This window comes from Lissotriton vulgaris, chromosome 4_1 (genome assembly GCF_964263255.1).
Source record: "Lissotriton vulgaris chromosome 4_1, aLisVul1.2, whole genome shotgun sequence".
NCBI classification, from domain to species: domain Eukaryota; kingdom Metazoa; phylum Chordata; class Amphibia; order Caudata; family Salamandridae; genus Lissotriton; species Lissotriton vulgaris.
The window spans coordinates 1,724,897,860-1,725,912,959 of NC_141691.1; the positions used below are offsets into that span (position 1 = coordinate 1,724,897,860).

General features: G+C 46.3%; 2 protein-coding genes across 2 annotated transcripts; both read left to right on the forward strand.

Moving 5' to 3' along the window:
* The first annotated feature begins 244,059 nt into the window (after positions 1–244,059).
* On the forward strand, positions 244,060–741,319 carry LOC147724457 (neural-cadherin-like). Its single transcript, XM_086966016.1, has 33 exons — positions 244,060–244,417; positions 510,579–510,773; positions 516,503–516,728; positions 520,742–520,946; positions 544,892–545,003; positions 565,245–565,494; positions 566,228–566,370; positions 592,769–592,941; positions 595,515–595,683; positions 598,373–598,543; positions 623,745–623,917; positions 624,042–624,209; positions 644,183–644,432; positions 649,839–649,966; positions 650,409–650,595; positions 660,009–660,152; positions 662,114–662,397; positions 666,499–668,113; positions 681,709–681,802; positions 693,082–693,266; positions 698,916–699,148; positions 703,386–703,663; positions 704,013–704,227; positions 710,868–710,995; positions 716,901–717,028; positions 717,134–717,257; positions 720,774–720,954; positions 721,839–722,005; positions 728,194–728,461; positions 730,658–730,835; positions 733,666–733,919; positions 737,177–737,331; positions 740,027–741,319. Exons 1-33 carry the CDS (start codon positions 244,060–244,062, stop codon positions 740,438–740,440), a joined length of 7,953 nt encoding a protein of 2,650 aa, XP_086822142.1. The 3' UTR covers positions 740,441–741,319.
* A 195,823-nt stretch (positions 741,320–937,142) lies between these two features.
* Positions 937,143–957,674, forward strand: TP53INP1 (tumor protein p53 inducible nuclear protein 1). The gene is made up of 4 exons (XM_086966018.1): positions 937,143–937,425; positions 943,392–943,653; positions 946,801–947,146; positions 956,752–957,674. The coding sequence occupies exons 2-4, from the start codon at positions 943,428–943,430 to the stop codon at positions 956,999–957,001; spliced, it is 822 nt and encodes a 273-aa protein (XP_086822144.1). The 5' UTR covers positions 937,143–937,425; positions 943,392–943,427; the 3' UTR covers positions 957,002–957,674.
* Positions 957,675–1,015,100: the final 57,426 nt, after the last annotated feature.

The following is a 1,015,100-nucleotide window of genomic DNA, read 5'->3' on the forward strand; positions in this document are numbered from 1 at the left end:
AATGGAGATTGCGCCAGGAACTCAATATATATATATATATATATATATATATATATATATATTCAACGATTTGCGATTTGGTTCCTGGTGCCTTCCATATGGCGCTGCTTGTAGGTGCGAAGCTTTTTGCGGTTGAACCACACCGCTCTTTATTCCAACAACGTATTCCACAGAAGACAAGGTATTCCACAGAAGACAATAAAGCCGCCACTCCAGTCACTCGAGTTTGTTGAGACACACTTAATTTATTCTTTATTCCATTGACAGCAGATTCACAGCACAAACAAAAGGTTTGTGGAATACGTTGTCTTCTGTGGAATACGTTGTTGGAATATATATATATATATATATATATATATATATATATATATATATATATATATATATATATATATATATATAGATATAGATATATATAGATATAGATATTTCCACTTAAAAAACCATAGGTTTCAGGCCTTATATAGTTAGGAATTAGCATTTTAAAAACCTTGCCAATTCACTTAAAAAACCATAGGTTTCAGGCCTTATATAGTTAGGAATTAGCATTTAACCCCTTCCATGCTCATGACGGAATGGTTCCGTCATGAGCGTAAGTTGGCCTGTGCTTATGACGGAACCGTTCCGTCATGGTTCCATAGGCCCAATGGAACGTTCAGCACCGCAGCAAAATTCGCGCAGCACAGAAGGGGTTAAAAAACTATTGAAATTGCTCCTATATAGTTAGTTTTACTAACTATATTTCGCGCACCCGCAATCCACTGCTGATGATGTCACATATTACATCATTCATGACATGGTCAGTGACATCACTGATGACATCACTGATGACATCTCAAATGACATCACTGATGACATCTCATTTGACATCACTGATGACATCACTGATGACATCATCCAGTGACTGTGTGTTTCTGTAAAGTTTAAATATGTTTTACATATTGAAGAATGAGTGGATGTATAAGTGTCTGGATGAAGGATTTAGTAGGTGCATGACTGACTGTATGAGTGAGTGAATAAATGTGTCTTACTAAATGCATGGGTTAGTGACTAAACTGTCTGAATGTGTGCATCAGTATGTCTGTTGTTGTGTACGCTGCTGCATGTGTTGATCAGTAGCTATATGAGTGGCTATATGGGTTATTGATTGGTTGCCCAAGTATTTGAATGGGAGACTGGGTGTGTGTGTGGGTGGCTGGGAGGTGTGTGACTCTGTGCATAGATGTGTGAGCATTCAATTCACTAGGTGTATGAGTTCAAGAGTGCATGTGGAAACAGCTATATGGGAGGTTGACTGTGTGCATGGGTGTGTTGGTGAGTGAATGGATATCTCAGTGCTACATGTCCAAGTAAGTACATATGTAAAACACAGTGCATGTGAGAGTTGGCATATATAAATGACTATACATGAGAGCCAGTGAATGTGCGAGTGGCTGTATGGATCATTGTGTACTTGTATCAGTGATTGTATAAGAGAGTAAGTATGTGTTAGTATATGTTTGAATAAGTAAGGTGTTGTGTGTATAACTGTATAGTTGAAGAAATGGAAGTGTGATTGATTCTTTGCATGACTGACTAGGTGTGTGAGTAACTCCATGGATGAGTGGCAGTGTGTGAGTGTCTGTATAGGTGTATGAGTGCATATGATAGTGTTGTATTGATGAGTGACTGTATGTATGAGTGATTCTATGGGTGAATGAGTGAATGTGTGTGTAGACCTAGGAATCAGTGAGTTCAGACCTAGGAATCAGTGAGTGCGTATGTAGTAACTGGTATTGGTGTGTCAATGGTTTCAAGAATGGTAGTCTGTATTTAACACTGGGTGTATCAAAGGTTATATTTAAGTGTGAGGAGGTGCATCGTATTATCACATGAATGATATCATCAGTGATGTGATCAGTGATGTCAAATGAGATGTCATCAGTGATGTCATTTGAAATGTTATCAGTGATGTCATCAGTGATGTCACTGACCATGTCATGAATGATGTAATATGTGACATCATCAGCAGTGGATTGCGGGTGCGCGAAATATAGTTAGTACAACTAACTATTTAGGAGCAATTTCAATGGTTTTTTTAAATGCTAATTCCTAACTATATAAGGCCTGAAACCTATGGTTTTTTCAGTGAATTTGCAAGGTTTTTTAAATGCCAATACCTAACTATAATACTATATAAAGGCCTGAAACCTATGTTTTTTTAAGTGAATTTACAAGGTTTTTTAAATGCTAATTCCTAACTATATAAGGCCTGAAACCTATGGTTTTTTTCAGTGAACTTGCAAGGTTTTTTAAATGCTAATTCCTAACTATATCAGGCGTGAAACCTATATTTTTTTTCAATAAATTTCAAAGGTTTTGTAAATGCTAATTCTATTCGCGGATAAGGTTTATATATGTTATTATCCTTCTGGGACCACCTGAGCAGCCATCTTGTTTCTCAGGAGAAGTGAGGCACAAGAGAGCACAAAACAAGAGTGGAAAACGCAAAAAGGGGGCAGGGTAGAGACCCCCTGACCCCTTAGCCCTTTTCAGGGGGTCCCAGAAGGACCACCAAGTGCAAAAAAAAATTCTTTTTTTTTTTTGTAAATCGCGGGCTACGCGCACCGTACGGGTGTGCGTACCCCTCGATTATTTTTTTTTTTTGCCCTTGGGGGTCCTTCTGGGACCCCCTGAGAAGGGCTAGAGGGTTGGGGGTTCTCTACCCTGCCCCCTTTTCGTGTTTTCCACTCTTGTTTTGGGCTCTCTTGTGCCTCAGTTCTCCTGAAAAACAAGATGGTGGCCAACACTTCCTGGCTTGGACAGTTTGGAATGTTGACAGACGACTGCCAGCCAATCAGAAACTCGCTCGCGCACGTAAGGGTACGCGCACGTACGCGTACGGTGAGCGCATATAGATATATAATTTGCTCAAATTCAATTTTCTCAACAACTACTGGAGGGGTTTTCACCAAATATAGAAAAGTTACTACTGCATACCTGTCCCCACCATTTTGCCAAGTTTGGTGTAATTCCGTTCAGCCGTACGGGCTGTAGCCGTGTCTAAAGGTCCCATAGAAAATGCCATTTGAAAAATTTCAAATTCAATTTTCGTAAGAACTACTGGAGGGATTTCCACCAAACATAGCAAAGGCACATGTGCATACCAGGCCCTACCATTTTGCCAAGTTTGGTGTAATTCCATTCAGCCGTTCGGGCTGTAGCCGTGTCTAAAGGTCCCTATGGAAATTAACATGGGGAAAACACGTTTTGGGACCCCCCTTTCGGCCCCCGTTTGACGAATCCCCCCGAAATTTTCAGGGAAGGAGCGGAGCGGAGCTGGCCAAAATTCTGGAAAATTACACGCAGATTCCTCAATCCGCGCCAAAGTTATTCCCAATAGAATGTTGAGCGCATATAGATATATAATTTGCTCAAATTCAATTTTCTGAACAACTACTGGAGGGATTTTCACCAAATAAAGAAAAGACACTACTGCATACCTGTCCCTACCATTTTGCCAAGTTTGGTGTAATTCCGTTCAGCCGTTCGGGCTGTAGCCGTGTCTAAAGGTCCCATAGAAAATGCCATTTGAAAAATTTCAAATTCAATTTTCTTAAGAACTACTGGAGGGATTTTCACCAAACATAGCAAAGGCACACCTGCATACCAGGCCCTACCATTTTGCCAAGTTTGGTGTAATTCCATTCAGCCGTTCGGGCTGTAGCCGTGTCTAAAGGTCCCTATGGAAATTAACATGGGGAAAACACGTTTTGGGACCCCCTTTTTTCTCGGCCCCCGCTTGACGAATCCCCCCGAAATTTTCAGGGAAGGAGCGGAGCGTAGATGAGCAAATTTAAGGAAAATTACACGCAGATTCCTCAATCGGCGCCAACGTTATTCTCAATAGAATGTTGGGGATTTCCTATGGTAACTAGGTCTTAACTATATATACCTACTGGCGACCGCCAGTAGGTAAGATATATATATATATATATATATATATATATATATATATATATATATATATATATTCACACTCTTTTCATCCAAAATCGATCCAATTATGTAGGAAAGATGAAACGCGGACCCAAAGTTCTTTGTGCCAGGTATTTTTATTTTCAAGCACCCTGCATCGCCGCCACGACGCGTTTCAGCCCCACCTGGGCCTTGATCGCATGACGTGTTGCGATTGTGGAAAGGAACATTTAAATTGCCAGTGCAACAAGTGATAATCAGCTGATCTGTACAACAACAGGTATGGAAGAAAGACTTTCTTTACCCAAATGCCGGCTTAATACACAGGCAAACAAACTCCGGTATTTAGAGCACTCATAAATAACCGCATAAATGCATAAATATATATAACAAGGACATGATACTGTACAATAATAAATATATATATATATAATATGCAATAAGACAGGGTAAAACACAGGCATTTAAAATCGATAAAAACATTTGAAAAAATGTAAAAATGCTAAAAATGCCTGATTAAATACCATAATAGTATAAATGAAGTTGTTGTACCCCAGATGTCCATTTATAAAGCAGTGTTGAATGCAAAATAGCAAATGGAGTAAACATGTACATATTTTGTATACAAACAAAGAAAGAATGATCTATCATTTCATCCATAGACATATAGCCTATGTGGGCATATATAAATGTGTTTTGTGATGGTATTGTACTGCTGATTTTTCCAAAAGAAAACAAATCAACCATGTATAGTCCCTGAACCAGCCGGTAAAAGGAGTGTACTGGTATGTGAAAAAATGTGATAAAGTTTAGTGCACCGTAACCTGAAAATTACATGATTAAAAAGATTTTTACAAAAATATAATAAATAGATAAAGATCATGGAGTACTCATCGTCATATACATTACATCTTAACAAATTCAATATAAATATGGATGTCTAAACACTCAAAGCTAAAATCATGGGACATACCTAAAGTTCTTAAAGGCAAGTATATAAATCTTCGCTAGCGTTAAGCCCTATTGGTGACTTGGTGTTTAATTTCAGTATGTAGCGTGCTTCTAAAAGACGAAGGGCGCCTTCACGGTTACCACCCCTACGAAGTGGCGGAACACAATCAATTGCAAAGTAACTAAGATGTATTGGGTTACTTGCATGGGCCACCTCTATATGCCTCACTACAGGATATGCCTTATCTTTGTTAGCTATGGAACATATGTGTTGGAGTATTCTTTTATATACCGGAAGTTTATTACTACCTACGTACCTCAATGCACAGGAACACTCCAACACATACACGGCATGATCTGTTTACAATTGAGTCTTTTATTAATACATACTGGATGTGGCTTGAAAGGTGTTGTGTAATCCTTTCTGTTTTTAGCGAAATTACATGCCTTACATGATATGCACTTGAAAAAGCCCTTCTGTGTTGCTAACCAGTTTGAGGCGCTTTTATTTCCGGGCTGTTTTTTACTAGACAATTGCCCATAGATCTGGCTTTTCTAAAAGTCAATTGAGGTGTATGACTTTGTTTCGACAGATCTGCACCAATGACAGAGTCATTTAATACCAGGTTCCAGTTTTTCTTTAGGATTTTCCTGATTGCCTTGTGTTGTTTATTATATGTGAGTATAACCCTGCTGATTAGTTCCAACTTTTTAAGTGGAGTCTGTGTATCATTCTTTGTGGCAAGTGCTTGGTCCCTAGTGAGCAATTGTGTTTTATTAATCGCTCTTTCCACAACCAATGGGGCATATCCACGTGCTAGAAACCTTTGTTTGCTGTTTTTTTTAGCTATATGGCAGTCTGATTCATTGCTGCATATACGTCGTACCCACAGCATCTCCCCATAGGGGATGCTCTGAATTAAATGTTGCGGGTGATGGATTGTGGCGTGCAGCAAAGAGTTACCTGCAGTGGGTTTACGGTACATTTTTGTGGAGATAACATTGTCCTTTATAAATACCTCCACATCTAGAAAGACCACTGAGGATTTACTCATGTTTGCGGTAAACTCACAATTGAGATGGTTTCTATTTATCTGATCAACAAAATCTATGGCCAGTGACTCGGGACCCTTCCAGATTAAAAAAAGGTCATCGATATATCTTAACCAAAGGGGTACATGTTGGTCTATGATATGTTTAAAGTGCCCCATGAGGACCTGCTCCCCCCACAGCCCCATATGCAAACAAGCATAGCTGGGCGAGAAGCAGGCCCCCATCGCAACTCCCCTGATTTGTTGATAGATATGGTTGTTGAATTTGAAGAAATTATGCTCTAAGCATGTGGTGACCATGTTGACTAGCATTTTGTTGTGCAATGAGAGGTATGCCGGTCTACGATTTAAGTAGTGTTGAATTGCCTGTATACCATCTTGATGACGTATAGATGTGTATAATGTAGTTACATCCATAGTTATTAAAATTAAATCATCCCTCCATTGTATTCCCTGAATTTTTCTAAGGAAATCAGAAGTGTCTTGGAGGTAGGATGATAAATTCTTGACCCATTCTTGAAGAAAGTTGTCTATATATTTTGTGGTGTTTTCCATAATGCTACCTATAGCAGAGATAATTGGCCAGCCCGGGGGTTTAGTTTTTAATTTTTATGTATTTTTGGAATGAAATATAGTGAAGGAATTATTGGATGATCAATTCTTAAAAAACGATATTCCTCTTCACATATTAACCCCCCACTTTTCCAAGCAATTAATTTACCATAATAATCATTCAAAGAAGCGTAACCACATTGATGTTACTTTGTTTATAACATGCAATTTCATTCAATTGGAGGGGGGCCTCCTCCATGTACAGCGTCCGCGGCCACAGGACAATATTTCCCCCCTTGTTTATATTCCTCTCTCTAGCTATGTTTGGCTGCCCTTAAATTGCACGCTTCCCAAAATTCACTTATTTAAAATGTCTGGATCCATTTTCTATACATTTAAAACAAGCATTTGCAATGCAATCGGTCTCGCGTTTACGCAAGTTTAAGCCATTGGCATTGTAAATGACAATGCCTTTTATGTTTTAAAACCAAAACATAAATAAAAAGCATTGTCATTTACAATGCCAATAGCATAAACTAGTGTAAATGCGAGACCTATTGCATTGCAAATGCTTGTGTTTTAATTGTATTACACACGTTATAACATAGGCTGGCTCAAAATGTGCAAAAACTTTCAGAGTTTAAGTTTAAAAACTGCTTTTTAAATATATACTTGTAGTAGAACACAATCAGGCTGTACCTAGTGCAAACATCGTTTACAAGTTTCCATTAGAAGAAAGAAGGCCAGACTCAGAGGGGAACACCCTTACATTACCTGGCAAAAAAACTGGGCCCTTATTACAAATGGGTGGGTGTTTTCTGACCCCTGGTAGTGCGGGGATCAGAAGTATGAGTTGGGTGGCATGTACAGCATCTGGTAATTTTCGGGTGCGTTTAATATCCCCCCACCCCTCTTCATTAAATTTAAGGTTAAACCTGCGGGTATTTAACAGGGGGAAAGCATATGCAAGTTTCACATTACTCCGTCAACCAAAACGTCTAGTGGTTCCAAGCAGTTTGAGGAAAATATTAAATAGTATTTATAAACCAGAGGCAATGCCCAATTTTGCACCCATGTACTCTTACCTATGCCTAAACGCAATGGCTTACACATGATTGGGTTTCCATTCCTTTAATAAATGATAAGAACATTTGAAATACTACTAATTGAAGTGAAGGCTACTGTCTAGTTCGTGGGTTTCAGCAGCTAATGCAAAACACAGGGGACTAGTCATGGTAGCTTACACATCTCAAAATGCATGTCCGTTGCCTGTAGCCCACATTGGAAATGTAGGAGTGCATGGTAAGTGTGGCTTTGCTTCCCTCTGCACGACGACATGCAACCTTTTAGTTAATGTGCATTTTGGCTAACAAATTCTGATTACTGAGTAAGTCTGCTATTTCTTTTGAATCCTTAAATACGTTAAGCTACATGTGACTATTTGCTCAATGCTGCCAGGTATTATACAAAACCATTAACCTATTTTAACTTGTCTTTGCTGCCTAATGACATACTTTTATCGTTCGATATCTTTAGGTGTGTCTTCAAATAGCGTGATTCCGTACTCCTCACTCCATGCACGCGCTGCTCCCCTCTGACGCAGACCCGGGGCCCGGGTGGCTCTCCTCTCGAGCTTCGCTTCCGCTCCACAACACTCCCTAGACTGGACGGATGTGTCTGCGTAAACACGACCCCCCCCAAGGACGCTCCGGTTCTGCTGGATCCGTGTAAGCATGGGTTTGATTAGTTTAAATTACAGAGCTGCTGCTAAAATTGCTCGGGAGAGGATGGAGGGCGCTGATTACCAAACCCGTAATGCGCCATCTGTATATGTTACCCGTTGCTCTGAAGTGGTTTCGAATATTGTACCAATTAGCTTTCATTTACAGTTAAAAGACACCGAAACATCTGTAAGTACACTGAACGCTGACTTCTCTGCTCTTGTTTACCGTTAGCATAATTACATTTGGGTAATTTCAGCGAAGGCGTTATATTATTATGTTTTTTTCCACAGGGTTTTGCATCTTCTGTTTGGTTAGTATTCTGCGCACAGGCATGGACTCAGGGAGGCGCACCGCTGTGCCTTCGTTGGAACTGCACCGGCAGTGTTTTAACCGCAGGGGCCATTTTGTGTTTACGTGATAAACACAGAGGGCAGATTTTACGAATACAAGTGACACGTTCAATAAGCCTTGCCTATCAGAGAGATGCATGTGCGTCTCATTCAACACATTAGCAATGTAAACACGCCCGAGTATAATAGCAACAAAGCAGCCAGGGGCATAGCTTGGTGATCGAGTGGTATTGAGGGAGAGGGTGAGCTTCAGATTTTTCAACAATCCAATATATAATGTTAAAATACATTTTACCACAAGCAGAGAGCATGAGAGGGGCTTAGGGGGCAGTGGAAAGGAAGAGGAATGGCATGGGTCCTAAGTGAGAGAAATCACAATATTTTGTAAAATAATTTTTTTGAGGCGTTTTTGCCTGTGTATGTAAAGATTCCTGGTGAAATCCAATAGACACCTCACCATACCTGACTGAAAGCACCAGTACCCTAATATTTACTAGAAAATACATTTATTAGGTAGCTGTACTACTCCAACCCCCACCCACCCCCGAAGCTACTCTCCTGAGAGCAGCCAGAAAATGAAAATACCTCAACTTATACAAACAATCCTGATGGCATGATTGAGCCCAAATGTCCCCATAAGAGTTCTTTCTCCTTCCCACACATCTGATTTGAACATTTTATTCTTACACTTTTCCAGACTTCAACCTTCCACCTATCCATCATTAGAGGGTGGCAACCCTATAAATTACCAGGGAGACAAGAGCTGAGCCAAGAGTCTGGCTTGGATCTTAGAGCCCACGCATGAGCCGAGCCCTTAAAATGTTTGCGTTGGATATCATACAACAAACATCACGTAAAATAGGACAAAGTCTCTTCAGAATTAAAAAATGTGTATTGACGTGTGGAAGCGTTGAAATTAATACCTCATATTAATATTTTAAATGCATGGGGCTGTTAAGTGTGATAGAGTGCGCAGGTCACCCGACTCAGATTACCAGTACTCACCTGGGCCCATAAACAACATATGATGAGATTTAATCAGGTAACCTGTGCACTTACTCTAATCAGTGATTCATAAACTTCATTTAGGACCAATCGTTGTCATTGGTACCTAAAATCATAAGGGATCAAAGGTGTTAAAATAATAGGTAGAATAAGAATATTTGCACTCATAAAATAACAACTCGGGAAAGGTTTAAACTCTTTATCTAAAATCCTTAAAATGTCATAATCCAAGCATTGAACAATAGAAAATTCTCAATTAGGAAAATAACGATTAGAATGAAAATATGCAGATTTTTATAAAGCAGTCTTTACGCATTTGACATTGGGGGGGGGGGCGGAGAGAGAAGGAAACAATACAATGGCATACCCACATTGAATATTTACCTAAAATGGTGTGAAGAACTAACCCTGGCCACGGGTCAATTTAAAGGACAGAACCCCGAAAGTGCAGGCACTATAAAGGCAAGCAGGAGCAGATCGGAATCAGGACAGGTAAAAGCCAAACTGGATCAGGACAGGACCACCAAGGGCTAAGACCAGCACCCAAACCAGTAAGCCTATTCCCACCATTGGCATCAGTATTCTACCTACAAAACTTTTTCCTACATTAGAAAGCCTAGAGGAGAGACCATCAGTAAGTCTCTTCCATGCACTATCAACCTCCAGTGGTTTAAGCTCTTTTTCCAAATTAGTAATATTTCTTACTTACCTTTTAATTTCAACACTTTTGTCAGGTATGTAAGTGCAACAATGTTGCGCTTTCAACATTCTGAAGACCCCCCCCCCCTCTTTTGCTAATAATGTATCAAGAGCAAGTCGATTTTGTAAAACCATTGATCTGATCGCAACCAATTAGGTATTGACCATTAAAAATTCTCCAGCAGTATCAGTTGATAACTGACCCACTACTGTTGACAATTTGCAAATTCTTGGCGTATTCAGAGCCACTCCCACTGTAGGTATCAATGCACTAAATATATCACCTACTATTTCTCCAAAACTAGCTCTTTTGCTACGTATTAATACATTAGTCTCTTCATTGTTTCCAGTTATTATGTTTACATGATATATTTTTGGGAATACTATTCCAAAATAATAGCTCCCATACCAATGATCTGGCAATTTGTAATAAGCTTTGTTTCTGCATATAAAATAAATTCCAGGAAACACAGTTTCAGTTCCATCTTTGAAACCCCAAACCCCAATTACCTTATAATTGTGTTCACATTCACTGGAATATATTGTTATAATAACTTGTTCTTTCTCTATGGAGACAGTTTCCCCTTCTTTTCGAAATCCAGCAACATAGCAGCACGAGTCTTGCCATTTGGGGTGAACCCTATATTTTCAGCCCATTAAAAATGTTATGGTTCTTATCATTTGCCTTTCTTTGGAAATTCTCTCTCCTTTTCTCAAACATGTTAAAAAATATGTTCTCTTTTTCACGTAATAAGCATGTTAAATTATTTCTGTGTGCTTCAGCTATATCTATTGTACCTATAGTTAGAAAGTATTCACCCATATAAAGTGTTACATCACTCTTAGTATGTACAGGATTCAGGTTACTACGTATAGGAAGTTCAGAAAATATCAAATCTAAATTAGAATAGTAATACTGCAAAGGTCCTTTCTTATAGAATAAACTAGCTAAAATACTACATGAAATACCATATGTTAGTGGTAAATGGTGGTAAGTCACACCTTAGGCTACTGAAGTAGGTAACTTCATACAAACATAGCAATCTTCTATTTCCACAGCTTCTACGTAGTGTACTAATAGGTTTGCAAATACATTTAAGTGAGTTCTGTTTTTAATTCCAGAATAATGTAGTCCTTCCTCATCTGATGTTTCTAAATCTACCTTCTGTTGTTTAATGCTAAGTGCTTTCTCTTGTGTATCTATTTTTCTAGGTGTATCTATCATTTGTAACTCATTAGTATTATTTTTCATGTCTCTACTCATTAGATAAGGAATGGCTATTGTCAGTCCTAACCATACTACGAGTACTATCACTGTACTACATGTGCATATTCTACAGCATGTTTTCAAACAGTTTCTTTTCGGTCTTCCATTAACAGTATGATCAACCATTTCTGACCAAGGAGACTTAACCCCTCTTTGTAGCTTTTACACAGTCTTTCAATCTGTGAAATTTTCAAGTCTGTCTCACTTCTCCGTTAGTCTGATCAGCAATTAATTTGTCATCACTTTCGTCACTTATTTCTAAGTTTTCAAAAACGTCAAGGACGACGCAAGTCCATTCAGGGCCTCTGAATTTGTTATTCAGCCTTTTCAGTCGTGGACTTCTCCTTCTTGGTTGTTCTGAAGACTGTTCAGTTTGACTTGTTATTTCATTTACTTGTTCTGGTTCTTCATTTATTGTCTTTAGACGAAATCCCAGCCTTTTGACAAACCTAGGCCACTTGTCTCCTTTTCTGAGCCTTTTTGCTGGCACTGTGCTCTGCCCTTCTTCAAGTGTTCTCTTATTTTCATTCAGTTGTGGCACATCTATTTCAATGCTGTCTTCTGTATCCCTCTCTATCTGATTAGGTCCAGGTCTTATTTCTGTTTCTTCTGCCTGGTTACTAATCTGGCCTTGTTCAGGTATCTGCTGAGTTTGACTTTGATTTGATTCACCTTCTTCCTGAACACATTTTTCTACTCCTATCTGGCCCTGCTCAAGCTCTTCGAACCCTTGATTTTCTTCTGCCTGAGCTCAGGTATCTGCTGAGTTTGACTTTGATTTGATTCACCTTCTTCCTGAACACATTTTTCTACTCCTATCTGGCCCTGCTCAAGCTCTTCGAACCCTTGATTTTCTTCTGCCTGAGCTCTTGCCCTATTACCTATCTGTCCCTCCTCAGACTTAAGTTCTTGGTGGAGTGTCATTTGTCTGAGTATTCTGATTTTTCATTATCTGTTCCTCCTCAAAATTACTACTGGCTTGGTTTTCTGTAATCGGAGTACGTTCTTCTAGAGCTATCTTGTCCTCACTATCACTCTGACTGTCCAGATAAGTCTGACTTCTGGTTCTCACGTATTCTGCAGGTATCTCAACCACTGGAATCCAATCATCTTGACTGGTGCTTGGTTGTTCCTCTTCAGCTACTTCAGGGTCGATATCTTGAGACCCCTCAGCTGTACAACCTTCAGCTTCAGTTTCATCAGGTCCAGTCACTCTATTTATGTGACTGGCATTGATCCAGTGTGGAACTCCTTTGCACTTTACAGCTGTGGTAGTAACCAAAATTACTTGTTGTGGTTTTCCCCACCTCGGTGCAAGGCAAGATTTTAGAGTGTGTTTCTTTAACACTACCCAATCACCTGGGTTCAGGTCATGTGCTGGAGTTGCTTGTCTGGCGACAGCGTCTTCCCCAAACTGGTGAGAGATAGAATGCACTTGGTCAGCCAGCTCTTTGCAGTACTCCAGTACTAAATCATCAGATATATTTATCAGCTTGTGTCCTGGCACCCATAATTGCCTCATTGCTCTTCCCATTAGTATTTTATGAGGACTCAAGCCGGTGTTCCAGTCTGGAATACTTCTGAGTCCCATCAGAACAAGAGGTAAAGCATCTGGCCACTCTAATCGGGTAGATTCATACATCTTTCCCAATCGTGACTTGATTGTGCCATTCAGTTGTTCTACCACTCCAGAAGCCTCTGGGCGGTATGCACAGTGCAGCTTTTGCTTAACGTTGAATGCTTCACAGATTAGACCATTTATTTCACTATTTAAATGTTTTCCTCGGTCTGATTCAATTGTTACTGGAAAACCGAACCTAGGTATGAGTTCTCTGAGTAGGAGTTTGGCTACAGTAATGCTATCATTCCTACGTGTAGGGTAAGCTTCCACCCATTTTGAAAATAAGCAGACAATGACAAGAATGTATTTTAGTCCTCAACAAGGGGGTAACTGAATGAAATCAATCTGTAATCGTATGAAGGGACCCTCTGCCTTCTCAATCTTTCCTGGTAACACTACAGTTTTCTTTCCAGTATTCATTTGGTGACATATGAAACATCTATGGCAAAAAGCTTCTGCTATGTTCCTGAATTTTGCATTGAACCATGACTGTCTGAACAAACGTATCATGGCATCTCTCCCCAAATGGGAATCTCTGTGGAACATCCTAGCCATAGGAGCAAGCAAACAGTCTGGTAACACAGGCCTACCATCAAGGTAAACAATGACACCATCTTCAACCCTTCTCTGACAACCTATCTTCCTCCACTCTTCCTTTTCTTTTGGTTCTGCTTCATTTTGCAAGTCTCTCACTTCTTCCCACGTTCTCACACCTTCAAGCAACATAAGTTGGCAGCTGTTTCATCCCACTTCAATTTTCTTGTTTATAGCCATTTTAAATTTTGCGCAATGTTGGGCTAACTGGTCAGCATATCGGTTACCAGCTGTCACTTTGTCATTTCCAGATTGGTGAGCAGCACACTTGACCACAGCCAGTTCTTTTGGCAATTGGATTGCTTCAAGCAAATCTTTTACATAATGACCATTTTTAATAGGAGTAACTGAAGAAGTCAGAAACTCCCTTTGCATCCAGAGCTGGCCAAAATCGTGCACAACCCCGTAACCCTATTGGGTATCAGTGTATATAGTTACTTTCCAATTTTTCCCAAATTTGCAGGCTTTTGTTAATGCAACCAATTCGGCTGCTTGTGCAGACTTGACTCCAGGTAAATAGGATGCTTCAACTAGACCCCCCAAAGTACATACTGCATAGGCAGCACTCAAACCTCCTTCCTCATGTCTCATGCATGAACCATCTACAAATATTTCATATTCAGAATCAATTAATGGCTCTTCTCTTATGTCTGGACGTGGTTTTGTACTGTATTCAGTCAAGTCAATACAATCATGTTCGACTTCTCCCTTCACTTCTGCAAAGTGTGAATCAGGTAGCAGTGTTGCTGGGTTTAGAATATTACATCTGGCAATGGTGATGTTTCCTGCACCTACAATAATTTGCGCATACTTAGCCGACTAGGAGTGAGGTACTGAGTCTTAGTTCTTGTTGACAAAATCACAACTGCATGTGGAACGTACACTGTCACTGGATGTTCCATAATAATGGACTCACTTTGCTCAAGGCTCATGCAGTTTGCAGCTTCTGCTTTCAGGCATCTGGGCAATGCAGATGCCACTGGGTCTAGTGTGGAAGAAAAATATCCCACAGGACGTCTCATCAGACCGTGAGTTTGGGTCAGAACTGAAAGTGCACAATTATCTTGTGTATCGCAGAATAGTGCAAAATCTTTTGAATAGTCAGGCATCCCTAATGCTGGAGCTGTACGCAGACATTCTCGTAATTTCAAGAAAGCAGTCATGCTTTTGTCATTCCATTCTACCGGGTCCTTTGCTCTTTTCTTTGTCATTTGTATCAATGGTTTTGCTAGGACTGCAAATCCCACAATCCATCTCTGCAGTAACCTACAACTCTGAGAAACATTCTGATTTCTTTCTGAGTTTTAGGTAGATTCATGTTTTTGATTATTCTCATTCTTTCTGAGGTAACCCTTCTGACACCTCTTTCTATCTGGTGCCCCAGATATTTCACTGATGTAGTGCAAAATTGCAACTTTTCAGGTGACACTTTATGTCCTCCTTCACCTAAATGATTCAGTAAAGCAATGGTATCAACAACACAGTCATTTCGAGTTTTAGACGCCACCAATAGGTCGTCTATATAATGGGCCAGGACTGACTGTCCAGGCAGCACCAAAGACTCACTGCACTTTTTCAAAATCTGATTAAAAATCGATGGACTGTCAGTATACCCCTGAGGAACGCGGTTCCAGATGTACACATGACTGTCGAATTCAAAAGAAAAAAGAACGTTGCTATCTGGGTGCAATAGAATCGAGAAAAATGCATGACACAAATCTATTACGATGAACCATCCAGCTCCCCACGGTATCTGATACAGAATTACTGCAGGATCTGATACAACTGGACAGCATGGGACAACAATTTTATTGATTTTTCGGAGGTCCTTTACGACCCTATACTTCCCACTTGGCTTCTTTATGCCAATTATGGTCAAATTACATGGACTGCTCATTATTTCTTGTAAAATGCCTGTTTCAACCAAACGCTTTATTTCTGCTGCAACACCTGCTTTTTTTTTCTGGGCTCATCTTGTACTGTCGAATATTTGGGTAAACTGCACCTTCTTTTACTGTCACTTTTATTGGATCAACATTTGCCATTAATCCTACATCTTTTCCGGTAAAATCCCATACATTAGGATTTACAATCTGTTGTAATTCTTCTGGTAGGTCTTCTATATTTAACTTTTTATTCTCTATTTCTTGTTTTGCTAACATTAATTTATAGATTCCGTCTTCACCTGGGGTCTGAATTTCAACACCACTTTGGGTACAAAAGATGGTGCGATTCATTTTGCACAACAAGTCTCTGCCTAACAAGTTCACTGGACTTGAATCACACACAACAAATCTGTGCATTTCTTTAAAATTGCCTATTCTAACTTTCATTGGTTCAATAACTGGGATACTATTGTGTTTATTAGAAACGCCCACTACTTGGATCGCTTCTCCCGAGAGGGGCAGGTTTGGAACGTCTGCTGTTCTCACAGTAGAACGGGTAGCACCAGTGTCCAATAGAAAGGTGACATCATTTCCTTCAACCTTTCCTTCAATGTATGGACCTGACTGATCTACCAGCAAGGAGGCGCCAAGTACTCACTACTCGTCCTCCCCTCTCAGGCACCGTCAGTATGTGTCCTCACTGAAAAACTTATCACTCAAAAGAAATTGTGATGTTGCTGTGTCTCTCCTCTCACTTCCCTCCCAATTTATGGTATCCACACTCTGGTGTGCTTTGCTCCCAAAATTTGGCATAGGTGCAAGGGGGAACTGGTTTAGTATTACCTGCTGCTGTTGTTTCCGTGGCACCTCATTCTGCGTCTGTGGATTCAAATCATTAGTTTGCACGTTACTGTTTTGCACAGCCTTACACTCGTTCTTCCAGTGCCCCAATTTGCCGCACCCGTGACAAGAAAACTTCTTTTTGGCTTCCTCTCTATTGAATTTTCCCCTTGGCTTATCCCCATTACCATCACATTGAGTCTAGTTATTGTTCATTTGGCTCAATTGAAGTTCCTGTTGCTCTGATAATTTTACTTGTGCCCACATTACCTTTTCCTTTAATTCTTTTAGTCTATTGTCAAGTTCGTCTTCACAATACTTTGCATATTTAGGAATTTCATCAATCGGCTTGGCCTGCCAGCAAATTTTATGATCTTTAATCCATTGTGAAATTTCTGGCCTTAATCCTGACACAAACTGATAGATGAAATGTGTTATGTCTTTCATATCGATATTATCCAAACCACTATACTGTTTGAATACTTGTAACAGACGTTCATAATATGCATGCACAGATTCATCTTTATTCTGAGTGGTTCTATATATTCTAGTTCAATCAGTTTCTTTTGCAGGCACCTTCCCTTTGAGGTAGAGTATTACCTGGTTGTATTTCTTCATAACTTCATCAGAAGGTGCTCCTGTCTTTGGATCTCTTGGGTACTCATCACTAGGCCAATCAATAGCAATTTTACATTCTGTCCACAAATCTACAGAAACAGCAATGTCAAAAAATCCATCTAAATCTTTCAAAAGACATTTCGAAACCTTCACAAATCTCTCGACTTTCTGTACCATTCTACAGGCTTCTCTCGACGTTTTGGGAAATCATTTGTGAATTTAAATATCCTGTCGGGACCATGGGACATGTGCATAACCTCCACCTGGTACCTCTCTCATGGGACATAATCTTTCCACCTTGTCTGCTTCTTTTAACACATATTCGGATGCAGTTTGTTTTGATCAGGCCTCTTCTTTTCTCTTTGCCCACCTACTTTTCCATTTTTCTATATCAACCTAATTTTGCAATAATGTCATAAGCTCCCTGGCACATTCCTATTTTCCAAATCTTTGTCAGAAAATTCAGCTCGATATGGTTTCTGTAATACTTTAGGTTTGCCAATGTCAATTCCCACATTAGCTGCTATATCCATTACCTTCTCATGAAACACTCTTGTATTTTTAGTAATACTTTTGCATATGAACAATCATTCATCTTCACTGAATGTATTTAATCTGTCCAATCCCACATTTCCAGCCATCATTTCTACTAATTCGACTCTTAATTTAAATATATCCAATACTTTTGGCTGTGACTTTGGTTTCTCTATTTCTCGTGTCCATCTCTCTATTTGTTCTGGGGTTAATTCTGTGGCACTTCTTGTACCTGAGGATGTCTCCATTTGTATTTCTCTAGAATTTATAGGAGTGGTTTTCCTGACCGAGTCACTCACTGGTTCTCTAATTGGCAAATCCATCAGGGAAATCACTGATTCGCATTCACTCGCGTAATCATCAACTACTAAGGGTTCTTTTCTTGACTGAAGCACAGGTGTAGTCAGAACGGGAGTTTTAGGACTAGCCTGCTTATCTCCGTACAAAGGAACAACTGGGCCAATAGTTATCGGAATTGTTAGGGCTTCAGGACTTGTATTTAATTGGGAAATTTTCTGAATCAACTCACTTCTTTGTTTATTTAATGCTTCTCTTTCCCTCTCTTGTAGTACTTTTTCTAATGAAGTCTTATGTACCACTTGCGGAATCAAAGGTGGTTTCAGGAACGGAGCATTTGGATTAACTGTGCTTGGTTCCTCATTATACGGTGGTGGATTTTTCATTAATAAATTCTCCAAATAAGCATCTTCTGGATTATCGGTAATCATTAGATTTCCTGTTCTGTCTGTTCCTTTACTCCCTGACATATTTTCTTGAGTAATTACAGGATACAACCCCATCACTACCATGGACTGTCTCCATTGTTTCATTTGCTTATCTCTAGTTTCACGTGGAAACTTAGGGTAAAACTTGCCCAGACTTCTGTCACTTCTGGGTCCATCTCGCTCAAAAGCCTCAATCGCCCATTCTTCTAGTGCCTCATACTGCGTTAGTCTAGGTCTGGGATCTAACTCATTCATGAGATTTCTCAAATTAAACAAAATTCTGCCATTAAAGGTACCGTGTTCTGGGAATGCTAAAACTCCGTCATCTTTAGTGTAGTCCATCCAATTCTCTAACCACACATGTGTGATAGCCCCTTTCAAACATCATGTATGATGCAGGCATATTTGGTGGTGGGATAATAATTCCTTCTCTAGTTTTAATCGGTTTATCCTTTTTAAAGAAAGTCTTAATTTTTTTGATAAATGACAATTTTCTTTCACCTCCGTACATGATATACGGTCTTTCTCTTATCATCTGTTCTTTTGCAAAACCCAGGTATTTTCTATCAGGTCGATTTCCTATAAATCCTGGATCTAAGTGCCACATATAATTTGAAAATGTTAAACCTTTACGATAATTCTGAATTGTTTACAAAATACTTCCAATACCAGCGCGTCTCTTATTTTTCAGTGACCAATCAAATTGTGGAATTCAAATAAATTCAACCAATAATTTCGCTGCTTTTCCCTTGAGACTAGTTCTCACGCTCCTGTACTCTCCCCTCCTTTACAATTGTTACCTCAGCTACACGCCCGCTGTCTCAACCAATACCAGGGCGGCTCTGAGTGACGTCAGCGCAGCTCCGCAACTGACTCCCTCCTTCGCAAGGTAATATGAAACTTATTCTTTTTCACTTTTAAATGCACATTTTCATTAATTAACAGCGTAAAAACATTTGCCACTATAACTGAGTGACTAATTCAAAGGAAAGATACATTTCATTCACTACGAGTAAATCCCTTCCGCTTACTCTTCATAAACTAAGAGTAGATCCCTTCCGTCTACCCTTCACGCATGCATTGGATAACCTGCTACTCCTTTAGACTTATCCCTTCTGGGATATACTAAGGCCAAAGTTTCACCAGCGAACCCCTTTGCTATCAATCAAGCTCAGACGAACCTGCTATTCCTTCCGTGTGACTCTTTCTAGGTGATATCACACAAAAAGTTTTGCTAGCAAACTCTTTGCTATCATTTATTCACACATTCATACAGAAAAAAACCCTAAATAGTGCTTCCGGTTTTACCTAACCATGCACTTATTTCCTACAGGTAAGTGCCTCACTGCAGTGTGGCTTCCATTTACCACCCACTAATCTCCCGCCGGGGATTCCAGACAAAACATATAACAGGTAAGAACAATTTGGCTAATACATAAATCAATACAATCAATAATACAATCTCAAATATGCAAAAATATTTTTCATTAACCAACTAACTACCTATCTTAACTAAACCTTAACCATCTTGCTGCTACCAAAAGAAATACTGATAGAGCGAGCAGGTCACCCGACTCATATTACCAATATTCACCTGGGCCCATAAACAACATATGATGAGATTTAGTCAGGTAACCTGTGCACTTACTCTAATCAGTGACTTATAAACTTCATTTAGGACCTATACCAAAGTCTTACCAATCTTCGTCATCGGTACCTAAAGTCCTAAACTAACCCTGGCCACTGGTCAGTTTAAAGGACAGAACCCCGAAATTGCAAGCACCATAAAGGCAAGCAGGTGCAGATCGGAATCAGGACAGGTAAAAGCCAAACTGGATCAGGACAGGACCACCAAGGGCTAAGACCAGCACCCGCAGTTAAAGTTGCAACGCCTGCGTTACTCCTCTCGGCAGCTAACAGCCAGAACCCGGTAAGAGTGATCGATCTCTCCGACAAAGTGCTTCGCCAGCACTTCAGCTCTCAAACCCCGATCTGGGTTTCGAACCTTCTGACAGAGGGCTCCTCCAGCACCTCTGCTCCTGATCACCTATTGTGTGCGTTGGGTCAGTGACAGTTCAGTTATTCGGACAAGTTGTACAAATTAACTAGCTAAGCCTACTCTAGTTATACTATTTTCCAGGTCAGTGTACCACCCCCCAATGTTGCAAGTGTAAGGATCCCCAATTTTGATTGGACAAAAGAATGAGGAGAGGTCATCACACCATACCAAAATGAAACTTTTCTCCTGAATATTCTATTAACGTTCCCGCCCATCAATTAAATTTTTCTCATGCATCTTTATTCCACCTAACAATGGATGTTCTTATAGAAATACAATGTTAACAGTTTGTCTTCCGCTTGGGGTTATCAAGTCAGGTTCCCTGGCGCATCTTCTAGTGTGATGAAATCTTGACTTTGATTCAATAACAAATGACTTAAGCTCCTTCTGGAGTTTGACATGCGCAGTGTGGGTTTTCCAGATGGAGTAATAGCGCCTCCCAAGCCCATAGATTACTATACATGAAAAATAGAAAAGAAACAGTTTTAGAACACAGAATAAATGAATGTACTGTATACCACTTATCTCTACAATATTCTCATTATTTTATATTTAACTATTGCATTAGAGTTAAGCAGAACGAACAGCTTAGCAAAAGCAGCGGTGCAAGCTTCTTGCATGTGAGGACATAGAGCAGCCATCTTAGTTCTAGTGCGCAGAAGCAAAAGGTTCCCTCCAAAGCAGAAAGTACATCATGTCACGTGAGTGTTACAATCGCATGCGCAGTAAGAAATCCCGCGTAGCAGCGGCCATAATAATGCGCGCGGATTATCGTTAGTAAAAGCACATATGCAAGCTTCACTTAGATGTCATGTAATGCAATATTAATATGACAAAACATGTTGAATAGTATATTAATGTTATGTCGAGAGGATTGAATACAAGCAAGTCGCATTACGAGCGAATACTTGCTCCATCAAGGGATTTGCCTAGAATCACAGGAAGTCAAGCCAATGCCCAGACTCAAACCTAGTTCTCCAGGTCCTAAGTCGGCATCACCATCCATAATGCCACATCTTAGGCAGAAGCCACATGAATGGACAGAATGCTGGACAATGCAAACACTCACTCCCAGTCACAAGGATCTATCATTCTTTTGCTCACCACACCACCCCAGTTTGTACCCAGCCATATGAAAATCAACAGCTTAGCAAAGCAGCTGTGCAAGCTTCTTGCATGTGAGGACATAGAGCAGCCATCTTAGTTCTAGTGAGCAGAAGCAAAAGATTCCCTCCAAAGCAAAAAGTACATCATGTCACGTGAGTGTGACAGACGCATGCGCGGTAAGAAATCCCTCGTAGCAACGGCCATATTAATGCACGCGGATTATCGTTAGTAAAAGTACATATGCAAGCTTCACTTAGATCTCATGTAATGCAATATTAATAGGACAAAACATGTTGATTAGTATATTAACGTTATTGCGAGAGGACTGAATACAAGCAAGTTACATTACGGGTGAATACTTGCTCCATCAAGTGATTTTCCTAGAATCACAGGAAGTCGAGCCAATGCCCAGACTCAAACCTAGTTCTCCAGTTCCTAAGTCGGCAGCACTGTCCATAATGCCACATCTTAGGCAGAAGCCACATGAATGCTCGGTATATGCAATAGAAACAATTGATGGACAGAATGCTGGACAATGCAAACATTCACTCCCAGTCACAAGGATCTGGGTTTAATCTATCATTCTTTTGCTCATCACACCAACCCAGTTTGTACCCAGCCATATCCAAATCCGTCTTGACCCTGTTCCTTATGGGAACAGTCCAGGCCAAACTTCCAAGCCAGGTCCTCCCTGAAGCATCCTGGGACCGTTTCAGGGCATCACCTTCAATCAGCCAGGCTAGCTTGAATGCAGTGGTGTGGTGAGTACCGGACTATTAGTGGGACCACAATTGTCAAAGTAGTGGACCATACCAAACTCGTAGTATTAGTGTAGATGGTGACTTAAATTCCCAGGGACACAGCAGGCTGTAGTAAGAGCAATCAGTTCAGCCACCTGTGCAGAGGTTTGATTGCCCAAACAGGAGGCTTCTATTACACCTTCCAAGGTACAAACGGCATAGGCTGCTTTCAAAATTCCTCTTTAATCTCTCATACATCTCTCAAACAGCCGTCAAAAACAGCATATAATCAGGCTCTCAGAGGAGCAACTTGAATGTCAGGTCTTGGTCTGGTACATAACTCAGTAACATCCAGACAATCATGGTCTATCTGATCGTCATTTTCATTAACAACAGGCAATGGTAACAATGTAGCAGGGTTAAAATATGGACATCCTTTCAGTGTGATGTTTTCTGCTGCAAGGATGATTTACTCGTACTTGGCAAGACGACTTTTAGTCATGTGCTGAGTCAAGAGTTTAAATAAACAGGATCTCAACAGAATAGGGCAACATCACTGTAAGGGGTATCCCATCACAATGCTTTCACATTGTTGAATATTGACATCAACTGCAGCCACTGCCTATTGGCAATCCGGTAATGCGGCGGCCACTAGGTCAAAAGGGGCTGAAAAATAAGCAACGGGGCATTTTGAGGTTCCATGCATCTGAGTTGGTACTGACAAGGAGCACCCTCCCCTCTCAGAACAATCAAGGATAAAAGGCTTATCGCAGTCTGGCATTACTAGTGCTGGGGCGCGGAGGAGACTCTCTCAGCTCAAGGAAGGCTTTTTTCTCACTAGTTGTCCATAGTAGTGGTTATGGCACATCTTTGTGTGTAAGCCTCCCTAGAGGCTTGACCACTAGGGAAAACTTGGGAATCCACTGACAACAGTAGCCTACCATTACCAGGAAAATCCTAACTCCCCTCTGTGTTTTGGGAGGGTTCATCTGCAAGATGACAGAGATTCTCTCTTGAGACACTTTTCTCACTCCTTTTTTAGGTCGAGCTGGAGAACAATGCGAAGCATTGTCCAGCTCGACAACTAATGTTGCCCGTCTCCTGGGAATCTGAGACAGGGGTTGGGCACGCGCGGCGATTGGTGTCTGTGGACGCTCACGTCCAGGCCGGCGCCGTGCACATCCCCTTCCTCAGATTCCCACCTAAACACGCAGGCAGGCAGACACACACACAGACGCAGGCACATACAAGCGCACGCGCGCACACACACACGCACCCCCCCACACCCCCCAAGGGGCTCACGCGCACACACACAGCCACGCACGCACCCCCCCACTCACGGGCTCACACGCACACACACACACACACACACACACTCGTACACATCCCCCCCCCCACCACCACTCGCCGGGCTCTTTCCGCGTTTTCCGTGTCCCTCTTTCCCTTGGCAGCCATTGGGTCAGTCTCTGCATGGGAGCTCCACAGCGCTGGTCTTCACCCGGGCCCTCTCCTGGCACCCGGGACTTCAGCTGCCGGACTTCGTCATAACAAAGAGCGCGCATGCGCGGGCAGCCCCCGCCCTCTCACTCTCAGCCCAGGCTGCTTTCGGTTTTGCTGTCTTCCGTGTTCGCTGGCAGCCTGTTCCTCCTGCCCAAGTCGCACACGGACATAATTGTAAAGTCTTAAATTTGTGGCCGAAATACTAAACCCAGTGGGTACCCTCCACCATACCGGCCTATGTCAGAAGTAAATCCGCCTTACAATCGCTTCCGAATTTAGCACTTTAAATACATATCGGGGATTTTTTTGTTACTACCAATCTCTGAAACAGACACAGAGTGTTCTTCTGGAACTTGGAAAGTTCACTTAGCTCCTACTGTCTATCTCTAGTGTAACTTGTGCCACAGTAGTTACGTACAAGCTCTCTCTTCTCGCGAGGTTGTGACATACGTTGATTCCAGTATCTCCTAAGGATCTGTGAGTTATTAGTTGCACGTGCTCTGAACGGGTTTGTTTACAGTCGTCGGGCTGAGGGTTACATTCGCGCTTCACTACGAAGGGGCACCAATGTCTTCAGATAAGGAAGGCTGCGTCTTTCACTCCGTCCCTTTAAAGGTGTAGAGTCCTGCTTGACTCACCTGCTGCCGCCACCATTTCACACTAGATTAACACTGTTTATAACCTAACTGTTCTCCAATTAGTAGTATCTGGCAGCAAGGGTGTGCCCAGAGCTGGCAGCCTCCTAACGAGGGGCTGTGCCGTTTATACCCTGACTGTTAATCTGTGCTGTCCGGTGAGACTGGACTACAAGCATGGTCAGTGCCGCCCTGCGTTCATCAGGTTTGAACTGCACATCTTTATAAAGTGAAAGCACAGGTTACAGGTGATTTGACCAGAATCACACAATCGGTTGGTTGAAGTGCTGATGCTGCGATTAGAACCCCGGTCTCCAGAGTGCAAAGTCAGCAGCTAAGACACTGGACTCGGACCCTTCCATGCTGTGCCCATCAAGCATCCTACCTTGAAGGAACTGGTTTCATGACCCACCTTGGAGGTACCGCTTTCCTACGCCGTGGTCCCCCGCACCAGAAAGACCAGATCGGGAGGCCGCTCCGTCTCCTTCCTCGCGGCCAAAGCATGGAACGCCCTTCCGCTCCACCTCAGACAGACAACATCGCTCCCCATCTTCGCAAGAAACCTCAAAACCTGGCTCTTCGACAGACCCCCTCCTTGATGGAATGGGCCCTGCACCCCCCCACCCCCCCCAACCCTAGCGCCTTGAGACCCTTACGGGTGAGTAGTCGCGCTTTAACAAACTCCTGATTGATTGATAGATGACCCACCTCAGGCACGGGGCTGACACAGTTATTATTCACACAGCTCTGATGATGCACCTCAGGCACGGGGCTGACACAGTTATTATTCACACAGCTTTGATGATGCACCTCAGGCACGGGGCTCACAGCTGTTATTATTCACAGAGCTCTGATGATGCACCTCAGGCACGGGGCTCACATGTGTTATTATTCACACAGCTCTGATGCTGCACCTCAGGCACGGGGCTCACAGCTGTTATTATTCACACAGCTCTGATGATGCACGTCAGGCACGGGGCTGCCGGCAGTTATTATTCACACAGCTATGATGATGCTCCTCAGGCACGGGGATAACGCAGTTATTATTCACACAGCTCTGATGATGCATCTCAGCACGGGGCCGCCGGCAGTTATTATTCACACAGCTCTGATGATGCACCTCAGGCACGGGGCTCACAGCTGTTATTATTCACACAGCTCTGATGATGCACCTCAGCCACAGGGCTGACGCAGTTATTATTCACACAGCTCTGATGATGCACCTCAGGCACGGGGCTCACAGCTGTTATTATTCAGACAGCTCTGATGATGCACCTCAGCCACTGGGCTGACGCAGTTATTATTCACACAGCTCTGATGATGCACCTCAGGCACGGGGCTCACAGCTGTTATTATTAACACAGCTCTGATGATGCACCTCAGGCACGGGGCTCACATCTGTTATTATTCACACAGCTCTGATGATGCACCTCAGTTACGGGGCTCACAGCTGTTATTATTCACACAGCTCTGATGATGCACCTCAGCCACGGGGCTGACGCAGTTATTATTCACACAGCTCTGATGATGCACCTCAGGCACGGGGCTCACATCTGTTATTATTCACACAGCTCTGATGATGCACCTTAGGCACGGGGCTGACGCAGCTATTATTCACACAGCTCTGATGATGCACCTCAGGCACGGGGCTGACGCAGTTATTATTCACACAGCTTTGATGATGCACCTCAGGCACGGGGCTCACAGCTGTTATTATTCACAGAGCTCTGATGATGCACCTCAGGCACGGGGCTCACATGTGTTATTATTCACACAGCTCTGATGCTGCACCTCAGGCACGGGGCTCACAGCTGTTATTATTCACACAGCTCTGATGATGCACGTCAGGCACGGGGCTGCCGGCAGTTATTATTCACACAGCTATGATGATGCTCCTCAGGCACGGGGCTGACGCAGTTATTATTCACACAGCTCTGATGATGCATCTCAGCACGGGGCTGCCGGCAGTTATTATTCACACAGCTCTGATGATGCACCTCAGGCACGGGTCTCCCAGCTGTTATTATTCACACAGCTCTGACGATGCACCTCAGCCACAGGGCTGACGCAGTTATTATTCACACAGCTCTGATGATGCACCTCAGGCACGGGGCTCACAGCTGTTATTATTCAGACAGCTCTGATGATGCACCTCAGCCACTGGGCTGACGCAGTTATTATTCACACAGCTCTGATGATGCACCTCAGGCACGGGGCTCACAGCTGTTATTATTAACACAGCTCTGATGATGCACCTCAGGCACGGGGCTCACAGCTGTTATTATTCACACAGCTCTGATTATGCACCTCAGTTACGGGGCTCACAGCTGTTATTATTCACACAGCTCTGATGATGCACCTCAGCCACGGGGCTGACGCAGTTATTATTCACACAGCTCTGATGATGCACCTCAGGCACGGGGCTCACAACTGTTATTATTCACACAGCTCTGATGATGCAACTCAGGCACGGGGCTGACGCAGTTATTATTCACACAGCTCTGATGATGCACCTCAGGCACGGGGCTGATGCAGTTATTATTCACACAGCTCAGATAATGGACCTCAGGCAAGGGGCTGACACGGTTATTATTCACACAGCTCTGATGATGCACCTCAGGCACGGGGCTGATGCTGTTAATATTCACACAGCTCTGATGATGCACCTCGGGCACGGGCTGACAGCTGTTAATATTCACACAGCTCTGATGATGCACCTCAGGCACGGGGCTGAAGCATTTATTATTCACACAGCTCTGATGATGCACCTCAGGCACGGGGCTGACGACCATTATTATTCACACAGCTCTGATAATGCACCTCAGGCAAGGGGCTGACGCAGTTTTTATTCACACAGCTCTGATGATGCACCTCAGCACGAGGCTGCCGGCAGTTATTATTCACACAGCTCTGATGATGTACTTCAGGCACGGGGCTGATGCAGTTATTATTCACACAGCTCTGATGATGCACCTCAGCACGGGGCTGCCGGCAGTTATTATTCACACAGCTCTGATGATGCACCTCGGGCGCAGGGCTGCAGTTATTATTCACACAGCTCTGATGATGCACCTCAGGCATGGGGCTCACAGCAGTTATTATTCACACAGCTCTGATGATGCACCTCGGGCACGGGGCTGCAGTAGGGTGACCAACTGGCATGGGTGCAAATTCAGGACGCTAAGTGTAAACATTCAGGACAAATGGTCAAAATTCAGGACAAATGGTCAAAATTCAGGACAAGAATTCAGGACCCTATTGCATTGCAAATGCTTTTTTCTGTTGCAGATGTACAGCATTGGCAAAAATGATTTTGTATAAAACGCATTGGCAAAGACAGTAGTTGATGTCCAAATGTTTTCACCAACCTGATTTTCTAAAAGTGTATAGGATGTCTTTCCATATGCAAGTGGATGAACTGCTATTTCAGAGTAATGTTTTTCTGTGCGTGGTATGATATGTCTGTTGTGGTGGTGTGCAGAAGTTGGTAAATGCTGTCAGACATCACATCATTTGGTGACAACTTTCATAGCTTGTGTTCCATTGTTTTTTTAGGAATTTATTGTGAATATTAGTTTGTTTTTAGTACCGGGAACAAAAAGCTACTTTGGTAATTACAACTATTGTAAAACATGAAAAGCAAGTCACTGGAAGAGATGCGGTCTGCGCTACTGCACAGGGGAAAAGATATAAACAGTCACTACTCACTACAGACAAACACAAGACAAACTTGATAATCAATACAATACTGGCAGTACTACCATTGCTGCTATGACTATACTACTACTAATAATAATCATTGCACCAATACTAACACACAAAGACCAGCAGCAATATTTACAACCCGTGGCAAAGTAAAAATGCAGGGAGAGAGAAGGTAATTTCAAAACTAGTACAATGCAGAGGCCTTTACTTACTTTCTGGAAACCGTGAACTGGGAGACCCTCACTCTATCTATCTATCTATCGCCCTCACTCTATCTATCTATCGCATCACCACAGCATCACTCGGGGGCACCACAGCATCACTATGCGCTACCACAGCATCACTGAATGCCACAGCATCACTCGTCGCCACCACAATATCACTCGTCTCCACCACAACATCACTCGTCGCCACCACAGCATCAATCTGTGCAACTATTCAACAACAACTGGTTCAAATATGTTCTCGATGTTTCAAGCTTTATTACAAATGTCACAGAAAGATGTTAATATTTCCCTTCTGTTCTTGGATTTTCGTCACAGTACAATACACTAAACATATTCTTAACAAAAGCAATTTACTAAAGTTTAAGCTATTACCATTATAAATTACAATAACATTTATTTAAGTATTCATTATTACAAAAAAATAAAAGCCATTGTTATTTGTAATATCAATACATCTAAGTCACGTAAATACAACACATATTGCATTACAAATGCTATAGGTGTCACATTTGCGAAAGGTAAAACTATTGGCATTGGAAATGACAAAGCTATTAATTTAGCTACTTTCAAAACCAACACATAAATAAAAAAATTGTCATTGACAATACCAATAGCTCAAACTTTCCTAATGGGAGACATATTGCATTGCAAATGCTTGTTTAATGTGATATCTCCTGATACAGCATTTCCTTCTTACAGTACCATAACATGGCTGGGGGCACCTTATATTCATTTTCATCTAGGTGATTCAACAGTGCTATGAATGCTATTCTATCTTGACTGCATGCTTCTTGTGTTGGTGATGCCACCCACGGGTCGTCAATATATTCGATTAGCAGTTTGTGAGCTAGTGTGTGAACACACTTGGGGGTCACATGATTGGCTCAATACCTCGCTAATAGGTGAATCATTACTTGTATTGGCGCTTTATCTTTGCAGTCATTCCAAGGCCTCACACTGGCAGAATTAGAATCCGGCTGGGCGCTCTCTGTTGGCGGCGATACCTTGCAAAAGAACAGACTCACTGTGGACCTCGTAAATATCGCAGTACGACCTGGTGAAATTGGCAATAGGCGTCTTAGTGGACTCTCATTACACTGCGTCAGCTGCTGTTCGGTGCAGCCAGGTGAGAAATTACCTGTGAATTGCGGTCCACGCACGACCAACAGGAGACAGCGGGACGCGTTGGGACACTTCGCTGCAATCCCTAATGCACACTAACCCAGCATGCATAAGATACGAAGATTGGCATCATGGGCAAGACGGACAAACTGCAACCCAAGTTACATTCCCTATCTGACCCAACCCGTGCTGCAAGCACATCGGGTCCCTAATGCTGCCTGACCCTATGATGGAGACCGCCACCCGCGCTATTTCAATCAGCGCCGTAAAGGTGCCCAACTCACAGTGCACACCGTCGCTGCTGCTGGGGAGCAGGTTGATGCCCTGTGCCGTTGAATCTTGGGCCTGTGCCATCGCTGCCGTGAGGAGCACCCGGCGCTCAGCTGAACCTTCACCGTCCACAGTGAGTACCTGTTACACCTTCGGATTCCTGGCCCAACGACCTGCTGGACCTTGGTCCACGTCTCCTGCTGGAAAGGCTACTGTGATTTCTTGGCCCCCCTCCCATCTGCCTTTCAAAGGCTACTGTGATTTCTTGGCCCCCCTCCCATCTGCCTTTCACAATGCTTGCATCTCAGGCGGAGGTGGAGTTTGCTGTAGTGCCTGTCCCCAAGATGGCGACTGGGGCCAGTCCTGACTACCGCCACGGGGACTCCTGAGGCACCGGGGCACTCCCAAACCGACCCAGCTCCTGCTCACTCTCCAAGTCATTTGACTCGGCGATCTTTCCATCGGCAGCTGAGACCTTGACATTTTGACTGACGCCCGGTGGAGCTACCTTGCGAGCTAAAGGGGAGATGGGCTATGGATTTCCCTCCTTGACCATCACCTACCCAACCGGTCTTTGGGCAAACTCTCCTGCGTCTCTCTACTGGACTTTTCTCCCTTCTCCCCTTCTCCCCTTCTCCATACCCCCAGCCCCCTCCTCTCTACTCTTCTCCTCTTTCCAGCTATTGACCTTTGCCCTCACCCATTCTTGCTCATAGTTCCCACTATGTCTATCCACTGGACTTTCTGCCGTGAACTTTCCCTTATCAGTTGAGACCTAGCTAACTGACTGATGCCCGATGGAGCTTCCTGTTTAGCTTTTGGGTAGACTTGCTGTGGATTCCCTCCTCGGACGTCACCTACCCAGTCGGTCTTTGGGCAGACTTCCTTTCGTCTCTGCTGCCGTCTTTTCCCTCATTCTCCCCCTTCACACTTCCCCCTCCTCTCTATTTGTCTCACCTTTCTTTCCTCCCCCAATTTGTTGCTTGGTTTTTTCTTTTGGATCAAATTTGTTTTATTTTTTTTCCATCGGCATTGCAGAGCATACATTTGGACAATTGCAACAACTGAAATTCGCTCCCTCCCCCCACTCCAACTTCCCCTGTTGCGCCTCGTTCCAGGGTCGGGTCAATGTGTCCATGCGAGCCAGTGCGGGCCATGTGCTTCGTATAAATGCCAACAACAACCCAAAAACGCAACAATTCCCAAACCCCTCTCTCCCGCCCCCCCTCCGCCACCCACCCAGTCCCTCCCCCCCCGGTGTGTTCCTCATTTCCACTGTGTGGTGTTGTTTCAGGTGTGTCGTCTTGGGCCTGTATCGGTGCCTTTCGATGGCTTATGGAAATTGTCAACCAGGCGGAGTACCCGAAGGTATTTCGGGCAAGTCAGCTCATTGAATTCTTGGGTCAACAGACCAGTGGCTGCCATGTGTCATTGAAGGAGTCTGTCGACTGCGTGAGGGAGGCTTGAATGTGTTCCATGCCCATTACATACCAAAGTCTATGGAGCCATCCCGTGTGTGTGGGTTTCCTCGTGGTGCCCCACAGTGAGAGGATGTGATGTGTCGCCGCCCCGATTGCCAGCCCCATTTGCCTCCCCCGTAGTGACTTGAGTGGGAACATGAGTTTGTTGGGAAGGCCCAGGATCGTGTATGCGGGAAAACAGGGGATCTACATCGTGGAGCACTCTGTCCCAATATTCCTGCACCCCTACGCAATCCCACAGAAGATGCGTCATGGTCCCCGTGTGACCGCACCCCTACCAGCACGTAGAGTCGCGGCTCGGGTTGCCCTGATGGAGCCGTGCCGGGGTTAAATGCCAGTAGTAGGCTATCTTGACGGCCGATTCCCTGCTTGCTACATTCCTGGCCGTATGGTGGGCTCTGTAATAAATATCTTGCAATTACTTGTTTGTGAAGGAGCGGTCTAGCTCCCGCTCTCATCGTCTCTGACCCGCGGAACGGGTAGCAGGCGGAGGGGGGCCCAGCATTTTATACAGCTCCGTAATTGCTCGTTTGTCGGTGGTCTTTGTGACGAGCCACTTTTCGTACACCGTGAGGTGCTGGCTGACGTGTGGCAATGTGTCCCTATCCATGAGCCAGTGTCGGAATTGGAAGTACTGGAAACGCTGTGGGTGCTCCACATTGTACATCTCCTGTATAGTATCTAGCTGCATGAAGCCCTCCGTGTCGAACAGATGACCGGCCGACCTGCAGTCTGATTGGCGCCACTGGGGGAACGAGCCGGGGGCCAGCCCTGGCGAAAGGCCGGGTTATCCAGCAGAGGAGTCATCGGTGATGGGAAGGAGGACAGTCCTCTTGAGACCACCACCGCATCCCACACCTGGAGCAGTGTGCGGGTGATAGGCGATTTTTTAATATAGGCAGGCCTATCAGGTCTCCGGAGGAAAGGGACCTTCCATAGCGATGTTCGGGCCATTGCCCAGTCCTGGAATAACCAGTGTTTTTCTGATTCCGGACGGGACCATTCCAGTAGATATCGAAGCTGTGCCGCCTGAAAGTACCTCTGGAGGTCGGGAATGCCTAGGCCGCCCTCCGCGGGGATACGCCTAGCCAAGTCGCGGCAGAGTCGAGGGCGTTTCCCGGCCCAGACAAACTGCCCGATTGCGTCCTGCAGTTTCTTGATCATCCCTAAAGGTGATGTGACTGGGATAGTTTGAAAGAGGTATAGCACTTTGGGTAATAGAGACATTTTAATGGCAGCCACCCGCCCTAACCAGGAAAGTGGTTGTTGTCGCCATCCCTGTAGGTCCCCCTGCACTTGAGCGAGGAGCCTCGTGTAGTTGTGTTCGACCGTTTGGGTGGTATTGGGTGTCAGGGTAATACCTAGGTAGGTTAATCAGAAAGGGCCACCTCACAATGGGTGGATGTGTATCCAGGTGTCATTGGAATACAACATCTTTGTTAAAATACCCCTCACACACCAAAAGGGCCCTTGGTGTCATGCTTCATCATCGGGGAAGCCGCGGACGAAGGAGGAAGCACAACCGTGCTAGGGGCACACTGACACCCCACCATACCCTTCAGTCTTATGCTGGCTCATGAGGCATTGATCCCCCTATTGATAAGCATACTACATTATTAGTGTGGTAGCATATATGTGCTGTAATTATTAATTGGTAGTTACTCACATAGTTCTTTTTTCACTTTTTTGTACATACACATTTTTTTTCTACCTATGTGGAGAATACATTAGTGAGTGACAGGGGGATCTCCCCTAGGTCCTGACGAAGAGGCCCCGTGCCTCGAAACATGTTGACCCACTTAGGAGAGAGAGCCCATTAACCTGCTCTATCTCTCCGTTTCACTTTTTCTTTTTAATAATACCAGCCAGTGTTTAATAAAATTCTTTTTTCCACTAGGCCAGGTATTTTTTAACTCACACCAGATATCACCCCTGACCCCACTGACACTCACTCCCAACACATAGCACCTCCATCTAAAAGGTGCTCCAGCGTATCCGCTTGTCGCAGCACTGCCCCGCCCCGCAGCGGGACGGGAAGACCCCGATGATGAAGCATGACACCAAGGGCCCTTTTGGTGTGTGAGGGGTATTTTAACAAAGATGTTGTATTCCAATGACACCTGGATACACATCCACCCATTGTGAGGTGGCCCTTTCTGATTAACCTAAAACCCTGACAAGAGGAGGACGTGCCCACCTCGGTGCCCACCGGCATCACCTCTTCACTCCCCCCTTTGATTTCCTTAATACCTAGGTAGGGCACCGACATGCTGGTGGAGAGACCCCCTATTTTCAGCCGGTCTCTGTGGGGTGCCCGGACGTTGCGCCTGAGAGGCAGGATCACGAACTTCCCGACATTCATTTTAAAGCCTGAGACCTTCCCAAAAGTCGCCATTTCCTCTAGGAGAGCAGGGATCGAAGCCGCTGGGTCTTCTACGGCCGCCAGGATGTCGTCCGCGTATAGGCTTATGGTCTGCTGCGCCCCCCTAAAGCTGATGCCCGTGATAGCCGGGTTGTCTCGGATGTGTTGCGCGAAGGGTTCTATGTTAAGGGCGAATAAGAGCGGCAAGAGCGGACACCCCTGTTGTGTACCGCACCTGATGTCAAAGGGCTGCGAGCCCACTCCATTCACCCGGATGATTGCCCGTGGGGCAGCGTAACAACTGGCGACCCATGCCCTAAACCGCTCTCCCACTCCGAACCTCATCAACGTCCCATCTAAGTACCTCAATCCACCCTGTCAAACGCTTTTTCGGCGTCTACCGACAGAAGGGCCATGTTCTAATCATTGAAGTGGGCTTTATCTATGACATGTAGCAAGCGTTTGGTGTTATCTGCGCATTGCCTGTTTGGTATAAAACCCGCCTGATCAGGCTCTACGATACCTGGCAGGCAAGGGCCCAGCCTCGCTGCCAGGATCCCAGTAAACAATTTGAGGTCAATAATAAGTAATAAAATTGGTCGGTAGGCTGCGCATTGTGTCCCGTCCTTGCCCGGCTTCAACAGGACGACAATGTCCGCCTCCAGCATGTCTTGGGAAATGGAGCCCGGTCCCTGGAAGGAATTAAACATTCGGACAAGTATTGGGGGCAGCAGGGGGCAGAATGTTTTATAAAACCCTGCCGAGAATCCGTCCGGTCCCGGCGCCTTCAGCGGCTTGAGGCGTGCGATAGCAGAAATTACTTCGTCCAGGCGGATCGGGCGTCCAGAGACTTTGCATTGGCCTTATTGAGGGCTGACACTGATGCCTCTCAGAGGTATGTCCTGTCTAGGGTCATGTCCTCTGCATATAAGGAGGCGTAGAAGGCTCGGAAAGCCTCCGCTATTTGATCGTCTTCCTGGACCTCCGGACCATTGTCCTCCCGAATGGTGGAGATCTTGGAGCGGAGGACCTTGGCTTTGAGCTTGCTAGCCAGCAAACGCCCCGTTTTGTCTCCACCCACGTAGTATGTGTGGCGAAGGCGCAATGACATGTGTTCCGCATGGTCGAGATTCGCGAGGAGGGCCCTAGCAGCTTTGAGCTTGCACCATATCCTAGGGGCCTCTGTCTGGATGTGAGCTCGTTCAAGCTCCAGCACCTGTTCCGACAGCGCCTGTCTCTTGTCCCTGCGTTCACGAGTCTCCTCCGCCGCTAACGCAATGAGCTCCCCTCGTACAACCGCTTTGAGTGCCCCCCAAATCGCAGTCAGTGTAACCTCGTCAGTGTCGTTTATGCGTATGTACTCCGTAATGCATTTGGTGAGCTATTATGTGACCCCCTTGCGTTGGAGTAAGTTTTCCCTTAAACGCCATCTGCCTTGACGTGTCTTTACCCACGGAACCTCCAGTTGGATCATTACTGCATCGTGGTCTGAAAGAGCTGCCGGGACAACCTCGATATCCTTGACCATAGGGGCTAGGTCTGTAGACCCAAAAAAGTGGTCAATCCGGGCATAAGTGTGGTGTACATGTGAGTAGAAGGTGTACCCCAGAGTGGTGGGATGGCCCCCCCCGCCATAGATCTAGGAGCCCCCTACTGGCCAGCCACTGTCCCCCTGCCTTAGAAATTGCCCCCACAAAGCCAAAACGTTGCCCTCACATGTCCTTCTTAGAATCCATCACCATGTTGACATCACCTCCCACCAGTGTGTACCTTGTGTTAGATGCCATGACATCTGCCAGAACCCCCTTGGGAAAGGTTTCCTGTTTGGTGTTGGGAGCATATACTGACCCTATAGTGATCATCTGCTCTCATATGTGGACATTGTGTGCTAGGAGCCTACCCTTAGTTTCTGCAATCTTGTCTCCTACCCGGCCCTTGAAGTGACGTGCAACGAGTATAGCGACCCCAGCTTTTTTTTCTGTGGTGGAGGAGAAGTATTGCTGGGAGAAGGCCCTTGACCTCATGCGGTGCCAGTCTTTAGAGAGTAAATGCGTCTCCTGCAACAAGCATATGGCTGCCCCTGAGTTCTCTAAATATGATAATACCGCCCGTCTTTTGATGGGGTTGTTCAGCCCTTTCACATTCAAGGTGATAACCTGAAGTGTCGCTTCAGCCATAGGCGTATGTAAGTTGTGTCGCGCTGTGCCGCGAGTGATTGTCTATTTTTCGTGCCTCGTTCAAGCCCCGTTTGGATGGAACACACCGGCCCCCACCCACTGTCCCCCCCCCTCCGGAGCCCCCCCACCCCACCCTCCCCTCCACGCCCCAACCCCGAAACTGCCTCACTCGAGACACCCCCAACCCCCTTCCAAAATCCCCCAACAGTAGCCCCCCCTACCCCAACTCCCCAACATCGGCAATAAACCATTGTCCCAGTACTGCTAATCCTGCGCAGGGCTGTGGTAGTGTTACCTGGTGAGGCAAGTTCCAGTGGCGGCCTCCTTGGCCCGCCGCCAGCCCCCTGACCTATTCTGTAATCATGCTAAGATGTCCCCCCCCCCCCCCCCTCGTGGCTGGTTCCTCTAGCAACTTCCCTTATAGCAGTGGCCCTTTCTTGTGAGATGATGTGGGCCCCAGGTTTCGAGTGCGTCTCGGGGGAACGTCTGCGGCCGACCCTTTGCCAGCCTTCCCTGGATGGGCCCTGCAATGACTTCGTTGGGGGTGACTCCTCTGGTGGAGCTATATCTAGCAGTGCACATGTGTCCTGCAACGACCTCAGCTGTTGAAGGGCCCCGTTCCATTTGAAAATCAGGCTGTTGATCCTTCAATCGTATAACCTCCTGTTGTAATCGTTCAATCTCGTCGCTCCTGGCCTGGTCTGCCTCTTCGATCGCGACCTCCCGCTCACCCAGGTCGTCCACCTCTCGCCTGATTTCTCTGACTTCCCCGGCTACTTCTTGTTTCAGTGTCTGGAAGTCGTCCCTGAGGGATTTAAACAAGGATTCCAGGAAAGACCTGGTGATGGGCACTTCATCGCCTGTTGGGTCTGTTTGCGTTTTCCCGACCCCTGGGGATGGTGGCCCTTTATCGTTCTTTGTCTGGCCCTTGGCGAGCATTTCGGGGAGGGTGCGGTCACCTTTCTTCCTGAGTCCCGCCATGTGTATTTAACCGCGTCTCGGGATCACCCTGCGGAGTAGCCTTGTGGTGTTAACGTTGCTTACTTGGTTCGGTATCGCCCTCGGTCCTAGTCCCGATGTGGTGGTGTTGTGTCCAGGTGTAGTTCTGGCACCGGCTCGCCGCCGCAACCCCGTCCTCGTGTGCTGTGCTGGGGCCCAGGCGCTCTGCCAGGACCCGCTGTTCAGTGGGGCCTGATCGCAGTGTTGCAGTCTCTATGCAACCCCTCCGGGGGCGATTTCTCCGCCAGGCAGGTTGCTTGGGAACTTTGTGACTTCCAAACTTGTCTTGCCCCCGCGGTCCTGGCGCTTGCACCCGACTTCTGGGGTGAGGCAGCTTTCTCTCAGGCCCCAGGTCTATCTGGGCCTGGTAGACGGCCTGCAGTGTGCGAGCGGCCTCATCGGGGTAATTATCTCGGGTGTTGGGCTCCCTGGGGTCTTCCCTTGGGCCTGCTTTCCCCTGGCTCCTCAAAATGGCCCAGCCTACACCTGTGTGTCTCTTCAGGCGTTTCTCCAGCCCAGAGGTGGTGGATGTCCCTTGGGGTACCCTCGTATTTCCCCTGTGAGGGCGGTGTGTAGGTGGCTGTGCGTTCGTAGTTCAGGCCCCTCCCGGGTCTACTCCGGGGCCCGCTGTTCTGTCGCCCTCTAAAATGGTGCCGGTTGCCAAATCTGGGGCCCCTATTCGGTGCCCTCTGTGTGCTGGATCTAGGGCCTCATCCCTTCCGACTGTGCCCCGTACGCTCCTCACCTCTCTTCCGCGTCTATGCTGTGGGCCGCACTCCATGGGCGAGCCGACCGGGGAGAGCCGTTTCCCTTCTCGGCCCCGGACCCCGTGCTAGAGTGCCCCCGGCGCCGCCTCGGGACAGGGGCGTCTGCTGTGTTCCGTGGCTCCGGGTGTCCCGGTCCTTCTCCCGGCGGCATCAGCTCCCCTCCAGCCGGGGATTCCGGCTCCGCTCTCTGCCTGTCCCCGGCCTCTCGCTGAGTCTGCCGCTTTTCTTCAGGGTATGCGCCTTCGGAGTTTTCGGCGCGGATCGAAGCCGGGGATCGCCGAACAGGTCAGCGGTTCTCTGTCGCTTTCCGGCGGGGGTTATCCCACCCACCTCTTTGCCGCCGCCGTATCAGCTGCGAAAGTTGCCCTGGAGGGGGGGGGGGGCAGGGAGGGGGGAGACTCTGTTGTAAAAATCGGCCTTAGGCTGTGGCGGGAGGACGGGGAGCTCACGGGACCTGCGACCGTCTACGCCACCATCTTGGCCACGCCCCTGTTGCTTGTTTTTTGACTCAATGTGTATTTGTTTTCATTCTCTGTAACAGTGTGTAGCCTAATGTAAAAAGCTCTGATACCTACGGGTCTAGCCAGCACTATATATATAACTCCTAATAATGTTCCTCTGAACTTCTGATGATGCCCCCTGGGCAGTTACCAAAACTGTTTGTACTCGCCTCGATGCACGAGCAACCTTGGCCGATGCCCGGTGGAGCTGTCATAAGCAGCTAAAGAGGAGTCTGGCCGTGGTTTCACCCCCTCGGCCGTCACCTACCCAGCCGGACATCTGGCATTATTTTCCTTGTTTTTCCCGTTGTATATTCCCCTTCCCCCTCCTCCTACCCCTGTGATTCTTTGATTTAAGTGAGGTAACTATGTAACATGTAACTCGCTGTAACTCATGTAAAGCGGTCCGATACCTCCGGGTCTAGCCAGCGCTATATAGAACTTTTAAAATAAATAAATAAATAAGCAGTGAAGTACACAGCAACTTCAGAGTCTCCAGATTCTTTTTCAACATCTGATTAAAGATTGAGGGACACTCTGTAAACCCTTGAGGAACTCAGCATCATGCCAGAACTCTTATTGCTAACTGGAACGCGAAAAGGAACTGGCTGTCTTCGTTCAAGGGAATGGAAAAGAACACTTGGTAAAAGTGGAGGACTGTGAACCACTCAGCGTCACAAGTGATCTGAAAGAGTATTACAGCTGGATTCGGTACCAAAGGACAAGAGGGGAAAGCAATATTATTAATCTTTTACAGATCCTGAATGACTCACCACTTCTTGCTCGATTTCTGTATGCCCATAATAGGAGAATTTCAAGAACTTCCGAAGATCTCTTTTAAAATGCCCTGTTATAACATGGTTTCAATCAATTCCAGCCACCGCCTTTGGTGAGAGGTTGTACTGCGGCATTCAAGGAAATTCAGCATCCTGTTTAAGGGTTATTTTTATGAGTTCAGCACCTTTAATCATCCTATCTCTTTGCCAGAATAATCCCACACTTCCTCCTTTACAGAGTCTTTTAAGTTGGGTGGCAAATCTTCCTTATTTCAGACCAGGGAATAACCCATCAATGGGTTTCCGAATGCTCAATTTAAAATCTGCATTTTTATCATGTGTTTGAAGATCAATGACATTTGGTGCACAATATATCACACAGTTGAGGTTACACAAAAGATCTCTCCCTAAAAAAACTCACAGGACTTGATCAAAGTCTACAAACTGATGGACTTCTTTAACCGCATCGCTGCGGCGGTTATTTTTCCCCTACGCGGCTTTTTTCCAAAAGCCGCATTAGATGACGAGCTCAGCTCGTCATCCGCACACGCCCCCCGTGGCTGATGACGAGCTGAGCTCGTCATCAGCATCGAAGGGGTTAAAGGAACCAATCTTCACTGGGACTTTAACAGTAACATGATTGATTATGTGCTTATTGGCAATGCCTACAACTTGGATTTGTTTTTGCTGGAGGGGTACGTTTGGGACTTCCACTGTACATACTGTAGAATGGGTAGCACTAGTGCCAATGAGAAAGGACACAGGGTGGTCATTCACCTCTCCTTCCACAAATTGACCTCTCTGGTCTAACTCTAAGGTTGTGCCAAGTATGAAGTCCCCCCCCCCACCCCCCACCCTTTCAGGCACTGTCATTATGGTTGATCTGACCGTGGGTCTTCATATGTGTCAGTGACCAGGAACTGCTGGAAAGTATCTGAACTGCAAAAGGGGTTCTGGGGAGCTTGGGCACTTGCTTTCACATTAAACCTTGGAGTGTTCAGAATATGCTGCATAAAGGGGGTTTGGGGGGTGTTAGGATTAGGGTGTCTTTGCATTTCCACATTTTGAGGTGGCATAAAAGTCATATTAGACCCTTGACCATAAAACTGAACACGATTTGGGTTTAAACTGCACTCATGTTTCCAGTAGTCCAACTTGTCACAATAATGACTACCAAGTACGATACCATTCCCACTCTGCATCATCTGACTACTACCTTGATATACCATTTCCTGCATTCCTTTCCCACCAGTAACCATAACCGGAATTCACCAGGTGCGGACCATACTGAAATCCTTTCGGGGCTAATTTTGTTTAAGCTAACACAAATTTCTCTTTTCTTTTGTCTGGCTTCCAGATCATTACTACAAGACTTTGCATACCCCAAGATTTCATCCAAAGGCTTGGACTGCCATAAAATCATATTCTTCTGCATATGTGAGCAAATCTCTTGGCACAAACCAAGAACGAAATGGGACACAAAATGTAGGATTTTTGACACTACTATGCTAGCGAAAAACCTGCATAATGTCATGTTTGCTGGGCTCGCTAAGCCAGTCTTGCTACACACATGCGCGGGTACCGGCGGATGAGCTTAAAGCCTCGCTACTCCTGCGTGGAAATGCTTCCCATTCCAGCTTCGGTTTAGCATTTCCACGTCCAGGGTCTCACCTGTACTTCTCGGTTGTCGGGATTGTGTATCCTGCGCCGCCTTCCAGCATCCGGCTCTCTCCTTCATTGTTCCTCTGTCTCCAGTTTCCTCCTCAGCCGCCCTGCATAGTTTTCCTTACTCTCCAGTGACATTCTCCGACTCCTTTTCTGCGATGTGCTGCATTCCTGCTGCAAACGAAAGAAGGAATAAAGCTGCATTTATTCATTACTATCTAATTCAGATTCAGTGTCCTTGGAGATCTGTTTTTTCCCTTTTTAGTATTATCCCAGAGAAGTCCTGAAAAAATAGGAATTACATTGAAGTCCACTTGAGGTTAAGGTGGATTTCCTCCCTCTATTGTAAAGCACATATTTTATTATTGATTCACAATAGGGCATTACATTGCATCCAGTCATTGTTTGTCTATAGGTGGGTTTCAGCGTGTTCTTCCTTATATGTTTCTTTGTTATTTCTAAACCTTAAAACCCTTTTTTATACTCGACCTTTTTACCTTTGTAGACGGGAACACCCCTTCACTCACACCAGTTACCTGGCTTAATGGAAGAAGGGAATTATCCAGGTATTCTAGCATTACACACATAACCATACAGACATTAGGATTATTAGTTATTTGCATACTTACCTTTTCTCTTCTTTGTGATGAAATGAAAATGTTTTGCTACCCTGCGTGTGTTTGGTTCTTTGGTTAAGTTAGCATTTGCTGCACCATTTTATGTCCAGACGCCATTTTGAATCACGTTGTGAGCTGTGTATTCCCTTCTCAAGAAGCATGCTGTGGAAAGTCCCATGTATCCAAGGTTAGGCCTTGCTCTGCAAATGAATACACTGTTCTTGTTAACAAATTCCTTTCCCATATATAGAGGCTTTCTCCAACTAGCCTAGCGGTAGACAGAAACAGAATGACCTTGGCATAAAGATAATGTGCGCCCGGTCTCAGAGTCGAAACTCATCTTTCTGTGCTTCTTTGTTTTAGCTGCACCTGCTAGTAGATTTCCATTATGGACGGGACATTCTTGGTTCAGAAACGTACAAAATGTATCTCTATGTTTGCTGAAGTCAGTCCCCTCTACAGCAATCCTAGGAGGCTGGTCAGACTGGACTTTGCTCGAGTGTACCTGAATAAAATATACTTGGTTTGTATTCTCTACTGTCTGACCGACTCTTCATTTGTACAGAAGGCTGAGAGATTGTCGCAAGTGACCCGGGTGGACCTAATCGGGACACTTCCTTCATTTGGTTAACATAGATTGCTCGTGGCTGACTGGTCCGGTCCTAGAGTGGGGTGCGTTGTGGGACATTTTTTCCTTCCTTGTTCTTTACCCTTCTTCCCCGGGTTACGGTTGGTACTTTGACCTTGTTAGGTACAATAGGTGACCAGGAGAAGTAGGGGACCTTTCATCTTTGCATGATGTTCCTGCTGAAACGTAAGTAGGTTCTGACACTTAAGACTTTCATAGTAAGAATGCATTGACTCTTTAGATTCTTATGCAGTCCTTTAGATCTTCAACCAATCAATCTCTTTCTGGGGAAACCTTAGTTTTCAAAAAGTTAACCACCTGATGACACGTCTCCATAACCACAGAAGATGGAGCATTTGTTAAAAGATCCCTTGGTAACTTGGCAATTGGTCATTGCACAGCCACTTTCCATGCAGCCCACAAATCACTGGGGATGACAATGTCAAAGAAAGTATTCAGAGCTTCCTAAAGCACCTTTGAAATTTTCACAAATCTGGCAACTTTAGTATACCACTAATCGGAACTTTTGTCCACTTTGGAAATTGGTATGTAAATATGGTATATAAATATGAAAAGGTCACTGCGATTGGAAGGCAAATGCGTTCCTCCAAGTATTTCCCTAAATGGATAAGCCTTGGTCTCAGAATCACTCCTACTCCCAGTCCCTTCTGTCTCCTCTTTGTCGTCTTTCTTTTTTGTTTTCTATTTCTGAGCCCCGTCTAAACTTCTATGTGTTACTCCACAATTGAATGTTAACTGATAAGTTATTTTAACTGCAGTTTTAAACCAGGGGTTTGTACGTTCTTGAGCATGTCTTAGGTAATGCTAAAAGTTTTCCTTAGGGTCGCACTTTTTGAAATGTCGATCCCAAACTCTGTAGCTATTTCTTCAAGGGCCGCATGTGTGATACAAACATCTTTACAAAAGAACAAAAGTTCTTCCTTGTACCAATCTATGAATCTGAAATCAAGCATTCCCTTAATGATTTCTTCCAACAACTCTTTCACCCTTGCTACATCGAGCGTTCTTAAAGAAGTCTCAGTCTCTGATGACCGTACCACAGGGCTATCAATCTCTATAATGGGTACCTACCTACCAGCTTTGGTTCGGTGTCTTGCTCCCATCTCTGCAAAGGTATCAATCCCAGACACAAAAGTGGTTGTGGTAATTGTAAGGGCAACAGGAGTTGCAACAATAGTTGTGTTATCCTGGGGCATTGCCGGTGGAGGTGGTAAAGGAATCAGAAGCAATCTCTGGGGAGCTGGAACTGGAATTGCTGCTAATCATGGATTTGGGAGTTGAGCAGGTGTCAGTTGTGGTGGTGAAAAGGTTCCAGGCACTCCCCCATTGAGGAAGCTCCAATTGACACACACACTATCACTTGTATCTGTGGGTGTCTGGAGTTTCACAGATGGTTGATCTCTTTCAATTGATGATACTGCATTATATGGGGGTGGTTGGGAAGCCAACGAATCATTCAAAAAGTAATTACTGGTATCCCTATCACTCCCTTCATCTTCCTTTACTATGGTCTCACCCCTCATGTTTTATTTGTCCCAGCTTTCCCATTAGTTAAGACAGGGGACATTATAACTCCCTCAATCATCTCTGTCCTCCATGCCTGCTGTCCTACATCCCACTTCGCTTCCAACCAGCTCTTAATTGTGTCCTTGGCCTTATTCTGATATTCTCCTCCTATTTTGCATGTGTTGCACGTTCTCATGCATTTAAGGCTTCATATTAGTCTGGGGTTACATTTCATACAACCCCCTCTTAAATTATCAATCATTCTAGGTTAAAGGTACCATAGGGAGGAAACTGCAAGGACCCTTTGTTCCCAGTGAACTTAATCCATTATTTAAATCAAATACAAGTGTGTATACCGATATTGGTTGTCATGTAATGAGCAGGCATACCTTCCAGAGGGGCCTCCTCGCCTTCACTGACAGCTATTCATGCATCATCTCTAAATACAGTCTATACTTTCTTGAAAAATGTTATCTTTTCTCTATATTGAACACAACACAAATCAATTAAATGTCAATTAAAACAACCTGCAGTTCTCAGCAAATCATAAGTCTACTCACAACAACACTGACTTTCAATTCCAACATGACAGCATGAAATTCTCCACCCACAGTAAGACTTTCTGTGGCATAAAGACCAATCCCAGCTTGGCACACACACTGATCAACCGATACCAGGGTGGCATCCTATGATGCATCATGTAGCACCTCATTGTAGCTCTCACTCACCAGCAATTCAGCTTTGCAATAGTAAATTATTGAAAAACAATACTCTTGTCTGTTCATCGAAAAGAAAATCCAAAGTGCGCAATCACTCTGGAGCAGTGGTTCCCAAACTTTTGACTCCTGAGGACCCCCATTGAGTCACCACTGGAAGCCGGGGACCCCCAAGCAATTTGTATGGGTTACATTTCAAATATTAAAACAGTAATTCGAAAAAAATACACACGTGTGCATACAAAACAAATAGTCAAAGTACTAAGGATTTTGGAGCCAGATGTACGATCACTTCATTTAGCGCCTCGCAATTGGCGACACATGGCAAGTGGCAAATTGTGAGTCGCTAAATGAAATGTACAACAGTGTGTTTAACACTGTTTGGGATTCCCAATGGGGTCACAAATTGTGAGGTTCATTAATATTAATGAGCCTCTCGCAATTTGCGAGCCCATTGGGAATGCCAGCCCTCCAAGGTATGGTGGCCTGCTGGGCTCTGCAGGCCACCATGTCTGGGACTGCTTTTGAATAAAGCAGTTTTAAAAAGAAAATGTAGCTCATTTACCATGCATTTAAAGAAAAAGGAAATTAAACATTTTCGTTTCATTTTCTAAGGGCAGGCAGAGGTCCCTGGGACCACTGCCTGCCCTTAAAAAATAATTTTGCATGTATTTGCAAAGGGGAAGGGGGTCCCTGAGGACCCCTTCCCATTTGCAAATGCATTACCATCTACTTGAAGTAGGTGGTAATTGCGAATGTTTTGCGACCGCAAAACATTTGTACATGGTTTTGAGACTTGCTATTTAGAAGGAAATGCCCCTTCCAAATAGCAAGTTGCAAAACGTGCTTAGCGAGTCGCAAACAAATTGCGACCCGCAAAATAGGCAATGTACATGGCCCAATAGGTTTTTGCATGCGCAAACGGGTTCGCGAACCCGTTCGCACATATAAAAACGGATCATACATCTGGCCCTTAGTATTTTATATTGAAGTAATAGCCCCTCTGTCACTTGCATTTCATTTGTTTTATAGCATCTCTCATACCATTGTAGGATGCGAGAGCACTTTACATCACACACATATAGAGACATTGAATCATACATGTAAATCAGTGTGTATATAAAATGTTTAAAGAGTGCTTGGTCTGGAAAAGCACAAACTCAGGATGCAGAACATAACACTGTGGCTAGCACTTACTTTAACATTAAAAATGTATTTCCACCCAAATAAAACTTTTTAGCAGCATCAGGATAATGAATAACTGGGGAAAACATAAGTTACTAACTGGTACCATGCAGTTTGCAAGCAGCTCTTTGATGACAGTTTATAGGTCCCTCTGCTACATTACAATTGACACTTGTGAAGTGAACAGTAACGAAAAAATCTTTGTGACAAAAGCAGGAACCACGAACCTATGCACATAAAATACTGCGTTTTAAAATGCATGTTACACGTTCTTTGCAGTAGGCACATTAATCCTCTGTGCTACATTAGTTAAGTCAAAGCTGTCACTAAACAAAATTCTCCTCACGCTCCAGCAGGTACATTAATCACTGCCTTGATCTTGACACTTTTATTGTTGCTGGAAAGCTGCTAATTATACTAGAAACTTTTCTGTGCTTTTAAAACTGTTGCCTATGGACCCCCAGGGCATATGTCACGGACTAAGGAAATCAAAGGGGGGAGTGAAGAGGTGATGCCGGTGGGCACCGAGGTGGGCACGTCCTCCTCTTGTCAGGGTTTTAGGTTAATCAGAAAGGGCCACCTCACAATGGGTGGATGTGTATCCAGGTGTCATTGGAATACAACATCTTTGTTAAAATACCCCTCACACACCAAAAGGGCCCTTGGTGTCATGCTTCATCATCGGGGTCTTCCCGTCCCGCTGCGGGGCGGGGCAGTGCTGCGACAAGCGGATACGCTGGAGCACCTTTTAGATGGAGGTGCTATGTGTTGGGAGTGAGTGTCAGTGGGGTCAGGGGTGATATCTGGTGTGAGTTAAAAAATACCTGGCCTAGTGGAAAAAAGAATTTTATTAAACACTGGCTGGTATTATTAAAAAGAAAAAGTGAAACGGAGAGATAGAGCAGGTTAATGGGCTCTCTCTCCTAAGTGGGTCAACATGTTTCGAGGCACGGGGCCTCTTCGTCAGGACCTAGGGGAGATCCCCCTGTCACTCACTAATGTATTCTCCACATAGGTAAAAAAAAATGTGTATGTACAAAAAAGTGAAAAAAGAACTATGTGAGTAACTACCAATTAATAATTACAGCACATATATGCTACCACACTAATAATGTAGTATGCTTATCAATAGGGGGATCAATGCCTCATGAGCCAGCATAAGACTGAAGGGTATGGTGGGGTGTCAGTGTGCCCCTAGCACGGTTGTGCTTCCTCCTTCGTCCGCGGCTTCCGTGGATAACACCAGATATCACCCCTGACCCCACTGACACTCACTCCCAACACATAGCACCTCCATCTAAAAGGTGCTCCAGCGTATCCGCTTGTCGCAGCACTGCCCCGCCCCGCAGCGGGACGGGAAGACCCCGATGATGAAGCATGACACCAAGGGCCCTTTTGGTGTGTGAGGGGTATTTTAACAAAGATGTTGTATTCCAATGACACCTGGATACACATCCACCCATTGTGAGGTGGCCCATATGTCACGGACCCCTGGGGGTCCGCGGACCCCAGTTTGGGAAACACTGCTCTGGAGTATTCGGGAAATAACACTATGAGGACGTTAACACACACAAAGTATAATCTCGACCAGTGGGAAATCACCCTGACTAGTGCAATCCAGTGCTCTACACTGAAGAATAAACTAAACACCACTCTATTAGTGCAATCTCACAATAGAAACTTAATAGGTTCCTATCCTTATTTTGTGGCCGATAGCACTACACGGTCAGATACCACAAACCTTGACAGACAAGTTACAATGTAATATTCTCAATATCTATGCCCATACTTACATTTCAAATAGTACAATAACCAAAAATGCAACTTTGCAGCAAACATGTTTCACCCTCTTCATTAGCGTAAGCAATATACATGAGACAACATCTCAGATCTCACAAAAGCACAAAACCCTTGTGGACCCAAAATGGATATCACACCGGGCAACACACTAACTCATCAAAGCCCACAAACACTGCAATGCTTAACAACACTACCAGATGCATAACCCTACTACACTCACACTCCTAGGACTATGCAACTATTCAAGAACACTGAAACACTGCCAATTCTCAAAACTGGATTGGAAATTCAGGATGTGGATTGGACTGGGACAGAGTCAGATGGATTTTTTTGGGCAAATTCTAACTATGCCTCGAGGAGAACTATCCTCTTCCTCTGGATTTTGATAGCGGGATAGATTAGAATGGTATTTGCGCCACTCTACCATGGAACAAACTTAGAACTTTACTATGTCAACAAGGATGGAGCTTTATCTTGAACTGAGGTTGAACTCACACATTTATTAGCTTTGCATCAACAGTGAAGCAGACCTTGCCTGCTTGTCCTGTGTCACCAGGGTCTTAGTTAACGTGGCAGACCATCGTTGTAAAAAACCCTCATATACGGACAGAGGCGTAGGGCGGTATATGTTGATTCTCCTCCTTTGTGTACCGTAACAGCATGATCATTGGGTGTTTTCCTTTGTTCAGTATGCTGACCTCTGCATGGAGGAAGACCAACTGGGTTGACAGTAGTGGCCAGGAATAAAAAGAGGGCGTGCTTGTGCTCAAAAAAGTGAAATAAAATTCCTAACATCAAATCTTGTGTATTTTATTCCTGAGATTTATGATGTGGGAAATGAAAAACAAGGCTGTGCGTGTGTAGACCGAGTTACTGGTCTATCGCACTGGTGATCGTGGTCATCGTGTTCAACATGTTTCAGCCTCTTGGGACCTCTAGAGGCTTTTGTCAGGACCAGTAGGTTAAGAGCTTCTTTGTGGCTCTTTAGGGTGAATTAAAGGGGGAGGGGGTTACTTACCATCTTTGTTGTTTAAGATCAGATCTATGGTGTCTGTACCTAAATGGAAAAGATTAAAGAAAACATTAAAGTTAACCATTGATTAGTAACATGTTTCTTAGATCTCATTACACTAAACACAGGATGGCAGTGGTATATTCTGGCCAGCACCTCTGTAACAGTTTGTATCGGCAGTCAAAATATATATACAGGGATATTCTCCAGCGTGCTCAATGTCTGACACCCTGCCATCCACAGTGTCACAATGTATGTAGGAGAACCCACAATACAATCAAGAACAAATATTTGCTTAGACAGAGCACAACCCAAAATTCGTTACCACAGTGACTTAAGTCGAGGAGCACGTAACATAATGAATGGCACAACTAAAAAATTGTCCAATAAGTAGAATAGTCTTTAATTTTAAAATCTTCATCACAGTTGACACGTAGACAAAGAGAAATTCATAGCCGACACGTATTTCGTCTTGAAACAATTTTTTCAAGGCTAAAAAGGCTGTAAAAAGGCGTTGTGAGTTCACGGCGTTTCTTTGAGTTATAAAAAGACGTGTATAAGGCAAACAAAGTTTCTGTCCTGGTTCGGGCTGTATCAGACAATCTCTGATCCAGATGTGGTAATAAGGTGTATTTGTATAGAATTCCAAAATTGTAGGAGATGGTCCTGTCCAATCTGGGGTGCTTTCAGTACTATATCCCAGTATTCAAAATTGTGACAGCAGCATAATTTGTGCGGAGAGTGCCTCCTGATACTGGCGAAATAGGTAATCCCCCGGCGATTATAGAAACCTGCACATGAAATCCACTTCGAAAACGCCACGCCAAACCTCCACTGTCTGCGGCCAGATCTCAATTAGCTGTGACGGTCATGTGCTTTTACTGTCCCTATGTATCCATTTTGGGATAGGGTACGCAAAAGGCGGGGGCGTTATATTCATGCTTGTGTTTAATGGAGGACTAGAGAAGAGTACACCAGGCAAATAACACATAAGTCATGTTTAGAAAGTGCTCAGTGACAAACTGGTTAAGCCAGTTGTAGGAGAGTAGGGTCTGCTTCCTATGGTTACCCCCACTTTTTGCTGTGATTCAATGGTTTTTCGACTTTAGTATGGCTGTGGCCCTGCTAATCAGGCCCACAGCCTAGCTGTTATCTCTCTAAATTGATTCCATGTACTTTAGGTACATACCAGATTGGTTACTGAGGCACCCTTATGAGCCCCTGTATATGGTACCCTAGGTACTCAGGGCATAGGGACCCCAGAGACCTACCAGGGGCTGCAGCATGTATTATGCCACCCCTGGTTAGCCTTCCAAACTGACACCACAGGTCTGCACCTGCAGCCTGGGTAAGGTGGTGTAATCACCCCTTACTTGGATATAGTATACCTATATCTATATCTATATATATATCTATATCTATATATATATATATATAGATATAGATATAGATATAGATATATGTATTCACGAGAACACTGAAATCCCCCCCGGAAGACCCATAATTTCAGCGATTAACAGTTCCACTGAAAAGATGTCAATTTATATTGATTATTTTTTACAGGACAGTGTTAACAATTTGGATTCTTACATACAGGATTCTTCAGATTTTGTCAGGAAATTGGGCAATGTTGTTTGGAATCAGGACTGTGTACTCATGAGCTTAGACGTTACATCCCTATATACGTCTATACGTCATCTAGACGGTATTAGGGCAGTAAACTATTTTTTGAATAGGAGATCTATCAATTTTTCAGCTCACAGTTCCATGTTAACTGCTATGATCAAGATTTGTCTGGAGCAAAATTATTTTTTGTTCAACAGTCAAGTGTATCAGCAGGTCAGAGGGGTAGCTATGGGGGCCTGTTTTTCTCCCAGCCTAGCGTGCTTGCACATGGGCTGGTGGGAGGAACAGGTCCTCATGGTACAGCATCAGGCCATTATGAGGGGGCATGTACCGGTCTATCTAAGATACATAGATGATCTCTTTTTTATCTGGCAGGGTACTATGCTTGAAGCCCAGGAATTTGTGAAGGCATTGAATTGCAATGATCTTAATCTAGAATTCACCTCCACCATGAGTAAAACGCAGCTCTGTTTTCTAGACATAGAAGTGTATATACATGAAGGAAGTTTAGCCACACGGTTATATAGGAAGCCAACTGCGGGTAACACCATCCTGCACGCAGCAAGCCAACACCCGCATCACTTAATACAAAGCATCCCTTTCGGGGAGATGCTACGTATAAAAAGAATCTGTAGTGATGACGGGGAATGCCTAAGAGCCATGGAAGGAAGCAGATCACGTTTTTTGGCTAGAGGGTATTCACCAAGAGTCATCGCCGGGGCCATGGAGCGTGCAAACAATATGACTAGGGCACAGATCCTGGCACCTAAATCAAAATGTGATACTGATCAAAAAGTGACTTCCAAAGATAGCTCAAGGGTAGTGGTTACATATAACCAACAACACAATGAGATTAGGCGAATCTTTAGCCGAAACTGGAACCTGGTGACGGGGGACCCCGTCATTGGTGGGACAGTGGGCAAAAGACCAGAGTTTTCCTTCAGGAAATCCCCCTCTATGTCAGACAGGCTAGTAAAGAACCACTTGGAACTTCCAATATCCAAAACCTTTATGGATTTGAAGAAAGGTTTTATAAAATGTTCCAGCTGCAAGGCCTGTAAAAATGGATGCAACACAACACGCTATAGCATCCCATTTAAAGAGGAACCTGTACTAATAACCAAACAGTTGTCTTTCAAAACGGAGTTTGCCGTTTATGTGCTGCAGTGCCCCTGTGAACTTAGGTATGTAGGGAGTACCCGGCTTCCGGTTCACAGGAGAATACTGCAGCACCTGAGGGCAATCTCCAATAATGAGCAATCCTACCCGGTGGCACGCCATTTTCAGGCGGTGCATGGGAGTGATCCCAAGCACCTCACCTATTTTGTTATAGACTGTGTGCCACCCCTTAGGAGAGGGGGCAATAGGGATGGGCTACTGAGGGTCCTTGAGACCCGGTACATTTTGGAACTAAACAGCCGTGCCCCTGGAGGTCTTAACGCCAGTGAGGACTTATACACCTGTCTGTAGTTCATATTATCTGTAGCTGTACCCAACCCCTAACTAATTGTACTGTTTTGTAATGACACAACACTGCCCTGTGCAAACTTGAAAGATAAATAACATGACATTGAAACTGTTTTGTATTCCCGGATGGAACTGTGTGTTAACACCTGTCAGTTTAAAGAATTCCAAAGGGAGGGGCTCTTCCCTTTTCTTAATAATTTTGAACAATTTTTGTTTGCACTTTTCACTTTAAATATTCTTCTCTTGCACTTTAGCAATGATGGCTGCTCCTTGTTACATTATGGGAATCTATTGATATAAATTGCCAATGTTTACATGAGATTATGTTTACATATAGCACTTGACACTTTATTGAAAAATCCCACTTGGGATATATTTTCTAAATTGTGATTTTTAGAAGGGTCAGAAAATAGAAATTCAAATTAATTTTGAGGATTTAACATCTGAATTTTATGATCTACGTATTTATATATTTATATGTATATAGTCATGAAGTTTTTTGTACATACTTATTTATTTGCAATTTTGCACATATATGTATATACTTCTGTTTTTTCACCCACTATGGGTTATATTTTCTACACAGGGAGGGCTAAAAGAGATTGTTGGTTTAGCCCTTTATCTGTTTCAATGTACCCTTTTGAAAGCACCCTTTTGAACATGGTGGCCGTTATGTAGTCCACCTTTTGTGTCAATGAAAATGAAAATAAATTCCCATGTAACTTTGCGATCACATCATGTGATCAAGACAGTGGATACTGTCGAAACGCGTAATGGCGGGCATGCTGGGCGAGACTGAGCAAAAATAAACGCACTTGTTTGGCACCATTTCCTGGGTTCCTCTCTTCGTTTGTCCATGGCTGTGTGAAACTTGGCAGCTTTGGAGGTTGGAGACGAGTTTTTCCTTGATATATATATATATATATATATATATATATATATATATATATATATATATATATATATATATATATATATAGATATATATATAACACATATTAACCTATAAGTCACTCCTATGGCAGGCCTTGACAATCCTGGAGGCAGGGTGCTTGGTTTTGTGTGAGAGGGTGTCCAAGCATGAGCTGAGCCCCTCTGCAGCTTTCGTAACCATCTACTTATAGCTGTTCTATGATATAAACATACCATATACTCTTAAGTGCATTATAATCCTCGCAGTTAATGCTAACTTTGGTTTGGCTTTATCAAAACATGTTGTGTAAGGTGTCAAATGCTTTGGAATACTACCCCTTTCAGTTCTGACGGCGGGGTAGCATTCCACCCTTCTAGAGGGAGAAGACTTGTAGTTACTGGTAAACCCTGTTAAAGTTAAACATATCCTCAGCATCACAAAATGGATGCTGCTGCCACAGACACAAGTCTGCCCTCCTGCTGCTGGATGAAACTCCGGGAGGGGAGGCCTGGACAATTGGTTTCCTGTCCAGGGAGGTGCTGGCACCTCCCCAGACAGGCTTTAGTTTATTGGGCAGGGTGGGTTGCATTCAGTGAATGCTTTTCAGACACTGCCTGGGGCACACTAGGTGCTCCATGCATTTCCCAGTTCAAACCGGTTGCTGGGGCACTCAGCCCCAGCTCTGGCTCGAAACTGGACAAAGGAAAAGGAGTGTAACCAGGTCCTCCCATAGGTGGGACCCTAGAGTTAGGACAACCCCTAAACTTGCAATAAGAATAGGATCCCAGTCCCTAGGACTTTAGATTATCCTGGATGAAACTCTTCAACATATATCTTGGACCTTCGACATTCCATATCAACTGGAAGACGGAAGAAATCTCCCTTGTGGTCAAGGAGTGACCACCCTGTTCAAACCGGTACCAACTGCATTATTGCCGGTCTGCATTTTCAAGGCTCCCGCCGAATCACAAAGAATCTGCGACACAGGACACGGATTTCCAGACATCTCTGATGCTGGCCCGAGCTACCAGCAAAGCTGAGACCCATAGCAGACACGAGCGACGTGGGACTGGAACTCCTGGACATCCTGCATTTTTGCAACTGCACCTACTTCCCGAGGTATCCTGAAGTTGTGCATTGGGGTGTTTGAAGCCCCTGCCCGAGCACCTTTTGCACCGAAGCTCAGAGGGCCACACTCCACAAGTGTCCAGTGGGCCCGCTTTGTGCATTTCAGCTGGAGGCCCCTTCGCGGTTCCTAGTCCGTTGGCTAGTGAGCTCCCACGAAGAGCCATCTTTAATTTCTTGAGCTTTCCTGGTTGCTCCAGATGTGCTCTCACTCCTCTCCAAAGGAGGAGTCCCTCAGACCTTGCTGGTCTGCACCAAAGCCAATCTTGTCATCTTGCGTGGGTTGCTGTGTCCAAGGCTTGTTAAATCCAATCCGGATTCTGATGCAGCAACACTCGACATCCTTAGTGGGACAGCTCGAAGAGTCAAGCTTTACCTCTTTCACCTGAAATCACCCGACATTGGCTGGCAGCTTCCCATCGCCATCCTGGTCACTGGCTAGTGACCCAGACTCTGTTCCTTCTGCTTTCAGGTTCTTCACATCTCCGATCCACCCTTGGATCCACCCGGACACTTATCCTCTGGTCGCCTGAAGCATTTCTTCGCAGCTCTCCATTGGAATCCGCGACGAAACCCGGCATCAAAACACACCTATGCACCGGCTTCTGTGGGTTAGGTAACTCGAGTACTCCGGTGCTTCTGTGGGTCTTGACTCTCGAAGTGTCTAAGTCTAAAAGTGTTCCATCATAGTTCACCTCGAAGTGCCCTTAATCTTTAAAATTGTAACTTGTTCGTTCTCCATAGAAAGTCAATGGTGATCACGCGTCCCCTGTGAGACTCCTGTATCCTAACCTTTGGTGGTTTAGGTAGCCCCAGCGGTTTTATAGGCCCTAGGCCTGCTTTCTAACTCTCACATGGTTCTTATACCACTATTTTAGTACATGGTTTGTGAAGCCCCTAGGGCATAACGTATACTGTGCAACTTATCGTATGCTAATTAAGTTCCTTGTATTGTACTTTTACCTCTGACCTCATAAAGAGACCAGAGGGGTTGTGTTTAGATTAAATACATATATATTTGATATATACCTTGTGTGGTGTGCTTTCATTTGATCATTCAAATGATTATAATTGGTAAAACAACTTGCTTAACTCGCCTCTAAGTCTTAGCCTGAAGGCTTCTCTCCACAGCTACCACTAGGATAGCTTTCTAGAAGGTTGACTTTACAACCTACCATCAATAAGGGTCGTTTGGACTGGTGCAAGGTGCCCACTAGAATAGTGGACATCATATACCAGGCCAACTTCTCACACCAGTCTTGGAAACCTGGTGGATGGTCTCCATGGCCTATGTGTTGTAGTTGGGGTAGAGGTTTCACGAAGGTTCAAGGTGTTGTGAAATATCATTAGTGTATTTTGACTTCCAAATGAATGTGAGTTCTATTGATGTCATGTGGCTGTAAATACACATTAGGTCGCTCTTAAAATGTGTTGTGCAGCCATTAGTTGGTCTCTATGTCATGGCGCACTCTAACAAGGTAAAGGTTGTGTGAAGGACAGGACAGGGAAGGACAGTGGCAGTGTCTCCCGACCCCGCTTGGTGCCAGGTAATGCTTGTGAAAGCGGAAACTATATTTTAACATGGTAGAGCACGTTGCAGACATTGAGACTGTTTGAAATTGATTAATAATTTTAAAGCACTTGCGCCGTTTAAAATTGATCTTTACTCATTTTAAACCACCCACGCTCTCACAATTGGGAATATAATTGACTGCTAATCTACATCCCACACTCACCACGCATCCCCTATCCCCCCGGAACTGTCAGGGGCTTCAGTGCTCTTCGTAGAAGTCTATGCTCAGTGTTTCAGCCTGCCCGCCCTGGTCCGACTCGGTATCCTATACCGTTGAGCGGAGGGCGGGACAGGTACGAGCCAGACACGCCCAGGCACCCCGGGTCAGTCGAGCGGTTAGCGCTCTAGCTTATCACTTGGAAGGGCTATTTAGGCGGCGAGGAGGCTTGGCTCATCGCGGTAAGGGAAGGACAGTGGCAGTGTCTCCCGACCCCGCTTGGTGCCAGGTAATGCTTGTGAAAGCGGAAACTATAAATTAACATTGTAGAGCACGTTGCAGACATTGATACTGTTTGAAATTGATTAATAATTTTAAAGCACCTGCGGCGTTTAAAATTGATCTTTACTAATTTTAAACCACTCACGGTCTCACAATTGGGAATAGAATTGACTGCTAATCTAAATCCCACACTCACCACGCATCCCCTATCCCCCCGGAACTGTCAGGGGCGTCAGGGCTCTTCGTAGAAGTCTGTGCTCAGTGTTTCAGCCTGCCCGCCCTGGTCCGACTTGGTATCCTATACCGCTGAGCGGAGGGCGGGACAGGTACGAGCCAGACACGCCCAGGCACCCCGGGTCAGTCGAGCGGTTAGCGCTCTAGCCTATCACTTGGAAGGGCTATTTAGGCGGCGAGGAGGCTTGGCTCATCGCGGTAAGGGAAGGACAGTGGCAGTGTCTCCCGACCCGGCTTGGTGCCAGGTAATGCTTTTGAAAGCGGAAACTATATTTTAACATTGTAGAGCACGTTGCAGACATTGAGACTGTTTGAAAGTAGTTAATAATTTTAAAGCACTTGCGCCGTTTAAAATTGATCTTTACTAATTTTAAACGACTCACGCTCTCACAATTGGGAATAGAATTGACTGCTAATCTAAATCCCACACTCACCACGCATCCCCTATCCCCCCGGAACTGTCAGGGGCTTCAGGGCTCTTCGTAGAAGTCTGTGCTCAGTGTTTCAGCCTGCCCGCCCTGGTCCTACTTGGTATCCTATACCGTTGAGCGGAGGGCGGGACAGGTACGAGCCAGACACGCCCAGGCACCCCGGGTCAGTCGAGCGGTTAGCGCTCTAGCCTATCACTTGGAAGGGCTATTTAGGCGGCGAGGAGGCTTGGCTCATCGCGGTAAGGGAAGGACAGTGGCAGTGTCTCCCGACCCCGCTTGGTGCCAGGTAATGCTTGTGAAAGCGGAAACTATATTTTAACATTGTAGAGCACGTTGCAGACATTGAGACTGTTTGAAATTGATTAATATTTTAAAGCACTTGCGCCGTTTAAAATTGATCTTTACTAATTTTAAACCACTCACGGTCTCACAATTGGGAATAGAATTGACTGCTAATCTAAATCCCACACTCACCACGCATCCCCTATCCCCCCGGAACTGTCCGGGGCTTCAGGGCTCTTCGTAGAAGTCTGTTCTCAGTGTTTTACCTGCCCGCTCTGGTCCGACTCGGTATCCTATACCGTTGAGCGGAGGGCGGGACAGGTACGAGCCAGACACGCCCAGGCACCCCGGGTCAGTCGAGTGGTTAGCGCTCTAGCCTATCACTTGGAAGGGCTATTTAGCCCCTCGTCGGCTCAAGCGCGCAGCGGTTGCGCGCAGAGGGGCGCCTAAGTCAGCGACAAGCCAAAGACCAGCCCGTCTGCGCCCGTCCGCGCCAGGACGGGGTCAGAGGCCAGGGGCCTTGGAGGCTGCTATAACAATGCCTCACACACTCTCCCCGAAAAGGACAACCTACACCCCGCAGGTACTATTGGGACTTAACATATACCCGCTATTGGGCGCTAGATGTGGCGACCTTCCAGAGGTCGAAGGCCCTTTTTCTTGCCACCATTGCCACACCCAGTTTTCCACGCATTTGAGGGAGACTTACAATAGAAGATGTCCCAAGCCCTTGTATCCTACTACTACTAAGGTTGCAGAGAACCAGCACTCTCCCGTAGGGAGGAAAAATATCCTCTGTAATATCAGGTCACTTTCCAAACACTCCGCGGAGGTTTGGGATTTAATTTCGTCCAAACAGCCAGACATATGCTATCTTACAGAAACATGGCTCAAACCACTATGTACCCCTGCCATAACTCTGGGTATTCCGAGTAACTATAAAATAGTTAGATTAGACCGTCCCTCTAAAATTGGTGGTGGGATTGCTATTGTACACAAACAAGAGATTACTATTTTGGTCCTAGAAGAACTAAGTTCCTCTGAAATTGAACTTCTAGTTTTCAAAATAACTATGTCCCCCAAAGAATGCCAGAAACGTGCCCTAGTATATCGCCCACCTGGTCCCTGCAATAATTTCTCCAACACGCTGGTAGAGCTACTAGCCCCTCATGTTAACGACAGAGATTTCATATTAGTTGGAGACTTTAATGTACATAGTGAGAGGTCAGATTGTAGCGAAGCACAATCCTTACTAACTGACCTGTCCTCCTTAGGACTAACACAAAGGAACTGTGGACCCACGCATCAGGCAGGTCACACCCTAGACCTGATATTTTCCAACATCCCGCTTGTCTCCTGTCCACCTGCAACACAGGTGAGCTGGACTGACCACTTTATTGTAGGATTCATCACCCCCCACTATGTACCCACCCCTTCATGCCCAACCTTACTACCAAGTGTCCGTAGACAGTGGCACAAAGTCACCGACACCACCTTTAAGGAAAAATTTAATCCCCCCCTCTTCTTACCTCAGGATAATATCGAAACTGCCCTCAATAAATTCGAAGGAGAAACTAAGGAAGTCATAGACAAAATTGTCCCTCTGAAACAGTTCAAATCTAGACCGGCCAAAAAACAAGAAATCTGGTTTTCTGACCATCTAAGAACACTTAAACTAAGTGCCAGAAAACTAGAAAAAAGATGGAGAACCTCCTACCTTCAAGAGGACAAGAAAAACTATTGGGATGCACTCTCCTTTTACCACAAAGCTATTCGCATAGCACGCAAAACCCATATTGCATCACAAATAAAAGATGCAGGGAACTCCCCAAGGGTACTCTTCCAAATTTTGCAAACGTTCGTTAAGCCTATTGCATGTGAATCCTCTGAGATGGCATCTCAACAGCTATGCGACGAAATCTCCTGCTTTTTCACCAACAAAATTGATAAAATTTATGATAAAATAGTTTGCGCCAACCTAGCAATTGCCTCAGATCTGGTGCCTCCCCAGATAGATACGGAACCTAAACTGGATGAACACTCCTTAGATATCTTCCCTCCCATCTCTTTACAAGAAATTTCCCCACTAATACAACAGATTAAGAGTGGGAGTCCAGAGGACACCATCCCTGCCAGGATAATGCCTGTCCTAGCAGAACAACTCTGCCCAACGATTGAAAAACTGGTGAATCTCTCACTCAGTTCAGGTACCGTCCCCAAAGAATGGAAACGAGCCCTTGTCAGACCCATCAGGAAAAACACTGCCACCCCATGGACTGACTTAACCAACCTAAGACCCATCTCCTTACTACCGATTTTGGGGAAACTGTTTGAAAAACATGTAAATCGTCACCTGGACACATTGAACTTGCTAGCGCCCTGGACTACTCTCAGTCAGGGTTCCGCCCTAAATATAGCACGGAGTCCACCCTCCTGTCTGTCGCTGATGATTTACACATGTACCAGGACAAAGGCTTCTCAGTCATCTTGGTTCTAATAGATCTATCGGCAGCGTTCGACACCTTGTCTCACACCATCTTGACCGAACGGTTGTCTAACGCTGGCATTAAGAACAAGGCCCTTGACTGGTTGAAGAGCTTCCTATCTGATCGCACCCAGAGAGTCACCATGGGTGCCTATCGTTCAGCGGAAGTAGAGATCTCAAAAGGGGTGCCACAGGGCTCCTGTTTAAGCCCTACCCTTTTCAACATCTATGTGGCACCCCTGGCAAGAGTGATGCGTAGGTATGGCTTCATCCCCGTATCATACGCAGATGATACACAGCTCCTCTTCCCTTTTAAGACTCTCTCCGCTGATGTCAGAAACTCTTTTTCTTCAGGCATGAAAGCAGTGGCAAACTGGATGTCCTCCAACTGCCTTCAATGTAACGTCAGCAAAACGGAGGTAATGTTGTTTGGGGAGGCTAAAATGCTATGGACTCCGGAGTGGTGGCCACTAGACCTAGGAGCAGTTCCTGAACCCAAACAGGTCGTGAAGAATCTGGGGATTCGGTTTGACCAAGATCTGTCACTCAAACAACACACAAACTACATTTCAGGAATATGCTTCCATACCATCAGCCTATTACGCAAAGTTTTCCCTTTGCTACCTGACTCTGCTAGGAAAACCCTTGTTCAGGCACTGATCCTTAGTCGGATCGATTACTGCAATGGCCTGTTGCTTTCTGCCAACGAAGGGGTGTTGGCCAAGTTACAGGTCATTCAGAACACGGCAGCTCGCCTTGTTCTCAACGCCCCCCGAGAACTGCCTCAAAACCCCTCCTTGAGCAGCTGCACTGGCTCTCAATCCGACAAAGAGCCAAATTTAAAATATGCTGCCTGATCCACAAATGCCTGAATGGACAGGGGCCCGCCTATCTCGAGCGGAAATTTGTCCCTTGCGTCCCAATACGATCTCTCAGGCCCAGTAATAATCTCCTTCTAGTGGTCCCCCGTGCCAAAAAACCAGACACGGGTGTAAAGCTCTATCCATTACTGGACCCACTCTATGGAAAAAACTTCCTCTGTCTCTGAGACAATGTAAAGAACACCTTACATTCCGAAAACTCTTGAAAACTACACTGTTCAGAAATGAGATCTAGTTTCCACTCACTCATTCACGACTTCTGTTACTACCGGTTCCAAAAGCGCAGAGATACTCCTGCTGAAGTTGATTCAAGCGCTATACAAACCAGCAAATAAATAAATAAATAAACTTGCAGCGGATTGTGCGATGCACATTGTATATTTGTTTTCACAGCGGTGTACATTCTATTACTGTGGCTGTAGTCACACGTTAGGCTGTAATCGATATATAGGCCTAGTGTGGCATAAATGTTCTCAAAAAGCTCTCCATCCCATGCGCTATTGCCTCATAAACGTAGGTACATAATGGCGGATTTCTCTAGCATTCGGCATGAAAGTTAAATATAAATGTGGGGTATTTGTAAAGCGCACTGTTACTCGAACCGAGTGTCCTGGCGCTGCAGACCACTGGGGAACCCGTCCTGGTTTTCCCTGTGAGATGGTCCCTTACTGGGTATCTCCAAGGTGAAATCAGGCATCCCTTGCGTCTGTGGGGGCCGTTGTAGAGATGAGGCAAGCTTAATGCCCAGAGTTACCTAGTGTGTTCCCAGGTTAGAGTAGGCACTGAGGCGAGAATTATCGAGTCCGTTGACTCCTGGTCCACAACCCTGCCGCGTCGGGAATTGAACCCTGGTCCCGGGCCGTTCTCTGCTTACAGGTCTGCCTCCTCTAACCAGTGAGCCACACCTCTCCACTGAACTCCACTGAACTCAGCAGTTTATTCGCAGTGTGGTTTTGGCGCTTACAGGTCCATAAGAATCGCGTGTCCCTACTGTGGCCATTACATGGTTTCTATGTATTTCGTATAGTAGTCAGGATAGTAATATTTAGGGCTCTCATACAAGACATTTTCAAGGACAAATAACAATGTTACGTGAAACATATATATTATTCATTACCTCTGAGTTAGTTGTATATTGTTACATCAGGGCACCAACGAGCTGGGAGAACCTCTTACTGATTTGAAAAAAGAGGAATCAGGTTAGTGACCGTTTACTCACGGTCTCTGTTTCATCGAGGAGTATGCTTCTAAACGGCTTACCGGCTCTCTGTAGGAACAACTTGTTCTGACTCTGCTCGTGGTTTCCCGGATGACGCAGTCCTGTTCCCAGTCGCTTTTGGCATCGAGTCAGAGTGTTGAAATAGACAATAGACTATAGTCTATTCGTGGTTGGCAATGGTGGTTGGCATGTATGCTCATATTGAAGAGTGGAGCAAAAGAGAGACTACATTTAGTTATGGCTGCACGAGGTTATAATACATTTCGGCATTGCTAAGTTCTATATTTATATATGCCAAGGATTGATAATTCTACATTTTAAATCAAAAGTTGCAAACAATAATTATTACACTCTTCTAGATAATGGCGCCGGTTAGTGTATGTCATTGTTATTGATGATTAGCCTGGTATTTGGTATAACACTCGACATCCTTAGTGGGACCGCTCGAAGAGTCAAGCTTCACCTCTTTCACCTGAAATCACCCGACATTGGCTGGCAGCTTCCCATCGCCATCCTGGTCACTGGCTAGTGACCCAGACTCTGTTCCTTCTGCTTTCAGGTTCTTCACATCTCCGATCCACCCTTGGATCCACCCGGACACTTATCCTCTGGTCGCCTGCAGCATTTCTTCGCAGCTCTCAATTGGAATCTGCGACGAAACCCAAAATCAAAAGACACCTATGCACCCGGCTTCTGTGGGTGAGGTAACTCAAGTACTCCGGTGCTTCCGTGGGTCTTGACTCTCGAAGTGTCTAAGTCTAAAAGTGTTCCATCATAGTTCACCTCGAAGTGCCCTTAATCTTTAAAATTGTAACTTGTTCGTTCTCCATAGAAAGTCAATGGTGATCCGCGGCTGTGTTTAAACACTGCACGCGTCCCCTGTGAGCTTCCTGCATCCTAACCTTTGGTGGTTTAGGTAGCCCCAGCGGTTTTACAGGCCCTAGGCCTGCTTTCTAACTCTCACATAGTTCTTATACCACTATTTTAGTACATGGTTTGTGAGGCCCCTAGGGCATAACGTATACTGTGCAACTTATCGTATGCTAATTAAGTTCCTTGTATTGTACTTTTACCTCTGACCTCATAAAGAGACCAGAGGGGTTGCGTTTAGATTAAATACATATATATTTGATATATACCTTGTGTGGTGTGCTTTCATTTGATCATTCAAAAGATTATAATTGATAAAACAACTTGCTTAACTCGCCTCTAAGTCTTAGCCTGAAGGCTTCTCTCCACAGCTACCACTAGGATAGCTTTCTATAAGGTTGACTTTACAACCTACCATCAATAAGGGTCGTTTGGACTCGTGCAAGGTGCCCACTAGAATAGTGGACATCATATACCAGGCCAACTTCTCACACCAGTCTTGGAAACCTGGTGGATGGTCTCCATGGCCTATGTTTTGTAGTTGGGGTAGAGGTTTCACAAAGGTTCAAAGTGTTGTGAAACATCATTAGTGTATTTTGACTTCCAAATGAATGTGAGTTCTATTGATGCCATGTGGCTGTAAATACACATTAGGTCGCTCTTAAAATGTGTTGTGCAGCCATTAGTTGGTCTCTATGTCATGGCGCGCTCTAACAAGGTAAAGGTTGTGTGAACTTGCAGCGGATTGTGCAATGCACATTGTATATTTGTTTTCACAGCGGTGTACGTTCTATTACTGTGGCTGTAGTCACACGTTAGGCTGTAATCGAGATATAGGGCTAGTGTGGCATAAATGTTCTCAAAACGCTCTCCATCCCATGCGCGGATTTCTCTTGCATTCGGCATGATAGTTAAATGTAAATGTGGGGTAATTGTAAAGCGCACTGTTACTCTAACCGAGTGTCCTGGCGCTGCAGACCGCTGGGGAACCCGTCCTGGTTTTCCCTATGAGATGGTCCCTTACAGGGTATCTCCAGGGTGAAACCAGGCATCCCTGGCGTCTGTGGGGGGCCGTTGTAGAGATGAGGCAAGCTTAATGCCCAGAGTTGCCGAGTGTGTTCCCAGGTTAGAGTATGCACTGAGGCGAGAATTATCGAGTCCGTTGACCCCTGGTCCACGACCCTGCCGCGTCGGGAATTGGACCCTGGTCCCGGGCCGTTCTCTGCTTACAGGTCTGCCTCCTCTAACCAGTGAGCCACACCTCTCCACTGAACTCAGCCGTTTATTCGCAGTGTGGTTTTGGCGCTTACAGGTCCATAAGTATTGTGTGTCCCTACTGTGGCCATTACATGGTTTCTATCTATTTTGTATAGTAGTCTGGATAGTAATGTTTAGGGCTCTCATACAAGACATTTTCAAGGACAAATAACAATGTTACGTGAAACATATATATTATTCATTCCCTTTGAGTTAGTTGTATATTGTTACATCAGGGCACCAACGAGCTGGGAGAACCTCTTACTGATTTGGAAAAAGAGGAATCAGGTTAGTGACCGTTTACTCACGGTCTCTGTTTCATCGAGGAGTATGCTTCTAAACGGCTTACCGGCTCTCTGTAGGAACAACTTGTTCTGACTCTGCTCGTCGTTTCCCGGGTGACGCAGTCCTGTTCCCAGTCGTTTTTGGCATCGAGTCAGAGTGTTGAAATAGACAATAGACCAGAGGTCTTCAAACTTTTGGGTGCCGAGACCCCCTTGTCAACAATTTTAGTCGTAAGGACCCCCTCCTGACAAACATTTCTAAACCTGTAGGCAGGGCTTCTGGAATTATGAGGCAAGTGAGGACCAAATTACACAAAAGGCTTGACTAAATTGTGTGAGAGGAAAATGTAAATAATGTTATGTGATGCCACGTTATTTTGGGATAGAATTGCTTCATTATTTTGACATTTTTTTTTTTGAAAATCTTTATTGACATGAAGGCATCAGTGACATATACAGTATTGCAAATAGGATTCAACTTGGTTCTGTGAAATATTAGACCGGTAATGCAGTAGGGTAATACGTAGTTTAACATGTAGTAAATGCAGTCCCAACAGGTACATGGATTTGCAGCAGTAAGTGTCCTCAGTACAGTAGTTGGAACGTTACCAATCTGTCTCATTTATACATAAGGTATACCCCTCTAACCCTCAATATCATGTTCAACAATGCGTGAAAGGTTTTAAGATAATAATAAAGAAAAGAAAAGAAAATCTAACTATTTGTCATCATGTGTAGTATGTCTCCTGTACACTTCAACATTTATCAGCCATTCCTTTTAATTCCAATTCGGTACATGGTTAAGCCACAATCGTGTGACAGCCCGGTACATGAAGAACTAAACTCCCACCCTTCTAGTCATCCTCCCCCTCAGAATCTAGATCTTCGTTTTCTGGCAAGGGTTCACAAATTTCTCCTCTATAAGTGTTCCAGGGAGCCCAGATCTTGTTCCATTTCCGGGGGCAAGCCCTAAGCACATACACCACCCTTTCCGTTACCATCAACAAGTCCATATTTTTGGCCTATCGAGTCGCTGTAGGTAGTTCTGGAACACCCCATTTTTGTGCTATGTCCGTCTTGGCTACTGTAATGGCTAGCGTGACCCACAACAGTCCATACCTGTCCAAATCATTGGGGTCCCAAATGTTCAACAGATATTTCCGAGGTTCAGGCAGGACAGATATCTTAAGTGCTTGAGAGACAGGCGCATAATTTGTTTCCAGTATTCTTGTATCAGCGGGCATTCCCATAGGGTGTGATACAGATTCCCTTCCTCCCCGCACCCCCTGAGGCAGAATGGGTGTGGTGTCCTTTGTATCCTGTGAAATAATGTTCTAGTGTAGGAAACTCGGTGCAGAATTTTGAGTTGCACTAATCTGAATTTCGCCGATATGCCTACTTCCCTCGGTGAGGCAAGCGCTTCATTCCATTCTGATTCATCACCCTCTCCTATTTCCCTTACCCACTTCTCCTTAAGGTGTAATGTGGGGTCTGCCAGGTTGTTGACCAACTTTTTATATGTAAGAGAAGTTGCACTCTGCGGCATAAAATCCGTCAGTAGTCTATCTTCTAGTGGTGAAGACTCTGGTAGATCAGTGTCTGGTGGAATTGCTTGGAGTAGTTTGTGGCGTATCTGTACGTACCTGAACGTCTCGTTGGGGCCCAAACCGTATTGCTGTTGGAGTTGCGGTAATGCAATCACTGTGCCTTTCTCACATAGGTCCCCTATCGTGGCGATTCCTATGCGGTCCCACTGTGTAAAACCTTTGCATAATCTGAGGTTCCCCAATGATTTTGTATCCCACAGTGGCGTCAGTTTGGTGAGTTTCCCTGCCCAGCCCAGTCGTGTTTGTGCTTTGTGCCACAGTGCTGCTGTGTGGTGCGTCGGGCCAATCAGTCTTCTAACCTGGGACTTGTTGTACAAGACGGAGAGCATGCCGTCTGTCCCCAGTTGAGACCAGTCCGCTTTATATGCTGGGTCTTCTCGTGGGGTGTGGACCCATTGATTGATTATCTTAAGTTGAGCCGCCCAGTAGTATAATTCTACATTGGGTAGTGCAATCCCCCCTCATACCAACTCTTCACCAGTTTATCATGTGCTATACGTGCCGGGCCATTATTCCAGAGTAAGCTGGAGACCAGCGCTGCAATCTGCTTTAAATAGCGCGGTGCAACCAAATAAGGGGTATTTTCCAACACATATAAGAACCTAGGGAGTGCCATCATTTTATACAAAGTCGCCCTCCCCAGGAGGGTCAGGGGCAAAGTCGCCCAGTGTTTAACGTCAGCACGTAGGCGTTCCATAGGTGGCTTTAAGTTTGTTTCAAAGAAGTCAGTGGCATTACCCGTGATGAAACTACCCAAGTACTTAAAGGAGGTTGTCGTTAAGGCCAAGGGGCAGTCTTCCCGCAACAATGGCTCCGGGCCTCTGAGTACATACACCACTGATTTTGACCAGTTCAAGGTATAACCCGACGACTCCCCATGTGTGTTGCAAAGGTGCAACAGGGCAGGGATCCCGTTATTGGGGTCAACCATGTAGATGAGTATGTCGTCAGCATATAGGGAGATCTTATCTTCCCACCCCTCCTCCCACCTGATACCTCGAAACAGTGGCGTCGTTCTAATCAGGATTGCCAGTGGTTCAAGCACCAGGGCGAAGAGCAAAGGAGACAACGGGCATCCCTGTCTAGTCCCCCGCTTCAGTGGGAACGACGCTGAATTGTGTCCGTTCGCCACCACCTGTGCTACCGGTGACGTGTACAGCAGCCGCACCCATGCTCTAAATTTTGGTCCAAAGCCCATACGAGTTAGCACTGCAAATAGGTAGTCCCATTCCACTAGGTCGAAAGCCATTTTGGCATCGAGGGAAAGGATCACCGCCTGCTCAGCAATAAGGTGTGCACGTGCCATCACCCCATGGACCCTCCTGAGATTCATTGCTGTGCTTCTGTGGGGCATGAAGCCCGACTGGTCAGGGTGTATCAACGTGTGCAGGTGTTGTGTCAAACGGCTGGCCAGGACCTTTGCTAGGATTTTAGCCTCCACGTTAAGCAATGATATGGGGCGGTAGGAGGTGCATGCAGTCGGTGGTTTATCTGGCTTAGGTATAGCCACTATGGTGGCAGTACGCTGGTCAAGCGGCAGTGCCGCCCTTTCAAGGCTGTCGGTATACATATTTAGTAACGGTTTGCTTAGCATAGGGGCCATCGCTTTATACCACTCCACAGGCAGTCCGTTGGGGCCTAATGCCTTACCGGATTGCAAATTTTGTATCGCCAATTGAATTTCATCTTCTAAAAGGTCAGTTTCTAATTCTTGCTGTGCCTCTTGTGCGAGCGCGGGGATGGTAATGTTCTCTAGTGAAGTTGTCGCCGTCTGTGTAGTGACGTCACGTTCTGGGGTATATATGTCCCGAAAGTGACGTGCCAGGGTGTGTACTATTTGTTCAGGGTGTGTCTGTAGTTGACCATCATGCGTGTAAAGTCTCTGTATGCCTCTGTTACTGCCCCCTCTCCTGTCCAGCCATGCTAGCATTTTCCCAGCCTTATCTCCCACATCGTATATTCTATGTAACCTGCTTGCTTGATAACTTTTGACGGTTGTTTTGAGATGATCCCTGTATTGCTGTTGGCGGAGCTGTAATAAGTGTGTTGTTTCCGTTGTGGGATTTGGCATGTGTGTGACGTTCGCGTTGTGGAGTGCTAGTTCTAGTTCCGTGAGTTCACGTCTGGAATCCCGTTTGTGTCCCGTTATCACTGCTATCGCTTCCCCTCTGAGGACTGTTTTATAAGCTTCCCAAAGTACTGAGGGCGAGGAGACGGTCCCTTCATTTTCTTTGAAATATTGCGTGGTTGCCAATTTAAGTTTTTTCCTAATCTTAGGGATTTTCAAATAATTGGGATATATTGGGTATGTTCTAGCACATTTCTTCTCTTTGGTGGTGAGTGACAGAGATATCGGGGAGTGGTCAGATACACCTCTAGGCAGGATATCTATTTTATCTATCGATCCCAGACCTACCCCCAGAAATAAAAAATAGTCTATTCGTGAAAGGCTATTGTGAACTGCAGAATAGTATGTGTAGTGGGTAGCCGCTGGGTTCAACTGTCGCCATACATCCGTAAGGCCCATCGCCTCTATAAAACCAGGGAGTGCGGCAGAACCCCTCGGGCGGTCTCTCACGGGGAAGGTGTCTAGCGCGGGGTCCATTATTGCATTAAAGTCCCCTCCAAGGATTGTGTCCCCCTCCGGGAGGTCTAGGAGAAATTTACCAAGCGCTGGTAGTGCCGTTGAGTGAAGTGCCGGGGGGATATACGCGGAGACCACATTCAAAGGTCTTCCTTCCCATTGTCCGTGCAATGCCGCAAAACGACCCTGATCGTCCATCCTGCGGCACTCCACCAGAAAAGGGGATGATTTTTTCATGAGTATCCCAGTTCCCCTGGATCCCGTTGTGAATTCTGCATGCACTGCCATAACATACCCACGTCTGTTAAGTGCTTTACATGTTGACCCTGCAAGGTGTGTCTCCTGGAGCAGCACTAGGTCAGGTCCCTGACGTTTAACTGCTTGCAAGGCCAGACCTCTTTTAATTTTATCCCCTAAGCCCCGAACATTCCAGGTTAGCATACGCAGGGGGGCACATCAGCCGTCGCAGGAGCGCCCTCAGCAGGCACTACGTTTAACTGTTGGGCCATCGGGTCGTGTAATCATTGTCGCAAGCGATCGGTGGCCGACATCAACACAGATGCGGCGCCATGTGGTAGTGTACCATAATCGTGTGGCTTTTGGCATTGTAGCGTACCATAGAGTAGAAGTGATGACAAATAACAATAACATTAACATTTTAACTCCCCCGCCATCCCCCCTCCCTGCTCCCCTGCTCCACGGACCGCTTCCCGCCCGCTTCCCCAACTTGGCAGAGTGCTTTTCCCCATTCCCTTCTATCTTACTTGCTCGTGGGGTTGGTGAGTCCCCTACAGGCACCGGCTAATGCCCACCCTACTCAGCTTAACCAACTCCAGGTCTCTGTAGTTCGTATGTATTGCCTCTGATGAAGTCCACCTCTAGATCGGGGCCGGCTGCCCAGAGTCAAGAGGGTCCCGCTCCAAGTCAGATTCCACTCCCGCAGCACCAGCGTGTTGTGAAGGACGATTGTCCTGTTTGTCCGTGTGCTTGTCGTTACGATGGTTTGGTCGTTCTCTGTGTGGACGCTGTGGTTGCCCCGCCTGTCTCCAACCATCAAGCCAGTCTCGCGCCACTTCTGGCTTATCAAAGAACCATGCTTTTCCATCGGCTACAATTCGTAATTTGGCTGGGAATAGCATTGAGTATGGCAGGCCTTTGTCTCGCAGTGTCTTCTTTACCTCCGTAAAGGACTTTCGGCGCCTGGCCACCTCTGCCGTGTAGTCTGGAAAGAAGGCCAAAGTGGAGTTTTGGAGCTTGACTGGCGATGAAACTCTCGCCGCCTGTAAGATTGCATCCCTGTCCCTGAAATTAAACAGTCTAGCCAGTACAGGCCGCGGCTGCGCTCCAGGTTTGGGCGCCCCACCTGGCACCCGGTGCGCCCTCTCAACGGAGAAAAAATGGGACAGGCCTTTAGGCTGCAGTTTATTTTTGATGAGGTCCTCGACATAGAGGTCCATTGCTCACTTTCCTTCTGTTTCCGGTAGGCCAAGAATGCGTATGTTGTTCCTGCGGGAACGCCCTTCCTGGTCGTCCAGCTTTTCTTGTAGCAACTTGGTGACTTTTTCCATGCGTTCCATTGCTATTTGTAGTTCGGAAGTGTCTTCAATAAGTGATTTTGTAACCACTTCGACCTGAGACACCCTCTCGGTCATCTTTTGGAAGTCCGCCCGCAGCAGAGTAACTTCAGAGGAAATGGAGCCCACTGTTGTTTGCACCTCTGAGAGGGTCTTCATAATATCTTCCAGTGTCACTTTTTTGGTACCATCCATGTCCGGGGTAGCGCCTGAGGAGTTTCGCCCACTGACCTGTGAGTGGCCGTGTTGGCTATAGGCAAATTTATCCAATTTTGCCTGCGTCGAAGCGCTTCTAGTCCCTTTGCCCGCCATGACTCGAGGCAGAGCAGCTTCGTGTCTCACTGTCCCGTGAGCTTAGGCGTCGGCTGGGCGGTAGCAATGGCCGCTTCAAGTCTCTTTCGCACACGGTCACTCTACGATTGCAGCCTCAGGAGCTCGATCGGCATCCGACCGTTGCGTGGACCACCGGGACTCTTCTAGGAGGCCGCTCCCGAGTGTTGTCGACACCGTCAGTGACACTCCAGACACCGCACCTCACGCGGTGTTCCGAAGTGCAGGGATCCAGGGGCCCCAGGCCGTGTCGATGGCAGCCTCAACGATGGTTCTGCTCGTTATCACCACATCTAGTAGGCGTCTGCACTCCTGGCGTGCCTTTTCCTTTCCCGTTCCACTCAAGCCGAGCAGGCCTCACCTCCAAAATGGCGCCTGATGGGGTCCCAGGGTGCCGCCCACCGTGTGGAAACTTTCACTGTTCAGGCACCGCCGTGGTTTCTCTGCGGGTGTTTGCCGCCCTGAGCAGCCGCCCTCGTCCACTGGTCTCAACGGCCCCCCCAGAGACTCTCACCATTAGTGCTTGTACTGAAGCGTCTTTCACTTTCCGTGAGGGGCCGGCAGTCGCTACTGAGTTCAATCCGGGCAGGTCACACTTCCGCCGGGGTTCGATGAATACGCCAGTCCGATGCCGCCGGTCCGCCGTAGGCCTCACTGCGCACGAGTTGGAAAGTGCAGTTCCCGGCACTCGATTTTCGTCGGAGTCGGATCAGGTGGTGCTACTTCGGTTCCTGAGCAGGTACCGCCACTTCGGGCAGGCAATGTGACGGATTAGATTATCGGATTTTACGAAAGGCCGTTATGCCGCGAGGAGCTCCCACTTCACGCTGCCGCCATGCTTGGCCGCTAGCCACGCCCCCCCATTTTGACATTTTTTGCTCACAACAACACAGTACCAGTTTATAACCAAAATACAGCCATTAACATCAGAAAGATGTCTAGTCAACCTTTGTGATGGGCTTCCACTCCGCAGGAATATGTGCTGCCACATTAGAAGCTCACCTGGCCTTGGCCGGGAGCAGCAGGGGTCCCTAAAACCCTGGCGGTCTTGTGCAGAGTTAAGCAATTTACCAGTGCCGATTTCCTCTCACCCCCTCCCTTCCATCCCTCTCGCCTCTCCCAACCCTGTATCCCTCTCTCATATTGCCGGCATTTTATTTCACCCCTTTTTACAACTTCTGAACTCTCCCCATTCAACTTCTCACTTCACCCTTAATCACCTCTTGCCATTCTGTCTTTTCACTGCCCTCATCTCTAACAGTTTCTCGCATTTATCTCATGGCCTCTCTGGCCCCGTCACCTCCCGTGCCCATCTGCACTCCTCATTCACCTCAAGTCTGTCCATTCAAATTGTTGTCAATTTGTATCTTACACCTCTCCAGTCCCCCTATTCATCTTTCACATCTCTACTTTGTTCTTTCACACCTCCTTGAACAAATGTCCCTCCCCCCTGTTACCTCAGCACCAGTGCTTAATTAGAGCAGGTGGTTTCCGGTGCTCCGCACTGGCATCTAATTGTGCACACAGGTACTGTGACCGTCTGCCACATGGTGGCTCTGTCTGTGTAATTTAGAGATGAGCAGAACAGCTGTTTATTAATTCAATATACATTAAAAACGATAAACTCCTGACATCCATGCCATTCCTATAGCTTTGGGGGCTTGAAATAGTCACACTTGTAAAGTGTTATGGTTGGTAGTTGCATAGGTATTGTCATTGGCCGCACAGGCAAGGCAATGGGTGGGTGGTTAAAGTTGCAGTGGCACCAACAATGCACCTCATCTCTCTGTAGCTAGCACCTTTCTGACAAACATTTTTTTTATAGTGCTAAGCATAGTTTACTCACACTCAGTTCTCTGATCTGCATAGTACATATTCTTTGTAGCAGGCACATTAACCCTCTGCCCTCTGTGGATGAGAAGAGTGCCCATGTGAGTGCACGGTGAGCGATGCAACGGTATGAGAGTAGGGAAAGAGGAGTGACTGCAGGGTGAGTGAGGTGGCCATATGAATTTGGGTGTGGATATAAGTGCAGAGTGGGATGAATGAATGCATGGCTAATGATGGGCTTGTTTGAGCGAGTTGCAAATTGAGTAGTTAGGGGGCAGGTGAATGAGGTGTCACATGAGTGCAGGATGAGTGCAGATGAGTAGCGTAACTGCAGGCTGAGGTACAGGGTGAACAACGCAAGTGCATTGTGATTGCAGAGTGATCAGTGTGAGTGCAGGGTGAGAGGGTGATCAATGTGATTGCATTGTGATCGCTGTAAATGCAGGGTGAGCATGAAAGTGAAGTGCGAGAATGAGAAGTGAGTTCTCTGAATGCAGGGTGCATTTCCAGACACTTGAAGTAACTCAACATATTATTGACGGCGGCGTAGGGTTTAAGATATAAGTTAAACTATTGCTATTATGACATGAATCAGGGATCCAGGGTGGAGGAAATAAATATTATGCTGATCTTGCAACATACTTCCAGTCGTATGGTTAGGGTTGCCTGCTCATTATTTTGATGTCCCAGACGGTACAAAAATAAGCAGTCACCTAAAGCTGTATATTTCAGCACTCATCTGTGCATACTTGGAACAGCAAATTTAAATAGAAAGCACTTTTAATTGTGTTCTAGGGCTGCCTCAATGATCCATGGCTGATAATTAAAGGGAACAAAGGGAGAAAAGTCACATCACGAATGTATTTATTTATACGTTTTTATATAGCGCAGACTTTACCCGAACTTTAAGTTACATGAGGCAAAAGTGACAATAGTGAGCAACCAAAATACAAGAGGTAGCACACGGTACATTACAGGAGGAAAAAGTGATATGTGTGTAGGTTACAAAAGCGTACAAAGTACAAGTAGAGGTATAATACTGCAATAAATGGCAGACACTCAAACACAAGAACAAACGTTATGTAGGCAATGGTGGCACTTGTGCAAGTATATAAAGCAAACAAAATGTGAGAGGTAGCAAACAGTGTGTTACAAGAGAAATGGCTGGTATTTTTTTCTTCTGCAACTCTGCTTTTTAGGTCTCGCCTGTCGATGCGCATGCGCATCGAGCAAGGCGAGAGTATTGCGAGTTATCAACTCTTTATCTGCACTGCAAGGAATCGTGGCGATTCCTTGCAGTGCCCGTGACTTTTAAGGTCAATGCGCATGCGCATTAAGCTTATGCGCATGCGCATTGACCTTAAAAGTCACGGGCGCGTGCATGTCCGTCTTTGTTTACCCGCTCCGCCCCCTCCCCTTCCCGCCGTGTCGCATTTCTCCTCCCCTCTCCCCTCCGTCTTGTTTATTTTACCCGCTCCGCCCCCTCCCCTTCCCGCCGTGTCGCATTTCTCCTCCCCCCTCCCCTCTTTGCAGTCTCCTTGTGTATCCCACGCTTTGGAGGGGGCCTCTCCGCTGTTGCTCTACCACGCAGTTGTACATCTCCTCTGCAAGTGCAATGGCTGCCAGTCCCAATTAGCCCGGCATCATGCTCATTAGCCAGTGAAGAGGTGAGGAGGGGGGTGTAAGGCTATGGTACTAGCTATGTCACTCTCCTGCGGTCTCAGTCTCTTCCTCACTAGTACCGAGTGGAAGTGAGCAGCAGTCCGCATGTATGCCTGACGTGCCTCGGGGCTCCTTGTGCCCAATGCAAGATAGTGAATCTCCGCCCCCTGTTTGTTCATCAACGTTCCATGGCCCCAATGCTCGCACCGACCCTCAGATGTTTCGAGGCCTCTCACAGTCCCAGTATGTGCTGCCTTACTCACGGTGGATGTAGTACCTCAATCCGTTGCCCCGATCTATTCCGCAGCCGCGCTTCTCAAAATGGCGCCTTGCAGTCTCAGTCGTCCGACTGCCATGTTGGACCTCGCTGTCTATGCCAGCACCGCTGTCTTGAATATATGGCGTCTCTCGCTGCTGTATTACGTGCACCCCCCCTTGTGTCACCTTGTGCACATGGGAACTCTCTGCCCTACGCCGATGGTCTCTACGTCAATTCCTCCCTACTGTATTGCTGGTCCACTATTTTCTGGTAGTGGCCGCCATGTCTCACCATGAAGGGCACCCCTCCAGGGAGCCGCGCTGTCTCAGAAACATCCGCTCACACAGTCCGGACAGTCAGCCATACCCAGAGTCCTTCCCAGTCTTTCCTTCCACACGTCGTGTGTTTGGGGCATTCCTTCCGATTCTCCGACCCTTTTCTTTCCCAGCGCTCCTCTCCGCTGCGTGCCTCCGGGGGTCTCCAGCACAGCGCTCGGGCGAAAACCGGTTCAGTTACCGTTTCCACAATTCTTGTGCATTCAGCCCCAGACTTTGACTGAGTGCGCTCTGGGCCGTAAGGTACAACATGGCGAGTCTTTAGTATTCAGCACCTTTAGTTATTAGCAGGATAATTGTAGGATATCTGGTCTGGCCATCAGGAGCCTCCCGTATGTGCAGCCATGCTGTTGTGCGGCCTCTAGCGCCCCCCCTGAAAGGTAAAATCTTTCGTAGGATTTTTAAAGGGCGAAAACAAGAGGCAGTAATGCTATTGACTTGATTTGATGGTGAAAGATTGTCATCTAGGATAATTTCAAGGTTTTTGAGTTTTACCAGCTGAGGGCACAGCCCAGCTGTATCCGGCCACCAAGTAGAATTCCGTAGGGAGATATCTCTTCGAAACGTAACCACTTCCGCATTTCTCCTCCCTCCTCCCCCCTCCCCATGCACCCTCAGTGGTGACACGCTCAGGCACTGCATGTGTTTAAAAAAAAAAAACTGATTTCCGAGTTGTACTCGAGCATTTGGCAGCCGAGACGGTTTAGCTTTGCCAGTGATTGTAACGCTCAGGCACTGCATGTGTTTAAAAAAAAAAACTGATTTCCGAGTTGTACTCGAGCATTTGGCAGCCGAGACAGTTTAGCTTTGCCAGTGATTGTCTTGCAGTAGTCCTAGGATTCTTCTACATATCCATCTTTGCCTTCCCTGCCACCGCTTTGCTATGCTCTATTTACACAACCCCCCTAAACACCTGAATGCACCCTATTTTCGTTACCTTCAGCGTCTGACAGCAGCGCGTTTAACGTGTAGCATACTATTGGCATAGTTCCAGTCAAGCCCTTTACATCCCCGCCATCTCTTTGCTATACCCGATTGCAAAATCCCCCCCCCCTTTCTGAACACCCGAAAGCAGGCTATTTTATTATTATTACCTACAACGTCTGCCGATGCCTCGGGCAAACTGTGGCGGAATATTGGTACTAGGCACTCACCCCCTCACCCTCACTCACCCTCACTCACCCTCACTCACCCTCACTCACCCTCAACCCCTCACTCACCCTCACTCATCCTCACTCACCCTCAACCCCTCACCCTCACCCACCCTCAACCCCTCACCCTAACTCACACTCACCCTCACTCACCCTCACCCTCACTCACCCTCACTTGCCCTCACTCGCCCTCACTCGCTCTCACTCACCCTCAGCCCCTCACTCACCGTCACTCTTACTCACCCTCACTCACCCTCAACACCTCACTCACCCTCACTCATCCTCACTCACCCTCAAAGCCTCACCCTCACCCACCCGCAAACCCTCACCCTAACTCACACTCAGCCTCACTCACCTTCACCCTCACTCACACTCACTCACCCTCACTCTCACTCACCCTCAACCCCTCACTCACCCTCAACCCCTCACTCACCCTCACTCACCCTCATTCACCCTCACACACCCTCACCCTCACTCACCCTCAACTCCTCACCCTCACACAGTGCAATAGGTCTCAGAGCATTGGAGTTAGAGCTTTTAGAATTGTTTATGGCTTTTTTCTTTAGCATTGGCTACAGGGAACAAAAATGCTAAAGATTTACAAAAAAAACCCATAAACAATTCTAAATGCACTAACTCTAATGCTGCGAGACCTATTGCATTTCTAATGCTTGTTATTTATTTTCATGAAATGCATTCTCACACTATTGCAGTAAATGTAAAATACAAATGTAAGGAAAAGGCTGAGTTGGGGCCCAGGGGGTACTGGAACTATAAAAAAAAAACTAAGCCTCAGTAACCAGTTTTCAAAAGGTATGTAAATATGCAAATGGTCGTTAATGACCTGTGAAAAACTCAGGGGTGCCGGGCTCTGCTGGAGATAAGACTGCAGACACAGCCTAGCGCAGCTCATAGCAGCTCGAGCTGAGACACACTACGGGGGGAGCAGGGGGGCTGAATCCCTGAAGTCAGATGGGCCCAGGAAGAAGTGTGATCGGGGAATGCTCGACCCCCTTTCCATCACTCCACGGCCCCCCTGGGGGTCGCACCCCACACTTTGAAGACCCCTGCAATAGACTATAGTCTATTCGTGGTTGGCAATGGTGGTTGGCATGTATGCTCATATTGAAGAGTGGAGCAAAAGAGAGACTACAATTAGTTATGGCTGCACTAGGTTATAATACATTTCGGCATTGCTAAGTTCTATATTTATATATGCCAAGGATTGATAATTCTACCTTTTAAATCAAAAGTTGCAAACAATAATTATTACACTCTTCTAGATAATGGCGCCGGTTAGTGTATGTCATTGTTATTGATGATTAGCATGGTATTTGGTATATTTTTTAGGAAAAGTTGTCATGGAAGGAGGGTTTTCTGACAGTTTGTTCAGGGCCAGAGGTATTTGGAGTGAGTTCATATTATGCACCTATGCTAGTGAATGCCATGGAATATTGTCATTTAGCCCTTCCTTGTCCGTTTAAGACGATGAACCCAACGTTGTTCTTTCTCATACAGGATTGTATCATACAGCGTTGTAGCTCTTGACTGATAGGGTATTTTCCTAAAATTACATACCAAATACCATGCTAATCCTCAATAACAATGACATACGCTAACCAGCGCCATTATCTAGTAGAGTGTAGTAATTATTGTTTGCAATTTATTCTTATTATATTATTTCTTTGTTCTCCAGACATCTGGTTTTGAACTTATATTGAGCACCATGCGCAGTCATATCGCAATGAGAGTGCATCCCTTGCAGATGGCATTCTGCGACTGAATATGTTGCATACAGACCGCACACTGATGAAGAATATGCTCATCTCCCAGTGACTTCTGAAACGCGCATCGGCACATTTCTGTTTATTCAAACACTAATGTTAAACTTTTGATTAATTCAAATATAAGTATAAAATAAATTATTCCTGTTTGTTTTTATTGTGAATGTTTTTTCCTTGCCTTGTGTTTATTGTTCACTCATTTGTGTAGTGTCTAAGCTTCAAGGTGCTTTGTTAGTTATGTTATTTGTATTATGTCACATTTCATGTTTTGTATGTAAGTGTGTCATTACAGTGCTGTTGTGGGTGCTCCCCAACTCAATTTTTAATATATGTTCTGGTCTTTCCTGTTTTTATGCACAATGAATATTTATATATAAAAAAAGAAAAAATGATTCTTTGAATATATTTTTGTATGTTGGATAAATAAACCTCAAAAACTATTGGTCTGTTATTGAGCAGTTTATATACTATGGACGGACTGCAATTTATTACAAGATATTGATTTGGAGAAGTTTTGTTGTTACTTATACAGTATAATAATGTACATAGAACTTGGTACACTTTAAAGTTTACATTGTAGTTTCGCATAGGCTGTAAGCACAACATTTTTAATTTTCGAACAAGTATAATCTGTTTGAACTACAGAGCTGTCTGTTACAGTAGAACAGATGCAATCTGGCACTGGTATCAAGGGGCCTAATTCTGTTTTTCCAGTTCATTATGTATAGTTTTCCTCTTCTTTATGCCAACGACTCAGAGATAAATGTTTTGCATTTGTATTCTCATGTGTGATCGGGGCTTTAAAGTAGTATGCTATGCTGTCACTTAGGTAAGTCAGGAAATTGCTGTATAATTTTTGTAACTAACAGTAAGTGGTGTCCCTGCATGCATTGTGGGGGAATGAGGGGTGGAGTTTTATAGAGTTAAAAAATATTTTTCTAAAACTATAGAAGCATCTTTTCTATGGAGTTGTGTCCCGCTTATGAAGGTGTTGATTCAGAGCACGTGTCTAGACTTCACTTCCATATGTACAATTTATTTTATTTATTTTAAAAGTTTTATGTAGCGCTGGCTAGACCCGGAGGTATCAGAGCGCTTTACATGAGTTACAGCGAGTTACATGTTACATAGTTACCTCACTTAAATCAAAGAATCACAGGGGTAGGAGGAGGGGGAGGGGGAATACACAACTGGAAAAACAAGGAAAATAATGCCAGATGTCCGGCTGGGTAGGTGACGGCCGAGGGGGTGAAACCACGGCCAGACTCCTCTTTAGCTGCTTATGACAGCTCCACCGGGCATCGGCCAAGGTTGCTCGTGCATCGAGGCGAGTACAAACAGTTTTGGTAACTGCCCAGGGGGCGTCGTCAGAGGTCCATCAGAAGTTCAGAGGAACATTATTATGAGTTATATATAGTGCTGGCTAGACCCGTAGGTATCAGAGCTTTTTACATTAGGCTACACACTGTTACAGAGAATGAAAACAAATACACATTGAGTCAAAAATCAAGCAACAAATTGGGAGAGGAAAGAAAGGAGAGACAAATAGAGAGGAGGGGGGGAAGTGCGAAAGGGGAGGATGAGGGAAAAGACGGCAGGAGAGACGAAAGGAAGTCTGCCCAAAGACCGACTGGGTAGGTGACTTCAGAGGAGGGAATCCACAGTCCGTCTCCCCAATAGCTAAACAGGTAGCTCCATCGGGCATCAGTCAGTTCGCTAGGTCTTAACTGATAAGGGAAAGTTCACGGAAGAAAGTCCAGTGGATAGACAGGGTGGGAACTATGAGCAAGGACGGGTGAGGGCAAAGGTCAATAGCTGGAAAGAGGAGAAGAGTAGAGAGGAGGGGGGTAGGGGTATGAGAAGGGGAGGAGGGAGAAAAGTCCAGTAGAGAGACGCAGGAGAGTTTGCCCAAAGACCGGTTGGGTAGATGATGGTCAAGGAGGGAAATCCATAGCCCATCTTCCCTTTAGCTCGCGAGGTAGCTCCACCGGGCGTCAGTCAAAATGTCAAGGTCTCAGCTGCAGATGGAAAGATCGCCGCATCAAATGACTTGGAGATTGAGCAGAAGCTGGGTCGGTTTGGGAGTGCCCCGGTGCCTCAGGAGTCCCCGTGGCGGTAGTCAGGACTGGCCCCAGTTGCCATCTTGGGGACAGGCACTACAGCAAACTCTACCTTCGCCTGAGATGCAAGCATTGTGAAAGGCAGATGGGAGGTGGGCCAAGAAATCACAGTAGCCTTTCCAGCAGGAGACGTGTACCAATGTCCAGCAGGTCGTTGGGCCAGGAATCCGAAGGTGTAACAGGTACTTACTGTGGACGGTGAAGGTTCAGCTGAGGGCCGGGTGCTCTTCACGGCAGCGATGGCACAGGCCCAAGATTCAACAGCATGGGGCAACAATATGCTCCTCAGCAGCAGCGACGGTGTGCACTGTTAGTTCAGCACCGTTACGGCGCTGATTGAAATAGCGTGGGTGGCGGTCTCCATCATAGGGTCAGGCAGCATTGGGGACCCGATGTGCTTGCAGCACGGGTTGGGTCAGATAGGGAGTTTAACTTGGGTTGCAGTTTGTCCGTCTTGCCCATGATGCCAATCTTCGTATCTTATGCGAGCTGGGTTAGTGTGCAATAGTGATTGCAGCTAAGTGTCCCAACGAGTCCCGCTGTCTCCTGTTGGTCGTGGGTGGACCGCAATTCACTGGTAATTTCTCATCTGGCTGCACCGAACAGCAGCTGACGCAGTGTAATGAGAATCCACTAGGGCGCCTATTGCCAATTTCACCAGGTCGTACTGGGATATTTAGGAGGTCCACAGTGCGTCTGTTCTTTTGCGAGGTATCGCCGCCAACAGAGAGCGCCCAGATGGATTCTAATTCTATGTCAGGAGCGGAGGCTTCTGATTAGGCTGTCACTTTCTCCGTTTATTGTACTCCAGCAGCCCTTAAAAGTGTAAACATTATAAACAAACTCCATTTCCCATGAACACCAGGGAAAATGGAAACAAAAAACGTCCCATCAGTAACTGTCCAATTCCGTGCCAGGACTCCTCATATCCTCCTGTGTTGGCACTCTATCCTCCTCTTTCTTCGCTGCTCCAGCAGCAGACAGATGAGTGCCTTTGTTTTTCTATACATTTCTGACTGAAATTTGACGATGTAAAGTTATTGCTTAAAATTCCCAGTGTACCGCGTTACGGTTTTAGTGAGGTGACTGCGTGTGTTTTGCCGCAGGGACGATAGCCGGCCCTTACGCGGTAGTGTTTACTTTGTGGCACTGTGCGCGGGCGGCCTCCCGCCGCTAGGGGACCGCGCATACGGTGCTGCCGCTCAGAGGAGCTTGACCCCCCGTGAGGCACGAGTCGTTGAGTGCGCTTCGTTGTACGTTGGTGAAGCGGCTCTGCGGTCTCGCGTACCACGGGGGAAGACCGGCGGGTATAATTGGCAGCGCTACGAATACAAAATACAATAATCAGAGCCCCTGTCTGGAGCCTGAACACCCGCGTCGCGGGTACGATATTTGGTTGGATTTGGGACCGGCCCAGGCAGGCTATCTTCGTGCCTCATAACAGAGGCTGCTTGGTCCCAGTATATTATTAACCTGACCCCGCTGTGGTGGGAGGACGCATTTCTCTGGGCCTTGTCCCATCATTAACCCCTGAGTAGCTTACAGCCTTGCTGTGGAGGCATAATGGAATATGCTGAATATTACGAGGAGGAGGAGGAACAGCAGGTCATTTACTTACCGGTGGATGACCGCTTCTGTCAGATAATGGATTCCTCCCTGTTGAAAGCGGTGACGAGGGTGGTGGCACCTCTTGAACAGAAACTTGACCAACTGCAAGCGCAGTGCCAACCCCTGTGGCAGGGACCTGCCCTTTCGGGTCAAAAGGATCCTATTCCTTCGAGCCAAGTATCGCCGAGTACCACAGAACCCAAAAGGAAGCGTTACTTGGACGCGGGGGTGGACTCTGATGCATTTTCGCGTTTAAAAAAGGCCTTTTTAAAAGCTAAGACCACTGATACCCCTTGGACCTCAAAGGAGGCTCAGGCTGCGGATTTGAGGGGAGATCAAGACGATGCGGCCACGATCAACCCGTACGAGTCTCCCCATACCTCGGATGGGGATGGGGATCCAGACCATTCGTGGCCCCCCTCCCAAACCACCCAATTGCCTAGTTCCGACCCCAGTTCGGACATGCTCAACCCGGATGAGCTGCTCCACCCACGCTCTTCACACTGGGTTCCCGCTCCCAAAGTGGCAGCTTACATGGCGGCACGGTTGCGTAAGCCCCTAGACCAGGAGGTGCGTAGCTGTCTTCGGGCCGAGTGCCCGCGCCCCTCCTTGGAGGGTAAAGTTACAGTTACCCCGGAAATTGACCCCAAAATGTCCACCTTCCTCACCAAATTTGTGAAAGACCCCAAAAAGGGCATAGACCGTTCTTGGAGGGCCTGCCAAGATAAACTATTGGACACGGCAGGGCCGTTGGCGAAAATCTTGGACATGGCTGAAGATGCCAAAGCCACGGGATCCCTGATTTCCCCGGAGACCCTTTCCGGTTGGGCGCAAAGGGCGATCATTTTTCTGGGGAATGCAAATGTAGCCATCTCTACAGAAAGACGAAGATCTATCCTCATTAAGATAGACCCGAAGCTGGGGGAACTGGCTACGTCTGAAGCGGGTCCGATGGCGGAGGGGAACCTCTTTGGAGACCCGTTCGTCAAGGAACTGGGTAAATTCGTAAATACATTTAACTCCCTCGACAAGGCACAGACATCAGTGAAACGGATCTTCGCCCCTCGTGTTTTTGGGGCAGCCAGCCGAGGAAGGGGCCGCTCGTCTGGCAGACCTTATACCAGAGGTTCCTTCAAACAAGGTGATTCCCATAGAGGCCAATACCAAGACCCCGACAAGTTCGGGAACTTCTACCAAACCAGAGGCTATCCCCGCCGCCGCAGTGGAAGAGGAAGAGGTGACGGCGGCTACAACAATAACAGAGGTGAGACTCCAGAATGTGAGGGGTCTGAAAGTGGGGGGCAGGCTCAGATTTTTTCTTCAGGCATGCTCTTCCCTTACCTCAGACGCTTGGGTCTTACAGACCGTCGAAGGGTTTCACATAGAATACTCGGGGCTCCCCCATCAGTCCGTTAGTCCCAGACCCATCGGCTTCACGCCGGACCAAGTTGCTCTGATAGACAAGGAGGTCGCGGACCTTCTCCAGAAAGGAGCCATTGTGCAAACGGAGCTGCATCCGAGGGGTTTTCTCAGCAACCTTTTTCTTGTAGAGAAACAGGACGGGGGCTATCGTCCGGTGATAAATCTCAAGGAGTTCAATGTCTGGCTCATCTACCGCCATTTCAAGATGGAGGGGATCCATCTCCTGAGAGATCTCCTTCAGGAGGGGGACTGGATGGTCCGTTTGGGCCTGAAAGACGCTTATCTCACGATCCCCATCTTCGCTCCCCACAGGCGTTTTCTTCAGTTTCAGTGGGGTCAGCGGACTTACGAGTTTGTCTCCCTCCCTTTTGGACTATCGTCCGCTCCGTGGTGCTTTACCAAGGTGCTCAAACCGGTAGTGGAGCGACTGCGCACAGAGGGCATTCGTCTTATAGTATATTTGGACGACATGCTCCTCCTGAATCAGTGTTCCCCGAACGTTGCTGGCTCACCTTCAAAGAGCGGTCAGCCTTTTGAAATCGTTGGGGTTCATAGTCAACCAAGTCAAGTCAGATCTCGTCCCGGCACGACTAATGCAATTCCTGGGTTTTCTAATAGACTCAGTGGAAGCCACCTTGTCGCTGCCTTCACGGAAATTGTCCAAGATCAAGCACGAGTTGAGACGTACTCTGGCGCGTCCGACGATCCTGTTACGACACCTGGCCAGGGTGGTAGGTCTCTTGTCTTCCATTCAGGTGATTTTTCCGGGGCCCCTTCATTACCGGGCCCTTCAACGCCTCAAGGCCATGCACCTCCGCAAAGGTCTGACCTACTCACAGGTCGTTCCCCTCACGGAAGAGGCGAGAACGGAGCTTCGATGGTGGATCGAACACATGGACGCTTGGAACGGGCGGGCCATCTTCGGTTCGAAACCAGACTTAGTAATAGAATCCGACGCCAGCGGCCTGGGATGGGGGGCACGCTACGGCGATGTCTCTACAGGCGGAGTCTGGTCATCAGCAGAAGAGTTGATGGCAGGTTCTTTTGCAGTGAGATGTTGGACGAAAGACAGGATTCAGTGCTGTGTCCTCTTGAAGATGGACAATGTGGCGGCAGTGCGCTACATCAATCATCTGGGAGGTACCAGGTCCAGGGCTTTGTCCGACCTGGCCCGAACCCTATGGGAGTACTGCCTGTCCAACGAGATTTCCCTGTTGGCGGAACACCTTCCCGGCTCCGACAACCGAGTGGCGGATTGGTGGTCTCGTCACTGGAGGGACACCAGCCTATGGCCACTTCGCCCAGACGTGTTCGAGGCGGTAAGGGACAGGTGGGGTCCGTTTTCAGTGGACCTTTTTGCCTCACGACTGAACACCCAGCTGGAACGCTACTTCAGTTGACGTCCGGACCCGGCAGCAGCGGCGACAGATGCATTTCTGCAGGACTGGGGCAAGGAGAGGGGTTATGCGTTTCCCCCCTTTGCAATGATCATGAGAGTGTCAACCCAGATGAGGAGACAGCAGGCGGATCTGGTAGTTATCACCCCGATCTGGAGATCGCAAGCCTGGTTTCCAGCTCTGATGGAACCTTCCTGGGATTTTCCAATCCCTCTACCCCGTGTTCCAGATCTCCTCAAGAATCCTCAAGGGGATCCACACCACCTCCTCTCCACAGGCATGGGTCTGATGGCCTGGCGGGTTGCAGGCAACGCTGGCAAGTCCAGGGACTTTCGGAGGACGCTGCCGCATTGTTGGCCAAATCCTGGGCAGATAGCACCAACAAGAGATATCGATCCGCATGGTATAGGTGGAGTGGTTGGTGTCTGCGGTTACAGATTGATCCAATGGGGGCGGACATTTTCCACGTCCTTAACTTCTTAGCCTCCCTAGCGAAGGAAGGCCTGGCTTACAGGTCAATCAATACTTTTAGATCGGCAATTTCAGCAGGTCATGTCCCGCTGGCAATCACCCGATTGGGGAACATCCTCTGGTCTGCAAATTGCTACGGGGATTAGATTATCCGTTCCTCCGGAACCTCGCTACACAGTCTTGTGGGATGTCAATAAAGTTCTTAACTTGTTTCGGAGTTGGCCGTCCAATAAGTACCTGTCGAGAAAGCAGATTTCGGCTAAATTGGCAATGTTGCTATGTCTGATTTCATGTCGCAGGGTCTCGGATGTGAGAGTCTTGGACCTTACAGGTCATATTTTGTCCTCGAATGGGGTGACCTTCCATATTTCCAGGCGTACTAAGAGTGATTCTCGATCTATCTCGTATCCTGCATTTCCAGATGTCCCAAAGCTATGTGTGGTGAGGACGCTGAAGGCCTATGAAGTGGCAACGATTGATATACGCCCACAGGGCGTTAAACAGCTCTTCATTGCTCTTACTAACCCACACGGGGCGGTTTCATCACCTACTATCGCGCGATGAGTGCGCTGGGTTATGCAGGAAGCCGGCATAGATATTTCCCAGTTTGGAGCCCATTCAGTGAGGGGGGCAATGGCATCTAAGGCCTTTTCCCTGGGGGCTCGTCTGGAAGACATTCTAAAAGCAGCAGACTGGTCTTCCGACTCCACCTTCAAAAGATTCTACTTTAAGCCAGTTGTGTCTCTGGCCTCCGTGGTGGTAGACAAGCTTTGAACTAGCCTAATCAGAAGCCTCCGCCCCTGACATAGAATGAAAAATTTCCTAGCTAACGTACAGGAAAGTTTAAATTCTATTAAGGAGGCGGAGGCGAGGATTAGCCCACCCGTTTCTTCATTCGAACCCTCCCAGAATTCGGCGTTGGGATGGTAAGTAAATCTTTTGCAATGAAATGTTCACATATCTGCTGTTGCAAGCTCTGACCTTTGTGGTAATTACCTTGTCTGGGGCTGTTAGTTGACTTGGACAAAGTTTACTTTTCGGTGACCTAATGGGTTTCCTTGTACCGTAGGTTCCGATGCTGGCAAGCAGGAATAGCGGGCAAAGGACTGTGGCAGTGTCGCAGGAAGAAAGAGGAGGATAGAGTGCCAACACAGGAGGATATGAGGAGTCCTGGCACGGGATTGGACAGTTACTGATGGGACGTTTTTTGTTTCCATTTTCCCTGGTGTTCATGGGAAATGGAGTTTGTTTATAATGTTTACACTTTTAAGGGCTGCTGGAGTACAATAAACGGAGAAAGTGACAGCCTAATCCTCGCCTCCGCCTCCTTAATAGAATTGAAACTTTCCTGTACGTTAGCTAGGAAATTTTTCATTCTGCCTGTGTGAGGCCTTGGAATGACTGCAAAGGTAAAGCGCCAATACAAGTAATGATTCACCTATTAGTGAGATATTGAGCCAATCATGTGACCCCCAAGTGTGTTCACACACCAGCTCACAAACTGCTAATCGAATATATTGACGACCTGTGGGTGGCATCACCAACACAAGAAGCATGCAGGCAAGATACAATAGCATCCATAGCACTGTTAAATCACCTAGATGAAAATTAATATAAGGTGTCCCCAGCCATGTTATTGTACTGTAAGAAGGAAATGCTGTATCAGGAGATATCACATTAAAAAAAGGAGTGAGTAAAGTGTCTCGAGAGAATCTCTGTCATCTTGCAGATGAACCCTCCCAAAAAAAGGGAGTTAGGATTTTCCTGGGAATGGTAGGCTACTGTTGTCAGTGGATTCCCAAGTTTTCCCTAGTGGTCAAGCCTCTAGGGAGGCTTACACATACAGATGTGCCATAACCACTACCAAGGACAACAAGTAAAAAAAAGCCTTCCTTGAGCTGAGAGAGCCTCTGCCGCGCCCCAGCACTAGTAATGCCAGACTGTGATAAGCCTTTTATCCTTTATTGTTCTGAGAGGGGAGGGTGCTCCTTGTCAGTACCAACTCAGATGCATGGAACCTCAAAATGCCCCGTTGCTTATTTTTCAGCCCCTTGTGACCTAGTGGCCTCCGCATTACCAGGTTGCCAATAGGCAGTGGCTGCAGTTGATGTCAATATTCAACAATGTGAAAGCATTGTGATGGGATACCCCCTTACAGTGATGTTGCCCTATTCTGTGGAGATCCTGTTAATTTAAACTCTGACTCAGCACATGACCAAAAGTCGTCTTGCCAAGTACGATGGTTTAATAGTGTATTAAACATAATTTATCTGATGGATCCACCAAGATTAATTTTATAGCATGAAAGGGCTGTTTTGCTTTTTTTGTGTGATTTTTATGGCTTGTTTTCCAGAAGCACTGAAATATTTTCCAACATCTTTCTCTCTTTCAAAAATCATTGTTTTTAGTTTTTTCTTTGCTAGAAACAACATTTTGCAGTATCTTTTTAGGATGCCTTCGCTTTGTTTAGGAAGCATTTATTTAAACTTACCTTTGCCTCCGTTCCGCGTCTCTGTGCGTCTCCTCTCTCTGCTCACAAGAAGCAGAAGCAGGCAGCCTCCCTCTTCTCCCCTAACGCATGGCAGCGTGGCGATTGGCTAAGACGCTGATCCCACAAGAGTCTATGGGGAGGCCACTTTCTCTATGTAGGATGCATGCAGCCTACATAGAGAAAATGCAGAGTGCGTATGACTGGTTTAGTCAGCCCGGGGCCGACCAAACAGTGCACTCAGAGTGGGCAAGCCACTCCTCCCCTGGACTCCTGCCGGACCGCCCAACCTCCCGCCCCCAACCAGGCATACCCTTCTGCTTTCTCGCAGTGCGAGAAGCAGAAACATGAATTGGAATTTAAAATACCATTTTATGTTTCTGCTTCTCGCACTACCAGAAAGCAGTGGGGCGACGCTCCACCGCGCATGTGGAGGAACCATGGAGCATGGAGGAGGAAGTTTATCTTTGATTCACCCTGTACGAGACTATAGGCCTAATTACGAGGTCTGCGGTGCATGGGACCGCCAAACCCATGGTGGCGGTCTCCGAAACACCAGACTGGTGGCCCGCCCACTGTATTACGATTACGACGGTGAGACCATCAAAGGACCGCTGGGATCCTTGAACCTGCGCCTGGGGAACAGCGGTCAAAGGCCGCAAAATGCTGGTGGTGCAGCTGCTTCATAGCTAAGCATAATATGAGTTCCCTCACTGCCCTCCTTTTCATGGCGGTGAGCACGCCATGAAAAGGGTGGTGGTGAGGAAGACTTTGCCTCCGAGCCTGGGAGTGCTAGCAGGGGAGCACATTGTGTGCCCTCCTGTCTGTATGCACCCTCTGTTCCTGCACGGGTTGGACTGCACAGTCCATGCCGTGCAGAAATGTGGTTTGGCGCTCTGATGATGCTGCCTGGCTCTTTGAGCCTTAGAATGGCACCGCCGTGGGACTGCCCACCAGCATTTCAACTCGTAATCCAGTGGGCCGACTGAATGCAGGTTTGGCAGCATTGGAGCGGGGCACTTGCATTGCGGCATGCCCCTAGACGGCCACACTTGTAATCAGGCCCTATCTGTTGATTACCTCTCCAGAGAAATAGGTAGATCATTCATATATATATATTTCAGAGAGTAGGACTCCCTGTTTTCACAAAGGGGGTAATGTTCATATTCACTATGAAACTGCATTTGGTTTGAGAGTACATTTCCTTGATTACATCGCATACAGTCTATCCTTTGCCAGCTTGGAGGAGTTTTAATAACAGCATTAGGTGCCAGATGGAAGCAAATATGTTTTGCAACTTCACAAAGCAAGTAAATATTTTCTCTCTATGGCCCTGACACCAAAACTGTCCGAATTTAGGTGCTATTTATCGCACCTGATAAATAACGATACCACAGGTTCCGTTATTTGTTGGATGCAATAAATAATACCTTTTGGGGGGTTACCGCATAAAAATCCACTTTGTAAAGTAAATATCGTATACTTTTCCCCTGTTAAATTCCGGCAGGTGTGACTTGCCTACATTTAACAAAGAGTGAGAAATTTAATGCACCCAGTGATTTCTGGGTGTATTTATTTACATCCAACTCGTAATTCTGACCTCTGCACAAATAAGAGTTTGCACAGGGTTCGGAAAACACCGACCCTCTCATAATCACTGCCTATTTATGTGTTTTTACATATAGGTTTATTCGAGTATACTGGGTATAGAAATGGTTGCTGTTCTTTGCAAGGAAACCTATTTGATTTTTTTCACCTAGAATATATTTTTCTCTGAAGATTATTTGTCTTCGTTCATTTAGGATATAACAATTATTAAACAGTTTTATTAGTGCTTCTTTTTGTTCAGCTGTCATACGCTTTAGTATCACATTTTGGATTGAACCTAGACCCCTGGATGTACCGTTTTAATCTAATCTCTATATATGTATATGTATTTCATTTAGTGTATTGTGAATCCTATGGTATCTGGGGAGCCTGTATGACTTGTTCTAATGTTTGACATTTATCTGTAGTTATGGATTGCTCTGGTGTTAGCGTTTATTTTCAAATTTATCTAGTGGTTCTGGATGTGGTTTTGTCATCTTTTGCCATTTTTGAAGCCCTATTTAATTTCTTTCCTGTTATTAATATTCAGATACTTCCATTTACTCTGAAGTATACATGCTTTTATTATTTTTCCAAATCTGCATTATTTTTTGTTTTTTTTCATTTAATATATTTAGGTTGGTTCCTGAGCATGAAGTAGGCCTGGGTATCTGCACAACATGAACTACAAAATATGGGTACTCGGGTCACATATTTCATCAGAAAATGTTGGCCCAACTCCAAGCTAGCTCGCTGTGCCCCATCAGAACCCTTACCTTGCCAGGGTACCATATGGCATCTGCAACCTCGAACATAACCACTCTTAATCCCCAAGAAAATTGTTGAAACAGATCTACCCTTCCATTATTACTTTTGCATGCCCTAGGTAAACAGAGGAACAATATGAATCTGGCTTTTCAAACATTTACTGAAATAATTGTATTTGTGTATAGAATGTGTGACCTGCAATTATTAGAAAGATGAAACAAAGCATTGTAACTAGCATTATGAAATGGTGAAAAAGAGAAACAGTTCAACCATGATTTTTTAAAACTCTTTTTATTGGCATTTTATTATTATGCAGGGTACTTACAGCATAACAGATTATTGAAGGACGTACAATACAGGTTCTACATGCGATGCATTCCTCAGATATTATAACAATAAGAATAGACATAAGTTAGACCTCTTTAAACGTCTTTGTTTCTGTGATTGGCATGTCATTGAGTTCCATTCGATCTTAAGTCACATCCTGCATGTTGCCCTGTCCCTTATGTGCTGTCCTGTTGCATCGGTGATATAAACCACCACATGTTGTGCCTAAAGACTGAGGGGAACATAACTTATCAATATGGGTAACTAGAACTGGGATTCACTGCATGGGAAATGACTCGCTGTAGTGAGGGCTAGGATGTCAAGTAACTGGCGTCAGTTTTAATACATGTAGCGCAGGGTATGGGGCAAGGGCGTCCGTGTGTGTTGTGTAAGTTACTTGTCAAATTCAGGTTATGAACCATCCCTGACCAGGGACCATCTTCAAGGGGTTGCATGCTGTGCCCTCTCTCGGAGTACCCCCATTGTGGGAGGTGGGGTGGCCTGCGTATGTGGGTCTTGTGTTGCATGTGATTTTGAGTCATGGAGTAATGTCTCCCATTGCATGGAGATTTGATTCTTACGCGTTCCCAGCAATTCTTCAGATCTAAGCAGCTTCTCCTCTGCGGCCCCCCACTTGCTTACCGCACCCTTCCAGGGCTCGATTGGCAAGCAGGATCGCCAGGGAAGCAAAAACAGCTCAACCATGATGATGTTACTCTGTGATTATACTCCTATCTAACAAAAGTCTGTCTCTGTAGAACAGACTATTGTCCTTTGCAGGATAAAGGTTAGAGGCAGTAGGGCTGCATTCCAGTCAAGGTGCACCCAGAAGAAGTGCTCCTCTGCCGAATGTAGCACAGAGGTTGTTTATATAATAAAAGTACCTTTGCAATCGCAATGTGTTAAAGGTGCAGAGCTGATGTGATGGTTTGTCTAAATCCACAAAGCTGTCTTCAACCGGACAACCAAATGCAAGGGCATCACGTTCTATGTGCCTAGCCTTGGACAGAATGTGTGAACAACATGATAATAATACTGTAGTATCTTGTGCTATTTCACTGTGCAGATTAATGTAATTTACTGTGCTATGTTTCCCTTTAATGCTGTATGGTTCTATTATTCTAGAATGTATAATCACCTAGCAACTGTTGATTGAACTTGGTTACTACAAAATGTTGGCGATGATCTTTGGCTACATGGATGAACCTACGCCTAGCCCAACTCTGATGTGAAGATTTTCTTCCATGTTAATTTGGTGAGCCATCTCTGCTGGATTTTGTATTCAGTCCTACGCTGGACTACTGCCTATTGAGGTATGATCAAGTTTATTTGATGCTGCTTTGTGCTTTGGGACACTTAAAGTATTTGGGTTAATCTTTCTGGTTCTCAAATAAGTAAAGACTGACTGTGTTCATCTTTGACTCCGCTTTGCCGTGGCTAGTGGTCCCACGCACACCCCTCACCCCTGCATTGCCTCGCCAGCTTCTCGCCACAACGTCTCACATCCAGCGTTCCTTTTGCCACAGACATCTTTGCTCTGACTGCTTTCTGCGTACCACGTCACATCATGCCGCACGTCAATGTAGCGGCCATTTTGAAAGGTTAGGAGCTTTTCTACCTGTCTTCACGTCATCTACGTCGGCCTTTTCACATCGTTGGGAACTTTTCTATTTAAAGGTCTGGTTTCGTGCAGTTTGTTCAATCTTTCATTTGGTTTGCAACGTATCAACAGTTGTGTGTTTACTGAAGTATTTACAGTGATGCACACACCTTTCCACAATATTTTCAACGTTCAAGTGTATTTTAACAGCGTTTTCATTTCGCTGCAATGGTGTTTCTACTCTGTGTCTACCAATATTTACTGTGATGCACACACCATTTCACATTACTTATAATATTACGTGACTTCACATTATTGCCATATTCCAGTGTCTTTCAACAGGGTTTTCCATTCGCTGCAACAGTTTTGCCAGTGTGTCTACTGATATTTACGGTGACATACACAACATTTCATCACTGTTAAGCTTTCATAAATTTCTACGTTTCAGATTCCACAGTGTTTATTCATTGTGCATCAGCGGTGATGGGCACACCAATCTGATTTAATTTTTTTGTTTTCTATTCAGTCTATACCTTGGTTATTTTGCCTGCTTTCACAGTAATTTCATTTTTTACTGTTAAAGGTCTACAATTGTGCACACCTCTGTTTAAGATTACTCAGTTTTCTTTGAGGTATGTGCACAATGCAATCTGTTAATCCTCCACCTCCCTTTTTAGGTCTCGCCTCTCAATGCGCATTGAGCGAGACTATAGGGGCTTAACTAAGGTTTACCTAGACTGGCGATTGACTGGCGATTTGATGCTGTGCCCGTGCGCTTTTAGGTCAATGCGCAAGTGCATTGACCTAAAATGCGCGTGCACATCCTCAAATCGCCAGTCAATCGCCCGGCAGCACTCCTCCCACACCTTTGAAGTGAAGCTTAGCTTCACTTCAAAGGCCCCTGCTGCTTCACACCCTCATCGCCGCTCTCCCCGCTCCGCCCCCTCCCCTGCCTGCCGTGTCGCATTTCTCCTCCCCCTCCCCTGCCTTCCCTCTGTCTTGTTTGTAATCTTGGCTTTCCCCGCTCCGCCCCCTCCCCTGCCCACCGTGTCGCATTTCTCCTCCCTCCCCTTCTCTGCCTTCCCTCCGTCTTGTTTTGGTAAAACATAGACAGCATACAGCAAACATAGAGGCAAACGGACCCCTTTTGCCCGCCCCCCCAGCAGTCTCCTAGCATGCTGCGTATTCAGTAAAGCTAACACTTCCTCCCTGCACACACACAAACTTAGACCCAGGAAGTGTATTTAACACATACAGACATGACTCCATCCAACACAATCATCCTTATTAGCTCTATAGCTCTAGCTCAACCATTGCCAAGTGCAATTTAATAGCCATGAATCTTCTTTCAAATGCATGCTTTGTGAAGGTGGGGTGGAGGAGGGCTGGATAACTAGATCTGACTTGGCTCGAGGTCCTTCTGGAACTTGGAGCCCACAACGCGTCGAGCTCTCATGTGGCTTCTGACTGCCACCTACACCTCCAACCTCGAGCACAAAGAAATACAAATAAAGTAGGGATCTTTGCTGTAAAAAGGAGCGCGAACGCGAAACCTAGCTAGTTGCAGAACTTAAAACCATAGAACCTGGCCTCAATCCCAGCTTCCCGATGACTAAATTGTGTGGTCTTAGTCAATGTTTTTTCTCTGAGACTCTTTTTCTTCATTATCTCACCAGACACCTTCAAATTCACGCGTTCAGGTTTCCGTTGTACCATGACAACTGCCTCAATTGGCTGGTGACATTGTGGTCATGATGGAGGGAGGGCATCAGTGTTTTTAAGTTCATGTTAAAAAAAACAGTGCTTTTATAAGTGCTTCTCAATGCCTTGTTATAATCTGCAGTACTAAGGTGAAACGCTTCCTCGCGTTAATAATAGACTGTTTTTTAATTCTGAAGAGACTTTACCTTGTATTTACATGACATTGTTTGCCTGATTTACATGCCAAATATATTCAAGGCTCGTATCGTGCACGGACTCTCTGAGGCAAACCCGGCTATTCAAAGCTCGGCTCTGGCTCTTTTAACTTGTCGACTCGGTCAGATCTGATGTTATACCGTTTGCACCCCCACCTGACCCCTCCCCACTACCACCCCCCACTTTACCTCGGAATCAAGTGTGGCATGCTCTCAGAGGTAGAATCCCCCCTGCAGCCCTCTGCCCCCAGCGATGTGCATGCCCAGCGGCAGCCGGCAGTCCTCTGCCCGCACCCCAACGGTGTGCACGCTCAGTGCAGCCCACAGCCCTCTGCACCCCTCCTCCTAGTGGTGTACATGCTCACTGCAACCCGGAAGCATCTGCCCCCCCTTCCCCCCCAGGTGTGCACGCTCAGTGGCAGCCCGCAGACTCGCCCCCCCACCCCCAGCATGCGCATTGCGCACACACGCATGCACTTGCAAACAGACTCCCATGCATGCACTCACATGCACACACCCACATGCACACTCAGACACACACATGCACACACACTCACACTCACATGAATACTCCCACTCAGACACACACGCACACAACTAGCACAACTAGCGGCATCCAAGGAGTGTTATGTTTTCCCATCACAAGGAAAGCATGTGCAGCACATTTTCTGCCACATACGAGAAATATCACAAACTCTTGCGTAGGATGTATTTTTATGTTATTTTGTATGCTAAAGTACTTAAATACTTAGTTCCCTACAGCTTTGACAAGGACATTCTCTGCCTTTTCCAGGAGCAGTTAAATGTGTTTCTTCATTGCCGCTATGCAACCACACAAATGGCCAAATAGCTGATGCCGATTCACAATTAATTTGGAAAAAAAACGTCTCCGTAACTCAGGAGACAGGCAGGAAAGGCTACAAAAAGAAGATGGTGCAGTGAGCTAAAAAACGGTGATGGATCAAGCCCTGATCTGTTGACTGGGTATGAGTGTTCTGTTTAAGTCAGATACTCTGTCCATCACCACCCCCTTTTCTGAATCGTTTTGTCCACCATAAGCGTGGAAGGGTATACTCAGATGTGAGTCCCTTGCTCATTGCACCATCAGGATTCAAGCAAGCCGGGCCGAAGACGGCTGTAATGCCAGAAACCGGTCCCCGGAAGCTTGTTTCCTTCCCAGTATAAGAATTGGCTTGGTAGTTTGGTCTGCCCTGTTCCCATGATGCACTGGGCCAGGGACAGACTAATTTGCATGTAGCCAGGTTCTGAGCTGGGATGGTGCAGTGAGCTAAAAAACGGTGATGGATCAAGCCCTGATCTGTTGACTGGGTATGAGTGTTCTGTTTAATTCAGATACTCTGTCCATCACCACCCCCCTTTTCTGGAACAAAAAGAAGGTAGCAAGCCTCACCTGGCAGCAGTGTATTAAGGGGAGCTATTTTTGGTTCATTAAAATGAGCGATCACGCACTAGTGGTCCGTGACCTGTTCTTTGCCTGGATAACCTTGATCCAGCTTTTGCCCATGACCAGGATTATGATGCATCAACCGTCTTGTCATTTTGCCACTAACTTTACCAAGAAGTGGGCTACACTATGGTAACATCACTCAGTGCTTTATGTTATCTTGGATGTCAGAGAAACAACAGCCAACTAGCACAACTAGCGGCAGGCTGAAACACAAAGTAAATAATAAATAAAAAACAACATGTAATCTTTATGACAGGGATTACACTGCCACTGACAAAGGTAAACAAAAGTTAGCTCAGGATCTGCAACACTGCATGTTCTTCTCTTCGCTCAAGTTTGACTTGCAACTGTGGGGAGGGGGCGGTGTATTCGCCAGAGCACTTCCACCTCATAATCTGGAAGCATAAATCACCCGCCCTCCCTCTCCCCATTGTTCGGCTCCCATTTCCTGTAAAGTTCACTTCACAGTTTCTGTATTTTGTGGTCACCTTTACATAGTGCATTACACAGTGAGTTACCGCCCTCAGTTCACGACAGGCGACACTGTTTCAAGCTGTTTTCAAACTTTCAAGCTTTATTACAAATCACAAAAAAGATGTTAATATTTCACTTCTGTTCTTGGATTTTCGTCACAATAAAAAACACTGAATATAATCTTCACAAAAGTTATTATTTACAAAAGTTTAAGCTATTGCCATTACAAATTAAATAAATTATTTAACAATTAATTTAACAAAAAAAATAAAAGCCATTGTTATTTGTAATATTAATACATCTAAGTCACGTAAATAAAAAACATGTTGCATGACAAATGCTATAGGTGTCACATTTGCGAAAGTTATAACTATTGGCATTGTAAATGCCAGAGCTATTAATTTAGCTATTTTAACAAACACATAAATAAAAAAAAATGTAATTTATAAGAACAATAGCTCAAACTTTCCTAATGCGAGACCTATTGCATTTCCAATGCTTGTTGGATCCTCCCAGCGAACCTTCAGTCAGGTGGGAAATGTTATGTTATGTGCGATCTCTTCTATAGCGCACGGCTACCCCATAGGAATCTGGCATGATGCTTTCGAAAACTACTTGGGTGCCGTTAGTGCCTTACGATTTAGTGCTGAAAAGAAAAAGTGCCTTCTTCTCCACTCTCTAGGATTTGAAGGAAGGTCTTTTTGCAAACATTTACCGCCTTTGTCTCAAGAACAATTACAGGGTGTTGATGAATATGGTGGAACTGTCATTAAATTAAAATCCAGGTTTGATAAACAACCCAGCCTTATGGTTTTGAGGCATACATTTTTCAAAAGGAAACCAGCAGAAGGAGAAGATGTAGACTCTTATATTTCTTCTTCACGTAGACTTGCTGCTGATTGCAAATTTGATAACTTTACAGATCAGCTAATTAGAGACCAGTTTGTTTAGCAGTGCAAAGATAAGAATATCTGGCAGAAATTATTGAGCTTAGGTGATCTATCCTCAGATAAGACCATCAAAATTGCTAAAAGCATAGAAATATCCTTGGTCTCATTGAAGGAATTGGATGACAGGCCCATGGATTCTGTTAATGTTGTTAACATTAACAATGCTGTCAAACATCGAGTGGAGTCTGCTCAAGGTATTGCTAATTATTCTTCTAGACCTAAACCTGATTTTGTTAACACCAACAAAGTTAATGATAATAATATCTGTGTCAGGTGTGGTAACCCTCCACATCTCAAGGTATCCCGTTGTCCTGCTAGTAACGTCATGTGTAATTACTGTAAGAGGAAAGGTAATTTCACAAAAGTTTGTCTTAAAAGAAATGTTTAGAAACCCACTATCTGTGCAGTTGAATCTGATGGTGATTCTGACCCTGAAGTTATCTCTGTAGTCAGAAGTACAGATTATGTCAATCTATGTGATTCTAACTTTACTCTTGGTCAGAATGTTATTGAAGGGGATCCCTCTTCTTGCATTGATACCATTGTGGATATTGATATTGGTTGTCACACTGTTAAATTGTTGGTGGGCTCTGGGGCAAAGATCACGATGATCACACAGAAACTGAAGAAACATGGAAAGATTCTCAAACTCTTTCTCCACCTGATCGCACTCCTGTCTCACCCGCAGGGCGGAAAATGTAGTTAATGGGGTTCTTTGAGGATGAGATGAAATTCAAAGGAAGGAGAATCAGAGGAAAAGTTTATGTCGCTGTAAAGGGACTTAACATTTTGGGGTGGTTTCACCAAGGCCTGTTTGGCATAAGCCAGGAGCTGAAGAACAGATGTTAGTTGTGAGTAATGAAGATAAAGGACATGTATGGTAAAATAAATATCCTGAGGTTTTTGGTAATGATTTTGGCAGGATCAAAGGATTTAAACACAGGATTATTGTTAAAGATGGTGCTTTTCCAAAAACGCACAAGCTCAGAGGAGTACCATTCAGCGTGAGAGAAGATTTGGAAAGGGAATTAAAGAGCCTCTGTGCTAAGGGAATCATTGAACCCACAGACTCTTCATTATGGCTTTCTCCCTTAGCTGTAGCCAGGAATTGGGAAGGGGGCCTTCGCGTCTGTGTGGATTTGAGGTCTCTAAACAAAGAGATTTGGGTGGATTCCCATCCTCTACCCAAAATTAGTGATGTATTCTCTTCCACCAAGGGAGCGTGTTTCTTCACAAAACTTGACTTAGCCAGCACATACCACCAGGTGGAACTGTATCCTGACTCTCTCGTCATTTACCTGTTTCACCCTTGGGCAGGTTTTCGTTATTGTTGCATGACTTTTTGGCTTGTGTCAGCAGCCTCTGCTTTTCAGAGAATAATGAGCAATATTCTTTGGATGTTGATGGGGTCTTAGTCTTTCAGGACCATGTTCTTATTTTTGGAAAGGATGTTTCTTCTCATGATGCTGTCCTGGACAAAGTGTTGACTTTATTAAAAAACGTGGTGTTGTTTTAAAAAAAGAAAAATGCCAATTCCTGTGTTTCAAAGTTGAGTATTTGGGACAAGTGGTTTCTCAAGATGTTGTGAGTCTCAGACCGGAGTTGCCACATGCCATTGTTGATGCTCCTCTACCAGTATACCAGTCTGGTGTGAAGTCGTTGTTGGGGTTATGTGAGTACTATTCCCGGTTCATTCCCAATTTTGCATCTAATGTACGTCCCATTAGTAATCTTCTAAAGAAAGGTGTTAAGTGTGAATGGTGCTGCAAGTGTGTCACAGCTCTCATGTTTGTTAAATCTGCTTTGAAAATTGGTTCTGCCCTTAAACCTTTAGACCCCAGTTTACCATGCTGTGTCCCTATTGATGCCAGCCAGTTAGGTCTCGGAGCCACTTTAACTCAGTCGGTTAGTGGCTGTGAAAACACTGTGGGTTTTGCCTCCAGGCTATTGAGAACTCCCGAGCTCCAGTATACATTAATAGATACCTGTCAAATTATTTGGAAACTCACCAACTTCTGGATATTTCTCAATCAGGGTTTCGGGCAAAACATAGCACCGAGTCCGCCCTAATTGAGGTCACTGACAACATACGCATGGCTGCTGACAATGGTCAAGCAGCGCTCTTAGTGCTGCTTGACCCGTCAGCAGCATTTGACACCATCTCACATCACATCCTTCTGGAAAGACTCCAAGACTTGGGCATTCAGGGGCAAGCACTGAGGTGGATCACCAACTTTCTAACAGATAGAACACTAACAGTCACCATGGGATCTTTTACATCTGCCACTACTAAAGTGAGCAAGGGGGTCCCGCAGGGATCCTACCTAAGTCCGACCCTCTTCAACGTATATGTCACCCCTCTGGCCAGACTGATGAGATCCTTGGGATTCCCCCCAATTTCATACTCTGACGACACTCAGCTCCTTCTAACATTTGATAAAAACACACCCAACATTGATCTGTTGTTCTCCAAAGGCATGAAATCTATCGCTGCCTGGATGCGTAACAACTATTTACAACTTAATGGGGGCAAATCGGAGATCATGTTGTTTGGAGGAGCTACCACTCACTGGTTGCCTACATGGTGGCCGGAAGAGCTTGGAACCGCCCCTACTCCCAAAGAAGTGGTTAAGAACTTGGGTGTTAGGATTGATCACAGACTCACCCATAACACACATGCCAATACTATTGCAGGTTCCTGCTGCTACATTCTTGGCCTCCTGCGAAGGATTTTCCCCCTCTTACCCTCCTCCACAAAAAAAGCACTCATGCAGGCCTTGATATTGAGTAGGCTTGACTACTGCAATGCCCTGCTGTTTTCAGCCAACAAAAGCGCTATTAATAAACTTCAGGTGGTGCAGAATACTGCTGCCCGACTCACTAACAATGCCCCATCTAGAACACCCTTTGGACTCCTCCTCAATCAATTCCACTGGCTCCCCATAAAGAAAAGGGTAAAGTTCAAAATAGGCTGTATTATTCACAAAGCCCATAATGGCAAGGGCCCCGTGTATCTCACCAACAAGCTCTTCTCCTATACCCCTGCACGAACTTTCAGGTCCAGCACTGAGCATTTGCTCACCATTCCCAGAATTAAAAAGGCACGTAGCGGTGGCAAGGCATTTTCTTATCTTGCCCCCCTATTCTGGAATAGCTTGCCTTCTCAGTTACGCTCAGGACTCAATCTGGCCCAATTTAGAAAAATGCTAAAAACCCACCTTTTCTATTTCCTCCCTCTAGCTCTGATATTCCTCAGTGCCGAGATACCCTCATGGGTGATTCAGCGCTATACAAATTAATAAATATCAAATATCAAATATCTATTGAGAAATGTAGTCCGTATATATCTTGTAACTGATCATAAACCTTTAGTGAGTATTCTAAGTGGGAGCATGAGCAAGTGTTGTATGCCCAGGATAATGCAGATGGTTACCAGACTTCTTCAATATCAGACATGTATCTGGGCGAAAGAATGGGAGAGCTGATTTTTTTATCCTGTTTTCCCATTATGTCTAATGAGCATGAATATGTCAAGTTCTCTAATCAGGATTGTGATGACTGTTTAGTTGCTGTTCTTGATCTACCTTGTTTGGATTTTGGCTCTAAGGCTGATTGGGTACAAGCTGTAGAGTCTTATTGTGTGCTGCATGAGGTCTGTGTTTTTGTGAAAAATGGCTGGCCCAGGGAAAAGGTTCTTTCATCTCCTCTTCAACCTTTCTGGAAGGTTGAAAGTGTACTTTCTATTGAAGATGGTTTGCTTCTCAGAGCTGACAATTTTGTCCCTCCCCATGTTTTCCGTAAAACTATTGTTCAAAGAGCCCATGAGGGACATCTTGGTTCCACACTCACCAAGCGTCGTGTCCGATACACATATTGGTGGCCGGGAATGGATGCTGAGGTTGCTGAGGTGGTTTCTAATTGTTGTGTGTGTGGTTCAGCTGACAAGAGTTTGAAGGTATCTGTTCTTCCCTTGAAGTCTATTGAATGCCCAAAAGGCCCTTGGTTGAAACTGGGCATTGATGTCCTGGGGCCCTTTGACTTTCTTCCAGGTGGATTTCATTTCATTTTGGTCCTCATGGATTATGCATCAAAATGGCCAGAGATCAAGATGGTGAAGGAGGCCAATACGAATAGTATTGTGGAATTTCTGAGGGAGGTGTGGCTGAGAGAGAGTTTTCCTGAGATTTTAGTCTCAGACAATGGGAAACAGTTTGTCAGCACAGAATTTAAGTCATTTCTTCTTGAGTCCGGTGTAAAACATAACAAAAGCTCTTTATATCACCCTCAGACCAATGGTCTTGTTGAAAGGATGAATCAGGTAGTGGGGGGGTGTTAAATGAGGCAGAGCTTTGAACCACGATGTTCATAGAGCATTGGACAGTATGGTATGGTTTTATAGGACAACGCCTCATTCCTCCACAAATATTTTGCCTTTCGAGCTTTTGAGGGGAAGGAAGCCTAACACCAGTTTCAAGTCTGGATGGATGAGTAAATGGATCAGGTCTGAATCTAATATTGCCCAGCTAATGTCTACTGCTAGTAAAAATATGACTTGTACACAAACTAAACAAAAAAAATGGTTTGACACTAGAAGGGTTGTCAAATGTGCCCCGCTTGAGGTGGGGACTTGATAAAGATCAGTGATCCCGTCAGAGTAATCAAGATTGTAGGTAATGATATAAAAGTTGTGGGAGGTCATTGGTGGAATCTCAACAGAGTGGTGAAGATTCGTGTCAAGGAGGCCACTTCTTGGTCTGAGAATGTTGTTCCACTTTGTTTCAATCAAACCAATCCCAGGAAGAGTTCCAGAAATATTGTTAGACCTGCAAGATGTAGGTCTTAATGACATTTTGCTTTGTTGCATTTTTTATTCTATCAAATTTTGTTATTATGTTTTTTTGTTGGTTGTTATGTTGTGCTTATTATTATGTGGTATGTTACTTTAAGGCTCGTGTTAAGAGCAAGCCTATCTATAGAATGCTTTTACATCATCTTGTGTTCTCACTGTATGTGTCAGTTGAAGGCTGACTATATTGCTGTACGGTTGTGCTTCCTGGCACCACCTGTTCTCCACCTCTATTCTAAATAAAAGAATTACAGAAGGAACCTTTGCCTCCACCTCTACTTTACAATTGGCGACGATCGGGATCTGGATTTTTTTTTACAACCTTGTGAGGATATATATTTTTTTCTTTTTCTTTTCATTCACGGAAGAAGAAAATGATGTCTGGAATCGGATTTGGAATTTGTAACTGTAGGAAAGACTGGAGGACACAGGAGTCTTGAAGATGAGGAGTTTAATAGGAACACATCTGGAGCAAGTCCAGTCAAGCAGTTAATGACCCCATCATTCTAAAGCCAAGACGTACAAACATATTCAAAAGATGCAGTAGCATGTGAGCATAACAGAAAGCGATTGACACGAGATGTCACGAGTGGAACCACGTGTCATCTCGTGTCAGGAACAATATGCAGAGTACAGTATACAGTATACAACACACCTCCCTTCCTGTAAATGAAAAAAAAAAAAAACAGAAAAAACAGTAAAACTCTAAAGAATAATCTAACACAATTCAATCTTAACAAGAATAATCCCATACAATTCAAACTTAACTCATGACAAAATCCTTGTATCTTGCAGGAAGACGGTGAGACCTATGGCAACTTCTTGAGAGTTCCATAGGTGGAGTGGTCCTTACAGCCCTAGTGCTGGTATTCTCACCCAAAACATTCCCAGAAGTGATTTCTGCATTTCCAGGGCCCCCACAGCCAGAATCAAAATCAAGAAAGACGTTGCTATCATCGCTTGACACAACCGCATCCATACCTTTAAGTAGACCGCTACTGTCATCCTCAGACGCACACATACCTTTGCCTTTAAAAATGGAGACTCTGTTCAAATTCCAAACACTCCCGTCCTCAACTCTGACAGCATGCTTGAAAACTTCAATAACTTCCTTGGGATGTGACCAAACTTGACCACCCTTCAAAACACCTTCCTTCCTTTTTATGCGAACAAAATCACCAACATTGATAACATGTTTGCTAACGGATCCCTGCTTGGCTTCCATCCTTTCTTTCATCTTACCTTTATACGCACTAACCCTGTCGCGAACCAAATCATAATCCACTTTTGAAAAACCACAATGGTCACTTAAACTTCTTTTTAACCACCACGGAGTTAATCTGGTACTGGGTTTCCGACCCCTTAAAAGCTCAAATGGGCTAACCATAGTGACAGAGTTAGGAGATGTTCTATAAGACAATAACATAGACTGAAGAGCATTACGCCAATTCAAATGACCTTTAACAGAAAGTTGGATAGCCTCCTTCACAACTCTGTTAAATCTTTCAACTTGGCCATTGGCTTCAGGATGGAACACAGCAATCTTGTTGTGCGTGATCCCACATTTGGTGATAAAACATTGAAAATCCTTGCTGGTAAATTGTGGGCCATTGTCAGTCACTAATTCTTCTGGGATTCCTTCCCTACAAAAAACTTCGTCCAAAAATTCTACTACATTCCTGGTTGTTATTTCCCCAACCATTTTTACCTCCGGCCATTTTGAGAAATAGTCTATCAAAACCATACCAAATTTCTCACGTTCAGGTAAAACGGAAAATGGACCAATGAAGTCAAGGCCTAACTTCCGCCAAGGACCGAAAGGGCACTCCACAGGGCAAGGTTCAGGACGTAGAGGAACAGCAGACTTGTCACTGTTGGCGCACTCTGAACATTTTTTGACATAGTGTTCCACACAACTGTCCACTCCAGGCCACCAAAAGAAATCTTTTATGCGTCTCCTGGTAAAGGAGATTCCTAAATGCCCCTCATGGGCAATACCAATGATAGTATCTCTCAAAGAAAAAGGAGGAATGAATTTATCACCTCTCATGAGAACCCCATTTTCGATTGCTAACTCATCTTGAACCTTGGCATAGCTCATCATTTCACCTGAAAACTTCCTTTGTTCTGGCCATCCTTGTAAAATGTAATTTTTAACCTGAGTCAGTTCAATACTCTTATCCATTTCCTTTAACCAGGACTCCTTGCTCAGATCAAATTTCTCACCAAACACTAACATAATGTCTTGCGAAGTGAAAGCTACTTCACACTCATCGTCATCACACGGAACATCACAAGAAGTGTGCAACCTGGACATGCAATCAGCATGAATGTTAGTTTTCCCTTTAACATATACCATCTCAAAATGAAAAGATTGTAGCCTGGAAGCCAACCTAGCCAAACGAGCTGATAAAGTGCGACCTCCACCTGGAGCCATCATGTAAATAAGGGGCTTATGGTCAGTCTTAATAGTGAATTTTGTTCCCCACAAGAAGGTTTTAAAGTGTTCGGCTGCCCAAACTGACGCCAATAACTCTCTTTCAATGACTGAGTAGTGTTTTTCAGCATCCCTCAAGGCCCTTGAAGCATAGGCAATTATCCATTCCTTCCCGCAGTCATTCTGCATGAGCACAGCTCCTAACCCTGTGCTACTTGCATCAACCATGATGGTACATTTTTTACCAATAACAAAAGGTCTTAAACAAGGTGCATTCACAACAAAAGCTTTAAGATTCTGAAATGCCTCCGTCATTACGTCAGACCATAAGAACCTTGCATTTTTTTTTAGAAGTGGTCTAAAGGAATCGACTTTTGAAGAAAAGTTTGGAATAAATTTGGCATAAAATTCCATTAAACCTAAGAAGGCAACCAGTTGTTCTTTTGAGACTGGAACCGGGGCTTTGATGATACTCTCGATGTGTTTTTGCTTAGGTCTGATCCCAGCACCACTTATGGAATGTCCCAAATATTCAACTTCCTTTTCTCTAATTTTGCACTTATCAAGGCGAAGAGTAAGACCTTTAGAGGATAATGCAGAAATAACACTCCTTAAATTATTATCATGCTCCTCTACATTTTTCCCAAATACAAGAATATCGTCTTGAAAGGCGATAGCTCCTGTCAACCCTTCAAGTGTCTCTTTCATTAGCCTTTGAAAGACGGAAGCGGCACTAGCCAATCCGAAAGGCATGCGTTTATACCTGTAAAGACCTTCTGGCGTAATAAAAGCCGTCAGATTTCTGGAATCATCATCCAGAACGACCTGATGATAGGCACTTGCCAAATCTATACACGAGAAAATCTCAGCACCTCCTAATGTCGAAACCATCTCATGCAGATTTGGCAAGTGGTGAGCATCTACCCAAATTGAATTATTTAAACTGCGAAGATCAACACAGAGCCTCAATTCGCCGTTGGATTTAACCGAAATCACGATCGGAGAAACCCACGGGGAGGACTCAATGGGCTCAATGATGTCCTTGTCACACAAGTCCTTGAGCAAAACTTTAAGTTTATCCCTGTAGGTAAGAGGGACGTTCCTGACTCTGTGCCGAACAGGAACAACACCATCATTGAGCTTAATAGTGTGTTTGAAACCCAAAAATTGACCAAGTTTTCCACTAAAAACATCAGAGAATTCAGATTTCAATTTATCAATCATGAGATCACGATCAGGATCACTGGTGTTAGCAACAGAGTAGACGGGCGGATTGGCTCTTGGATCTATCTTAATGCCCAATTGATCTTGGTGTGGCCATCCTAACAGGGGTTGCCCAGACTTAGCGACATAGATTTTACCATATGTGGATTCAGCGGCAAAGGTGATTTTCCCCCAAAAGTAACCCACTAATTCAATCCTATGTCCAGTATAACCCCCTGGGGAAATGTCAGATTCAAGTAACATTTTGTTTGGCCAATTTTTTTTTACAACATCTAGACCCAATAATGTATACCATGCACAAGTGTCTACAAAGATATTAATTGTCTTTCCATCTATAATTACATCACAAGATGGAAATTTACTTACACCTTCACTACCACAAATATTAATGACAGTATTTATATCGTTTTCATTAGAATCATAGTCATCAAAATCTTGAACAATGTTAACTTTTTTTGTAGTGGATTTGCAAAACTTTGTTAGATGCCCTTTCTTATTGCATTTCATACACATTTTATCAAGGGCAGGACAAACTTTAGAATTTGCTAAATGGTTTGAACTTCCGCATCTGAAACAAATCCATTGAGTGTTGTTCTTCTTATCACTTTTAGTGTACTTAAATTTTGAGTCACTCTTATTATTAGCAAAATCATTTTTAGGAGTAAACGGTTTCCTAAATTTCTCTCCTTCCTTGGAAACGCTAAAAACATCTCCTTTTTCGCTCCCTCTTATCTCCTTTACAAACTTCTCGGAGTGTTCAATTGACCTTGCAATGTCAATGGCTGCGTTTAAAGACATATCCGAAGTTGTCCAAAGTCTTTCCTGGACCTTTTTATTGTTTGTTCTCATCAGTATTTGGTCCCTTAATACCTGTTCATAGTTAATATGTTCGAAATCACAAGTTACGGCAAGAGATCTGAGAGATGATACAAAATCATCAATTGGTTCATCTGCAGATTGTTTGCGAGAGTAGAAGATAAATCTCTCCATGACAACGTTCTTTTTCTTTCCGAATCTAATTTTTAATTTTTCTGCCGCACATTCATAAACATTTTTTTCACCAGGATTAGTTAAGGGTGGAAGAGTAACGAATTCCTTTAGTCCAATCCCCCCAAGGCAATGTTTTAAAAGAGACAATTTTCTCTCAGGTTCACACTCAATACCTTCCATTACTTCAACATAGGCTAGGAAAACAGGTTCCCAAATTTCCCATTCCATTGGAGGATCACCTTTATTTGCCATAAACGAAGGAGGAGGAACAATTCCACTCATATTGAAATTTCAATGTTAAAAAAAAAAATTTTATGATGTGTAAGAGAATGAATATAGAAAAAAAAATACCTTAAACAAGAGACCGTTGATGAATGGAAAAGATGTAGAATCCAAAATAATACCTCTGAAGAAGTCGAGTTGACATTTGATAGTGTCACGAAGAAAAACGGACTTAAAAAAAAACGAAGAAATACAACTCAACTCGATGGAATTCACCAATCTAAGATGGCCGCCATGTAATTGGCTTGTTTTCACAGTCGATGGGCTTGTTTTCAGAGCGTATGACGATCCCACGTAAGCAACTCGATGATTTCACGAGGCTCGCGCATGCGCGCGTGTAAGCAGGAACTCGAGCGGACAGGACTCGCGCTGAAGCCAAATCTTCCAAATAAAGGTAATTAATCACAAAATACCTTGAAACTGGAACCGAGTGCTGCTTAGGAGTCCGCTTGGCAGGCGCTGAGTCGCTGGGTCGCAATGAAACAAGCCGTTCAGAAGAAATAAGTTAAATGTTGGAAAATTAATTTTCCTCTTTTAAAATACGATGAAATAATCCTTCTAGAGTAGTAAGATAGTCTTTTTTTTCCCTCGTCGCCAGTGTAGGAAAGACTGGAGGACACAGGAGTCTTGAAGATGAGGAGTTTAATAGGAACACATCTGGAGCAAGTCCAGTCAAGCAGTTAATGACCCCATCATTCTAAAGCCAAGACGTACAAACATATTCAAAAGATGCAGTAGCATGTGAGCATAACAGAAAGCGATTGACACGAGATGTCACGAGTGGAACCACGTGTCATCTCGTGTCAGGAACAATATGCAGAGTACAGTATACAGTATACAACAGTAACAAAGACTTATGAGGATCTTTTCTACATCGTCTGCTTAACCTTGGATTTCGTATATCGTCTAAGTGCTTCAGTTAGGCGAGAAGTCATTTACTGGGTTCGGTTGGGCCGCGGCGCATGGTTGCATCTTTTAACTCTGCGTTGGGTTCCATGCACGATACTCTGCTGCGCGAACCTTGAGCCACAAACTTCTTGGAACGTCTGTCACGGCTTCTGGTTCTTACGCTGTTTAATTACTTGCTACGTGCCGCTTGCGTGGTGATGCATTCGCGCAAGGTCACGTTGCGTGACCCTGCGTAGCGGCCATCTTGGATTTTATCGGCAAACTCCTCACTCTTTGTCAGTTTCACCGAGGCAAACGAAGGAACGCCGTTTTCTTTAATAAGTGGCACTGTCAAGTTAGAACAATTAAGCGACGCATTATTTCTAACAAACAACTTACAAGGAGAACAGGTGAGACTGTCGGGGCACTTTAATTTTTTTTTTTTTTTTTTATATATACATATTTTACATTATTGAAGAAATCACATATTTAAGTATTTTACTTGTATGGATACGGGAGATCAACCCCAGGGAAATTTGAAAGAAGGAATGGCTCAACAAAGTTTTGTGATCAGTCCCCCACAACCTTTTTGGGCTACAGGTTCCCAACCAGACATGAAATGGGTGGAATGGAAAGAGTATTTTAACAACTACATTTGTGCTATTGATGAGAATGCAAAAATGAAACCTGAACAAAAGAAAAGGATACTTTTGCATTCTTTGGGACCTAAAGACTTAAAAACGTATTCACGAATGCAAAAAGTAATTAATGCTGACCTAAGTGAATTTGATAACGCCATCGCAGATATGGATAGGTATTTTGCACCGAAGGTGTGTATAGGTGTAGTGAGGCACAAATACTTTCAGAGGAAACAAAAGAAAGAGGAGCTGGTTGATGAATGGGTTGATGACTTAAAAAAACTTGCTATTGACTGTAAGTTTAGAAATTTGCACGATGACCTCATTCGAGCCCAACTAGTTATGCACAATGATAACTCACCGATTCAGGATCGCCTTTGGGTAAATGGTGACGCACCTCTAGATGACGTACTTGCTATAGTGAGGAAATCGGAAATGTCAGGGAGATGTGCTACTGTTGTCAAAGATACAGTTAAGGAATCGGACAAAGCATCATCTGCTGTTTTCAAGATTCAAGGAGCAACAAAAAGTCAGAATAAGCAATTTCAGAACAAGAACTTTAGTCAACCTTTCAGGAATCAAGGAAGAGACAACAGAGTGGATGACAGAAGGTGTTACCGTTGCGGTAGCAAAGAACATATGGCTTACTACAAGTCGTGCCCTGCCCTGCGGAAAAAATGTAGTGTGTGTGGACTAATAGGCCATTTTAGTAAAATGTGTCGCAAGCGCAGTAATGTCAAATGTATCTGGAATGAGGATGCGAGTGCTAGCGAAAGTGGTGAAGATGAGGATGGTTGTGTAAAAAATGTGAGGGGGAACGATATGTTAAATATCACTGATGAAGCAATGGAAGGTAAACTTATTTGCGAAGTATCTTTAGGTGGCATTAAGGTGAATGTGTATGCTGATTCTGGATCTCCATACACAATCATTAATGAGGAGGTATGGAGGAAGAAGTTTACACATAAAATAGGGGACAAGTTGAATGCCTCAGATGTTAATCCTGTGAGTTACACAGGGGAAAGAATTGGCTTGTTGGGTTTCAGATGGCTCACCTTCCTCTTTAAAGGTAGAGTAACTAGAGGCAAATTATACATAGCCAAAACGGGACCATCTGTCCTAGGCTGGTATGACCAGAAGAATCTTCACATCATCTTAGACCCTAACAGCAAGGAGAAGGTGTTAGTCTTAGATGAGTGTAGCAGAATAGAAGACGCCTTAAAAAGTAAATTCGCCAATATGGTGAGTGGACAGTTAGGCGAGTTGAAAGGTTTTGAGCATAGAATCATGCTCAAGGGTGATGCACAACCTAAAGTGCATAAGGTCAGACCTATTCCCCTGTTAATAAGGGACGAAGTTAAGAAAGAAATTCAAGGCCTCTTGGCTAAAGGTGTTATCGAAGAGGTAGATTCTTTGGAGTGGATTAGTCCAGTGGTTGTAGTAAGGAAATCCAATGGCAAAATTTGCTTGTGTATTGATTTACGCCATCTTAACAAAAATATTGTAATTGAGCGGTTTCCGTTGCCTAAAATTAACGAGATGGTTTCTTCCGTAAGAGGGGCAACTTGGTTCTCTACGATAGACCTTTCTGCTGCTTACCACCAGGTAGTTTTGGAACCCGAGTCAAGACATCTAACAGCCTTCATCACGCCGTTTGGCTGTTTCCAATTTATAAGGATGCCATTTGGCCTTGCATCGGCCGCAGCTGTGTTTCAGCGTTTAATGCACAAATTGTTTGGTGATTTGGATGGCATTTGTTTTTTCGAGGATGATGTTTTAATTGCAGGTACCGACAAAGAAGATCATGATGCTAAACTCTGGAAGGTATTTGACACACTTAATTCAGCAGGTTTAACTGTGGAATTATCCAAATGCAAATTTGGTGAGAGAAGCGTCTCATACCTTGGCCATATCATTAGTGAGGAGGGTGTCAGGCCAAAGGTGTCGCTGATAGAAAGCATTGTTGCTTCGCCTGCACCTGAGTCTAAAGAGGAAATCAAATCCTTTTTGGGAATGGCAGAGTACTGCGCCAAATTCATCAAGGATTTTGCTTCTAAGGTATATAACATCAGGTCCTTGTTAAAGAAAAATGTAAAGTTTGAATGGACTAAGGAGTGTGAAAGAGAGTTTGCTGAGATTAAATGGGAACTGCAAAAAGTAAACGCCTTATCAAGTTTTGATCCTAATTTGGATTGTCATTTGACAACTGATGCAAGCGATAAAGGTTTAGGCGCAGTATTGTCACAAGTTGGAGAAAATGGAAAAGAAAGGATTATTTTGTTTGCGTCTAGAGCCTTGTCACCAGCAGAAAGCAGATACCCTATTATAGAAAGGGAAGCTTTAGCCTGTGCATGGGCATTAGAGCATTTTCGTGCATTTTTATGGGGTAAGATGGTAAACATCAGGACAGATCATAAACCGTTAGTCCACATCTTATCTACTGATGGCACTGCAACCGCTTCTGCTAGGTTGGCAAGGATTTCTATGCGTATGAAGGAATACATATACAGTATCACTTATGTACCAGGGAAAGACAATGTTGTAGCTGATTGTTTATCAAGACTACCTTCCCCGCTAGAAGAATGTGTAGATGACCCTTGGGGGAACTTTAGTGTAGCGTTTGTACACGATTCTGGTGTTCCAGCCATCAGCAGGGAGGATTGGTTAAAGGAGCATGATATGGACAAGGAGTTAGTGGAAGTCTCAAAATTTATTTGTCAGGGTTGGCCCAAAGAAAAAATTTTGTCAGGCAGTTTGAAACCGTTTTGGGAGGTACGGTCTGAGTTGTCATTTGAGAAAGAGGTCTTGATGAGGGGGGACAGGATTGTTCCACCTGCTGGGTTAAGGAAAAAGATTTTACGGATGTGTCATGAGGGACATTTTGGTATAGTAAGGACTAAGTTGTCTGTCAAAAATTTGTTTTGTTGGCCGAAGGTTGATAAGGAAGTAGAAACCTTTGTTAAGGGTTGTTCTGTTTGTAGCTCTGCAGATAAATCCTTGAAGACTTTGAGACCAACGATGAGTGAGGGACTCATTCCGAGTCTGCCTTGGGAAACTATCGCTGTGGACGTTTTTGGTCCGATTGGTGATGCGAAGGAATATGGCTTGGTTGCTATTGATCTTTTCACCAAGTGGCCTGTGGTTAAATTTGTGGATAAAGTGGACACTCAGGCAGTGTTAAAATTCTTGGATAAGATTTTCGTAGTAGAAGGGTTACCAGTGAATATTCTAACGGACAATGGAGTACAATTTTTGTCCAAAACTGCTAAAGAATATTTTGAGAAGTGTGGCATCATTCATAAAACAACCTCGTTGTACAATCCTAGCGGAAATGGAACTGTAGAACGCTTTAATAGGGTGATTAAAGGCATTTTGCAGGCGGCTAACAACAAGGGTTTAAATTGGAAATTGGAAATACAGAAAGCTGTTTGGTCTTATAAAGTGACGTTGAACAATTGTACGGGTGTATCCCCTTTTGTAATGATGAGGGGTAGATTACCCAGGTGCAAATTTAATCCAGGTTGGTTATTCAAAGACAGTGTTCAGGAATGGTCACCTGAGGAGGTGAAATTGTTTTAGAGTTAGTTCATTGCAGAAGTAAGGTGTACTATGATAAACGACATGGTGCAAAGGATGTCGTTGTAAAAGCTGGAGATTGGGTAAGGATCAAGAAACCTTACAAAGTTTTGAAAGGTGAAAATAAATTTGATTCGCCTAAGAAGGTCGTTGATGTTCTTAGGAACTCGGTCAGATTAAGTGATGGTAAGGTTTGGAATCTAAAGGATGTTGCTTTGGATATTTGTCAAAATCATGATGAGGAGAGATTTGTGAGCAGGAGACCAACTGATTTTGATTGGGTTGAAGACTATTTTGAAAACAGTGAGTTACAATCTCAGCTAGCGCCTGGCGAATCGCTTCCTCAATTAAGGGAAGGGGAAGTGGTGGTTAGTGCTCCTGACTGTCAGGTTAGTAGGTCTTTGCATGGTCCATGTCAAGTTGACGTAGGGTACAAGGGTGGAAGTGAGAGTTCTCCTTCCGCTGATAGTGACGCAGTTTCTGTGCCCTGTTTGTCTGCTGCAGAAGGTTCCAAAAGGAAAAGAGTTTTGCCTAGTTGGCTAAAAGATTATGTTAGGTAGGTCACCCAGGGTTTTGTTTGTTTCTTTTTTCCCTTTCCTTTTTTTTCCTTCCCCTTCCTTGTTTTTCCTTTGGTTTCTTTGTGAGGGGAGGGGATGTGTTATGTTGTGCTTATTATTATGTGGTATGTTACTTTAAGGCTCGTGTTAAGAGCGAGCCTATCTATAGAATGCTTTTACATCATCTTGTGTTCTCACTGTATGTGTCAGTTGAAGGCTGACTATATTGCTGTACGGTTGTGTTTCCTGGCACCACCTGTTCTCCACCTTTATTCTAAATAAAAGAATTACAGAAGGAACCTTTGCCTCCACCTCTACTTTACATTGGTTCATTTGTTTTTTTTAGAAGAAGGGAAGATATGTAGTATCTGATGCCATTTCACTGTGCAGATTAATGTTATTTACTGTGTTATGTTTCCCTTTAACCCCTTCATGCTGATGACGAACCCCAGCCGTCATGCACTACGGTGCTCGTGTGCTGATGACGGCTGGGGTTCGTCATGGCCCGCCCCTGTTCGTTTGTTTACCGCACAGGGGCGGAAACGGGCCAGCAGGGAAGGGGTTAAGGCTGTATGGTTCTTTTATTCTAGAATGTATTATCACCTAGCAACTGTTGATTGAACTTGTGTCTTGTTGGAGCTGGTGGTGGAGTCTTTCCTCCTGAATCCATAGTCCATTTCGCCAATAAATACCCAGCTTAAATCCACTCCTGTGTGCTTGGAAATTACAAATACTCACTAAGAAATTAATTGCATGTAAAGTAGCTTCTCAGTACATTATTGTGTAAGTGTAAAACATGTAAAAGGTCACCATTAGAAAAAGATGGCAAACTAAAACTTGTAACTAAAACGGAGACTCAGAGCGGGCACTGATGTAAATCACAACACAGAGTCTTTTTGACGTTACTAAAATTTCATGTATCATATACTTATAGTTCTCTAGTATTATATCGTGGGACTACCACCATGCCGATGGGGAGGATTCAAGCATGTGAACCTATGAAAGATATCAATACTGGAGGTCTACAGTGTACAGGTAAGTAACTTGTTTTTTGCCTTCTCCCAACCCTCTTCATCCATTGGTCTTATATTTTGTCATTCATATTTTTTTCTGTTCCCTTTTCCGTACAGCATAGGGTGAAGGGTCAACCCACTTCAGCCACTGGCTACCTTCACTGTTAGAGGCAGCACACTGTCCTTTACAAAGGAGTGCATCAACACACATACTAGTTCCCTTAGGAGCCAGGGAGTACTATGGTTACATGTGTTTTTGCGATCAAATATTTTTTTGCGTTTAGACAATGTTATTTTCAGATTTCTGAGGGCCTGGCACCATCAATACAGTTTTCCAAAAATCTTGACAAAACAAAATTACCATTGGCAAAGACAAAAGGCTGGCATCCAGTGCCAGATTTATTCCCTCTGTCAATGAATTCTTCTTTTGGTCTTGAAAGTGGTTTAAAACATCAGAAGCAGTACTGGTATTTTTCATTTGAATATCCATTTTTAAATTCTGTGTGAATTTTGATTGAGAGGCTGCTCCGATTTCTGTATATGGTTTTGCATTCTGAATAGAACTAGTCAATTGTCTTCCTCTTTGCTCTTTGTGTGTTTTTAATCAGTTTAATAAATCTGTTATGTTTCTTAACATCATGCCTTCGACCACACCACGGAACTCCACTGGACCGACCACCCTGCATCCATTTCACCTTCAAGAAACCAACCACACACCACCGCACGCAACAGCTGCCTTGCCGCTGCTGGAGCATAGTCACCGAAGACCAGCTGATCACCTCCCTCGCCAAGAACCCACCCACCGACCCCACCAACCCAGATGCCGTAGCCCGAAACCTCAGAAAGTGGATCGACGACTGCGCCAACACCCTCACCCCGCTCAAGATACCCTCCAACAGCCACGCCAACAAGAGAGCCACCTGGTTCACTGACGAGCTCCAGACCTCTAAACGCGCATGCTGGAAACTGGAGAAGACATGGCTCCACGACCGCACACCGGACAACCACGCAGCCCACAAGGACGCAACTCACAGACACCACCACCTCATCAGATTAGCCAAGAGATCCTCCTTCAAAGATAACAGCGCACACAACAGCAAAGAGCTCTTCAGTATCATAAAGGAACTCGCCAACAACATCGACATCCCGCCCTCACAAGAACTATGCAACTCACTAGCCATCTTCTTCCACGGCAAGATCGCTGACATCCACGACAGCTTCAACACCACGACCGCCCCGACTACGCCAGACTCCACCTCCCCTGTGAACACCACCAGCGCCAACCGCTTGACCTCCTGGTCCAACATCAACAACGAGGAGACACGCAAGGTCATGAACTCCATCCACTCAGGATCTCCGTCTGACCCGTGCCCACACCACATATTCAACAAAGCAGACGCAGCCATCGCACCCCAACCCGGACAGCTGGAAGCACGCCAAAATCAACGCCCTCCTCAAGAAGCTCAAAGTGGACCCGAAGGACCTCAAGACCTTCCGGCCCATCTCCCTGCTCCCGGCAAAGGTCATCGAGAAAATTGTCAACATGCAACTGGCCCGCCACCTGGAAGACAACAACATCTTGGAACCGTCCCAGTCCGGATTCAGATGAAACCACAGCACTGAGACAGCCCTCATCGCCGCCACAGACTACATCAGACGCCAAGTAGACAACGGCGAAACATCAGCCCTCATCCTCCTGGACCTGTCAGCCGCCTTCGACATGGTCTGCCATCGCACTCTAAAGACACACCTCCTAGAACCTGGAATCCAAGACAAGGCTCTTGACTGGACCATGTCCTTCCTCTCCGGCAGAACCCAGAGCGTCCGCCTCCCACCCTTCCGATCCGAAGCCACCGACATCATCTGCGGTGTCCCCCAGGGCTCACCCCTCAGCCCAACGCTGTTCAATGTCTACATGGCCCCTCTTGCACAAGTGGCCCGCCATCACGACCTCAACATCATCTCCTACGCTGACGACACCCAGTTCATCCTCTCCCTCACCAAGAACCCACACACTGCCAAAACCAACCTCCACGAGGGAATGAAGGCCGTCGCCGACTGGATGAGGAGCAGCCATCTGAAGCTGAACTCGGACAAGACGGAGGTCCTCATCCTCTGACCCACCCCCACAGCCTGGGACGTTTCCTGGTGGCCGACCACATTGGGAACAGCACCAACACCCACCGACCATGCACGCAATCTAGGATTCATCCTAGACTCCTCCCTCTCCATGTCTAAGCAGGTCCACACCGTCTCCTCCTCCTGCTACAACACCCTCCGCAGGATCTACAAGTGGATCCCGACCAAAGCAAGAAGAACGGTGACATAGGCCCTCGTCAGCAGCAGACTGGACTACGGCAACGCACTCTACGCAGGAATCCCAGCCAAACACCTACGACGACTACCACGCATCCAAAACGCCTCCGTCCGACTGATCGTCAACGTCCCCTGCCGCAACCACATTACCCCCCCCACCTGAGAGACCTACACTGGCTCCCCGTCGACAAGAGGATCACCTTCAAGCTCCTCAGCCACGCACACAAAGCACTCCACAACGCCGGACCAACCTACCTGAACAGCAGACTCAGCTTCCACACACCCCCTTCCGCCAGCTCCGCTCCGCCCCGCCAGCCTCACCCTCGCCGCTGTCCCCCGCATCCAACGAACGACCTCCGGCGGCAGATCCTTCTCCTACCTCGCCACCAAGACCTGGAACACCCTCCCTACCCACATACGGCAGACCCAAGACCGACTTGCCGTTAGAAGACTCCTCAAGACCTGGCTCTTCGAGCAGTAGCAGCACCCCCCTCTCCCCTCAGCGCCTTGGCACCCTCACGGTTAAGTAGCGCGCTTTACAAGTACTCTGATTGATTGATTGATAATGCCTTCACTGTCGATGTTGTATCTTATAAATAGTAATGTGTTTATTACAGCTCTGTTTCCTTGTGGTTTATGGTAGCTTTGCAATGCATTTTACAGTTTTTGTCCATTTGTGTCCAGGGTGTAGTTGTTTTTTATTGATTTGCTTCTAAATGGCCTGATTATTCTACCCTCTGTAAACGTTGTAAAATTAGGGGTTGCTCAAATAGGCGGTTTGAGTGTCGGCTTTGAATGCGTTAATCACTTGTGTCTGCATCTAGTAATATAGCCAATCAGACTACTGTCAGGTAAGGTTATAAATATCAGTTGCCCATTGACTAGCTCTTTTTCTTTCATTAGCCTAATATTTTTCACATCTCTAGTACTTATTCGACATGAGTATATTGTGTATTTTATCACCATAGATCTGTCTGTGTTTCAAATGTGTAGGTGGTGCTGTTTTCTAGAATGTGATCATCTATTCTCTGCTGTGGGAAAGACGTTCCTGGCAGTGCATTTAAGTCTCTACATATTGAAATAATGCCTTTAGTTTGGAGGAAAAGAGAGCTTCTCGTTGAGTCATGTGGAACGTAATCGTACGGTACAAGGAGACTCGGGCAGTGTTGTATGCAATTCACGTAGGTGGAGATCTGTACGTTGCAGAAGTAACACGCTAGACAGCCGAACCCGGAAACCGGTTTATTACGTCTTTTATGTTTGAACCTGTTTTATTACATTTTCTAGCAGAAGATGCACACAATACAACATCGGCCGCCCTGTGAATTGACAGGGCCCTCGCCGGAATCTAAGGTATATCAAAATATACAGGAGAAGAAGGGAGTGCATGCAAGGCTCGTCTGCTGGTAGGTGGTATAGGTTGTAAGTGGAAGGAAACTGGTCTATAGCGAGCTTTGACACCTCAGAAGAGTAAGAGAGGAGAGAGCCAGGTGAGAGTTAGAACCTTCTCGGTAAAAAGCACAGCCAGAGATCTGCAGGAAGATGAGTAAAGGTGTGCAGGGGCAGGTAACTGTGTAATTAATTGAGGCCCCAGTGTGCACAGTACGTCTTTTAATTGGTTAAAATTATTTAGTATTTCGCCCTTTATACTTGATCTTTATCTCTCCTAATTTTCTTCCTCAATTTTGTCCTGAGTTTTATTTTGGATGCAGTTTCCACTTCTCTGGGTCCATTTATAGCTACGTCTCACTGAAGATATCGTTATTTGTCTTAGTTTTTATATGAATTATCCGGTAACTTATTTTACACCAAAGAGGTATCACTGTGCTTCTGTGAATGGCATCCACTCCTTGACTGCACTCAGTGTTTTCTTGTCCATGTCATTGAAATGAGGCGGTGCTTCGGCTGCATTATACAATATTTACCCTATCTTAGATGAATCGGGGTCACAGCTTTGGCTCTCCTTATCCTTACTCAAATGTCTGACACAATTCCCCTCTCCATCTTAATCTTCTGATTGATGGAGGGACCGTGGTGTGGGAGGCCCCGCACTCAGTTGTCTTCACTCTTTCCTTTCGGAAGGCATGCAGGCAGCAGCATGGCGACTCTTGTGATCTACTTTTCAGTAACTTCAATGTGGAGTTCCTCAAGGATCCTCTTAAATCTAATGATTTATACATGACACCGGTGGCTGAGTTTATAAGAACACATGGCTTCAAAAGTTTTATTTAAGCTGCTGACACTCAGATAATAGTCCTGTTTGGAACTTTCTTCTCTGTTTTTCAACTGCACTTCCAAAAGTGCATGACCTTTATTGCCAACTAGATGTAACTGTACCAACTGAAGTACAACTCTGAGAAATATGAGATGCTTATCTTAGGAATTCCTCCTTCACCATGTTCTGATGTGTGGTGTCCTGTCTTCACAGTACCAGCTCACAGTGAGTCGGAGTTTTCTTCATCACCCACTTCCAAGTTCCTACAAAGAACCATCACTAAGCAGACCAGTGAAAAACAGATTCCAGCAGATCAACTGGTGTGTTCCACATAACCTATATTTTTTTAACCATAATACCATGCCCCCTAGAAACATGGTCTACTGTCGAGATGCCTGTGAGAAATTGGGTTATTGGTTAAGGGGGTTGCGAGCCCTTTCCTAGCAACAGTCACAGTCCTTGTCAAGGTGAACTACAAAAGTCACTATACAAAACTGTGCTTAAGCCTCTAGTGCCATGGCATAAAAGCAGTCAGGCTTAAGGTAGAGGCAATGTGTAAAGTATTTATGCAGCACCCAAAGAGTAATAACGTGAAAGCACATCACAAGAAAATCCCACACCAATTTAGACACATACAGTAAAGTTTAATACATAAAATGGCACCAAAATGAAAAAAATCCAATCAGTAGAACTGGAGATATGCAATTTTAGAGATTTCGATAACCGTAGTGACAAAATGAGCAAAGCGCCAACTGAGGGTATGTGATTGCGCTGGACTAGGACAAATTCACAAGTTCAGGCTGACCACGCTGGAGCACATGGCAGGCAGGACCAAGTTTGGCCCTCTGAGGATTGTACCTTATGTCCTTGGTGCATGGCCTGCATGGTGTTGCTTTGCGATGCTTCGTGCCAGATTTGATGAAACTTTCAGTTTGGAAGTGGAGTTAAATGTGTTGCACCAGCCTAAGGTCCAGGACTGGAGTGGTACTACGTGGAGGGTTAGGACTCACTCAGGCTTGGTCCTGGTCCAGGTTCAAAATGGTTGAAGCCTTATCTGTCCCTCATGCTCTAATCAGGAGGGCAGCCAAATAGCCTTTGGATTCACTCTGGTATTTTGGGTGAAGGAAAAAAAGCAGATCTCAAGCAGCAGGGCAGTTCTTTAAGGGCACAAGGCAGGCTGCAAGGCAGTCCTCTGAAGTGCACAGCAGGCTACAGACAGCAGGACAGTCCTCTGAGAGTCCTTCAGCAGGTCCAGAAGTGAACTGAAAAGTGGGTCTGAGGGTCCTGTTTTTATACCTAGTGCCCCCAATGAAGCGGGAGAAGCTTCTGGAGTTTTCCCTCAGACAGAAGTGTCTGGAATTTCCTGGCCCCTACTTTGATCCCAGGTTGTCATTGCATGTAGGCACAATGACCTAGTGTGAAGCCCTTTGCGAGTGTGCAGAGCCAGCCCCTTTGAAGTGTAAGTCTGGTAGGTGACCGCTCTGCCCTCTCCCCATCCCGCCTGGATGTCCCATCTTGCTACAATCCAGCCTCTCTATTGTGTGGCTGTCGGGCAGTGGGGTAACATTGGCCCCCACAGCCCTTGTGGTGCAGGGTGCCTCCAAGGTCCAGGGGGTCCCCTCAGCACAGTGCAGACTGGCTCTGGGAACAATTACCTTACATAATAACATGCAGTCAATGTCACGGCACACATCGGCCAGGCATAGTCTCAGAGTCACAGGAGCATTTTAATTATGATAATGGCCTACCGCCGTGCACCGCAGTGGCCAACACTGTGCATGTGTAGCAGGCCATTATTAAATGGTGGGGCAGGGCAGGTCATACGCGAAGTGTAAACTGCACATGTGATGGCACCTGCAGTCTGTGCCTGCCCCCACGGACGCTACAATGAAGCCTGCAAGCAACTAGGTTAGATCACGTCTCCTTCCATGTCCTCAGGTAAAAAGCCTTTCTCTATTCATTGAAATATTTCCATTATACCGCGGCCACATAGTCAAAAATTGACATTTGATGCTAATGCATATATTACTGCTTTGCAAGTAAAGTCCTTGTGAGCAAACGGAATTGCATAATTTAAAAAAAATGCAGGGTCAAAAAGACAAAAAAACACCACAAATAAAACATCGTTAATATATCTATTGCTACACTGCATACACATTTAGTTTTTTATTTTTGTATTACACTATTTGACACATTATGTATTTAAAAAAATATATAAAACTATGCTTATTAGTGCTTCATTCATAATGCAAGCATCAGTGTTCGTCCGGCATGCAGCTATGCGGGGCACCTTGCGCACACAGAAAGCAACCCCTTTTTAAATGTTGATTAAAAACCAATTTGAACTCATAACTAACCCTACACACAAAGATTGCCCTTTTAGGCTTATCAACTGCCCTGGGAAATGTAGGATGGAAATCTAGGCTTGATATAGGTGTCATCAAAAGCATGCTATGGAAATTTCCAGATGTGTATTACACGCTGTTGTTTGCCATAGTGTCTGGGTAATCCTCCTTCATTTATTGGGGTCATTTTGGCTGCACTGTGAACAGCATGAAATGATCAGGTCAGCTTTACCTGTAAAATTATGTAAATATCTTCCAATGGGCTGGATTATATAAGGTCCTTTTAAAATTTCATGCATACAAATTTCTGAATATAGAGAGCGTGTACTCCTTGGGGAATGCTTGGCCGTGCAGCATTTTGTTGTTTGTAGTTGGTTTTGGCCTTTGCATTTTACTTTATTTTTTTATTTACTGACCCTTTGCTTACTGTGCATTGAAAGTACGTTTGGGACAAACATGCCATTGATTTGTCTCAGTTCATAGTGCATTAATACTGATTTTACAAACAATACAAAAAAGAATAAATAGGGTAAAGGTGTCGGCCAAAAGAGGACATTTTATACACAACAGGTTTAAGGGTTAGAGTGCAGATGGATGTTGCTTTAACTTGCAAAGAGTTACACAGTGTCTAATTCTTTCCTTTCTCTCTTTCAAATTGTTATTTGACACTTAGAAATTCCATGAAAAGTGTACATTGATAAAATACGTAGATACATAGAACAAATCCAATTCTTTCCAATTGTGCAGCATACAAGGTTTCCCATTTCAATCCCGCAGTTTGTCTCTGCATAGTGTGATAATTTTTAGTGTATAGCTATATATTTGTTCACTTTCATCAAAGGTAATCAAGATGAAAAATGCATCTCAAGTTTACCTTTTGCAAAATGTTTCTATGTGTAATGGCATTTCTGAGGGGAGGATACAGGCCACAATCTCAAAAAGGTTTTGCAATGACTTAATTTTGTAGTGCTCCTGGCTTACTCTTGAATTTTGTGAGCAAGGCAGGAGCAATCTAGGAACAGTATACCTTATGTTACAATTCATGAGTAAGATTGGAGTACTATATGTGTAAGTCTTACCTACTCATACCTACTCTTTTGTGAATTGGCTCATGGAGCTCAAGTCACACACGGTCTGGTTCGCAAAAGGTTTGCTATGATTAGGTATGATGTTATATTGCAGTATTCCAGGCTTACTTCCAAATTTCATTAATAAACCAGGAAGACTGCTGGAATTCTATGTCAGGACCGGAGACTTCATATTATGCTTTTCTCTCTTCGCTGTTTATTTCACAAAAGCACATAGCAGCCAGAAATCAACTTATTTTCTTTGCAAAATATATGTGTCAAGCACCCAACACGGGTTGAACATATCAAACATGAGAAAAAACACATGGGATAAACCACAACTCCCATCAGTCCAAAACCATAGTCCTTTCATAGTGTCCATGACGTTAAGGTAGGGCGTCCATCTTATGCTCCCATCCTCTTTCTTCGCTGCTTCGCAGCCAGTTAAGTGCCTTTTTCCCTTTCTCCACTCATAACTCTGTAGTGGGATTGTTGGGGTTGCACTGTGTGATTGTTTCTTGTGTTAAACGGGGACTCTTCATTGTGGGTTTTCCATGTGTGTGTTTTTCTCCCACAGAGTCCCGTAATTTTTCCTACTTTGTCGCGGGGACGTTTTCGCCCCTGACGCGACTGTCCCCGGGGTTGCGGCTCGCATGCATTGCCGCTAGGGGGCGGCGCCGCGTCTCGTACTCCTCGGCGCGATTTCCCCTGACGGGAGTCGGGCTGAGGAGAGCGACAGCGTCAGAGCCTTTGATTGCCGCCTCACTGTGACGCCCGATCCCGGGTTGTATTGCCCCGTTACTTCTTGACGCCCCGTCTGGGGTCTGTACCAGCGGGTTACCGCTACTGACGCCTGCGGGCTGTACTCTCAGCACTGGCCGTTGAACAGCGGTTTTTCCAGCAGCTTTCTTCGAGCGCGCTTGGGGGGCGGCAGAGGGCCGGTCTTGTCTAAGAGGGCCTGCGCGCTATCAGAGGAGTGCTGCCTCTTACTTTCTGGACTCCCAGATTCAAAAACCCTTGCTAGCCTCGGGCTGGCCCATACCTACTGGTACCTCGAGCCAGTTCCTAAATCCTCCCCCTAACCTCGACCTTGACCATGGCAGAGGGTTTCTACGTGGAGGAGGAGGAGACCCACCAGTACCTGGGGGACGATGAATTCTACGAGGCTGTTGACCAGTCCATTTATAGATGTGTTCAGGAGATTGTGGGCCCGATGGAGGGTAGACTCTCGGCCCGTATAGTTGAGGAGTGCGTGAAATTGGCCCCTGTTGCGCAAGGGGCTTCCCCCTCTTCTGCTGAGGGTAAACCCCCCGCATCTAAAAGAGCGTGTAAGGACGGTGGTTCTGGACCCTCTCAGGGCGTGGATAAGGACGCCTTTGTACGCCTCAGGGACGCGTTCCTTGCTAAGGCGACCGGACCCGAGCCCTCTGGGTCGCTCCCGAACCCGGTTCCCTCAGCGTCGACAGCGACGGACCCTTCCTCACCGGGAGGGCTCTCCCAGGCGGACACGGACGATGACGATGACGATTCGGTGCGCTCGTGGCGTCCGTCCGGATCAGCGACTGAGTTACCCCACGACGCTTCAGGGATGCTAGACCCGGACGATATAATTCATCTGAGGTCGGCAGCCTGGGCGCCGGACGACAAAGTCGCGAAGTTCGTGGCGGGTCGTCTACGTAAGCCACTGGAGAAGGAGGCACGGGCTTGCCTACGGAGAGAGTGTCCGCGGCCTACGCTGGAGGGCAAAGTAGCCTTGACCCCAGAGTTGGACGGCAAAATGGCCACCTTTATGGCCAAGTTCGTCAAAGACCCCCGCAAGGGCATTGATCGCTCGTGGCGTTCGTGCCAAGATAAATTGTTGGATACCATAGGTCCCTTAACCAAGATCCTCGATATGGCGGAGGAAGCCAAGGTCTCAGGTTCCGCCATTTCCCCGGAGGTCCTATCCAATTGGGCGCAGAGAGCGGTGATCTTTTTGGGGAATGCTAATTGCGCCCTCTCAACTGAGCGTAGGCGCTCCTTGTTGATCAAATTGGATCCCAAGTTAGGGGATTTGGCCTCCTCGGAGGCAGGTGCGGTGGCACAGGGCGGTCTTTTTGGAGACCCTTTCATAAAAGAACTGGGAAAGTTCGTCTCCACCTTCTCGTCCCTGGATAAGGCCCAATCCACCATTAAAAGGGTGTTTAGCCAACGTTTTTCCAGGGGGGCCGGTCGTGGTAGGGGCCTCACGACTGGCCGTGGCGGTCAGAACCAGCAGAACAAGGGACAAGGCTCCCGCAGAGGCCAGTACAATTCCTCCGCAAATTACACCAACTTTTACCCTTCAAGAGGGCAACGTTTCAGAGGAGGCCGCGGCAACTACAGGAATGACGCAGGAAGCGTAAATTCACACGGTGAGTGTAATCCCAGCGGACGATGTCCGAATCGGGGGGAGGTTGGCTTGTTTTCAAAACGCTTGGTCAGCGCTCACGCACGATGCCTGGGTTCTTCAAACCGTGCGCGGTTTCCATATATACATTTTTACGACCGGCCATGTCAATTAAGGGATCCACGTCCCATTCTTTTTTCCCGGGAGGATGCCTGGTTGATCGACGAGGAGGTCTCGTCGCTATGCCGGAAAGGGGCCATCTGTCGATCGACAAGGCATTCTGCAGGTTTCCTCAGCAATATTTTCCTACTGGAAAAAATGGACGGGGGAAAAAGACCGGTGATAAATCTCCGGGAGTTCAACGGTTGGTTGGTCTACAACCCCTTCAAGATGGAAGGCATACATCTTTTGAGGGACCAACGACTGGATGGTCCACCTGGACCTCAAAGATGCTTACTTGGTGGTTCCAATCCACCCGCTGCACAGGCGATCCTTCAATTCCTCTGGCGGGAGCAGGTTTACGAGTTCACGGCCCTTCCTTTCGGGCTCTCCTCAGCCCCGTGGTGTTTCACCAAACTGTTGCGGCCAGTGGTAGAGGTCCTCCGGAGTCAGGGCATTCGGATGATTGTCTACCTGGACGACATCCTTCTGATGGCGCAATGTCCACGCAAATTGACCCTTCAGCTCAACCAAACGATGGCCTTACTGCAAGGCCTGGGGTTCATCGTCAATCAGGACAAGTCCGTTTTGGCCCCCTTCCAGCAGATGGTGTTTTTGGGGTTCCAAGTGGACTCGGTCCGGGCCACTTTGAGTCTCCCGACGCGGAAGATGGCCAAAATAAAACACGAGTTACGACAGACAATCTCCAAGTCGCACACTTCCCTGCGTCGGATCGCCAGGATAGCAGGCCTCCTCTCATCCTCCATCCAAGCGATCTTTCCAGGTCCACTGCATTATCGGGCCCTTCAACGCCTCAAAGCGTATCACCTCAGACGGGGCCTGTCCTACGACCAGTCGGTTCCACTATCCGACGAGGTGAAGGAGGAGATGTCATGGTGGCTCACCCATATGGAGGCCTGGAACGGTCGAGCTATTTTCGGATCGGTGCCGATTTGATCATAGAATCAGACGCCAGCCGATTGGGCTGGGGCGCCCATTGCGGCGTTGCCTCCACAGGCGGAGGCTGGTCATCCGAGGAGCAGCAACTCCATATCAATTGCCTGGAGCTCCTCGCAGGATCCTTTGCGGTTCATTGTTGGACCAAGGACACAGCGACGTCGTGCGTCCTTCTGAGAATGGACAACATTTCGGCGGTCCGCTATGTCAACCATCTGGGCGACTCTCCGTCTAGGGGTCCTGGCGAACCTGGCGAAAGATTTCTGGGATTATTGTCTCGCCCACCAAGTGTCAGTGACAGCGGAATACCTGCCAGATCGAGCCAACCAGGTTGGCGGATTGGCACTCGAGATACCCGAGGGACTCGAGTCTGTGGAAACTGGACACGCGGGTGTTCTAGTGGTTACACACCACATGGGGCCCGTTCTCGGTAGACCTCTTTGCATCTCGCCTCGATTTCCAGCTACCGAGGTTCTTCAGTTGGAGGCCGGACCCCCTGGCGGAGGCGACGGATGCGTTCCTCCAGGACTGGAGCCAGGGGCGGCCCTATGCCTTTCCTCCTTTCTCCATGATAATGAGGTCGGCGGCCCTTCTTTGCCGCCAGCAGGCGGAAGTGGTGATGGTGACACCATGGTGGAGGTCGCAAGTGTGGTTTCCAGTTCTTCTGGAACTTTCTTGGGATTCTCCATTCCTACTCCCCCACCTCCCTCATCTTCTTCTCAATCCGGAAGGGAACCCGCATCACCTGATAACGCAGGGCTCCCCCCGCCTCATGGCGTGGAGACTTTCCGGAAACGCTGGTCGCTCCCGGGACTTTCGGGCTCGGCTGAATCCTTCCTGTCAAAGGCGTGGGCTAATAGTACCACGAAGAGATACCGGTCAGCTTGGTTCAGGTGGGTTCGTTGGTGTGTTCGACGGGATCTGGATCCCCTGGTCTCAGGCGTCGTTCACATTCTGAACTTCCTGGCGGAGCTGGCGGCTAGTGGCCTGGCATACCGGACCATCAATGCTATACGCTCAGCGATTTTGCTGGCACGCGAGCCGTTGGATGGTAATCCGGTAGGGGAACACCCTTTGGTTTGTAGGCTCCTTTGGGGGGTACGCCTTAGTCTGCCCCCGGAGCCGAGATACTCCGTGCTTTGGGATGTTAATGTGGTTCTGAATCTCTTTCTGTCGTGGCTGCAGAACAGATACCTTTCTTTGAAAGAACTATCGGCGAAATTAGCAATGCTCTTGTGTCTGATATCTTGTCGCAGAGTGTCTGACGTCCGAGCTTTGGACATATCAGCGAGAGTGTTTTCCCCGGATGGGGTTACCTTTACGGTGGGTCGTCGTACTAAGTCCGCGACGAGATCTATATCTTATCCGGCCTTTGCGGACGTCCCCAAGCTCTGTGTGGTTCAGTGTTTGAAAGCGTATGAAGATGCGACATTGGAACTTCGTCCTCCGGGCGAACGGCAACTCTTGATTGCTTTACGTAAACCTCATAAAGCGGTGTCTTCTCCCACCATAGCCCGCTGGGTGCAGTGGGTGCTGCAGGAAGCAGGTATCGATACCAAGCAGTTTGGAGCACATTCGACCAGAGGAGCCATGGCATCGAAGGCGTTCTCCTTGGGAGCGCGTTTGGAGGACCTAATGCGTGCTACGGATTGGTCCTCAGACTCCATGTTCAAACGGTTTTACTTTAAACCAGTGGTGGATATTGCGAGTCTGGTGGTCAGTCAGCTTTAAACAAGCATAATCTGAAGCCTCCGGTCCTGACATAGAATCGAAATTTGCCTAGCATAGTAACGGTAAGTTTCAATTCTATTAAGGACACGGAGGCGAGGATTATCCCACCCTATTCCTACGGACTTTCCCTCTCCGTATTGGTGTAAGTAAGCAATTTTGTTGATTTGTAATGGTTTTCATTTCGCATTACATTGTCTGAGTTCATTAGCGTCCAGTGGACCTTACGCCGCTGACGCTGTGGTTGTTTTTACTACTAGGTAACGAGGCGAAACAGGACCGAGGTTGAGATGGCGTGTCTCGCGCGAAAAAAGAGGATGGGAGCATAAGATGGACGCCCTACCTTAACGTCATGGACACTATGAAAGGACTATGGTTCTTGGACTGATGGGAGTTGTGGTTTATCCCATGTGTTTTTTCTCATGTTTGACATGTTCAACCCGTGTTGGGTGCTTGACACATATATTTTGCAAAGAAAATAAGTTGATTTCTGGCTGCTATGTGCTTTTGTGAAATAAACAGCGAAGAGAGAAAAGCATAATCCTCGCCTCCGTGTCCTTAATAGAATTGAAACTTACCGTTACTATGCTAGGCAAATTTCGATTCAGCCTCACAAATTCACCCCATTGCCTGGTCCACACTTGGCCCCCCCTACGACATCAGAATCCATTTCCTCTAATACCCCCTGAAGCCCTAGCCACCCTACATAGGCTGACCTGCCCCTGCACCCATTCATCACCTCCTAATAGCTGATGGTGAATTGAAGCAGATTTATCCACAGAGAAATCTTAGTGCTCACCCACTGTGGATCTTTCTTAGGAAGAACCTCACAATAAGAAATAAAGTAAGAGGATATGATATAGAAAACCTGAGTGTTACCTCAATTTATGTTACCATGCCCACCTTCAGGCTTGTAGAGAAGAGTAACAAGCTATTTGCCTATACTATTATGGTTTTAGAGAGAGGTTTTTGAAACCAACAATCATGATCTTGATCTTGGCATGAAATGCCTGAGTAATTGCATACAAATTACTTTTTTCCCCTGAAAGAATTTATTTGATATATCTTTATGTATCGCTATCTATCTATCTATCTATCTATCTATCTATCTATCTATCTATCTATCTATCTATCTATCTATCTATCTATCTATCTATCTATCTATCTACATATCTACATATATATTCGACTCCAAGCTTCCCCAGTGCCTCGTCGCACAGAACAGGAACCCCGACTCTGAATATGCCGGCATCAGATTTTCTTTATTTTATATTTGCATTGTGGAACGGTATATATATATATATATATATATATATATATATATATATATATATATATATATATATATATATATATAAAACGCATACGCACCGGGGAGCGTACCATGGGGGAAAAAGAATGACAGAGTTTTAAAAAAATGTAGCCTTTGTTTATAAATTGGAGGTAGTTCTAAAAAGAACTGTTTTTTTTCTTCTTTTTGTTGTTTTATAATTTTTTTAATGTTTTTTTGAACATTTTGTACTTTTTTTGGCTTTTATGAACAATTTTATATATTTTTTGTTATTTTTATTGGGAGAAACAAAAAACAGGGAATTGTAAACGGCTCAACTGGAGCAAAAATAAATCAGGAAAAAATTATGTTTTTTGGGGGCAATTGTGGTTGTCATCAGCACGGTTGATCAGCTTTATGCTTTGCTCACCATAGGTGATTGTTTTACCACAAAATATACAAGTGATCTTGTATTGCCCAAACTGGGGTTGTATGTTTGGGACCATCTCCCTTGTCTCTGGTCCCGATGGAGTGGGTTGCTTTCTTTTGGAGGTGCTGGGTGAAGATTGGGGAGGGTTTCTGGCCAGTTCTCGGACCTATGCCGCAGCATAGTTGTTAGGATGCCGGCGCTGCATGTGGCGAATCATGGTGTTATTGCCAAATGAGTATTTCTTGTTAGGGTTCCCCCTTGAAAGTTCAGTGCCACAGATTTGGCAAGTAACTCTTGGCGCATTCACTTTTTTTTTGTCCTTTGAGATGGAAAAAAACTCCCATATAATGTGCTGCTTTGGCCTATATGGGGTATTATCTTCTGGCAGGAATGTCCTCCTCCCCTCCTCCTCCTCCTCCTCTTCTTCATCTCCACCACTGTGATGTTGTGGTGGTCCTCTTGGTGGTGGTGGCTGAGATGCTCCTGCTGGTGCTGCTACTGAAGCCATTTTTCAGTCCAAAAAGGTACAGAGAGGTCTTTCAACAGGTCTTCTTCACTCAAAGTACAAAGTGAGAATGAGGAAAAAAGGTGGGGGCTATCATCATTAGGGAAAAAAAACTGTCCTGAACCAATGAAAAGTGTTATTTTCAGGTCACATGACCAGGGCTTTCATCATTTGGAAACCAAAACTGTCCTGAACCAATAAAAAGTATTATTTTTAGGTCACATGACCCGACGCGCTTACGCTACGCGCCCTGGGGCGTGCCCAGGGGCGCGTCGCGTAAGCGCGTCGGATGCGTACGTTGCGCGATCGTTTGCGCTAGAGTGCTTCCGGGTGCGTTTACGCCGTGCATATCACGCGGACGCGGCTACGCGATAATGATGTTTTCGTTCGCGGCAAAAGCGTTAGCGGGACGCTCACCGGTACGCGCCCTGGGGCGCGCCGCAAGACTGCGCTTACCGGTGCGCTCACATGACATCACTGATGACACCATCCTTGTGACAGACTGACAGACCTCCTTTCAGTGTAATGTAACCCTTGAAACACATATTAAAAAATAGAAACTAACATTTTCAAAAAAATAGAGATACCCATACCAGTTACAACAACCAATTCAGTAATTCCACCTTCTATATACACATCCTCTCATTCAGCAACAGTTCTATATAGTCACTCATACATATACTCACTCATCACATGTAGTGATACACATATACATCCTGTTACACACTGACAGTCATCCAAAAGTTATTCACATACATACTCACACATGCAAATAAACTATTGAACATCCATTTAATTGCATACACAGCTATAAACACACTAGCACATTACTTCTAAGGAAACTTACACATACTTACTCTCTTAAACAATCACTTATAGAAACACGTACTTATTTAAACAGGAACTCTTTCAGTCTCTCACTCTCACATATACTCACTTATATACATCAATACTCACATATACTAGATTAAAACATATGTAGTTACTCATAAAGACACTAGTGAGGCAGGCATTCACTCACTAACACACACATATACACACTCATCCACCCATACTGTCCTGCACATACGCTGTCTTCAAAACCCATACAAACAGTGAGTCAGTCACCAACCCATGCAGCCACTTATAAACAAAGTGAAACACTGATACATATATTTAAATATTTAAAAATTACTCGCTAATATATGATTTCACTAAGATACACTTTATAAGCCAGTTAACCAATCAATATTTTATTAAAAATAAACATCCATTTACACACTTATTTAAACATTTATTCGTCCATCGACCTTTACAAATACATATATAAAACATATTGATTTTTCAGAAAGACACTCATTCACTGGATGGTGTCATCAGTGATGTCATGAGTGATGTCACTGACCATGTCATGAGTGATGTAATATGTGTCGTCATCAGCAGTGCATTGCAGGCGCGCAAGATATAGTGAGTCCAACTAACTATAACGTGGGAATTTCAATGGTTTTATGTCAGTAAAATTTCCAGCTAACTATAACTGGTGTGAAACCTATTGATTTTTTGAGTGAATTTAATAGGTTTTTTAAATGCTAATTCCTAACTATAACTGGTGTGAAACCTATGGATTTTTCAGTGAATATATATATATATAGCTCAGTTGAAGGAGAACTGAATGTAACCCCTTTGGATTTTCAGGGGGAGATCAAATTAGCGCACATGATAACGCGACAAAGAGGAAGAGGCAGAGCCAACACTTGGGGAAGGGAACAACGTCCACCAAAGAAACCCCCGACAAACCAAAAACCAGAAGGGGTGGAAAAAGAAGCAAAACCAAAGCGAGGCAAAGGAAAGCCAAAATAAAGGTGAAGAAACAACTGTCCGTGCCCAATATAGTGGTAAACCTATCAAATAAACAACTATCGGACAGCCATCTAAAACTCCTAAATAAAGGTCTCTCCTTTTGCCCAACAAAGACTATGAATGTACCAAATGCTCGCATCGACCTCTACAAATTTTGCAGGAAGGTGAAACTAAAGAAACACTTTGCTGAAAAAACTCGACATAACAATAATAAAAGAACATGTGCCTCTGATACAAATAAAACAACCGCAGTTACACAGAAGGATCTAACTGCCATGATAACCTTAACATCTATCAAAGAGACCCTCTCCAACAGCCAAAGGGACAATACAATCACCTCTGAAATGGAAATTAATTTCTGTGAAAGCATTGGCCTACCTACCAACATAGGTGGAAACAGTGGATTGAAAAGAGCCTCTAAATTCTGTCCACAACTCCCTCCTGGCAATAAAGTTGATTTATTTCAAGAACTTATGGTGGAGGAAATAATGAAAATTTCGGACAAATCGCAAGAAATGGACAAAGTGGAAAACAAAATCTTTCTCTGGAAGAACAAAAAGCGATGATGGACTTAAAAAATGATGTGTCTATAATCATAAAGTCCTCTGACAAAGGGGGTAACCTCGTTATTCAAAATGTTGCGGATTATATTGAGAAAGCAAACCGACAACTCCTCATCCAGGAACACTATGAAAAGCTGAGTACAAATCCATTAGAAATATGGACAAATGAATATCATTCAAAGTTGTTAACCTGGAAAAATAGAGGTCTTCTAGACTTCGATGAGTACAACTATTTGAAAACGAATAACCCGATTATGGCCACCATATATTTTCTACCAAAAATCCACAAGTCACTAGATCATCCACCAGGGAGGCCCATCGTGAGTTCAATAGGGTCTCTACTAGAATCTACCTCAAGATTCATAGACATTTTTTTGATGCACTATGTGACTAATTTACCATCCTTTCTAAGGGACACAATGGATTTTTTGCAAAGAATATCAACTTGTGAATGGAAGTCAACCTATCAAATGGCAACAATTGATGTCACATCGCTATACACCTCAATACGCCATGAGGATGGCATTGAGGCTGTGAAAGAAACCCTTAAGGCACGATCTGTGAACTTTCTGGAACATTCAAGTATGCTACTGGAGATGCTCCAATACTGCCTGACGCATAATGCGTTCCTGTTTCTGGGAGATACATATCTCCAGAAACAGGGGACAGCAATGGGGACATCATTTGCACCCACATATGCGAATATCTTGATGGGGGCTTGGGAGACTGAGGTGGTCAAGAAAGATCAAGAAAACCCGGATGGGCCGAAAATTAAATTGTGGTGTCGCTTCATTGACGACTTGTTCGTCATTTGGGACGGAGATGAGAACTCGCTGAAAAAATTCACTGAAACCTTGAATGAAAACCGATACAGTTTGAAATTTACATCTACGACTAGCTCCCATTCTCTGATATTTCTTGATGTGGAAATATTCATCATGAACAATTAACTTTGCTCCAAAATCCACAGAAAACCTACAGCATGCAATAGCATTCTACATGCTAACAGTGGGCATCCAACCAGATTAAAATGGAGCATCCCTTATGGACAGATGTTAAGGGCAAAAAGGAATTGTTCTGAGGAAAACGACCTGAATAAAGAAATAGAGAACATGAGCCTCAGATTCTCGAAAGAGGATACCCGATTGAAGTGATCACCACCGCAAAAAGCCGCATGCATCTGAAAAGAAGAGAAGAACTACTAACCCCTACGAATAAGAAGCTTAAAAGAGATCAAGAACATGAAACAGATCAGAGCAGTGGAACAACCAGACTTATTGTTGAGTATGATAACCAAAGCATACAAATGAAGAAAGCCTACAAAAAACATTGGCCAATTCTTCGTCTGGATAAAACTTTGAGTGAGAACCTGACAGCAAATCCAAGTATAACATACAGAAAGACCTCCTCCTTAAGAGACATATTGACACAAAGTCATTTAGAACTACGTAAGGAGAGAAAACAGAAATGGCTGACAACACCTGGCTTCTGGAAAGGCCACAAATGTAAGGCCTGTGAGCATGGGGAAAACATCAAACATTACATACTACAGAATGGCAGAAAAGAAACCATATATGACCATATTACGTGCGAGTCCAAATGTGTGGTTTATCGGCTTCAATGTCCTTGCGGCAAATACTACATTGGGAGCACTATAAACAAACTCAAGTTAAGGATATTGCAACATCTAAGGGCGATAAAAAACAAGGACCCGTGCTACCCAATGGCCACACACTTTGCTCAACACCACCAGAGTGACACCTCCCTCCCGAGATATTCGGGAATCAAACTGTGCAAACTCCCGGAACGGGGTGGCGATCAACTACAACTGTTGAGACGCTTAGAGTCACGAATGATACTGAACATGGGGACTGAGGCACCGTTTGGTCATAACTTGGATGCCGAACTGTATGTACATTTGTGATCTGACTTAAAAACAAAAGAATGATGCTGTCATTTGAATGTGTAGCATTCTAAGGGAATCTTGTATAAACTATCTAATTGAAGCTGGAATACGTACATGTTGTGAATTGTATGGAATCAGAAACCGAGTGACTTAAAAGATCCTATAATCGTAACTAGAGGATAGGAAATGTGGGGCAGAGTGACTCATAGAATATATGACAAAATTGGGATACGATGAGGAACTTAATGGAGATTTGTACTTTACAATAATTTTGGGAAGCTGCATGGGAAGAATTGTCAAAATAATGCATGTAATCACAGATGAGGTTGTATTATACCTAGAGAATGACAATATGCATTACTTAGTCCCCGTTTTTTTCAATGTTTATATGATACTTTATTTAGATTATTGCAGCTATCTCCCAATCTTTAAAAACTCAAAAACTTGTTTCCTCTTAAGTTTTGGAATGGATTGTCATATGATTTCAGGCCATCACTAACCCTGATTTAATTTTGTCCTCATTTTGAGTAATTCAGTGGGAAGGTATAATTGAATACCATAAATGCTTAGATGGATCTGATTGTAAATAATTGTTGTTAATACTTTATTTATAATTATTGGCTCGGTTGATTAATGGTACTTCACATTAATTTTGAACACTAATATGTATAAATGAAACAGAACAATCGTGTAAATACTTTATTTTGAATGTACAGTTCTGGATCACCACTAGAGTACTTTACGTTAATTGTACATATTAGTGTATATACCTTTAAACATGTACTGGCCATGTATATACAATGCTGGGTGGGTTGGTCTGGATGACCATGGAAATGGTAGAGGGTACTTACACTATGCACACTATTTAAACAAGGTCTAGACCTAGGGACTCTATGGTCCAGTGGAAGGCAGGAGCCGAAACGCGTAGACCGTCCTTTTTGATGCACGTTACTTTTTGCACTGGTGTGTAAATAAAAGAACGCTAAAACCATCTGTGGCTGTGCCGTGTCCTTTGATCTACTCCATGTGGAAAGAAGAAGCTGTGGCAATATATATATATATATATATATATATATATATATATATATATATATATATATATATATATATATATATATATATATATATATATATATATATATATATTCACACTCCAAATTCTTCCATATAGAAGAAGAGGCGGCACTCACAGGGCTTCAAACAGCGGCAAGATTGTATTTATTTCAGACGCGTTTCGGAGTAACTTCCTTCGTCAGTGTTCTTTACACAGAACGCCGTCAGCCGCCATATTTAAAGTGTTTGTGCAATCACATGGAAATCAACAGAGGACAATCGCGCTAAATGCACGCCATCTTAAAAGAGTATATCTCTGTTGTTACTAATGATAACACATTTCAATTCATTGCAAGTGTCAAAAAACAATAAATATGTTCATCCATTCACATGAAATATGTCACTTTAACCTCAATAGAGTGAAAATCTTGCCATGGATCGGCAATTGCAGCCTATAGATAGGGCTGCACTATAAGTCCTCTAATTCCACAAATTTCGCCATGTATCGGCTAATGTGAGAATGTTATCAAAGCAAACAAAAAAGGAACCAAAAATAATCATTCACATTTTTTTACACATTTCTACAGTTGTCCGTATCAGATTTCCTCTATAAGATTGTTAAATAAAAAACATTAGTTTCCCAAATGAACAGTCAATTCCTCCCCACCGTTCAGCCAGTTGGGTGATTTCGTCTGCAAGTCTATTATATAACGTGACTCCAGTCTTCTCAATCTCAAAACACTATCACCTCCCCTTGAGCTCAACGGCACATGGTCAATACTGAAGTATTGTAACGGATCCCTGTTACTGCTGTGTTTAATGGCAAAATGACGTGCTACTGGGTAAGCTAAACCTTTCTTTGTGATAGCGCGCATATGCTCCAGTATTCTCAATTTGACGCTGTGTATTGTGCTCCCTATGTATCGGAGTCCACAGGGACAAATCAAACAATACACGGCATGTGATATCAGACAGGTCATAAACTTATTAATTTTCTTATTTTCTTTCTGACCTTGGATCTTGTATGACAGAACCCTTTTGCTAAAGGCACAAGCCTTACATTTACCACAAGGGTAAAATCCCTTCATCTCCATTAGAGTTCCTTGTCTTGAGGGTAAAGCTTCCAAGTGGCTATGTACAAGGCTATCTTTTAACAAACGTGCCTTCTTATAGGTTATTAATGGGTCTGCTGAGATGTCATCCCCAATGATGTTGTCTGTTTTTAAAACATGCCAGTTCTTCCTCATAATGTGTCTGGGTGTTTCTGCGTCTTCTGAGTATGTGGTGAGCATTCTAAATTGACCATTAGTTTTCTTTGGTCGATTCTGTTTCAGTAAATCAGTTCTAGACTGTCTTCTCACTTTGGTTAGAGAGATCCCCAGGAGTTCAGCATCATAACCTCTAGCTAAGAATCGTGTGAAGCTGCCTTGTAATGCTGAGGCAAAATCTCGGTCTCTCAAGCAGTTCCGTCTAATCCTGAGGAACTACTCATAGGGAATACTATTGACTAGTTTCCTTGGGTGTCCACTTGACGCGTGAAGCGTATTGTTTCCCGCAATTGGCTTTCTAAACAGGGCTGGGGTGAGCTCGCCATCAATGATTTCTAACCTGGGATCCAAGTAGTTTGCTGCCACCAAACTAACTTTCCCAGTGAATCTCAGGTTGACTTCATTGTTGTTTAATGATGCAATGTACTCCTCCGCCTCACTGGCAGTACCCCTCCATATCATAAACAATTTGTCTATATATCTATACCACAACACTATTTTTTCTGTCCATTGCTCGTTGCTAGGGGACCAGGCCCACCTGCTCCTCCCACCAGCCCACGAACAAGTTTGCGTAGCTGGGGACGAAGCAGGTGCCCATTGCGTTGCCTGAGACCTGTCTGAACAATTCTCCCTGAAAGATGAAAATATTATTGAACAGACATGAATTTTGTCTGTTCAATAATATTGTCTTCATTGCTGCGCCCCTTCTCCGATACGAGGTTGTATTTAAAACCTCACGCCCCATTCCCCTCCCCCCCCCCCGGGTGGTGCTTTACTTGACGGCCGGACAGACGTCAATAGATTCCGATACCCTGGCTGTCCTTCACTTGAGAGAACACGAGAACCAGGAGGGCTGTGAGGTTTTAAATACGAACCTTGTATCGGAGAAGGGGCGCAGGAATGAATATTCTGTTGAGTGGCTGGGGCTCAGAGTGAGCTTTAATACACAAGAATTGTGCATTGCTACAATGCGAGGTATATTCCGATACACTACATCCCCCATAATGTCTCATACACAGTCTCATTGGAGTGACCCCATCCAGGGGTGTGTCATTGTGGACAATGTAAAGGAAGAAGTATGCACACCGTAGCACGCTATTTCCGTGTGCAGCCTTTGAAAAAGTAACTATACGAAACGCGTCAGGCAAACACGTAAGACTGCTTTCAACGAACCCGCCACACAAAAGGGCATCTGTACCTGGTATCAGGGCTGGCAACCCCCGCCGCTTTCTCGTGTGCTCTCTAGTGAAAGACAGCCAGCGTATCGGAATCTATTGACGGCGGTCCGGCCGTTGAGTAAAGCACCACCCTGAACCAGGGGGGCCGTGAGGTTTTAAATACGAACCTCGTATCGGAGAAAGGGCGCAGGAACGAAGATTCTGTTGAGTGGCTGGGGCCCAGAGTGACCTTTAATACGCAGGAATTGTGCATTGCTACTATGCGAGGTATAATCTGATGCACTACATCCCCCATAATGCCTTATACACAATCTCATTGGAGCGACCCCATCCAGGGGTGTGTCATTGTAGACAATATAAAGGAGGAAGTATGCACACCGAAGCACGCTATTTCCATGTACAGCCTTTGAAAAAGTATTGTATTGTATTGTATAGCATACTTATATAGCGCGTACTGTCACCCAAAGGGTATCCTGGCGCTTTGACTCCAAAATCACAGCACAAGCAGAGGAGAATCACACAGCCCTAGGAAAGAGGTGGGACTTTAGACCCTTTTTTAAATGAGTCAGCTCATTCAACTTCATTAAAGAGAGTGGGAGAGCATTCCACAATTTAGCGGCAGTAAAGCTGAAGGAGCGGCCACCCATTTGCATCCTCTGAATGCGAGGGACCCCAACCAAGAAAGCAGAGGAGGAGCATAAGGGCCTAGCTGCAGAGTACCATTTAAATTTATTCTGAAGAGCAATAGGTCCCAGTCCGTGAAGTGCTCTGAAGACAATGCAAGAAGCCTTGAAGCAGATCCGCTGATGTATAGGCAGCCAATGAAGGTCTTTAAGTGCCAAAGATGATGATGCAGAGCGCGCACGTGAAAGAGCCAGCTTGGCTGCCATATTCTGGATCCGCTGCAATTGTCTTATCAGAGAGCTAGGGCCTCCTAGAAGTAGTGCGTTACAGTAGTCTAACCTACTGAGTATGATACTACGCACTACCTCAGGTCTCGCCAACAAAGGTAACATAGGGAGAATTTTACGCAGCATTCTTAGCATCATGCAGGTGCCAATAGTCTTATTCACATGAGCGTCCAGTTGTAAATGGGGACCAAAAATTACGCCCAGATTGCGAGCAGCGCCAGCTGACTCGACAATGACCTTAGTGGTGGAGGGCCAGAAATCAACGGGAAGAGGGTGCAGTATTTTATCTAGTGAGCAGTATAGAACCTCTGTCTTAGATCCATTAAACTGGAGGGAATTATCCCTCAGCCAGCCCGCCTTGGCCAGCATACAGCGATGGAAGGTCTCTGTAGAGACAGCATCCTTACCTTCAAGAGAGAAGATAAGTTGCGTGTCATCTGCATAATTTATTACAGTGATACCAAAAGATTTAATCAGCTTGAGCAGGGGGGAGAGGTAGAGGTTAAACAAGATGGGGCTGATCGCTGAGCCCTGGGGAACACCTTGACCTACCATTCTAGTATCGGACATAAAAGGAGGCAAAGTCGCTACTTGGTGTCTGTTGTGGAAGTAGGAGACTAACCAGTCCCGAGCTGTACCAACCACCCCACTGTCCTCTAGTCTCCTGATCAGTATAGAATGGTTCACAGTGTCGAACGGGGCCGACATGTCGAGCAGAACCAAAAATGCCGCTCGACCACTGTCGTCTCGCGAACGTAGGTCATCCAGAACAACTACCAGTGCTGATTCTGTACCATGTGCTGGTCGAAAACCGAATTGGGCTACATCTAGGCAGGCATTCGCCTCAATGAAGTGGGAGAGAGACTTAGTTACAAATTTATCCAGAATTTTAATTGGAAAAGGCAATAAGGAAATGGGTCTATAGTTCGCAGGGCAGAGAGGGTCCAAAGTGGCTTTTTTTAATAGTGGAGATACCACTGCCAGTTTCCAACTGTCAGGAACAGTGGCAGTTCTTAGAGACTGGCAACAGATCGAGTATAGAAAAGGGAAAAGCTCAGTCTGAAACAGCTTCCAAAACTTGTATGGTAGTGGATTAAGCGGGGAGCCTGATGATTCGCTGTTAGCCAAAGTACAAAAATCCTCATATGAAGGGGGAGTAAGACTAGACAGCACAGTATGCACAGTGCATTCCCCCCTATCAGATAAAGTCTGTGTAGGTGATGGCTCTGCAGTAGCCTTAGTGTTAGGAACACTTAGTGCAGAAAGTCCAGTTAAAATGGCAGTGATCTTGTCCTCAAAGGTAGAGGCCAAGGAATCACATAGTGCCTGTGAGGCTGGGATACAATTAGTAGCACAGGCAGGGTTGGAAAGATTGTTAACAATTTTAAAAAGGGTTTGGGACTTATTAGCCGACTGAAGTAGCATGTCCTCTAGGTATTTAGCTTTGGCGCTTTTGATCTGTGCTTTGTAGACCTGGAGCGACTGCTTTAGATGAGTTTTATCCGACTCAGTATAGTGCTTCCTCCAGGTTCTTTCAGCTTGTCTGCAGCACAGTTTCAGCTGGCATAGTTCCTTGGAGTACCAGGGAGCAGAGCATTTAGATCTATCCTTCACTTTCCTTAAAGGAATAGTTTTGTCTAAGGACTCTGTTATCTGCGAGTAAAGGCTCCGATAATTAGCTTCCACCCTGTTGGACCCGGCCTCGTGGCGTGGTCCTCGCTGATCTCCGCAGCTCCAGATCTACGGGTGGAACTGATTCCCGTCCACCCAGAACTGTACCTGACACTCCTACCCCGGACCTGAGACGATCCCCAGACCGCGTGCCTGCACCCGTGCACGTGACCATCAGACTCCATGTTTGGCCACCCCGGCCGGCCGGCCGCCTTCTCTCCTTTCGGCAGCCCCTGGCCACTCCTGGCTACAACCAAGCCTGCGCGTCCGGCGCGCCCAGATCCGCCCGGGGGGTGAACGACTCCCCAAGTACCCGAGACCAAGACCTCCATCATACCTCCGGCCCCCTTCCGAGGAACTGATTTCCCTCACACCTCTGAACTATCTCTGGGGGCTGGTTTCGATCGCACCTTGGACCTCCTAGCGAGCTGGCTCCAGGCCTTGATGGGCGTCTGGGACTCCCTGGACGTATGGTCCAAAGCATCAAAGAACCAACCGCCCAGACAATCGGGCGCCTGGCCCTCGGACCTCGGGCCTCCTGCCTCTGAGGGTCCGGACATCAAAGAGCTCCAGTACTATAAGACAGCCTGCCTTCCATCTAGCCGGCAGTTGTATCTTGGACAAGAAAGCCCTGCTGATCTGATCGCGGCTGAATTTGAGGAGAACAGACTCTGACCCACTGAGCCCTGCTGACGTCGTCGCGGCTCATCCTCGAACCTACGGAACGGAACCATCGGGGCCCTGCTGACGCTGTTGCGGCCCCCCCTACCGAAGGACAAGAAATCTGAACCATCGGGGCCCTGCTGATGCTGTCGCGACCCCCTCTCGGAACACGAGACCTGAACCATTGGAGCCCTGCTGACGCTGTTGCGGCTCCACCTGCTTACGAGTACGACGGAGTACCCCTGACCAAGTGCTGCTGACCTCGTTGCGGCTTGACGAACACTCTGGTCCGGCTGGACCATCGACGCTTCCCTCACGACCATCTTGAACCATAAGTGAGTAGGACAGCAAGTCCCATCGCCAGCCCCCGTACCCCCCAGTTCGAGGATTGAGAACTGTGCGCAGGGTGCGTTGCGTGCCAGCTGGCCTCCTAAGACTGTCCCGCTTCCCCGATCCCTCGTTACGAGACTTCGCGATCCCTCGATCGCTGTGTATTGCTCCTTACTTTTAATATTGATAAAGTCTTTCTTGATAAAGAATCACGGTGTGGTGTCCGTTCATAAGTGTGGTGTGTCGACAGTGTGTACGATCAGTCCTCCCCGGCGGGGACTCCCCCCTCGATAAGACTCGGCAGTAATTGTCGGAGAGGAGGTTCCAGGTGGTTAGGAGAGTCCTCTTGACCCCTGGGGTCACCGCCTTCCAACATTGGTGGCAGCGACGCGATACGAACCTACGTCTGAAGATCGTACCACTGACACACTACCTGAACACACACGCAGCAAACGCACAAGAAAAGAAGAACAACAATGACGACTACAGAATCTGGTGTAAAGACAACCTTCGACAAGGACCTCCTGGAAGATTACACACATAGAGAGCTGAAGCAGTTCTGCAAAGAACTGAGTATCCCGAGTACCAGACTAAGTACTAAGGAAGATTATCAGAAAGCGCTGACCGCTTGGGTAGAGTCCGGAGCATCTTTTCCCCCGATCGAAGACGAGGGAGGGAGGCCACAGACCGAACCCGGTACACCGACCGGTGAGAGAATCCAGCAACCGACCCGGAGCCCAGCAACCGGGAGAAAGCGGTCATCGGAGGAGATGGCCGATCGAGAACGTGACCGAAGCCATGAGCTCGAACTGGCACGCCTCAAACTAGAGAGTGAACTCAAACTCGCAGAAAAAAAGTTGGCGGTGGAGCAGTTGCGGCTCCAGGGAGAGCTAGAGGAGAAGAAGCTCCAGAGGGAGCATGAAGGACGGAAACTTCAGCTCGAGCACGAGCGCAGCCTCAAAGAACTCGAATTGAAAGCCAGAAAAGAAGCAACCGGATCACCGGGCCTTGGGGAGCAGGTGGTCCCCAAAGAAACGAAGGTGCATATCCCCAAGGACGTTGTAAAGGAATTTTACAAAGGAGACGACATCCAGCAATGGTTCAAAGCATACAAGGTGGCCATGTCCGCTCACCGGGTCCCGGAGAAGGACTGGGGGGCCGGCCTATGGAGCCGCTTCCTCAGCGAGGGAAGAGACACCCTGCTGGACCTACCGACAGCACACATGAATACCTACCCACACATGAAAGACGCTCTCTTATTCCGCTACGGCCTAACGCCAGAAATGTATCGCCAGCGGTTTAGGGAGTGCAAGAAGATTCCTGGCACCACATGGGTGGACTATGTGAACTACTACACCCGGGCCCTAGATGGGTGGATCAAGGGCAGCAATGTGACCACCTTCGAGGGCCTAGTCGACCTAGTGGCTTACGAGCACCTGCCCACAAATTGCTTTGTGGAACTAAGACAGCATCTCCTGGACAGCAAGCTCGCCAACCCACGGAAACTGGCTGTGGAAGCCGATCGATGGGTGGCCACCCGAGTCCAGATGGGACCCGGGGGAGACCCCCCACGGAACGACCAAGGATCTTCCCGCCAGCAAAGTTCCCAGTCAGGGCCTCAGCGTAGTCCCCCCAGACACCAGACCCCGCGCTCTCCTCCCGCGACGAGAGCCGCCCCGAGTGCAGGACCCCCGGGGCTCCGCCCCAGCTCCACGTGCTTCAAGTGTCAGCAACCCGGGCACTATGCTGGTGACCCCCGATGTCCCCTGACTCCGAAATCCACTCCCACTGGGCCCTCCACTAGACAGATATCCTCAGTAGACTTAGAAGAGGAAGAAATAGAAGAACAGGGGGAGTGGGAACCCGCAGCCATGGTCCTAGCCTCCCTGGGGAATAGTGAGATGATCCCCGGAGATTATCTGCCCGACAACACCGAAAAGTACCGTCAAACAGTGAAGGTTAACGGGCGCAGCATAGGAGCCCTTCGGGATACAGTAGCCAGCATCACGTCTGTTAGGTACACGCTAGTTCCTGAGTCCATGATCATCCCCCACACCTCCTGTCGGGTGATAGCAGCCGATAATTCTGTCCGCACCTGCAGGATAGCCCAGGTCCCGTTTGAGTGGGAGGGGGTCTCGGGTGATCTGCGGGTCGTAGTCCGCACGGACATGCCTGTAGACTGCATCCTGGGGAATGACTTAGAGAGTTCCCAGTGGAAAGAGGTAGAGAGAAGGACCCATTTAGCCATGTTAGGGCTGCCCCAATGGGCCTGTGTGAGCACCCGGGCCATGACCGCCAGAATGCCCAACCCCGAGAACGAAGAGCCTGAGTTCCCCAGTTCAGCCCCTGATGTCCCCGAGGGCGGCGAGCACCCTACGGTCCTCGACCAGCCCTCCCTCGAAGAGAACGCATCCGACGAAGGTCCTCTCGGACCAGCTGTCGAACCAGTCCCGACCCTAGCAGATCTCCCCGAGTTGGCCCAGTGGCGCCAAGAGGGAGGACCGTCCCAAGAGGAGTTCTGCCAAGAGCAGACCTCCTGCCCTGCCCTAGAGGGGCTCCGCCGACAGGCCGCAGCCCAGGCCGCTGGAGACCAGTCTGGCTCCCATTACCTTTACTGGGAAAACAGCCTACTGTACAGTGAACAGAAGACCGCGGAACTAGGATCAGCCCGTGTGCTGGTGGTACCCCTACGTTTCCGCGGACTCCTCCTCAACCTGGCCCACGATGTGCCCCTGGCAGGGCATCTGGGCCAAGATAAGACCTTCCAACGACTAGTGACCCATTTCTACTGGCCCCACATGCGGGCTGATGTAGAACACCACTGCAAGTCCTGCCCCACATGTCAGGCTAGCGGCAAAAGCGGAGGCAAACGCAAGGCTCCCCTCCAGCCCTTTCCAGTTGTCAGTACCCCCTTTGAGAGGGTGGGGATCGACCTCATCGGACCTCTGGACCCCCGGACCTCCTTAGGCCACCGGTTCATTCTGGTTCTGGTCGATCACACCACCCGATACCCCGAAGCCATCCCCCTCCGGACCGTGACGGCCCCAGTCGTGGGCCGGGCCCTCATGGGGATCTTCTCCCTGGTGGGATTCCCCCAAGAAGTGGTAAGTGATCGAGGCACGAACTTCATATCCCGGTACATGAAGTCCCTCTGGCAACAGTGTGAGGTGTCCTGCCGGTTCACCACCCCCTACCATCCCCAGGGCAACGGCCTGGTTGAGCGGTTCAACCGCACCCTGAAAGGGATGATCATGGGTCTTGAGGAGCCCTTGCGACTCAAGTGGGACGTCCTCCTACCCTGCCTCCTGTTCGCCTACCGAGAGGTACCCCAGAAATCCTTGGGGTTTAGCCCTTTCGAGCTGCTATATGGGCACTCCGTCCGGGGTCCCCTCAGCCTGGTCAAGGAAGGCTGGGAGGCAGCCCCCCCAGCACACCCCCCGACGTATTCTCCTTCGTCCTGGCCCTCCGGAACCAGACGCGGAAGTTTCGCGAACTGGCCGAGGCCAACCTGGAAGCCAGCCAAGAGGAGATGAAACGCTGGTACGACCAGAATGCCACTCTGGTCGAGTTTCAACCAGGCCAACAGGTTTGGGTCATGTCCCCAGTGGAACCTTGTGCCTTGCAGGACAAGTGGACTGGGCCCTTTAAGGTGATAGAGCGCAAGAGCCAGGTCACCTACCTCGTTGATACGAAATCAGCCAGAAACGCCCTGAAAGTGTTACACGTAAACCGGCTCAAACCCCATTTTGTGCGGTCTGAGTTGGGGTTACTCCTTGCCACCGACGACGGAGAGGAAGAGGAAACGGACCCTCTACCCGATCTCCTGTGTGCAAAGGATCAAGATGGCTCCGTAGAGGGAGTGAATCTCTCCTCCTCCCTCACCCCCTTACAGCGGGAGGAATGTCGCCACTTGCTGGGACAATTCTCAGACCTCTTCTCCCTCACTCCCGGCGTCACCAGTTGGTGCGTCCACGACGTGGACACCGGGGACAGCCCTCCGGTACGGCACAGAGCCTACCGAGTCCCGGACCGAGTCCGAGCCTGCATCAAGGCTGAGGTGGACAAAATGTTGGACCTAGGAGTGGTGGAAGCCTCCGACAGCCCATGGGCTAGCCCCGTGGTCCTGGTTCCGAAGGCAGCCGCCCCCGGCACCGTTCCTGAGCTGAGGTTCTGCGTCGTCTACCGCGGACTCAACGCAGTCACCCGAACCGACGCACACCCCATCCCCCGAGCCGACGAACTGATTGACCGCCTAGGGTCGGCTCAGTACCTCAGTACCTTCGATCTCACCAGTGGCTACTGGCAGATCGGCCTCACGGAGAGGGCCCAAGAAAGGTCTGTTTTCTCCACTCCGGATGGCCATTTCCACTTCTGAGTCATGCCCTTTGTCATGAAAAACGCCCCCGCCACCTTCCAGCGACTGGTCAATCAGGTCCTGGCCGGGTTGGAAAGTTTCAGTGCCGCCTACCTAGACGACATTGCGGTGTTCAGTGCTCACTGGCCCGAGCACCTGCACCACCTCTGGGAGGTGTTGGACGCCCTGCGTCGAGCCGGGCTCACCATTAAAGCTAGTAAATGTCAAATAGGACAAAGCTCAGTGGTATACCTAGGGCACCAGGTCGGCAGCGGCCTCGTGGCCCCCCTCCAACCCAAGATAGACGCAATCAATGCCTGGGAGACCCCCACGACCCAGACCGAGGTGCGGGCTTTCCTAGGGCTCACAGGGTACTACCGTAGATTCATCAAGGGGTACGGGAGTATTGTAGGCCCCCTCACCGAGTTGACAGCCAAGGCCAACCCCAAGAAGGTTATCTGGACCCCCGCCTGTCAGAAGGCCTTCGAAGAATTGAAACAGGCCATGTGCACCGCTCCAGTACTACAGGCCCCTGACTACTCCCGAGAGTTCGTGGTCCAGACCGACGCCTCTGAGCATGGCATCGGAGCCGTGCTCTCCCAAGTGGACGACAAGGGGATTGATCATCCGGTAGCCTTTATCAGCCGGAGGCTACTACCCCGAGAGCAGAGATGGAGCACCATCGAGCGAGAGGCCTTTGCAGTAGTCTGGGCCTTGAAGAAACTGAGGCCCTACTTGTTCGGGACCCACTTCCGGGTCCAGACCGACCACCGTCCTCTCCGGTGGCTCATGCAAATGAGAGGAGAGAACCCTAAACTGCTACGCTGGTCCATCTCCCTCCAAGGGATGGATTTTACTGTGGAACACAGGCCTAGTGCCGACCACGCCAACGCCGACGGCCTGTCCCGCTTCTTCCGCCTCAGCGAAGAGAACTCCCAAGAGGATGGGTAGTTCTCCCCGTCTTTCAGCTGGAGGGGACGCATGTTGGACCCGGCCTCGTGGCGTGGTCCTCGCTGATCTCCGCAGCTCCAGATCTACGGGTGGAACTGATTCCCGTCCACCCAGAACTGTACCTGACACTCCTACCCCGGACCTGAGACGATCCCCAGACCGCGTGCCTGCACCGGTGCACGTGACCATCAGACTCCATGTTTGGCCACCCCGGCCGGCCGGCCGCCTTCTTTCCTTTCGGCAGCCCCTGGCCACTCCTGGCTACAGCCAAGCCTGCGCGTCCGGCGCGCCCAGATTCGCCCGGGGGGTGAACGACTCCCCAAGTACCCGAGACCAAGACCTCCATCACACCTCCGGCCCCCTTCCGAGGAACTGATTTCTCTCACACCTCTGAACTATCCCTGGGGGCTGGTTTCGATCGCACCTTGGACCTCCTAGCGAGCTGGCTCCAGGCCTTGATGGGCGTCTGGGACTCCCTGGACGCATGGTCCAAAGCATCAAAGAACCAACCACCCAGACAATCGGGCGCCTGGCCCTCGGACCTCGGGCCTCCTGCCTCTGAGGGTCCGGACATCAAAGAGCTCCAGTACTATAAGACAGCCTGCATTCCATCTAGCCGGCAGTTGTATCTTGGACAAGAAAGCCCTGCTGATCTGATCGCGGCTGACTTTGAGGAGAACAGACTCTGACCCACTGAGCCCTGCTGATGTCGTCGCGGCTCATCCTCAAACCTACGGAACGGAACCATCGGGCCCTGCTGACGCTGTCGCGGCCCCCCCCCCCCCCCGAAGGACAAGAAATCTGAACCATCGGGGCCCTGCTGACGCTGTTGCGGCCCCCTCTCGGAACACGAGACCTGAACCATCGGAGCCCTGCTGACGCTGTCGCGGCTCCACCTGCTTACGAGTACGACGGAGTACCCCTGACCAAGCCCTGCTGACCTCGTCGCGGCTTGACGAACACTCTGGTCCGGCTGGACCATCGACGCTACCCTCACGACCATCTTGAACCAGAAGTGAGTAGGACAGCAAGTCCCATCGCCATCCCCCGTACCCCCCAGTTCGAGGATTGAGAACTGTGCGCAGGGTGCGTTGCATGCCAGCTGGCCTCATAAGACTGTCCCGCTTCCCCGATCCCTCGTTACGAGACTTCGCGATCCCTCGATTGCTGTGTATTGCTCCTTACTTTTAATATTGATAAAGTCTTTCTTGATAAAGAATCACGGTGTGGTGTCCGTTCATAAGTGTGGTGTGTCGACAGTGTGTACGATCAGTCCTCCCCGGCGGGGACTCCCCCCTCGATAAGACTCGGCAGTAATTGTGGGAGAAGAGGTTCCAGGTGGTTAGGAGAGTCCTCTTGACCCCTGGGGTCACCGCCTTCCAACACACCCCCTTCTTAAATCCACTTGTAACCAGGCTAGGTAGTGTAGGACATTTCAAAAGCTTAGTCCACTGCCGACTGAAACGAGTATTAACGGAACTATTATCTATTATAAAAGTAACTATACGAAACGCGTCAGGCAAACACGTAAGACTGCTTTCAACGAACCAGCCACACAAACGGCATCTGTACCTGTTATCAGGGCTGGCAACCCCCACCGCTTTCTCGTGTGCTCTCAAGTGAAGGACAGCCAGCGTATCGGAATCTATTGACTGTGGTCCGGCCGTCGAGTAAAGCACCACCCCGGAATCAGAGGGGCCGTGAGGTTTTAAATACGAACCTCGTATCTGAGAAGGGGCGCTGGAATGAAGATTCTGTTGAGTGGCTGGGGCTCAGAGTGAGCTTTAATACGCAGGAATTGTGCATTGCTACTATGCGAGGTATAATCAGATGCACTACATCCACCATAATGCCTCATACACAGTCTCATTGGAGCGACCCCATCCAGGGGTGTGTCATTGTGCACAATATAAAGGAGGAAGTATGCACACCGAAGCACACTATTTCCGTGTACAGCCTTTGAAAAAGTAACTATACGAAACGAGTCAGGCAAACACGTCAGACTGCTTTCAACGAACCAGCCACACAAACGGCATCTGTACCTGTTATCAGGGCTGGCAACCCCCACCGCTTTCTCGTGTGCTCTCAAGTGAAGGACAGCCAGCGTATCGGAATCTATTGACTGTGGTCCGGCCGTCGAGTAAAGCACCACCCCGGAATCAGAGGGGCCGTGAGGTTTTAAATACGAACCTCGTATCTGAGAAGGGGCGCTGGAATGAAGATTCTGTTGAGTGGCTGGGGCTCAGAGTGAGCTTTAATACGCAGGAATTGTGCATTGCTACTATGCGAGGTATAATCAGATGCACTACATCCACCATAATGCCTCATACACAGTCTCATTGGAGCGACCCCATCCAGGGGTGTGTCATTGTGCACAATATAAAGGAGGAAGTATGCACACCGAAGCACACTATTTCCGTGTACAGCCTTTGAAAAAGTAACTATACGAAACGAGTCAGGCAAACACGTCAGACTGCTTTCAACGAACCAGCCACACAAACGGCATCTGTACCTTTTATCAGGGCTGGCAACCCCCGCCGCTTTCTGGTGTGCTCTCAAGTGAAGGACAGCCAGCGTATCGGAATATATATATATATATATATATATATATATATATATATATATATATATATATATATATACATACACACACATATAATCAATTTCTCCTTCCCTCGCGGTTGAAGAACAAAGGACACAAACGGAGCTTCAGAGTGTTGTTTTATTTGGAAATACTGGCATGACCGGTTTCGGCAGAGTGCCTTCTTCTAATGCTGCAGTTCCATTACGTGCTTCCCGCTCTCAGTTCTAATGTATGCTCCTCCTCCCAGTGGTCTGGAGCCTCACCTGTACCGGATCTCTCTTGCACGCGCTAATGACCGGGACTACCAGTCCCATGATGCAGCATGCAGGTAATCCAGTACAGAGGGAAACCGCAAAAAATGTTCTAACTTTCACAAACTCCTTGCTTCTTCTTTCAGCCACCAACCTTTCAAGCACCAGATGGAAACGCAAATGCAATCATAGCGTCTCTCCAGCTAGTGTCGGACTGCTGTGCCACAGCAGCTTCTTAGCACTCGGTAGGAATTGGGAGCGGGTCACGGGTAAATCCGATACCTCGGCGTAACATCAGAGCAGAGTCCCATGTAGCCGTGACACACTTATCTAAAAGGGTCCTTTGTGTGCACCACAGGCAGCGTGGTATATAAAAAATCAATTTCTCCTTCCCTCGTGGTTGAAGAGCAAAGGACACAAACGGAGCTTCAGAGTGTTGCTTTATTTGGAAATACTGGCATGACCGGTGTTAGAAAGGCGATCCTAGGGGGGAGGCCGAGGTTGTCTTGCCGACCACCCCGAGACCCACCTCTCCTTCTGGAGTTGGCCGAGCGCCGTCGAGAGGCCTCCTGGCGAGGGTCCTCTCCTAGAATCGTACAGGCGAGCAATCACACCACTACAAATGGACACCACACAAGGATAGATTCTTAACGTCTTTATCAGTAATCAAGGCAGGTTAACTCAGCAATATATGTACAAATGGATCGAGGGATCCTTAAGGTTTCGGTAACTGTGGGAAGGGGGTAGCGGGCAGTCTTGGTACCAGCCTGGTACAGGGATACCCTGCGCTCAGCTCTCAGTCCTCAAGCTGGGGGGTTCCTCGGGGTCGGGCCGCGGCAGCGCCAGCAGGGCTCCGAAGATGGTTCAGCAAGGTCGGCCGCGGCAGTGCCGGCAGGGCTCCGAAGATGGTTCAGCGAGGTCGGGCCGCGGCAGGGCCAGCAGGGCTCCGAAGATGGTTCAGCGAGGTCAGGCCGCGGCAGGGCCAGCAGGGCTCCGAAGATGGTTCAGCGAGGTCGGGCCGCAGCAGGGCCAGCGGGGCTCCAAAGAGGGTTCAGGGTTCCATAGTGAGTTCGTCTCAGGGTCAGCCGCGGTTCAACCTGCAGGGCTCTGGACTCCAGAATACAACTGCCGACCCATTTCAGAGCTGTCCCAGATATAGGTCTGGAGTCCTTTGATGTCCGGACCCTCGCACCTGGGGGTCAGAGGGGCCGGGATGAGAGTGTCCAGACACACAGCAGGGGGGTGGAGCCAGCGCCCAGGGAGGCCGGAGGGCGATCGAAACCAGGCGTCCGGGGACGGCTGGAGGGCCATCGAAACTTTCCTCCTCCTTGATCCGTCAAGTGGCCGTTTTACCACCTGGTCGGATCTTGGTGCCTCGATGTCGGGGCTTCGCTGGGGCCGAGGTCGGGCCGAGGCCACGGGGCCCGGACGTGGAAGGCCCAAGATGGAGTCGGGGCCTGAGAGGGTGGCCCGGGATAGGGGTCGGACCAGCAGCGTGGGGCGAGTAGGGGTCGCCATGTTCTGGAGGGGGAGAGCCGGGGGGCGCCATGAGTGGCGGCTCTCGTGAAGTTTGGAGGGGGTAGCTTCGGGCCGGAGGACAGGGGTCGATGTCGTCCAGGGCCCGCCATGCGGGAGGAGGGGGACCACGCCACGAGGCAGGGTCCAACACACGTCCCCCCCAGCTGAAGGCAGGGAGAGTCACCCATCTTCTTGGGGATTCTCCTCGCCGAGGAGGAAGAAGCGGGACAGGCCGTCAGCGTTGGCGTGGTCGCTGCCGGGGCGATGCTCCACAGTGAAGTCCATCCCTTGTAGGGAGATGGACCAACGTAGCAACTTCGGGTTCTCCCCTCGCATCTGCATCAACCACCGCAGGGGTCGGTGGTCAGTTTGCACCCGGAAGTGGGTGCCGAAGAGATAGGTTCGGAGTTTCTTGAGGGCCCACACCACGGCGAAGGCCTCTCGGTCAATGGTGCTCCAGCGTTGCTCTCGGGCCAGCAGACGTCGGCTGATGAAGGCCACCGGCTGATCAACTCCTTCGGCGTTGATTTGGGACAGGACCGCCCCGACACCGTGCTCTGAGGCATCTGTTTGGACTACGAATTCCCGGCTGAAGTCGTGGGCTTGGAGCACGGGGGCGGTACACATTGCTGTCTTTAGGGTCTCAAAGGCGGCCTGACACTCGGGTGTCCAGTGTACCTTCTGTGGCTGCTTCTTGGAAGTGAGTTCAGTGAGGGGGCCCACAATGCTGCCATAATTCTTCACAAAGCGCCGGTAATACCCAGTGAGCCCCAGGAAGGCTCGGACCGCTGTCTGGGTGACCGGGGGCTCCCAGGCCAAGATGGCATCGATCTTGGGTTGGAGGGGGGCCACCTGGCCGCTCCCCACTTGGTGTCCCAGATAGGTCACGGACCCTTGGCCGATCTGGCATTTGCTTGCTTTTATGGTCAATCCGGCCCGGCGGAGGGCCGCCAAGACTTCCCGGAGGTGCTGGAGGTGTTCGGCCCAGTGGAGGCTGTACACCGCGATATTGTCCAGATAGGCAGCGCTGAACTCTTCTAGCCCCGCCAGCACCTTATTCACCAGTCTCTGGAACGTTGCGGGCGTTTTTCATCCCGAAGGGCATCACCCTGAAGTGGTAGTGGCCATCGGGGGTTAAGAAAGTGGAGCGCTCTTGGGCGCCTGTTGTGAGTCCGATCTGCCAGTAGCCGGAGGTTAGGTCGAATGTGCTCAGGTAGCGGGCCGCCCCCAGGCGGTCGATCAGTTCATCAGCGCGGGGAATGGGGTGGGCATCGGTCCGGGTGACTGCGTTTAATCCCCGGTAGTCTACACAAAACCTTAGTTCGGGAGAAGCGCCAGGGGCGGCGGCTTTGGGGACCAGGATGACAGGGCTGGCCCACAGGCTGTCAGAGGGTTCGACCACCCCCAGAGCCAGCATCTTGGAGACTTCCGATTGAATACAGGTCCGAACTCGATCGGGAACTCGGTAGGCCCGGTGTCGCACAGGCGGGCTGTCCCCGGTGTCAACATCGTGGACGCACCACTGGGTGACTCCGGGGGTGAGAGAAAACAAGTCTGCAAATTGTCCCAACAGCTTTTGGCAGTCTCGGCGTTGTTCTGGGGTCAGGGCGGAGGAGAGGTTGACTCCCTCCACGGAGCCGTCTTTCTCGGAGGCGTTCAGGAGGTCCGGTATGGGCTCTGAGTCGTCTTCGGCCCCGCCGTCAGTAGCCATCAGGAGGCTAAGTTCCATCCGGACAAAGTGAGGTTAGAGCCTGTTGGCGTGGAGGACCCGGAGGGGGTTCCTGGGGGACTCCATGTCCACCAGGTATGTGACAGGGCCCTTGCGCTCCACCACTTTGAAGGGCCCAGTCCACTTGTCCTGGAGGGCACAGGGTTCGACCGGGGACATGACCCAGACCTGTTGGCCTGGTTCGAACTCAATGGAAGAGGCGTTTTGATCATACCAGCGTTTCATCTCTTCTTGGCTGGCCTCTAGGTTGTCTTTGGCAAGTTCCCGGAACCACCGAGTCTGGTTTCGGAGGGTCAGGAGGTACCGGTATACGTCGGGGGGAGTATCTTGGGCGCCACCTCCCAGCCATCTTTGACCAGGCTTAGGGGACCCCGGACGGGGTGCCCGTACAATAGTTCGAAGGGGCTGAACCCCAGGGACTTCTGAGGGACCTCCCGATAGGCGAAGAGGAGGCAGGGCAGCAACACGTCCCATTGGCATCGCAAGGGCTCTTCCAGGCCCATGATCATCCCCTTGAGGGTTCAATTGAAACGTTCCACCAGTCCATTCCCTTGGGGGTGGTAAGGGGTCGTAAATTTGTACGTGACCCCGCATTGTTGCCACAGGGACTTCATGTAGCGGGAAATGACGTTCGTACCCCGGTCACTGATGACCTCTCGGGGGAAGCCCACCCGGGAGAAGAACCCCATCAGCGCCCGGCCCACCATGGGAGCCGTCACGGTCCGGAGAGGGATGGCTTCGGGATAGCGGGTGGCATGGTCCACCAGGACGAGAATAAAACGGTGACCTTGAGAGGTTCGGGGCTCCAGGGGTCCCACAATGTCGATCCCCACCCGCTCGAATGGGGTGTTGACGACTGGGAATGGTTGCAGGGGGACCTTGTGTTTCCCGCCGCTCTTCCCGCTGGCTTGGCAGGTGGGGCAAGTCCGGCAGTGATTGCTTACATCATTCTTCATCTTGGGCCAGTAGAAATGGGTCACCAGGCGGCTGTATGTCTTGTCCTGTCCCAGGTGCCTGGCGAGGGGCACATCGTGTGCCAGATTCAGGAGGAAGTCTCTGAACCGGAGGGGGACCACCAGCACCCGGCTGGCCCCCAGCTCGGCAATCTTTTGTTCGCTGTAGAGGAGATCGTTGTCCCAATAGACCCAGTGGGACCCCGAGGGGTCTCTGGCGGTTTGAGCGGCGGCTTGCTGTCGGATCCCCTCGAGGGAGGGACACGTTTTCTGTTCTTGACCGAACTGTTCTCGTGTGTGGCCACCTTCTTGGCGCCATTGGGCCAGTCCCGGGAGGTCGCTGAGCGGGGGAATTTCTTCACGGTTAGGCCCCAGTGGACCGGGCTCAGGGTCGGAGTCTTCGGAGACGGCGGGCGGCGGAGACTCAGGCCACTCCGGTTCTTCGGTTGGGGTGGTGGCCCGGGCGGTCATGGATCGGGTGGTCGCACAGACCCACTCGGGGAGGCCTAGCATCCCCAGATGCTCTCTCCGCTCGACGTCGGCCCAGGGGGAACTTTCCAGGTTGTTCCCGAGGAGGCAGTCTACGGGGGCATCGTCCCGGACGGTCACTTTTTAGCGTGCCCGTCACTCCCCCCCACTCAAAGGGGATGCGGGCCATCTGGCACATGCTCTCTGAATTGTCCGCCGACCGTACTGGGCACAGCACATTGGGCAGGATCTGGACAGCGGTCACCAAGTGGCAGCGGACGGCCGTCACGCTGGCTCCGGTGACGCCGAGGGCTTCTGCCCGGTGTCCATTAATGGTGACCCACTGGCGGTACTTTTGAGTGTTGCCCGGTATCGGGGCCCGGGGGACCATGTCTCTTTCGCCCAGACATACCAGGGACATGGCGGCGGGCTCCCACTCGGTCTGTTCTTGGTCATAGTTCTCTTCTTCGCCCGTTTCCTCTCCCAGGGAGGCGGCCGCGATCTGGCGGTTTGGCGGACCGGTGGCGCCGGATCGCTGGTTCATTGGGCAGTTGGCGTCATTGGCATAGTGACCGGGTCGCTGGCATTTGTGGCAGATAACGTTCGAGCGGGGCCCCGGCCGTGCTGGGGGGGGGCCCTCTTTCTGGCCAGGGAGGGCGAAGTGTGGGTTGGGGTAGGCACCGCAGGGGAGTCTCGGTTCCTGTTCTGGCCTCCTCCGCCGCCTCGTGGACGGTGAGGCCCCTGGGGAGCTCAGCCGTGGTCTCTCATCGAGTTCCGTAGGACCCGGGTGCTCTCCCACCGATCGGCCTCGATGGCGAGTTTACGTGGCTCGGTCAGCTTGCTGTCGAGGAGATGCTGCCTGAGTTCGACAAAACAGTTGTTGAAAAGGTGCTCCCATACAATGAGGTTGAACAGCTGCTCGTAGGTGGTGACTTGGCTGCCTTTGATCCACCCCTCTAGGGCTCTACTATAGAAGTTCACATACTCCACCCATGTAGTACCGGGGGTTTTCTTACAGTCTCGGAATCGCTGCCGGTACATCTCGGGGGTGAGTCCCAAGCGAGTAAGGAGGGCGGCTTTCATATGTTCGTAAGAGGTCATCTTGGCTTCTGGGAGCTCCAGTAGGGCGTCTCTCCCTTCGTTGACGAACTTCCCCCACAAGCCGGCACCCCAGTCTTTTTGCGGTATCCGGTGCGAGGTCATGGCTACCTCGTAGGCCTTAAACCATTGTTGGATGTCGTCGTTTTTATAGTATTCTCTGACGACATCTTTGGGGATGTGGACCTTCGTGTCCGCAGGAGGAGGTGGGCTCCGGTTCCCGGAGGCGCCGGCCTCCCCATTTTTGGCCTTGATCTCAAGTTCTTTTAAACCACGCTTGTGCTCGAACGTGAGCTTCTTCTCCTCTAAGTCCCTCTGCCTTCGTTTCTCCTCTAGGTCCCCTTGCAGCCGTAGGTGCTCAAGGGCTATCTTTTTCTCGGCCAGCTTTAGTTCTCCGTCCAGACGGAGTCGGGCGAGTTCCAATTCGTGGAGCCGGCTCCTTTTTCGCTCTCAAGCGTCTTCGTGGGAGAGGCCCGCGTTTACGTTGGTATTTCTTTCCTCTGCTGCGGTTGTGATGGTTTCCGTGTGCACATCTGGGATCGTGTTGTCTTCGTTCTGGGGTGGCGTTGCTCCTGCCTCTACCCATGTTTGTAGGGCCTGCTTGAAATCGTCCTTGGTGCTTAGTTCAGTGGTAACGATGCCCAGGTCCTTGCAGAATTGTTTCAATTCTTTGTGGTTATAGTCTTCCAACCTTTCCTTGTGGAACTCCGTGGTCGGTCTGGTTTCCTTGGTAGTCATGGTTGTAGTGTGTTTCTGTCAGTAGTAGGTGAGTCACTCTCTGTACGATTTGCGTCGGCTCGTATCGCACCGCCTGCCACCAATGTTAGAAAGGCGATCCTAGGGGGGAGGCCGAGGTTGTCTGGCCGACCACCCCGAGACCCACCTCTCCTTCTGGAGTTGGCCGAGCGCCGTCGAGAGGCTTCCTGGCGAGGTTCCTCTCCTAGAATCGTACAGGCGAGCAATCACACCACTACAAATGGACACCACACAAGGATAGATTCTTAACGTCTATCAGTAATCAAGGCAGGTTATCTCAGCAATATATGTACAAATAGATCGAGGGATCCTTAAGGTTTCGGTAACTGTGGGAAGGGGGTAGCGGGCAGTCTTGGTACCAGCCTGGTACAGGGATACCCTGCGCTCAGCTCCCAATCCTCGAGCTGGGGGGTTCCTCGGGGTCGGGCCGCGGCAGCGCCAGCAGGGCTCCGAAGATGGTTCAGCGAGGTTGGGCCGCGGCAGTGCCGGCAGGGCTCCGAAGATGGTTCAGCGAGGTCGGGCCGCGGCAGGGCCAGCAGGGCTCCGAAGATGGTTCGGCGAGGACGGGCCGCGGCAGGGCCAGCAGGGCTCCGAAGATGGTTCAGCGAGTTCGGGCCGCGGCAGGGCCAGCATGGCTCCGAAGAGGGTTCAGGGTTCCGTAGTGAGTTCGTCTCAGGGTCAGCCGCGGTTCAACCTGCAGGGCTCTCAACTTCAGGATACAACTGCCGACCCATTTCAGAGCTGCCCCAGATATAGGTCTGGAGTCCTTTGATGTCCGGACCCTCGCACCTGGGGGTCAGAGGGGCCGGGATGAGAGTGTCCAGACACACAGCTGGGGGGTGGAGCCAGCGCCCAGGGAGGCCGGAGGGCGATCGATACCAGGCATCCAGGGACGACTGGAGTGCCATCAAAACTTTCCTCCTCCTTGATCCGTCAAGTGGCCGTTTTACCACCTGGTCGGATCTTGGTGCCTCGATGTCGGGGCTTCGCTTGGGCCGCGGCCGAGGTCGGGCCGAGGCCACGGGGCCCGGACGTGGAAGGCCCAAGATGGAGTCGGGGCCTGAGAGGGTGGCCCGGGATAGGGGTCGGACCAGCAGTGTGGGGCGAGTAGGGGTCGCCATGTTCTGGAGGGGGAGAGCCGGGGGGCGCCATGAGTGGCGGCTCTCGTGAAGGTTGGAGGGGGTAGCTTCGGGCCGGAGGACAGGGGTCGATGTTGTCCAGGGCCCGCCATGCGGGAGGAGTGGGACCACGCCACGAGGCCGGGTCCAACAACCGGTTTCGGCAGAGTGCCTTCTTCTGATGCTGCAGTTCCATTACGTGCTTCCCGCTCTCAGTTCTTATGTATGCTCCTCCTCCCAGTGGTCAGGAGCCTCACCTGTACCGGATCTCTCTTGCACGTGCTAATGACCGGGACTACCAGTCCCATGATGCAGCATGCAGGTAAACGCAATGCATTTCAGGCCTCTCTGGGCCTTTCTTCAGGGGTGACTGCAAATACAAGATACATAAATTAGCCCACCATCCGTCACTAATCAACCACAGTAGTATATTTATTTATTTATAAGGTTTTATATAGCGCGAACAAGATCCAGAAGGCTATCAGAGCGCTTTACAATAAGAATCAGGGATGCTCAACCCTAGGAAAAGAAAAAATAAATGCCCAAAATGGTTCTGACCTGAGATGCAGTTCTGTCAACTCTATGGTGTGATGCCAAGTCATGGGAGCCATCCTGCCACCTACGCCCAGCATCCCCTGGTGGGAGTAAATACTCGGTGGACTTCCATGTTCACGACTCGTACAGGCTCAAGGGGTGGGACCCCTGGGACTGAAGATCCTACTCGAAAGAAATAAACATAGACAAAAAGGAGAGCCTGTTAGAAAGGAATAGACAACCTTTGATGGAACGGAACATTTCTTTAAAGCAACATAATTAGTATAATGGAATAAGGCAGAAATTGGAGGAGAGAGAAAGGGAACGGGGTGCAAAAAGGAGTAAGGTTTCAAGAATGGCAGAAATGCTAAAGTTATACAAAAGGGGATGATGGACGGAGTGCTTGAGCAAATCAAACACTCACCCCCAGTCAACTGATCTGGGTCCAATCCATCACCATTCTCCAGCTCACTCCGCCACCCCAGTTCAGACATGGCCTGGCTGATGAGGGTTATGAATCCGAAACCGGTCCCAGGATGCTTGTTTCCGGTCCAGGGAAGACATGGCTTGGCAGTTTGGGCTGGACTGTTCCCATGAGGCACAGGGTCAGATTGATTTGCATATGGCCATGTCTGAACTGGGGTGGCTGAGTGAGCCAAAGAATGGTGATGATCAAACCCAGATCAGCCGACCGGGAGTGAGTGCCCGATTTGCTCAAACGCTCCATCCATCATCCCCTTTTGTATCGCTTTGTCTGGCTGATGAGGATTATGAATCCGAAACCGGTCCCAGTATGAGTGAGCTAAAGAATGGTGATGGATTAAACCCAGATCAGTTGACTGGGGGTGAGTGTTTGATTCGCTCAAATGCTCCGTCCATCATCCCCTTTTGTATCGCTTAGAAATGCTAAAGTTCTCAAGACGGGTGGAAGGGCGGTTTTTTAGTTTCTTCATGGGAAAGTCAAATATCTAGATGGCAACAAAAACAACCAGATTTCAAACAGCATCAAGATTTAGTCACCAGAATTTCTCTCCATTACTGTAGTATGATACATAATCCAACTCACGTTATTACTAATAGAAAATGCCTATTTTGATTTACAAAAAGTGAACACCTGTATTTTACATTGAAAGTGGAGAGCTATCCACTCAAACATGCCTCGTACTAAGGGGGGCATTAGGATGGCGGACGGACCTCTGTCCGTCCACCACCCCTGAGGAAGCATGGGCAGCGGCGGTCCCTCCATGCAAATTAGGATGTGACCGCCACCCTGGCGGTCACATCCCCTACATTTAACATTGCGGCGGATGCTGCTTCAAGCAGCACCCGCCGCAAGGTTAAAAAGTGCATGTTTACCTTTGCATGCGCGAAGTGGCAGGCACCGCGTGGTGCCTGCCACTTCGTGCACGCAAAGGCAGGGGGGTACCATAGGTACCCCCCATGTGCACCCCCCACCCCCTTCACCCCTGGGGTCCCGCAACGGGCCCCCAAAGAAAAGACCGTATGCCTTTCCACGGCGGAAATGCCGCCGTGGAAAGGCATAGGACCGCCGCCATCCTAATATGCCTGGCGGTGTCTGATAGGCACCGCCTGCCATGTTAGAGCTTTTCCGCCACAGTCGGAAGGCGACCGCGGCAGAAAAGCTGCGGACGGAAAAAATATCCCCCAGCCATCCTAATCTGACGGGGGGTCTTTCTCCATCCGGAGCGGTTAATCCGCATCCTCCGGGCCGGCGGTGGCTTCCGCCGGTCCGGAGGATGCGGATTATCCGCGATCATAATAGGCCCCCAGATAATTTAAATGTTTAAGCTATTTCACTGCTAAAAGTTATCCAATGATTGGTACAATATTCTGGCTTTATTTTAGATTTCTTTCCTGATACACCAATACAATCAGTGGAGGTCAACAATTACAAAGAACCAAGGCAATGCTTTTGAATAAAAAACAATACATTAACCACTAAAATTGGCTGTGCATGCTGGTTATTAGCCACTGTATTACTGGTTTGCCAGTCCTATTGTTGCAGGACCTTTGTTATGCATTCATTAGTCTTCAGGTAAACAAGATTTGGTTTGCCTACAGCTACATAACTGTATTAGAAGAAGCAATCTACTTACTTGCAGCAAACGTTTGTCTACTTGACATCTATATTACATTGCATTCAAATGTTGACCATCAATCCGCCATCTACTAGCTGGGTTCATCATTGTAATGTTTTGTGAAGGATAACTATTATGGGTGCTGCTTGTAAACACATTATTGTAATTCGTAGCCATCCCAATCCTTAAGACGCAGCAAATTCCTTTATACCAAAATAGTCAACAAATCCAGGAATGGCAATATATATAAACAGCAAAGTTAACAGAAACTGTGCTGTTGCGATAATAAACAATATGTAAAACGTGAATGACAAACCAGAATACAAAACTGGTTTTGATCAGGTGGTACAAGAAATTGAAGGATGAAATGTGCTCAGAATGGGTGTGCAATCTATTAACGAGTTTGTGACTCCAGGGTATGTCTGCCTCTAAATACCCTATGGGACACCGGATGCCCAAGGATTTGATTATGAAAAGGACAATGAACCCTGTTGGTGTGTAAATGTGGCATGTCTAACCATGTGTTTATCCAGCACGCTGTAGCTAATGAAACAGGGAAAATTTCCCTAGGGGTAGCATATAAGAGGAAATGCCCAAGAGTAAATTATAGGGGTATGGTGTTGATGGTCCTGAAGAAAGCCATGAGACCCAATTGGGATTAAACAAGTAGACCCAGATTGTAATTCAGAGGATCACTAATTGTCCCTACTTGCATCAGTCATGTATCTAGTCTTGCCCAGTGACCTTCCAATGCATTAAATTGAGGAACGGGCACTCAAAGCGATGTTTATCCTGATGTTTTCAGATCCCACTACTCACACCCCTAGATCAGAGCTGCATTCATTTTAAGGTTGAGCCCACCCAGACACAATAGGTGTCTGAGTATGGTATCGTTGGTGAAGCATGCCACTACGTATTTCTAATGAGTGAGAGTTCTTTTAACTAATAGGAAGGATTTCCTCTTTGGAAGGGGTGTCCATTGGCTCAAGAATAAGATCTCAACCAAATAGTGGATTCCCTCTATTTTGATCCGGTTCGATGATGAATAAAAGGCGGGGTTTAATTTAAAGGAGCAAGTACATTAAATTAATGGAATTTTGACAGATAGAGACATGGGCATTACAAACGTGATGAGGGGAGTCTACCTTATTCATAGGATTTGATTTCTGCAGAACGAGTACCACTCGTTATGACAGAGAATATAGATACACACACACTGGTTTCACAGAAACATTGTAGCATTTACTCTTAATATGTGGCAATACACAGCTTTTAAACATTTTATTGCTGTTGCTATTTCATGACTTTAGCAACAGCCATATTGTTTTTCATAGCCAGAAACAAACAATAACAAAAATAGTTTTTTTTCTTAAATGCAGAATCTTTTATGGGGTAATGCATTGTTATTTCGTAACAAAAGACAAAATGGCCCTATTTTAAAATTCAGATGTATCACCCAGTGCAGTCAATATTTTATGCATAGGTCAAATAAATCATCCCTAATAGAGTAGTACTTGCGCTCCTCATTTAGTTGCTCGTGAATTAGAGACTAAAGATAACCAAGATGAAGAGTAACATGTTGCTTACCTTCAGTTAAATTTCTTTCCGTCATCTCCTGCATATTCATTACTTTGAACCTTTACCCAAACTGGAACTGAAACAATATTCATTCAATTTCCAGCACTGGCACTAGGTAGTGCTTCTCGCTGTAACTCATGGCGTCTTGAGAATTCACAGAAAGGGAGGCCAGAGACTCTAATAACAGGACCTCATGCACCAGTGAGGTCAGTTTTGCCTATTTTCCATGCCACAATGGAGGCACAGGGCATGAAGGACAGTGCTAAAAATAACTATTATCAAACAGTATCAGTACAACAAGGGAGGAAGAAGCACCTTAAGGAATCTGTGGCAGCTATCAAATTAGCCACCAAGGTTGCTGCCAAAGGGAAGTAACACTTTCTTCTTTTCTAACAGTAGCTCCCACAGCTTCCTTTCTTTGAACCACTCTCGCAGCACCTTTTAACGAATGTTGTCTTCACAAAACGAAGAAACATTGGCAAAACCAACAGGTCTCGCCTATGGGGTAGATCAGAGTGGGGTAGATTAGAATGGGTAGATCAGAGTGGAGTGGGATATATTGGGGTAGATAAGGGAAGTGTGATGTGGGCTTGGGTAGAGAGGAGTACACTGGAGTGGGGTTTACTGGGTGGAATATAGTAGGGTAGAATGGAGTGGGGGTAGATTGGGGTCGTTCGGAGTGGGGTAGATTGCGATGGGGTGGGGTAGATTAGAGTGGGGTAGAGTACGGGTAGATAGGGTAAAGTTGAGTAGATTGGTATAGATGTGAGTGAGGTAGATGTGAGTGGGGTAGAATAAATTGAGCTCGATTGGGGTTAAGTGGAGTAGATAGGGGTGGAGAGGGGTAGATTAGAGTAGAGTGGTATAGATTGGAGTGAGGTAAATTGGGGAAGAGTGGGTGCAGTGGATTGCGGTAGACTGGAATGGAGTGGGGTGGAGAGGGGATGAGTGGAGTGGGGTAGAATGGAGAGGAGTGGGGTTGGGTAAACTGGTGTGAAGGGGTAGAGTGGGGTGGGGTAGTTTGTAGTGGGGTAGATTGGTGTGGTGTTGGATAGAGTGGTGTGTTGTGGATTGGGATGGGTAGATTGAGTGGAGTAGATTGGGTTAGGGTTGGATAGATTGCAGTGGGGTAGATTGGAGTGGGGCAGATTGAATGGGGTAGACTGGAGTAGGGAAGTTTGGGGTGGAGTGTGGTAGGGTTGGGCTTGATTGGAGCGAGATGGATTGGGGTTGAGTGGGTTAGATTGGACCAGAGTGGGGTAGATTTGGGTGGCATGTGTGTGATTGGATTGGAGTAGATTGAGGTGAGTGGAATGGGGTAGATTGGGTGAATTGGAGTGGGATAGAGTGGGGTGGAGTAGAGTTGGATATATTGGAGTGGAGTGAGATTGGGGAAGAGTGAAGTGGAGTGGGGAAGAGTGAAGTGGAGTGGGGAAGAGTGAAGTGGAGTGGGGTAGATAGGTGTGGAATGTAGGGGGAGATTAGGGCGTAGTGCGGTACATTGGGTGTATTAGAGTAGGATAGATTGGAATGGAGTCAGGGAAATTGACGAGGGGTACACTGAAGAGAGATGATTGGAGAGGGGTAGTTTGGACTGGGGTAGATCTGGGTGGGGTGGACTGGAGTGGGTTGGATTTTGGTGGGGTAGAGTGGGTGGGTAGATTTGATTGGAGAGGGGCAGTTTGGACTGGGGTAGATCTGGGTGGGGTGGACTGGAGTGGGTTGGATTGGGGTGGGGTAGAGTGGGTGGGTAGATTGCAGTGGGGTGCTAGAGTGGGGAAATTGGTTGGAATGGGGTAGGCTGGAGTGGAGTAGATAGGGGAAGACTGGAGTAGGGTAGACTGGAGTGAGGTAGATTGGGGTTGGGTACTTTGGAATGGGGTGGAGAGGGTTGGAGTGGAGTGGGGAAGATGTGTGTAGAGTGTAGTAGATTTGAGTGGGGTAGATTGGAATGGAGTGGGGTACATTTGATGGAGTGGAGTGGAGTAGACTGGGTCGATTGAAGTGTGTGAGCTTGGAGTGGAGTGAGGTGGAGTAGACTGTGGTAGATTGGAGTAGGGTTGACTGTGGTGGAGTAAAGGAAGATTGGAGTGAGGTAGATTAGAGTGGTGAGGAGTTGACACATTGCAGTAGAGTTTGGAGTGAAGTGGTGTACATTGGAATAGAGTGGGCTAAATTGGAATAGAGTGGGCCAAATTGGAATAGAGTGGGCCAAATTGGAATAGAGTGGGCCAATTTGGAATAGAGTGGGCCCAACTGGAATGGGTGGGATAAACTGGAAAGGGTGGGATTAAATTAAATTGGGTGGGATACATTGGGATAGAGTGGGTTAAATTAGAATAGAGCGGGTTAAATTATAATAGAGTGGGTTAAATGGAACTGGGGTAGAGTGGAGTGTAATGGAGTTGAGTGGGATGGAGTTGAGTGGGGTAGATTCGGGTAGGGTAGATTCGTGTGGAGTAGAGTGGTGTGGATTGAGGTACAGTTGAGTTTGGTGGATTTGAATGGAGTAGTTTGGAGTGGAGTGGGGTCAACTGGGGTAGATTGGAGCAGAGTGGGGTAGATTTGAGTGGAGTGCAGTTGACTGGTGTAGAGTAGGGTAGACTGTGGTGGGGTCAATTGGGTTAGATTGAGTGTAGTGGGGTAGCGTAGGGTGAATTGGGGTAGGGTGGAATGGGGTAGATCGTAGTGGAATGGGTTGGGATAGATTGGAATGGGGTGTTGTAGATTGGAATGGAGTGGGGTAGATTGGGTGAGAATGGGGTACATTGAGCTAGGGTGGCGTAGATTGCTTTAACTTGGGGTAGGGTATTTGGGGTGGGGTAGATTGGAGGGGGCAAACTGGCGTGCATGTGGTGGAGTGGGGTAGATTGTAGCGAAGTGGGGTGGAGCAGATTGGGGAACACTGGAGTGGAGTAGGGAAAGGGGAGTGGAGGGGCGTACAATGGAGTGGCATGTTGTGGAGTGAGTAGTGGGGCGGAGTGAGTTAAGCGGAGTTAAGGGGAGTAGAATGGAGTGGTATGTTATGCTGTGGACTGAGTGGCATAGATTGGAGTGGTGTGGAGTCGACTGGCGTGGCATGTCAGAGTATCTTAGTGTGGAGCGGAGAAGAGTTGAGTGGGGTGTCATACACTGGAGTGGAGCGTTGTGTCGTAAAAACTAGAGTGTCCTAAAATTAAGTGACAAGCTGTAGGCATATTATATACGGAAGTTCTCCTTCGCATACCAGTGATTAATAGGTTATATCGCCGTCAGTTACCTCCCAAAAGCTTTTAAAACCGTATTATAGATGCCTGTACAACCAGCCCTCCCACCGGAATTTTAAACTTCACATTGTTTCCCGCTTCTGAAACATTCGAGCGCTTTTGCCGGCTTACCTGCTATCTATACAGCTTTTGGGAGGTAACTGACGGCGATATAACCTATTAATCACTGGTATGCGAAGGAGAACTTCCGTGCATATTATGGCCGAGAGACCTGAAATGCATTGTGTTACAATAAAACTGCTTCTTATGGATTTTGGCTTCAGCACGTGTTTTTGCTAAGAGGGTCGGATGGCCCTGCATTAACATAAGAAACTTGGAAAATTGTGTTTCCTGGCATGTGGATGCAAAGAGTGATGAATGTGGAAAAACAATGAATAGAAAAGAAAGTGAAATAATTAAAAGAGTGAAGAAGTGAAAAATTGGTTGCACACGCATTTGAACAATGCTGTGCCACTGGGTGGAGCTTGAAGGTGTTCCATGAAGATGTTGCACTTTACTTTTAAGCATATTCATCTAAAGCGCAGCATGCCACCATTGCTACAAAAATAAATACACATTTTCTTGACCTACAATTTATAGACTTTTGTTGCAATTGGTGTTGCAATATTTAGCAATGCCAATAGCTCAAACTTAATTAATGCGAGACCTATTGCATTGCAAATGCTTCTTACCCTGTGTCACTGGAGTGAGGCCTTCCGGTTCACTCACCTTTTTAAAGGTTCAGCTGCTAGGTGCTTGACTCACCCTTGACCTACTTCAGGTAGATGTGCAGTGCTGGACAGGAGTAGAGACTCTGCGCCAGATGTGTGTGTGCCTGATAAGGGTACAGTACAGGGATATTTTTATGCTGTGCTTGTTATTGTTTTAACAGTCACTTTGACATATTTGCACCTTCATTCTCAAACCAAAGGAGCATTAGTTGACTACACTGCTTTGATTTTGATATGCTGCTGTGCTTGTTATTGTGTTACCAGTCACTTTGAAATATTTGCACCTTCATGCACAAACCAAAGAGGCATTGGTTGACTAAACTGGTTTGATTTTTGTATGCTGCTGCCTGCTGTACTTATTGTTTTAAAAGTTACTGTGAGTTATTTGCACCTTCATGCACAAACCAAAGGAGGAATTGTTTGACCAACCTGGCTTCATTTCTGCATACTGCTGGCCTTGTTTTTATCATGAACTTTGAAAGTATTTTAACCTTGATGCAAGAAGAAAGGGGGATTGTTTTCAAAAACCTGCTTGAGTGTTGTATATTGCTGGACTGCTGATTGTTTTATTATGCACTTTGAAAGTATTTGCAATTTTTCGTTTGCTTCACTGACTACAGTTTGTATAGATTCTGCCATTAGGCCCTTGCCGATATGGTTTGTTTTCATCCTACATGATGTGTTATTTATGGTGTTGTTGGCATTTGTTTATAATATGTGCACCTTAAATCTTGTAATTAGCATTGTTTACGCTACAAAAATGCTAAATACAAACAAACAAACATCAGCATCATTGTTTAGAAGCATCCTAGCAGTTTTCATCCTCAGCCTTGTTTGCCTGCCTGTTTTTGTTCTGCTTACTAATGAAGCCATAATGGTAGAGATTGAAATTGCTTCCTCAGTTCATTTTAAATACTATAGGGTTGTTATTTTTTTTTTTTTTTTTTTTTTTTTGAAGACGTTTATTAATGTTCAAAGGTACAGTACACATAGCAAAGCCTACAACCCTGCGGGCCGGCTGCAAATGAACGGTAAATCGTGGGTGTGTGGGCCATCACAAAAAGGGCATGTCATTGCGTCCCTTGTGTCCCCGGTGTGCTAGGACATGGAGAAGATAATCACAATTTCTTAGGTCAAGAAAGGGAAAGTCCATAAATGACGCCTCATTTTTCATTTTTCCTAGAACTGAGCCATAAAATTGGCAAACTAAACAAAACAGTTCGTATCGGTGCGTCCCAATGTTCCTATCGCGGCTTCCCCACTCGAAGTCTGTCCCACAGGCACGGTGTTAGTAGGTGCCACCTCTGTACGGTGTGTTGTTTGCCGATGCTGTTACAGTGCAACTGGAGGTCAGAGGTGTGCGCGCGCAAGTGTGCCTGAACTTGGAGTGGGATAGCCCCTGCGGGCCATGATGTGCCATCGGTCGCCGGCCTTGTTAGTGGAGCATGTGGCATTCAAGTGGAGGAGCCTCGCTGCCGGTGTGGCTATCAGCGTCCACGCCTGCAGTCGCCATCCGTAGTGCCGTCAGCGGCTCCTGCCCACTTCAACACGAGGGGGCAGAGAGGCCACCGTCCGTGAGCAGGGGTCCGATACTACAAACATGTAAACATATATGTGATAGTGGGTGGGGGGGGGGTGGAGTGTGCTTGCGGGGGCGATGTCAGCAGTTTTATGCTTGGGGCGCGCTGCTGGGCAATGGCCGCTGACGGGCGCCTGCGTGGGCGTTGGGTCGTATCCGAGGTTTACGCGCTGGCTGTTTCTTGTCTGCGTCAGGGGGGGGGGGTAGGGTGGGGGGGGGGTGGCGCCGCTTGCGATGATTCCTGCGATACAGCATTAGCCCCTGTGACCCACCTCCGGCTTCACCTAGTCTACGTGAGCCCTCTGACAGTGCCCTCCCCCTTCAGGGACCCCAGGATGCCATCCCAGAGCTGAGCTATCGGGAACTGCCGCAGGCCCGCTATTTCTTCCCGGCGGAGCGCCGTGCCTTCCGCCCCGGCCCAGTTGGTAAAGGATGCGAACCAGTGTTTTGGGGTGGGTGGTTCCCGTCGCTTCCAGTGTCGCGTAATCAGCCGTTTGGCCGTAACGAGGCCCAGATCCCAGAACCGTGCCTGCGTTTTGTTTAGCTTGGTTCTTTTATAGAGGCCGAGGATGCACGCCTCCCACGTGTCCGGCAGGCCCGGGCCCGTGCTGTGATTCAGGAGTGAGGTCACCTCCCCCCAGTACGCGGTCAGGGTTGGGCAGTGCCAAAGCATGTGCAGGATGTCTGCGCCTAACAGGTCACATCTGGGACAAGCAGCAGTGTCGACTGCGAAGTATCTGTTTATTCTGTCTGGCGTTAGGTATGCCTGGTGCAAGATGTATAGTTGGATGACACGGAAGCGGGAATTGCGGGGGATGTTCACGGGGCTAGCCAGTACTAGGTTCCACTCCTTGTCCGTCCAGTCCCTCCCACGGTGCGCCGCCCATTTAGCCCTAATCTGCTGCGTGGGTTTCTGCGTGTGGATAAGAAGCGCCTGCGCCAACCAATGCGTGATGTGCGAGCCTCTGCCCATTACATGTAGATATTGGACCAGGTGGTGCATTGGCGGTTCATCCTGGATGTCACCCCAGGAGTCAGTGTATGCCCGCAGTACCGATGCATGGAGTAGGAACTGCCCGGCCGGGAGTCCCGTGGTGTCAGATAACTCCGCAAATGAGAGCAGGACTCCGTCAGAATACAGGTCACCCATGGTCTCTACTCCAGCCGTGACCCAGTGGTCCAGTTTGCGCTGCGTAACCATCCCGCTCCTCCTGGGGGTGCCCAGCAGGGGGAGGGCAGGAGCATATGGCCTGGTATTGTGCGTCAGCTTCAGGCTGCGGAGAAAGCATTTGCGGGCCACGGCCACATGCATGGGCAGGGGACGGGGTCCCTTGGTCAATGGGTGAAACAGGGCGCAGGTCTGGGGATGTGTCCACTGGTAGTCCGCAGTGGCCGTATCGTCCAGATGTGCATCGCTGAGCCAGTACGTCACCCATTGGAGCTGCGCGGCCAGGTAATACAGTTCCATGTTGGGGACAGCCAGTCCGCCCTCCGCGGTCGGGGAGTACAGTTTAGCCAGCGCCACTCGAGGTCGCCCCGTGTTCCAGATCAAGCCACGGAGCATTGATTCCAGATCGCGGAATATCCGCGTGGGGACATACGTGGGGATATTCGCGAAGTAGTATAGCAGCCTAGGGAGCGCTATCATTTTAGTAAGAGCGATGCGGCTGGGCACGTTCAGCGGAAGGGTTTTCCAGAAGGACATCTGGGCTCGCAGAGAAGAAATGGCGCGCACCAGGTTGCCCTCTAGTAAATCCTGTGGGTCTCTGTAGATGTGCAGTCCTAGGTATTTAAACGTGGTCGGGTACCAAGCGAGCCTGGCCCCTCCAAGATGCACATCGCATTCCTCCTGATCACGGTTAAACGAGTATGCCCCGGACTTGGCCCAGTTGACCCTGAGGCCCGAGACCTCTGCGAAGTTCTGGAAGACGTCCGATAGCTCGGCTGGCACCGCGGTGAGGTCCCGCACATAAAGCAGCAGGTCGTCTGCGTAGAGTGAGACTATGTGCGTTCCGTCAGCCAATGGGATCCCCCATTCCGCTCCTCTGTCCCGTAGCAGAGCTGCTAGTGGTTCGATGGCTAAGGAGAAGAGGAGGGGGGACAGGGGGCAGCCTTGCCTGGTGCCTCTGCGCACCTCGATCTTCTCCGACAGCAGCCTTCCCGTCCGCACTCGGACACTGGGTCTCTGGTAGAGCAGACCGACCATGTCGGCAAATGCATCTCCCACCTCAAATCTGTCCAGCACGGCTCCCAGGTATGGCCACTCTACCGAATCGAAGGCCTTCTCCAGGTCCAGGACCAGGCACCCCGATCTAGGCCAATGCGTCAGAGCCGCTTCCTGAATCCGGAAGAGGCGGCGTAGATTACGAGACGTGCTCCGCGCCGGCATGAAGCCATTTTGATCGGCGTGTATCAGAGTAGGTGCCTCCAGGGCCAGGCGGCGGGCCAGGAGTGAGGTGAAAATTTTATAATCGGTATTTAGCATGGCCAACGGTCTGTAGGACCCCATGAGTGCGCCATCCCTGCCTGGCTTCAGCAGCGAGACCAAGTTTGCCTCGTTAAGCGAGTCTGGGAGTGTTGATTCTTCCATTGCTGTGTTGTACAACTTGAGCAACTCCGGAACCAGCGTGTCTGAACACGCCTTAAAAAATTCGGCGGGCAGTCCATCCGGGCCAGGTGATTTGCCGTTGGACAGTGCGAAGATGGCCTCGCGTATTTCATCCGCGGAGAATGGCGCTCCCAGGGCGTCCTGTTGTGAGCCTATAAGGGAGGGCAGCGGGATGTCCGACAGGTATTCTGCTATGTAGGCCGCAGTTACTCTCAGTTGCGACTTGTATAGGGCCCGGTAGTGTCCCACAAACGCTTGGTGTATCCTATTTTGGGTGTACACTAGGTCTCCCTCAGCTGTGCGGATGACGGAGACCGGCTCCGTGCGTTCCTCCTGCCTGACTAACCAGGCCAATAGCCTGCCGGGCTTATCACCGTGCTGGTGTACCCGCGCCGAATGGGCCGCAAAGTTGACGTGCCGCAGCCGTTCCAGTAGCGTTTCGTGCTCCGCCCGGGCCGCCTGCAGCCGGTCACCTGCACCCTCCACCGCCTCCTGCTCCCCGCCGAGTAGGTCCGCCTCCACCCTGCGCAAGTCCTCCTCCAACTTCCACCGTATGCTCCCCTGAGTGCTCAGGCAGTGTCCCCGTACCACCACCTTGAATGCGTCCCACTCTACTCTCGGGGAGGATGCTGTATCTGAGTTATCTTCGAAGTATTGCGCTACGCTGGCCTGTAGGGAATCTCTGAAGGGGGCGTCTAGCAGTAATGCAGGTTGCAGTCGCCACGTGGGGATTGGCGGGCGCGGGCGTTCCCAGGCCATGTGCAGTGTATGGGGGTTGTGGTCGGAGTGTGTCCTACCCAGGTATTGTGAGTCAGTGATATGGGGCAACATGTCCGCTGACACCATGTATCTGTCGAGGCGGACATGTAATGCATGTGCTCCTGAGAAGTACGAGTACGCCCTAGTGTTCGGATTGTGCGCACGCCATGCATCTTTCAGACCCCACTGGGTCGCCCACTGTGTGAGTGCCCTCGTGGCCCCCTGGGGTGTCGCCTCTGGCCTCGGCGGGACCGAACGGTCCAGCACTGGGTCTAGTACCGCGTTATAGTCGCCCCCCAGGATCCATGGGACGCCGTGCCAGGGCGCCAATTTCCCTGAGATATGCGCCAGGAAGGTGCCCTGATCCGTGTTGGGGGCGTAAATGGACGCCAGGACCACTGGTTGCCCGTCTATGCGACCCTTCACCAGGACATACCTCCCCTCCGCGTCTATGTGTACGTCCGACATCACGAAGGGGGTTCCCGGCTTTACCCATAGCAGCGCCCCGCGGGCGTACGAGGAGTATTCAGTGGCATACAGTTGTCCCCTCCATCTCCGCCTCAGCGCTGTCACCTCCGCCCCACTCAGGTGTGTTTCCTGCAATAGCGCGACCTGCACGTTCTGCCTCTTCAAGTAGGAGTAGATTTGGTACCTGCGCGCGGGTGTGTGCATACCTCTAATGTTCCACGTGCATATTTTTATGGCAGACATTGCAGCAATATACATTCCCCCCTGACCCTCCCAATAGCAGCGGCATCACCAAAGGCCCCAGCAGTGGCTCCCCCAGCTCTTCCGTTCCCACCCCCCACATTACACTCAGCAAAGTTTGGGTAAACATAAGGACAGGGAAAAAAAACAGTAAAGAACAACAACCAACAGCGGGCTAACCCCACTAAAATACCAAAAGGGCAGTGGCGGAACGGGCCACCGTCCATACTCTCAAGAGAGAGGAACAGTCTCGCTTTGTTCAAGGGGCAGTGTGTGCTAAGCACAAGTTCGGCAGGATGTATGTATAGTCAGTTTTAGGGGAAGCAGGCCGCTTCCCTGAGCCATACAATGCAGGACAATAGTGGCCGCCCACTGCGGTCCAATGCTCCAAATCGCCCATCCTGTATGCGACCAGGCGCAGATGCGCGCTAAAGGACCACCCCTTCAACGCCCTCCCAGCCTACCACTAGTGCCATAAGGGCATTACTCACTGTTCCAGGTGTCCACAGTTCGATCAGCTGGCAGGGGGGGGGGGGGGGGGGGGGCGGCCCCAGCAGTGGCGGGCGCCGATTGCGCACCATCGTCCAGGCGACCACTGCCAACCCCTCCCTCGTCATGGCAAGGCCAATGCAGACATCCCCCGTAGGGTCAGTGGATCAGGTCTGAGGTTTGCGGCGTGACGATGGGCAGTTCCATCGAGATCTGTGAGTTCGGGATCCCGTATATGGCCTCGTCGTCGTCGCTGGGTACCGGCTGTCGGCCGTCCTCCTGGGCCGTCTCATGGGAGGATGAGTTACTTATTTGGGAGACCTTCTGCAGTGCATCGCGTTGTTCTCGGAGCATCTGGTCCAGTGTGGGGGAGAGTCCCGCCCCCTCCTCCGCGCGTTGGGACTGTTGGGTCCTGTGCCTGCGGCGTCGTCGTGGTGCTCGTGGCCTGGTCCTCGTCTCGCCTCCGTGAGAGTGTTTCGGTGCCGTGTCCGTGCCTCCGTCCAGCCACTCGTCGGCCTCCTCGGGTGTGTTGAAGAAGTAAGTGCTAGCTCCCGCCACCACTCTCAGCTTGGCAGGGAATAGTAGGGAGTACTTGAGGCCCGCGGTGCGCAGTCTCCTCTTCACTGCCATGAAGTCGTGCCTCTGGCGCTGCACCTGGATGGTGTAGTCGGGGAAGAACATGATCGACGCGTTATCAATGCGCACCTCGCCCAGTCGCCGTGCCTCACGCAGCACCGTGTCTCTGTCCCTATAGTTCAGTATCCTGAAGAGCAGCGGCCTCGGGTTGGTGCCGGTGGTGTAGGGTCTCGTTGGCACCCGATGTGCGCGCTCCACGACGAAGTGCGGTGACAGCGAGCCTTCGGGCAGAAGTGTCCGTAGCCATTCTTCCACATGTTCGGCCGGGCGGTTCCCTTCCCATTTCTCCGGAACCCCCACAAGTCTAATGTTGTTGCGTCTCGCCCTCCCTTCCGCGTCCTCAGCCCTGTCCTCCAGGAACTCCACTCTGTTCAGGAGGTCCTGTACGTGTCTGTCAGTCTGGGTGACCTTGGGCTCGATCTCCTTCACTGCGCCTTCCAGGGTCTTGGTTCGGTCGGACAATTTCCTATGGTCGTCACGCAGGAGGGTCAGGTCCACTGCGACCCCATCAATTTTGGACTCCAGGGAGGTTCTAGTTTGCTGGAGTGACTGCTCCATCCGTTCCACCGCTGCCAGCACGCTGTCAAGCCTCGCAGCCAGTTGCTCGGCGGCCATTTTGTGTGCCCGCTTGTCCGTCTTCCCCTTCGGCAGGGCCCCTCCGGTCCCGGTGCGGGTCCGCACTCCCCCGGACATGTGCGGGTGGCGCCTGTCCTGCGGGGTCGGCCCCTGGCGCTGCTCCAGTGACGGTGTCCCCTGAGGCGCTACGTCCCTGGGTTGGGGCCCCGCGAGTGCTGGCAGGTCCCTCTGGTTAGGCCGTCATTGTTGTCCCCTAGGGGGGGGGGTCCTCCAGCGGGCGGCCTTGCGCGGGGCCTCGGCGCAGGCGGGGGTGCCCTGTCCCCTCCTTCGCCCGTGCTCGTCCCTGGCGGTCCGCGGCCGCGCCGACTGCCCCCCGGATTGCTAGCGGGTCGTGGCCCAGTCACTCCGCCCCAGTTGTAGTGGGGGCCGGGGGGGCCGGCACTGTGCGTGAGTCCGAGGGGTCCAGGCGTCGCGAACGGGTCTGACCACCGGTTCCGGCCCGGGTCACAGCCTCTCGTGTGCCTCGCCGACCCTCAGGCAGTGAGTGTCCCCGTGGGGGGGCCCCGCAGGCGGGCCCGGCGTGAGGCACACCGTCGCGTGTCTCCACCTCAGGGGGGGGCGGTCAGCCTGTCTCCGGCAGTGGTGTGGCGTCCAGGCGAGGGGAGGGACGGTCTGCTGTGCTGCGGGTCTTGGGGCCGCAATGCCCGGGCCGTCGCTCCGCGTGGGCTCCTCTATGCTGGCGGGCGCAGGAGGGACTCACCGGGTGGCTCCGATGGCTGCACTGCGTCTCGTAGAGGGGCCCCCGCTGGTCGGGGCCGCCACGTCACCGGCGCCTCTCCGGGGCAGATCTCCACGCCTCGCCTGCCCCAGATGTGCCCCAGGTGTGCCCTCCGGAGGTCCAAGGAGCAGGGCAGCAGTCGCGCGACGGCCGCGATGTGGGGGCTGGGGGCCCACTTCCCGCTTGGTCCGGGCCCTCCGCTGGAGTCCTGCTGCAGGTCAAGGTGATCGCCGGGCCACCGGAGGTTGCTCTCAGCGCGGCAGCAGCCGGCCAGGGGGCCACGGACAGTGTGGCGTGGCCTACCAGTTGGGGCCTGTGAGCTGGGCCCAAGCCTCGGACTCCCGCAGTTGCCCCGCCGGCCAGGTGTCAGCGGATCCCGCAGGAGGTCCGCAGGATAGGTCGGGGTCAGCCTCGTCGGAGCCCCGAAATGAAAGTCGGCCAGGTTGCCGAGGAGAGCTCCGGGAGGGTCCGCCAGCAGTTTCGGGCGGCTAGGATTTAATTTGGCGGAGAAACGGCTCAGGGAAGGGGAGCTTGGCACGGAGCTCTACCCTAACGCGTCCTCCGCCATTGCGTGCTTAGCCACGCCCCACTATAGGGTTGTTATTATTATACACAACCCCTGAGAGACGCAAGTGTGTGGCATGCAGATAATTCACACCTTTTTATTTCTCCTTGAGCTGGCAGGATACGGAGTTGTAGCTTGTGTACTACTAGTGTATATTGTCAGTCGAGTCTGTAAAATTGCAGGTATGGGGTTCTCTTTCAACTTTTCAAGTTCTTTTCCATCAATGTCAATTCAGATTCAGGCCCTATGTAGTTGTACTTTGTTCTTCAGTGAAAGGCAGTTCCTGAGACAATGGGCCAGCTCATTGGCATTATTTTGATTGCTGTCTCAGAAAAATAATCTGCTCTTGGCAATAATGTTACAAATGGCGTAGATTAAATGTTAACAGTGTTTCACACTTTCTTATTTAAACTTTGAGCAAGACAATATAGAGGCATTTCATTAAATATTGGAGATTTCAATTCAAATATACCACATTTTTTTGGTGGTGTGGCAAAGTGGTAGGTGGTGGGCTGGGACTCTCCATGTACTTTGCAGGGCCTACACCACTGTGTCTGAAAGAACTACACAAACACTACCACTCACACCTAGTCATGTGATACAGAAACAGCCTGCAGGCACCAAAGTGGTTAGGGCAAGAAAATGACAACTTTCTAAAAGAGCCATTTTTCAGAATTGTGACTTAAAATCTGACTTTACCATTAAAGAAGATTTTAAAGTTACAATTCTTTAGAGTTCAAACTAGACATTCCTACCTACTCCCAATCAAAAGTTATCACTTATTAAATTTAATAAGATATTCTTATGTTATCCTATGAGGGAGGTAGGCCTTGCAGTAGTGAGAAATAGATGTAAGCATTTTTCTCTACCAGGACATGTAAAACTTAAATGTACATTTCCAACTTTTTAGATACATTGCATACTGCCCTGTATATTAAAAAGTAAGGCATAGGCCTGGCAAGAGGTTTAGTTTGCCAGGTCGAAATGGCAGTTTAAAACAGCATACACATGCTGCAATGGCAGACCTGAGACATGTTTTAAAATGCTACTTAAGTGAGTGGCACAATCATTGTTCTGCAGGGCAGATGACATGAAGGTTTTTAGTGTGTTTGAGAATTTCTTTACACATAGCTTCACCAAATGCCCAAATAGAAGGAACCTGGTTCACCATGGGTTTTATCTCTTGCTACTCTGGTTGGGAACACTGCTCCTTAGTGGTTCTTCTGTAGGTTAGCTGATCCTCTTTGTACATAGCTTTCTTTTCCTTGGGTAGGTTTTCAGTTCATGAAAACGGTTGGGTTTTTTCATCTGCAGGACCACCAGTACCCCCACTAGGAGGGGACTGGATCACCGTAGTGGTTGTCTCCACTTACTGGAGGAGGCATGACTGCTGCTGGATTAAGGTGAATTTGAATTGCTTCCAAGTAATGGCAGGAGACAGAGGAGTTCAGGGTATCAGATGATGGTCTCAATAGGGTGCAGGGTAGCATCTAAACTTACCTGGGTTTGGATTAGAGATTACTCAAAAATAGGCTCCTATCGCTTGTGTTACTTTGCCAAGACCGTCACCTTCTGTAATGCACTCTCTAGGACTACTTGATAGTTATCTATCTGGAATTTACTTTCTCCCATACAAGTTCTCACTATCCTCCATTTCCCTCCATGCATTCATCTTTCCTTGCATGGTCCAGTTTCCATTTTCTCTCCTTAGTTTACTGGGATCTTTCCAGGGTGTTTCGGTACCAAGATGTTTCTGTGTGTGCCAGACAGTACCAGTTTAAAGTTAATTTCGGTGTGCAACAGCTGGGAGTCGAAGCTAAATTTGTCTTGGTGCTTTTCTAACAGTTTAGAAAGTGAAACTAGTGTAAAGTCAACCACAAGTGCATATAATTGGAAGTAATATGGTAATATGTACATTCAACTACATGTGCAGCAAACAACTTCCTTTACTCCTTATTCAAATAGTGTTTTACCGAGGCTCCCTCAATAGCGCAGGTCTGTTAAATATCACAGAGATGACAGTCCCTCTCCAATGTCTACTGTTCACATAATGAAGATGGCTGTCCCTGGGAGCTGTATGACATCACCATCTAGTCTTCTTTATCAGACATGAATTTGCTTTTCAATAGGACTGCTCAGTTTGATTACTATACTCTTTTCTGCATTGCTGATTGCATTCTGGCTGCTTGACTCGGCATGGAGTTTCATAGCCATTGGCAGGCCTTCTTGGGTAGGATGCACTGAAGAGTGGGTGTACCTCTCACTCTCTGTACTGCTGATTGTTAAACATTGGTGAAGCAGTACTGCGAGAGTGGTGTGGTAGGATCATGAGAGTGCACAGGTACAGCAGCCAAAGGCAGAATCGGATATCTGGCAATCAAGGACAACATTTTGGTACCCTGAATCCTCTGTGCTGGTTGTGTTACAGATGATTGACCCCCTCCTGGTGTTAGTGGCACTACGGGGGTTGGTGGTTGATGGCTAGAAAAAGAAGGAAGGCACTGTTAAGGTGACGGGCGTGTTTTGCAGAGAGAATGAGCAGCATTCTTTGGACCTGTCCCTTTTACTCAGACAGCGTATCAGGAGGTAACATAATTCAAGTATGGCACATGGATCTTTTACAGTCCTGCGATCTCCTACTGATGTTCAATTGTATAGAAAAGACCTGATTTACAAGTGGGTGGTAAATGAAAGCCCGTCCCAATGTTTGGAGCAACAGCTAACTTCAAAAGAGAATTAATTAGTAGAATTTTCTCAACAATACAGATAGGGTGGTGGAGGAAATTCTGCCTGCGGGTTTTTCTACAGATTTAGTATGTCGTTTAGAACTCAGAGAATTTTCAGTTGCCACCCTACTCTAAATCATGCTCTTATTGTGGTTCATCTGCCCTTCTCCAAACCCCTATTCCATTTATTCACAGACAGATGGGCCAAAGGCTCTTTGCTCTGTCATGTAGCTCCCCATTGATAGCTAGACGAAGTTCAAGCCTTAAATCACTGGGGAATTAACTAATTAACACATACAATATAATAAAGTTATGAAACGAACAGGGGAAGTTCCAGAAAAAATAGATATCAACTAGCAAAAATATATTTTCCAAATGCCACTAAAAGGTTCAGAGTTAACACGACGAATCATCTTAACCTCATTAAAAACTGGGAGAAATCCGAAGTACAAAAAAATTGTCCAAATAAGAAAAAGAGATCATCTTTTATTCCTGCCTTGTTGCCAGACCATATGTGATTACCAGAAAGAGTTTTAAAAAGCAGTACTGAGCGAGGGTTGTAGGCCCCACATACATGTTGATCTTTCTCCACACAAGATTTTTCTTGGGCGGGAAATGTGAGCTTCCATTGAGGAAGAGAGCTTGAATTGCACTTTTTCCCTTGTGCAAGAGCTTATTTTTAGAGGTCCAGGAAGCAGACTGATAACATATTGAATAAACTGATTACGCTTATGCTCCTATGTGTAGTGAGACCCTTGAAATGAGCTGCTGTTTTAACCTTTATTTTTTATTCTACTTTTTTCTACTTCTCTTTGTCAGTAGTTGTCTATTCCTGTGTGAATGTACACTGACTTCAAAACTATTTTTATTGTGAGTTAAATATATGTGAATAATAAATACATTTAAATATATATATCTATACTACTATTATAAAGAGAGAACTGTGACCTTTGAGCCAGGTAAACTCGAAAACTACACCACCAATCCAAACACCAACTATATGTTTGAAAACGTCAGGACAAGCAGAAGAACATAGGCTATATAAAAAAAATATATATACCTTATTTAAAAAATTTACAATTTAAAAAAAAAGTAGTCCCTTGGAAGTAGCGCCGGCCGGCCGCGGCGTGCGTGCTGACATCAGCAGCGCAGGGAGGAGCGGCGTACAGGAGCCCGAGGAACAGCGGTGGACATGAGCGCGGGGAGGAGCTGCGGAGCGGCGAGAATCGGAGGAGCAGTGGAGCGGTAAAATCAGCAGCGCGGGGAGGAGCGGAGGAAGAGGTAAGAGAAGCATCCGCGGGTGCGCACCGAGGGACGGGCGGGGGCCATGAACACTGAGTGCTCAAAAAGCCTTTTCCTCAAAGTCGGGACGTAGGGGGAAACAAAGCGTGGGCAGAAGCGGCCAGGACCAACGACGGGCGGGGGCCATAAACACTGAGTGCTCAAAAAGCATTTTCTTCAAAGTCGGGACGGCGGGGAAAACAAAGCGCGGGCAGAAGCGGCCAAGACCAACAAAACTGCTGCTCTGCTGCGCCACTCCTGCTGCGATGTTGCCCCCAGCCCCCTTCTGCCCCGGGCAACGCCGGGGCGGGCTGCTAGTATATATGTATATATATATATATATTTATAATGTATAAACATTTTGCTGTGTGTTTTTTCTAAAGGACGATGTGAAAATGTAAACAATTAAAACATTTAAAAAACATTAAAAAATAACCTTGGGAGGCGTGGCCAAGATGGCGGCGGAGTAGGATGCGTTTCTCGGTCCCTCCGGCACCGCAAGAAAAAAGCTTTGAATATCACCCTGTCCGGTGCCCATCGGCGTTGAAAAAGCCGTTTGGGCGTCCCGGAGAGTTGCCTGGCACTGATCGGTGCCCTCCTTCGGCAGTTTGGATCGCCCGTGACGGCGCAGCGTGGTGCGGCCTTCCAGAGACGCGCACCGGAGTGGCGCTGGTCCCCCTGCGGCAGGTGACGCCGACGAAGTGAGAAATGCAAAAACCACAGTTGATGGACAGAATGCAGAACAATGTCATACATTCACCCCAGTACAGAGATCTGGGCCAAAATCCATCGTTTTTTGCAGTCCACACCACCCCAGTTCAGACATGGCCATATGCAAATCAGTCTGACCCTGTGCCTCATGGGAACAGTCTGAGCATACCCATCCCACTCGGGGTGACAAATGCAACAAGCATTTGCAATGCAATAGGTCTTGCATTAGGAAAGTTTGAGCTATTGGTATTGTAAATGACACATTTTTCATTTATGTGTTGGGTTTTGAAAATAGGGAAATTAATAGCTTTGTCATTTACAATGCCAATAGGTATAACTTTCGCAAATGGTACACCTATAGCACTTGTAAAGCAATATGTGTTGTATTTACGGGACTTAGATGTATAGATATTACTAATAACAATGGCTTTTAATTTTTTTAAATAATTAATATTAAATAAAAGTTATTGTAATTTATAATGGGAATAGCTTAAACTTTTGTTAATAACTTGTGAATATTATGTTCAGTGTATTTTATTGTGATGAAAATAAAAACAGAAGTGAAATATTAACATCTTTTTGTGACATTTGTAATAAAGCTTGAAACATTGATAGAACATATTTGAACCAGTTGTTGAATCGTTTCACAGATTGATGCTGTGGTAGCGCATAGTGTTGCTGTTGTGCCCCTGAGTGATGCTGTGGTGCCCCTGAGTGAAGCTGTGGTGGTGCTGAGTGATGCTGTGGTAATGCAAGAGATCGAGTGAGTGCGATAGATAGATAGAGGGCGGGCGATAGATAGAGGTGAGGGTTATAGATAGATAGATATAATGAAGGCAATAGATAGACAGGCGATCGATAGATAAATAGAGGGCCATAGAGTGAGTGCGATAGATAGACATAGTGAGGGCGATAGATAGACAGAGTGAGGGCGATAGATAGATAGAGTGAGGGCGATAGATAGATAGAGTGAGATAGATAGATAGATAGATAGATAGATAGATAGATAGATAGATAGATAGCCATAGAGTGAGGGCGATAGATAGAGTGAGTGCGATAGAAAGACATAGTGAGGGCGATAGATAGATAGAGTGAGGGCGATAGAGTGAGGGCGATGGAGTGAGGGCGAAAGAGTGAGGGCGATAGATAGATAGATTGATAGAGTGAGGGTATTGATAGAGTGAGGGCGATAGATAGATAGAGTGAGGGCGATAGATAGATATATGGATAGAGTAATTATGTGGCGTGTAATTATGTGGCACTGAGTGGTATTTGGAGAGTATGTTGCGTTGCACGCAGTGTAGATATGTAGCATATAATTATGTGGCACTGAGTGGTATTTGGAGTGTATGTTGCATTGAGTGCAGTGTAATTATGTGGCATGCAATTATGTAGCACTGAGTGGTATTTGGAGTGTTCGTTGCGTTGAGCGCAGTGTAATTATGTAGCATATAATTATGTGGCACTGAGAAGTATTATGAGGAGTGTATGTTGTATTCAGTAGATTGTAATTATGTGGTGTGTAATTATGTGGCACAGAGTGGTATTTGGAGTGTGTGTTGCATTCAGTAGAGTGTAATTATGTGGTGTGTAATTTTGTGCACAGAGTGGTATTTGGAGTGCATGTTCCATTGAGCGCAGTGTAATTATGTAGCATATAATTATGTGGCACTGAGTGGTATTGTGTGGAGTGTGTGTTGCATTCAGTAGAGTGTAATTATGTGGCGTGTAATTATTTGGCACTGAGTGGTATTTGGAGTGTATGTTGCATTGAGTGCAGTGTAATTATGTGGCGTGTAACTATGTGGCACTGGGTGGTATGTTGCATTGAGTGCAGTGTAATTATGAGGAGTGCAACTATGTGGCACTGAGTGGTATTTGGAGTGTATGTTGCATTGAGTGCAGTGTAATTATGTGGCGTGTAATTATGTGGCACTGAGTGTTATTTGGAGTGTATGTTGCATTGAGGGTGCAGAGTGTGTGAGGGTGCAACACGAAATGAAACAGGTGTTGCTTACTGGATTCTTTATAAAAAGTTCTAGTATGGACATTTGAAGAAGTATTCATAGGAAATAGTCTAAAAAATACTTTTATTTCTAGGATATACTGACTTTTCATTTGCAACTTGTTTTGCATACTGGAAAGGGCAAACCTACATTTAAAAATTGATTGGTTTTAATAAGAATAACTTGTTGAGACCACCATCTCCAACAGCGGCACTGTCAAAGCTTGTCTTGTATATATTTCACAATTTCTGAATCAGAAACCTTACAATAGAAATGTCACAATACATGGGGAAAAAACAATGAAGCACAGCGATGGCAGCAAAACAAAACAACCTGATACAAGTAACCAATTATCAGGCATAAAACCCTAACAAGTGACAAAGCATCATGACGAGGTGCCTCTTTTGAGGATACCGAACATTTCACGACTTCATTCTTGAGGACACCACACTAAATGCCACAAACAGGAAGCAGGCACAGAGTGGATGCGTTTCCTTACCATGATGCACGTTGTGTGGGTGCTTCTCTGCTGCAGGGAAGTGGCGGACGCAGAACACCACACACGTGTGTATGAGGAGGAGCAGGAGGGGCACAGGACAGCTCCTGGACAGGGATCGCAACCTTATCTCTCCAGTCAACTGATGGATGCAGTGCAACAGGTCCGCACAGCAGTGATCACTTCCCAACCCAGGAAGCAGCTCAGTGACGCCTGGCGTCATGTGATGTGAAATCAGGCTAGCGCACGCGCAGTGTAACTCTACCCCAGCGCCTGTTCTACCCCGCCCCTCCCGAGACAGAAGTCTGTTTGAGAGCTTGTCTCTGCGCCTGAAAATGGGAGTATGGTCGGAGGGCCGAGACTGCGTAGAGACAGTAAGGTGTTGGGTGAACAGCGTTGGTAAGGCATCGTAGAAACGGGGATGAGCTGACGAAGGTAGACGTGCAATGGTGAGGAGTCATGGTGCCACTGTGGGGGATTGAGACAACTTTCAATTCAAATTGCCTCTCGTTTGGAGACAGCCACTCAATTACATGGTTACACACATTCTACTGTAAATCTTCCGTTCCCCATCTCAGAAAAGTGTTTTTAAAAACAGCAGTCTAAACGAAAACGCAGTTTGTTTTCAGCGTTCTCACCCAGATGATTTAAATCCCGAGGCGAAAAGGGGGGGGGAGGGTAGAGAGCTGCGGCGGCGTGTGTATGCGTGCGTGACTGTGTGTGTGCAGGGGGGTGGGAGGCGGCAGCGTGTGTATGTGTGCGCGCGCCTGTGTGTGTGCGTGCATGCAGAGGGGTGGGGGCTGGCTGTGTCTGTGCCGTTAATGCATGCGAGGGAAGCGAGTTAGTCTGCGCAAGCGCGGCTCAGAAGCGCACTCCCGCGGTCAAAACTGAGACTGCAAAAGCGCGCGTCTGAGTTGTGTCTTTATTCCTAAATACGGGTGACAATAGGTCTGAAGCAGACACAATCAATGCTTACGCATTGAATGTAGGTCTGCTCGACCTAAAAACCACAGTTGATGGACAGAATGCAGAACAATGTCATACATTCACCCCAGTACAGAGATCTGGGTCTAAATCCATCGTTTTTTGCACTCCACACCACCCCAGTTCAGACATGGCCATATGCAAATCAGTCTGACCCTGTGCCTCATGGGAACAGTGAGGGCGGGCTGCCTGCGGCTTTGACACTGGCCCGCGGCGGTGAGGGAGCTTCGAGAGCAGACAAGTTCCGACCGGACAACTGCGGGCACTGCTGCCGGCCCTGCCGAGAGCGATCAGCGGGCTTCGCGAGGTGGCGCCCGTCGGTGCCCCTATGAAACGGGAGAGACAGCCCAGCCTCGGCGTCTTTGATGCCTGACCTGCAGGCCACAGGGCGGAGACTTGCCACACCTGGGGCCGCGGTGGTGAGATCCCCGCTTTGCGGGTGAGTGCACCCTCGCGGCGCCACGGAGCTGAGCGCACCAAGACAGGTGAGAGCGGCGGGGGTAGCCGCGGGGTACTCTGAGACTCGGTCCGCACGTCGGCGGACGGTGCTGACCTAGGGGGGTTGAAGGAGCCCGAGGACACGAGGCACAGCTGCTGCTCCATTCCACCCTGGAAGGGGGCTTCCACGGCCTGCTACGTTCCACACGCCCGCATTTCGGCGGGAGACTCGCCGCTGTCTATCGAGGGGTCCGTTGCTTGCCTCCTTTTCTCTACATGCCTGGGTGGCCTCCCTGCGGTACAGAACTTTCCTCGGCGCTTTGGCTCGGTTGGGGTTGGGCCGGCCTACCTGGCCTCCCTGCATTGGTCCCCGGCTGCAGCGCGACTAGGCTGCAGGGGCCCTCGAGTGGAGGAGGCGAGGGAGCAGCACTTGGCACGGCAGATTGGACCCGGGGGGGCAGAGCGGGCCGATACAGGAGCCTGGTGCCACACGGGTGGGATAGCCCTGCTGCTGTCGCCGGGGTGAGCCACCAGGAGAGACAAAATGGCGTGGGCCAGGCTCAAGAAGGACAAACCAGCTAAGGATACTACTCAGAAAACCCCCATGCACCCGGCCTCTCCCGGAGCTGACAAATCCCCGCGCCGAGAGGATGGCGACGCCTCAGCGACAAAGGCGTTCATGCTGAAACTGTTCACGGCTATTAAAGAGGACATCACGGAACTGTGTTCCCAACTCGCGACTGACATGAGAGACCTGCGGAGAGATGTGGATGGAGTGGGAGAAAGGGTCGCCACCCTGGAGGAGCACGATTTGGGGACCGCGGAGGACATCCATAGGTTACAACAGGATGTAATCTGCCTTACAGAACAGAATCTTGATCTCCAAGCCCACGCCGAGGATTGGGTAAACAGATCCCGACGGAACAAGATTCGTATCAGGGAGGTCCCGTGGAAAGGGAAAGGTACAGATCTGCTGAGTATGTGGAGGCCCTCTTTAAGCATATCCTGCAGTTGGAGGAACCGCTGGAGATCAAGATGGATCGAGTACACAGAGTGGGCCTCCCTCAGGGCCCCAAGGCCCCCCCCCCGGACATTCTCGTGTGTGTTCATGATTTCCAACTTAAAGAGAGAATACTACGGCAAGCGAGAGACGTCTTCCCCCCCCTCCAGTTTAGGAATCATAGTCCGGTATTATTCCAAGACCTAGAAGCATCCACCTTGACTACATGGAGGAGCTTCAAGCCAGTCACAACGCATTTGAAGGAGCAAGGGATCCCTTATTCTTGGGGACATCCGTTCCGACTCATCTTTAAGTGAAACACAAAGCTGGTCCAGGTCCAGTCTCTGGAAGAGGCTCTCTCCATTGTGGGTCTGGATAGTTCAGTTACCTCGTCGGAGGCCGGTGACCCATCTCCAAGACGCCGCAGGCGCTCCGCAGAATGGCAACTAGTGGGAAAACAAGCTACAGCGTTGAGGCCTGACCAATCCTTAAGCCTGAAAGAGCGGGGAGATGCCGTGGCCTCAGTGGCATTAGTGACCGAGGCTCCTGGGGACGCCTGACTCTTCACAGCACTACTTGGGCCCGCAATGAGGGTTTTGGTTTGCTAGGAGCCGGAGGGGATCGGGTGAAGATCACGTGTACCACCTATAAGCGTTCCCCCTTCTTTTCTTCACCAATCACCTTTGGATGATGGACAATAAGTATGTCTTGAACTGCTTGTTTACATGTGTTTTCTTACTTTTGGGTTCTGTGGGGATTGGGGGGGCGGGGAGGGTGGGTTCCAGGTCCAGGGGCTTTCTTGGTGTGGGACTGGGAGCCTTTCCTTGCTATAGGCAGGGGTGGTTGGCTTCGGAGGAGCGGTCTTTGGCTAGCATTTCACACGGCCCACGGGGGGGTCGCAATGCCCCGTATAATGTCCCATGCCCCCGACTGAGTTACGGGTCCTCACACTTAATGTGAGAGGGCTTAACAACCCGGTGAAACATAAGGCAGTGCTCTCCTTGCTGGAGGCTTCTAAAGCAGACATCTGCCTGCTGCAGGAAACCCACCTTCTGCTGAAAGACTGCTCTAGGATGTGGTCTCGCTGCTTCCCTCACCAATTCTATTCCTCTTCTCCCACTAAAACGGCGGGCGTGGCGATACTGGTGGCCCAGCGCTTCAGAGGGAAGGTCCTACAGAAAGGAGTGGAGCTGAAAGGGAGGCTGTTATCTTATAGATTCTCTTTAGGAGGGGCGACCTTCACGGTTTGTTCTGTCTATGCCCCAAATGAACAACAGGAAAGATTCCTTCATACAGCCCTCACTGAGGTCACCACATCCCCTGATCGAAATATTCTGGTTGGTGGGGATCTGAATCTAGTGATGGACACCCTACAGGACAGGTCGGGACAGCGCCACTCGCAGGCGGGTTCCCTCTCCGACGAAGGACTGACTAGACTGAAGGAGTTTGGTATGGTGGCGTAGCTTTCATCTAGACGAGAAGGAATACACATACTACTCTCACACACACAAAACTTATGCCCGCCTCGACTATTTTTTAACTTCCTCTTCCATGCACGCTCTTGCTTCTGAGGTCGCAATAGGACCGCGGCCTTATCTGATCACTCGCCCATAGTGGCGGTCTTTTCCTTCCCGCCTTTGACTCGCACACCACGCTCTTGGAAACTGCGCGACACACTACTGCATCGCAAAGAGGTTGTGAACAAAATCAAGGGGGTTATCGAAGATTTCCTAATACACAACAACACCGAGGACACCTCGCTGGCCATGCGCTGGGCGGCGCTTAAGGCAGTTATTCGGGGTGAGCTGATTGCGGTCTCGGCGGCCGAGAACGCGGAACACGCGCGCAAACGAGAGGAACTGTCGCGGAGGACGCGGGAACTTGAACACATGCACCAACGCACGGGGCCCCGAGAATATGGAGGCAGCTGCGACAGATTCGCAACAACTGGCAGCGCTAGATCAGGATCGGGCGGAGTATGCAGCGCTACGGGTGCGACATTTATATTACACTGGGGGGGACCGATGTGGTAGATTGCTGGGACGGGCGCTGCGGGAAGTGCAACAACGACAAACGGTTCAGGGAATCACAACACAAGAAGGGAAGGTGGTCACTGAGGACTCGGACATCGCGGCGGCCTTTAGTGCCTTTTACACCTCCCTGTACGCTGGGTCGTCGCTGGATCCTGCGGAGGGAGAGAGCTTTTTGGCATCCATTCCCCTCCTGTCCCTGACCTTAGAACAGGCGGAGACGCTGGACCGCCCTATTAGGCCCGAGGAGGTGATTGCAGCTATCTCGCGTCTCAAACGTGCCAAGGCTCCGAGTCTGGGCGGCTTTTCCGCCATCTTTTATAAGACGTTCTGCCCGCAGGTAGCCCCGTTGTTGACCGCCCTCTTTAATTTCTTTGTAGACCAAGGTGCAATCCCGGGGAACCTCCTCGAAGCCACCATCTCGGTCATTCCCAAACCGCTCACGCTGCGAGGCCTACCGACCCATTTCCTTACTCAACGTGGACCTTAAGCTCTACACTAGCATTCTGGCGACTCGACTCGTGCCTCTGATGCCGGGTCTGATCGACCCGGATCAAGCGGGATTCATCCCTGAGCGCCAGACTGTGGACAACACCAAGAGAGCGCTCCATCTCATTGAGAAGGCCACAAGGACAACGGGCGAGTACATGTTTCTTGCCATAGATGCCGAGAAGGTTTCTGACCGGGTCCATTGGCCCTATCTGGAACAGGTGCTAGTGAAGGCGGGCCTGGGCATCAAATTCCGCATATGGATCCTTAATTGCTACTCTTTCCCCACAGCCACGGTCAAGGTTAATGGATGCGCGTCTCCCCGTTTCCCCATAGAGCGTGGCACGAGACAGGGGTGCCCGCTGTCGCCCCTGCTCTTTGCCCTGTACATGGAGCCGTTGGCACAACTGATGCGACTCAACCCGAAGGTGCACGGTATTAAATTTGGGGCGTATACACATACTATCAGCCTCTATGCTGATGATGTCCTTCTGTCTCTATCTTCCCCGAGCACCTCTCTGCCCGCCTGCGTTGAAAGTCTTGATGCCTTCGCTAGAGTGTCGGGGTTTAAGGTAAACATGGCCAAATCGGAGGCGTTGGATCTCTCCTTGGACACCCGGTCCCACCTATAAAGGTGCTTTCCATTCCGCTGGTCCTAGACGTCCGTCCCTTATCTTGGCGTCCACCTAGCACCTACATTGCTCGATACGGCTCGGATCAATTATGAGTGCTTGCGTCTCCTTATCCGCAAAGAGCTGAGCCGGTGGAAACATCTACCTTTGTCATGGTTGGGTAAAGGGGCGGCCGTCAAAATGACGGTTCTGCCGCAGATTCTTTATCTATTTCGGGCCATCCCCCTGCGCCCTCCGGAAGGCTGGCTTCGTCAGATGCAAGCCGAACTGGCACAATTCATATGGAACGGCAGGAAGCCCAGAATGAAACTCAGAGTGGCTACGCTGCCTCTCGAAAAAGGGGGCTTGGGGCTACCGGATCTCCTGTTGTACTACCAGGCGACCCAACTGCGAACGCTTGTGGAGTGGAGCAGATGGGATTCAGAGAAGCATTGGCTTTTCCAGGACCAGGCCGTGGCGGGCCGCCCGCTGCAGAAGGTCCCCTTCCTCCGCAGGCAACATAGGCCCCTAACCTTTACGCCTCTTATATTACGAGGGTACCGCTGGAGGTGTGGGATAGCACAAATCTGAAACATGAGTTAACCACCTTCCCATCCCCGCTTACGCCCTTGCTGGAGAACCCGGACTTTACTCCGGGACAGGATGTCACGGCTTACGGGAAATGGCGTCCTGCGGGATGTAGAACCTTCGTCCACATGTACGACAGGGATGGGATCATCCCCTTCGAAACCTTCAAGCAAGAATATGGTTTGCCGGAAACGGAACACCTCCGGTATTTGCAGGCTCGGCACTGGGCGCTTAATAGTCAGGTGCGAGCGGGGGCAGATAGCGTCTGGGCCCTTATGAGTACTGGCTGCTCACGAGGACGGCGGATAAGCACCTCATCTCTGACCTTTACCGCATGCTATTAGACCGGTACTCCCAGGTGTACAATTCTGGCAGGGCACGTTGGGAGAGGGAATTGGGACGCACACTCTGCTCCAAAGACTGGGAGGGCATCTACTACCGCGCACGCCACTCCGCCTATTACATGGGCTTGACTGACATTCTCACTAAAATTGTATCCTATTGGTACTATACCCCAGAAAGACTTCACAAAATGGATCACAGCCGAGAGGCGACTTGCTGGCGCGGCTGCGGGGAAAGGGGGTCCTTAGTCCATCTCCTTTGGGACTGTGTCCACCTCCAGGGTTATTGGAAGTCCGTCCTGGATGAAGTAGATTCCCATTTTGAGCCTGAAATCCCACGATTCCCCTCTTATGTCCTGTTTGGCCTGCCAAATCCCATATCATACCCTCTAAGGTCCCGTAGGGGCAGACTGATTACCATCGCTATTGGATCCGCACTACAGAACATCATGTCACTATGGCCCACCACGCATACTCCTATGTTTCAGGGATGGCTTTATCACTTATGGGCGGTCCTGGGTATGGAAAAACCATCATTGATCAAAGCGGGTGAAGGGGCCAAATATGCAGAACTGTGGCAGCCATTCCTTTCCCTATTAGCCACGGAATTTAGAGAAATCACGCTTCCTAGGTACCTGCGCCTACTGCATCTGTCCCAGACGGATGGCTGAGGAGGCGGAAGGATGACTCCCTGGTCTAGGGTGGGGGGGAGAGTTGAGGGGGGGGGGGGGTTTCTTCTTTTTTATGATTGTTTGTGCCCTGCTTGCCTAACACAGAGGCCTATATGTCGGCATTGATTATTCCATCACATCCACATTAGAGGGTCACCTGTGAGACTCATGAACCGGAGGCCTTGGGTGGGGTATGTATAGCGGCCTGGGGGCATTAGGGCTGGCGGCCTCCGCCGGGCCATTCTTCGACACACAGTTTAGGGGGTGGGGGTTGGGGGCGGTGGGTGTCGGGGGTGGCGGGGATGGGGGGTGCCCATGTAACTACTAGAGTCCATTGCGACGGAGGCACGGTGCCCCGGGCGTGAGCTTTCCCCCTCCCCTTCCCCTTTGTAGTGTAGTTCCTAGTTTCCCACTAGGCCCTGCGCATTGGAATAACATAAACAGTAGTATCGACGTGGAACTGCGGATATTCCAGGCCTCCACTGACTATGCTAAACTTAATTGGGTTGTGTTACCAACTAGCTCAGAGGTCACTGGAAACTTTCTTCTCTGCATAGGAAGTGATCAGCTTCCTTGGCACAGACAAGAAGGGATTCAGCTTTCCAACAACCGTGCAACATGACAACTTTGCTCCTCGGATCAAGAGTCAATCTCTAGGGTCGTGTGAAACAATAGACATGTATTTCACTCAGTCAGTCTAGTGCAGTTTACTTTCACAAGATGTAGAGAATAGAGAGACGGGCGTTTGTCAATAAAGGGTTAACATTTATTGAACAGTCTTTCTTCTCGTACAAGAGAAATGTATTGCCACAATTGCAAGAATTGTTAATATAAAAAGTACGTACAGTAAGATAAGTATTGCGAAATAGAACTGTAAAAGCATTGATATGGTTTCTTAGCCATACAATGGTTTAAAAGTAATAAAACATATATACAGTCATATATACATTAGGCTAACATACTCAACTGGTGCTTCTAACTAAGCCTACCCCAGTGTGCCTGACCTAAGCCTAACACGTGAAAGGGGAGTAAGTAAGTAGCTTTAAGTTAAGTTGGTTTTGTCAAGGTTTGTTTCAAGAATTCTCGTCTAAGGGTTTAGTCAACACCATACCTCTGAATAGAATGATGGAGGATTGGTATCTCCTTCAGGGGTCTCTCTCGATATCCCAGTCACCCGCGAGGGTAAACCGGAAGCGCCGGGACTGGATTTCTCTGCACGAGAAAGGCAGCGGCTTCTCTTCAGCGCGTCGAGGAAGGAGGGGGGACAGCGTCCGCGGGCAGCTGGAATCTGCTGGATGTCTTCGCAGAGGGACGGCTGTTCAGCTCCTTAAGCGTACTGCACCATAGTTCGCGCTTTAGCGGCGATAATGGTATCAGCAGCTTCACCACCACAGGATAGCAGGCTGCAGCGACAGAGTGCTAGATTTACCAACACGGGGTCGTGCAGGCAGCTGGCTTCAGTAGCTCGTACAACAGGCATTGCTTAAGGCAACGTTGGTAATATTTATACCTGACAGGTGCCGGGTTTGACGCAAGTTTGCTGGACATAAGACGTCAATTAAAGATGTCACTAGGAAGTGATAGTTATCAGTTGCTCATTAGAGTTCTATTACTAATCAAAACATAGCAAGCGGGGATTTCCAGGTTTGCTGAGTTTTTATCTTGTTGAAGAACTCGGAGTGTTATCTAGGAATATCAGATAGTGACTACTGCTCTGTCATTGCACTAATTGGTCGTAAAGGAAGTGGCAGAGAGAACTATGCTGGAATGTGGCTCTGTTCGTGTGAGGCCAGAGATGACTTTTCAGAAAATCGCACTTGAACGGTTATGCCAATATAGGGAATAAATGGATTTATAGCCGAATAGGGGCATAAGGTCACAGTATCGATCAGGAACCTAGATAAACACGCAACACCTTCTCCACTCTTTCCCCTGTTTTTTTTTTTACGCGGCCGGCCCGATTGGGTTGTAGGCAGCTTGCTGTGTTAATTAGCTGGTGACCCACCGTGATTCATTGTCACGACTGCATGGAATCGCATTACTGAGCCGGCCCGTTGGGTTGTAGGCGCCCTTTTGGCTATGTCTACTGTTTTGAGTATACCTAATAAAACAGATTTAATACTAAAAAATAACCTTGTAAATCAGGCAGGACAATGAGGTTACTGTTTTAAAACACATTCAAGCTGTCATGGACAGCACAATTTTCACAGACCTAGAGCCCTTTAAATATACAATGCGGACAAATTGAAAATAATATTTTTGGAGACCTATTATTTCAGGAACTTGTAGCAGGAGAGATAAGGACCATTTTTAGGTCCATATTTAGCCTTTGGCACCGGAAATTGAATAATTCTAAAGATGTCTTGTCCAGGAGCATATTTCCCAACGTTTGCTGAGCGAAGTGAATATTCTAATTTCTTTATTAGAACTCTGTGATCTTTACAGACAGCTTTTAGGAGAAGGTGTTGAATTTCTTGGGGAGATAGCGACCTGCTAAGATCCAATCAAAATGCAGAATATTAGTAATGCCAATTCGTTGAATTATGACTCTAATAGTGTCTCGTCTAACGAGAGCTCTGACCAGAGTGGAGATGAATTCTCCAACCGAGGAAGAGGCAAGTACCAGAACAGGAGGGGCAACCGACGGGGCCGCAATTTCTGGCGTCCTCCGTATTTTCATTCCAACACACAAGGAATGCAGTTCCAACCCTTCAATCCACATTTCCAAGGTTGGCCAAACCCCTACTTCCAGATGCCCCCACAGATGACTCACCAGATGCAACAACATGCGGGCCAAAACTATCAACAAGGGATTCCATTTTTAGGGAATGGCCAGTCGAGACAACGAACAGGTAAAAGAGGAGTGACCTGGTCCGACCAGACCAGACAGGTCCAAACAAGGAGCGTAACCCGAGCCTAAACAGGACCGGACCCAACAACCTTGTCGTAAACCTCACCAACAAAATTCTGACAGCAGAGCAAGAACAAGTACTTAATAAAGGCTTAGGATATGTACCCACCCCCAAATTGGATATTTTCAAAACCAAATGCGAACTGCCGGACACTCAAACTCAAAGCATTCTTTAAAGACCAACCATCACTTCCAACAGAAGATGATACATCTTTAAAGAACAAATCTACCTTCTGCCCCCTGAACTCGCAAGTCCCCATTGAGATTGCCACTTTCGAGCAGGCCATAATGAAGGAAGTAGATGCACTTAACCAACAACCACAAAGGGTGTTTAACAACATTACAAGAGCTTAACAACAAGCATTAACAGAGTTGAAGAATGATATTGATATTGTCATTAAACCAGCTGACAAAGGCGGAGGAATTGTCATTCTAACATCCACTGGTTATAACAAACAATGCATGGACCTTCTGGCAGATACCAAGTTTTATCAAGTCCTTCCCACAGACCCTACCACATGGCTACAAAGAACCATCTCAATGATGATTGAAGAAGCAGAGACCAACAGATGGGTATCCAAGAAAGAAGCCGAATACCTGAAGCAAAATCTCCCAGGATTCCATATTTTTACTCACTCCCTAAAACCCACAAAGAGAGAATACCACCCCCAGGGAGACCAATTGTCTCTGGGATAGACTCGGTCTTGGAACCTCTCTCCCAATTCGCAGACCAGTACCTAAGACCATTAGTACAACAGACACCCACCTACTTGAAGGACACCAGAGATCTTCTGACGAAGTTACAACAATTTGAATACTCCTCAGAAACTATGTTACTAGTTGGGTTAGACGTCGAGAGTTTATACACAAGTCTTCCCCAGGAGAAGACCTTGGACACTCTCGAGACCATACTGTACAATGCAGATTGGCCCCATAGAACACCTAGACATTTTGTCCTTGAGTGTTGCAGACTTGCCTTAACAGAGAACTATTTCCAATACAAAGACACACTCTACCTCCAGTGCCATGGCACTTCGATGGGGAGCACATTTGCCCCTAGCGTGGCCGGGCTCTATGTCAGCACTTTTGAGAGTAACCACATCCTCAATGAAAGCAAACCCTATCTTAGTCGTATCCTTTTTTGGAAAAGGTATATCGACGATATCCTGCTGATATGGAAAGGTGACACTACCAACCTACACAAGTTCCACAAATGGATGAACTCATTAGATAATTGCCTCAAATTCACTTATACGGCAAATAACCACAGCTTGGATTTCTTTGATATCAACCTGTTCGGTGACAATAACACCTTACAAACCCGTACTTTTTTCAAACCCACGGCAAAAAACAGTCTACTCTCCTTCAACAGCTTTCATCCGCGCCCTCTTCGCGAAAATCTCCCTTACAGCCAGTTCCTCAGATTGAGGAGGAATTGTAGCAAAACTACAGATTACAAGAGACAAGCAGATGATCTCTGTGATAAACTGAAGGTACGAGACTATCCAACATCTGTGATCAATACATTTAAAAAAAAAAAAGAGCACAAAATCAACCTAGAGAATCCCTTTTGGAGACAACACAAAACCAGCAAGATGATACTATCACCTGCGTAACTACCTACAGTCCAGTGACAAACAAGATCAAGAAAATCATCCTAAAAAACTGGAGGATACTCACATCCAACACCCTTACCTGGCAGAAACCCAGGTTTGCTAACAGAAGGAGTCGCAATTTGAAGGACCTTTTGGTCCATACCAGACCTCCACCTAAGAGACCATGGGAAAGAACTGGTCTATGGGATAACCCACCAATAACAGGACATTACCCCTGCGGCACCTGTTCGGTCTTTAGTCTCACAAAACCCACAAAAGAAATCCAATTACTCCCCGATTTGAAGTGGACCATGAGGAGACACACCAACTGCCAAACCAGTCATGTGATCTACATGATCACCTGCCCGTGCCATATGCGTTATATCGGCATGATCTGCAGAAAGGCAAGACAAAGACTCTGCGAACACAGGAGTAATGTCCACTGTAAGAAAAGTGCAACCAAAATGTCTACCCATTATCTGGAATCAGGCCACACTGTAACCGACCTCCAGTGGGTCATCCTGGAAACTCTTGAAATCAGAGACAGGAATGCCGAAAAAATCCTTTTCGAAAAGGAGCAACGCTGGATACATAGATTGGGAACTGATTCCTGTGGCCTGAACGACAATATTCCATGGCTGAGCCTAAATAGATAACTATGTATCACAAATAACCCTCTCATTGTACAAGCGGACCCTCATGAGTAAAACTCCATCTACCCATTACCACCGGTGCCCTAAATAAAAGCTCTAAGTGACTGGATGAATATAACTACGAATTTATGTAAACACCCATGAGCCCCCACTTCCATTCACCTTTGCTGCATAACGAGATACAGCCTAAACGTCTTTAACCTCAAACACTGGCCACCAATTCCTTCTATTCAATTATTACCTTTGCTGAATAACGGGTTACTGCTTAAACGCCCGAAACCTCAAATACTGCCCATTAACTCCTTTATTTTATTTTATTTTATTTAATCACTACAATCCAATATCTCATAATAAGAATCATACTCCCGGTAGCCCCAAACTCGAGGCAGTATTTCTTCCATTACTGTGGTTGACTATATCTATCATGGGAAGCAATCAACTCTGTTTCCGGGTAGAAGGTGGCAGCGACAGCACTAGCTGCACAGGAAGAGACACGCCACAGGTACCACCAGGAACAACGTGTAGTGAACACTCCGTAAGGTAAACCAGTGAATATACTTATTAGTGTGATATCTCCCTCCAGAGAGGCACTCCTCCCCTGCACCCAACCCGAAGAAGTGCACAACCGCACTTTACCAGGTACTTCCGTATTTACCCGACTTCAAGGTATAAATCAATGCGGTTCCGAATCATGTGACACGCATAAGTAACCTTGTTGTTCTCAGCCGTAATTTACCCACTTTAAAAACGGCCGCTTTCAAAACATTCTCGCAGCAGTTTTCTCGTAGAAGCCGTATTCACACAAGCATGTACCACTATCTTAATATCACGGGACCATACTCTTTGTGGCCCATTTTCTTCCGACTTTCAATGCGCAACGCAGCACGCATGCCCACTTACGAAAAACCTTTTGTCAGCAAAATACCGCTGCATTCCACTAGCCGCCTATCACTGATATTGATATTCTTAACATGGCTCAATTTACATAATTCACGTAATCACGTTATTTTGTCCTACAAGAACGACATCACCGGTTGAATTTCTTGCATGCCATCACCACCTCCAGGCATGAGACTGTATGAGTTGACACCTTCGACGGAGCATGTATCTGAGCCAAAGTATTGCCATTTTAAAGCTGTTTAGAATCCAGAAGTGACTAACTAGTTGTCTATTTCTGTCTGTCTTTTGTGTCCCTGACCCTTTCTGTTTACCCTATTTTGTTGTACATGTCTAAACCTTTTTCCAACAGGTACAATGTTACAGTGGATTGCCTAAAACAGGTTATTTATTTACTTATATCTTTTCACTTCACCTTTTCACCTTACATTGGTCCTGAAGAAAGCCTACCGACCTACACAAGCACCCAGGCTGAAACATGTCGACCATTTTTTAAGACTCACTTATTAGTGTGCTTGAATTCCTTAATATTCCAGAGCAACACATCTCATTAACGTCTACTAGTACCCGAATCCATACCTAATAAAACTTCTATCTCTGGCTGTACGGGCATTTTAATTCCCCCTCACGTCACTTATTCATGATCACTCCTGTTTTAACAATGGGTAAATCCTCCGGGTGGAGATTGCATAAGAACTGACCCAAGGATTATGCACACACGTGTTTAAAAGCGGGGAGACAACATATACCGCTACGAATTCCTACCAAAAAACACGTGCATGAGTGTCTTTTAACTTTGTGAGACACAACAAACCTACCTGCATACCCTGGTTATGCAGGACCAGTGATCCTTCCCCATTGATATCCTGAATATTAGTAATGCACAGCTGTCCGATTCCAGCATTTTTAAATGATCTATTGTGATTTGAAACTGTAATTGTGTGTATATTTGCATTTTCTTGACTGTTTGCCATTAGGTTAGTTTATGGGAAAGCTTGTGTCAGTATAGTACTCTGAGTTAGTTATGGTGGTAAGCCAACAATAAATGCTATAGGCCTGATTGGTTCATTGGCAAAAGTTATGTCAGGTTGTCACGATTGCGCATGGGATCGGAACTACAATTCCCAGCAAGACGCGAGTCGGAACTACATCTCCCATGATCCTTCGCGAGTATCGCAAGAGTACGAACCAGGAAGCTTAAAAGGAAAACATTTCCCGAGATCGGCGTCGGGAATTCCTCCTGTCCAGTGTTCTGGTGTCGATTGCTGATCTTCTATGGGTGCGGTAAGGGTGCTTGCACCAGGATTCGGCCGCTTTTGTATTCACTTGTTTTTGAGGTCGTGTTGGCAAATGCCCACACGTGTTCTTGTTTGATCTTCTGTGGGTCAGTACTTTTCCAAACAGGATTTGACCCGGTCGGTATTGTCGGCCGACGGAGAAGTGGATGTTTGATAATCCACGGGTATCTCCAGTTCTTTTGGGTACTTTAACTTTGTGGTATTCTGGAATTAGAGCAAGGAGCTCTCCCTTAAAACTTCAGACTACAAGAGGTTTCTAGCCTTGGATACGTTGCCTTGAGTGCATTAACTACAGGGCTTCTCACCTATCGTTTTTCTATGATTTCTTGATGGAGAATGTGGTCAGGATGTACAGTGTATTAACCTTTGTTGTGTTTGACTTCCTCTATTAACAGGGGTTCTTCACGAGTGGTAGTGGTCTACACTCAATCCCTGTGAAGCATATCAGGAGTGAGTTAGGGGTATGTTCATGTAGCGTTATCCTCTCAGTTGATACCTTGTTGTATATGTTTCCTATAGTGGTTGTCATATGTATATGTTGGTTTTGTATTACTGCAGCAACTTCCTTAATACCATCATCTCGACTATCAACCATCACCTGCTTCTACACTGAAGTGTCTTTTACTTTTCAGGTAGTTAGAGAGCTAGAAGTAATAAGGGAAAGGTTACAGTGTGATCATGGCAATAAGAATGATACGTTATTCATGATATACGCTTTTCTTTGTGTTTTCCAGATCTCCCTCCCTGCTGTCCCCTTCCTTTCCTTCCTGATCCCAAACCCCCCATTTCTCCCCCACTTAATCCTTCCAATGCACTGTGCTATTACAGCAACTCAGTCATTGGCTAGATTTAGAGGTGGAACATAAAACGTCAAACCGATCCTGAGGACATCCCGCATAACACAGGTGCAACAGGTCTGATCCGTTTGTTATATAGTGAAGGTTTCCATTGCAAGAATCCTTGTTACGTTCTTGTAGGAGGAGTCGTATATTGTTTTCCAATTGTGTGTCTATTTGAAATTGTATGACCGTATGCCTAATGTTTGCCTTTTAGGAAATGTTATACACTAGTTCTGATTTGGTCATAGTGACCAGCCATAAATAAAGGCTGCAGGCCTGCTTAGTTTATTGGAAAACTTTATCTCAAATGTAGTAGGTATTTTCTGTTTATCATAAAAAGTTATGACAAACGTTTATTAGGAACTCGTAAGATAAAAGTGGTATTTTTCAATTAATTATTGTGAAAAGCGGGGGCGCTAGAGGGCGCACTGCAGGATGGCTGCTCTCTGAGACAGCTCCGCCAGGCAGGGGATAATTATCGATATTGCAGCCATTAGCGGACATGTAACCTTCACCAAGCAACGACTATGGCAATCGGAAGGTGTTGAACACAGGGTGAGAGCAGTAGCACTGTGTATAAACGCGGAGAAACCTGTCAAACGGAGGAAAAATTGTGAGCCAGGTGGCGCTCCAGCAGAGACAAGATGGCGGCGCCCTAACGGGAAACGGTTTACTATGTGTTTGGGGAGAAAACGGGACAGCGATAGTGCACAGGACGCGAGGCTGTGGGTACCCGTGATACCCCCTGCAGAGTCACACGGAACTCCGGCAGCCTACAAACGACCGAGAAGACCTTGCTGCACGGAATGGCAAGCACGAGTGCAATTCGATGGGTTGCGATGTAAAGCACAAAGTCTGTAATGGCGGGCAGACAGTCTACTAAATGCCGATGTGCGCTGTATGGTGTGATCCCGGTAAGCGCTGGTGCCGACTGACATAGCGTTGCCTGGTGGATTGGCACACGAGCATGAAGATCTGATGTAATTGTACCATGCGTGGGTGGACATTTACTGTCAGGAGGCGCTGTGATCCAGGGGCCGTTACTTGGCGCAGACAAGATGGCGGTGCCTGCGCTGAGGAAAGTACGCATCGGGTCCTAAAGGAAAAGCACGGAACAATACTTTGAGCATTGCACACAAGTTGGTGACTGCTGGACATGTTTCCTGTTGTTTGTTTTTGTGATAAGGGGGCTTTGTGTGGTACGATCCATTCCCCGATATATCACCTGTATGTAATATATATTTTGCGCAGACACTTGGGGTAAAGCCCGTACAGCTCAAAATGGCGGACGGACAAAAATAAAGAAAATGATGTGCACCTCGTGCAGCGTCTGCTGAAAACATGGCGGCTGCCCCTGCCATCGATGCCTGGCAACTACACTGATGGACACACGCAGCGTGCTTTGACCCAGTGGGGGAGCGGAACCCGGTAGTGGTCATTGACATTATCAGTGCCAGCCTAGAGGACTTTAAAATGCAGATGCCCTTGCGGTAGCACTAAACAAAAACAAACCATAACTGTGCATAAAGCGGACAGTGTGTAGGCTACGAGGGAAACAAAAGAAGGGTCCTGTGATCTGCGCTGCCCCTTTTATTCTGCTGAAGCTGTGGAGAACAATAGAGTGCCGATGCCCATTGTGCGGTTTGAATAACGGGCGAGATACTCTTCGAGAAACCTCCTGAAGAGTTCTGTCATTGCACCTCTTCGACACGCGGTGTGCACTGATGGCCTAACGGGGCGATTGTGAGCGCGAAGAAGCGTGGAGCCAGGGTGCCGGCAGCCTTCCAGGTGTGGAATTTGAGCCTAAATTGGTCAAGGCACATTGCCTAGTTGGTGTCCTAATCCTCTCTCTTCTGAATAGCGTTAAATCACCATGGGTAAACACCTGAAAGCTCACTGCATCTTCCTTGACATTTGCAAGTACAAGATTGGAAACTATGTCAAAACTGCTGCATAGGCGCATACCCAATTCAACCGCTGCCTCAGGTCCGTGCTCATCTTGAACACGCTTAACGACCGTCGGAAGGACAGTCATTGACGGTGTGCCGAAGCACCTCGTATATACTACTGCAAAGATCTTACCCCATGACTCACAGTCACCAGCTTCTGGGATCAAGTCTTTAGGTATAGTAATTGTTAGAATCCTGTGTTTTTCAACAGGAGTCATGGTAGGAAAAACTGCTTCCAACTGGTCAAACTTTTTGGCAATCCAGAAAGGAAAATCATCCTTATTCTGGGGATGCTTGCCCATTACTGCATTAACCATCACAGGACTAAGCTTCATTCTGCTCGGTCTGGCTGGAAGCTCCGCACCACCTGGGGCCCCGCCCGGGAGGTTGCGGGTAATGTACTGCACTAACGACCGAATTACACTAATTGTGACTGTATGTAGCAGCCGTAAATCTGCAACGGATACCACTCCATGTCGAGGATGCGATGTAAATCCAGCCAAAACAGGCCAAGTAGCGCCTGGAATGGCCAAGGGACCTATCCTTGGAGGTAACAAAGAGTGGGGTAGGGCGCCATGAAACCAAACTCGATGCTGCCAAGCATTAATCGGAACTTCCTGTGTCCTATATGGAGTATATTCTTGAGGTACGGCAGTAGCAGTACAAGTGTCGAACTCACCAGTATTTGCGTTCACTGCCGGGAAGGTCACCCACGAATAGAAAATTTTGTATGGGTACGCCACTTCCGCACTCACTACCAAGATAACTGCCATGCCATCAACAGGGACATTATAAGTCTGCAAATGATTGCGCACCGCAATACGACTATGTTGCGGTATGTCAACGTCAGCCATAGTGACACAGTAAGTAAGAGGTACAACAAAAACTATGTAGCACAACTGGGTAGTGATTCAAAAGAAAACTGTTTGAATAGACTCAAGCTTGAAAAGACCTATATAATTATAGGTAGGTTTGTCCGACACCGCTGTCTTCCGGAAACAACAGTGAAGGGTGTTAAGGACTGATACAAGTACTACTCAAGTTTCATGTAATAAGACCGCACTACGTTGGGCGCCATGTCGCAGGGATCCTGCTCCTACACAGAGCTGTGCATAGAGACTTTAAACCTCAGTGAATTAGGGTGTATAAGTATCCAAAATCCCCTACCAGACTAGCAATCAGTGTCTCATTGGTTCTTACACACCCCCAATGATTAGACAACCCAGAACATGGACTTAGATAACCTCAGGTAACGTGGAAAACATGAACCCTCTTTCGTTATACTAACATATCAGTCCAGAACGAGGAGTAAATGATGACACTTGCAAGTTTGAAATATTTATTTCTAATGCAGTGTTCTCAAGCGCAGTATCTTAGCTAATACACGCAAACATATTATAAGGAACAAGGTTAGCAGCATAGTTACTATTCCATAAAATACAAAGGGTGAAAGCATGTTAAAATGCTAAAGGGAAAGGGTCTAAATAAATCCTCAGTTTACCCTCCCATGCTAGTATATTATATTATATCTACAGAAGGTCTCTTTGGGTTTAGAAGGGCGGGCCCATACCTCTGGTCTTAGCAGAAAGGGATCACATCATCTCCTGCACCAACTCTCTGCATGCGAATATTCATCAAGTGTGTATGCATGCTCTGTGCAGTGCATTATTAAACGCGCCTAAAAACTAGAGTTGGCCATAGCTGCATATTTATTACGTCTAGACCGTTCGCTGATCAAACCGAACAACAAGCGCTGTGTTGAAATAACCTTGAAGGCCTCGGCACTCACTGTTCAGACATAGCTTACCAAGCAAGGCTGATATTATAATAAAACATATTATTCTCGTGTGAAGCAAAATATTCTACTAGGCGAAAAGCTTTAATAACAAAATGTGTCGTGTGCAGAGCCTGAAGAAAAGGAAAATGGCGTTTAAACTTCTAATAAGCTCATGCTAACATAACACAGTTTGAAGGCAAAACCCATCTACATGAGTCTTTGAAGATTTCCGCAATCTTTACTGGGTCAGAATAAGTTGCGAACAAAAATATGGGCTTGTGCACAGCCTAAAGATTCTAGTTCTGTTTAGAGTTTCATAGACTGGTTATTATAGTTCCGGGTGCTCCTGGGTAATTCTCCCAAGTTTCTACCTCTGGTGAAAGCAAAGATTGGTGACTTATCAAATATGGTGTTAAAGAACGCAGGAAACAAGAACGACCATAGTGTCAAAATACTCCACGTCGAGTATGAAATTCAAGAAGATTATAAGGAAACATTGGGATATTTTAAAAGCAGAACCAGACTTAACACCATATTTGATAAGTCACCAATCTTTGCTTTGACCAGAGGTAGAAACTTGGGAGAATTACTAAAACCAAAGATGGAAACGAGGCACGAGACCTTGCCTACATTGCGCCAATTGTAACAACATCATCAAAGGGCAAATCATAACACTTCCCATGAAAGGTCATCAAATAAAACTGAAGGTCAATGCCACCTGTGATACATCAAATGTTATTTACATGCTGAAATCCCCTTGTGGCAAGGTATATGTAGGAAAGACTGAGAGAAAAATTAAAACGAGAATAAATGAACATAAATCAAACATCAGAACACACAATCAAAAATCAACAGTGGCACTGCATTTTTCTGAACAACATCACAGTGTATCTCAACTTCAATTTCTCATTTTGGAAGCCATTGTGAAAAAAGAAGGAACAGACAACAACAGACTTTTACTCCAAAGGGAGAATCACTGGATTTACCTATTGAACTCAAGCAAACCACATGGGCTGAATGAAGGCATCGAATTTGCGTGTTATCTATGATCACTTGTTATTATTATTAATCTGTCATTATTTATTTGTTGGATATGATCTAATGAAAATAATTGGACCATAATGCATCTCTTTGGTTCAGCTCCGATGATTTTGGCTCTCCACACATGAGCGTTCACAACGTGACTATTTCACCATCGTGACATCTATCACCATTCCACACGCTTTCTTACACGGTTTTTAATTAGGATCATTTTTTCTGACGCTCTTACATTTTCACAGACCCCCCTCACTTGAGGGTATCATTTCCCCTTTTTATAGTTTATACAACACGACATTGGCCACCGTCTCTTTTTTTCATCACCGGACTACTGTTCCACAGCGTTAGTATGTCTTTTAGGTTTACGAACACGTGACCGGAACATTGACCAATAGGAGGGTGTCTTTCACGCTTCTTTGATCATTACACTCCAAACTTTACGAACACAAGAGCACGGAACACTGACAAGAGGACGCGGCGCGTCTCTCAAGTAAGCTTACTAAATGCCACTCGCTGCAGGTAATGAACTGATTAGTAAGGCTTGTTAGAGTAAAACAATCCTTTTTCCCATTAGATATTGGTTATCTGTGACGAATCATACGCGGTAGATTCAAGCACTTGGACATGTAAGTAACCATGTCTATAATACTCGAGTCACGTCACCTCACCTATTTTCACCGTATTTTTTCACATTTACTGATGCACCTTAATCACGTCACTGACGAGTCACGAAAAAGCATCCGCTTTCCAACACAGAGTCAAAATAATGTGCAGACAGATGTATGCTGAATTTTTAAATAACTTGTAAACGCGACAATATGGTGAATATATCGTTTTTTCATCTTTATAGCACATATTCCCTGATGAAGGGCAACATAATGCCCGAAATGCATTGGGAAAGAAATTGTGATGTCAATCTATGAAACATGAAATGAATGGAATTTCAAAAATAATTGACAAATGCATTGTAGAAACAAGAAAAATACAGATACTTTGAAAAATTGATAACGACCTTTGTGGATATTGAATCCGGTTAAGGAATCCTGGACTAAACATCTAGGAGAGGGAGGTGTGCCCCAGGGGATGCAACTGTTATTTCTATCAGAAGCACAACATTTGCAGTATCAGAATTGATAAGTTGCGCCACTGTGATCTTTTATACTATTAATCGTGTTCTTTTGTACTTTAAGTTTTAAGTATGCAGCTAAACTCTTACCAGCCTTATTCGATTCGCAGAGCTTGAACCTCTTTTGTTTGTTTATCCAGACTCCTGCTCTATTGCTTATTATTTTATTATATTCGTACTTTTCATTCACCAATTTATTTAGTGTTAATTCATCTCTAGATGTAATGTGCTTACTTTCGAGGGCCGAAATCTTTCTCTAACTCGTCAAGGGCTTTATTGTATTCCTTATTAACTGCTGATCTGATTTTAATAATTTCACCCCTGATAGTGCTTTTCAGAGCCTCCCAGTGATTTAGATCAGAAGTGTTGTTCCTTTTATTGTGCGTTAGGTAGAACTGGATAGCATGTTCTATGAGTTTCCTATGTTGTTCCTTTTCCAACACTTCATCATTCAGTCTCCATAGAGACTGACGACTGGTTGGTTTAACGTTGGAGATGGAGAGCGAGATACAGGAATGGTCTGAAACCACCCTAGGTTCTATCGACATCTACATGATCCTAGAAGTGGCGTTACTTGTGATAAATAGGTAGTCGATACGAGTGTAGGAGTCGTGAGGATGTGAATAAAAAGTGTATTCCCTGCCTGTTGGGTTTTGTAATCTCCAGGAGTCCAGTAAATTGAAGCGAGTACAGAGGTTGGAGAAGGCTTTATGGGACTTGTTGCTGTGATAGGCGCACCTTGAGTCTCTGTCTAAAGCCGGATCGAAAGGCAGATTAAAGTCTCCCGCTAGTATATGCATGGCCGAATCAGGAATAGTTTCAATCTGTTTAGTTAGGTCAACCCAAAATGCTAGTTTGCTTGTGTTGGGGCGTAGATATTTGTGATGTAAAACTCCATGTTGTCCTTAATCAATCTAGATGTGACCCACCTCCCATTAGTGTCAGCCGTGTAGGATCCAATCTCAATGTTCGATTTCTTTGCTATCAGGGTCAGAACACCGTTTTTCTTACGGACTGCTTCAGAACCCACCACTTCATTGTAAAATCTACTCCTAAGTGTATTGAATTGTTTGGCATCAATTTTTGTTTCTTGTAAAAGAACGACATCTCCCTTTTGTTTTTGGAGATAATCCAGGATCTTCCTCTGTTTAACCGGATGGTTAAGACCTTTAACATTAAGCAAAAGTATTTTCAGGTTATCCACTCTAGAAGTTCCCAGTGGGATTTTGGATGTGGTGTGTGACATCATGGGTGTAACAAAAATTTGATCCAAGCTTGATCAGTGGTATTACCGCTGTTGAGGACACTGGCTTCTCGTCTCCTTCTGGTTATAAGTGTATACAAGATGTGTGTAGGGTTGTAGATTTGTGGAATATCAAATACATAGTTGTTTTGGGCCTTATTAGCAGACCTTGAGTTGCAACTCAACCAGTTATACCACATGTGTCGCTTATAACAAAGCGGCCAGCTCACTTGGCCTACACAGTCATGTCCCGGTGCACAATGGATCATATTAGAGGACAAATGAGTACTGGAGCATCCTATCAACGTAAGACATGTGACCCTAGTTGTACAGGTAACATCGGTACTTGATCAACGGAAATAATAACATACAGACAGAAGTAAGCTAAATGTAATAGTAACACAAAAGAAAAACCAAGTTAAAGTCGGAACCATACCCCACCCAACCCACCCTGAGAGAAACTAGTAGACATGGTGACAAGGGGAAAACAGCTCCCCTCCCATGGCTATGAACAAAAACCATGGTGGATTGTTGAGACTAGACCAGCAATCAGAACAGTGGGTGCTTAATGTGTAACCAACAATAAAAAAAAAAAAAAATTACCTAGCTGTGAGCCAGACAATAACTGTCTAAGAAACTACAGACATTGACTTTCTAAGAAACTGTCTACGAAGTTAAATTTACCTTGATATGAGCCAGAGAATAACTGACTGAACCAGGCAATAGCCAGACAATATCTCATTTCTCTGACAGTTAGACAGACCGTCGTGGAACATATAGCCCTGACAGCTGTGAAAGTGCAAATACCATGAGCCTTTTGAAAATATACAGAAGACTCGATTGTAACTGAACTCCGAAGGAGATCAATAGTTTGTACGCATAAATATTGCGCTATTGTGAAGTACACGTGTAGGCGTGAGGTTGTCTAATTACATCTGAATAGGAAACAGGGACTAACAACATCTCTAACTAATGCTATTTTCCTTGAAAACATTATAGCAGAAATATTGCAAGCAATAGTGAAACAGCTTCAACCAACAATAATACCGTAGTGGGCCTCGATATAAGGCACTTAGGGCCAGATGTAGGAAGCCTAATTCCGGTCGGTAACGGCCGAAATTACCAAATTTCGGCCGTTACCGGCCAGAATTAGGCTTTTCAGATGTAGGTGGCCAAATTGTAGGATCCGGTAATTTACCGAATCGGTAACTTAAGGAATCGGTAAATTACCGAATTCTTAACATACCGATTCGGTAAATTACCGAATCCTTAATGTAGAGAGCACTCAAGTGAGTGCTTTTTACATTTAAGGATTCGTTATTTACCACCAACTATTATTTGTTGGTAAATTCCGAATACCTTTTAAAAAGCTATTTTGTGCTTTTTATTCAGTGCCATGTTGCAGACATACATGCCCTTAGGGCATGTATGGCTGCCACATGTGCACCCAAGCACTATACAGGGGTGCAACAGGGTGTCAATGTGACACACTGCCTCCCTTGTAGGTCTACCCCCTATTACTGATTCGCTATTTACCGAATCGGTAATTCTCATTCATTCCTATGGGCCTCCAGGCCCATAGGAATGAATGGGGATTACCGATTCGTTAAATACCGAATTGGTATTTACCAAATGTTACCGATTCGGTAAAATTTACGGAATCATTAGCTACATATCATTTACCGATTCTAAAATACCGAATCAGTAAAATTCTGTATTTTAGAATCGGTAAATTATATTTACCTACATCTGGCCCAAAATCCGGAGGCACTTAGATGTATAGGCACTTCAGGAGATTAAACAGATCGGCCAATGTGAGGCAATGCAGGCAGTTTTGAGGCAACCATACCAAACAGAATCAAGAGTACAGTGTAAAATATAGGAATACAATGTGGAGTAATGAAATCACATCCAAGTAATCCATGCTTAAGGGCATTTAGAAGGATACTCATGTGTTGGCTGTTGAAGGGCCAAGTGCTGCCGTGTCCATAGAAAGTTGCTCCGGGCCATCAAGGAATCTTTTGAGTTTCTGGGGATCCGTGAAGAATTGGAGAACTCCTTGGATGACCACTCGGAACCTTGATGGGCCTGCAAAACCTAATTGGCAGCCTGATGATAGTAGCCTCGGTCAGAGAGCAAGAAGGCCTTTTCTTATGTCAACCGTCTCCTTGCTGTAGTCCTGAGAAATGAAGATTTTACTAGATTTCCAAAGGATATGGTCCTTTTTTACGCATAAAGGACAGAATCTGATCAACATGCTGGTAACGCAGAGGCTTACACACAATTAGTCTAGGACCTTTTTGGTTCGGAGTAATTTTGGTTGGAACCCTGTGAGCTCTGTCAAATTCAAGTGGTTGGTGAAAAGATATATTAGTTGCTTGTGAGAACCAGGATTCTAAGAAGGCGATACATGAGCTAAAAGCTTCCTCCGAACCCTCCGGAATTCCAAAAGTGCGTACGTTTCCTCTTCGATTGCTGTCTTCAAGCTCCGACAGCCTCCTTGTCATGGAATCTGTAGTGAAAGATAAATGCTTGAGGGATTTGCAGACTTTTGTTTCAGAGTCTTCTAGGTGGCTTATCCTGACTTCTGTTTCGGTTAGCCTGGAATTGGTGTCTAATGTCCTGCCTAATCACTAAAATGTCTTCTTTAGTGGACTTCGCCAAGTCATGTACTTCTGCTAATTAGTTCAGTATTGTGTCCATTGTAGCATTAATGTTTTTGTTACCTTTCGTTTGAGAATCGGGGTTTGGTGGATCTGCTTTAAGTCTCCTAAGGTTTTTTGCCTCCTTTTCACTTATGATTCTCGAACTGTGTGGACCGGATTATGTTGGATACAATGTATTGTAGGTAGGGGTTGCTTTGCGTTGGTATCTGAGAGACTGTCGTTAGAGGGTTCCACGCTGGCACTACGCTAGCACCAAAAAGTATGTTGATGGTTGAGTAGCTACTCCTTGAGATCCAATATTGAAGTTAGCGGCCGGTAAGGAGAACACCATCCAATGGAACATCACACTAACAAAAATTGCACACCCAGGTAGCCAACTTAGGGTGAGGCAAGGTCAGTGATAGAGATAGGCATTTTAGGTGGCAGCCATTTTAGGGTCAGGCAGCATGAGAAACCCCAGAAAACACAGTCCATATTCGCAGTCATGTGTTATTATATTCGCAACCCAGCAGTGAGTTGATGCAATCCCCTGAAGTAGAGCAGATGGTGAAAGTAGCGCTTTCGTGGCTGTTTGATACAGATCTAACCCTCCTGATGCTCAAATTGTTAGACACATGTTACTAACTATCCTCATAAGCCTAGCATTGTAGCGATTGGGGTGACCTTAGGACTTTGTAGCGCCAAGTACATGAAGCAGGGTATCTGCAGGCGTTTTTCTGTACCTCAGAATGAGCGTTGTGCAGGAAAATGTTACATACAACCTCTCTGAGGCTCACTGAGTGCGAGTGCGGCAGCCATTTTGTGCTTTCCTGCGTGTTCACATGGACGGATTGCCTAAGTACCCTGGAGTGCCCTCACTATGAAAGCTGAGCATTCAGGAACAACATAGTTCACTCTGTTAGCATGCAGACCACAGTTATTGCACCAAATATTGCAGAAGTGCCAGTAATTTTGCGGGTGATGTCAGTGGGGATTGCAGACGGACCTCGATTAAACAGAGGGAGCGCCCGCCATTTTATGCACAACGCGCTGCCCTGGCAGTCTGATCCCCAAACCCACCAAGATATCTCAATTGAGCCGCCGACTTTAGATTACTGTCTTGGGTGCATGCGCCTCGGTACGGTTTGATTTGTTGCTGCCATTGTGACTCGCAAGAAGCCTCCGCTAGAATCTCCGCCTGGCGGCGGCTGCTCCCACCAGATTAGGCACACGCTCGGTCTAGTAAGCCGTTGGGACAGAGCCGCCAGGTGATGAGCCCACTTACTTTCTGCAAAAAGTTGATTAGCCCGCTTAGGTAGTTGTTAAAATTGCCACTGCTGTAGCGATTCTCTTCCTTTCTACCTTCCTCCAGACGGCGGGCGGATTCCAGCTCGGGCGGCAGGGGCTCGTCGAGAAGGCTGAGACATTCTCTTCGCTTATCGTCGTCTCGATACGCCCTGAAGCATTTCACAGGAGAATTCACGTAGGGCTCACATTCCGCTCATTTAATCCGGCGTCAGAAGTGATTCAGTCTCAGGATTACATATTAAAATGACAAAAAAAAGTGGCACCACAGCAGGAGGTAGGAGACTACGCCGCCATCTTCTCCAGCGTTCAAACCATGCCCCATCAAATAGGTTGAATGTTTTTTTTTCAGGGTGAGCACCATTGCTTGCTTCCATGTGTCCAACGCCTCTGCACGCCTGATACTCGACGTCCCTCGCCACAGACACATTACAACCCACCTAAGAGACCTGCACTGGCTGCCCGTCAACAAGAGGATCACCTTCAAGCTCCTCACCCGCTCACAGAAGGAACTCCACAACACCGGACCAGCATACCTCAACAGACGACTCAGCTTCTACACCCCCAACCGCCAGCTCCGCTCAGCCGTCCTCGCCCCCGCCACAGTCCCCCTCATCCGAAGAGCGACCTCCGGCGGCAGATCGTTCTCCCACCTCGCCTCCAAGACCTGGATCACCCTCCACATCCCCATACGGCAGACCCAGGACCTTCTGTCCTTCAGAAGACTCCTCAACACCTGGCTATTCGAGCAATAGCAGCATCCCCCTCCCCCAAGCGCCTTGAGACCCTCACGGGTAAGTGGTGCGCTTTACAAATGTTCTGATTGATTGATTAATTGATGTGTCTGGTACCAGCCCTTCCTGAAAGGACATTTCCAGCAGTTGTTACACCAAGGGTGGTATGGTGTCTAACTCCATGCAGATAACTTTCACTGTAGTTGGGTCTTTTGGGGAGCCAGATTTTATACCCATTGCTACCTTTTTCAAATCTTCCAAGGAGGGGAGGGGAGGTGAAATTCAGCGAGACAATTTTCCCCCCACTCTGGGATTTGTTCGATTTGGCACACAGAGCCGTTGCGTGCCTCCTCAAGGAAAGTGTCATAGATTTTAGATACCTTAATCGAGAAAAAGTCAGCAATTTGGTTGCACGACTCAGCGCCACTATTCTCTCCAGAAAGGATAACTCTTTAAGAATAGGCAAATGTTCCCTGGAGGAATTATCCGCTTGCTCAATCCTCTCCGTATAGAAGGCAGCCTGTGTCTTCTTAATGAGGGAGTGATACTGTTGTTAGGTGTAGCTTATAATCCGTCTTATCTATATCCAGAAAGTCTAGTCTCCATTTTCGCTATAAGCGTTTACAAGCCTTCCTAGCCAACCGTAAAGCTTTGTTAAGCCACAGTGCGGTCTTAGTACGCCTGTGTGGAGTGCTTGAAGTCCGTGGGGCCATCACATCAAGAGCTTCCGTAATCCACCGGTCAACTACTTGGCTCGCCTCGTTGATGTCTTTACCTAGGGCGGGTTGATTTAATTGTAAGGCCTGAATGAAACTCGCAGAGTTGAATTTAGACCATTGTGCATGCTATTGTATGTTGAACTCACTGTGGGTGGTGGTTTAGATAGGGGGATGGAAAACGTCACCAGGTAGTGGTCGGACCAAGGGATCGCAATAGGAGGTTCAACAGCCAAGTCTGAGCACTTGGAGAAAATAAGATCCAACAAGTGCCATAGTTGGTGTGTTGCATGCATAGGTTTAAGTTCTAGCTGGAGCCCAGCAAATTCCTGATGTAGGGCCTGTTCTTCCCCACACAATTGGTTGTCAAGGTGTAGGTTTAGATCCCCCAAAATAGTCAGGTTGGGATTTGCTGTACATTAGTGTTTGAGTATGGTGGTTTGGTAGGAAAGAGCCAACTCTTGAGAAGTCTTCTGAAGATTCTGAAGATAAGATAGTTTTCCGTGGATCTTGTGTTTGGTGTAATGAATTCTATAGTTTGGCTGCTTTAACAGAAAAAGATGTCCTACCTATGTTTTTTTCTTGTATGGTGGGGTTTTGAGATGAGGTGCCAATCCTGAGTGAAGGTTCCTTTCTTGAATATATTTGGTGATTTTCAGTGGCGGCTGGTGACATTTGAAAGTAGTGAGGCGTAAAAGTTTGATCTGAGTGCTCGTGGCGAGTGAGCCTAGCAAGTGAGTCTGACTGCTATAAGGTGGGTTTGTGGGGTCCTTCTCGCCATTTTTGTAATCACACTGACTATCCCCAGAGCTCAACTAACCCAACCAATACATACCTTCACACTACCAACATACCAACACAGGCCCAAGTGATGGAGGAAGGCCATAATTCCCAGCGCCCAACTGGGCGTTGACCAAGCAAAACACAAGAAAATGAAGCACATTACAGCATCCACTGACCACACTTACTGAGGGATCCACCTGCTGGCGGATCTCTGCAGTAGGAAGACCCATAAAGAACCCCTAATGACTGGCACATGACCAACTGAACACATTTACATGGGTTTTGGATGAGGTCGCATGACACGCTATCCTATGAAGCTTCAATCTTATAGATTCCAACAACAACCTGCAGATAACGTTGTACATAATGCACTCCGTACCCATTGATTACAGCTGCCGTGGGAGATGCTGTGCTGTGTAATGTCTAAAGTTACATAGAATGCACGTGTATGCACACGTCCACTTTCTGCGTGGTTTGCATGAGACAACTGCACTTCAAAGTCTTTCCTCATTATAATTGTTTATAACTGTGAAAGTCTTTTTTTTTCATTAGGATGACCACGTCGTGCAGAGGGGTACAAAAAACGCTTTTATTGCTCCTAACTAGCATCCCTGGCAGAGTGCCTTTAGTAAAAGTAGGTGGCGAACTACAAGCACCTTGCTCTGGAACAAATGACGCACTATTTACACAGACATGTCTTTTCAAGAAACTGAAGAGTTTATTTTCCTGCTTTTCCGAGGTTGGGTCCAAAGACTGCCTGAAACTGACGTCTGAATGACATAGAAATCAGGCGGCAGGGCTACCGATCTTCCATGCTACCACTTTTGCTTCAATAACCGCCTCCCTATCTCTCTGCCCATCTTAACTCAATTAATGACTGTGATTGGCGCGCTAAAATGTTTAGTTTAGTGCGTGCTGATATAAACCAATTTCAGTTTTCTGGTGTGAGGAGCGCGGTGAAAGGCAACCAAACAATATTTTCTTGACCCAAGACATGCGCTACTAAAACAGTGCCTTAATTTCCCGCCTATTTGTTGACGTTCCAATAATGCGAGATAGGCAGTGGAATAAAAGCACACAAAAACTGACCAGTTCTTCATACACTCAGCCCTAGTTCAAAGCAGGTTAAATAATCGCAAACCCCTGTTCATAAACGGTAAAACGGATCCGATTTTACAAATATAAATAAGTTAAGTACACTTACCTTGTTACCGTCCAGCAGAGACTTCGTCCCGATTCCCGCCGTCCTCACTTTCAATTCCTGCAGGCAGCACCAGCACGTCATCAGGAAGGCGGCGCAGCAGGCAGCCTCCCTCTCCACTGCCGCGTTTTCCATTGGTGCGGCCGGCTGCCCCAGGCTACGTAATTTTCTCTCTGTATGCTGCTGCTGCAGCATACAGAGAGAACAGGGAGAGTTACTCGAGGGCAGGGGGGAGTGGCTTGGGGGAGTGGCTTTCCCACTGTTGGTAATACTGTATGTTTGGGCGGCCTCAGGCTGCCCATACAGTCAGTATTAACAACAATGGGCAAGCCACTCCCCCAAGCCACTCCCCCCTGCCCTCAAGTAACTCTAACCAGGAAGTTCTGCTTTCTCGGGTGCGAGAAGGCAGAAACAATGGTAGTTATATAATATGATAACTACCATTGTTCTGCCTTCTGGCACGGCGAGAAAGCAGGGGGGGCGGCGCCCAAACGCCCCCATGCAAGAACCGCCACTGGTGATTTTATTCCTGATGAAAAGCAGTCCTGTTCCATGTATTGCTATGTGGATGATACAAAGCAGCTTGAAGGTTGATCTTCTGGCAACCAATGTAGGGCCCTCAAGGCAGGGAAGATGTGGGCTTGTGACTTTACTTGTCGGAATAGTCTGGCAGCAGAGTTCGGAATCTGTTGTAGTCTTTTCATCGTTGATGAAGATGATCCATGGTAGAGGCCATTGGTGTAATCAAGTTATGACAGTACAAGAGAGATAGTAGCCTGGACATTGTGTAAAAATCCCAGGTCATTGAAATGAGGTTTGATCTTGCTTATTTGTCCAGTTAAGCATTCAATGATAACTTGGAGTCCATGGTAATTCCAAGATTTCTTACTTCCTTAGATACTTTATTTTATTTATTGAGTTTTATATAGTGCGGACTTGACCGGAGGGCATCAGAGCGCTTCACAGAGTTTGCACCAGCAGCAATACCTGAGATACATTTGGAGTAAATACATATACATAGTGCCATAAAATGACGAGGTATACAGAATTGCATAAGCAGCACTACGTAAGATACATTTGGAGTGAAAAAAATACATATTGCCAGTATGTGACAGATATACAAGAACATTCTGGAAAGATGCCGATATAATTTTGAGGTAGTTACGGCACTCATAATTACATAGCACTTTACAGGGCATTGCAGCAGTTGTACGATATTGCCGGAGGGATAGGTAAAAAGAAAAGTACATATTAACAATCAAAATTGAAGAGCAAGAAAGATCAGTCTTTGAGATGGACAATGTAGCTCTGAGATAGCTGGGGTTAGGCCTCCTGAGGACAGGGGGGATTAGAGGCACACTTTCCCCCCGAGATAATGCGACGAAGATTTATTTAGAGGGTACAGGGAGAGTGACCGCCGGCTAGTCAGGTGCTCTAAGGGGGTGGATTTAGGTATTTGTTTAAGAGTAAGAGCTACAGTTTCTTGTTGAAGTAGGGAAGGAGTGGTTTTCCCACAGGTCTAGGGCAGGGAGTTCCAGATTCTGGGAGCATTCCAAGAGAAGGAGAGGGTGCAAGATACCTCCCTCTTAAATTTCGGTGGAATCAGGAGTAGACTGTTTGAACTTTGTAGAGGTCTCTTTTGCTAATTTATTTGTGAGGTAGATTGGTTTTTCAGTGTAGAGTACTTGTGAGTTATGCAGGCAGTTTTTAGTATGGCCTATTCCTCGATTGGTAGCCAGTTGAGTTGCTTGAGGGTGGGAGTGATGCGGTCCAAGAGCCGTTCCCCTGATATAAGTCTGGCTGTAGCATGGAGAGTAGATTCAATGGGGCTGTGTTGCATACAGCTGTCACCCTTCACCTCCCCGGAGCTTGATCTATTAAATCCCCCATTCAATGCATGCAATGCCCCATTGATATAGCCATTTAATTTCTCTTTATTTTTTTTAGTTACTGTTCCACTTCTTTACCAGATAGGTGTTAACTAGTGACGGACATGTAGATTAAATATTTAATATGGCTAGTACCTGTGGTTCAAAGCCCAAAATGTATTTGTATACCATGTGCAAGGAAACCTGCTAGTTCACAGCTAGCTGAATTCAAAGCTAATTTTAGGCAACTGTTTGAAGGGTACATACTCTGTAAGCATCTGTTCACAGTGTGTTGTCTTGAACACTGACAGTCCTTGTTTACGTTTCTTCAATTTTCATCCTATGCTTGCTGTAAGATTCTCTCATCTCTTTAGAAAGTGTAAAGTTTCTAAACACACACAGAAATATTGCCATCTTTTCTGCTTAATATCTAGGCTGACATTTTATTGTTTTCATTTACAAACACTGCCATATCATCGACACTTAACTATGTTACCATGCATGTTTTTATTATTTATTGTTATAGGAGCTTATAATCAATGTGAAATAAGAGGACACGTTTGTTTCCATGTTTGTTTAGTCTTGTTGATGCTTTAGAGTTGGCAAGTGTTGGTTTCTTTAATAAATAGAAGATATGATCACATATCAGATACATATAAAAACTCCAGTATCTGACCACAGGGTAAAGGGACTTCGTGCTAGGCTCAAGCCAGAAGTCGCGCCTATTTGCAGCACCAACAAGCCTCAGTCTGAGGCAATACCAGGAACAGTGCAGAAAAGTATCTTCCAGATTAACACTGTTGGTCATTCCCCAGGCAAAGCTGTGATCTAGAACAAATGAGTTGTTATTATCTTAAAAACAGGAGGCTGTGTGATCTTTTGTAGGAAACTCAGACAGGTTTGCTATTTACTGTTTCAGCTCAAATTTAGCATAGAGCCTAGAACTAGATCAAAGGTCTTAAGATGTTATGAATTCACTAATCATATCAGAAAGGTTTCTTGCTGTTTCTTAGACCAAGGCCTGCTGTATTCCTTTTTGCACTCTATGTGGTTACTGTTGATATTTTATGCACTAGACTAAGATTTTAAAATGAATATTTTAAAGTACCTCTCCTGTTTCTTAGTGCTATTGTGTTATTCATGGTCACAAGAAGGTTTGGTGTCCTAAACTAATCGTGTATGACTAATCAGTACCAGAAGCACTTCCTGAGCAGTACTGTAGAATAACCTGTATAGGGGTGGCAGTCCATTTGGAATTCTAATTCTTAATGGTGCTTTTACTGCTGTAGATTCAAATGCTTCGCATACTCATGCCTTCCAGTGTGGCAATCAGACATTTGCAAGTTGTTTGAAGTAGTCTCTGGAGTCACAGATTGTTGTAGGGCTCATTGTGTGCATTGTGCATGGAGTTTTTTTCCTTCTGGAGGGGATGCTAACCTGCCTACCTACTAAAAGAAGCCTGGCAAGCTAAGGCGTGACTTGGATTTGCCTCTCAGAAGTGGTAGTTCCTTTGAAGCTGGGCCATCTGTGGCCACTGCCCTTGGGCCAACCTGTCAGAAGGAGGCCTCACCTCCTCCCTCCAGCAGAACCTTTGTTCCCCTTCCTGGGAGTGCTTCACTTCTTCTGGCAGTAGGGCAGCAGGCTGCCTCAGGTGACAACAGCTGTGGTTAATGGCTACCAGAACTTTGGGCCAGGAAGGAGGTGACTTTCTAAAGTCATCTTAATATTAAATGTTATTTTAAATCAGAATTCATCAATAAGTCAATTTTAATGTAACAATAAATTTGATAGCTCGTAGTACCATATTTGGTGGTTCCAAATGGAAGTTAGCACTTAAGGTGTGGGCTAGTGTAACTCAATGTTAGCCAATGGGACTCCCAGCCTTGCTACAGTGAAAACGACAATTTGGGTTTTGACAGTTAGGACATGAAAAACATAAAAGGAACATGTTTTTTTTAATACTTAGCATCCTGATTTATAGGATCCTAAGGCCTTCCGAAGGGGTGACTAATAATTATTAAGAAGAAAGGTTTTGACTTGGCAAAAGGCTTAATTTCGCCTTCTCTGGTTGACAGTTTAAAAACTGCCCGATTAGGCTGCAATGATAAACCTAGAGTTTTCACCTTGTGGCTGTAGTGGTGGCACAATAAGTGCTGCAGTCCACTAGTGACCTTTAACTTACTAGCCTGGGTACACTTTGTACCATATACTGGACACTTATAGGTAAGTTAAATATGCCAATCAGGGACCAGCCAATTGCACATTCACTTTGAAGGGTTAGCACACATGCAATGGGACCTTTTTAGCAGGGCCCAGTACACTCCAGAGTCAAAAAACCAGCAGCATCTGTCCAAACTTGTAGGTGGGGACTGCACAAAAAAGGCACTTTCTTACAGTGCCCCGCTCCAGATGAAATGTGATAAGGAACTAACCTATACTCTGGGGGTTCTCATCATCTAAGTGAAAAAACTTGGAAAGGCCCTCTGCACTGACATGGTCACTCAATTGTCTGTGTTCCACTTTAAAGTCCATACATCTTTGGCAGATGGACCACCTCAGACGTTTGCGATTCTACCCTCTAATCTGTATAAGACACCTGAGAGGTCTGTGGCTGGTTTGAACTCTGAAATAAGTCCCAAACAGGTAGGGCCCAGCTTTTTCAGGGACCGGACTACAGCAAAGGCTTCTCTCTCAATGGAACTCCAACGCTGCTGTTGCTACAAGGGTTGCCTATTAATAAATTCATCTGGTTGATCCTGCCTCACATCATTTACCTGTGCCAACCTTGCCTCAATCTCATATTCTAAAGCATCTGTCTGGACAATGAAGTCTGATATAGTCAGGAACTTTTAGGACAAGTACTGAGCATATTGCTTCTTGCAGGGTGTCAAAGACATTCTGAAACTCTGCAGTTCAAATAACTTTCTTTGGCTGCTTCTTGGAAGTGAGTTCTGTGAAGGCCACTACAATAGTGTCATACCCTCTAACAAACCTCCTGTAGTAACTGGTCAGGCACAGAAAGTCTCTGTCCTGGGTCTGGGTTTTGGAAGGTTCCCAAGCCGAAACTGTCTGAACCTTGCCTTTTGGGAGTTGTACATGCCTCCCACATACAAGGTGGTGCAGGTACACAATTTTCCTACTTGGCACTTAATTGCCTTAATAGTCAGGCCTGCCTGCTGCAGGGTTTGAAGCACTTCATTCAAGTGGGTGAGATGATCATGCTGGGTGGACCTAAATACAGTAATATCATCCAGATATGGCCACTAACTGCTTAGACAAAACTCTGTACACCAACCTTTGGATGGTGGCAGGGGCATTTTTTAAACCAGAGAGCATCACTTCAAACTGAAAGTGCCCCTCAAGTGTGGAGAATGCAGATCTCCCCTTGCCTTGGCTCCATGTGTTAGGACAGCCTACCAGTACCCTGAGGCAAGTTGAAATGTGCTTAGGTATTTTGCAGCCCTAAGTATATCTATGAGCTCATCAGCTCTTACGATGGCTGAGCATCAATCCTGGTTACTGCATTGAGTCACCTGTAAGCCACATTAAATCTTAGCTCTGTTTTCCTACTTTTTATGTTGGGTTTAGGTAGCAGCACCACTAGGCTGGACCAAGGATTATTGAAGGAATCAATCCCCCCCAACTCCAGCATCTTAGCAACACCAGTTTTGATGCCATCCTTTACATAGACAAGCTGCAGATTTTCGCTTTGACAGCTAAGTTGTCATCTGTCCACATGATGGACCCATCACTAGGTGGGACCTGGTGTTGCAGAGAACAAATCAGCAAACTATCTTAACAAGTGGTGACAGTCACTATACTGTTCTATCTGTGATGAGGCCCATGGTCCGGCGCTGACACCACAGCTGGTGGATAACTAGCTCTAATGGAACTTTGCCTCTCCTGAGTGTAAAGCCCTGTGTCTCACTTTGTGGGCCAGTCGAACTTTGGGTGGTATTGGGGGGAGCAGGAATGGGAAGCTGGTACTTGGCACATAAGGTTAGAAGGCCAGCTTTCACTGACCATTGCCTCCCACATCCTTGATCACCGTACATGACTTGAGTTCTACATTCAAATCTGTTATTGTCTTCTTGCATTTTCTGTATGCACGTAGCGGGCATTGGGGTTCAGCTTGGCCGTGGAGGGTGGGACTCGTTGGTGTTGCTAATGTGGCATTGGAGTTGCATGTACACGATGTTCTGGTAGTTCATCACGCAGTTGTTTCTCACTCATTCACTGGGGGGCAGAGCTGGGGGGGACACCTGCAGGGATCAGATGGACTGCACCCTCTGACCTCCAAATAACAGTACACATGATGCATGGGCACTTCAGACAGGAATGTACCTCCACAGTACAACCTCCTGACCTGAAACATAAGCATGGCCACTCTGGTTAAGCCATACCGCATCCACACTTACCTACAGCATAGGCACACACACACATGGCAGTCCTACAGGAGATGCACTAGATGCGAATAGAGCTACATCTGCTCCACGCGAAATGGAGGGGCTGGGTGTATGGCACCACAGTCTTGCACTATGCAAGGGGGTTCTGGTCTGGATAGCCCTTGAGGTGACATTTGTGCCAGAAGTCACAGGGTGGATCTGGAGGCCAAGTATGTTGTGGTGGAGGGGCATCTGGGTGGTAGGCTCCTTGCGCTCTTGCCTAACTATGCCCCCAAAACGGGTCGTTTCACTTTTATGGACCTCCTAATCCCAGCTTTGTTGCAAGACCCCCATGCCCCTAAATAGGATGTGGATTTTAATTGCGTGATTGATATGCAGAGGGACTGCTCGGTTCTGCTGTTGGAAGGGGCGGCCTGTGGCAGAAGCACATAGCATTTTGGGACTGGTTGACTAGTCATAGGGTATGTGACGTGTGGCGACTTCAGCACCCGGAGAATAGTGAATTTTGTTTTAGTCCCCTAGCGAGTCAATCAGCCCCTTCATACTCTGTTTGGAATACTTGGTGTGTATGTTGTCTGATCATTGCCCGCTCTTGATGTCGTTGAGATTAGGAAGCGCTTGCCCATGTTTACCGAAGTGCAAACTCCAAACTGATTTGCTTCTTGACGTGCCCTACCGTATGGACTTAGCTGAGCACTTGACCAGGTACTTAGAACATGATGATCGTACCACATCCTTTAGGGAAACAGAATGGATCCTCACAAAGCAGTGGTGAGGGGGTTATTGTTTGGCAATCACATAGGGGGGCCAACAGATACTCTGCAGGGAAATATTGGCTAAAGAGCAGGACTTGCATTCACTAGAGGATGAGCAGCTGCGACATGCTGAGAAGGTTGCACACCTGCACTAGGTGGGGGCAGAGCACTCTGAATTAATGATGTGATTGGGGCGACTTGACTATAAGCAATATCTCGCCTGGCTGCATGGTGGGGCGACCGGGCGGGTAGGATGCTCGCGAGGCTGGCTCGTACTGACCAATTGCGGCCACCCAAAGTGGCAATTTGGTTGTTTGGGGGCATGGTCTTGAACACCCAGGGGGCTATAAATGATGCCTTTGTGGATTTTTATTGCTTCCTGTACGTGATGATGCAGGGTCCATCTGGACCTGCCCTAAACAGGGACTTAAGGGGACTGCCAATCCCCCTGCCTGAACCTGCTGCAGAGGTCTGAATTAGACGCGCCTCTACAGTTGGAGGAGATCCGTATGGCCATTTCCCAATTTACTCAGAACAAGACTCTGGGCACAGATGGCCATAGAATACAAAGCAACTGATAGTGAGACCCTGTCCCCCAAGATGCTGGCCATCTATAATGAAGTGTGGGAACGGGAACATCTGCCGAACATGTTGAGGGAGACCTTAATAGTGGTGCTTCCCAAACCGGTCTGGGACCCCTTTGATGTTCCCTCCTATAGGTCACTATCGCTGCTGAATCTTAACTATAAGATATTGTGGAAGGCCCTCCCAAATAGACTCCTCTTCATAGTCTGTACTTTGGTCCATGTAGATCAGAATGGGTTTATCCATGAGAATGCGTTTGTCCATGGAAATAACACCTTCCTTGATATATGTCTACTACTTCCGTTGATGAGGGTTGACCTGGGGGAGACGGTGTATCTGTGGAGGTTTCGCTTGATATTGAAAATGTTTCGATATTCTGGGATGGGAATATTTGTTTGTGACACTACAGGAGATGCATGTAGGCCTGGCGTTCACTTGTTGGATCTGGGCACTCTTTGGACCGCCGGGTGCGAGGGCTACGACAGGGCAGCTGATATCTGACAGGTTTGAGATCCACAGAGGCACCAGACAGGGCTGCACTCCGTCGCCGCTGATTTTAACTTTCGCCATGGAGAAGTTAGCATGTCAGCTGCGCATGTGGGCCAGTCAATGGGAGACTGCGACGCATGGGGCTCATCACATGGTCTCCTTATATGCAGATGACACTTTAATCTATTTGCAGGATGAATTACTCGCTTCCGGCGATGAATGTCCTGCTGGATGAGCTTTGGACGATGTTGAGCCTAAAGGTGAATTGGGCCGAGTCTTGTCTGTCCCCTTCCACCCGAAACTTGAACAACATGGGGGGCTGCCCAAGTTGTGGCTCCTGTGACAATATGACACATTCAAATTTCTAAGTGAAGACAACAAGGACCCCCTGGGTAGTATATAGACTCCTAGGGCAGGGTGACAACTAGTGTGAGAAAAATTCCCAGGACATCTAACGTATACAGTGAACACTCGGGATAGGTCAGTAATCAAGCAGGAAAATCAAGAATATAACAATTTCTAAATAAAATATATCTTTTTAATGGATATTAGTTTAAAAGCAATACATAAAATAGGATCACGAGACCAAACCAATTCATCAGAGTAAAAAATGGGTCAATAACATACAATTCTAAAGGTTAAACATAAAATTATAATTAATACAAAAAATAAACACGTAAATGCATGTAATATAACAAATGTTTAAAAAGGAGCGTAAGAACTCGACGCGCGTTTCGGCAGTGACCCGCCTTCTTCAGGAGACCTAAAATAAATCAAAACATGGACGCTCTATCCATGCAGTAACATCATTCGAGGGTGACACATTCGTGGATGGAATAATATAAAATTGATTGCAAGATAGGGATATTCCTTCGTGTTTTCAATGAAGTGGGCGATGTACGTGGCGCAGAGGAAAGTTGATTAAAAAAGCGATGGTCACAGTAATACTTATTTAGTAATATATCAGAGTTGTAATCCATACGCCTTTACTAGATGATGGTCCATTCAAGGATAGTGCAAAGTGATTTCTTAGACAAACTAACAGCGGACGGACAGAAATGCAGTCCTGTTCCGTTGCTCAGAGTGTTAGGGTCCTATTTCCCCATGTACAGTTGTTTAGTTGTTTCTTAAAATCGTAGATAATGTGTGGGCAGCAGAATGGTGCTGTTCCAGCGTTTATTCCGTAGGGATCCAAACTCCGTTAAAAGATATAGATCAGCCGTCCCTTTAGGAAGTGATTATCAAATGGACAGCAGAATGGTGCTGCTCCGTCGTTCGTGTTGTGGGGACCCGACCTCCACAAAATGCGAAGAAAATTTCTAGGCATACAAATTAATCATTCTGACAATGATCTTTTGGAAGGGAACGTGTATAGGGCGATATGCTCTGTGCGCAAATCGATACCGTCCTGGATGTTGCTCCCACTTTCTCCACTGGGCCGGATTGAATCACGATAATGCTTGTACTGCCGCCACTGTTATATTATTTTGCAGCACTCCCACTTGCTCTACCCATGCGTTTCTTTGCTGATCTCAACTCGTTTTTATTGGAGTTTATATGGGGGACGGGTAGGTGGCGAGTTGCTCTTGATAAACTGTATTGACTGCTATTGGAGGGTGGCCTTGTTGTGCTCAATTACGAGCTCTTCTATGAGGCCGCTAAGTTACAATGGCTGCTGTGCTGGCCCGAAGCAGATATGTGCACTGAGAGGTCGGATGCCCAGTGTCTCCTGGACAGGTTACATATCTACACCTGGGACTAACCTCCCAGGCGAGATGCGCCAAATGTGGATCGCTTATTATAGCTGGCAGAAATACATTCCCGTTAGACGGCCTTCTCCCATACTCACCTCTGATCCCTGTTTGTCACATAAAGGCTAAGCTAGAGGTTACCAGGCATCAGTTAATTACCCATATTATTGTGTAATCTCATGTTTTTCTCCTATGTCTATACTTGGCTCCTGTAATTGATGTAATTATGTAACATGTAAATCGCTGATCCTCATGTAAAGCGCTCTGATACCTCCGGGTCTAGCCAGCACTATATAAAACCTTGCAAATAAATAAATGACTTAAGGGGTTGGAAGGAAGCAAGCGTAGCACATGCAGGGGACATTTATGCAGTAGGCACTCTTTGGACCTACCAGCAGCTTGTTGATGCATTCGGCATACAGGTGGACAATTCCTGACATATGATATAATGCAGTATATCATGTGTTCAACTCGCACTGGGGTCAGGCGTACTGAGCCTGCTACCATGCTGCCACTCCACACGATGTTGTCCTATGGTGGTACACACAGGATTATAGCGGCTCCTGGGGTTGCTCTTCTGGTCCATAGGCAGACACTGGACGTTAAGATCCAAGATCGTTGTTGGATGATGGCTCTCCAAACACAGTTTTCAGATAAACTGGAGGCACAGATCCTCCAGCAGGTGAAAGGGGTCTCCCGGAATCTCTACTTTCGCTTTACCCAATTTAACTACTTGCACTAAAGGCATCTCACACCACATCATATACCACACATTTGACCCACTGTAAAATCAGGGTGTCCTCGATGCGGTGTCCTTGAGGCAGGCTTTCTTCATATGGTGTCAGAGTTGGGCGTGGGAGGAGATAGCAAGGACTACCTGGTGGACAGTAATGTATTGGCAACCCCTGAATCATGTTTGCCATGTTTGCTGGGCATTAGACCCAGGGGTAAAGGGGATAAATTCCTACATAGGTTTCTTGACCTAGTGTTTTCCTTATATAAGAGGCAAATAGCAATGGCATGGAAGTCCCCGGTAGCTTTTTAAGTGAAGTTCTGACTTTGCATGTTGTTAAAATGGGCGAGGGCTGAGTCAGATGTGTTGGTGCAGCCCCGCAGGTGGGGGGCTCTGAATAGGTGGTTACCATTTGGGATGTCTACATTCATAATTTGGAGGCAAAAGATGACATGAGACCTCCCCTTAGGCAACTAGTTATGTACCCTTGCAGGTTTCTCCTATTCCAATTCACGTATGGGGGCTCCGTACACTGGGGTACCAAGCTCTCTGGAGGGTTCGGGCAGAGATGTCATGCTGTGATGTAATGCTGTGGTGCAGTTGGGTATGGAGTTGGTTGCTAGCTGGGGGCTGTTGTACATCTGAGAAACGGCTACCCCCTCTGGGAAAGCGAGATCTAGGTGTAGGGTGGTGATCCTCAGGAGATTAGGAGGATGTGTTTACTGTACATGTTGTTATGATGGTGGCTGTAAACACTAGTCGGAATTGTGAATGGGACAACAATGGGGATGTTTTTGAGTAGCATTTTGTAAACGTAATAAAGATATGAAACAAAGTGCTATAGCAATGTTCTTTTATAAAACATTGTGCAAAAATAATGTATGTATATGGTACTTCTATAGTGCAAACCTAGACAAAAGGCAGTGAAGTGCTGTACATGGTCAAAGGCAAGCATGAAGTCAACAAGTCATACGACAGGTAGCTGGGTTGTGGAAGGTTAATGCATTTTGATGTTCTTTAAACAGGTGGGTTTTCGTCTCTTGCCTAAATTGGAGCAACAATAGGGTGCTCTTTAGAGATATGTGGATAGTGTTCCAGCTCCTGGCTACATAAATGGAAAAGGCCTGCTGCCTTGTTTGTTTGTTGGTTGTTTTTTTTTTTGTTGCATTTCTTAGTCTGCAGTTTGAGAGAGTCCTGGCTGCAGTGAGTTGTGAACCATAAAAGATGATAAGCTTGTTTGTAAGATAAGCGGGTGCTGATGGGGATGCCTTTCTAAATGATTGCAACTAGTTTTGAACATAGTGTGGTCTGGCAGTGGAGCCAATGGAGCCCCATCAGGATGGAAGTGATGAGACGTGCTGCTGCATGTAGGATGCCCTTGAGTGGTGCCAATGTGGAGTCTCAGAAGCCATAAAACAAGGTGTTATGACCATACAAATGCAAAGGTATGAAGATTTGAACATCAGTTCAGAAGTCGCTTCCTGTAATAAATGGTTTCACTTTCCTTAGAAGAGAGAGCTGGTACCAGGTGTTCTTTGCTTTTTGGCAGGGGCTTCCTTGGGGTGAGATTAGTGTCCAGGGTGAATCCAGGTGACTTGTCATTCTGTAGAAGTTGGGGTTCCAAGCCATCCAGGCTCATGTTGCTGAGAGAGTTTTGTGCTGTTTCATGTTTATTCTTGGCAAATAACAGGAATTCTGTCTTGGTTGAACTCCGCTTCACGTGTGCGCTGGCAATACAGGTCTGAATGATGTGCTTGCATCTTTTGAGTGTCGGATTTCTGAAACAGAGGAAAATTTCAGGTGGAGTTGTGTATCACCCGCACACTTTTGAATCTTGATGCTGGTATTGTGATTAGAGCAAGTGGCACCATGTAGAGGTTAAAGATGACAGGAGACTGTATGAAATGCTGGGGAACATTGCAGGTGACAGGAAATCTTTTGTGATCTGGAGATACCCATGTAAACAAACTGATGTCTTCTGGAAAGGTAGAAGGAGTACCAATGATGGATACTGCCAGTGAATCCCATTCAAAACGCCAGGCTGTGTATGAGGGTGGGATGGTTGACCTGTATAACCTTGAATGAGCTTTTATGAGTTTTGATTGAAGAAAAGATAAGCTCCTGTTCTACTGTTTCCAACAATGTTTATCTGCTTCATCATTGATAATGGAATCGTCAGTTGGAGTGAAATCAGATGTAGCACATGAGTGACCACTTAGGGAGCTGGCATTCGTATCTCCAGTGCATGAAAATGAAACATGGGATCCCCTCCCTCACACTGATCTTCATTACGAATCGGCCAATATTAGGGGTGATATTTATTGTGCTTGATACAAAAGACTACCACGGGGTACATTATTTATTGGTGCGATAATTAACAACTATTAAGATATTTTCCCCTGGAACAAGGAATTAAATGCGGGTTTTGGTGCTTACTGTACCAAAATCCACGTATCCTGGCATTTACCAGCCATTTTTAGGTCTTGGCTGGAAAAAGACTAGAGGAACTAAATCAACAAATGTCCGAATTCGAAATTACTCTCAAACAGAGTAAATTTAACAAACTCAAAAAAGATAAAGACCGTTTTACAGCAGAGAGAGCATATCCCTATACCAAGGCTGACTATGTAGCTAAGGACAATACCAGTGACACAGACAGCGTGGGCTCGGATGGGAGTTCCACAGGGTCAAACTCTAGTGGTTATCAACAGAACAGATACCATAGAGGTGGATATAGGCAACAAAGACCACAATACCCACACCAAAGGGGATGGAGAGGCTACCAAGCCGCCCCCCAATACAATCAATACCAAGGCCAACCCCAGTACACACAATACCAATATAGTCCACCACCGATGGGCCCAATGTATCAGCAGTGGGCACCCGAATTTACAGGTGGAGTCCAAAACCAACAGCCTTTTTTAGGGTGGGGTCCTGGCCCCCGGCGGGGCATGAACAAGAAAGGGAACAATGTAAACTGGCAGTCAGAAGACTAAACCGACCCCAGAGTATACACCAGAAGCATGACGGGGGCCCTAGCAAACCAGGCATCCACGAGCAAGAGAGGAACTTAGTGATCAACATCACACCCTGGCCACTGACTGAGATACAAAACCAAGTACTCAACAAAGGACTAGGCTACGTACCAACCAATAAATTGGATTCTTTTAGGTTACACACACAAGTGCAAGATTTTATCAGAAGTATAAAATTAAAAGCCTACTTCCACAACCGAGAAACACCTCCTAATAACTCAGACACAGGTTTAAAACCCAAATCAACATTCACACCGCCTGACACCCTACTACCGGTGGAGGTTCTGGCGTTTGAAAAAGCTTTGATGCAAGAAATAAGTGAGCTGGATACCACAAATCACAATAGCTTTCACAACATGAGCCGAAAGGAGAGTGAAGCAATTAAAGAATTATCATTGAACAAAGAACTCACTATCAAACCCGCGGATAAAGGCGGTGATCCAGACCACGGTGGCATATGACCATGAATGCCAAAAACTTTTATCAGACAAAAGAAATTACAGGATCTTAACAAATGACCCCACTGAATCTTTGCGCATCACGATTGGAGCGATGGTAGAAGAAGCATTATAACATGATTGGCTTTCAAAAAAAGAGGCAGAATTGCTGACACAGAAGAACCCCAGAACCCCGTATTTCTACAGCATACCAAAAATGCACAAAGACCTACACCATCCACCGGGCAGACCAATTGTCTCCGGCATCGGATCTATCCTAGAGCCTCTGTCGAAATTCGCCGACGCCTTCTTACGCCCTCTCGTCCAGAACACAGACACCTATCTCAAGGACACCAAGGCTGTCCTACAATCACTAAAAGACTACCCTTTTGACCCGGAATCCCAACTGCTCCTCAGTTTGGATGTGGAGAGTCTGTATACCAGCCTGCCGCATGACGAGACTCTCCTCATCATTGAGGAAGTCCTCTTTTACACAACATGGAAATATCAAACTCCAAGGGGGTAGTCATGGAATGCATCTCCACCGCATTGACAAAGAATTTCTTTGAATGCGCAGGTACTCTGTACCAATGCTACAGGACCAGCATGGGCAGCACATTCGCGCCGAGCCTGGCCGGACTAAACGTCCATCACCTTGAATCCACCAAGATTCTTCATCAAACCAACCCCTACAGAGACAGAATCCAGACATGGAAATGGTATATAGATGATGTCCTGGTTATCTGGAAAGGCGACATACAGTCGGTCACTGATTTTCTAGCATGGCTGAACAACCAAAATGACTACTTGAAGTTCACCCATTCAGTGTCCAATAAGTCAATGGTCTTCCTGGACCTTAACATCTACTGTGAAGCTGGTTCCCTTAAAACTGAGACATACTTTAAACCTACAGCAAGGAACTGTCTGTTACGTTTCGATAACTTCCACCCTCGCCACCTTAGAGAGAATCTCCCCTATGCCTACGTCGCAATTGCAGTGACATAGGCCAGTACAAGTCACAAGCACTGGATTTAAAAAAGAAACTACAACAGAGGAAATACCCGGAAAGGGTTATAAACACCGCAATGAAGAGGGCACGCAACAATAATCGCGAAGCCCTCTTGGAAGACAAAGTGCAAAAGGAAACAAACATGAACAGACCTGTATGTGTAACCACGTACAGTACACACTCCAATCAGGTGTCAAAGATGATCAAAAAACATTGGCGAATTCTGACTAGTGGAGAACTCAATCTGGAAAAAACCCTTTTTGCCCACAAACGCGAAAAGAATCTGAAGGACATTCTAGTACATACCAGACCATAGACCACATTTCAACAACAACGAAGGTTGCAAGGGATACAAGGCCACCATCCATGTGGCAATTGTAGCAGTTGCCACCTTACAAAAAAGAGTCACAACTTGACCTTCAGGAATGGAAGTGAATGGGAGCAACGCAAATTCACTAACTGCAATAGCAGGAACATAGTATACCTGATCACCTGCCAGTGCAGTTTGGAGTATGTGGGAATGACCACCCGGGCTGCCAAGGTAAGAATGAACGAACATAAAAGCAACATATGGTGTAAAAAGAATACAACTAAAATGGCAGTCCATTTCCTACAGGAACAACACTGTGTCAACGACCTCAACTGGGCAATAATCTAGCAGTTACCATCTGAAAAGGGTCTTTTTGAAAAAGAACAGAGATGGGTGTTTCGTCTGGGAACCAACATAATGGGTCTCAATGACGACATACCTTGGGGGTCAGTTCCGCTGAGTAACAGTACCCAATCCTACAAAGGAAGGGTATACAAATCATATCAACAAGCATTAAGATACCAGAAATACCACTATGTAACTAGGGTTTATAGACACCCACCTTCGTTAAATGTCTCTGTTGAAGTATTGTGATAGCTTAGGATGCTGTTGACACACCCACTCATTTTTATTCATGTGGACCAACCATACAAGGCACATTGTGCCTGCAAACCATCATGTGAGCGACCAGTGCTGTGATCACCAATAAAGCCCTGTAGGTCAGTGGGCACCTTCTGGGTACCTATAATAGTGTATTTATCCTTTTCTGAATACTTAGCATTCTCTATCGTCCTTATATTTAACGAACGATATGTTAAATTAGGCAAAGAAGGGACTCTTAAGCCCTCGAATCTGCTTTTTAACCTATACACATGCGCGCTGAGAAGTATATTACTTCCGCGCATGGGTGTCCCAATGAGCAAAGCCTTTCTCACCCGCACATGCGCACAACATCGGACGGACTCCGCGCATGCGCGCGGCCCTACAAGGACGCCCTCATACCTCGCGTTTGAAAACAATTCAGACCTACGTGCAAAACTCCAGGTTTGCCCATGTTTGGGCACACTTCCGACCTCAATTAATCACCAATTTAGCAATTAAGAGGGCCAAATCCAGTATAAAAAGGTCCTACCGGCACTTCCAGCGGAGCCGCGTTGAGGGGAGGGAGACTGTTCGAGCCCTGAGTAATCGTGAGTAAATAGACTTGAAACGAGGATGGTAACAACAAGACATTGTGATTTAGAAATCTGAGCACGTTTTTTCCTCGCATTTTTACAGGTTGCAAATTCGGCAAGAAGGGAACCCCCAAAAACGCCAGGAGGCTCATGGAGTCTATTAACCTAAAGTACTGAGTAAGATATCACATCATTTGACTTTCCCTTATCACAGGAACGTATGGAATCAAAAGAATATAGAAGCGTGTATTTTCTGTTTAATGTACTGTCTGTCTTGTCTCTGTTATTTCTTTTTCAGGGTGCACGATCACTTATAGAATAACTATAATATCTAGACATCGGCAACCCATCACTTTTTCTAGGGTCACTGCAACCTGGATGATACTCATATATCCTTGTAAATAGTGTTTACAATGCATGATTTCTCTCCTTTTTAGGTCTTTCTGAATTAACGCCAATTGGGCGAAAAGACTACGGACTGCTTTATACTTTGAATTAGGTACATCCTATAGTTCACCCCATTTTTGTATTATACACTTTTACATTCATGTGGGTAAGGTGGGGATTTGTGCTACCCTGTCCTTAAGAAAGAGTTTTAGACTCCGAAACATGGTGATGTAGACGCACACAAGAGGTTAATGTACATAATTATACACTAATAACCTCCCACTGCTTCATTTTTAACAATACCAGCCCGGGGGCTAAATAAAAAAAAATTTCACCCCACGAGCCAGGTATTTTTTAACTATCACTTCTCACTTTTCCAAACCTCACTACTCACGGACAACTATTACCCTACACACACCACACAAAGTCCAATATTAGTGCTCCCACGCATCCGTCGGTCGCAGCACGCCGCATCCCGTAGAGGGGTGCGAAGACCCCGATGATGAAGCATGACACCAAGGGGCCTGTTGGTGTGTGAGGGGTATTTTAAAAACACTACGTGCTCCCCACCGCAGTAGGGCCCACTGTTAACTTTTGAGTGGATTCCATTTTGTTTACGATATATACCCGGGGAGATCGAATCCACTTTCATTCTCTCCCTCCCTCCTTTGTTATAAACATGCGCTGCTCTTGTCATACGAGAGCTTCTTGGAATCAATATAGATTCCAAAGCTCTCGGAGGCGGAGTTGATGCCCCGCCCATCTTTTTCATTGGTTCGCGTTGTCTTGAATGCAAAACGCTGGCTTGTCATTGCAAAGGAGGCTTCTTAGTCCTTCCTTGTTGCCACCTTGTCTCCTTTTAGCCCCGCCCACCGGGATTGGATCATTTACTTGCGGAGGGACACAGCCTCCTTCAATTACTTGGTAAGCACTATATTTAACATTTGGTATTTTGTCAGTTACAAGCGCGGTCCGCAATTTCGGGACCGCAACTCAGGTATTTCTTTTTTTTTTTTTTAAATTGTTTTTATTTGCAGATACCAAGAAAATTACCAGCATAGTATGCATAACTCAGCCGTCCCCGACGTGGGAGAGTCATTACGTAGAACACAGTGTACACGGCCATTCAGCCCACACCCCGGAGGTCGGGCGGCATTTGTAGGTTTCGTATTGAGGGCATACCAGCGGAGCTGGTATTGGCATTTCAAATCACATTGATCATCTGCGTTTTGTTTAAGGTATGTCCCCATGAACCCCCAACTCTTATCCCCCCCGTCCCCAACAGTTCAACTGAGCTGCCGCTAATGCGACTGTCTTGTGCCGAGCCACGTCTTACACCTTGGGCTGCTTCCGAAGCCTATCCTCCGGGTACATTGACATACTAATGTGCAACCTTCCCACTCCCGCCCCACCCCTCCCCCCACAAAACTCGCATCATTTATTTAGCATTTCTATGTCACAACCTGTTCTCAATTTCCTCATGCATCCCATCGCGGGGTTTACAGTGAACACCGTCCTGTTTTCATGACACATTCACAGTTTCGTTCCTCCCCTTCCCTTCGGTACATTCCCTCATTGTCCCCCCTCCAAGCCGTGGTACTGTCTCCACTTGGCCCACACTCTACGGAATTTCTTGGGGCACCCTCTCGCCTTATATGTCACCCTTTCCGCTGCCATATAGAGGTCCAGCCCTCGTCGCCATTCCTCAATGTTCGGTGCTTCTGCGGCCCCCCAATATTTCGCTATGTCCCTTTTGCGACTACCAACGCTAGTACCAAAAAAATGAGCAAAGGTCGCGGCAGATCTACCTCAGTCGTCATGCCCAGTAGGGCTAGCTTAGGCTCTGGTGTGAGTTCTACCCCTAACACATCCCCGAGTTCTGTAAAAATATGCGACCAGTAGGTTTGTATGTTTGTGCAACCCCATATGGTATGATAGAAGTCTCCTTGCTGTCGGCAATACCTAAGGCAAGTTGGGTCGCTTATTTTCCCCATTTTTAGGAGACGTACTCTGTCGAAATACGTCCTGTGCAGCACGTTTAATTGAATGAGACGTAGCCTAGATTTGATCGCTACTTCTCGAGGGTGCATGAGAACAATCTCCCCGTCCAGATCCTCCATCGCCCCACCTCAGCCTCCCATAAGCCCCTAAGTCTCGTCAAGTCACCCAGCATATTATTGGTCAGGGTTTTGTAAGTGAGGGAAACCGCTTTGCTCACTATATGTTCCTGGAGGAGTCTGCCTTCCAGTGGTGCGTATTTAGGTATTTCCGTAAGTGTGATATTTTGTGCCCTCCAAGCGTGTCTTAGTTGCGTGTATTTAAACATTTGTGACTGGCGTAGCCCGAATTCGTTCCGAAGAGCCTGGAAGGACTTCAGTTCACCCCTGCAACTCAGGTATTTCTTATACCCACCTTCTCTACAGATTTGACAGTTTCAGAACCATGTAAATGGCTGTAATCCGCTCTGTGCTTTTCATTGTGAAGTACTTGTAAATGCACAAACACTGCAGGTAAATGTGTTTCACCGTATGCATTTACTTTACAAATGCCTCGTACTTTGCAAAAAAATAAAAATGTATTCTGGGCTTTACTATACTGAAAGTGCGGTACGACCATTTAGAGTCCGTTTTGACAGAGCAAAAGGATGTCGCAGTCCAGCATCCTGCAGACGTAAAACACCATTGGCTTATCTGCTGATTGACTATGCGTACCACATCAAAAGAAAGAGGCCAGAAGGTACTCCTGCAATTCGGCCGGGCTGCTTAACTCGGCTCCCTCGTCTTAGTGCTCCATTGCAGTGTTGGTGGAGGAAATTCTGTACATGGGGAGATCCTGTACGTTACTGAGAACTCAGGGTAGATAGTTAAGATTACAGGATGCAAGCATTAAAAATGCAATCGGTCTCGCCTTTCATTAAGTTAATGCCATTTGCTTTCTTATACAATACCATTAGCAAAGCAAATGGCTTTAACTTAATCAAAGTCGAGACCTATTGCATTTTCAATGCTTGTTTAATCCAGTAAGTATGGGTAGATTCGATCTGCCCAAATGTATCTGAAGATGCAGCTTTTACTTCACACAATATGTATTGGGAGTAATAATACCTGCAAAACCCATAATCCTATATGTGTGGTAACAGGAGTTATGGCATATATGGGACATTATCAGTCAACTAGTAATGTGCGCTGCTGAGGAAACAAGCCGCCTCTGGCTCCCTGGGCGAGGGCAGGGCAGGGCAGCACGTCAGAAGCCCAGGTAGGCAAAGGGCCGGTCAAGAATTTGACTTAGTGGCGTCACAAACCCCTGGTTTAGCAGATGAAGTAGGGGTTGTCACTGGATCCCATGGCCTAATAAGCTCAGGGGACCAGACTGGAAGGAAGGTGAAATGGAGGACGAACAGGATGATTGAAATTGTAGTGTAGTTCCTATATTCCCAATAGGGTCTGCGCATTGGAATAACATAAACAGCAGTGTAGACGTAGGACTGAGGTCATCTAGGTCTCTACTGAATATGCTAGACTTAATTAGTTTTGCCAGCTAGCTCAGAGGTCACTAGAAACTTTCTCGAATGAATAGGGAGGGGTTAACTTCCCTGATTTAGACGAGAAGGGATTAGCTTGTGACAACCATATAACAAGACAACTTTGCTCCCCCAGAATAAGGAGTAAATCTCCAGAGTCGTGTGAAAACAATAGACAGCTATTTCACTCAGTCAATCGTGCATGCTTAATTTCACCAGGGTGCAGAGAAATAGAGAGACAGGCGTTTTCAATAAAAGGTGTTATTTTATTGAGCAGTCTTCTTTCTCATGCAAGAGAAATGATTAGCCACAATTGCAATACTTATCATGAAGTAAAGTGCGTACAGTAAAAGGAGTATTATGAAATAATACTGTAAAAGCATTGATATGGTTTCTTTTTCATATGATACTTTAAAAGGATAAAATATTTACATACATAAAAACATTGACTAACAAACTTAACTGGCGCTTCTAAGATACGCCTACCCCGGTGTACCTGACCTAAGCCTAATACGTGGGAAGGAGTAAGTAAGTTGCAGTTCTAAGTTAAGTTGGGTTTTTGCCAAGAATCTGAATCAAGAATTCTCTTTAAGGTTTAAATCAGCTCCGTACTTTGGTTATAGAATGAAGGAGGTCTTGTATCTCGTTCTCAGGCTCGATCTCCCAGTAACCCGCAAGGGTGACTGGAAACACCGGAGCTGGATTTCTCGGCGTGAGAAAAGGCAGCTTCTTTCCCAGTGTGTCAAAAGGGAGGGACGGCTTCCTTCGGCTCTCGCATCAGCTGGGCTTCGGATAAGTAGATAGCCGTTCTGCTCCACACCACCGTGTGTTGCTTAAGGCAAGTGTTGGTATATTTATACCTGGAAGGTGCCGTGTTTGACGTAAGGTTGGACATAAGACGTCATTAAAAGATGTCACTAAGAACGGGCCGTTCTTTTAGTGCTCGCAGGAGTTCTATGACAAATCAAAACAAAGGCATGGGGAATTCCCAGGTTGCTGGAGGTTTGGTTTGTTGAAAGAACTCGTTGTGCTCTCTAGGAGTCTAAGGAAGTAGCCTTGCCGTATTTGGGCTGCATGGGCTATGACTAAATGTAATGTAACGTAATGTAATATGGGTATGACTCTTATGCCTTTATAAGGACATGATTTATTATAACCATATAAGGGCATAAATCTGGAATATTTAATTAGGGTCCTAGATACATTCACAACACCCAGTCCACGTATAATGTCCATCATTACTAAATACTAAGCAATATAGAAACATATAGGTATGCATGTGTTTTCCAGCCCACCCCAAAATACAATGGATGCATTTGAAATGGTATAGATACACGAAAATGAGTATTATACTGTACGCTTTCAAGCAGAGTTATCATTCAGGAAATGCAAATATAAATATTGGCTTAATGAATTGCGAAAATTACATTTATGAAATGGCTCTGAATACAGAAAAAAGGTCGAGACCATTTCATCACATAGTTATACAAGATTGTACATATGCTAGAGGCTGATTCAAAATATTGTCTCTAGACTCTCTAAAAATAGAAGTTCTGTTATCTAAGAATAGTTCTACTTTAAGCAGAGTACCATGTGCCAAAAAAATTGTAAATATTTTGGAAATTTGGGAAAAATAATTTGGTTCTCGGGAAGGGAGAAAAAAATAGTTCCACTGGTTTTTTTTTTGGGAGTTCTTTTTATCAAAACTGAAGGCCGAATTCAGAGTTCAGGGAACGCTGTGAGCTCGCTTTTTCAAATATTATTCTCATTGTTAGGGGAGAACATTACTTCTGATAGGCCGGCAAAAAATGTGTCTACAACAGTAGGTGAAAGTTGGGCCAACTCCGAAAAGGTGGAAATAGTGCATAGGTGCGATGCATTGCCATCATCGATGTCAGGATCAGCAATGTTCACAGAAGGTTGTACCTGTGTGGTGCCGCTTTCATCTCGTACCTCACCGCCACCTAATCTTAATGGTGAAGTCTCAACGAATGCCATAAACAGAATAGGTAGCCGCTGGGGACAACACGTTGCATGAGTCGTCACAGGACAAAGCAAAGCATCGATATCCATTGGTACTGCTGATGGTAGTGTAAGACAAACGTCCAACACGCATTCTTCTCCGCATAGCAGACATCGAAGCACAGGTAAGATGCAATTTTGCCAAATTGGTCTGAATGAAAGAAACCAGGTAATATTCAGATCTCTTAGCCGAGCCAATCCGAGGACTTTAGTGATACGTTCTCGGTATCGTATTGCTAGGATCGTTTCTTCCATCGTAGCCAGAGTTTTGTCTGTGACTTGGCTTGCCATATCGGAGCAGAAGGAACAAAAATAAAATTCCTGCTACGAGTCCCAAAATAAGAGGCAGGCTACCGAAGAGCGAATGCACAAAATTCGGGAAGATGCCAAGAGCTGCTTCGAAGGGTGTTAGCAGTCCCGAAAAAATTGTCTTAAATACATGTGCGATGACACTGGTATCTGACATGTTTAAGATTTGACTTAACATTTCTACGAAATGCACGGGGCAATTTGTCGATAATAGGGTATGTATCTCTGCCGCTGTCCTTGCAACTTGCAGGTCATACGTTTCTTTGGACGAGGTTAAAGGCACAGTTGTCTGTAAAAGAATATACTTCATTCTGCTTAAAGTATCAATTCGAATAGAAGAGATATTCGCATAAGGCCATATTGCCGCCTCCATGTCTGGATTGCTGTTTGGATACAATACTTGCATACAGCAAATGACCCTGGACGTCACAGTTATGAAATAGGCTTTTCCTGGCACCATGCCACAGCAGCTGTGGTCACTTATTAGAACGTATGTATGTATGTATATGTATGTATAAACCATTTTATAGCGCGCTCTGTTACTTGGGAGTATCCTGGGGCGACGGGAAAAAGCAGAGGAAAGACAAACGGAAATCAACTTATGTCACGCTCCTGAATAAATGGGTTTTCAAATTTTTCTTAAACTGGGCTACACTTTGAGTGGAGCGCAGGTGGAGGGGAAGAGCATTCCAAGCTCGGGCAGCCACAACAGCTATGGACTGGCCCCCTAGTCTAGTTCGCTTAAAGCGAGGAAGAGTCATCTTAAACAAGGAGGATGATCTGAGGGCTCGTGTGGGGGTGTAGAGGGCAAATCTCTTCTTCAGGTAGGCAGGTCCTTGATCATGGGTTGCTCTAAACGAGAGCACTAGGGATTTGAATAGGATGCGTTGTGACACTGGCAGCCAATGAAGGCTACACAGCTGGGAGCGAACGCTCTGCCATCTCGGGACATTAAATAAAAGACGGACAGCGGCATTCTGGATAACCTGCAGACGATTAACCAGATAAGCGGGGATGCCGCTAAACAGAGCGTTCGCGTAATCTAGCCTTGCTAGAATGAGAGCTCGGGCAACAGTCTCCTTTGCTTCTCTAGGAAGCAATGGAAAAAATCTTCGTAGCATTCTCAGAGTAGCAAAGCATGTCCCCAATAGTTTCTTTATGTGGTCCTCAAATCTTAGGTCCTCTCCGAACCATATGCCAAGATTTTTTGCGGGGCCACCCATCACCTTAGGGCAGGGAATGTTCAGGGGCCACAGCGAGTTTTTGAAATTGGAAGGGAAAGAACGTAGCTACTGTTGGATAGTTGTCTGAAAAATGGCTCTATCTGTGCAGTAGGGGTGCCCTGCAGATGACATGAAAGGTTGTTTGATGAACCTTCGCAGGCCCCATGCATGTTAATACCTTGACAAAGGAGAGTACTGCTCAGTGATTTTTTACAATTATTACCACTAAGAAATACCTCTTTTTTCCCTTCACTGTAACATTTGTGTGTATAAGGTAATTTCCAGGTTGATTTGATGTATCCTTTACCCAACCTTTCATACAGGCCTGCTGGTATATATTTTTGGCAGTATTGAAACTGAAAAGTTGTTATCGGGATTGAAATGGTACCATGTATTATCCATTCAATGACAGGTCTTTCTGACATTGTCAATGGTAATCTCTCAAGTTTTTCAATGCTCAGTATCGTATAGTCTGCTCCTTTTTGTGCCAAACTGATTTGTTTATCAGTAAGGTTAAAGATAGAAAATAATGACGTTGAGTTGATTAAACTCCATGGCACATAGCCTGAACGCAGGTTTTGCAACGTCCAGCCTAGTTGTACAATAGAACGTAATTGGGACTGGCCATGTTGTAACATTAGCATGTCCTGCTCTATTATATCAATAGCAGATTATACAATGCTGTCCAATGAATAGATTCTGGAGGACAGAGTCGTTAACCCATTGTCCACTACAGAAAGCGATTTCTCTAAATTAATACGATCAATTTCTCATATTTTTTCTGCAGTTTCAATTTATTTTAATTTCCAAGCATCATTGTAAGCTGCGTATATACCGGCGTACATGAAATGCTTTTGACGCTGTTTGCGAGGTCCATTATGAAATCTCGCAAGTCAGCACCTTCTTTAAGTAAAGTTAAGTGTTGCTTAATTTCGGGAAGTGTGGATTTCTGTAGCCAGTCAAGGCATAGTTTTCCTACACTATATGTTGTAACTATCCCTGGATGTTGTCTCTGGGAATATCTAGGAACTGGCCTGTACTGTTGGAACCCCTGTATTTCTTTCAGGAATCTATTTTGACAGTTGTTTGTGTCTGTGGGCCAGATCAACCATTTTTTCCAATCAGGAATTGTTCTGTTTTGTTTTAAAATATAGGACAAGTCTAACCCCTCATCTATAGTAGTGTTTCTATCAGGCATAGGCTTTGGTATAGACGGGTTATTTAAATCTTTAATCTTGGCTAAACCCAGACATGTTGTTTGTTGAATGGTATCATTCAGGAATCGTATTTGTTCTGGGATCATGCAGGCTCTGAATAATGCTTCTAGACCTTGTACCTGCCATTCTTTTGTACCCCAGATGGTTTTTGTTTCAATGTTGTTTTTCCAAATCTCAAAACCAAATGTAGACATTTTATCATAAAATTTTTCAGAATAAATCAATTTAGTATTTGTCAACATGTTTTTCATTCCTGTCTTATTTAACATTTTGAAATAAAACGTTTCTGGATCAGTGTAATTAAACCCTGAAAAGTATGGGAATTTTTCATAAAATGTTTTTGAACTGCCTATTGGCGGAGTTGGACAATGTTCCCATTGATTATAAGTAAAAACATTTCTATGATTTGCAGACTTATGCAGATAATGATGACCATAGTGGTTATAACAATACATTTCTTCATAATTCGAGGAACCCTGTAAATAATCATGTTCTGTAAATTTTGCTGACATTTCTAAATCTGACATCATATTATTAATATTTTCAAAGTCCCAATCATCAGAGAAAGAACCTGGTGTCACAAAGTCACTTAATGAAATCTTGTATTTGTGTGGATATTTCAACAGCTCTACCGGGCCATAGATTTCATAGTCAGTTCTGTCCAATGCTATACCACCAGGTATAGGCTTTGCTGTGATGTTCACTGATGATAGTTCTCTTTTCTCTATGTGAGAGGATCTGTGTGGTTTCAGGACCAAGTTGATGTTCTGACTTGCTGTGTCCATTGTACTGTAATAAATTTACCCAAAATTAAAACTAAGATGAGCCAAAGTAGTAGGAAAAGTACACCTAACACAATCCATAGTTCAATCCAAGGGGAAATCAGATATGTTTCTTTTAGTTGATGAAAGAGCTCTGTAATTTTCTTTTTCAAAGTTTTTGTTCCTGGCTTGTCTTCATGTTCACTCGGATCATCGGAAAAGTCATCAAAGTTGATAAAGTAGCCAGATGCAGTTCTGTCAATTGGTGGGATTGCTCCGGATTTCCATTGATCTTTGCATTTTCTTTTCTTACATTTGTATAGTCCGAGGCTACATCGTTGTAGACTGGTGTTTCTTCATGAACTGTTGCAATTTGGGTTTCAAGAGGCACAAGTTCCATGGCTTTGTTGCATAGTCCTTTATTATTCACTGAAGGTTTATCGAAAGTGATTAGTCTCTCAGTTTGAACCTCTTGGATTGTAGCAAGATTTGGTCTTCTGCTACTTCTTGGGAGTCCACTGGGCCTACTGTTTATTATTGGCCACATGATTGTGGTTTCACCAGGTCGATGAATACAACTCTGTTCTCCTTTTTACCAGCAAGTGGCGGTAGTACTACTGATTTTGTTCCGCTGACAGCTAAGACAGGTACTGCTTTTCTGTAAGAAGGCCCAAATTCCTTCTTCACCGCGATCTTTTCTCTGACCAGATCCCCAATCTTTGAAATCCAGACAGGTCTTGCTGGGACAGGTGGTTGTTGGCTTAGACTTTATGTTACTTAGACTTTTTCTTGTTTCATTCAAGTCCTGTAAAACAGCCAAACGATCTTTGATATCAAAGGTTTTTTCTTCCACCACTGAAGTTTGACAATCTAAATCCTGGATTTTCATTCTAGTGCTGAACAATAGTTCGTATGGAGTGAAACCCTTTAGAGAATTTCTTGGCAGATTGTTAAGACTACGTTGGACACTTGTTAGATGTTTGACCCACCCATCAACCGAACCTAATACCCTCGCTGTTATAGATTGCTTTATGTCACGGTTTTTTCTTTCTACAACCGCATTTCCCTCAGGATGGAAGGGAGAAGAGTACCACAATGCAATGCCCATGCTGGTCATGGCCTCTTTGTAAGCTCGAGAGCTAAACGCAGGACCCTGGTCAGAATGTAGCATGCCAATTGCGTATGTGCCGATAAAGACTTGCAAATTTTTAATAACAGTTCTGGCGTCAGCCGAGCGCTGTGGCCACATCTTTAGTGAGTCTAGTCCTAATAATTATGGGACCGCATTCTTCCATGTGGATGTCTGCGTATAGATAGTCTAATGCTGTCTAATAGAGGTGTCTGGGCAGGTGTCTGGTCCGGTTCGCCACTGCAATCTCTGTTGCAGTCCTGACAATTCATGGCAAAGTTATAAACTTGCACGCTCATTCCCGGCCACCAGTACTGTGATTGTAATTCTATTAGAGATTTCAGGATCTTTTGGTGCCTCAGACCCAATTCCATGTGTGCTTCTTGTATCAAGAAGATTCTCCGGTTCGTGTTTGGAATTACTCTATCCCCCACTCCAGGGATTTGAGCAAACGGAACGGAGTTTGCATCAATTATGTATGTATTATTGAGTGGATAGTTTAGAGGTAATGCTGCATAGTCGCCTTTTAATGAGGCTTTTACGGCCAGCATGGTTTCTCCATCTATTTGTTTTTCTGAACGCTTTTTAGTGGCTACGGAAGCCGGTTGACCAGCTGCCGCTGTGGCTCTGTCAGCCAATGAATTCCCTGCAACGTGAACGCCATCACGTCGATGACTCAGTGTATGTATCACGTGAGTCTTTTGTAGTTCTTTCTGCAAAAGAACTACTTGTTCCCATAGCTTTTTATGCTTTATTGTGGCACCTGTGTCATCCTTGTAACCGTTTTGAATCCAAGTCTGCATGCTCTTATTGTAAGACTGGAGGCAGTAATGTGAATCGCACACTATCAATGTGGGGAATTCGCGATCGGCATTTTCAAGCACCATTTTTAGAGATCTTATTTCAGCTCGCTGAGCTGTACAGTTTCTGAATGATTCGGTTTTAGTGATCATTGGTCTGAATTTACCTAAGCGCCACCGACCTTTAACAATCGCGCACGCGTTATTGTAAATTTTCTTTTCCACAACGAAATGTTGTGCAAATCTTTCTGTGTAGATTACACAGGTGTACTGTTCGAGAGGCAGAATTTCGATCGGCAGAGGACATTCATTTTCATATTCCAGATATTAGAGTTTTTTCATTTTCGGATCAAATGCATGTGTCAAGTCTTCTGTTGCAAGAGAAGTTTCCCATTTTATCCATTTTGGATCTAGAACTTTAGCATTAGGAATGCTTGGTATTGTTACCGCATCAAGGGCTGAAACAGCTGTTAAAACAGATATCCTTTTTCCCTGGGCCAGGGCTCTTTCTTTTGCTACAGAAGTTTGAACCGCAGTTAGAATTTTTTCAGTTGAACTGAATTTCATTTCAGCTTGTGTGTACAAATGTGATTTGTAAGCTATTGGTACAGTTTCTCCCTCATTAGAGGTCAGGTATGTGAATCCGCATCTTCCTGGGATGACTCAGATTACAAGGTTGCGTTCGTTTGCGCGTGTTTGCAGTTTTGTTTTAGTTAACATGTCTGTCTGTAATGATCTCAAAATTTCGGTGTGTTTTTGAGTCCAATTAATTGGTTTGAAATCAGGTTTTATTAGTTCTTAGAGAGGTTTAACCGTCTCTGCATAATTTAGGATGTATGTTCTTCCGAAATTCAGGAAACCTAGTATGGATTGTAAATTCTTCAGCGTTTTAGATGCTTGGAGTACTGCACATTTCTCTAAGAAATTGTCTGCTAGGCTTTTGCCTTCACTTGATAAGTCATATCCTAAAAATAGGACAGTTAGATGGCCTATTGTTGATTTTTTCAAGTTAAATTTGCACCCTTCAGAGGCGAACCCAAGTATTATGGTGTTCACTCTTTTCAAGTGAGCCTCCAGGTCATCGTCTGTAAGATAGATGTCATTGACATAGGATAATGCCTCATCATCATACATTTGTAGTAATTCTGTTACCCTTGCTGAGAATAATCCAGGGCTATTCTTGAATCCCTGTGGGAGTCGACAGAATTGTTTTTGCGACCCCATTATTGAGAAAGCGGTCAAATACCTGCTTTCAGGTGCAATGTTTTGACAGAAGAATCCATTAGAGATATTTAATGTCGTTTTATATTTTTTTGCGCACAATGTTATTCATTAGTGCTGCACTGTGTGAGTTTTGTACTGCAAAAGTTTTACAGCAGGAGTTTAGATGTCTGTAGTCCAAAACTAGACGATATGAATCGTCTGGCTTGGAGACAGGAAACAAAGAATTGTTAATTTGTGAGATGCATGTTACAATCACCCCTTGATATTCAAGTTGATCTAAGATCTCCCTGACCACTGCCCATTTTCTTGCAAATGAGTATTTTTAATGAATTGGGATATGATTTGAGAAGGCAGGCATAATCATTTCTTCGCCATGTGGGCACTCCCTGACAAACTCTGGTGGCCATTCTTTCTCTGCTAGAAGGATATCATAGCCTTTAGATTGATTCTCCCAAAAGAGACCTTTTATTTCCTAGTTTTATCTCCCTCTATACGTAATGTTATTTCATATAGTTAATGGGGCACGCTAACCCACGTGTCCGCAGTTTCCACTTGAATGTATTCATTCGTGTCCACTGTCTCCAGAAGATTCATCAGGATCTTGCGAGCTATGGTCACTTCTTTTAAAGGAATTAAAAAGAATAGATGTGCTACACCTCTCATTAATAGGAAGGGTAAATGCAGTTAAAATGTCTATGTTCCCTAGAGTTCTCTACTTATTTCGGGCCATCCCTTTAGCAATAGAGGACAGGATCATGAAACAACTTGAATCTATGTTTATCAGATTCGTATGGCAATATGGCAGGGTAAGGCGATCTACAAACTTAATGGCACTGCCTAGAGAAAGGGGTGGGATGGGATTGCCGAATTTAAAGTTATATCATTGGGCCTGCTTGCTAACCCATATGACCACTCTATTTCAATCTACATCTGTACCTGATATAACACCTGGGTTTGTAGATCAACAATGTCCGCCCCAGATATTTAGGATGCTATTGGGTGAAAAGACTATAAATGTATTTCAGTGTGAATTGGAACGAAGCTTTTACAAAAAAACAAGATTGAAGACACTGATTGGCGCGTGGAAAGTTTGGAAAGCAATTATGAAAATGTTTAATATCCCGAAAATCTACTCCTATCTGCAACTGTATAACTCATCTCTCTTTCCTCAACTAAAAAATGATAATAATTTGCTGATGTGGAAAATGCTGGGGCTTAGAACCGTGGGAGATTTATTGGAAGAAGGTGAAATTCTGGGGTTCGAAATGCTGCAGGAAAGATGTGGTATTCCAGACAGTCAATGGCTGGTTTATGGTCAAGTTACCAGGGCAATTAAGGCAGTCAAGCCACAGATTTCACACACAGCAGATTTCCCACTGATTGCTTATTGGACCAAATCCCGGATGATATTGAGAAGGTTGAGTCTAACTGGGCGACAAAATTAGGAGATTCTGATGTTGATCTGGATCTTGCTCTCGTATTGAATATAAAAAAAATTCCGGGCATCAAATCTTCGCGCACAACACTACAAGACTATTTTTAATCTTTACCATACACCCGCGAAGATATTTGCCTGGGGTCTAAGCGAAAATGATAATTGTCCCAGATGTAATGAAAGCCAGGCAGACATTGTACATATGTTTTCTTCATGTAAACAGTTGGAAAATGTTAAAAAAGAAATAATGAAATTTATGGAGGGGCTGCTAGGTCAGTCCATCGACCTATCCCCTACCTTAATTTTACTGGGTACAGACTCTAAGTTGGGTTTAGGCGAGGCTGAAAGAGATCTAATATTTTTATCTGTTGCTGTACTTAGAATCTTAATTTCTGCGGCGTGGAAAGATACGAACCCCCCATCCTTTCAGATGTGGCTCTCGAGATTTCTAGGAATTCATAACATAGAATCCTGCCTCTATGAATATAAAGGCATGAGGCAGCGTAAGGAGGGTATACGCTTATGGGCTCCTGTAACTAATTGGAGAACGGATAGAAATGGATAAAATTTTTGTTCGTCTCCAATTAATTGATACTGATTTCTAACCCTATTTATCCATTTATTTTTCTTGTTCCCGCTAACAAGATGTAATTAAAAATGTATGTAAATATATCAAATATTTATCAAATTCTTATCATGTATGTAATAATTGTTGAAATTTGTCCATTTATGTACCATTTTTATCAATAAAAAAAAAAAATGGTCACTTCTGCTGCGCTGTCTAGCATTGTCTGGGCCCACTCCCCGTTTTTCAGTTGTGTCCTCAGGATTCTCAGCATGTTTAATTTTAATACTTGCTACCTTCTTTCTGGCAAATTGTAATTTTTTACTTTGATGAGCAGGTTCTTTGTCTTTGGACTTGACGTGCTCTTCCTTGTGTTCTGACCGTCCTCTTCTTTCTCATTTCTGTGAGGAAGTCTGAAAAGATCGAGGGGGACGTGTATCAATATCTTGATATCTATCAGGTTTTCTTAATTTATCCCTATTTCTAAGGTTGTATCTTTTTTCAGAGGGCTCCCTTTGGGGAAACGTGCCCCCCTCTTCTGGAGATCTATTTCTCCGTTGGGGAGACCTTCCTCTGGACTGAAATTGTTTTTCTCTGGGAGTGGTTTGTTTATTACCCTCCCACTTCTTCTTTAGAGAATTGAGATTGTTTTTAATAAAGTTTTTTCAGGATTTTCAATTAGTTGTTTTAGTCGGTAGGTTGTACCGTCAAGTGTAAATTGAATTAAATCTCTAAATGCTGTTGTTAAATCTTTTATTTTAACTAAGAGTTCTTCGTTTGACATTTTTTCAATGTCCGGATGTGGTGTGTAGCTGGCTAGAACCGGCCATGTGGCTCCTGGTCTACCTAGTGGACCGAGCCTGGTAATGTGATTTTGATGTTTTAGGGCGCCATTAAATAAGAGCAGGTGCTCTTGGTATGTTAGTGGAATTTCAACTTTCTCGAAAGGAGAGTATTCCTCTGAAGATTCCGCTATTTTATAGTAGTGGAACTCACGTGTCACAGCATGTGCTGCTGGAAAAGTTATCCAGGAATAGAATACCTCTGTCTGCCGATATTCATGGGCCTCTACCACAAATACAACTGTACCACCTCTTGAAGATGCTCCATTTTCCATAAGTTTTATAGTTATGGTTTTTCTTATATTGACCGGGATGAGTATTGCATTCGGGTCGTCATTTTGGATAACTGTGTTATCCTCTAAGAGTTGAGCTGCTAGTCTAGCTCTCTCCCTCTCGTCCTCACTTTCTGATATTTTTTCTTACAAAGTTTTTTTGTTACAGATCAAGTTTCAAGGAAACAAAGATTAGGTGCACAATATTTTGGAACACTGTATCCTTCAACGTTGACTATACCGTAAACTAATACATAGGATTCTCATCCTACTAAGTTCCGGCGGATATTTAACCTTTCACCCACTCCAGACGTCTATTGGAGTTTTTACAGGAAAAGGGGTCTGTGTGAAAAAGCACGACTGAGTTACTCTAGTATCTAGCGTTAGATTATCGCCTTACCAAACGTTGGGCGCCATGTAGTGTAGTTCCTATATTCCCAATAGGCTCTGTGCATTGGAATAACATAAACAGCAGTGTAGACGTAGGACTGAGGTCATCTAGGTCTCTACTGACTATGTTAGACTTAATTCGTTTTGCCAGCTAGCTCAGAGGTCACTAGAAACTTTCTCGAATGAATAGGGAGGGGTTAACTTCCCTGATTTAGACAAGAAGGGATTAGCTTCTGACAACCATATAACATGACAACTTTGCTCCCCCAGAATAAGGAGTAAATCTCTAGAGTCGTGTGAAAACAATAGACAGCTATTTCGCTCAGTCAATCGTGCATGCTTAATTTCACCAAGGTGCAGAGAAATAGAGAGACGGGCGTTTTCAATAAAAGGTGTTATTTTATTGAGCAGTCTTCTTTCTCATGCAAGAGACATGAATTGCCACAATTGCAATACTTATCATGAAGTAAAGTGTGTACAGTAAAAGGAGTATTATGAAATAATACTGTAAAAGCATTGATATGGTTTATTTTTCATATGATACTTTAAAACGGATAAAATATTTACATACATAAAAACATTGACTAACGAACTCAACTGGTGCTTCTAAGATATGCCTACCCCGGTGTATCTGACCTAAGCCTAATACGTGGGAAGGAGTAAGTAAGTTGCAGTTCTAAGTTAAGTTTGGTTTTTGCCAAGAATCTGAATCAAGAATTCTCTTTAACACCTTGGCTGCTAGGTGTTTTCCCCTCCTGTGCTGACTTTGGATGATTCCCATTGTTCATGACGAGCTCAGCTCGTCATCAGCACAGCTCACCCGTGCATCATGACGAGCTGAGCTCGTCATCAGCATCGAAAGGGTTAAGGTTTGAATCAGCTCCGTACCTTGGTTATAGAATGAAGGAGGTCTTGTATCTCGTTCTCAGGACTCGATCTCCCAGTAACCCGCAAGGGTGACTGGAAACACCGGAGCTGGATTTCTTGGCGTGAGAAAAGGCAGCTTCTTTCCCGGTGTGTCTAAAGGGAGGGACGGCTTCCTTCGGCTCTCGCATCAGCTGGGCTTCGGATAAGTAGATAGCCGCTCTGCTCCACACCACCGTGTGTTGCTTAAGGCAAGTGTTGGTATATTTATACCTGGAAGGTGCCGTGTTTGACATAAGGTTGGACATAAGACGTCAATAAAAGATGTCACTAAGAACGGGCCGTTCTTTTAGTGCTCGCAGGAGTTCTATGACAAATCAAAACAAAGGCATGGGGAATTCCCAGGTTGCTGGAGGTTTGGTTTGTTGAAAGAACGTGTTGTGCTCTCTAGGAGTCTAAGGAAGTAGCCTTGCCGTATTTGGGCTGCATGGGCTATGACTAAATATGGGTATGACTCTTATGCCTTTATAAGGACATGATTTATTATAACCATATAAGGGCATAAATCTGGAATATTTAATTAGGGTCCTAGATACATTCACAACAAAATGATCAAATGAAGGAAGAGTGCAGGAACGAGTGGGGTGGATGTCGCAAAGATTAATGGAAGGGTGGAATGATGGATTGATGGATGAGCGAAAGGGTGCTTTGTGCATGGATGGATCGATATGTGAACGAAAGCATCAGTGGCTGGCTAAAATGGTGGCTGGATGGATGGATGGACAGACAGACAAATGGATGGACTGACGGAAGGGGGAGTGGGTGGATGTGTGTGAGGATAAATGGACGGAAGGATAGGAGAATGGATGGATAGGATACGGGATGATGAATGGGCCTAACCTTTAGAGTGGTCCACCACCAAGCTGGAGAACTGAGCTTGAGTCTCGGCAGGGACGCTCAACATCCTGTGATTCTGGGCAAATCATGTAATCTGCCCATGCCTAACAAAATGAATGTGTCCGTCTGTAACGCAACTGGTGCTTATGTAAAGCCTCTAAATCTCTGATGCCTTCAGCTCGAGTTCCCGCTATATAAAACTCTAAAAAAAAACATGTATACAGTGTTATCTCTAAAGATGAAGGAAACATTTCTAGGAGTCTGGCTTGTTTATTTTCCTGACTCGCGTTCTTAGGAGTTTGGTTCGAAGGGGGGGGGGGGGGGTTGTAATTTTCAGGCAATTGTCTTGCATGGCCTTTCATAACGGAGTTATTTGGTTTTGGGGCGCAGTTAAACACCAGGCAAATGGTCACTATTTGGACATTCATCTACTCGACTCTCAAGTTTAGCGACACCATGGCTCAGGGACAGCGGTCTCCAAGAGCCACGAGACACGGCTCCTGAGGTGCAGACCCTCTGCCCACTGGCAGAGCTGGGGTCGCCCCGGTAGCTTCAGCGGCAGCAGGCGCGAGGGGGCAGCGTACCCCCGGCTCGGATCCTCCCACCCCATATTCAGAAAATGAATGGATTTCCAGCCCAGGGGAGGGGCGCTGTTGCTGTGAGGGGAGGGGGCGCACCGCGCTGCACGTGGAGGCAGCGCAGGATCACAGAGCCAGTGCTGGTCCTGAGCGCGCTGCACCGTGTTGCCTGACAGAGACAGGCAGAGAGGCTTCTGCGGGACCCCCTGCACCCGAGGCAGCTGCAGGGCAAGCGCGGGGGACACGGGGCTCTTGCCGACTGTGGGAATCCCTGGAGTGAGGGCTGCTGCTGGCTCCGGCAGACGGACCTTGATCCTTCCTGCACTGGAGGGCTGCTGTGGGCTCTGTTCCGCACCCGAGACTGCTGCTGCGCCAGGAACTCCGCGCCCGGAGCTGCTCCAGAAACAAGGGACCCGGGTCTGGTGATAGGGGCTGCACGGCTGACAAGAGTCCGGATCAGGAGCGCGGGGGCTGCTGCAGAGACCAGAGGCTCCGCATCGGGATCTCTGCGGTGACTCTTGAATCAACACCGACACTGAACCTCGCACACACCTGAGGACTCCGCGGGCTCTGAGACCCCTGCACCAAGGACACAGTGGTTGTCGCTATACCTGAAGACTCCCGCGAGCTCGAGACCCCTGCACCAGGGACACAGGGGCTGCCGGTGTATCTGGGGACTCCGCGGGCTGAGAGACCCCTGCACCAGGGACACAGGGGCTGCTGGTGTATCTGGGGACTCCGCGGGCTGAGAGACCCCTGCACCAGGGACACAGGGGCTGCGGCTATATCTGGGGACTCCGCGGGCTGAGAGACCCCTGCACCAAGGACGCAGGGGTTGTCGCTATACCTGAAGACTCCCGCGCGTCCGAGACCCCTGCACCAGGGACACAGGGGCTGCGGTTGTATCTGGGGACTTCAGGGGGCTCCGAAACCCCGGCACCAGGGACAGTGTCTGAGGGCCCCCGGACCAGCATACTCTACAGGCTTCCTGGATTCTCAGACCCGGACGTAGGGGCTGTTGTGAGAACTAGGAGCCATTGACTTATGTAGAAGCGGGCTGATGCTGTTTCTGGAGCCCAGTGGCACGGTGCACTCTGCGGACTTCGGGATTCCTTGTTTTGTGAACTGAAGGCTTAGTCCGGGCATACTCCTGCACCAAGGGCAGCTGCGGAGTCTTGGGGGCTCCGGATCGGGAGCCAGGTTCTCACCAGCTCAGAGGTGGGGGCGTGCCTTCCCATCGGGGTGACTTTAGTAGGCTGTTCGCGCTCCTGGAGCAGGTTAGTGGCTGCTATCACTGGATTCCCTGAGATTTGCACGGGACAGCAAAGACCCGCCGCGAGCCAGTGGCTGCAGTTTGGGACCCGGGCAGGGACCGGAGGGGATGCGGCTGCACCCGGGGACTCTCTGCGGGATGGCTCCACTGCTGCTCCTGATGGCCCTAGCGAGCCACCCCGTGGCGCCCCTGCGGACCCGGCGCACGTCCCCCGCCCGGCAGTCCCCCTTCTCCTCGGCCTCGTCCTCCTGCTCTCACACGGTGCGGGTGCCGGCAGCGGGGGGCGCCCTGGGGGAGACCATCTTCACAGTGCCCGACCTGCGCTACTCCCGGAGGTGGTTCGAGATCCGGGGCCCCCCGGAGCCGCCCGTGCGCATCGAGAGTGGCTCAGGGCGCGTCTACCTGACCCGGCGGCTGCTGGGCGGCCAGACCCAGGTGCTGGTCAAGGTGCAGAGCCTGGAGCAAGGTAAGGGGGAGGGAGCGAGGGTGCACGGGGTGCTGAGGGGACCGCGGGAGGAGACTGGACCACACCAGAGGGTGAGGGACTGGACCACGCCGGGGTGTGTGTGAGGGGGGGGGGGGAGACTGGACCACACCAGGGGGTGAGGGACGGGACCACGCCGGGGTGTGTGTGAGGGGGGGGGAGACTGGACCACACCAGGGGGTGAGGGACGGGACCACGCCGGGGTGTGTGTGAGGGGGGGGGGAGACTGGACCACACCAGGGGGTGAGGGACGGACCACGCCGGGGTGTGTGTGGGGGCGGGGGGGAGACTGGACCACACCAGGGGGTGAGGGACTGGACCACGCAGGGGTGTGTGTGGGGGGAGAGGAGACTGGATCACACCGGGGTCCGTGCCACACCAGGGGGAGGCGGGGGGCTCGACCACTCCAAGGGGGACACAGGGTACAACAATCCTTGAGCAGTGAAGGCACAGGTGCGGGGGCAGACCCTCCCTCAGCAGGCGGTCAAGTGCTAGGGCAAACCAGAGGGGAGGCCGCCGCTGCGTGTGACCTCCGCACCAGGGGTAGGAGGGCGGTAACAGCCGTTTCAGGGTAAAATTACGCAGTTTTGCGCATTGTAAATTAAAATGTTTGGAAAAAAATTGGATCTACCGTCCTCATGCGCACCCCTCATCGATGAAGTCTCCTCAGTCACACAGTATCACCGACCTCCCAAGGCGCACACCTTCCTCATTGACACCCCTCCTCACAGACCCTCAGAATTACACAGCCTCTCCAGGTACCCACCACCTCATGGGTACACGGTATCTCCCCGCCTCCTCAGTTACACAAAACTGACCCAAGCCTCCTCGGGAAGGCACACAATTAACATCACCACCACCCTCCGGGGGCACACCCCACTTTCCTGGGGCGCACACCAGCGCCCACCTGCAGCGCAGAGATGTGCTCGGATGGTTAGAGCGCCGACTTTAGGACTGACGTCCCACGTTCACACACCCACTTTGTTAAATGTTCACCAGCAAGGCTCTGGTGAAAAGTGTGAGTAAAGGGGGCCGCGCTGTCTTGCTGGTGCGTCCCGGCGCCACCTGAAGGTGGTCTGCAATGAGATCGGGGACTCTGCTCCGGATCTCCGTAGGAGCGGGTGCTCCCTCGCTCGGCTGCGCTGCCCTCAGCAGCCGGCGCCGCTTCCGACCGACCTACTCCCGAGGAACCCACCCACCACGGCTGGGGAGTAACTTCGGCCAGTGGGTCAGCCCCGGAACAGCGTTCCTGCCCATTGCCACCAGTGAAGCTTAGCATCTCCTTGCAACATGTCCTGAGTCTCCTAGCGAATCAACTGATTACTTCGTCTTTTACTTCAGGCATTCGGAAAGGGCAGACCCGGCAGAGTGGTAAGCCTTCCTCGAAAGTGCTGCATACTAAATCAAGTTGGAAGGAACTTTACTGGGCGGTGCGGTAGTTTCTCTGGTTCCCGGGGCCGCGCTGGCCTTTGTGCTGATCACGGTAGTTTAGCCGCCCGTGCAAAGTGTCTCGGTCTCGCCAGGCGGCACGCGACAGCTACGCTGAGACCAATTGGTCTCTTGTCCCTTACAAACTATTTTAGTGCCACACGTGCTAGATAGATATGCAACCAGCAAAGCGACCATAACCCCACTTTTGTCTCCTTGCATTTGAATTCACACCGTTTGAGCAATGCATCGTCTTGCCCTGAATACTCCGCACGCTTCGTGATCAGCTCAGAGACCGCGCTACCATCACTACTACCACCGACCACATTCCACATATGAATAGCGCACTGTACTCCGGACAGTTTCTAAGCGCTACTAAAGGCACGCTCCTGAAGGAGTTTCGAAGGGTAAAGCCTCGTGGGATTTCTTGAAGTTAGCGGTGCCTGCCTGGGGAGGGGAGTGCAGGGTCGGGTCTGCACTGAAGGAGAAATGCCCGTGACAGAGTGTGGGTCGGCTGAAGTTCGACTGTTAGCTGGTCAGGAAGGCCGCAGATTGAGCTCCAGTAGTCAAGGTGAGAGGTAATCGTAGCTCCCAGGACTATGCTCAAATGGTTGGGGGGTATGGGAAGGGGTAGTAGTGACAGAATAGGGAGGAGAGGTCGCCTAACGACCAGAGCTACAGACATTGCAACTGAGGGACATTATCCAGAACCGGGCCTAGGCCAACACACCTGGATTTAGTGTTTGGCATGAGCGCCACCACGCGGCAGCAGTCATAAGTGCCGGTGTTAAAGGTGTCGAGCATCGGAAACCACCGGCGGAAATTAAGCACTGCCAACATTTAAAAAAAAAACAAGATCACAGGTATCTACATGTTGGGCCTGCAGGGCATGGGCCTTGACTGTAGTAACGGGCAAGGGTACGAGTGAACATCATGGAGGGGGCATTCCTACCCCCAACAGGGTGCGACAGGACAGTCTTTCAAGAGGCCACCTGGATCCAGATTGTTTTCTAGAAACAGCATCAGCACACGGCCCTTGAAGTACGGAAGAAAACTTGCAGCAGGTATGGACTTGTTAATTAGAGACAGAAAGAGCAGCAGGGCCTCCAAGCGCCCACACAGGATGTAGCTGCCGAGGAGCTGGAATGAAGAGAGTTAAACGGGGGTTGGGGCAGGGAAGAGGTCCATCCCCAGGAGCGGCCCACGAGGAAGGAGTTCGGCGAGGGCAGCCCTTTAGCAGTCACGGACAGGCTCCTGAACGGATATTCCAGGTTGTATTGCAGTCAGAGTGGGTAAGAGACGCCTGGTATCGGGCGCAGGTACTGATGGCACACAGGGTGAGTGACAGACCCGACAGGTTCAGCCAGGCCTGGCCCTGGGAGCTGGGCTGATGAATGGACCTTGCCCGGCCAGGAGGATAAACTGAGGGAAGGCCCTCCCCCTTGCAGCACCTTCTAAGCTGCCTTATCAAGAGGGCGCGGGGGCCTCCTCCAGCTGACACCAACAGCCCCCACGGGCCCGCCTCGGCCCTGCAAGCACAGCCGAGACTACCTTTTTACATGCGGATAAAACATCGCATGCCTTCGTGAACGTCATTCTCTTTAGTGGAAAACAAGCATGGGCGGCAAGAGAAACCCCCCAGAAAACGCATGCAAGGTCGGTGCTTGCTTGTTTCAAAATGGCATGTATCACACAACCATTGTCAACTTATAAAGCGTACACCCAGCCTTGTATTAGGACTGGCATAGCCATATGTGGAGTTAAGGCAGCCGCCTTATAGCGCCACCAAAAAGTGCTTGTCAGGAGAGGGGTACCAGATGGGAAAATTCATTTTACCTATGGGGCCCATAACCCTAGCACCGTTCCTACCTGTCGGGTAGTTTTTTGCAGACCACGCTATTATTTCTCGTAGTCAGTGATAAATAAAGAAGTTGTTTGACAACAGAACGTGAAAGCTTCCACAACCTAGATTTAGCAGAACTTGAACTACGTGTAGAAATCATACAATTGGCTGACTTTAGCTGAGGGAGTTCCTCTATATGTTAAACTCATACACACGTTTATTCATGCTGAGCTCAATATGCCTTCGAAGTAGGGATTTTCAGATTTGGCCCATCTATTTCTTATACCAATAAAGCCATTTCAATCAATTTGTTGCAATTTTAGTGGCAGCAGCCTTGCTGAATCAGTGGTAAGTGTCCACAACCTTTTCACAAAAGGGACGCGAGGCTCAACGAGACCAAGTGGTTTGTCCAAGAAATGGAGGAGCTGGAGCTGATGTTTTCTTGATCATCAGTTGGCAGGTTAACCAACAGGCCTCAAGGATCCTGTTGATTTATTTACAGCAAACAAATGATGGACGAAATGCTGACAATGCAAACATTCTCCCCCAGTCAAAAGATCTGGGTTAAATTAATCTTTCTTTTGCCACCCCAGTTTGGACCCAGCCATACGCAAATCAGTCTTGACCCTGTACTGTGAGGGAACAGTCCAGACCGAACTTCCAGGCCAGGTCCTCGCTGGACCGGAAACAAGCATCCTGGGACCGGTTTCAGGGTATGTCACCCTTCATCAGCCAGGCCAGCTTGAATCCAGTGGCACAGTGAGCAAGTGACCCACGTCTGGGAATATCCATCCCACTTAAGACGAAAAGTGTTACAGCAAACAAATGATGGATGGAATTGTCAGTAAAACAGTACCAGGATGTTCAGTAAACGAGTTCCCCGTGACAGAACAATGCAGGAGCCACCACTCGGACTTGACACCAAGGCCCTGCTTCAAAAACGGCTCTAGCGTGTTCTGCGCCCTGCAATGATCAGATCACTGGTACCAACAGAGTATGTGCTTGTATATCTGTGGCACACTCAGAGGCTTGTTTGATCAGAAATAGCAGCTATGGTGTGCAGCAATCTGAACCCCGCCATACTCTGAGCTCTGCACTGCTCTTCAGAAAGCCCTGGTAATATCAAGTGTGACATAAACCAGAACCTAGTTTTCACCAGTAACCCGGGATAATCAGACCACAAGTGTAATAATAACTGTGGCACAACTAGATCCCTAATTCTAATGAGGATTGCAGAGTTTGTCTCACGTCGCAGGGACAGATGGCAGCTAAAGGCTCAAATATGAATTCCTTCACCACAACAAACCAACACGACCACCACCCAACACTATCTCCTCTCACAATTTTCAACAATTCTCCTATCTTATGTGTGTATGTATCGAGATTTCTATATTATGTGTGTGGGGGAATTCATGTAGTGCAAACTTAGCTACAAATCAGCGGAGTGCTATACAAAGGGCGGAGTATAAGGGAGGAGTAAGGAGGAAGACGGGGGAGGGGTAGGGGAAGGCAAAGGGTATTTATTACCTATCTGGGACCATCTTAGAGAGGATTACACCTGGATGATTGAAGAGGTGTTCATTTACTTTTTGAAGAGTTGAAGTGAGTGAGGTTGTCAGCTATGGGTAAGGAGGAAGTTCCAGATTGTAGGAGTGTAGCTAAAGAAGGTATGGAGTCTTCTTTTGCCAGCATTTGTTTGACTTTATCTTTCTGAGGTTGCTGCTCAAGTGTCGCGTAGCCCACTGCAGACTCTGATATTGCTTCCCAGATGTGGGGAAATGCTTGCGCTTACCTCTTTGAAGGGGGTGCACCAGACGTTGTTGTTGATGTGGGCTGGTAGAAGGAGCCAGTTGAATTCTTTCAAACCGCCTTCGAACCATGATCAGCGGGGCAGCAGATTAATAAAGCACTTCAAGGGGTGTCAGATTTGAATCTGGGATACCAGCACCGTTGTCCTCGTCGATGTGAGATAGCACCAATGCTTGCATGACTGTTCTGAAGGCTGCTTCAGGAACAAAAAGCCTTCACTTCGTGGAGTATGATGAGGTGATGTCAGGTTTTTTTGAGACATGAGCTCCAAACCTGAGAGTGATGTCTGTGGAATCTTATATATGATGCAGTTTATCGTTGTGAGATGGCGACAGCAAAGCACATCATTAAGAGCCATTCCTGCACATGTTCTTGTTAGTTTCTGCTTCCATTTACAACAAAGTCTGCCTTCAGGGGGTTCAGCTTCAGGTATGGTTTAGACATCCAGGCTTGGGTAGTGGGAAGGTCATCTTTGAACTGGGTGAAGTATGGCCTGATGTGATCTTTAGGTAGATTGGTTGTTGCTTGCATGCTGATGGATCTTGAAGGATTTCCAGCGGTGGATAGTTTGAGGAATATGGCGATAGGATGGGTCCGTGGGGGACAGCGCAAGTCACTGGGTTGGAGTCCAATTTGGGGATGCTAGTCTAGAAAAGATTGAATCTGTTTTCTGTTAAGATATGAACCAAAGGTGGTAATTACATCAACGGCAATTATTTAGGAGATAGTGTCAATTAGAATTTTATGAGCAATACTATTGAAAGGATACAGTATGATGGGAAGCTTTGGCTTCGATTGCCAGTGACTTTTACTGTGTCACTGATTTCCGGTAAGGTGGCTGGTTTTTGCTCTGTTCGGTCTGGATCCCAGACAGGCATGCGTGGAGAAGGAGTGTGTTATTGATTTGCAATGGAGTTGAGCGGCAGCAGCACTTTTGATCATCTTACTCAGAAATGGAAGAGGAAGGTGTGATCAGCCACCAGTTGACCAGGTTGTCGGTGCTATGTGTGCTCTCTCCAAGAGGGGTGGGATTTGTTCCACCTTGAGAGGTTTCGAAGGATGCCTCAAATGGGAAACACACCGATGTTGAGGAATGAGCTGGGGGTTTCACTCAGACAACCTATTATATTGATTGTGAACACCCTACACTATTGACTGTGGGATGATGTTGCCTTTGTGTGATGTGGGCTTCAGTAAGTTGAGGAGGTTTGGGGAGATTCTCACTGGACAGGGGGCAAAGAGGTACTGTGCAGGCTGTTTGTTTTATTAGTGAGAAAGTTGGGTCATTACTAATTAATTTTGTCAGTCTTCACTGTGAAGAAACCACCCAGGAGGTTGCATTTCTACATCAAAGGCTTTATGGGTGTGATGAGAATAAGATTTACACAGACTCTAACTGCATTGAATAGTTCTGTGCTGCTGTTAGATGCTTCCAAGTTAAGATGAATGTTATGAATAGACATAGAATAATAACATTTGTCATCACGCACAGTAAAGACCACTGTGTAGCTTTATGTAGTACTTTAAAAGGGAATAATTCTTGAGGTTGTGGAGGAGCAGAGTACAGGGGCTATTCACTCGATTGCTGGTGGGAAGGATAAACTTTAGGTTGCCCATAGACAGTTACATTTAATTTACCAGCTTTTGCGTAAAAAGTCAACGCGTTTGGACCCCGTATATTTGGGGTCCCTTCTGGACCAAGGCCGGTTTTCCAACTTTTATTAAAAGGACTCAGTTGGAAGACTTAAGTTTCTATGCGGTAGGATTACACAAAAGGGAGTTGATGTAATTTAATGTAACTGTCTATGGGCAACCTAAAGGACTGAGACAGGTGCCCTTGTCAATCATCAGTTGATACAATCCCTGTTCATTGATGGAAGTTAAGAGCCCCAAAAAAGTGAAAATTGAAATATTTGACTCTTTTTTTTTTCTGTGTTCGTGAAAAGTTCAAGACTGGTTTAAATGTTGACACTGTGTTTGGGAAAGTGTTGTGATATGTGTTTAATATAGTGTAAATGTGGGATGCACTTAATTTTGAATTGGTTTAGACGTTGTAAAAAACATTTTGTGAATGTTTTGAATTCAGTTTTGATTTGATCAAGGGCGCCATGGTCCATGAAACCTTTGGTATATGTGATCCAATGTGTATGCTATAAGGAAATAAAATAAATAATTATTACAGTTTGATAAATAAAAAAGCATGGTTCAAGGTAATTGAAATCCTGGACCTAAAGTATAAAGTTGTTGTTAATAATTCCAGCCAATATAAAAAAAAAGTTGTTATTTTTTTGCCAGGATACATGTGTGTAAACCACAAGCAGTGGCCATCACAATTTACACCAACATGTGTAAGCTGTATCAGCATGGGGCTATACGAACATGAACAAATTGGGTAATGGCCCTGTCATCCGAAATGAACAGGGCACATTTGAGGCACACTGGTAGTGCAGCACATAGCATCTTTCACTACTGCTGCCACACACCACCTACGCTGTCCTTATAGATAATAAGTTTCATCGCTCTGATCGCGCCACATGGAGCCAGTATACTAAGATGTAGAAATGATTACAGATACATCTTAAGCACCCTCATCAAAGGGGTGTGAAGGGGAACAGTGCTTAGATAGTTTCTTCACAAAAAAAATGAAGGTGCTGTCAGCAGCAGTTTCTAGCACCAGCGACTTTCAGAACAAGCATTGCAAAGCCAATAGGTCTCATCTTTGGTACCTATTGACATTGGCAGTGGTTTTTACCCATGCTGCACAACATCCCTGATGCTGCACAGTATGGCTATAGAAAATTATTTAAAAAAAAAACATTTATCTGGTAGAGACTTCTAGCCACAGAATCCTTACCATAGAATGATCCCAGGTGTCAGACTGGATCTGGAAATGTTTCGTGAGCAGTACCCCGGTGAGCTGCAAGTTGGCGTCAATCAGTTACACCGCGCAGGAAATGATGTGTGCTGTGTGTGAGAAGTTGGCCTGATATATGATGCTCACTAGTTCTAGTGATCACCTTGTATCAGTCCAAACAACCCTTATGGTGATTGGTTGTAAGTCAACCTTATAGACCAGCTATCCTAGTAGCGTGGACAAAAGCATTCTTTAGGCTAAACTCTGAATGGCATGTGAAGCCAGCTGTTTTACCACATATAACCCCTTGAATACCAAGTGAAAGGACACCACACAGGTTGTTATGAAAATAAACAGATATTTATTAACTAACATACACCTCTGAACTCTTTATGAGGTCAGAGGGCTAAGCACATGACAATACTTGAAAGGAAATACGAGTTCGCACAGTATTTACAAGAACGCCTGAGGGGCGCAACAGACCATATACTAAAGAAATGGAATGCGAAAGTCAATCATAGGAATGGAGCTGTCCAGAGGCTGTAGGATCGCTGGGACCACGCTATACTAACTGGAGGTAAGTAATAGGAGGCCCACGGAACGCGTGTGCAGAGTGTGAACTCACACGCGAGATGCGTACAATCGTCTATGGAAAGTACAGTTTAAAGAAAAGGTGAGTACGGACGTCCCTGACTAGGTAGGACTAAAACGACTGTGGAACTGGACACTAGGAGAGTCAAGCTACACTTGAGCACCGAAATGCTTGTGTTACCTCACCCACAGGCTGCGGGTGCATAGGTGCCAAGTCGTGTCGGGTTCCGGCGTTGAAGTCTATGGAGCCTGGAGGAAAAGATGCTGCAGGCGGTCAGGAGGAAGGTGTCCGGTGTGATCCAAGGGTGGATCAGTGAAGAGAAGAACCTGAAAGCAGAGGGGACAATGTTCAAAGTCACTAGCCAGTGACTGGAGTGGAACCAGGAGTGGAACCAGATGTCGTCGTCACGATCAGGTGAAGGTGGACGCTTGTCTCTGCAGCCACGTGGACCAGGTGGTGTCTTCGACGACCAGGATGGAGGCACGAGCTGTTCCACGCAGGCTTTCGCTGTCGGTGGTGTCGTCTCCGGATTCGGGTTCAACAGGCCTTGGCAAAGGCAACCCACGCGGTGAGTGGAAACGGCGTCTGGAGTGGACCAGGAGGGTCCGGGGTGCTCCTCTTTTGGATGGGAGCAAGGGCAAGTCTGGAGCAACCAGACCAGCAGCAAAGTTTTTGGAGTTCGTCGTCTAGGAGGTCACAAGCCAGCCGGCAAGTGACCAGACAACGCGTCGAGCAGCAAACAGGCAGAAGGGCCCCACGCAGATCTCGTGGATGCTGGAGGGCTGATCTTCGATGCAGGAGCTGCTCGGGGTCGGGGCTTCTCAGTCCCCAAAGCCCTTGGACGAGGATGCCTCTGAAGTCGTGCTGGAGCGAAGTGCTGCTTCTTCCAAGATGGCCGGTCCCACGTGTCTCGTCGTACCCACGGGTCTCAGCTGTTCTGCAGATGTGGGTAGAGGTCGGAGAGGTCTGGGAATCCGGGTCTCGTCGGGCTCTGAAGTCTGGATCCTTGCAGGAAGAGGACAAAGGGAAGCCGCTGTACGCTGATGGTGCCTGCTGGAGCAGGGTGGACACTCCTTGCCCACAAGGGAGATATCTTCAGTCTTCTGTGGAGAAGAATGTCGAAGTCCAGAGTTTCTTCTTGGGAAGTTGTTCAGGATAATCTGATTTGGAATGGGACCAGCTCCTACCTTTATCCGGCTAAAGGGGGCTGCACTACGACTAGGTCCCTCCTCTGGGTGGGACCAGGAAGGGGGGTGGTTACACCCCCCTTCCTACGGGTTTCCTACGGGTTCACCTCCATCAGGCCCGCCCTCTGCGCCATTCAGGCACATTGGATCCACAGATGGATCCCAGCTGGTACCGGTTGTGCCATCTTGACCTTCCCTGACACTGGTCTCACTGTTGACACTCACGGCGGCACCCTCCTCATTCTTATCCTTGACTCTAACATGGAGCAGGAAGGTGTGTTGTCTGACAGTGACTCCAGCACCGACTGGGACCATTCCCTCCAGGCTAGAGCCTCAACCCTAGTTCAATGGGCTAGGACTTGGGGAAGATTGGGAGGGGCCACTGGACCCTGAAGGATGCCAGCCCCTAGATCCGAATATGGACTGGTGCGTGGAATTGGCACATGCCAGTGGACTGGACACCCCCCAGATAGTGGCTTGGTCTCTCCTCCTACCATGGCTATGGAGAATGCCACATTTGCTATGGTGGTGAGCAGGGCAGCTGAGGTCCTGGACCTTCAGTTGCCCTCTGTGGCTGTCAAGACTAATATCTTGAAGAAGGTGCTTCAACAAGGAGTCACATCTTCAGAAACACTTCTCCTATTTAATGAAACCCTTACGGACGTCCTGCTTGGGGCCTGGTGCAAAACCTGCACAGGGGCTCCTGTGGACAGGACAATTGCCTGGTGCCATCGCTCCTCCCCAGGGACTCCTTGTTTCCTCACCCAACACCCTATCCTGGAGAGCTTGTGATCCAAGCCTCCACTACCCGAGTAAATTCTGGAGCATTTCCTACCACTCCAAAGGATAGGGAATCCCAAACGCTGGACACCTTGGGCAAGAAAATGCTTTCTTCCACTCGCCTGGCAATGCATTCTGTGAACACTGCGTGCCTTTTGAGCCATCACTCCCATTCTCTTTGGGATTCGGCTGTGCAGGTGTTGCATATGGTCCTGGAGGAGGCCAGAGCCATATTCTCCCGTATGGCTTGATGAGAGAGAATAAGCAAAGTTTGCTAATAGATGAGGGCTGGGCACGACCGACTCGCTAGGCAGAGCGTTTTCTTTGTTGGTTGTCTTACAGCGCCACGCCTGGCTGAGGACAACTAGCTTTTCAGGGAATGTCCAAGCTTCGCTTATGGACATGCCCTTTAGAGGCTCCTATCTCTTCGGAGACAAGGCGAACTCTGCACAGGAGCACTTCAAGGATAGCAGAACTGCGGCCAGGTCCTTGGGCCTTTCCATAGCCCCTATCAACCCCAGTTAACCTTTTGCTCCTTTCATGTCCATGGAAGGGGCTTCCAGCCGCGTCTATACCTACCTAGCCATGATGGCCTGCAAAATTTTGCAGACCCTGCATGGTCAAGGACGAAGCACCCACAGACCCCATGGGTCCGGCAGCCAGAAGCAAGCCCAGTCCACCCCTTCCACCTGCGGCAACCGCAGCCTCTAAGCCTCTTTGGTTTGTACTACTACCATTGTGGGCAACCAGTGTGCAGCTGGATACGCCATCACCTGCACCACTGGAGGTCCATAACATCAGACTGCTGGGTTCTTCAGATTATTCAAAGGGGCTACTCTCTCCACTTCATGACTACCCCTCCACCCATGCCATCCACTTACGACATGCTGGCGGAGGACCGTCTCTCCTTAGTCTGCCAGGAAGCTGTGGCTCTCTTGGCCAAAAGAGCCATAGAGAGGGTGCTGGCATCATAAGTAAGTCATGGTTGCTATTCCCGCTACCTTCTGGTGCCCAAAAAGGACGGTCGTCTTTGTCCTATTTTAGACTTATGCCCTCTCAATTTCTTCCTGGAAAAGGAGAAATTTAAAGTTCTCACTCTCATAAATCCTATCTGTTCTGGTCCCGGGAGACTGGATGGTGGCGTTGGCCTTGCAGGACACTTATTTCCACATCCCGTTGGGCATGCCCATGGACATTACTGCAGTTCATGGTAGGTCAAGAGCACTTTCAGTTTGTTATACTACCCTTTGGCCTTACTAACACCCCACAGGTGTTCACCAAGGTAATGGCAGTGGTTGCCGCTCACCTGCAATGATCAGGGATGCCAGCTTCCCCTACCTATTTCGACAACTGTCAGTTGAAGATGGGCTCATCCCAGGCAGTTGTCTCCCATCTCCAGACTACGGCAGACCTTCAGCACTCACTGGGGTTCACTATCAACATGCCGAAGTCACACTTGACCCCTTATCAGATGCAGACTTTCATTGGAGCTGTTTTGGATACAGTACGGTTCTGAGCATATACTCCCAAACGAACAGCCCAGGATATTCAGGATATGATACAGATGTTTCATCCTCTATCCTGGGTTTCGATGAGACTGACCGGGCCTGCTGGGCCTCATGGCCTCCTTCATCCTTGTTCTGACACATGCCTGCTGGCATATGCAGGCTCTGCAGTGGGACCTGAATTTCCAATGGGTGCAGCATCAGGGGAATCTCCGCCGAAATGGTCCAGATCTCGGAGGGCACAGCAGAATATCTACACTGGTGGTTAACGAACCACAATTGGATCAGCAGCAGACCCCTTTCTATTCTTCAAGTGGATCTGACAGTAGTGGCAGATGTGTCACTCTTGGGCTCGGGCAGCCATCTGGGAAGATGGAGATCAGAGGCCTCAGGTGAAATCCAGAATCCACATCAACCTGTTGGAGCTCCGGGCAATGCGACTGGCTTTAAAAGCTTTTCTACCTCAGTCTATTGCAGCTGGTCATGCGCAAGGAACTGTGCTTACATTTCTGCTTTGAACTACGCCGCTGAAGAAGGGAGTTAATGTTCCTGAAACAAGTCTGGCGTTTTATTTCATTTTGAGATGTGTCTTTCTGGGCAGGGGTCTGCCAGCAAGCTGCCTGACTACAAATAAAGGAGCTGATTTTCGTACCTTCCTGTGGCCTCTCTTCAATCAGGGTTCCTGTGGTTGTTGATGTGTTACGGCTTCCCATTCAGGAAGGAGGCCCACCGCCGCTGCGGGTCCGCTCAGACACCACATTGGTGTTTGAACTTTGGGAGGAAGCAAAGGGGGCGCTTTGCAGGGAGCTGCCCGCTTGAAGCTCGTAGCAGCATCTACAAAGCATAGCAGGCGCCTGACAGGACTTCACGTCAGCCCACTTGGAATTTAGTGTTTTAATGTTGCATGAAATGTCAGCGCACCCACTTGGGATTATGCCTTGGCACTACAAATCCCAGAAAGCTAGAGGGATGGACACGCCCACCAGGGCAGGTGTGTCTAAGAACAACGAGCGCGCAAGGAACTGTGCTTACATTTCTGCTTTGAACTAACGCCGCTGAAGAAGGGAGTTAATGTTCCCGAAACGCGTCTGGCGTTTTATTTCATTTTGAGATGTGTCTTTCTGGGCATGGGTCTGCCAGCAAGCTGCCTGACTACAAATAAAGGAGCTGATTATGGTACCTTCCTGAGCCTCTCTTCAATCATGGTTCCTGTGGTTGTTGAGTATATATATATATATATATATATTTCCGCACTTGTACCCTCACAGCGACAGGCTTTCCATCCTCAGCCATCGACCAGAAAGAACACGAAAGACCCAGAGTGCAGTGAGTTTTTTATTTCCCAGTACACCACGCCAGCATATATATACATACACAGGCACTATTGAAAAGGCTATTCATTTTGGAAAAGGTAAGGTATGGGTCAGGGGCGGCTCCTCTGTTTGAGTGGAGGAGCGTTGCCCCACTTAATTGCCCCAGAGACAAAAACTAAAATGTTAATGAAGTTACTGTTACCAGAGTGTCAGGACAGGGCGGGCCTGTTGAGTGGCAGGATCGGTGGGCTGCCTGACTGTGCACTAGTTTATAGTGCGCAAGTCCCTTTAGCCGTCCGTCTTGCGTCGGTCAGTCTGACATGCGCATTATAAACCTCTCAATGCGTTGGGAGCCTACACAGGCCTCTACTGTCCTTGGGAGTGGCTAGAGATGGCCCTCCCTCCAATCCTGGCACTGCTCTCATGCTGTGTCAGGATTGGTTAAGCCCAGCTGGATGTGACCTGACGGTGATTTCAGAAGATGACCGATCTAAGTGGACGTGTCTTTGGAAAATGATAAGTACCTTTTTATTTCTTTTCTGTATTTAAGTGTGTTTATGTACTTTTTTTTGCTTTATTAAAACTTTTTTCCGCCTCTCTAATCGGCGGACTTTCCAACCGCCACTGGTATGATTATATATTTTCTAAAGTACTGTAAAGTAATGACTCCTCATGTAAATGTGGAAAAACTTACCTGGAGTGTAATGACTCCCGGTGTAATGCCTGATATATGAGATGTAATATCTCCTCAAGGAGATCAATAAATCAGATAGAAGCATTTAAACTGTATCTGCAGTTTAGTTTTTTTTTAATGTATAAATAGTCAAACCTATTGCAATGTAAAGATATTAGTGGCAGTAGAACCTCGTGGGAGTAAAGGACCAAGGCTGTTGAAATATGGAGAATAGTGCAATGTAACTTAACCACCACCGCCATATCGGTTTGGAGCCCCGGTGTACTGCCAGCGATGTAAATGTGATTACAGGTGATTTACACCGCCATTACACTGTTACATCTCCATTTGTCCTTAAGGCACACGAGAACAGCAGGGCAGCATTGATGCATCCGTTTAATCCAGCCTCTCTAAGGCAAACAAAGAACATTGGTGCTTCTCCCCACCGGCCACCCCTCCCTCCTCACCCACCCACCACCACCAGACTGGGTAGTGAAACGTGTCTCTCAACTCACCGTCATTCTGAGGTTTCACCCATCTTCATCCATCAAACACACAAAATGCCTGCTGTAGACTTCAGTGGAATCATTCGAATAAACACCCCCCTCCTGAGAAATAAAAAGGCTGGCAGGTGTGGCAAAAGACCGTCATACTAGGGGTGCGCTGGGCCCTCGTGTCTTGGTCCTTGGTGCATTGTATTTTGTTGCTCACGTGCAGAGCGCGCGCTGCGCGTGAATGGCCGCACCTGCGTGCCGGGTGGCTAGTAGCGGATGAAACTAGCCTCGAACTTTCCGCCCTGCTCCTCAGGGCCGGCAGCCTCTCCGGCCAAAGCTCGCGCCTTGGCTGGCGCCACAGAAACACCGCGAGACTCCGAGATGCTGTTCCCCCGCGTGCCGCTGTTGGGAGAAGCCTTATCATCACTTAAGTGACCTTGCGGCTCCCATTAGTATGCTGCACGTCGGTCTGAGCGAAAAAGCTGTCCCCAGGGCCCGGTGAAATCAGAGATATTTACAACACACGGAACAGAAATATGCCCATAACTCACGGCGATCATCGAGTCTCATTTACTCTAGAACGGGCGAGGGCCGGCTGGGCTTGTTAGATAAAAATACAAGTCATGTAGGTCTGGTTGTTGTGATTCAGCAGACGTGTGCTCTGGCTTTCTATGCGCAGCAACAGTGATGTCATTCGATATTTACTGCACTCGCTTGCCATAGCAATAATTATTACAATAAATAAGGTTGTTTGCTGGAGTTCTCCGTGTGGTATGAATATGCTCCAACATTTTGAATCTCTGGACACAGAAGGGTAAAGTGAAAGCATGCCAGCTAGGGGAAGCAGCTGCTACCCCTACTCTGCACTTTCCTACCCCTGACACTGTCCCTCGGTACCCACTGTCTCAGGATACATGAAGGCAGTGACCAGAGTAGGATTGAAACTGGGCCAAAGCAGCCCCTATCTCTTCCTGCATTATGCACTCCTTGCCTATCCCCATACCAGGGCCGGACTGGCAGAAGTGGGCACCAGGCGTTTCCCGGTGGGTCGGAATAGTGGGGGCCGGTTTTCTAGCGGTGGGAGGCAATTTTGATACTGAGGGTCGCTTTTGCAGCACAGCTGCAATATCCCCCCTGTAACAAGAGCCATAGCTGTGTTAAAGCAGGTGCTGCTTCTCACCAGCACCCCCCCCCCCCAACCCCACCACCCATGTGGGTCGGTAGAGTAGAATTGCCAGGGTTGGCGTGAGTTCCCAGTCCGGCCCAGCCCCCTACTCCCTCAGTAGCACAAGCACATAGAAGGCTGTTTAGGGGCTGAGGGACCAAGCTTGTGATGTCATCGATGGCCAGGGTCACTTTCAGTACCCCAAGTATTTTGAAGAACTTGTCTCCATGATAAGGAGAACATAGATGGCTTATTTTCTTCGTGCTCAATTGAGTGATTATTGGGACTGAATTGTCCCTTGCATGGTAAATGATCATATACCCCTGGCCCTGTATGCCCAACTGTATGTGAAACTGGTATCCCGAGTTTTGAGTTTGGCCCAGACTTTGCACTAAGCTGAGATATGACAGAGGCTTATGTTCCTTTGCTGGTAATGCAAGGTATACAACCTGTTCTGTGACCTGGAGGGATGCACAAGGCGTGCTAACATAATGGGCATAGGACTCCTGTCCATGCTCTGGCTAATCATGTAAAGCAACAGTGAGGTAGTAACAAGTTTTGAGAATCAGTAGTGTGACCAGACCTACTTGGCGCATCACTTGGGGGATGAAGTCCCCTTGAATGCTGTGGGTCCTTGGGGGCCATAAAGCCCTCCTGTTACCTCCATTAAGTCCCAAACAGCAGGATTGCTCAGATGTCTTCGGAGGCCATGCTTCCTTTCTCCACCACTCTGCAAACGCACTTCCTGGCGCACTGCTGGTTGGGGGGATGGTTTTCTCTAGGAAGCTGAGGGTCCCTAGGGGCCAAGAAGCCCTCCTGATACCTCTAGTAAGTGTGACACAGCAGGATTTGTGAGAGCTGGTAGGAGGCCCGCCCTCTTTCTCCACCACTTTACAAACGCGACTACTAGTTTAAAAAACATAGAAATTCATTGAATAAATCCAAAGATTACAGGAACATTATAGTTAGGAAATAGAATTAAAAAAACTTAGAAATGCACTGTAACAACCAAAGGTTACAGGGACGTTATAGTTAGACTGACATTTCACTCATACAAAACCAGAGTAAGTCAGCAGTTAGAGTTAGCTGAGCTAACTATAACTTACGCCCCACAATAAACTGCTTATGACCTCACTTATTACATCACTAATGACATGGTCAGTGACATGACTCATCACATCACTCATGACATCTCAAATGACATCACTGATGACATCCAAATGCTATCACTGATGACATCATCCTCACACACACCTACTCACTGAGTCATACAGCCACTCACACATCAACTCACCCATACAACCACTAACAAAACCACTAACTCACATATACAGCCAAGCATGCACCTACTCACTGACCATCCAGACATCCAGACACTTAAACACCCACTTATACACCAATACAGCCATTCTTATACCCAGTCACCTATACAAATTCTCACATACCTATTCATTCACCCATACAGTCACTCACTCGCCCATACTGCCAGATACACATCTATTCACTTACTCATAGATATACTAACACATCTACTCACTCATCTATACAGTCACTGAGACAAGTACATATTCTCCCATATAAACTCTCACACTCACTCACTGATACAGCCACTCATGCACCCATTCACTCAGCCATATAACTACTCACACACTCACTCACCCATACACCCACTTACACACCCATTCATACACCCATAGAATCACTTATGTATCCTGTCTCTCACCCATACTGACATTAACCCCTTCGCTGCTGGCCCGTGTCCGCCGCTGTGCGGTAAACAAACGAACAGGGCGGGGCCGTGACGAACCCCAGCCGTCATCAGCACACGAGCACCGCGGAGCGTGACGGCTGGGGTTCGTCACCAGCATACAAGGGGTTAATGTACCTGCTCAGTCACTCATGCACTCTTTCATTCACCATTCATCCTCTCATTCACCATTACACCCACTTAAACACCAACTCACTCGCCCATACAGATCCTCACACAGCCACTCACTTACTCATACACCCACTTACACACCCAGTCTCTCACATACCCACTCACTCTTGTATACACAACTTACATCCCCACTCACTCACCCATCTAGATTCTCCCACAGCCACTTACCTTAATATATATGTTTAGCAGTCAGTAACTGTTAGATAACACTCACAATCACTGGATGATGTCATCAGTAGTGTATTCCGTGATGTCATTTGAGATGCCATCAATGATGTAACTGGCCATGGCATGAGTGATGTAATATGTAAGGTCATAAGCAGTGCATTGCAGGGGCGTAAATTATAATTAGCTCAGCTAACTATTAACTTCCAAATTTAACTGGTTTTCTACTAGTGAAATGTCAGTCTAACTATAACTCTCCCCGAAAATAATCTTTAACCAAAAGAATATGCTTGCACTCGCTCAGTACGTTCATGCAGGTTTGATTTTCTTAAGAGGCTTTTGCCAGCACTCCCACACCTACGCGTTTCGACCAGCAGGTCTTGGTCAGGACAAAGACCTGGTTAAAGATTATTTTCGGGGAGAGTCCATCACTGCTACCTGCACCAGCCGTGCAAAGTGCGCCCTCCGTCTCTGGACAAACTTGGTGGTACATATATATATATAGACGTTGAGTCCCTATACACAAGCATCAGGCACACGGATGGGTTGAAGGCAACTAAGCACTTTTTGGACAAAAGATCTGCAGAACTTTACGAGCATAACAAAGTTATCTTAAGCTTGATGGAGTGGTGCCTCAACAATAATTATTTCATCTTTGGGAAGGATGTGTGGAAACAGTTAAGAGGAGTGGCTATGGGATCCTGCTTCTCCCCCAGCTACGCGTGCTTGCACGTGGGCTGGTGAGAGGAGCAGGTTGTGAACACCACACATGCTGTGTGGGTACGTGAAAAAATTGTGAGGTTTTTAAGATATATTGACGATGTCTTCATTTTATGGCAGGGTGATAAAGAGGAGACACTGCTCTTTATTGAGGAGATTAATAACAATTCCTTAAACCTCAAATTTACGTCGCATATTCGCAGAGAAGAGATTGAATTCCTTGATGTTACGGTCTACGTTAATGCTAACAGACTAGAATCCACTCTTTTTAGAAAACCCACACCAGAGAACACTACTCTGCATGCTTCCAGCTTACACCCGAGGCATACTATCTCCAACATCCCATATGGGGAAATTTTGAGGATTAAAAGAATTTGTAGCTCCCCTAGTGATTTGGAAACGTGCATTACCAGTCTGAGAGCTAGACTAAAAGATTGAGGCTATTCTGATAGGATTTTCAATCAAGCTTTGGCTAAAGCTAAACTGAGAACTAGGGAGAGTCTGTTAACAGCGGAAAGTATCGCTGCAGATACATTGGACCCCGGCTCTAATTCAGGTGAAGAATCCAAGAGTTGTCCGAGATTTATCACTGCTTTTAGCAATGAAGAACATAAGATTAGAAATATCATTCAGAAAAATTGGCCAATTGTTCTGACTGATACTATACTAAATTCTGCCTTACCCAGTAAGCCTTTGGTCACATTTCGAAGAGCTAAAAGCATGGGCGCCACTCTTGATATTAGTAGTCCGGAGCTCAAGCAAAAGAATATATGGCTGCAGCCTAAGGCTGGTTTCCGAAAATTTTCCCACTCTAGGGCATGTAAATTTGGTGTGAGCAAAACACACTATCGCATACCATTTGACCCTAGAGAAATTTCTATCAAAGGCAACCATTCATGTAAGACATACTTTGCAGTTTATGTCCTGACGTGCACCTGTGGATTGAACTACATTGGAAGTGCGAAGGCACAGGTGCACGTCAGGACTCTCCAACACCTCAGAGCTATATTACATAACGATACCACATATCCGGTAGCACAGCACTTTGCATTAAAGCATAACAAAGATCTAAGTTGCCTATCCTACTATGCAGTGGGATCAGTCCCCAAACCTCGGAGAGGAGAGAATAGGGAGTTGCTACTGAGACAATTGGAGACGTGTTTCATTTTGGAGTTCGACAGTAAGTGGCCCAATGACCTCAACACTACTGAGGACATCCATAACTTTTTGTGAAAATCTTTAAGTAACATTTTTTTTGAGTCTGTCTTGTATATGATAGCTAGCCTGTGTTAATTACGAGCTTTGTAATGAACATTTGAGTTAAGCTCAGACAGAGTCTCCAAATTACATGTAATATATTTGCCGGTGGTACATATACCCCACCAGTTGAGTAGTTAGGTTCCCTCTCGCTCATTTGGATTGTCGGTTCCCATGGGGTTTGGATTCATTCATTGATAGTTTTTTGGTCCTATTAGATAGTCAGGTTCCCTGTTATCTATGTTATTGTGAAATTCCCCTTATTATTTAAGTGGTTTTACTCTAAACTTCTCTAGATCTCCAGTTTGATTATAACATTTTTCCCTCTTGTAATAAAAGTAAAAAAAGTATTCACGTGACTTTTTGCACATTGTATATAATGATAATGAATTACTGGTTTTAAAATGTTTTAGATTTACCTTTTAAAAAGATGAATTAGGCTTAGTCCAATTTTGTAGAGAGGTAATATTCTGATGCATTTTTTATATTCAGGAAATTATTTATTATATATTTCAGCACTTTTTTTATTGATGTGTTTGCACTGTATTGAAAGCTTCTTTGCACATTTCGCAGAGGTGTTTAGCCAATTTTTTTATATATTTATTAGCACTTTTGCACTTTATAGCCTACATTAAGTCCCAGCGAAAAATTTGGATTGTTTCGAAGGGAAACAATTGACGTGGTACGTTATAATCATTGCTGTTGTATAAGTTGAGGCTTGCTCGGCATAATGGATTTATCCAGTGAGTTATTGTAAATTTGTAAAATTTGGGTATATTTATATACTTATTTTTATGCCTTGACATTTCAAAATATTGACTCGGTTGGTCATTGCATTTATGCAATTTTGATTTTAACATGTTTCCAGTGCTTTTATAGTATTTATAAAACAAAATGGACATGTATTTGTATTCAGCCTCAACAACCAACAGTCTTTTTACCATGTCTAGTATGTCACATGATTAAGCTGAAGGCGGGTTGTAGGCGGGGTGTATGGCATTATAAAAATTAAGTACATTCTGCTACTCTCTGCATGTGACCAAGGGCCGCTGGGCCCGAAACGCGCCACCGCTGGTTTTATCATCTGACCCTTTTCTGCAGTAAAGAATTGTTACCCTCAATTGAGGTCCGTCTCCTGCTTCGCCAATCTCGTGGGATTGGAGGTAGCTGTTGGGAGTTTTCTTGGAATATATATACATATATATATATATAAAACACAAGGTTGCCCAAATGAGGATATCACACACCTCGGGATTCTGCACACTGCACCGCAGGCGGCGTCCATGAGAATAGGCAGCACGCGCTTCTACGCCATACGCGTTTCGGGCTCCCTCGAGCCCTTGATCACTGGCAGGTGATGAGACATGAAGTGGAACATGAAGAACTCGGCTTTATTACAAATTAAGAGTCCCGCCCCAGTGGGCGTCAACAAACGCATTGTGGATCTGGTAGTCCTTATATTGCCCCCAGAGACTCATTAAGTTCTCTCTCCAAGTGGCATTCCTGCTTCAGTCTCACTGTACAATGTCATTCTAGTGAAGGGCATGGCAGCACTCGTCTCATGTAGCCAAGACTTCCAGCGGTGAAGGCTCCTTCGGTCCACACAGGCTCGTCCGGCCGCGAGGATATCCCGGCGCTGCCTTGGCGCTCCTGGGTGATTTGAATACAACTGCCTGTGTGGACCGAAGGAGCCTTCACCGCTGGAAGTCTTGGCTACATGAGACGAGTGCTGCCATGCCCTTCACTAGAATGACATTGTACAGTGAGACTGAAGCAGGAATGCCACTTGGAGAGAGAACTTAATGAGTCTCTGGGGGCAATATAAGGACTACCAGATCCACAATGCCTTTGTTGACGCCCACTGGGGCGGGACTCTTAATTTGTAATAAAGCCGAGTTCTTCACGTCTCATCACCTGCCAGTGATCAAGGGCTCGAGGGAGCCCGAAACGCGTATGGCGTAGAAGCGCGTGCTGCCTATTCTCATGGACGCCGCCTGCGGTGCAGTGTGCAGAATCCCGAGGTGTGTGATATCCTCATTTGGGCAACCTTGTGTTTTATGTTAAAGCGGCTCGTCCGGCCGCGAGGATATCCCGGCGCTGCCTTGGCGCTCCTAGGTGGTTTGAATACCACTGCCTGTGTGGACCGAAGGAGCCTTCACCGCTGGAAGTCTTGGCTACATGAGACGAGTGCTGCCATGCCCTTCACTAGAATGACATTGTACAGTGAGACTGAAGCAGGAATGCCACTTGGAGAGAGAACTTAATGAGTCTCTGGGGGCAATATAAGGACTACCAGATCCACAATGCCTTTGTTGACGCCCACTGGGGCGGGACTCTTAATTTGTAATAAAGCCGAGTTCTTCACGTTCCGCTTCATGTCTCATCACCTGCCAGTGATCAAGGGCTCGAGGGAGCCCGAAACGCGTATGGCGTAGAAGCGCGTGCTGCCTATTCTCATGGACGCCGCCTGCGGTGCAGTGTGCAGAATCCCGAGGTGTGTGATATCCTCATTTGGGCAACCTTGTGTTTTATGTTAAAGAGGCTCGTCCGGCCGCGAGGATATCTCGGCGCTGCCTTGGCGCTCCTGGGTGGTTTGAATACAACTGCCTGTGTGGACCGAAGGAGCCTTCACCGCTGGAAGTCTTGGCTACATGAGACGAGTGCTGCCATGCCCTTCACTAGAATGACATTGTACAGTGAGACTGAAGCAGGAATGCCACTTGGAGAGAGAACTTAATGAGTCTCTGGGGGCAATATAAGGACTACCAGATCCACAATGCCTTTGTTGACGCCCACTGGGGCGGGACTCTTAATTTGTAATAAAGCCGAGTTCTTCACGTTCCGCTTCATGTCTCATCACCTGCCAGTGATCAAGGGCTCGAGGGAGCCCGAAACGCGTATGGCGTAGAAGCGCGTGCTGCCTATTCTCATGGACGCCGCCTGCGGTGCAGTGTGCAGAATCCCGAGGTGTGTGATATCCTCATTTGGGCAACCTTGTGTTTTATGTTAAAGCGGCTCGTCCGGCCGCGAGGATATCCCGGCGCTGCCTTGGCGCTCCTGGGTGGTTTGAATACAACTGCCTGTGTGGACCAATATATGAATTATATTAGCATAGACATTATATCCAAAGAAAACGGTAGATGATGTACTATGTGTCGGTATAACTAATACATTAGTTAAATGGAATTTTTCCATGTATAAAAACCGATATTCATAATTTCCTGAAATGATTGCCCATCTCCACTAATACCCTTTTGATAAGAAAGCAATTGTGATCAACATTGAATGGGTTTATACAATGAAATGTAATGCTTAAAACGTTTCGTATTTCCACATGTATTTGTTAAACTACATCTCCCAGGATGCTTCATTATTAGCTGATGGGTAGTGAATGTATAAATAATGAACATAGAAAAAAGACAAGTGGCAACACTGTGATCAAGACCTGCGGTCGAAACGCGTAGGTGAATGGGGCTCCTTGAGTCTCTTGAATAAAACCCAAGCATAAAGCAATGGATGAGTGCAGACATTATTTTCTACTTTGGTGAAAGATTATTCGTGGGGTCACGTTTGTCCCTGCTGTCTGGCACCGACCGTAATAGTGTGCACCTTCTGTGGAACGAATTGGTGATTAATATATATATATATATATATATATATATATATATATATATATATATATATATATATATATATATATATATATATATATATATATATATATATATATATATATATATATATATATATATATATATATATATATATATATATATATATATATATATATATATATATATACACACACACACACACATATATATTAATATATAATATTTTCACTATTAGTGGAATTAAAAATAGAGTTCAGTTAGCTGGAATATGACCTTCCCTGGCATCTGAAGTAAGTAAAAAAATGCGTTTAAATGTAGGTTTTGTGCGTGCTTGCTGGTATGTGAGAGTGTGTGTTACTGTGTGTGTTAGGGTGACCAACTGGCATTGGTGCAAATTCAGGACGGTGAGTGTAAAAATTCAGGACAAAGGGTCAAAATTCAGGACACAAATTCAGGACAGGAGTTCAAAATTCAGGACAAAACTTCCGGACAATTGGATAAGTTTTACAGACACATCAGAGGTCGCGCAATAGTATATAAGCAAGCCCAGCCATATCCAAACATATTCAACCATTTGCAGACCTATCCATCATGTATCCTTCCATCTATAATTTCACTCATCCATCCCTTCATTCATCCTTTCCTCATCCATCCACCCTGTCACCCTATCCATCTGTACACTCATCCATCCATTCTTCTAGCCATCCATCCATTCATTCACTCATCCATCCAGCCATTTACCCGTTCACCCATCCAGGCATCCTTTCACTTACTATCCATCCACTCAGTCACTCAACCTTCCACCCTTTCAGTCATCCATCCTCCCTTTCTCTCTCCATCGACCCTTTCACTTAGCAATCCTTCCTTCCATCCATCCATCCATCCACCCTCCCACCCATCTACTCATCCACTCATGAATCCATTCATTGACCCTATCACTCATCCATCCTTTCTCTCATCCATTTATCCTTTCACTCCTTGACTCATCTATTCATCCTTTACGGCCATCTACCTTCCTTTTCACTCACTCACTCATCCATCCATCCTTACATCCACCCTTTCGCTCATCTGTCCATCCATTCACCCTACACTTATCAGTTCATCAATCCATCCATCATTTCACTCATGCATCCACCCACTCACTCACTCATCATCCACCTTTTCACTCATCCATCCACCCTTTTACCCATCCAGCTACCCTTCCACCCATACATCCAGCTATTTACCTTTTCTCTCTTCCATCCTTCCACTCACTCATCTATCATCCATCCTCTCATTATCCATGTATTCAATCTTTCATTCATCCATACACCCTTTCACTAATTCATCCAGCCAACCAGCCATCCCTTCACTTGCTCACTCGCCCACCTTTTTCATATTAATTTTGAGCTGAGCCTTTTTGAGAAGAGGCCCATCAAGAACTTCACCCTCGCTGCAGGAGCCATTCCAGGACTGGGACAGAAGCCAGCCAGGGCAGAGACAGGATCCAACATAGGGGGGGACAGGAGCCATCACAGGTCGGGGCGGGGGGACAGGAGCCATCACTGGGGGTGGGAGGGGGTGGGGGGGCAGGAGCCATCACAGGAGGGGGAACAGGATCCACCAGGGTGGGCACAGGGGTGGGCATGCAGTATTCTAGTATCATCTTGGTCTCTTCCAGGGTGGGGTAGGGCTCCTCACCCCCTCCTGGACAAGACAACGAGAAGACAGACTCTCTTTCCAAAATGTTAGTTTTGCCCCCCCACACACTGATGTACAGTACTTAAAGGAGATACTCCAAGAGAACTGATTTAACTGATTGTCCTCCATACTTTGTTAATCAGTGTGGGTGCGATTGTGCCATTTCTTTATTTTCTTACATTATAGACTGCATGTTTGAAGAACTGAGGTTTGCTTACAATCTAGTGACAGTAATTACAATCTGTGAAGAGAACCACGTGCTGCCTCGGTGTAATCAGGGCCAGTTCTAGGATGTTTGGGGCCAGTGGCGGCTGGTGACATTTGAAAGTGGTGAGGCATAACTATATTGTCCTGATGCACCGCAGTGAGCGAGCGTAGCGAGCAAGCCGGAACAACTTACGGAGGGTTCGGGGGAGAAAATTTTGAAAAAAGAGTGGACAAATGGTGCATTTTCAAGCAAATTTGAGAAAGCAGAAAGGTTAATAAAGCAATTGTGAAAGTGCAGTTATTACATTAATAATGAGATGTCATATAACATAGGTAGCTGCTTATTCAGTATGTGTGCCTTTGCTCTCCCTGTGTCCTTACATATCACTCCTCTGTGTCTTTGCTCCCCCTGTGCCCTTACATATCACTCCTGTGTGTCTTTCCTTTGTCGGTGTCCTTACATATCTCTCATCTGTGCCTTTGCCTCTCCATGTGCCCTTACATATCACTCCTGTTTATTTTCCTCTTCTTGTGCCCTTGCATATCACTCCTGTCTGTCTCTGCTCTCAAAGACCCCACTAGCTGGACACAGCAAGAACAATTGTCACAGTTAAAATACAATTTACACCAGGGAGTCTAAAATCGGAGCAGTACATTTCATACATAAATGGCATTATTGCTGGTGTTAATCTTTTACATCACACATAACAACAAATAGCATTGCTTACTTACTGCTGGTAAGAAGAGGCTGTGATAGCCTCGTGTGTGATTGAAGAATCTAGACCTCGTTTTTAAACGCTTCCCCTGCAATTGTAGTAGCGCTTTTCAGCGCTGTGTTGTTCTTACTTCTGGTGATATTTTAAATTTTCATATTTGCCTTACCTGATCGCCGCTCTCGGCGCAACGTGTCTAGCTGATCACCACCTTTGGTGCTTCATGTGTATTTTAATCGCCACCTTTGGCGCAACGTTTTTTGCTGTTCTTGATTGATTCTTCTGCTCCTTGCTCCCGGCACCGATCCGCCACGGCTTGTGCCGTTTGCAGCGGCGGTGGCCTCACGAGCACACTCACTTCCGCCCTCCATCCCCACTTCCGCCCTGCTGTCCAATTGGCAGGTCAGCGGTCTAGTGGCTGGAATTGGAAGGCAGTACTTAAACCCAGCACACCCGGTGACTCAGGGCTTACTGCTGGTAAGAAGAGGCTGTGATAGCCTCGTGTGTGATTGAAGAATCTAGACCTCGTTTTTAAACGCTTCCCCTGCAATTGTAGTAGCGCTTTTCAGCGCTGTGTTGTTCTTACTTCTGGTGATATTTTAAATTTTCATATTTGCCTTACCTGATCGCCGCTCTCGGCGCAACGTGTCTAGCTGATCACCACCTTTGGTGCTTCATGTGTATTTTAATCGCCACCTTTGGCGCAACGTTTTTTGCTGTTCTTGATTGATTCTTCTGCTCCTTGCTCCCGGCACCGATCCGCCACGGCTTGTGCCGTTTGCAGCGGCGGTGGCCTCACGAGCACACTCACTTCCGCCCTCCATCCCCACTTCCGCCCTGCTGTCCAATTGGCAGGTCAGCGGTCTAGTGGCTGGAATTGGAAGGCGGTACTTAAACCCAGCACACCCGGTGACTCAGGGCTTACTGCTGGTAAGAAGAGGCTGTGATAGCCTCGTGTGTGATTGAAGAATCTAGACCTCGTTTTTAAACGCTTCCCCTGCAATTGTAGTAGCGCTTTTCAGCGCTGTGTTGTTCTTACTTCTGGTGATATTTTAAATTTTCATATTTGCCTTACCTGATCGCCGCTCTCGGCGCAACGTGTCTAGCTGATCACCACCTTTGGTGCTTCATGTGTATTTTAATCGCCACCTTTGGCGCAACGTTTTTTGCTGTTCTTGATTGATTCTTCTGCTCCTTGCTCCCGGCACCGATCCGCCACGGCTTGTGCCGTTTGCAGCGGCGGTGGCCTCACGAGCACACTCACTTCCGCCCTCCATCCCCACTTCCGCCCTGCTGTCCAATTGGCAGGTCAGCGGTCTAGTGGATTTCTCCCCCAGGGTATTTCATGACACAATGGCGGAAGCGCAGCGGACGAGCGCAGCGGGAGCGCCGACTTCGCGCCGAAGTCGTGCCAAAGTCCTGCCCGTCTGCGCCCGTCCGCGCCAGCACGGGCCCAGGGCCCACCCCCCCTGTCTATATTCCTACATTTTATTCACGTACTGCTCTACTGCAGATGCGGGGGTCAGTCTGCCCCTCGCACTCTGTCCTGAACTGCCAAAATGCGCCCATTTCCTGCCCTCACTGTTTCCTTACTTTGGACTCCCTCAAATCATGCACAGATAGCAGGTCATCTACGTTTTGGAACTTTTCGGTCCCTAGGTGTACCCCACTCCCCCCCTTCACAATTCCTCCCCTGCCTTTAGCTTCATCAGTATCAATGGTCGGTCTCTCTCAAAACATAAGAGAGACATTTTTGACCTCTTGGAGAATGCTAGCCCCGCCGCCATGTTCATCACCGAAACTTGGTTAAATGATAGCTCTGGTCCTGATATTGCCATGGCTCTCCCCAATAATTACACCTATGTTGGGCGAAACCGAGTACTCAAAGATGGTGGGGGAATTGCTATCATCTTCAAGAGAGATTTTTCCTGCAATTGGGAAGATCTTGACTTTCCCAATTGCGAAGCTGGTCTGTTTAAACTCACTCTCTCTCCTCAATTCACATTAACGGGCACCCTGATTTACCGTCCACCAGGCTCTGCTAGCAGCTGGGCTGCTTCATTTCCCGATCTTGTCGCACCGTTCTTAGTACAGTCTACCAATTTTACGATTCTTGGTGATTTAAATATTCATTTCAACTCGTCCTCTTGTGCTATTGCTAAACGTCTTCGACAGGATCTTGAAGCATTAGATTTACATCTTCACAACTCCGACCCTACCCATAAGGCCGGCAATCTTTTAGATCCCATTTTTTCTAATCTAACTGGCATCTCCTATCTTTCTTCTACTCCTGTGCTTTGGTCCGATCATTTTATTGTTAATTTTGCTGTCAAAACGTCTGTGGCTGGTTCCTTTAGGCCCGACCTTCCTCACAAAGCCAGTAGAAACTGGAAATGTCTTGATTTGAATAAATTAAACTCTCTTCTTGTCAACTCCAAACCTACGGTCCCCAAGATTACTATCAAAGAGCTTCCCACTGTTACATCATGGCTAACCACCGCCCTGGATTCTTGTCTTCCGAATCAAAATAACAAAGCTCAAATTCATCATCCCCCTGCTCCCTGGTTTAACGATTCCCTCCGGGCTGAAAAATCCAACTGTAAAAAATTGGAGCGCATATGGCGTTCCAACTATAACCCTTCCCATAAAATTAAATACAAGTCCGCCCTCAAAACTTATCATGCGGCCTGTGATACTGCCAGAGCTGACTTTGCGAATAGCACCATTCTTACAGCACAAAATAGACCTAAAGCCCTGTTCAAAATAGTCAAGGAGCTCTCGGGTGCTTCCTCGGTTCCTAAGGATCCCTGTCTAGACACTGTTCAGTGTAATGCCTTAGCCAATTTTTTTCTTGCAAAAATTGACAAGATTTATGCCATTTTTAATTCTACTCCTGTCTCTCCCACCCATTCTGCTCAACACCCATGTAACTTCCCGCTTGATATCATCCCCGGTCCATTGCCCACCTTCTCCCCACTTCTTGCTTGGGATCCTATTTCCCCTGCGCTTCTTAATAAATATCTTCAAGACATCAAATCTGGCTCCCCCCTAGATCCCATGCCCCCGCAAGTTTTGCGCTCTTTGGACTCAGTATCCCTCCACATTATTTTAGATGTCTTGAACGCTTCTTTGACAGAAGCGGTGGTTCCAAACGAATGGAAACACGCAATGGTGGTCCCACTATTAAAAAAGGCAAATGCAGATCCAAACAACCCCTCCAATTTTCGCCCTATTTCTTTGCTCCCTTGCTTCTCCAAGATTTTGGAGAAACATGTTAATTCTTTGCTTAACTCTTTTGTTGAATCTTCCAATTTTCTTCATGGTTCTCAATCCGGGTTTCGTGCGGGTTTTTCCACGGAAACCACCCTCCTTGGCGTGTCAGAGACCATCAGACGCCAAGTGGATAATGGGGAGACGGTGGCACTCATTCTGCTTGATTTGAGTGCCGCCTTCGACACCGTCTCCCACTCCATCTTATTGTCCACATTGGAGGAGGTTGGCGTTGGTGGTCCCGCCTTGGCCTGGATTGCTAATTTTCTTTCTGACCGCACGTTCCAAGTCTTTTCCTCTACTTCTGTCTCTTCTATTCTCCCCTCCACTCACGGTGTTCCCCAAGGGTCTATTCTTAGTCCTCTTTTCTTTAACCTGTATGTGAGGCCGCTTGCTTTTTTAGCGGAACAGGCGGGCCTCACAATCTACTCATATGCTGATGACACTCAAGTCATCTACTCCCTTTCCACCAATAAGAACCTCCCCTCGTCTTCTCTTCAATCCGGGCTGAAACAAATATCGGATTGGATGCTGAAGAACAAGTTAAAATTAAATGGGGACAAGACAGAGCTTCTCCTGTTTGGCCCAGACACTTCACTCTGGGGCCCACACCATTGGCCTGTGTCACCTGCTCTTTTCCTCCTTGCAGTGCTCTCTATGGTGACTCACTCGCCCCATTTCAGCCGCCACCCCCTCCCTTGCCTCAGTTCCAGCCCTGCTGGCAATTGACTGACTCAGCCCCAGCCCGATTACAGCAAAAAGGGATTGCCTGAGATGTGATCGGACCAATTTGCACGCTGCTACTTTATTTTACCGCTGCTCACTGATTAGTGGAAATCTTAGAAGTAATGACGCGTATGGCTTAATATTATCATCTCAGAGAAATTTTCTTTGCCACGTTATTACTTGGGGCCCTGGGCAGAAATGGAATGTGTGAAGCCCCTCTAAATTGCGGAGACATGGCGCATTCAGGGCTGTTTGCATCTGAATAGATGCCCCTGCTCCTGAAGCTGCCGCCCCCCCCCTCTCTGTCACCTTCAAGCAAGCACCTTTAACAGCTCATCAAGGGCTGGAGGTGTGAGGATTGCCACCCCGCTGTGCCTCTCCAATGCTGCTGGGTATGTGAGCTTTTGTACTGCCTTGGAGTCTGTTACACTGGCCCTCAGCATCGGAGTCAAGAAGAGAGGTGGGTGGAAGATGCGCCGGCTTCAGGGAGTTGCGACCGGTGCCGGTTAAAATTACGGACAAATGGCGTCCGTTAAAAGATCCTTCACGGACAACGGACAGACGGCCGAAATTACGGACTGTCCGTGAAATTTACGGACGGTTGGTCACCCTAGTGTGTGTAAGGGTATATGTGTAAGCGTCAAAGGGCATATGATGTCACTTCCGCTATCCCTGGCATTTTGGTGAATTGACATGCATGCAGGGCCTCTGAAATACAAGGAACAACGTGGGGAATAACAAACATTCCAGAATCATTAAAACCGCATATGAAACTTGGTAAAAGAAGACGCCTGTGTAGTGTTTCCAGGGTAGACATTGAGCACTAATGCAGGATGGTCACTTAGTGGATCCCTATTGTTTGTGATACTTTGCTTATCCCTTCCACTAACATGGCCTTGAGTTGTGAATCGGGTCTACGTTTTCTGCATAGCCCCATCCTTATTCTAGAACGCTGAGAAATGTCTTTACTCTCGCGATAAAGTGGCATATTCTCGTATTTCAGCCGGTCTTTCCCTATGTATTGCTACCCTGCAGTGGCGTCGTAACCTCGCCTCGTGGAAGCACGTGACCCTTCTCCTTGGCATGTGCTGTTTGGGCGCTCGCCTGAGAGGCTGGAAAAACACGTAAACTGACCCCCTCTAGCCTGGACGCGACGCAAATGACACTGGTTTAAGGATCCCTCGGGTCCAGGGTGTGTTTGTTTAGGCATGTGGACCCTGTTTGTCCACCTGGCGTGGGCAGGCGTTTACAGAACGGGGAGAGGCGTTAAAAGCAAACACTGCCATGGCAGGGCACGCTTGTAGAGTGACGGGCTGCAAAAGCACCCCCTAACAGTCTTCTTAAATAAAATAACCACAAAGCTCGAGATTAATCGAGTCCCTGTGGCGTATATTTGTTGTTAAAAATCTTTTTATCTTACGTTTGTTTGTGCTCCAGTACGTTGTTGTCGGGACATCATGGGTGACAAACACAAAAACCTTTCTTTCAGTCCCTATTCTCACCCTGCGTCCAGCTGTCTGTGCCCCAAATGTTTTTAAAAACGAATTATTTGTACAGCACACACCACAAAGTGACACCTTTTGTGATCCTTAAATAGTATTGTCCTTTAATTCAAAATAAAGTTGTTGCAAAAAAGAAAAGAACCAACAAGGTTCTGGAAGGAATGCTTGACTTAATCTCAGCTTCTCGCGATCGCTCGCGTCGCATTCCAGTCCATCATTTTTCGCCCACAGTGTCATTCTAGATAGAGACCTGCACTATGCCATAAAAGTGCTGGGTCCTGCTCCAGCATGAACAGTCCAGCCATACCTGGGTTTAATTTACTTTTTGTACCAGTGGCCGCTGAGCCTTTAGCACCGGGACACTCTGAGAGGAGCCGTGCGCTTTACAAATACTACTCGATTTGATTTGAGCTGCCAGACAAGGTCCACTCCAGATGTGAACACAAGCATCTTTAGACAGCTGGCTGAGATGCGCCCCAATAATTACCAGTGGCTGAGATTATTACATTTTTTCCATCTATCACTTTTCTGTATACTTCATGATGAATATTATTGTCTGTACAATGGCACCAGTTTATCACACTCAGTAGGATAAAATGCTGAATTGGCCTTGTCTAGATTTTGATCAGCGACTTGCAGCTCAGCCAGCTTAAAAATCTTGAAGGAACATATAAATAGGCAGGCCTGGGGACTAGAAGTGGCAGCACAGGGGTCGCAGTTTCAGCCACTGGAGCAGTGGCGTAACACAGGCCCCTGCGGCCCCCAACATGCGGGTGGGCCCTCAAGCTCCAAGTGGGCCCCCAAGCTCCAAGTGGCCCCATCCTCACAATACTCCGGCTAGAGAGCTCCTGATTAAGCCCGGAGGGGGGTCCTCACGTACCTTGCGGGGGGAGCCCCTCAAGTTTCGTTACAACAGTGCACTGGTGAGACCGGTCTTGCTCCTCAATTTCAGTTACTGTGCCATGGAATTACCCCCTATCATATGTCACCTCAGCACCCTTCGCTTTCCTCCCGGGGCTCCTACTGGCTCAGAACACACCCCTCATCCGAAAGCTGAGAGCCTCTGCAGCGTAGGAATGCAGTGGAAGCCACATGGGTCGCAATACAATCTGCTTGACGAGACCTAATCCGGTTTTCATGCACACCATAGCATAGAAACTGCACTCTTCACTGTGCCAGATGATATGAGAGCCATCTTGGACCATGGCAGCTGCTGGACCTCTATGCAGCCTTTGTCAAGGTCTTCCACTCAATACTAATCCACCATCTTTTGGATAAGCTCAAATCCATTCTAACAGACGGGATACAATCTATCTCTCTCCGTCCCTTTCGGTCTTCCACTACTACAGTTACCTGATGCATCCCTCCGAGCACATTTCTAAGTCCCACCCTATTCAATATTTACACAGTCTGTGTCTTGACGTTGGACAGATTCTTTGACTTAATAAATTTGTCTTCTATACCGATAATACCTACATTGTGGTATATATATGTCAGAAAATGGCTCCTCCACTCAAGGCCACTTGTCTGCAGTCGCCACCTGGATAAATAGTGACGGGTTCAAGTTTGAAAGTGACAACACTGATGCTTAATGTTTAACAGTCAACCCTTGATTTGGTTGTTGGATTGGTGGCCTCCTACTGTTAACTCCCACACTAGCCACCTGCAATAAACATCTGGGCATCTTATTCGACTTCAATTTTTCATTTTGCCCTCAGGCACTCATTTTACCACCACCTTTTTCATCTTGCTAATGATGCTTAATACATTCTCCCTTCTTTCTGCGTTATGGCCACTCATGTCCTTGTGATAGCCCAACTTTATTATTGCAGTTCACTCTAACTAGGACTGCTGAACAACCTTACTCAAAGTTTTCAGGTCATGGAAAATGCAGCAGCTTGATTGATATTGAACTTACCTTGGCGGGCGCCTGTGCAACCCCATTTTAAGCATCTCCACTGGTTCCAAGGCCAGAAGCGCAGCTCTTGTAAAGCACTCAGCCGTGTGCACAGAGCCATTCACATTTCTTGCCCTACTTGTATCAGGGATGCTTTTCTTGGTTACCCTCCAGCTCATACTCTGCATTCTTCTACTGCTAACCTTCTCAGTATCCCCCATAATAAGCACAGCTACATGAGAGGGAAAACCTTATTTCATCAGCTGGCCAAACTGTGGAATTCTCCGCCCGATCCAAACAGACACAGCTCTTCTCTGCCTTTTTTTTTAGATAACAGCTGAAAACTTGGCCATTTCAATCACTGCAGACCTGTCTTCTGAAGCCTTTTTCCTCTGAACATCAGGAGCACTTTATAAGATTCATTCATTCAATGGCAATCACTGGTGACCCAAAAATGACTTCTATGATGGAATAGTGGTGCGCTTAACAATCATAAAGGAGGTACCCTTTTTCCTGAAAAGGGAGAGGGTGTATAACACTAAAACAAACAAAATTTCCCTTTTCCTTCTTTTTGTAGGGGATGAGGATCTGTGTCTCTCACTCTCTAGTGGAACTAAAACTGATATTCTTACTGTGCTATGAGGTCTAAAGCAGGTTACCAAAAAATGATTACAGACAATGTGTTACAGTTAAAACAAAAAACCCCAAAATGTGGAATATATTAGATGTCTCTTTTATTTACCAGTAAACATATTATTGTTGCACATGTTAAACATTAAAAAACATTGCATTATCACATATTAAAAAACGATTTTTGTTGCAATTAAAAACAAGTTGTTGAAATAGTCTGTCGACGCGGCGTTTCGGTGTTCAAATAATAATGGTCACCTTCTTCAGGACTATAATTTCAAGTTTAAAAACATCTAAATAAGAATATAGACATTGTGTTATTATATATACTGGTACTGGTACTTATATTATAACATTACTACTCACATAAATGTGGTGCGCTTTACATCACTGGAGGTTGTGAGACATTTGAAATTGTTAAGGTTTTCCGCCAGGTTATTTTCATCTGGATAGCACAACAATGTAAAAAATAGGTGAGGTAGGATGGGAGGTAAAGCAAGAAAGGTAAGGTAAGAAAGAAAGAGGTAGGTGGAGAAAGAGAGATAGGTAGGGGTTTAGAGTGAGGAAGAGAGGGGAGTAGCAGCTGTCGAGAGAGATAGGGGAGTAGGGTACACTGGTGAATGGGGTAGAGAGCGAGGTAAGGAAAAAACACAAGTGAGTTACAGAGCGATATAGTGGTAAGCAGGTGAGGTAGTTGGAGAAGCATAAATAGATGCAGGGAATTGAGATTTTGGTGAAGGATGGAAAGAAAAGATATGAAGTAGACAGACATGGGCAAGGGTAAGGATGAGGGTCATGTTCATACAGTGGTGGAGAGAGCGTATGATGACGTATAGAGAGGTAGACCCAAAGAGTTGAGGTATTGTATTGTATTGTAATTGCATTTATATAGCGCTTACTACCCCTGCCGAGACGTGAAGCGGTTTTTCGGCGAGTAGCACGCTACTCCAGGACCCATAGAGGATTAGTGTTGAATTAGTACAGTTCAAGTGGGATAGGTTAGTCAGTTATTTGGATTTGATATGATAGCAGAAGGATAGAGGAGGAAAAAGGTTTGTATTTATATAGCGCTTGTTACCCCTGATGGGGTGTTGACGCACGCTATTCAGGAAGCCCATAAAGGATTAGTGGTGAATTAATATGGTGAAATATGAAGTAATTTCAGTGGTGGATATTAGTCAGTTATTTGGAGTGAGAAGGATAGCGGAGGGATAAAAGGGGAAGTAAGGTTTGCATTCATATAGCACTTGTTACCCCTGATGGGTGTTGAATCACTTTTCTGGTGAGTAGTACGCCACTCAGGAACCCATAAAGGATTACTGTTGAAAATTAGTATAGTAAAAAAAAGTATTTTGAGTGGTGGATATGTTATTCAGTTATTTGGGTAGTATATCAGTATAGTTTAATATGGAATTTGAGAAGTGAACATGTTAGGCTGTTAATTTTGATTGAAAAGGATAGTGGAGAGATAAAAGAGTGAAATCTTTTTTTTTAGCAGTAGGAGGAGGCTTTTGGATGAAAAAGGAGTTTTGGATGGGAGGAGTCAGAGGGAAGAGTTTAGAAAGGTTTGTTTTAGGGGATCGGTATAGTAAAAGAGGTGTCAGATGATGCAAGGAGGAGTAGAGTAGGAGAGAGTCTAGAAACGGTTATTTTGGGGATCATAGTAGTGGTATGGGGTTTGGGATAAATGAGAGTGGATGTAGAGGATATATTGATAGATGTATAGGATGAGAGATAGGGTAGTGCATTGGAAAGAGTAGTAGAAAGATGTTTGAGATGAGTCAGAAGGTTGGGCTAGAAGATGTATTGAGCGAAGTATAAGCTGAGGAATAGGGCAGTGCATTGGAAATGCTAAATTAGAAGAAAGTAATAAATATATAGATCCATAAGTACCATAAGTTTGTGGATGTGGATGGTGTGGGCTGGGTATTGCTGAATGGGTTAATGGGCAGCATTTCTGGCCCTGGCATGTCTCGAACAGGCTCAAACAGGCAACTGCCCTTGTCTCTCTGCCCTTAACAGGTTCAAACAGGCACTCACCCTTGTCCTCTCCGCCCTTAACAGGCTCAAACAGGCAACTGCCCTTGTCCTCTCCGCCCTAAGCCTCAAAACCCAGGCTGAGACGCCCTAGGACCTGGCCTTTTATAGCCATAGTAATCAGGTGACCCATTCAGCCAATGGGAACCCTAGCCCTAACACTATCTAATCACAACACTACCCCTACAATCTAGAACCAATAGGAGACCAGGACATTACAGCCAATCTTAGCCCTAGTCCAAGCACCCAATCAGTTCAAAAACCCTGATCTCTATGTCCAATAGGGGCCCTAGCCCTACCAGTAGCCGAACCCAAGTCCAAGCAACCAATGGCGCAGGAAGCCCTAGTCCCTACTTCCAATAGAAAGCATAACCCTACTCTTAGTCCCACAACTAGTCCAGCAACCAATCACACCAGAAGCCCTAATCGCTACTTCTTTAAAGGTCTAACCCTAGCCCTAGTCCCACACTATTCCCAACAACCAATAACATAGGAAGCCCTAGTCCCTACTTCCAGTAGAAATCCTAACCCTAGCCCTAGTCCCAACCCTACATTGATTGAATCACAGACCCAGAAACCAATCAGAACCCTCAAATACCCAACCAACGAGGACACTAACCCTAATCCAATAGAAACACCAGATACAACCACCAATCAGTGTACACATGTACCAACCACTAGCAGACCATATAAGGTCCTAGCGACCTCAGACAAGGTTTGCTGGCCAAATACAAAATGGTGGCTGGGGTGCACTGTTTTAACATCCAGGTCTTAGCACAGAGCAAAGGAGAAATTTGGAGGGAAAACTGAATTGCCACCATGAATGAGAGGGATAAACTACAGAGTTTGGACTTCAAATCCCACAATTAAACACGTTAAATGGAAGCAATCATGGGCAGGGAAAAAACCACAAGTTTAAAACACAAAACAGGTGATAAAATATGCAATCACAGGCAGGTTAAAACTACAATTTTAAACTGTAACAACCACAGGCAAAGACAGTAATCACAGAAAGGGAACATTGTTTTTTAACAACTTTTGTTTTGGGGAAGAGACAGCACTAGTCTCTCTCCTTACCACTTCCTGCACTCTGCTCACTGCAATCTGGGGCACAGGTAGGCTGCAACTCACAAGATGGAGGAGTCTGAAGACAGAGAGGTACATGAGGTAGCAAAGTTAAATTTAACTAGAGAAAGTGGTACAGGGCGAGATTAGAGAGCCCACGAGAGAGAGAAAGTAATGATAGATAGGGAAAAAGAGATACTGGTAGAGAAAGAGAGGTATCAAGAAAGCAGCAAGGTTGTGAGAGAGGTGAAGTAGAGTGTGCAGGGGTAGAAAGAGACATGGATGGTGGAGAGGGAACGTAGAAAATGAATGTTGAAGTGAATCCAGTAGTTAGGTAGTGTGAGAAAGAGAAAAAGAGAATGAGGTGGTGTAAAGAGAGATGGTGTAGTAAGGCAGAGAAGGCAGTGGGGTACTTGGAGATGGAGAGAGATACACAAAGAGAGGTGAGATATAGCGAGATGCGCTTAAGAGAGAGGAGAAGTACATGAAACAGTAGTGAAGTGCAGAGGGTGAGGTAGTGAAAGCTGAAGAATTGGGGCAGATAGATATTGATGTAGGGGTAGATACAATGTTGTAGAGGGATGATGCAGAGAAAGGTGTATTGAGCATAGCAATGGAGATAAAGGGTGTGTAGTGTGAGATGGAGAAATAGGTATAGAGAGGTAAACAAAGGAGGGTGAGATAGAAGAGGTGAGACCAAGCAAGGAGAGAGACGTGACACAGAAATGTAGGGTAGTGTTACTGAGATAGAGGGGGGGGAAGGTAGATAAATGAGGTATAAATAAGGGCAGTGATTTTGTGATTGAGAGATAAGATCCAGCAAGATAGAGAGCTAGTGGTAGATATATGAAGTAGAGAAAGGTGAAGTCTAAAGGGGAGATTGAGAGATGGGCGAGGTGCACTCCGGAGACTAAGAGAAGACAACAGAGAGTGAAAGAGGAGTGAGCATGAAATGGAAACAGAGAGATGATAGAGCAAGACAGAGGTGAAGCAGAGCTAAAGTAGTAGATAGAAAAGTACTGAGTGGTTAGATAGGGATCCATTGCTAGAGGCAGAGTCAGGGGTAGAGGTAGACAAAGTGCTCATTTTACAGATGATGTTACCAGTGGCGGGCCCTTGGAAGGTGGCACCTTTGGGCAGTTTCCCACTTACCTTAAAATCTCTCTGGTTATGCTTTGCATGAGGTCCAGAGGTCAGAGGAATTGGGTCCTCTTCCCGAAACTAGTATCAGCATTCACTCCTCTACTGGGGAAGATCTGTGTTGAGAGCGACAAGCATCATCTATGGAAAACTGAGCTTGGAGTAGTCTACCAGGAAGCTTAAAATGTATTCTCTAACAGTTGTTATATTTCTATATTCTAAGTTCAGTGAAAGTGTGATGCAGTGACAGTCGGCCCTAGGCAGACATGGACAGTGGTTGTATGTGTTTCCTGCCATGGGGTGAGATTGGAGATCCAAGCCCTAAAAGCCTTCTGGCCCATTGCTGCAGGGTGTTACCAGATGCCATGTACCATCCACCTCATTGTGCCTCTTAGCCTTTGGCTCTGTACACTTGCCTACTGTGTTATGTGTATTTGTAAAGTGCACTACCACCCATGAGGATATTCAGACGCTGAGCAGGTGTGTGTGCCTAGCCCTGCCTAGGGTAGGTAGGTTAATTGAAAAGCCAGGTCTTTAGCTTCTTGTGAACTTCAAGAAGAGAGGAGGAGGCAGTGATGTGGAGAGGAAGGTCATTCTATGCTTTAGGAGTGATGTAAGGTAATGCCCATCCTCCTTATCTGGATCTTTGCATGTATAGGATGTGTGCGAGTAGCAGTCCTGCAGAGCTGAGGTGTCTGGGTGGTTTGTGAAAGGGGATGTAACTGATCAGGTAGAGGGACCCTAAGTTGTGCAATGCCATGAATGTGTGTATGAGGAGTTTGAATTGTACTAAAGTATTTTGTGGTTGCATACCCTGCAGTTCATAAAATCACAATGTTTGCAATTGCAAAATTACATTTTAGGATTTGCTAAACCACTTTTGTGACTCAGAAAAGCCTTCCTGATTTGCCAAAGAGGTTTTGCATTTCATTCCGAATTGCAGTTAGGGCGATACATGAAAACTGTGTCCCTCCTGACTGCAAATCGCAATGAGATGTATCAACGATTTGGGACTGCAACTGCAGTTGCAAACTATTGAAATGTTACAGAGCCCTAAAAGGCAGTGGTAACAGATTCACAAAGGGGAGCTGTTCCCGAAGGACACCTTCACCTTTGGCAGTTGTTTGGGACCTCCTGAGGGTGAGCAGGCAGTGGTCCAGGTGACCATGGCCTGCTCCCCCATATGTCCTCACAGACAAGAAACATATTTTTTTAAAGCAGCACTTCTTCCTTTAAGGAACACATAGTAGTTTACAAACAAACATTAGCAAAGCCAATATGTCTGGCTATGCTTTTTGGCTTTTATAATCCTAGTATTGTTTTGCCACTGTTTGTTGTTGGGGGGGCTGTCAGGCCCTTGCCAATATATAAGAAAACGTTTGACTTAAAGCAAAATGTTCTTGGTCTTAAAAAGAACTCTTTGCCACAGTTGTCACTGGCATTGAAGGTGACTACTCTGTATGTGGATATTCTCCTTGTGGAAGAGCCGAATACCGTCATTCAGAGTGACGTTAGCCAGTGGCTGAAGCGGACTTACTCACTGGTGCATGCTTTATACTGAAGTGGGCAGCAAACAGATCAATAGATGAAGAGGGCTAGCTGAAAGCTCCTATATGTTAGTATATATATATATATATATCGCATCTTTTGGAAGGCACAGGAACTGAATAAACATCTTGCCTGGAAACACGTGGGGTCTGTCTCTTCTCTCGCCGCGTTGCAGTGGAGGTTTGAAGATTTGTGCAGATATATATATATATATATATATATATATATATATATATATATATATATATATATATATAGCCATATTACTAAAAAAACAAAAAGGCCTTGGATAAATCCAGATGTAAACGTTTTGGAATGCTATCACAAAGATAGAGGTCTGCTGTTCTGGCAGGTCACCATCCCTGTGTGTTGCAAGTAGTAACGTCTCTAAATAATAATCATTAGGCGGTTTCCTCTGTGACCCTCCTGAACTGGAGATTTTTCAGAGCAACGTGTATTTTTACATATATAGGCAGGGCCGGCTCTAGGCTCATGGTGGCCCTGGGCAAGGAGCATCGGTAGGGGGCCCGGGAGAGGGGGTCCGGGCGGGGCGGAGCGCGCAGGCCAGTAAAGAGGGGAGGGGGTCAGGGTGTTTTGAAGTGGAACAGAGCTGGAGGCTGCCAATTCCCTGCCAGGGGCCACCACGCAAATATGTATCCATCCTCAGAGGATTAATATATTAAGGATATATATTGGCGTGGTGGCCCCTGGGGTTTGGTGGCCCTGTGCAGGTGCACAGCTTGCACATGCCCTGATATAGGCTTTCAGCTAGCTCTTTGTATCGATTGTTCTGTTGAATCATTCACGTTTTGATTCTGCTCATTGCAACAAACAGAATGGCACACTGGGTCTGTCCAATTCACCAGTTTGCTAACTTTAGTGCAAGTAATGGTGTTCTGTCATTCACAATGTGTACATCTGCCCACAAAGTAGTTCTCATCAGAGCCAGGGGCTACAATAGAATGTTGGCTTTTTTTTAATGTTTTTTGCGTTCAAACAAAGTTTTATGCTTGTACTCGTGATAGCTCAAAAGCTCCCTCAGCAATAAAGGTTTGCAAAAAACATGTGAAAACAAAATCAGCATCGAGAAAGCCAAAATGCTAGATGCCGTCACTAAACTTATTGGTTTTGCAAATGCTTGTTAACAGTGAATCATTTTCAGAGCCATAATGACTTATTTTTTCTGATTTTTTGATGGGCCAATGACACTGAAAGCATATACTTCTGCAGCAGTCATTTGTACTGTTTTCTGAGTTTCAGCCTAGACCAGGCCTAGTATGCCCTAGTTACATCTTGATGAAAAATAGCCTGGGAAAAATGTTAATTGCTCTGGAGTGATTGGGGTAATTTGAGTAATTTTCCGTAACAAAATTTACAGAGATTCGGTTACATAGTGTAATTTAGGGGAGAAATTTTAACGCAAGATGTATTCAATTTTTAACGTGAACAACATTTCAGGTAGATATTTGTTTTTGCCTTATTGGACTATTCAGGCAATTTTTTACCGTAAAACTATAAATTCGAATGTGAACGGTAGTGTTGCGAATGTAAGAGATAGTTCCTTTAACATGGGTAGTCCACAAACATTTCAGGAGGGTTTTGCAGCCAAGAAGTGTGTTCAGGTAATTCTTGAAAACAAAAATTCAGATCCGAACGGGAGCCACAGTATTTTGAACGTGAGCAACTGGACATCAACTTGAAAATTCAATTTTGGGTTGAATTTTTACCCGAATGGACCGTTCATGTAATTCTTTGAGTGCCATATGCATTGTGAGTAATTTTGTGGTAATTTAGCATAATTACTCTATAGGAGTTTACACAGGTTTCGCACACCTCTAAAGGAAAATCCCTGGTAAAATGTAGGCTGTGAAATAACATGGAATGAGGATAAAAGGTAGCAATGAGGTTATCAGCGGTAGCTCCTCAATTATAGCGGATGAGCACAGCAGGCACACGCTAATGAAATGGTAATAAATACCTGGAGAACTTCTTGTTGGTCTTCTGACCTAGGAGCACTCCCTACTCCGGTTCAAAAAGTGAGAAATCTAGGAATACTTATCTATACTACTATTATAAAGAGAGAACACAAACCTTTTGGCAAGGTAACCTCGGGAACCACAGCGCCAATCCACACACCCAATACATTGTTGTAATCCTCAGGGTGTGCAGATGGACATAGGCTATAGAAAATAAAAATAAAACGTAAATTTAAAAATATAACTTTAAAAAAAAAGTAGTGCCCTGAAAGTAGCGCTGGCCGCGACGCTGACGGCCACGACGTAGCGCTGGCCGCAACGTCCGTGATGATGAGGAGGAGCGGTGGTAAAGTGAGGAGCTCGGGGAGGAGCGGCGGCTCAGGTAAGGCTCGGGGACACGGGACGGGAGGGAGCCGGTTCGGGAGGTTGGCCCGGAACAACTGCGGTAAGGCTCAGGATCTGGGGGCAGCATTTCAGGGACACGGGGCGGGAGGGAGCCGGTGCGGGAGGTTGGCGTGGAACAACTGCGGTAAGGCTCAGGGTCTGGGGGCAACATTTCAGGGACAGGGGACGGGAGGGAGCCGGTGCGGGAGGTTGGCCCGGAACAACTGCGGTAAGGCTCAGGGTCTGGGGGCAGCATTTCAGGCTTGCGTGCACTCCCGCCCCGGACCCCGCCCGCCACGACATTGTCCGGGACACAGACAATGTTGTGGCGGGCGGGGGCCGGGGCGGGAGTGCACGCAAGCCTGAAATGCTGCCCCCAGCCCCCTTCTGCCCCAGGCAACGCTGGGGCGGGCTGCTAGTTGATGATAAGTTAAATTTTAGTAAACACATTCGTCTGTTATTTCCTCTAGTTTTAACATCCTCAGAATTATCTTCCTTTTATTCCTCTCCATTCAAGGAAAACAGTCATTACACTACTATTCCTCACCAAACTGGGCTACTGTAATGGACTATGCAGAACGTAGACTTCTCCTTGATCTTCTGAAGTTCCAGTCAGTTTCAGCTGCCATCAAGGGACTCCACTGGCTTTCAGTGAGCAATCGAATTAAATTCAAGGCTCTTTGCCTCGCCTACAAAGCTCTACATGACTCAGACCCCCTCCATCTCAAACAGCACCTAGCATGGTATGTACCTATCTGGGACTTACGTTCTAAAAGCTCCATGATCATTACCCGCCCCAGATTCAAAAGACTCAAATGAGAGGAGGGGAGGAGTTGCTTTGCCTCAGAAACCTCCACACTCGACAACAGTCTGTCTATAAACATCAGAGAAGCTCCCACTTTGTTGATCTTCAGAAAACTGCTTAAAAAATGGCTTTTTAACATCTAGTCTTCCTTTTCTTTTTTTCGTGATGTTATGCCGAATCTGCGCCAAGACACCCTCGGTTATTCATTCACTTTAGAAATGTATTAACAGAACTTAACCATTTTATTAATGTGTCCTAAGCTCGTGCTGATACAGAGCAAGGGCAGGGGGTGAGGCTGATTTGTGCCATTGCACTATTACTTCAGCCCCTGCCAGTGCGCAGGTCAGATTGGCCAGCTGCCTACAGCCCGCCAATCTGGCTTGTGCACTTCAGAGCCTGCATTCCCAGGCCTGAGAAACAGCCGAGGGATTGCAGCCGCAGGCCCCGGCCTCATAATGAGCGCTGGGTTAGCCTGCTCCAACCAATCCTGGAGCTACAATGCAGCTACAGGATTGGTTGCTTTCGTGTTGTACAGTGGAAGAAGTCCCTCCATTTCCACCAGAGTCTGGGGAAAGCCGCAGGACGCCAGGACGAAGGAGACCTTATTGATAGCCTGCGTGCCAGCATATATGGTGAGTGTTTTTGGCATGGTGCCTCACCATAATATAATGTTGCCTGCCGCCGCTAGCTCACGCCTTGTAATTACTGGGTACAAAAAGTACAATTGATGGACAGAATGCAGAACAATGTCATACATTACCCCCAGTACAGAGATCTGGGCATAAATCCAATGTTATTTTGCTCACCATGCCATTCCAGTTTGGACCCAGCCATATGCAAATCAGTCTTGACCCTGCACCCAATGGGAACAGTTCAGCCCAAACTGCCAGGCCAGGTCCTCCCTGAACTGGAAACAAGCATCCTAGGACCGGTTCCTGGCTTTCGGCCCCCATCAGCCGGATAGCTTGACTGCAGTGGCATGGAGAGCACGGGACCCACGTCTGTGTATACCCATCCCACTCGGGCTGATAAAATGTAAAAAGAACAGTTGATGGACAGAAGGCAGAACAATTTCATACAAACACCCCAGTACAGATATCTGGGCCTAAATTCATTGTTTTTTTGCTCACCATGCCATGCTAGTTTGGACCCAGCCATATGCAAATCAGTATTGACCCTGCAGCCATTGGGAACTGTCCAGCCCGAACTGCCAGGTTAGGTCCTCCCTGAGGTGGCGAAGTGAGCTAAAGAATAATTGGGCTGGACTGTTCCCATTGGGCGCAGGGTCAAGACTGATTTACATATGGCTGGTTCCAAACTGGAATGGCACGGTGAGCAAAAAAACGATGGATTTATGCCCAGATCTCTGTACTGGGGTGAATGTATGACATTGTTCTGCATTCTGTCCATCAATTGTTCTTTTTGCATTTGTAATTACTGGGGGCTGGAGTTCCAAAAAAACCTCATAACTGAGGCTGAGTATTTCCTATAAATTGTGAAGAGGTGAGTTGGATAACAAAAACGTCTATTATTCAAACACAACGGCACAGTTCAGTCTGTCTCGTGCCTGGCAAGTAACAGGCTCTGCCCCAGCCCTGACTGATTTTCAGAGGTACCTTCCTCTTAGTTTCCCTCTGCGGCAGTCTGCCTCCAGTCCTCGTAACGAGAGTGCTTGGAAGCTTTCAACTTGAAGTGACTGCTTCACTCTCCACGACCTACCGAGCTCCCACAGAATATCCTTTTGGCAAGCCCTGTGCTCCCTCAGATCAAGAGCTGGCTACCCTCCGCGGCCGGCAAGAAGGCACGGCCGTGGCCAGTAACGCACAGTGCACCGCGTGACATTGAACGGGACATCTCTCCTCTGCCAGCCGCCGACTGTGAACCTGCAGCGCGTGCCCTGACCCGAAGCCGGCATATTGACAGCTGACGCCTGAGGGGAGATTTTCACAATCATCAATTAGGACAAGGTCGCTGGTGTCACGCAGCTCGATTTGCATAGTTGCGTCATCCCGATGCTTGACTTGCAGAAATGCTGCACTCTCATGGCCCAGACTCATTCGGTAAAGAAACTGGCTAAAAAAAATAGTTTGTGATATGCACAGTATATGTATAAATCCTTGCATGCCCTTCTGTGTTTAGGATCACCAGCAGGGGATTTTTTTTTAAAGAGTTTTATTTAGCGTGAACTAGACCCGAGAGATCGGGTATCAGAGCGCTTTAAATGAGCACCAGTTTCGTTACACGAGGGCACATTCATCTTTGTTAGGTACGGGGAGATTAAGGGATTTGGCCAGAATCACAGGATGTTGAGCGTCGCTGCCGAGACTCGCACCCGGTTCCCCAGCTTCAAGGTGGACCGCTCTAGCCCTAAGGCTACATCCTAGGTTGACTGCTGGGTCGGTAACCCTGACGTAAATAGCAGACAGAATGTAACCTGTGTAAGTGTGAGGGACCCTATTAGAAAAGGAGTATTTCCCGATTTTACCCACTTAATTGTCCTTCATGTTTTCTTGTAGTAGCGTGGAACGATGCCATGACGGTCCCAGTGCAAGCAAGGGAATCGGCCTCTGACTGCTGTTGAGGTAGTAAAATACATCATACCTGGGCTCAGTGCGCCCCAGTGCCACTGAACCAGCTGCACCGATGGCAGCAGCTGGTTCTAGCTTTCTAGCTGTGTTAAACGATGACGATCACTCGATGCTGCTTTTTTGTTCGGTTGGTTCACGTGCCACATTGTCTTGTTTCCCAGTCCTTTTCACGTCAGCCTTGGCGTCCTTGAAAATTCATCCTAAACGTGTTTTCATGCAGCATTTGCCATTCGTGGCGATCTAAATCCCTTGTCTACTGTATACAAAAGATACTATGAACATGATGTACTGTCTGTGTAAAGTATTCAATCACCTATTATGGTTGTTCGCAATCATGACACTACATTTCTGCCATTTTGAACTGTCATTTTCCTTTACAGCATCATGTCAATCCATGCACTGATGTTTACAATCTAAACGTGCCCCACAATACTGCGGCACAGGGCTTAGGCACTCATGGGAAAGATTCATGCTTCATAAAAGTATATATGCATAATGCAGCCAAATCACAAAAGCATTTACGAATGCGGCAGTAGTACTACAGGACGACTCTTGTATATACTCCTACTCAGGGTTTAAGTGGGATGAAACAACATCGGGGTCTCTCGAAAGGCGTGGCCGATGTAATTAATGGCATGGCTTAAAAACATAGTAAGCTTAAAGTCTGTGCTTAGCATAGTGTGTCGTCTGACTGGCATTTTGCTGCTTCATTGCATTCAGGTATCTAATACAGAAAGTTAAATTACACCTACAGCTTTTTCAATGGTTGTCAGTTGCATAAGAGAAATAAGCAAAAACTATGGCTTTATTGTATAAAATATTGGAAATGCTTCAGTTCTGAAATGATGAGACTGTGAACGAACTATAGCGAGTCTCTTTGAAGTTGCTTCAAAGGCAGTGAAGGATGGCACTGTTGCAGAGTTAAGATTTGATTTCACTCCGAGGGTGATGGCAGAAATGTAGAGCCTGATGTGGACCCATCTCAGCACCTGCTTTTAGAACTGCTGGTGCTGAGCCCCGGCAAGACCCGGCTCACTTAAAGCCCTGCTGCTACCTGCCTTTCTGAATCTTGCCTGGAATGCCCAACTCCTATTAGTAAAATTGCACAGAAGTCCCAGTCCTTTTTATTTCTACTAACTGTATCGGAATATTTCCTTTTCATTCCCATTTTAAATGTGTCCGGGCCAATTCACAAAGGCAGGAGTACAAGTTCACAGACACCTAAATACGTTTATGAATCAGCCCAATGTAGCTTTGAGTTTGAGGGCAGCAGTTCCCTTCCCATCACTTTGAGGCAGTGGGGTCAGTAAAAACCACCATCGCTAATTTTAGTGAAGGGTCACCACATGTGCCCATTGGCCAACCCCCTCACCAATACACAAAGACCTCGGCTCTCTCCACAGCAGAATGGTTGGCATTGCCTATGTAACATCCCTCAGCTAAGGTCAGCTAATGAGTGAACCTCCTTTATTTATTTATTTATTTATTTAATACATTTGTATGGCGCAACATCTACCCGGAGGTTTACCGGCGCCCTGGACCTGCACAAGTTATGGAAGAGTCAAAGAAGTTATTGATTGAACAACCAAGTCTTAATGCCTTTTCGAAATTTTTCATAGTTCTGTTCAAGCCGGAGCGGAAGAAGTAACAAATTCCACAGGACAGGAGCCAGCTGAGCAAAGGAGCGGCCACCCATCCTCACTCGTTTGAATCTAGGGACCACAAATTTAGCCTGATTCAATGAGCAAAGATGACGAATAGGGATGTATTGTTTGACCGGCTCACAGAGATAGCTGGGAGCCTTTCCAGTATTGATTCTGAACATGAAGCAGAGTGCTTTGAATTTAGAGCGGTTACCAATCTTAAGCCAGTGTAGATCGCGAAGGTAGTCAGAGATGCGGGTCATTCTTGGGAGGCGATATAGCAATCTCGCTGCGGCATTTTGGATCACTTGACATCCTTATTGGCTCCTAAATATAAGATGTTCCCGTAGTCCAGCCTTGAAACAATAAGGGCCTGAACTACTGTCCTTTGTGCCCCTTCTGGTAGCTGCCAAAGGATTTTCCTCAGCCACTTTAAAATGGCAAAGCATATTGAGGTGGTCTTAGCTGATTGTTGTCACATGGAGAATTGGTCATCCATAATGATGCCCAGGTTGCGAACAGACTGCGATGGTTGAGGGGTAGGACCCATTTCAGTTGGCCAATGTAAAGGAGCCCAGAGCTCCTTCTGTTTGCCAAAGATAAGAAGCTCTGTTTTGTTGCCGTTAAGCTTCAATTTATTGGAGTGCATCCATTCAGCAATCTTTTGGAGTCCTATACGAAGGGGTGACACCTCATACTTGTCAACCGGTGATAAAGAGAAGACAAGCTGGGTGTCGTCTGCGTAGGAGAATATAGTAAGGCTGGCTTCTTCTGCTATATTTGCTAAAGTACTTATATACACATTAAAAAGCAGAGGACTTAAGATAGAGCCTTGAGGCACTCCATAAGGGGAATTATTATTCTTGGAGGTGACCTGGAAAGTTCGATTAGATAAGAAGCTCTCCAGCCATTTCAAGGCAGAGCCACCAACACCATTAGATTTAAGAGTTTGGAAAATGGTCGCATGCGAAATGGTATCGAAGGCGGTACTCAAATCCAAAAGTATGAGTGCCACCGTGCTACCCTTGTCCAACCTCTGGCGAATTGTTTCTGCCACTCCCAGGAGTATAGACTCCGTTGAATAACCTGCTCTTAACCTGGATTGGGACGGGTGCAGAAGATTATTAGAGTTCACAAAATCCGACAATTGATTATTCACATGCTTTTCCAAAATTTTGGGGAAAAGCAGGCAGTAGTGAGACAGGACGAAAGTTAGAGAACACTTCAGGATCCCTATTTGCTTTCTTCAGTAATGGTAGGACCATTGCGTGTTTCCATATGTCCGGCATCACTGCTTCCTCCAATGAAGCATTAAGAAGTTCCCTAATCTCGTTTAAGATTCGTGGATCCAGTTGTTTTAGAATGTGTACATTCTAAAACAAGTGCAGTTCGTGTTTGGTTCGGTGGTGGTAGCATCTCTCAAATTATAGTAACAAGTTCCTGTGATGCAGTGCACCAATCCCAAGGGGTTTGCCCTGCCTCAATGCCTAGTTGAGGAAATGTGTACGAATCCTTTCTGCTGTACCCGGCAGGTGGGGCATATTATAGTAACCACACATATACAAATCCCCTTCAGGTTTAATCAGACCCCTATTGATTTACGTAAATAATGATCTCGTTTTGAGCAATATTGTTTGAGCCAAGACTTGGTGCTTAATGTGTCAAAAACAAACGTCAGTTTCTGGACGCAGGAAAGTGGCTTCTATAATGTTTAGATGCCTGGTAGAAGACTAGACCAGGTGTCTCTGTGTGTGTGTGTGTAATGTAAATGTATGTATACTTGTAAAGCGCACTATCACCTGACAGGCATCTTGGCGCTGTATACCGCTGTGGAACCCGTCCTGGCTTTCCCTGTGAGATGCTCCCTGCTGGGCACCCCCAAGGTGAAACCAGGCATCCCAGCGCTTTTAAGGCCGTTGTGGAGATTAAGCCAGCTATTACCCAGAGTTGCAAAGTGGGGAACCATGATTAGAGTAGGCACCGAGGCGAGAATTATCGAGTCCGTGGACATTGAGCCCAAGACCCTGCCACGTCGGGAATTGAACCCTGGCCCCGGCCAGACCTCTGCATCAGGGTCTGCCGCTCTAGCCATTGAGTGACACTTCTCCACACATTTACATTGGATAAGTCTTTGGGCAAGGTAGGTAGCTAGTTTTCAGGAAAAGGAAGAAAACATTGTCAGAGTAGTGCGGGAGTAAGCAATTATTGCTAGATTTCATCTAGATGTATAGAGGATAATACCGTTGCAGCACTGAAAGCTTGTGATGCAAAAGTTAGAAAGGCCGCATTATAAGGCACAGACATCTGGGGCACAGTGAACGTCCCTAGATAGTTATAGCTGAAAACACGTTTATAAAAAACAACCTAGGTGCACTCTTTCTTTTATTGAGGGACAAGGAATGAATGGGATAGCTTTAGTAACAACCAAAAGACCTGCAGCCTTGTGGGTGAGTGTTTGGCCATATTCTGTATGTGGGCTACTATAGGATGCAATGCTAATGCTTATCAATTTATGTAGGTGTTTTTGTAGAGTGCTGGTTGTTACCTTATGATAACTCCATAGAGCTTTTTGTGCAGACAATGAAGTACAGCAACTCAACAAATAGCAGACAGTGGGTCATTAGAGTCCAGCAGGATGAGGCAAAGACCACCAACTTGCATTTTTCTCTGGTGATACCTACAGGAGTGCGTTCAAGGAAAATATACCCTTCATCACAGATAGTTTGATTCATCTCTGATTTTGGGCCCGGGGCCTGCGTGACCTGTTTATCCTCCACGATGGCATCAAGAGCGATTTGCTGGCAAATGTCAGAGATTTGAGGCAACATCAATGTGATCCAGTTTTGGGACTCCACTGCCTAACTATTAAGGAAAAACAAGCCCAGATGTAAAGTGTCTCACATGTCTGTATAGGGGATCATGCTAGCCAGAATCAGCGCTGGGTCTGAATATGTGACTTATTTTGAGAACAGTGTAAATTTTCTATTAAGAATTTTTTTCTTCACTTCAGGTTAAATATCCTACTTCTGGCAGCACTAAGTGTCAAATGAACATAGGGATGTCAAATGTTTAATACATGCCTATGCTCAGACGCAGCCCTTTATACCAGGCCAATACTAAAAATAAACTAGCCCTGTCTTAAAGCACGTAGACTTAAGTTGCCAATGTTACAACTTTTAAGTTATCATGCCACCAAATTCATAATCTAATTAGTCAATATAAGAAAACAACTTAAGATAATTAAACTAATATTACCATGTATCCCACAATCGAATCAAATAACATTTTTAGTAAACAATCATTGGGACATACTGTCAGATAATAAGATCCTGGAAAGGCCATGCCAACACCAATCAATAGCAGTATAAAATGCAATCAGAACTTCAAAAATATACTGGTGAAAGAGCCACATAGTCTTAAACAAAGATAGATACTACCAACAGTGCATAACGCTTTGTCCAATGGCTGGAAGGTGCAAGCTGCGAAGTAGTGATTAAAGGCTTGTGATCGAACACCTGAAAACTGGCAGAGAAATCAGAGGGATGCCAAGAGTGACATCTTTCTAATCAAATGTCCTTGCCGCTAGGTGTATGTAGGGCAGGCACCCTATGAGGCCAGTGAAAACTTGGCTATCTGAGCAGAAGTCGTTGACACATGAAAGATTCTAAATTAGCATTAACAAAGCAGGTCATGGAATTCCAACTTATACTCACTCAAATACGCAAAATATGTTTTTACGACAAGATTGTTGGTGGATACACTTTATTCAAACAATGAATCCAGGTGGCTTCACTGATGAATTTAATTTATCTTGTTATCCGGGAATCACAATTTGCTACCAAATTGTAGATGGAAGTGTAGAATTACTCTTGATTTTACTACTTATGATCGGAATGGGGCATTGAAAGAAGAACTATATTGGCTGGAGGCTTCATGAAAAAAGTGTGGGTAATGAATTTCACGTGCTGTCTGTACAAAGTACAACAAAGTAGGTTTATTTTGATTAATTAAAACCATACACATTTACAACACAGTGCCAGGTTTAAAATTTTAAAGTGACGAAAGACATGACAAAGATAAACATCATAAAAATGGTGGCGGCTTAGACCAGGGGCGTTTACAAGTACAAATTTAGCATTGGGGCTGAAGTGGAGTCAAAAAGAAAGCACGGGCTACTCGTCTGCTGCTTGATTAACCTATTATGTATTCAACTCTTGCGACTAAATTATCGCTCCTGGTTTTTCAATACAAATTCAGGGATATAGGTGCAGACCACTCTATAAGGTGCAAAAAAATAATCATGGAGGCCTAACACCGCTAGCCATGAGGCTGCCTTATATTCTCACTGCTTAGCATCATGTTTGGCGAGTGTCTCACAGCATCTTGTTTTCGCTTCCATGCTATAGAGGCACGGTGTTGGTGCAAGACGCGCTGTAAAGTGCTGAAGTAAAATGATAATACTCTTGTAAGGGAGCATATATTAAAAGAATATAACGGGCCCATACTGACAAATAAAATTGCTTTTATTCTGATTGCTGAGAAGCAATGGACCCTCCCACTGTCCGCAACTTGTCGCTTTTATAATGAATTTTATAAAAGATGTAATTACTTGGAGGGTTTCGCCCGTTAGGCAGAAGGGTACTGCATATTGGCATGATCTAATGCCATGCTGGTTAAAAATACTCTGCAGCAGTCCCTTACATTCAGTCACTAGCACAGGGCATATTGATAAAATATGAGTCAGGCGTTCATCCTGTTGGCCATAATACGCAAGACCTGATTATGGGGGAACACTATTCTTTATTAGAGCACCAGGGGCAGTCTGAAACTATCTCTGCCAAGAAGCTGGCTTCGCCAAGATGCCAGTCATACCTAGATCCCAGTGTTCAAATTTAAAATGTTTGTCAATACACCAATTAACACCTCATCTCATGAGCAAAACTAGAAAAAAGTGTTAGAGGTCAGAAAGCACCTCACGTAGCACCAAGGGAGCTGCTGGTTGGTACTCACCAGTTTGCTCACGCTGTCATCATTGGTAACTTTCATGACCGTGAAGAAAGAAAAAAGGTAGTGTCCTAATTTTTAGAGGTGAAGAAAAGAAAGTAGAAGAGAATATCAATGCTTGTGTCATTCTTTAGCCAATCGGACCCCGTGGTGAGAAAGAAGAAAGTTGCTTCTCCAAGCTAAAATGAGTTGTGACTCACTTGCAGGTATACATACTTTATTGATCGCCGTGATCACACTCAGATTAAAAGAACTGCATGAGTTAGACCATTTCAGTTGGAAAGGCCGACATGTTTCATTGCCACTTATTTCGGCAATTTGATTAGGGCTTGGGGACCGGTCTCCACCTCACAGATTCGTCAAACACAACCTGTGGTGATTGACAAACAATAAAAGAAAGATGGTGCCAAACATTTAAAAACACATTGAAATTGTGGTTTAATGGCAATATTGCCAAGACATTAATGTATGCAAATGTACGAGGTAATGCCATATTTACCAGGTGGTTGCTAACAGAGTTCGTACCAGCAACACACCATTAGGGGAGCACACACAACTTTTAGCCATGCATCCCCTGCAGAAAGTAGCAGTTGCCGCTCATCAACCTGTGGATATATGTACATACATTTTAATTGATGTGTACTGACCATGCCTCCTGGGGGTCACCCATATTCACCCTGTAATCAGTGAGTGCCTATCCTGTTGGCGACAAAGTCTGTATTAGAGATAGATGGTTTCGGATGCCATGTAAGCATCCAGTCAACCGTTTGACCCATCCCAAAGCATAGATGAAGCGTGCTATGTGTGAAATGACTGGAAGAGGAGGTCAGGGGAGAATAAGAATATGTGGTATGGTATCCTTCTTATGTTCCATGGGTTATATTGCATGACAAAAATATCACATCCGCTAAATTAACCTGACCACTACATTGTAATCGAAGTCTAGATAGTTAGATGTGGAGTTCAGAACAGTAAATATATATAATACATTGGCAAGTTAGTGGTAGACAACATAACAAATGCGATATTTGTGTAGCTCAACATTTTTGACCTCAACATAGTGACATAACAACGCGTTTCTATGGGTATTGGGAGGGTACTTGGAAAAGACAGGGAACAGAAAATGAGTGATATAATAATGTTTCCATACGAAGATTTTTTCCCGTTTTGGTAGTATAAATGTTTGTATATGCAGTTGCTATTTCCAAGTCACAGAACTCAGAGCAAACAGTTTCCAGTAGGCAACGCGACCCTTCAAGTGCAACTAGGCTCAATGTGTGTGAGGCGATGTTTAGAGGACAGTCTGTAAACAGCCACATCTTCTCCAGGAAAACAATTGAAGTATTTGGTCTGACCAAATCCAAATATTTTTCACAGTTAACTGAGAAAGTTAATCTGCATACTTCCATTCTTCAAGTCTTGAACGGCGAGAAAGAGATGTACAGAGTCTATTAAGGAGCAATTCTCCCAATGCCTCAGGAACACTGGCTATTGCTATAATAATTTCCCACCAAAAGCATATCTCTTTATCATAGTAGATTTTCTTTTTAACACTCTAAATCTCACATGCAATTCTGGGAAGAGTTAGATATGCCAGATTTCCCCCAAAGCTAACACCCCCTTTGAACTCAAAAGTTTCTTCCTAAGAAGAACAAAGACATTCCTGAACTGTCAGTCAATCCAGATTTCAAACCCTCACACAGTCCTCTGAAGCCAGCTGGACAGGTTGGCCTTCCTTACCATAGGGCTGTTCAAGCCTAGCTGCCAGCATACTAACCCCTTAAAGGTCCTTGCTGCTTATTCCTGCTATTTCCATTGTGTTGCATGCACCTGATACTGCTATCACAATTTCACATAGGCACAGATGCAAACCAGAACTGCCCCCTCTCAAGTCCAATTAATTAATTATTCTATTGAATTTACACCTGGCTGGAAAATATCATTTTAAAATTGATCATAGCTGCAGGACACTAAGGTGAAATTAAAATCTGGCAGTTTCTGACAAATGTACTAAGGAATTGAATATGAGTTCATCAGATGCTACTAATAAAAATGTAGAGTTTCAGTATTGTAATTATTCCTTAGGAACCACACTGGCACAAGCTCACAGCACATCTTTCGCATTTTTGAAATCACAAAAAAATCATTCAACGAAAGCGTGGTACGGTTGCACTATTGCTCTGTGGTGTTTTGTGATCTTAGTATGAAGTTTTGTCTGAGGTATTTATTATCTTAATGTAGTAGTTGAGAGTGAGTGAGGATGCTGGTACCCTAGGTGTTGCCAGACCCGTTTTGGTGTTAACGAGGTTGTGGGCATTTCCTCAAAGTTCCTTAGGTTTCTGTCTTTGGCCTGGATTATCAATGTGAGGTTGAAATTAAAGTTAGTGTTGAGCTTATTTTGATCGGTTGCATTGATGGCTGTGTCTCCACGACCTACCTGCGTAATGTTAAAGGTTTTCAGGAAAGTTTCTTGCTTTTCCTTGGGATGTTTCATCAAGAACAGGATGCCTGTTTTAGCCAGGCCAGTTTTTATGTTGGTGTAAACTACAACATTGAGGAACGTTGGTTGCCTTGTCGAGGTGGCCATTTTAAATCTTTTCTTGTAATTTGCAGAGGAAGTAAATGTGGGGTACACGAAATACAACCTCCTAGGGCACTGTAATGCTATACCATAGTACAATCTTCACGTAATACTGTGCCAGAAGAACAAAGTCTATGAATGAAGTGCAGAGAATAATTCGTCGAATGATATGTTAAGCAGCAATGCCAGTTAGTGTCAATTAAAAGTTTATATTGCAAAGTAGTCAGAAGGGGTCTTTCCCAGCTGACATCAGGCTAGCTGTTGTAGGGCATGATCTACAATGATGGCGGTGGTTGGTGAACCCTGACAACTTTCTGGTACTACGAGACACTAAACGGACTCTCAGCCCAGAGCTGTGTGCACTGGAGGTTGGTCCACATTTCAGGTGGATTCAATGATATATTGGAGGGGTAGAAGATCTGGTTGGGAAGCAGACGTCTTGGTTGAGACGTCTGTGTAAAGTTTATTTCTGCTGTAAATGGGTGGAATAACAAACAAAGATCTCCTCTTACCTAAAGGTGGTACTTTTAAGCATCCCAGCACATTTAGGTGATGCGTAAGGTAAGACCAGGCATGGGCCTGGTTGGATTGCCAGAGACTGCCTACAAAAGTGTGTGTACCTTAGATATCGATTCGATTCGAATGTTGAGTGCAAGAAAGAGGATGGGGATGACGGCTCTGCCTTGTTAATTGATACTGTGGCAGTGGAAAGTGGTTTTAGGGGGCTGTATCTGAACGGGGGCTATGTCTACTTAAGTCAAGAGGCATTTCCACAGGAGGTGCATGTATTACCTATTCATGCATACATTAAAATTATATGGAAATCATTTGCTAACAAGGAATGTCGTATTAGTCCATTTTCTCGCCCTTTCAGTTGCTGGTTCATTTTTCATAAAGAAATCTATGGCCAATGGTTTCCTCCTAACAGAGTTGGATTTCTGGAGACACAACCAGAAAAGAGGCCCTGGGTTACATTTTGTTTCCAGCCATTAAGCGACATGGTGCATAGTTTGACAGTAAAGTACAAGCCTCCTTTGCTCGAAGATAGTTATTCTTATAATTTTTTTACTTGTCGTTTTTACTTCCGCTTATTTATTCTACAATTTATAATCAATTTGCGTCGCCTTGCACAAGCAGGTAAAATTAGAAACTGAACATCGGTCTTTTAAAGGAATACTATGTAAAATATGCAAATATTTTATATTTAATTCATGACCACCTGTTATCGGCAGCTTAGAGTGTAATAGGATTAAAACTCTAATGTTTTCATTAGCTTTCTGCACGGATTTTATAGAAATGTAGTTGAAAGAAACCTATTTTTCAAATTGAGTCATTTTTAAAGTAGGCCAATAAAACTACAGTATTATTAACATCATTTTGTAGTTGAAAGGGATATAAAGTCTGTTTGGGTATTTTTTAATAAAATTAATTATTTCGGTTGTAGTGTACACATTTGGAATGATCTCAAATGGAGTGAGGCTGGGGAGGAAGGTCAAATCACCCATGTGGAAGTTAAAGCGCGTCGTTTTAGTTGTAGTGGTAAGCAGAAATAGATTTTAGAGGCCATTTTGAAGGAATGTCTCCCGTGCCATTAGTTTTCCCGAGCTGTCCCTGAACAAGTTTATGTTTGCCAATTGAAAAATTGATGATCCATTTGAAAGATGTTGTGCGCACATATTGCATGCGCAACAAAGCCAAACATTTTGTGTGACGGCGTAATTCGTGGACACCTAAATCACTGTAACAAGAACAAAGTGTTGGATGGAATCCTTGATTTATTCGCAGTCACTGGCAATTGCTGGGGTCACATCCCAGTAGATGGCATATCGCCCACTGTGCCACTCTACAAAGCAGCCAGCCTTTTGCAGATCAGCCGTGATCCTACCGCAGTAGGCACAGTGCCGCCTGAATTGCCAGACCAGGCCTGATCCAGACAGCGACACAAGCAACCCAAGTGTGGTTTGGGACTATTTAGGCCTCATCAGTGAAGCATAGCCTAAAACATTGTGCTACTGCAGAAACATTGCAACCCTAAAGTGTTGTGCATCTGTGGAGAGAAGCACATTATCAACTCTGTGGAAGAAGCAAACCAATTGGAAATACTGTGGTGCAGTCAATGTTAGCTCTAATACCATAGGAAAAGAATAATACTGCATGAGGACCAGAAGATGAATGCCAGGCAGTCGTCGGCGCATGTGTGGTCATTGCAACAGAACCGTGGGACAGAATAGTTCATCGTGAAATATGAAGGAGTGCTTAATGTCCACAGTAAATCATGTTACCATGCTCATTAATACCAACGTTGAATTCCCCTTCAAGGTACTACTGTACCAGTGAAGCTCCACAGCTCCCTAGATTCCATCCCAAAATAATGTCCTAAGTTAGTGTCCTAATAAATAGCTTTGCTTCTACATTGACCTATACTGGAGCGTACTGAACCAGCGGAATAATGCCTACCATATTTAGTGTTGCCAGTAAAGTAGTTCCACTAGAATAATTTTCTAGATTACAGTGTTGACCTAATATTATGTGGGAAGAACAAAGCTCAACAATGCAGTGCCAAAGAATAATGCCTCCAGTGATGTGGTAAAGAACAGTGGCACTAAAAATACGGTGCCACACAGAAAACCATATCCGAGAGCAGTGCCCTTCGCAGTTACGTGTCAAGGGGTAATGTTCTAGACTCTAGAGAGTCATGCTCCAAAGCAGTGGGGCAAAGATTGATAGTGAATATACTGCTCCAGGTAATGTGCACCTGTGAAATTGCCCGTAAAACATGCAATATGAGTAAGGAGATTCTCAACTGAGTTGTCCAGGCTGCAGGGCTGCGCTTCTCACAGTCGCAGTACTAGAAGCGTGGGATGCTCATCTGGTACATGGAAAGTGATCCCTCACCCCCTATTTCCTGTTTTAGTGAGGGCAGGGGGTGTGACTCTTCAGTTCTGCCATCACTGCTCAAACCTCTTCTTCATCTTCCTTTGCCTTTCTGGAGTGTCCTTATGGCCCGAGAAGTGGCTTGCATTATTGTAACATATGTGGCTTCATCCCTCCCAGAGGAACAGATTGTCCAGGGAAATCCCTGGCGTCGTGGAGGATCGAGGAACTGCATGGCCTCACCTGGATCTGTGCATGGGCAGAGGAGGAGGACTGGCTCTGGATTGGTCTCTGGAGTAAGGTGATCTAGTGACCTCACAAAATAATGTGTAATTTTTTTCGAAATGTGGAGAAGCTCAGAGGTGGTGCTCTGACTCCTATTTCATTTCCCAGTGATTGACTGTTCCTGCTGACATTCATCCTTGTCGGTGCACCTTCTGCTGCTGCTGTTTCTGCTGGATCTGTGAGGGCTTCGTTGTATGCAGAAGCCTGATGCGAGTATACAGGAAGCTGAGCAGCTCAGGATGGACCATTCTTCCACCTTTTCATGTGCCCTCAGAGCTGGGAGCACAAAAACCACAGATTTCCTCGTTACATTATGTGCCAACCACACTCATTGAGCCTGCACCATCTCAGCAGAGGCCTGCCAATGTGATCTACTGGAGAAATAACTCTGTTGTGGTTTCTCCCTTGCACATGCCCATAATACTGTGCCAAAGAGCCTCCTAAAACCGTATACCACTGGGGTGGGCCATCCACCTGTTTGAGGTTCCCCCAAATGCTACCTTGGAGACTTCTCATTTTTTCCCAGTTCCTAAGACTCTACTGCTTGCAGGCTCATGACTCCTGCACTCCCTCTGTTGAATCACTCAGACTGTTTATGTTCATGTCAGTGTTTACTGTCAGAACTCTGTTGGAAGGATTCCATTTGCTTCTCCCTCCTCTCCCCTGCTTCCCCACTCTTATCTTCTTGTCTGGGTTACCATAAGTCGCACATCCGGCCTTGGCTCACCCTTGCTGCGCCTACTTCACTAGACCAGGGGCCTAGCTTCTGCCCTCATTCCTTGCAGTCTTCCTTAGCAGCTGCCCAGGGGCCCAGACTTGGCACCCTGTCTCAGATCCCCACCATGCTGCAGTGGCTCTTCACTTGTCTACAAGCTCCCCAACTATGATATCCAACATACCCAAACACTGGGAACTAGAGTGCACTGCTGGAGAGGGGATTAAGTGTTTGGTACACCTTGATTGTTTAATATAGCTTAGTGCACTGGTACTCGCCAGTGCTTAATTTGTAAAGTGCAGTGGCCCGAGGTATCCCATAGGAAGCCACCGCAGCTTGCTTCACACACTGTCGCCTACCGGTAGATATGGCCTGGATGCACGGCTATTAATATTTTGACTGCATATTAAATTGCAAAACATCAGCACAATTTAAGCACTGACTGTACATCAACCTTTGCCTGCTCACAAGTGGACAGACAACAAAACCTGTTTGTTCCATGCATGCTTTCGCAATTTGGTTTTACCTGTGTGCCTTATTATGATGGTTTGATTCACAGGTTCGTACCGCGCCTGATGTTGTGGACCAAATCCATTCCACATCTCCGTAGTGGTGATGCACACTATCCTCGTGCATCCAATACCAGCAACAGGGAAACTCAGCGTAAGCGCTGATAAAAATTAGAGTTTGTGCAGAGTTCCTCTGTTCCTTTCTGCTTTCTCTGTTTCTTTCTCTTCTTACAATTCTGTAATGGAAACAGCATGCTGGACCTGTCCCAGTCCAGATTCCGCCGCAACCACAGCACCGAGACAGCCCTCCTAGCCGCCACCGACGACATCAGAACCCTGCTAGACAACGGTGAGACCGCGGCCCTCATCCTCCTGGACCTGTCAGCCGCCTTCGACACAGTCTGCCACCACACCCTACGTACACGTCTCCACGACGCTGGGATACAAGAGAAAGCCCTGGACTGGATCACCTCCTTCCTCTCCGACAGAACACAGAGCGTCCGCCTCCCCCCTTCTGCTCTACAGCCACCGAGATCATCTGCGGTGTACCCCAGGGCTCATCCCTCAGCCCCACGCTGTTCAACATCTACATGGCCCCACTCGCTCACATCGCCCGACTGCACAACCTCAACATCCTCTCCTACGCCGACGACACCCAGCTGATCCTCTCCCTCACCAAAGACCCTCAGACAGCCAAGACCAACCTCCACGAGGGAAAGAGGGCCGTCGCCGACTGGATGAGAAACAGCCGGCTGAAGCTGAACTCAGACAAGACGGAGGTTCTCATCCTTGGATCCACCCCCTCGGCATGGGACGACTCCTGGTGGCCTACCTCGCTAGGAACGGCTCCCACGCCCACTGCGCCCACTGACCACGCACGCAACCTAGGGGTCATCCTCGATTCCACCCTCTCCATGACCAAGCAGGTCAACACCGTCTCCTCCTCCTGCTTCAACACCCTCCTTATGCTCCGCAGGATCTACAAGTGGATCCCCACTGAAACTAGAAGGACGGTCACCCAGGCCTTCGTCAGCAGCAGACTGGATTATGGAAACGCCCTCTACGCAGAAGTCTTGGCGAAACTCCTCAAACGGCTCCCACGCATCCAGAACGCATCCGCACGTCTGATCCTCGACATCCCACTCCGCAGCCACATCACAACCCACCGCCACATCACACCCCACCTGAAAGACCTACACTGGCTCCCCGTCAACAAGAGGATAACCTTTAAGCTACTCACCCATGCACACAAAGCACTCGACAACACTGGACTAATGTACCTCAACTGCCTCCTCAGCTTCTACACCCCCACCCGCCAGCTCCGCTCCGCCAACCACGCCCTCGCCACTGTCCCCCGCATCCAAAGAGCAACCACCGGCGGAAGATCCTTCTCCCAGCTCGCCGCCAAGACATCGAACACCCTCCCCCTCCACCTACGGCGGACGCAGGACCTACTGACCTTCAGGAGACTACTCAAGACCTGGCTATTCAAACAGTAGCAGCATCCCCCCTCCCCTCAGCGCCTTGAAATCCTCACGGGTAAGTAGCGCGCTTTACAAATAGATTGATTGATTGAATGTGTACCGTGGAATCAGTAGTGGCTCCTTGAGGGAGTGCTGCGGGTCGGGGTGCGGGGTAGTAAACTACGGCATACGGCCGACCGGAGTTCAGTAAATAAATAAATAAAATGAATTACCTTGCGCGCGCTGCAATGCCAAATCCGCGATGCAGCGCACAATGTAATACGTTTTATTAATTTATTTATTTACTCCACTCCAGTCGACGTATGCCAGAGTTCACTACCCCCACCCTTCCCCGCCCTGCCACCCCACAGCACTCCCTCGAGGAGCTGCTACTGCATGGTGCTGAGAGGTGGTCCAGCTTCTACAACTCTGTCTTTGTGTACCGTGGAATGAGTGTACTTTGTGCAGAGAGATAGCCTTTCTTTTACAACTCTGTCTTTGTGTACCGTGGAATGAGCTTACTTTGTGCACCGTGGAATGAGTGTACTTTGTGCAGAGAGGTGGTCCCGCTTTTACAACTCTTTCTTTGTGTACCACAGAAAGAGTGCACTTTGTGCAGAGAGGTAGCCCCGCTTTTACAAGTCTGTCTTTGTGTACCACAGAAGGAGTGCACTTTTTGCAGAGAGGTGGGACCGCTTTTACAACTCTGTCTTTGTTTTCCGTGGAATGACTGTACTTTGTGCAGAGAGGTGGTCCTGCTTTTACAACTCTGTCTTTGTATACTGTGGAATGAGTGTACTTTTTGCAGATAGGTGGCACCTCTTTTACAGCTCTCCTTGTGTACCGTGGAATGAGTGTACTTTGTGCAGAGAGGTGGCGCCGCTTTTACATCTCTGTCTTTATCTACCGTGGAATGAGTGTACTTTGTGCAGAGAGGTGGTCCCGCTTTTACAAGTCTGTCTTTGTGTACTGTGGAATGAGTGTTCTTTGTGCAGAGAGGTGTTTCCGATTTTACAAGTCTGTCTTGTGTACCGTGGAATGAGTGTTCTTTGTGCAGAGAGGTAGCCTTGCTTTTACAACCCTGTCTTTGTGTACCGTGGAATGAGTGTACTTTGTGCAGAGAGGTGGCGCCGCTTCTACAACTCTGTCTTTGTGTACCGTGGAATGAGTGTACTTTGTGCAGATAGGTGGTCCCGCTTTTACAACTCTGTCTTGGTGTACTGTGGAATTGGTGTACTTTGTGCAGAGAGGTGACGCTGGTATTACAACTCTGTCTTTGTGGACCGTGGAATGAGTGTACTTTGCGCAGAGAGGTGGTGCAGCTTTTACAACTCTGTCATTGTCTCCCGTGGAATGAGTGTACTTTGTGCAGAGAGGTGGCGCTGCTTTTACAAATCTGTCTTTGTCTACCGTGGAATGAGTTTACTTTGTGCAGAAAGGTGGTCCCATTTTTACAACTCTGTCTTTGTGTCCCGTGGAATGAGTGTAATTTGCACAGAGAGGTGGCGCCGCTTTTACAAGTCTGTCTTTGTCTACCGTGGAATGAATGTACTTTGTGCAGAGAGGTAGCCCCACTTTTACAACTCTGTCTTTGTGTACCGTGGAATGAGTGTACTTTGTGCAGAGAGGTGGCGCCGCTTTTACAACTCTGTCTTTGTCTACCGTGGAATGAGTGTTCTTTGCGCAGAGAGGTGGTCCCGCTTTTACAACTCTGTCTTTGTGTACCGTGGAATGATTGTACTTTGTGCAGAGAGGTGGCGCCGCTTTTACAACTCTGTCTTTGTCTACCGTGGAAGGAGTGTACTTTGCGCAGAGAGGTGGTCCCGCTTTTACAACTCTGTCTTTGTCTACCGTGGAATGAGTGTACTTTGTGTAGAGGGGTGGCGCCGCTTTTACAACTCTGTCTTTGTCTACCGTGGAATGAGTGTACTTTGCGCAGAGAGGTGGTCCCGCTTTTACAACTCTGTCTTTGTCTACCGTGGAATGAGTGTACTTTGTGTAGAGGGGTGGCGCCGCTTTTACAACTCTGTCTTTGTCTACCGTGGAATGAGTGTACTTTGTGCAGAGAGGTGGTCCCGCTTTTACAAGTCTGTCTTTGTGTACTGTGGAATGAGTGTTCTTTTTTTTAATTTTTTTTTTATTTAAAGGTTTTTTTTATTTTTATTTTTCAAACATAAGCACAGTTTTGCTTGCACAAGTTATCGTTAACAATTTACAATTACAATCTTTTACTTGATTACTAATTTTCCTCAATATCATCTTTAAAATATGCCATACAGATGTTGAGTCCCACCACAAAACCTTTGAAACTTTAAGACTTTGTACACAGTAATTGAATCTAATACAGTATATAAGCAACAAACAAAAAAGAAATACAGAGTACCAGCAATCACGAATTAACCAGTCCTCGCTAATACCCTCGAATATTACTATCTTTGCTTTTCTTTCCATTTACTTAATGGCTCCCATATTCTTTTCCCCAAGCGTCTTCCTCTCCTCCCTTTCCGAGCATATATATTTTCTTCTATCTTATGAGCATATAACGTATTTGCCAACCAGTTTTGGAATTTTGGGGGATCTTTGTCTAACCAAGCCCTGGCAATTGTTAATCTGTGAACTGCCATTAGGACAAACATAAATTCTGTATACTGCTCATGCTCCTGCTCAGCCACTCCTAACATAATCCAAGATGGGGTAAGACGAATCCCAATATCCAAAGACTTTGCTAAGAACCCCTCAATTTCCCTGATCAGAGACTGCAACTGAGGGCATGTTGCAAAAATGTGTATGCTGTCTACTTCCAATTCATTACAGCGGGGGCAATTAATTCCTGTATTCCCACCCCATTTTGCAATCTGAGCCGGGGTAAAGTAGAGAAAATAGAGCGTTTTGTAGTGCTGAGACTGGAGAGGGGCTGCACACAGCACTGTACATCCTAAATCTAAGGAGTCCCGAAACAAATTTCTTTCTACCCCCAATTTTTCTACCCACTTCTGACTAAATTTCTCTAAATCATCCTGTTTTTCCTTGATCAGAGCTGCATAAAGGGACCTAATTGAGCAATCTCCCATCAACTTTATTTTCTCCATTATTTCTATTTTACTAAAGCCTACCGGGCCTCCTATTTTGTTCTTTAAAAAACTCCTAATCTGGAGGTACTTGAAGAAGCCCCTGTTGTCTATACCGTATGACTCACGTATTTCTGAGAACTGTTTAAAGCCATCCTGAGTAAAAAAATCTCCTATTTGCGTAATCCCTTTTGTTGCCCATTCCATCATCGTTTGATCAGCAAATATTTCCGCTGGGAGCGATCTATTAGTAATCAGATAGACATATCTATTAAACCTCCCCATCTTAACTTACTTTGTAAAAGCATTCCACACCGTAACTGCTGCCATAACAGTTTTAAACCTGGTTCTCTTAAAATAACTGAAGTCTGTACATTTTAGAAAACAATTGTAAACATTTGGTCCAAGTACAACAGCATATAATTCATTAGCCATGGTTTGCATGCTTATGTCCTCCATACTCCCCCCAATTAAACCTTGTATATATTGTAAAACGGAGGCCATGTAATACAAACGGAAATCTGGTGCGCCCCAGCCCCCTTTTTCCCTGGGGAGTGTCATGTATCTATAGGCTCTTCGGGTCTTGCCATGTGCCCAGATAAACCTGTTACATAGGGCCTCAATTCTATTGAACAAACTGGCTTCAAACAAAAGAGGTATGGCCCTAAAGAAATACAAAAATTTAGGCAAAATCATCATCTTAATAATGTTAGTACAACCTACCAGGGACAGATGTAAATTATTCATTTTTTCCCCAAATCCTTTTTGACTTGAACCATCAAGGGATCCATATTATTTTCAACAATCTTATCAATATCTGCTGTGATTCGCACCCCTAGATACGTTGCCTCTCCCACCACTCTGTCATCAGTACATACTACCCACTGATTTTTGACGATCTGAGTTTTAGTGCTATTTAAACTATAGCCTGAAAATTGACCAAATCGCCCTGCTTCACCCTCAATTATACTTATAGCAATTGTAGGACTTACAGTGAGGACAGCCACATCGTCTGCGTATGCTAGTGTTTTCAGTCTGGAGCCATTTAACATTAGTGGAGGAATTTGACCATTATTTTCCAGTTTTCGTAAATAGGGGTCAAGGTATAAAGCGAAGAGGAGGGGGGAAGAAGGGCATCCCTGCCTAGTACCTCTCTGAATGTTAACTGCTGATGACTGACCTCTATTAACCCTTATCTTAGCCGTCGGGTTTATATATAGGGTTTGTAAAGCCTTTATATATCTTGGTCCTATACCATTCCATCTCAAAACCTCCCACAAATACCTCCAGGATACCCTATCGAATGCTTTCTCTGCATCCAAAAAAAGGGGCAGCCATGGGGTCTTTTAGAGTGTTTGCTACGTCGAATGCCATGACTACCTGTCTAGTGTGCTGAGTTGTTCCCTTGCCCGGTATGAAGCCATGCTGTGATGGAACTACCAGCGCTTCAATTACCCTAGATAGTCTTTTCGCCAACATTTTAGAAAATACCTTAACGTCTGCATTCATTAACGTAATGGGTCGATATGACCCTGGAACATCTGTTGGTTTGCCCTTCTTTGTCTTTGTCTACCCTGGAATGAGTGTACTTTGCGCAGAGAGGTGGTCCCGCTTTTACAACTCTGTCTTTGTCTACCGTGGAATGAGTGTACTTTGTGCAGAGAGGTGGTCCCGCTTTTACAACTCTGTCGTTGTCTACCGTGGAATGAGTGTACTTTGCGCAGAGAGGTGGTCCCGCTTTTACAACTCTGTCTTTGTCTACCGTGGAATGAGTGTACTTTGTGCAGAGAGGTGGCGCCGCTTTTACAACTCTGTCTTTGTCTACCGTAGAATGAGTGTACTTTGTGCAGAGAGGTGGCGCTGCTTTTACAAATCTGTCTTTGTCTACCGTGGAATGAGTTTACTTTGTGCAGAAAGGTGGTCCCATTTTTACAACTCTGTCTTTGTGTCCCGTGGAATGAGTGTAATTTGCACAGAGAGGTGGCGCCGCTTTTACAAGTCTGTCTTTGTCTACCGTGGAATGAATGTACTTTGTGCAGAGAGGTAGCCCCACTTTCACAACTCTGTCTTTGTGTACCGTGGAATGAGTGTACTTTGTGCAGAGAGGTGGCGCCGCTTTTACAACTCTGTCTTTGTCTACCGTGGAATGAGTGTTCTTTGCGCAGAGAGGTGGTCCCGCTTTTACAACTCTGTCTTTGTGTACCGTGGAATGATTGTACTTTGTGCAGAGAGGTGGCGCCGCTTTTACAACTCTGTCTTTGTCTACCGTGGAAGGAGTGTACTTTGCGCAGAGAGGTGGTCCCGCTTTTACAACTCTGTCTTTGTCTACCGTGGAATGAGTGTACTTTGTGTAGAGGGGTGGCGCCGCTTTTACAACTCTGTCTTTGTCTACCGTGGAATGAGTGTACTTTGCGCAGAGAGGTGGTCCCGCTTTTACAACTCTGTCTTTGTCTACCGTGGAATGAGTGTACTTTGTGTAGAGGGGTGGCGCCGCTTTTACAACTCTGTCTTTGTCTACCGTGGAATGAGTGTACTTTGTGCAGAGAGGTGGTCCCGCTTTTACAAGTCTGTCTTTGTGTACTGTGGAATGAGTGTTCTTTTTTTTAATTTTTTTTTTATTTAAAGGTTTTTTTTATTTTTATTTTTCAAACATAAGCACAGTTTTGCTTGCACAAGTTATCGTTAACAATTTACAATTACAATCTTTTACTTGATTACTAATTTTCCTCAATATCATCTTTAAAATATGCCATACAGATGTTGAGTCCCACCACAAAACCTTTGAAACTTTAAGACTTTGTACACAGTAATTGAATCTAATACAGTATATAAGCAACAAACAAAAAAGAAATACAGAGTACCAGCAATCACGAATTAACCAGTCCTCGCTAATACCCTCGAATATTACTATCTTTGCTTTTCTTTCCATTTACTTAATGGCTCCCATATTCTTTTCCCCAAGCGTCTTCCTCTCCTCCCTTTCCGAGCATATATATTTTCTTCTATCTTATGAGCATATAACGTATTTGCCAACCAGTTTTGGAATTTTGGGGGATCTTTGTCTAACCAAGCCCTGGCAATTGTTAATCTGTGAACTGCCATTAGGACAAACATAAATTCTGTATACTGCTCATGCTCCTGCTCAGCCACTCCTAACATAATCCAAGATGGGGTAAGACGAATCCCAATATCCAAAGACTTTGCTAAGAACCCCTCAATTTCCCTGATCAGAGACTGCAACTGAGGGCATGTTGCAAAAATGTGTATGCTGTCTACTTCCAATTCATTACAGCGGGGGCAATTAATTCCTGTATTCCCACCCCATTTTGCAATCCGAGCCGGGGTAAAGTAGAGAAAATAGAGCGTTTTGTAGTGCTGAGACTGGAGAGGGGCTGCACACAGCACTGTACATCCTAAATCTAAGGAGTCCCGAAACAAATTTCTTGCTACCCCCAATTTTTCTACCCACTTCTGACTAAATTTCTCTAAATCATCCTGTTTTTCCTTGATCAGAGCTGCATAAAGGGACCTAATTGAGCAATCTCCCATCAACTTTATTTTCTCCATTATTTCTATTTTACTAAAGCCTACCGGGCCTCCTATTTTGTTCTTTAAAAAACTCCTAATCTGGAGGTACTTGAAGAAGCCCCTGTTGTCTATACCGTATGACTCACGTATTTCTGAGAACTGTTTAAAGCCATCCTGAGTAAAAAAATCTCCTATTTGCGTAATCCCTTTTGTTGCCCATTCCATCATCGTTTGATCAGCAAATATTTCCGCTGGGAGCGATCTATTATTAATCAGATAGACATATCTATTAAACCTCCCCATCTTAACTTACTTTGTAAAAGCATTCCACACCGTAACTGCTGCCATAACAGTTTTAAACCTGGTTCTCTTAAAATAACTGAAGTCTGTACATTTTAGAAAACAATTGTAAACATTTGGTCCAAGTACAACAGCATATAATTCATTAGCCATGGTTTGCATGCTTATGTCCTCCATACTCCCCCCAATTAAACCTTGTATATATTGTAAAACGGAGGCCATGTAATACAAACGGAAATCTGGTGCGCCCCAGCCCCCTTTTTCCCTGGGGAGTGTCATGTATCTATAGGCTCTTCGGGTCTTGCCATGTGCCCAGATAAACCTGTTACATAGGGCCTCAATTCTATTGAACAAACTGGCTTCAAACAAAAGAGGTATGGCCCTAAAGAAATACAAAAATTTAGGCAAAATCATCATCTTAATAATGTTAGTACAACCTACCAGGGACAGATGTAAATTATTCATTTTTTCCCCAAATCCTTTTTGACTTGAACCATCAAGGGATCCATATTATTTTCAACAATCTTATCAATATCTGCTGTGATTCGCACCCCTAGATACGTTGCCTCTCCCACCACTCTGTCATCAGTACATACTACCCACTGATTTTTGACGATCTGAGTTTTAGTGCTATTTAAACTATAGCCTGAAAATTGACCAAATCGCCCTGCTTCACCCTCAATTATACTTATAGCAATTGTAGGACTTACAGTGAGGACAGCCACATCGTCTGCGTATGCTAGTGTTTTCAGTCTGGAGCCATTTAACATTAGTGGAGGAATTTGACCATTATTTTCCAGTTTTCGTAAATAGGGGTCAAGGTTAGGCATGGGCGGAAAATCCGTTCCGCTCGCGGATTTTGCGGATTTTCGGGAAATCCGCAATCCGCGAGATTTGCGAATTTCCTGCAAAATCCGCAAATCCGCGAGCAGCGGATTTTGCTCGCACTGCTCGCACTGTTCGCGTGAGTTCGCGCCCCGCGAATAAGTGCGAAATTGCAGAAATACGATCTAAGCAAAACTGAAAGTAACTACTTACCAGGTTCAAAAGTTCAGGCACATCATTAGTAGCCATTTCCTGTAGTGCTTCCTGAGGGGCCCCTCCAGAGTTCAGTTGCCAGTTGAAACTATTATGTGACCCTGCTCTGAACCTCAGAATAGTTACACATATGCCACAAAGGTCATGAATTACAGCTAAGGGAGACAAGCAGGAGCCAGGCTGGAAGTTAAAATCCATTAATCAGCCCCTAATTCATTATTGTCAGTTGGGGCAGGGCAGGTGTTGTAACTAATTTTGCAACAATGAAAGCACTTAGCAAGTGCAAAAGATCACTAATCAGGGCGCACTAAGGAAGCAGGTGCCAGCTAAAAAAATATTCTGTGACACATTAATCAGCCCCAAATTAATTCAGGTCACTTGAGGCAGGGAAGGTGTGCTTTGCTTTGCCGAAAATAATGTACACTGGACAACCAGAGGGTGTGGTGATGAAACAGAGGGTGGCATGGGTGGGCCAGAGGGTGGCATGAGTAGTCAGAGAGTGGCAGTGGTGACAGAGAGTGGCAGTGATGAAGAAGAGTGTCCCAAACAGGTTGGACACGTAGAAACAACAAGTTCGCAAAACTTGCGACCCGACAGGTAAGTTCGCAAATTGCGAAATTGTAAAAACCCTCGCGAACTGGCAGAAACACGGGCGAACACAAAAAAAAAAAAAAATCCGCAAATTCGCGGGAATTCGCGGATTTTGCGGATTGCGAGTTCGCAAATCCGCAAATTCGCGGATTGCCAATCCGCAAAATCCGCTCATGCCTAGTCAAGGTATAAAGCGAAGAGGAGGGGGGAAGAAGGGCATCCCTGCCTAGTACCTCTCTGAATGTTAACTGCTGATGACTGACCTCTATTAACCCTTATCTTAGCCGTCGGGTTTATATATAGGGTTTGTAAAGCCTTTATATATCTTGGTCCTATACCATTCCATCTCAAAACCTCCCACAAATACCTCCAGGATACCCTGTCGAATGCTTTCTCTGCATCCAAAAAAAGGGGCAGCCATGGGGTCTTTTAGAGTGTTTGCTACGTCGAATGCCATGACTACCTGTCTAGTGTGCTGAGTTGTTCCCTTGCCCGGTATGAAGCCATGCTGTGATGGAACTACCAGCGCTTCAATTACCCTAGATAGTCTTTTTGCCAACATTTTAGAAAATACCTTAACGTCTGCATTCATTAACGTAATGGGTCGATATGACCCTGGAACATCTGTTGGTTTGCCCTTCTTTGTCTTTGTCTACCCTGGAATGAGTGTACTTTGCGCAGAGAGGTGGTCCCGCTTTTACAACTCTGTCTTTGTCTACCGTGGAATGAGTGTACTTTGTGCAGAGAGGTGGTCCCGCTTTTACAACTCTGTCGTTGTCTACCGTGGAATGAGTGTACTTTGCGCAGAGAGGTGGTCCCGCTTGTACAACTCTGTCTTTGTCTACCGTGGAATGAGTGTACTTTGTGCAGAGAGGTGGCGCCGCTTTTACAACTCTGTCTTTGTCTACCGTAGAATGAGTGTACTTTGCGCAGAGAGGTGGCGCCGCTTTTACAACTCTGTCTTTGTCTACCGTGGAATGAGTGTACTTTGCGCAGAGAGGTGGCGCCGCTTTTACAACTCTGTCTTTGTCTACCGTGGAATGAGTGTACTTTGCGCAGAGAGGTGGTCCCGCTTTTACAACTCTAGCTTTGTATACTGTGGAATGAGTGTACTTTTTTCAGATAGGTGGCACCTCTTTTACAGCTCTCCTTGTGTACCGTGTGTGAGAAGTTGGCCCGATATGCAGTGTTCACTATTCTAGCGACCACTATGCATCGGTCCAAACGACCCTTATGGTGATTGGTTGTAAGTCAACCTTAGACCAGCTATCCTAGTAGCGTGGATACGAGCAGTCTTCGGGCTAAACTCTAGAGGGCGTGTTAAGCCAGCTGTTATACCATCACATACCCATTGAACGCCAAGTGAAAGGACACAACACAAGTGTTATGAAAATAAACAGTATATTTATTAGAATCACAACAGCCCTGTACTCTTTATGAGGACAGGGTACTAAGCACAGAACAAAACTCTTAGGAAAATACTTCAAGTGCACAATCAATACAAGTGCCCGAGGGCACGGAAAGTTTAGTGGTCTCGGGCGGACCCGATAAGGCAAGTCGGAAGCGAGGGACTCAGGACCCTTAAGTAAGGAGGCTATGCGGGCACCGAAATGCCGGAGTTACCTAGCCACCAGGGCTGCGGCTGCACAAGTCTTACAGGCGTCGGGGGTCTCCGCTGACGAGCCAGGAGCCGGAAGGAAGGAGTTGCTGGCCGGCGACCAGTGATGAATAGTTCGTAGAGATCCAAGCCTGGATCAGAGATCGATGATACCTGAAAGCAGAGGGGACCAAGTTCGTACTACTAGCCAGTAGTCAGAGGGTACCAGGAAGGCACCGGATGGCCGTCACCTCGACTAGGTGAGTGGGCGACGCTAGGCTCTGCAGTCTCACGGACCAGGAGGCGTTGTCGGCGACCAGGATGGAGGTGCGAGCTGTCCCACGAAGGTTGATGCTGTCGGCGTCGCTGGGCCCAGGATTGGGGCAACAAGCCTTGGCAGATTTCAGGGCCACGTGGTGGGCCTAAAATGGCGTCTTGAGTGGACCAGGAGGGTCCGGGGTGCTCCTCTCGTAAAAGGGAGCAAGGGCCGGTCTGGAGCAACCAGACCAGCAGCGTTGGTTGTCGGATGTCGTCAAGGAGATCACAAGCCAGCGGCTAGTGATCGGACAACGTGCTGAGCGGCGAGCAGAAGGGCCCCACGCAGATCGTGGAGATGCTGGGAGGCTGCACTTCGGTGCTGGAGCTGCTCAGGATCGGGGCTTCTTGGACCCCAGAGCACTCACCAGAGGATTCCTTCGGTGGTCGTGCTGGATTAAGAAAGCGTGCAGGTTTTGATGATGGCCGGTCCCTCGAGGTCTCGTCGCACCCACAGATCTCAGCTGAGCTGACGATGTGGGTAGAGATCAGAGGTGCCAGGGAAGCCGGTTCTCGTCGAGCTGGGTCGTCGGATTCCTGAGGAAGGACTTGCAGCAAACCGCAGAGTTCTTAGATGGTGCCTGCGGATGCAGGGTGACTACTCCTTAGCCACAAGGGAGAAATCTTGAGAAGAGTCTCGAATGTCCTTTCGTAGAAAGTAGTTCTTGATTCAAAGATGATCTAATTTGGAAGGGTCCCCGCTCCGGCCTTTATCCTAAAGAAAGGGGTGGGTACATGACTAGGTCCTGCCCTAGGGGTGGGACCAGGAAGGGGGGTAGTTACACCCCTCTCCCCCTGCTGGACTTTCCCCAGGTCAGGGGCTGCGCGCCCCTGGAACTGGTTCTAGCCGGCAGATGCGTAGTGAGCACCGGGGTGCCACTCCGCAGTCACCTTCTCGCAAAGCCCTACCTACCCAGAATACACAAACCCTGTCTGGGACGGTGCGAACACCGCCCTTGACAGGAAACCCTTTGTCCAAGCTCTCCTCGCTGGAAGGACTCCCAGCAGCAGGAGGTCAGACTCGTGCCTGTGGTGGCAGCGTCCATTTTGTGGAGCTGAGGCTTCGTTTAACTTTAACCGGGGTTCACAGTTACGTACATGTCGTGTCCCTCTAGAAGGGCGGAATGCTAACCTCGTCACCAGAATTGGTGATGGGGCAGCATCCCGATTCGTATGACACCTTACTCGACATGTCTTGATAACGCGATACCGAAGTTACCGATATGATATGCGTTATCATGGAACAGCCATTGGGTCTTGGTTCCGCAAGCTGCAACCGGGCTCGGCTCGTGCCAGAGCCCAATTCACACGGTTCCATGCACTCAGCCTTCAGGAGTGTCAAGGCCTGCCATAGGAGTGACTGATAGGAACTCGGGTGCCCATTTTAAGGTTAGGTATAGGGATACTATACCTACAGCAACAGGCGAGTACGCCACGTTGCCCCAGCTGTCGTGCAGCCAGTTGTGTCAGATTTAGATGGCCATCCAGGGGTGGCATAATACATGCTTCAGCCCCTGGTAGGCCCTGGGTACACCGATGCCCTGAGTTACAGGGCCTGACAGGGTGGCCCAGTTCCAATTGGGTAGTGCACCTAGGGTACACACAGCAATTTAGCGAGAGAACAGCTAGGCTGTGGGTCTGATTGGCAGGCCCACAGCCCGAGAAAGTCGTAAACCAGTGAAACAAAAGCAAAAAGTCCGGGTGATCATAGGATTGCAGACCCTACTCTCCTACATGACCCCCCCCCCCCCCAAACGTTGGGACAATAAGCTAATCTTGACCAGGTGAGTCTTCTTGTTCTAAGTGGAAATACCTGGAGAGCCCATCTGCATTGCCATGATCAGTGCCAGGTCTATGCTCCACTGTGAAGTCCATCCCCTGTAGGGAAATGGACCACCTAAGCAGTTTGGGGTTTTCACCCTTCATCTGATTTAGCCATAGGAGGGGCTTATGGTCGGTCTGAATCTTGAAATGAGTGCCAAACAAGTATGGCCTCAGTTTCTTCAGGGCCCACACCACAGCGAAGGCCTCCCTCTCTATAGCTGACCAATTTTTCTCTCTGGGGGTCAGCCGTCTGCTTATAAAAGCAATGGGCTGGTCATTACCATCAAAATTCAGTTGAGATAGAACAGCTCCCACACCCAACTCAGAAGCATCTGTTTGGACAATGAATGGTTTGGAGTAGTCTGGACTCTTGAGGATAGGCGCCGTGCACATGGCCTGTTTTAGGTCATCGAATGCTTTTTGACAGCTCGCTGTCCACTGAACCTTTTTTGGCATTTTCTTACTCGTCAGTTCATTGAGCGGAGTCACAATCGATCCGTAATTCCTGACGATCTTCCGGTAGTAACCAGCCAGGCCCAAGAAGGCTCGAACCTGAGTCTGGGTGGTTGGAGGAGCCCAGTCCCTGATTGACTGTATCTTGCTCTCCAGTGGTTGAACTTGGCCTCCACCGACAAGGTGACCTAAGTATACAACCTGTGTCTGCCCTATCTGGCACTTGGTTGCCTTGATAGTGAGACCTGCTGCTTGCAGAGCCTCTAACACTTTCCGCAGGTGGACCAGGTGATCCTCCCAGGTGGAGCTAAAGACAGCGATATCGTCAAGATACGCCGCACAGAAGTCATCCAGACCAGTGAGAACGTGATTCACCAACCGTTGGAAGGTGGCAGGTGCATTTTTCAAACCAAAGGGCATTACCACGAACTGATAATGCCCACCAGGGGTAGAAAATGCGGTCTTAGGCTTGGCGTCCTCAGCTAACCTGATTTGCCAATACCCAGCTGTCAGGTCAAACGTACTTAAGTAGTTGGCCGAAGCCAATCTATCGATAAGCTTGTCTGCCCTTGGTATTGGGTGGGCATCAGTCTTAGTGACTGCATTGAGACCCCTGTAGTCTACGCAGAACCTCATCTCTTTCTTACCGCCCGGGGTGTGAGGTTTCGGCACTAGAACTACGGGACTAGCCCAAGGGCTATCCGAGGGTTCAATGACTCCCAGCTCCAACATTTTCTGCACTTCACTCTTGATGCAGTCTTTAACGTGATCGGGCTGCCTGTAGATTTTACTCTTGACGGGCAAGCTGTCACCAGTGTCAACCTCATGGGTGCACCAATTGGTCTGACTGGGTGTTAGAGAGAACATATGCCGGAAGGATTGAAGAACTTGTTTACAATCTTCCTGTTGATGTTCGGAGAGGCTGCCACAAAAGACAACACCGTCTACCGATCCATCGTCAGGATTCTGAGTGAGCAGGTCGGGGAGAGGGTCACTCTCCTCCTCCTGTCCCTCATCTATGGCCATGAGCAAACTCATGTCCTTCCTGTCGACATATGCTTTGAGCCTGTTGACATGGAGCACCCTGTGGGGGCTCCGGGGAGTTCCAAGGTCTACCAAGTAGGTGACCTCTCCCTTTTTCTCCAGGATGGTGTAGGGCCCGGACCATTTGTCCTTGAGTGCTGCTGGGGCCACTGGCTTCAACACCCACACCTTCTGTCCGGGCTGGTAAACAGTCAAGACAGCCTTTTGGTCATGCCAAGCTTTTTGGAGTTCTTGGCTGGCCTTAAGGTTTTCGGATGCCTTCTCCATGTATTCAGCCATCCGCGAGCGGAGGCCAAGCACATAGTCCACTATGCTGGTTGCAGGCTTTTTGAGAGGTCTCTCCCATCCTTCCTTCACCAAACACAGGGGTCCTCTTACAGGATGCCCGTACAAAAGTTCAAAAGGGCTGTAGCCAACCCCCTTCTGTGGGACTTCTCTGTAAGCGAATAAAAGGCAGGGGATCAGGACGTCCCATCTACGCCGAAGCTTTTCAGGTAGTCCGTGAATCATCCCTTTTAGGGTCCTGTTGAATCTCTCAACAAGCCCATTGCAATGTGGGTGATAGGGTGTAGTGAACTTGTAGTTAACACCACATTCCTTCCACAAAGCAGTTAAGTAGCTCGACATGAAGTTTGCACCTCTGTCGGAGACGACCTCCTTAGGGAAGCCCACTCTGGAGAATACTCCAACTAGGGCTCTTGCCACCACAGGGGCTGTAGTGGTCCTAAGGGGAATAGCTTCAGGATACCTGGTGGCATGATCCAGTACCACCAGTATAAACTTGTGCCCTGATGCTGTTGGTGGTTCCATGGGACCGACGATGTCAATCCCCACCCGTTCAAAGGGCACCCCCACCACAGGCATTGGTATAAGGGGGGCCTTTGTCGTGCCACCTGACTTACCACTGGCTTGGCAAGTGACACAGGAGCGGCAAAACTCCTTGGTGTCTTTGTTCATGTGAGGCCAGTGAAAGTGCGAGACAAGCCTGTCCCACGTCTTCGTCTGGCCTAAGTGTCCTGCTAAGGGAATCTCGTGGGCCAAGGTAAGGAGGAAACCACGCTGAGACAAGGGGATAACCAGCCTCCTGGTCATGCCAGGCTTGGGGTCTCTTGCCTCAGTGTACAGGAGTCCATCTCCCCAGTATACCTTGTGGGTACCTGTGGCGTTCCCAGCAGCCTCAGCAGCAGCCTGCTGTCTGAGGGGTTCAAGGGAAGGGCAGTCTAACTGGTCCTTCCCCAGGTCTTCTCGTGTGGGTCCCCCTGAGCCCAGAAACTCAACTTGATCAAGTTTGAGTTCTTTAGGTTCAGTTTCCCGCAATTCCTGGAGGTCAGCCTCCTCTGAGACTTGATCCTCGACCTGGGGCAAGGGGGAAGGCGAGGCCTTAACCCGACTGCTCTTCTTCTTGGGAGGTGTCTGGTCCGTTGTTCCAGGATCCAGCACCTGTTCAGTGGAGCATCGTCTGACCTGTGACCTGGTCACAGCAAACACGTGTGCTGGCAAGCCTAACATCTCCATGTGAGTCCGTTGCTCCACTTCTGACCATTGCGATGACTCCAAATCATTGCCCAAAAAAACAATCCACTGGGAGGTCTGAACTAACAACAACCTTTTTCTGGCCATTTACCCCTCCCCAGGAGAAAGCAACAATCGCCATACTATGACTGGTAGTGACGTTGCTGGCATTGGTCACCAGGAAATCTGTACCTGGCATGATCTGTCCAGGGTCCACAAAGTTAGGCGTCACCATGGTGACGCTGGCACAAGTGTCCCTGTAGGCCTGAGCCATTCTTCCATTTATTAAAGGCGTCTGTCGGTATTTGCCCAAAGTATTGGGACTGACATCGTGGGATATATCCACATCCCCTGTACAGACAAGGACAGCCTGAGTGAGTGTACCAACTAAGTTGTCACACCCCTCAGAACCCAAGGTTAACCCAACTAGTCCCTTGGGAGGCGCACTACTACTGCTGGCTGTACTAGGGGGCACAGGTGCCTTAGGGGCTGCAGTAGCAGGAGTCTGCCCTCCTTTCTTGGTGCACTCACTAAACCAGTGAGTTTTACTTTTACAGTATTGGCACCACCTTTTCGATTGGCCTTCTTGATTCTTCTTTTTCTGGGAAGCCTGACCCCCCCCCTCTTTGGGTTGTTGGGGACCTGTCGAAGACTTCTGGTCATTTTGTTCCCCTTTTGAATCTTTACCCTTCTGGTCTGCTTTCTTCTGACCACCCTGGTTCTGGCCCTGGTTTTGCTTAACCCTTGTTCTGACCCATCTGTCTGCCTTCTTTCCCAATTCTTGGGGAGAGGTCAGATCCGAGTCGACAAGGTGCTGATGCAACAACTGGTTCTGACAATTGTTTAAAATCTGTTCTCGCATGATCAAATTATACAATCCTGTGTAATCAGTAACCTTACTGCCCAGCAACCAGCCCTCCAAAGCCTTAGTGGCACAATCAACGAAATCAGACCAGTCCTGAGACTGAGTTTTCTGGGTATCCCTGAACAGCAACCTGTACTGCTCAGTGGTTAGGCCGAACCCATCAATCAGCGTGTTCTTCAGGACCTGGTAATTGTTAGCGTCCTCTACTCTAGTAGTGAGGAGCTTATCTCTACCTTTACCTTCAAAGGAGAGCCACAAGATAGCTGCCCACTGACTCTGGGGGATGCACTGTACAGTGCAGGCCCGCTCCAAAGCAGTAATCCATTTGTGGATGTCGTCCCCTTGTTTAAAGGGGGGCACTATCTTATTCAGGTGCTTAGTGTCTAAACTCCTGGGTTCCCGTGGGGGAATGCTGCCACCAGTGGGAATTGTCCCACTCAATTCTTGCTCTCGAGCAAAGGCGAGTCTTTCTTTGGCTAGGGCAAGTTCTTCCCTCTCGATCCGCAGATTGACTTCCCGCTCCTTTGCTTCGTACACTCTCCTCTGAGGGGATGTCATCCCTCTTCGAGCAGAGCCTCGAGAGCCATTCGTTCGAACGGATCTATTAGAGCCTCTCGACAGAGACCTAACTCGTCCATTCCCAATGTTAAGCTGGCCCGGGAGAGGCCCCAGGGGTCTCCTGGTACCATTCTCGTGCCGGCTTAAGTTGTCCTGGGTTAGCTGGCTAACTATGACTGGACCTTTGTCTGCCTCGTCCCCAGATGTCTCTGGCTCCTCGTCCTCCTCTTCACCTTCTGCGGAGAGATGGATAGGTCAGGGTCACCTGTGGTTCCCTCGAGGGGGGCATATCCACTTCTGGATGAGAAGGGTCGGTGTTACCCGCCCTCCTGGCATCATAAGCCTCCAAGAGACCAATCAGAACCGGAATGGTAGCGTTTGCACCCTGTTTTAGCTTCCGAGATGTACAGATCTGTCGCATCTCATGGAAGCTAAGTGCAGCATATCTGGAGGTGACCTGTGGAAGGTCGACTGACACAAGGGGAGACTCAGAGTTTCCTCCTTTGTCTGACATGCTGCTTCTAGTGTGGTGTAAGTGATGCACCTACCTACACTATATGTTTACCTACTGATCCCTTGCTAAGAGTTGTAGCCAAGGTGTGCTAAGCCTTGCGGAGCTACAACAGCTGGTTCAGTAGAACTCAGAGTATTCTAAGCTAAGTTATATGTACCTGGAGTACTTATGCGATCTTTCACAAGATATTCTTAGGATACGCGTGGTAAAACAACAGCAAGCTCAAATCCCAACCGCTGCTCACCAATGTGAGAAGTTGGCCCGATATGCAGTGTTCACTATTCTAGCGACCACTATGCATCGGTCCAAACGACCCTTATGGTGATTGGTTGTAAGTCAACCTTAGACCAGCTATCCTAGTAGCGTGGATACGAGCAGTCTTCGGGCTAAACTCTAGAGGGCGTGTTAAGCCAGCTGTTATACCATCACATACCCCTTGAACGCCAAGTGAAAGGACACCACACAAGTGTTATGAAAATAAACAGTATATTTATTAGAATCACAACAGCCCTGTACTCTTTATGAGGACAGGGTACTAAGCACAGAACAAAACTCTTAGGAAAATACTTCAAGTGCACAATCAATACAAGTGCCCGAGGGCACGGAAAGTTTAGTGGTCTCGGGCGGACCCGAAAAGGCAAGTCGGAAGCGAGGGACTCAGGACCCTTAAGTAAGGAGGCTATGCGGGCACCGAAATGCCGGAGTTACCTAGCCACCAGGGCTGCGGCTGCACAAGTCTTACAGGCGTCAGGGGTCTCCGCTGACGAGCCAGGAGCCGGTAGGAAGGAGTTGCTGGCCGGCGACCAGTGATGAATAGTTCGTAGAGATCCAAGCCTGGATCAGAGATCGATGAGACCTGAAAGCAGAGGGGACCAAGTTCGTACTACTAGCCAGTAGTCAGAGGGTACCAGGAAGGCACCGGATGGCCGTCACCTCGACTAGGTGAGTGGGCGACGCTAGGCTCTGCAGTCTCACGGACCAGGAGGCGTTGTCGGCGACCAGGATGGAGGTGCGAGCTGTCCCACGAAGGTTGATGCTGTCGGCGTCGCTGGGCCCAGGATTGGGGCAACAAGCCTTGGCAGATTTCAGGGCCACGTGGTGGGCCTAAAATGGCGTCTTGAGTGGACCAGGAGGGTCCGGGGTGCTCCTCTCGTAAAAGGGAGCAAGGGCCGGTCTGGAGCAACCAGACCAGCAGCGTTGGTTGTCGGATGTCGTCAAGGAGATCACAAGCCAGCGGCTAGTGATCGGACAACGTGCTGAGCGGCGAGCAGAAGGGCCCCACGCAGATCGTGGAGATGCTGGGAGGCTGCACTTCGGTGCTGGAGCTGCTCAGGATCGGGGCTTCTCGGACCCCAGAGCACTCACCAGAGGATTCCTTCGGTGGTCGTGCTGGATTAAGAAAGCGTGCAGGTTTTGATGATGGCCGGTCCCTCGAGGTCTCGTCGCACCCACAGATCTCAGCTGAGCTGACGATGTGGGTAGAGGTCAGAGGTGCCAGGGAAGCCGGTTCTCGTCGAGCTGGGTCGTCGGATTCCTGAGGAAGGACTTGCAGCAAACCGCAGAGTTCTTAGATGGTGCCTGCGGATGCAGGGTGACTACTCCTTAGCCACAAGGGAGAAATCTTGAGAAGAGTCTCGAATGTCCTTCCGTAGAAAGTAGTTCTTGATTCAAAGATGATCTAATTTGGAAGGGTCCCCGCTCCGGCCTTTATCCTAAAGAAAGGGGTGGGTACATGACTAGGTCCTGCCCTAGGGGTGGGACCAGGAAGGGGGGTAGTTACACCCCTCTCCCCCTGCTGGACTTTCCCCAGGACAGGGGCTGCGCGCCCCTGGAACTGGTTCTAGCCGGCAGATGCGTAGTGAGCACCATGGTGCCACTCCGCAGTCACCTTCTCGCAAAGCCCTACCTACCCAGAATACACAAACCCTGTCTGGGACGGTGCGAACACCGCCCTTGACAGGAAACCCTTTGTCCAAGCTCTCCTCGCTGGAAGGACTCCCAGCAGCAGGAGGTCAGACTCGTGTCTGTGGTGGCAGCGTCCATTTTGTGGAGCTGAGGCTTTGTTTAACTTTAACCGGGGTTCACAGTTACGTACATGTCGTGTCCCTCTAGAAGGGCGGAATGCTAACCTCGTTGCCAGAATTGGTGAGGGGGCAGCATCCCGATTCGTATGACACCTTACTCAACATGTCTTGATAACGCGATACCGAAGTTACCGATATGATATGCGTTATCATGGAACAGCCATTGGGTCTTGGTTCCGCAAGCTGCAACCGGGCTCGGCTCGTGCCAGAGCCCAATTCACACGGTTCCATGCACTCTGCCTTCAGGAGTGTCAAGGCCTGCCATAGGAGTGACTGATAGGAACTCGGGTGCCCATTTTAAGGTTAGGTATAGGGATACTATACCTACAGCAACGGGCGAGTACGCCACGTTGCCCCAGCTGTCGTGCAGCCAGTTGTGTCAGATTTAGATGGCCATCCAGGGGTGGCATAATACATGCTTCAGCCCCTGGTAGGCCCTGGGTACACCGATGCCCTGAGTTACAGGGCCTGACAGGGTGGCCCAGTTCCAATTGGGTAGTGCACCTAGGGTACACACAGCAATTTAGCGAGAGAACAGCTAGGCTGTGGGTCTGATTGGCAGGCCCACAGCCCGAGAAAGTCGTAAACCAGTGAAACAAAAGCAAAAAGTCCGGGTGATCATAGGATTGCAGACCCTACTCTCCTACACCGTGGAATGAGTGTACTTTGTGCAGAGAGTTGGTCCCAATTTTCAAGTCTGTCTTGTGTACCGTGGAAAGAGTGTACTTTGTGCAGAGAGCTGGTAGTACTCAACAGCCTCTGATAGCACTGCTGCCTGCTGAACACATCCAACGCGTCAACTCCACCTGTGCACTCTTTTCCTCTCAGTTAGGTCATGTTTCCTTCTCTGGTTTCCACGCCGCATCTTTGAAGGCATGATGTCTACCACAGCCTGTTGGAGGCATAACTGATGCGCCTCCGGCACCACGCCAGATGTATGTCACAAATGCCCCCCCTCCACGTTTGTGGGGTCACGACCGTACTACAAAAGGAAGGATTCTCCCCAACCCCATAATGTATGCAAATTGAAGCAGACGTGTGCATGTATTACTCCCGTGGGCTTTACGTCCTTTCGTTCATTGTGGCCCTTACTGATTGTGAAATGAAAGCGTGGCTGCGATATCAAGTTATTGTGGGAGCACTTTACTGCAACGTATGGCTTCTCGACGTTTTGAAACGTATAGTCCTCCGTTTATTCTGAAGCAAGCAAACCTCAAGGGCTACAATGCCGCGAAAATGTACTATTTATACATGATCTGATCAGACACTTTTTAAGATTTTCCGGGCGCCTCTCTTTATTTTTTTTATTATATTTGTTATTTTCATTCTTCTTAGTATTGCCTGGCTGTATATGTTTTCCATGATCCGAAACGAGTCAACACAGTGGTATGGGTCGAAGATTGCTGTGCCCGTATCTGGCTAAATGATTGAGCCTTTGTTGTGTAAGGCTCCGATTGGCTGCACAACCACACTAGCTTCACAAACGTCCCTGGTGGGGAGCGCTACGTGTGCAAAATGTGCCCATTCTTCTCGCTGCCCCGAAATCAAATCTGACTAAGACTTCATCCATTCAATAGAAGAGTTGCAGAATGTAAAAGTGCTCACAAAGTGCGTCAGAAGGCCTTAGTTAGGCCCACGTCATCAGGTGCCGAGTTAAGTTCCATTCCAAGCTTTGGTGGCGATGAAACCACCGAGGAGTGCAGTCTCTAATGGAACAGATGCGCCATCACCTGCAGTAAACAAGAACATCACACAGACGCACTCACATTTTGTTCCATTGTACTGAGCCGGAAAGACGAAACACCATGTGGCGTATCTAACCATTTACACGTTATTGCCGTAGAGAAAGCTAGCGGTGTGTGGGGCTCGCGAGCACTTCCGCTCTAATGGAATGGCTGCCACCGCCTAGGCATTGCTTCTCAATTTGTTCACACTACATTTGTATGCAATACTCCTCGTCCCGGAATCGAAGCGCGTACTTTAGCTGTGGTTATGCAAATTGCACATTTGCTGTGAAGTACGCTGTTAGCACCTGCATGTGTGTTTTGTTGGCGACTGAAAAGTACAAGCCTTGTTTTACTATTGTTCCCGCCTTTTCACAAAGTGTGGTGCGTTGGTGCCTCGCTGTCGGCAGGGGAGACGCCCCGCTTAACACAATAGCCTTAATCCCGGCTATGCCCTCCCCCCCTTTAATGAGCTGTGGTCAGTAATGGCGTTACGGTATAAACGGTCCAAGCTCGGGCTCCGTCTGCACCTGAGCTGAGGGCAGGCCCGATATTCACACATGGATGGCATCAGCAGAGAACAGAACAAGAGCACGCGCTGACCTCTGACCCCGCCTTTCAGCTCAGATTTCTCCTGCTGGGCTGGTCTTATCCTGGGACCTGAGAAAGGAACAGCTCTGGGCGCCCCTAGCATTTGTTTCAAAGGGGTCTATTTAAGAGCAGCCATGAGGTGAACATACTAAGGTTCTTCGTGCTATATACAGGCACCAGACATCTGCTCAGCACAGAGTGGCGGAGCAGCAGCACCCTGGCCTCCCACACCATAGCTTGATACTAGAAATAATAATCTATAATTATGTTTCCATAGGTCCCTCAGACCTCTGGGTTCTGGTGCCGCTGCACTGTTAATAGCCACGACCCTACACATAGTCTCAAGCACTGTGACTACGTAATGTCAGTGGCATGGAAAACCTGTAAGTAAGAACCAATGTATGGTTTTATTCATGCTGTTTTCTTACGTGTTATAGAATCGCCATTTGTACAGCACATTCTACCATTAGTATGTCACAGCAGGGCTAGTCTGGCCGCTCTTCTTACATTCTGGGGTTTCCTTCCATCGAGTAGTGCACGGTGTTTGGTTCTGTGTGCGCAGTGAAGATGTGTTAAGTGGCTTGTTTATTAATGGTTCATGTTGATTAATGTTAATGTTAATGTAAAAGAAGTTCGATCTTTTTGGCCATCAAGTATCGCGCATTTCCCCACAGGCAGAATGGCTAAAAGCTTTCATTCATCAAGCCTGCACTGTTATATGTATGGATCATATGGATTATATGTATGGCCAGATGATTTTGCCATTTTTCTGCTGAATTTACTGGTCAGATGTCCATTGCATGGCCTGTGCAAATTGTTTTCAAGTTAGTGTCTCTAGTCCGGTGAATAGCTCTGATGCCATGTGCACGCGGGTGTGATATGTTTAAGCTAACTTTATCTGATCATTCTTAAGTGTGTGTTGGTGCGGTGCAGGTGGGAGTTCTGTTGAGTCAGTAGCACCTTGAATTATACTGCTTTGGTGCTGTGTGGTGCGAATGAGGGGGCCTGTCCTGTTCTGTTTAAGAATGGCAGATGAGAAGTTTGATTGGAAAGGTGTCATGCAGTGAGTATTGGTGGGTGAAAGAGGCAAATGTTGTTGGGCACCGAGATAGCAGACTACATGGTGCTGGAAGTATGTTGGGACTTCTCTCCAGTATGTATGTTGGGACTTTTCCCCAGTGTATACTGTTGGTTGTTAGTGTGGTATGTTATATTGTGAACATAGTGATAGCCAGCTCAATGGTATATCTGTGCTGTGTTGGATGCATTTAACGTTCACAACGTCATTCTTGCTAGATAAAGGGATGTTCTGGGTCCCACAGAGGGACAGACAGTGGCGGTTCCTCCTAAAGGGCAGAGGAGCATCGCCCCGCCTGCTGCGAGCGCAGCAGGTAAATGCCGATTAATAAAATGGTCATTCCCATTTTATTACATCTGTGCTGCTGGTCTGTGCTGTTCTAGCGTGAGTGTGAGGGCGAGGCTAATTCATGCTGATTGTAGGATGACTGCGTGTCAGTGCCGAATGCGCATGTTGGAATGGCCGTCTCTTGCGATGGCCAGCCCGACATGCGCACTTCGCTTTGCGTCACGCCGCACCCCTTTCAGATGTCACCAGCCGTCCCAGGGGACAGATTGAGAAAAGTAGATTTTTACGTGCTTACCAATGCAGTTCCATCTTTCTGTGATGGAGGCCGTGTCTGGTGGCTCGGTGGACTAAAGCGTCCATTGCAGGAGCCTGCGTTCGACCTCATGGTCACAGGGTCAAATCCCGGCGGGTCCACTCAGCCTTTCATCCATCTGAGGCCGATAAAATGAGTACCATTGAGTTGGGTGACAATAAACATCTGGTATTCAGCGCCAAGACACCTACATGTAATTGTGCGCTTTACAAATACACCTGTTATGTTATGGATAGACTGAGGTACACCCCCTCACCTGCTGATGCTTGGCCCCTTCACTCCCTACCTATTGTAATATGTAATTTTTTTCTTGTTCCCACAGCACACAGTAAAGATCCTGGCGTGCACCCGATAACCAGAAAGACAAGGCACCTGTTAACACTACTAAAAACAAGGCTAATCCACACCCTGCGCTAGGCTAGTGCTCTACAATTAACACAATAGAATACAAATATAGAATAAAATTGTATACAGAATGACCTTTTTGCAGCCTCAGAATTGGGTAGAACATCCTAAAGAGGAGGATATGCCCCAGGGTGCCACCTTTACAAATGTACAAGAACATAGAATTTAATAGTAGCCCCGCCCATTTAAACTGCAGTGTACCACCCACTTCATGGTTACTTTAAAACTGTGTACTTTGCCCAGATTTGGCTTGGGTGAGGATTAGTCTGAGCTACTGGTGCCAGCAGCTTTTTGTGGACAGCATTAGAAGACTGGCAGAACAGGGGAGCTGATTAGGGCCGTCTCATAGCAGAGTTCTCGGGCTGCAGGTCTCACCCTACTGGTCTGCTGCTATGTAGACCACGGCTGTGGATATAGTCTGAAGTTTATGAATGAACCGCAATGGGTTGCTAGTATAGAATGCTGAAAATAAATGCACCTGCGTCCAGAATGCTCTATGGTGAGGTTTTCTCCTACAGTATCTGCCCTGTTCACTTATTTACATTAAGGACATCCTTTGAATGGCCTCTGTTCCTCGTTGAATAGTTAGATTGCCTACTCCACAGACATTATGCCATTCTGGTCCGCAGCATTCTTAACAATATCAAGTTCTAGATGGGTAAACTTCAATTTGTATTTAATAATAAAAAAAATAATCACACCTAAGCGTCCATCTTGTTTGCCAGCCAGAAACTTCAACACCATAGAGTATTTCAGTTTACAATATCAGTGAAACTAGCTTCGATATTAAAACATAAAAAACAACCAATCTCTGGAAAATGTAATGTTACTAGCTGATACGTGCTTAACTTGGCATTCTTTCTCTACTGGCGACATCACACATCATATTCACTTAATTGTTTAGTTACTGAAAAATGTTTTACAGAATTATGTGTCATCTTTCAGATATTCAGGGCACTGACAGAAGGAAATAAATACATAAAATGAAATTTGAAGGGGCAGATGGAGTTGAGGAGGAAAGAGTAAGTTATTGTAGCCAATATTGTTCAATCACGACCCTTGATATGTTCAGTTCAATTAAAGGTAGCTTTTTATCCCAAACGTTTTCTAAACTTAATGGAGTTGGGTTTCAGTCTCAGGTTAAGAATCGGATGGGTGGCATTCTAGAGGCCGGGGCCTTCTAAGCACCCTGCTTTGTGTTTCATCCTCCTGAAGGATCATTGATTAATCATTTGGACAGACTTCCAGGTCTCTGGTTGGTGCATAGTGAGCACTCAGTCAGCTTCTCTAGATACACAGGCCCTTGCTGCAACTTGATCCTGGTATCCACTGGGAGCCAATAGCCTGCTTTAAGGATGGGCTGATACTAACAGAGATTAAGGCGTGCACTGGTTTCTTTATTCCGAAGTGTTTGGAGCGATGTTGTATTATTATTTGGAGACCAGAGTGAATTACATTCCAGTATTCACTACAAACCAGGGTGAGGCCTTTTCCAGAGGAGAGAGATCTACATATTCACACAATTGGCCAGCGTGTTGATTTGGTGGCAAAAGCAAAATTGTTTGAAAAGGATCCCCATATTTCTTTGGTGTCAGAAATCCTTCCAGAAGAACTGGGACATAACTAGAAGTGAGCTGAGGAAATATAGTAGAAAACTGCCCCATCCTTAGTGGCCTCCGTTCTTATGCAACTTTAGAAGAGGGAGAGTGAGTGTATAGGCTCTGCAGTCTTTTGGCCCACATTTTAGAACCTGGCAATTATGAGAGGCTACTAACTGGAGATTGGACCTGTACCCCAGCTGTCATATCAGCAGCCACTTCGTCTTTCTAATTTTGGGAATAATCCCCAAACATTTGTGGGTTGTTGGGTATTGCACTAGCAGTAGCTCTAAAGTAAACTAAACAGGGCACAAGTCCTAAACAAGTCAGACACTCTATCACTGACGCTTTGGGAGTTTACGGGATTATTGCCCCAGCTACCATGTCAGCGAGGGAACGAGAGAAGCACCGGGAAGCCAGCAGCTCCCAGTGCACTACAGGAGGCCTCGCTGCGGTGAGTTAAGCGACCTCTATACAAGAACGCCCAATGCCCTCCCGCATGCCAGAGTCCACAGGGCCATTCGTCAGGAAGTGGTGCGTGGCAGCGCAGACCTCAGCGTGCGCCGGCCCTGTGCGGCTGGGTCGTTCTTTCCTGATAATCAAGGGTCAGTTCCGGGGCAGCTAGAGAGAGACCTCTTCCGCTGCAGAAAGGTTGGCTGGCCCACCTTTTTTGGGGCGGGTTATGTGTTTTCTAACCAATGGCAGGGTAAACTGGAAAATACAGCCACAAAGACTCTCCAAGCTCCGCCTATCATCCTGTCAATCTGTTTAACACCAGTTTTCCGATAATCTTCTCTTGTTTTGGAAATTGAAGTTTAATAGAAATGGACTTAAAGTAGAGACGCCCGGATGTTTGTGATCTTCATTTGGAAGTTTTCAGGTAAGGCTTACATGCAGGAACATTCCGCCTGGATCCGGAAAGTTAATGCGTAGGATGTTATCGCTAACCGATTGAGTAAACGGAGGGTAAGTGAGGTACAGGAGAGCTAGGGATTTAGAAATACCGAAGACATACGTCGGATAGAAAAGTGTGCCAATTTGGAACAGGAGGCAGAGTTGCAGCAGAGGTTGGGGAGGCGTTGTAGAGAAGTCACGGCAGAGAGAGCAATACAGGGCACATGTATACTTAATGTGGCTGGGAGGAAAGAGGCACTGATTCAGGTCTGTGATTCGGAAAGAGTGACTGACTGCAACAAGATCGTAAATGTTGATGTTAGGCAGGTGGCAAACATGGTAGCTTAGGGCAGGGGAGGGGGCGGAGCGGAGAGAGGGAACAGATGGAGCGAAGGCTGATAAGGGGAGGGGGGGAGGAGAAATGTGACACGGCGGGCAGGGGAGGGGGCGGAGCGGGGAGAGGGAACAGACGGAGGGAAGGCAGATAAGGGGAGGGGGGAGGAGAAATGCGACACGGCGGGCAGGGGAGGGGGCGGAGCGGGGGCCTAGTGCGGCTGAGGGAACTGATGTGCACGCGCTTTTAAGCTCAATGCGCATGCGCATTGAGCTTAAAAGTCACGGGCACTGCAAGGAATCGCCACGATTCCTTGCAAGTTGGATAAAGAGTGGATAAGCCCCCATAGTCTCGCTTGCTCGATGCGCATGCGCATCGACAGGCGAGACCTAAAAAAGAAGTGGGGGGACGCTGACGTCACGACAGGAAGTGACGTCACGAAAGGTGGCTTTCACTCAGTTGCAGTTTATAGTTATCGAGCTCCCGGTAAAATAAGTGGGGGGACGCCGTCCATCCGCGTGGTATCCCGACTCGAGCCCTGAAACTAAAGTATTACTAGAAGTACACTTCGCGGTGAAGAAGGAGGTAGGCTATGAACTCAAGCATTGTTTGAGGATCTGCTTTGAAGTCATCTTCCCAAATCTTTAGTTCAATGGGGAGTCAGACCTGACTCCTGGTATGCATACTCATTGAATGAGTATGGCCTGGGGGAATTGGAATAAAAGAGGAGCTACTCCTTGCAGAGAGTTAGGAGAGGAGGGATATGCATATCCGCCTCATTCAAAGTCCCAGCAGACACCACTGAATGCAGCTGTGGTGCAGCCCACTTTGATAGAGGAGAAACGTAGGGAGATGGGTGTATTGGGTAAGAGAATTGGCACGACAGGCCAATTAGTGATGTTGTAGTGTCCTCTTCTAGTACATTGAACCTTTTGTGGACTGAACTGGCCATTCCCCTTTTAGGCCCTTGGCTAGGAGTTTCCCTTGTCCCCTCAGCTCAGGCTGTAGATTCTGGAAGATAGAAAAGCTCATTCTGTAGGAGATATTTCACGTAATGTGTTACCAAACAAAACGCTTCCTGGAGTACTTCATTTCCATCCATATCTCTAGCCACTACTCCTATCCCTTCAACACTTGCTCCTCCAAAACGAACAGGGAGCTGGTCACAGCACCCACTCTATGTGATGACCTATTAAGTGTGTGTGTGAATGATGTGCCAACAATTTCAGACACACATGCTGTGCAATCTCCTCACCTACCAGCGAGTCTGAGATGGGGAGCACCCTTTTTGTGGGCCTGCGGGTGTAAGCTCTCACAGATATACACACAGCACCTCTAAGAACCCACCTCTAGGAACACACCTCGCCCTTTCAGCATACAAAAATGTGAGTGTGGCTAATGGACTCTCAAACATGAGACTAAATGCAGAAGTTATGACAATTGGTCTTTTTAGGTCGAGCTGGAGTAAGCATCCGTAGGATGCTCCAGTCCAGCTCGACAACTATAGTGATTGACTTCGGGGGGATTAGGAGGACAAGAGGGTGCCACGCGCTTTAACTTGTGGATTTGACCTCGTGCACGCGCACGTCGGCTCCGTCCACATTCACAAGAATTCCCGGCCGTGCACATCCCCACACATACACACATGCATGCGCATACACACACACAGACACTCGCTCGCACACACTCTCTCCCTCCCCCCCGCAGTCATCACACACGCATACACACACGCACGCATACACACAGACTCCAAGACACATACACACACGCACGCACGCTCACACACATACAGAGCCCCCCGCCGCCCCACGCACACACACATGCCCCCCGCCCTCGCAGCTCAGTAAAGGCCCCCACTCACCGGTACTCGTCTCCAGGCGAGGGCTCGTTGCAGGCGGCGGCGGTCTCTTCCTTCTGTGCGTGCGAGGCTCTCTCACCTCACGGGAGCCCGCCCGGGCTTCCGGTGTGTCTTCACGACCCGCCCCCGGCCTGCCTGACTTCCGCCCGGGATTGTAAACCTTGTTTACAGAAAGACGGCGACGGTTCCCAGTATCCGTTTCTAATGCATGGTGGAGTGGTGTCCTCGACAGCACACGACTAATCCCAATAACCAACAGCCACTGGATTGACAACTAACCTGGGTTCCGGAGCAGCATGCTTCAATGCCTCGTAAGGGGTACTAGCCGTTATAGAAATGCGATGATAATACAATACAGAAGCAAACGCACGAACCAGCGCCAGTAATTCTATTTTTAAAGCACAGAAGAACTGCATAGAGTCTCAAGATAGCGCCTTGGTCTGGCTTCACACACGCTCACACAGAACGCTTCACACGAACGGAGCTGAAATATTTATTCCTCCAGATAAATAGGTACATTCTTACTTCAAGGCTTTTTTTGGACGCTCAAGACCATGGCTTGTTCCTGATAGATTTATCTGCACTTGACAGCAGTTAAAAGTTATCCGGCATCTCACTGCCGTTACCGACCACAGTCGCTGTAAATCAAAGGGTCTCGTTCCCCTACAGGGCCGAGCGAATGACAGCTCTCTTGGTTCATTTTCCTGGCACCGGCGAGAACTTCCAACACCAACTCTAATTTGTTAATTCTCTTTCCACCCAATAAAATCTTTATTTTGACACGTGGGCAGCAGAACTGCAAACCCAACGTAAAGCTTTCTTTTAAGGCAAATAGAGGGACGGTAAAACAGAATCTGACATGAATAGCTCATTTTTGTGTGATATTTGTCCTTAACTGATTCTGCTTAAAGGTGCCTCTCGGAACTTAAACATTTAAAAGAGAGAATACGAGTTATAAGAGTAATAAGCGTTATGGTAAACAACAGCGACCATTGAGTGAGGCAGGAAAAATTGTGCTAGAAGAAACAATAAGAAGAGAGTAGGTATTAGAATACTACCTTGCGTGATGCCCACAGACAATGATGAAGCCAAGACGGAAGAGCCTGAATGAGAGGGCTGCATGGAGATTGTAGCATTAGCGATGCTCAGGCTTGGCATCCTCACAAGAAGTACAGGAATATGTCATGATCAAAAGGCACAAGGTTATACGTTCAGTCGGTGCCACACACAGACGTCTCTTAGTCCTTCTCTAATAAGCCAGCCACTGTGTGATGGCCAAGAGTTCCCAACTCGCAGCAGTGTACTGCAGTCTGACTTCCCTGTGGGTCCCACAACTACCAAGTCAGACAGACCTCCAGTCATTTGGGCCACCAACGGCAGGCTACAGGCGCCCGCAGCAGATAACACCTGGTAGCAACAGTATTGATTGATAGAGAAATATGTTGTACATCAAAATACAAAATCAAAACAATAAGATCAAGCTAACTCCTTTCTTTTTTTGGGGGGGTAAAAGTGTAATTAGACTTGGTTATAACCTGTAAACATCCTTATTGTACATTCATACCCAAGGTTCAACATAAATACAACAAGCACTGGTTAGATCTTGCTGAGCCGTGTCGCACACACAACCAAACACATACACAACACTCCACACACACCCCCCACCCACAACACACCCCCCCACAACAGACACACCCCCACCCACAACACACACACCCCCACCCACAACACACACCCCCCACCCACAACACACACACCCCCCACAACACACACACCCCCCACAACACCCTCACTCAATCAATCGCCCTCCCTCACTCAATCAATCGCCCTCCCTCACTCAATCGCCCTCCCTCCCGCACTCAATCGCCCTCCCTCACTATCGCCCTTCCTCACTCACTATAGCCCTCCCTCACTATAGCCCTCACTCACTCACTATCGCCCTCCCTCACTCTCTATCGCCCTCCCTCACTCTATCGCCCTCACTATATCTATATAAAAAAAATTAAAAGCCATTGTTATTTGTAATATCAATACATCTAAGTCACGTAAATACAACACATATTGCATTACAAATGCTATAGGTGTCACATTTGCAAAAGTTATAACTATTGGCATTGTAAATGACAAAGCTATTAATTTCGCTATTTTCAAAACCAACACATAAATAAAAAAAATTGTCATTTACATTACTAATAGCTCAAACTTTCCTAATGCGAGACCTATTGCATTGCAAATGCTTGTTTTTTTTTACTTTCCACCTTGTTTATTGTGATTGCGGCTGGTGGAATCTGTGGTCCTCTTCTCAGTTTGAGCTGGTGGGGGCCTTTGGCACTTATTTTTGGGGACCAGCACTCATTGTCCTACATCAGACATTTACCTAAAGCAAGAGAGGGAAAAACACACAGATCGGAAAGACATAGGAAGAGAAAGACATACAACGTCAGGAAGAGAGAACGCAGGAACCTGCAAGAGTGAGATAAAGGGGCAGGACGTGTCTGGCAGTGGATTAAAGAGGACTGAGGTGGATTTAAGGCTACCAGCTTTGGTATTCAGCGTGACAACTTTTAATTGCACCAAAGCTACGGGCACTCTTTCTTTCACAAATTAAGCACTGCCTCATGCCATCTACTCATAATGTTGTGTATCACCTCATGATAGGATTCACCCCCCACAAACGACCTGCTTCATTGTCAACAATCCTTTCTCGTAAGTCTACGCCCGCTCCTATTCAGCTATCCGTGGGTCTCTCCCTAGGCTCACTCTCTTCATGTACCTATATGCACATACAAGATGTGTGATGTTAGCAAGGAATCTGCGAGGCTCTCAGTAGCTACTTCTGTGGTGTTTACAGCCAACCTCAATAATACTTTGACAGTGTTGTTTTCAGCATCCTCCATCAATCTTCCTGCCTTGCTTGTCTACCTGCTGTCGCGTCCGTAACCTCTAGCGCGCCTCTAGTACTACATTGCTATTCGTTTCATTCCACTGGCTCGCCTTGTGCCAGTGCCGTATATTTTAATGTACACCGTTATAGTTAATATTATTCTGCTGTTTTACTGCCATAAAACTGTTGGGAATATTTTATGGTTGTTTTAATGTGCAGCCTCAAGGATACTCAGATTGGTTTGGCTGCTCTATCAGTCCTTATTCACCGTTAATGGCTGTTTTTGTATTCATGCCATCAATCTGCCACTGCTGCTGTAATGGGAAGGACATATAGTACATGCCCATTTTTGTTTTAATTGAGGACATTGATTGTTAGTTAATTACAGGCAAGGTTCTTGCAGCGTGATCATGAGCAGGTTTTGTGTTAGTATGCAGGCTACGTCGCAGATTTTAATTTTGTTACAAATATGGCTTTATTAATAATGCATTTCGCTCAAGTTAGTTTACAGTGGGGGTATGCTTGTCCTTTTTCACAAACAGCTCCTCACCACCAGGAGTTTGGAATACAATTTTTAGGCAGTAGCGGCTGGCTTGTAACTAGAGTGGTGAGCAGGTGGCCCAAAAAACATAAATAATAATAATACATTAAATAAACCTACCTTTCTACAACAAGGTGAAGTCCTCCATCATCTACTCTCCCAAGGCAGGCTCCCAAGCCAGTCCTGGTGCTGCTTTCATATTTGAGAGCAGCACCCTGATTGGAGGCAGCGGCCTCTCTCAGCCCGCCCGAGGGCCCTGGATGCCTGCAGTCACTCTCAACCCAGCTGTCTCCGAGTTGAGAGGTTTAAGGTGTGCATATGTGGCTGGTTGCCGCAAGACGGCTGGCCAAAGAGACATGCGCACTTTAAACAAGTTCAAAAGGCATCCCACCCTCCTCCCTGCTGCCGCCGCCACGCAGCAGCAGCCCTGCCCCGTCCTGACTCGCCATTTGGCATGGGGTGACAAAAATAAAATGGTAATTAATTCACTCCATCGCTATTTTATTTTTTGTCTCTGGGGGGCATTTCAGTGGGAACATACAAACACACCCACACCTCTTCATCAATTGGTCTGTTCAAGTGTCATTCACATTTTGCTTCCACCCACATTCATCATGGGGAAATGGCTCCGCCCCATTTCAGCCATTGGCTGTTTTCACTGTGAGCGATGGCATGCCGCTTGTGCACATCTGCCTAAAAAGTAGCCAATTTCAGTGCCAACCCTGATGGGGTAAATCCCTGCATTAATTTCTGATTTCATTTAATGTTTTTTTTTAAATGTATTTTTACGATGAGTAATTTTTAAAACTTTTTTATGCAAACTAATGCGTGCCAATTATTGACAGTAGCATTTTAACTTTTTATTACTTTTAAACGCTGTATGCCTATTGCGTATGTTACCAAAAAATAATAAAACAAACACTGCAAGGCATGCCTAGGTCAGACATATTTGTTTTTAGAGAGATTGTTATATTTGTAATACTGCTGAAAGGTTGGAGATGTTGAGAAAAACGGGTATGGTAACAGCACCAAAACACTGTTCATAGAGTCTTAATGTAAACTGACTGGCAGACACAAATACAGAAAAAAGACCCATTTGTGTGATGTGCTATACATATATTGTCCATATGGCCACATGCAAATTTGAGTCCTATGGCTATCAGCCACACCTTGGCATTGTAACCAAGTCCAGCAGTGTGCATATATACGGTGAGGTAGCCGAACCTGCCCCTCTCGTGGAAAGTCTGAGGCGAGTGGGCCCTAGCTCTGCTGATCTACTGAGATGGTGATCTGCCTCTGCACTAATAGGGTGGCTGGCTTTGGATATGGGGAAGCAATATGCACTTCGTGACCTTGATTTTCATCAGGATGGTGATTTGCCTGAAGAATGCCATTAGCTCTGTTTATACCCTTCATTCCTTGTCCATCATTTCATTTTCCTATGGATAATACCTAGATGTACGCAGCATGTGAACAAAATAAGAATTACATTTGGATCTCCCTTAACTCCATGGCTGCTAAGGCAATTCCCCTCCTGTGCTGGGAATTCGATATTTTCATTGTTTTATGACGAGCTGGGCTCGTCATCAGTGTATGAGGAGGCTACACCATGACGAGCCCAGCTCGTCATGAGTGTGGAAGGGGTTAAAAGGGCATTACAACGCAGCACAGCAGGAAGAATGGAAGAAGGACTTGATGTGGTGCTGTACTGTTCTTTGGTCACCGCCATCATTGATCCCTTACAGTCTCCCGCAGTGCAGCATGGAGATGTGCAGAGGAATTGCAGAGGGTTAAACTGCATGGGATTGGTTGGTGTGTGCAATGGGGCTATATCCATACCTCATTGGATATGACTGTGCTGGGCATATCTGTATCCTGGACCTTGGTGTGTTGGAGCATGAGCTTGTAATTTCTCAATCACAAGGGACTATGCCAGCTGATCAGTGCTCATGGGTCCACCTGGCCCAGTTGTGTTCAGTAAACTATCAAACAATCAGATACAGTTGTGCACCCGTGATAGAGCGCGGGCTCACCTGCTCGTTTTACCATACTCACCTGGGCCCATAAACATACACACTTTGAACAGGTAAACCTTTGCTAATCAGATCAAATAAACCTTTTAGGACCTATACCATTTGACTTACCAATCCTAGTCACCGGTACCTAGAGTCCTAAGGGATCAAGGGAGTTAGCATAATAGGTAGTAAATAAACATTTGCATTCATAAAAAAACCACAGACTCGAGAAAGGTTTAAACACTTTATCTATGTAAATTCTTAAGTGTCAGAGTCCATACCAATTCAATTAAAGCTCGTTCAATTAGAAAGAATATGATAAAAGCAAATTCATGTGAAAATGTTACAAAACGTTCTTTAAACATAGAAACATAGGAAGAGTAGAAAAAGGAAACAGTACAATGACATACCCACACTGATTTATAATTACCTAGAATGGTGTGAAGACCAACCCTGGCCACGAGCTGGGATAAAGGACACAACCCTGATAGTTCAGGTGCCAGCAGGATAGAACAGGTGCAGACCAGAATCAGGACAGGTACGGACCAGATTGGATCAGGACAGGACCAACGCAGGTCAGGACTGGCACCCACAGCTAAAGTGCAACGCCAGCGTCACACCCCTCTCTGCAACTAACAGTCAGACCCCGATTGGGTTATCAATCTCCTTCCCAGAACCCCAATTGGGTTATTGAATTCCTTCCCAGAACCCCGATTGGGTTATCGATTCTTCTGACAGAGTGCTCCGCCAGCACCTCTGCTCTTGATCGCCTATTGAGTAAGTTGGGTCAGTGACAGGTCAGCTATTTGGACAAGTCGGACAATCTAACTAGTTAAGCCTACCTTAGATATACCATTTCCAGGGCAGTTCCACCCCCCAATGTTGCAAGTTCGTGTATTCCCTCAATATGATTGGTCAAAAGGCGAGGAGAGGTCATCACACCATACTAGTTATGAGATCATTTCATTTAAATATTTAAATAAATGTTCCCTCCCATAATTTTATTTTCCCATGCACTTTTATTCCACCCGACAATGGATGTTTCAATAACAAATACAATGTATATGAAGATTTGTAAGTCGTCTTCCTTTCTGAGGGTTAAAAGTTCATTTTCCCAGGCGCATTGCAGGCAAGACTGTCACTAGCACGGATTCAATGCCATAGCTTGTGGACTCGGGAGAATTCAGCACAAGCGCAGTCTCAGGACCCAAGATGGAGCAACAGTGTACTTGATTGGCTCACACACGAGCTAATAGTAAAGGCAAAGAATAATAATTTTAGAACAAAGAATAAATGAATGCACTGTATACCACTTATCTCTACTCTATTCCCATTACTTTATTTTAACTATAGCGGTAGTGGTTAGGCAGAACGAATAGGGTTTAGTACAAGCAGCAGTGCAAGCATTAGCATGTGAAACACAGAGCAGCCATCTTTAGTTCTAGTGCACAGAAGCAAAGTTTTCCCACCAAAGCAGAGAATACGTCATGTCACGTGAGTGTGACAGACGCATGCGCAGAAAGGTTCCCACATTGCGGCGGCCATTTTAGGTCACTCGAGTTACTGTTAGTAAAAGCACATTGTCAAGCTTCCCCAGCTTACTAGAAATGTTGTGTGATGCATTATTAGTAATATGAAACATGTTTATTAATGAATTATGTGTTATTTTGAGAGGATTGAATCCGAGCAAGTCTCTTTACGTGCAAAATTTTGCTCCATCAATCATCCATCATCTCCTATTCTCTAAAAATTAACAAGTTATGGGTCCGATGTGGTTCCATACTTTTACCCTCATAGCATCTCTGTTACAATTTAGCAGGAATATATGAGGTTGCTGTAATTAATTGTCTTACCAAATTGTATCTTGAACGGTTGAAATGGATGCCATAATCTGATGCTACAACAGTATTTCCACTTTTTCAGCATGCCTGCCACCAATCCTTGTATGTATGCCAGAGTTGCTGCTGGTCTGTGTATCTAATTCTCCCTGAGTCCAGGGTGTAGGCAGGTTTTCCTGGTGTGCCTGTGTGTCAGGGTGATCAAAGGTTCTGATCAATTACTACAATCCTACTACATACACACTTGTCTCTCCATATGGCTCTCTGGGTCCATTATAACCTTAAAGATTGATGAGTAATGTTCCCATACAGAAGGGTATGTGCCAAAGTTATGTCTTTAGTATGAGACATAATACCGTATACCGAAGGGGCCCAGCATAGGTGGCCTTTCTGGCTTCAGGGAAATATCATTATATTTACACTCGTAGGAATGGATATGTCTCTACGCCGGCCATGGCTCAGCAACATACAGCACTCGTACTGGGAATCACACATACGCCTTTCAATAATTCCTGGCCCTAGTCTGAATGGCTCTCTGTATGGGTGTCAGATGTGATTCTAGTGCACCAGTGAGAAGAATGTTTCCTCCTTCGAGGTAAGATCAGAATGGGGCTTGTATAGCTGTCATGGTTTGTGCTTCTGGGAGAAAAGCTATCACTATGGACGATAATTTGTTGGCGCTCAATATTTCATGTCTTTTTTGAGATGTTTGTTCTGAGGATGAGGATTGTGTTGCTAGCCATCATTAGAATTTGGAGAAGTTGGCCATTTGCAGGATGAACCCTTTAAGGTTAACCAATGAGAACCTTCCCACGCATGTTACTGTTGGATCTTACGAGCGCTTAGCACACATTCTCTCTTCAGAGGATTGAGTTTCAAGTATGACTGAGACACACAGGCCTGGATGCTGGTGAGACATTCTTTGAGTCAGGTGATGTCATTTCTTGATGTGTTTTTTTTGGTGGAGTTACATGGCCTTCTATATGCTGATGCATCTTAGTGTACTCGTCTGCCATGTGTAATCCCAGTGGTTTCATGTTAATGGATATTGTATAGATTATTGGAAGGTTGTGCAGGCCCTGGATTGGGCAGATGTGGAGATGCGTATCTGAATGCGCTGCGATCAGTTCTTCAGATGAAATATGAGACACTGAACAAAGGTGCCACTGAAGCACAGAAGCGAAATAGGGTGTTGAGTAGGGTTTCATGATCTAGGATGCCGAAAGCAGATTGATACAGCAGAATGAGGAGTCACAGACCATTGTTGTCACTCATTTGGAGTGCCCCTTGACTACTGGATGGCAGCCATCTTGAATGGGTGTCTGAATTCAGACTTGTAGTATCGAAGGAGATTGTTATTCTTCAGTTTTCCAGCGGATGAGTGTCTGCCTTGTAATGGTCTCTCTCATGAATTGTAGGGTTACATTTGGTTGGTAGTTGGGAAGGTCATCGTGTCCATACATCATTTCTTCAGAAGGCTTGGTATTTGTGCTTTCTTAAGGAAGTTGCAAATGAAACATTGAGTAATTAACGCTTTTATGATGTTGAGTGGTTTGAGGGAGTTACTGGATATGGCTGTCAGTATTGATAATGACATGATGTCTCTTTCTTTTAATGTTGGTTTCACAGAGGTGAGGATGCTGGAGAGGCCCTCATTGGTGATGAGGTCTAAGTTGGTCCACTTTGGTCTGTCCCTGTGTTGTACTTTTGGGGAGATAGTTACGTCGTGTGTGCTGTCAATGTATGTATTAATGCATATGGAATTTGTACAGCGCAAACCTGGCCAAAAGGCAGCAATTTGCTGTACAGGATCAACAAATGATTGAAGAGGTAGTCTGGTACTAAGAGCAAAAGTGAACTGTTAAAGCATTGTGATGTAATGTTCTTTAACCCCTTCCCTGCGGGGGTAATTCCCCCACGGTGCAGGCGGACGAAGGGGTGAGCGCGGTGCTCGTGACGAGATCAGCTCGTCATGAGTCACGATAGAGCTGGGCTCATGACGAGCTGGTCTCGTCACGACCCCTCCCACTGATTAATTCGCCCACACAGGCTGGAAATTAATCACGCGTTGGCGGAGCGGCGCCGTCATTACGAGCCCAGTTCGTCATGAGCACAGCTCCACCATGACTCATGACGAGCTGGTCTTGTCACGAGCACCAAAGGGATTAAAGAGGTGCATAGTCAACTCTTTCCTAAATTGAAGCAGTAGTATGGTGATTCTGATGGATACAACAATGCTGTTTCACATCCCTGGTGCACAGATGGAGAAGGCCTGTTGCCTTGCTTTTTCCTTTTTTTTATTACACTTTTTTGCATCCAATATGTTAGTGTTATGGTGGTGGATGTGTGAGAGCCACTGGAGAAGTTAAGCTTGTCTGTCAGATAGTCATGGGGAATGGGCGTGACAGCTTTGTAAATGGTGCAGCTGGTTTTGGTTAGTGGAGCCCGGTTAGAGGAACCTGTGGAGTTCCATCAGGATGGGGGTGATGTGGTCCTAATTCTTCAAGTCTTGGATGAGATATTCTGTATTACGTAGGATCCTATTAAGTGGGACCTGTTTGGAGTATGGGAGCCTGTGGAGCAGGGTGTTGTCACCATCCAGATGCGAGAGTAAGGTTTTTAGAAAGCTATCAAGGTTCATGCCATTGAGCCAGGTTTGGACTAGTATTCTTCACAAATAACATGAATTTTGTCTTGGTTTGGATGAGCTTCAGGTAGGAGCTGGACATCCAGGACTGGGTAAGGTGTAGACAGTGTTTGAGGCATTGGATGTCTGGAGTCGAGGAGGTTTTCAGGTAGAGGTGTTATCCTCTGCATATTGGTGAATTCTGATGCTAATATTGGTAGAGGTTTTTGGAATTATTAGGGAACCCAGGGGGACTCTGCAGGTGACGGGAATCTACTACGTCCTGAAGGTGCCTATGTGGAGAAACTAGTATCAGCTCCATAGTTAGGAGGAGAAACAGTGAAGGCTGTTGCCAGTGAATTTCATTCAAGACTTAATGATGTGCATGAAGGCGGGGTGATTGACAGTGTTAAAGACGGCTGAGAAGTCCAGTAATATCAGCTGTTAGGGGTCGTATTAACCTGTGGTCGTGAGGGCATCATCTACAATGTGAAAGGTAGCTGTCTCTGTGCTGCTGTGTGATCTGAAGGCAGATTCGTGCCTGGTAGCAGTGCAATACATGAGTACTTCAGTGCTTGTAAGATGAGGGCATGTGCTGGGTGTATGTGGGCCTGTGAGTGGTTCAGTACAAAAAGGATATAGTGCTGGTAGTGCACACATGTTAAATGCAAGTGCTGGATTTATGTGTGCCCCTTATTGGCACAGTACATGGAAGATACAGTACTGTGCAGTGAGTGTATGCTGTACACAAGCACTGGGTGTATGTGTGCCTGTGAATGGTACAACACATGAAGGTCCCTGGGTTCCATTTTGGAACACCCAGGCCTGCATTATGAAACATGGAGTACAGGTAGAAGAATCCTCCGGACTGATGTGTGGATTGCTGCATTCCTGTAAGCTGGGTTGGACACACACTGAAATAAGGCCTCCCCTGTACACTTCAAAGGATGCTCTTTGATTCTGTGTGAGGTGACAAGGAAGGGGCCTAGGCACAGCTCAGGAAGGAGATGGGTCTGATAAAAGAATCATATAGAGTAGGGTTAGAGCCCTGGGCTAACCTTTTTATGCACATATCACTGTGACTGATATCCGGGTGTGAGCTCTAGTCACTTCCATGACCTGTGTTGTGGGTCTGTCAGCTACAGGGATATCCCTGCTGTGACTGACTGCTTTTCAAGAGGAAGAGGGGGCAGCTAAACCGTATGCCAGAAGTAGCCGCCTTGGCAAGGCTGCCATGCTGTATCGACTGAAGTCTTCTGCTGTGGTAGTGTGGTGACCCCGTATGCCAGAAGGGGTCACAGTGGTGAAAGACTGCTGTGCTGTAAGGGCCAAAGCCTTGTGCGGCAGCGGTGCAGCAAGCCAGTATGCAAGAAGGGGCTGCCGTGGATAACTTTGCCATGTTGACCGGGCTGAAGCCTGTAGTGCAGTGGTGACCCGTTGGTCAATGGAAGCAACAAGTACTGCGATTGGTTCGACCTCGCTGGACAAGTCAGGGTACCATGGGAGCACTGCCACCCAAGTGGGACCAAGACCAGGATTGTGGTAGCCACACCCCCATTAGGAGCGTGTTAACACTTAACAAGAGTAGAAGCCGCAGGAAACCTTTGAATACTACAGGAGAGCGACACTTACCACCTTTGTGTTTTTGGAATAACTCCAGTGTGTACACCACCTATTAGACTTGGCATCTTTTGGCGTGTTTCCCCTGAGTTTTTGCTTTCTGCCCTCCCGGTTTTGATTCTGCTTGACTGATGGCGTAGTGTTCCTGCTCACTTTTCTCACTGCTGATCAGTGGTAAAGTGCAAGTGCTCCTGGGGTAAATTGTGTTACGGATTGGTGTTTCCATGATTGGATCTTGGATTTACTTGTTAGTCCCTAGTAAAGTGCACTGCGTGTGCCAGGGCCTGTAAATCAAATGCTACTAGTGGGCCTGCAGCACTGCATGTGCCACCCACGTGAGTAGCCCTAAAAAAGTAACTCAGACCTTCGATTGCAGAGTCTGCGCACAGTTTGTAACTGCCATGTCGACTTAGCAAGTGCCCCTACTTGCCAGGCCCTAACCTTCCCTTTTCTACATGTTAGTCACCCCTAAGGTAGGCCTGAGGTACACCTGTGGACAGGGTGCAGTGTATGTGAAAGGTAGGACATGCCCTGGTGTGTGTGGCATGTCCTGATAGTGAATTACAGCCCATTGCATTGTTCGCTATTACAAGGCTACCTGTTCCCTATAGGACCGAATGGGAAGTTTGTTTATAACATCTTATAAACATAACTGGACCTGGGAACTAGATAGGAAAATGCAATTTGGTATGCCTGAACTCAAAATTTAAAGATGCATCTTTAAGTGAAGGTGATTTTTACATTCTGTGTTTGAAAATACCACTTTTAGAAAGTAGGTATTTTCCTGCTCAGTCATCCTGGGTGCACTGCTGGAATGTGGATTGCCTGTCTGTGTTTTGGATGACGGAAGGGTGGGTAGTGGGAGGGGCTCCAGATAGTCTAGGTAGGTCAGGAAAGGGTTGAATAGACCTGGGCTGCGATGGGTAAAAGGGAGGAGATTTCCTTGCAACTCAAAGGGCCTGGTCTGCCTCTGACAATGCCGTCTCCACCTCCTGCCAGGAAATCACACAAGATAAGGCAGAACTGGCTCTGGCTGGGCACAGACACTCTCTGCCTAAGACATCAAAGGATTTTGGGATACAAATATTGGGGCCCTGACCCCTGAACTTTAGAACTCTTTTGAATCAAGAAGACTGCCAAGAAGAAGAGCTGGAGAAGCTGTGAGGAGGATCTACCACTTTGCTGTGTGCTTTGCTGTGTTGGCCTGCAGTGGCTGCTTCTGTCTTGGGCAGGTAAAGGACTGGACTGAACTTTCTGCAATCTGCTTTGTGAGTTTCTCCAAGGGCTTGAGGTAGAGCTTGCCCCCTGTTCAAGAAGTCTAAGGAACAACAAAGACTTTGAGCTCTTCTGCCTGCAGCACTGGGGACTGTGTTTTGTTCTGTAAGAGAGGAAAAGCAACTCGACAAAGTCTACGACGCCGCTGCCGACTCCGTGTCCTGAAGGCACCACAGAGGGCACCTCCGCAATATCGCACCGCGAACCTGGTTAACCGACGATGCCTGCTGATGCCATCACCGAGCCACTGCTCGCACCGCAACCTGTGGGCACCGCCTCGCGAAGATGCCTTGCCACCTACGTCCCGAGGCTTCCCGACTGACCCGGAAGTGCCCTTGAAGCTACTAGAGACTTAACCCCCGGCCATAGCAAGTCCCAACATTGCCCCGGACCACCGATTCCTGGTCCGTGATTTTCGACTTGTACACGGGACTACAGACGTCTTACAGGTCACAACCAGATTTTCACTCCCGATCGAGTCGACAACTGGAACACCCATTTACATCTGACTGCACTGTTCCATCCGACAACCCTGTCCTGAGGATGATCCAAACTTGATTGGATCGAAACGTCGTCGACTCCCCAGCCCATTTAAAAGGCACCACCTACAATGTGACCACCTTGAAATACCAGAAACAATTTGTTCCTATTTAGGATCTAGTCACACTGTATCACTGTAAATATTGTACACTTGTATTTCTTGCGCCGTTCACGCTGAGCACGTTTGTCACTTGAGTCGCTGTCGTGCACATCACTTGCACCATGTTTGCACCAAGTACAACTTGGGTTGTGTAATTTTAACTTCCAGTGCTGATAGTACTGTCCTTTCTAATTTGTTTGTTCAATTTTTGCGGCCACTGGCACATAAAAACGGATATACTGAGTCTCTTTTGTCTGTCAATGATAATGTTTTTGCATATCTTTGTAATTGTCTAAATGAATGATACCTGTTGGGATACTGTTTGTTCAAACATATATTGCCACCGCAGGGGGCACTGCCGCAACACGACCCTGCTCTCATTGACGATGCCTGCTGATGCCGCTACCGAGCCGTTGCTCGCATTGCGACCTGTGGGCACCGCACTCTGCATCGTCTTGCTTCACGACGACGCCTTGGTATCCACTAAGCTGCCGCTCCACGCTGAAATCGACACCGCTGCTTGCACCATGGTTCGAGGGCCCCGCTCGTAAAGTTACACGACGCACTGCCCTCATCCCGCAGCCTTGGCCTTCTGACGCCAGTGCCATCGACTCCAGTTCGTCAGTCGACGGCAGTGCTTCAGCAACAACGACGCTGCTGCTTGCACGGTGACCTGCTAGCACCGTGATGAGCACCACCTTCATCTCGCACGGCAACTCTGGTCTCACAGACGACGCCATCTGACGCTGCCACAAGCCACTGCTCACACCGCGACTTGAGGGCACCCCACGCAGCACCGCTGCACTATGCACCGCAGCACCCGAAGCCTGCCTTTGCCAGCGCGCCTGACTTCAACCGAGATGAGATCAACCTGCAACGCGTGGGACTTCGAGGGCCCGGACGACTCCTGCACCGACCTCAGGAACCGACGCCTGTGGACGCCGTGTTTTGAGAAACTCCATGAGAGGTCGCCCGCGCCATGCATTTCTAAAAGGTACTGTTAGCGGGTCTTCCTGACCCGGTAGGTGGTCCCCAATGCGGCGGTCAGTCAGAACTGTTTGAATTTATTTGCTCATGACGCCGTGATAGCACAGGGCGGAGCTATCGACATCAAGGAACTGTTTTTGTATCGTATTTTGATAACTGTAGATTTTTAAGTACTGTATTGTGGATTGTTATTGTTTTTTGGTCTTGTATGTAAATAATGAATATTTTTCTAAACTGGTGTGGTGTCCTTTTGTAGTGCTTACACTGTAATACTGTTGGGTATGTGCAAATGCTTTACACACTGCCTCTATGATAAGCCTGACTGCTCACTGCTTGTGACAAGCTACCAAGGGGGTGAGCAGGGTTTATTTTAGGAGTGTAACTCCCTTAGCCTGACTAGGAAGAAGGGTCCCTACTTGGACAAAGGTGCAAGCCCTTGCCAACTAGAGACCCTCATTTCTACCACCACCTGTCACCAATTCCACATGTACATCCCTTGGGTGGTTGATTCTAGCAGAGGCCATGTGCTTGTAGTTGGCACTTCTGAGGAAGATGAGAAGGCCAGAGAGTTTGAGAGGGAGCAGCTATGACTAGCTGACCGGAAACCAGAGGAGAGGAGGAGAAACAGAGAGTGGGATGAAAAACAGGAGGAATGAGAAAGAGTGCTGAAGAGGGAAAGGACATCCCTTGAGAGAGAGAAACCTAGGATGGCAGCAATGGACACTCCATCTGGGATGCATGACTCTACATCCAGTTCAGGCCAGGTTGTGGCCAAGGTTCCAAAAGATGTTGTGCCTGTGTGTATGGTAGGTCAGGATATTTTGGACTGATTTGTGAGTTTTGAGGTCAGTAGTCACACGCAGGCCTTAAATGAAGTGTCTATGGCAGCTGCCTTAATGAAGAGCATGACGTTGGAAGGGACAATCGTCAATGGGAGAATGCCTATGGCAGACCAGAAGCTCTATGAGCAAATGAAGGAATCTCTTTTAGGAAGTTTGAGCTGATGCCAGCTCAGTACCTGCAGAGAATCTGTGACTGCACGAGAACGGATGGTGTTCCATTTGAAACTTGGATTCATGGTGTATGCCTGATTGGAAATAGTGGGTAAGAGAGATGAAAGCCAAGGACTTTGAGTCCCTTAACCAGTTGATGGTGACAAGGCGACTCAATAAGGAGGGCTCTACCCTACTGAGGCAAGATGCAGAGAAGCTTGCAGTGTTGGCTTACAAGTGGTTTGTTAACAGAGTTCACAAAGGGCTTGAGCAGCATGATTCCAAGCCAAAGGGGGAGAAGAACTCTCAACAGACTAGCTCTAAACCGAAGGGTAAGAGCCAAGGTCATTCTCATGGGACTCGAGTAGGGCCGAGGAAGCATGGGAATGGTAATGGTGTGTTCGGGGAAGAGCTTCAGAAGAAGGGAGGACAGAAGAGTTATTCCAAGTCCACGGTGGTGACTTGCTTCAGGTGCCACCAGGTGGGGCACTCTAAGAGAGATTGTCAGGCGAAAGATCCTCACCCAGCAACATCTGTGTAAGCAAATAGGTTACATGTGGGTGAAGGAACCAGAGAGGCCCCTTGTGTATAGAAGACTGTAAAGAATGTGAGTCACGTTGAGATTATTTGGAGGAAAGTCTTCAAATGAAATCTTGTAACCAGTTTGATTTGTTTTTGTTAATCTGGGCATCTGTAATTAAAGCCTTCTGGGGAAGCTATGAACTTCTGAAGCCGACTTCCTACAGGTCAGTCTTCTTAGGACAGGAATCTGAAGAGGGTCGACAGGAGATGAATCCTCTTAAATTATAGAACCATGGCAGGAGAGACCCACCTTAGGGATCCAGCCTTTACAATGGGTAGAAGATCTTCCATAAGACCTTGGAGAGTGTTTTTCTTAGTAAGTAATCTTGGAAAACCTTGGAAAAGGTTCTCTCTCATATGCTGTAAAATCTCCTCTAAATTTGCACCCTGCACATAACATCCCCTCACATCTTCCTCAAGTTGATCATCAGGGTCGATATTCAGCTGTGTTTTGCATTGTTTACATGGGACCATCCCACGTTTGTAGGACAGAGGCCTCAGCTTTATTAATCATTGCATGTAAAGTTGATAAATCAGGGATTCTCATAGGAAGATGAGCTGAATCCTCCCTCATTTCTATAGTAGGAGAGGCCGCCCCAGCTGAAGCATTTTGTTTGCTCCTGAGAGCGTGCTTTCTCTACTCCATTTTAGTTACCCTACAGCCGTCCAAAATGCAAGTCCGAAATGACGAACAACTTTCCAGGGACTCCTTTTTCACACAAACAAAATCTGCATATCAGTTCTCACAATATTGTTAAGATCTCTGAAAAACTCACAGGGCAGCGGACTCACAACTGCAGAATACCTGTAATTATTGCCTTATTACTAAACAGAGTTTATTTAGGAATGTGGCTCCCTGTCTGGCTCTCTAGCATGTTCGAAGGCAGAGGAGTAAGTTGGCCGATCGCGGGTATTGAGCCCTGGGGAGCTACAGCCGCTCTAACCAGTTTAACATTCAGAATGATTCACTAACGTAGACTCTCAACGAGGTATACCAAATATAAGTAAAAGATAGAGCATACTCACAACTCCTGGTTGGGTCAACTGCCTCACTGATGTCTCACTGACAGAGAAATAAAGTAGTCTGTTTTTACGCCAATCCCTTTTACTTCCGTGAGAGGAGTAGGTACTTCACTAAGAATTTGGGGACTGGTAGTTCTTTGATTTGGTGGAATGGGTGTTAATCTGTCTATGGCCGGCGATGGGAACCACTTCGTAATGACTGTGATGAGGAGGTAATCCCAAGCAAACTCTGACTGTGCACAGCGTAGTCCTCACTTGTCACACAGAGTTGAAGCAATGTTCTTCCCTCCTTCTTTACGCCCTAATCATCGTCCCCCCCTCCCCCCCCATAAAAAAGGGCGCACAGTAGCACTGCACTCCCACTGGCCTACACAAGCACAAGACCTAGTATCCAATCACGTTCATATACTCTTCTGTAGGAAAGAGATCCATACAACAAGTCATGGTGAAGAGAACTTGATTTTTCTCACAGCAAACATGACAACTCAGTGATTTTAATGAACAACAAAAACGCCTTCATCTGAAGTGTCCTTCCCGAAAAGTAGGAGTGTAGTATAGCACTCGACAACAGAGTTGAGATTTCTTCAAGGACAGAAATCACAGAAAAGGTGCAAATTTGTGGATTTATAGTCTGCACACAAATGGAAGAAGATGCCTTATTACATTTTCCAGTGGTTTTGAGTAAAGTCCAAGCTGACGGGATGGATACTCCATCCAAGAAGACAGCAGGCGTGGAAGACCTCACTCTCATGATCACTGAGGACAGATGGATCAGTTCATCAAAGTTCACATCAGGCCTCGGACCACATCCTCAATACTCTGTAGGTTTGTAGCGGATGAGCAGTTGTTTTTTTCTGGTATTTGCTGTCATAAGTATCCAAAAAGGTAGGATTATGCTTTTCCTCTAAAAGACAGAGAGACAGAGTCAAGGAAGACCGGAACCAACTCAGCCCCAAGTGGGGTTTACAGTTGGGAATCCATTTGTTGGATTGTAATGCCCTCACACACCCTTTCAAATGATGCAAAATGTAGCCCTAAAACCAAATTGGATCAGAGACTTTTCCCAGACCAGTACTGGACTTAATGTAATCGATTTGTCTGGACCACGTGGCTTTCTTGTAAGAATTCTTATTTGTAAATGAGAAGGGTTTTGAATTGTTAGCCCACCCAGGTACAAGCAAGGACCAAGGGTGGGTGAAACATTTCATGTTGTGGTGTAATCGGAGGATATGATAGGGTTTCTGTTTCTGACCATGGAGCAAACCTGATTCTCTACATCATCATCTAACCCAATGGAATCCCCATCCACTGCTCTAATGCCATCTTTACTATCGGCGTATAAATATTTAAGTTGGCATAGTGGCACTGTTCTCGGCTAGGTGGAAGGTTGCAGTATTGAGCCTGCAGGACAGTGAGTTCCAAAAAGCCATGCTGAGACATCATGGAAGTTAGTAGGGCAAAACACACGTGTGCCAATGAGAAATGGGCAAAAATACAGGGTGGATAAAAGCTGTTTTGCCTATGAAAAGGATACATCAACTAACCGGTCCTAAAATGTGTGTTTCACCCACACTCATTCATGCCACGATTGCTGGTATCATGAAGAACTTTTTACCGTCATACATCCTGCCTTCTGTTACTCTTCGGTTCAACAGACCCTCCTATTTCATATTAATATGCTTGTCTTCTAGTAACCTCAAAAATATTGAGCTGCTCGCACGCTGTAGGAGAGTAGTAGAGCATCTGAACCCTCAAGGACACAAAATACCACCTGCAGAATTTGGAAATTAACAGTGGTGGCGGTGGGAGTGGTTATACGTTCGGCTTAGCAGTATAATTAACGCTGCCAGGTTACCGCCTGCAGTTTCATTACTTCCATAGTAAACACATGACTGGCACCAGTAATTGCATTGCCGGCAGTAGACGCGCTAACAGACAACTCGCTGTTATCTGACTTATGTACAGGCAGTGATAAAAGAAGTTGATGATATTATCTCTACTGGACTTATTTTCTGCTTCCTGACCCTGTAATGTAATGTAGTAAACATGGCTGAGGATCTATTGGAGAAATGAAAGGACGAGAACCATAGAAGAGAATAAACATTATATATATTTTGAAAAATGGTAGGCAAGGTGAAACTGCATGCTCAGATTGTATGAACCGCCTTTAATGTCTGTACCTCAGTAGTCAGTTTTTAGGGAAATTGTGCTGGAAAGTGTACTGTTGTGCCACGCTTTTTTCAAAGATTTCTTGTAGATGGGTGAACCTCCAACTCTCGTGGGGGGAGGGCTAGGCCTGTATTTTTGGCAGGTTTTTTGCTGTGAAATTTACTATTTGGATTTTTTTTCCAAACATAATTAGGGACTTGGTCGTCCTCGGCCCTCCCCCCTTGCCCAGAAGTCGGGCTTGTAGCTAAGGATGGCTTGGAGCGCGCATTCACACTCCACTTTGAGGGTTCACCAACCCCCTCCCCTGCTGAGAGTACCGCCTGAGAACGTGGTATTTTGAGCAGAGCAGACTGCCGGCAATTTTTTTATTTTGCGATGGGGCCCTTTGTCCACTGTCTAATAACCGGCGATGAAAGTGCAGCTCCTATTTCCATGAGTTTAAATGTGATGCGGGGTCGAGTGACGAAGTTAAACCTGCTTTTAAAATTGTAACTCGGGCTCTTAATTAGGGATTAAGGCAGACATCTTGCATTCTGCGGAATCGGTTACTGTACACACAATGTCAGATTTCCCCTGTCAATCACTGGTTTTCTCATGGCTCGCTGATCGCATTTTAAACAGCGATTAAAAGCAGCAGCCATGTAATGAGCTCGCCACCTGGCGCAGCGAGCTTTCTCTGCGTGTCACCCCCGTGAAAAGTGTTCAGCGCCCGCGAGCACAGGGCAGGGGGCGGCGACATGGCGCCGGGGAGGAGAGGCGCTCGCCTGCCCTGCCGTTACCGTGGTCCACATAATGCTGCGCCCTGCCCGACAGCCAGTCGAGAAGCAGGCTGCCGCTCAGAGCTTTTTTGTAGAGGTGAACCGATTGATTATTCGATCACAGCAAAAAAAATATTTTGATAATTCTGGGTGGGAACCATTTAAAGACGAATGGGCTAAGAACCGAGTAAATCTGCCCCCAGAGGTTTACGACCTCGCACGAGGGAATATTTAATCATCTCAGAAATGCATAAAACTCTTTCAGGTTATGCTTGGAAACCTGTCGCTGTTGCAACTTTCTAGACATGGTCCATGAAAAGTTCTGCCCAGACCACTCACTCCCCACCTACAAGATGCGATTAATAAACACAGAACCTTTTATTCTCAATTCGAAAAGGATTTTGCAACAGGGAAAGAGAGTTCTTCTATGTTAGAAAAAAAAGTAAAATGTATCGTTTTTTAAGTTCAAAATGATGATCAAAGTAAGAGTGTGTAAACGGTGCAAAGAATGTGAAAGTAGAAGGTGGGTGCAGCGGGTGAGATCCTCTGATTTTATAAAAAGGGTCTGGTTTCCAAATATCTACTTTTTATACAGCTGAAGGAATCTCTGCCTGTTTGTTACATGCACATGCATCAAAAGGTGATTGTATGTTTGCTTTTTCACTGACAGTTTGAAAGGGAGTGGGCGTGTCCGCTGGTTGAAGGGTGGTGGTGGTGAAGCCTATATTTTCATGAATGAGTTTCCTGGTTGAAAAACTAGCATGAAAATGTAGTCCCTGTATTTTACAGGAGTAGGTTGCAGCCAGGACACCCCGCCCTCTACATGGCTAAAAACGCCTTGTGATGTGATAGGTGCCCTTTCTGAATGTTCTGAACAATTATTCAAATTGAGCCAAGTGCACTACATAGATAAAAGGTGCCAACGATGATGTACGCCAGGACAGCTACCCTTTAACGTGTATTTCATGTCTTGAGCAAGGCAGATGGTTCTCGTGGATTCTGGGCACCCCTTCAGAGTGGCCCAATACATTTGTCTACATACCTTTGACTCCCTACAGGTTACATCATTGATGACCAAAGACTTTGTGGTGGACCCATTACGTACTTTGCAGTTTTTCAAGCGAAGCACTGTATTCCAAGTGGTACATTCATTCACCACATCAGAATGTGCATATTAGTACTCCCCAAACCTGCAACTCCCTTTTCCTCATGCAGGCTTCTCAAATGTTTCTTTCTTTATCCTGTATCATCTTGCATAACTTCACAACCTTATATCCCAAAGCACTTTCAAACTCCTAAAGGATGTGGGAAACCCTTTGGACTTCTGGGTCCTAAACTATGGAAGGCCTTGAGCCACAACCTGAATTGAACTAGACGTAATTCAGAAAACGAATGAAAAACCATACAAATGGACATCACACCAGAAGGGGCCATCATTAAAATATCTTTTGTTAGGCTCTACCTTTCCAGTCGAACTCTAATAACTGACTCAGTTGACAGACTTACGTTGCACATTCTGTATATTTACAGAATAGATGCAGCATCCTGAAGTAATTGCCATAAGACCTGCAGCGCTTTACAAACCTACTTCTAAATAAATAGGTATGGAAATGTCTGTGGAATATTAGTATACTTGCAAAATGCACTTTCACCTCTTGGAGCTAGGATGCACTTCTGCACTGAATTGCAGCAGAACTGTTTCTTTCTACCTCCTTTGCCCCATGAAAATATCTGCACCCTTCCTCTTGAGATCACTACCTGAGAGGGTGGGTCTTCTTTCTTAAATTAGTCTAGATACCTCACCAATCAGGACACAAGGATACAGATCGATTATTGTCTCAAGAAAACTCTGACTACCATGGAGATCCTTCGCACCAGGTGAGCTGTGTGTTCACGTGAAGTACAGCTGCAAACCTACCTTATATCACAGGGGTAATTAGGTGGAAGCCATCTACGTTTCCCCATCTAACCTGTACAGTCTACAACTTTTGCCTTTTCCCCATAGAGTTCTTCTGTTTGAAAAGTTGTCCTACTGCTGGGGTGTGAATCAGAGACCACCCAGGGGCCAGCTCAGAGCTCCCACGAGCAGAGATAGATTCTGCCTGATTGAGGAGCTCGAGTAGTTCTCTCACACAGGCATTAGCCACCCTGATGGGCCATTGTGACTGGTTGCTTGGTAGCAGTATCAGAAGCTCTATTACAGGGAGAACTTTTTTTCCTGTAAATATGTGTTTTCATGTATTAATTGTGAATTGCAGTGCTTACTGTGTGCAGCTGGTTGCAGGCACCTGAGTTACCAGAGATGAATGAATCAGGCTGTTTCACCCCCCACCCCTCTGCCTCCAACTGTGTGTCCTAGCGTTGTGTCATGATTGTTGTAGGGACTTCTGGGAGGGTGCCTGCTATACAAGACTTACCTCAAATGCCACGAAGAACCCTTTATTCTTCTGTCCCTGTGCCCCTACCCACATCCTGTGTTGGGAATATTTTGCTGTGTAGTTGTCTGGCTCAGGTCCACAACTAGCTCCCAGCTTTGGTTGAAACAGTTACAATACGCAGCTCAGGGAAAAGCCTGAACATTCATCTTTGTCCCTGATTGTCCCAAGGCCAGACACATGAATTGAAGACACAAATCAATATATATACTTATCTGTTGGACCAAGTACATACAAATGTCCATAACCTCACCTTGCCCTGCACCCTCTTGTTCTTATTCTCTGCAGGTCATGAAACAACTCTGTGCTCCAAACGACTCCAGCGGGGACCAAGTGTCTTGTCTCAGGACTTGGGGCCCCAATGTGGCACAGGCTTCTCAAAGTCAGGCTGGTTACTGGCAAACATTATTTATTCCGGACATGCTTTCCTGTGTCCTCTTTGCTTATTTCTTAGGGGAGTGTAGTATATTAATATGGGAAATACATAGTAAATGATTGCAAACAGAAAGTTCATCTCTGACTTCCCAAAAACTTCTCAAGACATCATTTAACTCCTTTTTAGAAAAATCACTCCAACCAGACACAACTTTAGACTTTACAGTACCCAACACACTGTCTTCAGAATCAGCTTTAATCCACTGCTCCAGAGAAATGGAGTCAAAAACTTTATCATTAGAAACTACACTAGCAACTGAAAAATCATTCCAAGAATTCCTATCAGCTTCAAAAATAGGTAAGGACGATCTACTTAAAAAATATGCAATTACATTCTTTGCTCCAGGAACATATCTAACTTCAAAAATGAAGTCTTGTAAGCACATGGACAATCTTGCTATACGGGCAGTAGCTTTAAAAAGACCATCAGTAGTTAGCAACTTTGTAAGTGGTTTGTGATCAGATCTGACATAGAAAAATTTCCCCCACACAAATTTTCTAAAATGTTCCAGTGCCCACACAACAGCTAATGTTTCTCGCTCAATCACAGAATATTTTTCTTCCGTGGGAGTCAATGATCTAGAAGCAAATGCAATAATAACTTCATGACTGTATTCAGAAACTTGGCTTAAAACTGCACCCAATCCCTTTGAACTAGCATCAGTAGTTATAAATGTGGTGGCAGCAGGATCAAAACCGTGAAGATTTGGAGCACTACAAACAGCTTTTTTTATGAGATCAAAAGCTTGCTGACACTCTTCCGACCATACAAAGGAAACCTTAATCTTTAATAAACACCTCATGTGGTATGTTTTCTCAGAAAAATTAGATACAAACTTAGAATAAAATTCTGCCAATCCCAAGAATGATCTTAAATCATCCTTGGACTTGGGAGATAGAGCATCTAAAATAGCCCTGATTAACTTAGTTTTAGGTCTAATACCATATTCTCCTATTTCATGCCCCAAGTACACCACTTTATTTTCTGAAAATTTACATTTAGAAATTTCCGCAGTGAGACATCTTTCATCAAGAATACTTAAAACATTCCTCAACCTAGAGTCATGTTGAGAAGAATTCTTACCCATGATAAGTATATCATCTTGAAAAAAAATGAGGCCATGCAGTTCCCCAAAAAGCTTTGACATTAGCCTTTGAAAAACCGCAGCAGCGGAAGCTAAGCCAAAAGGCTTTCTTCGAAAACGAAAACAGCCAAAAGGGGTACAAAATGCTGTTAGATCTCTACAAGAATGGTGCAAAGGAATTTGGTGATATGCTGATGATAAATCTAGCGTAGAAAAGAACTTTGCACCCCGTGTCAAAGACAACATTTCATCAATCCTAGGTAACGGATACTGATCAACAATAATATTCTGATTTAGATTGCGAAGGTCAACACATAAACAAATTTTTCCATTGGCCCGTCTCGCAACAACCAATGGAGAAATCCACTCAGCAGCTTCTATGGGTTGTATAATACCAATATCTTGTAACTTCTGTAGTTCATTTTTGACTTCATCCTTGACAATCAAAGGAATATTTCGAACTTTATGAATTTTAGGAATTGCATCACTTTTCAGTCTAATAAGATGAGAAAAACCTTTGAATTTACCAATCTTATCTGAAAACACTTTGGGAAACTCTCTCAACACCCAATTTTTAGTGTCCACACTCACACCAGCAACGAGAACTTGTTCAGGACTGTTAGGATCCAAAATGATATGTAACGATTTTTGGTCTCTCCAACCTAAAACAGATGGACCACAGATGGCAATGTACAATTTACAAAATGCAGTATGAGATTTGAATTCAAACAATAAAGGACGAAATCCTAACATTTCAATTTTATTACCAGTGAAGCTATCAGGTGAAATGTCAGTAGGCTCAAGGGAGCTAGTGTGCTAAGTGTTCCTTTCACACTCCTCCTCATCGCCATTTCCTGTTCAGCCTCTGGCAGGTCAGGAAGTCCAGTGTCCAGAAAGGTGGTCAGGGAAGAATGCGGGTGCAGGGTCCTATTGCCCCACGTACTGCATGACATCAAGCTGGGGGGAAGTTTTCCTCACAAACTGCCTGCCTCATGAAGCGCTGCGTGGAGTGGCGTAAGCACCCTTAGCTCAAGAGCTCATGAAGAGTCCAGGACTACCTGCCACTCAGAAGCGAGCATGGACATGACCAGAGCGAGGGATGACAATGATGGAGCAGTGGTTTCAGTGGCCTACAAATAACCTCGACTCTGACATTGATGTATAGGCGAGCCACCCCTTGAGTAGGGACACTGGCAGTGGACTTGCTCACTTTGTCAATAATGCAGGAGCCTTGGCGCATTCCTACAAGAGAACCTTGAAACACGTTCCAAGCTAAGACCCTTTAGAAACCCACAACATTTACAGTTACGACTGGTTGTTCATGGGATATTGGAATTTGAATTTTGCATCGATCTAATGGCTGCTAGACCCTAGGTACAGCGAAGAAGAGGGAGTATTGCAAGTCATCAGAGGGCCAGCCAGGACCAGGCAGCCTGTGTCTGTGAGGGGATTTGCCAAAACACAGTTGGACCATTAAAGAATGTTGAATCGAGGAACCCCCCCAGAGTCCCTCATGAAATTTGACTTTACCAGCTGGGGAGGCTAAATGGTCCTAGCGTGTGCAGAGTGGGATGAGGGCGTGCAAGGCACGGGGGAGAGGCATAGCAGGGACATGGGTGTGTAGAGTGATGCAGTGGGTGTGCAGCTCGACGAGCTACAGGCATCAGAAAGGATATGAGCAGATGCAGAATAAAGCAGCTCATGTTCACAGCAAGGTTAGGAGTCTGCAGACTGTGCCTGAGGCATCATAGAGTGCTGCTTGGTGTGCGTCCCAGGGTGCTCCAAGGGAGGGTGGGCAGAGCAGCGTTTAGAGCATCGCTTGGTACATGGTATGCAGAGGGTGTTCAACGTATGGCTTGAGGTGTGCAGTAATGTGGCTGAAGGTGCGCGGGGCATTGCTAGCCGTGGGCATGCCATGAATTGGGTGCAGATTAGCTGAGGATGGTCCAGAACGTGCAGAGTCAATATGGATCGAAAACCAGCGGCATGTCAGTTTTTAATTTAAGCCCTGAAAATGCAGGTTTAAGAAACCTGATGATATACTAGGAAAACATATAGTAGACAAACACTGACCATGTAGTAAAGATTGCTTTTAACAAAGTGTAAATGGTTTGTTAGCTATTGCATATGTTTCCTGTGTGTGTGTGTGTGTGTGTGTACAGTTGGCCATATCTGGTGACGTCACAGCAAACTAACAATTATCTGCTGTTCTCATTCCAACTCTGAACATTGCCGCAAATTGTACAGCAAGTATGGAACCCATGAAACATTGAAAAATGTTAAAGCTGTTGTAGGACTCCCGGCCGCTATGTTGTGACCAGGACACCCAGATGTAATGCACACAACCCTCAAAGATGGGCGTAGCCAAGGGTGTACATAAAAGGGGAAAAGACCGCTCAAGGTCTTTCCCACAATACCCATACCATGGTCTGTGTGCAGTGAATATTGTTTGGGACTGTGGGACACAAGTGGAGGCCCCAATACAATATTTGTCGAAGAGAAGTGCCCTTGAGTTGCACCTGATCTCACGTCCTGCTCGGAGCCTACACAGCTCTCTATCCAGTGCGTGCCCCACCTGAGTAGCAGTCTGTACGCTCGTGCTGCCACTCTGACGCAGCGGCCTGATCCGGCCTCCATGTTGCAGTCGTGCCAAGCTGCAGGCCTGTTTTCCCCATGGTGGGACATCTACCTCTAAACTCCTTATCCTATGGGGGCTGCTAGCCCCAGAATGCTGTTCCTTACCTGGTGGCTAGGTGCTGGAGCTCTACCTGATGCCCTCCAGGAGCTGCATGGTTCTGAAGGGCTACCCATGTGCTGAGGCCTAGATTTCTACAGAGGCGCACTGCACATGTGCTGAGGCCTACCCACCCAGTGACCAGCTTCAGGCCTGCTGTGCCCTGTCTTCCAGCTCCTACACTACCAGAGATATCGGGACCTGGTGTTTGCTCCGTCCTGCTGGCTGTTTTGCCCACGTACCACCCGCAGTGGTGGCACTACTAGCCTTGAGCAAAGAAAAACAGCAATCTACCTGGCCCACATGCTGAGACACCATTCTGTGTGCCTAAGTGAGTACTCACTGTTTTTTTTGCCTCCACCACGGATTCCTTATTTTCCTGTGAGTGACTTGGGTGTATTGACTGATGGAGTTCCCTCATAGGGAATAATGCTAATGCTGGGCGCGCTCAGGAGCCACCAACACCCTTGCACCACCCTTCAATGGGGGTGGGGCCTTCCTACCTTACAGTGAACTGGTGGGTCCTGCCACGGCTGCCCCAGATGAAAGACATGGGTGGGCAAGATGAACAATTATTTTAGGGCAACCCGTGAGACTGATGCTACAGTAAGGAGGCCCCTTCTGCTTCATTACGCAGGAGAGGAGATCTACAAGTTGTTTGAGCACCTCCACAAGTTGTTCGAGCACCTCCCCAACACTGGGGTGGAGGATGATTATGAGGCGGCTGTGAGGGCGCTGAAATTGCATTTTGATCTGCAGCTAAACCCAGATTTTGAGTGGTTCAATTTGAGGGGAATCTATCAACACCTTTTATGCCTGCCTTCTCGCGTTGACCAGCACATGCACTGTGGATGACCAGCCAAAAGAGATTTGTGCACAGCTCATTGAAGGATCCCATTCGAAGACACTACACTGCAGGACTTAATCCTCAGACAACCCAACATCAGCCTGGAGGACATTCCCATTTTGGCACACTCCCATGACCTCCTTTCGGCAAGGGTAGCTGAGATGGATGTAGCCCTCATGCATGGACAAGGCAGTGGAAAAATGCCTTCTGTCAAAATAGAAACCATAGATGACATTGCAGCCAAGCCAAGGGCTACCTGAGTGAATCAACCAATGGCCTCCTAAGTAGGGCACTGTAGGAACTGTGGGGGGGGCGGGGGGGGGGGGGGGGGGGGAAGAGCACCCACTAGAAAAATGCCCAGCTCAAGGAAAACATGTTCCGACTGTGGCAAATTGAGGAGGTGTGCAGAGGAGGTCCAAGACACTGTGGGGCCCAAGGGTGCACTTCACTAATGAAAACAGTGAGACAACTATCCATGACTAAAGCTGAGCATCAGATCCCCACATGCCAATGCGAGAGGTCAACCAGCTTGCAGGAGGAGGTCACCTCTGAGGAGGAAGATATGTTCCTGATATCGTTCACAGACCACCTTAAGAGACACCAATGATTGCAGCCAACGTGTATAGTGGAGATTGCCGGCATGACCATCAAGGCCCTCATCGACACTGGTGCATCAGTAAATGTAATGTGTTATCATAAGTACCAACATCTTTGTCTAAGAGAGATTATGCGCTCAAATACCAAGATCTACACATATGGGGGACAGACGCCTCTGCTGCTAAGAGGGGTAATAGAAGTACAAGTCCTATCCAATGGAACAGAATATTCAGCAAAATTCCACATCATCTAGGGGGAAGGGGAGACTCTTGTGGGATGACAACTCAGTCGAAAATCTTGCACTAGTGTCATTTGATAGAAAGGTACTACAATTTTATTGTATATGAGCTACTGGACTATATGCCTCAGCTGTTTTAAAGACTGGGGTGCCTCCGTGCATCTCTGATAAGGCTGCACATTGATAGATCGGTCACACCGATGGCCCTCAGATACCAGGGGATGCAGTTTTACCTGCGACCTCTAGTTGAAATGAAGTGGAGAAACTGGAATGACTGGATGTTATTGAAAACATTTCTGGGGCCACACCATGGGTGTCTCCCATGTTAATTGCTGAAAAACCAAAGCAACCTGGCAAAATTAGAATCTGCGTTGATATGAGCCTCCCAAAAAAGCCATCAAATGTGGAAGGCATATCACGGCTCATCATCCCAGCTGCCACCAACTGTAGCTGGGTGAGGACAGTTGATATATAACAACATTTTCAACGCACCTTGGCCTACGCAGGTACTAATGCCATAACTTTGGAATATTGTCAGAGACAGAGGTATTCCAGAATTGTATCCGTAAGGTCCTGTCTGGTCTAAAAGGCGTAATGAATGCTAGTGACGATATTCTTATATATTTCACAGTGGCAGAAGAACATCACCAGTTCCTGAAAGCCACTCTGAAAAGGTTATCTGATTATGGCCTTACACCCATAGGGAGAATATCTCTTTTTTGAGTCACGCATAGAATTTTGTGGCAGGTTCATCCTTCAGCCGGTGACCATCACAGAGCCATTCAGAGCCTTAATGAAAGGGGAGGCTCAATGGGTCTGTGGGCCAGAAGAAGAAGTCTTGTTCAAAAAGATCAAATCAGTGCTCTTAAGCCAAACCATGATGTCTTATTTTGACCCCAAGCAGAAGACAGAGTTACATTTGGATGCCAGCCCAGTAGGGCTGGGTGCCATCCTAACACAAGAGGTGGGGATAACTAGACAATTCTTGCACCTCAGCACTCAAATATTAGTGATACAAAGAAGCAAATGCTTCTAAGGACAGTAGTTCCCCGTCCTGACCTTCTTAGGGAGTCACGACTTTTGATACATGAGATGCACATTCAATAAAAAATTGTATATAGAGAACATCCAAAACTTGAAATGGCTTTGCTGTTTTAATATCACATTTTACATATTCATTGTCTATACAGTCCCATATCATTGATAAAAGTTATATAGCTTGTTGTTAGAAGTTCTTCTGTACTTGTATCCCAGAAAGAAACACAACAGGCAACCAACATGTGTTTTGTTACTAAAAAGTAACTTCCTCAAGGCTTTTATAATTTTTTAGTTGGGATGCTTCATGTGTAGCTTAAGATATCTCAGAAGCGAAAGAATTTGATGAACCTAAAGCGAAAGGTCAAGTTGCCTCTCAATCCAATTTACCAGCTTGTAATTCCCCCAAACATCAAAAAGATATGATCCTTGTTCAAGAGTTTCACTCAGCTGTGTTAAATGTATTTGTCCACAGCCAGAGAATGCAAGGTCCAAAACAAGATTAGAAGGACTTATATTTGAAATTCTGAGAGAGCGGCCGCATATGTGGGAAAATTCCCCAATATCCAAATTTCCGTTGATTCTATGTACGATTTCCAACACACTTAGTCAGCAATGGTATCAATAAAAGTATCATCAAAGGGTAAGTCAGGAAATCTGATATGTCCCTGAACAGAGCCGCCACTCAGTCTTTATCTCTGAGCTCTGATAGGTTCTTAAAAAAACGCCGCATCTCGCGCAGAGCCGAGTTGTCTCGATGGAGGAATAATCGGACATGAGGTGGAGACTGAAAGATAGGCGCCCCTAGCATTTACAAGTAGGGTGCTCACACCAACGGATGCGAGGAACACCCAGATTGAACGCGAAGTTCTGGCCATCACATAGGCATGCAGACATTTTCATCCGTCCTGTCCTCGGCAGAAGCGGCCGCTCCCCTCACCTCCTCTCCTGGCTTCATGCTAATTAGCCTCGCAAGTATTTCTGCTGTGCTCACAATCTATATATTACAAAACAGGGTTGAACCCGAATAGTCGAAGGGACCTGGGTATATAGGTATTATAGACAGAGGGGTCCCCAACAGATATGGAGTAGGTAAAAAACAGGGAGAGTCAAAATGATTTTCAAGCAATTTTAACAGAAAGTAATCAATCAAAAATGTTATTAAAATGCAGTGTTTTATTCACCATGCATTCTTTTCATCATAGTTGAATTATTCAATAAAGAGCAAATTACACACGTAATTGTGAATTGGTTCATGTGCCCATATAGAAAGAGGGGGAAAGGGGAGGTAGTAAAGTTTACAGGAAAGTTGTGACTCACTTTTCATTCAATAGAAACAAGAAACATACATTTAAGATTCTAGTATGAATTCAAAAAGATCCCTATCCAATCAGGGTCCTATACAATAACTGGAAAATCTGGAAATTTTCAAAAAAAGTTCAAGCTCCTATGAAGCCGTACAAATCGCGCCAGTGATAGGAGTTGAAGATGGGGAGATGAGCAGTCTACGTTTCGACCCAATGTATCGTAGGATGATTGATCCTTACAGTGCGGGTCTTCTTCAGGACAAGCGGGGATGGGGGGATGGGCAAACCTCCTAGGGTTAAACAGAAAATTGAAGGTCAAAAATTAATTATCACAGGGCAATTAGTCCCTATCCAAACCGTAGCGGGGGAGTACCGCCCGGGAACATAGTTAAAAAGCACTGAGGGCTACACATGAGGACTAGTTTGTCTGTGAGGTCTTTACCTGCTGAGTGGAGTAGGTAAAAAACAGGGAGAGTCAAAATGATTTTCAAGCAATTTTAACAGAAAGTAATCAATCAAAAATGTTATTAAAATGCAGTGTTTTATTCACCATGCATTCTTTTCATCATAGTTGAATTATTCAATAAGGAGCAAATTACACACGTAATTGTGAATTGGTTCATGTGCCCATATAGAAAGAGGGGGAAAGGGGAGGTAGTAAAGTTTACAGGAAAGTTGTGACTCACTTTTCATTCAATAGAAACAAGAAACATACATTTAAGATTCTAGTATGAATTCAAAAAGATCCCTATCCAATCAGGGTCCTATACAATAACTGGAAAATCTGGAAATTTAAAAAAAAAGTTCAAGCTCCTATGAAGCCGTACAAATCGCGCCGGTGATAGGAGTTGAAGATGGGTAGATGAGCAGTCTACGTTTCGACCCAATGTATCGTAGGATGATTGATCCTTACAGTGCGGGTCTTCTTCAGGACAAGCGGACAATCTAGGCTGCGCTTTGCAACGCCTGTGTGTGTGGACATTACAATCTGGGCTGCGCTTTGAAACGCTTTTGTGTGTGAACATTAGAAGGTGGGCTGCGCTTTGAAACGCTCTTTGCAAATATCTCCGCTATAGTTATTAATCGTGTTGCACTTAGAACGCTCTCCACTGATTTTCACTCTTAATTTGTGCCATAGCGCTTCACTGCTGTAATAGCTCCTCTACTGGGGGACCCTCGCAGTATTGTTTATTGTTTCTGCCATTTTGTTTGGTTTGTTTACCCGTCCCAGACCCTCCCTGCACCTCGCTCCCGCCTCCCAGCCGCCCCTCCCACCCACTGAAATTAAAGGCTGCCCTCGTCCTCTTGGTGAGCTGTGACCGTCCTGTCCTCGGCAGAAGCGGCCGCTCCCCTCACCTCCTTTCCTGGCTTCATGCGAATTAGCCTCGCAAGTATTTCTGCTGTGCTCACAATCTAGGCTGCGCTTTGCAACGCCTGTGTGTGTGGACATTACAATCTGGGCTGCGCTTTGAAACGCTTTTGTGTGTGAACATTAGAAGGTGGGCTGCGCTTTGAAACGCTCTTTGCAAATATCTCCGCTATAGTTATTAATCGTGTTGCACTTAGAACGCTCGCCACTGATTTTCACTCTTAATTTGTGCCATAGCGCTTCACTGCTGTAATAGCTCCTCTACTGGGGGACCCTCGCAGTATTGTTTATTGTTTCTGCCATTTTGTTTGGTTTGTTTACCCGTCCCAGACCCTCCCTGCACCTCGCTCCCGCCTCCCAGCCGCCCCTCCCACGCTCTGCTCCCACCCACTCTCCATTTATGACAGATGAACATACGCGCAGGGTCCACGCGCTGCGACCGCGCCGAAGGTGCGCCAAAGGTAAGCCCGTCTACGCCCGTCCGCGCCAAGCCCGCGCCCAGCGCCAGACCCCCTGGCCCCCGTCCCACCTGCATTACATACGCCGCCTCCACCCTCCTAGCCCTTAACCCAGGCCGACTCCCCAACTGCGCCCAAGCTGCCCCCGGACACACCCATGGACCCTTCACATGCAACTCCTGCAAGTTTGACGGCACCAAGACCTACTCCTCATCTACGAACACCAAACAGAGCTCTGACACCAACCACCTAAAATGCATCCTGCTCAACACACGCTCGGTCCACAGTCACGCCATCGACCTCTGGAATCTACTAGACACCATCTCTCCGGACGTCGCCTTCCTAACAGAAACATGGATGAACGCTTCCTCTGCCCCAGACATCACCATTGCCATCCCGGAAGGCTACAAGATCATCCGAAAAGACCGCACCAAGCAAACAGGAGGAGGCATCGCTATCGTCCACAAGAATTCCATCCGCATCTCCACCAGCTCAGACGTCAACCTCGCTAGCGCCGAACACCTTCACTTCCAGATCCACACCGACCCCAAGACCACACTCAGAGGCACCCTCCTATACAGGCCACCAGGACCCCGTGCACAATTCAGTGAAGAAATCACTGACTTTATCACCCCACACGCCCTCCCCTCCGAGGACTACATTCTACTGGGAGACCTCAATTTTCACCTGGAAAAAAGCAACGACAACAACACCACCACCCTCCTGGACAATCTCGCCAACCTCGGGCTCAAACAACTTGTTAATACCCCCACTCACTACGCAGGTCACACACTCGACCCTATCTTCACCTCCAGCAAACATATCTCCTTCAGCCACACCACAGTTCTCCATTGGACGGACCACAGCTGCGTTCACTTTATCTACAATAAGACCACAACCCACAACCATCCTCAACCTACTCTGCGAAGAAACTGGAACAAAATCACCATCGACCAGATCTCCTCATCGCTTCTTCAAAACCCCCCTGCCCACTTTTCGAACCCCAACCAAGCAGCCATTAACCTCACTCAATGGCTAACCAACAGCGCCAACAACCTTGCACCCCTGAAAAAACGTCAAATCAAACTAGGCAGAAAAAACGCCCCCTGGTTCAACGATGATCTTAAGAAATCCAAGAAACTCTGTCGCTCCCTTGAGAAGGCCTGGAAAAAAAGACCCTAACACCAGCACCAGGGACGCCTTCAAAAACGCCACCCGTATACACCACCAACTGATCCGGACTGCCAAGAAAGCCGCTTTCAAAGACCGACTTGACAACAACGCCCACAACAGCAAGGAATTATTCAACATCGTCAAAGAGTTTACCAACCCCACTGCCAACTCTAACGACATCACTCCCTCTCAAGCCCTTTGCGACTCCCTAGCTTCGTTCTTCCACGACAAAATCGCAGACATCCACAACAGCTTCGACAACCAACCCGGAGACCAGCCCACCCTAACTCCTGACGTACCCTCACCCCCCTTGAACATCCTTAATGACTGGAACCCAATCTCCACAGAGGACACCATTCGCCTAATGAACTCCATCCACTCAGGATCCCCCACAGACCCATGCCCTCACCACATCTTCAACAAAGCTGACTCCATCATTGCACCCCACCTCAGAGATGTCATCAACTGCTCCTTTAACTCCGCCACCTTCCCGGAAATCTGGAAACACGCCGAACTCAGCGCCCTTCTGAAAAAACCCACAGCTGACCCCACCGAACTCAAAAAATACCGCCCCATCTCGCTCCTTCCATTCCCAGCCAAAGTCATCGAGAAGGCTGTCAACAACCAGCTCGCCGCCTTCCTCGAAACCAACAAATCCCTAGACTCCTCACAATCTGGCTTCCGAGCCAAACACAGTACTGAGACCGCACTCATCGCAGCAACAGACGACATTCGAACTCTCGGGACAATGGAGACACAGTCGCCCTCATCCTTCTCGACCTCTCTGCAGCCTTCGACACAGTCTGTCACAGCACCCTGTTACAACGCCTCAGAAACATCGGAATCCAAGGAAAAGCACTGGAATGGATCACCTCGTTCCTCGCCGGAAGAACCCAGAGAGTCTGCCTCCCACCATTCAAGTCAGAGGCCACTGAAGTCATCTGCGGCGTGCCACAAGGATCGTCACTCAGCCCCACCCTCTTCAACGTATACATGAGCTCCCTCGCGGCCATCGCACGCCAACACAACCTCAACATCATCTCCTACGCTGATGACACTCAACTGATCCTCTCACTCACCAAAGACCCTAACACCGCCAAAACAAACTTAAATAAAGGAATGAAAGAAGTAGCCGAGTGGATGAAGCACAGCCGCCTGAAACTGAATTCCGACAAAACTGAAATCCTTATCCTAGGCACCTCCCCCACCGCCTGGGACGGCTCGTGGTGGCCAGAGTCCCTTGGAAAAGCACCCATCCCGACGGACTACGCACGGAACCTGGGCGTCATTCTGGACTCCTCACTCTCGATGACCAAACAGGTCAACGCCGTTTCATCATCTTGCTTCAACATCCTTTGCATGCTCAAAAAAACATTTCGCTGGATCCCCACCGAAACTAGAAAAACGGTCACCCACGCACTGGTTACAAGCCGCTTGGACTACGGAAACACCCTATACGCCGGCACCACTGCAAAACTTCATAAAAAACTCCAACGCATCCAGAACGCATCAGCCAGACTCATACTAGACATTCCGCGTAAAGACCACATTTCTGATCACTTGAAAAACCTCCACTGGCTCCCCGTCAATAAGAGGATAACATTCCGCCTCCTAACCCACGCACACAAAGCACTTTATGAACTTGGACCCGAATGCCTCAACACACGACTTTCCTTCTACACCCCCTCCCGCCAGCTACGCTCCTCCCACCAAGCCCTTGCTGCTATACCTCGCATCAACAAAACCTCCATGGGAGGAAGATCCTTCTCCCACCTGGCAGCCAAAACCTGGAACTCACTTCCCACACACCTTCGCCTCACTCAGAACCACCTAGCATTCAGAAAGCAACTTAAAACCTGGATATTCGACAAGTAATTCCCCACCCTTCTCCAAGCGCCTTGAGACCCTCTGGGTATGTAGCGCGCTATATAAATTAATTTGAATTGAATTGAATTGGGAGACCTCTTCAGGTTGTAAAAGATCATAACCACTAACACACCGATTCAAAGGTTCCATGCCTTATCCTTCCCAGAATTGAGCTGTAGGTGATCCAACTACAGCAATAGCAGCTTGAAGTGGTCTACCGTCAAGGATTCCAAAACCCGCCTGACTTGCTCTCCCGGCACCCGCCAACCATAGATGAGACCATGGGACCCGAGGGAGAGTCCACAGAGAAATATATAATGCGGGTAAAACAAGGGCTTGCCCACCGTCTCAGAGTCTCAGGGACATCAGTCAGGCCACTGAAAGAGATGCAGCGCTGATAAAGGTCAGGGAGACGCTGCAAAGCAGAGCCAGGAATCTGTTTCTACAGGATGTAAACCAGTGAGGTTGTATCAACAAGGAAAGTCTGACGCAACTGTGGAGGATCTGGTACGGACTGTTCTACCCTCAAAGGTGTGGTGTTGAGACTATGGCGCATAGTGATCCCGGCAGAATTAGTCCATCACATGACTAAGCTGGCACATGAGGGTCGTCAAGGAGCTGCCAAAACCAAACGCTGAGAATGGGAGATGGTGTGGTTCCCGTGCCTGGAATCAGTAGTGGATTAGTGGGTTCAAAGGTGCGAGTCCTGTCAGGTAATCAGCAGTCCTGAAGCCCCATGCCAGTAATCACCGAAAGGAAGAGCGACATTCCTTGGCAAAAGGTTGGCTTGGATTTTGGCAATTTTCTAGATGGGAGACTAACAATGGTACTAGCGGATAGCCATCCCAAGTACCTGGTTGTGGAATTAGTGGTGTCGACTGCTTTGAAAAATGTATGTCCTGCTTTTGACAAGATGTTAGTGCTTTGGGCTTCCAGAGGAGATATTGGCCCACCGTTTCAAGGCACGGAATTTCGGGATTTTTTTTAACCTCTTGGGATAACCCACAGGCCCATCACTCCACAAGGTCAAGATGTGAATGGAAATGTGGAACGCTTTATGCAGACTTTGAATAAAGCCCTGAGAATTGCTATATATGAAGGGCCAAACCCCGAGTTTACCCTCACCCTTACAGGAGCACTCCTCACTGCACCATGAGATGCTTTGCATGGGCGATGATGATGAAAGGACGTAGGCGGGATACCATTCCTGTACATCCTGAGTGGTTACCACTCGACTATGTCCCGGAAGGAATGCAGGGCTGGAGGAAGAGCAACAATGACAAAGCGAAACTTTGGTCCTGGGGATGTGGTGCTTCTGAAGGATCGCCATCCAGGCTGGAATTTCTGCAGCCCATATGAAGCTGGAACATGGGAGGTTTTGAAAGTGGAAGGTACAATAATAATTGTTAAACGAGGGGAGGAAACAGTGATGTGGCATGGTTCAAAAAGTTGAATAACCCCATCAGTGGGAATGAGATGGAAGCTGGTGATCTGAGCGAAGGCAACAATGCCACTATGAAGAACTGCCTTGCTCCACCAAGAAGTGAACCACGGGTGGATCCAGAAGGGACTGGTAGCCAGCTGTCAAATGACTGCAGTAAGGTGATGCAGGGTGAGGCAGGAGAGGTGTCATAAAGCCAACGATCCAGTCTGCATCCGAATCCTCAGCGAGCCAACAGCTGAAAGACTTTGTGTATGAACTGTGATTGAACAACTCAGAGACAAGTGAGAAGGGGATAAAGTGAGCAACCCGGCCACAACGTTGTGACCAGGATACCCAGAAGTAATGCATGCAACCCTCAAGGCCGGTCAGGGCCGAGGGAATAAATAAATGGGGAAAAGACCGCTCCAGTTCTTTCCCATAAATCCCATCCTGTGGGCTGTGTGCAGTAAATATTGGTTGGGGCTGTGGGACACACGCGGAGGCCCCAACACAACAAAAAACAGCGTCCTGTTGAGCTGCACAAGACAACGCTTTGATACTGGCTGGAAAGAATTTGCTTTGATCTTTTCAGGCCGAGATTGAAAATGTGTGAGGATGTGTAATGTGTGGCAGGTTTATTCACCACCTTGTAAACTGAAAGCCTGGAAAAAAGACAGCTGTGGAAGATTTTATGGAAACCACTCAGCCTTGGCCGAGGCACACAAACATGGAATACAGATAGGCTTGAAAGCACTCGCATATGGGTTGCTTCCTCTGACACAAAATGGGAAAATAATGCACCTTCCTACACTTTTAAATATATTTTAATGCTGCCAAAATAGAATGCAATCGTATTTTGCATGTGCTGAACCCACTGTATAAGAAGGGAAACGAATTGATCCTTTGGTTATTTTATGTTTAGTTCACTGATAAATGCCTACTACTTGTAACACAGATGGTGTGCACCCCAGAATACTGAAGGAGCCTAGAGACCTGCCTGCATTGACACAGCCTTGTTGCATCTCTCGCCTGAAACAGTTGTGTCTAAAGACTGCTTCAGGGGGCTGCAGTCAAAGGAACGTAGTCTTTCCCCAGTGGTGAGACAACTGACTAAAATCTGATGAAAGAGAGATTGGTTTACCCTGTTAGTAGAAGACCCACGAGGGGCTGCACAGTGGCTGTACTCTCACATTTGATTCATTCCTAATACGTGAAAATAAGAAACTGAAAAATGCTTTAACAGATTATCTGGTTTAAAGGTGCCCCCTTACACTACAAAGTGGCCAAGTCGAATACATTAAAATATGAAACAGTTACAGGTGGTGAATAGACTATCCAGGGCAAATAGCATATACAAAGGATCAGAAAATTGTCAAATTACTTGTTCTGAAAACCTCCGCAAAGAAAGAACTTTTAATTGGAGCATGTAAGGCTCAAATAGCAGGCCTTTTCAAGTAGCATAGAGCAGTATTATTCTAATATCCAGTGCGAGGAGGTCCACACTCTTGGTGGACTTCCAGTGAACCAATGTTTTGGATTTTTGAATTTCATAAATCATGGTGCTTTATTGGGGTGCATTGGCCACAAGAGATTAACAATTTTTGGTAGTTGATCAATGTTTAATTAACGCTGGCTTGAGGTTGTTCCTCACTTGGAAAGGGAGCCACTTCAGAGATAACAGAATAGCTGAGGTGTGGTTGTACTTTCTTGTGCCTGTGACTGCCCCGGTAATAACTGAGAATGCTACTTTGACGTGCAAATTGGGAATTCCTATGGGTAGCAGGCCCGGATTGGGAACCCAAAGTAGCCCTGGGAATGTTGACGGACCAGCCTCCTTGCTGCTTTTGTTACTGGGGGTGATATAGTAACATCACAGCAAAATCGGCCCTTAGTCAAAAAACGGCCCGCCACTATAAATCGGCCCCCACCCTTCCAGCCTCCCGGGGAAATGCCCAATGCCCTCTATGGCCAGTCTGGCCCTGATGGGTAGGGAGTTTCCATAACCTAGTCTTAACTACATGAAACACTGAATTGCTAGCTTGACGCCAGGATGCAGAAGAAAAGGTTTGATACCAGAGAGGAGTTGCCATGCCTCCTTGGTCATAGCATTATTGTGCGCCTAAAGGTAATTTTTTTTCTTTTACTGCGGAATGAGAAGGATGTGGACTATCAAGACTGCCTACTCTTCATTCCCCCTCATGCCTCTTTCTTCCACCACTCTACACATACTGTTTCTTTACCTGACTGCTGTAGAGTTTTTTTATCCATACTTTCACCCTTTCTCACTGTTTTTGTATTTTTCAGTTTCTCTCTTTTTTTCTCCTTTGATCTCGTCCAAAACTGTTAAACAAAAAGACGTAGTACCAGAATATTGTGGAAACATATTGTGCAGTAAAAATATCGTAATAAAAGTACCGACTACCAAAATATCATGCTGTTAAGTGTATGTAGGTAACTATTATATTTATATTGGGCCGTGAGTGCCTGCCATGCATTCTGCACATTTTCACACATAGAGCGCCTGTTAGGAACATATGACCAGGCTGCTCCTTCCAATATGTTCACTTAAATACTTTTTGGGCCCATTCAGTTGCCCGCCTGCTCTTAGTCCTTTCTCGTTGGAAATCTAGTTAAATGAGCAGGTAATATATAGAAGCCAGGTAACACGGTAACACAAACACTCTTTATCAGAGTGACACCATTACCTGTCGTTCATCAGTTTCCTTCACGTTTCAAATGTACCTTTCCTTCCTCAGTTGCGCTCTCAGTGCAAAATGAAATCTAAAACTGACCAGCTACATTGTGAGGTTTAGGTGTGTGTATCATCAGCAATGATGCACTAGATAGAAAATATGAATTGCTGAATTAGACAGATCCCGAATAGTAAGTCTACAAAAATAAAACTCATACTTAAAAAGAACCAATTAAGCTAAGCTCATCCATTTTTATTAGCTACAGGCAGGCGCCCGCAGACCTGGAGGGGAAAGCAGCACTTAGGGAAACCCAACAGACTTTTGCTCTGAGGGTTTAGACCCCAATAAAAGCAGTTTGTTTATTTTGTGTTTCTCTCCCAAGGGAAACTAAAATGGAAACATTACTAAACACAGTAGTTAATATAACGGCAGATGCCCGCGGACTCCTCCATGTTACCAATTTATTGGCATTCTGAGCCTGAGGCTGGAATGTCTGCAAACCATGCACAGCTTTAATATTTTCTAAAGCCAGGAAACCTTGCAGGGACGCATCACCTATTCTGTCTCAGCCCTCCACCATTACAAATTATTAGCAATTGCAATAGTTCAAAGTGATGAGCCATACGAAAGCGGCCTGTGTTTCTCGCGTCTAATTGGTCAGAAGTCTGCATGTGACATTAATACAGAGCCCATGCACTGCTATGCATTCAGCTTTACCAATGGTAACATCTTTCGACGTTCCAAAGCATACATACTATGTTAGCTCTGGCTATGTGCTGCTGCTACTCATCCTTGGGTGCATAAGATATGTGCTCTGGCAGCATATGGGCACTCAGACTCTTTGCAGAAAGGGTCCTATTGCTTCCAATAGAAATTCCAATATCAAGCGAAACGTGAATATTGACTTTTAAGTGAACTTCCAGCTTTTTTCATCCATCACAAAAGGATGAGCATGTTGTGAGTCACGCGGCTGGAATTCGTGGAGCGCTTGAGGTGAAGGTGATGAGGGATGCAGGTGGGTGACTTTAGATCCTACCTCCACTCCAGCAGAGGGAACGAGAACTGCCTGGATGGAAATTGAAAGAGGTATTCTTCTCCAGCACAATGATCCTTTCAAGCAGCGCTGCGTTGCTCTGTATTGAATGTCTCCCGGACAGGGTCTACCGTCTCTGTCCCCCGTATCCAAAGGAGCAGACTAGCTCAAGTCGTTTATTTGCAGCAGCCTCTGCTACAAGCCGAGAAGCGGGCTCTCCGGGGCAGGCTTTGCTGACCGCGGTCCCTCTCTTCTAAAGTGCATTTGTAGTAAACAAATTGTGATCTTGGTGGAAACTTAGTACTTTTTGCTTGTTTCTCCACATTGAAAAACATGCACTGTTTGTTTGTTGTTTTTTATCTGCCTGATTGAACATTTACGGTAATGTACAGAACATAATAGCATTATTTTGCCCATTTTTGATACTTTGGAGGGATAGGTGGACACTGGTCAGCAATTCAGATCTACTAAGCATAGGATCAAAGCACAGATGGGTCTAGGAACAGGGAATTCTGGGTGCCTGCTTATGGTGTCTTCAGTATGGAAGGGGTCATATTGCCCTAAAAATGACACAACGGTCCCCTTGCCAGGAGAAGAGATGGCAACATGTCAGGTTTTTTTCTATCTTGGCAAAAGTCTTTGCATTGTCCTGCCTAAAAGGTATAGCACTCAGAAAAACAAGGCCTAACTTCCGCCTACTCAGATTTTGCTGGCTGCTGAACCCATTCCTCATAGCCTGTGTGGCTTCCATGAACTTGTGGGGGTGAGAGATGCACACCAAATTATCAAGTTTCATCCATGATTCCTCCATTCAAGACTTAATCGGCGAGCATACGTGTTCCGCGCTTCGTCTCTTTGCGCTGCAACCAACACAAACCCCGGGGGAGCCAACATAGGTTCCACCAAGCTGCACAGCCACAAGACTTATATGAATCCCATGAGTTAAATTCCAATAATTTTTTTGCCACTATTATCCTTATTTTTCACCATATGAATTGTATCTTTCTTGCTTAACTATAGATTCAATTCATTTTATTCAAATCTCCAAATAACGTAGATGTTTACAAAGGCTCAAGCGCAGAAGTAGGTTCCAAATGTCATGAATTTATTTTGCGACAACCAAATGCATTTCAGGAAAGAATTCTCATCGTCAGAGGCATCTAAAAGAATACAAATACATGTATTTTACCCTATTATGTCAACATGAATAATGCATACCATTCAAATAACGAATTTTATTTGTTATACGAAAAAAAATATATTCTCAATGAACTAAACAATGAACTGTGAATAAAACGTTGCTAATCGATCTGGCCTGTTCCCAAAATAATTTTTCACTGACATACTGCCACCAATTCCTTTCTCAGTGCAGACAGACTACCTCCTATCCCTTCTACAACACCCTTATTGGTCTCTGATGTTAAATAAAACAGATTAACATTTGAGTCCTTCCCACCTCTTTTAACCAAAGACTATGGGGTTTATTAGGATGGCGGGCAGACTCCAGTCCGCTCGCCACCCTAGTGGTGCTGGGACCGGCTGCCAGTGGTGCCGCGGTCCCGCTGTGCCTAGTAGGATGCGACTGCCACCATGGCGGTCGCATCCTGTATATTTAACATTGTGGCGGGCGGTGCTGTATCCAGCACCCGCCACAATGTTAAAAGGGCATGTTGTGCATTTACATGCACAACGTGACATGCACCGCGTGGTGCCTGCCACCTCATGCATGCAAATGTCGAGTGTGCCATGGGTACCAACCAAGTGCAGCCACCTCCACCCCCAAACCCCTGGGGGCCCGCAACGGGCCCCCAAAGGCATTCTCTGCATGCCTTTCCACAGCGGAGTCTCGCTATGGAAAGGCATGAGACCGCCATCATTGTAATATGGATGGCGGTGCCTGGAAGGCACTGCCACCATATTGCAGGTTTTTCTGGCCGGTAGGCAATCAGGCAGATTGCCTACCAGTGGAAAACTGGCGGACGGTCTTTCCGGCTGCCTGGGTCCCCACCGCCATCATAATATGGCGGGGGGAAATGTTAGGCAGGCGGACGGAAATGGCGGGCGGATCGCCACCGCCATACGTGCGGTGGCGATCCGCCCACCATCCTAACAGACCCCTTATGGATCTATATATTTATCACTTTCTTCTAGTTTAGCATTTCCAATGATCTAGCCTATTTCTCAGCCTATACTTCACTCAATATATCTTCTAGCCCAACCTTATGACTCATCTCAAACTTCTTTCTACTACTCCTTCCAATGCACTACCCTATCTCTCATCCTATACATCTATCAATATATCCTCTACATCAACTCTCTCATTTATCCCAAACCCCATACTACTACTATGATTGCCAAAATAACCCTTTCTAGACTCTCTCCTGCTCTACCCCTCCTTGCATCATCTGACACCTCTTTTTACTACACCGATCCCCTTAAAACAAACCTTTCTAATCTCTCCCCCTGACTCCTCCCCTCCAAAACTCCTTTTTACTCATCCAAAAGCCTCTTCCTACTGCTAAGACCTAAAATAAAAATCCTTCGCCCTTTATCCCTCCACTATCCTTTTCAATCAAAATGAACAGACTAACATGTTCACTTCTCAAATTCCATATTCAACTATACTAATATACTGCCCAAATAACTGAATAACATATCTACTACTCAAATTACTTCATATTTATACTATACTAATTTTCAACACTAATCCTTTATGGGTTCTGGAGTGGCGCGCTACTCGCCAGAAAAGCGCTTCAACACCCATCAGGGGTAACAAGTGCTATATGAATGCAAATCTTTCTTCTCCTTTTATCCCTCCGCTATCCTTCTCACTCCAAGTAACAGACTAATATCCACCACTGAAATTACCTCATATTTCACCATATTAATTCACTACTAATCCTTTATAGGCTTCCTGAATAGCGTGCGTCAACAAGCGATAAATACAAATCTTTGTCCTCCTCTATCCTTCTGCTATCATTCCAAATCCAAAAAACTGACTAACCTATCCACCACTTAAAATGTACTTGCATGTTTCACTATACTAATTCAACACTAATCCTCTATGGGTCCCGGAGTAGCGTGCTACCCGCCGAAAAAGCGCTTCGACGCCTCGTCAGGGGTAGTAAGCGCTATATAAATGCAATTACAATACAATACAATACCATGACATTCAATATATCCTAAGGTTCAAAGAACATTTCCAAAGATTCCACCTTTTTTTAAGACAGAAACCCACGTTCTTCCATTTCTTAGCGTGCCGAGGCGCGCGTGTCCCGTGTAAATGCTAACTAAATACCTGGATGCAATCTGCTATTATATGCATCTCCTCCCTCGTTAACTGCCGCCAGGTGGTTAATTACGTTTAGCGAGTTCTACTCTTAATTCAACAACGGGTTTACTCCTCTCATTTCACCCTCCTTCTTTATTTAGATAACAGTCGCTGCAACTACATATCCCACAATGCAATATGCCACATCCTTCGGATCTCTACCCATTCTAAAACCACAGATCCCATATTTCCATCTGTTTAATGTTTTAAAATATTTCATAACCGCATATGTAATGTAATCACTGCATTAATCTGCATTATTCTCTGCAAACTTGAACTGACCATCGACCACTGCTTTTGTGTCTAGCAACAGGATTGCTTCCCTGCAGGTGGCATTGTGTATGCACAGAGTAGAGTCGTTTAGTACCACGAGATCCTCTGTTGAGTGGAGCCTCCACACACCTCTCATATTGTTGTTCAGTCCAGAGCTTTCTCTCCTGTCGCTGTGAAGTACTACAGCGATGCATGGAGGCAAAGAGAATTTAAGTAGAGTATCTCGCTACTCTTTCTAGCTCCTCCACTCTCCATGTAGAGTTGCTCCCTCATCTCAGATACCCGTCTCCCCACAGCCTAAGCGGCCATCTTCAGCTGCAGAAGTTGAGGCCAGCAGCACTAACTCGTACTTTTTCTCTGGACGAGATATAGGATATCTCAACTCACATAACTCTTGGAGAGCGCTGAGCATAAGACGATCACTACGTGATCAAGTCCCACTTTTCCAAGCCTTGAATTCTCGCTGGCTGGTCAGTGAGTTTGAGAAGCAGAGCCGGAATGGACGCCAAGGAATTTTCCTCGCTGAAGCAATGAAATTCAGCACCTGATCCTGGCACACCTCTATTTTAATAATGCTTGTCAGTCTGTCTGGTAGCACAGTCCAAACCGCAGAGATACCCCTTCGGGGGTGATTTAGGTGCTATATAAAACCCATAAATAAACACCCTCACCCCCCTCCCCCCCGCCCCCGCAGATACGAACTGTGCATGTTGGATGGAGGCAGAAATAAAAATGCCAATCTGAACAAGCATAGTCAAAATACCCAGATAAAGCGAGACACACAAGATATGACCTCCAAACCACATAAGGAACTGCCGGTCTTAACTCATTGCGAAGCTTCTAGCATGTGGAGACGGGCCCCAAGCATTTCAGCGAAGCAGCAAGCACTACGCAGAGGCCTTCAGTATAGTAGAGCCTGCTCCTTGGTTCTGGCAGCAAATACTCCCTTCTCCATTTTTTCTCCTTTCTTCAAGTCCACATTAAGATGGTTCTACTACGTTCTTTCCTCTCAAAACCTAAATTTCTACGCTCCGGCGTGACATAGAGCTCATGGTTATCCTCTTGTCTGTTTAGTACCTTTGTGAAGTGTTCACCCAGCTTAAACAATAACTTTGAGCTACAATGTAAGACATACTGAGTCCCAGATTTTCATCAAGAGCCTCTGCCTAATACAGCAACCTATGACGTCACCAGTTGAAAGTGGTTTGGTTGGACAGGTGCTTATATTTATCATGTTTTACCTAGGTGTTTATGCAATTAAAGCAAAAGATCAAAGCATACACGTCGCCATAAATTGTATGTGGGCACACAAGTAAAGGAACTATAACTGTTTTGAATCATCTTAGATGTGTCTGACTAGTTACTAAGTTGATCCTTCCTGCTCATGGGTCTATGATGGTCAGGTCCTTCATCAATTCTGGGATTGACTAATGCAAACCCAATATACGTCTGCATTCGAAAAATAAAACCTGAGCTGACAACAGAACATCAAAAATACGTGTATACATTAGCAGCTAGGTTGGCATAAAATAACCATATCTCTGCAGCACACAGGAATCTACACAGGGTTCCAGTGGAGTAACGTTGAAGTGTCTGTGCTCTAATTTGAGAGGCACTGGAAATAAGCCTAATTAAGCAGCGGGGAGGATTAGAATGTGCCAAAAAAACAGAAGAATTAGGCAATAATTATTCCGCTTCTATTTCAATTAAAATGCAGCTCTTTAGAACTGTATAGTGTCGTTCATATTTGTCATGTATGTGGCCCACGCTTGGGCACCTGTGGATTCAAGAAAATAGGCCTTAAAATAGATGCTGAATGTTTTTTTATACTTTTAAAGTTTGAGTGTCCTGTTTAAATAACACCTTTATGGGCAACATTGTCACCATTTTAAATTGCTATTTACAATAGCTAATAGCTAAAGCTGACCAAATAACTTTCTTAACGTCTGTGACTGGGGTTGTATTCAAATGTCGTCAGAGTTTAAGCCCCCAAAACAATACCTGTAAGATACCTTTACTGCTTGTTCTAGAACTATTTACCTTTATAAGCTTGAGTCTAAAGAAACACTGATAAAGATAGAGGTGCTGATTCACAAAGAAAAATTACACGTTTGAGTAAGTTTACACTTTGTAGTAAGTTTACTACTTTCGGCATTCACAAACTCTGAGTGTAAACTTACTACAAAAGTGTAAATTCCATGTCTCCACCCACAGATTACTGTAATTTCGTTATTTTTGTGTTGGCAAGTAAAGTCCCTCTCTAAACGTCTTCTTGACCCTCCCTAAACCCCTCTTACTTCTTCCTAATCCCATCACCTTTAGTAGTAATTCTGCCCCTTTTCCCAGCCAACTCCTGTGTTCCTCCCACTACTGAAATGTATACTTACATGTGCAGAGACTGCAGTCCGGGAGGAAAACTCTACACATTTGAGTATAAGAAAAGTTACACTTTATAGTATGTTTTGTAGTACTACAGAGTGCAGTGTGTGAATAAGGCCCAATAGATCTGGCTTTTGCATTTTGAGCCTTGAATAAAACATTGAAAAAGTCTGCTCCAGTAAAAAAATAAAAATGAAACAAAGGTGATTGCTTTCTGTATACAACGCATCTACAAGACACAGAATGTAATGTTTAATATTCAGAGTACTTTTGAGATCTAAAATAATCGCTGAAGCACCGCAAGGCAAGCGTGGAAAAGGAGGCAGAATGGGACACCAAACAGAAACAAGCATTTGCAATGCAATAGGTCTCGCATTAGGAAAGTTTGAGCTATTGGAATTGTAAATGACACATTTTTTAGTTAGGTTTTGTTTTTGAAAATAGCGAAATTAATAGCTTTGTCATTTACAATGCCAATAGTTATAATTTTTGCAAATGTGACACATATTGCACTTGTAATGCAATATGTGTTGTATTTACGTGACTTACATGTATTGATATTACAAATAACAATGGCTTTTCATTTTTTTTTTACATAATTAATACTTAAATAAAAGGTATTATAATTTATAATGGCAATAGCTTAAACTTTTGTAAATAAATTGTGAAGATTATGTTCTGTGTCTTTTATTGTTACAAAACTCCTAGAACAGAAGTGAAATATTAACATGTTTTTGTTACATTTGTAATAAAGCTTGAAACATTGAGAGAAGATATTTGAAGTAGTTGTTGAATGGTTGCACAGATTGATGTTGTGTTGGCGAATGAGTGATGCGGGGTGAGGATGTGAGAGGGTGTTTGAGGGTGAGAGGGGGTGTGAGGGTGAGAGTGAGTGTGAGTGAGGGTAGGTAAGGGTGGGTAAGGGTGAGGGTGTGTGTGTGTGTGTGTGGGTGAGTGTGAGGGTGAATGGGTGTGTGTGGGGGTGAAGGGGTGTGTGAGGGTGAGGGGGGGTGTGAGGGTGAGGGGGGGTGTGAGGGTGAGGGGAGTGTGAGGGTGAGGGGGTGTGTGAGGGTGAGGGGGTGTGTGAGGGTGAGTGAGGGAGGGTGAAGGGGGGTGAGTGAGGGTGTGTGGCCGAGGAGGTGTGAGGTGTGTTTGAGGATGAGTGAGGCTTTGATTGTGTGAGGGTGAGTGTGTGATGGTGTGAGGGTGAGTGAGGGTTTGATGGTGTGAGGGTGCGAGGATGTGAGAGGGTGGGGTGATGTGAGGGTGTGTGAGGGTTGTGAGGGTGAGGGGGGTGTGAGGGTGAGTGAGGGTGTGAGGGTGAGTGAGGGTGGTGAGGGTGACTAGGAGAAGCTGGCAGTGTAGTTCTCCGGTTCCACACCTAGTGTCACAACAGAGATCTTGATGTTACTGCAAAAGCCTACTGCCTCCAACACAACACAGCTGAGTGTTTCAGATTTAAAAACAGACAGGGATGGGCATGTAGTGCAGGTAGTGGGCACCAGTACTTATTTTTGAGGTCCAAGAATTATTTTTCGTCATCTGACTTTGGTGTAGAGCACAACAGAGAAATGCTAAAAAGGAAGAAAGGATAAGAAAACTGGTACTAAAACAGCAGGGGTAAGAAAAAGAACCTGGAAAGTAAGGTATAAGACAGGAAGAGTAAAGTGGTGTAAGAAAGGTTGATGAGGTGGAATCAAAACAAGGCAGCCTCAGTATTCAACAATCCCAGCATTCAGTAGAATCTGTGGTTAACTCCCGAGAAAACTGAGCTCCGGCACTTTTATGCATATATTATTTTCCAAATTAAGCGCCGGAATAGAGGTTTAGCTAGACTCTTTTCATTGTGTAAGTGTTACATCATCCTCCGGCTCAACAGCCACATCTCTACTGGTGAAGAAAAGAGAGCAAAAGAGCTTCCAACCACACCCACACACAGAAGGTGCTGACTGGTTGTGCAAGTCTGCTTGTACATAGCTGTGCTCAGTCACTGAGTTCAAATACACTCCCTTGAATAGAACCAGACAGCAGGGAATCTGAAGAACCAGGGATGGATCTATGTGCGCCCACCTTGTTTCTGGCAGCAGCAGGGTAAAAGGATGCCTCTTGCACCTGGAGTGGAAAGGAAGCATGTAAGAGCGGCCTGGGGTCAAATGTCATGAACTGCAAACCGGAACAGTTAACAAGACTCAGAGGGACGCTAGTGTCCCACACCAACGCAGGAATTCCAGACACATGAAGCCACAAAACAAACAAGAATGTTTCAGCCAATAAATTACGCAAATTCTCCATGTCTTGAAACGTGAGAATTCCCAGCTGTGAGACTGCATGAATATCAACGCCACCAGAAACTGGTCTGAGGCGGGGACAGAGATAATGAATGACACGCGAAGCGCCATGACCCGGCTCCCCCGGGTCTCTGCAGCGCAGGGAAACAAGGAAGTGTCAGCACAGAAAAGCGGGCGAATAAAATAAAACACAACTTTTACACATATCGAAGTCCTATGTGCTGACGCGGTGCCCAGGGTGACGTGTCTACAGACAGGAAAGGGTTAAAAAGCAAACTCACCGCCGCAGCTCGGCTTCAACAGGAAGCCAGGCAACCTTTGTTGGGACGGGGGCGGGGCCGGACACGCGACCGGAGCTTCCCAGGAGGCAGGCTGCAGTGGCTGGCGCATGGCTCCGGTGCAGAGAGAGGAGAGCCCTGCGTGCAGCCGGCGTCCGCCCGGGAAGCCAAGGAGCGGAGTGCCGGTGTCCCTGTGCCCGTTGACGTCGGAAGAGTCCTGCGGAGTAGAAGTCCCGGTGAGTGGGGCTGCAGCGTGTGTATATGTGTGTGTGCGCGCGCGCGCCTGTGTGTGCGTGCGTGCATGCAGAGGGGTGGGGGCTGGATGTGTCCCGGTGAGTGGGGCTCCGTGCTTGCGTGTCTGTGTGTATGCAGGGGGGTGGGTGGGGGGCGGCAGCGTGTGTGTGTGTGCGCGCGCGCCTGTGTGTGTATGCGTGCATGCAGAGGGGTGGGGGCTGGCTGTGTGTGAGCAGGAGCTGCGAGTTACTCTGCGCAAGCGCGGCTCAGACGCGCGCTCCCGCGGTCAAAACTGAGACTGCAAAAGCGCGCGTCTGAGTCGTGTCCACTCTCCTGAATACGGGCCACATTAGGTCTGTAGCAGACACTCTCAATGCTCACGCATTGAGAGTACGTCTGCTCGACCTAAAAAGCATGAAGTGAGGGAGTAATTGCCCACACTATTTCTATGCTGATGTATGGTTTAAAATAGGTCAAACTGACAGCTTCATAGTCAAGCCAGACCTAAACATGGTTCCTAGTAGGTAACTACTGCCTAAATACCAGGAGAGGTCTTGCAATGGCTTGAATGGGAGGAGGTGACTCCATGCTAGAGCGCATTTCTCTCACAAACATGGGATGTGACTTCTTTCCATTTTAAAGCCACATTTAATACCTACATATTCTATGTCAGCTCTTTCTTTGTAACTAGATGTGAAGCAGCTAGAGGTAAACTTGGGTGTACAGCAGTTCTATGTAAGAGTTCTGACTTTTACAACTTTGCACCAAGCAGCGGTAGGGCTTTACAGAGAGCATTTTCATCTCAGCATGAGCACCTCAGACACAAGATGCTGTACATAAAACAGTATCACCTGTGTGAGGGGGGGGGGGGTTGCTGGAAATCCATACTTCATGGACTAATATGTGATGGAGAAGAGTGGACATCGATACTTGGTACTGTACAGTTATTTTCTGTACATCACACATACTTACCGATGTAAAATTAGGCATGTGTATATTGCCCTAAGTCGCATTATTTTTAGTTAAGTGCTAACAGCAGTATTAGCTCTCCAGGTTGGGACCCAATCTCTCATCTCCTCCATTTTAGCAGAGAAACACGGTGGATGAGGCTAGGTATACAAATGAAACATTGCCAGCTTTCGAGACTTCAGGACTGAAGCCTCTGCTTGGCAGACAGCCACCCTGGCTGGTAAGTGGTGGTGCAGAAAAGGTCCTCTGAGGTCCAGATTGGCCCATGACACTTTCAGCCTTTTAATCACCCAGACAGAACTATGGCTGTACTAACTGTCAGCATATATCTGTCTCAATCTGACGAATCTTTGAGTTGAGGCTCAATCCAGTGGCCCTCATATGATGTTTCTTTACTTATTGTGTAGATACTCCTGCCTTCTTAACCCCTTCGCTGCTAGGCCTTTTCCCCTCCTGTGCTAAGCCCTTTTTTGGCGATTTGGGGTAGTGCGCGCTTAGGCCCTTGTAACTTTTTGACCACATAAGGTATCCACGCCATATTTGCGTCCTTTTCTTCCAACATCATGTGGATTCTAAAGGTGCCCAGGGTTTGTGGATTACCTTGGAGGGGTCCCAGAAATTAACCAAAATATAGTGATTTTTTTGTTTTTTTCAGAAAAATGGGAAAAACGGCCTGCAAATGAAAGCCTCTGGGTTTTTCCCTGAAAATGTTATCAAAAAAGGGTTTGTGGGGCTGAAATCTCCATTTTCTCAGCTTTTAGGAAATGACAGTCTTTTGTCAGAGAACCGACATTTTTCACACAGTTTTGGCATTTTTCTGGGACATAGCCTATTTTTGCTATTTTTAGAGCTTTCCACCTCCTTCCAGTTAATGGTAGAAATGAGTTTGAAAGCAATAATGGATCCTAGAAAGCTGTACATTTTCAAAAAGTAGACAAAATTCTGAATTCAGAAAGGGGTCATTTGTCTAAATCCATGAAGGTTTCTTTATAGAAACTAACAGTTAAATATTGGAATAATTGAAAATTTGTTGAAAAAAACAGCCTTTTGTCTCAACGTTTTCACCTATAACTTTTTCTAGTTTTGACAGCTCTTAGAAGGCAATATACCGTTACATCCGTTAGACCTTCCTGGTTGTGGGGATATATAGGACTTGTAGTTTCACCAAGAACCAGACGAACCCAGATCCAAAAACTGAGCAGCAACTTGCAATGGTATTTTTTCATTTACTGGGTATAGAGCACTTTGTCTTGGAAAATGTATACATGGAAAAATCTGTATGAAAGACACCTATGTATTTCTGAATTGGGTACAAAATATAGAGTTCAGAAACAGTATATTATTGCTAATTTTCAAAATTGGGAATACTCATACTAGCATGAGAATTATTGGTCATTTTTCAAAATTATTTTTTTTTTACACAATGTCTTTCATTGAAAGGGAGAAATGCGCAAAAGCTCAATTGGTAATAACAGTTGATTTACAAATCTGAATTACCCCAAGTCTCCCGATAAAAACGGTACCTCACTTGTGTGGGTCGCCCTTGTGCCTGCGACAGGAAACGGCGCAAAATGCAAAGTGGTGACACCTAAATTTTGCAGTTACAAATTGACCCTTTTTTAGCAAAGTGCCTACCTGTAGTTTTTGCACCCTGGCTCTGCCGGCACCTAGGGAAACCTAGTAAACCTATACATTTTTGAAAAGTAGACACCCAGGGGAATTCAGGATGGGGTGACTTGACTGCCTACCACCAGGTCTTGTTACCCAGAATCCCTTGCAAACCTACGAATTTGACAAAAAAAACACATTTTCCTCACATTTCTGTGGAGGAAAGTTCTGGAATCTGCTTGGATCAACAAATTTCCACCCACCCAGTGTTCCCCCAGGTCTCCCGAAAACAATGGTACCTCACTTGCGTGGGTAGGCATAGTGGCTGCGACACGAAACAGCGCAAAACGCAACGTGGTCGCACCTCAATTTCCCAGTGAAATCTTGCGCTCTTTGGACAAAGAGACTACCTTTAGTTTTTGAGCCCTAGCTCTGCCAGCACTTAGGGAAACCTAGCAAACCTATACATTTTTGAAAAGTAGACACCAAGGGGAATTCAGGATGGGGTCACTCGACTGCCTACCCCCAGGTTCTCTTACCCAGAATCCCTTGCAAAGCTAAGAAATTGGAAAAAAAAACGCATTTTCCTCACATTTCTGTGGTGGAAAGTTCCGGAATCTGCGTGGATCAACAAATTTCCACCCACCCAGCGTTCCCCCAGGTCTCCCGAGAAAAATGGTACCTCACTTGCCTGGGTAGGCATAGTGGCTGCGACAGGAAACAGTGCAAAACGCAACGTGGTCACAACTCAATTTTTCAGTGAAATTGTGCACGTTTTGGGCAAAGAGACTACCTTTTGTTTTTGAACCCTAGCTCTGCCGGCACCTAGGGAAACCTAGCAAACCTATACATTTTTGAAAAGTAGACACCCAGGGGAATTCAGGATGGGGTCACTCGACTGCCTACCCCCAGGTTCTCTTACCCAGAATCCCTTGCAAAGCTAAGAAATTGGAAAAAAAAACGCATTTTCCTCACATTTCTGTGGTGGAAAGTTCCGGAATCTGCGTGGATCAACAAATTTCCACCCACCCAGCGTTCCCCCAGGTCTCCCGAGAAAAATGGTACCTCACTTGCCTGGGTAGGCATAGTGGCTGCGACAGGAAACAGTGCAAAACGCAACGTGGTCACAACTCAATTTTTCAGTGAAATTGTGCACGTTTTGGGCAAAGAGACTACCTTTTGTTTTTGAACCCTAGCTCTGCCGGCACCTAGGGAAACCTAGCAAACCTATACATTTTTGAAAAGTAGACACCCAGGGGAATTCAGGATGGGGTCACTCGACTGCCTACCCCCAGGTTCTCTTACCCAGAATCCCTTGCAAAGCTAAGAAATTGGAAAAAAAAACGCATTTTCCTCACATTTCTGTGGTGGAAAGTTCCGGAATCTGCGTGGATCAACAAATTTCCACCCACCCAGCGTTCCCCCAGGTCTCCCGAGAAAAATGGTACCTCACTTGCCTGGGTAGGCATAGTGGCTGCGACAGGAAACAGTGCAAAACGCAACGTGGTCACAACTCAATTTTTCAGTGAAATTGTGCACGTTTTGGGCAAAGAGACTACCTTTTGTTTTTGAACCCTAGCTCTGCCGGCACCTAGGGAAACCTAGCAAACCTATACATTTTTGAAAAGTAGACACCCAGGGGAATTCAGGATGGGGTCACTCGACTGCCTACCCCCAGGTTCTCTTACCCAGAATCCCTTGCAAAGCTAAGAAATTGGAAAAAAAAACGCATTTTCCTCACATTTCTGTGGTGGAAAGTTCCGGAATCTGCGTGCATCAACAAATTTCCACCCACCCAGCGTTCCCCCAGGTCTCCCGAGAAAAATGGTACCTCACTTGCCTGGGTAGGCATAGTGGCTGCGACAGGAAACAGTTCAAAACGCAACGTGGTCACAACTCAATTTTTCAGTGAAATTGTGCACGTTTTGGGCAAAGAGACTACCTTTTGTTTTTGAACCCTAGCTCTGCCGGCACCTAGGGAAACCTAGCAAACCTATACATTTTTGAAAAGTAGACACCCAGGGGAATTCAGGATGGGGTCACTCGACTGCCTACCCCCAGGTTCTCTTACCCAGAATCCCTTGCAAAGCTAAGAAATTGGAAAAGAAAACGCATTTTCCTCACATTTCTGTGGTGGAAAGTTCCGGAATCTGCGTGGATCAACAAATTTCCACCCACCCAGCGTTCCCCCAGGTCTCCCGAGAAAAATGGTACCTCACTTGCCTGGGTAGGCATAGTGGCTGCGACAGGAAACAGTGCAAAACGCAACGTGGTCACAACTCAATTTTTCAGTGAAATTGTGCACGTTTTGGGCAAAGAGACTACCTTTTGTTTTTGAACCCTAGCTCTGCCGGCACCTAGGGAAACCTAGCAAACCTATACATTTTTGAAAAGTAGACACCCAGGGGAATTCAGGATGGGGTCACTCGACTGCCTACCCCCAGGTTCTCTTACCCAGAATCCCTTGCAAAGCTAAGAAATTGGAAAAAAAAACGCATTTTCCTCACATTTCTGTGGTGGAAAGTTCCGGAATCTGCGTGGATCAACAAATTTCCACCCACCCAGCGTTCCCCCAGGTCTCCCGAGAAAAATGGTACCTCACTTGCCTGGGTAGGCATAGTGGCTGCGACAGGAAACAGTGCAAAACGCAACGTGGTCACAACTCAATTTTTCAGTGAAATTGTGCACGTTTTGGGCAAAGAGACTACCTTTTGTTTTTGAACCCTAGCTCTGCCGGCACCTAGGGAAACCTAGCAAACCTATACATTTTTGAAAAGTAGACACCCAGGGGAATTCAGGATGGGGTCACTCGACTGCCTACCCCCAGGTTCTCTTACCCAGAATCCCTTGCAAAGCTAAGAAATTGGAAAAAAAAACGCATTTTCCTCACATTTCTGTGGTGGAAAGTTCCGGAATCTGCGTGGATCAACAAATTTCCACCCACCCAGCGTTCCCCCAGGTCTCCCGAGAAAAATGGTACCTCACTTGCCTGGGTAGGCATAGTGGCTGCGACAGGAAACAGTGCAAAACGCAACGTGGTAACAACTCAATTTTTCAGTGAAATTGTGCACGTTTTGGGCAAAGAGACTACCTTTTGTTTTTGAACCCTAGCTCTGCCGGCACCTAGGGAAACCTAGCAAACCTATACATTTTTGAAAAGTAGACACCCAGGGGAATTCAGGATGGGGTCACTCGACTGCCTACCCCCAGGTTCTCTTACCCAGAATCCCTTGCAAAGCTAAGAAATTGGAAAAAAAAACACATTTTCCTCACATTTCTGTGGTGGAAAGTTCCGGAATCTGCGTGCATCAACGAATTTCCACCCACCCAGCGTTCCCCCAGGTCTCCCGAGAAAAATGGTACCTCACTTGCCTGGGTAGGCATAGTGGCTGCGACAGGAAACAGTGCAAAACGCAACGTGGTCACAACTCAATTTTTCAGTGAAATTGTGCACGTTTTGGGCAAAGAGACTACCTTTTGTTTTTGAACCCTAGCTCTGCCGGCACCTAGGGAAACCTAGCAAACCTATACATTTTTGAAAAGTAGACACCCAGGGGAATTCAGGATGGGGTCACTCGACTGCCTACCCCCAGGTTCTCTTACCCAGAATCCCTTGCAAAGCTAAGAAATTGGAAAAAAAAACGCATTTTCCTCACATTTCTGTGGTGGAAAGTTCCGGAATCTGCGTGCATCAACAAATTTCCACCCACCCAGCGTTCCCCCAGGTCTCCCGAGAAAAATGGTACCTCACTTGCCTGGGTAGGCATAGTGGCTGCGACAGGAAACAGTGCAAAACGCAACGTGGTCACAACTCAATTTTTCAGTGAAATTGTGCACGTTTTGGGCAAAGAGACTACCTTTTGTTTTTGAACCCCAGCTCTGCCGGCACCTATGGAAACCTAGCAAACCTATACATTTTTGAAAAGTAGACACCCAGGGGAATTCAGGATGGGGTCACTCGACTGCCTACCCCCAGGTTCTCTTACCCAGAATCCCTTGCAAAGCTAAGAAATTGGAAAAAAAACGCATTTTCCTCACATTTCTGTGGTGGAAAGTTCCGGAATCTGCGTGCATCAACAAATTTCCACCCACCCAGCGTTCCCCCAGGTCTCCCGAGAAAAATGGTACCTCACTTGCGTGGGTAGGCATAGTGGCTGCGAAAGGAAATGGTTCAAATTGTACGGTGGTGAATTTACAATCCCAAATTGCAAAACAACCTTGATTTTGGGGGGGGGGCACCTGAGTTTTTGGCCCGGGGCTCGGTGGTATTCTTTGGAAAGTACAAAACCCAAACAGTTCTGAAAAGTAGACCCCCGGGGGAGTCCAGGGAGGTATGGCATGCATGGGTCCCCGAACGTTTTCCTACCCAGAACACCTTGCAAACCTTAAAATTAGGTAAAATAATCCCTTTTTCAAACTTTTTTGCGTGGAATCACCGTGCCGGCAAAAATGTCCTACCACCCAGCGCTCCCCTTGTTCTCCCGAGTAAATGGATACCTCACTTGTGTGGGTGCCCCAAAGCAGAACAGGCCAAAAACGAATGTTGAAAAAAGTAGTATTTCAGTGTAACAAATTAAGCCCCCCTGCCTTAGTCACAGGCCTTTGGCCCACCCACACAAGTGAGGTATCATTTTACTCGGGAGAACAAGGGGAACGCAGGGTGGTAGGACATTTGTGCCGACACGGCGATCCCACGCAAAAATGTATGGAAAACTATTTTTTTAACCTAAACTTGTGGTTTGCAGGGATTTCTGGGTAGGAAAACATTGGGGGACCCACGCATGCCATACCTCCCTGGACTCCCCCGGGTGTCTAGTTTTCAGAACTGTTTGGGTTTGGTAGTTTCCAAAGATGCCCGCCGAGCCCCGGTCCAAAAACTCAGTCCCCCCCCCCCCAAAAAAGAAGGTAATCTTGCTATTGGTTATTGTAATGTCTCCACCGTACGATTTGGACCGTTTCCTGTTGCAGCCACTATGCCTACCCACGCAAGTGAGGTACCATTTTTATCGGGAGACCTGGGGGAACGCTGGGTGGGAGGAAATTTGTGTGAGCCCAGTGATGCCACGCTTTCCCATGCAAAAAAGTTTGACAAAAAAGGATTTTTTTAAGCTAAAATTGAGGTTTGCAAGGGATTCTGGGTAAAGGAACGTTGGAGGATCCACGCAAGCCATACCTCCTTGGAAGCCCCCGGGTGTCTACTTTTCAGAAATGTGTGGGTTTGGTAGGTTTCCCTAAATGGCCGTCTCGCACGGGGCCAAAAACCCAGGTAACCCCTCTTGCAAAAGCTGGTGGGATTGACATTCAATACCACCAGCTTTTGAAAGAGGGGTTACCTGGGTTTTTGGCCCCTTGCGAGACGGCCATGTAGGAAAACCTACCAAACCCACACATTTATGAAAAGTAGACACCCGGGGGCTTCCAAGGAGGTATGGTTTGCGTGGATCCTCCAACGTTCCTTTACCCAGAATCCCTTGCAAACCTCAATTTTTGCAGAAAAAGTCAGTTTTTTCACACTTTTTTTGTGTGGGAAAGCGTGGCGTCACTGGGCTCACACAAATTTCCTCCCACCCAACGTTCCCCCAGGTCTCCCGATAAAAATGGTACCTCACTTGCGTGGGTAGGCATAGTGGCTGCGAAAGGAAATGGTTCAAATTGTACGGTGGTGAATTTACAATACCAAATTGCAAAACAACCTTGATTTTGGGGGGGGGGGGGCACCTGAGTTTTTGGCCCGGGGCTCGGTGGTATTCTTTGGAAAGTACAAAACCCAAACAGTTCTGAAAAGTAGACCCCCGGGGGAGTCCAGGGAGGTATGGCATGCGTGGGTCCCCAAACGTTTTCCTACCAAGAACACCTTGCAAACCTTAAAATTAGGTAAAATAATCACTTTTTCAAACTTTTTTGCGTGGAATCACCGTGCCGGCAAAAATGTCCTACCACCCAGCGCTCCCCTTGTTCTCCCGAGTAAAAGGATACCTCACTTGTATGTTTGCCCCAAAGCAGAACAGGCCAAAAACGAATGTTGAAAAAAGTAGTATTTCAGTGTAACAAATTAAGCCCCCCTGCCTTAGTCACAGGCCTTTGGCCCACCCACACAAGTGAGGTATCATTTTACTCGGGAGAACAAGGGGAACGCAGGGTGGTAGGACATTTGTGCCGACACGGCGATCCCACGCAAAAATGTATGGAAAACTGTTTTTTTAACCTAAATTTGTGGTTTGCAGGGATTTCTGGGTAGGAAAACATTGGGGGACCCACGCATTCCATACCTCCCTGGACTCCCCCGGGTGTCTAGTTTTCAGAACTGTTTGGGTTTGGTAGTTTCCAAAGATGCCCGCCGAGCCCCGGTCCAAAAACTCAGTCCCCCCCCCCCAAAAAAGAAGGTAATCTTGCTATTGGTTATTGTAATGTCTCCACCGTACGATTTGGACCTTTTCCTGTTGCAGCCACTATGCCTACCCACGCAAGTGAGGTACCATTTTTATCGGGAGACCTGGGGGAACGCTGGGTGGGAGGAAATTTGTGTGAGCCCAGTGATGCCACGCTTTCCCACACAAAAAAAGTGTGTCAAAACTGATTTTTCCATCAAAAATTGAGGTTTGCAAGGGATTCTGGGTAAAGGAACGTTGGAGGATCCACGCAAGCCATACCTCCTTGGAAGCCCCCGGGTGTCTACTTTTCAGAAATGTGTGGGTTTGGTAGGTTTCCCTAAATGGCCGTCTCGCACGGGGCCAAAAACCCAGGTAACCCCTCTTGCAAAAGCTGGTGGTATTGAATGTCAATCCCACCAGCTTTTGAAAGAGGGGTTACCTGGGTTTTTGGCCCCTTGCGAGACGGCCATGTAGGAAAACCTACCAAACCCACACATTTCTGAAAAGTAGACACCCGGGGGCTTCCAAGGAGGTATGGCTTGCGTGGATCCTCCAACGTTCCTTTACCCAGAATCCCTTGCAAACCTCAATTTTTGATGGAAAAATCAGTTTTGACACACTTTTTTTGTGTGGGAAAGCGTGGCATCACTGGGCTCACACAAATTTCCTCCCACCCAGCGTTCCCCCAGGTCTCCCGATAAAAATGGTACCTCACTTGCGTGGGTAGGCATAGTGGCTGCAACAGGAAACGGTTCAAATTGTACGGTGGAGACATTACAATAACCAATAGCAAGATTACCTTCTTTTTTGGGGGGGGGGGACTGAGTTTTTGGACCGGGGCTCGGCGGGCATCTTTGGAAACTACCAAACCCAAACAGTTCTGAAAACTAGACACCCGGGGGAGTCCAGGGAGGTATGGAATGCGTGGGTCCCCCAATGTTTTCCTACCCAGAAATCCCTGCAAACCACAAATTTAGGTTAAAAAAACAGTTTTCCATACATTTCTGCGTGGGATCGCCGTGTCGGCACAAATGTCCTACCACCCTGCGTTCCCCTTGTTCTCCCGAGTAAAATGATACCTCACTTGTGTGGGTGGGCCAAAGGCCTGTGACTAAGGCAGGGGGGCTTAATTTGTTACACTGAAATACTATTTTTTTCAACATTCGTTTTTGGCCTGTTCTGCTTTGGGGCACCCATACAAGTGAGGTATCCTTTTACTCGGGAGAACAAGGGGAGCGCTGGGTGGTAGGACATTTTTGCCGGCACGGTGATTCCACGCAAAAAAGTTTGAAAAAGTGATTATTTTACCTAATTTTAAGGTTTGCAAGGTGTTCTTGGTAGGAAAACGTTTGGGGACCCACGCATGCCATACCTCCCTGGACTCCCCCGGGGGTCTACTTTTCAGAACTGTTTGGGTTTTGTACTTTCCAAAGAATACCACCGAGCCCCGGGCCAAAAACTCAGGTGCCCCCCCCCCAAAATCAAGGTTGTTTTGCAATTTGGTATTGTAAATTCACCACCGTACAATTTGAACCATTTCCTTTCGCAGCCACTATGCCTACCCACGCAAGTGAGGTACCATTTTTATCGGGAGACCTGGGGGAACGTTGGGTGGGAGGAAATTTGTGTGAGCCCAGTGACGCCACGCTTTCCCACACAAAAAAAGTGTGAAAAAACTGACTTTTTCTGCAAAAATTGAGGTTTGCAAGGGATTCTGGGTAAAGGAACGTTGGAGGATCCACGCAAACCATACCTCCTTGGAAGCCCCCGGGTGTCTACTTTTCATAAATGTGTGGGTTTGGTAGGTTTTCCTACATGGCCGTCTCGCAAGGGGCCAAAAACCCAGGTAACCCCTCTTTCAAAAGCTGGTGGTATTGAATGTCAATCCCACCAGCTTTTGCAAGAGGGGTTACCTGGGTTTTTGGCCCCGTGCGAGACGGCCATTTAGGGAAACCTACCAAACCCACACATTTCTGAAAAGTAGACACCCGGGGGCTTCCAAGGAGGTATGGCTTGCGTGGATCCTCCAACGTTCCTTTACCCAGAATCCCTTGCAAACCTCAATTTTAGCTTAAAAAAATCCTTTTTTGTCAAACTTTTTTGCATGGGAAAGCGTGGCATCACTGGGCTCACACAAATTTCCTCCCACCCAGCGTTCCCCCAGGTCTCCCGATAAAAATGGTACCTCACTTGCGTGGGTAGGCATAGTGGCTGCAACAGGAAACGGTTCAAATTGTACGGTGGAGAATTAAGTTTTCAATGTGAGAGCGTGTGATTCAAGGAAATTGTGACAGACAATTTCAAGTTTGCAGGAGATTCTGGATAAAAATCAACAATAGAATTCACCAGAAAGACATGACCATATACTTCCATGGTTTAACAATAATAACTAATTTTAGTAAGTTATTTATGGCTATAATGTACACCGTAACAGAGTTACTCAAAAGTCAAACATTCAAGGCACGGCTAACTATTCCTCAAAGACACACACATACAGGTTGGATTTGGCACGAGGGCGAGTGATGGTTCAGTACATAAAATTTAATTAACAAGATATTTCAAAAAATGAAATGCTCTGTCAATAAATAAATGCATAAAAACCGAACCAGTGACTCGCGACTCGTGAGCTGTAAAGCCACGACAAGGCACCAACCGTTTTACAGGCCATTCACGCGCCTTTCATACCTGATACAAACCAGACCATTGACACCATCCGGAAAGAACAGCAACACATTACAACAATCACAATAAGGGACAAGGTACACCCTACTTCAGAAAGAGATAAAAGACAAACATTACTGCACAGCCATCAAATCCGCAAGCACACACACATTCTGGTTGGATTTGGCACGAGGGTGAGTGATGATTCTGTACATACAATTGTATTTGCAAGTAATTTCAAAAAAATGAAATACACTGCGTATAATTGAAAGTATGATAAACTGAACCACTGACTCACAGCTCGTGAGCTGTAAAGCCACGTCAAGGCACCAACCTCTTTACAGGCCATTCATACACCTTTCGTACGTGTGACACATACAAAACATTCACACCGCCAGCCGCGGACCCATCACATTTCAACACTCACACCAGCAGACAGCGCCATTCAAGGGCCCATCACTTTCACACGCCCACATTTCTGACATTTCAACAACACAAAATGATGGACTGCGTGGAGTGTCACTCACCTAGCAGTGTGTGTAGTGACCAAAGTAACTACTCACACACCGCCAGCCGAGCGCCAGTCCACCGACACCACCACCCAAGCACCAGACCATGCACACCACTAGCCAAACACCACTCAGCGCACACCGACAGCCAAGTACCACTCCACACACACCACCAGCCAAGCAACACACCACGCACACTGCAAGCCAAGCGGCACTCCACACACAACGCCAGCCAAGCACCCCTCCGTGCACAGACAGCCAAGTACCACTCCACACACACCGCCAGCCAAGCGCCACTCCACGTGCACCACCATCCAAGCACCGGACCATGCACACCGCCAGCCAAGTAGCACTCCATGCACACCACCAGCCAAGCGCCACTCCACACACACCACCAGCCAAGCACCACTCCACACACACCACCAGCCAAGCGCAACTCCACACACACCGCCAGCCAAGCACCACTTCGTGCACAGACAGCCAAGTATCACTCCACGCACACCACCAGCCAAGCGCCACTCCACGCACACCACCAGCCAAGCGCCACTCCACGCACACCACCAGCCAAGGACAAATCCAAACACAACACCAGGCAAGCGCAAGAGCACGCACACGGCCAACAAAACACCAGACCACGCACACCGGCAGCCAAGCACCAGTCCACAGACACCGGCAGCCAAGCGCCAAACCATGCACACCGTCAGACAATGGACACTACACGCAAACCCACATCATACTTTAGTTTTTTTTGAAAATAAAACAAAAACAAAAACAAATTGCAAATTGATACAAATCTACTAACTCAACAACTACACTAAAAAGACTACACAAATGCAAACTTTGAAACTGAACAATAAGACCAACCAGTTCACTTTACCACTCATTGATACTCCCAAAAATTCTTTTGCGTGTGGTACAATCTATAACAAGCAGGTACACACAGCCCGGGGTTTGAAGGGCAGTCAGGGCAGTACATACGAACCTCCTTCCGCAAACCTCTTCGCCAACAGACTCTACATCTCCGACTGGGAAAGTCTTTTGAGGTTGTAGGAGGAATTTGACCAGGAAAATGGCGATCTTTCAATCTGGCAATATCCTCCACCACTCCAACTCTAGGAACACTTGCCTGTTCAACTAAAACAAGGCTGCCTATTACAGACTCCTGAAACTTTTCAAAAGTAATCTTTGACTGGGGACAAGATTTCTGGAATACAACAAAAGCATTAAAGGTTGCCAAGTGGAAAAGATGGATAGCCAACTTCTTGTACCAAATGTAAGCCTTACGAAGAGCAGCATACGGTTCCAACCTCTGATCTACTCTGTCAACACCACCCATGTACTTATTGTAGTGCATTATGCACACAGGTTTGCGCACTTCTGCAACCTGACCCCAAACAGTCACCGGTTCAGTGCTTTCATCATGTATTGTAGTCAACATGTAGACATCTCTCCTGTCTGAAAACTTCACAGCTAGAAGCTCCTCACAACGCAATGCACTACACTGTCCCCGAGCAAGCTTCTGACACACAAGTTCTTTTGGGAAACCTTTACGGTTTGAGCGGATTGTGCCACAAGCAACAGTGTCCACTTTGCCCAATTCCCTGAACAACCGCACACCAGTGTAGAAGTTATCGACATACAAATGATGGCCTTTGTTAAAAAATCCACGACCAAGTTCCCACACAATTTTCTCAGTCACTCCAAAAGTCGACGGACAACCAGGGGGGTTAATCCTGGATTCCTTACCAGTGTACACCCTGAAATTAGAGACATATCCAGTCTCACTGTCACACAGCATATACAGCTTGATTCCATAGCGTGCCCTCTTACTAGGAATGTATTGCCGAAATACCAAGCGGCCTTTGAACAACAGCAAAGACTCGTCCACTGCAATTTCTTTCCCAGGATAAAAGATCTCAGAAAATCGATCAACGAAATGATCAATGACAGGCCGAATCTTGAAAAGACGGTCACAATCAGGGTGATCTCGTGGCAAAGCAAGACTATTGTCAACAAAATGCATCATCCGAAGCAGAAGCAAATACCGATCACGACTCATGACTGCCGGAAATATAGCTGTAGCCATCAAGGGACTAGTAGACCAATATGAAGTCATTGATGGTTTCCTAAGCAAGCCCATCAAAAAAGTTAAACCCAAAAACTTTTTCATCTCCTCCAAATTTGTGGGAGTCCACCGGGTAGCTCTAGCGTGGGGCTTAAGGCTGGCACTGTTCACCCTCAAAAAAAATTCAGCATACAAATTAGTCTGCTCTACAATCTCTGCCACAAACACATCATCCATAAACAACTTGAAAAAATCAATAGGCAAAAAGTTTTCTGTGTTCACCCTACACCCTGGAACACCAGTAAATTCAGGCAATGCCGGCTGCACCATGCCTGGTGCAACCCAGAGGTCAGAACTTTCAACATCAAGTCTTGCAGCCGCAGGCTGCCGCCCAGCTGCCTCTCGTCTCACTGCACCAACTGGAATACTAGCAACCCCAGGCTGCAGCCCAGATGTCTCTTGCCGCACTATTGGCACAGGAATGTCCTCCGCAACCACAGACACAACAATGTCCTCTGCAACCACAGGCGCAGCAACGTCCTCCGCAACCACAGGCACATCATCCACACCAAAAGTAGCTTCATCAGCACTCAGAGTGTCTTCATCATCAGATGAAGCCATGCGTAGAGAAAACTCACTACCTGAATCTTCACCTCCCACCTCTGGTTCAGAATCAGAGTCAGACTCTGGACCATGGTCAGAGGAAGAATCAAAAAGCAATCCAACAACTTGCTGAGCAGTAATCCGGCGGCTAGCCATTATCCTTACAAATAAAGGAGTCTGCACAAACAACTCAACAACCCCAACACTGCGCAAAGTAAGATAAAAAATGTAAGCCTTTTTCAAAAAAAACTAATTTTGAAAATATATACAATTCACTTACAAGACACAACTACACTCACCAGCACCTACTCTGCAAAGACACAGCAAAGAGGCAACGATATCCCACTAGAAAGAAGAAGAAAAAAAACTTACATCTACAGAAGGACACATCAAAAACAAATGCAAAACATGTTTTACAATCACAACAAACAGAAACCAAACATACTCATATTTTACTACACACTTTGCAAGAAAATACAATCACAGTACAATTGAACAAAAAAGAGGTCTCTTACCAAACACATACAACTACAGAAACAGCAGAACAACAGAACCACCAGTAACGGAACCGCACACTGCAACACTCTAAAGAGAAAAAAAAACAATACACATTAGAAGAAACAAAAACAACACACATTACAACAGGCTATGTCACAAATGGGGGGTCTGTCCCCAAGGGGGGGAGATTATAAATCATTATAAACGTGGGCCCCCTGGAAGCAACTCTACGGAGGGCAGAGAGCCCAAATAAAGACACGGCAGAACATACTTTTGAAATGGGCACAAGGAAGCAACCCTTGGCCAAGTGGTCGCTCCCTATAAAAAAAAAACCCTGAAGTCTAGTGGGCTTTTCTACCCCCCCTGGATCCATAAACGGTAAAAAAAGTTGAGGGGGGGGGCAGAACAGTCTACAATATTTATAATGCCCCCTGGAAGCGACCCTTCCCCAAGGGGTCGCTTCCTTTTCAAAATACAAACAAATCCCTGGTGACTAGTGGGCTTTTCTGCCCCCCCCCTGGGTGCAGATCGGCCAAAAAATGGCCAATCTGCCCCAGGGGGGGCAGAAAAGTCTGAAAAATTATTTATCCCCCTAAGGAAGCGACCCTTGCCCAAGGGGTCGCTTCCTTTATAAATATACATTATTCCCTGGTGTCTAGTGGGCTTTTCTGCCCCCCCTGGGTCCAGATGCGGCCCAAAAAACGGCCAATCTGCCCCCAGGGGGGGCAGAAAAGTCTAAAAAAAATATTATGGCCACTAGGAAGCGACCCTTCCCCAAGGGGTCGCTTCCTTTTCATATAAAAACAAATCCCTGGTGACTAGTGGGCTTTTCTGCTCCCCCTGGGTGCAGATCGGCCGAAAAAACGGCCGATCTGCCCCAGGGGGGGCAGAAAAGTCTGAAAAATATTCTATGCCCCTAAAGAAGCGACCCTTGCCCAAGGGGTCGCTTCCTTTATAAATAAAAATCAATCCCTGGTGTCTAGTGGGCTTTTCTGCCCCCCCTGGGTCCAGATGCGGCCCAAAAAACGGCCGATCTGCCCCAGGGGGGGGCAGAAAAGTCTGAAAAATTATTTTCCCCCAAAAGGAAGCGACCCTTGCCCAAGGGGTCGCTTCCGATTTCAAAAAAAAAGTAATCCCTGGCTCTAGTGGGCTTTTCTGCCCACCCTGGGTGTAGATCGGCCAAAAAAACGGCCGATCTGCCCCAGGGGGGGCAGAAAAGTCTGAATAATATTATGGCCGCCAAAGGAAGCGACCCTTGCCCAAGGGGTCGCTTCCTGCACAAAAACATATGCCCAAAATCACTCCCTGGTGTCTAGTGGGGCATTCCTGGTGCACGATCGCGACGCTGTGCGCGATCGTGCACCAGGAATGCCCTGCATTGGGACATCAGGGGAGAGGAAACACAGTTTCCTCCCCCCCGATGCCTCAAGGCACCGAAAACCGGCCCCCCCGCCCCACCGGAGCACCAAACACTCACCTTGCTCCTGGACGCGCTGGAAACAAATGGCTTCCAGCGCGTCCAGCGCTTCCTGATGACGTCGGCGCGCGCTGTGCGCGCTGACGTCACCAGGAAGCGTGGGGGGGCCAGGGGGTGGCAGCGGAAGGTCTTCCGCTGCCACCCCTGCAAAAACAAATGTGATCCCTGCACAAGGGGGGGAGCGCCAGCGCTCCCCCCCAGGGCTGTACTGATGACGGAGCGGTTCCGTCATCAGCACAGCCCAACCGATGCTGATGACGGAACCGCTCCGTCATCAGCATCGAAGGGGTTAAAGGCTGCTCCAGCCCAAGCCGGCCTGCTGAGTATGAATAGAAAAGTAGCTTAGCGGGAGAACGCTCATAAGTTTTTGTAGCGTCTCTATGTAGGTATTACCTTTAGTATTTTTTCCTTCCTTTTGCTTCTCATGTTGGGAGACCCCTCTGAGATTTTGGCTGGTGTGTGCTTGAATGAGGTGTGCAGGAGCAATCACAGGTTGCCAGCGTCAGGTCCGGCAGGAGGAGAGTAGACCATGTATCTGGTCCTCAGTCGCTCATTAAGAGCCAGTGAAGACCCATCCGTTTGCCGTGTCTCAGGCCCTCTGTCTTCCGAACAGTGTAAATGTGAGCGGGGGCATTAACTTCTTAACCCCTTCGTGCTCATGACGAGCTCAGCTCGTAATTACCACGCCTGTTTCTGTTATGGTCCAGCACAGCAGGGGAATATCTTAAGCAGCCAAGGTGTTAATAAGTTGTCAGGAGTTCACCTGTTCATCCTGTTCATTCTGTGGGGCTGTGCCGTTATGTAGATGCCTGTGCCTCAAAAAAAATGTTTTTTTTTCATTAACAAAATTCAAGGTCTGGAAAACAAGCTTATAATTACATGACATCATAGACCAACTAATCTATATATATATAAAAAACGAAAGTATGTCTGTCTGTTTGTCTGTATGCATTACTAAACCAATCATCCGATCGGCATGACACTTTGGGAAGTTGTCGAGTACACTCCCACGAAGGTTTCTGGCAAAAAATAAAAATAATAATAATTTGTTAAAGGTTGTTGAGTACACTCCCGCGAAGGTTTCTGGCAAAAAATAATAATAATAATAACAATTTGTTAAAGGTTGTTGAGTACACTCCCGCGAAGGTTTCTGGCAAAAAAAAAGAAATTGTTAAGTATCGGCTTCCCGGCCCACCAGGGCCCTCATAATCTTTCCAATACTGAACGTTTACAGTTTCCGGTGCGACTAGCTTTTGCAATGACCATCAAGAAAGCACAAGGACAATCGCTGCAAGTGTGTGGACTAGATTTGGAGAACCCGTGCTTCTCACATGGACAACTGTATGTGGCCAGCTCACGCGTCGGAAAACCTTCTGATTTATTTGTGTATGCACCAGACGGAAAAACAAAAAATACCGTGTATCCACAAGCACTCGAATAAATAAACAGAATTAAAACAACGCTTTAAAATGTTTTCCATATTAAAATGAATACGTTTCAATAAAAATGACACAATGTAATTTGAATGTTATCATAACAAGTTTCCTTAAATTTCCTTACTTCTGAGATCGCAGCAACGCGCGACGGGTAAGCTAGTAAAGTATAAATTACACAAATATAAGCATCATTTTCTTCTGATTTAAGGGGAATAAAATGTGCTGATTCATATATCAGTCAGTTTTATTTTTCCATATTTGTCAAGTTTGATAGATTTCTCATGTCCTGCCCCTTCCAATCTGGAACCTCTGATTTAGCTTTTCCCTTTTATAAATAAAGGCATAGCTATGCTCTTACCCTCTAAAACAATGCACAGTATTAGGCCGCCACTTCTCAAAGCCTGTATCCCAGTGTAAACTCTCCATTTCAGAGGAAAACAGCTTCTAATTGTCTTCAAGGTGGGGATGTACCGAGCCCGAGGAAGAACATTTATTTGTCACATATGCCAGCTCGCGCTGAGGCTCTTATAAGAAAGACATGGTAAGGCCTTAGGTAGCTCTCAAATTACAGATACAGGCCACAAATAGCCATTTTTTGATTCTGTGGGGAGTGCTCCAACTGGAAAGTAGTTATTTTGCCTGAGGTTCTACAGGTCCATGTAGCATCCACGATGCCAACTATGGAAGGCCCTATAGGTTCATTCTGTCCTTCAGAAGACTAGTGAAATCTCTTTTGTTTTAATAAACGTGCTTTGAATGCTTGGATGGTGTGAGGTCTCTGCTCCAGAAGTGATGATGATGGTGACGATGACAAATTGGCAGAATGCAAGGCAGAAACATGACTGGATAAACTACTCTTACCTGACACGAAATGCAACCAGGGAGCTCTACTCACTACGACTCTTTGTTTTTCACTATATGGTTTTCAGAAGTCAACAGTAGTTCCTTTTGGCTCACCTGTGGGTACAATTAGTTTAGCACGCGATGCATCTGAATGTTGCCTAGGTGAAATCCTCACACATCCTTGGAGAAAGGTAGAGAGGTCTGAGGCATTTTTAGCCCTCCGCTGCATACACTTTTTCCCATGTTGTTATTGAAGGACTATTGTTCGAATTACAACAAAAATATAGACATATAGTGGCCGTTGGGTCAGCATTCTTCTCTTGACCAGATGGCTTTCTTGTGTACATAATTTCCATGCTTCTTATTTAATTTCTTTCTTCGACTGTCTTTGTTTGTCCCGCTTCTGGAGCATTTCTTGCCTTCTGCCTGGATGAAAGTTGTTCTTCCACTGCTCACATTTACTTACCTACTTTGTATGTTTCTAGCACTCCATGGGAGTACATGTGTGTTCATGTGCTGTCCCCTGTGTTCAACTTCCTCATTAAATGCCTCCCTCGCTCGGCCCCCCCCCCCGCCCCCCCCCCCCCCCCAACCCTACCCGAGCTGAGCTATTCCATTTCTGAACTAGCTGGTTCCATTGTTCCTCAGCACTCGATCCCCCAGTTCAGCGGCTTTAACTTCCTACCTCCAACCACATCTCTGTTCTTTTACTGCCCCTTCCTTCCCTGTCACGTTTTTTATTACATTTTTTTAATTTATCTATTTTTTGCACAGGGCCACTCCTTACTTAATGCTCATATTCAAGTACATTTTATTTAATTTTACTCTCCACGATAAGCGTTTGCTACCTTGGAAATAGTAAATGAAAAGAAAAAAATTGCAACCACAACCCCCTGTATGTGTATGAGTAAGTGCAGGGATGCACCCATGTTTGGCCGCACAGCAGGGGTGTCATGACGTACGCACACATTGTGCTTTTTTTTGTTGTTGGCTGATACCTTTTAGCATCACCAAGGTAGCATTTTTTCACCCTTCTGCAAAAGCATTAGGCAAGCTCATGGGTCTGCTTTACTTTTAAAAAGGTGAGACCTATTGGCTTTGCTAATGCTCGTTCGTATTAACTTGTCCAAGACGCCTTACGTTTTGCGCTCTTTAAATCCCTTTCCCTCACTTCATAAAACCTTACGGCGGGCTCTGTCATCACCTGTCGGAAGATCTGTGTTGCCTTTGAGCCGCCGAGTGCTGTTTTGTGGCAATAAAGTCGTCTTTGAAGCAGCAGCTCTTTCATTGGAGGGCCGAGAGGTCTGGCAGCGGCCGCCTCGCGCGGCCCTCAGATGGCGCGCTTTCAACGTCACCTTTTAGTGCCCACACCGCCATCGCTCGCTCCACTTGTACCCAATACATTCACAACCAAGAAGACTCATGAGACATAATTGTGGGAAAACGGTGATGCAGGTTTATTTGCATACAAATAGCAGATAGGTGGGTCATCTTACAGGCGATCCAAGACGGCAGCCCCTCGCTGACCCGCCTGCCTAATTAGCCAATTTGCACGGTAAGTCGATGCTCTTGACGGTGCAATACTTTTAATAGTTATCTCGTTTACTCCCGCCCCCCCTGTCGGGGCGGAGCGATGAGGCACACCCCCGGTCGGTTTAGGCCCCCCGACCGCCCGAAGGACTAACGGGGCGCCGACGTTGTTTCCTGGAACCCCCTCGGCTCCAGGTTCTTGGCTCGGGCACCCCTACTGTGCCAGGCAGAGGTATTGCTGTCTCCTTCTGCCGCAGAGGTACCCTTACTGTCCATCTGCTTCCAGATCACCCTGTGACTCCGCCTGCAACACAAAACAGACCATTAATTGTTCACACCAACCTGCTGCTCTGCCGCTGGGTCTGGGCCAGGGCGGGAACAGCGCAGAGTAGTCCCGATGAAACGCGGCGGCAAAGAGGAAGTACTGCACCAGGCTGGCCTAGATAAAGGCCCTAGGACCGCCCACCGCCTTACATGCTCGCCCTGCATTGGCCACCCCCTAAAGGGGGCGGCACCCTGACTGTCGCGCTGCTGACGTTATGTTCGCGAGGCATGTGTCACTAAGACGCTGTCTCGCGTTATCTCCCCTTCGGGTCGCGCGGCCAGCGGCATAGTGCCCACACCGCCATCGCTCGCTCCACTTGTACCCAATACATTCACAACCAAGAAGACTCATGAGACATAATTGTGGGAAAACGGTGATGCAGGTTTATTTGCATACAAATAGCAGATAGGTGGGTCATCTTACAGGCGATCCAAGACGGCAGCCCCTCGCTGACCCGCCTGCCTAATTAGCCAATTTGCACGGTAAGTCGATGCTCTTGACGGTGCAATACTTTTAATAGTTATCTCGTTTACTCCCGCCCCCCCTGTCGGGGCGGAGCGATGAGGCACACCCCCGGTCGGTTTAGGCCCCCCGACCGCCCGAAGGACTAACGGGGCGCCGACGTTGTTTCCTGGAACCCCCTCGGCTCCAGGTTCTTGGCTCGGGCACCCCTACTGTGCCAGGCAGAGGTATTGCTGTCTCCTTCTGCCGCAGAGGTACCCTTACTGTCCATCTGCTTCCAGATCGCCCTGTACTCCGCCACAGCTCTGGAGGAGGCCCCCGTCGATGACAGAGCCCCCCACCCACTTAGCTACTTCATTGCATCTCTCTGTCGCTCCACTTATACTTCCGAGGGGGATATGTTCACCCCAACCCCGACAAGTGTACCCAACCTAAGGGCCGTTGTAACCCTTAATTACCCCTTATGCAGCTGCTCGAGCCTGACAGTGACCATTGCATTTGGGTGATTGAATTAGTCTCTCCTCCCTACTAAGCCTTTTTGGGTACACCTCTATCATAGTTCCCATTCCCACACCGCTATGGAGATCTTGTACGGTTCTTAGGACACGCCCCTAGTTGTAACGCCGCACCTCTGATGGGGATTGCTAAGGTACGGTTCTCAGGCCACACCCTTAGCTGCAAAACCACACCTGCTTTAGGCAAAAGTTTACCTCGAGCAATGAAAGACTGCCTCACTCAGGATGGCGTGCTTGTTAAAACCGCCATTGCATAATGATTTTTATCGTGGGCCAAGACAGGGGGCTGTGCCGCCTGCTCAAGCACTTGGTGTTCAGAATCTTTACTATCATCTTTGAATATATGTGCATAAAACCAATTCCTTCTCCGTAAGGGGCTGGTAGCCAGAAGGTGGCGGTAGTGAGCCATTGCAGTTGTTCATTAGCCTTGTCGGAAATGTATTGCTTCTTTGATGAAACATGCTCATGGGCGGTTTCGACTGGCGTCCTAATGACAATTCCAATTAGCCATAATTACAGCTCTGCCTGAGCCTGACCTGCCACATAACGTACCAATCACTGTGCCTCGATGTCACCTACTGCACACTCTGCCATGTATGTCCCACCAGCTTGCTCCTAATGGATGCATTCTCAATGTATACATAAACTCGTGCTTACAGTGGCATTGGACCCGGACTAAAATCAGGGCAAAATATACTTTAAGGAGGGGTGCTATCTCGGACTGCTGCCCGTTTGGTTGAATGACATTGCATTAACATGTCAAAACGTCCGGTGTGTACCCCTGAAGTGTTGTGGGTTACTGCCTAGTCCAGCCGTGCCTTTTAGGATACATGTGCTAGTTTGGACACATTTGGATTTGTGCTTGCATTTAAACTCTCAAACTGTGGCGCTTTGCAAACCACCTGAAGATTCCTAGAAGCGGCAAGGCAACAAATGACCATAACATGATTCTCTCGAGTGCATTTGTATAGGACTGAAGGAACGCCGAAAATGTCTGCAATGGGTAAGTTAACTTTACACATTACCTTTAAGTTTGCTAAGCTACCACTGGGTGAGCACAGGTTAATTGAGGGTTCGCGTCTGGAAGGACCCAACGAAGATGGTCACACTGGGCACCACCAATTCTAAAGCTGGTCCTGATGTGTTTCCTCACACATTATCTACGGCAATCTCTGAGACCACCAAGACAGTACAATTCTCGGGCTGTGGTGGTTAGTTAAGGTAATAATTAAATTGAACCACCCCTTCATGGATAATCATGTCTGGTCCCCCAAGCTATGCGGTCCAATGGTTTCCTAAATTAGAGGCTGCAATTGCCGGTGAATTTCCTCTCTGGACACAAATTTTTGTGCATACTTACGCAGGAGCGGCTACACATTCAAGCATTATACTTGAGAATAGAGCTACACTTTAATTTGACAGGGAAGGGGTTGTTAGAAAAATTAAATCTGGTAAGAAGGTTACCATAGCCCATAACTTACAATGTTTACCCCACCTGATCTGAAGTGCCTTCCATTGAAAGAGGTGTCCTGTCATGTGCTTGGAGTGTACGCACCGTGACATGGCATGTACATATTGGGTAAAATATTCATCCACCAAACAGATCGCAACCTTTGCTGTCACTATGCCATAGCAGTGACCTCAATGTAATGCATAATTACTTACCTCTGCAAGTGTCCTGCAGAGTATTCGTGCAATAACGCGTGCACCCGGTATAAGTTGGCGGCACCGCTGTGCCGGTAAGCATCTCGTACTGAGCAACCGTGGGTCACCTAGGGATTGTTATCAGAGCATACACCTTGTATAGTGCCCGTTCACTTCACCTAATCCTAGCCCCCTGATCTCAGTTCGCCCTTTCACCTCCTGTTCACGCCCGTCGCAGTCACGTGATTCCCTGCGTTCTCTAAAGGCACTCACGTATTTATTTATAGCTTGGCATCTGAGTCCGTAACTGTCCATGAAATCAGTGACCTCGTACATATGGCGATCGCATTGCGCATAAGCTTTATATGGGGTGAGCGACGTTGTACATAGCATTATAATTGAGGAAAGTGACAGGGGTGACCAATGAGCAGCATTGCAACAAACTGAAATTTACCATGCATTACTGAATCGCCATGTACATTGCGTATGGCAACTTGGCACTACGATGCTAGGCTGTGTGCGTTTTGCCTGCTCCCTGCTCCACATACGATGTGAAGCAGCTGCTAGTTACTTGAAACAGACACATTGTGTGTTTATAGGACGGTGGATCTGTTAGTCCGACAGCGCACCTACTAAGGGCCTTGTGCACAACATACCCTACGTTGCAAAAGAAAGAAAATGCTTAGGACCAGTATCGATATGTTTGTTTGGAGCCGGTGGGTGTCTTTCATGGAATTCGCAAAGAAGCACCGGCTGGAAATCTAGGACAGGCATATTCTTCCAGGAGCATTCTAATTCACATTTACCCCTGTAGAGTTTCAATTAGGTGGCTAGAACTGGAAATGGCTATACGTCTACACCACTTTCGCTTAAAAGAATAACATTACTAAATATATCTGTAGTATTGTTCGATAGAGTGCTGAACATAAGCGTAAAGGGCATCTGGGTTGCACCAGAAAAGCCCATCATGAAACCCCCAGTGCATCTAATTAAAGTTTCTATTGGTCCTGAGTGGCAGGATAATATGAATTTACTGAAAGCGGCATAATGTTTATACTGTGTTGCGAAATCATCTTCCTTTGTCCATGTTCTACATGAAGTGGTGGCTGAAAGCGGATCTAGTACAAGAAATCACGTTTGGATCTACATACGTGTTGGTAAGTTAAACGTAAAATTGCACAAAGGAAAAGCAAGAATCAGAAGTATATACAATGTATCAAACGGCTTAGTAGATACAGGATCCAGAGATATATATATATATGCAGAAAAAATAGTCAAGCTGAGAGCTTTCAGGTCAATTTTTTAAGGTATCAATTCAGCAACAGCAGTTATACTTCTTTTTAAGGAGGTAGTCAAGTGGATCGATCTGGTTTCCAGAGGTATTAGGTTCCTTATTCTCGGGGCAAGGCAGGAGAAGAGCAGTTTATAAGTTTCCTTTTGTTGATCGTCCGTGACTTCAACAATAGGGAGCTTGTACTTCTTAGGGAACGACTCCCAACAGATAGTTAGAGTTTTGTTTGCAAGGCAGATGGGAGTGTTACGATGAGGAGCCTTATGCATGCAAGCCCGGCTGGTGTGCCCGCCGAGCTGCAATCCGCAGGGCGCGTAGAACGGAATGCGGCGTGTCCGAGGCTCAAAAACACAAATCCAACACCCAGAGTGAGGCGGGATCGGTACAGACAGCAAAGTTCAAAGGCCTGGAGTGAAGTCCGTGACTGTCACCGGCATGAGCAGTTGCCGGTCAATGTTAAATAAAAGAACGTTCTGCCCTCAAAATAAGGGGTTTGGGAAATTGTTACGTTAAGCGAAGTTTGTATATTTATATCGCGATGCTTATCCAGGAGCTGTGCATGGGCACGGGGAGAGTCCAGCCGAGGCTCAAACCCGGATCCCCAGCTCCCGAGTCGACAGTTCAGGTGCAACCTATATTCAGGAATGATTTCTTCGTCTGCCTCGCACAGAAAGGACACATCATTTTACACGACTACATAGGAGCAGGCAAACTGGAGGAGGCATAATAATGATTTGCTCATTTTGAGAATAAACTTTGTAACCTCAAGTTGTACAATTTGCTTCCCAAGGATCCCCCCCGCCGGTTGGTCACACAAATTCAAGGTCTGGAAAACAAGCTTATAATTACATGACATCATAGACCAACTAATCTATATATATATAAAAAACGAAAGTATGTCTGTCTGTTTGTCTGTATGCATTACTAAACCATTCATCCGATCGGCATGACACTTTGGGAAGTTGTCGAGTACACTCCCACGAAGGTTTCTGGCAAAAAATAAAAATAATAATAATTTGTTAAAGGTTGTTGAGTACACTCCCGCGAAGGTTTCTGGCAAAAAATAATAATAATAATAACAATTTGTTAAAGGTTGTTGAGTACACTCCCGCGAAGGTTTCTGGCAAAAAAAAAAAATTGTTAAGTATCGGCTTCCCGGCCCACCAGGGCCCTCATAATCTTTCCAATACTGAACGTTTACAGTTTCCGGTGCGACTAGCTTTTGCAATGACCATCAAGAAAGCACAAGGACAATCGCTGCAAGTGTGTGGACTAGATTTGGAGAATCCGTGCTTCTCACATGGACAACTGTATGTGGCCAGCTCACGCGTCGGAAAACCTTTTGATTTATTTGTGTATGCACCAGACGGAAAAACAAAAAATACCGTGTATCCACAAGCACTCGAATAAATAAACAGAATTAAAACAACGCTTTAAAATGTTTTCCATATTAAAATGAATACGTTTCAATAAAAATGACACAATGTAATTTGAATGTTATCATAACAAGTTTCCTTAAATTTCCTTACTTCTGAGATCGCAGCAACGCGCGACAGGTAAGCTAGTAAAGTATAAATTACACAAATATAAGCATCATTTTCTTCTGATTTAAGGGGAATAAAATGTGCTGATTCATATATCAGTCAGTTTTATTTTTCCAAATTAGTCAAGTTTGATAGATTTCTCATGTCCTGCCCCTTCCAATCTGGAACCTCTGATTTAGCTTTTCCCTTTTGTAAATAAAGGCATAGCTATGCTCTTACCCTCTAAAACAATGCACAGTATTAGGCCGCCACTTCTCAAAGCCTGTATCCCAGTGTAAACTCTCCATTTCAGAGGAAAACAGCTTCTAATTGTCTTCAAGGTGGGGATGTACCGAGCCCGAGGAAGAACATTTATTTGTCACATATGCCAGCTCGCGCTGAGGCTCTTATAAGAAAGACATGGTAAGGCCTTAGGTAGCTCTCAAATTACAGATACAGGCCACAAATAGCCATTTTTTGATTCTGTGGGGAGTGCTCCAACTGGAAAGTAGTTATTTTGCCTGAGGTTCTACAGGTCCATGTAGCATCCACGATGCCAACTATGGAAGGCCCTATAGGTTCATTCTGTCCTTCAGAAGACTAGTGAAATCTCTTTTGTTTTAATAAACGTGCTTTGAATGCTTGGATGGTGTGAGGTCTCTGCTCCAGAAGTGATGATGATGGTGACGATGACAAATTGGCAGAATGCAAGGCAGAAACATGACTGGATAAACTACTCTTACCTGACACGAAATGCAACCAGGGAGCTCTACTCACTACGACTCTTTGTTTTTCACTATATGGTTTTCAGAAGTCAACAGTAGTTCCTTTTGGCTCACCTGTGGGTACAATTAGTTTAGCACGCGATGCATCTGAATGTTGCCTAGGTGAAATCCTCACACATCCTTGGAGAAAGGTAGAGAGGTCTGAGGCATTTTTAGCCCTCCGCTGCATACACTTTTTCCCATGTTGTTATTGAAGGACTATTGTTCGAATTACAACAAAAATATAGACATATAGTGGCCGTTGGGTCAGCATTCTTCTCTTGACCAGATGGCTTTCTTGTGTACATAATTTCCATGCTTCTTATTTAATTTCTTTCTTCGACTGTCTTTGTTTGTCCCGCTTCTGGAGCATTTCTTGCCTTCTGCCTGGATGAAAGTTGTTCTTCCACTGCTCACATTTACTTACCTACTTTGTATGTTTCTAGCACTCCATGGGAGTACATGTGTGTTCATGTGCTGTCCCCTGTGTTCAACTTCCTCATTAAATGCCTCCCTCGCTCGGCACCCCCCCCCCCCCGCCCCCCCCCCCCAACCCTACCCGAGCTGAGCTATTCCATTTCTGAACTAGCTGGTTCCATTGTTCCTCAGCACTCGATCCCCCAGTTCAGCGGCTTTAACTTCCTACCTCCAACCACATCTCTGTTCTTTTACTGACCCTTCCTTCCCTGTCACGTTTTTTATTACATTTTTTTAATTTATCTATTTTTTGCACAGGGCCACTCCTTACTTAATGCTCATATTCAAGTACATTTTATTTAATTTTACTCTCCACGATAAGCGTTTGCTACCTTGGAAATAGTAAATGAAAAGAAAAAAATTGCAACCACAACCCCCTGTATGTGTATGAGTAAGTGCAGGGATGCACCCATGTTTGGCCGCACAGCAGGGGTGTCATGACGTACGCACACATTGTGCTTTTTTTTGTTGTTGGCTGATACCTTTTAGCATCACCAAGGTAGCATTTTTTCACCCTTCTGCAAAAGCATTAGGCAAGCTCATGGGTCTGCTTTACTTTTAAAAAGGTGAGACCTATTGGCTTTGCTAATGCTCGTTCGTATTAACTTGTCCAAGACGCCTTACGTTTTGCGCTCTTTAAATCCCTTTCCCTCACTTCATAAAACCTTACGGCGGGCTCTGTCATCACCTGTCGGAAGATCTGTGTTGCCTTTGAGCCGCCGAGTGCTGTTTTGTGGCAATAAAGTCGTCTTTGAAGCAGCAGCTCTTTCATTGGAGGGCCGAGAGGTCTGGCAGCGGCCGCCTCGCGCGGCCCTCAGATGGCGCGCTTTCAACGTCACCTTTAATCAGCTGCACATGTTCCGGGGTGGACAGACGGTACCTGGCGCTGGCCAGCCGCACAGAACACGGGGCCGTGCCCCCTGCTTCTTTGATGTTTGCTTTTCTGTAACACAAAACACGTGTCCTGGCCCTCGTTTAGGAGCGTGTTGAAAGGCAGGGGAAATGTAGCCAACCAGAAACATACATTAGACTTCTTCCTTGAAGCATGGCCTTCGCGTAGGTTGACCAGAATTTTAAAGGCAAAAACCGGGACATATCACAAAAATAGAAGAAGGACTACAATTTTACTCCAAGCGATGAGAGCGCTCCTCAGCAGAGAATTCCAGAACAGGCAGTAAGTAAGAACTTACATAAAATGCAATTGTTAAACCCAGTAGCTTGCCTGTTAATTACATTGCTTTCTTGAAACAACTGCTAACTATCCCCGCTTTGTAAACCATAAAAAACACCATCAGTCGACCCTCTTTAAAAACCGGGACATGAACTACATTTCTTGAAATTTGCTGGGACAGCTGGTTAAAAATTGGGACCGTCCTGGCAAAACGGGGAACCTTTGCTTCAGAATTATTTTACTGCTCAAAGGTCCACACGAGTTCCGGCCTTCTGCACCCCCATCTCTTTCGAGCGTCACAGGACCCCAATGCATGATGGGCATGCAGTCTGGCCTGGTTTACACAGAAACTCAAATAAGAAACTTTTTTTTTTATAATCAACTTTATTGAGTTTATAGAACATTGAACAAAATTCTGGAGAACCTCGGGATGCAAACAGGGCCTCCTCCTGGGTGCCGCACCAATCCACTCCCCTCCTCCACCCCCCCACAGTGGGTGCAGCAGCTCGCGACCGGTGTAGCGCTATATCCCTCTTGGCCACGGCCACCGCGGTCCCAAGTAGGCACTTATCCATCCTGGAGCCGTCCAGGCCATCAAAGATCCCCAACAACATGCGTAATGGGTCATGTGGAACCTCCCAGCCCAGGGCCTGCGTGAGTTCCCGCTCCACCACCCTCCAGAACCTCGCCAGCACCGGGCAGAGCCACACCATGTGGTAGAAGTCAGCGGGGGATGAACCACATCTTGGGCAGTCTGGGGAGGGTCTCAAGCGGGCACGGAAGAGTCGCTCTGGGGTAAGGTAGGCCGCATGGAGGTAGTATATCTGCACCAAGCGCAGTCGGGAGGACGTGGTCAGGGTACGTGGAGCCATAGGGCATCCCTCCAATCTGCCTCTTCTAGGGGGCCCACCCATCCCTCCCATCGGGCGCGCAGTGTGTCTAAGGACGCGGATCCATTGTTCACTAGGGAACGATAGATGCAGGATACTCCGCCCTTACCCAGATTCCCCATCATCACTTGAGCTTCGAGCGGGCTGAACTCTGGGAGGGTGACTGGAGAGGGGAGGAGTGTATGGATGGCATGACGCAGCTGCAGGTATCTAAAATGCTGGGCGTGGCGCTGCTGTAGGTCGGGAAAGGCACGGATATGGTCCCCCGCCCAGACGTCTCCAAGGACCGAGACGCCGATAAGATCCCATCGACGGAAGCCATTTAAGGACGAGACCTCTCGGAGCCAGGTACAGTGCCAGAGTGGTTTCTGTCGGATAAGTTTACGGTCCCATCCCGTGTGATTTAGGGCGGCACGCCAGGCCAGGAGGACCGCGCTAGTGATTGGCGCCTTGGTGAGTGGCACCGGGCACCCATAGTGGAACGCCTGGATCTGTGAGAAGTCTGTATCCTCTAGTTCCACGCGATACGCTGGGTTGGACCAGCTGCCCGCTTACCAGTCGTGGACGACTAGCAGTTTGGTGGCAAGGTAGTAGAGGTAGAGGTGAGTCACCCCCAGGCCCCAATCGAAGGAGGGGATGCGGCTGTGTGCTAGGGAGATCCGTGGCCGTCCCCCACCCCAAAGGAATCGGGATAAGGACCCGTCGAGCTCGCGGAACCAGGTGCGTGGGAGGGGACTGGAGATATTTTGTAGGATGTAGAGGAAGCGGGGAAGGACCATCAAACAGAGCGCTTCGTCCTAGGGGGTTGAGGGAAAGGGATTGCCACTTTTTAAGATCTGCCCTCATCCAGGTCACCAGGGGTGTGATATTGAGCGCCCATTCTAGCTCTGGCAGGAGGGCCACCCATTTCCCCAGGTATTGATGTCTAAGGGGAATGGACGACTGCCAATTGTAGCAGTCTCGAGAGGGATGCAGCGGGAGCAAGGTGGATTTGGCCGCGTTGAGTCGGAGGCCGGACACCCTCTCAAAGTCAGCAAAGATTTGCAGGCATTTGGGGCCCGAAGTCGCCAGGTCCGCCAGGTAGAGGAGCACGTCGTCAACATAGAGGGCTATTTTGCCCACGTGGCTCTCGTTTCAGGTCCACCCGTTAACGAGGGGGCCTTGCCGGATGAGCGTCGCCAGGGGCTCCATCGCTAGCGCGAACAGGAGTGGGGAGGGGACACCCCTGGCGCATGCCTCTACAGATCGGGAAGGCCTTCAAGAGGGCCCCATTGATCAGCACCCGGGCCCTAGGGTTAGCGTATAGGATCCGGATGTGGCGGCGGAACACCGGGCCAAAGCCCATGGCCTCCTGCACGTCCTGCAGATAGGTACAGCCCACTGTGTCAAAGGCCTTCTCAAAGTCGAGGAAAAGGAGGGCCAGATATGGGGTCAGGCGGGCGCGGTGGGCCAAGGCTAAGTGAATGTGGCGGATACAGTGATGGGTGCCCCTAGCCGGCATAAAACCACATTGATCCGGGAGGACCAGATCCTGCAGGAGGGGCTTGAGCCTCTGGGCCAATATCGTGGTAAAGAGCTTGATCTCGATATTGATAAGGGAAATTGGACGGAAGTCTGTGCAGTTTGTGGAGGGCGGCTGGGTCTTGGGGATGACCACGATCGTGGCCAGGTCTGATTCAGGGCGAAAGGAGCCATTTTCCACTACTTGTCGAAAGAGGCCCAACAGTCGGGCAGCCAGGATATCCCGAAAAGCGGCATAGTACTCCTGCGGGTACCCGTCCGGGCCAGGCGTCTCACCAGGGTGGAGAAGGGGGATAGCCTCAAAGACCTCGTCCAGGGTGAAGGGCTTCTCTAGGGCCTCTGGGGCTTCAGGAGCAAGGGAGGGGAGCCGGGCACCAGCAGTGTTCAGGAAGGTAGTCAGGGGCACGTCCGCCGGCCGCGCAGCGTAGAGGCAAGCGTAGAAGTCTGCCAAGGTTCGGCTATGGCCACAGAGGTTACCTGGAGGGTGCAATCCAGTGCACGGACCTCCGGGATGAAGCGGTGGACCTTGGGGTAAGAGACCAAATTATGGAGGAGTTTGCCATTTTTGTCACCCCAGCCATACACCCGCGTCACTGATGACCGCCATAGCATTTGGGCCGAATCCAGTGAGAGCTGGCGAAGCTCTTCTCGTATCAATGCCAACTGCCGGGTGGGGTCATCCCATCCAGTAGAGGCTTGCTCTGCCTCCAGTCGGGCAGCCTGGGACTCCAACTCCGCGAGCCGGGCCACTTGGTCCGTCTGCTTGGCGTGGACCAGCCCCCTCACCACCTCGCGAATCACCTCCTTACCGGCCTCCCACAGGGTTCCCGGCGAGGGGACCGACCCCTCGTTGGTGGAAAAGTAGTGGGTGATCTCGTGCCCCAGCGTGTCCACCAGTGCAGGGTCCTGCAGGAACCAAGCGTTAAGACACCAGACCGCTCGCGGCCCCATCGGGGCAGAGCCAAGTCGGAGGGAGACGGGGGAGTGATCGGACAGACCCCTGGGAATGATTAGCGCTCCCAAGACCAGGGGGCAGTCAGTGGCCGGGAGCAGGAGAAGGTCAATGCGGGAGTGGGTATGGTGGGAGGCCGACGTGTGGGTATATTGGGCTTTGCGGGGGAGTCAGACTCACCACACGTCACAGAGCCCTAGAGCCGAGGCCAAGCTCGATAGAGCTGCTGCTGCGGAGACCCGGGCCGCCGACGGGGTACCGGTCGTGTCCCATTGGGGCTGCATGACGGCGTTAAAGTCACCACCGACTATCGTAAGGCCGTGTGGGAAGGAGGAGAGAACCTGTGTGAGGCGTCAGGAGGGCGGGCGGGATGTAGAGATTCAGGGTATTCAGGGGGCAGCCCTCCACCACGCCCAATATTGCCACGTATCGTCCCTGTGGGTCAGCGTACGCCTTCACCAGGGTAAAAGGGAGACCTCTCCTGAGCAAAATTGCCACCCCCTGGGATCCGCGTAGAAACCCAGAGTGCAAACCGTCGCAAAGACGTATCAGGTTAGGAAGTTGCATTGCGTTCCTAGGAGGTGGGTCTCTTGGAGAAGAAGGACGTCCGCCGCGCGGCGGTGTGCCGCCCGGAGAACAGCTGTGCGCTTAATACGGTTAAGGAGACCATTGACGTTCCAGGAGAGAACGTGGAGGGGTCTAAGCAGCGGGTATGCCATTAGGGGAGGGGGGATGTAGGGGAGCAGGGGACACAAGGGGGGGCGCACCCAGAAGGAGAGGGCCAGCAGCGCCGTGCCGAGGCAGAGGGAGATCAGCGAGGCTTGTTAGCAGAGCGGGGGCACCAGGGGTCCAGGCAGGGATCAGGGGAAAGGGGGCAACCGCCCGCCGCCGCCCCCCTTGGCGGCCCGTAGGCCTCCATAGATAACAAAACATCGGGCAGCAGGAGGTGTGTGTCAGGAGTGGATCTGCCCACCGCATTTCGTCAAGAGGAGGAGCTGCAGCCAGCCACCCGCAGGTAGCACCAACAAAGGCAGAGGAGTGGCTGAACAGAGCTAAACTAAAAAGCGGCCTGTAGGCGGCTGAAAACAATAAACCAGTGGGAGTCAACGGACTCCCCCCCCCCCCCCGGATAACCCCCAACTCCCCCCACCCTACACTTCGAAACAGGAAGCATCTGTCACCCCAAAATCCAATTAACCAGAGAAAGCCCCGCTAGGGGAAGATACTAAACTTAAAACGGTTAGTAGGGAGCAGTAGCACCAATCAAGGGTTTGCTAAGGAGGAACCCCTTCCACAATGCTGGATAAATGGCAGCAGCTTTAGACATTAGAACTTCAAAGGTGAGTACATTTCAGGGTATTGGTAACAGTCTCACAAGTGACAGAAAAAGATGGGGTACCAGGAGGAAGAAGAAGACTGAGCAAGAGCACTGAGTAAGAGAGCGTATACAGTTCAGGTTCCTGCCCCCATGGGGAGCCTCTCTGGGCATCCAGCTCTCCAGGCGGTGAATAAGGCTCGGGCGGCCGGTCCAGGCAGAGCTGGCCGGTCGGGTTCAGCCAGCGAGGAGCAAACAGCAAGTGGCCCTGGTTCAGGCCTCCACATCAGTTGGGGTTCCTCAGATCACAGGGCTTCCGGTCTTGCCCTCCGTAGGTCTGCACTCGACTCAGAGGTCCGATCGATGACGAATAAGGAGGAGGACACAGCAGAGGGGGGGGCGCCGGGACTCCCCCCGGTGAGTGAAAGGCCTCTGGTCGACGGTGGCCCTGCCTTCGGGAGCCAGTCTGGCGTCGCCGCGGCTTGGGCATCTCGTGGTCTAGGCGGGGCGTGGGTCCCCGGACAGAGCCTGCCCAGGCAGAAGGGGACGCTCCTCTGTGAGCCAGGTCCAGGCCGCCTGCGGGCAGTCAAAGAAGAAGGTCTTATCTTGAAAAAGTACCTTAAGGCGGGCCAGGAAGAGGAGACCATAGTGCAGCCCCAGTGCCCTGAGCTTTTGCTTGACCTCGTCATAGGATCTACGCTGGGATTGGATCTCTCTGGAATAGTCCGGAAAGATCATTATTTTAGAGTTCTGGAAGCGTAGGGGGCCCAGATCCCTGGCAGCCCCCAAGATGGCGACCCGGAAGTTGAAGATACGGAGGATGAAAGGGCGGGCAGGGGCTCCAGGGGGCGGCTTAGGCGCCAGGGAGCGGTGGGCCCGTTCTATCGCGAACCAGGGGGAGAGCTTCTCCGCAGGCATCCTTGAGCGGATCCAGGTTTCGAGGAAGACGGCGGTGGGACCCTTCTCCACTCCCTCCGGAAATCCCAGGAGGCGTAAGTTGTTCCTGCGAGCCCGGTTTTCGACATCCTCCGCCCTGTGATGGAGATCAGACGTCAGCGTCTGAAGACGGGCCACCTGGGTCTTCAGGGTGGTCAGGTCATCCTCCACTGTGGAGATGCGGGATTTCCGCTTCGGTGATGCGCGTCGTGGCGTTGCGGAGGTCCTGCCGAATGAGTGCCACGTCCACCGTCACCTCTCCAATCTTATTTTTGAACATAGGTCTGGGAAGTGCTGATCGCCTGGAGGATGGTGGACAAGTCCCCCCCCTCAGCCCTGGATGGGGTGGGGGGCCAGCACTGGACTCATGGCCGGGTTTGGTGAACTGATCCATTCACATCTGGGTCGGGGGGACCGGGGTCTGCGTGTTCTTTCCCCTGCCCAAGGTCGCTGTGAGCCGGGAATCGGCGTGTGAGGGGTGGTGTAGTTGCAGGAACTCACTCCCGGCCTCTCTGAGGGTTCAGGTCACCGGATCGTGACAATGGCGCGGCAGATCTGCCGCAGACCGCAGGCCCCCAGAAAGACAGGGCGAGTGAGGGATCCCCAGGCGACCCTGGAGGACGAGGTGCCGGTGACCAACTGGCTCAAGCAGCCACCAGGGGAGCTGAGCGGGGCTACAGCAATGCAGTCCGCGGGTTCTGGCGCCCGTCGCAGGCCTCCCCGCCGCCAAAGCCCCGGAGATGGAGCAGTAAGGGGTTAGAGGCAACAATGGTGAGCGGGTGAGGTGTTCTCAGGCTTCCAGGCCCGTGGGGAGCAGGTCCGGGGGGCGGGCATCCAGCCGGTCAGACACAGTGTCCATTAGAGTGGAGCGGGGCCCAGTAGTGCAGTCCGCGAGCTCCGGCGCCACTGCCAGTCCTCGCACCACCAGAGCCTCGAAGAGGGAACAGTGAGGGTCAGCGAGAGCAGAGGTAGGCGAGCAGGGGGCTCATGGCCTCCAGGCCTGTGGGGCGCAGGTCCGGAATGCAGGCGCACAGCCGATCCTGCGCCCGAGTCATTTCAACACCCCCGGGGGTCCCAATGCGTCGGGGAAAGGAAACCGGGGGCCAGGTAGTGAGCAGACGGAGGGGGCCGGTCAGTGGTCGGGCAGGGGGGCTGTCTCCGCCAGCGCGCTCCCAGGGCTCCCAGGCCTCCCAGCTAAGCGGCCCGCGGGCGAGACCACTGGGCAGCCCTCCGCCCCGCCCCAGGCTTCTCCTCACCTCTATGGGGTCTCGGCAGCCCCCAGTCGCCTCGGGTCGCTGGGCAGGGTCCACCGATGTGGCGTTGGCACGGCCGCTGCCGGGTCGGCTTCACAGGGTCCCACAGAGCCCCAGTGACCCAAACGGGGTGTCCTCAGGGGGGCCAACACTGCAGGCGGCGCACTCGGGGCTCCCCGGCCTCTCCGCCCTCTCAACCAACACACGGGCGAGGCCACGGGGAGCCCCTCGCTCCAGGGCAGGCCCCCCTCTCCGCCGCCAGGTCTGCAGCAGCCCCGGGTCTCAGCAGGCTGCAAGGGCAGGGCCGGACGGCGCCGCGATGAAAGGATCCGGGGCAGCTTCACCCCCACTCCCGGGATCCGCGCCTCATCCTAGGACCGGGCAGGGCAGCACGGCGGCCTCGGGAAGGCTCAGCACCCAGGTGGGTGGACCGCGGTTGGAAACAAGCCACCGGAGTGGCCCGCTCATCCAGCGGGGGGGAGAGCCTCCAGGTAGCCAGGAAGTGCCGGTCACGGCTCCCAACGGCAGGTCGCCTCGCAGTTCAGCTGAGGGCCGCCATCTTGCGGACCTCGCTGGCGGGAAGGACCGTGCCGGTGGAGGCGCTGCCAGACCTCCGGGAGACCCCCAACGCCACAGGTGAGTGCAGGGTAGCCAGGGGAGTGCAGGAACCCAGGGGCCGTCCACCGATGGTAGCTGCTGCAGGCGGATGACGGATGGGTGGTCAGAGCACTCTAAGAGTGTGACCGCCATCTTACGTCTCAGGCCATGCCCCTCAAATATGAAACTTTTAAAATGTGTTTCCTTTTTTTGTTAGGTCAAGCTTGATAGTGCAGCTCTTACTGACCCTATGGGGACAACAAAAATTAAGCTTTATGAAACACTGCTGAGGGGGGCATTGTCTCTGCCCACATGTTGATTAATTGAAAAGCGGTGATTGAATTACTCTTTTTGCCTTGCAGGAAAGCTTCTGCTTTATACTGCAGGACTCAGCTGGTTATGGTGCTAAGCCAATGATCAAGGTTACAGGCGCCTGAGCCAATCATTGTGAAAAGTTACAACAAAGGCAGTAGTCCTGACTTACTTAATGTGAAATGCATATGTTAAAGCCTATAGGCTTTTAACGATGGATGAATATTACTATGTTAAAACCTGTAGCCACGTATTTTTTTTTACATGGATTCTCACAGATTTTTAGAATCTATGCTTTTGATGTTGGTTACACCTATGGCAACGTCTTCAGTGGTGGCTCCTTTGCTAAGGCAAAAGAGAGTCACCCAACGTCTTTTAAGCAGTATAAATTAAGGAAAAATAAAATGATAACTGAGTTATCATTTTATTTTTTCCTTGTTGAGGCAGCTTTGCGGGTGTGGCGGGCGGGGCTTCTCTACTGATAGAGCAGGGGAAGAGTGCTTTGCACTCCCTACGTGCCCATGAATGTTTGGCCCAACCATCTAGGGCGCACTGGGTGGAGAACATGCCCCGGCCCCCAGCCTCTGTCCGAGCGCCGAACCGCGCTGCTCAGACCAATCTCAACTCTGCATTGCAGCGCTTTGATTGGTTCAGGGGAGCCTGGGTGCTCTGTTCCTGGTCTGGGAGAGACACCTTCTTCCCTCCCTCCCCCGATATGCACCAGGCACCAAAGAGAAAGCGATTTTCGTAATTCGTTTTAGAAACATGACTAACCATTTGCTACTAAATGAGTTATAGAGATTGAAAATTGGGATATGCCCAGGTTGGGAACTCGTGGGGGTGCTGCTAAATGTAACAGAAAATAAGATTTTCGGTGATGATGTAGTCTTTAAGAGATTCTCAAAAATCTATCCATTTTTTAACTGGTTTGACAAAGAAATTGATTATGGTATCTGTTGGTGTGTTTAGTGTGTAAGTTGTCAGTTTAAGCAGCTCTGTAGTTAATTGTCTATTCATTGTGAATGTTTTACTGTGACTCTGGGCTATTAGTGTAGGGATGTTCTGCATGTGTGGGAGTTGCTGGGTGAGAGGGCTGACATGTCTGTTGCTGTGGTTGTGATAGTCTGTATATATGTCGATTACTGTAGAAGATGGGTGGTCCTGTACTGCGGTAGATTTGTAGGTTTTTGTGCATTTTATGTATTGCAGTGGATATGAGTTGCTGTGGCCCATTTGAGCTAGTCTGTGATTTGCTATGTATATATAGGTTGATCCAGGTGTGTTGGTTGATGGATCTGAGGTGGATGTGAGTGTTACTTTCATTGTGTGTGTTGCTGGATATGGGGCACAGGTGTTGTGGTTGCCCTGGCTACTGTAGATGTGGGGCATGCTGTGAGTGTCTATGTTGCTGTGTGTGTGTAAGTTGCTGTGGATATTTAGGCACCAGTAGATGTATGGCTGATGCAAATTGTGGTATGCTATGGATGTGTTTGTGTGGAAGTTGCTGTGAGTTGAATGCTTGTATTCCGGTACATTGTGAGTTGGTGTTTGGTGGATTAGTGTTTGTTAGAAGGTTGAATGGATTTATTTGTAGGTTCTTGTGGATATGTAGATGGTTTTGAACATAGAGGCTGCAGTAGACGCTTCCCGACCCTGCACATGTTCAGGAAAGACCTCAAGACCTGGCTTTTTAGGTTTAAAGTATTTTATTGAAGCAGGGTGGGGCAGGACACAATAGGGCAAGGAACAGATAAACCACAGGAGCCGCACAATCAGTGCGCATTATACTGCAAGTACAACAATACAGTTACAACTTTGCAAGAGGCTTAATCCAACTAGAGAGCACAGGTTTCGCACCTGTGGTCACATACAAAGAACTAGGGGGGGGGGGAAGGGGGAGGGAAGGAAGGACAGGATAGGGGAAAGGAAGAGAAAATCAGGAGGGGGGGACAAAGAAAAGATAAAGGAAAAGAAAAGGGGGAAAAGAGGAAGGGGAAAAGGGGGAAAAGAAGAAAAAAGGGGAGGGGAGGGGGGGTGAAGGGTGGGGAAGCATCCCCGCTCCAAAAACCTACCCAACCAAACAGAACCCCCAACTACCATACCCCAACCCACCCCCTGTACTGTGCCATTATCTACAGCCTCCTCTTCATTCAACTCTCCAATAATCCCCGCTATGCAGTATCGACCCCGCCCTTTCAGACAGGTGGGTCCGGAGGCGGCGTCAGCCTTAACAACCTAAGGTATCTGGGGCAGGTGATCTCCCGAAACTCGGAGCATAACAGGCTATGAAAGGGCGCCCACAGTTCTTCAAAGGTATCAGTATCTCCCAGGGCCACTAAGGACATCTTCTCCATTCCAAGGACATGCCTTAATCTATGCAGCCAGCCAACTACAGAGGGAAGCGTGGTAGAGCGCCAGTGTACGAGAATATTCTGCACCGCTGACCCCAGCGCAATCGCGATCTGTCTACCCCTCTTAGACCTAAGGGGATACATCAACCCATTTGGTAACCCTAGCAGAACATAGGCAGGGAACCTCGGCAATTCTATCCCAAAGCATTTGTCCACCTCACCCAGGACCTCTTCCCAATAAGGAGCCAGTAGGGGGCATTCCCACAGGATGTGTGTTAGTGTACCAGTGTTGCCACAGTTGCGCCAGCACGTCCCTGGTATTGCCCTGTCCATCTCGTGCAGTTTCTCCGGAGTGCGGTACCAATAGGTCGAGATTTTAGTGAAGGTCTCCGTAAGACCCGTATGATAGGCCGAGTGACGCGCGCGGAAGGAGATATGTTCCCATTCCTTGTGACTCAACACTCGCCCGAGCTCCCTTTCCCACCGTTCCCGACCAGGGTTGTGAATGTGAAAGGAGGGGGTCTGCAGCATTTTATACAGGTCTGAGATCAGTTTAGCGTTCGACGTGCGAGTAATTAACCAGCGCTCATACGTCGTGATTTCCCGGTGTGCCACATCGCGCACCTGGGGTTGTAATGCCCAATGACGCGCCTGCATGTACCGCATGCGCTCCGCTTCTGGGAGGCCATACTCCCGCCTCAAGTCCTGGAAGGGGACAACTCCCTCAGGGCTGTACAAGTGATACAAAGTGCAGCAGCGGGCCACCCGCCAGCGCTCAAAAGCACCCTGCTCCATCCCGGGGCCAAAGTCCGGGTTGCCAATGAGCGGCGTAAAGGGAGAGGGGAAGGTAGTGAGCTCGTACCTGGCAGCCACCGAGTCCCACGTCCGGAGCGGGACCCGCGTCACCAGAGACGCATAGAGGTTAGGGGGTCGATGGGCTCGCTTCAAGAATGGTATTTCCTGTAGCGTCCTACCCGCCACTGCCTGATCCTGGAACAGCCAGTGCTTGTCAGACTCCCACCGGCTCCATTCCACCAGATAGCGGAGTTGGGCGGCCTGGAAATATTTCCGCAAGTCCGGTATCCCCAGCCCCCCAGATTCGGGCGTCAGCATAGCGATACTCCTCTTGATCCTCGGCCTGCGGCCCTGCCATACGAACCGCGCAATGGCAGTCTGTGTCTCCGCAAGCCACCCCGCGGGGGGCTGGAGCGGCAACGCTCTGAAAAGGTAAAGCACCTGAGGCAGGAGGGTCATCTTCACCGCGGCCACCCTACCCAGTAGCGACAACGTACCCTTATCCCACCGGCCTAATTCCTCCCTGATTTTCGTGCCCAAAGCCGCATAATTGGCCGTGACCATCTCCGGGAGGGAGGGCGCCAACAGGATCCCCAAGTACGGGATCCGGTCCTTGGACCAGCTCAGAGGGTAAAGCCTCTGTAATTCCGCTCTAGTGGCGTTAGTAAGCGAGATGTCAAGGGCAGCCGACTTCCCCAGGTTCACCTTGAAGCCCGCCACGGCAGCGAATAAGTCCAGTTCCTCTACGCAAGCCGGCAGCGACCTCCGCGGGTCATCTAGCGTCAGAATGACATCATCCGCGTACAGGCTGATCGCATGATGGAATTCACCCATCTTGACACCGACAATATCGGGGTTCTGCCTAACCCTCTGGGCAAATGGCTCCATGTACAGGGCAAAGAGCAAAGGGGATAGTGGGCACCTCTGTCGCGTACCCCGTTCAATGGGAAAGGGTCGAGAGCTGCCTCCGTTCACTCGGACCACTGCAGATGGGAACCGGTAACAATTGAAGATCAGATGACGGAACTTCTCCCCAATCCCGAATTTGCACAGGACCTTCTCTAAGTAGGGCCAGTGCACCCTGTCGAAAGCCTTCTCCGCGTCTATGGACAGGAGCATCCTCTCCCCAGGGATCCTGGAAGCCTTCTCAAGGATGTGGGTCACCCTCTTTGTGTTGTCTACTGTTTGCCTACCAGGCACAAAGCCCGCTTGGTCCGAATCGACCATGCCCGGGAGGTGCAACGCCAGGCGTGCAGCTAATATACTGGTGAACACCTTCAAATCTGTGTTCAGCAGCGAGATAGGACGGTAGGACCCACAGGCGGTCCTGTCCTTGCCCGGCTTCGGGATCACGGAAACCGTGGCCTGGAGAAATTCCGAGGGGATGGCACCCGGCTCCGCAAAGGAGTTGAAAAGGCGGGTCAGTAGAGGCGCCAGTTCCTGACAGAAGGTTCTGTAAAACAAAGGGATAAAGCCATCCGGACCTGGGGCCTTGCCCAATTTGAGCCGGGATATCGCTGTGATCACTTCCTCGACACGGATATCACGCTCCAGATACTGAGCCTGATCCAGTGTCAACGAAGGGAGCGGTACTGAATCCAGATAGTCCTCCTCAGCCTGGGCCAAGGGGGCATCCCCGGTGTAGAGATCAGCATAAAAGCTGCGAAAGACGTCTGCTATCTGCTCGTCAGCCGTGACCATACCTCCGGTTGGGTCAACTAATTCCTTCACTCGGTGCTGCTGGTGTTGCACCCTGAGTTTGTTGGCCAAGAGCCGCCCGCACCGGTCGCCCCCTGTGTAATATTTGTGTTTCAGGCGGAGCATCGCATACTCCGCCCGGTCCGTATCAAGGGCTGCCAAGAGTTTCCGTGCCGCCTTCAACCGCCTCCAAACCCTAGGTGCCCCTGTCCTGTGATGAACCTGTTCCAGCTCCCTCACCTGCTGGGTGAGCTCATCCCTCTTGAGCTGTCGGTCCCTATTCTCGGCCGAGGAGATCGCTATAAATTCGCCCCAGAGCACCGCCTTCAGGGCTGCCCACTGTGTCGCACGCGAAGTGTCCTCATTATCATTCACGGTCTGAAAATCCAAGATGGCCACCCGGATCTGGTCCACCACCGATCGCCTGTGCAATAGCGTGTCTCGAAGCCGCCAGACCCCCCTAGGCCGAACCGCCGGCGGCAGAGTGAAAGCGCCCTCCACCGGAGCGTGGTCGGAAAGAGAGAGGACCCCCATATCTGCATTCGAAGCCAGAAGGAGCATTGGGCCCGACACAAGTAGATGGTCCAGTCGGGCATAGGACCTGTGGGCATGTGAGAAATAGGAGTATGCGCGGGTGGTAGGGTGAAGGTGACGCCACATGTCATGCAAGTCCAGCTCCTCAAGTCGAGTGCGAATCGAGCCCGTAAGCTCACCCAACTGGTGGCGCCGCTGCACAGACCTGTCCATTGCCGCATCGAAAACCAAGTTCACATCACCCCCCAACACTATGTGCCTATCAGAGGTGGATGCCACATCCTCCAAAGCCCTGTGTAAGAATTGGTCCTGATGATCATTGGGGCAGTAGATGGTGCCAACAGTCAGTGCTAAACCCCCCATCTTGATCTTATATACCAGAAGTCTCCCTTTCTGCTCTGCTACCTTGCACACGACCTCTCCCCTGAACTCCCTAGAAAACAAGATTGCCACCCCTGCTGTCTTGGAGGCGCTAGAGGAGAACAACTGCGTGGGGAACTTGGGGGTACGCGTTCTCGAGCAGTCCTTAGCTAGCAAATGGGTCTCCTGCAACAGGCAGATATCCGCCTGTGAGTTTTCCAACAAGGATAACACCGCCCGCCTCTTAACCGGATTATTCAGCCCTTTTACATTGAGAGTGAGCACTTTAAGAGCCATCAAGGAGGGGAATCAGTGGGGCACATATCAAAAAGCAAAGCCCAGCAGGCAAACACAGAAGGCACCACTCGAGGCCTCAAAAAAGAGCAATTATGAACAGTCCACAGGCACAGTACAGTCCCCAAACCCCAACACCCCACAACTAGAAAGGCCCCCCTACCCCCCGAAATCCCACACAACCAAATCTACACCACCCCCCGCAACAAGCCCCCCCTCTAGGCCCCAGAATCAAAACATCCACCCGCCAGTCCCGTTCCCACACCCCACTTCTCAAACTTTGCAAAAAAGACATTGTCCCAGTCCGGTCCGGAACGGACAAGACCGTGGTAAATCAGTCTAGTGGACGTCCAGCCACCACCTCCAGCACTCGCCATTCCTCCCCGCCCCCCCCCCGAATCCCCGCACCTGCAAAGGAAACAAGCTAGAGTAGACTCCCCCCGGAGTGAGTTCAGGCCGTCAAGGCCACTTCGCCGTTTGCCGCCACTCTGGAGGCCTCCTGGATGGCGGCCGCCATGTCCGCCCGGATCGTGGGCGAGCCCGGTCGCTCCGACGGAGGAGAGCCCCCTTCTCCCACCTGCTGCCATCCGTCACGAGTGCTTCGCCTCCGCCGCGGAGCCGGGGTATCCGTGTCCGATGCTGTGAGGCCCAGCACCGCGCAGACATCTTGGAGGGACCGGAGCTGGTGCAAAACGCCGTTCCATCTAAAAATCAGGCGGAAAGGGTGCCCCCAAGAGTACTGTGTCCCTCGCTCCCGAAGGAAGTCAGTAGCGATTTTGAATGATTTCCTCTTCTGCAGCGTGACAGCGGATAAGTCCTGAAACAGGGTCACAGGGTGGTCCCGGAATCGGAAAGATTGCTGCCCTCGTGCTTCTCGTAGGATCCGCTCTTTCAGGGGAAAGTCCGGGAGGAAAGCCAGAATGTCCGGGGCGGGCGCCGTGGCTCTGCGGGGGCGACCCACCCGATGTGCTCGGTCTATGCGGATCCGAAAGTCTTCCGACTCCCCCAGAATCGCACGAAAGAGGGCCACCAGGTACGCAGTCACATCTTCACCCTCCTCGCCGGACGGCACTCCGCGGACCCGTATGTTATTCCGCCTGGACCGATTTTCAAGGTCCTCGGTGTGGGCCTGCAATTCAATCTGTTGTTCCCGCAGCCGCAGGACCTCCTGTTGCAGCTGGGTGATCTCCTCATCCCTGGAGTGACCCGCTTCCTCCACCGTGTTCACACGTTCCCCTAGGGAGTCCATCTCTCTCCTTACTTCACGGACCTCCCCGGCCACCTCACGCTTGAGCGTTTGAAAGTCCTCCCGTAGGGAGCTGAAGAGCGACTCAAGAAATGATCTCGTCACTGGGGGTTCTCCGCCATCTGCACCCCTGGCCGGGGCTGGGGAGGTCGTGGTGGGTTGGGTTCCCCCACTGCGTAGGGCGCCGCGGCCCAGCATGTCCGGCAAGGTTCGGTCGCCCCTTCTCTGTCCTCTAGCGTTCGACATTTCAGCTGAGTAGAGGACGTTGAGGCTTACTGTCCAGCAAAGTGAACCGCCGTACCGGCGCGGCTACACACCAGCCGGGGGTAGCGCCACACAAAGAGCACTAAGAAGACCGATCTGCCAGGCCGGAGTTCACAAAATGGCCGCCCTGCGATGTCGAGAGGCCAACGCCCAAGATGGAGGTCCCTTCTCCGTCCCTGGTCCGGGATCCAGAACTCCGGCCGGTGGGCAAACTCGTGGTGCGATGGTCGCCGGGGCCCTCAAGTCCAGGGGGAGATCCGCTCCAGAAGCCCAGTTCCACTGCTCCACCACCGACAGCTGGCCGGAACGGCCTCTCAATACAAGCCCCCTCAAGCCGCGGGCCGGCGTAGCAAGACAATGCCGGCTCCGCCTCCGCCCTTCTCCTCCGCTCAGCTCCGCTCCGAACCACCGCCGTTGGGCAACTCCGTTCCGCTCGCGAAGCCGCCGCCGACTCCCACTCCGACAGTACACGCACTGCTGCGGGCTTCACACACAGGAGGCAGAGTGCTCCGTCAGGCTCCGAGGGTCGGGAGACTCGCGGCTTCCGGCTCACACACAGTCCATGCAGCGGGCCTCGACCCAGGCTTCACCGGTCAGAATCGCACCCCCGACGGCGCAACCAGGCTCAGCAGTCGCTCCACACCTCTACCGGGGGCACCAGGTTCATTCGCCGCGTGATCCGGGGGGGAATCAGCGGTTACGAGCGGTGCAGGAATTCAGGGGTCCGGGAGCTCTCGGCGAGTGCGACCTCTCAGCCCGCCATCTTGGCCACGCCCCCAAGACCTGGCTTTTTGACTGATATGGAGCTGCTCCCCTTCCCCCCCAGCGCCTTGAGACTCGCAGGGGTGAGTAGCGCGCTTTATAAAACCCTAATTGATTGATTGAGTAGACATTTGAGTGTGTGTATTGTGGTTACTCTCTTCTGTGACTAACAGTTGCCATGAAGCTTGCTGTATATGGTTTTTTGTGTGCAAGTGGGGGTTTGCTGTGATTGTAACTTCCTGGGATGTGTTGGTTGGTAGGATTTCTGAGTCAATAGGTCTTTGTGGGTATGTTGGATGTATGTGATGGGGGTTGCGTTCGGTGGATGTGTGAATTGCTGTGAGTGTCGTGGTTGTTCTGCCTCTGGAGATTGTTGTGCATGGCTGTTTTACACAAGGAAACAAATAAATAAATTAGGCCGCTTACAGCATTAGCAGAAAAAAAAAAGATATGACTGACCCGCATGACAAACTTTCTATTCAGTCCAACAGTATTTATGGCTTTGCCCCTATACATATTTTATTAATGTGCATTTTTGCTTGAATGCCTTTATGAGTTCACTATTGTAAAGAGAAAGGCGGTTTTAAAGCATTCTTCCCTCCGAGCTCTTGTGACCTTTCCCCGGCCCCCCAAACGCTTTCTTTTAAACCACCACTCTCCTCCCCATCGTCATTGTCCGACATGATAAGAACCCCTCTCCCAGATATCTGATTATTTCATTAAAGGGTGGTGACGGACATGCAATTCAGATATAAATGCATGAATAATTCCAGTCTGAGATGCGCTTCAACTTTGACATGTATTGATGTGATTGGGCACACAGTGGCAGGAATCCTTAAAATGAGAGGGATCTTTTCCAGTGTGAAGTGGGGAGAAAGCTATAGCAACATAGCTCAGTGGGTTAGGGCTCATAGTTTACATAAGTGTAACTCACACATCACAGGCATATGTTCCAGTGTCTCACCTCAGGTTTTAATGTTTCATATGCTGATACAAAGTGTAGGTTGGTCGGCCCTATCTCAGAGGCATGCATTCATAAAAACTAGATTTTGGAATAGTGGGGTGACTTAGCATCTTTGAAACAATACAAGGTGGTGTTATTCAACTTTATTTTAGTCAATCTGTGAAGGATGACCATCTGAGTGGGCCCCTGGGTCTTGATCCGTCACCAGCCGAACTGACAATTAGGGGAAAGGGTGTGGCTGAACAACCAGAGCTGCTGACTTTCGAACTGGGGAACCGGGTTCGATTCTCGGTGTCCACTCAGCATCCTGTGATTCTGGACAAATCATTTAATCTCCCTGTGCCTACAAAAAAATAATGTGTACTCCTATTATGTAACTGGTGCTAATGTAAAGCGCATTAATACTTTCGGTCGAGTTCAGCAATGTTTTATAGCACTTACATCTATCTGCCAGGCATTGCTTTCTATACTACCACAAAGTCGTAAAACAACAACACATACAGATGTTTAGATGCAACAAAGACGAATCTTTTGTGCTGCGCATATTGATTTATTGTCGTGAGGTGGTCCATGCGCCTAGACTCGGCATGCCTTGATCTCGGCACTTGGGCGGCTGCTCCAACCGCTGCCTGCCTGCAGCCCCCAGCAGCAGTGATTCCAGCTGTCACCGGCAGCCTCTTTGATTCATGCTTTTAATCACAGTCCCCTGAGTGACAGCCCAGTGCATCACCTCCTAACGGCTCCTTCGTCTCTGGGCCCGGCCTTGTCCTTGCTCGTCCCTCATTGGCTCACAGAGGACAGTGGGGAGCAAAACCAATTAGCAGAGGAAACACCTCGGCTACACAGGCGATTAATCTTGTAATCGCCTTGTGTTCAGGACGCAGTCCAAAAACAGAAATACGTTAACTACGAATTTGTTTTATAACGGTTTCCCTGCCCCGCCTCTTTCGATGCCTTTTTGGTTTCCCGCCTTTAATGTTCGCCCGCACCCAGATGCTAGTCTCACATGGAAGAGCGGATGCCGGCTGGCAATGGCCGTGTTGTATGCCACAGAAAACCGTCCTCTACTGCCAAACACGGGAAATCGTTTGCTGTACCGGGGATGTCTGAGAATCTGCTCCCAGGGGCTTTGCTCTGAACGTGACTTCAGTTCTTCACTGTGAAATGGCGCCTCGGAGGGCTCTGCCTGTGACCTCTATTCTTCAGAGTGCAGAGAAGGCAGGCTGTCTCCTAATGTGCCGTGACTGTCTCACCAGGCTCCCCTCGAACTCATGTATGTGTTATATACACTGTGCATACTTCAAGTGGCCTCGCGCCTGCTATAGTAACCGGGGCCATCAGGGGTTTGGAAAGGAGGGGACTTTCAGAGGCGTAAAGTCGAGCTGTCCTAAAAATAAACAGAAGTTGCAAGCAATTGTTGCACTGTCACAACTTTCTGGAACTCTCCCTGCTGACCACTTAGAACGCACTCCTAATATCAGTGCCGGCTAGTGACATTTGAAAGTGGTAGGGCGTACGGAGGTTATTAAATGTCAGTCCTCTGCCATTGTTCGACAACCATTGTTTTAATGTTAACATAACGTGCATCTTTTTGTAATCCTGATTGACGCATTCTTGTCTTCTGACACGACAGGTAAAACGCCACAAATGTAGCCATGACAAAGGGAATCTTTAGCACACAACGCAATCAGATTAAAAAAAGCATTCTCACCTGTTGCTCATCCTACCCAGCACTGCTGCCGGCCGCAGCCTCGGTGCTCTTCTTCTCCTGTCCCGAGTCAGGAGCCATTAACAAGAGAATAGCAACTGGAGGCCATTTAACAAACAACTACAGCTACCCTTTAACAGAACGAGGAAGCTGTGCATACTTCTCAGCTCGCAATACATACCATATGGATCACTCATGAGTTTATATTTACTAACGGGCTATCTTTGAGCAAGCAACGATCCGATAAAGCCAGGGGTGACTAATCTACAGCACGTGACTATTAACCCCCCCCCCCCCCGCACACACACAAGAAATATGAGAATATCACACACTTCACATAAATGTAGATATTTCAGCAAACTGCCCACTGTCACATTTCAAGGTTTGGCATACGTTTTGCACTTTATTACACATCTATTTATGTATCTGACATACTTGTAAAGTGCAACATAGAGTCATAAAACGAATTCAAAGCACTGCACATATCTCAACCCAAAGGAAGGAGAAAAGTTCGGATACATTCACCCTTTCCTTGAAATGCTGCCAGGACGGGGCCTGCTAAGTGTGTGAAGCAGTAAACGTGGGCATGTTTTTGGTAATGCACTTCGAGGCATTTTAAAAAACACCTCGTTGTCGATTCTTCGAGGGCGCGCCAGCAGCACAAAGGCCATGCCGCTATAGACAGGGATAAAAACGCACTCACTGCCGAAAAGTCGCTAAATGCTTTCGATAGTACACTGAAAAAGTCATGTGGTAAACACAAGGCCCATTAGGTCGTGTCTCCGAAGAGCCGTTTGGGATATATCCAGTGTTATACTTTATATGTGCAATTTAATAATAATTTGTTTATAAAAGATCCATGTTAGAAGCACCGCTACACCTTAGTTGTGAAGTTCAGCCCATACGAGGCTTTGAAACAGAAACGAGACAGGGCTTTGTGTCTGACCTCCAGTCGCAGCCGGCAATACGGGTGGGGGGGGGTGGGGTGGAAATGGTGTTGTCGCGCTTTGCTGTTATTGTTATTTTTGATTTGTAACGCGCCCAATCACCTGCAGGTCTCTAGGCGCTCGGAAATCGATGGTACGAACAATAACTTAGCAATACAGAAAAGGCACCCACTAGCCTAGATAGCACTCATGGACCTTCTAAACAGCAATGTTTTTAGCACATTCCTAAAGCGTAGGAGGTTCTCTTCCCTGCGCAGCGACTCAGGTAGTGTATTCCATAACTGAGGAACTAACACAGAGAAGGCTCTCCCTCCCTTGGTTACAAGTTTGTACCGGGGACAGACCAATAATTGAGAGTCTGAAGATCTAAGAGTTCTCATTGGACTGTACACCACCAAGCGGTCTTTGATGTAGGCGGGTGCCAGACCGTAGATTGCCTTATGAGCTGTACACAGATTCTTAAATTCCACTCGCTCTTTAATAGGGAGCAGGTGCAGGGGGAAGCAGGATACTTTTAATTAAAATAACAAAGTCAAACTTAACTTACCTTACCTTCCCGCCTTCAAGTTAGTTCCGACTCCAGACGTCCCGACTCCCGCCCGCCGTCCTGTTCTTGAATTCGTCACGTAGGAAGCCAGGCAGCCTCCCTCCCCTCCACCACAGCACAGCGCTGTGATTGGTTCGGCCGGCTGCTCCAACCCCACGTCATTTCTCTGTATGCTGCAGCATACAGAGAACAGGGAGAGTGGGAGGGGTTACTCGAGGGCAGGGGGGAGCGGCTTGCCAGCTGTTATTAATACAGTTAATACTGTCTGTTTGGACAGCCTCTCAGCCTGCCCAAACAGACTATTGCTGCCTGCGCTGAGCTTGTTAATTATTTGTTTGTGTTGCAGGCAAAGTTACAGGGCGTTCTGGAGTAGTTTGGTACATTGGGTACCCCCTCGGGGCTCTATGCCAAACCACAGGAGTCTTTAAGTAAGCCCTGGTATATAAGCTATGATGCAGCTTTAGTCCCTCAGATGCTTTGCAAGCCTTAGCAACCAAGAGCTTGCCTGGTGACACTCCACCCCTAAAAAGGAGTGAGTTATAATCCTATACTGGTGGTCCACGGTAGTTAAGGGACAAAACCTCCCCAAATAAAAATTGTAGAACTGAATGGGTTGGCCCACGGTGCCGTTTGGCTCATCAGGTGGGAGGGCAGCTTAGGTTACTCATGGCTGGTTGCCCTTGGATCACCGTAAGTTAACCGACCACAGTAGCATATTTCATTTCTGAAATAAACCTGCAGCAAACTGTTCCACCAAACCATGTGTTGTCTGATTCATTTAATTCCTTGTGTGCTAAGTAGCCATTTACCAATGTTTGCTGGGGAGGGTTGCTGATATCGGCACTACGTACATTGTGTACCACTTAACAACACACTAGGGAAATGTTTGATGTGTAGTTTTATAAGGCTTTTGCATGAATTAAATTATACTATGGAACACTCAATTTGTATTATGCCATCAGTAATAAATAACTTCATCATAGTGAGATTGTAAAGATTTTTGGTGCCTTTGGCAAGACATATTTTGGGGTCGTCTGCGTGCAACAACTTTGAATTGTAAAGATTTTTGGTGCCTTGGGCAGAACATATTTTGGGGTCGTCTGCATGCAACAACTTTGAATTGTAAAGATTTTTGGTGCCTTGGGCAAGACATATTTTGGGGTCGTCTGCGTGCAATAACTTTGAATTTATCAGCCATTTTCACCTATTCAAGCTGTCTTGATGTGAAGAATGCGGGGGCATGCTAAAATAGTCAAATGCTCAAGTTGATTGTTGTCCGCAAGTTAAATGGCACTAAAAGAAAGCTTGAACAAGTACTCAGAAAGCCATGCCTTTTTAGGTCTCGCCTATTCTATTCCGCAAGGAATGAATTGCAAGTCTAATGCAGCTAAACCCCTACTTCAGGCCAAGGGCTCTCCTCCACTTCATGCCAAGAGCTCTCCTCCAGCGGATTTTGGACAGTTCACATGAATCACAATCACGTGACCTGCTCTCATGCACAAGCCTTCCCCCTGGCAGCAGCATTTCTCCTTTCACGGCCGCCAGGCCACATCAAAGGGTTCCGCTGCCCCGCCCCCTGCTTCACACCATCTGTTCCCCAGCTCCAGCACCTCCCCTCTCTCTCCCCGCACACAGCCGTACTCGGATTTCTCCTCCCCCTCCCCAGCCAGCTTCCCCCAGGCCGTGTTCCCTCCCACCTTTCCTCCTCTCTGTCCCTCTCTCTACGTACATGCAGGCAGTTCTGATGAGATTCCTATGAAAAGTTATAGTACGTCAGCATATGTCTCAAAGTCGAGAACCAAAGGTGAAAATTCTCCAAGTGATTATTAAATCATGGGTGCCTCTTAAAACTTGTGCTGCTTCCTCGTGGCTGCTTGCAGGAATTTTATCGATGTTCATCAAACCATCCTTCCCACAGGCTTCCCCAGCGTGCGCTCGGCCGTACTCCCTTCTCCTCCCCCCTAATCACCACCCCCTCCCTCGCATCTGCTTCTCCTGCCCATCCCCGTTGCGCTCTCCCCAGGCCCCCCTTGCCTACATAACATTTGCTCTTGTGCTGGAGTATCTGTCATCTCTTGCGGTATTCTTTAACCCTCTTCTCCTCCTTTATCTCAGCTCCCGTCTTTCTCGCTGATCTCCTTGTACTTTCTCACATGCCATCCCCGTCTCACATTTCTCACCGGTTCTGTCCCTTTTCACATGCTTTGCCCTGCTACTCCATAACCTGGTTTTCGACCCTGCTATGCCGAGTCTTGTGGTTCAGTGGACAAATGCAACCACTGTAGCGGCCTGTGTTCTCCTCATGGTCACAGGTTCAAATATTGGTGGGTCCACTCAGCCTTTCATCCTTCTGAGGTCGATAAAATAAGTACCACTGAGTTGGTTAACAATAAACATCTGAAATTCAACAATAAACATCTGAAATTCAGCGTGAACATACCCTTCTGAGTGAACGTGTGCTTTAGGAATGCACATGCTATGTATGTATGTTCCAGTACTACAATACCCATAAAGCTCTACCAATGTAAATCAGCCCTTAATGTCTGCATCGCCAATTATTCCAGTACTGTGAAGCACTTCCAGTTCTGCCCAGGGTTTTCCAGGATGGTCTTCAGGCAACAATCCACGAATTGAGTATCAGACCCCACCCGTAGCTGGGTCACTACACCTCCACCCTCACTTACAAAAACCAGTGCTGTTTTACATCCGCGGCCCAAACAGCGCAGCCAATACACCCAGTCCCTAACCGCAACAGAGCTTTTTATAGTTAAAAACTGGGACAACGCAGAGTCCTGGCAAAGCGCTGGCTCCACAGCGGTCACTCTTCAGGAACACGAGCTCTGCCAGGGCACCTCACTCCTGATCTACACACGGCTCTGACGTGGAAACTCCTTCCTGAGACACACAGAACAAACACGGGACAGATGCTGTACCCCACCCACGCTGCCATGCAAGAGTCAGAAGGCGCAGCAGACAGCCAGGACCAACGCTCACATAAATGTCTCCGATGTACTTTAATCCTGAGGAACATTAGGCAAAGCTCCGCTGACGCACCACACTCACATCGGCAATCGGTACACACAATGTGCTGCTATTGTGCACAACGTGCATTTATAAAGCACATATACATTGGAGCTGAATTACAGATGTTTATTGTTGTCAATGGCACTCATTCCATCGACCTCGGAACGATGAAAGGCTGAGTGGCACCACCATGACTTGTTTTGAATTGTCTTACTATAGCACATACAACAAATAATGTTTTACTAAGGTGAGTTTTTCCACACCAGCAAGAGGCAGTGGTATAATACAGCATGTTTTCTACTGAAAATAGGCAGACAGGGCTACCATGAATTATAAATATGTAAGACACCACATCAATTCAATCCACAACACACAATTCCACATAATGCCTCAAAAATCAACAGCACACCACATAATTAAACTACACTACATACCAATCCACAACGCAACCAAATCACATAATTACACTTCATGACACAATCCCACTCCAGATAATTCCAGTACACTCACAACCACATAATTACTATCCACATAATTCCACTGCACCATATGACACCTAATTTTCATACACCATACAAATACACTGCATACCACACAATTCCCCCCGAATTCAACACACATAATTCCACTCCAAACCACATATATCCAATCCACTCCAAACCAAAACACATAGATAAAAGCCATTGCCATTTACAATGTCAATACCTCAGGTGGTGGTGCTGTATAATAATGTTGTTGTGCAAAGTGCTGCTGTGGTGCTGCAGAGTGATGCTGTGGAAGAGCAGAGTGGGACTGTAGGGGTGCTGAGTGATACTGTGGTGGTGCTGAGTGGTGCTTTGGTGGTGCTCAGTGATGCAGTGGTCGTGATGAATGGTGCTGTTGTGGTGATGCGTAATGCTGGGGTGGTGATCAGTGAACACCAACACAGAAGCACTCATCACCAATACAGCACTACTCAGCACCACACTAGCATTACTCAGCGCCACACTAGCATCACTCAGCAACACACCAGCATCACTCACCACCAACACAGTACCACTCACCATCACAACATCATCACTCAACATTACTACAGCATCACTCATCACAACAACATTATCATACAGCACCACCACATTATCACTCAGCACCACCACAGGACCACTCAGCACCACCATAGGACCACTCAGCACTACCAAATCACCTTTGACCACAACTACATTGTCACCCATCGCCACAACATTATCACTAGACAACAACACAGCACCACTCAGCACAACCACAGCAGTACACATAAGCACCATAACACTAGTCAGCACCACAACACCATCACAAAATAGCTAACTTATACTAATTAGCAAACATATACAGTGACATTCATTATAAAAATGCGCAACCAAAACAACATTAAAAAAAGTAAACAAATTTAAACATAGCAATTAATACGCATCTGTGGTGAAAAATTTAAAAAGAGGTAAACATTGTCACTAATGAGCAAACACAGACAAAATGACTGTGCATCTATGTTAATGCAAGCTAAGCTTTTGCAGTGCAATTTGATGTGTACCTTACAAAAAAATTGATAACATTTTAAATGCATAATATTCAAACAATTACTGATGTGTTTCTTTTTTGATTCAGAGCTAATACCAGCATCAATCAACATTACATAGGTCTCTTTTAGCTTCTGAAACAACGCTTCACAACATTAATACATTTGAAGTGTACAATATTCACGGAGAAAAACTGATCACTTATAGGCATCATCACAACACCTCACACTCACACCCTCACCCACCCTCACCCTCAGCCTCACACACCCTCACTCACCCTCACCCTCACTCACACCCTCACACACCCTCACACACCATCACTCACCAACACACCCACACTCACCCTCACAACCTCAACCCCCTCACCCTCACACACCCTCACTCACCCTCACACCCTCACCTACTCACCCTCACACACCATCACTCACCATCACCCCCTCACCCTCTCACCCTCACACCCCCTCACACACCCTAACCCTCACACACCCTCACCCTCACCCACACACAGTCACACACTCAACCTTCAAACTCGCACACCCTCACTCACCTTCACACCCTCACAACACTCACCCTCACTCACCCTCAAACTCTCACCCTCACTCACCCACACCTATCATCACACACTCTTACACCCCCTTACCCTCACCCCCTCATCCTCAAACACCCTCACCCTCACAACCCTCACACCCTCCCTCATACTCACACCGTCACCCTCACTCACCCTCACACCATCCAAGTCCACCCTCCAACTCCACCCTACAACTACAATACCACCCTACAACTCCACCCTCCAGCTACAACTCCACCCTCCAACTACTAATCCACCCTCCAACTCCACACGTAAATAGCATTAGGCAACATTTATTTCAATAACTAAACATCGGATTACACACTTGTAGGTATTCAAAAATGAAAACTTAATGCATTGCGAGGACAGTGCAGCAATTAATACATAAAAATGCAGAAAGGGATTGTAAAATAAAACATTGTTTAAAAAAACAATAAAGGCAAACAAAATAGGGAAATATCTGAATACACAGCGAGTAATAGAACAATTTAAAAGGGGACATGGCCATTTACAATGCCAATACCTCAGGTGGTGGTGCTGTATAATAATGTTGTTGTGCAAAGTGCTGCTGTGGTGCTGCAGAGTGATGCTGTGGAAGAGCAGAGTGGGACTGTAGGGGTGCTGAGTGATACTGTGGTGGTGCTGAGTGGTGCTTTGGTGGTGCTCAGTGATGCAGTGGTCGTGATGAATGGTGCTGTTGTGGTGATGCGTAATGCTGGGGTGGTGATCAGTGAACACCAGCACAGCAGCACTCATCACCAACACAGCACTACTCAGCACCACACTAGCATTACTCAGCGCCACACTAGCATCACTCAGCAACACACCAGCATCACTCACCACCACCACAGCACCACTCACCATCACAACATCATCACTCAACGCTACTACAGCATCACTCATCACAACAACATTATCATACAGCACCACCACATTATCACTCCGCACCACCACAGGACCACTCAACACCACCAAATCACCTTTGACCACAACTACATTGTCACCCATAACCACAACATTATCACTAGACAACAACACAGCACCACTCAGCACAACCACAGCAGTACACATGAGCACCATAACACTAGTCAGCACCACAACAGCATCACAAAATATCTAACTTATACTAATTAGCAAACATATACAGTGACATTTCATTATAAAAATGCGCAACCAAAACAACATTCAAAAAAGTAAACAAATGTAAACATAGCAATTAATACGCATCTGTGGTGAAAATTTTAAAATGAGGTAAACATTGTCTCTAATGAGCAAACACAGACAAAATGACTGTGCATCTATGTTAATGCAAGCGAAGCTTTTGCAGTGCAATTTGATGTGTACCTTACAAAAAAATAATAACTTTTTAAATGCATAATATTAAAAAATAACTGTGTTTCTTTTTTGATTCAGCGCAAATACCAGCATCAATCAACATTACATAGGTCTCTTTTAGCTTCTGAAACAACGCTTCACAACATTAATACATTTGAAGTGTACAATATTCACAGAGAAAACTGATCACTTATAGGCATCATCACAACGCCTCACACCCACTCACACCTTCACCCACCCTCCCCCTCAGCCTCACACACCCTCACTCACCCTCACCCTCCCTCACACCCTCACACACCCTCACACCCTCAATCACACTCACACACAATCACTCACCAACACACCCTCACCCACACTCACCCTCACAACCTCAACCCCCTCACCCTCACACACCCTCACTCACCCTCACCCCTCACCCACTCACCCTCACACACCATCACCCCCTCACCCTCACACCCCCTCACACTCACACACCCTCACACACCCTCACCCACACACAGTCACACACTCAACCTTCAAACTCGCACACCCTCACTCACCTTCACACCCTCACACCCTCACAACACTCACCCTCACTCACCCTCAAAGTCTCACCCTCACTCACCCACACCTATCATCACACACTCTCACACCCAGTTACCCTCACCCCCTCATCCTCACACACCCTCACCCCCTCACCCTCACAACCATCACACCCTCATTCATACTCACACCGTCACCCTCACTCACCCTCACACACCATCACACACCCTCACACCCCCTGACCCTCACATCCACTCACCCTCACACTCACACCGTCCAAGTCCACCCTCCAACTCAACCCCCCAACTACAATACCACCCTACAACTCCACCCTCCAACTACAACTCCACCCTCCAACTACTAATCCACCCTCCAACTCCACACGTAACTAGCTTAGGCAACATTTATTTCAATAACTAAACATCGGATTACACACTTGTAGGTATTCAAAATAAAAACAATGCATCGCGAGGACAGTGCAACAATTAATACATAAAAATGCAGAAAGGGATTGTAAAATAAAACATTGTTTAAAAAAACAATAAAGGCAAACAAAATAGGGAAATATCTGAATGCACAGCGAAATACAACAATTTAAAAGGGGACAAAGCCATCTAAAGGACACGAATTCACAACATAAAGCAGTTACTAAAGTAAGCAAAAATGAAAAAAACATTAAACAATGGCGGGAATAATCCACAAAACAAAGAAAGTGCGTAATCACAAGAGCACGAGACTCCACAGCCTAATTGCAATTCTTCCAGAACTACAATAGAGTATTTCGCTCAAACTAACAAAAAAAATCAAAACAATTAATAAAGATGGCTTCATACGTATACTTTGACATTAATTAACAGACATACTACTTTATAGTCATTCAAATGGTATGGAGAACATAAAAAAATTTTTGATAAAAAACTACATGTTTTGAAAAGTATAAGCTTACACTCCATAAGTATTGCTTTAAAATTTTATAGTACTTAAAAAAACATAAATAAGGAATTGCTGCTCTTGCGCATCAAAACATGTAGGTTTCAAACTATACAGCAAATATAGCTTCTACATACCATTACAATAAGTACTAATATTTAAAGGTGGTCGAAAATCACAAAGTATACGTATACCAAAAACAAAAAAAAGCATAAGTACGATTTAAGCAACACAAAAACACAAGGAAGAATACAAGAAAGTACGGTCTAAATAACACATTGTCAACCAAACAAATATAGCAACATGTGGGAAGAGTGCATCCATAAACTTTTTCTTTATGACATACATTACATAAAAGTAAGCAAAAAAACATTATATAAGGAAAATTAGAAACATTCCATGAAAGTACAATAGGTACATACACAAGCCGAGTACGATCACAAACAAAAATCTTTAAAAAACATTACTAAACATTACAAAACTTACTAAATATATATATAGTAGAGAAACACTAGGTAAACAACAAAAAAAAATGTAAATTGACAACTTACCTGTCAAACGACGCAGCTACAATGCAGGAAGCACGACACGCCTTCCACATACGCCGGTTCGTGAAGATCTGGAAGTTTCCCAATTAACGTGACGCAATTTCAACGCTACGTAGGACAACGTTGCAATTTGATTAGACGGAATACACGTCAATCAAAATGCAAGGTAAATGAGGAAAATAAACTAGAACGCTAACCTAAAAAACATAGGTAGCATTATGGCACAGGGTAGCGTCTGCCATTTTTACGCACAGGAAAAAAAAAAAAAGAAAAGGGACTAATTCGAAGACTAGGCCAATATCCGTACTCAGAACGCACACACATACAAACTCACACAGCCACTCACACACAAGCTCAACAACAACACACACACTTACAACAGACTTACAGTCACCCCCACTCACTCACCCTCACACCCTCACTCACCCTCACTCTCACACACTCACTTACCCTCACACCCTCACCCAATCACCCTCACACACACTCACTTACCCTCACCCAATCACCCTCACACACCTTCACTCACCATCACCCTCACACCCCATCACTCTCACACACCATCAATCACTCACACCCCCTCACCCTCACAACCCCTCAGCCTTACACCCTCACCCATTCTCACTCACCCTCACACACCCTCACTCACCCTCACACCCTAAACACCCTCTATCACACTCACCCTCACACATCCTCAACAACACAAACCCTCACATCCTCAAATCCTCACTCAGACCCTCACCCTCACCTACCCTCACACCCTCAAACACCCTCACACACCCTCACTCACATTCACACCCTCACACCTTCACACCCTCAACCCCTCATCCTCACACACCCTCACTCACCCTCAGACCCTCATCCCCCTCACCCTCACAACCCTCACACCCTCACTCACCCTAACACCCTCACCCTCAATCACCCTCACACACCATCACAAACCCTCACACACCCAATAACCCTCACACACACTCACTCACCCTCACACCCTCTCCCTCCCTAGCACCCTCACACACACACACCCTCACTCACACCCACCCACCCTCACACACCATCACTCACCATCAGACCCTCACCCTCACACCCTCATCCGCACACAACCTCGCTCACCCTCACACCCCTCGCCCTCACAACACTCAAACCCTCACTCACCCTAACACCCTCACCTTCACACATCATCACACCCCCTTACCCTCACACCCTGACCCCCAATCACCCTCACACACCATCACACCCCCTCACCCCCCCTAAAACTTACATCCACTCACCCTCACACCCTCAAACTCCAATTCCACACTCCAACTACACCCTCCAACTCAAACGTCCAAGTCCAAATCCAACTCCACCCTACAAATCCACCCTACAACTACAACTACACCCTCCAAATCCAACTCCACCCTCCAAATACAACTCCACCCTCCAAAAACAAATCCACCCTTCAACTCAACACTCCAACTCCACCCTCCAAATACACCATCCAACTACACCATCAAACTACAACATCCAAATCAAAATACTACATCCAAATCCACCCTCCAAATTCACCATCAAAATCCACCCTAAAAATGCACCCACCAAATCCACACTCCACCATCCAACGCCACCCACCAACTCCACCCTCCAAATACACCCTCCAACTCCACCCTCAAAATCAAAATCCACCCTCCACATCATCCCTCCAACTCCACCCTCCAAATCCACCCTCCAACTCCACCCTCCAAATACACCATCCAACTACACCATCAAACTACAACATCCAAATCAAAATACTACATCCAAATCCACCCTCCAAATTCACCATCAAAATCCACCCTCAAAATCCACCCACCAAATCCACCCTCCATCATCCAACACCACCCACCAACTCCACCCTCCAAATACACCCTCAAAATCAAAATCCACCCTCCACATCATCCCTCCAACTCCACCCACCAACTCCACCCTCCAACTCCACCCTCCAACACAACGCCACAGCACCACTCAATGCCACAGCACCTCTAAATGCCACAGCAGCACTAAATGCCACTGCACCACTCAATGCCACAGCATTACTCACTGCTACAACATCACTCAATGCCACAGCATCACTTAATGCAACAGCATCACTCAATGCCACAGCAACAATCAATAGCACAGCATCACTCAATGCCACAGAAACAGTCAACGCAACAGCATCACTCAGCACCACTCAACGCCACAGCAACAGTCAACGCCACAGAACAATTCAATACCACAGCACCACTCAATACCACAGCTATACTCAACGCCACACCATCACTCAGCGTCACAGCATCACTCAGCGTCACAGCATCACTCAGTGCCATAGCATCACTCAGCGCCACAGCATCACTCAGCGCCACAGCATCACTCAGCGCCACAGCATCACTCAGCACCACAGCATCACTCAGCGCCACAGAATCACTTAGCGGCACTGCATCACTCAGCGCCCATCACTCAGCGCCACAGCATCACTCAGCCCCACAGCATCAGTCAACGTCACAGAATCAATCAGCACCCCTCAACGCCACAACACCACTCAATGCCACAATAACGCTCAACGACACAACATCCCTCAATGACACAACATCGCTCAATGCCACAGCATCACTCAAGGCCACTGCATCACTCAAGGCCACTGCATCACTCAAGGCCACTGCATCACTCAATGCCACAGCATCACTCAAGGCCACAGCATCACTCAAGGCCACAACATCACTCAAGGCCACAACATCACTCAAGGCCACAACATCACTCAAGCCCACAGCAACACTCAAGCCCACAGCAACACTCAAGGCCACAGCAACATTCAATGCCACAGCATCACTCAAGGCCACAGCAGCACTCAATGCCACAGCGCCACTCAACACCACAGCACCACTCAACACAACAACAACACTCAACGCAACAGAGCCACTCAACGCCACAGCATCACTCAGCGCCACAAAATCACTCAGCACCACTAAATGCCACAGCACCCCACAACGCCACTGCACCACTCAACGCCACAGCACCACTCAGTGCACAGCATCCCTCAACGCCACAGCATAAAACAATGCCACAGCATCACTCAACGACACAGAACCAATCAATGCCACAGCATCCCTCAGTGCCACAGCATTACTCCACACCACAGCATCACTCAATGCCACTGCATCACTCAACGGCACAGCATCACTCAGCACCACTGAAGGCCACAACATCAATCAGCACAACTGAACGCCACAGCATCACTCTGTGCAATAATTCAACAACGAATGGTTCTAATATGTTCTCTCAATGTTTAAAGCTTTTTTACAACTGTCACAAAAATAATGTTAATATTACACTTCCGTTCTTGGCATTTCATCACAATTAAATACACTAAACATAATCTTCAATTTTTTTTTACAAAAACTTAAGCTATTGCTATTATAAATTACAAAAAGTTTAATTTAAGTTTTGATTAATTGAAAAAAAATGTCTTTGTAATATTAATACATCTAAGTCATGTAAATTCAATACATATTGCATTAGGAATGCTATAGGTGTCACGTTTGCAAAAATTACAACTATTGGCATTGTAAATAACAACGGTATTAATTTCACTGTTTTCTAAACGAACACATAAATAAAGAATTTGTCATTTACAATTCCAATACCTCAAACTTTCCTACTGCGAGACCTATTGCATTGCAAATGCTTGTTTAACTTGGATCTCAATTTTTTTTTACTTGCAACAACTTCACACCATCTGTGTGAGAGTGAGTGCGGCAGAGCTGGGGTTTATTATGAGACACTTAGTCTCTCAAGTTAGGACGGATCCTTCTTGCCACTCCACAGCCCTAACAAACAGGAAATAATCTGAGTTATTGACATTTCTATCCAATTGTCTGATTTCTTAATAAAAGTTTCTGCCTGCACAGTTCAAAACAGTAGATCCTTTCCCCTTGTATAGTCGTTGTTCTCTGGTTACTCACCATTTTACTATATTCACACCAAGACAATAGAGAAAGCTGACGTTGTCTTGTATTCAAAGATCCTATTTCACCTGCACCAGTGATACCCTTTTGCACTATTCTCCAAGAGTGAAACCCAGGTTCCGCCTTGACATCTTCTAAAACCCTGACTCCTCTCATGCCATAGCCAGTGAAACAGTCACCAGTCTCCAATCACCATGGGCTCAAGGACAAATTTATAGGATGAAAGCTTTTGGCGATGTTTGGGATTGCGCTATTTCTTGTGTGTAGGGCCCCAGGATTTACCCAATTCCATGAGCCCAATTTGTACATGATTATTGATTGCCACACGTTTTCATAATCTACCATCTGCTGTATAGCTTTACGATTTAATAAAAAAATATTCTATTTTAAACAATTTAAAAGAAGCTGAAGTGTTACACATGAACTGTAACGTAGCTACTGACACTTTGCAAAGTTAACTGGTCACCTTTCTCTTGTTGATTGTTAGTCTCACCATAAATGGATGAACATGTTTTCCAGTAAATATTAAGAACTCATATGATAGTTCAGAGAAAGGACGTCTGTCTACAGCTGGAAATACTGCCTCAATTCAATTCACTTCAGTGTACGTCCTACAACATGAAAGGAAGGATTCGTCTTTGTCATTAAATGTTTTGTTTCACTATTCATGCATATTTATTTTTATATCCCATGGTTTTCGAGACAGGGTTATTTCAAGAGACGTTTCACACTTTTCACAATCCCAAAACATTTGCATTTGTTTTTAAAATCTATTGTTCTGGATCTGGGGATCTGAGAGTGCTAGATGGGGAAATATATACATAATACACATATAACATAAAATATCGCCTGCAGGATTTTTTTTCTTGTTGGAAAAGGTGCTTCTAGATACCCTGTAGTGTAAACACAAAGTACATATGAAACGTAGGGCGAATTTTAAAACTTTTCTGGAATGCATAGCATAAAAGGACGCATTTTATCATAATGAATATGTAGTATGGATATGTGGGCGTGTCTTCTGCAAAATGCGTCTATTTTACTCAAACCATTTTACAGTGAAAGGTAGAAAGGACAGTATTAATAAAATGGTGTTCCTGTGCATCCATGCAGACAAAATCATATATTTTTGGTGACTAGCATCGTAAGTAGGATGTGCTTAATTTGAGGTTGTTTTTTTTTTCTGAAGGGACCTATATTTTTTCTGACGTTGGGATTTCGTTTGTAGCAACTAGTATTAAATAGCTAACAGTGCCATGGAATGTGCAGCATCATAAGCATCATTTCAGTGATATGGTGCATAAAATGCAATTCCTTAGGCAATCGTTTGTTTATTCTTCTCCATGCTAACTTAGTTAGCTACATAAATTGGTCCTCAATAACTACAACATTGCTGTGCACTGATCGCAAATAATAGCTTGTTTGGGGAACTGTGTGCGGACAATTTAATTGAGCATTTCATTGGCACATGCAATAATAATGTATTGGCGCATGTGGGGTTCATTTTATGGCCCGGGTGAGGTACATTTCATTGCGCACGTGAGATCATTGCTTTCTGTAGCTAAGAAGGGGATTATTTCATTGCTCAAGTGGACTTTATTCACTGAATTAAATTCCATTGCACACAAGAATTATTTCATGACACTTGTAGGACTTATGGTTTGTCTTATGTATGAGAAACTTCATTTCGCATTGGGAAAATGTGATAGCTCAAGAGGGCAGCATTATAGTTCAAGGGACACATTTGTGTCGAACACACTACTGGTGTACATGAGGTGCCTTTACTAGCACGCAGTGGTATTTTTTATCATTTGCATGGTAGCTGTGGTTCCTCTAGAGGGGGCCAGACGGGGCTCCAGCCCCCACTCTATTTGTCCCACGCCCCCCTTTATTTGCCCTCCCTCCCCCTTTATTTGCCCTGCCTTCACGCCCGAGTACCACAGCTGCTGAAAGTACCAGGAAGCTACACAAAAATAAAAGACAGACACTTTATTTTGCCACACAATCCTTTGTCCAAACAACTTTCATTTCAAATAAGTGTTTGCTTAAAATGTTTAAAGCTTATGCGTATATATATATATATATATATATATATATATATATATATATATATATATATATATATATATATATATATATGCACATATGCACCCAAAGTCAGATTTAAACATTTTATGCAAATATGTATATACTTATATTTACATTTTATATTTACTGTATATATATATTATACATATAAATGTCTACCTTATAGCTTTATATATCTTCAATGCATATAAATATATGTGTCTAATGTTTATATCATGTATGTGTATATATCTATACCTATCTACACACACACACACACATATATATAATATCCTTTGTATGTGGCCCTACCAGTCTTATATGCGGCCCCATGTGTGCTCTCTCCTATAATTCTTTCCAGGAGATGCCTATGCATGGTTGCAATTCCTTGACTTGTAACGTTTGAATTTCAACATGGCGGAGGGTACAGGTTCATGACTCAGGCAGTGTTATTATATTGTTCATGAAAGGGCACTTACGTGGATTTGTGAGAGGTGGTCTCATAGAGGGGAGGTTTTATTGCTCATAGAAACCAAAGTACTGGCTTGGAATTTTGGAAAAATGATGGCTCCAAATGGGGTACACCTCATAGTGGCAATTTCACACGTGACACTTCTCTGACTTAAGTAGGGTGGGTAAAAAATGTATCTTTGGTAAGTATCATGGTTCTTAAAGTCATAAGGTTAGCAGTTAGTTCATCTTGGGCCTTTACATCGCTCAAGGAAGCAGTGTTTTACCTAAAGTGGGGGCAGTTAGTATCCGATCCGTTGGTCAAATAAGTACTTGTTCTGCGTGGGCTGCATAACAGGAGCAATTTCGTATCTATTTCTATTTCTATTTCTATGCGGAATTTGTTAAGCGCACGGACACCCAGGGGTTTCATGGCGCTAGAGAAACAGAAGAGAGGGATCAGAAGATGTGGAGTTCTAGCAGTACGCTTGTGTAAATAGCCAGGTCTTCAATGCACGTCTGAACTCAATCAGCTTGGAGCAGCTCCGGATGGACAAGGGCAGAGAGTTCCAGATCTTTGGGGCGAGGTGTGCGAAGCTGGATCCGCCGAGTTGTTTCTTTTTGAAAGTCGGCGCCTTGAGAAGGGATAGATGGGCAGACCGAAGCTCACGGGGCGGGATGTGTTTGACAATGAGTTGGTTGATGAACCTAGGGCTTTTTCCGTGAAGAGCCTTGAAAATTATGCAGCCTGTCTTAAAGGTGATCCGATGGGTGATGGGGAGCCAGTGGAGGGAGGCTAACAGAGGTTTGGCTGACTTCCTGCGATTGCTCTTGAAGATTAATCTGGCTGCTTGATTTTGCACAATCTGCAGGCGTTTAGAGATGGTGAGGGGAAGGCCGAGGTAGGTCGAGTTAGAGAAATCTAATCGCGAGAGGACTAGTGCAAGTACTGCCTGGATGAGGGCAGAGTGAGACAGCAGATGAGCGATTTTTTTAATTTTTCTCAGTTGAAAGAAGCAGGAGGAGATCACACTTCCGACCTGGGTTTTCAGAGAGAGATCGGCGCTAAGAGTGACCCCAAGGCTTTTAGCTGTCTGGAAAGGTAATGGGGGTGTGCCCATGGAAGGAGGCCAGAAGTGGGGCCCCCAGCTGAGTGTGCTGTCACAGAGGAGTACTAACTCAGTCTTTCCTGGGTTTAGCTTAAGATGGTTCCGATCCATCCAGCTCTTGATATGCAGCATGGTCTTTTGGAATTCCTCGACGGAATCCGGGGAGTTAAGGGGGAAAATCAGCTGCAAATCGTCAGCGTAGTTAAAAATGATTACTTTTCTGTTTTTCAAGGAGTGCAGGAGGGGTTTAAGGTAAAGATTAAAAAGCAGGGGAGACAGTGAGGAGCCCTGTGGGACACCGCAAGTGGTTGGGAGAGTGGGGGCTGTGAAATTCTCCAGCTTTACCGCCTGATATCTGTCCGTCAGGAAGGATTTGACCCAAGAGAGGGCCGTGCCACTGAGGCCGGCTTGTTCGACACGGTGTAATAGAATAGTATGGTCCAATTCGAAAGTAGGTGAGAGAAATGAAATTACTATATTACCTTTAGGGTAATAATATCAATGTTAGTGCCTGGGCTCGAGTTTGGCTGGCAGACTTTGTATCTGGCAGTGTGGGGCAGTACAACCTCTTCAAATGTAGAGCACTGGCATCCATGGCACAAGCGTCCCTCTAAAATACAGTGTGACCAGAAGAAGCACACACTTCCCACACAAAAGGAGTAGATGGAGGTTGGCAATGCTTTGGTTGCATGGGCAGGGAAGCACTGGCTCAAGAGACAATTCAGTAAGGGCTGATCGTTTAATTTGTACAGCGTCCTTCTTCTCTCCGCCTTCCCACCAATACCGAACCCCTAAGGGAAAGAGGCAAGGGAGGAAGCAGCAAGGACAAAGGATGGGGCATTAGCAATGGGACTGTTGGTGGGGTAAAGCTGCTGCTCCTCTGTGCTCCCAGAAGCAGCCTATGTAAGTGAAGGGGAGGACCAGCATGTGAAGTAGTTGGGAATGACCATGGGCCAGAAGGGCAAATGGTGGCAAGCCTTTCTGGCTGACCCTCCTGCTGGCTTCCTTTATGTTCTACCAGCACATTCTGTGCCAGCTGACTATGTGAAGTGCATTTCCAGGCCTACGTTTGCTCCCTCCCCCTGCATTTTCAGCAGGTCACAAAAGGGAACATAAATATGTATTGCAGAGGATCAGTGGGCACAAATATGCACTGCAGCATGATGCCATGGTGAATGTGGGAACACATTACAACATCAGCCAGTAAGTAAATTGGTGCAAAACAGCACCCATTTTTAGAACAGGGCCAGTTTAGAGTTGAGTGCTACTTGCGTTTGCTCCCATTGCCCACACAACATTAAAGTTAACTACAACTATGAGCTGGTTTTATTTCCATGGGCAAAACCTGCCATTATATGGTAATGGAAAGTGCAAAATTGGCGCTAAAACAATTTATGCAGAGTGTGAGCTATTTTTCATGAGAAGTGTGTAAATCTTAAGCCAACAGTCAACAAACACTGCAGAAATGTCAAGGTCACAAATAAGGTGTTAGGTTTGGAGTAATATATTTGATAGCTCTCACTCAGTTGATGAGTTTTTTGTTAGGAAAAGGTGCAGGTTCTTTGATTACAAAAACAAAATCTAATTTGGTGCACTTTTCCCAGTTCCCTTTTTCACAGCTCCATCCATTGTGCTTAGGGATGGCAATAGCCCATCCTAGCAAGGTAACCAACATTGTGGGTTACGTGTGGGACATTAGTGACCACTCTGGGAAAAAGAGAAACTTCCTCAGGATCAGGCAAACTAGCATGGTGACTTCATGAATCCACTTAAAAGGGTCGCCTACAGGGGATACGCAAAGCTCTCTAGCTCCAACTCCAAACGGACCACTGTTTTGCTCCATTGCCCCCCTCATCTCTGGATACAACAACCATGGCAAGCTTGAGTCTGGATATATTTACCTTTCATTGGTTGAAATATTTTATACAGTATGAACCTATCTCGAATGAGCAGAGGTGTGATTTGCATAGAGTATCTTTTCTTAGCTGGAGCACCTTAAACACGAGTTCCTGTACATTGAATAGTTAACTGTGTTGATCTGGTTGAAGCAGCATCACACAGGATGTTATGGGGCAAGGTTGATGGATAGGAACATTCGGACAGTATTACACAACAAACTGTACATAAGTATTGCTACTACATATATGTATATAACATGACACGTATTTAATATTTGAAGCACAGGAAGGTAAGCCGATTTGCCTAGACATTGATGTTGCTGAAATTGGCATTAGAACTTACTTTCAGGTTTCAGCGATCAGAAAACTGGCCACCAGAACACACCTCATTGTCCATAACTGACCCAGGGGATATCTTCTCTGTGTCCGACACTATGAGCCTGATATAGAGTTTGGTGGATAGTTCACTCCATGGCGAAGGTAATGAATAGTCCATCAATCGTATTACAAGTGCTTTGTATCCTTTGGCAGTTGTATTAAGGCATATGGGATATCCATCCCATTTGTAACAGAGTACATGTCCTTCAATCTCAAAATCAGAAGCTTAATCTTGATTTCAGAGAGAAAATACAAGACCTTTTCTGGTCCTCGGCTCCAAAGTGCCTTCAATTACCAAGGCCAGCATGAAAGAAGTAAAAGGTGCTCCTCTGCCTCTTATTAATTCAGCAATTCTCCTACCAGTAGATCAGGTGTAGTATCCAGCTTCATAACTTTCAGCTAACCTAATTAATAAGAGAGCTTTCCTAACATGCCTTATGTGTCCCCACACATTTGTGACATTCTTGACACCATGACGGCTGAATAAAAACACTCCTTTTTTTCTTTAAAAAGTTCATGCTTTTTTCATAAGTGTCTATGGTTACATAAAGTATCTGAAGATCGCGAAGCATGATCGACAATTTATATTACAAAATAAAAGTTCCACACTTGACATGCACCACCCATAATTGAACACAAAATGACTGTTTAAAAACCCAACATTCACCCATTTATGTCCACTCTTTGGCCGACATCTTCCGTTCTGAGGACCTTTGTAAGGATTTGAAATGCAGAATACGACGCTACAAAATATCGATAAGTAACAATAACAACTCCGAAATATATTCATGGCTAATATATCATCAAGGTAAGTATACTTAGATAAGTATAGATTTACTATTCTTGACACCACATTTGCTTAGCTTGATAATATATATTAGTATACATGTATATTGTCATACCAAGTGGATGTGGAATTAAGAGTGATAACTCTACACTTACTTATACATACTTACCTTGAAGATATAATGAGTCGCGAAATGTCCTGGTAGCTGCGGTTTAAAGCATCGCACATCCCTGGTCCAAACGTACGGGCGAAGCAACAATGCACTAATGAAATAAGTAAATGCACAACAATACAGTGCTTAAATGGTATCCTTGCACTATGCTACCTGTACAGTGTATATTCTTTGTGAAATAAAAAATCCTAAAGCCAAATTCTAATATATTGATACCGAAGCACATGTGATTACTGTACAACTATGTAACATTAATCTGTCTTTTTGGTAGATGAAAAACAGGGTATGTTTTTATTGATAACATAGCAAACAAAGTCCCATAAGTCTTGATTTGTAGTTCATGGGTTGCGGTTTATAAAAGTCCGTAAATCTTGTTAGACACCCAATTCTTGAGATTGCTCTGGCAGCCGACACGTTTTTTGTCTAGATACGACTTTTTTAAGGCTCTATTTTTTTCCTTAATAGAAAATGTCAACCTCACCTGAGACCAAAAAGTCCCACCTCTTAAGGGGTCAACAAGATTACTTGACTGGGTATTTGTGCCAACAAAATGGAAAAATCTCTCAGGAGTTTAATGTAACATATCTGTTTCGGATGGTACAATGAATGAAGTAGTAACTACGAGCGCAGGTAGAGGATATACTATTTTCCCTAATGAAAGTCACCGTCTGTCACTGGCCTGAAGGTCGTTTCGTCAATATTTATGAAAAGGCTGTGATAAACCTTGTTACTGAGATGTTTATATACTGTCCGTCTACCGGATTGAGTCCCAAATTAGTATGTTCTTCGTGAACATATACTGGTAGGTAATATTCTGGAGTTGCTATTGCTACAAGTCGATATTAAAAACTTGTTATTGTTGTAGAACACCTCCTCAGGGCAAAAATGAAATTCTGGACATTTCTGGCCAACTACATCTCTTTTTGCTTTTTTATATGTGACAGTAATTTTAGAAATATTACAAGAAATAATACACATTACTAAGAATTTGTACTATGCAAAAAAATGTTGTCATCCATATAACGCATCATTTCTCATTTGCATATTTGTGCATCGTTATTTAAGAGTGATGCTGCTTACTTTTTTAGGCTACTTCTGTTCATGGTAACAATCAAATGTTGTCCCAAAGAACCCACACACCTTGCAATCAATTATATAACTCGTCATCATAAGCCTATCATCAGTGGATGTTCTGTACCTTTGATGGGTATATAGCCGAATTTAAAATTTTCAAACATACGTGACAAGAATTTTCAATTCTATTAAGGACACGGAGGCGAGGATTATGCTATCTCATTTCTTTTCTGAAAAATCTCAGCAGCCAATCACAGTAAAGAAGAGAAAAACACAACTACAATGCCCATGAATACACTGGGTATTACATAGTAGCCATAGAGTATGCACACTATAAAAGGAACCATAGAGAAACACATATCCTCTTTCTTTGTCCATAGTAACATGTCAATTGAAGAAAAAACGCCGTCCCAACCAAACGATGGAGTAAAGGAGAACTTCACGAAGCAGCATTCCACTGGGAAGAAGAAAACGCAAGGCTAGCCGCAACAGCAGGAAATCGTGGGACTTGAAACAGGCAGCAGGTAGAAGAAGAAGGAGCGCCCGTGAAGAACTTAATTTAGGATCAGAACCTGGAAAGAAAGTCAGAATCGTAATAACCATACCCTCAAATCAATTATACATAACCAAATAGTGAGGGAAAACAACAAGGAGCATCAATAAACAATGCATAATACAAGTGCAGAAAAAGCAACAATATGAAACAGCAGAAAAATGCAAGCAAATAACATGGGGGGATAATCCTCGCCTTCGTGTCCTTAATAGAATTGAAAATTCTTGTCACGTATGTTTGCAAATTTTAAATTCTATGGCAGGACCGGAGGCTCCGATTATGCTTGTTTAAAGCTGATCCACCACAACAGAAGCAATATCAACAATAGGTTTAAAATAGAAAGTTCTAAACACAGAGTCAGAGGATCAATCAGCGGCCTTCATGATATCAAGCAGACTCACACCCAAAGAAAAAGCTTTGGAAGCCATAGCTCCTCGTGCGGAATGCGCACCGAAGATGGAAACATCAATGCCGGATTCAAACATTAACCAGCGCACCCATCTCGCCATCGTGGCAGGCGTTACAGGCTTAAAAGGCTTTTGTAGAGCAATAAGCAACTGGCCATGCAAATCCTGTCAAAAAGGAGCAGTACTTACCTCATAATCCTTAATGCACTGAACTACACAAAGTTGTGGATGTTGAGGAAAAGAAGGGTAAGTGACGGAAGACGTATTACATTTGGTGCGTCTGGAGATATTAAACGTAACCCCATCAGTGAAAAAGAACGACCAGCAAGGTCTAGAGCACGAACATCGGAAACACGTTTGCACGACACCAGGCACAGCAACATTGTCAATTTAGCGGAAAGCTTCTCGCGGGTCAACAAAGCATTGGAAGGCCAGAACTCCAAAAAACGCAAAACCACAGAAACATCCCATAAAGCTATATATTTCGGACAGGGCGGTTTTACCAGCCGTATACCTCTGAGTAATTTAGTAATTAAAGGATGTTCCCCAGCAGGCTTGCCATCGATAGAAATGTGGCCTGCAGAAATGGCAGAACGAAAATTATTGACAGTCCTATAGGCCAGGCCCGAAGAAGCAATCGAGGCCAGAAAATTAACGATCAAAGTGATATCCGCTGATGCGGGATCCACTTCCCGCTGTGAACACCAATCACACCACCGCTTCCAAGTTGAAGCATAACGTTTGTGTGTGTTGGTGGACAAAGCTTCGCTGATAAATCTGGAAGCGTCTGAAGAAAGGCCTGGGACTTTCCAGCGTTCCCCGAAATCTGCCACGAGAAGGAGCTGACCCGATTGAACCAAGGGGTGCGGATTGAGCAGAGGGTCCAGCAACAGGTTCCACTTGTGAGGAAGAAGGAAGGGCGTCGAACAACCCATCTCCAGAAGAATTGGGAACCAGGCCTGAGCCCTCCAACGAGGAGTGATCAGAACAAGCTCCGACCGATACAGCTTTGTGCGAGCCAAAACCCTGGGGATCATCACAAAGGGGGAAACGCATGGAGAAACGCATCCATGGCTAGAGCCTCCCGATCCGGACGCCAACTGAAAAACCGGGGAAGCTGGGTGTTGAGGCGAGATGCAAACAGATCGATCTGACACTGGTCTCAAACCCGGGACAGAGACCGAAACACCCGAGGATGAAGTCTCCAATCGCTGGAGTCCCTGAGGTGCCGAGAGTTCCAATTGGCGATCAGATTGTCGTGACCCGGGAGATACTCTGCAATAACAATGATCTGCCATTGCAGACAGAAATGCCAAAAATCCTTTGCAATTTCCGCTAGAAGTCTGGACCTTGTCCCCCCTAGCTTGTTGACATACCGAACCGCTGAAATATTGTCCATGCGGAGGGGAGGAGTATGCAAAAATTCGACATATTCGGCGCTAGACAACGAATCGCAAAAGACCCCACCAGTAGCTCCAAGCAATTTATGTGCAGAGACAACTCCTCCTGTGACCAACGGCCTCCCGTCGAGACCTGACCGCAGCTGGCTCCTCAACCCCACCGGCTGGCATCGGATTCCATCACTACATCCGGGGACGGATCGAAGAGGGCTCTCCCGTTCCAGGACTCCATATGTTCCAACCACCACAACATCTCCCATCTCGTTCCTCTGTCAGAGGAACCAGATCGGAATAGCGAAGGTCTTTCTGGAGATGCTTGATCTTGAGACGTTGAAGAGCCCGGTAATGCAAAGGGCCTGGGGAAATCGCCTGAATTGAAGACGCCAACAAACCGACAATCCAAGCCACGGACCTCAATGACACATTCTGTCTGGACAAGAGTAACCTCAACTCTCTCTTGACGGATCTGATCTTCTGATTGGGCAAGAGGAGCTGACAGGACACCGAGTCGACCAGAGAATATCGTCGAGATAAACTATTAAACGAACGCCTCGGGCTCGCAAGGACTCCACTACAGGCCTCAGATGCTTTGTGAAGCACCACGGTGCTGACGAGAAGCCGAAGGGGAGAACCGTGTACTCGAACCGAGTCCCGAGCCACTGGAATTGTAGGAACCGTCAATGCGGGCCGCAAATCGGAACAGACAGGTAAGCATCCTTCAGATCGAGGCGGACAATCCAGTCCCCTTCCTGAAGCAGATCCTGCAGAAAATGGACCCCTTCCATCTTGAAATGGCGATAAACAACCCCACTGTTGAATTCTCTGAGATTGAGAACCAATCTGGAACCACCCCCTTTTTTCTGGACCAGAAAGACATTGCTCACGAAACCCTGAGGATGCCGGAAGGTCCGAACAATGGCCCCTTTGAGCAAGAGGGACTCGATTTCCGCGGAAATGACATCCTGATTTTGACGGGAAAAAACTAGGGGCGAAGGTGGATGAGGTTGATGAGGACAACTGTAAAACTCTATCTTGTAACCTGTAACCATTTCCAAAACCCAAGCATCGCTCGAGATCAAGCTCCAATTGGGGAGGAAAAACTGCAACCTGCCCCCCAATGCAACCTCCGTGGATAGAATTAGACTCACCTGTGGTAGAGGAATCGTGGCGACCTCCTTGGTTGCCTCCATATTGACCTTTCCTGAACTGGCCTTTCCCTTTGCGGGAAGGATAGAAGGAGGACCTGTTGGCATTATAGGAGGAGTCCTGACCACCACCTCTTTGGGACTGAGAACCTCGCTGGTTGTACGGATGGGATCCCCGGCCGAACGAACGTCCCCTTCGTCCGGCCTGGCCAAAAACCGGATGGAAGGCTCTCCGAAGAGAGGACTGAGCTTCGTCCAGACCACTAAAAGTGGCCACGAATTTCGTTAGTTCCTTAAGGAAAGGTTGCCCAAACAACAGCCTTTGAGCCAAGGGGCCTGATGCCAAGGGGCCTGATTCCACGGAAGCCAATTCAGTCAGTTTAGGATCTAATTTGAGTAGGATAGAGCGACAACGCTCTGCAGAAATGGCACAGTTAGCGTTCCCTAACTGACAAACGGCTCTCTGAGACCATTCAATGAGCTCATCCAGGTCAACAACCGCTCCAGACTCCTTGGCCCAAAAGCCCAAATCCAGAATTTTTGTCAGAGGACCTGAGAGATCCAGCATCTTGTCCTGGCAGGTGTGCCAGGCCCTATCAATGCCCTTCTTTGGATCTCTAGCATATTTTTTAAGATAGGTGACCATGGTCGGATCAACCTCTGGAGTATCTGCCAACTTGTCCGCCAGATCTGGGCGGGGACATTCCGACCTAAAGCGCGAACGCACATCCTACTCGAATGGTTGGCGAATATGCGCCTGTAACATACTATGCCACTTCAGGAGAAGGTAGCCAAGAAGAGGAATTTGGGTGGACAATATCCGTAGGATCAAAGGTAAGTAATTGGGGGTTGTATGGCGCATCTACAAAATGCTCTTTGCGTGACTTCTTAGAAGGAGGAGGATGCTCATGATCTGATGAAGAGGTGGAGGAGGAGGAATCGGTATCATCCTTGGAACGTTTCTGCGCAGAGCGAGCTGACATAGAAGAAACCCCAAAAGACTGAGAGGAGGCCAAGGTCTGAGCTAGCTTCGGAAAATCAGAATGGTGCGGATTCTTGGGCGATTAGGAACTGCGACATGAAGAGGTAGGCAGCCAGCCCTGCTGTACAGCATATTCTGAAAGGTGACGTTTAAAAGGGGCAATAGCGCGCACCAGCACCTGATTAACGGAATGTTGGACCCCTTGGTCTAATGCATCCACCAAATCCTGCTCAAGGGATCCTGAAGCTTCATTGTCGTCATAATAAAATTCGTCTTCCTCATAATAGTCACCCATGACCACGCAAAGTGATGGAAGTAAAGCCCACAAGAGGAAGGAAGAACCAATTGCAAGAAGCAATATCTGGGGGAGTGGAAAAAAACCCTCAGCAAGCCAAAGCAAACAGGTAGACATCTGTCAAAAATGAACTTTAAGTGTGGAGGGAGGGCTTGCTGCTAAAAAGCCATTCTAGGCAAAGCCTATGCTGAATATACAGCCCTAGAACGTTAATGGCACATAGGGCGTAAGCTGGAGACTGCCAAAACGAGCTGTGGGCAAGAGCTGAGAAAAACGGCGTGTGAGAGAGCCGTGTAAACACGGAAGTTCAAAGGAAGTGCCGCCGCGCATGCGCAGACGCGGCTGCTCGTGAAGGGAAGGCCAGAGAAGGCAGCGCGAGCTACACACGCTGCTTCCCGGTCCCCAAATCTCCCACTCCACTAATGAAAGGCGAGTGCGCGCCGCGCCTGCCCGAAGGACGCGACACACGCGCTCCAAAGCATTAATACGGAGGAAGCACTACCGGAATGAAAGCGCGACGCGCTGACCGCAACAAAAGAAGCGAGATAAGCACAGCGCATGAACAAAGCGCTAGGAACAAAGCCCAAGAAAGCAGGCACCAAGTAAGCAATATCACACAAGTACAATATGAAAACAATGAGAAACAGGACTTAACTGGCTGCGGAGCAGCAAAGAAAGAGGATATGTGTTTCTCTATGGTTCCTTTTATAGTGTGCATACTCTATGGTTACTATGTAATACCCAGTGTATTCTTCTTTACTGTGATCGGCTGCTGAGATTTTTCAGTAAAGAAATGAGATAGCATAATCGGAGCCTCCGGTCCTGCCATAGAATAAAGGATCTTGATTGATTGAACTCCTCATTGTAAGCCTATCTCTCAAAGTGTACTCGCTCATACCAAGTGCACAGCACTCTATAAAGAGCCCACGGTCTAGAAAAGTTGCCGGTTACCATGAAGGGATCACGCGGGATAAGTCCAGATGGTCTTCTTGAGGTTCCTAAAAAGGTAGCTGTGCCAGGTGCTGCAAATGAAGAAGGCAAAATTATGTCAAAAATCGTAACTTAGTGGTAATTGGAGGAGCGGAACTGGTCTCAGTGACGTAGGTCTTGTGCATGCACTGGCTCTCTTTGGTTTGGGTGACTTTCACACTAATACAAGCATGGATTAGATTAAGCACATATGTATGTCTATGTCTATGTAGGTGATATATAAAGCGCCACTGTTACTCCTAGGAGTGTTCTGGCGCTGTAGCATAGGAACCGCCATCAGGCAGATAAAAAGAAAGGGTCTAGATGCAGGTCTTTTTTCCGGAATACATGTGCCCCCACATGCATCAACCTATTTAGGAAGTGCAAACGGTGCGAATCGGTAAATTCGGCCGTTTGCACTTCCTAAATACGTTTTTGGGATGCATGAAACATTTTTTCAAAATTCGTTTTTTTTTGCATTTCCTAAAAATGCGAATGCATTTAAGGAATCGCATTTGTGTGATTCCTTAAATGCAATGCATCATTTAAAAAAAAATGCGAATTTTGAAATAGGAAGTGCAAATTAACACGAGGTTGACCCTCGTGTTAATTTGCCAAATTGTTTAAAAAAGCACAAAAATGCATTTTGATAAGTGTCATGTTACAGACACACATGTCCTTAGGACATGTGTGTGTGAAACATGCACTTTAAAATACATTTCAGGGGTGCAGGGGGGGGGTCCTTTGGACCCCCCTCTGCACCCTTGCAATGCATCAACAAATTGCGATTTCCTAAAAAAAGAAATGCAAAACAGCATTGATTCCTATGGGCCTCTAGGCCCATAGGAATCAATGTAATGCCATTCCTTAATTGCGATTCGCAATTAAGGAATCGCAAATTCCGAAATTTAAGAAATCCTAAAAAAAATTAGGATTTCTTGATGCATAGGATTTTGCAATTCCTAAATAGCGATTCCTTAATTTTCGCTATTTAGGAAATGCAAATTCCTACAATGATGCATGTGCCCCTTAAGGAATCGCATTTGTGCGATTCCTTAAATGCAATGCATCATTTAAAAAAAAATGCGAATTTTGAAATAGGAAGTGCAAATTAACACGAGGTTGACCCTCGTGTTAATTTGCGAAATTGTTTCAGAAAGCACAAAAATGCATTTTGAAAAGTGTCATGTTACAGACACACATGTCCTTAGGACATGTGTGTGTGAAACATGCACTTTAAAATACATTTCGGGGTGCAGGGGGGGGGGGGTCCTTTGGACCCCCCTCTGCACCCTTGCAATGCATCAACAAATTGCAATTTCCTAAAAAAAGAAATGCAAAACGGCATTGATTCCTATGGGCCTCTAGGCCCATAGGAATCAATGTAATGTCATTACTTAATTGCGATTCGCAATTAAGGAATCGCAAATTCCGAAATTTAAGAAATCCTAAAAAAGTTTAGGATTTCTTGATGCATAGGATTTTGCAATTCCTAAATAGCGATTCCTTAATTTTCGCTATTTAGGAAATGCAAAATCCTAGATTGATGCATGTGGCCGGTGTTTCCTTGGTGGCCCTGAGAGTCAGCGGCAGCTTGTTCCAAAAAGAGGGGCCTAGGACGGAGAAAGATCTGCCCCCCCACCCTCGTCTTCCTAATCAGAGGGACTGTGTCCAAACAGATTTTCTGAGTGGAGCTTTCTCTGGGGAGTATAGAGCTTGATTTTGTCTCTAAAGTACCCTGGGACGGTATTTTGTCTCTAAAGTGCCCTGGGCCGGTACCGTAAAGGGCTTTCTGGGTTAGGAGCACTATTTTAAAAGTGATCCTCTTCTTTTCCGGAAGCCAATGCAGGCTGTAAAGGAGGCCAGAGACATGGGAGTGAAGTGGGAGCCCAAAGATGGTGCGTGCTGCTGCATTCTGAAGCAACTGCAACCTGTCTATCAGGTGCCTGGGCATGCCTGCGTAAAGGCTATTTCCATAGTCCAAAGTGGACTAATGCTACAGGAGCTATCTATGAACACGTGTCTGTGACAGGTGATGCCTATATTATAAAAGGAAGGATTTGACCCTACGTTTAACAAGCATTTGCAATGCAATAGGTCTCGCATTATTTAAGTTTGAGCTATTAGCATTGTAAATGGCAATTGTTTTTTGCTTTATGCTATACTTTTTTTTTTTACATAAAAAGCTTCATATAAAATATGTTTTATTAAAGTTATTTATGCAGTATCTAAATTTTGTTTGCATAAAACAGTATAATAATATCTTAGTAAAAAAGTCAAATATTTTAATGGAAATTCACCAAATGTTCATTTATGTGTTGGTTTTGAAAATAGCTAAATTAATAGCTTTGTCATTTACAATGCCAATAGTTATAACTTTCGCAAATGTGACACCTATAGCATTTGTAATGCAACATTTGTATTTACGTGACTTAGATGTATTGATATTACAAATAACAATGGCTTTTAATTTTTTTTAATACTTAATAAAAGTGATTGTAATTTATAATGGCAATAGCTTAAACTTTTGTAAATAACTTTTGTGAAGATTATGTTCAGTGTATTTTATTGTAACAAAATCGAAGAACAGAAGTGAAATATTAACATCTTTTTGTGACATTTGTAATAAAGCTTGAAACATTGAGAGAACATATTTGTGCTGTGGTGGTGCTGAGTGATGCTGTGGTGGTGCTGAATGGGGCTGTGGTGATGCTGAGTGATGCAGTGGTGGTGCTATGGTGGTGCTGTGGTGGTGCTGAGTGATGCTGAGTGATGCTGTGGTGGTGCTGAGTGGTGCTGTGGTGGTTCTGAGTGATGCTGTGGTGGTTCTGACTGATAATGTGGTGGTGCTGAGTGACTGTACTCACTGTCACTCTGCACTCACTGTCACTCTGCACTCACTGTCACTCTGCACGCACTCTGCACTCACTGTCACTCTGCACGCACTCTGCACTCACTGTCACTCTGCACTCACTGTCACTCTGCACTCACTGTCACTCTGCACTCACTGTCACTCTGCACTCACTGTCACTCTGCACGCACTCTGCACTCACTGTCACTCTGCACTCACTGTCACTCTGCACTCACTGTCACTCTGCACTCACTCTGCACTCACTGTCACTCTGCACTCACTGTCACTCTGCACTCACTGTCACTCTGCACTCACTGTCACTCTGCACGCACTCTGCACTCACTGTCACTCTGGACTCACTGTCACTCTGCACTCACTGTCACTCTGCACTCACTGTCACTCTGCACTCACTGTCACTCTGCACGCACTCTGCACTCACTGTCACTCTGCACTCACTGTCACTCTGCACTCACTGTCACTCTGCACGCACTCTGCACTCACTGTCACTCTGCACTCACTGTCACTCTGCACTCACTGTCACTCTGCACTCACTGTCACTCTGCACTCACTGTCACTCTGCACTCACTGTCACTCTGCACTCACTGTCACTTCGCACTCACTGTCACTCCGCACTCACTGTCACTCTGCACTCACTGTCACTCCGCACTCACTGTCACTCCGCACTCACTGTCACTCCGCACTCACTGTCACTCTGCACTCACTGTCACTCTGCACTCACTGTCACTCCGCACTCACTGTCACTCCGCACTCACTGTCACTCTGCACTCACTGTCACTCTGCACGCACTCTGCACTCACTGTTTCTGCACGCACTCTGCACTCACTGTCACTCTGCACTCACTGTCACTCTGCACTCACTCTGCACTCACTGTCACTCTGCACTCACTGTCACTCTGCACGCACTCTGCACTCACTGTCACTCTGCACTCACTGTCACTCTGCACTCACTGTCACTCTGCACTCACTGTCACTCTGCACTCACTGTCACTCTGCACGCACTCTGCACTCACTGTTTCTGCACGCACTCTGCACTCACTGTCACTCTGCACTCACTGTCACTCTGCACTCACTGTCACTCTGCACTCACTGTCACTCTGCACTCACTGTCACTCTGCACTCACTCTGCACTCACTGTCACACTGCACGCACTCTGCACTCACTGTCACTCTGCACTCACTGTCACTTTGCACTCACTGTCACTCTGCACTCACTGTCACTCTGCACTCACTGTCACTCTGCACTCACTGTCACTCTGCACGCACTCTGCACTCACTGTCACTCTGCACTCACTGTCACTCTGCACTCACTGTCACTCTGCACTCACTGTCACTCCGCACTCACTGTCACTCCGCACTCACTGTCACTTCGCACTCACTGTCACTCCGTGTGTGTGTGTGTGTTTGGGTGTCTACATAGAGCCTCTGAACCCCGGCACCAATGCTCCTGCTGCGCTAATGGAGGCTACGGCTCTGGTCGGTGCATCTGATTAACGAAGGAACTGAGATTAGAGAAGGTTTAAACCTAGTTCATGGCTCTGGGCCCACGGCAATGGAGTACTGTAATGTTGCTGCAGCACCTGGCCTCGCGCTTGTTACATTAGGGACAAGCGTACGTTTTCCGGTCCAAGGTGCTTGAATGTGCAGAAATGGAAGCGAGTGACAACGAACTTCTGCTGCATGTCTAGCTGCCACAATCTGATCCGAGGATGCATGTCCATTTTTCTGTACTACACCGGACACTCAACACTCCTCACTGGAAAGCACAGGGAGCACATTTCCTTAAATAATGTAAGAGCAGAAAGGTATTCCATCATCAAACCTGCACCATTAAAGGCCCTTCCATGATGTTAGCGTTTCTGACTCCCCTTGCTCCGATACCCCTGTGTCACATCCTGTTCGGTGACACACTAGCTCCTCCGAGAAGAACAGATTTTCCGGGAAGTATTAAGGAATATCTGGTTCTAGACAAGAAAATATACAAAGGTATCATGTGCAGCAGACAGCCGCCTTGTGCCCTACAGCACATTACACTCTATGACGCAATGCAAAATGGAGGGGGCCCACAGGCAGAATTTGAAGAGGGCCCCTGAGTCTCCCGTATCTCACAGACAAATCTTGGCCTTCAGTGTGGGCTCACTGGAGGATTTGCAGTCACTCTGCACCAGAATTACGGCAGGGTGTACTTTATGCCCTTTTTACATTAACATAGTCCCTCATATTCAAAACTCCCTCTCCGCCATTCTTCATGTCTCTACATGAAGGAAATGATGTCTGGTGAATGTTGGAGCTGTTCAACAGGGCCTCAAATCACAGCAGCGCGTATATTGTAAAAGCGGTGCCAATTCTGGAGGATTGCATGCAATACGTGTCCCCTCTTTTTGTTGAACACGGTCCTCTGCCTACCTCCTTTAATCCCACTTGTAAAAGAAATATGTGCTGTTAACAGTGAAAACGAAAGCCGGTTGTGACAGTGACTGTAAGTGCTCAGAGAAAACCTGCATTGCAGCATCAGTGTTCTGATGCACCGAGTCCTCTCAGCACCTCAGCCGTCCCCGCTGCTCCAGCCGGATCGTGTTGTTAGAAAGATGAGCTCCGGAGCTCATCCCTTGAAAGGCCTTGCCTGATAATGCGCAGGTAACACCTAGCGTTACTGAAATCCGGAAGTGAGTTTGATCGCAACACAAGGCAATCCGCAAGTCCTTTGGAGAGGCAGTAGTGGCTGGCCACTGAAGCACACATAGAGAGAGGACATTTCTGCTCTTGCCCGCATCCAGAGATAGATGCACACGTATGCATGCACACCTCCGCGCCAGTCAGACGTGCGTACATTCACAACTACAGGTGCAACGTCATATACACACATTAACACACACACGGGCCACCTGTGAGGGAATTAAACTGTGTCAATGTCCTGAAGAATAGGCTCAGGGAGCAACTCTAACGTGTGTTATATAATGAGTTGCGAACTTACAATACAAACCAAATGGGCACCAGGGGCATAGTACAGGCCCCTTCAAGCGGGGGAGGGGGCACGGTTGAGGGAGGCAGGGGGCTCTACTCGAAACTAAATTAAGCGAGATCACGTCCCTCGCCTCACACCCCCACCACCTCCTTGCGAGCCGCTTACCTTGTGCATTCCCTCTGCTGGTCAGCACCGCGATGACTTTACCGGCGCACGAAAGATTCTTAAGACACTTTTTGTCTGTCTGTTTGCCATGAACATTCCGTGTCTTCTACCAGGAAGTCAGGCAGGCCGGGCGGGACAACCGGAAGTAGGAGGGCGGGAGCCTACCCCGCCTCCCACGGAAGAGCCGCGATTGTTTGGCGCACCGGAGCAGGCAGGAGCCTACCCTGCGCCCCGGTGCCGAAGAAGGGAAGAAGAGTCTTGCTGCCGGTGGGAGCCGCTGCACTGAGGATGCCGGTGAGTGGGGCTTCGCCTTGTTGGGGGGGGGGGGCATCTGTGTGTGCGCGCGCGCGGCGGCGGACTGTGTATGTGTGTGAGCGTGCATGTGTGTGTGTATGTGTATGTGTCCTGGAGTCTGTGTGTATGCGTGTGTGTGACGACGGGGTTGCCTGTCTGGGTGCCTGCGTGTCTGTGTAAGTGTAAATGCGTGTGCGTGTGTGTGGAGCCGAGAGGGGCTGGTGTGTGTGGAGGGGTCTCTGTGTATGCGTGTAGGTGACGGGGGTGTGCCTGTGTATGCGTGTGTATGTGCGCATGCGTGAGTGCTGTGTATGCGTGTGGCTGTGATGTGCGCATGCGTGAATGTTTACGCGCGTGCACGCAGCTCAATCCAGCCAGGATAAGCTCGTCACAGTTTCTTGTCCCTCATTCCCCCGTGTCAGGCAGCTTTAAGTCTCCAGCCTGGACGCATCCTTCGGATGCGATGTCCAGGCGAGACCTAAAAAGGAGGGAATTGAAATTCCTCACTCCAAATGTCGGACAGGATAATCCACTATCAACATCTTAAGGATCTCACCGTTCTTTCAGCTTCTTAAGGACCCCACCGTCCTTCCACCTATGGTAGACAGCCTAGCCCATATGTGATAGAAGCGACTGTGATCAGCCAGCACAGGGCTGTGGAGGTGAGGCAGGGTGTGATCCAGTCTGTTATGTATTAAGGGTTGGACCGGTGGTTACAATGTTTAAGGCGCATGCATTTCCCACGTATTAATGCTGCCTCTACACGCTGATGGCGCTCACAGGGACACTGAAACAAAAATTCGTAATGAAGTAAAATTGTAAGTTATGTAGCTGCTTGCAAATGATATTGCAATAAGATCAAAATACTTCTATAAATTATTTAAATGTATTAGTTGATGTCGCCGAACATATTATTTACATAGACCAGCTTCGCATGAAACTTTAGCAGAATGTGACAGTGGTTCCTACCCTCAATGAAAATGTTGTTTACAAATAAAATAAAATAATGTCACCCGTTTGTGGTGGAATGAGAGCACTGATGTAGGTGGCCAAATACCGGTCGGTAACGGCTGATTTCGGCCGTTACCGACCGGTATTTGGTTCTTGAGATGCAGGGGGCCCTAATTTTAACGATTTTGTAAATGTATCGATTCGGTACTGATTCAGTAAAATACCGAATCGGTAAATTTACCGAATCAGTAAATCTGGATGTAGGTGGCTCTGAAAACAGTGCCACAGGCCCTTTAGAATTTGTTATTTACCATCAAATACTATTTGATGGTAAATAACGAATTCCTGTGTACATGCACATCTGTGCATGTACACCTGTGCCATGTGGTACACATACATGCCCTAAGGGCCTGTATGTGTGTCACATGCCACACAAGCCTGAATCAGGGGTGCAATAGGGTGCCAAAGTGACACCCTGTCCCCATTGTCAATTCGGTAATTTTACTGAATCAGAATTTACCGATTCGGTAATTGCCAATGGTTCCTATGGAAAGGCCCATAGGAACCAATGGCAATAACCGAATCGGTAAATACCGATTCGGTAATTACCGAATATTACCGATTCGTTAAATTATTGGGTAAAAGTACCTACATAGCATTTACCGATTTGTAAATACCGAATCGGTAAAATTCGGTACTTACGAATCGGTAAATGTCATTTACCTACATCTGGCCCTTGCAAATTCTGTGACTCTTAACAGTAGTGCAAACTTCTCACACTGCTCACCTGGTTCTGCGGCTTCATAAAGTGAGATGAGGCAGCAGCCTTAGAGGGGCACTTAGTAGTGTCACCAAAGTTGTAATAAAACTTCACAGAAATGACATCTTACCTGTGTATGGCGAGTGCTCTAGCACTGTTCATCGTTTGTCAGAAGCGGTAAAGGAAGTCCCAGGGGGGTCAGGCCATTATTACTGTTGCAAACAATGTGGGTGAGTCGCTCAGGACCACTGCTTTGTCCATCAGGCAGCTTTGGCCCACGTCCTCCACAGTGCTATCCACACTGGTAAACCAGACTCCCTATGCTGGGTTTTGGTCTTAACTACTTGGTGATGCCCACTGTGAGTTAGCTGTGCCATTCACCTTACTGAGAGGTGGGCATTATAATGCACAGCCTTCTCAGCACCACCCCTTCTGACAACACAAACACCGTGGTGGCTCGATCTTGATTCCTTGCAAGTGTATGTCGCCAGTCGCCCAGGAGGCACTTCATGGTGTGCCACCATCACCAGCAGCAGAGTGGGGACAATGCCCATTTCCTCAACAACTTCTTCTTGGCAGACATCTGCTGATAGGGAGGTTTCAATTACCATCAGAATGTGTTCTTACGGTACACAAGCCTCTGCCTGGTACTTTCTACAGGCGTCCTCTGGGTTCCAGGAGTTGTAGTCGGATGGATTGTCTGTGCTGGACTGCAGTTCCACTGTGAGCTTGTGACCCTAATTTTGCAAAATCCAATTCTTGATGTGATGTGAAAGCACAATTTGGTACCAATTATCAAAATGTGCTTCTGCAGTTTGTGATCTGTTATCACCTGGAGAGGCTGGGCATAAATGTTTCTGTGGAAACACTAGCGGTAGTGGTTTATCGCAATCCCATCCTTTTCAGTTTGTGAGCATGGCTGGATTTGTGTGTAGTTTATCATTTCCCTTCCATAGTCTTTTTCGAACATCACTGTCCAGCCAGAAACTCTGTTTTGATGTGTGGGTCTTTGAAGCCTATTGTGGTCTCCCCATGAAGAACATCCTGGAAGGCTTTAGACTGGGACTGACCCCAACATCAAAACAATGTTACTTTTTTATCATTCTTTTTAATGGTTTTATAGATTGAAGCATTAACAATAATCAGACAGTTAAGCAAACTACAAGCTTACATGCAGAACTGCCTACATTCTTGCATAGTTGGTGTCGAGGTCGGTCGCATTTTGTACATTACTGACCAGTATGCAAGTAATAACGATATTGTTGATATCTGTAGGAAGTCTCTATGTTATAGCGGAGTTGAGCCATGTTTTTTTAACCTTCCCATGTTAAGCATGCACCCTGCATGCTTTATACACAAGTTCCTCTAATTTGGCACAACGATTCATTCTGAGAGTCCACTCCACAAGTGCAGGGGTATGTTTGTCTGACCAATGTCGACACAAGTCCCTCTTTACAACCAGGAATTCCATACCCATAAGGGCCCAAGTGCCAAGGGAGTCACCCAGGGTGCCCATACTCCCAAGTAGTATCATGTTGGGACCCACATCTAAAATCCTACCTGTCGCATGCCCCAGAAGGCTACAAAAGTGGACCAATTAGTTTGGATGACTGGGCAGACTCATTGTGTGGAAGAAAGTACTGTGCTATGTTTTGCACTTCATGCAAGATGATGTTTGTGCCCTGCCCCTATGCCTGAGTCGTGAGGGGCAGTACTTATATGTATGTAAGTATTTAATCTGGATAAGGTGAAACGGGGGAAAATAGCTGGTAGTCGATGGTCCATTTTAGCTTTAGTCCAGTCTTCCTTGTCGAGATTACGAAAGTCAGATTCCCAGATCAGCATCCAATGGGTTTTGGGTTCAGGAGAGTTTATCACCAGGGCTCTTAATCAACTCATGCAGGAATTTTATAAGCGTGGCCAGGTTGGGGTTGGCAATACACAGAAAGCTCAGTTTTTCTGAGATATTTTGGAGGAAGGCGGTTTTGATGTGCCAGACTTTTTTTGTCTGCCAGCCGCATATTTCAAGTATTGAAAGAATTCCAATTGAGTTTTTAGAAACTTGCACTTCTTTCAGTGGTCCACTCAGGGGAAACATATATGCTCCCTCAGTCAGACGTTGGTGTTGACCTTAGTCAAACCATCTTCTGTTAGATTTTGGGAGGGGGCCCTCAGGTGCACCTGGTGCTCCTCACACAGGCTGCTATGATATAGGATGGCAGTTCTCATATCAGCAGGCAGGCTTTAGCGCTGGTGGTGCCCGGTGCGACAATCACTTATGGCGCCCCACGTCCCATGACCGCCTCCTCCTATTCTCTCCCTACCACCTGCATAAGTGCCCCTCATACCTCCTATCATAAGATATTGCTAAACACAGCGCCACCCTCCACAGGTCAGCGCCCAGTGCAACCGCACCAGTCACACGGCCCTAAAGCCGGTCCTGGTATTCAGTATGCTTACAAATCCTGCAGAAATTTCTGTGATGGTGTTTCGGAATATCTTGGCACCATGACACTATGAATGAAGCAAAGCCTCTGTTACTGTCTGAGCCCATGAATGTGGAGAACATCATGATATTGTGGGACTCGGGGTGTCGCTCCAACATGGTAGGGGGGTCAATCAGTTTTAATGTCCCATGTAATGAGTTACAGACGATTAAACCACCATTCAGTTTATGACTTCCCTACCCTGGGAGTGCGAAGGTCTCTATTTATTTTTTATTTTTTATCTTGGACACCGTGTCAGTGGACAGCCGACTATGACTTAAAAGCCATCTCTGCCTGAAGGGAAAGAGCCTATTCTGCCAAATCCACTTTTTAAAAAGGACAAAGTGAACTGTAGTAAAACAGGAGACAACATTCAGTGGGCTTAAAAATCATCAACATAATCATACAGAATAATCTATTTTTTCATTGGAAGAAGTCCAGTTCCAATAATCAGTGTTTCATTTACGTTGTGCTTCTGTGACGTAGTCCTCTTTGGTCTTTGCCTCTGAATAAGACGCACTATAGCTCCGTTGAACCGCATGCACATCCGCGGAAGGAAGTGCAGCCCACAGAACGCGGACCCCTTGATTCGACGCAGCCGGCACTACTTCCGAGGAGCGTCCCTGACTGAGTGGCGCGTGCACCGAGAGTGACGCAGATAACACACCCCGCCGATCCAGTGGGTGCATGTTACGGCCATTTTCTGCCTTTACAGGAAAATTGCTCTTCAAGCTACATTTGATTTTGTAGCCAATGGGCAATTACTAAAGGAATGTCATTTCAGCTTAATGCTCCATGTTGTAAATATTGTGCCTCGTCAGCTATAAGTCAGGTGAAGGCCTGGGAACGGCGGCAGGGTTGCCCTGTGCCTGATTGCTTTCGGCGCTGTTATTTATCCATTCATCTTGTGTGACCTTGCTCCAGCTTTTATGAATTAGAAATGCTGATGGGACTCCTTGAATTCCTGCTGAGGGAAACAATTTTTCTGGTTGGTGTTGACATATTCTGCAACTGTTAGAAATGCGTTTCGGAGTGAAAATAGATGCATGCAGTATTTATTTGATTTTGCAACAAGACCCGGTGAGCTTTTTTCTAAAAAATCAATGCGCCCCTAAGTTGAACTTATTTTTTCACATTCCCAAGGTGTACTTAGGGATGCCTCATTTCATCTGTACTGTAAAGTTTATGGTCTATAGTCTAGGGAAAAGTAAGTATTCATAGACCGCGCGTTCACCATAGCATCACCATTGCACTGAAGTAACCGAAGTGGACTACCTTGTACTACAAGCACGAGACCTAAAATGGAAGTATTTTCAAGTTTTATTTAAAGTTAAAGATTGGGTACCAGATCTAAGTGCATAGGAAGGGCGTTCTAGGGTTTTGCCAGTGCAATCGAAAACTTTTATACATAAAGGTAACCGTGCATGTTCTAACAACAAACAGCAGTGCGTGCAGCGCTTGACTGGGGACACTGAGTAGGAAATCTGAGCTAAAAATGTAGGGGGTCCTTGGTAGTTGGTTCTACAGAGAATAGCTCTGGCTTTAAAAATGTGCTTTTTAGTGGGAAGATTGTGAAGCTATTTCACTACTGGTGATATACAAAATCATTCAGCAGTATGAGAAATAAGCCATGTGTCAGCATTGTGAACAAGTTGAAGTTGATGCAAAAGATGGTCTGGTACAGCTAAATATAGAGCATTGCCGTAATCCAGCCTAGCCTGGACTAGGGCATTCTCACTATCACATGATGGCAGGAATCAATGGAAGATAGTGAAGACTTAGGCGTTTTAGATGACCAGGAACAGGATTTAGAAACCTTCTTGACCTGACTTTTTAACAATAAATTGGTGTCAGTATATCTGCCCTAAAAACAGGCTGATGCTACAGGAGATGGTTAGCAGCCCATTACATCCGGTCAGGTTAAAGAGTCACAGGTAAGAGTGCTCGGACGAAAAAGCAAAAGCTCAGAATTGCTGAGACTGAATTCCATAAAGTTAGTGGCCATCTACTGACGATCGATGGAGGCGCATTCTGCCATGGCTAACTGGACAGTTCTTGATGATGTGGGAACATTGGCAAAACTGGAAATCAGTTGAGTATCTTTAGCCTACATATACAATTGTGGTCCCATCCGTCCCTCTGCGTACTAAGCCATTTGGTTAAAGCAGGCTTATAGATATTAAACAGAATAAGAGACAAAATAGAGCTTTGAGGGACACCTCAGCTGAAGACTCTGGGAGGGATACCATAAGGTGAAAGATGCACTATGTGTGCGGCAAGTGTGTGTGTATTTACGTAGCTCTTGCGGGTAGTTTCTCGTCCTGAACAATTGGAAATTTGCTGATTTCAAAAGGAGTAATGGCCATGTAGAGTGGAGAGGGATAATGGAAAATCTCGGGTTATAAAACCTCCCTATTTTGATTTTTACCCTAGATGGTAAGGATCCCACCAGCGGAGGCTCGTCCAACTCTGCCATCGATCCACTACGGGGCGGCATTAACTGTGCCTATAAACAGTGTCAGATCTACCGGGCATTGTAGAACTGCTGGTCTACCTTGGTGCAGAAGTGATTTCCCCCAACCTTCCAAGATGGGATTCCCGCTTGCTAGGGGAAAGCTACATGCAGGTTGTCAAGTAAACAGGGAAACCTGAAGGGGAACCTCTATTTAGTTTTGTACTTGTGCTTGCAGGGGACACCCTTCCCTCAGTACATGAATCAGTCTTTTCTATGTATTTGATGCAACCAGAGCCGGCAATTACTGAACGCATAGCTCGGTAAGTGGGCAGTAGCCATTCTTCACTATCGGTGAAGGAACATTTCGGGTGCACCCGCTCCTACCAGGGCATTGTGCTCTTCTAGGGAGGCTGCACAAAACACATGGAAAGTCTCCAGAGGAGTCAACGTGCTGCATTCACTGTGGCAAAATCACACGTTCAGCCAAAAAAAGTTCAGGATAGCCCATGCTGACAGCAGCTACTCAGAGCTGTTACTTCTTTCCTACACCCTAATCTTACTGCTCGTTGGGAACATATTTGAAGAGGACGGACCAATTATCTATAGTGAGTTAGAAAAGAGATCCAGAGGGTTCCCTATGCTTCCTGCTAACACAGGCAGTGTTGCAGGTGCAGTGGCACCGGGTCCTCGGAATCAGAGTTTTAGCTGTTTATTTTAGTTTCAAACAAGATGGTGGGGAGCATTTTCTTTGCTTGCTTTAGCGACTATGGCTCTCTTGCAATGTCATTGCCTACTTAGACGAGAGACCCATGTGGGTGTCATTAGATTACCTAATGTTATTCTTGCAGCAGTATCACATTCCTAAAAAAACGAAATATAAGAAGCAGTCAAGTTTTTAAAGATGCCAGAGTTAACACAGGAGCAGCACGTGGGACAGCTTGACTACATTAATACACTTTCACAGTTCTGCCTAGAGGATGAAATACATTCTCTAATAACCACCTCATTTAAATCTTTTTGTATGTGGAGCGCAATCATTTCAAGTAATCGTGTTGCTGGTTATTTTTCCATCTGCTCCACAACTAACATTTCTGGTAATTACCGGTAATTGCAAGGGTAATACTGGGAGATAGAAAGATAAATACTGCACACGTTCATATTATTATTAAAGAGCTACCTGGCAGCCCCCGGTTGCCGGAGAAGACCTGCTGGGATGATGCCGGGAACAAGGTTTCCACCATTTATTCCTAGGAGTACCAGCTCAGGCACCTCCCTTTCTTTTCAGAGGTGCACTTAATTCATACCTAAGAGTTAAGGAATCACTTTTCCAACTTCCCTGTCTGTGGCTTTCAACGTTTACTTTACTTTAAGATTTGTATATGTTGAGTTGCTATTTGTTTGTGAGTGTGGTAGGGCCCAGTGCTTACTGTTCTATGTATTTATTAATAAGGACAGTTGGAATAAGCAGCAAATTAGTAACAATAACACCTGTTATTTACATACCTAAGTAATGGACAGAGAATATGGTTCAAGCTGGGGTGTAGTTCAAGCCACTACAGCCCGAGCGGCGCAGGAGGCCTCTTTCCGGCCAAAGGCAATGAACATCTGTGAGATATGTGAGACTCAAGGGCCCCTCATCACCTTCTGCGGGGGGCCCCATCATTGAGTGTTATGCCACTGGGTGCAAGCGCTCATAAAAGGTAAGTTATTATTATTAAAACATTGGTTGTTCCGGTACAGACATCATGTTCCCGTACAGACTTCACCACGCACATGTGGATATAATGCGGCTCCAGACCTCTCGCCCCACACAGCCCCCTTCCTCCGAGCGGATATCTGTTTTCCGGTGAAGCGTTGGTTGAAAACCAAAGCGCAAACCCCGCCAGGCTTGTGGAGAGATTAAACCCTTCTCAATAGGCACTCAACTGAAAACTCAAGGTCTAAACTAATCCCCAAAATCAGCCGGCTTGCCCTTAAACCTGCTTTCAAGGAAAGAAAAACACATTTCTTTCTCATTTCAGCAGGGGAGACTTTGTGCCTTTGCTACGCCAGCTCAGGGGGGAACTTTTTGACTGTGCAAGCTTTGTGGGATTAAACAAGATTTACTCTTGCTCGGCTCCTTTGTTGCCTCTCTTTAACGTGCCGGCCCATATGCCCCTGGAAATGCAGAGCCGCAGAAGGCTCAGGAGTCTAGAAGCTTCCTTTATTTTTAAACGGCACAATCCCTATAAACTGTTTCTAAAGCTCACCTTTGATCAGTTGTCACTTGCCTGATCTTTGAAGGACTCCTGCATTATGGTGGCGCTTTAAATGTGAGCCCACCAAGGCATGTGCGCTCCCTGAGAATTAGGAAACTCGCCCCTTTGTTAGGTATTTCCTTTGAGGGGACACTTGAAGGCCTGACTCAAGATGGCCGACCTTTTTTGTGGGGGCGTCGGACTGGAACGCCCACCTGTGTGACCCAGCTTATCTTCTGGCACTGGGATGGTTGCCATTAAGGAAACAGGAAGTAGATTAAAATGCTCTTTGTTGTAGGAGCTGCCTAGTTCTCAGTTTGGAGACCTGGTGGTCTTGTTGCGGCCAGACCATTTGAAATATTTTTTTATTTTTTCTAACCAAATCGTCCCATTCTCTTTAACTCTATTTGGTTGATACTGACAAGTCTTGTAGAGCGCAAATAAAACTGAGGACCCGTATTGTGGGTGGATTAACACAAAGAAAGGACATGCCACATCTGTTACATTGAGCACATGACGTATAAGAAAGGGCAACAGTCAGTGTAATTGGATTAGAAAGCATAGCTGTCATGGGGGTAGCAAGAGTCAGGAGGTCTACAACCAACTCAAGGCGTACAAAAAAGGAAGTCAAAGGGTAAAGACAGTCTATACAAAAAAGTCTATATCCTGTTATTAAAAACAGATTGGAAAGTGCCTGTATAGCCAGAGGAATACATTTCTTAAACTAGGATACCATTTGGCAAAGTTCATTTTAATAGGTTTACAAGATCCTTTTATTCAGTAGTTAGCAACAACTTTGATTGTATAAAATTAATAGTAGGAAGCTGAATATACCAGTGGAAGAGCCCAGGTTTCGCTTATCAAGGTGCGCTATAGTTATAATATGTGGCACATATGTGCCCAGCAGAAAACATTTGAAAAATATGCGAGAAATTTGAAAAAAGGTAACATGACTGGCATTCACAGTTCTAAAGAGATTAAATACATTAATGAAGAAAGTTGCATATAAATGATTTTTTAATTATTTCTGAACGCAGTGTGGGAGATATTCAAATGATTTAAATATGCCTAGTACAAATAAGAATTGGAAGGCAACATGCGTGTCCTGAGAGTGGTGATTCTAGTTACACTGGAGAATAAAATCAAGTTAAATAAGCATTGGCAAAGCCAAGAGGTCTTGCAGTGGGGCCTCTTGGTTTACCAGTGCCTTTTAGCAAAGTTGTTCAGCAGGTCCAAAAGAAAAAAAAACATTCCATGTAGACATACATGCCTAAGAAATGACAGTGCCATTTTTCTATTTATCAATCTGAGATGGATGTGTACATTTTAAAAACGGAAAAAGTAGTATGAAAGTCCTTTTGAAAAGAAAAAAAGACCAAGAGGCCGTCAGCAAGTTGCTGCGCAGTATTCCTGTCTCCCACCACCCCTCAACCCCTCCCCCCCCAAAAAAGCGATAGGGAGTGGACAGGAAGAGGGTAGAAAAAGCACACAATGAAGTGCAGCACAGGGTGAAGGAGAAGCTAATAAGTGAGAAAGTAACATAAATTGGGGGAGAGAGAGAGCTTGCAACACTAGGGCAATGGCAACACAGAGCGCAGGGTGAGTACTTGGCACGGAGAGAGAGCTGTTAAACACAGGTACTCTCATGGAGTGCTCAGGCCAACAGAAAAAAAGTAGCTCTTTAAAAGCGAGCAGTGGAAGGATAGAAACAAGTCAATGAGAGAGATTATAGAATGACTATGCACGAGGGAAGCAACAAACGCAGGATGGACAAGCTGGAACAAAGAAAACCACTGAATAAGAAGAAAGCAAAGAAGAGTGACAGTAAAGCTAACAAACGGCTAGCAATTGGCGGGCTGTAAGCCCATGTAAGTTCTCAGTAACCCTAGAAGAGATTTTTTGCAATCAGACAGCTTGTGCTATCTGTTAGGCTTCACCTAAAAATGTTGACTTCCAAAGGCCCTATTCACAAAACCTTTTTTATTCTGTGAGTAAATGTGTGTTATTTGTGTAAATGTATGCGTAAATCACACCTAAAAAGGAATTGACAGAGAAGACTCAAATTATGCAACAGGATTGACTAAATTATGCAGCAAAAAAAGCAAATTATGCAGAATAATGCGGCACATTTCGCGATAGTATTACTTTATTATTTTGTCTTTTTTAAACAAGCTAGCATTGTCTGGACAAAGGTTTCAGATTATTAGTACCAGCTAAACACCCAAATCCAGTAATAAGCAATAGGGAGGTAACCAGCCAGCCTTTGCGAAGTCTGCCACTTTGCAGCAACAAGCGCAGCTGCGTTTATAGTAACTTTTGATTCGTGTGAGCCAGAATTTCTGTTAGTTAAAATATGGAAATTACTCCACAGATGATGGGCAATGTAGAAAATGCAGCGACTCCATAATTATGCAGTAAACACAACAGCCTCAAAATCACATCATTCCAGTAGCCGTGCTCCTGAGTCTCAAGCCACTACTACTGACAGCAAAATTGTGAATCAGGCACTGAATGAATACAGTAATGTTTGAATCTCCTTTCTGACCCAATGGACACCAAGTTTCCTTGTCTGAGGAATGGGATCACCTGAGGCATTGCATGAAGTGTGTCAGTTTTCTCGTAAAACGGTTAGAATGCCTAGCTGCTGCTTTTAAGTTTTGTTGTCAGTCCACATGTGAGTTATGCTTGTTCTATGCCTCTGCCCGGCGCCATTTATTCCATTTGGCTGCCTGACAGTTGCCCTGGCTGGCATGTGGCTCTTTAAAATGTTTCTAAAATACATCAGATGAAATTAGCAACATTTTCAAAACTGAAATTAAATTAACCCTGGCCTCTATTGTCTAAAGTGGTGGTACTAGTTTGCTAAGTTTGGTTGCCTCATTGCACGATCTTCACCACACAGAAACATATTCCTGGACATGGCTCTCTACATATAGTATATGTGGCATATAAAATATGGCGCCTATTTATATTGTGCAGTAATTATCAAAGAACCACTGATATGCGGTAGCTGTGACCCCTCCAGGCCGCTCCACCTACCGCACGGCCCCCGTGTGCCAGGTCACCACTGCCGCCTACTCCTGCCACTGCTTCCTGCCCGTGGTTAGCCGCTGCCTGCTAGGGACTCTGCCCTCAGGCCTCCCCCCTCGCCGCTGTTTTTTCCTGCCTCTCCTTTTCCCGCCACTCGTCTTCCCTTCCGCTGCCCCCCTGCGGCCCCGCCCCCTTCCTTTTCCCCGACCCTCATTCGCCGCCCCGCTCCCGCCTCCCAGCTGCTCCTCCCTCCCACTTGGCCATATATGGCGGGGACCGCCCGGCAGTGAGCTGTCACCCCTCCAGGTCGCTACACCTACCGCACGGCCCCCGTGTGCCAGGTCACCACTGCTGCCTACTCCTGCCACTGCTTCCTGCCCGTGGTTAGCCGCTGCCTGCTAGGGACTCTGCCCTCAGGCCTCCACCCTCGCAGCTACCGCCATTTTTTCCCGCCTCTCCTTTTCCCGCCACTCCTCTTCCCCGCCGCTGCCCCCTTGCGGCCCCGCCCCTTTCCTTTTCCCCGACCCTCATTCGCCGCCCCGCTCCCGCCTCCCAGCTGCTCCTCCCTCCCACTTGGCCATATATGGCGGGGACCGCGCGGCAGTGAGCTGTGACCCCTCCAGGTCGCTCCACCTACCGCACGGCCCCCGTGTGCCAGGTCACCACTGCTGCCTACTCCTGCCACTGCTTCCTGCCCGTGGTTAGCCGTTGCCTGCTAGGGACTCTGCCCTCATGCCTCCCCCCTCGCCGCTACCGCCGTTTTTCCCGCCTCTCCGTTTCCCGCCACTCCTCTTCCCCTCCGCTGCCCCCCTGCGGCCCGCCCCCTTCCTTTTCCCCGACCCTCATTCGCCGCCCCCTCCTGCCTCCCAGCTGCTCCTCCCTCCCACTTGGCCCTATTTGGCGGGGACCGCGCGGCAGTGAGCTGTGACCCCTCCAGGTCGCTCCCCCTACCGCACGGCCCCCGTGTGCCAGGTCACCACTGGTGCCTACTCCTGCTACTGCTTCCTGCCCGTGGTTAGCCGCTGCCTGGTAGGGACTCTGCCCTCAGGCCTCCCCCCTCGCTGCTACTGCTGTTTTTTTCCCGCCTGTCCTTTTCCCGCCACTCCTCTTCCCCGCCGCAGCCCCCCTGCGGCCCCGCCCCCTTCCTTTTCCCCGACCCTCATTCGCCGCCCCGCTCCCGCCTCCCAGCTGCTCCTCCCTCCCACTTCGCCATATACAGCGGGGACCGCGCGTACGCGCAGCGGGCGCTCCGATTGTGCACCGAAGGCGCGCCAAAGGCAAGCCCGTCTGCGCCCGTCCGCGCCTGGACCGCGCCCAGCGCCAGAATCCCTGGCCCCCGCGGATGCCAACCCACCCGCCGGACCTACGATGCCGCCACCCTCCACGCACTCAACGCCAGCCGGAACCCCGCCTGCTACCGAGCTACCCCGAAACGCACCCACGGACCCTTCACCTACCAAGCCTGCCGATTCACCTGCCTCCGGACCTGCACCGCATCCGGCAATCACCAGCAGCAACCACCTCAAGTACATCCTGCTCAACACCCGCTCCAGCCACGCTGTGGAACTCTGGAACCTGCTCGACACAACATCACCAGACGTCGCCTTCCTCACGGAAACCTGGATGAACGCCTCCTCAGCACCCGACATCGCCATCGCCATCCCGGACGGATACAAGACCACCCAGAGGGACCGCTTCAACCAGACTGGAGGAGGCATCGCCATCGTACACAAGAACACCATCCTCATCACGACCAACTCCGACAACACCCTCAGCGCCGCCGAACACCTCCACTTCCAGATACACACCGACCCCAAGACCACCCTCAGAGGCACTCTCATCTACATACCCCCGGGACCACGCACACAATTCAGCGAAAACATCGCAGACTTCATCAGCCCGCACGCCCTCCCCTCCGCTGACTACATCCTCCTAGGGGACCTCAACTTCCACCTGGAGAACAACAAGGACAGCAACACCACCACCCTGCTGGACAACCTTGCCAACCTCGAACTGAAGCAACTGGTGAACACCCCCACCCACTACGCCGGCCTCACGCTTGACCCAGTCTTCTCCTCCAGCAAATACATCTCCTTCAGCCACTCCACCGGACTTCATTGGACTGACCACAGCTGCGTCCACTTCAGCTTCAGAAGAACCACGACCCACTACCACCCGCAACAGGCTCCTCACAGGAGCTGGAACAAGATCACCGCCGACCAGCTCACCACCTCCCTCAGCCAGAACCCTCCCGCCAGCACAACGGACCCCAACGAAGCAGCCAGCAACCTCACACAGTGGATCACCAACTGCGCAGACGACCTCGCACCACTGAAGACCCCTCCCAGCAGACCCGGCAGCAAGAAAGCCTCTTGGTTCACCGACGAACATAAGAAGAACTGCCGCACCCTCGAGAAAGCCTGGCGCAACGACCAGACCACAGACAACATGACTGCCCTCAAGCACGCCACCCGCAAACACCACCACCTGATCCGCACCACCAAGAAGACAGCATTCAAAGAACGACTGAACAACAACGCCCACAACAGCAAGCTTTGGCGCGCACAGACCACGCACCCAACCTCCGAACCAACGCCCCCCACCACCACCCTCTGCGCCTGGACCCAGGTCAGCACCGAAGACACCACCCGCACGATGAACACCATCCACTCCGGATCACCAACCGACCCCTGCCACCACCACGTCTTCAACAAGGCCGACTCCATCATCGCACCCCAACTCCGGGACATCATCAACACCTCCTTCAACACCGCCACCTTCCCGGAGAGCTGGAAGCACGCCGAGCTCAGCGCCCTCCTGAAGAAACCAACAGCGGACCCCACCGACCTCAAGAACTTCCGCCCCATCTCGCTCCTCCCTTTCCCCGCCAAAGTCATCGAGAAGACCGTCAACAGACAGCTTGCCGCCTTCCTCGAGATGAACGGATCCCTCGACCACTCGCAGTCCGGTTTCTGAGCCAACCACAGCACCTAGACCGCCCTCATCGCAGCCACTGATGACATCAGACCCCTGCTCGACAATGGGGAAACAGCGGCCCTCATCCTCCTGGACCTTTCCGCAGCGTTCAACACTGTCTGCCACCGCACCCTAGTGCAGCGCCTCTGCAACATCGGAATCCAAGACAAGGCACTGGAGTAGATCATCTCGTTCCTCACCGGAAGAACCCAGAGAGTCCGCCTCCCCCCGTTCAGATCCGAGGCCACGAAGTCATCTGCGGCGTACCACAAGGATCATAACTCAGCCCCACCCTCTTCAACGTCTACATGAACCTCCTTGCAGCCATCGCAGGCCAACACAACCTCAACATCATCTCCTACGCCGACGACACCCAGCTGATCCCCTCCCTCACCAACGACCCAGCCACCGCCAGAACCAGCCTACACGAAGGGATGAAAGACGTCGCCGAGTGGATGAAGAACAGCCGCCTGAAACTGAACTCAGACAAGACCGAAGTCCTCATCCTGGGATCATCGCCCTCCGCCTGGGACGACTCCTGGTGGCATCCTGCCCTGGGCACCACTCCCAAGCCAACGGACCACACACGTAACCTGGGCTTCATCCTGGACTCCTCCCTCTCAATGACCAGACAAGTCAACGCCGTCTCATCATCGTGCTTCAACACCCTGCGCATGCTCCGAAAGATCTTCCGGTAGACGGTCACCCAGGCACTCGTCACCAGCCGACTGGACTACGGAAACACCCTCTACGCCGGAACCACAGCCAAACTTCAGAAAAGACTCCAACGCATCCAGAACGCCTCCGCATCGACTCGTCCTGGACATCCCCCGACACAGCCACATCTCCGGCCACCTGAGAGACCTGCACTGGCTCCCCGTCAGCAAGAGGATCACGTTTAGACTCCTCACTCACGCACTCAAGGCTCTCCACGACCTGGACCCCAAGTACCTCAACAACCGCCTGACCTTCTACACTCCCACCCGCCAGCTACGATCAACCAGCCTTGCCGCCGTTCCACGCATCCGCAGAGCCACCACCGGAGGAAGATCCTTCTCCTACCTGGCAGCCAAGACATGGAACTCCCTCCCCATCCACCTCTGGCTAACCCAGGACCATCTCTCCTTCAGGAAGCAACTCAAGACCTGGCTTTTCGAGCAGTAACGGACCCCTCTTCCCCAGTGCCTTGAGACCCCTCCGGGTGAGTAGCGCGCTATACAAATGTTATGATTGATTGATTGATTGATTGATTGTCATTCAGATGGCCAAATGTACAGCAGACAGAAACAGGCTGGTCATTTAACTTTTAAGGACTAGTGACTGACCATTCCAGGAAGTGAAAGGCATTTAAGAAACCGTCTTCGGCAAAGTGTCAAAACATGGCCGACTCACTCATCTTAAGAAAGCAGCGCATAACCATAGCGTAGCCAATAAATGGGAAATGCTTCTTTTCATAAGGTGAAACAAATGACAGTAATCTGCCTCGTAGTAACAGTTACCATTGGACTAGTAGCAGGATCATCTAATTAACATATTGCAGTACTACTGGATAGTGACTGCCATACATGGAAGTCGATTCACCAAAATGCCAGGGGTAGCGGAAGAGACATCACAAGCCCCTTGAACCGCCCCACTGATGTCACATGAAGTGACATCTGAAGACCTTTGATCTGGTGATATCACAGGAAATGACATCATGTGTGCTTTAGAACCTGTGACATCACAGGAAGTTACACAGCATGCCCTTTGGCTTGGTGTCATCACAGGAAGTGATGTGCCTGACCATTGGCTAGTTACTTCACACAGAGAGACTGGACAATTTCTACAGATACAGAAGAAATAGTCTATAAACAAACATACATTATTCAAATACTATTAAATATGCCGATACACACATTGTCCCATCAGTATCTTCAGTTCCAGCATTCGGGTAATGCATCATTGGTTGAGAACCTATTAAAAAGTGTATAGCAATGGAAAGCATGCTGACAAAGTTGAAATCGACCAATATCAAATAACTTATATAATGAGAAGGTTAATAGGCCTATGATACTCGGCACATGCTCACTTTGTCATTGTTTTTAGAAACTAAGAATACCATGTAAATAAATCTAAGTCTTAGCAAAGTAGGAAAACGTGCTATTTAACATAGAAGTTCTTCCGGCACCCTTCCTTTTCATAACATGGTATACATACTTCCCCAGCTGTAGAGCCAGGGCACCTTCCAAGGTTTACTATCATTAATTTCCTATACAGAAAAAACATGCATAACCAGTAGAATATGTATGTTGATTAACAGTATGCTTATTCCCCAATGGCATGTTTAAAGTGTCAAGAAAAAGAGGGCAGATGTTACTCTCTAGGACGACAATACTGTCTTTAATGCTGATACTGTATGACTGATGAGAAGAGACTAGTGGGTGATAAGTAGTACTTCGATGGCTGGAATTTAAGAGGCTAACAGATATGGCTATTATTATGAGGCCACTGCTTGGTTTCCAGTAGCGGCTGATGTAAGGTAAATGTGGTGAGGCAGCGTGGGGGGCAGTGCAGGGGTGAAGTGCCGGAAAGGGTGAGCGTGGGGGGCCAGCACGAGGGGGCTGAATTAATAACAAAAAAAGATAACTTATCTGCCAGTCTTCTGCTCGCAACGCTCCCCCCCAGGATTCTCCTCTGGCACAGGCTGAAGCTCCCAGCTTTCCCTGCAGCCAATCCTGACTCTGCTGTCACCATGAGAGCAGCGTAGGGATTAGGCGGAGCGCACTGGTTTAGGGCTCCATCGGGAACTAGGAGCATGTGTCTGCTAATCTCTCCACCCAGCAATGCATGCTGGGACCTATAGTCCTGACATAGGTCAATTCATCTAATTGAACCATCATACTTGAAAAAATTGTGTAAATGCAAAGTCTAGTGGTAACATAATTGTGTCCTCGTGGTGTGCAGTAATAGGCCTGCAGTGGGAGACGTGCAGCTATTTTAAGGACATTTCTGTAGAGAATCTAAAAAGGAGATACTTTGATATTTTTCCCTATATGTGGGTTTCACTTTTTTGTTTTAATGGTGATACAGAATCCCACGTAGTGTCAAAAAATCAGTAGCATGGCTAGTGTGTCATGAGCCCTAAGAAAGGAAACAGGCCCCCTAGCTACTTTGAATTATAAAATATTACAATAATCAGGGTTCATTGGGTCCCTCAGGCATCTGGGCCCTTGTGCCACTGCACCTGCTGCACCAATGGACACAAAACAGGCAACAGAATGGCACACACAAGCACAATAAAACAATAAAAAATGGCGCACACACACTAGCTATATGAAAACCAATGGCAACTATACATTCTGTAATGGCTGTTATTAAAACAAATTGTACATCACTCATTTTTGGGAAAAATAGGCTTGAATTTGAAAGGCAATTAGTTTCATTCCACACAGACTTTCACTTCAGCTTCAAATTATGGAAAGGGACCTCGAAAAATAAAGTGACCCGAGACCCTCTGTATCTTGAGGTGGCCTTCATAATTGTCTCATAGCTCAGGCGTATTGGGAAACGAGCCGGCTATATTTGATGATAGTTGTGTCAAAACAGACTACAGTCCATTCAAAGCAGTCTAATGCAGCAAGGATGCCATAGGCCCTGGTTCAAGCAAGGAAAACTGCCCTTTTGGCTGCTGGTGGGATAGTAAACACAGCAATTATCAGGGTTCCAGTCACTGTTCCTGAGTGATTTAGCTTTTCAACCAAAGTCAAATGTTATCAAAATTGATTACATCGCTCATTTAAACTGGTAGTTCAAAACATTTCTACCCGTATTAAGTTCTTTAGCAAATAGACATTTTTTTGTATCTCACCCTGGGAATGGAGTAATGTGTTGCCTCCTTCACGTGTGTCTTACAGAGAACAGAGGCTGGTGCTCCATTGTGGTAGAAAAGGGGGGCAATCAGTTTCACTCTCTGAAGTACAAAGCACAGACGCAGTTCTTTGTTTAGGCTGCTCGGAAACGAAAACAGTTTGGAATGAGAAAGAATAAAAAACTGTTCTTCGGTAATGAAACGACCCTTATTCTTCAAAAAGTAAAATCGGAAGAATTCTACAGTGCGATGCATGCCTTAAACTACTAAAGCGCCTGCTGCGCCGCCTAATTACTGCCCCCGCCCAGGCAACATCTACCTTAGTGCGCATCACCAGCGCCGCGCGGACCTCTGGGGATGGAGGAAGAGATACTGCGGAGCCAGACTGAGATACACGCTGCCACTGTGCCATGCTCGATGTTACACTGCTCTTGCTGCAAGTTTGCCAGCTGAGGGCACTGGCTTCAGCAGTCCCCGTGCTCACTCGTTGCACTGCTGTGACAGTGCACAGCACGAGCTGAAATGCTTCCCTGCCGTGCCTGGACCCGCCGCACATGTGCGAGAAAGCAGCGGGGCGAGGCTTCCCTGCCCTGATGGAGGAGCCGGCCCTGCCCGCGGTTGCAACAGGTGAACTTGGGGGTCGCAGTTGCTACCCCTGGGGACCCCCAATTGACGTCCAGGCTGCCATAGCTTTCAAATCGCTGGAAGCGATAGCGCTTAGGTCAAAGACTGCTATTTTTTTCTACTCCCTTCTTGTATTTCTCTTAAATACTAATCCCAAGCAGCGGCTTTAAGGGAGACATCTTTCCTGAGATGGCACTGTCTCTTTTTATCTAATGGAACACTCCGCGATATCACTGGTGTAGCTCCTCCTAAAAATAATAATAATAAAGGACACAACACTTCTTTACCGTGGAATGTTTTATTACAAACACTATGGAATTAATTAATGCAATTCTTTTAATAATCTGATTATAACAAGCTGATTTTGGTGGTTTGTTATTCCGGGACAAGTAGGCATACAACCACATGTATTTTAGGTATTTATTTATGCTTATGACTTTTCTCTAGGTTCTTCTTCCCTTGAATAGGGTTCACTTCCCCTGGATTTTCCTATGAGGTTCGGGCCTCCTCCGTAAACCTTTCAATTTTCTCCTCTTCCCCAAGAACCGTCTTCTCCTCTTCCTCATGCATCAGTGGATAGGTGAGGAGGTGAGGATCACATTCAGGCTCCTCACCCACGCACACAAAGCACTCCACGACATGGGCCCCGAATCCCTCAACAGCCGCCTCTCGTTCTACATACCCACCCGCCAGCTCCGCTCCGCCAGCCTCGCCCTCGCCACCGTCCCACGGATTCGCAGAACCACCACCGGAGGAAGATCGTTCTCCTACCCGGCAGCCAAATCATGGAACTCCCTCCCCGCACACCTACGAACAACCCAGGACTATCTCTCCTTCAGGAAACACCTCAAGACCTGGCTCTTTGAGCAGTAGTAGCACCCCCCCCCCCCCTCTTCAGGGACTTGCGACCCTCACGGGTGAGTAGCGCACTCTATAAATGGTTTGATTGATTGATTGATTGATTGATGCCCTTGGAAGAACACCATACGAAAATGTGAGTGTTTTTAGACTATCTCCCTCCCCAATAGCACACCTGCCACCTCCAGTGTGCAGTGTGTGGTGCTCTTACCACGAGTAGTCCCTTTTCACCTATACCTGTGCGTCCCCATGAAAAGGGTGCTGGTCTCCCAGACCGCCACCTCCGTAAAGGCAAACAGTGTAGGAAAGGCACTTTCCTGATTCCACGGCCCTCCCCCGGGTTCATGGCATCGGGACACGCAGCGACCTCCTGACGTTCTTGGCCATTGTGTTCAGAAGCATTGTATGGAGCTCAGTGTCCATCAAGGAAACCCTCTGCCTCTGGAGAAGGGTCGGCGTCTTCTCCGCAAGTCCCCGTAGGTGGAGCTGCTTCCCGAAGATTGTCAACTTGCTTCCCCGGGCCTGAAGTAGTTGTTGTCGCGCGTATGTCCTCCTTCCTGAACTCCGTCCTCCATGCAGTCACTGTCCGTCTCACCTCCTCTCCTTGTGCTTTCTTTTACTGACACTTCCTGCCTTCTTAACTTACCGTCCCCATGTGGCGTTCTGATGTCACATTCGGTTATGGCAGCTAGTGCATTGATGCGCCACTCGTCAGCGTGATTAGTGTCAGCCATTTATGTTATCTCGTCTGGGGCAAACTCCTGACCACACTGCCCCCCCTCCTAGGAATGGCCATCCAGGCCATTCAGTGACAGGGCAGCAGGCAAAGAAGTCCACGTTCCCCTGAAGTTTCCCAGGTATATACAGTGCCTGAAACTAGAAAGGTTGTAGAGCCAGGAACCACCTGAAAAGTTTAGGATTAGTATCCCTCTGTCGAACCAACACAGTGAGTGGGGTGTGGTCTGTCAAGAGAATGAAAGAGCACCCTAGCACATAGTATTGTGGCGCTTCCATAATCCACCTGATGGCAAGACACTCTTTCTCGATTGTTGAATTATGTAGCTCTCTTGGGAAGAATTTTAGACTAAGAAATAATACCGGTTGTGGGTCACACTGGTTATCAGGCTGGGAAAGTACTGCTCCTAATCCTCGTCCTGAAGCATCTGTTTGAAGGACAAAGGTACTTTGGAAATTGGGGCAGATTAGAATGGGAGAGTTACACAAAATGTCTTTCAGTTGTTGGAAACTATAATCCTGGATGCTAGACCAATGTACTGCTCTTGTAGAATAATTATTTGTTAACAGATCAGTAAGTGGGCTCGCAATGTCTGAGAATCAAGGGATGAATCGTCGATAATATCCCACAAGACCCAGGAAGTGATTAATCTCGCTTTTCGTTGTGGGCTTCAGGAACTTTTGGATAACCTCTATTTACTAATTTGAGGTTGAATGTTTCCGAAGTGGATAGAGGACCCTAAATACTGAATATGGACAGTGGCGAATGTGGTTTCTTTGGGTTAAGGTTGGTTCCTCCTTGCTGTAATGTTCTTAGTACTTGACACAGGTGTTGTAAATGGGTCTACCAGGTAGGACTACAAACTACAATGCCATACAAGTATACCGCTGCATACTCCTGGTGAGCCCTTAGGAGAATATTCATTAGTCTTTGGAATGTAGCCGGACCCCTTGAAGGCTAGAAGGCAATAACTTGAAGGCGTTTCAACAAAAGTTTTGTCCCGGGTCTCGGGCTAGGCGAAACTGCCAGTACCCCTTTGTCAGGTCAATTGTGGACATTATTCTTGCTCCTCCCAAGCTCTCTGTCAACTCATGGCTTGGGATATGTATCAAATCGAGAGATGGAATTTAACTGTCAGAAATCGATACAAAATCAGAGATGTCCATCGGCTTTTGGTACTAACACTACGGGGGAACACCGGGCACTTTGTGAGGGTTCAATAATGTTGGATTTTATCATTGCCTCTACCCCTTGTTCTACTGTCTTCCTTCTAGCCTCAGGGATTCAGTAAGGTTTCAATTCAACAACATGGGACTTGTCTGTGAAAACATTATTGTACACTAATTAGATCAGTCCTGTAGTCCCTGAGAGAAGAGAGGAGTATTTCTCCAGAAGCTGGTTTAACTGTGATCTTTGTGCTTCAGATAGGTACTACCCAATATTAATGCTCTGAGTTTCTGTTTCTAGTAAAGAATGCAGGGGTATATCTAGGGATGTGGCAGTATTGATATATCCTATGGGTACCGCTTGTTTCTGTCTCACTGTAGGGGGATCTTCCCATTTCTTCAGCAGGTTACGTGGTAGACCTGTTCCTCCCTGCGACTATTTGGTATAAACATTCTGTAAGACACTGGTGTCACTTTTTCCTCAATGGCTTATGGTCCCTGCTATGTAGCTAGAAGTTTTTTCTCTGAGAGGGGAGTAGAATCAGAACATTCTCACCCACGGCCAAGTCTTGTATTACTTCCCCTTTGTCATAGGTCTGATTTAGCAGTTTCTGGTCATTTTCTAGATTATCAATGATCTCATCCCACAGGTGGGATAGAGTTTTCTTAATAGACGTAGTATACTCAAGGAGTGGTTTCCCTTGATCCTCCTCCTCAACCCACTGTTCCACTGCCATGTCAGAAAAACGTGTGGTTTCCTTCCGAACAATAGTTTAAATGGGGAACCCCCCCATTAACTTCTGTTCGGGTGATCATATAGCGAAAAGGACCAGAGGTAATGTTTAGTTCCAGTCCCTCCCTGTCTCGCTTATCACCCTCTGGAGCATAGTTTTGATTGTCCTATTTTATCTCTCAACTAATCCGTTCATCTGTGGATGGTATACAGATGTTGGGTTTTGCCGTATCCCTAATGGTTTACATATTTGGGCCATCAGCCGTGACAGAAAGGGAGTGCCATGATTGGTAAGAAGTTCATGAGGAAACCCTACCCAAGAGAAAAAATAAATCATGGCCTGGGCTACTGTGATGGTGGTCATGTTGGTTAGTGGGATTGTTTCTGGATAGCACATTGCACAATCCACTAAGACCTATATATATTGATGTCTTCAGGCGGAGGGTCTCAAAGGCCCTACCAGATCCATCCTTCTCTCTGGAACGGAACCTCTATAATGGGAAGTGGATGTAGTAGGGCTTTTACTACTCCAGGGTTTTACCAGTTGATACCGTGGACAGGAAGCACAATACTTTGCTACTTCTCTATAGACTCCCAGACAATAAAACCGTTCCAGAAGATATTTCATTGTGTGCTCTTGCCCATAATGCCTCCTCCCATCTGGTTATGTGCTAGATGTAATACCTGATTGTGGAACGCTACAGGTACCAGGAGTTGTTCTCTATTGCATCCACCTCCTTCGTAAACCTATATAACAGGTTCCTCTTTAGACAAAAAAGGTCCTACCTGGTCTTGCTCTTCCTCTTAGAATTGCTCCCAGGCATGCATCAAAGTGTTATCCCCTTTCTGGGCTGTTCAGAAGCTATGATGAGGGATCTGGGTTCTCTCTGGAGACTAAAGGATACAAGCGGTTGTAGGGTTATTACATAGACAGTATCCCTTTTTGTTCTCTTCTCTTTTCCTTTCTGGATTTCACCACCCTCATCGAGCGATTTCTATATCATCCTTACAAAAGGGAGCCTCCCGCCGCCAACCCTCCTCCATTTCCTGGTGTTTCAAACTAGACAGATACTGAATTTGGAATGATCTGTACCAATAATCACTTTCTCTGGTAGAGAGGGAATGATCCCTACCTTCAGTATCTGAGGATCCCCTTCTATTTCAGTTAACACCTCTGCTACCGGGAAAGTTTTCTTGTCCCCATGTACACAATAATAATAATAATAAACTTTATTCGGATTTTTTAGAGATCCATAAAAGCAGTACATAGTAAAAAAATCTGCAGTACAATGTATTTGCAAGTAACATAGAAATTAAAAAGAAATCGAATAGTTTGTACAATACTGTTATTTTAGAGATTTTTTCTGTGTCTGTATATACATTTCAAAAAGTTAAGAACATGATAGCATGTGGCTTCAGTGTCCAAAAGCTGCAGACTCAGCATGGCTGGTCGACATTGTCTAAGACCCCAAGTTTTTAGGAGAGTCAGTAACCAAACTTTACGGTGTTCCTGATAAAATTTACAGAACAAGACGGTATGAAGGGTGGTTTGTGTTGATTTTCCGTCACAAGGACAAAGAGGTGGATTTGAATCCCAGACGTTTGGGGTTGGAAAGGCTACCAATTTGTGGAATATGTTTAGTCTGAATCTTATCAGGAGGTAGCGGTCGAAAGTACCAATGTTGAGAGTTAAGTAAGGCTGAATTAAAAAAGTGGATTGGACCGTTATTGCATGTTGGACGGACTTTGTGAGTTCTCCAATTTTTTCAGGATTTGAGTAGTATTGTTCTACTCCGAGGTCGATGAGGAAGTTCCGGATATAGGCTAGCCATTTGATTTTTAGTGCATAGTCCAGGGACATTGCATCTGCCAATATCGTTTTTGTGAGGTCGTTTTTTTCTGAGGCCCAGATGCGACGCCATAGGAGTAGTGGTTGTATTTTCGCGAGATCTTCGATATGTGGAACGCCCAATTCTGTGTGGCAGGCGTAGGTCGAAGCTCGCTTAGGGGCTGATAGGAGAAATCTAAAAAAGTTATTTTCTGCAATTTGCAGGGAAGTGACATCTGTATGACCCCATAATCCTGCTCCGTATAGGGCTGTCGATTGGCATTTGGCTTTATATATAGTCAGCAGTTCCATAGGAGGACGTTTTCCTAGTTTTTGTGTGAACGTCACCAGTGCAGCTAATGCTCTTTTAAAGCAGTGTTTCCTGGCTTCCACTGCTTTTTTCCAGGAGAGTTTGTTATCTATCGTAACTCCCAGATAACAGTATTCAGTTGTGGAGTCTATTTTTTGGGTATCAAGATAGATGGTTCTTTGATGTTTTCTCCCGACCCCAGCCTTCATTACGAAAGTTTTTTTCACGTTTATGTGAAGGTCTAGGGTTCTCATGAACTGAGAGTATCTGTTGAGAGATTTTTGGAGTTCACAGGGGGTTCGTGCCAGGAGGACGGCGTCGTCCGCGTAGAGCAGAGCGGGGATCGGGCGATGTTTAGCCTGCGGGAGATCCCGGGCACCCTTCAAAAGCTCTACCTCCAAGTTGTTAGTGTAGAGGGAGAAGAGGAAGGGTGCCAGGACACATCCTTGTCTGACCCCATGCTCCACTCTAAATGACGCTGTCAGTTCCCCCTTTGTGCCATAACGAACTCTTGCGGAAGGATTAGAATAGAGTTCCCTTAAAAAGTTCAGGAGTGGCGGATCTACCCCCATTTGTGCTAAAAGGGACCATAGTTTTGTATGGGAGACGCAGTCAAAAGCCGCGGACAAGTCCACGTAGATCATATAGAGTTTTTCTTTTTTAGCTTGCACGTATTTTCCAAAAATGACCGAAAGGTTAAGGGCTTGTTCCACGGTTCCTAGTCCTTCTCTAAAGCCGAATTGTAGGTCAGATAGTATACCTCTCTCCTCCACCCAATCCTGAAGTCTTTCTAGGATCACTCTGCCTGCCATCTTCCCCAGTGAATCCAACAAAGAAATTGGGCGGTAGCAAGCAGGGTCCTGGCGGTTGCCTTTCTTGAATATTGGCACCATAATGGACCTTGTCCATGACTCCAAGATTCCTTTTTTTGCCGTTGCGGTGCACACCCTTGTTATGATCGGTGCCCAAAGTTCTGTTTTGTATTTAAAAAAGTCCGCCGGGACTCCGTCTGGGCCTGGAGCTTTTCCTTTTTTGGATGAATTCAGTGCCAGAAGGATCTCAGAGATTTCGAAGTTTATGTCTATAGGGTATGGTGGAAATATTTCTTTTTCCTCTTCCGTTTCTTGATCAGAGGGTGATTTTTGGAAGATTTTGGTGAAATGAGATACCCATTCTGCAGCGTCTATTGCGACTTCGATTTTTGGGCGCGTGTCATCAACCAAAAAGGGAGTTCTTATAATTCTCCAAAAGGCTTGGGGGTTTTTGTCTTGTGCACTGGTATGCAGTTCGTTCCAAAGTTCTTGCTTAAGTTCCTCTTTTCTCTTTTTCCTGATTTTGGGATATTCGCTTCTAAGGATGGCAATAGTGCGAGGATCCCTTTCGTCTTTGTTTAGAGCTAGTTTCAGCTTTGTGTGAGCCTTGGTACAGTCTTGATTGAACCAGCCTTTTAGTCGAGGTAGTCCAGTTTTTTGCTTTGCTGTAAGTAAAACCTTTAATTTATCCATAATTTGGGCAAAGTTGTTAAGGAGCTCCTCGTCTTCTGTTGATATGTCCAGACAAATTTTAATTTGGGGGTAGACTGACTTTATCAGCTCTTTAGTGAGTTCCTCTGGATTTATCCTCCCCCACTTTATTGAGTACCCATTTAGTTTGTCCATGCTTATGTTTTCCTGGGTCAGTGCGTTAGCTATTGCCATAGGAGGGCATTGTTGGTGGTTTGTTGTCAGTTCCAATTTTAGTATTGCGTGATCGCTTTGGGAATTCGATTTGACTTCGAAGTTTTTTACTCTTGATTGTGAGGATGCTGATATTATTATGAAATCAACCGTGGTACTGTAACCTCTTCCTATGTAGGTCGGTGCTAGCAAGTTGGCTCCGTGGTCCAAGGTATTTACTACTTGGAGGTCCAGATCTGATAGGAGATCGTTCATTAATCTGCCCATGTTGTTATGCGAGAAGTGGATAAGGGAATGACCTTCCTCTGTCACCATGCCAGGACATTTTTGTTTTGGTTGGGTACAGGCGTGGAGGTTAAAATCGCCTACCCATATTATGGATACCGAACCTCTTTCTCCTTGTTTCGTTCTAAGGGTAGTTAGTTTTTCGTGGAGGTGAGTCAGGACTCCCTGAAACTCTGGTTCGTCCAGGTTATTGTAGAAGTTAATAATGACTATTGACTCTTTTTTCGGTAGGGAGAGACCAAGGATCTGAAAATTAGGGTCCAGTTCAATGACCTTTGTTTTGGTGTTTTGAATAGTATTGGCTAAATAGGTGCATAGTCCTCCCTTTGGTCTACCCTTCTGTCTCGACGTCGCAGGGGAGGAGTATGTCTTGTACCCCTGTAAATGGTGTTCTTGTTGTGACCACGTCTCCTGTAAGCATATTATTAGATGACTGTGCACGTGGTACATGATTGTCCCGTCCTCCACTTTTGTCCTTAATCCTGCGATATTCCAAGAGATCAGGCTTAGGGTTGTTGGATTGTCCCTAGAGGTTTTACCTATTTGTGATTCGCTAGGAATCTGTGGGTCTGGAGGGGCTGGTGGAAAATCCGGGGGTCCCGGTGAGTCGGTGCTATTTAGGGAGTGTTCTTCTGGCTGTGGTGGTCAGTCAACGCACTCTAGGGCACTATACTTATTTGCCAGGGGAAGACCATTCCAGCCATCCCAACATGGGGGATCGCTGTGATTTCTCCACTGTTCTTGTCCTCTCCATTCGTCCCTTTCTCTGCCTCGGTGGTTGGGACCAAATGGGTTGAAAGGGGGGGGCCGTCCTTGCCACGGTTGCTGCCATTGGTGGGTGATGTGTTGTGTGGATTGAGGAGGTTGCTGCCACTGTTGAGAGATGTAATGTAAAGGTTGAGGAAGTTGAGGGGGTGGTTGCCACTGGAAAGTTGGTTGTTGTGGTATTTGTGGGAATCGCGGAGTATGTGGAGGCTGCTGGTATTGGTACGTAATGTATTCTGTGGGGTGTATGAGCCCTCTATTTACTGGAAAAGTGGAACAGGGAAAATTTTGTTGTGAGGGTGTAGGTAGGAAATAGCATAAGGGAAGAGGATTTATTTGGGTGGCAGGTCCGCTGCTGGGTGTGTTGCAGATATAGTTTGCTGCCCCTGTCTCCCTAAATTTGATGGTAATAACATCACCCGCTATGGTCTTCGTGTTCCTGCCCACCCAGTCTCCCCTACGTACAGAAAAGATCTCACCCCTGATGTGGGCAGGTAAGGGTTTATGCAGTTGGAGCCACTGGGCACATTTATTCCTTAATTCTGCGAAAGTTTCTCTTACACCCTCCTTCAGTGGTGGTACAGCTGTTAAGACCACCACGAAGGGGGAAGCTTCCGGCGGCAAATTAATTATTTTGGGACGGGACTGCTTTGTCTTAGATTCTTGAGGTTTCTCTAAGAGGGGAGTCGCTGCTGGAGTAGTAATGTTCCCATTAGTGCCTTTTGGTTGTCGGTTATTTGTTTTAGTTGGACCTACAGAAGCTTTCGGTGCTGCTTGAGTTGCGGAGGCAGAATCTACCGCAATAGGGGTGACTAGGGGAGCGTCTGACTTACTCCCTTTTTGGGTTAGAAGCTGTATCGCTGATGCCTTGCTAGCTGGTGGAGTATTAGGCTTGGTCGATGTGCCTGTTGCATGTTTGGTGCAGGGTGTTTTTTTGGGAAGTATTTCTTTTGCCCCATGCGTTTGTGCGGGCCATTCCCGCTTATCTTGCTACCACATTTCGAATTGATTAGTGACGTGAGTCTATCTAGCTTCGATATTAGAGGTTTAATTTGTGCCGCTATTGTGGATTTGAGATCTGATTTAAGGTCTATTACCATGTTTTCCACCCAGCAAGGTATGCCTGCCGCGGAGTTAGGAGTGGGCGAAATCAAGTTATGATTCTTAACTTTTGCTTTGGGTTTTTCCTTAATGTTGGGCACAGCCTTGGTGGAAGTGGAGGTGTCTTTCCTTGCTTTTATCGGTTCTAAAGTCATTTCTGTGTCGGGTGGAATGGGATGACTAGCTACACTCTGCTCTGGTTTGTCAGTTGGTGATTGGCATGCTTCTAAGTCTGGGGTTGCCTCGAGGTCAACATATGACAGATCGGAGTCTGATTGGGTCACGGATAAGTCTACAGCATTCGGGACAGTCAGTGTGGGGACGATAGTTAGGGGTAAGGGTAAGGAACAGTTATTAGCGGCCTGGTGAGCGGGGGAGCTTGCGTTTGCAAGAGAGCCCAGAGAAGAGCGTTTAGTGTGCATAAGGTCCAGGGAGACTCTTTTTTCCAACAGGATAATGCTCTTATCGATGGTTTCGTTGACCCGGGATATGAAGAGATCTATGGGGCCGGTCACTTGTGCCACGGCCGTGGCTTTTTTTGTGCTGCTTCTAGTTTTGGGACGCATAGTGGTCATGTGTGATAAGAGTCAGGGGCTTCAAAAGTGGGCCTCTCGGGAAACGGACGGTGAATCCTGTGATTGGCCACTCTGTGTTGAAAAGTAAGGTGAGTGTCACTGGGCGGCCTTGCTTACACGTGGTAGGGGGGTAAAAATGTTGGGGGTCTGGGCCAGGGCCGTCCGCTGCCGTCCTCGAACGGCCTCAAACGGCCCTGTCTTTGCCCAGTCTTCGCCCGAGCTGCGTCCCGCGCTGCGGGAGTAAGGTGTTGTTAAGTAAGGGGCGTAAAGGGCAGGGGGGCGGGCCAGCAGGGAGAGCGGACCGGAAGCTATACGTCGGTCTTGCAGGGACTTCTGGGAAATGAAGTCCCCGCACGCTCGCAGCCCCGCTGGTGCCTCACGCCTCTCACCGCCTTTCTGCTTTACTCCGGTGTTGTTGATTCCTTCCAGCTGATGGTTTACTTCCAGTACCCATCGACGAGGCGGCACCCGCGAAGTGGGTGCGGCGAGAAGTGGGCTGGAAAGGAGGGCTGGAGGTTTGCTGCGCTGTTGTGCCTCTCTGTCTTGGCCAGGTATGTCCGTTTTAATGACAAGCGTTCAATATATGTCAATGGGAAAACTCATTTCCCCCATTTTTTTTCCTTCAAACTCTCCATCTCACCAGTTTAAAATTTTATCATGTATAAATGCAATTACAATTCATCAGACACCACATGCGTCCCAGCAAGCCTAGACCGAGGTGCGCGCAAACCTTTTTACAGACGCTGTCCTCTGTGACATGAGTACCCCGCCCTCCATCACATGCAGTCCTCTCTTTCTTCCCGCATCCGAGCTCTCTGTGCTGATTAGCACCATGTACACAAGTGACATGCGCATATTCTCCCACTCTCCTTTGGCTGTTGGAACTAAGTCCTGACTAACCACTGTGCAGTGGCAACCTGTATCTAGTAAACCACAAAGGGCCCACCCATTTAGATAGATATTTTTTTATAGTGACCTGGAGCTGTCCCTGCAGCCAGTATTAACACTTCAGTATACCCTACTCTGCTTGTTGCTGGGCTTCGTTGTGGACACTGACAAGCTATATGCCTCCACTCCGCATAATGAAAGCACTGTGCACCCTGTGTCTGTCCACTACCCCCTGGTGTGGGTCTATTGGGATTTTTAGGAGTGTTGGGCATCTGGGGTACCTCTGCTCCTCCCCCTTTGGGCTGATTATAATGGGGTTGTGGCGTATGTGCCCTAAACTCTGGTGAACGGCGATATTCGCAAGCTAACTCTACCGCTGTTGCGACCTTCTTCTTCCCTCATATAGGGTTCTCTCTTCCCCACAATTTCCCTTTGAGGTTAGAGCCTCCTCTGTGAACCTTCTAATGTTGTTCTGTACCCCAAGAGCCATCTTCTCCTCTTCTTCATGCAGCAAAGGGCAGGTTGGGAGGTGATGTCCTTGGAAGAAAACCATACGAAAATCTGTGTTTCTTTCTTAGACTATCCCCGTCCCCAATAGTACACCAACCACCTTCAGCGTGATTCCCATTCATCTATACCTGTGCATCCTCACAAAAAGGGTGCTGTTCCCTGGACCACAACCCACATAACTACAAATAGTGTAGGAAAGGCACTTACCTGGGGCCATGGCCCTCCCTGGGATCATGGCATCGGGAACCACAGCGTCCTCCTGCCATTCTTGGCCGTTGTGTTCAGAAGCATCGTATGAAGCTCGGGGTCTTTCGGGGAAACACTCTGCCTCCTGAGATGGTCAGCATCTTCTCTGCGAGTCTCCATGGGCGGGGCTGCCTCCCGAAGGTTTTCTTCCCCTGGACCGTAGTCTCTGTCCGAGAGTAGTTGTTCTCACACATGTGTCCTTCTTCCTGAACTCCGTCGTCCATGCAGTCGCCTTCCATCTCACCTTCTCTCCTTGCACACCCTTTTCTCTTCCCTTCCTGCCTTCTTAACTCACCAAACCTGTGTGGGGTTCTGACATTCATTCCAGTTATGGCAGCTAGTCAGCGGGATTAACGTCAGCCACATTGGTTCTCTCGTGTGGGGCAGTCTCCTGACCACAGGCAACAATCCATTATTTTGAATCGTTTACTTCCCGTTGACACATTTCATTATTGGTCATTATATTCTTTTGGACCTCACCACTTCTGGAATATTTTCCTTCCAGATCTGAGTGCACTTTTTCCATCACTCAGTTACCTGCCCTTTCCTCAGTTGTTCATTGCTTTCAATGACTTTCAGCTGGTTTCATTGTCATTATGTACAGCCTGAGGCGTTCACCATATTGGGACAGGTGATGCCTCATAGCATTGAACACCAGCTACTTATGATTTATTGCTGTGGTAATTGCGCCTGATTGAGTCTGGAATGACTGGTGACAAAACAGGTCGCCTTAATTGACACAGAGTGTTGGGATGGTGAATATTAAAATACATTTGAGAATGAACTGAACGTTAAAAACGTAACATGAACAATGTTTAATCAAGAAACAGCCCAGAAAGCTCACAGTTGATAATGTGATAAATCCTAGAGGAGTCACTGTGTTTGTTATAAACTGAGAAACCTTTAGTGTCCGAGTCCAAGTGTTTATGAACTACTATGATCTTCTTTAATCCTTAGGCCAGAGAGAGCATGATACTCATTCATTTCAACGGTTATCGTGAAGAGACCGAATCGACAAAAGTGTGATATCTATAAGTCAACATAATTACAAAGCTGTCAACCCTTGAATGCTTGTCAGGGCACAAATGTCTGAACATCTCAATAATTTCTGGTCATACACGAGTGGAAAACAATAAAATGATCAGCCAATGGGCGCTCATTTTGATAAAATGAATGTGCCTTGCAACTAAATAAAGCTGTGAAGTCACACTAACTAAAATCATTTCTTACATGATCAAGACTTACTGTGGCTCTCAACAGTTTTCCACATTATTAACAGTGAGTTTTCTTAACTGTATAATGATGTTATGTTTTTAGCATTCAGTTCATTTTCCAAATGGATTGTACCCCATGATAAAGGACAGCTGGGTCTGAAATGCATCAGGGTTGAATGTAAATGCCATGACCAAAGTCATGGCCAATGCATTAGAATTTTTCCATGCAATGTTTGGTAGTGGATGGAAAAAATTGATCCTTATGTTTTTGCCAACTTCTAAGTTTATGTAATTAAAATAAATATATAGTAAACAGGGATATTGTGACCAATAATAATTTTGAATTCATTGAGGAGTAAGAAGCAGGTTTATGCTCCAATTCAACAGTGCACAAAGTGACTATTCCCCCTGTAGGGTACAGCATGTACTTAAGTCAAGAACAGCATCCTCTAACAGAGGATATCCCTCTTTGGCATGCTGTAAAATGAATACAGTCGGAAAAGAAGATTTATTACATATTAGAAATTAGCTGCAAAATAGATTATGCAGTACAGGAGCCATAATTTCCTTTTTGTATGCACATAGGCAGCCATCTGAACATATGCAGTGCTCACATAATAGGCACTTAATAGTCTTTCACATATTCATGTCAGGTGACTAAGACGAAAGAATTACATTCGATCCGATGCTTATCTGCTCAATAATTGTGTTCCTTTTCGCCAATCTCGTTATCTTTAGCTGATACGTCTATTGGGTTTAAGTTCTGCATGGTGTTCACCTGATCTAAAGATAAGCAAATCTTGGTGTCCAAGAACATCTGTACTTTCAACAATACCATCGATAGCTGTGTGTCCTCTCTTCAGTGACACTCAACGTAAAAACGAGTTAAAGGGGGCATCCTGTGTAGAGGAAACATACATTTTCTTTAGTAAATCCTGCATCTCTAAGATGCATCGACACTAGGCATGTCAGACTACTCCTTGGTTTCATTGTGTGTGCTTGTGACATCAGGAGTAAATGCACTTTTATGCCAGGAATAGAAAGAGCTCACAAAACAACACTACTGCCAGTACTGGATAAAGTTTTTTTGGGGATAACCTCACGGAAGCTGCTATGAATCAAACATGGCAGTCTCATATCACTTTTGTTGCTGATTTATTATAACCATTTTTTTTCAATCAGAAAGCTTTTTCATTTTTTCAAAGACATTTCTGTGCATGTGCAAATATAAATATATTTATAATACATTCATATTGTTGACAAATGACCCTATAAGATCGACGCGTTTCGAACTCCCTGATTAGCGGGATCTGTGCGGAAGGACAAACCGGAGACATCGTGTTTTCGCGCGACAACAATCAGCCTGAGATGGCATCCTGGATTTGAGGCAGCCCGAGTAACCCGAACACCTTTTGAGATACACGCCAATTGCTAAGCGCCTCCCAGTGAAGCATTTCTAAACTCCACACCGGACACTCCAAGCGTTTTCCTGAGCTTGTGAGTGTGCACATATCAATCTTCTTATACTTACCACGAAAGTTATCCTATCTAGGAGGTTAAGAAATTGTAGTGATCCTGAGGAGAACCCCGCTAATCAGGGAGTTCGAAACGCGTCGATCTTATAGGGTCATTTGTCAACAATATGAATGTATTATAAAGACTGGATTCAAACTGATTATAATGTTTCTAATTTTATAGAATTTTTTGTAAATTTGGGATTCATTTGATCTTGCTAACAGTTTGTATTTCAAATATTTTGTGTTGACACTGACCTATACCTCAGAGGTATAGTTTAATTACCTTGTTTGTGTTATAGTGTGTGAATGTGAATAGAGCGACTGTAGTGAGAAAGGTTTAGTTATGGGTGTGTTGTCAATGTAATGAGGAGTTGTCCTTCATTTGTGTTTTGTAATTGTTGTATATATTTGCATATTTTGTATATTTATATTTATATTTGCACATGCACAGAAATGTCTTTGAAAAAATGAAAAAGCTTTCTGATTGAAAAAAATGGTTATAATAAATCAGCAACAAAAGTGATATGAGACTGCCATGTTTGATTCATAGCAGCTTCCGTGAGGTTATCCCCAAAAAAACTTTATCCAGTACTGGCAGTAGTGTTGTTTTGTGAGTTCAATTAGGCTTAGCCTTACTGTTGAGGAGCCAAGACCCAGTTTTGTTCCAAGGAATAGAAAGAGAACATCCCCAAAATTCATTTGAATAGTGAGGAAAAGGGTTTCAACTAGGCAGGGCTTTAAGTGGGCCGGGTCTCATTGGTGCTGAGCACCGGCAGTTTTCTAAAGAAGGCCTCTGTAGGGGTCTCTATCAGGCTCTGTTCTGTGTCCGTTTTTCCCCGGATTGAAGGGACAACAGGCACATCATGTGCCCGTGCTCACACTGCTCACTTCTCACTAGTGGGGAAGTTACAGTATGACCAGTCTGAACAGGTGAGCGTTTAAGGGAAGGAAAATCCTTCAAAGAGTAATTTTTTTCTCTGGATTTTCCTTCTCTTTTTGAAACTCAGGAGCAGCAACAGTGTCCTGGTGTCACCAGGGCTTTAAGTTGAAGCTTTTTCAATGTTATAAACAAGCCATAGTTGCTGCTTATTTATCTTACGCAACTACAGCCATTGACAAAGCCAATAGTCCTGACTTGTAGGTATGATGCTACTTGTATCATGTATCTGGATGAAATGACAGAAACTGCAAAATACAAGTCGGATGGCACACTAAGCTAAGCACAGATTTTTAGCCTGCGTGTTTTAAGCCACGCCCTTAATTATATCAAGCACGCCCCTTTTTATGACACCTCCCCCCCACCCCCGTTTTTTCATACCACTGAGACAATTTCTTCCCCATTGAGGATGTAAATGTAAATTGATGCTTGTATAGCGCACTACTCACCCGCAAGGGTCTCAAGGCACTTGTACGAATACCGCCGTGGAACCCATCCTGGCTTTCCCTGTGAGGCGTCCACTCCTGGGCACCCCCAAGGTGGAGGCCAGGCATCCTTAGCGTTGTGGGAGCCGTTGTGGAGATTAAGCAAGCTATTGCCCAGAGTTGCAGAGTGGGATTCCATGATTGGAATAGGCACCGAGGCGAGAATTATCAGGTCCGTGGAATTTCGAGCCCAAGACCCGCTGAGGCGGGGAATTGAACCCTGGGCCCGGGCTAGACCTCTGCATCAGGGTCTGCCACTCTAACCATTGAGCCACACTTCTCCACAAGCCACACTTCTCCACAGAAGGAAAAGAAAAAAAAGTTTTAAAATGTAAATATACCGCTATTACATGTCCGCATGGTAAAATAGGTAGGCAAGCACTCTAGGTACTCATTGAAATGAACAGATTGTGTACCTGTGCAGGAATTCTTCTGAAATCCTTTCAGAGCTCTACGAAGGTCGAGCATTTTCGCCAAACTTAAAAAGTAACCCCGTAGGAGTAAAAGTTAAATATTGTTTCTACCAGTTTTGTGAATCGGTCTACAGTGCTGTTTTAATTAAAAAGAAGAGACCATGCTTTAATGTATCAAATGTTTTCGGGTTGTTATTTCAAGTTCTTCATGAGCCAGTTTGTCATGAAACAAAAATGGCGACTACTGGTGATGCGCACGTGCCTGGTACCGTACCGGTGATACACACGTGAAAGCGACATTGGAAAGCCAAATGGGTGCCCCCCACCACCCCCTCTCACAGACACACACATTTCCTGTGCTAGACTTAAGCACACCGTTCTGACCAGACTCCTCTAATGAGCGGGTAACCTCAAATATTAAGGCTGTTTGATTAACCGGTGCTGTGCGTCTTTGTGCGCCACCAGACACATGTTCAGCATTTACCACAGAGAAATAATTGTCCATAAGATAAAGGGCACGGAGCAGTGTGTAATAATAGGTCTGTGCGTAAGGAGGGTTCAGCTGTAAAGACTTCATTACCGAGCCGCCCGCAGGACTCCGCCGAGCGCGCGAGAGAAATAACGACGTACAGGACGCTAATTAGGACGGGGCCTTGCAGCTGACATACCCCTGCCAGCGACGAGAGTACAAATGCCGGCAGAGCCAGGCCCAGGCCGGGCTTTGTCTCTACAGCACCCACGCTTCTCACAGCCTGTCTGTGAATCTACATAACCTCTCCAACCAATTTAGAACTCTTTTATAAGATATGAAAGGAGGTGTCACTTAGGGCAAATTCACATTCTAATGTTATAAAAAGTTATGCTGTTGGAGTTTTTTCAAAAATAATTATTTCCTTAATTAAATGGCATGGCTGCGTGAATCTGATGTCTATCACTGATCCCACACTCTTATTTTTAGAACAACTTTTCGAAACCACAGTGAAGAGCGTGAGGTAGAACACTGCTTCTTCTGCAAATTCTGTAGATTTGGTCTCTCATTACAGGTGACACCAGAAGTCAGATGGACTCAATCAGTCACTCAAGCAGTATTTATATAGCCCCGAGGCGTATCCAGGTGCTGCAATGCAGTTGTCAGTGGAACAACCTTGTCTTGAGTCCCTTCCTGAAGTGGTTTAACGAGGGTAAAGTACAGAGGTGGGGGGAAGGGAGTTCCAGGCTTTGGCGGCAAGCGTGGCCAGAGTGGCTGTGGCGGATACGTGGCATCTGAGCGAGGGCGTGGTGTGCAGATCGGAGGTTTCTGGTGGGTTGGTGGAAGGTCAGGCTGTGGTTCTTGTAGGCTGGACCTTGGTTGTGGGGGGCTTTGTAGGCATGGGTCAGGAGTTTGAACTGGCATCTTTTCTGGATGGGGAGTCAGTGGAGATCCTTCAGGTGGCTGGTGATATGGGTCCTCTGGGGCAGGTTGAGGATCATTCTGGCTGCTGCATTCTAGATTGTCTGGAGTCTTTTCATGATTTTGGCAGATGTGCCGGAATAGAGTGCATCTCTGTAGTCAAGCCGGCTGGTGACGAGGGCATGCAGCACAGTCGTTCTTGTGCCGATGGGGAGCAGGTTGAGGATTTTGCAGAGCATGCAGGTAGTGTGGAAGCAGACTGAGGCGACAATGTTGACCTGACATTTCACAGAGACTTCACTGACCTGTATGATGCCGATGTTGCAGACATGGTCTTTCGGCTTGGGCCTGAGCTCCCCTGGCCACCAGGAGTCGTTCCAGAGGGTGGTTTGTCTGCCAAAGGTTAGGACCTCCATTTTGTTGGTGTTGAGTTTCAGGCAGTTGTCTTTCATCTATCTTGCGACACTCTTCATGTATATTTGTGGAAGTTGGACTTCATCAGGGTGGGCTTTGCTGACAGTGAGAGGACGAGCTGGGTGTCATCGGTGTAGGAGATGATGTTGATGTTGTGTGATCTGACGATGTCTGCGAGCGGTGTCATGTAGATGTTGAAGATGGTGGGGCTGAGAGATGAGCCTTGGGGTGCTCCTCAGATGGTGTGTTTAAGTTGCGAGGTGACGGGTGGGAGGCGGACTCTCCAGGTGCGACCCATGAGGACGGATGCCATCCATCAGAGCACACATCTGTGATTTCTATCTGGCATAGTCGACTGATGAATGTGTGGTGGGAGACAGTGTCAACAGCTGTGGAAAGATCCAGGAGGATGAGGGCGGCTGGTTCTCCTCTGTCAAGTAGGGCTCGGATGTCATCTGTTACTGCGGTCTGGGCTATCTAAGTGCTATGGTTGGCTCTGGAGGCTGATTGGAATGGGTCTAGTAGTTTGTTTCTTCCCAGATGATTTGTTAGTTGGAGGTTGAGGACCTTCTCCAGGACCTTGGTGGGAAACGGGAGGCGAGAGATGGAACAGTAGTTCTGGGGCTCTCTGGGGTCTGTCAACATGTTTCCATGAGTCAGGAAAAGTGGCTGTTGTTATTAAGGCATTGAAGATGGTGGTGAGCTGGGGACTGATCTGGTTGCTTCGGAGGGTGAAGAGTCGATGGGTGCATGGGTCGTTGGGTGCTCCGGAGTGGTTGGAGTTCATCAGGGTGGTAGTTGTTTGTGTGTTGAGTTGTTTCCATGTGGTGATCATGTGGTTGGTGGTGGCGGTAGAACAATGACAGAGGATGTTGAATGGTTGAGGATTGAAGTTTCTGTAGATGGTTGCTATCTTTTGGAAGTGGTCGGCGAGGTAGTCGCAGAGTTCCTGTGAGGGGGGATTGTGTTTTCTGTGGATGCTGGGCATGTGATCTCTCGGACAATGGTGAAGAGTTCTTTGGTTCGTTGGTACTGGTTTCGATACGGCGTGTCAGGGCCTCCATTTTTGTGGATTTGATCTAGAGGTAGTAGTTGTTGAGGGTTTATTTGAAGGCGGTTTGGTTGGCATCGTTCTTGCCAGTTTGCCTTCTTCTTTCCAGAAGTTTGCTGGATTACCTTGGTCTAACTACGCTATAGGGCGCTGTGTCGGTTGGGGATTGGTGCACGGTGGTGCGGTGAGCGAGAAGTGTACGATGTGGTGGTCAGTCCAGGTGAGTTCCGATGAGTGGCTGTATCTGATTCTATTGCTGGTCGTGAACATTGGGTCTAACATGTGGCCTGCTCAGTGTGTTGGGGCTGTGACAATCTGCTTGAGGCCGATGTTGTTTAGTTTATCCAGGAGATCAGTGGTGTTGGTGGAGTCATCGAGGTGGAAGTTTAGGTTCCCCAGGAAGAAGTAGTACTCGGTTTCGACGGTGAGAGGGGTGATGAATTCAGCGACGGTATCGCTGATGCTGATTCGTGGTCCTGGTGGTCTGTATGCAAGGATGCCTTTGATGGTGGTCTTGGAGTCGGCGTGGATCTGGTAATCAATGTTGCCTCTAATTATTTTCCCCTGTGTGCGGCAGAGGAAGGTCTCTGTGCGCTGCAGCCAAGGCTATGTGCGCCTAGAACCTGACCACGCGTGTAGACCAGGGCTTTGAGTGGGATGAAAATACTCTGGGATCTTTCAAAGGGGCGTAACCGATGCAATTAACGGTGTGACTTAAAAAGCAATTAACATAAAAATATGTGCATCGCATAGTGTGCCACCCTACTGATATTTTGCTGCTTCTGTCATTGCATCCAGATATATAATACAAGTAACATTACACCTACAAGAAGCCAAGACTATTGGCTTCGTCAATGATTGTTTCATGCATCAAGTTGTATATAATATTGAAAATGCTTCCGCTCTTGTGGTTGGGGTCGTGGCTTAATACTCGAGCTGTTGATTTAGGAGATGGGTTTTTAGTCTCGGGTCAGCCTAACATCCCGTGACTCTGGGCAAATCAATTAATCTCCCCATGCATACAAAAAATATATAATAATAAATCATGTAAAGTGAACCAAAACTTTTGGATTGAGTTTGCACTATTTAAAAACTTGCTGCATTTCTTTGCTAAATGCGGGGTAGAAACCATAACAGATGGAGAAAGAATGAGGAAAATAGAGGGAAAGAGAAAGGGAGGGCAGAAAGGAAGAATGAAATATAGGAAATATGAAAAGAAGGAAGAAACTGCAACAAGAAGGAGAGGTCAATAAAAGGATGGATACAAAGGTGAAAGGTTTGAGAGATGGAAGAATAAAGTTATATTTGCATGGGTGGGTGCACGTAAGAATGGATTGAAGGATGAATGTTTGGATAGATGGATGGAAACCTGGATGGAAGGGTGAAAGGATGGGTAGTTGATAAAAGGTGGGTGAAATGATGGATGGCTGGATGGATGGGTTGATGGATGGATAGATGGATGGATGCAATGGTAAAGGAAGGATGGATGGATTAGACAAAAAGACAGACAAATGGGAGCATGAATAGACAGATGAAATGGATGCTGGATGAAAGGCTTAAAGGGTGGAGAGATTAATAGAAAGGAGTGATGAAAGGAACTCTTTTAGGAGGACAGACCTTACTAGCTTCACTCTCCTGATGGAATTTGAGGTACAGGTCGAATTTGGGAGGGGAGGGCATTAACTTTGCTATTTGCCCACAATACGTCGTCGACAACAGCTAAAGGCTGTCTATAGGCGAGACCTGGAAAGGCCTTGCTAGGAATGTGGCCTAAGGGCTAAAGCTGCTGACTTTAGCACCGGGGAAATAGGTTTGAATCCAAACCTTGGTTCACCATCCTGTGATTCTGGGCAAAATCACTTAATCTCCCGGTGCCTAAAAAATAACGTGTAATATCTGGTTCTCTTGGAAAGTGCTCTTATGCCCCTGGGCCATGCCTGTGCAAACGAAAACAGCAAAAAATGAAAAAAAATGCATCAACTCCTAGAGTCAAGTTAGAGACAATCAGATAATAATAATTGAATACACTCCCTCTACAATTGTGTACTATGGGACTCATTAGCCAATTAATGCCAACTCTACAAGACACTCTGAAAGAACAAACTCTACTAAGGGTTAAATAAAGACAGTTACCTGCTGCTAGACTGCACGCTAGGGATGCTGTATTACACATGGATAAATGACCGTGATGATCTAGTAAAACTCAAGTATCACAGAAGCTACATTAGAGATTTTTAAGTAATGCCATAGAAGGTGACACGGTGAGTGAGAATGTTCCTCTCCAGCCCACCCTCTAAGTGAGTCAAATATGCCTGCAATTTTCCCAAAAAAATCTGGCTCAAAATGTACCCATGAGTCATTCAGCTTCAAAGGCCCAAATTAAGAGACTACAACGCCATGTCAATATTATTCTAAAGGTCCCATCAAGCTGTAAATTAATGTTTCCAAGAACACACCCTTGGTGTGCTATGAAAGGGAAGATCTGCCGTCGCTCTACCACCCTGTTGTTTAAAGGGGTTAGCCCCTGTGACAACCCCCATGCAGAATCTGTAATAGTTTTTGCGATGCACACAGGAAAGCTGGGTACAGGCCACACAGTTGAAAATTAGCCCAGATGCTTAGAGTAGAGAGGGTGGAAGCCCATTTTTTCTTTATTTTGTAGAGTGACTGGGATGTTCACGAAAATGATGTGCATATGTTTCTTCAATATCGATCTTTGGACTGAGAGCCTCTATTCCCGAAGCCTCAGCCTTAGAGTCGCCGACGCAGCTATCAGTGAAGTGGGTGCCATTCTGCTCCATCATACATACTCTAGCTTCCCACTCAGCTCCAGCAGTCCTTGCTCCCGATTTACGACTATCTGCAAGAGTGCACAATAGTTACTCCCTCACCCCATTCCCCCCCCAATGGTGCCCACAACAGCGAACCCGGACCCACTAGATGGATTCAAATATTTCCGTTGGGGTGCACAGTCTGCCCCTGCTTCAACACTGGCCTACGAGCCACCTAACAGAGTGCATGTAACAACCTGCACTAGATGTGTTGCCATGGCTCAAAACTACTGATGGCCTGGATCTCAATAAGCCCCACTAATCAAGAACTTACCAAGTGCTACAGCAACCATCCATGACCCAGAATATGCTTATTCATGTTGTGTCCAAGAGCAGAATTCACAACGACAAACTAGACCAGGCTGCCACAGGGGCAAAGATTTTCTTACAGAGACTTTTGTACAATTCAATTTCTAAAAACTACAGGTATGAAACAGTAGACAACTACACAATTATAATAAAAGAAATGGGACCAACTACCAGTTACAGTTTACATTCAGAGCCTTTAGGCTCAGGCCGCAATGTCTGGACCTCCAAGCACTAGGGGCCAGATGTAGGTAAGTAACATTTACCGAATCTTAATTACCGAAAATTACCGAATTTTACCGATTCGGTAATTAAGATTCGGTAAATGTGAGGGGTTGGTATGTAGGGAATCCAGATGTTCCCTTTTACCGAATCGGTAAAATTCGGTATTTACCGATTCGGTAAATACCGAATCGGTAAAGCCTATTGATTCCTATGGGCTTCAAAGCCCATAGGAATCAATAGGCTTTACCGATTCTGTATTTACCGAATCGGTAAATACCGAATTTCACAAGGGTGCAGGGGGTGTCACTTTGACACCCCCTGGCACCCCCTAAACAGGCACAGGTGCCATGTGGCAGGCAGACCTGCCCTAAGGGCAGGTCTGCCTGTCACATGACATAGGTGTGCATGCACACATGTGCATGCACACCGGAATCGGTATTTTACCATGGATTTGTATTCCATGGTAAAATACCGATTCTGTAAGCCATGTGCACAAGGTACATTGCCTACCTACATTGCATTTTCGGTAATTTTACCGAATCGGTAATTATTTTACCGATTCGGTACATATTACCGAATCGGTAAATTTACCGATTCGGTAATGATACCGATTCGGTAAAATTACCGAAAATGTGCCCCTACATCTCAATAGCCCTTTACCGATCGGAAACGGCCGAAAATCGGTATTTTCGGCCGATTCCGATCGGTAAAGGGCTACCTACATCTGGCCCCTAATTTCTTCCATTCTTTGATCTGTAAAGCACAGACATGTTTAATATTCTCCCCCCCCCCCCGCCCCCCCGTCGAAAGGGCAAACTTCACAAGACACATCGGGGAACATGCTTAACTATGTTGCCACAAAATCAAACAGTTGTTTTCCTTCAAGTACATTTGTATAATTCTGTATACACACACACAAACTAATATAAAGTATTGATGGTACATTTGAAAACTGCACAACTGAAAGAAAATAAATTGCCAATATAAAGTTTACACACTGGAATAATTGTGTGAACCTACAAGTACTTGATTGCTTCCATTCTTTAGATCTGTACCTACAGGTCTAAAAAATTCCCCCTAAAAGGGGCATAAACTCCTAGTAACCAGCTAACCTTGCTACTAGAGAGAACATGCTTTTGAGTAAAGATTAGCCACTTTTTGGGGGTAAAACCTAGGAAAAGTTAATTTCTTCCAGGACACTGGTAGTTAATAGGTAATCTCTCAAACTGTGCAGGCATACTTTGCCACAATGGACCAAAAGTAAACGTGTTACTCAACCTGGAGGAGAGTGAAGACAAAAGAAAAAAAAGCTACTTTCACAGCCCTTCTCTTCCCTCCCGGAGCAGATTGAATATGCCTATACAACACAAAACTACTTCCTAAAGAGTAAAATAAAAAAAAATTAAAAAAAGTCATCTCAAACTGTCTCTGGAGAACCAGATAGAGTTCCTGGGCAGATCAGACCAGACGTTGCAGAAATGGGCTTCAGGCAAGGCTGCAAGCGAGTTTGAGCTTCTGTTTGGAAGAAAGTAAAGTCTGGCACATCAGCTGTTTCCATTCAATTGAGAAGTCTGGATTGGTAAGAATCAAGCTGGAAAAAGGCTAGGAACAGAACTGCCCACACATCGTTTTAGCAATGCTATATTGGTTAACGCTCAAAACCACCTATAACGTAGCACAATTAGGAATAACTGAAATGAGGCATCTACTCACAGTACACGGAGCTCTCAGGGACGAGATGCCACAAATGAGATTCAATGCTCCTCTTGCAAATAACCTGAATGTTTGCTACCATTTGGAACGCCAAACCAAAGACTCACTGTCACAAGCCCATTTTACCACCCACCAGAGACACTGGAATAGTGCAGTGGAGATCAAATTATGTGTTGTGAAAATGAAGCAAGTGTGAAAGCACGTGCGCTTCACACGTCGTGCTTTCAGACTTGCTTTATTTTTTTTCTAAATACAGCGCTGCTGGGTGCTGATTGTGGGCAATTGTGAAAATATTCCTGTTAATTGCAGCGCATGACAGGCGCAGTGATTAGCAGGAATACTTTCACAAAGGCCCACAATCAGCACCCAGTCGCGCTGTATTTAGAAAAGAAATGAAGCAAGTCTGAAAGCACGACGTGTGAAGCCCTCGTCCTGCTTTCAAACTTGCTTCATTTCTTTCCTAAATACAGCGCTGCTGGGTGCTGATTGTGGGCCAATGTGAAAATATTCCTGTTAATTGCAGCGCATGACGGGTGCTGTGATTAACAAGAGTACTTTCCCAAAGGCCTCAGGCAACAGGTACATTGCAGTTTTTCGCCGCTCGCATTTTAAAAGGGGGCGACGGCGAGAACGTGTGCGCGCTTTACACAGGACACTGCGCGCTTGGTGCCTTAAAGGTGCGCGGGCGCGCAGCCGCGCAGGTTAGCGGGAACCCTGCTGGTAATCCATTTGTTCCATGGTTGATGTGGTGTCATCACTGGTGATGGTGCAGGTGATTTATTCTTTGTGTATGATGGCGCTGCCTCAACCTTGTCTGTTGATGCAAGCTCGTTGTTTCCTCTTGTAGCCGCTGGGGGTTGCTGTGGTGATGCCCGGGGCTGATGTGGGGATGAGCCAGGTCTCTATTTTGAAGGTCACGTTGGGGGCGATGGTGGAGATGCTATCCCAGATTTCGGTGGCGTGTTTGCAGAGTGATCTGGCGTTGATTAGCAGGCAGTTGAGTTGCAGTGGTGGTGTGTTGCTAACTGCGGTTGGGTTAGCTTTGTTCGATGAGGTGGTGGTTAGTGGCCGGCTGGTGGTCAATCATCAGTTAATGCAGGTGAAGGGTCTCACTGTGGAGTGTGGTGATGCGAGGCAGCAGTTGTTGTTCCATGCGGGTTCCAGGGCACAGAGTTCTGTGGCGGTGTACATTTGGAAGTGCGTTGGGCCAGGGTTTCTGGCGCTGGGCGCAATCCAGGCGCAGGTAGACGTCTTTGGCACACCTTCAGTTTACCCGCTGCACGCGGTCACGCTGCGGCCTGCATTAAGTAGCCCTGGGAGGTGGAAGGGGCTGTCTGGGAGGCGGAGGGCAGGGAGAAGACAGCGCAGAGAACCGGTGTGAACTGGATATAGGCAAAGAAAAGAAAAAGCCAGCAAGGTACAATACAGAAAGTTAGACACAGATTCTATAATAAGGATCAGAATGAGAGATGGGATGCAGACTTAAGAACAGAAACAACAGAGGGTACTACGTTCGCACTGTTAAGATTGACAGTTTAAAAGTTTTCAGAGGTACAGTGGTGCTATACAATAGAAAAATGTGGGGATACTTATCTGTGAACACCAGGGGGACTGGAGCTCAAACCTGGTAAGAGGTAGTCGGAGGAACAGGTCAGTGCCTCTACACTACGAGATCTGCAAGTGGGAGAAGCGGCGATCAAGACCTCTGGAGGTCAAGGGGTGGGGGAATGGGGAATACATGTGGAAATCACTGTTTCCACACTGATCTCTAGGGTTGCCCTGTTGAATATCACCAGTAAAAAGCACCCAGGAATTCTGAATGCCTTAATCCTGCATCACTTGTGATTCTCGAGCTGGCCAGTATCTTCAGTTAATGGCCGGATTGGTAATTCCGTCCCAGTTGCCACGAAGGCCTATGAGTCATTATTCATTGTCCTAAATAATTTGGTGACTTCTGCTTTAACTTTTTCAAAATGTACTTGGGGCCTCATTTATGAAAAGTGACGCATCGCTGCGTGAAAACAGCGATGCGTCACTTTTCACTACGCCCTCCTTGCGACACCAATGATGCGTCATATTTACAGTATGACGCATAATGCGCAAGGAGTTACAGCTGTCAGTATTTCTGACGTATCTGTATGATGCAAAAGTGACGCATTGCTGGAGTGTGTCACAAAAGTGACACAACTCCAGCAATGTATCCTTTCACATGGGGCAAGCCCATGTGAAAGGGCCTGCGTCAGTCTTACGCCTGCTGTGAAGCAGGCGTAAGAAAATGACGCATTTGTGTCCTAGAAGTGGCGCAGTGAAATCTTATAGATTTCACTGCGTCACTTCTACGACCCTTCCTTGTGTCAATACGCCCCCCTTGCATACATTAACCTGGCGCAGGTATAATGTGGCACAGGGGTTTATAAAGTGACGCATCTACCTAGATGCGTCACTTTGTAAATATGGCACAACAAGGCGCATTTTTTACGCCACTGGTGCGTCACAAAAAGTGACGCACCAGCAGCGTAAAAGTGACGCACAGCCTCATAAATGAGGGCCCCGGTTTTCAAAAATCCCTTCACGACACTCCAATCCTACAAATAGATGTGCAGGAATAGGGCTTTGTGTCTGCAGATGCATCCAATGTATGCTGCTCGCCTTGGTGCCCTTTGCTCCAGCGCTGTCTTCCAAGCATGTTTGTGTCTTCGTACTTAGATCACAATATTACAAACAAAAGACGCCCAGAAAAAAAATCAAAAAATAAATAAAAATCTCTTGCTTTGGTAATGTGTCTTAAGCATCTGTCTCACGTGTTTTTCAGAAAGCGACTGGTATTTGTGCCACTTGACGATCATTGTCCCACGTGAAGAGAGCCTGGAGTGGACCATGTATCCCTTTCCCTACCTCGCGTGTGTTGATCCGGCGGCACCGAAAGGTGCATCCGTGTACCAGCTGTTGGCCCACTACTACAACGATGAGAGCTCCAGCGATGGGATCTCATATGTCCTTCTGGAAGGTAAACAATGCACTACAACAAAACACCAACAAGCCACTTGCAGACATTCCACCCTATTTGTTGCAAACATGGTTAACAAAGTCTGAGGGATGACCAGAAGTGGGGTACTGACCTGAGCAGCCAGAAACAGCGAAGTGATATTTCCACTAAAAAATAATTTTTATTAAGACTAGGAATAGCCACTTTCCCGGAAGCCCATTATGGGACGTATTTCTCATAGACATTTAGTACGAATCATAGTCTAATACAACCATAGCCATCTGACATCCGTACTGTGTACCGAAGTACACCTCATCACGGACCAAGGAAATTTCAATCACATCAGTCCCCCATCCAAATAAAAAATTCATAAGTTACACCTCAAATCATACTGCAGGATCTGCAGTGTCTTGCACTCACATTCTGTCAACTACCTTGCTTGAAAATTACATATTGATGAGCTGGAAAACCAGAAGGTACATAAGGAAAAAAATATAAATGAGCCTTTTGTGCCCATGCCACAAGAGTCTGGAAAGAAGTAACCAGCCTCCAGACTTCTTGACTGTAACAGTTCAGATATGGACTAAAATGTCGTCTCCTGTTCATGCTCCTGTATCTAACCAAATAACATGCTCTGACCACATACCATCCTGTAAGGGAGTCCTGCTTCGACATCCCGCCCGCCACCTATTACCCCACAACTGCGGTCATATTGTCAAGAGCTCTTTGGGCAATCCTTGGGTTTATCCTGTAACCACGTGTGGCCTGTATTCCCGCAAAGAAGCGGAGCCCTCATCTACCCCTTTTAGTTATATTAGCATTGTCAATTACATCATATAAAATAGGGCTGAATTGTAACAACTGCCCTGTCAGATACACAGCCAGTGCTAAATTTGTAAAAGTCTAAGTGCCGGTGCCCAGAAGCCCACGCAGGCGCTCTTGAATGTTGGAGGGACAAAAAACAAGTCTGCACGGTCTTAATTCCACCTCATGCCTTTTTAATCCTCAACCAGACACTCCATGCCTCGATATTACATTCTTGAAAGTAATTTTCATGTTTGCCTTTTTTATTTGTCACTGTTTTTCCGTTTTTCTCTTCCTACTTCTTTCCCCCTTTTGCTTTTTTCTCTCTCTTACTCTGATTCAAAGTCTGATGAGAAAAAATAAGTGCCAGTCCCCAAAAAGGAGTACCAGTGTGCCCCACTTGGAAGCACCTGTTCAAATTAAGCACTGTCCACAAATCTGTTTGTTGTCAAAGAAGCCAAGAGGGATTTAATCATGATGACTTAAAGTTAAAGCCTTGCTACTGTTCAACCAAGGAAGCTTATATACTGAATGAAAGGGTTGAGCAGGCACCTAGTCAACAAAGAGAGGGATAGTTAGGGCTTGATAAAGGTCCAACGTGCTTGCCCTGGGTTGAGCTAGAAGACAAAAAGGTACGGAGTTCCTCTGTCGCAAGTTGGCCACCTGGTGTGTACTCGTGGTAGTTAGGAGGTGGGAAATACCTCCTGTCGGAACTAGGACCCTCACACACCCAGCAAGCTAGGTGTCATGCTTCATCATATGGGTCTGCTCCTCGTCGAGCCGCGCTGCAATGCTCGACAGACACCCATAAAGGGTCTCTTTACCGGAGATCTTTTGTTCCTTGCCGTATAGGTGCAGTGGTTGTGAGGGGCCTAGAAAGATGTAGATGTGGTGTGTGGATTAAAACAGGTAAGGGAATCCTCTATGATTATTTTTATTCTGATTAGGTCCCAACCTGACTAAAAAGGAAAGAGAGGGGCGACTTTTTTGTTTTAATATGACAAAAAATTTGCTCTACCCCCAAATGGTCAACATGTTTCTCGCCTCAAAATGTCACTAACGGATCAGTTGGCGATTCCTCAGGACCAGGTGACTAAAAAAACTATCTACAGTGAGTGTTGTGGTGCAATGCTACATACCACTTGTTCTCTCTGTGGGTAATTGCCCCGTAGGAAAGGCAGAAACCTCTTATGTTTTCATGTGCTGCCTCATCAGATCACAGCGGAGTAAATGGACACTCAACGTAGTGTCTCTGCTCCCACTCGGAGCTACGTGGCTCTCCTACCCGCTCCGCTGCATCCAGGAAGGCCCCTTTATGGGTGCCCGTCGAGCAGTGCAGCGCCGGCTCCACGAGGAGCAGACCCATATGTTGAAGCATGACACCAAGCTTGCTGGGAGTGTGAGGGTCCTAGTTCGGACAGGAGGTATTCCCCACCTCCTCACTACCTCGAGTACACACAAGGTGGCCAACTTGCCACCGAGGAACTCTGTACCTTTTTGTCTTCTTGAGCAGGCACCTAACATACATATCTCTACCAGCTCTGGGGCTGCGTCTCTATAACACATGTCTTGTGTAAACATAGTCCAAAGGGCACCCAAAGTTACACCATCTCATACATGCCAACATTTTAGTAGAGGTAAGTGGTAGATTAAAAAGAAATTATCAGGAGACCGTATTTTTCCCCTTGACTTCTATTGTAGCACAGGCAATTTAAGGTGGGCAGACTCAAGAGACAGTACCGCCATTTTAGCTTCAAAACATGGGAGTCTCCCACTTGAATTGGGTCTGTTGGCATGTATGCAATCTATATGGCTATGTCCCTATATTTAAACAATTGCGAAGTTTTGGAAAGGCACATTAATCTGTTTATGACAATGTTACTCATCCATTTACCTGCTATGATCTTAACTTGTTGCCTTATGATACTGGTTACTCTTTGGAGATTCTCAAGTCAGTTAGCCAAAAAGATGCAATGAAAGAACACACAACCTATCAGAGCTACATTTGTTTTAAACTTTTTAACCAAGTGGCTGCAGGGCTAAGATCTATATATCCTACATAGGTCTGCAGTAAGAGGACACACACCTACTCAAGTGCCTGGATAACCTCATGTGTGATTAATGCATTATACAGATAGCCATCACATTGTGAGGTAATGCTTCTTAAATGCAGATTAAAAATATGCTCCTCTTTAAACATATGCATACAGCTTCAGCCAGTGCCCTTTAGGTGCATGTATATCTGCTAAATGGCAACTAGACATGCTACATTTACCCTGCATGTCGCTTAGGAGACGAGTTTAGTGTTTATTGTGGTCAGAGGTTAAACCCTTAAATAGGTGCTTAAGCTATCTATGTTTGTGATCAGACAGGCAGGGTCGGCCTTTCAATCAAGAACTTCATGCCTGTGGCCTGGGCTGGTAGTAGTAAGATGTAGACTCATGGCCAAGAAAGGGCGTGGGTTACTATGAGGTAACCCAGTATCCCTCAGGACCTGGGCAATGCTTTTCACTTAAACAATAGTTCTGTCGGGTAAAAAACACGTGATTCAAACTCTTAGAAAATGAATTCATACAATTATTTTTCAAGTTGCAGCATTACTTGCTCTAAAAAGAAAAATTGAAAAGAAAAATGCAAATCCAAGACAACCGAGAGGGTATAAATAAATTATTTTATGAATTTAGTGTCATTCATAATTACCCTGTATTCAACATATACATTAGACATTACGCATATTTTACAAAACCACGCATCAGACTAAGATGATCGTGATATTGAGTGCAGTGATCTATCGTGCAGTGGTGACATAGAACCAGTGACTTATATACAAGTGAAGGAAGGGAGGGGGTAAAATGTTGGCCAAAGCGGTATTCAATAGGAGATATTCCTCTGTGCCACTACGGTTGGGGACCCAGGGGTGGGGTGGGGGCGCCCCCAGTCTTGACTTCCACTGAATCTCAAGGAAAGTGTGCTCAGATTCCAGTGGGGAGGATCTACGGAAACATATAGGGACGTATCAATTCATGATCTATTCAGACCTGTTGCAGAGTCCACGGTGTAGAGTGAGTACTTTGCTTACCCTAATCCAAGTAGAATGGATAATTCAAGTAGAATGGATAATTCAAACTCTTCTTGTATATCTCATCTGTACATTGAATGAAAGATATGAGGGGGGAGCATACATTAGTTTGGTCCACCCACTAATTAATATAGCGCCTTCATTCTAATTTTTTATTAATATTTATATATTTATTCATTTTAAATCTGCACGTAGTAGGTGAATACAGGGATGGATGGACCAAACTAATGTATGCTCCCCCCTTATTTCTTTTATTCATTGTACAGAGGAGATATACAAGATGAGTTTGAATTATCCATTCTACTTGGATTAGGGTAAGCAAAGTACTCACTCCACACCGTGGACTCTGCGACAGGTCTGAATAAATCATGAATTGATATGTCCCTATATGTTTCCGTAGATCCTCCCCACTGGAATCTGAGCACACTTTCCTTGAGATCCAGTGGAAGTCAAGACTGGGGGCGCCCCCACCCCACCCCTGGGTCCCCAGAGGTGAGTCTAGCATCATGAACAATCCTTCTCCTTGACTCACAGATAATGCAAATCCTTACCTGACGCCATATCAATTAACTCAACAGGCGATATCACCCCCTTCAACCCCCCCCCCCCTTTCCTGATGAAGACCCGCTCTGACCCGCGAATCGGGCCACTAGGGTCAAAACGTCGACAAAGAAACCCTTGGACCAACAGAGAGTATTCCATAGAAATCGCCAACCGTAGTGGCACAGAGGAATATCTCCTATTGAATACCGCTTTGGCCAACATTTTACCTCCCTCCCTTCCTTCACTTGTATATAAGTCACTGGTTCTATGTCACCACTGCACGATAGATCACTGCACTCAATATCACGATCACCTTAGTCTGATGCGCCGTTTTGTAAAATATGCTTAATGTCTAATGTATATGTTGAATACAGGGTAATTATGAATGACCCTAAATTCATAAAATAATTTGTTTATACCCTCTCGGTTGTCTTGGATTAGCATTTTTCTTTTCAATTTTTCTTTTCAGAGCAAGTAATACTGCAGCTTGACAAATAATTGTATGAATTCATTTTCTAAGAGTTTGAATCACGTGTTTTTTACCCGACAGAAGTATTGTTTATGTGACAAGGAAGGGCGTGGCCTTCTACAGGATCACATGGCTCTTTGGAGGTGGAGGCTAGCACTCGGTTGATGTCTTACGCTTAGGGGTAAAAAGTCATTCTAATTCCCAAAGAGAGTATTTTTAAGTGAGTTTGCACATCTTTTTGTTTTTAAACTTTAGTAATTTTGTTTTAATCCATATTTTCTTTTCCTAAGCTTTACAGTAAAAGTACGGTTTCACATCAGGCAGAAGCCAAACAAAAGCTCTTGTTCCACTCTGTGTCATTGTCCTACTGATAGGATCATATTTGAGGAGCCCTGCTGATGAGAGAAGGGAGCAGACCTATGCTGCTATGTGTCTGCTTACATTCTCAGAGGACTACTTATCCGATTGTATGTAATGAATCATACTGGCCCTCGCTTTATCTGGAAACTCCTCTTCTGATGACCTGAATCAAAATCTCCTGAAAGAAATTAATACCAGAGCAGGTTCTCGAATATAACAATGTTAAGAAGTAGACTTGTAGGGCGCTCCAAGAATGATATACCGGATACAGTGATATAAAGCAATCACATCGAATCAGAATTGGGCATTGATATACTTAATCTTTGGAAATATTCCCTTGAGGAGAGTGGGTAAATCGAAGCAATGACTATCCGAGCGCACATTTCCATTACGATCCTAAAAGTATGGTTAATGGCTAAAACTTTTTTGTTTTCCAATTTGTATATGTTCTACCTGGAAAAGGCACTAATTGGCTTGATGTGCTTCTGTTGACAGGTGGTGAAGACCGGTTTACAGTGGACAAGGAGAGCGGCGTGATTGTCACTACTGGTTTACCTTTGACTTTGAATAAGGAGTACGCCCTCACCGTCCAGGCCACCGATCGGCACGGCAACAAGAGCCCATACGCATCCATCTCTATCCTGGCTGGGAACAGACCGCCTCAGTTCACCAACATGTCCTACAGTTTGTTTGTCCCTGAGAACACCTTGGCTGGAGAAAAGTAAGCTATGGTTATCTAGATCAAACTCTTGGATAAGAATGCACCCACTTTGTTCTGGGTGTCATAGTGCTAGATTTGCATTTTGAACACATAACCGCAAGAACATATATGATCATTGCTTAATTTGTAAAAAAAAAAAAATGTCAGGTTTCTCAGCAGGAGGTTATTGCAGCTTGCACCACACACTGCCACTGTCATGCTGCCAATGATAGTAACAACACAACTACCATCCATCACACTCCTACAAATGTGACAATTCAGACTATTTCAGGCTTGGGTGACAGTTAATAGTAATTTCTAATGTATTTTGAATTAAGAATTAACTGCTGCCGTGGTCATCTCTAAATTAGCCAGACAGCGCCACCTTGTGGCAGATTGTCACAAGCGCTGGTGTTAATAGTTCAGTGCTGCTGTCGAGCACCGGAAACCAGCGGCTCAAATTAAGCACTGTATATGATCCTTGTTTTTCTGGGGCGGTGCTCTGTGGTATTTTGTTAGCTCCAAATGTGAGATCTGACCTTCTTCTCTGTCCTTTCTGCCAGGTGTAGCGTACTCGCAGGTTCAGTTCGGCGTGTTTATCCACTGAGGACATGCTGTTGTTTGTTATGAGTTTGCTTGCCATTGCATTGGGTGATAGAGTGATTGCCAAGGGAGTAGCCCATCAAATACAATAAACCCCATGTTCACCTATATGGCTGTCACTGAGTGAGGGAGCCAAGCATGCAATATAGGCTCAAGTACAGAGAAAAAACCCGACTGAGGTTAGAAAGCAGAACAGCCCTTGGCTACATCGAGTTTCAAGAACTAGACCCAGAGGCAAACTTGCAGGGATGTATTAAAGGCTTTACTTGCATGGGCTGTGGGAGAATGCATTCATTTTAGCAAGGTTGCCTTGTGAAACAGATATAGGTCTCGCCATACTTTGTGCCCATGTACATCCACACCAGTGGTCACATCTGGTCCAAAAGCATCTTTCCTATTGTGTTGCTTATTAAACGATACAGGGCAGTTGCTAGTCTCTAAGAATACCTGACAGTAAGCCAATGACAGAACCATGGTTGCTTCCATTAGTGAGTTTAGCAGCAGTGATTAAGATTGCTATAGTAAAACACGCCAATTAAATGCTAACGGATTCGCCATTAAATTCAGGGACCCACTGGGGAATGATGAAACTAAACAATGTGGACGTACGCCAAATTAATAGCAAATGGCTCGCTTTCTCAAGTTGTGTCTAGAAAATGTGGCCCCATTTTGTTTAGGAAGCCTGCCGATGCTCTGCTGCCCATCAAGGCAAATACACTGTGCAATATAGTGGTATGCGGAGCCATATGTATACATTCACTAGCCATCTGCTGCCCTGGCACAAGAGTGGACTACTCAGTAATAGACTAGAAAGCACACTTCTCCTTCCAGGTCTCTTTGTGGTCAGATTACTCCAGTTGGCATCCAACGTGGTTGGTGATGACCAGTGCTTTAAATGAGAAAAAATAAATGCAGGTTCTCACCAAAAATAAGCAGTGGACTGGGGGTGCAGTTTGGGGTGGGGCAAGGGGCGGGGCTATGTGTTTTACCTTTCTAAACTTTGTATGCAAAAAATATGCATGCATTGTAAGAATGTCTATAGTACTTACCAATAAGTCCTTAGTATTAACCAAACTAACCTTTTTTTAAGCAACCTTATAATAATAAAATATTGAGAAACATTTGCCTTGTAGTTTGCATGCACATCCGTGATGCAGGATCATGAATCGCTAAACTATATGACAAAGATTTTAACCCGTGACCTGCAGGTAACGCAATGATCTCTGCAACAAAAGCAGAAAACATCAGAGCTCTCTATATAAAAAACAACTCTGTGATCTGCATGTTTCATGCTGTTCGTTACAGCAGGCACATTGATTCTCTATGCAATTTTATGTTCAGTCAAACATTTGATTTGAAGAATGCACAAAGATATTTCCAGCAAGTGCATTAACCACCAGAGCAATTAATGTGTCACTGTAACCGGGAATTTACTGCATTCGCAAAGATCTCTGTACCATGTAATATTTCAAAATCCAGCATGTTGTGATGAGTTAGGCAAGGCAGAATATATTTAATATCGCATTTGTCTTGTTGACAAATTCTTTGGGGCAGAGTTTCAAAAAATAATTATGTTCAGACTTTGCTGTTTGCGACTGCGCCCACTTTCTACTGGAAACCCTTGGGCTTTGCCCGATTAATAAAGCTAGAGTCGGCCTCATGAGTAGCTATTTTTAAAGTACATTTGCCTAGAGGTGTGTGAGGCACTTACAGGTCGAGCCATGCTTGAAAAACATACATTCCCTACACGCTGTCGAGATACATTTGCCCCCTTTCACACACACATGCCCCCTAACACACTTACAAGCCCATTTCATGCTCTCTGAATCACATATAGTTTCACACAAACACACTGTACTACTTTTCATTCTCACAGTCATACCCACATTTGCAAACTCACACACTTATTGCTTTTACTTCCTGGCCCTCACACATTCTCTTCCACACGCAGTGCCCGACAGTGGAGGCCTTTAAATCTTTAACAGGTGCAGCACAAAGTCGGGGTTCGCATTTTGTGCAATGTACATATTTGCATATTGAAACCATTTCAGAGACTGCCACAGGGCAGTCTCTGAAATGGTTCTTTACTTCATGTTCCCGTTGTCTGTACCTTGTAAATACACTCCAAAACGTCTCAAAGTCGCCAAAAATGTTGTAAATAGAAGCTGGAGGTATCATGTAGGTTGCTTTATTCAAGTCTTCAAGATAGTAAGTTAAGTTACAGAGAAGACCCACCAGGAGTGACTAGCTTGCCACTCAGCCTGCCTGGTTCCAACTGCCAGTTGTCACCAGGCTAAACCCCAAACACTCCATGATGTCACCCAAAGTTCTAGTGGTGACATCATGTGAGCGACCATGAAATCCCCAGAGGTAGAAAGAAGACAGGCTAAATACAACAGTATGTCTCACTGGAGCAGAGATACTTAGGAGGTGATTTGGGTGCTGTAAATCACCGAAGTTTATAGTTCTATAACAAATGTTTATAAATGGTGCACTGACGAATCAACACTAGTACTGCAGTTTTTGGAAAAGCATGAATGCCTTGATTTAAGTTTAGAGGGCAGGGGTTTTCTTTCATGCAAATCCCTTCCATTTAAATTGTTGATGGGCGAAGATTTGCGGGCGTTTAAAACAAAAGGCAAGCTAACAAGCTGTATTGCCCTAAGCATTGTGTTGCACACTTGCCCCCATTAGGATTTTAGGTCACCTGCCGCCCCCTCTGAAAGACACCCGGCAGCGATATTCCTCCTCTCTTAACTTCCAGAGAGGCACACATAGCTCTCTGTGTTCTACTGAAGACGAGCTGCGGCCCTGGTGCTTTTGAACCAGCTCAGCAGCAACCATATCAAAACGGGCCGTTATGAGTACCAATACTCTCCTTGTCCGAGTAAAAGTCCTGGTACTCAAGGGGAAAAAATATAAAAGTGCTGGTACTCAGTACCGGCCCATTTATTTATTTGTTAAGTTTTATATAGCGCAAACATGATCCCGAGGGATATCAGAGCGCTTTACAATTGGAGGGAGAGGAAGGTAAAAGTCGCAGTACATGTGTCAAATCGGGATACCAAGCAGAGCACCTATCAAAATAGAATTTAAAGCACTGGTTATGACTCATCCCTAAACTGGGCCTTTTTATGAAAGTGGAAAACTGAGATAAGTTTCTTCGGGCTTCCAGGACCCGTATCTAATCAAATGTGAGTACCATGAGGTACAGTGAGGTCAGTATGTGTAGAGCTTCAATATTTCGAAGATCAGACCTTACTTTGACAACTGCAGAGCTCTTTTCCGTCCTCAAGTAGACCCTTCTGCTTACTGTCCCTAAAATGATCTCCCTGGATAGAAGTCTTGTCCATATTTAGTCACGATTTCACGAATAACCCTGGGATCTTTCTGCACGTTGTTGTAACATCCTGTGTTTGCTTTATTTACAGAATAGCTGTTGTCGAAGCTGTCTCCTTCCAGAACAGGCCTCTTTCTTACACCTTGCTGCTGAATCCAAGTGGCCTTTTCAGGATTAACCAGGAGAGTGGGGAGCTAAGCCTGACCCGTGTTGTGGATTTCGAGAGCGACCATCACCTGTACCACACCCTTGTGAAAGCGCTGGAGGCCGAGAGCGGGCTAAGCAGTGTCACTGAGGTACTGTCTGCGGAGTCTGCCGCTAGCTTTTCAAGCATTCTTCAAACAGGACTCATGGCAAGGCTTGGCTGTGGGGTACTATGACCATACAATGCATCCAGGTGTGATAAACATTTCCCGTGAATAGTAATTTGTTCTGGCTCCACTTTACAGCATTCAGAGAACCCCGCTGGGTATTTAAAAGCTATTGATTAACTGGGGTTTGGGGTTAATTGGCTTCAGGGGAACTTCCCTAAACAGAGGTTATATTTTTTATTGGTCCCATTCAACTGCCTCGGCATGGTCCAATCAAGCAAAACATAATTGTTGTGGCTTAAATGATGACATAATTGCTAAAGTGATAAATAAAAATGAGGGGACCCTGCATTCCAAAGAAATACAGAAATACAAAATTGCGTGTAAACATCTGAACTCGCGAAATAAAACTTAACATAGGGCTGAATAAAATGAATATAAATGGGGTGACATGAAAAGACATGTTTCCTTGCATGAATTACGTATTTTGCAATGTTAAATTCGTTATTACATCCATTGCAGCAATGATTACAGTTAGAGTAAAAGGTCTGGTGACAGAGAAACAAAAATAGTACGTGCTTAAGAAGAATGCATAGAAGGAATATCTATCACAAAATAAATCGAAGAACTGCACAAAAAGCTAAACAATTAATTGCAAATATTTAATTATTAAATCTGATAGACACCTAGCCGCAGATTCCTTACCTTTGAATTTCCCAGGCATCAGACTGGATCTGGAAGATTTTTCTTTGAACAATACCACTGCATGCTGGTAGGTGGTCGACTCCACGTGACGTCTTAGGTTTCATCCGCTCTGTATAGGCACCACTTAGGTGCGCGGACATCATTTCTTTTCCTTCTGCTCCAGCCAGCGCAGAGCCGTGAAGAGAGCTACCCTCTGTCACTTTTTGACAGCCTTTGTTTTACATGTTATCAACCCTTTTTGGTATGTAGGTTTTTTCCTCATGTCCAAGAAGACTTCTGGTTTCAAGCCGTGCAGCGCATGGCACCACGCCATATCAGTGATGGATCCACACTAAGTTTGTCTCTGGTGCCTGGAACACGGCCACGACTCAAAGTCGTGCTCTGACTGCCGGACCATGGCTTCAAAAGCTTTGATGGAGCAGTCCCTAAAGCTGTTTGCAGCCCAGCGTTCGGCACCATGTCATTCTCCCCGAAGGTCTCGTTCACGGTCCCAGTCAAGAGGAAGGTCCAGGCACCACTCTGGGAGTCCCAAGTCTTCGTCCGCCCACTCGAAGTGGTCAAGTTGGTCAGGTAAGAAGTACATGTTCAAGCATGCTTCGACCACTCCCTCTCCATTGGCTGACACGACGGAGAGGTCTCGGCACTCTAGACCTCGTTCCTGATAACCTGTGCCTGGGTCGGCTCCACGCTTCCTGTGAGCTGTAGCAACCCCCGCCCAGCTCAAGGAATTTTATGATGTAATGTGCTTCATATTTGGGTGGCCTGACCCTACCGGCGTGCCTTCGGACCCTGAAGGTTCAGAGGGGGCTCCATCGGGTTCCGTGCGGCGGCTCCAGTGCCAATGACCCTTTATGGATCCGGATCAACGCCAGGCATACCACTGTGACCTTCCCTGGCGCTGGTCCCGAAGCAGAGACCCAACGCTGTCGGCATCCACCGGGGGTGCCAGCCCAATTCTTATCCCCGATGAGCCGGAGGTGCGCCTACCAGCTCCAATAGAACCCCTGGATTCTAGGTCGCTTCCTCAGCCCTATTCTGAAGGGCTAGGATTGAAGAAAGACTGAGCGGGGTCACTGGACAAGACCAGCATTATCAAGAAATGGACTGGAATGAGGAAATGGGCGAGGCCAGAGGACTGGATACCTCTTCAAATTCTGGCCTGCTTTCTACCCCTACCGTGGCTATGGAGGAGTGAGTATCATACTTTATGATGGTGCAATGGTCATCTGAAGTCCTGGGCCTTCAGCGCCCTTTCCGTAGCAGTCTAGATGTGTATCTTGACAGAGGTCCTGCAGCATGGCGTCTCCTCCTTGGAGCCCTTGCTGCCTTTCAACAAGGCTTTAACTGATGTCATACAGAGAACCTGGTCGAAACCCAGCACAGGGGCTCCTGTGAATAGAACAATTGCCTGACGCCATCGCCCTGCACAGAGTGACTCAAATTTCTTCACTAACCACCCCACCCCGGAGAGCTTGGTGGTCCAAACCTCTACCTTCCAATACGCGTTCCTTTTCTGCACCCCCGGATAGGAAGTCCAAGAGGCTGGATAATTGGGGTAAGAAAATGTTTTCCTCCACCAGCGGTGCCTTGCTTATTGGGCAATTACTCCCACACTTTGTGGGAAACAGTTGTGCAAGTGCTGCCACAGGTCCCAGAGGAGGCTTGGCCCATCCTCTCCCAAGCTTGTCATTCATTGTGGTCTCGACGTGATCGACTCGCTGGACAGAGAGATTTCATAGACGTGGATGTTCGACCAAACACCTGTTTGAGGACTTCTGACTTTTTAGAGGATGTCCAGGCCTCTCTCATGTGCATGCCTTTTGATGGCACCCGCCTCTTCGGAGACAAGGCAGACAAGGCGCTGAAGCGCTTTAAGGACTCATGGGCTAAGGTAAGTCCTTGGGCCTCTCAGTGGCCACCAATCCCTAGTCTGCCTTTCGCCCCTTTCGTGGCTGTGGAATGGGCTTTCAGCCATGCCACCCATATGCAAAAGTCACAAGACTGGGCAACTTCAACAACCTCTGTGCAGCCATGTGCGCGGCTCTTTCCAACCCCATGGGTCGGGCGGCCAGAGGTCGTGTCAGTAAAACCACCACCCTCCCTGCAACCTCAGCCTCCAACCCTTCCTAGTCCGGCCCTTCAAGATCATGGACGCCCAGTTGGTGGCAGGATCAGCCATCACCTCCTCCACTAGCAGATCATCAACTCGGACAAGTGAGTCCTCATATAGTCCAAAGGGACTACACTCTCCCCTTCAGGACTACCCCTCCCCACATGCCTCCAACTTACAACCGGCTGACGGAGGATCACCAAATTTTGCTTCCAAAGAAAGTCATGACTCTCTTAGCCAAGGGAGCCGTAGAGAGGGTTGCTTCACCAGAAGTAGGCTGTGGGTGTTATTCTCTCTACTTTGTAGGCTGTGGTTGTTATTCTCACTACTTTCTGGTCCCTAAGAGGGAAAAGGGCCTGCACCCTATCCTAGATCTGCAAGCCCTCAACTACTTCCTCAAAAAGGAAAAGTTTAGGATGCTCACTCTAGCTCGGGTCTTGTCTGCCCTGGACCCAGGAGACTTGATGGTAGCATTGGACTTGCAGGAAACCTATTTTCACATTCCCGTCTTGCCTGCTCATCGGTGCTACCTGTGGTTTACTGTAAATCACGAGCACTTTCAGTTCACCATGCTCCCTTTGGGTGTTCATTAAGGTGATGGAGGTGGTTGCAGTTCATCTGCGCAGATCAGGGATGCCAGCCTTCCCCTATCTCGATGACTAGCTGTTGAAGGCAAGCTCACCCCAGGCTGTCGTCTCCCAACTCCAGACAGCAGCAAACCTCCTGCATTCGCTGGGGTTCACTATCAACGTGCTGAAGTCACACCTGACCCCCTCTCAGACGCTCCCTTATCATCTGAGCAGTTCTGGAAACAGTGCAGTTTCGGGCCTATCTTTCCAAACTGCGACTCCAGTATATTCAGGTTATGATACCGGTATTTCAGTCTGTATCCTGGACTTCCTGCTTCTCTGGACTTGCCTGGAACAGCAGGCCATATCCCTGATGGTTCAACACCTAGCAGGTTCTCTGAATTCCAGGATGGACAAAATCAACCACCAATGCCTAGTGGATCACAAATGGCATCTCCATCTAGAGGTGGTGCAAATCTCTTTCAACAGTGGAGAGAGCCTTGGTTAGACCTGTTTGCCTCCACTGAGAGCGCACAATGTCAGCAGTTTTGCGGGCTAAAGTTTTCAAGGTGGCTCTCACTCAGAGACGCTTTTCATCTCGAGTGGAGCTCAGGCGTCCTATACACCTTTCTGCCAATACCACTCCTTTCCAGAGTGCTCAAGAAAATCAGGAGTGGCCTAGCCTGTCATTCTTTTGACTCCGAACTGGGCACGGAGGCTCTGGCAACCCGAGCTTCTCCAACTGAGCATTGATTCTCCGATCAGGCTGCCCCCTTTGAGAGGATATTCTGGCACAGCAGCAGTGGAGGGTCCTACACTTGAACCTGTCAACTCCATGCCTTCTTATGTGGAGATTGAGTGGTGAAAGTTGATAGCATTTGACCTTCCTCCCCAAGTCTGTGATGTTATTTTGGCTACCAGGTGTCCCTGTACCAAGACCATGTACACCTGCCAGTGGCACAAATTTGTAAAATATTGCATAGAAAGGTCTATTGATCCTCTTTCTGCTTCCCTTTCTCACTTTTTGCTTTATATTTTGACTCTTGCCCAGCAGGGCTTTGCACTGGGCACTCTCATAGGGTACCTTTCGGCCCCGTCTGCCTTTCCGTGGCTGCCAGACCAACTCTCATTATTCAAATCTCCCATTATAAATAGAGTTCTCAAAAGATTTGTACATATATTCCTACCTTCTCTTTTCATTATGCCTCAGTGGCACCTTTTTAATGATCAAAAGAATGAAGCTAAGTATCTCTATATTTTCTATTATACTTTCTATGGACAGGATCTTTCTTTCTCCATTTGGACTTTTACCGGTAACACGCTCTCTTTGCCCACCATCCTCTCTTCAATGGGTCTGATTTTTGTGGGTCTGTTTTTTTCCTAAACTAAGCAGAGCAGGTATTGGTCCTCATCTGAACCTCACTATCTCTTGTTACAAAATATTGGAGACCATTCCCTTCCCAGCTAAGAAAGACTTTATACATGGTCTAGTCAGCCAACAACTCAGGTAGCACTGCTGATTCTGAGGTGTGACACCCAAAGTGCACTGTGATAGTGCCTTGCTAAACCCATTTAATGCTGTACAGCAGCGGTTCTTAACCTGTTGTCCGGCGATCCCTTGGAGTCTGCAAAATCTACTCAGGGGGGTCAGTGACTGCTTAGCAAAATAAATAGTATTAACAAACTAATAAAGTGTATATAAATAAAGAAGCTAAATGTAAAACTGAAAATGTGTGTTCCATAAATATGAAGGAATTTGAAATTGGTGGCTAGAAAATAAGTTGGTGTCTTCAGACTGATTCGCAGTTGCTTAATCAGTGCAAATGTGTCAAACAGAATACAGTATGGAAGATGGGTGGTCTCAGTTGAATTTAGAAAAGCCCACATTTTCCATTAAAATAAAAACATAGAATTTTTTATATTTGTTTGTGAAATGAGTGAAATATGTAATAATTTGTGTCTTTTTTTTTGATGGGTGCTTTTGTCTGTTTTTTGTCTATTATTTTGATGCTCAAATCATCACAGTTGCTTTAGCCCTGGGTCCCGGCTTCCATTAATGACTGAGTGGGTGTCCCCAGATATGAATAAGGAGTCAGTGGGGTCCCAGGATTCCAGTAATTATTAAGGAGGGATCCACAGAAGTCAAAACGCTGAGAAACACTACAGTACAGAATAAGATATAGTAACATTGAACAGGAAGAAAGTGAGTACCATATCTCTGATCATTGCATGTAAAAGACGATTTATCTTTAAACACCAATCAGTGGCTTTGAGGAGTTATCATTTCCAGTACAAAAAGAATTCCCCAATTCATAGCAGGAAGTATGAGCTTCAGTCTGATATGTGAGGTTGCAGTTCGGCATGTGTGGCTATTATTGGGGTTAGGAGGCTGCACTTGGTCATATGAGGTTGCACTCTGCATACCAGGCTGTGTCTATCAATACGAAGCTATACCTGAAGATATGACACTTTACTGATCATATGAATCTGAACATGTATAAGGGCTGTCCACGGTCATATAAGGTTGCTCTTTCGCATGTGAGGATCTGTTTTGCCTTGTCAGGGTTTACTTGTAAGGCTAGCCCCAAGCATGTGTGGCTGTCCCTTGGCTTATGCTGCGCCTTCTGGGTATGAGAAGGTGCTGTATAATGAGGGAATATTTGACACATCCGTCTGTCCCTGGGTACATGGTGATTTTACCAGGGGATGTATGTTATGCTTGGTTTATGAGCCTGCATTTGGACCAGGATGTCTGTACGAGGTATAAGAAGCTGCAGTTTGCATATGTTAGCAGTGTCTGGGCATAAGAGGCCTATTATGACAGCACCCTAGCTAATATAGTAACATTTTTGTTATTGTATCACTCGCATGTTTATGTTATGTTACATAAACTTGTAACGCGCACAGATACTCATGAGTGTCCCGATGCGATGCCTAGGGGGGTATGGAAAATGAAAATCAGGCAAAAAATGTGTTTTAAATTTCCTTTTAAAAGTTACTGGGTCCTGAATGATACGCAGGGTGAGAGGAAGGGCATTCCAAGCAGCAGCAGCCTTCACAGCAGAGGAACTGCCCCCTAGCCTCTGATACTTGAAGCGAGGAACCTGGGCAAGGCGTAGGGACACAGATCGCAGGGCTCGCGAAAAAACGTAAAAAAAGAAACTTCTCTGCAGATAGAGAGGACCGCACCCGTGAAGAGCACGATGGGCCAAAACCAGTGATTTAAATTGAACTCTGTCCACCACGGGAAGCCAATGTAGAGATCGCAGCTGATGGTGAACACTGTTTCTAGCTAAGATACCCAATAACACTCTGGCTGCCGTAATCTGAACCACCTGTAGCTTTTTCAACAGGTAGCCCGGAATACCAGCAAAAAGGGCGTTGGCATAATCCAGTCGCGACAGAATCAGTGCACACGTAACTGTTTCCCTCGCTGCCTGAGGTAGAAGAGGAAAGAATTTTCTGAGAGTTTTAAGCAGGCCGAAACAGCAACCAACCAACTTCTTAATGTGTGTCGAGAAAGAGAGACCATCATCAAACCATACCCCCAGATTTTTAACGGGCTTCCCTGAAGCTTAGGAGGCCAAAGCTGTTCTCGGAAATTGGGAGGGATTTACCAAATAGCAGGATCTCAGACTTCTCTTCATTACACTTGAGCAGTGCATCCGCCAGCCATTTAAAAATAGAGGCTAAACAATGTTGAACCAATGAGAGTCCGCATCTTTGTCCCAGGAAAAGAGCAGCTGGGTATCGTCCGAGTAGGCCATTTCCTTAGCCCCTACTCCTCTGCCAGATATATCAGAGGAGTGACATAGATATTAAAAAGAAGTGGCTAAGGGAGGATCCCTGAGGGACTCCAGTTGACACTGACTGATGGAAGGAGGAGGACGGTGGAAGCCAAATCTGCTCAACCCGCCCCTCCACGAAAGACCTAAGCCAACCCCTCCCGACACGCCAATCCCGGCCAGTTGCGCTAGAAGAAGTGCATGAGGGAGAGCGTCGAAAGCCGCCGAGAGGTCCAGCTAAATTAATGCCGCTTTCTTGCCGGCGTCTAGACACTCCCGGATGGCCTCCGACACCTCAACTAGAACTGACTCTGTACGATGAGACGCCCGAAACCCTGATTGAGCTGGGTGCAAAAGCGCCTCTCTTTCCACAAATTCTGTAAGCTGTTTATTAACCACCTTCTCACACACCTTGGCCGGACCCGGAAGAGTGAGAAAGGCCGGTAATTCCCTGGGCTAAGGGGGTCCAAAGACGTTTTTTTCAGGAAGGGCAGGATCTTAGCCCGTTTCCAAACCTGTGGTACAACAGCTTTCTGGACTAACATGTTAATAATGATGTTCACTTCTATGTTCGTACTCTCTGCCACTGCTGCCATAAGCCTGGCAGGACTGGGATCCGAGGGTGTTCCAGACTTGGGACCCTTAAGAATTTTGAGAGATTGAGACCCCAGTACTCCCCCAATGCTGACATTACAGGATGTGAAAGCCACCTAAATAATCAGAATCTTATCCCTAAAGAAGCAAGAAAGAGTATTATACCAGGCATGTGAAGATGGAGACACACTTGCATGGGCCAAAGGGGACATGAAGCTCTGAACGATATGACAATTTCATTGGAGTTGTTGCTGCCTGATTCAATACGGGCTGCATAGAATTGCCCTTTGGCCAGCGTAATCGCTTCATAGTATGTTTTTTGCTTATCTCTGAGCTTCTGCTTGGCTGCCAGGTAGTATCCACTCCTGCACCAAGCCCGCTCAAGGATCTTACATTCATGCTTCGTAACTTTAACTCGTACATTTCTCTTGTTGTAGTCATGGTCAAATTGCATGCAGTATTATTTTGTATGTTTTCACCCGCGTCCAGGATCACGTGGTGTATCTTACTCTAATGATATCTTGGTCAATGAGCTTTTCCTATCACTTTTCCACTTCTGTGACCTGACAATGGTGCTTTGTGGGACTGTAAGTATCGTTTGGAATATTTTGAATGTGTTCGGTTTTCTCAGTGAGATATACCTATAGAATTTCACATGTGTATCATAGCCGCGTTTATCATAATGTTGTTTTATTGGTCCAGATTTTCGTGTAGCCATGCATAGCGCCAGTCTGCCCTTTTTTTGTATTTAAAAAGTTTGAAAACAATTTATCATCCGAGTGGCCTCCTCTTGCAGGATTTTGCACCTGAGATCTAACTGCCAATGCTCTTATGCCGGGCAAAAGCTGCCATGGTAGGCATAGTGTTACCATGTACTGTGCCATTCCACATCTTTGGAGAACACTTTACCATAACTGTTCTTGTCACTTATTCACGTAGACTGCAATTGATGAAAATGGCAGCGGTAACTTAAGTGTCACCAGGGATCCTATGACCCTTATGGCAACACAGGCATACCCACTTCTCCATCTGTTGGCCAGCTTTTTCTGCTCAGGGGTTAGAAGGGTAAGGAATTAAAACTACACCAAACAAACAGGATCCAAGTTTACTCCCTCTGCCTAGCACCTCTTCCTGAGGTCTCAGACAAGGGGACCACGCAGCAGTGTCAGGATACCAAGGGATAAAACAGGTGTATCACCTGCTACCCCTTATTGAGGTATGTGTCTCTTCCGTGCTCTGCTTAACCTCTTCGCCGCTAATGACAAGGGTAACTCGTCATGGACTTTCCATTGATTTCAATGGAAAATCAATGAAAAGAAAAATATTGCCTTAGCAGCCAAGTGGTTAAGGATCAGAGCAACCAGTCTGCCCTCTAACTCTTCCACGTTCTCAAGGCCCATTCCTGATCAGTTACTCCAGTTCAGGTTTTTTTCGTTTTTTGGGATTGATGAAATGTCTAAGCCCAAGGCCTCGCTGCTTCTCTCCTAAATGTGTTCAGGCTTGACTGGCATGATAGCAGAACCAACTCAGGCGCTCAAGGTAGATGCAAGGTCAGATCCCACGCTGCCTCCTGCATCCCACTCTGAAAGGCAGCTAGCTGTAAAAGCTGGCTAGTCAAAGCAGAACAAAAGCCAGCGCCTGCGCGTTGAAGTCCCTGCGCGCGCTCAGCCACCTGTGCTCTCGCGCCAAGCACGCAGCGGAGCAGCGCCCCCTCGCGCACAATGGCACAGAGGAGGCCTACTGCACGACTTTGGCTCGAGCCACCAAGCGCGTGCCTGGCTCACACGACAGTGAACGCGTCCTAAGAAATGGGACTGCAGAAAACATATTGCTTTCCAGGAACGTGTCATTAATTAGTCTGTTCTATCTTCCCTTACTTCCCGATGGCCCAATCGTAATGTGCCTCGAACAGTCGAACCCTGCATACGTCGCTCTCCGTTCTTGTACTGTATAGTGTTGTAGTGTTCAACCACCTAGCCAGGTGAGCCCAGGGCTGAGACTGGGGACTTTACACGTGAAAGTGTGTTCCTTCCGGCCACTTTCAACCAGTGCTTTATTTGTAAAATAATAAGAGCCATGGCCCTAAACAGGATGCCTCTGCACCCATTGCCCCTGACATCGCTGCCAAAGGCGGTACCAAAACAACTGCTAACCATCTCTCTCACCATCAAGTCCGACAGTTCAGTTTATTGCAGGACCCCAAAGCTAGAGGAATGGCTGGGGAGGCATTGGGAACTTCTTCGGTGCTTGTGACGAGACCGACACATCATGAGTCAGGGTGGAGCTGTGCTCATGACGAGCTGGTCTCGTCATAACGGCGCAGCTCCACCCACGAGCGATTAATTCCCCGTCTGTGCGGGCGAATTAATCAGTGGACGGGGTCGTGACGAGACCAGCTCGTCATGAACACAGCTCCGCCGCGCTCACCCCCTTTCCCCTGCACCATGGGGGAATTACCCCCGCAGAGAAGCAGTTAATGTATATTGAATTTACGCCTCCTAGTCGAGGCAGCTGTTCGCGCTTTATAAATACCAGTATTATTATTATTATTATTATTATTTATAAGCAACTATTTAGATGAGCAGTGCCACCATGTGGGAGACTGTCATAAGTGTGGTGTTGACAATTATGTGCCGGTGCCAAGCACAGGAAACCAATTAAGTGCCGGTGCTAAGCACCAGAACCCCCGGCTCAAATTAAGCACTTCAACAAGGAAAGCTACTGCTGCAATCTTTTGTGGACGAGAAAGAGCACTTTTGATCCCTGTAAAAAAAAAATCCTTAGTGCAGATTCATACAGGGGATAAACTGAATTATTATTATTTTTTTTTTACTTCATTCACTTTATTGTTGCTTAAAGTTATGTTTTTCCTATAACACAACATTCTCTAATAAAAGCACTGCAACCCTATAGCTAATAATTTTTAGTTATGGGTGTTCGTGAGTGAAATCAGTTTATTCAAAACATGTATTTATTGATTGTAACATATTTATGGTTTAATCTTTGTCCTTTTAATAGTTGAATACAGCTCTGGTGCAAGGATTTTTGGAGCGCTGTGCAAATATATATTGTGCTGTTTTAGTGCTCCCTTACTCTAGCAAAGAACCATTTTTGCAACCATTTATTGTAGTCTGGCACCCTTTTGTGGTCGTCTCTAGTGCCAGTGTGAGGCCGCTGCCTAAGTGAACATACCCAACCTAATTAGGGTTTTCAAATGGTGCCTCAAAGCAATTTCAGTTATACCACTTGCCTTTTTCTTTGAGCTGTTTACCAGGAGGGTGATGTCTTTATGCCGTTTATCATTTATTAATGAATTAAAATATTTTTATTATATAGCACTGAGCTTGTTCTCTGTTGACCAGTCTAGAGAAGTTTGTTATAACGAAGCATAGTTGCTGGTATCAAAATAAAAATTGCATTTGTTTAAAAAGATTCAGGAAAGGAGCTCACTTTACACGCTATAGGGTCTGTACGGTTGGAGACCCCCACTGCATCCCATAAAACCAATTGGCTCCCGATGTGGGATTCTGTGATTGGCTGACTGTGTGAAGGTTGTTTGTCTGCTTTCTGAATTGAGTGGAAAGGAGATGAATCAGAAACATAGGCTTTGTTTATTTATTTATTTTTTTGGCCTTTGGGGAACAAGTGTTACTAGTTTTATTGTTCTCGTTTTGTTGCACATTAGGAGTTGTTAATTTACTTTGATCTCATTTTACAGCCTTGCCATCACCTTAGCTTATAATTGGGAAATTAACATCGCTTAACACGTTCTATGCAGGATATTAACCACTGTTAACACCCTGAGCAGAGGGCATTAACACAAATAATAGTTGAAGGCGTCTTTGCTCATGTCAGTTTCTCAGAGTTTTCTGAAGAGCAGGTGATGTGACTGAATTGACTCCATGTTGATGATGGATCACAGACCACTCTTTGACCCACATGAATGGACAGAAGCCCAAATTCACAAAGCACTTCTTTTAGGTCCATCAGCCGTCTCCTAATCCTGCTATCTGACAAGGCAAGCGTTTGCTGAGCCACCACAATAAAAGCAGTGTAAAAAGTAGAATAAAAACAACAAAAGGCAGTACGGCATGGAGTGTCCTCGCCAGGCAGTCGACACTCTGCCCACCTGCACTTGTACATTTCTAGAGCAACCTTTCCCTAGAGACATTCGTGTCAGGAAATACTCCCCGGCAGAAGAGCGCTCATAAAAGAAAAAAACACCACCAAGAATAATTTTCAAATATAAGACCCAGATGAAAGTGAGTGGATTGCTACTGAATTAAAAAAAAAAGCATAATCTTTAATAAACTGTGGATGTGCAAATATGACTGCTGCATGCAGTAATTCAACATTGTAATGCAGTGTACATCAGCCAGCTCATGGAAAATGCATAAATTCCCTTTACTAATTAGGCACCCTGACAGTTTGCAAATATTTGATCAAGATAAGGACCGCATCTGTGCTTTTCTGCATCTTTTTGAATATTTTAGTAAATGTCTATGTCATTATTTTATTAATTTTTCATCTATTTCATGTAACATAATCTGTGAATATTTTAAAATAAGAAAAGCAGCCACCTCAAGGCTCAATTTTTGCGAACCACACACTTTGGAAAACAGTCTAATTTTTTTCTTTAATGGCCTAATATTTTTTAATGAATTTCACAGGCGAAAATCATAATTTGTTATTAAAGGTGTTTCTTTTTCTCACACAAATGCCAATTTCACAACATTAGGCCTATGGTGTCGTAAAAAAAGAGTAATTTACTCTAGTTTACTTGTCGTTTTCCAAGCATCTGCATACTGCATGATATCTATCAGACAGAGCTGGTCTCTCTTTATACAGTTTCTGTATTACCAGTTAACCGTGATGACCCGCCCTCTATTATTGTTATGAGCATTTTATACCACTTTCCCGCCATTTGCATGTGCTTGTGGCACTCTCGGTAGATCACAGGGTGTCATTCTGCAGAGTTCTTTGGTTTCTCACTATTAGAGTTATTGGAAGAGCCTGCTCTTCTGCTGGTCTGATCTGTGGGTGTCAGCCTTTTTCAGTTTTTCTGTCTTTTCTGTCTTTTGCTGTTTTTACCTTTTTTTCGCTTTTGTTGCATATTTCTCTGTTGCTTCAGTTATTTTGCCTTTTGCCTTGCTTTCCCTCCGCTGCTGCCCCGTGGCCCACCTTAATACGTTCCCACTCCCACCTCCCAGCTGCTGGGATGGCGGTTGCGATGTCGTGTGCAAGGCTGGCATTGGTCTAGGTCTCTGTGAGGAAGCCGACGTCGGGCGAGTGAGTGTTGAGGAGGTCCCAAACTTCTACCTAGTGCCTATGCATGCAGCTCAGGGGTTTGTGTACGCTGGCGTCTGGTGGGTTGGGTGTGACTGTTTGGGTCTGGAGGTAGGTGAAGTTGCGGCGTCAGTGCCGGCAGGAGAACGCGCCTTGGGAGTTGCTCAACATAGAGAGCTGGCAGTTGTTGGTGCGTCCAGGGTTAATTGAGTGGAGGGTGCTGGGGTCTTAGCGGTGAGGGGTCAGGGGATCAAGGTCCCTGGCGCTGGTCGCGGTTGGGTCATGGATGAGCACAGACGGGCTTGTCTTTGGCTGAGCCCGTCATTAAGTAGGGGGAGGGTGAGCAGCGCAGTAGCGTGCAGCGGGTTCGCCGCTGGTGCTCCAAAGGCGTGCCAAAGACCGTCTGTGCTCGTCCATGACCCAACTGTGACCAGCGCCAGGGACCCTGATCCCCTGACCTCTCAACCAGACCCAAACAGTCACCCCCAACCCACCAGACGCCAGCGTACACAAACCCCTAAGCTGCATGCACAGGCACTAGGTAGAAGTTTGGGACCTCCTCAACACTCACTCTCCCGGCGTCGGCTTCCTCAGAGAGACCTGGACCAATGCCAGCCTTGCACCGGACATCACAACCGCCATTTCCCACGGATACAAGATCCTGAGGAAAGATCGCCCAAACCTCCCTGGAGAAGGCCTCGCCATCGTTCACAAAAGCTCCCTCCGACTAACAACCACCAACTCGGACAATGCCTCTCCCCCATGGAACACATCCACTTCAAGATCCAGCCAAACCCCAGTACGATGCTCCACGGAACACTCACCTACAGACCGCCTGGACCCCGCTCCTCGTTCATCAACGCCATCGCTGACTACATCACCCCCCCCCACGCCCTCGCCTCCTCGCACTACATACTGCTTGGAGACCTGAACTTTCACCTAGGCAACCTCAGGGACCCCAACACCACTGCCTTCCTAGAGAACCTCACCAACATTGGATTGAAGCAATTCGCCTCCACCTCCACTCACAGGGCAGGACACACTTTCGACCTTATATTCGCCAGAGGAAACAACATTCGCTTCAGACACACCTCGGAACCGCTCTGGACGGACCACCACTGCATCCATTTGTCCTTATCGAAACCCACTGCACACAAGCTCCCACCATGCCTCCCATATAGAAACTGGAGAAAATCACCCAAGAAAAACTCACCTTCGCCCTCAGCTGCACTCATCCCCAACCACGACAGACCCCAACACAGCAGCTAACGACCTTCACCAGTGGATCGCCAAATGCGTCAATACTCCCGCCCCCCTCCAGAACCCCGCCAGATGACACAAAGCGAAAGCCACCTGGTACACCATGACCTCTGAAAATCCAAGCAATCTTGCAGACGACTGGAGATAAAATGGAGAAACAGCAAAACCCCAGAGGCATGCTCCGTCTACAAGGCGGCCACCACGGCACAACACCAACTCCCCAAATCAACTAAGAAACTTCATTCAGGACAGAATCCTCTCCAGCTCCTACAACTCCAAGGTACTCTTCTCCATCATACAAGACCCAACAGCGAAACTAACGATCCTCCCAAGACCTCCTAAACAAACTCAGCTCCTTCTTCCACTACAAGATCAGGATGCTCTACGACAACTTCAAAGACCAAGACCACGGCACTGGCCCAACACCCCCTACCAGCGACGCCACCCAACCGACCCTCCTCACCTGGACCCCTGTTACCACAGAAGACACTGCAAAGACAATGAAAAGCATCCACTCCGAAGCACCCACTGACCCCTGCCCACCACACATCTTCCACAGGGCCACCACCGCCATCGCACCGGAACTACAATGAACAATCAACTGCGCCCTCAAAACAGCCATGTTCTCCGATGACTGGAAATGTGCTAAAGTGAAAACCCTCCTCAAGAAGCCCTCCGCAGACCCAACAGACCTCAAGAACAACAGGCCCATCTCTCTTCTCCCCTTTGCCGCCAAAGTAATTTAGAAAATCGTCAACACCCAGCTAACGCTCTTCATAGAAACCAACAACATCCTTAACTCCTCTCAATCCAGATACCATAGCAACCACAGGACTGAGACCGCCCTCATAGCTGCAACTACGACATCCGCATCCTCCTCAATCAAGGTCACTCTGCAGCCCACATCCTCCTAGACCTCTCAGCAGCCTTTGACACCATCTCCCACTGCACACTCGATGCCAGACTCCACGACTCCGGCATCCAAAGAACTGCCTTAGACTGGATTTGACCTTTTCCATCAGGTAGAACACAAAGAATAAGACTCCTGCCCTTCCTCTCCGAACCAACAGAGATCAGATGCAGAGTATCCCAAGGATCCTCCCTCAGCCCCGCGCTCCTCAATGTCTACATGGCCCCCTCGCAACCATCGTCAGAAAACATGGACTCAACATAGTCTCATAACCCGATGACACCCAGCTCATCCTCTCCTTCACCAAGGAACCCGACATCGCCAGCCACAGTTTACAAGAAGGGATGAAGGATGTTGCATCCTGGATGAGCAGCAGCTGCCTGAAGCTCAACTCAGAGAAAACTAAAGTCCTCATCCTCTGGTCCACCCCCTCCACAAGGGACAACACCTGGTGGCCACCCGCCCTCTGAAACCCTCCCATCCCTACTGACCATGCCCACAACCTCGGCATCATACTCGACTCCTCACTCACCATGAACCGCCAGATCAACGCAGTGCTTCAACACCCTCCGCATGCTCTGCAAGACCTTCAAATGGATCCCACCCAACTCAAGGAAGACCATAACCAACGCACTCATCACTAGCAGACTGGACTACTGAAATGCGCTCTACTCTGGAATTAACAAAACCCTCTCTAGATCGTCCAGAACGCCACAGCCAGACTTGTCTTCATCCCATGACATGACCACACCACCCATCACCTCCGTGAACTCCACTGCCTCCTGGTCGAAAAATAGAAATACCTTCAAACTGCTCTCACACGCCTACAAAGCCTTCCATAACACCGGACCTCAGTACCTCAACAAAAGAATCTCCTTTACGCCACCTAGAGAAACCTCTGCTCCGCTGACTTAGCCCTAGCCATGGTCCCCCACATCCACAGGGCCAGAACGGGTGGCAGATCCTTCTCCTACATCGCGGCCAAAACCTGGAACAAACTCCTCCTCCACATCAGAAGAAGCCCGACACTGCACTTATTCAGAAAAGATCTCAAGACCCGGCTCTTCAGATGACCACAGAGCTGGCCCTATACCCCTCCAGCCCCTTGAGACCCTCACGGGTGAGTAGTGCGCTCTATAAATCACTGATTGATTGATTGATTGTGGCCAGACCTAATTTTTTTTGTGGACAAAAACATATCCATCAGCTTTAACAGTAATTGAGATTACTCCCATAAATGTGCTGTTCAAAAGAGAGACAGAGAGCGAAGGTTCTAAAGTTGAACTATATTACACAAAGTGCCCTAGGGCACTACGGATGTGTGCACCCATTTCGTGCACCCCCAAGTCTTTTTGGTATTAAAGAAGGGGCCACAGACTCTTGCGCAGCCCCTTCTGTAATTCTGATAGCACTGGCATGCATGTATTGCCAGCACTATCTTGAGAGGCCATCCCCTCATTTGCATAGGGGTGTGGCCTCATGCAAATGAGGAAATCTTTTTGCCTCTGCGCTCGCACAATATTATGGATGTGGACTACAAGGAAAATAAGCCATTTAGAGGTGCACTGACACGGGCCATAAAAAAGTAAGGCACAGTCAGTGAGTCCTTTGAGGGTAGCCCTCTGGAGGGGGGGAAGGATGCCCCATGCACCCCCCAGCAATCATCCTTCAAGCGGGTGCAGTCACTCCATGCAGGGGGATCTCTGTCCTCTCTCTGAAATGCAGGTGGGTGTTGCCTGGACAGTGAAAATCTGAGCGGCTGATTAAAGCAGCCGCTCCATATTTCACTGAATTTGCTGCCCCAAGGCAGCCTCGACTTCAGGGTTGCCTTGAGGGCAGCACATTCATTGTAATCCGGCATACTGTTTATGTTTGCATAACAGACATCTGTTTAATTGTGCGCCGTGGCGCAAACATGAACCTGTGCCTGATTTCGTACTTAAGGAATTCCAATCCCATTTTTAGGTCTCGCGGGCCTTTCAGCGCTAAGCGCTGCTCCGCGTCCGCGAGAGATTTTGTAAGAGAGGACTTTGAGAAGAAGGTTAAAGCCCCGCCCCTCATTTCCATTGGCTGGTGTAACCGTTTCTGCTAAACAGTGGCCTGCCATTGGAAATTAGGGTTTTCTGTTCACGCCCTTTGTCTCCGAGCCAGACTCTCTCACCTGCTTTACTGCTTTCGCAAAGCAGTTTCTTATCTTTATGGGCCAAACACAAGGCCCCATGAAGATAAGAGATCCCCATGCTCCGGCTGCAGCGCGTTCCTCTTTCACTTTCGGGACAGCGCTGGTTGTGAAATGTTTTTGCAGCTAACAACATTTTCATACCCCCATTTCCAGAACTACTTACTTTGAGCTCACCGGTGCCAGCTGCTAATGCAAAGTAGATTGTTTTATTCCAGGCACAGAGAGTAAACAAAACAGTCCATACATACTTGTGTAAGATTAATCCGCGGGCATTGTATTTTCACGTGAATATGTGCGTGTCCACATATAAACAAGCTCATTAACAGGACAGTATAGATTACCCCCCTGCTGTTCTTTGCCAGTCTCTGCCCCCGAGCCAGTACCCATACCTGCAGTGCTTGGCTGCCTTGACCTCCAGCTGCCCCGTCCGAATAGGGCAGAGCGTCTCTCCCTCTGCCACTCCCTCCTGCAGGGCACATCTGTCTGTGCCACCCGCAGTCCTTGCCCGCGCCCGGCTCGTAAAGCTCAGACATGGCCATATGCAAAACAGTCTGACCCTGTGCCTCATGGGAACAGTCCAGCCCGAACTGCCATGCCATGTCTTCCCTGGACCGAAAACAAGCATCCTTGGACCGGTTCCTAGCTAATCAGCCGTCATTAGCCAGGCTTGGTTGAATCCGGTGGCAAAATGAGCAAGGGACCCACGTCTGGGCATAGCCTGCCAACTTAGGGCAAACAAAGCAAAACCAAAGGGGATGATGGGCGGAGTGTTGAACATCGCAAGCACTCACCCCCAGTCAACTGATCTGGGTTTAATCCATGCACATTTTGCTCACCTCTACTCTGTTTCCATCACCTTCTTTCTTAGTTAAAATATCAGAGTCTCTTCCCAAAAGCTTGTGTGTCAATAACGTGCCAGCAAGTCCCTCTGCAGAGCCTAAAACCATGTGACTACCTCAGTGTGCACAATATTACTTTCTGACTGTCGCAGATGGGGCATAAGGCAACCAAGAACAAGCATTTGCAATGCAATAGGTCTCACATTTCAGAAACTTAGACCTATTGGTATTGCAAATGCCAATGCCTTTTATTATTGCAAGTTTTTTAAACACTTAAATAAAAGGCATTGTCATTTACAATGCCAATAGCTAAAAATCTCGCAATTGTGAGACCTATTGCATCGCAAATGCTTGTTTGAATTTCTACATGTTTTGCATTGAGGTTTAAAGGTGAGATTCTGTACGTAGTCAGTAGCTAGGGTAGTGACTGTAAAAGGGGTTGTAGCCTGGTGGTGATGTGATCTCTAGTTCCTGAGTGTAATAGAAGTACAGGTGCCCTATTTTGTACATGTAGAAGTCTATGCACTAGGGAGCCTGGTAGACCTACGTTAAAGTAATTTGCATAATGTGCCAGAACAAGACAAAGAAAGTATTACTAGGACCTTCTCTTAACATAGCAAAGATGTATCTAATCAAATTGAGCTAATCACTGGAGTTTTGACTAAACTTTTTATTTGGTATGCATCCATGAGGTTGTCCCATTGGTGGGCTCCAAATATAGTAGTGTCTATGACTTAGTGCAGGATGGGTGCTGGGTGCAGAGCCAGCAGTGGCACTGAGTCCAAGGCTGTAGGCCTTGCGTTCCAGTAGTTGTGATGTGTGTTGAATTTTTAAGACAAGTCTGTAACTGTTAGGGTATAATTGGTTCCATGTGGGATGTTTTAGGGTTTTATATACGTGGTCTTGAAATCTTTTGGTACTGCTCCCTGTTGTAGTGAAGTGCTCAGGAACAGGAATTATTGTAGGTAATTCTTAGGGAATCAAATGGGATCTGTAGTCAGTCAAGAAGCCTGAGAGTTACTTGTACTAGTTAGTTCTTGGAGCTGTGAAATAACCTAGTGCTTGTTATGAAGAAATAGTTGGAAAGTTCAGGGCAGAGTTTTGATCTGCACTGTTTGTGTGTTAGATTGGATCTCGTGTCCGAGCAACAAGTATGTGATTGGGAATGTTGGAAGTTTTATTCCTTAAGAAGGCTCCAAATTTTTTGTAAAGATTTGTCACTATGGAAACGTGGTCTTAACTAGAACTATATATTCAGAACAACATTGTTCAAGATTGCCAGACTAAAAACAAACAAATATGACAAGGAAATGCTCAGAAGGCAGAGGTTCTTTTCCACACAAAGTCTCCGGGCCATCTCTGTTTACAAACCACTAAACCTTGGGTTGCAAGTATTACTGCAATTTATACAAGATAAAGGCTAAGTGCACATAATTTGAGTTGCCGAGGTATGTTTAAAAGTAGGTTGAGGCTTAACCCCTTGCATGCTCATGACGGCCCCTGCTGTCATGAGTCATGGTGGGCGTGTGCTCACGATGGCCGGGGCCGTCCAAATCCCGCTCACTATGTAAATGACCCTCACAGCGCGAGAATTTGCAGTGCATGCAAGGGGTTAAAGCCAAAGCCTGTTCCAAAAAATCTGTGAGAAAGGTCAAACCTTCTGTTCACAAAAAAGAATCCACCAGTGAATATGTTGGATCGTTCCCATAATAAATAGTTGTAATGCAGTGCAATAGGCGCAATCTATGTAGGAAGGACATTTATAAAGTGTGGGTTTAATTGAAGAACTTAGCTGAAGAATTTGAGGCAATGCAGATTGTTGAATAATGTAGAATGGTGGGTGTCCCACTTATATCTGTTTTTTCTCTCACGTGTATTTTAAACAAGGCTGTAAGGTAGTATGCTATTGTGCCTATCTCAGGAACATTTGTAGTGTATCTTACTGATCTACAGAGTGCAGTCCTTAGGGCCTGGAAGAAAGTTTCCTTAAAGTGGCAAATGTATACCAGTTAACCTCTTAACTTAAAATTGGATAATCCATGTTTTGAAGCTTAACTTCTCAAAAATGGCTGAAAAGATTTACACCAAATCACAAAAAGCAATTTCTTGGATAAAAATCTTGCTTTCTGGTAAATGTGTTGTAATTCTGTTCAGACCTTTTTTCTGTATCACTCCCTAAAATTGCTATCGAAAATTGCATGGGAAAAACACATTGGTACCTCCTTTTTACTCGGCCCTCACTTGACGGATCAGTCAAAACTTTCCAGAAAGGAGTTGAGGTGTATGAAGCTTTTTTGGGAAAATGTCATGAGATTAATTCGTCAAACGGCGTCAAAGCTATTGGAAATCCAACAAATCTATTGTCTATGGAAACCCGGTGCAAACTATAACTACACAGTGGTGCCGACAGAGGGAGTAAACCAATGCCGCCAGCTCCTGCTAGCACCCAGGATAGGCGCTGGGAGGGGAGCTGGCGGTGGCTGTGTGGGCTTCTCCCCATAGCCCACAAGGGCCCTCTGTGAGAATGGGAGACCCACAAAAAAAAAGGTTGAAGGCTACCTCCAGCAGGCACGGGAGCTGACTGGGGAGCTAGTAGGGACGTGGCGAGCAGGGGCCTCCCCACACAGCTCCCAATACTTTAAAGGTGCTGGGTGCCCCAGGTGGTAGCAGGCCACCTATAAAAAAAGTATGGTACGGCAGACTGAGGAGCCACTGGGGCCTATGCCACAGTGGTTTGTTACACAGGTGGGACTTGGGCCCCTCAAAAAAGAGGACGAAACCCCAAAAAGTCAGCAAGAATATAAAATAAGCAGAGTAGCGATATTCACTTCTTCTGCCTTGAAGCATCCTGTAGTGCCCTGCAAGGGCTTTCTATAGGTATTATTTAATCCTTGTGGTGTTGAGGGCAGCAGGCATTGGAACAGTCCTCCAAGGAATTTTTTTTTTTAATGCAGTGTCTTCTGGGTCATTAAATAATTACTCCAGGAAAGCTTACCATATGTTTTAAAACACTCCAAGCTGGAGTTGTATGCTCTTTAGATGAAATGCAAGGGCCTCTAGTCGCCACATTTTGTGGCATAAGAGAGTTACAGACCGACTTAAAAACATTTTCATAGTTGTTTTGAATAAAGAGGTTTTAGTTAACAAATTTTAAATATATAATAAGCATTGACTTGGGTGTATTTAGAGGAATACATTTGTTTATGTTAATTGATACATGATTGTAGTTACTTTTTGATAGAGTCTCCTTTATATATGTTGATGTGCTGACCCCTTGATAAAGCCAATAGGCCTGCCTGCCTGCCTTTTACATTTTGTTGGTCTGACCCTTTGTAGTAGTTATTTGGAAAAACAAGCATTGGCAAAATGCCTTGACAAGCCGGCGGATTACTTAATTAAAGAAAAATTATTGCAAGCTTATGCCACAAAAAGAAAACAGAAAACATGCTGTACGTAAACATGGGCGCGATATTACAGTAATGTAAAATTTAAATTTAGGTTTAAAGCATTTTATTGAGACATTTACAAAAATAGGAAACAGTTGTCGCAAGGAATTGGTGCTATGGCACAGCCATTTAGGAGCGCATTTGGCGCGCAAAGTCTCTCCAAACTAAATGCCCATCCGGGCTCGTCACTTGATGCGCATATAGCGACAGTAATACAAAAATAAACAACCCCCCCTCTCAACTCCTCCCACTCCCTCCCCTTCCGTCCCCTCCCTTCCCACCCTCGTCCAGTGCTTATTTCGCCCCCGCCTCACCCCTCCCTCGCCGTCTTCCCCTCTCGGCTAGTCCTAATCTAAGACTCATCAATCAGCTGAATCTGCAGGTGATGTTAATCTCAAAAGTCGGAGATACCGTGGACATGTGAGTTCCTTAAATTCCGTAACCAGTAGTGAGTGAAACGGTTGCCACAGGTCTTTAAACTGCTCCACCTCTCCCGCCACCGTGAGCGACAACTTCTCCATGTCCAGGACATGCCATAATCTATGCAGCCAGCCCGTGATGGAGGGGAGTGTGGTGGTGCGCCAGTGTATGAGGATGTTTTGAACTGCCGAGCCCAGCGCTATTGCAATTTGCCGGCCTCTACGCGACTTTAGGGGGTACATCAACCGGTTGGGTAAGCCCAACAGTACATACGCAGGGAAGCGTGGCAGCTCAATGTCAAAGTGTGTGTCAATCTCGTCCAAGACCTCTTTCCAGTAGGAGCGCACATTCACTGATGTGGCAGTTTAACTTTTACGTTTTAAAAATAAAAAGCCTTTCAGTTGTTCCATGCATTTTAATAGTATTATTTAAAAAGACAAAACTAAGTCACCTGCTAACCAAGCACTCAGATCACAAGCATTTACAATGTTGCACCATGTCTCTTAAACACTTAAATAGCATCTTTAAAAAAGTAGAACAAAAACAAATCACCATATAAATGTGCACCCAGAATATAGGCAAACTAAATAGCTGGTATGTAAATAAAATTTGAACCAGCTTTGTAACTGAAAAGAAAGGAACTATTTTTATAGTGGATGTGAACAGGCTGTGACAAGTCACTCAAAGTGAAGGAGCCAATGGGAAAAGTGGGCTGATACATTGCCCCATGCTGCATGCTGTGTTGGATGGAAGCAAAATGTGAATAACGGTTACTAGACCAATGGGTGAAGCCTGCTGACCAAAAGCCTCTCTATGCATTTATATTATGTTTTATGTTAGAAAAACAATAGTCTAGCAAACAAGCTAACACTGTCTAAAATACCACAGTTAAAAATGCATAAAATAGTATATTAGGGCCAAAACTCTACTGTTAATTAGGATTACTTATATACAAAAAAAGTTCCTAACACTGATTTCTAGAGGCAAGAGAACTTGTGAATAGCCTAAATACGTTTTGCAAACTATGTTATTCGTTTTTGCTCATACGACAAAAAAAAGCTTACGATGGCAGAACAAATGATGCTACTTGTATATTAAGCAGCTCGACCTGACTAATGCCTAGAGGCAGTAATACAGTCTTGTTGAAGCATCAGCAATTACCATATTCAACATAAAAGGAAAAGTCAGAATACAGCAATTGAAGAGAATGGTGATCTACCTAAGTGGTATCACGAATACCTCTGAAAATTCAGTTTGTGTTTTATTTTGGGGGGCGGGGGCAGACTCTTATGCAGACTTGCTTTTATGAAAATTCTCCGTTTTCAAGTAGGGGACAGTGTTTAGCTGCAGATTTACATGAGCTAGCAGTCAAGAAACATAATATACTTTTCACAGTTGCACCAATATAAACCAGTACATGAACATGTGGAAATTCCTGTTCTCCTTTCTCCTTCTGTTGGATTTAGATAAAGCATTTATTAGTCTGGCAAAGCCACATAAGTTATGCCTGCTTTGTAGATCAGACACATACACCAAGGAGTTTCACTTTATATGTAGAATACAGATAGTGTAAGTTCGATGTTTTATGTTTTTTTAATTTAATTAAATAGATTTTTTTTAAAGTGTGCTAATGAATTAGTAGGGGCAGAAATGCGTGAATGCTGTTAAGTGGCTCGTAGGCTGCATGGTGTTATGGACTGCAACCATCATGAAGAAGAGGCTTATAGTTGAGAGTCGCAGAGCGTTCAGTTTGCAGGTAACTCTACGCGGTGCATGATCGAAGTTTAATTTCCAAAAATTCTCATTCAACGTATTTCTTTGTAGGTGATGATTCACATTACAGATGACAACGATTGTGCACCGGAGTTCCAGCACTCCATCTACAGTCAAGACAACGTCCCAGAAACTGTGCCCATTGGCACCTCTTTGCTGCAAGGTGAGGTCTTTTTTCGGGTGATGTTACTGCATTTTTTCTCTCTGAAGGGGTGCCTTGTGCAGTTCATAATGCAACACCGTTAAAATATTTTTAAAAAGCTATTAAAGGGTCTGGTCACAGCCCAGACCCTGCAGCCAACTGCCATTGTGCAGGCTATAGGCCATGCACAGTGTGGGTTGGCTGCCTGCCGCGGTTTGGATGTAGGCTCAGGGACTGCGCACAATCTCATGCTGCACACAGCCGAACGCCATGCACAGTGGGGGTCTGGATGCCAAAGGGGAGCTGTGACCAGACCATGCGTCTAACCAACCGTCGAACGTGGCATTGGGTTTCGCTGTAGGTTGCCCGAGGAGGTTGGGCGTTTGCTCAACTTTGAGTATGATTAAAAGAAAAAAAACTGTAATTTTCTGGAATAAAAGGTTAAAATGATGTTATAGTTAGTTGTTGAATTAGATAAGTACTAATGTTTAATAAAACAAAAAACAAGAGAAATTTACCTGTTATAATTTAGGGGACTAAATTGCTCGCTGTCATGCACTGCTTATTATCTCACACATTACATCACTCATGACATGATAAATGACACCATTAATGACATCTCAAATGACACTATTGATAACATCAACCAGCCATTTTGACAGCATCCTACAGGGTTTGTGAACTTGAAGTATTCAAGAGGCTATACCTGTGCACAATCTTCTATCAGCAACTGATAATAGACATAACTTTTGGCAACATGCAGGGCATGTTGTAAGTTTAACCATGTCACTTTGCTATAATGTTATATATATTTACTGAAAAATAAAGGTAAGTGCTGGTATAGTTAGGTATAGCAATAAGATCTTAGATCATTAAAAAAAGGTTCAAAAAGAGGTTTTACACCCCAAATTACATTGTTGGAGTTCTGAAGTTATAGAAGCCTTAACCAATCCTGTAAACTTCGGGGTAGATTAACAAGCCCCATGCGCCGTTGGTGCATCACGTTGCGTGACGCACCGGTGGTTCAGCCTGCTAAGGGATATTTAAAAGCACAGGTAAAGTCACCCCGCGTGACTTAACCTGTGTTTGTAAATATCGCCCCTGTATCGCCCCTAACACTTTGCGTGTTAGGGGCGGGACATGGGTGTTGCTGTGGTTGTTCCCACGCAACACCTATGTCCACTGATGCATTTCCAGATTTACGAGAAATTGTAAACCTGGAAATGCGTCAGTTTACTGCCCCACCATAGGGGTGGCGTAGCCAAGAGAAATTAACAGAAATATTTAAATTTCTCCTCGTTTTTTTCCTCTTTCAATGCGTGCTGCATCCTACAGCACTCATTGAAAGAGGAAAATTCCTGTAGTGATTGCTTTTGTGCAGGAAGGGGTCCCTTACTTCACAAAAGCAATCTCCCCATGGCGCAGGCATCCCTGCACCATGGTGCAAGGGTGCCTGCACCGGCGCATGGCAGCTGTTTCTGCGCCAGCTCAGGGGAGAGCATAGGAATGTGACATATCATTGTAGATACGTCGCATTCCTGTGCTCTGAAAGTGCCGCAGCGTGGCACAGCCAAAGGGCTTGCGGTGTTGCACTGCGGCACTTTCTTGTAGATCTGCCCGATTTTTTTTATCTTGTCACTTTTGCTGTGTGTTTAAAAACAGACATCAGATTTCAGGCTATGTAATCTGACAAATTGCTGCTTATACTTTTAACATCAATATTGGTATTTACTTTTCTTTGACCTCAAAGTGAGAGGATTTTGTTAAGTGAACTAGGTGAGAATCTTGCTGGGGAACAGGAAACATGAATGAAAAAGCTGTAGAATGTATTTTTTTTTTAATACAAAAAAATCGGAAATAACTGTAAATGAACTGTACAGATATTTCAAAATATATCTGCAGTTAGGAAATCACAAGTGAAGCACATTTTTTATTCTAAGTGAGAAGGAAAGACAATTTTAATAGTATCAAAACAAATCAAGACAGTTTACTTGGTGATGTGCAAATAATAAATATTTGCTGAAACCTGTTTTCAATTATCATGTGTGTGCTATATAATTTTACCAATAAAACTATGTACACATTAAGTGGCCCTTACAAAGGAAAATGGGCTGTTTGTAATGACAGTGTGCCACCACTTCATCGGCCAGTAATATATTTGTGAGTGTGTACTTCAAAATGCTACAGCAGCTACATACTAGACCTTTATCACTGCCTGGCTGAAAGGGCGTTGCTCATTTACCACACTTGCTCTTTGTGCATTGCTTGGATTTTTCACAATCGCCATGAAATCAATAATATCACAATGAAAGTAGCAGCCCCACTCTGGTTATTGTTGCTGCACCTCTGGGTTTACTTCATGGCACCTATAGATCAATAGATGTGGAGTTAAACATACAAAATCACATGGTGAGAGTGTAGGGCACATCTTAGCACTACTGTGAATTAGGCTTGAAAGAAAACCATAAATGATCTCCTTTACAGGCAGTTGACATCTTTCCATGACATCGTTTTATATACCTTTGTTGTCAAATTATGGTCACGGGGTGAAGGCAATTCCGTAGTTTCTGGAGGAACTTGAAAAAGTGCAACAGTCACAGACTGCAATTGTAGGAACTTAGGTAACCAGTTTATTAAAAGTCCAGTCAAAATGTGTAGTTAAACGGTAACCACAGACTAACCCTCTAGAGTCTTCACCAACGCGAAAGGAGTGGGTGCTCTTGTATTGCACAGTGATAGGCCGCTCCAAGGAACAACAATTCAGGCAGTGGTGATAAGTTAGGTTACCGATTAAACGAGATAAAAAGGAAAGGTAGTGCACACTCTAACCTCAACAAACATTTTATTTGGGCCAAACAATCTGTAAACATATTGTGATGTTGGCCCATGAGGGGAAGCTGGGAATTTAAGGTTCACGTATTACATATATTCACTTACAGCTCCCCTTTGCGCCTGCAGTGCAATGGTTCATTTGTTCCACTGGATGCAGGTGATGGATATAGTACTCATTTTTCGTGAGCAGGGCTTACTTTTCTTCATCAGATTTTGATTCAGACAAAGAGAGAGAAAGGCAAAAAGGGGGGAAAGGATGAGAAAGACTTAGGATTACAGAGGTAAAGCTGGGCTGAAAAGTAGCCCTCAATATCGAGATACAAAAACATAGGGGCATATTATCAAGGAAAGGCATTAAAATTATTGCCGCTTTAGTGGCATAAAACTGCTGCTAAAGCGGCGATAATGGGCTTGATAATAGACCGTAGAGAATTCCAATAGAAGCCCATGTTAACACCAGAACATGGGCTTCTATTGGAATTCTCGAAGGCATATTATCAAGCCCATTATCGCTGCTTTAGCGGCAGTTTCCTGCCACTAAAGCAGCGATAATTTAAACGCTGTTCCTTGATAATATGCCCCATAGTGTATCTTGTAGGGTACTGGACGAAAGAGGCATGATGTGGTATCAAAACGAGACAGCCTTGGTATTCAGCCACCCTGGCATTTGCTGGTGCGGACTCCTAAGAAAAGTAATTGGGCCCCTGTCTTCCGTATTTACAAATTAAGCACTGTAGAATGTGTAAGAAACTTGGACCTCCCATGCTTTCTACTTGTAGAGAGGAGAAGTAGTTCCAAGGATGGAGCACGTCGCCTGGTCTGTTTGCAGGGATTTTAATGCAGACTTTGCCTGTGTTTCTGTCAAAATGGCAGAGAGCATCGCTCAGAGGAGCTTGCAGTTCAGCGGGTGCGAGAGTCACAAGGGCACGCTGGGCGATAGTATGGTAGCATCCGGCGCGGATGGGAGCGTGAGGTCTATCGCATCGGTCTTTGCATGCAATGGTCAATTCGGGTGCGAGTATACTACCGGGCTATTCCACTGACTTTTCTTTTCATAAAGGGTTTTGCTCAAACAGTAGGGCGCTCGCTTATCATGCAAGAGGTAGAGGGATCGATGCCTGTACCCTCCAGAATATCCGCTTTCTGCTGGGTGAGTCTATACCGCAGGCTGCAGAGGCGGTGTCTAACTATGAGTGCCGAACCGCGATTTACATCTGGTGTGAAATTACAAGAGTTTCAGTAGCGTATCATTGTGCTTGCCTTGTATGCTTCATTAGAACAGTTCCTGGACTGCTCGGTTGGAACTAGACGGGGCCAGTCGCTTTTGTGTCCCCTTTTTGAGAACCGGAAATAGGGTTCCAGTCCACATTCCAATTGTGTGATCCTGGACCATCATTAGCTTGATTGTATGCGCTGGGTATCCGAGCAGCGATAGTGTAGGGCAAGGGGCTTGCATCCGAATTTTCGCATCTTCTCACGAACTCAGCCGGCTAGTTACCCCCCTGGAGAGTAATGTTAGTGCTCTCGTGCAAAATGTATTCCTATTGACTCTAAGATGGAGGGGTATCGCTAGGGCAGTGAACGAAGCCTGGAGCTCTGCGTGTTTATCGGAAATTTTGAGGGTGAGGCAGTGCAATTGGCTGCAGCTAAAATGGCGATAGGTCAGCTCTCGGCGGTCTATGCGCTTACGGCGCTTTTAGGCGCTAGTGGGAGTTTTTGCATCTTCGCGGGTACGGCTCATTTGATAAAAACCTAGGGAGGCGTAATTAATATGTGGTTTCTAGTTTAGCGTCTCGGACGCGTCGGAGTGTCCTCGCGGGGACAAACATTTTCGTTTGGCTCGGATGCCGTCGGATCGTCATTGTGACACTTCGTGCCGGTCTAGCCGCGGGTCTTCCCCCCGCCCCCCCCCCCTCCCTCTCCTGCCTGTGGCTCCGTGTGGGAGTCAGGTCGCATGTGTCTCGTGGGCAGGGTTTGGGGCCGGTGTTGTCTGCGTCCCCCCCCCCGTCCCCCCCCCCCCTTGGCTGTGTCGGGGTGGTGCGGCATAGGAATAGGTGGCATCGAGCGCGGGGGACTGGGTCACGTTTGTCTAGCGTGTAGATTGCTGCGGTCGGGAGAAAATGTCAATGAGCGCCCAACTGTCCTTCACCCACCGTCCAGGGGCGGGCGCGCGATGCCCGGGCTGCGACTATGTGTTCTCCAGCGAGGGTGGGGGTCTTCCATTTGCCTTGCTTCCGGGTCGTGCACCCCGAATGGGATGGTGGGGGTCGGGGCTACGGTGTCCCAGGCATGCCGGTGGCCGCTCGGTCGTTCAGACAGTCCAGAAGGGAATTGTTCGTACCTAAACTTTGTTGTTTAGCGGGTAGTGCGCTGCTTGATCCAGTCTGGCTGCCATGCCAGCTGTTTGACATGCCTCCGTAGGCATTTGTCGCGCGTGGGGCCCCGCAGTTGATCAATCCTACTCCGGCATGCTTTGAGCGTGACCAGTGCCCGGCATCGTTGGGGCGGCCGCCCCAATCGCATATGGAACTTTCAGCCGGTGAACCTTCCCCCAGCTAGTAGCACTTCCCGGGGGTTATTTAAAGTACTTAAGTGTGCGCTGCGAGCGGTTTGGTTTCAAGTTCTGTGCGTGAATTGCGTGTCCAAGACGGGTGTACTAATAGATAGTTGAACAGACGGAAATATAATTAATTGGGCAGAGATTTTGCCGTGTCTGGCGCTGAGGGCGCTCTGCGTGACAAGATTGCAGGAGTGAGAAGAGGTTCATATTTCAAGGTGTTTTTCCGTTAAACATTCACGTTCCCTTCTTGCACATTCATATTGGAGCGTGGTAATGATCCTGGTTACAGAAATGCGTTTTGACAACACTTGAAATGCTTTATCATTTTGTAAGAAAGTAGTTTAAGGATACGAACCAACGGTGTATGCCGATCATTGTCTTCATGATTCAGAAATATACCTGCACATTGTGATGATTAATTAGAAACGTGCTAAAGTGCGAACTACCATGTTTTCTCAGTTGTGCCTTTGGCGCGGTAGAGAAACTGTGGCTGGAGCTAGAGGGGGGGTTGTGCTCCAGGTGTCCGAGGGTCAAGGGTTGTGTAAGCATGCAGGGAGTGATGCGCTATTTTCCTCGGCAGCCTTGTTCATTTCCGGTATGGTAGAGGTTGGCATTCTGAAATGCGATGATTTCGTGTGGTCCTTGCGCGGGTTCTAAACAGGTTGCAGGTGGATCTTGTCTACACTATTTTCCATGTATGCCTCAGTGAATTATCGATCAGAGGATAAAAGATATCTTTACAGTCTGCTGGAAACATAGACTCCATGCTCCTGGGCAGCCGGCCATTTCCTTGGGCGGTATCTCTTACATTGTCCGGCGCACGTGGGTAATGGCGTCCACTTGCCACCATTGTCATGGGAAGTACTTTCACCATGTCCGCGGCACGCGGGTAATGGCGCCCATGTCCGGCCATTTTAAAAGGCAATTTTGTGCGAGATGTCCGCGCAATGATGCGCCATCAGGCTTCGGGGCAAATTTTTGTGGGGCACAGGCATGTTGGCTTTATTTATGTGTTTTGGCATGCACGTTTTCAAGTGGCAGACTGGTGGAGTGGCCTTCCACCCACCACCCCTAATCCCCCCCCTGGCGGGCAATGTACACATGGTTCCACACAGCCGCCCTCCAGGGCATGGTACACAGAACAAGGGTGCTTGTACATGCCTTTAGGCCGGGCAACGACGGGAGCGGAGAGACGTTTTCGCTGGATGTCCTGGCCACCCCTTTACCTGCTGGGGTGGTTCTCGTGCCGTTACAGGAACACCGCACTTTGGCAATTGCTGGGCATAATTTGGTCATGCATGTGTTAGCAATTGTTTCGCTCGGCCTTTTACTTGGGCAGTGGGGCGTGTTGGCCACCAGGGGGAACAGTCTCTCGGTTTCAGTTTCTCCGCACACGCTGGAATTTTGTATGTCCTTTCCACCTTTTCCCATAGAATTTCATTTCTCAGCACGGCAGGCTATCATTCGTCCTTGCCCTCGAGTGGTGTTTTGCAAACGGGCATGTTCAATTTCACGGACTGTCATACACCTGATGATTCTTAAAATGTATTATGACTACACAGCAGGTACCTCTACTGTTTCTAATACGTGGTTCTCACCCCTGAATGTTTGCTTTAAGATGTTTAAATTACCTTTAAATTTTTAGGGTATTTATCGGTTAATCTGTGGCTAGATTTCGGGACACTTCATGCAATGATTCCCCAAGTAAACTGCATTCAGTGGCAATTAAGTTAGCTGATTAACACAGGTGCCAATATTATAGATGCCACTGCTCCGGCATTATACGTTATGATTTGGTCCCATTTTCCTCTAATGAGGCCTTCCTAGTACAAATAGGCACAACTACAGTTCGCCTTGCCCTCGAGTGGTGTTTTGCAAACGGGCATGTTCAATTTCACGGACTGTCGTACACCTGATGTTTCTTAAAATGTATTATGACTACTCAGCAGGTACCTCTACTGTTTCTAATACTTGGTTCCCACCCCTGAATGTTTGCTTTAAGATGTTTAAATTACCTTTAAATTTATTTTAGGGTATTTATCGGTAAATATGTGGCTAGATTTCGGGACACTTCATCCCCAAGTAAACTGCATTCAGTGGCAATTAAGTTAGATGATTAACACAGGTGCCAATATTATAGATGCCACTGCTCTGGCATTATACGTTATGATTTGGTCCCATTTTCCCTAATGAGGCCTTCCTAGTACAAATAGGCACAACTACAGTTCGTTATTCAGTCCTTGGTTTTCTAGCATGCGGCGTACTGCCACACATAAGACTTTCATATGTCACACGTGGCCGACTGGATATATGGCTATGCCACTCATACATAGTCCCAAACTTGGTTAGCTTGGGTTGATCACGGCAATTACTCCAGTGGGTCAAACGAGAGGCATTCTATTATTTGGAATACCAGGGATTAACGTGTTTCTCTGTTAGCATAAATATTAGTTATGTGTGTGAATGAGGTGTGAGTTTGCAAGCCCACAAATAGGGTATACGCTAGGGCGCAAGTCATTATGATCAGATGATTAAGATTCCTTGCTGAGCAGCTGCTGTCTCCCTCAGCTTCACGAGGAAGTGTCACTGCTGGCTATTGAACTGTCAGTCAAAATTTCACTCAATTCATAAAACTTCACACATAGCAACTTTTCCTTCCAGGGTTTGTACCTGCTACCCAGACTGTACTCAGCATATTTTGGGTGGGTATGAATTTTCCTCCTCACACCTTTAGTATCCTCTTTTACAATTCCCAGGCTAGGTACGGTGTTACACCAGAGAATTTTGAATGGATCCACATTTGTACTCCACCCCCGATGTTATCGCATCCTAATTATACCTTTTCACAACAAATTCGTCCCTGTTAGGCATGTTCTCTTATGCAAGAGGTTTTAGGGTATGGCTATTCCTAGGCTACCTCTGAGCAGGTCCTGTAAGCGAATTCCGGAGTGTGGAATTACTAACTAGGGTAATCAGAAATGCTTGGAACTCTGGGAGTTGATAGTTCCCCCCTAGTATTTTGGGTAGGCGAAAGGGGTGCAGCACAAGGTTTGTGCCTTGTGTGGTCGGCAAACATGCCAACCTGTGTATGGTCCAATGGGTATTGCGCGCAATACACACCAGGCACAGAACTAACGTTACGTAGGCTATGGTTGAGGAAGGAGTGGTCTCCTAGTGCATTGATCTTGATGCCCGAGGCCTCCTCCTAGATTGGCTGTCCTTCTAGCTCAGGTACCATTACACTCCATGTAGTGTGTGCGTGAGGCAAGTAGTGTGCTTCTTTAAATTACACATACCCTTCTTGGGACAGGAACACACGGATGCATGGTTTCGCTAGAAGATGCTGCCCAGGGTATGCTTGGTGATGGGAGCGATCTGAACACCCTGTATTCTGCTCCCGGCATAAGTCTCCCTGGTTCACGAGTTCCTATGTTGCACCGGTGCAAGTGTAAGATAAACACGTGGGAAATAGCAAACTGTGCGTTAAAAGAAGTGGCGTGGTATGCAACAAAAAGTACCAAACACAGGTACATAGGGAGCACTGCAATAATGGCAACAGCTTGAAACTGAGTAATTGTACCTGTGCACCCTCGATTACGGCTCATGTGTTGCTCTTCCTTGCTTGGGAGGGTCATACTTTATAGTCATCCCCTCCCCCTTCCTTTGGTCCTCCTGCCTTTTTTCACGAGCACGGACTGACAATAATAGTTTGGGGTGGGCCTGAGAAGTCTTTTAAGAAATAATGCATTATCCAGGGGGGGCAAGTGTTCCCGGCTGTCCCCGTGGTTTTCAGTTTGCCTCTTGTAGGACCACTTCACTAGTCGCTCCAATATATGCATTTGCGTACCGCAATAGACTTCTGTATCCTGTAGGGGATTAATTGCCCAAGCGTAATCTTGCAGTTGATTGGTTTTGTGACGGCACTTGTCTACCCGGGGGGGGGTTCTCTGCTGGGGGGGCCCTTCCCATCACCTGGTCTCTTGCCTGGGATAGTCTTCCCTATTGGGGTAGAGGGTTTGTTCCCGGGTGGTCATGCCTATTGGAGTCGGTGTGGCTGGCATTTACCCATGCATGCCCCTGCGCAGGTCAGCTTAGAGGGCTCTCTGTGGCGCTGCGGTCCCCGGGAGGTGGTCGTAGTTGGCCTTCAGTCTAGCTAACTTAACGGTATTACGTCTGAAGCCGCCTCCAGCCTAAAACACATGAGGGCAGGGGATGCCGGCTGCTTGGCCTGTGGTCCCGGTATATCGCTTAACTGGGACTCGTCCAAGTTCTATAGTATGTCTGGTGCCCTCCTATTCCCTCGTGTCAGTAAGCACACTTACTCTCCTTGCTGGATTATGAAGATGGTGATTCAGCGGTATCAGTGACTCCTGGCGCAGTTTTCTGTCGCTCAGTGGGGAGGGATGTGTGGGTGCCCCAGCGGCATGTGCTGGACAGCTTATTTCATGTTACTTTGGGCCTCTGTAGTAGGGCCCCCTTCCTATCCCTTTAGTTTCCTGAGGGGTGGTAGGACAGGTTTATTGGTGCCTGATGGTAGCACCCCAAGCCTATGGGCGTTGCCCTGTTCCTCCTGTCTGGAGGTAGCAATTCTAGGTGTAGGTTGCAGGTAAAGAGCAGTAATAATGGTGGGGGGCCCGTGCGGCAGCGGGAACCACCTCACGGGCTGTGGCGGAGTTACTGGGCGATCCGGAAGAAGAGAGGTGCAAACGCTGGACGTCAGCGGGCACATAGGGGTGCCAGAGCATAACCTCAGAGCCTAACCTGGAACCTCATGGGAGGTGCAGGAATCCGTGTCGGCGCCCCAGTAGTCCTTCGGGCGGTTGTGGGCCTGTGCAACCGGGGGTTTGCCTAGTCACGCCCAGCAAATGGGCGTGTCATATAATTATGGTATTTGTACAACAGTTGGGTGGTTCGCCACTGTGTTGTTTGGCTCAACAGGCGGGCAGGTGGCGAGAATGCGGCCTGCCCTAGGATCGCCCGTAAGCTAACCCACCGTCATTACATATGTTGTATGTAATAAACCTGCAGCAATTTTTACCCAAACCTAACATTTGTGTCCTTGTGTTATTTGCGGGTTTGGGCATGTGGGGCGGGTGTTCATGTGGGCCCTGAGGTGACTATGCGCCTGCCCGAGGCCACGCAGTGGCCATTAGGAGGGCGGGCTCTTAGTCATGGAGGGCTGTCCCGCCCCCACATGACATAGTACTTCCTCACCCAGGGCAGTCTCCCCTGGTTGGTGGAGACTGTGTAGGTGATGCACGTCCGGGGCGGCTGGGAGGAGCCGGCGGGAGTATTTCTGTCCACTTCCCCGCTGGGGAGGCCTCTTTGCCGCTCCGGACGTCGTTGTAGTTCCATGTTGGGACACTCTTTTCCCGCCCTTCCTCTAACCCAGAGTGTCTGCTTGAGGGGGCTCAGGGGGGAGCATTTAATGTGTTCCTTTTTCGTTGCAGGCGGAGTTACTGGGCGATCCGGAAGAAGAGAGGTGCAAACGCTGGACGTCAGCGGGCACATAGGGGTGCCAGAGCATAACCTCAGAGCCTAACCTGGAACCTCATGGGAGGTGCAGGAATCCGTGTCGGCGCCCCAGTAGTCCTTCGGGCGGTTGTGGGCCTGTGCAACCGGGGGTTTGCCTAGTCACGCCCAGCAAATGGGCGTGTCATATAATTATGGTATTTGTACAACAGTTGGGTGGTTCGCCACTGTGTTGTTTGGCTCAACAGGCGGGCAGGTGGCGAGAATGCGGCCTGCCCTAGGATCGCCCGTAAGCTAACCCACCGTCATTACATATGTTGTATGTAATAAACCTGCAGCAATTTTTACCCAAACCTAACATTTGTGTCCTTGTGTTATTTGCGGGTTTGGGCATGTGGGGCGGGTGTTCATGTGGGCCCTGAGGTGACTAAGTAATTGGGCCCCTGTCTTCCGTATTTACAAATTAAGCACTGTAGAATGTGTAAGAAACTTGGACCTCCCATGCTTTCTACTTGTAGAGAGGAGAAGTAGTTCCAAGGATGGAGCACGTCGCCTGGTCTGTTTGCAGGGATTTTAATGCAGACTTTGCCTGTGTTTCTGTCGGGGTGGTGGTTCGTATAGCAATGACGCCTTTGTCTGCAAAAGTAAGTAGGTGAAGTGAATGCTTTTCTGCGGTTTTTATCCTTTGTGGGACGTTTCTATAGACTGAGAGTCCTATAACCTTTAAGGAATTGGCTGGTTGGTGGGGGCTGTCGTGCTGGGGGCTTTTATCGTGGGACACGGCGAATTGCCTAACAGCGTGGCCTTCAGGGGCTCGCGGCCTTCACCTCCATATTGTAGTGCTACAGGTCTGTGTCAGGACCTCGCTGTTTTCAAGCAAGAGTGTTTTTCTGCACTTGAGTTTTCGAACAAAGCTCTGGAGAGGGGGCAACTCGGATTAGCCCCTCATGCTGGTTCCCCGCTGTCCGAGCCGTGCCATCTCACACTCCCATCTGGGCAGAGTGAAAGGAAGTTTACTTTTAAGATTAGAGTCTTTCTTCCTGCCCGGTGAATGGACGCCATTGCAGCGCGGTTGTGAAGTGATGATGTGACGTCTCTACATTCGATGAGAAAATGGCGCGCCCCTAGCCCACTTCCAGCGGGGCCCTCGAAACATCGGCTCCTTGTTGAATTGGCTTTTGTGGCTCAACAGATGGAGCTTCATGTACTCAGCTAGAACACTAGCCAGGGGGACGAGTGCCCGTTTTTAATTAGTTATGTCATGTTCTCTTCAGTGCCAGGTTATGAGAGTGGTGGTGTTTACATTTTGCAACATAAGTGAACTGGGGGGCGGTGGAGGGGGCTGAGGGCTCTCAATGTGTGTAGATTCTTGGCTCAGAAATAAACAAGCACCTGTGCTAGTGACACTCATGAAGGCACACTATTTCTGTGTGTGCTGATCCACGAGTGTTTCATTAGTTGTTGCTTCTTATTTGCATGTCTTCGCTTCGCTTATATTGCAGATTACACACTGTGCAGGGTCCAGTCAAGAGTAAACTTCTGCTCTTTTGGTTACATCCCACTGCAGATGCCTAACGAGCAGCTGTAAACAGTTTAGATTAAACATTCAAATGGGCAAACACCTTCTTCTGCTGTGTTCCACGCGTCAGCCAAGAGATCAGAGGGGTGTCATTAATACAGGGCAAGGATGAATCAGCCTCTTTATTGGCTTTGCTTTAAGTGGGCAGGAACTCACAGGTACAGATTATCCACGCTTTGAAGGAGGAGTACCAGTCCTTCTCAGCAGGGATGCAATACTTTTAATGGAAGAATACCGGAACTTTCTCAGTACCAAGCAAGTACTCTGGGATAGAGAGTACCTGCCCTTTTATATTTGAGTTTCAAACACTGCAAGAAGGATTTAATGTTATTTGGCCTGTGGGTGAGTTTAAGGAAACCGATCAACAAAACCCGAGACATGTTATCACACGACCCGGCTTCTGGGAAGAGTTGCCTTAAGTATACAGAAAGGGGGATCCCTGGTTCAGCTAACACATTACCAATAGTAACCCATGTCTGGCTCTTTTTTTCTTTAAGTACATTAGTTTGGCAGCTAATTATCACCCTGCTAGCAAAGAAAAAAGTAAATGTTTCTTTGTTAGACCTTCACATACTCTAGTACTGGCATGCTTCATCATCGGGTCTCAACCTTGTCCCTAGAAATCAGGATAGGCTCAACCGTGTTTTAGGGAGCACTTTGCTTCGAATATTTCTCAGTCCGGAATCTTTAAAGGTAAGTAAGATACTTTTGGTAATGTGTGAGTTTGGGGAAACTACAGAAAGTTGTTTTGAATTACTTTTTACTCATGTAATGTTTTTGCACAACTCTTTCCTAACTGCAAAGTAGCTGCTGAGCGCTTGGACGGAGAAGGGGAAATGATACACCAGCTGCCATTGAAGCAGTCAAGTGGAGAGTCTAGTGTGAATCCAACTCTGTGCTCAAAAAGGCAGCAGAAGGGAGCTTCAAAGGGAGATGCCTGCTATTCCAATCAGACTGAATCAAAGCAGGCGGAAGAGGCTGACTTTAAGTCAGCTTTGAGAGGTAGCTTTGTGCATAATCGTGCAAGGTTCAATGTTTTCATCTCAGTCCTCTGCCTAACTGACAGCCACTGGAGAGATTGTTGGCTCAGAAAGCTACCAGTTGCACAGTCTTGTTCCCTTTGGGGCCTCCTTAAGAGTTTGGCAGAGAGCCTTTGAATGGCACCATCAGAAAAGCTGTGCAACTGCAATGACACATGAGGTAGAACATGTATTCCCATTTGAGGCTACTGCATAATTGATCCTCAGCCAGGTGAAAAATGCACAGGGGTGGCACAACACAGTCCCTGTATTAACACCTGGGGCTTCGACTAAATGACTGACAGAACATTTGATTGAATTCTGGCATGCAACACATAAACCAGGGATACTCAAAGTACGGCCCAAGGGCCGCGTGCGGCCGTCCTGGCTTTTATTTGCTGCCCTCTGGTGAACAGCAGCACTGGGCTGCTGTTCACTTGACAGAGAAGGAACATACAGAAAGCTGTGGAATAGACATACTTTTTTTATATGTTAACTAAAGTAACGGTAAAGAAGCAAAGAAGGTGTCCTAGACAAACTGTCTTTAGGTACACCTTTAGTCTTAAAGACATCTTGCGCTAAACATGTAAAAATATGTTAAACTCCCTGCAAACTTTAAAAAAAAGTGTATTTTACTACCTTGCCTGATTATTTTACCTTAGTAGATCAGATTATATCAATGCCTTGAGCGGCATTAATTAGAAGTGATAGTTTACAAGCATGAACTTGGAAACATTTATACCACCCCCATTCTGAAAACAATGCCATTAGTGAACCAAGAGGCAAGTCATTTGGTTGGTGCACTTTGTGTGTAGCTTCGATTGTTATAAAATTGGAACAACATTATAGTTTATTAAATAAAACACAAGAGAATGTTTTGTACAGCACACATCCTGGACGCATGGATTTTATGGGGCTCTCATATGTGGTAATGAAGAAAACGAAGACAAAGTGAAATGATCTATTGCCTAGGAGCACACAATTTGATTAAATGAAGAAACCAGTAGTGACCGTTGTTTTTCTGGTTTCACATTTTGCAATTCAGCCACCAGATGAGTATCTCCTTCCCGCTCACATTTTACATTATACGTTAAGATAGCTTTGACTTTAATTCTTGGTGCATGAGAATAGAGCGGTGGTGGAAGACAAAAGTCATGTGAAGGCTCGCTTTGCTGTCCATAACATGCATCTGCCTCGCGTCCTCCCTCGCTAACCCTTCATCACCACAACCCTCACCCTGTAGAGTTCGATGCCGCCCTCGTGCATGCCACAGACAGTACTATGTGGCCCCTGGGGAAGTGTTTGCAAGTAACCATGACATAAACAGTCAGGCGCTGCCATGGAACCCACAGTCCTCATTGGCAGTTATCTTCTACCTCCACCTCCAAGCACACCACCAGAGAGGTGGTTTTGGCAAACAAATGACCACCCCAGATAATGATGAACATTTGCCTCTGACAGTCATGGAGAGGTCAAACACTCCGAGCTTAGGTTAGTCCTACTCAGTTTTGAGGAGACAAAGCCTTAAACGTTTACTTTTTGGACAAGGTTGGAAAGAAAACATACAATCCAAGCATGGGCCGCTTACCCACCCATGTACACTTTTCTAGCATTTCCTCTACCACTGCACTATCACATTTTCTTCAGCATTTTCACTTTAATTGAACAGTGATTACTGCTTGTTATTCCTTACTGTAATAGTGAATGTGATTTTGTCTATTTAATTCTGTACAGTTACAAGGCTCTGCCTTAATTTGTGGCAAGGTTGTGCACTTTATGAACAGGCCAAACGGAACTAGCTTAATCTAGAGGGGTGAAGTGAACAGCAGTGGCTTTGGCTGTCCCGCAATGCTTAGTTCTCAGCCATTAACTCACCTAGTCGACATGCAGTTCTTGGGCAACTATGGAGCCATTTCTTCCCTGTTACTCCTTGGCATATGCCAGTGCCCATATGCTCTAGAATTCTAACCTGGCTGAAATGAATCCCCCAAATTCTTTTAAGCTTGTGTTCATGGTCTGTCAGTCTTGACCACACAGTGCAAGGGACCTACCTGCGGATGTATGACGTTACAACGCATGCTTTTACCACGCATGCTGTTACAACGCCAGTTTTACAACGCAAACCTTTACAACGCATAGTACTTTGGGGCGCTGGATAGTGAATAGTTTAATTTACTATTCCAACTCCAGTCCCCGTGGACAATAGGGAAGGTGTTGGATAGTAAATTAAATCTATTCTTTATCCTAGAGCGCCCCCCAGTGCAATGCGTTGTAATGGTTTTCGTTGTAAAACCTGCGTTGTAATAGCACTGCATTGTAAAAGTTTCGTTGTAAAGGATGTTTCCCCCTACCTGCCCATTCTCTGTAAAAAGTGTGAGCACTTGATTTCTAGGTTTCGTGCATTTGTGGTTTCCTGGTTTTGAAAACACAGTGAATGGTAATCTAGCCTTGATTTTACAAAACACTTGCACGGCGAATTTAAAATACTAGCCTTAAACCTTGTATTCAGTCTAGAAAGGGCAGACCCATGCACATCTATTCAAGGCAGATCTGTAGAAGTGCCGCATACAATTGGCACAATTGGCATAACTTCCGTCTCTCTAGTGAAAGATATATGAATGTCCCCCACTTTCTGTGACACCACAATAGGGCCAGGGCCCGGCCCTGAAATTTACAGTGGGCAGGTCAAATATTTCTGATATGGATACTGTGCATCTGTACTGGTGCCTCTCCTTATGATTGGGAGACGTGAAGCATTCCCGACCGGTTTCTTGGGAGCATGGGCGTACTGATGGCACGTTTTGCTTACAACTTAAACCATAGACTTAATTACATTTTTCAGGACTACTAAGATAATGGTGCTAGTGCAATATTTTCGCACTACCACCAATTTATAACGGAGTATTAATTACTCTTGTATGTATTTTGCACTGTGTGATGCCACCAGGTTTTTACTGATGGTTTTAGCAAGTGCAAAAATATTAAGCGAGGGCAGGGATATGCCACAGTGGGCCTAAATTGTGTTTGCATGTGTCATTTACATTTTTCAGTAAATTGGTAAACAATGCTGAACGACCTTGGGCACAACTGCTATTTGCGTCTGGAGTTTAGTCAAGAAATAGGAATGGGTTCTCCCCTATGCCTTTCCCTGCAGATAATGGATTATACCAAACTCTCCTGTTGGACTCTGAGCAGCAGTTATGTCATCTGCTATTAATCTAAAGGAGGACACTGCCCTTTCCTTTGGTTGAATACATTGAATCTGCATTTTACATTGATCTGCAGAGCATCGTTGATTCTTAAAAAACGAATCTTTGTTGACTTGTTTTGACCTTTTTTGAGAACGCAGGTGAAAGTTGGCACTGTGTAGATTTGTAGCACAGCATTTATGTGCATGGAGGGTAGAGGTAAAAGACGAATCTTTATTGGAGTGCACTGGGCGCACTGTTGCTGGCAAAAAACGGCAAATATTTGGCGTATTAAAGCACGTTCAGAAATATTTCCTTTGTTCTTCTGAAAATGTTACCATCTTACACCTTTCTGTATTGACTGGAAAATGGTTAAACATAAATGTGTGCTTTTGCAGGGATATATAGCTGTTAATCATAGGTTTATTCTCCAACACACCTGCTTGCAGACACAATCTTTGGGGTTTTGACTATCAATATGGTAATGCCCACAGTAGGGCCGCTAACAGTCAATTTCCTAATGCCTCTTCGGACTTTTGGACTTGCTGTTTTTATGCGCCACACATGCCTCCCTCCTGATTGGTCGGGCCTAGGGAAACTGCATATGTAGTCAAGCAATGCATGTGGAGATGTTAGTTGTATTATGCTGAACTTCCAGGCAAGAGCGTCTGTCATTAAACAATTTTGAAACTTCCTAGGCTTTTTGATTAGAAGCGGCCATTACTCATTGCTCACACTGCTGTGTAGGGCACTATGCTCGAAAACCCACTTCATGGCAGATATTTAAACGCTAACAATCAAGAGAGAGTCAACCTCATATAGGGTGGGCCCACTGGATATAGGGGAAAGACCTTTTTCTTCAAGGAACTCTCACTCGCTGAATGTTATCCAGTGACACGCTTCAATACTGAGTTCTTCCGGGCCCTCCGAGGGTTGGGGCATGATGTAATGTCTTTCCTTACAAGGGAGCACTTTTTAAGGAAAAGATATGGGATCTATTTGAGGTAGTCTTTAAAAATGCTTAGGTGGTGCCCAAATCATTATTTATTCACAAGCCTGTCTTGCAAGGTAAAAAACTGGGGGAAATGGCCTAGTTGGAGGTACTGTCACTCCTTGGCCCTTAAGTGGGATCAACTAATTTCTACCACATACCCCAATACTGTGGCTTTCATCACAATCAGTTTGTTCCTATTAATGCCTTTTTGGGAAAGGATGGCTGGCTATTTACTTAATCATTCATACAATGCCACAGACAAACACAGTAAACAACCGTAATAACCTTTTTGGAAGTAGGTCCACTTATTTAGTGGATGCCTGGTGCCCCATAGGGATCTCCGGGGGGGGGGAAGTGTATCCAATAGTCACACTTAACTCCACCTCAACTCGCAGTGAATAGGTCTTAGGCCAAGTGGGAACCCATTATGACTGTGTGACTGTTGGGCACTCTTCCCCCTGGAGATCCCTTTGGAGCACCAGACATCCACTAAATAAGTAGAACCACTTCCAAGAAACGTTATTACATTAGTGTACTGTGTATGTGTGTGATATGGTATGGATGATTAAGGAAATAGACAGCCACCTTTCCCCAAAAGAGTATTAATAGGGACAAACTGATCGTGACTAAAGCAACTGGATTGGGGTACGTGGCAGAAACTAGTTGGTCATGGGCCAAGGAGTGATAGTAACTTAACTAGCCCCCCCCGCCCCCAAGTTTTTAACCTTGCAAGACAAGCCTGTGAATGAATACTGATTTGGACACAACGTAGACAATTTTAAAGATGACCTGATCCTTCAACTTTTCCTTATAAAGTGCTCCCTTGTAAGGATAGACATTACATCATGCCCCAACCCTCAGAGGGTCGGAAAGAACTCAATGATAAAGCTTGTCACTGGATAACATTCAGTAAGTGAGAATTGCTTAAGAAAAATGAATCTCCCCTATATCCACTGGGCCCACCCTGGATGAGGTTGACTCTCTTGATTGTGACACTGTATATGAGGAGGGTGAGTCACAACCTCCATTTACCTCTTTCCTCCCTCTCCTGATTTTTACATAGATATCTAAATTATAAATATACTTGGGAAACTTGCAGGCCCAGGACAAAGGTATAGTGTATAGATCGCTGGCAGTTTTTTACATTTTATATATTTTATTTTACTTTAAAAATAGCAGTCCGAAAAAAAAGCCACGGTTCGTGCAGTTTAATTATGTTATTACCGGAGAGTGTTCAAGTCTACAAGAATGTTTATGATTCATATTTAACTGAAAGAAGGGCTGTCTCCAGAATAGAAGGGTGCCCATTTATTCTATTACTCTATTAAATCAAAATCAAAAATACAGATATGAAAAAAAATAATCACTTCACATGAACAATGCCTTTGTGCACCCGTCGATCCCGTGAACACCTGATGTTTTCATTGCGCTCCTTCATCCTTTGTAGCTTGATGCAGTAAGGCAGCAGGATGTCTGCTAATCCACCCATTACAGTTTTTCATGTCGGTTCCCCCACTGCATCCTTGAAAACGTTGCCCAGCGATTCTAGAAACCATACTTAGTCAAACATCAAAACCTTTTCAGATAAATATGGTCTCCCAAGAAGGAGAACCAGGCCGTGGGGGACTGCATAGTCCTTCTCTTCCCCAGATCTCAGAAACAGAACTATCACCGTTTGAAAGTATTAGTCACAAAGTCATGTGCGCCCCTAGATATTGTGGGGCCACCAACATATAGTCATAAATCAAGACACCATCAAGTACAACTGGAGTACAGTCAAACCGAAGACTAGGAGAAAACAGCAAATAAAAGTGATTGCGTTAATCAACATCAAAGCGATATATATTCTTCAAATAAATACGGGCTACAGCTTGCGTTTGAGCTCACACAGGATTACTTCAAGTAAATCCTGTGTTAGCTCTATGTTCTAAAATCCATACTCCTTCCTGGGCTCTGAAATTCAGGAAGATTTGTTTTGGTTTCTACAGGGTGCATATCATTTGATGTAGAAAATATATTTATTACGATTAATGAGCTGCTTTTTGGTAGGATGGAGGTCAGACGCCCAACGCCCATTGAGCTGAAGGGGCTTCAGCCCCCCCCCCTCCCCCCCATCGTGTGTGTCAGCCCGGGCTGAGACAGCTTCCCGGGTCACACATAGCCACACTGAGTACTTCACATGTCTTTAAAAGACCATTTGCTTGTTAATGAGGCTTTGTTGTTTTTTCACCCCTTCTTAGAGCCCCTGCATCTCCACTCTGCCCTTTGCTGGAAGAATTAGCCCCCTCCGAAATGTCTTCTTAGCCCCCTCCCCGAAATGTGGTTCTAGTTGTGCCTCTGATGGAGGTCCTGGTTTAGTAGGGAGGTACCAGACTATGGGAGAAAATGAAATTGGAATTTGAGGAAGTAAAGCTGGAATGTGTCAATGAGGGGGATATGACAGGAGTAAGCTTGTGTGTAAGTTATGATACGCAGAAGTACTCACAACATTTTTGTGCATGTTTTTTTTGTTGCATTTCACGTATATAAGGACTGCCGGACATGTAACAGTAAATGTGTTCTCTTGATGCCACAGAAAAATGCAACAGTTGAGCTTAAATATATTTTGTGTCCCATAGTCCAAGCAAGCGATTGCGATTCTGGACCCAATTCCGAGATCTCCTACTTTATTCAGAACACAGAGTTCTCCATCACTCCACATGGCGTCATCAGTTCCAGCCAGCGTCTGAATTATGAGCGCGTCAACCACGTCTATGAGTTTGTGGTGATTGCCGTGGACAATGGATACCCACCACGCACCGGGACAGCCTCAGTACGCCTTCGCATGACCAACGTGAACGACGAGGCACCTGTGTTCTCACAGACCACGTAAGATTGTTTTGGAATCCTTCAACATTTACATATTCAGACCATATATGTGCTTGAGAAAGGGGTTTGAAAGCACACTCTGCTTGGCAGAACTTACAGTATGGTGATGTGCTAGGGTTCTTAATTGAAGAATGGGGAAGTTGGCCTGTTACTCTCTTCAGAGCTGTAGTATTTATTGTTACACAAAACATGTGCTCAGGTTGTATTCGCACATTTATGATCACTAGCCTTGTCTTATTATCTTGAAATAATGCTGATAGAAATAACTTCAAACAATTTTCTCTTTGAAATTGTGGCATAGTTTATCTCTGGTTGAGATAGTTACATTTTTGTGAAACAATGGAGTGGAAATTGTTTTGTGTACAATCCTGGTCGCTTTTACCCCATAATAGAGTAAAATAAAACTTTTCTCTTTCTATAATTATGAAAAAGAGTACCTCGTGATTCGTATTTCTTTTAATTCCTAGAATTCTATTGTTGTATTGTTACGTTTTCTGTATCATTTGGACCTTTACCCAGTGGTATTATTCATCAACACTGAATGCTTTAGAATGTTTGGGACACAGAGCCTCCAGTTTAGATTCCTTTTGTTGTTTAACATTTTAGTCTCCAACATGGCTGCTGCCAATGAAGGTTAGAGCAGTCTTCAAATTGACAACATTACTTTTCTTTCCTTAAATGCCGTATTCTGTCTAGGTCTGCCCACTAAATGATTGTGTTTTCCCTCCATTAGGTACAAAACATTCCTTGCAGAGGACGCTGGCCCCAATACTCTTGTGGCCACAGTGCACGCAAAAGACCCCGATGGCGACAACGTGTCATACCTGATCGCTGGAGGCAACGAGGAGGGAAACTTTGAATTGGACAGCCAAAAAGGTAGGAGCAAGATAAGTAAGAATATATCGATTGCAAGGTGCTCAAGGGCACAATAAGCACTTGCTTGAGAACCCACCCAGGAGCTGAGGGAAGGGGTGACCATTGGATCATCTTCTCTGGCATCTCTTCAATGGCTGTTCAATTAAAACATCAATGGGAAGGTGGATTGGAGCAAAACTGCCTTGATGGGTTCAAATACGGAAGTCAATAGTTTGTGGATTCAAGGCACAGAATGGAGTCATTAGTCAATCAAACTAAAAGCAGACTCATGCCACAACCAAGAATGGACACAGTGCCCTGGTCAGTTCTGGGGTTTTGCCTTGCTCCTTTTGCAGTGTAGACATCTTAAAGCCCCCCTAGTGCTACTAGGATTTTATGAATGGAAGGCTGTAATTTTGTACATTTTGAAATGTTTCCCTCCTTTTTGTTTATTTTGGTAGCTTTGCAAATGTTTTGCATGTAAAAAGAGTTCCAAAAATGTAGGTAAAATCCAAAGGAAATATATGTGGAGGTTTGATATTGGGCCTTTTTGGCAACCGGGGAGGAATATTGTCCCTGCTCTTGTCATATTACCCACTGCTCTACAATGTTTCGCCTTGTACTCTCTCTCCATGAAGACCCTTTGAAAGAATTGAGTTTTAGAGAGCCACTGGCCCAACCTCTTGGATTCTCTTACTCAATTGCCTATATTTATGAGAAATGTATTTATGGTTTATTTAATTATTGATTGGTCGGGTGATGCACTTGTTTTTCATTTCAGTTTCATACTAGTTCATTTTTAGATCTGGCTACCTACAGCCTTAGTTGTCCATCAGGCCATTTATACGCACAACATACAACATACATAGAGGGCATTAGATCAGCCAGCTTTAGCCATTGGCTTGTTTGGATGAACCCATTCATGCAGTGGCTTAATTCTCCGTCCACCACTTTTTTTACCAGTCCATGTCATTTTGTGGATGTGTACATTTTTTTAATTGGTAATTAATGCACAACATAGTCCTTGTGCAATTAGGCACAGAAAATAATTCTGCATTCATTATTGAAAGACCATGCAACAATCCCATAGGACTACAATGAGAATCCCCTAATCTAAGACGCCGCCATATCAACGCGATGACACAGTGACCTTAAATTAGGGTATTCTCCTCATAATGCAGTGTGATTGCTGCACTATATTTTTATTTCCTTTGTATTGCTGTGTGAGCACTTCCTTGTCTGTCAACCAACAGCAAAAGGAGCAGCCCTGATGTATCTTATCCACCCCTTCTGCATCCTGAGACCCACGCTGGTGCATGCTGCGGCCCCTTCCAATCACTCATACCCAACAGTTACCCAGCTCCTCCTTTCTCACATTCCTTCATTCCAATTCACTGCTGAGCAGTGGCGGCTGGTGACTTTTGAAAATGGCGAGTCATAAATGTTGGGTATGACTTTTATGTATCGAGCAATGCAAGCAAGCTTAATGGACAAACGTGAGGTCCATGGTGGGTACTCCTCCCTAGAGAAAATTGAAAAAAGATTGCCAAATGGTGCATTTTAAAGCAAATTAATTTTGTGATAAAGCAAGACCTGTAAAGTAGTGGGAACATATAGTCTTGAAATATTAAACACATTAAAAACTGCCCCATATCTTGCTGCATTAATATGTTAAACAGTTACTTTAATGTGCAAATTGTACAGTACGACAACTTCCGACCTTTAAAGTGTGTGTTTGGCCAGTGTCTTGCACTGCATGCGGTATCAACTTTAGAAGAAAATGCTCTAACCAGGCTTCGGGTAGCACCACAGCTTCTGGTTGCAATAAGCCATATAGAAATGTGTCCAGGCAAGTCTTTAAGTGGGATGGAAAAAGTGGGCGCTCTCTAAAAAGGAACATGTAAAATACATTTCTGTGATTCCCATAGTGTGCCACTCGACCGGTATTGTAATTTCTCTCAGAGATATAATTGCATCCATAAATATAACACAACAACTCGCATGCAAATAAAACCTGTCAGTACAATTGGCTTTATCATTAGCTACTAAAGCTAAATAAGTAACAATAATAATTTGTTATACATAATTAACATTGGAAATGTTTCAAGACTGAAATTGTGAGTCTGTGAATTAAATAGTATTGAGTCCTGTGGAAGGAGTTTTGGCCTTCAGTTAAGTACGCTATAAGTTAGATATGTATGCCCTTTTTCTCTGCACATCTCGTCCATCTGCATATCTTCAACCACCTCTCTTTCCTCTTCAGCACCCTCTTTTCATTTTCAATCTTTATTTCGACCATTCGGTCATAAAAGATACACATTACAAATAAAATCACATGGAACTCTGTCATAAACAGATAAAACATAAGTACATGAGTTAAAAAGCACAGACATAAAAGCAACTTAGAAGAAGTGAAGCATTTCTAGGTCCTACCCAGCATTTTTTTTAAAGCGATTACGCGTGTACCAAACATTAGTAAAGAATTTGGAAAGTGCAAAAACAGTTGGGCCGGAAACATCGGATTTTAAAATCCTATACATAGGTGCATATTCCCTGCCACCCAAATTCTTAATCAAAGGAAGGAGCCAATATTTTCTGGCTGCCTTGTAGGCTGGGCAGAAAAAGACCACGTGCAAGTCATTTTCCTCTTTATCATCACAGACGGGACAGTGCTTTGTGGAGGGGGCCAGTGACCAGGAACTTGTGAAGGACCGAAAGGGCAATGTGCCGTATCTCCATTGGAGGAACAACTTCCTAGCAAGTGTGGGATATATAGGGTCCAATGCCTTCTCAAATCTATAGAGATCCTTGCTTTGCAGGAACACGGATGATAGGGACCCCTCTGTCTGGATAGCTTGGGCCCTTGCCCTTTTGTGTTCATGATACAAATTCGCCAGGGATCTCTTGGAGATACTTGGTGCTACGTTTGCCGGCTCAGTCCAAAATTCGGGGAGCCCCAGTTCCGTGCAAGTAGCTTGGATGTTTTTGACCCAGGGAATGCTAGGCGCCTTGGGGTGGTTTAGTAATTCGACCAGTTCCGCCCTATAGTCGGCGAGATCGTTGCTGCTCCATAGCCTACGCCAAAAGGCAATGGGTCTCAAGCTTATCTCGTCAGCAAGTGGTCGTAGCCCTAGGTCAAGCCTCAAGGGGAGGAGCGGAGTGCTAGGGGGAAGTGCGGCTATCTGTCTTATGAATTTATTTTCTGTCAGTGACAGGTTCCGGCATGGCGTATGGCCCCACAGTTCAGCCCCGTACATAATCGCCCCCCTGGCCTGGGCCTTATATATCTGGATTAACGCCCCCAATGAGCGGTAGGACGAGCCGGTCATCATCCGGGAAATACCCCCGGTAGTTTGTATTAGTTTAAGGTTTGCCCTACTCTGATGGGGTCCCCAGGTCATGGTTTTGTTGAGCGTCACACCAAGATATTCAAAGGTGGCTACTCTTTCCAGCCGCACAGCTCCCAGTTGTGGATTCGGGCGCTGTTTTAGGCTCGGGTTCAAAACCATGAATTTGGTTTTTGTGGCATTGATTTCTAGCCCTCTATCCATGCAGAAAGCCACAAAGGAATCAAGTATCCTTTGTATGCCCATGGGTGTTTTAGATAGCAACAGTGTGTCGTCCGCAAGCATAATTGCGGGCACCCTGTTGCCGTTTAGTTTGGGGGCGTCAGTATAGTCGGTGGCGTTGAGATGGGCGATTACCCCGTTGACGAAGAGGCAAAACAGGGTCGGCGCCAGCACACAGCCCTGTCTTACCCCTCTGCCAACGGGGAATCTGTCAGTCAGTTCCCCCGACCTCCCACACCTCACACAGGCGTAATTATTGTGGTGCAGCCTCTGCAAGATCAGTAGGATATCTGGGGGCACACCCATCTCAGCCAGGACGCTCCAAAGTTTCCCCCTGGGCACCAGGTCGAAGGCGGCCCATAGGTCCACGAAAATTGTGTACAGACTGCCGCCCTCGAACTTCGCTGTCCTCCAGTAGATCAGATTCAGTCTAAAAACCTGATCCACTGTGGATACCCCCTTCCTAAAACCTGCCTGATAGGGACTGAGGGCGCCCACCTCCTCCATCCAATCCTGAAGCCTGTTCAGCAAAACCCTGCCGAACAGCTTCTGTGCTACATCTATCAGACTAATCGGTCTGTAGTTGGCTGGGAGGAGGGGCGATCCCTTTTTGAAGATAGGGACCACCTCAGCCCCCAGCCAAGTACTAGGGATTTCCATCCCATCGAGGACACTGTTAAAAAGAGCAGCAAGGTAAGGCGCCCAGACGGTGGGCTCCTGTTTAAACAGGTCCCCCGGTAGCCCATCCAGTCCCGGCGCCTTCCCCGAAGCCAGACCTGAAATAGCAGCAGTAACCTCACCTAATGTTATTGGATCTCCTCGGGAGCCCGGCATCTCCACTTCAATAGGAGCAGGGAGTTCTCCTGGCTCAGAGGTGTATAGGGACTGAAAATGGGCCTGCCACACTCCAGGAGCTATATTGGGCTCTAATACCGAATGTAGACTCCCTGATCCCCCATTCACGGTCCTCCAGAACAAGCGTTGATCTTGAATCGCTAGGGCCTTAGTGAGTTCTTCCCACTGGTTTTCCTCCTATTCTACTTTAGCCTGGACAAGAAGCTTCTTATAGGCTTGCCTGCTTTGTTTAAGGCGTTCCCCTCCTATGCCCTCCTTAATTACTCGAAGAAGTTCTGTTTTGGCCCGTCTACATGCTACATTGTACCACTGTGTTTTGCCTTGGCGCCTCTCCCTTGGCTTTCGTGAGCTGCAAGTGAAATGAGGTGCCGCAACTTTTATAAGTTCCTCATGGGCTTCAAACAGTTTGCTCTGTGAGTCTCTATTGTTTGCCTCAATGTCAAGGCTCCCCACGATTTCCAAGATGGGAGTAATCTCCGCATAAAGCAGAGGGAGTTTATCCTTGTTTGTAACCATATGCTCCCACCTGATTCTTCTCCTGCTGTTGTCCAGGAGAAGCGTGGGGTTGTTCCCTTCCTCATAGGACACTGGAGCTTGGGGGCCTGGGTGGACAAGGTCAAGCTCAAGGGCGTTATGATCACTGTCAGTCCTATCCATCACCCTGAAATCCTGTATTGTCGACCACCTCGCTAGTTGGACCAAGACGTAGTCCAAATGGGACTCTCTCCCCGTCTATTGTAAGTATTTTTACTGGGTATGTCGGATTTCATTCGCCCATTACAGGCTCTGAGTCCGAACCTTAGAGTGAGGGCAGTAATTTGCAGCGCTAGTGGGGTCCAGGCTTTCGGGGGTGGAGCTTCCACCAATGGTACTGCCCACCTAGCCTCTTCTTCCGATGAGAAGCCTTCAAGAAGGCCGGGGAGTGGCTCAAAATGAGAATTAAAGTCCCCACCCACCACATAATATGAATCAGTCGACAGTTCGGATAAAAAGTTCGAAAGTTCATCAATGGTTGGTGATTCCTTTGCCATTCCCATCGGCCTGGAGTAGATGTTAACCAGCAGAAGTTTAGCTTTATTTGGCCATGTTAGTGAGACCACCAGGATATCATCAGAGTTAAGTGGCTGCCGTGTGGCCACACAGCCCAAATGAGCTGCGACCCACGTCGTGAGCCCCCCTGATGGGCGGCCTTTGCCTTCCCACCTTGCTGGGATGGAGAATGATGAATAGCCTTGATGTCCGTAATCCTCTCTGGCCCAGGTTTCTTGGAACATACATATGTCGCCAGTCTCTATATAGTTTGCCCAGTCCGGCTCTTCCAGTTTGTTGGCCAATCCCGCGATGTTCCAGCAGATTAGCTTCAAGTGTTCGGGGGTGGCAGTTGCCATACCATAAGGGTTAGAGGAGATGATTCCGGGTCCCACTTCTGTTGCTGGGCCTGGGGCAAGGGCAGCAGGAGATGTATATGGCACAGAGAGTCTAAGCGCACCATTGTCCGCAAGAAAAGGGACCTTGGCTGTCCCCTCATCTACGGCTACACTATCAGCGATTAGGTGGACAGATTCGCATGTGCCGTAGTCAGGAGCCGCTAGATCGTTCGATGGGCCAGGGGTTGTGCCAGGGGCCACAATGGGCGGTTCAGAAAGTCCGCAGGAGCCATTATCCCAGGTCACTGGCTTGTAAACAGTAAGTCAGTCAACCCCGTCCAAGCCATTCAAACAGTTGAAGCGATTGAAATGGCAAAAGGGTGTGTCCGGCGGTTGAAAATGCGGGCGTTGTGCATAGCCTTTGTGTCTACGTCTATGTTCCACCCTTGTCCAATCATCATGCAATGGAACCTGGTGCCTGCGAATGGGGGGGAAGAAGAAAGATACTGGAAGGGTCTGTATAGTAGAATCCAGCGATCTGTTTACTCCTCCACAGATGTGCAGAACAGTGCCCGGGTCTTTAAAAGTTACTAGAATGCAGTCCCCTATTATGGTTTTTCTGGTCTTCCCTAACCAAGGGACCCTTCTCACCATAATGATCTCGTTGTTAAAATGGGATGGTAGGGGTCGGTTCCAATTAAGCCACTTAATGACCTTTTTCTTGAGGGATTGATAATCCTCATTTTCCCCTGATCTTAAATGGGGGGCACCTGCTAAAACCACCGTTAGTCTATTAGCTTCTGGCGGGAGGTCTGGCCTCCGTGGTCTAGGGGTTGGCCGGACTGGAGAGTGTGGGGGGGCGTTAACCTCTTCTTGGTCTATTCCAGTAGTCTCCGTTTGAGATCTATGGGGGGCATGATCTGCTGATTGTGTAAGTCTATTACTTTGGTTGTTATGCTGTGCCTGGAGTGGGATGGCCATAAGAGGTTGCAAAGGGGGGGCAGATGGCGCATTCCGCGGGGGGGCTTTATTGACATTTGTTACAGCTCCTACTTTTAGAGGGTCCCCAACAGAAGGATAAGTTCTCACTAGCTTTGTTTGCTTACTTACTAAGGTGTTCAGGGTAGTAAGGGATGTTTCTAATAAAGTGAGCCTAATCTCAACTTTTTTCAGACTATCGCTAATGGGCTGCAGGAGGGAGCGGAATAAGAATTCGATGCTCCCTGGGGCAGTGAGTGGAAGGGTTATGTTCGATGTGTTAGCCTCTGGTTCTTTGGTGGTAACAACTATGGTGGGGCTTGGAGGCTTAAGAAGTGGAATGGTAGGCACTATCTCAATAGCCTTCCCCGGTAGGGGGCTGATAGTGTGTTTCTTGCCAAAGTCAAGGTGTGATATTTTGGATTTCCCCCGTCCCCCGACTGACTTCCGGGCGCGTTGACTAGGCGGAGGCCTATGCAACTCCACCATTACATTTAGTTTTGACTTACTCTTCTTCGCTATTTGCATGGGGGGAGTTTGGGTTACCAGGTTGACAGGAGTAAGAGATGACTCTTGGGCGGCTGACTCTGCGTTTTTTCCGGGCACTCTCCCTGGGGTGGAGGAAGTTTCCCTAAGTAAAAGGGGGAAGTCCTCGGGTGTCGGATTATTTAAGCTGCTGGGGGGCGTGCCTTCCTCTTGGGAACTGGGGTAAGGGATGATATCACTCAATGGTCTGTTTTTCATGGATTCAATGGAGCGCCTGCGCTCCGCCCTACGTTTCTCTAGTGAGCTTTCCTTGCCCGCATCTCCCTTAGCAGATTTAAAATAATTGTCCAAAGTCCCTGTACTGGAGGCCCCATCCCTTGATGGGGTTTCTCGTGGTGATGGCGAGGGCATTGCCTTACTTGTATTGGAAGGTGGGATCAAGGGAATGGGCCCGGCCCGGCCTCCTTCGGCCCCGGACGGCCACAAACGGTCCCGCCCTTGTCCCGGGCTTCTCCCGGCGCCCTCCCGGCGCCCTCCCGCGCGCTCCCGCGCAGCGGGGCTAGTGCCTCCTCTTTATGGATTTGCAGAGTACACCGTGGGGGCGGGGCCGGCAGGGAGAGGAGCCCAGCTGTAATCGGGCGCGCGGGGACTCCTGGTCCGTGGAGTCCTCCGCTCTACCCTCGCAGCCCTGCCGGTCTTGCGTTCACCAGGTGTTGCCCCTTGCAATGGTCAGCTGCTGGAAGCCGCGAAGCGGGACCCGCGCAGCGGGTCCGGCGAGGCGTGGCGGCTCACAGCAGGCTGAGTCCGGGTCCAGGGAGGTCAGAGGTCCGTGCAGCGTGATGCCAGAGAATCCGCCAAAGGTAGGTTTTACAGCGCCTTAAGGCTTGCGGTGTTGGGGGCGGGGCCGGCAGGGAGAGGAGCCCAGCTGTAATCGGGCGCGCGGGGACTCCTGGTCCGTGGAGTACTCCGCTCTACCCTCGCAGCCCTGCCGGTCTTGCGTTCACCAGGTGTTGCCCCTTGCAATGGTCAGCCGCTGGAAGCCGCGAAGCGGGACCCGCGCAGCGGGTCCGGCGAGGCGTGGCGGCTCACAGCAGGCTGAGTCCGGGTCCAGGGAGGTCAGAGGTCCGTGCAGCGTGATGCCAGTGAATCCCCTCCCTCTTTTCAACCTTTTCCAAATGCCCTTCCTCACATCGCCTTACTTCACCACTTACAAACTTATACTGTACTCACTCACATTTAAGCAATTTATTTCCTTTTGCCCTTTACATATTTTGACATCTGTGTACCCTCTTTGCACATATTTCCCAGAATTTCAATTGCAACTGCAATACACGACCATTGTTCTGTGTGCTCCGCAGGGAGGCCAATCCACAGACATGCACTTTGCTTAGGATTCAGCCTCAGCATCAGAGCTCTCAATAAAAACCCCTCAAACACCTAGGCATGGCTAAAAGTATGCACTATGCAAGAGTAATAAGATGCACGGAATAAAAATACAGACACACAATATGATAAAATAGCTAATTCTCTTGGGGACAGTATGATTAAGTAAAACGTGAAATAAGAGAGAAACTACATTGCTGACATGCATTGCCTTTATGTTTTTAACATTCATTGTTCATATCTGGGGAAATGTAGCTGAGAGCCAATGGGTGCAGACTGTCAGCACCACACCACCTGACACATCAGCCAACCTCGACCAGGCTGTCCACAACTTATTCGACTGGATCAGCAAATTCGCCAACAAAGTTGCCCCCCTGAAACCGGCAAAAATCAACAAATCATAAAGACAAGCCAGCTGGTACACCCCAGAACTCAGTACCACCAAGTGCAACTGTCATCCACTCGAAGCGTTGGCGCATCATCACGGACCCCTTGGATGTAGCCACACACAAAATAGCACTCAACGACTACCACCGACACATCAAGCAGGCCAAAAGAGCAGCAATCATGGGCCGCATTGACACCACAGCCAACCATACCAAGGACTTTTTCAAAATCACCAAGCAATTCTCCAACTGGACTGCTACAGAAAACACAGTATGTCTCTCCCAACAACTCTGCGACTCACTATCCGACTACTTCCACAGCAAGATTGCCAACATCTACAACAACTCTAACACCCAACCTACCTCGCTCAGCTTCGACAACCTATCCAATCAGCGAACTCCAGCCCAGCCATAACTACCAGGTCCCACTCGACGTCCAGACTACACGACCATCATATCCTCCATCCACTCAGAGGCACCCACTGCTACCCTGCCCCCATCATCACTACATCCTTGGATCCAACATAATCACTCCTGAACTCACCAACCTCATCAGTGCTTCCATCTCCACAGCATTCTTCTCAGATGGATGCAGACAGCAGACCCCTCCTCAAGAAGGCCTCAGGCGATCCGAGCGACCTCTAAAAATATCTCACTGCTTCCATACTCAGCCAAAGTACTCAAGAAGGCCATCAACCGACAGCTCATTGACTATCTAGAACAAAACCACCTACTCAACGCATCACAATCAGGTTTACGGGCCAACCAATTCACAGAGACCGCATTCATCACTGCAACTGACGACATCAGAACCTTCCTCGGAAACAGTGGCTTTGATTCTCCTTGACCTATCAGCAACATTCAACACAGTTGCCCACAACACCCTCATCGAAAGACTCCACAACATAGACATTCAACAACACGCCCTCATGTGGATCATCTCATTCCTCTAAGGACGCACCCAGAGCATCTGTCTACCTCCTTTCACCTCTGCTCCCAAGGACATCATATGCGGTGTACCCCAAGGATCTCCTCTCAGCCCCACTCTCTTCAACTTTTACATGTACCCCCTCACATACATCGTCAGATCCCTCAGACTCAACATCATCTCCCATGCCAACGACACACAGCTCGTCCTCTCGCTCACCAAGGACCCCTCTGACACCAAAGCCAACCTCCGCAATGCCATGATCGCGTAGCCGACTGGATGAGAAACAGCTGCCTCAACCTGAACTCTGACAAAATTAAGGTACTGATCTTCAGAAAAAACAACTCCGCCTGGGACCACAGCTGGTAGCCGGAAGAACTCAACCCCCTACAAACTGACCACGCTCGCAACCTCCGGACAATCCTGGACAGACAACTGACCATGAAACAACAAGTCAATGCAGTCACCTCTTCCTGCTTCCACACCCTCTGCATGCTCTGTAAAATTTTCAGATGGATCCCAGTTAACACCAGAAAGATCATCGCACAAGCCCTCATCACCAGCTGCCTCGACTATGGCAACATGCTCTACACTAGTATTTCAACCCAGCTCCTCAGAAGATCCAACCAATACAGAACATGGCAGCCAGACTCATCCTGGACCTCCCCAAGCATACCCACATCTCTCCTCACATCAGAAACCTCCACTTGCTCCCTGTCCAGGAAAGATGCCAGTTCAAGACGCTCACACACGTCTACAAAGCCCTCCACATCAACCATGCCTGAACTTACATCTTTCCCTCAAGACACCTGCGCTCCTCTTCACTCGCCCTCGCACCCCGCATTCATCGCACCTACAGCGGGGAGCACACATTCTCCTATATTGCTGCCAAAGCTTAGTGTGACCTCCCCCTACATCTCCAAATGGCACACTCCCTGGCAGTCTTTAGAAAGCATCTCAAGACCTGTTTTCGATACAGAGGCAGCAACATCAGCGCCCAGGGTGATAGTGCTGTGCTTTAGATATTACTGATTGATTGAAGGTAGGGCCAGTTTTTTGCCATACAGCACATAACTGTTCTTACTATAAGCACATATTTCTCCCTTTGCACTGACTCGGATATTTGGATCAACTTTGCAAGGGATCAAAAACCCTGCTTGTCTTTTGGATCAGTTTTGTGGAGGAACAAATACAGCAGCTATGATGATATGATAAAAATTATTTATATAGCGCACGTTCACCTACGGTTTCTTGGCGCTTCAAGGACGGGCTGAGGACGTGGCAGCGTGGGGCAGTAAATTAATTGTATGCTTGAGAAAAAAGCCAGGTCTTAAGCGCCCTCTTGAATTGAGGAAAGGAGGAGATTTGAGGGGAGAGAATTCCAAAGGAGTGGAGCTCGTGAGGAAAATCTTAAGCCACCATGCTTCTTACGTCTAAAGGTACATGTGGACAGAAGGTTTGAGCATGACGATCGTAGGACCCGGGAAGGAACTTAGCGGTGGATACGAGAGGCAATAAAGGCCGGGCCCTGGGAAGAGAGGGCCTTATGAATCAGGCAGCCCAGCTTGAAGAGGTTACGCTGAGCCACAGCAAGCCAATGCAGGCTCTTAAGGAGAGGTTTAGTGTGACTAGACTTTGGCTGGCCATGAATGAGTCTGGCTGCTTGATTCTGAATAAGTTGAAGTTGATGAGATTGGTAAACGGGTATTCCGGCATACAATGCGTTCGCATAGTCAATCCAGGATATAACCAATTCCAGAGTGACTTGGACAAGGGCGTCGTGAGAAAGGAATCTGCTAATTTTCCTAATACGACGTAGGTGGAAGAAGCAAACCGAAACCACTGATTTTATTTGGGCCCTCATTGAGAGGTCATTGCTGATGGTAACTCCTAGGCTCTTTACAGAGTTAACAGAGGATGGTGGACAGCCCAGGGAGCTTGGCCAGAAATTGGCATTCCAAGGATTTCCTGGGGGCCCTGTGAGGACCAGCTCAGTCTTATCAGGGTTAAGCTTGAGCTGGTTCACGTTCATCCAACTGCTGATAAAGGTCATAGTGGATTGAACGTTCTCTATGGAAGAGGGGGAGGAGTCGATTTTGCACAGTGCGAGAGCAGCTCCACTTATAACAGGGCTAGCGACCTGCAGCCAGGGTCAAAGGGGGGAGAGGTTAGCATGGCCATATACATAATATACATAACACAAGATTAGCATTATAACTCTTACCATTACTAAGGACAAGGCACCAAATAACATGTGCTTGTATTCAGTCCTACGTGTGATGAATGGGAAAGGGTGGGATCTATGCCTGTAAATGACGGATGGCTGAACTCACACAGGGAGGGCGAATCCCACGCCTGAAACAGTGATGCTGAAAGTGTCACAGGCCTACAGTGGATACCACCATAGAACACAATGGCAACAAAGGGCTTTAGAAAGGTTAGCCCTGCGTTGTGCGTCACAGTTCAGAAAGTTGTTTTACTGCCTGGCTTCTATCTCCTGCTTCAGAGCACGTGAACAGGCAGGCTGGGACAGACATCTCAGGCTGAATACATTGATTTGTTTAGAGATACAACTGTATCTCGAAATAAATCGATCTATTTCTTTTTGTGCTAGAATGTGTAGGAATTTCAGTGGGGCGCAGCCCCGGAACCCAAATGGAGAAACTGCCCCTGACGCTGAGTGGAATAGTGAAGGTCCACTTAAGCCGGCATAAACTGAGACCTATTTCCCCTTCCCAGAGGCCAATAGAACCTCACATCACTCTCCAGTGCTTCTATGAATCCTTGATGCAGCAGGCTTGTGCACAGTGCGAGAGCTAACTGCATGTGAGGTGCTCTTCTGCACTGTGCCATCCCAGGAAGCCGAGCATTATTCAGCCTGTGCGGTGAGTCCCAGACCACAGTACACAAAGGCCACTGCTGCAGCTGCAAGTGCACTGCACTCAGCCTGGAGCCTCGGAGTGGTTCTCTCCAGCAGCCGGTGGGAGTTCCAGGGCACCCCTCCACCCTTATCTTTGCAGCTTTGTGTATCCAGGGTCTGCTTGGACCTGTTGTGTTCGGTACAGTCTGCAGCGAGCAGACACCTGTACCACACGCTGCACTGCACTACTTAATGCATGACTTGATTCTCATTTTTCTTCACGGGTAATGTGCCATCTAACTGCTAAATTGTGTGATTGTCTCATATAACACTTGAAACAATTACTTTGCTGCTGCACCCTGTTAGTTTCCCTCTTGTATACTCCTGCCTCCTGTACGCATGGTTAATGTTTTGATTGGAGAAGGAAGCAGAAACACCAGTATTTTGAAAGATTTTATAGCCAGAAAAAATTCACAGTGTATACGAAGAAACTTGATGGAGATTTCATTTTACCCAGTATTATGATCCATTATCTCTTTGTTTTTAGGTCTCGGCCTGGCGTGGGCTGCACACATGCACAGTCTCACTGGCGAGATTTTATGTTTTTGATGATCTTTCACTGACGGGCTTTAAGCCCTGCCCCTCTTTCCCATTGGCCGGCGTCACCGTTTATGCTAAACGGTGGCCATCCATTAGGAAAGAGCATTCTGTGATGTAGACTTTTCTCTTTTTCTGCCGTCCCACTTGGACGGCCTGCCCTGCTTTCCTTCTGGCGTAAAAGGTTTCTTATCTTTATGGGGCCCAAACACATGGCCCCATAAAGATAATAAACCTTTTACTTCAGAAGGAAAGCAGGCCAGGTCGTCCAAGTGGGATGGCAGAAAAAGAGAAAAGTATACATCATGGCAAGTTGCTTGGGGACCTTTGACAGAACCTCTGGGGTGACGGGGTTCCCTGCCGACGTGAGGAGCGATCCCTGTGTTGTCTTTCTTTCCTTGATGGCAGTTCCCGAGCTGTTGGTACTTTCCAAGGAGGAATAGTGTGTCTCTCGGTTCTTTGAGGTAAAATCCGGTAGAGAAAATTCATAGAACACAGAACCACTCCGAGGCTGGTCTCTCACTCCTGCAGAGCTCCCCCTTTACCTCTCTCTACCTCTACCTCTGTCTACCTCTCTCTATGCGCACAAATATGCATATATATATATATATATATATATATATATATATATATATATATATATATATTTATATGTATATGCAATAAGGAATCAATTTGGCACGCATTTGCCACTTCCCCTCAATGTTTGGCACATCTTCAACACAGCTTCGCTTAGGAAACTCACCTGAGCACTGCATGTTGGGAATTGAAGTCCTAACAACGGACTACAGCTGCAAAGCGGGGCTGGGTTTGTTCCAACCAATAGGAACGCCACAGTAACTACAAAGGAGGGACTGATTGAAACCCTTGTGGACTAAGGCATCTGATGAAGGCGTGAGCCGAAATGCATTATGCCAGCAATCTACCGTGAATAAAGGTCTGCCACTGAGTACCCCGCTGTGTCCCCTGGTCTTTCTCTGGATCGACTTCTCTGCATCTCTTCACGTGCTGGCCAGTAGCACGTTTACAGAGGACCCGCCATACAAGTGGCTCGTGAAAATATTGGCAAAGCTCACAGTTGTTCCAAGGTATTGGTTATTCATAAGCCCACCCCAGGATTTGGCTGAGCTAATGACCGCTGCAATCTGCAGTCCGTCACTGTACAGGAGACGCAGGATCATTGTACCTGCTTGTCACGACCTGGCTCCGTTCTTGCTCTGGTGGTGGTGGCGTTGGGGACTCGAGGCAGCCTTCAGCACAAGCAATAAGGAATCAATTTTGCACGCATTTGCCACTTCCCCCCGATGTTTGGCACATCTTCAACACAGCTCCGCTTAGGACACTCTCCTGAGCACTGCATGTTGGGAATTGAAGTCCTAACAACGGACTACAGCTGCAAAGCGGGGCTGGGTTTGTTCCAACCAATAGGAACACCACAGTAACTACAAAGGAGGGACTGATTGACACCTTGTGGACTAAGGCATCTGATGAAGGCGTGAGCCAAAATGCATTATGCCAGCAATCTACCGTGAATAAAGGTCTGCCACTGAGTACCCTGGTCTTTCTCTGGATCGACTTCTCTGCATATGTATATGTGTGTATATATATACATTCATATATAAACATACTAGCAGCCCGTCCCGACGTTGTCCGGGCATCAATTGCTGCCGGCCAGTAGTATATTGTTTTGTAGGATTTCGTTTTGATAGCATTTCTTATCTGTGACAGTGCCCTGCTGATGCACTTAAGAGTGCGCGTTCAGTAGTGTGCAAACTCGAGTTTCCCTACTTTATTTTTCCTTGCAACATTATATAGCGCGACTCAACAACATGGCATGAGCACAATTTACATTACAGAAGAACACATTCATTTGTGGTAGGCACGGGGAGACAAAGCGATTTGCCTGGAATCACAGGATGTTGAGCTGATGCCGAGATTCGAACGCAGCTCCCCAGCTCTAAAGTTCGCAATTCTAGAACTTGTGGCGGGAGGTGTGTCTAAAAGTGTATGTCGGTGCTGGCCATCAATGAGAGAGAACTGTGCATTTTTAAAATGGGTAGTGAAAAAATATGAGTATGTTGCTGGAGATGTGGGCCGCCGTGCCACCAATGTACTTACCGGGGGAGGGTAAACGCCCATTATTCCAAAAATTTCTTTCCGCATACCATCACTCCGCATACTTTCATTACGAAAGTACCATGACTCTGCAATGCCATTATAACGCATGGCATTACATTTTATATGCTTTTACCACGCATACATTTACAACGAAATTTGTTGTAAATGCATGAATGGTAAAAGCATGTTTTTTTTAATGTTTGGATAAGGTAAGTATGGGTATAGGGGTATATCTTTTGGGGTACTGAGGTATATGTTTTGGGGTGTTCGGGTATTTTAAGGGTTCAGATATAGTTTTGGGTTATGGGGTACAGGGGTAGTTTTAGGGGTTAGGGATAGGTTTGGGTTTTGGGGTATAGGGGTATTTTTAGGGTTCAGGGGTAGGTTTGGGTTTTTGGGTACAGGGTTATTTTAAGGGTTCAGCGCTAGGTTTGGGTTTTGGGGTACAGGGGTATTTTTAGGGTCCAGGGCTAGGTTTGGGTTTTGGTGCACATGGGTATTTTAGGGTTCAGGGGTAGGTTTGGGGTACATGGTTATTTTAGGGTTCATAGCTAGGTTTGAGTTTTGGGGTACAGGGGTATTTTAGGGTTCAGGGGTAGGTTTGGGTTTTGGGGTACAGGGTTATTTTTAGGGTTCAGGGATAGGTTTGGGTTTTGGGGTACATGGGTACTTTTACGGTTCAGGGGTAGGTTGGGTTTTGGGGTACAGGGGAATTTTAAGGGTTCAGGGCTAGGTTTGGGTTTTGGGGTACAGGGGTATTTTAGGGTTCAGGGGCAGGTTTGGGTTTTGGGGTACAGGGGTATTTTTAGGGTTCAGGGGTAGGTTTGGGTTTTGAGGTACAGGGGTATTTATAGGGTTCAGGGCTAGGTTTGGGTTTTGGGGTACAGGGGTATTTTTAGGGTTTAGGGATAGGTTTGGGTTTTGGGGTACAGGGTATATTTATAGGGTTAAGATGGGTTAGTGTTTAAGGGTGTTGGGGTATTTTAAGGAGTAAGGGTGGGTTATGATTATGGGGTGCAGGGGTATTTAAAGGGAGCAGGGTGGGATTAGCACACGATATGAGACATGGCATGAGGGGCGGAACGTACCACACGCCCCCAGCGTTTGTCATGCCCCCAGCACACGCCCACAGCACAACGCAGACACGCCCACAAGGGATTACTTTAATGGCACAGTTCTTTTACCTTTTTAATGTATACGGTGGGCGTCTGCTTAGCCTATGTCCTTCTGCTGCAACTGCTCTTTCCAACGCTGTATTGGGTGTTGTGATTGGTGCTGTGGTTCCTGAGTTTACCCGCCTCAAAGGTTTGGGCTCTCTCTTTATTATATTAGTATGGATATATACCTCTGCATATCTATATAAATACATGCATATATATACATATATGCATACATATGCATGTTATGTACATGAAAGTTTGAAAAACACTAATAAAAGCAAAGCTAAAAAAACACCTAATTACTAACAGAATTGCTTTAACTTAAACGAGGGCGAGGCCTATTGCATTTTCAATGCTTGTTCTTTGTTGTGACATAAATTATGTAGCACATAACCAACATGTTCTTTACTGTTCAGCGATGACCTTGGCCTTTCTGAAGGCTTCTGATTTATATATATTAGAGTATGCTCCGGCGCATACTCCATGGAGGGCGGACCTATGGGAGTACGCTCAGGAGAGTGAGCACGGATGAACATGCAGAAAGGGATCTTGAGATGTGGTTGAGTACGTTGGATGCACTTGGGGAACACAACGGAAGTGAGGACCAAGGTGGGTGTGAAGAGGGGGAGCTACTGATGTGAGCACAGAACATGAAATAGGTGGAGGCACTGGACTCGCGGATGTCACACAACAGTGAAAATTGGGTGGATTGCACTGGATTTGACGGAGGTGCGTGTATGTGGATGCTGCATTGTATCTCTGGTTGTGAGAGGGCCCTTCTTCCCTCCCCCATGCAAGTGATTGAACAATAGGCACCTGCATAAAGGGGACAGGTACATGTGAGGAGGGAGGTTTTTTGTGTGCTTTCTGCTTTCGAACACTGAGTGTATTGTATTGTATTGTATTGTTTTGGTAAAGCGCAAAACAGCTGCCCCAGCGAAGAGGCGTCCCGGCGCTAGAAAAACCATAGACCCTGGCCTTAGAGTAAAAGGTGGAGAGGAGGATTAGGGGAGAGGGAATAGATGCGTTTTAATGGCTTTTCGGAAGGCCGGTAGACTTTCTATGGAGCGGATGTTTTGTGGCAGATCGTTCCATAGTTTGGCTCCTAGGATCCTAAAGGAGCGGCCGCCCATGCGGCAGAGTTTTATGCGAGGAACGCACAGGAGGAGCTGGTTAGAGGATCGCAGGTTACGTGACGGAGCGTAGGGGGTGAGAAGAGGTCGTAGCAGTGTTGGGTTTCCGAGTTTGATCATTTTAAAGGTCATGATGCGGGTTTTGAATTTAATTCTGGAGTCAACGGGTAGCCAGTGTAATTTTCGGATTGTAGCTCTGGCCGAACATCTGCGAGGGAGGCTGACTAAGGCTCTAGCCGCAGAGTTCTGCACGCGTTGCAGTCGTGCTATCTCTCCTTTGTTGGCGCCAAGGAGGAGTACATTGGCGTAGTCCACCGCGAGAGGATGGTAGCTTGAATGATGAGCTGGCGGACCTTGGCGTCAAAGAAGCCAAGTATGTGGCTAAGACTCCTCAGCAGGCCGACACAGGTGCCAGCGACTTTTCTGGTGTGGGTCTGATAGTTAAGTGAGGCATCCATCCATACTCCTAGATTTTTAACTAGGGATTTGGGGGGTGGGATGGTGCCTAAGGAGGATGGCCACCAGTGCTCATTCCAAAGGCTGGTGTTTTTACCAAGGAGTAGCACTTCTGTTTTTCCAGCATTGAGCTGTAAACAGTTGTCTGTCATCCATTGGGCTACTGCGGAGAGACCGTTTTTAAATCTAGAGGCCGAGATGGAAGGGCCTTCCGTAAGAGTGATGGCCAGCTGTGTGTCGTCGGCGTACAACACCAGTGTCAGGCCCCACTCTTTGGCCACTTTCGCAAGAGGTTGCACATAAAGATTAAAAAGGGATGGGCTCAACGCCGAGCCCTGCGGAACTCCCTGTGCAATGGGATGGGGTTTAGATAGAAAGGGGGGTGCTGCGACCCGAAAAGATCTGTCCTTGAGGAAAGATCTGAACCACTCCAATGCAAGGCCAGATACTCCGAATGTCTCCAGACGATTAAGAAGAATGTTGTGGGATACCGTATCAAAGGCCGCGCTGAGGTCTAGAAGAATCAGCGCAGCGCTTTGACCGGCATCTAAGATCGTCCGGAGGTACTCGGTGGTGGCCAGGAGAGCAGACTCAGTGCTATGGCCTGGTCTGAACCCATTTTGAGATGGGTCCAGGATGTTGTTTTGGACCATGTGCTGGGACAGAATACTGTTCGCATGGGCTTCTGCGAGTTTGGACAGCCATGGGAGCAGGGAGATTGGTCGGAAATTTTCCGGTTTAGATGGGTCTAGGGTGGGTTTCTTGATGATGGGTGAGACCCAAGCTTGCTTCCAGGCAGATGGTACACTCACTGAGGAGAAGGAGAGGTTCAGGATAGAGGTCAGGGAAGGTAGAAAAAAGTTGAGTGACTCTAAAAATTGAGCCTGGCGCATGGGGTCTGACGGAGAACCAGTTTTAACTTTTCGACATAGTTTGGTGAGATTGTCAATGGAAATTTCTGGGATGTGGGTCAGGGTAGTATAGTTGGGGGAGGGGATAGGGCTTTTAGTGGGGCTGAGGGAGTGCTGAGGGAAAGATGTATAGATTTTCTGTACTTTGTCAACGAAGAATATGGCAAGATCTTCGCATTGTTGCGCAGAGGAGATGCTGGGGTGGAGAGATTTACCACTCTGAAGTTCTTGAACAAGTTTAAAAACTTCTTTGGCAGGGGTAGGGCTTGAATTGATTTTATCTGCATAGAAGGCGGTTCGCGCAGCGCGGATGGCTTTATGGTACATTTTTTGTTTTAGTAGATAGTTGGTTTTATCTTCGTCGTTGTATTCCCTTCTCCATAAGCGCTCAGCTCTTTTACAGTCTTTGCGCATGGTTTTGAGGGTATCATTATACCATGGGTTGGACGCTGAGCTACGTCCTTTCGTCCATTTTGCTGGGATAAGGGCGTCTAATCCTCCCATGATCCAATAATGAAACGTGCTATATGTTACATTGATATCAAGGTTGGTCTCATGATGGAATTCCCCAAGGGTGGTATGGAGATCGCTGATAGATAGTTTGTGCCATGGTCTTTTTAGACGGCGAGAAGGTACGATTTTGTGCATTGTTTTATTGACTAGAATGGTCAGTTTAATAAGGTAGTGGTCTGTCCATCCCATCGGTAAGGGTACCTCTGATTTAATCTCATCGATGTTTGTAAATACTGGATCTAGGATGTGACCAGCTAGGTGCGTTGAAGTTAAAATAAGAGAGTTAAGTTGCAAGGCGGAGAAGTCAGCAAGAAGATTTTTGATAGTGGGGTCATTAAGCAGGTCGAAGTGAAGATTGAGGTCGCCTAATATGGTGAAGTTTGCATTTTTTGTCACTAGAGAATTTGCTGTCTCAAGAAGAGCTTCAATGAATTTTGAAGCAGGTCCAGGTGGGCGATAGATGTAAAGGCCCGACATGGTGACGTTGGGATTTATAGTGATTTTAAAATGTGCACATTCACAGTCGGGAAGTTCTTCCTTGGTGAATAAGCATAAAAACAGTTTTTTATAGATTATGGCGATACCTCCGCCTCTTCCATCCCTATTTAGGGTCGACATAAGGTAGTCGTCTGGAAGCGTGAGGTTAGGTATGACTGAAGTGCCATCCCGTAACCAGGTTTCACAGAGGAAGAGGATGTCAGGGTTTTCATCCAGTATGAGGGTATTAACCTCAAGGTGATGTTTGGTTAGTGACCTGACGTTGAGATGGAGGATCGTAATGGGGGTAGTATTGGGTAAGTCTTGTAGTTGTCGAATGTGGTGGGGGTTGGCTGTAGTAAAATGACAAGTTTTACATTGAAGGCAGGTGAGACCAAGCGTACCTGTTATGTGGGCACATGTCCGTCCAGAGTTCCAGGCAAGTAGTTGTTCCCTGTCGTAGTGAAGGGGTGCTGATGGAGTACGACCAGGGGGACTGGCGAGAGGCGATGACTTGGCGAGGACGGGCGAAGACGGGCTTGCCTTAGGCGCGCCCGCTGCGCCCGTCCGCTGCGCGTCCGGTGAATTCACATGTTTTAATAGGAGAGAAAAGGGCGGGGCGTGGCCTCGAAGTGGGCGTGGCCTCGCGGCACGCCGTCAATGGCGGCAGGAATTGCGTTGTTTGTTGCTTCTGTGACAGCGCTAGATCCGCTGTACAGAAAGTTGAAATACACTGTGCCCTCGGTCTGGAGATAACACAAGACGCACACCCCCAAATTAACTGTATGTACCAACTGTAATCTTGCTGCATTGTCATCTTTGTGTATTCCAATTGTTGAAAACCTGAATAAACACATTTTGGAGAAAAAAAATATATATATTAGAGTATGGGTCAAATGCTGAATGCAGATTTATGGAAAATATGTGATTTTTTTTCACCTTGTTGCAACTTCTTTGCACTCTTTTTTTTTATATAAATTGATCCTGGCAATACGTCTTCTATTATCACTAAATCTTCAGTCAGAAACAAGTCTCTTTATTAGCACGAATCGAAATAAATATGTACAGAAAAGAGAAAATATGCACTATGCAATGAGAACATATGTTGCCTTCACCAGAGCAGTCAGAAGAGCAATCATGAAAGCAGCCAGTGTTCAATGCCAGGTATTTAATTGGCGTCTGACAGAATTTCTAGTCATCTGTTGCTCATGTTGGCATCTTTGTTATTTTTCTCAATTTCTCTTCGTGCTACATTGCTCATTCTATCTGACTCACTGTAAATATGACACGCAGTCAGCAGGTCTTCAATGCTTTTTTTAACATTCAATTTTGATTTTCAAGTGCAGCCACAAAAAACCGAAGGGTTCGTCCTTACATAATAGAGCGTGGTACTACTCTTCCCGCATCTTCAAAGTCTGCTTGCCCAAGTATGGGAGGCAGGGAAGAAAAGACAGACGTTTGTGTCTTCCATTAGACAAATCTCGCATTCTTATTGAAACAAAGTCAGGTGGCATTGAGGTTGTGACCTCTTTCCATATGAGTGAATACTAAGGGGCAGATTTAACAAACGTTCATGCACTGCAGCAAGCCACCTTGAAAGGGAGAAGGCAGGAATGCGCAGCAATTAACATTATTCGGCGCATTCCTTCTCTCTGCCTGCTCACAATGTGCTGCCTAGTGCCTAGCGCCAACGCAGGCACATTTGCACTCTGGGGGCAAGAATTGTTTTTGTGCAGGAAGGGGCTCCTTCCTGCACCCACTTAGAAAGAGGAAACAACGCAGAGAAATAAAGATATTTCTCCTTGTTGCGCCTCTAGTGGGGAGGCCTACAATTCTGACACATTCCCAGGTCTACCACGTTTGATACATCTGGGAACTCGTCAGAATACATGGGTGGATGTGGGGGAACACCCACACTCCACCCATGTGACGCCCTCACCACACAGTGTAAAGCAAGGCAGCAACTTGTGCTGCCTTGCGTAACACTAGATCTGGGTCTCCAACCTTTTCTGTATCAAGAGCTACCTATCACAAATAAAAATCAACTTTTGCTGCTAATGTTGGTGTTGTAATCGTGAACACATCATACAAAATTACATTCGTGGCCACCTTATATACAACAACCAGCACTGATCACCTTAGTGTTTATGCATGGTTGCCTGCAGTAATGTAAAAAAATCTTTGTGAATGTGGAATGACTCTAGATGCTGCGCTTCTGGTACCAAAGTAATGTTATTAGTAATAAGTCTCCCTCACATTGCATGATTTAACGCTCAAATAACTTTAAAATATATTTTGAAAATACACTTATTTTTTTGGAACACCAGCCTATTGCTTCTGAAAATACACCTTTGGGTCTTGAATACACACACACGTTTCAATTTTGGCTTTCATGCATTTTTTCACTCAAGCAGAAGCTTCTGCTTTAGTAGGCTGGGCTGCACACAGGAGAGCTACTTAGAGCTAGCTGGAGAGCTAGCAGTAGATCACGAGCTACTCGTTGGAGAATCCTGCACTAGATTTACTAAGCGATGCAGGGACACGCAGGGTGGCTTTGCGTGGCTTGATAAATCTTATTGTAGGTTTTCCACCACCATATTCCCCTTAGTCTATATTCATTAGTGCTGGAGATGTTAAATGTTCTTAAAGAATAAGATTTTTATTTAACTAAACCCTTCCATTATTAGCAAATTGCAAAGCAATTTATGATTAAATTTTGCCTAACATGCATTTCCCGTTATGGTGATCTGAGCGTTTCAAACTAGCTTTTGTTACCCAAAAATTTGCAAATTCAAGTTTTTTCATTCACATTCTCAATTACTCAATACATTTTTTAAAAATATGAATGAGGTTTAGTAAGGGTTTCTCAAGACCACTTATACTTGCTCCATCAGAGCTCTTGACTCTGCAGTGGCAGAGATGTTGAGCAGTTAACCCTTACTCCAAGAGGTGGTAGGCATTAGAGAACTGAGATGCAGCATGACCAAAAACATCCAATGAAGTCAATGCCTACTCAGGGCTACATTCTTGAAGAAGACTATAGTCAAAAAGAAAGGGCAGGTAGAAATATGGTACACAATGAAAACCAGAAGGTGTGAGATTCTTCTGGTACAACCCAAACATTTTATATTGTGTGTTTATGCTAGGGGCTAAATTTTAATAACATTGACCCTGTGGTCAACGTTATCCTATTAGGCTCTGCTCTGGTGAACTTCGAGTACTTTTGGAGTTTTCTGATTCACTAAGTTGAAAGTGTTGATTCAACTATGCGTTTGTTTGCTCTTTGTGCTTTGTTGTAGGTTATTTCTTTTTTCCTGATTAAGGTCTGTGGGCAGGAGTTAGCTGCATGCTTCGCTTAAACAATTCATTTTTCAGACTAATTCATTATGATTTCCTTGTTGAGGTCTAGTGTTTTTACTTCCCATGCTGTTTGACAATAAGGTTTTATTTGAATAATTGTAGCTTATTTACTTAACCCAGTCTTATTTTTTCTCAGAGAAGGTAAGTGTAGTTTTCATCATTTGGATGTGTTCAAAGAGAGCATCCAAGAATGTTTTCTGACTGTTGTGTTCTACAGATCCTCCCTGCTTGTCATTCTGTCAATGGAAATGTTCTTTGAAGTCCAAATATTTTATGTAGTATTCCCTTTCACCCACAAAGCTGGATTTTTTGCACTTACTGATGGGGGCAGTATGTTAGTTCCTCAATAGTAGGGGCTATTTAGCTCACGTGAGTTCATGTCTAGAGGTATTGGTCTCCATGACGTGTGGTGTTGCCTAATGTGATGTTTTTTGTTGTGCTCCTCTCTAGTGTGAAGTTTATAACATTGTGTTTCATTGTAAGTCCTGCTATTTCCTGTTCTTCTGACATACAATGTTAACCTCTTCTTTTCTTGCTGACAGTTTGGTAATAGCTTTGGGCTATTTGTTTCATTTTGTATGGTCGTTGTGTGACATTTTTCTCCTCCTTGTGGTTCCCATTGATTAGAGTTGGTGAATGAGATTGGCCTTTACTTTCTTTGTTGTGTTGCCATCCAATATGAACTCACACAACAGAGAAGCACTATAAAATATACTCTCATCTGTATAATACCAAAGAGACTGAGACCATGGATCCTATATTGATCCCGAAAAAAAAAAATCAAGTATATCCTTAAACCTGGAGCAAAAACAAGGGAAGACAACACATGTCTTAATACTGCCCTCAAACACTTTGCAGTGTCATGCTTCATCATTGGGCCGCATCATACATCTAGGTGCAGACCGACACACTAGATGGAGCGCAATCTTTTTTGACGAAGAATAGTGGTGAGGGTAGAGAAAGAAAAGAAAAAGATGTGATGGTGCACATACAACACGTAAAACGTGACACAACAAAAAAGGAAGAGAAAGAAGGGAGGTCTCTTCCATTCTCTGGCGGGACCAAAATGTGCAGTACTAAATAGTTAAAACAACCTAAGGGCCATAATCAATATTTTAATTCTGTCTATAGACCCCTGGATGGATTAAAATATAGGTAACGGGGCATAAAGGGAAAGCGACGATCCCTATAGCCCCACTGCAATTACCAACATGTTTCTGCAACTATTAAGACCACACAAGGGTAGCACTGGCTTTCATCAGGGTGTTGGTCCCTATTATTCAATCCTTACCCTAATTGGGTGTTAATTACCTTCGTAAATATTGTGTCTGTAGAAGGTATCTCTTACTTAGGGTACTCTCCAGAATTTCTGTGAGGGAACCGATCCCTACAGAATCAAAACAAAAGAAACAAAAAACAAAAGAGAGGAGTTATAAGAGACATATTTTGTCAGAACACATAGGGTCGTCTGATCAAAATCCCCCTCTCTTTATGTAAATCTTCTTTCTCCTACATTAAAACATGCATCCTTCACCATTATTTATATATAAAAAAACAGCCAAGTGGTTAGAGCAGCCAGACTCATAGTTTTCTTTGAAAAGAAGGTGAAAGAGGGGAAAAAAAACCTTAGGAGCAATATGGCCACTCGTCCATCCTAGTTAGGAATACGCCACACTCCACCACCAAGAGCTAGAATAAATTACATTCTTGTTTATACAACATCTAGCTCCTTATCAGACATTCTAAAGTCCTCTTGTCCTCAAATCTGATATCGTAAATACTCACACGAGTTCACAAAAAAAAATTCTGAACCCGGGGCTGCGTGGGGCTGTGCTCTTGCCGTCACACTATGGGGGAAAAGACAAAAGTACCCGTTTGTTTCACAAAAGGATATTTTATGCTATGTTTACACCCATCTTCCACAGCCACACATTTCTCATATCTGATATATATACTCTCGGTCTTGCCATCCAATATGCCTGTCTAACTTAAGCCTTATACATGTACTTCTCTGTAGACAGTAGATCCTGAGTCAGTAAATAAATGTTGCTTTCCAATCCGGCCACTTCCCCCTCTGAGATGGCAAATGCATGACTGATTCCTGCAAATTCTGGTATCTATCCGCTATTGTGAGCCTTTATTCCAGGCATGGGCAGGAAAAAAAACCAGAAACCAATTGCTTTTTATCAGTTGCCAATTCAGCCCACTTAATGGCATGACCGTATAATTCATTTTCTTTACGTTTAAGATCGTTCTGTGGTGTAGGCAGACTTGTTTTTGTGCAGGAAGGGACACCTTCCTGCACAAAAACAATCCTCAGGTGCATTTTTCTCTTTCCAGGTGTGCTGCTGATTGCAAGACACATAAAAAGTAGAAACAAGGAGGAGTAAAAAATATATAGTTCTCCTTGTTACGCCTCACCCGGGGAGGCGAAGCATTTTGATGCATTCCCATGTCTACCACTATTGGTAATCTGGAAATGCACCAAAATCAATGGATGGGTGCATGGGAATGCCCAAGCTAAACCCATGGAACACCTCCCTGGGACAGAATAATGCAAGGCAGCGATTTGCGATGCGTTGCGTTACCCTAGATTTATCAAGCCATGCCGTACCACGCTAGGTGGCCTGCGTGGCCTGATAAATCTCAATAAGGTTTTGCATGCCGTCAGTATGTTGTGCTAAAGGTGCCAATGAATGTTAATTTATAGTAGCCACCATATGTGCTTGGATGTTTTCTATTTATTTTGAAGAAATAATACTTTTTAAATATTGCTGTTTTCATTCCTAGTAAACGAAGGGGCCCGCATAGACTTTCCCCCATAGCCTTGTTTGATGATTTTAGCACAAATGCTTACATGTTCCTTTCCCTTTGCAATGCAGGAATCCTGAAGCTTCGCAGAAGCCCTTTGCCAAGGCTGGAGGGTCCTCAATATGTGCTGAACATCACAGCCGTGGATGACAATTCCTCGGGGGGACCAGCGCCCCTGAGCAGCAGCGCACTCGTCATTGTGGGCATTAACGATGTTAATAATAACAAGCCAATCTTTAGAGAGGTGAGCACCTGCAGTGTGATTGACATCATCATGCCTACCTGAATCTGGCATAAGGGCGCCCCTTTAATTCTTCCTCAAGAAACTGAGGGCCTCATTTATGAAAAGTGGCGCACCTTCCTTGCGACAACATGGATTTGCCATATTTATGGTATGACGCTCCATGTTACAAGGATTTTCAGATATCTCATTATTCCTGACGTATCTGAAAGCGCAAAATTGACGTATTGCTGGAGTGTTTTTGAAAATAGACGCAACTCCAGCAATGTGTCCTTTCACATGGGGCAAGTGCCATGTGAAAGGGCATGCGTCAGTCTTACGCCTGCTGTGAGTCACAAAAAGTGACGCACCTGAAGGGGCAATAACGTAGAGTCGCAAGTAAAATACACTAGCGGTTTGGCAGTAAAGTGTTTGACTTGTTAGAAAATAAATAGCAACCTCTGGAGTATTTGGAGGCATAGACTAGCCAATTTCATAGAATTCTCATGCTATGTCACCTAGTGCTTTTCTCCTAATTCTCGAACTCACAAGAAGATCATGTGACTCACTCAAGGATTTATAATTATCAAACTTAAGAATGTAAAAACATATGCATTCTAATTAATACTAACAACGGTAACAACATCTCTCAGATACACGTTCGCACAACTAGGGGCCCTTTATTTATTATTTCAAGCACTCTCTATAGACGAATTTCAGCACCAATGCTTTGCTTGTCACACCAATCTTTGTATACATTCCTAATGCCAAAAATGTCTAATTTGCAGAAAACCTTGCTAAGTATGAAGCTTGCAAGGACAATACCCACCTCTGCAATAATTGCTCCTTGTGCCACAAAACATATGTCTATTTTAAGTGCATATTTGTCAGTGAATTCAAACAACAATGCCAGGTCTGCATTGCTGATACTGGACTGATAAAGGGTTCAGAGGGCAACCTATTGACACTAACCATTTCCTTAGCCCAGGCAGTACCTATAGAAATGGCTGATGCCCTCTTAAGACCCAGACCATATGGCTCCCTATCCTTCCAGCGATGTCTTCAGCTCACCCTGTCAGATGCTTTTTCAGTGTATAAACTCAATTTACAGAATTGATCAGTGGATTTTTGGAAATAGGGTTTAGGTGAGAACGATGCATGCTACATATGCATACATTGCTCATACGTCAGTCTTACGTCCTATTGGTAGATTTGGTCGGGTAAAGAGAGTGTAAAAGATGTGGCCGGGGAAATGCAGTTCAGATCGGTTTCTATCTCCAAAGTTGTAGCATTTTGAGAATTCACACACTCATTACAGCACCTTACCAATGAGTGAAGCTTAAGGTGTACAAAAAGTATGGCTAATTGAATGCATCTGTACATTTTTTTAAAAATGTGTGCGGAAATGGTGCCCTGAATAGGACAGGCATTAGAGAAAATAATAAGTTAATACAGTTAAAAATATGAAGAGATTTGTTTTCCTGACCCTTCACAGAGTCGTTTTAAGGCATGGCCAAATAAGACAATAGCCCAGGGTGCCCATTTCAAAGGCTCCCCTGGGAAAGTGATACTTTTTTCTCGGTCGCCTCTATTTTTGTATCGCAACCATTTCCCTCCCTTAGCCTACCTCTACCTCAGACTCTAGCTCTCTCTACCGAAAGTCATTTTAAGGATTTTGGGGCCCCATCCCATATATATTGTGTCTGCTTTTATGTTACCCACTCCCCTTCACTGACAATGTAACGCATGATTCAATATTGTTTGGCATTGGGCTTGAATTAGCAGAAAATGAGTAACAACATTCAACACAGTTGCCAAAAGGAGGGTCGCAAAAATTACCTTTCTGGGACCTCAAAAATCCCTAAGATGACACTGAAGCACAAATGGGATTAGGAACAACATAGATATAAATTTCCCATGTGCCTGCCACAATGCATGCATCCATGAACATTACGACATGCATAATTTAGAGAAGTGTGGCTCAATGGTTAGAGCGGCAGACCCTGATGCAGTAGTCTCGCCGGGACCCGGGTTCAATTGACGCCACGGCAGGTCTTGGGCTCAATTTCCTCGGACCTGATAATTCTCGCCTCAGTGCCTATTCTGATCATGAGCCCCTCTGGGCAATAGCTTGCTTAATCTCTACAACGGCCCCAACAACGCTGGGGATGCCTGACTTCACCTTGGGGGTGCCCAGGAGTGGGCTCCTCACAGGGAAAGGCCAGGAAGGGTTCCTCAGCGGTATTCGTACAAGCGCCAAGATGCCTCCGGGTAGTCGTGCGCTATATACGTGCGTAATTGTCATTTATCATTTTCATAATTTGGGTATGACTAGCTAGAGAATTTACATTAACATTACCTGTGGACATGGCTTGGATAAATTGTACAAAGTGCTTGTTACCCATCTACATTTCTACTTATGTGAATCAACACAATTATTTATTTGGAAATATGCTTACAGTTCAAAAAGTATAACACATGTTCCTTCCCAGCATCTGTACTAAGGGCATGTGCTGTAGCACTGCTTTTATTATGCACTGCTCATGAGATATGACCAGGCCTCACCCATTGTTTTGTTGGACGATTCTTTTCCTCAGTGCGCGCATTACAGTGAAAACAGCTGGGTGCTTGAAAACCAACTCCCTGGCACCTACGTCTTGCAAGTGGAAGCTCATGATGAGGATTTGGGCCTCAATGGAGAGGTGAAGTATGGCATCATGCACAGAGACGGGGCGATGCCCGGCTTCAGCATTGACTCGGACACAGGTGAGGGACCCGCTGCCTCTACCAGTGGTTATTGTGAGTGTCCATGAGTGAAGACGCCATGAAAAGCTAAAACCTCAACATATCTTGTTGTGTTGTTCTGGTGCAAAAGTCTGTGTTTTTACAACGTCACAAGACCATATCATCCCATTGACATCCATCCACCTGTTGTGTATATGAACCATTTCACAATTTTAAATGAGTCTTATGCACAAAGTTCCAACAAATTTCAATGGAAACAAAAGGTACAGGAAGATTAGAAAAATTTTGTTACAATGTTATTCAAAAGTATTGTAGTACATTATTTGTAAATCATTGTTTGCGTGGCCCAGAAATACTTTAGGAACATTTTCACAATAGAGAAAAAAGTACATGGCTGGCTCAGCATCAAAGTATTTTGAGAATATACAGATGCCAGGCAGCTAAAAGGGAAAACTGCTGGTGGGCAGAGTGGAATAAGAAGAAAGGTTATTTGGAAGGCAGCATTGCACCTCGGTTGAGTGTATGTATTTATGGAAACTAAATGGAATGGTTAGCAGATGAAGACCAGAAACTAAATATGTTGTACATTAGTTGCATGAGTCCCCAGATGTTGCTAATTTTTAATTGGTAGTTGATGTTTTGTGAAGGGTTCATAAAAACCTGTTCAAAAACCTGAAATGAGGGTGCTAGAGCAGCCTTATTTCCGTTATCCATGCATCTTATAGGTAGTGGTGTCTATGGCATCCATCCTCAACTATTACAAAGAATTGTGGAGCCACAGTTTTTTTTTTTACAAAACCAGATTCAGATGGTATATAAACTTCAATCTGATGGTACATTAAACCTAAATATGATGGTGCATTAAATCTGAATCTAGACAATTTCTGATACATGTTCTTACCGGTAAATTCTTATTTGTTGTTTATCTAATTGTACCAGGGCATCCACCTCTGACCGAAGCTGAATACTTGAACTTAAATCAAGTAAACGATAGCACGTTCACAACAGTTATTGAAATAAACAAGAGTGGGGCAAATCAGTTCAATTTCTTTCAGGTTTTTTGCTGTGCTCTTTTTTGTGCTCTGTTTTTTAGAGTGTGTGGCGAACGTAAGTAACTAAACTACAGTGGCAAATCAGTCAACCTATGCAACATGAAGACAAGGGAATAAAACAGTTGTGGACTTTTAACTAGCCCAAAGAGTTAACACCGCCTGGATATCCTAGGACCAGGGCAATGGAGGAAACGTTTATCCAACAGATTGATCAAGCCAGTCCAGTTACGATACGCTGCTGACCTGCTGCTTTTAGCTGTCAATAGAGTAAAATATATGATGCTAGATTTATGCAAGAAGGTTCCTCTGAACTTTACAAGGAGCCTAAAGCCCACATTTGTGTTTTTAATAGGTTGCTGTTGATGATTTTCTGATGCCCATCATGTCATTGCAACGACTTGTAAAGTCACGGGCACAAGACTCTGATGAAAGCTTAATATTTGCACCAAAAATGGCAGCCGTTACTCAATACCAGTTTTGTAAAAAAAATTCCCCTTTGAAAGCATAGTTCATGGTTTGCCCCGGAGATAGATAACAGATGCTGGAAGATCTGACACCCGCTGAGGGAGTGCTGGGTGCAGGGGCCTCGCTTTCCCATAACCTAGGTATTGGCCAAAAGCGTTTTCTAGCCTAGAGCTTTTTTGCATTGTTAACCTTCCCTGCGCTTGTCTCGGTGATGCCACTTACACCAGAGTGGAAACCATCTTACACCTTGGATCTCCTCTGTGTTTGGTTGGTGTGTTCGAGTTCAAGCACTGTGTGAACCCTTCAATGGGAGATGTTGACCCTCTGCAGTGTGCTCATCTGATGTTAAAATTGCTAAGCTGTGTCACCTCAAATGTTTCTCATGCAGCTCATGGGCAGAAGGTTGTCATGGGCGGACCTACTGGCATGAAGTGCTAATGTTTCCTTGCATAAACTGTCATAAGCAATACTGTATGAGAGCGGTAAAGTAGAAGCACATGGCCGGATACTCAAAAAATAAACATACACTTTTATGTAAGCTCACTTTTTTACGGTATACACAAACTGAAGGTTAATAGTAAATTTACACCTGCGGAGACTCCGCATTCGGGGTGGAGGACTCTGCACATAAAAGGATAGGACAGGGCTATCTTTTTATGTGCGGAGTTCTATGCCCTGACTGCAGAGTCTCTGCAGTCGTAAACTTACTATTAAATCGTAGTTTGTGAATACGGGAAAAGCATAAACTTACACAAAAGTGGAAGTTTACCTTTGTGAATCTGGTCCACATTGTAAAACCATAATTTGTGGCTAACATAGCAAGCAAAATGGTGTACACTGCTCCAGCATTCAGCTTCTGGCTTGCATTTCATTTCCTCCACTGATGAGGCATGCTGGGTCTGTACAACCCACCCTTAACAATCCCACCATAAAACAACGCTGTCAGGATTGCTTTGTGCAAGTGATCAGATCATGTTTAATGTATTACCACAGAAAGCGAAGTTTAATAAACGCAAAAAGCAGGAAACAAGGAAAGTACACCACGCATGGAAACTATGTAACCATGTTATGCCAAACAGTGAATTCCCAGATTGAGTTGCGTCTTTTTATCTTGACTTACAGCTGTAAGTCTTCTGCCACGCGTTGTGTGTATCAATAACAGCTCCTTATGTGATATAAATTTCCCTTTGCAGGAGTTATCACAACCACTCAGATGTTTGATCGTGAAAAGCAGAGAGAGTATACAATATCTGTCACAGCGACAGATCAAGCCCATGAGCCACTGATCGGCGTCTGCCAAATCAACATTGTTATCCTCGATGTCAACGACAATGACCCAAAGTTCGAGAACAGTCGCTACCAGTGTAAGTTTCTCTGACATACTATGTTATTTTGTTGGTTATTCATATGGTGCATGAACTGCCAAGTGAGAGTCAAAGCAATTTCATCCAGCCTAAATCATGAAGGTGCAGGAGTGAAACAGCTCAAGTGGATTATTTTTTCATTTTGGAACTGTAGCTGATCAGCCTGGACACTAGAGCCAGTGGAGTTGCTGTTCTATCATAGATGTTGGAGGATGTAGGAGAGGCAAAAGGATAGTACTGTTATAGAGGTGGATTCATACAATTTATTGTATTTTATTTAAGAATGGATGTTGTTGACCTACAGGCACAAGGTGACTTAGTTACTAAATTTGTCCTCACTTGACACAATAGCTTTAGATTGAGTCAGGCACTTCATTGGGCAGACGAGCCCCTTGCGCATCTGGCTCTCCAACGTGATGATCTCCCCCTAGAGTCCCTCTATCTCAATAACGTGCGTCATCAAGGCATATCATGGCTCAACAGCTACCTCTTACAGTTGACTCCTTCTGGGAAACACGCTTATGTGTTGCAATGGGAGAGGGAGTTGGCTATAGAGATATCCAACAACCCTTGGGGGCAGGGCCGGACTGGCCATAGCGGGCAACAGGCGTTTCCCTGGTAGGGTGGGGCAGGTTTTGGGCCCTGGGGGGCCGTTTTTGTTACCGGGGATCGGCAATATCGGCCCCCTGTCACAAAATAGGACGAAACCAGCCCTCGCAAACTGCTTGGCTGCACCCCCCCTCACACCAGAGGGGGCTGGCTGAGCAGTTTGCCAGGGCCGGTTTCTGTTCCCAGTCCGGCCCTGCTTGGGGGTCCATCTAGCAAAGACTGGCAAAATCTTTGAGTTGTGCCCGCTACAACGAGAACACGTATAAGATATTGACTCATTGGTATCTTACACCTGTTAGGCTGGACAAGATGCTGGGGGTGCGGATTTGTGCTGGAAGGGTTACAGAGGGAGGGGCACTTTTCTACACACAGGGTGGTCATGCCCAGTAATCCTGACTTTCTGGGTTGAGATCCAGAGCACAGTGCAGGCCATAACCAACGTTCAACTTCCACTTAAGCTACTAACGATTCTCCTGGGCGATCCGGGGCTAACAGTCTTTTATCACATTGACCCTTCTGGGCCGACTGCTCTCCCACCTACTCCCAGCAGCGTGACTATGTGTGGCACACATGTGGAAGGAGCCACTTTCTCCTTCTTTAAATATCTGGTAGGGGAGACGTGGTCCATCTACGCCATGGAGAAACAGACTGCTATCATTCAAGACCGGATGGTCAGATTCAATGCTACATGGCACTCCTTTACTACTCATATCAAGCCTCAACATCAGGCAGGACAATGTCCAAAATATTATGCACCTCTGGCATTTACATTATGTCCTCTTCCAACCCGAGGAGTAACCTGTCGAAATTTAATTTTCACGTTCATGACAGGGTTAGGGTGGTATGTTGCATTGATATTTTCATAACGTTTGGTTGTGAGTGTTTTTTTTTCCAGTAAGAATCATTATTCCTTACATAATTGTACGATGTGCTATGTTTACTTGTTTTCTTTTGAAAATGTAAAATAAAATCATTCAGAAAAATAATGGTTGTTGGGCTGCACAACATAGTAGAGTGGAAATCAAACAAATTAAGAGTATAGTTTTCAATTTAGCACCCATGGAAAGTAGTAGCAAGACGCTGCCACAGACCAAAAATGGCCTCCAGGGCAGTGCTGGTTACCTTCTCATGCTCATCTTTGAGCCTATGTCTGCTCTGGGTAGTTAAGAGGAGCTGTGCTGGGAAACTTAAAGTTATCCAACTCTCCTTCCAACGTCCTGCTAAATTCTCGGTTCCTACAAAGGCAAATGATCAAGAAGGAGTGAAGACTATGAACACAAACACTGCCAGAGCATTTGCCAGGACCACTTTGCTGGCGAGGTCGTGAGCTGCCTCGTTCCAAAGAGAGTGTCCATCTTGGACCTGGCTCGGGGCCTCTGGCAGCCTTCTGTATTTTCCAGCCCGTTTCACCCTCTCCTCCTGTGTTGTTTTCAACTATGATAAAATAGAGTGGGTGTAGAAACTGAAAGAAGACGGAACATTTAGAACACCAGCATCCTATGAAGCCTACACATAAAACAAGGCTCTGCTAGGCTGTGACGATTTGCGGGCATACCTCAAGCTCCAAGAACATGCAATTTCGGAGTTTGAAGTGTGTCGACAAAGTCTACATCCGTTTGGGGGATAAAAACAAGGGAAGTAACATGAAAAGAAGTAGGGGATACATAACTTATACTTGGAGCACCACGTGACTTCAAAGTGGACACTCATCCACAAATAGGTGTACTTGGGTAGTTTTGCGTTAAAGAAGCGATTGATCCGCAAAACACATGTGGCTGTAACAACTGAAATATGAATAGCAGATCCTTTCACTGATTACAAGATTCATAACTGATTTACTACATGGACTTTTCTAAGAACAAAGATTTGTTTGTGAAATATTTTGAAGGATTAAGACTATGTATCTCTATCACCTCCAATAGTTTGATTCATGTATTTGTAATTTTACTTACAAGTGTACCAGAGGGTAACTGGTGCTTATGGGAGGGGAATCGCAGGCAACTACCTTGGTTTTGCAGCGTGAATCTTTCTGGATTCACTATGCTGTGCATTATTTCGCCATCTAGTGGTTGGGTCTGGAATTGTAGACTTTTTTCTCTTTTTTCCGTGGCCCAGGTGGGCATCGACATACCACCATTTGTTGTCCTTCGTGACGTCGACGTGCTTCCTCCGGAAGCTCCCACCTTTGGTCGCCATCTTCAGATTCTTTTTTCCGCCGTTGGGTCTGGATCGTTACCGAAGAGTTCCAGAGCTTTTTGGAAGAAGAATCAAAGCAAACAGAAGAAAATTGACGAAAATCAAAGTTTCAGCTACACCAGACTTCAGGTCAGGTAACCGGAATGACGAGGGAGAAGGTTTTCGACCGAGTTCTCGACATTTAACAGAGAATGCACAGGGGGCTCCCTGAACACTGGAATGGACAAAACACATTTCAAGTTTTGCGCCAATGGCCACCACAAGGACCAGCATCCAGTCTGCAACCTGTGCCTGCCGCTCAACCACCTCAGCGAGGACTGCAACGTGTGCTCGGCGTTCACACCCAAGACCCTCAGTGTAAGAGAGAGGCAGAGAAGGACAAACCACACCATGCAGGGGCCACCTCCATCGCTCCAAGACTTGGGCCTTTCCAGTGGAGAGGAAGACAACATCGCTAAAGGGCAAGAGGACTGCACGGTCATCGAGGTCCATAAGAAGACGTCGAAGGAGGTAAGGAAGTCATCGACCCCTCGACACTCGAGCGACACTCGAAAGGGTGAAGCTAAAGCCCCGAGCGACACTCGTAGGAGTGAAACAAAGTCCTCAAAGGGAGCATTGCTGTCGAAACACTCGACAAAGGCAACAGCAACCAAGGACAGTCAGCCGAGCGGATCCTTTGAAAAGGACTCCCAGATGGCGAAAGCACACAAAAAGTCTAGATCGTCAAAGGTTGCCCTCGAAAAGGACACCTTGGCGCTGAGAAAAGAAGGGCCAACATCTACTTCAACGGCCTTGAAGCAAAGCGCTCCAACTCTGGACGCTGAATAGGCCGCCGAGATGGAAAGGAAGAAGAGGAGGCTCGAGGCCGAAATGGCGAGCATCCTGCAGCAGAAAATGGGACTTCGATGAAAATATGAGCCAATACACCATCCCGCCGAAACCTGCGCTCGAAGTCGAAAGGGACAACGAGGACGCCGAACCTCCGAAAACGCCTGAACCTGGTCGAGGAACAGGAGGAGGAAGTCTATTATTTTGAGGGTGAAGTTGACGAGGATCATCAGTCCTACCGGGACTCGTCGTCCTCAGAGGCACAAGACTTGGAATGTCATGATCTCGACGCCGAATCACCAGAAGAAGAGGTAGACACATACCCTTCGAGGCATTCACTGCCAGACGACATAGGGATCTACAATATAGTCGTCCAAAAGGCTGCACAGACGTATGGGGTAAAGATGGAGGAGGAGAAGCCCAAGGCATGTTTTCTCCTGGAAACTCTACTGCCTCCACAATCTAAGAGCCAGTTCCTGCCCATGCTCCCTAGTGTGCTGGACCAAGGAAAAGATACCTTTAAAGAACCAGCAGTATGCAAAGCTGTGACTCCAAGAGCGGAGAAGTATAAACATTCCTCAAAGGACCCTGCATACATCTAAGAGTCTGAACCAACCGATTCCATAATCAAAGCAAATGCTAGAAAAAGGGCCAATGTCCCCACTAATGCCAGAACACGTCCAAACAAGGAGAGTAGAAGGATGGATCTCACAGGGAGAAAGGTGGAGAGAAATGCGGCAATCCATTGGCGCAACGCAAACCCCAACACCCTGATCAACAGGCACGTATACCAGCACTAGGAGGAAGTGGGACAACTCCTTAAGCATCTACCAGACCAGTACCAACAAAGAGCGGCTCACCTGGTAGAGGAGGGCGAAAGCATGGTGAACACATGCTTGATATCGGCCTTGGATGCTGCAGAGATGTACAGCAGACTAATGATGATATGAGTGACCTAGAGAAGCCACGCATGGCTCAGAATTTCGGGATTCAAGCCAGAGGTCCAAAGCAACATCCTGAACACACCTTTTAACAGAGAGCAACTGTTTGGCACACCAGTTGACGACAAATTAAGGCAGCTCAAGAACGACAACGAGACAGCAAGGTCCATGTGAGCGCTGCAGTTCAGAGGGATGAGAAGGGGTATACCCACAAGAAGACCAGGTGGTGTGGGGGGGACGTGTCTACCACATCACACCAAACGTTTCAGCAAGGCTATCAAAGGAACAACCAAGGGCAGCAGGGACAGCATCAACAGAACTGGCAGTACCAGCCCCGGGGCCAGTCCTTTCGAGGGCATGCAAACGGACATGGATAGACCCGAAGAGGAGGCCAACAGCCTTCCTCCAAGTGACTTCACCCTGAAGCTAACACCCATCCTAGCAACACCTCGGGGTGGGCATGAAGACGTAAGAAAAAGCAGCAACCAGACGTTCCACAACAAACAGTACCTCAAACACACAGCACCAGTAGGGGTCAGAATAAGAGACTTCATCCAGGAGTGGAGGAAGGTCACACAGACAAATGAATACTAAACATCAAACAGTACGGATACTGTATAGAGCTAGAGAAACAACCTCCAAACAGAAAACCAAGAAGCAAGGCACACTCAGCAAAGGAACTCTCGCTCTTGCGACTAGAGGCGCAAGAATTGCTCAGCAAGGAGGCAATAGAGATAGTGCCAGACAACCAAAGGAACAAAGAGGTCTACTCAACTTACTTCCTTGTGCCAAAGGTGGACGAACCACTAAGAGTATTTCGGAAGTGGGGTACACCGCAAATATAGCTATTTGCAACACACCAAAATGCAAAATGCCAACACTTCGGATCCAGACAACTAGACCATCTGTCACAAGGGAATGCGCTATGGATAAGTTGGTCAAAGACATTTGCATACTCTGTTCCCCCAATGGGTACTCAGCAAATGCAGGATCAGCAACATTTCGCTGATACTAATAGTATCTCAGTGGGCCAGGCAGTCATGGTTCTCATAAATAGTCGAGATGGTGCATGTACCAGCACACAGATTTCCAAAAAGAAGGGACCTGTTAAGAATGCAGAACGTAAGGGTGCTACACACTGGCATTGCTCAGAGAGGCGAGAAGACCTACCACAAGGAAATGCTACGTAGCAAAATGGAAAAGATTCTCCGAATGGCGAATTTGGGAGAAACTGCAAAGAAAAATTACAAAGAAGTCAAAAGTACTAAAATATTTAACACATCTACTGCAAAGTAAACTAAGCTACACATCTCTAAGGGTACATTTAGCAGCGATAGTGGCTTACACAAGAGGAGAAACAGGGAAAAGTTTCTTTACCTCCCAAGTAGTGCCCGCTCTTTAGAACGTCAGCGTAGGCACGGCGAGCGGGCCGTGACGGAACCGTTCCGTCACCAGCACAGCCCACCCGAGGCTCGTGACGGAACGGTTCCGTCACGAGCACACAAAGGGTTAAATGTAAATGTCATGGTACTTATAGAGAGCACTGTCACCAGACGGTCACCTTGTAGTGACGCCTATTCGGCTTCCTGGCGCTGATACTCATACCGCTGTGGTACCCCTCCTGGCTTTCCCTGTGAAGTGTCCACTCCTGGGCACCCCCAGGGTGAAGCCAGGCATCCTTAGCGCTGTTGGGGCCGGTGTGGAGGCTAAGCAAGCTATTGCCCAGAGTGGGGCCCGTGATTAGAATAGGCACCGAGGCAATAATTAACAGGTCCGAGGAAATTGAGCCCGAGACCCCACCGAGGCGGGAATCGAACCCTGGTCCCTGGCCAGAACTCTGCATCAGGGTCTGCCGCTCTAACCATTGAGCCACACTCCTCCACAGGGTTAAGAGTGAAAAAGGAGAAGGTACCTCCCAAAAATTGTGGGTAATTGAGAAAATGTATTTCCTGCCTAGACAAAGAAAAATGTTTCAAACTGCAAATGTATCTGTGCAGCACTTGCGAAAATGGTTACATAATGTTCTGACCAATAATTCACAAAAAACCGCAGGGAATTTGTGACTGAGTCCTAAAAAACATCGTGAATGCCAAGATACTCAGAAATGTACTTTAAGTCCGTCATAATGAGTGGCTTGGATAAAGCATGATACTCCAGGTATCGAATTTATCGAGTGTGATAAATAGATCCTATTGTAAGTTTTCCCCTAACATATGGATTATGGTGCTTTTCGCACCAAATTCTGAATGTTCCAGTAATTTCCAGACATTTTTCTCAGCAGGTTTGACCTAAAATTCAAGACTTTATCACTCCATTCATTGCCAGGTGTTACAACATTCAGATAACTTATAATTCCGAACATTCCCCAAACAGGTTTGCACAGAGGTTGGAAACCATCAGGCCACCCGTAATAAGGTCCTTAATTAAGGAATTTTCCTATGGAAATGTAGTGAATCGTGACCATTAGTCTTATTTTAGTGGACTGTAGCTTGTACACTAACAGTGCAACTATTTTCAGGCGTCCTTGCCCAACCGGTATGTTGCAACCTGCTCATAGTAAAACCAATTGTGTATTGTGGTGAGGGTGGTTATTAACACTGCTTTGACCTCGACAGAGCTGATAATGAAATAGTGGTCATGGAAAACAAATCGTGGGGCGGAGGCTCAGTAGTAGCTTAGCAAAAATAGAGGTAAACGCACTTTCTAGTAAGAGTGATAGTATATGCAGCCTTAGTAAATAAAAAGGCACATGACAGACAGAGGGGATAATCAGAGATTAGAGGAAAGACAACTCCAAACTGCAATACAGTCTACACTCTTGCGGGATGGATAGAAATGTGAAGGCAAGATGGGGCTAGTGGTCTATATCCACGATTAATATGTATCTGTCCTCTTCCACCTTTTAAAAAGAAAACTGTACTGCTGTGTTTTTTCCTATTTTTGGCATGCTTTTATTTTTATTTTTTATAAATCTTTTTATTAAGTATCATCAACACAACAAATCATACTTAAATTACTGAGGAGTCAGTACTGTTCAATCAAATTAAACTTCATGTTACATAGAAGCAATGCACAGTGTATGGTGTGGGACAGCTAGGGGGATGTCGAACTAATGTCTGCAGTTCTGTGTGCTGGTGGGGTACATATATCGCTGTGGTACGAATTCCACAACACCCAGACCCTTCTCCATTACCCAGGGCACCCCCTGGCAACGTAAACTGACTTTTCTCTGAACATGCACCAGTCTAGGTCTCCTTTCCAAGTTTCTACCCCACCTGGCTGGTGAGCTCCCAATGCTGTGCAGTGGTTCTCTTAGCAATCATTACCGCCAGAGTAGCTCCGAACTTTGTGTAGAAGTTGAGAGCTGTTGGCTCCCAAATGTTCAGGATGTACCTGCATGCCTCCGGTAGCAGCTCAACGGCGAGCACCTTGCTAAGGATATGATGAATGGCGCGCCAGTAAGGTTGTATGTGTTCACATTCCCATAGTATGTGTATGAAGGTGCCCTCCCACTCCGCACTTGCGCCTACATTCCCCACTTTCTGCTCTACCCATACGCACCAGGCATGGTCCCGTTATATAAATTCTGTGGAGAATCTTGAGCTGAACAAAACGCAATCTAGCCTGAACTACGACCTCCCTCGGGGAAGATACTGCCTCCCTCCAATCCTCCTCGTCAAGTTCAATTCCGTCTCTCATCCATTTCTCTTTAAGAGACTGAAGTGGGTCTTCCATATTGTTGATTAGCTTTTCATAAATTAGGGAGATAGCCTTTTCAGGCAGGTGGCGGTCTAGTATTCTGCCCTCCAGGGGAGAGGCGTCTGGGAGGGAGGTACCCTTAGTGAAATGGGTTCGGAGGGCTTGGCGGATCTGCAGATATGCCAAATGGGTGTATGATTGCGCACAAGCTACTTTGGGTAATTTGTAATTTGTTTCGTGCCGCGGAGGTATCACATTGTCGACCTTAAGGTGTTGAGCCAAATACCCAAAAAAGTGCGTCCTCTACAGTTATGATCTGGAGATATCTAAAGCGTTCTGTGTCCGCCAATCTATACTGCTGTTGGAGGGAGGCAAACGATACCACCTCATCCTTGACCCAGAGGTCCTTGCTCTGGGAGATCCCGATGAGGTCCCACCTATCAAACCCCTGGGTCCGCCACAGATTCCAGAGTTTCTCAGAATCCCAGAGGGGGGTTTCCAGTGTGAGTCTGTGGTCCCAGCCCAAATGTTTGTTGGCTATATGCCATATATGGACCGAGTGAGAGGTTGGACCCGTCAGGGGATATTTACGGGCCCGAGAATAGAGCGCTCCGTTGTAGTTTCCTCCCGGAAAGATCCATTTATCCATGGTGTATCCCGGGTCATTGATAGTACCGTAGGACCCCTGGTTTATTGCCGCAAGATGGGAAGCCCAGTAGTACTTTTTAATATCTGGGAGACTAATGCCACCGTCGTACCAATTGAGAGTGAGCTTAGCCAGGGCTATCCTGGGTTTTCCGTCCCATAGTAGGTCTCTCGGAGGCTCTCGATTTCTTGGGAATATGATTTGAGAACAGTGTTTAAAGAGTTCTGAAGGACATACAGGAAATGGGGCAACGCCATCATTTTAAAAAGAGCGGCCTTGCCCAGCAAGGAGAGTGGCAAGAGTGGACCAGTCTTTGAACCTCGTCCTCCGCCTGTACTGTCTTTTTCCTTATCTTTCTTCTTACCAGCTATCAAGGACAAGGCCTGCCCACGGATCACTGATTTGTAGGCTTTCCATAATGTTTGGGCGGAGTCCACTGTTCCCACATTCTCCTGAAAATAGTTATCAGTGGCCTGGATAAGATCTTTCCTGATATCCGGGTCACGGAGATACCATGGATTAATGGGAGGTTTTCCTATTTTTATTGCTAAGGGAGAAAGCATAAGGTGTGTGCTTCTGCCACAGTGGTGAAAGTCACTCGTTAACCCCTTGTATGTCTCAATTCAGAAATGTACAAGTGTAAAGGGGTCAGTTCAGTTCAAAAGCTTTTATTCGATTTGTACATACAAATCATACAAGCAAAGGTACATAATTGAAATATTAAAATCACCATATGATCTCTCCTAAAAAAGGCTAAAGTGCAGCAAATAGAAAGTAATCATGCCTCTTTAGGTCAACATATTGTTATAAAATACGAAACATTCTTACATGGACAAACTGGGGATCAGTAGGAGTTACTCACTAGGCCTTTCCTGGGAACTGTACATTAAAATTATTAAGTAATCATTCAATACTGTGGACCTCTACATATATAATAATACCTTAATTACAGAAATTGATATAAAGTTTAAAAATGAAAGCATATATATACAGACAGGAGTGTTAACGGTAATATCATCATAAACAGTTCCTGGCAGCGGTATAACATAAGTACAGACAGGTAAGTAAACATTATTAAAGTACAATACTTTTCCTGGCAGCTGTACATTTTAAAATAAAAGTAGCCAAGAAGAAACAGATCTCCTCGTTCTCTAATGAAGATAAAAATATCATTGCTGTTTGTGTGGTATAAATGTTATATTTGATAAAAATTGGTTTAAGGTATTTTAACCTAAGAGACTGAAAAAATTTACAAAAAAGTAAGAAATGGCAACTACTCTGCCGGGAGGTACTATCACACGGACAGGGTATATTTGAACTGGTTTTAGTGTTTGGAAAAGCAACCAAGTGGTGAACAATGCCCAATCTAACCCGTGTTAAAACATACTGGTGAGAGGGGCGAGTCACATATACAAGATAGGATTGGAGTCCAGGAGCTAGATTTAAATCTTTGTAGAATTTCACAGTGACAAGATTGCCAACGGTTTTATTTCGCTCAGCTTTACGAAAATTTAAAAACGTTGTCTTAATTTCTTTTTTTGAAATGGAAACAACCTTTTCAGGCTCACGGAACACATCAATGTTAAAAAGAAGGAGATACCAGCGATGAATGTATCTTAACCATAATATACGTGAGGAGTGATCCAAACCTATACAATCAAGGATAATATCCTGAGTGAATCGAGTCTCTGGCTTAGCCCAAATAGAACGCCACAATAAGAGTGCCCGAACTGCTGCTAAGTCAGAAATGTACTCGATCCCGACTTCTTCATGGATCAACTGGATGGAGGCAGAAGGGGGAGCACATAACAACCTCCTTAAGAACTTGTTTTCCTCCTTCTGCAGGGGAGTACCCTCGCAGTGTCCCCACACCCCTGCCCCATACAGAGCAGAGGAAACACAACATACATTGTGTAGGAGAGTAGGGTCTGCTATCCTATGGTCACCCCAATTTTTGCTTTTTGCTTCACTGGTTTTCGACTTACTGAGGCTGTGGGCCTGCTAATCAGACCCCCAGCCTGCTGTTCTCTCTCTAAATTTGTAATACATGTGCTATAGGTACATACCACAATTGGAAATGGACTCCTTGTCAGCCCCTGTACCATGCACTATAGGTGCCCAGGGCATAGGTGCCACCAAGGTCTACCAGGGGCTGAAGCATAGCTTTTGCCACCCCTGGTTGGTTCTTAAATTGACACAACTGGCTGATCACTCAGCTGGGGCAAGTGGGTGTAATCACCCCTTGCTTAGATATAGTATACCTATATCTAAACCTATATCTGGACACATATAGCCTATAAGCCACTCCTATGGAAGGCCTCATCAATCCTGGAGGCAGAGTGCGTGGTTTTATGTGAGATGGTGCTCTGGCATGAGCTGAGCCTGTCTGCAGCTGTCGGGAACAACTCCCTAAGCTGATCCGGGATAATGCCATACCATATACTCTTAAGCGCATTATAATCCTCGCGGTTATATAGCAACTTTGGTTTGGCTTTATCAAAACATGTCGTGTAAGGTGTCATACGAATTGGAATACTATCCCCTCGCCAGTTCTGGCGACGGGGATAGCATTCCACCCTTCTAGAGGGAGAAGACATGTTACTTTACTGAAACGCGGTTGATTTAAAATGAGCCTCAGATCCACAAAATGGATGCCCCTGCCACAGACACGGGTCTGACCTCCTGCTGCTGACCGAAACCCGGCAGAGGAGGCCTGGACAAAGAGTTTCCTGTCACAGGGCGGTGTCAAACCACCCCAGACAGGAGATAGTGGATTGGAGTAGGGAGGTTTCAATGAAACCAGACACTGCCTGGGGAGCACAAGGCTGCCCCTTGCAGGATCCGGCCAAACCGGTTCTGGGGCCTCCCAGCCCCTGTCCCAGCGCGGCCAGGATCAAAGGAGAGGGGTGTAACCACCCCCTTCCTGGGTCCCACCCATAGGAGGGGACCTAGCAGGATGTCCAACCCCCTAGATTCGAATAAGAGGGGGAACAGTCCCAACGGAACTCAGATCATCCTGAAGAAACATAAGAAACGAAATCTGGACCCTTCGACTTTCTACACGACGTGAGAAGACTGAAGAATCTCCCTTGTGGTCAAGGAGTGACCACCCTGTGCAAACAGGCACCATCCAGCCCTCGACCCTTGCTTTGTTGCAGTTCCCGCCGGAACTCGAGCGACAGAGATCGACGAGATCAAGCTTGCCTGCCTTCTACCTGCCCGATCCACAGTCCCTGCAGAGCTGAGACCCGTGGAGGCGACCGGAAGCGTGGGGCACGCCATCTTGAAAAGGCCACGAGACGCTGACCGTGCGGCCCACGAGTGACCCTCGAAGCTGTACACCGGGGTTTGAGAAGCCCCAGCCCCGAGCTCCACTTGCACCAAAGCTCACCCCTCCACACTCGCTGAGTGCTGCGTGGGGCCCTTCTGCTTGTGTGCGCTCGACGCGTTGGCCCGGTCACTTGCCAGCTGGCTTGTGGCCCCTGTGCCGACGAACTTTGAAATCCGACTTGCTTTTCTGGTTGCTCCAGATCTGCACCAGCTCCTGTGAAAAGGAGCACCCACTCTGACCCTCCTGGTTCGAGTGATAAGCAATCTCCCGGTTCCGCGTGGATTGCTTTTGCCAAGTGCTGTTTGCTACAATCTTCAAGCCGACGGTGCTGACGGCGAGAGCCTACGTGGGACAGATCGTGACCTGCTCCTGGACGTCGCAGATGCCCCAGAGCCCACGTGACAGCGGAGAGAAGCCTATCGACAACCGCCTGATTGCGCCCGACATTGCCTGGTTCCGTCCTGGTTCCACCCTGGTCACTGCTGAGTGACCCAGACTCTGTCCCCTCTGCTTTCAGGTACTTTTCTACATCGATCCACCCTTGGATCGCACCGGACACTTCTGCTTCACAGCGCCTGCAGCTGCAACAGCTCCAAGCACCCAGAACCTGCGTGACAGAACCCGACGCCACTTCGACCCTGTGCACCCACGGCCTGTGGGTGAGGTAACTTTGCAACGCCGGTGTCTTTACACTGGTACACACCTCTAGGGTCTGTGTCTAAAGTTTTGTGTTCCTAGGTTCAGCGGAAGTATCTTTTTATTCACTTTAATTGACTTTTACGCACCATTGACAGTGCATTGGTGCGCGCTGCACTTTCCGTGCTGCACCCGTCTCCTGTGGGCTACTCCCGACTTCTTCATTGCTTGTCCTGACTGCTCCCAGCGAATCTCTAGGCCCTAGGCCTAACCATTGTTCGTAAAGTGTTACTTATACCACTTTTTTGATATATGGTCTGAGTGGCCACCCGCCCTCATCCATAAACGTGCAACTTTATATGTGTAACAGTGCTTTTGATTTAACGCTTGTGCCCCTTTCCTCATAAAGAGTACTGGGGAGTAATTTAGAAATAAATACATATATTTTTATAATATATACTTGTGTGGTGTCCTTTCATTTGATTACAGGATTGTATGTGGTAAAACAGCTCGCTTAACACGACCTCTTAAGTTAAGCCTTTAAGGCTGCTTAGTCCATGCTACCACCAGGATAGCTTGTCTACAAGGTTGACTTACAACCTGACATCTTTGGGGTTTGTTTGGACTGATACCCAGTGGTTCCAGAATTGGAAACACTACATATCAGGCCAACTTCTCACATTGGTGTGCAGCGGTGCGGATTTGAGCTTGCTGTTTGTTTTACCATTGCAATCTTTATCAAATTGAAAGATCACATCAAGTACCTATAGGTACATATAAATCAAAAGCTTAGCATATTAAGTTCTACTGAACTTAGTAGTTGTAGATTAAAGGGATTAGCACACCCTGACTACAACTCACTAGCAAGGTACAGTAGGAAACCACTTAGTGTAGGTAAGTGCACCACTTACACCTCACTAGCAGTCATGTCTGATACAGATAGAGCCTCAGGCTCTGCTCCTGTAATAGTTGATCCTATAGGGACAACATCCAGATATGACAACCTTAGCCACAAAGACCTGAGTGCCTTGTGCACAGCCAGGGGGCTAAAAAAGGGCAGAGGCCCTACCATTCCTTCCCTAGTAGCTCTCCTAGAAAAGGATGACCTAGACAAGGTGAGTCAGACTCCCTTAGAAACAGAGGAAGGGATAAACTCCCCTGAGAATGAGGATCTTCAAGAAGGAATAGAGGGTGGGAATCAGAAAGATAAAGAAAAGGACCAGAAGTCTTCAGGCCCCCAAACTAGCAATAAGGAGGGGGGTTCCCAAAATGGAAACAAGAAAAAGAAGAATGATGGCCCAAAGAAACCTTGGTGTAATACCTGCAAATCAGTTTCACACTGGGGCAGTGAATGCACTAAGAAAAATCCAGTCCCCACCACTGCAGCTCCTAAAGCAACTGCACCCCCTAGTACAGTCAGCAGTGGTGGTACACAGCCAAAGGGTTTAGTAGGGTTGACCCTGGGTACTGAGGTGGAATCTGGCCTAGTCAGAATCCCCACACAGGCAGTTCTCCTATATGATGTGGACATATCATTGCCCACTGCAGTAAGCCCCAGTAACCTGGGCAAATATAGGCAGACTCCCTTAATTAATGAGAAACTGGCTCAGGCCTACAGGGACACTTGTGCCAGTGTCACAATGGTGGCACCTGGCTTTGTGGACCCTGGACAAATTGTACTAGGTGAAAGTTACCTAGTGACCAATGCAAGCAACTCCACTACTTCCCATAGTGTGGCTGTTGTGAACTTCTCCTGGGGAGGGGTAGATGGCCTAAAGAAAGTTGTTGTGAGTGCAGACCTCCCAGTAGACTGTCTGTTAGGCAATGATCTTGAAAGCTCAGTTTGGTCAGAAGTGGAGTACAGGACTCATGCAGAAATGCTAGGGATTTCAGCTCATGTCCTTGCAGTGACAAGGTCTCAGGCTAAGAAGTGCCTTCCTGAACCAGTGGTGGATCTTGAAACAATAGACCAACCACAACCCAAGAGAAGGAGCAAGAGGGTTAAGGCTGTGCCTTCCCACTTGCCCCAGGTTGAGGATCAGGTTTCACAGGAAACTGATTCTGCAGTCCAAGAGGAGACTGTCTCAGAGGAGCTTGAACCTGATCAGGTTGAGTTTCTGGGGACAGGGGGACCCTCAAGGGCAGACCTGGGGCAGGCCCAATTAGATTGCCCTTCACTTGAACCCCTCAGACAGCAAGCTGCTGCTGAGGCTGCAGGGAATGCTCAAGGTACCCATAAAGTGTATTGGGATGAAGGACTCCTTTATTCAGAGGCTAGAGACCCCAAGCCTGGCACAACCAGGAGGTTGGTTATACCTTTGAAGTTTAGGGGCTTCCTTCTTACCTTGGCCCATGATATTCCCCTTGCAGGACACTTAGGCCAGAATAAGACTTGGGACAGGCTTGTTCCACACTTTCACTGGCCTCACATGTCAGAAAATGTCAAGGAGTTTTGTCGCTCCTGTGTCACTTGCCAAGCCAGTGGTAAGTCAGGTGGCACAACAAAGGCCCCCCTGATACCACTACCTGTGGTGGGGGTACCCTTTGAAAGAGTTGGAATAGACATTGTGGGTCCCATGGATCCTCAAACAGCATCTGGGCACAGATTTATACTGGTGGTAGTGGATCATGCCACCAGGTACCCAGAAGCAATTCCCCTGAGGACCACCACAGCTCCTGTGGTGGCAAAAGCCCTCATTGCAGTTTTCTCAAGAGTGGGCTTTCCAAAGGAGGTTCTTTCAGACAGAGGTACCAACTTTATGTCTGGATACTTAAAAGCAATGTGGAAAGAGTGTGGAGTAAACTATAAGTTTACCACACCCTACCATCCACAGTGCAATGGGCTTGTGGAAAGGTTCAACAAGACCCTAAAGGGAATGATAAAAGGGTTACCAGAGAAGCTTAGGCGGAAATGGGACATCCTTTTACCCTGCTTGCTCTTTGCTTACAGAGAGGTCCCACAGAAGGGGGTTGGCTACAGCCCTTTTGAACTTTTGTTTGGCCACCCTGTAAGGGGTCCATTGAGTTTGGTGAAGGAAGGATGGGAGTTACCTCTCAAAAAGCCTAAACTAGACATTGTGGACTATGTACTTGGTCTCCGCTCCAGGATGGCTGAATACATGGAGAGAGCATCCAAAAACCTTGAGGCCAGTCAGGAATTACAGAAAGCCTGGCATGACCAAAAGGCTGTTCTGGTTGAGTACCAGCCAGGGCAGAAGGTGTGGGTGTTGGACCCAGTGGGGCCAGCAGCTCTCCAGGACCAATGGACTGGACCCTACCCTATCATTGAAAAGAAGGGAGAAGTCACCTACCTGGTTGACTTTGGCACCCCTAGGAGCCCCCACAGGGTGCTCCATGTCAATCGTTTGAAAGCATTTGTTGACAGGGAGGACATGAGTCTCCTCATGGCCACAGATGGGGAACAGGAGGAAGAGAGTGACCCTCTCCCAGACCTGCTTTCCCAGAACCCTGATGATGGTTCAGTTGATGGAGTAGCCTTGGCAGGCAGCCTCACTGAGCAGCAACAGGTGGACTGCAGACAAGTGTTGCAGGCCCACAGACAATTGTTTTCACTCACACCCAGTCAGACTAACTGGTGCACCCATGAGGTGGATACTGGTGACAATCTGCCTGTGAAGAATAAGATCTACAGGCAACCTGACCATGTCAGGGATTGTATAAAGGCTGAGGTGCAAAAGATGTTGGAGCTTGGAGTGATTGAGCCATCAGAGAGCCCATGGGCTAGCCCAGTGGTCCTTGTGCCAAAACCTCATACCAAAGATGGGAAGAGAGAAATGAGGTTTTGTGTGGACTACAGAGGTCTCAATGCTGTCACTAGGACAGATGCTCATCCCATTCCAAGAGCAGATGAGCTCATTGATAAATTGGCTTCTGCCAAGTTTCTGAGCACATTTGATTTGACAGCTGGCTACTGGCAAATCAGACTAGCTGAAGAGTCAAAAGCCAAAACAGCATTCTCTACCCCTAGTGGACATTATCAGTTTGTGGTAATGCCCTTTGGTTTGAAGAATGCACCTGCCACTTTCCAAAGGTTGGTGAACCAAGTCCTTGCTGGGTTGGATGACTTTTGCGCAGCATATCTAGATGATATTGCTGTCTTTAGCTCCACCTGGGAGGATCACCTGATCCACCTGAAGAAGGTTCTGGAGGCCCTGCAAAAGGCAGGCCTGACTATCAAGGCTACTAAGTGCCAGATAGGGCAGAGCAAGGTTGTGTACTTGGGCCACCTAGTAGGTGGGGGTCAAGTTCAACCACTGGCGAGCAAGATCCAGACCATACAGGACTGGACTCCTCCAACTACCCAGACACAAGTCAGAGCCTTCTTGGGCCTGACTGGGTATTACAGAAAATTTGTAAAGAACTATGGGTCCATTGTGACACCATTGAATGACTTGACATCCAAGAAGATGCCCAAACAGGTTCAGTGGACAGTTAGCTGTCAAAAGGCATTTGATGACCTGAAGAAGGCCATGTGCTCTGCACCTATCCTGAAGAGTCCTGACTACTCCAAACAGTTCATTGTACAGACAGATGCTTCTGAGTTGGGGGTGGGAGCTGTGCTTTCACAACTTAATCAAGATGGTCAAGACCAGCCCATTGCTTTTATTAGCAGAAGGCTGACCCCCAGGGAGAAACGTTGGTCAGCTATTGAGAGGGAGGCCTTTGCTGTGGTTTGGGCCCTGAAGAAGCTGAGGCCATACTTGTTTGGTACTCACTTCCTAATTCAGACAGACCATAAGCCCCTCTTGTGGCTAAATCAGATGAAGGGTGAAAATCCCAAACTGCTCAGGTGGTCCATTTCCCTACAGGGGATGGACTTTACAGTGGAGCACCGCCCAGGGACTGACCATGGTAATGCAGATGGTCTCTCCAGGTACTTCCACTTAGAACATGAAGACTTATCTGGTCAAGGTTAGCGTTTGGGGGGGGGTTATGTAGGAGAGTAGGGTCTGCTATCCTATGGTCACCCCAATTTTTGCTTTTTGCTTCACTGGTTTTCGACTTACTGAGGCTGTGGGCCTGCTAATCAGACCCCCAGCCTGCTGTTATCTCTCTAAATTTGTAATACATGTGCTATAGGTACATACCACAATTGGAAATGGACTCCTTGTCAGCCCCTGTACCATGCACTATAGGTGCCCAGGGCATAGGTGCCACCAAGGTCTACCAGGGGCTGAAGCATAGCTTTTGCCACCCCTGGTTGGTTCTTAAATTGACACAACTGGCTGATCACTCAGCTGGGGCAAGTGGGTGTAATCACCCCTTGCTTAGATATAGTATACCTATATCTAAACCTATATCTGGACACATATAGCCTATAAGCCACTCCTATGGAAGGCCTCATCAATCCTGGAGGCAGAGTGCGTGGTTTTATGTGAGATGGTGCTCTGGCATGAGCTGAGCCTGTCTGCAGCTGTCGGGAACAACTCCCTAAGCTGATCCGGGATAATGCCATACCATATACTCTTAAGCGCATTATAATCCTCGCGGTTATATAGCAACTTTGGTTTGGCTTTATCAAAACATGTCGTGTAAGGTGTCATACGAATTGGAATACTATCCCCTCGCCAGTTCTGGCGACGGGGATAGCATTCCACCCTTCTAGAGGGAGAAGACATGTTACTTTACTGAAACGCGGTTGATTTAAAATGAGCCTCAGATCCACAAAATGGATGCCCCTGCCACAGACACGGGTCTGACCTCCTGCTGCTGACCGAAACCCGGCAGAGGAGGCCTGGACAAAGAGTTTCCTGTCACAGGGCGGTGTCAAACCACCCCAGACAGGAGATAGTGGATTGGAGTAGGGAGGTTTCAATGAAACCAGACACTGCCTGGGGAGCACAAGGCTGCCCCTTGCAGGATCCGGCCAAACCGGTTCTGGGGCCTCCCAGCCCCTGTCCCAGCGCGGCCAGGATCAAAGGAGAGGGGTGTAACCACCCCCTTCCTGGGTCCCACCCATAGGAGGGGACCTAGCAGGATGTCCAACCCCCTAGATTCGAATAAGAGGGGGAACAGTCCCAACGGAACTCAGATCATCCTGAAGAAACATAAGAAACGAAATCTGGACCCTTCGACTTTCTACACGACGTGAGAAGACTGAAGAATCTCCCTTGTGGTCAAGGAGTGACCACCCTGTGCAAACAGGCACCATCCAGCCCTCGACCCTTGCTTTGTTGCAGTTCCCGCCGGAACTCGAGCGACAGAGATCGACGAGATCAAGCTTGCCTGCCTTCTACCTGCCCGATCCACAGTCCCTGCAGAGCTGAGACCCGTGGAGGCGACCGGAAGCGTGGGGCACGCCATCTTGAAAAGGCCACGAGACGCTGACCGTGCGGCCCACGAGTGACCCTCGAAGCTGTACACCGGGGTTTGAGAAGCCCCAGCCCCGAGCTCCACTTGCACCAAAGCTCACCCCTCCACACTCGCTGAGTGCTGCGTGGGGCCCTTCTGCTTGTGTGCGCTCGACGCGTTGGCCCGGTCACTTGCCAGCTGGCTTGTGGCCCCTGTGCCGACGAACTTTGAAATCCGACTTGCTTTTCTGGTTGCTCCAGATCTGCACCAGCTCCTGTGAAAAGGAGCACCCACTCTGACCCTCCTGGTTCGAGTGATAAGCAATCTCCCGGTTCCGCGTGGATTGCTTTTGCCAAGTGCTGTTTGCTACAATCTTCAAGCCGACGGTGCTGACGGCGAGAGCCTACGTGGGACAGATCGTGACCTGCTCCTGGACGTCGCAGATGCCCCAGAGCCCACGTGACAGCGGAGAGAAGCCTATCGACAACCGCCTGATTGCGCCCGACATTGCCTGGTTCCGTCCTGGTTCCACCCTGGTCACTGCTGAGTGACCCAGACTCTGTCCCCTCTGCTTTCAGGTACTTTTCTACATCGATCCACCCTTGGATCGCACCGGACACTTCTGCTTCACAGCGCCTGCAGCTGCAACAGCTCCAAGCACCCAGAACCTGCGTGACAGAACCCGACGCCACTTCGACACTGTGCACCCACGGCCTGTGGGTGAGGTAACTTTGCAACGCCGGTGTCTTTACACTGGTACACACCTCTAGGGTCTGTGTCTAAAGTTTTGTGTTCCTAGGTTCAGCGGAAGTATCTTTTTATTCACTTTAATTGACTTTTACGCACCATTGACAGTGCATTGGTGCGCGCTGCACTTTCCGTGCTGCACCCGTCTCCTGTGGGCTACTCCCGACTTCTTCATTGCTTGTCCTGACTGCTCCCAGCGAATCTCTAGGCCCTAGGCCTAACCATTGTTCGTAAAGTGTTACTTATACCACTTTTTTGATATATGGTCTGAGTGGCCACCCGCCCTCATCCATAAACGTGCAACTTTATATGTGTAACAGTGCTTTTGATTTAACGCTTGTGCCCCTTTCCTCATAAAGAGTACTGGGGAGTAATTTAGAAATAAATACATATATTTTTATAATATATACTTGTGTGGTGTCCTTTCATTTGATTACAGGATTGTATGTGGTAAAACAGCTCGCTTAACACGACCTCTTAAGTTAAGCCTTTAAGGCTGCTTAGTCCATGCTACCACTAGGATAGCTTGTCTACAAGGTTGACTTACAACCTGACATCTTTGGGGTTTGTTTGGACTGATACCCAGTGGTTCCAGAATTGGAAACACTACATATCAGGCCAACTTCTCACACATTGTATATGTTCATCATATCTAAGATACTTCGTGAGCCAAGTTTAGAGGCAAAACGAAATATGCTACTAGTAGACCGTAGCATTTTTATTTTTACAGCATCAAATTCCACGTTCCAGGACCCACTATTATTATATGTTATTCCCAGATAACAAAAGGACTTAACAGAGGTCAACTTTTCCTTATCTAGGAAAAAAGTATGCTTTACCTGCTTGGCTGCCTGACCACATGACATTACATACGTCTTTGTTTTGTTCACACGAAGCCGCCTAGCTTGAATAAACAGCATGAAATTATCAATTAGGCGCTGTAGGCCCATCTGAAGGACATACAGGAAATGGGGCAACGCCATCATTTTAAAAAGAGCGGCCTTGCCCAGCAAGGAGAGTGGCAAGAGTGGACCAGTCTTTGAACCTCGTCCTCCGCCTGTACTGTCTTTTTCCTTATCTTTCTTCTTACCAGCTATCAAGGACAAGGCCTGCCCACGGATCACTGATTTGTAGGCTTTCCATAATGTTTGGGCGGAGTCCACTGTTCCCACATTCTCCTGAAAATAGTTATCAGTGGCCTGGATAAGATCTTTCCTGATATCCGGGTCACGGAGATACCATGGATTAATGGGAGGTTTTCCTATTTTTATTGCTAAGGGAGAAAGCGTAAGGTGTGTGCTTCTGCCACAGTGGTGAAAGTCACTCGTTAACCCCTTGTATGTCTCAATTCAGAAATGTACAAGTGTAAAGGGGTCAAATCACAAAGAGAGGCACAATACATGCAGCTGCCTGATCTTCAAAGGGTATTGCTGGTTTTGAGAGTTCCAGGCGCCCTGCTAGGGGGTTACATAGATATTTCCCTAGTGAACATTGAGTGGCTACTTCTGTACACTACACTGGGCCTCAAAACTCGCACTCCCGATAATAGGCCTGAAGGAGCCCATTGGCAAAATTCCCCCAGATACAAAAGTTTTTATTTCCGCTTTACAAGGGATCAAGATAAATACTGAGGAACATGGCTCATGCCTGTCACGGCACTAGCTCCACTTTGAAAGTAGGCAGATGACAGCAGACTTGACTCTGAGAGGTCCCCTGTGTGCCATTCCCTTTCTGATGTACCGTCTTGAATTGGCGCAGGTGCGGTTTGCTGTGGATGTTCATAATGACGAAGAAACCCTTTGGGAATGAGTAATGACCTATATATGGACCAGACCACCCGGATAAGCACACTACATAAGTAAATGGCTTTGGTTAAAGCTTCCTCTGGTCACTTTTATTTTTCTGTACGCAGCGGCAGAATGCTTGTGCGTGCACTTTTCTCACTTTGTGCACACTCAGGCAGTGCAGTGGCCCATTAGGTGAGTGGGTGAAAGAGATTTTGCAGGGACCCCTCCACTCAATTTCTAACCAACATGGGCATTTCTTTAGTACATTTTGCTAGCACAATATTAGCCAACGCCACATCGAGCATTTACACAGAGCAGCAAGTCCACATTTGCAATCTGAAATCATAAATTCTAAGTGGTAATTGAAATATTTTAGTGCCTGGGTGTCTGTTGTCAACAGGTTGCAATGCACTCCTCTGCAGTATGTGGGATGCGTTTCTATATTTAAAACTAACACCACCCCCAACGTCAGCCTGCTCTAGAAAGTACCACTGTCCAGAAATAAATCAAGGCTAGAGTGGTTCATTTAAGCAGATATCAGCCCCCGCCCACTGACAGCAGGCGTACTTGAGTATTCCTGTGCTCTTTCAATCATGAGTGAAATGGATGAGCTCACCCCTTCATTAAGCACACTGCAGCGGGCAACGTTTGGTGCAGAGATGATCAAAGCTGTGAATGTCAAAATGGCGGCTGTCCAAGAGAGGTGCTTCTCTTCTCACCAGGAGCTACTCAAACTATGACTTTGAGGTGGTACGAAGATGTCACACAATGCAATGACTGTGACTAAATCAATAAAAGAGACCTGTAATCATCCAACTGCATTTTGTTCAAAGGTTATCTTCAACTTTCCAAACAAAAAACATCAATGCACAAAAACAGTTGTCTGTTTAAATGATTATAATTCTAAATAAATTGGTCAAAATCTATGATAATAATGTTAATTTCATGTTCGTAATTTCATATGATCTGTGTTGTACAATTTAACCTTTCTGTCGGAATCTAATTTAAAATGTAATGTTGTTGACAGTATCAACACTCAGGAACCCATAATGATAGTAGAATCAACTGGACTATGAACTACCAGCCACCTGAGGCCTAGAGCTAGTGTAAACAAACTACAAACTGTTGGCTTCATTCTTAACAAAAGTCTTGAGTCTGCACTGGAGGTTTACAGCATTGCGCGGTAGCAGATTTGTGACTATTATTAGCTTTGCATGGCCTTCCCATGGCTAATGTTTTGCCTCACTTGGAATTCCTGTAAAGCCCAATATATATGTTGGCGAGAAGGGAACTCCTTTGTAGCGGCGACGAAGTTCCCTCCTCACCAACATAGGGGTCCGCCCACCCAATCTATATCCCGGCGGACCTTCAGTTTGGCCATGGTGGAGACAACTCGTCTCTGCTGTGGCCAAACTGATGACCCTATGGAGTAAGGGGCAGGGCCGTTAGAGAAATGGCTTCATCTCCGCCGCGCCCAATATAGATGGACTGACATGTAGCCTTTCTTTACAGTCTTTGACCGCCAGGAAAAACCTGGCAGAAAGACACAGTAAAATAGTAATAATGCTCACCCTACCATGGTAGAAGACTCCCACGGCGAGGGACGCATTACCTTTTTTCTTTTCCCCAAAAAATTTTGTTTCGGGATTTTCTTTTAGTTAAGATAAAAGAATGCATCCTAAGGATTGGCCCTGTAGCACAGAATAAAATGCCTTGACTTGAACCTCTGTTAAGGCGGTTCCTGGGAATGCCTTTATAAATGACAGCCTGCTTGACGGTCATCTATAAATTAGGCAGGCGGACGCTCAGTCATGGGGACAGAGTAATAATTTACTCCGTTCCCATGGCAGAAAGGTGGGCTGTCCACCCTGAAATAAGTCAGGACCATAGTTCTAATGTGAGTTCCAATTTTTTTAAACCCGCCAATTGAGATGCCCACTCATTCACTCCAAGTTTGGATTTATGATTGCACAATTTCTGCAGTCATAGTGGAAGTTCCCCTATGTAAATCTACTTTTTACCATGCTTACATATGCGTTTTGCCCTACGAGGATCAGAGCATCGTGCACTGTGCACAAGTTCTACACTTACCCAGTGGGTACGTTCCCTGCTGCCCCTTTGAGCATCAGTCCCTTTGTGTGCGCTTTCACCCTTTATGCATCACTATGTTGGAGGATGGGGGATGCAAGCACTGTAGAAGGACCGGTGCACGTGACTGTACATCTGTGCTTGCACATTCAGTTTGCGCTTGTGAAATGTTAGGTGAACCGGCCCAAAGAGGCCTATGTCTCAGCAGCAGTATGTTCTAGTGAATTTTACCTGGCATAGATGACAGTGAATTGCCTTCTTGAGAGGGAGGTGAAATTAAGGCATTCTGGAGCATATACAAATGATGCAGGCATTCCTTTAACAAATGTATAACTTGAAACCTCTCCTCTCCTGTGCCAGAGAAATTATTTTAAAAAAACATAAGGATTCACGACATAGAGAACATATTTGTCAATGACATGACTGGTTTATAATATGATTTAAGATAAAGCCACATTCAAACACCACATTATTAAATGGTGTACTATTTAAAATATGTTGTCAAGTGAATGACAATTCTCTGTTAAAGAAAACTGCTTATCTTACTATTTATCCCAGGAATGCATATTTTAAGAAATGTTCTCTGTTTGATAATGTTTATTTTAATTTTGTGGTAGAAGTAGGTCATTTTTAAGGCTTTTTATAGATAAATGCAGAAGTTATATATATATATATATATATATATATATATATATATATATATATATATATATATATATACACACACACACACACACACACACACACACACACACACACACACACACACACACACACACACACACACACACACACACTAGTGTCTTATCTTCAAAGTTGCTGAAGAGGTGGTATTTTGTTGATGGGCCTCTAGACCCAGAAACAAGATTTCACCACAATGGGGCAATGTATGGAGTAAACCCCGCTCTCCCTAGGATGAGGCATTTCAACTACTAGAACGTGCATCTAACAAAATTACTGTTGAACATGCAGCATTTTCAATCGTTACACTACTGGTATTGAACATCATTAGAAACAGCCTAGGGAAGTGAATAGTCCATTTTCAAGTCTTTTCTTATTAACTCTTTCCCTTAAGACACTCTCTCAACAGCATGGCAAAGCACGGCATTAAGCAGTGGACTTTCTCATATGCCTTAGTACATCAGTTCTGCACATTTTCGATGACTCATTCTGACAATCCGCAGAATTGCCCCAGTTTAATATACGTGGTCTCTTCGCCACCAGTCCTGAGATGGGGCAGCCTTAACGTTAACAACTCGCTTTGGCCAGACAGAATGAATTAATCCCTCTAGAAATAAACCCTGTCCAGTCCATTGAGGTGAGGATGCAGATGTGACACAAATGTGAAGTTGAATGATGTTATCTTTCCTCTTCTTTAAAGACTTTCTCCGTGAAGATACACCAGTTGGCACCAGCTTCCTGCGAGCAGGAGCCCTCGATGATGACCAAGGGGTGAACGCGGCCATCACATACTCCTTGTCGCAGCAACAACCAGAGTACCTCCAGATTAACCCCAGCACGGGCTGGGTGTACGTGAGCCAGCCCATCTCACAGGTGAGGCCCAGCAGACTCCAACCAGAAATTGGAGGAGGGAAAATGTCCCACAATCCTCTTCACTCACGGTTAGTCCTTGCTTCTCCTCTCACCTGAATGTTCTTCCTCTCTTGTTGGCTTGTAGACATCTCAGATCAACCGATACATCATAGCGACCGATGGCGGAAATCGCAGCAGCTCTGTGGAACTTACTGTCAGCATCACCAATGTCCTCAACCAGCCTCCACAGTGGGAGCGGCCGGGGTACTGGGTGACCATTCCTGAGAACACCATCCGGGATACCAAAATTGTGGTGAGGCCTCCTAGTGCTGAAGGTTCTGATTCTATGTGCTTTCTTTGGGCAGTAAAATAGGTAGACACCCTAGACTTTGGTATAGGAGTTGATCTCTATACATTACAACAGGCAACATTTTGTCAGGGACTAATTTAAGGCTTTTATCGTTACAAATCAGAAATGCAAATAAAAAAATGTTCACAAGTAATCAAGGATTTATTAAAAATATCATGCCCTCCTGACCAAACCATACTGGACATGGAGCACAGACAGAACGAGTCGTAAAAACACAAACAGTATGCAGTAAGCACCAGTATGCATAACTATCAATCAATATTCTTATAAAGCGCAACCACTCACCGTAAAGGTCTCAAGGCGCTGAGTGCGGGCAGTGGGGAGCGGGGGGGGGCAGGGTACAGTAGTTTTTCATGAGGACTAGAAGCAAAATGGAAAAGGAAATGTGAAATGTGAAAGAGTCCTAAAAACACAAACAGTATACAGCAAGTGCCATGATGCATATATAAGTAAACTAGTTTCTCATGAGGACTAGAAGCCTATGGCTTGTGGGAGCTCTGCAATTTCATTAATACTTGAAACATCAGAAGACATTGAAAGGGGGAAAAGAAGTCAAAAAAACATAAAGTAAGAGTTTACATCATCTTGTCTCCTAATGTGGTGTTGGCTGAGCTTGCCTACCAGTATTTGGCTGGGCATAAAAATACTTATGTGTAGAAAAAGCGGCACGTTATAGGTCAATGCTTGAAATACACATAATTTCCATAGCTAAAAATGCATGGAGTCTGAAGTATATGATGTGAGTGTATAAGTATATTAAAAAATGTATAATTACAGTATCCCTGCTTAGCGGTGGCAGACTTAGAATGTCTGTAGGCCTAAAGAGGTGGGAGTCGCAAGGGAAGACATTTAGGAAACAAGCATTTGCATAGCCAATAGGTCTTGCTTTTGGGACCTTATAAGTGTTTAGTTATCCATCACAATATCCTTGGTGCAACAACATCAACTGTTGCATGGCTAAACACTTATAAGGTCCCAAAGGCGAGATCTATTGGCTATGCCAATGCTTGTTCTCTTTCTCATCTTTCATTAGGCATTTTAAATGGGAAATTGCAAATGTGCCTACAAATACTGCAAAGATTAGGCCATGGAAGTATAGGAATGTTGAGGGGTACCAGGGGCTCCTGGTTGAGGATGTAACAGATATAGATACAAAGGGAACATGGTTCCCGGTTCTGGCAGGCATGATGAACAAGAACTGCGCTGCTGGGAGGTGGTTTATTCATCTGTTTGTGACAGGCTGCTGGTTACAAGGGCATGGGGGAGTGGGGGGCTTGTCCCATTTAGTGAGCCCTAGGTTTATTAAAAGGTCAATATAAACACATTAAAGACAATTAGAACAAGAACGTAGCCAAAGGCTCCATTGCTAGTGATAACCGTATGTAGTATCCTAAATCACATATGATAAACTGTAATACTATGCTGCATTACATCTGTGCCTGCGTGTCTTTAGCGTCTTGGGGATACCTGGCACAATAATGCAAGCCAGCTGCAAACCTCTGAGATCACATTTATTAAAGTTGGGGGTACACCTGGGCCTACCCACAGTGAGAAGCTGGACGGCTAGGCAGTTTGAAGGCAATCACATGGCAGTGAGGTTCAATCCTTGCTGAGGCACAGGGGTATACCACCCTTCTGTGGTGCTTAGAGTTACAGACATGCTTAAAAGTCAGATACAGCGCAGAGTATGTTTATAATTAGTTAAAGAGGAAACTGGACTGCCTTCCTCGCTCTTTTAACAGTTCTAAATTGAGACCCAAGCGTTCAGAGGGGCATTGAAAACAAATACAAATCTTGGCACGTGCTCGCTGCCCGCAGAAGAAGACAACTTGGGTCAGGTGCCGTAAAGCGCAGCTGAAGTGCCGTAATGTTCTGGACACGTCACTGCTGTATCGACCACCCTGAAACATAGGCACAATATATATGTTATGTTACACGCATGACTAATATTTGCATGGTCGCGTAGCACTTATGCCATCTGAGTAGCCCGCAGGCTTCTGGGTATTCTTGTTAAATTAAAGGTTGGTTAACTCTGTCGGTCTGAGCTCAGCTCAATGTGGCATGTGTGCGCCAAGAGGTGCAAGGAATTATAAAGTCATTCATGCTCACTGTGGGGCGCAGTCAGTGGGTGGGCAATGCAGATGTGCTGTCAAATTGCCAGAACCCCGTCACCGAGGGGTTGGTAACAGTGCTCACAGCAGTCACCTATGTTTTCATTGGGTTTAAGAGGGCAGGCACGTGCTGAATGCAGCCCTTTCTCTGGGTGTTAGGCAGTGCGCTGCCATGAGCACGTCTCGCCCGCTTGTGCGGAGAACACTTTACAGGAGTTTCGCCCTCGGCGCAACATGAGACAAAAGAAAAACATCAGCAATTACATTTTTATTTGTTTCCCAACTGAACGACAACGACAAGCTAATCTGCATGTGAAAGAGACTGAACCGCTATTCACCGTAGATAAAAAGCCTGCTATTCACGCCGCTGTGAAAAAACTCCAGGAGGATGTGAAAACCACGTGACTGCCAGCAAGCTTGGCCGAAGAGCAAATATGGCATTTGTCTTAATTCTATTAGTGAAATATTCACTGATGTCTATAAATTATTTCATTTTGTTTTCATGTTATAATTCACACGTTTTCATTAAACCCTTCAAAAATATATATTATGTGCATAACTTGCTTAGTCGCAGCTCCTAAAGCGTCTTTTTTAACAGCGAACAAAATGCTGTATGGTGCTCTGTAAAACACGTTAGCGCCACCTGGTGTATTTCATGCAGTACGGCCCCAGAAATGTTCTGCCAAATGCAATGGATCTCCGTCACATAAACAAAGGCAATAAAAACAAGCATTTAAGGGTGCCCGCGAGCGATGCTCTTAATGAGGAAGAGATAGGAAGCCAGATGGCGGCTGTGCACGTAACCGCAAGCTTTAGGTCACAAGCAAAAGCGTGCGGTCGGATTTTGAAAGCCCACTCACTAAATGTCTCGCCAGATCAGCCCATGCGCTGGCTCAGGCAAGACCTAAAATAGGGCAGCATCGGAGATCTGCCAAGGCAAGGGCACACAATGCAAGTTTACTTCACCCTCACAAAGTCAGAAATCTTTTAAAGTGCATTTGCCACACATTCTTGAGCGCCTAACTTACATCTTGAATGTACGTAGCGTAAGAATTTCAGTAAGAGTGGCAAAATGCATAAACCAAGTGAGTATTTACCTGAAGGGTGTCAGAAGAATGGAATGCATTGGAAAAAGGAAGACATTAAGGAACTATCTGCAACATGTAAAAATTAAGCATGTTTGTGAAATGTCCTATCTTAAGCATCTGCAGTGTACATTCTGCAACCCTTGAATCCCAGCTCCTTCATATCAGACTCCCTTTCCGTTTTACCTTCGGCACCAGTTATTTCCAGGAAAGCCAACCAGTGCTGGTTAGAGGAGAAATCACAAATCTATCCGGCCTCGCCCTGTTTCCTGAATAGTTTGTGTTGAGCACAAACTGTATTGTTTATAATTTTTCTGACTGCGATTTCTAAAAGTAAAGCGCAGAACTTTAAAAGGGGTGTTGTCCAAAATGTCTTTTGGGAGAGGAATAGTGTTCTTGAAAAGAGTGTCTTGTTTATGTAGAATATAGGGTCTGCAGTTAATCTACGTGGTATTTATTATGTATGTTTGGTCCTCACAGGTACTTTCACACAGGGTGCAGAGTCGCACAAGGGCCCCTAGTCTGTGCTGCCTAAATTATTGAAGTCGGCTCCTGACTTTTTCCATTAAAAAAAAACAAGAATCCTAGGGCCAGATGTACGACGCATGTTACCGGTCGCAAACGGCCGAGTGTGACCAGTAAAATGTATTTTACTATGTACAAACCCTATTTTACGATGATAATAACATTTTGTGGTTATCATTTCATTTTTTCCTTTCTTTGCTGATTCAAGGCAGTAGGGCGACGCTTCTCCGCCTTAGCGTGGGAGCCGCCCCTGCGATGATCTACATACAATGGGGGAGATTTACAAGCCCCTTGCGCCTCATTTACGCCGCTGTTGCATCACTTTTGTGACGCAGTAGCGGCGCAAATCCTGCTCCATGGTGCGGGGGTACTTACAACGTGACGCATCTGGGAGATGCGTCACGTTGTAATGCCCTGCGCCAAATGTAGGCGTTCCTGTGCAGGAGGGTGGGCGTTCAGGCGCAAGAACGCCTCCTAAAAGTGGCTGAGTGAAATCTACAAGAGTTCACTCAGTCACTTTTAGGCCCATGCTGCGTCAAAACCCTGCGCCTGCCTGAAGCAGGCGTAAGGAGTGACGCAGCATTAACTAGATAGGGCCCCCAGAGCATTGCTGGCGCTGCGTTGCGCTTGCGACGCAATTCCAGCAATGTGTCACTTTTACGGCACAGATGCGTGACGCATCTGTGCCGTTTTTGCCCCATGGTGCGCCGCATTGTAAATGCGGTGCATCCATGATGACGGAGCTGTAGCGCACAATAACTGGTGCATCCCTGCTAATTTGCAGGGATGCGCCAGTTATTATAAATATGCCCCGATGTCCTTTATCTCTTTTTCAACTAAAGCAGATCCCTTGGTTAGCAGGGTAAGTCATTTCTCTGAGTCCTGCACTAGGATAAAGGAAAGCCATGAAAACAAATTGTCTCCTGTGCTCTATTGGTGCCTGCTGCTGTAGGAGCAGCGAGCAGTATAGGGTGAAGGGTGCTCATGCAAAATTCATTCATCCGAAGAGCGTTGTCTCTACACTAGTGGCTGAAAAGCCCTCGGCACGTCTGGTGCGCATGCGTAAATGGACACGTTAATGTCGCTCAACAAGTACATTTCTTTGGAGTCCCGCTTACACTCGGTCCCCTTCGTTTTGCAGTATTTCCATTTTACAGGGAGAGACGTTTTTCCAATATATTGTCCACTACTGCCCCCTTATGGCGTTTCGGTATTAGGGTTTTTTTCTACAACTTTTTAGTTGAAACATGCTGTGAATGAACCTTGTTGTCCAAGTTGTCCCTAACTTCAAAGGAAACACCTTTAACGACGGCGAATCCCTCAGGCTGCCGTGATATCGTAATAGACTGTTTCCGAAGGTTCCATAAGAGCCGACCATGAATGGACGACGTTACGTTAGCAGGAAATTTGCGGACATCGCCTGTGTAACCCTGAAATCATTACAAGAGCTCTGGACAGCGCCCTGTCGAAGCAGATACCGTGTCCAAGAAAGTCTGTGTACCAGCCTCAATCGATGCTTTATTTATTTTTATTTTTTAAACAGGGGCAGATTTATGAGGCCGTTGCGCCTCTTTGCGCCGCAATTGCGTCACTTTATTTGACGCAACTGTGGCACAAACAATGCGCCCTATTTACAACGTGACGCATCTAGGAGATGCGTCACGTTGTAAAGCACTGCGCCATAAGGAGGCGTTCCTGCGCAGGGAGATTTCACTCAGTCACTTTCAGGGCAATGCTGCGTCAAAACCCTGCGCCTGCTTGAAGCAGGCGTAGGTCTTGACGCAGCATTGTGCAGATGGTGTACCCCCGAGCCTTGCTGGAGCTGCGTCGTGCTTGCGACGCAACTCCAGCAATGCGCCACATTTCCGGCATAGATGCGTCACGCATCTGTGCCGTTTTTGCACCATGGTGCGCCGCATTATAAATGCGGCGCATCATGGGTGGCGGAGCTGTGGCGCACTGTGGCGCAGGTTAACTGGCGCATCCCTGGGGATGCGCCAGTTAACATAAATCTGCCCCGCAGTTGCCAAGATATACTCTTAAGACCAGGAGCTGCATAATGCAGGGGTTGTCAATACCGAGGCGGCCTAGTCTTGAATCCACCGCAAGCCTCTTTCTTTCAAAACCCTACATTTGTAAGGGTTTCCTTCTCATTTTCCTCCTCCTTCTTTCTCCCTTTTCTGCCTTTGTTGGTCTTATTCTTGTTCCACGTTTGTTCAGGAAAAGGAAATGTTGATCCCAGAGATAAGTGCCAGGGACACCCCAACAGAAGCCAACCGCACAATAAAAGGCATCACACTAAATCCCTTCAGTATGAACAGGGACACTGGAATTATGCGGCAGGGAAGCACCAAATTATGTGGCAGCGTTGACTAAATTATTCGGCAGGAAAAGCCATATTATGCACTACAATAAGGCACTTTTTATATAATATTGCTATATTATTTTGTCATTTTTCACATGGTAATACTGTCTGGGCAAATATTTCACCTTATTAGTACCTGTTTAACAACCAAATACATAAATATTCAATGGAAAGATGACCTGTTAACCTTTGTGAAGGGTCTTACAACGCGTGGAAACACATATTGTTACGATTTTTGTAACTTATTATCTGTTTGAGCCAAAAACAAGGGGGCAGACTTACAAGCCCCTAGCGCCTCTTTTATGCGCCGTTGCGTCACTTTTGTGATGCAGCGGTGGTGCAAAAGATGCGCCATGGTGCGGGATATTTACAACGTGACGCATCTGGGAGATGTGCCACGTTGTAAAGCCTTGCGTCAGAAAGAGGCGTTCTGGCGCGGGTGAGGGGGAGAGGGGGGGGGGGGGGGGCAGGAACGCCTCCTAAAAGTGGCTTAGTGAAATCTACATGATTTCACCCAGTCACTTTGGGGCCCATGCTGCATCAAAACCCTGCGCCTGCTTGAAGCAGGCGTAAGGATTGACGCAGCATTGTAAGCATAGGCCCCCCTAGAGCATTGCTGGAGCTGTGACGCAACTCCAGCAATGCGCCACTTTTACAGCACAGATGCATGACGCATCTGTGCCGTTTTTGCCCCATGGTGCGCCGCATTGTAAATGCGGCGCATCCATGGTGGCGGAGGCATGGCGCACAGTAAGTGGCGCATCCCTGCTGATATGCAGGGTTGCGCCACTTATTTTAAATCTGCCCCAAGGTTTTTTTTGTTAAAATTTGCAGATTATGCAGCAGATGATGGATTATCTTGAAAATGCATCAAATCCTCAACAATGCGAAAAAGAGAATAGTATAATTTCAGTGGCCCCGAGTATGATTCATTCTCATAAAACGAATGCAAAAGGATATGGTTTAAAATATCCCCTGCCTCTAGTTCATGTGCGAATTGTCTCGAAACATTTCACCCACACAACACAACAGTACACCGCTAGATGCGCCCTGTGCTCTTTTGCTGAAGTGCTTCCTTACAATCCAACAAACCTTCACTACTTTGCAGTCCCATCAGCATCTACAAAAAACAAACCACCTGGCCTTTTGAAAAAAACGGATCTGCCATGATTGCTTCGTACAATCAGTCCACCTGCCAGGAAGAGCCTTCAGATGATTCGGTTTACAGAGCGCTCCATATAATTAATTCATTTATTCGCAAATTAGGTCCTGGTGTATGTTGGACTTTTCCCATATTGCTTGCTTTACTTAAACATTCACCTGCAATAGAGGAGTTTGAAAAACTTTCCATGAAAAGTGGAAAATGTGCAGAGAAATGAGGTGCGAAAAGCCACAATCAAACAACCCGGTTTAGATCCACGTAAATGGCATCTAAAAAAGAAACCGGAGGTAAGAAAAATATATTGATCAAGCATTAATCAATTCATGTTAAACAAAACTCAGATCCCTCATATGTACCAGTAGAAAAGAATCCATGTTTCTACCAAGATGACTGCTGCGTTCACCATTCCGCTAGTTACTTCACCCACCAAAGGGGTGTTTGAGGTGTTACACCCCCCTAAAAAATGTATTTTGTGGTAGCTAGTTGGGTACAGGTGCTTTCAGTCGGTGTCTGTTGGATATCACCAGCAATGTTTACATGACACAGACAGAAAAAGCACACACCCCCGCCCTATGGTTTGAAACATTTTACAAAATATTGTGTTTTCTCTCACTTAGTACTGCTGCCAGTCAACATTACGCTCCACTTCCACTGTACCATTAGCCCCTCTCATGAGCCCTGCTTGTTGTATAATGTAGTTTAGCATTGTATGCCAGCTTGGTTGTTAGAAAACCTGAAGCTCACATCCCCCCAAACTTACTGACCGAGCTATGCCCCTGTTCACCCAGGAGACCTATGGTGACACCCACATTTACCATCACATGACAACAACTCTGTTACCCCTTTTCACAGTCGTTTTCTACAGTTTGAATCTGGTTATATCATTTGCTTATGTTTCAGAGCATCCAAAGGTAGTATCCAGTATTCTTATCATAAGTCATTCGTTGCACTATTCTCACTTCCTTGGTGCATTAATGCTTTCAAGCATGTTGTGGCACAACAATTTTTTTTGTAACAGTTTTAATACATTTTTATGTATATATTTCTTGTACTTGCGAGCATATGATTTATTTTTTAAACATATTTTTATTGATTTTTAGGTACCGTATACAGTCATATATATTGATCATATTAGGTTAACAATCTGATAGGTCCACAAACGTTACTGCATCGTCCATCGACAAAACACATAATTAACATTGTATGACGGATATTCTCAAATAAAAACCTCCCTCGTAACTCCCCCCCCTCCCAAAACTGTGGTCACATCCCATACGCAGCAGCATCATCAATACATGTACACCCCAATAACATCTTATCCAATTTGTTGAGGTATAATACAACTGTATCATTCTTTATATATAACAAAGTACGGATCATTGGTGTTAATGTCCCTACAGACATGGATACTTTCTAAGCTGTCATATCAATCTCTGTGGATTTGAGCTCTTCCAACATAGTCCCCCATGCCAGTGCTATTGGTATCTTCCGTAGCCCTCGCGCCTCTTCTCTATGCAGAGCTGCGCCCTCTGCACTGCCCCACTTTAATATTTCCATATGCCAGGTGTGTACCTCCGGAGGTTTACTAGACTTCCAACGCATCGTGATATTCCTAATAGCTAGGAGCAGTGCCAGGTCTAAGAATCGGTATTGTACCTTGTGTTTTGACCTGTGCTTGTGTAATCCTAGCAGACATTCCTCTACTGTATCTCGTAACGTAAGATGGGCCGCCAGTCCTGCAATTTCTCTTATCCTGACCCAATAGTCTATCAGTTTAGTACATGTCCACAACATATGCAGGAGTCCCACCCCCTCCATGTGGCATCTAGAACAGGAGTGTTGTGTCCGTGGGAACATTTTATACAGCTTTTCTGGAGTCAGATATGCACGGTGTAGTATCATGGTTTGAATGAATTTGAACCTTGAGTTCCCGGGACACCTTCCTGGGGTGTTCCAGAATCACTGCCCATTCTTTGTCCGACAGTTCCCGACCTATCTCCTCCGCCCATGTCTCACGCAGGGGATCTAAGGGTAGCCTAATATGTGTGCTGATCCCATGGTATATCCAGCGGATCAAATGCCTCCCCCTCCCCATATAGTGTACCATCTTTACCAACTCATTTTGGTCTGGTTCCTGGCCATGTGGCGCCCAATGTTTCTTAACATATTGTAGCAATGCAGCATGTGTCATAAATAAATTATGCGGTGCACCCGTCTCATGGATAAAAGTGTCATGGTCCAGTAGGACCCCATGACTGAAAAGGTCCGCCACTGTAGCGACGCCAGCCTCTGTCCAGGGTGTTATCCTGCGTTTAGTGAGTGTACCAACGGTAAGCGGGATGCCCAGCAATGGGATGTTGCTCGCATACGTTGAGGTCGCCTTGGTATATTTTAGTGCCGCCTTCCAGCACTTAAGCGCGGTATCTAACAATGTAGGCAGATCTCTCGGTAGCTTTTGTCCGGGCAGGAAAAGAGTGTGTAGCGCACCGTTATTGACGTCCGTATCAGTGTATTCTTTTTCATGTAGGTTACGCCCTGCCACCCAGTACGATAGCCATTGTAACTGGCAGGCGTAATAATATGCCCGGAAGTCCGGTACTCCTAGCCCTCCCCTGCTAGTACCCACCTGCAGTTTTTTCAGGCTAAGTCGTCTCCATCCCGCACCCCATATTAGTTCCACAATCATCGTGTTCAGATTTCTGAAAGTGGACAGTGGCACCATGATAGGCAAATTCGTAAAATAATAGAGCAGGCGTGGCAATACGACCATCTTTGTTATTGCAACTCGCCCCATAATGGATAAGGGCAGTGAGGTCCAGAAAACAACGCTGGATCGCAGGGAACGTACCGTTCTGTCAAGATTACCCTCCAACATATCGACTTGGGTTCTATATATTTGAATACCTAAGTATTTAAATGTAGTTGGAGCGACCTGCAGGGTAGTATCCCCAAACTCCACTTCCGCTGCCTCATCGTTGTTTACAAAGAAGAATGCATGCGATTCGTCAATATTAACTGCCAGACCGGACAGGGTCTCAAAGCGTCTTAGCAGATCATAAATTGGGACTAAGGGTTGGCGTAGGTCATGAAGATAAACAATTATGTTGTCTGCATATGCCGAAAAAAGGAGTATGGTGTGTCTGAGTGTTATTCCCATATGTGGGAGTGTCTGTCTCATTGCTATCGCAGGGGTTCTAGAGCCAGTATAAAAATCAGGGGCGACAACTGGCACAACTATTTGATGTTATGCAGCATTTTCTGAAGATGAACTGCAACACCTGATTTTGGGCATATTATCAAGAACGGCGTTAAAATTATCGCCACTTTCGCGGCAGGAAACTGCTGCTAAAGCGGCAATAATGGGCTTGATAATATGCCCTTGTGAATTCCCATAGAAGCCCATGTTCACATCGCAGCTTTAGCATTTTTCTGCCGCTAAAGCGGCGATAATTTTAACGCCTTTCTTGATAATATGCCCCTTCATGTTCTATGTTTAGCTACTTACATGATCATTTCACCAAATTATATTTTCCCACTCTGTGTTACTGGCAGTTATTCTCACCAGTGGCAGTTTAATAAGTGGGCACACAGGATATGCAGTATCGCACAGGGCGGGCTTTAGGACGGTGCGACTGGTGCGGCCGCACTGGGTGCTGACCTGAAAGTTGGCGCACTGAACTCAAGGGGTGGCTGTATTTAGCAGTGACTTACATTTAAAAGCAGCCGCTGCAGAGTGTGCATCCAGCTTTCAGGCAGTATTAAAAATGTTAAGCCAACTCTTCTGAATAATGTTCCTGCTAGAGATTGAGATCAGAGTTTTGTCTAGAGGCAGTTTTGACTTGCCATAAAGTAGCGCAAGGGGTTAATATGCCTGCAGCAAAGAACAGATCTATATTTTATGTGGATAGCTGAGTGGATTCGTAAAGCCAGTCCTTACCAGCAGTAAAGTCGGCCGTAGTGTTGTACATGACGACCCTTCTAAATGTAAGAGAATTTGTGGCCGCATTATAAAGAATTACAATGTCCACAATTTAGTTATGGAAAAGGGCTTGACCATTTAGTCCTCATTAATGTTTGTGATTCTCTGCGCCGATTCTTCAGAGGAATTTCCATATCCTGTATGTGCCTTTATCGGATCCATTCAGCACAGGGACCTGGAGAATAAACCCAGGACATGAGCTTCTGTCTGTACCATGCAGCTGAGCCTGTGCACTGCACAATACTGGTGCACACCTGAAAAGTACAGTGCAGTGACAGGGATGCACTGACTGCAGGAATGCAGAGGTGGCCGGCAAAGGACCAAAGTCTAGTTGGATGAGAGCAGCACAGTGCCTGAAATATATGAACTGGACTTTGAACTGGATGAGGAGCCGGACTTCATCCGAAGTGGACTCTTTAGCGTGGAAGAAGCCACACACCAGTGCTAGGTGGCCGCAAGAAGAGCATCGCAAAACCTAGCCATTATCTGAAGGGTGGGGCGTTCAGCAGTGAAGCTGGGTACCATCTATTCATCCGCTTCACGCTCTTTCATCAGATCGTTGGCAAATGTTAAGGTAGAACATGGCGGCTAGGAAAGAGAAATGGGGAGCTGTAAGCCCCCATTGGCTGAACACATCCATGGACATAGGGTACTAGCATTACATTCTTGAGGATTCTCCGGGCATCTTGGCTTGGCTATTTTACCATCAGGGCTCTTACTACTAAATGAATTGTGTCGCTGTTCGTAAATACTGACCCTAGAAGACGAGCCCCAAGTATGACGATTGCAAGCAAGAAGTGACCACTTCAGGTCACAGAGGCAATGCATGCCCTCCAGAGACCAGCGACTCCCACAGCAAAGGGTGCAGTTCATGTTCTAGTTGGTGACACCAGAGGTGCACTACTTACCTGTGTAAGAAGGAATTTGAATTTGATTTGGATTTCTAAAGCGCGTAGCTAGAGACTTTCCCCTGCTTGAGGAGTGGATGATAGTGTGCTGTGTGTCATGTGTGCCATGCGCCCTCCTCCTTCTCTAAGAAGCACAACATTTCCAACGACATTAGTAGCTCATCTCACATACACACAGTTGTGTCGCTCCCTCCACAATAAACAGCTTGATTGTCGTGCTATTTCATTAGTAGAATACACATACCTTATTGTTGGGCAGGCAATACCATAGGGGAGAAAATTAGGGAAATCCGATTGAGGGGAATAGACCTACCCAGAACCTCTAGAAACGCCCAGATCTGTCACATACGCCTGCCATTTCTGCTCTCCCCCATTTACCATCTTGCTAACCCCAGCGCCTTCCGTAGTGGTCCATCACCAGCATCATGCGAAACTCTGCGGAGAGCTGTGGATCAGCTTTGAGGGTGTCCCACCTCCCTCCTTTCTATCGAGGGAGACACATTGAGGAGAGAGAGGGCTGCCAAGACTCTTTGTCCAGCACTATGAAACCAAACGGAGGCAGCACCAAAGATGAAGTAGCCAGGACAATGTAGTATCAAAAATAAATTTTTATTTTTCTCATATAAAGGACAGCCAACGCGTTTCGCTCCCCAACCATGGGAGCTTCGTCAGGGCTGAAAGCAACACAGAGATACACCAATATTAATTACACATATCAACATGACATTTAAAAAAAGGACAAGACAAGATTAAAAACATTTGGTGAGACGAGATGGCAAAAGACAAAAGAGAAACACAAGTATTAAATCCTATATTTTTTGTAACACATCTTGCATTGAAGTCCAAGTATATGAACACAGGATCGATGACACTTGATGGTCCATACAGGACATAGATGACCAGAACCAAATGTGACAATTTATAAAAATACCCAGGTGAGGCAGACAGAAATGACCATTGAATAGTACCCAGAAGAGGAAGAAAAGGGCAAGGAGGAAGACCTGAAAAGGTAAAGAGAATAGAAATAACCAATAAGTGAAACCCCAGAAAAGACAAGGCCAGAGTCAACAATGTACAATAAATGTTCTCACCGAGAGTATTGATCAGAACTTGAATTGATGAAAGATAACGTCAATGGGATCGTTAGGCCAGTACAGATGCTAGAAATAGTACAAAAGATAAATATGAGAGGGGGTCCAGTGGTAAAGTCCTAGTGAGTTATAAAGGGCACTGTAACTTCTTACCCTATATCAAAAATCCGTTATCCGGATAGAATTATATCCACGTCAGGGTTTTTATATATAACAGACACAAATGGTCCAAGACAATGATGTTCCACTATATCAAAAAGAAAATAAGGTGGATTATAATCAATTGCACATCAGAATTAGTACTTCAATGCTGGTTAATGGTGGGCCATATAATATAAACTGGTCATATAATATAAACTGATCGCAAAACGACAGTATTATCTATATGGACATAACGGGCGGCGGTTCCCATTCCTGAGTAGGTCAATAATGTAAAATTACTCACAAGTTAGTATATGATTTATGGCATCCAAAGAACAGTGTATGTGCAGGCCATAATAAGCTGCCACCAAAATTGCTAGAATAGAGAGAGAAAAGGGATTTCTATACATATATATACATATAAAAATCTATATAATTCACACCCCCACACAGTTAAATCAATAATCCAGAGAGGTAAGTCATTGGCTAATCATCAGCACAATCGTTGTTTGGCACATAAAACATGTGTCATCCCTGTAGAACAGAAGTTAATGCTAAATTAGGAGAACACCGTGTGAATGGAAGCCGGTTCACACATTGATGGTCCTATGCTGGAAAAGCCGGTTGTAGGATTAAAAATTAATGTAATGGCACTGGACAGTAATCTGAGCAAGAGGAATGTGGCCTGAGATGCATGTATATATTTAATATGCATTTGCCGTGGAAACCCCACCTGGGGGCGTATCGACCGCAAATCCCACAGGAATTCAAAGATTCTCAATTCCAGCATGTGCAGACCCCAAAGGTTGCGTTCCGTTCTTTTAACAAATATGTATACACGTCCCGGTGTTACAGACAATGAAGACATTTGTACATCTATAACCCAGCGAAAGAAAATAAAAACGGGTGCATGGGAGAAACAAAAAACACTAATACGACGCTACAACCAATGTCCATAGACGATCAAGGGGAAACACAAGACGGTGGCGTTCAGAACCCACCCCTCCCATCTTTTTTTTATATATTTAACAACACGAGATATACATGGTGCCAAGAGATAGAAACAAGGAAACCCGGCATCGCCACTGGGACACAAACGTCCAGCACTGTCTTGGCTCATGACCCAGCAGTTACTGGGGGGTAATGGGTCAGCTCGCACGGACTCACCCGAAGTATTGGTGAGAGTATGTGGTTGCCGTCTGATTGTTCTTTTCTTTCAGCCTTTGCACAGTATCGCCAACTGAACCCATTAGACTCCAGTAAGAGCTGTAGGAGTCTGGATGTCCCCAGAATATATCCTCTGGTGGCCCGGGATAGACTCAGTGTGATCTCTTTGGCTCTTGGACGGACTCTGCGTCCTGTCAAAGATCTCGTAGTAACCTACTCAGGCAGTGTACCCCGGGAGGTGTATTGGAAAAACATCAGTCTCTTTGGAAAATCTCCACTAACTACTGACTCATCCACCACAATATCTTCTCATGGTGTAGACTACAGGCACACCTTTCCATTCAGTCTGCTAATATTGCAGTCATATCTTAAATACTGATGATCAGGCCCTGCCCAGGCAGTCTCTCAGGCCATACTGCTGCCTGTTCATAGGGGAGCCTAAATGCCATGCCACCACCTTCCAGGCTGTGTCCAACGATACTAATGAAGGGCCTGCATGAAGTGGCACACAGGGCTCGGTAAACAACATGATTCCAACACATATCTGTGATCAGGAAACAGCAGGTAGTCAGACACTGAGGGGCAGCATTTCTATCATTTTTACAGAAAGTTTGTGTTGCAAAAGTGTTGCTTTGCACCAAAAGGGCATACCTTAAGTGGTGCATGGGCGCTCCCCTGCAACTCCACTGGTTTCTGGGGCAAATCTTATCAAATAATATTTGTAAACAGGGCTTTGCACCAAAACTCACATTACAAAGGAGAAAAGGTTTTATTACTCCAATCTTTTCTGACTTTGCATGTGGACTGCACCTTACAACACCTGTGCAAAGTGACACATTTAATGTTCGCTAAACATAGTATTTTGTACTGAAAGTTACCCTTTAGTACAACCTATTCTAGACTTCACATCGACACATTTGCACAGTATGCAAAGGCATATGCGTCGCACTTTGAAGCCTGATCATGCGCCAGAGCTAGGGGAAAGAGCAGGGGATGGGGCATTTTCATGGTCTCTACCTCTCAAGCAGCACAGAAGAGCAACTTTGGTTGCTGCCCTGCGTTGAATGACACATTTGTAAATATGCCCTTGAATCTCTAAGGACAGACACCACGCACAGATTTCTCAGTAAGACTATAGATATGCTGGAGTAGATTGGCAGCTTCTCTTTTTTGAGATCTGATACCTCAAGGGGGACCTAGACAGATCGAAATATTGATACCATCCTGTAAGGAGTTTTATACTGTAATTTTGGTTGCAACGCACTTTTCCAAGGTGATACAGAGAACGGAGGAACGGAATGTAAGATAAACAGATTGGGCACATGGTGCACTCCATTCATAAGACCTTCATTTTAATTTTACACAGAAGACACACAGGGGCATTCAAATGTCTAATTTGTCCCCTCTCCATACATGAAGTGCAAAGTAACACTGTATACTTTTATTTGCTTTTGACCTATCCATAAATTCTCTTTTGTGGCTGTCACTGATGTGCCTCTTATAAGTATATCGATTTCCTTTTACAAAAGACTAGGCATTTTTATGCAAATCTATCCAGCATGATCAATGTTCTTTTTAATTCATTACACTTCATTTATTGAACAGCAATCAATTGGTTTGCATCCGTTATTGGCATTCCCTGCCCCCGAAGAGCTCTGCGCATTGGCTGCAGTGAGATCAAACCCAGTTTGTGATGCCGGGGTGACAGAAGTCAGTCTTTGAGCTGACATAGCAATTCTTTGCATTTTGATTCTGCTGACCATTGTGGAGTGTTGTCCTCCATAGCCAGAGTATTTGCTGCAGATCAGAGCCAGCCACAGAACAAAGAAATCGAAAGCCGAGCATCAAGTGTACTTTTTCAGTGCTGGACTCTCACGGTAACTTTACAGGGGATTCCCAGAGTGGTGGTATCGGATCGAGACTCAGAACTCAATAAAACTCATAATAACAATCAGCACTCCGATTGGAATATGTGGAGTCTGGCCAACCAATCAGAATCCTCCTATTGCGGGCTTTGACTATTGTTAGAAGCCCGCCGAGGAAGCATCCTTTGGAGGGCAGTTCCCAATCCCTCTAGGCTGCTTGATGTGTGCTCGCTGAGGCATGCTCCCCTAAGGACCCACTCCAGCAAATGCCCTCCATTTATCCCCGGCAGGCAGCAGGAGCAGCACTTATCAGAAGCTCTTGAAACATGTCTTTAGAGTCTTGCCATGCTCCTTTGCCATCCTCTTCATGAGCTCCCCTCTGCCTCACTCACGTCTCTTGGCACTTTTAGGACTGATGTTAGCCAAGACCTTTTGATGTTACTAAAATGATATGTATAAATACACTTACTTATAGGTGATTTCAAGCAGACCTCTTCATCCATGTGTCTGTTATTGTGTCGTTCACGTTGTTCTTCCACCCACACCAGCATGGGGCAAAGGGTCGGCCCACATTAGCCTTTTCCTAGCTTCACTGCGAGTGACACATTTTCCCCTTCCACAAGGAACACATCCACACAAAGTAGCACCCGTAAGAATCAGGGATCTCTATGGCAAAGCGTGCTTTTGGAAGGCTGGAAATATTTTTGCTTTTAGCCATTGTTTTTTTTCGGTCTGGCTCTTTTCCCAACAATAAAGGTTTGCAAAAACCATGCTAAAACATAATAAGCATTGACAACGTCAATAGGCTGGTGGACTAAGTCAGACCTATTGGCTTTGCTAAAACTTATTTTTTACAGCATCTGACTCCTCCCATTGCCTCTCTCAGGGAGAATGTGAGCCTGGTCACCACACAGCGGCCAGAAAAAGGAAACATACAATGCAGTTTGCTTTTCTTATATTTCTGTGGCTGTTTGACATTTTTCCCTGAGTGAGGCAAGAGGCTGAGGAGCAGGACACAAAACAAAGAGCTTTGGAAAAGTTGTGAGTGGCAGAGATGCGGCAATGAATCCTTATGAAGGGATGACAGAGGAGCACCATAGGACTTGTGAGCTGTTTTCAAGGCTTCCAGCTCCTGCTGCACTCTGTTTGTTTTCAATGTTGTGCAGGAGAGTGCCAAGAGTGGAATTGTCTTTAACTACACAGCAATAATGGGTGTTCCCTCCCCCACATTTTGAGCCCTTGCCTATGGCTCAGGCCCCTAATACGGGGAGGATAATTATGGTTAAATAATAAACCATTCTCCTGTCAGTGCTTTTATTTACAATAAAAATAGACTTTAATCAATGCTCACAACTAAATACTACACATGATATGCAGAGGATAAAATAATGGATGCAGTTAAAAATGGGTGTCACTGGTACAGGGAGCCAGCCAGTACCATCACTGTTACTTTTACTTCTCCTCTAATACTCCCAGTGGCCACTTTCTTCTTCTCCAGACACTTCCTGTTAACATCTGCAAAACAGCTAGGGGAAGATCCAAGAAGAAAATGCTCGGAGAGAGGCTCTTTGAACAGACGGCCTGCTTCTGGGGTACCCTGCAGGGGGAGTCAGGATATAGACTCACCAAGAGGCCTGGTAGTGCAGATCTTTCCTTGGGCTAACGTGGGCCAGAGTGCAGTTTTCCTCCACAGCTCTTTAAGATCCCCTCTCATGGGCAGCCTTTCCTTCATGCAGGGATGCCCCCAGAACCCTCTTCAGCAGTCACTGGGCTCCTTCCTTCAGGGGGGTTCGAGGCAGATTCTTCAAGACCACTAGGTTCCAGGTTTCGATTCTGGCAAAGGGCAGTTGGCAGTCAAAGACTCTAATCCTTGGGACGTAGAAGTCTTTTTCAACTTCCCTTGGTGTGGAGCTCCTGGCACTGGCCAATGAGAAATCCTACTAAAAAGAGACAAGGAAAGCACGGGGTTCCAACTGGGGACTGGTTAGCTATTATAAAGCATAAGACTGTTCTCATAGGAGTCATCCAGTAACTCTTAGTAATTAAGGTATTGAAGAACATTTTTAGGAAGAATCAATGAGTTGGGATTTGTATTGTACAAAACCCGCCAGGCTCTTTGTATTTTAACATGGTGAACTTATTTCATATGTTACTAAAAAATCTATTAATGAAAGACACAGAGTGGTTACATATATGTATGAATATAGATTTACACAATAGAAAAAATGCAATAAAATGCACAGTCCTGGCCGTTTGTAATGCTTCTCCTGAGTATGACTTTGGGCAGAATACAGCAGTTTTCTTACTTCTCTGTAACTGATCGAAGAGATCTTATCATGCATGGAGCCCTGTACCCTTACTCTCCGTGGACCATACTCTGCATCTGCCATGATGCATGGCATTCTAAAATACACCCTGACTATAAAATCATGCCCCCTGTATCTCAGGCTCCCAATCTACATTACTGTGTAATACCTCATCGATATGGTCAGAGAGTCAAACTGATGGATAATCCAGAGAAGAGGTTCACGTACATTGATCCGCTTAAGCCCCGTGTCAATTAAGATTCACAAGGTAGGTTGGGAGCAAAACAAAGTCCACTTTCCATCTAAGGTTGCTGCCAAAACTTGCCTGAGGCAATGAACTAACCAGTGCCATTCTAGAAGGTCTTAGTGTCTGATATAAGATCCTATCACTATGCACATCACCTTGTCAGAGGCACTTAAATTGACTTATCTCCAGGCATACATAGTTAGTGGTGGATAGAGACTACCTACAAATCCTAGGGCAGATTTACAAGAAGGTGACGCATCTGTAGCGATGCACCACTTTCCCTGAGCCATGCTGAGAAACCCTTGCGCCACCATGGATGTGCAGTATTTACAATACAGAGCACCATGGCGCAAGGATTGACAGATACGTCTCTGTAAATTAATGCGGTTGGAGGGATGTCCATTCATTGCTAGAGTTGTGTCACAAGCACAACGCAACTCTAGCAATGCATGGGGATGCCTATCCTCATTGTGCTGTGTCACTCTTTACGCCTGCTCCAAGCCGGCATAAGGTTTTGATGCAGTGGCGTCCTAGAAGTGGAGCAGAGAAATCTTGTATTTTTTCACTGTGTAAGTTCTACGTGCCTTATTTGGCTTGGGAATACCCACCCTGAATACATTATACCTGGCGCAGGTATAATGTGACGCAGGGCTTTACAATGTGACACGTCTCCCTAAATGCGTCACGTTGTAAATGGGCTGCATTTTTACGCTGCCGCTGCGTCACAAAAGGAGACGCAACGGCAGCGCAAAAATGACGCAAGGGGCTTTTAAATCTGATGCCCTGTATTCAGTCTACCGCAATAACAACTGCTTGATCCAAACATTTTTCCTGCAGACAAGTTGCTCTGTGCTATTTTGGAATTCAATAAAATCCTGTTGGAGGTGATAAATTCCAAAAGGTACAATGCTGTTATTGATGGTAATGAACATTTAATTGGATGTTGTTCAATTTTGTACCCTAGATTATCAAGGCGATCTCACCGCTTGGTGATCCAAGAGTCACCTATAACTTGGAAGAGGGCCAGATTCCAGAGACCAACATGCCAGTGCGCTTCTATCTGAAGCCCAACAGAGCCGATGGATCCGCCTCCATCCTGGTGGCCGAGCCTCTTGACTTTGAGACGACCAGATCCTTCACTCTAAGAGTGAGGGCGCAAAATGTTGCCTCTGTTCCACTAGCATCATTCACCACCGTCTACATTAATATAACAGGTAGGCAAAGCTAGTATATCTCGTATTATCCAAGTATATATTCTAACATCTATACCCCTCTGTCTTCACATAAGGAATAGTGTACCACTTTCATGTTTAACATAAATATTCCTAAATCATTCGAGTTTAAAAGCACATTGGTAGAAGAACCTAAAGGTTCTAATTCAACTAATTATGTTCTATGTTTCTATGTTCAACACAGTACACCCAATGCTCGTTTTAAAGGAAAAATATACTTTTCTCCATGACTGACTTTCAAGAGAGGAATTTATCATGAGTATCGTAAATTCAAAGCACAAAAAAACTTTTATTTGATGTTACTTTATTTAGGACTTCACTTGTAGCATGAGCCACATGATACCAACGCAGTGGACTTATTCTAACTGTAGCGATATAATGGCAATAAATGCAGTCTGGTTAGATTAAGCGTGCCATCTTGGACAGGTTTTACAATTACTTCCAGATGAGTGGCTGTGGCTTATGGATGGTGTGGATTATATCTTCACAGTTAGCAGTATATTCACACAAGTGCTCCATCCATGACACCAATGTGATCTTTGTGTGCAAGGAGGGATGCATCAGGCGGGAGGTGGGATGCATGTCAGGCGTGTTTTGACTTCAGTAGATGTGGGATGGATCAGATGACTTGATGAATATGTTCAACTGTCATAACACTGATCACATGAATGATTCCTCTTTACCTAAAATGTGATGCAGCGCCATTGTGAGTGAAGCGATGTTGCTATCACTGCACGCATTTGTTCACTTTACAGGATCTAGGGTGATGCGTTTCTAACCAATGCTCAGCAGTTTTGTATTGTCTTCTTCGCAGCAGCTTCAGGGTTGGTACTTCTTTCAGAATTGGTAAAATTTGAAGGAACTACCTTGCACAATCAGGCTGGCTGTGCTGTTGAGGTGCTCTTAATAGGCCTAAAGTAGATTTTGGGAAGCATCGGAGAAGCCGCCGTCTCCCCCTTCAGCATTATCGACAGGACCAGGGTTTGGATCACAGTTATGAACTTGGCCTGGGAAAAGTATGTTTTTTTAGGTTTTGGACACTGTTGACATTAAAGTTTATGATCTTTCCAGCCTATGGTTTTCTGAACCTTAATACACTGTTCGGCATTAGGTCTTCGATATGCAGTTACTAAGACATTGCCTCCACTTCATTTGGGAACTGACAGGAAAGACTACAAGTTTGGTATTGAGGTCATACTGCAGTCACAATTTGAACTTCTTCTGTGGGTTTATGAATGTCCAACATTGTCATTTTTGTTTTTCCTTGTGGCAAAATAAATCTATGTTTGGACTCTGCCCACATATGAAATCATTTTTCTACAAGAGCTGCATTGAGTTCCTATTCACGGTAGTCGAGCACGTGATGTCTTGATGCATTTGCCACCTCATTCTCTGGCTTTGGGGCGTGCACTACTGTGATCATTACTAAACTCACCAGCATCAACGCCATTTCTCCTTTGCCTCCTTGGACAGTTGTGGGAGCATGTTCCTTCCTGCTTTCGAAGATAGAACATTGTGCTTATGTTATGTGTCCTGATTTGAATGACTTTCTCTGGATGTTGGTCTGAAATTATGCTAACCGCACTGTTTTAATGTGACTGTCTGTCTTTGGTCTCTTTTGTGGTGCACCTGCCATGTGCCATGCATCTGGGATCCATATCCTGTTAGGGAAGATTCCTGTTGATACATATGCATATAACATTATTGCAATGACTTGGCAATTTATGTTTTTATACACCTGTATCATCCCAATTGCCCTAAATGTTTGGCCATTGTCAGTATAGTGACTCATGAAGGCGTCTTGTGTATTATCTAGTGTTTGGTACTACATCAATGCATGAAGCGATCATATAATCGCTGGAGTTACTGTCAAAGACTATAGTGTGCGGCAAAGAGGAATTTTCCTTCTAAAACCCTATCAGTCTAAAAGTCTACTTTGAAAGCACAGCCATTCAACTTCAAGGAAGGTCTATTGGTTCCAGTCAAAGTCCAGAGGGTGTCCGGGCTAGCTACCGGTTGAATGCATGCAATATGCATCTAACATCCATCTCTTTAAACCTTACGGTAAATTAAAGTCAGTTTATTTTTAAGCAAAAAGCATAGAGCAATGAACTTTAAAGCACCTTCCACCTCCACATAATCCATCAACACTTAGGCACGGAAACAACAGAGAGGCAGAGCTGGGATTGACTCTGCATTTATCTTCCTCAGGGTTCCATGTACATTTCTAGCAAGTTGTGGTATTGAGTATACCTCACTGTTCTGTAAGGTGTTCTGAAACTCATCAGAGTGGGTTGTGATATTGACTGCAAGTGATGGTTTCCTCCTTTCTGGAAGGTGGTGCAGCACTTTAGAACTGGTGTGCTCCTCCATGGAGCAAGCATCGCATGTTTATCACATTGCAGGGAACCGCAAGGAGCGCAACATTCTGGGCCATATTTATGAGATTAGTGGCACAGGGCAGCACAGCGAGTCATCTCGCTGTGCTGCCCTGCATCATAGGGAAAGGGCAGGAATGCACCATATTTATCCAATACAACGCATTCCTGTCCTTTTCCCTTGCACCTGTGCAGTTTTGGCAGCCTAGCGCCAATTCAGGCCACTTTGCATCATGCTGCAAGGCTGCCTAAATTGCAGACAGGATAGTTTTGTGCAGGAAGGGTCACCAAAAACAATCCTGAGAGGCTTTTTTCTCTTTCTATGTGTGCAGCAGAATGCAGCACACTTAGAAAGAGGAAAGAACGAGGAGAAATACAAATATTTCTCCTTGTTACGCCACCCCTGGGGAGGCGTATCTTTCTGGCACATTCCAAGGTTTACAAGGTCTTATAAATCTGGGAATACGTCAAAAACCATGGGAGTTGCGTGGAAACACCTGCGCAACGCCCATGGAATGCCTACCCAGGGCAGAGTAATGCAATGCAGCGGTTTGCACTACGTTGCATTACTCCATATTTTTGGAGCCACGCAAAGTGGCTTTGCGTGGCTTCACAAATGTGACTTATGGTTTGCGTTGCTCTTGCACCACGTTGAGTGGTGCAAGAGCGATGCAAACTGGGTCATAAATATGGCCCAACCAGTGTACAGAACATGCAGTAGTTTATATATAAAGTAATATAATCGTGGGTGGTGGGTAAATGTTTAAAGGGTATCGTGTAAGTACTGCACGCCTTAAAGAATTGTTCAATCATTTATACTTTTCGTGTTTAGTTTGACCTGGATTCACCTTAACAGCAAGTGATCTGCAAACGTACATGTTTTGCAGGTATTTAATTATTGTCGTCAATGCTTGTGAGGTTTCCTAGTCTCAGGGAGCAATGGTAGACCTGAGAGAAACGTAAACCTCTGGTACCTACCCTTCCTGTACACATCCGGAGCATGGATAACTATCTGACATTTCGGAAAGCACTGAAGACTCATCTTTTCCCATCTCTTTATTTTTTGCAGTCCACGCCCTTCTGTCTGTCTCTGTGGCTCTTTATGGCCCTCTGGCTTTTTCTCTCGCTCGTCTTGACGGGCTCCTTGCTGTTAACGGCCTTTTTTCGCTTTTAGCGCCGGGACGCCCCTTAGCTGGGGCAGCTGTGCGCTCTACAAATCAGCCTAACCTACATTAAATTGTGCCCCTAATGAAATGTGTATATTAGCCACAGCTGATTACAGAAACTCCCTGAAAATCAAAGAAAGGCGAAGTAGCCAACCAGCGTCCAGTCCTGGAGTTGGGGGTGTGTGCAAGCAAACATAGGATCATTGCCCTGGAAGCCGGTTACTAGATGTCTGGACATGTACAGGACTGCTGTTTCCCCTAGTGATCAACTCAAAACTCTGAAAAGAGATCACCAAATCAACAGCAGAAGTGCTGTGCCAGAGAGAAGGGTCCCAAAGAGCATGGGCCAAGCTACCAGGAAGTCGCACACACTCAACGCCTCGTTGCCTTAGTCACTGCCATCCATCCTGTCCTGCAGACAAGGTGGGACGTGGCCACGAGTGCCAAATGCACCAGGTGGCGCAGCTCGATGTGGACCACAGGAGGAAAATGACACAGTGAGTCACACAGCCTATGATGAGGCTTCACACGTAAATTAAATTAATGACAACTACTAACAAACCAATTACAAAGGCTGGGAGTGCACAGTATGATTGCAGGGAAGGTCGGTGCAGCCGGTGCTAGGTTTAAGGGCCTTGTTGCCAGCGGCTTCACTGGACCACCAGAGATGGCCACAAGATGCTTTGGACTGCAACAAGTGGCCTTTGATATTCCTTTGTTGCGAGGGGGCATGGAGCACACCAGTGGCAAAACACTGTGCTGCCTGCGGTTTCAAAATGTTTTCAGCAGAGTTGATTGCAGAAAACTGAGACAGGCATGGGCCTGTTACTCTGGAGTGGAACAGAGCTCTTCTGAAAATTGTATCATTTCCAAGATAAAAGAAATCTCTCTAGGACAGGAGAGCAACAGACAAAAATGGGATTTATCCAAGAAGTGCTGAAAATATGAATGTTAGTGCAGTTAATGACCGTATTCGCAGTGTACTGATGGAAGTCTAGTGAGATATTGCCTTAAATGACGTTCCTTGAAAAATAACGCCAAACCTTGACGTGAGTCGCCTGTAGGGTTCAGGTGCTTTGTTAGCCAGAGGACTGCCTTGAAAATGTTGTCACACTCAGTGCTAAAGTTCATGGACCTACCTTCAGGGGGCCATGCATCTTTTTTAGAATCTATCAGATTGTGAAGCTGTTTAAAGTGAGATGATCCCTATTTGAGAGGAGAGTTGGCCTAAGGAGCGGGGACCTCCCTGAGACGGTGGGAGGTGATTTGCATGTTCTTTACTCTCCAGTTATCAAAAACATAAAGAAAGGGCAAAGAGATAAGGGTTTCAGTGTACCTTTTTCAAATTACTTGAGATAATGTGGACTCCTCTGGCTAAGGACATCCCTCCAGCAGCAATAATTTACAGAGACAGTAAAACAATGAAATATACCCAGCATGAGGGAATTTTCAAAGTGCCTCGTTTATGGCTTAACTAAGTCAATAAAAGTTGTGTGAAGTCTAGCACATATTGTAAAAAGTGCATAAGTTCGCCCTCTAGATAAACGAATCCGTGGGTGGATATCAACTTCATCTAAAGAGTGAATGATTTCCCATAGGTATCTCAACTGCATTTTTGAAGAAAGCTACTCCAGAACCATAGAAAGCAGGATGCTGGCTAAGAAGGAAGCTTGTATTTCTTTTGTTCTTCATCTCCTACACCTGCTACGATGAACACATAGACCTGTGACCATTGCATGCTTTTCACAAGAACTAATACTGTGTCTCCTGGTACTTTCTGGAACTCTTGTTTCAGTCTCCGACATTGCCCTGTGTGATTGTGCTCATGTGACCTGTCTTTGCAGATGTGAACGACAATGTTCCATTCTTTACCTCCTCCACCTATGAAGTCACCGTGCCGGAAGGGGCGGAGATCGGCACTCCTGTGGCCCAGGTGCTAGCCACTGACTTGGACTCTGGTCTGCATGGCGAGGTTTGTTGCTATTCTCTAACCCATACGTTCGCTTTTAGCCATCTGTTATTATGTCTGTCTTCTTTCTCATTTGGATGTTTGTATAATATCTATGATGTTGTTGAACTACAAGCTCCTAGCTGGAGTGTCTGGCTGTAGAGTGACTAAACAAACGAAGAGCAAAGGGCAAGCACAGTGTGTGGTTGAATGTGGAAAGATACATTTCGTGGTGGTGAAAGGATCCACGTCAAAGTTTGGGGAGAGGTGAAATACAGGAAGCGTACATGTAAATATGATCACAATATTTGTTTCCATTTATAAAAAGATGGTCAATTGTGTGATGAAGTTATTGCAGCATGCAAGTTAAGATGATGTGTACACTTGAAATGGACTATGCTGTAAAACGGTCTTCCTGTTGCATAAAAAAGCCTTTTGTCTCAAAATGATTGCTCTGTACTTTCAGGTGCACTATGTCCTTCTCAAAGACGCCAGTGGGGACTACCAGTTCTTTAGCATTGACCCACAGACAGGAGTCCTCTCTACCAAGTCCTCTTTCGATCGAGAGAAGAAAGGCTCTTACTTGATCGAGGTTCAGTCTCAGGACTCTTCAGAGTCCGCACGCCCTGGGATGCACGGCCAGCCCAACACAGGTAAACAGACCAGATGTACCGTCAACAAGACGCTCTGATAGATAACTTGGACACAGACTGGGCATACATCAAATTTCATCAATGTTTCACAGCACACTTCTATTGTTTTTCATTTTTGAAGCAGTCTTTTTATTGGCATATTTAATATAAGATAAAATAAAACGTTGAAAGCCTTGTGTTCGCTCATGACCAAACGCCTCCTTTCCACCTCCACACAACCGTTATGCATCAATAACTAATTCCACATGCATAACAAGTATACCTGGGACCTCAGTCAATTGGAGAGGCATATTCTGGTACATTACACGTGGATGTCGCTTCTGCGCCTCACCCCCAATACTTCTGAGGGCATCCCAGTGCCTCACATCTGGGTTTTTTCAGTGTACAACACAGATCTGTATTCACTCTCCACCCAGCTCCAGAGGAGAGAGTGGGCTGTTGCTTTTATCAATGGCAAGGCAACTAGACGTACCTTTTTCACACGCGTAACACATTCCTCGTCCACTGTATTCAATAGTGCCATCACTAACACGTTAATTTAGTTGGTCGCCTCAGTGCTGCGCTGCTCCCAATGCCTCCTGTTTATCATCTCAAAAGGGGCAAATCACCCTTCAACTCATCCTCCACAGTACTACATCAGACATAGTTTTAGCTAGCTCTTCTATTAATCCGTCATAATCAACCGGGGCAGTTGTCGGATATAGTCAATGAATGTAATTAGATTGAATCAGGTAGAATAACACCAATACAGCATCATACTGAGCCATCAGCGCCACTATACGTTCAAAGACATCCTGCTTACCTAAGTTGTGTTCCCATTTCACCCGCAATTCGGTGAAAGTGTCACGACTCTTGATGATCAATGTTTATATATTATAGAAACCTGACCACGCTAGAGCAAGCCTGACAAAGTCAATTTTACCTCCCAGGGGTTCTATTCAGACAAGTCTATAGTTTCTGATGGGTATGGCATGAGTGCATGATGCAGCTGTAGCTACCTAAAGAATTGGGACCGTTCTAGGCCAAGTTCATGTTGCAGTTCGTCAAACGCTTTCAACATACTAGGTGCAAGCTTATTTACCAATGTTGTTATAAGCAAATTATTCAAAGCCCAAAACCTCTCCAGGCGTGATCCTGAGGGATTGTTACTGCACCACAGTGAAGTCTATCCAATGAATTTCCTATCACATTTAATTCGCTTAAGCATGGTTTCCCACCCAGCCGAGGCTGTCCTTATGGTAGGAGGCATATTCAGCGGTAATTTCCCCCCTGTAGATATAATGCAGAAGGGGTTCTCCCTCATGGCCCACAGGTTGAGTTAATATACTGTGTCATCGGTGGAGCCATATATCACATCTTCCAGGTTCAAGAGGTGTGATGGTCTGTAATAAGACGCTGTATCTACCATTGCCAGCCCTCTATCATATGTTGACTTACAACATTTGTTAAAGGCCGCTCAGTGGGAGCCACCATCACCTACAAATACATTCAAGACTTTAGAGTACAATTTAGTTGTAGCACCCGGTATGTAAAAGGGGTAATTGCGCGGTATGGATTTATTCGTAGGAAGGATAACCATCTTAATCAATGCCACTGGTCGAGCAATGACAGCGGCAGCGTGGAGCAGAATTGTGGGTCTTTGCGATTGTCATTAGTTAGAGGTATGCTATTGGCTGACCTGGCTTGTGTGAGATTGTATCGAAGTTGTATCCCCAAATTGCGGAACCTTGTGTGCGTGACAATCGGCTTAGCCTGGCCTGCTCATTCTCCTGTCTGGTTCACATGACCAACTGGGAATAGTCTAGTCTTGCCCCAGTAAATCCTCAAACCCAAGAATTTCCCAAATGTGTCTTATGTCTCCTTTAATTATTGGTCTAGAAGTCTCAGGCTGACCCCCATTAAGTAGGAGAACCTTAGCATAAACCGAGACCCTGTCCTCGCAGTCATCAGACTATCTGAAGCCAGTGATTTGAGTGTCCGCCTGGTAAAGTGCGCCAGGGACTCCACTGCCAGGGTGAGCAGCAGAGTTGACAATGAACATGCCTGCCTCATGCCTCTTTTAAGTTTGAAAGGAGTAGAAAGGGTTCCCCTTAGTTTTGCCCTGACTTGTTTCTATAAGTGTTATATTCATGACAAAAAGAGGGTCCCAAAACGAAGGTATCCCAGGAGGGAGAACACATAATGCGACGAAAGGCTATAAAAGGACTTCTCAAAATCAATGAGCCATATGGCTAAGGGTCCCTAAATCCTACTGGCCAGCGCTATTGCGTTATATACATTTCTTATGTTACATCTGGCTGTCCGATGTGGCATGAACCCACTTTGGCCAATGTACACCAAGTCATCAATCACAGTGATCAATCACATTATGAGTACTTTCGCTAATGTCTTGTTCTTACTATTAATTACGGATACAAGGTGCACAGGTTTGCTGGCTTGACATGTTTTTGAATAGTCATTATATGTGTCTCTTAAAGGTCCATATGGAGATGCCCTTTGCTTTGGTCATCAGAATACAAGACTAGCAATGGTTGGGCCAGTACATCTGATTGGCGTTTGCATTGGGAGTCCGTCTGGGCCAGGGGATTTACCTGTTGAAACTGAGATGGCCTCTGTGATTTCCTCTGTGGTAATGGGTTCTTACAGTGCGTTCCACTAGTCTAATGTGAGTCATGAACATTAAAAAGAGGCTATGCAGTTGCACAGGCTGTCAGATGGAGAAGGGGAAGAATCTAAAATAAAGGGATTAATAGTATTGTTCATTCGGGGAGAGAGGAGTTGGCCTAACAGCTAGGGCGGTCGACCTCAAATCTGGGGAACCAGGTTCGAGTCTCAGCAAGGTTGCGCAACATCCTGTGATTCTGGACAAATCACATAGAGCCATATGTATCAAGATACCAATTAGCGATTCTGTAATAGCGATTTTTAAGAAATCGCTATTTCAGAATCGCTATTTGGTATGTATCAAGAAAATCGCAATTTTTTTTGCGATTTCTTGATATTCCTTAATTGCGAATTCACAAATTGCGAATTCGCAATTAAGGAATACTTTCCCATTCATTTCTATGGGCCTCCTGGCCCATAGGAAGGAATGGGAATTTATTCTCAATTTGCCATTCGCAATTTGTTAATCGCAAATTGAGAATAATTTCAAGGGTGCAGGGGTGTACAAAGGACACCCTGTTGCACATCTGAAGTAAGTATGGGTGCACATGTGGTGCACATACATGCCCTAAGGGCATGTAGTACGTCACATGCTGAAATGTGCATTTTTCAAGGAAATCGCAACTTACCACCAACTAGAAGTTGGTGGTAATTTGCGATTCCTTAAGTGCATTTTGGAATTTTTTTTTGCTTAATACATTGCATTTAAGGATTTGCAAAATATGCGATTCCTTAAATGCAATCACAAAATAAGGAATCGCAAATTTTGCGATTCCTTATTTTGCACCCAAATTCTTTCATACATACCATTTTGCGAAAATGAGTTCACAAACGCTGAAATTCTGCGAATTTCGGCGTTTGCGAACCCATTTGGCCTTGATACATATGGCCCTTAATCTCCCGTGCCTAACAAAAATTAGTGTGTTCTCATGTAAAGCAACTTGTGCTCGTGTAGAGCACTCTGATACCCGATACCTTCGGGCCAAGTTTGCGCTATATAAAACTCTGTAAAAACAAAAAAAGGCATCTGCCATAGTCCTGGGAGATTTGAGGAGCGCCCCACTCGCATCTTCAGTCTGTGTAATGTGTATGTTCCCCTCTTGTCTCTGATTTATCCAGTGTAGTTTATCAGTTTTATTACCGTGCTCATAGAAATGGCCCTGCAAAGGCTGCCACAGCTTTGTGGCTCCATCTAACTGTTTAAATTCAAGTGTAGCTCCAGTAGGCCTATGTAAGGAAGTGTCAGATTTGTCTCTTCTGTATTCACACTTGAGTATTTGTTGTTCATGTTCAACGGCAGCTGTTCTCTGCCACCGCTCTCCTTTGTCCCTTTGTGAAATTTAGATTTAATGCCACCCCAGATCACTGCCCTGTAGGCTCTCCACCATTCATCTAAGTCGTGTTTAACCGACAGTATTGTGCGGAGTTATCTCTGAGAGTCTCCTGAAATACTTTTTTATTCAACCACCATGTACTCACCATCCATGGCCAGTAAGACTTCGGTTTGTTGCATTGTATGTGGATCACCAGGGGTGCTCGATCTGAGAGCCCTGGCGCGTGAATGGCTACACTCATTACCGGGCTGAGGGGAGCAAGATTCAGGAGAAGGGTTTATGCTCCCCTGAAAACAGGCAGAACCTCCTGATGAGCGATTCAAATGGCAAAAAACATTGCCTAGTCCTATCGCTGTTGCGAAGGCCTCTATTTGATATGACAAGAGCATTACCAACAGCGGGGCCCCTCCCAATTCAGTTCAGCGTTCATGAGACCATATAAGTGGCCACCTTTTATCATGAGTCCCGCTGGGGTGGAAAGCAGGACTGTGCTGAGGTGCCATAGAAGTGCTTGAGAGAGTGGGAGTGGTGCTAAGATGGAGCATAATGTGACAACGGAGCCATATAGAGAGCCTACTACCCTTACATATCACCACAATTTATCCGTTTTAACCGACAGATCGATAGGGGTACGTGGGTGTTAACTAAACATTGCCAATCCTCTAGTGCCTGTACAGAAGCCGGCACGGTAGGCTCTGCTGAAGCCATACCGTTGAAGGGATGTACACTCATTCCCAATCAGGTAGACTTCTTGAAGTAATAATAAATCAGCTCGATATTGTTTGCCTTTCTAAAGGATTGCCCCCCTTTAAATTTTATTCAGAAGCCATTAAGATTCATTGAGAGGCACTGAAGTGGTTCATCAGCTTTATATGGATGCACTGTGGCATGTAGTATTATTATGAAGTGGATTAAGGCTAGGTTAACTCTGTTTGGCTACTGAACACAGAACAATGAGGTTTATCCACATCCACGACGCCCGATACCTCGCTTGGTGGAGTACCTGTCAGATTATTACCAGGACACATGCTTCTTATCAAGGCGAAGCATATTCCATCCCTGTAACCTAAAGTATCCCAAGTAAAGAAAACATTTGTTACACGAAGTCAACTGACTAACAAATAATCCAATAAAACAGATGGTTCACATTTCACAACATAATGAACAACTAACAGAGAAAGCTTATTCTGAAGTATTCTAAAGGAAGGAGTGGCTCTTCCATGCAATATCGTCTTTATTGTCCTTTGTACCATATCCCGAGTCACCACTAGTGCAGTGCTGGTCAAAGGATATTATAGAGCAGGAGCCATAGAGTCATAATCTAAGCCAGCTTCAGTGCAATATCCCTTTCAGCTCACATGTGAGAATAGCATACTTCCCCACCTTCTGTTCATGTGGGCAACCTCTCTGCTCTGTTCTGGTTCTGTGGTGTCCCTACATGCACTGCCATTATTGGGCAAGTGTCCAGCCCCTAGGTCTCATGTTCCATGTTGTCGATGAAGTCTGATTCTTCTTCCTCAGTTTGTTCTACAATATGACTGGCCACTTCCCACATTATGCTCCACAGAAAGAACAGAAAACAAATCCCCAATTGCTGATAGTTGTCATTGTTTCTTCCAGAAGCACAGTTAATGTAACTGATCCATGTTTTCTGTTCTTTCTTCACCCACTGAGATACTGGTGCTCTAGCAATAATGCACAATGTACATGAACGAATTCAATTTTCGCATGGATTTCCACAGAGTTCAACTCACAAAGAAATTGTAAACCCGCACAAGTCACTAAAGTCACTCTGACAGAACCTTGTAACTGAATGCACCACTTTCCAATGTACGTACAAACAAGTACTTGTTTATGTATTCCCTTAGCCCTGGTGAAGTCGCAGGGGGATGTACCATGTTACAACGCATACTATTACAACTACCTACCGTTACAACGCGACCATTACAACGCATACCATTACAACGCATAGCGCTTTGGGGTGCTGGATAGTGGTAAGTATAATTTACTATTCTAACTCCAGTCCCCGTGGACCCTAGGGAAGGTGTTGGATAGTAAATTATACTTATTCCCTATCCTAGAGCGCCCCCCAGCGCAATGCGTTGTAATGGTATGCGTTGTAAAAGTCGCGTTGTAACAGTAGTGCGTTGTAACAAATGCGTTGTAACAGGTGTATACCGTCGCAGGGTAATCCCTTGTAACCGCGACAAAACACATGTTGGCTAAGAAGACTAAGAAACAGATTAAGTGGAGTACAGAATTAACTTCATTTACAGATGAACTTGAATTAAAAGACTTTGGAAACTACAAGACGAGCTATTGCGAAATTTAAATGCAACTTTGTGTTTTATTCTTATACGTGTGCAGAGGATTTGTTTTTGCAGTACAGTTGTCTACTGACCATACATATGGTGATCTGGTGGTTTTTCCCTACCTAATGCACCGTGCCATATTTCTTGTGCCAACTGTAATATATATGTGATAGACCCAAGAGCGCCAAGTGCCTATTGCTCACCACCATTTCAGTTTATATAATGGCAGCTTACTGGCATTCTCTTCCCGAAGTGCATCAATGTGACCTCAACAAGGCACTAGGTGTCTTGTTATGGAAACATTTAAGTGGTTCAGGTTTGGTGTTTTCAACGGCCCTGGTTGCCGCTCGGATGTATGACGTTACAACGAGGGCCATTTCAACGCGGTTAGTTAGATCGCAGTTTTCACAACGCTAGTCGTTACATCGACTTGCACTGAAGGGGCGCTGGACTAAGGAATAGTGTGAATTACTATTCCAGCTCCAGTCTACGTACAGTAGGGAAGGTGTTGGAAACAGTCATTTACACTATTCCTTAGTCAACAGCGCCCTCCAGGGCAAGTCGGTGTAACGACTTGCATAGTGAAAACCACGATGTAATAGTACCACGTTGAAATGAATGCGTGGTAAACGACGTCTCCCTGCCTCTTATGCGCCAGCTCCAAAGTAGGTTCTTCCATGATCACAGACGCACCGGCAAGCACAACTGATCTCCAAGCCTACTTGCCATGTATGGGAAAGACAGCTCTGTGGCAATGGCGGCTCCTGACCTCGCCTCTCTTCAAGACCCCTGCAGGGTGCACCTCCTTGTCTCTGGGCCATCACCACCCAATCCTAATCTGCCCGATGGACTTCAGTAGCCTCACTACTAGCTCCTCTGCCCAGCAGGTGAGTCAATCTTTGGATGTGTAGCCAGGGTCAGATTGGTAAAGCGAGCACTCGGGCAATGACAGAGGGGCTGGTATCCTAGTTCCAACTGTGGGCTGCTTTTTTGGGCAGCCTGGGGGTCGATTTGGGCGGTGTCTGTGTTATTCGGATGCCATCAGTGGCCCCGTGGGTGCCTGAGTGGTCTTTCTGGAGGCAGATGGTTGTCCGTTACCTCTCTTTTATCCACGGGGCAGAGGTGTCACTCCCTTTCTCTTGCGGGGCCGGCCCATTAATGTAGGCAGATGGAACAGGGGCAGGGGGCCTGAGCAGAAGTGGCCTCACTTGTTTTCAGGTGTGTTTCACCAGTGTGAACTAATCCATGCATTTTTTTAAAAATCTAAGTAAAGTTAAGAAAACATGCCTCTGTCAGAGACTCCCCCCACCTCCTCTTTTTATAAAACTTCACCGAAGCAGTGTTTTGAGTAAAGGCAATATGCAAATGTGGGCCACTTTTTTTTAGCGTGCCCGGGGCCGATTTTTAATCCCAATTCAACCCTGTGTGTAGCTCTCCCAAAGGACAGGCAGGGCTACAGTGATCCGTCGGCAGCCATCTTGATCACTCCGCAGTCTGTATCACAGTTGCCGCTGCCACTGAGGCATCTTCTCTGCACTCGTAAATGTCTGTCAGGGCTGAATAGAACAGGGTGATTCTGCTGCCCTTAGTTAAGGATTCCCAGGGGATCGTCCAGGCCAGGATAATGTAGGGTAATGGAAACCATGGCCGCAGCATTACAGACACATGTCAGCCATGTGGGCTTCCAAGCCACACTCCTATTGTTTTTCAATTTTTAAACATAAAATATATCTTACCCACCTTGGTAGTAAATAAACCACGAAGACATAGTTTTCTCATTGGTATATTAGATCATCTGCATTGCCTTGAATGCTCGGGAAATGATTAATAATGTAATCCGCAAGGAGGCCCATTTTGCACTTTTTGGGGAATGAATAAAAGTTCTCTTTTCCATTTTCTAATTGTTGGAAGGGGCTGAGGGGAAATTTTGTGAGCACACTGCAGAAGAAGCCAAATATTTAGAACTGAAAACTATAAATCCTTTCTCTCCCAATTGCATTCTGATCATTTGATTCCTGGTTTTTGGTGGCAATGACAAGTAGGCCCAACTTTTATTTTGCTTTTATCTCTTCAAAGACTAATTTAAATGAGGGACCCCCTTCCAATGGAGGCAGCGTAAACATCTCTACCAGACTCAGGGGCTTATTTACAAGCCCCTTGCGCCACTTTTGCGTCCCTTTTCCCATGTTAAAAGTGACCCAAAAGTGGCGCAAGGGGCTTGTAAATCTGCCCCTCAGTATTACAATTATTTTCACAGATGTGCCGAATTGGTGGAGTGGCCAATGTGATGAAAGTGCACTACTACCTGTAGACACAGCAGTGGCGGCCAGCACGGATCGGGGAAGGGGGGGCTGGAGCAAGGAGGGGTGGGGGAATTTAAAAAATGACTTACCTTATCGCTGTGTCTCTCCATCTCTCCTCCGCATCTGACTCGGGCCGGAACAGGCTGCAGGAAGCACCCACGCTCCCCTGACTAATAACAACGCTGCAATGCAGCGGTGTGATTTTTCTGAGCGCTATGCTTCAGTGCTCAGACAGGAACTAGGGGCCTGGGCATGTTTTCTAGCCATGCTGTAATGCAGCCTTCATGGAGAACATGCAAAGTGTGCATGACTGTTCAGTGATGCGCTCTTGAAGTGGGAAACCACTCCTCCCCTGCCTTGCTCTTAAAGCAGCAGGAACAAATAAAATGATAATAACATTGAATAATTATCATTTTATTTTTCCTTCAGTTACACTGCTTAAAAGCAGTGGGGCCACGCTCCTCCGCCTTAGTGGAGGAGCCACCACTGAGACACAGCACTCAACAACAGGAACTGGACTTAGGCCACCTAACTCATTTCACTTATTTACACGGGCCATTCACCAGCAGGTGTCATGACCACGGCCATGTTCCTATGTTTTCTTACTTCAATGTGATTTCATATTACCACATGCATACTGCACATTAACTAAATGGTATGGAAAAGGCACCTCAGTTCTCCTCTAAGCTTGCGGTACGTCAATTCTGAATGTTTCACGTTTGATGGCGTTGACTGTTCCTCTTCACATACCTGTGTAAGTGCCTGTGGCCATAGTACAAAGCTACTGTTGTCTTTTTCAGATACAGCCTATGTCCGGGTTTTTATCAGTGACGTAAATGACAACGCGCCCGCATTCCCACAGGCTGTGTATGAGGTCAGCGTGGAGGAAGGCAAGGACGTCGGATACGTGGTTATGACCGTGACGGCGAATGATGAGGACGAAGGTAGGAATGGAAAACGGTTTCCAGGTGTTTGATGTCATGAATTAGCTCATGTGCCTTGCAGAGCCCTGCTGCTGGCTGTACTGTGGTTGTCTACCTTCTGCGCATTATCCTCCCTCTCTGCAGGTTGTGTGTGCCCTAAAAATCTCGGGGCATATTACCAAAAGGGACGATAGGCAATTATTGCCGATTTAGCGACCGTTTTCGGCCACTAAGCGGCGATAATTCTATCGCACTATTAGCAAGCTTTTAGGCGATAGCGAGCGGTTTGAGGCCCGCTTTGCATGTCAGCGATGTTTATCGCTAATGACATGCAAAGTGGGCGTACCCAACCAGTTAGCGACTGAAAGCAGTCGCTAACGTCGCTATCGCCTATTAGCAATGCAGGCGTCGCGTTGGAAATATTTGCGCTAAGCGCGAATATATCCAAATACTACCTCCTGCCCAGACCAGTTCTAAGCCATGTTATCCAATGGGATATATTCTCAGCGATATTCACGCATTTCGCCGCTATCGCTGGATATTTTAGCTCAATGGAGAAAAACGTTGCTAATAGCATGTTTTCTCCGCTAACATATCCAGCGATAGGCAGCGATAAAAAAAATCATCGCCAAGCCTATTTAGCGATAAATATCACTACTTGTTGGTAATATGCCCCCTCGTGGATAGAGCTGTCTTGTGCAGAAATATATGAATTAATAGGCCTCATTGGGTCATATTTATTTAATCATGTTATTTGTTTCATAAAAACAACAATACAAGTAATCAACAGCTACTCGTTCACATTGTTGACAAGTCCATTTCGAAAATTATTCTCCGACTAGCAATTTTTTAGTAGCCCCCGGCAAGTGATGAAGAATATACACTGTGCTTAAAAGGAGGTCTTTTGGACAGTACTGATCCAAAAAACGTCAAAAACCTGATTGAGTTAAATTAAGCAGAATCCTGGAGACATTTTATGTAGCAGCTGCGTTGGTGACGGTGACAACTGGAGGCCTCAGCCAGCCCCGCATGGCTACATTGCAGGTGCCTTTTAAAATCACTTTATCTCCTTGTTAATCGACTTCCTTATCTGTCAAATAGAAACCGCCATTTACAACAGGGGGCAACTTCAATTGGTGAGATAGTATGAAATAACATTTAACTATTTTTCCTACATGAGCTGTCGGGTCTTATTAAAGTCCCTAAATATAATATGATCAGATTCTCGCCGGAAGAGAATATTATTTACTCTAAATGCCCACCTCACACTGACCACTAAATTGGTCCTGTTAGGATAAATCAGCTGCTAATCGATGAAAGCCTTTAGCTTGGGTTTTTCGTTCATGCACTTAAGTGCAGATGAAAAGCTAAGCCCCAACCTCTGTTGCCACCTCTTACCTGGGTGCATTGTGAAGTGGGTGTAAACTGACTCATTAATGCCTCAATGGACATGTGGTGCCAAATTCCACGAGGGTGGAGGAAGGAGACTGCCAGGAAGCAAGAACCCCAGACGTACAGGACCAGCCTGTTTGAGAAGGAGGAGGCTGCGCTGACAGCACAACACATAGAATCCGCACGCCTACAGCAACCTGCGTTCACAGGGAAATCTGCCTAACAAGTGCAGAGTACCACATAGAGAGATGAACAAACCTCACATTACCACACCAAGATTTGCGACTGGCCAACTTAACATGGAACCAGGCCATAAAAGTAAATCTCTGTAGGTGACAAGGTGCTCCGGAGTTGAGTTGTAGTCAAGGATGCAGAGCTTCCATTGTCCAGCATCTTCCAATGTGCAGTTACTCCTGCAAATTATTATTGGAACTTTTGAAATATGTGTATTGCTTGTAGAGAATGATCTTTTTAATGAAAACATGGCACTATTTTTCCATGATTGATAGCAAAACATGGTCTGGGTTGTGGTGTCAATCTAAGTGATTCGCCAGCTTGTGTTAAATGTGCATATTTCTCTTCCTCTGCAGAAGCTAATGCCAAACTGAGATATCAAATCACATATGGAAACTCAAAGGGTACCTTTGATGTGGAACCGGAAGTGGGGACCATTTTCATCACACAGGGCCTAGACTACGAAGAGGAGCAGCGCTACGAACTCCGCCTGGTGGCCTCCGATGGCAAATGGGAGAACCAGACCCTGGTGATCATCAATGTGATGAACGAGAACGACGAGGCACCCGTTTTCACCCTGAACGAGTATCACGACAGTGTCCTGGAGGAGCTGACGGAATTGCCCGTCCTTGTTTTGCAGGTAGGTGGTCGTGGGTGCTGCCATGCTTTTCCTGCCCTGGATACAGTAACAATTTTAGGTGTGCAGCACTTCATGTTCTGCAGTTTGTGTTGAACCAACATCAGTAGGAGCATCAAAGACAACTAACTGTACTTATCAAAATGAGTAAAAAAGAGCAATCTTGAAGGTGTTTATATAGTTTGAGAAAGTTCCTTATGGATTTAATTTCATTATTATAATGAAGCGGTCACGTTCCAGCGCATGCCTTTCTACCAGCTGTCCGTCGATTTGAAGTCACGTCGGTACCAATGTTAGCGAGGTGGCATCGGTGCTTGTGGATAAATGCACTGTTCACCTGAATCAGGTGTTAGGTCTTGGGGGCATCCAGTTTTGCAGCGTGAATCTTTCTGGATTCACAATCCTGTGCATTATTCCGCGGTCTAGTGGTTGGGTCCGGAATTGTAGTCTTTGTTTTTTTTGGTTTTTTTTGGTAGCCCAGGTGGGACGGCGACGCGGCACGCTTCCTGCGGAAGCTCCCACCCTTGAGCGCCATCTTCAGATTCTTTTTTCCACGGTTGGGTCTGGATCGTTCCCGAGAGGGCTCCAGACATTTTTGGAGAAAGAAGACACCAAAAGCCTTTTCTGGACGAAAAAAGATTGGAGAAGACGACGAGAGACTACACTATCGAAGGGGACGACGAAGGAACAGGAGAACTTCCAGAACTTCGACGTCTATCGGAGAATGCCTGCTCAGGGGGCCCCCTGAACGCAGGAGATGGACAACACACCATTCAAATTATGCCGTAACTGCCACCACAAGTACGCGCAGAAGGACCAGCACCCGGTTTGCAACCTCTGCCTACCGGTCGACCACGAGAGCAAGGACTGCAACGGCTGCTCCGCCTTCACGCCAAAAACCCTTCGAGTTAGAGCGAGGCAGAGGATGGCCAACGCCAGCATGCAGGGCAAGGGCCAGCCACCATCCCTTCGAGACCTGGGGTTCTCAACAGACGAAGAGGACAACGTCGCCGGAGAAGACGACGACTACACGGTCGTAGAGACCGATAAGAAGACTCCTAAAAAGGTAGGAGACTCAACGGCCCCTAAAGCCCCGAAGGACACTCGACAGTCTGACCCAGACTCTCGAAAAAACGAGGGCAAGTCCTCGAAAGCGCCGACGCCGAAAGCTTCGGTGCCCGCAGCTACATACAGGCCCAGCGGACCCTCCGAGAGGGACTCCCAGGCGCCGAAAGCTGGAGAACAGCAAAAGTTGTCGAAAAACATCCCAGAGAAGGAACGTTCGACGTCGAAAGAAAAGGACCCAAAGAGCATTTTGGCGCCGTTAAAAAACCCAAAAGCCAGCTCGGCGCCGAAGCCCGGCTCGGCGCCGAAAGTCGCCTCGACGCCGACCAATCCCTCGAAGAGAGCGGCCGATCCATTCGACGCCGAACGCGCTGCCGAAATGGAAAAGAAAAAGAGACGGCTCGAGGCCGAAATGGAGAATATCCTGGAGCGCAAAAAAGAATTCGACGCAAGGATGAAGGACTTTTTAATCCTGACAAAACACTGGTTGTCGAGATAACCGAGGAAGAGGACTACGACGTCGAAGGACAGTCGGGAAGCCCTACTACGAGGAGGGGGGGATGACGACCAGAGGACAATCCTGGGCTCTGCATCCTCGGAGACACAAGACATAGAGTGGCTAGACCTCGACACCGAGAGTCCGGAGGATAACGTGGACACGTATCCTTCAAGACCCTCGCCGCCTGATGACATTGGGGTTTACAACACAGTCATCAGAAACGCAGCAACACCTTTCGGGGTAAAACTCAACGAGGAAAAGCAAAAGGCAGATTTCCTCCTAGAAACACTGCTCCCAACACAAACTAGGAGCCAGTACCTGCCGATGCTTGACAGCGTCAAGGCACAGGGGAGAGAGGCTTTCAAGGAGCCTGCAACTTGCAAAACCATCACACCCAGGACGGAGAAGAAGTACAAACATTCCTCCAAGGACCCGCCCTACATTCAGGGATCAGTCATGGCGGACTCCATCATTACAGCTATGGCAAGAAAGAGGGCTAACGTGCCAACAACGTCAGGGCCACCCCCAGACAAGGAAAGCAGAAGGATGGACCTGACGGGGAGAAAGATCGAACGGAATGCCGCAATGCACCGGCGCATGGCAAATTCCAACACATTGCTCAACAGGCACCAGTACCAGATCTTAGACGAACTGGGCCAGTTACTCAAACACCTCCCTGAAGAACACCAGCAAAGGGCTGCGCATCTTGTGGAAGAGGGGAAAAATGTGGCAAATTCTTGCCTCAAAACTGCCTTGGACGGGGCGGACACGTCCAGCAGACTCATGATGATGGGCATCACGGAAAGAAGGCAAGCCTGGCTCAGGATTTCGGGCTTCAAGCCGGAAGTGCAACACAGCATCCTGAACACCCCGTTCAACGGAGAGACACTGTTTGGTGCTCCAGTGGATGAGAAGCTCACCCAACTGAAGAAAGATAACGAGACTGCAAGATCCATGGGGGCCTTGCAATTCAGAGGGACAAAGAGGGGCAGCCCGTCACGAAGACCTAACGGGAGGGGAGGAAACCAGCCAGGAACATCGCACCAGGCGTTCCAGCAGTCCCACTAGTCCGACACCCAGACACAGCAAGGGCAACAAAAACAACCCTGGCAGTACCAACAAAGAGGCCAGTCCTTTTCACGGGAGAGGGAATGGACGTGGACAAAATAGAAGAGGGGGTCAACAACCCGCCTCTAAGTGACTTTGTCACGCAACAAGTGCCCACCCATGCAAAAACTCCCAGGGTGGAGCACGGATACAACTACAAGGGGGTACACGAGCTAAACATCTGCGAACATGTAACACCGGTGGGAGGAAGAATAAACCGTTTCTTTCAGGAGTGGAAGAAAATAACCACAGAGAAGTGGGTACTCAACATCATACAGTTCGGGTACTGCATAGAGTTGGAAAGGAGACCACCAAACAAAAAAAACGAAAAGAAGGGCACTAGCAAGGAAAGAGCTAGAACTACTTCTAGAGGAAGCAAAAGAACTCCTGCAAAAACAGGCTATCGAACCAGTACCTTACAAAGAAAGGAACAGGGGAGTGTACTCAACCTACTTCCCAGTTCCAAAGGTAGATGAGACAATGAGACCCATCCTGGACCTATAATAGGGGGGATTGCTTTTCCCTTGAGTTTAGGCTCATTGAGTTCCCAACTGCATGAGATTATCCCAGGTGATGAGTTGGCATTCAGTTACCAAATATACACGTCATTGCAAGGGGTAATAAACATGATACAAACCCATAGGAGTAGAAACAATCCACGGTTATTTTACAATTTCTGGAGGAAGCTAGTCTTACACTCCAAGTGTGGATAAGGAATGGAGTAAGCAGTGAAAACAGCCAATCCCACAAATAACAGAAGGGGTCTTAGAGGTAAGGAGCACACAAGAGGGCAAAAGAGTCTGGAAGGAAAGAAGAGCAGCGTGAGAAATGTGGGGGTGAAACATTAGGAGGCATTTTCGAGGAGGAGGAAAGACGCTTGGTATGACGGTGGGGGAAGGCATATGATGCTACTCTGCACTGAGGAAAGAAAAGAGAAAGGGTATAGAGAGGAATCTCTTCTCAAAAACAGCAAGATTCATCAGGTCTTGGATTTCAAAGTTAGTGACTGAAACCTCAAGGACCTAGATTAAAAAAGCAAGAAACTCAATGGGCTCTGTATTCACCGAATCGGTAGTCCTGGAAAAGACATAAATTCACTATCACAGGTAGACAATCTCTGGCTAAGAATCAAAAATATTTTTCTCTATGAACAACTTGAGCATTGATTTTATGGGTGTTCTCCTGTCCTCTTAATAGTGAGTTTCAATTTGTGTTGCAGTGTTTAATGGTTTATTATAAAGATGCAACAAATGTAGGCAGATTACACCCCTCCCATACAGAATAATGCTCCCAGGCCCTACACTAATTGATGCACCCCTGCACTGATTAATGCACAAGCACTCCAGTAAACAACTGTAAATCAATCTTACTGGTTACCTGTCTCTCATACAAGCAAGCTTTTCTAATGCTATTTTACATTTTGTCTATTGCAGGTTTCAGCCACTGACCCTGATCGAGAAGCTGACCAGAATGCTCTGCGATACTCCCTCCATGGTCAAGGAGCCAACAGCGAGTTCATCATCGACGAGTTCACTGGGAACATATATGTCCAAAAGAAGCTGGATCGTGAAAAGCGAGCAATATGGCGCTTCCTTGTTCTAGCCACTGATGAGGATGGCGAGGGTTTAACTGGTTTCTCAGATGTCATTATTGAAGTGAGAGACGTGAACGATAACCCACCCATTTTCCTTTGTATTTCTGATGGTTGCTTCATGGGATCTGTCCCAGAAAATTCCCCAGCTGACACCACTGTCATGGAAATGACAGCTGCTGACCTTGATGACCCAAAAACTGGAAAGAACGCCGTTCTAACCTATAGAATAATTCAAAATGTCCGCAACGAGATTAACCTAAACCTGTTTTCAATAAACCCAACTACTGGTGCCATCTTCACAGTGCTGGGGTCTTTGGATCGAGAGAAGCATGATAAGTACCTGGTGGTGGTAGAAGCCAGTGATGGAGGGGGCCTTACCGGAACTGGGACGGCCACCATCTTGGTATCAGATGTCAATGACCATGCCCCTACCTTCACCCAAAAATATTATACTGCATTTATTCCAGAAAGCGCTGGAATCAACAGTGAGGTTACTGTGCTGTCTGCCAGTGATCGCGATGAAGGCGAAAATGCCATGATGACTTTTAGCATTGTGAGCGGTGATGAGGATCGCAGGTTCTTCATGGAAACAGATAAGCTCCACAAGCGGGGCATTGTCCGGTTAAGGAAAAGAGTAGATTATGAAAAGCCTTATGAAAGAGCATTTAATTTAACAGTCAAAGTGGAAGACTTGGATTTTTTCAACTTGGCTTATTGTGCGATTAATGTGGAAGATGCCAATGATCATGCACCAGTGTTTGCCCCTCCGTTTTATGAAGTGGCTTCTCTGCCTGAAGATGTGGCGCTTGGGACCACAGTCGTTCACCTTTCTGCTGTGGACCTGGACTCTGGACTCAATGGTATGTTCTCCTACCATATACTTAATGAGACAGACCCTGCAGGACAGTTCGCCATAGATAGTGAAGGCTTTGTTGTAGTTGTAAAATCCCTGGATCGTGAGGATGTGGCCCAACACCGCCTTGTCGTTCTAGCAACTGACAAGGGTCAACCAGCACTGACGGGAAGCGCCACCATTTTTGTGACCCTGCAGGATATTAATGATAATGGACCAGTATTCGAGGCCCAGTACAGACCAGTGGTCTGGGAGAATACTGCATCGCCACATGTCGTGCACATGAATGAAACATCTGCTTTGATGCATGCCACTGATAAAGACAGTGCAGCCAATGGAGCCCCATTTTCTTTCTTACTGAGTGGCTTGGGAAACAGCAGCTATTTCAGCCTGAGGGACTATGGCAATGGAAGTGCTGTGCTGATGGCTTTACGGACCTTCGATAGGGAGGAGTATAAAGCCTTTTACCTTCCCATCGTTATTACCGACAGTGGGGATCCTCCTATGAGCTCCACCAACACCTTGATGATTACTATCGGAGACCGGAATGACCATCCGCATTCTGCTGGGCATCTGGAATGTACCATCTACTGCTATGAGGGTAACGTATTCTGTGACCATTCACACTGCTTCATGTGGAGGGGGCTGGTAGTATAGTTATTGAGAGCTCTGTTATTTGTTTTTTTCTGAATTCGTTCCTTTGCTGCAGGCAGCAGCAGAATGGGTTTCCCTGTAGCAGTTTTTATGGTGTCAAGTAAAAAGTATTGCATTTTTTTTTTATATTTTAGTTTACATATGTATTCGGCATGTGTAAAAAAGGAGTGATGTGTGCCTCAATGCACTTTCTAGCATAAGTCCATAAAGTACAATTAGTGCTTGTATGTATATTCATGTAGCTCAAACCTCGCTGGACAGCCAAGGGATGCTATAGAGTAATTGGGATTTAGAAGACACGATGCAAGATTGTTCACAACAGTTGTAGATTTACAAGGATTTAGACATTTAAAATACATATCACACATTTGAAACTGCATTAAATTTCACACATTTACAATTTTAGGCACATGGAATTAAGTGATTTTCTCAGAAGCTCCCAATGTTGCCAAAGAAAAGATTAAAACTCAGTTTAAAATGCAGCAGGTTGGCACCAGACCTCACCTCTACCTCCTAAATTATCACATGCACAGATTGAAAAGGCTGTGATTACATAACTGTAATTGCATTACTCGAAGTCCTTCTCTCGCTGTGATAAATCACTGATTTAGGCTTCTGTTCCTCCCTTCACAGCTTCCTCCAAGGATAAAAGCCCCCTTCCCCCTCCCTACTTCCTGTTACATGCCAAGCCCATGATATCACACAGTTGGACTGGTTGAGAGGGCAGTTGGGAGAGGCTGATTCATCTCAGAGAGAGCACTCAGAGTAATTATATTACCAGTAATAAATCGCAGCATTACCTCCTCGTCCCTCTCGGCATGATGAACACTGATTGAGATGTGCCCAAGCCACAAAAACGGACCAGGACAACTGTACAGTAAATGCATACACCAAAAATAACTGGTACAACACAGATGCCAACACCTTGTAACCAAATAGATCCAGAACCTCTGGACCCTGGACAACCCAAAAATGGTTAACAAAAGTAGAAGGAAACACCCAAGTAGCAGCCCAACAATCTTCTTGCAAAGATGCCCCTTGCACCTCAGCAACCAAAGCGGATATGGCCCTCATAGGCCTCCCCTAGATCCTCAGAGGAGATGACAAACCAAACTGCTTGTATGCCAGAAGAATCACAGATCTGATCCACCTACTTAAGGTCTGAGTAGAAGGCTTACCCCCCTTACCGGCGGGACCATATTTCACAAACAAAGCTGGGGAAAACCGAAACTCCTTCGCCCGGTCCAGGTAGATCTAATCAGCTCTCCGAACATCAAGAGAATAAAGTGATACCTCCATTGGAGACTGAGGATCTGGAAAAAACCTAGGAAGAATCAGTTCCTGTTGTAGATGAAACATAAACTTCAACTTTGGGACAAACCCAGGAGCCAACCGAAGGACAGTGTGTCACCAAAGACACAAAAAAAGAGGTAGAAAAAACAGAAAACCCAACTACCCATGGCGGCAAGTAGAAGTAACAGTCACCAAGAAGAACACTTTCAGAGTCAGAAGTCGGAGCACCACAGAAGACAAAGGCTCAACTACAAATCCCAGGTGGGACACACAACCTGCGGAACAGAACGGAGATTTAAAAACCCCTTAAAAATCCTGGATACCAGCCCCTGATCGGTCACCAGACCACCCTAGGGGGACCAAAAAGCCTAAACAGCTGCACATTGAACCTTAAGAGTTGGAGGACTAAAGCCCAGCTGAAACCCATCCTGAAGAAGTTCAAAGACCTGAAGGAGATAAACAGAAAGAGGAAGAAAGTGCTTTCAATCATTCCAATGTTGAAAAGTCTTCCAAAGCTGGGCATACAAAGACCTGGTGCATAACCTCCTGGAAGCCTGCACATAAGAGGAGACAGAGGCAGAAAGACCCTACAACATCAATCTCCAAGCCATCAGCTAGATTTACGCCTAAACCTTGACCTGGAGAACCCAAACATCTGGTGGGAAAAGACCAGGGGAAGTTGCCAATCCCGACCCACCTTCTCGCCATCAGAAAAGGAAACCTGATACAGTGGGCCATTCCGGAGCCACCAGAATGTCCTGAGCAGAGACGTTTTAAGACATGGGCAAAGTGGGCTCTGACACAGGGCCCCAGCCTTTCAGGGGGTCTCCTGAAAGATCCAGCTCTGTTCTGCAGAGAATCTTGCCTTCATGACCTTGAATAATTTTTAAACAGATTGTTGTAAATAGTGGCTTGCTATAATTCATTTTTAATGTGTAAGAGTCTATTACATTTTGCTGAAAACATGTGTTTAAATTTCATGTAACATTCATATAAAAAGTTTATTTGAGATCAATACAGGACCTCACACATGAGAAATGGGAGGGTGTGACAGAGATTATTTGCAGTAATATTAGGGAGCTGCTGTTGTGTTACATACTGAAAACATACATCACTATCCCTTAAGATCAGATGTACACACATTTAGAATTTGACCAAAGAAGGCATGAAAGAGCTGAGACTGGATCAGAAAATCATACCTGGTCTGAACAGGGACCCCAAAATACATTTGGCCCATGCCCCCCAAAATCCTTAAAACATCCCTGGTCCTGAGCCCTCTCCAAGGACACTTCAGGGCATCCACTCCTTAAGAACAACTCCTTCCATGCTCCGGAAAAAAACAAGGAAGAAGGGCATTCCTAAGTCTCGCAAAAAGATCCACCCGGGGGCGACCCCATAGCTTACTCACCAGCAGGTGAGAAAAATGAAGGAGGGCTAGAAGAATCGTCTCCAGTTCTTTCCAGTTGGTAGACCGAAAACTCTTCCACCCACAGGCTGTGGATCTGACGAACTGCCATAGTCAGGACTGCTGACTCGAAAGCCCATTTTTAACAGAAACATCCTGCTGCTTTCCTCTCCTAGGGTGAAATCTCTTACTCTAGGATGAATAGGAGCGGGTTTCCCTGAAATCCATCCAATCCCAATGCTTAGCTGATTTACCAGAAGATGCCCTATTTGACCATGTATGTTTCTTGTCTTTAAAGGATTTCCCAATAAGACGTTCCAAACGCTCGCCAAACAAGCTGCCACCCTCAAAAGGCAGTCACAGAAAAGAAGACCTCTCAGCACGATCAGCCTTCCAATCCTACAACGAGAGGTTCCGTCTGGCCGTGATAGTAGGCAAAGATGCCACAGAAGTAGCATTGATCCCGTTTTCTGACACATCTGCTTGGAACTTTGCCTGTTGTTCCATATGCATGAGGACATCAGCCACATGACAAACTTCCTGCATGGCTTCTGCCAGAACCTTAAAATCCTACACCAAGGACTGTGCACTCAAAGCCCCAGAAGACGCTGCCCTGATAACCAGATTAGAGGCAGTGGAAGACTAATAAAGATCTACATTCCCCTTGTGAACAACATGATCTGAGGGAAAACAGTCATCCGGGTTCGACAAGGATCTGCCAATGAGTGGGCCAGAATGGAGTCCACGTTAACAGCATGGGACAACACCCATCCTCCAAGACATAATATTTCTGGAGAAAATGTGGAATTTGACTATGTTCAACCTCTTCCCATTATCGGGAGATGGACTCCTTAATCTTGGGGAGTATGGGTAAATTCAGGGCTGCAGGCTTAGCAAATTGGGGAAGAGAACCTCAGCAGCCCCTTCCGCCGGAGGCAGCGCCATGCCTAGATTGTCTCTGATATGTGACAAAATATCAGCTAGTTCCTCTCTGGATATACCTTTTCCTCCAGTCTCAACACCTTTCAGGTCTTTAGTCTGTAGAAGAAGTCAAATCTGGGCCATCCTCCAACAGGGCAAGGTACGCTTAGCCTCATGTTTGGGAGCTAAAGCCTTAGGGGCCGCCGCATTAATCATAGCCTGGACCTCCATTGCCAACAGCGAAACAGGAGCCGCAGCAGAGTTACCACCTGAACCCCTCACCAGCATATCTTGCCTATTATCTCCCTCCTCAGAAGAAGAAGGAGACTATGACCTCCATTGTTTAGCAGCTCTTTTCTCCACAGTAACACACACAGGGATCTTACCCATAAAAAAGACCTGTATAAATAGCTCAAAAAGTGATTCTGTTGGACAGAATTTCCCTCCAAGAAAGCTGAACCTGTAATTTTAATACAAAAAACTCACAGCCAGTCAAAAGAGATCTGAAAAAACAGATACCAAAAGGGAACAACCCTACAATCTAGAAATGCAATTCATGCACAGCAGGCTTTCAGAGCTTTACAGGAAGCACCGTTGCTGGTTGCTGAGGAGTCACTCATCTCCCCAGCAACCAGGCACGTCCCTTCTGCAGGCTAGAGGGAGGCATTGCACTCCTGTATCCAGCTGAGAAGGGTGAAAAGGGGAGATGTGCACACTCCAGCCTGCTGAACTGCAGGCAGGTGAGCCACACAAGTCTGCTCCCATTTAGGAGGAACCAAACTGCCCCAGCCGGCCCTGTACTCACACGTATGCTGGCCTCCCGCTGCACCTGATGGACTGTAGAACTCAGAGGCCGCTGTACACCATGAGGCTGCTTGACAGGGCCAGGCAACCCCCATCCCGCTTGCACCACGTGGCAGTAAAGGGGCAGAGAATGCTCTGGCACAAGCTCACCGCGCCTGCCCAAGAGTCATGACACAAAAAAAGGAACCAAAAGCAAGGGGGGGGGCTTTTATACTTTGGAAAAATTTGTGAAGGGAGGCATAGGGGCCTTGTTAGAAATTGGGTCTCTAGTTGGCAGAGGTATGGACCCTATCCAAATAGGCACCACAACCCTAGTCAGGTTAAGCTAGATAAACAACAAAAATGTGATCACATTCTGTTAGCTTGGCACAGAGCAGTCAGGCTTATCTAAAGAGCAATATGTAAAGTATTTGTGCAAAATACACACACAGTAACACAATGAAAACACCACAAAAATACTCCACACAGGTTTAGAAAGATAGAAGGTACATGTATGAATAATACAAGACCAACACAAAAAAAATCCAATAAGTATAACCAGAGTTATACATTTTTAAAGAATAAATCGAAAAGTAGTGCTTAGAAGCCAATAGTGCTAAGGGGTTACTTGAGGTTGCACTGGACCAGGGGAAATCCACAGTTCAGGCGACCTTGATGTAGTGCATGCCAGCTACCGGACCGATGCAAGGCCTGCTGAAAAAGTACCTTGGATGGAGCAAGCGTTGGCGCTGAAGTCTCAATATGTCAGTCTCGTTTTACTTGGCCGGGTCAATGTGTTGATGTCGTGCCTTGGAGTCAGGTCCTGCATCGTCATCGAACCCTTTACGATGCAGGCACTGCGTCATCATCGAACCTCGCAGTCAGGTCCTGCATCGTCGTCGAGCCACGCAGGGATGTTCTCGGATTGGCACAACATCTGCATCGAAGGACACTGCATCGGTTCCGATCGGCGCAAAGTCGTCACTGCATGGATTTTGAAGCAAAACAGCTCTAGAACATACTTCTGAGGCCCAGGACTTGATTGGCACCTCAGGCAAGAGAGGACTCACAGATGGCAAAGTCCAGCCGCAGCAGTGTTGCAGGAAGTATTTGAAAGCCCTGAGGCTTGAGAACAGGGGGCAATCCAGCAAGCCCTTGGATTAATTCTGGGTTCAAGTGAGATGGGACCAGTCCTTGTCATCAGCCAAGCACAGATCAGCAGGCAGCAAGGCAGCGCAGCAAAGCAGAGAAGCAGTTGCTTCAGAACAGTCAGTCAAGAAGAGTGGCAATCCTTGTAGCACAGCAGTCTTTACTCTTGGCAGAGTTCTTCACAAGTCCAGTAATGCACTGTTTTGGTAGAGTCGGAGCCCCAGTACTTATACCCAAATGTGCCTTTGAAGTGGGGGCTGACTTCAAAGCAGGCCCTTGAAGCGTGTAGGTCTCCTTTCATCTCAGCTCTGTCTGCCAGGCTATCTGTGAGGGGTAATCAGCCCCTTGTGTGAGAATAAGACATTGTCTATTCAGATGTGTCAATTCCCCAGGAAGAGCTATCCGAATGTAAATGAATGCAGATGAGTTCTCTGTCACACACACCCTTCCGGTGTTTGTGACTGTCTAGAGGTAATGCAGAAAGTGTAGGTATCACCCATCCCAGACTTGTACTGGAGAAAGGATGCAAGGCACACAGAGCAGTAAGAGCAGAGAAATGTCCACTTTCTAAACGTGGCATTTCTAAAACAGAAATGTTAAATCCAACTTTACCAGTAAAGAGGATTTATCATTATCATCCCAAAGATATGAAACATGATGCAGCTACTCCTTTCATATCAGGAATTACATCTTAATAGTACTTTAAGGAATTCCCAGTGTTAACCAATGAGAGGAGTAGGCTTCCCAGTAGTGAAAACTGAATTTAGCTGTTTTTCATTACCAGGACATGTAAAACTTAAAAGTACATGTCCTACCTTTTAACTACTTCACCCTGCCCTTAGGGCTGCCTACGGCCTACCTCATGGGTGACTTATGTGTAATGAATGGGAAGTTTAAGGCTTGGCAAATGATTTTAAATATCAAGTCAAAGTGGCAGCAAACTGCACACACAGGCCTTGCAATGGCAGACCTGAGGCAGGCTTGAAAAGCTACTTGTGTGGGTGGCACAACCAGTGCTGTAAGCACCATTCTAGCTTTTAGATTACAGGCCCTATGTATATGGTATACAACTTTACAAGGGACTTATAAGTAAACTAAATATGTCAATCCGGTATTCATCAATGTCACCATGTTTAGGGAGAAGCATATGCACTTCAGCCCTGGGTAGCAGTGGTAAAGTGCTCAGACTCCTAACGCCAACATAAAGATACAGCAAAAAGTAGAGGTAAACAGGCTTAAGGTTGGGGGAGACCACCCTAAGTATGACAGGTCTAACAGGCCTCAATCAGTGATTCATCATGGCCAGAGGGCTGAGGAGGTAATGGAATTCATATCACATCTTTCACCATGCTCCCCGAAGAGTTCACGCTGAGTACCAAAATCTGTCCAATAACTAATTATTTATGTTTCCGCTGCATGCCGACCTCTCACTGTTCAACAGTGCATGACACCAACACATGTGCGCCGATATTACTCACTTTGCTGAAAAAACATGGTTGACAAACAGGAGCAGGTGCGAACTGATTGTTAAAATGCAAGGTAAGGATTTTTTTTTTTTTAAAGAGGAACAAAAATAATTAACAAGTTTCCCGGTCCGTGTCTCAAAATCAAACTGTCCGGAAACGTTGCAGGCATTGCACCTTCAGCTCGTCGTGTATGCCTGTATGCCTGATTCACATATCTAATCTAGTAAATTTTTAGGCAGATGTGTGCCGCTGTCTGTCCGATACCTTTGAATGAGTAAGAAATTGGGGCCATATTATCAAGACAGGGCGATATATTATCGCAGCTTTTATCGGCAGGAAACTGCCGCTAAAGCGGCTATAATGGGCTTGATAACATGCCCTTGTGAATTCCCATAGAAGCCCAGGTTCTGGTGTTAACCTGGGCTTCCATGGGAATTTACAAGGTCATATCATCAAGCCCATTATCACCGCTTTAGCGGCAGTTTCCTGCCGATAAAAGCGGCGATAATGTATCGCCTGTCTTGATAATATGGCCCTTTATTTACCCTTTAAAGCACGAATCGTTACAGTGAAATTGCTTGCGTACTACTGCCACCTAGTGCTCTGTTCGAAAAGTGCACTACGTTGTTTACTGTGAGTATAGGCAAATGTGGGCATCGATTTTGCGATTCAAATAATCTGCAGAAATACCCAACAAGCGAAGACATATTTATTTATTTATTTATTTATTTATTTATTTATTTATTTATGTATTCAGTAATTTAAACACATGAGAAAGAGCTCTCCTGTTTCCCAGTTCCATTGGTAAGTAGCTCATCCAGTCCAGGAATTTTCTTTAAATTACAGGACTTGTATTTATGGATTATATAACGGGTTAAACAGGACAACAAATGCCAGCATGCAAAGATACAACTTGGAATTAATAAGCTGTTTACTTATTGAACTGGGTGATTCGAGAGCAGTGTTTTAGAGTGTTTATTATTAATGATACCTTTGGGTTTCAACAATTAGTTTGTTTGTGGAGAATGGAACCCTCTCTGTTCAAGAGCTCGAGAAAGCTCATTCACACGAATAGATCAGCATCCAGTTTAAACTGGTGCATATTTTTGGACAAGTACAAAGCCAGGAACTCACCACGGTAAAGACTGGAGGACAGAAGCAGAAATATAGGCTGTCATATGGATATATACCTGGGTGACATAAAGGAAATTACCAAAGCCAAGTACTCTGGAGAGGAGGAGGCTGCAGTGATGATCCACTGTCTGAGCCTCAGCCACAGATACTCCCAGTGAAGGAGCTCTACAGTACATACACCAACAAGCATTGGCATAGCCAATAGGCTGGGCTTGGCAAGTGTTTATTTACTTACATTTTTACCAATTTCTTTTTGCATAGGTTTGAAAAATATGTAAGAATAAAGAACTGGCTCAGTAGCCCTGCACTGTAATCCACCCCTTTTCAGGCGGCTTTGCACAAGCGATCAGGCAAAATGCAATTGCGCACTTGCGATCAGTGCTAGACGCGGGGCAGACCGCGACGCTCCTATTGTTAGATCTGAGCGCCGCGTTCGACACGGTGTCTCATGACATTTTATTGCGGCGTCTGGAGGAAGTGGGGATTGTCGGGAAGGCCCTGAAGTGGTTCCGCTCATTCCTCTCGGACCGGTCTTTTAAAGTAGCCATTCCACCTGGCCAGTCCTCGTACCATTCTCTGGAACTGGGAGTCCCGCAGGGCTCTGCCCTCAGCCCCACATTATTCAACTTATATGTGAAACCGCTGGCTACTGTCGTCAGGCAATATGGCCTTACGATGACATCGTATGCCGACGACACGCAGCTGGCGGTGACACTCAGTGGGGACCCTGAGGTGACTGCGCCCAGATTCCGGGCAGGACTGATAGCTGTGGCTAGCTGGATGCGCAACAACTGCTTACAGCTTAATGCTAAAAAGACCGAGGTCCTGATTGTGGGGAAGCAGGCGGAACTCTGGGGAGACCAGTGGTGGCCTCTCGAACTGGGGGCGATGCCTATTCCCGTGGACGAAGTCAAAAATCTGGGGGTATGGCTGGATTCTAACCTTTCTTTTGCCAGCCATACAAAGAAGACAGCAGCCACCTGCTATGGCATTCTGCGAGGACTTAGACCAGTTCTCAAATTTTTCGACCCTCCCACACGTCAACTGGTCGTTCAGGCCTCTATCCTCTCACGGATAGACTACGGGAGTGCCTTGCTCCTCGGAGTCAATCAGGCTGAGGCGACTAGGCTCCAGAGGGTGCAGAATGCTGCTGCACGAGCCATTGTAGGTCTCCCGAGACGATGTTCTGTCTCTCCTGTATTGGCCTCTCTGCACTGGCTTCCGGTCAGACAGAGAATCAAATTCAAGGTTCTCTGTCTGGCATTTAAGATCTTAAAGCTTTCTTCTCCTCCGGCCTTGACAGGCCTCATTTCTTCTTATGTCCCCACGCGATCCCTCAGATCCGAAGCCCAGTATCTGGCGAACAAGCCTAGGTTCAGGCTTAGCAGGATGGGAGGACGTTCCTTCCGCGTGCTGGCGGCAGATTTATGGAATTCCCTTCCTGTTCACATTCGGGCCCTCAACAGCTTGACCCTTTTTAGAAGGGCCATCAAAACCCACTTGTTCATTTCTGTAGGCTAATATCCCCCTTCGTCAGCTCTGATCTGTTGTGTTGTTGCATATGATCAGGCGCCAGGACGCCCCTTCGCTGGGGCAGCTGTTGCGCCTAATAAATGTTATTAACATAACATAACACTGCACGCCAGCGGATGAAGGGAGCTGGCCCATGGCCCTTAAATCACACACAAACAGACCAGTGTATGTTGTCTTTAGGCCAGCTCTAAAAATAGTCACTGCTCTGGCCTGTCTGATAGTCACCATCCATACAAAATAGTCCTCAATGCCTCACAAAAGGTAGCCATAGAGGAGAAACAGGCAGCGGGCCAAAGGAAACCCTAGAGGAACAGACAGTTGGCTACCAAGGTATCCAATTAGGCATCTCGAGGCAAAATAGGAAGAAACTGAATCAATTAGCACTGATTACTGCACCAAAAACATAAGGACATTTACACAACTAATTGCAGATCGTGAACAAGCAATCAAAGGCTGTAAAGTCTACAACATATTTCCATGACATGATATCTGCAAGACAACTACTGCATAGGTTTGCAAATCACAATTTTAGTGGCACATTTGTACAAGATTGCATTAATAGGTGGAGCAAGCAACAGTGATGAACTTCTAATCAATGCTCCCTCCTCAAACCCGCCACCTGAATAAATATTAATTGCTTCCCTGTCCAAAGCAAAGAAAGCTATAGCGATTGATATGGCAAAAGACTACAGTTACTGACCAGTTGCTATAGTTATATAGATTGAAGACATTAAAGCTTCATATACGACCCTGCCTACATCCGGGGGGGGGGGGGGGGGCGAGGGGGTGTTATTATCCAGTTATCTTCCAGCACGTGATCCCAGGTAACATAAGGCACAACAAAACAATTTAAAGATGAAAGATGACACAGTTTGTTGGGAACCGTGGACCACTAGTCGAAATGAGACAGGCTCATTACAGAAAAAGTTCAGTGTTTGAAACTAACACTAAAAATATTTTAATAGTAAGTCGCATTTTTGTTACCAACTACTAGACAACAAAAGTATGCAGAGCACGTGAATATTTAGACCCAGATTTACAAAGATGTTGCGTTGGCTTGCCTCACTTTTTGATGCAGCCACAACTCAAAATCCTTTTTGGGTATTTACAAAGCATGCACATGTTCGTATGTGTGGTATTGTAATAAAAAGTAATACAACACAACACATTGCGCTGCTGCGCAATACGTTGCATCAGGTATGGCATTCCATGGCTGGTGCATGGGGGTTTTAATGCATCCACCCATGGATTTTGATGCAAACCCACATTTACAAAGAGATGTAGACATGGGTTTGCACCAAAATGTTGCGCCTGCCTGAACCTAACTAGAAGAACAATCCTTATCTTTATCGTTATATGAGGCGCTCATACACTGCCTGGGAGCCTGTGGCTTTTCTCCAACCCAGCTGTAAACACAGCTGAGGTGCAGAAATAGAAGTGTGCATGTCTGTTAGCCGGCCTAAGATGGCCGGTCAAACTTACATGCACACTTCTAAGTGACTACCACTCCTGCCTGTTTGGCCCGGCCCGCACGCACCATCAGCCAGAGCCCCTCACAGAAAAATTAAATTATAATATTGTTTTAATGTCATTTTCTTTTTCTGCGACTGACTCTGACGAGTGGGGTGACGCTCCTCCACCCTGCTCCTGAGCGCAGGAATGAGGCATGCAATAAGATAAGCAGTTATGGAGTTACTTTTACTCATAAGAGTAGAGCTACTTAGTGGGGAACTATAGAGAACTAAGCCAAAGCTAACTTCAAAGGCTGCCCATCTTCTCAAGTTGGAGAGACTGTCATACCCCTACCACTTACTTAAGAAGCACCCACAGGTGCCAGCCCTGGTGGTCTCATCACCAATGAACATCCCTGTTGAGTGATCAAGAAGATGAAAATGAGTAGTCCCTCCATCATCCCCTTTCAGAACATAAACCGAGGTCCGAATGAGAGTTATCAAGTACAAAGGACCCACAATATATACTTACCTGTTTATTGTGAAATTAGCAAAGATGCACTGCTGCCAGCGTGGTCTGGTGTTCTTATGCTAGCAGAGGGCTTTTACAACCAGAGGCAGCGTAGGTCAGCACTTAATTGTATTATTTTGGTACTTAATATACTACTGATCGTCATAAAAAAATAACGAAAGTTTAGAAACATGGAACTAATAAACAAATTTGAAAAATGTTGCGCAGAAAATAATTTAACTGCTGGAGTCCACTTGGGTAGGATGGTATCATTTTCGATTTTTTTTAAAGCTACAGTTGACAGGATTAGGCAAAAGGTAGTCTTAAAAAGTTTGGTTTTGCGAAGGCTGTGAGTTTGCCGGCTAGCGCACTCCAAAGTTGCGGACCCATCACACAAAGAAATCACTGTGTGCTTCTGACGACTGAAGAGGTGCAGAGGAATCCGATTTGAAGATGAGGACTATATTCTCCCTGTGACCAATTTTTGCGAATTATCTGTTCCTTTTTTATCAGTTGGCTCTATGGAAGATGCATTGTACTTAAAACTTGATCTTGGTTTTGGCTGGGAGCCACTGGATCACTTTCAGGGCTGGGTAAGAAAGGGCACATCTCTATAAATGTAGGACATCTCGGAGGCTTGGTTTTGGAGTTTTTAGAGTCTTTCAGTCAAGTTCCCTGGCAGGTTTCTGTAAATCACATTTCATCCCACATAGTGGGGGAGATAGAGAGTTCGAAGTGGGATAGCGTAAGTTAAGAAGTGGGATAGCGTAAGTAAAGAAGTGGGATAGCGTAAGTAAAGAAGTGGGATAGCGTAAGTAAAGAAGTGGGATAGCGTAAGTAAAGAAGTGGGATATCGTAAGTAAAGAAGCGGGAAAGCGTAAGTAAAGAAGCGGGATAGCGTAAGTAAAAAAGTGGGATAGCGTAAGTAAAGAAGTGGGATAGCGTAAGTAAAGAAGTGGGATAGCGTAAGTAAAGAAGTGGGAAAGCGTAAGTAAAAAAAAGTGGGATAGCGTAAGTAAAGAAGTGGGATAGCGTAAGTAAAAAAGTGGGATAGCGTAAGTAAAAAGGTGGGATAGCGTAAGTAAAGAAGTGGGATAGGGTAAGTAAAGAAGTGGGATAGCGTAAGTAAAGAAGTGGGATAGCGTAAGTAAAGAAGTGGGATAGCGTAAGTAAAGAAGTGGGATAGCGTAAGTAAAGCAGTGGGATATTGTAAGTAAAGAAGTGGGATAGTGTAAGTAAAAAAGTGGGATAGCGTAAGTAAAGAAGTGGGATAGCGTAAGTAAATAAAGCTATGTTGTGTTTATAATGTTAACACATTTCTGCATCAAGTTGCAATTCAGTTTATGATATTGTTATTGATTTGTACTATTTAATTATGTGTATTAATATTTCATCATTACCATCGTTTTATTGCCATTGTCCTTAGCAATATTACACTGCTGTTATTATTCATATTACATATAGAAAACTGTTGCATAGAAAAAGAATAATTGTCTTCCCAATCTTGCTGATTGTGGTGTCCTGCAACCACAATGTGTATTGATGTGCACTCTTCACTAGCTCTGTCCTGCTGAGATGCATTAAGTGGTAGACCTCGAGATTTCTGGCCATACAGTTGTGCTAAATATTATTAGCCATCATGCCTCCAAAGGGAAGAAAAAGGACAACTATTTTCAAGCACAAATTATCTCAGAACAGCAACTGTGCTGCCAAGGCCTAGACACACACTAAGTAACAGTGTCAATGCCTTGCTCTAAGGCTTAACATCAATCTCTGTTTTTTCAGAGAGGCTATTCTTGAGGATTTGTTTGAATTTAAAAATGGTATTTAGACTATCACCCTCAGTCATGAGATGTTTAGGATTTTAACGTAATCATTTTTTACCAATATATACAGGTGTCCTTCCGACAACTGCCCTTGGGAAAGTTCAGGCACCTGACTTGGATGACTGGGAGCACAAGAGATATCGCTTTGAAGGGAAGCCATCAAGGTAAATTCAGGCTTCAAGAGACGGGGTTACTAGTAAATGATGGGTCTGGCCAATGCAAACATTATAAAAACTATTATCCATGCTCGGTGTGCACAATATGCTTGGCAAATATTCTAATAAATCACAAAAAGTTTACAAAATACTGGAACATGCCTGCTAATAATTCTAACATCAAAGCAGCCCAGCATCAAAGATAAATAAGGAACGAATGTGTTCAATAGACTGGGCTATGGATTATGTAGTGACAAGTGTACATTTAACATTAAATGTCATAAAACTCTTCTTCTGGAAACTCTACATTTGCAGAGTGCTAAAATTCACTCAAATGATAAATAAAATAACCTGATTTAAAGTTGCAAAACAAAAAACTAAAAGTTGACATAAAATCTCAAAGGACGTACAGCGGATCAAAGGGGCACTGCAAGAACTACGTGGGATTTGTTTGGCCAGGAAACAAGTGAACAGACTAGAGTGTTTTCAAACATATATTTCAAAATAAGTATCTTATATAAACTTTCAAGGGTACCTCATTTCAAGGGACCTACAGCTAGATTCATCTAAGGCCTGTTTTGCGAGTCAGTAATAGCGATTATTAAGGAATCGCTATTACAGACTCGCAAAACGGGATTCATGTACAAATCGCAATTTATTTTGCGATTCCTACAGCTTCCTTATTTGCGATTAGCTAATTGCTAATCGCAAATAAGGAATAACTCCCCATTCATTCCTATGGGCCTAAAGGCCCATAGGAATGAATGGGAAGACATATCAATGTGTGAATCGCTATTGGCGATTCGCATTTTGAAATTGCGATTTCAAGGGTGCAGGGGTGTCCAAAGGACACCCTTTTGCACCCCTGAAATGACATTGGACGCTGGTGTTACGCACACACATGTCCCAAGGACATGTGTGTGTGTGTGTAACATACAACTTAGAAAAATGTACTTAAGTGCATTTTTTTAAGTTTCCGCTATTTACCCCGAGGTTTGACTTCGCGGTAAATAGCGGTCCAAAATTGCGAATTCGCATTTTTTAAATGTATCATGAATTGCATTTAAGGAATCTCAAATAGAGATTCCTTAAATGCAATTGCTCGCAAATTTGCGATTTCTATAATAGTGATTTTTGCATTTGGGATGATGAATCCCAAATGCAAAAATTGCGCTCGCAAAGGGCCAGATTCTCAGAATCTGGCCCTTTGCGAGCCGATTTTCGTTTCATGAATCTGGCCGCTAGTGTGGTCTTATAGAGTGCCATGGTTTTGAAAGATTTTTGATATTCTCTTTCAGCTGACTCTTTGGGCTCCAGATCGAACGTTTTTGGAGCAACTGCTCCAAATAATAATTTAACCTGGGATATAGCAGGACATATTAACATTAATAGGATCTAGTTTTTGTCCTAATTTCATCATAAAATATCGAAACATTATGTTACAAGAGATGTGGTCACATGATTTAATTGTATTTGAAGTGCATATAGAAGCAGGGAAGCATTTAGGGAACAATGTATTAACCATGTTAAGAGAATAATGGAAAACAATTAACATTGTTTTACCCTGTATAGTAAGAAAATTATACTGCAATAAGCATAATCAATTGTAATACATGTATACCTAAGTGTTGATAATAAAGAAAACTGTATTTACAGCTAGAACACCCTGATTCCTAATAATCCTATTTAGAACTTTAATTCACATTTAAATGGGATTAAGGGGATGGATCAAAGCCTAACTGAGTTGGGGCACTAAATAGCATACCTAAGGCAAATACAAGTGGAAATCTGAAGTTATTATTACATGCTCAGTTGATTTTCTCTAATGGTTGCATTTTTTATGGTTAGGTCGGTGATATCCTTTTTTGGGTTTCCTGATTGCTCAATTTCAGGGTATGTGTTTGTTAGTGCTGAATTGTATATTTTAATAAAGGCATATAGCGTGCCAGCTCAATGAGATAGTGCTCAAAAGCCTCAGGAAACAGAATTTCAAATCAAGGTAAACAACTGCAGGTAAGAAAGTGCTCGGAAATTAGGTTGACTGAAATACTAGTGTTGAATGATTATATAAAGTTCTAGTTGGTAGAAGCCTTTTCCAAAAGAGAAAGAAACAGACAATCATATGACACAATGAAGATACATTGGTTTGATTTGGAAACTGTAAGAATAAGGAGACATCATTTTAGTCAGTGAAGACATTCTCAAAAGAAAGAGGCAAGTAACTGAAAAAAACAAATACATTGAAATGTAATGAAAAACAGTGTACAAGGGTTTGAGCTCTTAGTTTCAAAAGGCTTGATAGCATAGGACTAGTAATGATAGGGTGGGATACCTATCAATGTACAAAGAGTAACAAATATGCCAGAAGTAGAGTTTGTTCCCAATGAGTGATCATTTCTAAAGTTACATCCATCACCGTTCTTTAGCCCACTCTGCCACCCCAGTTCAGACATGGCTATATGCAAATCAGTCTGACCCTGTGCCTCATGGGAACAGTCCAGCCCAAACCCAAGCCATGTCTTCCCTGGACCGGAAACAAGCTTCCGAGGACAGGTTTCTGGCATTCCAGCCGTCTTCAGCCCGGCTTGCTTGAATCCAGTGGCAAAGTGAGCAAGGGACTCACGTCTGAGCATACCCTGCCACACTTATGGCGGCCAAAAGCGGTACAAAAGGGGGTGGTGATGGACGGAGCATCTGAATCAATCAAACACTCACACCCAGTCAAAAGATCTGTGTTTAATCCATCACCGTTCTTTAGCCCACTCTGCCACCCCAGTTCGGACATGGCTATATGCAAATCAGTCTGACCCTGTGCCTCATGAGAACAGTCCAGCCCGAACTGCCAAGCCATGTCTTCCCTGGACCGGAAACAAGCTTCCGAGGACCGGTTTCTGGCATTCCAGCCCTCTTCTGCCCGGCCTGCTTGAATCCAGTGGCAAAGTGAGCAAGGGACTCACGTCTGAGCATACCCTGCCACACTTATGGTGGCCAAAAGCGGTACAAAAGGGGCTGGTGATGGACGGAGCATCTGAATCAATCAAACACTCACACCCAGTCAAAAGATCTGGGTTTAATCCATCACCGTTCTTTAGCCCACTCTGCCACCCCAGTTCAGACATGGCTATATGCAAATCAGTCTGACCCTGTGCCTCATGGGAACAGTCCAGCCCGAACTGCCAAGCCATGTCTTCCTTGGACCGGAAACAAGCTTCCGAGGACCGGTGAGAGTGTTTGATTGATTCAGATGCTCAGTCCATCACCACCCCCTTTTGTACCTCTTTCCAACAGTGGTCATCAATGTGCAAATATAACAATGTACACAGGAGTGCGCGGCCCATAAGTAGCTCAACTTTGAGAGCGTAACACATGTTTCATGGGTGAAAACGATTATATATATGCTGTAGTGGGTTACTAGATATCTTCTTATTCCAACATTTAAACCACAACTAATGAAAACAAAATGAAATCAAAAGAAAAGGAGATATCAAATACTCAAGGAAATGTGTAGCTGGTATATAAAATGCCATTCGAGTGTAGTCGTGTCCAGGCTTGTGTGTTCATATGGAATGCGGGCTACTGTTCCTGCGCTATGTATGGTTGCATGGGCATTAGGTTATCTTGTGGCAGGAAGCAAATACTATGATGAATGCAAATGATGTTGTCTATTTTTTCTGACGGGTTACACTATCAGCTGGCACAGGGATCTATGACAAAATTTCGACAGACAGAATTTCGACCTACACAAATATCGGCGTAATTATATCGATAGCAAAAATATCGACGCCCTATGTACAACATGGTAAGTACCAAAATATCGAAAATTTAATATCGATGTAAAAAATATCGTTGTTAAATATATCGATTTTTTTTTAATTTAAAATAACATAAAAAAACTGTAAATAATACATAATAATTACTTAAACATATTTAAATATATGTAATATTTGTTAAAAAAAATAATAATACATATTTAATAAAAAAAACAATAATAAATCATATATAATATATAATTACTTAACAATAATTACTATTCCCACTCCAGTGGGTGCAACAGTAGGGAAAACTGACCCTGAACACTAAAAATACCCCTTTACCCAAAAACCTAAAACTGACCCTGAACCCTAAAAATACCCCTTTACCCATAAACTGAAAACTGACCCTGAACCCTAAAAATACCCCTTTACCAAAGAACTGAAAACTGACCCTGAACCCAAAAAATACCCCTTTACCCAAAAACTGAAAACTGACCCTGAACCCTAAAAATACCCCTTTACCCAAAAACTGAAAACTGACCCTGAACCCTAAAAATACCCCTTTACCCAAAAACTGAAAACTGACCCTGAACCCTAAAAATACCCCTTTACCCATAAACTGAAAACTGACCCTGAACCCTAAAAATACCCCTTTACCAAAGAACTGAAAACTGACCCTGAACCCTAAAAATACCCCTTTACCAAAGAACTGAAAACTGACCCTGAACCCAAAAAATACCCCTTTACCCAAAAACTGAAAACTGACCCTGAACCCTAAAAATACCCCTTTACCCAAAAACTGAAAACTGACCCTGAACCCTAAAAATACCCCTTTACCCAAAAACTGAAAACTGACCCTGAACCCTAAAAATTCCCCTTTACCCAAAAACTGAAAACTGACCCTGAACCCAAAAAATACCCCTTTACCCAAAAACTGAAAACTGACCCTGAACCCTAAAAATACCCCTTTACCCAAAATTAATTAATATTACAAATAAATTACTTCCCACCCTATTCCCCTATAAACCCACAACCCGCTCCAGTAGTAAAACATATAATTTAGTTAAAAATACACATAAATTATCAATTAATTAATCAATTAATCAATTAAAATAAATCATTGCCAATTAATATTTAATTGCAAAATAAATTAATAATTGAAAAATAATTATTTAATTACAAATAAATTACTTCCCACCCTATTCCCCTATAAACCCACAACCCGCTGTGGTAGTAAAACATAATTTAGTTAAAAATATACATAAATTATCAATTAATTATTCAATTAATCAATTTAAATAAATAATTGCCAATTAATATTTAATTGCAAAATAAATTAATCATTGAAAAATTAATTATTTAATTACAAATAAATTACTTCCCACCCTATTCCCCTATAAACCCACAACCCGCTGTGGTAGTAAAACATATTATTTACTCTTATATATTTTTAAATTATAAAAACATATTAAACACATATTATAACTATTAATTTAAATACTTAACTTATATTTCTAACACATATTAGTAAATCGAAATTACTTACATCGATATATATGCTATCGATATTAGTAATTTCGATATTACTTACCTTAGGGTCGATATTCTGGCCATCGATATTCTGGACATCGATATTCTGTCCCATCGATATTAGCAACTCGATATAAGTGTAGGTCGAAATTAAAAACTCGATATTTTGACTGTTTACCCTGGCACAGCTAGCAGTATAGATGAACTATGACTAGCCACTGAAAAACCTTTGTTATACCAAAATAATGGTGCTCAGTCAATGTGCATTTAAAACAAATTAGAATGTCAAAAGTCAATGTTTTGTAAGACATCAAAAGTCAATGTCTTGTAAGATATTAACGCTTTTGTATAGCTTGGATACTTGGTTACTTTGTGAATTATCTAATTAGTACCTATTAATAAAATATGTAGCTTAGTTCTGGTCTTAATGAAACCACTTAGGAAATATAGTCAAGAATATGGAAGGTCAGCAATTGTCTCTCTCATTCGAGCATGCTTATGAAATGATTATTAACATTTCATCTTTAGGGCACAATTATGGAGTCTGTGCCTCTATGAAAAGTTAAATTAAATATGTGTTAACGACACATTTAGACTTTCTTTGAATAATAATTTCAACCAGTTGTATTACATAAAGATTTAGAGCTTCCAATTGTAATGTGTCAGATAGTTCTGCAGAGAATTTGAAGCATTATGTTTAATGCCCCTTTGTCAGTATTACATAGTAAATGAATCTAGTAGACTGACTCATCAATATAGGATTGAGTGTCAAGAAGAAATGAGAAAAGAGTATCTATAAAACCAAGGTAGAGACCGATTGTTAGTCCATTCTTAAATATTCTTTTTAAATTTAAATTCATCAAATACATTTACTTAGATATTATTATCTTAGCAAAGAGCCAATTATTCTCTGACCTTGTCGACTAAACTATGGTATTATTTCTTTTGATATACCAATAATCAGGCTTCTATTGTTTTTTAATATTATTTTCAATAAATTATAACACACACTTACATGAGTGCCCAGATCAAATGGTAGGCTCTATCAGCATTAAGGGCATGGTACACTGATGGATATTAGAGTTAATAATCAGACATAATACATGATTCCAGCAGGTTCCGCTCTCTAGTGCTCATGACATCCACCCACACCTGGGGAAATCATACACAAAGTCACTGGAGTTCTGGCAATAATGGTCTGCACAACAGAGCTGTATCACTGATCATGCTGTATTGACAGGCTACATTGTCTATCCATGGGGGTCTGTTTTCAGTGTCCCTGGAGAGCTCAGCCTCCCACATACCGGTGAAGTCTGTAGATTCCAGAGTCCCTACCTTGGCCATAAGGGCAGAGCACTCAGAAGTAGCCCAGTTATAGGTGTCCTTCGTGCAGCCTGTAGTGGTGGGTGGAAACTCTGACTTGGTTGAGTTTGGCACCTAACCAACATTTTTACACTTGTATACGATTTGGGGTGTCATCCAACACACAATACACAAATTGGGATCAAGCAGATGTGACCTTACAGTTAAAGAAGTCACCTTTTCGAAAAGGGCACTAACAATGGGTACTCCTGTGAAGGAAGCCAAGACGCTAAGCACAGCATCTAGGATAAGGCAGCTGAGGGTGAACTAAAAATCATGTAGAGTCTGACAGGTGTGATTAGGTGTGTTGTAGAGAATTAAATTGAACAAACTTGAAGCATGTATTAAGATCTTTGTGGGGTGGGCCACCATCCTCCCCATTCTTCATCTGACAGATCTCTATCAATATTCTCGAACCATTTAACCCATTCAGAAGATAATATAACTAAAGGCCCTGCATAACCTTCAGTGCCCAGTCCAAAAGTCTTACCACTTCACTACATTCTCCCACATCTAGCAGGGTCTATACAACACTGTGATTGGGGGATTCATGTGTGCCGATGCGCCAGGTGAGGTGGGACATACCAAGTGGCTGGCCATAAGACCTTCAGGAATGAAGCAGCTCAGTCCAATATTAGTGAAAGGACACATTATGACAAATGTATGGAGGTCACATACAAGTGTGAATTCTACAAGTCCATATAAACTCATGCAATTTTGCCAAAGTTGAGAAGTCCCACAGCGGGGTAGCTGGTGCATAGACCAGTGTAGACTTTGGTCTCTTCAAGCACTGTCTCGAGCAATGAGTCATCATCAGCAGTTACGGAACAAGGGTAGAGGTTGTCAAGCAATACTATCTCTGAACAAAGCCATGGGCCTGACAATCATTTGGCATTAAAATGGAGCCGCGCAACCAAGTAGTACAGTTCCGGGTCAGGACCACCCAGCCTGCCACAAGTCAGCAGAAGTATGAGTTTGTCTAGTGCCACCTTTTGCATTGCACAACGATATATGAAATATGAGCCATGGAAGACTTATTGGCTGAAAGGTGATGGCGTAAGGATAACTAGCTAATTCTGGCAGGAGTACATGAAGAGGTGGAAGGCCGCTATTTTAGTTTTGGCAACTCTACCTAGTAATAACAGGGAAAGCATCTTCCAAAAGGTGTATGCATATGGTACCCATTGCTCTGATTCAGAAACCCTGAAAAAGATGCTTCAACCTATGCTTCACCAGAGATGCCTTACACACTGAGAAGAGGTAACATTTGGCCTAAGTTACCCAGAATCTGGCAAGTAACCAAAGTTCTCCACAGACTACATCTCTAAGGGGCAGATGTTTCTCTTGAGTCAGATTCGGACCCGACTAAACCCCGCTGTTGAATAAGGCAGGCAATCAGTTCCATTATCTGTTCAAACATCTAAAGCAACAATATAGAGCCATGCCAAGTTCCCAAGTTACCGGTTCAGTGTGCCAATGGGGTGAGATTATGTGCTAGTATGGCATGGGCCACCAAGTCAGTATGCAAAAGGTGAATTTTTCTTGTCATCTACAGGCAAATATTCATCTGAGGAAGTACCATGTACAGGTATGTCCAGCTTCTTATATTGAAGGCCCTCTTGGTGTCCAGATAGGTGACTGAACAGAGGATGCCATACATTTGGTATTCCGGCCATCAAATGGAACAGGTGCCTGAGACTACTCGGCGAGGGAGAGGTGTGTCAGTCAGAAATCCTTAGATGTGGTCTGGATGAGGTAGAATGGCTGTGTGTATAGTAGTTTGCAGTAGTTAGCCAAAATCAAACTGATATCTCCAAATGAGTCTGTCAGCTAGCCATTCTTAACTCAGCTCACTTTTAGGAGCTTCACTGTAAAGTAGCCATTCCACCATTTTCTGTGGTTTATGGTCATCCTGGTGATGTATGATTGCACCTCCACCCGCACCATAACTCTTCCATCAGACATGTATGTTTGGCCCTTTCCATCAAATGTTCTTATCCAAGGTAGAGTCTGACCTGCATTTGAGCGTGAGGTCAAAGATTGTCTTCCAACAGCTGACCCATGTACCTCCTCTGGAATCTAGCAGCAACATTCCTTGAAAAATGTGTCTTTTGTAGAGTGACAAGATGGACATTGATTGCTTCAACTACACCAAGACCCTGTGGCTTTCCACTGGGCCCATTCAAGGTCAATACGCTGCATGTGCTAAGATTCCTCATGATGAATCGAGGCAATTGCACAGGTAGCACCCCACATCCCCACTATAGGGCCCTCTACTCGGTGGATCGAACAGTGCCCACTCCACAGAGACCTTTCATTGCGACTGATAGCGACCTACACCGGGGCTTTCCACTCTTTCTCACTAACACACTACATTGATACTGTTATATCTGGGACCCATTATATAAGGTACTTTGAGTCCCTGTATGTTGAGCTTGATGTAGCAACATCTAACCTTAGTTGAATGACTGACAGCTTCGCAAAAAACATTGTCCAAGACTTTTCACAGGTTTCTGCCAAGCAGGCATACATTAAATGAGACAGTGTTGATCTTGGCCTCCTGCGACATTCGTGTTTTGTCTACATCTTGAAGAATCCCACGCAGCAAGTCTTGCTCCTCGTGACCAGCTGGTGGCGGTTTTGAAGGATTGACCAGTCTGCCATGGAGATTGGCAGTGCCGACTAGAACCAGAGCGGTAGTGACAGAAGAAGTGAGATGACACCAGCAGTGACCTAGCATTATACAGGAACTATACCAGTACAAAGAACACACACCAGCGTCAAGTCGTGCCCTTCACCTAGTCCCAAAATATGCATCATGTTTTACAGAAACTCATGCTCGCAACTAATAATAATTAAGATATTTTTCTTCATCCTTGTAATTAACTAATACTCTAGGGTAAAGGGGAGTGAAGTACCTTCGTTCAATTGAAAGAATTTAATACTTTTGCATAGTACATTATCAAATGGCTTAGAGTTCCAAATTAATAATGCATAAGAGAAACTATTGAATTTACTGTTTATAAAACGTGATATTTTGTTGTGTTGAGCGATATAAATATTTCAGATTAAAACATTTTTTTTATAATATACCACAATGAAGGTACTGGTTCTCACAAAATTTTTAAATAAATTGTAATGCTTGGAGAGGAAGCTAGATTGTTAGTTACCCACGCAGAGATTAGGGAATTTATAAAAACAAAGGGCCCGATTCACAGAATGAACTTAAGACTCAATCCTAAACTTACTACTATTTTGGTATTCACAGAATGCACTTACTACTTTTGGCATTCACAGAATGCACTTACTACTTTTGGTATTCACAGAATGAACTTACTACTTTTGGTATTCACAGAAGTTAGGATTTTGTCTTAAGTCTGTCTTAAGTCTGTCTTAAGTTTGTCTTAAGTCTGTCTTAAGTCTGTCTTAAGACAAACTTAAGACAAAATCCTAACTTCTGTGAATACCAAAAGTAGTAAGTTCATTCTGTGAATGCCAAAAGTAGTAAGTGCATTCTGTGAATGCCAAAAGTAGTAAGTGCATTCTGTGAATACCAAAATAGTAGTTAATTTAGGATTAAGTCTTAAGTTCATTCTGTGAATCGGGCCCAAGATAGCTAACTCTGCTAAGTACATCCAAGCACAGGATAATGCTCTGGCTTACAGAGTGACATGTGGATGGTATTTGACATGGGCCACCTGAGCAAACTATTCCTTGGAAGTTCATCTAGTATTGATTGCCTGATGAGCAGAGGGGTGAACAGGACCTGTCCATATAGCAAGATATTAAGGAAGCAAATGGTATACAAAGTACCTATTATTACAGAGGCATTATTGCCATTGCACCGCCTAGAAAATATATTGGGACTGGCGGACCTCAGAACGAATGCCCTCTTTGATCATATATATAGAAACTAATTACCAGTATGCTAACAGTAGTCTGTCTGTCTATAGCTCAGTTTTACAAATTGCTGAGAGTACCCTGTTCATAGACGTGGCGGACTGAGATATGGCGAACATTAGCCATGGAAAGCAATCACAGCAGAATGTAGCGATCAATCCAGTCAAGAGATGATCCTAGAATCTCCCTTACTCCAGTAGATAAAAAATAAGGGCCACCTCATGTTTTGACACCCTGACTTTAAAAAGTTTTCGGTGCATAGATCCATAGTCTGCGGTATCTGAAGAAGCCCAGTAAGATGAGCTTTAGAACTAAAATATTGAAAAGGATAAAGCAAAAATTTGAAAACCTAAATTGATGATAGCACCATTTATCTCTTGCATGACAGTAACAGTTTATTAATGGTAAAAGAAAACTAGAGTTAACAAACTTTGATACCGACTGACATTATTTCTGTTAATGGCCCCTGACTGGTTTGGTCAGAAAGGGAACTGTTTGTTTTTATATATAATGGTGAAATTCTGATGTAGGTGGGCTTGGGGAAAGGTGAGTGAAAACCAATGGAAATTATTTTTGTATTTCATCAAATTAAAAGATGTCTTTTTAGAGGTCTCTCCTGGTTGTAATTTATTTTTGGAGTGACCCATGCTAACAAAGCTAATTGCATCTTCAGAATCTGATTGGCATTAAAATTACACTGTGATGATTTTCCTAAAGTTTGCCCTTTTCTAAAACTTGTCCTAGGCACTTCATCCTCAGTGAAAACTCAGGTCAACTCAGCATCAAAGAGGGCGTAGCCCCAGGAGTCTACCACTTAAAGGTGAAAGTCATAGATGGCTTCTGGCCCGATGTGGTTTCTACCGTGAAGATTGTGGTGAAAGAAATCTCATCCGAAGCAGCTCGCAATGCGGGATCCCTGAGATTTTCAGGTAGGTCGCAGTGTAAAGAGTGCAGAGGGGACGGATCTGTGCCAGAATTTCAGGATATTCACGTTGGATATATATTTTCTTACAAATTCACATACAGTGACTTTACATCCAACTCATTCATATAACACCATTGTACTACGCTATTCTGCACAGCACTGTGTGTGAAAAGCCTATCCACATCTCTTTTTGTCTATTTCTAATTTGTAGCGATACTGAAAATATTATTTGACCTTTACAAAAGGTATAGTGCTTACGTGCTTCGCTGAAGAATTTAAGTGTCGTCCAAATGCCAATACCGTTTCCTTTTCTATACATATCCAGTTACCCAGATTACATACCAAGACTCTTGCCAACACCATATTATAGGTGTTTACAGGGAGTCCTATGAGACTCTATGCAATAGGTGCCCACCACCAATAGGCAAATACATGTCGTAAAAATACTTGTTTTCTGGGCTAAGCCATAATTTAAACAAGCACTAGCAACTACAATAGGTCTCGCCTTTGCAGTAGCATCTAAGAGCTTTCAATCATATGTCCAGGGGTTATCTTTTCAAATCACTGTACCACCCACAAAGGACAATAGCTAGATATGATGCTTTGCTAATTTAGGCCGGATGGCTGGAGCAGAGGTCAAAGCTATTGGTAGTTCTACAGTTTATAAACCAAAACTGACCTGGACGGAAATACACCCCTATAATACTCATTCACTGCTAATATATACAGTGGGGATGTCAAACTCCATATCTAAACATCTTTATTTAATGCAATTTACTCCCTCAGTCTGCAGCCTATCTCTCCTTACACTAGATGTGTATCCCTCCTGTTTCTGTATGTACCAGCTCTCTGCTAAATATACGCTTTTTGCTAGCACCAGCCTCCTTCTAATTTTTGATGTTTTGGTGGAGGGACGCCTGGCTGCTAAGATGACATCACAGACCTCGAGAGGGAGATCGAAGACTCTCAACTCCCGCCATTCAAACTCCAAGCACGAAGGTGCAGAATGTGCAGGCTTAGGTACAAAACCCTGTCGTGCTGCTGATCCTCCCAAAGGACTGCCTCGGAGTGTACGCGGACTGCCAGGACTTATGACTTGCAAATATTTGGGGATCTTAATTCGTTTTACCTCAGGCACTGGCTGATTACTTCCTAACCGCCCACTCATGACACCACAGGGTTAGATCTTAAAGACTACCTGAAATGTATCAGTAATTCAGAGCTTTCTTGAAACATTCAGACATTCCGGCAACCTTCACTCAGCTAGAGACGCCCAAGGGAATCTACCCCCAAAATGGGCTGTCATTCTTTTCCCTTGTCCTGAAGAAGACCCGCCTCAACACTTGTTCAATAACGCTTTTGTCAGGGTCGAAACGTTGACGATAGTATATGGCTCAGCTCTATCAAGTCTCTTTGTTTCAAACCAATAAGCAATTGTGCTATTTACCAGAGATATTGTCCTCTTCGTTGTTCTGACCACCTTTAGCTGGATTTCTCTTGCTAACTTGTACATTATTTATTTTCACCCTTGTTCATATGATATGCACTGCACCACTGTCACTGAGCACTCATTGTCACTATAATATATGTCACTCCAATATTGCATTGAATATTGACAGCCTTGTAAATACCTGTAAATATACATGAATACCGTTTAATATAAAATGATACTTTTGCAAGCACTAATTTGCCAGTTTGTTCGTGTTCCAACTGCATTGAATAGATGTGCTATCTTATGATTGATTTATAATTTGAAAAGCAATTGCTCTCTCCCAACAGAACCATTGTAGTTTTTTATGATCCTCCCAAAGGGACAGCCTGATCGAAGGGCCCATGTTCATGCTCAGGAGTTCGGTGTTCCATACTTTCCATACCCAATCTGCAGCAACTAACTTAAGCCCGGTTGAACCGGATCTTCCTGAGAACTCAGGTCAGGGGTGGTATCCGCAGAAAGACATACAAGAGTCCCGAGTTCTAATCTAAATGTAATGTGTCTCTGAGCAAGAAACGCTTTTGAAACTTCAACGCTCAGAAGTGCTAAAATTGCACGTTCTCTGAGATGGTGAACATATCGAGCCATGGTTGTCCCTGTTCTTGTCCTGGTGCTCCAGCCAAGTCCATAGGCGTAGAGTCTCCTGGCATAGGGTTCACGACCCGCCCTATTTGTTGCAATACAACATGGCAGTGGTGTTGTCCGTGAACATCTGAACCATCCTCCCTTGGATGGATGGAGGAAGGCTTTCAATGCCAAGCAGATTGCTCTCAGTTCTAAAAGATTAAAAGATCTAAAAGATTAATATGATACTGATTTCCACATTATACTAGATTCCTCTGATATCCACCTCTCCTAGATAGCCGCCCCACCCAGAAGTAAAGCATCGGTCACCGCAGTCAGCTCTGGGTTCGAAAGAGAGAGGGGTCTGCCGCTGGGGTAATCATGATTTGTCACCCACCACTGCAGGTCTTTTGCAATCTACTTCGAAATCTGGACCAAGACAACGAGGTTCTCCTGGTGCTGCACCCACTGGAACTTCAGCTCCTTCTGCTGACCCACATATGCCATCTGGCCTGATTTACCAACAGGATGCACAAGGCCATCAGACCCAGTCGCCTCAGAGTCAGTCTCACCGAAATCCAGGATTGAGACTGAAGCATCAGGATCATAAATCGAATATCCTGAGCTCCACACATGCTGAAGCATACACTTTCCAGAAGTGACCGCAGAGCATGTGGCAGGTGGTGGCTGATCCTGCATCCAATGGGATGGTTGTGTAGGGATTGAGGGTATACTAACGGGGCTTAGAGGCTGTCGGAGGGGTCGGGCTGGACAGTACGCCTGGCCTGGCTCTCATGTCCTTTATGGGATCCACAGCCCCGTCTATGAAAAGACTTGGCAGGTCGCTGGCCCAGCAGGTACAGCTGGTTTAGTGTACATCCATAGGTGCCTCAAACTCGTCGGCCGTTTGGGCAAGAGGACTGTTGCTGAGACATGGCAGATAGAGAGGGTCTGAAAGATATGATGGTGACCAGCTCTTTCAAAAGCGCTCAAACGCTGTGTCAGCCTTTTCCCCAAAAATGCATGAGCTGCAGAAAGCCTGCTTCTGGGTGAAGCACCTCGGTCAAGCTATTGGTCTTGACTTTGAAAGCTGGCAGCTGCTGGTCAAGGACCTCCGCTGCCTTGCATATCACAGTGGTGAAGGATGTGCCTTCCTCTGAAACCAGGCCCAGAGAGGAAATTATGGCAGAGTCTGGGCAAGTTTCCAGCCCACTGGTGTCACCCAGCTCCTCGTACCAGTTCTCAGCTGAATCAGGACCCTCCTCCATAAGACCAAACCCTTCCTCCTCATCTCCCACTGCTGGGAGGAAGGGGCTATCTAGTGGCAAGAAGTCCTGGGGTTGGTGGGACTTGCACAGTACCAGCAATGCTGGCTTTGACCCGTGGATAAGGATGAGCTTGTTTTTATCAAGCAGCGCCAGCAGCGCTGGAGATGGCACTGGAATGAATGGAACCAGGATGGAAGAAGGCGCTTGTGTCGGCGTCGGTTTGGATCCAGAGGGCCCAACTCACTTCAGAGGTAGACCCGCCGGTTGTAACCCAGTCAGGGCACCTCATGGCTTCATGGGGCAATAAGACATGCCAGAGGTAGTCGGTGGCCCAAAGATTTTTATTGTTTTAAATATGTTTTTATTAGTTTAACCTTGCTAGCATAGTACAATACTCTGGGCCAACATTACATTCTGCAAATGAGCATAAAAGTATCTCTCACGGATGTGTTCCCTTCCTAAAAGGAAAAGGAATTAAAAAACAATATATTTCCTTCACATTTGTATTAACACATTAAGCTTTGTACTGAGAGGTATACCGGTCAATCACACCAAGAAAAAAAAACATAGCGTTGTAACGCTAACGTAAACTGGGCGTCGTCTTGCCCGCACCTGGGGCACCTAACGGGGTTGATCCGGGTATATTTTATGTAGTATACTCAGTGTTAGGTAGGTTTGGTGCACTATATTGAATTGTGTGAGTTTAAAACTGGTGTTTGAACTTATACTTTTAATCCCTTCATGTACCTTATGCCATTCCAGGTCAGTCAGGGGCTCCTCCCGCACCCCATCCCACTAAGCTTGAATAGGGAGCGGGTATGTAATCAAGTCCCCCCTCAATGCCTTACAGAAGTGCAACATCAATCTACAACCCCCGCCAATGTCACAAGAGCCTGAAGTGTAGCAGTGGTATATGGCTCCTCCGGGAACGTCGGCTACACCTCTCATGTAGAGCCAATCAATACCACCTACCGCTGCACAGCAGTACTACTCAAGCTATGTCTGGATGGGGTGCTGGAGGAGCCCCTGCCAGACCTGGAATGGCATAAGGTACATGAAGGGATTAAAAGTATAAATTCAAACACCAGATTTAAATTTAAATTTAAAACAAGCTTCCAATCAGACTCCGAAGATGCAATTAGCTTTGTTAGCAAGGGTCACTCCAAAAATAAATTACAACCAGGAGAGACCTTTAAAAGGAAATCTTTTAATTTGATGAAATACGAAAATAATTTCCATTGGTTTTCACTCACCTTTCCCTAAGCCAACCTGCATCAGAATTTCACCATTATATATAAAAACAAACAGTTCCCTTTTTGACCAAACCAGTCAGGGACCATTAACAAAAATAATGTCAGTCGGTATCAAAGTTTGTTAACTCTAGTTTTCTTTTACCATTAATAAACGGTTACTGTCATGCAAGAGATAAATGGTGCTATCATCAATTTAGCTTTTCACATTTTCGCTTTATCCGTTTCAATATTTTAGCTCTAAAGCTCATCTTACTGGGCTTCTTCAGATACCGCAGATCTATGCTCCGAAAACCTTTTAAAGTCAGAGTGTCAAAACATGAGGTGGCCCTTTTTTTTATCTAGTGGAGAAAGGGAGATTCTAGGATCATCTCTTGACTGGATTGATGGTATAAAGACATGCACCTCTACAACCGTGCCACCAGTATCAAGGACCAAGCTAATTGGTATATGCATTCCTAAATTTGTGTAGGTGCTTCCAGGAGGTGGACAATAACAGTTATTTGTGGGACGACCAAGACTTAATTTTCATCATTAGATTTTGGCTCAGTGAAAGAGAGAGAACGGCAAAAAAAGAAGATAGAAGGAGTAACGTAAAGGAGCACAGTAACAAAGGGAGCAAGTGGGGGTGATAAAGGACATCCATGTATAATTTGGTGGCAGAAAGAGCCAGGAGGTAGAAATTGAACTATCCAGTTTTTATATTAGGCAACCACAGCATTTAGCTGCACTGCCGGTGTGCTCCTAAGAAAAAGTTTGGTCCCCATACTCACTTTGCTTTTGGTTTTTTACAAATTAGATATTTTATACATCTTGTTTTTTGCATATACAATATATCCCTCTAAGCTTTTGCGTATATTAATCCTTGCTGTTCAGCACTTGCCCCTGTCACTAAACATACTCACCCTTGCTGCACACATATCTTCTATGATATGTACCTTTACCTATTATTATGACACTGTTACAACATTGTAGTTCTAAGGGTACTGAGGCCATCTAACTACAACCATTTCAATGCGATGAAAGAAGTGATAAAAGAAAGATGCTCCATTAATTAGATTTATCTTTGAATTGTGCAGGTGTGACCGCTGAGGAATTTATATCTGAATCTCCAGAAAAAGAAAGTAGGTACAACACCCTGAAGAAGCTGCTCGCTCAGACCATCCCTGCCCACATGGAGAACCTATATCTGTTCAGCGTCTTAAATGTTCCGGGTCAGTCACGTGCGATTGACGTGTGGTTTGCAGCTCATGGCTCACCCTATTACCCGCCTGTGAAACTTGAAGGCAACGTAGCGGCTTCGAAAGAGCAGGTACGTTGTGTGTGCAGTGGCTCGCTGTGTAATTCATAACGGGTCTGCAGAGTAAATCCTTGATATATATCTGTAACATAGTTATTGATGCCGCTCATAATTTTTCAATCGTACTCAAGAGGGAACTATTTAACTTAACAAGAAAACTGTGCACTCTGTTATCTTTCATTGACAAGATAATGATTTCAAATAAATGTGGGTCCTGTTCATTATTTTCAATATATATTTTTTGCTAAAGATGGAATTTTTTCATGCGCTTGTAGGGAATGCCATATAACCTCACTGTAGATCATTTTAGATGTTATATTATTCACTGTTTAAATTCCCAAGAGGAAATTTACCACCAATTTGCACTGGGTTTGCACCACAAAAGTAACACCAATCAGCAGAATGTAGATTTTGGGAATTGCTTTCTAGTGCATGTTTTGTGCCAGAAAGAAGCTCCGTATTTGTGAAGACGGTGTACTATGGTTTGTACATGGGCGTTCCCATTAAACCACCCTTGGGTTTCTCACAAATCCCTACTTACTGACATTGGTAGATGGGGATTTGGGTCACAAATGTAGCTATCTTGAGACATGAGTAACCTTAGCTTTTCCCAAAACGTTTCTAACTTTGCATTTGTGCTGTATGTAGAGCACAAACATATAAATGTGATAAACTATGTCAAAGCAAACTGTACTCAAAGAGTCGCTTTATACACTAAAACCTATGGTTGACATCACGCACACACTCTTGCATTTTGCAAGGCAGTCTTACGTAAGCCAAAGCAGGGAGGGGAAATTCTTTGAAAATTTGCACCCTAGGGTATCGTGGTGGTGGCCATTATGGGTACTAAAAAACGCAGGTACATTTTTGTTCTAGATCGAATTTCAAATGCCATTTTTTGTGCCAATGTGGGGCAGCAGTGGGTTCTATATTGCCCAGTCTGGAACTCCCGAGTGTTTGTAGAACTAAGAAGTCTTCTTTATTTTTGGAAACTTTGGTACTGTGGTGGAAATAGAGAGAGATTTACTTGCCCAGAGTCAGAGCTGAAGGTAGTTTTCTCTGGCCAAGGAGGGATTGCAGAATGTTCATTTTGGCAAATGTAGAACTATTTGTTGTTTTCTTTTTTTAGCAAAGATCGAAATGGATCATGATCTTTTTGTCCGGAAAGAATATACGTACATGGTATTTCAATAGTATGGACCAAGCCAAAAGGTGGCGGATCATTACACAATCAAAGACAAGCATGAATTCAAAGGGCAATAGAAAGCTCGGTTCTGGGACGTTAATGCTTTGCTATCTAGTGTTATTTCAAGAGGTGAGTCTTCAACTCTATACTAAATTAGAGCAGAGTTGGGGTAGTCCTGATGGATACGGGGATGTTGATCTAGATCCTGCATGCATTGATGGGAAAGCCCCGCTGTCTTTTTTTCTATTTTACACTTCTTAACCTGCAGTCTGATGGTATCCTGGCTGAGGGTGTGCAGGGAACCACCAGAAATGGTGATCTTGTCTGCAAAGTGAGCAGCAGTGCAGCTTGTGATGGTTTTGCAAATTATGCAGCTGGTTTTGAAGATGGTACCTGCTTGTAAGGAGAGCAAATTGAGTTTTACCAGAATAGGGGCGATTTGATTATATTTCTTCGGGCTCTGGATGAGACGTCATGCAATATGTAGGATGCCCATACGGGTGGCCATTGTGAAGTTCGTAAAACCATGGAGTAGGCATTACTACCATCTAGCTGCAAGAGTACAAAGGCTTGAACATCTGGAAAAAAGAGTTTGACTTTCTGTAGAAGAATGGTGCCACACCATCTTTGTTTTTTGGCAATTCGTTCCCTTGGGGGGTGACGGGTGTTGTGGGACAATCCGAGTGACTTAGCATTCGTTGTAAGTTGGTATTCAAAGCTGTCAGTGTTCATATAATTGAGCCAGGTTTAAGTTGTACAATTTGTTGCTCTTTGCAAATAGCAGTAATTATGTCTTGGTATCTTGGTTCGGTTGAGCTTGAGGTAGGTGCTGGACTTCCAGGTTTGGAGGATGTGCAGACAGTGTTTGAGGCGTTGAATGCCTGATGCAGAGAAGACTTTCAAATAGAGTTGTGTATCATTGGCATACACAATGCTGTTATCTGTGAGAAGAGCACCAAGTGGCTACACGTAAAGGGTGAAGATGACAAGACAGTATGGAATCCTGGGTGGCCCCCAGTGTATAGGCATCTTTTGTGACATGGAGGTGCCTTTGTAAATAAACTTGGGTTGGTTGGAAAGGAAGAAGATTAACCAGTGAAGGACATTGCCTGTAAATCCCATTTGAGACTCCAGGGTATTTATTAGGGTGAAGTGGTTGACTGAGTCAAAAGCAGCTGAGATGTACAGCAATATCATGAGACAGAGGTCATCTTTATCTGTGGTCCGCAGGGCATAGTCTATGATGTTAAGGTAGCGCTCTCCGTGCTGCGGCGTGATCTGAAGCCAGAATTGAAGTAGTTAGGAGATGGTTAACATTGATGTGAACTTGGAGTCAGACAGTCCTCTTATTGATTTTGACGATGAATGATAGGTGAGTGATGGGCCTGTAGTTGGTGAGGTCATCAGGATCTATTTTAGATTTCTTTTAGGGTGGGACGAACCTGTCTTGAGAGCGCCTGGAAAGATTTTTTGAATGGAGCGAAATTGACAAACAGCAGTAAGTAGGGGTAAGAGAGCATTCTCAAAGAGATAGCTTTGATGAAGGACAATATCATCTAAGAGATCATCTTCATAAAGAAGTGGCTTTGAGGAGTAGAGAATGTCAGCAAGATCTGGGAGAGATAGGGATTTGAAGGTTGACTTTGCAGGATTCTTCAGAAAAGGGAACGGCACAGAGTTAATTTTTGGCAAAGACAGAATTGCAGTATCTTCTTTTGTGGCCCAGGTGGAACTGCTGTATCAAGACATAGCTCATGCATGCGGCAGGGCTACTTCCACTAGTTCCGAAAATCTCCAACGATTTCTTGGAAAACTCGGCTTCAGCAGCTAGGGACTTCCCCTTGCTCGAAAACTGACTTGTCCAAGAACTCATGGAGTTTTTAAAGAACTGAGACTCTTTGATGACGTTATTATGTCCACCTTTATGTCAAACTCGGTACCTTCAAGGTATAAATATGCCCACACTTGCCATAGCAAACAAACAGTGGTTTGGAGCAGTTCGACTATCTACTTGCCCGACACGCCCCGCTACTGCAAGTGCCGAAGGAAGCCGACCCTCCAGCAGACGCACTGAGAGAGACACTGTTTTTTCTCCTGCCGAGAAATCCAGCTCCAGTGTTTCCAAGCTACCCTTGCGGGTTGTTGGGAAATCGAGTCCTGAGCCTGACCTTCTTCATTCCAAATCAAGGTACGGAGCTGATTAGACCCTAAGAGAAATCTTGGACAGATTCTTGGCAAAAGAATAGTACATTAATACTACACCTCACTTACTTCTTCCCTCATATTAAGCTTAGGTTAGGTACATCAGGGTAGGCGTATTTTAGAAGCACCAGTTGAGTACTTTTAGCCTTTGTTATTTATGTATGTATTTATCTATGGTTTAGAAACCATACAATGCTCTTACAGTATTATTGTATTCTACTCTTTTTACTGTATGCATTATATTTTGCAACCAGTCTTACGATTATAGAAGTTTATTTCTTATGCTTGAGAAAGAAGACTGTTCAATAAATCCTTTTTATTGAAAACGCCCATCTATCTATTTCTCTGCACCTCTGGTGAAACGAAGCATGCACGATTGACTGAGTGAAATATCTATCCATTGTTTCCACTACTCTGAAGATCAGTTTATTCTTGGGGAAACACAGTTGTCATGTTTATGAGGTTGTTAGAAACTAATCCCTCTTGTGAACTCGAGAAAGTTTCTAGTGACCTCTGAGCTAGCTGGCACTCACAATTAAGTCTAGTATATTTGATAGAGACCTAGTAGACACAAGTCCTACGTCACATCTATAGGATATATTATTCCAATGCGCAAAGCCTATTGGGAATATAGGAACTACACTACACTGCAAGGTATTTATAGCAAAGACAAAACTGTAGGCTGTTCAATATTAGTACTGCACAATGGCATTGACAAGTAGACAGAATAGTTTGAACCTGTGAAAGACGCCAGGCTCTAATACCCCAAAGAGCAGCACTGAGTTACCCCCGTTATTACAATCTTTTCAATTGTTTTTCATGTGACTTACTGCTTGTCCTTTCTTACTTTCTGCTTCACAGTTACAAACCTCTTTGGGTGTGCACATTCAGCAGATCGGTGTGAATGAGTGTGCCAGTACAAACTGCAGCGATAGCACCGGATGTGTCAGCACCAAGACTTTCAAGCACGTGCCGACGGTCGTGGCTGCTGGTGGTATTTCGCTGGTTTCAGTGACTGTCCTCACCACAGCTGAGTGCACCTGCGCCGCACGGGAAAGTCAGCACCTCTCCTGCGCCTCGTACCCTGTCAACCCATGCCTGAATGGAGGAACCTGTATGGACACACATCTGGGCTACATGTGAGAACGTGTTTTCGTACTGGATTCAGTTTCTTTTTCTTATCAACATATTATAACATGTCAACTAAATCACTCAGGGCCTGATTATGAGTTTGGCGGATGGGATACTCCATCACAAACGTGACAGATATCCCGTCTGCCGTATTACAAGTTCCATTGGATATAATGATAGAGTAACCCTGTCTGCCAAGCTCGTAAGCAGGCCCTTAGTGTTTGTAGCAGCTTGTAAAATATTCTAACAAAAGGCAATGTCCATAATGCCTCCTTCCATATCCACCTAATCTGAAAATGTGTTTGCAACAGTTTTACAGCAGACAACTAAACCCAAGGCAACACCTTCTTTTTCCAGATGCCAGTGCCCGCCTTTTTACTATGGTGTTGAATGCCAGCAGACACAACGCACATTCACCGGCCACGGCTATGCCTGGTTTCCCGCTCTTAGCCTTTGCTTTGAGAGTCGAATATCTCTGGAGTTCATCACAGAGGTAGCAGATGGCCTTCTACTCTACACTGGACCAATGACCCACCAGCAGCAAGAGGATGCAGAAGATTTCATTCTTCTCGGTCAGAACATTTGTTATTGCTCTTTGTGGTTTTTGGAAGCAGAGGGGTTTGTTTGTGCGTATTGCAATGCTTAGTGAAGAAAGCCATGTAGGAGTTATTCTTCCGCCATTGAATTGTTTCTAAAACAGTGGCTGATCCACTGAATTTTTGTTTTGCTGCAGATAGACTATACAGTACGTGTCTAAGATTATCATTCACTCTAATAAAGAGATGTGGCTTTTTTTTTACATATTTTATTGTTCATACTACTATAGGCATACTACATTAAAGGGGTGATACATTACAAGTGCTCTCCCAGTGGTCTCTACAGACTGTTGTTTTCTGACATTGTTCGGTTATCTTCCAACCTTCTTCAGTTAGTGATTACAACTCACCACCCATATACCTCTTCACTGTGCTTATCCCCACATTATCCCATCTTATTCCCCTTCTCCGTGACTTCTGGTTGTCTCACCTCTTCACCGCATTGCTTCCCCCTCCATCCCTCCCTGACAGCACCCCAAGTCAATTTCCATTTCTCGATGGGTGTTTTCAATTTGTAATTCACTGCCACACAGTTATTCGGTGACTTTCATGGACGGTCGTGATCCAATACTTGGAAGCAATCCTCCACTGCAGTGTACATTAACAATGAAGCATTTCCCATAATCCACACTCCATGGAGCCAACAGTAGACCATTAACCATTCATGTCCTCCTCCCAAATAAAGGCAGAGCAAAGGCTCATCCCTGACAAAACATAGTTATAAGCTTCCTTGATTCCAACAAATGCTCAGAGTAATGTCACAATCTACATGCAGACTTGTGTGCTGTCTTTAGCAACTAAGAAAGACCAGTTACACGCCTGATGCAGACGCAGTGCTTAATTTGTTCTGCAGTGATGTTGGATGCCAAGGTAGCAAGACTGCCTTGTTTTGATTCTGCTGCGTGTCTTTTTCCTGCACCACTCTATACTCTATCTTGCAAGCACTTTTTGATCCCTGCTTTCTCGCTTCATCACTATTATCAATCTTTCTCTTCATCCTTCGTTCTCCTTTGTTTGCCTTCTCTGTCTTGCTCTGCGTCAAGGTTTAAAGGTGAATAATAAGGCCGAGTCCCCAAAAATTAGTGCCAGGGACTACCACGGGACAAATTAAAGAACTATATGCCCGGGGTAGTTGATTTAATACCATTTCCAAAGCAAAGACAGCCTTTCCGGCTTTCCACAAATGTGTGCCCTTTTCTGTCCATAGTCCAGCCTCTATTCAGAAAGTGGACACCACTCATGGAATCTATGACCCAGAGGCCCGATCTGCCCTAGGTTTCCAGGCTCATCTAAGAGTTTTCATCCCCTTGGCAATCTGTTCCTAACACAGAGGAATAAATGAGGACCGGAACGGACACTACCAAAAACGAACTATAAGACCTCTGCTACTTACATTGATAAATCAATCCATCATCTCTAGCCAAATCACGATTCTTTCTGAGTGGACAGTCAATCTCAGAACTCGGGTAAGAAGTGATGAACATATTGGGAAAGCAGGGGTTAGACCAGTGATATGTGTTGGGACGAATTGTATGGCCCCTGGCCTCAGTCTTTTTAATTAGCTTTTAGACCTGACATTCAAGCACAATCTAGATACCTGCTCCTTAGCAAACTTGAGACAAGTATATTTTTCAAATAAGCTTAGAAACAAAGGCTGGGACTGCCAGGCACATCAGGTAGGTACTGCCATTATTGCTGCTCTTACACTCTAAAAAACAAAAACCCTCTCATAGCACTAAAAAAACGAAGGGGCCTTATTTACAGTTTGGCACATTGCAAACTCTGTCACATACGTTGTTTTTTTCAATTGATTTTGTATTGAGCAGTTCATAGCCATAACATGAGAAATATGAGAAAACAGAAGCAAATACGTTGGTGCTGATACAAAATACATAAATACATCTCCATTGAATAACATCACATATTCCATGTATTCGCTATAAAGTGATGACGTAAAAGTGCCAAGTGCAATTCATAGTGCAAACTCATATGATATGAAGACAGACAACTTTAGAATTTTAACATTTGTCACGGAGCAAGTAAATGTCCAGTGTAAAAATATAGCTTAAAACAAAAAGTCTGCATACTTCTATGCATCCTAAATGACTGTCAAATCTGCTTCAAGAAATCAGCAGCTCAAACCATCAATTAATATGTAGTTAGTAGCTACTATATTTACACCTTGCCATCGATGTTAAGCTTGTTCAGACTGCAGACTGGCCCATATTGCATTGCATTTTGAGAAGCGCCCCACCCATCTGACGTACGCCTTCTCAAATACCTTTGTTCTATGCATTTTGGCCTGCCTGTGTCCCAAAGAAGGGATATCCTCTATTTTCCACTCTGCAATATAAGGCTACGAGCCCCAATAATGCCAATATAGAGGAGACACTGAACTCTCTTATTGACCATTCGAGTGACATGGGACGAGCCAAATAATAAAAGCATAGGTTCTGGGGATATGGGAATGTGTGTAATATCTGTAAGCATCTGAAAAATACGCTCCCAGAAATCATGGAATGCGGGGCATGTGAAAAAAATGTGTAACCAGTCCCCTACTCCATCTAACTTACAACGAAAACACTGATCTGGAACGTGGAGATCATCCAATGCAGTCTGTGGGGAGTATAGTAGGCCAGCCACCTTGACATAAAAGCCATTCTTTTAAAATTTGCGTCCCTCAAAGACTTATGTCCCAATTCTGCGACATACGACCACCATTCACCCTTGGTAATTTAACAACCCGAAGTACGGTTGATTTTAATAAAAAATTCATCAACCAAAACATTCTTGTTTTTGTTCTCTATAGGCCAGGACCAGTTTCCCAAGCCCAATAACTGACTTTTATACAAAAGGTGCATCAACACATAAGTCTCTGGGATCAAAATGGAGTATGTTGAGGAGAGTAGGCTACTGATCTGCTGTCCACTAAATGCCAAGTCTCTGGCTGCCTCCACTAAGCGCAGGGTTATTTCATACCATGTTAGGCGTCTCTCACCATTATAATGATCTCCTATCCTGGTGAACCCCTTCCGCTTCGAACGTTCCACCACTGCATTTGAGATGGTGATGCCAAAAGACTGATAATCCTTTAGTGAAACAAAGGCATGGCAATTCGAGACTCCCCACTTTTAAATATATCCCTCCTGTTTAGGTACTTTTAAATAGGGCGATAGTTCAATTACTGACTCTGGCCATTTGTAGCAGAATAAAATTGTCTAGTGCTTCGGCGTTAATAATAATTTGAGCTATGTTATCGAAAAGTGCAGCATGATAATATGTTTGACAGTGATGTAAAGCAAGTCCCCCTTGTAATTTATCAAATTGCAATACTGCTATGCTAATCCTGTGTTGCCTGTTATTCCCAATGAATTTTCGAAACAGTTGATCAAGCTCTCTAAAATACTATCTATTAATTATAATGGGAAGCGTAGTAAATTCAAAAAGTACCAATGAAAGGATATACATCTTTAGAAGGGCCACTCTTTAAATATGGGATAGAGGGAGAGAACTCCATCTGTCCACAGCATTTTTATTTGATAGAAAGTCGCTTAGTAGTTGAATTGAAATAATCGAAAATAATCATTTGTTACATAAATTACTAGATATCCTATAGGTCGTTGGGCTGAATATTGAGATTGGAAATTTTGGGGAAGATCATTAGGAGAAGTATTAAACAGCATTATCTCAGTTTTTGTTTGGTTGACATTATAACACACTACTCCGGTAAATTCTGTGATTGCATTTAACGTATTCTGGATATTTGCTATGTCGGATTTAAGTTCTACTATGATGTTGTCAGCGAAAATCTTGATTTTGACCATCCCAGTTAATGGTGGAATTATTGTAGCATCGCTACAGCTCCTCATTGCGAGTGGTTCAATGAACACCATTGGGGACGGGGGAAAGCCTGGTGTGTACCTCGGTTGATATTGATCCATCCTGCAATATTCGCATTGATAATCACTTACGCTGTTGCCTCTTGACAGAGATTCTATAATATTATTAAAAATGTCTCTGGAGATCCAAATTTCCTAAGAATAAAAACCAGTGCATCCCAGTTGACCAGGTCAAATACTTTCTCTGATTCCACCATTAAAATGGAGGCCTTCTCCTTATTGTTAGAAAAATAGTCAATTGCTTGGAATAAACAACTTGTGTTGGCTGATATTTGTCTGCCTAGTAAAAACCCACATTCATCCTTATATATTAAACTATTAGCTAGCGGACTAACACGAGAGGTCCAAGTTTTCGTAAATAGCTTATAATCGGATTTCAACAGACTAATTGGTTTGTAGGAAATTGCATTATTGGCACTCTTATCCTTCTTAAGGAAGCTAAAAATTATTGACTCCTTAAAGGACTGGGGGATAGCTTTCTCAGATCTAAACTTGTTAAATAGACTAACTAAGAATATCTTAAGCACTTTAGTCGGAATGCCATCGCTACCACAGGCCTTACTATTTGGCATGCTTTGGCGAGCACAAAAACCCCAGAGACATAAATTTCCTCCAAGGCTGCCCACTTTGCTCGCTTGCCACTTGCGGCAGTGTAATGGTCTAAAAAACAGTTCAAATCTATTTCCAGGAACCTTCTCTGCTTTCTTGTAAACATTGCAATAGTGATGCACAAAACCTCAGCCATCTCGCTGCTTTCACCTATTAAGGAATGAGTCTGTGTATTTTCACTACTGTCAACTATCTGTTTGTTGCTCCGTAGCTTACGAGGGGGGAAGGCCTGGGAGTACGTCAGCAGCGAGAACCTCATCACAAACATAGTGAATATCCCATCCACTATATTACAAGTGCAACAGTCTTTCACATGATTCTTTTGGGTGTTGTTTTTACATTGGGCTAGAAGAGAGGGGCTAAATCCCAATATCGACTCACCTGCTGTGGTAAAGGCTATAGTTTTTGGGCTTGAGTAGGCCGCCACCTGGGGAAACCTACCAAACCCAGATATTTCTGAAAGCTAGACACCCCGGGAAGTCCAGGGCAGTGTGCGTCGCATGGATCCCATAATATTTTCTTACCCACAATGCCCTGCAAACCTCAAACTTTACCTAACATCACACATTTTCCTTGCATTTCTGTGATGTAACTTGTGGAATCTGTAGAGATCCAGAAAATACCTACCTCCCAGCATCCCCCCACTTGTCCCAATAAAGATGCTAGCCCACTTGTGTGTCTTGACCTAGTGCCTGCAGGGTACTCCCAATTACCTTGGTTTGACCCAGAGGTGTTTAACCCAAACACCTTGTTGAGTGGGTGATATCCTTGGTTTTCTAAACCACACCCAAGTGAGCACCGTGTATATCAACTCAAATTGGCGGGAGGTCGTTTTGCACGCTTACAAATACCTGAGATGATCACTTCGAAAAAGAGACTTTCAGTAAAGCACAAAGATAGCGTTTGAAATGTTAGTAACGGTCTACCGACCGTACCTTGCAATGAAGTGCCTGGCTTGACGAACCTTCACATCAGCAGCCTTCACATCGACATACCTTAACATCAACAAAACCTCCACACCAATATTGCCCACACTCTAATTGCTGTGACCTCAACATTGCTCTTGTGCCCCCATTGCCAATACTTGAGTTAGAAGAGTAAATTTGGCCAGCCATCTTAATTCCGGTTGAACTAATAGCCATGTCAATGCATAGGTATTGTCGAGGTCAATGTATGCCTCTGTAATGGCTGTCGATAAGATGGTACTAAAAGCACTCCCGCGCACGCACACCGATGCACATCTCGCCACTAGAAAAGAAATGCTGAACATATAGCCTCCCACCCATCACATATTTCATTCCTTGACAGATTTAACTGCCACAGAACTCTTAATTAAGTGTACAGTTGAAATCGAACCACAGTTAGCGCAAATTATTAAGGAAAAATGAATAGCTCATGCCTTTTCTGCTTGTGTCATCCTTACTGTGCCTCCATAGAAAATCTTACATTACATAACACCCTTTAAATAGCATTTTAGTAAGTCACATTGAATCATTAGAACGCTTCACAAAAAGTTATTCATGTAAAAATGGCTTACTTGCATGTATTTATATCACATTAAAAGGTATATGCATCTTCAACTGCCTTTGATGAACTTAACAATTCACTTTCTAGTGCTGTTATTCCTTTCACGTCCTTGGCTACTTTCTCTGCTGACCTGCACCTGCTTTATTCTTGGGATCCCCACCTCTATGCAGAACACGCATGATTTCAATCTGTCGCCCTAATCTCGTGCCCCTTGACTCTCGTGGTTGCATTAACAATCCTGTGGTCATGCATCCTTTTACAGTTAGAGACAGACTTCTGCAAAATGACCAACTATTGAAGCAAGTCTGCCTAGATTCAATGTTTTATTTTACATATTGCTAACGTTATTATGCACAAAATTGAAACAAAATGCAAGCCTCAATATTAAGATGGACATATGCTAGCCCTAAAGGTTGCACCTACAACAGTTCAATGTTCCAAACATCGGAAAGCAAAGTTATTCCAGCTAGGCCTATAAATAACTGTAAAAGCTATAAGCAAACTGACCTTTTATACTATAGATTAAAATGCCACAAAAGAAAGAGTAATGCTTGATAAATAATGCTTTGTTTTTCCAATAGAGCTAAAGAGAGGCACACCATCTTTAACGGTCAGCCATGGGTCTGGGTCGCTAGTCCTTCGGTTCCCGTCCAACGTCAACGTGGCCGACCGTCGCTGGCATAACATACAGATTACAAGTGATGGAAAGGTATGGGACACAGGACACTGAAGGTTTACTGGACATCTTTCTCTGTTCTTCCACTAACTGTGATCTCACTGTACTCCGTGGAACAAAAATACCTTTAGGTAGAAGTAAAGCAGGAGGCACTTCGCTTATCGGTGTAAGTCGGTGCCGGCGCTCTTCCTGACGCGTTTAAGTTCACACACAAATCCTGCAAAGAGCCTATCCTTGTATAATGTCTAGTTCATTGAAACCAGTCTGTGGTTTATTTTGGCGGCTTTGTAATATAGCGCGAACAAGACCCTTGCGGGTATCAGAGCGCTTTACAGAGCAAATATAGGTAATGGCATATACAAACATATACATATAAATACAGTGAATTATGTGAATACAGTACTGGGAACAATTAAAGATTAGCGCATAACTACAGGAGTGTATAGGACAAGTTCAAGTGAATTTGGACATGAGAATCGAATTCACTTCTTTTTTTAAAAAGGCCGCAGATGGATTAAGTCTCGTTTCTGGGGGTAAGGCGTTCCATAACATGGGGGCCATTCCTAAGAAGGTACGATTGTATGTTTTTTTCTTGGAGAAATGTTGTGGTTTAAGTAGAAGGTTGTTAGAGCTCCTGGTAGACCTGTTACCACCTGATAGTACTAGTTTCTCCGCTAGGTACCTCGGGGTTTAGAGATGTACAGCCTGATTCATCATAGTGCCCTTTTGCGAGTTTGAAATAGCGAATCATAAGGAATAGCTATTCCAGACTCGCAAAACGGCATTCATGTAGGAATCGCAAAAACAAAAGCGATTCCTACATATTCCTTATTTGCGATTAGCAAATTGCTAATCGCAAATAAGGAATAACTCCCCATTCATTACTATGGGCCAAAAGGCCCATAGGAATGAATGGGGAGTATTCCTTATTTGCGATTAGCAATTTGCTAATCGCAAATAAGATTGCGATTTAAAGGGTGCCAGGGGTGTCCAAAGGACACCCTGTAGCACCCCTTAAAAGTAAATACGAACAGGTGTTGCGCATACACATGTCCAATGCTTTTAAAAGCATTTTTCTAAGTTTTCGCTATTTACCACGAGGTTTGACCTCGCGGTAAATAGCGGGCCGAAATTGCGAATTCGCAATTTTTAAATGGATGATGAATTGCATTTAAGGAATCTCAAATTGAGATTCCTTAAATGTAATTCATTGCAAAATAGCGAAATCGCTATTACCGATTTTTGCATTTGGGATGATGAATCCCAAATGCAAAAATAGAGCTCGCAAAGGGCCAGATTCTCAGAATCTGGCCCTTTGCGAGCGCAATTCAGGATGATGAATCAGGCTGGTAATGCCTTATGTGTCATACAGGCAATTTTTAACTGGATTCTGGCCTCAAAAGGTAGCCAGTTGAGGGCATGAAGGTCAGGGAAAATGTGGCAGTTTCGTTTGGTGCCTGTGACGAGTCTGGCGGCTGTATTGATTGTGGCTCTGAGAGGAGCGGTCGTTGATTTGGGTAGACCACAGAGTGCGACACTCCGATAGTCAACTCTGGGAATTACTAGAGTTTGAACTGCCTGTTCGAAGTCATTTGCAGGTATGAAGGGTTTCAATTTTCTCAGTGTATTTATCTGAAAATGTGCTCCTTTTGTTGCAGCGCTGATGTGCTTCAACATGTTTAGCTTATTATCTAGGGTTATTCATAGAGATTTAGCGGAATCAATGATGAGAGGTTGACCGTCGAGTGCAGTTAGGTGCTTCATCCACTCGCCGATGATCCTTGTTTGGTTGGAAGAGGCTATTAAGAGGAATTCTGTTTTTAGTGTGTTTAGTTTTAAATGGTTCTTAGCTAGCCAGGTCTGTGTTTCTTGGAGCATTGAGTTAATGGACTTGATGGCTTCAAGAGATTGGACCTTAATGTAGAGTTGTGGGTCGTCGGCGTACATGCAATATTGGATATTTGCGGAGTTGAGAAGCTCTGTGAGTGATTCCATAAACAGATTGAAGAGTGTTGGGGAGAGGGAAGATCCCTGGGGTACTCCCAAAGTGACAGGGGTGGAGTTAGATAATGATTGGTTGATCTTGAATCTTTGTGTTCTATTTTGGAGGAAAGAATTGAACCAGATTAACACTGTTCCAGATAACCCCATTCTATGCTTTAAGAGGTCCAGTAGGTTGTCGTGTTTGACTGTATCGAAGGCTGAGGAAAGGTCAAGTAGGATTAGCAAGCAGGCTTTGTTTTGATCCAGTATTTGTAATGCGTCATCAATTATGTGGATCATGGCTGATTCGGTACTGTGTCCTGATCGAAAGCCTGATTGGAATTGGTCGAGCAGGTTGAAGTGGTCTATGTGGTTACTAAGCTGCATGTGGACAACTTTTTCGAGTAGCTTGCCCAGGGTCTAGATGTTGGGTATTGGGCGATAGTTATTCAGGTCTGATGGGTCCGCTGATACTTTCTTGAGGATGGGAGATACCTGACCAGCTTCGAGGATGTCAGGGATGGTTCCTGGCATGATGGAGGAATTTATGATCCTAGTCCATAGGGGCACTAGCAGTGGCATGAAGGTCTTTAGGTGAATTGCTGGGAGGGAGTCTGTGAAATGATTAGAAAGATTCAGAGTAGTGAGCGTGTTTAGGATAGTTTCTTCGCTGTAGAGGTTGAAGGTAGTCCAGGAGGAATTGTTCTTGAGGTCGATAATTGTGGAGCAGTTAGGCGGGGTCCCTGATATTTGATGTAGAGTCTGCTTTGCAAATTATTAGATCAAGGATTGAGCCTTTTTCGTGAGAGGAGCTGTCACAGATTTGGGTCAAATTGAGGTCGGGCAGGAAAGTTTGAGGCTATTGACCTCTGGGTCGTTAATATCGTTCCAGTGGAGGTTGAAGTCCCCCAGGAAGATCTGTGTATTCTGTTGTCCGACATTTGCTGCTAAAATATCCATCATGTGTTCGATGAAGGTGAGGTTGTTACCAGGAGGATGGTAGAAAGAGTGTAGTGAGCATATTGGCTTGCTAATGCTAGTAATGTGTAGGCAAACGTATTTACAGGAAGAGAACACCGGGGTGTTTGAGCGGCTCACAGAGAGATTGTTCCTATGAATGCAGGCAATACCACCACCTATCCTATCGGGTCTAGCTAGTCTTGTGATGTAGTAGTTTGGGGGAACTAAAATGTCTAAAATGGGTATGGATGACTCAGTTAGCCAAGTTTCCGTTAAAATCATAATGTCGGGTTCATTGGTTATATTAAGGTCAGCTATGTCAGTGGCATGACGTGCTGCCTATCTACAATTTAGTAGGATGCATTTTATCTGGGCCTTGGTCGGGGTGGTTTTCTGGTCATGAGAGATGGGTACTCTTGTGAGGTTGTTTTCAACAGTACCTCTGGGAGTGTGTCTTGACATGACTTGGCAGTTCGGGCTGGACTATTTCAGTCAGGGCAGGACCAAGACTAATGTGCTTATGATTGCTCTCCATTTTGAGTGGTACAGTGGGCAAACAAAAATATTTTAATGCAACGCTGAGCCAAGCCAATGCCAGTGGCTGATACATTTGCAAGCATTCAACCCATCACCTCTGTTGGTTCAATACTCGGCCCTTTACCCATTCTCCAAGACCCTGTTTTATCATATATATCACCAATAAATCTACCATCATCCCAGACTCTTATATAAAGTCTCTGTATCCAACTGTGGTACTACAGTCTCAATGTAGACAAGGATACCAAAGCACTCAGTAGAAGTCCAGACAAAAACAGTCCATAAAATAAGGATTCTTGTAGATGTGTTAAGTCTTTGATTTATTGAGGAGAAAAGTCAGGTAACTGTAACCTGTACATGCATGTGGAGAGCAGCAGAAAACAGGAACCATGGCCAGAACACTATTATTTATTTAGGTCAGTACCTTTTTCTTGTGTTCTTCTCTCCTCATCTGTGCACAGTTGGACATCATTTACGCTTACCAGTTCACCAGATGGGGATTGCTATCTGAAGTTACTATATTTTCTTGGGATCTTGGGTCATAAAGTTCCAGACTTAACATTTTCTTCACTTTACTTATTGTTATCTAAGGGATCACCCTCTCACTGTCTTGACATATCTTTGATGAGGATGTTACTTATACTTTACATTTCCCACATTTTTCATCTTTTTGGAGCACATGGTCGTAACGTTTATATTTTCTGAAACATGTATATGTTTTATAAACATATCTGAACGACCGTATGTTTATACACATCCACAGCCATGAAGAAGTCACCTTGTGAGAAAACACGTGTTGGCTGTTTTCTGCAGTTCTCAACATGCATGTACAGGTTACAGTTACCTGGCTTTTGTCTTCAATAAATCACAGACTTAACACATCTACAAGAATCCTTATTTTATGGACTGACTTTGTCTGGACTTCTATTGAGTGCTTGGTATCCTTGTCTATATTGTTTACAGAGAGGAACTTTTGGACCAATTCGTGTTGCCATCCCTGGCAGTAGGGTGCTGGGTACCATAATATCACCAACTCACTGTTGTTTAACTGATAGACACTGCCAATTATATTTGCTGTAAAAGGGGTGGTCTGAAGACCACTACTACCAGCCATATTGCATGTGCTACAGTCTCAGTCTGATTTATTTTAGGAATGGAGAAGTGTAGTATAATGCTGGTTACTATCAACCTGAACACCTAACAGCTAGCACAGTACTAATTATTTTCACTGCAACCAGCTAATATCATTATCACTATAATTCGTAGTAACCTGCTACACAGAAATAGGATAAATATTTGAACACCAATTTTGGGTCAAGAATCAGGTGGGTCTCATGAAATAGAATTTAAAGCTAGAACAAATTAGAGACGGGCTTGGTTTGCACAGTGTGAGCAATCGAAAGTCCGCAACAATGTAAAGTGCCCAAAAGGTGATGTGCAGTACTTCACAAAACTATTGTTCAAATAAATGAGAATAGGATATTGATGCTTGTTGAAAATATATTGGCAATCCATCTATTTTGATTCTTTGGGTCTGATTTAAAGTTGATTTGTTTGTGTGTTTAAAATGTGTTTATTGGGATTTTACAATTCTTATACCACAACATTTTTGCAATGTATTGACACATACATATAGGTGGGTGTACAACAGTTGTAGGTCTACCCATACATGTTATCACTGAATCACATCCATTATACTCGTTGGACATTAGAGGGAGCCTTTTGGGGAGGGGGGCCTTCCTGTTGATTTATGCTTTTGGCAGTAGCGTTGTACGCTCTGGTAGTGTTTGCCTCCAGTGGGCAATAAATGTATGGACCTCATGTCTTTGTATATTGTTTCCCAGTATTATCGTGTCTATGCCTGCCTGAATGTGCTCCCATCTAACTGACATAGGGGTCATAACTACTGATGCGGAACTTCGAACCATCAACAGTAGAGGTGAACTGTGGAGGGTGTTAGGGAGCTATCAGATTTTGTGTCGGTAGAGTCGGTGCCGCGGGTGATATTGTGGGCCTGATTTAAAGTTGATATTGTTAAATGGAAAATGATCTGATTTGTGGTGGAGGTGGTGAATTGTCCCAAAAAATATTCTTTGCCAGTGGAGAATACTCTAATGTAATTACCTTCCAGCACCTAAGACATTATTCAAAGGTAATTCCATCAAAGTATTCTTCACAAGTGGAGTATTCTGCAATATTGAATTTATAACTTTCTTCAGTTACTCCACCGGTGCTAGCTCCACAAATGGGAAGATTTTTTCGCTTAGCAAATCAAGTATTTTATGATCCAAGGAAGAACCCCCATGTCTATTTGCTTTCACGAAAGAGCCTGTACAAAAGGTCAGAAACAAAACCAGCTGGGTTGGAGGACATTATCAATTATTGTAATAGGGTTGCTTGGAGTGGGGAGATTTGTTTTTCCCAAACGTGATGTGTTAATACAAACTTTTTTGTTCAGAAGGTGCAGATGATTCTCGATCACTGTTCAAGTGTTGTGGTGAATGACGGAAGAGCTTCCGCAGTGGAGATGTCACAAGAGGCACAAGTGGCATGTGAGGTTTCAGGCGAGACACCAGGACATGAGAGGTAAGTTCAGAGAATACAGCAGAAAATAGGAGCTTCAGAAAAAGGTTTGAGAACTTCATCTTTTGGTTACATTTTTCAGTTTGTTTTCATTCACTTTCTTTTCAGATTCCTAAATGTTTACCAGCCTTTGCAGCTTGGAGGCATCAAGCATGTGATATCTCATCCCGATCAAGGACTACACTATAAGGGATTCATAGGATGCATTAGGAATCTAATTGTTGACAGCAAGGTAAGATTATCTGTAGAGAAACTGGCCAGAATTGGTGAGGGAAACCAGGGAGTCATTACTAAGGTTGACTACAGTATGTTAATGCCTACGTTGTTATTGAGAGCGATCTGTAAGTTCAGTGCAAAAGTCAGGCACTCCACCACCCTTGTGCTATCCATGGTTACATTCCAATGATCTGTGGCTTCATAGCAAGTGGAAGGATGTACGAGGGTGGCAAAGAACTCACTCCATAGGAACTTCAGCGTGCATTTTGAACCTAGAGACGGCTTTAGAAATTGAAATACGCTGTCACAGAGATGTACGATTTCTGCATTTACAAACATTTATTCGGTGCTATTCCCCTTCTATTTACTGTTAGTCTAGTTCAAAGGTCATCAAAATACTTTACTACTTACATCATGACCTACCCTTTGTAAAAGTGAACTGATGCTCTTATACGTGAATAAGTGTTTGTCGTAGTGGACATATTTGTTTTGGTGGTGGTGGTTACTATATAAATGCAATTACAATATAATACAATACAATACAATGTATATAGCAAACTATTGTTTTCATATTGTACATGATCAATATGTTTGTTATATTCCGGCCTTTATTGATATGTCTTGGGATTGGGGTATTCTGTTATTCAACAAAGTATCTGCTGTATATGCTGACAGGTCAGGCCGAGAGGGCGGGAGTGTGGGACTTTGGAAAAAGAATAGTCGATGGTAAAAGGAGGGTCTTTAGCTATTTTCTGTAGGTCAGGAGTGAGGGGGCTAGGATTGTTTTACAGTTTGGACAAAATAGGAAGATCCTAGTTTCTTTGTCTTGTTTATAGCTTAGCTTACATTAACTAGACAGTACATTCAACATTCTCTGTCATATAACCTTATCACCAACACTTACCTACCACAGCATTGTAGAAATGGTTATTTCTGATTTCCAGTGCATGGAATGTTTAATTTGTTCAGTTACCTGTATCACCAAGTTACTGGAATATAAAATAAAGAGAAAAAGTGGATTGAGATAAACCCTTCTTGATAGTCTTTCTATTTAAATTCTACTTAACAAGTTTCCATTCAAGCCTTATTCACCTCTTGTAGTGAGGAATGTCTGAGTTTCAATAGTCACAAATAAGACCGGTAGTTTGAACACAAAGATAAACAGCTACAAAAAGTCAAAAAACAAGAACAATGAAGTAGCCATCTCTATCCAGTGGGGGTAAGCTACAGGTAGGTTTGGGTAGGGATGCAGCATGTTACCCTGTCATTGAAGGTCAGAACCTATTTGGCAAGTTAAGGAGTGTTGACTGGAGGGGGGTCTGAAGGCAGGATAGTGCTCCCTAAAGGCCAGCTGGTTGTGTCTTGTGGCTGCTCTGATGGCCAGCTTGAAGTTTCTCAGTGTGGCAAGAGGAATGTAAGCTGGAGGTGACTGGAGATAGGTGGAGGGGCCTTTGATGGCTTTCTAGGGCCACTAGTGGTTTCTTAGGGGATTGTTTAAGGACCAGCTGAGGGCGGGGACAGCCTAGGCCTCTAAGAAGATGCTTCTGGATTATGAGGGAATGCTGGCGGGCATTTTGGAGGTGTTAAACCACTGGCCTCTGAGAGCAGTTTTGTACATACCAGCTGGTGGTGTCTGAAGGCAGACTGGGGATGGGTCGGTATGTCTTAAGGCCTTAATGTATTTTAGTGGCCTGGGGTTGTGTGAAGGGAGAGTGAGAGTACCTAGAGGCTGGTGAGGTTCTCTGAGGGCCTGCAGGGGGTGTCAAAGGGCATGCCAAGGGGTTCTGAGTGTCGATTCGGGCTGTTGAAGAAGGAGCTAGGGTGTGTCTGAAATCTATGAGCTACTGAGGGTAAGATGACAGTCTTGAAGTGTTATCTGCTGGTGACCGAGGGCAAAATAAAAGTCCCTGACCCTCACTGAGGCCAAAATGATGGTGTAACAGCTAGGAGTCTGAAGGCTGAATGAAAGTATCCAATTGCCAGCTGATCGTGTCTGAAGGTGAGCAGATGGTTTCTAATAAGTAGGCAGGTGTCTCAGAAGTCTGACTGAGGGTCTCCGGCTGTTTGACAACATGTGAGAGATGTCTACAGGCCTGGGTCTCTGTTTTAGGCCAGTTGTGTAAGGACAAGCAGTAAGTAAATGGGATCAATTGGAGGCCAGCTGAGGACCCTTTGAGGGCTTGCCAATGTTTTTAGTAGGTAGGTGGTAGGTTCTGGGGTAACCCAAGAAATTCTGAGAGTAGACCATGGGCGCTTAAGTAACAACTGTGGATGCCTGATGGCAAGTTGAGGTTCTCTGATAATGTATTCAGGCTCACTAGAGTGTTTAAGGTCAAGCTGGGAATATCTAAATTCAGGCACTCTGTCTCTAATTAGTCTCAAAGAACCATTTGAGAGTACTTGAAGACAGGTTGAGGATCTCTGGTACTGTTTAAGGACCATATAGGGGTATTTTAAGGTGGATAGAGGGTGGGCTGAAGTATATATGGATGAATTGGGTTGTCAGAATATCATTGGTGGGTCTCTGATGGCCTATGGATGGTGTCAGGGCGGACTTGAGGTTTCGGAAGAGACTAATGGCCTGATTACAATCTTGGCGGACAGGGTTACTACGTCACAAACGTGACAGATATCTCATCTGCCAAATTAAAATTCCATTATACCCTATGGAACTTGTAATACGGTGGACGTGATGTCTGTCACAAGAGTATCACATTCACCAAGATCGGAATCAGGCACGAAATGTCTGTAGGGACTGGCTTGGGTTTTTCGCAGGTCTGCTAGGGGTGTCTGTACCTAGGCTTTGAGTTTCTGAGGGAGGTGTCTAATGACTAGCTGGGGTATTTAACGGTGGGTTTAGGGTTGGCTGAGGTATCTATTGATCCCGCTGTGGGAGTTTGGAGTTTAAACAAAAAACTTTGCTGAGAAGTAATATTAAATCTGGCAACTGCTTAGTAAACTTTCCGTGCCTTCAACGCAGTCACCACCACGGCAGCTCTGCTGAAGGCATAGAACTCTATACATAGCCTATGGAGATGACTAATAATGAAGTTCGTCTTCCACAAGGGCAGCAGAGTAAATCCTTCCACTGCCTTTGCAGACTGATGGATCAGGGGTCAAACTCTAAATAAGCCTCATAGGCCCAATATTGGTGGACTCCTGGGCATAGCTCCAATGTAGGCTTGCTACTGTAGACTGTAAGGGAGTCTCTCTTGTATGAGTAAGATAAAAACACAAGGCCACTAAATATGAGACAGCTGTAACCATCGCAAATAGTATGCCTGAATAATGAGAATTCATAGTTTACTTAGACTCTAACCTGGCATTTCAAGAGCAAATAATACGTTTATAAGACCGTCCATGAGAGCCTTCAAGTATAAGGTCTGATATCTTAACAGAATTAAGTGGATTCATTCAAATTTTAAAAGGGGAATTTATTTTTAGATGCCTTTTTACATTCTTGGAAGATCAATATCTTCCTCTAGGCCGGGGTATGGGAGGCACGCTTCCTGACAGTTCTCTTGCTTGGCAGGTGTATGATTTGGAGAGACCTGCAGAATCTCTGAACAGTGACCTGGGCTGTGCCCTGACAGACGGAGTTTGCCAGGTGGCAAGGATGCCCTCCTGTGGAGTTCATGGGGTGTGCCTCAGCGACTGGGGCTCTTTCAGCTGTGACTGCAACCCTGGCTATTCGGGCGGCAGCTGTAGCACAGGTATGTGGAACTCACTGGACTCATGTCTTTTTTGCAACCAAACTCCAACTGAAGAGTATTGGAATAGTACCCTCCCTTCATTGACTGAATGCTGAACTCCCAAGTTCTTCTTCATACACGGGTTCTAAATTCTCTCAGTAATGCCTTAATTTAGAAAAGAAACAACCTGATGGTTTATTTTCGTCCATGGTTTGGAGGGATACATTGGTCAGCAGGCGAACCTAGGCGGGCAAACATGTTTTTAATAATAATTGAAACAACATGCTCCGTGAATAGCATAATGAAATCTGGACAACTGTGATAGACGTCCAGCCCACACATCTTGTAGTCTACTAGCTGTAAAAACGAATCACTTTCTAAATCGCTCAAAAGGTAAAGGCCCTGAAATTACCCCAACATTGGACAACTACAAGAAATTGTTCATTAAAAGAGGAGAACATCATAATCAATTTAATTTGCAGACTTGTGATTTTCACCTGATAGATTCCCAAAGCTCCTCCCTCGACATGAGGTGTTACACTCACTTCAGCACCATCACACCCAACAGGAAATAAAAAACTAAGTTGGAGGGAAACTCATTGTCAATGGATAAAGTCTCTTTTTAGTGCTATAATTCCATGATCTTATAAGGTTTTAAATGACAGTTTCCCATGCCTATACGCCTACTCCAGTTCCTGGATAACCTTCCCGGGTGATAAGCTGCGCTATACAAATATACATAACATAACATGACATTATCTGACATACAGGTGCTCCTTTCTGAAGCCCACCACTGTGACAACTATGTAACCATGTTGTAAAGCTGACTGTGATCTTGGAGGACTTTCCTACTTGAGCTATTTCCCCAAAGGATTTCTCACTTTCTCCCATGTCTTCCCTTTCAGTTCTTCCTGAGTGGTCTTTTGGAAAAGACAGTTGGATTGATTATCAATTGAAAGACCCTCTCAGCACCCAGAGTACTCGAGTCCAGCTGATGATGCGGACACGCACAACTTTTGGCACCATTCTCATGATGTCATCCACAGATGCAAGGGCCTACATCAGGCTGGAGGTAGGTTTATGCTGTCCTTTAAGATGCCAACGCTTATTCCCTTGCAGATGGTTTCACACAATAAATGATCTAATATGTACGTTTTTATGGATTTTTGAAAATTCAATATTACCCACTTTCAACTAATGCCACTTCTTATATGCGACTTCTCAGTCCAGAAACCATTTACATTCACCCAACCAGAATCATTCCTTGGTATAATACTATCCATAAAGTGCTTAGCTACCAGGGTTGGCTCCTCCACTAGGGCAGAGGAGAGTCGGCCCACTGCTTTCTCGTAATTACTACCATTTTATGTTTCTGCTTCTCGCACTGGGAGAGAGCAGAAGGGTTTGGTTGCGGGTGGGCGGGGCTGCTCTGTGAGCAGGGGAGAAATGGTGTGCGCACTACTGAGGGCGCAATAACTGTTTGGTCGACCCTCAGGGGCCTCCCAAACCAGTCATGCACACTCTGCCCTTTCTCCATGCAGGCTGCAATGCAGCCTACTTGGGAAAATGGCTTTCCCGTAAGCCCATGGCTGGGGGGCATCCCCAACAATCACAACGCTGCCATTGCAGCGTTGTTATTGGCTTAGGAGAGGGGAGGGAGGCTATCTGCTTCCTGTTCCTGCCGGAGGCTAGAGAGCAGGAGCCGAAAAAACAAAGGACCCAGTCAGCGGACAGGTACGTTTAAAAAAATTATTATTATTAAATGTAACCCCGCCCTCCCTGTGTGACACCACATACCCCTACCCATGAAAAATGCCAGCCGCGACTGTTAGCTAAGTTGGTTTGAAGGAACATAAGGATGTTCTCATTCTGCTGTGCCCCCAGTTTCACAGGAGATCAGGCCGATGCTATGACTCCCAACTCTACTAGCTCTTTATGCAGCTTCTGTAACTCACTCCTAAGCTCCAGTGATTCAAATCTCAGGCCCGGACACATCAGAATTTTTCAGTCCCTCTACAATATGTCGTTGGCAGAGATCAATCTTTTGATTTTTTTTCACTGACTTTTCCTGCAGTGTGACACCAGGTTTCCTGTTGCAATTGCACTTTGGCAACCATTATTATCGACTCTTTCAAGTGGATAAGACAACAAATTATTTTAAAGTACACAAGGGTAAACAAGGATTCTACTATCACTTACATCTGCATCTCCAGGAATCTAATACCGGCCACCCACTTAGAGTTCTCTGGGGTTTATCTTTGTTCTTCAGCCTGATGCTGGACTCGGCAGTTCATCACTGGAATTCATCATGGCATTTGAAGCAGTAAAAGACCCATCTCCAACCTGCTCCCAGTTATTAAAAAGTGCTGTCCAAGATGGTCAGTTTGATAGCCAAAACTGCTGTTTTGGATTCCAATAAGCCTATAAAGAAATCACAAACCCGCCTCTTGTGTTGTCTATTTATCATTCTTTTTATGATGTGCTTGCGATTGAGCCAATAGGGCTTCGTCAACTTTGCCAAATCTACAGTGGCCTCCATTTTGAAGTCGCTATGGTACTCTGACTCTGAATGGACTTCCTCTCTAGGTTGAAATAAGTTTTTCTTACTAAATGACATGCCAAGATACCCCTCTGCAGATGTTCCAAGCAAAATAATTCCAGATCTCTTCATGTAAGTGAGTCCCAAAAGGAGTCTCATCAACTGTGCCAGTAAGTGCCCTACTGGACAGTGCTCAGAAGGTATTGAATCTGTTCCTGCATTCCCAGCAAGCTGCAAGTCAGACCCAATCTCTGCTTGAGAAGATCTCTCTCTGTCCCTTGTCACCACAGGTTCACCTTTGATATTTGTCTACCGATCTGCTAGCTCCTCTCCACCAACAAGGAGAGGAGTGGCTCACCTCATGTCATTATGTGTTCACATTGCCTGCTGAACAGATGTCATCCATCCCCAGCATCCAATGAGGGCTCAGCACATCACATCTCAGGGTGTGGAGGGAGCCATCTAGAAAGCTGCAGCAGAGAAAAAGCTGCCCCACCTGCAGTGGTAATCTTCTGGACAAACGGCAATTTAGTCTTAAGAGTGAGTTGGGATCCACGTCCCCCTGCCAGTAAGCCAAAATTCTGCCCGAAAATACTCCTGGAGAAGGTGCTCAACCCCCTATAAACACAGGAAGTTATGCGGAACTCTGAGAAAGTGCGGCTCTCCCCAAGTCTGCCGGCCACGCCATCCCTAGATTTGATCATTAAGAGACCTAAAATTGTATTTATATGAAATCAGTAAAAGAATTCAGTGACAACTGGACAATCACAAACGACTAATCACAGTGTGATAGGCTGAATATTGTGCAACACAAAGCCGTTGGAAGGCAAAAGGAACTTGTTGGCTCTGGTTGTTATTTTCTGACATTAATATTGGGTTGGGTAACAATAAATATCTGTTATTCAGTGCCAAGATGCCCCAAGGGCTGAGGATGCGCTTTACAACTGCACGTTATGTCACACTGACTGATATCGCGCCACAAGGACAGAAAATAAATTTACATAATCAGGCTAGACGCAATGTTACTGAGCCTGAGAGTGTTGGTCAAGGTACAATAACACCCCAGTATTGACCTGAACCAATATTGCATGAGCTAGCAATAAAACCCTATATTGAAGTGTAAAAAAAAACAGAAAGACGGGGGAAGAGAAAGACAAAAACCACCATAAAGGGAGTAAGCAGGAACCTGCAAGCGTGAGATAAAGGGGCAGGGAGTGTTTGGTAGTGGATTAAAGAGGGAAGAGGTGGATTCAAGACTACGCAGCCTTGTTGTTAGGCGCACCAACATTTAATTACACCGGCCGCGGGCTTCTGAGCAGAGATTTGGACATCGCTGCACTAATTCTTTTACAAATTTGGCACTGAAGCAACCCAGCTATCCTAAATGCCACCACGAGGGTGGGTGTAGTCTAATCATGCACCCACTCTCATGTGACTATTCTGAGCCCCGTTAAGGGGTATGGAGGGTCCTACAAACAAACTGAGTCAGGCGGTTCAACCACTGCTCCGTGTTATGAAATATAGGAAGGTGCACCAGGAAAAAGTCCAATACCCATATGGATTTTGAAAAATCTCCTTTATTATTACTCTTCAGTATAAGTATTACTAAAAATCCAGCTCAATGTTAACCTGTTATTCTTTCTCCAGCCCATGCATTAAGCGAGTGATTTATTTCCAAGCACAAAGATACCCTCTAGGTGAACGAGCACTTTAGAATACATCTCACTGCAGTCAGGCCCTCTTGTTAATCCTCTATTTGACTATGACAGCTTGTCATACCATACCCTTATACATCACTCCCACCACCTTCGACACTCCGCAGTCTGCTTTCTACTTGATCAGGAAATAAGGGACCCTGGAAGAATCTCTGACCAGTGAAAGTAATGCTAAATCCAGAGGAGAATCAACTAGCAGAACTTCCTAAATGACAGAGGAAATACGGAGGAGGACATTCTGCCTGCAGATTCTCCTCTGAAGTGAACACTGTCTTCATAGTTGGGAGGATTTTTTGTAGCTCCATAGCTATCTTGGCTTTTCACTGGATTCTAATTTCCTCTGGATTCAACTTGTGGTGTATGCTTGTTGCACAAATTCATTCACTTCAACCTCATCCAGTATTAGAGCTGTAGATCCCTAAAGACCTACATAGTACCACTGATACTGCTCAGGAAGCCTTATAACTTGCTTCCAAAATACAACCTTAGTGAGAAGATGTCTCGAGATACCAACTCTATGTGTCTGTTTACCTATCTTTGAGTTAAAACTCAATCAGGTGCTCCTCTGGAGATCAATAGCGCGGCACTTTACCTCACAATGTCTCCATGGTCAGCACCATTTACTATATACATGGTTTAACTAGCTGGCCTCCCACATTGTACAATTCAACTGAAAATTCAAATACTGAGTCACTCAGTATTAATACCTTTTTTCCATAATGCTTCCAACATTCTTCAAGTTTGAAGGTATGGTAAATAACAGATGACACTGTTACACAATTTAATAGTACTGAATGTATCGACCTCACAAGGATAACAAGCTGCTTTGGCTATACATTGATTTAATTGGGTTACTTGTATGTCACACCGCAGCCTTCTTGCTGCTTCTTAAGGTAAAGCAGAGCCCCTTGGGGAGTAGATGTGTGGTAATTAAGAAACAGGTATTCCGCCTGATGCTACAGGCGATGTCCCAATGAGGAGCCAGCTCTACTCCAGAAGAGGACCCATCGGTTGAACTGGACTGTCCAAAATCTCTACCAACTGTGCCAGCACCACCTGGGAAGACAGGAAGGAAGGTGAAGGGCATCACCTGTGTTTCCTCTTTCTTACGTCATCACGCCTTTGAGTAGCAGCTTTGTAAACTGTGTGTCGAAATTCTTGGTCTGCATCTAAAACAAGGGTTGCATCAGCATCAATAACTGGACTTCAAGTTCAGATCAAAGCAACTCTTACCTACTGCTAGATGGACAGGTCATGTTCACCCTTTGGAACGTGTGGCCTCTCAAATAGCAGAACGAGCATGTAAAGAGAAGTGTGGCTCAGGGGTTAGAGGCGGCAGACCCGGAAGCTGAGATCGGTCCTGGACCAGGGTTCAATTCCCCGCCTCGGCGGGTCTTGGGCTCAAAAATTCCACGGACTCGATAATTCTCGTTCCGGTGCCTACTCGACTCACGGGTTCACACTCTGCGACTCTGGGCAATAGCTTGCTTAATCTCCACTACGGCCCCTCGCGGCGGGATGCCTGGCTTTCACCTTGTGGATACCCTGCTGGGGTTATCTCACAGGGGAATACCAGGACGGGTTCCCAAGGCAAGCGCCTTGATGCCTTCGGGTGATACGTGCGCTATATAAATCGCAATACATTTACATTTACATAAAGCTGCAGGGAGACCCAGTAAAAGCCACTAAGTAAGTACATAAAAGAATCAGGTTTAGTAGCCTCCCACACGACTTAAATCGGCTGCCGAGGTACTGGACATTCCAATCGCTGGCATGGCTTGGATGGCCCTCGGCCGTGGTGCGCACACGCCCACCGTGACTCATGACGGCCCCCGGCCGTCATGAGCACGGAAGGGGTTAAATGTTGTCATGTCCAGACGGCTTGTTATGTGTATTTGTAGAGAGCACTATCACCCTCAAAGCTATCCGGGTGCTGAGCAGGTGTGTGTACCAAGTCCTGCCTGTGTTAGGTTGGTTAATTGAAACCCAGGCCTTCAGCTTCTTGGGGAATTCAAGAAGAAGAGGAGGAGGCTCCGTCGTGGAGTGAGAGGTCATTCCACGCTTTAGGAGTGATGTAAGAGAAGTCTGTCCTCCTGGTCTGGTTTTGTGTATGCGTGGGCTGTGAGCGAATAGGAGTCCTGCAGAGCGGAGGTGTCTGTGTGGTTGGTGGAAGGAAATGCAACTATTCAGGTTGGTGGGGCCTGAGTTGTGTAGTGTCTTAAATGTGTGTGTGAATAGGAGTTGGAATTGAACGCATTTCTGTATTGGCTTGCATGGCCCCATAGGAAAGTAAATATCGAAGTGGAAGGCTGAGGCCAAACAAAGCCCCCCCCCCCCCCCCACCCCACCCCCAACCCTCACGGTCAACCTCTTCTTCTTTCGGCTTGTTCCCTGTAGCTAAAACCAAGTATAAAGAAAGCGCACCTCTGTATCTCACCATCCATCACACCTAAAAGGCCTATATTAACATGTCCACTGGCATGTCTGCGCAATGAGATTCTACCTCTCTGCACGAAGATAGCCCCCGGTTTATGGAAATCTAGAAGCACACACAGTGGTATAACTGCGCAGAGAGATGTCAGCAAAAGACCATGCAATCTTCTTATTATGTAGCTTCGTTGAGCCGAAATCCTAATCCCTCCCGAGAAGCTTAAACCTCATTCCCATGTTTAGCAGCAGGAACAACAACTCATTCTCTGGGGTCGACATTAGTGGCCCTCCCACTGAGGTAAGCAATTGTGCATATATTCAAGGAATGGGCATATGGACGTCCTACAGGGTCAACTGTCTGTTCATGTGCTAAGCAAAAACATAAACTTGTAGAAGTGTAATTTCACTGGAAATTATTCAGTCTGATTTATCATTAAGGTTATGTGAACACTGTATGTAGGGTGTGGTGTGATGATGTGTTGGGTAATGCTTCAGAATTGAGTTTGATCACAAGATGCATGTTGGAATATCCTCTATATAAACTATTATCAATCCCAGTTCTCTCTCTTCCTGCAGGTGGTTGATGGTAATTTCGGGGTTCGGTATAGCTTTGGGGACAAAGAGCATTCTCTGGTGCTGCCCAGTCTGTACGTAGACCACGGCCAGTGGGTTTTGCTGAGCATGGAGCGACACAGCAGTACGTTCACTTTGCGCATTAACAACGGAGCAGGCGATCGCGAGGTGACTGCGGACATGGGTGCGCGGCGGAGCCACTCTCTTATCGCAGCAACAAGAGTCATACTGGGAAACAGCATTCCTGTGCACCCTGACAGTGATTTCCAAGGTGAGTTCTACAATTATTCATCCATATATGAAGCAGTGGAGTACCTGCAGGCTGGTGAAATTTAGGACAATTGTTGACAGTGTAACAGTGGTGTAGCTATGGCATCTTTTCATCTCCGTGGCAAAATGTAGTTCATAGTTCATTCCCCGCGGTTTCCAAGAGGTATAGGAACGTACTGCTGTTTTAATCAAAGCTCAATAGTGAGGTAGTGTACTGGAGAGTAACTTTGTGATTGCCAACACGTCTGCAGAGGTGTGCACCACTGGCTGCTAGCTTCATTTACTCCTGCCTAAAAACCTTCCCATAATACCTAAAATACATGTCTGTTAGGATATTAAACATAAATAGGTGATTTCATGGATGTTTGGTAATAGATATGCAAATAAGAATAATAGCACGTAAAACCTACATGTTGTAAACATAAGTGTAGTTTCTGGCAGCGTAGATGAACTTTAGTAGCAGATATACTAAAAGTGTAATTCAAGTATAAAAGGCCTCAATCACAAATGGTTTTGTACATTTGAGTAGAGGTTTTGCGCAGTCAGGGTATCAGGAATTTTAAGGGCCCCTCACCCTAATTTGGAAATAGGGGTGGCCATATCACTTTTTGAAACGCCACAGATGCCACGATGCAAAAGCTTTTATAACCCAGAAGCCCGCTGCGTCACTTTTGTGACGCAGCGGCAACACAAAGCCAGCGCCATGCTGCAGGGTATTTACAACGTGACACATCTAGGGAGATGCGTCACGTTGTAAAGCCCTGCGCCACATGGGGGCGTTCCGGCGCAGGAACGCCTTGGAAAAGTGGCTGAGTGAAAACTACAAGATTTCACTCAGTCCCTTTTACGGCCATGCTGCGTCAAAACCCTGCGCCTGCTTGAAGCAGGCGTAAGGATTGATGCAGCATGTTAGGCATAGGGGCACCACGCTTGCGACGCAACTCCAGCAATGCGCCGCCTTTCCGCCGGGGAATGCGTCACACATCTGCCCATCCATGCGCCACGGTGCGGCATCAGTGGTGGCGCACAGGTAGTTTGGCGTGTCGCAACTGTTTTGGCGCATCCCTGCTAATTAGCAGGGATGCGCCAGAAGTTGTAAATCTGCCCCTAATTCTTTAAGGGGACCAGTTTCAAGCATGCTACCTAGAGGAGCTTCTCGTTTTCTATGCCACAGCATAAGTCTGTGAGAAGGGACTCGCAATGCGCAAACCCACAGGGTTGTGTGAGCGTTCCTCCTGCACAGACGCACTTATTCAAATCAGACACTGTTCTGAAATATCCATTTGCAAAGAGGAACCTTGAAACCCGGGGTCTCTGAGAACTTGAGCACTGTGAGCATAATCAGCATAAGCCAAACCCTGCAACAAACCAACCCGCTCTGGTAAAATGCTTTCAGTAACTGTCATACCTATGGGTTGGGAGGCCAACAGCTTCCTACCAAATCCCTGCATAGGGGTCCTGGTCTATCAAAGGTAATGATGCTACCATCATTCATATGGCTCTACACAGGACTTCTCAGTGAGAGTTCTGGATCACTTCTAGCTTTTGAGACCCCCTGGTCATGAACACATTGTAGCCTAATTCAATTCCAAAGAATGATTCCAAATGTGAGGCCTACTAGGAACTTAAAGCCCAAGTCAAACTGCACCCTCCCTTTTACTGGATGTCCCTCTGTCCAGATCTCTTAAAATAGATGCTAGTGCCATGAGTCAGGGTGTGGTGCATAAAGGACCATGAGTAATGCTTCAGCTGCTGTGCAAGCTCAAAGGAAGAACAGGAGTTCACTTAGTACCATATATAAAACAGCGTATATTGGGTCATGTTATCTTCATCAGTTGAGCACACGGGTGACATTATTTCACCTGCTAAGTTCAACAGTGGAGACCGCGTGACAGCTGTACTGATTCAGGTGGGTCACTGTACAGTGAGATTCTTTGAGCATGTCTTTTTCTGCATTATCACTTTTCATTGAGATGTATAGGGGAATGTTTTTATTCAAGGAATCGGTTTGCAGAAAGGAAGATTTAAGCCAGACATACATGCCTAAAAAAAGAAAAAAATATGTTTAAAAAAAATAATTTTAAGCAAAGATATGCCGCGTAAGCTGGTCCTTGCATGTGTGCTCTACATGTGTATGTGCAATAGTTCAGTGAAAAGATGCCTGGTTGGGAATAAAGCTTTTCTTCTCCTCCCTTAGGTTGCATGCGTGATGTCCGCCTGAATGGTCGACTTCTGTCCTTTGGCGACAGCACTGGATTCAGCACAATCCTGAGCCAGCAGGGCACCACCGGCGGCTGTCACTCAGATGCCTGCATCAGCCAGCCGTGTCAAAGCCCCTTTCGCTGTGCAGACCTGTGGAGAAAGTATGAGTGCAGGTACTACTGAAATGGTCTATTAAAGTTCTGAGCAAAACTCTTTCTGTGGGATGGGGCTATAAAGTACAGTTACCACCTTACTCCAAGCTATCAGCCAATTTCCATATATTGTCAAATGAAAGCCTATGACCGGAAATGCTGTTTCCTAAGAAGGTGGACGAGCTGCAGTTTTATTCTGCATTGGTTAATATATCTCCAGCCAGATTTATTTGGGATGGATGCAAACATCTCCTAAAAGATGAACCCGGGGTACAGACCTCTTGTAACACCTTTCCACTGTGCAGGGTGCCTATGCCTGGTTGGCAAAGCCAAGAGTCAGATCAATGCCACAGATAGCCCACATCATACCTACCAGTGGATGAGAAAGACTTTCCTGTTTCTGAAGCGTTTGCCACAGTGGGTTAACAGCTTCCAGCCTCACGGCATAAACTGGTCCTGGAATAATGACTGCCCCAGAGATAAATGAGATTTTGCCATATTCCTAAAAATTGTCTCCTGTACTGTAGTTCACAGAGCCATGAGGAGGAGGTTCTTACGACACGTTGAACCAGCCACTAAGGGTTTCATAAATAAATATATTCAGTCAACCATCACCCTGGATACCCACTGGCTACAGTCCTCCGTGCCTCTGCTACTGGGCAAAGAACCAAGTGCCATATTATAAAGAACGGCGCAAACATTATCGCCACTTTAGCTGCAGGAAACTGCTGCTACAGCGGCGCTAAGGGGCTAGATAATATGCCCTTGTGAATTCCCATAGAATCCCAGCTTCTGGTGTGAACCTGGGCTTCTTTGGGAATTCACAAGGGCATATTATCAAGCCCCTTATCGCCACTGAAGTGGCAGTTTCCTGCCGCTAAAGCCTCGAAATGTTATCGCCATTCTTGATAATATGGCCCCAAGCGCTCTGTTGAGTTAGACAAATACCACATTGTAGGTAGATCTCATGTCATTAATATCAGACAGCCACACTACTTCCATAAACATTAGTGCTTCTGGTGGCTTCTAGACGGCCGTTGATTTATAGGGATTGAAACTTGAATGTTCTATCTTCATCTTGCATTCCAGTCTCTAACCTCTCTGGGTACAGAATGTGCCACCTTCAGCCTTCCTCTGCAGCTACGCCTCTTCAGCACACGACCAGCATACTCCCTGCAGTTGCTTTACTTAAATGAAGGAAATCTGTCATTTCTAGCAACTAAGGGTCAGATTTACTAAGCCCATGCGTCGCACAAACAAGTGAGATTTACTAGGCCCCCTGGCGTGGCTTGGTTGATCCAGAGTAAGGCAAGAGACAAATCGATGCCTTGCGTTACTCTGCGTTGGGAAGGCGTGTCATGGGTGGAGCATGGGCATTCCCATACACCTACCTATAGATTTTGATGCAATCCCAGATTTACTATGGGTACTAAACGTGGGAATGCATCAAAATGGTACACCTTCCCAACAGAAGTGTAATCAGGAGAAACATCTTTATTTCTCTGTTATTCCCTCTTTCTTGAATGCAGCACACACAGAAAGCGGAAAATGCCTCTCAGGATTGTTTTTGTGCAGTAAGGAATTTCTTCCTGCCCAATAACAATCCTGCCTGTAATGCACGCACTCTTGCACCATGCCGCAAGGGAGCCTGCGTTGCTGCTAGGCAGCACGCAGTGCACCCGTGCAGGAAGAGAGCAGGGATTCTTCACATCTTAGTAGATACGGTGCATTCCTGTTCTCGCCCTGCCACGCAGCGCAGCAAGCTGTCTTGCTGCGTTGCCTGCCATTTTCATAAATCTGCCCCACAGCATGTCTCCTTTTCTGGGAAGTTATTATTATAGCAAAGCATGACTGAACTTCACTGCAGTATAAAAGCAACAGGTTCTGCCTTTATATTTTTATAGAATAAATTTAATTTGCTCACTCGTCTTGTTGTCAGAGCTTTGCTGTCACCTGGTATTACACTGAAACAGGCACTCACAATGATATGGGAAGTGGTGACCTGGAACGGCACCTGCTGGGTTCACTTCCGGATCGGTGCGTGCACCTCCCTTCTCTCCCCGCAGGAGGTTACTGCTGGCAGTTACCCCTGCCTTTGGGCCTATCTGTCTAGTATTGTCTACCAGCGCTAACCAGAAGAATGTACCTGGCATCTGGTGATGGCAGGAAATAAGAAGCGGCCTGTTAACCGGGATCATCCTCCCAAAATTGTCCTGTTCTTTCTTTTCACTGATAACCTGATCCCTAGTTAGAACCCTAGTTTGGTATTAGGGTGAGTCCGAGTGTGCCATCGTGGTAGGCTCCGACCCACCATCTAAAATGTTGGGGATTTAAAGTGGTGAACTTACCACCTACATGTATTTTATATGACTATGGTATAGGCCAAGTAAGAAATCTCACAATTGTACTTAATATAATATATATTATATTTTAAGTTATTGGTAATCCTTTAATTGCACAAATAAATTAATTGAACCATGCACTGACAACGTAAACACAATTTGATTCCAAAGTAATAGAACTCTTTGTTCTTGGGCGAGCCACTTTTCCTCTAACTTAACCATTCCTTGAAAGTGCCATGAATAGCTGGGAGTTATTGTGTCCTGTCCCTGTAACTCAGGGCTCCCTCCTGTCAGAGTCACTATAAGGGTTAAGGTTTGATCCTTGAGAGTAAGGCTGCCTATTAATCATACAGTAAGGCCTTTTACTGAATACCTCATATATCTAGAGCCATTATGTGACTGTGGCCTTTCAGTTTAAAAATACTATCCACGATTATCTCTTCTGGCCAACAGATGGCAGCATATTTTAGAAAGTGGTATAACTGTCTTTTTCGTCTTTTATTTTTCAGGTGCCCATTGAACAAAGTGGAAGTGACAGATGCTCAGACGGGTGTGAAGGTGTGCAGCCCTTCCCCTTGTGGACAATGGAGCTGCCGAAACGGGGGCACGTGTGTGGCGCAGTCACCGTACAAGTTTGTGTGTCAGTGTGCCGACGGGTACAAAGGAAAGACTTGTGAAATCAGCCTCGTGAAAGCTGGAAGACCTATGGGCCTGAACTCCGGCTCCATCTTGGCAATAAGCATGTGCCTGCTTGTCTTCTTAGGTACCGTGAAGCAAAAATGTGTTATAGTGCAACAAGGGGAGATAAAGAAAAGAATGTCCATATGTGAATTCGTTACGATTCTGTGAGGATCGGGAAATGATACTTAGAATTCCTGCAAAATCCCTTACACTCATTGTAAAAATTACATTTTGTCTCTGTTTATTTGATCACTTAGGCAGCTCTAGAACACAGCAAAGTGATCTTGTATTTGCTGTTACTGAAAAGGGGACCCTGGCTTAGGCTCAGTTTCCGTTTTTTTTGTACTGGCCTTGACATAGTAATATTGGTCATGGCAGTAAAAGCATATGCAGGCGGCAGCCTTAACCTGTAACATACATGGCAGTAACTTTGCATATCTCGAACCAATCAATCATGGCATTTGTAGAGCGCACTACATACCCGAGAGGGTCTCAAGGCGCTGGGGGGTGGGGCATGCTGCTACTGCTCGAAAAGCAAGGTTTTGAGGAGCTTTCTGAAGGTCAACAGGTCTTGGGTCTGCAGCAGGTGGATGGGGAGGGTGTTCCAGGTCTTGGCGGTGGTTGCTCTTTGGATGCGGGGGAGTGTGGCGAGGGCGAGGTCGGCGAAGCGGAGCTTGCGGGTGGGGGTGTAGAGGCTGAGTCGACCGTTGAGGTACGCTGGTCCGGTGTTGTGGAGTGCATTTTGTGCATGGGTGAGGAGCTTGAATGTTATCCTCTTGTTGACGGGGAGCCAGTGCAGGTCTCTCAGGTGGGGTGTGATGTGGCTGCGGCGGGGGGTGTTGAGGATCAGGCGTGCCAAGGCGTTCTGGATGCGTTGAAGCCGTTTCAAGAGTTTGGCTGGTGTTCCTGTGTAGAGGGCATTTCCGTAGTCCATCCTGCTGCTGACAAGGGCCTGGATGACCGTTCTTCTTGTTTCGGTGGGGATCCACTTGTAGATCTTGCGGAGTATGCGGAGGGTGTTGAAGCAGGAGGAAGAGACGGCGTTGACCTGCTTGGTCATGGAGAGGGTGGAGTCGAGGATGACCCCTAGGTTGCGTGCGTGGTTGGTGGGTGTTGGAGCAGTTCTCAGTGCGGCCGGCCACCAGGAGTCGTCCCAAGCCGAAGGGCGGTATCCAAGGATGAGGACTTCCGTTTTGTCCAAGTTCAGCTTCAGTCGGCTGTTCCTCATTCATTTGGCGACAGCCTTTATTCCTTCATGGAGGTTGGTCTTGGAGATGTTGCGTCAGCTCAGGGAACGACATGGTACCACCAACGATAGAATTATGCCTTGTGAAGGGAAATGTGTATCCCCAAAACACATCACTATCTCACACCTGTCCCATATGCACAGTCCCATCTCTGAAAGAGTTAACAGCTTGAGGAGGGCAATTGTATGAAGAAACTGGAAGAGGGGCAGTATTTGTAATTGCATTTATATAGCGCTTACTACCCCTGACGAGGCATCAAAGCACTTTTTCGGCGAGTAGCACGGAAGCCACTAAGTTGTAGTACATCAGAAACATTACAGTACTTTATGGACTGCTTCTGCATATAGCCAAAAGAACCCCTGCTCTGGGACGTGGGGTATAGACCCTAAGGTATGCTACAGGCTCTTCCTCAATGCTTCAATGCTACCTCTCAGTACAGCCTGTAAGGGTGGTACCGTGTCCTTCACTGAGCTGACGCAACACCGCTTCTGCAATAGCCTGTAAGAGCCACTATGGTGGTAGCCCTGCTTCTGGGCGTAGCACTGCTTCTGGAAATACTCCAAAGGACCATCACTTTGCGACCCGTGACAGCCTATAAGAACTAGCTGCATGATTTGCAATGAGCATAACCGCGTATGCTACTTTGTAACAGCTGGTCCTTCTAGAATATGCTTGAACTACAAACAATTTTTGCATTGTCATCAAACAAAATGCTATACTACAGCCTGAATCAGTTGTACTCGTCAAACTACATAGCAACTTTCAATAATTTATGACACAAATTTCTATTCCAGAATTAACGGTGTGAAAATTGCACGAATGGCATGACAAGCCATTATCCACATGCATGTCTATGATCCATTATGTCCATTGCCCCATATGAATAACAATGCTGGTTATTGTGTGAAATATCCTATTCATTCACATACACGAACTTAGCATTGCACTGAAGCATGCACAACCTGGCAGTAACCTGCATGGCCAGAATATTCCAAAACTGCATTATGAAAACAACATGACTATCTACACCCCTTGCAGCGGAATAATCACTAACACTGGACGGGTGCCTGCTACCTGTATAAATGCTTATACCATTGCTTTCTTGCTTGCATTAGGGCACAAGGCATCCTTGCTATGCCTTTGCGCCTGAGCCGCAAAATGTCCCACCTGCAGTTCTACAAACGTCTCACTAATACTGGGGTCAACACACAAACACATTTAGCACCCAAGATGTTTTATGAGACCTTGGGATTTTTTTGATACGGCAGTGTTTAATAACCCTACAACCAAGGCGGGCGCAAAACCTATTAGTCCGTTTTGTATACTGAGAAACGTTGATAGGGAGAGACTGCACTGAGAAATAAACCACCCAATCTCATTGGCCACTACATAAAGCTTTGAAATGTTGGCACTTGACAATGCCTTAGCTGTGGGACTTTTTCCTGGTTCCTACCAATGTAGACAGAATTTACAAACAGAGGATTGGTGTGATTCTAAGAGGGTATGAAGAGACTTGCACAATACCACAGAGATTCCATAGCATAGGAAGCATTTAAACCTATTAAACCTGTGCACGTCTTTACTAATTATTGGCAATATTACACAAGTTTACAAAAAATGGAGCACATTCGTAATCTGCCATATTGAATATTTGGATAATTGCAATCAAGCAAACAGGTTTTGCCTCAGTCTCTATTACTTAAATAAGTTGTAGGGTAGACATTTCATAGTTGAATTAGAAGAAATTGAGTTTTATTACAGATCAGTTTACTCTGTTTTTGACGAAAGAAAAATATGATGTACTTTGGATTGAAAAAAATCCAGTTTGCTCCATGACCTTTATCACAAGCAGTAAAATGGTGTGAAACTCATTTTCTAAATGTATTTGCACCGATGCAAACTTGACATAATATACCCCATATAAAGATGTTTTTATGCTAGGCCATTTTTACAGTGCTTTTACTTGTGTTCGTGTTTCAGTGACGTTAGGCGAGATAAACTGCGTGTTGTATGTAGTTATTCTAGGAAATGTGCATGCTTGGATGTCTGTTCTCGGTGCTCATCACTCAGCTGCCTGCCCCTATCATTTCAGCTCTGCTGGTCTCTTACACAGTGTGGAGCCAGTGGGGAAGATCAAAGTTTCGGAAAGGCGGTGTTTACCACATTCCTGCTGAACATGAAAGCTGGGAGGACATCCGAGAAAACGTCCTGAACTACAACGAAGAAGGGGGCGGCGAGCACGACCAGGTACAGCGCGGATATTGACAAGTATCTATGACACTTCACTCGACTGTGCTCGACTTGTCCATGCACGCTCCATGCCTGGCCACAAGTCACCAACTCCCTTCACTGCTAAGAGTGGGGGGGGGGGGCGGGGGGGGGGGGGGTGGAACAAAGCGGTACCTTTTAGTGTGGCCCTCTCCCCAAAGCAAGTCTCAGCAAAGAATTGTGTTTAACAAACGTCATTTCAAAAAACAGATGTATATCTCGGATCAGCAGTCTTTCCCATTGCAATCTGCCGCTCTCTTAAGAGCAGACAGATCTAATAATAATAATTAATAATACAAAATTGACCAGAGCCGAGAATCTTGAGGTCAATACATTCCTACTGTTGTTACGATCTTATGGTAAGGTCTACAGAGGCCACAAATTATGTGATTCGCAAAAAACACATGGGGGCAGATTTACAAGAAAGTGACACATCTATAGAGATGCGTCACGTTCCTTGCACCACCCTAAAAAATGCTTGCGCCACGATGGATGTGCTGTATTTACAATACAGCGCACCATTGCGGAGAGATTTACAGATGCGTCAGAAATTCTGACGCATCTGTTGGAGCAAAAGTCACACATTACTGGAGTTGTGTCGCACGCACGACGCAACTCCAGCAATGCAGTTTGTGGCCTTTTCCCACTTCACTGCGTAACTCCTTAGCAGGCGTAAGTTTTTGACGCAGTGGTGTCCTAAAAGTGACACAGTGAAATCTTGTAAATTTCACTGCGTCACTTTTACGAGGCTTTCCTGCGTAGGAACACAACCTGCATACATTATACCTGACACAGGTATAATGTGACGCAGGGCTTTGCGCCGCCGTTGTGTCACAAAAAGTGATGCAATGGAGGCGCAAGGGGCTTGTAAATCTGCCCCACGGTTTGCATATGGAAAATAAACTGTGTTCTTCGATTCATTCTATATGCTCCAAGTTAAATGATTCATTCAAACATCTTTATATTTTTAACTTAAACAAGCAAATCAAAATAAAAGACGTATAGAAGAGCAGTGACATTTGAGTGTGCTGTTGATACTGGTGATCAAAATGACTCGTGTCTTAGATACATGAGAGTAATCGGAGTGCAAGAACAAAGCCGAACCAGACAACAAGTGGAAAGTATCATGAAGCAGTCAACATGGTCTTGGGTAATGATATTTTCCCGTTTAGAAAAAGAGTGGAGTCCGGTTGACTTTGGTTCGACTGTTTTGCATTTACTAATTTCCTGGGAATTCCGTTTCTCTATTATGCTTTTTTTTATTTACTTATTTAAGTATTTGTGAGCATTGCTTAACCGACTACGTGTTGTCACAGTGTAAATAAGATAAACTTTGTTACTCCAGTAGAGTCCATGTTTTAAATGATTAACTTATTGCATGGTACTAGACAGCTGAAGCTGCATTTATAGCTCCAGAACTGAGTATGCCTTACTTACTTACTATGCCTGTCTGGTGAATTAAAAATATAATTTGCACGCTGTTGTGGCAGGGTGGTTCTCCCAGAATTGCGCTCCGTAAACTACAAAAGGAAGTGTATGATGGAGGGCTGGCAGTACCAGACATCAAACTATACTACTGGGCTTCGCAACTACTGGTCATAAAAGACTGGGGGCCTCATTTATGAGGCCTTGCGTCAGTTTTGCGCCGCCGGTGCGTCACTTTTTGTGACGCACCAGCGGTGTAAAAAATGCGCCTCGTTGCGCCATATTTAAAAAGTGACGCATCTAGGTAGATGCGTCACTTTTTAAACCCCTGCGCCACATTATACCTGCGTCAGGTATAATGTATGCAGAGGGGGCGTTCCCCCGCAAAAAGCCTCGTAATAGTGACGCAGTGAAATCTATGAGATTTCACTGCGTCACTTTTAGGACGTTGTTGCGTCAAAATCTTGCGCCTGCCTCACAGCAGGCGTAAGCCTGACGCAGGCCCTTTCACATGGGGCTTGCCCCATGTGAAAGGACGCATTGCTGGAGTTGCGTCACTTTTGTGACACACTCCAGCAATGCGTCACTTTTGCGCCTACAGATACGTCAGAAATACTGACGTATCTGTAACTCCTTGCGACATGACGCGCCATATCATAAATATGACGCAGCAATCATGTCGCAAGGAGTGCGCACTGAGAAGTGACGCATCGCTGCTTTCACGCAGCGATGCGTCATTTCTCATAAATGAGGCCCCGGGTGTTCACAGACACCAATGAGCCGGCCTATAGAGCAGACAGAGCTGTTATGCCGGGAGGGAACTGTGAGCCGCTCTTGTACTCCCAGAAAAAACGTCCAGAGTGGCCGGCACACACTGGTGTGGTGGTAGAGTGTTGGAAGGAGGACTTTTCTTTTTTGAATAATACGTCATGTTATGAAAGTATACCCGGGGAGCCATTAACGACCTATAGTCTCCTATCTTTTGCAAATACTATTGCTGAAATGTCTAAACCTCACCATGTACAAATGAAAGTGATTCATGTAAACTATGGTCCTTTGAGCAATGTTAATAAAAAAGTTTTTACATATATATATATATATATATTTATAACATTTGTCACATGACTGGGTTCCAAGAACAATTCCACAACTGCTTTCTTGTGCAAAGGAGGTGGTTCAGATGTACCTGTTTTTGCATGGTGAAAAACACATGCTAATGTGATTCTTGTTTTTGCATTTCTAATTTCAGAATGGTTATGACATGCATGAGCTGAAAAGACCGCTTCGTACTATCATCCCCCAGTCACCAGTGGGAGCCAAGGAGCTGCTCCACAAGACACAGGTCTGTCCCAAGAAGCTGATGTGCTCTACACTAACGAAGAGCCCACAACAAAAAGGACCACATGCGGCTGCAGCGGGAGCGCCAGACTTCAAAGAGTACGTGTCTCACATCATTTGGGAGGCTGACAACGACCCCAAAAACTGCCCGGCCGACCTCCTGCACATCTACTGCTTGGAGGGCCACGGATCGCTGGCCGGAAGCCTCAGCTCCTTGGACTCGAGCAGTGTGGACGAAGACCTGAACTATGATTACCTCAGAGAGTGGGGCTCCAAGTTTGACAAACTTAAAGAACTCTATGAAATCTCAGATATACAAGCTTGAGATAGAGTATTTTCATCTGCTCCTCCTTTTGTGAGAGAACTGAGCTGTGGTCTACCGGATATTTTAGTGTGGACATAAGAGCTCATAAGAAAATGGTGGATACAGTCAGTTGAGATCTATCCAGTGAACTATACTGAAAGCACTGTCGAACGCTACAATGGGAAGCCTAGAAATAGACTGATGGTTGTGGCTGACTGCAGCTACCCACAGGAAGCTGTGACACAAGTACTTTTCATCATGTAAATATTTATTTATTTATTGCATTCCCTTTTTTAACGTTAGTTGAATCTGTATGGTTCATATTTCTCTTACGACAATCAACTGGAAGCATCATTTTATAAGCACTGTACAAATGTAAAAATCTAAATTTAAATGGCATTGAATGGCATATTTTTAAATATTTTGGATTAATGCCTTGAAAAGATGTACTTTCTAAATATGCTGTGGTTTATTTTTGTCTCTTTTGAAGAAATTTGCATTTTGTAAGCATTAGTAGAAAGATTCAGTCCATTGCCCCGTGCGCATTATCGGGCAAAAATGTGAGTTCGCCATCATCGAAGATAAATCTGCCACTTGAAAACCTGGGAGGTATTGCTGCACTTAATATAGTTCACAGGAGCATTAAGGGACCGGTAAGCCAAAAGAGGACTGACCAAGGACTATTTTTGTGTGCCTACAGATGCAGTTGTTAATTGAATTTTTAATACTATGCAGCAAAATGCGAGATCCACTGCAGCAACTGAACTTCCTGTTCCTAAGGTGCAAGGACTATCCTGGCGTGCAGTCTTGGATTTCAGTTATTTGTAATTTTTGAAGCGCCATTTCTGATTCTCTTGCCAATATTTCTAGAATTCTTTTTAATAAAACCCTCTTACCTGAGATTAGTCTTCCTGTATTTCTACTATACATATATTTCGGGTATTCCAGATAGGGTGTCATATAAGTATTCGGTTAAATCATGGACCCCAGAGGAGGAAACGATATAGGTAAAATGGGCATTACTGATAAAAGTAGAGGTCTTGGTCTATGAAAAGAGACTTATTTGCAAGTCTTATGGGGTAAGCATGCAGTAAAGGAAATGATTGTGGTGCATTTAATAATTACATGACCACTAGAAAGGAAAAAAATCATCTATTTTCAGTTATGTACCCTGATATACAAAAAAGGTAAGATGTTGCAGAACAAAAAACTGATCTCGATGATCCTGCCGGGAGATTTCCCTTCCCACCTCCTAAGCTTTACCAGTGGACAGTTTGAGGGCTGACCCTGGAGGCCAAGGGGGGTAGGCAACCCGTGTCTTCAAGCCAACCCCACCCACAACATTAAGATAAGGAATTTCCTGTTCAGATAAAATCTGCAAACTGGTTCGATGAAAGAGAACCCCAAACCCTTCTGTTTGCTGTAGCACAGTGACTTGCAAGTATGATACATAACTCAACCTAAGCTACAGCATTAAATCAAAACATAATTTAAAGGGTTAGGGGCGGGGAAAACAGGAACCCTAGGGCAGGTGGAGGTAGGTGGAGGTCAGGGTGAGATGGAACAAAGGCTTAAGTAGACCAATGTCTCTGCTGCACAGTAGATTCACCCCACTGCCCCCACCACCCCCAGTCGCATGGCTCGTCCCTGCTCCAAAGCCCCTGAAATCATAGCTTTCTCATAACAAAATAGTGGGCAAATATGAAACACAAAAACTAAACTGGGGGTTAGAGGGTCTGTGGAGAAGTTTAACGACTAGCACAAATATATTCCCTATAAGAACTGTAGAACCCACTGAAATATCTGTGGGTCTCAACTGTCACTTGGCACCCTAGGGCGTCCTATACACAAGGAAAGATATATTGAACCTCTCACTGGAAGCCCAATTTAAAGGACGGAATCCCATCACTCACCAAAGGTGACATGCCTCATCATCTGGGATCTCCTCCCGGCTGTAAATCTAGTACAGCCCAGAGCTACAACCCCCTCACTATGAGGGAGGAGCTCGTGGATGTTTTCAAAGTTCAACTGGATGTACTAAGATCCATCAAATGAAGAGCTACAGTTTGTTACTAGGTGATAGGTGCAGTGCTTAAGTGAAAAAAGGGAAGGTGTACTAAAACTAACTACCAGGAGAAAAAAGAGTTTAATATGTACCTCATGGTGTCAGGGTTAAAAACAGTGCTAGCGCATTTAAAAAAAATAACTGCCACTATCAAGTTAGAGGGTCGGACTACATGTTTCAGCTACTGTGACCTAGAGACTGTCTAGCATTCCTCAGGACCTAAAAGTGTGAGCTACTGCATATAGTGTGAAAACAATGGAAAAAGTAGGAACTAAATAAAGCGCAGGTGAAAACTGCTCAGTGGAACAGATACAATCATACACACCAAACCTCTGTAGTCTAGGCTTGTGTAGTTGTCAAACCCATAATGTGTGGGTAAGTCACCACACCTCACCTGGCAATGCTCAGGACGTGAGGCACCACTCGGTCCGTCGGTACCCCGGGCGACACTGAGCCGTCGTCGGAGTCCAACTATATGCAGTAGCTCACACTTTTAGGTACTTTGTTTTAGTACACCTTCCCTTTTTTCACTTAAGCACTGCACCCATCACCTAGTAACGAACTGTAGCTCTTCATTCAATGGATCTTAGTACATACAGTTGAACTTTGAAAACATCCACAGGCTCCTCCCTCATAGTGAGGGGGTTGTAGCCCTCGGCTGTATTAGGTTTTACAGCCGGGAGGAGATCCCAGATGATGAGGCATGTCACCTTTTGTGAGTGATGGGATTCCGTCCTTTAAATAGGGCTTCCCAGTGAGAAGTTCAATATATCTTTCCTTGTGTATAGGACGCCCTAGGGCGCCAAGTGACAGTTGAGACCCACAGATATTTCAGTGTGTTCTACAAAGATGAAACACTCCATGGATGCAGCCTTAGCCCTGGCCCAAACTAATGCCCACTGCCATTATAATAATTGGCATGGCAGGTTCATAACTGGAGCCTAGGGTGTACCAGCCCTAAAGGAACAACAATATTGTGTCTGAAAACGCTACATGTGCGTATATTACGTAATACCTGTAATAACATATTTTCAGCTATGTACATACATTTGAAAAGGGTAAGGCTTTTCTCAGAACAATTTAATGTTTCCGAATAAAAGCACACATTTTAAAGATCGGCATGTAACACGCGGGCCTTGGTGACGTATTCAGCCCATCACCCGACTCCTAAGCATATCCAGTTAATAAGCCAAGGATAAGGCCTGAGGCTGAACCTGCAGTCACAATGTCCAATTTAGCGATTCGGGCCCTTAGTCCACAGACAAAATAGAAAGGCAACAATACTTTGCATAACAGTACATATTTCTAAGAAATTACAAATCATAAAAAGAGAAGGCATCGAGCATTGGTAGTTGGCTGGATATACAACACATTAGTGTGGTTTCTACTAGAGAGCTGGAACAGTTAACACCAGTGAAGCCAGTTCCTCCAGCGAGAATCCTCTTATAGATTTCATAGATTTTGTAGGTTTTTGCTTTAAATATATCTTTATTATTTTATGCGAAATCAATCAAACACTGCAGTTGTCATAAAATGTATTGTTCTAAAGGAAATAAAGTTACTTTGTCTTTTTGATGGAATATAAATTACTTCAATTTTCTAGATCAGGCCTTGGGGGCACATTGCGAGTTTCCCTAATTTAGGTGCAACCTACAAGGAGGAGAAATCTCCGATTCGGACTGGTATCCCCATACATTAATTCAGGGATTAAAGAGTTATTGGGGAATAACATGCAGACCCGGGAATACCATGTTAAATTCAACATGTTTTTACCACTTTCTGAGTAAATAACACATCTGCACTTCTATATCACCAGCTTGGAGCAGGTGGTAAGTAGGTACTAGGGCTAATTGAAGGGCTGTGGTATGGGCGGGGCTCTGGGAGGCGGGGCTCTGGGAGGGAGAGCGGGTGAAGCAGCGTAGTAAAGGCGATAACTGGGGGTGAGTCTGGGACAGGTGCAGGAACTGCCTGCAACTCCTGCAGCACTTCAAGTGCAGTTTCTTTCTGGCAAGTCAGAAAGGCCTGGACCCAGCCAATCATAAGGAGAGCCCTAAGACTTTACATTTAGAATAATGTGGCTCTCTGAGCGTAAGCAAAGACCAGCACAGGTCTTAGAGCAGTGGTCTTCAATCTTATTAATGCTGCACCCCTCCCCCCCCCCACCCCATCCCCCCTTCATGGAAAAAATAATCCATCGGGCGCCCCCCTTAATTTTTCACAATTATTCTGTTAAATGGGCAATGTTAAAATATGCCTAAACCTATTTAAACCCTGCAGTTAAGTTTTGTTACCCTTTTTACACATACTCCCAGTCAGGATATACATAACAAAATATGTTATTGATGGCCCATTACAATTATTTTTTATCACTTAAAACAATGCACACCGAACATAACAAGAACACACCACTAACAAATGGAGATATTCTCTGGAACAGGCTCGGTGGACATAAATAATGCATTTTATTTAGCTATCACCCTACCAGAGCTCTGCCTTGCGCTGCGGTTGTGTAGCTTAGCTGGCAGTAGTCTGATTGCGGCTGTGTAGGCCCAGACAGTAGCTTAGCTTGCTGGCAGTAGTCTAGCTTCGCCCGTGTAGGCTCGGCCAGTTGCGCAGTTTAGCTGGCAGTAGTCTGACTGCGGCCGTTTAGGCCCTGACCAGGCGCGCAACTCCCATTGGGCTGAATGGGCTTCACTCCCCCCCACCCCCATTCGTCTTGTGTATCAGCCCGGGCTGCTGCAGCTGTGGGCTCGGCTGGGAACTATCTGGAGTCTTATCTCCAGCACACCCGAGTTTTCCACAGGTCTTTAAAGACCATTTGCATATTTACATACCTTTGTAAACTGATTACCAAGGCTTAGTTTATTTTTCTGGTTCCAGTACCCCCTGGGCTCCCACTCTGCCTATTCCCTACATTGTATTTTACATTTACTGCTGTAGTGTGAGAATGCATTTCATGAAAAGTAATATAAAGTAGGGTTGCCAAAAGAAAAATTACAGCTGTGTGTTGTTTAAAGAGCCTGTAAAGTAGAGTTGCCAACAAAAAAATGCCAGCCATGTGTTCTTTAACCCCTTGCGTGCTGATGACAGAACGGTTCCGTCATCAGCATCGGTTGAGCTGTGCTGATGACGGAACCGTTCCGTCATGACTCCGCCCGCGCAAGGTGGAGTCAGCACAGGCGGGGAATACGCCCCGCACGCAAGGGGTTAAAGAGCCTGCAAAAACCTCATCTTGACAGTAAATAGGGTTATAAATAAAAAAGTATGTAATGTGACTTCTCTGTCTTTGTTCCCTTTAATTATTAGTCATGGATCATTCAGGCATCCCTAGAACATAATTAAAAGTGTTTTCTATTTATATTTGCTGTTCGAAGTATGCATAGATAAGTGCAGAAAATATGGTTTTAGGTGACTGCTTATTTTTCTACCGTCTGGGACATCAAAATAATAAGCTTGCAACCCTAATCATAAGACTGGAAGTTTGTTGCAGGATCAGCGCATTAATTGTTTCCTCACCCTCGATCCCTGATTAATGCTATAATGGCAGGGCTTTAAGTGCCCGAGGTCCTGCCGGTGCTCAGCACCAGCAGTTCGTAAAAGCAGGCACTGAGATGGGTCCCTATTTGGCTCTCCATTTTTACCCTAACACTCAGACTGGGAAAAAAATCTTAACTCTGCAGCAGTTCACTCTTTTGATGTAACTTTTATTTTTTTGCAGTTCTGTATTGTTAAACTCAAAGTGCTTTACAAGAACACCAACAAGGACATCTTCATTCATTTTTTGGTAGGCATGGACAATTAAGTGTTTTGCCCAGAAACACAGGATGTTGAGCCGACGCTGAGACTCAAACCTGCTTCCTCAGCTCTAAAGTTTGCAGCTCTAGTCATTACGCCACAACCTCTTGCACAAGAACTAAAGCATTTTCAATATTATATACAACGAAGCAATAGTTGTATGTATGCATGTAGTATATTTATCTTGTGGAACTAACAGCCTTTGACAAAGCCAATAGTCCTAACTTGTTGTAGGTGTAATGTTACTTATGTGGAGGCAATAACAGAAGCAGCGAAATACCAGTCGGGCAGCACATTATGCTGAGCACAGATTTTTAGCATAAATGTTTTAAGTCACGCCCTTAATTATGTTGCCCCTTTGAGAGACTTCCTGTAGGGAGCAGGCTCTATATATACTATACCAAAATGAGGTATAGTGTCCACCGAGTCTTGTGGAACACCAAAGGTAGGCAGAGGTAAAATGAGATAGCACCTTACTCTCGATTTGTGGTAGTGTGGGCGAGCAGTAAGGCTTCATCCGAGGGTAGTGTTAAGCATTTATTGAACACACTCAGGCAAGAAATGATGTCATACACTCAAAGCTGAACTAAGGCCAATTTGTTTGAATACAAATATTATTTAGTTATTTTATTTCTAAAACCAAGCCAGACCTGGTGCAGGTAAGTGAAATAATACTTTGCATAATTGTATGCAGTGATCTACAGTTGAATGCAGGTTCAAATGCATTTTGTTGATTTACAGGTAAGTAAACAGTTCAAAATTACTTTTAAGTTACTTTACAGATTACTGTGCACGTTACCTTTTAGATTAGATTTTAAGTTTCTTTTGCTAATCAGTGTAATATGCCTAGATATCACACTGAGATATTTCCTAGACAAAAGGTAAGTAATTCAGTTTTTACACATATGCAGTTTTTCAGTGGTTCATACAAACCAACTCCACACTTAAAAGAATTTTCAAGGAAAAGCAGTCAATGCAATCCTATGGGAGGAAATTAAGTTATCGGTTTGCAGGTAAGTACTGGTTTGTGGGAGTTGGTATTCTGGGGTTCGAACCGGGGTTCCCCCAGGGTCGAGGATGCACTCTCAGAACGCCCTCAGCAGCACTAGGGAGGCCGGGTGTAGAGTTCTGAGGCCCAATGTTATCCAATGGGAGATAAGGGGCCTCAGGTTGGTGGCTGCTGACAAGAAGGCCACAAGATTTTGGGAGAAAAGCACCTGGTGTTAGGCTCAGGGTAAAGTTGGGGTCCAACTTAGCATACAAGGTGCACCCACAGCGGCATAGGGGCGGCCAGATGCAGGGTGCTGTTTTGGCATCAGGTACACTGTTGTTTTCAATGGGGATTGACGGTTTCCTTTTTTGGCTGCAGTCTCGGTCCAGGAAGACTTCCGGGAGGAACCAACAGCTGGACAGTTAAGTTGGAGGGCTCAGAAACCTAGGTGCACCTTGGGTTCTCTTCTCCAGAGCGCAGGGCGGCTGGATGCAGGGGTGTCTTTGGAGGTCAGATTTCACCTTACCGGGCCACTTGCGGTTGGGGGGGTCTCCATGCAGAGGCTGCAGGTGACGTTGGGGAGTCCTAGAGGGGTCAACGCACAGTGGACAAAGACTCTGTAGCACTGGGGAACCTCGCTGGTACCGGTGGGCCACCCATATTCAGGCCGTAGGCGTCGGCTGTAGTGGTGGTTCCAGGCGTCGGGTTTCATTGTCTTCAGCAGGCTAAGAGTCTGTCTTGGGAGTTTCTTTTGAACAGAGCTGCTGTTCACAGGAGATCCGTTCTTTGTTGAATGCAGTCAGTCCTCCCAAGAGTTCTGGAGGTCACTGGCAGCAGGACAAAGCGACTTTTGGCACAGGATCTCTGGAAACTGCAGACGGGCCGGTAGGGCTGGGGCCAAGTCAGTTCTTGTCTGCAGTCTCCTCTGCTAGCGTCTTCTTTCATCCTTCTTCTTCTTAGATTACGGGAATCTGTCTTCTTGATTCAGGGCTGCCCCCTAAATACTGAATTTTGTTGACATTTTAGCGGTCTCTAAGGTACAGGACCTCTAAGGGTGAAACAATATGTGCTGCAGCCCTTAGAGGCCTTCCCTGGTCACAGTGCCCTTGGTACCCATGGTATCTTTTACAAGGGACTTACATGTGGCCTTAGTGGTGCCAATTGGGTGTACAAAGGTACAGTTTTGGGAAAGAACACAGGCCCTGGGAGCCACATTGGCAAGGACCCAGGGCACATCAAGTGAAAGTGCATCAGAAATCTAGCAAAAAGTGGGGGTTTACGCAACAGAAACCCAGCTTTCTACACTCCCCAGTTTCATCCCACTTAAAGCCCTGCATAATAGCAATAGTTTAACTTATAACTGAAACCCTGCGCTGCCGTCAATAGCATCTGAGTTACTTCAAGTGTCTGGGAATACACCCTGCATTCAGACAACTCACTCCTCATTCTCGCCCTTCACTTTCATGCTCACCCTGCACTCACAGCGATCACAATGCACTCACACCATTCACCCGCTCACCCTGCACTCGAAGTGATCACTCTGCACTCACAATGCATTTGCGCTGTTCACCCTGTACCTCACTCTGTAGTCACACAAACACACTACTCACCCACACTCATGTGACACTTCACCCCCCCCCTCACTGCTCAATCTGCAATCTCATTCAAACAAGCCCATTACTAACCATGCATTCATTCATCCCACTCTGGACATACATATGCACCATATGGTAACCTCACTTACCCTGCAGTCTCTCCTCTTACCCTACTCTCACACTGTTGCATCGCTCACCGTGCACTCACATGAACACTCCTGACTCCCACACAGTACAGAGGATTAATGGGCCTGCTACAAAGAACGTGTACCATGCAGATCACAGAAATGAGCGTGAGTGTACCATGAGTAGCGCTATAGAAAAATTAAATGTTTGTCAGAAAGGTGCTATAGAGAGATGAGGTGCATTGTTGGTGAGTGGTACTGAGGGAATTCATGAAAAAGGAGGAAATGGGGGAGGGGACGCCAAAAACAAATGTTGCACCATGTACAACCAGTGCTAGGGCCAGTCCTGGCTGGGAGCGTTAGCCCCTCCCCAAAGTTCGTGGCTAGTTGCGCCCATGGCCCTGACAGTAGCTCAGGTTAGCTGGCAGTAGTCTGGCTACAGCCGTGTAGGCCCAGACAGTTATGCAGATGAGCTGGCAGTAGTCTGCGCTGCGGTCATGTAGGCCCTGCAGTTGTGCAGCTTAGCTGGAAGAAGTCTGCGCTGCAGTCGTGTAGGCCAGAGCGATAGCTCAGCTTAGCTGGCAGAAGTGTGACTGCGGCCGTGTAGGCCCCACAATTGCGCAACTTCGCTAGCAGTAGTCTGTGCTGGAGTCATGTAGGCCCCACAGTTGCGCAACTTAGCTGGCAGTAGTCTGGCTGTGGTTATATAGGCCCGTAGTTGCCAGCTCAGCTGGCAATAGTCTGCTCTGCTGTCGTGTAGGCCAAGGCAGTTGTGTAGCTTAGCTGGCAGGAGTGTGCGCTGCGGTTGTGTAGGCCCTGCAGTTGCGTAACTTAGCTGGCAGTAGTCTGGCTGCGGCCGTGTAGGCCTGGATAGTTGCGCAGCTTAGGTGGCAGCAGTCTGGCTGTGGGCATGTAGGCCCGGACAGCTACAAAACTTAGTTAGCAGTAGTCTGCGCTACGGTCGTGTAGGCCCTGCAGGTGCGCAGCTTAGCTGGCTGTAGTCTGTGCTGCGGTCGTGTAGCCCTGCAGTTGTGCAGCTTAGTTGGCAGTCGTCTATGCTGTGTTCGTGTAGGCCCGACAGTTCCACAGCTTACCTGGCAGTAGTCAGTGCTGCGATCGTGTAGGCCAGGGCAGTTGCGCAGCTTAGCTGGCAGTAGTCAGTGCTGTGGTCGTGTAGGCCAGGGCAGTTGCGCAGCTTAGCTGGCAGTAGTCTGACTGCGTTCGTGTAAGCCCCAACAGTTGCGCAGCTTAGCTGGCAGTAGTCTGACTGCGTTCGTGTAAGCCCCAACAGTTGCGCAGCTTAGCTGGCAGTAGTCTGACTGCGTTCGTGTAAGCCCCAACAGTTGCACAGCTTAGGTGGCAGTAGTCTGACTGTGGGCTTGTAGACCAGGGCAGTTGCGTAGCATATCTGGCAGTAGTCTGACTGTGGCTGTGTAGGCTCCAACAGTTGTGCAGTTTTTCTGGCAGTAGTCTGTGCTGGTGTTGTGTAGGCCAGGCGGGCAGCTTACCTGGCAGTAGCTTGTCTCAGTTGCCCTCTGGCCGAGTCCCTGCCAAGGGTCACCGCAGGTATCCTCTGAGTCTGGGAGCCCAAGATAAATCAATGAAACCAATGCATGGCGGTAGCGAGACAGATGGAGGCAAAGGTTGCTGAGGCCGGGGGATGAGTGTTGTAGCCTGAAATGCTGGGCACCAGCTAATTTTGGCTCCTGCTCTCTCCCCTGTACAGCACATGTTGTTCTCAGGAACAGGTGCTTTCCTGCCCATAATCATGATGATCGATGGTGGCTCCATGACGTGCATCCAAGAATGCCTCTTCACAGGCACAGGACAGGCAAGACAAGTGTCAACTCAGGATAGCTTCTGCTCAAACTACAATCCATGGTTTGAGAGTGAAGATCCTTTGTGTCAACAGCTGCTCAGCATGCCTTCACTGATCCGCCATGCAGCAAGAGGATTTCACCACAGAGGGGGCAGGATGGGCAGAACAAGCCTGTGACAGAGTGTTAGGACTTGGCTCAGCTGCAGTCCTACCACCAAACGCCCCCACTCTGTTGAACGTAACGCGTCCCACTCACACACAACGCCTTGTCACAGAAGAATAGGTGACCACAGGAGACTGCAGCAGTGGGGAAGAGCAGCTGGGAGACGGTGGCCATTTTGGTGGGTGGCAGTCCAGACAACAATGGGCTCCAGAAAACACAGGCTCTCTGCAGGGAGGGAGGTGGAAGTCACTGGGAAGTAAGCTCTGTCTTTATAGTGTGAGTCACTCTGTTAGCGCCCCCCCTCTCTCACACCCAACTAGCACAACTGACATCAATTATCAATATGGGAAAAGCCTACAAAAAGGCACAGCCATAAAAAAGCAGTGTCTCAGCAACAACCTCAGTACGAGACTGGTAGCACTAGAGCGTAAGCTAAAAGAACTAGAAACTGCTCGTGAGGTCGATCAGCACTTTGCCTCTGATGATAAGCTTGCTCAGACGCTACGTGATTATCACGAAGAAGCAGCCGCGGAACTCAAGCATCTCGGGAAGTACGCCACTGCCAGGGTGTATGGTGAGGGAGAAAGACCGGGGAGGGTACTCTCTCAAATCATCAAACAGCGTAAGGACAGAACAGATGTGTGCAGAGCAGGGAGGCCCTCCACTTTTGGAGATTCAGGTGGCTGAGAAGTTCAGGGACTACTATGCGACCCTTTACTCCTCGAAGGGGTCGGCCCCAGAGAACCGTATCATGGACTATCTGTTTCATATAGAGCTTCTATGGTTGACCAACCTGCATCGCCAATTCCTAATGCGGCCGATTGAGAGAGATGAGATTATTTTGTCCCTTTCGGGTATGAAGGCTGGTAGTGCCCCTGGCAGTGATGGTTTGACGGTCGCCTTTTACAAGGCGTTCCAGGAACTCCTAATGCCGCACCTTATGACATTATTTGAAGATATCTGTACCTCAGGTATCATGCAGCCGACTATGGGGGAGGCTGTTTTGGTTGCCATACTTAAGCCGGGGACACCTGCGGATGAGTGTGCTTCTTATAGGCAGTTATCTCTTATGAATGTTGATATGAAGATTTTCGCGAAGATACTCGCCAATCGTCTTAGCCCCCTGATCACCACTCTGGTTGCCCCGGAGCAGGCAGGCCTTGTCCCCACCCAGAATTTGTCCTACAATTTACGAACTGTATTTGCTGCTATGCAACACACACGCCCTGAGGTTCCAGCAATAGCAGTCTTTATGGACATGGAGAAGGCCTTTGATTCCGTCGAGTGGCCAGTCATGAGGCATGTTCTGCAGCGCATGGGTGTCAGAGCGGTATTCCTGCAACTCCTGGCAACGTTATATCACAAACCCTCGGCCCGTGTCCGGATTGGCTCTCTGGGCACTGATCCTATACGCATACACAGAGGCACACGGCAAGGGTGTCCCCTATCTCCTATCCTCTATGTGCTAACGGCCGAACCTTTGGCTTTTGCCCTTCGCGAATATCACGGGCACAGGGGCATCCGCTTCACTAACTATCGGCTCATCGTGCTCTACGTCAGAGATCCGGAGACCAATCTCTCCCCTGTCCTACTGGATCTTAGGATGTAGCCCTCCTAAGTGCTGTTCCATAGTAAACTTAAAACATGGTTCATCCCAGGTAGGCTAGTGCTAAGGACGGGGGGACTTGACCTAGAGGAAGAATTCCTAGCGTGGGTACACTCCTTTGGAGTAACTATGTGCTAATCAAGCTACTAAACTTAAAGTTAAAGTTAAAAATGAAGGGCTTCCTAGTGCAGAGCTAGGGAGTCACACCTGGATAAAATAAACTGAACAAACATGGGTTGGCTAGAGCCAGAATAACCACCACCCAAGCCTGTTCAAGGATAAAGGAAGCGGGCTCCCCATGGTTGACTCCATCTGAAACCACGCAGGGGCCAAAGAGAGCTAGCACAGAAGAGTCTCCACCCAGCACTCTTGTTGTGTCAGCCACAAACTTCAGTCTAGCAGTCTCTGTGCTACAAAACAAAACAAAACCAGATTAATAGAAATGTAGGAAATTATGCTCAGCCAGTGAAGTGTCTTTGGAGTTGAGTTACCACACAAAAGTCACGGAGGTTACCTAAGGATGGAAGAGCAGTAAAGGGAATAATGATAGAACTGAACCTGCCTTCAAGCAATTTCAAAACAAACCTTAAGCAAAAGGGCGCTAAAAATGTTTTTTTTTAAACGATGAAGAATTTGTTTGAATAAGATTACTAGAAAAATATCCTTGTCGGCTGTGGAAGTGGAGAAACTAAACTACTTGGTAAAAATTCTCACGGTTTTTGGTAGCTTTAGAATTACTAGACGGTACTGTGGTACAGACAACAAAGTTCAAGCTGTTAGATCACTGAGATTTGAACAAATTAAATAGAGTCATTTTTTGTATAAAAAAGATTTCTATTGTGAGATCTACTTGGTGATACACGTATCCCACAGAGGGTTCAAACAGGATTTACCTACTAAAATACATGCCTAGAACACTGTTTTGCATTATTTATACATATGCATATAACAGGCTGTGCAACACAACAGAGGGGCATATTATCAAGTAACGGCGTTAAAATTATCGCCACTTTAGCGGCAGAAAACTGCAGGTAAAGCGGTGATAATGGGCTTGATAATATGCCCTTGAGAATTCCAATAGAAGCCCATGTTCACACTAGGCACCATTGCACCACACAGGGATGCCTGAGTTGGCACCAGGCATCTAAAAATGCACCAGCAACAGGTGAGGGCAAGAATACACATATAATGTTAAATATGATCCATTCCTTCCATGTCCCTCACACACAACACAGCTCAGCTAGGTGTCTTGATGCGCTGCTTGACATTTTGATAAATCAGCTACTGGATTTGGCGAGGAGCTCATGGGGAATACTTGCAACGGATCTAGCCTTCTGTACTATGGCTGAATTATTTTTCTGTGATGACTGGTTCTCTGCTTATCTCCTTCCTTAGGGACTCACTCACATCTATGCCTCCACTTTTCTCCTTCCTTAGCCATTTATTGTATAGGTTTTCTTTCCCTCCCTGAAAGAAAGTTAGATTTTTTACTGACCTCACCCATCCACCCGGGTGCAATTTCCTTCAACTCCACCCACTCTGAAATGTAGTTCCCTCTTTACTATACACTTGTTGTTGTCCGCTTCAAGGGCAAGCATTTACTCCAATTATAGGTGTACATGTCTGCATGGTACAGCACAGCACAATAGTCATTATGACATGAAAGGAAATCACAGGGATTTCCAGATAATGAGGCATTTATCTGTCCTTGAAGTGTTAATTTATTAGCTGCAGTAGATTAAATAGATGGTGATATTGATGGTGAAATAATGCAAAGGTTTAACTCCAAACTTGCCTGCATGTTGGGAGAGTTGTGTCCCCTTGGCCCCTGCTGCTAGTGGTATAGTCAGCAATATTTTCAGAGTTGCTGGGATTGCAAAGCTGACTGGGGGAAGTGAAGACAGACAAACATTACCAGAATAAGGAAGGAAATGCAGTGGAAATATAGACAGCTTGTTATCCGGCAAACAAGAGTACGAAGCTGTGACCCCCTCTTAGGATTCAGACTTCCTTCACCCCTCAAAACTGTAAAGGGCCATTGTCCTTCCAGTTGGCCCAAATTAGTCCATTGGGCCAGTGCCATAGCTAGGCCTTATTTGCCGCCCACAGCAGGCGAATTTAAGAGCAGGGGGTGCTTGTGATTCCTGCTATGGCCACGGGTAAGAACAGGGTGGGCAAGACAGCCGTCCCCAAAACTTGTGCCACCCGGGGCAGACCATCCCTCAGCCCTACCCTTGCAACGTCTCTGTCTTGGGCCATATTGGAGTAATAGTTGTGGGGGCGCAATGGTTATTTTGGTCCGCTTTGCACTTCCCTGGTGCACTCTGGTATCATAAGTGTCTGGAGAGAACTGGGTGGCGCATTCTATAATATGGATTACACTGGCACATCACAAGGAGGTGTGCCCTGTTGTGCATGGAGGTACTATGTCCCACAAATCAGGAAACACTCTGCCTCTGTACCCACTCTTTAATATTATGCAGGCAAAGAGGCCATCAGGAGGCACAGTGCATGTCACACAGAAGTGGAATACAGCTAGTGCACCCTACCCTTCCCGAAGACACCCCACAGAAGGGGCTAAAGGGTCCCAGGAATCTTCCTGCAGGTGGGTGAAGTCACTCACATCATCCGCCTGCAGGGGGTCTCTGCCCTTCCCCCTATAAATTGCAGGCCGTGTTGCCTCCGGTACAGTGAAAGACAGACCAGTGGCGTCAAATAGCCGATTCGTCTTTAACTGATGCCCTCGTCCCCCACCATCGCACTCCAACCAGTAGCTAAGCTCAACCTGCTGCCTCGCTCCCACACATTGAGCCTGTCTCTTAACATAAGGCCTGTGCCGGACAGGAAACGTAAGGGCCTATTTACATCAAAGTAACACAGCACGGTGCAGCAAGTCATGTTGCTGCGCCGTGCTGCATTAGTTTGGAAAGCACAGAGATGAGACATATTTACAAGAATATATCGCATCTCTGTGCTTCCCCTGCACTGGCGCACAAAATGCAGCCATGCACGGGCATAGGCACCCTTGCACCTGCATCGTGGGGAGATTGTTTTCTTGCAGCAAAGGACACCTTCCTGCACAAAAACAATCACAAGAGGCTTTTTCCTCTTTCAATGCGTGCTGTAGAATGCAGCATGCCTTGAAAGAGAGAAAAACGAGGAGAAATGAAAACATTTCTCCTCGTTGCACCTCGCTACGCCACCTCTAGAGTGGAGTAGCATTCACACGCATCTCCAGATTTACGATTTCTCGTAAATCTGGAGATGTGTTTTGTTCCATGGTGTTGCGTGGGAACACCCACAGCAACACCCATGGAACGCCCTTTCCATGCACAGTGCTGCGTGTGAAGGGGCCATATTTATGAGGAGAGGAAAAGTCATGCAGGGTGGCTTTTCCTCTCCTTGTAAATATGGAGGGGTCCCATGCGCCACCAGTACGTCACGAAAAGTGGCGTACTGGTGGCGCAGGGGGCTTGTAAATCTGCCCCGTAATATTTACAGACAACAGGCAAACAAGGTGGAAGGAAAGGTCATACCTTGTCATTGAAAAGTGGTGCAAAACAGTATTGAAATTCCCTCTCGGATCTCCCTACTTTAGTGTTCCATGTCCTTCATTGCATCGTCAGGGTTAGTAAGCGCTATATCAATACTATTACAATTACACTAACCTCCAGCTGTGTCCTCCTGCGACTGTCTGCTGCCGTGTGACTGAGAATCTCAATCGAACTTTGGCAGGAAATACACAGCGATGAACTTCTGTAACACCAAACCTTTGCTGGCTCAGACCCTGTCTATAAGTATCAGTCTAGAAATAAAGCCGGAAAAGAAGAGTTTAGACACCTACAAGGTAGCCAGCCATGCTGCTTGCATCCACACCTCGTTGGCTGCTTCTAACGCTTCAACCCTATAGCATACAAAGGTGCCCTGTATCCCTAGGACCGTGAGCAATATGTGATGTAAAACACAAGGGCTGCTGTGTGGCAGTTTCAGCAGAATTTATAATTAGAAGGTTCAAGTAATTAAAAACCTTACTAGGCAACAAATGTGCACACCATATAACAGAAACGTTTACTTAATGAAAACTGCTAGTCAAAGCGCAAAGTTGAGTCAAGCAAAAAAAAGCCCACAGTACAACAACGTAAAAAGGGAGGAAGCAATTGTATATCTCATATGTATGTCAATGTTACTATCATACATGGAGTCACATAGGGGCATATTTAGAAGAACTGATGTATTGCTGCGGCAAGGCAACGGTGCGCCAGAATTAGTTGCGCAGAGGTACGACAGTTCTAGATGGCTTGGGTGCATCATATTTAGGATGTGGCGCACCATGACTTAAGGTCCCAGGCTGGTCAAAAAAATATGAAGCATCCATGGGAGGGATGTCGTGGCAAAAACTGCTGCATGGGCAACAAAAGTGACGCTAGGCTGCTTTGCAGCACGTAAATTAACGCAAATCAGCCATGCGTCACATTTGAGTGCACAATGCATTAGGAATCCTACAAAAAGTGACGTATTAAAAAAAATACATTTCCCGTTACATCTAAAGGGGGAGATGGAGCAGACAGCAACAACCAGGGCACAAACCCCAATAACTCCAGCACCAGCCAGGGTGTCCAGACAGGCCCCCAGGGGAAGTCAAATACTCATAATAGAGGTGACAAAGTATGAACATCAACTCTTTGTCACCTCAAAATTGCCTTTAGGGAACAAAGAGGACATTTGGCAGTCCATAATGGACAAGATCAAGAGTGTAGGTGGCAGCAGTCATCCCAGCAGAGTTGGTGTCAGTAGTGGAAGGACCCGACAGTGAAGTCTATGAGGACCAACAACACCTATAGGATAAGTGGCATCAAAGAACAACATCACCAAATGTGTCATGCCCTGCACCGCATCATGCTACGTTCCTGCAAGGAACTGTGCTGAGTGTAAGGGAAAAGGATGGAATTGGTCACATGTCCAGTCATACATCATAGAAATGTAAGTAAAAATGAACAGTCACGTTGCACAGCCCAGTCCAGCTCTGTCAACTTTGTCCAGTCCATTTGAGATGCACAGCACCAGTCCAGGTTCACATTTGTATACCGTCAATTGTTGTGCAATGTATAACATTAGTGACCAGAACTGCAAGTCCCACAATACCAAGCAAAACATCTGGACTGGAACACCACAATATGCCAGGACACTGGAACCCTGCCCACCTTGACCTGTATAATGCATACCACCTTGCACCATGAGGGTAGTGTGTTTGTCTTTGGGCCATGCCGTCAAATATGGACTGTAAAGCTATGAAATGCAATGGGGTTGTCAGAAGATAAACATCTCACCTGAGATGGGGTCAGGTGTTGGGCATGTGAATTACCGTCACATGGGAACATGTGAAGAGACACCTCTATAGTCACTAGCATGAAACTACATTACACTAGGCCAGGGAGTAAAATTCTGCTCTGCTTGCTGAGTTTTTCCTACTCTGCGCTCAGCATAGGGCACAGAGTTTAGAAAAACTCCACGTGCAGGAGTTTTTTCCCTCTCGCAGCTTGCCAATGTTAAGATGGCGAGTGCTAGTGAGGAAAATAGCATGCTAGACTACCTCCTGGTGAGATTTCTGAACGCAGGGGGTCACAGCAGGTCGCTACTACTTGCATTATGAAACCAGCCGCTCGTGTTGAGGAAGCTGCTGCTCGAGTACAACATCTCCTCGAGCGGCAGAAAGAAATAGCGCCCTCTTGCGCTGCATGTGGTGCCGTTTGCACTAATTTTATAGCGCGGGACAAACTCCTGTCGCTAAAAATCAGCATGTAAATGTAAATTGATACTTGTATAGCGCATTACTCACCCGCAAGGGTCTCAAGGCGCTTGCACGAATACCGCTGTGGAACCCATCTTGGCTTTCCCTGCGAGGCGTCCACTCCTGGGCACCCCCAAGGTGGAGGCCAGGCATCCTTAGCGTTGTGGGGGCCGTTGTGGAGATTAGGCCAGAGTTGCAGAGTGGGACTCCATGATTGGAATAGGCACAGAGGCGAGAATTATCAGGTCTGTGGAATTTTGAGTCCAAAACCCGCCGAGGCGGGGAATTGAACCCTGGTCCCGGGCTAGACCTTTGCATCAGGGTCTGCCGCTCTAATCATTGAGCCACACTTCTCCAGCATGAGCAGCATGACTTACTTCACTACCTCACTCCATCGCTTGTGAAACTCGCAGAGCGCATGAAGTTTTTTCAGCACTTTGCAGCGTTCTGCATAGCGGTACTCTGCAAACTGCGTCCAGGCCTACATTACAGACAGCTTTCCCGATATGCAGGGTGAGAGCACACAGGTGTAGCCTGCCATGGTAGACGCCACCCTTATTCCTGCTTTGTACAAATTCTTGGGAAGGGGATGCAAATGATGCACACCAGAAGAACATGTGTGTTTGTTAAAACAATAGATGGTGTGTGAGCCTGGTGGACCCCTGGTAGTGCTGTGCAATGTAGCCGTGTCTGAGCACATTGAACTGGCACTGTGTTTGAATGGGGACACATTGCATAGCAAGGAGGTGAGAAGTAACATGTGTACTGCAAGATAGCCTGTGCAAGACACATGCATTGCTGTGTGTGATAGTATCACATTTCTGTTGCAGCTGGGAAGGTATGATATAGTAGAGGGCATAGGTGTACTACATTCTACATATCATGTGGACTTGGATGTAGCATGTGTCAGCAGAGAGCTGGGAGAAGACATCTATTACCAGGCTACAAATGTGAAAGAAGGGGGATGTCAAACTGGGACTTGTGAAGTGATAGGTTGAGCTCGGTTTCCACAACTATGTGCATTATACATGATGGTTGGCAGCTGAGAAGTATGGGTCTAGTTGTGATTATCACAACTACTAGCATGTGGGAGTACAGCTTGACACATAGCCCTCAAATACAGCCAGCCAGGTTGGGCAATTGGAAGTGGTGACTCATATTTTAGGGCTTGCTGTCACATTAGAGTCAATGTATGATCCAGGTGGCATCAGTGTGTGCCAGTAAGGGGAGCCCCTGGGCCAATAACGAGAATGCCAGAGGAGTCATGTACAAGTGAGTGGGTTTTAGTCAAACGATGCGTGATACTGTGCCGATAACCAACTCTGGCAATGATGAAATGGAGTGAGCGTCAGAGTTAGTACACACTGGCCACTGGTTTCAAATATGAATCCATCTGTGTGTGTCCTGAATTCCCAGGAGTATTCACAGATACCACAACCATGGTAAGTTCATGCCCTTGCACATTTTTGCAGGTTAGCAAGGTTGCTAGTTGTGTAGAACAGTGTGGATGTGTGACCAATATGAGCCCTTGTCCACATGAATGCACCATGTGCATGCAAGACAGCACAACAAGGCAGACTGGTGTGGTATACTGTGCGTAAGGCAGACTGCAGGATTCAATTAAATACATTACAAAACCCACATCACAAAAAAAGCTAATCTCCAAGGCAGATGTGGACCTTACCTCAAATTACCCGCACTGGCAGGACAGGCCAGCAAGCTGTGTAACTGTGTTGCACAGTGTGGCATGACACAAACAATCACCCTTGTCACACAGTGGTGTGTCAATAATGCACAAAGACTGTCATCTGAAAGGCAACAACAGTGCAACATGGCCTCAAAACATACAAGTCACATAGGTACTACACAACAATGTTGAAATGAAAATGAATGAGGACAAATACTGTAGGCCTCATTTATGCTATTCTGGCATAGTTGCGCTGCCCTATGTCAAAGTGAAAGGGCAGGAAGGCACACAATACAGTGCATTCCTATCCTTTCTGCCTGCGCTGGGGCCGTTTTGGGTAGCAACCTTGCAACATGTTATGGGCGTCTTCGTTGTTTTATGCAGGAATGGGCACCTGCATGTACAAGAACATACCTATGAGGGGTTTCCTCTTTCTATGTGTGCAGAATGCAGCACACATGGAAAGAGTAAAAAAGTAGGAGAAATGAACATATTTCTCCTCATTACGGCTCACCTTGGGAGGCGTACACATTTGATGCTTCTCCAGGTTTACATCATCTTGTAAATCTGGGCCGCAGCACCAAATTGCATGGGTGTTGCGTGGGAAAACCTACCGCAACACCGATGGAATGACTCCCAGGCACAGAATAAGGCAAAGCAGCAATTTGGGCTACGTCACCTTACTCTTGATTTATTAAGCCACTCAAAGCGCCGTAGGATGGCTTTGCATGGCTTCATAAACCTTTATGAGAGCCCTGCATCACGCATGTACCTCTTTACGTGGTGCAAAAGTGACGCAGGGCTCTCATAAATAAGCCCCTGTATGTTTGCCAGATTACTCATGTCAACATCTAGCACAGCTCACCATTGATCATTTTCCATTTTATTGTAGAGGAAGAAACTACTCTTGACCATCTGCCTGTCCTGTATGACCAACCTGCTGGCAATGACATCCTGCCCCCCTCCCAGCCGGACGAGGACACTTTTCAGCAAATCCTGGACCATATTTTATCACCTTCTCCGGTTGCGGGAAGGGCTGAAAGCGTCAATGGTTCTCCAGAGTAACCGTCTACAACAGGACCTACCCCATCTACCAGCCCCAGCCCTGGACTCCACGGACCCCCAAGTTGTCTTTCAACAGCAGGCAGAAGGAGTGCCTGCGAGGGTGGAGACCATCACAAGCAACCTAGAGAGAGTCCGTAGGTGCCTCAGTCCCAATACTGGTCGGAGAGTGGCGCGAGCACTTGTTTGATATATTCAGCAGTTCAAATAATTGAAGTATCTTGAACTTGGAGTTGGCCTGCTAAATTGTGCATAGGTCTCTCGAATGCCACAGTGAATTTCATGTGGTTACAAGTTTGCTGGTTGGGACTATAGTTTTGTACCATTGGCCCCATGGGAACCTATGTTATACAGTTGATACAGATGGCACAAATTCAATTGGTTGTTCTTAACTTTTTCCATTGTCCTGAAGATGACCTAATGAACTGAATAGGTCGAAACGCCCTTGACGCCTTCCTATGGCAAAAATAAAAGAAGAAGCATTTATTGCATTTTTGTTCCTTTTATCTGTTGGATCTATTTTGTTTAACCTTTCCCACTGCGATTGTTTCTTTTTTTACACTGTAAATTGTATTTCCAGTCATGTGCTTTGTTGTGTAACCCTGTAAGCATCTTTTGCGTATTGTACATTGGAATTTTGGATCCATTTTTTAATAACTATTGGCAATAATATATGTTTTTTGAATAATTGTTATGGGTACCTACTCATGACTTTTTGATTTCCTGTGTTCTATGTTTTTAAACTTAATTGCTTAATTTCTGCAAAATAATAGTAGCTTATTATCGTGTATGAAGTAGTTTCTTGAACCACTGTAGTTGTTATAATAATCAGTCCCAATAAGGACACCTCTTGGGCAATAAGAGGCACCTGCCCTCCACTCCAGAGATTGGAACAGTCTGGGCTGCAGATGCGCAGAATTTGTGACGCATTTCATGGTCTGTGTGCCGTGTGCCTATGATGCGTCACTTGTTCAAAAACTAGTAAATATCACTGCGTCAGTTTTATGCTAGTATTTACGTGGAAATGCCTATCTTAAGTATTTTAAAATGTGTGTCATTCAGCCAGTTGAGGTGCAGGTATTTTCCGAAGCAGGCCTACAAAAAATGATGCATTGGCCTAAATGTTTTGCATTGTAAATATGGAGTACTTACTGCACTGCTGGTGCTCAAAAATATTGATGCAACAGAGGCGCGGGCCCCTTGTAAATATGCCCCATAGTTTAAACAGGGAAATGTGCTAACCTAGCATGGTGGAGTGATGGCACGGTAGCCTTCTGAGAAGAACATTCGAACAGAGAAAGCATAAGAATGAAAATAGGTTCCGCTGGTAGAGGTACTGTTCAGGCAACAATAAGAGCAGGGTAAGTCTGCCGAGTAAGTTATGAACCATTGACAGTAGTCCAAAACTGTCAATCATATCACTTGTAAAGCGCACTACTTACCCGTGAGGGTCTCAAGGCGCTGGGGGAGGGGGGAGGGTGTGCTGCTACTGCTCGAAGAGCCAGGTCTTGAGGAGTCTTCTGAAGGCCAGCAGGTCTTGTGTCTGCCGTAGGTGGGTGGGGAGGGTGTTCCAGGTCATGGCGGCGAGGTGGGAGAAAGATCTGCCACCGACAGTCGTTCTTTGGATGCGGGGAACTGTGGCGAGGGCGGCGGAGCGGTTGGGGGTGTAGAAGCTGAGTTGTCTGTTGAGGTATGCAGGTCCGGTGCTGTGGAGTGCTTTGTGTGCGTGGATGAGGAGCTTGTTGACGGGGAGCCAGTGCAGGACTCTCAGATGGGGTGTGATTTGGCTGCGGCGGGGGATGTCGAGGATCAGACGTGCAGAGTCGTTCTAGATGCGTTGCAGTCGTCTCAGGAGCTTGGCCGAAGTTCCTGCGTAGAGGGTGTTTCCGTAGTCCAACCTGCTGGTGATGAGGGCCTGGGTGACTGTTGTTCTTGTTTTGGTGGGGATCCACTTGTAGATCCTGCGGAGCATGCGGAGGGTGTTGAAGCAGGAGGAGGAGACAGCATTGTTCTGCTTAGTCATGGAGAGGGTGGAGTCGAGGATGACCCCCAGGTTGCGTGCGTGGTCGGTGGGTGTTGGGGAAGTTCCCAGTGTTGTCAGCCACCAGGAGCCGTCCCAGGCTGAAGGGGTGGATCCGAGGATGAGGACCTCCGTCTTGTCCGAGTTCAGCTTTAGTTGGCTGTTCCTCATCCATTCGGCAAATGGCCTTCATTCCTTCGCGGAGGTTGGTTTTGGCGGTGTGAGGGTCTTTGGTGAGGGAGAGAATCAGCTGGGTGTCATCGGCGTAGGAGATGATGTTGAGGTTGTGCTGTTGGTCGACGTGGGCGAGGGGTGCCATGTAGATGTTGAATAGCGTCGGGCTGAGGGATGAGCCCTGGGGTACGCGGCAGATGATCTTGGTGGCATTGGAGAGGAAGGGGGGGAGGTGGATACTCTGTGTTCTGCCGGAGAGGAAGGATGTGGTCCAGTCCAGGACCTTCCCTTGGATCCCGGCGTCGTGTAGGCATGTTCGTAGTGTGCGGGGGTAGACCGCGTCGAAGGCAGCTGACAGGTCCAGGAGGATGAGGGCTGCTGTTTCTCCGTTGTCTAGCAGGGTCCTGAGGTCATCGGTGGCGGCGATGAGGAGGGTTTCGGTGCTATGGTTGTTGCGGAACCCGGACTGGGATGGGTCCAGGGTGCTGTTCTCCTCGAGGTAGCGGGTCAGTTGTTTGTTGACGGTTTTCTCGATGACCTTCGCCGGGAACGGAAGAAGGGAGATGGGCCGGAAGTTCTTGAGGTCCTTGGGGTCTGCCTTGGGTTTCTTGAGTAAGGCGTTGATCTCGGCGTGCTTCCAGCTTTCCAGGAAGGTTGCTGTATAGAAGGAGATGTTGATTACTTTCCGCAGATGGGGTGCGTTGGCTGTGCTGGCTTTGTTGAAGATGTGGTGGGGGCATGGGTCCAACGGTGATCCGGAGTGGATGGTGTTCATGATCTTGCTGGTGTTTTCGTTGTTGATGCTGGTCCAGGAGAGTAGGAAGTTGGTGGGGGTGGTGGTCGTGGGGGCAGAGGTCTCAGTGAATGTCGGGGCAGTCGTGACATTGAAGCTGTCGTGGATATCGGCGATCTTGTGGTGGAAGAAGGTGGCCAGCGAGGCGCACAGGTCTTGTGAAGGTGGGATGTCGTTGGTGTTGGAGCTGGGGTTGGAGAGTTCCTTCACGATTTTGAAGAGCTCTTTGTTGTTGTGTGCGTTGTTATCTAGGCGGTCTCTGAATGAGGCCCTTTTGGTGGATCTGATGAAGTGATGGTGTCTGTGGGTGGCATTCTTGTGGGCTGCGTAGCTGTCCTGTGTTCGTTCGCTGAGCCAGTTCTTCTCGAGTTTTCGGCATGTTCGTTTGTAGGCCTTCGTGAACCAGGTGGCTTTCTTGCTGGTGAGGCTGTTGGAGGGTGTCTTGATCGGGGCGAGGGTGTTGGTGCAGTCGTCGATCCACTGTCTGAGGTTGAGGGTGGCAGTGTTGGGGTCGATGGGGTCGGCGGGTGGGCTCTGGGCAAGGGTGGTGGTTAGCTGGTCTTCGGTGACTTTGCTCCAGCAGCAACGGGGCATTGGTTGGGTGCGGTGGTGCATGGTGGGCTTCCTGAAGGTGAAGTGAATGCACTGATGGTCGGTCCAGTGGGGTTCAGTGATGTGGTTGAAGGAAACGTGGGGGCTTGTGGAGAAGATGGGGTCAAGCCTTTGGCTGGCAGAGTGGGTGGGTGTTGTGACCAGCTGTCTGAGTCTGAGGTTGTCGATCAGGGGGGTGGAGTTGCTGTTGTTGTTCTCGAGGTGGAAGTTCAGGTCCCCGAGGAGGATGTAGTCCATGGAGGCGAGGGTGTGTGTGCTGACGAAGTTGGCGATGGAGTCGCTGAACTGTGGTCGGGGTCCAGGGGGTCTGTAGGAGAGGGTTCCTCTGAGGGTGGTGTTGGGGTCGGTGTGGATCTGGAAGTGCAGGTGTTCGGCCGTGCTGAGGGTGTCGTCAGTGTTGGTCGAGATTCTGAGGGTGTTCTTGTGGATGATGGCGATTCCTCCTCCTACTCCGTTGGTGCGGTCCCTGATGGTGATCTTGTAACTGTCCGGGATGGCTATGGCGATGTCGGGAGCTGAGGCAGGGTTCAGCCAGGTCTCCGTCAGGAAGGCGTCGTCGTCTCGGGGAGGTTGAGTCGAGAAGGTCCCAGAATTCAATGCCGTGTTTGCGGGCATAGCGGGTGTTGAGGATGCATCTGAGGTAATTGGGTTCTTTGGTTTGGTGGAGCGGATGCTGGTGAAGCTGCAGTTCCGGCAGGTGAACTTGGGTGCGCTTCGGGGTGGCCCGTTAGCAGGTGTGTTCTTGTCCGGCTTTGAGTGTGTGGAGGGTGCTGGCATTGTGGTGTTTGCGGGGTCCAGGTGTTCTGGCACTGGGCGCGGTCGGGCACAGACGGGCTTGACTTAGGCTCGGCCGCTGTCACCATAAGAAGGGGAGGTGGGAGGGAGGAGCAGCTGGGAGGGGGGCAGCAGACAACCAGAAGGGCACCAAAACAGGCACAATAAAACAGGCAAGAAGCAATTACAGAAGCGGAAAAGCAAACCTAAGGCCTACCACTGGCCACCAGGGACGAGGCGCAGGTGGTTGCCTGCGGGTGGAGGCGGGCCTCGAACTAGGCAGCAGCTGGGCTGGAGCACGGGTACAGTCTGGTGGAGCTACCCGGTGTGGGGATCGACCTGCCTGGCAACAGGGACAAGGGTCGCTATTGACATACATTTCACCAGGTGAAAGTAACATTTAAAGTGGGATCTTCGTTAGAACAAGAGTAAATCACCAGTGTTAAACTGGACCCTACAATTGTTCAGAAACGGCTTGGGTGATACAGGGAAAACGTTCATGACCACTAAAATTGGAATCTAGGAAGCTCAAATGCACAGAACCGGAAGTGAGCGAACATCCGCCAGACAAGAACAGTGTGCTGCTTGACTCTAATTTTTCACCGCATGGAGTGTAAACAAGGGGTAGGCAGGAATATCAAATTACTAACAAGGGATGAAATAAAGCTATTGTAGCAGAGAAACTATCCGTGCTATATCTGGAAGGTATACACAACAATGGAGGAACACAACATCTTCAACAAACCTGTCAACCCTGCACATTCAATAGGACAGTTGTGTGTGTGAGTCAGAATGGCTTTTGACAGACTGATTCCTTTGATGTCTGCCCGTTACCCCAGCTTACTCAACACATGCTGACCAAATGCAAACTGTTTGTGCAAACTGCGTGCACACACAACCGAATCTGATCGATGATGTTTACCTCAGGTGTTCCGCACCAGATCATATTATCTAACATTAGGAGTACCCTGGATTTAAGTGCTACTCCTGTTACGGAGTAGGAGGGGGTGCAGCGGACAGTGCAGCCACTGTCCGCTGCGCCGCACAAGGTTCTGGGTCCGGTGCCTCGAAATTCAGGAATACTTGGTCCGCTATTTTTAGACCAGGTAATTCCAGACTTCTCAGAATGGCCCACGGAAGTATGCCCATAACCGCTTGGGTCGTTCATGAACAGGGCCTAGGTGGAGAACAAACATCTAGATGAGGGGAATTTCTAGCAAGAGAGGTTTTATACAATATTTTTCTCACAAAAGTCGGTTTTACACCCTGCTGCCCTTCCAGGTGTGATAAATTCCAAGATTGGATGACCACCAATGCCAACGTGCTGCCCTCTTCCGCTGGCACGCGGTGAGCGAGTAGATAGCTGCATAAGTAGAGACCTAGTGTGACACAGTGTGATCCTGCACCCAGTGAAAACAATGCTATATAGTTACATCAAGTTTAGGTATGGATCTATCGGAGCAGTTAGATTTCCATTGTCCTATATATGTCCACCCTTGACGCTGCACGGATATGGATGTAGTAGGCTGAAAAAATCTCAGGGCCATATTTATGAAGGCTTGCAATACCTTTATGCCACTTTTTGTGACAAAGCAGCGGTGTAAATATTACGCCTAGATGGCGCAGTGAAATCTCATAGATTTCACTGCGTCACTATTACGAGGCTTTTTGCGCGGGAACGCCCCCTCTGCATACATTATACCTGACGCAGGTATAATGTAGCGCAGGGGTTTACAAAGTGATGCATCTGCTTAGATGCGTCACTTTGTAAATAGTGCGCAACAGGAGGCATGTTTTACGCCGCCGATGCGTCACAAAAAGTGACGCACCGGCGGCATAAAGGTGACGCACGGCCTCATAAATGAGGCAGCATAAGCATGTTAATGAGGCTTTGTTTTTGTTTCACCCCTTCTAAGAGCCCCCGCAGCTCCACTCTGCCTATTGCTTACAGTTTCAGCCCCTCTCCGAAATTTTTTCTCAGCCCCCCCGCCAAAAAGACTCATTGAAGTGGTGTAGTGAAGTCTATCAGATTTCACCGCAACTCTGCTAGGACACCACTGCATCAAAACCTTACACCTACCTCATGGCAGGGGTAAGGGTGACCCAGTCCAATGTGAATAGGCCTCCCCCAATCATTGCTGGAGTTGAATCATGCTTACGACATAACTCCAGCAATACGTGACTTTTGCGCCGACAGATACATCAGGATTCCTGACGCATCTTTCTTTCCTTGTGACATGGACAGTAACTATAGCGCATCCATGGTGTCGCAAGTAGGGCGCAGTGAAAAGTATCACTTCTCTGCTTTCACGCAGTGATGCTACACTTTTAATGAATGAGGCACTTAGGGGCATATTACCAAGCAATAGCGATAATTATCGCTATTGCTTGGTTAGAGACAAAAGTTTACCGCTAAGCTGCGGCGATTTTTATCGCAAATAAACCTTGGTATTACCAAGGTTTATCGCAAATGCGATAAAAATCGGGCGCAATGCATGAATATCGCTGAAAAGTCAGCGATATTCATGCATTACCGAGCTAATGCTCTTAGCCATGTTATCCACCTCCAGTTGGATAACATGGCTAAGAACTGCTCAGGGCAGGTGTTAGCTTTTGGAGATATTCGGGCTTAGCGCGAATATCTCCAAAAGTTGGTAATAGGAGATAGCGATGTTAGTGACTGTTTCCAGTCGCTAACATCTTGGCATGCCCACTTTGCATGTCATTAGTGATAAATATCACTGACATGCAAAGTGGGGCCCAAGATGGTCGCTATCTCCTACTAGCTGTCGCTAACTGATGTTAGCGACAGCTAGGTAATAGGGAGATAATTTTATCTCCGCTTTCTTGGCTTTTAAAGCCAAAAAAGCAGAGATAAACCCCCTTGATATTATGCCCCTTAGTTCCTATGAACAATTTGAAAACTTTTTCCTCTGCATAATACAGATGACATTAATCCATTCATTAAAAAAGAACTTCGTTTAAACTCGTTAGATTCAAGAAAACACCCCAGCAAGAAAAAATCTACACTAATTATTTTTTTTACTTTTGTGCCGCAAACTAAAGTTTTACACCTCGAACAGCAGCTGCTATCTACATTATGACGTTTTCCAAAATTGTGTATTGTGTTCGAACCAATCTGTGCCATTTTGTCACTAATAATAAGGCCAAAGGCTGGGACCTCATAAGCAGTTTCTGAATAAGAAAAAAATAAAATACCATTTTCACACTTCGAATCTCTCTCTGCCTTGTCAAGTTGCGAAAACAGTGACATGAAAGGGCATTGTTATTGTGGTGGGCTGTAGAGAAGAATTGTAACTTAACCTTCATGCCCACTAGGAGGCGTTATTGATCCTTCTCAGCTCGTTTGACATGTTCATGTTTTCGCAAATTCAGCCATGATCCGAACACCTCATGAGTCATTTTGGAGTGTAAAAAACAGCCTCAGTGCAGTGGTAGACTAGTAGTCCAGTCAGTGTACGTGATGTTGGGACTGTCTAGTCGTGCTGGTTCGTGAACTCCATTCAGTGGTCTGTGCTGCAGCCTTTTTCACTGTTGTTGATCTGCAAAACAGTATTTTTTATTTTATTTTATTATTTTATTTATTTGCATAGTTTTATATAGCGCTGGCTAGACCCGAAGGTATCAGAGCGCTTTACATGAGGATCAGCAAGATTACAGGTTGCATAATTACTTAGCTAAGAATAGACATAGGAGAAAAAAAACATGAGATTACACAATAATAAGAGTGATTAGCACGGGGAAGAAAAGGGAAGAGGGAGAATGGTAACAGGGGTAAGGAATGCAGGTAAAAGACAAAACGGGGAGACGAGGAGAACAATGTCCGATATCTGGCTGGGTAGGTACCGGCCGAGGGGTGAACCAGAGCCAAACTCCTCTTTAGCTGCAAGGGACAGCTCCACTGGGCATTGGCCACGGTTGCTCGGGCACCGCTTAATATACAGACAGTCATGGGTCCCGCCCAGTGGGCATCGTCAAAGTTCCATTGAGAGCACCGATCCCGGAGTTACTGGAAGCGATATCCGCCTTAAGTTCCAGCTCGCCCCCAGGTCAGGGGTGATGAGAGGAGGGGTGGAGGGGACAGGATCCAAAGTCAGCAAAACTTCCTCACTGCGCCTCACTAGATATATCGCTGATTTGGCTGTCTGGGGTACCGCTAGCATGATGCAGGTGCTGTGAGGGTCATCAGCACAGGTAAGAGCAGAACCCCACAAGTGCTTGTCGCCATCTTATCTACAGTCTGCACTCGGTTGAACTCAGTGGCGTTTGCCATTATGGAACATAGGTGAGTCACTGGGCAGTTGTAGCAGTGCTGGTAACAAAAACAGAGCAGGGGCCTCAAAAGCAGAATGCAGGAAGTTGAAGTACCCCCTAACACATAGCACATATTAAGGCAAGAAGAGATTCAGACCCCAAACAATCGGGAAATTAAAGCTGCCATTTTGGAGTCACGTTATATTTAAAGGGTTGACCCAACGGCACTGGGACCTGGGTAGTCAAGTGTTACATACATAGGGGTCCCAGTTGGAACACAATTTAGGTACACAAAGAAAATTACTTTTGAAAAAATCAAGAAAATCGGTATTGTATTTACAGAGAGATGTTTTTAATTCACATCCTCGGTTGTAGATTGGTTACAAATACATTTCTCAAAATAGTGCAGGTGTCCTCAATGCCCAAAGGGGGGCAAGGTGAAAGAGGGACAGGGGGGAAGGTAGTGCAGGTATAGACAAGTTGCAAAAGGAATCGTGGGTGGTCATTTATACATTTTAGAAATGATACCACAGAGGCATATTCATATTGCCAAACAAATAATTACTCCCAACATTCATAGTCCTATACCAACAAATTAACACAACCAAAAAATGAGCTGTTGTTATTGGCTAGGCGACAGTAGGATTATGTCGACGTTTCGACCCCAAGTTTGTAGGCTGATTCTTGCCCTACTGCGGGGTCTTCATCAGGACCAGTGGGGACAGGGCGGTGAGGGGTTTGGGCGGGTACCTGTGATTAAAAACGTGATGTTTTAGACAGGGGATGGCATTACAGACTAATAAAAAGTGCTACCCGAGTCCGAAATAATTACCTAAAAGCCACTTGAATAGACGTGGCCCCTTCTACGAACGTGCGGAGGGCCCGAAGGCTCCGGAGAACAAGGAGAGCGTCAACCTACAAAAGTTAGGTTATTGTCAATTGAGTTCTAGATTAGAATTTGGAATCACGTCACCCACAAATGTAAAGTACATATTATGTGCCAACGCTGAGGATAGCATCCAAACATTACCCAGCCGGGTTAAAAACAACAAAGAATTATAATCATATAACGAAGGGTGTCTCAACCAGAACACACAAAAGAACACACAAAAGAAGAACACAAAAGAAGAACACACAAATTCAAGCTTAAAGGGTTAAATAGTCTCATCCTCTGTCCATACAAGTTAAGTCGGATCTAGGTTCAAAAGTCACATCTTAGTTTTAAGACACAATATTACATTGGGAGAAAATTACCCGAGGGGACGACCCTGGATGTCCTCTTTATACTCTTAGATATATTCAACCGTTGTGTAGACCCACTCTAGGAGCTGTTGAACCTATGGCCGTTATCCGAGCACAAATCTGTAATGAGCGGAGGGCCAGGCATTAAGATTACAATAATACACGGGGAAACCTTTGTATCTATTCAGGAGAAAGTGGCGAGAGACTTACCACGGATTACTGGGCAGTGTCATTCCATGCGCACCTCGTGTGGAAAGGTCAGAACTGGGGATCTCGCTGTTATTTAAAGGAAAGGACACGTGTCCCTGCAGCAGCTAACTGCCTGCTGCCGTGCTTTAACAAAGCCAATAGAAGAAAGACTTAGCGTTTAAGAGCGGGCCGGTAGAAAATAAGCTCTTCTCTGAAAACATTATAATAATTGTAATTGTTGCCCAGGGGTAACTCACAAATTGTAATCGAATATAGGGAGTTCAATAAATGTTGCAAAAGGGGGGGGGGGGGGGGGGATTTGGGGTGTTGTTTGGAAATCCTTATTGAACGCGCCATCTGTAATGAACCCATGGTTCCGAAATAACATAGGAGAGTTAAGGCCATACTAAAGGCTTGAATAACTAGTTGTTCACAATGCTAATCATAATACACATACATGAATACACATTGCAATTGCAGACAATTGCATAACAAGATGTTCACAATGCTAAGCATATAATACACATTGCAATTGCAGACGGTGATGTTCCTCTGTATTGGACCTGCAGAAAAATAATAAAAACAGCTCGAAAACAAAAGGAACTTCAGAAGTTTACAACGGCACACTCTTAGCAAGTACCCCATTAGTTTAAAAAAGCCAGTTGAGCATAACTAGTATCCTGTTCATTTAGTACTTGTCGAATAGTATCCAAACGGGTCATCCATTTGCTTTCTCTAACATTAAGTACAGAAGCGATATTGCCACCCCTAGGGCCCTGGGAAACTTTCTCTAGTACCACCCATTGGAGTTCTTCTACAGTGTGTCCTGCCATTCTATAGTGATCTACCAAGGGTGCTCCTGCCACTTCACACCTAAGTCTGCTTTGGTGTTGGAGAATGCGTGCTTTTACCTTCTGCTGTGTTTGTCCTATATACGCTAAGCCACATGGGCATGTGATGCAATATATTACACAGTTGGTATTGCAATTTGTGAACGTTTGAAGGTCTATTGTGAAATGTTTGTACTGAAACTGTTTGGTTTGTATGCAAAGTGGGCAAGCTTTACAACTGCCACATTTGAAGTTGCCAACCATGGCAGGTAAATTCCACATAGCATGGATAGTGGGAGGCTCAGGGGTTTCGAGGAAGGAACGTACCACATGATCTCTGATACTTTTCGATTTCTTGAAGGAATGCATCGGTAGTTGAGATTGTCCAATGTCATTTGCTACCAATGGCCAGTGTTTGTTGATTATTTTACGTATGTTGTTGCTTTGTGTGCAATACGTAGTTACACAGATCATCCTCTCCATATGATCCTCCTTTTTATCTTGTGGTGTGAGGAGTTCCTCTCGTGGACTGTGCCATGCTCGTTTCTGGGCTCTTCTCACCAGTCTACGGGGGTAGCCTCTTTCCTATAGTCGGGAGCTGAGATCTTCGGACTCTGTAAAATAATCATCTTTCTTAGAACAATTGCGTCTTATCCGCAGGAATTGTCCCATCGGCAAATTGTCTCTTAAACCTCTCGGGTGGTGGCTATTGTACAGTAAAAGGGAGTTTCGTTCTGCCGGTTTTCGATATAGTGTGGTAGACAACTTGTTTGCTTCGTGAAAGATGGTGATGTCCAAAAAGTCGACCTTGTCACAGTTGGAATGCATGGTAAACTGGATATCTTGATTCTGCAGGTTCAGCCATTGGTAGAAACAATCAAGGATTTCTTTATTCCCGGTCCAGATCATCAAGACGTCATTGATGTAGCGCCGCCACATCGTGACATGCTCTCGGTAAGGGTTGGTGAGGCTGAACACATGTTGCTGCTCATATTGGGCCATATAGATGATAGCCAAATCCGGTGCAGACGCAGCCCCCATTGCAACCCCTTTTGTTTGGATGTAGAACTTCCCTTGAAACATAAAGAAATTCTTCTTCATGGCAATGGTCAGCAGGGCAATAATGAACTCCGTTGGTACTCTCACAGGTGCTGTACGACCATCAAGTGCTCTTGTCATAACCTCAAGTGCTTCTGTTTGAGGGATGCTTGTATAAAGCGACACTATGTCGCAAGTCACCAATAGTTGGTTTGCAGGATTGAAGTCCATGTCATCTACCAAGTTAATGGTTTGCATCGTATCTCTGAGATACGTTGAGGTACCTTCAGCTATAGGTTTCAAAAATACATCGATGTATTTGCAGAGGGGCTCCAAAATTGATCCACATCCCGAGACAATCGGACGTCCCGGGGGTTCCTGCATGTTCTTATGGATCTTGGGAAGGGTATATTTAGGTGGAAGTCTTGGGTCACTCTGATTCAGATACTTAAATTCGAGGTCACTTACAAATCCTTGTTCTCTTCCCAGCTTAGTCACGGCCAGGATTTCTGTTGACAGTTCTCTCGAGGGGTCGCCGCGTAGTTGCTTATAGCTCACTCCATCTCCCAATTGTATGAGGATCTCACTTTTATACTTGTTGACATCTTGCACCACGATTGCTCCACCCTTATCCGCTGGTTTGATCACTATCGCCTTGTTGTCTTTCAAAGTGGTGAGGGCTCGTCTTTCTCCATGATTCACATTCAACTTAAAGTGTTTGTGTACTGATAATGTTCTTTCAACCTCATTGAGTACCATGTGTTCATAAGCCAGAATTTGGTTGGTCATCGTGCTTGCTGATGGTACAAAGGTTGATAGTACTCGGAGTCCAGTCGCTGAGTTGGATTGACAAGACGGACTGTTCCTGAAGAAGTATCGCAATCTGATCTTACAAAAAAACTTCATTAGTTCGGTTTTGATACAGAACCGATTCGGGAAAGATGTAGGCACAAAAGATAGTCCTTTAGTGAGTATATTGATCTCGTGATCATTCAGTGGATAGGAGGATAAGTTGACAACCGGACTTGGTCGATTCACTACCACCTGTAGACTTTGCGACGTGTTGCTATCTCCCCGTGACTCTCTTGAGGGAAGGTGACCTGCTTCTGAGTCTGTCCACGGCCTTTCTCCTGATTCGAATTGTTGGAGAATTTCCCTCTTGGTGTGCCTCTCTGCCAATTCCCTCTGCCTCGAGGTGGTCTCCATTGGCCCTCGCCTAAAAAAGGCTGTTGTTGCTGGAAAGGTCCCTGTGGTTGGTTCCAACCACCTGGGTAGCCGTAACTCGAACTGGCCGATGCTTGGTCGTTATCACTGTCACCACTGTACGATGAATCGGAAAAAGTGGTAAATGTCCTGCGGCCACGGTAACCACCCCTCCCTCTTCCTGTGAAGCGTCCTTGGGAGTCCTGCTTGTAGTAGTCCTCCGAGAGGTATGGGTATGTGTTCTTCTTATCGTAGTTTTTGATGTCCTTAGCAAGTTTTTCAAGTTTCATCTGCTGTGTATTGGTTTCGAAATCCTTTAGGGTTTTGGCAACTTTTTCAAGAGCGTCCTTGGCATTAGTCAATGCCTCATCCCCTGCGATTTCTGATTTGAGTGCGGCAATCTCCTGAGTTAACAATTGGATTTGCTGTGCTGCTGTCTCAACTCCCAACACCATCCAATGTCGGGAGCAGTTGTTCGCTACAAAACTGGAACCTTCTTTAAACTTAGGCACATCTACGAAGATGGCCGGCTCATTCTTGACCTGTAGGCCAATCGGGATGATATTGGATTGAAGGTACTTGGTTAACAAATGGCCGTGTAAACGTGTCCTAATCAGCTTTTTTTCAAGTCTCTCAAGACGTGCTATTTTGTCATTCAATGTGTGATCAATATTAGGTGTATCGGATGATAAGAACTGGTTGGATCTGTCTTTGATGAGCTGGTTGATATAGTCCTCCGTATATGATAAAGTCTCGCTCTCTAACATTCTGTGTGTAGGTGCAGAAAATTTACAGTGAAAAGTTTATGTTAAAAACAACCTCGCAAGCAGGTGCCTGCACAGATAACGTTATATTTAAAGGGTTGACCCAACGGCACTGGGACCTGGGTAGTCAAGTGTTACATACATAGGGGTCCCAGTTGGAACACAATTTAGGTACACAAAGAAAATTACTTTTGAAAAAATCAAGAAAATCGGTATTGTATTTACAGAGAGATGTTTTTAATTCACATCCTCTGTTGTAGATTGGTTACAAATACATTTCTCAAAATAGTGCAGGTGTCCTCAATGCCCAAAGGGGGGCAAGGTGAAAGAGGGACAGGGGGGAAGGTAGTGCAGGTAGTGCGGGTATAGACAAGTTGCAAAAGGAATCGTGGGTGGTCATTTATACATTTTAGAAATGATACCACAGAGGCATATTCATATTGCCAAACAAATAATTACTCCCAACATTCATAGTCCTATACCAACAAATTAACACAACCAAAAAATGAGCTGTTGTTATTGGCTAGGCGACAGTAGGATTATGTCGACGTTTCGACCCCAAGTTTGTAGGCTGATTCTTGCCCTACTGCGGGGTCTTCATCAGGACCAGTGGGGACAGGGCGGTGAGGGGTTTGGGCGGGTACCTGTGATTAAAAACGTGATGTTTTAGACAGGGGATGACATTACAGACTAATAAAAAGTGCTACCTGAGTCCGAAATAATTACCTAAAAGCCACTTGAATAGACGTGGCCCCTTCTACGAACGTGCAGAGGGCCCGAAGGCTCCGGAGAACAAGGAGAGCGTCAACCTACAAAAGTTAGGTTATTGTCAATTGAGTTCTAGATTAGAATTTGGAATCACGTCACCCACAAATGTGAAGTACATATTATGTGCCAACGCTGAGGATAGCATCCAAACATTACCCAGCCGGGTTAAAAACAACATAGAATTATAATCATATAACGAAGGGTGTCTCAACCAGAACACACAAAAGAAGTTGACCCACAAATTCAAGCTTAAAGGGTTAAATAGTCTTATCCTCTGTCCATACAAGTTAAGTCGGATCTAGGTTCAAAAGTCACATCTTAGTTTTAAGACACAATATTACATTGGGAGAAAATTACCCGAGGGGACGACCCTGGATGTCCTCTTTATACTCTTAGATATATTCAACCGTTGTGTAGACCCACTCTAGGAGCTGTTGAAACTATGGCCGTTATCCGAGCACAAATCTGTAATGAGCGGAGGGCCAGGCATTAAGATTACAATAATACACGGGGAAACCTTTGTATCTATTCAGGAGAAAGTGGCGAGAGACTTACCACGGATTACTGGGCAGTATCATTCCATGCGCACCTCGTGTGGAAAGGTCAGAACTGGGGATCTCGCTGTTATTTAAAGGAAAGGACACGTGTCCCTGCAGCAGCTAAATGCCTGCTGCCGTGCTTTAACAAAGCCAATAGAAGAAAGACTTAGCGTTTAAGAGCGGGCCGGTAGAAAATAAGCTCTTCTCTGAAAACATTATAATAATTGTATTTGTTGCCCAGGGGTAACTCACAAATTGTAATCGACTATAGGGAGTTCAATAAATGTTGCAAACGGGGGGTGGGGGGTTGGGGTGTTGTTTGGAAATCCTTATTGAACGCGCCATCTGTAATGAACCCATGGTTCCGAAATAACATAGGAGAGTTAAGGCCATACTAAAGGCTTGAATAACTAGTTGTTCACAATGCTAATCATAATACACATACATGAATACACATTGCAATTGCAGACAATTGCATAACAAGATGTTCACAATGCTAAGCATATAATACACATTGCAATTGCAGACGGTGATGTTCATCTGTATTGGACCTGCAGAAAAATAATAAAAACAGCTCGAAAACAAAAGGAACTTCAGAAGTTTACAACGGCACACTCTTAGCAAGTACCCCATTAGTATAAACAAGCCAGTTGAGCATAACTAGTATCCTGTTCATTTAGTCCTTGTCGAATAGTATCCAAACGGGTCATCCATTTTCTTTCTCTAACATTAAGTACAGAAGCGATATTGCCACCCCTAGGGCCCAGGGAAACTTTCTCTAGTACCACCCATTGGAGTTCTTCTACAGTGTGTCCTGCCCTTCTATAGTGATCTACCAAGGGTGCTCCTGCCACTTCACACCTAATTCTGCTTTGGTGTTGGAGAATCCGTGCTTTTACCTTCTGCTGTGTTTGTCCTATATACGCTAAGCCACATGGGCATGTGATGCAATATATTACACAGTTGGTATTGCAATTTGTGAACGTTTGAAGGTCTATTGTGAAATGTTTGTACTGAAACTGTTTGGTTTGTATGCAAAGTGGGCAAGCTTTACAACTGCCACATTTGAAGTTGCCAACCATGGCAGGTAAATTCCACATAGCATGGATAGTGGGAGGCTCAGGGGTTTCGAGGAAGGAACGTACCACATGATCTCTGATACTTTTCGATTTCTTGAAGGAATGCATCGGTAGTTGAGATTGTCCAAAGTCATTAGCTACCAATGGCCAGTGTTTGTTGATTATTTTACGTATGTTGTTGCTTTGTGTGCAATACATAGTTACACAGATCATCCTCTCCATATGATCCTCCTTTTTATCTTGTGGTGTGAGGAGTTCCTCTCGTGGACTGTACCATGCTCGTTTCTGGGCTCTTCTCAACAGTCTACGGGGGTAGCCTCTTTCCAATAGTCGGGAGCTGAGAACATCTCTCTGTAAATACAATACCGATTTTCTCGATTTTTTCAAAAGTAATTTTCTTTGTGTACCTAAATTGTGTTCCAACTGGGACCCCTATGTATGTAACGCCATTTTGGAGTCAGGCAGGGACAGGCAGTAGCACAGTGCTGATCGCCATGAGTGTGTTAAGCAGCGGACCAAAAACAAGGTGTACCTTGAGTAGAAGGGTTTACCAGGCTTCCCTCATAGGCAGCAGCCACTCGTTGAGGGTAGAAGAAGTACTCTTAGGCTGGAAGTGTAGCGATCAGTGCGCCCACCATTTTGAATCCAATGCTGATGCCGTGATGCAATCTGGTGGTCTTAGGCACGTAATGTTCACTGGTTTCCGTATCACACATCTTGTGCCCATATCACTACTTGAGGGAAGGGCAACGTCTACTGGGTAAGCGAAGGTCGATGTTATTGCACAGAGCTTCCCTCGGCCACTGGGTGCAGTCTCGCAGTTCCCCAGGCGCCATCTTGGTATGGTGACACAGTAGCACCTACGAATCAAACAGGCCTCCCAGCTTCTGTACTTTCAGTACATTGTATGCTGAAGCAACACTGGAGCAGCATTCGAAGGGGACTGAGGTGGATCCTGGACCTCTTTTCTGGCAAGGAACCTCTCTTTCATCCAGTGGAACATGCAGTCCAGACTCTTAGTCTTTCTCCAAGGCTTGTTTTCCAGCTGAAAGCCACTGTGAGTGCCTGGAGTACATTTGTAGTGTTCCTTGACACTGCTCACCGAGCTGTGCCGGAAGGAACATCGACAACCAAGGGCAGGCTTGGCCAGGAAGAGTGAACTACTGCCCTGCATCTCCCAGCCACAAATTTGAACCAGTGGGCTTCATTCAATTTGAGAAGAATCAAATCCCATCAATGGGACCCCCTCCCTCCAGGGCAGCCCAGTCTGTAAGTTTTTCCAAAATAGGGCATTGACTGTGGTAGGCTGCTGAACGGGCGAAGAGTAAGGGGCTCAGTTTCTTTTATCATCTGTAAACCAAGGAGTTCCTGCTAGATGTTGGTATTGCAGTTTTGGGGTCCTTTGCCTCTGAAATCAGACTGGTGGGCATGTACCTAAGTGGAGGTTTCATTCTAAAAGCCCTCAGAGTTGTGTTGAAGCTGTCTTTTCCATTATCTTGTTGGGTTGTGATAAATTGGGAATCAGTTGATAGTTAGAAGGGAACAAACACAAGGATATGATGGGCGGAGCGCTGAAACTTTTCAGACACTCATCCCCAGTCACAGATCAGGGTTGAATCCATCATCCTCCTTTAGCTCACTTCGCCACCCCAGTTTGGACCCAGCCATATGCAAATCAGTCTTGACCCTGCGCCTCATGGGAACAGTTCAGCCCGAACTGCCAAGCCAGGTCTTCCCTGAACCGGAAACAAGCATCCTGGGCCCGGTTTAAAGGGTAACACCCCTCATCAGTCAAGCTAGCTTGAATCCAGTGGCAAAGTGAGTCAGGGACTCACGTCTGGGCATGCCCTACCAACTTAGGGCGAACAAATCAAACACAAGTAGATGATGGACGGAGCGCTGAAACCTTTCAAACACCCATGCACAGTCACAGATCTGGGTTGAATCCATCATCGTTCTTTAGCTCATTTTGTCACCCCAGTTCAGACCCAGCCATATGCAAATCAGTCTTGATCCTGTTCCTCATGGGAATAGTCCAGCTCGAACCGTCAAGCCAGGTCTTCCCTGAACCGGAAACAAGCATCCTGGGACCGGTTTCGGAGTAACACCCCTCATCAACCAGGCTAGCTTGAATCCAGTGACAAAGTGAGCAAAGGACCCATGTCTGGGCATACCCCACCAACTTAGGGCAAAGAAAGCAAAGACAAGGAGGTGATGGACAGAGTGCTGAAACTTTTCAGTCCATGATCTCCTTGTGTTTGCTTGATAGTTGAAGGGACCTCTGGGCCAGTTGAAGATTTTTCCAGAGAAGTGACAATGGCATATTCTAGAGCAGTAGGATCTTCCTGTGGGGAAATTTGGCATGGATGGAATGTTTGCCTCCAGGTCCTGGAGGCTTCGCTTCAAACAAGCTGTGGTCCAGAGCTCTGGTAGCTGGATGAATACTTTAATTTTCTGAGCTAGCTTTGGCATTTCTGCCTTGTTCGTTGGAAGGAAGGAGCTGAAGATGGAATGGTGTTAGGTGGGGGATGTCATCCCAGATTTATGGGATTTGCATTCAAAGATTTTTAGAAGGGGTTCACAATGTTGGTGTATTGCACATGGTGTTTCTAAGGGAGACTGTATTTGCCAACTACTAGATACTGAACATCTCCCTTAATTGGCTTGAGGAACAGTTAATGCATTTACCAGTATATTCCTTTTTGGTTCTATTATCAGCTGTGTTGTAGTTTCTACAATTTCTCTTGCGACAAATCTTCTCCTTGTCTGACACTGATTAAAGGCACTGTCATTTAAGGTGTTGGCCGATTAATTTCAATGCCAATAGGTCTTTACTGTATCATTTCTTTGGTGGCAAGCTTGCTCAGTGTTGAAGTGATATTTACTTAAGAGATTTTCCCACATGGCTTCCGGAGTATCAGTATATTGGGCTTTATCTTTGTGTTATGGGTTACATCAAACTTCTCTGCTTTGCTATCTCTGTAATATCTAACAGACACACATAGTGGGGTCTAGTCATTAAGTGAGGAAGGGTGATGTCTGGAATATTGAAAGAAAGAAAATAATAAGACACTGGTTGCACGGGCACATTGAAGGATTCTACGTAGTAAGTACTAAGGGCAGTAAGTGGCTTGCTGTGTAGTTTGAGTCATTCACTGCCTGGTTGAGAACCAGGGCCTGCATACTGTCAAGGACTTCCAATGTTTGTTTTGGCTTAGAAATATCGATCCTCTAGTTGAAAATGTCCATAGTATTTGTGATCTACTTTATCCGTGGAGACCCATACCATGGCTATGGTGGAATTTCCCAACTATTAAAAGAAACGTCTGGCAGGAATTATCCTCCAGCTAGTCACAATTCACAAGGCCGCACTGCTAATGAGATCACTGGGTTAGAGATAGATTTTTGTAACATCCTCCTCTTGAGAAACATACAGTAATGAGTTGGATACTAGATAACTCATGGGCAACAAGGGCCTTTGACGACGCTCCTAAAAGAAAAAGGATCTCTCTCTCGTTCGCTCTCTCTCACTTTCAGGAAACTGCAGTGGTTTCCAGTCTCAGTGAAAATAACATCTAATACTTTGGACCTAATCACGATGTCGTTGCGATCTCTGGACCGGCCGACCTCCGGTCGGAATCCACCCGGAATGACCAGCCAGTTTCACTTTCGACCGCCTACATCCTAATGCAGCGGTCGAAACGGAAACCGTGAAGAGACTCGGAAAGCCTCCGACTTGCGGTCAGAGGCTTTCCGACTCTCATCCTAATTAGGCCCTGTTAGACCAGGCACTATTGGCGTGGGTCTCCCTTCCATTTTTTGCTGTTGCCTCTTGTGTTATTGCTGGTTTTAGATGCTTTTGGGCACTGTGCCACTGCTATTCTGTGCCACAGTGCAAGTGCTCCCTATGGTAAATTGATGTATGGATTGGTGATTCCATGATTGGCTTGTTTGGTTTACTTGTCAGACCCTAGTACAGTGCACTGCGTGTGCCTAGGGCTTGTAAATCAAATGCTGCTGGTGGGCTTGCAGCACTGATTGTACCACCCACCAGAGCAGCTTGTAAGTGTGTTTCAGGCCTGCCATTGCAGAGACTGTGTGCAGTCTGGTACTGCCATGTTGACTTGGCAAGTGCACCCACTTGCCAGTCCCCAAACCTTCCCCTTTCTATATATCAGACACCCCTAAGGTAGGCCCAAGGGCCGGGTGGATTGTAGGTAAAAGGTAGGACATGCCCTGATGTGTGTGGCATGTCCTGATAGTGAATTACAGCCATTTTCGTTTTTCACTATTGCAAGGCTACCTGCTCCCATAGGCCAGAATGGGCAGTTTGATTATAAATCTTTGACCAGCTTTATGTATATCAATTAAGTATTCCCCTGTATATATGTATTTAATAAATATTTAAAAGGGCTTTTTGTTGTTCTCTATATCAGGATTATGTTTATATATTCCCTGTTTAGCAAACCACAGTGACGGATTCCTGATGAAGACTTTGCCGAAACGCGTTGTTTTCCAACATATGTCATCAGTCTCTGCACATTGTATTTTAGTAACAAGATTTTTGCTGAAATAAGACAACTGTGTTATCAAAAATTCTCAATCATCAAGTATGCCAGTTGTAACAGTGAACTAAGATGTTCAATGTACAGATTGTCTATTGTTTCATTATATAATCAGACGTATACTCATATAGATGTGGTTCTAATGAGATCATTGAGAATGAGTATTTATCATATTTGTAAATGTGATTTTTAGATGTGAAGTATATTGTATTTAATATGACAAAAATGTTTTTTTACAAAAAAGAATAAAAACAAATGTAAAGATCAAAACATCTTTCTTGTAGATAATTATACGTGGTTACAGTATATTGACAACACATGCCCTTCTAATGTAAACTGCACTGTGCCCGGTGCTTTTTTCTTTACAATCTAGGTTTTTCCTTGGTAGGGTTGTATCCTAATACTAGGGGCCTGTTCGTTTTCCAGTAACAGTTTGATTATAACACCTTATAATCCTAATTGACCCAGGGAACATGGTAGCAAAACTAATTTAGTATGCCTGAACTCAGAATGATGAAATACATCTTTTAGTGACGCTGGTTTTAACATTATGTGTTTGAAAATACCACTTTTAGAAAGTAGGTATTTTCTTGCCTAACTATCTAAGCCTGCCTCTACTAGGTTGTGTATTCCTTGTCTGGTTTGTGAGTGACAGGGGCTGGGGGCTCCAGGAGACAGGGTGAGTCAGCACAGGGCTGAATAGCCCTATCTGCTTGTAGAGTGGTGGGAGCAGTTGCACCTGGGCCTGAAAAGGGCTGTGCCTGGCTCTATCTCCTGTGATGTGTCTGATGACCCTGACCCACACAGTCAAAGGAAGGAAGGAGTCCTGTAAACAAAGTGCTTCAGAACTGCAGAGAACTGGTTTGAACTAGACACAGACACTCTCTGCCTTCAGAGACAAAGGATGTTGGTGTATAAAAAGGGGGACCCAGACCCCAGAACTTTATATCACTTCTGGGAATCAAGACTAACCTTTGCTAAGGAGAAGATCCAGGAAGCTGAAGGGGGAGACTACCCCTGTGCTGTGTGTTTGGGGGTTGCCCTGAAGTGGTTGCTTCAGTGCCAAAGAAATGAGAAGAGGACTGAGTGTGCTTTTCATCAACTTGAAGAAGAATCTCCAAGGGCTTTAACTTGAGCTTGCCTCCTGTATGAAGTCTCAGGAATACAAGACTTCACCAACCAACTCCCCCTGAATTCCCTTGCTGGGAATTGAAGTGCCTGCTGTTGTGCTGGGCCTTCTGAGAGAGTGCGGGTCGCTGGGACTGGAAGCGCAACTCAACGACGAGAAGCATGTTGCAGCCGCAACAGTTGCCGTCGGATCGCCAAGGAAGCGGGCCACCGCTGCCACTGTCGCCATCGCACTGCCGAAGCACATTGCATCTCCGGAGAAGCGTGCCGCCAACGCAGAGGTCGCATCACCGGAAAGGCGTGTCGCAGGGCCTGTCGCAACTCCAAAGATCATCGAGTCGCCGAACGGCCATCGGGCATGCACACATTGCATCAATGTTGTCGCATCGTAAGCAAGACGCTATTTTGTCACATCGCACCGGAGAGAAGTTTTGCATCGAAGTGCCATCTTGTTGCATCGTACCGGAGAGCAGTAAGAAACCGAAGCATCACTTCCTCTCACAGTAAGGAAGTGAGAATCAACTCCCCTGCGCAGCATTAAGGAACCGATGCATCACCTTCCCTGCGCCCCCTTTTGTTTGTTCTGCGTTACGCATCCAAGGTATACTGAGAGTAAAGTGTTGCATTTACAACTTGAGTCAACTGAGCTATTTCCTACCATTTTAAAGTCTATTTTTGAGTACAGTATTGTGGATTTTTGTTGTTTGGTCTTGTGTTAAGTCTATACAAAAATACTTATTTTTATAATACAACCTGTGTGTTGTCCATCTGTAGTGTTGTCACTGTATTACTGTATGTGTTCACAAATGCTTTACACACTGCCTCTGAGATAAGCCTGTCTGCTCGTGCCAAGCTACCAAGGGGGTGAGCAGGGGTTGTTTTAGGAGTCTAGCCCCTTACCCTGACTAGACGTAAAGGTCACTATTTGGTCAGAGGTACCTACCTATGCCGACTAGAGACCCCCAAATCTAACATGCACTTTGAGTCTGACCCACAAAACTGTGATCAGGAACCTTTGAGACAATTTTAAGATAGCGCTTAACTTATATGAACCTTCTCTCAGCATCCTTCATTCCAATGAGCATCATCTTTCTCTAGTTTCCCAAGAGCAAAAAAACATGGGCAGGTGAACTTTTTTAGCTTTCATCCCGGTCACCATTGGACTCTCTGAATCTGTTTATTATTTGGAAGACAATGATAATGAATATTGATGATTATTTATGATTGAAAATGCCTTGCAGAAATATCCCAAGTTTTAAAAAAGTGGGTTGTTAATGGGGAAGGATGTGATTCCTTCACAAGTAATACGTTTATACCCTTCTATCTACTGGGAATCAAGTACCCCAGTGTGGCAGGTGATGTGGGTTAGTACCACCATCACAAGCACACCACTAACAACACCCACTAAATCATTTGCCAGTAAGTGTTTATACATCTAAAAGGGAAAAGTACTTTATTATGCACATGCTACTCACTACTATGCATTAATTTACATATGTTGGCAGATGGGAATACCTATGGTGACACTCACCTAACAATTTACACCACTAGCAAGCCCTTAACCCTAGAACCACACTAATCACCACACATACTAGATACAACATAAAGGGTGTAGTTATCAAAAGCGCATGCCTACTGGCTTTGTCAGGGTGTCATCACATTATTAAAAGCAGAAATGTCAAAATAAACCTATGCAATCCCATTAAAATCTCTAAGGATGGTACCATGTTAAAATGACATTCCTTGTAACATATATTTACTCACTGTTAACTTTGTAATTATCCATAAAGCATTTCAAAATATTTTAATGACTGTCATTATAGCATGTAACACTTGAGGGGTAGTTTTTCTAACATTTTGAGATGGGTTAGCGTCAAGAGACGTTAACCAGAACAAATGTTTTTTTACCAGTTTACTGGCAAGTACCCTACAATTTACTGAAAAGTGCCGAGGGGGCGTTACATGGGTGGTACAAAAAAGTTAACGCCATCTGAAGAGAAATATTTTCATTTCTCCTTTCTTTTCCTGCTTTACATGCATGCTGTTTCAGCTTGTGTAGGCACAGTATTTTGTACAGGAAGTGTACCCTTTATGTACAAAACCTATGCTAGACTCAGGCGCACACCTTAGTGCTATGGCGCTAAGTTGTGTGCCTGGCACACAGCAGCTGAAATCAGCGCCAATGCTAGGAAGAGGGGAGGAAAGAGCCATATCTCTGTAGAATTGGGGCTCTCCTGCTCCCTCCCTGTAAAGCAACTCAACATGGCATTTTTGGCCACTGCGTTGCGTGACTTCTTTGTTATTGTCACTAAACCATTTCAATGACCTTCATTAATTTAGTGTTTAATTTGCAATAAATTGTGAACAGAAGTATTTCCTCTGCTTTTAAACAGGTACTATGGAGCTGTAGAACCTACTAAAAGGTGCCCTTGCATTGGAGAGCCATATAGCAAAGGTCCCCCAATTAGTGGAAAACTGACGGAAATGGTCCCAGGGGTCACCAATTCCACCCCATGGGAGACTTAAGGTGACATAACCAAAAACCTTTGTGGGGGTTCTTGTAGCGACTGCTATACTCCTGGCAGTCCCCCAACAACTCTGCTTTACACTTGTATGGCCCTACCCTGCCTCGAGGACCACAAGCAAAATATGCAAATGTAAGAGAGTCCTATGCAAAGACTTAAGGGCTGTTCCCTAGCGCCAGGTGATGCTGCTGTGAGGGCTTATGGGACACTCCACTAACCCACAGCTATGTTTTCTTTTGCTTTTTGTTGTGTTCTTTCTTTCTTTTTTTTTAAACAAAGCAGTTTGTCCAGCAACGTATTCTTTTTTTTAGGACACCTGGATGCCCCTGCTCCTCCATGGAGCGCTGGGTCCTGATAGGTCCTTTGGCCCCGCTCAGCAAGCCAACTCCCCGTCCAGCAGACACTGCTCTGACAATGTTCTCCCTACTTCCCCCAAACAAGGGCACAGTGGCACTTTCTTTTTCTTCTCCCCCCGCCCTCCCAGGGCACACTGTGACACTGAGTGAGTGTGCACTCTACTTTTCAGGGTGTTCTTTTCGTCTTTGTTGGCCTTAGGGACAGTGGGGGGCTCAGAGAAATAAAAGATTAGAAGTGTGGGGCCACTCATACCCTTACTCTCTGTGGCGATTTAATTTTATCCCTGAGACCTGGACTTTCCCAAGAAGCTGGGACGTGTACTAACATGCGCATCCCTAAGCCACTTTGCTTCCCTGGAGGGGCCGCCCAGGTTTTCTCATTTTTCCCTTCCCATTGAGCCAATTTGGGTAATACTGTTGTCCTAGTGCTCCTGGTGGCCAGTCTTAGCCTACTGACCTACTGGACTCTAAATTTTTCTTCAACTCTGTGAGCTTACTTTTTTTCCCACTGTTCTCCCTCCCTGCTCTACAGCTCCCTGTGTAGGACCTGTCTCCTGTCACACATGAAGTGGGCAGTGTTGAACTTGAGCAGGCAAGCTGCTCGTGCAGGTCTGACATGGCAGACCTGCAGACTTTTTTTATGCTTGGACCACTTAGGGTGGCACAATAAGTGCTGCAGCCCTGGTACTGCTTTTACATCCCCACCATGCGTCACACTGTTACCATATACTAGGGCCATAAAGGGGTGTAAAAGTACTTGCCATTTGGGTATACCAATTCACATTTACAATTTTAAGGGAGAGAGCACTGGTGCTGGGCCTGGTTAGCAGCTCATCTCAGATCAATTTCACAGCATCTAGTAGTTCAAATGGTGGCAAAAAAGTAGATGGGAGGGGTCATCTGCAAGCAGTCGAGTGTGCTACAAATGGATTTTAATAACTATTAACAATAGTGGTTTCATTATTTTTGTAGCTTTGCCCTTTCCCAAATTATCAGTATTAGTATTTTAATCTGTATTCTGGTTTTCTTCATAGGACAGCTAGGACTGCCACATTAAAAATACCTTTTAGAGCCTAGGCACAGAGACATGGTAACATTCATTTCTACGTGTCTCACTTTTAAATACCATGCACCCTTCCCAAGGCCTGCATAGGGGTGAGTTACTCATGTTTTTACCTGCGAAATTGTTATTTTAACAAGTCATACTGCAGGTTTACATTGCAGCAGCCAGGCTACACAGATTAGTACTGAAGTTATTTTTGTACTGCCACTGTAGTGGGTGGCACAAAATGTGCTACAGTCCCCATGTGGCATTTAACGTCCAGACCCTAGGTGCACTTTTTACACTATGTACTAGGCACTTACAGGAAAGTTAATGTGCCAATCAGGTAAAAGCCAATGTTATCACTTTTAAATGTGGGGCACAGGCACTTTACTCCTGGTTATCAGGGGTAAAGTACACAGACTTTTCAAGCCAGCAAAAATATAGGGTCCAGCACAAGGTGACAATTTCAGGGTGAACATGAAGGGCAGATTTCCTACAAAGGTTTTTTACTTCCTAGATATTACTGCTGTTTGAAAGTAATATAAAAACCTCAGTTGTCTTCTGGCTGTTAACCTACAAACCTGAATTAGCTTTCCAGTCCTAGACCAAGACTATAAGCAGTATCCCAACTGCAAATACTAATCCCCAGCAGGTTGCCTACTCCAGTATGAAAAAGGTTCAAAAATGTGTAAATCCCTTATTCTAAATAAAGAAACATATAGATATTAAAAAACAAATTAAGAAAGAGACTTTGTCATTCCTTTGACTAAATGGCCCTGTCAGCTTAAATCTTAACCCTGTAATTATAATGACATCAGTAACTAAAACTATTTCATATGGTCATTATATATGCACTGTTATAGAAAAAGATGGGCATGAATGCACCCATAATTGCGAACAATTATAAATGAGCTAATGTGCCTTAAAACAACTGGGGGTTACTGTGCTCAGAATGTGTTGAACAGTTTACTAATGGGGTTCCATGGCTTAACCTTATTATTGGACCCCAAACTGAGCATTAAGTACATGCTTTTAGCACTTGATCCTCAGGGTAGTGAATTCCAAGTCAGAGACTTTCTCAGGAAGGTGGCATGGGGTTAAAACTGAGAACTCAAAAGAACATTCAACAACAGTTAACTAATCGCTGTCCGCCAGCACTTAAATTTAGTAAACAAAAAAAATATTTTATAACTACATGTAATACAATACTTACATAATCATCAGAGGGCTTTGCAAAAGCAATACGGTCTGCAATTAGCAGGGTCACTAGAATTATGCTATTGTACGACTGCGTGATTCGTGCAATTATAGATTTGCTTCATTTGCCACATAACCCATCATCTGCTGCATAATCTGCAGATTTTAACAAAAATAATTGGTTCAAAAGTTGCTAAAGTCATTGCGACATGTTTTGCTGCGCAGTGAAAGGCCTTTTGCAAAAGATTACCTTTCTGTTACCCACCCACCCGACCTGCATTGGCTGATGTACATCATATCGAAATCCAAGTAACTTACCAATAAATGATGTTGTAGGGGTTTTAAACTATGCAGTTTCTCTATATATGAGACTTATACACTACATACCTCAAAGCATACACAGCCGACAAGCTCATGTGGGACCTGCAGTGCACGGATAGGTTGCCATATTGGCAATTAGTCTACAGACTATAAACGCCATTATGGTCAAAGGGCCCATGAAGCATGATGAAAATGTCTTCTCTATTGATCACAAGACCAATCTATCCAAATACCTCACCCTAAGACAATCATAGAATCCTGACTTTGGGGCTTATTACAATGTTGTTCGGTAAGCCTCTGTGGGCTTGTCGGACTGACTGCCCAATCTCCCGTCGGAAACGGTTGTTCCGACCACAATATTATGATGCACTACCATACATGGCTTACTGATTGACGCGTTTCTTCTGAATCTGACTCGAAATTCCGACCGAAACAGTTTAGGAAAGGTTTCGAACCGCCCACCCTATTACGAGGCGTATTTTCGATGCACCTTCGGTGTCGGTCAACCACCTCATCCGAGCTGGCAGAAGGGGAGGCTCATAAGTCACCACAAAATGCTTCCACAATTCCCTTGCAGTTAAGGAGCCCATTGTGCATGTAATACCACTTCTGTACCTACTCGATGATCAGCAAAACCAAGACTGTTGCGGACATCGCAGCCGTTAGGGGACACACCTACCCCTACACCAATGTGCTTCATTATTCTCAATGTTGCGCCCCCCTGTAAAAATAAATAAATCCTCAGGTACCTCTTAATTTCTGCACAATTTTCAAGCTAAATTGGAAATGTCTAAACATGACTAAACCAGGCATCCCATGTTGCTGATGTCTTTCATTCCATTGTCTCTCAAAGGGGCAAAGAAAATACCTTTAACTCAATGGTGATGCTGAAGATGAACTGATGAACAGGCCTATGAAGTAACTCCAACGTTGCATGTGTAAAATGATTACACCATTTCATAATGACTTTAAGTATGTTATGAATGGTATCATAGCACACAAAAGAGAATATCATTCAACTTAAAACAGGAGAATTGGTATTATTTAAGCTCCGTTACCCTTTTTCACTCATACTCCAAGTCAGGAAATAAATTACCCAAGGTGTCATTGACAGTCCATTACAAGGTTGGCTTACTGCCACTCATTCTCTTAACACTTAAAACAAAACATGATGCTTCTCTTGGCCAGAGACTGGTGCCCCCCTGATATCACTTAAGCCCCCCACTCCCACCCCGCGGTTGAGCCACCCTCCCCGTCCCCTATTTCCAAGACCTCTGTCCTACATGTGGAAGTGACCACAAAGCGAAGGTGCAGTAATGTGAAAATGTCCTGTAGCATGTTGTGCAGAGGAACAAGGAATGTCAGCATCAGGTAACCCCAGTGTGAACTGGAAATACAGGGACAGACCCAGCATAAAGGTAGGAATACAAATGGGCATAGGTACATAGATATATCTACAGAAATATGTATCGTGAGATCACCACTGCTCTAAGTGCCACATGTCATGGCAACAACCTCTTCTTCACTGCTGGGAGCGAAGACTGAGAGTCCAACTGATCTCCTAAACTTCACCGTAAAGGAGAGTGTTGCAGCGCAGTGTCACTCTGAAAATGCATACCTTGAGATGTACCACATAAGGGGGCTTGAAGGTGCACTGGAGGAGCAAGCACTGACAAATGTATATCAGTCTACGAATAGTTATTGGACTTGATAGTGCCTAGCATTACCATGATGGCAATTGTATGCAAAGAAAGCTACCATCCAAACTCCATTGAGTTCAGAACATCTTTAAAAAACAAAAAGAAGACCTTGCAGCTGCATCACCTACCAGTGCCCTACAACTATTAGCTGAGATGTCTGTAACACTACAAGCATATTCTCCTACTGCCTTCTCTGACCCAACTACAGATCCCAGAGCATTGAAGTCACCTTTGTGTCAATAAGGTGAATTGTCAATAACAGCTTTTCCAATGTCAAACACTCAGGCATCTTAGATACAATGTAAGGTGTGCATTCACTTATCTAGATCCTGTCATATGCCTGAAATATTGACATATTACATGTGTAACAATATGTGAAAACCACACTCATGTGGCTCATTTGGCTGAAAAAGCTGGCCATATAGACACTATACACATCCCTATGAGTCCCCAACCCAATTTCCTTGTTAAACAATGCTACTCCAACTCATGTTGTGACAACCAAGAAAAAGCAGTCACAATGTAAAGATCACTAGACTGATATACTCTACCACAACCCAGAAGTCCTAACACTAGTGGCTGTGCCCCTATTTGCACGTGACACATCATACCTGGACATATACACACTCAACATCACTTCACACACAAAAACCCATTGACCACCCTGACCCAAACTTAACAACAAACATGACCCTCTGATAGCGCATACATCCCCTTTCAGACAGGTAACCATGGTCAAGTATGGTGAATGATATCTCTGGGTGGAAGATCAAATGTTGGGCCATGTGTGCATCAAGACAGAATATAAAGACAAATCACATCAGTATGATGTGGCCTTGTCATGTGGATTGGTTTTGCCTTCGCACTATGTTATGTTAGCATGAGCTTATTAGAAGTTTAAACGCCATTTTCCTTTGCTGCAGCCTTTGCACACGACACACTTTGTTATTAAAGCTTTTCGCCTAGTAGAATGTTTTGCTTCACACAAGAATGATATGTTTGCTTATAATATCAGCCTTGCTTGGTAAGCTATGTCTGTACAGTGAGTGCAGAGGCCTTCAAGGTTATTTTAACACAGCGCTTGAACTACACACTTGATGAATATTCGCATGCAGAGAGTTGGTGCAAGAGATGATGTGATCCAGTTCTGCTAAGACCAGAGGTATGGGCCCGCCCTTCTAAACCCAAAGAGACCTTCTGTAGATATAATATAATATACTAGCAAGGGAGGGTAAAAAGAGGTTCTATTTAGACCTTTTCCCTTTAGCATTTTAACATGCTTTCACCCTATGTATTTTATGGAAAAGTAACTATGCTGCTAACCTTGTTCCTTATAATATGTTTGCTTGTATTAGCTAAGATACTGCGCTTGAGAACACTGCATTAGAAATAAACATTTCAAACTTGCACGTGTCATCATTTACTCCTTGTTCTGGACTGATATGTTAGTATAACGAAAGAGTGTTCATGTGTTCCACGTTACCTGAGGTGTTCTAAGTCCATGTTCTGGGTTGTCTAATCATTGGGGTTGTGTAAGAACCAATGAGACACTGATTGCTAGTCTGGTAGGGGATTTTGGATACTAAGGTGAGTTTTGGCACACCCTAATTCACTGAGGTTCCAAGTCTCTATGCACAGTTCTGTGCAGGAGCATAATCCCTGTGACATGGCGCCCAACCGTTGGTGGTCTTATTACATGACACTTGAGTAGTACTTGTATCAGTCCTTAACACCCTTCGTTATTGTTTCCGGAAGACAGTGGTGTCGGACAAACCTACCTATACTTACATAGGTCTTTTCAAGCTTGAATCTTTCGAAACGGTTTCCTTGAATTACTACCCAGTTGTGCTACATAGTTTTTCTTTGTATCTTTTTCTTGCCGTGTCGCTATGGCCGTGGTGGACATTCCACAACATAGTCGCATTGCGGTGCGCAATCACTTACAGACTTATAATGTCCCCGTGGATGGCATGGCTGTAATAATGGTAGTGAGTGCCGAGGTGGCTTACCTATACGAAATGTTTTACTCGTGGGTGACCTTCCCAGCTGTGAACGCAAATACTACTCTGTTAGACACGTACACTCCCACTGCCGTGCCGCAGGACTATGCTCCATATAGGACACAGGAAGTTCAGATTAACGCTTGGCAGCACCGAGTTTGGTTTAATGGCGTCCTACCCCACTCTTTGACAGCACCGAGGTTAGGTCACTTGTCCATTCAAGGCGCGACTTGGCATGTTTTGGCTGGATTTACACTCATCCTCAACACGGGGAGTGTTCCCTTGCTGGTATCAGACGACTACATGTAGTTGTAATTAGCGTGATTAGGTCGTTAGTACAATACATTACCCGCAATCTCCCAGGCGGGGCCCCAGGTGTTGCGGTGTTTCCAGCCGGACAGATCGGAATGAAGCTCAGTCCTGTGATGGTCAACGCAGTGATGGGCAAGCGCCCCCAGAATAAGGAGGATTTTCCTTTCTGGCTTGCTGAGAAGTTTGACCAGCTGGAAGCGGTATTTCCTAACACGACTCCTGGCGAAAAACACAGGATTCTGACAATTAGCATTCCTAAAGACTTGATCCCAGAAACTAGTGACTGTGAGTCATGGGGTAAGATCTTTGCGGCAGTGTATACGAGGTGCTTCGGCACACCATCAATGACTGTCCTTCCAACGGTCGTTAAGCATGATCAGGATGAGCACGGACCAGAGGCAGCGGTTGAATTGGGTATGCGCCAATGCGGCAGTTTTGACATAGTTTCCGATCTCGTACTTGCAAATGTCAAGAGAGATGCAGTGAGCTTTCAGGTGTCTAATGCTTTGCAGGCTGTACCCGATGCCGATAAACCCCGACAGTTACCGAGAATTATTGTGGCGGCTTATAAGACCGTGGGCCGCAATAGTTTGTGAGTCAAGCCATTTTTCACTAAAGAGAAAAAGCAACCCCAAGGGCCGAAGTCAGAGACTCATGAACAGCCCAAGGCTAAAAAGCAAAATTGGCCAAAAAAACAAAAACAGGGTAAACAATAACAGAAAAAGGAATCTCGTCCTGCGTCTCCAGTGCCTGCGTCTACGATCAACGCTCCCCTCATTCTTTTCAGGACTCATCGGCCTCATCGACCGGTGGTGGAGGAGGCGGCATAGGTCGGGGTGGCCAGAAGGGACGCGACCAGCCCCGCCTGAAAGACTGTAAAGGCAAGCAGGACGATTCGATACCGAAAAGACCCGTTTAAGAAAAAGAAAGTTCCCGCTTTAACAGCGAGATATGCCAGAGATAGTGAGAACACAGCTTCGGAATCAGACATGGGCTCTGACCTTGCTGGACAGCGCAGTGGAGATTACCATAGTGCGAGAGGCCCTGCGTCCGCTACTGAAGGTGACAGTGACTGACCAATATGTCGTTGTGGAGACAGCTGATACTAGAGTAGCTCCCTCTGATAGACTTTATAACATAGTCCTTTTAATTGAAGGTGACAGCCAGCGTACCATCAAAGGGTGTATTTTTGGAAAATCTTACCACTACCTATGACATTTTGTTAGCCGAGGCTGACTGGCCCCCACCTTTCTTAAGAGGGGAAATGTGTAGCATTTTCAGTTCATACATATTTATATCATTTCCCTTTTAAGATTATTTATATTGTGTTTCCCTTTTAATCTGTTATTCTTCTGTTCTGTGCACATGCATATGTTGGAAGATTCTTTATTGGAATTGTTTATCTGTAAAAGATCTTGTACTGGCATTATACTGCTGGAACTTGAAGGTGAGAGTACTGTGCTGTTATCATTAAACCAGTACCAACAATTTCTGGATTATTTCTTTCATTTACTACAAAATTTGGCGACGAGGGTGACCAGTACCTATCTACTCTACTTGCAGCACAGGAGTGGTACATTTTTGGAATTTTTCACGTATATTTGAACGTTTAAAACTCTTATTGGATAAGAAGATTTGCATCGAAGTTACTTTTATTTGTTAAAACTATTACAAGTGATTACCATTGTTACATGGGAAGTTGCCTTGTGGATACAAGATTTTCATGTATTTTTGAACTTTTTTTTTCGGCTGGCGTGAGATTTACATCCTACATTGCTGTCAACTGTACTACATCAAGTATAAGTGGCGAAAAGATATTCGTTTCAAAACAAGGATTTTTCCTCGACAATTTTAGTCGTGTTACGATTTTTAGAAACTTTCAGGCATTTTTCAAACGTTGGGCCCGCGTGGCGTTTCTTGAGATCGCGTGTCCAAGCTTGCTGCTTCTGGAACTCTGACTTCTGCTGGACTACGAAGCACCAGCAACAGCCTTGCATCACATCAGGACGGTGTACTACGTTGTTGGTTGTGACGGGATTGCATAATTTCGCAACAACGCGGAATTGGCGGCCATTTTGGGTTGTCATAACAACGCGGTAACGTTACACGGAAACAATTTTTCACAACGATTGGAACAACGCGGGAACATTACATGGGAACAATTTTTCATAACGATTGGAACTTCCTTAATATGCAAAATTGGATGAATTGGTGATCTTTAAATGTTTCAATTTTATTTAACTTTATCTAGTTAGCATTATTATCGTTTTTCTTTAAACGTGATACATTTAGGTACACAGTTTTATTTGATATATTTTCTGTGGTTTATATCTATAATATTCTATACATCCATGGTTTTATCCTATTTTTTTTTGTTTTCTCAAAACAGGGTATATTGATATACACAGTCTTGGTTGCTATATCTTGTATGATTAATATCTGTGCTTTTACATATTCATTACTATGCAGTTCGATCCTCCCTCGAAATGTTTCAAAAGCAAAGGGGATCCTCCTATACCTTGGAATAGGTGGAAGGAATAATTTTTAACGTATCTTAAAGCTATAGATGGAGAAAGGATGGACAATGAAAGAAAAAAAAATATTTTTCTACATTGTTTAGGGTCTGAAGGATAAGCCATTTTTAGAACCCTTCCTCCAGTACCCGGTGATTTGGGTAATTTTGATGAAGCTATGTTACGTGTTGAAACAAGATTTAAACCCACTACTAGCATTGCCCTAAATCGTTATAAATTCTACACTAGGGCGCAAAAGGATTCTGAAAGTTTTGATGACTTTTTAACTGCTTTAAGGTCATTAGTTATTTCATGTAATTTTGGGGAGATTACAGATGAATGATTAGGGACCAAATTATAGTCAATGTCAAGTGTAAGAAAACACAAGAGCAGTTATGGATTTTGGGGAATCCTACGTTAAAAGAAAGTATATCTATGGCTAAGACATTTGAACAATCCAATAAATGGATGAAAACAATTGAAGAGAACACTAAAGGTGGGAAGAATGACAAATCTGGTGATGATGTGTGTGCCATAAGCAATGTGAAAAACAATTTTCAACCTAATAAGAACGTTGGGAGAAATCAAATTGTATGTTACAGATGTGGTAGTAATAATCATTTTGCCTCTTTTAAGTTCTGTCCTGCAATTGGTAAAGAATGTAGCAAATGTGGGAGAATTGGTCATTTCTCTAAAGCGTGCAGAGAAGAAAGAAGAAGGAATAGTGATCGTAATGTTGGTAATTTCAAGAAAAATGAAGTTTCTTGTGTAAGGTTTAATCCTTCTTGTGACATTTCGTGTATTCAATGTGAACATTCTAAAGCTGGAGAAATGATAAGAGAAGGTGGCATGGTAGTTTCTTTGATATATATTGGTGTGGTTGATGGTGAAGTACTTAATTCACCCAAATATATTGTAAATTTTATGGAAGTAGACCTTGAATTGATGGCAGACTCTGGTTCTCCGTGGACCATCATAACTAGAGATTATTTCTCTGAAAAATATGGTTCAAGATTATCTGAAAAAGATCTTTCCTCATCAGATATCAATGCTTTATGTTTTAATGGTTCGAACATTGATTTTATGGGTTATTTACAGTCCACTATTCATTTCAAAGGGAGATCTGCAGTTATTAAATTGTATGTAGCTAGGAAAGGTGTTGATGTACTTGGATGGAGGGATCAATGGAAGTTGGGAATTATGTTAAATCCACGTGGTAAAGAACCTGTTACAGTGTTAAACGATGTTTTCAGAAGAGAGGTCTATTGTCACTATAGAAGATGACAGTAGATGGGCGAGTTTAGCTAATGAATTCCCCAACGTGTTTTCAGAAAATTTAGGTAAGTTGAAGGGTTTTGCACATGCCATCGAGCTCAAACAAAGTGCTGTTCCAGTAGTGCAAAAACTCAGAGGAGTGCCACTTAATGTCAGGGAGGAATTAACCCCTTCGCTGCTAGGCCTTTTCCTCTCCTGTGCTAAGCCCTTTTTTGGCGATTTGGGGTAGTGCGCGCTTAGGGCCCTGTAACTTTTTGACCACATAAGGTATCCACGCCAAATTTGCGTCCTTTTCTTCCAACATCATGTGGATTCTAAAGGTGCCCAGGATTTGTGGATTTCCTTGGAGGGGTCCCAGAAATTAACCAAAATATAGTGAAATTTTTGTTGTTTTCAGAAAAATTGGAAAAACGGGCTGCAAATGAAAGCCTCTGGGTTTTTCCCTGCAAATGTTATCAAAAAAGGGTTTGTGGGGCTGAAATCTCCATTTTCTCAGCTTGTAGGAAATGACAGTCTTTTGTCAGAGAACCAACATTTTTCACACAGTTTTGGCATTTTTCTGGGACACAGCCTATTTTTGCTATTTTTACAATGGTGACAATGTCAACAGCACCAGCTTCTGCAAGAGGGGTCACCTGGGTTTTTGGCCCCGTGCTAGACGGCCATCTAGGGAAACCTACCAAACCCACACATTTCTGAAAAGTAGACACCTGGGGGCTCCTAAGGAGGTATGGCTTGCGTAGATCGTCCAACATTCCTTTACCCAGAATCCCTTGCAAATCTCGATTAAAGCTGAAAAAAATCAGATTTTCCACACATTTTTGTGTGGGAAAGCGTGGCATCACTGGGCTGACACAAATTTCCTCCCACCCAGCATTCACCAAGGTCTCCCAATAACAATGGTACCTCACATGCATGGGTAGTCATAGTGGCTGCAACAGGAAACGGTTCAAATCGTACGGTGGAGAATTTACAATACCCTATACCAACACTACTTAGAATTTGGGGGGTGGGGGGCACCTGAGTTTTTGGCCCGGGGCTCGACGGCCATCTTTGGAAACTACCAAACCCAAACATTTTTGAAAACTAGACACCCGGGGGTAGACACCCGGGGGAGTCCAGGGAGGTATGGCATGCGTGGGTCCCCCAATGTTTTCCTACCCAGAATTCCTAGCAAACCCTAAAAATTGGAGAAAAAAAAATCACTTTTCAAAACTTTTTTGCGTGGGATCTCCGTGCTGGCAAAAATGTCTTACCACCCAGCATTCCCCTTGTTCTCCCGAGTAAAATGATACCTCACTTGTGTGGGTGCCCCTAAGCAGAACAGGCTAAAAATGAATTTAAAAAAAATTTAGTACTTAGGTTTGACAAATTAAGCACCCCACCTTAGTCACAGGCCTTTGGCCCACCCACACAAGTGAGGTATCATTTTACTCGGGAGATCAAGGGGAACGCTGGGTGGCAGGACATTTGTTCCGGCAGGGAGATCCCACCCAAAAATGTATGGAAAATTGTTTTTTTAAACCTAAATGTAAGGTTTGCAGGGATTTCTGGTAGGAAAACATTGGGGGACACACGCATGCCATACCTTCCTGGACTCCCCCGGGCGTCTAGTTTTCAGAACTGTTTGGGTTTGGTAGTTTCCAAAGATGCCCGCCAAGCCCAGGGCCTAAAAGTCATGGGAACCCCCTTGCAAAACCAAATTGTTTTGAATGAATTACATTTTCACTTTGAGAGCGTGCGATTCTTGGGACAATATTAAATGGAAATTGTGACAGACATTTTCAAGTTTGCAGGACATTGTGGATAAAAAAAAAATAGAATTCACCAGAAAGACATGACCATATACTCACATGGTTCAACAATAATATCTAAATTTAGTAAGTTATTTACAGGTATAATGTACAGAGCTACTTAAAAGTCAAACATTCAAGCACGGCTATCTATTCCTCAAAGACACACACATACATGTTGGATTTGGCACGAGGGCGAGTGATGGTTCAGTACATAAAATTTATTAACAAGATATTTCAACAAAATGAAATGCTCTGTCAATAAATAAATGCATAAAAACCGAACCAGTGACTCGCAACTCATGAGCTGTAAAGCCACGACAAGGCACCAACCATTTTACAGGCCATTCACGCACCTTTCATACCTGATACACACCAGACCATTGACACCAGTCGGAAGGAAAAGCAACACATTACAACATTCACAAAAAGGGACAAGGTCCCCCCTACTTCAGAAAGAGAATAAAGACAAATATTACTGCACAGCCATCTAATCCGCAAGCACACACACATACTGGTTGGATTTGGCACGAGGGTGAGTGATGATTCAGTACATACAATTGTATTCACAAGTAATTTCACAAAAATGAAATAACCGGCGTATAATTGAAAGTATGATAAACTGAACCACTGACTCACAGCTCGTGAGCTGTAAAGCCACGTCAAGGCACCAACCTCTTTACAGGCAATTCATACACCTTTCATACGTGTGACACATACAAAACATTCACACCGCCAGCCGCGGACGCATCACATTACAACACTCACACCCGCAGACAGCGCCATTCAAGGGCCCATCACTTTCACACGCCCACATTTCTGACTGCAACTACACAAAATGATGGACTGCGTGGAGTGTAACTCAACTAGCAGTGTGTGTAGTGACCAACAGAAAGTAACCACTCACACACCGCCAGCCGAGCGCCAGTCCAACCACACCACCATCCAAGCACCAGACCATGCACACCGCCAGCCAAACACCACTCAGCGCACACCGACAGCCAAGTACCACTCCACGCACACCGCAAGCCTAGCACCACTCCACACACACCACCAGCCATGCACAGACAGCCAAGTACCACTCCACGCACACCACCAGCCAAGCGCCACTCCACACACACCACCAGACAAGCGCCACTACACACACACCATCCAGCCAAGCGCCAATCCACACACACCGCCAGCCAAGCACCACTCCGTGCAAAGACAGCCAAGAACCACTCCACGCACACCATCCAGCAAAGCGCCACTCCACACACACCGCCAGCCAAGCACCACTCCGTGCAGACAGCCAAGTACCACTCCACGCACACCATCCAGCCAAGCGCCACACCACACACACCACCAGCCAAGCACCACTCCACGCACACCGCAAGCCAAGCACCACTCCATACACACCGCCAGCCAAGCACCACTCCATGCACAGACAGCCAAGTACCACTCCACGCACACCACCAGCCAAGCGCCACTCCACACACACCGCCAGCCAAGCACCACTCCGTGCACAGACAGCCAAGTACCTCTCCACGCACACCATCCAGCCAAGCGCCACTCCACACACACCGCCAGCCAAGCTCCAGCCCAGGCACACCACCAGCCAAGCACCAATCCCAACACACCACCAGGCAAGCACAAGACCACGCACACCGCCAACCAAACAACAGGCCACGCACACCGCCAGCCAAGCACCAAGTCCACAGACACCGTCAGCCAAGCACCAGTCCACAGACACCGCCAGCCAAGCGCCAAACCATGCACACCGTCAGACAATGGACACTACACGCAAACCAACATCATACTTTAGTTTTTTTTAAATACAAATAAAAAACAGAAACAAATTGCAAATTGATACAAATCTGCTAACACAACAACTAAATCTAAATACACTACACAAATGCCAACTTTGAAACGGTCAATCAGTTTTAAAGAATAGAGACCAGCCTGTTCACTATACCAATCATGGATGCTCCCAAAACTTCTTTTGTGTGTGATACATTCTAAAACAAGCAGGCACACACAGCCCAGGGTTAGAAGGACAGTCGGGCAGTACATACGAACCTCCTTCCGCAAACCTCTTCGCCAACAGACTCTACATCTCCGACTGGGAAAGTCTTTTGACGTTGTAGGAGGAATTTGATCAGAAAAGTGGCGATCTTTCAATCTGGCAACATCCTCCACCACTCCAACTCTAGGAACACTTGCCTGTTCCACTAAAACAAGGCTGCCTACTACAGACTCCTGAAACTTCACAAAAGTCATCTTTGACTGAGGACAAGATTGCTGGAACACAACAAAAGCATTAAAGGTTGCCAAGTGGAAAAGATGGATAACCAACTTCTTGTACCAAATGTAAGACTTACGAAGAGCAGCATACGGTTCCAACCTCTGATCTACTCTGTCAACACCACCATGTGCCTATTATAGTCCATAATGCACACAGGTTTGTGCACTTCTGCAACCTGACCTCAAATAGTCAACGCTTCAGTGCTTTCATCATGTATGGAAGTCAACATGTAGACATCTCTCCTGTCTGAAAACTTCACAGATAAAAGCTCCTCAACGCAATGCACTGCACTGTCCCCGAGCAAGCTTTTTACAAACAAGTTCTTTTGGAAAACCTTTACGGTTACAGCGGATTTGGCCGCAAGCAACAGTGTCCACTTTGGCCACTTCCCTGAACAACCGCACACCAGTGTAGAAGTTATCTAAATATAAATGATGGCCTTTGTTAAAAAATCCTCTACCAAGTTCCCACACAATTTTCTTAGTCACTCCAAAAGTGGACGGACAACCAGGCGGGTTAATCCTGGATTCCTTACCGGTGTACACCCTGAAATTAGAGACATATCCAGTCTCACTGTCACACAGCATATAAAGCTAAATTCAATAGCGTGCCCTCTTACTAGGAATGTATTGCAGATGGGGTGTCTGTCCCCAAGGGGGGAAGATTATAAATCATTATAAACGTGGGCCCCCTGGAAGCAACCCTACGGAGGGCAGAGAGGCCAAATAAAGACACAGCAGAACATACATTTGAAAACAAATGGGCCCAAGGAAGCAACCCTTGGCCAAGGGGTCGCTCCCTATAAAAAAAAACCTGGAGTCTAGTGGGCTTTTCTATCCCCCCCCCCCTGGGTCCAGAAACGGTAAACAAAACAGCCGATCTGCCCCAACAGTCTACAATATTTATAATGCCCCCTGGAAGCGACCCTTGCCCAAGGGGTAGCTTCCTTTATAAATATAATCCAATCCCTGGTGTCTAGTAGGCTTCTCTGCCCCCCTGGGTCCAGATGCGGCCCAAAACACGCCCGATCTGCCCCCAGGGGGGGTAGAAAAGTGTAAAAAAAAAGTAGGCCACTAGGAAGCGACCCTTCCCCAAGGGGTCACTTCCTTTTCCAATGCAAACAAATCCCTGATGACTAGTGGGCTTTTCTGCCCGTTCCTCCCCCCCCCCCCCCCTCCCCCCCCCCCCCTGGGTGCAGATCGGCCAAAAAAACGGCTGATCTGCTCCAGGGGGGGCAGAAAAGTCTAATAAATATTATGGCCCCAAAAGGAAGCGACCCTTGCCCAAGGGGTCGCTTCCTGCACAAATAAATATGCCCAAACACAATGCCTGGTGTCTAGTGGGGCATTCCTGGTGCACGATCGCTACGCTGTGCGCGATCGTGCACCAGGAATGCCCTGCATTGGGACATCAGGGGAGAGGAAACACAGTTTCCTCCCCCCGATGCCTCAAGGCACCGAAAAACGGCCCCCCGCCCCACCGGAGCACCAAACACCGACCTGTCTGCTGGATGCGCTGGAAACAAATGGTTTCCAGCGCGTCCAGCGCTTCCTGATGACATCTCAAAAAAGGGGGTGGTGATGAACAGAGTGTCTGAATTAAGCAGACCACTCTTACCCAGTCCAAAGATCAGGGCTTGATCCATCACCGTTATTTATCTCACTGCACCATCCCAGCTCAGAACCTGGCTATATGCAAATCAGTCTGTCCCTGGCCCAGTGCATCATGGGAACAGGGCAGACTAAACTACCAAGCCAATTCTTCACCAGAAAGGAGACAAGCTACCGGGGACCGGTTTCTGGCATTTCAGCCGTCTTCGGCCCGGCTTGCTTGAATCCTGATGGTGCAGTGAGAAAGGGACTCATGTCTGAGTATACCCTGCCACACCTATAGTGGCCAAAAACGATTCAAAAAAGGGGGTGGTGATGAACAGAGTGTCTGAATTAAGCAGACCACTCTTACCCAGTCCAAAGATCAGGGCTTGATCCATCACCGTTATTTATCTCACTGCACCATCCCAGCTCAGAACCTGGCTATATGCAAATCAGTCTGTCCCTGGCCCAGTGCATCATGGGAACAGGGCAGACTAAACTACCAAGCCAATTCTTCACCAGAAAGGAGACAAGCTACCGGGGACCGGTTTCTGGCATTTCAGCCGTCTTCGGCCCGGCTTGCTTGAATCCTGATGGTGCAGTGAGAAAGGGACTCATGTCTGAGTATACCCTGCCACACCTATAGTGGCCAAAAACGATTTAAAAAAGGGGGTGGTGATGAACAGAGTGTCTGAATTAAGCAGACCACTCTTACCAAGTCCAAAGATCAGGGCTTGATCCATCACCGTTATTTATCTCACTGCACCATCCCAGCTCAGAACCTGGCTATATGCAAATCAGTCTGTCCCTGGCCCAGTGCATCATGGGAACAGGGCAGACTAAACTACCAAGCCAATTCTTCACCAGAAAGGAGACAAGCTACCGGGGACCGGTTTCTGGCATTTCAGCCGTCTTCGGCCCGGCTTGCTTGAATCCTGATGGTGCAGTGAGAAAGGGACTCATGTCTGAGTATACCCTGCCACACCTATAGTGGCCAAAAACGATTCAAAAAAGGGGGTGGTGATGCACTGGGACAGGAACAGACTAATTTGCATATAGCCAGGTTCTGAGCTGGGATGGTGCAGTGAGCTAAAAAACGGTGTTGGATCTAGCCCTGATCTCTTGACTGGGTGAGAGTATTCTGCTTAATTCAGAAACTCCGTCCATCACCACCCCTTGTTGTTAAATATTTTGTCCACCATAAGCGTGGAAGGGTATACTCAGATGTGAGTCCCTTGCTCATTGCACCATCAGGATTTAAGCAAGCCGGGCCGAAGACGGCTGTAATGCCAGAAACCGGTCCCCGGAAGCTTGTTTCCTTCCCAGTGTAAGAATTGGCTTGGTAGTTTGGTTTGCCCTGTTCCCATCATGCACTGGGACAGGAACAGACTAATTTCCATATAGCCAGGTTCTGAGCTGGGATGGTGCAGTGAGCTAAAAAACGGTGTTGGATCTAGCCCTGATCTCTTGACTGGGTGAGAGTATTCTGCTTAATTCAGAAACTCCGTCCATCACCACCCCTTGTTGTTAAATATTTTGTCCACCATAAGCGTGGAAGGGTATACTCAGATGTGAGTCCCTTGCTCATTGCACCATCAGGATTTAAGCAAGCCGGGCCGAAGACGGCTGCAATGCCAGAAACCGGTCCCCGGAAGCTTGTTTCCTTCCCAGTGTAAGAATTGGCTTGGTAGTTTGGTTTGCCCTGTTCCCATCATGCACTGGGACAGGAACAGACTAATTTGCATATAGCCAGGTTCTGAGCTGGGATGGTGCAGTGAGCTAAAAAACGGTGTTGGATCTAGCCCTGATCTCTTGACTGGGTGAGAGTATTCTGCTTAATTCAGAAACTCCGTCCATCACCACCCCTTGTTGTTAAATATTTTGTCCACCATAAGCGTGGAAGGGTATACTCAGATGTGAGTCCCTTGCTCATTGCACCATCAGGATTTAAGCAAGCCGGGCCGAAGACGGCTGTAATGCCAGAAACCGGTCCCCGGAAGCTTGTTTCCTTCCCAGTGTAAGAATTGGCTTGGTAGTTTGGTTTGCCCTGTTCCCATCATGCACTGGGACAGGAACAGACTAATTTGCATATAGCCAGGTTCTGAGCTGGGATGGTGCAGTGAGCTAAAAAACGGTGTTGGATATAGCCCTGATCTCTTGACTGGGTGAGAGTATTCTGCTTAATTCAGAAACTCCGTCCATCACCACCCCTTGTTGTTAAATATTTTGTCCACCATAAGCGTGGAAGGGTATACTCAGATGTGAGTCCCTTGCTCATTGCACCATCAGGATTTAAGCAAGCCGGGCCGAAGACGGCTGTAATGCCAGAAACCGGTCCCCGGAAGCTTGTTTCCTTCCCAGTGTAAGAATTGGCTTGGTAGTTTGGTTTGCCCTGTTCCCATCATGCACTGGGACAGGAACAGACTAATTTGCATATAGCCAGGTTCTGAGCTGGGATGGTGCAGTGAGCTAAAAAACGGTGTTGGATCTAGCCCTGATCTCTTGACTGGGTGAGAGTATTCTGCTTAATTCAGAAACTCCGTCCATCACCACCCCTTGTTGTTAAATATTTTGTCCACCATAAGCGTGGAAGGGTATACTCAGATGTGAGTCCCTTGCTCATTGCACCATCAGGATTTAAGCAAGCCGGGCCGAAGACGGCTGTAATGCCAGAAACCGGTCCCCGGAAGCTTGTTTCCTTCCCAGTGTAAGAATTGGCTTGGTAGTTTGGTTTGCCCTGTTCCCATCATGCACTGGGACAGGAACAGACTAATTTGCATATAGCCAGGTTCTGAGCTGGGATGGTGCAGTGAGCTAAAAAACGGTGTTGGATCTAGCCCTGATCTCTTGACTGGGTGAGAGTATTCTGCTTAATTCAGAAACTCCGTCCATCACCACCCCTTGTTGTTAAATATTTTGTCCACCATAAGCGTGGAAGGGTATACTCAGATGTGAGTCCCTTGCTCATTGCACCATCAGGATTTAAGCAAGCCGGGCCGAAGACGGCTGTAATGCCAGAAACCGGTCCCCGGAAGCTTGTTTCCTTCCCAGTGTAAGAATTGGCTTGGTAGTTTGGTTTGCCCTGTTCCCATCATGCACTGGGACAGGAACAGACTAATTTGCATATAGCCAGGTTCTGAGCTGGGATGGTGCAGTGAGCTAAAAAACGGTGTTGGATCTAGCCCTGATCTCTTGACTGGGTGAGAGTATTCTGCTTAATTCAGAAACTCCGTCCATCACCACCCCTTGTTGTTAAATATTTTGTCCACCATAAGCGTGGAAGGGTATACTCAGATGTGAGTCCCTTGCTCATTGCACCATCAGGATTTAAGCAAGCCGGGCCGAAGACGGCTGTAATGCCAGAAACCGGTCCCCGGAAGCTTGTTTCCTTCCCAGTGTAAGAATTGGCTTGGTAGTTTGGGTTGCCCTGTTCCCATCATGCACTGGGACAGGAACAGACTAATTTGCATATAGCCAGGTTCTGAGCTGGGATGGTGCAGTGAGCTAAAAAACGGTGTTGGATCTAGCCCTGATCTCTTGACTGGGTGAGAGTATTCTGCTTAATTCAGAAACTCCGTCCATCACCACCCCTTGTTGTTAAATATCCTGATGACATCCGCGCTCGCTGTGCGCGCGGACGTCACCAGGAAGCGTGGGGGGGCCATGGTTTGGCAGCAGAAAGTCTTCCGCTGCCACCCCTGCAAAAATAAACAAGATCGATGCACAATGGGGAGGAGCGCCAGCGCCCCCACCCCCCCCACCCCCAAGGCTGTACTGATGACGGAGCGGTTCCGTCATCAGCACAGCCCAACCGATGCTGAGGACGGAACCGCTCCGTCGTCAGCATCGAAGGGGTTAAGTAATGCGCTTAAGGAGATGTTAGACAATGAAGTTATAGAAGAGGTAGAATCATCTGAATGGGTTTCTCCAGTAGTTCTTGCCCGTAAACCAGACAAAAGTTTGAGGCTTTGCATTGATTTAAGAGCTTTAAATGCAAACATCATTGTTGATTGTCATCCCCTCCCCAACATAAATGAGGTTGTGAGCATGCTTGGGGGTGCCACAGTGTTTTCTACTCTCGATCTTAGATCGGCGTATCATCAAATTGAATTGATAAAAGAATCTAGACACCTAACGGCTTTTAATACCCCTCAAGGACTGTACCAATTCAAACGGATGCCGTTCGGCTTAGCTTCGGCGGCGTCCGTTTTTCAAAGATCAATGTGTCATTTGTTCAAGGATATGGGTGAATATGTTAAGTATTTTCAAGATGACATTCTTATTTTTTCTAAGAATGATGAAGTCCATTGTGAACATTTAAGAAATGTATGTAAAGTTTTGAGCGAGTATGGGTTGACGATTAAGAGTAAGAAGTGCAAGTTGTTTCAGAAAATGGTGGAGTATTTAGGTCACACAGTTTCGAAAGATGTTGTGTCTCCTAAGAAATCCTTGGTTGACGCGATTCTAAAAGCACCTGCACCTGATTGTAAAGAAAAGTTGCTGTCATTTTCAGGTCTCTGTGAGTATTACAGCAAATTTATCAAGGATTTTGCTACTAAGATGGAGCCTATTAGAGAGCTAGCTAGGAAAAATGTAGAATTTGTATGGGGAAGTAGACAGCAGAGTGCTTTTGAAAGTATAAAAGCTGACATGGTTGCTGCTCCAACTCCCAGACCTTTTTGTTTAAATAAGATGTGTTTATTGACGGTAGGTGGTAGCCTTTACGGTTTAGGTTGTGTTTTATCAAACGCTCTGGAAAAGAGGAGTGGAATGTTGCATTTGCATCTCGTACACTCTCTTTTTTTTTTAACTTTTTTTTATTGAGAATTTAAGCGGTATCAAAAAAAGCAAATACAGATAGTTATACAATAATTAATGCAGAACAATTCATAAAGAAAATCAGATCTGATCATAAATACAATTCGATATTATTACAAGAGCGAAATGGAGGACCATAGGAGACATAAATATATAAATATTATATTTATTGTTGTCCATTTTTGAAACTCATTTTTTATGAGTTGTTTTTCGAAACAGGAATTGCATTTTGGTCGATATTTATTGTTGCAGCTAAATCCTGCATACGGTATAACTAAATGCACTTCAAACAGTTTTTGGGTCATGAAAGCAAATATTTATTGTTTTAAAGATATAATATTTAAAATGATGGTTTTTATCTCTGTATCCCCATTATTGGTTATTTTGTAAATTTGGACTTATTTTAATCCAAAGCAAAATATTACCTGGCCACTGACTGCACATACAATAATGTCTATTATTTGTTGTTCATACTGATAATATGCGCAAATCGCTTTCAAGCAGCATTACGTTACCAATGTCAAAGTATGTCTTCACTTTTCATTATGCAAATGAGCACTGTGCACTTTAAATAAGGGTCATCAGCCACATGTATGTGTCATGTGATCAAGGCTTGTAAAAGCCGAAACGCGTCATGTCGGACTGGTGTTGGGTCGCACAATAAATTGAAAAACCTGCACTACCTATGGGTCCTGCCTCGTCATTCAAGACATCGATTTATTTTTGACGTTTGTGCTTACCGAAAATATATAAATATGTATCATAAAAATAAAAAATATGACCATCGCTGCATATAAACACATAACCAGCTAAGATTTTACCGACGATCTATATATTATGACAAAGCAGATTTATAAATAATAAATCACCTGCAATCCAACCCGACTGGTTAGAAAACTCCACCCTCCCTCCATACCTTCAGTGGGGCCCAGATTTTACATCCAAAATCCCGCAATTTCCTACCTTTGTGCAGATAAAGCATAGATTCAATATTATGGATAGGAAGGAGCCTGGCCAACCATATTGAGAAGGTCGGGGTATTTGGGTCCTTCCAAGCAGCTGACAGCAGGATCCGTAGGACGGCCACAGCCAGAAAGATAAATGCCTCGGTTTCTCTGCTACTAGGACCCAGCTTACTGTCTGTCCCAAGAATCATCGCTGTTGGGGATAGACTGATCTTAGAGCCTAGCACCCCCTCTAAGAATTTCTCAATCTCGGTTTTAATTACAGTAAGTTTTTCGCAAGAGAAGAACATATGTAGCAGGTCAGCCAAGCCTTGCTGACATCTCGGGCAATTGATATCCGTCCTCATACCCCAATCGTATAGCTTGGAAGGAGTGTAGTATAGATTGAAGAGAGTTTTAAAATGCTGTGCCTTCAGATTGGAGGACCGAAGCACCTGCCAATCCAGATATAGGGCTTTATCAAGATCTACATCTGGATCTTGCAGTTTAGCTGCCCAGGCTGCCTCATGTTTCTCCAGATCATCTAGCAGCTTTTCAATTAACTCCTGATATATAACCCTAATCCTATCTCCACCCCTCAATAGAAATTCAAGTATGAAGCTATGAGCGCCAAAAGCAACGGCCGATACAGCAGCCTTAAGTGTTTGCGAAATCTGAAGGTACTTGATGCTATGACCGGTAGGCAAACCGTATTTCTGCTGAATGGCATCAAGAGTCATAATATTGCCATTCAGTATTACATCCCCCACTGTCTGGATACCCAGCTGTTCCCATATTTTCCAAGCCCCGTCTGCGCTCAGGTTCGGGAAAAACCCTGATTTCCACAATGGTGTATGTGTGTTAATCCTAGGGATCTGTAATGATTTTTGCAGTGTTTTCCACAGATCCCAAGCGCCAAGGGGAACCTTAAGCCTGTTTTTTTTTTTAAATCTTCGCCTAGTTTTTCTTAGTAATGCACCTACGGCTTCTTTCCCCATTAAAAGCTCATATATTGATGGGGGGCATACAAATCAGAGGTCGCGTCCAGGGTGTGTTCCTCCCTAGATGTAGATTCAAATAAAACGGACATATGAGTCAATAGACAGGCCCGATGATAAAATCTTACATTTGGAACTCCCAAACCTCCATGTTCCTGGGGAAGAGTCATGTATTTAGCTGCCCTCCTTGTCTTACCAAATTGCCACAGGAAGCTGTTAAAAATAGACTCGTTTTTTTTATCACCCCCTCCTCGATTAGATGAGGGATGGATCTATATAAATAGAGAAGTTTGGGCAGCATGGTCTTTTTTAAAACATTTGTCCTACCTATAAGGGATAGATGCAATGCATCCATACGCTTCAAATCTATCTCGATTTTTTTGAGGAGTGGATTAAAATTATCTTGTACAATTGAGCCTGTATCTGCATTAATAATTACTCCAAGATAAGTAGCAGAGTTGACATATCGCTGATCCATTTTAACTATGTCCTTAGAGCATATCACCTGCGTTTTTGCCTCATTTAAGCGATACCCAGAATAATATCCAAATTGCTTGGTAACTTCAACCAAAAGTCGCATGGTCCCTGCAGGATCTGATGTAATGACTGCCAGATCATCGGCATATGCTAATATTTTACTCTCGAACCCATTGGTTTTTACCGGCTTGATACTGCGATTCCCCAGTATCTGCCTAACCAGCGGGTCGATATATAATGCAAATAAAATAGGTGAGCAGGGACACCCCTGACGGGTGCCCCTACTTATCATAATTTTATCTGAGCTCTGACCCATCATCTGAATGCGAGCCACCAGGTCACAATACATGGCCTTAATAGCCGTCAGAATTTTAGGACCAAAACCTCTCTCCACAAGGACATCCCAGAGATATTGCCACCTAACGCGATTAAACACTTTTTTTGCGTCGAGGAGGATTATGGCAACTCCCCTCCCCCCTCAGAATGGGCCTCAAACAACGAAATTGCTCTTCTAATGTGGTCCGTCGTACCGCGACCAGGAATGAAACCATGCTGCCAGGGGGAGACGAGTCCACCAATGATCCTCCCCAACCTCGTGGCCAAGATCTTCGCGTATAGCTTGTTGTCAGAATTTATAAGAGAGATCGGCCTATATGACCCAGTACTTTCTCTTGGCTTTCCCTTTTTGTGGAAGATAACTATATTAGTATCCTTCCATGTTTCGGGGATTTTGCCCGTACAGATAATTCCATTAAACAGGTTCGATAACAGCGGAGCGACTTCAGCCGACAAACATTTGTAAAGCTCCAGGGGAATGCTGTCAGGTCCAGCAGCTTTACCGGCAGCCAGATTAGATAATGCTTCCCGTAACTTTTCGGCCGTTATATTACTCTCTAGGTTTTCCGCCTCAAGTGGCTCCAATTTAGGACCTAAGTCCGGATAATGACCTTCCAGACTGTTAGAACTGGGGGTCTCTAATTGGCAGAGGTAAGTACCTTAGACCAAGTAGGGACCCTTGCTTCTAGTCAGGGTGAAGGAATACACACAGTAGATAACCTCCGCACTCCCTCTAGGTAGCTTGGCGTGAGCAAGCAGGCTTATCCCCAAGGCAATGTGTGTAATAAATGCACTTAACACAACAGTAATCCCCAATCCACCACAAACTGAGACCACACAGGTAAGTATATATAAAATATAACTTTATCTAGTTTCAGCAAGGTAAATAAAGCAGTTGGACGATAATCACTTCATTAGAAAAATGTTGCACTTAATTCTTAATGGTTGCACTTGTTAGGAAGTTCTTATTAAAAATAAAAATAGTCTCAAGTCTCTCTTAAAACCAGTATTAAAAATAATACTATTGATTCAGTTCCTTGTGGCTCTAAAAACGAGCAAAATCAAGCAATGCCAATGGTAATTGATCTCCACATCAGCCCACAAAGCCAGGGGCCCTAGCGCTGCAAATGCGCCTCACCGGAATGCTGGGACTCCTTCGCGCACCTCGCCTGATCAGAGCACACTCGCTCTCAGCCCCGGCCGGTCTCAGCAGCCTCTCCGCCCGCTCTCAGTCCTTCGGGGAGCGGCGGGGAGCTAGCTCGGCGCTCCGAGCAGAGACGGCAGGCCGGGGGCTGGGGGCACTTCAGGGATTCCCTCGGCGAGGTCGTGTCAGTCTTCCCCGGTCCCGGCGGTGATCACTCGGCAGAGATTCCCTCGGCGAGGTCTGGTTAGTCTTCCCCGGTCCCGGCGGTGATCACTCGGCAGAGTAGAGGTCCGGATGACGGGGACCAATCCTGTTGCGGCGTTTGGGGTGAGCCTCTGGACACACCCGGGAGTCAGCCAATGGCAGTGCGGCTCCCGGGACAGGCTTTCGATGACGCTCCCTCTGCCAGCCAACCACAGTGCGGCACAAACTATGACGCTACAGCACAAGGGCCGATCCCGTCGCGGCGTCGGTGAGGGGGCTCGGCTCCTTCAGCCAATGGGAGTGCGGCGGCTCCGATCTTTACCGCTGCAGCTCCTAAACACCGAGGCAATTTGCAGAGGGTGTTTCTGGCCCCGGGCCGCGACGGTGATTTGGCGGCAAGAGATTTTGGGGCCGTAGGTCACGGGAAGACCGCCCTCTCAGTCCTACAACGGGACAAGAGCAGGATTCACGAGGGGAGGCACCACAGACCTCCGACCCTCACGATAAATGTGCCGATGAGCACACCGATCTTCCTCCACGGCCACAGTTGCAAGCCACGCACTTAGCAGCAGTTAGAGCCCGATCTTTCTGTAGTTTTTGGCAAAGCTTTTAGGAACCTTTAACCCTGGGTTCCAAACAGGAGGCCAGCTCTTCTCAGGCCCTTGGAGATTCGGTTTCAGGAGACACAGCATACAGCAGAGTCTCTTGTAGTTTCAAGCAGGCAGGGTCACAGCACACAGCAAAGTCCCTTTCTTCTCCTCAGCTTTCAGTTGAAACAGCAGAACAGGTCAGCCCTTAAAGCACACAGCAAGGCAATCTTCCTTCAGTTCTCCAGCAGTCCTTCTTCCAGCAGAGGTTCCTCTTGATTGTAGAATCTGATTTTCTGTTGTCAGGGGTCCTTCTCTTATACCCCAAAAAGTCTTTGAAGTCCTTTGAAGTCTTTGTGCAAGTGGGACCTGAGCCCGATCCAAACCAGTTCTGGGTGTTGCTGGGGCTCTGGGGGTTTCCTGGCTTCCTTCTCTCTCGCAGTATCAAGGACAGAGGTGACAGTCGCCCAGCGGGGGGTGGAGCCAGCATTGTGGTCAGGCAGGCACAGCCCTTCACTATCAGGTGCTATCTCCTTCCACTTCCCTGGCAGCAGATGCTGCCTTTCATCCACGGCCTGGCTCAGATAACCCCCTGGGGGCTCTGCAGCCCCTGTCGTCCTCAACCCAGACAGTCAATCCACAAACAGTCCCAGGCACACAGAAAGGTTTAGACAAGAGAACAGCCACTTTCTAAAAGTACTATTCTCAAACACAGAATTTAAAAACCACCTTTCCTAAAAGATGTGTTATTAAATTCTGAGTTCAGGGATATCACTCACTTATGTCCCATCTTGTTCCTATGGGAAGATAGGCTGGTATCCATTGGGACCAGCCTCCCCCATGTTAATCTATGGAGCAAGATAACCTTGCAGCAGTGAGCACACAAAATGTCTGCTGCTCACTACCAGAGCATGTTACCTGCACTAGTACATGCTCTACCTTACCCATACACTGCACCCTGCCCAGGGGGGTACCTTGAGCCTTCCAGAGGGGTGACTGATGTGCACAGACAGGGATGGGTTAGGCCCAGCCAGTGGGGACACTGACTGCACACAGGCCCTGCGCTGGCAGGCCTGAGACACCATTTTAGGGCTACTTATGTGGGTGGCGCAATCTGCGCTGCAGGCCCACTAGTAGCATCTGTCATCACCAGCCCTGGCACAAACAGTGCACTTCACTAGGGACTTCACGGTGATACAAATATGCCAATCAGGTATACCCAATCAATATGACAATTTACAGAGGGAGCACTTACACTCTGGCACTGATCAGCAGTGGCAGAGGGTCCAAAGCATCTAAACCAGCAAACACGAAATCTAGCACAGCATCAAAAATACAGGAGGCAGAGGCAAAAAGATGGGGGAAAACCACGTCAAGGGTGTCAGGTCTAACACAGACCATCCAGACAAGCAGCCTCTGCTTCTTCTTTATACAGAATTTGGTAAAATTTTGCAAACACTGATAAGATGTCTTGAGGCTCAACGAAGTCCTGTCCCTCGTCGTGAATGCTAGTTATTACATTTTTGACGCTATCTTGCCTGATTCTTAGGGCAAGTGCCCTCCCAGCCTGCTCCCCTGTCTCATAAATTTTCCTCCTATACGTCCAATATTCTGTCGCCGCCTTTTCAGCCCACTGTTTCTGCAATTCTGCTTTAATCAAATAGATTTTGGTTTGACTCTCACTACCTTCCTTCCCTTGTGCCAAATCAAAACAATGCTGCTCTTCTGCCTTAACTAGATCAGCTAGGAGCTTATTCTTCCCATCCTGTTTTTTCCTTGCCTGGACAGTATAACTAATGACTTCCCCTCTTAATGCTGCCTTAAAAGAATCCCAGACCGAGTTCCTTGAGGCACTGTATTGATTTGCATAAAAAAACTCACGAGCCCATTTCCGTAAATGTTCCACGAACGGAACATCAGCCAGTGATCCGAGAGGACCTTAGGGAGCTTCATAATATTAACCTTACCAATTTCTACCGATGAAATTAAGAAATAGTCCAGTTAACAATACTTCTGGTGAGGGCATGAGAAATAAGTGAACCCAGGATCATCAGGATGTTTTGTCCCCCATATGTCAGTTAAGCTGTGTGATTGCATCATTGAAAAAAGTGCCCTGGAAACTCTTGGCTTCCTACCAGTATACGGTACTCTTTTAGTCAAATCTATTGAAATATTAAGATCACCACACACCAGAATAGGTACAGGCCAGGTTGACAGTTCCCCCTCCAGTATTTCAAATACTGCTGGGTCATCCTGATTTGATCCGTAGATCCCACAGATTGTTAAACCACACCCCAGTTCTGCTATAGCCCATCTACCCAAGGGATCTTATTTAGCACGTTTAGCCCCCCAAAGATTGTTTTACCTAAAATTACCACCCCCCTTATTGTTGAAGTCTGAGAGGAGCATGACAGTATCTCAAAACCACCAACCCTTAACAACTTTCTTTTCGCCCAAGGCAGATGCGTTTCCTGCATACACAGAATATCGATGGGTTCGGACTTGACAAACTCCGCCAGTCTAGCTCTTTTTCGCCAATCGTTCAGCCCCCCTATGTTAACCGAATATGTACTAAGGCTTGATATCTTTATTTTTCGATCGTCTCCTAGTTTTTGTTACCAAAGATTGAATAAAGACACTATCCATTCCATATACATTATGCATCACAAATCTGAGCTTTATACCGCCTATTCTCAATTTTTTTTAATGCTTCCCTCCCCACCCCCCACCACCTGTGACCCCTTCACCCCCCCTTGAAACCCACCCCAACCTCCCTCCCCTCTCTCCCCTCCCTCTCCCTCTCGAAGCGCTCAGATCGAGGTCAGTGCGTTGATGGATGGGTGCAGCAGTATGGTGCATGAGTGCAACTGCAGTTTTAAAAAACGAACAGTTAGAATAACTTATCCTACCCCCAGAGCCCCCTGCCCCCTCACCAAGCTCAACACAAAGAAAGAAGCCAGTGGCATTTCAGACCTTACATCCCACCTCACTGACATCAGAAATGCCCAACGCCCTTTTAGTCTCTCATCTGCTTTTTCTCAATTTATAGTTAACAAAGAGTCCAAGAACTCCTTTGCCTTCACCTCAGATGAGAAATATTGAGTCTTGCCATCCCTCACTACCTTGAGCTGTGCTGGATTTACTAAGTAGACCTGCATATGCTTATCCTGAAGGGGCTTGATCAGCTGCCGAAGTCTCCATCGCCTCTCAACCGTTGCGTGGCAGAAATCTGGTCGAACGAAAAAAGACAAGCCCTCACTAGTTCTTCTTGCGTCGGGTCTAGCCTTGCCAGATATAATTTGCCTGAGGATGAAGTTCCCGAGAAAAATTAAAACTGCCCTTGGCTTGTCGCTGGCTGCCCCTGGGCGGACTTCGAACGGGGTACGATGGGCTCTCTGGATTTCAGATGACCAGTTCCAATCAGACAGCTCCGGGAATGCATTCTTGAATAAGTTGATCATGAAGGCCCTGATATCTGGCCCCTCGACCCCCTCCGGAACCCCCAGTACACGTAGGTTATTGCGTCTTAGCCTATTTTCCATATCCTCCAGCTTCCACTGGATATCAACAACCTGTGCTGCCTGAGAGTCGACTTTGAGTGAGGCCGAAGCAGCTTCTGATTCGGTCGCCACAATCCGTTCCTCTAGGTTGGTAACCCTGTCCCCAACATTGGCATGAGCTTTCGATAGTTTTCTGACAACACCTTGCAGTTTACGCATTGCTGACTGTGATTTCCTAGTGTCCTGTCTGGCTTCTTCCCTGTGCGTAAGAATAGTCTGATAGATAACGTCCAGTAGGGGAGGATGGGAGGCAGGTGCCTCGGCATCAGGGGTACCCTGAAGTGGCATAGCTGATGAGTGATCCCAGGCCAGATCCCTATGCGATTTAATGTGAACATTATCCTTGCCGGCGGCTCTTTTAGCCGTGTTAGGGGGGGTCTGTTGCAGGTCGCTATCCGACTCTATGTTTACTGCCCTCTTGAGAAGAACTCCTCGCATCGTCAGACCACTCTGCCTCTTCAGTCAGGGAATAGAAGCATTCACCGCTATCCTTCTCCTTTTCCTGCTCACTCTCCATACCATCAGTTAGGGTCATTAGGGCGAGAGGAGGACATAAAAGTGTAATATCTTTCTCCCTGCCATCGTCCCCTTTCACCAGCTTTCATCGGATCCGGTATGCACGCTGTTTTAGGTAAAGCCCTGCCAGTAACATCTTTGCTGGTTACAGACCCGCTATTTTGCTCTTGATCATCTGTCCCTGTCCCAATAGGCTCGGGGGGTACCCTGAATTACAGCTTCGCCCCCTGCATCAGACAAGTCGACAGAAATCGCAGCAACCTGTTCAGTTGACGTACATTCCACAACCCCCATCAGTGGCGCACATGAAGCGCTAGTACCTGGACCTTTTACCGCTTCCTTAGCTGATGAGTGAGGCGCCGCCGCCACCGTGTTTTTATGACTTTTACCACTGCGGACAAGCAGCTCCGATATTGAAGGAGGCTGCCTTGATCACATGGCCGTTTGTTTGCCCTTTTTAGTTTGTTCGGGCGTTTCTGATTGTTCCGTCAGTGGATCGATCTCCGGGATGCCTTCCTGTGGATGCACTGTAGTAGCTGCTGCCTGGGCAGCTTGAGCAGCCTGTGCTTTCTTCTTTGCGGCTGCTGCTGCTTTTGCCGACGCACCAGAGGTTGATTTTGGGGCCATGCCTGCCGCCGTCCGCTCAGAGTACCGTCCTCGCCAGCAGAATCCATTTCCGAACACTACCTCCACTCTGGGCTGAACCGTAGCCGTACTACGCCCAACGCGCCCAGAGTGCTGTCGATGCCGAGCCCAGAACGTCAACGCTGCGGTCAGCAGCCTCGGAATTCCGACTGCTCCGGCTGCTCCCGGGAATTGCTTCCACCTGCGGGCTCCAGCGGAACGCGCTGCTTTACCGTGGCAGCAACAATTGAGCATGAGTGAAAACAGGGTTTATCCAGCACAGGACCGAGAGTGACCAGTGGCTACTCCCGCAGGAGGGTGAGAGTTCTGGGGGGGGGGTAGGTTGCACCACATCGCGCTGCTGCTCCGCGTCTCCTCTCACTCAGCCACCATCTTGCTGCACATTTTTGTATTGCATCTCGTACACTCTCTGTCACAGAGAGAGGATATGCTGTTATTGAAAAGGAACTCTTGGGATGTGTATGGGCGGTGGAACATTTTCGGAATTACATTTGGGGTGCGAGGTTCATGTTAAGAACTGACCATAAACCTTTAGTAAACATTTTATCTCCTGGGGAGGGACTAAAGCTACTGCTCGCATTGCCAGACTTATGTCACGTCTTCAAAAGTACAATTTTGACATAGAGTATGTTCCAGGAAAATTGAACGTTACCGCGGACTGTTTGTCCAGGCTGCCATGTCATTTTGTTGATGAACATGGTGATGATGAAGTTGTAGTTAGTATTACTGAATCAATTTCTGAAAACTTTAAGTTGATTTCTGAAGAGATGTGGAGGAAAAGTATGAGTGAAGACATGGTGCTGTGCAAAGTGAGAGATTACATCAAAAAGGGTTGGCCTCCTAAGTGTGAAGTGTCTGCAGATCTTATTCCATATTTCAATATAAATAAAGAGCTGGTTACTGAAGGTGATCTGATTTTTAGAACTGGAAAGTGTGTTCCACCTTTAGGGATTCGGGATTCTATTTTGAAACTTAGTCATGCGTGTCATATGGGTATGTCATCTTTGAAGAGGTTGATTAGGTTGCATTTCTGGTGGCCAGGGGTGGATAGGTTTGTTGATAAATTTGTGAGGGAATGCCCTGATTGTATAGAAAGTGATAAGTCTTGTAAATATAATCCAGCTCCACTAATACCTGTAAAGTGGCCAGAGTATCCATGGCAAAAGTTAGGTATAGATATTTCTGGTCCTTTCAATTTTTTGCCACTAGAGTGCAGATTTGCCATTGTGGGTGTGGACTACCATTCTAAATGGCCAGAAGTCAAACTCATTTCTAATCCTAATTCAGGGAATGTAATTTTGTTTTTGAAGGAGCTTTTTGCTCGCGAAGGCTATCCCGAAATGATGATTTCTGAGAATGGTGTACAGTTTATATCTTCTGAAATGTTAGATTTCTTTAAAGATTGTGGAATCAAGCATGTCACTACAGCATTGTATGAACCACAGGGAAATGGACAAGTGGAGAGATACAACAGAGTTCTCAAGCAAGATATTCTTTGGGCTCGCACTTTTGGAAGTTTGCGGAAAGAAAAATTAAGGGAGAGATTGTGGTTGTATCGGATAACGCCTCATTCTACTACTGAGATTTCACCTTTTCGCTTGTTAAGAGGTAGAGATCCTACTTCTAAATTGTGTCTGTGGTGGTTTAAAAAGAGTACTATTCCTCTTGATGTCAAAATTGATGTTACTGATGTAGCTCGTAAAGTTGAAGTCAAACAAGATAAGATCAAGAGTAGTTATGATGTTCGCATGAAAGTTAAAGTGCCAACGTTTAAGTGTGGTGATTGGGTGAGAATTCGCAAACCAGTTTTTGTCTCTAAAGGTGATGTCAAATTTGGTAAACCAATCAAAATTGTAAAGGTAAATTGTAACAGTGTTGTTACACAAGATGGTAAAGTCTGGAATGCCAGACGGGTTTCTAATGTATGTCTTTGTGCCATTGAAATTTCTTAAGAGGGGAAATGTGTAGCATTTTCAATTCATACATATTTATATCATTTCCCTTTTAAGATTATTTATATTGTGTTTCCCTTTTAATCTGTTATTCTTCTGTTCTGTGCACATGCATATGTTGGAAGATTCTTTATTGGAATTGTTTATCTGTAAAAGATCTTGTACAGGCATTATACTGCTGGGACTTGAAGATGAGAGTACTGTGCTGTTATCATTAAACCAGTACCAACAATTTCTGGATTATTTGGTTCATTTACTACAATATATCAGTAGTGAATTAGTAAGAACAGAAACACAGTCTAACTTACTAAGCATTGTCATGGACCAATGCACACCATCCACATGAAATAGGCAACGTATGTGAATGGCATTACTACCATTGAAATTCTAAGACACAGAAGGCCACAGTGCATAGACACCCTGCATACAATGGATCTCTAATTTAAGGGGAGTCCTGGAAGACAACAAGGCCAGGACACGGTCTGATGTGTACCTACATCCCACTCTCCACGTGGAAAGGAAAATGAGAATCTGTCTCAATTTGGACTAATGGCTATTGGCACAAAGTGGCATCCACATTTGGCAAATTTGTCATTGGAAGTAGTCTACACGATCCACTGAAGGAACAGCAATTGGCCCATATCTATTGTCACATTTTGCAGTTTACACATTGATCTGTGTACATGTGTGGCTAAAGTAACTATCATATTTGTAGACACACAACGCCTCCAAGTGTATTGACAAGAAGATTCACTTCACACACATCAAATACATATGCAACATATATGAGTTTTGTCCATTGACACACTCGCACAATGGACTTAGAAATCTAACTGAACTATGAATGCATACAATGTCCAATGCAAGGTTTGGCCCTTCACCCCACCCTCCTACATAAACCTCATGTGAACACTAATGTAGGTACACAAATCCACACAACATCCCAATAGACTTACCTACGCTAGGAACCATATGCTATCATTGTCATACTGACAGAACTGCACTCACACATCTCAAATTGGACATGAATAACAGTTAACAGAAAGCGATATTTTTGGACAGAGGAATACCAAAAACAAAATAAAAATGTTTTTATACAGCTTCTAGAGTTCAAGTATGAAAACAAAGGCCAATGGCCAGTCCAAATGTCCATGTTGTGGGTCAGCAAAGTGTGGTCCACCCAAACTTGCCTTCAGTAATGCTTCTGCAGGATAACTCCAGTAGAAGAGGCATCTAGGGGGCATGCCAGCAACCAAAATAAAATACCTAGAGGTCGACTGGGTAAATGTAAATTTGTAAATGTATTGGCATTTATATAGCGCACTACTTACCCGTAGGGTCCCAATGCGCTTCGACCGCTGCAAAACCCTTCCTGGCTTCCCTGAGAGATAGTCCCTTAATGGGTATCTCCAGGGTGAGACCAGGCATCCCCGGCGGTCTGGTGGGGCCGTTAGTGAAGATGAGGCAAGCTAATGCCCAGAGTTGCCGAGTGTGATCGCTGATCAGAGTGGGCACCGAGGCGAGAGAATTATCGAGTCCGCTGACCCTGGTCCAGAAACCTGCCGCGCCGGGAATCGAACCCTGGTCCCGGGCCGTCCTCTGCTCTCGGGTCTGCCGCCTCTAACCAGTGAGCCACACTACTTCACTAGGTTGGTCCTTGAGAGGGCTGGGCTCAGCATTGAGGGGTTGGCTGGGTCAGTGGGCTAGCTGGATGTAGGGGGGAGCAGCTGGGCATCACAATATTGAGTATATTATAACCATGAAGGGCGGTGAAGGGAATAGAGAGAGAGAGGGCCTTTTTTCCCTTTAATTTCTTCCCTGTGGAGGTAAATGGGTAGGATGGGGAAGAAGATCTTATGGGTTTAGGAGGGAGTGGGGTATTGGCTGGGGGGGAATTCTTTTCCGGCTTCCTTGCTGTTGCCTTTGGGTTTCAGTAGAGGGCTAGCTAAGTGGTTTGGGGTGGATATTAAAGGGTATGGCAGGGGCACAAGAGTCTTCATTTTAGCTTTGGGAGGGGGTTGGTTAGTTTGGGAAGGCAAGACGTCAAAGGCAATAAGATAGAGTTTCTGGACCGATTGGGTACAAGGAGAGGCAAGGGTAGGGGTGTGGAGGCACAGGGTAGTGATGCATGTGGCATGTCTGTGTGTGCTGGTGTGATGTCTGTCATTGTTGTGCGTGATGGTGAGCTGTCTGCCTGTTTGTCTGAGTCATGTGGTAAAGTGGATGTTGTGTTTGCCTAGAAGCCAGTGGATGTGGAAGTCAGGGTGTCTTCTGTCTATGTGTGTGTGTGCGTCTTTTGCCTTATGTCTGTGTGTGCTGCGTGTGGATGTTGCTGTGGATGCGTGGTCAGGTTTGTGTGTGCTTTGGTCAGGTGTGGGAATAGGAACTGTGGATGGGATAGAGGCAAGAGGGGGTGGAAAGCTGGATTTGGGATAAATCTGCTGTGAGTGTGGAGGCTAAAGCCTGAATGGATCTCTGTAGGGAAGACATGTCAGAGTGAATGCCCTTCAGGAAGGATATCATCTGGGTCTGCTGATTGGTATGCACCTGGAGGACATTCAGCACTGCTGTCTGAACCACAGAGGTCAATGGCCTCAGGCCAGCAGGAGAGACAGAGGCAGGGGGTGAGGTGCCTGGCACGAAAGAGACTCCTCCCCTTTTAGGGGAGAGACCACGGACAGTGGGCTGCGGAGCAGCTGTGAGGGTGGAGATGGTAGAGGGGGTGGTGAACTCAGAGGTAGTGGACACAGGTCCAGGGGAACCACCACCACCTGGGAGGCCTCATTGGAACTGGACTCGGAGGAAGATGTTCCAGCCATCATGTCGCTCCTCAGTGGCGCTTCCATCACCCTCTGTGCCACTGGTTCCGTCTTGCTCACTGGCAGCACATGAACGACTGTGGCCAGCTGCTTCCCTTCCAGTTGTGGAATTCTCTCCCTCGCTGCCCTGGTCTGAATCTAAAAAAACAGATTAGAAAAAAATCAGTTGAGATGTTGATATGTACATGGTACATAGGTGTAATAACAACTCTACCCACATTGGCTAACATGATAATTTCGACTTGGATGACAACATTAGGCCATATAGAGTCCCTAGCACATTACTGATAGCTACAAGACATGTGTGCACTCTCACATAATGGTGTCAGGGACATAGTTTGATGCAACGTCATGTTTATCCATCTCAACATCTAACCACATCTACGTCCCAGTTGATGTTTTCTCTCTCACTCCTGATGCCATCATAGTATACCACATTTACCTCATGTCATCCAAGGGAGAATAGACCTTCTACTAAGATATGGAAGAACACTGCAGCCTAACATACTGCATATAGTGAGCTTTCCCTAATCCAGAGCTTGTGGGACAGGAGGTGCAATGCTTCAGTTAACATAGTTTGTCACCATCAAGATGTAGAAGTCATGACAACAGGCTATTTCACACGGATCACTTTACTGTTGCACATCTGAACATTAGCAGATGAAGCAGTTTTAAGTGACACATGTGTAACTCATATAGAAGTTATACTCAGAAAATAGGCATAGCAAGGCAAAAATGCAGGTCTATAAGTATTGTGTCATGTCAGCACAGTGCAATAAACAAATGTACTGTAGGCTGATTACAACACTGTTAACCTTTTCGATGCGGCGGACGGCCCCCAGCTGTGCAATGTCACGGTGGGCGTGTGGGTCGGACAGCCGGGGGCCGTCCGATCTGCCCACACGTCGGATTCGGCCGCATCCCAACAGAATGTCCGCCGCAGCGAAAAGGTTAACAGTTTGCCATGTAAACACAGCTTATCATACTGCCAATGACAATGACTAAATATTACTTAAGGGAGATGTGGCTTACTATACCACCAGGCCAGGTAAATCATTGTGTGGCCACAATCCTAGTGAACAATATGTTACTAGATACCTTTTGCCAACACTATTTATTATTGCGTACATCCTGCTGATGTCGACATCTCACCAGGACAAGTCAGCCTAAACCTCCCTGAAAAATATCATCAGTCACATATTGTCTAGCTTAAATGTGGTTGTGTTCTTCACCTGAATATATCTGCCCTTCTCAGATGTCGGTGAAGCCACATTTCCCTACGGTCCCTCGGGTGAAGCGCCTCCGTGCTGGGGGTCAGTAATTCCGGTATCTAGTCGCAAAACTGTCGAATTCCCTCCCTATCCAGATTCGGCGCCCGGATTGCCTGCTGTCCTTTCGTAAGGCCACCAAAACCTACCTGTTCCCCTTGGTTTAGTCCCTAGCTTCTCCACTGACACTGCTGCCAGCGCCGGGACGCCTCTTCACTGAGGCAGCTGTGGGCTATATAAAAATACCTAACATAACATAATATTTCCAGATATCTGAGTCACAATCCCCGCCATAACGCTGGGGGTCCCGACTGGGTACAAAATAGTAAGGCTGGATCGTCCGATCAAAACGGGAGGAGGATTGGCTATTGTGTTCAAACAAGAGTTGGAGGTTGCTGTCATTGAAACTGTGTGTACCCCGGAAATGGAACTTATGATTTTTACGATCAATCCCACTTCTAGGGAAACCAGGAAGGGTGCACTTGTGTATCGACCTCCTGGTCCATGTGGGACCTTTTCCATTAAATTAATGGAAATTTTGGCAGCTCACATGCAAGTTAACTCTGAGTTCATTTTGGTGGGGGATTTCAATATCCACAGTGAGATCACCACATGTACTGACGCACAGACTGTGCTAACAGATTTGGCCACACTTGGACTAAATAAAATGAATCAGGGGCCAACTCACTCTGCGGGCCATACTCTTGATCTAGTACTATGTAATTCTACAGCCATTAACTGTCTCAATCCCTACCAAGTTGATTGGACAGACCACTCGGTTATTACGTTTTACACTCGTACTAACTATAAAGTCAAAGCCTTTCATAGGCCGATGGCCGATGTCAGAAGACCCTGGAACAAACTAGTCCCTGCAGACTTTAGGGACAATTACTCTGAGCCCAATTGGGAAGATTGTGGAGAAAACGCTACCTTAGCCTTAAGCGCATTTAGTGAAGCTGCATTAAGAACCATAAATCATGTGGTCCCGCTGAAAACTTATAAACCCCGCCCGGCCCCAAAACAAGAAGTTTGGTATACTGGGGATCTCAGACAACTAAAACAGACCATGAGAAAGTTGGAGAAAAAATGGAGAGCTACACACAAGGCAGATGATAAGGAGGACTTTATGAGGTCGTTTAAAATCTACCATAAAGCAATCCGCGCTGCTAGGAAACAACATATAGCAGTTCAATTATCAGCTGCGGGTTCTAACGCAAAAACCCTGTATAACATTCTACAGACGTTCACCAAACCCACTGCCTGTGACACTGAGGGGATCGAATCCCAAGAACTCTGTGACAATATTTCACAGTTTTTTGTCAGGAAAATCGACGCCATATATAATAAAATACTTGCGTCCAACTCCATCTCCAACAATCCAGTTGCAACTGACTGTGGAGTCCGGCTGCATACTATGACCCCAGATAATGAGGCCAAAAAGCTTGCCGCTTTCCCACCCATCTCCACTGAAGAGCTGATTGCTCTTGTCATGCAAACAAAGAGTGGGTGTCCGACAGATATCATCCCAGCACGTATTATGCCACTCCTGCTTGATGATCTGGGAGCTGGAATGCGACATATAGTCAATTTATCTTTGTGTACGGGGGAAGTCCCTTCAGCCTGGAAACAGGCTCAGGTGAGACATCTTCGTAAAAACAATTCAATCCCCTGGTCGGATTTGTCAAATCTGAGACCGATCTCTCTTCTCCCTTTTATAGGGAAGCTTGCTGAGAGATATGTGAATCAGTATTTGTCAAAATTTATTGAACAAACGGGTGGACTCGACCCCTCTCAGTCGGGTTTCAGGCCTAGGCACAGTACGGAGACCGCCTTGCTGTCCGTCGCTGACAATCTCCAGATGTTACAGGACAAGGGTTACTCCGTCGTCCTGGTACTTCTGGATTTGTCAGCGGCGTTTGACACTGTGTCACATGAAATCATGACCTCCAGACTAGTTGACATCGGTCTGGAAGGCAAGGCTCTGGCCTGGCTAAGGAGTTTCTTCAGTGAACGCACCCAGAGAGTCATTTTGGGACCATACCAATCAGAGGAGGTGGCGATCTCAAAGGGGGTGCCACAGGGCTCGTGTTTGAGCCCTACATTATTTAATATCTATGTGGCACCCCTAGCTAACATCATGAGATCCCACGGGTTCATTCCAGTATCATATGCAGATGATACACAACTCCTCTTCCCTTTTAAAATCATGACTCCCGAGGTGCGTGACTCCTTTGCCCGGGGGATGAAGGAGGTGGCACGCTGGATGGCAGCCAACTTTTTGCAGTGCAACGTCTCCAAGACCGAGGTGATGCTCTTCGGAGAGGCCAAACGTCTATGGACTCCTGACTGGTGGCCCCAAGATCTTGGCCCCGTCCCTGAGCCCAAAACGGTGGTAAAAGATCTGGGAGTGAAACTGGATCATGAGCTCACCCTAACACAACAAACCAATCAAGTGGTGGGTTCATGTTTTCATGTAATTGGTCTTCTCAGGAAAGTATTCCCTCTGCTACCGGATTTCACCAGGAGAACGCTAGTCCAGTCACTAGTGTTAAATAGGCTGGACTACTGCAATGGTCTGTTGCTAGGTGCCAATGAGGGTATCTTGGCTAGATTACAAGTTGTGCAAAACACTGCTGCACGACTAGTTTTAAACGCCCCGCCTCGTACTCCCTCAAAACCATTGTTGGCCAAACTGCACTGGCTTCCGGTAAGGCAGAGGGTGATGTTTAAGATCTGCTGTGTCATCCATAAATGCCTTATAGGTAAGGGTCCTGGCTACCTTACTGAAAAATTCATCCCTTATGTTCCATCCAGATCCTTGAGATCAGGAGATCAGGAATTGTTATGTGTTCCTAGGGCCATGAAAGCTAGAAAGGGGGGTAGGGCCCTTTCTGTAGCCGGCCCTAAGTTGTGGAATCAACTGCCTAAGGAAATCAGAGTATGTAGGGAACATCTCCCTTTTAGGAAGAAACTCAAAACTTTCCTTTTTAATTATTAGCTGGTTTAGGGCTTTGAATTGGATCATGACGAGTTGCTGTTCTTTAGTTGCTGCCAAAGGCGCGGAGATACTCCTTCGGGAGTCGATTCGCAGCGCCATAAAAACTTGCAAATAAATAAAATAAATAAATAAATAAAACAGTGATAACCCGTAGTTTGATTTGCACACAAAGATTAATGCCCCTTGTAACAACCATCAATATCATTGTGAATGTGTAACTTCCACTTCCATGGACTTATCCCCCTTATAACCTAACATATACTTTGTTAGGCACTCACAGACATCTGTTGTCAACACACAGTCTAAAACATGGAATCAGCTCAAATGTAGATAGGATGTATTCTGTCACTCACTTATGCTAAGGTCCAGCCTGACATGAGACATCAGTAAATATAAGTTTGAATATTGCCAGCTGTCACATTGGATAACAGAGAGCACCAGTGCGGTTTATAAAATGTTTTAACACAGATCAATCTCTACTTACCAAGGCCTGCAAGTACACAGTGCCTGCTACCTGGCTGTATTGCATGGCATGTCACAGTCATGTTCACAAGCATCAAAGAACACAAAAGTGTTTTTGTGTCAATACGGAGAGCATGGCAAACAATGGTATTTGTGTTGAACTATGTTGAGCATCACAGATTATGTAAAGGGTCTCTTTCTTGTACATTGTGTTGTCATGTGCCCATTATACAATGAATTGCACTACTGATAATACCCAGCCTCATTTAGTCTTACATGGCCCTAATTCAAGAGACCTAACCATGCAACATCTATTGTTGCCTATGCTACGTGTTACACATGTAGCATGGTTGAGCTCTGCTGGTATCCAGGGTCAAGCCTTTAAGTGGCTGCAGAGCTTTCTGCAGGACAGATACCAAACTGTCACCATGGGCCCCTATCAGTCCAAAAACACTCCGCTGGACAAAGGTGTCCCCCAGGGTTCCTGCCTTAGCCCCACCCTTTTTAATATCTATATGGCGCCATTGGCTAAGGTGGTGGAAGCCCTGGGGTTCAAAACGGTGTCATACGCCGATGACACCCAATTGGTGTTCAACTGTGGACCAGATAGAGAGGCCGATAGACGCCGATTCTGTACAGGTATGTTGGAGATTTCCAACTGGATGGAAAAAACTATCTTCAGCTCAATCCAAGCAAGACAGCAGTAATGCTTCTGGGCAAGGCAGGAGAGTCATGGTCCTCGGACTGGTGGCCTACGCAACTCGGTGCCCCTCCTGTGCTGCCACAGAGTGTTAACAATCTGGGCATCAAACTGAACCAAACCCTCTCAATGCAAGATCACATATCCTCAATAGCCGGGGCTTGCTATTTCAGGTTAAAGTTGTTGCGAAAAATCCTCCCCTTTATTCCCATGACTCATCGAAGGAAGCTTACCCAAGCGACGATCATCAGCCGGCTAGACTATGGCAACGCCCTGCTAGCCGAGGTCGGAGTATCCCACTTGAGAAAGTTGCAGGTTATTCAGAACACTGCTGCCAGACTGGTTCTGAATCAACCAGCTGGCACCCCCGTCACTGCCTTTGCTGAAATCCCTCCACTGGCTTCCAGTCAAACAAAGGTCCTTTTTCAAGGTCTGTTATTTGACTTTCTCTGCGCTTCAGGGCTTAGGTCCTGTGTATCTGCAAAAGAAAGTGGAAAGATACAGACCCACCCGGGCGCTGAGATTTCATTCAATGCGATTACTTCACGTGCCACGCATCAAGCGCAGCAGGTCGGGGGGTAGGGCCTTTTCCTATTTAGCCACTAAATATTGGAACAGTCTCCCAGTGGCCCTGCGTGGAATTTCCTCTTATGATGCCTTTAGGAAACACCTCAAAGCTCACCTGTATTAGTTGCCCTAATTTCTGTCTTGCCACTCCGCTCTCCAGTGGTGCCTGGGAAAAGCGCAGAGATGCCCCCCGGTGATTTGTGCGCGATATAAGTTCATAACATAACACATCACATGGGTCTCGATTGTCGCAAAACCTAAAAGTCATGACACTGGCTGAAAAATGTGTACATGCATGGTATTGTACTAAGTTTATCAAGGCACATACTCACCCCCTCCTTGCTGACGTCTGGCTCTCAGCTGCCCATTGAGGCCAGGATAGGCCACTGCCAGGATGCAATGCATTAGGAGGGGGTCAGGGTGCGGCGCCCGCCCCTCCTGCCTGGAGGTGCAAGGCCCAGGTGGACCTCGGTGATCTTCTTCACCCAGCCTCTCAAGTCCTGCAACCGTATGCTGCAGTGGCCACTGCACAGGCGTGTGACCACCCAGGGAACGCACCTTCCGGGTGATGGTCCTCTACAGGAAAACCTGAAGAGCGTTGACCAGTAAGGATGACATGATAGCAGACATAGTACACATGCAAGATGTACATATTCATGTACTTTGTCACATAAGTCTGGAATAGCCAGCAAAAACAATATCCATGTTAGCAGACTACAATGTTCAACACTGCACGTGTTGTCAAACAGGTGGCATGAAATCTCATAACAGCTAACCCCAGCACACCTATGTGTTCTGCAGAAGTGAATAGTAGCATTTTGGCCCTGGACATACACCTATCTTGTATGGTAATTTTACCAATGATTACACTGTGTCAATAACAGACTGTTAAACATGACCTACAGATGGCCTGAATGGACATTATGACCAATACACCTGGTCACCTTCCTATATCTGACATGACCACTGTGGAATACTGTGATTTGCCATGTGATGGCTTGTGACATGACTGATGTAACACTGATATTGCATCGTATGTGGAGTTGTTGTTGTGACTGTATACAGAAACAACTTAACCATGTATGCAAATGACATTAACATTCACCTTTAGAGTTAGTTTAGCTATGACATCACAAGCAAATGTAATTTGAAATATGACAGAAAACAAGGCATCATCAGGTCAAACTGATGTGTACATGCCGAACTAATACACTATACGAAGTTTGTGGTTGAAGATAAGATATTCACAAGAGAACAGTGACATAAAGTCCAGAACAGTACTGACACACATACAGCAGTGAAAGTGTATATCACATTTCCAAATACACTTTTAAACAATTGGATACAGATTCAGATGTGTGTATCATTGCAACAATCTTCCCTATGTGCATAGTTACCGGACATTTAAAATATGTATTCTGTAAGAATTGTTCTCACCTGCTCCTCTAGTGTGCCATACAGCTGCTTGTACAGGGGAAAGACCGTGTCCACCAGCATCTTCAGCTCTTCTGGTATGAAGGCAGGGGCACTGATCCCTGTACAGCAGAGGTCTTCAAACTTTTGGGTGCCGAGACCCCCCTGTCAACATTTTCAGTCGTAAGGACTCCCTCCTGACAAACATTTCTAAACCTGTAGGCAGGGCTTCTGGAATTACGAGGCAGGTGAGGACCAAATTACACGAAAGGCTTGACTAAATTGTGTGGGAGGAAATTGTAAATAATGTTATGTGATGCCACGTTATTTTGGGATAAAATTGCTTCATTATTTTGACATTTTTTGCACACAATAACACAGAGGAAATATTTCACCCCATCAGTACCAGTTTATAACCAAAATATAGCAATTAACATCAGAAAGAGGTCTAGTCAACCTTTGTGATGGGCCTTCCACTCCGCAGGAATACGTGCTGCCACATTAGAAGCTCACCTGGCCCTGGCCGGGAGCAGCAGGGGTCCCTTAAAACCCTGGCGGTCTTGTGCAGAGTTAAGCAATTTACTCATGCCGCTTTCATCTCACCCCTCCCTTCCATCCCTCTCTCATATTGCCGGCATTTTCTTTCACCCCTTTTTACAACTTCTGAACTCTCCCCGTTCAACTTCTCACTTTACCCTTAATCACCTCTTGTCATTCTGTCTTTTCACTGCCCTCATCTCTAACAGTTTCTCGCATTTATCTCATGGCCTTTCTGGCCCGTCACCTCCCGTGCCCTTTTGCACTTCTCATTCACCTCAAGTCTCTCCATTCAAATTGTTGTCCATTTGTATCTTGTACCTCTCCAGTCCCCCTATTCATCTTTCACATCTCTACTTTGTTCTTTCACACCTTCTTGAACAAATGTCCCTCTCCCCTGTTACCTCAGCACCAGTGCTTAATTAGAGCAGGTGGTTTCCGGTGCTCCGACTGGAACCTAATTGTGCACACTGGCACTATGACCGTCTGCCAAATGGTGGCTCTGTCTGTGTAATTTAGAGATGAGCAGAACAGCTGTTTAATAATTCAATATACATTAAAAACGATAACCTCCTGGCATCCATGCCATTCTTATAGCTTTGGGGGCTTGAAATAGTCACACTTGTACAGTGTTATGGTTGGTAGTTGCATAGGTATTGTCATTGGCCGCACAGGCAAGGCAATGGGTGGGTGGTTAAAGTTGCAGTGGCACCAACAATGCACCTCATCTCTCTGTAGCACCTTTCTGACAAAAAATTTTTTTTATGGTGCTACGCATAGTTTACTCACACTCAGTTCTGTGATCTGCATAGTACATATTCTTTGTAGCAGGCACATTAACCCTCTGCACTCTGTGGATGAGAAGAGTGCCCATGTGAGTCCACGGTGAGCGATGCAACAGTATGAGAGTAGGGAAAGAGGAGTGACTGCAGGGTGAGTGAGGTGGCCATATGAATTTGGGTGTAGATATAAGTGCAGAGTGGGATGAATGACTGCATGGTTAATGATGGGCTTGTTTGAGCGAGTTGCAAATTGAGCAGTGAGGAGTACATTGTCAATGGGTTATGTATCTCACTGTATGTACAATGCAGATATGAGAGTGTTCATCATGTTACATGAAATTCTGTCACTAGTGATATAAGTCAAGTGTACTTTCCTTCCAGTGTAACTATACATTTGAGATCTAATCAGATATGTCATGTATGCTGTGGTATGTTTAGTATATTTGTGTTCTGTGAAATCTGATTGGCACTGCCATGGACACATGTGTGGTTACTTGGTCTTTGGTGTTTGTCTAAGTACATGTTGCTGGGCACATTGTGATTTAACACCTACAGTGTTAACACACCACACATAGGTATTGCGGCGGAGCCGTACGACAGCCTTCCATTTAAGGACCTTCCTGACCCACAAGCCATGGAAGAGAGGGACGTGATCAGAAAATACTGTCTCAATAAGGCGACAATAAATTATTTGGACCAGAAGTTGGCACCGTCATTGTGTGCACATCGCTACTATACTACATCACTGATGCCCAAAGTTAAGGTGATGGCAGTACTGCATTTCTTGGCCATGGGTTTGTTCCAGTACACAGTAAAAACATCCGGAGGAATGTTCCAGCCTATGTTTAGTAATTTACTTCGGGATGTACGACAGGCATTGACCAGACACATGGACAGCTACATCAAGTTTCCAAAACCAGGGGAATTGACCAATATCAAAGCGGTATTTTATGAGTTTGGGGGAATCCCACATGTCATTGGAGCAATTGATGGGACACATATTGCTTTGATTCCACCGCAGGCCAATGAGTAAGAATATCAGAACAGGAAGAATTTCCACTCAATCAACACAAAGGTGGTGTGTTTGGCAGATATGTGTATTTCCCATGTGTGTGCCAGATTTCCCAGATTAGCCTATGACTCGCACATTCTACAGAACAGCGTCATACCCTGTTTGATGACTCAACTACTTCCAGAACAGGCCTGGCTGGTTGGTAAGTACGCTTTTTAATTTTTGGTGTGAGTGATATTGTGTGTCTATTTAGTAAATGTTTTCTTGAACTTTATACTCATGTCTATCTTCCATTTAGGAGACACAGGATACCCCAACCAGCCATGGTTACTGACGCCATTGCGGAATCTAGTTACTCCAGGATAAGCCCGCTTCAATGAGGCTCATGGAAGAACAAGGTGGATAGCGGAGCTGACTTTTGTCCTCCTGAAGGCAAGATTTTGCTGTCTAGACAAAACTGGAAGAGACCTACAATATTCTCCCTGCAAGGTGTGCCAGATCACCGTTGCCTGCTACATGCTCCAAAACCTGGCAATTAGGAAGGAAATCCCTCTGATTGAAGATGAAGGAGACAAGCAGGTGCCACCGGCTGAGGATCCTGGACTGGGCAATGAAGACAGTGGGGATGAGGAAGGAGTTGACTTGCTACAACAGCTTATCAACAACTTCTTTTTATTTCTGTAAGAATGCACTAAGATGGATTTTTGTTGTGTAGCTGTGTGGACTATGTGTATGGATACATAAGAGTGTAGGATAAGTGTGCCAATATTCATGCAGGACAGGTTTGGGACATGGTCATAGTTAGATGCATACTGTGTCATTCAGGCCTAACTAGTGTTAACAAGGACATTGTTTTTGTTTGAAGTTTCAGTTTGCTCTTACTTGTGAGACATGATGTGTCCTTGCTTATCTTATTTTGTTGTTTCGGTTAACTTTGTCATGTCATCAACTGAGGGGAGTTTCTCAGTTGTGCTATTACCAGGCATATGATGCGGTGTCTGGGTGCAACCTGGACATGGAATGATCCTGGGAATGTCTGGGACAGACTTTAAAGATACATAACTGTTATGACACCTGCTTGCAATAGTAGGAATCGAAGTTGCTACAACACCAATGAACTTTCATCCCATTGTGTGTACTTTGTTTTGCAATAAGTGTACCATCATGTGTTTAGAAACGATGTGGTTGTGGGGATAGGAAGTTCCCATTCATATCACCTAGATGATCAATGTTTGAAAAGTTGATTTAGCTGTAGATGTGTGTCCCCATTGTATGTCACAGTGCAAACGTCACATCACTGACAAGTGTTTGTAACCTACATAAAGATGCAGCCCAACTTCTTGTAATGGGACCTGTTGGCACTGGCCAGTAGTACAGTTATGTGTGCTGTTCATTTGCCCACTGATCGTCTATGGCATTTTGTTTGTGATCTATTACCAGGTGTTCACAGAAAATAACATTTGCGTTTCGCATTGAAGTTTGCATTGTCTGATGTAGCTCCTGCAAATTGTTTGTCTAGTTTGAACATGACAAACTAGTTTGGTGGCATAGATTGCAGAGTGGAATATCAACTTGTGATGATTGTTCAAACAAATGGCTATCTGTGAATATGTACAGTGGACTAAAGTTTGTTTAATACACTGAATCTATAGGACTATCTTGTGGTGCGATGATTGATCGACATTGTGGCACTTAAGTTACAATATACATGTACTTGTTGACCTAGGTCGATTACTCTTTCATCAGAGTGCTCACATGATACTCACAATTTGAGATAGATGTTCAAGGCACAACATGAGCTGGTATTGATGTGCAAAGTGTTTTTATTTGCAAAAATTATGACTAGGTGCTGACACAATATGGATCAGTTATTTAAAAAAAAAAAGAGTTGTCAGTTTTGTTGGTTGAAATCCAAAAAGTCAGAGCCAAAGTTTTGAGAGTCCATTTTGCCCAGCCCTTTTTAACTTGTACATGACGCCACTGGCTAAGGTGATCAGAGCCTACGGATTTGATGTCATATCTTATGCAGATGACACGCAGATCCTGATCACCATAAGCCCGGACCCCGTCGAAACTAAGCAGCGTTTCAAAAAATGCATGTCTCACATTGACAGGTGGATGAGATCCAAACACCTCCAATTGAAGGGTGGCAAGTCAGAGATCATGCTTTTGGTAAGGCTCTGGAGTATTGGGCACACGACTGGTGACCAGCCAACCTGGGCCCCTGCCCAACCACAAGGAAATGGTTTGTAACCTAGGTTTCTACAAGGACAACCAATTGTCCATGAAAAGCCAAACTAACTATATCATCTGCACCTGTTTTGGAGTGATGCGCAGTTTGCGGAAGGTTTTCAAATGGATTCCCACCGAGGCTAGGAAACCATTAGTCCAGGGATTAATTATAAACCGAATGGACTATGGCAATGCCCAATTGCTCTCAATAAATGAAAACCTTTTAAACAGACTCCAAATTTTGCAGAACACTGCTGCTAGGTTAGTCCTAGATCTTCTACACAGATCTTCCTCTACTCCCTGTTTAAGAACCCTTCACTGACTCCCAGTGAGAAAAAGAATTCTCTTTAAAACACTCTGTTTGACACATAAGCATATGTATGGAAACGGCCCGAGATACTGGTCCCAAAAACTATGTTGTATCAGCCACATAGGGTGCTCAGACCCAGTAATTTTTTTTTTTGGAGTTCAAATCTGCTTTATTGTATAATTAAAGACGTGTCACACAGCTTGTCGTGCCCACAACCCGGAGGCCGGCAGCAAATAGGCGCAGAAGTGTACACAGCCTTAGTGTCGGCATCCCGGAGGCCCGACGGCATTTCATGGAAGAAATGAAGTGGGGTAGCGCCGCCGATGTGGTACGGCAGAAAAGGAGGAACAGCAGCAGAACAGTGTTTTTCATCGGAGAGAAAAGAGAGTTCTTCCCTCTCCGTTTCTGTTTTTTGAGGGTTTACAACATCTTAACATAACAACCCAACAATGTAATAACGAAGAGGCAAGTCATGCTACATGGTGAATTAAGCAGCAGTGAGCAGGTGTGGCATGCTATGTGTGCAGAGGTGTATATGTGAGTGTGTGCAAGTCCCAGTCGCCCCAGCAAGAGGGTCTCTATAAGCCAGAAGTCAAGGTAGGTATGGAGTCCCAGAGGGTCAGCCTGCAGTGGGTGTCATGTCATAGGGGGGGTAGGGCACATACGGTCCGCATGTAAGTAAGAGGGAGTAATGGCATTCCAGGTTAGTACAGCCATGGTGTGGGCTTCGCGTGGGGTCTGGGTGAGGGGGGGGGGGTCAACAAGTGCACAGTGTTCGGAATTGGGGGGTACTCCCCCTGGAAAGCACAAGGAGGAGGCATGCACGCCGGAAGAGGATCCCCAGCCAGGTCCAGCATTGGAGCAGTGTACTAATCTATGATGGGTTGGTCACCTGCCGGGTTCGTGTCTTCAGAGCGCGTAAGTAGGTACCGCACCAGTGGATCCCAAATGTCACCGGGGCGACACGAAATAGGCAACAGTTCGGCAAATGTCGCGTGTTGCTCTTGGCAATAAGTCAGGTCGCCCAGCCAGTCCTTAAATTTGGGCGCTCTGCCCCTTCCCCACCGGCACGCCACTCGTCTCTTGGCCAGCAGGAGTGCAGTGTCAATGAATTTTCGGCAGGACCTGGGAAAGCGCACAGAATCCCCAAGCAGGGCCACCAATGGATCAGGTGGCACGGGCTCCTCAACCATCTCAGCAAGTGCATCCAGCACTTGTTGCCAGTAGGTCGCCACCCGAGGGCAAGCCCACGCCAAGTGAAGGAAGTCAGCACCAGCAATATGGCAACGTTCACAGCGGTCGTCATCAGTCAGTCCGAAGCGCCGCTTCCTCGCCGGCGTGTAGTATACTCGCTGCAAGTATTTATAATGGATGATCTTTAGTCTGCTGCTGGCAGAAATGCGAGATGTGAGCGCGCAGCAGCGGTGCCACTGCTCGTCTGATATGTCGATTGCGAGTTCGGTAGCCCAGCGCATCCGCGCATTGGATTCCGGTATCTGGGCAGCCCCCCTGAGTTGTCGATAAAGGCCGGAGACCAGATGGGCTCCGTCCTGTGAGCTCAATAAAAAGTGTAGCGGTGGCAGGGTGTCGGGTTCGTTGGGAAATTCTGGCAGTATGTCTCTCATCCCCGCCCGCAGCCACACATAGTAGAAGAGGTCTAGGGGAGTGCGGTCACGTTCAGCAAAGAACAGGTCTGCTGACTTGAAGATGCCATTGGTGAACAGATCACCCCAGCTAGAGATTCGTAGTTTTACACAGAGGTTTCGAAAGCCCAGTTCCCCCAAGAGGGTGAGATCAGGGTGATGCGCGAGCGGTAATTTGGGTGAATAAAGAAGTTTACAAGCCAAGCCCCTGGCGATGCGGCGCCATGCGTCCAATGTGCAGGAGACTGACGTATGTGGTGTAGTGATGGCAGATTCAGGACAGTGAAGCAAGCCATTGAGCGGGAGAGGATGTACGATCCAGTCCTCCACCGCTACATGCGGCATAAAGGGAGTAGGGGCCATCCAGTGGTAGGCGAAGTGCGCCTGCGCACATTGATAGTAGGCTTCGAAATCAGGAACATCGAAACCTCCTTTGTCATAGGGGAGGGTAATGGTGGACCACTTAAGTCGGGGGTTCCTGCCACCCCAGAAGAGCCGTCGCAGCTCCGACCGCAGGGTTCGGAAAAAATTAGCGCCAGGGTAGTAAGGTATATTAAGAAAGAAGTACAGAAAGCGGGGGAGCACCACCATTTTTATGAGCGACACTCTCCCGGCCATGGATAGAGGTAGGGTGATCCAGCGGTCCACTGAAGCGATCAGGTTGGTTATCGCCACCCCGTAGTTGGATCGCAGTGTCTCGTCCCTGTCCCGTGAGACGTTTATCCCAAGATAGCGGAGGTCAGATTGACACCACTCAAGTGGGTAATCGAGGGGGAAATCGGTCACCGCATCGGTCAGGGGGAAGAGCTGCGACTTGGACCAGTTGATATGGACACCAGACATCCCGCCGAACAATACAAACTCCCTATGTAACGTATTAAGATATACGTCGGGATGTTTGACATAAAGTGTGATATCGTCCGCGTAGAGGGACACATCAATCTGGCGCTGCAAGCATTGTACTGCGCCGCCGCGATGTAATTGGCGCAGTCGACAGGCAAGAGGCTCGACAGCTATGGCGAACAATAGGGGAGAGAGAGGGCATCCCTGTCTCGTACCCCTGGTCAATGCGATGGGCTGAGATAGATGACCGTTGATCAGTACTCTTGCCATAGGGCGAGTATACAGCAGGTGGACCCAGGATATAAATAATTTAGGAAATCCCATGCTAGCCAGCACTGAGAACAGGTATGGCCATTCGACGGAGTCGAAAGCCTTGGCCGCGTCGAGGAAAACGGCCGCCACAGGTGTGTCAGGGTGCACCGTGCGGAGCAGGGAGAAGAGCGTGCGAAGGTTGTGGGAAGTAGACCTGCTTGCCACAAAGCCGGACTGGTCGGGAAGTACAAGTCTGGTCATTAACAACGACAGCCGGGTGGCCAAGACCTTGGCAAGGATCTTGACATCGCAATTGAGGAGGGAGAGCGGACGGTAGGAGTTACAGGATTTGGGGTCCTTACCGGGTTTAAGGAGGGATGTGATCACCACCTCGCGCATGGAACAGGGGAGCACCCCGTCGCATAGTGATTCCGAGAAGACCTCGCTGAGTACCGGGGCCATAATGTCGATGTAAGCTTTGTAGAATTCGGCTGGTATACCGTCGAGCCCTGGGGCTTTGCCATTCTTGAGGGACATAATGGCCTCTCGCACCTAGTCTAGCTCGAACGGAGCCGCGAGGAACTCCCTATCGCCGTCACTAAGCCAACACAGTGCGACGTCGCTTAGGTAGTCAGTATAGGATGCATCAGGCCCTACCGTGGAAGTGTAGAGTGAATGGTAATGCGCCACAAAAGTAGCGAGGATCGCGTCTGAGTCTCGAACAGCAGTGCCAGAGGTGTCGGTGAGTTCTAATATGGTGTTGTGAGCTCGCGGTGGTTGTGTAATCACGGCAAGTGCCTTCCCGGGCCCGTCCCCTTCGCAATATCTGCGGGCCCGCCAGTGTTTGCCCCTAAACTTTGCTTCTCGCGCAGCCTCCTCTTCATAACGCGACAGCTGTTCCCTAAAGGTGGCCTGCAGACCTGGGTCGGGGTTGGACACCATCCTAAGTTCTAAATCCCGCAAGTCTCTCTCCAATGTGCGGATAGATGCAAGGATTGTGCGTAGGACACCATGGCCCTTGGATATGCAATACCCCCTGACTGTAACTTTGAATGCCTCCCATATATGCTCAACAGAGTCTACCGATCCCCTATTCCTAGTGAAGAAATCCGCTATCTCTTCCCCTAGCTCAGTGTGAAATAGGTTATCAAGGAGGATATCAGGGCGAAGTCGCCACTGCAGCCGAGGACTGTCCCAGCCTGGTGTACGACAGTGTAGCAAGACAGGGCTGTGATCAGAGTATGTCCGCGGCAAGTGACGGACCCCCACCAGTTCCACAGCAACATCCTTTGTGATGAGAAAGTAGTCTAAACGTGCCCAGGTTCCGGTATATGATGTAAAGTGCGTGCCTTCCCGCCCCAGGGGGTGCAAGTGTCGCCAGGCGTCCAGTAGTCCGCCCTCCTCAACGGTGCCCTCCAGCGCCTCCCTTGCCTTGGCCTTATAGATGCTGACCCCATCCGCCCTATCTAGCTGTGGTTGCATCGCCAGATTAAAGTCCCCTCCCCAAACCACATGTTTCGATGCAATAGAGAGAATTTTGCCCCAGAGTGTAGTGAAAAAAGCTGGTGTGTCAACATTAGGCGCATACATGGATACAAATGTGACAGTGTCGCGGCCTATCCTGCCCCACAGAAGCGCATATCTGCCCTCTCCGTCAAGTAGGTCTCCAAACTTCTGAAAAGGGACCCTGCGGGCAATAAGGATAGCGACTCCCCTCGAATAGGTAGAATAGGAGGAGAAGACTCGCTCCCCAGCCCACCTACTCGCAAATGATGTACCGCCCTGTGGTGACAAATGTGTTTCCTGCAGCATAGCGACTAGCACGTGATGCCTATCAAGGTATGCAATGACATCTCAACACTTTCTGGCATTATTCAACCCTCTTATGTTCCAGGATAAACAAGTTAATTGTGCGTTAGCTACCGGAGCGGCCATGGATGACACAACAAAAGCCAGCACAATGCCGCCCTGGGCAGCATAAATAAATCACCCCCGCACCACCAGCACCAGTGCGCACACCAAGGTAGAGTTCAAGCATGCAGTCCAAGAGATGATTGCCTCGAAGAAAAAAATTAACATCCCATCCCACCACCCACCCCAGCATCCCAATCATGCCAGCAGCCAAGCAGTCCCACCCAACAATCCACCCCCCTCCCCCCTCCCCCAAGTCAAGTAACATGAACAGCTGGAACGCCAGCAAGTCAAAGGGGATCTCCCAGTGGGGGTAAGACATAGAGAACGCACAGCCACTTCCTAGACCCCAGCCTCGTATCTGTGCCGCCCTCGGTGGAGACTAGGGCCAGGAAAGTGGTCCTTGGGTTACGTTACCACAGGGATGAAGAGTCCATGCAGGGTCGCTGTCCTTTCGGTCTCTCGCGCCTGTGCATCAATGTTCGGGAAAGTCACAAGTAGCCGCAGGTAGGTTGCGCAATGCAGCGGATACCCGCAGTCAGTCTTCATGAGGCGCCGGGGACAAGTCTGCTTCGTCGCGGTTTTCCTCCACATCTCGGTCCTCCCTGCGCGCCCTCCGGAGCGATTTGAGAAAGTCTTCTACCTTCTGTGGGTTGGTGAAGAACCGTTGCTTGCCCTGATGAGTGATGCGTAGCTTTGCAGGGTACAAGAGCGCATAATCTACCTGCGCCTCACGTAGCTTTTTCTTCACCGGCAGGAACTTACGCCGCTCCTCCTGCACCATTGGCGTGAAGTCCGGGTAGATGGAGAAGGTGACTCCATTGTATTGCAGCGACCTTTGAGACCGGGCCGCTCGGAGTGCTGTGTCCCTGTCTCGGTAATTCAGCAGCCGAGCAATGATAGGGCGCGGTGGCAGGCCAGGCTTGGGCATAGGTGCCAAGGAGCGGTGCGCCCTCTCAACAATAAACTGAGGTGAAAAAGCGTCTTCGCCGATGGACCCCTTGAGCAGCTTCTCCACGTACAGCTCCATCCTGCCCGTATCTGTGGATTCCGGCACATTGGTGATCCGTATGTTGTTACGGCAACTACGGGCTTCCAAATCCTCATTTTTTGCCGCTATGATCCGGAGGAGGTTGTCCATCCTGGAAAGTTGAGTGGTGTGAGACGTGGCCACGTCCGAGGTATCGGAGATGCGTTGCTCCGCGGCCGTGATGCGTTCCTCATGTCGGTCTACTTTGTGCACCAGTGCGTCCAGCCGTGCGGTGACACCATCAACCTTCTCTACAACAGTGGCGAAGCCCTGTCGCATCTCCTGTATCAGGCTGGACAGGTCGGCGTCCTTAGCTGAGGAGGCGGCGGCCCTCAGGGAGGACGTGCTAGGGTCCGTGTCCAACTGCGTTGACTTCGCGCCCTTCTTCGCAGCATCAAAGCTGAGCTTGGTCTGGCGGTTCTCTGGGCGCACCATGGTGGTGCTGGGACACGACACCCCAGGAGCGTAAAGTGCTGTAGCACTACGGGTCTTCGATCTAGGGCACTGTCACCAGTATGCAGGGCAGTGTCGAGAGAGTTCAACAAGGATCCAGGCGCAGGCCCTGCGCAGTCCAGTGGCCAAAAAGGGGGCGGCGAAGGTCCAGCAGCGATGGTGGTGGGGCCCGGCCCGTGAAAACTGCTGCGGAGAGTGGCGGCGCGGCAGGTCCAGGTAAGTGTCAGAGGCAGGAAGGCCGAGGCGCAGTGGGGGTGTGCCCCGCAGGTGCGGCGGCCAATTTGGGGCGCCTGCAGCAGGTCCGCCCCGCACAGCACAGCCAGGAGACAGCAGAGCAATGTCCGGTGAGGAGGTGGGGAGCGTGGAAGGGCCCCAGCCCTCTCCCCTCAGAAGGTGCGGCTGTTCTGCAGCGAGGGGTAGCGTCCCAAGAACTGGCACAAAGTGAGCAGCTAGGGCCGGCAAAGATCCGATGTAGGATCGACAGCAGGCTCGAGGGTCCAGGCCTGACAGGCAGCCGCTCCGCCGAGCAGTATAATGGCCTGCGCCGCCCATCACCAATCGGGCCCGGCCCCTCACAGGGACCAGGCAGGCTGTGTAGTGGCCGCCCCCCGGCAGCCCGCAGCAACGGAGGCAGCAGCAGTTTCCCCGACGGGGGCAGCAAGAGCAGCAGGGGGGGGGGGGGCGGGGAGGGTCTCCGCAGCACCGGGCAGGCCGCCCCCCATCTCCGCCTCAGGTCCGCCGGCGATGAGCCGTCCAGGGGTCCGCCAGCAACGGAGGGAGCAGCAGTTTCCCCTACGGGGGCAGCGAGAGCAGCAGGGGGGGGGGGGGCAGGGAGGGTCCCCGTAGCACCGGGCAGGCCGCCCCTTACCTCCGCCTCAGGTCCACCGGCGGTGAGTCGTCCAGGGGTCCGCCAGCCGCTGAGGAGAGAGGCCTAGTTCCTCGTGGTGATCCCCGGCCCAGCGTAGGTCTGCAGGGCCGGCCGCATGCACTCAACCGCACCAGAGCCGTCGTCTGCAATATTCTAATGAGGTACCGCTCTGACTCCAATTCTCCCAGCGGCACCAAACTTGGACCGAGGGCAGAGACAAGTGTCCTGCCGTGAATCGCCTGGAATGTAAGCTGATGTGGACCCTGTGGCAGAGGATAACAGCAGGATAATGTCCCAAGGAGCGGGAGCTGCGATACTAAGCGGCCATTCCGCTTGTGCGCCCTCTAGCGCCCCCCCTGCTCAGACCCAGTAATTAATCATTGCTTACCCCCCTCAGAATTCGCACCACCAGAAAAAGAGGCAGGTCTTTCTCCTTTCTCGCGCCGGCATCACGGAACAAAATTCCTTCATACTTACGCACCATCCCTGACCATAACTGCTTTCGTAAGAAGCTTAAGTAATGGCTATTTGATAGTTAAGCTAGCATCTCCAGCAGAGCCATCTGCAAGTGCCACGAGACTTGCTGAGTGATGTGTGCACTATACAACTGTCCCTGATTTGATTTGATTTGAATTGAGTCTGACCAAGTCCCAGTCCCGAGTAGAACCCTTAAGAAATTAAGGGTTCAGAAACGCGTTGACCTTCACCAGCTAGTCGTAAAAGCAATTGAACATACAGAGTAACCCTGGGTGCAAACAAGGCAATCAGCCTGTTGCACCGCTTCTACTTAAGGCTAGCTTGTTGCGGCTGGCAGTATTTTTTAAATGCTGTAAATAATTTTTGCCGCCACTTGTTTTCAAACTTGGACTGGTCATTGTTTGTTGTACATGTACTGTCATTTTATTGGTCTGTACCTGTTAACTGTTGAATGTACTTTTGGTTTTCATGTTTTTGTAAATTCTCCTAATTAAGAGTTTTTCCATGTTTGACATGACGTAAATGTCGATCGTGTTTTTCTAAAATTGTCTAACTAAGATTGGTGGAATAAAGACACCAAAATCACATTAGTTGTCAAAGTGCTTTTCAAAAGTATCTTATAAAACATTTTAACATAACGTAACATCTGATGTGGAACATTTGGTATAAATAGTCAACAAAGTGAATGGTTAGCGCACAATGAATGAAATCAGGTGTACCTTTTTTACTGGCTGGGGGCTGTGCTTTGCCACCTGACCCTCCCTCATCTTTCTTTGGACAACTACCCCACGTTAGGCGGGGCAACAACTACAGGCTCCTGGGGTACTGAGGATTCTCCACCAGACTCAGCGTCCCTCCTAGTGGCTTGCGCAGATGATGGCACAGCTGAAGACATCACACAGGGAGGGGTACTTGTGAGTGCAAATACCTAGTGGAGGGTGGAACTGTGAGTGCAAATACCTAGTGGAGGGTGGAACCTCAGCACCAGGGCCAGACTGGGAACCAAAACTGGCCCTGACAAACTGCTCGGCCAGCCCTCCTGGGGGGGGGGGGGGGGGGGGGAGGGGGGCAGGTGGGTGGGGCTGAGCAGTTTGCTAGGGCCGGTTTTGTTACAGGGGCCGACATTACCTGCCCCCGGTAACAGAAATCGCCCCCCAGGGGCCCAAAACCAGACCCCACCCTGGCGGACCACCAGGGAACTGCCCTGTGCCCTTTATGGCCAGTCCAGCCCTGCTCAGCACCCCTACGACCTTGTCCATTTACTCATTGAAGTGATTGAGTCTTTGGTCTTGGTACGCCTGGAGTTGTTCTTTGATGGAAATTATGATCTTTAAGATCAGTTCGGGGTCAAAAGCCCACTGGAAGGGAGCACTGGTTTATCGCCCTCCTGGGCCCAGTACGGGCTTTACACTCTCTCTAACGGAACTATTGGCTCCGCATTTTAAGGCTAAAGAAGATTTTATTATTTTGGGAGATATCAACATCCATGTAGATATCCCCACTCACCCTGACACATTGGCTCTGCTTTCCGATCTTTCTTTACTAGGGCTTGAAATACAGAATATTGGCCCTACGCTCATAGGGGGACACACCCTAGATTTAGTCTTCTACAACTGCCCCAAAATTCGGTGCTGACCGACGACCCAAGTGAGCTGGTCAGACCACTTTATGGCCGAATTTTATCTTCTAGGCCTGGACAAGTAGAACCAAAAGCCCTCTCTCCCTGCCCTCTGGCGCAGACAAGGGGACAAGGTGATAGCGGGGGAACTACAGAGGGTATGAAAGAAACCCATTATCTCAGGGGCAGACAATGTGGAGTCTGCTTTATCTAAGTTTAACAAAGCTCTTTCAGAGGCGGTCGAACTGTTGGCTCCTCTGAAACTACACAAACAGTATCCCACATCCAAACAAGAGGTATGGTATATGAACAATTTAGATTGGAGAAACAGGGGTGCAGAAAACTTGAGAAAATATGGAGGAAAACCCACACTGAGGAAAGCAAGAAAGCATACTCTGATGCTTTGTCTACCTATCATAAATGTATCAGGTTGGCCAGGAGGAACTGCCTCACCTCATAGTTGGCAGAAGCGGGCAACTCCTCGAAAGAACTCTATAAGATTCTACAGACCTTTGTGAAACCGGTAGCTTGTGAGAACCCTGATGACTTCTCCCAATCTCTCTGTGATGATATCTCTCTGTTTTTCGAGAATAAAATAGAGTTGATTTATGAAAAAATCACGAAGGCCACTAGACTAAGGAGTAACGTCATTACTGCTCCCCCATTGTCATTAATACATAATAGTGGCTCGCTAATTGCGTTCCCGGAGGTTAGTCATTCTGATGTCACCTCCCTAATTAGTCAAATCAAAACAGGGTCCCCTGCGGATTTTCTAACTGCTAAAATGGTTGCCTCTTTAGGTAATCTGCTCTGGCCCGAGATTCAGTCAGTAATAAATCTCTCCCTCAAGGAGGGACAAGTACCCCAAGAATGGAAAAAAGCTGTGGTGAATCCCATCCGGAAGAACGCAGCTTTGCCATGGACTGACCTTTCCAACCTCCGCCCCATCTCCCTTTTGCCTTATCTAAGCAAGATGACCGAGAAACATGTGAATACCCATTTATCTAATTTCATCGAGGCAGCGGGAGGTCTTGACTATACTCAATAAGGGTTTAGACCCAACTACAGCACCGAATCAGCCCTTCTCTCCGTGACCGATAACACCAAGATGGCACAGGATAGAGGGGGCTCTATGATTCTTGTGCCGTTAGACTTGTCCGCTGCCTTTGACACGGTATCACATGATATTCTTCTCGGTCGTCTGCGGAAGGTGGGGATAGGAGGTTTGGCTCTGTCCTGGCTTGAGAGTTTTCTTTTGGGCCGCTCACAAGGTGTCAGATTGGGCTCCCATTATTCCATCTCTAGGGAGCTCACTAAGGTGATCCCACAAGGCTCATGTCTAAGCAATACACTCTTTAATGTGTATGTGGCCCCCCTGGCTGACATTGTACGAGGGTATGGGTTCACCCCAGTGTCGTATGCTGACGACACTTAGCTTTTGTTTCAATTCCAGACCCTCACACCTGCAATTAAACAATCCTTTGCTGAAGGTATGAGATCGGTGTCTGATTGGATGGCCTCTAGTTGCCTTCAATGTAATGTGGGCAAAACTGAGGTCATGCTCTTTGGGGAGGCCCCCATTCTGTGGTCACCAGAATGGTGGCCACTGGACTTAGGACCGATCCCATGTCCTAAGCAGGTGGTGAAGAATCTAGGGGTGCGGTTAGACCAGGCACTGTTGTTGAAAGAACACGCAAACCAGGTAACCGGGTCCTGCTTTCGGGTCATCGGACTCTTTAGGCGCGTGTTCCCGTTTTTGCCTGACAGTTACAGAAAGACCCTTGTGGTCAGCAGGCTGGACTATTGTAACGGCCTCTTTATATCTTCCAATGAGGAACAGCTTGGCAGACTACAAGTCGCTCAAAATACTGCCGCAAGACTGGTCCTCAATGCTCCAGCTAGGTCACCCTCACGCCCCCTCCTGGATAAACTTCACTGGTTGCCCATTCGGCAACGGGTCAAATTTAAAATCTGTTGTATAATACACAAAAGCCTCTTTGGCTCGGGCCCTAAATATTTGGCTGAAAAATTCAACCTCTACAAGCCTGGACGTCTCCTGCGTTCCAGTAATCAACTGTTACTTCAGATCCCTCATGTTAGGAGGGCTAGACAGGGAGGCAGAGCACTGTCATACAAGGGTCCCACCCTTTGGAACACGCTCCCCCTCACAATGAGGCAAAACACCAACCTTCAGGCCTTTAGGAAATCTCTTAAAACACACTTGTTCCTGACATCCTAATTCTGTGCACCGCCTATCTATATCTTGGGCACCCTAGATGAACACAAGCGCGGAGATACCCCTTGGGGGGTCGAGTCCTGCGCTATACAAGCATACAAATAAATAAATAAATGTTCTGGAGGTGTTCTAAAACCTAGCCCATTGCTCCCTGGTACCCCTCATAGGCATCAAGTACCCGGGAGAAGTTGGCATGGGCATCAGTGGCACCAGCTGTTTGGCTACTGGGATCCACACATCCCCTCCCACCAGCATTTCCTCCACAAAGGAAAAGTTTGCGCCAGTACAGTCAAAGTAGATCCTTCTTCCTCATTGACTGGGTTTGTGTCCGTCAAATCCAGAGTGAACTGTGTAGCCGTGGTGGTGTTATCGCCCGAGGTTGATGGTGTAACTGTTGTGGTAGGGGTCAGCTGTGTGTTGGTAGCTGAGGTGGGAGATGTCGCAGTGGATACCACTAGATGTGCTGGTGCCGTCTGCCAAGCCAAACCTGATTGGCCAGGTTCTTTCTCCTCATCCAAGGGTCAGGGTGAGTCTTCTTTGCTGGGGAGCTCATTCAGGGTTGAAGTCTAAACTAGGCTGCTTTCTTCAGTCTGCATGAAGGTGTTTACAGAATGCCCTTAGGTACAGATGTTACACAGTCAATTATGTGATTGTACATGTCTACTGACATTGACTTGTCCCTGACACTCTGTGGATGACACTTGAGGATTAGTGAGCTCAACATCTACAAAATTTGCAATACATAATACTGATCTATTATTAGTGTTATTTGTTATCCATGTGTGCTATGCATGGTCTATGTCTCACCAGACACATTGAAGTATCAGCCTGACCCTTAACAGTTTGTGTAAATTCCAACATAATGTAGTCATGCTGTGAGTGATGGTCTCATGCTTTCCTCCACAAGATAATGGGGTACCTCAACTTAAGTAGACATCCGTGTATGTGCATAGCATTGTGTATACACAGCTCAGTGAATTTTACCATACAGTCCATAGTGAGATGTAAGGAAATGGCTTTGGAGGTACATCACAGGTTTCTGTGAACTTGTATTAGTAGACCTGCTGAGATGTGCGGTCTTTTCTACCAACCCCTCTACCTCAATCACTTCCTGTAAGTGAGGGTGAGTGTAGTAGCAAGATGGCTGACAGAGGGGGGTGTAGTTTAGAGTGGAGGCCTGCTGGGACTTGTGGTCTTTTCTAACACTCCTCCTACTCCCCCCTCCCGCTTGACCAATTACTTCCTGCCAGTGAGGGGAGTGCAGTAGCAAGATGTCTGACAGAGGGGGATGTACTTTGGAGCGAAAGGTCTGCTGGGATTTTTGGTCAGTACAGTGAGTACTTCTCCAAGCCAGCCCACCTGGGCATATTGCTTCCTGACATTGAGGGTGAGTGCAGTAGCAAGATGTCTGACAGAGGGGGATGTAGCTTGGAGTGAAATGCCTGCTGGGATTTGTGGTCAGTGCATTGAGTACTCCTCCCAGCCAGCCCACCTGGGCCTATTGCTTAATACCAGTGAGCGGAAGTTGCAAGGAGAGATGGCTTACACAGGAGTCTGTTGTTCTTAGTTGGAGTATGAGTGCTGATGGTAGGTATAGTCCTTTCCTTTAGGGAGATCTAATTACTTTATGAAGTGGTTTGCATTACATACCTGGTAACTACTAACTCTAGTTAACGCTAGTTTGTGGAAATGTTGACAGATGTTGTTGGTGCCATGATGGGTTACATGGGTATTCTCTGACAGCCTACATGTAGACATCTGTAAATGTGATTGAGTAATTTTGGATGTTCAGTGCAGGTATACTGGTTGTACGCATTAGTTACACATCTACAATACTTTGGCTACTGCTTTATTTCCAAAAAGGCATAATTACAAAACTTGGACCATTGCAGTTCTGTGTGGTAAGGTGTTATGGCTGACTTGTGGCTGATGTTTGGTGGTCACTTACCAGAATCCATTCCTTCTGGTATTCCAGAAAAGCTCTCAGGCAGAATTGTGGCATGCAACTTCTCCTCCCAGGCAGTAAAGGGTACGGGTGGCTTGGGAGGGTCACCACCAGTCCGCTGTGGGACCCGGTGGTTTCTGTTGACTATGAACTTGACCCTCCTGTGGACATCGTACAACATCTTCCTGGTACCCTCCATTGTACGCAGGGTGCTGGCTACAGCGTTCACCTTGTTGACTATACAGTCCCACATCAGGTTTTTCTGGGTGATGAAAGTTAGTTCGCCTTGGGTCCCGAATAACTGTGGCTCTACTCTGAGGATTTCATCCACAAGCACTGTCAACTCCTCATCTGAGAAAAGTGTCTGCCTCTTTTTTGTCAGTGAGAATTAGTGAGTGTGGGTCCGAAGAGGTGTGCAGAACAAGAAGGAACCAAAAAAAAAAAATAAGTGAAATGTGCAGTGAGTGATGCAATTGGGGTGTGTGAAGGTGTGAAGGTATGGCTGCAGTGTATGTAAGTAGAAACAGCAATGTGCTCTGTTAGACTCTGCAGGATTGTGATAGCACAGGATCATAGTCAGGTAATTTTTTTTCTTTTATAGGTGGATTGGTAAGTGTGTCTACTCCATGAATTGACATCAGCTGTGTAGTTTTATGGGGGCATACTATGGTTGGTGTTGTGTTAGTTAGCATCAGTTTCTGTGATTTACACTTGCCAAGTGGCTGACAGGCTGCCATGGAACTGCAACCGCGTCAGATGCTTCATAATCTGCTCAGCAGTACAATCAATGCATTTGCGGATTTGGAATCCCTATAGAACAGCCTTTCTGACCGACGAGGTCAGATCGAACTCGTTTCCAACCGACGAGGTCGTGTCGGAGTCATCGCCGACCGACATGGTCAGAAATTTGCCTGGTGTATATCATAATATGGCAGTCGGAGAATTTGAGGTTGAGTCAGTCGGAATCTCCCAGTGGCCATGTCGGTCGGACGGTCATTCCAACTGTCATTATAATCAGGCCCACTGTGTCTTCTCTGGTGATGGCGCCACATATAGAGAATTGCACCAACTGGGGAAATATATTTCTGTGTATTTATATTAGTACTCATGGACCATCTTTATTAATTGCTCTTCCAGATGTAGTAAGATGAGTACAAGATGAGCACAGAGTTGCAATGGCTCCGGATCTAGGAATACAATGAATGGGAAATTTTGAAATTGTTTCCTCAATCATACTAAGTAACATTCAGAGATAAGCAGCTGCTTTGGCAGTTTGCCAGAGGCTGGCAGCGAATCCCATTCAAGAAAGTGAATGGGAGCTACTAGAGATAATATCTAACACTTAGAAATCTGTACCCAGGATTTACAGGACGTTACACCACATCTCAAAGCCAAATCTGAGACCTAGAATTCCAGTAATGAAATGACTACATCAAACGTAAAAAGAAGTACAGAATGAGAAATAAAAATGGGCTGAATCTCTGCCAACTCAGAGGTCCAATACAGGGGGTTACAATTTGAGGGACCATGGAAAAATAAAAAAGCCGGATCGGTATCAGTATTCTGATATCCGTTCGTCGTGTTCTTTTCAGGACTCTGAAAGTAATAGGACAGAGAATAGAGAGGGACCGAGTACCGCAGAAAAGAACAGTACAGCAAGCAGAATGGTAAACCAGAATGTGAACCAAAGGATAGAGTGAAAATGGAAGACAAAGGTTCTGACTCCAAGACATATTTCAAAAGGAAGAAAGTAGCTAGACTAGCTAAAAAAACATGATGTGCAAACTATGGATATTTCTGTGGAACAGGACTTGGACAATAGCACTTTGAGTCAGTGTAACAGAAGTGACAATAGCGGACAAGACTCGTTTCTGATGTCAAAACCAACGGAAAAATATAAAGAGGTTAAAACCATAGATGGAAATTTAAACCCTCCAAACTGGGTTTATGAAGTAAGGATTCAAATTGAGGTTGACACACAGCACACAATTAACGTATTATTCTGGCCTCACTTATCTAATGCTTACGGCATCATCCTTGTAGAGGACGGCCTCCATTCTTTATTAGGGAAGCGCCCCGCGAGGAGGAGGTGATCGATGTAGCCTTTTCTTACTTGGTACCTGATGATATCAATAGCGACCGGCACAGGGAAGCGCGGTGAGGCGGGACAGGCGCAGCAGAAGGGGAGTCCACAAACGACAGAATAGGTATTCTTTATTTATTTAATTATACATATTCCATTGTCTGTCTACTTCCTACCCCACCCCGCCGTGTTTGCCTGTGTCGGCTGCGGCTGAAATATATTCAAGAGAGTGGGCTGTGAAAAAAGCCTCAGCTTTAACAGAAATTAAGCGGTATGGGATAAAGATTCTATTCCACGTGTTATTTCCTGGGGAGTGTGCCACGAATACAAACTCAAAATCTTCTGAAGACAGAAACAAAGCATGCTCTAAATACAATCTTATATCAATTGCAATATCACAGCATTTTTCCTGTTTTAAAACCAGATTAATCCAATAGAATAGTCTTAGACTATATGAATTTAGACTCACAAGCTTTTAATTCCACAGTCTGAAATGATCACAGCATAGGTTTAACAACCAACCTGGAAACATTTAAAACAACTTTGGGTATTTCTATTGGGTTTGGGAAAGGGTCTTCGGACGTGTGCTACCTTGCAACCTCCAAATTACAAGCCCTGTTGTTAACTTGGATAGGACTTATTTTTTGCATTATGCTGAGCGAGTAAAGCCCTTGTATGGTTTAATTTCTCAGTTTTCTTAAAGAATTGAATGAAATAATACACTGGAATCTTTCAAGCACTTAAAGCACACATGCTAGAGACAAAATATTTATGAACTAGGGATAACAGGACAAGCCTGTTTATTAGAATTTTCACAGCGCCTCAAGTTACACTTCTTTAATTTACAATGAGCGGCAAAACGTTCCTATTCCTCATAAGTCATACTTCTACTTTACAGCAGATGCATGTTTTACTTCCACAGATAACATTCTTACTGACTTGATTGTGATACCAGGCCTCTTGATGTAATTGATAGCTCTGGTGATCTCAATGGGATCCCCTACAGAAAGAAGAAAGGTCAGAACCACATGTGATAATGGATGGTTTAATTCAATTTGCACAAAGGCAAAGCATGACCTATTCCCCATGAGCACCTGAGAGTGACGGAAAAGCAATCATGCATATAAAAGGGCCCTGATAAATGCACAACGTGGTGCCAACAGGGTGGCTTGGAACGAAGTGGAGGTCACTACATGCTATTCAATCTGGTTACTCAACGTGCTTTTGGAAGTTGATGACTGGTCAGCTGAAGCTTAGCCTTGCAGACTCTACTCTTGAGCTTGTCACTGAAGTGGAGTAATGACAAGAGCATATTTCTTCACTGTAGGACTGTACTGCCACTGGTTTACTGAAAACAAATATCGCTAATACCAAAATATTGTGACATAAATATAATTGTCTAAAATATCGTCATCCTATACTTATGATGTAAAGTACAAAAATATAGGATAATAAATATAGTTGTACAAAATATCGATTTTTAAATATATATAAATATAATACATTAAATATAGAATAAAAAGTACAACAAATCCTATGCACACACAAGAGAGTACAGAAAACAGTACAACCCAGCTCCTTTTCTTCACATATGAAGATGACGAAGTCCTTAACCGGTGTAGTTAATTTTTAATGCAGTGTTCCTGAGCAAACCAGCCAACACGTGTTTCGTCAGTGGGTTGTAAAACCCTTGAATTCTTCATGGCTGGAGACAGCATGGAAAATATATTGTGTCATAAAAGCGTCTGTTATGATGCCGAATGTACAGACAATATGAGACACTCCTGTATAAACAGTTGCAGTACCAGGCGTGCCAAATAAGTTAACAATTAATAAAGGAAGCACCCAAAAGATCGTGCGAGAATGGCCAATACATATACCACAGTTCTTGAAATGAAATGAAATTTGATTTGTAGAGCGCATGGCTGCCCGAAAGTGTCCCAGCGCTTGCTTAGGGAACCCGTCCTGGTATTCCCCTCCGAGATAACCCATTACTGGGCATCCCCAAGGTGAAAGCCAGGCATCCCGCTGCGAGGGGCCGTTGTGGAGATTAAGCAAGCTATTGCCCAGAGTTACAGAGTGGGACTCCATGATTGGAATAGGCACCGAGGCGAGAATTGTCAGGTCCGGGAAAATTTGAGCCCAAGACCCGCCCAGGCGGGGGATTGAACCCTGGTCCGGGCCAGACCTCTCCATCAGGGTCTGCCGCTCCAACCACTTGAGCCACACTTCTCCACTTCTCCAGTTCTTCATTATTAAATTATTGATTTTTTAGTTTTCATTTATATGCAAAAAGTAGAGGAAAGGGCAACGAGGGAAAAGAGGGCAGAAAAAGAGAAGGAAATGGAATAGAACCCAAGATGCCGTTGTGCGTGACATATGCCAGAGTCACGTGTGAACGTAGGAAGACCCCGTGAAGAGCGGGTGATGTGCTTGCAAGTGAGACCGTGATAGATGGTTAAAACATCCGCGTGGTATTGTATATAATTAAGGTTTCGTGTGGAGCAGTATCAAGTGAAACTAAAATAGTGCTTAAAAGGATTCAAAAGGAAGGGAAATCCGTACAAATGTGCACAAATCCAAAACAACGCCCACCTGCTGTAAGCAAAGTAGGTGCTTAGACCTATTGGAGACAGAAACCAAGTGTTCTAATTTTAGCCATCAAAAACAACATCAAATTGGGCATTACATAGTATCAGAAATAGTAATGAATCTTGTGAACTGTGTCAAAACGCACCAAAGGAGAACGATGTGCATGTTTTATTCTTCTGTCCTACGTATGGCAAACCGAGGAGCAAATGGATTAAACCCATCTGCAATAATTTGAATATTAGAGTCTGTACAGAGGCAGAAAGAATACTGAAGACAGACACATCTCAAAAAATTGTTTTCAGTGTTAGTAGGTTTCTATTTAATGTGATCTTAATAAAATCAAAAGCTGGATTAAGATTATAATGATGCACATGCACTTTATGCGCCATGAGACTCCCTCGGGATGTGATATGTGCGCAATACAAGTGTCCAGACTAGACTAGACTTTATGTCCTAAATGCTAAATAATGAAACCATACATTTATTCCTCTAGTTTTAAAACATTTACATAGGTATGCCATGTAGAAATAATGTTGAATTTTACAAAATCATGTACATGTCCATATATAGAATAGGAAATAATGACTTGTGTACAAAGTGTATCACTTCTTATACTTTTATGCCTAGGTTTTAAGTTATTTATATATTTTAACAAGATTTCTTGGTTGGAAAAATATACTAATGACTTGAATTACTAAGCCCCGAACATGATGCCGAGCCACAGATTGTATTTACAATTGTTTTATGTATTGTATAATTGATTATGTGTGTCATGCATCTTTTATGGTTTTGTTTTTAACCGAAATAAATAAATGATATGAAATGAGAGAGATTTAGAGAGAGAGATTTAAAGAGTGAGATTCAGAGAGAGAGATTTAGCGAGAGAGAGAGATTTATTTTTTTTATTTCAAATCTTTTTTATTGAAGAATAAGGATAAAAATAAAGACAATACAATAAATCTTTAAAGGTACAAATGAACAAATTCTTGGTATCATGACACTTACAATAATCAAAAAGCAAATCAAGGGAAGAAGATAAGAAAAGGGAGAGAGAGAAAGAGAGGTAGAGAAGGGAAAAGATAGAGAAGAAGAGAAGAGAGAGGTGAGAAGAGAGAGGACAGGTGTATCCATAGGGCAATAGTAGTTGGTTTACCCAGGCTCGGTACACTGTGTGCGTAGCGGAGAATATACAGTAAGTATACAAAACCAAAAGCAAACACCTCAAATTCCGCCTAGATACTGTCTAGGAAAGTCAATTGTTGAGATGCATATCATGGTGGTTCAAAGTGGGAGGATGACGCATCCAGGGATGTCCAGAGTTTTTTGTTCGAGGGCTTCCAAGTGGCTGACTGCAGTGCAGGATTATCTGCCCCTCTTAAAAATGAGAGCCATTCCAGCCACATTTTGAAGTTGACTTCGTCAAAATTTTTCCATTTGTAAAGAATGACCTTGCACGCCAGTGTCAGCATAATATCAAGCAATTGCCTGTCATGAATGTCCGGCAATTGTGTTTCCAGAGGACCTAAAATGACATATATGAAATCTTGGACAGGCGTGATTCCAAGCACTTGTTGGATGTATGTAAATATTTTACTCCAAAATGTTCGTAATAGGGAACAATGAAAAAACATGTGTGCCAAGTCACCAGGAGCTTCATGGCAGTTCCAACAGGTAGGCGTTTCCCTCAATTTACATTTAAACAGTCTCTGGGGGGTCCAGAACACTCTATTTAACAGCATATATTTCGTTTGACATAGGATCGGGGATATCTTGTTTGCCAGTGCGGTGTTGTGTATCACCTCCCAGTCTAATGCAATGCCTGTGGAATTAGGTTCCGCTTCCCACTTAATTTCGGTCAGCCTATGTGGTGTCTTGGGTAGGGGGAGGAGCAATTTATATATTCTTGATACAAAATGGTCAGCATGGTATAGTATTCGTAGCCGGGACACAAGCCAGGGTAAGTCTGTGTTGAGGGGGCATTTGGAGATAGCGGCCTTCAGTTTTAGGAACTGGTAAAATTCTATGGGTGGTAAGCTAAACTTTTCTTGCAATGTCGAAAAGGGCAGGGGTCTGCCATTATCATAGAGGTCATTCACTATGTGTATACCTTTTCCAGCCCACACTTCCCAGTAAAGGGTTTTCCCTTCTATCCGGATCTTAGGGTTATGCCATAGTGAGAGTAGGGTGGATCTCTTAATCACCAGAGCAGTCTTATGATACTGGTCAAGTCGGAGAAGTGCTCTTCTGGTATTTAGAAGGATGTATTTGGAGTGAGGTATATGGGCCAGATCCATGGTGAGGAGAGACGAGAGGGGTGCATCTGCTATTAATGACCGTTCAATAGTTAGCCATACTGGAGTGTAGGATGTATCCTCAACCAACCAAAGGGCCCCTTGCTTACAGAGGAAAGCCGTTTGGTAGTTCCTAAACGAGGGCAGGCCCAGGCCGCCCTTATCTTTTGCTAGCTGCAGCTTTTTAAGTGATATCCTGGCTTTTTTCCCTCGCCATAGGAACTCTCCGAACAGCTTGTCCACCTTCTTAATAAATTCGTCTGAGAAAGTCATGGGGAGCATGCTAGCCAGGTAGTTAACTAGAGGCGTGCACATCATTTTTAGAGTCTCAGCCCTACCCCACCAGGACAAGAATTTTGGTGACCAACTGTCTAGCAAAGTGGAAATCTTTTTTAATGTTGAGTCTTCATTTAACTTCAGAGTCGTAATCAAGTCCTTCTCAAAGTCTAGGCCCAAATATTTAAAAGCTTTCGGTTGCCAGGTAAGGCCAGATGTTCCCAGAATTCCTTTATCCCCGATGTTGTTTAGTAACTTAACCTCTGTTTTATCCTTGTTTAATTTATATCCTGAGACTCTAGAGAACCCCTCAATTGTGTCCATCAAGGCCGGGATAGCCTCGTCAGCTTTTTCCGACAAGATCAGGACATCGACGGCGTATGCAGTCAATTTTACAGTGCAATCACCAAATGGAACCCCAGCAATGGCTTCATTGTGTCTGATATGCCACAGAAAGGGTTCTATTGCCAATAAGAACAGAGAAGGCGATAGTGGGCAGCCTTGTCTCGTCCCTTGTTTTAGGCAGAAAGAGGAAGAGAAGGAGCCGCCCGCTCTGACCTTAGCAGTGGGGCCGGCATACAAAGCCATTACGAGTTTAGTAAACGTCTCTCCTAGGTTGAAGTTGCGTAAAACTGCCTCAAGGTAGGACCAATCTACCTTGTCGAAGGCTTTTTCCGCATCCAGTGTGACTGCCACCGTGGGGGTCGTCAAAAGCTTCGCTTTTTCTAGAGCATGGGCCAGTACTCTGGTGTTATCACTAGATAGTCTATGTTTCAAGAAACCCGCTTGAGACGGATGTACTAGGGTGGGGAGGACTTTTTGCAGACGGGCTGACAGGATCATGGCTAGTAATTTACAATCAAGGTTAATCAGGGAAATCGGCCTGTAGTTCTTTGGAAGTGATGGGTCTTTGCCGTCCTTAGGCAGGACTGCAATAGTTGCCTCTGCCAACGTGCCTTTGACTTCTCCTGACTCCGTAAATTCGTGAAAGAGGTTTAGAAGAGGATCAACCAAGTCCGATGCAAAACTTTTATAAAATTTGGCCGTGAAGCCGTCCGGACCTGGTGCTTTCCCACATTTTAACCCCTTGATCGCTTTTTCCACCTCATTAGCCAAGATCGGCCCATTCAGACTGAGTTGTTCCTCAGGCTTTAACTTTGGTAGAACACATTCTTGTAGATATTCCTGAATTTTGTCCCCCATCACCAACTCGTTTTTAGCGTATAGGTCCTCATAAAAGTCTTTAAAGACCTCGGATATCTTTTGAGGGTCCGAATGAGCAACTCCCGCCGAGTCCCTGATAACATTAATAGCATTCCTTTGTACTTTAAATTTTAAGTATGCTGCCAGGCTCTTACCGGCTTTATTAGATTCACATAGCTTAAACCTTCGCTTCCTATCCAGCCACACTCCCGCTCTTTCGCTCACTAGCTTGTTATATTCGTATTTTCTATGGGTCATGATATTGAACGTTTCCTGGTCTCTTGTCATTTGGTGTTTGTTCTCTAAAGTAGCTATCTCAGCTTCCAACCCTTCTAACTTCGCATTACAATCCCTGTTCATTGCTGAACGGATTTTGATGCACACCCCCCTTATTGTGCTTTTTAGGGCCTCCCATCGCACTAGTTCTGAGGTGTCCCCCCTCACATTAGTCTCCAAATAAGATCTAATAGCCTCCAAGATTTTAGTCCTATTCTGTTCTTTGTGTAGGATTTCTTCATTAAGTCTCCAGGCCGTTTGTTTAGGGGATGGTTTAATGTTACTGATGGATAGAGATATACATGAGTGGTCCGACAGTACCCTTGGCTCTATTGAAGTATCCTCTATCCTTGCTACGCCATTTTGTGTAATGAAAATGTAGTCAATACGGGAGAACGAGTCGTGAGGGGAAGAGTAGAATGTGTAGTCTCTATCAGTAGGGTTTTGTATCCTCCACGCATCAATTAAGTGGAATTGTTGGCATAGTTTGATGAAGGCATTATGTGATTTGTTTGGCTTGAATGTACACTTAGAGTCCCTATCTAAGGTCGGGTCAAACGGAAGATTAAAGTCCCCCCCAATTATGTGTATCGCCGTGTCAGGAACCGTTGCAATCTGTTTGACTAAATCCTGCCAGAATTCTAAATCATTAGTGTTAGGTGCGTAAACATTAGTGACAAAGAATTCCGTGTTATCCTTAGTGAGTTTCACCGTAACCCAGCGACCTTTTTCATCTGACGAGGACGATAGTAGCTCTACCTTGGACTTCTTTGACAATAATACCAGAACCCCATTCTTTTTACCGAGTGCACCTGATCCTACAACCTCTGTATAAAACTTGTTGCGCAGAGTATAGAATTGTTTAGCATCCAATTTGGTTTCTTGTAGCAGAACAATGTCCCCCTTTTGTCTCCGCAAATAATCTAATATCTTTTGTTTTTTAACGGGTTGATTCAGACCCTTAACATTCATGGATAAAACTTTCAATCGATCAAGAGAGGTTGTACCAAGTGGAGTGGACAGCGTTCTATGTGACATTTACAATGGTGTATGTGTCATGGTTGTACCAAGAGACCCAAGGGAAAACATGGTATTCGGCGCATCATGTAAAGGACATATTGTTCTGCCACTCAAGATGAGATACAGTCGAAAACCACCACCAGATACCTGGATACCTGATGATATAGCACGCTTAGTCTGAGTATAGATATATAAACACATCACATGCATGATACAACTTGTCCAGTCAAGAGCAAAGAGACAGGTAAGAGAAGAAAGAGGTGATACGGGAAGGAGAGGAAAAAGAGAGAAGGAGAATGAAGGAGAAATAAGGAAAAATAATACAAAACACAGAACACAGCACCCACCCCTCCCAACCCCACGCAACCCCCCACCCCACCCACCCCAATTGTAATACAGAAGCATGGCGACGTGAGGAAAACTGCAGTAGCCCCCCCGCCCAAACTTAGTCATTTAAAGACATTGGAACAGCAATACATAACGGAAAATGCATATAAAAGGCTATGCAAGCAGTGGAACGTTGAAGTAATGCAGCAAAACCGACATGTGTTCAACAGCACACTCACTCATTATATCTTCCTGGTAAGGCAGAATAATTTCTGAGTGCACACTAAACTATGATTATCGAGCAGAAATTTGAGAAGACATCATCATGACCTATTAAAAGATATTATGGCAACATATCTCACATCAAGGCACGAAGTGGCTAGTAGAATCTAAGTCATCGCATCAGTGGCGAAGAACCTGAACAGAGAACAGTAGGACATCAGTAATCAATAGTCAAAGAGACACAGTATTGCCAGAATGAATCCGGTCTACTCCGGGTAGCCTGACAGTGTACCAAAGTCTGGAGTTAGACAACACTTTACAATGTATACATTACCGGCCATCGTCTCATTGGAGCCAACCAGGCGAGCCAACTTTAAACAAGAGGATCAGGTCAATAGCAGCTGGGCCACGCCAGCCTGAACCAGAGAGGTAAATTAAAGAAACTTCCAGTACATCCGTAGACTTGAGGTCTATCCGGTAGGAACCCAGCAACATATAAGCCCATCAGGCTTTCAATAACAACAGAGCACAGAAAACTTTATGATGAGACCTAACGTGGTCACTTGTATCCTTAAGCAGAAGCCGAGGCCGATAGACCATCCGGGTTATTAGTTTCCATGTCGCGCTCCATGTCTCGTTCTTCCACATCCTCAAGCATGCGTTTGAGCTTCATTGGGTCCGTAAAGTAGTGAGCCGATCCTCGTATCGTCACCCGGTATTTCGCTGGGCCCGCAAAGCCAAATTGGTATCCCTTCACTGACAGATGCGGACGAAGGGCGAGGAAAGCCTTCCTTGTTTCGACGGTCTCCTTACTGTAGTCTTGAGAGATGTAGACTTTGGTGTCCTTCCATAGAATATGATTGTGTTTTCTCACGAAGGCTAGGATTTGCTCCACATGTTGGTAGCGTAAGGGCTTACATACGATGGGTCTTGGTCCTCTCTGTGTTTTAGTGATTCTTCCTGGGACTCTATGTGCCCTATCAAATTCCAGAGGATTTGCGAAAGTCATGTTTGTGGCTTTAGTGAACCAGGATTCCAAGAACTTGATGCATGAACCGTCCGAATCTTCTGATCCTTCCGGAATTCCAAAGATGCGTAGGTTCCCTCTCCTGTTCCTGTCCTCCAACTCGGCTAGTCGTCTGGTTGTCTGGTCAGAGGAGATGTGGAGGTGTTTCAAGGCCGTTGAGGTTTTAACCTCTATGTCTTCCAGGCGACTGATCCGGGATTCTGTCTCTGTTAGACGCGCGTTAGTGTCTCGAATATCTTGACGGATTGCCACCACTTCCTCCTTAGTAACCTTGGCTAAGTCTTTCACCTCGTCTAACCTATTTAGTATCATATCCAGTGCATCCGGAGTGACTTTCTTTGGCTTGTTTGGTGACCCCGGGTTCGAGTGGTCCGATTTAAGTCTCTTAAGGGTTCCTTGGTCTTTGGTATCCATTGTAACCTTCTCTGGGATGCTCAGGTGTCTAGGCAGCAACTTAAAAGCTCTCTTCCGGTACTCACGTAGCGCAAAGCAGACAGCACCAGCCTGGGTAGGGGCTTAGTCAGCCAGCACCTAGATCACTGACATTAATAGCATTACGCAGCAGGCAACTGAGGAGTAGAGCGACCCATTTATTCATTTATCATTGCACACGGTGTTAGCTGAGACTGGGACATTAGGGAGCCCCCTGTGGGTTGATGTCGAGCAATTCCTGTGTTCATGTGTTCATTTTCATTTCATTTCATTCATTTTCCGCAGACTTGGGTTTCCATACGCAGAAGCATCAGCCAGTGTGAACAACACGTGCATCTGAGCCACTAGAGAGTGTTTTGCAGGCACACAGAACAGCGATTATCCTCTCTTTCTGGATTTCTGGAAGTGCGCCTAAATCCTTCCCCACATGTCTAATTTGTTGCCAGCAGTGCTCGTTTTGGCGTCAAAAGTGGTCTTTTAATTAATGCTAACGTTTGGAGAGACCTTGCTTCGGTGCTCAGGAATTACCGAGTGGCGGCCGCCATCTTGGTAAAGGTCAGTGAAGTCTCTGCATGGCCGGCCCCACTGCCCTCATTCGATCGGCATAAGTCGGCTGTCTGCCCCCGAGCGCTAATGACCGCAAACGCGCTCACCTACTGCCGCTTTCCTTGCGCTGCCGAGTTTTCTGCTGTGATCCTCTGAAGGCTCACTTCGCGCTCCGCCGTCCGTTCTACAGCCGCGCTGCCGCCATTAGCGCCCGAAGCCTCAGTCGATGCAGCCTTTGATCCGCTGCAGCCCCGGACACGGGAATCAGGTCAGCATGTTCAGGGAGTGATCCGATGCACAAATCTTCGGTCACGTCCCCGCTGCAGGCATGGGAAGATGTCCCAAATGTAGATAAGGACGCTCGTGGCGGGAGGAGAGACGCTTCAAACCGCCATCTTCCTCGGCGTCCAAGCCACGCCCTGAGAGAGAGAGATTTAGAGAGAGAATCAGAAATTTAGAGAGAGACTTAGAGAGAGAGAGAGAAAGATATTTAGGGAAAGAGCGAGATTTAGAGAGAGGGAATTAGAGAGAAATTTATATAGAGAGAAAAAGATTCAAAGAGAGAGAGAGTGAGAGAGAGGAGATAGAGAGAGAGACCTTGTGCCACTGACAGTGGCTGGTGTAAAAAAAAGTACATTGTGGTGTACTAGTGTGCACAATGTAGCCTGGTTGTGTCGTAATAAATACAAAAGGCATTGTGATGTACCAGTAACCACAATTCACCCAAATTGGGGTATAAAATAAGGGTACTGCGATGCACTAGTGAGCACAATGCACCTGGATTGTGGTATATTTCGTACAAATGTGATTATGATATACAGGTGAGTTAAATGTACCATATCTCTATTGTTATGTAAACAAGGACCTAATGATACAGCGTGCAAAATGCATACTGTGTGTGGGTTATTATGAACAAAGGACTTGCGAGTGTACTTTTGTGCACAGTTTAAACAGTTTGAAGTCAAAGTCCTCTCTGTGCATATATCAAATAATCGGTACCAGTAGGCATACCTGTGTGCAAGACCTAGGCACACCGGTCTGCAAAACCCATTGTTACCATAATTAATATTAATTATGCCAACAATATGTTCAGCAGAAAGCTCTGCTATCGAGCCAGACCTCAAAACATATTACTTGCCTACCAAAATATATCCCACCTGACAGTTATCACACTTTTCGGATATTACTAAGCAACTGTCATGATATTAGGGTGAATACCCTGATTAACCACTTTCATTGAACAGTAATAAATTGTACTTCCGTAGTGCTAAATATTGGATGTTAGCAGTTCAAATAAAAACGTGCCAACAAACAAATATGGGGCTAGAAGTATAAAAGTCAGAGTCAGTCATGTTGGAGGCACAACACATGAACTAGCATCAACATGCAACTTGGTACAATTGGTAGCAAGGTGCTGGGAACCTGATGGTATTTGCTACTTTACAGTTTTAGGATACCTTACTTATAAGTGCTGCTCTGCGCCAATCTGAAATGTGGAATAACAAGGTGGGAAAATAGAGAACAAGAAAAAGGAAGAAATGAAAGAAATACAAAGAGATGCATACTGAGAGGTAGTAAAAAAACATAGGGGGTAAAAGAAAGGGAGCAAGGAAAAGAGACAGACTGAAGAATAAAAAAGAAAAGACGGTGATTGGACCAATCACCAATTTGGAGATGAATAATGGAATGAGAAAGACGGTGAGTCTTCTTAAAAACATTCTTGCCTGCCACTTTGCCAGATATTTCTGCCGCCCTTACTTTGCTGATACACTGGGTTGCTGATGCTGTATCGCCGGCTAGCGGACTACCTTTCTCCAGCACCACTAGCGGCGCGCACACAGCTGAAACCAAGACTGCGCCTGGGAGTCTTTAAAGAACACCAAGGGGCAGATTTACAAGCCCACTGCGCCTCTTTTAAGCCGCCATTGCGTCACTTTTGTGACGCAGCAGTGGCGCAAAAGATGCGCCATGGTGCGGGGTATTTACAACGTGACGCATCTCTCAGATGCGTCATGTTGTAAAGCCCTGCCCCAGAAGGAGGCGTTCCATTGCAGGGGGGGGGGAGGTGTTCCGGCGCTGGAACGCCTCCCAAAAGTGGCTGAGTGAAATCTACAAGATTTCCCCTAGTTACTTTTGGGTCCATGCTGCGTCAAAACCCTGCGCCTGCTTGAAGCAGGTGTAAGGATTGACGCAGCATTGTGGAGATAGGGCCCCCCCCTAAGCATTTCTGGAGCTGCATCGCGCTTGCGACGCAACTCCAGCAATGCGGCGCTTTTACGGCACAGATGCGTGACGCATCTGTGCCGTTTTTGCACCTTGGTGCTCCGCATTAAATGCGGCGCATCCAGGGTGGCGGAGCTGCGGCGCACAATAACTGGCGCATCCCTGCTGATGTGCAGGGATGCGCCAGTTATTGTAAATCTACCCCCAAGTGCTCCCGCAGCGCGGGAGTCTTTTTAAAAACATTCTTGCCTGCCACTTTGCCAGATATTTCTGCCGCCCTTACTTTGCTGGTACACTGGGTTGCCGACGCCGGATCATCGTCTAGCGGACTACCTTTTCTCAGCACCACTAGCGGCGCGCATGCCGCTGACACCAAGACTGCACCTGGGGAGGCCTTTAAAGAACGCCACGGGCTACCGCAGCGCAGAACGCGCTGGCGAAGCCCGGGCCAAGGGCGGACGAGGCAGGGCAGGGTCACCCCCTTAACACCTTGGCTGCTAGGTGTTTTCCCCCCCTGTGCTGGAAATTACTCTTCTCCTGTATTCATGACGAGCTCAGCTCGTCATCAGCACAGCTCAACTGTGCATCATGACGAGCTGAGCTCGTCATCAGCATCGAAAGGGTTAAGGACTTGGTTACGGGGTCACTCTTAATGTTATGGTAATGTGTGTTTATCATTTTAACACTGTATAATCATACTGTTTTTCCAATTTTAACATTAATATGAGTCAACGTAAACTACGTGTAGGCCAGGGTGTTGTAGGGACCCTTGATGCTTTTCTGTTGAGGGCCGAATCGGCTCTTATAAATTAGATTAAACTCACAGAGAGAAGATTATCCTTGGAACCTCACCCCCCCTTAGACTTTCTCTGACCCCTGTACTCACTGATGTGAGATCTAAATCCACCCAAGAGGTACTACCTACACGGAACAGATCACCATTATGAATGACACGGTGGTGGAACTTGCTTCCTCCTCCTCGTCTTCAGACTTAGAACGTAGTCCCGTTAGACCAACATCAATACCAAGAGCCCAGAAAGCCATCTCAACCTCACATCACACTGTGGACCCCCCAACTAAGAAAAAGAAAGGACGAGGCCCGCAGAAACAGAGTAGGCCCACTCAAAAAATTCCCGGTAAGAGATTGAGAACCGGGGTAAGCACAAAAGAATCCAAGGAGGGTCCCAGCTTGCCAATGCCATATTAGAGGGGGACTTCTGGGGTAGACTGGAAACACTGTTTTCTGCATTATTGGAACCAATTTTACCAACATTAAAAACGGTAGAAGACAAGCTGACTAAGATAGAAGAGATGGTAAGCTGTAAATCATCGGCCATACAAGACACTATCACTTTGACTACTCATGGTACACTTAACAGGGGGGAGGACAGGTTGATTAGTTGACCCAATAACACCTCTGTGATTAGACAGCAAATAGACAGATCCCCACTAGGAGCAGCTCTAACACCATTGTTCACACTACAGCCGCTGCCCCTAGCCATTCTGGTTCCCCTTTAATGATAACAGGACTCCCCACAGTAGAATTCAACACTTCCGATAGCACAGTAAGAGGAGCACCAGGCCCTAAGACTCTGGAAGCGGAGAGAGATATTCTTTCACAAGAATACCGTGAGACGATGTACTTCCCACAAAATCTTAATCTGCCACCAGAAGCAACCCCGTACACTGTCATCTTGGCTAACGTACCCACCCTGTCTCAAAATGCCTTTGAACATTGGTCAACTTAAAAAAAAAAATCATTGCACTTCTTAAGTTAAAGTACTAGCATTAGTAATACCCTTTTCTCAGAATTCAAAATGGTACGGAGAATAGGGTGGGTGGGCACCTCAGCAAAAACGTTGAAGGGAGACTGTGTTGTTCTAACCTTTAGCTCGCCAGCTCTGGTATATACAATCCTGGAGAGAGGAGGTAATGGGCTTGTGAACCTCAATGACATCAACATCCATACACTGGGATTTTCCTACCAACCGTTCTACTTTGTACAACATGCTGGCATGCGCCTGTACATGATAATGGTATGGGCTATAGGGAACCCAGATATCTGGTACCAGTCAGTAATCGTTTTAACGTCTTGAGTTCACTGGAAGAGATTGATTGACTGGACCCAGAGAAACACGATGAATTCAAAACCCTACTTGTTCGTCTAAAGTCAGTGGTAATGGAGGAAAGTCTGTTCCTTTACCCATTTCCATCGGTATAGGCCTGGTAGATGAGGCCCAGGGACATCCGTCTGAAATTAATAGTTCCAACCGATCCCGCAGGCCGTACAGATAACTTTTATACTTAGCAATATAGCCACAGACTTACCGAAGCTACCAACCCCCACCAACATCACTAATATCACTGACACTGGTAAATCACTACTTTGTAATATTGCATCTTGGAACATTGCGGGCATCTCTTCCAAGTTAAATAATCCTCTGTGGTGGGACTGTGATGCAATGTGAGGTTTTATGCTTTCAAGAAACATGGTCAATAGAGGCGACCCATCTGAATGGTTACAGGAAGTACCATACCCCAGCCACAGGAAGTACTAGTGGCAGGGCTATGGGTGGGCTATGCACTTTTGTATCATGCAACTTAAAAGTGGAGACAATAACGATGCCTGTTAGTGATCCTTATTACCATAGAGTCATTCTACAACTGGACACAAAACACTGCATAGTCTTGACCAATTTTTATAATAACATCCCTTTTGATAAAATTGGTGATATAGTAAAGGTATTATCAAATCAGTGAAATCCGTTTGTAAAAATAAGGCAAAATACTGGCTGGGGACTTTAATTGTGCATGATGTACCGACGATGATAAACTATGTGGTGTTTCGACTGAAGACAGGGCCTGTTCAACCCACTTCTGTCACTCTGCGGTGGGAGAACAACTTAATGAATTAATCTTAAGTATTAATTTGGGCATTGTAAACGAAATTTGTCAGCCACCAAGCAGTATGCCTTGGACATTTAATGGCAGGGGCCTTCACACCACCATAGACTACATTTTAACATCTCACAATTATGCCCACTGGCTGCACTCGTTTACTGTTTCAGATAACTCCCTCAGTGATCATTGCCCACTTTGTTTGTCAGTGAAATTGCCCTCGAGTAAAGTACTTAGATTTGATGAGAAGGACAAGCTGCTAGAAATCATAGCGATTGGGAGGTCTAATGGGTATTCCCTGCGTAGGGCAATGGTGGACCAGGTCGCAATAACAAAAACAAAGTGGTGGACAGATGTAGATCTGCCATCAGGACTTGTCTGAATGAGTCAGCTGCCCCAGATAATATCATGGTCCCATTACAGGTGATATCCAACGCAATGAAAGATTCCCTTCTAATACGTACCAGAGGCAGGAAACACTCGAACGCATGGTTTGATTTCAGATGTACTCGGGCATATTCCATTTTTAAAAAAGAGCTATAAAAAACTCCCAGAAATCCAGATGATGTGAGGAGCGCCAGATTGGGATATAAAAAAGCTATAGTGGCCAGGAAAACTACCTTGGAAAACAAGGCCTGGGAGACCTAACATAAGGCCTCATTAATAAACGATAGTGCCGTCTTCTGGAAGGTAGTCAAAGACCCTTTCTTGTCAAGCGAGGCCGGTCCATCCATTGAAATTGCAATCGCTGAGGAAGAATGGATCAAACACTTCTCTAAAGTATACAGTAGCGAGGGAAACCCTGGAGTGATATGTAATATTATCATGTAAGACTGTAATTTGCCGTCCCCCATGAGTATATTCTAACCTGGTCTTTACTCTGGACGAGGTGGAGCGGGCCTTATCCCTAAGCAAGGGTGGTAAGGCTCCTGGACCAGACAGGGTCCCCATAGATTTATTCAAATCAAATATTCCCCTGTGGGGACCCATTCTGGTTCAGGTAATTACTGCGAGTTGCAGTACCACCTTTCCATCAACTTGGGTAGAATCCTCCATCGTCCCCATTTTTAACAAGCATTTACAATGAAACGGTCTCGGCATTCTTAAAGTTAGAGCTATTGGCATTGCTCATGACATTATTTTTATTTATGTTTTTCATACGCCCTCAGTGTGGTGTGTTCGTGGGGTTATGGGACTTTGTGCCCTCAGTGTGGTGTGTTTGTGGGGTTATGGGACCGTGTGCCCTCAGTGTGGTGTGTCTGTGGGGTTATATGCCTTCAATGTGGTGTGTCTGTGGGATTGTGAGGAGAGGGCCTTCAGTGATACACTTAGAGCTCTGTGCCTCCAGTAATGTGTCTGAGATGTCCTGGCGAGGTGTGTGGGGAATACTGGGGTTGTGTGCCTCCACTGACGTGTGTGGTGCGTGCTCCTTCGGTAGAGTGCACGGATGGCTGTTAAGGCTGCCCACTTTGAGTATGTGTGTGTGTGTGGGGCGGGAGCAGTGGCTGGGGCGGAGAGGAAAGATTGACACGTATCTCAGCTTCTGTCACTCGTGTCTGGTAAAAGGAAAGAACAGCGCGCACGCTGATTGGAAGGCACACATGTAGCAAGCATTTCACGAGTCAATAAAGCTACTGGAAAGGTAGAGTAAATGAATAGTTCATTACTTTAATTACCAGGGGCTACTCTTTTCTTTTCGTCTTGAGATAAGTGCAACAGTACCTCGCACGTGAAGACTGTCACTAAAACAACAAGAATTTTGATGGGATTTGTAATGGATATGGTAATGTATGCTAGGCACATGCGAGCCCGTAACAGGAGGGGGTGAAAATTAGGCCCCCTTCAGTGCAGCACCCCTCACCCCGTCACCCAGAGGGCCCCCATTCAGACCGTTGTCTATGAATGTCGGTGAGACATGGGAGACTCGAGCCCTCACCACATTCTGCACAGGAGCCCGATCATTTTGCATTACGTCGCAGAATAAGGAAGGGAATGGGAGGATTATACAGATTTAGTAACATTTTGTTTCCTGCCTGCGCAGCGCTTCGGCGTTCTTCTTTTCCTGGCCAAGTCTCCTGTATGCTGAGGTTTCTTGGCTGCACATTATACTGGAACACTGCGCTCGCCTATTTTTGCCTGACCTCTGGTGGCATGTTTGAAATTCAGAATCCAGCTTGTTCCGTCCCTCATCCTTCACCCACATCAAATGAATCACAAAACCGTAAAGACATCCTTTAATTAAATCAACGCCGACGCGTGCTCTGCCAGTAAAGGAACATTTAAACACAGTCTTAAAAAATAAAGAAACAGGAGTGTTTTCGGGCTGTTCTTGTTGCAGCGCGTCAGAAGTGGCTCGTCAGCAGAACTTTGTGCTGAGTGTACCGTTCAGTTCTGTTGTGCTCTGATAAAAATGTGATCCTGGGGTTGACAGGTAGAAAGGCAAGCTTACTGCTTGCAGTTTGCCATTTTCTTAGGCGCAGAGCAACCAAGCTCATCGGGAAACAAGCACTCACCGGCTGGGGCGGAGGACTCAGCGACTTCTTGTGGCGGTCGGGTCAAAATGGCATAACAAAAGCGCCGCCATTTTCGCGATTCGGGGGCGTGTTTTTAGCAATTGAGTGACGGATGACGTCACGGCTAAAAAACTGCAAAAAACATGCCACCGAATCGCAAAAAGACGGGGCTTGAAATGAGTGAGCCCCTCTCCTCCAATGGCTGGCCTCCGTTTAGGAAGCCAGCCAAAGGAGAAGAGGGGCGGGTTCAAGCCCCCATACTGCCAAAACAAAAAACCTCAGACTCCGCCCACTGCTGCGCAGTGCGACGCTAGTCCGAGACCTAAAAAGGGGGACAGACAGGACGTTCAGACTGGATGTTAGGGTCCAATCTCCCTGTTGGACGCGGTAACTAAAGTCATGGGTAGGATCATTTTAGAACGCCTGCAGGATTGGGCAGAGGAGAATTCAGTCCTATCAGACTTGCAATACGAATTCCGAGCAGGACTAGGAATGGTGGAACAGGGTTTAAACCTGTCCATCCTGGTGGGGAAGTACACAAGGGCAAAGAGGGGGAACCTATTTATAGCGTTTGTGGATCTCACAGCCGCTTTTGACTGTGTTGTCCACAGCAAACTCTGGTCTATTTTAATAGATATGGGGGTTGACGTTCAGACCATTGATTTGCTTAGGCGCTTTCCTTGTGACGCCAAGGCGCGCGTCCGCTATGGACTGAGGGGGGAGCATTCGGCTGCATTCTCGATTAGGAGCAGAGTCAGGCAAGGTTGTGTCTTGGCTCCGTTCCTTTTTAATCTTTATACCAACGGTCTGGAAGAGGCCCTGCTTAAGGATAATAATGACATTCCCCAGGTGGCAGGACGTCCAATTCCAGCCCTTCTTTATGGAGATGATGCGGTACTGATGTCCCGCACAGAAATAGGTCTGCAGAGGGTCCTGGGCAGTTTCTCCCATTTTATAAAAGATCTAGGATTAAGAGTAAACTCCTCTAAGACTTTTATAATGCGATGAGGTTCTGGTGTTAAGAAACCTAAGGATATGTTTGTGGCAGATAAGAAGATCGGGGTAACCAAAGGGTTTTCATATTCGGGAATCCTTTTTCGCCCACAATGATAACTGGGCTCAAACTGTGGCAGCGAAAAATTGGTACTCCTTCGAACAACTTCTGCCCTTACTAACATTGCCAGGAAACTAGGAAAAAGGCCACTTGAGGAACTTATGAAAATGTACAAGGCAAAGTGTGTCACCTCAACAGTGTATGGCGCAGGGGTTTGGGGGTTTGCTGATTTGTTGCCTGTCCAACATATTGAAAATCATTTTTGAGATACATTCTATCTGTCCCAAACAGTACTTCATCTTATATTTGTCATGCGGAGCTAGGACTACCATTAATCTCTGAATTAATAAAGCTCGAGCCTGTGCTTTTATGGCATAGGCTTTGGACCAAAGAAGAGGCTAAAATAAACAGAGACATTTTACTAGATATTCTGAAACTAGAAGGAGTCTTAAAGATCCCATGGGTAAAGTATGTCCGAAACGTTTCACAAGACCTTGGCCGTATAGACTGTTTTAATAACCCAAGACATATTGAGACAATAGCAAGGAAAGACCTACAAAAGGAGGGCCTTGCGTTGTTGGACTATCAGGTTGTCCTCCGAGATTCTGAAACCAACAGTCCTCCACCACCAGTTGATCTTGTCCACTTTTAGCCTTCAACCCTATTTGACTTTTGTACCTAGAGTATAGGATAGGTTTTTACTAACCAGATTAAGGTTGGGGGGATTTCATAGACTAGTTACATTACCTAAAACGAAGGATTGGACTCATAATCTCCGACCCTGCCCCTGTGATAACTATCAATCTACAATATATGTGGTTCTTTTTTGTAGATGTTATACCCATGGTAGGAAAACATACTTAGTGCCAGTTTTAAAATCGTTTGGGCTCCGTCAATGTCGACCTGCTCTTCTTGCATTACAATACCTAGATAATGAGCACAGTGTTTTTAGAATTGCAACCTTTTTGAAAAGCAGTTCTGAGTCAAAGGAAAAGCATGCCTATTTAATCGATTCTAATCAGTTGCAGATCTCAATTTAATATGGTCTTAATTAAATATTGTTTTTTAAAATCTTTGTATTATATTATTGATTATGTGTACATGTGCAGGTTAATCCTTTTTTAAATTATGTATTGCCTGATATGTTTTTCTTAATGATTTTTAATACTGCTGTTTTAACCATGTATCATATCAGAGATCTTGTGCAAATCCTTAGGACACTATCCATGTACATATTTATGGTGATGTTTCAATGTTTTATGTGCTTTTATGATTGCCTGATATAGAAAATCGAATAAAACTTTCTTTGACTTTACTAGAGTCTGTTCTTTGGCTTTGATGAATATAGAAAGGGAGAGAGTTAGAAATAGACAGATCTGATGAAATAGAAACAGATTTTTTTGTCAAATATAAATTGAGAAAAATAAAAAGAAGCAGAGTTAAGAAAGAGATAGAGATATAGAAAATTAAATGAATAACGAAAGAAAAACAACAAAAATAAGGAGCGAGAAATAGAACGAGGGTGGATGAATGAGAGATAGAGGAAGGGAGGGCAGCGAGGGGGAATAGAAAGAGAAATATATAGAGTGAGAAACAGAGAGGGCGAAGAGGAGAGCGCACGCCTCAGTACTATCTCTTGCTGCACAGAGACCGTTCCTTGTATTGCTGCTCTGGAGCTGATGGATCCCAGGGTGGAAGGAGCTGCTGGACGGGAGCTGGTGGCACGGCTGGAAGGGGCTGCTGCCTGCAACGCGCTGCTGCTGGAAAGGGCTGCTGCAAAGAGGCAGTGGAAGGCGCTTCTGCTGGCAGCAGCACTGGTGGACACGGCTGCTGGAGGCACCGGGAGTCGCGGGTCCTTGCCAAACATTGGCGTACGCAGTTTAATGTAAACAAAAGATGGGCCCCTCAACTTAAGCACAGGTGTATGTAGCTGTCACGATTTGCTCCCTATGTTCTCGTGTCCATCACTGGGGGCTGAACTGTGGGACTCTCCGGTGTTCTAATATGCTTCCTGACACTCCCCTGCATGCATATCTTGACTTCCAGCCATTTGGACACTATTTGGGAATTGACATCCATTCCCAATCCATGCCGAGTTTTGTGAAAGCCAGCCTGCTTAGACTTAAAGCCAGCCTACTCATGCCTGAAACTCCAATAGCCAGAATTCCCTGCTCACTGCTTTGTCTCCACCCCTGCAGGCCAAGGATGGGTGGAGGAATTCAGCTCACCTGTGGCTGGCTGCTGCTAGCCTTCTCAAACTAGCTGCATGTGATTACTGTGAGCTCTTTTAAGCCCCAGCTCCCTTCAGGCAAAGGTTGGTCATTGTAGCTGTTTACCGGTGAGACCTATCCTTGGTTCCAGAGTTCCCTGAGCTTTTGCTATTCTTGCTTCCAGTATTTCCTGAGCTTTAAATATGCCTTGTTCCTGACCTGCTGCTGTTTTCCCTGTTCCTTAATTAGCACTGCCTGCAGTGCTACCCTGACCCCATAGCCTTATTATTCCTTGTTCCTGAACTGCAGCAGTTTCCCTTCTCCTGAATTAGCACTGCTTGCAGTGCTACATTGTTTCCTGAGTTCCTGAGCTATAGCTATTCCCTGTACCTGAATTAGCACTGCCTGCAGTGCTACCTTGTTTCCTGCGTTCCTGAGCTATAGTTATTCTTTGTTCCTGGGCTTAGCTATTTCTTGTTCCTGATTTGCACTGCTTGCAGTGCTCTCTTGACTCCTTGTTTCTTGAGCTGTAGCTATGTCCTGTTTCCTTGAACCAGTATTGCCTGCAGTGCTACCTTGACTCCTAAGCTCTAGTAATTTCCCTGTTCCTGAACTAGCACTGCCTGCAGTGTTACCTTGACTCCTGAAGCTTTGGTAGTTTCATGTTCCTGAACCAGCACTGTCTGCAGTGCTGCCTTGACTCCTGAGCCTTAGCTCACTTCTTGTTCCTGCCCCAGCACTGCCTTCTCTGCTACTTTGTTTTCTTGATTCCTTAACCTGCACTATTCTAGTATACCCTTGTAGCCTCCCCTTCTGTATATCCTTTTCCGGTCCCTGCCTTGCTTCCCATTTCCTTGGTTCCAGTTCTAGTCTGCTGCCTTTCTATTCTGCTGTCTTACTTCTGTTACCTTGTATGTTTGTTACCTGCTTTCTGCAAAGTGTGCCCTGTCATTTCCTTCCTTTCCTGTTAAGCACTCCTCCCTGCTAGCTCCTTGTCTATTGTGCTTGTGTTTAGTTCTACCCCTTTGCTGTTACTGCCTTGCGCGTTCCTGTTTGATCGCCAGGATCCGTCGGCTCAGCTGACTACCTAGGTGGTGTTTCTTGTTCACTATGAGTTTTGTCTTTGAGTTACATTTATAACATCACTATAGGTATAAGCTCCACAGACCCTGCCGTTGCATGCATATCCTACATGTGGGAATTTGCAGTCAGTATCTGTAACAGCAATTGCGGGTAAGAAGCTTACTGAGCTTCAGTCTTACCACGTGGAGCTCCTGAGTGCTTTACCCCACACCCCCCTTTATTGTTAATGTTGTATCATATATATGTCTTGCACGTCCGTCCTGGGTGTTGTTAGTCTGAATTCTAAATTGCCCTTCCTTTCTGAGTCTTACCCATCTTGTTCACTTGTACAGGCTTCCCCTTTGGATCCCTTTTTCTCCTCTGACTCCCTGTATGATCCTGGGCAGCACTGTACTCCTCCTTTCTGTGTACGTCTTCTACCCAGTTCCCAGTCCTTGTCCAAGTCCCTGACTGTGTTCCCCACATAGTCCCTGACAGTAGCATATCAAGTACAATGGAGGGGTGGGGTGTAGGCAGTATACCACAGGGGTTCATGTGGCAATACAAGCATAGTTTACATAGTAGCAAGGTAAGAATTTGGGCGGAGATGACCCAGATCTACTTATCATTAAAACATAGGAGTGACCAATGTAATTCAAGTTTCTGGATATCCTGAGTCAAAACAAACCCAAAGAAACACACTGAAATAAGCTCTATGGTGAGCAGAGGAAGTACAGGCAAACAGAGGAGAAACAAGCATTTACAATGCAATAGGTCTCGCAATTACATTTTGAGCTATTGACATTGTAAATGGCAATGCCTTTAAAAAAACTTAAAAGGCATTGTAATTTACAATACCAAAAGCAACACCTATTGCATTGCATGGTGCGGGGTCTGAATCTATGTCCCCCAAAACAAAGCCCGCCCTAAGAACGTGGCCGCCTCACGAGTCTGCACTATAGCATACCACACAGTGCCTGTCATACCGAGACGATAATGAATTAGCCATGTTAGATCAGATTTTGTTGATTTTCTCTCCAAAGAAGGTTGATAGTGTACCATCTGTAGGGTGATCGTGGGATAGCGGGTTAGATTCTCACCTGTAACTTATCCCACTGTCTATTCTGGCTACTGGGTTCTTTTTCCACATATGTTTATATCACATGAGCAACAAAAGTGCAAAACAGCATCTAAGACTTCTCAGAGCCTCTTTACTGTTAATACATGCCAACCCTAGATGAAAGACTGAGGAAAGTACTTGTCTCATAAGGCAGTTAATATTGCAGTACTGGAAATAAAAATAGCGGATTTGGACACCTACTGTTGTGTACATTTTTTGTTGCCATAAGTGTGATCGACTCTCAGACGCACAGTTCCTATGTGTCTTTTTCAGTCTATGTTGGTTGCACCAACTCCTACTTTTTACTCATTCAGGCTGCAACATTGCAGATTCTCCTCACCACTTGGGATAATTTTACCTGGTCCTTCACTACCATAACTTGCCAATACTTTAGGAAAGTACTGGCCATGATACAAATAGAAATATACTGATATATTACTGAATTCATTACCATATATAGTCCCAGCTCTCTGTAGTGTCATAATGGTGGCGATTGTTATTGGAAAGCGTCCAGATTGGCACGGCATGCATGCCCAAATCTCCATCCAGTCTACCAATCCTAATTCTGGGACACCCTATAGCAGCCACAAAGCCTCAGTTTGAATTGTTAGCGCTTTCATTTCCTGATGTTTCAAAGCTGACCGTATCATCTTTACTTCTCCATGATTTATTATCAAGAGAAAATATTGTAGACCACCTATACATCATGCATGTACTCACCCACCTATTAATACACTCATCAGTTTAGTCAGCCTGTGCACCCGCTCTGTACCAGGCAAAGAATGCAGTAAAGTTCCAGGGACAGTCAGCGAGCACGCAGTGAACACGAGACATTGAAAATACCTAAATAGGAGCTAAGGCCGCGTGCCTGCCAGGCAGCACTTTCGACTGCCCCTCCCCCAGCAACGACTAGATGAGCCCAAAGATGGTCTGCAGCCAGGACTCTGACCGGCCAATAGCAGCAGACCATGCTTGACAGCAGCACCACGTTGGACAACAAAGGGGCAGGGGCAACAGAACAGGGATGAATCCCCAAACCAGAAACTGCTGAGGTATGATAGCACTATGAGCACAGCAGTGACAGTCCATCGGTGACGCAAGAAGCATGTGACAACAGCTGCAGGTCAGCTAATGTAGTGTACCAAATACATTTAGCTGTGGATTGCTCAGGCCGAATTATGCACGACACTGGCAGCCCATGTTTTAGCATTCGTGACAGTAAGTAGTTCATATTTAAACAAAACTAGAACCTTGAATATTTAACAGTGTGCAGCTGTGGAGTGGTCTGGGCCAAGCATGCATGCTTTAGACACTTTCTTCTCCAGCCATTGCAGAAACTTCAATCTGTTTTCACTCAGCTGCTGTTTATATTTGCATCGCGCTCTCACTTTAAGTGAAAGCGCCATGCAAAAATAAACACGGGACTGAGCGAAAGCAAATGACCCCCATAAAGATAAGAAATTGCTTTGCGACAGCCGCAAAGCAGACAAGACAGTCGCATGGGCCGGACAAAAAGGCGGAAACAAAAAATACCTAATTTTCAATGGCAGGCCACCATTTAGCATAAACGTTGATGCCAGCCAATCGAAATGAGGGGCGGGACTTCAAGTCCTCTTCTGAAATCTGCTCTTACAATAGCTCTCACCCAGCGAGTAGCGCTTTGCGCTGCAACGCCAGGCGAGACCCAATGATGAATGTTTCCTCATGTAATGCAACTGGTGCTATGTAAAGCGCTCCGATACCCACTTCGGGTCAAGTTTGCGCTATATAAAACTCTGTAAAATAAATGTGAAAAATTCTACTGGCACAGGGGGTGGGCAAGGGCGCTCTTTAGAAAGTCTGTTCCATTATATTTCCTGTACCACGCAACATCCGCTAAACTTATTTTTCTTTACTTGTGCAAAACCATACTGTGACACAGAGCTGTCAAGCTAATCAAACATGAGGATTAGGGCTGGGGGGCGCATGGATGAGTAGGGAAAGCAACAGACCTGCTGGTGGATTTGGGGGGGACAGCTGTGCAAAAAAAAAAAAAATTCAACAAAAAGGACAAGAGGAGGCGTGGGTGGGGTTCAAATATGCAAGCAAACGAGTGACCAAGCCAAGTCAACCAATTATAAGCAGCAAGGGCCCATCCACCAAGTACCTGAGAGGCCTACCGCAACTATAAATCTAGGAAAGACCTAAAGACTCACTTATTGCATCTCACCGTACCATCGATAAGAAAAAAGTAAAGGTCTCAAATATCAAAAAAGTAACACCAAATATGTTGCTAGGATGACAAAAAATAAAAAGCTCATTGCTAAAAAACTAGTGTCCATCCGCAGGGATTAGACACATCGAATAAAATGTTGTTGATTACGTTCAGTAGAGAGGCTAAACTTCAATAAACTAAAAAAAACTGAAAAAAGAACCACCTTCTACATATCTATTTCCAATGTATTTACGGTCTTTTGTCAGTGCTTTTTTCACGTCTTCTGCCGTCTCGAACTCAACAAAAGCCTCTCCAGTAGGACGTCCCTCTTTGGAAATGGTGAAATGAATTCCATTGAGACCACCAGTTATGCTGCATTGTTAAGATACAAAAATAAATATCTTAAACCCGATTCCAATAAAAGAACGCAGATTCCAATATCCACACACCTAGCAAATGTTTATAGGCCCAACTACAATTGTTTGCCATTAAACTACTCCCATACCACCCCGATGTAAGCCAGTCATGTGTATGTGATATGCATCGACCTATTGCCCCCCAAATTAAGAACTTGCACCAAGTAGCTGTTCTAGATCAAATGTCGCATGCAATTCAATACACCCACTTTGAGTGGTTTCAATGGTCAGAATGTCACGCATTAAGCAGTTTCCTATCACATAAACCGACGGATCAATTAAAAGCATCTAACACTCAAAATGCTGGCTCCCACCCCAATTTAAGAATTAAAAAGAATTGTTAGCGTTAATAATGTCAATTGTAAAAGCTAATTAAGGCAACTTTGAATGAGCGTGAATTTCTACCAAATTAAATATAATTTATGTCATAATAACCTCGTTTCCATGGGTCTCCTGAAACATACGCACCTGAAAAAAAATCCAGCACTTCCTCCTGCGTGCAGGACCATGGCAATCCTCGAATTTTTACTATATGTTCATCTGCCATTGTAAAACCTGTCATCCACAACGATAACGAACTTATAGTGAATATAAAGTAGGTTAATAGTGAAACTTAGCGCTCAACATATCCTAAATTAAGAAGCTAACTAGTTCACAAAATAATTGCTTACCCCAGCAGATAACCCCAAACACAAAAGACATGTCGGGTATGGACTGCAGCATCTACTAGACAACAATTAATACTTCTGCATACATAAATCATGTACATGATTTAAACCACATTACCCTAATGAAAAATATCAATTAGAACCACAGAAACTTGGTCATATACCCCCACCCCAAGTTTCCATTTATTAGAGAGAAAAAAAAAAAAACGGGGACAATTTCAACTAATTAAAACTCGTCTGTTTCAATTACAGTCAATACGGCCAATAAATTCCATATCATATAAACAAGTTTTTGAAAGCCAAATGTGCATGGAAATTAAATCAACTTCCGGTGGTTGTGGGTGGAGGAACCTCCACATTTACACGTCATAAGGGGCGGGCGGCCCTATGTTGAGACCAATCCAGTAATGCGACATGCAACGAGCCACATTTTGTTTCCATATTTATCAAACATAAAGAGTAAAAGCTACGCTGTGGAACACACACACGCATATTACAGCGCCGTATACAATTGGAATTAATTCGCGCCGATGCCACCCACTTCTTAATTAGGGTTCATCAACCCTCCAAAACGCCATTTAAATAGGACGGTGCATTGAGGGTCAATTGCATCTCATCAGTAAGAGTAAGTTAATCATTAAACATTGGATACATTCCGTAATAAGCAGGTGCCGGGCGCTAACATTAACATTTGCATGAAACACTACGTTGCACCACAGATTACATTTATTCGGTGGAATTAGAGGGCATATATAAATCACGAAAAACAAATTAAAAAAATACATGGGAGGAGGCTTCCCAATTGCCTGAAATTCTCCTCAAGACACATGTGCAAGGGTACCGATAGGTGCCCTTGCTCTCAAAACAGCTACGCATAACTGGATCTCCCCATTCTAGTCAGGACTAGTTTGACAATTTTTTTTTTTAAACGTACACAATAAATTACATACGCCAAAAACTAGCATGTGTGCGGTTCTTGCGTTTGAAGGACCACGTCAATTACAGCATTTGCACAACGCGAGAGTTGTTCTAGAGACGCAGGAAACGCCAACACTACTACTAACACGCGAAGCCTCGCCACTGCATTAGCCCCAAAGACACTTTATTTATTTAATGCATTTTTATAAAGTGCAGACTTTAGTCGAAGGTGTCAGAGCACTGTACAATAGAACCAGTTTCGTTACAAGAGAGAACTGTTACAGGAATAAAACAAACCTCACCATATACTGACGAAAGAGTTAAAAAACACTGAAGTAAGAAAATAATCTGCGTGAAAGCAGGGTCTGTCTGAAAGGAAGGAGAAAACAATCTCTTTACTCGCGCAGACAAAACTTGCCATCACTATACAACAATAGATGTGTTCCATATCTTCAGTAAACACCTCTGGCCACACAGGCTGTAAAACCCTTGTTTTCATTTACATGATTCAAGTTATAGATAGAAGAGGGTGACCCCCACCTCACCTCCTCTCCCACAGGAGCACAATTTGCCAGCTCAGCCCCTCAGCCTGGTGCGGTCAAGTGCCAGGCGTGCACTTTGCATCATCGCACCTGCTGCACCGGAACTTCTACACACACACCTTAGGGGAGTGTGTGTAGACACAGAAGCGACCCCCTTACAGGATCACTCAAGATGCAACAAGCAGGAGACATTACTCTGCAAACCCAACACAGCCAACAGCCTCGAGAGGCCTTGTACATGCCACACTCGAATGACGTCACTTTATAAACAGACGCGCGCTGTCACTAGGGCCACAGAGGGTCACTAGGGCAGAGACCCTCTGAATTTCCACACACGGTTGCAGAGCTGTGCTTCGGCTTTCACGGTATAATATCCCCCGCGAAGGACCCTTGTGGGCCTGACTTCCTAATAAAATGCCCGTGTCTGAAGACATATTGTCAGCGCAGGACAGGCCTCCGAAGGCATTTAATTCAGACTGCATGTGAAAGCATTTCCAGCTTCCATTAGCCCAGAGTCTTCCAGTAATAACCGATAGGCCTCCCGCACTTACGCAGCAGGGGAGCCCCGGCGCGCACCCAATTATGGGCCCGTTGCCTGGAACCCTTGCACCGTAAGCTAATATTTCAGTAATGTGTTTACCACGGAGCAAACCGGACGGCGGGGAGCGGCCGTATCTTAACAGGGACACAGAGCGGGCGGGGGGGGCGCGAGCAAGGAGAAGCGCACAGTGTGCGTGACCACAGAGGTGGGGAGCGGACTGCAGGGGGCGCGCGAGCGAGGAGGAGCACACAGTGCGGGTGACCACAAAGGTGCATGATAGGTATGGCCTGCCAGCCCAGCCTAATTTGCCCTTTCCCACTGCAACACCTTATGTTCTCGCTAGTCTCCAGCGTTGTCTCTGCAATTACACAAATAACAAGTCCCTGTGGCTCCTCACAGCCTTAAGTCTCTCACGCCGAAGCCAAAATAGACAGTTATCTTCAACAAGTTAATAAGTACAGCTAGACCAGCCAAGACATTTCTGGGCGAGACAAGCCTTGAACAGAACTTTGCGCCTTGGGCGGATAGAAAGTTGGGGCTGTGCTGTTGAATACAAGACCTGAAGTCACTTCCTCGTTTCAGAGAGGCATGGCAGCAAAAGAGACAAGCTGTGAGCGTGCACATCCCGAACTTCCGGTTTCGGGTTGTGCACGCTCACGGCTGTCATGGGGCGGGACTTCCTGGGACTTCCGTTCACTGCGAGAGGAGCGGTGGCAGCAGTGGCGGCTGATGCGGTAAGTGGGGCGGCGGGGAGGGGAAGTGTGTATGTGTTTGTGTGTGTGTGTGTGTGTGTGTGTGTGTATGTGTATGTGTATGTGTGTGTGTGTGTGTGTGTGTGCGCGCGTGTGTGCTTGTGTGTGTATGTGTGTGTGTGCGCGCGTGCTTCTGTGAGTGTGAATGTGGAGCAAGAGATGTGCACGGCTCTGGGAGGCTGAGCGTGCGCGTCCACGATGTGCAGTCGGCGCTCGTGCACCAGTCTGTCTCCCTTGAGGAGCAACTCAGCTACAATAGGTCGAGAGAGCTTGACCTAAAAAGCACAGGGACAGCCATGGCGAACGAGTGGGGCTTCCACAGACAAGAGAGCAGGCATATAAAAACTTGGCGGCAAAGGGCAAATTGAGTGAAGAAGTGGTAACAAAGCAACACCGTGCAGTGCGAGCATATTACTTGAATTGTTCAAACTAGGGAACAAGGGCACACAGAACAGCATCTGCACAGAGAACAACAGCACTGCACAAGGCAATGAAAACATTGTCACAGTAAGCAGAAGAGCTGGTCAAGTACTTGGGTGTGTCGTAGAATAAAGCACTGCAAGCCTCTGGTAAATCCTCGATAACGCAGACAGTGAGAGAGCCACGCAGCCGTGAAAGTGACACGGCTACGAATGTGAAAGTGATTGCTTGCGTGCTGTTAGGGTGCCCGCGAGCGATGGACTTAATGAGCCATGACGAGACAGGAAAGCCAGATGGCGCCTGTGCTCGTAACTGTGCGCGTAACCGCACGCTCTAGGCCACACAAAAAGCTGTGGTCTGCTTTTTGAAGCCCACTCACTAAATGTCTCACCAGAGCAGCGCATGTGCTGGCTCAGGCGAAATCTAAAAATTAACTACACCGGTTAAGGACTTTGTCATCTTCATTTCTGAACAAAATGATTTTTTTTTTTACGGTTTTCTGTACTCTCTTACGTGTGCATAGGATTTGTTGTATTTATCTATTTGGACCACCCGGTTCCAATTTTGGGGCTTTAAGGTTTTTTCCCCCCCCCCACCTGTGGCACCGGATTTATTTGTTCTTTCCCAACTGAAGCACTTTCACACTATTTGGTCTACCCAAGTTTTGCAATACCTGTGAGAATTTTTTCTAAAAACTCCTTTTTAGCCTTTATATATTAAAAAAGTAATACAAATTAAATATATTTTATAAATTTAAAAATAAATATAAGCGTTATACGTATTAAAATAAATAACACATATATTACTATATATATATATATATTTAGTTACATATATATAATTAATTATTTAACTAATATTTTTATTTTATATTATAATGTAATAATTTTATATATATATATATATATATATATATATATATATATATATATATATATATATATATACACACACACACATTCATATAACCAGTAACTTACAAATATTTTTTTAACTTAATTACAAATAACAAAACAAACATTAAAAAATTTCTATTTACTAAAAATATATTAAAGATTAAAAACAATAATTATAAATATTAAAATTTTAAATGCACAAAATATAATTTTTGTCAACATAAACAAAACTTTAAAAATCTAGAAATAATACATATATTATTCACACTCCAATTTAGGCAACAGTCCAAAAAGTTTTGGACTTAACTTAAGGCGGGTTAAAATGTAATATTCCCACTTCAGTCAGTTCAAGAGTAGGGAAAGTGTTGGATTGGGGAGGGGTAACATTTACTATTCCCACTTCAGTCAGTGAAACAGTGGAGAAAGTGTTGGATTGCAGGAGGGGAAAATTTACTATTCCCATTCCAGTTAGTGAAAGAGTAGGGAAACTGTTGGATTTGGGGGGGGAGGAGGGGGGGGGGGGGTGTTAACATTTACTATTCCCACTCCAGTCAGTGGAAAAGTAAGGAAAGTGTTGGATTGTGGAGGGGTTAAAATTGACTATTCCCACTCTAGTCAATGGAAAAGTAGGGAAACTGTTGGATTGCAGATGGGTATTTTTCAAACTTGTATTGATCTCCCTCTCCTAACTATTGCCTAAGAAGAAAGAGAGGGAAATTTTCCTGAAGAATTGGGACAGTTGAATACGTGTGATGAAAGCGTCTCCCAAATGAGTGGGGACGAAACCCAAACCATTATCAAGTGCATCTATTTCCAGAGGGGTCAAAACCTTTTTGCTCAGATTGACAACTAACTTAGCATGGTGCCCATGGATGGGAATGGATCCCTTGTCATACTCCACGTCAGGCGTTGCTCAATCGTTGGGTACCACTGGATCCTCTGGGCATCTGGTTGATTCCCTGATGTTTACCCATTTCCTCTTCTTCTCCTGCCCCTTCAGTCATTGGACGGCCCTAAAAAGGGGGGATGGACTGGCTGGTCCTCTTGATTAACACTGCAAAAGAGGCTGCAGACCAATTCCTCATAGAACTAGAACAACTAGAATCCCAGATCCAATGCACCATATAGATAACCTCCTCAAGAAGAAGTTGGAGGAGGTTAGCAAGACCCTCAGTGAGACCAAAGAAGGCATTAATAAATTCAAAAAAGACATTGAAAGGCTCACACACGAAAAGGTGTATCCCTACTTAGCAGACGAATACCAATCACTCCCCTCCAAGAGAAACAACAGAAGGGGCACAAGAGGCTGAAGACAGGGGACAGATGACTGTACTTCGAATTCAGAGAATGGAGCAACACAGATGATTCAGACTCCAGTGGTTCCAACACCTCCTTCCAAATGAGAAGAAGACAACCAGGAGGGAGAGGGGCTATACTCGTGACCCCAACAGCCTCCACCAGGACCTTAGTGGACCCCACAACCCTGGGGATATCCTATTCAACCATTTCATCACCCCTCCTGTTTGGAGGCCCTAACTATCGGCCTTTTTTAGGACAGGATCATGGGTGAAGGGGCCGGAGAAGAAGAGGAAACAGGGAATCAACCAGATGCCCAGAGGATCCAGTGGGACCCAGCGATCGAGCAACGATTGACGTGGAGTATGACGAGGGGTCTATCTCCATCCACAAGCACCATGCCGACTTCGGGCCGATTACAATTCCGTCCGGAAAGGCTCTGATTGGAATTCGGTTAGGCAAATCCGATTCGGACACTATGTTTCCGACCGAATCGGACATATTTCCCAACGACCGATTATGATGCAAGGAAACCGTTGGGCTGTCCAAATCGGTTCTGAATGGCATTTGGACAGCCAGAGTCGTTCAGAGCCGAATCGTACAGCTCTATGAACACAGTTTCCGAACAAGCGATTAGGATGCCCGATTCGGATAGCCGTTTCGATTCAATCTGCCTGACACAAAACGGCTGTCGGAATTTGACTTTGGGAGCCCGTAGCATCGCCCCTTTCACCCAAAGGCCTCCGGTTGGGGCCAGTGGGGGTACACATGAGACCCCTCCTTACCACCATGCACAGTGTACCCCATGGTGCCCTGTAGGGTGCATGGTTTTCCCCAACAATCCCTTTTTTCAATGGGAGCCTGTGTTGTCAATCGGAGTCCGATCAAACAATGTACGGAAGCATTGTAATCGTTCGGTCAGACACGCAGAACCCGATTCGTTCGGAAAGGATTCTGAAATCGATTAGGTCGGAAGCGTTTCCGAATGAGATTGTAATAGGCCCCTTAGTCGTCAATCTGAGCAAAAAGGTTTTGACCCCTCTGGAAATGGATGTACTCGATAAAGGTTTGGGTTTCACCCCCACTCATTTGGGAGACTATTTCATTCACATCCCAATTCTCCAGGAACATTTGCCTCCCTTTCTTCTTCGACAATAAGGAAGAGAATACTCAGGAGAGGGAGATCAGTACAGGTTTAAAAAATAAATCCACCTCCAACCTACCTCTGCACTTAATCCCTCAGGAAGTGGCTACTCACGAGAAAGCAGTGACAAAAGATTTTGAAAGACTGAGATTTTTGGCTAGGCTCCCTTTCTTCAATCTTTCAAAGGATGAACTACACTTCCTCCAACAACATGGATCTGACAAGTACATCGCCATCAAACCGACAGATAAGTGTGGAGCAACGGTCATCATGGAGCAACAGAATTACCAAGATGAATTATACTGACAAATCAATGATAATATATACTACAAAAGTCTACAAGTGGACCCCATCCCCAGATTACTCAACACCATCAAAACCCTAGTGGAGAAGGGAAAGGATGCAGATTGGATCACAAAAGGTGAATCCAAATTTCTGGTACAGCATCATCATAAGATCCCCTATTTCTACATTTTTTTTAAATATGTTTATTGGCTTCAGACAGCAGCAAAAACAGCAACATTTACATTGCATCACAAGCTTATACAACAAACTGTTTCATAACATATTGTAAAGATTTGAAATTTGTAGTGTCCATCCTAATTTTCGGGGGTATACATTTATCACCAACTTCAGTCCAACTCACCCACTTGGATTCTAGGCAACTTATGAGACGTTTCAACATTTCGATTTGCCCATGTCCTATGTATCTGTCATATACATATTGGAAAAATAGTACCCATAAGACAGTTGCCCGCCAGAAGTCAGTGAAAATCGACATGTCAACTACTACAACTTTGTTTATCAGGGTGTTCGCTCATCTGTCTGTGTAGTTTGTAGGTAGTGTAGTAGAGGTTCCCAGTAATCTCTAGGTCTAGACGCTAAGGGCAATTCTTCGGCGTAAATCTCTAAAGTCTCTCTGCAGTAGGACATGTCCTTTGAGCCATTCTAAGAATCTAGGGGGACGCTTACTGCCCCATTTGATAGCGACTCGGCGTTTTGCAAGTAGTAGTGCAACCGCCAAAAATGTCCTCCTTTGTGCAGGTGTTATCATATAGATACCCAATAGGCATATCTGTGGTACATTCAGTATCCTTTCGGATAACATGATTGTGAGTGCTCCCATAACCTCTTCCCAGTATTTATGCGTCTGTGGGCAGGCCCATGCCGTGTGTAAGAAGTCTGCATTCAAAGCCTCGCACCTATAACACTTATCGGTCGGGCGGAGGCCATATTTGTGTAGTTGAGTTGCGGTGTAATAGAACCGATGAAAGAACTTAAAGTGCACTATTCGTAGACTACAGTTCGGCATCATTAGTTGCAGCTGCATACAACTGTAGTCACAGTCTTGTTCGCTAATGGTAGCGCCAAGTGTCTCCTCCCATCTATGTAATGATCTATTCACTATACCACCCTGCTCTAGTTGTGATGCACTGTATAAGCGGGTGATTAGCTTCCGACGGTTGGGCGCTGTAAGCAGTGTCTGCAGGGCTTGCAATTTGGGTGGTTCATCCGGGTATGTAGTGAATAGTTCTTTGATCGCTGCCTGTAATCGCATATAGGCAAACCGTTTCATTGGTGCATGCTTAGCGATGGGTCTTCGCTCCTAATAAATCTGCCATGCGGGAATATATCCGCCATAGTGATTAACTTTATCTCCTGTAACAGATGAAGCATGCCCTTTTCCTGTGTGACAGACAGTTTTGGATGGTACGCAAGTGGGAGTGCTGGTGCATAAACTGGAAGTTTCTCGGCTCTGCGCGCGAGCATATGCCATGCTCTCAAGGTGCATTTGACTGGTTGAATCCTGTCATTATGAGTAAAGGAGCTAGGGTCTGATATGTATGCCATCAGAGGTGTTGGGTGTACACTATCACTCTCCACTGCCACACGTGGAATAAAGGCATGGGGTTGTAGCCAATAATGGGCGTGTTGTGCTTGAGCGCAGTAATAGTTTAATTGTAGATCCGGCGCTCCAAAACCTCCTTTGTGGTACGGCTTCGTCAGTATATCCCAATGTATTCTAGCCTGTTTTCCAGCCCACGTTAACTTCTGCATTGCTGTCTTTAGTTTCGAGAACAGTGTCTGCTTTAACCAAATTGGGATATTGCTAAATAAATATAAGAATTTTGGTAGGACAATAATTTTTTGCAAAGCTATACGATCCGCAAGTGATAGGGGCATCCGTATCCATTTCTCCATTTGATCCTCTAATTTGGTCATTGCTCTACCATAATTTTCTCTTACCACCAATTCTGGGTCCCTATGTATCCATATGCCTAAGTATTTTACTGGGTCTGTAGTTCATTTCAGATGGTAATCCAGACTTGGATGTGTTATGGCCGGTGTAAGCGGTATACCATTGATTTATCCCAGTTAATCAGCAAGCCTGAGTATTGCTCAAATCGGACGTACTCTCTTATGAGTGTGTTTAAGTGTACATCCGGGTGGCGGGTGAACAGCACCATATCGTCCGCATAAAGAGAAATGTGGAGAGGAGGGAGATGGAATTGCAGTGCCGCCTCCGTGTGCCATTGTCTAATCTTGCAGGCCAAAGGTGCTAGTATCAGCGTGAATAAGATAGGGGAGAGCTGACATCCCTGTCTTGTCCCTCTGCTTATACGTATAGGATCAGACGTCTGCCCATTGATTTGAACACTGGCACTGGGGGTGCAATATAGTATCTCTATCCATTTTAAAAAGGGCTCTGGGAAACCCATGCGGCGCAGCACTGTAAACCTATATACCCATTCTACGGAATCAAAGGCTTTTGCCGCGTCCAGTAGGGCTGCCATGTCGGGATCTAAGTGGTGGAGGAGAGCGAAAATGGTGTGGAGGTGTTGGGTACGAACCCTGCCTGATCTGGCAATACCAATTTCTCCTGTAGGAGCTGTATTCTAGTTGCAACTATTTTTGCCAAGATCTTGGCATCAATATTTATCAAAGATAGTGGCCTGTATGAGTCACATTTTGTATGGTCTTTATCTGGTTTGGGGAGCGCTATCAAGAGAGCCTCTCTTAAGGAAGCAGGTAGCAGGTCCTGCTCGTAAGCTTCCTCATACATTTCGGCCAGATACGGCACAAGCAATTCGCTTTATGTCTTATAAAACTCTGCAGAAATCCCATCTAATCCTGGTGCTTTATTTGGGAGGGAACCTATAGCGTTCATGATTTTTTCCTTAGTAATGTGATGGCATAGGAATTTACGGTGCATGTCGGATAGCCAAGCTATGGCAACATACTGCAAATATTGAGTGATAGCTGATGGTGTGGTTGTCGTTTTCGTGCTATAGAGTTCACTATAGTAGTTTTTTAAATGATACAATATAGATGAGGTGTCAAATAATGTGTGGTCATTGTCATTGGTCATCTGCGTAGTGTAAGATGCTGTTGGGGCCGGCCTAATTTTACATGACAAAGTGCGGCAAGGTCTTCCCCCTCACCATACATTCGTGCTGTGAATCTACGCGATTTACATTTTATTTCATCAGCTGCGTGTTTTTGATAATCGTTCATTTTTTCCCTAATTTTGGCTAGCAGTGCCGGATTTTGCATTATTGCATGTTCACCTTCTAGTTGTGCAATGTCTCTTTCAATCATAGCCAATTGTTGCTGGATATCTTTCAAAATACCAGCATGTTTATTGATGCAGTGCCCTCTTATTGTAACCTTAAACGCCTCCCACAGCGATCCTGCCCTGTCCACTGATCCCGAAATAAAGTCAAAATAGTCTGTTATTGCTTGTTGTAGCTCAGAGCGAAACACCGGATCTCAAACTACTCTGTTATCTCCATGTGAATTGTCTAGGTATGTGTGTGGGGACATCCAGCGTCAGGGAGACTGGTGAGTGGTCAGACAGTGTCATGGATAAATGTTCAATTTGCTTCGTCCATGTGCAGGCGTCTTGGGTAATAAGCCAATACTCAATTCTAGACCATGTATTATGTGTTGTTGACGTGTATGTGCGCTCTCTACGGTCAGCATGTCTAAACCGCCATATATCCTTCATGCCCCAGACGTCCAGGCCTTCCCTCAGTGTTCTAGCGGTATGTTTGCCATATCTCTCATTTCCCGTGGATCTATCTAGGGCCAGGTCTAGGCATGTGTTGAAGTTGCCTCCCCATAGAACAGTTGCGTTAGGGAGCTCACCAAGTTAGGACCATATGGTAGCATAAAAGCCAGGATCATCAGCATTAGGGCCATATGACGACACCACTGTGAGTGTCGTGCCCCCAAAATTACAGTGTACAATAAAGTATCTTCCTTGGTCATCTTTAATAGAAGTCAGTGATTGGAAGGGAGTACCTCGCCTTACTAGCAACATCACCCCTCTGGCATACCCATATATGCGCGGGCTCCGTCCTGTGCTTAAGTTCTTCGATGCCCCCACCAGGCAACTCATGATCCAAGCCACTGTCATCTCCAGGCTGGATTATGCGAGTTCCTTGCTGGCTGGTCTGAATCAGGCAGAGATCGGGCGCTTACAAAGGATTCAGAACGCCGCAGCTAGAGCAGTGGTAGGCCTCCCAAGATTCTGTCCTACCTCCAGTACCCTGCGGTCACTGCATTGGCTTCCGGTGGCCCATCGGATCCAGTTTAAGGTCCTCTGCGTCGCCTATAAAATTCTGAAGGGGTCCCCAGCAACGATCCTTATGGCCCTCCTTGCCAACTACACCCCAGCGCGACTCTTAAGATCTGCGGACCTAGAATTGGCTGTTGTGCCGCGCTTCAAGCGGAGTAGAGCCGGAGGACGCTCGTTCCGAGTGCGCGCGGCGGTCCTGTGGAACTCCCTGCCCCCGGCGATTCGCGCTATGAGAGATTTGCTTTCCTTTCGCCGCGCGGTGAAAACCTTTTTATTCCCTTAGTTTGTGTACATATGTTTGTTTTTTGTTTAGTTGTGTTGTGCAGCTGCCTTGTCGGGCGCCAGGACGCTCCTTAGCTGGAGCATCTGTGCGCCAAATAAAAACGCATAACATAACATAACATAACATAACATAACATAACATAACATACGTGGAGAATGAGGACGCTACACGATACATCACCCATCTCGCGCCTACTCTAGCTTCCGTGTAGGGGGTAAGGTGCGTTTCTTGTATACAGGCCACGTCTACCCCATGTCTATCGAAGTATGCTAGAACTGTGCGTATCTTCTGCGGGTTCTGCAGTTCGCGGACATTCCATGTCATAAATGTCAGTTTACTGGGGGTTGAGTAATTGTCAGTTATATTGGTACAATTTCCAGTGTGAGTCTCCCCCTTCTTGAGGTACAATGTGTCGATGTAAATCAGTTGTGAAGCGCTTACTTAATGCCGTCTGGAACTTTTCTCTTTCCCATCCTCCACCCACCACCCACTCCGTCCATCCCCTTGCAGCGGAGACAATCCCAAAACAATACTCTCTAATGCCCGCCATCCTTCCCCACACCCACAAAACAAATCAATACTAAACAAATATTGAGTAACTGTTGTGGCGCACACTGAGGGGATAGAGCTGCCGTCCCATTTCTTGTGGAACCATTTCTCATGGGTAAACGCCCATGCAACTTACTTATCAGACGCTCATCCCACTTTTCCGCAATTGTTGTAGGAACTTCAGCACTTCCTGAGGGTCATTGCAGATCCGTGTCTTGCCATCTTCTGTGATTCTAAGCCTAGCCGGGTATAACATGACATATTATATGTTTGAGTCTCTCAGCTTTTTTTTCACCACAGCAAACCTCTTCCTTGCTTCCTGTACAGGCGCTGTGAAATCCGGGTATGGGGAAATATCCATTCCCTCGTGATTCAGCTTACCCAGTGCTCTGGCCTTTTCGAAGCGCTGCGTACCTATCTCTGTAGTTCAATATTCTTGCTATTTTTGGGTGCGGTCGAGAACCAGCCCGTGGTTTCAGCGCTAGGGATCTATTCGCTCTCTGGACAATTAATATGTCAGAGAACGTTTCCCTTCCCAGCAGAGATACAAGTAGTTTTTCCACATAGAGTTCCATTGGCCCCGTATTCGTCGTTTCCAATATTGCAATTAAGCGAAGGTTGTTTCTTCGGGACCTTGCTTCTAAATCCTCTGCTTTCGCAACCATTGCCACTAGTTGCTTTTCCATCTTTGCTTGTTTTGTGTCGATTTGCACTTGGTTATCTTTCGCTTCTGAGATTCTACGTTCGACCATGTCAATTCTCCCTGTATGCTTATCTATGCGTTCAGACATCCTGTCAAATCTGTAGGTCAGTGAGTCTATCTTACCATCAATGTTGGACCGAGACGTTTGGATCGTGGCGAACATAGCTTGCACAGCATCATTTGTGACCCCACCTGCCGCGCCCGCCAGCTGTTGCGTCGATGGTTGTTCGTCGGCACCTTGGTCCTGCAATTTTCTCGTTTGGTCAAAGGTGAGCTTGGGCTGTGTCCGGTCCGTCTTGCCGATGGTGCGGTCGCTGTGTCTGTTTATATACGGTGACGAGACAATGGTGGGCAGCAATGCGGATAAAAAAGCGGGGTTTGGGCTTGTCGCTTCCAGAGCCATCCGAGGGAAGTAAGTCTGGTAGAATGGCCTGTATTGCGAGGTTATTGGGCAAGCTGCCGACTCTGCCACTGCTTATTGCTCGTTTGTTAGTGTATGGTGCAATCACCCCACTAGGGGTAGTAGCATGGATGGCCCACTCAGGTGTAACAGTCTTCCGTTCCCTACTTCCGTCAAGCACTATCCTTACAGCATCCCTGTTTTATTCTCTTCCCCAGTTCACAGCACAACCCGCGTGGTGGCACTTCATGCGCTGCTTGGGCTGCTGTGGTCGCCGCTTTCATGTGCCTTGGTCCTGTTCTTCTTGCCAAACCAATGGTAGACTGCCCTGGGGTCGTGAGCTGCGCAAGAGGCGCGAGCTGCCATTAGGTTCCCCAGCTGCAAAATTAGTCCCGACAGAAATCACCTCCAGCCCCTCAGGAGCAAACTGTCCTCATCCGCGGCCAGAGCGTTCCCACTTCCACTCAGGGGCTCCCTGGGCACAGCACCGCACGTTACCAGACGTCTCCCTCTCATTATCTCCTCTAAGTTTGTATTGTGTTTATTCATTTATTGCTGCAGCCTCCAGGTGTCACCTTCAAGCCTCCACCATGTGGGAGTGTGCAGTGCAGTTGTTCAACCGGTGTGCCGCCCCCACGCAGGATGTGCGCGTTGGCAAGGGGTGTATGTGCTTGTCTATTGCTGGTCTCAAAGGATTAAGGTATTGGTGGAGGTTTTGTAGATTCTCCTTGTGCAGCACCCCCCGCGCTGCCCACCTTCGGGTTCCGTCACGCAGGAAGTCGCAAGGTGCCCCCGTACCTGCAGATCTTGCCACCGAAGCGGAGGGTCACAGTGCTACTTGGGGACCAGTGGTTCACCTTGCACAAGTATGAGCTGCGTCTGGCATCCCTTTTCCATTGGTGTGTATCAGATAGTTGTTCCCTCCGTACACCAGTCACTCCTCTGCAACTCATAAGCCTCTGCTGCACACCATTATACTACCGTGAGTTTTCCCAGGAGCCGTCTCACAGCCGCGAGCTCAGCCGCTTCCCTCCATTTTCCGGGCCGGGCCCCGCGGTCGCTGTCTGGCTTCCCAGCCACTGTGCGTGCTGTACGTCGCGACGTTCATTCTAGCCCGCAGCGTTGATTTCGGTTTCGCATGGCAGACCGCGGCCTCTCCGGCATTCGCGTCACTCTGGTTTACCGCCGCCGAGGGCTCTGATTTCAATATCTGAGCACCCGACCCCGACCCCCAGCTGACCCACTCCAATTTTGTCCTGCCAGCGTCTGACTTATGAAGGATATTGCATGGATTTATCGGGCGTTCGGGAGAAGGACGCTCAGAACGCGGCTATTCCTCTCCACGGCTAGCTCCGCCCCCCCCCCCTCTATTTCTACATCTTACCTAAAATCCACAAGACTTCCACCAGAAAGACCCATTTTCTCCAGAATAGGACCACAACTTGAACGACTCTAGCAATTTGTAGATTGGTTCCAACGTCCCATAGTATCTGAGATGCCATCTTCCCTTCAAGATATCAAACACATAATCAATGTACTCGCAGGCATCGCTTTTGAGACTGAGATACACCTGATGGCCTCCTTTGGCGTGGAATCTCTATACACTAATATTCTATAAGACGACTCCTTACTAGCGTTGAGAGAGCGTCTGGGTCTCAGAACACGGGTCGACATGACCTCCACCTCATTCGTGATGGACTGAGCCACTGTCACCATGAAAGAAACCCTCTTTCAGTTCCAAGAAAATCTGTACTGGCAAGTTACTGGAACTTCGGTGGGCACCCGTTGCCCTCGAACCTGGCCAACCTTTATATACAATGTTTTGAGTCCAAACACACTTACTCAACGGATAACCCATACTTCGCCAATCTCGAAGTATGGGGGAGATATAGTGACGACATACAGTGGTATGGGAAGGTACTGAAGAATCCCTTAAGACCTTCTCCGTCTGGCTCAACACAAGGAACCTCCTCCTGAGATTCACTTACAAATTCAGCAGGACATTCCTCCCCTTTCGTGACCTCTGTTTGTACTCCAAGGATAGATGTATCTGCTCAGAACTGTACACAAAACCTATGGCACGTAACTCACTGCTGTGTTACACCTGTTTCCATCCATGTGCCCTTAGAAATAACATATCGGTGGGACAATTCCTAAGGATAAAGGAGAAATTGCACCAAGATAATGAATTGTAAGGAGCCTGCTAAAACACTATGCACCCACCTGTCCCAGAGATCATACCCTATCGATCTCCTAAACAAAGCAGCCAAAAGGACTAGGAACAACACCAGAAAAGCCCTCCTTGAAACACACCCTAAATGTCCTATGGACAGACTTTGTCTGTGCCAGCACATACAGTCACCTAACTAACATCATCAAGAGGTCAATAAACAAGAACTGGCCTATCCTCAACATGGGGGACAACCAATTACTTAAACCCCTTTTTGCTATTAAACGTAGCAGGAACACTGGGGATATCTTGATACATACAAGACCAAAACAACACCCCCACCTCTCGTAAGGCATGCCAGAATACTCTATCGTCACTTTTGTCTGCTAAATGCCACCATCCCTGTGGGTCTTGCTCGGTTTGTCCCTACACAAATCCTAATTCTCAGGTAGATTTAGGCCTCACAGCACCATGGGCGCTTCAGAATCTAACCATTTGCAACACGAAAGGGGTCATATCTGTGCTAAGATGTCCCTGTAAATTGATCTATGTGGGAATGACCACCCGCAAGTTCAGATTGGAAACACCGCAGCTCAATAAGATGGAAGAAATACAACACTAAGCCAACAAGACTACCTAGATGCAGGCCACACAGAAGAGGATATCAAATGGGTAGTCATAGACAAACCCCACTACCTTCTCACGATGGGCACCCATGGCGAAGCCCTGTTCCGCAGGGAACATCTGTGGATCTTCAGGCTCCGCTGTGACAAACAGGGGTTGAACAATGAGATCCCCCGGACGAGTTTGGGGCAGTAGCAACATACTTAACACCTATACCCTATTATGCCACGTGAATAGGTACTTGGATGAATAGGTACTTGGATGAAGACCTCACTGGGTAGTTCACGTTTTCAAGGAAACATGGGCATTAACAACTGCATCTATCCTTATCCCAATCCAACAATACGGCCTCTCGTTCCTGTACCAGGTATTACCACTCCATAACTCTGTTTCCTATGACACTTACCTCTTTCTAAAGTATTTCCTGTGTGTAATTGATATCTCCGGGTAGGAGATATACCAAGTTCAGGTCTAGAGTGTACTAATAAATATAAAGTATTTTTATACTCAGCTGGTGTGGTCCGTTCTTGTGTGAAAAGCTTACTGACTAACATGGTACATGCACTTGCTTTACACCCTTCCTGAATAACCCTTAGCTGCTCTCCACAGCTACCCCTTGAGAGCTCAAGGACCTAAACACTATCACTAAGGGTAGCCTGGACACAGTGCCTCACCACAGGTGGACACTATATACTGAGCCAGCCTCCTACAACATACACGCCTTCCATGAACAGAGTCAAGAAAAGCATCAATAAACTGAATATACTGATCAATGGCGGGAAGAAGGTTGAGAGACCTCTTTTCACCTTCAAACAAACAAGTAATCTATGAGATCTGTTAGACCACACTGGACCTAGAAGATCCAAACCTACTGGGAGTCTCATGACTTGTTGGGGCCTTCCACCTATCGTTGGACATTATTCATACGGACAATGTAATGTTTGTCACCTAACTAGCCCAACAAGAGAGGGGCCTATGAGACCTAAAGGAATGTAGAAACTATCAAACACACTAATTGTGACACAAAAAAACTGTATTTACTTTATACAATGCTAGTTTCGCTTGCGATATATTGGCATGAAAACTAGACCAATAAAAATCTGCATTAACAAAGATAGGCGTAATATAAGATGCCATCGGATCACCACAAAAGTGAGTGCCCACGTTGTCACAGTAAAACACACCCCAGATGATATGTAGTGGGTAAATTTGGAGACCATGCTGAACACAGAGGGTGTTCAGAGGATGCTGTTTGAAAGAAAGCAACATTGGGCCTTACGCTTGAAGACCTTTAGCAATGGCCTAAGGATGAAATCCCCTGGGTCGAGCTATCCAGATGAGAGTACTTAGGAGGAACTGTCACTACCGTCATAAGAAGTATATGTAAAAGAGCTCAAAAATTTTACAAACCTCCCTTTTATTCACAAAAACCACTAATACCTTACTGTGAATTCTCCTATATAACCTTAACATAGACTCTAGTAATGAATAAAAGGAAGGGACTATAAGGAGTCTATACTTAATTTTATTCACATCTGACAATCTGCCGAGGATACTGCAAGTACCTTTCAATATTGTAAACAATGGTAACCAGGTAAAGACTCGGGCGCACAACTAAATATGTAGGCAAAGTGTCAAAGGAAAATCAGCATAATAGATGAGTGCTCCCAAGGGAGAGGGATTGGTTACCACTTTATCCCACAAAACCCAAAATGAATTCTGGGTATATCTATAATCACAATAAAATTCCCCCTGAGCACATCAATTGATACTATGATAAGAGTACATCTACATGTAACATAAAGTTCAAAATAGAAGTGCCAGGCACTCCAATGTTCTTTCTTTTCTCAAATACAACTTCTTTTCGTAAGGTACCACTCGTAAAATATCAGAGCACAAGTATCCAATTCTTCATCCAGAAGCAGTTTAATTAACGTCTTTAGAGGAATTCTCTTTGCAGCCAACACGTGTTTCGTCTTGCACTGTATACATGCATCAATGACTTCGTCAGGGCTGCAACCCAAAAAATATAAATACAAAATGTCACATAGTTTGCCTATTTTATCCATCATCTGAATCTTTCTCCTCCACCACTTACTTAGTAAGAAGGGGTAATAGGTAAGTGGGAAAATTATAGCGTCTAAAATCACCCTAAGTGATGTTAGTTGACAAAGTTTGAAATAAGTGCTATGATGTTAGTTTAATAATCAAAAAGGGTACACCCGCAGTGTACTTTAGAACCCGAAGCACCAATTGATTAAGGAAGAGATATAAATTACCTCAAATAATGCTCATTATATCTTCTGAGCACACAAAAGCTCTCAAATCAAAATATATATTGAATCTGTAACATAAGAATGCTGGTTTGATTAACTAGTCCATTTATAACTAAATTCAGTATATACCACTATATAATTAAAAAATCAACCTCCATTGGTCTGCATACCACACTACATTCCAACAACATCAATTATTATTATTTGCTATGACCTCCGTCTGTTCGTGAATAGAATATTAATACGAGGGTATCAGCGTAGAGGACAACAAACCCGCATGATTCTGGTTACTGCGTGAAATACGATTTAATCCGGTAGAGATGTGGAGTAACGTTTTGGTTTTTAGGTCTCGTAGAGAGACCTATTACTGTTAAACCAAAAAATTACCTAACCAGGCAGATTTCTAACAGTTCACGTGAATCACATGACCTAACAAGCACGAGCATTTCCCACATGAAAGGCATTAGCCTCCCTCCCCTAATTATTCACTTCACTTTTCACGGCCGCAGGCCGTGACTCACATTTCTAATCCCCCCTTCATCAGCCTCCCACAGGCTTCCCTCCCCATGACTTCAAAGGCTCCCCCAGCGAGCGCTCGGCCGGCCTCACACCCCATCACCATATGCTTGTTTTATTTAATAGTTAGTGTGCGAGGACATCTCTGCAGCCCTAGTAATAGCCTCCGTGTGCGTTGCTGTTGACTGAAAAAGCGAGGCACACTGATGAGACCGAACTTTTTTTGTATTAGGGTGTGTTTTCTTTTTTTTCCATTTGATTTCTACCTTTCGTGTTTTAATTTGCTCCTGCCCCTCCCGTTGTCCTATTCCCTTTCCTCCCACCCCCCTCCACTTTGTCCACGTTCTCTTAGTTACCATCGCCCTCCCTCAGTACTTTTGCTGCTTCTTTCTTCCCTCCCGTCATCACCCGTACCTGCGCAGCCATAACTGCCTGGGGAAGAGGTGTGCCATCTGTTGCTATACATTTGCTGTTACATGAGGAGGAGCAGGACAAGAGACTTCTGTTGCCATTCGTTCATGGTGAAGTGAAAGTGTTTTTCATCCTACATTCACCGCGGATCTGGGTACCTGCTCACTCGGGCACCGCCGAGGTAAAAGAGCTCCAGACCTCGCCTCAGACATGGGGCAGGCACATCTCGAGATGATGCTCAAGCGCCCTACGAACTTGCAGGAGCGGCAGTCCATAAACACCTAAATCCAGATACTGGACAACCTGCTAGCCTTCACATACGCTGAGACCGGTCAGCTTCTCTTTTCCACATCAACCCAGACTTCCTGCGCATATTTAATTTGCTTCGGGAGATGCACAACTCATTCTGCCAGATCTTTCTTTTTTTTGGAAGTTTAATATAGCGCTTACTCGGTCCAAAGGCATTGTAGCCCTTTACATGCGCTCCGTCTTATAAATAGTGACTTATGTTGTCCTACGCTAAACTTCTAAATGTTTACACACTTGGTGGTGACATTTTCAACGTGGGCAAGTGACACCTTTCATACCTAGTTTTCCCACCCCACCCTTCCTTTGATGTCCACCGCGCGTGGTCTCTGCCTGTCGCCTAACACGGTTGTTGGTGCTACCACCTCTCACAAAGCTGATTTTTCATTCTTGAATCTTTTCTATCTTCGCTTGTTACTTTATCCACCCGGATGTTTGCAGCCTCCAGCAATGCTTTTTAAATGTATTTGTTTGCAGTTTTATAAAGGCAAACTCGACCCGAAGGTATCAGAGCGAGCGCTTTACATGAGCACCAGTTGCATAACAGAGGGATACATTCATTACTAGGCATGGGGAGATTACGTGATTTGGCCGGAATCACAGGATTTGTGAGCCTTTCGTCAGACTCGAACCTGGTTTCTAAGATTCAAGTCAGCCACTCTGCTTGTTAAGCTACATCCTCTTCCTAGGGTTTCACTTCTTGAGGTATAAAATATATTATTTTATTTTTGTTAGTGCTCTGCATAATGCGGTTTCTTCTGTGTGTCATTCATATCTCAGTGAAATGTACTTTTTTGTAAGGGAAGCGGAACACTAAAGTGTTTGAAGACATACAACTGTCATTTACAATGCCTAGAAACCATAACGTGCCGCATGATGTGCTGTATGCAAAGCTATTGTTGTGGTGTGTCCCTGCGCACCTCGATAGTGCACCCCAGAGCTGGAAGATACCCCTCACCCCACTGTCATCCAGCTCGCCGTGTTTCCTTTCGCGTGGGGTGGGAGCACACAGTATATAATCTCCATATCCATTATTTACAGGAAAACACTTCAGTCACTTTAGAAACATGTCGCTCCGTGCGTGTTACACGTCTTTTGGTGCCTCTATCTCTACTGGTCGTCACAGGGATAAGTCAGCACCGACCACTACAACACAATGCTCCTGGCACTTCCTCTACTCCATTCAGACAACAGTCCCAGAAGCTGGCGCCAATTTTTTTTTTTATTTGTATTTATTTTTTATTTTCAGCGCATCATGCACGCTTTCATTTTGTAAGCAGCCATACCCCCACGCTTTAGCAGTGGCCGCCTCACACACCACTCACAGACACTGCTTTCCCAAGGGTGGCTGCTTCTTGTGTTTTTGGTTTTCAGCGTGCCATGCATACTTTCCTTCTCGCAAGGGCATTTGTTCAGCAAGTTGAGAGCAGAGACAACGGCACCACGGAGCAAACTTTTCTTGCCGGGGAATTGCCCTTTTGAAAACATTTATTTTCCGTTATAGAAGCTTTTATTAAAAGACACAAAGAAGAAAAAAAAGTTCACATCTCTTGAAAGAGTACAGCTAAAAATCTAACGGCGGGAGCAGCAAAGTTTAGATAGGCAAAAGCAGTTCCCCGGGTCTAGGTGAGGCTGCTTACATTTTCTATGACTGCCACTGTGACACTGGTACTAAATATGCCCTCTTGTTAGAGGACACAATAATTTCGTTTTCAGATAGTGTGGTGTTGCGCTCTAGTCTACGAGCGTGAACGGATGACGCGTCACGCCGTAGGCGAGAGCGGAACTGGCGCGCATGCGCAAACGGACTAAAGGCGAGAGCGCGAAACCCGACAGTGGCAGTTGGCGACCATAGCTCCACCGCAAAGGACGCTCGGCGCTCTATATGATTGTACAAGCTGGCAAATTAGAATAAACGTGTTCCAAACATACTGAGGCTAATGTGCTGTGTTGGGGCAGAAAAGAACCACATTATAGATAGATTCTGGATTTGTAATTTCGCTTTGGTGGAGCAGAAAAGAGGCTGAGCAATGAAATTGTGTTTTCATACCAGCTCTCCGAGCATTCAAGTGCGCAAGTGTTTTAAATATGCCTTGTTTTTTTCTTCGATTACCTAACACTGACAAGTACAGCATTGACACGCAAGCACCCTGCTCACTACAAGCTCACAAAGACACAGCAAAGCTTCTCCTGTGACTATCGATTGCACTCAACCAAGTACACTTTATCGCGCACTCAAAGTCACACCTCTCACACTACACTCACATAGACATATCTCTCATCCTGCAATCATATAAGCACATCTCTGACCCGTGCTTGTTAAGAGCAATGTAAACTTCTGTCATGGATCTATTTTAATATGTCGCCGATAGAGAGATGGGTCCATTTTACTTGCGTGCACCAGGGCCACTAAGCGAGCCCACCGATACCTGCCTGCAATAAGACACAGTTCATGCAATGCAGAGGCTGACTCAGGGAGCTCTGCACTTACGTGCTGTTATCATGCATATTTGGAACTGCTTGACAAGGTATGTGAGAATTGTCATGCCACTGCAGACTCTGAAGCTAGGGAACCGAGTTCAAGTTTAAGGTTCAACATTCTGTGATTCTGGGCAAATCAGAATCTCCCAGAGCCTACAAAAAAATGTGCCCTTCTGCCTGCATGGTATTCCGAAAAAATGTCTTTATTTATCTATCTATCATTAAAATAAATAACCACTGCCCACTCAGAGTGAAGTTCAGTACCTTTTTATGCAATGCATCAAATAAGTCATCAGGACACAGTGCTGCATGTGCGACACTCAGTCTAGGCGGTACCCTTGCAGCATTATGACGGAAACTGGCAGAATTTCCTCCTATTCAAAGATCACTGTTAGGAGGCCACTCAACAACGCACAACCCCCCCCCCACACACACACAAACACAACCCCCCCACACACACACACGACCACTCCCAAGAACACCACAACACACACACAAACACAACCCCCCCCACACACACACACACACAAACACAACCCCCCCCCCACACACACACACACACACCCACAAACACACACACACACACACACACACACACACACACACACACTTCTCCCCCCCCCCAATCCCCCAAGCTTAGTCATAGCCAATAGGTTTCGCCTTTGGGACCTTATAATTGTTTAGCCATGCAACAGTTGATGTGGTTGCACAAAGGATATTATGCTGCATAAATAAATACTTAGAAGGTCCCAAAAGCGAGAACTATTGGCTATGCCAATGCTTCGTGTGGTTGTGTGTGTGGCTGTGTGTGTAGTTCGTGCTATATAATAAAAATAAACAATTGCAATGCAATAGGTCTGACATTATTGAATTTTTGAGCTGCCAATGTTGCATTATTATTAGCAATGCCAACAGCTCAAACCTTTATAATGCGAGACCTATTGCATTGCAAATGCTTGTTACTTTTGTATAGAGAGGTTGCCGGTTCAAGACTGCTATTGAACCTGTTGGAAAGTACTAGGAATAAAAGATGTATATCCCTTAAAATAATCTTGGACTGCCTGGCACTTATATTTTGAACTTTATGTTACATGTAGATGTACTCATATCATAGAATCAATTGATGTGCTCAGGGGGAATTTTATTGTGGAAGTACCTTTCAACATTGGAGGCAACAGAGATAGAATTCTTTCAACCCAGCTGGCAATAAAAAGATTTCCGAAAAACAACCCCCTAGAGGGGTCCTGTTGGGCACTGCAGCACCAGCCCAATGAGAAGCAGGGCCCTATGAAGCATGCCACTCATGGGTGGGTGAGGGCTTGTGCTCCGATGAGCTAATGCTTTCAACTACCTAGTTGGATCCATATATTTAATATACTATCCAGGACCCCTACCAGAACGGGTTCATGGTTTACATTTGTCCTGAGCACCACCAACTGCAACAACTAAAAAGAAAATAGGCTAGGGGGGCGTGGCCTGCTGCTGGAGAAGATGGCTGTATCTTAGAGCGGCTCCGGACTTCACCACCACTTCTCCACGTACATCCTGTCTAATATCTTGCTACACGGGAAACACGACAAGTGGGTATGATGCCGTGAGCCTAAAGACTCAGCTCCGGGAGGCAGAAGACGGCGGTCAAGGTAACTGGACGCTGGCGAGATCGCAGCCTGGTGAGACTTGGAAGCCGCGGTGTGGCGTGAGCGTGAGGCCGGACGCAAGATAGCAATCTCAGCATTACAGCATGGCACAGGCACGCCTGGGCCACTACTGTGGATGATTCTCTTCCTACCCACAGACCCGCACCATAATACAAGGTGCCAGCTCCAGCGGAGGAGAGTGCAGTTTGAGATGGGACCAGAGGCACCTAAGGCATACTTCCTCCTGGCAGTAACGCAGTGCCTAATTGGAGGCCTGGATGGAGGCGAACTGAATCCTTTGGCTTGAGTGAGGCGGGAGCACTCGCAAGTGAACTCTCAGAGGGCAGTGGACCCCTGGGAAGCGTGAGATGAGGTCTGCTTTGGGGGGACAGTGTGGTCAACAAGGGTGTGTAGAGGCCCAAGAGTGTGGTTTGGAAGTGAACCTTCTTGGCCCATAATTATGGACAGTAAGAGACGGTGGAGAGACTGCGCAATACCCCATGGTGAGACACAACCCAAACTCTGTAGAGAGCTCAAAACAACGGCAAAGCACAAGTCCCTTTCAGCGATCCACCACTACTGGTGAGACTCAAAGGGGAAACCAACAGGCCATGTGGAGTTCCCACGGTAGGCAGTGGCGTGTACCCCCACCACATTACATAACTGGCTAAAACCCTGCACCCCCAGAGGTGATAATGGAGACCAGCAAAGGGGGGCGCAGGTTGCAACAGCCCAGGATAGATAAGTTCTCATGGCAGAAATCGAAGGAGGGGGGGGGGGGGGGAGGGGGGGTGGGGAGGGGGGGGAGGAGGAGGAGAACGTCAAGCCCCGGATCAGACCAGGATGCACAGAAAAAGTTGACTGGCAGGAATCCCCCACAATGCATGATGTAATGGCGGCGATCACCAGTGTGCGCACCTCCTTGGAGGGACGCCTTGACTCGGTCTCTGAGGACCTATCCCTGCTCTGGGCAGACCTCAGACAGAAAGATGGAATCCAGGGTCAAAGGGGTTGAGGACGTCTCTTGTGACCTAGCTGTAGATATGGCAACTCTTGAGAAGTAAGTTTCAGAGCTGCATACCCACACGGAAACCTTAACGGCACAGTTTGATGACTATGAAGGTAGATCAAGACTAAATAATATTCGGATGTTGAGAGTGCCACAGAAAGCGGAGGGACCAGCAGTGGACCTTTTAGTCGAGGAATTGGTAATGAAACACCTGCAGCCCAAAACACTTTCCAAGTACTTTTCTATAGAGAGAGCTAACCGTGTGCCGAGAGGCAGGCCTACGCCAGGTGTGTCCTCAGACCTATCCTGGCTAGGGTTTTCGAATTTAAAGATCGGGACAGTATTCTCCAAACAGCGTGCAATGCTCTGCCTCTCAACTATGAGAACAGCAATTTACAATTCTTCCCAGACTTTACAGCTAAAGGTGCAGCAGCAAAGACGCTCTTCCCTGGAGGTCAAGAAAATCCTATGGGAGAGGGAACTCAAATATGCAATGCTGTTTCCGGCAAAATTGAGAGTTGAAGCAGATGGAAAGAGCTGGTTCTTTACAGAACGAGGAGAAGTTTGGGATTGGCAAATGGTTGGAGGCAAGGGGGAGACCGAAGACATCTGGACTGGCAGGAGCGGCGAACAATGGAAGCCACAGGAGCGTCAAGATCCTACCCAGGAAAAAGAGGACCAACCAGCCGTGAATGGACTGCAAAGGAGTGGCTGAGTATAAGAACAACTGTATAAGTGTATCCACGGAAGAATATTGTAGGTTTGGGCATGAGTGTAGTTGGGGCAGTTTTGCTCACAGTTCCTCCAACACTGGGATGGGAGGGGAACGGGCACTCGGCACATTTGGAGAGGCGGGTATATGGTTACCGTCATGCAGGGAGGCAGGGATGGGGTGGGCATGGGGAGCGGGGGGAGTTATGAAATTGTTAGTTCTATTATTTACACACAGCAAGGTACCAAAACACTAGTGGCACATTCAGAGTCAGACACATGGCAGGTCTCCTCCGAGATATCAGGGCAACCCCAGGTGTGAGTGAAATACACCCAGGCCATGAGCGAAAGCGCTTGGTCCATCATTGTTGGGGAAAAATATAGATGGCGGATGAGATAGTGTATGGAACGGGCAAAAATGGGGGGGGGGAGGTTGAGAAGGTAGCATCCTTTTGATTACTCTCCTCCAATGTAAATGGGCTTGGAGACAAACTCAAGAGAGCGATAGTGCTCCAACATATTAAAGTACAAGCCACAGACATGGTGCTTCTCCAGGAGACCCACCTGATGGGGAATGCATACGATGCACTTAATAGATGAGGCTATAAGCTAGTGGTACACTCTGGGTTCACATCTGGCTCCAGAGGGGTGGGGATTATGTTGCGCAAAAGGTTTCCCTTTACAGTGACAGATGTAGACACTGATCCTCAGGGAAGATTTGCAGGATTGACTGGATCCTGGGAAGGCACAAGCATAAATGTGCTGGCGGTTTTTATTTCCCCGCCCTACACAACATTGCGCTACATTAGCAAATTGATTCTGGAATTCCCTGTAGGGGCGCTGATAATAGGAGGACCAGAATATGACCCTTAATGATCAACTAGATAGACTCCCGGCCCGTATTAACAAACGCTCATGCAATACCATGGCTGAATTCTTGACGGCTATGGGGCTAATCAATCAATCAGAGTACTTGTAAAGCGCGCTACTTACCTGTGAGGGTTTCGAGGCGTTGAGGGAAGGGGGGGGGGGGGTCGCTACTGCTCGAAGAGCCAGGTCTTGAGGAGTCTTCTGAAGGCGAGTAGGTCTTGGGTCTGCCGTATGTGGGTAGGGAGGGTGTTCCAGGTCTTGGCGGCGAGGTAGGAGAAGGATCTGTCGCCGAAGGTCTTTCGTTGGATGCGGGGGACATCGGCGAGGGCGAGGCTGGTGGAGCGGAGCTGGCGGGTGGGGGTGTAGAAGCTGAGTCTGCTGTTCAGGTAGGCTGGTCCGGCGTTGTGAGTGCTTTGTGTGCGTGGGTGAGGAGCTTGAAGGTGATCCTCTTGTCGACGGGAAGCCAGTGTAGGTCTCTCAGGTGGGGGGGGGGGTGATGTGGCTGCGGCAGGGGACGTTGACAATCAGTCGGGCGAAGGCGTTTTGGATGCGTTGTAGTCGTCATAGGTGTTTGGCTGGGATTCCTGCATAGAGTGCGTTGCCATAGTCCAGTCTGCTGCGGACGAGGGCCTGTGTCACCGTTCTTCTTGTTTCGGTCGGGATCCACTTGCAGATCCTGCAGAGCGTGCGGAGGATGTTGTAGCAGGAGGAGGAGATGGCGTTGACCTGCTTAGACATGGAGAGGGAAGAGTCAAGGATGAATCCTAGGTTACGTGCATTGGGAACAGCACCGACACCTACCGCGGTGCTGTTCCCAATGTGGTCGGCCACCAGGAGTCGTCCCAGGCTGAGGGGGTGGGTCCGAGGATGAGGACCTCCGTCTTGTCAGAGTTCAGTTTCAGACGGCTGCTCCTCATCCAGTCGGCGACGGCCTTCATTCTCTTGTGGAGGTTTGTTTTGGCGGTGTGTGGGACCTTGGTGAGGGAGAGGATGAGCTGGGTGTCGTCGGCGTAGGAGATGATGTTGAGGTCATGATGGCGAGCCACTTGTGCGAGGGGGGCCATGTAGACGTTGAACAGCGTCAGGCTGAGGGATGAGCCCTGGGGGACGCCGCAGATGATGTCAGTGGTTTCGGATCGGAAGGGTGGGAGGCGGACGCTCTGGGTTCTGCTGGAGAGGTAGGACGTGGTCCAGTCAAGGGCCTTCTCTTGGATTCCAGCTTCTTGGAGGCGTGTCTTTAGAGTGCGATGGCAGACCGTGTCGAAGGTGGCTGACAGGTCCAGGAGGATGAGGGCTGATGTTTCGCCGTTGTCTAGTTGGCGCCTGATGTCGTCTGTGACGGCGGTGAGGGCTGTCTCGGTGCTGTGGTTTCATCTGAATCCGGACTGGGACGAGTCCAAGAGGTTGTTGTCTTCGAGGTGGCAGTCCAATTGCACGTTGACGATTTTCTCGATGACCTTCGCTGGGAACAGGAGCAGGGAGATGGGCCGGAAGTTCTTGAGGTCCTTGGGGTCCGCCTTGGGCTTCTTGAGGAGGGCGTTGATTTCGGTGTGCTTCCAGCTTTCCGGGAATATCGCTGTTTTGAAGGAGATGTTGATGACCTTCCGTAGTTGGGGTGAGATGGCTGCGTCTTCTTTGTTGAATACGTGGTGTGGGCACGGGTCTGACGGAGATCCTGAGTGGATGGAGTTCATGACCTTGCGTGTCTCGTCATCATTGACGTTGGACCAGGAGGTCAGCCTGTTGGCGCTGGTGGTGTTCGCAGGGGATGTGGAGTCTGGCGTAGTCGGGCGGTCGTCGTGTTGAAGCTGTCGTGGATGTCAGCAATCTTGTGGTGGAAGAAGATGGCCAGTGTTCTTTTATGATGCTGAAGAGCTCTTTGCTGTTGTGTGTGTTGTTATCTAGGCGGTCTTTGAAGGAGGATCTTTAGGCTGATCTGATGAGGTGGTGATGTATGCGGGTGGCGTCCTTGTGGGCTGCGTGGTTGTCCGGTGTGCGTTCGTGGAGCCATTTCTTCTCAAGTTTCCGGCATGCGCGTTTGGAGGTCTGGAGCTCGTCTGTGAACTAGGTGGCTCTCTTGCTGGCGTAGCTGTTGGAGGGTTTCTTGAGTGGGGAGAGGGTGTTGGCGCAGTCGTCGATCCACTGTCTGAGGTTGCGGGCTGCGGTGTCTCGGTTGGTGGTGTCGGTGGGTGGGTTCTGGGCGAGGCTGGTGATCAGCTGGTCTTCGGTGACTTTGCTCCAGCAGCGGCGAGGCAGCTGTTGGGTGCGGTGGTGCGTGGTTGGTTTCTTGAAGGTGAAATGAATGCAGCGGTGGTCGGTCCAGTGTAGTTCGGTGGTGTGGTTGAAGGTGACGTGGGTGCTTGTGGAGAAGATGGGGTCCAGGGTGTGGCCGGCGGCGTGGGTGGGTGTGGTGACGAGTTGTCTGAAGCCGAGGTTGGCGATCAGCGTGGCGCAGTTGGCGTAGTCGTTGTTCTCGAGGTGGAAGTTCAGGTCCCGAGGAGGATGTAGTCCATGGAGGCGAGTGCGAGGGTGCTGGCGAGATCGGCGATGGAGTCGCTGAACTGAGCCCGGTGTCCGGGGGGTCTGTAGACGAGTGTTCCTCGGAGGGTGGTGTTGCGATCGGTGTGGATCCGGAAGTGCAGGTTTTCGGCGGTGTTGAGGGTGTCGTCTGCATGGGTGGCGACCTTGAAGGTGGACTCGTGGACGATGGCTATCCTCCTCAGATTCCGTTGGCGCGATCCCTGCGGGTGATCTTGTAACCGTCCGGGGTGGCTATGGCGATGTTGGGCGCCGAGGAGTCATTCCACCAGAGCAGGCGTTGAGGAGTATGCAGTGGAGGTGGTTGGGTCCAGTCCTTGGAGGTTTGGTGGCTCTGTCGCAGGTGAAGCTGCAGGTGCGGCAGGAGAAGGGTCCGTTTCGGGGCCGCCTGAAAGCAGGTGTGGTTTCGGCCGGCGTTGAGTGCGTGGAGGGTGCTGGCGTCGTAGCGGAGTCTGGTGTTGTGTCGTTCGCGAGGTCCAGGGGTTCTGGCGCTGGACGCAGTCCAGGCGCGGATGGGGGCTGATGGGCGTGCCAGCGGCGCGCCCACTGCGTTTGTCCGCTGCGTGTCCGCACATTGCCCGGCATATATGGGGAGGTGGGAGGGAGGAGCAGCTGGGAGGAGGGAGCAGCGAGTGGGCAGGGGGGCAGGGAAACAGTGGGACAGAGAGCAGAATGGGGCGGCAAGAGGGTTAATACAGTGGCACCGAGGGCAAAAACGGGGCACACAGAGGGGGAAAAACAGAGGCACAGAGGGCAAAACGGGGCACAACAGAGGGGAAAATAGAGTGGCACAGAAGCAAACGGGCACAGAGAGGGGGAAAACAGTGGCACAGAGGGCACAAACAGGGCACAGAAACGGGGGTAGAGCACACTTACCAGCGGGTCCTCGGCAGCGGCAGCAGGAGCACACAGGCGGAGCTGCGTGGAGGGGGAGCGACCTACCAGGAGGGTCAGGGGTCGCTAATAGATGTGTGGCGTGAATCCAACCCTGATGAGCAGCAATTTATGTTCCATTCCAGAGCGCATAAAAGCATGTCCCAGATTGACCACATATTACAGCTGCAGTAGATATTCATATGTACAATTTTTATATATATGATTCTTTAAAGCAAAAGAACACCATACTGATGAGAGAAGCTTTCTGTCACAGGAATCATATGAGAGAACAAATTGTATCCATTTGTTGCAATAATTTATTTGCTAATAAATAACAAAAGAATAATTCCTGATTCAAAAATGCTACAACCAATATTTTATCATTCACAAAGGATGGATTCTGTGATGTACTTAAAATCCCAGTTCTTTGTCATGTGGAATGAAAACAGCCAATGTGCGTTTCGTCACCACTGTGACTTCCTCAAGGCTTAGATCGTGTTGACAGCGAGCCCATCAAAAAACTTGTCCCTGGCCCTGAAATCCCAAAATACGTAAAATCCTTGGTCCACACTCAAAACTTTGTAGAGGCAAATTGTAATAACTGCTTCTGGTCCCCTTCCCTCTTATTGCGGCCTGGACACGAAGCTCGGTTTCACGTGTATTTCATGCGCCGAAAATATATAAACCGCGGTCAATATTAGTCTCCTTGTCTGATGATGGAATCCAGTATGAATAAAAATAGAATCCAAATAGCGATTGCTTCAAAAGATTGCTAATAGAAGAAATCAGATAATACAAAAGGAGTCCAGTTTATTAGAATACCACAGATAAGATTTCGGCGAAATCAGACGGGTGTAGGTTGCCGGAGCCACCGTGGACATACGTACAGGGTCTTATCACAGTACCCTGAATACTGCAGCTCATTTGTCCACTGAATAGGACGAAAACTCCATTCACTAAATGATCTCATCTAAGGTATTCTAATAAACTGGACTTTTGAATGTCGGACGATATTCACAACACAGACCCCTTTTGTATTATCTGATTTCTTCTATTAGCAATCTTTTGAAGCAATCGCTATCGGTAATAGTGAATGGCTTCCCATTCATTCCAATGGGCCTCCAGGCCCATAGGAATGAATGGGAATTACCGAATCGGTAATACCGATTTGGTAATACAGAATATTACCGAAGCGGTAATATTTACCGAATTTTTAGCAACATATTATTTACCGATTCTGAAATACCGAATCGGTAAAATTCGGTATTTTAGAATTGGTCCATAGTAATTACCTACATATGGCCCTTGGTGTTTAAATACATCTATGTCACATATCATCCAAATGTACCAGTGTGACAACTTTTCTTTGAAGTGCGACAGTTTCACCACCACTACCTTGTGTGGCCTTCGTGACGATTCTTATCCATCACCCCGTGGAACCTGGCCATTCCACACATTAGAGCAGACGTCGAAACTAAATTCTATTTTAAAGAGAATGTTGGGTCGGTAAAGTCCCACCAGACTGTATGGGAAGCATATAAGACAGAAAAAACAAAGTGTAACAATGGGTCAACAAAAAAGTGGTGCAGCTATCTAGATGACTGTGTGTGTATTGAAAGAACACAATCCCTGAATCCAAAGTATTCTTGGTGAAAAATATGTTCCCATCAGATACCCGTCCTGTACCGCCCTACATCACTTGGGATCCTTCACCCGAAGGAAGTGGAAAGAACCACTTAGGATTAGGTAGATTGTGGCCTAATCAAAATGTGAAGGAATATAAGGTGTATGGGTATAAACTATGTGGTGGTATCAGGGGGCACAAAGAAATATATAGATAAGCAGTGCATTAAGTGCTCGCTGTAGCGTGTGATAGTGAGAAAATTAATATTGGGTTGTGGGAGTGGAAAAAGAGTTTATTGAGGTCCTACCCACACCCAAGGTTAAAAAACAGTGCAAGTAGTAATAACAAATAACTACTGAGATCTTATCTTGGTCGACATGTTTCTGCAGTATTCATTGGCTCAAAGGATACCAGTCTGCTTCATCAGGACCTTGTTGTTGATAGAGTGCTACTGCTAATTTTAAAGTGTATAGTGTGTATAAAAAATCATATCACCTGAGTACACCGGTGGACATGATCCAGTCAGTAAACAGTTAGACAAACACACATGTAAATACAAAATACACACAGTTAGTGACGAAAGCTGCAAATGCACAGAGATAATCTCGTGATGTTCAATTATATGCCAAACATTTATGGTCAGTGGTTGTAACAGTAATCAACTCATTGAACCAGGTGCACATATCCTGGGTTTAACCAAAATTGTAGACACTCACCCATGATCTGGGGAATGGACTCTCCACCTCACCCGGCAACAGCTCAGGTACAAATGGAGCACCGCTCTAATGGATGTGAACAAAAAAAGAGATGAAAGAGGAAGAGTTCGCTAGAACTCAGTCTGAAAACACATTCCCTCAGCCATTGAGGGTTCTAGCCAAAGGTCGAGGCAAGTTTCTAATGTTGGTAGTTCCCTGTATTACTCTGCCGTGGGCTTAAAGGAGGTCTAATTTAATCTCTTTATTCAGTTAGTACAGACGGGCGTATTGTGTCTCTACAAGAGTCAACCCGCTTTGCGCAATGAGTGGGCGATCTGTTGTGTCTCTAGAAGAGTCAACCTGCTTTGCGCATCGATTGGGCGATCTCGATCTCAACCATAGTGCAACAAGCATTTTAAACTTGCCTTCGTGCCTGTCCTGCATCTTCTACCTTTTACAGAGACCACCCGTTTTAAGCATTAAGCATTTTGAAGGCCGATCGTGATCTAATCTATAATAAAGCCAGCATACTCACACATTGCCTCCGTGCCTGCCCTGTCCAGCTTACCTGTCCGTCGGTACTCCGCGCCTTCCTCTAGGCTGACTGTGGGAGGTACCGACTGGACAGGAAGCGGGGTATTTAACCAGAGTCTAATTGGTCAAAGGAGCGACACATGTGCAGCGTGATTACGCGCGTCTAGGAACGCATAGCAAGACCGGAGGTGCAAGGGAAATGTAGTCCGTGAGCTCGCACGGGATAATCTCCTCGCTTCCCTATTCGTCAATAAGTAGGCACGTGAGCCACACGGTGGCACGCGGTTTGGAAGCGCGCATTGGAACTACACAATACAACAGAAATGTAGTCTACCTTTCTTAGCCCCTTTGCATGTAGTAGCGCGAGATTTGGATTGCGCGCTAAAACTACAAAGTTGATGGGATTTGTAGTTTATTTACAATTCTTCGCCCCTGTTATTTAAAAACAAGGTATTTCATAGGACCTGCCTCTAAATTAGATAAAATGTATATTTGGTGGCAAAGATATGAACAGTGGCAAGAAACTTAACAATCATAAGGGGACATTCCTATGGATTTATGGTTACAGCTTTGAATGCAATATAGTTCGTAGGTGAAATATCAACTCAGAGGTAGAAAAGCTGATGGGAACAGACTGGTAGTCAGTGTGTTATGGAGACAAAAATGATTCTCCGCCGAATTGATATTATAGAGAACAGTATGGTTGGTCAGTGTAGAACTTGTATCCCATGTATAGTGACTTACAGAGACATCCACGGGATGTCTTCGTTCAGACCCGTGACATTGGTTTGAAGTTTGTGCACCCATCTCTGTTCTCTGCGATGTAGAAAAGTACTGACATCTGTGATATGTTTAGGGATCATAGGCTGTTCAAGCACGGTCCATTGTAGGTCTGTAGGGGCATGTTGTGCCTCTAAGAAGTGTTTTGTCATGCGAGTTGTTTGTTTATTGCAGCGTATTGAGCTCTTGTGCTCTGAGATCCTAGTCTTCACTTTTCTCGTGGTCATACCCACCTACTTTTTCTCGCAGGGACAGCTGATTAGATAAATGAGGTTAGAACTGTTACAGTTCGTGAACCTCCGCTGTTCCCAGGGATGTTCTGTACCAATATCGAGTGTTGTGGATTTACGGGTCTGGGGGCATGCTGCACATTGTCCGCAAGGGTGATGTCCAGTTACAGCTGGCATGTCCCACAGGGTGCCTGTGTTTCTAGGGATTTCGGTCTTTGGTCTTGTATGGACCAGTTTGTCCCTAAGATTGGGTCCCCTTTTGAAGGCAAATAGGGGAACGGGCAGTGTGTCATTTCCCGTATTCAAAATGCCCCAGTGTTTTTTGATGATGCTGGTTATTTGGTTAGATAGTGTACCAAATGTTGTCACACATGTCATTCTTTCTGTTTTCTCTTTAGGCGGCGCTATTTCCAATAGGCTCGCTCTGTTGTTATTTTGTGCTCTTTTCTTGCAACGGTTTACCAGTTGTTTTGGGTACTCTTTCTCTAAGAGAGCATATAAGACAGTCATAAAGGGGCAGGCTCTCTCTCTTGCGGCCGGACATGAGAGGGAAAAAAAGGCTATGTTAGAGGCAATTGAAAGAGAGATATTGACTTTGGAAAGGTCCCCCGTTCTCCTTGCTAGAGGAAGGTACCCAACCTTCACTGGACCAGAACTTAGTAGCGGAGTCAGCCAATAGTAAGCTCCGCAAGGTACTACATAAAGTATATGAACTGGGGGATAAGGCGAGCAAGTTACTTGCCTGGCTAGACAAGAGGGAGAAGGCTGGGAGATGGGTCAAGGCCATAAGAGGCTTAGAGGGAGACTGGCTACAAGATCCACAAGCTATTGCTGAGGCCTTTGCAAACCACTACGTGCAAATCTATTCCCCGGAGGCACTCGGCATGATAGAGGATCATTGGACCTACTACAAGATGTCCGAATCCCAGTTCTCCCAGAGGTGGACAGGGAACAGCTCGGGGAAGATCTTACAACGGAGGAAATAGGGGATGCCATACATTGAGTGGAGAAGTGTGGCTCAATGGTTAGAGCGGCAGACCCTGATGCAGAGGTCTGGCCCGGGACCAGGGTTCAATTCCTGCCTCGGCGGGTCTTGGGCTCAATTTCCATAGACCTGAAAATTCTCGCCTCAGTGCTTATTCTAATCATGGGTCCCACTCTGCAATTCTGGGCAATAGCTTGCTTAATCTCCACAACGGCCCCAACAGCGCTGGGATGCCTGGCTTCACCTTGGGGGTGCCCAGGAGTGGACATTTCACAGGGAAAAGCAAGGAAGGGTTCCACAGCGGTATGAGTACAGCGCCAGGACGCCCCTTTGCTGGGACAGCAGTGCGCTTTACAATTACAAATTCATTTTCATTTTTCAGTCATACAGAGTATACAATCCGGTAAAGCCATGGGGCCTAATGGCATCCCAACAGAACTCCATAAATTGTCTGCCACAAAGGTGGCACCCGATCTCTTAAACATGTTTGAGGAAAGTAAGCAGGTGGGAAAACTGCCCAAAGACCAAAGATTGGGGTGTGCAGTGGTCATTCATATGGCTGGCAAGCCAGCAGAAGAGTGCTCTTCATACAGACCCATTTCCCTCATGAACGTAGAGGTTAAAATGTTAGCCAAGGTACTTGCTCACAGATTGAGTCCGCGCTCCAGAGACTATCCACTTGAGGTCATGTACCGGTCCTAAATTTTAGGCGTCCCAACTTATCATGGTTGTCGTTTTACTTCATTGAATCCTTTACGGTCCATGTTCGTGTGTTCAGCTATGAGAACCTGACCAGCATACAACTTCTGCTCTATTGTGCAGTTTGATACTCCACTCTTTTCTACCTACTGTGGCCTATCACTTTAATCTGGACATCCATTGGACGATTTAGCTCACCTGACTTTCTGCCTTGAAAAAGTCCTTGTGTAGGACGAAACACGTGTTGGTGATGTTTAATCCTGCTGGAATAATCTGTGCTTTGGAATCACAAGAATAAAGATTGAAAACAAAAACAAGTGGACTATATCCTAGAACTCTATCATTGCCATTGAATGTTACCACATAACTTATTTTTCTTTGTGTTTACTCTACAAACATTAGAGTCTTACCTACTGGGGGCTACTTAATTTTGCTCCAAATTGTATAACTGTTACTCCATAGGAGTGCTATCCTCTTTACGTTGTTTGATTTTGTGACACACTGTAGAGTGTGCACTGACGGCATCTTTAGGTGGTAGGTGCCTTGAGGATTTATAGCACCCTACAAAATTACTTTTCTTCTTTTAATACAATGTGTACCTAACATAAAGATAAAGAATAACGTTTATGTAAGGTGTTGTGCAGACATTTCCCTTCAGGGAACACTACCGCCTTTGCTCTGTTTCAGAACTCCATAAATTGTCTGACACAAAGGTGGCACCCGATCTCTTAAACATGTTTGAGGAAAGTAAGCAGGTGGGAAAACTGCCCAAAGACCAAAGATTGGGGTGTGCAGTGGTCATTCATATGGCTGGCAAGCCAGCAGAAGAGTGCTCTTCATACAGACCCATTTCCCTCATGAACGTAGAGGTTAAAATGTTAGCCAAGGTACTTGCTCACAGATTGATCCCAGTGGTGACTAGGCTTGTGCATCTGGACCAGTCTGGTTTTAAGCCTGGCAGGAATATCGCCTTTAACTTGAAAGGGCCACCTTCAGTTCTCGGCCGAAGGGAGACCATACAAGAGGACGTGGCTATACTATCGTTGGACGCCAACATAGCCTTCGAAACAGTTGAAAGGCCTTACATGTTTGCGGTCCTAAAACGTATGGGACTGGGGGGAAATTTCATGTTGTGGCTCCATCTGCTATATACCGCCCTCTGGCCCCAGTGGTTGTCCTCGGGCATACACCTCGTACCTTTCCCCTAAATCGGGGAACAAGACAGGGCTGCCCGTTCTGCTCGCTTTTATTTGCCTTGATACTGGAGCCACTAGCAAGCTGGAGAAGGGGGGACCCAGTAATCCGGGGACTAAGGTGGACAGCCAGGAGAGAGCATAGAATCTCGTTGTACGCATACGACGTATTGTTGTACGTTGCGTCGCCAAGGATCCTTCAGATTTGTTCCACCTTCGGACGTTATTCTGGATACACCTCACTGGTCCAAGTCAGTGTTGTTCCCCTTACAGGACGTGGACCCCGCCTTGCCGAGGGGATGCGAAGCTAAAATCGAGACAGAAGGGTTCACCTACTTGGGGATATATGTTACTTCCAGTTAGGAGGTCTTTTACTAAAAGAACCTTCTCGCCCTGCTAGCCAGGCTGAAGGGAGATGTACAACATTGGCGGGCCCTGCCGCTATCCCTACTGGAAAGAGCGGCATTATTTAAAATTAAGGCACTTCCACGATTTCTGTACATCCTGCAAAATACACCCTATGAGATTCCGCATTCATATTTTACAGCAATAGACGGGGAGGTTCGCAGCCTGTTGTGGGATGGGAAGCCACCCCACATTGCTACTCATAAACTAGTTCAGGCTGGTACGATGGCGGTATCGCACTTCCCAATATCCGGGCTTACTATTGGGCGGCGCAGCTGGTGGTTATCAATAAATGCCTCCCCCCCCTGGGGACAGACAGATCCGGCGTCCTATATTGATGTGTTAAAACTGCTGAAATTATTGTTAGTATAAGCTGAAGCCATTTTGTTTGTAGCATCCATTTTAGTTACCCATGTGTTAGCCATGTGTATGTTCCGTCTCCACTGTTGCCTGCTTTTGTATTCCGCTTAAGTCATCAACTAAAGTTAACTCCTTCAGTACTGAGCCAGAGCACTGCGCATGCTCAGAAAGTCCTGTAGCTGTTGCAGGAATGCACCTGTCTTCGAGAGTAACTGTCAGGCTGTATCAACTGACTAAGCTGTACTATGTCTCCTCCCACGTTGCTGAGCAAGTCGTTTCTGTCTGCCCATGTTAGTCGACAGTTGATCCTGTATGTGCTAATACCTCCCCTTTGAGTCTCCATGCCGACTATGCAACAAATGGGTATAAAAGGCCCCTGGTTTCTGTATTCCTTTTACTACCTCATACAGTGCCCGAGGGTATTGTATCGATGTAGTCCCACTCATGAGTGATTAATAAACTCCTTGTTTTGATATTCCAGCTTCCGTGCCAATCTCTTCTTTATTGGTTTAAGGACCGGTGGACAGATAAGGGTGAACCCCTGCACCAGTGAGCCCCATAAAAGGCTTTTTCTTCCACAAATTGGCGCCCAAACAAGTACTCATCGGAGATGAGGCCATCCAAAAGAGCGGTCGTGACGGAGGGCAGGAATCTACTGAGGATGTACACTGCACGAGGAGACCCTTAGTCTCTGCAGACCGACGTGTTTCTCCAGTTTTCCCGATCTGACCCACCAGGTGATGGCCGGTCCAGACTGAGATCTCCTTTGGCATGAGTATCTTGAGAAGACCATTAGGTCACCCAGAACTTGGCAGGTGGAGGTTGGAGACTTTGGTTTGATAAGGTCGCTGTAGCGGCACTCTTGTTTTGGATTAGCTTGGCCAAGATTCGGGTTTGTTTATTTGTTTGCTGCAGCAAATAAAGGCAGGTAATGAGGAGGTTTTTCTCTACTTTTTGATAATTCTCAGGATAAATACGAATTGACTATAACATTATATTGCATTGTAATATTTTTGGCATACCTGCTCCTAGCACACTTCGTAAAATGTGTTGTCATGGTGATACCAATATGGATTTAGAAAGTACTCAGCCGGCTCCCCTGGGGGGAAACCTAATAGGTTCATGTATATTAAATACGGTATTTCTTCCATAATGTATAGTACACTGTGGAACAAATACACCAAAAAGGATCCTGATCTTCGATGGCAAGTAAATGGGTCGTTTGACCTTAAGAAGATTCAGTATTTTGAGCAGTGTTTGTTAAAGAAGAAAAGCAGTCAGGCTATGTTTGATTGTGCACAAATGTGGGTGAAAGGAGGTGAATGAGAGAGTGAGGAGAGAAGAAGTTATAGCAGAAAAAGAACAGCGCAGAACAATCTTCCAAAAGGCCTTGGAATTGAAAACTAAAGAGAAAGAAGGGAGCATTATTTAGAGGTAACTGGCCAGTACCCTATTCGGCGCCTCCTTTATCCCATGCTTAATAAAACACCAGATGATTCTATTTTGTTAGATAGACCTCCGCCCCCGAATAAATTTCCTAGTGCCCCTGAGACTGAAGTTTCTGATGAAGAACAATTGTCTGCAGACAAGAGAAGGATAAATTAGACGGACGCGCAACTTGCTCTACTTTGACCACTGATCGTAAGGCCACTCTCAGATATGCTGCCCGTAAAGCACCTTATGGGCATAACTCTGCTCCAGAGATTCTTGCAATGATTCAGCAATGGTCAGACCTAGAGCAGGTATATTTTTGAGAAACATTTACTTGCAAGATAGTAGCTAGATATAGAAAATATTCCGATACTCTGGAGCCTACTGATATAAATGCTGATTATAAACAGTTATATGATGGCACCTTTCTTCCTTCACAGGTGTCCGATCTAATTAGGCGAGTGGTTAAGTTGCGTGCTGAGGTTTTTCGATTGAGAGGAGAAAAAGACAGCTGAGAAAGCAGCAGCTGAGCAAACAATTCAGATCCAAGTACATCAAGAAGCAGCTACAGGGGCAGAAACCGATACTAGTAATCCTGTAGTCACTGTAAAACCGATGCGTGAAGCTGGGTCTTTGATGTTCCTCCAAAGGGCGCTGGAACGAGTGACGATAAAACTTCAGATAATGCAAAAGGATATTTTATTTATAATTGGGTCTATACCCCTTGGAGTAGAGAAGAAGTTATGGCTCTTAAAGTTGCTTTGCCTGATCCACACAAAAATACAGCCGCTTTTTATGAAGAGGTAGAAGGAGCTATTAGTTCTTGTACTATGACATTGCCTGATATAGACATGTTCTTTGGACTTATTTTACCCCCTGATATGTGGAGATCAATTCGGAAGATAGATGATAATGTAGCTTATGGTGATACTTGGGTGATTTTAGAGGGAATAGCTACTGCTAGAGAGCCTGCGCAGAAACCACGAGTGATATTAGATCTTCCCAAAGCTATTGTAACTAAGTTGAAAACTCTTATACCCCCTAAGAAAATAGATTGGACTACATTAGCATCTTGTAAGCACAAAGCGGATGAGCCTGTTTCTGATTTCTTTACACGATTCGAAGAGACATTCCATGACTCTAGTGGGCAGTCATTGATAGACGACACAGGTAAGCATCTGTTCGTCGACAAATTTGTCGCTAACATGTTGCCAGAAATAGCTAATCGCCTAAAGGCCGGTGAGAGTTCATGGACTTAGTTTTCCCCAGTCTCCCTTTTGACTATGGACCAGTATTATGAGCGTCAGGAATTGGAAGCAAAAGGCAAGGAGGATAAAGTTAAGGATTTGAAAACTAAAGTTATGTTGGCTCATGTCTATGGTCCACCAGGGGGGGCTTGGCTTAAGCGCTGATGTAGGTGGAAGCGGGACTCCGGAGCTCCTCCTTGCGGAGTTGGAGAGACCCGGGGGCGGCGGAATATCGAGCTGCCTGACCCCAAGATGGTGGCTCCCGCGTGACAGAGGCTGCCCTGGATCTACCAGTTGCGGAGACCCCGAGACATCACTGCGAGGTGGGTCCGCCCTGCTGCTGAGGCGAGGACCCCGTTGCCCCTCGCCCTGGGGGGAGCGACGCCTGATTTCTCTGCAGATCGGCGGAGAGCTGCCTTCGGCGGGGGGACCCACGGAGACGGAAGGGCTTGCCGATCAACTCGGAGAGGCTCCCGGGCTGGTTGAGGTGAGGGAACACTGCCTGGCCAGGGGCGGCGGACTGCTGGGCGCGCACGTGTTAGAGGCTGGCCTGGGACTAGTACTCGGAGGCGCCGAAGTACCTGCGGCTTCCCGGAGAGGGGGGTTCGCCCAGCGTTTGGAGCGGAGACCCTGGTGCCCCTCTTCCTGGGGGAGCGACGCCCGATCACTGAGTTTGTTGGCTGCCTGGTGCCCCACCTGGTGAAAGGCACAGGGGTGCGGAGGTGCCGAGCATCTGAAGCAGGGCCGGGGTAGTGACCGACCGTGCTTTGGGTCCCTGGGGATCGCAGGAGAGGCACACAAGTCTTGACCCATGGCAGAATGGTGAGAGGAGGCAGAAAGAAGGGCTTTGACGCACTGAAACTGGATGACCCGGGACATCCCATGGAGGAAGATGAGCCGGCGCCTGGCCCGGGGAGCTCGACCCGCCCACGAGATCCGTCCCTGGGTGATATTATGCAGGCGATAGTAGCGTCGCGGGAAACTCTCGAAAAACGGATAGACACCATCGGATCGGACCTGTCCCTCTTAAAGGACGACCACAGGAAGCTGAAGGAGCGAGTGACGACCTCGGAGGTAGCCTTGAAGGACCTACCTGGGGATTTGGCTACTCTGAGAGCATCTTTGGCGGAGGGGGCGCAGAAAGTTCGGGTGCTGGAACTCAGGGCCGAGGACAGCGAAGGGCGCTCCAGGCGTAACAACCTCCGCCTCGTGGGTGTCCCGGAGAAAGCAGAGGGCCAGGATGCGGTCTCCTACTTGAAGGGTTGGTTGCGGACTGAGGTGGCTCCGGAGGGGCTCTCCCTGTTTTTTGCCCAAGAGCGCGCCCACAGAGTCCCGGCACGCCCGCCCAAACCCGGAGGTCCGCCGCGACCGATGGTGATGCGCCTCCTGCACTTCCGAGAGCGCGACCACATTCTCCAAAGGGCCAGGGACCTGCCGGACTTGCGAATTGACAACATCAAGGTCATGGTTTTCCCGGACTTCACCAGAGACGTACAGAGACAGCGGGCCTCTTTCATGGCGGTCAAGCGGAAATTGAGGTCATTGCAGCTGCCCTATGCCATGTTGTTCCCGGCCCGACTGAAGGTCATCGCTGGAGGACACACACACTTTTTTCTTACGCCGCAGGAGGCTTGGAGCTGGTTGGATGATAGAGGGGAGACCGGCGCAGGTACCCCCCCAGCGACCTCACCTGGGAGGCGCTCCGCTGAAATGACGCCGACGCGGAGGCCTGGATCCCCGTCGGGATGGCAGCAGGAAAGAGCTAAGGCGGTGCTGGAGGTGGCGGCCATCAGCCAGGGGGATGCCAGCCCTTCCAGTAGTGCATCGGAACAATCGAAGAATGACGTTCTCAGCCCTGGCTCCAGTAGTGTGCATGATCTCTCGGAGACGGACCTACCGGTGGTGACTCCCCAAACGGCGGATGGAATCCTTGGCTGAAGTGGATAGGTGGACACTCGACACGTTTCTGTGTTGTGGGTTGAGACTGCCTCCGGGCGCTGAGTGGCGGGATGTGGATGCCTCCTGGGGCTTGTCACTGCGCTATGGGGGGGTGAGCCGTGGGGGTCCTCCTGAATGTTCCAGGGGGGAGGTGGGGTCGGGAGGCTTCGGGCCTGTTTGGGTCGGCGTCCTGGCCACCCTAGCCTTCTTTTGTTGAGATACACTTAATTTGCAAGAGTTTGGATGGGGATTCCATGTTGGTTGTCTGTCCTGGGGAGTGAGAGTTGGGGGGAGTTTACTTGGTCAGGTTGGGGGGGGGGGGGGGGGACCTGGGCGTGTCAAGGGGGTCGCTGAAGGAGTGGATGAAGTACGATGGGAACTGCAATGGAACCCGGCTTAGGTTACAAATGTCTCACGTGGAATGTACGAGGGATGCTTGCTTAATCTCCACAACGGCCCCTCGCGGCGGGATGCCTGGCTTTCACCTTGTGGACACCCTGCCGGGGCCTCTCACAGGGGAATACCAGGACGGGTTCCCTAAGCAAGCGCCAGGATGCCCTTTGGGTGACAGGTCGCGCTATATAAGTACACCTACATTTACATTTACATTTACATTTACATGCATAGACGCCACAAGATCCACTCCTATCTAGTTAGGCGAGGCATTCACTTCGCCTTCCTCCAGGAAACGCACCTATTAGCTAAGGAGAGGAAGGCGCTGCAACGGAGATGGAGGGGACAGGTCTACCACACTGGTTATTCCGCCTATGCTAGGGGGGTGGCCATTTGGATAAGGGCGGGGGTACCGTTCCAATGCACACAGCAACTAATTGACCAAGAGGGGAGGTATGTTATGGTGCGAGGCAAGCTGGATAGGAGGGACCTGACATTGGGTTGTCTGTATGCCCCGAATGTAGAACAACCTGCCTTTTTCTCCTTGCTGTCCAACAAGCTGGCCCCGTTTTTAGTGGGACCCTTGCTCCTTGGAAGGGACTTTAATAGCGTTACTGACATTGCGCTAGACCGATCGCACCCCCCTCTACCAAATGCACCGGCTGGCAAACTGGCGCTTGCACGTTCTGCCTGGCAATGCCAATGGGATCTGGTTGACTCGTGGAGAGCTAACCATCCGTCAGATAGGGACTACTCGTTTTTTTCCGCCCTTCATGACTTACACGTCCGCATAGATATCTTCCTGTGTTCCCCGGACGTGCACGCAGAGGTGTGCCACAGTGAGTATCTTACGCGCACGGTCTCCGACCATAACCCGCTATTTGTGCAACTGCGCTGGTCGCAGCGTCGCCCACGAATCCCTGCCTGGAAGCTGCGCCCAGAGGCGCTAGATGATCAGATCTTCTGATCCACAATAGCCTCGAACATCGAGGCGTACTTTCAAGTCAATGTGGGCACCGCGGGATCGGCGCGATTGAATGGGACGCCTTCAAATGGGTAGTGCGGGGGCAATGCATTGCGACGGCGTCGGGAGTTAGGAAGACTTTGCTAGATGATATTACACGAGAGGACGAGAAGCTGCGAGTGCTGGAGAGAGCAAGGCCTGAGCGGCCGGACACTCATGAGGCCCTACTCGAGGCGCGGGAACTGGTGGCGGCGACGGTGGAGAGTCTCCGGTGTTTTGACTACAAGGCCTATCTCACACCCGCGCACTCGGAGCGTGATAAAACGGGTGCTCTTTTGGCCTGGCTGGCCAACCCGGCTCGTCGGAGCTCGGTCATCCTTGAACTCAGGGATCACTCTGGAGTGGCGCGATTGACCAGCAGGGTATTAATGAGCTATTCTATGACTACTACACGGAGCTTTACCGTAGCCGGGTCCTACCGTTAGTAGACGAATTCTAGGGATTCCGGGAGGGTCTAGATTTGCCAGAGCTGCTAGAGGAGGACGCGAAGCTGCTGGGGGAGCAAAATTGAGGAGAGGGAGGTGAGAGTCGCCATCAAGAGTATGGCGAGGAACAAGACGCCGGGCTCTGACGGTCTCCCGACGGAATTCTATCTCACCAACATCGATCTCCTGGCGCCCCGACTGGCGTGGCTTTACAATGAGGCGAAACTGATGGGCAGCCTGCCGGTGACCACTGGCGAAGCGCTTATTGTCCCTTTATGAAAACCGGGCAAGCAGCGATGGGACAGGGCGGCATATCGCCCATTGTCCATGCTCAATTTAGACTACAAGATTTTGAGTAAAATCTTGGCGTCGCGCTTGCTCCCCATATGTCCACGTTGATCCACGTGGACCAATCCGGCTTTATCCCGACCCACAACACGGCGCTTAATATACGACGGCTCCTGCATGTCTTGGAGGCTGACACCTATGACGGAGATGAGGCGGTGGTGTTCGCAGTTGACATGGAGAAGGCCTTTGACAGCCTGGAATGGCCTTACCTTTTCCATGTCATGCGCACAATGGGACTAGGCGAGGGCTTCGTAGATTGGACGACGCTGCTATACCGGAACGCAACGGCGAGGGTCAGAACTGGAAGAGTTATATCTGAGATGTGTGCTGTGGGTAGGGGCACCCGTCAGGGGTGCCCTCTCTCCCCCCTATTGTTTGCCATAGCGGTCGAACCCCTTGCGGCGCGAGCCCGGCTGGGACAGGTATATCAGGGTCTGGATGTTTATGGACAGCTGCACCATGTTGCATTGTATGCTGATGACCTGCTGATGTTTTTGGCGGACTCGGCTGCCTCTCTGCGTGGGGATAAGTCCCTCCTATAATCATTGAGCAGGGTGTCAGGCCTCCGGGTGAACTGGACGAAGTCCTACCTGTTCCCGACCCGCCCACGTAGAACATGTCCACAATCCACGGACGGGGTGACATGGGAGGAGAGGAGTCTTCGCTACCTAGGTACCATGATCTTCCATGATCCAGACATCCTCGAGGGCAATATTGGGTCTGCGATCAGGCTCACTAAGGTGAACTTCGACTTCTGGAGCACGCTCCCATTGTCGCCGATGGGGAGGGTGGCGCTCCTTAAGATGGTGACCCTGCTGAGATTGCTCTATTTTTTCGGGACCCTCCCGATCTGGATCCCGATGAGCTACTTCCGGTGGCTAAAGTCAATGGTGATTGGCTTTCTGTGGGGGGCGGGCAGGCGCAGGGTGGCGCACAATACCCTTCTCCGTCCTAGGGCGGAAGGAGGACTAGCGGTACCAGACTACGAACTATACTACTCAGCTGCAGTGGCTGACACAATGGGTCGCGAGAGCCAGGAGAGGGGAGGATGGGTCCGGGGAGCCGGCGGGACCGGTTCAGGTGGTATCCCGGATTGTTCTGGGCCTCCCGATGGGGGACTTCCATCTCTCCCAGGAATTTGCGACGGCCCAGAAATGTTGGAATAGGTATCTCCGGAGGGGCCGTATTGCAGTCCCGTACGCACCTGAGATCCCGCTCAAACTGTGCGGGGCAATCCCGCATGGGGGCTCATGGCACCGATTGGAAAGCTGGGAACTGCAGGGACTGACGTCCGTGGGGGACCTTTATGAGAATGGAGTGCTACTGCCTTTTGACCTCTTGAGAGACCGCTTTGAACTGGCGGGGGGGACTTCCTCCTTCATGCGGCACGGACGACGGCGATCCGCAAGCATTGGAAGACAGGCATGACGGAACCGCCAATGTCTCTGGGCTGCCAATACGTGGTGACGGTGGCGGGGACGGTCAAGGCTGTTGCGTGCCTGTATAAGCGCATGATTTCGGAGGCTATCACCCCACTGTTGTCTCTGAAGGTGAAATGGGAGGCAGACCTGACGACGGAGATCCCTGAGGAGGCGTGGTCTAGCATAGTGGAACGGGCCTGAAAAGGAACGCGCAACGCTAGGTTTCAGCTGGTGCACTTTTATGCCCTGCATAGGGCTTACCTGACCCCTGACAAACTGCATAAATATTTCCTGACCCATCCGGCGGCCTGCCCGCGATGCCCGGCGGACTTGGCTGATTTGCAACACATGTTCTGGTCCTGCCGAGAGTTAAGTTCCTTTTGGCAGGAAGTAGTGGATAGCCTAAGGGAGGTCACGGAGAGGGACTTGCAATTCACCATGGCACACTGCATTCTACATTGGTTCCCACACACATCAAAGAACAAAATTACTAGTAAGTTTCTGGACCTGGGACTACTTTTAGCGAAACGTGCCATAACATCCCAATGGAAGGCGAGTAGGGGCCCCACTGTAGAGAGTTGGAAGGCTGAGCTTAACAAATAGGCCCGGTGTGAGGGGGAGCTCCGTTTGCAGTCTGCACTTAGGGCAGGCACTGACACAGCTCTAGAGAGGGCCAGGGCCTGGGAGAGGTTGGTCTTAGACCTCACACTTTTGGACCTGGATGATGATGACTCCCCCGCGCATAGCCCTGCTCCTGCGGCGCCGCCGCCTGGGGTGGTGATGGCCTAGACTCCTTCCCTTGTTTCCCTACGTGATGACTGGCAGTTTTTGTTGATTACTCCTGATGGTCTGTTTCGGGTCTGGCTTAGACGGGATGGATGCAAGCTCGCTCTGATGGTACTCTGACACGCCTGGGGGGGGTGGGGGGTAGGGAGAGGGGCGGGGGGGTGTAGGACTGGGAGAGGAGGTTTGGGGGGGCTGGGCGGGAGGGGGGATGTTGTTCGGGGATGGAGGGGAGGGATTGTCTAGTTTGTTAGGGAATTACAGAGATGGGGGGATGGGGGGACCGAAAAGCAGTCCTGCCATCTTCCGGACAACTGGTTGTCGCTGAGCCATATTAACTTTTCCAGCTCTTGACTTTCTTTGTTATTACGCCGCTCGACCTCCGGGGTGTGAGCTAAATGGCTGTGTGACACATGTAATGGAGAATCATATTTTACAACAGACAACGGTTGGAATGGTATATGACCTGTTTGTGCAATTTATTTCGCTGCAATAAAAATATATTTACCAAAAAAAAAATGTCTATGGTCCACCATTTAGAGGTAATGTGAGAGGTGGATGTGCGATATATCACCCTGGTGTACCCCCTTTCCCTCACCCAACGTTGTCTTCTGATCAATTTGCGTATTATAAGGAGTTTTGACATTGGTGTTCTGGGTGCCCCCTTTCGCGAGGTCAGCAGTATCAGCGAGGTAGAGGCAGTATGATAGGCCGCCAGGGAACACAGGAAATAGGGGAGGCATGGATAATCGTACCAGATATGAGCCAGCTGGAGCTAATCCTACTTCTTTTAATACTTTTGACAGACAAAACCAATACCAAATGTCTGATTATTTGGCTGATGGCCCTAAAGATTTGGATTATGCATAGGAATGCCTAGGATGAGATAAGGAACGGGTTAAAGTCCCAGTGGAGCAGAGGTGTCCCTATGTCGATGCAAACATCTTGGGTTCTACTGATCGCTTTCTGGTTGATACAGGAGCTACTCGTAGTGCTCTGTCTAAAGAATTGGTTCCTATGACTCCCCTGTTTGGCGCAATGATAACATCGATTGGATTCGATGGAACACCTTCCCATTGCCCATTGTCACAGCCACTTGCATTCAGTCTTGATAAATTCACTGTAGCATGTCCATTTCAGCTTTCCCCTAACACACCGGATAATATTGTGGGTATCGATATGCTCAAACATTTTCGTGCTACAATACGTTGTTTTCCAGAAGGTGTGCGTGTTATTTTAAAAAAGACAACTATCCCATGGTTGAGAGGTCTTGTCTCATTAAAGACGATATTGCTCCGGCGTCGTTATCTGGCACTTTGTGGGCTACATCTGATACCGATGTGGGACAAACGGTTATCCAACCAGTACATACTCGAATAAAAGAAGGTGCTTCATTGCCTCGATAACCCCAATATAAAATCTCTCGAGAAGGTGAAGAAGCTTTGATACACATTGTGCAGGGATTGATAGGAGTGGGGGTTGTGGAAGAAGTCCCCTATAATATTTGTAATAGCCCTATTCTTCCTATTTTGAAAAAGGACACTGATTCTAAGGTTTATAGATTCATCATTGACCTGCGAGAAGTCAATAAGATTGTAGTGCCCCATGGTTCCTCCTACTGCAACTACATTCAGTGTGATCATTTTGAAGAATGCTTTCTTCTCAATACCTATTCATCCTGACAGCCGTTACTTGTTCGGCTTCACTTTGAATAATCGATCCTTCACATTCTGTAGAGCTTCTTGGGGTATACAGAGAGTCCTAGCGTTTATAGCCAGGCATTGAAAAGACAGCTCGATTCTTTCCCTGTACCGAAAGGGGTGGCTCTTATTCAATATGTTGATGACATCTTGATGACATCTTGTTGGCAGCCGATTTACCTACTTAGGTCACCTCCGGTCTAAGGAGGGCCGTGCACCCACACCAGATTGCATTCAAGCTATTTTGGACACACCTGTGCCCTGTACTCAGAAGGATGTTCGTGCACTGATTGGTCTTACTTCTTTATGTAGGCAGTGGATTCCTGCTTTTCTCACATTGTTAAACCCTTGTCGGCCCTTTTGACTAAAGACACCCCAATGCCTCTCCCATGGACTACTGAATATCAGAATGCTTTTCAGCAGTTACGGCAAGCTCTTTGTTCTGCACCAGTATTAGGAACTCCAGACTACACTAAGTCCTTCCCACTCTACATACACGAGAGGGACGGTTGTTCTCTCTCGTTCCTAACCCAGACACACTGTAAAAAGCAGCGTCCTTGTGCCTATTTTTCAGCTGTACTTGATCCAGTTGCTCGTGCGTTGGCTGGGTGTTTTCGACCGGTCCCGGCGACAGCTGTGTCCATACCTCAGAATGAGGGAATCGTCTTGTCTCACAGATTGCTTGTGCTAGTGCTTTTGAACCAAACGAAAACGCAGCACTTGACTAGTGCTCGCTTGACAGATTATGAATTGACACTTTTGGCCCCCATATCACATTGAAAAGATGTTAGACTCTAAACCCTGCTACACTATTGCCATTTCCAGCTACTCTGCCTCAGTCACAAGATGTTCTGCATTCTGTCCATCAACTGTTGTTTTTGCATTTGTCACCCCGAGTGGGACGGGTATGCTCAGACGTGAGTTCAGTGCTCTCAAAGCCACTGGAGTCAAGCTAACCTGGCGGAAGATGGCTGATAGCCAGAAACCGGTCCTAGGATGCTTGATTCTGGTCCAGGGAAGACATGACTTGGCAGTTCAGGATGGACTGTTCCCATGAGGCACAGGTCAAGGCTGATTTGCATATGGCCATGTCTGAATTGGGGTGGTGTGGTGAGCAAAAAAACGATGAATTTAGGCCCAGATCTCTGTACTGGGGTGAAGGTATGACCTAGTTCTGCATTCTGTCCGTCAACTGTTATTTTTGCATCAGTCACAAGAGTCACATGACTGTATATTCCTTACTGAAGAGCAAACAAAGGGTCATGCTGACCTACAAGATACGCCCCTTTCTAGTGTTGATAGGGGACTGTGGGTTGACGGGTCTTGCTTGAAATTACCCGATGGCACAACATCTGCTGTTTACGCAATTACGACACTTCAGACTGTAGTTGAGACAGCTGGCATTCCACAGAAGCCAGCTCAGGCAGCTGAATTGATAGCGCTGACAAGAAGGTGAGCTTAGCACTGATCTGTCTGTTAATATCTATACTGACAGCCGGTATGCTTTTGGAGTGGTTCACGATTATGGGCTACTTTGGAAGGAAAGAGGCTTCCTTATATCACAAGGGACACAAATAGTGCATGGGGAACTAGTGCATAATCTCCTGACTGCTGTGACATATCCTAGAAAGATAACTATTGTTACGTGTAGCGCACAAAAGAAAGTGACTGATAAATTAGGACAGGGAAACGCCTTTGCAGATCACACAGCCTGTGAGACTGCAATGCAGCGAAGCACTACATCTATGTATGTGGTTAAGTCACAGACTGAACTTTGGCATGATGCCAGGCAAGAGGTACTGAACATGCAGCGATCTGCCTCAGTTTAAGAATTAGACCAATTGTCTAAGGAGGGAGCACTGGATGATGATGGTTGCTGGAGGAATAAAGACATGACTAACTTGAGATTGCCCACAGCCTATTTACATCCTATGATTCACATGGCACATGTTGGAGCATCCTCAATAGCAAAGCTACTTATGCAGGTTTGGGACCATCCAGATATTGCCAGCACAGCTAAAAAGATAGTCCAGTCTTTTCTGATTTGTTTCCAGTATAATCCTGGAAAGGGAACACAAACTCCAACAGGAGGGTTTGCCACACCAACTGCACCTGTTGAGGTTCTGCAAATGGATTACATCCAGCTAGAGCGCTGTAATAATCTGAAGTATGTCTTAGTGGTGGTCTGTGTCTTTAGTAAGTGGATCGAGGCGTACGATACGAAAGATAATACAGCTTACTACAGCAAAGGTGCTCCTAAGGGAGGTCTTCCCCAGATTCTGCATTTGTCAAGTCCTGTGGAGTGACAACGGACCTCATTTAATTGGGCAAGTTTTTGAGTATGTTTTGAAAGGATTGGGGATCAAGCAAAAGTTTCATGCAGCTTTTCATCCGCAGTCAGCAGGTTTGGTGGAACGTTACAACTTCACGTTGAAATTGAAACTTGCTAAAATCCTGGCTTCCACTTATTTGAAATGGCCTTGATGCACTGTCCCTTGCTCTGCTTTCCATTAGATCGATACCACATACACAATCTGGCCTCACACCGTATGGGGTGGTATTTGGGAGGCCAATTTGGGGGGATTTCTAAGACATGGTTCTTGTAGGGCCTAGTTTGCATTACTAATGGCTTCTAGTGTTGCTAACATTACTGATGGCAGTGTAGGTGGACTGAATGCCCGCCTTAACAAGGTGTGCTATCCTGATGAGGAAGGAGATCCACAGGCTAAAGGAACTGTTTTGGAAATGGAAGAGTATCACTGAGGAAACTCCACCACACGCTATGTTTTCTCAAACACTCGAACAACCAAAGTAAATGGACCTCCTGTTATAGCGGTCACTAGAGCTCGGGCAGATTTATATGTGAGCAGTATTGGTAGAATTCCTGTGAAGAAAAGTGATTGCACTAAAACACTAAACATTACTGGAATAAACAATAGCAGTTTTTTGTCATAACATAATCCGTATTTTATCTGTGGAAGTAAAGGGTATTACCATCTACCTATTTGGTGGTCAGGTAGCTGGTATGTGTCCCTTTTGTTACCACCTTTGTTATTGGCTCCTGCATCCTACCACAAAGAGTATAAACTGTATAATAACATTTCTAAGAACCGATATAAGAAGACAATCAATCATGATGAGGTGGATCAAACCGATACTGCACAACAGTAATACGATGACTTCAATTTGGGGCTATTCTTAGTTGTTGGTACAGCCTTAAACAGCAGAAAAATCAGGCGCTTGACACGTGTTGTGGAGGCTGCAATCAGACAGCCATGGCACTTGGAAACAGCACGGTAGAACTACAAATTGTGAGAATTATGGCGCTCCAAAATAGGATGGTCCCCGATGTCATCCTAGCCGACCGTGGTGGAGCATGCCGCAGTGTCTAACCCAGGGTGTGGTGTGGAGTGCAAAAAAACGATGGATTTAGGCCCAGATCCTTGTACTGGGGTGAATGTATGACATTGTTCTACATTCTGTCCATCAACTGTGTTTTTTGCAATTTTCACCCCGAGTGTGCTGGGTATACTCGGACGGGAGTCCCAGGCTCTCCACACCACTGGAGTCAAGCTATCCAGGCTGATGAAGGCTGATAGCCAGACACCGGTCCTTGGATGCTTGATTCCGGTCTGGGAAAGACATGGCTTGGTAGTTCGGACTGGACTGTTCCCATGAGTCACAGGGTCAGAGCTGATTTGCATATAGCCAGTGTCTAACCCAGGGTGGTGTGGAGTGCAAAAAAACGATGGATTTAGGCCCAGATCCTTGTACTGGGGTGAATGTATGACATTGTTCTACATTCTGTCCATCAACTGTGTTTTTTGCATTATTGGGAGCAGCTGCTGTGTGTACATCCCAGACCACACCCTTTCTGGTTTTGAAGCAATTTCTAAATTACACAAAATAGACACTGAAACCCACCCTTATTCAGGGACATGTACTTGGACTGGTTGGATCTGGACACTATTCTCTGCTTGGGGCTAGAAATTATTTTCCGTCTTATGTATATCTATTGCAATTCTTTGTTCCTGCTGCCTGTGTATTCAATGTGGCCCAATGCTCTGTTCCCTATGTATTTCCAATTGCATTTCTTGTACACCAGTTAAACGTAATGTGCCGAAAGTAAATGCCCAACTAGTAACTGATCAAGAGATTAGCCAGTTAATGCTAATTAATATGGAAAATAATGTTCATGTATCCCCTATTGCATAGTGATGTCTTCAGCTAATGCTAAAAGGACCGTCTGTTGAAACCACTGAAACTATAGTTATCAAAAGCTGAAGCCATTTTGTTTGTGGCATCCATTTTAGTTAAATACCTTGTATGTGGGTAGACCTGCACGCGTCTTAGTAAGTGTGAACTGCAATGCTGTTGAAAGAATAAACAGGAATTAATGTGTCTGTGTGCTCTCTCATTTTGGGGTCTAGCCTTAACCCTTGTGCTACAATAACATCCATTTTAGTTAGCCATGTGTTTCTTCCGTCTTCACTGTTGCCTGCTTTTGTATTCCGCTTGAGTCATCAACTATAGTTAACTCCTTCAGTACTGAGCCAGAGCACTGTGCATGCTCAGAAAGGCCTGTAGCGGCTAGAATGCACCTGTCTTAGAGTGTAACTGTCAGGCTGTTTCAACTGACTAAGCTTTACTATGTCTCCTCCCACATCGCTGAACAAATAGTTTCTGTCTGCCCACTTTAGTCGATAGTTATTCCTGTGTGTGCCAGTACCTCCCCTTTGAGTCTCCATGCTGACTATGCAACAAATGGGTATAAAAGGCCTCTGGTTTCTGTATTCCTTGTACTACCTCTCACGGTGCCCGAGGGTGTTGTATCGATGTAGTCCCACTCATGAGTGATTAATAAACTCCATGTTTTGATATTCCACCTTCCGTGCCAATCTCTTCTTTGTTGGTTTAAGGACCGGTGGACAGATAAGGATGAACCCCTGCACCAGTGAGCCCCATAAAAGTTTTTTTCTTCCACATGGTCATCCTCATGGGACTCGGGAGGTTCAACGAGGTACTATATACTAAACCCAAGAAGCAGCAACTCACAGGGCTGAAAACACGGACAGTCGCAATCTGGCGTAGAGTAACGAAACAGTTGGGGTGGGGTGACAGGGTGATGCTCGAAACACCACTATGGTGGGCAGAGAACCTGGGCAAGCTGGGTAGGTGCAGGGGGTTTCGTGAGTGGCAAATCATCAGTATCTCAAAGGTTAAGGATCTGTGGCTAAGGGGGGCAATTATCCCATTCTCGAAGCTCCAAAAAGAATATGAACTAGCTGATAGGGAGTTATTTCGATATTCCCAAATAAGACACGCTCTCAGGGGGGCAATAGTAGAGATGGAGGTCTTGCCGGAGGCTTCTCCTCTGGTGGACAGGCTCATCTCTGAATATATGCCAAGCAAGGCCATATAATTGATATACAAAAAATCATTAATAACCAACTAGACCTGTTGCTAAATGTCAGTGAAAAGAGGCACATAGACGGTGGGGAGTTGAAGGAGGAAGATTGGAGGGAGGCACTTGCGTAACCCCGAGAGGTGGCAATATCAAGACTACGACTTGTTCTATTAAAAATACTCCATAGGTCATATATCACATGCACTGCACTGGTTAAAATGGGCAGACTTGAAGATACGGGTGTAGAAGAGCATGTGGTGGCTTTGGCACCCTTTTCCACATCATTTGGGAGTGTGCATCCATCCAAAGAAACTAGAATGCAATAATTACATGTATGAAAGAAGCATATGGAGAAACAGTTGCCCAGACCCCCACAGTGTGCCTCCTGAATGTGTGGGAACCTACTGATCTGGACCATGCTGGGCAACTATGGACTACTATGGGATTGATGATAGCGAAACGTAATATTGCTCAGAGGTGGGGCATGGCGATGGTACCTACTCTGGCTGAATGGAAGCGGAATATGGATTGGTGTATGATGGCAGAAGCAGAAATATAGAAAAATAGAGGTTGCCCCCGGAAATGAGACTGAGTCTGGGCAAAGTGGAATGCATTAATAATTCTCTTTTTGTTTCTGTATTTTTAGGACCTGCAGTGATTCTTTTTTATTATATTTAATGCTATCCATTGTGTTTTCTTTTGTGAATAACTTTGGTCCTTTTTTGCATAAAATGGGTTTGTTGTACAAAGCTACATTAAACAAGCACTGGCGTTGCCAATAGGTCTCGCAGTAGGAAAGTTGGAGCTATTACAATTGCAAATAACAATGCCTTTTATTTTTGTTTTCATTTTAAAAACATAAAGGGCTTTGTCATTTACAAAACCAATAGCTCCAACTTTCCTACTGCGAGACCTATTGTGCACTGCACAGTATGGGTGAAAGTGGCACTGCGTGGGGGCGAGTGGCGTCGCGTGGGCGAGTGAGTGGCGGCGAGTGAGTGGCGTCGCGTGGGCGAGTGGCGTCGCGTGGGCGAGTGGCGTCGCGTGGGCGAGTGGCGTCGCGTGGGCGAGTGGCGTCGCGTGGGCGAGTGGCGTCGCGTGGGCGAGTGGCGCTGTGTGTGGGCGAGTGGCGCTGTGTGTGGGCGAGTGGCGCTGTGTGTGGGCGAGTGGCGCTGTGTGTGGGTGAGTGGCGCTGTGTGTGGGTGAGTGGCGCTGTGTGTGGGTGAGTGGCGTTGTGTGTGTGTGAGTGGCGTTGTGTGTGGGTGAGTGGCGTTGTGTGTGTGCGAGTGGCGTTGTGTGTGTGTGTGTGAGTGGCGTTGTGGGTGTGTGAGTGGCGTTGTGGGTGTGTGAGTGGCGTTGTGGGTGTGTGTGAGTGGCGTTGTGGGTGTGTGTGAGTGGCGTTGTTTGTGTGTGTGAGTGGCGTTGTGGGTGTGTGAGTGGCGTTGTGGGTGTGTGAGTGGCGTTGGGTGTGTGAGTGGCGTTGGGTGTGTGAGTGGCGTTGGGTGTGTGAGTGGCGTTGGGTGTGTGAGTGGCGTTGGGTGTGTGAGTGGCGTTGGGTGTGTGAGTGGCGTTGGGTGTGTGAGTGGCGTTGGGTGTGTGAGTGGCGTTGGGTGTGTGAGTGGCGTTGGGTGTGTGAGTGGCGTTGGGTGTGTGAGTGGCGTTGGGTGTGTGAGTGGCGTTGGGTGTGTGAGTGGCGTTGGGTGTGTGAGTGGCGTTGGGTGTGTGAGTGGCGTTGGGTGTGTGAGTGGCGTTGGGTGTGTGAGTGGCGTTGGGTGTGTGAGTGGCGTTGTGTGTGTGAGTGGCATTGCATGGGTGAGTGTGGCGTTGCGTGTGTGAGAGTGGGCTTGCGTGGGTGTGAGTGGCGTTGTGTGTCTGAAAGTGGTGCTGTGTGGGTAAAAGTGACACTGCGTGGGTGTGAGTGGATTTGCGTGAGTGGCGTTGCGTGGATGAGTGGCGGTGCGTGGGTGAGTGGCGGTGTGTGGGTGAGTGGCGGTGCGTGGGTGAGTGGCGGTGCGTGGATGAGTGGCGGTGCGTGGGTGAGTGGCGGTGCGTGGGTGAGTGGCGTTGCGTGGGTGAGTGGCGTTGCGTGGGTGAGTGGCGTTGCGTGGGTGAGTGGCGTTGCGTGGGTGAGTGGCGTTGCGTGGGTGAGTGGTGTTGCTTGGGTGAGTGGCGTTGCTTGGGTGAGTGTGGCATTGCATGGGTGATAGTGGGCTTGCGTGTGTGTGAGTGGTGCTGTGTGTCTGAAAGTGGTGCTGTGTGGGTGAAAGTGGCACTGCGTGGGTGTGAGTGGCTTTGCGTGAGTGAGTGGTGTTGCGTGGGTGAGTGAGTGGCTTTGCGTGAGTGAGTGGTGTTGAGTGGGTGAGTGAGTGGCGTTGCATGTGTGAGTGGCGTTGCGTGTGTGAGTGGCGTTGCGTGGGTGAGTGGCGTTGCGTGGGTGAGTGGCGTTGCGTGGGTGAGTGGCGTTGCGTGGGTGAGTGGCGTTGCGTGGGTGAGTGGCGTTGCGTGGGTGAGTGGCGTTGCGTGGGTGAGTGGCGTTGCGTGGGTGAGTGGCGTTGCGTGGGTGACATTGACTCCTCAAACTCTCGGCTCGCCGCTTCATTTTGGGCTCGCACATATCCAATTCTAACTACAACCCCCAATTCAAACGTGGGCAGAGCAACGCGACACTTAAAGCAAGCCCACGGAACGGGACAGCGCTCCTCAGCAGTTGATTACAGAACACATCCCCCGCCCTCATGTGTCTGCTTTAGGCATAGGCGAGGGACAAGGATAGGTTATGCGAGAGCAAGGGAGAGAAACGGAAATATTAGGTGTGTTTACGTGAGAGAGAACCAGAGGTCGGGAGATGGGAGACAATTTAAGAAGGGGCGAATAGAATATGAGTAGGAGAAAGAGGGGCAAAGTGAAACATAACAGGGACGAGGAGAGAATGGCATGGGAGAGAATGAGGAAGCAAGCAACGGAGGCATAAGCATAACGAGGGACAGCGGGAGAGAAAGGTGAAGAATATAAAGTGTTACAAAAAAGTGGAGACAAATTAAAGGGGCAAAGAGAGCGAGATAGAGGAACGGGAGAATGAGTTAGATAGAGACAGAAGAAACAGAGAAGAAGATGGCGCTAAAGAAAAGGATTCAGTGAGAAAACGGGGGGGGGACGAGCAGTACGATAAAACAAAATACGAGAGAAAGATATAACACGGAGTCAGACAGAATGATCGACAGTACAACAAAAATATACAACAAGACGGAGGGGAAGGCAGAGAAGGCCAGCTAGCTCAGTGGCAGACAGTTTATCAACCACGGAATGGTGAAAGGCCGGACTTGAAAGCATGTGGTGAAATGGAAGTAAACCAGACGGCAAGGCTGTGATTGTGTGGAGAGAGAGGGGAGGTGCTGGTGTGGGAGGGGGGAGGAGTGCTGCTAGGGCAAGGCTGTGATTGCGTGGAGAGAGAGGGGAGGTGCTGGTGTGGGAGGGGGGAGGAGTGCTGCTAGGGCAAGGCTGTGATTGCGTGGAGAGAGAGAGGGGAGGTGCTGGTGTGGGAGGGGGAGGAGTGCTGCTAGGGCAAGGCTGTGATTGCGTGGAGAGAGAGGGGAGGTGCTGGTGTGGGAGGGGGGGAGGTGCTGGTGTGGGAGGAGTGCTGCTAGGGAAAGGCTGTGATTGCGTGGAGAGAGAGAGGGGAGGTGCTGGTGTGGGAGGGGGGAGGTGCTGAGGCTGGGCTTGCGAGAGGCTGGGCTTGCATGCGATGCGCGTGCATGTACACGGGAACTGCATGAAAACCGCGGGGCTGAAAGCCCTTTGGTTTGAAGATGTTTTCGCCACTTGAATTCTCGCTCCGCTCGATGCGCTTGCGCACATCGATAGGTCGCGAGACCTAAAAATGTGTTATTACTCACCCCACACTGCAATGTATTGTAGACCACAAGCAGGAGGCAATGTATTGACACCAAGAAGCCCAGGAGGCCTTAACCCTTGTATCCAACTAAAAGAACTGTCAGACCTTCCCTCAACACTTTGCCCACCGCCCCACCTATGTCCCTGCTGATAAAATGTGATGTGCTCAGTGGAACACAAAGCACAACAAGCATCTTGAAGGCTATCTGGACGGAGGTTTGGTGGAGCAATACTTCAAGAATACCATGGTGCCGGGAAAAATGAACTCCAATGAACAGCCCTCGCTCAAAGACTAATGAATCATCCATGTAAACTAAGAACCAGACCCCATGGCTGTCCTGGAAACCCATGGGGTGTCTGGGGATAGGGGCAATAAGGACAGAGCAATAGCTGGTCCCACGATTTGAGACCCCTTAACCCCTTCCCTGCTCATGATGAGCTCAGCTCGTCATGAGGCACAGTGGAGCTGTGCTGATGACGAGCTGAGCTCGTCATGAAATTATAGTATTCAAATAATGTCAGCACAGGAGGGGAAAAGCCATAGCAGCCAAGGTGTTAAATAAGGCACGGACTGATAGATCCAAAAACACCTATCTAAGTTCACCCACTTCCATAACTCTCAAGACATGGAACACAGAAACAGGAACCTACATTCCCATTCCTATGAGCAATTATTAATCTTCAGCCAGCATTCAATCCAACCCTTCCCCCAAGGTTGCTTGATGTGTGGAAAAGTGGAAATTGCCAAATGGTATCAGATATGTATATTAAAGGAGTAATAAAATTATTTGCAAACTGCAAGACAGACTTTCTTTCGGGGGGGAAGAGGAAGGGAATACAATATACACAACACAATACTGGGTCTTACAACAACGGAAAAAACAGCAATCAGGCAGCTCACCCCAGTTTAGAAATGTGTGTGTCAGACTTTGGAAGTGAGAGGTATAATCATGGCACTATACGGTTTAATCCTAGCAGCCTCACCATAAATACATGCAAAGATGGGCAAACTTTGGGGTAATAACTTAACAGTACGCAATGGACACATACTCAAAGAGATTTAAATGATTCAACCTGTAAAAGCCAGGGAACGGAGACACAGAATACATTTCTATATGACTGGTACCTATATCCCACTAAGCTATATACATCTCGGAAAACAGTAACCCTGCTGTGTTGGAGGGACTGTGGTATGTTGGAAGCTCAATGCAGGTCTAGTAGGAGTGTCCAAGGAGCAAGCCCTACTGGTCAGAGGTATCAGTTGCACTTAAAGCTATTCTGGGTACTCCATCCCAAACTAGATGACTCATTATATGGAGGGTGAGAACACCTGAACTGCAATATCAGACTAAAGCCAATAGAATACTGCTTTGGAACAGCCTACGGGTTGTGAAAGCAAAACTGGCGGCTCACTGGAGACAGCAAGACACACCCCTTATCAAACATTGGCAAATGAGACTATGAAATATCATGGCAATGGAAATGTTGGTTAACAATGTGTTAGAAAGGAACACAGATTTTAAGTCCATTTTTGACCACTTCTGCGATGGGAAGGATGTGGTCTAACAGGTAGAGCTGACAACTTTGGAACTGGGAAACCAGGTTTGAGTCTCGGTGTTGGGTCGACACCCTGAGATTTTGGGCAAATCACTTACTCTCCCTGTGCCTAGGGGAAAAAACAAATGTGTCCTTGTGCAATATAACTGGTGCTCATGTAAAGCGCTACACAACCTTTGGGTGGAGTTTTCCCTATATAAAATTACAGAAAGTTAAATGGAGTGTTGTGCTATGCCATAGATTGGAGTGACACAGCGTAGAGTGTAGTAAAGTATTGCAGAGTGCGGTGGAGTGGCGTACAGTGTCATAGAGTAATGTTAAGTGGAGGGTCGTAGAGTAGAGTGGTATACAGAGGAGAGGCATAAAGTGGTGTAGTATGGAGTGGAGTAAAATGTTGTAGAGTGGAGTGGGGTAGACTGTCAGAGTAAACTATCATAGAGTGGTGTAGTGTGGCCTACAGTGAAGTGTTGTAGAGTAGAGTGGCAGATTGGAATGCAGTAGAGTGGCTTAGAGTGGAGTGGCATACATAGATTGGAGCGGTGTAGAGTCAAGTGGCCTAAAGTGAAGTGGTGTAGAGTGGCAAAGAGTGGCGTGTTGTGGAATTGCATGCAATGCAGTGGCATAGAGTGGACTGGCGCAAAGTGGGGTAGAGTGTTGAAAAAGTGGCATGGCTTAGAGTGGAATGTGGTAGAGTAGTGTGGGAGAGTAGAGTGGTGCAGAGTGAAGTAGAGTGTCATAGAGGGCCGTGGAGTAGAGAGTTGTGGCTATTAGTATAGTGTTGTAGAGTGGCGTGGCATAGAGTGGGGGGTCATGGAATAGCGTACAATGGAGAGGCATAGAATGGAGTGGCGCAGAATGAGGTGGAGTGGCGTAGAGTGTCAGAGTGGAGGGGCGTGGAGTGGCGTAGCAGAGTGAACTAAAGTGTTGTAGAGTGGAGTAAAGTGTTGTAGAATGAAGCGGAGTACAATGTAGTAAACTGTCAGAGTGGAGTGGCGTGGAGTAAAGTGGCGTAGAGTGTCAGAGTTGAGTGTTGTGGCATAGAGTGGAGGGTCATAGAGTGGAGGGTCATAGAGCGGTGGGTCGTAAAGTCAAGTGGCCTACAGTGAAGTACCATAGAGTGTCCTATAGTGGAGGGGCGAAGAGTATCATAGAGTGTAGTAGCATTGAGTTGAGGGGCACAGAGTGGTGTAGTGTCATAAAGCTGCATAGAGTAAAGTGGATAGTGTGTTGTCTAGTATAGTGTAGTAGAGGGCCGTGGAGTAGCATGGAATGGAGTAGAGTGGCACGGCATGGAGTGTCGTAGAGTGGAGGAGCGTAAAGTGTTGTGGTGCGGAGTAGAGTGTTGCAGAAAGGAGGAGCGTGGATTGGCATAGAGTGGGGTTGCATAGAGTGGAGTAGAGTGTCAGAGTGGTGTAGAGTTGAGTGCCATAGAATAGATGGATGGAGTCCTGTGGAGTGGCATAAAGTAGAGTGGAGTAAAGAGTTGTGGAATGGTATAGAGTAGAATTGCATGAAGTGGATTAAAGTGGCAGAGTGGGGTGGTGTGGTGTAGAGTCTTGTGTGTTGCAAAGTGGAGTGTCAAAGTAGAGTGGCCTAGAGTGAAGTGGTACAGAGTGGAGTAGCACAGAAATGAGTGGTGTAGGGTCAAGTAGCGTAAAGTGAATTGGTGTAGAGTACACTGATGTAGAGTGGACAGGACAAGCATAGAGTCTTGTAGAATGGAGTAGCATAGAGTGGAAGCGCACTGGCATTACAGACAACACATTTTCAATTGAAATTACCATTTTCAATTGAAATTACCATTACATTTGTGCTTTCCTAATACTGATCGAGGCTGAAATTTTTGCACAGTTCATTTAAAAACATTTAAATGTAGTTGTGTGCTAGACAATATAATATTCCACAGCTTTCCTCTCACAAGGGAACCCAGCAGGATTGACACATAAATCCTGTCACTTTGAAGTCAGAGAAAGAAAAGTAAAACACCAAGATCCCTCGGAAGACAGAGCCTGACATTTGATTTCTGTCTTTGAATACACAGCAAATGTGACAAGATAAAAACAAAATCTAAAGGCCTGTTCACAGAAAGTGAGCGCTTGTGGAAGAATACAAGGAGCGATGTTAAACTGGCAATGCGCCACAGGAGTGAAAAAGACATGCTGGACAGCCTAAAACAAATAAAGCCAGCAAACAGAAAGCAAGCAAATGTGCGAGTTCAAACAACAAAGCCAATTATAAAGAATGGCTGACTCCATTCCCAGGGAAGCTTTCACAATGCCCCCAAAGTATTTTTGTAAATATCCAGTAGTCTTCGATTTAAAAAAAAAAGTTCTTGAGAAGCAAGAACAGAAGGCAATCAATCAAAAGAGAAGTAAAGTGGCAAGGACAGACACAACATTGACAAGTTGTAACGCATATAAAAAGTAGGCAAATCATAGGGGCAGGGAAAGCCAATTAACAGAAAGCAGTGAGCAATTGTTGAGCCACAATATGTAGACTTCGACTTAATTAATACATCTTTCAGTCTCCAGAAGATATCCTACCGACCGAGTTTACAGAAAGTGTAACATACAAATAGGTTGGTTTACTTTTAAGGGGTTAACCATTCAATAAAACATCAAAAAAACTGTCAGTTTTGTACGCCAGTGTTTTTACCAACAGTTCCAAGGTAGTCTCTCAGCTGACAGTAAGAACGCTGCCACTACCATAGGACACTCGTCCTGAATGTCAGAACCTCATTTTACTCAAACTTTCAAGTAAAAATGCATGTTCTGGGTTTTTGGAGTCCCGTATAGTATGAATTGTATCCAATGACATGTACTGCATTAAGGCATGGCCCAAGTTTCAAATCACAAGAGGCTCTGAAAAGTTCTCTAAAAAGTACTATTCTGACACATAACTTGCATTCACCGAGAAACCACTGCTCGGTTTTTAGGAGTAAAAAAATTACCATTCGAAAGGCGACACAAGAGCATCATGTTTCAGTCGAGTTTCTCTCTAGGGATTTTAACAGTCCCTGCTATGCGTTGTGTTGCCTGGACTTGTCTGAACCGGATTAACGCATGAATATTTAGAGTGCATCCCAGCTCATACTGGGAGGAGTCCAGCCAAAATAGCTACGCGTCAGAAGGAGTAAATTGAATCCATTTGTCTAAATCGGTCTGCAATATGAAATGGGAGGTTCTTTGTGCCTGACTGTAATATGGCGAACAGTATGACGCAGGTATCGCGCAACAGGTGCCCATTGGTCTCCAGAAATCTTCCCCCTGCTGTCTGTCTTCCCCGAACCCACCAAGAAGTCACGTGCCTCGGCGACAGCTTCTGCCAACTTCAAGTCCGACCTCCCAAGTCTGCTCCCATTGGCGGGCGGCGCTCGTCTCTCTATGACGTCTCCTCGATCAGCTGTTGAAAACTGTTTTCTGACAACAACAAAAGAATCAGTTGGGACCCGAAGTCTGAAAGATCAGACTCGAATAAAGAGACGAAGCGAGCGCAAGCTCCACGGTACGGGCCCAACGGCTGGGACAAGAAGGAACCGCGCGACACCCAAGTCACCCTCGATGCAAACATTCAGCGGTCCACATCTACCTCAAACCCCAAACGGGCAGAGCCCACCCTGGGGACACACACTGTGATCTGGAATAGCAACGGTTATTTTCAAAAGAGGGTTCAGGTGAGTGAGGGTCTTAATTTTTTTTAAAAGCTTTGGTGGTTTATAAAAGTACTCATCTCCGAAAAACAAGTCATCCATACATGGATGAAAGGCCATACGGCCTATGGCTGAGAAGGGAAACAAAAGGCAAGACTACCGGAGATGTTGCCTGTCACTCCCTTCTCAACTGTTGAGAGGTGAACAGACGAGACAGGTTCCTCGATCCCTCAACTCCGCTTAAGCCCTCCCGGATGCTACTGCTTCTAGACCCGGAGGGCGTTGTCACGCAGATTTGAAACAGACGCTTGGAAGCGGCTGATGGAAAGTGTCTCTTCCGTTTGTGATTCATGGACGGTTACCAGAGTAAAGGCGGCGATAGAACTAGTCCGGGGTGAGGTAGTCGTGCAGTGTGCTGTCGGTCGTCCTAGAGCTTGTGGGTGCGCAGTATGCTGCAACCGTCCGGGGGATCCCCTGCCTGCTCAGCTCCTGGTGACGTTCAGAGCCGGTGTCGGGTTACCGCACCGGCTGCAGCTTCTGTTTACAAGTTTAGCCACGCCCATATCCCGCCCGAAGCCACGCCCAGACCCGACGCTCCACGTAAAGCCACGCCCCTTGCAGGGACAACGAGGAGGTGACTGTTACCAAGGACATACACACCCTAAGGCAATGTAAAGCGGCCAGATCCGCCTTACCGGAATACATTTGCAAGTTAAATGTCCTGTGTGATTTGGAGTAAATAATAGGGCTCGTCCTCTGTGCTACCGATTGCTACAGCGCATAACGTGTACCGGTATTCATTTACGGAAGGCCAGGGCTTTAAGTGGGATGAAAAAACCTTCAGTCTCTTAACTTTGCTAAGGTTCTGTGTTGACTTCCCACTGATGTGTTCCTGGAATCCTGGTACATACTTGAGTTTTCTTGTCCAGTCTAGAGCATTCCTTTTGAAATTAGTTTTCTTCATTCCTTGCAGAGTTGTGAATTTTGACACGTCCATTGATGCCAATTTGCTTCACAGTGGTTGTGAAGCAAGTAAGAATAAACGCCGATAACCTTGCCATCAAGTTGTTTTTCAACTGTTGTAGCGCGCAGACGCTACAACAGTGTAACAACATAGCTTTTCATCACGGGATTCTTCTGATATCGATACCAAACAATAGTATCTCCGCATATGTGAGATGGCGGAACACAGCTTTTCACTTAAAAAAAAAAAGTTTTAAAAACTATGCAACTTACTGCTCATAGTACAATTGTCCGATACCTAAAACTGTAATAAAAAAAAGAAGCCGGAATGTTGCCTTTGCGTTCAAATACTATTAGATGTTGCAAAACGACCCTGCTCCTTTAAGAATCTTGGAAAGCTGCTTTGATCCACGGTGTCCAGCGGGGGCGCCAGTTAGTCAAACTGTCTTTTTCCGCTCTGTGAGAGTCACACAGCTCCGCTTTCTTTGAAGCTAAATTTGGATACCAAAAACTATCTGTGGTTTTTTGTATCCGTTCTTATTTTTGTTGCGTTGTTTACCATTTGTATGCGCATGTTTTTTCAGTTAGGGTGTTTAATCTCAATTTTGTCGGAAGCAACAATGGCAGCTCTTTTTAAAAAATGTCCATCCTTTAGGGGAGAAATGTCAAGGAATGACCCTCATGTTTGTTTCTTTTTCTTCTTGACTCTCACTCTACCAAGGACTACAACATCTGCATGAAGATGTCATACAGGATTGAGAGGGTCAGGCATGTTGTCCGCCTTAGTGCTAAAAGGGCGAGATTGGTAGAAAAGATTGACTCTTTTTGCATGTACCTCAGAGGGAAAGTGTCCAGCTCTCACTCCTATGATTCTGCTTCTGCCACCCCCGGAGATGATTAGGCAGCATCTTGAAGTCATAGGTGCTCTCATTCCAGGTCACAAGGCATTTCACAACAGTTCAGTGTAGAGTAATTTCCATATCTCAACGCTGGGGTTTGAGTACTCGGATGAGAGACATTTCAATATGGGGTGCTCCCCTCTGCCAGAGTGTCTCCTTCCTGGACTAGAGCTGGGTTGCAATCTTCCCACACTTGGGAGTGAATCGTAGAACCTTTTTATTTACCTCCAGTGGCTGCTGTTCCTACAGATGATGAAAATGATGATCAACCATCACTGCATGTGGACCCAGGTACTCCACAAGTGGGCTCAACCTCCTTCGAAACAGTCTCAAGTTCCATAGGAATCTACCTTATATTCTGCCTTGTTAGAAGGTAGGCAAGTGGGCAGAGAAGAGTCCTCTGCTCCTAACTACTATCACAAGAGAATTGACCTGAGCTGGACAGAGGGTTCCATCATAGAGGGCATAGTAATCACTCCCACTCCTTGGAGGTGCAGAATAGCTCCTCAGTATTCAAACGCCAACTCTTCAGTATGGTGTGAAATACCACCAGCTACCCCTTAATTTATTCTGTCAAGGGTTTCTCCAATTGTTTACCTCTTCTCCTTCCATGAACAATCAAATAGGCTACGAGAAAGTTCGGTATTCAGTGTCTCCTAAATGTAAATGTAAATGTATTGGCATTTATATAGCGCACTACTTACCCGTAGGGTCCCAAGGCGCTTCGACCGCTGCGAAACCCTTCCTGGCTTCCCTGAGAGATGGTCCCTTAATGGGTATCTCCAGGGTGAGACCAGGCATCCCCGGCGGTCTGGTGGGGCCGTTAGTGAAAATGAGGCAAGCTAATGCCTAGAGTTGCCGAGTGTGATCGCTGATCAGAGTGGGCACCGAGGCGTGAGAATTATCGAGTCCGCTGACCCTGGTCCAGAAACCTGCCGCGCCGGGAATCGAACCCTGGTCCTGGGCCGTCCTCTGCTCTCGGGTCTGCCGCCTCTAACCAGTGAGCCACACTACTTCACTGGTAACCAGGTAATTTCTTTTACTATTCAAATTAAACCTCAGGTGTGACCCATTTCTTTCTATCTTCTGCAAAATATGATGGACACTTGCAAATCGTTCCTCTGTAATTCCAATGAAAAGGTGATTGGAGAAGACATTCAGGTCTATGGATCTGGATCAAAAGTGCTTAGGGGGTATTGTAATTGCAGATTCCTTGGTGTGGTAGCTGCAGTGAAGAAATAGTGTAATGCTGCAGGTTCAACATCTTTAAAGCCACAGGAGAAACACAGCAGAAGATAGGACTCTATGATAGCTGCTTTTGGGATACCATGAGCTAATTTCTTACAATCCTCCTGAAAGAAAATAGAGTTTCTAGAGATTGTAAAGGAATGAATGATCACCTCCGATAGTTTGTTGTATCTTGGGAAATTGCAGGCTTCGCAAGTGTTGATATCTGCCATGGGATTTTATTAGCCATTCATCTCAGATCAGACATAAGCCTTTAATGCCACATGCTCAAAAGGAGAAGCTTGAGTTTGCCCTTAAGTGGTTTGTTCTTGTTTGGGTCACAAGCTGATGAGATTAAAAAGTCATAATGGAGGGGGATACTGTTATCCCTTGATGTTTACAAGCGCACCTACCCTTAGCTGCTCAGCCAGAATGAATGTGAATACTGCGTGTAATGTTAGAATGCCTTATGAGTGAGAGAGTGGAATGTTGGTGTGCCTGCTTGTGTGGAGAGAATGATAGTTGAAAAGAGTGGGCTGAGCAGAAACCATGCAGCTCCTGGTAGTACCTTCTTATGACCTTCCTAAGATGGAATATACCTCCTGGCTACCTCTGGTCATTCTGTGGAATTTACCTTACAACAGATACCTTAACACACAAGAAGTGAGTTCTGTAACGATAGCGCCGAGACACCCGTACGGGTATTTGCGCGCTTTAAAAATTGCATAAAATAAAATAAATAAAAAGTCTGTTGGGTTGGAAAGAATTTCTTGTGTACAACTCAGAGGAGTTTCAAACAGTTAACACTGGAATATCACTTTCTGAAAGAGACAATTTCAGGAACAAAATGAACAATAGCCTTTTCAGTGACAAAAGTCCACACATGGCAGATGATCTAGTCAGCAGCCTTCTGCTGCCAGAGAGTTCCTGGCGAAGCAGTGGTTCTCTTTCCCTGCCCCCTTTCTACACCTCGGTGTAAGGAATGATTTAAAACTATCCCTTTGCCCGGCAAGAGATTACAAAGGACAAGTGGATACTAGCTATTGTTTAGAATGGGTACAAAATCAAGTTTTCTAGTTCTCCCCCCTAATTCCACTGAAGGGGATGAACTTTGCAGTTCTACACTGCTGGTTCAAGAATCCTAATGACTGCTGCAGACCCAAGCATTTGCAATGCAATAGGTCTTGCATTTACGTGAAACCTATTGCATTGCAAATGGTGGGCATCACAGACAACGGGAGGGCAGGCATGGGGGAGAAGACACGGACAGTCCGTTGGAGGTGACAAATGAAGAGGAGGCAGTACTAAGGAGGGACTAACAAGCCTACTTATGAATCAGAAGTCAGCATTTAGGACAGAAAATAATACAAGCCAATGGCAAATATGGGCGGAGAGTGGGCGGGCTTCCATACGCAACTCCTCCACAACAAGTCTCTCAGAGCAGCGCATGCGCGCTGGCTCTAGCTTTAGGCTCGACCTAAAAAGCAATGTAGCTTGTTCCAAAACATCTGTGGACAAGAGATGTCTGCCCCCTTTGTTTGCTAATTAAAAGACGGGACCCAAGCAGGAATTTTGTCGTATTGTAAACCGCAAAATGCAGAACTGATGGGTTAAGAAGAAGAAATTCACAATGATCATACCTTCCCACGTTTACAGGAAGGTGATTGGATGTGTGCTTTAGGTCTTCAAGGTGCTCAATTTCATCAACCCATTTGTTCCAACCGCAAAAACCTCTTACTTTTTCAAGATGAGAAAGGAACAGTGCTAGTATATGGTCTATCAGATAGACTAAAGTCAGCCCCAGAGCTTTTTTTGAGGTTCTTGGCAGTAGTACCAGCTTTTCTGTACAAGAAAGGAGTGTTCATTTACCTTGATTTAGACACTTGACTAATGAAAGCATCTTATATATATATATATATATATATTTATAGATGGGTGCTGTATCTGAAATAAGTTGGTTGCCTCTGTAGTTTGTGCCAGATTTTTATTCTCCTTACTTGACCCGACTTTGTTTATTTTGTAAGGCTTGGCGTGTGTGTTCATTTTAAACTTTCAGTCACCCAATAGTGATTATGAATGGCTGTGTTTTAAGAAATGTGCACTCATAAACAGAATTTATTTGTAGTATAGTCTCAGTATGACATTATGCAAAAGTGTTGTCACAGTACATTGCCCAGCAGCAATGTCGAGGGGTAAACCGACTGAAATTCAACACAACAACTCTAGGCTAACATGAAGAAACCTCGATAACTTCCAAGGAAAATGGAAAAGTGACAGGTGAATGGAAGATAGTGCCAGTGGCGTAGCAAGGTCAGGTGGTACCCAGGGCAGGCATTTTCCTGTCACCACAGGCTTCACAAAATCACAAAAATATGTGTTTAAAACACATCTTTTTGCCATTTTGTCAACCCCCCCTCAATGATGACACGTCACCCCGGCTTGAAAAAATGGCAAAAATATGTGTTTAAAACACATCTTTTTGCCATTTTGTCACCCCCCTCAGTGATGACACCTGGGGCGGCCCACACCCACTGCACCCCCCTTCCTACGCCACTGGATAGCACAGCAATTTTCCAAGGTCGCATTCAAACACCGTAGAAAAATTGGTACTTTATCGCCAACAAAGCCAATAGAATCCAGTCAAGAAGAATTTTCAGTAAAGATAGCATCCTTCAAAACTGCTTTCTCTCCCAACATTTGAGTGACTTAACTACTAAGAAAAACGTCTTGAATTATATGACTTGTAGTTTCATCCTTGTATTTTAACTACTTAGTTAAATGATATAAGCACCCATTTTGCTTTAATTTGCGTGGCCACATTCTATGCAATTAAATCTTGCTTGTTTTTATTATTCACTACCAATTGAAACAGGTTGTTAATGACTTCTTAATTTCTTGCAGGTGTTTATATTCCGTACCCGAACCTGGAGCACATCTATGCACTTTAACCTTGTGTTTTTGCCACTTGGTTCATATCTGCGTCTGGGATATCACGGTCTCTGGAACGGGAGATCCAGAGTTTTCTGCCAAAGTTTTCATCTTGCCTTAACAATGTTTCAGAGACTTAATAATATGTTTATGGGAGAAGATGAAAATGTATCAAGCCAAGAGCCAGAATTCAGCGAAAAGGAAGATGATGAATGGATTCTAGTGGATTTTATAGGTAAGCTTTGCAAAGCAACCTTCTGCTTCAGTAGTGATGCTTCATTGATGCAACTGCTATGATATGACTCTAATGTAAGGGGTTAGGACTCGAGGGATATTCCTGAATACGTCCTTCTTTGCACCCCTCCGATCAAGAAACCTTCTGAACTTTCCCACAATTCTTCCAGTGTGGGATCCTCAAGGAAAACTAAAAATCGGTCTTCCTGTGCATCTACAAATTTAACTTGAAGAGCGACCTTTATTGTTGCCAATCTTCCAACCCACCCAGTCCTCGATCTTTAAGACTTACTTCCTCGGAGCAATACAATATTTTCTACAGCATGTTGGTTCTTTTGATCCCGCAATCTTTCACCGCCATGGCCATATTATTTTTATATATCTACCAAAGTGTTTCTCTACCATGTCTTCTTTTGAGGTCTTTTCCTTTAAGGGTGCTAAGACTATTTTGGATGTTTAATGTGGTCGTATGTTTCACATCAAATCATCTCCTCTGCTTTTTATTTGTTTAAGGTAGAAATGCATCTGCTTCTGTGGGAGACCCTTCATTTCGAGGTGCGATGTTTGTTTTTAATCCTATTTTGCTAGGCGATATATTGTGCTAAATTCTCGGGGTTTATGCTCTGGAAAGAACAATGATATAATTTGTAGGGTTTAAGAACTTCGGGGCTTATATTTATCCTTTAATGGGCTGTACTCCATTCCACAAGGTTAGTGGAGGGATGTACTCCTCTACGCTGGCAGACTACAGCTCACCGTAGTTCGAGTTCTCTGTCTGCAAGGTGAAGATCTCTGTGCCTTGAGCGGAGTCCTCTGAAGGCACTGAGGCTTTGCTGTGCAGGTGCCATGTTCAATGCAGGAATAGAAAATGAAAACAAATGTAGGCAGATCTGCCCTGAACAGTTAAGATGGTATGAGCAATCAGTGGCGGCTGATACATTTTAAAAAATGGTGGTGGGGGCACACAAAAATTATAAGAAAACGTTTAAAAATAAAACTTACCTTGAATGATGATCTGCAGCACACGTTTGACCGCAAACACTCTCAAAGTTCCTCCGGCCTCGCACTGCTTGCCGGAGTGTACCATCAAGCCAATACAAGCACTGCTTTCTTGCTGCTTACAATGCTAAACAGCAGAAGAGCACTGTTAGGATTGGCTGGGGCAGGCAAACACAGTGCTCTGTTGGACACCAATGGGTCTGTGCCTCTGCTTCTCAGCTGCCTTTCAGCTGATGATTGCAGAAGGCTGAACTACGGTATGTCAGGCTGCCCGCAGCAAAAACACCGGCCAATCTGACATGCACAGTTCCGTAGAGACAGCTCCAGGTCGTCCCACTGGACTGCTGTGATGCAGTGGGGAGGTCAGGGGGTCAACAACCCTACGTCCCTATGGATGAACCGCCCCTGTGAGGTACTTTGACTGACGGCCTGTTGTCAGCCAGGCTGCTAGTCTCCGGCTTCTAATGGCTGAGCCAGAAGGGGCTCCTCTGGCAGAAACAACGGTTCCCCCATTAAAGTGGGTAGACCGGGTGTTTGACAGCCATGATAATGTTTGTGGCAAAGTTTGTTTGTGGCAAAGTACCTTGTTTAATAAACTAACTAAGGTCATTTGTTCCTGTCCTAGAGATTCACGGGGCAGCACAAAGGGCCCTGCAAAATTCCTTTTCCAAACATACTTCGGATGCAAACCTAAGCGGATGTTTATTTGTCAAAAGAGCAGCTTAAAACTTGCTAACTTGATGCCTGGCTTAATTTATACAGTCTTTATCCTTCCAGCTTTCTTTGCTTCATATTCCTTTTGCTACCACGACTTGGGAATGAAAAACAGCCAGAATTAGGGGGGGGGGGGGGGTGCAAGTTACTCGTTACTTTCAGGTATAGTGTTGGGTCAGGACCAAAAATGATTTACATATCATTGGTTCCCATTGTAATGGCACTTACAAGCAACCAAATGACGGAATGTAGTACTAGAATTTGATTTGAATATTTACATCTATCACTTTTTGTGGTCTCAGTTACGAAAAGTAACTTGTGATTCTCTATTTGGCCTTTGATTTGAATTAACCGAGCTCCAACGCAGATCCCTTTCGCTCACATTTAGAGATTGTGACAAGGCGAACCAACCCTTCGTACTTCTATGGTCGATGAGCATGCTATTAGGTCTGCTTATGACGCCTCTTATTCAAGCAACTGTAGACAAGTGTGTTTGTTGTGTGCACTGTATAAATCACCGTAGCAAAGTCTCTCTTCTGTTACTAAAACCCGTCCTCAATCATTAAGGCATTCTCATGGTTCTTCAAGTGGGCGTTTCCTCCTCCTTTCTCACCCCCTTTCAGAAGTGTGCGGTAAAGGTGTGGTGTGTAGGGGGAGGCATAGCTGTGGGCATACATTACATCTTGTGGCCTCGTAGCTTGTGTGTGTGTCGAGGCAGAGTAATGTCCTGCCTCAAGTTGTTTTGAGCAGGGCATCCTATGGCGTTAGGGTACAGGAGTGCACCTTGGTCATTGTTTTTCTTTTTCCACTGTTGTATTTGACTTTGTAAAAATGCTCTTTATCCGCTACCCTTCTCACTCCAAATAACTGACTAATATCCACCACTCAAATTACTTTCATATTTCACTATACTAATTCAGCATTAATCCTTTATGGGTTTCCGGAGTAGCGTGCTTCAAGATTCTGCTATCTTTCCGAATCCAAATAACTGACTAACCTATAACTGACTAACCTATCCACCACTTAAAATGTACTTGCATGTTTCACTATACTAATTCAACACTAATCCTCTATGGGTGCCGGATTAGCGTGCTAGTCTCCGAAAAAGTGCCCAGACGCCTCGTCAGGGGTAGTAAGCGCTATATAAAGGCAATTACAATACAATACAATACTCAAGTAATTCTTGGTGTCTGTGTTGGCTCTGTACCAGCTATTAACCATTGCCCTTTCCTAAACTGCACATGATCCTTGTGTTGTACAATTTGTCCTGAAACGGGCCTGTTGATGAAGCTTGTGTGTACTTTTGTATTGGCACTGTACTTTTGTAATTGTGTTGTTTGTTTCCTCCCTCCCTCATCTTTTTTGTTTCTGCTGGAAAACCCTAAAACATTTTCATCTGGACTGTTGTGGCGACATGAACAATGTCACTTGGTAGATACTTGCACTCATTGCGCAACAGAGGAAGCGGAAATTGAATCCTCATCCACTGCTGACTTTACACCCATATTTTCCTGTTCATCATCGTTCGAGTGCCTGGCCGATGCCACTGAATCCTGCTTTATCCAGTTTGAACACTGCCCTCTGGAGGAGAGCTGGTTTGTTACCCCTCCTCCATGTTTCACTGCAGGTGGATTAACCACTCTTACGGTGGAGACTAGCCCCATGGAGAACCTTCTGATTGAACATCCCAGCATGTCTGTCTATGCCTTCCCCAAAACTTGCCGCACCGCACAGGAGACGAACTGCGAGCCTGAGTTATGTCCTAAGCCAAGCAAATTGAGGTAATTTCTCCATGTTTATCAAGTGAATATATGATGACATCCCACATTCTTTTTCCCCACAGGGAATCACAATGCGGTCGTTACCACGACTGCGTTGTGAGTCGGCATACCATTACTCCGCAAGTCGGAACCACGACTTGCGGAGGGGGGCGCTGGAAGTTGGAATAGTATAATTTACTATTCCAACTCCAGTCTGTGGGGACACTAGGGAAGGTGTTGGATTTTAAATCCAACACCTCCCCCCCCCCCGAAGCACCCCACCCCCCCTCCGCAAGTCGTGGTTCCGACTTGCGGAGTAATGGTATGCGGAATCACAACACGGCCGTGGTAACGACCGCGTTGAGATTCCCTGCGGGGAAAAAGAATCGCGGTAAACACTGTTTACCTTATCAAGCAATGGCGCAGCGTGTGCCTTGTAATTAAATATTGTTTTCAGTTGCACAGGTATTGTTTTGCTTAGAATATGGTTGGTGTTCTTCCTTCTGCGATGGGCGTCTCATAGTTTGTTGAGTTGTACCTTTTAAGGTGATGTCAGTAGGTGCGAGTCGTTATTTTTTTTAAGGATTCCAGTGTTCTAGGTAGGTTGTGTTTTTATTTATGAGAATTTTGTTCTCAGTGTCATGACAGGATCTTTGCCAAACACCATTGGTTATTAAAGGACATCATATACCTCTTGATATATTTCACCTGTATCTTTAGTTATTATTAAATGTTTTACATGGGCTTTTTTCCAGTCTGCTTCCACCAATGTTCGATTAGGAATTGCGATGCCACTGTTCACCGGTATCGTCAGTACAAAATCAGCCCTATAACATACATTTAAGCCATCACCAATCTTTCCAGACAAAGGCTTAGCGGCATGGCAGCTGTGATGTCAATGTCATACGTCATACGTTCTTATATAGTGCACATGTCACCGTGAGGTCTCCTGATGTGATGAAATACATATGCGATTTCAGTTTATTTTCATGGAGCTGCTCACCCCATACACTAAACCGTGAATTGGTACACTTGTTGCCACTCTTATGGGATGCAACGAACTTGACGAGCACAAGATCTGTCATCTTCATTGTTTCCTGCCAAACGAAGATGCTTATTGCACATGCGTAGCGCCCCCTCAGAGGTCTTGTGTCCATGTAGAAAACAAACTGTCTACATCATGGTTATCCTCGCTTTTCAAGGTTACTTGCTTGCCTGTAACCCATGGACACAAGACCTCTGACGGGGCGCTACGCACGTGCAATAAGCATCTTCGTTTGGCAGGAAACAATGAAGATGACAGATCTTGTGCTCGTCAAGTTCGTTGCATCCATGGGTTACAGGCAAGCCAGTAACCTTGAAAAGCGAAGATAACCATGATGTAGACAGTTTGTTTTCTAGATGAGCTTTAAAATGCAGTCAGCTTTTATATTGAAGTCTTATGGGTGAGAATAATGTAATGGCAGCCAAGAGTTTGTAGCCAGGTTTATTTTATCTATCCATGCAAACAGTACAGATTGGATTTATTCTCTTAATCCTACAGCCATGTTCCTCCAGAACAAAGTTATGTTCTCTCAACATGAGAGCAGCTACAAACTCCTTTGCAAACCACAACGTTTTGATTTAGTAGCTAGGCCCCAGTTGGCCTTTACTGACCTTTAGTCCCCTTTCTCTTAGTCACTATCCTTATTAAATATGCAGACCGAGTGGGGTCCCATAAGTCCCAGATCTGGACTGTCTGTTGCCTTGGATAGTAGTTCTACCCTGCATGTGCAGTGAAGTCCATTAATTAATCCGTAAGCACTGTGTTTTAGTTGAGACCTAAGTGTGAGGCACATCTTGTTTCTTGTTCCTATTTTTCAGGAGCGGTCTTTATTTTAGGCCTAAATTGGCATTTTACCCTTCATCTATATTTACAAATAGTGCACTTCAGTACACTTCCATTTGGATTTGGAAGGTGCACTCCTTTCTTATACAAAACAATCCAGCTATAATGTTTGTATAGTGAAAGAAATGGTGCACCACTTTTGGTGCAACACTCAAACGGATCATTCTCCAATCTTAGTGGTACTTAAGGGTCACACAAAGCCATTATGATCAGGTGTGTTTGAGAAATAAATTTTCTTTCTTTAACCGGTGTCGGTCCATATCGGTTTTCCGAATGGGGTGAGCTACTTTGCATCTCGAAGCATATAGTGCCTAGACACAATTGTTCCTTGAAGAGGCCATGAAAATACAGATAATACCACTGTACTTCATTTTGTCTGGAGTGTGGCTTTTCTTACATACATGTTAATTTGGCTGCTATTACTGTCTCTACCATGATGTCCTCCTTCACCAGCCTTTTCACTTTTTATGATCTACTTTTTAGAGGATATTAATGTCCACCCGCTGTATGAAGGCCGACCCCCTCCCACCCCCCATGGGGTTCTGAATGTTGTCTTTTCTTAATTGATTGGCTCTCCATTTGATCTGATGTATATAGATGTGATACTGCCATCTCTCCCACACATAATATTAACACCAACATCTGCACTCGGAAGTAGCACAGCAAAACAATCCAGATTACCATGATGTGCCCAACATAAGTGAAAGTGTCAACAGCCCCCACAGTCGCCCACAAAAAGAAAAAAATACCAACACTGCCGAACACATAAAATACTCTCCCTGGTCTTTAATGCTATACCAAGGTAAAAAGTAAATGGTATACAGGTTCGCTTTAGAGTTGATCCTGGCATCCAGAGTAGACATGACTTTAGGTCTTACTGGATGGAGTACGTGGCATAAGAACAAGTACTTCACTGGTACACTAAAAAGTCATCACAGGCACAAGGCCTATGGCAAGCGAAACCAGCAGGACTGCTTTGATTTAGCCAATCTCCCTACCACAGAAGTTGCAAAGAGTGGGCGCTTTCTCTGTTTTACATTCATACTTGCCCATGACTGACCTAATTTCCAGGTGACCTCTTCTCCTGGAAGTACTTTACCATCATCGTGACGGAGAGCTTTTCATCGATTCTCTGTCAGGAACATCAAACCAAACATTGCAGTACCACAACATCTGTGGGTGTCTCTAGGAAATATTCCCCTCCTGACACCTCTCAAACTTTACCAGGACAATCCTTCATACTCACTTAGATACTCAGTTTAAGCCCACTTGCTTAACAGGTTTTTATATAGGCGTTTGGGTAAGCATTGTACCAGGTTATAGACAGAAACTTGATTAGAGTATTTTGGAAAGTTCCTGCATGAACATTCTGCAATGTCCTAGAACAATGAAGAGTCTGACAGCTGACCCTTCCTTTTGGAAGTTCATATGAAACCGATTTCCTAATCTATATCCTCTAGGAGAGGTTTCACGGAACCTACAGGTGAAAAGGGCACCCAATTACTACCCCTGTCCAACCAAAATCATTAGAAACGTGAAACTTCTCTTTGTTAATAAGAATACAAGTAGCATTTAACCAACTCATTTGTGAATTAATGTTTTCATTCATCAAATGAACCCGTCTATTGAGGCCTACAAACATGTAGTTGCTTAACTTTCAGCCTTTCCTTTGTTAGTGTTTGCAAGGGTGTTCTTTATGCCACTGATACCCATATTATAGTTCAGACAATGTTGTTAGGGTGCTTACTCAGTGTGCTGACAATAGTGTGGATGCAGCTCGAGGGTGCTGCCAATAGGGGGTCAATGGATCACGATGGAAGTCGAAGTGAGCATATTGAGCCTCAGTTGTTATTTAAGAGTAGATTTTAAATGCACTGTTGGTCTTTCTAAGTGACGATGTCCCCTTAGAGCTAAAAAGCTACCTGGGAAACCCAGAACATCAGCAATAAACCAATGTAAAACCAAAACTGTTTACTGAGCTCTTTGAAACTGACACGATAACGATGGTTAAGTATGTTAGCATCTGTCTTTGCCCTAACCAAAGCCCTATGGTCGGGCTAGAACGCTTGCAGCCTGCCCCTTCTTTTTCAGGGCTGTCGCTCTCAACAGGGGCGGCCTTAGGCACATGCAAGCTGTGCACCTGCACAGGGCCACCAAACCCCAGGGGCCACCACGCCAATATATATCCTTAATATAATAATCCTCTGAGGATGGATACATATTTGCATGGCGGCCCCTGGCAGAGATTTGGCGGCTTCCGGCTCTGTTCCACTTCCAAACACCCCCCGCCCCCTCCCCTCTTCACTGGCCTCCGCGCTCCGCCCCGCCCCGCCCGGACCCCCTCTTCCGGGGCCCCCTACCTACGGCCCCTGCCCAGGGCCGCCATGAGCCTAGAGCCGCCCCTGCTCTCAACTGGGCCATGGATTTCCAATCTCTTCCCCCAGAAACTTTGAGCTAAACATTTCTCATCCTGTAAGGCCCCTCTTTCTTCTTTCTCCACTCCTGCCCATCCTTTTGTATCCTCCCAACCTCCATGTTTATCCTTGCTCCTCGGGCACTCATCTCTTTGGTACAGCAGGCAAGACTACAAACCAGTTGACCAAGAGGGCTCATAGCATGATGTCATAGTGCTTATGAGGCTGCTGAACATACACGGCAACCACCCTTTATTGGCTGCCTTTGGATGAGCTACAGAAAGGTTGCATGCACATTGTATACTCCTACTGCAAGGTGAGTTCTGTGTCTAAAGTGTGCACTCTGTATCTCAGTATTTTCTCCATGGTGTCCTAATGTATGTGAGGCTTCCCTAAGCTAGCACCCCCTCCTTTTAGTTCAACGATTCAGTGAGTCGTTAAGAAATGATGACTTGTTAAGGTGGAAGTCATGAGGAAGAGTCTCTATTATCAACTTTTCTTTTGGCCAGTACAGGGTAAAAATGTCACTTAGATCTGCATGTATTTCTTGAAAAAGAGCTAAGTATGGTCCTTTTTCTAATAACATGAGGGGCTCGCAACGAAAGATTACTCTGCATGCAGAATATACCTGCATCCTGTTATGGCATGAAAGGCGATGGTATGGCCAACCTCTGCATAGCATATCTCGACCCCAATCATCAAAATAATGGTTAATGTGTTCATGTATCGTTTGCTAGTTAAATCCTAGGATATATATATATTTATTTTTTATTTTTTATTTTTAGAGTTTTATATAGCGCGAACTACAACCGAAGATATCCGGTATCAGAGTGCTTTACACGAGCGCCAGTTTCGTTACAGATGGACACATTAATTTTTGTTAGGCACAGGGAGATTGTGATTTGCCCAGAATCCCAGGATGATGAGCTTCAATGCCGAGACTCGAACCTAGTTTCCCAGCTTCAAGGTCAATCGCTCTTAGCCGTAAGGCTACATCCTCATCCTCATATGTGCTGTCTAGTATCTTTTTGTAACGTGGTTCTACTTGACATTGCGAGCCGATCAAGAGACATAACATATTTTTTGCCAGTTTTCGGCACTGGTTACTGGCACCTGGTGATCATTATGGGATCCAGCCACAGTTTATATTCTTTCTGGCTGTGTACAGTTGGAACTGAGGTGGTATAGCAATGAAAGGACAATTACGTAATATCAAGGGATACACTCCAGAAAGTGATTCTGTCTCTGGTGGTCCCGGAATCCCTCATGATGTATTCTCAAAGGTACAGAAACGCCATGAACAACTAGGTGCCATAAGAGGGTGAGCTGTACAAACTAGTGCAGGGTTTCCAATGCACCTGGGGGGGGGCGTGCGAGATAGCATTTCAGGGGGTGTGACAAAGAGGGAAAGTATGTACTTTATGCATAATACAAATCCGGCAAGTCTTTTGTAGGGGGGCGAACATTAATCAAACATTTTCTAGGGATCTGGAATAGAAAAGGCTGGGAACCCCTGTTTTAGGTTCTGTCCTCTAGAAAGAGACCCCCTGAGCAGGGGAGTACGCTTGAGAATCAAGACTTCTGCAGTCGGGGGAACAACCCAGCCCCAGTTTCCACACTCCCATGAATAATGACACCCCATCTAGGCTGATAAGATCACACAATGGTGCCCATTGAACAGGGCATATCCGTTCAGTCCGAGAAAGACTGAGACATAAATCAAACATTTCCTAGGGGTTCGGGGCATAGAAAAGGTTAGGAAACTCTGGACTAGGGGCACATTCAGACGAATGACCTTCATTCAGAGGATGTTTCACAGTGAGTGCTCTTGTGTTCCAACGCTGATTTTTAGGGTGATTGTGCATCTTTTTGGAGACTATTTCCATCTTGGGCCTACGTTGAGCTATTGTGGATGTTAACCATTAAAAATCAATTTCAACACCAGTGCCAAGGCTATCTTATTTGGGGTCAATGTTAGTCACCACGCAAAAAAGTGTGTTTTCTTCAGAGGAGGGCGTGTCGTCTATCTTGGGACAAAAGCTGTCTCCTTGAGAAAATCTCCAATCCAGCAGTGAGACAAATTGCCTCCCTTCTAGGCTACATGGCACTGTGTGATCTACATTTTCACAAATTAAAGTTGCACTTGATCCATTGCAGCAAAGCTACAGGACCAGAGGTGTCCTAAGAGGAGCAACTGGGAAGACTGATTGATCTTAACCTCTGCAGCAAGAAAATCTCTAGCATGGTGTTGCAAGACACAAAGATTTCTCAAGGGAGTTCCCTTGCAGAGAGATCTACCATTGCAGATCAATGTGATGGATTCTGCCCTGTCGGGGCGCTCAAGTACAACATTTGAAAGCGCAGGAACAGTTGACATCCAAGGAAAACTCAAACTACATAAACTGTCTGGACCTGGGAGCCGTCTACCTGTACCCCAAGTCTTTTTTTTTTTTACCATCCCTCAAAAAGGGATCAACAATCCAGGTTCAAAAAGACAGTGCCACTACCATGCTTAACCTGAAAAGAAAAGGAGCACCAGGCGGAGACCACTCTCTGTGGAAGTACAAGCAATCTGGTAATGGGCCTTGGCCAGGGAACTGACAGTAACAACTGTTCATATTCCAGGAAGAATGAGTCCGCAAGGAGACTTTCTCCATCATTATTACAAAGACACTCACAAGTGAGTTCTGGATGACATAGTATTAAAAGACCTCTTCAAAGAATGGGGAACACTTAGACCTCTTTTGAACAGCAAATGCGGACACCCTGGGTCATGACAAATGTATCCAGGCCACCAGAACTGATGTCCTAGGAAATACCCTTTTTACCATATGATCAAGACTGTTTCTTTGTTTTCCACTGATTCTACTAATACCGCCCAGTAATACTGAAATTGCAGAAATATCTAGCAACAATTATAATAATAGCATCATGTTGGGCGAGAAAGTAGGGGTGCCTGACCTTCTGCTATTGTCCATGCTACCTCATGGAGAGATCCATTCAGGACAGATCTACTGGGCAGTCTTCAATGGTAGATTCAAAATCTTACTTTAACATCATTGAATTTGGCAGCATGATTCCTGAAGTCCGACAGTATGGACATTTGGTTCTCCCACCAGCCTGTATGGAGATATTAAGAGATTCAAAGCATTCCTCCACACGACTATGATATTCCATAGAATGGAAATGAAATGCTTCTGGTGCTACGATAATTAACACAATCGAATCACCTTATCTGCTTCATTTCGATCAAACTAAGCTTCAGTTCACATCAACAACGTTTCATCTAGCCCCTACTACTGCCTACAGAAAATGTACAAATTAACTATAATTTTTTTAACATGCTCATCATCCAAGACTTTCTGGAAGGACGTAAAAAATTGTAAACTCAAATTAGACATTCTTCTCAACCATGGGAGTTAAACATTGTTTAATCAAAACTGATTGGCTCCCCCTTTGAACCGATACATGAGGCTACATTGCAGCATCTCTCCTTGAGCTTTGCTAGCTGGCATTATCCCCACTCAGAGAGTGAGCAAGATACAAGCTTTATCGGCAGTAGAGCCCTTCCCTATTTTCACTCTAATATGGTGGTATGAGAAGACATCCTTCATTCCTCCCAAAAGTAATTTCTGGCTATCTCTATCTAACTATTACTCTTGCCTACTTTCTTTCAATGTCGTTCCTCAGGTGCAGAGTGTGCCCTCCATTCACTAGATATGAAGAAGAGGCCTTTGCTTCTACCTAGACAAAACAAAATACCAGAGTAACAAAGTATCTGTTTAGTAACTATGGCTATATCAGACATGGTCTAGCTACAGCCAGGCAATCTATTGCTAGATGGATTAAAGCATCATCACTTTATTCTACCAACTAGCAAACAAACGAATGTCAGGAAATCCTAGGGCACATTCTCCCAGAGGAGAAGAAGCCATGACAGCTTGGATTAGGAATATACCAATTTCTGCCATATGTAAGGCAGCTACATGGAAATTGATCCATCCATTCACAAGACACTGCAGGAAACCCTGAGAAATCTCTTTAAACAGAGAAGCACTATTGTGTCAATCTATACTCTGTCCCCTTAAGATTGATTTTGTTTCTGATTTCTTCTTGCTGCCCAACAGCTACCTTCTGGTTGATAAAATTAGCTTTCAACTTTATTCTAATGTTTATGGCTATCAATGAAGATCCTACAATGCTGAAGGAAGGGTTATTTCATTATTGATAAACGACCCACCAACCTATCCAACTGGGTACGGTTGGGCATTGCAAAACAAATATGGAATCAATTGTATCACCAATGTTACTGTAAAAAAGAACTTGCGCTGTGAGGCAACTGCCAATGCAGTGCATCATGGGCACGGTAAGGTCCTGGACTCTTAAAGAGACAGGACACTTTTTCCTTACCGATCAGGGTAAGACTGTCTGCATTTTTCCTTCTATATCATACATTTTCACACCTTTCTTGTACCTCAGATGCTGAAGTGTACGCACGAACTGCTCATTAAGGTTCATTAGTGGATTTCCAGAAAAAAAGCCCCTGATAGGCTATTACAGGGTGTTGCTCATCATAAGGACAGATTCGCAGTAGCACCCTGTGTGACATTTCAATAGACAATATATTAATGAATAGTGCTCCAGGGTCCACGTGTGCGCAGCAGAGACTTATCCTCAAATGTATGATTTCAAATATGATGCCTACAATGCAGAATTATGACTACAAGTAAGTAACCTTTTTCTGATTTTTCTACTTGTATGTTCACTGTCTGCTTACCGCGACTGCTAGCACCATTTCCTTCAGTGATTTTAACCTTTCTTTAAGGAAAATGTTTGTTATTTTTGTGATATATATATCATTTTTTTGGGGGGGGGGGGGCATTTGCATTGTTTGTCCTGCACTCATTTGTATCTTGTGCAATGAATCTTGACCAAGTATATTTCTTTGGATCCTGGAGACATACATATTACCAGGGTTGTTCAGGATTTTGTTTATTCAGGTTAGCCCAATTTACTGTGCCTCACAAATGTCGTTACGTTTTATAATTTACTGCTGTCCTCTATTGTCTTAGCAGAACATCTCCGGATGCAGTGTGTTCATGCAGCGCACTGATTAATAATCGGGATCTGATGTCCTACATGATCTTACCCAAGTCGATTTTTGTTTAGGCTCATAACACTTAAAATATATTTAAAGATTCCTATTTATTGCATGAAAAAACATAATCACTAGTGATACAAGAGATTGTCAAGATGGTTTAACACGTATTAGCTCTTTTCCTACAGGCAATATTCTTAACATAGTTTCCTTTCTTTCATTTTAGAGTGGATGCAAAAAATGAAATGGGCCAACATATTCGTTGCTATGTTTCAGCTCTTGCTGCTCATCATACCTTTCTGGAACAAGCCAAGAGATTTCATCCCACACAGTGGGCTAAAGAACATAATGAAAGGCCTTATCTGAACAGGAATCACCTACGCCGCCAAAACCTTACTAGGAATTGCCACTCCAGGCAAATCAAGCACAATGGACTGTTTGTTCGCCAGCCTTGCCAGCGTCAGTATAACTATTGAGGATGTGACTATTCTCAAATCTACTATTTTAGATTAATAATTTTTCTAAAAATGTTTTTTCTTTTTTGTGTAGACAATGAAGGTTTTTTCCCAAACCGATGATCCTTTTTGTAAGACACAATCATGAAACGTGTTCTGACACTATTTTGGAAACTATTTAATACTGTGTATCACAAAATGCCTTGCTGTAGATTATAACGACTGTTTAAAATGCATAGTTTCATAAAAATATCCATTATGTATAGTATTTGTATGCATGTGCGTTTTTATCTGTTTTGTTACATACTGTACGAGTGAGTTTTAGATAATGTTTACCTTTTTCTTAAACTGTAGGTAAAAGGTGGAAGGTCTTTGGTTACATTTTTTCTGTAATATTTACAAACTATCAAGTTTAAAGTTATTCTCAGGGTCAATGCAATTCAATTGAACATTGTAAACAGTAATTTTTCTAACTGGTGTGGGTATGAGTTTTTGTAAAGATGAGTAAATGTACTGCACATAATCAAAATTGCAAATGGAATAAGTTGCCAGTGGAATGAATATGTGTGAGTGGATCTTGACCATGTTTTTATCAAACGTTCAGTTAAATTGTTATATGAAGTTGGTATGTCTGTATTTTACGACACAGGTTGTTTATTTTGATACGAATAAATGAGGAATTGGTCACATTGTATTACGGTGTATATAATTGGCATGATACAGATATTAACATACCATAGAGTATTTAATTGATTTAGTTTGGGCAACTTGGCACCGGTACTTTTGTAGCATAAACACATTCTAGAATCACAAAGTACCTTATTCTGCTGATAGCACTTTTTCCTACATGCCAATTTAAATCGCTTTCGACGGACTGGGAGAAGTATTAATCCCCCATGGATTTTGTTCCTCCTCAACTGGATCTAGTCAGCTAATTTCAATGCAAGCTGTAAAGCATTTTAGGCTTTACAATGAAGGCGGGATAAATATTATGAAAAAAAACATGAAGGTTTATTAAAGGTTAAAATCATTAAAGTAGACCAAATAAATTATTAAAATCAGTATATAAGTCAGGACTAAATAAAGCTCAGAATAAAATGCAGGCAATGAATAAGTAGAATCAGATATAGTTATGCTCCAAACTCATAAATCAGTGGTCAGACCGACGTGGTGCTGCACCTTAAATGTCAAGGGAGAAGAGCCCAACACCCCCAAAAACGGGGTTTGTTTCTAATGCATTTTTTTTAAAGAAAGTCCTACATTCAATAGAATTTTGTAAGATTCACACGGATTGAAACAATCAAGTTAAATAAAGAACAATACCGTTTCGGGGAGTTCATATTGGCATAATGCCATTCCCATCCCTAATGCTCTTCAGGCACCTCAATAGTTGGTACAAATGTTGTTACTTAAAATACCAAGGCAGGTTCAAATGAGAATCCGTCATGGTCTAAATAGGTGAGGTATTGGGAAAATTCACTCTCAGTGGAACAGTGTGCTACAGGACTAAGAGTTGAAAAATCAATATGCACCCGGGAAAGTGACATTACATCTCAAAACATTGTTTACTGAGTTGCTTGCACATGAATAGGCTGTATGCCATGTGAAACAGAAGTGAAGAAAATGAATGTGAAATGAATGAATGAAATGAAATGAAATTTATAACGCGCAACTAAGCCCGTGGGCATCAAGGTGCACTGATAGATGGCAGCAAATGCCATTAGCCATTTTTAAATCGAGGCCTACACTAATAAATGTTAAAATAAATGTAATCAGCTTCACATACATGTTGTTTATTATCATGCTAATAACGTAATATGTTAAAACAAAAACCTTGTCACTTCCATGTGGTGGCAGGGCTCAGGAAAACAATTATAATAACTTTTTAAGGTTTCCACAAACCGGTAGAATAGGAGTATTCGCTGTGATGTCAAACCTTAGCCCACAATGCTTCACAACATATCCATCATCTGGTTCGGAAACTGGGACAGTCAGAATTGAAATTATTCTTCAAACATGGAAAAGGTGAATCAGAAGTAAAACAACACTTGGCAAAATAAAAAGATAAGCTGTAGCTGGATGGAATTTTGATGCTTCCTATACTACTGATTTCAAATTCCGTGGTAGAGGCTGTGCAGAATAAGTCTTAAAGGTTTATTTGCTTGGTGTTGTTTACATATTGTTTTGTTAATGGATAGAATACCTTTTAAGTTCTGCATGTAATGTCATTGTCAGTATCCATGGGTACACTTATACTCTGTGTGTACCTTGAGTCTCTCACATATTTGCAATATTTAGTGGCAGACTGTTTTGAAGCCAATACCTTTTATAACTAGAAAGGAAAACACTGGTCAAGGATGGGTTCGAGTGATGCTGAAGTTTCATAGCCTGTGTTGCTGGACTTAAGCTTTGTCATCAATGTAGAAAGCTCCAAAGTTGAATATACAGAATTATCACAATATCAACATTTTTAGGTCTCGCCTGTCGATGCGCATGCGCATCGAGCAAGCGAGACTATGGGGGCTTATCCACTCTTTATCCACTGCAAGGAATCGTGGCGATTCCTTGCAGTGCCCGTGACTTTTAAGCTCAATGCGCATGCGCATTGAGCTTAAAAGCGCGTGCACGTCCGTCTTGTTTTACCCGCTCCGCCCCCTCCCCTTCCCGCCGTGTCGCATTTCTCCTCCCCCCTCCCCTCTCTTCCCTCCGTCTTGTTTGTTTATTTTACCCGCTCCGCCCCCTCCCCTTCCCGCCGTGTCGCATTTCTCCTCCCCCCTCCCCTCTCTTCCCTCCGTCTTGTTACTCAGGAGAGCGAGTCTCCGCTTTTTCACAGTCTTCCAAGCGACTCAGGCGCAACCACATTTCCTTTACTTAATCGCATCTCAGAATAGACGGCCAAACTTGTGTTGTTTAGTAATGTCGTTCTCGACTGCTTTAAGCTGACTCCAGCGGCACAGGCATTTCCGCTCCGAGCTTTTTTTACTATGTTACCGACCCGGGTTGTTTTTGACAGCCTTTGAATTTAGTCTCACCAAGCTCCCAGGTCCGCAGTTGTACATAAATCCAGGCCTGCGGAGCCTGACCTGATTAACACCTGGGCTCTATTTGTTACTTGCCCTAACGTTTACAGTGACTCCTCTGGGCATGATATTACCCATAACTTTCACCAATGCCGTCATTGCCGGCATCCCGGAAAAATTACCGGGTTGCATAGCATGACACGAGCACTCACCTGTGTAACTGCCCAGACCTCTCACATCTTGGCCCTCCAGTCACAAGCATGGTGACCATGGTATTGCTAGGCGGACGGTTCTTAGTTCCACTGTTCCATGTTTATGGTTTAATTAATCCAAAGTTTCCATTCTGGATGTCTTAATGACAGGCACCTCCCCCCCTTCTTTCATTACAGAACCGTTGGAATTATCTTCCCACAATTTGCAAGCAAACTGTCCTGCAATTGTTACTCTTCCATGTAAGTAAGTACCAATGGGCCCGCTATTGAGTAACCCTGTCTATGCTGGCAAGGACATACCAGCAGACGTGTGACTGTTACCTCTCTCCCCACAGGAGCCTCCACAGGCCCACCATTTGGATTGACCTGCGGAGGTTACCCGTCGTTTTCATACATAGTAGGTAGTGTTCACCTTTTCACACTAGTAGCACATAATTTACAACTCCACATTTTTACACCCACTTTCAGAATTATTCCCCAGGTGCTCCTTTCAGTCCTGAAGAAGACCCAGACGCCAGGTGCTCAGACAGTATTAGTTTCATAGTGTAACAGTAGGCAATGCCATTAGAAGGATTTTTGTTTAGATAGGTATTGCAAAGGGTCACTATAGGTATAATGAATACAACTTTCAAAGACATATTGTCCAGAGCTGCCAGGTTTCCCAGGTCCAGGTCCTCACCCTCACTCACCCTCAACTCCTCACCCTCACTCACTCTCACTCACCCTCACCCACACTCACCCTCCCTCAACCCCTCACCCTCACTCACCCTCAACCCCTCACCCTCACCCTCAAACCTTCACACTCAACCCCTCACTCACCCTCACTCTCACTCACCCTCACTCAGCCTCAACTACTCTCTCACCCTCAACCCCTCACCCTAACTCACCCTCACACTCAACACCTCACTCACCCTCACTCACCCTCAACACCTCACCCTCAACCTCAACCCCTCACCCTCACTCACCCTCACTCACCCTCACCCTCACTCACCCTCCCTCTCACTCACCCTCAACCCCTCACCCTCACTCACCCTCACTCACCCTCACCCACCCTCACTCACCCTCAACCCCTCACCCTCACACAGTGCAATAGGTCTCAGACCATTTCAGTTAGAGCTTTAAGAAATGTTTATGGCTTTTTTTATTTGTAATTCTTTAGCATTGGCTACAGGAAACAAAAATGCTAAACATTTACAAAAAAACCCATAAACAATTCTAAAAGCACTAACTCTAATGGTGCGAGACCTATTGCATTTCCAATGCTTGTCTATTTAAACGTACTCTTGCTACTTTTTCAACTAATGTTATTTCGTTGCTGCTAGCTCATGCTCTCCAGCCTCCGTGGGTTGTGCCTTTAGCAGATAGTGTTAGTGGTTGCTTTACATATTCTGTTACCGCATTTTCATTTTGCACTATACTGAGCTTCAAACATCGCTCTTAACAAACCTCTTTCGTTCGTGGTGTTGAAACGTTTTTGTACAATCCCACAGAGCTTCCGGTGTTCTACTCTGACCATCCAAAATAAATAACTTGCCCACATTTACCAATGGGGTACTCAGGCCAGATTCATGTTGTTTTTGATGATACGATCCATTCCAAACACTTGGCAGTACATAGTTAATTAGCAGCGCTGTTTATCTCGGAGATACACTCTATTGAAATGTCTAGAGTGGGATAAGAAGAAAAATTAATTAACAATGTAGGTCGATTTTAGGGACTGCCCCTCATGAAGGGCATTCAAAAGTATAAAAGTATGCACCTCTTTGACCTGACTCTATCTATCTATCGCCCTGACTCTATCTATCTATCGCCCTGACTCTATCTATCGCCATGACTCTATCTATCGCCCTCGCTCTCTATCGCCCTCGCTCTCTATCGCCCTCGCTCTCTATCGCCCTCGCACTCTATCGCCCTTGCACTCTATCGCCCTCGCACTCTATCGCCCTCACTCTAGCTATCTATCGCCCTCACTCTAGCTATCTATCGCCCTCACTCTAGCTATCTATCGCCCTCACTCTAGCTATTGCATCACCACAGCATCACTATGCGCCACCACAGTATCAATCTGTGCAACCATTCAACAACAACTGGTTCGAATATGTTCTCTCAATGTTTCAAGCTTTATTATAAATCTCACAAAAAGATGTTAGTATTTCACTTCTGTTCTTGGATTTTCGTCACAAAAAAAAACAGTGAACATAATCTTCACAAAAGTTTAAGCTATTGCCATTATAAATTACAATAACTTTTATTTAAGTATTAATTATTTAAAAGAATTAAAAGCCATTGTTATTTGCAATATCAATACATCTAAGTCCCGTAAATACAAAACATTACAAATGCTATAGGTGTCAGATTTGCAAAAGATAAAAGTATTGGCATTGTAAATGACAAAGCTATTCATTTCACTATTTTCAAAACTAACACATAAATAACAAATGTGTCATTAACAAGACCAATAGCTCAAACTTTCCTAATGCGAGACCTATTGCATTGCAAATGCTTGTTGGAATTGATATGCGGAACCGTACTGAAGTTGCATGTTGTTGACCAAAGTCGATTCTGAAAGTTATTTATAAGTCTGCCGAAACACTCCAAGCCTCAGTGACCCAGACACACTGGCCTTCAAAGCACAAGACCCAACTAAAGCAATTTGAAACAAAACAGGAGTTAAAAAGAGAAGTGAAACACTTCAGGGGCATCAACACCAAGAATGCAGCACTCAGGTGCTGCAACACAACACACAGTATGTTATTGAAAAGGGTAAATACTCTGAGTCTGACTTGACTTCCGAAAAATGACCAAGGGTGTTTATTTGAGCCGTAAAAAAAATTGATATATTTATCAATAAAAATTTGCACACCTCTATAAAGTATTGGGTCAAACTTCCTGCATAATAAGTATACAACATGTCACCCAATAATTTATGTAGGTGGGCGTCTCTTTATTGATTATTGTCTACATGAATCCTTTTTGATACCTGTAGACAATGGATGTAGGTGTTAGATGTTACACCAGAGTCCTTATCTTGCTAACAATACTTTAATGACTTGCCCAGGCATGCTGTCCAATTTTCCACAAAGGCAGGCGTATAAAGTGTATTCATATATGGGGTGTAGTTGGAGGAAAAAGTTCCAGAATCTTGCTTCATGTTGGAGTCATTAAGGTGGTCATTGAGAGGTGAGTGTTAACTTAATCTAGCAAAAAGCAGTGCATTCCCTGTTCACCAACTCTCGATTTCCTGCCTGATTTTGAAGTTGGGGAACCACTTCTAGCGTGATGGCAGAGTCTTTCCTGTCAGAACCCTTTGTAAAAGACCAGCTATGATACACCTGGGGGCAAATTTACATATATTTCATGCAACGCAGCAAAACAATTTGCTGTGCTACGTCAAACGAAGAGAAGCCTGAAATGCACCATGTCTACTAAGATGGTGCATAGCTACTCTTCCACCATGCTAGGGCACTGAGTGCAGCCTAGCACTAATGCAGGCACCCTAGCGCCATGGTGCAAGTTTGCCTGCGTTACAGGCAGGATTGTTTTTGTGCAGGAAGGAATCCCTCTCACCACACAAAGTCGCACAACACTCCAAACACACCCAGCCCACAAAGCCGAACTCTGGGCCTGGAACACTTCGACTGGTCCAGATCCAGCCCAATCCGCAATGGACAGCGATGCCACAAGTTCATTCATGGCCAGGTGCCCTGAGGTTCACCTGGCCATGAATACATTGTTGGTGCCTCACCAGACCTCTGGAGTGCCTCACAAGGTGGATTGCAATTGGGTTCTCATCAGCCCCACGACTGGCTCTGACTCTGCCTTTGGCACCAGTTACGCTAGCTCCGAGGCCCGTACCACGTCATACAGGGCTGAGGCAAGTGTCATCAGTTAATATCCCGCTGTCTTGTCCAACATCACCAACGCTGGACATTGATCTCATTGTTTTAAAGGACTTCCAAAAGAATCCCTCATCTAGACCCCGGCACGGTGCCCACTCGGAACCAGATATTGCACCACATGTGCTGATGATATTACGATAATCGGGACATTTTTAAAAGATCTATATGATGCTAGTGGTCTAGACACTTCCCCAGACATTGGTGTGTACTGACCTTGCCCAGCTACAGCAATAGAGAACTCTGCCTCATTTTCAACAGTTATCATGAGAGCAGTGGAAGTCCTATACCTCACCTTTTCAACTGCAGAGGTGAAAACTGATGTGCTTACTGAAGTCCTCGACCCCACTCAAACAAACCAGGAACCTCTTCTGCCCTTCAATAAGGCATTAACTGATGTGCTAATAGGCACCTGGGCAAAGGCAGGATCGTCCCTCCAGTCAGTAGGCAAAAGGCAAGGCAGCATGGTCCTTCTTCCGGGGATTTAGATTTTCTACTTCAACTTCCCACACCTGAGTTTAGTGGTGCATGCATCCACTAGCCGACTAAACCCAACTGCCTTACCAACAACTCGCCCAGATAGAGTCAAAGCGAATGGAAACATATGCAGAATATTCACATTTTTGTCTGCCAGGCTTTCCTTGAAATCAGTGAATACATCTTATCTCCTGGGCAGGTATTGGCTCGCACTGTGGGATAAAGAGTCAGAGGTTTTGCCAGCTGTCTAGAACGACATTCAACTCACTTTGCAGAGACTGATCTTAGATGATCAATAGTGGAGAAATTCACCTTCAGACCTGGCCTAGACGTGGCCGACGAATTATGCTATGAATCTTGATCTGCTATAGGCTGGCCAAAAAGCAACCACCTGAAGGTTTGCAGGCTCATTCCACTATAGCAAAGGCTGATTCCATTGCACTGGCAGGCGGTGGACCAGTCTTGGACGTCAGCTATGCTGCTGCATGTTCGTTCCTCCATACGTTCACTAAGCATTACTGCCTAGATAGCCAAGTCCGGTGGGATGGTCATTTTGACCGTTTTCTTTGTCTGAGACATTCCAATTCACCTGCGGAGATGTACTGCTTTGGCATCTATTCACAAGGTGATGAATTGGCAGTTAGAAGTCGTATCAGAAGAACAAGTTACTTACCTTCGGTAATGCCTTTTCAGGAAAACCGTATCTAACTGCAGATTCCTCACCTATTCACCCTCTTTACCCTCTCCTGGAAAGGACTCATACTGTCCATTAATATGGTTCAATCTATTGAAAACATCTGCCCACTGTCGCATGTTAATTTCTATGGGTTCCATGTCCGTCAGGGTGGTAAGGGTTTAGAAAGAAACTGACGTCAGCATGCGGAGAAAGTGTATATATAGGGACACCAACACCATATACGAGGTGGGACGGATCTGTCATGAGCCACACTATACTACCTACTGATGTACAAGAGAATTTATAGAAAAGTTTCCGAATCCAATATGCCTGGGGATATTCACATGGTGAGGAATCTGCAGATAGATACTCTCATCAAAGTATGGTAATTCTGCCTTATTTGACTACTTTCTTTTCCTCCCATATGAGAGAAATATTTAAAAGTGCCACTTGGCTGGTATCATATTAAAGACAGCAGGCCAAATTGGGTTCAGCAATGGACAACCAATGATTGTAGACTGTGTGGGCTTTCGCGGGAAACTCTATTGCACATTGTTTGTGTTTGCCCAAACCTGCTTAGTGCATATTATACTCTTTTAAACTGCCCCTTACTTAATTTAGGGGTGAGATCTGCTCGTCAGACTCTTATTCTATGTTTATCTGGTGCTTCAATCTAATTATCTTGCTAGTTGATAACGTTTCTGACCATTGCAGAAAGAATGCTTGCATTAGCAGTTTAAACAGTTATTGCTTCTGTTTTATTTTATTTTATATAACACTGAGTGATTATTGTCTAACTATGTGACTTAAACTTATTTTCCGCTAGGTTTACTCATTTGGCACTTTCTTGGCTACACCCTGAACAAATTATACATCTGATAGAAACTTCCAGGCGTCTGGCTTGATCTGGAAACTTTTGCTGGGCAATACCCCTTGCGCACATTGCGGAGTGTCTCCATTCGGTTCCATTTGACATTGTGGACATCTATTATGACGATCATCTATATAGCCACCATCCAAGCACGCACACGTCAGTTCTTTTCTTTCTGCGCCATTTAAGCGACGATCCGGGAAGAGCTACCCCTCTGTCACTTTTTGATAGGCTTTTTTGACTTTTTGTCGACTTCAGGATTTTTTCCAGCTTCGTGTGCGAGGATGTCTTTGAGGAAGACGGAGTTCAAACAGTGCTGCGAAGCCGGAGCCAGGTTCGACTTCGCACCTCCCTCCCTTTCCGGGAGCGAGAGTGTCCCCTCTAGTGAGCCTTCGGGCCCCTATTGAATTGGATGCCGTAGGCTCGGGTCACAACGCCGGTGGGGCCTCAGGGATGCAGATCGGGGATGGCCCCGGTCGTGCCATTGCGCCCCCCCATTCCGGTGTTGGATCCAAAGTCGGTGCCAGCCCCATCCTTATCCCCGACCACACGGAGCCGGAACAGCATCGCTCAATGCCGATTCAGTTGAACCCAGGGGTTCTATGTTGCCGCCTGAACATGTTGAAGATGTTTTTGGATCGGGAGAGGAATGGAAGGTGGTCTATGGATCCTTTGGAACACCAGGATGCCTCTGTAGAACAGATGGACTGGTATGGAGAACTTGGTGGACAGGACACTTCCCCAGATACTGGCATGCTCTCTCCGCCAACTGTGGCTAAGGAGAAGGGGGCATCTTATGCCATGGTGTTCTTCTAGGCATGTGGCCTAGCACAAGGGGCTCCTGTGAATAGAACAATTGCATACAGCCATCGCCCAGCTCCAGACGACCCAAAGTTCCTCTAACAACATCCCACCCTTGAAAGCTTTGTGGTGCAGGCTTCTACATCACAGGGCGCGTTCCCTTCCGCCTCTGCCGATAGGGAATCCAAGAGGCTGGAATCACTTGGGAAGATGTTTTCTTCCTCCAGCTTGGCATTGCGGTCGGTTAATACCACAAGCTTATTGGGCCATTTCTCCCACTCCCTTTGGGAGATAGTTGGGCAAGTGCTGCCAAAAGTCCCGGAGGAGGCCAGGGCTGTGATCTCTCAGGCAGGTAAGGATTAGAGAGATGCAGCAAATTCGCCATACAGTGTGACTTTGACACAAATGATTCGCTGGGCAGAGAGATTTCTTTAATGGTGGCCTTGAGGCGCCATGCCTGGCTTAGGACAACTGGCTACTCCGGTGATGTCCAGGCCAATCTGATTGACATGACATTTGATGGATCTCCCGTATTTGGGGAGAAGGCAGACTCGGCCATAGTGCGCTTAAAGGACTTTCGAGCTACAGCCAGATCCTTGGGCCTCTCTTCTACACCTCATGGCCAATCTAGCTTTCGCCCCTTTCATGGCAATGGAAGGGGTTTCCAGCCGCGTCAGCCCTATCCCAGCCACCGTCCTGCGCATATTTCCCAAGTTGTGAGGGGACGTGGACGCGGTTCATTCCGACCAAGGAATGGAAGCCAGAAGTTGTCAGCCACCCTGCCCTTAGCAGCCACCGCCTCCAAGCACTTGTAGTCTGGCTCTGCAAGACCATACCACTCCAGTTGGGGGGGAGAATCCATCATCATCTCACCTACTGGAAGTCCATAACATCGGACAAGTGGGTCTTGCAGATCATTCTGGAGGGCTATTCTCTCCCTTTCATTTCCTTCTCCCATTCTGCCAAATTAAGAACAGCTGGCGGAGGATCATTTAAAGTTGCTCCAAGAGGAAGTTACAGCTCTCCTGGCCAAGGGAGCTATAGAGAAGGTCCCGGATTAAGAAGTAGGCAGGATATGCTTTTTCAAATACCCATCCTGCTGGGCCACAGGCGTTACCTGCTGTTCAAGGTAGGCCAAAAGCACTTTCAGTTTACCATGCTCCCCTTCGGCCTTACCAGTGCCCCTCAGGTGTTCACCAAGGTGATGGCGGTGGTTGCAGCTCATCTGCGCAGGTTAGGGGTATCCGTCTCCCCTATCTCAACGACAGGTTGTTGAAGCCACCCTCGCCCCAGGCCATCGTCTCCCACCTTCAGACTATGGTGGACCTCCTGCATTCGCTGAGGTTCTCTATAAACGTACCGTAGTCACATCTGACTCCTTCTCAGATGAAAAAGTCAGGAACCCACTGTGATGGGTTCAGAGACCTAAATTGTATGTATGGTTACTGCGTAATTCTGTCAGTGTCTGCCATAAAGAGAAAGAAAAATTTCTTTCTAGAGTCCCCTCACTCACCGGGGTTTCCCCACGGTGACATGCTTCATCATTGGGGCCATCCCAGTTCTCTACGAAAAGGGGCGTGCTGCGACTAGCGAACTACGCAGGAGCACTGTATTTGTGAAAGGCTATGTGTGGTGTAGAGTGTTGTGGTGGTGGAGTGGTTGTGTGATTAAAATTACCGTGCTAGTGGGCCTCAACAATTTATTCTGCTCCTAGTTTGGTATGATAAAATGGGGTTAACACTGTTATCTAACCTTAAATTGGGCTAGATCAGTGTTCTGTGGTCGACATGTTTCAAGCTCCCCAAGCTTTTCATCAGGACCATACAGGGTCCAGCCCTGTATATACCACTCCTATATTTAAATAAATAGGATTGATTCTGATATTATTCTCTTGCGCTGTTACTTGTTAAACATGCGTGTTTATACATACGATGTGTATCTTAATGGCGTATATGTATATGGCGTATTACCTGCTCAATCCTCACCCGACCGCATGCGGTCGGGTGAGGATCGAGCAGGTAATACCGAGCGGTTTCGCCGATAGGAACAATGTTTCCACGAGGTGATCCCGCCCTCGCCTGAGACCATGAAGTGCAATTTAGCACCAATACATATACGCCATTAAGATACAAATCGTATGTATAAACACGCATGTTTAACAAGTAACAGCGCAAGAGAATAATATCAGAATCAGTCCTATTTATTTAAATATAGGAGTGGTATATACAGGGCTGGACCCTGTATGGTCCTGATGAAAAGCTTGGGGAGCTTGAAACATGTCGACCACAGAACACTGATCTAGCCCAATTTAAGGTTAGATAACAGTGTTACCCCATTTTATCATACCAAACTAGGAGCAGAATAAATTGTTGAGGCCCACTAGCACGGTAATTTTAATCACACAACCACTCCACCACCACAACACTCTACACCACACATAGCCTTTCACAAATACAGTGCTCCTGCGTAGTTCGCTAGTCGCAGCACGCCCCTTTTCGTAGAGAACTGGGATGGCCCCAATGATGAAGCATGTCACCGTGGGGAAACCACGGTGAGTGAGGGGACTCTAGAAAGAAATTTTTCTTTCTCTATATGGCAGACACTGACAGAATTACGCAGTAACCATACATACAAACTAAGTCTCTGAACACATCACAGTGGGTTACTGACATTTTGATATAGACTGGAGGCTGACCTAGTTTTGTTTATCCTCCTCCCCCTATTTCTTCTTTCCTTCTCAGATGATCCATTTCATCGAGCTGTTCTGGACACAGTGCAGTTTTTGGCCCATCCTCTTGAGCAGTGAGTCCAGGATATTCAGGTTATGATTCCGATGTTTCAGCCTCTATCCTGGATTTCAGTGAGACTGACTCTGAGGCTGTTGGGCCTCATGACTTCCTGCATTCTGTTGGTAAAGCATGCCAGGTGATGTATGTGGGCATTGCAGTGGGACCTGAAGTTCCAATGGGTACATCATCGGTAAATTCTCACCAACGTGGTCCAGATCTCGGAAGGAACTGCAAGAGATCTGCAGTGGTGGTTGACGAACCGTGATTGGGTCAACGGCAGACCCCTCTCCCTTCCCCAACCAGATCTCACATTTGTGACAGATGTGTCACTTCTGGGATGGGGCGGCCACCTGGGAGAGGTTGAGATCAGGGGTTACTGGTCCCTGGCAGAGTCAGGGCTCCACATCAATTTGTTGGAGCTTCGAGCGATTCGATTGGCATTGAAAGCATTTCTTCCCTCTGTCAAGGGGTAGTTAGTGCAGGTGTTCACAGACAACACTACTGCCATGTGGTACTGCAACAAGCAGGGCGGGGATGGATCATGGATCCTTTGTCAAGGCCCTGTGTCTCTGAACATGGCTGGAACAGCAGGGCATGGGTCACCTGCCAGGTTCTCTGAATGCCGTGGCGGAGAAACTCAGCCATCAATGCCTAGCAGACTATCCCCTTGCGGTTTCCAGGGGTGAATATCACCGAGCCGTGCGCCGCCCAGCCTCCGGGATGTGGGCTTTAAGGCTGTGTAAAGATTGTTGATGGGTATTACATGGCTGGGTGGACGGGCAGTCACATCGGCGTGTACAGCTTTATGTTATGTTCTGTTTTTACTTCCTGTCTGCAATAAAAATTATTTAAAAAAAAAATCAATGCCTAGCAGATCACAAATGGCGTCTCCAGGCAGAGGTGGCACAAGACCTCTATCAGCAGTGGGGAGAACCTTGGTTAGGCCTGTCCCCTTCCAAAGAGAGTGTCAGCATGACTGTGTGTTGGAGTTTCCAAGGTGGCTATCGCTCGATGACGCCTTTCATTGCAAGTGGAGCCTGCTGTACACCTTTCAGTCCATGGCACTCCTGCCCAGGGATCTGAAGAAGATCAGGAGTGACCTGGCTGATGTAATTCTTGCATTTTCCAGATTGGGCGAGCAGAGTGTGGTATCCAGAGCTTCTGAAAATGAGCATCTGTCCTCCGATCAGGCTGCAGCTTCTGGAGGATCTTCTGTCGCAGCAGAAGGGGAGGGTCCTCCACCCGAACCTGTCAACTTTGCGCCTCCATGCGTGGAGATTGAGGGGCGGCAGTTGAATGCTTTTGATCTTGATCCCGAAGTATGTCATGTTATTTTGGCGGCCTGTCCGCCCTCCACTAAGCCGGTATATGGCAGAAATTTCTATTATACGGTACAGAAAGGTCCATTGACCCTCTTTCTGCTTCTCTTTCCACTGTTCTTCTATTCATTCTAACCCTTGCCCAGCAGGGCTCTGCTTTGGGAACTCTCAAGGGTTATCTTTTTCCCCTGTCTGCTTTTTTTTCGGCTGCCAGACCTACCATCTCTTTTTAGGTCTCCAATTGTAAATAGGTTTTTGAAGGGGCTGGCTCACTTGCTTCCACCCATGCCATTCGTTATGGAACGCCATTTGTTACGGAACTTAATTTGGTCCTCACTTATCTTATTGATGCTCCCTTCGAGCCTTTACACAGCTATCCCCTCCGGCTGCATACCATTAAGACAGCCTTTCTAGTGGCGATTACATCTGCACGGAGGGTGAGTGAGTTGCAGGCGCTGTCTTGTACGCCTCCCTACACGATGTCCTTTCCAGACAAAGTGGTGCTTCACACCCATGCTTCATTTTTACCAAAGGTGATGACCCCATTCCATCGGGGTTAGTCAATCACGCTGCCCCCCTTCTTTGCTCCCCCATATCCTTCAAAGGAATCGGACTGTCTCCACCACCTTCTCCCAAAAAGAGCATTGACGTTCTACCTTGACCGTACAAAAGAGTTTTGGGTGGATGACAAACTCTCTGTGGGGTATGTGGTAGCTCAGAAGGGCGGGCAGCTCAGAAAAGGACAATCCCTCGCTCGATCGTTCTCTGCATTAAGATCTGCTATGCTCTTGCTAAGAATCAGCCCCCTGCGGCATTAAGGGCCCATTCCACCAGGGGAAAGGCTGCGACTACGGTCTTGGTTCAGGGTGTCCCAGTCCTTGATGTCAGTCAGGCAGCAACGTGGACATCTTTGCACTACTGCCTGAACAGTCAGGTCCACAGGGACTGGCATTTTGCCCGTTCAGTCCTGCAGGACTTCCTAGTGTAAGGTATTGGTTTGCAACCCACCGCCGGCATTGTATGGCTTGGATATCTAATTCAAAGCTAAGGAATCTGCAGCTGGAAGTCTATCAGATGAACAACTTACTTACCTTCGGTAATGCATTATCTGGTATAGACTCTAGCTAGCAGGTCTCATAAAAGGGCTAGATCTTTGGAAGGAGTTTTGGAGGTGTCCTGAAAGTCCCTCAAGACTTCCCATCAGCCTTACAGCTAAAAGAAGACAGACAATATGTGAGAGGATGGCTTAATAAATGGTGCTCACTGATGTAAGTGTAGCAAGCTGCACTAATCCAGATAACCATTATGGTGATGATAGTGGTCTTAGAGAACCTTAGAAAGCTCTTCAAGTGGTAGCTGTGGAGTGCAGCCTTCAGGTTTAGTCCAGAAAGAGTGTAAAGCACCTTGTTTTACCAGTGCTTAATCTTATGATGTAGTATAAGTCAAAAAGAACCACACAGTGTAGTTATAAAAATATGTATTTATCATTAATACTCACTAAAACAATGTATTATCTCCTACCCGGAGATACAACACAATACACACAATACTTTGTCAATAGAATACGTAAATAGCACACAATTCACAGTGGTCCCCAGGGGAGAGCAAACCATATACTAAAATAGTGGAACGCAAACCACGACTCAAGTCAAGAAGGGAGCCAGAAGACGTAGAAGAGCCGGGGACCCAAGGAACCACCTTAGGTGAGTATCTAGGAACCCCATGGAGGCTGTGTGCAGAGTAGGAACACAACAGCGTGCTCAATGTTAGTCAATAGGTAAGTCTTGTTGCAATTCTAAGAAATAAGGACCATTCCCAGGGGACCCTGAAGAAACCCCGTGGAAGATGGAAGGTTGGAGAGTCAAGTCAAGTCAAGTCAGATAATTTATATAGCGCGCTACATACCCAGAGGGTCTCAAGGCGCTTGAAGAAGGGTGGGGAATTACTGGTCGAAAATCCATGTTTTAAGTTGCTTTCTGAATGCTAGGTGGTTCTGAGTGGATACCCTAGAAACCAGGAAACCAGGGAACCACCGTCAAACTTCATGGAGGACTTCAGGTGGCGTAGAAGGTGAGGGTGTCCTGTGGAACCCAAAGGTGGATTCAAGATGAGAAGTACCTGCAAGCAGAGGGGACAGAGTCTTTGCCATTGTGTATTTGTGCTACTTACCTGTTTTATTTGCAAAGTATTATGTGCATTGTGTTATATCTACGGGTAGGAGATATTGTTATGTGTTAGTGAGTGCCTTATAATAAATACCTATTTTAATAAATACACTGGGCCTTATTTATGAGGATTGTTGCATCGCTGCAACACTTCTCATTGCGCCCTCCTTGTGACTCCATCGATGTGTCATATTTACTGTATGATGCATCATGTCGCAAGGAATGACAGGTACGTCTGTATTATTGACCTATCTATCTGCGCAAACTGATGCATTGCTGGAGTTTCGGAAACATGACGCAATGTGTCCAGCCCATGTGAAAGGGCCTGCATCAGTCAGCCATAAGGCAGGCGTAAGGTTTTTGCACAATGGCATCCTAGAAGTGGCGCACTGAATTCTTATAGATTTCAATGTGCCACTTCTACGAGGCTTTGATGGGGGGGGAATGCTCACCCTGCATACATTATACCTGACTCTGGTATAAGGTAGCGCTGGGGTTTACAAAGTGAAGCTTCTGCCTAAATGCTTCACTGTATAAATAGGGAGCAGCAAAGCGCATATTCAACACTGCCGCTGAATCACAAAAATTGATGCAACGGTGGCACAAAAATGATGCAGGGCTCATAATAAGCTGTGGTTCTTTTTCACTTAACCTATACCAATAAGATTAAGATCTGGTAAAACAAGGTGTTTTACTCTCCTTCCGGACTAAGCCTGAAGGCTGCTCTCCACAAATACCACTTAGAGAACTTTCTAAGGTTGTCTAAGACAACTAAAATCACCATAAGGGTTCTCTGGATGAGTGCAGGGTGATACACTTATCCAGTATTGGGGTATCTTTCATAGATTAACATGCTTGAATCATTCTCCATTGTTGAAGTGGGAATCTCATAGGTTATCATGGAGACAACCATGCATTTAATAGCCTATCTACCTCCTTTACTAAATAGGGACCAAACTTAAACACAACCAATTAGCAAACAGCACCCTCTAGAGCCTTCCCAAGAGAGGTTGAGACCATAAGATTTTCACCGCACGTCATTTGTGAAGGGAGTCTCCCTGAGCTTTTCTACTTTCTTCTACAGTTTTTCTCATATAAGTCATACTTTTTACTTTATGGACAATGTGATGAGAAGGTACTATTTAGACCTTGTAAGTCCTGTGGAAAGAAGAGGGTGCATATTGATGACACCCACAAGGATTGCATATATTGCCTCTGTCCCCATCATGAGGCAAAACAATGTAAAATCTGCTGCACCTTTTCAAATAAACTCTCAGAGAGGGCAGACTTTTACTGTGGATAAAGAAGAAGAAAGGTGAGTCATTGGTTGAAGAGAGTGACACTTCCTCTAAATCACATAAGAGGCCTAGGTCTCCTGAGGGTCAGCTTGAAGAGGGCAGGAAAGACCCAACAACCTCTCATTTGACCAGAGAATCTCAAAAGAAGGAGAAACAGCCTAAGGTCTCCTCAGAGATAGGTTTACGTCACTCTTCTGGGACTTCTAAAGAAAGAACTGAGTCCTCAGGACATTCCAGACGCAAATCTGGCCACAAATCCTCATTGGCGTGAGTCTCACCGTCGGCGACTATCACTTCAACAACATTGACGATGACTACCCTCTCGTCGTCGAGACCATTGACAGTGCCGACTACGAGTATAAGAAGCCCGATACCGTTGATTATGAAAACTCCTCTGTCGACTAAGACTCCACCGTTGGTGCGAGTTCCATTGTCGACGAAGGCTCCAAAATCGTCGATGACTCTATCTTCAATGACAATTCCATAGTCGGCGAGACATCCACTGTCGACGACGACTCCACCGTCAACGGCAATTCCACCGTCGACGCAATCAACAACATCGTCGACGATTTTGCCGGGGACGACAGTTTATTGGTCGTCGACGTGCCCTTCGACTCCGCTTCCATTTTCAAAGCCCAGACTGTCACTGCAGCCTGATTTTCACACACCAAAGATTTCACCTTTGCTTCCTAGTCACCTGTTGGACGTAGAGGAAACTGATGATGGTGGTCCATTTGGGACTGCTCATAGTCCCTCTGAACTAAATGTCAAGTGTCAAGAGGAGGATGAGGACTATTTTAACAAGGAACAATACTACCAGCATTATCCAGTTCATCCAACACAGTACCTTCATTTCAGCTATTATGAATAGACTAGGCAGGAACCTGCTCAACTGCCTTCGTCTCTAACTCCGGACCTACAGGCCATGCAAGCGGACTACAATAAGAGATTTTCACCCCAAGAGGAGCAAGTCACGGTGCCACCACCCCTCTTAAATCTATGGTTTACTCTATGTTCTTGGGATAGGTACAGGATTGTGCCCTATCTTAATGTCCTTATTTGACCCCCTCCAGGTCAATTAATCTTTTCTTATCTTTCAAAATAAAACACTCCTCGCCCGGCTGGGTTTGGAGCAAAAAGTATAGTACTTATTGTGGTCTATACCTTCATCCTCTTTTGTATTGCAACTCCTTAGGACCCTTGTTCCTTTTAATAACCACCCCCACCTGTAGCACCAATGTCACCACCACTACCTCCTCCCACTACGCCTACAATTACGCCACTTCCTATAATCCCTATGCCACCTAGAGAGGACCCAACCACTTCTGAGGAAGAGCCTGGAGAGGGAGAAATCAATGATCCGCCTCCACCAGCGGTTGAATGGGATGATTATGTGGTACCAACGCCATCCCCTCCTCATCTTTCGGACTAGCCTCCAGAGGATATTGGAGGTTTTCATAACCTGATGGTCAGGGCTACGGACAGATTTTATCTGCCTGTTATTGTCAAGCAATCACATTGCTTTCTTTATGATTTTAAAGAGCAATCAATAAGATCAATACCCATTATTTATTATATCTGGCAGGAGGGAATTAAGTATGATGAAGACACCAGCTTCTGTAGTGCCAGTATTGCCAGGACTTGACAAAAAATACCCCTGCATGTCTTACAGGTCATCCCAAACCAGTCTCTGTGATTTCCCAAGCGGCCCAAAGGAGATAAAAAATCCGTCCACTCCCATATTGACTCCAGCAGATCAGGAGGGTCGCTGCTTGAACTTCTTTGGGAAAAGAATCTCCTCAATGTCCGCAATCACTATCAGAGCATCTAATGCGTTAGCCATTCTGGGCCACTACAATCACAAATGTGGTCCGATATAGGAGCCATAAGTGAGTTTATTCCAGAGGGAAATAAAGAGGAATTTAATAAGGTCCTGGCAGGAGGAGAGAGCACAGCGGCCGAAATTATAGGCTGTGCTATGGATATAGCCACTACAAGCTTTCACCAACTGGCTGGTGCGGCTGTTAAGACGCCATGGATGGCTTAGAGCAACGTCCTTTCGCCCTGAAGTGCAGTAAAAAATACTTGACATGGCTTATGATGGAGATAGTCTATTCGGAAAGCACATAGAGGAAACTCTCCTGGCAATAAAAACAGATACAGACAGTGCTAAAGCAATAGGTACCCTACGGTACGGTAAAGTGCCCTTTCAGGGAGCTCTAGGTCGTGGCTTCACGGACTATAGAGGAAGTTTCCCGCACACCCAGAATTACCAATACTTCCCGCCACAATATCGCCAGGGATACCAACAACAACAATCCTATCAACAGCCAACAACAGCTGGTTTCTCCAGGCAGGGCTCTTGCAGAAAACCGGCATCACAAAGATGCGACTCGGGTCACAAACAGTGATCTCAACAGGGTACCAACTCCGTTTCACTCCCCCCTCAACAGGTACGAACATTTCCAACCATATCAGTCAGTGGCGCAATATTACAACAGACAAGTGGATATTGGACCTCATATCTTATGGCCACACTCTAGAATTTACCAAGTGCCCACCAAACGCTCCACCCAGAGGATTGCACCCCCCTGCTACAGAGGATTGTGTGGACCGATTTAATAAATGAGGCCTTTCATTAAACCAACGAAAATCATTGGTCTCTCCAATCCAGACAATTACGTTTTTAGGGGCGTACATAGACACCATTCAGAACAAAGCTTCCTTCTCACAGGAAAGGCAAGACCGATTGCAAGCTCTGGCTCTCAGGCTTTCCAGAAGAAAGTACACTTTGGGGAGAACATACAAATCTCTACTGGGCATGCTCTCCTCCGTAATCGACCTAGTGCCGCTAGCTCATCTGAATATGAGACCTCTGCAAGAAGAACTCCAATGTCAATGGATCTAAACTACGGGGTCCTTCGACAACGTGATAACTATCACCCCACGCATAAAGGAGGCATTCGGATGGTGGACACTGAAGTCACATCTGTCTCAGGGTCTCTCTTTTCTGCCGGTGATCCCGAAATTCATAGTCGCCACAGATGCTTCCATGGAAGGTTGGAGAGGTCATCTTCAAGACCTTTAGATTCAGGAAGATGGTCCTTTGCCCGGAGTCAGATGCACATAAAAAGGCTGCTTATCCTTTATGATCTTCAGAACCCTGACAGGTTGAGGGATCAGGAAAAAGTGGGTGGGAATGCTCCAGAAGATGGGACATGAGGGGTAACCCCCAGTGGCCCTAATTCTGAGCATAGTCAAGAGGAGTCTGGGGACTCCACCTGGGTGAACTCTGATCCAGGGAATAGTGCAGATGACACAGAGGGTGTCCCTACAGGTAGGTCCCTCTTTATTACTCCTGGGAGGGTTCAAAGCAGACCGAGGAGAACTAGGTCTCCCTCTGCTGAGTCCAATGCTTCAGGACAGTCCATAGGGACCTCAATGTCTAGTAAGAGAGAGGACTCCTTGGTGAGGGAATACCACCTGATCAAACTTGAGAAGGTTCGACTCCAACTCATGCGAGACCGGTTGGCTCTTGACATGGAGGCCCTGGAAATCCAAAAAGCTAGGAAAAATCTGGAGCTAGAGTCCCATGGTGGCAGCCCTAGTGTACCTACAGTCAGTGAAAACTCTTCTGATACTAGGAATCCGAGCAGGATAGTCCCTTCTTACCAGGAGGGGTATGACATCCAGTAATGGATCACTGCTTTAGAGAGGTCATGTAAAGTTTAGAAGGTCCCTCAAGGGCAGTAGGCAGCTATCCTGTGGCTCTCCTTTGCTAACAAAGGCAGAGATAAGATCCTCACTGTTAGAGAAGAGGATGCAGACAATCATTCCATTCTGAAGAGTGCACTCATTGATGGGTTTGGCTTAACCACTGAACAGTATTGGATTAAGTTCAGAGATACCCAGAAGGCACACACTTAGGATTGGGTAGATTTCATTGATGGTGCTATTAAGGCTCTGGAAGGCTGGCTTCATGGGAGCATGGTATAGGACTATGAAGGATTGTACAATTTGATAATGAGGGAGCACATCCTTAATAACTTTCAGAATCAATGTTTGCACCAATATCTGGTGGACTCTGATCTGACCTCTCCCCCACGAACTGGGAAAGAAGGCAGACAAATGAGTCCGCACCAGGGTTAAGCAGCAACACCCTGGTAATGGAGGTGACAAGAAGAAGCAAAATTCTTCTAAAAACCATGATAAAATAATAATAATAATATTGAGCTTATAGAGCGCTCAGTAACGCCATCACGGCGTGTCCCCGCGCTGAAGCTGTCAAGGAAAACAACAGACAAAGACCAGGATCTATGCAGTGTATAGGTGTGTTTTAAGCAGGGCCCTAAAACGCGTTTCACTGCTCTCCAGTCTCAGAGCAGGGGAAAGTTTATTCCATTGTTGAGCTGCTTGGAGCGCAAAGGAGCGTCCGCCCATTCTGGCCTTCCTGATCCTGGGGACTGTCAGCATTCCGGTACCCTCCGAACGTAGGGTCCTAGTTGGTACGTATCGGCTGACTAGATCCTGTAGGTAAATAGGTGACCTGTCCCAGACGATACGGTGACAGAAGAGGAGGCACTTAAACAGCACACGCTTCTTCACAGGCAGCCAATGAAGCGCATCCAGCGCCATTTTCGAGCTGGCTCTCCTGGGTCTTCTTAGCACCAGTCTGGCGGCGGAGTTCTGTATGACTTGTAGGCGACCTATGCTGCCCTCGGTTGCCCCCAGGAACAGGGGGGGGCAAGGGAAAAGACAAAAAGGAGTCTTCTCAAGGCCCACAAAAACCTGCATCTGGGGTTGAGTCCTAAAATTCCAAGAAATGCAAAAAGATACCTTTGTGTTATTTATGTATGGTAAAGACCCATTGGATAAGGGATGCGGATTGTCCAAAGGCCAAGGAAACCCCTACTACTACTGCCCTTAAGGCAGCTGCTCCCCCTAGCACCAGTACCTGTGGTTGTACAGCAACCAAGGGATTAGTCGGGTTAATCATGGGTTCTGACATGAGATCTGGCCTAGTCAGAACTCCATCTCAGGTTGTGTTAGTCTATGATGGTGATGTACCTAGTAACCAACACTAGCAATGTCAGGACTGATAATTTCTTGGCAGCTGTTAATCTCGGCTGGGTAGGGGTAAACTGGCCCAAAAAAGAGGTTTAGTATCTCCAGACCTACCTGTAGATTGTTTGTTGGGCAAAAATTTTGAAACTTCGGCCTGGTCTGAAGTAGAGTTCAGGACTCATACAGAAATTATGGGCATTTCTGCCAGTTCCTTTGCTGTCACCAAAGCTCAGGCCAAACATCTCAGCACTGAAGGCACTGGATCCTGGAAAAATGGAGCAGGTAAGGAATTACCCTCCTCTCAAACTCACAGTGAAGATCAGCCTCCTGAGGGAGATGATCTCAGTCCCTGTAAAGGAACTGACCCAGAGGAACTTGAACATGACCTGGCAGAGTTTCTTGGGGGGGCAGATGGGCCTTCTAGGGCAGACTTGAGTTTGGAGCAGCAGACCTGCCCCTCTCTTGAACCCCTCGAACAGCAAGCTGCTGCTGAGAAAGTAGGGGATATCAATGGGTCTCATATGATCTATTGGGAAGATGTGCTTCTGTACTCTGAAGGTAGAGCCCCCAAGCCTGGTTCAACCAGGAGGTTGGTAATACCCCAGGCGATCAGAGATTTCCTCCTCTCCCTAGCACCTGATATTCCTCTGGCAGGACACTTAAAGCAGAGCAAGACTTGGGACAGACTTGTTCCTCGTTTTTACTGGCCCCATATGTCTGAAGACACCAAGGCATTTTGCCTCTCCTGTGTCTCTTGCCAAGCCAGTGGTAAGTCAGGGAGCACCACAAAGGCCCCCTTAATTCCACTTACAGTGGTTGGGGTCCCCTTTGAAAGGGTAGGGATTGATATTCTTGGTACCTCGCACCCTCCAACTGCATCTGGACACAGTTCCATCCTAGTGGTGGTGGACCATGCCACTAGGTATCCAGAGCCAATTCCCCTTAGAACCACTACAGCTCCTGTAGTGGTCAGGGTCCTCCTGGGACTCTTTTCCAGGATGGGCATCCCTAAGGAGGTCTTAACGACAGAGGTACCAACTTCATGTCTAGTTATATAACTGCTGTGGGAAAAGACTGTGGAATAAACTATACGTTTACCATCCATAGTGCAATGGGTTTGTTGAAAAGTGGAAAATGGAATGTTTTACTACCCTGCCTTCTCTTTGCCTACAGGGAGGTTCCTCCGAAGGCAGTTGGCTATAGCCCATTTGAACTTTTGTTTGGACATCCAGTTAAGGGTCCCTTGTGTCTAGTTAAGGGGGATGGTAGCAGCCTTTCAAACCTCCTAAACAGGACATTGTGGACTATGTCCTTGGCCTGCACTCATGTGTGACTGAGCACACAAACAAGGCAAGTAAAAACCTGGAGGCCAGCCAAGAGCTTCAGAAAGCATGGCATGACCAAAAGACTGTCCTGACTGTTTACCAGCGAGTATTATAAGGAACACAATGGCTCCTGTGGGGAAGATACTTAATAATAGAATGGAGAAGAAGCGAAAATTTGCATGTATAAGCAGGGATTAGGTGAGATGTCAAATAGAAAACAAGCCAGAAACACAGATTGCGTTTCTCAAAGATTGTATTTAAATATGAGTATACGATGAAAGCAATTATTACACTAGATATCAAAGGCTCTTTACAGTTGTGTAATGTGTCCCAAGTGAAACTATCAACCAAAAACATAGAAATAACATTTGTGAAGCAATATGTGAAAGGTTTCAAATAAACTTTTTGTATCTAAAAAGCGACCAGTCTAATTTTTCACAATACATAACATCTATATAGTTATAGAATGCCAGTTTCAGCAACCATTGCAGAGCAAAATCCAGAGTATAGTGGACTGGATTGCTCCCACACTTTCTTGGGCCTAACTAGGTACTAAAGAAGATTTGTGGGGACATGGGGCCATTGTGACTCCCCTTAATGATCTCACAACCAAGAAAATGACAAAGAAAGTCCAGTGGACAGTAAGCTGTCAAAGGGCATTTGATGACCTGAAGCAGGCCATGTGCACTGCTCCCATTCTACAAAGTCCTGAATACTCTAAAACTTTCATTGTCCTGGCAGATGCATCTGAGATAGAGGTAGAGACTGTGTTATCACAATTAAATATAGAGGGCCAAGATCAACCTGTAGCTTTTATCAGTAGAAGGTAGACACCCAGGGAGAAACGTTGGTCAGCCATTGAGAGGGAGGCCTTTGCTGCTGTCTGGGATTTGAAGAAGCTGAGGCCGTACTTATTTGACACTCACTTCATTGTTCAGACAGACCACAAGCCCATCTTATGGCTTAAACAGATGAAGGGTGGAAAGTGGTCAATTTCCCTACAGGGGATGTACTTTACAGTGTAGCATAGACCTAGAGTAACCATGCCAATGCAGATGGACTCTCCAGATATTTCCACTTAGAAAAGTAAGACTCAACTGGGCATGGTTAGTCTCATCTCCTTTCGTTTGGGGTTGTGTAAGAAAGCAGGATCTGCTTTTATGGTTACACCCACTTTTTGCTTGGTTACCCCCACTTTTTGCTTTTCTGTTGTTTCTGACTAGTCTGACTGGAACCTGCTAATCAGGACCATAGTCTATGTGCGTTCACCCCCAAATTGGCATGGTAAGTACTTAGGTACACCCCAGATTGGCTAATGGTGTACTCTTATAAGTCACAAGTATATGGTACCAAGGTTCCCAGGGCATAGGTACACCAGGGGTCTCCCATGGGCCTCCCATGGGCTGAAGCATGCCAACCAAAGGAGACCACTCAAACTGTAACTACAGGCCTGCCATTGCAGTCTGTGTAAGCTGGTACTAGCACCACTTACAACAGATATAAGTTTTCTATCTCTATATCTATATCTATATCTGAGGTCGCAGCACTTAAAACCTATGTCACCTCTAAGGCAGGCCTTTCAATCCTGATGGCAGAGTGCTTGGTTCTAAGTGTGAGGGTGTCCCTACATGAGCGGGACACTCCTACAACCTTTGGAGTCCATTCTTCCGGGTTGTAAGTACATCAGCCATTAAGACGTATAGAGTGGCCATGCATCATTACGCGATGACCATCTCTTAACTGGCTGTACTGAACCCTGTCATGTTTAGTATCAAACATGTTGGAACCATACCCCCACATCATAAATGGTGTGGGAGGTATGAATCCATGCAGTGTAAAGCTCCTCCGGGAGGCCCTCAGTGCTCCCGTACCAGTCTTCCAGAACAGAACAGCACAGGACAGAAAGCTAGGGCTGCTGTCGACCAGAGAAATGTTTCTGCCCTCCTGCTGCTGAGCCAAGCTTAAGCAGGGAAAGGCAGTACAATAGATATCCTGTCACAGGGAGGTGTGACCACCTCCCAGACAGGGTTTAGTGTATTGGGGCAGGTTGGGGGCACTTGCCAGCGCCACTAAGACTGCATACGGGCACATTTTGTGCCCTCCTTGCATACTCCAGTTCAAACCAGTTCAGGGAGCCATTGGCTACCGGTCTGGCGCGAAACCAGACCACGGAAATGGGAGTATCCTCCCCACCGTCCGACCCCTCCTCTGGGAGGCACCCCTGAATCGTCCCAAACCTTTCCTTAGGGTACTTAAGGGCTTACCTGTGGGTGGGTCCCTAGATTTGTCGTGGGACAAGATTCAGATAAGACACCTCTTTATCTTTGACTCTGAACTTCGCTGGACTCTTCTCTGGGCACCGAGGCTGCAACTGGAAAGACTCCAGCTTCTCCTGGTCTTATTGTCTAGCTCGTCTACTGCATCGTCTGTGCCTGTGTCCCATACAGGATCCTTCTAAGACACCTGAAGTAACCTCCTTTGAAGTGAATTAACCTTCCCTGCAGGCACCACAACAAAGCTGACTGGTCTGCTGCTCCTGGGCACCCACAGACTCCGAAAGGCTCAGCAACCCATGTAGTGGTTTTGTAACTCACTCGAGGCCTGCACTGTCTTCTCACCAGTTTGAGGCCAATATCCCTTGTCGGAAGCTCCAATATCAAGCATCTCCTGCAGCCAAGACCTTCGCTTCCAACGCATCCCTTGCACCGTGGGCCTTCATCATTTGTTGAGCTGCTCGAGGTCCTCTTGCAACTCCTGTGGCTCTGGTCTGTGGGTCCTCTTGAGGGTCTTCTTCAACTCCAGTGGGCTCCCCTGCTTGATAAGGGCCTGCTCCGACTTATCTGTGCGTGGTAAGTCACTTGGACCTTGCTGGTCCCGACACTGCACCTTTTTAGCTTGCCAAGTTGTTTGCAGTTGCCATAGCTTGTTGATGCTCCCGATGGACACCGACCCGTCAACTCTCGACATCTGACATGGGACAGCTCGTGAATGGCTCCTGGTCTTCCACTTGTGAAAGAACAACAAGAGTAAAACCCATAAACCACGTCGGGATGGGTGTAGATTGTGTATAAGAAACAATTCCCAACAGGTTTCAATTTAAGGCTGTTCAAAGATGTATGCATGCAGCATTACATAAGAAAGAAACAAGGAGACTCATGCGGTTTAAGAGATTGTAATTCACCAATTCAAAAAAGGGGCATTTCACATGGGAATACAGTTAGGCAGCACTGTACAGAGGGAATCATGTGACAACCCGAAAGCACTTGGTGAATAGTGATATATACAATTGGTGAAAAGTGATGATGCAAGTGCTGAACGTGAACAGCGTGAACGGCGCAAGGTGACAAAGAAGTATACATTGTTGGCTCAACAAGACTTAGTTTTAGTCACTTTAGTCATGGTTACAACATTTTTCAGAAGCCAAAAACGTTAGATGCGCCATAAAGTTGCGCTGTGATGTGGACGGCGTTTCGATCCCCGTGAGTCGGGATGGTCTTCAGGACAGGGTTGTCAGGTTCAGGGAGTGCTGCGGGGAGAGAGGGTCAGGTCAGGGAGGGTAATTAGGAGGGGGAAAAAGGGTGGAGAGGGTTATTATTAGGGACTGGGCGGCGGGAAGGCTAGGAAATTGGAGAGCGATGCCTAAACATGGCATGCATGCATGACGTAATTAAGGATGTCTAGGGTAGGTGCCGTGGGCGGTGGGAGGGAAGTGAGAACCAGGGGGTGACATGCCGGGGGGACAGGAGTCCGCATACCGGATTTCCGCGTGAACTGTTAGCACATCGGTCAGTGAGCGTGTAGAAAGCTAGTAAACTGGTTTTAGAGGGGGGACGTACCCAATAGCGGCGAAGAGTGAGCGCATCGTGAGCCAAACGTGGCGCGGGGGGCTGGAACGGAGGTCTGAGAGTCAGAGTCCGTAATTAAGATGAATGTGTAGGTAACTGAGCGTGCAGTGAATACGAATCAGTGTAACTACAGGTGTGGGCAAGTGCTCCGTAATGAGGGAAGTGCAGGGGGAGTGCAAGGGTGTACCCGTGAGTTCAAATACCTTATATTTAGATATATAAGAGGCGGGCTGCTGGGTGGTCTCGGAGGGTGGACCGGATAGCAGCGAGTCCCGACTGAGCTGTAAGGGAAACAAGGGATGAGTAAGCGGAAACTACCGCAGTAAGGCCAGTGCACGAGGAAGAGAACAAAACTAGCACATACTTATGGGCACGCTGATGGCTGCGTAGACCCTGGGCCCATGGGCGGGGGGCAGTTGATGAACAATCTGGGGGGGAAAAGGTGGACAATAGAGGTCATGACCCGGGGTAGGCAGGTCATTGCGGTAAGAGCGTATGTTCGATTAATTACCTGGAGAGAGTGAACGGAAGGCGGGGGCTGGTTGGAGGTGACAGCGCCTGTGGGAAGGAATTAGACGAATGTTACTGTTAGTTGGAACCGGACTGGGCAGAGGAAGAGAACTGCGCGCTGGAGTCAGTCCGGCCACATACCTGAGTAAATCAAAGCGGCTGAAGGCAACGAAGGCTCGGGGTGGTCAGACGGCTTGTCAAGTCAAGTCAAGTCAAAGAATTTATATAGCGCACTACATACCCAGAGGGTCTCAAGGCGCTTAGAAAGGGGGGGAGGATTACTTGTCAAATATCCACGTTTTAAGTTGCTTTCTGAATGCTAGGTGGTTCTGGGTAAGGCGAAGGTAAGCGGGGAGTGAGTTCCATGTTTTAGCAGCCAGGTATGAGAAGGATCTGCCTCCCATGGTGGTCTTGTTGATGCGAGGTACAGTGGCGAGGGCTTGGCTGGAAGAACGTAGTTGGCGGGAGGGGGTGTAGAAGGACAGTCGTGAGTTGAGGCATTCTGGTCCGATGTCGTAGAGTGCTTTGTGTGCGTGGGTTAGCAGTCGGAAAGTGATCCTCTTATTGACGGGTAGCCAGTGGAGGTCTTTAAGGTGACCAGAGATGTGTTCGTTGCACGGGATGTCTAATATGATCCTGGCTGAGGCGTTTTGGATTCGTTGGAGTTTCTTCTGGAGTTTAGCGGTAGTGCCTGCGTTGATGGTGTTTCCGTAGTCCAGTCGGCTCGTGACCAGAGCATGGGTGACTGTTTTCCTTGTTTCGGTGGGGATCCAGCGAAATGTTTTTCTGAGCATGCGAAGAATGTTGAAGCAGGAAGAGGATACGGCGCTGACTTGTCTGTTCATTGAGAGTGAAGAATCCAGGATGACGCCTAGGTTCCGTGCGTGGTCTGTCGGGATGGGTGCTTTTCCGAGGGCTTCCGGCCACCAGGAGTCGTCCCATGCAGAGGGGGATGTACCTAAGATGAGGACTTCAGTTTTGTCTGAGTTCAGTTTCAGACGGCTTTGTTTCATCCATTCGGCAACTTCTTTCATTCCTTCGTGTAGGTTAGTTTTGGCGGTGCTGGGGTCATTGGTGAGGGAAAGGATTAGTTGAGTGTCATCCGCGTAAGAGATGATGTTGAGGTTGTGTTGGCGGGCGATGGCCGCGAGGGGGCTCATGTATACGTTGAAGAGGGTGGGGCTGAGTGAGGATCCTTGTGGTACGCCACAGATGACTTCAGTGGCCTCGGATTTGAATGGTGGAAGGCGGACTCTCTGGGTTCTTCCGGTGAGGAACGAGGTGATCCATTCAAGTGCTTTTCCTTGGATTCCGATGTTATTGAGGCGTTGTAAAAGAGTGCTGTGGCAGACTGTGTCGAATGCTGCAGAGAGGTCGAGGAGGATGAGGGCGACTGTCTCCATTGTCCAGTAGAGTTCGAATGTCGTCTGTTGCTGCAATGAGGGCGGTCTCAGTGCTGTGTTTTGCTCGGAAGCCAGATTGTGAGGAGTCGAGGGATTTGTTGGCTTCGAGGAAGGCGGCGAGCTGGTTGTTGACAGCTTTCTCGATGACCTTGGCCGGGAATGGAAGGAGCGAGATGGGGCGGTAATTTTTGAGTTCGGTGGGGTCCGCTGTGGGTTTTTTCAGAAGGGCGGTGAGTTCAGCGTGTTTCCAGTCTTCCGGGAAGGTGGCGGAGTTTAAGGAGCAGTTGATGACGTCTCGGAGGTGCGGTGCTATGACGGAGTCTGCTTTGTTGAAGATGTGGTGAGGACATGGGTCTGTGGGGGATCCTGAGTGGATGGAATTCATCAGGCGGATGGTGTCCTCAGTGGAGATTGGGTTCCAGTCGTTAAGGGTGTTCACGGGGGGAGAATGTTCAGCAAATGGTAGGGTGGGTTGATTTCCGGGTTGGTTGTCGAAGCTGTTGTGGATGTCTGCAATCTTGTTGTGGAAGAATGAGGCTAGGGAGTCGCAGAGGGCTTGAGAGGGGGTGATGTCGTTGGAGTTGGCCGAGGGATTGGAAAATTCCTTGACGATGTTGAAAAGTTCCTTGCTGTTGTGGGCGTTGTTGTCAAGTCGATCCTTGAATGCTGTTTTCTTGGCCTTTCGGATTAGTTGGTGGTGAGTGCGGGTGGCGTTTTTGAAGGCGTCCTTGGTGCTAGTGGTTGGGTCTTTTTTCCAGGCCTTTTCAAGGGAGCGGCAGAGTTTCTTGGACTTCTTAAGATCATCGTTGAACCATGAGGCCTTTTTGCTGCCAGGTTTGCTTTGACGTTTCTTCAGTGGTGCTAAGGTGTCGGCGGTGTTGGATAACCATAGGGTGAGGTTGGCGGCGGCTTCGTTAGCGTTAGAAGAGTGGGCTGGGGTGTTTAGAAGGAGCGATGCGGAGATTTGGTCCGTGGTGATTTTGTTCCAGTTTCTTTGCAGAGTTGGTTGGATGTGGTTGGTTTTGGTTTGTTGTAGGTGAAGTGAACGCAACTGTGGTCAGTCCAGAGGAGATCCGTAGTGTGGCTGAAGGAGACATGATTGCTGGAGGTGAAGATGGGGTCGAGTGTGTGACCTGCGATGTGGGTGGGGGAAGTGACCAGTTGTTTAAGTCCGAGGTTGGCGAGATTGTCCAAGAGGGTGGTGGTGTTGCGGTCGTTGATCTTTTCAAGGTGAAAGTTGAGGTCTCCCAGAAGGATGTAGTCTTTGGAGGGGAGCGCGTGAGGAGTGATGAAGTCTGTGATGTCTTCACTGAATTTTGCGCGGGGTCCTGGTGGTCTGCAGAGGAGGGTGCCTCTGAGTGTGGTCTTGGGGTCGATGTGGATCTGGAAGTGAAGGTGTTCGGAGTTAGCGAGGTTGGCGTCAGAGCTGGTTGAGATGCGGATTGATTTCTTATGGACGATAGCGATTCCTCCTCCTGTGTGGTCGGTGCGGTCCTTGCGTGTGATCTTAGTCTTCAGGGATGGCAATGGTGATGTCTGGGGCGGAGGAAGCGTTCATCCAAGTTTCTGTTAGGAAGGCGACGTCTGGAGAGATGGTGTCTAGTAGATTCCATAGGTCAATGGCGTGTCTGTGGACCGATCGAGTGTTGAGAAGGATGCACTGTAGGTGGTTGGGGTCGGGAATCTGCGTTGTGGTCGTAGCGGAGATGTTGTCGGTGCCGATGAATTTGCAGGAGTAGCAGGAGAAAGGTCCATGGGTGTGTCCAGGAGCGGCTTGGACGCAGTTGGGGGCGCGACCGGGGTTAAGGGCTAGGAGGGTGGCGGCATCGTAGGTAATGCGGGGGGGCAGGGAGGGACGGGGGCCAGGGGGTATGGCGCTGGGCGCGGTCCAGGCGCGGACGGGCGTAGACGGGCTTACCTTTGGCGCACCTTCGGCGCGGGTTGGGCGCGGTCGCTGCGCGTAAACGCTGCACGCGGGAACTCCTGTCATATATGGAGAGTGGAGGGGGAGGGGCGAGGGCGTCTCAGCTGGGAGGCGGGGCGGGCACACGAGGACGACGAGAACAACAAACAAAATGGAGGCGGAGGGGGGAAGCACAGCGGAGCGCTACAGGTAAACGCGCTGATAACGTTAGGAAAGCAGTCACAGATACACAGAGCGCAAATGAGGCAAAGCGCTAAAATGGCACAAAGCAGGCGAAATGAAATGAAATGGCAGAATTCGAGCATATACACAGAGCGCCAATGCAGTTCACAATTCAGGCAGATAAACAGTGCGCAGATGAAGCAAAGCGCTACTTCAGTACACAGCAGGCGAAATGAAATCAAATGGCTAATTCAGGCAAACGAGGCAATGCAGCGCTGAGGCAAACGAAGCAATGCAGTGCTGAGATACCAGATGTCTGTAGGGACACTGGGAGCGACCCCTCCGCCGAAGGCGGACAGTGCCGTGGACCCGGAAGGGGTTCCGCGCTATACATAAAGTTAGATAGGGTTACAGGGGAGTTGGGGTAACATGGGAGGGAAGGCGTGGTAGGAAGGGGGCGGAACTTGGGTCGAGCTGTGTCGGTGCATTGCTGTGGCAACGGTGACTGAATAGGAAAAACTTTATTGAAAGAGGCACAGCGAATCTGAATGTATAACAAACCATAGAATATAAAAACTGAAATCAGCAGGGAACAAACAGAGTATGCGAGCAACTAATGCGAGTTCTGTGTCCACCAAACTTTAAGTCTTCCACAGCGTCGCCTGGTCCACACAGCTGCAGCTCCAAGGTCATCGTCAACTCTCCTGCATCACCCAACATCAGTCGGCACTCGTCTTCCGTGCCTCCTGGTCACTCCTGAGAGGCACAGACTCTGTACCCTCTGCTTGCAGTTACTTCTCATCTTTAATCCACCTTTGGGTTCCACCTGACACTTTCACCTTCGTCTGCTGCATCTTCCGGAAGTCTTCCATTGAGTTTGACGGCGGTTTCCGATACCTCTTTGCACCTATGCACCTGACTTCCCTGGTGTAGGTATACTGGTTCCAAGGGTATCCACTGGTGGGGTGGCTCTCCAACCTTCTGTCTTCCAATGGGTTTCTTCAGAGTCAACTGAGAAGAGTCCTTTTCCTTAAAAATTGCAACAGCAACTAACCCATTTACTTGAATTGAGCAAGAAGTTGTGTTCCCACTATGCACACGGCCTCCATGGTGATCCTGAGTACTTACCTCTGGTGGTTCCTTTGGTCCCTCAGAATTTCTACATCTTCTGGGTACAGTCTTGACTTGAGTCGTGGTTCGCATCCCACTATTTTAGCATATGGTTTGGTCTCCCCCTGGGGACCATTGTGTATTTGTTCTACTTGCCTGTTTTATTTGCAAAGTATTGCGTGCATTGTGTTATATCTCCGGGTAGAAGATATGGTTATATGTTAGTGAGTGTCTTATAATAAACACCTATTTTTATAAATGCACTGTGTGGTTCTTTTTCACTTAACCTATACCAATACGATTAAGATCTGGTAAAAACAAGTTGCTTTACACTTCTTCTGGGCGAAGCCTGAAGGCTGCTCTTCACAGCTACCACTTAGAGAGCTTTCTAAGGTTGTCTAAGACCACTAAAACAACCATACGGGTTGTCTGGATTAGTGCAGGGTGCTACACTTACATAAGTGAATACCATATACTAAGCAAGCCTCCTACAACACCAATAGCCAATCTGGAGTGTACGTACGTAATCACCATGTCCAATTTAGGGAAGAAGCACAGAGACTCAGGTCCTGATTAGCAAGATACCAGTCAGACTAGTCAAAAACATGACCCCCGCAAAAGTGGGGGTGACCATGAAAGCAGATCCTACTTTCCTACACAAGGTTTGTCATGTCTCTTCAGATTCATCTTTACCTGGCACATCCTCATCATCTAAAGCCAGAGATGAAGATCACCCTCATGTTCTGACTCTATGAGGCAAAACAAAACACGTAAAAACCGATATCGACGACGACCGTGGAGTCGACGCCATGATCGTCAACGACCACCAGTACCACTATCTTGTCGACGAGACCATCACCAGCAAAGACAACGGAGCCGGCAGCCATCAGTGCCCCTATCTCATGAACAAAGATCCACCCACCACTAAGGTTTTGTTGCCACCTCCATCGACGACAGCACAGTCAACATCTTCAACATCAACTATAATTCGAGCAACATTCCCTTAGACGTCGGCCCCGTCGACGGTGGTCCAGTCGACGATATTGTCGTCGACGATTCTGTCAACAACGATACTGTCAAGTCAAGTCAATAAATTTATATAGCGCGCTACATACCCAGAGGGTCTCAAGGCGCTTGAAGAAGGGTGGGGAATTACTTGTCAAATATCCACGTTTTAAGTTGCTTTCTGAATGCTAGGTGGTTCTGAGTAAGGCGAAGGTGAGTGGGAAGTGAGTTCCAGGTTTTAGCTGCCAGGTAGGAGAAGGATCTACCTCCCATGGTGGTTTTGTTGATGCGAGGTACAGTGGCAAGGGCTTGGTTGGAGGATCGTAGCTGGCGGGAGGGGGTGTAGAAGGACAGTCGTGTGTTGAGGCATTCGGGTCCGATTTCGTAGAGTGCTTTGTGTGCGTGGGTCAGGAGCCGGAAAGTAATCCTCTTATTGACGGGGAGCCAGTGGAGGTTTTTCAGGTGACCAGAGATGTGTTCTTTACGCGGGATGTCTAATATGAGCCTGGCTGAGGCGTTCTGGATGCGTTGGAGTTTTTTCTGGAGTTTTGCGGTGGTACCGGCGTAGAGGGTGTTTCCGTAGTCCAGTCGGCTCGTGACCAGAGCGTGGGTGACCGTTTTTCTAGTTTCGGTGGGGATTCAACGAAATGTTTTTTTGAGCATGCGAAGAATGTTGAAGCAAGATGAAAAAAAGGCGTTGACTTGTCTGTTCATCGAGAGTGAGGAATCCAGGATGACGCCCAGGTTCCGTGCGTGGTCCGTCGGGATGGGTGCTTTTCCAAGGGCCTCTGGCCACCAAGAGTCATCCCAGGCGGAGGGGGAGGTGCCTAGGATGAGGACTTCTGTTTTGTCTGAGTTCAGTTTCAGACGGCTGTGCTTCATCCAGTCGGCTACTTCTTTCATTCCTTCATGCAGGTTGGTTTTGGCAGTGTTAGGGTCTCTGGTGAGAGATAGGATCAGTTGAGTGTCATCGGCGTAGGAGATGATGTTGATGTTGTGTTGGCGTGCGATGACCGCGAGGGGGCTCATGTATACGTTGAAGAGGGTGGGGCTGAGTGAAGATCCTTGTGGTACGCCGCAGATGACTTCAGTGGCCTCTGACTTGAATGGTGGAAGGCGGACTCTCTGGGTTCTTCCGGCGAGGAACAAGGTGATCCATTCCAGTGCTTTTCCTTGGATTCCGACGTTTCTGAGGCGTTGTAAAAGGTTGCTATGACTGACCGTGTCGAAGGCTGCGGAGAGGTCGAGGAGGATGAGGGCGACTGTGTCTCCATTTTCCAGTAGAGTTCGAATGTCGTCTGTTGCTGCAATGAGGGCGGTTTCAGTGCTGTGCTTGGCTCGGAAGCCGGATTGTGAGGAGTCGAGGGATTTGTTGGTTTCGAGGAATGCGGCGAGCTGGTTGTTGACCGCTTTCTCGATGACTTTGGCCGGGAATGGAAGGAGTGAGATAGGGCGGTAGTTTTTGAGTTTGGTGGGGTCAGCTGTGGGTTTCTTCAGGAGGGCGCTGAGTTCGGCATGTTTCCAGCTTTCCGGGAAGGTTGCGGAGTTGAGGGAGCAGTTGATGACGTCTCGGAGGTGCGGTGCTATAGTGGAGTCTGCTTTGTTAAAGATGTGGTGAGGGCATGGGTCTGTGGGGGATCCTGAGTGGATAGAGTTCATCAGACGGATGGTGTCCTCAGTGGAGATTGGCTTCCAGTCATTGAGGATGTTCAAGGGGGGTGGGGGTCCTGCAGGGGGTTGGGTGGGTTGGTCTTCGGGTCGGTTGTCGAAGCTGTTGTGGATGTCTGCAATTTTGTTGTGGAAGAATGAGGCTAGGGAGTCGCAGAGGGCTTGAGAGGGGGTGATGTAGTTGGAGTTGGCTGAGGGGTTGGTAAATTCCTTGACGATGTTGAATAATTCCTTGCTGTTGTGGGCATTATCTAGTCGGTCCTTGAAAGCGGCTTTCTTGGCATTCCGTATCAGTTGGTGGTGTATGCGGGTGGCGTTTTTGAAGGCGTCCTTGGTGCTGGTGGTTGGGTCTTTTTTCCAGGCCTTCTCAAGGGAGCGACAGAGTTTCTTGGATTTCTTAAGATCATCGTTGAACCAGGAGGCCTTCTTGCTGCCTAGTTTGATTTGTCGTTTTTTCAGTGGTGCTAGGATGTCGGCGCTGATGGATAACCATTGGGTGAGGTTGGTGGCTGCTTGGTCGGGGTTTGAGGAGTGGGCTGGGGGGTTTAGAAGAAGCGATGAGGAGATCTGGTCGATGGTGATTTTGTTCCAGTTTCTTTGCAGAGTGGGTTGGGGGTGGTTGTTGGATGTGGGCTTGTTGTAGGTAAAGTGAACGCAGCTGTGGTCAGTCCAAAGGAGAGCTGTGGTGTGGCTGAAGGAGACATGTTTGCTGGAGGTGAAGATAGGGTCGAGTGTGTGACCTGCGATGTGGGTGGGGGTAGTGACAAGTTGTTTGAGTCCGAGGTTGGCGAGGTTGTCCAGAAGGGTGGTGGTGTTGCGGTCGTTGTTCTTTTCAAGGTGAAAGTTGAGGTCTCCCAAAAGGATGTAATCCTCGGAGGGGAGCGCGTGTGGAGTGATGAAGTCCGTGATGTCTTCACTAAATTGTGCGCGGGGTCCTGGTGGCCTGTAAAGGAGGGTGCCTCTGAGTGTGGTCTTGGGGTCGATGTGGATCTGGAAGTGAAGGTGTTCAGTGTTGGCGAGATTGACGTCTGAGCTGGTTGAGATGCGGATGGATTTCTTATGGACGATAGCGATGCCTCCTCCTGTGTGGCCGGTACGGTCCTTACGAATGATCTTATAGCCTTCCGGGATGGCAATGGTGATGTCTGGGGCTGAAGAGGCGTTCATCCATGTTTCTGTTAGGAAGGCGATGTCCGGAGAGATGGTGTCTAGTAGATTCCAGAGGTCGATGGCGTGCCTGTGGACTGAGCGGGTGTTGAGCAGGATGCATTGTAGGTGGTTGGGGGTCGGATAGCTGTTGTGTGTTCGTAGATGAGGAGTTGTTCTTGGTGCCGTCGAACTTGCAGGAGTTGCAGGAGAAGGGTCCATGGGTGTGTCCAGGAGCGGCTTGGACGCAGTTGGGGGAACGGCCGGGGTTAAGGGCTAGGAGGGTGGTGGCATCGTAAGTAATGCGGGAGGGGTGGGCATTACGAGGATCAGGGGGTCTGGCGCTGGGCGCGGTCCAGGCGCGGACGGGCTTACCTTTGGCGCACCTGTGGCGCGAATGGGGCGCGATCGCTGCGCGTGAACGCTGCGCGGGGGAACATCTGTCATAAATGGTAAGAGGAGGGGGCGGAGCGTGGGAGGGTCAGCTGGGAGGCGGGCGCTGGGAGGAGACACGGGCTCACGCAGGTAAACATAAGCCTAAAATGGCAGCCCAGTCCTAGAAACGAAAGTGAGTTACAGCCGGAGTGGTGCACAATTTTAAATACTCTCCACACAATTTTCTCTTCCCCCAAACAATGCCAATAGTGCGCCGCTATTACAGATAGGAATAATGCAGGCAAATGAATCCAGGCGCCGAGTGTCCAGTTAATTAAATAATTAGATGAAGAGGCTGCAGAACGATACCGGGCGCTGGATGCGCTCTTTCGGGGCAGGCAGGCAGCAGCGCGATGTTATTTTTCTGTGCTAATCAGCGTATAATGCAGGCAAATGAATCCAGGCGCCGAGTGTGCAATTAATTAAATAATTAGACAAAGAGGCTGCAGAACGATACCGGGCGCTGGATGCGCTCTTTCAGGGCAGGCAGCAGCGCGATGTTATTTTTCTGTGCTAATCAGCGTATAATGCAGGCAAATGAATCCAGGCGCCGAGTGTGCAAATAATTAAATAATTAGACAAAGAGGCTGCAGAACGATACCGGGCGCTGGATGCGCTCTTCCAGGGCAGGCAGGCAGCAGCGCGATGTACTTTTCTGTGCTAATCAGCATCTGAAGGGAGGCAGAGGGAGAGGGGAGCGACCACTGAGGAAAGCGTCCACACGGTCACAAATGGTAGTGGGACGGGGCGCCGTAGCTGTACTCGTGGGTGGGAGGGTCAGCTGGGAGGCGGGCGCTGGGAGGAGACACGGGCTCACGCAGGTAAACACAAGCCTAAAATGGCAGCCCGGTCCTAGAAACGAAAGTGAGTTACAGCCGGAGTGGTGCACAATTTTAAATACTCTCCACACAATTTTCTCTTCCCCAAACAATGCCAATAGTGCGCCGCTATTACAGATAGGAATAATGCAGGCAAATGAATCCAGGCGCCGAGTGTGCAGTTAATTAAATAATTAGATGAAGAGGCTGCAGAACGATACCGGGCGCTGGATGCGCTCTTTCAGGGCAGGCAGGCAGCAGCGCGATGTTATTTTTCTGTGCTAATCAGCGTATAATGCAGGCAAATGAATCCAGGCGCATTGTGCAATTAATTAAATAATTAGACAAAGAGGCTGCAGAACGATACCGGGCGCTGGATGCGCTCTTCCAGGGCAGGCAGGCAGCAGCGCGATGTACTTTTCTGTGCTAATCAGCGTCTGAAGGGAGGCAGAGGGCGAGGGACTCTCGTGCAGACCCACCATGAGATCACCTCACCGAGCAAGGTTTTGCATTTGCCTCCAAACTATTTATTGGTTGTTGAGGACTGGATGAAGGGGGGGTGTTTGGCCCAGCTCACACCCCTTCTGAGCTGAATGTAAAATATCAGGAGGAAAATGAGGAATATAAAGAAGGACAATACTTCCAGCAGTATTATCCTCCACCTCCAAGATAATATTTGCCATGAGTCTACCATTCCGACGCCCCAGCAAGGCAGAACACTGCGTATCTCCCCACGTCGTAAGTGCAGGACATTTAGGCAATGCTTTCTGACTATCGGAAGTGGTTTCCTCACTCTCCTGAAATGCGATCTGATAATGAGCCACCTCCACCACTGGCTACTGCTCTACCCCCACCATGTCTTCCTCCACCAAGTACACCTAGGATGCTTCCTCAATCCCGGGTAGCAGCTCCACCCAGAGATGACCCTTAATCCTCTGAGGAGGAAAGGGAAGTATTAGAAATCCTGGATACTCATACACCTTTTAATGAGTGGGACAACTATGTAATCCCAACTCCGTCTCCACCTCGTTACACTGATTTGCCTCTAGAGGACATTTGGGGTTCCATAACCTCATGGAGAGAGCCACAGCCAGATTTCACCGTCCTATGGCAGTAAAGCAGTCTGACTGCTTTCTTTATGAGTTCAAGGAACAGACCAGAAAATGAGTATGTTCCATACCAATAGTGAATTACATTTGGCTGGAGGGGGTGAAAATTATGGAAAACCCAGCCACTGACCCAGCTGTCTACAGAGCGCCTGAAGAAACGCAATCATGTTTGACAGGTCATCCCAAACCGGACTCTGTAATATCTCAGGCAGCGCAGAGGAGGTCAAAGAACCCATCTACACCTATATCTACTCCCCCGGGCACCATTTGGAAAAATATTTTTTTCTTCCCGGTGAGAGCAGCTTGCCATTCTCAGCTGCAAGACACCAGATGTGGCCTGATATAGGAGATCTCATAGACCTCATCCCTGAAGACAAGAGATCAGAGGCAAAAAAATCTTGCTAGAACGAACATTGTCCGAAATGCTATTTTATTATTTATTTATGCGATTTGTATAGAGCGAAAATACCCTGGAGTGTCTCGGCGCTGTAAGGTAACTAAAGAGTCGCTTAGATGGAAGACTACTGGTTGAAGGGCTAAGTTTTTACTAGTTTCCTAAATGTCAAAAGGGAGGGACTGATTTTAATGTGAAGGGGGAGGGTGTTCCATAGTCTGGCTGTGGCAACTGTGAAACGTCTGACTCCCCAAGAAGCTTTCTTGGTGCGGGGGATGGTGAGCAGATGAGTCGAGGAGGAGCGCAAGGATCTTCTGGGAGTGTATGTGCGCAATACTTTTTTTAGGAACTCCGGCCCTATATTGTTGATAGCTTTATATGCAATGCGCAATGCCTTGAATTTAGTACAGCTTCTGATAGGCAGCCAGTGCTGTTGACGAATGATAGGGGAGATTGATGTAAATTTAGGAGTGCCGGATAGAATTCTTGTGCTGCATTCTGGACTAACTGCAATTTGTTAAGGACTTTCTCCTGAGCATTCAGGAGGAGTCCGTTGCAATAGTCCACCTTGGACAAAACTAAGGTGCACATGAGGGTCTTGCCGGCGCTAGGTGGAAGGAAAGGCTGACGTTTCCTAACCATTCTCATGGGTATAAAAGGAAGAGGAGATGACTGCATTTGCATGGTTGATGAACGAAAGCTTGTCATCAAACATTACACCTAGGTTCCAAACCTTGGGGACCATGAAGGGGTGAGACTACCAACGATCATGACCTCGGTTTTCTCTGAATTAAGTTTTAGGCAGTTGTTTGCCATCCAGGAGCTGATGACTAGCATTCCCTCCTGGAAGCTGTCGGTAACTACTCCTCCATCGTTATGTACAGCCAACACCAATTGGGTGTCGTCGGCGTAAGGGGTTAGTCTTATCCCATGCGTTTTGATGACCCTGGCCCAAGTCCGACACATAAATGTTAAATAAGGTCGGACTTAGCGAGGATCCTTGGGGTACTCCACAGGGAAGGGTGAAAACGGGGGAGTAGAAGTCGCCGAGTTTGACCGACTGGGTACGGTCAGATAGGAAGGAGGTTAGAAGGGATTTAGCTTTGTGATGAATGCCGATGGAAGATACACGGTCGATCAAGATGGTGTGATCGACCGTGTCAAAGGCCGCGAACAAGTCCAATAGTATCAAGACTGCCGCGTCGCCTTGGTCAAGGATCATTCTGATCTTGTCTGATGCCTTAATAAGGGCAGTTTCTGTCCCGTGGCCCTTCTAAACCCAAATTGGGTGTCATCCAAGAGAATGTTGTGGTCAATGAATTGGGATAGTTGAATATTCATGATTCTTTCAAAGATTTTTGACGGGAAGGGTAGGCATGCAATGGGCCTGTAGTCTTTTGATTCTGAGGGATCGAGGTTGGGTTTTTATAGTAGGGGTTTGATAATGGCCTTTTTCCAGACTGATGGGATGGAACCTGAGTGGAACACTGAGTTGCAGATATTGGTTAGAGTAGGTCCTATTAAGTCTGAAATGGGTTTTAGGTTGGAGGGGGGGCAAAGATCAAGGGGGGATCCTGACTTAATGGATGAGATTAGTTCTGCTATCTGCATAGGAGAAACTTGACTGAATTTGGAAAGTGAATTGGTGGGGGCGTTGGTGATGGTGTTGTGTTTAGGGCGGTTGATTCTGACCCTGGTTGAGAATTTAGAATAAATTTGATTGACCTCTCCTTTGAAGCCATTTGCAAGGGAGTTGCAAAGAGCTTGAGAGGCATCTATGGTTGCACTCACAGGTGGGCTGGATAGTTTGGTTACCACCTGGAAGAGTTGTTTGGAGCAGTTTTGGGCTGACTCTATTTGAGTGAGGTAGAATTTGCTTTTCTCTGTGATGATAAGAGTTTTGTATTTAGCTAACACATTTTTGTAAAGAGTTTTGTCATTATTGTTGTAGTGTTTGCACCAGCACCTTTTTAAGTTTCTACATCGTTGCCTCTCAAGTCTGAGTGTTTCTGAGAACCAGTAGGCGGAAGGAGCGTTTTGTTTGGGGGAAATATTCTTGGATGGTGCTAAGGTGCTGAAGGAGTTATGTAGCCAGTGTGAATAATTGTTGGAGGCTGTATGAGAGTCGTTTGTGTCATCGGGTTGAGTGGAAGAAAGGGTTGTTTGCAGGGTGTGAGCATTGATGTTCTTCCCAGCTCGAAACTGTTTGGGGGCGCGAGAGCTAGCGTGTGGGAGATGGTGATTAGTGGTCTGAATAGTGAACACTACTGCAAAGTGATCTGTCTAGGTTCATGGGACAGGAGCTGACAGGGAAATGTGGCAGTTGTTGGTGAAGAGGCCGTCAAGAGTATCACCATCCAGATGAGTGGGTTCTGTAACTAATTATCAGAGGCCTGCAAAGAGAAGGTTAGTAGTAAGGGAGGAGGAGTCCTTGTCTTTGGGGGCTTCTAAGTGGAAATTGAAGTCACCTAAGATGGTGTAATCAGGGGTTGCGGCTACTGGCTCTATTAGGCTGTTTAGGGCTGAAAGAAAGTTGGCTCGGGAGCCTGGTGGACGGAAAACAAGGGTTCCTTTGAAGGATTGGGTGTTTGAGAGCATGATGGAGAAGGTTAGTGCCTCAGCGACTGGGAAGTCAATTGATTCTATTTTGGCTGTGTAATTCTCTCTGTGAATAATTGCTAAGTCACCGCACCTTTTTTAGAGGTCTGTCCTACCTGAGTACGCAATAGCCGTCGGGGTGGCAATGCAGACGTCGGGCCCGGATGCCTGGTCACCCCAAGTTTCAGTTATGAAGAGGAGATCAAGATTGTGGCTAGCTAGTAATTCCGAGATTTCAAATTTGTGCTTTGGGAGGGAGCGAGCGTTAATGAGGGTGCAGTAGATGTGTTGTGGCTTTGAGGCTCTGGGAGAAGGATTAGCGGGTTGTGGGGGAGTGGGTAAGACCAGTTTGAAAGAGCAGTTGGGGCAGCAAGTGGAAGGTAAGTTGAAAAAAGAGTCAAGATTGAAGTGGGGGCAGCGAAGAGTATTAGTGGTGTTATTGATGTCCATAAGTTGGGAGCTAGTGTAAGATAGTACCTTTTCTCCAGTTGGGGGTCTCGGAGGGGCAGGGGGCATGACCCTGGGCCCAGTCCAGGCACGGACGGGCGCAGACGGGCTTACCTTTGGCATGCCCGCTGCGCGTGGAGAAAGGCATGGGTCTTTTATGGTGGTGCAAGTAACAGCTAGAATGCTGACCTCCGCTTGTCACCAGAAGTGTGTAGGAAACACTTCCGGATCTTGCGATCAATCCCTCCACTCAAACTGAATGATCAGTGGTGGACCGGGGAACGCGCAGGAGGATGCAAGACAGAGGTGAGGCGAAGACAAATAAACAATGCTTAAGTTTTAAAAGAACAGTGCAAGTAAAGAAAATGTGAACAGCGAAGAAGCCCTTTTCCAGGCGCTTCGGTTGGCAGTAGCAAGTGTGCTGCTTCTATGGGCTGGAATATGTGGGTCTGCTGCGTGGCAATTAAGTGAAAGATAAATGCGTTTTAGGTAAAATAGCTGAGAAGCCCTTTACCAGGTGCTTCTGTAGGCAGTAGCGAGTGTGCTGTTTCTATGGGTTGGAATAAGTGGGTCTGCTGCGCGGCGATTAGGTGCAAGATAGAAGCATTTTAAGTAAATTAGCCGAGAAGCCCTTTACCAGGTGCTTCTGTTGGCAGTAGCAAGCATGCTGCTTTCGTACCTCAAATGAATTTGCATCCACTCCGGGCTATGATGGCATGGGTCTTTTATGGTGGTGCAAGTAACAGCTAGAATGCTGACCTCCGCTTGTCACCGGAAGTGTGTGGGGAACACTTCTGGGTCTTGCGATCAATCCCTCCACTCAAACTGTATGACCAGCGGTGGACTGGGGAACACGCAGGAGGACGCAAGACAGAGGTGAGGCGAAGACAAATAAACTAAATTATAGATTATGCTATGGACATCACCTCCACGGGCTTCCGCCAGTTGGCAGGCGCAGCTGTCTTACGATGTCATGGGTGGTTTAGGGTGACCTCATTTCGCCCTGAAGTGCAATCAAAAATGTTGGACATGGTCTAGGATGGACATGGTCTAGGATGGCGACACTCTGTTTGGCAGACACATCGATTAAGCTTTTCTTGCCATAAAAACAGACACTGAAATAGCGAAGTTTTTGGGTACCCTTCAATACCGTAACGTACCTATCAGGGAAGCTCGTGTCCATGGATTCTCTGTTTACAGGACCGGATTCCAGTTTTAACAATCATATCAATCGTTCCAGCCACAATATAGGTAAGGATACTAGCAGGGCTTTAAGTGGGCCTGGACTCACCGGGTCTGAGCACGGCAGTTTTTTTAAGGGGGCCTCAAAACGGGTCTCTATCGGGCCCTATTTTGTGCCCTGGCACAGGCGGTCAGTTTTTTCCGGACTACATTAACAGCAGGCATATTGATGTGCGCATGCTCATACTGCTCTTCTCACTAGTGGAGAAGTTACAGCATGACGACATGCCAGATGAACGTTGTAGGAGAAGGGAAATCCTTTACAGAGAGTTGTTTTTCTCTCTGAATTTCCCTTCTCTTTTTGAAACTCAGGAGCAGAAACATCGTAGTGGTGTGAGTGGGGCTTCAAGTGGAAGCTTTTTCAATATTATATACAACAAGCCATAGTTGCTGCTTATTTATCTTATGCAACTAACAACCATTGACAAAGCCAATAGTCCTGCCTTGCTGTAGGTATGATGTTACTTTTAGTATCATATATCTGAATGCAATGACAGAAACAGCAAAATACAAGTCGGGCGGCACACTATGCTAAGCACAGATTTTTAGCTTATGTGTTTTTAAGCCAAGCCCCTTTGAGAGACCCCCCCCAGTTTTTTCATCCCACTTAAAGCCCTGGATACTAGCATCAATAATATAGACAACCCACTACAGCGGTTTTCTTCAAACAGGGCTTCGCTAACGAGTTCCTTCCCAGAGTCAAGACATAGGTAGCAAGCAGTGACGTTCTCCGGGTACCAACTGTGACATCCACCCATCCTGTTGGTGCAAAGATTTCCCATTTCCTCCATCATTAGCAAACTATCACTTCAGACAGGTGGGTAGTAGACCTCATTTCCTATGGCCATACCTGGGAGTTTACACAGAGACCACCCCATACTCCGCCAAAAGGAGCTCCTCCCCCTCGCCTTCACTTACTTCAAAAAGAAGCTTGCCTAATGCTCTCAAAAGGGGCAATAGGGAGGGTCCCAACAACGCAGAAGAGGAAAGGATTCTCCTCCTGTTTTTTCCTCATCCGCAGGAAATTAGGGCAGTGGAGAATGATCCTAGATCTCAGGAAACTAAACAAATTCCTCTGCAAACAAACCTTCAAGATGATAACTCTCGGCGACATTCTTCATCGTCTCAACAGTGGATATTTTATGAAATCCCTAGATCTGGAAGATGCCTGTTTCCATATCCCCTTCCACTCAAAGCACCGCTAATATCTTCGCTCCACAGTACCTGGTACCCATTAACAATTCTGAGTTCTACCCTTCGGTCTCAGGTCTGCACCTCGGATATTTACCAAATGCATAGGACCAGGAGCAGCAGCCCTGAGGAAAAAAGGTCATCAGGTATTCCCTTACTTAGACGACTGGCTAATAAAAGCCCCAATGCCAAGTCAAGCTGCCAGTGCAACAAAGGCTTGCCTCTCCTGGTTTTTTAAGCTATGCTTCTCTGTCAATTGGGCGAAGTTGTTATGCTCCTCTTGCTCCTCAGGGTTCGGATGATGCTATAAGGGTTCCACTTCCAGACAGATCCGAACTCAACATAATAATCACTGAGTTCAGGACCGATCAGGCAGGGAATAAAGGTCGGGAAGGGTCAGCAGGAACAAAGGATCTGAAAGACACAAGCAGACAATATTAACACTCTCACTCCCCCCCAAATGCTACACTCATTAGGTCTCGCTAGGAAAATATATACCTTCAATGCAGATCCTCTGCCAAACGCAAAATGAATATAACACTAGATCCTCTATAAGTTCAACAGATCTGGTCCTGCACCTGGAGAATCCTGATTACTTCATCAGAAGAACTAGTCAAGCAAAATAACCCTTCCCTGTAGTCTCTTGTGAATAGAAGTTTAGGTTGTGCTATTTGGAAGTCAATAATCAGTGTACCATAGGATTCCACGGTGTAACAACCGCCGCCTTACACACCAATTTGTAGCGCTCCTCTGGGGGATCAACACGCTTCCTCTTCAAGAACCAACTGATGTCTTTTCCCCGACCGCACTCTGCTACAAGTGGGGAAACAAGCGAGTCCACTACCTCTCCGGTAGTCGTCTACGGCGATAGACAGTTTAGCACAGCAGTCTTTATCCTTCCTCTATACTTTTAGAGACGGGGTCGAGAAAGGTCGCGGAGTCCGTTAACTTCACGGCTTCGCCCTTTAGAGTTTAAACAGTCCGTAGGTAATTGCTCGGGAGACAGAGTAATACTCCTCTCTCCCTACCTGACGGCGAGAGAACCTTGGGTCCAGAAAAGAGCGGATCCTCGCTCCGGTTCTTTCCTTGAGTTCCAACAGTTAAACGGCTGTGGCTGCTTCCTTCGAATTACCAACGTATGACTCTGGAATTGATACGAATTACGCACACGCTCTGGTGCGCGCTTCCGACCTTTAATGACTCCTCCTTGACCTGAGCCTTCTGGGACTCGTAGTTCCGCTAGTGCACCCGTTTCTCACATCTTGGCAGGCTGGCTAGATCGTGACAGAAGTCCTCCACCACATCCAGTCAGACCACAATGTGCCTGGGAGCCCATTTCAAAACCATCCAAACCAAAGCATTCCTCTTTCAAGAAAGGGAAACAAGGAAGGCTAGTGCGTTTGACTCGAAGCATTGCAAGAAGACAGTGTGTGTTTGTTAGACTGTTCAAATTACTACTAGGAATGAGTTCTTCGGCCATAAACCTGGTTCCCTTGGCACACGTCAAGATGAGACCATTGTAATCAGAATTACAACTTCAGTGGACCTAGTCAGAAGGGTCCTTCGACAACATGATCTCCATCTCCGCTTGGATGTTGCCCACAGTAGATTAGTGGTCCCACATACTGCATCTCTCTTAAGGCCTCACGTACCTACCATTAGTGCCGGATTTCATAGTCACTACGGATGCTTCTATGGAGGGCTGGGGAGGTCACATGCAAAACCTGCAGATCGAGGAAAGGTGGTCGGCAAGTCAGAAGTCTCTACACATCAACAGCTTGGAGCTCATAGCCATTTTTCTCTCCCAACAAGCCTTCCTCCCAAGGATCACAAACTTCTATGTGCTGGTTTGTTCCAACAACACGACCAGCATGCATTATGTCAACAAACAGGGAGGAACTTGGTCTATAACATTATCCCAGGAGGCTCAAGAGCTTTGGGACTGGCTCTCAGCTCACAGAATATCACTTAAGGCTGAACATCTGTCAGTAGTCCACAACACTCTGGCGGACGCCCTGAGCAGGCCATGGATAACTGCCACAAGTGAGAACTCGACCAAGGCCAACTGGACGGGATCTTCTCAGAGTGGGGGAAAATGGTGTTGGATCGCTTTGCGACATCAACCAATATAAAATACTGGTTCTACGCAAGTCAATTTCCTCTCCACGGTCACAAGGGAATGTCCTGTCGATGCACTGGTCCGGGATCTATGCGTATGCTTTCCCCCCTTCCACTGATTCCCAGGGTCCTCAAAAAGATGAAGGTGGAACACTATCACCTAATATTGATCGCTCCCAAGAGGCCCAGGCAACACTGGTTTTCTGAGCTTCTTCTCCTCTCAGAGACCTAACCCTTTTGTCTCTTACCAACGCCGTCCAAAACGGTCAGATTTTTCACCTTGATCCAGCTTCTCTTCATTTACATGTATGGCTACTAAGTTCTATGAATTTAGGAATGTAAACCTCTCACAGGAGTGCAAAGATATACTGTATGACTACCTCAACCTCTGTCTTTCTACCCAGTATCATCTGAAAGGTTTTTGGTGTCCCACACAAGGGCATATTTCAGCTGATTTTCTGTGACTATGTTAAATATTAACATTTTAATTTAATATTGCTCGGCATTGTGTGGACCTAAATTAGCAGGAAAGGGATAATTACATTCTAATTAGTTCCATAGAGAGCCCAGCAAAATATCTTCTGCCCGAGGCCCCAAAAATCCTCATTATGAGACGGACCTCACAGCAAGGCAAATGCGCCCTTATGCCCCAGTGGTGGAATCGCCCTCTCAAATACGATGGTTACCACTGACGTCAACAAAATCTCTCTACAAAACATCTGTGCCTCTCTGCGTTGAGTCTGCTTGCTAACAGTGGGCGAAAGTTCCCTTCGATTGCTTGGCAGCCGTGTGCTGCTTTTGTAGTATTAATCCTGTTGCATATCAGAGCTGCGACCGCCACATATTCCCATCCATCCATTCCACGTCGTGGCAGAGCTTTAGGACCTCGCACGCGCGTGCACCTTGTCACCGCGGTCCTTGCTCTTGGCCGTGTTTACATCCTTCTCGGCGGACACGTTGCTCTTACTTTCGCTCACCTGATTGGACAGCTGGTCCCGCCAAACCCCTCCCCTTGGGAGGGCCGTGCTTGCTTTAAAACCAAGACAGAAAAGTAGCAGAGGCGACTGAGGATTGGAAGGAGGCGTTGTAGAAGTTATTGCTGTTGTCAGAGGAGCTGGTGTTGCGCCTGCTACCGGGAGCAGGCAGCCCGCTATCCCCTCAGCCTGTCACAGGAGACCGGGTCTTCCGCGCTCCTCTAGGACAAAGCGGAGCGCGGGAAACAGCGCCACACAAGGCTAGCCTGCAGGACTCAGAGCCCGGGAATAGTAATGATCCTTTCTGCCGTGCTTACCGGATCCCCGTTCTATCCGGCTGGCTGCAGCACTTTTACTGGTGTTAGTTAAGTGGCTATACCCATGTCAGAGCTGGCTGTGTATTGGTTTCCTGTATGGGAAAGTCTTGCTCGGGGTGCCGCAGATTCTTCTACTGTGAACCTCACTGCTCAGAAAACAAGCATTTGCACTGCAATAGGTCTTGCATTTACGAGTGTTTGAGCTATTGGCATTGTGAATGACAATGCCTTTTATGTATGTGTTGTTTGTTAACACAGATAACTAAAAGGCATTGTCATTTACAATGCCAATAGCCAGGGCTTTAAGTGGGATAAAAAAACAAGCATTTACAATGCAATGGTCTCGGCAATATTATAGGTAGAGCTATTAGAATTGCTCATTATTTTTTTATCTTTTTTGTATCCCTAAATAAATGGCATTGTCATTTGTATTGGCATTAGCTTTGTTTTTTGCATATGTGATACCTATTGCATTAGCAGAGAGAGAGTGAGGTAGTGAGATAGAGAGAGCGAGTGAGGTAGTGAGGTAGTGAGAGAGAGTGAGGTAGTGAGATAGAGAGTGAGGTAGTAAAGAGTGAGGTAGTGAGGGAGAGGGATGTTGTGAGGTAGTGAGATATAAGCATAGAGTGATGTTGTGATGTAGTGAGATAGAGAAAGATGCACTGAAAGAGAGAGTGAAAGTGAGTTAGTGAGATAGATAGAGTGAGGTAGTGAGATAGAGAGTGATTGAGGTAGTGAGTTAGAGAAAGAGAGTGAAGTTGTGAGGTTGTGAGCTAGAGAGTGAGGTAGTGAGAGAGTGAGGTAGTGATGTTTTGAGAGAGAGAAGTTGTGAGGTAGTGAGATAGAATGGAGTAGTGAGGTAGAGAGTTATGTAGTGAGAGATAGGTAGATAGAGAGTGAGGTAGTGAGAGACAGAGAAAGTGAGGTTGTGAAAGAGTGAGGTAGAGGGATGTTCTGAGGTAGTGAGATAGAAACAGTGAGTGAGTTTGTGAGGTAGTGAGATAGAGAGAGTGTGAGATAGTGAAAGAGAGTGAAAGTGACTTAGTGAGATAGAAATAGAGAGAGTGAGGTAGTGAGAGTGAGGTAGATAGAGTGAGACAGAGAGAGTGAGGTAGTGAAAGAGTGAGTTAGTGATGGAGAGTGATTTTTGGTGGTAGTGAGATAGAAACAATGAGTGATGTTGTGACGTAGTGAGATAGAGAAGGATTGAGGTAGTTTAAGAGAGAGTGAAAGTGACTTAGTGAGATAGAAAGAGAGAGTGAGTTAGTGAGATACAGAGTGACGTAGTGAGTTGGAGAGAGAGAGTGAACGTGTGAGCTAGTGAGATAGAGAGTGAGTCAGCGAGAGAGTGTTGTAGTTATTTTTTGAGTGAGTGACTTGTGTTATAGTTAGGTAGTGAGAGTGATATCGAAATAGAGTGATGTTATGGAGAGAGTTAGTGAGAGTGAGATAGTGTTATAGATTTAACTCGAGTAGTGATGTAGTTATTTTTGTTTTGTGGGAGAGTGAAGTAGATATAGAGTGAGGTAGTGAGAGATAGAGAGAGTGAGGTAGTGAAAGAATGAGGTAGTGAGGGTGAGAGTTGTTGTGCTGTATTGAGATAGAAACAGAGCGATGTTGTGAAGTAGTGAGCTAGAGTGAGGTAGTGTATGAGAGAGTAAAAGTGAGTTAGTGTATTTGAGAGAGAGAGTGTGGTAGTGAGATAGAGAGAGTGAACTTGTGGGGTAGTGAGAGAGTGATGTAGTGAACGTTAGAGAGAGTGTGTCGTGATATAGTGAGAGAGAGATAGTGAGATAGAAATAGAGTGAGGTAGTATATAGAGAGAGTGGGAGGTAGTGAGAGAGAGAGTGAAGCAGGGAGTTAGAGAGAGAGAGTGAAGTTGTGAGGTAGTGAGAGAGTGTTGTGAATTTTTGAGAGAGTGTTTTGTGATATAGTGAGGCAGTGAGAATGAGATAGTGAGATAGTTATAGATAGAGTTAGGTAGTGATGTAGAGAGAGTGAGGTAGTGAGATAGAGAGAGTTAAGTTGTGAAGTAGTGTGTTAGAGAGATAGTTCCTGTGGTAGTGATATTGTGATGCTGTGAGAAAGAGAGAGTTGAGTAGTGAGGTAGAGATTGAGGTAGAGAGTGAATGAGAAATAGTGTAGTAGTGTGAGAGATAGTGAGGTAGTGATAGAGAGAGTGAGTTAGTGAGAGAGAGTTTGAAGGGACGGTATAGTGGAGCTGAGGAGAGAGTAAAGGGATGGTGCAGTGAGAGGCTGAGGAGAGTGCATCAGTGAAGGGACGGTACCATAAGAGGCTGAGGAGAAAGTGCAGCAGTGAGTGATGGTGCAGTGGAGGAGTGAGGGCTGCAGCCTGGATGGGGGGCGGGGCTGAGCAGAGAGTGCAGCAATGAAGGGACGATGCAATGGGGGGCTGAGCAGAGAGTGCGTCAGTGAATGGATGGTGCAGGGAGAGGCTGAGGAGAGTGCAGCAGTGAAGGGACGATGCAATGGGTGGCTGAGCAGAGAGTGCATCAGTGAAGGGATGTTGCAAGGAGAGGCTGAGGAGAGTGCAGCAGTGAAGGGACAGTGCAGGGAGAGGCTGAGGAGAGAGTGCATCAGTGAAGGGACAGTGCAGGGAGAGGCTGAGCAGAGAGTGCAGCAGTGAAGGGACGATGCAGGGAGAAGCTGAGGAGAGTGCAGCAGTAAAAGGACGGTTCAGTGGGGGCTGAGCAGAGAGTGCAGCAGTGAAAGGACGGTGCAGTGGGATGCTGAGCATAGAGTGCAGCAGTGAAGGGACGGTGCAGTGGGACTGAGGAGAGAGTGTAGCAGTGAAGGGATAATGCAGTGAGAGGCTGAGGAGAGTGCAGCAGTGAAGGGACGGGGCAGTGGGGAGGAGGAGTGAGTGCAGCAGTGAAGTGACGGTGCAGTGAGAGGCTGAGGAGAGTGCAGCAGTGAAGGGACGGTGCAAGGAGAGGCTAAGGAGAGAGTGCAGCAATAAATGGACGGTGCAGGGAGAGGCTGAGGAGAGCGTGCATCAGTGAAGGGCCGGTGCAGGGAGAGGCTGAGGAGAGAGTGCATCAGTAAAGGGATGGTGCAGGGAGAGGCTGAGGAGAGAGTGCAGCAGTGAAGGGATGGTGCAGTGAGAGACTGATGAGAGTGCACCAGTGAAGGGACGGTGCAGGGAGAGGCTGAAGAGAGTGCAGCAGTGAAGGGACGATGCAATGGGAGGCTGAACAGAGAGTGCATCAGTGAATGGATGGTGCAGGGAGAGGCTGAGCAGAGAGTGCAGCAGTGAAGGGACGGTGCAGGGAGGGGCTGTGGAGAGAGTGCATCAGTGAAGGGATGGTGCAGTGAGAGACTGAAAAAGAGTGCAGCAGTGAAGGGATGGTGCAGTGAGAGGCTGAGGAGAATGCAGCAGTGAAGGGACGGTGCAGGGAGAGCCTGAGGAGAGAGTGCATCAGTGAAGGGACGGTGCAGGGAGAGCCTGAGGAGAGAGTGCAGCAGTGAAGGGATGATGCAATGGGGAGCTGAGCAGAGCTTTGCAGAAGGGTGAAATCCGCAAAGGTGGCCAGCTTTTTTTTTCTTTGGGCGCCCTGACCTATTTTTTATCCCAATCCAACCCTGCTCATTAGGATGTAGAGCTGAGCATACCAGAGAGATCAGGTGCAGTCCCTGCAGAACATCTGTGCCTGCAGCCCAATAAAGTGCAGCCACACACCTTTCTTCAAAGAAGCAACCAGTGCCTCTGCGTTCATGGCTCATGGAAGTTATTGTACATTCAGATTAAAGTCAATTGTGAGGTTAGACTGCAGCTTCCTGGCAGAAAACTGCAAACTGCTTTGCCAACACAACGTCCAAAAGAGGGCGAGCTGCGAGGCACCGGCTGAAAATTTTACCAAACAGATGTTACCTTGAAATTCTTCTGTAGGACCAATCATAGGCAGAACTGCGTACGGTTTGTTGCCTCAAGACTGTTCAGGTAACTATATTCCCACCTTAATTGATAGAGTTGCCTGTGTGCGCGCTGCGTGCTTGTTGTTTTACACAGAGGGCACCGCCGCAGTCCAATAGTATTGATTGTCTTCACTGTGTGGAGAAAGAAACTGTCAGCCCTAGCAGGCTGACCATGGCACCGCTCAGAAAACTATTCCCCGCCCTGCCTACTCGACGGAACCCCCACATGAGTAAAGGCAAGCACATACCAGTGTCCTCTGCACACGAACAGCATGAAACTGGAGCCTCGCAGTCAACCCCTGCCCCCTGCGCCGCAGGAGGTTCTGGCAAGCAGTTGTGAACTGCATTCCACGTGACAAGAAACTTCGCTTTGCACATTAAATAAATGCCCCGACTTGAGATGCCAAGACCTCTGTAAGAGGAAGAGAGGGGATGTGCTCGTCGTTCATCTCTAATAGGTCTGGCTCTTCGTGATGCACTGTGGTTTCCACATTTAATAAACACGCAGACCACAATATATTGCTGAAAGTAGAAAGACTGAACTGTCCTGGGCTCCCCTTGTCAGCTCTGTATGTGTCTGTCCTAGTGGAATCCTCCACTCGACCGAAGCTGAACGGGGGTGTACAATGCCACCCCCAGGAGCCCTCAGTCAAAGTCAACAATTTTGATAGCATCCTGCGTAATACGCTACCCATCTGCAAACCGCTTCGACGTATGGTCGGACCCCTTTGTATCACTGAAAGAAAATTGACAGGTGTGCAAAGTGGAGGTAAAAGAATAGAAGTTTAGACACTAGTGCCTCACAGACTGAGACAGCGCTAAAAACAATTTCGAAAGTTTTTTAATGGACTTTTTTGGAACTGCGCACACTTTGCGTGGCAGTATGCGCAAAACGGCATTAATGCTATCCTGGGGGGGCTCGCGCCGCTACCACTCACACTGCAGGGCTCCCGTGACCTCAGTCTGATGGGTGACAAGGGCAGCCTGAGGGTCCCCCACCCCCTGAGTCTAAGCAGGCTCGACCCACTTCACTCGCAGCGAGAAGGCAGCGGACTTGAGGCAATCATCACGACGTGCGCCCCTGCCAGCTTCAGCGGCTTGGGGCTGATGAGCGGGGACACCCTGTAGAGCAGCAGTACGAAGGCCACGGCGAAGGCAACGACGAACAGCAGCATGGTGCCAGCGGGCACCGGTGGGCAGACCACGCGCGCGCTCAGTTGTTTATCTCCACCCCCTCTGCATGCAGGGATGTGGGCGTGTGCCCGAGCTGCAGCCAAGGAGAGCTAGGGTGAGTTCCCCCCGTCTCTCGGGAAGAGCGTGCAGAGGCTGCCGGTTTCAAGCCCCTTAATTAAACAAGACAGGGTAGAAACAAAAAAATTTGGATTACCTAAGGAGAGCTGGGGGGGGGGGGGAGCGGGACTAAGGAGAGCTGCGGGGGGGGGGGAAGGGGGGGAGCGGGACTAAGGAGAGCTGCGGAGGGAGGGGGGGGGGGACGAGCAGAGCACACAACGCCTGTTTGTGTACCTTTGCTCTTGACATATCTGTGTGCACACTTAGCTAATATTTTGTTAATAGTGTTCAACGAACACGTGGTGAAGTTTTCAACGGATATGTAGAAAGCATATCGCAAAGTGCTGTTTCTGACGTACGTTACAGCATCAATGTCTTTTTTCCGTTAATTATTCTCCAATCTGGATTAATATTGTGCATTGTTCTTCGGTGCGATTACCTAAGGAGAGCTGCGGGGGGTGGGGGGGGAGGAGGGGGAGCGGGACTAAGGAGAGCTGCGGAGGGAGGGGGGGGGACGAGCAGAGCAGCTGTGGAAATCACCACCGTCTTTCTCCGAGGCAAAGCAGAAATGCCTCGGAGAAAGCCTGGTGATTTTTCGCATTTGGGGGTGTGTTTTTTTGCGCCCTGAGTGACAGACGACGTCACAGGGCTAAAGAATGCAAAAAATCACGCCCCCAAATCCGAAAAAGACGGGGCTTGTTTTGAGTGACTCCCTTCTCTTCCAATGGCTGGCCTCTGTTTAGGAAGCCAGCCAATGGAAGCGAATGGAGCTGAGAGGCGGGTCTAAAGTGCCCTACTATACAACATAAGATCTCTTTACATCCGGTTTTGCCTTCGGCAAAACCGGATATACCTCGACCTAAAAAACTGGGGGGTCTCTCGTAGGGGCGTGGCCACGAATTAGGGGCGTGGCTTTTAAACACTTGCGCTAAAAATCTTTGTTTAGTATAGTGTGCCGCCCAACTTGTATTTTGCTGTTTCTGTCATTGCATCCAGATATGTGATACAATAAGTAACATCATACCTACAACAAGTAAGGACTATTGGCTTTGTCAATGGTTATTAGTTGCATAAGATAAATAAGCTGCAACTATATCTTGTTACATATAATATTAAAAAAGCTTCCAATTAAAGCCCTGGTGACCCTACCACAATGTTGCTGCTCTTGCGTTTCAGAAAGAGAAGGGAAATCCAGAGAGAAAATGACTCTCTCTAAAGGATTTCCCTTCCCCCACAAAGCTCACCTAGCATGACGTCATGCTGTAACTTGTCCATTAGTGAGAAGTGAGCAGTGTGCACATCCATGTGCTTGTCTTGAAACGGGTCTCTATCTGGCTGTTTTGTGCCCTGGCACTTTTTTCCGGACTACAGTGACAGTAAACTGCTGTCTCTGCAGTCTGGAAAAAAACGGACCGCCTGTGCCAGGGCTCAAAACAGAGCCCGATAGAGAACCGTTTCGAGGCCTCTTTTAAAAAACTCCCGGTGCTTAGACCCCTTGAGACCCGGCCCACTTAAAGCCCTGCCAATAGCGTAAACTCTCGCAAATGCGTTCAGTGCCCGTGCTATAATGAGTTTTCAAAAAGCATTAGGAGAGAGCAAGGATAAAAGCTATTTGAGAAAATAGTGCTCGGAGGCTGTAATTAAAGCCTACAGAGCAGGGCACAAGTCCTATAAGAAGTAGGGGGACTGATCAAGTTAGGCAGTATGCAAGTGACATCATGACCCGTGCCAACACGCACATGACGTCACAAAGCGTGACATCCCACGTGGCATCACAGGAAGTAACCTCACTGTAAGACTTTCAATCAATCAATCATGACATTTGTATAGCACACTACTCACCCGGAGGGTCTCAAGGCGCTTAGGGGAAGGGGGTCTGCTATTGCTCGAACAGCCAGGTCTTGAGTTGTCTCCTGAAGGCGAGATGGTCCTGGGTCAGCCGGAGGTGGGTGGGGAGTGAGTTCCACGTCTTGGCCACCAGGTAGGAGAAGGATCTTCCTCCGGCGGTGGCTCTTCGGATGCGTGGTACGGCGGCGAGGGCGAGGCTTCTCGAACGTAGCTGGCGGGTGGGCGTGTAGAAGGTCAGGCGGTCGTTGAGGTACTTGGGGCACAGGTCGTGGAGGGACTTGTGTGCGTGGGTGAGGAGTCTGAACGTGATTCTCTTGCTGACGGGGAGCCAGTGCAGGTCCCTCAGGTGTTCGGAGATGTGGCTGCATCGGGGGATGTCCAGGATGAGTCGGACGGAGGCGTTCTGGATGCGTTGGAGTGTTGGATGCGTTGAATTAGGATGAGTAGCTTGCATAGAAGTCTAACTGCAACGACATCACACCCTCGCAAGACCTCTACGACTCACTCGCCTCATTATTCCACCGCAAGATCGCCGACATACACAACAGCTTCGGCGCGCTGACCACGCACCCAACCACCGAACCAGCGCCCCCCACCACCACCCTTTGCACCTGGACCCCCGTCAGCACCAAAAACACCACCCGCCTGATGAACACCATCCACTCCGGATCCCCAACAGACCCCTGCCCTCACCACATCTTCAACAAAGCCGACTCCATCATCGCACCCCAACTCCGGAACATCATCAACAGCTCCTTCGCATCCATCACCTTCCCGGAGAGCTGGAAACATGCCGAGTTGAGCGCCCTCCTGAAGAAACCCACCGCGGACCCCACGGAACTCAAGAACTTCCGCCCCATCTCGCTCCTCCCCTTTCCAGCCAAAGTCATCGAGAAATCCGTCAACAGACAACTCTCCGCCTTCCTCGAGACCAACGGATCCCTCGACCCCTCACAGTCCGGCTTCCGAGCAAACCACAGCACCGAGACCGCCCTCATCGCAGCCACCGACGACATCAGGTCCCTGCTCGACAACGGGGAAACTGCTGCTCTCATCCTCCTGGACCTCTCAGCAGCCTTCGACACCGTATGCCACCGCACCCTGATACAGCGCCTCAGCAACACCGGAATCCAAGCAGCGGCCCTGGAGTGGATCATCTCGTCCTTCACCAGAAGAACCCAGAGAGTCCGCCTCCCCCCTTCCGATCCGCGGCCACCGAAGTCATCTGCGGCGTTCCGCAAGGATCCTCACTCAGCCCCACCCTCTTCAACATCTACATGAGCCCCCTCGCAGCCTTCGCATGCCAACACAACCTCAACATCATCTCCTACGCTGACAACACCCAGCTGATCCTCTCCCTCACCAACGACCCCGCCACCGCCAAAGCCAACCTCCAGGAAGGAATGAAAGACGTCGCAGAATGGATGAAGATCAGCCGTCTGAAACTGAACTCAGACAAGACGGAAGTCCTCATCCTCGGACCATCTCCTTCCGCCTGGGACGACTCCTGGTGGCCCCCTGCCCTGGGCACCACACCCAGGCCAACGGACCACACACGCAACCTGGGCTTCATCCTGGACTCCTCCCTCACGATGACCAAGCAAGTCAACAATGTCTCGTCATCCTGCTTCAACACCCTGCGCATGCTTCGAAAGATCTTCCGATGCATCCCCACCGAAACCAGGAAGACGGTCACCCAGGCCCTCGTCACCAGCCGTCTGGACTACGGGAATACCCTCTACGCTGGAACCACAGCCAAACTCCAGAAAAGACTCCAGCGCATTCAGAACGCCTCAGCACGACTCATCCTGGACTTCCCTCGCCACAGCCACATCTCTGCCCACCTGAAAGACCTGCACTGGCTCCCCGTCAACTAGAGGATCACGTTCCGACTCCTAACCCACGCACACAAGGCTCTCCACGATAAGGGCCCGAAGTACCTCAACAGCCACCTCACATTCTACACACCCACCCGCCAGCTCCGATCCGCCAGCCTCGCCCTCGCCTCCGTCCCATGAATTCGCAAATCCACCGTCGGAGGAAGATCCTTCTCCTACCTGGCAGCCAAGACATGGAACTCCCTCCCCACTCACCTACGGCTGACCCTGGGCCATCTCTCCTTCAGGAGACAACTCAAGACCTGGCTGTTCGAGCAGTAGCGACCCCCCTCAGCGCCTTGAGACCCTTATGGGTGAGTAGCGCACTATACAAATTTTGTTGATTGATTGATTGACTGCAGCATTTTGGGCCATCTGAGGTCTATGGGTTATGGGTTTGTTTAAGCCCACATACAGGACATTTCCATAGTCAAGCCGAGAAGTGATCAAGACTTTGACTACAGTTTTTCTTGTTTTTTCTGGTAGCATCCAGCATATTTTCCTCAGCCATTTGATGATAGAGAAACATGTGGCTGCGACTTTTATTGTTTGTGCGTTCACACTACGAGTCTCATCGAGAAGTACACCTGGGTTCCGTACGTGTAATGAAGTGGTGGGGAGATTGCCCATTTTGTCTGGCCAATGTTGTGCTCTCCAAAGGTCTTTCTGTTTACCCAGTATCAGTACCTCTGTTTTTTCTCCATTTAATTTTAGGAAGTTGGATTGCATCCAAGCTGCTATATTAGTTAGTCCTGTCTTGAGTGTTGAGGTATCATTGGAGTTGGGGTTTTGTGCCGATAGGGAAAACAAGATTTGTGAGTCATCTGCGTAGGAATATAT

What these genes read in the sequence shown, in the direction of transcription:
- TP53INP1 (XM_086966018.1), top strand. Translation starts at nt 943,428, where the DNA reads ATGCACTTTAACCTTGTGTTTTTGCCACTTGGTTCATATCTGCGTCTG. An exon ending in GATTCTAGTGGATTTTATAG is followed by an intron (nt 943,654 to 946,800) that starts GTAAGCTTTGCA and finishes GTCACTTGGTAG; the next exon opens with ATACTTGCACTCATTGCGCA. An exon ending in CCTAAGCCAAGCAAATTGAG is followed by an intron (nt 947,147 to 956,751) that starts GTAATTTCTCCA and finishes CTTTCATTTTAG; the next exon opens with AGTGGATGCAAAAAATGAAA.
- LOC147724457 (XM_086966016.1), top strand. Translation starts at nt 244,060, where the DNA reads ATGCGGCTGCACCCGGGGACTCTCTGCGGGATGGCTCCACTGCTGCTC. An exon ending in TAGCGGCTTCGAAAGAGCAG is followed by an intron (nt 699,149 to 703,385) that starts GTACGTTGTGTG and finishes TCTGCTTCACAG; the next exon opens with TTACAAACCTCTTTGGGTGT. An exon ending in GGGCCTACATCAGGCTGGAG is followed by an intron (nt 722,006 to 728,193) that starts GTAGGTTTATGC and finishes CTCTTCCTGCAG; the next exon opens with GTGGTTGATGGTAATTTCGG.